We start from the raw sequence: 1153433 nt of genomic DNA, 5'->3' as shown, positions 1-1153433 counted from the left end.
GCTGCTAATGATGCTCCTTGCAGGTTCTGCTTCTCCGAGGTTCGAGGGAATAGCTGGACACGGTGAGCGTCATTTTGCAAGCTGCAAAGTAACGCGAAGCGTGTTGTCTTGCTCGGGTGTGGTTTAAATAGTCCCAACAAAATAGTCCAGGTAAAGTAGTCCCTAGGCTACCACACCCAGACTAGACCGCATAGCTTGGTTCTTAGGAACCAAGCTATGTGGATGCCTCCATGTTGGCTGACAATACAATAAAGTAGTTCCCAAGCACATTGTTTTTCATGATGTATGAGCCTGGCGCCATAGGCGCGAGGACTGGCCCCATGAGGGCTTTTGAAGAGGATGCCAGGCTCTAGAGGCCCGAGTCCTGGCTCCACCTGGCCAATGGCTTGGCCAGAGTGGGCTTTGGGCGAGGGTCGTGACAGCACTCCTCCACTAAGGCCCCTCCCATGGTGTTCCTTCTGTCTGGCCCAGGTTTGGTTGGGAAGTTCCGATGGAATTTCCTGATTAGACGTGGTGCGTGGATATTCTGACTTGGCTCCCAGGATCTATCTTGTGGTCCAAATCCTTTCCAATCGACGAGATAATATAGCTTGGTCCTAGAGTATTTAGAGTCCAAGATATCTTTGACTTCGAATTCTGGTTCTCCGTCAACAAGTATGGGCTTAGGTGGTATCCCAATCCGTGTGCCAGGTTGCATTGGTTTCAGGAGGGACACATGGAATACCGGGTGGATGTGTAGATTAGGTGGTAAATCCAGTTTCAAGGCTGCTGGGTTGATAATTGCCTTAATGGTATAGGGTCCTAAGAATCTGGGATGAAAGGTCCGGGTTCCCTTGATGGGTACGAATTTAGCGGCTAACCAAACTTTGTCTCCTACTTGATAATCAGGGGCCTTTTTCCGGTGTTGGTCAGCGTATCTCTTTTGTTTTTCTTTGGCATGAATAAGGTGTTCCTTTGCCCTTTTGAAAACCTGAGTAATGGTTGTGTGTAGAGTCTTTACCGCTGGCATTTCCAAGCTGGCTGGAAGGTCTAGTTCAGAGGTACGTGGATGTCTGCCATAAAGGGTATAGAAGAGCGTTTGTCCCGTGCTTGAATGCAAAGAATTGTTATATGCATATTCGGCTATCCATAGTAGGTCTTTCCAATTCCTTTGTTCGTGGTGCAGCATGCACCGTAAATATTGCTCGAGTGTCTGATTGGTTCTCTCGGTTTGGCCGTCAGTTTGGGGATGGTGACTGGTAGATAGCCGAACGTCGATCTGCGCCATTGCACAACATTTTTTCCAGAAGTTGGAAACAAACTGGCTAGCTCGATCAGAGACCAGAGCCGAAAGGAAGCCATGTAGTTTAACCATGCCCTCCAGGAACACTTTTGCTAAAGTGGCTGCGTCTGGGAGGCCTTTGAGAGGAATAAAATGGGCCATCTTCGAGAATAAGTCCACAACTACAAGGATGGTGTTGAACCCTTGGCTTGGAGGTAGACCAGTGATGAAGTCAAGGGAAAGAGTGTGCCATGGAACTGGAGGAATGTCCAATGGTTGTAGGAGACCAGATGGTTTTTGTTTCTGTGATTTATTTTGTGCGCAGACACCACAGGACTGAATATACTGAATGATGTCCTTACGCCAGGTAGGCCACCAAAAGCTCTCTTTCACCTTAGATAGGGTTTTGGCGATCCCAGGATGCCCTTCGATCAGCGAATCGTGATAGTTTGAAATAATATGCTGTTGTAATTCCTTCTTGGGTACATATAGGCGATCCCTAAAAAAGGGTAGATGGTCCTTGATGGTATAGTGTTCTCCTTGAGTTTGCCATGCGAGGTAGGCATCAGGATTCATTGTCCGTTGGATTTCTTTTCGTAGTTCTGCTTGTGTTAAGGCTGTCGTGATACCCAAGAGTTTGTCTTCAGGTATAATAGGTACTGGGTCTGGAGTTGTATATACTATTTCATCTATGCCCATGCGAGATAAGGCATCCGCCTTTCCGTTTCTGACTCCTGGTTGAAATGTGATTACATAATCATATTCGGCGAAGAAAAGGGCCCACCGTAATTGGCGCAAGGACTGGGCCTTGGCTGTTTTGAGATAATGCAGGTTTCGGTGGTCTGTGATGACTGTAATGGTGTATCTGGCCCCCAGAAGGTAGTGCCTCCAGGCTTTAAAGGCGGATTCGATAGCAAGGAGTTCCTTGTCCGTGATGGCATAATTAATCTCTGGAGGTGAGAACTTTTTCGACCAGAAGGCCACAGAATGTAGCTGGCCGGTTTCCGGGTCTATCTGTGAAAGGACAGCCCCCATTGCGAGACTGGACGCATCAGTTTCAACGACATAAGGGCGGTCTGGACGAGGATGTTGCAGGATTGGAGCGGAGGTAAACCTTCATTTAAGTTGCTGGAAGGCTTCTTCTGCTTCTTCTGTCCAAGAAAAAATGTTTTTCGTAATAGTACTGTGATTGGGTGCACAACCTGAGAGAAGTCTGGGATGAACCGGCGGTAGAAGTTCGCAAAGCCCAGAATGCTTTGTACCCCTTTCAGAGACATCGGTGAAGGCCATTTCAGAATGGCATCTACCTTTTGCACGTCCATTCTGATGCCTCCTGGAGTAAGGATAAAACCAAGAAATTCTACTTCGGTGACGTGAAAAAAGCATTTTTCAAGCTTTGCAAACAAGCGATGTTGACGGAGCTTGGTGAGGACTGAACGAACGTGCCTGACATGATCTTGTTCCGAGGCTGAGTATACTAAGATGTCGTCTATGTACACCAAGGCGCACACATCAATTAACTCCCTTAAGACGTCATTCATGAAATACTGGAATGCTGCAGGAGCGTTGCATAACCCGAAGGGCATGACTTGATATTCAAACAAGCTGTACTTAGTACAGAAGGCGGTTTTCCATCCATCTCCTTTTCTGACTCGGCCAGGTGGTACGCTCCTCAAAGGTCCAATTTGGTATAAATCTGGGCATCTTTAACTTGGTCTAGCATCTCAGGGATAAGTGGCAAGGGGTAGCGGTTCTTCACAGTGATCTGGTTCAATGCACGGTAGTCAATACAGGTTCTCAAGTCTCCTTCCTTTTTCGGTACGAAGAACAAAGGACTGGCTGCGGGGGACTTCGAAGGACGGATAAATCCATTTGCAAGGTACGCAGAGCCTCAAATGCCAGAGTAATGCCACCCGAAGGCCGTTTATTTCTCATATGCATGCCATTGGCCTAATGTGCCTTAAAATATCTTAAAATGCATGGTTTTATAATCATTTTCTAAAAATGTCTGTGTGATGTTGTCCAGACCCAGTGAAAAAAGTTTCTTTTTTAAACTGCCATCATGTTTTTGGTGAGAGTTACTGATTCAATGTGGTTTACACAATTTGGCATGGTTTATTTTTTGCAATTAATCCTTGTGGGAGCCCTCACACATCTCCCTACCAATCCTTTTTATATTTTACTTCAGTTACTTGGCCTCCAGCTTTAAAATGTAGCCTGTAGCACAATTGGCAAACAAAAGTCCTTGGGTAGATCTGCCAAACCCCTCATGATTTTAGGTATTTAAACACTTCTGTGTTTTATCAATATTGCTTGATCAATGTGTTTCTTCATAATAGCAAATTATATTTAGACTATTGGAACCCCCACTACCATTACAATGGATGCATTAGTATTAGGGGGGAGCAGGGGGCCTTCATTTGTGTAGCAGTGTCTAGTGATCAATGCAGGCTTTGGACAAAGACCCATCCAAATATTTTGGACCCATAGAAAATGTTTGTGAGTACCCCTACTCAAGGTGCTTTACAAAAGCATATGGTATGAATTTCCTCTGAGTATCCTGTTTAATGTATAATAGAGGTTCTGAAGAATACTATAAATGTTCACCTATTGGCATTGGGGATTCTGAACATAACTAAGTCGTGTGAATGTCTTATGTGTCAAGATCCATTTTTCTCCTCACCCCTTGGCATTAAAATATACTGAGTTTACAATAGGTCATACATTTAGCTTTAGGCGTGGGAACTATCTGCCTAGGCCCTTTTCTATTTTTATAAATATACTATTCTAGTGTATCCAATTTAAGTACTTATAGGAAAGGCTGTATCCTGGTGATGTTTGTATACATTTGTGAACGGTTGGGAAAGGTTTGAAACAAAAACAAAGCACAATATAAAAAACTTAAGTTATGTTACCTACTACAAAGTGTGTATATTTGTCAGTATATCTGTACTGTATAGTGTTCTCGTGTGTGTTATCTATTAGGACTACCTGTGCCTATCTGCAGCCAGGCTTCTCTGCCATTGCTACAAACACAGAGTTTTTATTTTGGTTGGAACCCTGTCTTGGCCCTAGGAAAGATGGCTTTGCAAATCCTTTCAGAGGGCTATGGAAAAATCTCGAAAACAATGATTTTACATGGACAAAACAAACTCAATGGTTAAGCTTTTCTGAAAAAGTCAGAACAAACTTTGCGTCCTATTCTGGACGTCCCGTGAAAGATTTTCGTTCCTCTTTCGTGTCTGCAGTGGCAGCATTAGTTGTAGCTCTGTGGAGGTCTATCGTTAGTCAAATCAATCCAAATGAGATGGTCTTCCCCAAGTACACCACAGTGTATTTTTGCACTTTTATTTTCACTATTGGATGTTGGGCCTTTTCAGTCAGTTCAACCGTTACACATGTTTCTTTGCGATTGATCTCTTCTTCCACAAATATCAGAATATCTTTGTGAAAGTAGACTATGAGCCTCATTAGGAGTTTGGAGGTAGCCATGTCATTCTTACCGGCATGGCTACCCCCAAACCGGGTACCGGGTCTGGGTCCCAAAAATGGGAAATTACCGGGCCATGCCGACTTTAGCGGGCCAGGTAATTCCCATTCTCAGGACCCGGACCCGGTACATCCCCATTCCCATTGAGCCCCGATAGGGCTCAATGGGAATGGGGAGGATGCTAACAACGGGCCCGTTAATGACGGGCCCGTTGTTAGCATCCTGGTCTGCTAACGGGTCCCGCCCTGCACGTCTAGTCTGACCAGGCGTGAAGAGCGGGACCCGCTACAGACCTCGTAATGTGGTGGGCCGGATTGAACGGTGCTGGTCCCTTACCGGCACCGTTCATTCTGTGGCCGCCTGCCTCGTAATGAGGCCCTATATCTCTTACATCGAGAAAAGTATGGTCCATCATCCTTTAAATTATGAAGTGGTCAAAGGAAGGCTGAACGACATCTCTTGTATAGCTTTACACATCTTATTGTGCAATGAAAGCTGTCAGGAATGTCGAGTCTTCATTCAGCATTATCTGATAATAAGCATTCTGCATATTTAACTTTGTGACCTGGCAGACATTCTTCAACATCAGTAGAAGTGCACAAATACTGGGTATAGGTTATCTGTCCATGATCATTTCTCTCTTTGAGCTCCTTCCATCCACACAGAACCGTGGTTTGGTTGGGTCGACTTGCTTAATGAGGACTATTGGACTCAACCACACAGTGGCCTCCACTGGTTCAAGCGTTCCATCCCTTTCCAGCTCTGTGAGTATGACCTTGAGGTCCTACCTGTTTATGACTGGGAGCAGCATTACATTGTGCTTAATCACTACAGTACCTGGGCGCAGGTATGTTTTGTGTGCATACATTTTTATGTGTCCTATCAAAGGAGAAAACACGATCTTGTATGTTCTCCTATTTCGTCTCTGTTTCTAATCTCATGATCTGTCATTGCTGAGGAGCACCCGTGTCATTTGTAACGTCTTCTGCTCGTGCCAATCACATACAGCTTGGCTAGACACACATTCCCTGAAGCAGTGCATCCTTTAAATGTTATCTTTTAACAGGCCTGCTGCTTGTGCTCCTCCAAACAATGTAGGTTTAAAGTGCTCTTCTTTCTTAATCACCTTCCCATGTCCCATTATTAGGGATGACAGTGAGATCTGGACCAGAATCTGTCATCAGTCTGATTTACTTGCCATCCATATGCAATGCAGAGCGTGTTTTAGAATGTCTGCATGTCTCAATATTGAGTAACACTCTTTACGCATCTTTATTACCATGTCCTTCAGATTCAGCCATCACTTGTCTCTGCTGCTATTGTCAGCACACTTGGATAACGTGTTCAACGTAGCCACATCCTGTGCAGACTTTGTTCTGTGCCAGGCATCTCTGGTCTCATTTTCCAAATATGTGGTGGCACTGTTGCATCAAAGCAAATATCCGAGCCTGTAATCCATGTCTTCCTTTCTGTGATATCGGTCTCTGTCTTTGAAGTAGATGGCGCACCCATCTCTTCAATACTTGTGCATGCATACCTTTTCTACTGCCACACATGATTCTGTGAGAACTTCATCCAGCAACAGCTCTCCACTTGTACGAACCTTTCCGGAGTCTTGACATAAACTAGCAATGTATTTTTGATTATTTTGTCAGCAGCATCTAGAAATTCACACTGAGGCCAATTCAAGCAAGCTGGCCATATAATCGTCTGATGGCTCTGTTCGCCTTGTACTTTGGGATATAATTTAATCGTGTGTAATAGTACTTTTTCTTTACTATCAAAACATTTAACTACACTCCTTTTGGCTTCTTCAAAGACATTCAAACACACCAAGTAGGGGAGGCACTTTCAGCCCAACCACCTTTGGACTTCCACCCGACCACAGCCAATGCAGCTAACAGCAATGCTTTGTTTTTAGCTGAGGCATACACAGTTCCTCCAAGGGCCGAATCAAGTCTGAAACATGGCCACCGCTGTGGGGTTTGCTCCTTTAAGCATATGTGTGTCATGACAACATCATGACTGACTCTGAATGAAAGGAGCTTCAGCCAACATGTGCCTCAGAGTGACAGCAGACTCCATGAATGGCACTTCTGTCTCATTATTGGGCCTGCAGGCTGACGCCGCGTGACCACGGTACTGCAGCCATCAGCATGTGTAACCTGGGAGCCCCCAGGCCACTGTTGTTGTATGATCACACTGCACAATCGAGGGACCTGCGGTGGCTGTTTGCACGGGACCCATATAATTATATCACGCCGTAATTCTGAAGTCTGCGTTTCCACCACAAATAAAGAAAACGAATGGACTTGTGTCGTGCGGTATCTCGCGTCAAAGGACACACCTAAACAAAGAGAGAAGAGGGGGTCGTAGGTTGCCTTCCATGAACGGCCACCCCAGTTCCCACTCCGCACCATGTAAAAAGGACGCGTTTTTGAGCATGTCACAAGGGCGGGCCCGGAATGAAGGACGCAGCGGGTCGGGAACAGGCGAAGGGCAGGGACGTGACAGCCTGGGGGCGGTGGGAGGATGTCAGGGACCTGGAAAGGGGAAGGCAGGAGCAGAAACGGCGTGCGAAAGTATTAACATAACTCGATCGTTGTTCACTTTTTTTGATGAATCTGCTACCATGCACGTGTGGTTTGGCAATCCTGTTCCTCATTACTGTACCGGGCGGTCTCACACAAGTGACGACACGAAGAGCCTGGAGAGGAGGGGGTCAAAGTGTCACAACAGAAGGGTACGTGAAAGAACGAGAGCAATGGAAACAGAACGGGGCGGAAGGCTGGCTCAAAGACTACACGTGGACGACACCCAGAATGGCTCTGTTTTCAATTCAAATGCAAACTGTGAAACTGAAATGTGTATTTCGGGCATGTGCACATTGTATTGCCACCCTGATGTGAAATCTTTTTTATTGTACTCTCTACACATATCCTCTTGGTTTTTTTTGGACTATTGCCATTTTCTATGATTCATTCATCAGTTAATGAATAACAGAGGTTTGAATGATTTATGCTAATTTACATAGGCAGTTTGATTAATGAATGGTGTAGACAGATCAATTTCATCAAATGGCTAGTTTTAACTCCATTGTCCCATTCTGGGAAGCCTGATTTAATTTCATTTGGCTGCTAGATAACTTGTATATTTATTATATTTATTTTTGTGCTAGGAAATTGCATTATCCAACGTATACTGATTCTTCTGCTGCTACATCAGTTATCCCTTTTACCAGCATAATACATGTTGCTGCTCTACCAACTGTTTCCACTGCCGCATTAATTCATTTCTGCTGTCAGATCAAGATACGTTTCAATGCATAGCTAGATCCTTCCAATCTGCTGTCAGGTGAACCCATTTCGTGGCTATTGTTATGTTCCGCCCTGCGTCCCGCTACGCGGTGACGCAGGGCGTGCTTAATAAAAGCCCCGCCCCCGCGTTCGGGAGGCAGGTCCGGGCAAACTGTTATCCAGCGTGGGTGTGAGTCATTGCCAGCTCCCGCTGGAGCTGCGCCACAGGCCGCGCGGCCTACCCGCCTAACGCCAGCCCCCGCGCGCAGGCCGCGAGTCGGCATCACAACAATGGCGACGAGGAGAGACGAGCTCCACAACAAGCTCGGTGCTCTGAAGGCACCACAACGACATACAGCCATCGCGGCTTAATTTTTGGACACCCGGTGGGGGTGCCATCACACACGTGACCCCCCACCCCAAAAAAAAAAAAAAAAAAAATTTTTTTTTTCTCTTTCATCTATTCATGCGCTCTGCCTCCAAGACCACAGCTCTTCCCATCCAACACAGGAGAGCAGCACCACAGAGTGTGGGGAGTGCCAGGCCAGGAGTTGCAACACGGCGCCTGGGCACGGCGGCACCTCCAAGGCAGGCAGACGACGCAGCACAGCATTGGTGGCCGTCGGAGGCACCTACGACAACACGGATCAGGTACACGCCAGCATGGCGGCCGGCACATCCACGCCTGGGCCCTTCACGCCGTCCAGAATTGCGGCAAACCTGTCCACGACGCCGCCTCCACCTCGAACTCAAGGTACTTCGTCGACACTGGTCCAACCGTTTGACCCATTCACGGATCCGTCGTCATGCGGACCCAGATGGCAGCTATGGATCCAGAAGTTCGAGATGGCGATGGAGTGCAAAGAGATCACTGCGCCCAGGAAACTGAAGGCACACCTGCTACTCAGTGTGGGTGATGAGGTACTGCACATTTTCAATTCGCTGAACGTTGATGATGGCCTGGATGGGAACCTCAGCACACCCTCCGGCACGAATAACCAAGTGGTTACTGCACCTCCAGCAATATGACTTCAACCTCGTCTACCAACCAGGCAGCGGGAACCCGGCGGACTTTCTATCCAGGCATCCGCGAGAGGCCACTCAACAAGAGATCCAAGTAGCGGCAGAAACAGAGGAACACATATGCCAAGTGGTGCGAGCAATGAGGCCCAGAGCGGTGAGCATCGAGGAAATCGAGGCGGAAACGCACCAGGACCCGTGTTGCGACTTGGTGAAAGATGCCATCCTGTCCGGTGACTGGAAGACTTTCATGAGACATACACACAACAGAACAGCGGAAGCAAAGGGGTTTTTGTCAGGCATATTCACAGTGCGGCAAGACTTGTCAGTCACGGAAGGTGGACTGTTACTTCGAGGAAACCGCATCGTGATCCCTCTCAAACTACAGGACAGAATAGTGGCCCTAGCACATGAGGGACACCAAGGACTGGTAAGGACGAAAGCCCGCATTCGGCACCGAGTATAGTTTCCCCAGATCGAGGAGCGGGTCGAGACACTCATCACCACGTGCCTAGCCTGTCAGATAACAGGGGGGCCTCCAGACCCGGAACCCATCATATCGGCAGAACGGGGCCGCTCTCGCTGGGAGGCCATCAGCATTGACTTTTGCAAGCTCCGGGAGGGCCTCCACTTGCTGGTGGCCGTCGACGACCACTCCCGCTACCCGGAAGTTGAGATAGTTGAGTCCACAGCAGCTGAAGTGGTCATTCCGGCCCTAGAGAAAATGTTCGCAACCCATGGACTACCCATCTCAATCAAAAGCGACAATGGCCCGCCGTTTACGGGAGAGGATTTCAAAAAGTACCTACAAGATCTCAATGTGAAATATCACCACATCACTCCAAGACACCCCCAGGCAAATGGGGACGTAGAACGATTTATGCGGACTATCAATAAGGTACTCCGAGTGTCTAAGGCTAACGCCAGCCCCTGGAAGGTTGACCTCTTCCGATTCCTCCGAAATTACCGGGTCACGCCTCACAGTACAACCGGCATACCGCCTGCGGACCTCATGTTCGGCACCGTCATCAGATCCTCGATCCCGCATCACCCAAGCAGAACCCCGGACACGGTGAACGAGGAACGCACCGAGAGAAGGAGGAGGGATGCCAACGAACACATGAGTGGCAAGCGGAGAGCGAGGCCGTCCCATCATCAAGTGGGTGACCAGGTTATCATGCTACGTAACCCTTCCAAGTCAAAACTTGACACAAGGTACGAGGAACTTCCATGGACCGTCAGCAACCGGCATGGAACCATGGTCACTGTGACACGAGGAAACCGCCAAGTGACGAGAAATGCGTCATGGTTCAAAGCCATACCCCGTACACTATGGACTGATAAGGAATGCCATCGGGAAGGCATGGACAATCCACCCAGCGAAGAAGAGCCGGAGGCCATCCCTGAGGAGGATGGAGCGCGGGATGGAAGCTGGGAACCGGTGGATGAACCTGGCCTCGAGGACCCGAATAGCGACGATGGAACCGAGTCTGAAGCAAGGGGGAAGGACCCCCGCGAAGGACGATACCCACTGAGAACAACGACGAGACCGCCAGCCAAGCTAAGTGACTATGTGTGGCAACTGGTGCAATAGTGCCATGAACCCCAATGGCAAGGTGGCTGAGTGTTGAAGACTGAGCGCTTATGCTGGACTTGGCCGTTGATCGGCTGTTAGAGTTATGTGTTTTGTTTTGTTTTATAATAAAGGAGGAATGTTATGTTCCGCCCTGCGTCCCGCTATGCGGTGACGCAGGGCGTGCTTAATAAAAGCCCCGCCCCCGCGTTCGGGAGGCAGGTCCGGGCAAACTGTTATCCAGCGTGGGTGTGAGTCATTGCCAGCTCCCGCTGGAGCTGCGCCACAGGCCGCGCGGCCTACCCGCCTAACGCCAGCCCCCGCGCGCAGGCCGCGAGTCGGCATCACAACAGCTATATAAACTTCTGCTGCTCGATCATTTCTTAGCTGTGAGATTAACTCATTTTGTGGCTAGTTTTATTCAGTTTTGTACTAGATAAATCATGAATTCAAGGTGTAGTAACAAGTAGCAAGACAACAAAACCTCAGACAAGTCACTGTATAAAAACTAGATAGTTCATATCAATTGATGCAAAACACATTTTAAAAATTGTATAATACTAAAAACAGTGACACATTTTCTCCCCACATTAGCAGGGACCAAAATAGCTTAATTCAAAAATCACTGTTAGTAAATACCTCTTCCTTAAAAAACCGCAGTCTATTAGAATTTAAAAAAAGGACAAAAAGCATACATTCTGTGACCAAAAATCTGTAGGAATTTTAAAATTTTAAAAATAGTCAGGCGAGGAGGAAGTGATAGGAATAGGGCGCGTCAGCAGCCCATTGTCATTGAATGAGCCTGCAGCCGTGGGTGCATTCAATGACAATGAGGTGCCTGCCACGCCTTCTGCCACCACGCCAGCTCGGGGGAGCCCTTGAAAGACTCCCCCGAGTTGGAGTGGTGGGGGGCTAATAGCGCCTTTTGTGAAAGGCACCCGTGGGGGAGGGGCGCCCTTAGCCCACCGCCATCGGCGCCTTTTACATCAAAAGCCTGCATGCTGCGCCTTCTCCCGCTACGCCAGCTCGGGGAAGCCCTTGAAAGACTCCCCCCAGCTGGCGTGGTGGGGGGCTAATGGCGCCCTTTGTCAAAGGCACCCGCAGCGGAGGCACATTTAGCCCACCGCCCTGGGTGCCTTTGACATCAAAAGCCTGCATGCCGCGCCTTCTCCCGCTACGTCAGCTCGGGGGAGCCCTTGAAAGACTCCCCCGAGCTGGCATGAAAAATAAAATAAAAAGATTTTTACTAAAAAAAAAAAATTGGTATTTGGTGCCAATAAAACGGTAGGCGGTAGGACTGCTTAAAAAGCAGTATCCTACCGCCTAAATCGGTAGGGTTGGCAAGTATGAAAAAGTGACCCAATCCTTTAAGGTTTCTTGCAAAATTAGTAGTGTCACAAAATCTACAACTAGTCAAAGTGCTGAGTGCATGACAACCCTTCCAGTATTTTATCCTTTCTCTGGAGTGCAACTGAATCAGCCTAAAATGCATGTATAGGTCACAAACTCTGCTACACGGGAAACGTTGCAAGTACAAGGGTATACATTCTCTCCAATGGGTGAATTGTGCGTAGTCCGTATACGTGGAATAGGTGTTAATAGATTCTATGGTCCCCATCCAATCATACATAGAAAGCTTTCTCTTTGCCACCGTAGGACGGTGCAATAGCTTCTCTTCCGAGCCCCCCTCCCCCTCGCCCGGATTACTGTTAGAACGCCCAGCATTCGGCTTTTGAAGCAGCTGATCGAAGTAATAGATGCTTCCATCATGATATAGTTCAAATCACCATACAGTGAATTCTCTGATGGGTTCAGGAATTTAGAATAGTTCGTCAACTGTCTACACAAGAAGCGTGCCTTGAGAGATGTCAAGCAAAGCTCATGCCTAAAACATAATGGGCAACTGCGAGTGATAAACCTAAAACCGCTTTCCATTTTTTTCCCTGTATTACATTCAGCAAATTCCCCAAATCCAGTAAGCATATATCCATACCATACAACAAAACAGGCTTGATCTTGGCCAAATAAAAACGTACAATCTCCAATATTGAAAATCGAGTTTTATCACATAAACAGTCCTTCCACATTCGTAAGAAAGCCATATTGGTCAAGTTGAGGCCCAGGAATCTTAGTGATGCTACTCGGTCCAGTCTCTCACAGCCCAAAGCCCAAAAAATGGTCTTAGGTTTGGACCCTCTTGTGAAAACAATGACCTTTGACTTGGCTCCATTCGGTGATAGGTTGTTATTAGGTGAATACTGGAAGAACAAATTCAGCTAACATTGTAGACCCAAAGCTGTTCAATAACAAATAATGCAATCATTGCAAAAGCAAGTAAGTCTAGTCTTAAACATCCTAGCCTAGCCAATGATATAGACGGCGCATGCCACAGAGAGTCCACATCACTCACGTGAAGGTTAAAAAGAATCGGTGCAAGTGTGCAACCCTGTCTTAATCCTACATAGGCATTGATCGTAGTACAAAGGGAGCCTTCCCGAGTTGGACGAATCCGCAGAGTAGAGTTAGTGTGCAAAAGAGAAAGAAGCTGAACCAGGTTCTGAGGGATATACAATTTGAGCAATTTGGACCATAAGACTGATCGAATGACACAATTGAATGGGTTGGTCATGTCCAGAGAGGCCACGTATACCGATCCCACTTGACTGTGCTGAACATTATGTAAGAGATAGGCAAGGATGGTGGCATTGCGAGATGTTCCCATATTTTTCCTCAACCCCACTTGGAATCTAGACAAAGCATGGGACTGCGTGATAATAGAGTTCAAGTCTCTAAAGAGCAGCATTGTAAAAACCTTGCTGGTAGCATCGATTAATGCAATGGGCCTGTAATTCGTCAGGTCAGAAGGGTCACCTTTTTTGAAAGTAGAGATGATGACCGTCTGGGCCCAGGAAGAAGGAATTACGTGGTTCCTATATATTTGGTCATAAAAAGGTTTTAGTAAAGCAGACCACAATAATGGAGAATTTTTCAAGACAAAGGGTGGATACCGTTGGGGCGGGGGCCCGAGGAGGCTTTAGTTGGTCTATTGTCCAAACAATATCCTCTTCCCCCCAAGGACAACTCCCCTAAATAACAGGCCCCAGAGTCGGATCATCTATTTTATGAAAGGGCGCGAAAAGAGAATATTTGCGCTCATAAAAGACCACCCATGCTTGCTCTGGAATGCAGAAGTCCATAGAGAGCCCTGTTGACCCCAAAGTATGATTAATAGTGCCCCAAAATGTACCTTCTCTACAATGGCAAAGCCGGTACAACATAAACCGATTGTCCCTCACGTACAGATCCATCTTTATGGATATAGCCACGTTCTTATGAGATTGGCACACCTTTCTTTTTTCTTGCAGATTTATATTCTAATAGTGCCAACCCCCGTTTTTGTAATAGAGTGATATTTTTGGGCTTTAACTTCTTTGAGACCATACTTCTCGGGTCAAAGATGTGCCTTGACAGTATACTGTTCGAAGGGGGTTTATTTGCACAATTATTTTAAGACCATCCATGATAAAATTTTGTATGATTCGTCCGCCCGTTCCCCAAGGGACTGATGATTGTTTTCCCAGAGACTGGTCTTCAAAAACATATTGGTCATAAATTGGGTAAACTTTACAGCCATTTTGTTGTTCCATTTAAGTTAAGTGTAAGTGTGTTAAGTGGTGTTCCCCAGGGGTCTAACCTCTCGGCCTGGCTTTTCAACCAATACTGGCAACTCTCGGCCGCTGCATTGCCACTTTCTGCTCAAATTTCCAGTGCTACGCTGACGACACTCAACTCATTATCATGCTTCCCTCTCCCACCTCCTCTCCCTCTCTCATCTCTGATTGCTTGCCGTTCAAGATTGGTGTGCCGCCAATGATCTTTGTCTGAATGCCAGCAAGACGGAGGTCCTCCTCGTCGGAACACCTTCACCATCCTTTCCCCTCGCTCTCTGGCCGGCCTCCCCAGGCCCTCCTCCTACCCCCACTTGCGAGGCTAAGAACCTTGGGGTCATCTTTGACACCAGCCTTTCTTTCTCCGCCCACATTTCTGAGGTCTCTAAAAAGTCACATTTCCTACTGCACCTCCTCAGAGGTACTCTGCCTTTCCTCTCCTTCCCCCAGAAGCTCATGGTATCCCAAGCTCTGATTCTCTCTAGCTTGGACTATTGTAACAGCCTCTTTCTAAATCTACCTGCCTCTATGCTCCACCCTCTGCAAATAATCCAGAACAGGACTGCAAGACTTGTCCTTGGCCTCAAGCCCTGGGACCGTATCTCTCCAGCTCTGAAATCTCTCCATTGGCTCCCAGTGATGCAATGATTACATTCAAAGTCCTCTGCATTGTCCACAAGGCTTTCTGGGGCCTGGGTCCAAAATACCTTCAGCTATCCCTCCGCAAATACCTCCCCTCTCGAGCTCCTTGCTCCTCTACCTCCAACTCCCTCAGGGTCAGCTGTTTTTCAAAGAAACGAGCTGGGGGTAGATCTCTGTTTTCGGCTGGGGCCTCCCTCTGGAATAGCCTCCCTGCCACTCTAAAACCTGAGGAGAACCATCTCTGGTTCCGGAATCACCTCAAGACCTTTCTCTTTTCTTCTGCCTTCGCTCCACCTCTCCCCTGCTGATCTGTTCTCTCTTGGCATCATGTACCTGGCCACGCTCTGTCCTCCGGGCCCAGGTACCTGCTCAGCCTGCCACCCTCCCGCACTGCCTCCGGGCCACCCCTTGCACTGGGGTCTGTATCTGTACCCATACATCCCCCCTTTTTCTTCCTGCACTTATCAGACCTACCCTTTCTGCTGCCTTAAACCTAGCACTTGCAAATTGCTGGCTGAATTACCACTGTTTGTTGCCTTTATTATTTATTTATTGTTATTTATCTGTTTCTCCTCTGCTTCGCACTTTCCGCTTCTCCCCCTTCCATGCACTTTTCCCCTCCCCCTCTCCCATGCACTTGTGCATTCTCAATGTCACTGGGCCTAGTAAGATCGCTGTTTTGTTCTCCCCTGTTCAGCTCCCTTGCCTTGTCACGCTCTGAAACACTTGTGTACAAGCGCAATAGAAATGAAATATCAATATCAATAAATCCTCCCCTGGTGGTGGAAAGACAAGCAAGGGTGGGTCTGAATACAAATGAGCAGAGGGGAAGTGTCATAACCCTCGCCCAAAACCCCCTCTGGCCAACCCATTGGCCAGGTGGAGTCAGGACTCGGGCCACTAGAGCCTGGCATCCTCTTCAAAGCCCTCATGGGGCCAGTCCTGGTGCCTATGGCTCATACACCATGAAAAACAACATGCTTGGGAACTACTTTATTGTATTGTCAGCCAACATGGAGGCATCCACATAGCTTGGTTCCTAGGAGAGCTGCGTGCTAAGGTTCATTCTGCCCGACAAGAGACTAATGCCCTCTGGAGAGACCTAATAGTGACCAAAGAACGCACTGAAGAGATTAACAGGCAATACTTGCAATCACAGGCAGGACAGACGCCTCTACCTGGAAGCAATCCAACGATGCAAAACCCTGCCATACCACCCACACCGGTACAGATCACATTACCTGGAACAGTGCCCCTGGCACCACCAGAAAGGTTCTCAGGCGACCCACGGAAGAATGTGGCATTCATCAATCAGTGCTGCCTTCATTTTCTATGTAGGTCTGGAGCATTTCCAAACGACCAAGCTCGGGTAGCTTTTGTCTTATCATACCTGAGTGGTAGTGCAGCAGATTGGTCAGTGCCGTTGGTAACCCATGACGATCCTCTATTACATGACTTTGGGGGGGGTTCCAGAGAGAAATGGAAAAACGTTTTGCTCGCCATACCCAGGAACAAGCAGTAGACAATGAACTCTTGTCCCTCCGACAGGGGAATCAGGACTTGTTAACGTACATTGCTACCTTCAACAGACTGGTTGCCAAAGCTAGGTGGCCAGAACACAAAAGAACCACGTTATTCCATCGAGGCTTACAAGGCGAATTAAAGGACGTCTTAGCCCAGGTGGTTGATCCACCCAGAGACTGTGCAGAATTCATAAATCTGGTTGTGCAGCTAGACCACCGGTTGCAGGACCGAAAGGCAGACCGGTCTAAAACAGACACTCGGACCGTGTATGTTCGACCAAGGGAAAACACACCAGTGTACCTGAAAATTATGTAGAACACATGCAGATTGGAGGGATTCGGCCTCCATTAACAAAACAAGAGCAGGACAAAAGAAGACAACAACAGCTTTGTTTGTATTGTGGGAAACCAGGACATTTCCTGAAAGACTGTCTAGTAAAACCACCAAGAAGAACAGTCGGGGCCACAGAGAAGGATGAAGCTAAGGAATCGGAAAACTACCAAGCACGACAAACGTAGAGGTCAGTTTGTCAAGTGAGAAGAAAGAGTTGCTGACCTCGCACTTTGCAATACCAGTGATCTTAATTAGCCACCAACAGTCGTCAAGAATGCATGCCGTTGAAGCATACATCGATAGTGGAGCAGTTGGAAATTATATTGATCAAGAACTGGCAGCAGAGATGGGGCTTCCTTTGTGTTCTAAGCCAACTATGGACAAGGTAACCACCGTGGATGGGACAGAAATCGCTTCCGGACCAGTAACCCAGTGCACAGCCAGGGTAACCTTGCTGTGCCAGGACGGACATCGGTAGTCTATTTCATCGATCTCATCAAGGCACCTCAGTTCAGGCTAATACTAGGGATGCCATGGTTGGTTGCTCACAACCCTTTGATAGACTGGCGGGCACAAAAATTAACCTTCCCCGGTGACTGCTCCCCTGCCTGCTATTACCAAGAGGAGAAACCCGACGTCTGCATCCCCATGATTCCCGGAGTGACAGTATCAACCCTGGGAGCAACTAATACCTTGCCAAGTGAATACCATGATTTCCAGATGTTTTCGGAAAGGACCAAGCCAATACATTGCCGCCGCACAGGCCCTATGACTGTCAGATCGACCTTGTTCCTGGTGCACAAATCCCTTGCGGCAGGATCTACGCTCTCACAGAAACAGAAAACCTTCATTTGAAATCCTATTTAGACCAGTACCTTGCAAACAGATGTATCCGTCCTTCGAAGTCCCCCGCAGCCAGTCCTTTGTTCTTTGTACCGAAAAAAGGAAGGAGACTTGAGAACCTGTATTGACTACCGCGCATTGAACCAGATCACTGTGAAGAACCGCTACCCCTTGCCACTTATCCCTGAGATGCTAGACCAAGTTAAAGATGCCCAGATTTATACTAAATTGGACCTTTGAGGAGCATACCACCTGGTCCGAGTCAGAAAAGGAGATGAATGGAAAACCGCCTTCTGTACTAAGTACGGCTTGTTTGAATATGCATGTATGACTTTGTATAGATCTTCACACATGATCTCCTCCCATGGTGGGCCAGAATGTCCTTTGTAAGTTTGTGATAGCAAACATAACATTTCATCCTTTCAAAGTCCATCATTTGAGTACCATCAAATGGGGGAGGTAATAACATTTGTGTCTGTTAGAGGTTGATAAACTGAGTACTGGCATCTTCCAGCCTTCTCATAGTAAGGACCTGCACCAATCAAACAGGTGTATTCTGTCCAATAAAGGACAGCCAGCTACCCCACATCTGCCCAGGAACAAGACATTAGCAGGGCTGGAATGTGGAGGAAGGCTGGACAGCCGCTGTTGTCCCTTGCCTGCCAGCTCTGGTACGACCAGGTACTAAAGACACTTTCATGGCCGTCTTGAAAGAATTCCATAAAGAGGCGTGCCCTTATAAAGCTATCATCTCTAACCCATGAAGGCAGAAAAGCAGCTAACAAAAAGATGCATCGAAGGTCAGGGCTTGCACCATGAGGCCCAGACATTGTTCTAATATGGTACTCAAAAAGGCATTATCGAGGTGAAAACCAAGGTGCACAGCAGTGCACCCAGAAAAAGAGAAAAAATGGGTACACTGGACACACTTAAAATAAAAATAAGCAACAAATCGTTACTTTAGAAAAAAAAGGGGGCAGAATGTGTTCAAGTAGCAGTACACTTAAATCAGTGTGTGCTGCCTTGTAAAAACAAAGGTGAAAAGTAAATGCAAGAAGATTAACCTGCACTGATGGCCAAAAAGACTCACCCGTGCATTCCAGAAAAGGGTTTGCCGTGATAGGGGACTTATGTAGAAGTTCCTCAGGCCACAAAAATAAAGTCAGCAAACCAGGCAACCTAGCAAAGGAAAAGCAAAAAGGTTAAGGGTCCCACAAAGTGAGATAGGAGAACTCCAAAAGTGTAATTCTGCCCTAGCAATCATCTATTTCAAGTGCGCTACGCCTCAAAACATTTCACCCATTTCTTGACAACTATATTAAAGCAGACACTAGCGTTTATGTGATTGGCGCCATCATATACAGAAGAGAAAAGGAGTGGAAAATGTAGTTGCCTTTGCTTCTAAGACATTCAGCCTCATTACAAGGTTGGCGCTCCGGTAATAACGGTACCGGTAAAGCAATACTGGCATCCATTGCCGGGCCGTTGTATTATGACCCTAGATGCCAGTACTACCGGCATCGACAGGGACCCGCTGTGGCCGTGCACCACCGTACCGGCGTGTGCGTGAGCGCGGAGGTTGCATGCCAGTAACACTGGCATGCCGCAAGGACGAGGACATCACGAGTCGCATCCCGATGCCGGGAAGAAGGGCCACCATGATGTCGGCAATACCGGCATTGCGGAACACCCGTAAATTGCAAACTGTTGTGTTCCCAACTGCCGCAGGTGCACACAATCAACACAGGTGGAGGCAATGGAGCCTGGCCTTGCACAAAAGGAGCACTCCCACACGCCACACCCCTTCCAAAACCAAAATGATTCCACTTGCAATTGCGATACTGGAGCTGGAGGACATGCCTGCACGGCTACTCCTTGAGCAGGCAGTACAGCAGGGATTACAGAGGAGACGCAGGAGGAGAAGGGGGATGAGACCGCCCCAGCAAACCCCACCAGTGCAGGCAGTGGTTCCCCGCAGGCAGTCACCAATCCCTCGCATAAGGGCCAGACCATTGAACTTAACCCCAGCACAGATCCACACCCTGTACCACCTGGACAGGGATGCCATCACCACCATAGTGGATCTAATACATGAAGACTGATCAACATCCGTACCGCCATCCCCCCTCTGCTGAAGGTGGTGTCTGTGCTCCACTTCCTGGCCACAGGCACCTACCAGCACACAGTGGGGCAGCTGCATGGCATCTCGCAACTATGTTTCTCCAGTGTGCTAAAGCAAGTGCTGGATGTGCTCCTAAAGCACGCAAGGTCCCACATATCCCTACCACGGACAGAACAGGAGGTGAATGACACCAAAATATCATTTCATGCAATGGCAGGCATGCCCAATGTCATTGGTGCCCTCGACTGAACCCACGTGGAGTTGGTAGTCCCGCATGCCGTGGAGGTGGTGTACGACAATCGGAAGCTATACCACTCCATCAATGTGCAGATGGTGTGTGACGCCAGTAAGATGATAACACATTGCTGTGCCAGATACCCAGGATCCACGCATGATGCAATGGTGCTGCGGAACTCCTCGCTACCCCGCTATATGGAACGAGATGCTGCACGATGTGCCTGGCTGCTGGGTGAGTTTACCCTCTGGGCCATGGCAGTGTATCGTGGGGTGGAGGGACATACATATGCAACCTGCCTGCCCTCTGGGCAATGGGAGTGTATCGTGGGGCGGGGGGACATGCATATGCAACCTGTCTGCTCCCTGGGCCATGGGAGTGACCTCAATGGGGTGTCTGGACACTGTCCATGCTGGCAAACAACGTGCCCATAAGCATACAAATATGATGAATGACACAGGAAATGTAGGCCGACATATTTGGCCCGCACACCAATGTGGAAATTTCAGACTCACAATCAGCGCACACCCCTGAATCTGTCCACTGGACATCACCTGCCCGTACCCACAGCACCACATTGCACCATCATGCAGTCACAAAGCTGAATACACATGACCGTATTGAAGCACCTCGCAGGTCATGCTTCCATTAGTGCGCAGTATGATTACCCCCTCAGGGAAATCCCCTGTCACTGCCCCTCCCCGACAATAACACTGCATAACACCATGGCAACATGTACAGATGAATAGAAATGAGAAAACACATGTGACAAGGATGCCTCAAATTGGAGCCATTAAGTATTGAACAACGCCTACATGGGTGCCAATGGTGGGGGAATCACCCACAGCACGTGAGTACCAGCATGGAAGTGGATACCCTGCAAAATCCAAGAAACACATCCCTACACTGGGGGACCCTACAAACTATCATATCGTGCCATTTTGACTGGTGTGAAGATGTCGAGGGGCACGTGCATGGCATCATCAATTATCCATAAGCATGATAGACTATACAAGCTGTATCACGTTGGACATTAGCCTAATGCATCAAACATTGCCCAACATGCATTTGGTCTCATCCCTTGCCACACAACCCTCACATGTGACTACATCATGGACCTTGTTACTCCATCTGGGTGGTTGGTGATTCCAATGTCAAGGCCCCTAAGTCGTGTAAGTCACCAAAGACCAGCACCATGGAGTGCCAAGTTGTGTACACGGCAGATAGTTGCGCAGATGTGAAGTCAATCTCTGCCATTCACTATATACTGCATATGAGCATGAACGATGTACAGGCTGAGCACAAAAGGAACAGAAGAAATACCCTTACACATACCTTATTGTGCTCCCATGCAGATGATGCTGGATATCCCCTGAAGCCGTGGCTCCTCACCCCTGTCAGGAATCCGCAGAACAGGCACGAAGAGGACTACAGTCGTGCCCATACACGCACTCGTGTGGTCATAGAGCAGACCTTTGGCCTGCTGAAGGCACGGTTTCGCTGCCTCCGCAGGTCGGGTGGCACACTCATTTACGGTCCTGAGAAGGAGGGCAAGATCATTATGGTATGTGCCATGCAGCACAACATGCGCATCCGGCAGAATGTTCCTCTGCCACCTGACATGGAGCAGCCACCACCAGGTGAAGAAGAAGAGGAAGGAGAAGATGTTGCACATCGGCCAGGCCGCGATGCACATGAGGGACTTGCTGTGCGCCAATCATTGATTAACCATAGTTTCTGATGCACTGGGATGCAGAGGGTGACATGGATGTGGGATCCTGGGCACTGTGACTGGGGCAATATGGGCACTGAGTTTGGGAATGAATTTGCTCTGTAAACTGTCATTCAATAAATTGACACACGCTGAAGAAGCAATGTCCAGTCATGTGATTTTTTTTTTTACACAACAGGTGTATTGTGCAGATGGTATTTACAATATGAATGAACCCTCCTAACACAGTGCCTCCCCGACAGAACTAGTGGCTGCCGACTGTGAGCAATCATGCTCGGTCTCCACAGATGTTGGCTCATCCTGTGAGACATGTGTCTCCAGGGGTGCAGCGGCAGGTGTTTGCTGGTCATGGGTTGGGGGCTGTGCAGCTGGTTGGGCACTGGCGTGTGCCTTGTGTGGCACTTGGATCAACCTTGAGCCCCTGGATGTGGATGGCCTGGTGCCATCCTCCTGACCCCTGGACGTTTTGTCTGGTGTCCTGGGCTGTGCAGCAGCAACATGCCCGTCGCTTTCTGCATCCGTGCCTGTGGGGGTCAGAGAGAGGGAGGGCATCAGTGATGGGAGTACTTGCATCATGCATGCATTGGTGTTTGTGCAGTTTTTACCATGTGGATCGTTGCATGCTTGTTATTGTGGCGGATAGGGTGCCTGCAAGTTTGGAGGGGTAGTGTTGGCATCCCTCAGGTGTTGACATGTCTAGCATGGTGTCTGCTGTGTGGCCTACAGGTGTGTTGTGGCTTGCGTGCTGTGTGACATGTGCTGTTATTCTGTGTATTGGGAGTGTATTAGGTATAGGAGCGGCATGCAGCATGCATTTTGATGTGACAGTGGTGGGGCCAGCATCCAGACAGGGATATGTGAATGTGTGTATGATGGGCCATTTAGTGGCTCTCATCAGATTCACATTTGTTGGACAACATTGTACTTTGGATGTCAGGTGTTTGTGGGGACTTGCGTTGTGCGCAAAGGGTCACTCACCTTCATCAGCCGATGATGGGACTCCATACTGCGCCCGGCCTACTCCTTCAATGGCCTCCATATCAATTGTCGAGCTGCAGGTCTCTTCCCATCTTGTTAACTTTATGGGGGAGTGTGCACCGCCGCCTGTTGCCAGCCCCTGGCTGCGATTGGCTGACATAATGTTGCGTACTCGCAGTCGCAGATCGTCCCATCGCTTCTTGCAGTCCCTGACGGTGCGTGCGGTGGTGCCAACCGCAGTCCCCTTTCGCGCTACATCCTCCCATATCTGTTTTTTTCTTAGCTAAATATTGGTTTGCGCAAGCGAGCTGCAGCTTTATGGGTAGCTTTGGCCATCTTCTTCCAGGAGTGTTTGGGATTTTGCCTGCACAGGTCCTGTCTGCAGAGGATTGCAATGAATTGTGTTTTTGAAGATGGGCTCCGGTGCATTTCCCGTTCCTGCGCGATGACATTACTTCCGGTTCCGCTAATGACGGACCCGGTAATAACAGTAATGGTATTAACGGTACCGTTATTTAGGGGATGTCTATGGAGAAAGAGCTATCAGCGCATTTCATGATGCCGCTTTCGGGGTTTGTGGGACGTTACCAGCATGGCGGTACTTTCGTTACCAGCATGCCGGTATGCGTGTGCACGAGGACTCGTAATGAGCCATTTTTTGCGGCATTAAGTCTACTCGGACACGTTCATACCAGCATGCCGGTAATGTCAGATTTTTACCTCCAAAATCGTAATGAGGCCCATTGTGCCACTCTCAACAAAACTATTATGTGATTGAAAAGAAGAGGATGGACTGTGCATGGGCAACCGTGTAATTTAGAACAGACATATGGGGGAAGTTTGACAGATCATTATCCCCTAGCGCATATGCTCACCCATAAGGCACAAATACCTGTAACAAGAGTAGCAAGATTTGCAAACAGCTCCAGGAATACAGTTTCAGCCTTGAATTCATATGGGGCTGAAAAAATTGATGGACACATTGTTTGTCCTTCCTGCCTTGTAAGGAAACTACAACAACCACATTCATACAAGCTGAACATGCAGTAGGGTCGCTGGAAGATACAGTGAAGGAGAATTTTGAGGGCTTAAGCAAAAGAAAGTGAAATGCAGTCATGACAAAATCATATTACATTGCAAGGAGTGAGAGAATATGTAACAGGTGGTTAGCTAGATGTGTGGTGCTTTCCTGTGGCCTTACAACTATGTGATAGCACCTGGAGTGTTCCAAGTGCCGAATGGGATTTCCAAAATAAATGATCTCGGGCCCAAATAACCAGACAGACTCAAAGAATATGACAAATTACTACTTTATTATCAGTTGAATGAAGTAGGGAAACCTGGCGAACAGATTGTAGCTCACACACTCTCAACGCATTTCAAGTACGCAAAAGGTTTTATACCTCAACATACATCAGCCATGATGTCATCCTACATGCCAAACAGTAAAAACCTACCGGGTGGAGGGATTGGTTAATGGAACATATATACCTATAGTTTATATAAGTGTTAGTATCATCATTGGCTGCCCCTTATATGGTAGGCACACCATGAACAACCTCTAACTATGTAAAATACTGATAATAGCATAACAGCAGCAGATAGGCTTCTGAAATAATGTTTGGTCTACCATGATTGGTTGGCACTTTCTTCCAACCTTGAACATTCGGATTGTTAGCAGCACGTGAGCAACCAAACCCAGGTGCAAGGGAACAACGTCAGACAAGTGCCCTCCTTAGCTAATTAGCCTACCATCTCCCATCAGTTAGGTCCTAAGACAAGGCTTCTTCTTTGTAGTTGACTTTGCTGACTGTTCTCTTCCTTGGAGCTTTCAAGGGAGTTAAGGTACATTGCTATCTTCATCTGGGGCTTTATGAATAGGCCATGTCTTCTGGTCTTGTACCACGTGTGAAGAGACCATGATTTTGTTCATACTGCCCTTTTATTTAGTGTTATTTGATTCAATTATATTGGGTGTTATTACTCTTCTTGGCCTCTGGAGACTTGGTTGCTCCGTCTTGCATATGCTTTCTGCATCTTTAATTGTACAATACTTGGCACTCACAGTTATTCACTCCTTTACTTAATCTAAGAGAAATTTGTCCTGCATATGTAGCTTATCCTCTTAGACTCCTTTTATGCCTTGCAGTTACTTCTTTCAGCGGCCTCCTTGATTTGATTCTGAGCCAAGCAAATAGCCTTAATTCTTGCGAGAAATCTGTATTTCCCTTCTCATGGCTTCTCAATTACTATTATATGATACTGACGCCATTTTCTCAACATGGCTGCTTTACATGCATTATATTTCTTTCTTTAGAAAGCTTGTAAATTGTCTTATCTACCTTGCTTTTCTGCTTATGTACATCTACTGCATCTCTTGTTACTTATCCTCTTAGTGTATATGGTTTTCTTCATATTTGCATATATGTTTACGTCATCACATTAGTCACATCTTCATTATCAAGATATCCATATATATATCCATATATCAGGTTTAGTGCACCCACATATCATTTCTTCTTCATGACGTCACTTCACACCTGGCAGACTTTACTCATAGTTCTTCTATGTCCAGTCGTGACTGCAGGCTCATGACTACTGCATCGGTTCGGTGATATATTCGATATGGTTGCCTAAGTGCATAACGTCTCTCATACCTTCCATGTGGTATTGGGAGGATACCAGGTGTCATGCACAGTGTTCTCTTGCTGTTCTTCCAGTATGGCGGAAGTGAGGGGGTGGGCTCTATAAATGATGTGTACATTCCCCTCTCTACACAACTGTACAGACATGTGGCCCAGGAACATCTGTGATGTAGGAAGTGATATTCACCAGTGACAAAAAACATTGCTGTAAGTGCCAGAAGGCCAAGTAAGGCTTATGAAGGGCATTTAAAAGTGACTCTGCACAAAACTGCACTGGTGGCTCCAGATAAACAATTCCAGCGCTCTGCAACCTGCTTCTCTCCCGATATTGTGGATTATGGCTCCCATCAGCCCACACCATTCACTATGCTGGCTAGTGATTATGGGGGATGTAGTCTGTGAGGAATCTGAGGAATTTGTCCCTTGTTGCCAAGCGGATTCCGCCCCTTTTGAGGCTAGGTAGGTGAGCCCGCTCAACAACTCCCATTCCTATACGGAACTCCCTGTAAAGAATACCCTGCCTGGCTATATGGGAATAGAAATGACTGATGTTTCAGTTGATCAACGTTTCAAAGCACACGAACATCACTTCCCTAATGTTGGCGCAAGATAATGCTGAAATCTTCAAAGACTCAGCAGCTGATGGAGAACAACACACCCCTTTTAAGTACAGCAGCAAGAATATGAGACAATGAACTTTGAATGCAGAAAGAAGAATCCTACGCAGACGTGAGCATTTGACATCCTGTAGGGCTGGAGCCGTGCTACACTGTGGAGCTAGTGGTGGCCTGGAGAGAACCAAGAGATGAGAGAGGGAGACAGTGGGAGGCTGGCATTGGAAAGGGCAATACTGCCGAGATGGAAGGAAGACCGTCTTACCTGGTGTCATGACAAAGCTGCAGCTGTGGTGGGCTTGGGGCCCAAAACAGACACCAAGACCAGCAGACAATGGCGGAATGAATCCTCTGCTCTCAGAGCAAGGACCGCTAAGTGAGCTGTGACAATCAGGATACAGAAAGCAAATCCTTACAAGAAGGCAACGCTGAAGAGAGGAGAGTACGCCCATGTCCCCGCCGAGATGCCATGCCACTGAAGCACACCCGGTGACAATAAAGGTACCAGAGTTGCCCAGGGTGGAGGGAGGTGAGTGGAACAAAGCGAGAAGAGAGAGAATGACAATGAGTGTTAAGAGAGCCCTAGAATTATGAATGGCGAAGGTTGACAGAGGCCAAAGACAACCACAAAAGTTAAACAAGCCAGAGATCTTCAGGGGTCTGGAGAGCCCTAGATAATTCTGTGACCTTTTTTAACCTTTGAAAACAAGGGAACCTGGAGGTTCAATCAGTCTTTCCAAGACCTAAAACTAGTGGAAAGAAAACGACCAAGTTGGGAAAAGACAGGCTAAGAGGGTCATTCCCCCCTCAAGGAAATTGAGGAATTTTAGTTGTATAAAGACCTCCAAGACTTACAGCTAGTGGAAAGAAAACTACCAAGTTGGAGGGGGAGGATTAAGGAGATCATGCCTCCTCCACTTAAGACATTTGATTTCTATAAAGATTTGCAACTTTGTTTTGAGGAGCCTAAAGAGAGCTGAAAACCTTTTGTTGGTGAATTGTAAAGAACACTGTTTTGAGCTGTAACCAATACTGCAAGAGATACCCAAGTAACATTGGCTGGACAAAGCCTGAGCTAAGAGGCTATTGTTCTGGCTTTCTTTCTGTTCCTTTTTTCTAAAGTAGTAGGGCCAACTAGTAAATAGGTTTTTGAACTGAGGACTCTTTTTGTTTTGACATACGACAAGCACCTTTAGTTTAGTTTATAGGCGGGGAAATCCCTCTTAGCAATAGGGTTAGATAGGCATTTTCCATTTTTATTTAAATAAACAGCACTGAGATGAAGTCTTCAGTCTGACTCCTTCTTCTCGTTCACCACAAGTCCTAAACATCTAGAGAAAAAAAGGTTGTAGACTCCTTTTACAGACATAACAGCTGCTCGATTCAATTAATGCCACTGTAGTGACAAAGTACTGTGCACCAGACAAGCCCTTTGCAGTGTGTCGAAATCCCCTTAAGTATCTGTAGGATTGTATAGGCTTTATAGGTCATAGGACAGGTCACAAAGGGGGAGGCAGAGCAGACACTGATACCACAGTTATTCCATAACCTTTATTTTGGATCAAAAGGAGGTTATAGCTCTCTGAAGAAAACACAACAGAAGTAGCAATCTGTGCCACAGGGTAATAATTGACAACATGATAAAGGCCCCCTCCACTCCAGACTCCCTGACAGGCTCCCATTTTCTGACAGCTCCTAGGCCTAGACACCGAGAGAACACGGACCTCGAGTATGGCTTTGAACTCCTGTGGGAACTTGGGGTTTTCCAACACAATGAAGGAAGTGAGCTTTCTTTGATTCAGTATGTGTCCGGACGGTGAAACAAAAACAGTGAATTACCTATTATAGAAAGGCCCAGTCTTCTAAGTCCAAAGGTTCTAGGGCCCACTGTAGACATCAGGGTTCCTGAAGGATCACCCCAGGACAGTGTTCAGTAAAGTCACTCTCAGTCCTCATGAGTAGTAGGATCCTGGCTAGCCTTCTTTCCTTGTGTTTTGGTCTGGTCCTCTGAGACTGTCGTATTTTGGTGTCTGTGTCTTGGACATATTTGTGATAGCAGATGTCCTCAGGTGATTGGTGGATCCTTTGTGTTCTCAGGTTCATCAAATGGGTAGGTGCTTAGTTCTTCATTCTTGCCTAGAGGTACTTCTTGGCCTGGCTGTCCTGCCTGCGGCAACCTATGGAATGGACAGATGCACAGTTGTCCCTTCTGCATTAGGTGTTCTTGGCTTGGGTGATCCCGCCTGGGGCAATTCGGCAAGGGCACTCCCTCAACTGGGTTGATCTGGGTAGGATTTTCTCCACCCTTCCAATCTGAAGCTACTACACTAGTCTGAACCCCACCATGTCGTTCTGGCATCACTGATAAAGGAGATATATCTTTATTTATTTATTTATTCGTTGTGATATAGTTTAAATTATAAACTTTACACAAGACATAAAAAAATAACACATTAATACAACATAATCCAAATATATATACAAAAATTCATATAAAAAATAAAACATAAACATTTAAAAATCATCTCCATAAATCAGATATATCACACACACATCTATACAATATTAAGATGCAATTGCTTAGTCAATTCAAGTGCTTAAAGTGTTATGCCCAATCTTACTTCCACCCTCAGCCAGATGGTATACAAGGCTGTCAGCAGACGCATGCTATTGGAATTAGTACAGTGGTGTCAAAAAAGGTTGTCCTTGATATACTCATTATCATGGGCATGACTGTCCAGCAGGGGATTGAATGTGCTCGCCATTTCAAGACATTCAGTCAAAAGATGCTTTGCCGTTTCCAGCTGATCTTGAACTTTGCATAAGCGGCATATTCACAATGTGACATCAATCTTGGCTTTTCTTCCCGTGACCATCAACGTGGGGAGTTGCTCCAATCTGAGTAACAAGATAAACCGTCTAAGTCTGACTGATGGACAGATGTTCAAATATCTCTGTGGTTTCTTAAACTCGTACAATCTATGTTGCACGAATTTATAACTACTCAGACTCCTCAAATGTTCAAAGTTCTCAATCCAATCCCAGAGCTCAATACGTTTGCACAGAGCCCTTTGAGCTTTTTCTGAATATCTCCCCCTCCCTAGATTGCCATCCTATTTCATGGTACAATTTGGACATCTGGTCAATAGTTGTATAGACCGAATTTTCCCTGGCCATTTCCTGATGGACTGCTGTTAATAGTCCTTTACTAGTATCACGAGTCATTTTTGAGTATAATGAAGCTCGCTTCTTCAGTACTAGTGCCTTTAGAGAGATCAAGTCTGATTATGGCCATTGGAATGCAGGGAGGTAGGCCAAGGATGCAGCGCCAAAATCTACCTTCAATCACCTGCAACCACCCTAGATCGATCTCCAGTAGGGCTTCCAGCCCATATATTATGGCCGGAGAGAAAGCTTGGATATACAGCTGCCGAATGCCCCACAGTGTAAAGCTGCACTGTTTAACAGTAAACCTGTAAAATAGGGCAGCCAATTGCGCGGCTCTAATAGCGCGCACTTGTTTACGGGCCGCATAGTCACCAGTGACTTCAAAATCTATACCCAGATATCGATATTGGGAGACATAGGAAATATTCACCAGGCCTACCTTAAGTAGTACACGGGATACTCTCTTGTTAGTGTATCTCATAACCTTTGTTTTTCCTAAATTAATGCTAAGGCCAAGGATCTATATCACCTCTGATTCATTTCAGCAATCTTCATAGAACACTCTGACTGGCTCCTAACAGCTGCAGTCACTGGTTATTCATCAGGCTACTCTACCTTGGTCTGCATAATTCCCATAGGTACCAGATGACAGTGAGCCCCTGGAGCTGATCCCCCTTGGTCACTAGCTCAGCCTCTGGGTAAGAGTCTATGCCATTACGCTTTGGTTCCTGACACCTCCTCCTCCTGCTCATGCTCCTCCAGCCCCCCTGCTTCAGCTTTACTCTTCCTACTCCTCCTCCTCCAGTTCTCACTGCTGGGTCTCCTCTTGCTCTTGCTCTCCCTTCTCCTTCAACTCCTTTTCTCTCCTCTTTGCGCATGCATCCTTCCCCAACTTCTCTTAAATTCTTCTCTCTCTAAGTAAGACCAGCTCTCAGGGACAGTTCTGCAAGGTATCGTATGGAATAATCCAATGGATGCCAAGTCATCAACTGTACATATGACATTTTTGTATGAGATTTTCATGATGCCTTTGCACACAATGCATGCCAGCACTGTTACTGTAAAACACACTTCATGATTCCTGTGCCCACAATATATTGCAGTGCTTTGCCACTGTAAGAAGTCATTGCAATGCTGACTGTGCTATTGTATGCCAGCATTGCCACTTCAACAACACACCCATAATGAATGTCCCCAAAAATGCAAATATTGCCTTATAACACACTCATGTTGGCAGTTCCCAATATTGCCATTAATGACAGTGTAAGAAAACATTTCCATGGTGCATGTGCCAATATATGCAAGTGTAATAGTGGCAAAGTAACTATTATCAGTCTCCCCGTTTACATGCAAGAGGAACTGGGCCCTAGAAATCCCCTGCCATAAGAACAGAAGACCCAGACATAGGACAAGGTTTACTGTCTTTATTAACAAATCAATGACAGGGATTGCAGCATGAATAATGCAATATTCTCCAAGCGCTGTCAATCTGCAGATACCTGTCACCTGGTTTTGTTATGGTCTGATGTCACAAAAATGAGTTTAAATCGCAAAAATCTAACAGGGAAAGGGATTGGTTAGCGAAGAAAACTACATACATATTCCATAATGGGTTAGTACACTCATTGGATAAACCATATCTGGTGGCTCCTCTTGAGACCACCTCTATGTGTAACGAATACAAGGTTGCAGGTTAGCTTAAGGTTATTGGTCTATGCAACATAGTGTAAGCTTAGCTTGGAAGGTGATTAGGGATTGGGCAGAAAGGGTCTTCTCAGCCTTGGAGCTTTGGACAGTTACCAGGGCAAGTGCAACCGTTCAAGGTAGTAGGAACGACCCGAAGGTACTGCATGTTCCCAACAAATTAACATCTCCAATCTCCTAGGACTTGAGACAGAACATTTGACTTTGAACCTGTGTTATGTTTGTATCTTCCTGCCTTTGGTTTGATGGGAACAGGGTTCTCAGTCTGGCTCGAATAATAGGCTCTATCTTAGCAGGTTTAGATCACGTGTGTAGGGACCAGGAAATTGACTTCTCTTTCTTGCAATTATGGAGGTTTTGGTGTGTGTTCCTTGAAGATGTCCTATCTCTTTGGTTAACTTGAAACCTTTCTGTCTCAATGTCCTTGGCAAGTCTGTGCACTGTGTCCGTGCTGGAAGCCTAGTCTCCATGATTCAGCAGAATCAGACTGTTTGCCTTTCTCTGTGTGCTTGAGTTTGTCCTGCTTTTCGACATTCACTTCCATGCTTATGGCTTCCATCTTTATCTGCATGGCCTCCCATGTTAGCTGTGGTTAAGCACCAACAAGCAGTTCATATGTATTCTCATGTGTCTTGCGGTTTCTGCGTTGCAAAAGGGTATACGCGTGTCAGTCCTCTAGCTATGTGAGTCATAAGCATATTCTTCGTGTCTATCAGCAATAAGGCTATATGTCTGCATACCTTTGTGCAGGGATGTCTATGTGCTTCATGTCTAACGTATCTATGTCATGATGTCAGTCATGATGTCATCAGCGGTCTTCGAGGTTGCAGTCAGTCAACTTGTTCAATTGATGACAGCTTTATCTCTTCAGTACTGTCATCCGGGTATGGTCTGAACGGTTGTCCGAGTGAGTAGCGCTTCTCACACCTGTGATCCATTCATAATGGGGATGATGGGTGTAATGAGGGCCATGTTTGAGTCCCCTCCTTCAATCCCTCCTCTGATTGACAAGTCGTCCACTCTTCCTTAACAACCTTCTCTAGTCATGTGCGGTCTTGGTATCCATAGTTTTGCCACTCCTCCCAAATGTCCATGGTACCTCACTGTGACAATATGGCTTTTATGACATAAATGAGACTCAGAGCCAATACGTAGGTTGTGTGGATTACAACGAGTACCCACTTCTTGTATTTTTTTAACAGATATTTTTATCTTTCTTTCTTTTCTAGTTGTTTGAAAAAGGATACGTCTTTTCTTGAGTGGTTCGAACTTCAGCAGGAAGGCAGAGCTTTGGTAAGTTCAGGTAAGAGTCTTTCAGTATTTCTCAAAGGTTTCTCCTTTCTTGTCTCTTTAAAAGATTATCTTTATTGTCTCTCCTTTCTTGTGTTTTCCTTTCTTCTCCCTCCTTGTCTATTTCTTACTTTCTTGCTTGTCTTTCTTCAGATGAGAACGTTCTCTCACCCTCTCATAGTGATTCACTTCGCCTTTCTCTTACAATAGCACAGGTTTCCTTTCTCCTTTGCATGGCAACTCTACACTAACGTTGGAGGGCACTGTTATGTTTCTCAAGAGGTTATACGTATATCACTTTCTCTCACGGACAACCTCCTAACAATGATGGAGCAATGACGCTTAATTATTTAACTTTCATGAACCTTCTCAGTTGCGTTCATCATACGCGGCAACTTCAATAAAAGTGCAACGGCGCTAACTTCAATAGTCCCTTCAGAGGCAACGGTCTTTTGAATTCCTCTCTTCAACCTGCATACGATTAAAGCGGGGCCTTCGCTCTCCCTCCCCACTTTCACTTTATAATCGCGTTCGTCGGACGTGGGCCCTTCAACAGAAGCGCAACGGCGCTAACTTCAATAGTCTTTTCCAGCGACAACGGTCGCGTACATTTAAAGCGGAGCCTTCGCTTTCCCTCTTTCACTCACCTCCGGCTTCGCAGCCCCTGCCAGGCTTGGAGGTGGAGGCTGACTGCAGGAAGGCAATTTGTATCAGTTTGGTGAAAACGTTTGCCTTGTCAGTTTCACTCTCGCGGCATCACGAGAGTTTGGGTGCCAGGAAGCAGCGCTTCGGCATCAATAATAACGTTTCACTTCAACGACTTCTCTCGCTCAGCTGTTTACTCCCCTCGTAGTCTTTTTCTAATACCCCAGCTGAGTCCATTGGGCTCGACCTCCTCCTCGTCACGCACTGTTTCCTAGGATACCAGAGACACAAAACTAGGTTAGAGGAAAGTCCCTACAGGCCTCACTTCCTGCTTCCCTAGATATGCTTTAATAGGGCTGGCTAATAGACTTTCCACTGTGCATAACGTAATGTAGAGGCAGAGCATAGTCCACACATTGTCACACTCACATGCTCGTCTAAGCTCCAGGTCATATAGCAGCAATCTCCATCGGGTTTACACCACATCCATCTTCCCCAGTAGTTGCACAAATCTGGGGGAAAGGAGAATCCTGTACCTGGCAGGAACAGAGGACACTGCTTCAGGTGTGATTGCAACACCCCGAGAGTTTGTTTTTCTCCATCAGCTTTCGTCTCCACATCCAGTAATATTTTCATCTCAAATGTCTTTTCAGTAGTCTTCTTGCACTGCGCTATAGCTACTCTGATAATACAGAAGGCAAATAATACTAGCACTAAGGCTGCTATCAGTACTTTCCGTCCACTAGCTATCCATGATGGTATCCAGGAAAAGATGTATGTCAGCTAATCTTCACCCTCTCCTATTGGGTTTGTCACTGCCTCCATTTTTGCATACAGGTCTGATAATTGTAGGATTGCCTCTGTAAGTGTCCCATTCTCTCCCTCGTGGGAGGGCACGTACATACAGCGAGAAGGCCCTATCCAGGTGCAAACGCCTCCTTCCATAGCCATGAGGAGATCCAGAACGTATCTGTTCTGTAAGATCATCAATCTTCCAACTCTCAACTTTTCTTTGATGGCGTTAAACCCCTTGACGGTCGAGTTTATCATCTGCAATAGCTCCCATCTAGTGATCTGGAACCACTTGGTATTGACATTGGCTTGTACTCCTGGAACACTGATGCAAAGAGCATCTCTGTTCTGCTGAATAATCTGTGTTCTGGTGGTATCACGTCTAGTGCATCTTCCAGCTTTGTCGAAACATAGTTTACTCTCTTTACTCTCAGTCGCGCTGTCAGACCATTTCTTCCTCTGGTGTGTATTAATCTGGGGGAATCCATCTACTTGTATGTCCTTTCGAGACACTACTAAAGCTGGTGTGTTCAGTTGCACCAGAGAGCATATTCCTCCCCAGTTTAATGGTAATTGCATGTATGCCTTGGATCTGCCTGCCCAGTAGTGATACACTGTACTGCTGTACCGACATTCGTGACTGGTATTTTCGATATTCGCTTGCATCCTTTGTTCTCTCCAACCTTCACTAGACCATCATTCTGGAAACACAAGTAAGCATTCTCGAGTGGTGTGCTTGGCATGGGACCTGCTTCATTCTCCACCCAGGTGAGCAGTTTTTCAGTTGTTGCCCACTCTTTGAGGCAATCATCATTTTCTTTCTGCACCACTTCTACTGGAACTGTCAGGAGTGTGTGTGCTTTGCACTCTACCATTCCTTCCTTCCATCGTTCTCCTGTAAATATTTGTCTGTATACTAATAGCTGTGGTCTTTCCCAGCATCCTGGCATTCCTCCTATCTCCCTCTGTCCCGTCATTGGACTTTGTAATTCCTTCTGTGTCACTATTCTGGCTACTCCTTTGTTCAGGTGGTCAGGGATGTGTTCTATCGTCTTATTAATACTCCAACAGTCATCTAGCACCTCCTGAGTCTTGATGTAGTTATCTTCATATAGGAACGTCTTCTGCAACATTCCTCTTAATGTAGCCCATCTTCTTTGGAATCAGCCCCTTGTTGTCCAGAGCTACAGGTGCATGGTGTATTGTGCTCTGGGTGTTGGGATTTCATTTGCTATGAATGTTCTGGAAGTACTCATGGCATAGGGGATGAGAGAGCACACATAGCAGCTCTCCCTCGTTGTCTCTCTCCCCACCGTGGTCATGTCCTTGTACCACATGTTATTAGACACGTGGGCCAAATCACGTAGGTATGAATTTACATGTTCAAAATCTATATCTGTGCTTCGCCTGAATCTCTTTACTTCTCGGGCAGTGCTGGTTACCCGGCCAAATATTACTTCAGTCAGAGCAGAAATTGGGGTTATGTTAACAGGGACCAAAGTGTGTGCATGCGATAACACAACCTTCTGTAGTGTAAAGAGGGTAAAGAGATAGAGACAACAGAAAGCACAAACTGTCAACAGAATAGATTTTGTTACAGTTTCCATCTTCTGTAATGCCGAATTCCTTTTATATTGTCCGTAAAGTTCATGAGACCACTTGAAAAAGTCTTTGAAATGCACCAATACTATTGTGTTGTGTTAGTTAAGCACTCCTGCGATAATATTGAGTCACTGCAGCTAAAAACAATTACTCCCAGACAGGCCGCACTTTGGTAATTTTAAGCAATGCAATAACAGGTGTATCACCTCGGGTTAGTATTGAGTAAGTGTGTGCTAAACAAAGAAGGAAAGCATAAGAGAACCCCTTAGGTGGAATCATCTGTCCGGATATGGCTAAAAGATTGGAAACATGTTCCTTAAAGGTTGTGCAGGTATAGAATCAGCTCAGGGTCTGTTACTGGTGCATTATCTTCCTCATTCTTCATCGACCTCCCCCGCCGGGACGATTGAAGCTGTTGAGAGATAAAAGAAGCACTAGCCATTATTGAAGTGAGGTAATCGTGCATGTCATCACCTAAGACAGTGGATGTACTCTGGGCATCTGTCAACAATCACATTCTACTGAAGGCCCTTGACCAACTAGCCCCACTCAAATCAAGGAAAGCTAAACCCCTAGTATACCTTAATAAATTGTTCACCTCAGAACTAAAAACACTTTGGAAAGCCAAAAGAGATGCAGAGGCATCTTGAAAAAAAAAACTCCATGCCGAACAAGGATAAATTCATAACCGCCTCCACGACGTATAGAACTGCTATCTTAGAAACAAAAAGGAGAAACTACAATACTAGAATATCCAACTTTAAATCTAGCTCAAAGGAGCATTTTACCATCCTTAAAGAACTTGAATCTCCCTGCACCCCGCCTGACTCATGCAAAAAGGATGCCCTCTGGTGCACCAGCATCCAGAAGGCCCTACTCAATAAAATCACATTATCGCAATCAAAAATCGAAGCTAAAAGATCCAGCCTATCTTCCACTGCCAAAACTAGTAATTCAAACTCTATCCAGACTGATCCGAGTTCACAAACTGCTTGACCCTCCAAACCTATCAAAGCATTTGAATTTGCCCCTGTCACTGCATTAGAAGTTGCAGCCATCGTCAGAAGTCTTAAACCATCTAGATGCCAACGTGACATTTGCCCAGCCTCCATCATAAAAAAAGGAGCGAAAGAGTTGGCCCCTTTTATCACTTCCTTTATAAATGTGTCCTTTGCCTCATGCACTGTCCCTAAAAATCTCAGACGCATGGGTCATGCCCCTCATCAAAAACCTAACCTTGATCCTCATATCCCCACCAATTTCAGGCCCATCACCACTGTGGCTTTTCTACAAACATTTTTGGATAAGGCCGCATATATCCAGATTCAAAATCATCATGAGACTAACAACCTCCTGGGCCTCAGACAATCTGGTTTCAGACCAAAGCATGGGACAGAAACAGCCCTCTTGGAGCTGAAAATCCAAATGGATGAGGCGAGGGACGATGGAAGACCTGCTCTACTCCTAATACTGGACTTATCGACAGAGTTCGATTTAGTCAACCACAACATCCTAACAAACTACCTCACCACAGCTGCCTCTTTCTCCAGTAAAGCTGCAGCCTGTGTCAACTCCTTCTTGGCAGAGAGATCCATGAGGGGTTTCTCTCCTACTGCTGCAGCTGCCCCCTCCCCTATCACATGCAGAGTCCCACAGGGCTCTTGTGTATCCCACACCCTATACAATATATTCACCAAGCTCCTATTCGACCACCTAGATGAGCTAGGCATGTCATATACAAATTATCACTTTATCAGGTGACTACCAACCAGACTCCACCTACCTAAACAAAATCTTCAGCAAAATACAGGCCTGGATGGCTAATCATAGCCTTCGTCTTAACGATGACAAAACTGAGCTCCTACTCATCGGCTCGAAGTTAAGACATAATAGACTAGGCCCAAAATGCTCCTCCTTTAACATTGACAGCAACCTCATTACAGTTCACAAAGAAGCTAAAACCCTAGGCGTTTACCTAGACTCTGCCTTAACACTTCAAAGGCAAATCGATGCCACCTCATCCTCAAATGCCTACACAGCAAAACTCATAAATGCCTGTAGACCTTTCTTGACACCCAGCAGTTGTATCACCCTTGCAAGAGCTCTCATACTATCCAAACTGGACTACTGTAATATGCTCTATCTGGGCACCAGCCAGAAGAATCTTCACAAGTTACAAGTCCTGCAAAATAATGCGCTCAGATGTGCCCTCCATATCCCTCGAGATACCCACTTCTCACATACCCAACCAAACACCAACTGGCTCCCTATCCGAGACAGGATCACCTTTAGAACTCTTATGATCACCCATAAGTGCCTCAACAACTCAGCCCCTAAGTACTTGATGAACAAATTCACCAGAAATGAATCCTCTAGACCCACCAGAACTAGCTATGCCCACTGCCTAAACATCATGAAATTCAAACTCAGCAAAGCAGGAGGCTCTAGCTTCCCGGTGATTGCAACCAAGACTTGGAACAAGCTGCCCACCACATTAAGATCTGAACCCACGTTCCTCTCCTTCCGACACAAAGTAAAAACCTGGCTGTTTGCACAATCAAACTAAAGACCCCTGCTCTATAATGTGACGTTGACCCAGCATCCCTAGTGACCATGCCCATAGCCCAGGTACATCCTGTCCACAGGCCTCCTAAGCCTGTTGCTAGTTGCTACCTCCACTATGTCCTGAAATTGTAGATTTGGTACATTCTCTGCATATTGTATATTTCTGTATAGTTATGTAAATATTCTGTATGTTATTGCATCACATATTGTATTTTCTTCTGTATCTGTATATCACTGTAACTCTGTACCCTAAGTAAAGCGCCCAGGTACCCTTGGGTTCGGCACACTATATAAGTAAATAAAACAAACAAACAAACACTGTAGTGGGAGGAGCAAGCGGGAGTCACATGCGTCGTCCTGTCACCACCTCATGAGGTGGTCAGATCCAGGTTGATTGCGCAATGTGAACAAGGCTAGCGGTAGGCAATGTAGCCATCCCTTCTTCAATGTTGCTTTTATTTTGGCAATTTGTTTCCTTGAGCAGGCCATTGAGGCGTTCACAAATTCCATTCGCTTGCGGGTGATAAGCGCAGGGAAAATGTGTGCTTAATATCCAGCAGGGCTGTGATGTGCTCAAAAGTTTTATTTACAAAATAAGGCCTGTTGAATGAACGCAGAGCCTTGCACCCTCCGCCACCACCATTGGAAACAACTCTGTGGTGAGGAATTTCACCACACTGTGAGCATTGGGCTGCGAGAATGGACCAGCTTCGATCCAGCAAGAAAAAGGACATACCACTACAATCATGTAGTGGTACCCTCGGCAAACTTGGATCATGTCCAAATAATCTACACAGAGATGTTGAAATGGCCCATTAGGGCGTGGTATTGCTTTTCGCACTACGCGCAATGTGTGACCCGCATCAAACTTTTTACATACTATACAAGTATCCAAAAAAGTGGCGATATAGTCCACCAGATTGGGACAGAACCAATCTTCCCCAATATGTGCAGCAAGAACATCCTTACTAAGGTAAGTGCGGTAGTGCAGCTGCGTAAGTGCAATCTGCAACAATGTTGCGAGAATCACCGGCTTTCCTGTGCTCTCCTGTTGCCACAAAGCATCTGTAATGGATATTGAACATTCTCTCTTCACCCACAATACTTTCTCTTCAATGGCTGCTCACCCCTGAAATTCACTATTTGTGTAACAGCAATGAACTATACCCTTCCCTCAAAATCATGTGCTGCACATGCATGCGTGTGTTAGATGGGGTGTCAAACTCATTTATTTCTATAAAATATACTGCTCTTTTGTTTCTGTGTCTGCAGCTTTGTTACCATTGGAGATCATAACCTCCCCCCTTGTGGGTGCCTGGCACTTCACAACCGCTATGGCGGATGGGAGTTGCATTACATCTATGAGTCTAGCCAATAGGGGCACGTGCTGCACTGGTGTGACATCAGCACGTCGGGAGTCCCACCTTTTCCAACGGGACAGTCCGGCATGTACTGTGGACGTCACATAGGTGTAGTCGATGTACACCATGATCATCTCATCCTCATTCGCTTCTAATGCCATTATAAGAGCTACTAATTATGCCGCTTGCGCTTAAAAATGTGATGGCAACCTTGCGCTCGCCACTACTTCAACTGTCCCATTTGGTTTTATTTTCACTAGTGCTGTCCCAGTATGTCTCTCCTCTGTCGTCTGGTCTGTAGTTGAAGACCCGTCAGGACACCCCCCCTTCTTCAAGGGCATTCTCTACCACTCTGGGCATCACATAGTGTTCTGTATATGTAGTGCAATTGTGTACCTAATCTCCCTCCTCTGCTGGTTAAGCTATAGACGTTGCTGGGTTTACAACCCGGCACCTCACTATTTTTATCGCCGGATTCAAGATGATGTCATAGTATCCGGGTGCTCTCTGTGTGGTCAACGTGCTCGTAGGCTTTTCAAGAATAGCAAAAAGGGCATGCTCCACGTAAATTGTGGTACTGTAACCCAATGTGATACTCGCAGATTTCTGCACTGCAAATGCAGTAAGGATAGTGTCCTTCCATTACTGGGTCTAAATGTCCACTATAATACGCTATTGGTTTATGTCCTAAGGTAATTTTCTCTGTAAGCACCACCGTCATCACTATTCCGTTGGAATGTGAGAACAGATAGAATTGTTCACTGTTATCAGGAATCCCTAACACTGGGGCCATGCATATTGCCCCTTTCAATTCCTCAAATGCTTCTGTCATCTCCTGTGTCCATGTCAAATTACCGTCCCCCCTCTGGGCCTCCCGGAGCCCGATTAAAAGGGGTCTTGTGTATGTGCTATAATCGAACACTCGGGCCCTGCAATAATTATACAGACCTAAGAATTTGTGCATTTCCCTTACTGTCTGTGGTGGTGATGTTCTGAAGATCACCTCAGCTCTTTCTGGGGTTACCCTCCTACCTTCTTTTGATATTAACTGTCCAATGTACAACACCTCGCTTTGGCAATATTGCAGTTTTGCCTTGTCCACCTTGTAACCCTTTTCTGCTAACACTGTCATCAACTGTACTGAATATTTTTGACACTGTTCTTCTGATCTACCGCAGACTAGGATATCGTCTATGTACTGAATAACTGTGCTGTCCAGATGTATGTTCCCCAGTCCATGATATGGCATTTATAATAGGTCCATTTGAAGCACCCTGTTAAATATAGAGGGTGATTCACAGTACCCTTGTGGAAGTCTTGTGTGTTGCCACTTCTTATTTCTATATAGAAAGAGATGTCAAATCCTCTGATTCCTCATGAAGTGGTATAGAGAAGATAGCATTCTTCAAATCTATTAGTATGAAATGGCTAGCTTCCAATGTAACGCTACATAGTTTTGTCACGGGATTGGGAACTAACGGGACTCTGCTTCAACAATATGGTTCAGAGGGTGCAAGTCCTGAATAAAGAGCCACGATCCCCCTGTTGACTTTTTCACAGGGTACACAACCATGTTACACTGCGATTCTGAAGGCACAAAGATCCCTTGCTGCACTAATGCGTAATAGTCTCAAAAATGCCTTTATTTGCCTCCCTGGACAAAGAATATTGTTTTGAGCTTGGTAAGATAACCCCTGGTTTAAGCTTGATTTTACCAGCTCTTACTCACTTTAGCAGGCCAACGTCATACAAACTGTTGGTCCATAAGAGGCTCAGAACTTGCGCTAGGTATTGCTCGAGAAATGGTGATGGTGCCTTTTTCAGCAAGCTTTACATAGAGAGATAGAGACTATTCTGACAGGTCAGGTAGGTACTGTTAAAATCAATTTAATCATTAATACAACAGAAGAAAATCAATACATAACAACTTAAAAGCATATAAGGCACTTTTAAGTAGTCCTTTCATTTACAATTCCAGCAATAATTGAGTGGGTAACAAAATATGCTTGAATGTACATCAGATTTTAAACATGGTTGTCTTCAATTTCACTAGACATGAGAACAGGAAGAGGTACACAAGCTCATAGCTCTTTTTGGTCTAGTGTCACTGTGTAATATTTCACAGGTTGTAGTCTCAACATGTTTCAGTTCATATGCACATTCATGTTGGACATTCTGAAGAATATAAACACCCAGAGATGTACAAAAATTGGTTCACTGTGGAGTTTGGGTAGTTCACAAGCTGTGTTTTTCGTAAGTAATCTTGGCCTCCAGTGCCTCCGTGGATACTGGAATCAGTTATTGTAAGGACTCGGTTGTGTCCTTTGTCGTGCCTACTGGTATGGATCTGGGGGTCATCCGTGGATGAATTGACACTGGGTTGGTAGCACCTACTACTGTAATTTTTACTGTATTGTAGTCAGCCCTCTTCTGTTCCTATTCAAGACTGAAGGTTTGGTGTTTAACATGTGCTCCTGTCGGGATCAGGAGAGTGATCTCTTGTGTGTGCACTGCGTTGGATTGTGAATCCATCTCACGTCCTTGTTTTCAATTTCACGTTGCGCGCCTGTGTCCGTATGGCTCTTTTAGCAGGTTGTCAATGTCGTATCTGAGCGTAAACTCAAGCTCATGGATCACTGGCTTGGCTCCTGGCATTCTGCTGTGGACGCAAGCGGTTTCTCGCATTGTGTCCCTTGCTGTGTCTGCAAGCCATTCTCTGTGGTACCTCACTATAATGTATCCTCTTCCAACAGGTAATGCTCATGAAGAACACTGTCTCGAGATCTGAACGTGTCATAAATCACCAATGTATCAATTGAAAAGGATACGGTAACCAAAAAAGGATACAATTGGTAGGGCTCTTCCGGATCCATTTTCACACGACTTGATTGTAGTTAAGTCAAATTAGACCTTCCAAATGATACAACTCTCTGACTGATGAAACAGGCAGAGAGATGGATCACTGGAAAGGGCGTGGGTATTGCATCGGAAGTCAGCCTAGGATAGATAATATATCATAAGAAACTGTCCCAAACTCAACTCACTATGATAGTACAGTATTAGCATTCATTCAAAACACTGACCTTATGGCAAAAACTGAAGTATTCAACGAAAGTTTCTTGAAGAAAACCAGGAGTTGAACCAACGACAAAGGAGGGGAAGATTAGTAACGGAGACTTATCCCGAACGGCAAGAGGCTCAAGCTAGATACCGGGTTGGTGCACCACAGGATAGCGTCCAAAGTACTGTGCACAATGACCTTCCAATAGTTCATGAAATACTTCCTTTCCCACGAAGAACAAAAAATAGAAGTTCACCTGTTAACTATCACAGGTACCAAAGGTTCAAAGTAGTTCAGAAAACCACGTGCAGGATTGCACGCGACAGCGTACATGCAGCCAGGACAGCCGCGCTTGGAGACAGCGTTTCCACGTGGAGATTTGGCACGCGAACAGGATACACGCAGCCCAGAACAGCCGCGCTTGCAGACAGCGTCCGCGTGGAGATTTGGCACGCGAACAGGATACACGCAGCCCAGGACAGCCGCGCTTGCAGACAGCGTCCGCGTGGAGATTTAGCACGCGAACAGGATAGACGCAGCCCAGGACAGCCGCGCTTGAAGACAGCGTCCGCGTGGAGATTTGGCACGCAAACAGGATACACGCAGGACAGCCGCGCTTGCAGACAGCGTCCGCCTGGAGATTTGGCACGCGAACAGGATACACGCAGCCCAGGACAGCCGCGCTTGGAGACAGCGTCCGCGTGGAGATTTGGCACGCGAACAGGATACACGCAGGACAGCCGCGCTTGCAGACAGCGTCCGCCTGGAGATTTAGCACGCGAACAGGATAGACGCAGCCCAGGACAGCCGCGCTTGAAGACAGCGTCCGCGTGGAGATTTGGCACGCAAACAGGATACACGCAGCCCAGGACAGCCGCGCTTGCAGACAGCGTCCGCGTGGAGATTTGGCCCGCGAACAGGATACACGCAGCCCAGGACAGCCGCGCTTGGAGACAGCGTCCATGTGGAGATTTGGCACGCGAACAGGATACACGCAGCCCAGGACAGCCGCGCTTGCAGACAGCGTCCGCGTGGAGATTTAGCAAGCGAACAGGATAGACGCAGCCCAGGACAGCCGCGCTTGAAGACAGCGTCCGCGTGGAGATTTGGCACGCAAACAGGATACACGCAGCCCAGGACAGCCGCGCTTGCAGACAGCGTCCGCATGGAGATTTGGCACGCGAACAGGATACACGCAGCCCAGGACAGCCGCGCCTGGAGACAGCGTCCGCGTGGAGATTTGGCACGCGAACAGGATACACGCAGGACAGCCGCGCTTGCAGACAGCGTCCGCGTGGAGATTTAGCACGCGAACAGGATAGACGCAGCCCAGGACAGCCGCGCTTGAAGACAGCGTCCGCGTGGAGATTTGGCACGCAAACAGGATACACGCAGCCCAGGACAGCCGCGCTTGCAGACAGCGTCCGCATGGAGATTTGGCACGCGAACAGGATACACGCAGCCCAGGACAGCCGCGCTTGGAGACAGCGTCCGCGTGGAGATTTGGCACGCAAACAGGATACACGCAGCCCAGGACAGCTGCGCTTGCAGACAGCGTCCACGTGGAGATTTAGCACGCGAACAGGATAGACGCAGCCCAGGACAGCCGCGCTTGAAGACAGCGTCCGCGTGGAGATTTGGCACGCGAACAGGATACACGCAGCCCAGGACAGCCGCGCTTGGAGACAGCGTCCGCGTGGAGATTTGGCACGCGAACAGGATACACGCAGCCCAGGACAGCCGCGCTTGAAGACAGCGTCCGCGTGGAGATTTGGCACGCAAACAGGATACACACAGGACAGCCGCGCTTGCAGACAGCGTCCGCCTGGAGATTTGGCACGCAAACAGGATACACGCAGCCCAGGACAGCCGCGCTTGGAGACAGCGCCCGCGTGGAGATTTGGCACGCGAACAGGATACACGCAGCCCAGGACAGCTGCGCTTGGAGACAGCGTCCGCGTGGAGATTTGGCACACGAACAGGATACACACAGCCCAGGACAGCCGCGCTTGGAGACAGCGTCCGCGTGGAGATTTGGCACGCGAATAGGATACACGCAGCCCAGGAATTAGCGTGTGGAGGAAAACACGCTACAAAAGGCCAAAGAAGTTGCTGAAGGGAATGCAAGGACGCAGGTCCAGAGTCCAGCTACAAAATGCCAAAAATGAATTAATCAGAAGAAGCGATCGACGTTTCCATGCTGCTTATGTACGTACTGCCGTGACACATGTGACGGAACTAAGTCACGTGAATTTAACGATTTGACAAATGCAGACGTTTTCCTGGCAATGCATCGAAAAACCTCCATTTCGAATAGAACGGTCTAGCGGTTCTATGGGCGTAACTCATTCTGTATGGAGAGGTTGTTCCCGGTCTAGAGATATGTCCAGCAGGCATGACAGTGCCACCCCCCAAAGGAGCAACCTCTCCCCTTTTCAAGTGGAATCGCCTTAATAAAGCAGGAGCATGAATGTTAGACAGAGGTTCCCAGGATCTATCCTCGGGACCATAGCCTTTCCAATCCACCAGATAATACGGCTTCACAGACCATAGCCTCATGTCCAGTATGTCCTGTACCTCATATTCGTCTGCACCTTTCACAGAAATAGCAACAGGTCGTACAGGCAATCTAGTAGCATCAGAGCACGGTTTGATGAGTGACACGTGGAATACAGGATGCACTCGCCACCGTTGTGGCAATGCCAGATGGACAGCAGCCGGATTTATAGCGTGGAGCACTTCATATGGCCCGATGTATTTAGGCAACAATTTCTTTTTACCAGGTATCCTCAAGTTTTTAGTGGACAGCCATACCTTCATACCTGTTTTGTAGACAGGTGCAGGGATTCTATGAGCATCGGCATAGGTCTTATCTCGTTTTTTAGCTTGCTCCAATTGCTGCTTAACTTTCGCCCGTAGACTCTTTAGATCTCTAATATTACGTCCTGCTGCAGGAGTATCCAAAGACAAACTGGAATCCAAAGGAATGGATCAGGGGTGTTGCCCGTACAGAGCATAGAAAGGCGAAGTACCTATGGCACTATGGTAGGAATTATTATAGGCAAACTCTGCTGCCGGCAGGACATTGAGCCAATCTGACTGAAACTGCAGGCACAAACATCGCAGATATTGTTCCATAGTGCTATTGACTCTCTCAGTCTGTCCATCCGTTTGAGGGTGATAAGCACTAGACAACCTGTCATCAATTAGTAATGCCGAATTTAGTGCTCTCCAAAAACGTGACGCAAATTGTGAGCCCCTGTCAGTGATTATCACTGAAGGTAGGCCAAAAAAACGGAATATATGCTGGATGAATAAATCAGCCAGACCAGCAGCTGTTGGTAAGCCAATACAGGGGATAAAAAGCGCCAATTTTGTAAAGTAGTCCACCACAACCCATATGGTATTGTAACCATTATTTCTTTGAAATTCTACCACAAAATCCATTGATATCATGTCCCATGGTTTTGAGGAACAGGTAGGGACTGGAGTAAACCCACTGGTTTGCCAGGAGTGTTCTTGGATTGAATGCATAGAGAACATGTTGAAACATAATTTATAACATCTTGTGTTATGGACGGCCACCAACACCATCTTTTAAGCAACTCTAGGGTCTTCTTCTGTCCAGGATGGGCTGTAATCAAGCAATCATGACCCCAACTGAGGGCCTTATTCCGAGTGGTACCAGTTGGTAGAGTACTCCTTGTTTGAAAGGCAAACCATTGTATATATCAAGATTCAATCCTGAATCAATTGTGGATTTAGTTTCACCCACTCCTGTAACTCGTTTTTTAGGGAAGGTTGTGCAGAACAACTACATATCACGTGATCTGCCAACAATTTATTTTGCACCGATGGTTCTTCCTTCACCTCTTCACCGATGCGAGACAAAGCATCCGATTTGACATGTTGTCTGGCAGGGCGATAAGTAATCTGGAAATTGTATTGAGCAAAAAAGACATGCCATCTGGCCTGTCTAGCTGTAACACATTTCATAGTTTTGAATGCCTGAAGTTTTCTATGATCCGAGTACACCAGCACCTGATGTTTGGCCCCAAGAAGATGATGTCGCCATTCTCGGAAAGCATCCTTGATTGCAAGTAATTCCCGCACAGTGACAGTATAGTTCTGTTCGTATGAGGTAAATTTACATGAGAAGAAAGCAACTGGATGCTCCTCCTTGGTTTCTGCACAAACATGCAAAAGTACAGCTCCTGTAGCGACACTCGAAGCATCTGCTTCAACGATAAACTGACAATCCGGATAAGGATGTTGAAGTACAGGTGCAGTGGTAAATGCTTCCTTTAACATCTCAAAAGATGCTTTGGCATTCTGGTTCCAACGGAATGGAACTTTGGAACTAGCTAAAGCTGTCAATGGGGCCACTGTTTTGGAGAAAGAACGAATAAATCTGCGATAATAATTCGCAAAACCTAGGAATGACTGTAATGACTTGACATTGTGTGGAACGGGCCAATTCAATATGGCCTTCACTTTGGAACGACTCATTCGAACACCTTGATTGGTAATGTCGTAACCCAGAAATTCCACTTCTTGTGTATGAAAGACACATTTCTCGGCTTTAACAAAAAGTTTGTTCTCTCTGAGTCTTTGTAAGACAGCTAACACGTGTTTAACATGTTCTGGAAAAGACGATGAATATATCAAAATGTCATCCAAGTAAATCACCACGAATTGATCCATCATATCTCTGAAGATATCGTTCATGAAGAACTGAAATGTGGCGGGAGCGTTACAAAGACCAAAAGGCATCACTAAATATTCATAAAGGCCGTACTGCGTCTTAAAAGCGGTCTTCCATTCATCTCCTTCGCGGATGCGAACCAAATTGTAAGCACCGCGCAAGTCCAATTTAGAGAAGTACTTGGAAGTTCCTAATTGATCTAACAGAACATTTATCAGTGATAAAGGGTACTGATTCTTTATGGTGATGTCATTAAGAGCCCTGTAATAAATGCAAGGCCTTAGATCTCCTTCTTTCTTCAGAACAAAGAATAAAGGAGAGGCAGCAGGTGATTGAGAGGGCCGTATAAATCCCATATCAAGAGCTTTACCAATGTATTCTTTCAAGACAACATCTTCTTTGGGAGATAAAGAATAGACTCGACCAGTAGGGATTTTAGCTCCAGGAATTAGTTCAATTGGACAATCATACTGCCTATGTGGAGGCAGCTGTTCTGCCTGACCTTTGTCAAACACATCAGCAAAATCTGTATAATCACTTGGTATATGTGTACCACTCTGATGTACCACACTAATAGTGGAAATTCCCTCCATAGAGGCCAAAATATCTGATTTATTTGACACCTCCTGACTGGTAAAGCAATGTTCATTGCAAAAAACTGAAGGATATTGGATCAATCCCGTAACCCAATCAATGGCGGGATTATGCTCAACCAAGCAAGTCCAAGTAATATTTTGTACTGAGGAGCCGCAATGACATCAAAGACTATTTCCTCCGAATGACCATTTAATAAAGTCATCTGAATAGGTACAGTCTCCTGAGTTACCATACCGGAAATCAAGACCGATCCATCCACAGTATTAACAGTTTCAGATTTGTTTTTATCTACAAGGGGTATAGAACATTTCTTGGCATATGTGATATCGATGTAATTATTAGTGGCTCCAGAATCAACCATAGCCTTGGAAACCAATTCTTGATCATCAAAACATAATGTCATCTCAACAGCTATAGGTGCATGTGCTGGAAATGTAATGGAGTCCGATATAACACTCGACCCAGGGACTCCTGCTACTGTCGAGTTTTGGCGTTTCCCGGAGGCTTAACTGGTTTTTGAGGACATGCCGCCAGTAAATGCTCAGATGAACCGCAATACATACATAAATTGTTTTTTCTTCGGTTCTCTCTTTCTGCTCTAGACAACCGGCCTCTCACCGCACCAATTTGCATTGGTTCAGGATCATTCGAAGAAGCTGCCGGAGTCTGAGAACGAACCGGTGCATGAAGGAAAGGTTTTCTCTCTCATTTGCGAGCATTTCTTCGGGCATCAATTTGTAGAATCAAATCAAGAAATTCTGAGAAACCTGTAGGAACCACTGGAACCGTGGACAACGCATCTTCGAGTTCTTCCGAAAGACCCTTGTAGAAAACAACCGTCTTTTTGTCTTCAGGCCATTGGGTATCGGCTGTTAATTGGTTGAATCGGGCGATGTAAGCCAACAGAGGTTGACTACCTTGTTGTAGATTCAGCAACTCCAGATCTGTGGCATATCAAAGACTTTACTCATAGCAGCCAGCCAGAAGATCATCACAATCATACAACAAGGGGCTATTTGATTCCAATAAAGGATTAGCCCAAGCAGCAGCTGTACCCCCCAAATGGGAAAGCACGAATGCTGCTTTAGTAGTTAGGTCGGGAAACGAATTAGGCCGGCAAAGAAAATGGAGTCGGCACTGATTAACAAAAGTTCTATAGGTTTTAGGATCACCTGTGCACCTTTCCGGGGGAGCCAAGGGAAACTGGGTTGGCATAACCACTTTAAGAGTTTCCTGTGATAATGATGGTGCCGTAGTCCCAGATCCCAATGCAGTGGCTACTGGAACCTGTGCTCCCTGAGGAGTGGCATGCATGTCATCTTGCATAACATCCATTCGATGCCGTAGCATGTCCTGTGCCGTAATCATTTCATTTTTCAAGTCAGTGATTAACTGAGTCAAAACAGTTAAAGGATCCGTACCCTCCATGGCTTCTGATTCTGTCATAAATCACCAATGTATCAATTGAAAAGGATACAGTAACCAAAAAAGGATACAATTGGTAGGGCTCTTCCGGATCCTTTTTCACACGACTAGATTGTAGTTAAGTCAAATTAGACCTTCCAAATGATACAACTCTCTGACTGATGAAACAGGCAGAGAGATGGATCACTGGAAAGGGCGTGGGTATTGTATCGGAAGTAAGCCTAGGATAGATAAAGTATCATAAGAAACTGTCCTAAACTCAACTCACTATGATAGTACAGTATTAGCATTAATTAAAAACACTGACCTTATGGCAAAAACGGAAGTATTCAACAAAAGTCTCTTGAAGAAAACCAGGAGTTGAACCAACGACAAAGGAGGGGAAGATTAGTAAGGGAGACTTATCCCAAACGGCACAAGGCTCACGCTAGATACCGGATTGGTGCACCACAGGATAGCGTCCAAAGTACTGTGCACAATCACCTTCCAATAGTTCATGAAATACTTCCTTTCCCACGAAGAACAAAAAATAGAAGTTCACCTGTTAACTATCACAGGTACCAAAGGTTCAAAGTAGTTCAGAAACCACGTGCAGGATTGCATGCGACAGCCGCCCTTGGAGACAGCGTTTCCACGTGGAGATTTGGCACGCGAACAGGATACACGCAGCCCAGGACAGCCGCGCTTGCAGACAGCATCCGCGTGGAGATTTAGCACGCAAACAGGATACACGCAGCCCAGGACACCCGCGCTTGAAGACAGCGTCCGCGTGGAGATTTGGCACGCGAACAGGATACACGCAGCCCAGGACAGCCGCGCTTGCAGACAGCGTCCGTGTGGAGATTTGGCACGCGAACAGGATACACGCAGCCCAGGATAGCTGCGCTTGGAGACAGCGTCTGCGTGGAGATTTGGCACGCGAACAGGATACACGCAGCCCAGGAATTAGCTTGTGGAGGAAAACACGCTACAAAAGGCCAAAGAAGTTGCTGAAGGGAATGCGAGGATACAGGTCCAGAGTCCAGCTACAAAACGCCAAAAATGAATTAATTAGAAGCAGCGATTGACGTTTCCACGCTGCTTATGTACGTACTGCCGTGACACACGTGACAGAACTAAGTGACGTGAATTTAATGATGTGACAAATGCAGATGTCGTTTTCCTGGCAATGCATCGAACAACCTCCATTTCGAATAGAACGGTCTAGCGGTTCTATGGGCGTAGCTTATTCTGTATGGAGAGGTTGTTCCCGGTCTAGAGATATGTCCAGCAGCCATGACAGAACGATCGTCTCGGAACAGTTCTTCGTCTGTCAAGTCAGTCAGCCTGTGTCCTTCTCCTACCGCGATTACTGCTCAACATGCCCGTCCTGTGTCATCAGTCCTGTGTAGTACTATCCTCTCGTCCCTTACTATAAACGTCTCTAGTTCTAGTGGGAACACATGTCCCTCCTTCTCATCTAATGGGGTATCTGTTCGAAACAATAATTAATTGGGCAAACAAAGTAATTTGGCCTGTATCCATTAGTTCTCGTACATTCATGTAGTGAATTCCTGGGGTTGAGCATACCATCCCCTGCTCCATGAATGAAATGGTTGTGTTCAGTCAGCTCATCATGTCCCTACCCATTATGTCTCTGTCAGGAATATAACAGTGGCATGGTCAGGTCATGTTCCCTTACAGAGATTGGAAGCTCATCAGTAAAAGCAACCAAATCTGTAGCCCCAGAAAATCCTTCGCACATTCATAACAATGCCTGACATTGGGTATCTCCTTTCCCTAATACTGGATCTGGTCGCCCCCGTATCCACAAGAAAGGAAAATGTCTTGTCACCTATGGTCATCCCTACACGTGTTTCCTCATTCGGGTCGGGTGTAACGAATAGGATTGAACTCATCAGGTCCATCTATGGGATGTCCTATTGTGGATATAGAGTCATCCCTGTGAAAGGATTACCCCCCACCACAGTCTCTCCCCCTAGTTTTCATATGGGAGCCTGCATCACCGAATCTGTGTGTCTTACGGCTACAACTCTCTGCTGTGCCAGTGCTTGCTATAATGGTTCTTGTGTCTGTGTTGCATACACCATGGGCTGTTGTGACTGTACCTGTGCACCCTGTGTTGGCGCTGGTTGCGGCACACATGTCTGTGTGTGATCTTGGGCATAGTAGTCAGGCTTTTCTGTCTGATATGGTGGCTGGTATGACATCCCCCATTCTGCTGTGCTCCACCCCTACTCCTGCACAGTCACGATATATGGTCTATCCTACCACACGTCCAACATTGTGGTGGACCCCCCATGGGTCTCTGCTGTCCCCCATTAAACCCCTTTCCACCCTGCTGCATTGGGTGTCCAAACCCTCTTCCCTGGGGCATTCCTCCCCTTCCTCGTGGCCAATAATTGGCAATTTTTCTTGCTGCCACACTTCTCCCTACCATCTGTGGTCATTTGTGTGCACTCTGAGTAACTACTCCCTCTCCGATCGTCAATATCGCCCTTTGCATGGTATACGTCAATAGCTTTTTCTGCACTCATTTTTCTTCCTCTAGCTTCCTTTCTTCACCTTTCTTCCTTCCCTGCATTAGTCAGCAATAACGCACTATAGTCAACTGAATTTCTGACCATGGCTTCGCTTCCAACCCCACTCCTTTCTTTAGTCGCTTCTGTACCTGCTCTGGTAGCCCTTGGCTAAATATATGATAGAATAGTCCTACTGTTTTATCACACAGCTCTCTCGTCTCGTGATGCCAATATTCTTTGATTTCCTGAATATATTGAAGTGGGTCTTTGTTCGGACTCATTTTGCGTGCCATAATCGTGCTTATGTCTGATGTGTCTGGGTACTGTGCTCTCAGAGAATGCCACAATGTTTCTCTATGGTTAATAAAAGGTGCGCCATTGTGTGCCATGTTCTGTGCTGTCACTTCAGGATACCTTGCCCATTTCCACACACAGTCTGCTACCTCCCCAAGAATGGCTGAAGGTAAGCTCTTCATGTCACCAACTGCCAGTGTCTTCCCTGCTCTAAACTGTTTTAACTCATATATCCATTTTCCTGCTCCTGTGGTCAAAGAGGGCAACTTGTACCTCAGATTATCCTTGTCCATCTGTTGCCATGGTATATATTGTGGTCCTCCGTCACCCTTTTCTAGCAATGGAAACTTTATCAAGTGTACTCCCCTATCTTGTCTTTCTAGGTCTTTGGTAGCCGTAAACGCTCTTGTCATACTCGCTCTTTGCAGTCCCAGAAAAGCGCTTTGCCTCTGTGACTATGGAGCAAATTCGTCTGTCCTATGCGATCTCTCATTGGGACACTTCAGGTGACCTTCTGGTTTTAGCTTGCCCTTCCCAGTGTCTTCCTCTCTACCCCACAGTGTCTCCCTTTTGGGGCTTACTTCCCTGGATGGGCAGCTAGGTCTTCCCCTTCATCATCGTCTCTTTCCCCTTGGTCCTCATCTGACCCCATGGTTCCCCCACTACCATTCCTCTCCTCCTCTCCTTCATCTTCAAAATTAAGTCTCCTTATCATGTATCTCCATTGTCGCTTCCCTGTTACTCGGTCTAGTGAGATGCTGTCCCCTCTCAATGGAGACTCTGCTATGCTTCTGCTCGCCTTTGGGGTGGAGGCACTATTCCTCCTGCTTCTATACAGTATCCTTATTATCCTTCATATCCCCGCTTCCTCATAGTCATCTAGACGTGTTGGTCCCATCATGATGTCTGCTACCTACTTAAGATGTCTCACCCTACTTCCGTCTCTTTCGCATTCCTGTCTCCTATCCTTTTCTTCTTCCTCTCTGCGTCAACGCTCTTTAACGTGTTGTGCAATAGCACCTGGAGCTTTTCAAGTGCTGAATGGGATTGCCTCAATAAATGATCTCTGGCCAGTCCTTATCTGGAAGCCATGCCTTGAACTACCTCTAACCTTGTAAAATACAGATGCTAACATAATACCAGCAGCGATAGGTCTGTGCAACAATGTATGGTCCATCATTGCATAGGACCTAATGATTGGTTGGCACTCTCTTACCAAACTTGGATATTCTGCTTGTTAGCAACATGTAAGCAATGAAACCAAGTGCAAGAGAACAACGTCAGACAACAGCCGTAGCTAATACGCCTACCATCTCTCATCAGTTAGGCCCTATGCCAAGGCTTCTTCTTAGTAGTTGTCCTTCCTGACTGTTCGCTTCCTCAGAACTTTAAAGGGAGTGAATTTACATTGCTATCTTCGTCTGGAGCTTTATGAATAGGCCTTGTTTTCCATTCCTGAATCACGTGTGAGGAGACCATGACTTTGTCCATTCTGTCCTTCTATTTAGTGCTATGTGATTGAATTATATGGGTGCTATTACTCTCATTGGTGTCTGGAGACTTGGTTGCTCCATTCTGCATGTGCTTTCTGCATCTTTAATTGAATGATACTTGGCACTTGCAAATGTTTACTCCTTTACTTAATCTAAGAGAAATATGTCCTGCATATGTAGCTTATCCTCTTCGACTCCTTTCAAGCCTTGCAGTTGCTTCTTGCTGTGGCATCCTTAATTCTGAGCCCAGCAAATACCCTTTGCTCTTGCACAAATCTATATTCCTGTGCCTGTCAGCTCTGCAGCCTTGGTTTCCCTTCTCAAGTTTTCTCGCTTAATTTTATACAATGCCAACGTCCATTTTCTCAACATGGCTACTTTACTCGCGTTCTATTTCCTACTTTAGCAAGCTTCTACGTTGTCTTATCTACCTTGCGATTCTGCATATATACATCGATTACATCTCTTTTCACTTATTTTCTTAGGCTATATGGTTTTCTTTATATTCACATGTGTTTACTTTAGATCTGGGTTGTTTGACTGTGGCAGAATTGTTTGCGGCGGAATTGACCGTAGTCCATTTCACCACAAATACGATTTTACCGTGGCTAAACTAACCAAATCTATGTCCCCCCATCCATCCACACGTACCTTTTTTCCGTCTGCTGCTTCTCCTGACCCTTTAACGGGGGTCGGATCCAATGCCGCAGGATCCCTGTTTCTTTTTTTTTTTCTCCCACACCTCCAATCTTCAGGAAGCGGGAGACACCCTTGCCACCGTCAAGGCCACAAATACTGAACATGGGGAGCGGGGCACATCCCTGCAACCCCCGATCCACATGTTTGGTATTTTTTACCCAACTTGATCGAATCAAATCGATCCAATAGCACTGGCCGAATTCGGTCAAATGTACCATTCGATCCATAATATTAGATCAAATTGGGTAATAACGTTTACTTTAGCAGCTACATTGTCTTGCCTACGTTGTGTTTCTGTGTATAGACATTGATTACATCTCTTGTCACTTATCTTCTTGTGTTACATGTTTGTCTTTATGTTCACATGTATTTACTTTGTTACTTCAGTCACATCTTCAATCTTTGAATATCCATACATCGAATTCAGGGCGTTAACGTATCTTCACTTTCTAGTGGTGCCACTTTACATCTGTCAGACTTTGCTTATAGTTCTTCTGTCTCCAGTTGTATCTTTATATTCTCAGATTGAGGGTACATTCGATATGGTTGCCTGAGCGCATATCTTCTCTCATACCTTCGATGTAGTATTGGGATGATACCAGGTGTCATGCAAAGTGTTTTCTTGCTGTTCTTCCAGTGCAGAGCTGAGGGGGTGGGCTCTATAAATGACGTCTACATCTGCCTCTCTACAGAGTCTTTCAATTTCCAACTTCCTCTCTCTCTTCACCTTCAGTTGCCTTTCTTTTTCTCCCTCTGCTTTTCTTATTGCTCTTTCTTCTATCTCCTTCTGTCTTTTCCTTTCCCTTTCCTCCCTCTCCTTCTCTTATGCCTTCTCTCTCTCTCTCTCTTGAGTCTGTCTTGTTCTTCTCTCTCTTCCCTCTCTCTTCTCTCCACTTCTTCCATTATCCCTGCCCATTCTCTGTCCTCCTCCTCTATCCCCTTGCATTTCTAAGCTTCCTCCTCCATACTTCTATGCTCTACTGCACCCCTTCTGTCCAAATTTGAGCAGTATCTATCCCCCTGCCCACTCTTTTGGTGGGACTGTTGCTTCGTTATCCCCACTACATCTCAATATCCCTTAGTCGTCCCCAATCAGTTGCTCTTGCTGATCGCTGCGCTCCTTGCGTTAGTAATTTATAGCATTTATTCTTATTTGCTTACTCCGCACCACTAAGTGTGTCCTCGCTGCTATATGCAGTTGGTGCATAAACAGGATTAGTATGTCCTGCCTCTGCTTTCAATTCTTTCAAGGGGTAAAATCCCTCGCTTTCTGTGGTGGGGTTGTGATTTTAGGAGGGGGAGGAGGAGCCGTGAGTGCTTTGCCTCCCACATTGCACTGGCTCAGCATCCTCTCTTTCTTTGGTGGGTCCTCGTCCCTGCCCTGAAACCTTTTCAACAGCTTCAGTATGGCTAACCTGTTATTTAGTTCCTTCTCTTTGTAGGAGGCATGTAAATAAGTAGTCATGTGTTGCAGCACATATTTGGAAAGACTGCCCTCACGGGGCCATGGCTTTGCTATTTTTCCCTCTATATCATGAGTCCATTCCACGCTATATACTTGCAGCTCTTGTCTTGATACCGTGGAAGGGACTTGCACAAATGCTTAAGGGAAGCATCCCCATGGTAGCATGTCACTTTTTGACTGCTGATACTTATTTGACCTTAAATTGGGATTTTTTTGACACACTTGAACACTTTGCCAATTAGTATATTTCACAATTATCGTCAGTCTCAGTCACCTTTTCCAAAACCGTAACAATTCTCAAAACATTCTAACAGCCTCTCCGGCTCACCACTGTCAACAAGAGCGTGCCCCACGCATCACCCACACTGTATTATCCACCCTTAAGGCCAACTTTCAATTCTGTAATGCTCTCTTCAAGACCCACCCACATGGCATAACATCCTTTAATAATCTGATCATCACCTCAAACAGTCATTTTCTGTTTTCAAATACTTCCTGTTTCTCTCCTCTTCCTCCTTTTCTCTTATCTTCACATCTGGGCCAAACTACAGGCATTTCCTCACATAACAACGCACCATGACCTATGTGTGACATAACAAGCCTAATGAAGAAATCCCAATACTTTGAATACACTCCCCAGTATTACATTATGCCAAGACACAACAAAACAAATGACACAACACACGGCCGTCTTCCTGCCTCTAAAATCACAGGGAATAGCAAAATCATGTGGTCCTTCTTCTATACCGCTGCATATAGGAATACATCTCCATGAGATAAACTAAGAAACCACCTTTGTGACCTAAGCAAGCTACGCTAGTGCCTAGACACAGGGATCCATAAACTTAAGCATCAGCAAGCAGTTCATATGTATTCTCATGAGTCTTGCGGTTTCCACGTAGCATAAGGGTATATGTGTGTCAGTCCTCAAGCTATGTGAGTCATAAGCATATTATTTGTGTCTATCAGCAATAAGGCTAAATGTTGCCATTAACTTCGTGCAGGGATGTGATGTCTATGTGCTTAATGTCTAACATATCTATGTCATGATGTCAGTCGTGATGTCATTGGCATTCTTCGAGGTTGCACTCAGTCAACTTGTTCAATTGATGACAGCTGTATCTCATCAATACTGTAATCCGGGTATGGTCTGAACGGTTGTCTGAGTGAGTAGTGCTTTTCCCACCTGCAATATATCAATGATGGGGATGATTGGCCCAAAAGCCTTGTACATCTCTTGTTTCTCTGTTTCCGGGCTGAGAGTGGGATGGGTGCTAGGAGAGCCACGTTTGAGTCCCCCTCTTCACAGGTATTGCTTCTGCAAGAATATTCATGCTAACTGTGTCCATTAATTACATTATTTCCACTGTAAGAGCACAGTCATGTTGCCTGTGCCCAATAAAAATGAAATTGCCACTGTAAAATACATTGGGCCTCATTATGGGCCCGGCGGTAACCCTGCCGGTGCTACTGGTGGGTTGCTGCCAGGCCAGTAAAATTTACCAGCGGCTGACTTTACCTTGCCACCGGCTCATTATGTGTCCGGCGGCCGGGAAGTCAGGTGCCAGTAAATTTGTAAATCCCCATTCCCATAGAGTCTGATATGGGAATGGGAGCACGGAAGCACCGGAACCATTGTTTACAGTGCCAGTGCTTCTGTGATGGCTTTGCTTACCGTGACTGTTGTGCCCAGCAGCGTCAGACCAGTCGGGCACAGCGGCTCCGGCAGGCAAACCCATCGTTTTCTGGTCCGGAAATGAGGGCACGGGTGAGCTTACTGGCACCCATATTTCTGGACCAGCAAACTTGGCATGAGGCCCATTCTCATGCTGGCAGTATAATGCTGACTGTGGAAATATGTGCCATTATTGCTTTCATAATACCATCACTGCCACTGTAAGAAGCCATTTCCATGCTGGCTGTGCTAATATATATCAGCATTGCTCTGTAACACTATGTCCTGCATCCATTCTCCAAAATATACCAGGATTGCGATTAGAATTTCCATTGTGTGTGCTGTGGAAAGCCCAAGGAAATAGGGTACCAGGTATCCTGCAATGCCAGGTGGCCCAGGAACACTGCCTCAGCTGCTCACCCAACCGAGGGAGTGCTCAAGCTTCACTGAATCTCATCTGATCTGGCTCCCCAATAATTGGTGGTAGGGAACAGCCATATTGCCCATTATGTGCAAGATGCCACTGTCAGACTGCTCTATCCTCATCTAGATTTATAAATATGTGTACATGCAGCTCTTATCTTGGTATGGGCAGCATAAGAAGTCCACACAATCTTGGTGTACCATGCACCATATGTGGCACAAAAGACACAAATGCATGAACAAATGTCATGACAATAAAGTCTGCCCAAAACTCCACCATAAATGTATCTGCCGTAGTCAAGAACTCCCATCACACACGAACCAGGTCACAATGGAGACATAACATGGTCAAAGGAGAACCTGCTGAGGCTGCTGAGGCACAGGCAATCCAAGGAGCGCTAAACCTGTTACATGACTACCACTTGTTTTGGAGCCATCTCATGCGTAAACATGGGGAGCCAGGCTCAGCTAACATCATGGGCATTGAAAATTATAAATGATTTTATGCAGTGCGTTTAGCCGTCATCTGTGGATCTATAGCACTGTTACTACCAGGTTGTACTATTATGCAACCCAACAGTGTTTATTTAATCAATCTCTAGACAATGAAAGAGGATTATTCTATCCGATGGGAATCAAGCATCTGACCAGCAGATTGCACACCATTACTGGCAGCAGAAAGCTTCAATCTCTTCTTGTGTCTCAATGCAGCTGGCGCTGAACTCAGAACACAGTGTGTGTACAGAGCAGAGACTTGGTGCCATGGCGTCACACCCAGTACTTTCCCATCTGCCAAGCAGAACCGTTCTGAAAGCCTCCTCCACCTAATTGTTAAATTAAAGGAATAATAAGCGATCTCAGTGAGCGATTCTGGGGAGAGACCTGGCAGAGCAGCGGATAAGACGATAGTGAGCTCTTTTTTTTTTTTTAGAGAAAGGTACAAATCCAAAGCCTACATAGGAAATGGCAGAACCTGGGTGTGACTAAAGAAAATATAAATTAAAAAAAAACATACATTAGTAAACTGCATATTTGCATAAGATTAACCTCTAAAAAACATGATTGTTCTTTTTTCTTTGTGAAAGGCATGGCATCCGGGAATGAGCTCATCCTGAGACTGGAGACCCAGCCTTTGAATGCTCACAGCTCCCCCTTCAAATGTGAATCAGGTCCACAAACAAGGAGTGGTGTGGAAGGGCATCCTTGCCGAGTCCTGGTCTAAAGATTCTATATCTTAAAAAAAGTTGTTCGGGATGTGTTCAATTAATAAAATTCTTGAAAAATGTTATTGTTGCAGTGTCAATGCAAAAAAAAAGAATTAGAAAAAACGATTTCACAATGTTATGAGCAATTATCGAGAACATTTTATTCTATGGCCTGTCACATTTGTACTCTTTACATCCCTGTATGGTTTAGAGCGCTGGCTCAAATGCTAGGTATTGCTGTCATGTGGCCATTGTTATGTTGGATTTCTGAACTCTGACCTGGTGGGCAGAGGTTCAGAAGGCCAGCCTACTTTCTTGGAAGAGGGTAACCTTCTGGACAAGCCAGACCAATCATGGTAGCATTGGCGGCTGTCAAGACTAGGTCTCAGGAGGGGTGAGGGTGACTGAAAGACCCCAATGAGCATACAGAGTAAAGGACACTACAAATCACCCCCAGACAGGTGTATCTATATTAAAAATAAAAGTACATTTATTCAAGGCCTTTGAAATTCAACACACAGCAATTATCAACATTAATACAGGAAACCAACACAACACTACTATAATATATATATACACAATACCAAGTGGCCTAAAGAGATAAAAGCACAGAATGGCTCCACAACCTAAGAGAGAAGGAAGCAAGCAGTGGAAATAGTCTTTAGGCAGTTCTTCAAAAAGTTAACCCTAACTGAGAGGCAGTCCAGTCCCTACGAAGAGAGGAGCCTAGCGCTCAATGTACTTTTAAATGCTGGTGCACGCAATAGTGCAGAAGGGCGAACACAGGGTCTCTTGCAGTGGCTGTAACAGCTCAGGAAGGTGGGTAAGGCAATGAAGAACAAGTTCCCACTATTCGTGGAGGGTCTCCCCAAAAAGGGCAAAACAGGTTCCAGGAGTTGGGAAAGGTTTGATAGCTCAGGCTATCTGTGGAAAGGAGAGTGACCCTCAGCAGACACTTGTGCGTTTAAATTGATGGATGTGCTAGGGGCCACCGGTAAGGGTTGCAGGTACTCACCGACCCCCAGCTCACTCGGACTAAACTTTGGTAGTCGAGTCCACTTCAGTTGCAGGTTCAAATGTGGCAGTTGTGTGGCTCTGAGGCTTTCAGCGGCGAAGTTACATCGGTGATTCCCTGGTGGGACAGTGGTTATTTCTCCGCTCCTGGTGGATGGATTCGGCCAGTTTCACTGTAGCAGGCTTCAGGGCTCACAGGGGCATAGCAGCAAGGCACCTGCGAAGTTAATCACCATGGCTGGGCGACACAGTAACCGCGTTTATTCCGGTTCAGGCATTCTCTCTTTATTCCAGACCTGGGAATGCCAAGTGTACGAAATTCGATGTCAGAAGGCCGTGAACACAGAGCTTGTGATGTATCACATTTCTCCTCGAAACGGCAGCAGCGTCAGAGCAAAGGTCCTGCACAAGCTGGTCAGCCCACTGGTTGGCCCAGGGAGACTTTTGAGAAGGCTTACTTGCAGGGTGTGATGAAGATGCCGAGAATAGTTGGTCCCACAATTCTAATGGGATGAAGCGTCTTCGCAGACCTTCTAGTTCGATCAGATGCAGAGAGGCCCAAAAGGACGACAGCGGGTTCAGGGTGCCAGACCTTCCAGCGGGTCACCAGCAGTTCCTCGACTCGGCTTCTTAGTTTCAGGGTTCTTGGATCCTAGCCTAGGTTCAGTGAGAACTCAAGAGATCGACCTGTTGTGGGTATTTGGGGACTTCTCTTATCCAGAATCTCCTTTGCGCCAAAACGAAGAGGACCCAATGGGAGATGACCAATCACGGACCACGGTGATCCCAGTCATTCACAGCACACCAGACTTTCTGGCACCTCGATGTGTATTGGAACTAGACAGTCCACCCACCTTCTGGAAGCACACACACAAGGCATGAAGAAGCCTGCGAAAGCTTGGCGTTTCGTGGGAGAATGCATGCCAAAATAAGGACTGACCCGGGTCGGCTCGACCTGGGGAAGGCAAAGGGGCAAGATGGCCAAAGGACCTCGTAGCATGGCCATTTTGGAGCCAGGCCACCTTCCTATGCCAAATGCGGTAAGCACGCTTTGCATGGCAAGAAATGGTTAAAAATATGTGAAAAGATAAGCTGCCACCAGCCCTGTCCACGGCACATCTGCACTTCTCCTAAAAAATCCTTAGAGGGAGTCTAAAGCCTTTGGAAATGAAAGGAAGACCTAAGCGCACTGTGCTGTAAGGTACATTGTGCACTTGTTACATGTTGCAGAAAAGTTGCAACATTGGAAAGGACTAAGGGAAACAAAGTCTCCAAGAACTGACTGTCATTAAGGGCATGTCAGTTTCCCCATAACAAAGTGAGGGAAAGCCCGGTGGAGTGCAGCTGAAGGCTGTGTTTGGCTGGCAAAGTCAAAACAGCAGCAAAAAGTTGGGGGGTACACAACTGGAGGGAAAACTTCACACGAATGGGAATCTTTTCTAACAGCCATGGTCTCCCACCACATGTCAAGAAATGTCAAGACTCCTGCCCCACAGGTCAGGTATTGTTATCATGCCCCTGTTTTCAATTTACATTTCTTGTTCCCTGATTCAAAGAGGAATGATCCAGCCCTGATGCGTGTACATTGATGCTAAGGCATACCAATGCCATAGCACTAATGCAAAGACATGACACAATCCATGTACTTCTATCGTTTATGCACTCACACACACACACACACACACATTATGAACACTTAGTCATTTGAATGGGAACACATATAAATATAGACAGTGTGCGCGAACACTTCGATCTCTGAAAAACTCCTCCACCCATGTCCCCCTTGACTTTCCTATCACAAAATTTGTATCTATTCCCACTAAACCAGATGGCCCCCCTCAAACTCTAGCCTGCCATGCTCTGGGCCAACACTGGAACACCCGACAGGGTCCAATGACTCCATCACTTTCTTATGGCCGCCACTGCTTCTACTATACTTTTTTCTTTCCGTCTTATGGAGTGTGGAACTTCCTTTTTGCTTTGCTGCAGGCCCTATCCAGGGACAACGAGAACAATGAGTGCAGCCCACACATCTCCCGTTGAAACCCTATGCTGCTCTTCCTCCCTGTCTCCAGGGTGCCCAACTGAAGGTGTACAGTGTGGGCAGAACCAAAGGGCACCCCTTAAACATGCAGAGACTAGTAAATAGGAGCAAAGGGCTTGAGTTATTTCAGAGAGACAACCACATTGCTACGCTGCAACCCCTAGATGCTGTTCATAGTTCTGGCTAACAGTAAAACCAAGCAAGACATTTTGCGAGAGGTGTAACGATGTCTAATCGTAATAAGGTAAGTTCACAACTTGGTTCTTAAAGTAGGTTTATTGTCTCTTAAGTCAAGCATGTTACGTGAAAGAGACACTGGCAGCACCCCACCCGGCAGGCATATTCCCCAACCGTCAACTGGCGAACACACACACGTCATCCCCCACACCAACGTTCCAATCACTTAGAAATGCGCATGCACTCCCCACCAAGATAACATGACACTAATTACAAGAGGTTTGTAGGAACATTTCTATTTATCCTCATCTCAGCCAGTGCTTTAAATGGGCGTGTCTAACCGGGCCCCAGTACCTGCACTTCTCCTTTTTGCTATATTGAGTGTCAAGGGGAGTACCCATTCTCGAATATGTGGGTACGAGAAAAGGGAAACCTTTACTAAACTATCAAGATGAGAGGTTAAGCTCCTGCAGCCTTACTCATGAAGAGCCCCCCCCCCTCCTCTCGGCCCCACCAGCTGTGTCCCATCATGTCTCCTTCCTGTCCCACCCTACACAATAAAAGGAGAGGCGAACCTGCAACCCCATGGCCACCAGTGTGTCTGTCACCTGAGCAACCATTGTCCTGCGCAATGCCTTCAGAGGCCACGTGCAACCTGGGAAACAGTATTAGGTAGAGTCAAAATGTGTGCGTCGCTGGGGTGGGTCTGGGGGGAGCTGGAGTGGCTATAGCCCCGAGTCTTTTGATTGTAGACCCGGATAGAAGCTCAGGGGCTACAACCAAAAGGCTAACTAGTGCCAATTCCCCACAGTCCCAACATTAGCGTAGACCCAGATCTTTTCCAGACCGAGCAACACCCCTGGTGACACTGGTGCGTATTATGTGAAATCTCATCTTCGTCTATTGTTGCTGTGGGAGTCCATAATGTAGCCAGTATATGACGTGATGCAAGCACACACCTTAGTGTGACATATATTTTCAGTGCTGTATGTAAAAGATGTTCTGGAAGGGATTCGACCGCAAAGAACTGGTCTGTTATGTTTTTAAAGGCCTTCAAAAAGGTTCCATGTGATGTTACCGAAATGCATTTTACAAAACACTGTTAATGAGGTAATATATACAATAATGTTTATTGGGGTGTTTCACTGGAGCTGAGAAAGCTGTTGAGGATTGGCAGTGTTGTTCAAGGTCGGACTGGGGCATGACATTGGTCCAGGCACCAATGAAAAAGTGGCCCACAATCACCCATTGCAATTCATTATTATCCAGAAAAGACTAAGTACTATCAAGGGGGTGTTTAGGTACCATATGTTGCAAATAATTCGTTTGAAAACATATGTCCCCAGTGACATTGGTTAAAACTAGTGTAGTAACTTATGAAACTGGTCCACTGTGGTAAAAAAGTGTTCCATTCTGTCCCAAAAAAAGGACCCATCCTAGAATCATAGGATCAGCGATTAGCGGTTTGCTACCTCACCTGCGGCGAAACAATAAATAAAGATGGTGGGGATCTACCATTCTAGCCAATAATCATGAAGTTACTGACTTAAACAAAACGCTTCCATTTCACCTGTTCTTGCCGGGATCATACCATTACTGCGACCATTCCTTAACTGCGACCACTGAAAATGTCCACTTTTTTTTATTTTGACCCCCTTTGCGCCCCATATATATGTGGAGGGATGGGTATACTATATAATGCATGTAGGAAAGGATGTAGGGTGAAAGGGGGGGTCGAAATAAAATTAAGTTGACATTTTCAGTGGTCACAGTTAATTGGTTGCAGTAATCACATAGAAATTGCCCTTTTGTACAATGAGCTGTCTCTCACCTCAGGGAAAAGAGCCGGGAATGCTGCTTCCTTGACATAACTGTTCCTTCCATGCATAGTATATTCCAAGCTCCCCCTCTCGGAATTCCCCTCTCAGAAGCCTCTACCTGCGTGCAAACACCCCCAGGTAATTTCTCTGGGCTGTCACTCCTTTTAGTTTTGGCTCATTTAGGTGGTGCTTTAGTGCCACTGACTTGTGAGCCAAAAATGTTAGCCATGGCAACCCACACCAGCCTGCCACAAAGTCCAGTAACAACATGCTGCAATTTATAATGTTTATACCATTAAACAGGCCCCCCAGAGCCACCTACTGCCACCCCATCCCAAACCAGCACCCCCTCCCCCACCCAGACAGAAACTCGGACATGTGGTGTATGGGAAGAAACACCCACAGCATCCTTTTATTAGGTAGCAGATAACTTACAGGTGTTCTGTGAAAATGATGTCACAGTGTTAGGATTCTATGCTGAACTGCCATCACGCTGTGCCTGTGAGAAAGTCCTTAACCTAGAGCACTATGTAGAGAAGGAGTCAAGTACCCCCACTTCAATCACCTAGCCCATATTGCCTATATGTTGGGAGCCAGAGTATGAGACACCTAAAAAGTCCTTGAAACTACAGATACCAAGGAGAATCATGGAAGCAAGGTTCCCCTTGAGAAAACCATACCTGAATGTGAGACAATGTGATGGTCGTTCGAATGAAAATCAGAAGGAAACAGGGCAAATAACTGAACGAAAAGAGTGATGATGTACATAGAAGAGACGCAGAGATGAGAGAATGCAGGCAATTCTATAAGACATCGAGAAAATATCGAAGATACGTGTCATTTTGGGATCAAGATGAAGAAGCTTATGCTAATGAGATAGATGAAAATATCGAGCTGTTTTACACATGTCCATATGCAAATAAATGCTAGCAGATGAAGTGTTCCTGTTCTATAGTGAATAAATTGCGGCATGCCCCAACATGCACATATATAAGTGAGAAAGGAACGGATGTTTTCACTATGTACAATAGCAGAGCTAAGCAAAAGTAAGGATGCTTTTATAGTATGTCGCAGTTAGAAAAACAAGTGAATTACACCCGAATCTCAGAAAGGCGAGAATGGATGAGCCAAGAAGCCAAGACGGTATCAGGCTGGAGTGAGTTAACATTTGACACGAATCGTGTGAAAGAATTAAGCTTCTGTTCAGAAGACATGGACAAAAACAAGAAGACGTTAGAGGTCTATTAGGAAATAGTATTTTTAATACACTAGAAGCTCGATTTCCTTGTCTTTAGTCACGTGGGGAGAAGAAGTTGGACAAGCATGATGGTTACACCTACGCACGAGGGCAGAGCGTGCCTTCATTCCCCTGAATTTCCCAGAGCAAAGAACTCTCCCAAGGACAAGTTCAAAGTCCTAATTGACAGCAAACCACTGAGGTGATGATGCATGGATATGCTAAATGGTGGGAAGCTATGGTTAAGACAAGCTCATCAGCACCTGGATGCCCAGCCGGTGTGCTGCTATACGTAGGTCGGAAGATATTGATGGAGGTTAAAAGCCAACCAATAATAGGGGACCGCATGATCGCGGGCCCTATAGTTATTTAGCAAATAGAACGTTGTATATTTAGTGACATTCATAGTGAACTGTTTGAAGGGAGGGCTTAATTGCCCCACCTGATGTTAAGAAGCCTATCACTTTATTCCACTGCCTAAACGAGTATGGATCTTAGATGTTTTTTTAGACCCTATCACACTTGCCACTAGGTTTTTGTAGTTTGCCACCTAGGATGACGTAAGTAGTACACAGGTTAACGTCACCTATGACGATTTTCTGTCATATAAACAAGCTTTTTTCTAAGATGCATTGATAGATTTTGCGCTGAGAGGTCCGTTGATGTCCGTTTACTCCCTGTTTTAGATAATTGATATTAAAACAGCAATCCTTTTGCCAACCACCTGAGCTGTTTCAATTATTGATGTTTGAATAATTTCTGCATCCCCATCCATCTCAGGGGTATTGCTACCTCATCTTAAAGGGCTTGGAACCCCAGTTCACGTGGTAGCTGAGAGGATGGTTAGATATCCATCGAGATAAGTACGCTTTTGAGTCCCGGAAATATTGCACAACGTCTGCTATTCGGCTGAAAGGACATGAAGCTCCCCGTAGATAGCGGTTTAGAGTAAAGCAAAGTCTTGCAAGCCAAGTTCGACGGGTCTCCTTGTTTTCATGCAGAAACCCCTCCCGGCGTCTACAGGAAGCTGAAAGAACGGAAAGTTGGAGAGGCTACTGAAGAGGCATACAATCCTGAGAGTCGGAAGTTGAAAAATGTGAATGGTGCGTAAAACTGAGTGAGGTGGCAAAAGAGTGAAAGGGCGGTGGGTGAAGAAAGTGATAAAGGGAAAACGAATAACGGAGCGAGGTGGGGATAAAGCAATTTGAGAATAATGAGCATTAAATATTGAGTAAAATTTACTTGAGGAGAGGCCAAGCAATTAAGAAGTATCGTGAGGGGAGTCCACGATGAAGAATAAGCCTAGATACCTGCATTTTCAAGAACGTAATAGAAAGAACAGCACCTAAAATCCCAAAGTGGAAGACGTAGGAGATAAACCCGATGAATGACGGGTTTAAGGAGGGCAGTTCAAACTCTGTAGGAGTATTTTTTTAGAGGCAGAAGAAGTCTTGAAGAGAAAGACTGATATATGTGGCCAATCGAGTGTGTTTGTTTGTCTGTTCTCTTTAAGTGATTGTGTATTAATGACGACATAAGAGATCAAATTGATAAAAGAAAAGAAGAGAAACGTGAGAGTTAAAGAACTAAGCGTGTATTTAATCAACTTGAATTGATGGTATTTTTAGCAGATTGAAGTAAAAAATGTGAAATAGAGGGTTTGGAGCTGCGACGATTGGTGCATGCTCATATTGTTTTATTTTCTTGAAAAGTATTATTGAAATTTGCCAAGATTAAATGGTGAGTATTGACTGTCAAAAGGTGACGTGTCAAAATGGAAGATATTACTCCGCTTCTACACCTTTGCAAACAGCTGCCGAAACACGCACCTAAGCTTAGACTGTACAGTGCAGAATGGGTTAAATGAACTGCAGACAAAATGTTCATGCGATGGCCACAAGGAGGATCGCTATCGAAGGCAGTTTCGCAGCATATGACGACATATTTGCATGCTGCATATACGGGGAAAAAGTTAGACAAGCGACTAGCGAGCGTAAAGCTCTGGTAAATGTACCTGGAGGAGAGAGTGGACCCACCTCCTGTAGATTGGATACTTAATGTATGCACAGAGGAGGGTGAGGAGGCTTCTGCTCCACCCGCCGTGCCTGAAGTAGACAGCGATAGTAAAAAGGATGACAGGCTGTACCCATTAAGGTAGGTCAAGGCAGTGACAGGGTATAGCAACCCGGCATATGAGTCACCTGCGCAAAGCAGTGATGAGGGCCCAGAGAAAAAAACTGAGAGATGTAATCTCTAATGTCCCGAGGGACAAGGAGAGACGCGATAAGGAGAGAAATGATCGACCAAGTACATCCTTAGATATAGGATGAGAAGTAAAGAGATGGAAAGAAGAAAAGGATAAGGCTGATCAGTTAGCGCCTATACAGAACGAATGGATGGGTGGTCAGATTTTACTCAAACTCGATGGTACAAGCATTGAGGACGTAAGGCAAAGGGAAGATTGAGACAAACAGGATAAAAAGGATAAAGAAAGGGAAGAAAGATTGAAAGACGATGGGGCAAAAAGAAAAGATAGACCAAGACGGGAACAGTTGTATCAAGAGGAGCAACTGAGGATACTGGAAAGAGCAGAGGTATAGAGAAAGTATAACAATAGACAGAGGGCGATAGAAGAGAAAGAAAGACTAGAAAGAAAAGGAAGGGAGGAAGAGGAACAAAAATTGAGGGATAAAAGAATGCAAAGACATACAGGCCGATTCATGCGAATTAATGTGCGCCTATAATTTCGGCGCAAGCGTGCGAAAACGTGCGATTCGCAGTGAAAGAGCGAAAATCGCAGTGCAAGTGCGAATATCGCAGGGAAACCAGCGCACATCTATTCATGGAAGTCCGTGCGCGAGTAAAATCAGGGATGTGCGCTGAAAAAGTGCGCGGCGCATGCCGGCGCACAGGTCATCTAACGGCGTGCGCTAAGGCCACAGCGAAAGCGCACATAGCGCGGCACACATAACAAAAGTAGGCGGAACACGGGGCGTATCACTCGGAATGAGGAACAACTCGTGGAAATGTGGGCGTCACGGGGGAAGTACAGGAGGCAAGTGCGCGGAACGCCCACACGCTCGCTTACAACACATATTCATGGAATCGAATAGGGCAAACCAGCGCATGGGCAATGACGCGCACTGACCCAAACCCGTCCGCCACACGAAGGCAGGCGGTAGGGTCCCTGCGGTGGAAAAAAATGTGCGCCAAAATGTGCGCTAACAAAAAGCACGAATATACAGCTCTGATGAATGTCCCATACTGTGGCCCCCTATGACAAATGACGTGCAAAGGGGTATGCGACAAACAGCGACACCCGCTGTGTGAAAAATTAGCTTGTGCCTGTATTTCGTGTGTGCGCAGGAAGTTTTACATGCGATCGGGCCTGGGGGAGCGGGGTAGGTGTATTTCAGGGGCCGCGTGAAGTTCTACACGCGATCGTGCCTGGGCGAGCGGGGTACGTGTACTTCAGGGGTGCGCGTGAAGTTCTACACACGATCGTGCCTGGGGGAGTGGGATACGTGTATTCCAGGGGTTCGCGGGAAGTTCCAAACGCGATAGGCCCTGTGCGAGTGGGGTGCGTGTATTCCTGGGGTTCGTGTGAAGTTGCACACGCAATTGGCCGGGGTACATGTGAATCTTGGGTTCGCGTGAAGTTTCACATGCGATTGGCCTGGGTACGTGTAAATCTGGGGTGCGCGGGAAGGTTCACACGCAATTGGCCTTGGTCGAGCGGGGTACGTGTATTTCGGGTGTGCGTGGGAAGTATCACACACGACAGGCCCTGTGCGAGTGGGTACGTGTATATCTGGGGTGCAGGGGAGTCCTACACGTGAATTGGCAGTGTGGGGCCTCCCAGGTGTTCCCTCTACACCCTCCATGGCCCCTGCAGGCAGCCCACACCAAAGGGGACTTCATGTCCCACAGGCAGCCCATCCACCATGGGCATGCCCCGCAGGCAAGCCACATATCAGCTAGCACTACTGATCACCAATGCATGACCCCCCTCTCCCCACCCCCCAGCAGTGCAGGGTACCTGCCAGCACGCCCCCACTCATGTCCCCCAGCCCCCCACCCACCAGCAGTGCAGGGCACCTGCCAGCAGGCCCCCACTCATGTCCCCTTGCATCCCCACCCCCCAGCAGTGCAGGGCACCTGCCAGCAGGCCCCCACACATGTCCCACTCATGTCCCCTTGCACCCCCACCCCCCAGCAGTGGAGGGCACCTGCCAGCAGTCCCCCACTCATGTCCCCTTGCACCCCAGCCCCCAGCAGTGCAGGGCACCTGCCAGCAGGCCCCTACTCATGTCCCACTCATGTCCCCTTGCACCCCCACCCCCCAGCAGTGCAGGGCACCTGCCAGCAGGCCCCCACTCATGTCCCCTTGCACCCCCACCCCCAGCAGTGCAGGGCACCTGCCAGCAGGCCCCCACTCATGTCCCCCAGCACCCCCACCCACCAGCAGTACAGGGCACCTGCCAGCAGGCCCCAACTCATGTCCCCTGCATCCCCACCCACCAGCACTGAGGGGCACCTGCCAGCGGGCCCCCACTCATGTCCCCTTGCACCCCCACCCCCCAGCAGTGTGGGGCACCTGCCAGCAGGCCCCCACTCATGTCCCACTCATGTCCCCTTGCACCCCCACCCCCCAGCAGTGTGGGGCACCTGCCAGCAGGCCCCCACTCATGTCCCACTCATGTCCCCTTGCGCCCCCCCCCGCAAACAGTGCAGGGCACCTGCCAGCAGGCCCCCACTCATGTCCCACTCATGTCCCCTTGCAGCCTCACCCCCCAGCAGTGCAGGGCACCTGCCAGCAGGCCCCCACTCATATCCCCCAGCACCCCCACCCCCCAGCAGTGCAGGGTACCTGCCAGCGGGCCCCCACTCATGTCCCCTTGCACCCCCACCCCCCAGCAGTGTGGGGCACCTGCCAGCAGGCCTCCACTCATGTCCCACTCATGTCCCCTTGCACCCCCACCCCCCAGCAGTGTGGGGCACCTGCCAGCAGGCCCCCACTCATGTCCCACTCATGTCCCCTTGCGCCCCCATCCCCCAGCAGTGTGGGGCACCTGCCAGCAGGCCCCCACTCATGACCCCCAGCACCCCCACCCCCCAGCAGTGCGGGGCACCTGCCAGCAGGCCCCCACTCATGTCCCCTTGCACCCCCAGCCCCAGCAGTGTGGGGCACCTGCCAGCAGGCCCCCACTCATGTCCCACTCATGTCCCCTTGCACCCCCACCCCCCAGCAGTGCGGGGCACATGCCAGCAGGCCCCCACTCATGTCCCACTCATGTCCCCTTACACCCCCACCCCCCAGCAGTGTGGGGCACCTGCCAGCAGGCCCCCACTCATGTCCCTCAGCACCCCCACCCCCCAGCAGTGCAGGGCACCTGCCAGCAGGTGTCCCCTTGCACGCCCGCCCCCCAGCAGTGCAGGGCACCTGCCAGGAGGCCCCACTCATGTCCCCTTGCACCCCCACCCCCAGCAGTGCAGGGCACCTGCCAGCAGGCCCCCACTCATGTCCCCCAGCACCCCCACCCCCCAGCAGTGCAGAGCACCTGCCAGCAGGCCCCCACTCATGTCCCCCAGCACCCCCACCCCCAGCAGTGCAGGGCACCTGCCAGCAGGCCCCCACTCATGTCGCCTTGCACCCCCACCCCCAGCAGTGCAGGGCACCTGCCAGCAGGCCCCCACTCATGTCCCCCAGCACCCCCACCCACCAGCAGTGCAGGGCACCTACCACCAGGCCCCCACTCATGTCCCACTCATGTCCCCTTGCACCCCCACCCACTAGCAGTGCAAGGCACCTGCCAGCAGGCCCCCACTCATGTCCCACTCATGTCCCCTTGCACCCCACCCACCAGCAGTGCAGGGTACCTGCCAGCAGGCCCCCACTCATGTCCCCCAGCACCCCCAACCCCCAGCAGTGCAGGGCACCTGCCAGCAGGCCCCCACTCATGTCCCCTTGATCCCCCCCAGAAGTGCAGGGCACCTGCCAGCAGGCCCCCACTCATGTCCCACTCATGTCCCCTTGCACCCCCACCCCCCAGCAGTGCAGGGCACCTGCCAGCAGGCCCCCACTCATGTCCCCCAGCACCCCCACCCCCCAGCAGTGCAGGGCACCTGCCAGCAAGCCCCCACTCATGTCCCCCAGCACCCCCACCCACCAGCAGTGCATGGCACCTGCCAGCAGGCCCCCACTCATGTCCCACTCATGTCCCCTTGCACCCCCACCCCCCAGCAGTGCAGGGCACCTGCCAGCAGGTCCTCACTCATGTCCCACTCATGTCCCCTTGCACCCCCACCCCCCAGCAGTGCAGGGCACCTGCCAGCAGGCCCCCACTCATGTCCCACTCATGTCCCCTTGCACCCCCAGCCCACAGCAGTGAAATGGCGATCCCATGACACAAACCAAGAGTCAACTATGTACAGCAACACATGTCCGCCACACGAAGGCAGGCAGTAGCGTCCCTGCACATTAAAAAAATGTGCGCTAACAAAAAGCCGTATATACAGCTCTGATGAATGCCCCATACTGTGGCCCTCTAGGACAAATGACGTGCAAAGGGGTACGCGACAAACACGGACACCCGCTGTGTCAAAAATAGCGTGTATTTCGGGGGTGCGCGGGAAGTTTCACACGCGATTGTGCCTGGGTGAGCGGGGTACGTGTACTTCAGGGGCTTGCGGGAAGTTTTACACGCGATTGGGCCTGGGCGAGCGGGGTACGTGTACTTTAGGGGCTCGCGGGAAATTTTACACACGATTGCGCCTGGGCGAGCGGGGTACGTGTACTTCAGGGGCAGGCGGGAAGTTTTACACGCGATTGGGCCTGGGTGAGTTGGGTACGTGTACTTCAGGGGCTCGCGGGAAGTTTTACACGCGATTGGGCCTGGGCGAGCGGGGTACATGTACTTCAGGGGCTCGCGGGAAGTTTTACATGCGATTGGGCCTGGGCGAGTTGGGTACCTGTACTTCAGGGGTTCACGGGAAGTTTTACACGTGATTGGGCCTGGGCGAGCGGGGTACGTGTACTTCAGGGGCTCATGGGAAGTTTTACACACGATTGGGCCTGGGCCAGTGGGGTACGTGTACTTCAGGGGCTCGCGGGAAGTTTTACACGCTATTGGGCCTGGGCGAGCGGGGTACATGTATTACTGTGGTGGGCATGGAAGTACAGGAGGCAAATGCGCGCAACGCCCACACGCACACGCCAAAAAAGAAGCGCTAATCCGGAAACACGTACGCCAGCAGGAAGCAGGCATACGTCAACCCGCGCAGCATAAAAGTGCGCGCCAACAACAAACAAGCTCAGACACCAGGATGAATATACCGTTCCTAGCAGCAGTGGCTGTGGGATACCGCAGGAGGAGGAGGAGGATAGTCAGGGCCAGAATTTTTACACCCAGAACCAGCCTTTTTGGGATACCTGATGACCACGTGTATGGGAGGTACAGGTTTCCAACTCACATAATACTCGACCTGGTCAGTGAGTGGGAGGATGACCTCACATCACCCACCATCTGCTCCCAAGCACTCAGCCCCCTGGAGAAGGTCCTTAATGTACTGCACTTCTTGGCCACTGGATCATTTCAGCGGACAAGTGCCATAGTGGGGGGGTGTCACAGGCCACGCAGTCACGCTGCCTACACCAGGTCTTGGCCATCATGACTGCACGCCCATCAGTACGCAGGCACATATACCTGCCCAGAACACCTGTAGAAAGGCAGGCTGTCATCCAGGATTTTTATGGGGTGGCACACTTCCCCAAAGTGCTAGGTGCCATTGACTGCACCCATGTGGCTCTACGTCCCCACAGGGCATCTGAGCACATCTATAGAAACCGCAAGCACTGGCATTCCATCAACGTCCAGGTAGTATGTGATGCCAAGGGAATCATCACCTCAGTATATGCCATCTATCCAGAGTCCACCCACAACAGTTTCATTTGCAGAATGTCAACCCTAAACCGGGACCTAGAAGCTGGGCGGCATGGCGATACATGGCTGATCGGTGAGTATAAATGCCACAGCACATGCATGCATGTCAGATACTGAGTAATGTCACAACCCCACTAATGATACCCATCACCACCTCCCTAGGGGACAGTGCCTACCCTCTGAGCACCCACATGATGACGCCAATTCGGAACCCCACCACGCCACCCGAGGTAAGATACAACACAGCCCATATTGCAACCCGGGGCATAGTGGAGCGCACATTCTGAGTGCTCAAGTCACGCTTTCGCTCCCTTGACCGTTCTGGCGGGCAGCTGTTATACGCTCCCCCAGTAGTGTGCAGGATCATAGTGGCAGCATGTGTCCTGCACAACGTTGCAACACGCCGGGCCCTGCCCGTGGACATGGTGGTGCCCCCACATCCCCAAACATGCATGCCCGCTGCGCATGGGAGGGGAAAGGGCATGGGTGAGGCAGCCCGTTCGCAGCTGGTGGCTAATTACTTCACCTAAAATCACACCCCTGTGGGGTGCACACAGCCCTGGCACATACCAGCTGACTATCAATGATGAGTCAAGTGACAGTCAACTGTCACAACCATACCAGCCTGAGATTGTTCACCTGGAAGTGTTCCATTGTGTGCATCCCTACCTACACAAACACCACCAATGCTGTGTCATCAAACGACACACTTGTATGCTGCCAAAATCATTACCCCCTTGCAAGATACAACATGACAACAGTGCCATGTCACCCAACACCTCCCCAGCACCGCCACCCAACACACCATGGCATGTCATGCTATGTGAGAGCAAACAAAGGAATCCCCAAAACATGACACAAGTGTCACAAAGTACAGTGTGCCGAATGGAAAATGGCCACACACAATATGCTCCCATTAATGTAGAACTGACAACACACATGTCCAAACACTTACCACAATACAATGCAGCTAGCCAACCCCAAACATAGCATTCACATGACAGTACTAAGTTAAAGGATACGTAGTCTTACAACCTGGTGATGCTAGCACATCGACCACTTCCAACTGTATAGTGTTGGTGCCACGCAAATCTGGAAGTGCACTGCTTACATCATGAACTCCATCTCCAAAGTAGACGGCCCGGTGAAGACATGAGGAATGAACCTGCAAATTAGAAGGGAGACATGGATGCACAAGCACACATCAATACACCATGCAGTGTACAATACTACAACAATATGCACTAGGAATGTATTCACAGTATTGACTACAGACTGCCCACACATGTCATGGGAGTCCAACGTCACTGTGTAAGTCACTGTCACTTGGGCACACCCTTTGCAAGCCCATGGAAACGGGAAGCAGGAGGGGTGTGTGTCTCACAAACCCAAGCATCTAACCCAAACTCAGGACAAGCCTGCATGTGCCCAGCCGGAATACAGTGGATGCCCACGGGAGCCACACAAGGCAACACACTGTAACAAAAACTCAAAAATCAAACATCAAAAATGGCCATATGGGGGACAGGGGGGGTGGAGGAGGCCACCCAGGAGGTCCGAGGACAGGGTGCACACCAACAGCCAACTGTGTGGATGGTGCGGAAAAAAAACACCTCCATGGGCTCATGGCCTGCACGGCTACGCTATCGTGAGAGATTCAGAATCGCTGTGGTCTCTCTCATCACCCTGTGCTGCTGCCGCCACAGGAGGTGGTGGTGTTATGGGAGGCAGCCCACGCAAAGCCCTAGTCTGGTCCTCCATGGCAGCAAGCATGCGGGTGTAGAAGGTCTCGTTCTGGAGGAATACGGTGCGGAGATCCCCATGCACCACCTAACGTGATGCCCGGACCTCCTCTCGAGTTGCCTGCATCTCTGCTGAGAGCGTACGTGTGACCCGCTCCAGCAGCTGTTCTGTCCTCGTGACAGTGGAAGCCTCAAGGTCCACAAGAGTCTGCCTGAGGTGATGGACTTCTACCCTCAGGGCTTCCCTCTGGCCCTGGGACTCTAAAGAAATGGCTTCCCGCAGAGTGTCCAGGGCCGCCCGTCTGTCCCTGTTGGACGCCAACATGTCCTCCCTGAGTGATCGACAAATGGAGTCTGTTGCCTGCTGTAGTTGCTCCATCTGCCTTTCTGAGGGAACAATGGAAGTGGCCACCCTCTCCATAGCTTGAGCCATCATATCAGATGCTGCTGCCTGTTGGTTTGCCATACCGTATATGGATTTCTCCCATGCGGTATTGCCTGGTGGCGTATGGCCACCGTGTTGGCGGGCACCACACCTGTCTGGGGCAAGGCGAACTGTGCCTTGCTGTGTCGGCACTGCCTGAGGCTGCAGGACTGCATTCCCCCTCTGATCTGCTGGCCCAGGAACAGGATCAGATGTTGCGGAGTGTGGCCCTGCATCCATAATCACCAACGGCGGACCTACCAACACTGACATCCCCATAGTGGGCTGTACCCCTGGTGCAGGTGGGTCGGACAGAACAGAATCCCTCCCAGAAACACCTACCTGCGAAGCCACATAGGTCTCATCATCCGAATCAACACCTGAATAGAGGTCTGGGGAGGTGCACCCAGAGACACCCCTGGAGAGAACGGTCTGCAGCAAGAGTGGGTTTCACCCACCACCACACCCCGTCCCCCACTGGTGCCCAGTCCTGCCTGAGATCCCTCCTGGGTTTGCACCATCTCCTCACCCTCAACAGCATCAAGTGCGTCATCCCCTGCAGAAACATGAAAGACAAAAAATGTAAACAGGCATTAGCACCATGGCACACAATTAGGCCTCACAAGCTACAGAACCAGTACTTGATTGACACATGTCCCACATGACTATAACACTCCCATGCATGCACTGTCACTGAGATTGAAGGGGAGGAAAATGTCAGACACTGATGACACCAAGATGGAAGAGCAACACATTAGCTGCATGCTGGCTAGCAGAGCCATCACACATTGGCCTGTGAGTGGCATGTCCAATCCACATACATGACACATGCCATCACACAGATGGCATGTACCATAGGCATGTCACATATCGTTTGACAATAGGGCTGAGAAATATGTAGTGAAAGTGGGGGGATCGAAACAATCAGCCTGAATGAACAATGAGAAATACGGAACAATGTTGTTGCAAGATGCCACTTCAAGGGCAACTGGCATGATGCTGCACAAAATGTCTACTGTGGGCAGAAGGGATACTGTAATACCCAAATCCAGGGGCGCAGAATGTTTTGGATGAAGCACATGTGTGACCCAAACCACTCAGGCACACACACCCTCACCTGGAACTCAATCAGAACCCCTCACACACACAACATACACATGGATCACACACACATGCATGTGCACTCACCAGACAATGCCACACAATCTGGCAGTTCTCCCACACCTTGGATCTGTTCCTCTGTGACGTAGGTCCAAGCAACAGACCCATGTACAGTGAGTTCAATGTCCTCTTGTGGAGACCCACCTCCAGTCACCAGAGTAGCGGCATGACTTGAGGCCAGCTTTTTCTTTGCCCTGTGCTTAATGTCATTCCAGCGTTTGTAGCACTCACCAGCTGTGTGCCTCACTAATCCAAGGGCACTTATGATGTCCGCAACGGTCTGCCAGTGTGCCTGACGTTGAGCAGGTGTGGTCTTGCACCCTGAAGTGATCAACATTTCGCTGTCATGTGCGGACACATACTGCACAAGTGCATCACGTTCGGCATCATTGAAGCTAGGCTTCCTTTGCGTGCCGGATTGCGTAGCCGTGTCTGGGGTATCAGCCTGTAGTGGACGAGCACTCTTCCTCTTTTTTTTGGAAGGTGGTGGGGATCCTGAGTGGCCTATGCCGCTCTGGCCACTAGGGGCAGGAGCACCGGTGGACTGGCTAGCTGGAGTGTGGGAATGCACACTGAGCATGGGACTTGGTGCAGGCATTGGCTGAAGTGTTACGTAGTCAGGGGGAACGTTAGCAAGATGGACTGGGACAAACACTGCTTTGGCTGGGAGAGTCAGAGCTGGGGTGGATGGAGCTGAAGCTGCCCCTGCAGCCTCCCCACCCTGCCTACTCGGGGCAGCAGATGACATAGCTGCCCCTGATCCACGTGGCCTGGTGACACCAACCTGCACCGCCACACGTGGCCTAGACTTGGCGACCTGGAAGTCAGCCTGGGAGTCACCCTCTGCCAGGTCAGATGCCACAATGGGCCGGTCCAACAAGGGCTGAGCAGAGATGGTGTCAGCCACGTTTCCCTCAACTGTGGGGGGGTAGATGGGTGTCCCTGACTGGTCCTCTGCACATGGGGGGCTAGGGGTACCCTGCAAATCCCGGCCACGTCCCCTACCGTGCCCACCACCGCCACCTCTTGAGGCTCGGCCACCTTTGCCACCCTTACCGCTTGGTCGCCTCCGAACCATGGCACTGATGTTGTTGTGCGTATGGGAGTTGCCGTAAACTATTGTCCTGGGCAATTGGGGGTCAATGGGGTAGGGTACTAGATGGAATTCGTACCCTAGTGCTCTAGCAAGGGTGTATGTGACCCCTGGGGAAAGATGACGGGTCACGCAACGCACAGGCACCCCAAAAACAGAAAATAACGTGCACGCAACCCCTCGTAGACCACGTGAGTGAAAAAATGAACCCGCACTACGCTGTGGCACCCAGAAACACAAAAATGAACGTACGCGTGTTACACGCAGCCTACATTGACCTCTGAAGGGGTACGCGACACACGGGGCAAGCACATTTGGTAAATACGTGCGTGACTCACCGTCTGCCTGGAAAATGAGCGTGAAAAATATGTGCACACGCGTTGGCAACACCCCTGCCAAAAGAAGAATTGTACACTGTCTGAGGAGACAAAAGAAGAAGTGAACGCTGTTTGAGGAAACAGGCCCAACAGAAAATCAGAAAAAAGCTGTCAGAGGTAACAGGGAGTACGAACTAGAAACGCTGTGAAGTAAATCGCGTGTGAACCGACAAGAAGTACAGAATTCACCCACTCGCTCTCCACGAAAAGCACGTACAAGGAAATGATGTCCTACATGCACGTTTTGAACCGGCCCACATGTCCAACGTCACTTCCGCGTATACGCGCTAAGGCCCTAACCTCCAATTGCACGAGCTGACACTCAGACGTGCAGTTCTTGGATGTGTAAAATGCAACCAGGTTCAGGGAAACGCCCTTGTGCGCACGTCACAGACGCGCTTACGCACTAAGGGCCTTTCGTCCAATGAAATGGCGTACGCGTGCTGACGCGCTTACGCGCTAAGGGCCTTTCCTCAAATTACACGCTGACGTGCTAGATTTTCACGTGCCAAATCACTCTGTATCAAGCTGGCCATGTGTACGCACACGGAAGACCACGCTCCTGCCCAGAAGGCCGAATTACTGCCCCCCAGAGACCCAAGCACGCTCCCACCTGCCATCTGCTGCTGTCTGATTGCCTGCTGCCCACGTGCCCTGCCATTTGCTGCCTGCACGTCAGCCCGGGGTGCTGTTGCTGTGACCACCCCTGCTGGAACCGAAGACTCCCAACTGCTATTCCATCGCTCCACAAACCAGCCCCAGGACCCAGTTGCCCAGCCGCACCCGCCTCTGGGGTTGCCATGTCGGGCACTACACAATCTGGCACCACTGGCAACCCCCGGCCAGAGAGGCAGAGGGGCACCAGCTTCAGTGCCAGGGAAGTTGGTGTCCTAGTGGAGCAAGTCCTGGGGCAGTATGATGCCCTCTACGGAAGTGTGCGCGCCGACAAGGAAGGACGGACTCGGATCTGGACGGACATCGTGACTGCCATCAACGCGGAGGGGGTGGCAGTCCGCGACTTCCAACATGTCAAGAAGCGCTGGGAGGACTTCAGGTCCAGGACCCTCAATAAGGCCCGGCGCCTCTTGAAGGCAGCGGATGCTAAGGGGCGCCGTGGCCACCTGTCGGAACATCAGATGAGGGTCCTGGAACGCATACGCCCAGCGCTCCACATCCAGGTCCTTGAGAGGCAGACCCATCTGGAGTTGAAAGGTAAGTGTACATGCATATTGATTGGAAGCTGTGCGTGTGGTGGTGTGCCAGTAGTGTGCAGGTTGTACATGTGGTTTTGTAGGGCCATGTATGGATGTGTATGTACAGGGCTGTGAGGCTGACACATGCAAGTCCTTTCATGTGTGAGACACATGGATGGTGTATGTGTGGCTATGCATACAGGCCAAATACAAATGTGTGAGCACACATGTTTTTATTACTGTGTGTGTAAGTTGGCATGGTTGTGGTGTCACACATGGATGTTGGTTCCAGCTGCATGTATCTGCACCGTGTACATGTGCATGTGTGTGTATTTGACATGGGTGCAACAGTGATGCAACATGGATGCATGTGAGACTGATATGTAGAAGACTGATTGCCAGATGTGGCATGGATGCCAATCTCATCTCTGCGACAGTTGGCGGAGGTGTACACATGCATGTAATTGTGGTGGCGTGTGTGCATGTCTAGTGAACTCCCTGTGTTTCATGTGATGTCTGGCTCACCTTTGGCTGCTCATGCTGTATGTATGTGTATGGATGGTGCTGGCTGTTGCAATATGGCTGTGGAATAGCTCATGTGTGTGAGTTACAATGACATGTGTGTTGGGGATTGTGATGCCATGTCTGAAGTTTGACAATGCCACTCATGTACAACTGTCATGTGTGTATGAGTCCATTGTACAGTGCCCTGATGCCTGTCTCCTATCTCTCCCTGTCTGCAGCGTCAACTGATGAAGAGGGCGGAGAAGGTGCTGTGCAGCACAGCGGCAGGGATCACACCGCCAGCCGGAGACGCAAGGCCCGGCTCCCCTCCCAGGTTGTCATCTCGTCAGGGATTGAGGAGTCCGGTGCCGCATCCCAGGTCGCAGCTGCCAAGGGGAGGTCCAAGAGGCAGAGGTTGGACTTGGACTCCTCGGCAGCCGAAGGGGCAGCTGAGACCCCACAGGGCCCAACGGAGGAAGATGGCACAGAGTCATCCAGGCAGGTGGGGGGTTTGGTGGAGGAGGAGGTCGTACAAGGGACAGAGACGGGGTCTGGAGGTGGGGATTCCACTGGTGCTAGTGGTGCAGTGCAGGGGCAGGGACAGGAGGCAGCACAGGCTGCCGCGGAGGTGCCTGTGTGTAATCCTGTCCCCGATCCTGTGACTGCATCATCTTGCACCAGCAGGGATACCTACGTGCCATGCGAGCTGACCTTCAGTCTTTTCATGAGGAGACTGCACGTCTTCTCGCATGGCTCGTTGACCGCGTTTACCCACTGGGACAGCTCACCAGGGCCGGATTCCTCCCTTTTGTGGACCTTGTTCCGACCCCCTCCTCAACTGAACCCCCTATGCGCCAGTTGTCCTCTGTGCCATCTTCCCACCCATGTGTCACCTGGGTGCACTGTAGAGCTGCCTCTGACCCTGCGGCCAGGCTGGTGGAGGACATATCCCTGCCACAGTCGGGAGTCGGACGTCCAGCAGGGGTGGGCACATCAACAACTGCACCCCAGCTGGAGGAGGATGTGCAGGCAGCAGGAGCCAGGGCACAGGCAGCGGCACAGCAGCAGCAGCAACAAGGTGGGAGCCATGATGGCTCGGGGCCTTCATCATCGGAGGGGCAGGCATCGGCCGGAGGGCAGGAGGACCCTGGACGGGAAGTGTCTTCCGTGTGGCAGCGGTTGGGCCATGCGATAGATGCGGAGCGGCAGCGGGCGGAAGAGGCACGGCTCACGATGGTCAGGGCGGAGAACTCCATGCATAGGGCCCTGAGGCGGGCCGAGTGCCTCGAGGCCATTCGCACGGACCTGGAGTTCCAGATGTCATCGTCCCTGCGAACCCTCGTGGCCATGGAAGAGGACCGCCTCCGGGAGATTGAGCAGGAGTTCAATGATGCCCTGGCCCGGAACATCAACATGTGAGCCGTTGGACTTGCCCGCTGCCCTTGTAAATAGTTAGATAGTGTTAGGTTTCCTTTGCTTTTTTTCTTTATTTTGGTTGCGCTTGGACAATGCACCACCTTTCTGTATATAGTTTTTCATTAGGTAGTATTTTTAATAGGTTTCATTTCTTCAGTTGGCATCATGGACCCTGGATTGTTCTTCTGTATATAGTTCACTATTGGATTCATCTTTTTTATTATTTTATTTACCCATGGAGCAATGGTTTTCACTTTTGTTTTTCCCTTGGATTTGATTTTTTGAACTGTGACTTTGGACACCTTTCCTTTGGATTATGATTTGTTGTTTTTCATTATTTTACAGACATGCAGCTTTTTCGTTTTTAATTTCCATTGTCGTTTGTTTTTTAATTCCATTCGTGTTGCTTTTATTACATTTATTTCTTAATACTTAGATGTGCGGTATTATCTCATTGGTTTCATGCGTGTCATGATATGGGTTTTGACATTCACTTGCACCCATTGTGTATGTGTGACGGACATGTGTTCATTTACATACTTGCCATTGGGGTTGTATCATGAAATTGGCATTTCTATGTGGGTGGATGCAATACTTGGGTGGGTCTTTGGCATGTGGAGGCTGGCCATAAGGGCCAGGGATCTAGATTGTGATGACGTGTTGGCTGCGGGACATGTGTCGGGGCCTGCTGGCAGGTGCCCTGCACTGCTGGGGGTGCAAGGGGACATGAGTGGGACATGAGTGGGGGCCTGCTGGCAGGTGTCCCACACTGCTGGGGCGTGGGGGTGCAAGGGGACATGAGTGGGACATGAGTGGGGGCCTGCTGGCAGGTTCCCCGCACTGCTGGGGGTGCAAGGGGATATGAGTGGGACATGAATGGGGGCCTGCTGGCAGGTTCCCCACACTGCTGAGGGGTGGGGGTGCAGTTGGACATGAGTTGTTGATCAGTGGTGCAAGCGGACAGGTGGCTTGTCTGGGGTGCATGGCCATGGTGGATGGGCTGCCTGTGGGACATGACCAGGGGTGCGTGGTAGTCCCCTGTGGTGTGGTCTGCCTGCAGGGGCCGTGGAGGGTGTGGAGGGAACACCTGGGAGGACCCACACTGCCAATTCACGTGTAGGACTCCCCGTGCACCCCCAAAATTCACATACCCCACTCTGACAGCTAATTTGCGTGTGAAACTTCCCGCATACCCGTACCGCACTCGCACAGGGCCTATCGCGGGTGAAACTTCCCGCGAATACCAGTAATGTACGTACCCCACTCGCACATGGCCTATCGCGTGTGAAACTTCACGTGAACCCCTGAAATACACGTACCCCACTCGCACAGGGCCTATCGCGGGTGAAACTTACAGCGAACACCAGTATTGCACGTACCCCACTCGCACATGGCCTATCGCGTGTGAAACTTCCCACGAACACCAGTAATGCACGTACCCCACTCGCACATGGCCTATCGCGTGTGAAACTTCACGCGAACCCCTGAAATACACGTACCCCACTCGCACAGGGCCTATGGAGGGTGAAACTTCCCGCGAACACCAGTAATGCACATACCCCACTCGCACATAGCCTATCACGTGTGAAACTTCACACGAACCCCTGAAATACACGTACCCCACTCACACAGGGCCTATCGCGGGTGAAACTTCCTGCAAACACCAGTAATGCACGTACCCCACTCGCACATGGCCTATCGCGTGTGAAACTTCATGCGAAACCCAGGAATATTGGCCCTGTGCGAGCGAGCGGGGTACGTGTATTCCTGGGGTTCGTGTGAAGTTTCACCCGCGATTTCAGCAGGGTACGTGTATTCCTGGGGTTCGCGTGAAGTTTCACCCGCGATTTCAGCATAGTGAGTGTATTACAGGGTTGGAGTGAAGTCACACACGCGAAAGGGCCCTGTGCGAGGGAGTATGTGAATTTCAGGGGTGTGCGGCAAGTTTTACACGCGAAAGGGCAACACCCGTGCACAATACGTCACAGACGCGCCTACGCGCTAAGGGCCTCTGGTCCAATGATATTGCGTACGTGTGCTGACACGCTTACGCGCTAAGGGCCTTTGGTCCAATGATATCGCGTACGTGTGCTGACGCGCTTACGCGCTAAGGGCCTTTCCTCGAATTACACGCTGACATGCAAGATTTTCACATGCCAAATCACTCCGTATCAAGCTAGCCACGCGTACACACACGGAAGACCACGCTCCTGCCCAGAAGCCCATTTTCCTGCCCCCCAGAGCCCCGAGCACGCTCCCACCAGCCATCTGCTGCTGCCTGTCTGCCTGCTGCCCACGTGCCCTGCTATTTGGTGCCTGCACGTCAGCCATCTGCAGGGTTCCAGTTGCTGTATTCACCCCTGCTGGAACAGAAGACTCCCGACTGGGATTCCATCGCTCCACAGCCCAGCCCCAGGACCCAGTTGCCCACCCACTCCTGCCTCTGGGGCTGCCATGTCGGGCACTACACCATCTGGCACCACTGGCAACCCCCAGCCAGACAGGCAGAGGGCCACCAGCTTCACTGCCACCGAAGTTGGTGTCCTGGTGGAGCATGTCCTGGGGCATTATGATGCCCTCTTCGGAACATCACGCGCCAACAAGGAAGGACGGGAAAGGATCTGGGACGACGTAGTGGTTGCCATCAACACGGAGGGGGTGGCAAGCCGTGACATCAAGCACGTCAAGAAGCGCTGGGAGGACTTCAGGTCCAGGACCCTCCACAAGGCCCGGCGCCTCGCGGAGGGGGCCGGGCACACCTGAGTGCCATCCAGATGAGGGTCCTGGAACGCGTAGGCCCAGCGCTCCACGCCCGGATCCTTGGGAGGCAGACCTGTCTGGAGTTGAGCGGTAAGTGGCCAAGCATTGCTGTGTGAGACAGTGCATGTTGCAGTGTGCTGGTAGTCTTATGCTTGCCTTTATGTGTGACATAGGCCATGTATGGATATGTGTGTGTGCAGGGACATCATGGTCATGCATGTGAGACCAGTTATGTGTGAGCCACATGGTTGGTGCATGTGTTTTAAAGCAACATGGGGAGCTCTATGTGGAATGCACACATGAATGCATGGCTGTCTCTGTTCCTGGACATGGAGGGGGGGTGAGGAATGGGTGCTGATGTCATGTACATGTATGGTGCACATGTGTGTGTGTGTGTGCCTGAGAAGTGTGTGTGTGACTTTGAAACACCATGGATGCTGTGACTTTGAAGGCAACATCTTGGTTTACAGGGGCCATTCTACATGGATGTTGATGTTGATTGCAGGCGCCCGGACTGTTTCTGCATGTGTGTTGTGTGCATTCACCCATGTGTTGTGGAATGACAGGATGGAAGTGACATTTGACAGTGCCACTCATGTGTTATTGCTTCCTGTCTAGAGTATTTTGTACTGTACCCTGATACTTGTGTTCTATGTCTCCCTCTACGCAGCGTCAAGTGAAGAAGAGGGCGGAGACGGCGCTGTGGAGCCAAGCGGCGGGGATGCCTCCACTGGGCGGCGACGCAAGGCCCAGCTACCCTCCCAGGAATTACCATCATCCGGGAGCGAGGGGGCTGGTGCTGCGTCTGCCACAACGGCTGTCGCAGAAGGGCCGGGTGAGCCCCCACAGGGGCTTCCAATGGCGGAAGATGGTGTGGAGACATCTAGGTTGGTGGTCTCCACAGAGGAGGAGGAGCCCGCTACTGAGCCGCACATGGGTCCTGGTGGGGGTAGTACCACTGGTGCAAGTGGTGCAGTCCCGGGCCAGGGTCAGGAGGCAGCACAGGTCACCGCGGAGGGGCCTGTGCATGTCGCTGTCCGTGACCCTGTGACTGCACCATCATGTACCAGCAGGGAGGCCCCGTCCCAGACCCGTCCGCAGGTAGGGGAGAGTGCCATATTACCTGCCTCTCCACTACCTGCGGGCGAGGGGTCCCGCGACCATATGGGATCCGTCCGGGTGGGTGTCGCGTTGCGCACGCGTGTCATTCGTGATGACGTGCATTCTTCCTGGGCGGAGAACGCACGCCGTGTCTTCCGTGTGGCAGCGGTTGGGCCATGCGATAGATGCGGAGCGGCAGCGGGCGGAAGAGGCACGGCTCACGATGGTCAGGGCGGAGAACTCCATGCGTAGGGCCCTGAGGCGGGCCGAGTGCCTCGAGGCCATTCGCACGGACCTGGAGTTCCAGATGTCATCGTCCCTGCGAACCCTCGTGGCCATGGAAGAGGACCGCCTCCGGGAGATTGAGCAGGAGTTCAATGATGCCCTGGCCCGGAACATCAACATGTGAGCCGTTGGACTTGCCTGCTGCCCTTGTAAATAGTTAGATAGTGTTAGGTTTCCTTTGCTTTTTTTCTTTATTTTGGTTGCGCTTGGACAATGCACCACCTTTCTGTATATAGTTTTTCATTAGGTAGTATTTTTAATAGGTTTCATTTCTTCAGTTGGCATCATGGAACCTGGATTGTTCTTCTGTATATAGTTCACTATTGGATTCATCTTTTTTATTATTTTATTTACCCATGGAGCAATGGTTTTCACTTTTGTTTTTCCCTTGGATTTGATTTTTTGAACTGTGACTTTGGACACCTTTCCTTTGGATTATGATTTGTTGTTTTTCATTATTTTACGGACATGCAGCTTTTTCGTTTTTAATTTCCATTGTCGTTTGTTTTTTAATTCCATTTGTGTTGCTTTTAATACATTTATTTCTTAATACTTAGATGTGCGGTATTATCTCATTGGTTTCATGCGTGTCATGATATGGGTTTTGACATTCACTTGCACCCATTGTGTATGTGTGACGGACATGTGTTCATTTACATACTTGCCATTGGGGTTGTATCATGAAATTGGCATTTCTATGTGGGTGGATGCAATACTTGGGTGGGTCTTTGGCATGTGGAGGCTGGCCATAAGGGCCAGGGATCTAGATTGTGATGACGTGTTGGCTGGGGGACATGTGTCGGGGCCTGCTGGCAGGTGCCCTGCACTGCTGGGGGTGCAAGGGGACATGAGTGGGACATGAGTGGGGGCCTGCTGGCAGGTGTCCCACACTGCTGGGGCGTGGGGGTGCAAGGGGACATGAGTGGGACATGAGTGGGGGCCTGCTGGCAGGTTCCCCGCACTGCTGGGGGTGCAAGGGATATGAGTGGGACATGAATGGGGGCCTGCTGGCAGGTTCCCCACACTGCTGAGGGGTGGGGGTGCAGTTGGACATGAGTTGTTGATCAGTGGTGCAAGCGGACAGGTGGCTTGTCTGGGGTGCATGGCCATGGTGGATGGGCTGCCTGTGGGACATGACCAGGGGTGCGTGGTAGTCCCCTGTGGTGTGGTCTGCCTGCAGGGGCCATGGAGGGTGTGGAGGGAACACCTGGGAGGACCCACACTGCCAATTCACGTGTAGGACTCCCCGTGCACCCCCAAAATTCACATACCCCACTCTGACAGCTAATTTGCGTGTGAAACTTCCCGCATACCCGTACCGCACTCGCACAGGGCCTATCGCGGGTGAAACTTCCCGCGAATACCAGTAATGTACGTACCCCACTCGCACATGGCCTATCGCGTGTGAAACTTCACGTGAACCCCTGAAATACACGTACCCCACTCGCACAGGGCCTATCGCGGGTGAAACTTACAGCGAACACCAGTATTGCACGTACCCCACTCGCACATGGCCTATCGCGTGTGAAACTTCCCACGAACACCAGTAATGCACGTACCCCACTCGCACATGGCCTATCGCGTGTGAAACTTCAAGCGAACCCCTGAAATACACGTACCCCACTCGCACAGGGCCTATGGAGTGTGAAACTTCCCGCGAACACCAGTAATGCACATACCCCACTCGCACATGGCCTATCACGTGTGAAACTTCACACGAACCCCTGAAATACACGTACCCCACTCACACAGGGCCTATCGCGGGTGAAACTTCCTGCAAACACCAGTAATGCACGTACCCCACTCGCACATGGCCTATCGCGTGTGAAACTTCATGCGAAACCCAGGAATATTGGCCCTGTGCGAGCGAGCGGGGTACGTGTATTCCTGGGGTTCGTGTGAAGTTTCACCCGCGATTTCAGCAGGGTACATGTATTCCTGGGGTTCGCGTGAAGTTTCACCCGCGATTTCAGCAGGGTGAGTGTATTACAGGGTTGGCGTGAAGTCACACACGCGAAAGGGCCCTGTGCGAGGGAGTATGTGAATTTCAGGGGTGCGTGGCAAGTTTTACACGCGAAAGGGCAACACCCGTGCACAATACGTCACAGACGCGCCTACGCGCTAAGGGCCTCTGGTTCAATGATATTGCGTACGTGTGCTGACACGCTTACGCGCTAAGGGCCTTTGGTCCAATGATATCGCGTACGTGTGCTGACGCGCTTACGCGCTAAGGGCCTTTCCTCGAATTACACGCTGACGTGCAAGATTTTCACATGCCAAATCACTCCGTATCAAGCTAGCCACGCGTACACACACGGAAGACCACGCTCCTGCCCAGAAGCCCATTTTCCTGCCCTCCAGAGCCCCGAGCACGCTCCCACCAGCCATCTGCTGCTGCCTGTCTGCCTGCTGCCCACGTGCCCTGCTATTTGGTGCCTGCACGTCAGCCATCTGCAGGGTTCCAGTTGCTGTATTCACCCCTGCTGGAACAGAAGACTCCCGACTGGGATTCCATCGCTCCACAGCCAAGCCCCAGGACCCAGTTGCCCACCCACTCCTGCCTCTGGGGTTGCCATGTCGGGCACTACACCATCTGGCACCACTGGCAACCCCCAGCCAGACAGGCAGAGGGCCACCAGCTTCACTGCCACCGAAGTTGGTGTCCTGGTGGAGCATGTCCTGGGGCATTATGATGCCCTCTTCGGAACATCACGCGCCAACAAGGAAGGACGGGAGAGGATCTGGGACGACGTAGTGGTTGCCATCAACGCGGAGGGGGTGGCAACCCGCGACATCAAGCACGTCAAGAAGCGCTGGGAGGACTTCAGGTCCAGGACCCTCCACAAGGCCCGGCGCCTCGCGGAGGGGGCCGGGCACACCTGAGTGCCATCCAGATGAGGGTCCTGGAACGCGTAGGCCCAGCGCTCCACGCCCAGATCCTTGGGAGGCAGACCCGTCTGGAGTTGAGCGGTAAGTGGCCAAGCATTGCTGTGTGAGACAGTGCATGTTGCAGTGTGCTGGTAGTCTGATGCTTGCCTTTATGTGTGACATAGGCCATGTATGGATATGTGTGTGTGCAGGGACATCATGGTCATGCATGTGAGACCAGTTATGTGTGAGCCACATGGTTGGTGCATGTGTTTTAAAGCAACATGGGGAGCTCTATGTGGAATGCACACATGAATGCATGGCTGTCTCTGTTCCTGGACATGGAGGGGGGGGTGAGGAATGGGTGCTGATGTCATGTACATGTATGGTGCACATGTGTGTGTGTGTGTGCCTGAGAAGTGTGTGTGTGACTTTGAAACACCATGGATGCTGTGACTTTGAAGGCAACATCTTGGTTTACAGGGGCCATTCTACATGGATGTTGATGTTGATTGCAGGCGCCAGGACTGTTTCTGCATGTGTGTTGTGTGCATTCACCCATGTGTTGTGGAATGACAGGATGGAAGTGACATTTGACAGTGCCACTCATGTGTTATTGCTTCCTGTCTAGGGTATTTTGTACTGTACCCTGATACTTGTGTTCTATGTCTCCCTCTACGCAGCGTCAAGTGAAGAAGAGGGCGGAGACGGCGCTGTGGAGCCAAGCGGCGGGGATGCCTCCACTGGGCGGCGACGCAAGGCCCAGCTACCCTCCCAGGAATTACCATCATCCGGGAGCGAGGGGGCTGGTGCTGCGTCTGCCACAACGGCTGTCGCGGAAGGGCCGGGTGAGCCCCCACAGGGGCTTCCAATGGCGGAAGATGGTGTGGAGACATCTAGGTTGGTGGTCTCCACAGAGGAGGAGGAGCCCGCTACTGAGCCGCACATGGGGCCTGGTGGGGGTAGTACCACTGGTGCAAGTGGTGCAGTCCCGGGCCAGGGTCAGGAGGCAGCACAGGTCACCTCGGAGGGGCCTGTGCATGTCGCTGTCCGTGACCCTGTGACTGCACCATCATGTACCAGCAGGGAGGCCCCGTCCCAGACCCGTCCGCAGGTAGGGGAGAGTGCCATATTACCTGCCTCTCCACTACCTGCGGGCGAGGGGTCCCGCGACCATATGGGATCCGTCCGGGTGGGTGTCGCGTTGCGCACGCGTGTCATTTGTGATGACGTGCATTCTTCCTGGGCGGAGAACGCACGCCATCACGAAGAGCAGCGTCGTGACGTGGCTCTGCTGGGAGGGGCCCTTGTCGGAGGGTTCCTACTTGTGACGCGCACTCTGGCGGACCTCTCCTCCTCTGTGGAGGCTGTGCGCCGTTCGTTCTCCACATCGTCTTCCGGCCCAGATTCCACCAGGCCCCCCTGTGGACCTGGCCTGACCAACACTGTTGGCAGGTGTCCCGCACTGCTAGGGGGTGTGCAAGGGGACATGAGTGGGGGCCTGCTGGCAGGTGCCCCTCAGTGCTGGGGGGTGGGGGTGCAAGGGGACATGAGTGGGGGCCTGCTGGCAGGTGTCCTGCACTGCTGGGGAGTGGGGGTGCAAGGGGACATGAGTGGGACATGAGTGGGGGCCTGCTGGCAGGTGCCCCACACTGCTGGGGGTGGGGGTGCAAGGGGACATGAGTGGGGGCCTGCTGGCAGGTGCCCCGCACTGCTGGGGGGGATGGGTGTGCAAGGGGACATGAGTGGGGGCCTGCTGGCAGGTGCCCCTCAGTGCTGGGGGGTGGGGGTGCAAGGGGACATGAGTGGGGGCCTGCTGGCAGGTGCCCCTCAGTGCTGGGGGTACAAGGGGACATGGGTGGGGGCCTGTTGGCAGATGCCCCACACTGCTGGGGGGTGGGTGTGCAAAGGGACATGAGTGGGGGCCTGCTGGCAGGTGCCCCTCAGTGCTGGGGGTGCAAAGGGACATGAGTGGGGGCCTGCTGGCAGGTGACCCTCAGTGCTGGGGGGTGGGGGTGCAAGGGGACATGAGTGGGGGCCTGCTGGCAAGTGCCCTGCACTGATGGGGGTGGGGGTGCAAGGGGACATGGGTGGGACATGAGTGGGGGCCTGCTGGCAGGTGCCCCACAGTGCTGGGGGCTGGGGGTACAAGGGGACATGAGTGGGGCATGAGTGGGGGCCTGCTGGCAGGTGCCCCGCACTGCTGGGGGGTGGGTGTGCAAGGGGACATGAGTGGGGGCCTGCTGGCAGGTGCCCCTCAGTACTGGGGTTTGGGGGTGCAAGGGGACATGAATGGGGGCCTGTTGGCAGGTGCCCCACACTGCTGGGGGGTGGGTGTGCAAGGGAACATGAGTGGGGGCCTGCTGGCAGGTGCCCTGCACTGCTGGGGGGTGAGGGTGCAGGGGGACATGAGTGGGACATGAGTGGGGGCCTACTGGCAGGTGCCCTGCACTGCTGGGGGTGGTGCTGCAAGGGGACATGAGTGGGGGCCTGTGTAACGCTCACCTGGTTCCCACGGAGGCGCTGGTCTAGTCTGGATTGCTGTGGCCTCTTCTAGCGTGATGCGCAGGACCCGGAACACCGATTGGACAGGACCTCCGAATCGTGCTTGCCTGGCCCGTAGGAATATCCTTCTGCAGATGAGAAAGGGGATTAACAGTCTGCAGAATAGTGTGCTAGCTCCCCCCTTTCCCCCTTCCCCCTTCGTTCCTCTCTAACTTCCTCCAAACCCCAGTTTAAGCTCACCTTATGGTTTGGAAGGATGAACTCTCCATCCTGCTTCTGGTGCAGGGGCGCGTGTTCGTCCAGTTACTTCACTGGTTTTCAGAATGGCGCTGGCAAAATCCACTTGACTTTCCTGAGTGATGCGCCGTAAGTATGAAAGTTCAAAGTTCAAGTGAGGCCCCCTTTATGTTGTCTTTCTAACCTGTGATCTGTCCTTTATTTCAGGTGCAGAATGAAGGCGATGCGTCGAGGGGTTAAACTGCCGAGGTGAGTAGTGATGAGGGCGATCCCTCTAAATGTCCTTATCATTCCCCAGAAATGTCTCTTGTCCTTTCCCCATAGGGGCCGGGGTACGGTACCTGCCAACTGGGTGGCGCCGACCCGAAATGTGGAAGAAAAGCCGGGAAAATATTATGGCTGTTAATCAGAAGAAGGCTTTCCTTCTGTGTTCCTTCTGCTCACCTTTTGTTTCTTCCTCTCTCCCCTAGGTGCAGAGATGTGGCGACCGATGCTGACAGCCGCGATGGAGCCGGGAGATGTCTCGAGGACACGTGAGTGAAGCGTGGCGCTGCAGCGAGCAACGCAATGCTTTTAAATGGAAGTCTTTCTTCAGGGATGCTGGCGAGAAGATTACGGATGCAGGTAAGAAGTTTGAAATAGTCATTGGTTTTCACCTTTCTCTTCTCTTCCTTCCTTGCAGGTCTTCCAGGTTCGAGGTGGGCGTGGCTGGAGTCCAGGAGCAGGAGCAGACACGGTGAGCGTTAAGCTGCAGGAAGCAGAACAACGCGAAGCATGAGCCGCTGTCTGGGCGTGGCTTAAATAGCCTCAAAAGAAGTCCCAGGTATGTATCCTTCCCCAACTAGGTATGTATCCTTCCCTGGCCACGCCCGAGTGAAAAAATAGTCCCTATGAAAAAATAGTCCCTTTCAGGTCTCAGGCAGGCCTGAAGCGTGCAGCATGGTCTGCATCAGGTAAGTGCACAAAACACCTCCGTTTATGAGCCTGGAGCCTATGGCGCCAGGACTGATGTCCAAAGAGCCCCTATAAGGGGCCGCTGGGCTTTTACCCGAGGGCATGATGCCTGCTTCCGGGGGTGCTGGGCCTGGCCTGGTGCTCCGGGGGTAGGCATCATGACAGCACTCGCCCCCCAATGCCCCTTCCAAGGTCGTTCCTTCTGGAGGTTTCGGTTTGTTTGGGAAATTCCGATGGAGCCCTTTTTACCAGCCGAGGTGCATGTACGTGATCACTGGGTTCCCAAGACCTTTCCTGAGGCCCGTACCCTTTCCAATCAATTAGATAGAAAAGTTTTGATTTTGAGATCTTAGAATCGAATTCAGGCTCCCTATCTATCTGAATCGGTTCTGGTGGCTTTGTTAATCTGGTTCCTGGGTGCACTGGTTTCAAAAGTGACACATGAAAAACGGGGTGAATCCGCATGTTAGCTGGTAGATCGAGCTTGACTGCCACTGGGTTGATTATAGCTTTGATCGAGTAAGGGCCTAAATACCTTGGATTAAAAGTTTGAGGCCCCTTGAGTGATAGGTGTTTGGTAGCCAACCATACTTGATCCCCTATTTGGTATGGAGGCGCCTCTCTTCAATGCAGATCCGCATTCTTTTTGTATTTCCCTTTCGCATGTTGCAAATGTGCAGTTGCATCCTTGAAGGCTTGAGTAATCGTAGAATGCAAATGGTCCACTGCGGGCATTTCAAGGCTCAGAGGTGCGTCCAAGTCTGAAGTACGAGGGTGATGTCCATATGGGGTATAAAAGGGGCTTTGACCAGTTCCAGAGTGTATCGAGTTATTGTATGCATATTCTGCCACCCATAAAATGTCCTTCCAATTACCCTCCGATTAGTGCAACATACATCGTAGATATTGTTCAAGGGTCTGGTTCGTTCTCTCCGTCTGACCATCGGTCTGTGAGTGGTGGCTGGTCGAGAGTTTTACGTCGATTTGTGCCAGTTGACAACACTTTTTCCAAAAATGAGAAATAAACTGGCTTCCCCGATCGGAGACTAGTATGGACGGAAATCCATGCAAACGGATGATATTTTCGAGGAATTCTTTGGCAAGAACAAAGGCTGAAGGTAATCCTTTCAACGGAATAAAGTGGGCCATTTTGGAAAATAAATCCACCACGACCAGAATAGTATTGTAACCATAACAAGAGGGCAGGTCCGTGATAAAATCTAGTGACAGGGTGTGCCAAGGTGCTGGTGGAATTTCTAAGGGCTGAAGAAGACCGGCGGGTCTTGTCTTTTGACCTTTGTTTTGGGCACAAACTCCACAGGACATCACAAAAGATTTAATATCCTTTCGCCAGGAAGGCCACCAGAATTGTCGTTTAACCTTTTCCTCTGTTTTGGCAATGCCAGGATGTCCTTCCATCAGGGTATCATGATGACGGGAAATAACCAGTTCTTGCAATTCCTTTTCTGGCAAAAATAAGCGTCCTTGGAAGTAAGGTAAGCCATCCTTGACTGAAAAGTTAGACCCCCTTTTGATCCAATCCTGCAAGGCTGAAGAGTCCAGGAATTGTTTCACTCGTGCTTGAATGTCTTCAAGGGTTTGTAAAGTGGTTATCCCCAAAATTCTTTGTTCGGGAATTATCGGCACAGGTTCTGAGTTTGTGTCTATTTCTTCCATTCCAATTCGGGATAGAGCGTCCGCCTTACCATTCTTATAGCCGGGGCGGTAGGTGATTACAAAATCGAACTCAGCAAAGAACAAAGCCCATCGGAGCTGTCGAGACGATTGAGCCTTGGCAGTTTTTAAATATTGTAAATTTCGGTGATCAGTGATCACGGTGATGGTATGCCGGGCGCCGAGGAGATAATGCCGCCAAGCCTTGAAGGCGGACTTAATGGCTAATAGTTCCTTATCGGTGATCGCATAATTTATCTCCGGCGGCGAGAACTTTCTGGACCAAAATGCTACGGGGTGCAGTTGGTTGGTTTCAGGGTCTCTCTGAGACAGGACAGCTCCCATGGCTAAGCTGGACGCGTCGGTTTCGACTATATATGGGAGATCGGGACGCGGGTGCTTCAAAATAGGTGCGGACGTGAACTTAGCTTTCAACTCCTGAAAGGCCTGTTCGGCTTCCTCGGTCCATTCAAAACGTTTATTTTTTCGCAAGAGTGCAGTGATGGGTTGCACCACACGTGAAAACTCCGGGATAAACCTGCGATAAAAGTTGGCAAAACCAAGCATGCTTTGGACACCTTTCACCGAACTAGGTGATGGCCATTTGAGGATGGCATCCACTTTCCGTGAATCCATTCGGACCCCTTTAGGTGTCAGGATGAATCCGAGAAACTCAACCTCGGTGGTATGGAAAACACATTTTTCCAGCTTGGCAAACAGTTTGTGCTGGCGCAGTTTCTCTAGGACGGCCCTGACATGCTTTCTGTGATCAGATTCCGAAGAGGAGTACACAAGAATATCATCGATATACACGACAACACAGACATCGATGAGTTCCCGAAGGACATCGTTCATGAAGAATTGGAAGGCTGCAGGCGCGTTGCACAACCCGAAAGGCATCACCTGGTATTCGAATAGTCCATATTTTGCACGGAAGGCTGTTTTCCATTCGTCGCCTTCTTTTTTTTAAAAAAAAAACTTTATTTAACAATTGTGGTGGTACACTTTACTTCACAACATGACATTCCATAACTTTCCACATTACGCTTATCCAATTTCGGGACTTGATTCCAGTTTAAGGATTCTGCACTCTTGATACATTAACAGTTCCCCCCGGGCTGCTTCCAGCCGACCCCGATTCACACAGGTATACCCTAAATAGAGCCCATATGTCCTTGGGTTTGCATGGGCTTGGCAAGGACATTACGTATTGTTCCTCACACTCATTTACATTGGTCAATTCTTTAAGAAAATGGTTTGCGCTCGGGGCGTTTGTACTTTTCCAGTGTTGTAGTATACATTTTTTTGCCACTGCGCATGCTACATTGAATAATCGCCTAACCACTTCCGAGGTCTTGCCAATGTCACCAAACAAATATTTCTGAGGTGCTAGGTCCGCCGGGATCTGTGTGATATCTTCTAGGGTGGATGCCACTTCGCCCCAGAACTTGTGTATGAGGGGGCAACTCCAATACATGTGGAATGAGTCGGCCTGCTCGCCCCCACATTTCAGGCACCTGCTTGAGCCATCTCGTGTAAATCTCGCTACTTTCTGAGGGGTGTAATGTAGCTTGTTTAACACCTTAAATTGGATCTGGCGGAGACCTGCATTGATGGAGACTTTTTTGGTTAAAGCACAGTACTTCCCCCATTTTTCGTCTGGGATCGTGATCCCCAGGTCGGTCTCCCATGACGATCTGATCTTATTTGTTGTGGGTGTATGTACCTGCATTACTGCATATAGCCCCAAGACACTAACCCCTCCTCGGGTGGGCAGCCCAGCAAGGCATGGGTGGGTGAGTGGTTCCTCCGGAAACAGAGGCCATCTAGCTTTAAAAGACATTCGCATGCGATGGTATTGTAATATTTTCAGTGGATCCCTCCCCATCCCTACTTTAAATTCCTCCAAAGTTATAAACTTGCCATTAGGGTATATGTCCCGGAGTTTAAATTCCCCCTCTGGATCCCAATTTGTGCGGATACCCGGGTCATAGGACGGTGCTATACCGGGGAAGTTCCAGAAGGGTGCTTCTGAGCAATAAGGAGCTGCAATCCCGAGCCTGCGGAAGAGTCTAGACCATGCGCGTACTGTAATACTAACCGGGTGGAATGGGCAGTCATCTTTATATTTCTTATTGAAGATTATGGACCGTATATCGGTGGGGAGAGCAGCGTGCTTTTCGATAACAACGTGTGGGGAGGTATCTAGCTCATCATACCAGTATTTGATAAATTGGGCCTGCGCCACCAGATAGTACAACTCAAAATCTGGGGCAGCTATTCCCCCTTTGTCATATGGCTCCACCATTTTTCCCACTTCATTCTGGCTGTGCTCGCTCCCCAGACAAATTCCACCGCCAAGGATCGAAGGGTTGCAAAGAACTGTGCCCCCGGCCACAACGGAATATTAGTGAATATATATAGCAATTTCGGGAGTATTACCATTTTTAGTATGGCCACTCGACCAATGAGTGAGATGGGGAGTCGTGTCCATAACTTGAGTTTGATAGATATGCTATTCAATAGCTGGTCGTGATTGTCAGCATAGAGAGAGGTCGCTCCCCCCGACACAACTATTCCTAGATATCTGATCCCGGTGGGAGACCATTGCAGACCATATGTGTCGATCGGACATCTCGTGGCGGGGGTTAAGGGGAATATCTCGGATTTAGACCTGTTGGTTCTATAGCCCGAGTACTCAGCAAACTCATGTATTGTTTCGATCGCAGGGCCTAAATGTACATCTGCTTCTCGGATATATAACAATGTATCATCTGCATATAGGGAAATTGATTGGGTCAAGCCAGCCATTGTTATGCCCCTTTGCCCCTGGTGCTCCCTGATTGCTGCCGCGGCTGGTTCAATCGTGAGGGCAAACAATATAGGGGAAAAAGGACATCCCTGCCGCGTACCTCTACCCAGCCTAAACCAGTCAGACAGCACGCGGTTGGTCAGTACTCTGGCTCCTGGGTCTGAGTATAACAGACCGACACATCTCAGAAAGTATGGACCTATACCGAATTTCCTTAGCACTTTGAACAGGTAGAGCCATGATACCGAATCAAACGCCTTTTCAGCGTCAAGTGAAACAGCTACTGCCTGGGCTTCCGGTTTTATCTGGGCCATTATACCGAACAACCTCCTAAGGTTAAGGGCCGTCGATCTAGTAGGGATAAAGCCGCACTAGTCGGGGTGTATCAACGTGGGCATGTGGGGAAGAAGTCTAGTGGCCAGGATTTTAGCAAATATTTTAGCATCACAGTTAAGCAGGGATAGGGGTCGATAAGAAGACATCTCATTGGATGGTCGCCTGGGCTTCAGCAATACTGTGATTATGGCTTCTCTCATTGATGGTGGAAGGGTGCCCACCTCCACAGCCTCCTCCCATACCGACAGTAACACCGGGGTTAGTTCTTTGCTAAGCTCCTTATATAATTCTGCAACAAGCCCGTCCGAGCCCGGTGCCTTACCGTTGGCCAATGATTTGATCGCATCGGCGATTTCCTCAGTGGTCAAGGGTTGGTCCAATGCCAGCCTGTATTCCGTGGGCAGCGTTGGGAGGGTGATGCCGTGGAGGTATGCCTCCACCTCTTCGGGCGATTTCGAGTCGTGATTGGAACAGAGATTTGAGTAGTACCGAGTAAACTCTCTATTAATCCCTTCTTCGCTAGTGACCACTGAACCATCCTCTATCAGTATACTGGAAATCGGTGTGTGTTACCTCTCGGCTTTCAGTAAGTTGGCCAGGGTGCGCCCTGCTCTGTTGCCCTCACCATATCTGCGTGCCCTATGAGGGGTTGACATATACAGTAGTTCTCTGGTAGCTAGTTTGTTGAATTCTAACAAGTTACGATTGATATCTGAGAGGGTTTCATTATCATGTTTGTCAGTGTATCTAGCCTCCAGGTTCCTCAGGCGTTTCTCCACCTCCTCCAGCTCTATCCGAACTGCCCTCAGCATACCTGTGGACTTACAAAGCAGTATACCCCTCACCCATACCTTAAAGGCCTCCCACAGGGTATGATAGCTATTCACTGAACCCCTGTTGATGTCGAGGAAATGTCCTACCTCTATATGTAATGACTCCGCTACCCCTGGGTCGGTAAGGATATCTGGTGGCATCCTCCATCTTCTGGCTGGGGGTTTTACGCTTCCTAGTATGATTGTCATCATTACGGGGGAGTGGTCTGAAAAAGTACGGGGAAGTATTTCACAGTTGTCTATCTGGTGTAAGAGGTCCGAAGAAATCAACCAATAGTCTATTCTGGACTCGGTGTCATGCACTGATGAATAAAATGTGTATTGTCTCCTATGTGGATGTATTGTTCTCCAAGAGTCGACCAGTGCCATTTGTGACATAATTTGTGTCAGCATCTCTGCCGCCCTAGAGAGTGCTCGATGCTTTCTACTGGAACGATCTAACGTAACATCAAGGATAGTGTTAAAACCCCCCCCCCCCACAAAATTTGTTCAAGTCCCGTGTATCCTATCTCATGTACCACATTCACATAGAAATCGGGATTGTCCATGTTCGGCCCATATGTGTTTACCAGCACCACCTCCCTTCCCGCTATGCTCCCCCATACTATGACGAAGCGTCCCTGGATATCCACTTTGCTTTTTCCGTATCGAAAGCCAACAGAGGGGTGTATAAGGGTCAGAACCCCCCTCGCCTGTGTGGAGTATTCTGTATAGTATCGATTGTGTCCCCAGTTCTTCAAAAAGGCCGTGTTTACTTTGCGGAGTGCATGAGTCTCTTGCAGCATGACCACCTGCGGGCAATGCCTAGTAATGTAGGCTCCCAGCTTTCTAGACTTAGCTTGATTGTTCAGACCCCTAACGTTCCATGTGAGGAGTTTTAATTTCAGTCCCTTATCTTTTACTCCGGCACGTGCCATAGCTGTGTGTTAATCTCATCATTCTTGTTCCGGTTTTTCCCGGGCGATTGTCATGTGCAGCGTTGTGACCACCACTTTTAACTTGTAACACCCTTCCAACTGGGCTCCCCAGATTCCTCCCCCCTACATGATTCCCATAGATCCCAACAGAATGAATTTTATCACAACTTCTTGAATCCCTCCCCACATCATCTACCCCAACCTGACGATGTTGCCCAATAACACTCGGGATTTCCCCGATGGGCATACCCCTGAAATAAACTTGGAACTTTCCTGAGGGTAGCTGCTGTCGCTATCTGGTCACCTTGTCAGGGGCTCACGGCTCGGACCTACATTAAGTTTGTGTCCAGGCCGTTCTCTGTATTGATTCACGTTTCCCCGTGGCATGATTTAGGCGGTACAAGTCCTTCAGTCTGCCGCATCCAGCCCCTCCACTCCCGGCTGGTTCCCGGCGTTTTTATCGTGTGTCCTGTCCCTGGGAGGTAGAGGGATGGAGGCCTCCACGTATGCCATGGCCTCATTGGGGCTTTCAAAGAAATGGGCCCTGCCTCCATGTTGGATTCTGATCTTCGCGGGAAAGATCAGGGCATAAGGTACCCTCCGCATCCGTAGTTGTCTTTTCACCGGCTCATAGGATCTGCGTTGTGCCTGCACCCCAGCAGAGAAGTCGGGGTAAATGTGGATTCTATTGTGTTCGAAGTGCAACGTGCCTTTCTCCCTGGAGAGCCGGAGGATTGCATCTCTGTCTCGATAGTTAAGGATGCGTGCTATGATGGTACGAGGCGGTGCCCCGGGCTTCGGTGGTGGTGCCAGGATGCGGTGGGCCCTTTCAACCAGGAAATGTTCCGAGAGAGATTCAGAACCAAGGATGTCTTTCAAAAGGTGTTCCACCTGCCGCTCCATGTCTCCCTTGCCGAAGGTCTCCGCGACCCCAACAATCCGTATGTTGTTTCTGCGGGATCTGGATTCCAAATCCTCGCATTTGCTCTGGGTTTTCCGCAGTTCAATCTGCAGCTGGGCTATGTCTCGGCCATGCTGGGATATTGTATCTTCACTTGCACTGATTCTATTCTCCGTGTCCGTTATTCGTGAGCTCTCCTTCTCCACTCTGGCCTTCAAGGATCCGATCGTTGCCACTATATCGTCCAGCTTGACGTTTACAGCCATGAACCCGTTCTGGACCAGCGTCGCCAAGCGTTCCAGGGGGTCATCTTCCTGCCTGTCCGGGGGCTGATGAGACCCACCAGGCACACCGCACGATTGGGAGTTAGCAAAGGAATCCATAGGGCCAACCTTTTTGCCTCCTGCACCCTTTTTTTCAGTGCGGCCCATATAGGATGATGAAGTGGGTCGAATCCTCCCACGTAATGCGTCGTTGACTAGGACCCAGACAGTATGGGGGTTCTATGTCTCGTGTATCCGCTCTTGGTTCGGATATCTGTCCCCCTCCGCTTGTTCTTCCCGTCACTTGGGGAGTCCAATACACGTGGGTACTCAGCCGGCTGCCTCACCGACGCACCCGGGCTTACGTTGTACACCCCACGGGGAGTTATTGGAACCCAGAATAGTCCCCTTGGGCCTCCACGTTGTGCCTACGCAGCGTGGGTCCTGTCGTGTTTGTTGAGCCGCGTGTTATGCCTATAAGGGATGGGGGGGGGCAGGGAGTCACACTCACTTGTGCCGCCGGCCGGCGGTGATTTCTACCGCGCCTTACCAAGGCGCCCTGCTCGGGTCAGGTCTGGTCCCACAGGAGGGCGGCCGGGTCCGGGGCCACGTACAGCAGCGGGGCTCTCCCCGAGCGCCGGCTCAGCGAGACCGGGTCGACGTTGGTTTCCGGGAGGCTCCGTGACTCTCCGCTCGCCGCCGTGCCCCTCCCCCACTGCGGCCCGCTCCTCCTGCGGCCTCTAGTGAGTCTGCCACGGAGCCGTCGGGCGGCGTCGCTGTCTCTCCCCTTCCGGTGTTTCTTCCGACCAGGATTTCTCGGCAGCCCAGCTGCGGTTTTGTCCGATTTTTGGAGGGTGTGTGTAAGAGACCCCCCGCCACAGGATTCTACTCCTCCAAAGTATGTAGAACGGTTCAGGAAGGATATTTAGCCGTAGGATTTTCTGGCCGAGCCGGAGCTCTCCCTTCAGGCGGCCATTTGCTGTTTTTCGTCGCCTTCTTTTACTCGTACCAGATGATAATCCCCCCGGAGATCTAACTTGGTGTATACGCAAGCGTCCTTCACCTGGTCAAGGAGTTCAGGGATCAGAGGCAGAGGGTAACGATTTTTAACAGTTATCTGGTTCAATGCGCGGTAATCGATACAAGTTCTAAGGTCGCCTTCTTTCCCGTTCTTTTTGAGTTAGGGGTCCTTTAACACCTCCGATTTGCATAGGCTCCGAGGCATCAGCCCCCTTGGGGTTAGCATGGGTCTTGGCCAACACCCGGGTTTCAAACTTGGACCGATCTGCTTTTCTGTTTTGCAGCCTGTGATCCAATTGGACCACTAAGTCTATATATTCAGTGCATTCTTGGGGTGGATTTACAACTTGTGCCAGGACATCTTTAAGTTCTCCGCGTAGACCTCGATAGAATAACGTGATTCTTTTATCCTCTGGCCACCCAGTTTCCACAATTAGTCTATTGAAGGTTGCAATGTAGGATAGAAGGTCTTGATTGCCCTGTCGCAGAGATAGAAGTTCGTCATCCAGAGCCTGTCCCTGGGAGTGTTGAGCAAATAACCTTTCCATGCTTGTTTGAAATCCTTGAAATTCACGAAGAATCGGGTCATCTTGAGTTACCAGTGGGACTGACCAATCGGCAGCACAGCCGCTGAGATATGACAACACAAAGGCTACCTTGGTCTGATCATTAGGGAAGGCCGCAGGTCTGCATAGGAAGTGCAAACGACACTGATTCATGAATACGGCGAATCGTTTGGGGTCCCCAGCAAAGCGTTCAGGCGGGGCCAGCGGCATGTTTCCAGGTAGATTAATCTGCACCGGGTTACTGGAAACCACAGGAGCGGGGTTCCCCCCGGAACCGGGTAAAGGAGTTTGTCCAGCTTGACCTTGCAAAAGCTGTCTAGCCAGGTCATCAGCTCTATCCTTTATTACAATCACTTCCCTCCTGAGGGCACTAGTCTCTTGATGAACGGTGTGTACTTCGGCCTGTAATTCCCCCAGTAATTGGGCCAACTGGTCAGTTTCGGAAGTTTCCATAGCGCCTGGTTGGGAATTTGTAGGAAGGCTTCGCGTTCTGTAACGCTCACCTGGTTCCCACGGGGGCGCTGGTCTAGTCTGGATTGCTGTGGCCTCTTCTAGCGTGATGCGCAGGACCCGGAACACCGATTGGACAGGACCTCCAAATCGTGCTTGCCTGGCCCGTAGGAATATCCTTCTGCAGATGAGAAAGGGGATTAACAGTCTGCAGAATAGTGTGCTAGCTTCCCCCTTTCCCCCTTCCCCCTTCGTTCCTCTCTAACTTCCTCCAAACCCCGGTTTAAGCTCACCGTATGGTTTGGAAGGATGAACTCTCCATCCTGCTTCTGGTGCAGGGGCGCGTGTTCGTCCAGTTACTTCACTGGTTTTCAGAATGGCGCTGGCAAAATCCACTTGACTTTCCTGAGCGATGCGCCGTAAGTATGAAAGTTCAAAGTTCAAGTGAGGCCCCCTTTATGTTGTCTTTCTAACCTGTGATCTGTCCTTTATTTCAGGTGCAGAATGAAGGCGATGCGTCGAGGGGTTAAACAGCCGAGGTGAGTAGTGATGAGAGCGATCCCTCTAAATGTCCTTATCATTCCCCAGAAATGTCTCTTGTCCTTTCCCCATAGGGGCCGGGGTACGGTACCTGCCAACGGGGCGGCGCCGACCCGAAATGTGGAAGAAAAGCCGGTAAGTATTATGGCTGTTAATCAGGCTTTCCTTCTGTGTTCCTTCTGCTCACCTTTTGTTTCTTCCTCTCTCCCCTAGGTGCAGAGATGTGGCGTCCGATACTGACAGCCGCGATGGAGCCGGGAGATGTCTCGAGGACAGGTGAGTGAAGCGTGGCGCTGCAGCGAGCAACGCAATGCTTTTAAATGGAAGTCTTTCTTCAGGGATGCTGGCGAGAAGATTCCGGATGCAGGTAAGAAGTTTGAAATAGTCCTTGGTTTTCACCTTTCTCTTCTCATCCTTCCTTGCAGGTCTTCCAGGTTCGAGGCGGGCGTGGCTGGAGTCCAGGAGCAGGAGCAGACACGGTGAGCGTTAAGCTGCAGGAAGCAGAACAACGTGAAGCATGAGCCGCTGTCTGGGCGTGGCTTAAATAGCCCCCAAAGAAGTCCCAGGTATGTATCCTTCCCCAACTAGGTATGTATCCTTCCCTGGCCATGCCCGAGTGAAAAAATAGTCCCTATGAAAAAGTAGTCCCTTTCAGGTCTCAGGGAGGCCTGAAGCGTGCAGCATGGTCTGCATCAGGTAAGTGCACAAAACACCTCCCTTTATGAGCCTGGCGCCTATGGCGCCAGGACTGATGTCCAACATGAGCCTGGCGCCAAAGGCACCAGGACTGAGTCCAAAGAGCCCCTATAAGGGGCCGCTGGGCTTTTACCCGAGGGCATGATGCCTGCTTCCGGGGGTGCTGGGCCTGGCCTGGTGCTCCGGGGGTAGGCATCATGACAGCCTGCTGGCAGGTGACCATCAGTGCTGGGAGGTGGGGCTGCAAGGGTACATGAGTGGGGGCCTGCTAGCAGGTGCCCTGCACTGCTGGGGGGTGGGGGTGCTGGGGGAGATGAGTGTGTGCCTGCTGGCAGGTGCTCTGCACTGCTGTGTGGTGGGGGTGCAAGGGGGTAATGCGTTGGTGATCACTAGTGCAAGGTGAAATGTGGCTTGGCTGGGGGGGCATGTCCATGGTGGATGGGCTGCCTGCGGGACATGCCCAGGGGTGCAGGGTAGTCCCCTGTTGTGTGGTCTGCCTGCAGGGGCCGTGGAGGTTGTAGACGGAACACCTGGGAGGACCCACACTGCCAATTCACGTGTAGGACTCCCCTGCACCCCCGAAATACACGTACCCCACTCGCACAGGGCCTATCGCGTGTGAAACTTGCCCGCACCCCAGTAATACACGTACCCTGCTGAAATCGCGTGTGGAACTTCCCGCGCACCCCAGTAATACACACACCCTGCTGAAATCGCGTGTGGAACTTCCCGCGCACCCCAGTAATATACGCACCCTGCTGAAATCGCATATGGAACTTCCCGCGCACCCCAGTAATACAGGTACCCTGCTGTGATCGCCTGTTATACTTCCACACACCCCAGAAATACATGTACCCTGCTGTAATCGCGTGTGGAACTTCCCGCGCACCCCAGTAATACAGGTACCCTGCTGAAATCGCGTGTGAAACTTCCCCGCACCCCAGAAATACACATACCCTGCTGGAATCACGTGTTACACTTCCACGCACCCCCGAAATACACGTACCCTGCTGTAATCGCGTGTGAAACTTCCCCGCACCCCAGTACCCTGCTGGAATCGCGTGTGGGACTTCCCGCACACCCCTGTAATACACGTACCCTGCTGTAATCGTGTGTTGAACTTCCCCGCACCCCAGAAATACGCGTACCCTGCTGAAATCGGGTGTGTAACTTCCCGCGCACCCCTGTAATACACGTGCCCTGCTGAAATCGCGTGTCAAACTTCCCCGCACCCAGAAATGCACGTACCCTGCTGAAATTGCGTGTGTAACTTCCCGCGCACACCAGTAAGATACCTACCCTGCTGAAATCGTGTGTTAAACTTCCCCGCACCCCAGAAATACACGTACCCTGCTGAAATCGCGTGTGGAACTTCCCGCGCACCCCAGTAATACAGGTACCCTGCTGAAATCGCGTGTAAAAGTTCCCCGCACCCCAGAAATACACGTACCCTGCTGAAATCACGTGTGGAACTTCCCCGTACCCCAGAAAGACACGTACCCTGCTGAAATCGCATGTGGAACTTCCCGCGCACCCCAGTAATACACGTTCCCCGCTCGCCGTTTGCTGTTTGGCAGCCCTGTATACTGGTCCAGAGTTAGCGCATCCCTTTGCGATGAATTGGGAATTTTGATGGCTTTTCCTTGCGCGAGGGCGTTCTTGGGGGCGTAACTGGCGCAGCTGCAGGGTCGCTGCGCCACTCTGCGCCACGGCTGGTTTTGGAGGCTGAAATCCATGAATATGCTGCGCAGTTATCGATTTTCGCGCACGCGGCTGGCGCAGACATTTGCACGCACACACTGTGCGCCAGCTGCGTGCGCCACTTTTGTGCGAAATTCTATGAATTACCCTGACAGAGATAAAGAAATATGAAGGGCAAATGAGAGAAGGGACATGAAAAGAAAAGAGGAAGATAGGGTACGAGAGGAAGCGAGGAAACAAAGAGAGTTTGATGATGAAATAGAACAAAAGAGAAAACAGAGAGCACGCAATCTTCATCGCATGGAGAAGGAAGTAATGAATCCTGATCCAGTAGTATCATGGGAAGATTTAGAAGAGTTCTTCCCAGAGCATGAGCCAATAGCAGGTCCGTCTAGAGCAAATCTAGAGGATGAGTTTGACTCCAGAAGCATTGGGGACACAATTGATAAAGTCTATCACGATATGAAGACTAAGAAAGTACTGCAGGGGAAGGTTAAAAATTATCGACTTGAGAGTACACAGTTGTACGACAAAGAGGGAGCCTCGTGCAGTTTTGAGCCTAAGGAGCTGTCTCTAGAAAGACTGACTCTGGATAGAGATGAAGAGGAGAGAGGTCACACGAGTTGGGCACAGGAGATGTCAGACGAAGACAGAGAGGCCTTCCGTGGGGAGGAGGGAAGAAACACATATCGACCTGAGGGATGTTTTAGAATAGATAAGGAAGTACGATGGTCGGATTTAGACCTACCTTTATCTCGGGCATCAGAATCGTTGACACAGCTAGATCCGCCACCCAAAGGGTGAACCCATGGTCAGAGGGAGGAATCACCACCTTATGTGAGTAGGTTAAAGTCGCTGCCAGGAAGAAGGCGGTGCGGAACCATTGTCCCTGCTATGGATCGGCAAACAATGGGAGATGAGAGCGAATTTGGGATCTCTCAGTTTCCTTTGTTAGAGAAGGGAGTGGCCAGACCACAGTATATACCTTGGCTGTAGATGGACAAAGATAATTTAAGGTGTAAACTCCCGTGTTTAACTTCCGGCGCTGGAAAATGGATACATGAATTAGAGAAAATGACAGGAGGAAACACGCTAGCTAAAGGGGACATTAAGGGTCTCCTAATTGCTATCCTTGGGGAAAGAGCTGATGACGTTTGGTCAAGAGCAGTATATTCTGGTGTTACCACGGTAAACACTGCTCATGATGGAGCACCATTCAATAATTGCAGAGCAGAAGTTTGGAAAGCGCTTAGAGTGCTGTATCTGGGTACGTCAGATATGGGAGCTGTAACGACAAAAACAATGCAGTAAGGGAATGATCTGCTTGTTTACATTCAGAATTTTTAACAGCAGTGGAGCTTGGAGGCACACTAAGCTTGGGGGAAATCAATACATGTGTTTTATCATATACTATGTCAAGGGCTGCCAGATCAAGTACAAAAGCAGCTCAAGAAGTTAGTGGGTATGGAAGCAAAGTCAAGGTCGGAAATTCAGCCGACCATTGCACATTATTGCAGGCTGTTACAAGAAAAGAATCATAAGAAAGACGATATTAGAAAAGGCGAAGAGGCAAAGTTAGTGCAGAAAAAATTCTCCAAGTTCGCCATTGAAGGGGCAATGTTGACTAGTTGAGATGGATCAGGTCCACAGCAATCAGCAAACATACCACAGACGAATAGCCAGAGGCAGTTGACCAAGGTAATAACGGGTTTATACCATGGGGAAGGGGAGGTTTTAGAGAAAGGTATTCAGAATAATCAGGGGTACTTTCAGAACAATCAAAGTGGGTTTCATAACATGCAGGGAGGACAGATGGAGAGACCTCCGCCTATATGGTGGGCATGTGGTATGACAGGTCATTTGGCTTGCATGTGTAAAAGTCAAGGATTTGTGCAGAATAGTCAATTTTCGAGAGGGGGGACTTCAAACCCGCCTGCATATTCGCAGCAGAATGGAGGTGGGTTTGCTCAGAATCAGATATTACAGCATACACAAGCGCTGAGAGTGCAGCAAGACTTTCAAACGCAGCAGGCAATAATGAATCCACCACAGGGACAGTCCCAGCAGTCACCTATGCAGATACAACAAAGCACAAGCACAGGACAGTTAATGACTCCTAGAATAGGGGGTGTCACTGTTGATCCTTTCTCAGGTATTGGGGATGAGGCTGTACCCACAATAGGACGGCTCACTGGGAGACTTGGTGTGTTCAATACTATCAGCTATGCCTAATCCTCAAGAGCAACCGAGGGTTGACGTTAATATAGGAGGCAAATCTTTTCTTTTTTAGTAGGCACGGGTGCGACGAGCTCATTTATACGAGAGGGGAAATTTTCGATGTCTGGAAATGCCATGAATACTCAAGGGTTCACAAGAGCTACAAGTAGATTTCCTTTTACTGATACACTACCAGTCCCTATAGGAGAGTGTGACATGTCTGTACTGTTACTATATACAAAAGACAGCCCCCTTTCAATATATTGGGTCGAGATTTAATGACTAAATTAAATATGACAATTTCATTTACTGATGAGGGCATAGTGTGCTCAACACCAGGAATGTATTATTTAAACGTGAGTGAGTTTGTTATGGAATTTGCAGGACAAATAGCCATACGAGGAGTGCCATTAGAACCAGAAGTGTTTCACTATGGTGTACGCATTTTGCTGACATGGCTGCCAGGCTTAGTGGTTAAGACTGTGAGGATACCTGATGAATTTCTATTCAGGCCAAAGTTACCTATGTTTGAAGAGGAAGGATGAGCCTTTCCTTTAGAGTTACAAGCTGCTATAGTACGAGGAGAATTAGCTATGCTTGATGGAGTTGATTATGATAGCAGACGATGAGTCACCATGATTTCCATTGGGGAGGGTTATAGATTGACTGACATCACAGATGAAGACTTGTTTAGAGATGATCCATCAGATGACAAAGTCATCTTTGAAACAAGCATTACTTTTTGAATGAGAGCAATTAAACGAGAAGTTCCTCAAAGGATGATGTTAACACAGAAACGTCCTGAGTATTACGATGAGGATATGGCAAAGATACCAGTTTCTTTATGGACAAAAGGCCATTATGACGTACGCCTACTGAAGGGTGCTGGGGAAGTAAAGATTAAACGAAAACCAGGAGCAATTTTACCTCAAGCACGACAGTATCCTATGTCTCGAGAGGCAGCTGAAGGTATTTTTAAGACGATATCTGCTATGATGGAACAAGGTATATTAGTGATGTCAGAGTCTTTGTGTAATACTGCGATCTATCCGATTCAAAAAGGGAAAGAAGGGTTGTGGCATTTAATTCAAGATTTGAGAATGATTAACCAGATTGTAGAGGCCGAGTTACGTCTAGTTCCTAATCCTGCAACAATCTTATGTAATATACCTGTAGAAGACGATATTTCACTGTGATTGACTTGAAAAATGTGTTTTTCTCAATCCCATTGCATAAAGATTCACAAGATTTGACGTAATTTACGTTCAGAAAGACTCGCCTGAAAAGCACTTGTTTACCCCAGGGTTACTGTGAGTCGCCATCGATTTTCAATAGGGTGCTACAGATGGACTTAAGCAATATAAATTTAGACAGTGTTGTGTTGCAGTACGTGGATGACATATTGGTCTGCAGCATCACAGAGGAAAAGTGCAGACGTGATTCTGTACAGCTAATGATTATTCTTTCTGACAAAGGATATAAAGTTGACAAAGAGAAGTTACAATATTGTCAACAATAGGGGTGTCAAGGTATTAGTTTTATGACGGTACGATGTATATCATGGTTATCGCAGTATAGCAGGTGGAGTTAACCAATCTTAACAAATATTTTCTAAAAGGTCATAAATTGTCAGATTTATCATCACAAAGAAAACCAGGCACCCAGGGGCAGAATTGGGATTTTCAACATACTTTCCACTGAAATGCCACCCTTGTAATGTTTCAACACTAACCTGACTCGTGCAGCAATCAACGAGGCAAATGGAGAGTCCCCTGAGGCCCCTAACACCTCCCTCCTCCCTGAGAGGGAAACGAAGGGTTGTGTGAGGGATCCCAAGGAAACCCTCCTGGGGGAAAAAACCCTGCTGGAACGGATGTGGAGGTGAATCGGTTGCTTATCCGCTGGCAGTTTACAGGATTCACTGGATCTGGTCACAGAATCTCGGCGAAGTCCGGATTCTAGATAAGTAAACAAGAGATGAGTGAAGGAACTAGGTACGAGAGGAATCAATGTAATGGTTGGTGATGTACCTAACGTGTCTGGAAGGGGAGGCTACCGGAGTTTCCTGTAGACTCGTGAACAGAGGAACGGGAAGGCTGGGCAGAAAGGCAAGGCTGTAGGAAAGAGCAGGAAGAAAAGATAAGCATAGGAATAAGGTATAGAATAATAAATTCCCTAGATGCGAACTCACGTAGCGTCTGTAGAGAGTAGCGACGCACTGAGCTTCGGCTCTGCTGGGCCATATCCGGAATCCATGAGAGAACGAGATGACGTCAGAGGACGTCTGCCATGCGAACCTGAAAACACTGCACCGTAACCCAAAGGATGAGGAGCCATCTTGGAAGAGGGAGAAATGGAGAGTGCTTGCAATCTCCAGCGTTGCCACAGGGAACGCCGGTGCCAGTAAGTCGTGACAGTATGCCCCCTTCCGAGGGTAACACCCCCTGGCTTGCCCGGATGACACCTGTGAAAATGGCGAACAAGTACGGGGGCGTGGACCGCTGAAGCTGGTTCCCATGTACGGTCGGCCACAGAGTAACCCTTCCAATGGATCAAATACTGCAGTCGACCGCGATGATAACGGGAATCACAAATGCCCGAGACTTCGAACTCCGGACCCTCCGTAGTAGCTACTGGAGGCGGGTAGGCCTTAGTAGATCGACCAAAACAATCCGATACGTGAAGCTTGAGTTGGGAAACATGAAAAACTGGGTAGATTCTGGACCAAGAAGGTGGAAGCCGTAACTCAAAAGCCAAGGAACCTTTTGCTCTCAATACCGTGAAAGGTCCAAAATATTTCGGAGACAATTTAGAAGGAACCAGATGTCTGGGCAGAAACTTTGCTGAGAGCCAGACCAAATCCCCCGGAGCAATCACTGGAGATGGTGAACGATGCAAGTCAGCATAACGTTTAGCATGCTCTTGAGCTTCCAGTAATGCGGTTCTGGCCAAAAGATGTCCCTGTTGAATGTCGCCCATTAGGGCGTCCACATCTGGAAAGGCCGAAGATCTGAGAAGAGAGGATGAATAGCAGGAAGGATCGTACCCATAGGTACAATGAAAGGGACTAGTTTTGATAGAAGCATGAGGAGCTTTATTGTAGGCAAACTCTGCCAAAGGTAACAAATCCTTCCAGTTGTCCTGTGCCGCTGATACAAAACAGCGCAAATACGTTTCCAGAGTCTGTTTTAAACGTTCAGTCTGCCCATTCGTTTGAGGATGGTAACCCGAACTCAAAGCTCTCACAGAGCACACTTGTTGCCAATATCGGGAAATATATTGGGAACCCCGATTCGACACTATGCTGTCAGGGAGACCATGCCGGGAAAAGATGGAGTCTATGAAATGTCTGGCCATCTGTGGAGCTGCCGGTACTGAGGGCAAAGCCTGGAAATGAGCCAATTTGGTGAAATAATCCACCGTTACCATAATGGTGGTATGATCTTTAGACTTAGGTAAGTCTACAATAAAATCTGTAGAAATCAATTGCCAAGGACGAGTAGATATCTGGACTAGAGCCAGCTTTCCCAATGGTTTACTGCGAGGTACATTGACTTGCAGACAGATCACACAGGAAGAGACGTATTCAGTCACATCCCTTCTTAATGTTTCCCACCAGAAATGTCTCAGAATGAGCTCCTGGGTGCTGGCTATTCCACGATGACCTGCTACACTAGAATCGTGACACATGTGCATTACTTCAGTTCGAAGCTCGAGTGTGGGAATGTACACCTGATGACCCCGGTAGAAACATCCGTCTTCGAGACTTAGTCCCCATTTATCCGTCTGAAATCTAATGGAGTCCATTAAGACATGACTTTGGGCCGCTACAGAGTGAAGGAAGTCCTGTACTATAGATATAAATGTAGCATGAGGAAACAGTGTTTCGGTCTGAAAACCAGATTTGCAATCGGGATCTCTTCGAGATAGAGCGTCTGCTTGGAGATTGATTTTACCTGGAATGATAGTGAAAGTGATATTGTAGGGAGAGAAAAAATGGGCCCATCTTGCTTGCCGGCTGTTGCGAGTCTCAGCGTATTGTAAACTCTTGAGATTCTGATGGTCGGTGCGGACCTCAATGGGATGTTGGGAGCCCAAAAGGAGATGTCTCCATTCTTGAAAGGCCCGTTTTATAGCCATCAACTCTTTCTCTAACACCGTGTAATTGATCTCAGAGGGAGAAAAATTCTTGGACAGAAAAGCCACAGGGTATTATGTTCCTTGGGCAAAAGCTTGTTTAAGTACTGCACCCAAAGCAAAATGGGAGGCATCAGTTTCAACAATAAACGGTAAGCTCTGATCTGGGGTTCGCAAGAGTGGAGCGGAAGTAAAAAGAGTCTTCAAAGTATCAAAGGCTGACTGGGCGTCTTCTGTCCAGTTAAAAGGCTTTCCTTTCTTGAGTAAACTTGTAAGGGGCAGAACGATTGAGGAAAATCCCGCTATAAATTTCCTATAGAAATTCGAAAATCCCAGAAATCTCTGTAGTTCCTTGATAGAACTAGGAGAGGACTAGTCCAGAATAGCGGTCACCTTGCGGGGATCCATGGAAATTCCAGTAGGGGACAGAACGAACCCCAGGTACGTGACCGTAGTCTGATGGAATCTGCACTTTTCTGGTTTGCAATAGAGGTGGTTACTTCGTAATCGGTGTAATACCTGACACACGTGTTGGTGATGTTCTGTAGGATTGCTGGAAAACACCAATATGTCGTCAAGATACACCACTACCGTATGAAGAAGGAGGTCTGAGAATATATGGTCAATGAATCTTTGAAAATCTGCAGGTGCATTCGCAAGTCCGAAGGGCATCACCCGGTATTCGAAATGACCAAAGGGGGTACGAAACGCGGTCTTCCACTCACCCCCTTCTTTGATTCTGATGAGGTGATAAGCCCCTCTGAGGTCCAACTTTGTGTAAATCGTTGCCCCTTTTACTGCTTCTAGGATGTCTGGTATTAAGGGCATTGGGTATCGATCGGGAATTGTGATCTTGTTAAGACCCCTATAATCAATGCAGGGACGTAACTCGTCCATGTCCTTCTTTGCTATGAAGAATAACGATGCGCCTGCAGGGGAAGTCGATTCCGCAATCAAACCATTTCTAAGGTGGGTTTCTAAATACTGTGGTTGGACTGATTTTTCCTTCTCGGAAAGGATGTACATCTTTCCAAAAGGGAGTGGCTGAGAGGAGTCTAGACGAAGGCAACAATCGTCTCTACGATGAGGCGGAAGTTCAGAAAATTTGGAAGAGGAGAAAATGTCCAGAAACTCTTCGTACTCAGGAGGAACAAGACTAATCAAGTCTACTATCCTTTGAGGGGCAACAGGATTCGAAGAAGGAGGACAAAATCCGACCGATCCTTCAGCAAGACAGTGTTGGGTACAGTATTCTGATCCTAAAAAAATGGAACCGGCTGTCCAATTTATGTAAGGGTTATGTAGTCTTAACCATGGCAAGCCCAAAATGACAGGGCAGTGAGCTGCTTTTATAATATCAAATACGGCGTCCTCCCTGTGTGATCCAATGAACATCTTCAAAGTGTGAGTCTGTTCTCGTATGGGTCCCGATATTAGTGGGGTTCCGTCTACGCCTTCTACAGGTACAGCAATTGCTTTAGGAGATCGGGGAATATTCAGTTTTCTCGCCCAAAAATCGTCCATGAACAAACCAGCTGCCCCACAGTCAACCAAGGCTGGGGCAGTAACAATGTTTTCATCTGACAGAGAAAAAGTGACACGCAGGACTACCATGTCCAGCGAGGGAGACAACCTTGTAGGATATTGGGAACCTGTATCTGTTACCCCGACCGTATGTCCCCTTACGGTTGAGGTCTGGCGTTTCCCGAACGAAATGGTTTTCTGAGAGGAACGATTGGGCACTCGTGCACGGCATGGCCAGAAGAGCCGCAATACATGCATAGTCCCTGGTTTCTTCTGCGGGCGCGTTCCTCTTGAGTCAGAGGACCCCGTGTAGTACCCAACTGCATAGGTTCTTCCGGAGTAACTGTTTTAGGGAAGGATGCTAATTCTGGCGCAGAGCGATGACTTCTCCCTTTTCTCCTCTCCGTTTGCCTTTCTTGCAGCCGATAGTCCAGGTGCATGGTTAACGAAATTAGTTCCGCTAATGTGTTTGGTCTCGGAACTCGAGCTAGTTCATCTTTCAACTCCTCATTAACCCCTCTCCTAAACAACGTAATAAGCGCATCATCGGCCCATGATGTGCCTAGGGCCATTTGTTTAAAACGGGTAATGAATTCTAAAATTCCTAAAGACCCTTGCTTGAAATCTAGAAGTTTCTCTTGAGAGGAGACATTGTATTCCCTCTGAGAAAACATAGCTTTTAGGCTCGCCGTAAAAGCGGGCACAGAATCTAATATGGCATTGTTGGAAGTGACAATAGGCGTGGCCCAAGCTAACGCGGGACCTGTGAGATGAGTAATCATATATCCCACTCTATCTCTGTCCGAGGGAAAAAAGGATGTCTTAAAAGCAAATTGCACCGTACCTGCATCCAAAAATTCCCTTAAAGAATGCGGGTTTCCGTCGTATTTCCCGCCTGGTAGAGGGCCAGGAGGAATCTCTGAACTAGTGGGGGTATTAATTAACATTTGCTGTTTGAGGATTGCATTTTCATGCTTTAAGGCTTGTACCTCATGGGACAATCCTTGTACTGCGGTCGTTAATTGCTGCACTTGGTCTAAGGCTGCCTGTAAAGTAGCCATGATGTGAATCTAAGCCTTTTTCTTTTAAGGCGTCGCTAGCTGTAATGTTTCAACACTAACCTGACTCGTGCAGCAATCAACGAGGCAAATGGAGAGTCCCCTGAGGCCCCTAACACCTCCCTCCTCCCTGAGAGGGAAACGAAGGGTTGTGCGAGGGATCCCAAGGAAACCCTCCTGGGGGAAAAAACCCTGCTGGAACGGATGTGGAGGTGAATCGGTTGCTTATCCGCTGGCAGTTTACAGGATTCACTGGATCTGGTCACAGAATCTCGGCGAAGTCCGGATTCTAGATAAGTAAACAAGAGATGAGTGAAGGAACTAGGTACGAGAGGAATCAATGTAATGGTTGGTGATGTACCTAACGTGTCTGGAAGGGGAGGCTACCGGAGTTTCCTGTAGACTCGTGAACAGAGGAACGGGAAGGCTGGGCAGAAAGGCAAGGCTGTAGGAAAGAGCAGGAAGAAAAGATAAGCATAGGAATAAGGTATAGAATAATAAATTCCCTAGATGCAAACTCACGTAGCGTCTGTAGAGAGTAGCGACGCACTGAGCTTCGGCTCTGCTGGGCCATATCCGGAATCCATGAGAGAACGAGATGACGTCAGAGGACGTCTGCCAAGCGAACGTGAAAACACTGCACCGTAACCCAAAGGATGAGGAGCCATCTTGGAAGAGGGAGAAATGGAGAGTGCTCGCAATCTCCAGCGTTGCCACAGGGGACGCCGGTGCCAGTAAGTCGTGAAAACCCCTTGCTTCCACCAAACACAAACCCACGTGTGGAGAGGAGGAGGGGGGAGAGCCCTGCTGTGACTGGCAAAGCAAACTGAATAGCTCTTCTTAAATGGTCATTTAGGCTTTTAGCTCCCCCACTGGCTACTGGTGAAGATGAACATGTTGCCATCTTTATAACCTGCATGCCACAGATCAATGGAGGCTGATGGTAGTATAAGCTTGTGTACATACACACACACACACAAGCACGCTCTCTTTACGTTCCAGCCTTTAGTTTACTTGCCGGCCAAAAGGTGTTCAGTAATCATGGACATGATACCCTTAGGTATGGCAGCAGGGAATACCCACAGAGATGAGTGAATTTCGCAGTGTGACTTATTATATGTAAATTCAATGATAGAACCAGGGAAATCCCCCATTGTCATATGTTCAGCAACCATTATCCATTATAAATATATAAACCCCAAAGCCGTCAACCCAAAGTAAACCCTTTTCCTTCTTGGCACTGTATTTATTCTTCCTATTGCTAACATATTGATTTTGTGTCAGACACGTGTGGTTTATGGAATGGCATTAAAAACTGCTCCAACTGAAACTACTTGGCAGATGGCACATCCAACAGTGAAAGACCAAGACTGCGCAGCACTTGCTTACTGCAGCCTTTCCAAATCAGATTGAAAAGCACACTTAACGGTATAAACGGTATACCGGTATAAACAATGTGATGATTATTATTGTTCAATTGAGTGGTTCACGGTATCTTTAAGGGTATACCGTTACACAGTTACATCTTTAGTCAACAAGAAGTGTTATACATTGGCCAGTTCATTTCACATGAAGGAAAAAAGGTGACTCCTGAAAGAGCTGAGGCTATATTTCTGATAAAACATATGCAGAGATGATTGGGACTTTGATACTATGTGAGACTATGTCTTTGATTACAGTTCATACATAAGGCCCTTATTGCAAGCTCTAAAGAAAGCACAGGCAAATCAAGAGAAAATTGTTTGGACAGAGGAGATGGAAGAAGGGTTTGATGAATTAAAAAAGGCAATTTGTACAGCTCCAGTTTTAGGGATTCCTAATTATGCTGAGGAATTCTTTTTGTTTTCGCACACAAATGGCACTGTTATGACAGCAGTACTCATGCAGAGAACCACGTTGGGGTACAAGCCTCTTGCATATTACAGTGGGATTTTAGACCCAGTAATGAGGGGTCACTTCCCTTGCGAACAATCTTTGGCAGCTGCCGCCTTCGCCATTGAGAAGGCTGGCAGTATAGTAATGGGATGTTCCATGATATTATTTGTCGAACATACATTATTTGCAATCTTGGAAAAGCCTAAAGGCACATTGATATCTCAAAGGGCTTCTGCCTATGAGTTGGGTATATCGAATCCAGCGATTAAAATAGTCAGATGCAGAATAGTGAATCCTGCCATGTTTGTAGCGGAACCACTGGCAGAGGGTGAAGATGCACATGATTGTTCAAACTATAAGGAGTTCTATGACAAGCTCCCATGGGTGAAGGAAAATGCATTGGCAGCGGGTGAAATTCTCTTTATTGAGGGTTCTTCAAGAATCGATCAAAATGATGGGCAAAGATATACAGGTACCACTGTAGTAAAGTACACGGCCAATTGAGAGTTTGAAGTACTGATAAGTGCACGACTACCGTCTCATTTTTCGGAACAGGCTGCAGAATTAGTGGCGCTGATTGTCGCGCTCGAGAATCATGCAGACCAGGAAGTGACAGTGTACAGTGACTCCGTCTATGTGATTTCAACAGTGCACGCAGTATTAAAACATTGGAAAAGGAGGGGCTACCTCCGAGCGGACGGCACTCCAGTACAGCATGCAGCCTTATTGGACAGACTCATTAGAGCACTACAACTCCCAATAGCCATCGCAGTCGTAAACTGAGCAGCTCACACTAAAAAAGCAGATTATATTTCACGTGGAAATCAAAAGGCAGATGAGGAAGCAAAACGTATTGTATATTCAGAAGTAATTATGTCATTTGATATGCCTGATGTGAATGGAAACATGGTGGTGATGATGAGTGTGCCAAATTGTTATAATAATTTGTCTAGAACTCAGTTGGGAGAAATCCAAGAGGAAGCGCCACAAGACGAAAAAAAATTGTGGACGTGGAGAGGGTGTTCTTTAAACCCCTCTGAGGAATTGTGGCGACAAGACAGCACTGGTAAACCGGTGATGCCTGTAGCCTTACTAAGGGTAGCGTTGGAACAGCTGTTACGCTCACCTGGCTCCCACAGAGGCGTCGATCTGAACTGGACAGCTGCGGTCTCCACCAATGTGACGCATAGGGCCAAGATGATGGGCTGGACTGGCCCGTAGGAATATTCTTCTGTAAATGGAGAAAGGGAATTAACCACCTGTGGGTTGAGCGTAAATCCCTCCACTCCCGCTGTTCTCCCCACAGATCACCTTTGATGTCCCCTCTTATAGTCTCACCTGATGGTTTGAAAAGATGAGCTCTCCATCCTGCATTGAGCGCAGTGGCGCGTTGATAACCAGTTGCTTCACTGGCTCAAAGGAATTGGTGAGTTCCAGAACAATATTGACTCCAAAAAGTGTAGTTCGTAAGAGTTCACATGTCTGACTTTCACTCTTGTCCGATTCCATGCAGTTTGCAGCTTGACCCCAGTGAAGAGTTCCTCGTGGTAGCTGACGAAGTTCAGGTAAGGATTTGGCTTATCCTACACAGTTCAATCAAATAAGGCCAGAATGTAACCTGTGGCTTGCTCCCTTATTCAGGTGTGGAGAGAAAATATGAAGTTCGGGGAATAATGCCTCCGGCGGTAAAATTAGGTAAGTCTATTGTGGTGAGAAGAGTTCCCCTTGTTTGTCCCTTCGTCTCACCTTGTTGTCCTTTTGTTCCCCTTTGGGGCTGGGGTACGGCGAGGATGCAATGGAGACTGCGCCGACCTGTGAAGAGGAATAGTACCCCCGGCAGTAATCAGGAAAGTCTATGGGGGTAGTTACTATTGCCTCTGTTTATTCCCTTGGCTCACCTTTGCTGTTCTTGTGTTCCCCTTAGGTGCCAAAGTGCGGCGGGAACGTGCAGAAGGATGCAGTGGATCGTGAGGATGCTGCGAAGGCCGTTGAGTTCAGTTCAGCGCAGCGGTGCAGCAGGCGAGGCGGCGCGCGTAAAATGCTTCTTTCTTCCAGCTGAAAGACGCGGTGGATCCGGAAATCAGGTAAGGATCGAAGGTTTTGCCCTTATTCTAACCTCTTCTCCTTCTGTTCCTCCCTTTTTCTAGGAGCTGCATACTCGAGGCGGGCGTGACAGAAGACTGGATGCAGGCTTGCAGACACGGTGAGCGTTACGCTGCTGGATGCAGAATAACGCGAAGCGTGTGCTGCTCTTCGGGCGTGGTTTAAATAGCCTCCAAAGTAGTCCCAGGTAAGTATGCCTCCCCAACCCCACCCGAGTAAAAAATAGTCCCTAGGTAAAATAGTTCCTTCCAAGCCTCATTTGGCTTGGAGCTCTGCAGCATGGTCTGCATCAGGTAAGTTCTACTCTATGAGCCTGGCGCCATAGGTGCCAGGACCGCACCCAAACAGCCCCTAGCAGGGGTTTTTGGGCTTGCTCAAAATAACTTGATGCCTGCTTCCGGGGTTGCTGGACCTGGTCTGGTTCCCCGGGGGTAGGCATCATGACACAGCTGCACTACCCTGCGCACGTCACTAGAGAGAGCCTCGCCGCAACAATAGCGGAGGACTGGTTCATTCCAAATATAGTAGAACATGTTGCATTTTATGTAGTAAATTGTATCGTATGTCAAAGGTTTACTGCTGGGCACACATTGCTCACAATTAGAGTTATTCCAAGACCTAATGGTCCCTTTCAGCATGAGAGAACTATTTCCCAGAAAAATCAATCGAAGCTTTTAATGCCATTCCGTATAAACATAGACTGTTCAGCTAGACATCATCAGTTTTCACATTGATCTTCATGTCGAGAATCCAGGTTGGAACAAAGACCAAATGGCTGCAGATTACCAGATGGGAATTGCTGCAGACGATCAACACAACCATAAAGCAATTCAATGCTTTCAGAGAAGAGATGAGAGCCATACGCCTGATGACTCTTCAGAATAGATACGTCTTGGACATGATCACAGCTATGGATGGAGGTGTTTTTGCAAAAATTGGAGAATCATGTTGCACATTCATACCTTCTCACGATGATGAAAATGGAACCTTGACTATGTCTATGAGAGCTAAAACTTGCTCTGGTAGACTCTGGGCTGCCTAGCTGTTTTGCATATTCCCATAATAATCTGCTGTACACTCTCAGTTCCGATTCACACAGAATCTGACCAAAAGTGTCAAACTAAATTAGATATTCAAATCGCGAACACCCAATTATATAGGGAATGCGTACTGACCACTGCGTGTTCTTGAATGCTAAATTTAGGTTAAGGCACTACCAAGATTCCATATATCTTCAACCCGACTCCCTTCACTTTTCCCTGAGATTAAACCAAAGTAGGTTTAATATGGGCATGAGGAGACTACTCTGCTTTGCATGCTATGGGAATGCCCAGTTATACCAAGATACTAGGAGAGGGTCCTGAGTGAGGTGTCTCTCGTAGTGGATGCGCAGATTCCAATGGGCTTTCTAAGTATGTTGCTCATATTGGAGCTAGCGCTACTACCAGCACAGAAGAGGTTTTCCATTCTCATCACCTTGCTAGCGTAAAAACGTATTTTGAGTGATGTGCTGGTTAAATTAGTACTGTAGAAAATTTTCTTTTCAACACATTGAAATAATCAAGAGCAGCTTCCTGAATTACAAAGGAACATAAGAAAATATGTAAATTAGCTAATACATGAGCACTAAACTTGACTCCTGTCAGAAGCCATTTTCAAGAAAATCTTTGTCATTCGGTGCAACTGTTGCATTGTAACACAAATATATTGATCAAGGAAGATTGACATATTTTAAAAACAAATGTATTATTGTTTAATCAAAACAAGATTTTTACAATATAAACGTCTCTTCATATGTCTCAACATTTGTCCCCATGGCTGACTTGAGTTCTTATTGTTTGAGCCCGTTGACTGTTGTAGTTAGGCAATATCATGGCCGTCGAGTCACTGCTCGCCTTTTAGTAGATTAGTCACGATGCATTGCAATATTTTTGTTGTAGCTATGTGCCAGCTGGTTCTGTCGCCTCCTATGAGCCTGTGCCACGACGTTTGTTCTTCCATCAGTGGATTGACTTTTGATACATGTGTGATGTACCGTAGTCTTATTGTGCGGGTTGCGTGACAGGCCATCAAGAGGTGGCAAATTGTTTCTTGTGGAGGCGGCACAATATCTCTTATGTGTCGGATTGTAATAATTGGTAGAAGATTTAAGCGTGCTCTTAATATCAAGTTGCGTGCCTGTTTATTCGGGAATTTCTTTATGAAATTTTGCAACTCGTTCAATTTTTTTGTGTTTCCGGGAAGGTGAGAGGTGAGCTTTTGTTTCGCAGCTGATTCGGTTGTCTTTGCCCAATCTGCTTCCTTCAATTTACGCAGAATTCTGCATGGATTGTGAATAAGCTCATCCTCTTCTGAGGCGATGGTATCCAGGAGAAAATGTTTTACTTTTGCCAATTTCTTAGCATCTCTGATTTACCTGCATCCATCTCGTGCTTGATCATTCTGTAGATTTCATTGTCGTTGACCTATTACTCGTTGACCTATTACTCTGCACTTCCTATAGAGCATTAGTGTGTTACAGCTCACCGTACACTCCAAAGACTGGAGGCTCAGCTCACATCTTATTGCTACTCCCGAAGTTGAGTTTGGAAGCTTGAGCACTAATTTCCAAAATGAGGCTTTTAATTTTGGCCAGATATTCTTTGGGATGGTCGGCATGGCCTCTGCGCCGTATGTTACAGCAGGCACCACTTTCATTTTGTAAAAGTTGATTTGCGGTCAATTGTCTTGGCCTGAGCAGCTAGTTTTTTGATCTTCTTGGCCAATACTGTTTACATTATGATTTCACTTCTCGTGCTATCGAGTTGGACCCCAAGGTATTTGAAGTTCTGAACGATTTCGATTTTTGAGTCTCCAAGAAACCATTTTAGGTTTTCGCTTTTCTTCTTCTTTTTCTGCAGGATCAAAGCCTGGGTTTTTCCTCTGTTGATTTCCATAAAGTTTTCGCTTGCATATTGTTGGAGACTGTTAAATTGCCTTTGGAGGCCTACTGGAGTCTGGTCGAATAATGTAAGGTCGTCCGCGTAAAGAAGTCGATCTATCATGGTGTTTCCAATTTTAGGCGGGAAGGCACGCGTGATGGTTGTGCTTTCTTGAAGGTCGCCTATGTAGGCCAAGAATAGAGCTGACGCTAGTGGGCAGCCCTGCTTTACTCCCTGTGTAATCGGAATTTCATCAGATAGATCTCCTTTGCGGCTTAGACGCACCCTCATCGAGGTGTTATGATGCAGGACTTGTATTGGAGCCAGTGTATCTTTCGGACAATTCCAGTCTCTCAAATTCATCCAGAGGCGATTTCTCTCAATGCGGTCGAAGGCTTGTGTGAAATCAACTAACACAACGTATAGACGTTGACCAAGTTGTAGGGCTTTGCTTTTCAGTATACTGGATGTTAATATATTGCCTGCTGTCCCAGCGTTTTTTTTTTAAGCCTGATTGCAGATGGTCATTGCAATCAGCAAAGCGGCCCAAGTTTGGAATTTCTTTAAAGGTAGAGAACCGTAGACTTTTCCTATACAGTCGAGCAGCGCTATCGGCCGAAAATTCAGAGGGTCCTTTATGTCTCCCTTTTTATAGATGGGGATTATCGTTGCAGTAGTCCATGATTTGGGCACTGAACTCGACTCTGCACAGCGTTGAAAGAATTTGCTGATCAGGGCAGCCCATTCTGCAGGTTGTGCTTTTAGTTCAAAGTTGGTGATCCCGTCAGGTCCGGGCGCTTGTGAGTTTTTCATTTTTTTGATGACTTCCATGATGTCTTCTTTGTCTTCCAGATTGATCCATTTTGTGATGTTGTGCTGATGCTCCATTGAATTTTCAGGTACTACGGATTTGAACACTTCAGCGAAATGTGTTTCCCAGGTGAGCTGAGGGATGGTATTTGGTCTCAAATTTTCCACTGGGGATTCTGTTGCTCTCAATACGGACCACAAATCTCTGCCAGAATTCATTATTAGCGCTTTGGTGATGCTTTCTGCATCCAACTAATATAGTTTGCTTCGGTGGGTTCGTACCCAGGCTTTATATTGCGATTTTAAGACTTGGAGTATAGCAGTGCCTTCTGCAGTAGGATGGCGTTTTTTTATGAGCCTCGTGGCTCTTCTGTACTCACGTCTTCTCACGACCAGCTCTTTGTTGTAATTGTTTTTTTTTATAACACCTCTGGTCTTCAAAGTTGATTTTGGTTGTGTGTATGCCACTAGCAGTGGTTGATAATCGACTGCTTTGGTTTCTGCTTTTTGTGCGTCTCCTTTATATCTGTGCGTGAGATCTTTAATCGCTGCGGCGCTTAATTTAAGCCGTGTTTCCTGGACGTTATTCTCAATGTCCATGCCTACTCGAAGATTTTTTACGCTTGAAATTAGCCAGCAGGTCTCCAGGAGATTGTGATCACTGGCAATTGTGTGTCTCACATTGAAAGAGGTGGTGACGCTTAGTAAAGGTTTAGAGACAAATATGTAGTCAATTGTCTCACCCAAGACTGCACGTTTCCAGGTGGATTTTCTATTTGGGTGTGGGAAGGCGGCATCCAGATTATGCAGTTCACGGGATTGAGTTAGGTCGAGCCATGCTCTACCACGCTCTTCAACTGCTGAGGGCTGTTTGTTCACTCGAGTTCTTGTCTGTGGTTTGCAGATTGCATTTAAATCGCTGCATTTCATTAGTGAGGTCACCAACAGTTTGGACATTGCGTCGTCAATTGCATGTTCGCACATTGTGATGAATCTTTCTTCACTGATTGCGGCTGGGTTCCAGTATGTATTGGCAATGACTACTGTGTTTTCTGTGTCTCTTGATTTGTTTTTTTGTTTCCAAGTGACGCTTACTGCCAAGATGGACAGATTTGCAATCAGAGTGGGTCCAATAGATAATCCACATCCGGTGCAGCAAGCAATCATAAGCCCTGACGTTGGACATCCTAGATGGCCCTTGGCTGCTGGGGCTAATGCAATTTGGTATCCCTCTATTGTTGGGGGACTTGTTAGCCATGTCTCCTGGAGACATATGATGTCATATTCTCCCAGGTTAACGTCGCCTGGTACGATTAAATGCGAATGCCCTCTTGTGTTTCACGAGCATAGTTTTAGTTTGCGGAGAAGGTCTTCTTCCTGTAACGTTGATGTTGACTTGTCTTCTCTATGGATGTATTGCTATTTTTTTCGATGCATTGTGAGAGCTTTTGGTAACAAGGCCCAGATTCCTTGCTTAATTTCCGCCTGGTGGGTCGAGTCCAGTTGTGTGGAACTATTATGCACTGTTTGTGAGATGGTCCTTGCTGTTGCGTTGAGTTTATTTTGTGAGCTCTGTACTCCGTCGCCTCGGTTGTTATGGGAATGACTCATGTTTTTCAGGTTTTCCACCTTCATGACTATGGGCCTCATTACACGGTAGGCGGTAACCATGGCACTATTAGCGCCATGGTTGCCGCCGGTATTTTACCGTGTCCGCCTTGGTGGATGGCGGAATCACCGCCCTACTCCAAGGTGAGCGGGGACGGTAATTCCCCATTCACCAAGGCCCTTCCCCATTCCCATTTTTGCCCCCATAGTGCATAATGGGAATGCGGAAGGCGCTAATTACGGTACCACAAATTGCAGTACCGTAATTAGCACCAAGGTCCCTTTGCGGCACCCTACTTTAACGTCTGGTAAAACCAGCCGTTAAAGTCGGGTCCCGCAAAGGGACCTCGTAGTAAGGCAGTAAGGGTTAACGGTCACCGGTAGCATTACCAGTGACCGTTAACCCTTACCGCCTTCCATGTAATGAGGCCCCATGTCTTTGCTTTTTTGTCGTTCCTGTCTTGCATTAGTAGATTCTGTAACCTTATGGCACTTTTTCGATGCATGCTGTTTTTCCTGCCCTTGTTCGAGGATGTGCCGATAATTACTGGTCATATCAAGGTCGTTCGTCCTTGATATTCGGTTGTTATGGTTTGCATACATCTGGTTAATTTCTCTTTTTGTATGATTCTTTTGATACGTTATAACTTCTAGATTGAAGCCAAGGCTGTAAATTTCGTGTTTACTTTTGTAGATCTGCTTGTAAATTGTAGAGGACCCAATGTACAGAAGTGTTGCCGCTTTGTACTTATCGTGCCATGGTTCGACAATGAGCAGATCTTCTGATTTTATGTCTTTTAATTTTGCGATCTGGTGGAAGATCGACATGACTGCTCTTCTATTTAAGGTGAGCTCAACCTTATTACTAGATCGTTGTTCCATTTTTAATATTCACTTTACCTCTGTGCGCTTATCATTGGGTCTCTCATGAACGTCTGTTCTTGGTCTATAATGAACTATCTTGGTGGCCTTGGCTAGATCTTCTCTGGGCCTTGTTTGTGCCTTTGGATCGCTTCTTCAAGCATCGTCGAGTTTCGTGTTCTTTTTGATTGAAATGTGTCTTTCTTTTTGAGAGGCCAGGCATTTTGCTTCTTATTCTCAAGGTTGTTCAGGGGTGTAAACTTGAGCCTTCTTGTTATTAATTTGGAATATTTCGTGTGATAAATGGTTTCGCCTTTCTTCTAGGGTTTCGAAATCATGGTCGCAGTATGCCATGCTTTTTTTATCTTTTGGGATTGATGGTGTTTCGCTATCAGGTGTAATCGTTTGCTGTGCGTCAGCATCTCAATAGACACTGACATTCATTAGAATGTCATCTTTTAGAAAGTCTGCTGCTGATTTAGGTGAGACTGGTTCCAGCTGCTCAGAGTTGGAATGGAGGTCCTTGCTGCCTGTAGGTTGTGGCACCCCGCTGCTATGTGGAATGGTCATAGGTTGTGCTTGAGCCTGCGTGTTGGTCATCTGTTTTGTTTGATCCGCATCGTCATACAGAGTACTGGAGATGTGAGCCGTGGGTTCCTTGATGTTTGGGTTTGTTTTTCCAAAAATTCGATATGCCGTCTCTGTAGCCTCAATAGCAGGCTTGAGGTTGGTGTTTTTTTTCTCTACAACTAAAACCACTGTGGGAGTGTTAGGTGTGATTGCTGTATTAGCTGTTGATTCGATTTCACTTCTATGTCTTGTAGAATTCTGTCAGGGCATCAGTTTCATTTTATTGTCTTTGGTTAGATCAATAAATGCTGCCGTTTGGGATCCTGAATCTTTGGTTTCTGCTGTGGTGATCGGCTTGTTTTCATGTGCAGCTTGTTTTGCCATATCTGTTGTGATTTTGTCTATGAGACGAGACGCCAAGTTGTCCAGACTACTGCCATGGGCGTTATACTCCTTATTTGATGTGATATAGCCTTTGAGGTAAGTTACATTGGTCAGGATCATGGCTATCATGGATTGTTGATCCTTTGTGGTGTCGTTAATCGCCTCGTAAAGTTTACAGAACGGGGCAAGTGCTATTGTGATGGCGGACATTATGCTCAACAAGTCTGTTTTTTTTGGATGGTGTTTCAGGGATAGGCTGGTCAGGCTGCGAAGAGTGGATCTTTCCCGGAGTGTGTGGCTGGTCACTGGATCTTCGTCTTGGCGTTTGGAACTGATTAGTAGAGCTGTATGGTTTGTGGACTGAACTGTGCCCGGGGAGCTCTATAGAGTTTCTCCTTTTATCAAGGGTCCTGGGTTGTTGGTTTTCTTCATCCCATCGTGGTCTTCCAATTGGTAAGTTTGTGATAGTAGAAGATTTCTCTGTGGGCAGGTCTACTTCTAGCCGTGGTGTAGAGGTTGCCAGCCCATTTTGGATGTCTTCAGCAGGGCAAGATCCTGCATTTTGTTGCTTGTCGTGTAGGTGCGAGGGTCGATGTGTGATGTCTAATTCCTCATTTTCAGTTGCAAGCCGTGTCTTCTCCGTGGCTGTTTCCAAGCCAGTTGTGCCTTCCCTTGGTTTCGGCCACATCTTCACATCGGTGTTGCTAACTGCTTTGTCATCTGTCACGGTCTTAGCCGGAAACTGTTGTTGTAAGGTGGCTGGGCGAGTTTCTTGATCGATATCGCTGTTGTGCCTCTGAGGCGAATCTGTCATTGGTCGTACTTCTAGCGAGCCCGCACCTGATGCGGTTGATGGAGATATTTGCGGCATCACCAGTGGAACTTGAGTTGCAATTTTTCCATCATCAATTTTGCAGTGTTTGGGGCAGGAGAAGTTTTCCTTTACAGCAGCAAGCATTTCAGCGTCAGAGAGTTCTCTGTGATCTCTATTTTCGTTGACATCTGTGCTTTAAAAAAGTCAGTTAGTATCCGCATTGTGGTTGGTTTTGTTGAGGCTCCGGAACTTGTGATGATGGTTGCTCTGCCTTTTTTATTTTGCAATTGCAGACTTTTCCTACTATTTCTTTCTGGGCAAAGGCCGTTTCTTCTTTATTCACTTTCCTGGCTCTTACTTTCAGCCCCCTGACCTCTCTGGCTCTCTTTTTAAAGTTGTAAGTTGGGGATGCCTCTGTCAGAGGGGGCTCTGTGCGAGACAGATCTGGTGTAGTGACATTGTTCAGCTCTGGTGAGCTGCCTGCTGAAGTGTGTAATTGTGCAGCTGTTATTATCACAGAGCTTGGCTCCGCCCGCTCCCCTTCTGGTGCAGGCACCTCGCAGACCTCAGCAGCGGCTGCGGCCGCACACTAGTGGGCATGCTCCGCCCCCATCTCGAATCTCTCGCCTGCGCTAAGCCCAGAGCCCGAAGAGGAGGACAGGGACACTGGGCAGCACACCGCCGAGCCCCCGCCCGAGCCCTGCGGCAAGTCTCCCGTGGGCCACTCGCCAGCCAGACCACGACAGACCACTTGTCGCCCACTTTCCGCGCGTGCTCCGCGCTGTAAATGCTCAGAAATAGTCTCTGTAGGACTCTGTGTGTCAGAGTCTCTGCCTCCTCAGCAGTGAAAGTGGTAAACAGACTGTCCCACGACTCCACAACAGACCACTTGTCGCCCACTTTCTGCATTTGACATTGTTCCACCAAGGCTACATCTGAATGTAAACAAGGTCACATTTGATCACTGCACTGAGCACACAACAGACCCCTAGAGAAAGGGAAACAGAGAAAGAGAGAGGGATGGGGAGAAACAGAGAGAGAGAGGGAGACAGAGAGACAAAGAGAGAGAACAATAGGTATTTCATTTTCAGTTGTAATGTAGCATTAATCATCGATTTTGATGGGGTGGAGGCAGGCTTTGCTGGTTATGGCCATGCCCTCCCCCAAAGCATTGATTAACACTATAAGCACCTCAGGGATCCCTCTGGGGTGCTAATGTTTATTTTAAAGGAAATCTGGATGGTGGCTACAGTGCTAGTCCCATTCCCTAAAAAAAGAAATGCAAACCAAAATGGCCACCACAAAGCATATGTTACTGATCGCCATCTGGGCAGGACGCAGCAAGTCTTGAGGGACCAGAGTGGTGGTAAAGTAGGGCAGACATAGGAGTGGGGGAGAGACATTTTTTGTGAAAGGGCCCAAATAAAATGGCTATGCAGGTTTGGTACTACAGACTGAAGAAATGGTGGCAAGTGCGAGTGTCGCAGGAGGCTGGATGGGAACATGGGCTTATTCCTGCCATGCAAATCCTGTATTTCTTGTCTCCTGATTGGCTGGCACCACTCCATCGAGTACTAATGTCTATTTAGTGCAGTGGTACAATGTGGGCCTGTGTTTACTTCCAGAAAGGATATTGCCTAAGCAGAACAATTGCAAAAATCAATCGATTCTTGCTTCTTTGAAACATTTGCTACAGTGACCAAGATTCTTTAAAAAATGGCCGCCCACAGGAGTCAATTTGGCATTCATTTGGGGTCTAATTTACACGTTTATTTGTAGTGCACTGCCATTCGTAAAGGCTCAACGTTTGATTACTTCAATGTTTTAAAGAAAGCATATTAACTGCACCACTCCTAAGGAATAAGGACAAGCCATATGGGAATAGAGATCTGGTATATTGTAATTATGTTGAAGAAAGGTATAGCTCTCTCTCAAGACAGATATTTGGGAGGGTATAGAAGCTGACCTGTTTGGTCACGGTTCATCACGGTTGACGAAGATCTATGATGGTAAACGTTACAGATGAAGATTTCAGAAATATGATTCTGTGGTGTACATACTTAATAATTAAATTGTTTATTTTGTATATGCGACATGCAGAGTATATTTAAATATATGCTAGGTACTTATACCCCTCAAGGCAGGCTATGTGAAATGGAAGAAACCACACTGTGCACCAACATTTCTGCATTGCAATCATGTAGCATCCTAATGTATTCATACTTTCAGCAAGTTGCGAACATGGCAAATGGGGAGCCACTTATTGCTTATCTCTGGATGCACTGGTGTTCACTCCTGTGGGGTGGCCTTATTGTGACATAAAATTGATGAACAAGCAGCAGCGCATCTCATAGCCATAAAGCAACAGTCAAATCATTGTAACATAACACAACAATAAGGTGCCAAACTGTCACTCCATACATAAAGACAAGCATCTAGCTTTTTTTATGGTACCTACCATATTTGTCCCTCATCTTCATCGAATGAACTCAGCCTGCAGGGGTAATTCAGTCTATATTTTCTCTCCATAGATGGCAATTTATTACTACTAATACTAAATATGTTTTATTCACTCAGATAAACTGCTATCTCGCAAGGGTGTAGAAACCGTTGCTCTTTTAGTGTTTTATTAATTGATACTAGTTGCAGGTAATTCCATCTCAGAAAGGGGGTTCTGCTAACCAGATAAACTCTGTACCAAGCGCATAGTGTACACCTGTGGCCTGCTGCATCAGTATTCTGATCTGCAGCTCCTGTTTGCCAGTGGCACGGAGCAGGTTCAATGGTCACAATTGCCCTCTTGACAGCTGCACTGAAAGCCAAGTACTCCAGCACAGTGGCTGCATTTAATATATGCACCCTTTGTTCCCAAACTACATAATTATAAGAAAGCACCATTCTGGTGGCAGTTAAATTTGAAGCCATACCTGACTTAATGTATGGATGGTATTCCTATAATGATTAAAGCCAGATCTGAACCTGTATCATACAAGTGCCAACACTGTGAGTCAGTGTGTGTATTCCCCCAAGACTAGATGTCTCTACTTCACCCAACAGGACCAGAGCCAGTAGGGGGCTACCCTCTTTTGATCCTTTGTGAGGATGGGTAACAATTTTCTCCAGCAAGGCAGCCCCTCGAAGAAGCTGTCCTGGGCACACACCCCATAAATAGGACTAGCCTCACACCATGGTGTTCCATACCAAAGGGCCTTTGATGCTATGGGACTGGCAAGGGGTGGAGTTAGTGTAGTCAGGGGAGCTCAACAAAAGTAGAGAAGGGTTCTACCATTTAGTTTCACTCTTTACCTCGCCTTCCTTTCTGTCTACTTCACTTCCTGTAGCACAACGCACTTTGGGTATGATGCAAGCAGGCAAAGCCCACTTGCAACAAGAGCAGGTTCTGGATCGCCTTAGAGCAGGCTTGCTTTTATACAGTTATCTGTGGATCTTTGCCTATAGAAGAGTGGGTCATCCACTACTTCTTTGATTCACTTTTGGACCATCCAGGACATAGGAATATGGATGTTTTTTGAGAGGGCTGACTTTTCCAAAGCCCTCTGCCATTGAGGTGAAGGAGGATTGCAAAGTAGAGACACGCTCTGCTCTCTAACCGCTCACAAAGCATATTGGAGTTGACTCTTGCTGAGGACCAGGACCTGCCACCCTGCACCAAATCTCCCTAGGCTGGGGGAGTGGAACCTAAAAGGATTCACCCTGTCCTAGAGCCTCTGCACTTTCTCACAGTACCTGGAGGACCAGATCCTCCAAAGCTCCCTGTTCTACCGCAATTAACTAGTCAAAACTCAGCCAAACCATGCTCAACACATTTGAACCATGGGGACTTGCTGGTGCTGCTTTTGGCACTCCATAGAACTTCGAAACACTGCTGCATCGCACCTGTCAAACCAGCTCGCTGCTGCATTGTGCCATGCGAAGCACGTCACATGTTAAGTTCGAACAACTTGCTTGCTGCCGTGGATCAGAATCAGACTCGAACTACTGCCTCTTCGAACCTTGCATCAGATAACCAAAGTCAGAGCATCGGGTTGATGAATCTCGGCTCAAACTGCTGGAGCATCGCATCACATGTAAACCCAAACTAGTGGTTAGCAACATTTAGAACTGATTTGACTCCCGATCTTACTCAGGTGAGCCATCCCTACTGCAAGTCCCGAATGCCGCACTCATGCCACACTGTGCTCCTTCTAAGAACCAACAAATGCCAGCTCAACGCTTCACCCAGCATGACTCACCGCACCGAAACCTGAATCGATCTGCACTGCAGTACAGCTCAAAGCCTGATTCGATGCTGTAGAACCTCATAAGAACAGAAAAAATATATTATTATCGGATACCGGTCCCCTGGCCCATCTTTGGACCAGGGAGACTAGTTAGGTCACCTTTGCACTGTTTTCGTCTGCATTAACTATGCATTAAACATTATTATAAAACTATCAACTTAAAATACATCTGTATATATATGTATATATTCATGTGTATATATATATCAGTAAAAAAAACTTTGTTAACGGGACGTTATGGTTAAGTTGCTCTACTAAAAACCTGTGAAATTCATTAAAAAAAACTTTGTTAACGGGACGTTATGGTTCCAAGTAAAACTGAAAAACCCTTGAAATTTGCCAGTTATGGTAAGCTAAGCAACCATAACTCGCGCCACCACTGTGCACTGCTAACACTAACACCCAGGACATCAAAGATGACATCAAAAATGTCATTTTTTTAATACTGAATTTCACAGGTTTTTAGTGGATCAACTTAACCATAACGTCCCGTTAACAAAGTTTTTTTTACTGAATTTCACAGGTTTTTAGTAGGGCAACTTAACCATAATGTCCCGTTATCAAAGTTGTTTTACTGAACTTCATAGGTTTTTAGTAGTGGCACGTAACCATAATGTAAATGAACATCTGACTTCATTCCACGCCTTGAAGAGAATGCCACATGACCAGAACTGGCCTGGGGGGGGGGCGAGCCGACCGACCGGCCGGGGTGCCGCGGTCCCCAGGGTGCCATTAGCCCCCCGCCACGCCAGCTCTGGGGACTCTTTCAATGGCTCGGTGAAGCTGGCGTAGCTGCAGAAGGCGCAGCACGCGAGCGCATTCAATGTCAATCGGGTGCTTAGCACGCGATTGACACCAAATGCGCCCCTCTGCCGCAGGCGCCTTAACCAAGAAAAGGGGCCGTTAGCACCACGCCAGCTCGGGGGACTCTTTGAATGGCTCCCCCGAGCTGGCATAGTGGCGGCAGGCACCTCATTATTGGTCAATGCATCCGCGGCAGCAGAGCACATTCAGGAACAATAGGGTGCTAATGCACCCTATTAATAGAATGATCCCCTTGCCGGAGCGAGGAGATTTAAAAAAATAATAATAATACACTCTGTAGCCACGGCCCCTGTTGACCAGGGGCGTGTAGAGAGGGGGGGCGCCAATTCGCCCAGGGCGCTGCTGCCCCTAAGGCCGGCCCAGCACATGACCATATATCGGCGCAGAGCACGGTGACGTGTCTGAGAATCCGTACACACTTAACAATAAGATATATCCTGCATGGACAGTATGGAAGTCAATTTTTTACTGATGTAGGAACTGCCACCTTGAACATTTCCCTTGCACAGCTCCAACACCTATTCGTAGTGAGCCATTAACGATGTAGCACACAGTACATACTTTTAGCAAAAATACTATTTATCTGAAAACGACATGAGCTAAGGCCATCCCTCCTCCCCAAGAAACTGCAGCACTGCTGTAACGAAGGAGCATGAGAAACACTGCTCCTACCCTAGAAAGAACACACGCACAACATTTTCCCCCGTCCGCCTAGCCCCCCATATTACTGTTTGGTGCCTCTTTCCTCATTTCCGTCCACAACTTTCCATCTTAGCTGTCCTGCCAAAATAAAAGCCATCCGTAAACAAATTAAATGTTCCTGTAAGAGCCACCTTTCACAGTTTAAGAATAGAAAAAAGAGAAAAAACGCATACAAAACAAAATCCTTTTCCAACATGGCCACCATAGAAAAGAAAGGTGGTTGTTCCATACATGGCCCCTCGTCGCTTTCCATGGCAGCCTGCAAATAGCACAAAGTAGACGCTGTTAACATATTACCACCAGCTTGTCACTTTTTTCGTCCCTTTCAAATGTATCGTAATGGCGAACAACTTTACCACAAAGCCAGTCCCAGGTGGACATGGCCACTGTAATCCTATCTTTTCTCCCTTCTGGTCATGACCAGTAGCCACATTGTGCGGATCATGACCTTATACCATGACCCTGACATTCTGCCCAGTCCCCATGGCTGCAGCCTACACCTCAGTCAATAAACATATACTGCGACGTTTTTTAACTACATTACGAAACCTGTGTAATACGAAAACACTCCCACATCTCGTCACATAACCAACCCTAGTGATATTCAACTCCTTTCTGGATAACGTAGCCAAATGCACCCATAAGCACCTACGTGCAGTGACGCAGAACCTGCAAATGAACACACAACGACGTAGAACGTAGCACGTTACATTTTGAAATAATAAACTGTTTTTTAAAGGAAAACATTAACAATTTTAGAGACCATCGGACTATTCCCATTTTCAAGGAAATAGTAACTTTGTTTGTTCCGTCGTCATCAAAAATGTTAATTGTGAGCCACACGTTGATCTTTTCGCATACACAAAGTATTCGCTTTCGATAAAGCAAATGCTTCTGTCGCACAGTGATTTCCAAGACGTCGGCATGAACTTTGGACTACACCACCAAAAAAAATGTTATGTTATTCCTAATGGCCACTCCAGCGTATGGACAAATGGGGCCGGCCCGGTCGTCCCACAATACAGTCATGGTGAGGCAACCAGTCACAAGTACGTGAATTTGGCATCCAAAGAACCCATCACTTGGCATTTGGAATCCATGGCAATCACAGTATGGCAGAATGTAGCTGTTCGGAAAACGTAACAGAAAATACGTATCAATACCCAACCTTTAGCAAACAATTGCAAAAAAGACAAAAAGAACGTGGAAAGTGAAACACAAATCGATGTGGTCATACATGACATTTAAAAAAAATAATAGCGTTACATGGGTGAACCTAATAATGGCCTACAAACGGTGAGAATCTGCATTCTCCATAACGTTAAAAAAAAATTGACAGCTACACAGAAAGATAGTACCTCAGTTATAATGCCAAAATTACTGTTGTGGTAATAACAAATTAAAACTCATTCCGGTGTAGAGTCGTCAAAAGTAAACTTACACGATATTTACCGTCTCCATTGTCTTCGTTATAACCCAGACAGCGAGGTACTTGCAGCAAAGAATCTTCTTCAACTGATATTACATTTGTTTTACAAACGTTTTGAATACATAACCTTATCAAATGGTATTTTTCCCAAACTTGCACTCCCTGCATTCTTACTGAATTTTTCCCTTTCGCTCAAGGTCAAAAAACAATTGACCCTTTATGGGTTTCAGTTGGATGCGTGGGCCTACTGAGCTCGCAACCACAAAAGCAAAGCAAGTGACCTTCGCTCAGAATGCAAATACATTCTGACTTTTCAACAACATGTCTCAACGCATTCATGAGAAGTGGTACTCCCTTACACTTGCAAACCCGCTCTTTCCATCAAACACTGCAGGTGGCTCCCTCAGATTTCAAACTCTATGACGCTATTTACCATATCACTTAGATGACAAGAAAACACCACTTTTTGCCTTCCTGCTCCACATCCCATCCCAGCATCATTAACTCTCACCTTCCGATACAATATTTCATAAGTTTAACAAGTGCATTGTTGTGTTGTTTTATATGTGTTACCGGAGATGTTCACGTACACTAAAACACGAATAAAACATGGCGGGCGCAGCAACAGAATATGACACACTTCATGCCGTTCAACACCCAATCAATGAATGCGCCACATGTCCGCGAACATGACGCTACGGATTAGCCAACTGGTAATTTTTCCGCGGAGCGAATGGGGAAGTGTGTCCGCGAACATCACCAAACTGTGCATAAAAATTCAGAGTGGCCCATATTCTTTTTTTGCAAAGTTTGGTGAGGATTCATCCAGGCGGATCAGAGTTATAAGCTGGCCAAAAAGTGCTCTTCCTACAGAAACAGCAACTGAACCATAACTACACGGTCACTACCGTGGCTGTAAAAGCACTTTTTGGGCGGCTTATAACTCCGCTCCCCCTGGACGAATCCTCACCAAACTTTGCAAAAAAAGTATATTGCCCACTCTGAATTTTTATGCAAAGTTCGGTGAGGCTTTGTCTAGGGGGGGAAAATGTATAGGGGGGTCCCAAAACGTATTTTTTTCCCATAGACTGAATGGGGGAAAAACTTTGCGCAAGCCTACAGCCGAAACCGCTGGATGGATTTTCACAAGGAGCAGGGGCTTGGTCCAGAAAGCATGCTTTTGTAAATTTGGTGAAAATCCATCCAGTAGTTTTCTTTAAAACGACCAAAAAGTAGGTCTAAAGAAATAAGTGATATCTATGTCAGCTCCGCGGAGACACTTCCCTGTTCGCTCCCCAGGCAGGACACCGATTGGCTAATGGGCTTGCGTCCTGTCCGCGGGCACGCGACATGTCCGGCGATTGGCTGGAGTGAGGCGTGATGTGCGTCAGATTGTTCCGATGCGCCCGCCATCTTGGATCCGCGGATAGCGCGGTGGCGAACAGAGGCGAAATGCAGTTTTGGGGAGTGTTTTGGTGTGCAAGAGTGCCTCAGGAAGTTTAGGGAGGAAGAGATGGGTGAAATACTGTATTTGTTTAGGTGGCAGGTGCTACTGATGTATTAGCCATGCCCGCACTGTCCGGGATGTTCGTAATTACTGAAAATGAGGGGTGTCCTAAGGATAGTATTCCCGTCCGTGATGTGCGCAGGCAAGTTAAAACTGTTGTAAAGACACACGTGGTGTCAGCAGACTTTAAAATTGAGTATATGCCACAGTTAAAATGTTTCATTCTATGGGTGTGACAATGAGTTATAAGCCACCATGGTTGTGATATGCTGCGGTGGTTGTGGCCAGGGCCTAGAGTCTTGGGTGCATGGTTGCAGGCCGTAGGCCGTAGGCCATATACCCAAGACTCTAGGCCCTGGCCACAACCATCGCAGCATATCACACCCATAGATACACCCATAGAATCGAATATCTATCAGTTGGTTGTGGGCAGGGCCTAGAGTCTTGGGTGCATGGCCGAAGGTCATGCACCCAAGACCGAAGTTATAAGCACTGAAGTTATAAGCCATCATGGGTTTCATATACTGTGGTGGTTGTGTCCAGGACCTAGAGTCTTGGGTGCATGGCCAAAGGCCATGCACACAAGACCAAAATTCGAAGTACTAAAGTTATAAGCCACAATGGGTGTGATATGTTGCAGTGGTTTTGGCCAGGACCTACAGTCTTGGGTGCATGGCCGCAGGCCATGCACCCAAGACCAAAGTTATAAGCAGTGAAGTTATAAGCCGCCATGGATTTCATATACTGCAGTGGTTGTGTCCAAGACCAAAGTTATAAGCAGTGAAGTTATAAGCCACCATGGATTTCATATACTGCAGTGGTTGTGTCCAGGACCTAGAGTCTTGGGTGCATGGCCACAGGCCATGCACCCAAGACCAAAGTTATAAGCAGTGAAGTTATAAGCCACCATGGATTTCATATACTGCAGTGGTTGTGTCCAGGACCTAGAGTCTTGGGTGCATGGCCACAGGCCGTAGGCCGTAGGCTATACACCCAAGACTCTAGGCCCTGGCCACAACCACCACACCATATCACAGCCATAGATAACACGTATAGATTTGAATATCTATCAAATGTTTGAAATTATACTTACTGTTTCATTTGTTGAGATTCGATATATGTTTTACATGACTTTAGTACCTGGAGGAAATATTCTTTTTCAATTTCTGTGATAAAAGAAAAGAGCATGTTAGTGTATGTATTTTATAAAGACTTATTAGATTGCATAATAGAAATTTTAGCTTTTTTTCGACCCTTATATTTAGTTTACAAACCAGTGTACTGTGCATTTTGCTCAGTTTCTGTGTTTGTTTTTCAAATCATTGGGTCTGTGGGAAACAAAATCCTTGTTGGATTACAAAAACCCTTTTTTTGTTATGCTACAAACTATTTGTTTGTTTCCTTTCAGTGTTCACTTGTTGTTTCTGGTTAATGTTCTATCTGTTGGCTTGTTGCAGATTTTTGAAGCAGTTAGATACATGTTGGCGTATTCTAACTGTGTATTTTGTGCTACAATTTAGTGCTATTCATTTATCTGTGTAGTTGTTATACAATCCTGGGCCAGTTAGATACCTGTTGGCGTATTCTAACTGTTTATAGTCTTTTAATTGCATTTTTGTTAATGTTGAAGTACAGATTAGTTATTAAATTTTGTCTGTAAGAAGATTAAATAAGCGTTTGTAAGATTTGCTGGTAATCTCTGCTTTAGAGTAATGCTACTATCATTACATTCAAACCATCCACATTTCTTTTTAATATATGCAGTGTAGTGACCTGAATTGGTTGTGGCTCCTGTGTGGTAGATTATACCTATTGTTGTGAAGATTTTCTTACCAAGTGATACTTGACCGTGTGTGAATCCAGTCAGCTTGCAGTTGTTTTTGGTACCATCTGAATTGTAACGCAGAAGCATTAGTATGACGTAGTTACTATGTGTTTGTATTAGTAAGGTGGAGTGATTATCTGAATTGCAGATAGTACAAAATCTGCCATGGTTTGCATTTTGTACAAGTTTCTGAAATTGAATGGATTCACAATTAGGTAAGGATACATACACAAAGCGCTCATTAGGGATGTGTTGCTGTGTCACATTGTTGCAGAGAGTGCATGTATGTTTCCACATGTATGAAATCTGGAAGATTTCATTTATAGGTATGTTTTTGTTTTCCAGTACTTGTAGTAAGTACATTGAAAATTCTTGTGGATCTTCTTGTGAGTTTATAGTGAACCTCACCATTCCAGCACAGTAGTCCAATTCTTGTCTTATTCCGTGAACACTATACGTGTTGTCAGGATTGTTTGTTGTGTTTCTATGAAGTAGTAATAATTGAAATAGAATATTCATTGCTACATTTGCGTAGCAATTTACACCAGTTACATTTGAACATTTTTATGGACCAAATAGTTCTCTGTGTCCGAGTCATTTTTTCGGAGTTTGTGTTGCTTCTTTGAAGACGTACCTGGGTTACTTTCACTAATAGGTTCTTCTTTGATTGTGGTAATTGATGAAGTATTATCTTCTTTTACTCTCTTTGAAGGATTTGCAGTCAGATCCTGTTGCATTTCTGTTTGAATTAGTTTTCTTTTACAACGTTTTGCTTTTTGTGGAACAGGATATGATTTTAGATGGGGGTGTACAGTGAACGTAGTCTATTGTATTCTAAAATGCAAGGAATATCAGCATTTACTTTACTTGCATGAACGTTGATTAGAAATAAACCGTCAAGTGTACCTAAGCATGATAGTGCTACGTAGCTCATGCCTTCTTTAAAGACTGTGTTCCCAATATATATCAATGCTTTGTCTAGGGTAAGACCTTGGGATTTATGAATGGTGACTGCATATGCAAGAGTTAGAGAAAATTGTTCTCTACGTACATACATGTCTTTGAAGAGAAGGAATCGAGCTGTTGAATGCCCTATCCTTTTTACTTCTGAAAGTTTGTCAAAGAGAATATTGACAAACTGAATGTTGTTCTCACGTGGGTATGTTTGAAAGCCAACAACTGTACCCAGTGCTGCATTAATTAGTCCTTGCTCCAAATCAAGGTTACATTTAAGCATTACTCTACAATTTAAGGATAATTTTAATACATTTTCCAACCCAGCTCTGTTGGAGATTGAATTTTCTAAGGTATTTAGTCTTGTTGTGGCTTGCTGACACATGGGTAGTGTCATACCATGTACGTCCAGTTTGTCTGTGGAGCAAATTTCAATTATTGGTTGCATTTATTTTTTTAACATTGTTTTATTGAATTTGGAACAGCTTGCAAGAGTTGGCATTAAGGCCATACAATTGACATTTTTGTGCGCTAATTGTTCCATAACATCAGTAGCACATAGCACATGCTTTATTGCCATAAGGTGCATGGATGTGCCGGGTTTTCAATATTGCTTGTGCTTCTTGAGATAGTACACCAACTCTAATACTTTTAAGAATGTTGGCGTTAGTGAGGTCTGCAGATTGATGCATGTTTTCTGTTAATTCTCTGTATTGGAAATGTTGCCAAAGGTTGACATGTCCTATGCCGCCAACAGTTTTATGGCAGAGTTTGTGTCCTAAGGTTTTAAAAATAGGTTCACCTTTCACTTGTGTCAATTGCAGAAGATCTCCGAGAACAATAATGTATTTTCCTCCAAACAGTTATTCGTAGTTTGTTTTAAGTACTTCTTGCAATCTGAGGTGAATCAAAGCCAACATTAGGTTTGAGACCATGCTCACTTCATCTATTAGTAGCATTTTCATTTGTTTTAATACTCTGCGTAGTTCCATTGCAGCTTCTGTAGAAAGTTTGTAATAGTGTAATTTGTTTTGGTGTTCTACTGGAAGGAGTAGTAATCAGTGTAAAGTGACACCACCTATGTTGTAGGCAGCTAAACCAGTGCGGGCAGTTACAACAGCTGACAGTTTGTTGTTTGTCAATTGTTGAATGAACTTGCTGATTATTTTGATTAAGAATGTTTTGCCTGAACCAGCTTCACCACTGACGTATAGCAGTATAGGTTTGTAATTTTGGCAGGTACATTCTTTATTTTCGTGTTGTACACCATGTGCAATTTCTTTTCTTACTTCTTCAAAAATGGTGCGCTGGTCTTTGTTAAGTTTTGATTGTAGTACAGTTAAGTCTTCTGTGTCTTCTTCATAGTAACACGTGGGGTTTTCTACTTCTGTCATAGCTAATTCTGCCTCATTTGCTATTAGTGGCTGTCCCAGTGGTTCTTGGCTTCCTGTTACAGATGGTTGACTACTGCCAGAAGTGTCCTTATCTAGTTGGGCCTGGAGTTCTTCTTCGTGTTGCTGTTCATTGTGCAACATTGTTTTGTACTGCGTAAAGTTCACATCAGTGATAGTGCTTTCATTTGCTTTGAAAGCATCTTCATAGCAGTCATAGTTCTCTAGTATCTCTTCTTCTTTTCTCCATGGTTTAAAAAGTTGAAGCAGGGACATGTAATATAGTTCTTTCTGTTGAGGAGTTTTTAATGAAAATTTGACATGATTAGTTAAACTTTGTTTGGTAGGTTTCACTAAGCTGCCTTCACAATCTGTCACTCTATATCTACCTTTGTTTTCATCTGGTTTTATATTATTTTTGTATGCAATGTTTTGGGCTATGTGGTATAGACACATGGTTTCCAAAGTGGTACTCCTGTTCGGGTAGTATGTGTCTAGTAAATTGTTTTTCAAAATGTATTGGCTGTTGGGATCATTTTTGGCTATTGTTCCTATGTTCTCATATGATTTGAGAACTCTTTTTCTCGATTTAGCTGGACCAATACTTAGCCATACTATATTTTCAGATTTTCCATACAAAGCAGTACCGGTTAAACGATCTTCAGCTTCATAGGTGCCACATTCTCTATGAGAGAGCATTTTTATGCCTAAGCTGTACAATTTCTGAGATAATGTTTCGTCTGATGATAGGTCATTCCAGAGGTCTTGAAGCTCTGTTTATTCTGCTTTTGTTAAGTAGTCTGTAACATATCATGCAACTGCAGTGGAATTGTCTGCAATGTACTGCACATCTATGTTTGCATTCCATAAGAGAGCAATGATTGCATTGTAATCATTGATATATTTTGATTCTTCTGTTCTTTTTATGTAATACGTGTTCTTAGGTGATTTACCTTTAACACTATGGCCCTCATTACGAGTCAGGTGTAATGAGGGCCATAGAGTCAGGCGTAGCACCATGGTCCATGCCGGACTCCGGCATGGTGGATGGCGGAATTACCGCCCCAATCCAAGGTGAGTGGGGCAGTAATTCCCCATTCACCATTTGCCCTTCCCCATTCCCATTTTTGCCCCATAGGGCATAATGGGAATGGGGAAAGGCGCTAAGTACGGTGCCGCAAATTGCGGCACCGTACCTAGCACCAAGGTCACTTTGTGTCATGGGTTTTAAATCCTGCAAAAAGCAGGCGTTAAAACCCGGGACCTCTTAATCAGGCGTTAAGGGTTAACGGCGCCGACGGCGCTGTTAAACCCTTAACGCCTGACTTGTAATGAGGGCCTATGTCTAACTGAATACATGAAGTTGTTCACTTCATCTGTTTCTGTAACTGGTCTAGGGAAACCAAAGCAGCATTTGGTGTAGTATTTCCCTTTGTTTTTGTATTTGCGACAACAATATTTGCCACATTTGTGTCTTTGAAATTGTACAATTTGTGCATGAAGGTCACTATGTCTCGTTTGTGAAGGAATTTCACAAGTGACATATTTTTGGATGAACTGCAAAACAGTGGCATCACTGTCCTGACCAAATTTAGGAGCACCTTTAATCCATAAAAGCATGTGGATATGTGGTGCGCCCCTGGCTTGGTATTCTTTTCTCCAAAAGAAGTGTTGCACTTCTCCGAGGGGAGGAACCGTTTTATTACAAATAAAAGTGTAGCATAGCAATGAAACGATGGTGGAAATATCTTGAAACATTAACAGGATCTAGAGAGCAAAGTTCTCCAGGTGTTAGTATATCTATGTTGGTTTTGTTTTTGTTTGATATGCGTAGGAAATCATGTAAATCTTCCAATGCATATTCTGCACAACTTAATGTAACAAACCAAGTGGGTGGTCCAAGGTTTCTGATCATACAACGTACATCTCCATGATGTCGGAACCAGTATTCTTTCGTACCACGCATGTTTGCAAACAGATTTGTTACGCTTGATTGTAAAACCTCATCATTTTCTTGCACTTTTTGTATTAATTGCATAGCTGACATATTTTGAAAGTGGGTTCCCGATTTCAATATGTGTGCAACTCCGTAACATAGTGTTGCTAGTTCACTTTCAAAGAGTAGGTGTATTCCACATTTTGTCTAATTCTGCGATCTTCAGAATACATTCGTAATGAGCGGTATTCTGATGCTGTTATCTGAGTGGGTCTATCATCGTACCTTCCTCCTTTGCCAGTAGGAAATAGTAGAGGAAAAGCACGTGCTTCTATACTTTTTTTCCCATATGTTCATTGGTGAACCTTTGGTTTGTCGCATTTGGTAAGTTTCTAGTGCCTCATCTATGCTGTCATTAGAGTGCAATGGATGAATTGTATAATGGTCTAAAATATTAGATACTGCAGCAGGATCCAGAAGTTCAAATTGACCAGTTTCTGGTGACTCTTTGATGATTTCAGTTGTTTCCCTTAAGCTTTCTTCAATATTTATTTCTTTGTAGTATTCATTATTGTCTTTCAGATATTGCAAGGATTGTCTAACTTTATGTAAGTCTACGAGTTGTTGCCAAATTCTTTTGTCTTTTGTTGGTACACCATTTACTAAGACAATTAAAGATTGCTCTATTGGACGTTGAACTCGTAGAGTGTGCACATTTTCTGTCAGATCTAATGGTAAATAAACTACTTTGCCACAAATGCCTTTCACCAATTCAGAGGGAGGTAATTTTGCTTTTTTTGGTTGAAGGTGTATTATTGCTTGAAATGGGTGTACTGTTTGAATTATGATGCTCTCATACAGATTGAGTTGTTGCAGGGGTTTTGGTAGTGGGAACAATTCCAAGTTATTTGTGATAGCATGTGAAGGAGTTTGGTTGTTGTCAAGTTTTGTAGTGCAGTAACTGCATACTATTAAGAGTTCACTTATTTCGTATTTGTTTTCTGCTAAAAGGTAGGGAGCTAATTCAAACCATTTGGAATCTTCATTGTCTTCTATTTTGTATGTTACGTCTATAGTTTTTGTGTTACTTTTGTAAAAAGTTCTGCGGCAACACACACACACACGGTTTGGTACTTGAGCGGATGTACTTTTAAATGTTAGTATTTTTTTTTGTATGTGTGTAGTAGAAGGTTGCCATGTGCAGAATTGTTGCTAGTCTGTTCTAAAGCTATTGCATTTTGTAAGTGGCTTTCACTTCCAACATATTTCCTCTGGATACGGTCGATTTCTTCTTGTAGGTATTTGGGTGTACCATGCAGAAGAGTGTTATTTAAATTGGCTAGTTCTAAAGCAGGACTATTAGCATAGTACAGTTTATACACTGGTTTTCCTACATTTGAATGATGTGTTGATATCATTTTGATATCATGGAAGGTGCTTTTGCAAATAGGTCCTGAGATGCAGTCTAATGAATGTCCTTGTAGCCCTGTGTATTTGCGCACTGGACAGGTATCCATATTTTGCAGCACTTTCATTTTGATTTTGTCTTTACCTTTCAAATACTGATTGAGGAACTGGCGTAAAGATTTGAAAGATTTGTTGGGAATGTTATACATTGACATGCACGGCCATTTGTATACTGGCCGTTCTGGTTCAGTCGAATGGAGAGGTAATTCTGAGTTTTCTGGGGATATTTTTGTAAGCAGTGTTTCTTGTTCCATGATGGTATTATACATTTTTTCATACCCTTGTCCACTGCTATGGGTGGCAATTGTGTTTGTTTGGTTTTGTTTGTATGCTTCTTCATTAAAATATGGTTCTGTGGTCGTGGTGTGACTCCATTCACCTCCACAGATATTTAAGAAGTTATTTTTGTTGACATTCCGTTTATTGAGAAGTTTTTTTGTAGTTTAGTACTTAGTTTTGTTAGTGGTTTCATCCTGTTTAAAACTAAAATAAATAACTTCCTTTTGAGAAGGATTGCACTGTCTACGAGAGCTTCTAGGATTAATTTTCTACGATAGGTTTTAAGGGTTGTCCATGATTTCGCTACTGTTTTCATAAGGTTCTGAAGGACTTTGTGGCGGAACATTTTTGCTAAAATACTTTTCATTATTATGGTTACTTGCTAGTATATGAAGATTTATAGGAGCAGTTTTAGCAGTAGTGGTAGCCAAATTCTTGTTAAGCATTTTCTGTTTCGTTTTACATTTTGATAAATGAGGCAAAGTTTCTGTACTAGAAGCTTCTTTTGTTTCGCTAAATGACTGCATTAACTGTTTTGTTTGAACGTTTTGTACAAACTCTGGATGGGTGCTTATTTTGGACACTTTTATTTTCATTTGCTCTATTTCTGCGTTGCTTTCTACGGACTTGCTTTTTGGTAGGCATTCTTTGGGGTCTGTTGAAAAAAAAGAAGCTATAGGTTGGTCTGTTTTGCAATGTATGTGTGCTCTGTGCATGCGTGTATGACTTTGATGGGGAAGATGTATGTGGTGGTGTGTGAATGTGCAGTGGGCTGTTACAATGAGTTGGGAAGGCTATTCTTCTGTTTGTATGTTACTACAGTGCGGTTCGGATGAGAGTAGAAAGTGAGATAGTGGGGAGGGGAAGCATTAATAGTAAACGTAATGGTATAAAATTAAAACAGTTCTTTGTTTTGTAGAACTAACATTCTAAGAGTTGAATAAATTATTTGTGTTCCACAAAAACAGGGATTTGTGTGCCATTCTGCCTGCTAATCGCTAGTTAATAAATGGGAATTTGTGGGCAGAATGGTTCAGAAATCGATGTTTTTTTTGGTGTGCAAATTACATGAATCAACGACAGTGTCTTTGAGGAACATTAAGAATATAAAGGTAGTATTGTACTTATTTTGTTTTGTGGATTGAGCAGGTTTCTTCAGATATGTTGTTTGTAGTTTCGATGCTGCTGATTTTCAGGTGAGTTGTCTTTGCTGCAATTGTAAAAGGAAGAAGTTAGTGATTGTGTGTGTTTATAGCACTGATGTTAATGTACACGTTGATTTTTATGTTTTTGTGGTAGTATTCTTGTTTGATATCTGAACATAGTGTATGCATGCATTTCATTTGACTATGTGCAGCTTTTATATGTAATTTACAGTATGTTAGTTCAACATGCTTCGCAAATTAGTAGAATTTTAAGGTCATGAAATTCACTTGTTTTTTTACAGCTGTGTTGCAGACAGCAGAGAGGTTTGGAAGTGATAGTTCATTATAGTAGATGGGAAAAAATGTGAATAATTTCATATTGTAACTAGACATGCAAACAATTGGGAGTATATCAGAGGGAGATTTCACCACAGCAATCGGGAACATTTATTTTTCGCATACGATCGCATTGGGATTAGCATAAATTTAGGCGGGAGACAGTAACAAATTGTGACATTTTTCAATGAAAAAGCGAGTCTCGCGTGTAAATCGGGAGGGTTGGCATGTATGTATAGGTTATGGGGGGGACAGTGAAAAATAGTGCGATTTTTCAATGAAAAATCGGGAGTCTCGCGCTTAAATCGGGAGCGTTGACATATATGTATTGGCTATGAAGATTTAGTGGCATTAGTCTGTTTATATGGAATCATAAGAGTTGTACATGTACTCTGAGTAAAATATGCATACCTGTACTTTGTAATCATGCATGTGGATATGCATAGACCTGTAAGTAGAAATCCTTGAGACTTGTACAGTAGTTTTTGTAGTAGGTGGTTTCCGATGATATGAGACTTGTATTCAGAGTGATCAATAGTACATTTGAAGTGCGGAACTCTAATGATGGAGTTAGATGTAGAGGTCTTGGATGTGATTTGTGGATGGTTGTGTGACTGCTTAGCTGTATCCAATGAGTGAATGGAATCGAGAGTGATGTGGAAAGTGTAGAACGGCTAGCTAAGAGTTACGTGCCGCATGGACACCGTGCCTGTCTGCGGGTAGGGCATGCCACATACAGGGTTTTCTAGCAAATCCAGCATGGAAAGGGGACTTTAGGGATCAGCCAATCAGATGTTGATCTTGTTGATTTGTGTAGAAAGAGAGTGTGTGCAGTGAAAATGGCAGAGGTGGAGAAAGTCAGGGTGTTGGTGCTCGGCGATATGTTTGTCCATGGTTTACAGCAGTGTTCTCAATGTAGGCAAACAATGTCGATGTTATAGGAGTGGAGATGGTGTGGAGCGCTGTGACTGACTGCAATGTAGAGGCATTTCTCCAAGTTTGTAGAGATATGCGTAGGATGAACAGTCCCTATGTGGTAGTTTTGCACTATGGTGCTTTCCATTTGGGCTACGTGAGTTCCCCTACTTTGTTGGCAGATTTGGAACAGTTGGTTCAAGCAGTAATCAACATCCTTCCAAATACAAAAGTAATTTTCTCTGGATTACTACCTAGAGTAATATGGAACAACATTTCTGTTTTTTGTCCTCAGCAAAACATTGCTAGGTGTGCAATCAATCGAGGCATGCATGCTTTCATGCTAAGAGCTGGTATGTTTTTCTGTAACAACGAGAACATTGTTTCAAGAAATGTGGCTTATTTTGAAGCTGATGGTGTTTCTTTATCTTTTTTGGGAAATGCCATGTTCTTTTAGTTGTAAAATTAGAAGAAAAGAACCCTAGAAAAATACAAAATAACAGGTGTCTGTCAGGCATCTGCAAAAAAACCCCAAAAAAACGGCTCTTTTTAGAGCCCACCTCAAAGGGTAAATGGGGAACACTATTTAAATGTACATTCGCCACGCTCAGATCTTCTACATGTCTGCGGACATGGGAGTAGTCTGTGGACACCACGTATTACATACAGGGATTCTGGGGTGGAGAGGCATGCAAATGAGAATGAGCAGAGCTAGGGATTGGTCAGTAAAGTATAGTGGGTGTGTTGTGTACGGAGAGATTTAGTGAGGACGTCTTTTTCCTGAGAGGAGAACAGACAGCTATGGCTGTGTGTGCTCGAAACAGATTATCTGGATTTTGGGAGACTCATGGATACATTGGTTGGAGGTGCATGCAGAACGTTGTAGTATATCTGCAGATCTCGGATTCCCTCATGTGGAGGTGTACTGGCACGGAGTGCGTGGAATGAAGTGACTGGACTTGGTACCTCTCTTTGCCACTTTACATACACAGCGTCATCCTGACATAATTATAATTCATTGTGGAGCTAACAGTTTGTCTGGAATTTCTTTGCAATTTGCAATGAAAGAAGGACTTGCGAAGGTCATGCACATGTTTCCAAATTGCCAAGTAATTTTTTCTCGTATTGCGCAAAGACAAATGCGGCTGCGTTCTTCTTCATTTGGTCCACAAATGGAGAAAGCGAGGCGCAATGTCAATAAGGCTGTTTGTGCCTTTCTAAGAGATGTTGGCATGTCCTCTTTCCACAATGAAAATATTATGTTTCGTAGCACATTCTTTTTTCGCAGAGATGGAGTCCATCTTACATATGCTGCCAATCAGATTTTTATTGGAAATGTACAAAATGCATTGCGACCTTTTTTGGCAGTATAGTCATCCATTTTGCATTAGATGTTGACGAATCCAAGTTTTTTCAAATGCACAAAACACCACCGAAAAGGCTCTTTTCAGAGCCACCACTTACTCCCAGAGAAAAGTGCATTGGTTTTGCTAGGGTTGCACCCCAAAACTTGATCTTTCCTAGGACTGTCTGCGGACTTTAAAAAAAAATGCGCAGGGGCCTGCACCGTTTACTTGATAGTTCTATTTTTAAACTGAGAAAGGCGGCTCTGAAAAGAGCCTTTTCTAAAAACATTTTGTTGTCTTATATATTTTTTTGGCTTTTTCTACACCCGACACACTAGGAGAGGCGGGGAAAGGAGGGTAAGGAAGGGATACCAACCATGGTGATAAAAAAGGGCAGGTGGAGAGAGGAAGATGTGGGGTGGGCTTATTTAGGTAGGTAGCGGTTCTTCTGGTGCTCCGTGACCGTAGTCTCGAAAGCACTTCGAATACTCTCCCACCTGCAGAGTACTGCGTCGCAGTACATATACAATATTGTGAGCCTTAAAATTTAAGGTTTAACAGCATCGCGAATGGCCTGTGAAGCAGCTGGAGGGATGCGCTCTCCCACAGGAGTGTCTCTTGTGGTGAGAGGATCAGAAACAGAGGATGCTGCGGAGGAACTCAACCTACTACATTCTTTACATGGTACAACCTTGCGAATGTCCGCACCATGGAACGAAGTTAGGTGTTCATGGATGTCGTACCAAAAGTGTACGAACCACGTCTCTCACGGCTCAGAACCAAATTACACTGGTTACACCTGACCTTGTTCGCACGTGCTTTCGGTACGTTACCATGAACGGTAAACAACCACCACACCCACGACTTCTGGCGAGTGCTGGTAGTAGGGAGTTCCTCGACCTCATTCTCTTCATCCACTTCATCCTCGTTCTCTACATCCTCATGCGTATTCCCCTCTGCAGGCCCTTGGGGAGGTGGTGGTGGTGGAGGGTTTGGGGGTGGTGCTGAGGCTGATGTAGCAACAGCAGCCATGGATGCCATTAGGGTTGGTGAGGTAATCTCCGCTAGAGCACTAAAGGCAGCAAAAGTCAATCTGCAATAGCCAGAAGTACAATGAAGATGAGCTCTGGGGTGTTGCCTTTTATAGTTGTCGAGGGGTGCGCCTCGTGACCATATCGATCACTCAAAAGCGTTCAAAAAATTATAAAAAATATGTGGAAAGCCAGGGCCATTGTCTGGGACATGTGAAATGGTGATTTTTTACGGTAAAATAATTTGGATTGTCTGCATAAGTTCTTTTAAAATGTTGGGGAAGCGGGCAAATTAGGACACACGCTCAGAATCGGTGCGGTCACATGATGACGTTGTGAACACGTCCGCGAAGGGAATGGGTGTCCGCAGGACACCAAATGCACCGGAACGGTCGTGCGCATTCCGCGGGTGTTCTGCGGACAGTGTTCGGGTCCTGAAACTAATTAAAAGTGCGACACAAGTGAGACGGACAGTTACGGACAGGCGTGATGTTCACAGGACTTACGGGTGTGGTGCACATGTGCGTAGATGGTGTGCCGAGTGTACGGCCAGGTACAGTGTCTTTTGGACACCGCCATTTTGTTTCACTACGGACATCCCGGAGACCGCGCATGTTCTACAAACAGTTGCATCTTGGTTGCGAACTGTACGGACAGGTACAGTGTCCTTAGGACACCCCCATTTTCTACATTTAAAGACATCCCGGACAGCTGGTGTGTTCTAAGAACAATTACATCTTGGTTGTGAATGTTATCGAGAGGTGTACTGTCCTTAGGACATCCATATTTTGTTAATTACGGACAGGCCGGACAGGCGCGCTGTCCGCGGCCATTTTGACTGTTTTAAAAAAAAAAACACAAACAATTTCATTAAAACTAAAATAACTTTTTTTTATTATACACACATACAGAAATTAAGAAAGAGAGGGGGGAAGCAGAAACTGAAACAAATATAGGGGAATTAGGGGTTTGCAGAGGATGGTTGTGAGGGGATGAAGGGATGGAAGTTTTGTCAAAACGTTTATGTTGTTGGTGAGGGTTTGGGGATAGTTCACTGGGACATGGAGAGTGGGGACAGGTACAGGTAGTACAGTGGTATCTAATTTTTCCTTTGACGTGGTCCTCCACAAATTGCTTTAAACCATTGAAATTATCTTTCAGCATGTCCACTTTCTGTTCTATGCGCTGCAAGGTCTCTTGCATTGTCTTTTGGTGGAATTTCTTCAATTTTTTGCATGGTCTGTTAAAAATAAATAAATATATATTTTAAGTACACATAAAGTACTGACTATTAATTTGCTTATGCAGAGAAGTGTGTACCATTATTATCGCTATCTTCTGAAATTTCGTCATGCGGAAAATTCTCCTCGAGCCACTCCAAAGTACTGCACATTTCTGTGTGAAAAACACAAATACATTAATTGTTCTGTACCTCATACAAAAAGTATACAAATATATAAGAAACAGCTGTGTTTGTCTTCTGTGTTTGTCTTCTGTCGCTCCTAGCTATGCAGTTTCTGTGAGGTAATTATGTTGGAGGCATATCTTTTTTGTTATGGTATAATCCATTTAATTACATATGGTATTTAAATGGATGGTTGATGTGTTACACATGTAGGTTCCACTGCTTATTTATTATTACTTATAATGTGTTTCTGTGCTGCTTTTTAAAATTCTGCAGTTTTTATATGGTATGATAGAACAATTTCAGATACCCCTGAGTGTTTGGGTATTGTTGATGTCATCTGCACCCGTCCGCGGACATACGCACAGTCCGTGGCCTTCAAAAATCATTAGCGGGGGGGTTCAGTATGTTCTATGTTACATGTATATAAAGTAACGGAATCCTAGTAAACATCTCCCAAATTCACACGATGAAAGTGTATATTCAGTACAACGTTTTTTTACTGAATTTCACAGGTTTTTAGTAGCGCAACTTAACCATAAAGTCCCTTTAACAAAGTTTTTTTACTGAATATATATATCACACATAAACACACAACAAACAAAGGAATAAAGCAATAATACATTGTTTCACTCAGTACCTTTGCAGTGCTATCCTAGTGGTCTGGGAGTCTGCCCCCAATGATATTGTGCCTGTTCCCCACAATTTCTTCTTCTGGGTGACCTGTCCACCACTTGCGGCCACCAGAACTCACTGCACAGCTCTGTGCATGCAAAATAGTTCCTAAGCAGCCCCTGTGCCTGGATGGGGGTTTGCCACAGTCACCGCCATGGCCTTGTGGTCTGTTAATATCTTCTGGATGGCATCATACCTTAGGGCACCACCCACAACCACCGCTGTGCCCCTGGCACCATCTTTTCTTCAGGTGGCATCCCCATTGCTAGGTGGATGCCACGTTTATCACCAATGCACCCCCGGCACTGCCTCAGGCCTTGAGGCTCTGCCCCCTCTGCAATGCATCAGGCTGACTGTACTAAATTGGCTCCTGCTAGCGTGTTGGACGCTTCCTCTTCACCCAGTCCTCAAGGGTGGGGCGCACCTCCTCCTCTCTCACCTCACCTCCCAGGCTACATGGCAGACCTGGCCCATGAGGATTTTCTTCGCAGGGCCCGTCCTAACTGGCCCTGAAGCAGGCTGACAGAGAGCAGGGGCACGTTGATCTGGTCCGGCCTCACGCTGCTGGATCAGACCAACAGCTGCCATGGCAGAGTGGTTGTCCGGGCTGCTTTGGGTACACAGCCCAGACCCGCAGTACAGACATCGGGTCGCACCTCACATGCAGTCAGGCTCAACATTTTCTTCAAGCTCAGGGGGTGCCACTCGAGGACACGGACCCCTAGGGAGCTCACTCATTTTTCTCCTGCCTCCCTCTTTCCCTTTTTTAAATGTATAACAATTCTTTCGTTCTGTCATCTCTTCCCCTGCTCAGCAAATTATTTGGCCATGGTGGGCTAGATAGATCAGTCCAGTAAAACACACACACAACACACTGCACAAAGTAAAATATATAGTATTTACACAACCAAGTGCATGTATTTTTGTTTCTAAGTTCCCTTGGGGACAAGTATGCCGCCCTCTGTAGCGGGTCCTTTTTGGGCCACGTTACCACAAGACACAAAGGAGGTATATCTCGTAGCTGTGCCTGTTTTACCTTTACGATTGGGTTCACTCTTGTTTGGTAGAAGTGTTAGGTCTGAGCCACTACTCCCATGTGTACTCATGTTGGGCAGCCATTTTGTCACATTCACTACACTCAAAAGTGCAACATTACATTTGTATCGAATATGAAACATTTCAAATACATTACCCTTTCAATAGCGCAAAACTATATGCAATATAAAATATGCTTACTGCATTAACCCAATGTTACAGAAACGTGGGCATGTGTTGAATCTATCTTTTGATATATCTGGCAAATGTGGATGTAATTTGCATGTTAATGCATGTTATTCAGTGTGCATGTGTTCTGCATGTTAAGTATGGCAGAGCCCTAAACCATAGATAGTTTTCCTTGAGGTTTATAGAATGATGTATAATAGCCTGTTCCCCCTTTAGTGTGGCAACCCACTGAACACGGCTGGGCCCTTCGAAAAATGTGGTCCAGCTGTCACACAGTCACTGACAAAGCAATTCTCTGTCCACCCGAACACTTTACATTACATGTCTAGTTATAATGTCTTCAAACTGGTCATTTTTAAGGGTACTTGAGCAGTTGTTTAAATTCTAGATGCTATTCGCATGCAATGTAACAATCTTTTATTTTCATGTTTGGGGCTATGGTTTGGCGAAGGGCCATTCACCTCCACAGCACTTCAGGGTAGCACTATAACATCAAGTAGCATAACATAATGATCTGCGTTCTGAACCAGATCTGATTGATCAGTTATGAATTTACTTAAAATAATAAATAAATGAATCTATGCTGGGAAGTGAAGTTCTGTGAAAGGCCGAGTGTCATTAGCATTTAAACCAAGTGTTATCAAATACTGAGAGACAATTGTAATACAAACCAAGAACTATTGTTGCTGAAACGAAGTCTTACCAAGATTCATATGTGATAATCAAGAATAATGCATGCTATACTGTAAAGTGAAGTCTTCTCCAAGATAAAACATGTAAATTGCTGTTGAAAATCAAGTAATATTAAATACTTTTAAATGCCAAGAGTCAAATCTGACAATCAAGAGTGAGACATGCATGCTGGGAAACTAAGTCTCATCCATGACCAAGAGTCATTATGACATTTTTCTGAAAACAACTCCTCTAATAGGCCAAGATTTAGATGCTAGATTCAGAGGCTACTTCTGCAAGGAACTAGCCAACCCTTCCGCAGTCTCCTCTCTTCTCTCCCCCCCAAGGCCCTCTGAACTGGCCACACACTTCACTGCAAAAACTCAGGATATCCTGACCACCCTTGCTTCCCTCTCCCACCACCCCTTTGCCTCCTATGGCCTCCCATCCCCCCTCTGCCTTTCTCTCTTCTTTTCTCTCCTATCACACCTGATGTGGTCACCAGAGTTGTCTGCTCCATGAAGGTCTCCTCCAAACAGGTCTCCCCTTGCTCCTCCAGAACCATCAAGGACAATATTGGCTCTCTTGCCCCTGCACTTGCTGATTTCTGCAACCACTCTTTTGCTACTGGATCTTTCCCCTCTTCCCTCAAGTACTCCCTTGTGTGCCCCCTTCTGAACAAACCTTCAGACCCATCTTGTCCAGCCAACTACCACCCCATCTCTACCACACCCTTCCTTGGGAGACTCTTGGAGGCGCTGGCCTTCCCCGAACGGACCTAGCACACCAAACATGTTGGTTGCCTACACGACCAACATTCTGGATTCCAAGCATCCAGAGGCACGGAAAGTGCTCTACTGAACACCTATGAGGAACTGCTTGCATCTCTTAACTCCATCTCTCATCTCCAGCTCTCATCAGCTGTTCTCATTCTTCTTGATCTTTCCTCTGCATTTGACATGGTCAACCACTCCATCCCATAAAACGGCTCAATGATGTCCAAGGTATCTCTGAGCAGACACTGGACTGGCTGATCTCCTTCCTCAAAGACTGTCCATATCAGGTTATTCTGGGCTCTTTCTCCTCCCCCACCTCTATCTCCAAACTGCGGCATTCCCCCGGCACTCAAACCTTTCTCCCTGGCTCTTTAGCACATATCTTGCTTGGCTTGCACACCTCATTTCCACCTTCTCCCCTAACATCCAGTGTTATGCAGATGACACACAACTCTTCTTCAAACTTCCCTTTGATCCTCTCTGTACTTCCGCAATCATTCCTGACTGCCTATCTGCCATCCAGTCCTGGTGTACTTCCAAGGATCTCTGCCTCAAAGCCAGCAAGACTGAGATCCTTCGCATTGAGATTCCTCCTCCCTCTTTCTTCCCTTCACTCTGGCCACCTTCTATGGGCTCTTCCCCCCTTCTCTTTCATCTGAAGCCAGAAACCTTGGAGTCATCTTCGACTCCTCTCTTTCCTTCCTCCCTCACATTCAAGACCTTGCCAAGAAGGCCCACTTTCAACTCCACCTCCTCAAAGGAATCCTTCCTTTACTCACTTCCCCCAAAATCTCATTGTCTCTAGAGCTCGGGTTCTCTCTAGGCTAGACTACTGCAATAGCATCTTCCTTAATTTACCTGCTTCTTCTCTACGACACCCCAGCTAATTCAGAAGGCAGCAAGACTTATACTTGGCCTCAAGCCCAGGGACCGTATAGCTTGAGCCCTAATCTCTCCACTGGCTCAACGGTTGCTGCAAGGATCAAAATTGAATCCCTCTGCATCATCCATAAGGCTGTCTAGTGGTGGGCACTACGCTATCTACAACTGGCTCTCACTAAATGCTTTCCCTCCAGATCATTACATTTCACTGGCACCAACTCTCTGTGTGTCAAGGGCTTTGCTAAACAGTGAATGGGTAGCCAATCTCTTTCCTCGGCAGGCTCCCTCCTATGGAACAGCCTTCCCCTTCCTCTTCGTCTTAGGCTGGATCTCCTCAAATTCCAGAGGCTCCTCAAGACCTTCCCATTCACCTCCTCCTTCCCTCCCTCCATCCTCTGCTAAACTCCACAGTTGCTGAGATTGGTGACCAGGGCCCTTAGGCGTCCCCCTGGGTCCTGACCTAACACCCAATCGCTTCAGTCTCGGCCCGCTTCCACCACTTGCCTTGGAACCCACGGGCCTGTGCCACCACAGGCCTGCATGCACTTCTCTACTGGCAGTTGACCACTCTCACCAAGTCACTTAACAGCTACCCACTCGATAGCACTTCCTCTGCGGTACTCCTAGCATTACCCCCCACTTCCTCTTCCCTTCCCTCTCTATGCACTTGCACATTCTGAATTCTCACATGGCCTAGTAAGTCTGCCACTATCTTTCATTGTTATATTTGCATTTCATTCCCATGTTCCCTCCCTGTAGCCCTGTGTGTGCTTAGAAACACAACTTACTTGATGTATAAGCGCCTTACAAACGCACAATAAATACATATAATAAATGCTATATACAAGACTGATCCGTGTTAAGAAACAAAGTGCCTGATAATGAGTTTGGCGGTATTTCCTCTGGAAATAATTCCAAACTGTAATATCATTACCATATGCAGTAAGGATGTGATTAATTGAAAGGTCTGCATGATTTTTGAGTCATGCATTCCATTCCGGTATTCCTCATTTTAGAGTCCCATACAACGCCATGGGTAAATGCCATATTGCCCCAAGCAGGTTCATGACATGCAGCGGTGGTAATTACAGTCATACAAAAGCAGGTGGAACGGAAGAGTTTCAGGATTGAAACTCAGTATTTGGCAGAATGGTAAAACATATGGTACTTCCAAATACTGCATCCTTTAAAGTAACCGCCATACTCGTCATCTAGCCCACATTCTTATCTAAAAAACAGAATCATGAGCTTTAAATTAAGTCAAGCCATTGTCCAAGACCCAATGTGATAATGTAGTGTTAAGCCCCTTGTTCTGGGGAGAGCTTGAGTGGCAGTGGCTGCTCATACCACCCAAGTCCGCTCCAGAATGCTGGGCTTAACTAACAATATTAATACCAGGCCTATGTGGCCGGGTGCTAAAAGTGTTTTGCTTGGAAAAAAATTGATGTGGTTTCCCCATTCATCACAGGAATGATCAGGCTATTTAAAGATGGCCACCATGAATATGTGAGAGGGGATCAGAAGCGAGCCCAGACAAGTAAATGCGGTTGAGCATCAGGTGGTGGAGAGCTGTGGCTGGTGCCGGGAGACTAGAGTGTGTGGAGAGCAGTGATCAGCTGTCCTGAAATGAGGCCCCTTTCACCTCTAGTCCCTGCCACCAGTCTCACGAGTACTCTCAGCTTGCTTTTGCTGGCAAATCCGTCCTTTTTACGTGCTCCCTTTCTAGCAGTGCCGGTGCCATTATTATTATTATTATTATTATTATTGTTGTATTTTTTTAACACTGACCTTGCTTTGAGAAGCAACGTAGTGCTTTACAGAGGTATACAATACAGTTGCATAACAGAGCGCTTTTCAGAGGCAGCAACAGAACAGATATACAGCGGGGGTTAGGATAAAGAGGGGCAAAGAGGAGGGGAATGGCTGTGCAGGGTGGTGGGGAGGAGAGGGGCAGATGGCGTCTAGCGAATCAGGTGACGCAGGGGGAGACGTCATGGCCTAGGTGTTGAGGAGAAGGGACTATAATGGAGAAGGGACTTTTTCATTTTCCATGGTTGCAGACATCTTTGTTTTTTTCCACAGTAAATTGGGCACACTGAACATTTTTGGATCCCGTTCCCCTTGAAAGAAAGACTTTAAAAGTATTTGCACCCCAGAGGGAGCCCCAGCAAGTGAAAAGCACTGTGAAAAGCAATCACCACAGTGATCACCCAAGGCCCTTGACACAATGTAACCTAACTTACTGTTACGCTGGTGGGTCATTACATGCCCTGAAACACCCTTGAATGTGCGGGATATTCCTATAATTCCCAGGACCCTTATTACCATTATTATTGCCCACAATGTGGCCCTCAATTTATCAATCTCAGGGGTTTGGTGAGAAGAGGTCTGACTAGACCCGACACCCTTGAATGTGCGGGATATTCCTATAATTCCCAGGACCCTTATTACCATTATTATTGCCCACAATGTGGCCCTCAATTTATCAATCTCAGGGGTTTGGTGAGAAGAGGTCTGACTAGACCCGACCAGGCTATCCAACCAATGATGCATGACACCCTCGTGTTCACAAGGTAAGCCTGTTACTCTTGAGCTTTTTTCCCAACAGAGGCAATGTGGATATTGTTTGACCTCATGCTGATGGGGCACCTCTGACCCTTGAACATTGTCTTGGTTTTACTGATGCAGATGCTAATTTTCCTGTTATCTCCGTGATATCCATACTGGCTCAGAGAGGTTTAATGGTATCTTTGACGCATTGGGCCAGATTCGCAAACGATTTTTTTCTGCAAGTGAGGAGATGTGCACATCTCCTCACTTGTGCTAAAAAAAGGAGAAGCCCAATTCACAAAGGGTATCTTAATGAGCGCATCTATGATGCGCTCATTCAGATGCCCTTTTTCCCGCATTTGTACAAATAAGGGGGCATGCCAGGGCATTTAAAAGCGCATCCCGGATTTACAAATAGGATCCGATTTTAAGTGCCGTGAATTGAGGGTCATTGCCTACGCCATTTAAAACAGCACACACAATGGCAGGGTAATTTCTCACCCTGCAAAGGTTTTTTCTTTGAAATGTGCCATCTACTAGCATTTCCATCCCGTAAACTGGGATGCAAATGCATTTCTTTTGTGGGGGGCATTTCATCGAGACAGGCCCTTTAAAGGCCCATATCTGTGAAATGCACTACCAGCAATCATGTGGTTCCTGGAAATGTGCCATACGTTAGTGACGGGAGCCCATTCAAGAGGGATGGGCAGTGCATCTTTGTGCTATTGTCGAGCCCCTCCTGAAATTTGTGAATAAGTTGACCTGAGCTGTTCTCAAAGCAGCACAAATGAAACGAGGGCATTCTCTGCACCCCTTTCATTTGCACTGCTTTTTAAGAATCTGGGCCATCGTATTTAAAATTCCAGGAACTGCAGTTCTGGGAGGGTTGTGTCTCTGATTTTACCCAATTTACCAGGAATCCTAAATCCATCAACAGATAAACCATTATTGTCATGCACGCTTGCAAAGCTTATGGATCCTGTGCCATGATCAGAATGTCGTCAAAATGTCATCATTCAGGTCCCTTTTGCTTGACGAACTCCCCCTACAGAATGCTTTAACTTACTGAAACACCAGGGAGCTGAAGGCAATCGTAAGGACAAGGGACATCATTGGAAATACAATTTCTCCACCGGAAGCATAGAAAGCGTCTGTGGCTCAGGGCAATTGCAATAGTGAGATACATGTCATTAAGGTCCAGCCGTACCAACCAGTCAACTTCCGTCAATGCATCGCTCAACAACGAAATTGTGTCTATTTTGAAATGTCTGTATAGCACATACTAATTCAGAAATGTCAAGCTGAACACTGGACAAGAGCCCTTTCTTTCTCACTAGTATTATGTTGCTGAAAAATGTCTTCTTTGATTCTACCCACATTCTATCACTTCCTTCTCAAACAATTGTATTTCTTGATGTACCAATTGAGCTTGGGTTTGTGTTAACAGAAGCAGCCTTTTCAGCACTGACCCTTTTCAGCACTGGGTCTGTGGTACCCTTGAACTGTGTCCTTGGATCTTTTCAAATATGGGACCACTTCTTTAGACAAAAACGGATAGGTCCTCCAATTTGTGCCCACTACGTAGGGACATTTCTGCATACTTACTCCCACATTTATATGTTGGGTCTTCTCTCCTTGGATCTCTTGCCCTCTAACTCGGTCCGCTGTGAGGAAATAATGTTGATCTCCCCCCCCCCCCCCGGTATATTGTAGAAAATCTACATGTTCTGCCCATAGGGACCCGCCATTCCTGATTCTACTGGGTATGGCCTGCACAGACCCTTTAACAGCACATGGAATACCTTGCACAAGGACATTTGGGCTTTATCAAGGTGTGGTGAAGGTGGTGACGAATTTGCCTATTTCTTTCAACTTTCATCCCCGAAACAACATCTCTTCCAAATCTCCTATTGTCTGAGTATGCCAGCTCTGCCAGTTTGGGGGGTTTCTTCATGAGTATCCCCTTTTTACTCTCCTGGTTTAAGAAGGCATTGGTGCTGCCTAAAATACATTGCACTGTCTGCACCGTACCGTTCATGATTTCACAGCCCACAGGCTTTTCCTTGACTTTGACTTCCTCGGCCAAATCTAATAGTTTCCTTATGGAAAGCTTGGCATTCAAAAAAGGTTCCAAGCAAGTGGTCCAAACCTTGCCCACCTCTTTTGAAATGTTCCTGCCATATAAAGAAAAAATACAGATAGTTCGGGGTCCACAACTGGAGTCGACTGTTGTGTGCTATCCATTGCTGGCTTTAGGCATTCAACTTTCATCATTTTCTGAGAGTTATTCACTGCTTTCCTTCCTAGTAAAATATGTGCAAATATGTCTACATGGGGTAGAGCAAACCATTCATAAGAAATAGGATGACTGAGATAAAAGGGTTCAAACATGAGTTCCCCCATGTCATCGACCAGGCCTGGTGTACGCGGGACCCAGTTCCATCAAACTAATATATAGCCTACTGTCGTGTTATCTGGTACGTCCACTAATGGTTGAGAGTCTGTAGAGGTTGATGATGTTGGACACCTCCACAGTACAGCCCGTGGCGAGGAATTCATGGCCACGTATAGTTTAGCTCACTTATGTGGATATTGGATGTCTACTCAACCGGGAGACCCACACAGTGATCCGTAGCCCGTAGTTGCAAGTAAAAAGGTGTACCCAGCATCCCCTCAGTCCTTGGGCAACTGGACATGATTCCAAAATAAGAGTCAGTAGTCTGGCTACACCCTGTATCAGGTATACCCATTGTTCAGCCCAACGGCCACTTGTGGCCCTTGAGGCCGTTTGCTGTGGGCCCCAATGCCTCACCTTGGCTCTGTCTCTTCTGCAAAGGCAGGATGTGCACTGATGAAGCTGATAAGGGGCCAGCTTGATGCTTTATGACTTCAAAGCTTCTCCGCTCAACCTTTGTAGTGTTATTTATTTTACCATCAACTTCAAGGTCAAGTGAGAAAGCCAGTCTGCCTCAATCACAGGTAGTAAGTGGGTAAAACTAACATGAATTAAACAAATATAAATATATATCTCATGCAAGACGGAGAAAAATAATGGAAAAATAAGCATTGACAGACCACATGGTTGGGCTTTTGAATGTAATGTTTGTTTTGTGTTGGCACCTAGGCAGTACCTTTTATTTTAAAAGGAGCAGAATTAGACGTGCAGGCGCTCCCATCATATGCAAGCAGAGCCTCAATTGCCCCAGTAATGCCAAGTGATGCCATGCAATACTGGTTAATACCTCACATGCTTCATTTAGTCACCAGATGTAATATGCAGTCTCACAGGTCGTGTTGCTGCCATAAAATGTCACGCACAGCCTCAAATGTCGCAGTAAAACCAATTACTAGCTTAGGCATGGCATAGTCATCAGATGCAATGCACAGCCCTGTGATGTTATGTCATAGGAATGTCTATGGCACACTATCACCCGGGGGTATCCTGGTGCTAAACGGGACAACACATTCTACAATAAAGAGAGCAGAGCTAAAAGAGATCATTTGGGAATAAGAAGGTTTTGAGCAATTTCCCGAAGTTTTAAAAATCCTCAGTTAACCTGAGGGCAGGAGGAAGCGAATTCCACAAGCGGGGGCAGCCACAGAGAAGGCCCTGCCACCAACAGTGGCCTTCCTAAATTTGGGAACCCCCAGTAGGCCACGTTTAGCAGAACGTTAAATGTTAAATGCCTCTGCCAAACCATCCAATTCCAGTTCACGCCTCATATGCATGGTATAGTAAGTTGTGTTTTTATGTAGAACTTCTACAGATTGCTCCACTTCGAATTGTCTTACAAACAGCTGTTGTTATTACCCCATTCTATAGCACTCAGATTATCAACCTCGAAAAGATAAAGGACTATAACTGGTGTTATTACCCATGTTATGGTACTCAAATGATCAGCTTTGAAAGGATGAAATGCTACGAGGGCCCTGCTGCAGGATTCGACCTTCCAGGGGGCAGACTGGCCCCATGTCGGAGACAAACCCTTTAAGTCTGGGCTACCCATCCAGACAGCGAGAAGCTGTGCAACCAGTCAGGTGCATCTATTGCCATCATATGCCAATTAGAGCCTTGAATGCCACAAGCATGCCACCAAGTGGCATTTCATTGCTCACATGCATGGCACTGGCCCAATGCGCCTTAAAATGCATAGCAAGGCATAGTAGTACTGTCATTACCTAAAACTGTCTATGAGAAGTTGTCCAACCCCTGTGAAAATGGTTTCGTTTTAAAAATGCCATCCTGTTTTTGGTTGGCGCTACTGACTTCATGTGCTTCATACTTTGGCACAGTTTCTTTTTCAGAACTTTCAAATGCACCATCCACCAAACATGGCAACCAAACCTCCTTGGCAGATGTGCTAAATCCCTCGTGGTTTGGTATTCAAATAATTTCCTATTTTATCAGTATTACTTTGACAACGTGCTTTTCAGGGTAGCAAATTATTTGTATGACTTGAACCCCCCATCATCATTGCAATGGAGTTATTGATGTTTTTTTTGGGGGGGGGGTTGTGTGTTCTTGGCAGTAGCCAGTGATCAATGCGGGCCCTGGACAAAGACCAATCCGAAAAAATGTTCTTCCTAGAGAAGGTGTTTGAGTAGCCCTGCTCTACATGGTTCCTTTTATGCGCGTGTTTATATGTATAGAGGGCTGCCCCCCTGTAACCTGCAGCATTCATTGCCTCATTCTGTTGTTCTCAGACAATCTTGAAACAGATGCAGACACGGCTCTTGAAAACATATACATAGGTTGTCCATTGGGGATTTGATCGCCCTCTCAACATGTGCCCCCTTATTGGAACTGAGGGCCTGTATGCCAGTATCCTCAATAAAATCAGCTACATTGCTGTGCTAGTCTTCCGCCCCCACCGCTTCCTCATCCTGTGCAACGTCTTCTATTGGATTCGCATGTTCCTCTCCGTTCTCAACAGCAGTCCCCGTGCCACACTATAGCCGCATGTTTACAAACGCTGTGTGCTTCTGAACGGGCCTGACCTCTAGCACAGGGTCGTTGAATGGAATTGCACTAGGGCATTCTTCCTGCAGGAAAACTGCTCAAGCGGCGTTTACTGAACTCTGCGCGGTTAATGGCGGCGTGGGATTAAGCTGCACCCGGGAGATTGTTCTCTGCTAGGAAACAAACAAAAGAGCACCAGATTTTGGTGGCTCTGGAGTGCGCGCATGAATGCCGCGCCTGCCCGAATCTCGCCACTGGCACTAGCACTGCTTAGGCTGAACACCTTTCTTTAAGAAATGTTAATTCCGTCTAAATATAATAGAAAATAAGCACAATATAAAATTAATGTGACTGAAAAACAGAATGCAGTTGTACTATGTAATCATAACTCTCACCTCACACGCTTTTGCTTTTGGCGGGTGGGGTGTCACCCGCCAAGACTTCTGCACGCCCATTCGAATCAAAGGCCTTTCACCCGCCAAAAATAAAATCGGGTGTTTTCACCCGCCTTTGCAACACAAATGGTTGAGAGCTATGTGTAATGCCTGTAGGTAGGGACTTGCCGTTAAAAGCACGAGGCCCAACTCAGCTGGACTCCATTTTAAGATGATGCATGTCAAAATGAAGAGAAAAGAAACAAATGTATTCACTGCATGTTGTTGTATTCTGTTGCATTTGCAGTTGGAATGTAGACTGCTTCTCGTCATGACTATAGGGAGGACGCCGCTCTGCTTTACCGGTTTAGCGAGGACAGGTTGCCATGCCATTGATTTATTTCCCTTGCCCAGCTGCCAGCTTTATCTATCCCTTAATTGGCCATCCAACCTTGGGTACCTGTGTCTGAATGGAAAACATAACGCAGTAATTGGATTAATGAGATTCGCTTTGATGAGACAATAGAAGAAATGTCCACTGTGTGTGCTCTAAAACCTATACAAAACCTATGAAACCATAAAAGATATACAAGCTTGGGAGGGGACTTACTGTTTTTCTGTTACAGGGATGTCTCTGTTCATTTAAAAACCATCGTCAGAAGCTTTTTCCAACAGTGCACTTTACGACACGTGTTGCCTTATCTTAGATTCACCTACAGAACCATTGCCGAGATTTCACTAGTGGTATCTAGTATAGATTATGCTAACGGCCTCCATCTTGGAATCCTGGACTACCTCAAGAAGAAACTTCAAAGGAGCTCATTTGGAGCCTAACGTGAATTAAAGTAATGCTTTTACGCCTCTCATTCACGCCACACCACATTTTCATTCATTTTTATGGCGGACAGGAGGGGCGAAAACGCAGCTTGCACTTCCACCACTCCCTTCATCTCTGCCATACAAATACTCCAGCATTTGCGTTGGCATGGATTATATACGGGTGCAAATGCAGGGAATCCCTATGGAGTCCATCGGCTTTTTGCACCCGCATAATGGAGGTAGACTGCTATCTATCTATGTATTTTTTGTATAGCGCCACAAACCCGAAGGCCTCAGACCGCTGACAAGACTGACTGAGACATTGAACATAAGGAGCGAGGGCTGTTATATTGGTAGGTTGGTCTTCAGACTCTTCTTGAAATGTGGCAGAGACGTTAACGTCTTTAGTGGGATAGGCAGTGCGTACCACACGGCAGGCGCCCAGACATGGAAACTGGTGCCTCCTAGCATTTTTAGGTATGGTGTGGGCATTCCAGTAGTCAATTTTTTTTAGATCTCAGGGTACGTTTAAAGGGAGCTTTTTTATGTATGAGCAGAGGTATGGGGGACCATTATTACCAGATAGGCATTTGTGCACAAGGGAGTACGCTTTGTGAAGTGAAGCTTGCAGCGAGAGAAGAATGCATAGGATTCTTTGGAAGCTCTGCCTACCATGCATACACGGCAGGCGGTGTTTACTTAATTTGCATTCCACTGTGCAAATGGCCAAAATTGGATGTTGGGAAACCGTTTACGTTGAAGTGTTAACGTAACGGCTCCCCACTGCCAAATTACGACACTCATTTAAAATGAGCTCCAAAGAGTCGAAATAGCAGTTGCAAGACAACTCATCAAATAGGAGAAAATCTAACATCTACCAGCACTACATAATCCCCACCGACTGCCCATCAAGTAAAGTATTACTTGCAAAACCTTGTGCATCGCATATAGCTCCTTCCACAGAAGGCGCCCCCCCACTCCTTCAGAAGGAAGTTCCAGCACTAAACTCCTTCACTTACACTAAGGTCCAGCAATGCTGCACTAGTCCTAGACCCAAACCTCATTAAGAAACTACAACAGGGAATCCTAATTCTCCTTTCTGGCTACAAAACTCTGGAACACGCTACCTAAATGTCTCCACCTGGAAATGAACCACCAGCCATTCTTGAAAGAGCTCAAGACCTGGCCCTTCAACCAACCAACTTGAAAGGTACAAAAGATAACAGTTACCAACCATAGCTATGCAACAGACATCCTCCTGAACACAGTGCCAGGCTGCTCAATTTGGACAGGTTTTATCTTGAATAATAATACCTAAAAAAATACAACTTGGAAACTTAAAAACAGAATCCTCTTAGAATCTTGACTACCTAGAATACCATTTGTGGGATACACTACTGATTTGTGGACCCGGAAGCATGACATTGAAACACACTAGACTCTCTAAAAGAAATCTTCAACTAAGAGCCAGAAAACAACAATTACTCAACCCCTCCCCCTCCACCAACCTCTACTAACCCATCTCTTTTTTTACTGTAAGTCTTGCAACCATACACTTCACTCACTGCAGTCGGACGAACCACCAAGTCTAGTGTACTCAACAGACTCACAACCTACTCATCTTCTATCAACAACTACCCTCTCAATCGATACTTCGCTCTCCGAAAGCTGCGCTTATGGGTGACCGCCGCCTGATGTCCATATCCATCACAAAGAACACAGTTGTTTTTTATATCAGCATACAGGTGACAGGTACTTCCGACTTGCACCCATCAACTCTACAGGTTTTCTGCATCTACCTTTCCTCCTATCTGACTAACAACCGCCACTCAGTTTCTTACAGAGCTATGCACAGCGAGACCAAGACTATTGCCAGAAGGGCCCTATATTAGACCACTTTACCTTACCTTTGATTGAGTTTCTCTCCAGCAGCTCTCTGGAGAATAATGTATTATGTGCTATAATGTATTCATTTATATTATTAGTTATACAGCACCTTTATCCAAAGCACCATAGAGAGTAACAACAGTACAGAATAGAATTAACATTTTCAATAACACCATGTACAATATGACCAGATATGATTGAACAAATCCATAAATACATGCAAGAATTACAAGCTAAATTATTTAGGAAAGTCTTTTACTAAGAAATTATCCTTTAAAGGTTTTTTTTAAAGAAAGAACACGGACAATAGTGAATATCAATAGGTAAAGCATTCCACGGTTTAGGTGCCAATAGTTAAAATGAACGAAATCCAGAAGTACTGGAAGGTGGACGCTGAGACAAAAGAAGAAACTGTGAGTCCAATGAGCGGGATGGTTGATACAAAATAATGAGATTACAAAGATAACTGCGAGCAAAGCAGGAGCACATTTAGAAACAATTCATAAAACATTAAACATCTTGCAGGAGTAGAAAACTGTATTGTCCTTAGAAATGTGTACAGATGATGGTATGTGTGTGTGCGTATGAGTTGAATGTATGTGTCTGAGTGTGTTCTAGAATGGTGGGGTGAAAGGGAGAGAAAGACGGTTGGAGTGGATGGATGATGATGATGGATGCTCACTGCTGATGGGCTTAATACAGGAGACTTAATAAATACCTGCAGCCTCTGTGTCAATACTTCAAACGCCAATTTGGCTGAGCAACAAGAAGAAAGACAGAAGATGGAAAATGAAGACAAAAAAGAATATGAGCAGCAAAATGTAAAGCTGATGAAAGAAAAGTAACAGCATAGCAGGTTAGTCAAATGTAAAGCAAGCAGTAGCTAAGATGAGACAAAACCAAGGTTTGCAATAATACCTTAGTAGCAGTAAAAAGAAAGCAACACATATTATGAATATTATCCAACTCAAAGTGACAAGACTAAACTACTTTAAAAATATGATCCTGACAACAAAAAGTTGTACACAAAATAAACCTTATTTACTAACGGATTTTGAGATGGCTAATGGCAGAGAAGGAAAATAAATAATTGCAGGGTACTGAAACATTTTCTGGAAAGAAAATAATGTAAGTTCTTTTGGAATTGAAAGGAAGAAACTGTGAGGCCATCCATGAGCTGATGGCATACAAACGCTGATGAAGATTATCAGAAAAGGAAGAAATTGAAAAGAACATCTGAAAATAGAAATGGGTTTTAAAGCCAACATCCAAACTATGAAATATAAGTGGAATAGTATTGTAGAGAAGCAGATGTACACGTCACTCATGGAGCCCACCCTCCCACTTCCGTCATATGTGAAGAACAACAAGAAAGCACTGTGCATAACATCTGGTATCGGCCAATACCGCATCGAAGATATGAAAATCGTTATGCGCTCAGGCAACCATACCAAATGTACCCTCAAAATGATGTGGTAGAAGGAAGTCTGCAGACACCACTGGACATAGAAGAACCATAAGCAAAGTCTGACAGGTCTAAAGTGATATCATAAAGAGAAGAGACGAGGCCGCCCTGAAACGATATAAGAAAACTCAAAGAATGAAGATTTAACTGAAGTAACAAAGGGAGCATACATGCAAACGTGAAGAAAGCATATACATTAAGAAGATAAGTGAGAAGAGATGCAGTAGACATATATACGCAGAAACCCAGGGTAAATGAGACATATAGAAACTTGCTAAACTTAGAAAATATAACGCAGGTAAAGCAGCCATGATGAGAAGATAGACGTTGGTTTCGTATAATAGTAATCTTTAAAAGTCCCAAGGAGAGAGACCGAGGCTGCAGAGCTGACAGGCACTGAAATACAAATGTATGCAAGAACAAAGAATATTTGTTTGGCCCAGGATCAAGGATGCTGCAGCAAGAAGCAATTGCAAGGTACAAAAGGAGTCGAAGAGGATAAGCTATGTACGTAGGACATATTTCTCTTAGATTAAGCAAAGGAGTAAACATTTGCGAGTGCAAAGTATTGGACAATAAAAGATGCAGAAAGCATGTGCAAGACGGAGCAATCAAGTCTCCAGAGGCCAAGGAGAGTAATAGCACCCATTATAATTTAATCAAATAGCACTAAATAAAAGGATAAGATGGACAAAATCATGGTCTCCTCACACGTGGTGCAAGAAAAGAAAACAAGGCCTATTCATAATGCTCCAGACAAAGATAGCAATGTACCATCACTGCCTTTAAAGTTCTGAGGAAGAGAACAGTGAGCAAGCTAAGATACAAAGAAGAGGCCTTGGCTTAGGGCCTAACTGATGAGAGATGGTAGGATAATTGGCCAAGTGGGCAGTTATCTCACGTTGTTCCCTGCACCTGAATTTTGTTTTGCTTACGTGCTGCTAACAAGCCCAATGTCCAAGGTTGGAAGAGAGTGCCAACCAATCAGGATGGCCTATGTGTTGATGGAAAATACACTGTTGCAGCAGCCATCCGCTGCTATTATTTTACTATTATCTGTATTATATGAAATTAGAGGTATATATGTGTCCTTACTCCATCGCTCCACCAAATAGGTTGGTACTATTTGCCAGGTAGGACGACGTCATAGCTGACGTACATTGAGGTATAAAGCTTTTGTGTAACTGAAATATATTGTATGTAGAGTGTGTGAACTGCGACTTGTTATGCTTTCCAGATTTCCCTACTTTATTGAACTGATGATAAAGTAGTACTTTGCCATATTCTTTGAGTCTGTCCGGTTATTTGGGCCTGAAATCCGTTATTGTGATAATCCCATCTAGCACTTGATATGCTCCAGGTGCCACTGCACATTTTGTTAGCGGTGCGGATGGTTCAAGATCAAGACCCTCGGATTCTTGACGTCTTCCACCATCAAAACCAAAACAAAAACATGTATATACCTAAGGGTATGTACCACTTCTCATAGCATTTACAAATTATTCTAATTTTACAGACTCCTACACGTAATAACAAATCCCACTTGTTATCTCAACTTCATTTAGTTTACAATTGTATTCTTACATAAGAAGACACAGACAAAAAAGCAATTGATTATTCCAAGAAGTGCACTGTGTTTTACAATGTTATTATTGCAAGTAATAAATATTTAATAAGGACATTTAGTTAAGGGGAATACCATTTCTTGTAGGAGAAGGGTCACTACTACCCAGCCCGAGGGGACCCCTACCTTCCACAACTATGCCGCAATAGAACTCTGTTAGTCTGGAGAGAAACCGACAGTCAAATGGGTATTCCTATGGATTTTGATGTACATAACTCTAGGGATACCACCTCTATGGATAAGTGCATTAGGGTTTATGGAGTCGGTGAATAAACATTGTTGTACCTCATAGCTTGTATTAAGCAGCATCGGGAAATAATCCTATCTAAATACATTTGTTAGTGTCGCATGTTCGGGACGGGGGCGCAAATTCAATTCCAGACAGTGCCAGCATCAGAGTCTTGATAATGGAAAACCCAACCTGCAGCGAACACATAGAAAAGAATATATGCCTGAAGGTCACATCCTCAGATCCAAGAGCAGCGCATTGGAAGCAACAAAGTCAGTTGTTGCCTCCAATATCTGGTGGGATGGGCCAGCTGCTTCTGGAAGATTGTAGGTCGTCAGCCGACCTGCCCACATGCAACTGAACATTGTGACAATGACATGTACCTAGTTAACGTGTTGTCATTGAAAATGCATGTAGCCACAAGGACTCTTGAGAGTGATCGAAACCGTTTGTGAAACCCCTCGGTCTAAGTCTCTAGTTTGCAAATGAGTCTGCAGGCTAACTAATGCCATCGAAGTTTTAAAGCGTCACGTTTCTCTACAGCGTACAACCTGCTTTCTTACCGTGTTTCCTTTGCCTTGAGGTACAGTGTTAAATTTACAGGGACCTTCGTGTGCGCGTCCCCGTGCCATCAATGTCTTCATATTGTTTCTATTTCGCGCAGTATGAAAGCGATTTTGTGATGCTCTGCACTATCACATGATTGAACAAAAAATGCATTGACGTGGGCAGCGCATGTAACCCTCGCCTGGGTCGAATCCAGCGGCCATCTTAGGTAAGGTAATCTGACGACGGGGTAGCAAGAGAGATAGGTATACTGGCTCTGCTTAACTATTAACTAAGGCTCGTGAGTTGGGCACCAGGGATCGTACATGTCATGATGCCTACCCCCGGAGAACCAGGCCAGGCCCAGCACCCCCGGGAGAAGGCATCATGCCCCCGGGTAAAAGCCCAGCAGCCCCTTATAGGGGCTCTTTGGACTCTGTCCTGGCGCCTTTGGCGCCAGGCTCATGTTGGACATCAGTCCTGGCGCCATAGGCTCATAAAGGAAAGTGTTTGGTGCACTTTCCTGATGCAGACCATGCTGCATACTCACCTGATGCAGACCATGCTGCATGAAGACCCAAGCCAAATGAGGCTTAGGAGGGACTATTTTACTGAAGGGACTATTTTGTTACTTGGGTGGGGCTGTGAAAGAATACTTACCTAGGACTTCTTCCAAGGCTATTTAAGCCACGCCCGGACAGCCACACGTGCTTCGCGTTGTTCTGCATCCCAGCAGCTGAACGCTCACCGTGTCTGCTCCTGCACCTGGACTCCAGCACGCCCGCCTCGAACCTGGAACACCTGTAAGGAAAGAAGAGAAGAGAAAGGTGAAAACCAAGAACTTATTCAAACTTCTTACCTGCATCCGGAATCTTCACGCCAGCATTCTTGAAGAAAGACTTCCATTTAAAAGCATTGCGTTGCTCGCTGCAGCGCCGCGCTTCACTCACCTGTCCTCGAGACATCCCCCGGCTCCATCGCGGCTGTCAGCACCGGTCGCCACATCTCTGCACCTAGGGGAGAAAAGAAGAGACAAAAGGTGAGCAGAGGGAACACAGGAGGAAAGCCGAATTTTCAGCCATAATATTTACCGGTTTTTCTTGGTGAACCATTCCACATTTCGGGACGGCGCCGCTTCGTTGGCAGGTACCGCACCCCGGCCCCTATGGGGAAAGGACAAAAGACATTACTGGGGAATTATAAAGACATTTAGAGGGGTCGCCCTCATCACTAACTCACCTGATTTTACCATCGGCAATTTAACCACTCAACGCATCGCCTTCGTTCTGCACCTGAAATAAAGGACAGATCACAGGTTAGGAAGACAACATAAAAAGAGGCTCACACTTGAACTTTTGAATCTTCATACTTACGGCGTATCGCTCAGAAAAGTCATGTGGATTTTGCCAGCGCCATTCTGAAAACCAGTGAAGTAACTGGACGAACGCGCGCCCCTGCACCAGAAGCAGGATGGAGAGTTCATCCTTCCAAACCATAAGGTGAGCTTAAACCGGGGGTTTTGGAGGAAGTCAGAGAAGAACGAATGGGGAGAGGGGGGAGCAAGCACACTATTCTGCAGACAGTTAATCCCCTTTCTCATCTGCAGAAGGATATTCCTACGGGCCAGACAAGCAAGATTTGGGGGTCCTGTTCAATCGGTAGTCCGAGTTCTGCGCATCACGCTTGAAGAGGCCACAGCAACCCAGACTAGACCAGCGCCTCCGTGGGAGCCAGGTGAGCATTACAGAACGCGAAGCCTTCCTACAAATTCCCACCCAGGCGATATGGAAACTTCTGAGACTGACCAGTTGGCCCAACTACTGGGGGAATTACGGCCGAAGTACACGCCGCTCGTCAAGAGACTAATGCTCTCAGGAGGGAAGTGATTGTAACAAAGGAAAGAGCTGATGACCTGGCTAGACAGCTTTTGCAAGGTCAAGCTGGACAAACTCCTTTACCCGGTTCCGGGGGGAACCCCGCTCCTGTGCTTTCCAGTAACCCGGTGCAGATTAATCTACCTGGAAACATGCCGCTGGCCCCACCTGAACGCTTTGCTGGGGACCCCAAGCGATTCGCCGTATTCATGAATCAGTGTCGTTTGCATTTCCTATGCAGACCTGGGGCCTTCCCTAATGACCAGACCAAGGTAGCCTTTGTATTGTCATATCTCAGCGGCAGTGCTGCCGATTGGTCAGTTCCACTGGTAACTCAGGATGACCCGATTCTTCCTGATTTTCAAGGATTTCAAGCAAGCATGGAAAGGTTATTTGCTCGTCACTACCAGGGGCCGGCTCTGGATGACGAACTTCTATCTCTGCGACAGGGCAATCAAGACCTCCCATCCTACATTGCAACCTTTAATAGACTAATTGTGGAAACTGGGTGGCCAGAGGATAAAAGAATCACGTTATTTTATCGAGATCTACGAGGAGAACTTAAAGATTTCCTGGCCCAATTTGTAAATCCGCCCCAAGAATGCTCAGAATATATAGACTTAGTGGTCCAATTGGATCACAGACTGCAAAACAGAAAAGCAGATCGGTCCAAGTTTGAGACCCGGGTGTTGGTCAAGACCCACGCTAACCTCAAGGGGGCTGAAGCCTCTGAGCCAATGCAAATCGGAGGGGTTAAAGGACCTCTAACTCAAAAGGAACGTGAAAGAAGACGGCAGATGCAATTATGTCTTTATTGTGGGTCCTCTGGACACTTTCTACGAGATTGCCCGGCAAAGCCGCCCAAGAAGGTGGTAGGAGCCGCTGATAACTCTGTATCGGGAATCCACGAAAACTCTGTATCGGGAAACGACCATGCCCGACAAGCATAGTGGTCCGCTTGCCGAGCCTGAAAACTAACTCTCAGACCTCGCATTTCATTGTGCCAATGGTCCTCGTAGATCCGGAACAGCCTAAGCGGTTGCATGCAATAAAGGCATACATCGATAGTGGGGCTATAGGAAACTATGTGGATCGTGAATTGGTCTCCAAGATTAACCTCCCTCTGCGTCCTAAAACCAGCAAAGATGTCATCACCACAGTTGATGGAACCGAAATTGCCTCTGGACCGGTAACACATTCCACAGCTGAGGTGACACTTGTAGGTCCGGACGGCCATCGGGAGGCAGTTGTGTTTGATGTAATCAAGGCTCCACAGTTTCAGGTTATTCTCGGAATCCCTTGGTTAGAGACACATAATCCTCAAATTGATTGGCGAGCGAAGAGAATAACCTTCCCGGATTGTGCACAAACCTGCTACCCAGAAAATCTGAAGATCAGTCTAGCATCAGTAACCTCTGTCTCCATGCAACTACCTCCGGAATACCAAGACTTTCAGGACGTCTTCCAAAAGGAACAGGCCAACATGTTACCTCCTCACAGATCGTACGATTGCCAAATCGATCTGGTGCCCGGTGCACAACCCCCTTGTAGCAGGATTTATGCCCTTACTGAACCGGAGAATCTGCATTTGAGACAATATTTAGATCAATACCTAGCCAATGGTTTCATTCGCCCGTCAAAGTCTCCGGCATCCTCGGCTTTGTTCTTCGTGCCAAGAAAAGAAGGCGACCTTAGAACTTGTATCAATTACCGCGCATTGAACCAGATAACTGTTAAAAATCGTTACCCTCTGCCTTTGATCCCTGAACTCCTTGACCAGGTGAGGGACGCTTGCGTATACACCAAGTTAGATCTCCGGGGGGCTTATCATCTGGTACGAGTAAAAGAAGGGGACGAATGGAAAACGGCCTTCCGTACAAAATATGGACTATTCGAATACCAGGTGATGCCTTTCAGTTTGTGCAACGCGCCTGCTGCCTTCCAATTCTTCATGAACGATGTCCTTCTGGAACTCATTGATGTCTGTGTTGTCGTGTATATCGATGGCATTCTGGTGTACTCCTCTTCGGAATCAGATCACAGAAAACATGTCAGGGCCGTCCTAGAGAAATTACGCCAGCACAAACTGTTTGCAAAGCTGGAAAAATGCGTTTTCCATACCACCGAGGTTGAGTTTCTTGGATTCATCCTGATACCTAAAGGGGTCCAAATGGACTCACGGAAAGTGGATGCCATCCTCAAATGGCCATCACCTAGTTCGGTGAAAGGTGTCCAAAGCATGCTTGGTTTTGCCAATTTTTATCGCAGGTTTATCCCGGAATTTTCACGTGTGGTGCAACCCATCACTGGACTCTTGTGGAAAAATAAACGTTTTGAATGGACCGAGGAAGCTGAACAGGCCTTTCAGGAATTGAAAGCTAAATTTACGTCCGCACCTATTTTGAAACACCCGCGTCCCGATCTTCCATATATAATCGAAACCGACGCGTCCAGCTTAGCCATGGGAGCTATCCTGTCTCAGAGAGACCCCGAAACCAACCAACTGCACCCCGTAGCATTTTGGTCCAGAAAGTTCTCGCCGCCAGAGATAAATTATGCAATCACCGATAAGGAATTATTAGCCATTAAGTCCGCCTTTAAGGCTTGGCGGCATTATCTTCTTGGCGCCAGGCATACCATCACCGTGATCACTGATCACCGAAATTTACAATATTTGAAAACTGCCAAGGCTCAGTCTTCACGACAGCTCCGATGGGCTTTGTTCGTTGCTGAGTTCGATTTTGTAATCACTTACCGTCCCGGCTGTAAGAATGGCAAAGCGGACGCGCTATCTCGAATTGGAATGGGAGAAATGGACACAAACTCAGAACCTGTGCCGATAATTCCCGAACAAAGAATTTTGGGGATAACCACTTTACAAACCCTTGAAGACATTAGAGCACGGGTAAAACAATTCCTGGACTCTTCAGCCTTGCAGGATTGGATCAAAAGGGGGTCTTACTTTTCAGTCAACGATGGCTTACCTTACTTCCAAGGACACTTATTTTTGCCAGAAAAGGAATTGCAAGAACTGGTTATTTCCTGTCATCATGATACTCTGATGGAAGGACATCCTGGCATTGCCAAAACAGAGGAAAAAATTAAACTACAATTCTGGTGGCCTTCCTGGCGAAAGGATATTAAATCTTTCGTGATGTCCTGTGGAGTTTGCGCCCAAAACAAAGGTCAAAAAACAAAACCCGCCGGTCTTCTTCAACCCTTAGACATTCCACCAGCACCTTGGCACACCTTGTCACTAGATTTTATCACGGACCTGCCCTCTTGTAATGGATACAATACTATTCTGGTTGTGGTGGATTTATTTTCCAAGGTGGCCCATTTTATTCCGTTGAAAGGATTACCTTCAGCTTTTGTTCTTGCCAAGGAATTCCTCGAAAATATCATCCGTTTGCATGGATTCCCGTCCATACTAGTCTCCGATCGGGGAAGCCAGTTTATTTCTCATTTTTGGAAAAAGTGTTGTCAACTGGCACAAATCGACGTAAGACTCTCAACCAGCCACCACCCACAGACCGATGGTCAGACAGAGAGAACGAACCAGACCCTTGAACAATATCTACGATGTATGTTGCACCAATCGGAGGGTAATTGGAAGGATATTTTATGGGTGGCTGAATATGCATACAATAACTCGATACACTCTGGAACTGGTCAGAGCCCCTTTTATACCCTATATGGACATCACCCTCGTACTTCAGACTTGGACTCACCTTTGAGCCTTGAAATGCCCGCAGTGGACCATTTGCATTCTACGATTACTCAAGCCTTCAAGGATGCAACTGCACACTTACAACATGCGAAAGGGAAATACAAAAAGAATGCGGATCTGCATCGAAGAGAGGCGTCTCCATACCAAATAGGGGATCAAGTATGGTTGGCTACCAAACACTTATCGCTCAAGGGACCTCGGACTTTTAATCCAAGGTATTTAGGCCCTTACTCGATCAAAGCTATAATTAACCCAGTGGCAGTCAAGCTAGATCTACCAGCTAACATGCGAATTCACCCCGTTTTTCATGTGTCACTTTTGAAACCAGTGAAACCGGGAACCAGATTAATAAAGCCACCAGAACCAATCCAGATAGATGGGGAGCCTGAATTCGAGGTGAAGAACATTTTGGATTCTAAGATCTCAAAATCAAAACTTTTCTATCTAATTGATTGGAAGGGGTACGGGCCTCAGGAAAGGTCTTGGGAACCCAGCGACCACGTACATGCACCTCGGCTAGTAAAAAGGTTCCATCGGAATTTCCCAAACAAACCGAAACCTCCAGAGGGAACGACCTTGGGAGGGACCTTGGGGGGGGAGTGCTGTCATGATGCCTACCCCCGGAGTACCAGGCCAGGCCCAGCACCCCCGGGAGCAGGCATCATGCCCCCGGGTAAAAGCCCAGCAGCCCCTTATAGGGGCTCTTTGGACTCTGTCCTAACGCCTTTGGCGCCAGGCTCATGTTGGACATCAGTCCTGGCGCCATAGGCGCCAGGCTCATAAAGGAAAGTGTTTGGTGCACTTACCTGATGCAGACCATGCTGCATACTCACCTGATGCAGACCATGCTGCATGAAGACCCAAGCCAAATGAGGCTTAGGAGGGACTATTTTACTGAAGGGACTATTTTGTTACTTGGGTGGGGCTGTGGAAGAATACTTACCTACGGCTTCTTCCAAGGCTATTTAAGCCACGCCCGGACAGCCACACGTGCTTCGCGTTGTTCTGCATCCCAGCAGCTGAACGCTCACCGTGTCTGCTCCTGCACCTGGACTCCAGCCACGCCCGCCTCGAACCTGGAACACCTGTAAGGAAAGAAGAGAAGAGAAAGGTGAAAACCAAGAACTTATTCAAACTTCTTACCTGCATCCGGAATCTTCACGCCAGCATTCTTGAAGAAAGACTTCCATTTAAAAGCATCGCGTTGCTCGCTGCAGCGCCGCGCTTCACTCACCTGTCCTCGAGACATCTCCCGGCTCCATCGCGGCTGTCAGCACCGGTCGCCACATCTCTGCACCTAGGGGAGAAAAGAAGAGACAAAAGGTGAGCAGAGGGAACACAGGAGGAAAGCCGAATTTTCAGCCATAATATTTACCGGTTTTTCTTGGTGAACCATTCCACATTTCGGGACGGCGCCGCTTCGTTGGCAGGTACCGCACCCCGGCCCCTATGGGGAAAGGACAAAAGACATTACTGGGGAATTATAAAGACATTTAGAGGGGTCGCCCTCATCACTAACTCACCTGATTTTACCATCGGCAATTTAACCACTCAACGCATCGCCTTCGTTCTGCACCTGAAATAAAGGACAGATCACAGGTTAGGAAGACAACATAAAAAGAGGCTCACACTTGAACTTTTGAATCTTCATACTTACGGCGTATCGCTCAGAAAAGTCATGTGGATTTTGCCAGCGCCATTCTGAAAACCAGTGAAGTAACTGGACGAACGCGCGCCCCTGCACCAGAAGCAGGATGGAGAGTTCATCCTTCCAAACCATAAGGTGAGCTTAAACCGGGGGTTTTGGAGGAAGTCAGAGAAGAACGAGAGGGGAAAGGGGGGAGCAAGCACACTATTCTGCAGACAGTTAATCCCCTTTCTCATGTGCAGAAGGATATTCCTAAGGGCCATACAAGCAAGATTTGGGGGTCCTGTTCAATCGGTGGTCCGAGTTCTGCGCATCACGCTTGAAGAGGCCACAGCAACCCAGACTAGACCAGCGCCTCCGTGGGAGCCAGGTGAGCGTTACAGTACAGCATCAAAGATAGTCCTCCAAGTCAGATATGATTGACCGATTCGCTGACAACAGATGGCTAGAAGCAATGCAAAGAACCTTTGGTCCTGGTCGCAAATAGGTAAATAACGTTACCTTGCCTAAGTGAGATCCCATTATAAGTGTATATCAAAGTGGCTTATAGAATATATGCGCAGTCATCTACCTAAATCGCATTCTGGTAGAACAGCTGGGATTTGTACACCTTTTTATCCTGTGCCTTAGTGGAGCGCCAAAAGGCAAGAGACGCGAGACAAAATGTTAATAATGAGGGGCAAACAAGGGCAAAGAAGGATCATTGTCAGCATGAATATTTAGTGTTTTTAGGAAAGCAGTACTGACCATTGTAGTTCCTTATTGAGGCCTACCACATGGGTCTGCAAGTGATGTATCCAATGTTGTTCCAATTTAAGTAACCTGTTTGGCATAGAGTAGTTGCCTGCATCTTGTCGTAGTAGATCAATTATAAACCACAGCATCTCATTTTCAGTGTAGTTAGCTGTCACATAGTGTTGTACCAGCGGTGCTGTTAAGGTTTTGGTACGGATACATAAGCAATGTTCATTTATCCATGTAACCGCTTTTCTGCTGGTCATGCCAATATATACCCATTCACAAGGACACCTAATGACATATATGACATTGGATGACTGACGGTTAGTAAATTGACGTAGTTGCCAACTGAAATTTCCATGGACAAATGTCCAGTGTCTTGGTGGTGAATTGGCAAGTGCTACATTTCCAACAAGCATAATGTCTCTGATATGTTTGCCTTGTTTGAGTGCAAATAGGGGCGGGCCAGTGGTAGAGCCTGTGCTGGTAACAAGGGTCCAGTGCTGTCAGATTAATTGCTTACGTTCTGTTGTTTGTTTGGAGAAGATGGTGACACATGCAATGCGGTCTGACTTTGTTTTCTTTTCCCTCGGGCCGAGCAGATGTTCTATGTGTGTCCAACGTGCCCTCTTTGCGGATCTTTTAATAGGTTTGCGAGGATATCCTCTTGCTGCTAACTTTTCTGCTAAAAGATTTGCATGATGTTCAAAATCGCTGTTCATGGTACAGTTGCACCTAGGTGTAAAAATTGGTCGTAAGGTAAATTGTCATTCTGGGAGCTTGTATGTTGACTGGAGTACAGCAATAAGGTATTGCAATCTGTTTCTTTGCAATATAACGTGGTGTAAATACACCCATCATGATGGCCTACAACAGGTCTAAGAAAGCCAATTTTTTATTATCATAGTGGCAAGTGAATTCCAGGTTGGTGTTGCACTGGTTCAGCCAAGTGATAAAAGTATTTAGCAATTCTTTGTTCCCTTGCCAGATGAAAAATATAGCGTTGATGTACCTCTTCCAGTGGTGTACACAGTTTCTATAGGGGCCATAGGGGTTGTTATTAGCCAGAAGACCACAGAGTTTCCCGTGGAGAGCGGGAGAAACAACACGTGTAACCAGAGACCGTTGGCAGGTGCCCCTTTGACGAGATTCCTGTCCGGTCTACGCAGGCTCCCCACAGACCTAAGGCAAAGTGGTCAGTTGGGGAAGAGTCGATACCTTAGGGCTCAAACTTAACAACGATGTAAATAAAAGCATTGACAGTGGCAAATAAAGGGGGAGGGATCATATTGTATGTATATATAGTGGGGGAACGAAACAGGATTTGATTACGGAGAGATACCTTGTTTCCTAATCTCAAGGAAATAGAAGGGACTGCATCAAACTCCGGAATGGAGTATTTTTTAAGGGATTCCTGCAGTGGTCGAAGTGGGCGGGAGCGGTTTGGAGCGTTACTCCTCTACTTTTTAAAATTAAGCTCTACTGTTCCTATACTTTTATTTTAAAAAGTAACCATTCCGGAATGGTTTCGTTTTAAAATAAAAGTGTAGGAAGAAGTTGAAACTAGCACTTTTAGTGCACTGCACGTTCCCTTCAACAGCAGGTGCATGTGTATGGGGGGTTGTATTGTGCGTGGGGGGGGACTTTGCAACAGGGTTTGTTGCCAGTAAGGAACTTAGTTCCACTACTTCTTTTCGTACACTTCGACCACTGAATTCCTGCAGATAAGCCATAGAAGGATATGTGACACTCTCCAAAATGGAGTAAAATAGAGATGAGATACTTTTACTAGAGAAAGTAAAGAAGACGATCGTGGACATGATAGTGTACATTTTGTCTGGGGTTGTGAAAATATTAGTGTAAAAAGTTGATGTGCTTTGTATTAGTTGTGACAAAATAGGTTGTAGGATAAAACTATAGAACAATAGTAATACATTCAATCGATTATTAGACTATAAAAAACACGCAATTGGCACCAATCAATCACAGGAGTGTAGTAGTTGAGAAAAATAAAGTTAAAAAAAAATCGTAGGTTGTCAATAATAAAAATAGGAGTGTAAGAATCGATAGAACCATAACCGAAGTAGTAAAATCAATATTATTGTGTAAACTTGGAAAGTGTTTGGAGAATTGTTTTTGGGAAAATGGGCGTCGATTGATGGTGCTTGTCTAAATTGATTGTTGTGGTGTAATTAATAAAAGTAATAACAGAATATAAGAGAATCATTAAGTATTGACAGTTAAAAATGCCTTTTCATTATGGGGGACACTCCCCTTTTACACATATGCAAAACATTACCAAGGTATACACCCAAAATTAGGAAATATCACGCTGAGTGGTTAAAAGGCACGGCTGACAAAATGTTCATGCCTCGGCCTCAAGAAGGTTCACTATCGAGAACAGTATTGCAACAGATGACAACATATTTACATGCTGCATACTCAGGGAAGAAGTTACCAAAAAGGTTAGCTGTTTTAGAGCTATGGAAAATGTATCAGGGCGAGAGAGAAGACCCGCCCGAGAAGGAGTGGATGCTTAATCAGCATAAAGGGGAGGGCGCAGCACCCACGGCTCCTCTTTCTCCTCCTGAAAACAATAGTACAACGGAGGATAAACAGGGATTTTATCCTCTAACGGAGTTAAAAGCAGCTGTGGGGTATGTTAATCTGACATATGCGCCCCCGCTTATAGTAGTGAAGACAATAAAGAAGAAAGCAAGCGTAAAGAACGTAAATATATGTCTACACGCGATGAACATAAAGAGCATGATGAAAGAAGGGACAGGCAGTTAGAGATAGAAGAGGAAGCCAAGAGACAAAAAAGAAAAAAAGACAGAGCTAGCCGTCTGACAATAGTACAGATCGAGTGGATGGGAGGACAGATACTACTCAAATTAGACGGAAAGTGTATTGATGATGTTAAAGAAAGAGGGGAACACGAAAAGGAACAAGAAATGGTATACAAAGAGGAGAAGGAAAAAGAGAGGAAGCAAAAGGAAGAATGAAGAAGGTATGAAGTACAAAAACTAGAGAAAGCGACAATGGAGGAGAAGAAATGCAAAGAAATAGAAGCACGGAGATTGAAAGATTGTAGGTTGCAAAGAATGCTAGAGGAAGAAGAAAAAAGGGAGATGGGAAGAAAGGAAGAAGAAATGAGAAGGAGTAGGGGACAAGGAGATGACAAAGTATATCACATTGTTAATCGATGTAGGATACCAATTGTAGCACGAGAACAATGGGAAGAAAAGAGATGGTCACAATAGCCCCGCAAGGAACTGCAGGGGATATCGAGAATACAGACATGTGCTCATGAGCATGAGGCAGAAGGTATAGGGAAAAGCATTAGGGATTTATACAGACAAAGGAGGGAGAAAGATGGTTACGAGACCAGAGGGAGTATCGAAGGAACTCTACCAAAAGAAACAAGAGAGAGATTGGACAAAAGTCAAACCAGTTGGGCTATAATGATGGCAGATGAAGAAAGGGAAGAAAATGAGAGAGCGTGGAGAGGGCGCATGTGGCTTTTCGGTAAATCCAAACATAGAAAGAGGGGTAAAGTGATCAGACTTAGAGGACCAAAAAGAAAAATCACCAGAAGGGACACCATATTCTGAATGACCACCAGCATGGTTGCATAGTGCAGGGAACGTATACCTGCCATATGCAAGTAGATTGAGGTCATTACCAGGACAAAGATGAACAGGTGAAACTAGCCCCACTTGGAAGACAAGGAGCATAGGTGGATTTGATTGTAGACCAGGATTTACACAATTTCCATTGTTCGAGAAAGGTGGAGGGCGACCACAATATATACAGTGGGCACAAATGGATAAAGAAAATTTGAAATGTAAATTACCTAGTTTGACTTCCGGTGCGATCTTGGATCTATGAGTTAGAAAGAAGGACAGCACGAATGACATTAACAGTGGGTGATGCAAAAGGCCTACTAGCAGCCATTCTAGGGGAGAAAGCTGATGACATTTTGAGATGAGCAGGATATGCGAGTGTGATAGCACAAAACACGGCACATGATGGAGCACCATTTAATAATTGCAGAACAGATATATGGAGGGCACTTAGAGTACAATATCCTGACATATCAAACATGGGTGCGATTATGACAGGGAAAATGGGTAAAGACGAAGATCCTGTTGCTTTTATTCAGGAGATTCAAGAACATTGGTGTCTTGAGACGAGGGAATGGTGGAATAAAATGGTAGCATTATTCTATCATATTCTTTGTCAGGGGCTGCCCAAGCCAGTGTAGCAGCAGATGAAAAAACAGGTAGGGATGGAAGTGAAGCAATGGCCAGAAATACAGTTGACTATCGCACATCATTGTCGATTATCGCAAGAGAAGAATAGATGAGAATGGAAAGTAGGAGGAAGCAAAGTTAGTTCAGAAACAATTGTTGAAGCTTGCTATAGAAGGGGCAGTATTGACAAGTGGAGAAGGCATGGCCACACAAGTGTTACAGCCAGTGGAACCTAGCGAAACAGGGTACCTTATAGATCAAGGTGGGTAACATTTTTGACTACGAGATAGAAAGAATGGACCTAGAGGACGAAGTGGATTTCAAAACCCTGAAGGTGAAGGAGGATTTAATGGAGGAAACCCAGAACAATGCTGGAACTGTGGGAGGACAGGGCATATGGCTCGCATGTGTAGAAGTAGAGGGGGAATGCAGCCGAACTGGCAAGCTCCAAAAGGGAGAATGGCCTATTCTCCACAGTATAATACAGAACCGCAGGAGTATTATGCCCAAGAGCACATGCAGTATCAGACATGTGTGCCGTAACAGCAGCAGATCCCGCTGCAGTCGCAGACACCACAAGGGCAACCACAAGAAGCACCTATCCAAACACAACAAGTACAGGCATAACAGCAGGACACTCCGATACAGCAGACAGTACCACAATGGAATACGAGTACAGGAGTCCAACAAGTAGTTGCACCCAAGTTAGTGAGTGTGACAGTAGTAGGAGGGAATCATTTTTATTGGTACAGCAATTCATTTATACCCACAATAGGAAAGCCCACAGAGCAACATGATGTGTTCAGTACCGTCTGTGACACCAGACCCAAAAGGAACCCAAGGTCAGGTTAACGATAGGAGCTAAGATGTTTTCATTCCTTGTAGATATGGGAGCAGCCTGCTCGTGTGTTCGAGAGGGAAAGTACCCAATGACTGCCATTTCCATGAATGCGCAGGAATTGTCTGGGCATATGAGTGTGGTTCCCTTTTTTGACAAATTACCAATTTCTATAGAAGAACATGATGTGTCTATGCCAATATTGTATTCACAGCAGACACCAGTTAACATATTGGGACATCACTTGATGTCAAAATTTAACATAACGATTTCCTTCACTGACAGAGAGATATTTTGTTCCACTCCAGGGATATACTGTATAAATGTACAAGAATTTATATTAGAATTTACAGGCCAAAAGGCATTATGAGGAGTTCCTCTAGACCCAGACGTATTCTTGTGTGGAGTAAATATTTTGTTGACATGGCTTTCTAGACTGGTACGTAAATTGTTGTGAATACCCGACAAATCTTTGATTAGACCAGAAATACGGTTCCATGTCTTAAAATCGTGGCAAAAAGACTTTTGACCTCATTACGACTCAGGCGGTAAGGGTTTTACGACGGCGTAAACAGCGCCGACCCTTACCGCCTGAGTACGAGGTCCCTTAGCGCCATGGCGGATTTAACACCTGCTTTTAGCAGGTGTTAAAATCCATGGCGCTAAGGGACCATGGAGTTAATTACGCCACCGTAATTTACGGTGGCGTAATTAACGCCTTCCCCACTCCCATTATGCCCTATGGGGCAAAAATGGGAATGGGGAAGGGTAAATGGGGATTGGGGACTTACCGCCCGCCAAGGTCGGAATGGGGCGGTAAGTCCGCCAACCACCATGGCGTAAACATAGTTTACGCCATGGTGGTAAAGTCACGGCCCAGGCGGTAACTTACTGCCTGGGTCGTAATGAGGCCCTTTGAATACAAAATATCACAGCAAAAATGCTGTGGTTTTGCTGCCGCAATCATGGAAAGGATACAGGGGACACCCCCGCAACCCCCGTTCCCCTTAAAAGGTATAATGGGGTACACCTTTACCGGGTCAAACATGCCATTTTTGCCGCAATTTTTTTTACTGGTGAGATTTTTGCCATGATTTTATTACCTGATACCAGAAATACCTATGGATGATGAGGAAGGACAGGTTATTCCCTTAGCACAAGAAGCAGCAGTGGTAAGAGAGAAAGGGTAGTTGTTCATGGGACAGATGATGAGGGAAGAAGATGGAGAGCAGCAACAGCTCTTGGCAAAGGATACAGACTAACAAACTTGGCATATGAAGAATTATTCAGAGACGATTATTCAGAAAATGAATTGGTATTTTGCATAAATCTCACAGATTGGATTCAAGTTTAGAATAAGGAAATAACACAGAGAATGGCATTGGTGAAAAAGAAACTGTCATTTTTCTGGGAATATTTAGAAAAGGTGGAAATCATTTTATGGACCAGCAGTCCATATGATGTGGATCTATTGAGAGGAGCAGTTAAAATAAACCTCAAACCAGGAGCAATTTTGCCATGCGCAAAACAGTACCTCATGTCCAGAGAAGCAGAAGAAGGCATATTTTATATCATTTCTGCTTTAATACAGCAGGGAATACTGGTACCATCAGAATTCCCATGTAACGCGGCTGTGCACCCAGTGAAGAAAGCAACAGTGAAGAATTATTCAGGACCTACGACCTCTATACAATATTGTGGCAGAGTTTCCACCGGTTCCCAATCCAGCTACACTATTATGTAACATCCCAGCTAAAGCCAAATATTTTACAGTCATAGATTTAAAGAACGCTTTCTTTTCGATTCCCCTTCATGGAGACTCACAAGATTTGATTCTGTTTTCGTATAGAAACCAGCGCTGAAAACATACGAGACTACCTCAGGGTTACTGTGAGTCCCCATCGATCTATGATAGGGTCCTTCAGATGGACCTAGGTAATGTACAACTTGAGAGTACAATAATTCAGTACATAGATGATATATTAGTGGGCAGTGAAACAGAAGAAAGGTGCAGGGAAAATTCAGTTTGACTAATAACAATACTAGCAGAGAAAGGATACAAAGTGGATAAAGAGAAACTACAATATTGCCAGGAGGAGTCTTATACATAGGACAGTTGATCCCTTAAGAGATGAGAAAAATGACACCCGAGAGCAGAAGCGATCATGAAAACTCCAACATCTGAGATAGTAAGGGAAATGCAACAATTTTTAGGCCTATGCTATAATTGTAGGTTGTGGGTTTTTGATTACAGTACATTATTCAACCACTGTTAAAAGGACTCAAGGAAGCACAGATAGGTAAAAGTCAAATAACATGGACAGATGAGATGACCGAAGAATTTGAGGAATTAAAAGGGCCGATTTGTACAGCCCCTGTGTTAGGGATTCTGGACTATGAGGAGTTTTATTTATTCTCACATTCAAATGGAGAAGTGATGACAGCCGTCCTCACACAGAAAACGACATTAGGACATGGGCATAAACCATTATGATATGATATGATATGGCATTTATAACGCGCCCATACACAAGTGTTTCAAGGCGCGACGAGGCAAGGGAGGGGAACAAAGGGAGGACAGACAAAGATCATACTAGGCTAGGTGTGATTCAGATCGCGCTAGTGCATGGGAAGGGGGCAGGGACAGTGCAGTACATGGGAATAGATAATAACAATAAGTAAATAACACCCAGCATGTGGCAAGTGCATGGGTAAGTGCAGACACCAGGTGTGTAGGGCTGGTATGGGGACTGTAGGGATACAGAAACAGTCTCCAAGTGCAGGGGATGCCAGGCGGGCAGTGCAGGTGTGTGACGCTGGTGGGGGAGAGACCTGGGCCAGAGATCAGAGGGTGTCCAGGTAGCCAGTGCAGTTCCGGTTACAGCCAGGAGGTGTAACACTCACCTGGTATGCACGGGGACGTCACTCAGCCTGTTCTGACCTCTTACGACCTCGAACCCTTCCCTGGAGGCTATTTGACTGGAGACTGGGCCTGAAACTCATGATTGGTAGAATTTAACGCCCTATTGTCTCTGTGTGCTTGAACCCCTTCTTCCCCGGGGTCCAACCCTTCCCTTTGATCCACAGCTCACCTTGTTTTCTTGGATAGTGTGCTCTCCGTCCTGCTTTCAGCGCAGGGGCGCGTTGATTGATGCGGGCTCGTTGCTGCCTAGTTACTTCACTGGCAAGAGTCCGACAGGTAAGTATAATGAGTCTTTTGAACAGTTCTATAACTTTGTTCTTTTCCTTCCTTAGATGATGGCCGGCGTCCGAGGATGGTGGCGTGCTGCTGAGATGAGTAGCGCTGAAGGTGAGTGAGAGCGCGATGCACGATGCACCCCTCTCGTATTTGCATTCAACTGAGTTCTTTTTATGTGTCTTTTAGGTGCCGCAACGTTTTCAGCGTGGATGCTGGTTATGAAGAACAAATGCGGTGGGTAAGCGCGGTATGCGGCATCTCTAGATATTTCCACGCTAACCTGGAGTGTCTTTTCCCTCTTGCAGATGATGAGAAGTTCCGGAGACAGAGTTCCCCCAGAGCGGCTGGGATTCAGGTAAGCGTTTGAAGCTTGTACAGTGTTTAAAAATAAGCGAAGATTTGCGGAATGCTTACTAATGCCTTTTTTCTGTTCTTTTCCCTTTTCCCTAGAAAGCGGCGTGCCGGGATGGGAATGACACTGCCGAAGATGCCCGCAGAACAGAAGGAGCGATGAATGATGGGCAGAAGCGCCGCAAGGTAAGACTGTTCCTAACGGTGCTCTTGTTCTTGAAGGAGCTGAGCGCAGAAGAAAGATGCAGGCCTACTGGAGACCGATCCGAACACAGTGAGTGTCACGCTGCAGGTGCAGAAAATGCAAAGCATGTTTCCCAGCCTGGGTGTGGCTTAAATAGTCTCTGGGTATCCCAGGTGTCTCTGGGCTGAACCACACCCAAAAGACTAGACCGCACATGCAGTTCTGGGAACCGAAATATGTGGGGGCATCCATATTGTCCCCATCAATGCACTACAAGTCCAATCCCCAATGTTATCCTATGGGAGTGAGTAAGTCTGGTGCCACAAGCGCCAAGTCTGACTCCATGTGGGTCTTTGGAGGGATGGAGAGGCCCTTGTGGGCCATGTAGGTGATTGTGGCCTGGCTCCAGCCTGACATCTTGGAGGGCTGGGGACATGAGGGGCAGGAATCATGACAGGAGGTCAGCAGAGGAGAGGAGGAGAAAAAACAGAAGCAAAGAGAAAGGTCTTGAGGTGTTTCCGGAACCGGAAATGGTTCTCCTCAAGTTTAAGGGAGGCAGGGAGGCTGTTGCAGAGGGAGGCACCAGCCGAAGAAAGAGATCTACCACCAACTTGTTGCTTGGAGAAGCGACTGACCCTGGGGGAGTTGGAGGCGGATGAGCAAAGAGCTTGAGAAGGAAGATATTTAGGAAGACAGAATTGAAGGTACTGAGGCCCCAGGCCTCAGAAGGCCTTGCAGACGATGCAGAGGGTTTTGAACTTAATCCTCGCAGCCACTGGAAGCCAGTGCAGAGATTTCAGTCTTGGAGAGATACGATCCCTGGGCTTGAGGCCAAGGACAAGTCTTGCAGTCCTGTTCTGGATAAGTTGCAGAGGGCGGAGCATAGAAGCAGGCAGATTTAGAAAGAAGCTGTTGCAATAGTCCAGCCTAGAGAGAACCAGAGCTCTGGAGACAGTGAGCTTCTGGGGGAAGGAAAGGAAAGGAAGAATGCCTCTGAGGAGGTGCAGCTGGTAGTGTGACTTCTTAGAGATGTCAGAGATGTGAGGAGAGAAGGAGAGTGTGGAGTCGAAGATGACCCAGAGGTTTTTAGCTTTGCAGGTGGGAGCAGGAAGAGGGTCAAGAGAGGCCGGCCAGAGAGCTACAGGAAAGGAGGGAGCAGGTGTGCCGATGAGGAGAATCTCAGTCTTACTAACATTAAGGCAGAGGCCATTGGTGGCACACCACTCCTGGATAGTAGACAGTCGGAGATGAGGGAAGGAGAGGAGGCGGGAGGGTAGCCTGAAAAAGAGCTGGGTGTCATCCGCATAGCACTGAAAGTTAGGGCAGAGAGCTGCGATGCAGTGGACAAGGAGTGCCAGGTATTGGTTGAACAGCCAGCGAAAGAGGTTAGACCCCTGGGTGACACCACAGGTAGAGAAGAAAATAGCGTAGAGGAAGGACCCAAGTTGGACCTGCGAGGGTTGGTCAGGGAGGAAAGAAGTCAGCCACGCCAGAGCATGACCAGTGATACCCAGGTTATCACGGAGACGGTTGAGCAGGATGGCATGGTTGACAATGTCAAAGGCAGAAGAGAGATCAAGCAGGATGAAGACGCACAGGGTGTTAGAGTCAAGGTTGGAGAGCAGGTCTTCACGGATTTTCAGGAGAGCAGATTCCATGCCTCTGGCACCTCTGAAGCTAAACTGATGTCATGAAGACAACCAATGGATTCAGTGTGGAGATTAAGCTGGGAGATGGCCAGTTTCTCCAGGAGCTTGGCCAGTTACAGAGGTTTTAGTAAAGGTCGATTTTTTTCAAAAAGAGTCTTTCAAATGAGAGATGCTCTGTTGAAGATTACAAACAAGGATTTCTTAACACTAAGGGAGGCTAAGAAGATGCGAAATACCAACGGTACAGCCACCAGTCCAGAGGCGCCTCTGTCTGATCTTTGCCCGCTGCGACACTTGCCTTTCTTCAGCAAATATATATTAGCGCAAAGATGATTTATCACTACAATTATCACAGGATTATATGGATGAAAGAAGGATTCAGGACAGACAAAAAAGATTCTACAATGCAGTTCTGTATATGTTGGAATGGGTTGGATTGGATTACTTAAAGATAAGAGATTGACTATGGACAATTCTATGCTAAATACTCATAACTATGGTTTTGGAATCGGCCTGTCAAAATCTGGTCAAAGGTTTGGACTGGAATCTGCTAACCATCGGACAGGATTCAGGTGCTTGGTTCTGCACTCAGCAAGGCACTCTGGTCTCTGCATGGCCTCTTGGACTGGTTCTGATGGGTTGGTTCTGGGTTACAGCTCTGCTCTACTGGTTTGGATCTCTGGGTTCTAGCAAGGTTCTTGACAAAAACCAGAAAAACAGCACAGCCCAGCTGTTTAATTGGTTGTGCCCCTTAGAAGTTTTGGGGTTAAAATCAGGTTGCAAGATTTTAAAGGCCAGCTGAGAAGGTTTCAGCTTTGGATTGGGCCTTCTGCTTCAGAGTTCTGGAGTCTTGATCTGGGTTCTGGGGTCTTGATCTGGGTTCTTCCTGCAGAGTGCTTCGCCAGTAAATCAGTTGATGGGTGAATGTCTGTGTCTCTAGGCCTTCAACAGTCCCTATTTATGTATTTCCCAAGGAGGCGGGTAGGCTGATTATACTAAGTCCAACCCTCTAAGAAGCCTATTGGTTAAAGTCTTCCCTCTCTCCTGATTTGAGAAGGAAACAGTGTGTCATAATGTGTCATAGTGATGCTGCAATTTACAATCCAGGGAAAAACCTCCCCTTTGTTCCTACACAGAAAATCTGTTTTTCATATAAAACATATTTCCAACATCACCAGCTTGCTAATAATACATATTTACATTGCAGATTAAATAAGGCACGTATCCATCAAAGTCCCGTCTTCCTAAGAGTTTCGGTTCACAAATGACAGTTTTTCTCGCTTTTGGTTGATTACCCAGTGTCAGATCTGTACAAATTTATGCAGATACATGCACATGACATCTGGGCATACTCCTGTGAAGTTTCATATTTTTAGCATTATCACAACTGCTACAAAGTCAACATTTTCGTGGTTTAGTCTCTGAATGTCGCACAAATTCCAGAGTAGTTTTAAAACGTGACCAGAATTTTCATTTTAACAACACTATATTTACAGATTTATACCAATTTTGTTCAGTTTTCTATGAGTCTTTTTCAAAAAGATATTTTCTGTGCTCTCCGAATAAACAAAACTTACTCTCTCCGTGCCCAAGGTTTTGGCTGGGCCAGAGCAGTCCCAGGTTTCTTCCTGCCAGCAGTTGTTTTCTGTCACACCTGAATTTGCATTTCCTTTCATTCAAGGGAGTATTTTGTTTCTTGTCAGAGCAACAGGCCAAAGTCCCCCTCCCATTTCCTTTCACACCTCCCTGCCAGTTCTTCAGCAGAGGGCAGGGGGGAAGATTCCTTTGTTTGGGAGAAACTATGGAATGTCTTTGAAGCTCAGTGTGGCTGGCTTTAATTTACTTTTAAAACAATGTTTAAAATAGTCTTTCTCTAAAATACAATTTACATTTTTAAAAATATAGCCACAATCTCTTAATTCCGGCCTTTTTAAAACATAGAGATTGAATTGTCACCCTATATTGCTTTTGATGAGAAGTCTCTTCTTTTCATACTTTGATTTTAATGTACAAGTTTAAACTGACAGGTTAAGTAAATAGCAGTTTCTGACACAGGCGAGCGGTGGTACTGCGCCCTTTTTTAACATATTTTTACCTTGCAAGCATCTTTGAATGTGGATTTTCTTCTGATAAAATATGTTTCTGCTGACATTGTGCTTAGGTGAATTATTTAAATTAAGTGATGTTTAACACCCAACAAGGAAGTTGGATCTTTTGTGATGTTCGGGAACCATGATTTTTGCACTTTCCACAGCCAAGGAAAAACGGATTTATAAAGCATTTCTGGGCTTTCCTTTGCAATGCAGCACTGCTTTTTCAAGTAGTTTCATTTTCCTCTTTGGGCAGCCAAATGGTAGGTTTTGGCAGTGGTCTCCTGTGTTTCCGCTGACATAGGCAAAATGGTTTGGTGGCCTATTTTTCAAATTTCCCTGCGCACTTCTCAGATTTCTAGCGCACGTAAGGCTTTTCGGCGGCCATTCTGCTGTTTCTGATGCAAGCTACACACAGTGATGTTGCAGGGCATAGACTAGTGGGTTAAAACATCCCACAGATATTATGTAAAATCATAATAAAATCATAATAAAGCACATCAAAATGCACATAATCACATGAGAAATGAAGTAAGCAGAAAGGATATACAAATCATAAATCAATTGTAAACTAATTATCATTTTTTGTCACTTTTTGTCACTTTCTTTGGAAATCCTAACAACAGTCCTATTATTTTCTGGATCATCATTGCAATCATATTACAATTTTTGTTATAAAAATGTGGTTTATAAAAGCGATAGAAACTGAATGATTGAATTAAAGAAAATGGGAATTTTCCAGTTTATACAAGAAGACCAGTTCATGCACAGAATGCAGCAAAATGAATGCAATCTTTTCGGTGGCAAAGTTTTGTACAATTGATTGTAGCATTTCGACAAATGATATTCTATAATACAAATGAAGTGTTTAGCAATGAGGCATCTCTTTATATCCCTAACAAAAGCACAAGTGAAAGGTTCCCTGAGATTTCCATACAAATTAAATGAGTAAAGAGGGATGTTGAAGAAGATCACCAAGATATAAATACATAACTTGATAATTCGGCCCATTTAAAGAATAACATGTGGTATCAACACGTGAGTGAGGTGGGAGGGAGAGCGTCAGATGAGAGCTGTTATATTCTCTCATCCGTTATGCCATGAGCACAGCCAGAATATTCATTGCACGAGAGATACCTGTACATGAATTGAACTGTCTCAGCCATTTAGCAGAATGCATGACAAGAGGAAAATGTTAAGGGAAATGGGCAACTCTATGATGGATGTCAAACAGAACGTTCCCATGTGAAGATGCTTTCATAAAGACACAGAAGATGTAAAAACACCCGTATTGGAAGAGCAGAATGCTCCTGTACTCACTTAGTGGCTTAACTGGAGGAGAAATAAGGATTATTGAAAAAAAAGAGACTGAATTGTGCAGACAATTGGGAAACACCAGGATTTCCAGCATGCTGGGAGAGTCCTCTGTTATTGGTATATGGACAAGTATCCACCAGTACAGGATGGGAAGCAGGAATGTTGGCATGCAGTGCACACTTATTGATGACATCCCCAGTAAAGGTAGTGCAAATAGTGAATGATGACTGTATTAAAGACTTGGCCAAGTATGCAAAGTTATTAACCTGGGTTGAAGATAAAACAGGACCTGTATCCATACTACCCATGAAGAAAGCAACACCCTTTTTCGGAAACAGGGGTTCGTCCAAAGTTGGAGAAAATAAAGGATGTCAGCAAATAATTGATGTACCAGGAATGACAGGAGGCACTACCGTCATAATGGACCACTATTGGGCTTGTGGACCTAAAGCCTATATGAAGCAACCTAAAAGTTGGGAAGGAATATGTTCTATAGTGATAATACATATTTCTGCATTGGTGATCCCTCAAAGTGCCACATAGACACATTTCTGAAAATGAATTGATCTCAAATGAAGAAGAGATCTTTTAACCTCAACAGATAGAAGAGAGAGAACAACGTTTCGGCAAAATCAATAGAAGCATACCATGACATTCCAGATGAGCAAAAACTGTTCAGTAGAACAGCAGTGATATTTACAGCCATATTCATGCCAAGATTTCAAACTACAGAGAACGCCAAATGGTTACAAATCACGAGGTGGGAAGTGCTACAGACAATCAATATGACGATGAAAGGAGTCAATGCGATTAGAGAAGAATTGAGGGCCATCAGATTCATGACTCTCCAGAACAGTTATGGCCTGGACTTGATTACAGCGATGGAAGGAGGCGTGTGTGCCAGATCGGGCCTTCTTGCTGTACTTGCACACCTGTCCATGATGATAAAAATTGAACCTTGACGGAAGCAATAACTATGCTGCCGACCCTGCATACGAAAATGGTGGAAGAAGTAGATGAAACCCAAGATGAAGACTTGTTTTCTTCTCTGTTCTCATGGGTTCCAGTCTGGATGGCAAACGCCTTGAAACTACTGAGAGCAATACTCGTGTTGCTATTGCTAGGGTTCTGTCTTGTAAGAATAATCATAGGACAGTGCAAGAAGACAGCAAAAAAAGCTATTGGGATGAAGATAATGACCAATGTGAATGCTGTAACTGAGGAGCACCACCCATGAGCACCTGAAAGGAAGTCCTCTGGCACCCCCAGGAATGATGTTTTATTGCCCTAAGGATCATAAGACCTATGTAGAATGTTGGGTATTCTGCCAATCGAACAGGGAGTGTTGCCATATGACCTGCAGTGTGGATGAACACATAAAGAATGCAGGTGACCTGAGATTGGTGTCAAAGATATGGATATGGATTCCAAAGAAACCACAGTGTGAAGAGAAAGTGAAGAAAATTGAGGAGGTGGTTGAGGTGGTTGAGGACTCCACCAGAGGGGGAATGTAGAGAAGCAGATGTACATGTCACTCATGGAGCCCACCCCCTCACCTCTGTCATATTGGAAGAACAACAAGAAAGCACTGTGCATTACACCTGAAATTGTCCCAATACTGAATAGGAAGATATGAAAGACATTTTGCACTGTTTATGTACCCTCAAACTGATGTGGTAGAATGAAGTCTGCAGACATCACTGGGCATAGAAGATCTATAAGTAAAGTCTGACAGGTGTAAAGTGACATCATAAAGAGAAGAGACGAGGGTGCACTGAAACGATATAAGAAACCTCAAAGAATGAAGATGCCACTGAAATAACAAAGTGAACATATATGCAAACATGAAGAAATCATAAACGATAAGAGATAAGTGAGAAGAGATGCAGTAGATGTTTATACACAGAAACCCAAAGTAGATAAGACATATGTAAGCTTGCTAAAAATAGGAAATATAAAGCGGGTAAAGATGCCATGATGAGAAGATGGACGTTGGTTTCATATATTAGTAAGCTAAAAGTCCCAAGGAGAAGGACCAAGGCTGCAGAGCTGACAGGCACTGAAATACAAATTCACGCAAGAACAAAGAATATTTGTTTGGTCCAGGATCAAGGATGCCACAGCAAGAAGCAATTGCAAGGTACAAAAGTAATTGAAAAGGATAAGCTATTTACCTAGGACATATTTCTCTTAGATTAAGCAAAGGAGTAAACATTTGCGAGTGCCAAGTATTGGCCAATCAAAGATGCAGAAAGCATATGCAAGACAGAGCAACCAAGTCTCCAGAGGCAAAGGAGAATAATAGCACCTAGTTTAATTGAATCAAATAGCACTAAATAAAAGGATAAGATGGCCAAAATCATGGTCTCCTCACACGTGGTGCAAGAACAGAAAACAAGGCCTATTCATAACGCTTTAGATGAAGAATGCAATGTACCTTCACTCCCTTTAAAGTTCTGAGGAAGAGAACAGTCAGGCATGGTCAACTACAAAGAAGAGGACTTGGCTTAGGGCCTACCTATGAGAAATGGTAAGCTAATTGGCCAAGTGGGCAGTTGTCTGACGTTGAACCCTGCACCTGGGTTTCGTTTTGCTTACCTGCTGCTAACGAGCTGATTGTCCAATGTTGAAACATAGTGCCAGCCAATCAGGATGGCCTATGTGATGATGGACAATACATTGTTGCAGAAGCCAATTCGCTGCTATTATTTTTAACTATTGTCAGTATTATACAATGTTAGAGGTAGTTCAAGGCGTGCCTACTCGATAAGGGGCAGCCAATGATGTTACTAACACCTAAATAAGCTACAGGTATATATGTTCCCTTAACCTATCCCTCCGCCCCATAGGTTTTTACTATTTTCCAGGTAGGATGACATCATAGCTGACATACATTCAGGTAATTAACTTTTGTCTTACAGAAATGTATTCGAGAGTGTGTGATCTGCGACTTGTTATGCTTGCCAGATTTCCCTACTTTACTGAACTGATAATAAAGTAGTACTTTGCCATTATCTTTGAGTCTGTCTGGTTATTTGGGTCTGAAATCAGCACTTCGGTCTGAACCTTCGAGGAACCCCATACAGAAGTACTTACAAAGATATTTTGATCTTTCTAGGATACAGAAAAAGAACAGTTAGCAACATAGGACTATAACGATTGAATGACAGAATCCGAGAACCCAAAGGAAAGAGATGAAGAAGCAAAGCAGAATGATCAACAATGTAAAAAGCGGCAATGGGAGTGTGGTTGAGTGTTTGGTTGTTGGAGAGAGATACCGGACTGTGCTGCACTGAACCTGCGACGTGCTGAGATTCAGTCCTCTTTTACTTTTCACTGAACTGCGACTCCTCCTGCTTACGCCCTCCTACAATACCGGCTCAGAGAGCGTAGCGCAGCAGAGTGTGGTTGAATGTCTGGTTGCTGGAGAGAGATACCGGACCGTGCACCACTGGACCGGCAACGTGCTATTACTTTTCACTAAACTCCCACTCCTCCTGCTTGCGACCGCTTAGAATACCGTCTCAGAGAACGGAGTGGAGTGTGGTTGAGCGTGTGGTGTCTGGAGCCGGGAGCATGGAGACGGGCCGCAATGGTCCCTACAGCGGCGAATTGAGTGTGTTTCCACAGCGGACGATAGATAGAACCCACAATCCTACTTGGACTCCACAAAAACACGTCCATTCCAACTTGCAGAGCTGTATAGAAGCGTTCACATTTGCTGCAGTTCTTGCAGGGCTGAGACCCAGAGGCATTGTCGGCTGCTCAGCTATCATGAGATAGAAGAAACAACAAGGTAGTACTCGTTAACTTATGGAGCCGGTAAACTGGCTTAAAGCAACTCTGATATTCTGGTGGATGAAGTGCTTAAGATAATCAGCGAAGAATATAGTGATGTTTTACGGCTGCTCTACATACCGGCAGGTAAAAATACAGGAAGAGGCAGCCTTTATAGTTGCCCTAGACAATGCAGTGAGATCCCCAACTGGCCTCGCTCCCCGTCTTGATTCAGAACAATCGACCCTGGAAAATGCAACAGCTCCCAAAGAATCTGCTTGTAACAGCCAACCCATCAACATGACTCCCGTGGTCGGAGAGAGGGGGAGAAGGTGGGGTCCCCTTCTTCTGACAACAATCTCATTGCGGGGGCCCGGGAAGAACCAATGGGGGGGTTGGTGGCTGCCCATATCGGGTGGGGAAAAATGGACACCCACGAAGAGAAACAGAAAAATAGCCGGAACCACTAAATTTAAGTAGCACCAGACAATGCCCATCGCCAATGTTGCTTGTGGTGCAAAAAATGGAGACAGCACCTAAGCATCAAAATGGAATGTCGGCAGCTCCTCATGTGCACGTGTTATGGCACTCCAATACTCAGAATATCTAAATGGATTCAAAGAGGAGCGAGCGAGGGGAGAAAGTCTTGGGACAGGTCATGTACCTTCAGATGAAGTCCCTGCCTACTGGTATGACGTTTTCACCAGACCAGACTCCCTTAATGCAACATGCCAAATTTAACAACTTGTAACTTCAACGCTCCGCTCTGGTTGCTAGACTCTCACGTGACATTGCAGACATTAAAACAATGATAGACTGGCAAAGAAGACTGAGTGGCTCCACTCAGAAGTCGAGCTTAAGCCCCTCTGGAAACAATTTGATCTCTCAAGATGCTTACTTGCTGCAGGAAAGCTCGGCTGTGCAACAGCCAAAGGGAGGTGAAGAAGCTAGGTCGACTCCGGAACAAGCATTATCCAAAGGAAGCTCCCATGGATTGGACCCGTTCTTTGAAGATTAAATAAGAGAATGAAATATGCTAACTTCCTGGTCATCGATATCCTTGTCTCCATCTCCACTACGAAGGAGAACTTCTTCTATCAGCAGGGGGCAAAATGAATTCCATCCTTGGCCCTGACCATGAGCCAAATTCAGAATGCGATTATGGCAGCATTGGCAGTGGCACTGAACCTATAAACTAAACATTACGAAACTATGAATAACACCTTGAAAGATCAAGCAACTCTTTTGGAAATAATCCATACCAAACTAATATACTTGGAATCTTTTTTTTTGGCGGCTACACACAAAATAGACTAGTCAGAGAGATGAAATTAACAGTGTAATGGCAAGGCCGCTTATATGACCGAGCCAGAGGTGAAGATGCCGATAAAACCACCTTGATGGCTGTGGTACTTGAAGCAATTAAGTGGTCAAGGGTTCACCAAAAAAAGGATGGCCGGAGGCCTGATATAGTCGTTGAAAGGAGTACTTTAATCCAGATTTCAGAAAAGGGATGCAACCTAGGTCGGCGCCATCAGTGTCTATCACCAAACCAACAATAAGATTGACCAGTGAGCATGGCAACCAGCCACTGACGGATACTCAGGCAGAAGATGTAGGTGTTCACATCATGAACAGCCAGGAGCAATCCCCAGATAGGCCGTTGACGGACATGTCTAATTTTGAAAACAGCTTGCCTCACGCATCAAATGCTGGACCAGTCTCTGACATTCCATCCAGCACGGCAAACCCACCAAAGATCAGTGAAAAGCCTTTTCCAATATTCAACAACTGTAATACGCAAAAGAAAAGGCGAGTGGGATCCAGATGAAAAAGACTAAAAATAAGCAATCCATGGTCAAACCAAAATCGAATGGATCAAGATCTTTCCTCTGTAATCTTACAACTCTGCAGCCTCCGAAAACACTGCAGAAAACACTCAGGAATAATGCAACAGTGAAACCAAAAGAGATTGTACAATCAAGAATAGAACAAGAGGCCTTGACTGAAGGAGATAAGGTAACTAGGGAGGACCAGCTCCTCTTGGATTTGTCCACCTACTCAGATACTCAAGAGGACTTAGTAGTCAATCCACAGAACCAAACCTATACCTGAGTGGATGAAAATGTAGAAACTTCCTTTTCCCAGTTGGTGCAGCCCGATATTCCAGTGCCTAAGTACAGGACTGCGGAAGCAGAGTACTCCATGAAGATGCATCCTCCACGTTCCAGACGCTAGAAGAGAAGAGATGCGTCTCGGCTAACAAGTTTCCAGGGGCCATAAAATTAGTAGTGACGCAGAAGAAAATGAACATGTACACGTTCCTTCTCAAAACAGGGAATTGAAGATCCACCCATCCCTGGACAGAGATAATTTGTGGACAAAACTCGAAAGGACTGGGTGATCCTGCATCTATCTTCCTTACTGTTAAAAAAAAACACTGTTGGACGCAATCTTAGATCGGCTCCCTCTGGGGTCTGAAATTACAGAAAACCCAATCAATAAACCAATGGAAAGGGAAACAAAATCAAGAGGTAGCAAAAAAAATAAGGCTATGTGTGCATAACAGTGATCAGGCAACTCATGGATGTAGAAAGGTTTGTGTAGCCCCTTATGAAACTAAAGGGTAACTCAGTGATCTTTATGGCAGATGAATTCGAATTACTGCTGCTAAAAATAACAATGGCCCCGACAAGAAAATCCCTCAGGAAGGTCATGGAAGTACCAGGAAAAGTGACAACGGAAACCTCAAGCCAGGATTGGTCATGGTTAGCAGGAAAGCTAGCACAATCGGACTGCATTTAACAGCTAAAGAAGCCCGAGACCCACCCTTTCAGCATCGCCTCATGGAATACCCAGGGCTTCTTGTATCCTTTCAACAAGGATGCTCTGATACTCAAACATCATCAAATAATATGCCTTCAAGAAATATGGCTATGTGTGAAACGGATTTGTGATGGCTTTGAGATCTACTGTAACCACGCCAAGAAAGGGAACGCAGGGAAACCCTTGGCAGGTCTAATGACACTAATAAAATCGGGTCAAGGTTTAAAGGTGGCCAAATCAGAAAACCAGAATGAATCCCTATGTTCAATTGACCATTCTCAAACAGGAGACAATGAAATCATCTTTGTCTATCACAATCGTTTTGTTCAACTTGTACTGGAAATCGGCTGGGATTGGGGACGATGAGTTCATCAATAATGTGACCTTGTTAATTGAAGTCTATATTGAAGAAAATAACCCAAAAATTGTTATCTGTGGGGATTTAAACATAAAATGCTTAGCTAAAGATGGGGTAAAATTGTCTGAACCGACTCTCACAAAAAAAGCGAAATCATGGGTGGCAGAGCTAGAGCAGCGGGACATTTCTATGCTAAATGGTCAACTAAAGGGGGACATTCCAGCCAAACCGATGCAGGCCAGAGGAGTCCAGGAAGCTGGGCTGGACTATTTTTACGTCTCTGGAAATGTCTTTAAATAGTGCACCTCGTTGAGGATTAAATCTATGGCCAATAGTGACCACCATCTTCTAAACCTAAACTCAATAGGGGAGGTCTTCCAAGAACTAAAAACAATGATAGACCCCTTCCAGGTGAACCAAGCTAGCACTCACTTAAGAATACCTGTAAGAGCTGTCCCCAAAATCGTGGAGCCTATCGAAAAGGTATCTTAAGAAATGGCCCTGGATTAGAATATCGGGGGCTCCTAATGCAATTCTAGATGCAGCAGAAAAAGGGCCCTGGACAAAGGGTGAAAAAACTGCACTGTTATAATAGTGAGCTAAGGGAAGTAAGGAGACTCTATCGAGCTAACATGAGAAAATGTAACCGCTTGGGACTGCCTGACAAAACCTCCCTACTAAAAAAAAGGAAACATCAATATAAAAATTGGCTGATTTCAAAGATTTCTAGACATCAAGCTGACGCGGAAGAAATATTGAAGATAATTTCAAAAAGAAACACGAGGGATCTTTGGGGGATTTTTGCAGGAACAGAAAAGGCAGCCAAGATAATGGCCGCAGAGACTAAGATGAAATGGTTGATTGAATTCAACAGGGATGACATCATATGCCTAATTAAAAAGCTGCACCCTTTGCGGGCCGCTGGCCAGGATGGGCTTACTAATGACTTCATCAAATGAAATCCAGAAGCATGGGCAGACCTATGTTCAACTCTGTTGAATAGAATTCTAAATACAAGATCAGTCCCAACATCATGGAAATCAGCCCTAATTAACCTGATATACAAGAAGGGCAATCAAGATTGGAGAGGAGAAGCCAAATGCCTCTACCGGAAATCCCTCCCCCATTCTTCCTATATGATATGAATTGGTACTACAGTCGATCCATTCGACCACCCGATGGAAATCCATTGCTCTCTATCGGAAATGTCTTTAAATGGAGTAATTTCACCCTTGGGAGATTCTGAAGAAGAAAACAATGTGAGCACAGATTACCTTATTGATCGATGGAAACAAGACTTTAGAGCATGGTTAAACGATCTTGATATATCAATAGACACACTAATATTGAACCCAGGAAAGGTGAAGAACCAAATAATGAGGCTCGATTGGATAGAGACACAAACCAAAAGACTATCATATAGCTCGTCCCTGATATTGGCTCGGGAAAACAGAGCTATTAACCAAGTCCCGGTATACTTCACTAAGTTCCCAAATCTAAAGTTCTGTGAGTTGTTTTTGAGAGTAAGATTGATTTTCTTGCCGACAAGAGAGATCCTAAATAATAGAAGACAATGCAATGAACTGGGTCCAGTCTGTAGGAATTGTAATGTGAAGGAGGCAATTGAAACCTCAAAATCATCTGCTGGTGGAATGTCCAACCTTGATGTTACTGAGAAAAAAATATCTGGGGGGTTTTGCATGCCGGTTTAAATCACTGACAACAGATGAATGGTGGAATATGTTCTTAATAGGGGAGAATCCATCAATGATGTTTGCACACTGTAAATAGGAGAGATGACAATGTGAAGAAAACACTTGTATGTTTGATTTTATTATTCTTTTGTAAGGGGGGGAATGAAGAAGGGAATTTGAAGTATTGATGATGTAAAGATGTAATGAAGAAATGATTTAATGAAATGGAGACACAGATTTACTTGTTTCTTTTTATGAAAGGTTTATAATAAACCAGCTGTAATGAAAACTTTTTTTTAAAAAAACAGCAATGGAATCCAATAAAATGAAAACAGATGAAGGTTTATGGTGAGTGGCATGTAGGATAGAGTCTGAGACAGACAGCTAGGAGAGCAGTCTCAGTAGAGTGACCAGGAAGAAAGCCAGACTGAATAGGCAAAATAAATAATGCAAATTAAAATAAGATAATAATTAAGAGTGGACCAGCTGCTGTAAACATTTAGAATAGTAGAACAAAAGAGATGTAGGACGATGAACATGTGGGGAAATGAGATTGCCTTTTTTTAGCATAGGAATAAAAGAGGCCTTTTTAAAACAGCCTGGAAAAATACCACATTAAAATTAACAAGTAAAAAATAAGAAAAGGCAGCAGGAAAAACAGACTTAATCAAAGAGGCAGGTGAACCCCCAAAGGGCCTGCACTAGGATTAGAACAAGCAATGAGATGGACAACCTCAGGCTGGTCAATCACGGAAAAAAAGACATACACTAATTCTCAGTGGAATTATCAGAAAGAATTAGAAGGTGCAGAAATAATAACTGCCCTTTTGCTAAATGAAGATCAAATATCTGCCACATTAGAGTTTAAAAAGAAAGTAAAATCATCAGGGCTTGCGGAAGCATTTGATGTTGGGTCTGGAGGAGCAGTTAACGGCCTATTTAATGTAGAAAAATGTTATTTTGGGGAAGAAGCTTGAGAAACAATAAGAGATTGAAAACAATTAGCTTTAGCATTTCAGAGAGCAATTGAATAAGAGGTGAATAGTGCAGAAAAAACAGAAAATGGATAAGGGCATATTATTTTTACAGCATTGTACAGCCTTATGAAGTAACATACTATTAATGTATCACAACTCCACGTGGACGGCTGGATTAGTATTAGAGTGAGAGTTACTGATCCCAAGCGACTGGATTAAAGGAAGACTGGAGAGGCAGGAACACTAGAATTAAGTTAAAAGCCGAAAGGAAATGGTCTAAAGACCCCTCGGTTAGTAACAAAGAAAACTAAAAAAAATGTAGACTAGGCAAACAGAGAAAAACTGATGTCAGCAAAAAAAGCTACTATAATGACCAAAGCAACTCAGAATCCAACTCTACAGACATACTTTTCCAAATCATCAAATCAATCGACAAACCTGCTACCCTGTCTCCCCCATTCCAGCGGTCTCAAGGAGACTGTGAAATGGTACAAACGGCATTTCATAACAAAGTCATGTAAACCCAGGAGAAAATCCAAACATGCACTACAACGAATCAATCCTCTATTCAACCCAGCCACGAAACCAAGACCATCCACCCAGAGTTGACTAAATTTCAGTTCTCCAAAACCACTCAATCTTCGACCCATCACGAATTGCAACTTTCTCCTTAAAATTCTAGATAAAGTTGCAACAAGCCAGCTGCAAAAATATATCGACCAGAATAATCTACTACATACCCAACAGTAAGGATTCAGAGATGCCCATGGCACAGAATCTGCCCTACTGGACCTCCAGACCAAAATGTTGGGTATAATGGACAAAAGCAAATCAGGACTACTAATCCTGCTGGACCTCTCGCAGCTTTTGACTGCTAGATCATCAGAAGCTCATAGAGGCCCTAGAGAAGTCAGGCAATTGTTCACCAGATGCCATCGAATGGATAGCCTCCTTCCTGGGAAATAGGAGCTCCAGGATCCAATGGGGGGACCACACATCAGCCTCCCAGCAGGTAGATTGTGGTGTCCCCCAAGGAGCCAGTTTTTCACCGCTGCTATTTAACATCTATATGCGTTGTCTATGCACCCTTCTGACAACTTGGGCATATTTGTCACAAACTTCGCAGATGATACGCAATTGGTATTAGAACTAACTGGCTGCCACACCACGGACAATAGTAGTCTTGACTCTGTCTACAACTCCATTGAGGCATGGATGAAGACCAACTGGATGTATCTCAATTAGGGTTGTAACGGTATACCGGTATACCGGTACAAAAACCGTTGTCAATTTCATTTTGTGTAAATAACCGTTACCTTGTTTGTACCGGTAAACCGATTGAACTGTTGTTTTTGTTTTGCAAGTCTGCACTTCAATGAATGCATTGCAAATTGCATATAGGGCTGGGCTGGCTGTGTTGTTCACAGTGAACCTGGAGGAGGTGGAGTTTGCCCAGGTCCAGGCTGGGCTGGGCTGATGCATTGCAAATTGCATATAGGGCTGGGCTGGCTGTGTTGTTCACAGTGAACCTGGAGGAGGTGGAGTTTGCCCAGGCCCAGGCTCGGCTGGGCTGGCTTCATCAAGCCTGGGAGTGGAGGAGGTGGAGTTTGCCCAGGCTGGGCTGGCAACAGTCAGTGAGCCTGGAGGAGGTGGAGTTTGCCCGGGCCCAGGCTGGGCTGGGCTGGCTTCAGCAAGCCTGGGAGTGGAGGAGGTGGAGTTTGCCCAGGCTGGGCTGGCAACAGTCAGTGAGCCTGGAGGAGGTGGAGTTTGCCCGGGCCCGGGCCAAGGCTGGGCTGGCTCCAGTGAGCCTGGAGGAGGTGGAGTTTTCCTGGGCTGGAACATTCCGGAATCAATGCACGTGTCACTGTCAGAGACAGTTGAGGCTCCGTTTGTGCTCCATATAAACCCTGCTGTCACACTTCCGAAAGCTACGTGCTGTGCCGGATTTCAAAGGTTCCAAGAAGGTAAGCAGTCCCCACACCAGGTCCTCTATCCTCTTTTTCTTCCCTCCCGTCTCATGGCCTTCTTTCCTGCTTCTCCCCCTTTGTTGAAATCTAGGCCCAAGTGATGAATGTGCCCTTAACACGTGTTAGTGCGAATTAAATGTGTTTTTATTCTCTGTGTTATTGTGAGCCTGAATGAATGTGCATGGTGTGCGATAATCTACCTGTTGGCAGATGAGGGTGAAATGCTACTGAGCGCATGATATGGTATGGCATTTATAACGCGCCTATAAACAAAAGTTTTTGTAACCCATTACGGAATCACTTGTTTACAAATACCCACTTAGCATTCACATTCACAATATATCCTTTATTGAAATCGAAACTGCATCCCACTCACTCCCTGTGCTTTTAAAAGCTCTGCAGTCGTTTACAAATACCCACTTAGCATTCACATTCACAATATATCCTTTATTGAAATCAAAACTGAATCCCACTCGCTGTGCTTTTAAAAGCTCTCCAGATCCCGATAGCACGCGCCTCGCTCACTTCTGCCACTTCCACTCTCACAGCCAGGCGTTCGGAGGCTGAGAGTCTCCAAACTCTCCAACTCAGATCTCGCACCCTCTGCAACCCACCCCCCATGGGGAAGAACTCAACGCATACATGCCATTCATGGACACGTGCGCAGGGCATTTGTGTAGGTAAAAACGCACACGTTTGAATGTGTAGGTGTGGGTAAATATGGAACATGCATCGTGCTAAGGTTGTTCTGAAATGCATTTGTATACGTGCGTCACGCCCAATGCATTACAATACCTAAGTACACAGTAGGTGGGCACTGCCTGCCATACGTATTATTCATAATTATGTAGTGCCTTTACAGGTTGCACACTATAAAACCTCAAACCAATCAATCATGTGCATGCAGTTAACTTTCCACAAAGATCCTACATGTGAAACTGGAACCACGGGCCAAACCGTCTTACTTGCCCTGGCTGCCCTCCCCAGCTCTTTCCAGCGTTCTCTCTCTGTATTTTCTTTTGTTACACAATGCTCCATTGAGTGCTGGTTTGGATCGTACTATATACGTTCCATACAGAGTAGACACACATAGCTAGAAGTTTTTTCTTCTGGTGCACATGAGCATTCTGCATCCAGAATCACTGCTGAGTGTGGGAATCGGAAAGCCAGCATTGCAGACAACCGACTGCAGTGCCCACTTACTTCACCCAACTACTGCACCACACTCTTGTTTCATACAAATGTGCTGAAATAGAGCTCTGAAAACGTATTGTAAAAGAGTTGGCATTGTTAGCAAATCATGTTCCATTCTTGTACAGTTTATAAATAAAGGCCAATATGTCGAGAATGTAGTATGATATGAGCCTAAAAGCTAAGAGTGCTTGATTATTTCACTCCTAATAAGGGACAACTTAATTTCCTGCCCAATGAAGTGTACTACTTACAAGATGGAGAGGAGACATGAAGAGACTGTGTGAGAGTCAAATGCTTGTAGCTATTTTTTGACATGGGCATTGCGTTTTTTTTATGCATAAAATTTGAAGCTCTATATTTTTAAACAATTGAACCCGTTTGTGTGCATCAAGCAGGGAAATGTGCGCTGTCATGATAAGTTGTCAGGACCAGCTCTGAACAAAGCGGAGCCATTGCAAGAGCAACAAGTTGGCCCCTGGCGCCCGCACCTTGCCCTTCATGCCACATTATGCCCACACCACTACCAGGAGTTCTAGGGGCCTACTATCTGATAGTGGAGACTTCTCTCTGCTTCAAATTATGTGTTCGGGTCACTAAATGCAGTTTAAACGCATTATACGGGAAAGGAGCGTCATCAGGTCATGTGTTTACTGTTGCTCCATGCAATACGGTGTAAACACGAGTGCTTCAATTGTGGCCCCTGCACACATACAAAGGTTGTACACTTTAACATTGCAAGTTACATTTGCTCCTAGGGTGAGAATTCACTGCAAATATATTGCTCTTTTCTGACTGTGATCCTAGCAGTTGGATGAAGTACCAAAAGAACAATGACCAGCTGATTTGAACTAACGCATTTGAAATGTATTTCATGGTACCTCAAGCAGATCAAAATGGGGGTTAATTAATGCACCTTCCGCCTGCTGGCGCAAGCAGCCTTCCAATTAAGTGTTTTCCGAAAAGATGAAACTATGAATGGATCAATCCGGAGTCAGATTAATATCTAATTTATAATCCCTCTAATCACAAAACACCCATAATTAGCTTTCTGCTAATCGCACTGCCAGGCGGAAACATGTAGGTCTCTCTTATCTAATTAAACAATTATCTTTTCTTATCAGTTGCCATCGCTTCTGGACGAAATATAGTATATATCACAGTATATATATATGCCAGTCGACGTTGAATGTTGAAATGATCGCACACAGCAGACTTTTCTTTATTTTCTTAGTCATGGATGGGGGACACTATGTGAAAGATTGTTCGAGTAGGTTTGTGGTAGTGAGCCTGCTTCTACTGCACATCCTTGATTTAGCCCCTCGGAGCGTCCATTCGTTAATTAAAGGAGGCAACCCTCACACTACCACACACACACATTATTATGGACTGAATACAAAGGAACTGTTTTCCTTAGAAAATGTACATATTCTGCATTTTAAAAATGTAAATTGCACAAAAACGGAGAAGCTGCCAGTTGTAAATGGGAGCGCGCTTCCGCGCTATTCAACAGGTGGCCTTGCGCTTTCCGATGAAATGCCCTCGCCCGCATATAATCCAGCGATACACGAATGAGTGCACGACAGTTCTGTGCAGGGGGGGTTGGTGCACAGCAAAACATGAACCAAACCTGCATGTTTGCACCAGGCGAGTCTTCTGGATACAAGGACAGAATATATACTTACCTCCTCGTATGTAACCCCCTGATCTTACTAATTGATATTTGCATACACCCTACAATTCAACTAGGAGATATTCTTGATTGCTATATCATGCACCCTGGTGTGAATAGTTGCAACTATATCATTTGAACGGACATACATACACTTGCATATGAACCGCGTTATGCATACACCCATGCATCATTAATTGGTTGGTATATATTATGCACGTGTATATTACTAAATGGTGCAAGTATGCACTTTACCTCTGTTAGATGATTAAAATATAAACTCCAATATCATGAACTGATTTACAGCTACAGTAATGTATGCATACACCAGTACTATTCAATAAAAGAATGAAATCTGATATGCGTGTGTGACTGTATAGTGATGGGCCCAGCCAGTATTTTAAAAAAGGGTCCTCCACATGTCAAGATTGCAGTGAGGGAAGGGAACATGTTTGGGAGGGGAAGGTTTTAAGGACCAGGACACACTCATTGGGCAAGGTCTAAAATGTATTCTGCCTATTTGTTCTTTTCTAGCCTTGGTGAAAGAATTCAATTTTCCTCTTGTAGTACATCAGAGGGGAGAGTGCATTGGCTGAGAGCCTGTAGGAAAGCAGAGCGCCTTCCGCATCTCATGTTACAATTGAGGTAAGATGTGTGGGGCAGAGAGGAAGAGATGAGCTGACTACTGCTAGCGGGAGAAGGGCCTTGTGTGGGCCTATTGATTGTGTTGCCACTATATGCCGGACAAGTAGGCTACATTTTGTTTTTTGTTGTCGTTGCAAACGCGCTTCTAGCACTTGCAGACTCACTCCTATTCCAACCTCCAACTCATTCCCAGTACCTTCAATCAGGGGTGTACTGGCCTATAGAGAACTCTGGAGATTTTCCAGTAGGCCTCTGCACTCTGGGCCTCTTTTGTGTGATAACCTATTTTATTTCCACATTTTCTCATGGGAAAAGGGTTGGGCTTGTTGAAAATGTGTAATATGGGGCCACTTTGAAAATTATTTCCAGGGCCCCTTTTGGTCCAGTCCACCCCTGCCTTCAATTTGCCCCCCTCGTTCCCCAACCACACTCTGTGATTGGGCCTGTTGCCCTGTGTTAACATCTGCGAGGGTCCAAGACCCTTGCAGGCTTACCAACCGGTATGATTTAACATCGTGGCTAGAAGGTAAGTTTGGTGCAGCACTACTATGCCACCACTACCCATCCAAATGAGTCTGTCCTACAAAAGATCTTTGTGAGCGAGTTACCTCACGGGTCATATGTTAATAATTAAAAACCTAACCTCGTATGATCGTATACATGCACCAAATAGTGGAGGTTTGTTGCAAAGAATCTGCATATCTGTTTGTTATTACACAACTTATTTTATTACATGTCTTCAAATCACTGAAAGTATAGTGGGCTTAAATAGATTTTTCAGGTCGACATTATTTTGCATTCTGGGAGTCGACTTATAGCTGTGTTTGCAGACTTTGCTTGATCCCTGCGGCTGTCAGTTTCCTCCTGTATTATCACCTCAGTCATTGGCTTAACAATCATCTGTTCCACCCACTTCTTAGCTATGGCATTTCGCAGGCCGTGGGTAATTGGGCATGTAGTGTTTCACATCCATGCTGGGTGGCCATCTCTTTTGACTCTTGATTCAAGACACAAGATGGATATCCAGCAGGGATCTGAAACACTAAATGCACATTTGCCTATCCCAATTCCCAATCCTTCTTTGTCACTAGACTCACTACGGCATTCAGAGGCACGCACCTGTTGGAGTAGAGTAGACATTATAATGGAACAAAAAAAGGATCTCCACTTTTCTTTTTTACATTATAATGGAGACAAAAGAAATACAGCTGGTGGGTGGGGCTCGTTATATTATAGCCAGTAGCCACAGATTATTTAAGAGCCTTCAATCGGCGGCCCGGGCCCACCTACCTGTATGTATTTCTTTGTCTCACCCTTATGTATTCCATTTCCTGTCTGTGACGTGTAAAGTAAAATGTCACATCATCAGACATCACATGAGGTGTGTGTCAGTCTAAAAGCACTTGTACGGTTCTACTTAAAAGGAGAGGGGATTGACCTCACAGACTAATAACTTGAATCTATCAAAGTTAGTGACTTGTTGATGTTGAATAGTACTGTAACTGTACGATCACTGCCACAGACTGAATCAAAAGTCAATAAGGCTATTTTATTTCCAATTTCAGGGTCAAATAGTGAGGCAAATTTATACAAGTGCAGCTAGAGCAACTGTTAGGCGAAGTAGTGAAAACAACCAAATCCAACAATGATGGAAGAGGTAGATGAACACCATGACACTACCAACACCGCCGGCCCATCATGTGAGGAAATGCTGCTGTACCCTCCCGTGAAACGTAGAACTTCAGCAGTGTGGAACTACTTTGGCTACGCTAAAATCAGAGGAGAAATAAAAGAAGATGGCTTTCCCATTTGCCGTGCCTGTGCCAAAAAAATTTCAGCTAAGGGTGGAAACACATCTAATATGTTTACGCATCTTCGAGAGCATCATCCAGCCCTTTTTCTAGAAACCCAGCCGTCCATCAAAAGGAAACGACTTGCTCATCCTGCCACTTTCACTACTACAGCAGACTCCACAGAAGCATCATCCAGTACAAAGGTATTTTAAGTTTTAAACTTAACGTTCATCACCAAATAAAATCGTCATGATTAGGAGGGTAACATGTGCATTGCGCACTAGTGCAGTGCACTGCATCACACAGGCCCAGCTTGAACTGATGAGGTGCTGCTGCCTTGGCGCTGGTGTGTGGGGCTGTCCACATGTAGATGATTTTAACTTACCTACCTTAGTTTACTTTTGAGTTAATTTTTTTGCATTTGCATTTGCAGTGGTGCCGCCAATCCCCAGAAAACCTCACTCAATATACAATGGAAAAAATGTTTGAGAAGCAAAAGAAATATGACCGTACCTCTAAATCTGCACAACAAATGAATGCTGCTGTTGCTTTCTTCATTGCAAAAGATATGGTTCCCTATTACATAGTAGAAAGACCAGGTTTCAAGCATTTAGTAAACCAGCTGAATCCTAAATACGAACTTCCATCGCGAACATTTTTTTCTGGAAAAGAAATCCCAAAATTGTATTCAGCTTTGAGAAATGAAGTGCAGGAAGCTGTTGGCAGAGCCAGGTGGTTTGCAGCAACTACAGATCTTTGGACAAGCAATGGTGGCAAAGGGGAGCCATACATTAGCCTGACACTCCACCACATCTCATCAGAGTGGGTCATGCAGTCTCACTGCTTGGAGACACTGTATGTGCCCGAAGACCATACTGCAGAACACATAGCTGAAATATTTGAAGGCATGTTACAACAATGGCAGGTAGACATTAATAGACTTACATGTATTGGCACAGATAACGCCTCAAACATGAAGAAAGCATTTCAACAGGTACTTAAAGTACCACACTTAAGCTGCTTTGGCCACAACTTAAATTTAGGCATTCAAAAGTGTTTAAAAATTCAGCGCGTTGACACAGCAGTGAAAAGTTGCAGACGGCTGGTTGAGTCATTCAGCCGCAGCTGGAAGAAAAGACGAGAGCTAACCTTAAAACAAACTGATCTCAACGTTCCTAAACATTCCCTGATTCACGATGTAGTCACAAGGTGGGGCTCAACATACGACATGATAGAGCGCTTCACTGAGCAGCAGCAAGCGGTGTGTGCAGTTCTTGCGGCAGATAGAAATCTCTGGCATTTGATGCCAAAACAAAATGACATGACGAACCTTGAGGACATTTCATTAGTACTTGGATCAGTCCACATGTTCACAGATTCCCTTGCTAGTGGCACACGTGTCACCGCATCAGCAATCAGACCAATATTAAATCATTTATTGAATAATGTTCTGGTTTGTGCTCCCACTGATCGTCCACTAGCGAGAGAAATGAAAGAAACTATTGCAGCAGACCTGAGCAGTAGATACGAGGCACCTCAAACACGATTGTTGCTTGACATCTGTTCATTCCTGGATCCAAGGTTCAAAGAACACTTCCTCAGTAATGTGTCTGATACAACAGAAGCAATAAAAGAAAATGCTTTACAAGAAAAACACAGCCTGGAAGAAGGTGAGGATCAGGAATCAGATTTTACCACTGCCACCATGACAAGAAATGGGACCCCCCAAGGTAGTGAAGAACAACGGAGTGAGCAGCAGCTGCAAAGCCTTGGAGTTCCATCACCAACTCCAGTAGTAGCAAGCAAAAAAACAGTTGATGTTAATCCCAGAAAAGGACTACATGATTTACTGTGGGAAATCACAGAAAGTGTGAAACAGTCCACTTCTATCGCAGCAGACTCTGAACCAGAAGCAGCAATCATTGCTCAAGTCGAACACTACAAAGCTCTGCCAATTCTTCCGGGAAATGAGGATCCGCTCATTTGGTGGAAACAACATCAAAAGGAATTACCCATTCTGTCACACCTAGCCCAAAAATACCTGTGCATCCCAGCAACTAGTGTTCCTTCTGAACGTGTATTCAGTAGCAGTGGCTACATATTATCTCCTTTTAGGAGCAGACTATCTACAGAGCATGTAAACATGCTGGTATTTCTGCATCATAATTTGTGATTTTTTTTTATTTTTCTAAAACAAAAGTGGTTTGTTTGCTGGTCACTCAGACTTGCGTTCTAATACCTAGAATTTTTTCAGACTTTGAGTAAGCAGATATATGATCTTTTTGACCGTTTTACCTTGGTAGTGTAGCTAAAACATAATTCAGCAAACCAAAAGTTTTGGCATAACCCCTGGGCACCCCTTCTCTGACCATCATTGTTCAGAAGGAACAAAACATATTGAATTTGCAAATTGGGCGTTCTTCCTTTTGTGATGGCAGGTAGACCTTGAAAAACAATAGTCTGGTCTGGGTGATTGCCCAGAGCTATGCCTGCAGTTGATTGATTTTTAAAACCTTCCAGCTATCCTACTTTGAGACCCTAGTGTCATCCATGTCTTGGCATCCTTCTTCTTTAATTAAACTTCTAAAAAGGTTGTATTGGTTTACAAAGTTAAATTGGACCTCCTGCTCCGTTGAGTTAAAACTAAAATAAATGTTTGTAAGAAGAACTAAGACAACTTCTTGGTGATGTTTTCTTGTTTGTGTATGGTGTCTTGTTGAAAATGTGACTTTTCCTGTCAAAATAATATTTAAGACAATGCTTATACACACGTGCGCGCTATACTGCGATAACCGCGGTATACCGTCATTTCAAATGAAGGTTATCATACCGTCAAAAAATCAATATCGTGACATCCCTAATCTCAATGGAGGGAAAACTGAACTCATGGTGTTTGGTTCCCCTCAAGCACGAGCAAAACTATATCCAGCTTATGCAACCTTTCAAGCTCATCAGTTAGGGTCTCAGAAAAAGTGAAGACACTTGGTGTATACCTGCAGGCCTCCCTGGGAGCAGAAGCACAGGTGGCATACCTCAAACGGACATGCCAATACCACCAAAGACTGTTCAAACAAATCAAACCTCACTCGAGCCAACAAAATAGCTCCAATATCTCTAGAGCTATCATATTATAGACTAGATTACGGAAATTCCCTAATACTAGGTGCCAATAGAAAGTGCCTTAAGCCAAGTCATTCAAAATAATGCCATAAGGACAATCACCGGCAAATCTAAAAGAGACCAAATCACTGAAGAAAGAAAAGCCCTCCACTGGCTCCCTATGGAAGACCAAATCACTTTAAAGCCTATGGCCCTCATTCCGAGATTGGAGGTAGCCATGGCTGCCTCCAATAACGGGTCCGGCACCGGTCTGGTTGAATGGGGACTTACCAGGACATTCCAACCTGTGCGGACCCGATAAGACCCGACAACCAACCATTCCCCATTCCCATTGAGCTCCTATAGGGCTCAATGGGAATGAGGAAGGCGCTAATAACGGGCCCGCGAATAGCAGGCCCGTTATTAGCGCCCTGGTCCCTTAGCGGGAGCCGTAAAGGATGTGTGGTCAGACCACACGTCCTTTACGGTTCCCGCTAAAGGACTTCGGAATTGGGTGGTAAGGTATTACCGGCACCAGTCTCCTTACCGGTGCCCGGTATCCCTTACCGCCCAACTCATAATGACCCCCAATGTCTCTTGTTCATCCATGTCTCTATGGTTCTGCCCAAGACTACCTCAAAAAACAAATTAGCCCCTAGGTACCCAGCTGGACGTTAAGATCGGAAAATAAAGGGCTGGTTAAAACTGGACAAACTAATAAAACCAATGGCTTGGGTCGAGCTTTCCCCAGCCCAGCCACGATCAAATGGAACAGACTTCCACTAGATCTCCGACTTGAGCCCAACTACTTGAAATTCAGAAGAAACCTGAAAACTGCACTGTACACCTGCTTAACCAAGCTCTGTCCCACTAACTGACTGAACCGTTTCACTTGTCCTGTCCTCCTATGTTGTCCGGTGTCTTTTTGTTAGCAGCCTGATCCCTGCGGGCTGCGCACTCTATAAATATTTAAATAAATAAAATAAAGAAGTTTTGGGCATAGTCTTTTTTTTCCCCACAGAAAATATGTTTTCTTGCTGCTAGTCAAAAATAAACAAGAGAGGTCCATAATAAGAATCTCGATTCCTTGCCATGGAATTGTATTAATTCTACTTTTCGTGCGGGCTCCCCATATTTTTACCAATAACTTGATGAAAGGTCACCTTTCTGCTTACAATGAAACACCCCTGTAAGGTACGTCAGGCAGAGGGGATATGAACAAGAGTACATATTTGAATAGCCCTATTTCTATGATGAAGTCTCTACTCTAGAGAACAACAAACGGGTGCTCCTCAGGATGTCTCACAAATTAACTCAGTCCTCTGTCAAAACCTTCGCTAACCTAACATCTGCCCTACACTATTTAATGAAATAAAGGCAGAGAATCTAAGCTTTAACTTAGGATAGGGTTACTCCCCCTTGGTTATCCTAGTAGTGGAAGGTTCTCTGACTCCCACCAATGAGTTCTTGCAAGTTTCTTTCAGCTTTCAGCTCCGTAGAAGAGTTCCAACAAAAATGTCTCTCCGATTGTCCTGAGGGTTAAAACAATGTCCTCTTCAGGTAGTTGACACAGTTTCAAATGTATACCTTGTTCTTGGATGCATTCTCCGGACCTGTATAAGTTGCTGTTCACTATTAAACTTAAAGTGTGTTCTTTCTCCCTCTTGGGATGTTCATAATTTCAGCCTCGGGTATGCTCCAGGTCTGTTCAGCCCTATTTTCATTATTCCTTTTCTCACTCATCTGTGGGATAGTCATTTTCTCAGCCCCTTGGTGGGCTACGGGCTTGCTCATCCCTACTGTGATTGTCACTTTTCTCTCCCCCTCCTCGGTGTACTCATATTCTTAAGCCAGTCTGGGTTGTGGGTCTCTTTAGCCTTCATGAATCGTCACTTCTCGCACCCCCTGCTTGTGTATTCAGATCATTAGCTGAGAGTGGGTTAATGCCTGCTTAGCCCTGTATCATTGGTTGCTTCTCTCACCCCCTCCTGGGGTATTTCGGTTGTTAGCCCCGTGGGGGCTTTGGACTTGATTAGCCCTGTATCAACGATTGCTTCTCTCTCACCCTCCTGGGGTACTTGGGTTGTTACCCATTTCTGGGTTTTGTCAAGCTCAGCCCTCTGTGGTCGACTGGTTTTCTCACCCCCCTTGTGGGGTATTTAGGTTGTTAGCCCTGTGTAGCTCTCAGGCCTTCTCAGGCCGGAATGGTCTGTTGCTTTTCGCACCACCTTTTGGGGCATTTGCACCTTCAGCCCAGTGTGGGCTCGGTTGCGGCCTCACGACCCTCCAACTGCTCATCAGGGTGCTGCCGTTTGCCTGTGCTATAGTGGCGCTGCTCTGCAGTAGAGGTTGTTCTGGCCCTTGCGGTTCCACTTCCGACCAGTTTACGTGGTCTGCTCTTCCACAGTGCCTCGTCAATCTCTGCATCAGCAGAATAGGACACCAGTGCATCTGGTATTGTTTGGGCCAGCTTTGGTCTTTCGCAGTTCCCGTCTGCTCGGAGCTCTTGCTCTCCCTGGAGTGGCAGTGCTCCACAGGCTGCCGATGGGCTCCTCTCTCCATGTCGACTGCGTGGCTGTCAGCTGCTTTTGTGTGTACATCCGCAATAGCCAGTGCTCCTCACCTTCCAGCAGATTCTCCCCATCTCAGTTGGTGTGGTGATGTATTTAGGTTCATCCCTGGAACAGAGGAGACAAGTCCATTGGTCCTGAGTTTCACCAAGAGGCAGTAACAGGTATGGGGCATAAACCAAGCCATCCACCTTAAAGGTGCCCTGTACCTCATAACCTTGGTCAATTACAATAAAACCCATAAATGTTTGGGACTTTGCAATAAGAGGAGGTGAAAGGGAATCCATACTTGGACATTGATTGTCTGAATGGGGAGAGGGTCACCCCAATGGTATTCTGCTTGTCCTACCCCCTAGAGAGGGTACTACATAGAAGGATAATCTCCCTTGTCCTAAAGGGGATGACTCCTTCTTGTGGAGAAGGGATGAATTCTTTGGATTCATCACATATCCCTTCCCTTGGATTGGAGCTATCATCTAGTCGACCTGTGGGGAATTGACTAAGACAATCCACATTTTCGTGTTGCTTTCTTTTTCAGTGATCCACAGTGCAGCATGACGACTCTTGGTCTATGAACCACCTCATTTGAATCCTTTCCCAGACACATCCATGTTAGAGGGGAATGGTCAGTAACAAGACAAAGCTTTCTCCCTGTCAAGTAGCACTGCAGACTGGTAACGGCCTATTTAATAGCCAGGGCCTCCACCTCTATAGTTGCATCGACTTATTCACAAGCCAACAGCTTTCTGCTGTTGACAGGACCCAGTATTCTTAGCCAACATGCAACTGTGAGGGGACTGCTCCTAGGCCTACTTTGTACTTGTCCATCTGTAAGAAGAACTCTCGATTAAAATAAGGCATCTTCAGGATAGGTTCACCGCAGAGTATTTGATTTAAGTGATCAAAACACTCTTGATCGTGACTTTTTCAGATTATCTGTAAGACCGGCCATGGTCAACAAGAAGTTAGGTATGAATCTACGATAGTAGCCCACCAGCCCGAGAAAGGCTGAGAGTTCCTGTTTGGCTTTAGGGGTAGGTGTTAACGCAATTGCCAAACCAACCACCCTCAGGCCCTCCAGAACTCCCTACTCCAACCTGATAACTGTTCCCAGGTCACGCAAAGCCTGTGCCGGTGGCACCAGTTTCCCAACCATGGCTGGCACACTCTGGAATGCCCTCCTGCCTCACATCTGGCTAATTGACTCCCACTCAGCCTTTCGCAAGGCCATCAAAACAAGACTCTTTGTTTGAATCACCCTATACTTCTATGTACTTGATCTAGCTCACTGCTTTTCAGCTCTTTAAGTATAATCATGTATTGATGTATGTAGAACTATTTACCCTGAACTGTACCAAGTCTTTTCCTATGGGCGGCTTCACTGTAACCCTTAACCAAGACCTCTTAATCTCTGCTATAGCACCTCGATGGCTGCGGGCTGTAGTGTGCTCTACAAATCTAAATAAATAAACACATAAATTGTCTTTACTTTCTCAATATGGGGCTTGCTGAGGCCATTGCCTACAAAAAAGCCAATGTATTTGACAGAATTTTGGGCTAGATGTAATTTCTTTGGATTGGCACGAAGTCCCACCCTTCTCAAGGCCCTAGTGATATCATAGAGGTGGAATAGATGGTCCTCTCAACTGCTGCTATGGATCACAATATCATCGAGGTAGGCTCCTGCAAATGCAGAATGGCGTCTTAGAACATTATCATTTAATTGTTCAAAGGTGGCAAGGGCAACGTGAAGGCCAAAGGGAAGGACAGTGAATTGAAACAGCCCTTGAGGTATACAGAAGGCTGTCTTTTCTTTGTTCGGGGAGTACAGAGGGACCTGCCATTAACCCCTGGAGAGATTTAGCATACTGATATATTTAGTGTTTCCCAACCTCTCCATTAATTCATCTATTCTTGGCATTGGATAATTATTGAACACAGAGATGGAATTGAGTCTTCGAAAGTCAATGCAAAAACGCCAAGATCTGTCTGGGTTGGCGACAAGCACCGTTCGGGAGGACCAAGAACTCTCTGAGGGATCTATCACTCCCAACCTTAGCATTCTGATGACCTCTTACTCAATTACTTTTCTGCCTATCTCAGGGAGGCTGTAGGGCTTGAGGTTAATGGGGTGTCCATGAGTGATTCAGATACAGTGAACACATTCCTAACCCTCCCTGGCTGTTTGGAAGAAACCTCCTGGAATTGGCGCAACAGATCTTAGAGATCCCTCTTTTGTTGGGTGCTGTGATTCTCAGGAATTGAGCTGAACCCAGGCTCCTACTTGACTAAGATGGTCATCATTGTGACAGTGTTTTGCTCGACTAGGCCGGTTCTCCAGATCTTAAGGAGGTTTACATAATAGATCTGTGTTTTCTGCCGCCTGTAAGGCTAGGAAATGAGGTAATTGAGGGGTTTCTTCCTTGCAAGTATTTTGTTTGGGCCACACCACCTATAGACCATCTTATTGACAGAGGTAGGTAGGAGGACCAACACTTGGTGCCCCATGAGAAAGATCTATTCACTGCCTGTTGATCGTAAGTGGTCTTTTGGTGATCCTGGGATCTCGAGAGGTGTTGGCTCACAATGTCCTCACTGCCTTCATGTGGGATTTCATTTCAGTTCATGGGTGGCTTGAGATACGGATAATGCCTCGTCCTCCCTTTCTACCCACATCTCTCTTAGCATGTCCAGTAAGTCTCTGGGTCCTCGCCCATATAAGAGTTTGAAGGTGGAGTACCCCAAAGAGAATTGGGGGGAGTTCTGACTGCAAAGAGGGCCCATGGTATCATCAGAACCCAATTTCTGCCATCTGTTTCTACCAGTTTACACCCTATACATTTACATTTCAGGGTCTGATTGCAACGTTCCACAAGACCATCTGTCTCTGGACGGTACACTGATGCTCTCATGCTCTCAACGTTTTTATATTCAGCACCTCCTTCCTCTCTTGTGCAAGGCCTGATATAAAGGTTGTACCCTGGTCAGTGAGGATTTCCTTTGGGAATTCTACCCTGGTGAGGAAGGGAGTAGGATTTCTAAAGATCTGCTAACCGGTCTTGTTTCTGAGGGGAAAGGCTTCCGGATAATGGGTTGCATAATATAGGATGACCAATATACATTTGTTACCTAGTTTAGATAGTTCGACTGGTCCCATTATATCCATCACTATTCTCCAAAAAGGCACCTCAATAATTGGTAATGGTTGCAGGGGAGCTCTGGGGACCAGGTCGAAGAGGTGCTTAGGCCTTAATACCAGTGTACACGCCAGGCCAATAGAACTTGTTAAAGACCTGGTCTTGAGTCTTGGTCACCCCCTGGTGACTGGCTGTATGCTGTGAATGAGCCGATTCCATGACCATCCTCCCATGGCTCCTGGAGATCACCAGCTGAGATTTCTGGGTGCCATTCAGGTCGCTACAACACCAATATAATAATCCCTTCTTCTTAAAAAAAAAGGCCCACTCTGTTTCCGGCCCAGAGCTTTACAGGTAGCTCTTTCAAATGCCAATACCAAGTTGTGGTCATTTATTTTGGTGAATGCCAAGTCTGCTAAAGTAGTGGTATCAGCCCCATCAGTCTGGGTAGTTGAGGTCAGGTTTTGGTCAGCTTCCCAGAAGCCTAGGGAACCCAGAGAAATCTGGGAAAGGGTATCCACTTCTTCTATGGTTGGGTTTATGGCTTTTTCCAGGATACCATGAGCATCACGTTCTTGTACTTTCACTGTGTATGGTTGTGCTCTGTCTGAGTTGTGTAGCATCACCTGAATCAACCCTCGTTAGTCAGGTTCTATAACACCCTCTCCGACATCAAAAGAATGTTACCATAATAGGCCAGGTTTTTCAGCTAACCTAAAATAGCTACATTGGGGAGGAGCGGTGCTAGCCCCGGTGGGAATCAGACTCCTTTATCTGGTAGGGATGTGTACCTCCTTGGTACTAAAAAAATAAAATATGAAGCCAATAGGCTGGGGAGTAGCCTTTTGAGGTAGTTTCGCTAGCAAATTTTGTCGGTTAACTAACATGGGTCCCAACCGTGTAGCAGGTTGTTCGACTCCCACTCCTGACACCACTTGTGGAAAGTCAGACAAGAGAACGTATTTAACCAATGTATTTTGTTAAAGAAATTAAAGATACCTCATCTAAGCCCCACTTCTATAATGTAGTTCCTAGTCTAGAAAACAACAAACAGGTGTTTGTCAGGAAATCTCACAAATTAATTCTGTCCTCTTTCAAAACCTACGCTAACCTAACATCTCCCACACTGTGTAAAGAAAAAAAGTAAGAAAATCTAAGCTTTAACTTAGGGTAGCAAGAATGAAGAATTGCTCCTTCTAAAGATATGTGCATCGTCCTCGTTAAATCAGTAATATCGTAGGTTACGCTTAAAAAAGGTTGTTTGACTCATATTGATAACGGTGCTTTCCTCAACAAAAAAACTTGGTAGCTGTTTCTAGTCCTTTGTTCCTTGTGATTAATACATCATGAATTAAAGATACTCTTATTTGGTGGGCTTAATAGCCATACCTGGTTCTTTGGTTTCTTCAGTGTATCAATGATTACTCATAATGTATAGTAGTCTATCCTTGCTGCTGGAATCAGCGATCTTGGCGGGGACCGTGTGCTACGATATTACTGATATAACGGGAACGCTACACATATCTTTACAAGGAGTATTTTAACAAGGCAAAAGCCTTGAAAAAGACCACATTCATCAAAGCGCGTGTGTCTTTCGGTGATGGGGCCTGGGACAAAAATCATCTTGGATGTATCTATTTTGTGAAGCCGAGCCAGAGTTCCATGGGACCTGTGTAGGAAATTAAGCTGCACTTAGTGTTTTTTTTATACCTTTTTGGTTTCCAACAAGCTCTTGACCACTCAGAATCAGAGAGTATCCTTCAAAATTCATTTAACCAACAATTCAGTGGATGTAGCCATTTATCCAGGCAGATGGCTCTATATAAAGAAGTCACTGATTTCTGTCTAGCTCCCAACCCAATCAAGGTGGAAAACATGGCCACGTCTTTAGGTTCCTTTGGAAACCCGTCCAGCTCTTCCTTGTGGCTCTGTCAACTTGGAGAATTGCAGAAAATAACCCCAGCAGACGTTATATGGTGACTTCATCACATCAAATGTCAAATTCACCCCATCTGAGAACATGTCCCCAAATTCTACATCCCTGGCTACCTGAACGAAACAGGACAGAGACTAAATTGGATGTTGCTTAGCGTAAGCCCCTCTGAACTCCTGCAGGTCCTCGTCTTAGTATAACCCTATCTGAACTGCTGCAGGTGCACTATCATACCTCTTGCCTCAAAAACACATGCATGGGGTTGGTAGATTTCCGGCTTTAGGACTTTCCATGATGTCCAAGCATGTGCCAAGTATTCACAACAGGACTGAGGAGGGCAGACTTGGGGCAGCCGGGAGGCCCACACCTCTGTGCCATGTACGGCAGCTGAAAGGCTGAGAAATGTCTGTGCGCCCCGCACTGCTGTCTTCATAATGCATGTTCAGAACTTTGAGGCAGACCCTACACCTCGCTGAGTTACAGAACAGCCTCACCAGGAGTTCATCAATGCCTTGGAAGTTCTTTGCCAGGGCGTAGGCCATAAACACTGCAAGGTGCACAAGGGCTCTAGGCAAGATGAGTAAACAAAACTCCACTGTTCTCTTTACCACCTCAGTCGTTGGAAGAACATTATACTTGAACTGATCTGTTAGGTGGTGACGTATATGGATGCTCAAATAGATGAATGAACTAAGTTGCTGGCTTCTATTATGCAAGTCACCCATAGTGAATGTGTAAGCACCTGCAAAGATCAGAGCTCTCTCTTAACTCTACCACCATACCACCACAGATACAGTTTGTTTTCCTGCTCTTAAAAAAACAAAAAAAAGGCAATGGCATATCATGCTACCAAATGCTTCTTCCCTGTGACCATAATTCCCTGGCTTGCAATTTCTCTATGCTATTGGTTAGCGAGAGGTTCACCACTAGGCCAATCAGGAATGGCGATAATGGAAGTCCCTGGCATGGGCAAAGTCTGAGCTGGGGGTGGGCACTGCTTAAATTAGAAAAGATTCAGAGTAAGGTAGAATAACTTTCAGGCATCATCCAGAAACCCGATCAGCACGCTATCGGGAGTAATACATAAAATGCAAATCTGGTGTGTCAACACTAAATAGTATATGCAGTAAAGACTTCAGCAACGTATATCCTGTTTAAATCAATGTCCTATATTCATTCAATAGAGATTATACGTCTTAATAGTCTGTATGCTTTAATGGTGTATTTACTGTTTATTCACAAAAGAGGATGAAGAAACAGCAGCCATTGCATTTGGGCCCACTCGGTCCATCTTCAAGGATGACTCTGTCCTTCTCTGGCTACCAGGACAGTGGGGGATGCACGGAGATCTGCTGATCTCACAGGGAGTAATAATATTTTTAAAAGCCTCTTCTCAGCTCAATTCATCACAGGTTTCTCTGGCGTTGACTTTTTCCATTACCCTAATACAGATATGTCCAGAGCGTCTGTTTGGTCTTTCTCCGTTCCATGAAGAAATGAGACCATGAAGCAATCCCATCACTGGCTAACTATTGTTGGCACAGTCATACAGAGTGAACAATGATTGATCAATGATGATAGGCACCATATCAAATCCCACCCCACCACGATAACGTTCCGAGATTGTAACTTGGCCAAAGGACCTGTATACAGGAAATCCATCAAGCCCCAACATCCTGGGCCAATATTCTTTGCCTCCATCACAAGGAACATGACACTCCATCCGACAAAGTCCAACGCCTTCTCACCATTGAGGGATGCAATTGTGTAATCCCATCAACAGTCTATTATTTCTTGAAGAAGATGGGTGACTCTGCAGACATTCATGATGGTTTTACTATTGGAAACAATGTCTTATTGAGCTACATGAATCAAAGAAGGGACTATGGGATGGAGTCCCTGTTCAATTACCTTCGTGAGTCCACAATGTATCTTTGCCTAGTTTCAACAGTACAATTATCAAAGTGTCTCTCATTGGCAAGGGGAGTCTTTGGCCCTCATTACGCGTCTGGCAGTAACCCACCGGTGCGACCGGCAGGTTGCAGCTGGACTCGTAACACTTTTTCCGGTGCCTGACTTCCCGTGCCACCGGGACATTACAAGTCCTGGTGGATCGGGAAGTCAGGCGCTGGAAAATATTAGTCCCCATTCCCATGGAGTCTATACGACTCCATGGGAATGGGGACACAGAAGCACCAGGACCATTGCTAACAGTGCCAGCGCTTCCGTGAAAACTCTGCAGCCGGGTCTGTTATGCCCGGCCGGTCAGACCTGTCGGACGCAACGGCACCAGCCTGCAGAGTTGTAGTGTGGTGGTCTGGAAAGGGTGCCAATACGGTGCATCCCGCATCCTTATTTCCTGACCGCCATGCTTGTGATGAGGCCCTATGACTCTCGAGTGCCTCATCATAGACATCAATTAACTTTGGTGCCAGGGTATCAATAAACCCAGATAGAGTTGGACTGGTAGACCGCCACTGCCTGGGGAACCTCTATCACCATTCCCACCTCCTGCTCAATAATCCCACTACAAGATTCTTAATGCAGTGATGCTGGTAGCCATGCAGTGAGACATTATACTTCCCAGGTTTACAGGATTAGGCCCAATCAGGGCCTGGACAGTGCAGAAATGTCATATGTGGTTCATGGAGGGTATGTCTTCTAGAGTCAAGTGGTAATTCCATTGGGCAAGTTAACTCTTTGATTTCCCATCCTCACGAGTGAAAACCGTGGATGGCTTGATGATTGCCTTAAATCATCCTGGTTTGGAGTAGCTCTCTTTTGCCTGTGCCAGTGGTGCCAACATACTCTCCACATGACCAAACAAAATGTAGGACTGAGTGTGCTTTTTTGTATAACTTCAAGTAACAGTATCCAAATTTGGTTTTTAAGCTGTGTTGACTGACTTCTACACTTTGCCAGTATCCAGTGAACACATAAACAAAAAAGTAGCTAATGAAAAGGTCGTGGTAAAAATACCTCTGCAGTGAAAAATGTTGCCAAGCAAAAAAGTAGTCAGAAATGCAAATGAAAAGTATCTAACAATGTAGTGCATCTAGGGCAATTGCTAGGGTTAAGGAGGGTTTAGTGGGCTTGTGATTGCCTGGTTTAGGTTTAGTATAGGGGCTGTGGTAGGGATAGGGGTTAGAGCAAAGAAGTTGGTGTTTGGTTAGTCGTTAGGGTAGATTAAGTGTCAGGGATAGCTTTAGGGTAGGGGTTATTGTAATGCTAGAGCTAGTAGAGTAATTGTTTGGTTAAGTGTTTAAGAAATGGATAGGGAGGTTGAGAGGGCTGGTGTTGGTGTAGGATAGCGGTTAAGATAAACATAGTGATCAGGGTAAAGTAAGCATTAGGGTAAGTGGTAGAGTTGCAGTTAGTGTAAGGCTAAGGTTAGTATTAGAGCATGGGTTAGGATTAAGGCAAGGGCTATGTACTTTGTGGCGAGCTGGTGGTGGGGTTCACTGTTCATTTTCAATTGTTTTGTATGCAACAAAAAAAAATCTTTAGCGCTCTGAAATGTCAGTGTTCTGTAAGAGTTCAGGGTAGGAAAAGGTTGTAATTAGTGTTAGTGGAAGGTTTAGGAATGGAATAGGGGGATTGTGGTGGTTTTGTTGGAGGTTTGGTTTATATTTAGTGTTACAGTCTTGTACTTTTGTGCATTTCAAATTGCTTTTTGGCGACTTTATTACTGGCAACGTTTTCACACTTTGGATTGCTTGTATTGAACGGCTACATTTTGTTAAAAGACTTTTTGTGGACTTCATTTTCACATGAATACATTTTCCTGGGGACATTGTCACATAGAATCCTTGGCCACAGTAGTAGGGAGAGTGAATAGATGACTTTCACTGTCAACCGGTCGGTCGCTGGAGGAGGTCCACGGCAGCATGTTGCTGCCTTTATTAAAAGAAAGAGCAGAATGCACTCATGCTTTGCACTGTGGTGGCAGGGCAGTCATTTTAAATAATCCACTGGCACTCGCACTTTAAAAATGTTTTAGTTTATTTCGAGCAGTTTCTCTATTCACTGCATTGGAAAGAAAATCTGTATTTTGCCAGTATCATTTGATTTTATAGCCAGGAGGAAACACCTCTCTTTTATGTTAGATGTAACGAAGCAACACACAAATACTGCAAACTGGGAACAAGGAGGTAAATTGATCTGCCCAGGATCACACATTGGGCCTGATTTAGAAATCGCAATCCCATTGAAAATGCTATGCAAATCAGGCCCAGAGTGGTTAAATGACAAGATCTGACATTTAATCTGAACACAAACTGTGTGTGTTGTAAGGGACGCCATCATTCAGAACCGGCTCTTTCATATGAATGCACCATAAATAACATACTATTTTCTTAAACAAATGAATACCCCAATCAAGCAAATGACAAGCTCTTTTCCGTACATGTTCATTTCTTTATTTCTGTTAGTTAGTCATATACTGCCACTAGCTTGTTTCCACGTCCTCTGTACTTCAGAAGAACGTGGGGGCAGGGCAGTGAACCCGTTAGCCCAGGATCACGCAATGTGGAGTTAGGATTAGAAACAAGATCACCTTAGAACACGCACATCAACTTTGACAATATGCTTATACCTCTAAAGGTAGGTGAGGTAGGGTTGGGGCAGAGTCATCTGTGTGACTGACATGTGTCTGCAGGTGTCCCAGACCTTCCGGCCTTTGCGTTTGGTTCAGCCAGCCTGTGCCTGAAAGAGCATGCCCGTGAGGTGTCACTACATGCAAGTGGCACCGGGCTATTTTACATGCATACACCGTTCAGAGCATTTTGTCTGTTCACACATCAACTGTGAGCACAAGAGAGTCCTGATTCTAAGGTGATGCAGCCTTGGGACCATACATTTAATAGTAATAGGTGTATGGTGCAGTGTTGCTAAGCATTCTGTCAGAAAAGGAAACTATGGTGCAGGGGATACAGAGATACGCCTGCAGTCGCATAACGTGGTGAAGTGGAGGAGACAGGCTTTGAAATCATGTCACCTGAGACCTCAGCAACTAGACCACATCACTTCCCAAACAGAGACTTACTTCATGAAAAGCACACGTTCTGCTAATGTGCCGGTGCCTGTGGAAGGCCGGGAGGGCTGGGGAAGTTGCATGGTTGACCAGCAAGCGACTCCATTAACCCCAGCACTAGCAGGATTGCTACACAATCAAGTAAGCATGTTCCATAATTAACGAGTGCGAGGAGGGATGAAAGCCAGTGGAGCATCTTTGTGCAGCTGTGTTCTAGGTGTATTTAAGGTTTAAATAGTTCTGGCACGCAGCACCCGGATGTTAAATGTAAATACACCATGGAGAACATTGGCTGTAATCGTACACCCAATGTACACCTAAAACAAAGCACAGAAAGCACCTCTTTAACATGAATCAGCGCTGGCTCATTTAAGTGCCTTCTCTTTATTTATTATACATGGTGCTTTAAATAAAAGCTCTAGTTAGAATGGCGTGGCTACTTTTGCTTATGTGTGGGTTAGACTTGTGCGTTGTCTTTATCCACAATGGCTAGTAAAACAAAAAAGACACTCCAAACAGTGCGGGTCGCTTTTTAGGCAATCGGTCACAGATGAACAGACATGAACCTTTGCAGCAGCTGCCCAGCAGGATCCTCCAGCACCTGCCATACGCCCCCCCTCTCCACCCCCGCGCACCTCCCCCCTCATCTTGTAAGAGGATTCGATTCAACACTACAGCTAAGTCAATGCCTAGTCTGGGATACTGAATGGAAACCCTTATTGATATATCTTTATGTCCAGTTCATGAGTTCTGGATGACTACCCCTATATAACACCCCTCTCTTAGAATCCCCCTGACCCCACTGAGCCAAGAAGTAGTTCTGTTTTGCAAGTTTAAAAGGTTTATTTGAGAAATAAAACAAAATATAGATACCACGCTTTTATAATAAATTAATAATCAATATCGCCCTTATAAATATAATGTTAATCAACAATGGGGAATCTGACACTATCACACTTCTTTATAATCAATGAGGAGTTGGTGTAGGATGGATAAAGTAGCAAAAAATACTTTTATGGTTTCAGGGAAAAAGCAATGAGGAATAAAACTCAGTACAGAAATACTCGATATGATTTTAGCAAAATATAAGATAATCACTTTTTCTCTGGCAATTCACCCCCCTCCCCTATGCAATGTAAGAAATGGAAGGAGATGGAAAGAGGAGCACACAGTTCTCAGGAATACAATCAAATACAATACGAAATTCAATTCCCATCCCAGTAAGCTTAGAGAAAACAGGTATGAGTTTTAAAACACAGGCCCAAGTGCTTTGAATGTGGTGGCAGTGAAGTGAGAAATATGCTGAAAATGCTTTTAATTCCCTTTAGGAGGTTCAGGGTGAGTGAGAGATACTTGGGATGAGCTCGGGCTCACTTTAGCAATGATTCAGGGATGGTTATTAAGAGACAAACTAATTTTTAGCACAGGAAAGCAAAAAGCTGCTATCTTTTTACAGGTAAAGAAATCAGGCCAAATCGCAAATCGCTGCAAAATTTGTGAGTGCGTGAATCGTGATTACGGCATAAGTCAGTTCTAGGTTCGTTAGAAAGCTGAGATTCTAAGCTTTCAGATGAAAGTTAAATTTCGTTCCTAGCCCAAACGGTTCCAGAGATACGGACGATTAAATAAAGGTAGCTTTTCGGATTTAAAGTAAAACTCAAAATGACAGGTGACAGCTTGCAGCTTCAGAATTGACATGACAGTTGTGCAGCTTTACAAATGACAGATGACATGATTTCTAGGAGGCTGTTCTACTTAGGTTAAAATAGTTTGGATTAGATTATTTTAGCTAAGAGATTGGTTCTGCACAGTTCTGCTAGGTACTCACAATATAAATTTGAAATAGGCCTCGCCATGGATCTGGTAGGTTTTGGACTGGACTCCGGTTCTGGTCGCGGCACTTCACAGTGATCTGGGTCAGCTCTCTAGTTCTGCTCACAGCGGTCTGGGTCACTCTGGATCTCTGGTCTGGTCTCTGGCAATTGTTCTTGGCAAAAGAATTCAAACAGCTCGCCCGGCTGTGGAATAGTTCGCAAATGATTTTAAGGTTGCTGAGGCCTGCTGAGAAGAGTTTTCAGTTTGTGGGTTTAGGCCCTTGCTTTAAGTTCTGAAGTAAAGTTCTGGTCTTTGGAGATTGATGGATTTGAAGTCTGGATCTCTGGATGTGAAGTTGTCGGTCAGCATGCTCCGCAGCAAATGGAATTGAATTTCTCTACCTGTCCCAGCAGTCTCTTTTTATGTGTTTTGAAAATGGGTGTGTGCCTGGGCCTAGCTAAGCCTGCCCCTCTCTACTTGTCATCGGCCCAATTCTCCCCTCTCCCATGATTGGGAGAAGGAAATGGATTGTCAGCATGATGAAGTCTGTTTATGGGTCAGAGGATCCTCCCCTGGTGAGTTTGCCCACAAATCTATATTTGATTCAAATACATCCTTCCCAGATATACAATTTGTTGAAATTACATGTGCACATTATATATTCCTTATGGTCCATGCTTGTCCGCCTCTGATCTTCCTGGGGGCTTGTATTAAAAAATGACAACATTTTGCGCTTTTTAACTGGTTTTGCAATATCGGACATTTACCCAAAATTACACACATATGCGCAAGGAGTATGGACATTAATTGATGAAGTGTCAGATTTTTAACATGCAGACATTTGGAGTGAGACCCTATTTTCCGCTAGCAACCCCCCAGAATACACCGCAGGGCCCTAACGCCTCTCAAAATGTTCACAGAAAAATAAAAAAATAATGATATTACTTATATAATTCTGACAAGTCTGCACTATGAGTTATCTATCTTTTTAAAATTATGCCCTGGTCAAAAAGGGGTGTGGCTTCCCACATCACAGGGTGGAATAACTGGTTTATCCACTTCCCCCAAGCTCAGCTGCTAGCAGAGGCACTGCCCCTCCCAGTTTCCCCTAATAGGAAGCCACTTTACGGCCCCCCAATATAACATTTGCCTGAGTCCAGGACAGGCCTTTGTTCAACTCCCTGTAGTCCCCAGCTGCTCCACCCCTAATCTAATCAGAGAGGTGACAACTCCTTTTGGCAAGGGGAGTGGCTGAGCAGGTTTCAACTCCTGTCAGGGGTAGTGTTAAGAAAGGAAGAAGGCATACTATGGCAAAAGGGAAAATGCACACAGTTGCACTGTGAACAACTCTGAATCTAACAACGTGTATATAATACCCAAGTCTTGTGTATATATGTAAACCCAGGAATGTCAATAAGGTAAAACAGTATTACCAATCTAGGAAAAGGGATGTAGGGTAAACACTTAGGACCTCCTTATGGTTGAAAGGAAAAGTCGGCAAACTCTTTACCCACTATGCTCTTACAGATACTGACAGCGCTAAACCCACGTAGCGGGCAAGCAAGGACAGATTCTGTGAACTGACAATCTGTAGAATACTGAATAAGGCAATTATAAACAGTACTCACGAGGACCGGAAAGACCACTTGAATGTCAGTGATTACACGAACCCTGTAGATCAAACAGGGACCCAGAAAGCTGTAAAAGCAAAGGGTTAAAGATAACAAAATACATAAACCCTAGTAAAAGGCAAGTCTGAATTGTGATAATAAATCGTGAGGAAAACAAAAGGGGAACACTCTGGAACTTGTAACAACAAACCCACACCTAATAATCAATGGAAAATGAATGCAGAAATGCAAGGGATAAATCGTGAGGAAAACTAAAAGGGGAACACTCTGGAACTTGTAACAACAAACCCACACCTAATAATCAATGGAAAATGAATGCAGAAATGCAAGGGATAAATCGTGAGGAAAACTAAAAGGGGAACACTCTAGAACTTGTAACAACAAACCCACACCTAATAATCAATGGAAAATGAATGTAGAAGTGCAATGGAAAACATGGAGTGGAATCTCAATAAATTGGATCAGGAGCAGGGAAAATGATATCACAAAAGGAAACCTTTCCCACCCAATCTAAGGAGAAAAGGCAGTAACTAATTCTACGAAAGTAAATAATAATACATCATGCTTTTCAGTAACCAGGGCAGCATAAAGGGACAGAAAACACCGGCAAACTGGGCTGCATCAATTAGTAAAGTACAGAGAAAGGCTGTCTGCAGACAGAGAAAGACAGAAAGGGAAATTCAGAAAGCATAAATCAAATAAGCGCATAAATCCGCAATCCAGGACAGAGGAACAAGATACAGGAACTAGTAACTGGGCAGAAAGCTAGGAACAGGAATAGGTACAAGGCATGGAACTAGGAACAAGGAACTGGAACTAGATACAAGGCACAGAAACTAGGAACAAGGAACTGGAAATAGATACTTGGCTCAAAATCTATGAACAGGGTACTGGAACTAGGTACAAGGCACAGAAACTAAGTACAGGAAACAGGGACTAGTCACAACAGGAACACTGCTACAATGACCAGCGCCGGACTGAAGCAAACTGAGGTTTTTAAAGCTGCTTAACGAGCACACCCCCAGGCGTGTTGCCTGCTGCACCTGGAGCCACAGGTGTTGCCTATCCTCCTCCCAGCCTTGTGCTGCAAGGGAGGAGATGATGCAGTGAGCCAGGCATTCTGGGAAGCAAGTGGTGAAGCAGTGAGCCAGGCATTCTGGGAAGCAAGAGGTGAAGCAGTGAGCCAAGGCATTCTGGGAAGCGTAGTCCTTTGATTTGAGTAACATGCTGGCTGCCAGGGAGGAGATGAAGCAGTGAGCCAGGCATTCTGGAAAGTAGGAGGTGAAGCAGTGAGCCAAGGCATTCTGGGAAACATAGTCATTTGATTTAAGTAGCATGCTGGCTGCCAAAAACCTGGAATGGATCCGGAAGGGAAGTAACTTGGAAAATCAGGTTTAAACGCTCCCAATTCATCAGAGCACTGTAGCATAGGGTTCGAAGGAAATGTCCAGTAAGGAATAAACCCCAGAACATGCCCCCAAGTGGCGGGGACGGGAACGAAGGGAGCGAGCCGTGACAGGTAGTTGTCAGGCAGAATCCAGTTTCATTAAGCCAGGTTTCAGCTAAATGTCACTTTTTGTTCCCAGTTTTCTACATTCAAATCAAACTGACAATTTGTACCTATACATTAAATAATTACTTCCTTCAAGTCATTTCAAAATATGGTTTTACATTCTTCCACCTCTTAGCAAGTCTTTCCTTGATCTGGTTTTGTTTCATTTGTTCAGTTTTCCACAAACGTCTGGTGGTTTTAAAACGCCGGCTTTCTGATAGTGGTGAGTACTGGTAATGCAACCATTTTTGGGATTAAGAAAATGAATTCCCCACAGTTCTGAGTTGCTTTTTTTTTTTGGCAATCAGCATTGCCATTTCCAATGGTTTCAGGCTACTGTGTGTGTAGCCCACGGGTGGTTTTAGGCAGTGCCCTCCTGTGCTCACAACATAGGCAAAAATGGGTGGCAGCCTATTCTTCATGCATTTCCCTGTGCATTTTCTGGGAGGTTCTGGCCATCATGATGTTTTCAATGCCAGTAAGGCACAGTTTTTGTGGTAGGGCTCGGATGCATGGGTAAAAACATCCCACAATCTATCCAGGTGACATCACCAAACTCCTCCAAATGCCCACATCCAACACAGGGCTAACATTGGGCCTCATTCCGAGATTGAAGGCAGCCATGGCGCTAATAGCACCATGGCTGCCTCCATTAACGGTACCGAGTCCGCCCTCATTCAATGGGGACTTACCGGTCTAGTCGGACCTTTACGGGACCGGTAAGTCCCCATTGAAAATACCATTCCCCATTCCCATTTGTGCCCCCATAGGGCTCAATGGGAATGGGGAAGGTGCAAATAATGGTACCGCAATTTGCAGTACCGTTATTTGCTCCCTGGACCCGTTGCGGGTCCCTCTAAGGCCGCCTGGTAAACCAGGTATGGGGCCTGGTAAAACCAGGCAGCCTTAGCGGGACCCGCAAAGGGACCTCGGAATAGGGCGCAAAGGGATTACCAGCACCGGTGTCCTTACTGGTGCCGGTAATCCCTTTGTGCCAGCCTCGGAATTAGGCCCATTTGTCTCTTCCCATTCTCTGAGGCGCTGACAGCACACAGCCTAGCTTGACGCTTTGTGGATGAAATGGGTGCAATGTCCTTATGCACAATGGTTAGGAAACCCTAGGGAACAACCGGGGCTGGACTGGGAACTAAAAAAGGCCCTGGAAATAATTACTGGGGTCCAAAAGAGGCCCTGGAAATAATGTTCAAAGTAGCCAGATATGACACATTTTCAGCAAGCCCAGTGCTTTTCCTATGAGAACATTTGGAAATACCACAGAAAAGAGGCCCAGGGTGCAGAGGCCCACCGGGAAATCTCCAGAGTTCCCTATAGGCCAGTCCACCCCTGGGAACAACTGTTAGGCCGCCCTCCTTTGATGTGATCACAGCAAATGGAGCTCAAGGCACTTCTGTGAAGATGCGGTGAAGATGCGGTTCTCGCCTTGCAGCCATGCCCTTAATAAATCGGGTCCGGGTCTGGGTTCCCTGAATGGGGAATTACCGGGCAATTCCGAGTTTGGAGGGCCCGGTAATTCCTCCTTCAGGGAATCCGGGCCCAGACCTTTCCCATTCCCATTTGAGCCCCATAGGGCTTAATGGGAATGAGCGCGGGAGCTAACAACGGGCCGATTACGACCGGCCCATTGTTAGCTCCCTGGTCCCCTCGCGTGACCCGGTAAGGATGTCTGGTAAAACCAGACGTCCACATCGGGTCCCGCGAGGGAACCTCCTAATAGTGCGGAATGGGGGGGGCTTTACAACCCAAATGCCTGATTCCTGGACTATCAAGCTGCTGCCCGACCCCGAAAGCATGCAAAGGAGGATTAGGAGCGAAAAACATAATAATCCACCATCCCTCCCACTGGCAGAGGAGGACACATGTAGAACCACTGTGTCCACCCAGGTAATATTGGACGTGTAGTAATATTGTGGTCTTATGCAGATCTCTTTTCCGGACTCCTGCATCTTCCAAGTGGTGTAATAACAGGTATTATTATTACGACACCATGAAGGGTATTTGATTTATCCACCCTGGAGGCGTGAAGGGCTACGTCAGCCCTGCCACAGTGCATGGTGCTCTTCTGACAGAGACCAACACTTAACACATGTAGCTATCGACACTTGGTAGAAAGAGGGAAAGGGGTTAGCACAGCATTCACCATGAATCCCATATATGGGGGACTCAGGCGCCCACCTGTGATATTTGCACACAAAAAGCAGGACCCCTTGCTAAGCATGCACAAATGAAAACAAGCACTACACAAAGCTGAAATGCAAGGAAGCTTACTACTAACAGCCCTCACATCAGACCAGTAATTCAATAACACGCCTAACCCCAAATGTTGCAATAATTAAAACAAATCCAAAACACAAGTGAAAAAGAAATCTTAGCCAATAACTCAAACATGCATGAAGTACCTAGCAGGCATGGGGATTGCGTCAGCGGAGGGATATGTATTCACTGAGCCACCAACAAGTACACTTACAGGTGTTTCTTGCTGGGAGGGGAAGAGTCCTTGGGCTTGGCCCAACTCACTGACTGTATGCTTGGTGCTGGGCTATGGCTGGGTGACATCACGCTCCTGGCAAGAGGCGGGGCGTCTGCATCTTAGTAGTTTGCCTGGCGGATATGCCATCTAAGAGTGTGCTGCAGGCTGCCCTACAGTTCACCCAAAGTCCCTCAAATTACCTGTCCAATCTCTCTGTCATCTACAAGAGCCAGCCTGGTAGGAGCACCTTTGGCACAGACGGCCTGCAGGCGTTAGTGCAGCCCCGCAATCAAAATGAACTTGATGGAATTGAGCTGTGTCCAGATGGATATCTGGTCCATGCTCCCTTCCCAGATACCGTAAGAGGCTCCTTGCGGGTAAATTAATGTCTGCCCATAATGTCAGCCATCTTGGGTCTCAAGTCAGATGGTAAAGTGTCTACGATTGCCAGTTGTTCACCCTTTACCCCACCTTCCCGGACAATCAATGGGTATCCAGATCCAGTGGCCTCCATAATTCCAGCCACAGGTATTGTGGGAGGTTCTCCCTGGGCTGCCATTGTTGTGTTTGCCTTATTGTGGTTTTCTCCACATCCTCACCCTCAAGAGGAGAGATGTCCCCATATGTGTCCTTGTTGATGTTGGAGCGGCACCTGTGGGATGATCTGATAGATGGAAGAGTTTTAGGTATGTGTTTATCTGTGTGTCTGTATGTCATGAAAAGCAACTTCATACTTCATACATATTAACATCGCATATTCAAGATAGAGACTGCCTGTTTAATGAGATATAATGGCACTTTTCGGCCGTTGCCATCTGCACCGTTGCAGGGGGGATCCAACTGGGCACCCATCAGAACATCCCTGCTGACAGTGATTTATGTAATGTTTACACCATAAGATTGTGGGAGTCCTCCAATGGTCCAACAGTTCTCAATAGTCTGAACAATCAGGAGCCAACATATACGTTAGATGGTTGGAACTGTTGCCAACACAGTCTTTCTGTATATCTCACAGCACACAATCCCACACACACCAGAAGCCGAAAATGAATACCGCAGGTACACTGCTTTTTTTAGGCTCACTTGGCTCTTCAACGGCTGTGTCAAATCCCCCAATATCAACTATTGAGTCCTGGTGGACCATTGCCGATAATGCCTCCTCTGCCGGCGTTAGGCTGCTCTCTGAGGCTGGGCCTCTCCTGGCGACATGGTCTTTCCTGTGCCTTTTTTGCATCCCCTAGTCTAGTGCTTCATAACTTCCTCGGGGATCCAACGAGCAGCGCCCAGTTTCACGTTTACGAACCTCGAAATTCCTTACCTCTGACTTGTGTCGAGTGCGAGAATCGAAGAGCTAGGGTCTTCTGTTGGGGATCCCAGCCTGATTCACATAGATATGTCACTGTGAATGTCAGCAAGGCCTCCTCCTAAACAGATCCCAAAACGAGGGGGAAACCCCCCTGGGGAAGAAAAACCCATTGTGTACTTCCGACAGGAAGATGTAGGGAGGAGCTGTAGAAGGATGGTTAGGCTGAAATCCAAGTTAGACTTCTTCCAGCAGCGTAATAGAAACGGGTAACAGCAGGACTATGAACGAGTTGGTATCCAGGCCAATCAAGGGAAGGCAAAGCAGGCAGCAAGACGAGAAGGAAAGCGGGAACAGGAGGAACAAGACGGATGGGACAAGAGAACTAGCACCAGAGCAGCTTGCAAAGTTGTGTTGCACTGGGAATCCGGAAAGAGGAAAGGATATCCTGATGGAAGCGACATCCTCCTGGACGTAACAACGCAGAACAACTAGACCTCTACACATGCTTCCTGAAAACACTGTAGGGGAACCACATAGTGTGTTGGAAGCGCGGAACTCAGGGATTCACGACAGTATGCCCACTTCTCAACATCCGATAACCAGGCTTGAAGGGGCTAGGTTGATGAAATTGTGAGACCAGAGCAGGGGCATGTACATCTCTCCAGCCCTAAAATCTATCCACTTGCTCCCAGTTGCTGCAAGGATCAAACTCAAATCCTTCTGCATCATCCACAACACTGTCTGGGGCAGGGGACCACACTATCTGCACCTGCCTCTCACCAAATACTCTCTCTCCAGATCTATACGCTCCTCTGGCGCCAACTCTCTGCATGTCAATCACTTCTAAAAACATCAAGCTGGTTGCCAATCTCTTTCCTCAGCTGGCTCCCTCCTCTGGAACAGCCTCCCCATTCCTCTCTGTTTTTAGAGGGATCTACTTAAATTCCAGAAGCACCTCAAGACTTTCCTTTTCACCTCCTCCTTCCGCCGCTGCCTCCTTTGCTAAACACCACAATCGCTGAGATTGATGACCAGAGCCCTCATGTATTCTTCTGGGTCTTGGCCCCCCACAATTGCATCCAGCCTCCGCCCACTCCCAGCACTTATCTTTGGGCGCTCACTGGGCTATGCTGTCTCACAGGCCTACACTTATTATTGGCAGATTACCACTCATCATCAAGTGATCTCTGCCAGTCACTTAACAATTGCTTGCAACTTACTTCCTAGCACTTTCCAGAGCAACCCCTATCACTGTACCCTGCCCTTCCCTCATCCCTTCTCCCTCTTTGCACTTACACTTTCTGAATGCTTGCAAGGCCTAGTAGGACTGCTTCTTCATTGTCAGTATATTTTCCTTGTGTTCCCATGTTCCCTCCCTGCTGCCCTGTGGGTGCTTTGTAACACAATTTACTTGATGCAAAAGCGCCTTATAAAATGCACAATAAAATAAATAAAAAGTACATGGTGGGCCGGCTCCCATGTCTTATCAGAAGGAGCATAACGCTTCCAATGTACTATACGAATATGAGAGTCACAAATGTTCTCGAACTCATATTTCTAATCACCATTCACTAACACTGAAGAAGTTCTGGCAGGTTGCAAATGGGCAGCGGGATGACCACAATATGGTTGGAGAAGTGAAATGTGAAAAACTGAATGTATTCTTTTCCAAGTAGGAGGTAGATCCAATTAATAAGTCAATGAATTCACACAACAATAAATACGTAAGAACCCAAAATACCTAGGTGCAGGTTTCAATGGTAACAAATGACGAGGTAGGGGTTTAGAAGCCAACCATACCAAATCCCCAACAGAAAGGAAGGTGCTTCCTGTCTGAGTTGATCAGCATGTTTCTTCGTTCTTTCCCAGGCATCAAGTAAGAACCCTTAGGGCCTTATTACACGGTAGGCGGTAAACCATGGCGCTATTAGCGCCATGGTTCATGCCGGTAATTTACCGGTACCGCCTTGGAGGAAAGGGGATTTACCGCCCTATTCCAAGGTTGGGAAGGCGGTAATTCCTCCTTCCTCCATTGCCCTTCCCCATTCCCATTTTTGCCCCATAGGGCATAATGGGAATGGGGAAGGCGCTAATTACGGTACCGCAAATTGCGGTACCGTAATTAGCACCCTGGTCCCTTTGCGGGTTTGTTTTTTAACGCCTGCTAAAAGCAGGCGTTAATGTACCAACCCGCAAAGGGACCTCGTAGTAAGGCGGTAAGGGTTTACCGGTACCGGTAAAATACCGGTACCGGTAAACCCTTACCGCCTACCGTGTAATGAGGCCCTTAGTCTTGCAATGAGTAGCCTGAAGATCAGATATCCATTGATCAACAGTAGGCACTTGTGTTTCTGACATAGGTGATTCCGTGAGACTTTGTGGATGGAAACCATGAGAGACAAAAAAAGGAAGAGCCCTAAGAGCCGTATGAGCATTGTTGTATGCAAGTTCTGCAACTGGTAACATTACAGCCCATCCTGTATTGGAAATGGTAGCAAAATAATGTAAGTATTGCTCTAATACGTGGTTAATTCTCTCAGTTTGTCCATTCGACTGGGGGTAGTAACCAGAGGACAAATCAGGACTAATATGCAAGATTTTACATACTTGACCCCAGAACATGGAGATGAACTGAGGACTTCTATCTGATAATATAGAAGAAGGAAGTCCATGTAGTCTGAAGATCTCATGAAGGAAACATCTCCCTGTTTCCAAGGCAGCAGGCAATTTAGTCAGAGCCGGGAAGTGCCCCATCTTGGAGAAGCAATCAACTGTAACCATGATCATAGTCATGCCTTCAGATGGTGGAAGTTCGACTATAAAGTGAGCGGCTATAGCGTCCCAAAGTCTAGTAGGAAGAGGTTGCAACTTCCCACAAGGTTTCTGAGGAACCACTTTGTTTTGTGCACAAATAATACACGTTTTCATATGTTGTTCAATCTCTCGTTGCCAACTAGGCCACCAGAAACTTCTAGAAATAGCCTACTTAGTACAGTATTGGCCTCTATGACAGCAATAGGGTGATCATGATATATTTGCAGGGCCTATTTCTGGAGTCATATAGATGGAACATACAGCTTGTTTTTAAACAAATAACCTTGGTGTTCCTGTAACCCCAGAGATACAGCATCCGGGGCTGTATTGGCTCTGGTATCAGACAGAACATTTTGTAAAAAGGAATCCACAGCAAACATTAACAATCTAGCTGGAACAATTCTTTCTGTATATATTTTACATTTATAATCAAGACCGTTATTTCTTGAAAGGGCCTCTGCAACCATGTTAGTAGAAACATGTATATAAGCAATCCTAAAGTCATATTGTGCGAAAAAGTAGGCCTGTCTAGCTTTTCTATGATTTCTGCATCCAGGATTTTGAAGTGCACGTAGGTTTCGATGATCCATTCTGAATTCCACTTGATGAGTGGCTCCCATCAGCAAATGCCGCCATTGCAAACATGCATATTTAAGGGCCATCAGTTCTTTCTCAAGAACTGAATAGTTCCTCTCACTAGAACAGAGCGTTCAAGAAAGATATGCTACAGGATGTTCCAGTCCATCAGGTTGCATTTGCAACAATATAGCTCCAACAATGACCTCTGAAGCCTAAGCTTCCACGATAAACATCCGCTTCATATCAGGTTGATCCAGAATAGTTGTGTCAGTAAAGGCCTTTTTAATCCATGAAAGGCTCTTGTTCTTCAGACCATATGAAGCGCTGCTCCTTGCGGAGCAAATCTGTCAAGTGTTTCACACGCAAGGAGAAGTGATCAATATATTGCTGATAAAAATGGGATAATCCGAGGTCTTGTTGGAGTTGACGAATCGTAGTAGGAACCTTCCATTACACTATTGCCGCAACCTTCCTGGAATCCATGGCAACTCCAGCAGCAGATAAGATGTACCCCAAATACAAAACCGATGAAACATGGCATGTACATTTTTTCAATTGAGCTTTTTTAGCCAGTGTAGACAAAGATGATCAAGTACTTCACGCACATGATATCGATGCTCAGGCAAGAATGCAGAAAAAAATGCAATATCATCCAAATACATGATGGCTGTGATATAAAGAAGGTTGATCAATATCCGGCCCATAAACCATTGAGAAACGGTCGGGGCATTAGCCAAATCAAAAGGCATAACTCTATACTCAATTTGGCCAAAGGGTGTACGGAAGGCCATCTTGCATTCGTCACCAGATTTTATACGGATGAGATGATGTGCACCATGTAAATCAAGTTTAGAGAGAACCTTCACCCCTCTGACTGCCTACATAATGGGCCTCATTACGAGTGGGGCGGTAAGGGATACCGGGCACCGGTAAGGAGACCGGTGCCGGTGATCCCTTACCGCCCTACTACGAGTTCCCTTAGCGGGTCCCTCCTTTAATGCCTGGTCTGACCAGACGTTATGGAGGGGACCCGTTAAGGGAATTGAGAGCCAATAAAGGTACCGCAATTTGCGGTACTGTTATTAGTGCGTTCCCCATTCCCATTGAGCCCTATGGGGGCACAAATGGGAATGGGGAATGGATTTTTCAATGGGGACTTACCGGTGCCGCAAAGGTCGGACTACGCCGGTAAATCTCCATTGAACGAGACCGGTGCCAGACACGTTATTGGTGGCAGTCATGGCGCAAATAGCGCCATGACTACCACCAATCTCGTAATGAGGCCCAATGTCTTTAATCAAGGGCAACTGGTATTTATCCTGCTGGATAATTTGATTCAGTCCACGCACATCTAGGCATGGCCGTAAATCACGAGGACTCCTTCTTTAGCACAAAAAACAGAGACACACCACACAGTGCTTTTGAAGGAGTAATCAAGCAGTTTTGTATATTCTTATCCAAATAGTCTCTCACCGCCTCTTTCTCTGTTCAGACAATATAAATATCCTTCTGGATGGAATGATCGTGTCTGGCAACGAATCAATTGCACAATCCTCCTCCGTATGAGGGGGTAATTGTGCTTCTTGTTTATCAAGAAAAACGTCCATGTACTCCTTGTATTCATGTGGTATGGCATTCACATTGTCTAAGGACAGAGTCTCTGATGTCTTAGGTTCTATGGAATCATGAAAACAGTTTTGTACGCAGTCATCGGAACCCAAAGAGACAGTAGCTGCCCACCAATTTATGTACGGGCTATGGTGCCACAACCACTGTATACCCAAATTAATGGTATAGCAAAACAGTCTTAATCATGTCAAAGAACACCAATTCACGATGGTTACCAATACGCAAGGATAGAACAATTGTGCTATTTCTTTTTTTTAAGTGCTTATAGCAAACATTCCTTATGCACAAGACACACATATAAAACATTTCATATGAAAGCTTACATACTAAACATTACTGTTAAAAAATCACAATCCCAAAATGTGGCTCATTATAAAACATGACCTAAATTAATAATCATCCAACCATTCTTAATCTTAAAAATGCATCAATACCAATTTTGACATTCCAACAGAATTCATCATTTAACAACTTTATCCTGATGAATCTATCTTTTCACATAGCAATTTCTTCTCTAAGCTTCAATTATTCTAGGAATTGTTTCCAAATATAAAATGAGGCGGCAGATATGACCAGTGAATTCCCCATGTAAATGGCAGACCAGAATTGGTCAGTAAAGTAACCATATTCAACCTTATGAAAACGTCCATACCTCTTCTTGTACTGGAGAAGCCTAGCTTCGTAGCAAGTAATGATATGCCTTGATGTTTCTAAATGTGCAGTGCATTGCCTGCATTTACGGTTTTCTCTCAGTATCCCATTCCACGCACATTGTACTCTAATACTGGTAGGATATTCTGACGTAAGTACAAAATAAATCTGCTTAACTTTGCACTACACCATTTGACCAAATAACATAAAGGGCAGTTCAGTGGAAAGCTCTATTTTACATATTCAGCATATCTCTTTTTCCCAGTTAATTCTTCATTGCTATCTACCTTATCCCTATGTGCTTACTTCAGTTTAAACGTTATCTTAAAGTGCTCAGTATCTTCTTCCACTATCAAAGGGATACATACATCATTAAAGTGCTGTTATGCAGTAAACAATAATTCTCTGTATGCCACATTTGTGCCAATTCCCCTTGGTCTTAATAAGATCTGCTTCACATGGTCCACCAAGGTCTTTCTTAGTGTATTAGCATCATCCATTTTAAAATGTACTCTTATGTACAGCAAACACCTCCCAGCCTTCCAAGATGCCCTCTGCAATATCAGATCCAACTCGAGGTGCAAGGCCTCGACCAGGTCCGCCTGAGGAACTCCTAGGAGAGAGCAAAGTATTCGGCCTTCGAAATGTCTCAACCATACTATGTGTTTCTCAGGGAGAGCTTCCAGGGCATATAGTATTGCTGGTACCATACTCTTCACAGAAGCCTCATGTAAAGCATCAATTGAACCCCCACAATTGCGGTTCACAAAGTTTCTAATGACCTGCCACTTGCCCAGTATCTTCTCTGTGCTAGCCCCTTGCAAAGATGACTACTAGGATGAGAGAATATAGGACTCCCCAAATATAAATAGGAGTTCACTATGTCAAGTTTTTCCCCTCCAAAGTGGCAGCTAAATTTGTGGTTACTATGTTGTTTTCCTCCCAAAATCATTACCTTTGTCTTACTTTGGTTTATCTTTGGCCCCTTTTCCTTTGCGTATCTTTCCAAACAGACTAAAGATCTCTGTAGCCCCAATGGTGTTTGATCCATAAGGATTTTATGATCTGCACAACTCAGATGACTCACAGGGAGACCAGCCAACTTGGGGGTAAAATTGTCACATCTCCAAAATGTGTTATGCAGGTCACTGACATACAGATTGTACAGCGTAGGTACAATTGCGCATCCTTGTTTCAATCCCAAATTTGTGTCTATTAATTGGGTTTTAGTGCCTGCTTGTGTAGTTCTAACTGTGTTATTATATTTTATTGTGCATTTGGTTTTCATTTGAACCTTAAGCAAAGTGTAAAACGAAAACATTTCATATAATTAAAACATTGACGATTATTAATTTCTTGACACAAAAGCATTCAATATTAACATATGTACAAATAGAGGGAATTTAAATGTTTAAACAAAAAGCATAAAAGATTATTATATGTACAGATAGACATTTTCCAAGCTTAAATAAAAGAAAATGTGAAAGACAAACTCTGCCACAGTTGTCAATTATGAGCATAGATACTTTTCATTCTTTGAGCGATTGTGAGCAATATGTCTTGATCTTTTACTATTTCACAATTTGTTTACGTTAAAATTGGATACATTTCACTCACATTTAAAATGTATAAAAATTCAATTTGTAATTCATATTGATTAAATACTGTTCTAAAAAGAATGTTTGGGTCTATTACTTTAAACATCTCAGTCACATGGTATAAGTATGTGTGCAGATATTTTACCCCACCTACATTCAGACGCCTCAATTTTTATTTATCAAGCTTTATGCAATTCTATTTCTCATCTATTTTCCGTCTCAATAGTCAATGCATAATATAGTAGCTTAATCACACAATGAACTGCACTGAGGGGCATTTATTACTCACCCTCAAGATGGAGCTTTGTCAGATATAGGATTGTCGATATGTTCAATGAAATTTGATTTGAATTAAAAATCCTATGCCACAACTGTTCAGGCGTGAGTAACTTGTACTTACTAAAGTATCTGTAGAAATGTTATTTTCTCCATTCAGTTAATCTAGTGCAATTGGTCAAAAGATGTTCTAGCGTTTCGTTCTCAGAAAGTGTTTTACAAAATCTGCAACAAGTATCAGAGAGTGGAGGTTTGGTTGTTGATGCTAATACCGTTTTGGTTGGCCATAAATTGAAACGTAGTCGTGTGATTTGTCTCTATATTTCTGGTCCGGAAATTTCCCAATGTATGTCGGGACTTGGTTCAATGATTTTATAGTGAAGTTGCCACATTGCAAAGCTTTATACTGGTTACATTTATCCCACATTGTAATCCAGTTATTATTTCTTTTTGGCCCTTTCATGGTTTTGCATTAATAACAATGGATCTATGTCATTTTTCATTATGATTACGCAGTATTCTTTCCAAGTTTGCAATGATTTATCATTATTCCTCTCTAAAGCATTGCGAGATCTGGTGATAAAGTTAACACAGAAGTATTGGTAGTAAGACATTTCCTATATAGTGATAAGGCATGCCAGGAAACTATTGATTGGATTGATGTTAATCACAGTTCGTATCTAATGATTGGAATTGGGAAGCCTTTCGGTAGGGATAATATTGCTTTTCAGTAAATGCCTTGAATTAAGTTCCAATTTGGCTGGTTAGCTTGCAATTTTGTCTGGGACCCATATGTAACTATTGGTATAACATTTTGTTTATAAAACAATAAAATCAGGGCGCATGAGTTTTTACCATATTTTTCTTAAATTATTTTGGCTTGGGAGGTTAAAGTCTCCATTTTGTATCTTATCTCAGTTTTGTATGCCATGTCTTTTGCATGATCATTGATATTTAGGCCAAGATATCTAAACTCATGCACTTGTTTCAGGGCTTGCTGTCCAATTGCCCACTTATAGGCTATTGTTTTGTTTGTATTCATAGACATTACTAGGGTTTTTGATTTCTTCGTATTGATTGTTAAGAAGTTAACTTCTGCATAGGTTTGTAGTCCAGAAAGATTTATTTGCAATCCTTTGGGGGTTTGGTCCACTATAGGGGTTTGGTCCACTATCACTAGATTGTCAACATAGAGCAGCCATGAGATTGAGAGGCCTCCCACTTTGGGTGGGAAAGATCTTATACTTTCTATCCAGAGATTAATGTCTTTTATGTAAACGTTGAATAGGGTAGAAGCAAGTATGAAACCTTGTTTTAGCCCTCTATAGGTTTGGATAATAGGCCCTCTCGATTCATTTTCATTTGAATTGAAGTATTTGTGTACAATTGCTGCATCAGGTTGAGTATATAGGAAGGGCAATCTGCTTCTATCATCCTTCACCATAACAATTCCCTAGAAATTGATCCAAACGCTTTTCTGAAATCAATAAACGCAAAGTAAACTGGTTGGTTGGTTGATAGCACTTAATTTTTGATTGCAGAAAGGATCAATAGATTCACTGAAGTGCCCATACCTGCTACAAAGCCAGATTGGTGTTTGGCTATGTGGACTGTCTTTTTTATCCACTTTAGCAGGTCTCTTAGGATGATCCTAGCAAAGATCTTCCCCGGGATGTCGAGGAGGGTTATAGGTCTATAATTTAGTGGGTCCGCACAATTCCCTTTCTTAAATATGGGGGAAATTATGGACTTTTTCCAAGTGTTTGGGATTTTTTCAGTTTGAACCATGTTTTGAAATATTCATTCAAGAATACCAGCCCAGTGTTCTGGGTGGGCTTTCAAGGTAGCGTTGGATAGCACATCTGGTCCAGGTGCGTGTGATGCACTTAGCCCTTTAATTAGGATAACAATATCTAGATGATCAAATATTAGGTGACTATTGTGATCCTTGGGTTGAAGCTGCACTTAAAGTGAGCTATAAGGTTTAGCAATTAACTCTGTGAAGTGAAACACTGAGGTTGGTTTGCTTATTGCATTGAGCAGGGAAGCTGATGGGCAGATGTTGCTAGTCCCCTTTAACCATTTCCATATTTGTCTGCTTGATTTAGAGGCAACTGCTTTTAGCATCCTTTCGGCATCTGTTTGTAGTTTCTGTATTTTCTGTTGTTTGATACGATTTTTGTATTTATTTTGTATGCTTCTAGTTTGAGGGGTTGCTTTCTTTGCGCATGGTTATCTTCATGTTTTTAATAATTACATCGTAGCGATGTTTGTGCGTTAATACCCGTCCCATTCGTCTAGTAGAGGTCTCAGCAAAGGTATGCAATGTTTCATTATATTCAAAGTCGCTGTTTCTATTATGCTCTGTGCCTTCTTCCTGTAAATGTTTTGTTAGCTTCCATAGGTTCAACAGGGTACATTTTAGAGAGCTCAAGGCAAGGAGTATAAAACTGCCCAGCCTTCTGACTTACTAGTTTCCACTTAACCTCTAAGATATTATGATCACTATTTTCAGTGGGAATAACTTTGAATGAATCTATTTGGTTAATATTATCATGTCAAATGAAAACATAATCCAAAGTAGAGGGTGTATGATCTCTACTGCAAGTAGGTTTAGGAGGGATATCTCCTTGCACTGTGCTATTTAGCATTATGACATTCCTGTCTTTCATAAGGCACATCCACCTTATTGTTCTTGACAATGGCATACGTTTGCTTACAGTTATGCAATTCATATTCAGATCACCCGCAATCAGTACTGTTGAGATGCTGTCAATGGAAGCTATTAAGTCCAGCTTATTGCTCACCAGTTTGAAACCCGGAGGAGTCCTGTCATCTAATGAGACTAATTTGTTTAGTTGAATACCTAAGTGGGCAGAAGCCCAAGGAGTTAGTTTACAGCGAATGGATAGTTTAATGGCAGTTAGCATGCCTGATGACGGTCTTCCTTTGGCATATTTCATAGGGGGAATCCAACAAATGTCGTATCCTGGCCAAATCAGTTCAGCAGTAATCCAGGTTTCCTGCAGGACAATGATGTGATAGCTATTTAAGGGATTATTACTGTTTCCTCTCATAGCCATTCTCAGCGTTCTGGGGTTCAAGCCATCCTGGCATTAGTTTTCTCTTTGTCATGTTGTTTCAGACTTAGCTTTAGGGAGCCATGGCCATTTTGAGGAATTTGTTTTCATTTGTGCTGATTTCATCATTACTTCTATGTTTAAATAATCTGAACATCCTTAGCAGTTAATAGTTAATGGTTCGAACTTAGAGATACTAGATGAATTTTCTAGATCATGTTTGGAGTAATGCCTGGATCGTTTAGTTCCGGCTTGCTTTGTATGTTTTATGTCCAAATAGACCCCGTATTCCTGCAATTCCTGTTTTGTGTGCCAAATTATTTCTTTACTCCTTCCTGATGGAATCATAAATTCTACAAGGCATAAAATAAGCATAGTCACATAGCAGTTTTCTATGCAATTCGGTAGGTTTGCTAATTAAATGGACACTTGTGTAGCACAGCTTGCTATTTAAATTGTCCTAAGTTAAAGCCCAGCTGGCCCTGCATTCCTCTCTTGCCCTCACGACTCTCCACCCTCTTTTCTCTGTACAAAGGGGCTAATGGAGAGACAGTGCAGCAGTAATCATTTCTTTCATTCTTAAAAGTGCCATATGCCTGTGTGGAAATGCTAGACAAGAAATGTTCTTTCGTTTTCAAATGATTGCAAACCAGAAGCAATTGGGATGATACTTTTATTAACCTAGCTATAACCTGTTTGACAAAAACCAGTATGCGTTATTTATAAAAGGCAGTCTTGCAATTCTTCGCCTAAAAAAACAAGTTCTTGCATAATGGAGAATTACAGTATTGCCACTGTAAAACATTGCATTGTTTCCATGTTTTTCAGTAACATTTAGGTTAGTGTATCTAAATGTCATAGTGCCAACGATATTTCATTTTGGAAAGGTGCATCATATTGATGAGTGAACACTTTTGAAAATGTACATGATCACATAGCCAAATGCTTTCGATGGCAAACCTAGTCCTGTGACCTGCTGATTGCATACATCTTTGCAAATTGTGCTACCCATGAGCTGATTCCAAACTCCTTGTCATCCTATATTTTCACCCTGTTGCTTTGTAGCAGCTACCCTGAAAGTGGCATGGCCGCAAACTACAATTTTCAACTTGGTTTGCCCATGTCTCTGCCTGCTACACCATCCATTCTGCTTAGTCTCTTACTTTCTTTCCTCTTACATAGTGATTACACAAAGCTAACTAGATGTTTACACGCAAAGTGTGATTAATAGTTCCATCCAGTCTGTGCTTATACGTATCTGCTGAAACACCATATACTGTTGTTGTCGTCCAGAACTTGCTTTGCTCTACAATTGTGATTGCATTATAAATTATCACCTGCGGGAGACAGCTGGCCAGTCCAGAGGCCAGGAACACATGCAGTATTCGCAAGTAGCTGCCCGCATTTCATACCAGCCAGCTTTGTGTCTGCCCAGCCCTTACCCTGTCCTTGGAGTCAGTGCCCCAGGCAGAGTTTCCACTGGAGTGCCAAACCTCAAACCCCCTGCTCACTCAGATGAGCACCTCCTGGACCACCTGCAGTACCTGAAAATAGTTATTTCCAATCGCAGATATATGTATATTTTTTTAAGGGAAGCATGAATTGCGCAAATCATGGTTCCCTTAATAGCTAGAGTATCAGCACCGCAGATGAGTGCCAATAGCGATTTATAGGGCTTTCACAGGTGCATTGGCTGGAATTCTATGCTTGGGCCTACCTGGCTGGGGCTTGAGGGCCACTGCCGGGCCTGCCCTCCCCCGAAACTGGTATTTAATGCTATTTTGAAAACAGTTGATATCAATGACAGACGAGGTTCATCTTGTCCATCTGAAGTTGAAAACCAAGCCCTGCCTGCTGCAACACCATATTACATACTTAGTAAAGCTATAGCTTTCCTTTAACATTGTAAACTTTTTGATTAATGTAACTTTTGAACTTCTCCTTACGCAGCAAATGATAGGTCAAGCATGCAGTATATGGGACACTGCCCTGTGCAACACCGTCCCACAACACTGCTTCAAAGAGTCTCGCACTTGCCCGTTCGTACAGCTCACATTTACATTTTACAGACACTCGTCTTACGAATGTCTTCAGCGGTACACAAAAATGCTGTATTATTGCTTGTTTTATGTCTTGGGTACAAATAATTTCTGGGGACATTAAACATATTAGTAAAACTTTGCTAATCAAATATGTTTGTTTGCTAATCAAGAAAAGTTCAAATATCAAACTCTGCTAATCAATTTTTGAAAACGAATGTATGCCCTGTTCTACTGTGTCCATAAATTCGCTGTTCGTAAATTTAATGGATTGTATGTCAGGAGATTGTATTAATTCGTGGCTTGGTATCAATTTAAATACTGCAAGCACAGTTGTTCTGTTAGTTAGGGAAGGGATCATGTCTGACATAGTTAAAGTCAAGCTATCATTTTGTCTTATTATTGTCCCATTAATAGGGACTTGCACAGGAGAGTGAGAAGGTTCTCTCTGTAAATCTTGCCTTTTCCGTTCTATAGACCTTTCTTTGTCCTTTTTGCCTGGAGTATTTAAAGTGTGTTTGTCTCCAATCCATCGTGATTTCTGCTCTGTACCTTAGCAAGCGTTCTTTTTTGTTCTAAAGTTAAAAAGTGACGCTGAGAGTGGTTATGTGCGTTGTTTAGCATCTCTGTAACTACCGATAAGTCAGCATGCCTGAGTTTGGCTTGTTTCAGGGTCTGATCTGGTAGCGTCGTAGTTGAATAGGTCGAGAAATTCAATAATTCCTCTGCATTAAATGACTGATTAATGTTTTCTATATTAATTATTTCATTTGAGTGTTGTGATGAAGGACACCTTCCTCATAACACCCGCTCTCCACTGCTGGCCCCTCCTTATTAGGTGTAGTCTCTTTTTTAAAATGATTTAGGGGTCTTAATTCACACATGGGTGTAGTTATATTTTATATAAATATTTTTGATTTGCTTGTAATGGATTTGGATGGCAGGCTTTGGTTTTTAGTTTTTTTGTTAGTGACTTGTGTGCTTTCAGTATGATAATGCATGGCTCTTCGTTCAGCTGAAGGGTTTTGAGTTCAGAGTGGGAGGGGGAGGGAGGGAGCAGAGGGCTGCGGGGGATGCGAACTCTCTGTTATCTCAGACTCAGCTACAGTCCCTGAATCCATATCGATTGCCCCATCTGGATGCTCTATTGAAGCAATATGCTGAGGTGAAAGCAATGGAAGCGAAAAAGGTAGTCGATCTGATTTGGGTGGTTGATTTCGATGTGATTGCTGAGCTACTACCCAGTGAACTTTGCAAGACACTAGGGCAAGTGTTTGCGCATGCTCATTAAGTATGCCGTTGTTCATGGCACTGATGGTTATTTTGAAAGCCATCGGTGGATGAGGTTGGAATCCAAATGAGGGTCTCGCGGTGGTTTAACAAATGACATTTTGGACGAAGCAGAGGAGTTGGGGGATGAGTCTACGGATTCTGGGTAGAGTATAGATGAGTGGGTTAAGTTTAGTGGGGCTCTAATAGTCTCCTTTCTATTTTGATCTGTTGGTTGTGTTTCACAAATGACACACACATTAGTCGTAGAAATTGGCTTTGTAAATGGTCTTGTAGTAGGAGGATGACCTAGCTCTACCTCTTTGGGTGGTGAGATCACCTGGTGACTGAGTTGCAGCTGACATTTCAGCCAAATAGGCTGTTAGAACTTGCGGCTATGAGGTAGGATATTCAGAGTTCGCTGTTGCGTAAACCAGCACTTTTACTGGTCCTTTTTGCCTTGAGTATTTAAAGTGTGTTTGTCTCCAATCATTATATCGTGATTTCTGCTCTGTACCTTAGCAAGCGTTCTTTTTTGTTCTAAAGTTAAAAAGTCACGCTGAGACTGGTTATGTGCGTTGTTTTGCATCTCTGTAACTACCGATAAGTCAGCATGCCTGAGTTTGGCTTTTTTCAGGGTCTGATCTGGTAGGGTCGTAGTCGAATAGGTCGAGAAATTCAATAATTCCTCTGCATTAAATGACTGATTAATGTTTTCTATATTAATTATTTCATTCGAGTGTTGTGATGTCCCTGCGTTTATAGGCATGGAGGTTTTTAGATTATACACTGCCATTCGTGGGTGGCCCTGAGTATATTAAAGTGCAAGGTGCCTTTATAAGGACAAAGGGGGGCTACTGGCAGTGCAGCAGTACATCCGAACAGCCAAATAGCACTTAAGCAAGCACTGTCGGACTGCGCGCGTATGGATGCACATGGGATCCACAGATATAGGCACTTCCGGGGTAAGGGGCGGGGCGAAGGTGCGTTTTTGAAGCAAATCAGCAAAAAGTGCCTGTAAAGTAATAGATAGATATAATAGATATAAATGCACAGTTAAGTTTCAGAGTTGCGGATTAGCTAGTACTGTTCATGAGAAATGTGCACAAGTATCACAATGTCTTTTTCATACCGCTTTTCTTCCAGTAGGCAGTACAGCAAGTAGGACAGCCAGAGACAGCCAAACAGCACTTAAGCAAGCACTTCCGCAACATGTGCGTGGACGCGCCCGAGATCCACAGATATAGGCATTTCCGGGGCCAAGGAACGTTTTTCAAACAAATCAGCAAAAAGGGCCTTTTGTGGTTTGTGATCCTGACTTTTTGCTGAACACGAGGACACACCAAAAAAAGTATTCAGGTCTGCAGTAAATTATGCCATTATCACTGCTTCATCATTTGTGCTGCATTTCCACCTTTTGAAATGTGAATGAGGAAGAGACTGGGAGGAGGTCACATAGCCCCAACCCAGCAGATCCAGTGTTCAGAAGCCTGTGGAGTGACTGAGGATCCCCGGACAATCGCAGTCAGTAGCAAAGCCGGATTGCAGTGCTCTGTGATATTATTTCCAGTGTATAGTTCCCTTATACAATACGGAAGTGTCTGGTCAACGCCCCAGGAGACTAACTTCTCCCGTAGATGCGTTCTATTTATGCTATCAAAAGTGCATGTACAGTCCACGTAGCACACATAGAGCCGACTGCTTAGCGTTTTCCTATTCTCTGCCAGTAACAACAGCATGGCCCAAATACAATGTGTAGCGCTACAACCACTGCAAAAACCTGTTTGGGTCAAATCAAGCAACTTGCTTACCCTCACACCATTTAGACAATCCATAGGGCTGGTGTCCCTGTAGTAATAACGGGGTAAGATCCCCAAAATCAAGTCTGTTTCTCACAAACAAATAGTCACACGCGTCTGCAAGGAACGACGCGTGTGACTATTTGTTTGTGAGAAACAGACTTGATTTTGGGGATCTTACCCCGTTATTACTACAGGGACATCAGTCCTATGGATTGTTTACATGCAACTATGGCTCAGATTTGAAAAAGGCTCAGCAGAGCCGAAACATGTTATCGTACATGGGCTTCGCATTCAGTGTGTGAATATGCAATACTATTAAACATACACACATGTTGATGGCGCTGAGTCCTGCATTCTTTTCTTTTTCACACTGTTTATGGTGACGGTTAGGCTTTTTTTACTGTCTGGATACAGTGACCCGCGACATCCCTGAACGTACTTTATGGTTTCAAAGATTCTGCACCGCATTCTCAACCAAAATCGATATTAATCCAAGGGATTGAAAGGTGTCGCGCTTCAGAGCAACTCACATTAAAGCCACTTTTTTCAGTTATGTTTTTTATTTGGCTATCAATCTTTTCGTGGCTGTTTTATTCACCTCGTGATATAAAAATGCTGTGTACTTAATTAATCTAAGAGATTTGCAGTGTTGCTGCTTGATTTATTGTGTTTCAGTATCATAGAGACGATCCTTACAGTCTTCCGTATAATGTGTGGTTCTATCTTGCGTCAGGGTTTCAGCAATCTTTTGCACCACCTCTGTCATGCAGAATGCCTTTCTGGAGAGGTAATAATCTCCCGGGGAGGCTAGCTGGGACAATATTTAATTAGCCTGGACGATATTTGCAGCTGTCCACCTTACACGATTGCCCTTTGCATTTACTTTAGCCAGGGCAGATAAGGTCTTTTTAGGGAAGCCCACTCGATATTTAAGTGTAGTGATCAGGGCTGCATGGTCACTTAAATCATTAAACTTTTCCTCAAACGTACTCGTTTTTACAATTAGGCTTTCTGTTACAAAGACGGTGTCTAAACAAGACGTCCTTCCTCTACCTCACCAAATCCTGAAGTTTGGCAGCTCGGTTCCATCCAACTGTGATGACGGATGCATATTAAAATCATTCAAAGGCTCAGACCATTTTCTTCCCTTCTCTGGGAGGATATTCTGGTATTTGTTTTGTTGAATTACCATTACACTAGGCTGTCAACCCGAAAACAATAATGTCAATTTCTTCCATAGAAAGACATTGCGCATTGAAGTCTCTGGCCAGGATGGTGACTTTCTCGCGACTACCTCTTTCGGAAACAGACTAATCCATCTAACAAGGCACCAGTAAAACTACCATCTGGAGCATCATATAATGTCACAACCAGGGTCTTGGACTTTAACAAAGGGAGATCATTGATGACCACACACGGCAGATTAGCCAAATTGGCATCATGCTTATATACAGCTACCTCATAATGGATTTTTACCCCACTACAAAGGCAGCCAAATGGGCAACCTTCTTTTCCTTTACAGGCTGGCCTTGTTATCACTGTATTTATCCGTCTATCAGTAGTTTCCCTGTGGCCCAGGTTTCGTGTAGTGCAAAAATATCTGCAGAGTTGATTAAGCTCCTACTCTCCGGGTTTGACATAAAAGAATGTTGACCCCTTGGGTTCCATGCCATTAAAGTGATTTCACTACAAGGGTTAACGGGTCAAAAAGCTATACTCTGCGCATGGCTCACTTGTGTACTGGAGACAGGTTCCACATAGTTATCTTGGGATCCGTAATAGGTATAGCCAGCAAGCATCCTGGAACTTGGATCTACATGATCCGACCGCGGCTGATTTACCCACAACGGAAAAGTTTGCATGTGAAATGTACGAACCACAAAAGGTTTGTACATTACCCATGCGAACACATATTCAAAACCCATACACAACCAAACCTACACCCACAACACACCCACAACCACACCCCCACCCACACTCACAACACCCCCCACCCACACCCCCAACATAAACAACCCCTACTTACCTTTTCTTCACGCTGAGTCCCTGCGGCGCCATTCCCTTTCAATTCTGTGATCGGGAACCAGTGCTGCAGGGTCCTTTTCTTTCTTTTATATTTATGGAAGGCTGCAGGGGTTTCCCCCGCAACCCCCGCTCACTATACAGTAAAGTATAGTGAGTGGGCTGTTGCGGGGGACACCCCGCAGCCCCTGTTTTTTTTTCTTCTCGGGTGTGCTATGGGGGTATCCCCCGCAACACCCAGCTCACTATACCACACAGTACAGTAAGCGGGGTGTTGCGGGAGGGACCGCCGTAGCCCCGGTTTTCTTTTTTTTATGTGGGTGTGCAGAGGGGGTGTCCCCTCCACCTCCTGCTCACTATACTGTATAGTATGGTGAGCGTGGTGTTGCAGGGGACACCACCGCAGCCCCCGCAGTCTTTTTTTTTTTTTAACTTACCTTCAATTCATGCTACCACCAAAGGTTCGAACTTTTGGTGTTCGAACCTTTGGTAGTAGCATTTTTTGGACTTTTTGTGGTTTCAGACTTTTTTTTCGGTCCATTCGGACAATTCCTGGAACTTACCCATGACTTGCATGCAATAGCTGCAATAATGTAACCAATGGAGATGTTCTCACCCACTCCAGAACTGGAGAGAAAGTAAAATTAAAAGTCCCCGCCACTTGTGAAACCCTTAATGTTATCTATCCTAAAAAGTGTCTGTGTGGCTTAACGTATGTGGGGCAAACTAGCCGTAAAGCTTGCATACGATGGAACAAGCACAAGTCGAATATAAGAACCAATAACCGGCACTCACTGGTTGCAAGCCATTTTCAAGAGAACAAACATCAGCTTGCGAAAATTCGATTCCAGATACTAGAAGTGATCAGGTCCAGAGACCTCCAGATTAATCTGACAAAGAAACTTGAACAAAGTGAGGCCTTCTAGATCGACAGACTGGACACTCTCTCTCCAGCTGGACTCAATGAAGAACTCAAGCTACACTGTTTTTTGTGATAATTACCAAGCAAAGACTACACACATAGTTTGTCACATGCATATGAGTATAACCCATTGCAGTGATTAGCGGTAATCATTGTTACCTTGAGGTATTGGATCTTGTTAAATAGCTTGTGAAGTCAAACAGACCATTGCAATTCGAGACTCACAACTACCACCTAAATAGACTAATATGAGTTGGCACGTGTCTTAGTTTTAGATCACTACGCAGCAACAACGGTTGCACCATCTCCAATTCAATTTTACTTACTGTAATAATTAGTGTTGCAGGCATAATTACCACTGACTTAGACTACCATGAGCCCTAGTTTCAGAACACCATGGAACACCAGGAGTTACACCATTACCAATTCAATTTCTTCCTACTATAGTTTCTTGTACCTTGCTCTCATGATCTCTGCTATCTAAGAGACATCATTATTCATACAAATTCCAGCGGGCTGCAACAGAATGTCTCACCCTGCATTCAGACCGGACATACTAACCACCATGTAGGTACTTATGGCATACAGTATAATCCCGCCAATGACTGACATTTAATAGTCCCTTACCCAACCTGGCCATTTAAAATGACTGACATTTAATAGTCCCTTACCCAACCTGGCCATTTAAAATGACTGACATTTAATAGTCCCTTACCCAACCTGGCCATTTAAAATGACTGACATTTAATAGTCCCTTACCCAACCTGGCCATTTAAAATGACTGACATTTAATAGTCCCTTACCCAACCTGGCCATTTACAATGACTGACATTTAATAGTCCCTTATCCTGCCTTAGCCCCAGCACAGCAGAAGATGTATATGCCATACACTCCTTGGAGAAATGACAGTTACATCTCCATCTAGACGCTGATGTTTCAATAATAGAAGCAGATTAATTATAGGCAGAGTCCTCACACTGTTCCAGTTACTTTTGCCATGCAGCAATTGCGCCTACTACTGACCACCCTTTCACAATGCATTCAATCTAGATTTATTAACCAGCATAATGGACCAATCACAGATATGCTTACTAGCCGCAGGATACCAAGTTTTACAATAGGTGACTTCCCTTCTATTACTCCAGCTCACCGAGCGTCCTTATGACAATTGAGGTAATATAACTGATTACATGCTCCGGTCTGCTCATTATCAGCAGTTGGATCAAACGCTCCGATCCGCTTGCGGTCAGTATTTTCTTTGCAATTTTCTTTACAATTATGTACACACACCTACCTGCATACCAACATAAGAACACAGCATGTTCATGACTGCATAGCCATCCGCATCCACAAATACGGTTTTAAGTTTTTAGAGAAGCGATGTGTGCACTCCTCATTACACGGTTAGACTAAATTTCCCATCACGCTACGTTAACACGCTCGTACCCATCATGTCTCGACGCGATGACGTACCAGTAGATAAGCCATCGGAGGATCTCTGCATCCCGTTGTCCTTGGCAACACACCATTGCTGTCGGCGTGGAGACACCGCCCAACCTCTGATCTCTATTACTTTGACATACGGAATGTAGCAAGATTACAGTAAGTCACTGAGACTTTCTTTCACACAGTCACACCGTTAAAGTCAGTTTTAATAGAACACAGTAACTGACACGAGATATTCCCGATAGGGTGAAGGATGATTTCCTCTAGAACCACACCACGGCTGCCATAAACTCTCAACTCGACACAGATAAATGCTTACACAAGGTAAGCACTTTTGAAAAGGCATGCCGAAGCGCATTTCTCCACTGGACAAATAGTGAGAACTGCGAATTACTGTTTACCAGTGAACGCGTTTTATAGCCTGGCATAGTTTACCTTTAGTAGGCATTCTTTAGAGTTAAGGCAATTAATTCCTCAGCCATACTTTCAACTCACTTGCATCGCCCATATCTAAGCAATTGACATGATGTCTGGATAAAGATCAAACTGGATGCCTTTTGTACATATCACTGTCATGTTAACCATGCATACAGGTCATTGCTATAGAACTGAAATTCTATTTGTTTTTAGTATGAAGTCCGCATCCAAGGATTTCTGATTAAGCAGTGTTAAGATGGCTTTAAGGAAAGTGGTTTTCACAACATTCAAGTTATGATGATTATCTGACAGGTATGTTCTTTTCAAAAATGTTAATTTCTTTTTCTTCTTTCTGTGAATTACAATATTGAGGTCAAGAGGAGCAGGGGTTTGAATAACCTCATGTCTGTTAATATGTTTTAGAGCCCGCCCTGAAGCAGGACCTAGAGTCCGAAATGCATCAGCCTGGGCTTCTGCTGATGAACCTTGAATAAAGGAAATCTGATTACTTGTAAATTTGGGCAATTTGAAGATTATTGAGACCTTTTAGGTTCAATGAAAGGATAAAAACTATCAACTATTGATGATTTAATTTTGAAGTAGTATTAACTACGCATCAGGTGTCTCCAAGCTCAGTGAGAGCTTCACTGAGCTATCATTGCTCCATAATAGGTATGACCACTCCAAGTTGGTATCCTGGACACACCCATATGTTTGTGAATTGACCTGTACCTCAGAACCTAGTTGCAAGAACTGCTCAAAGAATGGATTAACATGGTGGACAATTACTGGCTGGACAAATAAGTTGCTAAAAAAAAGTTGCAATAACCCAGTTACTACTACTTCCCAACTCAGGTAAATACATCTTCCTAATGTCTCTCGTAGTGATTATTTGCAAGTCTTGTATTAAATGGATCAACTGGAACAAATTTGTTCGATTTATAAAAGACTACTACTAGAGGTAATAGTTTCTGTGAAGAGTACATAATTCAATCATAATCAAGTATTTTGTTGTTGGTTTACCTCCAGCTTCTGAGAATTTACATCCATTTTCCTATATCAACTATTAGAGGAAGGAACATATCTATGATGCTCTTCGTATGAGGAAACACCACTTAGAACATTTCTGTCTGTGCCCTGCTGTTTGGGTGGGTTACCCTTAGGAGCCTCTCTTGCTGGGACTATTGAGAATGTCTGTGTCACTTTCGTTTGCTTCTAATTAGGGGCGGGGGTTATCAGAAATCGAATGAGTGACATTATCCGCAGACGCTGTTACAATCTGAAAATCTGTCTCCACCTCCTCTGGTCTAAGCCCCTTGTCCAAAGTCTGTGTGTACTGTACACATTGTGAGGTCTGTTTTTTCCGCTTGTTCTCATTTGTTTGTGAGAGTATATAACAGTCTTTTCCTTCAATGAAAGAAAGGCCAGTTTGTTTACTCCTGGCCTGTGTGTTCAACCTTACTTTTTTGTTAATACCAGCTAGTCCACCACACTGCTTCCTTGTGCAGTGTTGCATCCTCTTCTTTCATCTTCTTATATGTTTAGATTTACCTTTGTTAGTAGTCGTATAATTTGAGGCCTCTAAATTCTCCTACGTTTCCTCTTTTGGACCTTTATTTCTATTTGGGATCTTGAAGGAAGCGTCAACTGTGTACCAAAATCAGAGAGAAAAGATAGGTCACACCCCTGCGTCCCTTTGCTGGATGGTAAAAATGCGGCTATCATCTTACTGTTTGTTAAGATTATGTCCACAATCCACGCTAATATGAATTTCATGTGCCGCTGCTCCTGCATTAGTATATTACACATGGCAAAGGTAGCGTCCAGCCTAGCTGTTAGTGCCGACCGGTTGGGCACATTGGGGTCAGAGTCAGGCTCCTAACACAGTTAGTGAATCAGTGTGGGTCAAAATTCAAACCTCCCCACATACATCTCTTAATGTACTTACAATTTATCGACCACCCAAGGACATACCCCTTTTTGAAGAGCAGCTCATTGATCTCTTAGCCCAAATCTGCAAACAAAAAGCCCTCTGATCATCATGGGCGGTCTTAACCACTGGGCCAATGACCAACTTGAAAAAAGTGGGCCTCAGCCTAATGGATTCCATTACTTCAGTAGGACTCACACAATGGATCAAATCTCCCACACAAAAAAGTGGACACACACTTGATTGGCCTATATCGCAAAACACAAACATCTCAGACATTACGGTTGCACCATGTATATGGTCTGATCACTCCCTTATTCAGGAAAAAATCTCCCTACCCAATCCTCTGCCCAAACTCAACCCCCATCCGCGTCTACGAAAAATGACTCGCAATTTGAAAAATATCCAAGCTCACATCACTGCTATCATCCATATTACAACCCTTATCCAATTTTGCTGATTTCTCTGCCCTAGTCAATCATTTGACTCTCATCATCAAGGAGGCAGTCAATGAACTTGCTCCCATGAAGATGAAAGTAATCAAGTCCAAAGCCATAAAGAAAACATGGTTTTCAGAAGATATTGTCAATGCTAGCCAAGCTAAAAGGGCTTTAGAAAGATCTTGGAGAAGGGACCCCAACGACAATACTCTAGCTGCCTATAAAAAAAATCCACACTAGCATACAAAAAACTTATCATCAATGCTAAAGTCACACACTACAATAAAACGATCATAAATGCCCACTCAAATGTTGGTGAGCTATTCAAGATCCTAGCTGAATTTCAGGATCAGCCGCCACCATCCAATAATATAACCAAAGACTCTAAATGGTGCCAAGACATCCATGATGCATTTCTATCTAAAATTGACTCCCACAAGGAAAAAATCAAAGAAGCCTTTAACAACGTGGCATCGCCGCTACCCACAAAAAGAACAACACATCTTAATAACTCTCAATGTGGACCTCCCCAATTCTCGTTCTCTCATTATTCAGAAAAGGAGGTACTCAAAGTAATACAGGATCTTAAGGCTACTTCCTGCCCTGCAGATGACTGTCCCATGAATATCTTCAAGGAATCTACAGACATACTGGTCCCATGGATCAGTAAGCTGGTAAACCTATCTTTTGATGAAGGTGTGGTTCCTGATGCGCTCAAATCTGCCTGGATAACCCCCTTGCTAAAAAAAGAAAATCTAGATCCCACTAATAAAGACAACTACAGGCCAATAACCAATGTGCCCTTCATTCTGAAGATATTGGAGAAACTAGCATACATGCAACTTCAGGCTCATGTCGAAGAACACAATATCCTTGGCACTCGACAGTCAGGCTACAGGGATCGTCATGGGACTGAAACAGCCATGCTCGACTTAAAATCCACTCTAGCGGGAATAGCGGACAAAAATCAAGCTGCACTGCTGATTCTACTTGACTTCTCCGCAGCCTTCGATCTAGTTGATCATAGCCTACTAGTGACAAGGCTCGGAGAGGTTGCAAATTGCTCCATGCTAGCATCAAGATGGATAGCCTCCTTATTGGGCCCTCGCATGGTAAGGGTTTGCGTGAGAAGCAATCAATCCACTCCCATCTCTAAAACTTGTGGGGTCCTACAGGGTTCTTGTCTGTCGCCGCTGCTTTTTAATTTGTACATTCAACCCCTCCTCCATCTTCTTAGCAAGCTTGGAGTTCAATATACAAACTATGCAGACGGCACTCAGGTCATCATACAACTAAGCGGTTTGTATAAGAACAATGTTGAAACCATTAATAGCTTCTACAAAGCCACCCAGGACTGGATGGCCTGCAACTCCCTAGCTTTGAACAACAAAATAACGGAGCTCATGATAGTGTCCTCTAAGAACACCCGGAACAAACTAGATTCTGACTATTCCAACTTCCTTATTGCAGACAACACCATTACTGTCCAAAGGAAAGTAAAAACTTTGGGAATCGTTCTAGATGAGGATCTATCTATGAAGTCTCATGTTTCCAACACCAGGTCAAGCTGTGGATTGATTAACAAGCGAATCAGTTACATTTGCCCATTCATTACAGCTGAAAACTTTGCACTCTTGTCAACAGCGTTGATAAACTCCAGACTTGACTACTGTAACAGTCTACTGTCTGGCACTACTGCCGCCAAGATTCAATCCGTACAGATGGCTCAGACCAACAATGAGCGCCATCTTTAATCAATCTCGTCGCACTCATATCTCCACCTTCAGAAAGAAGCTACATTGGCTCCCTGTAAAACATTGCATAACACATAAAGTATTAACAACAACACACAAGTGTTTATCTTTCAGCAATCCCACCTATCTGTCTGAAAGCATTAACATCAAAACCAATGGAAGAAACCTTTGCTCCTCCACTGCTACCATTCTTGCTCCCCCTGTATTCAAGACAGCTAAATTTTGGGGCACCACCCTTGACGTCCAGGGCACCCTCCTCTGGAACGCACAACCGGCTGGGATACGACAGATTCAAAACTATCCCCTTTTTAAGCAAGCTATTAAGACTTACCTTTTTAACCTGGAGTAACTCTCCTACGGACTCTATCGTCTCCTGCTAGTCTTTTTGTTGTGTGTCTTGTCCTTGTTTCTTGTGCGCCCTGAGGCCTACGGGCATGTGGCGCATAATAAGAATAAAAATAAATAAATAAATAAAATATAGCGGTTTTCTTTGAAATTCATTGCTGAATCACCAGTTTATGAGTGATCAGAGGACGATGACTGCAATCTTTCCAAATCAGGTGTTACAGAAAGGTTTGTGTTTGCAGGGACTGCACAACTCAACCCGATTCTGCTCCCGACAACGCTCGCAACCACATGCACTTTTCGAGCTTTTGTAACTTTTGCCAGGCTCAGCCAGTAGATTGTAGAACGGGCAGGAAAAGCAATCAAGTCCTCCAAAACACACAGCAAACAGAGCTGATTGCAGGGACTGCACGGCTCAACCCAACTCTACTTCCGACAGTTGCACAGAGGTGCTATATAAAACAACCCGGAACTTAAAGGTTCACCATCAACACATTCTGCGGGCACACCTTTTTTCTTTTCCTCAATAGTAATCTGGTGATCTTTAGCCCAAAACATGTCCATAAAAATTCCAACCGCACCACCACAGTCTATTAAGGCTGGTTACAATATTGTATTTTCATGGCCAAAAGAGCCATTCACATAGAATCATTAGAAACAGAATTTAGTTCAGATGGAACAGAGGGACTCCTTGTTAAATCCCACCCTTTGATCCCTTCTAAGGACAGGAGATAGCGCTTCCGTGATGCCTGGTAGAAGCTACAGGACAGTCTTTAACCATATTACATTTCATGCCCCATACATAAAAAGTCCCAAGTACCTCCTTCTTTGTCTCTCTGGGTCAGTCAATGGTTCCCTGGTGGCGCCAATCAGCATTGGTTCCGGGTCTGGGATAGTTGAAGATGGGAGAGCAGGCGACTCCAAGACCTGTCGAACAGAACGTTGCTTCCTGCATCCACCCTTCCTTTCCAACAGCCGGTAATCCAAGTGTAAAACTGTTGTGACTAAGTCAACAATTGTTCCTGGGCGGGCTACTTGAGCCAATTCATCTTTCAATTCATCACTTAATCACTGTGAAATAAGGTTGCTCAAGTCTCTTCAGGCCATTCAGTTTCATCAGCCAACTGCTTGAATCGGGGCACATAATTCATAACATCAGAGGAACCTTGTGTGTAATCCATTAGGTTTTCTTTGGCTGTGAACACTGTTTCTGATCGTTCAAACATTCCTTTCAATAAAAATTAACCAAGCCAGGATTTCTGGCGGTTATCAAGGACATAACTCAGGCTAGTGCGCTTCCTACCATATTGGTAGCCACATACCCACAGTGCAAAAGATATTGGTTTGGTCTAAAGGGGTATTGTATAATACAACGATCCACAAATTCCTTTAATATTCAGGGCGAGCCATCAAACTTCACAGAGCTCATCTCAACAGTAGGTAAGTCCAAGGGTATTGCCTCCCTATGCACTATGGCCTGTCTCAGAGTCTGATTCACTAAACAAAGATTCTGTACTTCAGCAGTCAAAGCTTGAACTGCATTCATTTCTTGTAATTGATCCATGCCAGGGCTTATAGGCTGGCATTGCATACTGTCACGTTTACGAACCTTGAAATCCTTTACCTCTGACTTGCGCTGAGTGCGGGAATCAAGGAGATAAGGTCTTTCTGTGGAGGAGGCCAGCCTGATTCACATAAATATGTAACTGTGAATGTCAGCAAGGCCACCTCCTAAACAGATCTGAAAACGAGAGGGAAACCCTTCCTGGGGAAGAGAAACCCCTTGTGTGCTTCTGGCAGCAAAATGTAGGAAGTAGCTGCAGAAGGATGGTAAGGATGGAATCTTAGGTAGAATCATTCATAAGCCTTCTATACAGCGGAATAGAAACAGGTAAAAGCAGGACTACTACGAACAAGTCAGGATTCAGGGCAAGCAAAGGGAAGGCAAGGCAGGCAAGAAGACAAGGAGGAAAGCTGGAACAGGAGGAATAAGACAGACAGGAAAAGAGAACTAGCGCCAGGGCAGCTTGGAAAATTGTGACACTCTGGCATCCAGAAGTAGGAATGGATATCATGGAAGCGACGTCCTCCTAGATGTAACAGCGCATAACAACTAGACCGCTTCACACGCTTACTGAAAACACCATAGTTAAACCACATAGTGTGTGTCATAAGCATGGAACTCAGGGATTCATGACACCCAGGGCATTAATATTAGTGATGAGTTCCATCTAAAGTACTTTTCGGACTAGTGTGGTGCACGTCACACCAAAGAGATGGAACAGAGTGCATGGGGACATGTAAAACATTTTCCCCATGCTAGACACAGTTTCAGGCTGCACAGAAGTTGCAGGGTATACACAGAGGTCCTCAGAGGCTGCTTACAGGTTCCTATGTTTTAGAGGGTAATTGAGCACATATTTGATGCATCTGATGGGGTGTACACTGTTTTTATGCCGTTGGCAACATCTGTGTAAGAAACATGCACATCGGTCAGATGCACACAAAATGTGCACATTATGTCTGATGCGCCATTGGATGTGTGCTTGTTTGAGCTACTTTAATGTTAATGTTAAAGTATATTTATACCACAAACTATCACCACCGGGGTGGTCTCTTGGTGCTCTGGCGGATCTGAAAAGGAAGGAGGGTGGGGTAAGTTAGTAGGGCTAAACGGGAAAAAGCACAAGAGAGCTGTGATGTGCTATTGGCAGCTTCAGTTCGGTCTGCACCGTTCGCTGAGCTTAAGTGTACAATGCCTTATGTAGCCATCATGTGCTGTTGTGTGAGGCTATGTGTGGTATGTTTTGTTGTTGTGGTGTAGTGAAGTGCATGCAGTTTGTTGTGATTTAGGAGGTATGGTTGTATTTAGTTAGCATTTGAGAGGTGTATGCAGAAGGTGAATATTTTTAGTAGAGTTGGTTAGTAGCATCACTATCTATGTGTGACTCATGCCAAACTTCACAATTCTGTCTAGATGTCGTACATTCCAAACTGCACAAATATGTCTAGATGTGCTATATGCTAAACTTCACAAATTTGTCTAGATGATTAACACACCACGGTGGGCTACCATGTAAATAAGAAATAAGAAATGAGAGAGATATGTCAGTTTACTGGGGTGCAGTGGATGCTGTCACTCCCTGACTGCACCACACTTATCTTGTTAGTCGCTGATGGCTGACGGCTGTCGTTTTCCTGCTTCCCCTGCTGACACCTGCAGACACCATCTGGAGCTGCTTCTCTGGAGCTGTCCATTGCCTCTGGGTCCTTAGCTGAGGGGGCTTCCAGGCAGTAGGGCTGCCCTGGGGCTGAAACTGAAGTAGAGGTGTAGGTCCAATCACTGAGCTCAGGGGGCGGGAGAGTCGGCAACAGAGAAGACGATGGGCGAGGGACAGCAGGAGAAAGCATGCACAGTAGCGCAAAGGCTTTCCGACTCTCAAAACATATAAGAAGGATGGCAATGCAATGGAAGACCATGGGTAACTAGGGAAGCCCAGAACTTACCTCTGCCTTGAACCCGGAGCTAAGGAAGGCTCAGAGGCAGGAAGGTGGTAGGCAGAGCCACGTTGCATACACTACTGGCTGCAAGACCAATCACTGACCTCAGTGGGTGGGGGGAGTCGGCAACACGGAAGACGACGGGCAGAGGGGTAGCAGGATATAGTGTGCGCAGTAGCTCAAAGGCTTTCCAACTCTTAAAACACATAAGAAGGGTGTCAATACAACGGGAGACAATGGAGAACTAGGGACGCCCAGAACTTACCTCTGCCTAACATTTTGCCATTTTCTCCTCATGGCGCTTCTTTTGACATTTCTATGACAGGATTCACAAAGGGAAATCTGGCTGCGCTAATCAGAAACGTGCACAGATGCCTTTTTTATTTTTACTTCTGTGCGCAACTGTGAAGATGTCACCCGCTGATGTGGGGATGAGAGTGGGTGTGGGTCTTTCCAAATGTTGGATGGGTATAAAAATGCAAACCAATCCTTTGCATTTGCCTTCGTCTGCTCAGAACAGGTCCAAACATCTGTGCAACGCACAGAACACTAATGTCTGAACCTTCTCTGCAATGTGTTCTGCTCATGCTGCTGCTGTTTGGCATTCATTTCTAGCCCTTTGTTGGGTGTGCAAATGCATTTTTCTAAAAGCATGTTAATGTCCCTCATGCTTAATTGTGCTCCCAGCACCAAAGTGCCAAAGAATACCTTTGAGCCAAGGAAGCATGCCCAATGAGTAGTTTACTTTCCAGAATGACGTGAACTGTGCATTTCGCAGAACAGAACATTTCATAAAACAATGCGCCTCCCACTTCTTTGAAATATGCCCTGTATGTTCTAAATTCAAAGCAAAAGCTCAGAGCAAAGTCGTGAACTAAAAAAATAAATAATTAAAGAGTCACATTTGAAAGTACCTGTCATCTAAATATTGAAAGCTCCCAGTGATTTCAACAATCAAAGACAACTTTCACTCTAATTGGGTCTTGCACGCACGATTTTGCTGACCAAACTCTTGGGTGTAGTGAGTACTGAGGGGGGTTTATATATTAAACATTCTCAATCACTTAGACATAGAGACATTTGGACAAGAAATTAACAAATGTATACACCTTCTGGCTTAGCTTGGATTTATATCTGTGCTTTTAAAAAATGATGACAGGGCCATGGTCATGACCGTCAGATGAATCCCAGTCGCCAAAAAAAACGTTTGTGCCATGCATGCTCACAATCCTCTGTCACACAATGTTTTTGGCCAGTGTTCTCAGTTTTCTGTTTCATGACAACAACTCCCAGAAGGCACCCTGGAAAAACCAAGATAACCTTGACTGGAGCCAGGAGGACGGAATCAAGAACAGACAAACCATGGGTTTGGAATTTCCTTGCTTAAAAGGAACACCCGACCTTTCAACCAACAACAACAAAAATGAACTGAAACAGCCAAGGGCCAATGGGAGAGCAAGAGAAAGACAAAAGTCCTCCACAAATCAAAATGGGAAGAAAACTCACCCGAAGCTACAAGGAAAACAAGCAGCCTGTGCCCCTGGCTGCTACCACACTATCAGAGACTGCAAACACAACTCTTCTGGCAAAGGGGAGGGGGCTTAGAGTTTTTTTTTAAGCTGTTTGCCTGTGTAACCCAGCCCATGGGGAAAAGACAGGCACAGATTGGCCCATGGAGTCAGTTAAGCTATGGAACCATGGGGGGAGTAAGAATGAGGAAGTGAACAGTATATAAGGGGAGTCAATTAGCTATAGAGTGTGGGTTGTTTGGATGAGGTCAGGTGAGGTGAAAAGGTGGCAGACCAAGAGACCAGCAAGGAGGGTGTACCCGTTGGAAAATCAAGGGGTGGAGGCTGTTGGAGTACAGAGAGAGACTGAGGGTAATGTATTGGCTGGGAGATAGTCTTACCAGTTGCATGTAATGTATGAACTGTGACAAGGCCTTGTCAAGAGGCACCTGAAAGTCCCCTCCGCAGGAGGTTGGAGGGATAGGGAGACATCCAGAATCAGCCATAACACTGAGGGCGGGATCAGTTGAAAAGCCCCCTGTTGTATCTGCAGTACTTTACATGCACACTGTTTGCCATGAATTGATGTAGTAACCCTGTGGGAGACTACACCTTGTCCTCTTGGTATTAGGTCTGTACTACACAAGTTGGTAGTGTGACTGAGCAGCCAGACTTATCTCAAGAGGGGTAAATGTGAGCTGTAGCATCGAAATTCACAAATACAAGTATCCAAATAACACTTACACTCAAGGTTTTCTAGTAAAATGATTATTTATTTATTTAACTGTCTGTTTTAAATAAGCATTCTTTAAAAAGGGCAATGTGCAACAATCAAAATACACTTCAAAATGCGTTCTCAGAATTAAGTCAAAGTAAGTAGATATTCTTTAGAGATGCTTCATACACACTTCCCACACCCTGGGGTGACTTCACTAACTAGGACAGCATTGGAATTTATATATCACTGTTGTACTTGGTTAATTCTGAGTTTGGCAGAAAGGAAAGGTTAAAATAAGGAAAAAGGTTAAACAGGTTGACAGAACATGTGAGCACTTTTAAAATCTCCCAATGAAGTCTAGATAAAACCTTTCCCAGCAATATTAGTTAAAAACCAATGTATTACATATGAGGGACAGTGTGAATCAAAGTCATTGGAATAGTAGAGTCTGCAGGGAGCCAGGACAGCCAAAGTCAATTGGAGCAAAGTCTATGGAGCTGAGCCACTTCTTAGATAGCAAAAGGTCTTGCACAAAGTTAGAAAGTTTGTTGTAGAAAATCACTGTTGGGCCACATGCTGTTACACTTGTGAAAGTTAGAGCTGGAATCAACTCTACAAAACGCAGCTACTGCAAGGCTCAACTGAGACGAGCAAGCTACAGACAAAGAGGTAAGTACCCCAAAGTCAGCACAGTACCTTTGGTTAGAAGATGAGGATCTAGCTGGCTTCTGTCTGGTTGCAGTGATGCAGATCCTGTGTTCCTGGGCCTCAGTCGTGGTGACAAGAGGGAAGACGTCTGGAGGACTCCTGCACAGCAATTCAAAGTTTGGCAGCAGCTACAGCGTTCTTCGGTTCAGTGGCACTTCACAGTTTCAGCACTCGGTAAATTGCACCACTGCAGATCTTGGACACCGGTTGGACTTCCTTCACTCCTTGAGTCCAGCACTCTGGTGAGGTGACTCGAGCTTGGGTCGTCCTGCCTTGGGGGGGTCCTTAGGGGACTCCTGTGTCATGATGCCTACCTCCAAGGAGCCAGGTCCAACCCAGCAACCCCAGAGGCAGGCATCATTCCCCCCAGGGAAGTGCCAGCGGGCCCAAGCTGGGGCCCTTTGGACACAGTCCTGGCGCCTTAGGCGCCAGGCTCATGTTGGACCCCTGTCCTGGCGCCTTAGACGCCAGGCTCATAAAGCTAGACATGTGTTCAAGTGTTTTAATGTGCATTTACCTGAGGCAGACCATGCTGCTACATCCAGGCCCTCTTGAAGCCTGAATGGAACTACTTTACCTGTGGGACTACTTTCCACCTGGGTGTGGTCGAGGAAGGATACATACCTGATCGGTGGAAGGATACATACCTGGAACTTCTTCCAAAGCTATTTAAACCACGCCCGATCAGCAACTCACGCTTCGCGTTGTTCTGCTCCTCGCAGCTGGATGCTCACCGTGTCAGCTCCTGCATCTGGACTTCAGCCACGCCTGTCAGCATCCTGGGTCGCCTGCAAAGGGAGATAAGTGAGAATTGGAGAGAAAGAAGACCTTACCTGCTAAAGCTGCATCACGGAGACATCACACCGACGATCCTGAAAGGGAAGAAATCATTTTAAAAGCATTTTGCTTCGATCGCTGCAGCGCTGCATTTCACTCACCTTTCCTGGGCGCCTCCATCTTCAGCAGCGATCATCCGGATCCGCACCCACTTCCCAGAGCCTAGAGAGAAAAAGACAAGAAAACAAGGTGAGAGAAGGAAGGGAATAGGAAAAGTTCAGTTTCCTTCTAAGACTTACCCTTTGGGTCATTCCCATTTCATTTCGGGTCCTGCCGCTTCCTGGCATTCCGGACCCCGGCCCCTATGGGGAAAAAAGACAAAGACATTGAATGAGCGAATGCAAAGACATTACCTGAACGCTCATCCAGAACTTACCTGTCATTTACTGGAACTGCACGTTTCACTTCGGGTCGGCGCCATATCTCCGGCATTCCGAACCCCGGCCCCTAAGGGGAAAAAGACATAAGCATTAGTGCTTGCTGCAATAAGACAATGAACATTATTATTAAGCTTGAACTTTTGAACTTGCAACAGAACTGTTACAGCGCCTCACCTGAATAGTCAAGCTTATTTTGAACTCCCATCACACCTTAATCCAGTGAAGTAACTGGGTTTCAACGCGCCCCTGCATCAGAAGCAGGATGGAGAACTCATCCTTCCAGACCCTAAGGTGAGACTTCACAGGGAGTCGTGGAAGGGTATCGTGGAGGGTTGGAAGGGAGTGGGAGGCTTGAGCATTATTCCGTCAGTAGGTAATACTCCCTTTTCACGCACAGGGGAATATTCCTGCGAGCCAGAAAAGCCAGAGTAGAGGGGCCCTTCCTGTCCATCTTCAGAGTCCTGCGCTTCACCATTGAAGAAGCATCAGCTTTCGAAGCCAGACCTGCGCCTCCGTGGGAATCAGGTGAGCGTGACATCCTGGAGCTTTTGGCTGGCTTCAGACGTTGCACTCGACTATGGATTTCTCTACCCCTAGCACTCAGTTCCTGCAGCAGCAAAGAAGTAAAGCCAGTTGGGGAAGGACTTCCAGCAAAGTTAGTCTCTTGTTGATCAGAAAAAGGAGTTTCAGCACAGCGGTAGGGCTTCACTGGGCAGTTCAACGGTCCAGGAGGTTGAAGCAAGCTTCGTTCATGGTTTCTTCATTGGGATGTCCTTCCCAGTGGTCGACTCTGTCTTCAGTCCAAGAAGCCTTGCCTTTTAAACAGGTTTCTCCCATTCATGCACAGCCTAGCTGTCACTCACATAGCAAGGTGGCTGTCCTGTAAGGACAGTCAACCAATCAGGTAACTGTCCATGGAGTGCATTCAGGTAACCATGGAGACAAAGGACAGAGGAGTTTCAGGCACCTCCCTGACTTCCTGTCATTCCAGACACACTGGGGCCAAAGGCGGGTTTCAGCACTGATGCCCCCAAAGACAAAATGAACAAAGGGGTCAAACCTGGTTCAGTGTGCAGAGTAAAACCCAAGAAAGACCTCACAATCAGAAAATGGCCAAAAAAGAAGACTGGGCCATTTTGACAAAATGGTCACCCATGGGTGCTATACGGCAGCTGAGAATTCAGCCTGCAGTGAAAAAGCAATGGTAGGAAAATGAAACTACTGCCACTAGCCATTTAAAGTAGTGAGTGTAACATAAAATGTTTTACATGAGTGAGTAGGAAAGGGGGCTACTAAGTAACCCCCCAGCACACCACATAAGGGGTGTACTGGACCTACAAAGAGAAAGGGTAAGTAAAGTCAATTTCACTTTACTATTCTTGGTAACTGTAGTTCACCCAAGAAAACGTATTTAAACCTTATGAGAAATCTAAAGGATTTCTCTGTGACGCTGCACTGAGGGCGCTGTGTGTCACCACACAAAAAATAGATGCCTATGGAGTTTGTCAGACTCCAAAAACAAAGGAAACGCATAATCCAAATCAGATCAAAATACATGAGTGAGAATAAAAGGCTCACTCACTCCAGGATTAACATTAAAAAGTCCTAAAATCCAGCAAAATAGCTGGGGGACTCTAAGGTTGAAGGGAATTTGCACAGAATTGAGAATTCCACATGGAAGGCCATTGCATGTGAATCACTAATATCAGTTGACAGTTGGGGCTAACGGCTACTCTCTATCCTCTGTCTTTCTTGGTGACAAGACCTGCATGGGGTCTTCATATTAATAAAGCTTATGTTGCTTGCCTTATCCTCAGTGTGTGACCATCTGTTATTACATATCTGATTGGCGACCTCATTGGCGACTAAGTAGTCGAGGAAGAAAGACCCCACTGTGGCATTCAGCTGACTTGCGGTTGCTGCATCATTTTAGGTGATTGAGGGGTCTGGGCCTGGGTTTAGGTGCCGATGCCCCACCAGCTGTGACTGTGTCACCAAGTTGCAACACTGACTGTAGGGACCAGCTGTGAGTCAGAGCCTTTGTCGAGGTTAGCTTCCTGTTCTCGCCAGCCTCTGAGATAGCGGTCTGTGGGTGCTCGGTGAGCCTGTGGTGGACAACTACAAAGTCATATGCATTGTTAGAAATTTGCCAGTGAGGAGCTGTGAGCTTCCCTCATCGAGCCCGGGACAGTACTGGGAAGGCAGACATCCAGATTGTGCCGTTGGCCCTTTAAGGGCGCGCACGCAACGGAGTGACGTATCACTGCGTCACGTGCCAATATACATAAACGGGGCATTCCTGGCGGCCTCAGAGCCACCGGGGAGCCTGCACCAGCAGCACCGTGTCCATGTGTCTGTGTTTGGGGGGGTGGGGGCTCACGGTGAACGCTAACAGTGGCGACGAGCTGGAAATTATTACCCGGGAAAGGCAGTGACTTTCATCAGTATGCTGATGATCCCACGTGAAGCGCACTGCATGAAACATGCCGCAGAGAGGGGCATAATCCACGCAGTCGGTGTCCATCTTTGATAATAGGCCCTGGGAGGTCGCGGCTTCGTTTGGAGCGATGGTGAGCCATCCAGGCATAATTTTTGGATATTCATGTGGCAAAATTCATGTGCCTCATGTGAATCCTCTGCTGGCTGTGGTGGGTCTTGTGCCATTGCAGGCCCTCCATTCGGGTTACAGGTCAGGATTCGAGGGAGAGGAGCGTGTAGTGGGCCTCTCTCTTTTGAAGGATACAGTGAAGGTTCCCTGCTACCACGGATGAGTTGATGAGTGAGGGCTTCCCATTCCGAGTGTTGTGTGCAGTACCTCCAGTCTCACACCAGAGTCCAAGTCGGCCCACGGGAGGCAAGAAGGAAAGTTGCACGGTGGAGGCTGGAACTACAATCATGCAGGCTATGTCATGAGCCAGCAGTGGTACTTATTTGTGAGACGACATATTTGAATTACAAAAGAGACAACTCTTTTATAGCTATTCTGTATTGTGGGGACTTATAATTTGTGTTCAGGAGGACATTTTAAAAAAAAAATTATTAAAATTTCAGTGTGTCAGAAAACAATTCATACAAATGGTCCGGTTATGCAAAGCGTGGTTAGTTTCCTGGGTAAATTTATATTGGTGGTCATCTATTGGCAGTACTGGTAAACTACATTAGTTTGCTCTCCACATTTTATTGTTCTCTTTGCTCTCCATTTTCCATCAAAGTAAACACATTGTTGGGGTTTGTTGTGGGTGTGCACAATTTAGAGAACATTTGCAGGGCATTGCTAAGGCACTACACCAAGTTATTAAGTGTGCTGAGCAGCACCTCATCTTAGGGGAATTCTGAAGACGGGTCGTTTTAAATCGTTTTTTTCAAATGGTTGGTGGACAGTGTCTATTAGGTCGGACTTTGCATGCATAAGGAACTATACATGAGTGATGTGTATCATATTGTCTTCTAGGAGATGGTGTATGTGTGCACTTCTTTAGCTAACTGCATATTATTTTCATAGGGGTGCTGGGTGGGCGCATTATTATCTTTCTTATTATCTGCGTACCAACGTCATGAAGAATTTAGAACCACCACTGAAAGGTTTTGCTGTGCCCAGGGAACCATCAGTACCATGGGAGGATTGGAAAGATCATTTTACATTTTATTTCGTAGCATCAGGGTCCGAGAGATCTTCTGATGAAAGGAAATTCTCTACTCTCATGTGTTGTTTATTTATTTATTTTGGGTTTATAAAACACCCAGCGGCCCGGAGGCATCATGGCGTCTTCTTACAGGTTATACAGGTTATGACAGACATTTCAGAGGAAGTGAATGCAGATTAGTACAGGTAGTTTCTTAGGCATTGATACAAGTACACAGATAGTGTTAGATGACAGTGTTAGATGGGTGTTCCGAGGTTACAGAGGAACAGTGTCAGGGACTATGCTGTGTTGAGGAGTAGTCTAGTTGAATAGTTTTGTTTTTAGCACCTTTCTGAATACTGTTGTATGAGGGCGGGGATGGTAAGAGAAATAAAAAAAACTGCTGGATGTTCAAGTGGGAGATGGGGATGGTGCGAGTGGGGAATATGACGGTGTGTATGGCAAGGCAATGAGAAAATTGGAGGATCAGTATGGAAAACATGCAAATGTTGTGTTAGAAAGGTATACATTTTTTTCGTGGAAGCAAGGAATTGGTGAATGGGTGGATGCGTTTGTGGCTGCCTTAAGAGGGTTATTGCCTTTGTCTGAATTCACCAGGTGTAGGATGAACACATCCGTGACCAACTAATGATGCACATATCTAATCCCAAAATCCAAGAGCGGTTATGGCAGACGAAGAACCTGCCATTACAGGGGGCTTTAACAATAGCTAAGGATATGGAATTTACAGGCAAATGTTTGAAGGAGGTGAATGCAAAAAGTTTTAATGAAAGTGTGAATGTTGTGAAGGACAGTGTGGGAATAAAGCAATCTGTTAGAGAGGAGGAGAAAGTGTGTTCAATAAAAAGGTTCAATAGAACAGTGGGTGGTTAAAATGCCCAGCAGGGTAGACGAAAGGCACATTTCCCCAGATATGTGTTTGAAAAGCATGCTCTGAACCCTAAAGAGTGCCTAGCAATGAGCGGGAAATGCAGAAAGTGTGGCAAACTGGGGCATTTCACCAGAGTTTTCAAATATAACAGTAGCGTGTCAGAAGGTGAGGCTGGCATAAAGTGTGTTTTAGAGGAAAAGAATAAGTGGGCTAACAAAATTGTACATATATTGGGGGAGGTGGGAGATGATGACGAGGGATAGGACATCCCACTGGAGGTGGAGATTGTGGTGGCTGGGTGCCCTGTAAAAGCATTAGCGGATTTAGGATACGGTACACAATCATTTCAGAGGAAAAATACAAGGAGATCTGGTGTGGCAAGGGTCACACGCTACTTATGTCTGACATACGGCTCAAGGCGGATGGTGGTGGCAAAATTGATATACAAGGTTTTGTTTGGTGCAATGTTCGATATGGCAACATACACATCCATGCAAAGGTGTATGATGCTGCAAAAGGAGATTGTTTATTGGGGTGGAAGCACCAGGGAAAGCTCGGATCGGAATTACACCCCAGAAAAGAAATACAAGTAAGGCTAATTGGTAAGGACAAATCGGAGAAATTCATGGAGCAGGTAGGGAGGAAGTTTGTCACGGTCTTCTTCAAAGGGATTGGTAAATTGTGCAGATATTGCCACAATATTCAGTGGGAGGGTGCAAGGTCGTGTGTACATGAGGTTAAAAATCTGCCATTTGGTATTAAGGAAAAGGTGAGTATATTGGTCAACAGACATCCTTTACCCCGAGGTCACAGTCTGTCCGCAAGTGGCCTAGAAACTCGCATAGAGATGATTGATGCCATTTTAAAGCTTAGAGCATGAGCAAACAAGGACGAGTTGAAGTTATTCCTAGGTCTCATAGAATTTTACACCAAGTTTGTGGAGAATGGTTGAATGTGCGCCGGATAGTCCCTGGGTTTTGTTGGAGGCTATGGGTCTCCTGAATGATAATGCACCTGAACAAGAGGGTTCAGTAGTGGATGTTTCCAAAACCCCTTCTAATGGACAAAAAATTTGACTTTGAGTCAGTACCTAATAACATGATAAGGAGTAAAAGGCGTGAGAAGAAGGGTAAACATGCTAGGAAAACAAAAAACATTTTTCCATTGAAACTCAAGGGGAGAAATGCTAACTTGAAAGCTTTCCAAGAATTGCAACAGCCTGCAAAGTGTAAAAATACTAACACTGGCTGTGCTGAGCTGGTCATTGAGCCTCCGGTGGGAGACGGCGAAGAGGTCAGTTTGCCTGAGCGTCCCCAAACAAAGCAGACAAAGATGACAGCTTTTGGTAAAATCATTAGCACAACACATGCCCGTACAGCACAACGCATGCCTGTACTTCGATGAGCACTTTGCAGCCTGTTGATGTTTCTATTTCTCCTTTGATTTGTCTGTCTGTGATGAATACTGTAAATACTTCAGAGCAATTATCTAAGAGTTGTCAGTTTGCCTCTAACACAATGGGGGAGTTGGCGAGTTCTGAGAAAGTGGGGACGGCTGATGTAGCTTCGGATAGACAAGCGGTTAGTCAGCCCATTAGTGAAATCCTGAGAGGGGCTCTACTACCACGTGTTGGTGTCAGTTCAGGTCAACATTTACAGGTCGGGCCATAGGGTTGGAGGCTGTTGTAGTGGCTCTACTTGGTGGTAAAATTATAGGCTGGGTACCCAATGAAAATTCTGTGAAAGTGACTAAACTAAATAGGTCAGGATTATTGACTACATTTAAGAAGGTGCCGCTTTTGAGAACAATAACTACAGAAGACATTGATGCTATATCTTTACCCAGAAGCGTGAATGGTAGAATGGTCAGTGAATTTCACTCGGTTATGGCGGCTGTCATGGTGTCGGATCAGAAGACTAACCTACAGGCTATAGGGTTTGACCTTGTGGAACTGCAAAGTTTGGCTGATGCTAGGACCTTTCGTAGCTTTGAGAAACCTGTAACCTTGGCTGCTGTTCCAGCGTCAAGGTCTCCTGCCACACTGCCGTGTGATTCTGGTACGGTGCTGTCCCTGGTTTCCAATCTTCTGGGGAATGGTCAAGATTGGTCTTGAATTCAGCCATCTCTTAAGACCTTTGAGCGCTTGAGGCATGGTCCGGGACATGCGTGACAGAACGGAAATTGAAGTTATCTCCTGGAACACCTGTGGTAGCTCTAATCTCTACAAATTTATGCTCAACCCTATAGGCAATAAACCTTTGAAGATCTACTTGTTTCAGGAAACAATGCTGATGAATAATCCTTTTTTTGAAGGCTTTCATACTGTTTCGTGTCCTGCTATTAGGGGTGAGGAGGGGAGACCTAGAGAGGGCCTCTTAATAGACTCTAGTTTGGGGCTCTCATGGGATATCTTATTTAGTGGCTTTTGGCAATCAGACTGACTCTAGGGCCTGACCTTTTGCCAATCTTTTTACTAAACTTGTATTAGAATCCCATTAGAGTTTCCTTTGATACTATAGAGTATGGCCTGGAAGGAATTTTGTCTGATTGGATTCAGAGGGGTTGTGGTTATCAAGTGATCCTGGGAGGGGACTTCAATTCGTACTGTGCAGATGGGGCTAGATGGAATTCCATGGGGGCTCTACCAACTAAGCCACATTTGAATATAGGAAGAGGTATTCAGTGGGATTCCCTACTGGGGAATTGGGATATGTCACTATTAGACCACCCGACTGCTTGCGTTGCACCGAAATCTACCTGGCACAGAGGGGAGGTGTTTTCCAGGATAGATTTCATCTATGTTTCCCATGATATTAGGAATCACTGCAGCCATCTAAGCCATCTTCCTTCTGATTTAGGGGACCATCTTCCTTTGTCCTTTTCTTTGTCTATTTCCATGTCTATCCCGCGTATCCGACCGGATATGGCGGGTTTGTGCTCTAACAACAAGGGCTCAACTGTGGTGTGGAATAGGAAGACCGTCTATAAATTTAACCAGCTCCTGTTTGTCTCTCTGAAGTAAGCGGATTTTGTTACCCATGATGGTGACTATAGGGATGGTGGCCCTGCCTCTACATATAATTCTATTCTGTCCTGTATTCGACAAGTGCAAGTCCATCATAGGCTTGGGAATATGAGTAAGAGAGCTTACGTGAGTGATGACAGAATTCCTCAATCTAAGTCTCGTAAAAGGAGGGAATTGGTTGAGTTGAAGAGATTGGGACTGTCTGCCTCCGAGTATGATATACACAAGCACAGACTACTTTTGAGACACAAAAACTATGTGAAGTCTCTCAGGATGGATACTCATCTTTTGCATCATCAGCATGTTGTCCAAGCATGGATGGCGCACCACAAGCTCTGTCTTAATGATGACAAGACAGAGCTCCTTATCCTTGGCACCCAACAAAGGCTTATCAAGCTTGACCCGGCCTTTAGCACCTTCAACATTGATGGTAACTCCATCAAAGTGGCTAAATAGACCAAACTCTAGGTATCTACCAGGACTCCACACTGTCCCTAAACCGACAAACGAACGCAGTTGCCGCTGCATCGGCCTACACATGCAAATTAATCACAGCCTGCCGCCCATTCCGCTCCTCCCAGAACTGCATTACTCTCGCCAGGACGTTGGTTATGTCTAAACTCGATTACTGCGACACACTGTACCAAGGCACCAACCGACATAATCTTAATAAACTGCAGATCACCCAAAATAATGCTATCAGAGCAACCCTCAATATTCCTAAATCGGCGCATATCTCTGACACCAGGAAGAGCTTACATTGGCTCTCGGTCGCCCAAAGAATCTAGCTCAAATCACTGACTCTGACTCATAAATGTGTCAAAAACCAAGCCCCCACCTACTTAACCTCCCGCTTCTCGCAGTACATTCCCTCACGGACTCTAAGATCTGCCCAAGCGCATGCACTCACAATTCCCAAATACAACCTACAGACAGCCGGAGGTCTCAGTTTCCCAGTCCTTGCGTCCAAACTCTGGAACTCCGTGCCACTGTCCATCAGATCCCTCTCATCCGCCATGCTTTTCAAACACAAAGCCAAGCTATGGATTTCCTCTACATCCCACCCACTACCAGCCTAAGCCTCCAGTTCCACTTTTTGTACTACCGGCACCTCACTGGTTGAGAACTCATGTTTTTGCCTGTTTGTACCTATGTGCCTTAAGATAAACACGTGTGTATCTATTCGATGCCTGTAACTGTATCTATGCCATGTTTGCACTTTGTAACTGTATCGACGCCATGTTTGCACTGTGTACCTTAAGATATGCGGCTGGTTGCCCTCGGGCCTGGTGCGCTATACAAATAAACAAAATGCAAATACAAATATGCTGGAGTGCTGGTGTAAGGGAAATGCTGGCCATTTTTGGTTGTCTGTCAACAAGTTACTTGGGAATGCAAAGGGGAGTATGGACTGCCCTATAGATTTGGTTAGTTGGGTGTCATTCTATACTGAGAAATGTGCCTTACCTGATGATTTCAGGGTCTCAGAGGGTTTTGTCCTGGGCACACCAGTCATGGGTTTATGCACTTGGAATAGGGAGGATATTGTGTGGGCCATCGGTCAGCTCAAGCCGTCCCGGGCCCCTGGTCCGGACGGCATTCCTCCTTTTGTTCTTAAACAGGAACCGACCTCTGGGCTGCACTCCTAAAACCTATAGTCAACCATATTTTTATATCTCATACTGTGCCTGTTTCTTGGGTTAAATCCATTATTGTACCGATTCATAAAAAAGGAGACAAACTGGTCTTCTCTAACTATCGACCCATTGCATTGACTGATGCTTCTAGCAAGGTTTTCTCAATCCTCCTATTAATGGACCATAACCATGCAATCAGAGAACGCAATCTTTTTAGTCGATTCCAGGTGGGGTTTCGAGAAGAGTTGGGTACTTCACTCAATGTTTCCATCTTGTCACACCTGAGAGATTATGTTCATCACTCTCAGGTGGGTAAAGTCTATATAGCCTCCCTGGATATGACCAGTGCTTTTGACGCCTTATAAGGTGCAGGCTTTGGCGAAAAATGCTTTCCTTAAACATCCCTCGTAAATTGGTGCAATTGATTGCCTTACTACACACACATACTACTGTACGTGTTTGTTTATCCAAGGATGGTGTCTTATCACCAGAGATAGATACCTGTACGGGAGTTAAACAGGAGTGTACCTTGGCACCGACGCTCTTCAACCTATATGTTTGCGATGTTGAGGGACTGTGTGTAACGCTCTCCTGTAACTCTGCGGGGACGCCCTTGAAGATCTTCCCTGACTTCAGAGAATTACAATTTCTGTAAAAAGAATAACAAGGAACAACCCTCGTTAATTAGAATTCCCTTAGTAATCTAACTCTTCTAAAAACAGGAAGAGAATAAGTTTAACCAACACCTAAATAAGCTCACCTTAAGTTATTTTTTTGTGAGCTCTCCATCCTGCATCCACGAAGAGAAGTGTCGTGTGGATGCCAAGGTTTAATTCTTATTGAAAAAATGACAAGGGGCAAACGAAATGGCAAGGAAATATGGCACCCTTAATAGCAAATGACTGAAGTGAATATTTAGCTGTGAGGAAAATAACTTTAATTAAGGGGTTCCTAAAATGAGGAAGCAACTGAAGGCAGAAGTGACCCTTTGAATCAGTCAAGAAAGATTATAAATGGTCAATTAGAAAACCACACCGCTCTAATAGAACGCCGCAATACACTAAAACCTAATTCAAGGAAAATTAAATCGGGTACCAGCAGTGTATATAAATATGTAGTGTGACATGAAAACCACCTAAGCAAATGAGCTTAAAACACAGGAGCGCGGAGCGCTATCTCGCACAGCTGAGGCAATGGGAAAAATGCACTGTAACACGAAACCCACCACAGCTAATGAACATAACACAGGAATGCGGAGCACTATAAAAGCGCACAACATAGGCAATGGAAAAGGCACAGTAATTGAATGAAAAAATAGTCCGTAGTTAATAATACTCTCTCACAGAAGTTTCACTAAACAATCTTGTAATACACGGGAATAACCCGAAACGGTACTTGCGTGAGAGAAGGCAGAATTCTTCCGACCCTCTGAAGAAAGGGAAAAAAACAGGAGACTAAAACTTTGAAGTGGAAACGTGGTTACAGGGACAAAACTAACAGGCAAAGAATGGACTGTGGAAGGAGTACAAAAATACAGAGGCAAGAAAGGGAAAACTATGAAAAAATGGGCAGACTGTGGATTCTGACAGGAATTCTTTGGAGACCGCGGTGAGCGTCCGTACTGCAGGGCAGTCAGCAACGCGAAGCGCGAGTCTCCTCAGGAAACGGCTAATTGTATCAGAGGTAGCTGAAAGACTAGACCTGCAAGATTAGTTCCTTGTTGGCGCCACCAGGCGGCCATTAGGGAACACGAATTTCCCATGTCTTTCTATAAGGATCTAATGGAAACTAGACCCCCTCCCACTACCAGAGTGAGATTTAACCCTTAAGGAACCATAGGTTACTCTGAGAACTGGCTGGGGATCATGAAAGTACCCCCCTCAAAGATTTCCTTCCCAGTTTGGTATGGTGGTTTCGATGAAATCTTTTTAACAATCTAGGAGCATGAATGTTTTCTAAAGGTTCCCAAGATCTATCAAGAGGACCATAACCCTTCCAATCGACAAGGTAAAATAGTTTGTGACGCACTATTTTGGAGTCCAAAATCTCCCTGACTTCAAATTCTGGTTGGTCGTCTTCAACTTCCACTGGAGGTGGAGCTGATAGTAAACGTGTCCCTGATTCTACTGGCTTTAATAGAGAAACATGAAAGACTGGATGGGTTCGCATTTTCTTCGGAAGTGTCAACCTCATGGCCACTGGGTTTATCACGGTTCTATGAAAAATGGTCCTATATATCTGTGAAGAAACTTCTTGGAACCTTTCAAGGCCAGGTTTCTGGAGGACAACCAGACAGAGTCGCCAACTTCAAAACTAGGAGGAGTACTTTGGTGTCGATCAGAGAACTTCTTTTGGGATTCTTTAGCTGCCACTAAACTAGCTTGAGCCTTACTGGTTGCGGTAGAAATCTTGTCATGGAGGTTCTTGACTGCAGGCATTTCCAGTGGATCTGGAGGGTCAAATGCAGATGTTCGAGGATGTCGCCCATCCAAGGTATAGAATGGCGTGAGTCCAGTAGAAGAGTGGATAGAATTGTTGTAAGCGTATTCTGCCACCCACAAAATGTCTAACTAAGAGTCATCGGTTTGATGAAGCATACAGCGTAAGTACTGCTCCAGGGTCTGATTAGTGCGTTCTGTTTGTCCATCGGTTTGTGGGTGGTGGCTTGTGGATAATCTCACATCAATCTGGGCCAGGTCACAACATTTCCTCCAGAATCTGGATACGAATTGACTACCTCTGTCAGAAATAACGATGGAAGGAAAACCGTGTAGTTTAACAATATTTTCTAAAAAAACTCCTTGCCAGTCCGGCAGCGGTGGGAAGCCTTGTAGGGGCACAAAATGAGCCATCTTCGAAACTAAATCTACCACCACAAGGATTGTGTCGTAACACTTACATGACGGAAGATCTGTGATAAAATCCATAGATAAGGTATGCCATGGATTGGGTGGAATATTCAAAGGTTGAAGAAGACCGGCCGGTTTCTTCTTGGAGTTCTTGTTTTGTGCACAATTGCCGCAAGTCAGAATGAAATGAGTCACATCCTTACGTCAAGTTGGCCACCAATAATACCTTTTGATCTTCTTCAAGGTTTTGGTCACTCCGGGATGACCCTCAATGAGGGAGCCATGGTAGTTGGAAATCACTTGGTTTCTCATTGTCTCAGTAGGTAAGTACAGACGGTCTTGATAGTAATGCATATCATCCTGGACACTGAATGGATCTCCTCGATTAGTCCATGTTAGCAGCTCTTCCTGAGTAAAGGTTTCTTTAACTTCCTTCTGCAGGTTCTCGAAGAATGGGTCTCCAGTGTGCAATAACCCCAAAACTCTTTCTCCTGCGATGATATTCATGGGAGCGGGAGAAACAAACGCTTCATCTCCATTGCCAATTCGAGATAAAGCATCAGCCTTCCCATTACGCACTCCAGGTCTAAACGTGATGATGAAATCATATTCAGCGAAGAACAAAGCCCATTGCAGTTGTCGAGCAGATTGGGCCTTGACGGAACATAAATACTGCAGATTTCGGTGGTCAGTGAGAATGGTAATCGTATATTGAGCTCCCAATAGATAATGTCTCCATTCCTTTAGGGCACACTTGATGGCTAACAACTTCTTGTCTGTGATGGTGTAGTTGCGTTCAGCTGGAGAGAGCTTCTTAGACCAGAATGCCACCGGGTGCAAGATCTGAGTTTCAGGATTGCGTTGCAACAGGACAGCACCCATAGCAACATTAGAGGCATCAGTTTCCACGACAAATGGTAAGTCAGCTTGAGGGTGTTGTAATACTGGAGCCTCAGTAAATTTGGCCGTTAGATTCTGAAAGGCTTCTTCCGCCTCCTTGGTCCATTTGAATCTTTTATTTTTCTTAAGCAAGGACGTGATGGGGTGTACCAATTGTGAGAAATTTTCCACAAAGCAATGATAGAAATTAGCAAAACCCAAAAAACTTTGGACTCCTTTCACAGACGTTGGGGCTGGCCAGGTGAGTATGGCCTCCACTTTTCGCATGTCCATCTTGACCCCTTGAGAGGATAGTACAAAACCTAGAAATTCAACCTCAGAAACCTGAAATGAACACTTTTCCAACTTTACAAAAAGAGAATTCTCTCGTAGCTTCTGAAGAACTGCTGTCACATGTTTCACATGTTCTTGGGGGTTCCTGAAGAAAATCAAAATGTCGTCAATATAGACCACCGCACAAATATCCAGTAGATCCCTAAGGACATCATTCATAAAGCATTGGAATGCTGCCGGAGCATTGCACAATCCGAAGGGCATCACTTGGTACTCAAACAGGCCATATTTGGTGCGAAAAGCGGTCTTCCATTCGTCACCCTCCTTGATTCGAATGAGATGATATGCGCCTCGAAGATCTAATTTAGTAAAAATCTGGGCGCCCTTGATTTGATCCAACAAATTGGAAATGAGAGGAATGGGGTACCGGTTCTTGATGGTAATCTGATTTAAGGCATGATAATCAATACAGGTCCTGAGATCTCCGTCCTTTTTTGGTACAAAAAAAAGAGGAGAGGCAGCAGGGGACTTCGAGGGCCTAATGAATCCATTAGCTAAATACTGGTCTATATACTTCTTCCGGTGAGCGTCCTCCTTCTCTGTTAACGAATATATTCGAGTGCAAGGAAGTTGCCCTCCTGGAAGTAGATCGATCTGACAATCGTAAGGGCGATGGGGAGGTAAACTCTCTGCCAGTGTTTCTTCAAAGACCTCCTGGAATTTCCTATACTCGGAGGGTAGACTTCCAATTAATCCAAGGGTTGAGTCAGTAGCTAATCTCTGTAGACCGGAATTCTTCAGGTTGCTAATTAAACAGCAGGAGTCTTCACATTCTGCACCAAAAGTCAGGGATCTGGAGTACCAATCTATAGTGGGATTGTGTTTCTCAAGCCAAGGCATACCCAGAATGATTTGAAATTGTGGAGCACTTATAAGGTCGAATGTAATCCCCTCTTTATGTCTTTCCTGACAAAGCATGGTAAGATCACCCGTGCGTTGTGTGACTGGGCCAGAAGCTAAAGGAGTACCGTCGACTGTAGATACATTATCAGCTTCAAACTTGTCCACAAGGGGAAAATCCAACTTATATGCCAGTTTAGAATCCAAGTAGTTCCCGATGGCACCACAATCAATATAGGCTTGTAAAGCATATAAGTAACTAAATGACTTGACTAAATAAGATAATTGGAAAGACAAAGTGAGAGGTCACCTTCTCCCTATTTCATGCTCGACAAGCTGACCTCTACACTTGCCGGGCACTGGAGTTTTCCGAAATCTGGTCTTTCTTTTCCTGGTTGAGACTTCCAATGGGTTTTCTTGAAGGTTTTATAGGACAATCCTTAAGGAAATGTCCCGGTTTGCCACAGTAAAGGCACAATTGTTGTTGACATCTCTTGTCCCTCTCAGCCTGCAAAATGGGTCCTCTAACAACCCCTAGGTGCATCGGTTCCGGGCGAGCATCAGGACCAGTTCTTACTGGGTTTTCACTTGGCCGCACAAAATAGGTCTTATTCTCGGCACGGGAACGATCCACTCTTCGATCTTGCAGACGCTGGTCTAATTGGATAGTTAGGTCGATAAATTCAGTAATACCATCGGGTGGATTGACTACCTGAGCCAAAACATCCTTTACTTCACTGCGCAACCCTCTATGAAATAACGTTGTTCTTTTTTCGTTGGGCCAATTGGACTCTGCCACTAATCTATTGAAGGTTGCCACATAAGCCAACAATTCTTGGTTTCCCTGCCGGAGTGAGAGTAGCTCATTATCTAGGGCCTGACCCTGGGAATGGCGTGCAAATAGTTTTTCCATTTCTTTCTGAAATTCTGGGAGATTCCTCAGGATTGGGTCATCTCTATTGACTAGGGGAATGGACCAATCTGCAGCATAACCACCCAAGTAAGATAAAATAAAAGCCACCTTCGCCTGATCTGTGGGGAATACCCCTGCACAACAGAGGAAATGTAACCTACACTGATTCATAAAGACAGAAAACTTCTTGGAATCCCCAAAAAACGCTCAGGAGGAGCTAAAGGAATGTTTCCAGGAACTATTACTTGGACTGGAGCAGGGGGTACAACTGGAAAAGGGGCTGATGGATTGGCTGCGGGTAAGGGAACTTGACCAGCCTGTGTTTGCAAGAGTTGGCATGCCAATTCTTCTGTACGGTCCCTATTGACCACCAACTCCCTGCGCAATGCACTAGTCTCAGACCGGGCGGCATGAACTTCCGCTCTCAACTCCCCCAATAACTGGGCCAACTGATCCATCTCAGGAGTCTCCATGGTGTCCAGGCAGCGATTTTCAAAAAAAGGGGCTTTGCGTTCTGTAACGCTCACCTGTAACTCTGCGGGGACGCCCTTGAAGATCTTCCCTGACTTCAGAGAATTACAATTTCTGTAAAAAGAATAACAAGGAACAACCCTCCTTAATTAGAATTCCCTTAGTAATCTAACTCTTCTAAAAAACAGGAAGAGAATAAGTTTAACCAACACCTAAAGAAGCTCACCTTAAGTTCTTTTTTTGTGAGCTCTCCATCCTGCATTCACACAGGGGCGCATGTCCTGAAGAGAAGTGTCGTGTGGATGCCAAGGTTTAATTCTTATTGAAAAAATGACAAAGGGCAAACGAAATGGCAATGAAATATAGCACCCTTAATAGCAAATAACTGAAGTGAATATTTAGCTGTGAGGAAAATAACTTCAATTAAGGGTTTCCTAAAATGAGGAAGCAACTGAAGGCAGAAGTGACCCTTTGAATCAGTCACGAGAGATTATAAATGGTCAATTAGAAAACCACACCGCTCTAATAGAACTCTGCAATACACTAAAACCTAATTCAAGGAAAACTAAATCGGGTACCAGCAGTGTATATAAATATGTAGTGTGACATGAAAACCACGTCAGCAAATGAGCTTAAAACACAGGAGCGCAGAGCGCTATCTCGCACAGCTGAGGCAATGGGAAAAAAGCACTTTAACACGAAACCCACCCAAGCTAATGAACATAACACAGGAGTGCGGTGCACTATAAAAGCGCGCAACATAGGCAATGGAAAAGGCACAGTAATTGAATGAAAAAATAGTCCGTAGTTAATAATACTCTCTCACAGAAGTTTCACTAAACAATCTTGTAATACACGGGAATAACCCGAAACGGTACTTGCATGAGAGAAGGCAGAATTCTTCCGACCCTCTGACGAAAGGGAAAAAAACAGGAGACTAAAACTTTGAAGTGGAAACGTGGTTACAGGGACAAAACTAACAGGCAAATAACAGACTATGGAAGGAGTACAAAAATACAGAGGCAAGAAAGGGAAATCTATGAAAAAATGGGCAGACTGTGGATTCTGACAGGAATTCTTTGGATACCGCTGTGAGCGTCCGTACTGCAGGGCCGTCAGCAACACGAAGCGCGAGTCTCCTCAGGAAACGGCTAATTGTATGAGAGATTGCTTAAAGCTAGACCTTCAAGATTAGTTCCTTGTTGGCGCCACCAGGGAACACAAATTTCCCATGTCTTTCTATAAGGATCTAATGGAAACTAGACCCCTCCCACTACCAGAGCGAGATTTAACCCTTAAGGAACCATAGGTTACTCTGAGAACTGGCTGGGGATCATGACACTGTGGCGGGGTCCCTCCATCGCTCCGGCTAGGTTGGGGAGTGTGAGGTTGGAGTGCATGGCCTTTGCAGACGATTTTATACTCTTTGATAGAATTCTGGAGGGTCTTAGACTGAAGATGCAGCTCTTTTTCAAATATGGCCAGGATAACAAGTCTAAAGTCTTGGTTCTAGTTCGTAGAATTAAGGGTCAACACCTGGTTTGGACTATGGGACCTGATAGTGTGACACAGGTAAAGTCTGTCATTTATTTGAGTTACCATTTGGCGAATAGGGTTAGTATTGACTATTGGAAAACCATTCTGGCTGATAAAGCTAAAAAGCTTTGTGTTCAAATGAAGTTTTTAAAGCATCCCGTCTGGAAATTGTCTTTACTGCCCTTGAGGCGTTATTATCTGGTCAAATTTGAGTCGATTATTTTATACGGGTTTGACCTTTGCTCCCACAATATGTGGGATATCTTAAACATTCTTCAGGGAAGGATTTGGAAGGACGTTTTGGGCCTCCCGATGGCTATACCTAATGTTATCATTAGACACAAGCTGTGTCTGGTGTCATGAAAGGCCGTCTGCAGACAGCTTTCATTCTTTCGAAGATTGATTGTCCCCCCCTAATAACTCCCTTTATGAGAACTTGAATTCTGCCATGCTTGATGGTACTGTTTCGTCCATTGGTGAGTTCAGAGATCGGATGCTTGCAGGACTGTTGAGTAATAATGGCTCTTGTGACGATCTGGACCTGGGCACATTAAAAAGATCTTGTTCATGTTTGACTGGTCTGAGACAGTGGATTGCATTTCAACATATGTCAGCTATGAAGAATATTCTCAGTATGCTCATGCAAGGGAATGCTTACCGATGTATCTTCAGCAATTTCCCTGTTCAAACATACGCTTGAATTATATGCGTTTTAGGTTAAATCAGCTTCCTCTCTATGAGAATATCAGACACTGGAGTAAGACGCATACCATAGCTGTTCTAAATGCTTCTGAGAGTAACTGTAGGTTTTGTGGAGGTATCGACTCACGAGAGACTCTGAAGCATTTGGTTGTTGTCTGTTTGTTTTTCGATAAGGAACGAGCCAAGTCCTTCAAGGAAAAGATCCCTGATTGTTCAGAAGTGTCCAGGAACTTGTTTTGGTGTCGATGTATGTGGGGTACTAGTATCTCTTTGTTTCTAGCTTTGAATTCTTTTCCTATTTTTCTTAGTTTCTTAGTTTTTCTGAGCTGGATAAGAAAAATGTAGTAATGAGTATTTTTATTTTAATGGATTTTTATTGATGAGTTTGTATTCGATTGGTAATTTGATTTCATTAATCCTTCTTTTTCTTTTTTTGGAAAGATCGATTATGTTTCTGCTAAAATTCTGAATTTATATGTCTTATGTATTTTATGAAACATATTGTGTGAGGTTTTTTTTGTAAACTACATATGCAACAATAAAAAAAAATAACAGAAACAGTTGTAGAAAGGGAAGTGCGTTTGACAGCCAGAAACCACTAATTTGAGTGAAAAACTTCACAGACCAGATTCAGATTGGTATTGACCGCGACTGCCAAGCCCCGTCTCGGTCTCTCAGCCTCAGCTCTAGTTGCTGGGCTGGTAAAAGTGCAGTAACCTTTCAAGTTAATATGACCTATACACATGTTTTCATGAAACATGAAGATCTTAAATCCACTCAGCTTCAATGGATTTTCAATAAATCTGTATAAATTTACCATACCACATACATTCCAGGTTACAATATCAATTCCGGAAATGGTACGATTGACTCAACCCCTTACTGATTATCTCGAAAGCTTTCAGGGAAGGAACCACCCAGGAGCAATCTTGACCCTTTTGCAGTAGAGTAGAGACAACGGTGACAGAGTCCGGGAAAGCACCAGTAAACTTAGAATTAGACACAAAAGGAACCCGCACTGCGACCTCTCTCTGCATAAAATCCCCAAATCCGGTAGCCTCTTCCGATGATTTAAGAGCATTCAATTCATAACCCAATGTCGCAACATTTGCCCACCGCTCCCATACTAAGTTTGACACCAATTCGGAATGGAAATAGCATGCCATACCTTGATTTTTAACAAGGGGCAAAGTAATCCAGTCAATATCGTCAGAAGTGATTGTTCTTAAAAAGTGGATATTCAGAAAAATGGCCAACACCCTAGACCGATTGAGTCTCTGTTCCCCATTAACTACCGGTCAACCTTGACTCTGAGAGTGCAGCCGGTCCCCCATCAACATCCACCAAAACAGGACCCTCCTCAATATCCTCTTATCCTTTCACCAGATTGTCCACATTAGAAGCAGCAAAAAAAGACCTCAGAACCCCTGTCCCTGAAGTGACACCACCAATTGCCAATACAGAACAGTCAACATCATTTATTAAGGGATCAGTTCTGGAGCCCGATTGGCAAAAGGAAGTCACCTTAGTTTGCTTGGTGCATGCCCGACCACTGTTGGTATCAAAAGGACCCAACAGCACTCATGAATCAACAGACAGCAAAGGGTTCAGATGAACCGAGAGCCAAATCATTAGTCGGAGAGTCATAGCCCGGGTCAGTGCCTTGGTCACATCTAGACCTATCCACTGCAACATTATTGTTTAACCGAACCTCAAGAGGTGGAATGATAGGGACCTCCATAGTGTTAGTATCCCCCCCCCCATAGGAACCTAAGTACACACTTGCCGTGTATGCCCAGGTTCATGGATTTTTGGCACCTTCACTCTAGTCTGTGCATCCAGGTCAATATTTTGTCCACTGCAGATAGCTGAAAAATCCCCTTAAGTGCCATATTATGCCCCTTTGTTTTTGCAACTGGCATATTTTTATGCTTTTTATTATTAATTGTTTTCTTGTTACGTTTCTTTCCTTTGTTATTTCCACGGGTACTATTGAGTACCACAGTGACGGCAGAGTCATTTATCTGCTGCTGAAGATTTCCTAGTAAAGGTTGAATTTGGGGAGGTGGTTCCAAGTTCTCAACAATTGCGACAGCTGCCAGGAAAGCTGACAGACTATTCGAAGGTATAGACAGGTCCATTGAAGTTCCCACCCTTGTATCCACCGAGTCCTAGTGGCACTCCCCTCCTCCTGTACAATAGGCGCTACATACTCTGCGTCTGCTTCCACCTTGTTGTTACCAACAATACGATTTGTCTTTTTAGGGAGAAAATTCCCATCTACCAAAGACTACTTTTGATAGGGATTCCTCTGCCCTAGAGAGACAACTGGTATTCCCCACTACAGAACTTTTAATAGATCCAAGTTCGTCTTTATAAGAAGCAGCACTCGCTGCAAAACCCTCCAAATATGCAATTCGATTACACAGGTTATTAGAAGCAGTTTGTTTACCAATGAGGATCCCACCCAAGTTCTCTTCAGCATCTGTTAAAGTTTTCAATGCCAGATTTAAACTAGTATGCAAATTATAAAGCAAAAGGAATAAGCAGTCCAAAATCGGCGGTATAGAGAAGCCTAAAGGGTGAGCTGCTTCGTAGAAGTATTGACAGTAGATGCCTCTTTCGACAAACGATAGTTAGAAGCTAGTTGGGTGCCCCGGCAGTCCTCAATTAGACTTTATGCCCATCGGCAAATCAGCACGATCTACATCAGACGCATCCCCAGTTGAAATAAATAGCTCACCCCCCTCACCACCACTCTTGTCCATTCCGGCATCACCTAAATTAGTTGATAGCCCTGTATTCAGAATTCCCTTAGCAATTACTCCAGAGTATGTAAGTCTCGTTCCAAAACAGATGTCTCGGAACTGTGCTTCATTCCCATCGCCACTGACTCTAATATTCTCATGGGGAGATTGCACATTGTTAGGAGAGAATAGAGCGCGTTTCTGTGGTGTAGAAGCATGAAACTGCACTATTTTCCTCGAAATCATAGGTGGAGCTGACACACTCATTTGGTTGAAAACATCATCCGCAAAACACTCTCCAGCTGCCATTAGAGTAAATGGGGGCAGCAAACATTTACTAGATGAAATTGCAGAGGTCACATTGGGCATAGTACTTTGCATAATTAATGGAGAATCATTGTCTTCCTGCATCAACAGTTCTTTATCTATGGACCCCATACTTGAATGCACACCAGGCAGCCCCTTCCCTTTCCCACTTCAACTTCTCAAAGCATACAGGGAAGTCGCAATGTGAGGCCTATGAAGCCAAACAGGAAGGGTATGCTATTAACACATGTATAAGAGTGTATAGGAGAGTTAGGATGAAACAGGCCCTCAAGTGAGCAGGCAGGCAGGCAGGCAAAATCCTAACTCCGTCTCGCAGAGCGGGCAGAGCAGTCGCACCGATCACAACTTTACCTTGCAGAGCGGGAGCCTCCCCACTCCATGGGGAAGCAAGCAGTGATTCCCTCCAGACCCCCCCCTCCACACAGCGCAATTAGCCTCACCAGGGGCTAACGGAATAGAAGTGAATAGAGCTCCCGGCTGGGGGTTTGCATGACACTCCTACCATATCAGTTCAGCTCAGCACTGCTCGCTGTTAACTTTGGGTATACAAACTACATAGGTTTTATCGTTCAGCAGAAAACCCCATTACTGTGGGTTCTTGTAACCGTGGGCTGGTTGCGGTTCTAAGTCAGTCCAGGAAGGGCGTGGAAGTACCGGTAGCATTTGCATCGCAGGCACTTACTCCTACTGAATCCAGGTATTCTACCATTGAGAGGGAGAGTTTGATGTCTTATTGGGCTTCAAACTACTTCAAGACCTACGTTTGGGGTATTTCATATGTTACCAAAAGTGACCACAAGCCCTTGGCGCATTTGTTTACCACAAGGGGTTAGGGTCTAGCCACGCCTAGGATTGCCAGATGGATAACAGCCCTGCAGGGTTTCAACTTTGTGGTCAGATTTGTTCAGGGGCATTGTAATTCTGTAACATGAGTCTGATAGAAGTAGAGGCAGTGAGTGATGAGTGTATTGCACCGGTGGTTTGTACCGTGGACAGGACGTTTTCCAAAGATATCTGGTTGGATGGTATTGATAATGATTGTGACTTGAAGGAAGCCATGTCTAGGACTGAACGTGGATGGTGGTATGAGGAGGAGGTAGGCTCACCTTTCTCTAAGATCAGGGACGAGCTAAGCAGTTCCAGGTGGGGTTTGACTAGAGGTGAAAGGTTAGTTCCCCCTACAACACTTCAGAGAGAGCTGGTTCAGCTAGCGCATAAAGGGCATCTTGGAAAGAGCTTAACCAAGCATAGCTTGGTAACGCTATTACCGCCACATTTACTGGTCTGCCCAATCCCGTGTTCTGGGGATTTCACCTCCAGCTCTGAGCTGGAGGTACTGTCGCCGACTGTAAGGCCCTTTTCGGCATCATTACCGCTGGCGATTTTAGCGCTGGTGGTAAAAGCACCCCCCAACCCCATTGGATCCAATGGGCCCAATGGAAATGGGGACTTACCGCCACTCCCTCCCACCCCCCCGTCCCCTGCAACTAGGGATCTGGCGCAATTTTACGCTGGAAGGATTTGCGGTAACGCTAATTGCGTTGGGCGGTATCCAGGCAAAATTAGAGCCGGGATTACGCCCAACTCATGATAGAGCCCCATGTGTTTCTTTATCCAAGCTGAGCCTTGTGGTGACATGAAGCTACATCTCTAAAGTGTTCAACAAACATATCCATAATATTATTCAGATTCAGCTGGTCACTTCAACTACGCAAAATCAGCACACATGTATCTCCAGGAAATGCGTAAAATGGAAGATAAGATAGATCCAGGTGAAGAAGAAACAGGATAAATAAGCCTTTTGAATTTCGGTTTGTACTTGTTTTTTACTAATATTAATGACTAGATACATGTTTTATTTCCTTGGAATTTCGTATTTACATTAATCCGTTACTTTAAAGGTTACTATTTGTTATTTTTTCGGTTCTGAGTTGAGTTTATTCGAGGAAAGCACCTAAATTCTTGCACGTAATTTCACGCTCCTGCGCAAAGCTACAAACTCATGTGGGATGGAGGCTTTGCATTTACAGATCGCTTGGATTGAGGGGGAGAGTGTAATCGTTCTGCTCCCGGGTGAAGCGGTGCCGCGATGGTGGCTACATATTGTGGAGCTGCATCTAGTCAGCTGACAGAGGTAATTGAGTTGGAACGCTTGGATAAGGAAAGTGGGGCTGGACTCGCTTCATAACGCGGCTGACTGAATACAATATGAAAAGACATGAATAATGATCTGTTGTTTGTTAGGAACGCTTGAACATCTGAACGCAATATGAGTAGGAGCCGGTTCACATGGTTACATGTGTACAGCGATTCATTACAAGCTCTGTATGATTACTAAAGAACTTTTGCGTCCGAGATATACAGTCACTGCATCACTATCGAGCACAGTCAAAGGTAACAATTATTTATATCATATTGTTCCGGACGATTGCTATATTCTGCATTAATTAGTAAAAGACACTTAACCCTATATTTTGTGACAGGCAAAGTGTTGAAAAAAACATCATATTCGCTATTGCTCTCTCAAAATAATGCCTGTTTATATGGATTGGTGTTGCATTTCCAATTGTATGGTTCTATCTGATTGTTCATCTAGTAACACATTTTTTATAATTTGGCTCGGACAATCTGTGAGTCTACAGAATACATTATTTGGTGTCATTAGTCATAAGGCCATTTGTTATGTCATGTACGGATGGCAGAGACATCCTTTGGAGGGCCATAGTTTGGAGCTAAAGGAAGGAACATTTAATAGTGATATATTGTTGACAAACCGTGAAATGGGAGATATCATCTAAGGATATTTGTCTGCTACTGAACCACGTTGTACAATTTGCTTGGATAGACAGGCTGATGCTTGTTTCTTTAAAGGGAGAACTACACTGCTGGTAGGTAATTTAGTCTACCCAGCTATTTAGACGAATGAGGTATGAGCAGTGATGGAAATATAAATTTGGGGTGGAAATTCTAAATACAGTGAGTTTTGGTTGTCTAAAGTAAAGAATAGCACGTTTTTGTACAGTTCTCTTCACTGGCATTGATATACATGGTTCCATGACTCATGGAGTAATTACTAGTTGTCTGAGATCATAAATTGGTATCTGGATAAGCTTTAGGGCTAGTCGTGGAAGATATGAAGGATAGAATGAAATTGTAATAATGAGGACATAGGTTACTGGAGGGTATGTTAGGAATAACTATTGTAATGTACATAATAGAACTTTATTTGAGCCTGACTTTTGCTGTGTCCATTCAATCTAAGCTATTACATGTTTTTGTATGATGTCTTTGTGTTTGTCTTTGTGGGGAAGAATAAGGTACTTTACACTCCAGTTTCGCTCATTGCTAAAAAGGTCTAATGTGTCTAAATGTATTCTTAGAAATGTCAGGCAACTACACTTGTCTGCTCATTACTGCAAATGCTAAGTGAGATCAATTCAGATATAAATGCAGAGTATCAAAATCGATACTTAAAAGCTTGGAAATGTAGTATAAAATGGGGTTGCTATTGTTACATACGTGGAACATGAAGTTTGAATTGCCCAATAAAAAGAAAGTATTGTTTAAGCTTTGGAGGGAAAGAATTGACATGGTTATTTACAGGAAACCCATTTAGCAGAAGGCACAGGAAACTTACTTACTAACTCAAAATACTAAAAAATGTGCTCAATTGTTATTCGTCAAAATCAAGAGTAGGGATTTTATTTTGAAGAGGATTGGGTATCTATGTGGACAGAGTAGCTATGGATTATGAGGGATGCCTTCTAGTTGACTTGAAATACAAAGGCAGACTTATCACCTTAGGTTCTGTATATGGTCCATGTGTTGGAGGGGGACATTTCTTTGAATCCTTAACCAAACTATTAAGTGATATGAGAGGGGAATTGGTGATCTTAAGAGATGATTTTAATTTCATTTTAGATTACAAGATGGATAGGTCTTCAACATGCTCTTTCACTGGACAAAAATCAAGTAAAGAATTTCAAGCATTTATGTATATATTTGATTTAGATGATATCTGTTGTAACTTACATCATGGAGAAAGAGATTTCTCATTTTACTGCGCGGTTCACCATTCCTTTTCTAGAATAGATTATGTTCTTGTCTCTAATAAATTAGTTGAAGCAGTAATGGAGGCAAATATCCGTGAGCGGCACCTCTCGGATCACTGATTAGTTGAGATTAAACTAAATCTTAGTTTGAGTAGACAAAGTTTCTTCAGGTGGCGACGTAAACCTTTCATCCTGAAGGAAGAAAGTGCTTCAAAGGCTTTATGTAATTTTATAGTGAACTACTTTAATGAGAATAAAGGATCATCTGATAGTCTATTGGTATGGGACTCTTTTAAAGCCTCGATTCGGGGGAATTAATGCTAATGCTATAGCAAGGAAAAAGGGGAAAATTAAATTAAAGGAACTCGAATTGGAGTTAGGCTACTTGCAAAAAGCTTATGCTCGGTCAAGAGCCGAAAAAGATCATATTAAGTTAGACAAAGTAAAGGAATTATTGTGATGCGAAATTGATGCTCAAGCTGATAGAGGTGTATTTTACTTGAAACAGCGATATTGGTAGGAAGGGGACTGTGGAAGTATATTGCTGGCAAATAAACTGACGGGTTTCTCAGAAAGGACTTTTATTCAAAAGATTGATAATGGTCTGGGTAGTGTGTCGGTCAAAAAGAAAGAGATAAGCCAATGTTTCTGCTCCTTTTATGCCAATCTATATACTGAAGACCATATCCCACAAGAAAATGAACTGGCTGATTTCTTTTGAAAAAAGATGTTCCTTGCCTTTCTAATAATGGTAGATATTTTCTAAGTGCCCCAATTTCTGTCTCGGAAGTCCTACTTAATGGGTTAAGGGTTGGGAAATCCCCGGGTTTAGATGGATTACCAGTTGAACTTTATCAATCGTTTGATATTCAGTTAGCACCAGAATTGTGTGATCTTTACAATTGCTTTCTAGCAGAGGGTATTATATGTCCCTCTATGAAAGAGGCTATTGTCACAGTGATCCCCAAGTCAGGACCTGATGCATCTAAGTGCTGTAATTACCGCCCTATATCATAGATGTGAAGATTTTTACAAAGGTTCTAGCTAATAGATTGGATAAGTATATAGGAGACCTAATTGATAGAACGCTAGTAGGGTTTATGAAACAACATTATGGTTACGATAATATCAGAACGCTGCTTCTAGATGTTTTAAATTGAGCAGACTCAGAGGTTGAAGAACTTCTGCTAATCTTTTTAGATGCCGAGAAGGCTTTTGACAGAGTAAATTGGACTTTTCTAAATTACACATTGGTGAAAATGGGTGGACCCTTATTTATTAATGCTATTGGAGCGTTACAATTGGATATAATTGCCAGGATTTGGGTGAATGAGGATTTATCAGCTTCTTTTAAACTATTCAGAGGCACACGACAGGGATGCCCATTATCTCCTTATCTCTTTAATTTAGCACTGGAGCCCTTCTTTTTTTTAAAGTTTTTATTTTTGACGGCAGAGGTACAAAAGGCACACACACAGGGCAACAAATGTATACAGCAGTTACATCGTAGAGCAGCACAACAATTAAGATACAACAATCACAGTATCTACATCATAGCAGTACCTGAGGAGGAGCAACAGTAGGGCTTCATACAGTGGGGTCAGAGCCCGGCGGGGCAGGGGACAAACCGGACACGGCAGTGTCCTCGCTTAGGTTGTTAAGATAAGTGTTTAATTCACCCCAAATATTCTTGGGGCGAGATTGGGTGGGGAGCGTAGTCAGATAATCTTCCTCACAATTCCATGACCAGGTGAGTAAACAGAGCCACTTGTGGAAGGTCGGGGGAGAGGGGCATTTCCAACTCTGGAGTATACACTTTTTGGCGATCATACAACTTATGTTTAGAAATTTGGCCAGACGTCTGGAGCCATCAGTTTTCCAGGCCCCGAACAGAACCGCCAGGGGGTCAGGGTCAACCACGGTTTCAGTTATTGCAGAAAGTGTTTCCAATATGCTTTCCCAAAACCCAGACAGCTCCCTGCAGGCCCAAAACATATGCAAATGGTCAGCTTCCTCCGCACCACACCGAGGGCACAAGGCAGCTGCAGTGCGGATGAACCTTGTGGTCCTACGTGGGGTGTAGTAGAGCCTGTTGAGGAGTTTGTACTGCATGGCGCGGTAGCGGAAGTTGAGGGAGACTTTTTTTGTGTGTAGACACATTTCACCCCAGGCAACATCGGATATCTCTAGGCCCAGTTCGTTTGCCCAATCGTCCCGCGCTCGGAGAGCTGGGATATAGGCATTCTCCTGTAGGATCTTATATAGTGAGGAGACGACGCCGCAGGCTCCGCCAGAGTTGGCAATGTAAGCAATTGCCGGATTATCCCGGGGCTCATCTGGGAATGAGGGCCATGCAGTACGGAACGCTGCCCGTAGTCTATAGTACTGGAGGGTCTCTAAGGCGGATCTGGTGTGACCATGTTTCCATGTTTGGGGGTCGATAAATCTGCCTTCGGGGTAAAAGTCGGACAACGCTTGATATCCCAAGACCCCCCAGTGTTGGGCTAAGGCAGTGTCATGTGTGGGTTCCAGGCCGGGGAAATCCCACACCGGGAGCCATTTATAGTAAGGGGAGGATTTGGGTGTTGGATAAAGCAGACGTTTCCAGGCCTTAATGGTCGCACCGACAGGGTCAGTAGGAGAGTCGGGTGTATAATGATGATGTAGTATAAGGGACATCATGTTGGTGTCGATAGTCGCAAGTCGCTCCAACTTGACATGCGGCCGTGTCGGGAGCCAGGGTACCAGTGGGAGGCATGTTGGGCCTGGGCCGCGGTCCAGTAGAGAATCAAGTCTGGAGCCCTGAGACCCCCCTCTTTATATGGGAGGGCCATGTCCGTCCACTTCTTGCGCACTGCGCCGGAGTGCCATAGGAACTGTGCGCATAGTGTGTGTAGTTTGGTGAAGTATGCCTTCCCAGGCCATATAGGAACGTTACTGAAAGTGTAAAGAAGCTTGGGGAGCAAAATCATTTTAATGAGAGAGAGTCGACCCGCCATGGACAATGGGAGAGAGCGCCACCTCAACATTTTGGCCTCAACCGTCTGTGCTACGGCAAAATAATTTTCGGCAAGTAGAGTGGGTTTGGTCAAGGATATCTGCACACCCAGATATCTGATGCCGTTCGGGCACCAGCGTAAGGGGTACTCGGTGGTGGGTTGGTGGGTAGATTTAGTAAGCGGGAAGATCTCTGACTTTGAATAATTGATCGTGAAGCCGGAGTACGTGGCGATGCGCGTGATATACCTCAGTATGGGATCCATGTGGGTTGTGGGCTCTCTGATGTACAATAGCACATCATCCTCATATAAGGAAATTATTTCTGGGTCATCTTTCAGCCTTATTCCCTTGCGGGCGTGGCGTGCACGCGCATAGTCCGCCATTGGCTCTATTGCGAGTGCGAAGAGAATCGGGGAGAAGGGGCAGCCCTGTCGGGTGCCCCTAAAAAGCGTGAAAGGGTCAGATGTCAAAGAATTGGCCCTTACCTGCGCCACAGGGGAGGCATATAGTAATTTGATAAACCCGATCATGTTTGGGCTAACGCCCATTGTCTCCAGTACCAACCACATGTAGTTCCACGAGACCATGTCAAAGGCCTTCTGAGCATCCAAGGTGACTGCCACAGCCTGGGCATCTTGATCTATACGGGACATAACATTGAACAGTCTCCTGATGTTATGGGAGGTGGACCTACCGGGGACGAAGCCTGCCTGATCCTCATGGACTAAGTATGGCATGATAGGCAGAAAGCGATTCGCTATGATCTTTGCAAAGATTTTGGTGTCGAGGTTCATAAGGGAAAGAGGTCTATAGGATCCGCACTCGCCTTCCGGTTTGCCAGACTTAAGCAAGACCGTGATGACAGCTTCACGCATGGAAGGAGGAAGGATAGAGACCCGGAGTGCTTCGTCCCAGACCTCGAGTAGTCTGCGGGCTAATATGGCCACATGCTCTTGATAGAACTCGGCAGTAAGGCCGTCGGGCCCCAGCGCCTTGTCCTTGGGCAGATTTGAGATGGCTGTCACTATCTCGTCAAGTATGATCGGGGAGTCCAGCCGGTCGCGGGTGGCAGAGGATATTTCAGTGGTGGGAATCTGGGCAAGCAACTCACGTATGTGTTGTTCGGTGTGTTCGGCAGGTTGGGAGTACAGGGACCTATAGAACTCGGTGAATACACCCAAGATCTGTTGATCCGCCCATTGTACATTGTCGAAACGATCTTTGATGGAGGTGATCTGGGTTCGGCCAAATTCCCCTCTCACCAACGTTGCTAGTGTTTTCCCCGGTCTATCCCCCTCGCCGTATTTCCTAGCGGCCTGTGGCCGGCTGAAGTATTGAATTTCACTGGTGGCGAGTGCGTTAAATGCTTGCAATTCCTCGCTAATTTGGGCCAGTACGGCGGGGTCAGCCCCTGTGGAGCATTGCAGCTGCAGTTGCTTCAATTTGGCTTCAGAGCGACCGAGGGCCGCACGAATTGTTTTTACTACACCAGCCTCCCGTGAGATGGAGATTCCCCTGATGTACACTTTAAAGGCATCCCACCGAACCGCAGCTGAAGTGCCCTGAAGAGAGTTGTGTTCAAAGAAGGATTCGATGTCAGCCAGGATTTCGGCTCTGAACACAATATCCCTGAGGGCCTTGGATTTGAATCGCCAGGTACTGAGTGTTGGGACGGGCATACCTAGTTTCACCGATAGAGTAACTGGAGCGTGGTCTGATAATGTGCGGGGGAGGATCTGGGACCCCTCCACCCTGCCCATGGTTTCACTGGACACGAAGAACAGGTCTATTCTGGACAAACTGTCGTGCACAGATGAATAATAAGTGTACTCCCGGCCCTGAGGGTGTAGTGTCCTCCAGACATCGCGGATATTAAGTGTCCGCATGTGGCCGTGGAGCCTACGTGCAGCACTGGATAGGGCACGAGAGGCTGTGCCAGTTCTGTCCAGGACAGTGTCCAGAATGAAGTTCAGGTCTCCCCCCCCATATAGTCTGGATTCCTACATAGCCCAGCAGTATAGTGGTCACCACATCAAAGAACTCAGGAGAGTCGACATTGGGGCAATATGTATTGACAAGTAAGTATTCTTTGTTCACCAGGGTGCAGTGCAGTATAACGTAGCGACCCTCAGGGCCTATGTAGCTCTTATGCAGTATAAATTTAATCGATTTATGAATCATTGTGAGGACGCCCCTGGATTGGGAGGAATAGGAAGTGAAGAATCTAGCAGGGCCCCATGACGGGGCCATGGTGCCCGGAATATGGGCGTTGGAGTGTGTCTCCTGTAGAAGTAGTACCTTGCAGCTATGCCTACTAGCGAAGGCCATGATCTTACGAGCCTTAGTGTGATTGCTTAATCCGCTGACATTCCAGGACATTATGACGGTGGACATTTCAATGGCAGATACACAGTCTCACAATACACATGTCAGTGAACATCCCAGGTCCAGCAGTAGTGTGCGTTCCCAAGGTTGAAGACGGGGGTGCGCACGTGGTTTACCTCTGTGCGTGCCGAGGGACCTCGATTACCTTTTTTATATAACACCCCATTCCCACCCTCCACCCTCACCACCAACCCAAAATCAGCAGTGTGAACAAAACCCACCCTCAACAGTGCAGAGCTGGGCCGACCCCAACATGGCCCAGTCTGCCCAGAAGCCCAACTGGGGCTAGCCCACAACAAGGGCGTACCCAAGAAAAGTGCAATCGCAGTGGGGTGCGCCATTGCCGTGTAGGAGCACGCTAGGAACCAGCTGGTTCCGTTACAAAACAAACAGCGTTAGCGGTCATATTGTGAATGTCCCTGTGTTGCTCAATCGGGTGCGGGGGTCAACACAAGCAGCATAGCGGTTCAGCAGCCTAGCAACCTGGTGTGACAGTGAGATGGTTCAGAAGGCAACAAGAGTGAATGCAATCAATTAAGCAGAGCGGAAAGCATTTGCTCCATGGCAAGTGTGTGAGGGAAGCAAAAATTAGACATGCGTAGAGGAGCGTTATACCGGAGTGGATACAGAAGTGCAAACAACCATGGGTGCGAGCAAACAGTGGTATGAATTGAACAGTATATGGTCGTAGCGGAGAAACAGCACAGACCAAGCATGGAGTTCAGTCATTGTTCAGAGAGTCATCCTCAGGAGGTTGCAGGGGAACATGCGCCTCAATGAATTTCACCGCTTCAGATGGCACAGTGAAGAAATATAATTTGTTATTGAACGTGAACTTCAAGCGTGCAGGGAAAAGTATGGCATAGGGGACGTTTCTTTCTCTAAGGAGTTTCTTCACTCCGAGGAACTGGCGGCGCTCCTGTTGAACTCCGGTTGAAAAGTCGGGGAAAATTCTGATCACCTGCAAGTCCATACGCAGCTCGCCCTTTTCCCGTGCGAGGCGGAGAATTAGGTTGCGATCTTTGAAGCTCAAAAACTTCGCAATGATGGGCCTCGGGAAGTCGCCAGGTTTAGGCCGTGGTGAGAGCGCCCTGTGGGCCCTTTCAATGGTGAAGAAGGGCGACATGTCTGGATTACCCAGTAGTTCCTTCAAAAGATTGTCGACTGCCGGTTCAAGTCTGCCCTTCAGCGCATTCTCCGGGACCCCAACGATGCGTATATTATTTCTGCGTGACCTAGATTCGAGGTCATCACATTTGGCCCTGACCGCCTTCATGTCCGCGACCAGGGTGGACACAGTGCCCTGGAGCGTGGCTATGTTGTCTTCGTTGGTTCCGATACTGTTCTCCGCCTCCGTGATTCTCGTTCCCTGCTGGTCCAATTTGGCTCTGAGCGATGCTACATTGGCATTGATGTCATCGAGCTTTCCATGAAAGGCTGCAAAGTTTCTAGCCATGGATTCCATGATTGTTGTGAGGTCTGTGGTGGGTGCCTCGGCAGGGAGCGTGTCGTTCACCTGATCGTCTGACGTGTGGGCCGAGTCGGACCTCGGGGTGGGTTTGGCAAATTTGTCCATAGCCCCGGCTTTATTAGTGTTCCTAGATCTGTTGGACATCATAGCAAATGATATTAGGGCGCTGAGTGCTCAGAGTGGGGACCAGGGTGAGCATGTTGAGAAGGCACGCCTCAAGCCAGGCAATCGGGGAAGCACGGGTCAGTAAAGCAGAACGCCAGACCACAATTGCGCATCTGGTACGTGGGTGAAGGCGGCGGGGTCCACAGCGTCAGGGAGGTGCGGAGCAGCTGCAATGATTGTGCGATCCTGTCACCCTGATGGACAAGGCCAGTATCTGAGCCAGCATCCGAGTAGGTGCGGCAAGAAGGACAGGTAGCGAGAGCGTGGGTACTGGTGTGCAGACAAGTAGAGCGCGAAGCAGTAGAGGCAATGTTCAGTGAAATTGCAGAGCCAAACCAGAGCCGAACCAGAGCAGTTATGGCTAGTTGGCAGGCGGTGTAGCGCCAGGAAGAGGGCAGCCTCTATATCCAATGTCCGGGCGTGGGTCAAAGCCCTCTTAAGGAAGGGCACATGCAGTCCTGTGCAAGGGGCCAGCGGGGGAGCAGTGGAGGATCAACGAGGGCAACAGCAGGGAGACAAGCGGAGGCCCGCCGGGATGCAGGGCAACAGTGGCGGATATAGGCTGGAGCCTGAGTTGGCACTCCACGGCCCTGGGGTGAACAGTACGGAGAGCGGCTCCAGCTGGGGGTGGCAAATGGCAGTTGGGTGAGGGGATAATGCCGTTTCTGGTGCGCAGCAGCCAAAGCAGCCCCTCACCTGCAGCCCAGAACAGCGAAGGGACGAATCTGCAGTTCTCCAGAAGGCTCAGTCGAGCAAGGCAGGTCCAGGTATGGTGCTGAAGGCGGCCCCGGCTGCGGCGCCAGTGGCAGGCCAGAGCGGAGCAGTGCAGGGCCTGCCCTGGGCGCACCCGCTGGAAGATCCTTGTGTGGTGCAGCGAGGCGGTCTCTGGGGCAGGCGCAGATCCTCCGGTGGATGGCTGGGTGGTGCTGTCGAGCGGAGCGGGCGCGGAACCCCAGTCGCTCCAGACGGCAGGTCCGGGTATGATACAGGGGGCGGTGCTCAGGGGCAGGCCGGAACAGAGCAATGAAGGGCCCAGCCCAGACCGCAAGTGTCAGGCCAGCGGGAGCGCCGCCCGACCCACGGCGTCTCCAGTGCGGGTCACAGGCAGCGCGAGTCCTGCGCCTCACAGGCCCCGAGCCCGAGGGCCCAGCTGGCAGATTTAGTGGGCAGGCGGCAGCAGTGAGACAGCCGGGCCAAGGAAAATGTTGCGGCGGGCGTGCGCGCGCCACCGCAGCCCCGAGGGTGTCGCACATGCCGAACTCCGGCTTCAGGGGTCCGATTCGTGCCCAAATTGCAGCGGCACGTAGCCCCAGTTGTGGAGGGGACAGGGGATCAAGAATCTGGACGCAGGGAAGCAGCAGACCGCAGATGTCGTCGGATATGCAGCGGCAATACACGGAGCTAACAAGCTAGGTAGCCATCTTGACGGCTGCTCAACAGCGCCCCCGCACTGGAGCCCTTCTTGATTTATATTTGATAGAATCAGATTCTTAAAGTTTTAAAGGTAGGTGATAAAGAAATTAAAGTACTAGCCTGTGCAGATGATGTTACAATCATTCTTGGTAATCCAAAGGAAGGGGGTTGCATTTTGAAGAACATGATTGAAGAGGGTGGTATACTTTTGGGTTATAAAGTTAATTGGGAGAAAACTGTAGCATTTCCTGTTAGAGACACCCCTATACACAATCAATTAATGAATTGGAACTGCAAATGGGAGAATGGAAATGTGAAATACTGAGGGATATATCTTATGAGAGATATGAAGAGACTGGTTGGATACAATGTGGATAAAGTAATAGAAATTCTTCGTAGAGATATTCATAAATGGGGAAGACTTTTATTGAGTGTCTAGGTGAAAATTAATGTGATCAAAATGGTGCTACTACAAAAAGTCCTATATATCATTCAGTCACTCCCTTTAAAGGCATGGTCTAGTAAAAAAATGTATTTAAAAAATAGATAGGCAACATAAAAAAAAATACTAGCATTCTCTTTTTTAAAACTTCCTTTGTAAAATTTTGAGCTATTCAAGCTCAAAATTCGCAAAAGCAAGCACATGGGCATATCCATTTTGTGAAATGGATGCCCTCCTGTGCTGGATTTTGCTTTTGCGGCACTAATGAATTAAAAGCCACCCAGCTGTAGTAAACAAAAGCTACCGCTGGGTGGCTTTCCCTTCATCAGTGCTGTACGCGGAGGACGGGGACCGGAGACCAGAGCAGGAAAGCTGAGGCTGAATCTCGGTAAGTGCTATTTATTTTTTTTAAAAAATAGCACTAGCTGCGTTTTTTTTCCTAAGTTTTCCAGGCTGGAGGAGCCCGGAAAACATAGAAATAAAACCGCAGCTTTAAAAACGTTGTATTTATGTTTGCGGTCACTTTTGAAGCGACCGCAAACATAAATACAACGTTATTGTGTTGGAAAACGCTGCAGTTTTTCTTTCCAAGTTTCTCAGGCTCCTCCGGCTCGAGAAGCTCAGAGGAGCCTGAGAAACTCAGAAAGAAAAACCGCAGCGTTTTCCAACACAACCGCATTGTGTTTCTGCCTGCTGTGGCTATCACTTTGGGTCTCCGGTGCTCCCAGGGGAGCCCCCGTGGGGAGCCCGAGAGCCCCAAATGAGAGAATGCCAGTATTTTTTTTTTTATGTTGCCTATCTATTTTTTAAATAACATTTTTTACTAGACCATGCCTTTAAGGTTTACAAAATAAATTCTAGGACGTATAGACGAAGTGTTTCAGGAGTTTTTATGACAGGTAGGTAAGAAACCAAAAATACCACGGTATATCATTGTTTGTAGTGTACAAGATGGGGGATTTGGATACCCTATTCTTGAAAACTACTGGAAAGGATTTATATTTGAAAAATCAGTTAATTATTTAAGTATGGATAGACCCTCAATACCGCTATCGGCGCAGATAGAAAAATGAAAAATGGAGCCGTATCGCATTGAGAGTTTATACTCATTGGGGAAATTACCTAAACATGTGTCTAATTTACAGGCAGTTGTTGCCACCAAAAAAGCAGTGATATCAATGATATTGGGAAGTGGACAAGGATAATACATGTATAACGAGGCTTCCATTTGGCTCAATCCGGGATTGCAGATTAATAATAAAATGTTATGTTGGAGGAGTTGGATTAACAGAGGTATATTATCAATCAGAGACATCTGGAGTGATGGGGGAATAACATCCTTTGAATATTTGAGGGGAAAATTTGGTCTAAATAAGAGGGAGTTGAGGAGAAATAAACTATTGGAGGCTTTGATGTCTGAAAGACAACACATGTGTGAAGAACCAATGATGCAGAGGACTGAAAGGTGTACTTTACTTGAGACTATACCACATAAAGTGTTAACTTTTTTAAAGCTCTTTCCATTGGATGATCATTTGAAGGTGTCATGGGAAAAGTTGAGGAATACTTGGTCTGAAGAATTGGGCAGGGTTATCTCAACAAAGGAATGGGAGAATATATGGAAGGTTCCCGTTAGGGCGAAAGTTGACTTGAATCTGCGTTACATTCATCAAAGGATATTGGGGCGCCTTTATTGGACCCCGGTGTGAATGAATAGGTTAGGACTGACAGAAAGTGAAAAATGCTGGGGATGTCAGAAAAAAGGGCACCTTGTTACATATGCTGTGGATTTGTACTAGAGTGATGGGTTTTTGGAATTATGTGTTAGAAAGGATTGACATGATATGGAATATTGCACTCCCGAGTACTCCATCAGCGGTGCTTTTGAAATCCCCGAAATGTGGATGATACATTGATTATACAATATTGTGCTGGATTAACAAAGTTCTCTTTATTGCAACCAGACAAATATGAAGAGTTTGGAAAACCACGAAAAAACTATGTGTGGAGGAATGGCTTATTAATGTACACATTCTTTCAAGCTTTGAGAAGATAAAGTTGGGTAAACAACATGGAGAGGAAGCTTACAAGGAACAATGGGGACCTTTTAATGAATTCTATGAGTAATAATAAGATAGAGTGTATGGGTTTTTATTTAATATTACATGGTGGGATGCGAGTTTGTCATGAGAGTGGGGGTTTGTCATGTTCTATGTCTTGTGTTTATGCCAGTTTAATGTATATCTTTACTGTTATACCATTGATTAGTTATTGGTTTATTAGATAGTCTATTAATGTTTAGATTGTACTATTGTTATTGGATTCATTGGTGATTGTTCAAAATGATGGTAATGATGTTCTATACTGTATATATTACTTATGTAATGCTTAGTTGATGTGTTAAATGTTATTGAACATCTAAATAAAGAGTTACAAAAATAAAAAAAAATAAAAAAAAGATAGCTCCAGGTGAATTCCAGATGTGTGCTGCACCAGGCGTCTTCACTTTGTGCAGGTCAAACAAATTCTGGTCTGGTGTTTGGTCATACATGACCTTTGACTAGGTACTGATGTGCTCAATGGTGGATTTAGCAACTGTCATGGTATGTCTTGATACACGCTTGCAAAAAGGGTACATTGAATGCCAGCCAGCACAAGAGTAGCAGACGCCATAGAACAGTTTTGCAAATCCCTGGGGGCATCTTCTGAACACCACTTCAATTTGAGATTGTTGAGACAGGATCACTACAGGCTAATGGTCAGGCATTCATAATGGCGTGTTAGGTACACGCGCAAGCGACCAAGAACACACAGACACGGGCCTCACGTCTTATTCCCTTTATTTCCATACATAAAAACTGTCCTCCCTACGTTCGTTCCCTCCCCGTCCCCTTCCCTCCTCCAGTCCCTTGTTCTGTCTCCCTTAAGGGGACAGTGCCAAGTAAGCCCATAAAACCCCCCCATTACTTATCACAAGAGTTTGTGGCCTACATCTGCTCGATGAGGCGGGGAGGCATGCGTACCGTTTGCCGGGGTCGGTTGCGCGTGTTGCCGGCGTCTTCGTCTGGCGCCTTTGGCGCAGGGTCATCAGGGTGTTCTGTCTGGTGTTCGGCTTCCCCCGCTTAACTTTCCCTCAGGGGCTACCAGCCGATTTCCTCTCAGGAGTGTCCCTTGTTCTGTTGTGGCCAGTTCTCTCGGTATCCTTGCCATTCTCTGCAGGTCTCTCCTGTCTACCTCCACCATTTCAAAGCACTCTGTGGTCACATGGTGCCATCTGTTGGAGTTTGTGAGTTGGACAGCTGCCTGAATGGTGGGATCAGTCCTGCACTCCTCAGCTAATTTCTCCTTTGTAATGGCAAGGGGTAGGGCATTCAGAGATAGATATGCAATGTAGGATACTGCCTTCATCTGCATATCAGTGTCCGGGGGGCTGCCAGGGTGCCTTGGCAAGTAGTCTGCTGGGTTAGCTTCGCCTCCCAGCTTGTGGACCATGCTGTAGTCGTACTCCTGGAGGTGAATGCCCCACCGTTCTATATGGGGTGGCATCTTGATTTTAGGATTCCCAAAAAGCGACAGGGGTGCTTGGTGGTCAGTTAGGAGAACAAAGGTTCTCCCAATGATGAAATGGTGACATTTTTCACACGGCCAGACCGCGGTCAGGTTTTCGCGTTCCACTTCAGAGTAGGCCTGCTCGATGGGGGTGAGCGCTCTGTTGGCATACGCTACTATGCGCATTTGCGTCTTGCGGTGTGGGCTGGTCTGGGCTAGGATAGTGCCTAATCCGACCGGGCTAGCGTCTACAGTGATTTCGGTATCCCACTGCGGGTCGAAATATGCAAGCTGGCGGTTGTTCACCAGTTCCTTTTTGATTGTGCAGAAGGTGTCTTGACAATGTTCGCCCCATGTGAAGGGGAGGTCTTTCTTGTCTGAGCGGGCTGGTTAGTGTTGCATAGTGAGGCAGGTATCGGGCACAGTAACCCGCCATCCCTATGAAGGACCGTAGTTCAGACACTGGGCGCTGATTTTGTCAGGGTCTACCCTGATGCCTTGGTCCGAAAACACATGTCCAAAGAAGCACAGGCTGTGCTTGTTGATGGTGCATTTTGGGCCGTTAAGGGTGAGGCCTGCCTCGTGGAGAATGGTGCATACCTGTCTTAGTGCGTCGTCATGGTGTTCTTGAGTGACTCCAAACACTAATATATCGTCACTATAGTTGAAAGCGTTGGTTCCTGGGGCTATCAACCTGCGTATCCTCTCCTGGAATATCTCGCCTGCCGAGGATATTCCGATGTTAAGCTGCTTATAGCGGAATAGGCTGTTGTGCGTCGTGAAGGTTGTTATCGGCCTTGAGGCCGGATTGATGACCAGCTGGCGGTAGCCTTGGATCGGATCCAACTTCGAGAACCGAGTGGCCTGGTTGAGTCTAACCAGCATGTCCTCGATGTTGGGTCCCGATGTCTGTCCCTCTGGATTGCGGTATTAGGAATCCTCATGTCGACGCAGAGGCGGAGGCGTCCATCTGACTTGGGAACTATCACAAGGGGGGACACCCAGGGGGTGGGTCTTTTGACTCTTTCGATGATATCATTGTCCATCAACAGTTGTAGCTCATGTGTCACATTGGCTTGTAAATGGAACCCTATCCTTCGCGGGTGCTGCGGGACAGGCCGTACCGTGAGATCAATGTGCAGTCGGATAACTGTATCCTTCAGCATGCCTATACCCTTGAACAGGTTGGGGATGCCGTTTTCAGCTCGCCAATGTCCAATGCTTTTTGGAGTTCATATTGTCTGGGACTGTGGTGGGAGGCCCTGGACCGTCTCAGACTAGTCATACTGAATGTTGATGAGTTGTAAGGCGATGGCTGTGTTGTAACTGAGGAGGCATCTCCCGGTCACTGGGCTGCGAATGACATGAATCGTAACAGGGACTCGTCGCCCCCTGTGTAGTAGATCACAGAAGAATTGTCCTTTGGATTGTAGCGGCATGGGCGCTCCCCACTTGAAAATGAAAGCTTGAGACAGTTGTACTGGGTACGTGCCTGCCATGCTCTCATATGTTTTCTCATTCGTCATATTGACGGTGGCACCTGTGTCGATGAGGAGCCTGTGTGTGGAGTCCTCCTAGGTGGACTATCACCTTCGGTGCCCTACTATCGTCGGAAGTATCGTATATGAGCCGGACGTATTCCTTACTGTATCGGTCATATTCATAGTACGGTTCTGCGCCTGGTGGCTCTTCCTCTGCTGGAGGGATCTCATAGGGGTCATCTGTGGAGAATTTTCGTCTGGTCTTCCCCTTGGTACAGTTGTGCGTGAGAGGGATGCTCCTGGCTGTCATAAAATCTGTCTGGCATGTCGCCGAGTAAGTTCTCACCAGCACAGATGACTCTGGGGTGTGTCGCATATGCTGCTGTGTTTCTGTTGAAGCCGGTCCTTGAACTCTCTCGCTCTGTGTATGGCCGTAGGTTGGGTGGCCTCGTCGGGTCATATCTCCTGGAGGTCGATTGTGGTGTTGGTCTGTATGCCGGCAGTAGCGGGACCCTTTCCCGGCACATGATTTGAAAATGGTTCTCCTGGCCGCACCTCATACACATTTGGCCGATGACGGGCCATTGGCCTTATGTGGGAATTCAAACCAGCATCTATAGCACTGTCTTTCGGGTTGAGGTTGGTGGCTGGCATTCCAAGTGTCTTGGCAGAATGGTGCGCCCAGCTGTCGGGGCTGCCCTTGCGGGTTATTGACTATGGCGGCCACTGTGTCTGCTTTCTTTGGGTTCTCTATATGGGCCACCTGTACATCGACCCTTTCGTAGACCCTTGCCAGTTCAGCTATTTCCTGCAGAGGAAATAGTTTCTTTAACAGGTGTTTCCTGAGTTGCGAGGATACACACCCCTCTATCACCCTCAGCCTGATGGCTTTGTCATCATTAAAGTTCAGCAAAGTCACAATATGTAGACCCAGTAGGAACTTTCCGATTGTCTCATGGGGGGCCTCTGTGCACTGATTGAACGTGTATCGTTCATAGTCTCTGTTGGGGAGAACGACCAATCGTCCATTGATTGCGGTAATGAGAAGTTGGTGGTAGACTTTTCTTGCGGGGGGAATGGTCTTAATGATGCTGTTCATCTCTTTGCCTACCAGGTTGGTGAAGATATCTAGTTTGTTGGGTGTGTCTTGGTTTCCCACCGCTCTCATGAACTCCTCAAACTCATCCATCCACTCCTGCCATCTTTGGCCTTGATCTTCTTGGGGCTCCGAGGTGAAGGGGTTTGGGTGGCGTCGGAAGGACACTGGATGGTGGGGGCTACTCCTGCCGCATTTTGTGCAGCTCCATCCGCTGCTCCTGCTCCTTGTGGGGACATATCTGCCTCTCCTCGCTGTGTGCTTTAGTTTTGGTGCCTGGTGCTCTGCGTTGGGGTGTTGGGACATCTCTGGTGCCCCTCGCTCCTTTCTGTTGGGGTTCAGTTGTGTGTGCTCACACGTGGTGATGCCGTGGGCAATGGTGCATGCTCAGTGGACCTTGGGCATGTGGAGTCAATGGCTGGTGATGCACTCGTGGTGCTGGCGTGGATTGGGCATGTAGACCGTGTTTTCTTGGGCTGCTGGAGGGTTGGCTTGTGTGTCCTGCTTGCGTTTGTGCCGCTGGCTTGTGATATGTGGCGTCCTTTCTATGGACCCCCCCCTTTGGATGGAGGCACTGGGTCTGGCGCTCTTCGTTGGGCCTGTCGGTCGTGCCTTTGGAATGTTGTAATCCTCGCTTTCAAGTGGGCTTGTGTGAGGATGCTCCTCGATTTCACATGTGTTGTGTGAAAGCGCTCCTCGTTTTCTAGTGGGTTTATGGGAGGGTGCAGTCCCTCTACGCCTTGGCAGGATTGTGTATTATTTATTTGCAAATATATATTCTTTTTTATTTAAGGTGTAGTCCTCGCTTTCTAGTGGGTTTACATGGCAAATCTGCACACGTGGTGTGCGCAGCAGTGATCGACTGTCGATTCACTCTTACAGCTGGACTGGTGTTGGCTCCCACCTGGCGATGTTCCTCCATGTCTGCACCTTCTTCTCCTTTCGTTGCAGCTCCCGATCCCTCCAGCGCTCTTCCTGTGTGCGTCGGCAGTCCTGTTCACGGCTGGCTGGATCACTTAAGCAGTCTTCCTCCATCCACCGGCAGTCCTTTTCACAGCTGTTTGAATGACTCGCGTTGGGCACTTCTTGTAGGTGTGTGGTCTACTCCTCTGGCAGTCCTCCGGTCTCCCGCACCGGCTGCAAATGCTGGCGTCAGCCACCTCCACAGCCGCGCCGGTTCCTGCGCCGCTGGAGTCAGTTTCCTCCGTCACCGGCAGCACGGGTCTCATCCCTGCAGGCGGGCCGACGTCCTTCCTCCTATCCATGCCACCTTATCTTCAAGGCAGTGGGTGTGGGCCTCGAACTCGTCGCCAGTTGTTGTGTTCTGTACACGGGCTGGCGACCTAGAACACACGGACATGGGCCTCATGTCTTACTCCCTTTATTTCCATACATAAAAACCGCCCTTCCCATGTTCGTTCCCGCCCCTTCCCCTTCTCTCCCGAGTCCCTCCCCCCGTCTCCCTTAAGGGGACAGTGCCCAGTTAGCCCGTAACACATAAACCGACTTCATGAGCACCTCCCCTTTCAAAGGAACTCCCCTGACCTCGCATCTCTATCCAACTGAGCTATTGGAGATAGCTCTATAAACTGCGATCAGGCTTGGGAAGTCGCACTGTAATCTCTCAAGAAAAGTGTCGGCAATCTCTTTACCGAGATCCATTACCAGTGGGATGACAAGGTGAAGTTTTAGAGACTGTTAATAATGTTGTGAGAGTGAACAATTAACAAGTTGTGATCAACTCAAACCAGCTTTGCCACAGAATTCTGTTTATTGTGCAAAGTGAGGAATAGTTGGAAAACTGTTTGGCATATGATCTTGCTGCTCAGCCACCATGACTGTTTGATAATGTTTCTACAGGGAAGAGTACAATGTCAACTCTTGTATATATTATTGATGTCTTGTCACCAAGTGAATAGTCCATTCGACTTCATGCAATGCATAGAATTGATGGTGGCCACCATTTGCACAGTTGTGTGGCTCTGTCCAACTACATTCAGACAGATATGCTAGCAATATTTCACATAAGTCAAGGAACTGCCAAATTGTGTTAGAGGAGGTTGAAGGCGGCACCAGCATAAAAGATTGGAGCACCTTCAACAAGGAAAATTAGTACTGGTGAATGCTGAAGACAGTGTTCATGTTTCTACTCCCCGACATGTCTTTCTCTCCAGCAAAAATAATAAAGCTAGAACGATTACACCACTACCGGATGTCAGGAATACCAGGCAGTTGAAGTTGTAGACATTCTAATTGTGGCGAAAGCCGCTGAGCTAGCATTATCAGTTCTTGTGGAACAAGATACTGACCTACCGGTCTTGCTGATCACTCATGCCACAGCTGAAACAAACATGCTAATGCAGAGTATGAAAAAAAGCAGACTGCATATACTGCAGCCAGAAATGTAAAACATTTGATTACGAGAGATGAATAAATATATATTGTTCCTTCACTCCTTCACAGGGTGTGATTTCACCTCGACCCCTTTCAGAAAGGGGAAAAGAACAAGTAGAAACTGATTTCTAACGATGTTTCACCTCATCACCAAATTAAAGTCTTTAATTGTTTGTTGTGACTGGGCAGTCTGTCCTCACTGGTTAGTCACACTGGGAGCGGATTGGCTCTGGTAATACTGTGCCTTATGTGCAGATAGAGCAGACAGCGCAGCGGGTGAGCGCAGTGGGATAGAGCCTGTTGTGCCGAAGTAGCACCAAAGTTAAGCCCGTCTGGATTGAGGAGGGTGCTAGCGGGTTGGACCATTTGACTGGTAAGCAGTACTCCAAAGAAGCACTGTTCAGGCTTTGGCCTTTTCAAACACTGATGCATGATTATTTTGATACCGCTCTGCTAGCCGGTCATATCAATGTGCTTGCAGAGGATTGCTTACTGAATGCTTTTCTGATCAACCCACCCTCATTGGTTGCTCATGGCCTATTTGTGAATGAACGTTTGGCAGATGGCCGGTTGGATGTAGGTTTTTTTACTGAGACATGGCTGACGGAAACGTCTGCCCCTGCCCTCTCTTTAGTTTTGCCAGGTAGCTATAATTAAATTCATCTCGATCAGGCTTTGGTCTATCCTGGTGGGGGGGTTGCAGTCATTTTCAGGGCATCTCTGCAGTTTTCTACAGCACTGTTATACCATATATCGAAGCTGTCATCACTTTTGGTCCAGTTTACTGTATCAGGGTCGGTGGCCTGGCACTTTTTGGTAGTCTAGCGGCAACCAGGCCCATACGTAGCATTCCTTAATCCATTTTTGGATCTGATAACGGCTCTCCAGTTGAAGTTTGTGATCTTACTATGAGGTTCAATGTCCCTATGAACACCTCACTAGCTCACCCTCACGAGACTACACATGTTTTAGGTGGTATCCTTGATTTCGTTTTTTCAATGTCAGCCAGTACAACTGTCACCTCGATAGAACAGATGACCTGCTCAGATCACAGCCTCATATCCTACAAAGTATGAGGGTCCACAGCTGCGGCTAGGATGAATCCAATGAAATGTCTGAGGTGGAACTGCTGCACAGTTTATCCCCAGGGGCTGCTTTCTCTCTGTCTGGATAAATGTAGTAGTGTTGCCAAAATCAATTTGTTCTCACTTTCTTGTATTTTTACTGAAGCAGTGGAGCATGTTGCTGCACTCAAACTCATACAGACAGGGAGGCGTACCTCTGAGCCGTGGTATATGGTTTAATTGAAAACCTCCTGTATGCTTCTCAGACAGGCTGAGCGCAAATGATGATGCTCGTACTGTCTGCAGTAGAAAGTCAAATTTGGACAGTTCACCTTAAAGTATCAGGATATTTTGACCGCTAAGCAAACCTTTTTCACTCAGAAAGTCGAACTTACCATTAACCAATCTAAAGAGCTTTTCTCAGTAGTGAAATCGTTCTCGTCCACTACTCATTTTACGCCAGGGGTCCGACCATCTCAGGCCTTGTGCAATTCCCTCTCAGATTTCTTTATTGCCAATGTGGAAGATATACAGAAAAAACTATTGAGGGCACCCGATGAGACGATCCCCACAGAGGACACCGAGGTGAAGCACTGCACCTCTGCGAGCCCACGAAAACGGGAAACAAAGGGTAGGTGGACCCGGTTCGCATGCAGTTCTCCGGACGGATACCAAAGGTGAGGCAGTGGATTTCTTCACCTGGCGTTATCCCCCACTGCAGCCCGGCCACCTCCCCTGCATGGCCCCAAAATCCTGAGCACACCCGGCACCTCACTGGATTACGGACACTGGGCTGTGCTGCAGGCGGGCCCCTCTCTAACCTCGAGCACATGCCCTGAGTCGGAGGCCTGCCGCGCTGGCCCAATCCCCCACAGACCCACACTATGGTCCCCTGCTTACAGTGTCCTCCAACGTTAGATCCCCCACCTGGTAGAGTGGGCAAACGTGATATGTCACTCTGCACACCCTGGCGCCCATTGACAACATACAATATCCCCCATATCTCCCTCAGGATCAATACCAACACCATTGCCGTTTCACGGACTGGCTGTCTCTTGCAGACATTGATCCCAGCCTCACAGTAGCTTCCTGGAAGGGCCCGTTGCAATGGGGCGACTGGACAATGATAAACCCATGCTCAAGTACATTTGCATGGAAATCCACTGTTGACCTACTCTCCAGCGCACCAAACGGAAATTTCTTCAGTTTACATGCACTATTGCTGGGAGTGGACGCAATGAGACCTCTCTAATGCCTCGTGCTACGAACTGAATTTTGGATGTGAACCACGCTGCCCGCTCTCCTGATACCCCAGATATAACTGGCACAACCAACCAATTCAACCAGGAGACCAATCGACCCTTGCCACGTGAAAGTGAGGCGCAGTGGTGCTTTCTCACGACAAAGCATACCTACAGAAGGAGTTTTGGAGCTTCAAGTAATCCGCTCCTTATGGGCATTACCAGGCAGTCCGCAGTAAGCTAGCGACAGTGGAGTAGGCCTAATCTGGAGAATACTAATCCCGGGGGCTTGGCCCAAATTGCGGCTTAATCCTGGAATCACTCTGAAGCCCCCTGGCGCAGGGCTGCGCCCATAACCTAACTGACACCAACATATACAACCCAGTGCTACATGTGCACTCTGAAGATATCCATGCCATGGTGACGGCCTAATAGCATACACCTGGATACACCTGACAGAGGTACAAGGAAATACCACCTCCATATCCTGGAGGTCCACGACGAGGCACTCCTTTGCCCAGATAAAGAGCTTACACCTATGAGGCATCCTGAGCCACACGAAAACACGATGACTACGCCCTCCTCAAGCGCTTCAATATCGAACACTCAGTAAACGAGGTGGAGGACACAGCACCCCAACCCCAGTTACCCCTGCATGAAACCTGGGGGAAGTGCAAATACTATCCCAGAAGAGGGCACAACATCAGCGGTGTGATCAAGAAACCCCCACATCCAGCGGGAACACAGGGCCCTGCCCCAGGTAATACAGAAAAACTGCTTCGCTCCCGTACAAGTTGTGATGAGTGGGGAATGGGCACAAATGTAGAGAAACGGAGCTGTGCCACGACACTGTTAATTGAATAGGTCTGTGAAGTGGGGAGAAAGACCCGCACATCGACAAGTGGCTTGCAGTGCGCGAGCCCGCTTAAAACTGCATGGCATTCCTTGAATCATCCTGAGGGCATCTGTGCTGGTCACTGATAAGACCAATCCCCGGTGAGAGGCTGAAATACTTTTCAAAGTGAGAAGTTGACGCAAGGGGGTATATAAATCACCCCATGCAATATTTGTGAGAGCCCAGGTTATTGGTACTGCCTTGGCCAACAAGCAGGATCGTTTCCCCCCCCCTGACAGCATGGACCTGCCGCTCTCTACGCATAAAGACAGGGCGCAAAAAGACCGGGCAGGTCGCACCACGTATACGACCCTGATTGCCACAAAAGGAATAACAGTCCTCACACCCTAATGTGGACAAAAAGTGGTACACAATCAATGTCGCTGATAGAGGGTTGGGCCCCCGACACCAGGGCGTGTCCCCTTCTCTACGGAAACATTTCCTGGATATTCCATCATACTGGCCCCTGAGAAGTTGAGGGTCTCCCATTGGACTGTCAACCACAAAACACGCACCCCTACTTGCCAGTGAGCTCTAATAAGAGGAGGTCCAGGAGAGCGCACTCATATGCCCCTTTTCACCTGACGCGCCCGAACGGTGCATATTTGGTGCCTACGTCCTTGTACTCTACCTGGCACTGGGAGATTTGGGCTCTGTTTTTGGGGCGTGTACCCTCCTCCATAGACAATCTACCAGAAAGAATCACAAAACCCGGACCACGCCAATGCGTAGCGATGTGAAGAATCGAACGTCCGCCACAGCCCCTGTGAACGCATGGGGATATAAGAAGTGAAGAGACCCTGGGTGGTAGCAGCCCTGTGGTCACGGTCTAGGAATGCTGCATAGGATCCTGAGAAAGGACCCGCTCCCTGGGGAGTAACCTCTACCGAAACGCATGTCGCCCCATAGACAAACTCACTGAACTCTATCCCTGACGGGAGGAGGGAGATCTCTCTTCCCTACCACATTCTAGAGAGCCCGCAGTTTGACTGGAGAGCTTGCTTTGAAGCCCATGGACATAAAACTGAAGCTAGCTGGGTTTGCCTACTCGCCATATCCTTCTCCACTAGAGGCTCCCCAAGACAAGAGCATGGCTACTCCAGGAGCGGAAGATGCAGCGACCAAAGGCGATATTTGAGAATGAGATTACCGAATGAGATTAAGAACATGGGAACCAATATAGGGGGGAAAATCGACAAGATCACGCAATGAATGGACACGATGGAAGAGAGACTCGACAGAGTTGAGAATAAGCAAACCTCTCTAAGTACTCTTGAAACCCAAATGGACCATATAATTGCAGAAATAGAACACAGAGAGAAAGGATTCCGTCTTAAAATGGATGACTTAGAAAATCGTGAGATGCAAATCAATCTATGCTTTTTTTGGCATCCCGGAACAAGATGAGGAGTTTGAGAGGGACCTTGAGAAGATACTTCACGACATAATGAAACTGTTATTTGAAGACGAAGTGATTGATGAGCCAAAAACTGAGAGGATACGTAGATCGGGTGGACCATTAGGGGGACCTAGATCAGTCCTAACCCGCTTCCACAACTATCAGGACAGGGCTATAATCCTGGATAAGGCCAAACACAGTGGGCCGGTCACCATGGGCGAAGTGCGTGTCACGATTTTTCAAAACTTATCATCCATGACCCTCGCCCTAAGGAGAATGTGCCTCCCTCTCACAAAATGGTTAAAGGAAAGCGGAATCCGCTACAGATGGGGCTACCCCTTCTCCCTCTTTTTTGAGAATGAAGGCAAAAAAGAGCAGTTGAGATCTGAGAGGGACAACAAGAACTTTATATTAGAACTCCTTGACAACCGGGACGAAGAAAGAGAACAGGAGAGGAGGGACAAGGTGGAAGACAATGGTGCATCCAAGGACCAAGAAGAAAGTGCGTTCAAGGCTCGAGGAAATTTCAAAGAGGGAATGCCTCGCCAGAGGACGAAAGCTGATCATACCTGATACTTGAACATAGTTCCCAAAGGTCACACACCACTCAACTACGAAGGGGCCTCAGCGCTTATAGACACACGTCATTATTGAGGTTGCGGGGAACGTTGGTCCCACCACCATAGGGGTCTTCCCCTGCTACCTCAACTATGCCTTTTTGAGGGACACTTGACCCATAGCTTCAGGAATCTGAGGTTCCACGTGCCTCAGAGGTCAGTGGGCGACTGGCCCGGGTACAGGTATGATTTTATCTATTTGGGCATCCCTCAAGGGGGGGGGGGGGGAGAGCAGGTCATAGTGGCTGAACTAGTTTGGGAAACATAATTTTATTGCAGGTGTTACTGTTTGTGTTATGAGAAGGGGGAGGGGGGAACTGGGGGATCAAATGTTATTGTGATTTTTCTATGCAGGAGGCCGTGAGGTAACGGCCTCCGACAGTGGTCCGGCACTAGCCCAGTGAGCTCAACTGGGTGGATCAGATGCCGACAGGGGAGGAAGGGATGGGGAGAGGGGAAAAGGGGGAAAGGGAGGCAAGGGGGGAAGGTGAAAGGGCAGGAACAGAATCCCTGGTATGTGACAGATTAGTGAAGGTGCCAATGATTCATTGTGCGCTTGGTTGCCGACCACCGCTGTAGAGTCTTTTGATGCACACTATGAGAAATGGCGGTTAATTTAGACGCACAGAGAAGCTGTCGCCTCAGGGTGGGGACTCTGAACACCAAAGGCCTGAACTCCCTGACCAAAAGATCCCTGGTATGTAGGGAATTCCGTAGAGCGGGACTCAACGTCTTGTTCCTGCAGGAAACCAAATTTGCCCACAGAGAAGAACAAAGGGTTCTTAGCACGAGAATGGGGACAGAGTACTGGGGGTCTGGGCCTCTTAGGAAGGGTGGAGTTGGGATACTCATTAGAAAAGGATTAGACTTGACACTTATGAAGATATGGGCCGATGTAGAAGGGCGAGCGCTGCTTGTAGTAGGCTCTATAAGGGCGGTAACCATCACATTTGCTACAGTGTACTCCCCGAATTCGGTTCAGTCCCGAATCATTACAAAGACTATTTCCAAAATGATGTTGGAAGCAATGGGACATGTCCTTCTTGGGGGGACTTAAACTTATGGGCGACCCTAGATTAGACAGGAGGGCGGGTAACCCAGTGCAAAAGAACCAGTCGATGGGGGTCGCACAGGGGTGATGGACATGATGGAAATGTACCGGTTACAAGATGCATGTAGGGTCCTCCACCCCGCGCAAAACAGGGTACACCTTCTACTCTTCCCCTCACAATACATTCACCAGGACTGGCTGTATGTTCCTGTCCGAGGAAATAAAAGATGCTGTTGAATAGGACTCCATGGAACCACTGGTTCCGTCTATGACAGAGCCGGGGTTTTCATGTCCACCTGCAGGCGTGTGGTGTTGCTTCGGCCAGGTCAGACCTGCCGGGAGTGACACCTACCGCCTGCAGGACTCGGAATCATCCGGTCTGGAAATAACGGTGACGGCAGATTTACCGCCACCGTTGTTTCCGGACCGGCTGACTTGTAATGAGGCCCCCTGTCTTTAAGACTGACATGGAACACGAGATCAAGGAACACTTTCAGACTAATAATACAGGAGAGATTTCCAGATTGACGGTGTGGGAAGCAGGCAGAGGAACGTGGCGGGGTATTCTAATCAGAGAAGGTGCAGATCAAAAGAGAGAAAGGGGCCTGGTTGAAAGCAAACTTATGAATGAGATATGTCACTTAGATGAGGAAGCAAGGGGAACTGAGGAGGGGAGGTCTGACCAGATTCTAGCGGCCAAACGGAAAAGGGAAGAGCTCTGACTCCTTGAGGAGGAGCAAATAGTCCAAAGGTAACAGCTTATGAGACAGAAGTTTTATAAAAAAGGGGACAAGGCGGATGCTTTGTTAGCGGCCAGACTTAGGGAACAATGTGCAGAACTAAGGGTTGCAGAAATCAACCAGGGGGAGAGTCCCCAAAGTGTAACGGGGTGAGACATTCCTGAGGCTTTCGCTACTTTTTATGAGACGTTGTATAGATCAGAGGTAGACCCCAGACAATTGGGTACAGAAGACTATCTCACCTCAGTTGAGATGCCGAAACTCTCTGGCGAGGAATCTCTCGAATTGGACGCCCCAATCACGGAAGAGGAAGTCAAAATGCAATTAAGAGGCTATCTCTTGGGAAAGCCCCGGGCGAGGATGGATACACCGCTGGGTTTTATAAATCCTTCCTCTCCCCTCTTCTCCCATTTATGGTCAGACTCTTTAATGAGATCCTTGACACTGGGAAGGCCCCCGACTCATTTGTTCGAGCCCCCATCTCGGTGATCCCCAAAGAAGGGCAGGATCCCAAACAATGTGGTTCATACTGCCCTATATACTTGTTGAATTTAGATGCGAAGATTTACACCAGAGTCCACGCGAGACTGGAGACGCTCATGCCCCGCCTGATAAATGCTGATCAAGTAGGATTTACATTGGGCAGGCAAGGCGCCGACACCATGAAAAACACCATGGGAGAAACTCACAATATCATGGCTGGGTAGGGTCAACGCAATTTAAATGGTATGTCTCCCCCGATTCCTTTACCCGTTCCAGATGCTCCCTATACAAATGCCTAAACCCTTTTTTGATTAGGCTAAAAGAGCAATGTTGAGGTTCCTCTGGCAGGGGAAGAAAGCAAGGGTTTCCTATGAGTCTTTAACATTACCCAAAGATAAGGGAGGAGTGGGGATCCCAGACCTGAGGAAATATTATGAGGCTGCCCAATTGATAATCCTGATTCCTCATTTAAGGAATTGCAAGGAACTCCAATGGATTGCCCTATACAACCACTACTTAGACCCTGAAACAGTCTCTGAATGGCTTTTGGTACCGAGGAACAAACTCCTACGAAGACTGAAGGACCACCCGATAGTGAGGACCATATGGGACATATGGAGGGAAAGGAATGGGTTGCAAATGATCACTTCGTGGCCATCCCCTCTGAGCCACCTATGGTCCACGGGCATCAGAGAGGACATTCCTAATTTAGAGAGACTTCAGTCCTGGTATGAGTCAGGGTAAGAGAGGGTGGGCCAGCTATGGAGAGGTGGCTCCTTTATTACAATTACAGAACTGGAGGAAGCCCTGGGGCTAGGCCCCCTATCGGTCTTTCATTTAGATCTGACCCCATTTGAGAAATTGTTAAATTCTAGAACAGAAAAAAAAGGCCTGATTTACGCCATGTACAGAGAGTTAATAGACGCTGGGAAGGGATCTACCATGCATTTGAAAAGCAGGTGGGAGATTGACCTTGCAGAAGAGATTGATTTCGATGTGTGGGGCAGGATATGCAGGGCTGCCTCCAAGGTCTCGATAGCGAGTCAATATAAGCTGCATGCCATTAAACTATTACAAAGGTGGCAATATGAGCCACGCAGGCTCTCCCAGATGTTTCAGTCGATTAGCCCATTATGTTGGCGTGAATGTGGAGAAAATGCGAATTGCTGGCACATGTGGTGGAGCTGTCCCTGTATCAGAGTATACGGGGATGAGGTCCTTGGGTGGATCAAAGAGCTCAATGGAATTCAACAGGCAGAAGAACCCCTTCTAATTCTATTAGGGTTCGAAAGATCTGAGGATGAATGGAAAAAGATCACAGGTCTGGCCACCCCCCTCTTGTTAGCTGCCCGTGCCACTCTGGTGCCACTCTGGTAATGAAGCGGAAATCTAAGAGTGTTCCAAGCAAGGGTGAATGGGTTAACGTAGCCACAAATATTTCTGCAATGGAAAAGATCACTGCTGCCCTACATGCCAAATCTATGCAATGTGATCTAATGTGGGGAGACTTTGTAAATAAATACATGCCTAGGACTACATGAGGTCTACAGCAAAGAGAAACTGACTTTCCCACCCGCCCTGCCACAGTAAACATGTTTCGCATACCACCGGAGGAGAGCTTTAGATTTGTTCCAAAGAGGATGCAAGGAGGTAACCATGCTTAATGTAATTTGTAGAATGCAGACACTACAAACTAATCACAAACTTCAGAACTATTCCAACGTACACAACAAGAGGGGACTCAGTTCCGGGGGGTAGGTGGGTGTGGAGGCTGAAAAACTGTTTGATATGTTCCATGCATATGCTTTTGGGGGTGGGGGTTAGTTGAATGCGTAATGTATTGATATGTCCCTAACATCAGTTTGTATTGTTTTTTTGGAGATACTGTGAACATTTCAATAAACTTAAATAAAAAAAAAAAACTAGCTGACCAAAACTGATTTTAAAAGCCAATGAAAAAGTAAGAAGATTCCTGGTAGCACCGAGTGACACAAGTAGAGAATTCCATAACATGGCGGCCGCCACTGAGTAGGAACGGCCACCCACCAACTCAAACTGATATCGGGGGATCGGGAGAAGACAAGAACCCCTACAGCGTAGTTCACGGGAGGGCACATAAGGACGAAACATCTCCTGCAGGTATTCAGCACCTGATCCATAGAGAGCCCGGTGGTCTATCACCAGGGATTTAAAGTGAACCCGTTGGAGAACAGGAAGCCAGTGTAAAGACCGAAGAACAGGGGAGATATGGGCACCCTATGGCGTACCTGTACAAATGCGGGCCGCATAGTTCTGGAGGAGCTGCAAGCGATGATGGAGAGACAGGGGTTGGGCTAGAAAAAGGGAATTACAATAATCCAGCCGATTTAAAACTAGAGAGGCTGTTACAACAGGACTAAGCTGGATAGGAAGACATGTAAAACCTTATGAAGGGCCCGGAGTTGGAAGAACCCAGCTACCTATAGATAGTCCCTACTTGAACGCCCATGCAAAGAGAGTCTGAGAAAATCACCCCCAAGTGTTTTACCTCTGACACTGGCGTAGACCTAACTGTCATGAACCCAGTGAGAACACCAGGCTCACACTCATATGGTAATGTAGGGAGGGAATGGACATTCAGGATGGCTGGCACAGGCATTTGTTAAGAAGTTATGACTGACACCAACATGGCCGCCGTGTTAGGACCTGCTGTGGAACTCAAAATGGCTCCAAGCTGGCCCATGAGCCTGAGATCCCTGGTGGTCTAGTGTTACAGGGTGCAGCCCGAGGCTATAAAACCATGCCCCGGGCCACACCCTGTGCTTAGCGTTTCGTCTGTTACCTGCAAGAGCATTGTAATGCTTACCACGTGCACAGAGACTTTTGCTTACCAGTGCAAGCCTGAACTCATCTGCATTTGGAATCTGTCTCGCATCCATACTTACCTGAAGACTTCATCGCCTGCGCTTCGTAGCAGCCTTAGTTCCAGATACTTACTTGAAATCTTCATCGATCGGGTCCTGTGGCAACTGATACTTACTTGAAATTTTCATTGATCAGGTCCCGCTGCAAGTGCAGCCCCTGAAAACAGAGGAACAATAGTAAGGGTCTGAAGTTAAGACAATGCCCACCCGAACCACTGAGAACGCTCTTACCAGAACAAGTGGTCAGCTGACTAGAATCCTGCTGGATTGCTGCTTCAATCACTCTTCGTGCAACGGCCCGATCCGCAACAGCATTTTGCGTGATCCACACCTGCCAAAAGAAAGGGTGAAAGAGACTTTTTAAAGCGCACCGTGCCACCAGACAAAAACAACCATACAAAACAATCCGCGCTTCGTGCTGCAAGCTGCCAGAACTCTAACGCAGCGCTATACAAAGACTTACCTCAACGCCCTCAGCATCTCGTGTGCCGCAGCTGTCCTGGGCCACTACTCCCAGTGAAGCAACTGGAGTTGGATGCTCACCTGGCACCTTCAGCCTTTCGTCTTTAAAACACAGTGAGCAAAACCGCCTGTGCGCCAGCCAGCATAACTAAGGGATACATAAGGGGAGGTGGGGGGGAAAGTCGGGAGACACCTACTGAATACCTGTACTTGTCCTTAGGTCTCCATCCAGACCCCCTCGCACACTTTGCCAGAGCCCCAGAATCCTACCAGGCCACTCCCAACCACACTGGTCACTGGGCTACAGCTCTTCAGTGGGTCAGTGGGGAAGTAGTGGTTTGGGTGTCCATCATAACCAGTCTATCCAGTGGGGGCAACGCTTCAGAACAGACCGGACCAGGAACTTCTGCAGGGCACCAGAGGTAAGCGTTACAGAACGCTAATCCCACGTTTTAAGCCCTGCCCGAGTGTCATGGAGTCAGAGGTGGATCACTTGGCTGCCCTTTTGGGGCAGTGGCGGACAGAGGTTCACGCAGCCCGCTCCGAGAGTAATGCCATGAGAAAATAATTAGTGGTGAACCGGTAGAACAGAGGACCTCGCAAAACACCTGACCATGACACAAGCAGGCCAGGTTCCTTTACCAGGCCCATCAGATGGTGCTGTAGCAGGGCCATCCAACATCCAGGTAACAACCCCTGTTACTGTCCCCTTGGCTCCTCCTGAACGGTTTTTGTTGGCTACTCTTAAGGTGATTACACCTGGTATGATTTTGCTGATTACTGAAGCTGTTAATCACAACTGTCAGTCAGGCTTTATTCCAAAGGAATTGAAAGGGGCCACCGTTATTCCCCTCCTGAAGAAACCATCACTGGATGCATCATTGTTGTCTAATTTCCGTCCTATCTCCCTGCTTCCCTTCTTTATGAAACTTCTTGAATCTCTGTTTTCCCTATGTAGATTGTTTAACAAAGGGCACTATATGACGTATACAACCCATGTTGTGTTGCAATTAGTCAGACTTCAATCACTACTGTCCTTTCTGGTTGTGCACAGCGTCTGCACCCTCCACAGGCGCTGTGTCAACTGGTTTGCTCATCCCCCATTGCTCAGTTAAGGTGAGTTGTTTTTTTGTTTGTTCGTATGTATCATTCCGTGTTGTTAATTCTTTGAGATTCCTGCTCCTTTTGAATGCACACCTAGGTGGCTGAACTGGATGAGTACCTTTTGATAAAATGTGCCATTTCTTTGCTATTATCTTCTTGATTTGACATAGGATTGAAAGTGCTGACAAACACTATGGCCCCGCTGGAATATCGGAGTAAGAAAGAAAAGAGTTATAACTCAGCAGGAGCAGCGTTCCAGTGTTCCAACAGGGATACACCCGAAAATTATAATAAAGGCTTCCATAAGAGCTTTGAATAACAACCTAACGGCTCTGCTGAATTATCGGAGTAAACTTAAGATCTCTACTTGCAAATTCAGTTATGTTTGTGGTGTTACGTTTCAAATGTAAAAGCTGTCCAAATGGTAGATTTGCAAAGGTGTGTTTGGGTGAAAACTATTATAAGCTAGCAGGGAATTCTTATCATTCTCCTTATGGCTTGAGCAACTGGACCGTGAGCTCATTTATTAATTTCAGGATGGTGAAAGTGAGTCTTATGTTGAAGGGTAATGAGGCTCCATGATCTGGGAATACACAGAGCATGATTCCCTCCTGGTCTTCCCTGTCTTGCAAGTTATACCATTCATTGCCTTTTTGTTTTACAGAGACAGCAAATCAGGAGCAGCCTTTTATTGCTAGTTAGGTGGGGAACTGTACAATTACTCCCTTGAAAGTGAAAGATCATGTCAAGAAGATCATGTGGGTTTGTAGTGAGAGCCTGTACAATTTAACCAGGTCAAGCTTTATGTGGTCAAACTTGTGAAATGCAATGATTATAAGAATTGTGAAATTGAAAGGAGGGCTAAAATAAGCATTCAGAAGGCCCCCATGCCCCCAGATCACCTAAAAGGAAAGATAATACCAGCCTTGGATGCATAATCAGAGTCACCGGGTGGGGACTCTAAAAATATAGGCCTGGGAACCTATGTCTGGAACCCTTGGCTTTAAAAGGGCACTGGGGCAGACTTCTACATACCCAGAGAAATAACCCTTGGTGACAAATCTGCAACCCTGAAGCCAACGAACAAAGCAAAAGACTTAACTGCTAACCTTCTGGTCATTGGGGTGTCACAACCCAGGACCTCCTCCTATCTGAAAGTTTGAGGCGTGCCTGTGGCAGGAGGGCAGAGTAAAGAATACTGACTACCTGACAAAGACCCAGAGAAAGGAGGGAGAAATACATATCTTTGTTGCAAGCAACCTAAGAGGTCCACAGGACCAAACCATATAAGGTGGAGAATCAAGCAAACTCGTTGAACTCCCAGTGACTTAAAGGCAGTGGAAGGAAATGGACTGGGCAACACACTCAGCAGCATCCAATGGCTGAGGCAATAGAGTGGCAGCCACCCAAGAAGGACTGGAAGCAAGCATAGGACCTGGGTTGAACTCTGAGACTACCATTTCAAGGAATCAACCTATTAAGAACCAAAACTGTAAACCTTGAATAAGGGCACTAAAAAGGTGGGGATATAAAGTGTAGGGGTGTACCGAATAGTGAAATTACTATTCGGCCGAATACCGAATAGTTGGTCCAGCTATTCGGCCGGAACCGAATAGTGAGCCGAATTGTTTTTTTTTTTTTTTTAAACAAATATGTTCTAGAATATAATAAACAACATTTCATTAAATAAAATCAGGAGACATTCTATTGCATGACTATTCATGTTTATTAAATGGGCATATAGATCTTACTAAGTTTATTAAAAGCTTGTTAAAAGATAAAAAGAAATAAAATAAACAGATTTGCCCCCCATCGGTTGGATGGGACCTAACCCTTCAGATGTTGGGAGAGGCGCTAACTTCAGAGACTGTGGGGGAAGGGCAAACTTACTTGTGTGGGAGCATCTCACTTCTTTACGCATGCTATTAAGACTATTCTGGTGAAGCTTCAATGTTAAAACAGTTAACTCTTCATGTTTGAAACCATACACTTAAGGACTGCTGTGAGAATGTGCTGTCTCCTGTCCTCCCTACCTTTCCAATCACTGTGAAGCATACCTTGGTACTTAAATAGCATTATGTGCATCAATTGTTCTTTATTTATGTAAACATTTCCCTCCAAAAGCTAGTTATGTGTGCATGACTACAAGTTCCAGAATGCAAAGCTCTGCACCAAAACCTGACCAATCTAATGAACTGGATAATGGAAATGTTTGTTACACTTACACAAGTGCCTAATACAACCAAAAACCACAAATTGGTATATATCCATTTGGCCAGTTGCTAAACAGTATGTCAAGCTTTGGCTGTTTCTGCATTCAGTGTCCACAGCAAGTCTTCTGAAGCACGACCTGCAAGTTTCCTGGGCTAGCCCCTGAGCCTCGGTGCACAGTATAGGCAAGAAAAACTTTGCCAGAGCAGTTCAACCTCTGTTCATTAGATGCAAAGGTAGCAAAGCATGAGCATTTCTATTTTGACTTAGTCAGTGCCGCCAGGTGTCTTTTCAGACCTATGGCAGCATTGCGCTTTCCCTGAGGCTGCCTATTGAGGGAGCAGAAGGAAGAGGCATACATTTGCACAAGCCCATGGTGTTATGACCCGTGGTGTGCTATGTCAGATCTTCCCAAGAAACATTTTGTATCTGCCATTATAAAAGTAAAGCTTTTATGAATCAGGCCAAGCACATAATGGAGACGTGTTTCCCCTATGCGTTTGTCCTGTGCACACACAAGTGGAGGAATCTGTTTTTCCGAACCGCTGCCATATTCCGTAGGACTACCAAAGAACTGTAAGCAGATTCTTTTTTTAAAAGTGAGGTTGGATCTTGAACAAGTCGTTTCAGTCTTTTTACAAAGTAGAATATTGCACGGTTTGTTTTCTGTTTTCAGAAGATCGAGGTCCAAATGTGACAGCCAAGCGTTTCTCCCGGAAGCTCGTGAGATGAGCGCGGGGGCGAAAGCTGTCATTTATACTGAGGCTAATACAACATTCTCGGCTGAGGCTTTCAAACCCGACACGCACAAGCATCCAAATGACTTCAGGGTATCTGACGCAGGCACCAAACAGACATCAAAGATGAGGTCTAAAATAACAAAGGAAATATCTGACATCTGGATGCTGGGTGGCACCATCTGATGGTTATACCTTCTTGCTCTCCCTGCGCCCATCATGGGCATCACATTGTAAGCAGCCCCACTGCTTGTTTTAGTTTTGAGACTAGTGTTCTGATGCCTGTGGCGTTCCTCTGAATAGGATAACTGCTGCCACTGGCCCACGGGTCATCGACCTTCATTAGCCTTTGTTTGAAGCTCTCCACGCCTTTGTTTAGCTCTCCACGCCCTTCACGCCTCCATACCCCACGAAGGTGAGCAATGCAGAGAAGCAGAGCCCCCAGCATGCACACATTGTCATGCAGTTTGGATTTAAATATTTGACAGGCCGCAGAGGAGGGAGTGCCGTTTGCATACCTTTATAATGGGGAATTGCAGTGAAACACAGTGAAATGCCTGAATGATTACAGACATGCAGACAAAGGGGAAGCTATTCAGCTTCGAGTGATAATTAATTATTTGGCCAAATGCCGAAAATAGCTAATTTCAGCAGGAATTCAGCCGAATTCTTACTCGAAGCCAAATTTCGGTACACCCCTAATAACCTGACAGCAGGACACATGAAACACCCTAGGGACTCCAAGATCACTGGGAAGGGGGACGAGGGGTGGGAGAAGAGGAATGGAAAGAAGGTGTTCACAAGCAGAGACACCAGGTGAAAGCAGAGAGAATGAGGAGGACCCAGACTGTGAATATTCTATATGGGAATTTGTTGCATGCCAGGCTAATGGATGGATTTATGAAGGATAGGGAATTTGTGGACTACTTATTTTGGTAAATCCTTGGAACTTTGTGTTGTAGCATGGGGGAGTCAATAGGCTAAGGACTTACTAATAAAAGAATTTGAAACATACATTAGCCATCATTTTGGAATCCTCGGTTGTAGTCTTAAGTTATGGAAATGTCCACAGAAGAAGTGAGAAGACAACTGCCAAACGGGGATCACTACTTTTCGTTATCCTGACCCTTACACTTTTGTTAGAATACATTACTCCTAGATTCACACAACAGATGCAAGGGGCTTACCCCACCTTTCCTGTGTTTAATAATAAATAGTACAATCAAACAAATCCCTTTGTAGGGAAATCTACACTGATGAAAAGGATGCAGAGAAAAGCGCTGAATTTAAAAACAAAAATGTGAGCTGCAGCCTGCCTGCGCACGGCACCTGAAAAATATATGTGGAAGTAAATGTGTGATGCTATCAACCCATCTACAACATAAACATATGTCCAAAGTAAATGACAAGGCAAAAAAAGGAATCTTTTCAGTTACAAAGTAGAATCCAGCAATCTTTTGATAACAGGGAACAGTCCACTGTGCAATGAAAAGCATGGCATTTCATAGGAGAGTAAACCAAATTGAGGCTTGCATTTGACTGTTTTCTTAGTTACAGGATTGTGAATCAGCTTTGTATAAAGAAACATACAGAAGCTCGCAGTATAAGTGTCTGGCCTGAGTTTGAGTCTAAAAATGTTATAATGTTGCCCTGTTTAAAACGACAATTGAAATGTTGAAAAAAGTTACTTTTAAATGCTTCTTCCGACTAGGAGGCAAACTGCATTCCTTACCCCCAGCCACAGCAACGGAAGGGGGAGGCTGGTTTTTGAGAAGAGGAAAACCAGGCTTTGAAGCTCAACCTTAAAACCTTATGATGCTGTTTGTTTGCTTTGTTCTCAGATACAGGTCTAGGTAATAAAACAAATGCTTCCACTTTACAACTTCTATCTGCCACGGGGCCTGGGCTAAAAACCATCACAAATACAATTAATATGCTCTGAGAAGTGGCCTGCAATGATCTGCTCTCCAAAAATTGCCCTTTTTTACAGGGACAAGATCCTTAATATTCGACAACTGATCAGTGTAGGGAGACCAACACTGTCTGATCCCTTTGAACTCATGGTGTGATGGAGGAAACTCAGCCCAGTGCCTTCCTGTTCAATGCAGTAATGGATAGCCTGTTGTTTTTTTTCTGCATTTGGAAAACTCTGTTCTGCCTCTCCTTCGGAACCTATTCCGCTTGATGTGCTTCAAGAGACTTCCAACAAATCTATTTCTCTCTTCACTGCGGCACTTGAGTATTCTTTTACTAATGGGCACATTCCTGCCTCTCTCAAGCATGCAATCATTTTGCCCTTACTAAAAGAACTCACCTCGACCCTGCAGCAGTGGTAAATTATCGCCCTGTTTCGCTTCTCCCAGTATTAATGAAATTAAAGGAATCGATTGCGACTCCTCAACTATCTGCTTTTCTTGGAGCCAATGCTCTTCTTTGCCCTTTTCAATCCGGATTCCACCCTGGGATGGGGACCGAATCCATGATGGTGGCTCTTATCTACGATATTGTCCTGCTTCAGGAATGCAGAGAGGAGGAAGCTCTGATTCTGCTGGACCTCTCTGCTGCCTTTGACACGGTTGACCATCAGAAACTGCTTCACTGCCTTTAAGAGGCAGGAATTTCGGCCATTCCGCTCAAATGGTTCTCCTCTTTTTTATCGGACCGGGCCCAAACAGTTTCTCTCCCCCCATTTACTTCTCCACCCACTGTGCTGAACTGCAGAGTCCCCCAGGGCTGCGCCTTGTCCCCGCTACTCTTCAATCTCTACATGCAGGAACTGGCTAAACTTCTCGCCAGCCATGGAGTACATTTATTCTCCTATGCTGATGATACTCAGATCCTGTTTCCCCTAAATATGCCCTCCTACGATGCCCCTAACAAACTGAAAAACTGCCATGTTGAAGTTGGAGATTGGATGGCTAATAATTGTTTGAAGCTAAACGCAATAAAACAGAGGTTTTCCTGGTAGGTTCGAATGTTGAGAGTCAGTCATGGACTTGTGACTCCTGCCTTTCTTCTCTTGGCGCGTGCCCCGAGCCTTCCCCGGTGGTTAAAAGTCTTGGGATGAAACTTACGACCACTGGCTCACGGAAAGCCCAGGTTTCTGCAGTTTTTTAGACAGGTTTTATAAAACTCAAGGGGCCTCATTACAACCCTGGCATTGGACCATGGTGCTATTAGCGGATAGGTGGATGGCGGATTTACCGCCCCATTCCAAGGTTGGCGGGGCGGTAAATCCCCATTCACCATGGCCCCTTCCCCATTCCCATTTTTGGCCCATAGGGCTCAATGGGAATGGGGAAGGCTCTAATTATGGCACCGTAAATTAAGGTGCTGTAATTAGCACCAAGGTCCCTTAGCGGTTTGGACTTTAACGCCTGCAAAAAGCAGGCGTTAAAGTGTGAATCGGACGTTAAGGGTTTAACGGCGCCGCAGCCTTTTACGGCGCCGTTAACCCCTTAACGCCAGGGTTGTAATGAGGCCCAAGGTCCTTAAAAAAGTTTTACCTTTGCTCCCAGCTGCTCTTAGGTCAAAAATTGTCACAGCCTCAATTATGAGTTCTCTACATTACTGTAATGTAATCTGTCTTGGGCAACCTGCAAGGTTACCAAAGAGATTTGGGTACAAAAGGGCCCCAGTGCTTATGTTTGAACTGCACCCTCATGCCAGAGAAGCCAGAGACTGTGCTAAACTCGAGCATACCGCCTTATCCCGCGCTGAAAACATGGGAAGGGAAGCCAACGGCCTGAACATCCTGACATATGATTTCTTGAACACTTTCCTTTTGCATAACATTGTTTCCCACACTATTTGTTTTTGGAGGTAAGGATTGACAATAGGTATATTAGTATAGGCCCTTTTATTTTGACAACACACCAATAGGACTGTGTTATTATTATTTGATGGTCGTAGCTTGCTCCCATCTTTAGATTTAGGATTAAATAGGTGTTTTTCAAACCCTTTTTTGAATTTCAATAAACACCCTTGAACTGTGGTCACTTGTGTCTGTCTTACTGTTGATTCCATACCTTCCGTACACCCTACATCAATATAGCTTTGATGGATCACTGACAAAATTATATTTCTGTAAATTTAATAAAATTACTCATTCTAATCTGAAACCGAAGTGTTCATCTTTAGATGTATCGTCCGAACAATTGAGTTTCTTTCACTTGGAAGTATCTCCCAAACTGTTTTTGCTAGAATGTGCGTTCAGATTTCTAATTGATCCCTACTTGAAATCACGAGTACTGTCAGTACTTTACACGAAAAGGTACTTTTTAAAGCATAGCAATGCCTTACATTTTACAAGGTAGTGCAAACAAAATAAAAAAAATAATTATTGGGTTCATTCAAGTAAACTATTATTGTATCTCCTACACAGGTGGTACAGACTTGTGGCATATTGTGCTTTTACATGGTGAATTCATGGAAGACAGGGATTTTGCGTTCAAAGAGTAATACCTGCCTGTGTGGTTTGAGCCATTTCGGATGAATTCCCCACTGACCACGGACAATACCGTGGATTTATATAGACAGTGCCTCGACTGCAGCAGTATAATTTTAGTGTCACTACCATCCACTTTACCAAACTAAATAAACAATAAAAAATGAGTTAATCTGTGTTACATTGGGTCTTGCTCTGTGTATGTAATGTGCCTGGCCATGGAACCTAGAGTCTTGTGGGAGGAAAGTGTCAGTTGGAGATGGAAGAGTTGGCTACCACCCGTGCTGGGGGTTGCTGTGCTGTAAGATCTTAATAAAGATCCCTGTTAACACATCCACTCATGTAAAGGACTTCATTTCACTGTGACGAGTGAATCCACATCAGCAACTCCCGGCCCTCCAAAACCCACGCCAAGCATGACTAACCTGGCGTCCACTGGAGGTGCATTGCTGCTGGTGCACCCGTTAAGGTCCTGGAAGAAACAGAAAGGTCATCCAGAAGGAGATGAGAGATTCTTGCTGCCAGGATAAACGCCTTCACGTAGCCGTGCATCCATGTGCTGCGGCGGGGGGGAAGAACATAGTAGAGGAATCCGAGCACTGATGCTGTTGTGCTGGAGCTGCTAAAGCGTCCCAAAGAAGGAGGAAAGCTCTCAGTGCGAACTGATGCCCAAAATTGCACCAGCATGTGTAACGGAGAAGAAGTCCACCGCGCGCCATGTTATTGAAGGAGAAGAGCCGCTTTAGAGCAAAGCACCCTCTGCGTAGCATCACGTTTCTCCCAGCGCTCACTTTGTGTTTGGTTGCCAGGGCAACCTAGTTTGAGAGACGTGCCGTCCTTAATTGAAGTCGTTAATGCAATATTGATGTTGGGGAAACGTTCTGTAGCAAAAGCTCACTTTGAAATGTTGTGTAATGAAGGCACATGGAAAATCTAACCAGCTACAACGTTCTACAACAAGTGAGAAGTGGCAGCTAGAACGATAACAATTCTGCACTTTATATTATTGGAGCAACGTTTTACAGGCATGATTGCAATTAAGTTAAAGCAACAGATAACGTGAGTTATAAACTCAATACAACGTATAAAAGTGTATCAGGAAGCAAATGCTGTGAAAATAAATACACGATGTATAGCCCAGAAAAAAAATTATACCTGTGTGCATATTGGATTGTGGTTCCCAAAATGGCCATGCCAGGTGTTCTGGGCCCTCCAGCTTTCATGCCGCCTCATGGGCACAATGGAAAAAGGGGGTTTTACACTATGTGAGGACTGCCTGTGGAAACACAATATCGACTGATCGGAAAGTTTCCCTATTAATGCATTTCCTGGGCTATGAATGGCAACGCATATATGAAAACCCTGCCAGAATTGAGTCAAGCAGAGGAAGAGGGTGTTTCAAATGAATTTGACTCAGCTCTGCATAAACTGGAAACATTTCAACCTGAAGACTACTACCATTTTAGAAAGGTGTAACTTTGGTAGGGTGCAAGAAGAGGGAGAGGCAGTTGAGGAATATCTTACTGCCTTGCGTCACCTATCTCTTAAGTGTACACTTGGTGAAAAGATAGCCAAACACATAAGAGATCAGTTTATGATCCATCGTTGGAATGACAAAATAAGGGAAGAGTTGTGGCTCAAAGACAAGCCAAGCTTAGATGAAGTTCTAGGGATTGCCAGGCTAGTAGAGCATTCAATTGCTTGTGTAGCTAAGTGTTACACTCACCTGGTATCCACGGGGACGCCACCCAGCCTTGGTTGGATGATTTGCACTCTCGAACCCTCTCCCGGTCCCTTGGTAAGGCCTCTGGTTAAAGATGGGTCTGCAATATAGGAGAGTAGGATTCAATACCAGACTGTCTTTATGTTTTCCCACCTACCTTGGCCCCAACTCCTTCCTCCGCCTTGGTCCCTCTCCTCACCTTAATATTGTAAAAGGTGGATTCTCCGTCCTGCTCCTCGTGGCAGGGGCACGTAGATGTGGGGGGCGAGCAGCGACCAAGTTACTTCACTGGTGCAAGCCCCCCCTGTTGGAATCCAGGCCTGCTGCGACTCCGTAGGTTTGCTGCTTTACAGTCTTTATATGCAGTCCTTATGTTCGTCTTAGTTGGAATAATAATGTCTTGCTTCTTTCCTTTTAGGTATGGAAAGGTATTTTGGTGTTGTCATGCAGTTTGAAGATGAGCATGAGCCGATAGGTGAAAGCGCGGTGTGCGCAATGCTGTCCGGTGAGTAATGCGCGATGCGTGGTGCTGTTTCGCCTTTTATATTGCTAACCTGTGTCTTTTCTCTCCTTGCAGTTTGTGATGTTCCTCGCCGAGTGCCGTAATGTTCCAGCAATGATACTGACCAGGAGATGACTACCCAGGTAAGAATTGTGTGGCTTTCTTCATTCGGGAGGGAACGTGAGTAAACGCTTACTAATGCTGCCTTTCTTTCTCCTCTTTCCAGGTTATGGTATTCCAGGATGCATGCGGTGCCAGATGATGGAGTTCGTACCTTCAGGTGAATGGAACTGAAGTCGGCGATGGATTGAAGACAGGATACTGTTCCAGGTAAGTTTCGTAATGTTCTTTCTCTCTCTGCAGGTCCTTAGTTTCAGGTAAGCTGGCATCAAAGAACTGGACACGGTGAGCATTATGCTGCCCACAGCAGAATAACGCAAAGCATGTTCTGCTGTTTGGGTGCGGTTTAAATAGTCTCAGGTAAAGTAGTCCAGGTAAAATAGTCCCAGGCCTGCCACACCCAAAGTAGTCCAGGTACAGTAGTCCCAGGCCTGCCACAACCAAAAGACTAGACCGCATAGCTCAGTTTCTTGTAACTGAACTATGTGTGTGCCTCCATGATGGCTGAATCCCCCCAAGTTAAATAGTCCCAAGTAAATAGTCCCATTCTAATGTCGGTCTTCATGATGGTTATCCAAAAAGAAAAGTAAAAATGCTATTACAGAAATCTTAAGGTTAGGAGATGCTGGGAAAGGGAAGAAAAAGAAAAGGTAGTGGGCAAGGACCTTGAGAGGTTCCAGATGGAAAGGGAGATAAACCAAAGCCACAAAAAAGTGACGAGAGATTATGTTTTAGATGTGCCAGCACTGGTCATATCGCCAGTTCACCAAAATGCCCTGGAAGAAAAATGTCACGTGCCAAATGCAAAGATGGCAGCATTATGCCAATTGTTGTAAACATTTCTCTTTTGGCTCTTGCTGCAAAGTATTATATGTCAACGAAGACACTCAACAGTCTTCAGGTGATGAAGATGATGAGCAGGTGGTGGTGGTTACTGTGAATATGGTCAAATGTGATGAATAGGATGAATGTGACAGCCCGTTTGCGGACATTGCTGTAAATGGTAGGCGTGTCCAAATGATGGCAGACTCTAGAGCAAAGGTGTCCCTGATGTCTCAAGAAGTGTATGAGAAACAGGTGGGAAGGCATATATGTCACCAGCTTCCCTATGATAAAAGGCCAGGAGGATACCACTTGGGCAAGATAGACAACATAGGGTATTTTGTAGCTCATTTAAAGTTTAAAATGAGAAAAACACATGGGGAAAATGTATGTCACCAAGAGAGGGGAAACTTTGTTGGGCTGGAGAGAGCAAAAAGGTCTGAAGATCCGATTAGACCCTAATGTAGATGGGCAAATAATGCATGTGGGGATCAATGTTGGTATTGTAGATAAGTTTCACTAAGTGTTTTCCAAGAACATAGGACGTGTAAAAGGTATGAAGCACATGGTTGTCCTAAAAGAGGGGAGTGTGCCAGTTTCAGCAAAGTTGCGTCCAGTGCCATTGGTGATGAGGGAAGGAGTTAAAATGCAATTGAAGAAATTGAGAGAATCTGGTGTTAAAGAAACTGCTGGGATGTTGGAGTCGGTATCCCTGTTGGTGGTTGTGAAGAAGCTAAAAGGGGAGTTGAGGTTGTGTGTGGACTTGAGAGAGCTCAATAAATGTGTTGTTGCAGAGAGGCACCCACTTCCCAATATGACAGAGATGTTGACTATGATTGGAAGGGTGAGGTTTTTCTCAAAAGTAGATATGGCTTCAGCATATGACCAGATTAAGTTACATGAGCAATCACACAAATTGACTGCTTTCATTACAGATGAGGGAATATTTCAGTTCCACAGGATGCCTTTTGAGTTGGGTTCTGTCTCGTCAGTCTTTCAGAAGATGTTGGACATATTACTGAAGGATGTTCCAGATGTGCACTGCTTTCAGGACGATATATTGGTTCGTGGAGAGACGTGGGAGAAACATGAGGAGAGTGTCAAGAAGGTGCTAGAGATATTAGAAAGAAGAGGTATTCCAGTAAGTGTAGAGAAATGTGTGGTTGGGAAAGAGTCGGTTGAGTATTTGGGTCATGAGATTTTGATTGATGGCCTAAAACCCAAATCAGAAATGGTAAATGCGATAAGTAAGGTGCTGTCTCCAAAGGATATTGGGGAGTTACAGTCCTTTCTTGAGATGATCAAGGTTTACCAAATGTTTGTGCAAAGTGTTGCTGATAAAATTGTGAGAATGAGAGCTCTATTAAAGAAGGGTGTGGAATTTTGCTGTGATGCGGAGTGTGAGAAACAATGTATCCCGATAAAGAGTGATATTGGTTTGGTGAGAGCCCTATCGATGATCAATACCAGAAGGAGTGTGATTTCTGTGGATTCTAGTGATACAGGTATTGGTGCCATATTAATGCAGATTGGTGAAGATGGATGTGTCATCACGCGGATGACCCATCAAGGATGTTGAGAGGTGCAGAAAGAAATCATTCTGTGTTGGAGAAGGAAGCCCTTGCATGTCATTGGGCAGTTGAAAAATTCTGCAACTTTGTGTGGGGAGCGGAATTTAAATTAAGAACTGACCACAAGGGGGGCGCTGTTGAGTGCCGAACAAGATGGCCGCCTGAGGCTCGAGCTCCGGAGCCGGCAGATCACGAGATCCTGAATCGGCACTCTTAATGCCTGATAGCCGATCCCGGCTTATACGTTTCTGGAGCAGCTACCCCAGGGACCCAGCGGATCGAATCCCGTCGAAAATCGGAGCTGCGGAGCGCGATTCCTGGATGCCGCCGCACCATCCCCCACCTGACTGCAGTGCTCCCGCGCCAAAACTCATCCTCAGCCCGGGGGCCGGCGTTGTGCCCCCGCCTCGGTGGATGCACGCTGCCGGGTGGCTGTCCGCCTCCCCCCTGTCTGGTGGTGCGATTGGAGGCGGCCGAGGTGCGTCCTGAGCCCGCGCACCGCCGGCTCAAACGGCCGCGACCCGGGGGGCGCCCGCCCTGCATCGGAGCTGCCCGGGCCCCTTTCATCGCCTGCTGGACCTCGCCGGGGCCCCCCCCGCCGACAGCGGGACTCCGGCACCCGGGAGACGCACGCGGTGCACCGGATCTTTGCGGCCACCAGGTACGTGGGTCGGGGAGGCCCCCGTGGACTTTTCCTGGGCAGCAGCATTGCCTCGCCCCCTCCATACACGGGGCTGCGGATTACCCGCCGGCGCCCCCGGCCTCTGGGCCCATTAGCGGTTGGTGTTGCCCCGGACCTGGCGCCTCCCCGGCCTGCATTTGTCCTGGTGCTCCACTGGTCATCGCGGGCTGCGGGTGTCTCCTTCCTTGGGGGTCTCCTGTGTTCGGAAGGGGCCGCGGTGATCTTGACGTCACTACATCGCCCAGGACCTTTAGCTCACCGGCTGCCTGCCCTATCTTCCACCACTGTGCTCGAAGCTGCGGCCTGTCTACCCTGTGGGCATTGTGCTGGGAGGCGCCCCCCCAACATTCATCGCACTCGACCACCCATATCTGGATCCAGGCTCTCACATTGTTCGCTGGGCGTCATCGCCCCCAACCCAGGGATCTACTACCCCCGAGGTCTCCTCGCGCCTCTCTGGGCTGGCTGAGACCTCGTGGCCTGCGCTGGTGGCCGCAACATCACATCTACATGGATTCACAGCCACGGCTCCCCATGCATTACTCCCTGTCTCGTGCCACACTTTGCACTCTGCCTCAAGTAGTACAGGGCCTGGGCTCCCCCCTTCTCCCCACTCGACCTCCAACATCGCCAGGATGACCAAGGGAGGGGCGAGGAAACAGAGCTCCATCAACATGTTTGCTAAGGCTGCGTCGAGATCATCAGAGGAGACCATTGAGCAGACCCCTGCTGCACCTCCACCCGACGCAGTACCGGAATCACAAAATATGATGGACTTCATTCGCGAGGGCTTCACCGCACTCCACTCAAAACTGGATGACATGAACGGTACTATATCCTCCATTAAGGCCCACATCGAGCGGACTGACAGCCGGGTGTCAGAAGTCGAGACACGGGTCGGTTCCGCAGAGGATGCACTGGGAGCCCTGCGCTCCGAGGTCACCGCTCTCTCCAACCGAGTCCTTGAGGTAGAGAAGAAGAGCGAGGACTTGGAATCTCGATCGAGGCGTAACAACCTCCGCATTATCGGGGTTCCCGAGAACAAAGTGCATGAACCGATGGAGGACTTTGTCGAGCGCACATTGGTCTCGCTCCTGGATTCTCCCAAGCTCTCCCCGCACTTCGCCATTGAGCGGGCACACAGAGCCCTGACGGCTAAGCCCAGACCTGGTGCTCCACCTCGGCCCATCATAGCCCGGGTGCTGAACCTCCGTGACCGGGATGCCCTCCTCAGAGCAGCTATGCTAAAAGGGGAGCTACTACTGGACGGTGCAAGGATTCATCTTTATCTGAACTTCTCTACGGCTGTCCAACGTGAACGCAAGACCTTTCAGGCTGTGAAGCGCAGGCTGCGGGACCACTCAGTCAAATATGCTATGCTCTACCCTGCCAAACTCCGCATAGAACACGCCAACCAGGTGTTTTTTTTTTCACGATCCCGGAGGAGGCCTCCAGGTTCGTCGACGAACATTTCCCTGGTTGACCCCTCCCCTCTGTTCACAGTTTTGCAGTTATCCTTCTGTCCTGACGCGGAGGGGCCAGGCAAGGCCGTCTTCCTGCATAGGGGGTTACTTGATCCTCTATTTCGGAATCTGCTTGTTGTGTTTATTTTTACAAATGTGTGCCACATCACCATGTGCCAGAACCCTGTTCAAGTTATTTGCTAAGGTCCACTGTGGGCACCCCTTGTCTTATTGGATCTGCCGCAGCCCGGACTGCGGCGGCTAGTCCGGCCCTCAGGCCCCCAGGCGCTGATGCCCTTGGTTTGGTTTTGGTTGAGGGGGGTTGGGATTGTCATCCCTCTGTTTGGGGGGGGGTGCGGATGGGGGTGGGTCATGTCAGGGTTTTTGTTGTTAAAAAGTTGGCGTTGGCAGCGAAGGCGAGCCGCGAGGTGGTGCTCAGGACTTGGTGCTGCAGGGCCATGAAATTGGCCCGTAGGGTACTGACATTTGTTCTTTTTCAATCACCACTGTATCTGTGACCGAGAGTGACCTGACCTTCATGAGCTGGAACGTACGTGGGTTGGGAAATTATAAGAAGATGAGACAGCTCCAGCTGCAGACCGAGCGTCATGGGTCCAAGATTTTGTTTTTGCAAGAGACACATGCCCACGTGGAACAGTGTATGCAATTTGCCAAAACCTGGGGTCCCCATAGATTCTTTACCGATTTCTCTACCCAAAGCTGCGGGGTCATGACCCTTATTCGCAAAAGCCTAAAGTTTTCTCTTATTTCCTCACAAATAGACCCTCAAGGCAGATATGTACTGCTTCATGCTACGCTACAACACAGGGAGGTGGTCCTGATGAACATTTACGGCCCTAACCTAGATGACCCGGATTTTTATGTACAGGTCACGTTCGTCCTTGAAGGCTTCCCCCTGGTTCCCATCCTTTGGGGGGGTGATTTCAACACGATTTTCGATTTGGCCCTGGACAGATCTGGATCCAGGCCCCGTCGATTCTCTAGGGCAGCCTACGCTGCACTATCATCCCTGCCCCGTCTCGCCATGGTGGACGCGTGGAGATTCTTCTATCCGGACTCCCGTGTGTTCTCTTTTTACTCCTCAGTCCACGACTCCTATTCCCGCATTGACAGATGGGTGATCTCCAACGAACTGGTTAAGAGCGTTATACAGCTAATGATCCTCCCCAGAACCCTGTCTGACCACTCTCCAGTCACTGTGACCATCGGTTGGGGTCCCGATCCTGGCCGGACATGTAACTGGAGGCTGAAACCCCTGTCCTTACTGGATCCGGAGTTCGGCTCCGAGCTCGAGCGGTCGATTGAGGAATTCTACCAGACTAATACGGGCTCGGTAGCGACCCAGGCCACTCTATGGGAGTCAGTTAAGGCTTATATTAGAGGGATTGCGTTGTCCAAAGAGAATGGGGTCCTGAAGTCAATCCCGAGGGATCTTGCTGCTAGTGAATCCAGACTCTCTACCCTGGAAGCTACATGCTCACTTCACTCCACCCCGGGCAACCTGGCTGACATAGGGTCGGAATTGGACACGTTTCGATCCCTCCCGGATCGCGAACAAAGGTTTTTGGATAGTCCTGGCATGGCGAGGAGATATGGGGAGGGGGAGCGCCCCGGTCGATTTCTAGCACGTATGATCCGTCATGAGACGGGGTCCCCACACATAATCGGGGTCGAGAGACCTGACGGCTCCATGGCTGTCCCCTCGCAAGACATCAACAGGGAATTCTTCACATTTTACGAAACCCTATACTCTAACTCAGATGAGGTGCCGGTGGCGGAGATCGACTCCTTTCTCAATGCCCTCCCTCTCTCAGCCCTGTCCCCGGAAGCCGCGGCCTCCCTCGATTCCCCCCTTACACTGGAGGAGCTATCGGACGCTATTGACTCCTTATCCTCGGGGCGTGCCCCCGGTTCGGACGGTATTCCGGTCGAATTTTACAAGCATTTTAAGTCACAGCTGCTTCCTCACTTGCTAGCTCTCTGGGAGGAGTCCACAATCACAGTACTACTTAAATCAGGTAAATCCCCCCTGCAATGTGGCTCATACCGGCCGCTTTCACTCATAAATTGTGACGTCAAGGTATATGCCACGGCTCTGGCGCTCCGGTTGGCTCCCCTCCTGCCATCTATCATCCATCCAGATCAGGCGGGTTTCATTCCCGTTCCCTCCACCTCTTTGAGCCTGAGGCGCCTATTTAATATAATTAACAGAATCAGTCCCGACACGCAAGCAGCGGCTGTCACCCTCGACATGCAAAAGGCGTTTGACTCGGTCTCCTGGAGGTACCTATGGCGGGTTCTCGATAGTTTCAAATACGGCCCCTCCTTTCTCTCCTGGGTCAGATTGCTTTACTCTTCCCCAGTGGCCAGGGTCCGCACCGACAACCACTGCTCCCCCCTCTTTGAGATCGCCAGGGGGACGAGACAGGGGTGCCCCTTCTCTCCCTTGATCTTCGCTATAGCAATAGAGCCCTTCGCTGATATGCTCCGCCAACTTCATGCTCACAGAGGCCTCCGCACTGCGGGCCAGTCGGACATAGTGTCCCTATATGCGGATGATGCATTGTTGTTTGTGCGCTCTCCCTCCATCAACATACCCCCAATATTGGAGGACATCATTCGGTTCGGTCGAATCTCTGGTCTCAAAGTCAATTGTTCAAAATCCATTCTCTTTCCACTCACAGAATGCACTCTCCCTCCTCCTGATACCTTGGGCTTCACATGGGCTCAGTCCACATTTACCTACTTGGGTATAGTGGTGACGCGCCAACAGGTGTTGACCTTCCAGGAAAACTATCAGAAGTATCTCACACACCTGACGGCTAAGGTCCGGGCCTGGGACAAGCTCCCGATCTCCCTGGCAGGCAGGATAGGGCTATTGAAGATGGTGGTGTTACCCCAGTTGCTTTACAGGTTCACTAACCTACCCTTGTGGCCGGGGGGGGCTTCTTCCGGGACTTGACTCACACTGTGAATTCCTTTCTCTGGCACTCGGGTGCGGTCCACCTTAAAATTGACACCCTATCCACTCCCATCTCTAACGGGGGATTCGGAGCCACTAACTTTCTCAAATACTGGCTGGTATCCCAAATCCAATATACTTCTCACTGGTTTAATACAATTGACCCTCCCCCGCATGTTTGACTCGAGAAGCTTGCGGTTTGCGACCGGGATATCCGCTCCTTGGTGATACAACCCGCCCCCTTAGTACTGGACTCACAGAGCCCGGTCGTCTGCACTTCCATTGCTTTAGCGAAGATGTGGAAACTAGTCAAAACTAAACTACTTACGCCTTTCACGGCAACCTCCCTCTCTGGAATTTCCTCCCGGGGGTCCCGCAGGTCCCACCGGGCACGGTTCGCCGCTGGGCGGACACAGGCTACGAGCTGCTGCGTGATGTGTTTGACCAGGGTATATTTGTTGAATGGCCCGATCTCCCGTTGCCCCTGAGGAGTGACCAGGGTGCATGGCTTCAATACGCATCCCTCCGCAGGACCCTCAAACGTAATTACCAAACGTTCCCTGCGCTGCCTCCGGACGACCCGGCTATTGAGGAGCTCACCTCCCCTGGGCCCACAAGAGGTAAAATCTCTAGGTTATACACTATGTTGCAATCCAGATCTGTCCCAGATTTCACTAAACTGAAGTGTGTGTGGGGGGTAGACCTGGGTGTTGAAATGTCGGACGAGCGCTGGGCACATCTATGCGAGCGTACACATTGAGTGTCCTTTAACTCCCGTCTTAAACTCATTCAATTCAAAGTACTACATAGGTTTCACTACACCCCAATCAGACTACATCGCATGTCCAGGGATCACCCTTCCAGTTTCCCTAGATGCTATCGAGACGACACTGACTACATTCACATGATTTGGTCCTGCCCTTGCCTCTCACAGTTTTGGGAGGCAGTTTGCTCGACAATGTCTGCGGTTCTCGACCATCCCATTGTTGCTTCCCCGTTGGTATGTCTCTTTCATGATCTCCCAGGCCTTTCCCGTGATTCCAAAAAATTAGCGGCCTTTACCTCCTGCTGGCGGTGCGCTCCATCCTGCTTTGTTGGCTTCGCCCCTCGCCTCCCACACACGCTCAATGGCTGAGGGTGGTTACTTGGGCCTCGGACTCTGAGGAAGCCTGGTCCCATATACAACCTGCCCACTCCAGACCTAGAAATGTATGGCTTAAGTTCCGCTCTTACATGTCCGATCTAATTGCGACACCGGATACCTCCCCCCCCCCCGCCTAGGCCTAGACAAAGTGTCAAGGAGAGTTGCCGGTTGGGTGGCCAGGATGCAAGGACATACATTTGTCATGGTCGTAATTCCTGAGAAAGAGAATTTATTAGCTGATAATGTATCAAGGTTAGGTGGGGATGTGAAATATGATGTTGGGGAATTGACCAGAGTGGTCATAACTGACATGTTTCTTGTGAAACATGATGGCCTTATTTCTTGGGAAGAGTGGCAGGAAGCTGTAAGAGAGGAAGTAGTGCTAAGGAGAGTAATGGATTTTGTGTGATTTTGTGGCCTGAAAAAAGATTACTCAATGATGAGGAAAAGGGTTTCTCGGAGGTTAGTTCAGAATTGAGTGTCAACAGCGGTATTGTATACATGTGGGATCGGGCAGTGGTCCCTAAGTGCTTGAGAAGGAAGATGGTAACAATTTCCCATGAGGGACATATTGGGATTACCAAGACAAAGGCGATTCTGAGAAATGAATATTGATGACCTGGATTTGACAGAAATGTGGAGAGAGTTTTGGGAAAGTGCATTGAGTGTGAAGTGTCAGGTAAAGGTGTTGTGGCACATCTGCAGCCGATGATGAAGGTAGATATTCCAGATATGGTGTGGTGTGATCTTATGCTGAACATTATGGGTCCCCTTGAACTAGGAGGGGGACATGGAAAGTTTTTTAATTGTTGTGGATTTGCTGTCACAATAGACAGAGTTTAGAATTGTGTGGGATATTACTGGAGCCACTGTGGTGGAATTTTTACATAGTGTATTCGAGAGAGAGGGTTTATCCAGTTCTATTTTGACAGACAATGAGAGGCAATTTGTAGGAGGGTCTTTTGAGGAATTCATGACGCGCACTGGTTTGAAGCATAAAGGAACTGCAGCTTATCACCCTCGGGGGGATGGAGCTGTGGAAAGGGTGAATAGGTGTGTGATGCATGCCGTGAGGATGGTGGATGCATGGGGGAAGGATACAAAGGTTGGCGTGAGGGATAGGCTTTATGCTTTGCCTATAGCGCCCCATGCTGCCACTGGTGTAAATCCATTTGAAATGACTGGCTGGGAAGGGCAAGGGTGAGTGACTGTGTGGTGGAGGAGTTGAAAAGGATACTTGACAGAAAGAGGAGTGAATGGGTGAAGAATGTAAATTAGAAAACTGGTAGACGCAGTACAGTGGTGTCGGGAGGTGATTGGGTACGCATAATGAAAGGGGTTGTGAAGAGGAAGGGTGATCTGTTATATTCAGATCCTGTGCAAGTGTAGGAAGTGTTGAAGGGTGCAGTGACAGTACGTGTAGGGAAAGTGTGGAACTTGTCAAGGGTGGCCCGCATTAGGTGTGGGTGAGGATAGAACAATACCGCACTAGTACTGTCATGTAAAATGTCATGAGAAAAATAAACATAGTTTTGTATGTAGAGAAATGTCGAGTTCCTAATGAAAACCACAGGCTGTATGATGAGTTATGTAAAGTCTTATGGGAGAAGCTGTACATAGTTAAAATGTATTGTGAAATGTGTAGTTTTAAATGCACTTGTTGTTATTCATTGTTGTGGAGGTAGTTGTGTTATATTTGGTCTTGCTCTGTATATGTAATGTGCCTGGCCATGGAACCTTTGGGTGGAACATTGCCATAAATTCCAGGCTAGAGTCTTGGGGGAGGAAAGTGTCAGTTCGAGATGGAAGATTTGGCTACCACCTGTGCTCGGGGTTGCTGTGCTGCAAGATCTTAATAAAGATCCCTGCTAAATCCACAACACCCCCAAACTTCTAAGGGTGTAGTAAACGATTGGTGTGCTTTAACAGGTTTACTGGCCTATCGCGCTGCCCTCATCCCCTCTGCTATCAATGGCTGTTGGCACCTGTGGGCGTGTGCTCGCAAGGGAGCTGGGAGGATGGGCACGCTCAAGGTGCCGAATACCATATACACCACAAATGGTTCTTTCGCATGGGCCCCCTTATCCACATTGCCACCCCAGAGCTGGTGTCTCCAGATTCCCCTTAGAAGACCCCGTCCCTGCAATCAACCTATGTCTGTGCCCTTGACTGTGTTCCGAGCCTATTGCACTCGCCTCATCCACATCCATCTCCCTCCGCTATCAATGACAGTTTGCACCTGTGGGCGTCGCTCACAAAGGGGGTTGAGGGGATAGAAACTCTCAAGGTGCTGAATACTATGTACATCACAAAGGGTTATTTCGCATGGGCACCCATATCCACATGGCCAACCCCAGACCCGGTGTCTCCAGACTCCCCTTTGAAGACCCAGTTTCTGCAATCAACCTATGTCTGTGTCCTTTGAATGTGTTCCGGGCCTATTGTGCTCACCTCATCTGCATCCATCCCCCTCCGCTATCAATGACAGTTTGCACCTGTGAGCATGCGATTGCAAGGGTGCTGCACTGCCGGGATTGAGGAGGTCAAGCATTGTCATAGAGGCCTGGTGGATATGAACGGACACATCGGACATTCACATACACACCCACCCACTTCTTTAATCCTTTGTAAACAATGTGGAAGTTAACAAGAAAACCTCTGTGAGATCGATAATGGATTTCGCCAGCTCTCCACTTTTTACCTCGCTTGCAGAGTCGGCTCATCTGTTCTTCTAAGTGACGGTTAATCAACTTTAACAATTTTCTGTAGTGTCAACGTTCTCTGTTGGGCCACTTTCTATTGCTTTACACTGAATGTACATCCTATTCTTATTTTATTTTGTTAAGAAAGTCTACACCATTATCAACGGTCCTATGCAAATGTTATCTGTGTAATTAGCACATAACATTACAGAGTATTGTTTCAAATGTAATCTTTCGTAGTGCATGTTTTCAATGCATGTTTGCTTTAGGTGCCATTTTGTATAAAGTAAAACAAAATTATTATCAAAGGAATATGATGTTTGATTTACTCACTGTGATACTTTTTTAATAGTAATATTTATTGATATTACTTTAACAGATCATATGGATAATCCAACAATGCCTCTTGTATCGTTTTGGGTTGCACTAATAACAGCCATGCTAAAAGTCAGAGTACAGTCCTGTATGTATTTCCAAAGGATTTCAATGTAATAGGAAATTTTCTCTTCAGCTGTGGATTTCCAGTGTCCCAGAATTGAAAGCAGAGCCAAGGATGTCTTGGATGACGTAAGGGGCAATCGATTCTGCGCCTGCAGCATGCACTTCTCAGAAGATATGTACGAACTATCAGAGTGCACTAAAAAGCATTACCCCGGACTCCTTTGCAAATTACTTCTCAATGATATGATATGATATCATATGATATGTCATTTATAACGCACCTATACACAAGTGTTTCAAGGCGTGAGACACGAGAATGCAGTTCCAACTGAATTCTCAGCACAATCTGACCCAGCTGAGTAGTGGACGCTGAATTTTTAGATGTATTTGACCATTTTCTAAATGTGCCTGTATATTATGTCTTATAAATGATCACTCAATATATTGAAATAGTCTGTGAACAGGTAACATAATGAATGGTTTTCACTTTTTGGGGAATATTTCCATTGATATTTTATTACACAAGTTTCCTTTGTGACACAATGTACTGTGGTTTGTACATTTTGAACTTTAGATTACTCTGTGTATCCCTACTTTAGAGATACTTGAAAAGCTCTGCACAATGGGAGCCTTTCCAAACACACACTCCCATTGCATCCTTTAAAAATAGTTCATTTTAAAACCACAGACACCTCCAACATCCTAATGGTGAGCCCGAGCAACTTACACACAAAAAATATTTTATAGTTTTTGATGTGGTCCAAATTATAACACTAATGTCCATTTTCTATTGAACAATGGTATGAATATATACATTGATTAAAGGACTGTGATGCTGCATCTACCACTATTCCAGAGTCAACAGCAACCTCACTCACCTTTCAAGTAATTCTTTTAGACTATTCCTTCAGATGCAACAATACAAAATATGTATTTGCTCAAGTTCAACTTAAAACATATTTATTATTATGTATAATATCTTTTGATACAAACTGGCTTGTAGCCTTCTTTGTCAATAGCAACCATCTTTTACATGTAAATTTATTGTGGCTGATGTTATGTCTTTATTATTACAATTACTGTTATATAGGCAGAGCCCAGAACTCCAGCAACGTACTATTCTTCTACTGCAACTGTTCTGGAGGATGAAGTATGAGGAAATGATAATTTATTGATGTATACAAATAGTTCTTGATTAACAATATCTTTTTACATTTAAGGTAACTTATTCTTTTGGTAGTTTGCAATACTGTCATCAAATTGCAAAGCATTATATCAACAACGTTGATGTATTGATCACAGAAACACATGCAACAATGAGAGTGTAGCTTCAGAAAAACGTACTTTGTCACTGAATAACATAGACCCTTTCACTATATGAATGGTGTATGTTTTTGTTTATAAACCTTTGCTGCTTACCGAAAAATGGAATCTGTGGAAAAAAGAACATCACAACTCATTAAAGGGTCCACAATTTAATCAATATGTTTTGCAGGATGATCTTGCACCAACTCCCTGCAACATCTCTGAAAGATATCAGGTACAGTTTTCGAATATGTCTTTTTAAAATGTTACATGTACACAGTGTTCGATTTTATGTCAATACTAATTTAAACATTTTAATCAGACGATTAACCGTATCCTTTTACATCGTTTAACTATATTATAAGGTTGACAATCATTAAATCAACTTTCTCAAGATGTACTTTGTGTGATCAGAGATTTTAACATTACATTATTTAACAATTTAATCAATGTTGTTTTTTAATTTGCTATGTACAAGGAATGTACTACTGAAGCGGTCGTAATTGAAGAGACGCATGGACAAGAGGTATACATAAGATATTGTAAAATATCAGTTATCATCCATTTTAACTGTGATGTAATATTTACTATGTTTTAATGGTTCCATAGTAACTTTTTGTTATCTATGTGTATGTGTATATATGATTCTTTAAGTGGAAGAGCAAATTTCAAGGCTTATACAATTTCAAAATGCTGTTTTTCAGCAAAAACGTACTTTGTCACTGAATAACATAGTTATGTCCAGTTGTCGGCAAATCCAATATGACTGTTTCAAGGAAAATTCAGAAAAGAATGGTACATAACAGAGTTGTTTAGCAGTGATTTCACTGATACTACATTTTCATGTTGTAATTCATATATACTGTATGTGTACTATAAATGAAGCATTTTCTTCCTCTTCAATTCGTGGCCTAAGAAAAACAGGGGCATAAAGACTCATACAATGGCATAAACTAATGATGCTGCTTGCCAAACCATTGTCACTTGGGAGTAGCTAGATTTTGTGGATCAGTATGGTCCTCGCAAGATTAAGTGTTATGACGCAGATGACCAGTGGCTGGAATTTCACTTGAATGTCAGCATTTACCCTTGGAAAGTAACCTTAGATCATTTTTACAGCACACGTCATCAAGTAGAAACAGACAACAAAGAAGATGTTTCAGAATTGCTTGCAGAACTGCTCACACAATCCACACCCTCTAGAAAATGCTATCTACAAAACAGACAATGTACCCTGTTTCCCCAATACATGTGGACAAATTGGAAATATCACACACAGAAATAATGAAGTATCTTCAGCTACTGATTGACGATCGTGCTCGTGATGTGGACTTCACTCTTCCTAGTGTTGAGGACTTAGCCACCACCATCAAATCTCAACTCAGCATACTTCTGGATGATTGCCTATTAAAGGAACCAAAACTGCTGCCTGATCAAGATTATGAAAATTATTAAATGTGATCATAAATTGAATAGGAGGATTTGTAGAGAGCCATTGGTGAAGTGTACTTGTGTAGTCAAAGGCACCAACCTGAAGATCAAGGGCAGCTGAGTACACCACCATAACTCATTGTGATGGTCTGCTCAACTTATACTTGGAAAGTGCCTGCTGAAAATGTACTTTCTTCATCTGCTCTGTTGTTTAGCAGATCAACGTACAGTACAATTTGAAGTTTTTCTAACTTTGTGGGGACTCGGTTTCCTTTAGAAAACCCAGTACAAATATCAGAAGGATTTCTTGTTCCCTGCTATTAGCCAGGCATTGACACTCAAACAGATGTCAATGGACAATGCTGTCACTGGCAAAAGACTCTGGCTTGCTGGTGATGGACAGTGTGACAGTCCAGGTTTTTCTGCTAAATTCTGCACTTACCACTTCCAAGACATGGAAATCAGAAAATTGTGTTATCTGTCGCTGTACAAATATATGAATGTACATCTTCTGTTGCCATGGAAAAATATGGTTTCATTAAATCTATTCATCTTCTGCAATCCAGAGGAATGCAAATAGATCTGCTAGCCACTGACAGGCATGTTCCAATAGCCAAGACCATATGAGAGCAGTTCCCATAAATATAAAGCATCAATATGACATATGGCACGTCACAAAATCAATTTAGAAAAAAATTGGTCACAGTCTATCAGCAGCCAACTTTGGTGGAGGCCAAAAACTTGTGATGGATCTGTAGATATTCTTCTTGAAAAATGCTGTTTATTGATGCACCATTGTTCTAACATGCACTCTTGGAAAGAAAGTGAACATTTAAACAAATGTGCACAGGGCCCATTGAGCAAGGAGCAGGAGCGTAAGAAAATGTGGTTGGTTCTGGGCTCCCCTGCTCACACAGCAATTGAGAAGATTGTGTACAACAAAATGCTTTCAAGAGAAATGAGGGCACTCTCAGAATTCTGCCACACTGAAGATTTTGAGGTGTTCCATAATATGTGCATAAAGTGTTTTGGCATAGACGGTATGGAGGCCAGATCAAGACTGGCTGTACTTGCACACAATGAAAACATTGAAAGGGAACAAGCAAAAACTGCAGGAATTTTTGGGATGCCTCACAACAAGAAGTTTACCAAAAGAAGCAAACAGTGGGTTCAAAGCCAATCTTCTAGCAGGTGGATTTTGAATTTGTGAAATATCTGACATTGAATGTGCTTTTCATGCAAACGCATGGAATTGATCCAGATTTTGTTTCCAGGGGCCAGTCTGTGCCACGGAACATTGCAAAAGAGGGTTGTCCTCCCAAATTTGAGCTGTTGAAAGGTTTACTTCAAGATTTAAATGATGTGTAGCTCTCTTCATGATGTTTAACAAAGCCAGTTTCAAGCTTTTGCACAGTGTTTGGAAACTGTTTTCATTGTACAATAAATGGAATAGTATGTCACTTGAGATGTATTTGTTAAAAAAATTATTTTTTAATTAAATACTGTTTGTAAAGTTATATCACTCGATAGGCCTTAACATTTCAATTTTTTTTATTTTATTTTTACCATCAATATAATTGATTTATATTACAACAATAAATGTCAGTCTGATTATTTCAAGTATGTGACTCAAATCAAATCAAATGTACGAGAGACTGGTGAGTTTAAAACCAACAGTTACCAGCAGATACTTTTGGCTCCCCAGGCCAACTATTGGAACGCTATAAACTAGCTCATTGTTCCCTAATGGCAGCTCCTGGTGACCGGTTACTGCTGGATACCCAGGCACTACTTGTAATTCCTGCTTATCTAATCCTAATTTCGAGCCCTGTTTGTAATGAACTCACAATAGTTGAAGAATCTAAGCAGAAAATTGGAGCAGCAGACATACAGAAACTCAATGTCTCCAGATCTCTGGCCCTGTCCAGGCTGAACTACTGCTACAGCCTCTTCCTCAATCTGCCTAAATCCTCCCTTTGCCCCCTTCAACTAATTCAGAATAGGACTGCAAGAATTTTCCTTGGCCTCAAGCCCAGTGAACGCATCTCTCAAGCCCAAAAATACCTCCATTGGCTCCTGGTGGCTGCGAGGATCAATTTCAAGAACCTCTGCATCATCAACTTGGCTTTCTGAGGCCAGGAACCTCACTACATCTGACTCTTTCCCTAAGTACCTCACTCTTAGAGACCTTCGGTCATCTAGCTGCAATTCTCTGCAGATCACACACTATTCCAAGCAGAGAGTGTGGGGTAGAGCTCTTTCCTCGGCTGTAGCATCCCTCTGTAATAGCCTCCCTGCCCTTCTCAGGCTTCTGCCTAATCTCCTTAAATTCCGGAAGATTTGCAAGACCCAACTTCTTCATTCCCTACTCCACTGCTAATGCCCCCCTCTGTCGCATTGACTGGCTGCCTGATATCTTCTGAACTCCACAGGGCACCAGGCCCTCCTCGTCCAATATACCCCAGCACCCTGTCTTCCTGCCCCCACAACCTGCAATTTCTCTTCCCGTGCCCCTTTCCCCTGACAAGCCTGGTGGGGTGTGTATCCCTACCGAGCCTGGTCCAACCCTCTCACCTCGATTTGCATGTGGTCCTCACTTTCTCCTTCCCCTGGCACCTGCCCACCTGGCCTCCCCTTAGCATTTGCCTAGCCCCATTGGCCCTCTTCTTCCCCTCCTCCTCCTCCTCTTCCCCCTGCACACTTCCTCTTGCCCTGCACCTCCCTCCAACCCTAGCATTTTCCCTTCAGCCTCGACCTACACGTACCTCCCTCTGCACCCCTCTCCCCTGCACTTCTTGTTACTGCTCATGCATGATCCAAATGACACAAGGCCTTCCCCTATATTGTCTTGTGGTGCTTTGAAACACTTTTTTGTATAAGCGCTATACAAATAATCAATAAAAAAATAAAATAAATGAAGCCTAAACTCGCTCAAAAGTAGGAATCATGATAAGAGGCTGCAGATAGCAATAGACCAAAGGTTTGTGTGCAATAGTGTTAGCCAACATTGAAATAACGAGCAAAGAAATATGTCTTACAGGCAACCTATTGCCTTTGCACATTTACATCTTACTGTGCATACCCACATGTGGGGTACAACCAGGCGTATATGTATCAATGCAGAAATCAATATGATTGCGGGAATAGATATACACAGAAGCCAGCAATACTTTCAAAACTGCATTTATTCGAGGCATGCTAGAATTTTAGTGATGTAAACTTTTTTTTTTGTTTTATTGTTGCTCATTGCTGCAAGAGTCCACACAGCCTGGTGCAAAATCACCCTTTCCCCACACCCCCTCCCTTCCCAGTCCGTCGGTGCCATCTCCATATATTAACCCATCGCTTTTGTATTCGAATTCTGTTTATTTAAGAAAAGAAATATCCCATTTTGGCTCAAAGAACTGCTCCACACTATTAAAATATTTTATTTTTTGGGCATTGCCATATTGAAGTATAGGGAAATCCAAGCCTGTCTGCACCTCGACCTAGGATCATCTTTGAAAGAACATTGTGGGACCAGGCACATTGATACCATTCAAATGGAAGTACATATTTTCATATGTGGGATACTTGAATTATTTTGTTGTTTTTCACTGCCCACTTTGCCTTTAATATTGTTCATTTTTGTGGCATGTGTCCCCAAAATGAAACTCTCTCTGACACGTTGTGAATGTTGGATGAAGGATTGCATTGTTATATGTCCCTGAATCCACCGCATTAACAATTTGAAGGCCAAAATGTGTGGAATATCCACAAAGAAGTGATAAGATTCACTATATTGAAAGCTTACGTAGGAATGTTAAGTTTCTATTACTGAGATCTGTCTTTCGAAACGGTTGGACATCCATCACATAGGGAGAATGGAAATACAAGACACAATTTAAGCAATGTTTAAAATAATATTTGTGCAAGTGAGGATGGCAAGTGTGCTGTTTGGTACATGATAAACATTGTATCAGGCAGGGGAGAAAAGTCAATTAAATAACCACAATGTTAAAAAGGATATGTTTTGAGCTTGCAAAAGGGATTAAGGTGACCTATCCAGTCTCTAGGGCCCAAAGATGGACATGGGAGGCAGATATCAGTCAGTCACACCTTTGCAAATGTTTTGGCAGTTCAAAGGCGTTGAGCCAGGCTTCTATGTGTCATTCGCAAGTTCATCTTGGGTCGGGATGTGGCAGTCGTGATGGTCCAGCGGCAAGCTGGCATCAAGACCATATTTATTATCCCTTCTGAGCATAGGGCAAGCACGGTCCCTCTGGAGATGACTCCCCCATAAGGGACAGGAAAACCACACAGAGAGAATTAAGTCACCATCCCTGCCCTCTTGAGAATTAAGCCTTTATAAGGTATGCAGGAACTATGATGTGTCAGACCCCTTTGAAAATGGCTGGCTCGGCTTGTGACCGAAACTATTTTCATTCCCTTTAGGGAAAACAGCAGAATGATAGGAAAGCCAGCCTCCTGAAGTCATGTCAGGCAAGGAACCAATCAGGAAGAAGTATTTACAACAGCTGAGAAACTCTGTTAGGCATAACTGGATCTAAGGGATAATATACTGAGTAAATAAGTTGGTGATGAGAAATCCACACCTAACAAAGACATGGGAATAATGAAGTGATTTTTTTTAATGTTGAAGTGACCACTAGGGCACACAAGAAAACATAAAGATACACTGGGATGCACTTAGGTATTAAATGTTCGAGTAATACATGTGTGAACACGTATTTTAATAAGCTGCATAAAACAGTGGAGTATTGATCAAATAGTTAATAACATGTATGTACCAGTCAGATATGTTTTTGAGCAGACTTTAAAGAAAAATATATATAGTCAATAAATCAATATTTTTGTACTTCAATAAGTGTTTTCATGACAAGATATGTGCCAAGTATTCACGAGTGTTGGAATGTTTTGAGACTCAGGAAATCCTTAGCAGCAATGAAGTTGTGTCCCTCCTGGTTTTTGTAGTTAGTATTACTATATATCCCAGTAGTAACCAGGAGAACATAAAAACTGGGAGCCCTTCTTAGTTTAGAAGTTAATAAAAAAAGGCAGGGCTTTCACACCCTTGCCAGTTTGCAATTCGTCACAGTTCACCTTTTGGAGTTTTCATTTTGTAGGCAAAAGGATAGATCGAATCTATGATCTCAAAAGTCCTGCACCAACTGGGAAGAGAGTCATGCTCTTCAGACTGATTCCTTTGGAAATTATAGAAATAAACTTGATCACCTAACTCATACTCCTTTTTGGAAGTCGACAGGTCATAGTTGGTCTTTGCACTTACTGCAGACTTGTCCAGGTTTCAAATGCATACGGGTGATGCGTTCACATGTTTGCTACATATTGATGAGTGGTACAGGCGTTGATCAAAGTCTGTTCCTGTGTTTGATACAACAGATGTTGAGGCAAAAACATTTTTCTACCAGCTATGTGTTCAAAAGGGGACATTTTAGTTGCAGAAGTAGGGATAGACCTCAGAGGCACCAGGACTAATGGTAATTGTAAGTCCCAACTGGGTCCAGAATCCACCACAAACTTCTTTAGAGTTCCCACGATTGACTTGTATTATAACATCTTACTCCCCCCACCCCGGTTGGTAGGCAATGTGTAATTTTCTCTTAACTCACAGAATTTCCCCCATCTTAGCCATGACTTTGCATTATTGCATAGTATGACATTTTGTATTGGGCATCTTTGATAAAGCAAGCATGATGAGTGTTATTGTATAGCTAGACTGGCATTTTAATGCAGCCAGTCCAGCCATATCTTATTGTGGTATGACATTTTATAGTGATCATCTTTGATAAAGCAAGCACGATAAGTGTTACTATGTACCTAAACTGGAATTTTGGTGCAGTCAGTTGAGATATATTTTCATGCTGTGGCGTGCAGTTTTAATGGTAGAGCCAACAGGAATATGTTTTGGAAATGTTTTCTTATAGTATCATTACTGGCATTACGCGCAAAGTAAACATGAGTATGTTCTTATATGGGAATACTGGCATATATTGGTGCAGCCAGCATGGAAATGTATGGGCACAGCCAGTGTGAAAAAGTTTTTATACTTGCACATATTGTGGGCAAAGGCATCATAAACATGTTTTGGAGAAATGCTCCTGTGCACTTGCCTTTTTTGCAATTATTCTAAAATGTTTGCTGTAAAATGCACCTTTTTAACCCGTTATTAAAAAAACTTTCTCGGAGGGAGAATTCCACCCCCGCCCTCTCCCAAAACACCCTTAATTGGTTCGGGCTCTCTCACTGCGCTCGGTTGTTAGGGCATATTTGGGGGAAAATGCATGCCCCTCCACTTAAAAAGCAGGTGGTGGGCCAGTAGTGGCATGAGAGATGCAGTCAGAGGGGGCCCATAGCCACACTTGCTGGGATTGTGGATGCACGGCTGCTTTGTGTAGCTGGTTGCTGCTGCTGCTTCTTGTGTCAGGTGTTTGACTCCTGGGTATCTTCCTGCATGTGCCATGGCTGTGGTGTGTGGGATGAAGGCTGAGGTGCTTGCGCCATTGGATGTGCCATGGGATGAACTTGGGCTGGATTCCTCTCCCTTGGTGGACTGTGAACTTGTTGGGTGAAGAATGATATGGAATCAGTCATCATGAATACTTGTACATGGCAGAGCAAGACACTCATGCACAAACAATGATGGATGGGTCCTGACCAAAACACATGGGGCCTCATTCCGAGTAGGGCGGTAAGGGTTAACGGTCACCGGTAACGAGACCGGTGCCGTTAAACCCTTACCGCCCTACTACGAGTTCCCTTTGCGGGTCCTTCCTTAATGCCTGCTTTTAGCAGGTGTTAAGGATGGGACCCGCAAAGGAACTCCGGGGTCAATAACGGTACCGTAATTTACGGTACCGTTTTTGCCGCCTTCCCCCTTCCCATTGAGCCCTATGGGGGCTCAAATGGGAATAGGGAATGGCCCTGGTGAATGGGGAATTACTGGTCCCTCCGAACTCGGAATGGACCGGTAATTACTCCATTCACCAGGCCGGAGTTTGGGCGAGTTCGGAGGCAGCCATGCCGCAAATAGCGGCGTGGTTACCTCCGAACTCGGAATGAGGCCCATGGTGTTATGATGGGTTAACGTACTGCAGGATGTGTAGCCTATTATTAACACATATGGCCTCTGTGGCACACACACCGTGACATGGTGTTAGGTGAGAATTGTCATCTGTGGATTGCCCTGGTGGGTTGGCAGGGGACATGGGCAGGGTAGGTTGTTGGGTAGAAGACACTGCCTCTGCAAGTTCCAGTAGGGTCAGCCGGCATGGAGACTGGCCCTGCCTCGTATACAGGCCCTCATCAGATGTCTTGTACAAATGGCATTTCCATGTGTTGGGGCAGTCGTTGGTGGTGGTGTTTCCTATGTGGGTTGATTGGCTTTTGGGTGTTTCAGTGATGGATTTGGGCACAAGAAGTTCCCATCGACCCATGGCCATGGGCTGCTCTGCTGGGTTTGTCTAATGATTGCATGGGTGACATCTGCATTTCACACCTACCATTGCTCATTCATGTTGCTTCTATGCCATTGTTCACCTTGCCATTCTGTCATTTGCCATTTGGTAGGCCATTGGCCTGTAAATTGTGCCATCTGATTATGCAGACAGACACATTCATAGGCAAGGGAGCTTTGTCACGCATTGTCATTGGAGAGGTGACATTCATACTCACCAGTCTCAGGTTGACTGGCTGCTCCAACTTCAGCACCTCCTATGCCCTTGATGCCTTCCATGTGGAGGATGCTTCCTGCCTTTTCCTCCCATTGTGCCTCCTGTGGCAGCTATCTCTCGCTGGTAGTTGGACAAGAGGCCGGCCCTTGCTTCATCCAGGAGCCTCATTGTCACATGGTACAGTGCGAAATGCGGATCCATGAAAGTTTCAGCATTTTTTTGCTGAATACAACCTTCCCACATATTATTTTGCAGATGTTGCCCCTTTATATACCACAAACAGTGTGGTGGGGGGATGCCCCACACCCTTCCTTCCACCGCCTCCTCCTCACCATATACCTTATCACAACTTACCATCTACCGGTTTGTGGTATAAAAGGCGACAATAAAATGCGGCAAACATGTATTCTGAAAAGTTGCCAAGTGATCTTTACTCCAACTGCCACCACATTGTCCATTATTGCACTCAAGATGGCATTCTTCCTCTGGGCTTCCACCAAACAGATTTTCTGCATGGCTGACTACCTCATCAGCGAGGATCTGCAGCTCTGCCTCACTGAATGTTTGCTTTCTCAGCTGCATTTCAGGGACTTTTGCCTTCCCTTTGTACTGGGACATGTTTCACAGCAGTTGTGTCTTTGGATGCCTACAGGAAATGGGTGATTCAGGATAGATTGTATTTTTCAAGAGGGCCACGGCTGGACTTCCCATTTGTGGCACGATGCTATTTTTGCCCAGTACTAATTCCGCTGGTTGACCTTCCACCAGAGGAATTTCTGCCGATTTCCCTTGCGGTAAGCATAATTCTGCTGATATTTGGTGGCAGTAATGCCCGGAGTTGCTTTTTCAGCAGTAATTCCATCGGATGAAATTACTGTTACTTCAGATGGTTTCTGCACCCTCCCGTCTACTTGTAATGTGGCAGCAATTCTGCCAGACCTCACGCCAGCAGTAATTCTGCCAGACCTCACAACATACCTTGTGGGGTCCTGAGACATGTACAGTCCATGTACCTTGTGGGGAGTGAAGTGTATGCAATTTTGCAATGACAAAAAAACTTTCACCTTTAATGACATAAAATGGGACTTGAAGATATGCAAAAGCTGTAACTTTATTGACATTATTCAATGTCCGTGCAATAAAGTTTACATAGTGAAAACCACAAGACTGGTGAAAACGCGTATCATAGAACATTAATCAAGAATTTGCACAAAAAATCTCACTGCACTTCCGGTACAACATTTTATAAATGCGGGACATAGGCGAGGACTGGTGGGCTGCTATCAGCCATGTACGCCACCCGAATGGGGAGTGCTTGCTTTATTACAACATATATAACCTATTATATTTGAATCCCTAGAAAAAAGAATGGGGGAAATTCCAGAACGAGTCATGGTATAGGCAAATGGTGCATGCACCTCCCAAATGCAAGGGGTAGTTGAAACAGTGTTTTGTTAAATGGTAATCCTCAAAATCAAGGGGATACCATGCATTACAACACTATATCGGCATGAACCCGGGGGGCTCTTTTAATCAAGGGAACATGTTGTACTATGGATGGGACAGGGAATGACTTCTCAGACTAAATAACAAGGCCGCCTCAGGAATTTGGCAGATGACACTGTTTTAATGTTAATTATCTAAAACAGGAAGTACAACAGACATCAACAGACGTCGCACAGCAACTCTCAACACGGTTTATGAAAATCACACTTTTATACAAAAAATTCGTCCTTCGTGACGCCATTCTACATGGCAAACTAGAACACCTATGTGGGACTGTGGTTGGCTCAAGGGGGACATCTAAGTATACTTTCTATATGGGATAGGATCGTGATTAGACCTCTATAATCAGGTGGACACTCTTGCCCTCCCCAAGTGCAAGTCATAGTACAAGTCATCCTTGATGGTTACTAGCAACACAACATTTCATTGGCTCTATACAGCCTTCTACAATTGGTTGGAACGCTTGTACCCTTCTGGAATTTTCGAAGCTCTAGCAGCACGTAAGCTGGTAACCCAGGTGTTGGTGGATGAGCCTGACCACTTCTTCCCACCCAATTAGCCCAGTATCTCTCATCACTCATGCCCTCTGCCATTCATTGTTCCTTTTAACTCAGCCTTGTAGTAACTTCTCACCCCTGGGAATAAAAGGGAGCATAGGCACTTGCTATCTTCAATCTGGTTCACCATGCTCTTTGTCTTATTTTCATTATCAGCCCACGTGATCAGAGACCATGAATTTGCTCATATTCTAGCATTTAATAGTCTTTAATGAAAAAACTTGCCACTCATGGTGTTCTCTCTTTGCAACTTAACAAGGAATGCCTCGGCTTCTCACAGCTAAAAACCAGTTCTTGGCTGCTTTCAGTCCTTAACACCAAGACAGGCCACCTCTTTGGTCTTGCTTTGAGTTTGAACCTTTTCTTTGCTGCGACACACATAGCCTTCAATTCGTCTTCTTCCATGGAGACTCGCTTAGACATTGAATATCCAGAACATTTATACATTTATCGGTGGCACCGCCTGCACTCTATATACTACATATAGCCAGACTTTAGAATATTTAGTCTACTTGTGTTGCCACATCTGTGCAATTGTAAAATGACTTGTGTTTTCTGAAGTTCTTTTCACTCGTGCAATCTTCATTCCGCACATTAAAGTTTACTAGATTCTTTCTTTCGACATCCGTTTTTATATGGTCTATACATCTTCTTCTTCGACCATTCTTCTCAGTGCGTCATTTTTTGTCTCTTGTGATGTGGAGCTTCTTCAATTATATCATAATTTCTTCGGGGGTACGTCATATAAGGTCTTCTTAATGGATACCTTGTTTCAAAGACCCTCCTCAGAATTGTCACAGTTACTAGTATCAAACTTGGCACAACCTCTGGTTTCGGGCACACAGGTAGCAGGAGGGCCGAACTTCCTGTAGAGGCATTTGGCTCCTCCTCTACAGGCTATTAAATTTGATATTCGCAGAAGAAAAGGGCGGGGGGACTTCTAGAAGTCCCAGTGATGACAAATGATGTACTCACCTCCCCATTACAAGGGGTAGTTCAAGTAGTGTTTTGTTAAATGATAGGCTTCAAAATCAAGTAGATACTGTAAGGGTGTAGAAGTAGATGCAGGACACAAAGTGGGCATGTTTGTTGGTGCAAACATTAATTTAACCGAAAGTAAGGAAAACCCCTAATGTCCCTATAACTAAGAGGTGTTTCCCTGCCGCAAACAAAACTAAGGGTGGTGTCAGAATGTCAGTCAAAAGAAAAATAGTCCACCGTCCTATGTTCCAAACCTATTTACATACCTTGCACTTAAACAGAAAACTACATAACTAGTTCCAACCTGAATCCAGAAAGGTGGCTCCTTCCTTCTAGATGGTCAGGTCTTATGCAGTTTGTGACTGATGAGGGAATATCCCTCTTACCCTGGTGGTCACTTAGCCTTTCGATATAGTGCCACACAGATTGAGGGAGGAGGTCTCCTTTCCCCAGACCTTCTTAGGCAACTCTTTACAGTTCCAAAAAGATGGGGGGAAGTGTCTCCCTTCCCCAGGCCTTTCATAGGCTCTCTTTCAATATTTCCAATGATGTCCCTGGTTTTGCCAGAGGATATAACCTGTCACGTCCCTAGGAGTTCCCGTTGATCCCGATGTCACCCCCCAAAACCCCAGACCCCATACCTCCACTATGCCCCATCCGCAGGCTAGGATCTGGGACCCACCGCTGCCTTCTTCCCGTGTTCCAGGGCAGCAGCGCCAACGGCCAGCCCACCACCGCGGAAGCCCGCTCCATTGGCGCATTCCGTGGTGGCTGCGGGATCGGCCTCGTTTCCTGCTTCCGCGTCATGTGGCCGACATCTCCCACTCACGTGTAACAACAACAGGATCACGTGATGCGGGTTCGGACCACGTGACCGGAAGACAAACGTAGTGCCACTATTTAAACGCTCGAATACGAGGGTTCAGTGCTTCACAGCTGTTCTAGTGACTACTGTTTGGCACTACGTTCATCTTGGCTCACTTGGAATTCGATCTTGGATTGTTTCACGGACTGTTTTTTGGATTGCCCTGTGTTCTGGATCTTGGATTTTGGAACTCTGGTTACGAATCACGGACTGCCTTTGGTCTTCCATTCTGATACTCGTCTTGGTTTTGTTTTTCTGGACTTCTTGGTGGATTCCATCAACAGCTGGGACCCGGTGCCTTCAAGGACTCCATCTACCATCTTGGGAGGAACAACCGGCATAGAAGGCAAGACACTAGTGGGTCCCGGAACCCCTCGCTAGGTTCAACTGAACTACATCTATCAGCCATTGGTAAGACCGTTCCTTTCTTGTTGTTTGGTTTGTGATAATTGTTGTGGCAAGTTACTTAACCGGTGTTTATTTGCAGTGGCCCAGGGGTTCCCAGAAGTCTGTTGCTCCGGAAGACCATCTCCCACCTGTGGCCTCAAGGCCTTACAGAGAGTGACATTTGTAATCTCCCTGTGCAGCACTTGTGGACTGAGGTATCCTCGTTCTACACGACAGTCAAGACACAACATAACCTTCCTCCCACTGGTCTTCTCTTGACTTTTTCCAAAGGATCTCTCACTCCCCCTGGTCTTCTCTTCCAGTTGTGTGGGTCCCAGACCCCTTTCTCAGGTTGATAATGTCTCTCGGGCCCATTTCACCATCCTGCCAGGCATTGTTTCGCATATACAGTTCTTCATTACTTTCAACATTCAGGTCCCAGACCCACTTCTCAAGTTGATAATGTCTCTCAATCAGGCTTGGTTCATTAACCTGCCAGGAACTGTTTTGCAAACGGTATTCTCTGGTTCCTTCAGCCTATGGGTCCCAGATCCTTCTTTCTGGTTTCCAATATCTCATAACCATGCCCGGTTAACTATCCTGCCAGGCACTGTTTCACATATAAAGTCCTCTGGGATTCTTCCAAGTACTGTAACGAGGTAGATGACAATTCTTGTATTCTGATTGACTGCTCTCAATAACTGGTTTTGCCACAGGGATTTCTCTTTTACCCTGGCTTGGTTCAACTCTGGCCCTCAGGGTCTCAATGGTTCTACGTTATTTCGCTAAACGAAATTTCATTGTGGGACTTTTCATCGCCGACCCTTTCATCGCCAACATTTTTTTTATTTTTTATGGGGGGGCTGCACCCCCCAAAACCCCCCCTTACTTAAATAATCATACCCCAACCCGCACAAACACCCCCCTAAAAAACTAAATTAAAAAAAAAATGTTGGCGATGAAAGGGTCGGCGATGAAAAGTCCCGCGATGAAAAATACTTCGACGAAATGCATGTATACCGTCTCGGTTCCATAGGGTCTTTGCTCTGCTCCCTGTTTTGTAAAGCAATTCCCAGTTGATTAACACAGTTCTTTTTACAGATTCTCTCAACCTAGAAACACTTGTGCCTAGAAACACTTGTGTACAGGTGCGTTATAAATTAATTATCATATCATAACCCCAGGGACTGCTCCTCACTCCTGCACCACGGGTTGCTTCTCTCCGGCTCCCAGCTTCTCCAGGGTTCTCTCACCTGTGGAAGTCGTGCGCAGTTCCACAGCATGGGGTCCCTCGCAGGAACATCGATTCCTCTTTCCACTCTCCTGCTCGTCGCCTGATACCTGTTTCTCCCACTGTGGTCCACGTGTCTCAGCGGCATGCTCCGCTGGGATGTGTCTGCTGTCTGGCCAGCATCCCAGTCTCCTTCGGTTCCTGTTCTCCACACGTCAGCTGCCTCCAGCTTGCAGTTCCTCGAGGGAGGATCAGGCAACGAGAGGAGTCCTTCCTCTCTTTTTAGCTTTGGCTGGCTCGTGTGTGGTTGAGAACTAGTATGTGCGCTTTGGTTCTGCGACTGGCTCTTCAATCCTCTTTTTGTTTTCCTCGTGTCAGTACCCAATGTAATGTCCACGTCACCACATTTTCGCGGTGATGTGAAATAAACGCTGGGATGTCTTCTGACGAGGAAGTCAGTTCCGGGCGAACAGTGAAGCAGGTGTGGCGTGTTCTTCCGTGCGCTGTGTCCAGTGCGCACTGCGGCCGGGCACGACTCCTTAATCATTCACAGCAGGGGGCGCCAGCACCATTCCCAACACGGGCGATGAGGCGGAAGCAATTAGCACTTAAAGTAATTACAGGTACAGAGCCAGCATTGAGGGACGCACGCCCCATCTCTCTCTCTCTCTCCCTTCCCTCCCAACTCGTGAAGGCCAAGCAGCTCTCAGGCAACAGCCCCTGGACCAGAAACAGGTGGTGAATCAGGACACATGCCTCAATCAACGCTGCAGGGAGGGGAGAGGCACAGGGAAACTCCACGTTGCCACCTACAGGCAGTCACCAGCACCACAAAGCCACACATGATGGCCACCACCCCAGCAACCCCTGCCAGGCTGGCCACAAACTTCAATCTTAACCCCACGCACCCAAGTATATAGGGGGCATGGAGGAATTCCCATGGGATTGTTTGACCCATACCTAGAGCCATTGTTGATGAGACCCAGGTGGTACCTGTGGCTACAGAAATTTGAGATAGCAATGGAGTGCAAAGACATTGCCACGCCGGGAACGATATGCTCACACCTGCTACTGAGCGTAGGCGATCACACTGCACATTTTCAACTCGCTACCACTGGTCCAGGATTCAGATGATGTACGAAGGATGCCCTGACACATCATTTTGTACCCCAACTCAACCTGGACTATGAAATCTTTAATTTCTGCACAATAGCACAAAACGAGGCAGAGACACTTGACTCATACCACACCCTATCATGCAAATCTGACAATGTAGACACAGAAATCAGATGGCACATCATCAATGGGATGCATTCTGATAAATTACGGAGGATCATATTGAGATAAAAGGGAATCTCCCTACCTCGCATCTTAGGATATGGCCGACAGAGAGAATTTTCACACACCCGAGTGGCACACATGGACACCAGGCTCCATATATCCTGCCCCAATGGTAGCTGCAATCACTGATAGACTGCTGCTGCGACGGACAAGACCCTGCCCTCATGGGGGGCGTCATCGTATGCCTATACCAAACAACACCGGGTGTTGCGGTGGACAGTGACATGGGAAACGCAACTGCCCAACACAGGGTACCACATACAGCGCATGCAGCCGCATGGACCACTATGCCAAGGTCTGCCGGTCCTTGAACAACCCGGTCAGCCAGCGCAGCCCAGCAGGCGAACTGACCCCCAGAGACAGGAAACAAGCTAAGTCGGATAACGACTCCTCGTCGGCAGAATCAGAAGGGGAAGAAACCCAACAATGGCGACCATTGCAACCCGCCAAGCAGGGGAAAGAAGGGGAGAGTACACCTAATATCAGCGCTATTACGAGGAGACCAGAAAGACAGAAGAAAGAAAAGGAGGCCACGATGCAACATCATGGTAGGGAGGTATAATGTCACAATGACAATCGATACCGGCACCTCAGTCAATGTAATGCCACTCAGAACCTTATACGCTCTAAAACCCAGACCCGCATTGAAGCCTACGAACACCCAGCTCTACATATATGGCAGCAGGAAGCCGCTACCCGTAGTAGGACAATTCCGCACCACACTCAGCAGAGCAGCAGGGCCATCTATTCAGACAAAGATATATACATGGTGGACGCAGGGATTGAATGTTTGCTCAGCTGAGACTCTGCAGAGGATCTAGGCCTCATAAAGTTCATCTGTGATATCTCGAGCGATGACGAGGTCCGCCACCTCTTAGCACAACACCCCAAACTTTTTGAAGGGATCAGGGATCTCAAAGGCAGAGTCATAAAGCTGCACATCGATCCAACCATGCAGCCGTAGGCAGTACGACATCGGCGGAACCCATTTCACATGAGGTGCCTGGTCGCAGAGGAGCTGCACAACCTGGAAAAAGCAGGGATCATTGAGAAAGTGACTGGACCAACACCATGGGTCTCCCCCATGATCATCACAAAAAAAACGAAGCAACGGCCAGGATTAGGATCTGTATTGCCATGCACCTCCCGAACGCGGCCATTGTGAGGGAAAGACACATCACGCCGACCCTCGACAGATCAGCGCAGACCTCACCGGGTCCAAGACATTCTCAAAAATCGATTTAAAGGCAGGTTACCATCAACACAAACTACTCAGAGATTCAAGGTACATTACTACATTTTCAACACAGCTTGGGCTGAGGCGGTACAAACGCTTAAACTTTGGAATTTCGTCCACGGCCGAAGCCTTCCAGCAGACAAATCGCACCATCCTGCAAGACCTTCCAGGAGTCCTCAACATTAGTAACAATATTTTTGTACATGCAAAAGACAAAGATGAACACATGGTTAGTCTGGCGGCAGTCCTCGACAGGCTGGAAAAGCAGGCCTAACTATACACAGGGATAAATGTGAGTTCCACAGGGAGGAACTCATGTTCTACAGTTACATTTTCAACAGCTGGGGTGTCTCAGCAGACCCACTGAAGGGGGCTGACATCAAGGAAGCAATGCCCCCAAATCACCAACAGGGGGATTTCACAGTTTTCTGAGCATGGCAACCTACTGTGGGAGATTTATAAACAACCTGGCCACCTTATCTGAGCCATTACAAGCACTAACCAAGACGGGCGCAAAGTGGGACTGGGATGCAAGATGCCAAGATGCTTTCAATAACATAAAGGAAGAGTTGTCGACCAGTACCGGAATGGCATACTATAACATCAACCTACAGACAGAGCTACACATTGACACAAGCACAGTCGGATTGGGAGCAGTACTGGTGCAAACCTCCCCAGCGGGAGATACACAGCCTGCAGCATATGCGTCCAGAGCCCTCACCCCCACAGAACAACGCTACTCGCACATCGAGAAAGAGGCCATCACTGTGCTGTGGGGGTCTAGACAATTTCACCTCTATTTGTACGGACGAAAGTTCAAAACGTTTACAGACCACGAGCCGCTAATCCCCATCTTCACAGGGTCAGCGCCAAACCCCCCAGCACAGGTGGGCAAGTGGCTACTCCAATTACAACAATACTACTTTGACCTTATAGACAAACCGGGGGCAGACAACCCTGCAGATTTCCTGTCAAGACACCCATGAGCTGCCAAAGCGTCCGAAGTAGCATAGTAACATGAGACAGCAAGACAGAAGAACACATCTGCTCCATTGTGGATACGGCGAAACCCAAAGCAGTAAGCATACCAGAGCGCATCGAAGCCACAACGCTTGCTGAACCCTGACGAAAAATGCCATTCTAGGAGGGGCATGGAACACGTTCCTCCAACACAACAACAACCACACCGCAGAAGCAAGGGAGTTCCTAATGAGCATTTTCACCATCCGCCATGAACTATCAATCACGAAGGAAGGTCTCATCCTAAGGGGGGGTCTGCATCATGTTCCCGCCTTCCCTACAAGGGAGAATAATCGCACTGGTACACAAAGGACACCAGGGGATGGTGCGCACAAAAGCAAGAATCAGGGATAGGGTATGGTTCCCCCACTTTGACTCCAAAGTGGAGGACGTCATCACAACCTGCCTCCCTTGCCTATCCACTGAAGCCCTGCCAAAGCATGAACCCATTCAGAGCGCACCAAGGGGCACGTCACACTGGGAGTCGGTGTGCGATTACTTCTGCACTGTACAAGAGGGGTCCTACCTCCTAGTTGTCATTGACGAACACTCTTGCTACCCAGAGGTTGAAATTGTTTGCTCCACTACAGCGGAGGTCATCATACCGGCACTGGGGAAAGAAATTACAACCATGGACTGCCAAAGCAGTTGAAGAGCAACAATGTAGCCTTTCCAAGGAGCTGAATTCATCGAATACATGAAGACCTCCAGATCGCACACCACCCCATAATGCCAAGATGGTCCCAGGAAAATGGGGACGCTGAACAGTTCATGAGGTTGCTGAAAAAAATGCTGGGGATTGCTAAGTCTCAATCAGCCCAGTGGGAACTAGAACTGTTTAGATTCCTCCACAATTATGGCCTAACACACCACGTATCAACAAACACCCCCCAGCCGATGCCATGTTTCGGGTCATGCTACGATCCTCCATACCGCACCACAGCCTGAAAACAGCCAAGTTGATAGACAAGAGCATAAGAGAATGCGGAGGAACAAACACATGAGTCACAAGAGACAAGCCAGGAAGTCACATAGCAAAGCAGGGGACCAGGTGCTAGTCCTCCGCAACCTACTGAGGTTGGAGCTAACAAGTACCTTCGAAACTGAGCCATGGACAGTGCTGTGACAAAAAGGAACCATGGTCACAGCCAGTAAATACGGGAAGCTGCTCACCCGGAATGCCTTCTGGTTCAAGCAAGTTACGAGGACACTATGGAAAGAAAGCTGTGACCTTAGAAGAGATGAGGACAAACGTCAAGGTGAAGGAACAACAAGGGAGCAAGAATAAAAGGAGAACTGGCACCAGACTGCCAGCTCTCAGGACCGGGGACATCTGGACGAGGATGAAGGGGAGCATGGAAACCTTGAATCCCAGCCGAGTGGCAGCCCAGGACAATGGTCGGCCGCACAGCAGCCATCCAGCTCCCATCCAAGCCTGACCAGGCGGCAGCACAGCCGATACCACCTGAGAACAGCACTGAGGCCACCAGTCAAGTTAGTGATTATTTGCGCGAGTAAAGACTTTAATGATGTACCAGGAGTATGATGTAATTTGTTTGTTTTGTGGGGAAAGAAAGGAATGTTATGTCCATGTCACCAAGTCTATGTGGGGACGTGAAATAAATGCTGGGACGTCTTCTGACGAGGAAGTCAGTCACAGGCAAACTGTGAAGTAGGTGTGGCATGTTCTTCCACACACTGCGTCTAGTGCGCATTGTGGCCGGACCCGGCTACTTAAGCATTCACAGCCGGGGGCACTGGCACCATTCACAACACCCATAGAGCCACAGCTTTCCTTCTGCTTCCTCATCACAGTGTGGTTTTTCTCATATTCATAGACTAGTCTACTCTACATGAAGTAACTATGAGTAGAAAGAGGAGGTAAAGAGGGTTGGTTTTGGCCCTAACAGTGTGAGGGGGATGTGGTTTTGGGGTTACCGTGGTAGTTGTTATACACATTCTCCGTCTTCCCTTACTCCACAAAGGGGGCTCCCTCCCATGGGATCCTCCTGCTGAGTGCCAACCATAGGGGGACTATCGGGTAGCGGCCTCACCTCTCTGGCCCCATGAGAGGGTTTCCCACCTTGGGAGGAAATGACGACATCAAGGGATTCATCACAATACCAAGATTACAGCACCATGTTAGCTATTATAGTTGATATCCCCACAAAATAGATTCTCATAAAAGAGAATGTAATGCAGACACATACAGCGCTCACCGCCCAAAACAGTGTAAATTCAAGTGGTGTTATATTAAACAATAGACCTCAAAATCAAGCGGATACCAATTATTACATCACTATTTCAGCTAATCTTCGGGGCGTTAATTTTGAGAGAACTGCACCATTGGGCATTAAGAATGGTTGTATAGATAAATACCAATCTGGCTTTAGACCTTAACTAAGTACGTCCCATAATTGTTTTGCAAATCACTTACTACAATCAAAGGCAATCCAAGGAAAGAGGGTTATCTATTGTGCCTTTCTAGATATATCCCAGTGCTTCGATTGAGTAAATTGCTCTATTCAATGGCAAAAACAGCACGATCCGGGGTGCCCGCCTGGTCTGATTGGTATGCTAATTGACCTACATTCAGACACCAAAGTGAAGGACCGATTGGATCAAAATGGGAACTTCTCCAGATGGATAAATACTCTGTGGTTTACGTCAGGGTTGTGCATTAGCCGCATATTTATTTAACATCTAATGAATGAGTTGGGAAAGGCCCAGGGGCAAATAAATAACTTTCCACCAAAGCTGGGAAATCTAATAATAAGCTATCTAGCCTATGCAGACGATATAGTCCTGTTCGACCTAACCCCTATTGGTCTTCAAAGATCATTGACAGTTATCAATTCCTATCTTACATCTTTGAATCTACCATTAAATGTGCCTAAGTCAAAAATAGTAATGTTTAACTATACAAGACAAAAGAGACCGCGCCTAAAATGGTCTACAAACCACACTCATTTAGAAGTGGTTTCTAGTTTTAAATGTTTAGGAGTTGGAATCTTTGAAAGACGTTCAGGTCGAACTGACTTAATTTAAATTTAAAACAAAATTAGATTAAATTCTTTTGAACAGCCTTTGACAAAAAGTACGGAAGATTCTCGGCTCTTCCAGTTTGGAAATACTACCATCAAAAATCTATTCCAGGTCTTCTAATAAATAAATGGGCAGACTAGAATCAATGTTAATGAAGAGGCTGCTCTTACTCCCTAAGGGAATTCCTATTGCAGTCCTCTGTCATGAGATGGACCTGATTTCTCTTCAGGCCTGTGCCGATTGGAGGAGACTGCAATTATTGAAAGTTACTATGCAGCCCCCGAAAAATTCCTTAATGATTGAATTGTGTACAGTACTGTTTATAAGTTCTTGCAAAGTTCTGCTAAAATGGGTGTGAGAGGATACCATTTAGATCCACTTGCACTGATGGTTGCCTCAATCAACACTAAAAGGCTTCTTTTTTAATCTGACTGGAATAGGAACAGAGATATAGCTATGAATTATCAACGATGTTATCATCTTAAATAAGAAATAAGAGCTTTTAATACTCTGCCTTCCTATCGTACGCAACATCCATCCAGAAAACACAGATTTGACATTTTACGTTTTAAATTAAATGTATTCCCGACAAAAGAGGTTGTTGGTGGAAGACAGAGTATTATTCCTCGCTCAGAGAGAGTTTGTAGGTATTGTGCAATGAATGTTGAAACTCTCTTTCACTTTATTATACTTTGACCAGTCTTGACAGATTTAAGCTACCACCTTTTCTGTTATGCAATACTAGAACCTTAGGCTAGTTACAATAACTCCCGATTGAATAGGTTTGGAGGTCTTACCTGAGCAGACTGATATGTTCAACGGGAAAGCAAATGCTGAGCTCAAGAATCTCCCCGACCAATGCGTCAACCTCTCAACCGGTAGGGAAACTCAGCGTGAGAGGTACGCACCAGTCAGGGAAACCCTCTGGGGAAGAAAACCCTGGTCGAGCGCAGGATCCGAAGATTGGAGTGTGGTTTGAGTGTGGTTCGCAGGCTGATGACTCCTATTCGATCATGGCGTTGAGTATCGGAAGACTGCTTCTGGAGAGGGGAGAGATGAGAAGCGAAGAGATGAATAGTAGCAGTACAGGACGGGAAATGGGTAAAAACAGGCAGGAGACTGATTTCCCTGACCTCTTAACCAGCCGGATTAGAAATACCAGGAGAGAAGCCGAGAATACGGGACACAGAGAGTGGTAACTGGAACACTAGTCTGTAAGAAGAAAGTAAAGGTAAGTAGAATCAGATCCTAAAATACTCGAAGAAGGAAGGGACTTGGACGAGAGTTTTTGTTAATACCCAGAATGCAGTAACTCGAGAACTCTGAGGCAACGTATCAGAATGAGACGCTAGATGAATCCGGGGAATATGTATCTGCCAAGAATGCTGGATAGAGGATCTGGAAGGTCAAGAGAAGAGGGATTAGTAACGGTAGAGGTAGAGGCTTTACGAAGGATTGAGATTGCCTAGTTGCGAACTCACGGAGCATCCGCTAGCACAGTAGCGACGCGAAGAGCTGGAAGTCTCCATGGCCTATGAAGAGTCACGTGAGCGGTACGCCGTACCTCTGGCGAACGTGAGAGGACTGGAACGGCAATAGCGGAACCGTTCGTACTGCGATCCACCATCTTGGTGGTACCATTCCGAACGGAACCGCAGAGCCGGCTTCTAGACCAAAGGGACCAGCGCTTCGTGAGTGTAACAGTATGCCCCCTTCTCCTGGGGGGCGACCCTGGTTTCCCTGGATGCAACCTAAAGAATCGTCGGACCAGACGTGGAGCATGAACTCCAGAGGCCGGCTCCCACGTTCTTTCTGCAGGGGAGTACCCCTTCCAGTCCACCAAGAACTGTAGCCTCCCCCTCCGATAACGGGAATCACAGATACTGGCGACTTCATATTCTGGACCAGTATCGGTAGAGATAGGAGGAGGAGGGGTACAATCCGACCGGTGAAATCGATCCGGTACTGTCAACCGAATCTGGGAGAGGTGAAAAACAGGATGGATCCGGGACCATGACGAGGGCAAATCGAGCTTGACTGCCGCAGAACCCACCATCGATAAGATCCTGAATGGACCGAAGAACCTAGGGGATAACTTGGAAGGGACCAGATGCCGGGGAAGAAAGCGAGAAGCCAACCAAACAGTATCTCCCGGGCTCAAAGGTGGGACGTCTTGGCGATGTTTATCAGCAGTCCGCTTGGCCCTATCTTGAGCCATTCGTAATGAGACTCTAGCCGATTTATGTCCTTCTTGTATTTCGGAAATAAGGCCATCCACTCCTGGACAACTAGAAGGGGATAAAGGGACAGAAGGAACAAAGGAAGGATGGAATCCATAAGTACAATGGAAAGGGCTAGTATGAAGGGCCGAATGAAGGGCATTGTTATATGCAAATTCGGCTAAAGGCAACAAGTCCAACCAATTGTCTTGGGCGGCTGATGTGAAACACCGTAGATAGGCCTCCAAGGTTTGGTTAAGGCGTTCCGTCTGTCCGTTCGTCTGTGGGTGATATCCCGAGCTGAGAGCCCGCTTGATTTCTAAGACTTGGCAAACCTTTTCCCAAAACTTGGAGGTGTATTGAGGGCCCCTATCGGAGACCACTGTGTCCGGTAGGCCATGTCTGGAGAAAATTTCAGAAAGGAAAATCTTAGACATTTCCCCAGCCCCAGGCAGCTTGTTCATGGGAGTAAAATGTGCCAATTTCGTAAGATAATCAATGGTGACCATTATGGCGGTCTTGTTGCGTGAGGGAGGAAGATCTACTATAAAGTCGGTAGAGATCACTTGCCAAGGTTTCTCTGGAATCGGCATCCGGGTGAGCAGCCCCAAAGGTGGAGTTCTGGGATTCTTGGATTGGGAACAAACGATGCAGGCTGCTACATAGTCCTGTACATCCTTGCGGACTTCCGGCCACCAAAAATATCTTAGCACTAGGTTCAAAGTGCCTTGAACGCCTCGATGCCCAGCGGCCCGAGAGTCGTGACACATTCGTAATACTTCATGCTGCAACTCTGAAGTAGGGATGAAGACTTGCGATTTGTGAAAGAAAAAGGAATCGTCCTGGGAAAGATGGTAAGTACTGGCTGTCTTCTTGCAGGCGTCAAGGTTAGAAACCGATGCAGTCCTCAATTCGCTTAAGAAGTCGGTGATGACAGCGATGAATCTTGCTTTGGGGAACAATTGTTCAGAGCTGAATTGGGAGACAGGAACGTCCTTACGAGAGAGAGCATCCGCCCTCTGGTTTTGTTTTCCTGGAAGAATAGTGAATTCGATCCGGAATGGAAGGAAGAAATACGCCCAACGTGCTTGTCGGCTGTTGGTTGTATGTGCATTCTGTAGGACCCTGAGATTTTGATGATCTGTTCGTACCACTACAGGAAAGGGTGAACCTAGTAACAAGTGTCTCCACTCTTCAAACGCCCTTTTTATAGCCAACAATTCTTTTTCGAGCACAGAGTAGTTCTGTTCCGAAGCATTGAAGGTTTTAGAAAGATATGCAACTGGTCTTTCATCTCTTTGGTCGGTTTGTTGGAGTAAGACCGCGCCCAGAGCATGATGAGATGCATCAGTTTCCACAAAAAACTGTTTATTCTGGTCGGGGGTAATCAAACAGGATGCAGAAGTGAACAAGGATTTAAGTGTTTGAAATGCAGAATCGGTGGATTTATCCCAAACAAACGGAATTCCCTTCTTTAACAGTCGAGTCAGGGGCAGAATAATATCCGAAAAGTTAGGGATGAATTTCCTATAGAAATTAGCAAAACCTAAAAACCGTTGGATCTCCTTAACGTTAGAAGGTATGGGCCAATCAACCACAGCGGAGATCTTTTTTGGATCCATGGAAATGCCTTGGGCTGACATCACAAACCCGAGATAGGTTACCTGTCTTTGGTGAAATTCACATTTAGATGCTTTACAGTACAGCTGATTTGACTGCAGTCGTTTGAGTACAGTTTCTACATGCATCAGGTGTTCTTCTTGAGAGTAGGAGTATACTAAGATGTCGTCTAAGTAGATGATTACAAAATGGAATAGAATATCTGCGAACAGATGGTCCATGAAACGCTGGAACACAGCAGGTGCGTTCACCAATCCAAAAGGCATGACGTGATACTCAAAATGCCCAAATGGGGTTCGAAATGCTGTCTTCCATTCGTCTCCAGGGGCAATCCGGATGAGATGGTATGCTCCGCGAAGGTCCAGTTTAGTATAAAAGGAAGCTCCTCGGACTGCCTCCAAGATGTCAGGGATTAAAGGCATAGGATATTTATCTGCCACTGTGATTTTGTTAAGACCCCTGTAGTCAATACAAGGTCGAAGTTCATTAGTCTCCTTCTTTGGAATGAAGAAGAGAGAGGCTCCGGCCGGGGAAACCGACTCAGTAATGAGCCCGTTCCTTAAATTGGTTTGGAGATATTCTTTGAGGACTACCTTTTCTTGTTGGGAAAGGACATACATCCTCCCAAACGGGATAGGTTTGTCCGGAAGAAGTTCAATGTGACAGTCATCTCTTCTATGAGGCGGTAGAGTAGGGAACTGGGGATTGGAAAAGACAGACTGATACTTAGAATAGCATTCCGGAACAATCTCCAAGTTGTTTATTGAGGATACTGGTGAAGGGATCGTGTTTTCAGTCGGGATGTAGATGCCAACTGATTCCTTGGCTAAACAATGGCTGACACAGTATTCCGAGCCGAGGAAAAGAGTACCTGCTGTCCAATTTATAAAGGGGTTATGTCTCCTTAACCAGGGGAGACCCAATATAATGGGGAAATGGGCTGCCTTGATTAAATCGAAAGATAAGGTCTCTTTATGAGAGGCAATTTGACAGACAACAGGTTCTGTCTGTTCTCGGATAGGACCAGAACTTAGTGGATGTCCGTCCACTCCTTGAATAGGAGTGACCATCGCTTTGGGTATACAGTTAATTCCATGTTTATTGGCCCATTGGTCATCAATGAAATTCCCTGCAGCACCGCAATCTATCAGAGCAGGTATGTTCTGTACCATCTGAGTGTGAAAAACAAGAGTAACAGAAATAATAACCATGTTTTGAGTGGTTGCTACTGAGTCCAGATTTACAGGGATTCTCTTCGGGGAATCAGAATCTTGCGCCCCTACCGTTGTTCCCCCTGCGGTAGGGCTTTGAAGTTTCCCGACCCCTTGGCTGGAGTGCGTCGGGGGGGAACTAAAGGACAATCTCGTAACTTATGAGACGAAGCTCCGCAATACATGCATAGTCCCATACTCTTCCTTCTCTCTTTCTCACCTATCGATAGGGGCCCTCTCACTGTTCCTATTTGCATAGGCTCGTCTGAAGTGATAGCTTTATTTGTTACGGGGGGATAATCGAGTTGAGATCGTATGCCTCTAGTTTTCTTCTTTTCAAAAGAACGTTCATGTAAGCGGTAATCGATTTGCATGATGAGTGTGATCATATCCGCTAGATTTGCCGGACGCGGAACCTTAGCTACCTCATCCTTTAATTCGTCTGAAAGTCCTCGTCGGAATAAGGTGAGCAACCCATCGTCTGGCCATCCTGACTCAGAGGAAAGCTGTTTGAAGAGAGTGATATAGGTAAGTAGGTCTTTGTTACCTTGTCTAAGATCTAACAGTCTTTCTTGCGTGGATACCGAGATCTCTTGTCTACTAAACATTGCTTTCAAACTGTTGGTGAAAGCAGAATAAGAGTCCAAGATCACATTATTAGAGGTCACTAAAGGTGTAGCCCAGGCCAAAGCAGGTCCGGCCAAATGAGAAATCACAAAGCCAATCTTATCTTTGTCTGTTGGAAAGAAGCGGGACTTGAAGGTAAATTGCACAGTGCAGCTATCAAGAAACTCCTTGAGTTTGTGTGGGTCTCCGTCAAACTTGCCTGTATTCAAACATACTGGAGGAGAGTCTGAGAAGGCACGAGTAACCTGTTGTCGTAATTGGGCATTATCCTGTTTAAGAGCTTGTATCTCTAGGGACATTGATTGCATGGCGGCAATTAGTTGTTGCATTTGCTGTTCCATTGAATCACAGTCTGCCGTAGCCTTATTTTATATTTTTATTTTGGGCGTCGCTAACTGTTATGCAATACTAGAACCTTAGGCTAGTTACAATAACTCCCGATTGAATAGGTTTGGAGGTCTTACCTGAGCAGACTGATATGTTCAACGGGAAAGCAAATGCTGAGCTCAAGAATCTCCCCGACCAATGCGTCAACCTCTCAACCGGTAGGGAAACTCAGCGTGAGAGGTACGCACCAGTCAGGGAAACCCTCTGGGGAAGAAAACCCTGGTCGAGCGCAGGATCCGAAGATTGGAGTGTGGTTTGAGTGTGGTTCGCAGGCTGATGACTCCTATTCGATCATGGCGTTGAGTATCGGAAGACTGCTTCTGGAGAGGGGAGAGATGAGAAGCGAAGAGATGAATAGTAGCAGTACAGGACGGGAAATGGGTAAAAACAGGCAGGAGACTGATTTCCCTGACCTCTTAACCAGCCGGATTAGAAATACCAGGAGAGAAGCCGAGAATACGGGACACAGAGAGTGGTAACTGGAACACTAGTCTGTAAGAAGAAAGTAAAGGTAAGTAGAATCAGATCCTAAAATACTCGAAGAAGGAAGGGACTTGGACGAGAGTTTTTGTTAATACCCAGAATGCAGTAACTCGAGAACTCTGAGGCAACGTATCAGAATGAGACGCTAGATGAATCCGGGGAATATGTATCTGCCAAGAATGCTGGATAGAGGATCTGGAAGGTCAAGAGAAGAGGGATTAGTAACGGTAGAGGTAGAGGCTTTACGAAGGATTGAGATTGCCTAGTTGCGAACTCACGGAGCATCCGCTAGCACAGTAGCGACGCGAAGAGCTGGAAGTCTCCATGGCCTATGAAGAGTCACGTGAGCGGTACGCCGTACCTCTGGCGAACGTGAGAGGACTGGAACGGCAATAGCGGAACCGTTCGTACTGCGATCCACCATCTTGGTGGTACCATTCCGAACGGAACCGCAGAGCCGGCTTCTAGACCAAAGGGACCAGCGCTTCGTGAGTGTAACATTTTCAGCCGCTTTGCCCATGAGGATTTTTTTTTTAAATACTGAGTGGTTCAGGGCCAGAATTTTAAATAGCATTGAACTTTCGCTGGACATCTCTATTCACAAATTAATTACCTTTGTAGTGCACTAACTAATCTGCTGTATTCGTTTTGTATTACCAGTTTTAATCTGCTTTATCTCTTATTTACATCATGTGCTGAGAATTTTAACAATAATGGCATTGCATTGTTTTATTGTATTCTGTCTTTATCTTTATTTTTAACAAATTTGTCATTTGTTGCCTTTATGGTTGTTTTTATTGCAAAGGTTTTGTATAACCATAAGCAATTAATAAAATATGTCAGCTTTATACGATATGAGGACTTACAGAACAAGTCATAGTAGGAAAATGATGTACGCTCCTACCAACACAAGGTTCGTTCAAACAATGTTTTACTAAATGCTAACTCTCAAACTCAATGGGATACCAAATATGACAACACTTTATCAGCTGCTATAGGTAGTATCCCCATAAAAATAGATGGTCTCCAAGAAGAAAAGTATAATGCAGAAACATGTGCTACTCTCCTCCTCAAATCTAGTTGCATTTGTAAAGTGTTATCCCTCAAAATTAAAGGGACGCCAAATAAAACAGCACCGAATAGGATATTATATTTGCTATTCCCACAAAAATGGTTGGGAAGACCCCAAGAAAAAGAGCATTCCATTTACCCACTCAATAAAAGAACATTTCAAGTGGTGTTTTGCTAAACATCAGTCCTCAAAATCAAGGGGATACCAAATATTACAGTACCTAATGGGATTTTGAAGTTGGCATTCCCCCGAAAAACAGGATATGAGGACTTCAGGAAGGAGAATATAATGTTGACTGATACTGTACTCACCTACCAATACAAAACCAGTTCATGCAGTTATGTATTAAAAATTACCTTTCCAAATCAAGGGGCTACCAAATATTACAGCAGCATATCAGCTGTTCTGTTTGGTATGCCGTAATGTACGACAGGAGGACTCCAAGACGATGAATATATTGTAGGCACATAATATACTCACCTCCCTAATACTAGACTAGTTCCAATGGTGTTTTGTTGCACATTGCAAAACTCAATAGGTACACTCCAAACTTAAATGTCTGGTCAGCCCTGTGCATGCCCTTGGTGGTGCCCTCCTATTCTAAGAAGAATATGGGAGCATTCTTCTTTTCAGTTCTTGCACAACCCTGGAACACTCTTTCCACAGAAATTAGAACCTTTACATCACTGCCTCCAATTTAGAAGAGCCATCAAAGCTTGGTTTTTCACCTACTAACAGCTGTTGACTATTCTCCTATCACTTCCACCCACTAGATAGTGGTCCAATGACCCACAGAAGTCGACCACTCACATCATACCTGCATATGGACTCAGGAATTACAAAGCATGCATCATTCTCACCCACATCACTTACGCCCTAACTGCTCCTTTTCACTACCCGATATAACCAGTTCTAGATCACACAATCAATGAAAGGTAGCCTTCCTTTGGATAGCTCTTGCTCTATATATTTAATTTCATGTCACAAGTGTACTCTACAATCTTGATTACCACTAATCTCCACCGAGATTATTTGTTCCATGATATGTTGCTGTACCCCCACTAATTCCACGCCAAATGTACGATTTCCGAGGTCACCCCAACCATATGTATAAGTAGCTTACTCACCTCTTTCAAATAAAGTTTACTTTTCGACCATAGGTTGCACACTGTGTATTCTTACACAGTAACTGTAATGGATTACATGACATTTGACACCTTCTAGAGCTATCTTTGAAGGATTATTCAAATCTAAGGATCCGACCCATCTAAGCAGCATTCTACTTAGAATAGACATATGCTCTCTCGGACATAAGGCCTTTGATTTTGGCATAGACTTGGGAATCCTGTGTTGGATTATATTATGGCATTGGTGCTTGGTGACCCAACTTTGTTCTCGTCCTCCGCACGGAGGAACGTTCCAACCTTGCTTTTCATCTTGCTGACAGTTTTGATTTGTCAGTCGGTGTTCTGGATACCGAGGATAAGCATCTTCACTCCAATTTCTCTGCCAGAATGCGGAACGACCTTCTGAGTTGCTTCTTGACCCTGGGTTATCTCCCTACATCTGGTTGACATATTAGTGTGGATTTCTCACCAATGGCCTTTCCCTGAGACTTTCCCTCTACCTTGGTGACCCATAATTACCTTAGCTATAATGCACCACTTGCCCATACAGCTGGTATGTTACTTCAGCACGCCTCATTCAGTAAACTTCACTCTGCCTTAGCACCTGTGCACGTTCCACTCATGCCCCCCTGTCCTGGCCAATGATAATAAGTGCCATGATAAGATGCTTTGGCGAGACAAAGCATTACGCCCCCTACTTAGCTCAGGCAAGTCTAACTTTCTGCCTGTTAATGTTGTGACATGATAAAGGTCTATTCTATGTTTCGCTAGATGTTTATGTCATGACCAATGCAAGGTTTACCAATAAAGATATTGCACTATGGCCTACCAGCGAGACAGATCCCGTCGCCAGTAGGAGCTCAGGTTATCCCATGTATTTACCCACTGCACAGTAAAAATCCTTTTCAGAATTGTTTTCTTTAGTTTTAGGATGTGTCTGATGATGTTCCTTTGTAGAGTGAGGGGGCCCATGTTATAAAGTGCCCTATTAACAAGGCATATGATTTTAAACTCTATTTTCTTCACTAATGGCACTCAGTGGAGAGATCAGAGCCCTTGAGAAATATGTTCAACTTTCTTCAGTCGCCATAAGGCTCATGCAGCATCATTTTGTAACAGCTGGAGACAGTGAAACAAATATTTTGGAGTGCATAGGAAAACACCACTTTCAAAAACGACATACATTGTATTGGTATAAGTTTGCGTTTAGCTTTCAACTCTCTTGTTTCCCAGAGATTAAATCTCAATCTCAAAAATTGAGCTCTATGTCTATGTGATGGAGATTTTGATAGATATAGTTCGACGCTACTGCATTTTTTATGTGAAAATTGTTTTTTAGGAAAATCACGGTACGTCAAACATCTCTCTCTTGTACGGCTCCAATCACGTAGAAATATTTATGGTTTTGCTCTAGTCGGATTCCTGAGCAATTCATCTAATGAAATATCAGCATCAGCTACAACCTCAATTACAACACTCCACCACTTAACCATGAATTTATCATCCGTTGAGAAAACCTATTCTGCTAGTATGTTAATCAACTTATTTGCTTTCAATGTCAGAATACATTTTCTAAATAACGCTGTTACCTGCCATATGTAACGAGCATATAAGGATATTAGGCCTACTTCAGATCTAATCCAGGCTATAGGTAATGATTTCGGCAATCCCAGAATGCACTTCCAATATTTGCTCTCAAGACGTAACCATACGCTTTCTGCTATACATGGTTTAGCCTCTGATCCATATAATTGGAATGGGGTGACTTTTTGTTTCAAGTAAGATAAAGCGGTGGTGATTGAAAATTTGCCATACATTGCCTGAATGATTGAAGCCTGAGCTGTCATGATCTTCACTTTATCGTTAAGATATTGTACATATAAGTTGTTGTTAGATCAGGCAATGATAACCCCTAGATATGTATATTGTGATACAACTTCTAGGTTTTCACCCTGGATATGCCATTTTTGTGTTTTCTTGATTTTTTTCAGGGTCCCTCTCACGTCCATGTTACACACCATCACTTTTATTTTACTGTGATTAATTGATAGCATATTCTTAGTCACATAATCTGCAAGTCCATTAAGGAGATTTTGAAGGCCACGAGGTGCCTTTGGAAATCAAAACAATATTGTCTGCATATAATAAGGCCATTAGGGGTTTCCCCGCCAGTTTAGGGGCATCAGCTATGACATCTTCAAATGCTCTGCCAATGTCTGATATAAAAAAGTTAAATAAGGTGGATGCGAGTATGCACCCTTGTCTAAGTCCTCTGAAGGTCTTAATGTTGTTAGTTAAGAGGCCTTTGAAATTAAGTCTGACTCTCAAGTTGGTATCTGAGTGTAATGCATCTATTAGGTTGATCAAGTAGCAAGGACAGCCTTCACGCACAAGTTTGTCTATCAATAATGGTCGCACTACAGAGTCAAAGGCGGCTCTAAAGTCAACAAAGGCAAAGTATAACGGTTGTTTCACATACACATGATGTTGTATAACTGCTGTTAATGATAAAAGATTAATTGACGTCCCCATGCCTGGAATAAATCCTGTTTGGTATGGGTCTTGCTTATTGTTAGTTATTGCCCATCTATTAAGGTCTCGCAAGATGAACCTACAGAGGTTTTTCCCAGGATTTTCCCATCATTTCACCATCCGTTTGATACAAACTGCATCTACGAGATCTCACCAAAGTTGTGTACACACGCTGCAATTCACGCACCTTTTTTATTTCTAATCTCTATTGGTAACACCTGCGCCCTCCTTTTTTCATGTCTCAACATGGGCTTTCTCTGTTGTATTTGTTGATCATAGGTATGTCTGGGTGTAAAGTGCGTATGTGTCCTTGTAGCAGAGTGTGTTTTGAACGTTTGTAGCGTGACGCTATAGGGTTCCCCAATCAACTGAGCATGTTACTGTCTTTCCAGCAGCTTTCTGTTTAAGCCAACAAGTCTTGTATCAGTCCACTTGAATCGAGTTCTCAAATTGTTAACTGTCAGATGGCCGTTAAGTCTTTCCTGTTCGGCGTCTTTAATAGAGCCACTAAAGTACCACTGCATATTCAGCATTTGATGATCACTAGAATTCTGCGGCACAACCTCAAATGAAGCCACCTTCTGAAACAGTGTTCCATAAGTATATATGTAGTCAATAATTGACTTGCTCATTCTTCGACGCCAGGTCTCTCTTGGCGAAACATTGCCTGCGGTTGATCTATTGAGCATCATCATATTATGATTAGACATAAACATGTCCCACTTCTCATAGATTGGATTCTTTTTAGTTGCTTTACCCAAATTCAAACATTGCAAGTTTAGGTCACCAACAAGAATGGTATTTGTTATATCTTTGTCCAGCATAATTATGTTAAATAGAGTCTCGAGTTCATGCATGAACACACGGTCTGTTATGGCTAACGGATTGCGATAGATGTTAATCATAGCTAGGCAACTTCCAGGGTATGTGCTTTTAACGAGTTGCATGAAGATATTAGGAGCAACCCACGGGAAGATAGCAAGACCTTTCCCTGTTTTCATCGCAATCAACAGACCCGAGGAGGGACGACCCTTATGGTTTGCTTTCGCTGCTTGAAAGACAATCTCATGTCCATTCCAAACCGGACACCCTAGCAACCACACTTCTTGTAAGGCAATTATGTTAAATTCCTCCAAGTTGTTTCCACCTTTGACAGACAAATGGACATGACCACACATGTTCCAACTTACTAAACTTATTGACCCTTGATGGGATTCAGATTGTTATGATCCATTCTCAAGCATCCCAGAATGCTCAATGTATGACCCCCACCTCGACTTTGGCTGATTTCTTGTGCTCTGATTTTGATATGTTTGCATTTGTCTCATCACGGGGGCTTTATTTCTGTCATCATATCGCTCGGTGTCTATAGGTGTAGGTAGTACCGTTGGGTCTACGGCCAGAAGGAACCCCATAGAGAAAAGTTCCATCATTGCTTGCCAAATCGTGTTCCTGACAAGATTCAATGATATCCACAGCCGTACCATCTCTAGATGTTCATCATTTAAAAATTCAACCTGAATAATATCTGTTGAGGCAATATCTCTTAATTTCTCGACATCTCCAAAAATCGCCATCACACTTGTTCTATTCAGATCATACACTGTGTGAGATAGAGGTCGGCATTTAAGGATGAATCTATGATAGTTATTTGGATCTAACAAGTGTTTTGAGGGTTGCAGTCGACCCATCGTTGGTTGATCCGCCCCCAGTCGTTGTTTATAATCAGATCTCTCTTTCTTATTAGGTAACTGCCTATCATGACTTATCGGAATGTTACAGTAAGATGTCATTGTTTTTGTGTCTATCAGTATTTTTGTTAGGGTATCCTGCCCTGACTTCATTTTCAAGTCATTGTCTACTGAATTCTGAATCATAGCTCTTATATCTTTCAGAATGTCTACTGGTGCATGATTAACTTCAGCGTTAGTTGGGTTAGGCACACCCAAGGAGTTAAAACTCAGAGGGAGTTATGGTAGTAAAGAGGATATCACAGGCTTGTTCTGACTATCTACAATAATTGAGGTGGTACTCATTCTTTGTGCTTGTTTAGTCCCACTAGTCTCATCGAGCAAAGCCACCAACTCATTTAAAGGTGGGTGGTCCAAAGATTGAACAGCTTTCACTGTTTCACTGGACACCGGCCGTCTTTGCCGTCTCTGATTGTTATATTTTGTGCGAATATTCCCACCAGTTGCTGAACCAAGTTTAGCCGTACTTTATATACGTTTGACGAATTGTTTAGTAAGTGATTGTGTTCAACACGGGAGTTTTTTCTGATTCTTGGCTTTTTTCTGTGTATCATTCTGAGGGACTTTCTTTTTTACATGTGTCTGCACATCAAACATGTTATATATAGCGGCCCCATGGTTTAAGACGATTGTACCGAAAAAAATTGTCGCAACGACCAAAAGTTCTAATAATGCTACCGCCAAAGGTTCGAACACCAAAAGTTTGAACGTTTGGTGATAGCATTGTAAAAAAAATGGGGGCTGAGGGGGTGTCCCCCGCATCGCCCCGCTCACTATACTTTATGGTATAGTGAGTGGGGATTTCGGGGGACACCCCTGCAGCCTTCTGTTAAAAAAAAGAAAGAAACGGGGCTGCAGGTTGTCCCCCGCATCGCCCCGCTCACTATACTTTATTGTATAGTGAGCGGGGGCTACGGGGGACACCCCCACAGCCTTACGTTTAAAAAAAAAAAAAAGAAAAGGACCCTGCAGTGCCGGTTCCTGATCACGGAAGTGAAACGGAACTGGCGCTGCAGGGAACCAGCGTGAAGATGAAGGTAAGTGGGGTTTCTTTATGTTGGGGGTGTGGGTGGGGGTGTGCTGAGGGTGTGGGTGGGGGGGTTGTGGGTGTGTTGTGTGTGTGTGTGGGTGTGAGAATGTTTGTGTGTTCGCATGAGAAAGGTGCAAACTTTTGGTAGTTCGCACCTTTCTCATGCGAACGTTGTGTCCGCTGTACTCTCAGCCGCGGGCAAATCACTTAGATTCAGACCCGTTATTCGGCTCGTTTGTTGGTGTTTGGTTTACATTATCCTTGCTCTTATTTTCCATATTTACTGACACCATGGGCCTCATTACACGGACGGCGGTAAGGGTTAACGGTCACCGTTAATGGCAACGGTGACCGTTAACCCTTACCGCCGTACTACGAGGTCCCTTTGCGGGTTGGAGGATTTAACGCCTGCTTCTTGCAGGCGTTAATATCCAACCCGCTAAGGGACCTCGGAGCTAATTACGGCACCGCAAAATTGCGGTGCCGTAATTAGCGCCTTCCCCATTTCCATAGAGCCCCATGGGGCAGAAATGGGAATGGGGAAGGGCAATGGCGGAAAGGGGATTTACCGCCCCTCCAACCTTGGAATGGGGCGGTAAATCCCCTTTCCGCCAAGGCGGTGCCGGTATTTTACCGGCATGGACCAAGGTGCTAATAGCACCTTGGTCCACCGCCTACCGTGTAATGAGGCCCCATGTCTTTATTAGTGCTCGTCATCACACGATTTATCTACCAAGATGGATGTATCTGGGCAAATAAATGTTGCAAATGCAGGTAACACTGACTCTATCACTTTCCCACACCGTTGTTGTTTCAAGTGTATTTCTGATTGTTGTTGGCTTCTACTATCTGCAGTCAGTATTGAATTTACCCCTGCTTTTTCCACCATTTTCTGTTCGTTTATATCTCGGTTAAGTTTTTCTAGGTTCTTCGTAATTTGCTCTAACTGTCTAGCTTGCAAGGTAATTTTTACATCTAGTGATTCGAAAAGTTTAAAAAGAGACATAATCGAAGTGTTTATTGCATTCAGAGTTATTTCCATCAGGGGACTATGTGTATTTGGTGTATTGGCATTATTCACCACTTCTTTCGGTTCCACGTAAGGTTTCTTGCCCGGAGCACGCAGGGTGAGATATATAAAGGACGACATTAGTCTGTGTGATATCTGTGTGTGTTGATCAAAGAGGCTAGGGGATCCGTATAAACTTCCACCATTGTGTTTAGTTCTGTCATTCAATGTCGGCGACTCGTATAAAGGTGAACCATTTTCAATTACACACACATCAGTGTTATTTACATTACCATTGCTCACATTCGCCATATCTCCCAGCTTCTACAGATTGCGCTAGGGGCCTAGATTCTAGGATAATTGCAGTATTTGGAGTTTGTCTAGTTAAATCAACAAGGGGACCCATACCCGCTTCTTGTTGCGTGGCACACACTTCATTTACAAGTACTGTCTGATATATATACATTTGTAGCTTCGCCTTCTGATGGTTGTTCCACATTCACAGGGTTAAGATTACCAATCGTGTCTACATTATTTTCACCATGTGGAGGAGTCAGTACATCAGATTCGCATCTCGGAATACAGAAGCCTCGATGTCGCCTGCTGAATTGCTTCTTTCTGGCATGCCAGGGGGTTGCGCGCCCATTTTTTTTTCAGCGCGATTTTGGGTGAAGGTTTATGTATCACCGCCTTCAGTAACACCGAGGCTCCTGTTTTTACTATGTTAGCTGGCATGTCTGATTTTAGCGTAAACCAAATTCCTTTCATGCTGAGCTTCCAGGTTTACGCACAATACCACTCCTTTAGTTTATAATCAGTTAGCAGTGTACACTCATAAGTATCATGCCACGAGGAAACAAACACTTGCACTTACTAAGTTACAATAACTCTCGAGACGGAGATAAATATACACCCACGCTGACACGTTGTAACAGCGCTGACAGCAGTAACAGCGACATTCAACAGCGAGCTTACCGAGCGCACACGCATAGCGCGTGCATTCCAAGTGAGTAGGTTTGCTGGCGACAGGGACGTCATTTAGGGGTCGTCAGAGGTCGCAACGGCGACCGCTGACGTCTCCCTTGCGACCTCTGTGGCCTCGCTTGCGACCTCTAAAAAAAAAAAGAAAGAAAAAAAGTTTTCTTTTTTTTTTTCTTTTCTTGTAATGCAACCTCCTGGGCTGTGGCCAGCACCATGTGGCTCTTTACTTCTAGAGTGGCTGGCTTTCTTGTTCAGGCCCTTTAAAAGAAAATAAGAAAAATAAGAACAGGAGTGCCATAAGTGTAACACTTTCAGCACTGACCCTAAATAAGAAAGAATAGGAATGCCAAATAATGTGTCTTTCTGGAATTCTATACAATAATTGCTAGACTCATTAAGGTTTATTTCAGGCACACTTCAGGGGGTGAGTCACTGATTAAGTCTGTTCTTAAACACCTCAAATCAGCCTTTCATCCCTTTGGGGTTGATAAATGAGAACCAACACAGGTTGGGTGATATTGGGTGTATATTTTTTCTATATAAAGGGCTTAAGTGTAAGTGCTACACATCATTATCGTTTGGTCATGGACGTCTGGTTGCATTCACAGTAATTTGGTAATATGGGCCTATACACACTGATCTTAACGGTACATATGGCGATCCATTCTTGTATCACATGTACATCACATTATAGTGATATCGTAACCATATTTTTGTAATATGCAATGCTATGTGATGCCACTTCCCATTTTGTCAATGGGTGAAAGGTCATGTTCCATCACTTCCCGATATCACTTTGGGGTGGGGTTAAATGACATCACTTCCTGTGATGTCATCAGAGGTCAAGGGTCATGTGATGTCACTTCCGCTACCCCTGGCATTTAGTGAAATGACGTCCCCGGGCTATATATTGGCAGGATTCTCCACCCACAAAAATGGTCTTACTAGGGTTTGTTTTAAAACTCTTGGCACACATCCATTGTTCTATGCAATTCAAACAGGCTGAGAAGTTTGAAATATTATGAAGGTTCTTGGGGGAGATTTTGAAAATTAGCTGAGTGTCATCTACATTATTTAACACTTGTACCTCAAAGGACCGAATCACATTGATCAGTTGGATAAAGTAGATATTATTAGGTATCGGGGCAGTGCAGAGTTCTGTGGGATGCCACAATTCAAAGGGAGTGTGATCAAATTAAATGATGGCCTTCCCTAGACCACTACTTGCATTCATGATTTTCGGTGTCCTTCGTGAGCCTGCGGCCGCATAGGGGCTCCTGAACGTGTTCTGGTTTGTCGACCGGACTCGCAAGCATGACTTTCCCATCTAGAGTGGCTTTGTGCTTGCAAAAGGGAATCACAATCTGCACTCATGATCGAAGCTTATCATTATCCAACTACAGATCATGGGTTTTTGTTATGTGGTTGGCCTGGCAACACAGGTCAGGAATGTTGGAGCCGTCCTGGGGAATCCTCTGTATACCATGTCCAGGGTTGGCATCACAGAGTGGGTAGTCTCCCTGCATCCTAAGGTTCCCTCTCCCAGCCAAGGAGATGGAATTTCAGGACAGAACCTTCAGCTTCTCAAAGTGCCTTGGGACTTTGACTCTGCTCTCAGTATGCTCTGTATCCCTGAACACACATTTATCAAGGTCTTTAGCATTATGGCGAACTCCTGGCATTCAGCCATTCTACATATGTTCTGTCTCTCAGTGGCTCTTGGAACTTTGTTTTTCTTATGAAGGGTTTTCACAACAAACACTGGTGTGGGGTTCTGATAAGCCGACTTAGTGGATCTGCAGGGCCATTCACACTTAGGTCTAACCAAATTATCACTGGATAGTGCAGGTTCAGCTGTAAGGCGTAGACTTGGCAGATCAGGGGACACAGTTAGCTAGACATTGAGACTGTTAGCTATTAGAGGTGCTATACATTGTTTTGAAGGAGCGCCTGTCTGCCAGAACGTTTGTGCTCCACGGCAGCATTTGCAGCACTTTTGTTTACTCGGCACTGCGAGCGAGGCTCTTGCCGACGTTCCTTCTGCTTCCTGGAGGAGGCGGACCTGACTGCGGTCACGTGGCGGACCACGTGACTTTGAAGGTCCTTTTAACTACGGACTAACCACCCTTGCGGCGTTAAGCCCTGGAGGCAGTAAGGGCTGGAGCCGCTGTTGTGCTGTTTAGCTGTGACCTGTGAGTAACTTGAACTTGGGTCTTGTGCTGCATAATTCATTCTCAAGCACCTCTTCAGCTCTAAGGGTTTGGGGTGGAGAGTCGGACTCTGGCAGCTCCACAAGCTGTCAGGCGTTCCCTACCCTGAGACTGAGCGCTCCTCTTCGGTCTTTTGATGATTGTGGCTATTCCTAAAATCAATATATTTTGATTATGTACTGACTAAGAACATTATCAATTCTAGTTCATAATACATCTGTTTTTATTATTTTTGGTGGGGGGGGGGTTTGCATAGATCCATTTCCTTTTTGTATTTTAAATCCAAGAGTGTTTTTGGGACAATTGTCATTTTTGCGTAAGGTTGCCTCTGGTTTTTTTTTTAGTGCAATATTTTTAGATCGCAGTACTCATATTTTTATCGACTGTTGTGTACGTTGTTTTTGTGTATTTTAAGGGAAAAAATGAATCATTGTAACTCAGGTCTACTTTTAGCTTAACCCAGTATTGTTATTTTCTTAAGTCCCCTGTATTTCCCTGCTGGGTCTTGGTTCTCTCTGAATGACATGTAAGGGACTGCGAAGTCAAACAGCTATGGAGGCCTCACTGGCTTCGACTCCGTCTGCTCTTGGTAATTTACCCTCTGTTTCATCAGTTACTACTCTGCTAGATGCTCCCTCCCCGGCTATACTGGGGAATTTACATCATGTTCCAGTGGATGCCCCATGCAACCCTTTACTTCGCAAAACCCTGGCCCAGGGTCAAATTCATGTCAGCGATATGTCTGAGGTACTTAATGCTATGGGTATTATTCCACGTAATACAGCTTGTAATAGCTGTATCTTTAATGGAACTCATGATATCTCGATAGATACACAGGAAGAACGTCTAGCAGCTACCTTAGCCTCTAATCTTGCGGAAGGTGCTACTCTTCAAAAGGATAAGGGCCATTTGGATTACCCTAACAACAATATGGTTAATACTGTTCTTTCAACACCTGCCTACCCTCATCCCAGGACGCCTATATTATCTGTCATGGCGGCTGACTCTGTAGCTAATGCCTCTGCATTACCAATGGTGACGGTCAATGGGAACATTGTTTCTCTTCCCACTGAACCTTCGCCAGAGGTTAATTCTGCAGCTAGGGGCATTAATCATATTTCAACTATTCATGTCAATCTGGCTACTAATGTGGCTGGAACTCCATACACTCCTACAGGGAAGTCTATACCTATTTTGTTCAAAACTCCATTTAACAAAACCCAAAATCCCACCCTTAAAACAAAATCCAATCTGGGTACCCAAAGGAAACCAATTCAAGGGAAAAATATTTCACACTTCTTTGGAAAGAGGACTACATCTAGTACCCTTGTTAAATCTCTACACTCACTTCCAACAGTGTCTTCATTTGATCATACTGATCTAGTCGGTGTAGTTAAAAAATTGGAGATTGAAGACCCTTCAGCTCAGGATATTGACGACATCAGCATTATAGAATGTGCAGACAAGGCAATTGCTGATAGTCACCTGGGCCCCAATGGTAATAATACAAACAATGTCACCCAGCAAATCTGTGATGACTCCTTTACAGGCTCTCCTTCTGATCTCATCAATTTTATTGATGAATACACAGAGAAACAAAATTGGTTGAAAGAAAGGGGTCTACTCTCAGACTCAAAAAAGGATCAGGGCAGCGAATCTTATCTTACATCATACTCTTAAAGAGGCAGATGAAAGAATTAAACTTTCCCAACCTACCATCTTGGCTCTGAATATGGTTCTGAGTTCCTTTGTATGATAATATATGGTCTGAGGTCAGATCTCACTCTCTCCTCCTATCGGAAATCTATTCTAGGTTAAAGGGCCTTGACAGATTTGAAGAGTTAGTTAAAATTATTAAGGAAGAACATCCACTTTTGTCCACACACGGTCCTGACCCAATCCCTCCTAATCAACTTCCGTATGAAGCCCATATTGTACATAAGGGCTCACCGCGACCACGCCAAGTATACAAGAGGTAGTTTTAGTTAAGGGCCAGGCTCCTACGGTCCCTCAAGGCTCGGCTTTGGATTTTTGTAGCCATCCTTCTATGATTTCGACAACTATTCCGAGGGTCTGCGAGAGATCACAGGATCGAAGGCGGTACATCTTATCCCTCACACCAAACTTACTATGGTACTAATGGAGAAGAAAGTCCAAGAGGAATCGGTTGGTCCGCTTCCTAATCCTATTGTTCAAGGTCTTCCCCTTGTGGGAAGGTCTTTAGAACCGGTAGATACTTCTAAGGGTGCCCTTATCACCTCTTCATTGGACTTCATATCCATTCCGACTTTAGGGAACCCATCAAAGAAATTTTACATCAAAAAGTTTTGCCCTGTATAGGAAGGAAAAGGAAAATTACTCAGCAAATGAAGAAAACTAAAAATCAGAAGAATGTGAATAATCTAAATTCATATACGAACCAATTTTTTAAAAATCTCTTCCTGGCGAATACTTTAGCTTCTTCATCTACTTCTCCCGTTCCGAAGGGGACGGGGAATTCTGTTGAACCAGTGGTTTCTCTGAGCCCTATTCCTACTACGGTGGCTACTGCGGCCACGGCTGACTTACTTCCCATTACAGTAGCTCTATCTCCCTTACCGGTTGGTTTGGTTGATGGTCCCTCGTTTAACAACATTCTTTCTTTAGTAGTGGGACCTACTATTGAGGGGACAGTGGACTCTCTGGCTTCTAGTAACTTGATAACAGCTCCAACTCCACTGGAGCCGACCTCCATCAATGCCCCTACGATGCTAAATACCAATATCATTGTCAAAGCAAAGGATTCCTCTTCTGCTGCAGTATTCCCTATTATTCCATCTAACTGCACATCAGGGATAGATCACAGCCATTCAGAAATTACTCTGCCAACGATTACAGCAAACTTGGTTAACATTGATATGGTTAAACACTTATTCCGGGAGATACTGGTTCCTAAAACTGCATGTGGGGTAGTGTCTAAGTCTAATATATGCCCGTCCCAGGATGGGGCTTCTTCTATCCCGCCCCTACCTTAGGAGCCATCGCTCATTTCTGTTACTGAGGGTCTTCCTGCTAATATTGAGCTTATAACGAGGGACGGTGATACGGGAGCTCGATTTGAGAGGGATTCGTCTGCCCCGCTCTCTTTTAACCCATCCTTTTCAAGTTTGCCTATTACTGGCCCGACTATGGGCCGTGAAGGTGTCCCCTCTGGGCCCGACTCGGTTCATTACAATACCTCTTTTCAAATTATGTGAAAGATTTCCTGTGGGTCTAAATGTTATTCAAAATAGGACTATACTAAGAGGTGCTAGGGATCCCGACTTGGCGGTCGATTCTTTAACTCAGTTTACTAAAAAGATCTCTGATTCTCTACCTGACTTATCAGAATCGAAAGTTCCTCGTGACATTATACAGTTTACCAGCCTTTGGGGCCAAGATATGCCAATCTGTTTAAATCGTGGTAATATTGTAAAGATCTTTCATCAACTTCCCTCGCTCTCGCTCATCTCTAGCTATGATATGGATAGCATTTTTTTCCCCATTCAAGATCGGGTAGATGTAAGTAATATCATTCTTAAATCAAGAGTAGTTCTGGACCTGATCATGGGGCATAGGGAAGGGTTAAAGCAACTTTGCTTTGAAGCAAATTTACTGGAACCCACTCAGGTCTCCAGTAATAATGGAGGGGGTGCAGAATATAGGGGTAATCTCACTATGGTATTTCATCCGGAAAGAACCCCACAGCCCCAACGCAGGCAATTTATGCCCAAATCAAATGGAAACTTTCGCAATTGGGCACAGGTTACCGCAGGTCTGTGGAAATGAGTACCCTCTGATTAATCCAGAACTCTCTCCAGATGTTCTTCCCGTGAATAGCTTTGGTTTCTCTCCTGGAATTCTAGAAGTAATTCTCACCTCTTTACGAATTTAGACACTGTCACTCTGATTAGGGCTTCACACTGTTTCTTTCTCCAAGAAACCTGGATGCTCTCAACCCCCGTTTCAGATGGGTTTGATACCTTTTCTCAAAATGCTAAACCCAGCTTGGGAGGGAGGCTGTCGGGTGGTCTTCTTATAGGATTAAGAACTTCTTTAGGTTTTAGGACTAAGGTGCTTTTAGACACGCCTTTTGGTATCCTGGCCCTTGAGGTGTTCTCTCTTGATCTAACGGTTATTCTACTTTTGGTTAATGTATACTGGCACAAGGGAATCTCTCCTCTTGAGCCGTTTTTGCAAAAGTTAACGGATATGCTTCTTTCTTGGAGATCTTTGTACCCTAGGGGTAAACCGATCCTGGCAGGGGATCTTAATTTGGATTGCTCTATCTCTTCGGAATCCAAATATGACGACTTGGGATTGGCTATGGAGGATGATTCTCGCCTAGGCTTGAAATTCGCACGGGGTCGTCGTTGGAACTTCGCCTTGGATTCAGTGGGTCTAACATGTCTCTGGTTTTTATGACGCTATTAATTTACCTCGTCCCACATGGCGTAGATCCTCATCAATATCTACCTTAGACTACGTGTTTGTAGATCACTCTCTTATTCCTTTCTCGTCTAATGTCGAGGTTTCTTTCAATTCATGGAGTGATCATGGTATCCTCCGGGTCTCATTTCTCTGTCCCTTTCCTACTAAGTTTTTGCCCGTGGGGGTCCTACCCATCTCCAAACTCTGGGACAAGGGACAGGGGTACGTTGGACTGCTCTTAACATCAGTGTACTTAATCGTAAACTGATTCTTTCTTTTAATCATACTTCTTTCTGTTGGAAACTAGCAGTTTTCAATACAGTTCATTTTTATAGCTTTCTCAATGCTCTTCAGTGTAGCATTCATGGCCAACTTAGGAAAGGTGTTTCTAAAATATCTCACCCTCATAGATTTGACGAAGACTTGGCCAATGTAAAGAGTCTCACTAGGAAACTCATTAGAGATGTACAAGCCCTAGATATTGAATGGGCCGACAAAAAACCAAAAATTAAAACTATCCGCCAAAAATATAAAAATTATTGTAAGTCTAGAAAAGCTATTATGCTACAAAATGACGCGGAGCATATGCTTGCAGTGCTCATAAAACACGATCTGAGGGCATTTTGGGTTACAGTATCCAGCTTGGACAATGCGGTGGTGGCAGACCAGCTGAATGCCATCCCTGAGGTTCAATGGGTTGAGCATTATACTAAACTCTTTGATATTGGGGGTGAGGGATTAGTTTCCTGTCTTCTGCGGAACAACCCCTCAAAGGACTCATGGAAGCCTCCTACTGATTCCGAGACAGTACTAGGACTCCTCTCCAAAGCCAAGAAATCTAGGGCTCCGGGGCCTAATAGCCTCACTAACAATACATTTAAACCTGAGCCAGATCTCTGGGCCAACCTTCTTTCCTTGCTCTTTCAAGATGTTGTTAAGTCTGGGAAGGTACCCATTAGATGGCAAACTGCTTATATTGTTCCAATTTTTAAAAGAGGCTTGCGTAACGAGGTCAAAAATTATAGGCCTATTTCGTTTATTGATGCGGATTGTAAGCTTTTTGCCTCTTTGTTGCTCTCCCATCTTAACGTTTGGATCAGGGAAACTCATATTCTCCCCAAACAACAAACAGGCTTTAGGACAGGCCACTCAACTAATCTCAATGGTCTTATTCTCAGCGCCCTGCAGACTTCTACTTGGGGTAAATATGATGGTTCTCTTTATGTTGCATCTATCGACCGGTCAAATGCTTTTGACCTGGTGATCAGGTCAAGACTATGGGAAAAATTAACCAAATGGGGCATTCCGGCCGGGCTTTTAACTCTTATCATGGCTATGTATGAAAACTATGGGGTCCATATCAGGCTTGACTTGGCAGGAACCCTCTCCAGAAGGATAAGGACACGTATTGGGGTGAGACAGGGTTGCTCGTTAGCTCCATGTCTCTTTAGCCTCTATATGGCTGATGTTGATGACTATCTGAGAAATGCAGGCATGGTGAGTGCTAAACTAGGGGATTTGAGGCTCTCATGGCTGGCTTATGCCGACGATTTTCTTCTCTTCGATCAAACTAAAGTGGGCCTGCAGAGGCTCATCTGCAAATTTGAAGAATACGCCACTCTTAATGGGCTTAAGATTAACCCGAGCAAAACCCGTACTATGGTCTTCTCAAAGGGGAGAATGGGGAATAACAAAGTATGGAAAATAGGTGGTGAAAATATAATAAGAGCAAATAAAATCGTCTATCTTGGTTATCTGATTCTGGCCCAACCCTCGGCGATCAAACTTAGACGATTTCTTAGACACAAATTGCTCCCACTCATCTCCCAATCACTTACACTAGACAATAAATATGGCATGTTCTCCCTTAAGCCTGTAGTAGATTTCTTTAAGGGTAAGGTTACTCCAAAGCTTCTGTATGGAATGGAACTCCACTACTCGGCACTTTTGATTTTCTGGGACTCTCTTGAGGGTATCTATTGGAGGAAAATTCTAAAACTGCCAAATTCCATTCCAACAGCGGCTATTAGGTATGAACTAGGGTTAGTCTCATTCCAAGCCAGGATTCTCTGGAGGGTTCTTTCACTTTTCTCAGCTCTGCTCTCTCCTAAACCTGATACCCTTTATGCTGATGTGGGCCATATGATTTCTTCTCAGGGACCTTTAGTCCAGAATCTATATCTTAACGCTTTTAGTGATCTCTGTGACAAGACCTTGTTGGATATTTCGTCTGATAGGGACACCCTACTAACGAATCCCAACAAGGACAAGGAGTGTCTTTTCAGTCATGACTGGAGTAACACTATTGATAAATTATATTCGTATTCCTCCCTGAGAGATTTACAATTTGACCATAAGAAAAGAGGCTTGTTGTCTTTTATTCTGAATCAATTTCCCAACAGATCTTATCGCTCCCTTCTCATTAAACTCAGATGGAATCTCCTTCCGACTCGAGAAGTTCTACATAAAAGGAAGGAGTTTTCTGGTGTAGATCGTATCTGTCGTTTTTGCAAAACTCTGGGGGTGATTGAAACTGCTCGGCATCTCTTTTTAGACTGTACTGCTTTGATATCTTTAAGGGACAAATATCTAGGTCGTTGTAATGTAATGGGGCAAATGGGGGCGGACAATCTGATCTGTTCAGTGTCTCTCCATTTCAAATATTAAGGATGGACATGCTGTGGCTGGTTTTATCAAAGCTTTAGATTTATATGCCCCGTTGTTATGATTATGCCTGTTATGATTATGCCTGTTTTTATGAAAAACATTTTTAGAACTTTGAACATTTTTTTAAAAAATGTAATGTCGGTATATTCTTTAATGCTGCACTGTATTTTGCACTGAACCTTTCAAATCTAAATTTAAATCTGTCCCTTATTCTCTGGAAATTTTAACTGGAAATTGGATCTATGTTTTAATGTTTGTTAGTATAATTGAAATTTAAATGTAATTAATGTCTTTTTACTTCTTAAAGTCTTTTTTTTGTAAAGGTTTCTTGTAGACCATATACAATAAAATAAAAAATAAAAATTAGAGGGTCCACATAGATGTACATTTAAAATACACAGTTTATTAAAAAGTATGCAATTAAAAGTCAAAAGTGCTACACACTAAATAAGCAATAATATACACATATATCTACTGAGTACATAGCAGCAAAGGTGGACCATACACCACTCTACAATTCACACAATTGTAATTAGACTAATCCACATCAAAGGCACTACGATTTAAGCTAAAGTGGGAGAAAATAGAAATGGTTAAACAATAAAAACCATGGGTCTCGTTCCAAGTCTAGCAGAGCAGTGAGAAAGTGACAGTAATTTCGTTACCGCCACTTTTTCTTTGATAGTAATAGAATTACTGCCATTTCTGAATTAAATAAGACACAGACAACAGACTTAAAGTTCAAACAAAAGATGTTTATTCACTTAAATGTCAGGATGGTTGAAGGCCTAACCTGCCCTATACTAAGGTGGGATTTCCCTACCTGAACAAAACTAAGGCAAGCCGGAGTTCATGAGTTCAACTTAAAGGTCCGTCTGAGTCTAAAACCTATTGTTGCCCTCACAACTAAAGCTAACCAATGTGTAGGGATATTACTAACAAAACAAACAGTATTTAAATCAAAATCTGAGCTTCTTCCAGCTCTCAGCTTTCTTTCAGCTTCCCTTCCCCAAGTGCAAACACGTCCATAAAAAATAATCCTCAGGGTTTCCTTGCCCAAGTTCCAAATAACACAGTTCACATAGTAAAGGGGTCTTGTGACTTCGCCCTCAAAACAACACGTGCAGTTCCTCAAGTCTCAGGGTGCCCTTCCCCAAGACTTCAACTCTGCCAAGTTTATTTCCATCTTTTTAAAAGTGCAACAAAACTCAACCAAAGTTCAATTTGGTCCTCTTTCTGGCTTGCATCACCTTTTAATTTAATTGTATCTGGTCAATCCATCGAACACCAGAGCATCTAATACAAAACCATCGAATTATATGCAACGAAATTCCATTCCATCGAATAGCCATTTTGTTGTATATAATTCGATGGATCCATCGAAATTAGTTGGGTTAGGGTTGGGGATAGGGTTAGATTAGGGGTTAAATTAGAGTTAGGGTTAGGGGTTAGGGTTGGGTTAGGGTTAAGGTTGGGGCTAGGGTGGGTTAGAATAAGGGTTACATTAGGGTTAGTGTTGGGGCTAGGGTTAGATTAAGGGTTACATTAAGGTTAGGGTTGCGGCTAGGGTTAGGGTGGGGTTATGGTTAGATTAAGGGTTACATTAGGGTTGGGGTTAGGGTTATGGCTGGGGCTAGGATTAGGGTTGGGGCCAGGGTTAGATTAAGGGTTACATTAGGGTTATGGTTGGGGCTAGGGTTAGGGTTGGGGCCAGGGTTAGATTAAGGGTTACATTAGGGCTAGGGTTGGGGCTAGGGTTAGATTAAGGGTTACGTTAAGGATAGGGTTGGGGGATGGGGGTAGGGGTTGGTACACATTTTTTTTTAAAGTTTCAAGGAGCTGGCCAGTGCTGGACAGCTCCATGTAACATTTTAAAGTTACAAAAAAAGAATTGAAATGCTATCTTTTACATGTAAAAGTGCATTTCCATTGAAACCAGTCCATTTAGATTTTCGATGGACTGGTTTAGATGGAAAGGCAATTTTCCATGTTAAAGACAGACTGAAGATGTTTTGGCATATGATGCATTTTTTTAGATGCTTTGGTATGTCGTTCCTTTTTTTCCGACGGAATGACTATAAACCTGCTTCACCAGTTCATTCACAACACCAGTACATTCACAATGTTTCTCCTTGGTTTGTTTCACAATTCGATCAGTGCTCACTGGTCTAGGCGCGGTTTTCAGACCACACGCTTAACCCATCACAAGTCACGCAACCAGGATCCCTAGGTTCTAGGCCACACAGGTCTTTCAGCTCCTGCCCATGTATGCCAAGTCACTTTCACTTAATTCCACTTGGTTGGCCTCTTGGCTTAAGGTGCAAGTTGACACTTATTTGGCTTCGGTTTATCAACCTCTTGATTCTGCCACCATGTGTCACACACCTCTTGCCAGTCTGTGGCCTTGCCGCATTACATTCACTACTAAAAGTTCACTTTAGTCTCCCACCTTCTGTGGCACTCTTTCACACTTATGCCCTTTTTCCATAGTTTATTTTCACCAGGGCACTTTAGTTGTCCTTCAAGTTTCGCGTTGTTCATAACGTTTTTAATGTACTCAGTATTCAATACATTTAACTTCAGGGTTTCATTCAGTTCAGTATTCAATATATTTCTGATATGTTTATTTTCAACTTCTCATGCAATTCACTGTTTAAGATATAATCCTTAGGTTTCATTTTAAGCTTCCATGCACTTCAGTTGCTGCGATGCATTCGCTATGCTCAATTATCAGTTTTCATGTAGTTAGGTATTTATAATGCATTCATTGTTTATAAGTTCAAGTTTCTGTTCGGTTCGGTATTATAGACATATATTGTACTCGGAGTGCTCCAGTGCCCAAGTGCTCCCCCCGACACTCACCGGCTGACTGCAACTCCCTCCGACAGCCCTCACAGCTTCTCTCTGCCCAGGAGGCCGGTGTAATGAGAGCCCTGTTCGCCTACCGGGCAGTATTCCCTGCATGCCGGCAACCTTCTGTTGCGAGCCCTGCTTGCCTGCTGGGCAGTCTTCCCTGCATACCGGCACTCAGAGAGTCTCTCTCCAGACACAGACAGCGTCCTCTCTCTCTCCTGGAACATGTAAATTAGCGAGTAAGGGTCTAAACTGTGCGCTTTTGCCCACACGTGAGTTTTAGGAAAGGACCAAGCTGCAATGCACAGTTCACAAAATAGGTGTACCCGCTATCACCTAATAGTTAGAACAGCTGTTTGATGGTTGTGACATGCTTTGTGCTCATCCCTGTTATCTAATCTCAATAACTAGATCTGCTAATCATTCAGTTAAGATTCTTTATTGTGATGCAGCATCAGCCGACACGTGTTTCGACTAAACGTCTTCAAGGCTGACAACATTGTACGAATAAATATATAATGATCAAAATAAATATACAAACGTGTCCAAAATCACAAACATAAAGTTGAAGTATAACAAGATGAACATACCCCATTGACAGCCATGTTCACAGGGTAGAAGACAAGGGAGAACAAAGCAATAAAGAGGTAAAAGTAAGACTTATGCAATGAAAAAATAAATGACATTTAGAAGCACAATTAGACATTTGATGGCACTATTGGTTATTTAATACGGTCTTCATTGGTGTACTCGAGCCACGTGCCAAAGTGAGGATCAGAAATTAATATCTGAATGCTTGTGATAACATAGGTGTCTCTTTTATGTGCATAGTCATACCCGTCACTTAATAGCACCCAAAAGACTGTGATTAGAAACCAATATCGTATAACTAACCGTGAAGATAGATTGAGTGATCTTTTAAATCCAAGCACAATCATGTGTGGTCATGAATGTAAAGAATGGAACTATTCTCACCTATCTTCTTGATTTGAGCATTTATATAACGTCTCTGCACAAACAGCTATGAAGATTAAGTCTAATACGCAGGTGTTGTAATATCTATGTGGAAAAAATATAAAATCATAGACGGTTGTTTGTTAATATTGTAAATCGAGGATTCTCACACATGTTGTAGGTGTTGCTGTACTTATCCGGATATATAGTCAAAAAAGATAATAACTCACCCAATCTTATGTCAAGTGGCCAGGCAAATATGTGCGTGGATTGGAACAATATCTGTGAAACGGCGACCCAAAATTGTTGCCGTTTTGCCGTTGGGCTTGTGAGTTGGCTTGATCTATCGGAAACAGTGTAAGATAATATAACAAAGGGGATCACCAATTTCGGAGTTTAAGTTCTGCTGCTCGTTATATATAACAAATTTGTCATTCGCATACCAGCGTAACTTGGCAAGCTTACCTATTAGTGTGGGCTCGATCCCTTAGTAGCAGATTATTTAAAGGACGCAAGCATTCGTTTTGATCATACTTATCTAAAAGGTCCGTGATGAGAAGTTATGTGATTGGTTATCTTATAATCAATGTTTGCGCATGCTCTTGATTGAGCCACTGATTAATCGTGCGTGGCTTCCAAGCCTAAGACTGCGAGATACGCATGCTCTGAGGAGAGTCACTACTTATAGCCTGATGTATTAATGTAACGTCGCTAGTTTATGGGGCATGCGTGTTACGTTTGTATGTGTTATGTGCTATTCTCAAAATCAGTTCCCATTTATGTTCAAATGTCTCTTTGATAGCAAAAATAATGTTCATGTGGTGTTCGTCATTGATTAATAGATGTTGATATGTAATATGATTAACATATTCATATTGTATGCGAACATCCAATTTAACAGTATGTGTTTATAAAAAAGGGTCTTGCAATGCAGATGGCTCTCTTTAATAGCAGAAATAATGTTCATGTGGTGTTCCTCATTGACTAGTAGATGTTGATATGTAACATGATTGACATATTCATATTATATGTGAACATCCAATTTAAAAATATGTGTTTATAAAAGGTCTCGCAGTGCAAATGGCTCGAGTACAGCATTATACTGTGTTGATTCTTGAATTCCTAAATAACAATAGTAGTTACTACTCAGAGAAATCTCTAGATCACATCAGTGTTCGGTTTACCAGTAATCAGATCAAGATTTAAGTCCTTGATAAGACTAACTAATCATGTAAAATTTATCACATATGTGTGTACCAGTCTATAACATTGATGTGTGTAAAATGACCATTCACAGGAATATATACATTTCATTGTCAGTGTTGAGACCGTCTTGTGTACAGCATAATAAACGGATGAATTTAGCTTCCAGTTGTCTCAGCTTTACTACAGCATCACCACCACTTACACCTTTTTGACTTTCATTAAACCAATAAAATGCATATCTTCTTTATTGTTTGTCTGATGTTTAGTTAGCCAATGGGTGGCAAGCGGGAGTTTTGGGTCCTGGCTATTCAAGCTTGCCATGTGTTCCCGAATCCTAAAGCGCAATTGCCTAATGGTGGATCCTACATAATACTTGTTGCATACACATTTCATTGCATAGACCACATATGTACTTCTACAATTAATAAAATCACATATCTGAATCATTTGTCCATTTGGGTGTTTGTATTGAGTTGTGTGATTGGTGCATATTTGCACATGAACAGTTTCCACATTTATAAAATCCTTTAGGTGTGATTAACCATGTCAGTTTCCTCTCAGTTGTGTAATGCCGAGGCTTTAGAAATGAAGGACTGATCTTATCTCGAATGGTTGCTGCTCTGGTATAGACAAAGTTAGGCATCTCTGACAAGAAAGGTCTAATATCTTTATCTAGTAAGAGAATATTCCAATGTTTGAGCAATAGCTTATATAAACAGTTAGAATCCCTTGAGTATTTAGTGATAAAGTCAACACTATTCTGTGTTTTGGATGTGTGTTGTTTTGGTTCCAACGTGATGGACCTGTCCATTGTAGAATATCTGATAAGACTATCTCTAATAGTGGATTCCGAATAGCCTCTTTGCCTGAATCTTTCCGATACAAGCTCACATTCATTTTTGAAAATCTTCATTTCTGCTGCAATTTCTACGAGCTCTATAAAATTCACCCCTTCGGATGTTTTGTATTGTAGATGCCCGATGGCAGCTTTTAGAATGTAAAGTCGAGTTGACTTCAGTTGCTTTACGAAAAGTCTTCGTACCGATCATACCATCCACTATGAAGATTCTGAGATCAAGAAAGTCTATATATTCTCTGCTAGATTGTCCTGTAAATTTGATACCAAATGAGTTAGTGTTAATGTAATCAGTGAATCGTTTAAGGTCTGCCTCAGTACCAGACTAAATCATAAGCACATCATCAATAAATCTTTTCCAGAGGACAATGTTCTGATTGTGATGTGTATTGTTTAGGATCTGAGTCTCTTCCAATTGGGCCATAAATAGGTTTGCAAGAGAAGGAGCATATTTTGCTCCCATAGCCACTCCTCTGACCTGAGAATAATATTGTTCATTGAACAAGAAAACATTATTGTTGAGGGTAAATTTCAAACACATTTTGAGCATCATAATATGTCTCTCTCTCCTGCTTCACTCGCAGCTCCTGCTGCTCGTGCACCACGCTGTAGGCTCCCAGATCTGTGTCACAGTATGGTCCCTTTGTCCTGTGACACACAAGTTCCTGGTGTCTCTGTGGGCGACCTGGCTCCTGCTCTGGTACCACCACGGCTGCCTCCACGCTTGAAGGGGTCCTCTGCTGGTCTCTCCCACACAGCCTCCCTGTTGTGCCCCTTGCTGGTTCTGACCCTCATTTTATACACCTGCAATTAGTTAACAGGTTGCAGGTGTGTGTCTTTACTTAGGTTTGCCTGACCATAATTAAAGGGACATGCCTGATCCTCTGCATGCATCTTCTTCGTCGCAGCACCACAGTGGTAAAATGCAGGTATGGTCTTCACTACTCTGTCTCCTCTTCCTCGTCTCAGTACTTTTAAATTACAAATGTGGGGAAATTAGGGGAGCAGTCTTTTAATAACGCATAAAGGTCAGGGCAGGGTTAGGTTGATCATTATTAGGGAAGAGGATAACATGACTCACCTGAGGGTACCCCCACTCCTAAACTCTGAGGACCCTCCACCCAGGTGATCCCCCCCTCTCTTCTCCACCCCCAGGGTCAGGATCCAAGAGCGAAGGCCTTTCGCTGGCCACGTGAGAAGAGGATCCAGGGAGTTTAGGAGTGAGAACACCCTCAGATTTCTCACAAATGTTACTGCTCCGTCAATTCCTGAGTTTGGCGTTGAACTGGAGGATTTATCCCCAGCATCATGCTTTACCTCTTGCATGATGCTGTAGGTAAATCCTTCACATTTTATGCAGATTTTTGGCATTAAAGTGGAGGATTTACCTCCAGCATAATGCTGGAGGTAAATCCTCCACTTTAATGCCAAACATTGTTGGAATTACTGTTCATGGTAATTCCACCCAATTCCCCATGTAATCATATGGACTAAAAAATGTGGACTAACACCACCTTACCACCACTTGTAATCCTGTGGTAAAAATAGGGAAATAAATTGCAGTAAATGTAACTGATTTTGGTGGTAATTCACCGTATTTATTGCTAAATGAATGCCAAACTCAGAATGAGGCCCCATATACCTCATAATTATAAGGTATTACCAAATGCTTAGGCAGTCCTTCCCTAACCAAACAGTGGAAATAGTTCACTGGGAAGTATTAGGGGTAAAGAAGGGATTAAAGGGATTGCACTGCATGCCAATGAACCCCTATTGGGAAAGGGTCCACCAAAAGTAGTAAGGAAACTCAGACCCTAACTTCGCTTCCCAGAACATCCACTCACAGGTAAGTAGGGGTTGCTGGAGCCAATTATTCATGCCTTCGGTCTGGTTACGGATGGGCCAGGAGTCACAGGTGTAGGGATTCTTTTGGGTGTTGGGTTTTGGTCTGCCTATTGTTGGTTCCAGGGATTCACCATCGGCCAGGCAGAGCCAGTGGGGCGTGGCCCGTAAATCTCCTGGATATTATCTCTCTGGGATTCTGACTGATCCGCGTGGGGCTTCTTCTCCATAAATTGGGTCGCTCCCTTTTCACTGGGTTTATACAAAGGAAGCCTCCCAGTTTCCCTTGTTTACGTTTTTGGTTTGACTGATTGAACCCTCTGTGTTCCCTTTTTCTTAAATGTTGTGCAACTCCCCAATTATCTTGGCTGGGCTCTCCAGACCCCTCTGACCCTCTGTCTTTCTTAGCTCACGGAGCTGTTTCTTGGGCCTATTCCAATATCCCACACTCAGGTTTCTAGGTCTCCTGCATATTATCGCTGTGGGGCTCCAACTGACCCGTATGTGGTGTTATTCCTCTTGCTCTTCTTTCTCTTTCCTTGCTCTGCTCAGCTCCCCTCCCTCCACCCTGGGCAACCTTGGTATCTTTACCACCCTTGGATGTGCTCCACCAGGGTGACGTCTCAGTGAGGACGGTGCTGTTCGTCCCTGTCTTCGGCATCTCCATCACATCAGCGTTCGTTTTTATTATCCTGCCCGTTTCGGCACTTTCTTTGGTTCTCGCATTGAGAGCAGAGGATGTGTTAGTCTGTTGCTCTTGGGTCTCTACGTTCATTTGCGGGCCTCAGGCCCACCATGGCTGCAGTAAAAGCCAAAGGTAAGGAAAGAATGTCAATATGTTTTCGAGTCTCTATCGATGGATATAATGTCAGTCTCTTCTACTCCCACGTAGACAGTCAATGTATTTCTTATAGGGAATTTCAGGTAGGAATGGTAGTCCGTGTCCCTTCAAGGGGAAGCACTCCCACTGAGGTCCCGCTTTCCGAAAGGGAGGGTTTTGGTGAGCGGGCTCACCTTCCTAGCCTCACGGAGGGGTGGCTCTCCCCTGGGCAGAAGTGATGCATCCCCCAAATGTGTTACAACATGTGCATATATTGTGATGAATTCTGAGGTGTCGTCACTTATTTAGATGGCAAAGCCCCTTTCCATGAGGCCAGGGTGGTGAGGCCGTTACCCGATAGTCCCCCTGGGGGTGGTGCTCAGTGGAGGGATCTCACAGGGAGGGACGACCCTATTGAGAGTAATGACCACTTCGGGAGAACGCTGTATCCCCTTAACCGTTCCACTTTCCCTCAATACCCCTCCAATTCCCCATTACCTGTTACTTCCATGTGATATAATAACCTATCCCAAATGAGAACAACTGGGATGAGGAAGAGGCCACGAGGAATGATGATCATTCTCCTGAACCAACACACATGTTCTAGTCTCCTAGACGCTCCTGTTGGCCAGCTGTCATTTAAAGCCAGAGAAGGAAGAGAACGATGGTGTCTTCAACTTCGGTTCAGCATGGACCGAGAACACTGCAAGGCCTGTGCAGATCCAGAGTGCAGAATGGCAGACGCTGTTCTGGAGGGAAGCACACTTGCAGAAGGCCCAAGACACAGGAGCCAGATCGGAGGCGAGGCAGAACACTCACCGATAACCAAAACTGCCAGCGCACAACAGAATTGCTGGAAAGCTGAAGAGAAGGGACGTGGAAGACGATGAAGGCAGAGAGAAGCCAAGAGAGCCGCCAAAGCTCTTGGGAGACACGTGAACAGTTGGACATGACAGCCAAGACCCTACAGGTACAAGGGTGGCTAATCACAGGACTTGCTAGGCCCAAATTGTGAAAGGGGCCAGAACCAAACCGGAAAGGCAATATTAATCGGGGCAGAGTAGTCAAGCGAAGGGGGTCTTGGACCAATAGAAGGAGGGCATACCCCTTCCAGTAACAAAAGGGGATACAAACTTTACAAATATAAGTGCCACTTACAGACCTTGGCAGGAGAGTAAACCAAGGCCGTGGATTGGAGGAAGATCAGGCCAAGAGAAGATAGTTCATAATCAAGTGAAGGGGGTCCGATGCCCACATAAAGAAAGCATTCCCCGACTAGGAAGAGAGGGGAATACGAACTTTGCATATAGAAGTGACATTCACAGATCTTGGCAGAGGAGTAAACCAAGGCTGCGGAACAAAAAGAGAATAGATCAAGCCAAGAGAACGTTGAGCATAATCAAGTGATGAGGGTCTACGACGCACATAAGGAAAGCATATTCCGACCAGGAAAAGAGCGGAATACAAACTTTACATATGGAAGTGAATAAAGCTGGAAAGACACTGGTCAAAGGGAAATAAACCCTGGAGTCTTGTGGAACTTTTGTTTGTTTTTTCTACACCCTTTTGGAATTTTCATTTTGAGCTACCGAGCTGGGCTGCAGGTGGACAGCCAAGAGACACTTCCCCTTTTCACTTTATATTGAATTTAACTTGTGAGGGACAGGTTAGGGCTTGGGCGCAGGACGGTGAACTTTACTTTGGACAATCTGACACAGACAGTTTACTTAGTTTGTTTTGTTGAGGCAGGGAAACCCCTCAGTGGTAGGGCTAGTTAGGATTTTCTTCAACCCCCCATTTCTGTTGTTTACAAAAGGCTTTGCCAATCAACATGCCACTGTTGTGTCCATCTCTTGCTCCTAGACCCTCACAGTATGTGTGTGTTATGGTTCCGCATTCTTGTACCAGATCATTGCGGCCATATAGGCTATGCTATGATATGATATTCTATTTACATCGCGCTCGTACACAAGTGTTTCAGAGCGTGACCAAGCAAAGGGAGGGGAACCAGGGAGAACAAAAAATAAAAACAACAATCTTACTAGGCCCAGTGACATTAAGGACGCGCAAGTGCATGGAGCAGGGGAAAGAGGGAAAATGCATGGAAGTGGGAAAGTGCACAACAGAGGAGAGAAAAGAATAAGTTAAAGAAATGAATAAATACAGGCAATGAAAAAGTGGTAGTGCAGCCAGCAAGTGGCAAGTGCAAGATTAGTCAGATAGGGTATATCTGATAAGTGCAGAGGAAGAGTGGGGGTCTGTATGGTTACAGATACAGAACCTAGTGCAATGGGAGGCCCGGAGGCAGTGCAGGAGGGAGGCATGGTGAGCAGGTAACTGGGCCCAAAGGACAGAGGGTGTGCAGGTGCACAGTGCCAAGAGAGAAAAACAGGTCAGCAGGGGAGAAGAGGGGCAAAGGCGGAAGTGAAGAGGAAGGTCTTGAGGTGCTTCCGGAACCAGAGATGGTTCTCCTCAAGTTTCAAGGTGGCTGGTAGGCTGTTCGAAAGGGAGGCCCCAGCCGAAGACAGAGATCTGCCCCAGCGCGTTTCTTTGAACAACGACTGACCCTGAGGGAGTTAGAGGAGCGAAGGGCTAGAGAGGGGAGGAAGTTGAAGGACTTTTGGACCCAGGCCCCAGAAAGCCTTATGGACAATGCAGATGGTTTTAAATGTAATCCTTGCATCCACTGGGAGCCAATGAAGTGATTTCAGAGCTGGAGAGATATGATCCCAGGGCTTGAGGCCAAGGACAAGTCTCGCAGTTCTATTCTGGATTAGTTGTAGAGGGCAGAGAGTGGAGGCAGGTAGATTAAGAAAGAGGCTATTACAGTAGTCCAACCTGGCGAGAACCAGAGCTTGAGAGACAGTGAGCTTCTGGGGGAAGTAGAGGAAAGTGAGAGTACCTCCGAGGAGGTGGAGTAAGAAGTTTGACTTTTTAGAGACGTCAGATATGTGTGCGGAGAAGGAAAGTATGGAGTCAAAGATGACCCCTAGGTTCTTGGCCTCGCAGGTGGGGGTACGAGGAGGGCCAATGGAGGCCGGCAAGAGAGTAAGGGGAAAGGATGGTGAAGGTGTACTGATGAGGAGGATCTCAGCTTTGTTGGCATTTAGACAAAGATCGTTGGCAGTACACCAATTTTGAATGGCAATTAGGCAATCAGCAATGAGGGAGGCAGAGGAGGTGGCCATGGGCAGCCTGAAAATGAGTTGAATGTCATCAGCATAGCACTGGAAGTTTCAGCAGAAAATGGAAATGCAGTAGAGAAGAGCTGCCAGGTATTGGTTGAAAAGCCAGGGCGAGAGGTTAGACCCCTGGGGAACACCACAGGTAGAGAGGGAGATCGATGAAAGGAAGGACCCAAGTTGTACCTGGTAGGGTCAATCAGAGAGGAAAGAGGTCAGCCATACCAGAGCCTGATCAGTGATACCCAGGTTGTCACGGAGACGGTTGAGCAGGGTGGTGTGGTTGACCGTGTTGAAGGCAGAGGAGAGATCAAGTAGGATAAGGACAGAGGCAATGTTAAAGTCAAGGTTGGAGAGCAGATCTTCACGGATGTTCAGGAGAGCAGTTTCCGTGCTTCTGGCAGCTCTGAAGCCAGATTGGTGGTCATGCAGAGAGCCAACAGAATTGGAATGAAGGTTTAGCTGAGAGATGGCCAGCTTTTCCAGGAGTTTACCCAAAAAGGGAGTAATGGAAATTGGGCGATAGTTAGCCGGACAAGAAGGATCGGCTGTGGGTTTCTTGAGCAGAGGATGCACATTGGAGTGCTTCCGGGGGGAGGGGAAAGTTCCAGAGGCAAAGGAGAGGTTGCAGAAATCAGCAAGGGCCGGAGCAAGGGTATCAATGTGGTCCTTAATGGTTTTAGAGGAGCAGGGATGGACTTGTTTTGATGAGGCTTTCATAGATCGGACTTGTCTAGCGACCTCATCAGGGGAGAAAAAGGAAAGGAGGAGAAAGAGGGTGGGGGGGGTAGCTGGAGGAGGGACAGCAGCAGAGGCAGAGAGGGGAGAGGAGGGGGAGCAGAGGAGAGGGTGGACAAGATGTCCTGGGTTTTAGAGATAAAGTGAGCGGCAAGGGCATTGCAAAGAGCCTGGGAGGTGAGAGGGGGGTGGAGACTGCAGCAGGGTTGGCCAGCTCCTTGCATATTTTAAAGAGTTCAGCCGAGTTGTTAGATGCCACAGAGACACGGGCTTGAATGTGGACTCTCTTCTTGGTGTGGACAGAGAGTCTGTATTGCCTTTGGAGCAGGCGGCAGGCCAGTTTGTCAGAGGATGAACACAAAGCCCTCCATTTCCTCTCAGCCACCCTACACTTTTGTTTAAGTGTAGCTAGGTCAGAGTCATACCAGGAATTGCACTTGACTTTGGACTTCAAACAGATCCTCATGACAGGGGCAAGAGCATCAAGAGTATCAGAAATAGAAGAGTAGAGAAGGGACAGGGCTGTGTCCGGGTGTGAGTCAGCCAGAGGACGAGGGGGGGAGAGAAGGTGGCAGCGAAAGCCTCAACTGACATGCGCTTCATGGGCCAGATGTCCGAGAAGGTAGGTGGCAGTGTTGGGGTAGGCTTGGCTTGGGGGAAGGGAGTGAGAGATGAGGAGAGGAGGCAGTGGTCACTCCATGAGAGAGGAGTAGTCAGAGGGATGGAGAGGGGGAGGCCAGAGGAGATGAAGACATCAAGTGTGTGACTGGCAGAGTGATTCGGGCCGGAGGGGAGGATGGAGAGGGAGAGTGAATCGCAGAGGTTGCGAAAGAACACAGATGAAGAACAGGGAGAATCCAGATGGATATTGAGGTCACCAATGAAGAGGAGTTGAGTGGTTGAGGCAAGGAGGGAGGAGGAGAGGTCTGCACACTCAGAGAGAAAATAACTAATTTGACCAGGGGGCCAGTAGAGAGTAGCAACAGTGAGAGAGTGGCTAGGAGGGAGAGAGAGCCTGCAGACAAGGCATTCGAAAGAAGAGTAAGTCTGAGTAGGGATGAAAGAGGCTGCAATCCACTCAGGGTAGATCAGGGCTATACCCCCTCCAGGCCGGTTGGATCTGGGAACGGAGAGGATCTTGTAGCCGTCAGGGAGGAGAGTGTCAAAACTTGTGACAGAACTGGCCATGAACCTGGTCTCGGTAAGACCGAGGACATCAAGGTCAAGTTCTTCGAGGAGGTGGCAGATGTCAGATGAGTATTTGACAGCCGAGCTAGAGTTGAGAGTGGCGAGATGAAGAAGGTTGCCAGCCTTAAAGACCTTCCGGGGAGGGGTACAGATCAGAGGTACACCCTGAGGAGGAGAAAGAGCTCTAGGAGGGGCAGAGGAGGAGGAGAGAGAGAACAAGGTAGCCAAGGGAGGAGAGGAGGGGACAGCAGGAGATGAGAGGAAATTGATGAGGCGAGGGAACCGTCTATCAAAGAGTAGGAGATTAGCCTGAGGGCCTTGCACCATGACAGTGCCACTTAGGTAGACAATAATGATGACTCTGGAGGCGTAAAAGAAAGCCATGAGGACTTACCAGCGGGTGCCACCATTAATGGGAGAAAAGGAGACAGGACAAAGCACAGAGATCATATGAGGGGTCCATAGATCAGGTGAAAGAACGAAAAAGAGAATGTCAGTGAGGGTTTGTCTGGCAGAATAGGAATCGACGATGGGGAGACCTGGGTTTGAAGCCAAGATATCCTTTTTGAATTTCTTCTTACCATACTTATTGAGAAGGGAAGGATAGTTGACAGAGAAGCAGTTGGAGTAGATAGGAGAAATAGATAACGCCATGAGTGAGTAGAGAGAGGAGGCAGTAGGAGAAATATGCAAGAGAAGCGGTAAGGAACAGCTACTGGGCTAGCTGGTTACAATTTAGGAAGTGATGTGGAAAACACACCCAAATTTGACTTTCAGAACCAACCCAAAATACAGTTCCAAAACACACCCAAATTTGACTTTCAGAACCAACTCAAAATGCAGTTACAAAACACACCCAAATTTGACTTTCAGAACAACCCAAATTGCAGCTACAAAACACACCCAAGTTTGACTTTCAGAACCAACCCAAAATGCAGTTACAAAATACACCCAAATTTGACTTTCAGAACAACCCAAATTGCTGATGAAAAACGCACCCAAATTTGACTTTCAGAACCAACCCAAATTGTAATGTCAAGGCTACGTTGGCAAAAGAAATGAGGTAAGAGTTAGAGGCAGGTGCTGAGCCTATAGCATTTGATAGTGTACAGGGAGACCAGTTGAAGCTAACAGAGGGAAGAGTGAAAGTCAATGAGGGGAATAGAGAGGGTAAGCAGAAGGATGGAAACTAACCCATGGGGCGGGAGGTACAAGAGTTTTAGTAGTCCAGAATCATGCCTGTGAACTGACAGCACCGGGTCAAGGTGCGGTACTGGCCTCATGTAGCGAACTGGCAGCAGGCAGGGAAGCTGAAAGGGGCCTTAGAAGTGGGCCTTGAAGAAGGGGGGCCGGCTGAAGCCTGCCGGTCCCCAATTGGTCAATTTGTCTGGCCAGGTGGCCAATCGATGCTCAGATGCAGGAGCTGAGGCCCAGTGCAACAGCCTCAGGACATCAAAACAATGCAGCAGCCATTTTGAAAAATGCAGTGAAAAACGGCAAAACAAAGGCAGAGACTGCTCCGTAGAAGTCCAAAGTGAAGTCAAAACACCTTTGCCAGGCAAGGCACACCAATAACTTTGATGCAGGAAGCAAGCACCACCACATATAATTTTATATTTCAAATTTCGGATCCAAAATTAAATTTGAAAAGACACGTGTTACATTTCAGGACTGCACTTCATAATTAGCCAGCATACCTCTGTGAAGATGTAGGAGCTCCAGCAGAGCGTAGAAAGGCAGCCAGGCTCCAGTGATCAGGAGCAGCTGCAGAGGCAAGCACAGCAGAGTGGAAGCAGAGATGGAAGGCCTTTTACGGCATTCGGCTGCTCCGTTCCTGCGACGCTGGAGATTGCCATGGAGACAGGCTGCGGCTACCTGCAATGTCCAGAGCACCGTTGCCATGTCTGCCGCACAGACGGAGTCACGTGACTAGGTCAGCTGACTGCTGCCACAGGTTCCGCCTCCACAACCATTTAAAATTGTTGCAACGTTCACTGCTTCTGATTGTAGCTACTTCCTATACCTTGTGTTCCCAGTGTTCGGGACTGGTTCATTGATTCCGACCTCTGCCTGCTACACAGACTGTTCTTTGCCTCAGGTTCCTACAGCTAACTTACTTCCTGGTTACCAAACCCTGCCCACTATACAGACTGTCTTTGCCTCAGGTCACTGCAGCTGACTTACTTCCTGGTTACCAAACTCTGCCCACTACAACAACTGTCTTTGCCCCAGGTCCCTGCAGCTAGCGTACTTCCTGGTTACTGAACTCTGCCTGCTACATGGACTGTCTATGCCTATGGCCCCTGCAGATTACTTACTTCCTGTTTTCCGAACACCGCCTGCTACACGGACTGCCTGCTGTTACTCCAGCATCCGTTTCAGCTTGATACACCTACCTTCACATCAATCGCAGACTCCTTTGGTACCTTCTTCAAATAGTGTACTTTCAGGTCGCTCTGCCACTCTTCTGCTGTGCACCAGCCCAGGTCTAGTGCGTCCCTCGTGCTGCCCAGGTTTAGAATACTCTACTAACCTTCCTTATTTTTTGTGTTATCCTGTTCGTTGATTCGTTGGACTTCCTTCTGACACAGCTCCTCCGCAGGTTTCTTCTAGATCAAACTGGTAAGAAAGTTGTTAGTCAAATTCCACGCCATTGTTATCCATTTATACTATCAGGTAACACAGTTCTCCCTATTTTCTAGGACCCAGAGGAATAGTATACTTACCACTGCATCTCCCCGTTACTCTAGAACGCTCTACTGAGCTTTGAAAGGTGATATCCTATTGCTTAGAGTAAATCATTATGCCTGGGGAGAATTGATATTTAACATCTTGTTTTTTCCTTGCAGTTTGGTTTCGTGGCAGTGCGTTCTCCCCTCTCTTTTATGTGATCCGTTCCTCTGGCTGTTCTCTTCTTGTGTCAGAGGGGTAGTTCATAGAAAAGAGTTCCCTCAAGTGAGGAGGCCTAGGTTAAGGTATAACCCGGGCTCTTCAATCAAACCAGCTCCACCAGGGATCCATCGTTCTCCCGTTGCTCATCACTCGGCTGCTCCGGAGAACTGGTTCGGTGAGTAACAGAGTGTGTGTGATTGAATGGCTAGTTGAGTGACTGTAGCTGTGGGTTTATGTATGCAACGTATGTTGGAAGAGAGTGGGTGTGTGTGTGTTTTACTGGCATAGATAGGTTGTCCCAACTATGCCAGTAATGGTCACTGTACATCAGATGCATAAAGTGCTTCAGTCTTCATGCATTTGATTTAAAGTGACCATTACTGGCAAAATAGGCTGTCCTACCTATGCCAGTAATGTTCACTTTAAATCATATGCATGATTCATTTCAGCCTTCATGCAAATGTATAAAGTGACCATTAATGGCATAAAAGGTTATCCCCTCTATGTAAGTAATAATCACTCTATATTATTAGAATGAAATGCTTCAGCCTTCATGCATGTGATTTAAAGTGACCATTGCGGGCATAGATATGTTGCCATATCTGTGCCAGTAATGGTCACTTTAAAACACATACATGAAGCTGCTGCCACAATCTATATATACTAGTAATAGTCACTTTAAATCATACACATGAAGTGCTTTGTGCATGTGATTTAAAGTGGCTCATATTGACATAGATAGGTTGTGGTAGCAGTCTCATGAAAACAATATAAAGTGCTCCTATGTAGTGTAATGTTGGTGGCATGGCATGTGAACCAACTGTACATTTGAATGCCTTTTTACCCCTTTTTCTGTAAAAAATGTACTCCAAAAAGCATTTCAGCACAATATTTTTCAAAAATGCCTCCACTTAATTATTCTGCGCTCTCTCGCTATACCCAGGTGCTCTGCTAATTTGAGGAAATATTTAGGCTCCTCCACTCAAAATATTCCCCAGGCCGACTGCCCACGAATCATGAAATTTACTGGATATGTTTGATGTTCCTGTAGAGAAACAAATATAAATTGTATGGCATTTCATCCCATTGTTCTTAAATATTTTGATGCAAAATGCATCATTTCAGCACATTATTTATGCTCGGTTGCTCGGCTAATTTGAAGAAAAATCTAAGACCCTTCACTGAAAACACTCACCGTAAGGGCTCATCCATGAATTGTTTAGATTCAGGAGCTATCCGGGCCCTCCGAATCAAAAGTTGCTTTAGACACTGACCAGCGGCACAAGATGGACTACAATGAAAGGTGACTGCTGCAACTCCCACCATGAAGGACAACCCTCAGAATGCTGCAGGCATGGCAAGTTAGTGGGCTGAGCCTTGCCAGGGTCAGTAGGCTCCGATCTTGTAGGAGGTAGAACTCGGGCTCCAGGCAGGCCCAATTCTTGGTGGAGACCTGCATAGGCTTCCTGGTGAGACAGTGTCCAGTGCAGAGGTGATGCCCCTTCTGTAGATGGTCAGCCTCTTGGATGCTTCAGCAATGCTTCTGAAGTCCACAGACGGCAGGAGATAGCTATGCCTTTTCCCCACAGAGGACATTTCATCGCATTTACCTGCAGTGTTTATGTGCCACCACCCCCCCCCCAATTCACTCAGTCCTGTCACCCTCTTGCTCCCTTTTTTTCTACCCCTCACCATTTACCACCCATAATATACCTGCAATAATGTGCAATGAAATGACCTTTTTTTTTATATAAACATCTTTTTATTAACGGTCTCAGCAGATACATCGGCACTCAATCAACATTACACATGTTCTATCTCACAATGGCTACATCATCAGTGTTACAAAGTATACAGTTCATATGTCTGATTCATTGTCCAAGAGCAACTCGCAAAGATACATCCTGAAGGGACCCCATATGTCTTTTGGTCGACTCATACTTGGCTGAGTGAGAACGTATTGTTCCTCGCATTTGTTAATATAGGTCAATTCACGCAAGAAAGCGTTCATGCTCGGGGGATTGGGGCTTTTCCATGCCTGCAATATACATTTTTTAGCAATAACACATGACACATTAAACCGTCTTCTGGTTCTTTCCAAGCATTTTCTAATATCACCAAACAAATATGTTTGCAGAGCTAGATGGGGGGGAATTTGTGTAACATCCTCCAGCATTGTGGCCACCAGTCCCCAAAATCATGCCACGGCCGGGCACTCCCAGTACATATGGTAGGAGCCCGCCTGCGGGGTCCCACATTTAGGGCAGCCCCCCACATCATCAAGCGTGAATTTGGCTATTTTAGCAGGAGTATAGTGCAACCTATTAATGATTTTAAATTGTATTAGGCGCAGGCCCGCATTGAGAGACACTTTCTTCGTAAGTGCACAGTATCTCACCCATTTATCATCAGGTATAGGCGTTTTCATATCTATTTCCCATTTCTCTTTCACCTGGTTTGCCGCAGGGGTTTGGGCCTGTATTGACTTGTATAGCTTGGAGATCCCCAGCCCACCCTGTGTAGTGACAAGTTGTAAGCATGGGTGCGTGGGGGGTTCATCCGGAAAGGATGGCCAGTGAGCCTGATATGCAGATCTCATTCTATAATACTGTAATGTTCGGAGCGGGCCCCCTACCATGCCTCTCGTAAATACAGTAAGGGTCACAAATTTCCCATCAACGTACATGTCGCCTATCTTCATTTCCTTACCAGGGTCCCAGGCCTCCTGTATGCTAGAGTCAAATGTGGGGGGAATGTTTGGATAGTCCCATAGAGGGATCCCCGGGTTATATGGGTTCTCAATCTTTAGCTTTTTATATATTGCCCTCCAGGCTCTCACCGTACAATTCACGGGGTCAAACTCACATGAATCTTTGTGTCTTGTGTCAAAAATAACTGATCTGATATCTGCGGGCGTAGTGGTGTATTTCTCTATCCACGTGTGAGGTGAGTTATCCGTATCATCATACAAGTGTTTTGCAAATTGCGCTTGCGCCACTAAGTAGTAGAGCTCGAAGTCTGGTGCCGCTATTCCCCCTGTTTCATACGGTTCTGCCATTTTTTCCCAGCTAATCCTAGCCGCTTTCCCACTCCAGAGAAAAGACACTGCCATGGATCTAAGTCTGGAGAAGAATTCCCTTCCCGGCCATATGGGGATGTTTACATATAGCTACAATAGTTTAGGAAGGACAATCATTTTGAGTAGTGCAATTCTACCGTGAAGTGAGATTGGGAGGTTCCTCCAAACTTGTAACTTAGTACTGAGTGTTTGTAGCGCTTGTTCGTGGTTGTCATTGTAGAGAGTCTGTCTACTACCGGAGACCAGTACTCCCAAATACCTAATGTGTCGTTCTAACCATCTAAGGCCGCACGCCCGTGCAGTGCACCTTGTGGAGGGGGTGAGTGGGAACATTTCAGACTTGGAGTTGTTCGCTGTGTATCCGGAGTACTCTGCAAATTCACTAATGTCTGCCATGATGGGGCCTAAGTGCTGGTCTGGTTCGCGCACATACAACAATGTGTCGTCCGCATATAAAGATATTATTTGGGTGGCTCCCTTCAACGTGATACCCCTATTTATATGCTTCAATCGGACCGCCGCTGCCATGGGCTCTATTGTGAGAGCAAACAGGATGGGGGAAAAGGGACACCCCTGTCTAGTACCTCTACCCAGCTCGAACAATCCAGATATGGTTTTATTTGTGAATACTTTCGCACCGGTGGCAGTATATAGCAACCTGACATAGCTAATAAAGCAGGGACCCATGCCAAACGCTTCAAGGACCAAAAAGAGGTACTCCCAGGAAACAGAATCAAACCTTTCTCGGCGTCGAGTGACACCGCGATCGCCTGTTTACTTGGGTTTATCTGTGACATTATGCCGAATAACCTGCGCAGATTCAGGGCAGTAGACCTTCGGGGGATAAATCCGCTTTGGTCTGCGTGCACCAGCGTAGGTGTTATGGGTAACATCCGGTTTGCTAACACTTTTGCAAAGATCTTTGCATCCACATTCATTAAGGATAAGGGCCTATAGGACGACACATCTTGTGGCGGCCGTCTGGGTTTAGGCAACACAGTGATTATGGCCTTGCGCAACGTTGCGGGCAGAGTTTGCTTCCCCAGGGCTTCCTCCCACATTTCTAGCAGCACCAGGACCAGCTCCTCCCGGAATTCTTTATAAAATTCAGCGCTCAGCCCGTCTGAGCCTGGCGCCTTACCAGACGTGAGCTCCTTGATTGCCTCGGTCAGTTCCTCTGCCGTAATGGGTTGTTCCAGTACCAATTTACTCTCCTCCGGGAGCCTGGGGAGGCCTAGCGTGGCGAGATAATTTCTAATCTCAACAGGCGATTTCTTGTCCCTGTTCGCATAGAGGTTTTTATAAAATGTAACAAATTCATAGTTTATTCCCTGTTCACTAGTGATAGTTTCATTTTGTGTTGTTTGGATAGCAGCGATCGGAGTGGATTGTTTTTCAGTTTTATCAAGGTTGGCCAGCAGTTTCCCTGCCTTATTACCCTCCCCATACCTGCGCACCTGCATAGGGGCTGCCACATACTGTACTTCTCTTACTGCCAGCTGATCAAACTCTCTGAGTAGCTTGTGTATTCTGGCAAGGGTATCCTCGCCATGTGTAAGACTATAGGTTTCTTCCAATTCTTTCAGTTCCTTTTCCACCCCCTCCAATTCACGGCGTACACCCCTCAAAAGGCCAGTGGTCTTGGATATCAAGGTCCCTCTAACCCAAACCTTGAATGCCTCCCATACTGATGATGCGTGGTCTACTGACCCGACGTTGTCCGTGAGGAAGTTAGCAATTTCTTCATCTAGTGACTCGACTACGCTGGGATCTTTTAGTATGTCTCTGGGCATCCTCCATCTGAACATTGGTCAAGGGGCATCATTCAGAGTGACCTCCAATATCACTGGGGAGTGATCAGAGAGCGTGCGGGGAAGGATTTCACAATGTTGCAGCGCATGCGCGATGCCCGCAGATATAAAACAATAATCTATTCCCGACTCAGTGTCGTGCACCGAAGAGTAGAATGTATATCGTCTGCTAGTTGGGTAGAGTACTCTCCAGGCATCGAATAGGGACAATTGAGACAGAATTCGCTTTAATATCAATGTTGCCCTAGGGGGTGGTCTGGGTATCACGGCAGATCTATCAAGGGCCGGGTCAAGTGCCATGTTGACGTCCCCTCCCCAAACAATGGTAGGTGTATCATGCTTACTAAGGATCTCCAACATATTAAGGTAAAAGTCGGGCTCATCCAGGTTGGGCCATAGGTGTTCACCAGGGTTATTTGTCTCCCCGATATTTCCCCCCAGACCAGCACGTACCTGCCCATCGGGACCGCAATGTGGCCCTTGGCGAGAAATCCCAGCCAGTGATGTATAAGAGTGCAACCCCCCTGGACTGCGATTAGTAATTTGTATAATAACGCAATTTGCCCCATTTTGCCAACACCTACTCATTAACAATACTCTGTGCGTGTGTCTCTAGCAACATTAGGATTTGTGGCCCATGTCTGGTGACATAGTTACCAACTTTCCTGGCCTTCATTGGGTTATTTAGTCCTCGGACATTCCATGTCATCAGTCTTATCCTTAACCCATCACCCATTTTGTATGCATACACGGTGTAATATACTGTGATAGCCATAAGTGTGTAAATTACCAGCATTTGAGTAGCACCAGCTTCCACGAGACCACTTTTCAGTCACCCCAAACCTCCCAACAATATGTGACCTTAAACTCACAGTACTGCGTACCCTGCCCCAAGCCTCAAACTCGCCTGGGCGGTCACAGTAGCGCAAAACATTCCCACCTTCCCTTCCCCCCCCCTCCACCCACATCATCTACCCCAACTTGACGATGGACCCTATTAACCATTAGGAACCTTCCTGAGGGTGCTTTGTTGCAGATTCGAGACTGCCAGACTGGGCTCACGGCCCGCTTAACAGTTCTTGGAGCCCTCTGCAGGTGTCAAACTATTCCAAAAGGATACTTGTCTGTCCCATGTTGCTCGGCAGGGGTTCAGTCCCCAGCCGCGGGTGGACTCCTCCCATTCTGATCCGGTCCACGGCCCCGAGGGGGCAGCGGAATGGTGGCCTCTACATAGGCCAAGGCTGCGGCAGGAGTTTCGAAGAAGTGCGCCCTTCCCCCATATTGGATGTGCATTTTAGCCGGGAATATTAGTGCATATGGGATTTGTCTTGCCCTTAGGAGTTTTTTAACTGGCTCATAAGATTTTCGGCTCGCCTGGACGCCAGTGGCAAAGTCAGGATAAATTTGTATACTACTCTCTTCGTAGTGCAATGTCCCATGTTCTCTTGCCATCTGGAGGATTAAGTCCCTGTCTCTATAGTTGAGTAGTCGTGCGATAATCGTGCGGGGCGGGGATCTGGGTTTTGGTATAGGAGCCTGAGTGCAGTGCGCCCCTTCAATTAGGAAGTGGTCTGAAAAGGAGTTTGTTCCAAAGAGGGATTTAAAGAGTGATTCCACCTGAATTTCCATTTTATCCTTGCCAAATGACTCTGGAACTCCCACTATGCGCACATTGTTCCTTCGTGAGCGCGATTCAAGGTCCTGTTTTGCAGTTTATTCATGTTCTCTCTGAGCTGGCCGATGTCATGGCCATGCTGCGCCACCGTGTCCTCGGTTGTTCCTATCCTCCGCCTCAGTCAGCCTCAGATCGTGTTTATCAACCCTGGTTTTCAGTGTGCCAATGGTTGTTACGATATCGTCCAGTTTCATATTTAAGGATAGGAAGCCGCTTCGAACAATGTTGGTCAGTTGCTCTACCCCGTCTCCACTCCCCGGACTGGGTTCAGGCCTGGATGCTGTTGCTGGTTCCAGCTCCCAGCTTCCCGCCTGGCTGCTTGTATAAGAGTCCATCGGCCCTTTTTTCTTGGTGCTCGCCGCTTCTGCCATTTTGTCTTGCTTTCTAGTGTTTCCCATGGTTCCCACGCCACTCAACCGGGCTTTGCGAGGGGGAGCGGCGCTCGCAGGTAAGTAGATCTTGGTCCGAGGAAAATGACCGGCGAGAAAGGGGACCCCTTTGGGTATTGCCTAGTTTCTGCACCAGTTCAGGTCCTCCACAGGTGGTGTCTTTACACAGGGGGTAGCTAGACCGGCCAAAATTACCAATGGATTGTGCTTCCCACGTTTTTGAGTGTATGATATGAAGCCTAATTGGCAGTGCACAATCGGTATTGTCTGCGGTGGGTATTTGGCAGTAGTCTTGCCAGGTTTGCACCAGCAACTGTGTTGATTCTGGGCACGGACAGATGCACAGCCCCTGCACAATGTTGTTCACCCAAACGAGGGCCCAGCGACGTGTTCCCGCAGACAGCCCAGGCTCCACACGTCTCAGCGTACCAGCGCAGTCAGGCGCAGTTACTACAGCACTCGGCAGGCTAGCACCGCCAGGCCAGTTCGCGGCCCGTCGTGATTCGGGCAGCCTGCGGTATCCGACCGGGCCGCTCCGAGGCCGCACACAGCTCGGGTGTGCGTCCACAGGCCGGATCAGCACCCCGACCACACAGATGTCCCCGTCTGCCCCACTTCCTCGTTTCGCACACACACACGGGTCAACAGAGACCCCGCTTCAATGTTGTTTGCGAGGGGCGGGATTCGTCTTACCCGGGGCCGCAGACCGCGCGCCTGCAGGAGCTCTTCTACGTCCGCTCAGCCCACATCAGGCCAGTACAGGGCCGACAGTCTTCTCCAGCAGCCAAAGTGTTGGTAGGAGTGCTCGGCCACAAGCCCAGAAACGGTTGTAGACAGAAGGGGGGCCAGGGCGCCCCAGCCAAATTGCCCCGCGTCCCCTCCTAGGCCCCACCGTCCTCTCGGTGCTCCACCCACTGGCTAGAGCATCAGCGGCCCAGGGCAGCGGTCTCCTGGTCCCAGAATCGGCATGCGCCTCTGCCTCGTCCCGCCGGGATTGTGGTCCTTCGCAGCTCCACAGCCAGGGCACCTCCGGATCCAGGATTTTTTGTGTCGATCCCTGCAACCTCGGGACACATCCCAGTGTGGTCGATGCAGCGCAACAGGCTCCGAAAATAGGATTTTTTAGCTTACGGATGGATCACGGGCCGGAGCGCTCTGATCAAGCAGCCATCTTCGTCGTGCGCAACTGAAATGCCTTTTTTAAAATGCAGTAAAATGGCTGACAGGAATTGGGGAATACTTGCAGTGAGCAGTGCAGGACATGAGACTGGATAGGCCCACCATACTAGGGCAATTCTTCCCTTGTCACAGAAGAAGGTTCCCCTATGGATGTCTTTGGCATTGCGTGTTCTTTAGCAACAGTCCTTCAGCACTCTTCTGCATTGCCTTCAGTCTGCATACTCTTGCTTCCAGTGGGCAACATCCAGAATGTCTCCAGATCCTTTCCTCTTATACTAGATAGCCCATCAATGGGAAGGATCTGCACCATTGAAACAGGCAAAGGCTGCCCAATCGTGTACAGCAAGCTGTCCCTAAAAACAGACATACCCTGGCTGAATCATGGATTGGGAAGACATAACCGCAACCCCAGTTCCAGATAGTTCCAGGCACACAAAGCACTTACCAGCAGTTTAGGGCTGAACACCATAAAAATGCATGACCTCATTTGGAAGTTTCCGGACTCAGTGGGCAGGGAGACTGCCACGAAGCAAGCTGACACGAAGGACAGCAGATGCTGAATTTTTAAGTATAGGGTGTCAAAAAGGCACTATTGTGGTAAAAAGGATGGTGCACAGTAGTAAACCGGGAAGAATGTGTAAAATACAGTTACATGCCACCAGATTGTCTGCCGCACATCACAGAAGTAACAAAGATGTTACTGGAGAATTGGACACAAGTGCACCTGTAACACTCCACTGAAGAAGGCTTCTGTTACAATTTAAAACAAAGAGAAAAAATAAATGGGATACAAACATTTCCTGCACTGGCAGTCACAAGAACTGACCAGGGCCACAACAACATGTGAGTTGAACAAGTGAATGGGGCTAAAATACCTCACTTATCCCAAAAGCAAACATTCTTAGTCCATAGCAGATATGCTGGGTGCTCCTTTGTAATCAACGTAGGGAATGTTGTAAAAAGGTGAACATTTCCATAGGAGTTTTGGGATATTTTTACCCATTCCGATGCGCCCCACTGCACCCCTTTACCAATGGGGAAAGAAACAGCCAAAAAAGGATGAGCTAACCCGTGTGCACGCAAAAATCTGCCAAACTGCACATGGGTCACACTCACCAAAGGCTGCACACCCCTGCCACACAGTCAATGTTGGGGTAAAAACAGAACTCACTGCAGGAGAATGCCAGTGGGTGCTGTTACATTAAACATGAAGCAAGCCACAGAAGTGGGCTAAAAAACAAAAATGCAGCTTCCCCAACCAATTGCAACCTTCAAAGTGCTGTTCTGGCACTAAATTCAGTCATTTTCCAAGTGAACCATTGAAATTAAAAGTGTGCTGAAATCACAGATCCTCCAGGTGGCTCAGAGAAACTGGGCCTCACTGACTGACAGCAGCTAAGAAATGTATTTCATGAAAAAGGCCACTCAGCAACATTTATTTCAAGTTCCACAGGAAAAATGCGGATGAAATTTGGAAACATATAACAATGTCAGCTATGCAGAGAAAACTCCAAGCAAAGGCTGAATACTGCAGACAATTTCCAGCACTCAAGGACAGAAATAATCGTGCATAAAATGTGTGGGTGCTGAAGAGGAAAAGCTGATGTAAAAGACTCAGTTTAAATATGCTTTTTCCCTGAAGAAGTGCATAATTCGCCTGTTTAAAAGCATGTTTTTGTGAAGGGCTTAATTCCTTTAATTGTCAACATTCCCTATAAACTATGTTCATTATATACATTTCAAATGAAAGATTTTAGGTTAATCTTAAAGTAACCCAGTTTGGAGTTAACTGGTTAATTCTGATTGGACAGTGCCCAGCCTGGGAAAGATTGACACTTCATGTTGACACTGCTGCTACAGGAAGGCTTAATTAATGCTGGAGGTTCTCGCATATTGACAACAATGAACTGATTAGACATTCATCTGGGGCCTTGCCAAGGACAATGGCAGGCTGCCTACTGATCCCTTCTGGGGAGGGGCAGGAAACTTCCCTCTACACCCCACCCTGATCAAAGGAAGTTGACAGCTGATGCCAGTTGAATGAAAGTTAAAAAAACTGCCAAGAACTGTTGGTGTTTAAATACCTATTTGCGATTAAGTTTTGAAACTCTTTAACTTTGACACATGAAGGGGGACAAATCTAAAAATTGGTAGTTGTAAATATAATTGTATGCCCTTTCTTTGAAGACGGACGTGTGTGAACCTTGTACAGCATAAGGAACCAAAGATACACCAAAACACTGATTGCGTCAAAACTATTAATGCTGCAAGTCTATTATTGTATACCCATGCTCTAGTGATGATTGCCCAGATATGTACTGAATTAGGAATTGTTAGGCCAAACCGTTATGATTAAAATTGACAAGATTCCACAGATTCCAATCCTGATCCAGTCTGACTTGCTACCATTCATGCTTGCCTACTGAACTCGCCATCCCGCTAATCTACCATGCCCAGTGACCAGAAGGGCCAATCCAATCCAAATCCAGTCTGAGGTGCCAGCCAAACTGACCAGAACCGCCCAGCTGACCATCCTGCCAGAGGTGCCCTGCTGCGGGTAGACCCAATCCGTGATGACCAACCTGACGGTCCAATCTTAATTTACAGTGGACTCTAAGTATAAACAGGAATCATAGTAACCCATAGTATATATTGCCTTGTCCTATCCCAATCTTAACCCATCCCATCTTTAACTTCAGAACCTCTAACATTGTCAGAACCATTCTTGCACTGATTTTTCTCATTTGTTTCATTAAACCATAACCCATTCCGATTTGGGTTACATAAAGTAATTCCCATACAGAACGGAAACCAGAGTATCGTACGTGAAGAGTTACAAGTGCGTAACTGTGGAGATTCATGGGTGACATTCTCTTTTTCTTAGTCATTAATATAGTTTAAATAAACCCCATCTGTCATTTTCAAAACCGAATTTCTAATTTTCTCTGTTCTATTTTTTCAAAAACGCCTCTCACTAAAACTTCCATAACTTCTTAAATGTTATAGCTAGAGGCCATCATTTCAACTCTTAGATAAACCTACGATCTGTAGCTACATCCACAACTAAAGACCACAGTGTGAAACAATATATTTGACTCATTTTTATTAAAAATCGCATAGTGAAATTTTGCAGCGAATTCACATTTTGCAAAAGTTTTACACGTGTCTTTTCACATTCAAGGTGTTCCTTAACTTCCATTCCGATGTAAAGTGTGTACTGTTGTTTATCTTGTAGCTCATGTTTGTTAGGACCTGTTTAGTGTTGCTCTCATAAGAATTTCTATCAATTTAAGGATTTTTGCACATTTGTCATTGTTCACAAAGCCATTTCCAACTGTCAGTTTAAAAGTGTCCAAGTTCCAAAAACGTTTTCTCTCTTGTTTGGGGAGGGAAGACTATATTCAAACACTGTACTCTGTTCTCATGCCTAGATACCTGCTACTTACTTACATCTGTGTGGAATTGCTCATTTGTAAATTGAGAACTTTGCAAGGGGAAATATTAACCTAAGCGCTATATTGTGCAAGCCAAAACTGTTCTTTTTCCTGTTTTTTCTATTCTGCATTGATCTACGTGAATTCAATTGCCTTACGTACTTTCTGAATATATATGTGTGTTGATTTGAATTTAAATAAATAAATAAATATTTACCTTTACAACCCAGCCTGATTCCTGGTCCACTGTGACCTGGGAGGTATTTTGAGAAGGGTGAGATATGAGTGGTACATCACTCAGAATATTCAACCTATAGACACAATAAATAAGTATTTCAGTTGTGCATTACATGCTAGGTGAGACCCAGGTGTGTGCCTGATTAAAATCCTTAACAGAGTCTTCAAGGTCCAACATTCAACAGCTTTATCCAGCTCTAAAACCTTAGCCTGCAAGTTCCAAAATACATGATTCTGCTCACACTTGGCTTCTCAGGGCGTCTGGGAACTTGCATTTAAATTTCATCATGCAGCAATTCGGTTTATGCTTAGTTTTTCAATTGCTCTAGGAAATTTCTATCCCCAGTCCCTTTTAAAAACCTATTTTCTCAAAGTCAATTCCTCTCATAGATTAAATAGTTCATTTCATTCCAACATTACTGATATTTGCCTCTGATATCCCTTTACTGCCCCATGGCCTGCCCCTCACTTCTCCTCCGCTCCAGTACTGGGCACCTTTGAATGTCTCCAGCTCTAAGATTCTGCTCACATCTGTCCTGGCATCTCCTAGTTTGCTGACCCATCCCACCATCCTGCTCACAAATTCAACTGGTGTCTCAGTGTTATCATGGATTTCCAAAAGCAGCCCTTTTGGGAACATTTGGGGAGGCCACCCTATTATGGGGAACAGGGAAGATACTGAGAGGTTAGCCAGACCCAAAAAAAGGTGAGGTAGCAGAGCGGCAAGGTTCTGTCTCAAGACGTGTGTGGGAGTGGTCTAGGGCTACAATAAGTCCACACAGAGCAACAACCAGTAATTCCAGTTAGACAGGTAAGTATAAAAATACAATTCTTTATTATGCCTTTAGTTCATACACACTCGCCAGATAGAAATGCTAGCGAATATTTTCACACAAAGCCCTTATAAAACAGAGACATAGATTCACCCTTAAGAGACATAAATTAGCATTGGATGCAATGACACATGCAAGAAAGGTAAGTAGCTAAGATGACTAGAGATAGAAAGAACTCTTAAAATCAATACAAAAGAGATACCCTAATTCTTACATATTCCAACCCTAGAATGGTTTGGGGCCTTGTGCCCAAAGGTCACCAGTTCCTGGTTATGATTAATAAAGAGTTCCAAAGTTAGCTAAATGTTTGTGTAAAATACTGGTCAGTACTCAACTGAATCCAGCACACTAGGATAGTCCTGAGGAAGATTCCTTAATCAAGGTTCCACCACTAAAGGTCAAGAAAAAACAGAATTTCTGTTTTGGAAGCATTTCAGTGGAGGAAATGAGAATGCATCCAGGTTTGAACAGCAGGTGAGCCATGAGTTGACAGAGGCATGGTGAGTGTTGATGAAGGAAGCTAATGATAGTAAATCTTGAGCCGTCTGCATAGAAGTGGGAGCCAAGTCTGAATGATGAAATTATAGCAGAGAGAGGGGCGTTATAAAGAGAAAAGAGAAGGGGGGGCGAGGGCAGAAACTTGAGGAGCCCCGTGGAGTGAAGAATAGACTGGAGATTGCTTACTGGGCCAGGACACAGCGAAAGAGTGATTTTCCCGACCTGAATGAAACCATTGTAGGACAGAGCCAGAGAACCCAAAAGAAGCTAGGGTGGACAGGAGGGTGGAGTGGTCGACTATGTCGAATGCAGCAGATAGATCAAATAACAAAAGTCTAGATGATAGTTTGGAATGGTGGGCAGAGAGAAGTGATTGGTAGATGCTAAGGAAAGCAGTCTTGGTGGAGTGAAGGGGATGAAAGCCAGATTGAGTCGGGGGAAATAAAAGTAGCTATCAGGATAGGAGGAATTTTGAGAGTATCTGTTCCAGTATTTTTGAGAGGAAAGGTAAAAGAGAGATTGAACAGAAGTTAGAGGAGAAGGAAGGCTCGAGAGAGCGCTTTTTGAGGATAGGTATAATAATAACTCTCTTAAAGTCAGAGGGAAAGGTCACAGAGAGAAGGTAAGTGTTGAGAGAGTTAAGAAAGGGGAGGAGCAGAGGGAAAAGTTGGGGGATAAGTGTCACAACCCTCGCCCAAAACCCCCTCTGGCAAACCCATTGGCCAGGTGGAGACAGGGCCTCTAGAGCCTGGCATCCTCTTCCAAAACCTTCTTGGGGCCACTCCTGTGTATGGTGTATGGCGCCAGGCTCATACACCATGAAAAACATGTACTTGGGAACTACTTATTGTGTTGTCAGCCAACATGGAGGCATCCACATAGCTGTAACGCTCACCTGATTCCCGTAGAGGCGCCGGTCTTGACTGGGCGTATACCGTATCTTCAAAGGTGATGTGTAACACACGGCTGGCTCTTTGGGCTGGACCTCTGTGCACTGTATGTTTGACTCGAAGGGTAAGATGTCTGCAGATAGAAAATATGGGATTAATGAACTGGGTTATTGAATGTCTCTCTCTTCTTCCCTTTCTCTTCTCCTGTAGAACCCCGAAGGTTAACGCTCTCACCTTAGGTAAGTGAACGCCGTGCTCTCCATCTGCCTCGGGGCAGGGTGCTGTAACCAGTTTCTTCACTGGATAAGGGGAGCAGGCCTCTTGACTTCAGAGGACTGCTGTCCGTCGTTTACTGCACGAACGGTAAGTTTCGAGTAATTCTAATGTCTTTAAAGTCTTTAGTAATGATGTCTCTTGTTTTGCAGGGTTCCGGCGATGGTGGATGACGGGCTGAAGTGAGTTGAAGATGGAGCCCGTGTGATGAATAGAAGCGCCTGGAAGCACGTAAGTAAGCGCTTGTTGCCTGCTTCACGATGCGCTCTAACTGTCTTTTTATTTTGCAGGTACAAGTTCGGAGCGGCTGCAGGGTGCCGGAATACCCACTGGGTTAGATGTGGAAAGGAGTAATGGCACGTGAGTATTAAAGTTCCCCAATGTCTTTAAACGCACCTTGTTTTGTCTTTCAGATGCGGGATGCAGCGCCGAAGGCCTCCGGAGCGTGCAAAGAGTTGGTAAGCTTTTGTCTTTCAGATGCCGGAATGCAGTGTGAAGACCTCCGGAGCGCACGAAGAGTAGGTAAGCCTTTGTCTTTCAGAATGCAGCGCGAGGCGTTGGTGACAGCCGATGGCCCGGGTAAGTGAAGAGCTGTCACTGAAGACCGTAATGCTAACCTGTTCTTTCTTGTCTTTATAGGTGTTGCTGAAGACTGGATTCAGGATGGTAAGCCTTTTTCCTTAGGCCCAGGATCAGATGCAGAAGACACGATGAGCGTTCTGCTGCAGAGGATGCAAAATAACGCAAAGCAAGATTCATCCATCGGGTGTGGTTTAAATAGCTTCCTGTAGTGCTTAGCTGTCTCCTTCCACAGCCACGCCTAGGTAAGAAAAGAGTTCCTGCTTTCCAGAAGAGTTCCAGTGTTCTGAACCTAGGGAGTGGCTCCTGCCCCACCCAACAGGAAAAGTAGTTCCAAACAGAAGAGGATCAGAGGCTCAACTGGCAGGCAAGTAAGCAGCATGGTCTGCTGCAGGTAAGTCCACCCAAGCATTATGAGCCCGGCGCTTCCAGCGCTGGGACTGGGCATATTTATGAGCCTGGTGCCACTGGCGCCAGGACTGGGTCCAAAAGGTCCCAATTGGGACTGGCTGGCACTCGGAATCTGGGTTATGAATCTGCTTCCAAGGGAGTTGGGAAAACCCTGACCTTTTGGAAGCAGAGATCACGACAATAGCTTGGTTCCCAGGATCCAAGCTATGTGGTCTAGTGTTTTGGGTGTGGTAGCTTAGGGACTACTTTACCTGGACTATTTTGTTGGGGCTATTTAAAACACACCTGAGCAAGACAACACGCTTCGTGTTACTTTGCAGCTTGCAGCGTGACGCTCACTGTGTCCAGCTATTCCCTCGAACCTCGGAGAAGCAGAACCTGCAAGGAGACAAAAGGAACATCATTAGCAGCAGCATCTTACCTGCAGTCTTCATCTTTAGCCACTCGCAGCTACTGAGAACAGCTCCCTCGAATCTGCACGCCTCCTGGACAGAACGACCTGAAAGAGGAAGATAGAGGCAACATTAAAGAAAGCAGTAGAGACATTAGTAAATTACGAACTGCTCAAAAGGCTTACCTGGCTGGTCGCCTCTCGGCTGGCACCACTCCGGACATACCACTCGCGCTGAAGAACACTGCGACCTACAAGGAAGGAAAACACAGGTTAGCAAAGGCAAGACTTCGCAGCGCTGCGCATAGCGCTTACTTACCGCATCATAGCGCTCTTAATGTGCCATCATTACCAGCGGGGCTCAACCAAGCCAGTTCGCCGCGCTGAAGCTCTGCATACCTAAAGGAGAAAAAAAGAGACATTTTAAACAAAGAAAGGCATGCAGGATAGCAACAAAACTAAAGAACAGCAATATGACCTACCTGAACAATATCAAACGGGCCAGCGTCAGTGAAGTAACTGGACCGCACACGCCCATGAAATACAACGCGCCCCTGCAAAGAAGGCAGGACGGAGAGCATGCCTAACTCTACCACAAGGTGAGAAGAGGGCCCCAGAGGGGCTGAAATCATACGGGGGTGGAGGGAGGATACTTACCCTGGTCGGTCAGTCTTGAACACAGTCCTCCTGTATCTTCAGGCAGAACCTTCCCCGCAGACCACATCTCGGCAAAGCTGAGAAGCATACCAGCGAGTAACCCGGCTGGGTGGTGTCCCTGTGGATACCAGGTGAGCGTAACAATAAGCACAGAGGGGAGCTGATCAAGGGGGGAAGCAATGGGGTGAGCTCGGCCGAGATAGTGAGCAGTGTCTGAATCAGAAAAAGGGGTGAATAAAGACATAGAAATGTGCACCTCTACCTCTTGCTCTTGACCCTCCTAACAGCAGTGGATGGGAATTTTCTGTCCCTAGATTGCATGCATGGGGCTTTCCACTGCTTTGTCCGTTCTCTGGAGGATAGCTTTTTCAGAATGTACTCTCTCATCTGCATTGTTCTTTGGTTCTCCTCTTCCCTTGCCCCTCTGATTTCTGGCGTCTGTCTTTCTTCTAGTCTGCGGGGCACAGGGATACATCATGTCCATAGATCTGGAGAAAAGACATGTTCCACGCTAATCACTGTGTCGCAGAACTCACTTCACCACATTACCCAGAGAAATAGTAGTACATCTGCACTATTTTCCTGGGTAATGAGGACTGTTGATAATCTCTGTCCTGAAACTCTGGCTACTTTCAATAGCACCAATATAATCTGAAGAGAATGTGCACTATTTTATGTAATAGGACATGCATATCCCTTTACCTGGCACCTTAGCCCAGTGAAATATGTTACCCACTTGGTATGCATTGTGAGGAGCCAGGCATGAGATGTGGACATAGAGAGGTCATAGCTTTGGCTATAGACTTTTATTTCAAATAGAAAGGGATGGATAAATGCCTTGCTGTCCCTACTCTAAGAGGTATTTCTCTACCTAAACCAAAATGAAGGGTCTTCCTGATGTCAAATGTCCAAAGCAAAATGTCCTGTGTCCAAAGTTCTATTCTGGCCCTCACGTTCTAAAAATAATTTCTAAGGTGAAAAGGGTAATGTCTTGGCCTTGATAAGTGTACAAAAATGTTCAAGTTCAAAAGGAAAGAGGTCATTCTAACACAAAAGTTCCCAATTGGATGACTTTCACAGTTACATGGGATTGTTCCCTTCCCAGGCTTTCTTCTTATAGACATCGAAGCTCCTAAGGGTAGGAGTCTTCCTTAGATGTCTCTGTTCAGCAAAAATGGTTTGTGAGTTAAATAAACCACTTGGCTGTTAGTCTTAATTTCATAGGATACCAGGTTTCTTTTCCTCTTTAATGTAGTTTCAACACAGTCCTTGACTATACGTAATGTATCCTCGTAACAGGACTTCCTCGTGTGACCTACTTTACACACTTGCAAACTTGACTTTGCCTGGTATATTCTCCTGCCAGGGCTTGCTCATATGCTTTACTTGACACACTTGCAAACTGGAATCTGCCTGGTATACTCTCCTGCCAGCCAGGGCTTTCTCATGTGCTTCACATGACACTCTTACATACTTGAATCTGCCTGGTATACTCTCCTTCCAGGGCTTTCCCATGTGCTACATTTGACACACTTGCAAACTTGACAATATCTTGTATTCATTCCATGATTACTCTTTTGGAAATATCAAGTCTCACTTTCTGTTTTATATGCTTAATTTATTCTTATTTGCCTTTGGTAGGGTTGCCGAAGTGCCCCGGTATCTGAGCTTCCCTCTTGTGGACTCACTGGTTATCTATGGCATGCTTCGGTTCTCCCGCAGTAAGCATGCAGCATACTTACTTCGGCTCTTAGGCATTCCGTTCCTTCTCCCTGGGTTCGCCAACCTTGCTTTGTGGCTTCCGCTTACCTCGTGGCTCCTGCTTGCCTGCTATGTGCTTCTCAGTGTTCAAGCAGCATGGATGCCGCTCTCTCGTAGCGGTGAATACCAGGAAGTCTTCCCTTCTCTTCCTCTCGTGGCGTCCATGAGTCGGACTGGCTCCTGCAGTCTTCTTTCCTTGGCCTTCTCCGTGGGCCTGTTGGCTCCACAGCCTTCCTATCAGCACAGTTGTCCCTCAGTCAGGACCGAAAGAATGAGATTCTACCAGCCAGCATCTCCCTCTTGTCAGCAGATTCAGTCTTTTAAATGACCCAGCACCAATTAAACGCTCGCAACCACTAGAGTGTGGCTTGTGCTTCTGGTCTTTTTCAGTCTTCACTCGACAACTAACTTATAAACAGAGCATGGGAAGGTATTTTTAGTACCTTCCATGGGTGGGTGAAGGGAGTTATGACAATATGCCATTAAGACATGGGGAATGGAGGGGGTATCCCTAAAAGGAAAAGGGGCTACTGTGTCTCGTCCGACGATGATGTGTGACTCCTTTGAGGTTTGCCTCCCCCCTTGTGATCCTTCCTAATAAACTGCCCCCAGGGTCAGGACCAGGTAGCGGCTGCCATCCCATTGACCACATAAAGAGAGGTCACAGCTGGGAAAGGAGTGATTACACCATCGGATTCATCACAGCGTCTTCTCATTCTACTCATAAACATCTGTAAATGGCAAAATTTGGGCTCCCAAGTCTAAGGAAGGCATGGTATCAAAGCAAGACAGACACAAGAGATCACAGTTCAAGGGTGTTTATTAAACTGTACAATGGATAGGATAAACGCCTAATCTAAACCTAGGTCTAAGATGGGAGCAAGCTACAACCATCAAATAATAATAATACAGTCCTAGTGGAGCCTAGTCAAATATAAAGGGCCTATACTAAAAACCTATTGCCAATCCTTACCGCTATGCTAAAAAATAGTGTGGGGTAATGTTTCACAAGAAAACAAAGAAGTGTTCACCAAATAATAACTCGGGATGTGATGTCCGGAGTCTCCCTTCCCCATATTTTTAGCATGGGACAAGGCGGGACTCTTGAGCACAGCACACTCCTAGGCTTCTTGCACAAGCTTACAGTTCCTTTTCTCTATATCAGGGCCTGCTGTGCCCAAATCTCGTCTCATGCAAAGTATCTTGCTTCAGGGGGGCCTGAAACGTCAAAACCACAAAACAAAACAGTTCCTAATGCTGATCTTTACATTGGGTGGTTATCCTCTACCCTTGGATCCCCCTCACCCGGGCTCTGATTCTCATTTCACTCGTCAGCCTCCCTCAATTGGGCTCAGACCAACCATTCACTGTGGACATTCCTCAAGCGGGTTCATACTTGTCGTCACAATGTTGTTCACTTAGTTTCCTCACAACTCTTCTCTTGACGTCCCTCAGTCGGGTTCACTATCGCCTTTTCATCACAATATCCTTATTTGTAATGTTCAAGAGTCTCAATGTCTTTTTAAACAACCACCTTTTAGTTAGGTCCCCCTCATCCGGGCTCAGACCTTCCACATCACTTGCCAAGTTTAAACAAAGACTTCCAAAGGGCGATCATCTCTCGCTGGTTCACTCTCTTAGCCTATGACAAGGGCGTGTTTATTCACAATGTATAAGGGTACCAAACTCCCCTCCCCCCTCAAACTGAGTACAGATAACATGACAGGCAGATCAAAGGTTCCAGTACTGCAAAAATCGGAATTATAGTGTTTTTGAAGGTAAAAGGTGCATGTGGGGTGACACATTTTTGGAGTCACAATGACCCAGGAAGTGAAGGGTGCCTCAGGTATTACACGCACATCATGAATATGTAAAAATATATTGTGGAAACTGGATAGAAAATGAGTGATGCTCAAAAGTAAAACATGACTCACTGTTTGGTAGCGAGACTGAACAGGCTGAGATATGTTCTAAAATGGATGCCAAATACAAAATGGCATTGTGAGACCAGATGTCAAAGTCCTGACTCATACTGATAGCAAATATTCTTTGGCAGCAGTTCACTGTAAGATAAGCACGGCTGGGATGATATATTTAGAAACTTGGCCTGGGAAAAGCAGACATGATTGATGGCAAATCAGATAAAGGGAAGGAAGTTTCCAATTAGTACAGATCAGCTGTGTTAGTTGGCAGCAAACAAATGAGCTCAAGGGGTTTTCCACGGTATGAGCTGCCAATTAAATTTGGCAGGACCTCGAGAAGCAGATAAGAACTGTTTTTTGGCAGGAGTTAAAAGATGTACAATTGTGTCAGGCTGGGTCTAAAATAGGCGTATCAGTCTATGTGTCAGTCAGCCGGTGCCTGCCAAGAATGAGCTAATTTGGGCTTGGTGAGCGACAGATAAGCCATCCAATCAAAAGATAGGGATGGTTTTATTCTGGCTAAGAGAATTAATCAGATATGTATCCTGAAATTGCATTAGTGTTTTGTATCATTCAAATGGCCTATAAACGGAGGAAGGCAGGTTGCTGCTCTGTGTGTGCTTCCAGTGGGTCTTTTGAACTTGTATTAAAGATGACTGTGAACCTACACCCGAGCGTCCATTCTTCATTTGTTCCAGTCTCCAGTGTCAGGGTCCACAGACGCCAGAGAGCTAGATGGGATGCAGAAGGACCTTCTTTACACATGGCAACTGCACGCAGGGAAATCTTTCAGAGATGGTGAGATGCCGGGAAGAGATGGGTGAGTGGCAAAACTGCAGTATGCTCGGTGCACTTTGACATCTGTGGATTGTGGTGTGTATTGTGGGGGACAGTGACAAAGGAAGAAAAAATAATAATACATGTTATGTATATATTAATTGTGGTAGTTTAGAAAAGTAACAAAGTAGTTTAGAAAAGTAACAGGGTTGATTATGAAAGAAACAAAGAGCATTTTTAAGTGTAATGAAGAGCGTTTAAAGAAGATAAGGCTTGGGATTCATAGCTCAAGGAGTTATAGTAGAACTCGTCTCCCACCCCAATCGGGCTAAACTATGCGGCGCATAAACAGGTTTATGTTAAGAGACGAGTTAAACTCTAGTCAGAGTATTTTAGGGGAGAGATGATGAAGAGAAGTACCATGGTGTAAATGTAAAAGAGTCGACTAGTCTGTCTGTGTTAAGCTGTGCGTCTCTGGAGCGCTGCGTACCTGAAGTTTCAGTTGCTGGTCTCGCCGGTGACGCCAGACTGGTAGACTGTCAAATAGAATGCAGAAATTGTAACGCTAGGAAGCGACCCCGACCCAACCCTAATGGAACAGGGATGGATTGGAACCATCTCCCAACGCCACTGGCTCACCTCCCTGCGGATTAAAGTGACGTCGGGACAGTGCAAGCACTGACAGGGAGGTGATGAGGTGTTGAGCTGGTATGGTCCGGTAGAGGTTCACAAACTGGAGGATGAGAGGTATTAAAGGATGTCCAGGCACGATCCACCAAGACAGTTGATAATCAGGAGGGCTGGCACCCAGAGCCAAATAGACAAGGGAGATCCTGGCAAACGAGATCGGGAAGAGAGTGGAACCCAGGGAACAGGGAGGCCCAAGGAAAGGGAGAAAGCCAGGAAGGGAACCCCACAACCTCCTAAGAGCCACAGAGCCAAGGGAAGCTATCCCAATAGAAATGAACCCAGGGAGGGAAGTGGAAACTGGAAGGCAGGAACCACAAGGAAGGGACCCAACAGGAGCTAAGGCAGCCCGAAAGGCCAGAGAATCGGACAAGGAAGCAGGAGCCAAGGAGCAGGAACCTGATGCAAGGCACCAAGCGACGGTAAGTGGGGAACAAACCGCGTTAAGACGTGATCTGTAGAGGGCCGGACGCTATTTACAGCGTCCGACACGAAAGCGAGGCTTGGAACGCTAGCGGGGCTGCGCATGCGTAGTGGCCGAGCGGGCACCAGAACGAGGCTTGGAACACAAGCTTGTCTGCCCGTTCCTGGTTACCCGCGAAGTTCGCGCATGCAAGCGAAGGTGTCGAGCGCCGGCCCGCTGCCTACAGCCACGCTTCCCAAGCCGGTAATATGGGTACAACTGCCACGTCCGGGAATGGATGCGACGAGAAGGCCAGGTAAGTGTCCTAACAGTCTGTCTATGTATCTGTTTTAAATTAAGGTGTCGAAGAGCGACAATGAGTTGTAAAAAGTTGAGACAAAGTCAAGAAATTATGTTATTTATTTAGGGAAGATGATTTGCACCAGCCCAGAGATAGACAGAAAGCAGTGAAAAAGGGAGAGGTTTGAGCCAACCATTGATGGGTGATCTCATATTTGCCGTTTTGAGATGTTTTAAGGCTGCTGGTAAAATGAAAGAAAAAATTAAGCTAAAATTGTGACTATTTTGCACCCTTGAGACGGAGAGTGACAGCAGCTAAAGGGTTATATTATATATACTTATAAAGATAAGAGCCTTAGGAAGCCAAAATGCCTTGCACATTAGAAAACCGCCAAGCGCATCATAGAAGCGAAGACAAAAAGAAAAGTGCACATGAGGAAATTTTCTGCTGATTAAAACAAACAAAAAAGTAATTAAAATAAGATTTAAAACAAAATCCGACACTAGATTCAAGGTAATTTGGCACATGACATGTTTTGAAAATGAAACAACATACAGATATAGCCAATTTTGTACACAATACATAGCTGGCGAAAAGCCAGCGCTGACATACACAAGTAAAATGTAGGTTCAAATCTGCGCTGCTGGAATAAGACAGGTCTTTTTCCCAAGGCTAAAGATAAGAATTGACAAGAGCCAAAAGAATGATTAATGGTTGGAGGAAAAGACAGAAGCTGTTTTATAAATTGACAACATGGGACAGTTCTGCGAAGTCAATGCAGCTGAACCAGTCTTCACAGAGAAGTAGTAATATGCTGTTGACAAATATTTTTTTGTAAAGCCATGAGCAAATCTAGAAAACATGTGTATGTGTATTCACAATGAAAACAGAAAAAAGATATCTAAAAAGGTCACGAAGAGATGATTGAAATAAGTGACAAACACTAAGGCCAAAGTTGATATGTGTAGAAATATGCAAGAACTATGTTTAATGGTTCATTTGTGCAGTTTTGAAAAATTCATTTTTTTTGTATTATGCCTGGAGGTGAGCCAGGGCTGACCCTGTCTCTTATGGAAATGAAGAGTTGAACCAGAACCCATTAAATTAATTTGTTCTTTTGGGGGATTTTTATGATATATATATATATATATATATATATGATGTATGTGTTCTGGAGTAGGGGCACTCAATTATGGGTTGATATGATTGACACCCGCTGAGTAATTGACAAATGACTATGTTTTGAAAAAAAAAACAGCATTTTTTCCATGGCATTAGTGTGTGGTAATTGAAACCAGATGCTGAGAGAATCACTGGATTGGATCAATATATTGTGGAGTAATTAAACCCCTGGTTTTAGTCAGTATTTTGAAGAAATTGTTGATTTCTTGACAGGAAAACTATAACTTTATTTATGCTGTTTTCTATGGGAGACTGCTCCCAGTTATTGAATATATGTGAGCTGTGGAGACCCCATTGAGTCACTGTTTAGGGTCACACAGATCACTTCCCATTTTTAAGGGGTTGGTGGTTATTTCTGGGATTGGTGTTGGATGCTTTTTTGATGGGCACACACTGGATCACCCCTGATTTGTTGATGTTATGTTGGGTAAGTAGCTGTTTCTTGGTGGTGTTTGATGGGACATTTTTGAAAGAGTATAGATCATAAGGTATGCATGGGCCAATTGCACAGATGAGAAAAAGAGGGAAAATGAGCCGTTAAGATGCTTTCAGTGCGCTACAAAAAGAAAGAGAGATTGCAAGAGAAAAGCACAGGGGAGTGCTGTGGATGGTTAGAACAGAGTGAACATTGTTAAACAAGGACAGGGAGAGAAGACATGGGATATGCACCACAATACAATGTAGAGCCATGGAGATGTTATACATGCAAATTCAGGCATGTGCACCAGGGCCAGAGCAGAGTGGACAGTGTTTCCCCCACTACAACAGTATAACCATACAATATAGAGGCATTTGACAAAGAAGAATTATGAATCTGTCAAGAATCACACAATTGTGAAAGGGTGTCGCAGAGAATAGAATGTTAATGTTGATATTAAAGGATATTTGTACCGTGCACCATCACCACCGGAGTGGTCCCCTGGAGCCCTGGTGGATCTGAAAAGGAAAGGGGGTGGGGGCGAGTTACCGGGAACGAGCGGGATAAGTGCAAGAGAGCAGTGATGTGCTGTTGGCAGCTTCAGTTCGGTTAACACTGTTTGCTGACTTTCCGGTCAGTAGCCCGTGTGTGATGTTGTGCAAAGCTATGTGTGGTTTGTTTGTTGTTGTGGTGTAGTGAAGTTTGTGTGGTCTGTTGTGCTTTTGGGTTGTGGTTGTGTTTGGTTAGAGTTTGAGAGGTGTATGCAAAGGGATGAAATTATTAGTCGGTTGGTTATTGGCCTCGCTATCCAGAAGTGATATGTGCTACATTTCCACATTCTTTCTATATGTGGGCATTGAATATCTCTGCATTTCTATCTGGATCCGGCACAGGCTAATATTCACAATTCTGTTTATATATGACACGCGCAAATAATCACAATTATATCGAAATGTGGCACTGGCCCACCTTTGAAATCCTGTCTAGATGCAAAGCAAGCTAGTATTCACAATTCTATCTAAATGTGGCATTGGTAATATTCCCAGTGCAGTCTAGATGTGGCACTGGCCGACATTCACAATCCTGTCTAGATGTAACACAAGCTAACATTCACAAATCTAAGTGTGACACTTGCTAACATTCGCAATTCTATCTAAGTGTGGCACTTGCTAACATTCACAAACCTATCTAGATGTGACGCAGGCTAATGTTTAAAATTCTATCTAAATGTGGCACGTGCTAATATTTACAGTTCTAAGTGGGACTTGCTAACATTCACAATCCCATCTAGATGCAACACAGGCTAATGTTCACAGTTCTGTCTGGGTCCGGCGCAGGCCAATGTTCACAATTCTATCTAAATGTAGTACTTGCTAACATTCAAAATTCTATCTAAGTGTGGCACTTGCTAACCTTCACAATCCTATCTAGATGCGATGCAGGCTAATGTTCACAATTCTATCTAAGTGTGGCACTTGCTAACATTCACAGTCCTGTTTGGGTCAAGCACAGGCTAATGTTCAAAATGCTATCTGAATGTGGTACTTGCTAACATTCACAATTCTATTCAAGTGTGGTACTTGCTAACATTCACAATTCTATCCACTTGTGGCACTTGCTCACATTCACAGTTCTGTCTGGGTCAAGCGTAAGCTAATGTTCAAAATGCTATCTGAATGTGGTCCTTGCTAACATTCACAATTCTATCCAAGTGTGGTACTTGCTAACATTCACAATTCTATCTAAGTGTGGCACTTGCCAACTTCACAATCCTATCTAGATGCGACGCAGGCTAATGTTCACAATTCTATCTAAGTGTGGCACTTGCTAACATTCACAATTCTATCTAAGTGTGGCACTTGCTAACATTCACAGTTCTATCTGGGTCCAGTGCAGGCTAATGTTCACAATTCTATCTAAATGTGGTACTTGCTAACATTCACAAATATTCACAATTCTATCTAAATGTGGCACGTGCTAACATTCACAGTTCTGTCTGGCTCCAGTGCATGCTAATGTTCACAATTCTATCTAAATGTGGTACTTGCTAACATTCACAATTCTATCCAAGTGTGGCACTTGCTAACATTCATATTCCTATCCCCAACAAAAATTCTATCTAAATGTGGGATGTGCTAATATTCACAGTTCTAAGTGTGGCACTTGGTAACCTTCACAATCCTATCTAGATGCAACGCAGGCTCATGTTCACAATTCTGTCTGCGTCCGGCGCAGGCCAATGTTCACAGTTCTGTCTGGGTCCGACGCAGGCTAATGTTCATAATTCTATCTAGATGCGACACAAGCTAATGTTCACGATTCTATCTAAATGTGGTACTTGCTCACATTCACAATTCTATCTAAGTGCAGCACTTGCTAACACTCACAATTCTGTCTGTGTCTGGCGCAGGCTAATGTTCACAATTATATCTAAGTGTGGTACTTGCTAACAATCACAATTCTATATAAGTAGAAAGTACATTAATGCAATAATGAATGACATAAATCTAAGCACAGTGAATATTTATGGGGGATGGCAAGTATACATGAAACAAAAACACCTTTTTGGGATAAATATTGGAAAATGTGTATTTAGAATAAGGAAGCAGTGGATAATGAGGAGAAGTGCTCACAAAGCGCACCAGGACTTAAGGTCACACACAATATGGACAAGGGGCATGATATATTTAAACAGTTGTATTGAGAAAACATAAGTTAAAAAAAGGTATTTTTTTATAGAAGCAAACACTCTGATTGGCTTGACTTCTAAGAATAAGGAGTGCACCATTTAGGGGTCTTGCACGGTTTTGTTTAAATGAAATGTATTTATGAATAAATACAAGCAGGCTGAACACCGACAAAGAAGAATGAGGGAGGCTTGGCACAATTATTGAAGCACGACATGGATTATGATTATATGTGACAAATTGCTTTATTGGGAAAGAAACAGAGATGATTAAGGTTAGAATCTCTGTCATGATATACTTTTAAGGAGAGGGGGATTGACACAGGTACATGCACACACACAAGCACACACACCTGTGTACATACATGCACAAGAACACATGCACACACATGCACATGCACACACATACACACATGCACATGCATGAACATACACACATGCACGCACACACACACATGTGCAGGCATACACACACATGCACACACACATGCATGCATACACGCACACACACATGCACAGGCACACACACACACACACAGGCAGACATGATCTTGTGGAACGACAGGCAATCAATGGATTGCAGGCTCAATGCATACAAAAACAGACATAGGTAGTCAGAAGTAGGAATTCAATACTGCAATAAGAACACACACATACATACAGGATGCTTTCACTTTATATTAGGAATACCAGTTAGGGATATTATGTTTTGCTAAAAATTAATATAAAAGAAGTTAGATTTTTTGAAGACTATAAAAGAGGATGAGGATCCGCTTGCTTACATTCAGGAGCACTGACCTCTTGAAACACGTGAGCCGAGGTGAAAAACAGTGGCAGTAATTTACTACATTTTATGTCAGGGATTGTCTGGGCAGGTACAGAGGCACTTAAGAAGCAAGTGGGAATGGAAGCGAAATCGTGGCCTGAGATACAGTTGACTATAGTGCATCACTGTTGGCTGTTACAAGAGAAGAATAAGAAGAAAAACAATGCCAGGAAAATTGAGGAAGCCAAGTTAGTTAAGAAACAATTGTCAAAATATGCCATATGAGGGGCAGTATTGACAAGTGGAGAAGGACTGGGAATACAGCAAGCAGTGAGTACATCACAGGTGAATAATCAGCGCCAGATGTGCCAAGGAGGGAATTGGTTTGTGCCACAAGGCAGAGGAATGTGAAATAGAGGAAAAGGTGGTTTTCAGAATAAACAAAGCGGTTTTCAGAATGTGCAGAATCAGAGTCAGAATATGCAACGAGAGTTAACCAAGGGGGACTAGTTAGGCAGGGTCCTCCTGGGTATTAGACATATGGGATGACAGGGCACATTGCGTGCACATGCGGGAGCCAAGGATATGTACAAAATGGGAAATTCTCAAGAGGGGGGTCAGCTTATACTCCAGTTTATAGCTCACAAGCTAGGGAAGGGTCAGCCCAGAATCAGACATTATGTCAGATGCAAGCACTGAGAGTGCAACAGGTACACCAGCTAGAGAAGGTGCAAATTAATTAATTACTGGGGCAGTTGCAATGAGCCCCCATGCAGATTTAGCGATATGCAAACACAGGACAGGTATTGACAGCCAGAATAGGAGGTACCACTATGGTAGGGGGAAATCCTCTCACAGGAACAGAGGTGTGCATGCACCCACAATAGCACAGCTCACAGGACGACTTGATGTGTCCCGAATTATCAGTGACACCAGACCCCATGAGGAGCTAAGGATTAATGTGACAATAGGATGCGATACCTTTGCTTTATTGATAGACACTGGGACTGCACGTCTATGAACAAAGGAGGAAAAGTATCCAGTGGTGGGAATTGCCATAAATGATCAAGCATTCTTTGGAGCTACGATTTGAGTTCCTTTTATTGATGAACTACCAGTCTCTATAGGAGAGTGTGACATGACTGATCCTTTGTTATAGTTGCGATAGACACCAGTCAATATTTTGGAAAGAGATTTGATGACAAATCTTAACATGATAATTTTATTTATTGACCAAGGAATAGTGTGTTCTGCTCTTGGAATACACTATTTAAACACAGTGAATATATACTCACAGGGAAAAGTGACTCTGTGAGGTGTTCCAGTTGGGTCCGAGATCTTTTCTATGTATGAGGTGAACAGTCTATTAACAGGGCTATCTGGACTAGTGGAGCAGATGGTGAGAGTACCTGATGAATGGACGAAGAGGGCAGACAGACAATCCCTGAACAATTAGATGTAGCCATAGTATGAAAGGAAATGGACAATGAGGGTAGACCATGGAGAACAGTAATAGCTCTTAAAGAAGGATCTAGATTGACTGATGTCACTGATGACAACACATTTAGAGAGGACTCAATAGATGATGAAGTGGTGTTTTTTTAGGAGCACCACGTACTGGATAAAAAGGGAGAGAATGATAAAAATGCGGCAGCACCCAACATATTTTCAGGAAGATTTGGAGAGAGTGCCAAGTGGCCTGTGGACCACAGGCCCTCAGGACATGGGTCTATTGGAAGGAATAGGGGAACAAAATAAAAGTATACACAGGTGAGGGATTATAAATATGTAAATAATGAGAAGTTTGCATTGTAATTAGACTAATTAAAGGTCATAAATAGATATGGATAAAAGCGCAGAAGTAAGAAGTTAAAAACTATTATTGATCATTATAAGGAGTAAGAGGACCAAGGTGAGTGCAGAAAAAAGGCAGTAAGGGATCCAGTCTTTTAAATAGATTGCATTTTCCCACGAGAGGTGAAACCAGGTGTAAGCATAGAATAGCATAGATATACAAGTATGGCTATAGCTAATGACAAGAATAAAGAAGACCTTTGGATAGAAGGTTGAGTAACCTTTTTGTAATTTTGGTAACAGAGATGCCAAATAGGTGCATTTGGCAAATGCATAAAGTTTTGAAGATAGGCAAAATGATGTATGCCTATATGTTACACTTGCATGCATTTAATAGGAACAGTACTGGGTTCCCAATAAAATGGGTAGGTAAGATTAGTGTAGGCAGGGTGACAAAAAGTTTCAATTATGTCTCAACAGGATAAACACAGCAAAGAAAGAAGAGACCGCGGTCCCACTTGATCAGGAGGAGGACTTCAAAAGTACAGAGAACATTTTTTCTGCATAGCAAAAGAGATTAAAGAAAAACAGCCCGATTGCTACATTAATGACAGGTTGATTGAATGTGCATTAATATGTTTTTGGGGACAGAAAAGTAGGCCTGCATTTCAGTGGGCTGAGAATGTCAAGAGATTACCTCAGTAAACATGTTTGATCAAAAGGTAAGCGCAAAGGTCCACCTTGAGGAAATAACTTATCGCTCTGCCGACATAAAGAAAAAATGACTTTGCCTCAATTTCAGTTTTCTACAGGAAGCAGGAACCAATACCAGCGTCTTCTTCTTCAGTGTTACGCTCACCTGGTATCCACGGGGGCACCACATGATACTGGATGGAGGTCTAAGCGCTATCCTGGACCCCTCTCTGCTTGGTTATGTGCCAGACGTTGGGTAGCGCCTATAGCAGGAAAATGGAGGGTTAAGATACTGGTTCTGTGATGGGTGGACTCCCACCTCCCGCTGGTCCAAATCCCCTCCCTTGGGGTTATTGCTCACCTTAGGTTTTTGCGCGTTGAACTCTCTGTCCTGCGTCTCTGTGCAGGGACACATGGTTGGTGCAGGCGTTCCGTGGACTTAGTTGTTTCACTGGTCCGTGTGCCCTTATGTCTTTTCCATCTTTATTCTGTCTCTTTCTTTCCCTCTGTTTTCTCTGTCGTCTCGGCATCTTGCTCCACTACGCTGTTCCCTAACAGTGTCTCTTTTTTTTCACAGGGATGGTTGTGATCTCGGAGTTGCAGCCACAAGACCACGGTGAGTTATTGATGCGCAGAGCGCTGCGCTGTTTATTGGTGTTAATTGCTAACCTGTGTTCTCTTCCCTTCTTTGTACAGCTTGCGGTGATGTTCCAGAGTGATGAGTGAGTGAAGTGCTGTTTGCCCAGGTAAGTGCTTTGTTAATGCTGACCTTGCTCCTTCTCCCTTGCAGGTTGTGGTGAAACCCGGAGATAGGCGGGGTAAGAGAAGCGCATGGTGCTGCCAGGACTCGCTGCTTGCCCAGGTAAGAATTGTTATTAATGCTGTCCTTGTTTCTTTACCTTTGCAGGTTGCGGCAAACTCCAGAGATGGGCGAGGTAAGCGATGTGCAGGATGGATTCAAGACCGGTTACTTCACAGGTAAGTGTTCTTGCTCGCTAATGCTGTTCTTGTTCTTCCAGGTTATTAATGGAATCCAGATCTAGGGTTTCAGGATCGGGCCGCCGGAGAAGTAGATGAGCAGGAGCTGGACACGGTGAGCGTTACGCTGCAGGAGTGCAGAATAACGTGAAGCGTGTTCTGCTGTTTGGGTGTGGTTTAAATAGCCCGGGTAAAGTAGCTGTGTAATAGGCCTCCATGTTGGATTAAGGTCCAAAACTGGTATTGCTTTATTCCTGATAATGAGCCTGGTGCCAAAGGACTGACTCCATGTATGTTTCTGATGGAGTTTTAAGGCCCTTGGAGCCAGTGTGAAAAGCTTTAGCCCCACTGCTGCCAGGGGGCTGTTATACCTGAGGGGGTCAGGAGCATGGATCCTGACAGCACTCCCCCCTAAGGCCCCTCTCAAGGGATTTCCTCCGTCTGGCCCTGGTTTGGTCGGATGGTTCCGATGAAATCGATTTAGCAGGCGTGGCGCATAGACATGCTCGCTAGGCTCCCATGTCCTGTTCTGAGGGCCGTATCCCTTCTAGTCCACTAAGTAATATAACTTGGACCTGGTGAGTTTAGAATCTAGGATGTCCTTGACTTCAAATTCGGGTTCTCCGTTAACCAGTACCGGATTTGGTAGTGTTTTGACCCGAGTTCCAGGCTGAACAGGTTTTAAGAGTGACACATGGAATACGGGATGGATCTGCTTATTTGGTGGTAAAGCTAGTTTTACTGCCACGGGATTTATAATAGCCTTGATGGTATAAGGCCCTAGATATCTGGGACAAAATGCTTGAGTTCCTCTTATAGGCAAGTGCTGAGACGACAGCCAGACTTGATCTGCGACTTGGTAGTCTGGGGCTTTTCTTCAGTGTTGATCAGAGAATCTTTTCCGTCTTTCTTTGGCTTGGATCACGTGTTCTGCTGCCTTTTTGAAGGCCTGAGTGATGGTCGTATGTAAAGTCTTCACCGCGGGCATTTCCAAGGCCATGGGGGTATCTAATTCGGAAGTACGTGGGAGCCTTCCATATACGGTATATAATGAACTCTGTCCAGTACTGGTGTGTAGCGAGTTGTTGTAGGCATATTTGGCTATCCACAGCACATCCTTCCAGCTTTCTTCCACTTGATGTAACATGCACCGTAGGTATTGCTCTAGTGTCTGATTCGTGCACTCCGTTTGGCCTTCAGTTTGGGGATGGTGACTAGTGGACAGATGAATATCGATTTGGGCAATTGCACAACTCTCCCTCCAGAGGTTAGACACAAACTGACGCCCTCAGTCAGAAATCAGGACGAGGGGAAACCATGTAATCATATGATTTGCTCTAAAAACACCTTTGCCAGACTGGATGCATTTGGTAGACCCTTAAGCGGAATGAAATGGCCCATTTTAGAGAACATGTCAACAACCACTAGGATAGTGTTGAACCCTTGACAGGGAGGCAGATCTGTGATGAAATCAAGGGAGAATATGTGCCAAGGTGCAGGTGGAATTTCCAGGGGTTGAAGAAGGGCTGCAGGTCTTTGTTTCTGGGGTTTATTCTGTACACAAATGCCACATGACAGGATAAACTGCGTAATGTCCTTTCGCCAGGTCGGCCACCAATAATTTCTTTTCACCTTGGCTAGGGTCTTGGCAATTCCTGGATGCCCTTTTATCAGGGGGTCGTGATAACCAGAAATGACTTGTTCTTGTAGTGCCTCATTCAGTAGATATAAACACCCACTGAAATACGGGAGTTGTTTCTTTGTTGTGTAATGTTCACCTTGAGTGGTCCAGTCTTGTAGAGCCTCGGTGTTCATTAGGAGCCGAATTTCCTTTTGGAGTTTGTCCAGAGATAAAGTTGTTGTAAGTCCTAGTAGTGTGTCACCTGCAATAATGGTCACCGGGTCTGGGGTTGAATATGCGTTCTCACCAATACCCATGCGGAATAGGGTGTCGGCTTTTCCGTTCTGGACTCCAGGTCGGTAGGTGATTATGATCGTGACATTCAGCTACGGATGCACCAAGAAGAAAGAAGGGGAGCGATTGAAGAAGACACATCCTTTTTTCTACAAAATGTTTTAATTTGTTATGTTGTCTGTTGAAAAGAGAGAAGGAGCAGCCATCCTATTATATTAGAAAAAAGAGAAAATGCAGTACAAATTCGTTAGGAGGTAGGAATGCTTAAAGGAGGAACATAAGTAGTTTAAGGTTTGGGTTTAAGGAGGCACTACTGACGATAAAGATACACTTATTTTTCAAGAAAATCATTCAGTTTTATATTACATATAGAAGAGAGATACCTACACACCAGGTGATTGACGGCAACTGATCCTGCGAGTAGGGAGAAAAGCCCTGTGTGAAAAGGGTTCAGAGGGACCTAGCCAGATGCCCAGTTGCAACAACTTTTTGGAAAATGTGTCCCTATGAGACTCCCCCATCCTTGTGTTACCCAGAAACAATCAAATGCCCCCCCCCCCCCCCACTGATTATCTTATTTGAATCAGAAGATTGAGAGTTTGAGTACTCCATGGTTGCAAACAACAATTAAATCAAAAGGACTGGCCTATAAAAAGGGGCCATCAAACTCGCTGTAAGGCAGCCCAAAGGACAAATAAAACAAATGGGCTGATCATAAAGAAGGTCCGTGGATGCGGAATAAGTTAAAACAAGATGAATCGGGTGGAAGATGTCCGGATGAAAGACAAATGAAAAGAAGACACATTTAAAATGTGTATGGAGAAAGGGCAGGAAACAAGGAAATGTTGGGGGGTGGGAGAAAGGGACCACAGGGATCTTGCGTCTCATCCACTATGTATAATATATTCACCAAGCCCCTATTTGATAAATTGGCAGACTGGGTGTCACCTACACTAATTATGCAGATGACACCCAGATCCTCATTACCCTTTCGGGCAATTTTTATAAGGACACGGCCTTGGTGAATGAAATATACCTCCTCATTCAGGCATGGGTGGTATTCCCACGGCCTCTACCTGAATGACGACAAAACAGAAATCCTGATCCTTGGCTCCACAGCCAACTTACAAAAACGTAGTCCTGACTATGCCTCATTCAATATAGATGGCAACATAATAAAAAGAGTAAATGAGGTAAAAACTGTATGTTTTTACCTCGACTCCACCTTATCCACCAACTCCCTAGCTTCCTCTACGGCCTGCACAGGTAAACTCATCAGGGCTTGCCGACTATACCTATCGGAAGCAAGCTGCATCACCCTAGCTAATGCTTTAATACTATCCAAGCTAGATTATTGCAACGCTCTTTATCTAGGAGCCAACAAATATATTATCAACAAATTACAAATACTTCAAAATATTTTGCCTTGAGAACTGCCCTTAGCTTAACCAAAAGAGAACATAAATCCAAATTATATAAGAGACCACCATTGGTTAAAAATAAGTGACAGGATCCTACTTAAAACCATATCTCTCACCTTCAAATGCCTAAACAATGCCGCTCCCCCCACCTCACAGAAAGAATGGTTAGAAAAACGTTGATGCGCCCATACAGATCAGCCACCTCTCATTGCCTAGCGATACCTAGATTCAAGTTAACGAAATCGGGAGGAGGAAGTTTCCCAGTGAAAGCTGCACAACAGTGTAATGCACTTCCCCTAAACCTTAGGATTGATCTGTCCTATCTTAACTTCAGATGTAACTCCTTAAACTGGCTACGATCCAATTATATATGAACATTGTACACTTGTAAGACCTCCTATCCACCTGATCATGAATATGCCCACTACACTGTATTAATATCACATGGATTACATGTTGCTATGTAACCAATTGTATACCCTATTGTATCCTTATCGAATTGTATTTCCCTTACCTGTATGTAACCAATTGTATACCCTTTTGTAACCTTATTGAATTGTTTTTCCATTACTTGTACTGTATTTAATCCGTGTTGTAGCTAAGCTTCAAGTATTCTTATATGCTGCGCACGGCTACCTACGGGTTCCGGTGCGCATTACCAAAAAATAAACAAACAAACAAACCAGTGAAATGTTGTACGTGGACTGAACAGGAGAAAATGGGCTGTTGGGTTCCCTCAAGGAATGATTTCTCCCAATTCTCATAGTGGCTGAAAATAAATCGCTTGTTGTGTATGCTATGTTTACATTTCATTGGGTAATAGGGGTGGGATCCAGACAGGAGCAAATAATGTTATCCTTGGAGGATACGAATATACAAAAGTTCAAGGAGTGCAAAATGTTGCAATGGTCTTTTGGCAGAAGGAGATAAATATACATTTTAGATTAAGAAAGTACAAAATGATTGAAGACACTGTTGATTCCGTAGAAACATTTTTATGATACCTCCCACGTTGAGATAAATCACCACACAGAGAGGTGACTGAGACAGGGATGTAAAGGACCACTGTATATGGGGGACGGTGGACACTGGGAGTAGTGGTTGTGTATTGAACAGTTGTTTAATGATGACCAGAGGGGGGAGTGTATAAGGGAACCAGATCCCCTCCCTTCCCTCAAACTGAGTACAGATAACATGATAGGCTGAACAATGGTTTCAGCATTGCAAAAATCAGAATTATAGTGTTTTTGAAGGTAAAAAGTGCATGTGGGACGACACTTTTTTTGGGGTCAGAATGACCCAGAAAGTGAAGGTTGCCTCAGGTATTGCATTCACATCAAGAATATGTAAAAAAATATATTCTTGAAACTGGATAGAAAATTAGTTATGTTCAAAAGTAAGTAACGACTCACTGTCTGGTAGCGAGGCTGAACAGGCTGAGATATGTTCTAAAATGGATGCCAAATACAAAATGGCATTGTGAGACCAGATGTCAGAGTCCTGACTCATGCTGATAGCAAATATTCTTTGGCAGCAGATCACTGTAAGATAAACAAGTCTGGGATGATATAGTTAGAAACTTGGCCGGGGAAAAGCAGACATGATTGATGGTGAATCAGATAAAGGCAAGGAGAAGGAGTGAGGAGCGGCAGCTACGACCCACGAACTTTGTTTTTTTTTTTGTTCAGTGTGCCTTTAAGGAAAATAAGCACAATTTTCCTTAAAAACCCTTGGAGAGCGCAGAGCGCGCGCGGAGTCCGTGAGCAGAGTCCAGTCTTCAGCAGTCTGCTGCAGGTCGCGAAGAGGGAGGCGGAGGCCGGCAGTCGACACCAGCGAAGAGGTAGGCAGTTTCAAGCACCGCTTCCCATTGACACTGACCGTGACTTTTTGAGCCTGCCTGCCCGCTCGCCTGCACGCCTCTGTTCCTCGTCTTATTGGATCGGTCCTAGTGCTCTATCTCCAGCGCAGGGGGAAACGGTGTCCCCCCCTGTCTGAGGCGGCCCGTGCGCATCTGCTTTCCCCACCCCCCCTTCCTTCCTCTCCCTTCCCCTCTCTCCCGCTTCCGCTCACCTTCATTCATCGCCGCTTCCTGCGGCATTCTTCCTGCCCTCAACCCTCCCTTGCAACCCCCCTTCCCCTGCCCCTTCCCGTGCCCATCCTTACCTCTCGTTTCCCTTTGGCGCCCTCCGGAGATGGAAGAAGACCCGGAAAAGCGACTTCTACAAAGTAATGCAAAAAATCGAATCATAACGCAGGCTGGTCCATCCACGCATCCTACCACAGATATGCCGGTGGCTGTTTTGACTGCTTCACTGTCTAACCCAGGTCAAGGGATGAACAGCTTGATTACTAACCCGGCTATGGGGCAAACTGACCCCAGTAGAACAAATGCGGCTAACTTGACGACGCTTTCCGGAGGAGTTTCCTCCACATTAAATTCTACAGCATCCAAATGTGCCTTCAATGGGCCTTTGTTACAGGCCACTGCTACAGGCCCCAGAGACAATTTAACCGGCTCCGCTGTTAGCCGTGGTCAACACATTTTACCGTTAACCAGCGCCACATGCCTCGATACCGCCTCGGCGAGTGGTCTAACCTCCGTGAGGGTCGGAGGACCCCTGGGGGAAGACCTGAGGACAGTGGCCCTGGCAGGCGGCTCTGTTGGTCCAATACCTCAGCTGGCTTCGACCTTTGCCAAGCCGGATCCGCTAAACCCTCCGGAATTGCATCCCCAGATGCAGCCGCAGTTACAGGATGGAACCTCCACCGGGAGGTGCGCCCAACCAACAGCACGTTTAGAAACTCCACCTACCCAAACCATCACGGCCATGATCCACGTTCCTCTGGAGGCCTTGTCCATAGAAACCATTGGCTCAAGGAAAACTCTACCTCGGCTGTCCTATGCACTTTCGGCAACTTTGCCCTTGCACCTTGAGGATCTAACATACCTGCCCACGGTGGATACACCCATGGTCCCGCCCTCTTCAAGGATCAACGAGCAGGACAGGGTGGTCCACCCGCTCCCCCAAATGATGAGAGGCTCTGCAGAAGCCTCCTCTGATTCAGACTCTATCTTGGACCTCTCCGCTTCATCTAGGGGGAGTCCTAAGCTGCCCCTACAGTCTAATATAAAGAGACCTCTATACAAAAAAAAAGGGAAGGCAATCCAGAGAAATGTCCCGTCTCAAGGCCTTATTAGCAAAAGCCTCCCAGCCAGAAAATCAAATCAAAATCAGGCGGTTCCTAAAAGAAAGAACGCTAAACAGACGAAACAAACGGGTTCTCCCACAGCCCAGAAAAAAAATCCCTCGGGGAAAAATTTCCTCTCTACCCCTATGTTGTCAAATGCCTTTTTGAACTTTTTCAATACACGGGAAAAGAAAAGTATCTATCGACTCTGAACCATCGGACGCTGAGATTCTCAAAGCTTTGGAGCCATCCCCTCCAGCTCCTAAGTGTAGGAAAACAGCAGGGGTGACAGCGCTGAGCACATTGACAGCTGAGCCAGAGGCAGCCCAGGCTCGGACACTCGGCCTCCTACAACAGCGGCCCAACTGACGGCCACACCAATGCCACAAACCTCAACGACCTCCACTCCAGATCAACCCACATCTCTGCAACTGGGTTTAGTGGCTCCCAACCCTACCATCCCGCCGTCTATAGGGCTGCATTCCCCTTTACCGGAAGATAGACCTCTTCGGAATGGAGTCTCAGAGATCTTGGATCTTCTACAGCCCAAAGTCTACCCACCTCAAAGAGGGACGTCTGCACAAGCATGGGCCTCAGCCCATTTGAACACACCAAAACCGGTTTCTTCGTCACAGGAATCGACTTTGAGACGCAGACACTCAATCGCCAACTCAACATCGACAGAACTGAAATCCACACCAGTCAGAAACGGAAGACCTTCTGAAGCCGAATCCTCGAGTCACAAAGAATCACCCACCGTGATGAAGGACATGACAACGATCATGTCTGCCATTACAATAGCATTAGCACCATTCTGCAAACTCTATGAGGCCCTGGGTGACACATTAAAAGACAACACTGCCGCCCTAGCTATTATTCAATCCAAGCTGACCTTCTTGGAGGGCTTCATCACCGCCATTGATTTAAAATATCATATTCAATATCAAAAAAAGGGATTGCCACAGACACCCGAGCCTTGTTCCTCGTGGGACGCGGTGGGCCATAAATCCACACAGACCTCTGTATTTACAGACAGGAACGACCTTGCACCTCTGACAGGGTTGTAGTTGAAGGTTTGCTACGGAACAAACAGAGCCATGGCAAAAGAAGCAAAAGAGCCGAAAGAAGTATTGACGGGGGGGATCAGGTTTGGGTCAGAGGCTCCATCTGCCTGAGGGGAAAAAAATATTAGAAAATAAAACACTAAAAGTAAACAGAAAAGAAGAGACGATACGGTGGAGCGCTCAGCCCCTTTCCAAACAACATGAGCCAAACGGGACACCTTCCCAGGTCCTTCCAGAAGGAAGCATACCGTCTGCCAGGGGTAATTTGGCTCTTACCATTACTGACCTAATTCAGTCGCCTAAATCAGCAGAAGACTTCTTGGACTCAAGCCTTTTAGTAAACACTGACGTTGATTCAGACGAATCTCCAGCAGCCCCAGACATCAAGTCTATAGAAGCTCAGAAACGGCCTAGAGTCTTAACTACCCCGCCACGGAAAGCTCGCCCTAGAAGTATTTTAACATCCGAGAGACATCCGAGAGAGCGTCCTCGCAGGAAATCGTGTTTCATTCACCGGCCCCAAGGGACACCTCAGCAAAGCCAAACCGTCAAAACAGATCTCCAGAAGTTCATCAGAACAACCCACATAACCATGTGCAATCTCGAGAGACAGATGAGAACAGGAAACTTCAGATCCGCACGTACAAAATCGAACAAATCTCGAGTAAAGACAATTACATGATCTTAAATAGAAGAACAATTTTGAAAATTACACCTTCGACAGATTGTCTAAAGAAATTGAAATCCGCTGACTTCAAGTGGATTCAGCCTTACCATTCCAACAACAAGGCCAAGGCCTATTTGTTCATACACGCGGCACCATTACAGGACCTTTCTAAAAGGGCAGGAGACAAATTAAAATCCATGGGGTTCTTGCTAACAGAAATAATAGATCCAGAAAACACCACTGCCAAGACAGAAGACAGGGTCGCTACTAGCAGGCACAAACCCCGAACTCTGGCCCATAACCTTTCGGCACGGAGAGAAGTCCTAAAAGCGCATTTCTTCGACTCAGCGGTCAAAACCAAACCATCTAGGGGCCAAAATCAACACACACGCCGGTCACCAGAAGTAACCCGCTGGACAGATAACTATGCCTGCTCTACGGAACCATCTCGACGAACAGATCATCAGGCCCGAACATATGCGGCAGTAGCATCGGACTTCTCCAATAGAAGAGACCATTATGAGAAGAACAGCAATACCCTGCCCGAACGACGTATGGACAAATTGCGTGCATACGGCTCGAGACACTCCACCAGAGCCTACTCACCGGCTACAAGAAACGACACCCAAAGAAAACATCGGCAAGTCTCACCAAACAGGCACAGCAAAAATACATCTGAGATCTTGGAAAAACCATTGCTATCAGGGGGTCCCTGGAACTGGATCAAGGACGCCCTAAGTGTTAAACGCCCAGGATAGCAACCATCCTCCGAGACCGGTGATTTGTGTCTCCAAAAGACCTTGACGCTGGCATCTTGGAATACGAGAGGACACTCCCATTTAGTGGAACCCAGTTCTGTAGTGCTATCATCATTTGACATTTTCTGTCTTCAAGAGACCTGGCTCCAAGAAAAACCATCTATGGACGGCTACGAAATTGAGATCTCACCTGCTATCAAGGGCATGCTAGGCCGCCCGTCCGCCGGTCTCTTAATTGCGGTCCGCTCAGGGCAGAACCTGAGAATCATCAAGACCATGAAAAAGTCATATGGGGTTCTGGCAGTCCTTTTAGAGTGGATCTATGGAGGTGATACTAAATATCAAAATAGTAAAAGCCGTACCAATCACCCTTTAGCCTTAATAACTACTTATTGGAATCCGCAAAGAACAACAGTGGCAGACTTCTGCCAAGCTATAGCAGAAACCATGGATGAAATCAAGCTGGAATGGAACTCCCCCTTTGCGATAGTTTGTGGAGACCTCAATGCTAACTGCATCCACCCTAACCAACAAGCTTTTGTGGATGCTCCCACGATCCAAGCAGATCACAGAGGCAAAGCATGGATGAACCTTATGGCTGCCAGAGGGCTCCACAATGCGGCCTGGATTCTGGGCAAAGACATTCATATCCCAACTTGGGAAAGAGGCCAGTCGATGGCCACTCTAGACTACATCTTTGTCTCGCAGGCCTTAATCGCTGAAACTCGCCAATATCAGGTGGTGAAAACCGAGGCAAGTGATCATAACATGCTCACTCTGGAATGGTCAGCAAATGTCAAGATGTGTAACCAGTATTCCCCATCAATCGAAACGAATTTCCAACAGACCAGGCTTCGCCTCACCGCGGCTAATGTGCGGTCTTTTACGCAGCAATATGCGGAGACAGCAAATACTTCTAACACTTCCGCAAAGGTACAGAGGCCAAACTACCTTCCTCTTCTGATTGAACACAGAACCAAGCCGGGGCCAGGGAAGACCATCGCCCCAGCTTTCACTCACAACTATGACAAATTCATAGCAGCGAAAAAGAAGTTGTTAAGAAAGCAAAAACGCAGAGCAACTTCTGAAAATACACGGGCAGCGTGGGATGTCTGGGAGCACCATAAGAAAATCTATAAAGCTTGGATAAGATCAAGGAGAGCAGCCATTTATCAAAACGACGCAGAAAAAATGCTAAGAGTTATCATTTAAAATAAAACTGTCGACTTTTGGAATTTGATAAATCACTCGCAGGGCAATATAGATAACATGATTAATGCAGTGGCGGAAACAGCCTGGGTTCAATTCTTTACAGCGCTGTTTGCGCCCCCGCACTCTACAAGAAACCTGCAAGTAGAGTCGACGCAGTCCCCTTGGGTCGATTTATCTGATAAAGCAGACATATCCAGGGCCATTCAGAAGTTGAAATCCTCTAGAGCCCCGGGCCCCGATGGCCTTTCAAACTTGGATCTTAAAACTCATATCAAGGAATGGGTTCCCTTCGTTAGCCTTCTGTTCAAACACTGTGCTGACACCAAGAAAATCCCACTATCCTGGACCAAAGCCATAGTTATACCCATCTACAAAAAAGGAAGCCGAGAAGAACCAGTTAACTATTGGCCCATTGCGTTGCTGGATATTCTGGGAAAACTCTTTGCCTCCCTACTGCTGGACCACTGCCGCCGCTGGGCGCTCTCGGCTCCCTGCAGAGATCCCTTTCAAGTCGGTTTCAAGAAGAACGGAAGCACAACGGTTAACATCTTTATTGTAAACATCCTGAAGGCAAAAATTAAACAAGGGGCTCCGACGGTATACGCAGCTTTCATCGACCTATCGCAGGCTTTCGATAAAGTAGATAGAAAGCTGCTGTGGAATAAACTGAAACATTGGAATTGCCCTGAGACCATCCTGAATCCAATAATGGCGCTGCATTCGAACACCACGCTTATGGTTCGTCTGAACAAACAAGGGTCGCTGTCGAAGGAAATTACAGCCAAAAGAGGAGTCAAGCAGGGATGTCCCTTGGCCCCGGCCCTGTTTTTGGCCTTTTTAGGCGATTTCAAAGACTCAGAACCCATGGTGCGTTCGTTTCCCCCGAATTTTGGTGGTTCCAAGCTATCCCGCATCTTATATGCGGATGACATGATTCTGCTTGATCAGACGCCCATTGGCCTCCAACGCCAGCTGGAAAACTTAGCCCAATATATGGAAGCAAACAACTTGTCCATAAACAAGCTAAAAACTAAAATCATGATCTTCTCAAAATCCGCCCGTCGACGAAAATCATCAGGCCCCGGTCGGTCCACCAAACAAAAATTGAAGTGGTTTCCCAATTTAAATATCTGGGAGTAATTCTTGATGGCAGCACCCATGACGCTAAAATGCAGGAACATCTCTGGGCAAAAGCAAAATCTTTAACTTCGCAACTCAGAATGGTGGACCGCAAGTATGGCAAATTCTCTTTGATGCCGGCCATTAATTTCTACAAAGGAAAAATGGTTCCGGCACTGACTTATAGTATGGATGCCACACTTTCCATACCTATTTCTTTTTGGCAGAAACTGGAAGGCTTCATCTGGAAATCTGTTCTCGGGCTTCCTAACTCTGTTCCTATTGCGGCCGTAAGAAGAGAGCTGGGCCTCCTATCACTAAGTGCCACGGTGAATGCTTTGTCTTTAGCTCTATTTAGAAAGACTCTTGTAACAGACGGTCTCCCTATCTTCAACATCATCGCCCAAGAGATGGCTTCCTCAGAATGCAAGACTCTTGTGAACTGGGTCAAACGCCAAAAAAATAAACTGCAGGAGATTATGTGCTCCGTGGACGATCTGATCACCAACCCAGTTAGAGTCGCCAAAAAACTGAAGGATCTGGATTGGATAACAACCAACGACCAAGTACAAGCATGCAAGCTGCTGACCCATCTTCCTCCTACGTTCAATAGACTGCACATTCCTCTAGCCTATTGTTCGAAATTTCCAGACAGAAAACTAAGATCTACCTTCTTAAGAGCATGTTTGAATTTACTTCACACTAGAGAAATCTTGACAATAAGACAACAAACAGCCACAAAAAGCTGCAGGCTATGCAAAGCCTCAGAATCTATTGAGACAGTTCGTCACCTTCTTTTGCATTGACCCTCCTTAACGAATGAACGCACCGCTTTCCTATCACCTTGCTGGCTCGACCCCCGTCTGATAGAAGAAAATACTTGGTGGTGTCGTCTCATTTCAGGGGAGAAAACCCGTTGGGTGATAGCCTCAGCTAAACTGTTGGAAGCAGCGTTTAGTAAAATCAACGCTGAGGGACTTAGTGAAATTTCTTGATGTTTGATGTTCAGCCTTGTAAAATTCATACAGTTTGATTATACACAAGTAAATAAATAAATAAATAAAATAAAATAAAATAAAGGCAAGGAAGTTACCAATTAGTACAGTTCAGCTGCATTAGTTGGCAGCAAACAAATGAGCTCATGGGGTTTTCCACGGTATGAGCTGCCAATTAAATTTGGCAGGACCTTGAGAAACAGATAAGAACAGTTTTGTGGCAGGAGTTGAAAGATGTGTAATTGTGTCCAGCTGGGTCTAAAATAGGCTTATCAGTCTATGTGCCAGTCAGCCGGTGCCTGCCAAGAGTGAGCTAATGTGGGCTTGGTGAGCGACAGATAAGCCACCCAATCAAAAGATAGGGAGAGCTTTATTCTGGCTAAGAGAACCAATCAGATGTGTATCCTGAAATTGCATGAGAGTTTTGCATCATTCAAAAGACCTATAAAAGGAGGAAGTCAGGATGCTGCTCAGTGTGTGTGCTTCCAGTGTGTCTTTTGAACTTGTTTTAAAGATGACTGTGAACCTACACCCGGGTGTCTGTGCTTCATTTGTTCCAGTCTCCAGTGTCAGGGTCCACAGATGCCAGAGAGCTTGATGGGATGCAGAAGGACCTTCTTTACAACAATAACCAGTCACCTGGCGTTCCCCTCGGCTGGGCGCAAACACCCATTTCACTTCACAATTCTATTATCGTAAAAAAATCTGTAACATGTCAAGGACTTTCGATTGTCCAAGGGCTTTTGCTTGGCCCGTGTATGACCACCTTGACACCTCACATCGGCCTTCCCTAAGGCCTCTTGGTACTTGTAGTCTCTTTACCCTTTTTGTTCAACAAAGTCTCTTCATTGAGAGAGGGGTACCAGTCAGAGACCTCTGAACAAGCGCCCACATGGTGCCAGAACACTCTACCCCTGGTACTAAGTTTGTTCACAAAAGACATTTGTCTGTTAATCTTCTTAATGTTGCCCCTGCAACCTTGAGTCTAACACAGTCCGGCCCACTATCAGGTTCTTCTGACTTACCGGCTGTGCGGAATTCATTGGCTTTTCTTTTGCCTCTGGAGTCAAGGACGGTACCATGATGGCAACTGTGTCTCCCCACCCTGGCTATCAGTGCGGGAGGATTCCATGGACTGATGACATCCATCACACCATTCGCCAGCTGCGATTCCCGGTCTTATGTTTCTTTCTTCAGAGGCTTTGCGGGTTGAAAAGGGCAAGGGTAACTCCCTTCTTGACGTCCTTTCAGGTCTCTCTGCTTTTCTCATCTGTTTGAACTTCCTTCCTCGAATGGCTGCTTCCTTGTGCATTTGCTCTTGCTCCAAGTGTGCTCTTGTGCTCTGCCTTTTGTCCCAGTGGGGAAGGGAAAGGGCAGTCAGGTGTGTGTAGTTGTCGGCAATTGCCTAACTCTGCCTGCCCCTTGTGTTGGGACATGTCAGGTAAACCGCTCTGGTATTAGTATGTTGTTGCTCACGGTGTGAGAACGTGTTTGTGTTGGAAAAGGGGGGGTAGTGTTTCCAAGTATCCCACTGGACAGGATGGGGAAAAGGTGTCATAAGAAAGGGGATACCGCATCTCACCCTTCTGCGTCCCACTTCCACTTCCCGAAGACCCCCATCCAGGTGATCCTCCTGCACTGGTCCACCCCCAGGAACTGGATGCAATAGTGATGACCATGTCCTGGCCACCTGGATGACAGATTCCCGGGGACTAGAAAGTGAGACACCTTCAGGTTTCTCACACAAGGCAATGCGCCTATCTCCTCGCCAAAAATATAATGAAATCTACTTGTTGACATCACTTCATGTTTTCAAATCCCCAATCGTTTGTAGGGATCTGTACAGCATTTCAGAAGTCAGGCAGATGAAAGCAACAGGCACACTGTCACCAAAGCTCCAAATCGTTCCTTGGAATTTGGACTCTCCATGGGGGGCCTTGTGGCATGTACAAACGACTGGCACAATAGATATAGATTTTAAGCTTTTTTATTTACACATCTCAAGATTCAAAACAGAAATCACAATCCGGAAATGAAATCATGTCTCAAGGTTTACCAAACAAAGTCTCACACCTAGGGGTGTCAATTCTTCCAGTCCCACATTGTAAGCAGTCTGGTATGCTAATTAGATGCAGGCATTCCCTTGTCCTGTAACGAGGGCTCTCTTTTAACCAGTCTTCGCTCTTGGTCCAGGTTTGGGTCTGCTGTTTCTAGCTCCACTCGATAATGAATTTGCTCTTTCTTGAGCAACCTGCAGTATAGGTTGAGTTTGTGCCAGAGCAAGGAGTCCCTGTCACCATTCTTTAAATCCCAGGGCCTTTGCCCAACTCCAGAATCACACCCCTTGTCCACCTTTCTCCTCACCGCCTCTCTGAACTGACAGTCATCTTTCTGTCCCCTTCTCATTCCTCAGCCTGGTTTGTGGTCCAGCCTAGGGCTGATCGCAGACCTGACCAACCAGAACCTTCCTGCTCTTACTGACTTTGGATCCAACACCTCTGGCTGTAACCAACTCCTCCAATTTCTATTGTTTTCTCTTGTTGTTACCACTTTTTCCAATTGTCTATTACCCTTTCTATTGTTACCATCTCCTCCAACCTTCTAACAACTCCTCCTGCTGTTACCACCTCCTCCAACCTTTTATTTTCTCCTCCTGCTGCCACTATGTCCTCACATCTTCTACTACCTCCACCTGCTGTTACCACTTTCTCCAGCCTTCTAGTGCCACTTCCTGACTCCTTCTTCCTCTCACGCCCGCAGCCACCTCCACTCCTTCACAATCCTCATAACTCTCTCCAAACTCTACCACCTGCCAGCGACAACCTACTCCAACAACCCACAATAGGGAGTGGTATGCACTGCATTTATAGTCTGTCCCCTCCTCCCTTTTGATGGATCGTACCTTGAGGGTCTGCTCCTGTGAGGGTAAATTGAGTGACAGCAGTGATTTGTTGGATTCTGTGGGCACACCTGTGGCTGATCTCAGTTCCAGGTTTGGGGCCAAGCCTTTATGTGGCCTAGCGGCCATCTTAGATTTCTCAGTCTTTATACAGCCATACCTCATGACCGAGGTCTAGAGGCTGTTAAATGTATTTTGCTGTAAGCTGACTATATAGGGACTGCCAAAGAATGAAAAATATTATTTTACATTTGCGGATTGGAAGTGCCTTGTAAGTATTGGGCTGTTGGGCTGCCACACTGCTGGACCAGGATTTCCACAGGACGCCGTAAGGACAAGAAGAAGGCTTCCTGTTCCTTTCTGAGGCGAAACTCTGCCTGCACACACTGCTGGATTGTGTTTTTGGACTTTTGGACTCAATATCCCAAAGTAATTACAGACTTTGTTATTATTAATGTGATTGCACCCTTGTGCACTGTAAGCGGGTGTACTGGGTGTGGATGTACTGGGCGTGGGTGTACTGGGTGCAGGTGTGGGTTGAGCTGGGCTGGTTTGTTCTCTATATTGGCCACGTTAGCTATCGTGTGTAACACTAGGAGCTAACATTGTCTTTTTTCTCTTTTTTTTACCTTAGAGCCCTTGCGGCCTAAGGCTCTGCTTACCCGCCTACCAGGAAGCCAACAAATACTAAGGTACACGCGCATTGGGGCCGCGCGCATTGGAAGTGCCTTGTAAGTGTTGGGCTGTTGGGCTGACACACTGCTGGACCAGGATTTACACAGGACGCCGTAAGGACAAGAAGAAGGGTTCCTGTTCCTTTCTGAGGCGAAACGCCACCTGAACACACTCCTGGATTGTGTTTTTGGACTATTGGACTCAATATCCCAAAGTAATTACAGACTTTCTTATTATTAATGTGCTTGCACCCTTGTGCACTGTAAGCAGGTGTACTGAGCGTGGGTGTACTGGACGTGGGGGTGTACTGGGCGTGGGTGCGGGTTGGGCTGGGCTGGATTGTGCTCTATATTGGCCAAGTTAGCTACGGTGTGTAACACTACAAGCTAACGTTGACTTTTTTTTTCTTTTTGCTGACATTAGAGCCCTCGCGGGTTAAGGCTCCGCCTACCCGCCTCCCAGGAAGCCAACAAATACTAAGGTACACACGCATTGGGCGCGTGCATTGGAAGTGCCTTCTAAGTGTTGGGCTCCTGGGCTGTTGGGTTGTAAGGGTGTGGGGTGTGGTCTAGCCTAATTTATATTTGGATTTCAGCATAAAGCATTGCAGACGACAAGACACGTTTTTAGGTATTCTTAACTTGTACTTCATCCACTAATTGGTCTGGTGAAGGCAACATGTGTTTGTGGCTTTGGTGAGCTGTGTTAGTACCCGTAATTTTATAGTCATGCACTCTCCCTGAAGCCCAGATTGTTGTTCTTGTTCGTTCTTGTATGAAACTAAAATTATGTGCAGTCGCATACCAAACAGAAGGGTAGTGTGTTTGTTTGTTTGTTTTATTATTTATAATGCGCCTCATACCCGGGGGTAACAGTACACAGCAGTACAAGAATATGCAAAGCTTAGTTACAGAGAAAAGGTAAAAATCTACATACATGTCATTAATTACAAGAGGATATATACAGATGGAATCTATTTACAGTATATGATACAAGAGGGGTGTGTGCAAATGAAGCAGATATCTTACAGAGGCAATAACTATGTACAAATGAAACAGACAATTTACAGAAGCAATATTTACAAAGTTTTAAGTTTAAGTTTAAGATGTTAGTAAAGAGAAACCAGGTGGACGGAGATGCTTGCAAATATACAAGCAGTGAGTGGGGCAGATAGAGTTACAACAGGGTGGTAGGTCAAGAGGAGCCGGGGTGGATACCACACATACAGGCAAGAGATACCGTATCAGGGGTGTGTGGCTACTTGCTGGGCAGGAATTATCCTTACTGGTCATTAGATTTCAGCCACATAATGATATTGGATCTGAATGTTTGGTAGGATTGGTCTAATCTCAATGTGGGAGGCAAGGAGTTCCACAATTTGGCTGCTTTCACAGGGAAGCTGTTGCCTCCGATTGTAGAACGTTTGAAGCTAGGTATGGAGAGGCGATCTCTGTTAACTGATCTATGTGGTCTCATGGAGGTCTCTTTATGGAATCTCTCTGCCAGGTAGATAGGGGCAGCATTGTTAAGAGATTTGTGGGTAAGCTATAGGGTTTTTAGAAGAATTTTGTCATTAGTTGGAAGCCAGTTATTCTGTCGGCTTCTCTCAGAGATCTGATCTCTTCTGGATATGCCTAATGCCGCTCTGAGGGCATTGTTTTGTAAGGTTTGGATTCTTCTGATAGTGGCTTTGGTCGATCCTAAGTAGAGGGCATTGCAATCGTCCAGAAGGGACAGAACTAGGGCTCTGGCCAAAGTGGTGCAGCTACTGTCAGAGAGAAAAGGCTTACTGGTGCGAATACGTTTGCACGTGTAGGCCGTGGAGGACGCTAAAGAGTTGACCTGTTTGGTGAATGAGAGGTTAGAGTCAAGATAAAAACCTAGTGTTTTTTACCTAATGTTCCACCTTAATGCAATTACCATCGATACTGAAAGAAGGGTAGTCAGGTCCTAATTTTTTTAAGTTAGAAGGGGTGCCCAGGATAATGAGTTCAGTTTTATCATCACTCAGGCATAGACCATGCGTGGCCATCCATGCCTGGATGAGGATATACACTCTGTTTACCAAGGCCAAATCCTTTTCATAATCCCCTGAGAGTGGGAGGAGGATCTGGGTATCATCTGCATAGTTAGTGTAGGTGATACCGAGATTATCCAGATCGTCGAAAAGGGGCTTTTTGAAAATATTGTAGAGTGTGGGCGAGACACAGGATCCCTGAGGCAAACCACAGGTGATAGGTATGCGGTCGGCAGCTGCTAGAGGCGAGAAGACCCTCATTGTTCTGCCATTTAAGAAGGATCTGATCCAGGTAATGGCGTTGTCAGAAAAGTGTGCTGCTGCGTCAAGGTGGTTGCATAGGATGGTGTGGTCAACCAAATCAAATGCAGCCGAGAGATCCAGGAGGAGCAGTAGGGCTAATTTGCCATTATCTCTAAACTCATCAACTTGGGTCTTAAGGTCGATGAGGGCTGTCTCCGTTCCATGTTGAGGGCGGAAGCCTGATGTCTGGCTCCTAGTAGGTGGTGTGATTCCAGGTGCTTTTGGATTTGTATATAAGCGACCTTGTCGAGGATTTTTAGAAGGAAGGGCACTGTAGTAATTGGCCTGTAATTGTTGGGTGTAGACGGGTCGAGAGTAGGTTTTTTTTTAAGAGTGGGACTACCCAGGATTGTTTAAGGTTGGTGGAGATGATACCAGTTGAGAAGGACGCGTTGATAAGTTTGGTTATGAAGGGTGATAGGTCACGGGCCGCATCCTGAATGAGCTGTGCAGGGCAAAGATCACCCTGACAGTTAGAAGGTTTGAGGGACAGAATGATTCTTTCCACTTCGGGAATAGAGACCTTGGTGAAGTTGAATCGGGTGAATTCATCAGCTTTGGTGTTCCCAGTAGTTTTAGGTGGAGGAGGGTCGTTTAGGGTGACTCTTTTCCAGGAGATTTTATTTTGTAGAGTGGATATTTTATTGGATAGAGCATGTTGGATATCTGAGCACCATTTGTTACCCTTGGTGCATGTGTCAGGTAATGCTATGGGGGTCTCTATTTCTTTAAGAATAGAGAATAGTTCCTTCATATTGGACTTAGCTTTGGATATGTGTGTGTCGAACGATATATGTTTAGCTAGGCATATTTCTTTTTTATAGAGGGTAGACACTTTGTTGAGGTCAAGTTTGTTGGCTTCTGAGGGATGTTTTTTCCAAGCAGCCTCACAGTTTCTTTTTTGTTTTTGTAAGGTTTTTAGGAAGGGTGTGAACCATTTAAGTGGGTTTTCTGCTTACTTGGTCTTAGTTTAATGGGGGCAATCTGGTTCAGGGAGGTGGTCATCATTTTGTTGTATTCTTCTACCAGGCTCTCTGGGTCAGTGTTGTCTGGGAGCAAGTTAAGGGTAGGAAGTAGTGACGGGATAAGCCTGTCCACAGTAATATTTTTTTTGTTTCTAGTAAGTGTGGGTGGAGCCCTAAGGGAGGGTGGCGGTGGGGGTCTGTTGGTAGATAGCATAAATGACACAAGGTGGTGGTCAGTTCAGATTAGTGGTGAGATGGAGAGGATGTTAGCCTGACAGTTGTAATCTGCCACCCAGTCAAGTATTCTACCTTTATTGTGGGTAGGATTTTTACTTCTTTGGGTAAATCCAAGTTCTGAGAGAGTGTTGGCTGTAGTTAGGGCAAGCTGGTGTAGAGGGTCGTTAAAGCCCATGTTAAAGTCTCCAAGTAGGAATACTTGTGTTGCACTTTTGAGATTACTTGATACGATAGAGTTAATATCACCCTCAAATGTTTCAGGAGGGCCCGAGGGTCGATATATCAGGTGGATATTAAGAGTTTGGGCATTGGTAAGTGGTACTTTAACTGATAATAGTTCACATGACTGGATTTCAATAGGGGTGGCTAGTCTCATAGATAGGCTACGTCTGTAGATGATAGCGATGCCTCCTCCTCTAGATTTAGGTCTGTATTGTCTCAATATAGAGTAGCCATCGGGGACTGCTAACATGAGCATAGGACCTGCAGCAGGATGTAACCAGGTCTCAGTGATGGCGCGGAAATCTAGGTCATCTCCCTGGATCAGGTCAACAATTTCCGTGGCATGTGCTACTAACGATCTGGAATTTATTAGTGCTCCTTTGATCTGAGAGCTTGTAGCGATAGTTGTTGTAGGTTGGAGGTTTGGGTTTGCTGTGCTTGGCTATGCAATTTATTGACCTAGGGTTGCAACGGGGAACTAGATTCGTAGTTGTAGTTGTTTGACTAGGCAGAGTTTTAGGAGTCCTTAGTCCTAAAATGGGAGGGAGAGAGCTAGCACGAGGCTCGTATATTTTGGCTAACCTAGCTCTAAGGCATAAGTTCCTGGCCGTAGTTGGGCAAGGATTACTTGATATGGGGTTTTTAGAAATTTCCATCTCTATGGATGATTTGGTTGTGGTATTCATCAAGATAGAGGCGGGCATCATGGTGGGTGGAAACCCAAAGGTAAGTATATCGAATAGCATGAAATAGAGTGAGAAGCTTTGTATAAGAACTGTGGTATTGACAGTCCAGCTAGAGATTGTGGGGAGCATGCTATTAAGTATCGGAGATGGACCTACTATGTAAATTGTAACTGGTGAATGGCGAGCTAATAATGCTATGGGTGTTAAGAGGCAGAGGGTAGCTCTTAAAAGTTGAGATGAGTGCTTGGGTCTCGTGTCACACTTAGTATGACGGCAACAGTCAAATGGTGAGCCATCTAGGCTAAATGCAGTAATCAAATGGTACACAGCAGTTGAGCTAAATGCAATCAAGTGGTATGCAGCATATAGTCTAAATGCATCAATCAGAAAGAGGCCACCTGGGGCTGAATGCAGTAATCAAATGGTACACAGCAGTAGAGCTAAATGCAATCAAGTTGTGGCTAAAAGTTATTGTCTAAAAGCATCAATCAGAGGGGAGCCACCTCGGGCTGAATGCATTAATCAAGTGATACACGGCAAGTGGACTGAATGCAATCAAGTGGTGCGCAGCATATTCTCTAAAATCATCAACAGAAGGGGGGCCACCTAGGGCTGAATGCAGTAATCAATGGTACACAGCAGATGGGCTAAATGCAATCAAATGGTAATCAGCAGATAAACTGAGTGTCTCAATCAAGAGGGAGCCACCCAGGGCAGAACGCAGCACTCTGGTGGTAAGTGTGTTTATAAATTATAGCGCCCAAGAATGCCAAACAGAGCAAAGCAGAATGTAACATATCAAGCAGTCAGATACAGGATGCAAGTTATACCTGGAGCATGGATGCACGGTGAGATTCGGATGCTTAGGGTGTAGTTACTAATAGACACTGTGGTTGCCGGTGAAGTGCAGGCAGTACCTGGCCGAAGAGGGCAGGGGCACGAGGTTCTGAATGGAAAGCAGTCGAATCAGTGTCTGGGGTGTTTAGGGACTTGCGCGATGAAGAGCGTAACAGGTAGTGCCGTGCAAGAGGTCAGTCGGGGAGGGCATGCAGTTCAGCGAAAGCGGCAATCTAATGGAGGAACATGAGGGACAGCAACATGGGGAGGGCAGTGCAGGGCTAATCAGGTAGATGGCCAGATCAGAATAAGTCAGTGCAGAGCATGTGGTACAAAGAAGCCGGAAACCGGAGTAGAGCGGATAGTTGGGTAATGTTGGTCAATACAGTGAAACAGGCAATTTAGGCAAATAATACGTATCGGCGAAATGCCAGGTAGGCAAAGTAAGATCTTGGGTTTTTACAGTGCGCAGAGAAGGGCCATCCAGGGCCACGGACGAACAAACCAGACGTGATCATGCGTGCAGCAGCAAAATGATAAGTGTCAGACAGTGCACAGTTCAGTGGGCAGGATGGTACCATATGGAGAGAGGTAAAGTGGAGGAACAGAGTAGTGCGAGTTACTGTGGGGCTGCAGAGTTCCTCTGGTGATGGTGTGGACCTTTAGAGGGTCAAGATAGAGGGTCAGGCGGTGTAACTCAGGCGCAGTTGGTTAGAGTGGGCGTGTGGGTCAGCAACAATTTGGGCAGAGGGACGTCGCCAAGCGCCAGTTGCGCTCGGTCAGCTCAGCTCAGTTCGAGCCTTCTTTCCTAGCCTTACTTACGTGTGCCGGCTTCCGCCTGCTGGCGAATCGCAGTGGCTTTTGGTGTGGAGCTGTAACCAATCAGCTCACACCTACAAGCCTGGTGAGGACAGGCAGAGGCGAGGGCAGGGCTAATCCATTGCGGCGGCCATCTTTATGTAAAGGAGCACCTCGTGTGTTCCAATGGTGGATACTTCTCAATAAAGATGCTTAGAACGGTGCTCGCTCTATGTAGCAATGTAACATAATCTTCTGCATGGATTTCTCAGTGTAGATACAGATGGAAGATTTAGCAGTGCAAACGGCAGTGGTGCACAGAGGGGCTTGGAGGCAGCTGTTAATAAGCCTCAAACTTACCTCTGCTTCTGTGTTCGGGTAGGCGAGGGGGTGCTGCTCCGGCAGAGCACTGAGGCGCTGGGGAGCTCCTGCTCTGATCGGACTGGAAGGGCATATGGAAGCATTAACCATGGTAAATGGCCTAAGAAGTGGGAGAAAGCTTGTTAATAACAAGGAGAAGGCGGTAGAGGCTGCAAATATGTCGCCCATGAATACAGACTGTGGGGTGGTGAGATTGGTGAACGCTTTGAGAGCGAAGGCGGGGAAGGGGCACCTCTGACAGAAAGCGACACGCAGTCTGTGTCAGTGATTTCCTTGATCCACGAGCCAGTGGCTAATGCAGTACTCCCCGAGTTGTTGAATCATCCGCAAGCATTAGGTACAAGCCCAAATACCATGGTGGAAGTGCACACAACCTATCCCCGCTTGAAGCCAGCGCTCAATTGTCCCAATTTGTGGCGTTGGTTAGCGATGGAAAGGGGGATTTGGGAAACAAGCTTCTTCCTCAAGGCGAAATGGGACACGCTTTAAGGGCTATCCCACTTGAGGCATGCCCCATTATGCCATTATCTGATAGTGAATATGCCAGTTCTTCCCTTTGCCCAATTATGAACACGCCCTTAAAACCACCAGCGACATTTTCGCGGAAAGGAGTCAATGAAATGGTGCAAGGAGCTTGGGTGAGTGAACCGGATGACTCTGGCGAAATCCTTGAAAGAGATGAGATTAGAAGAAAGATGGGAGTGTTTCCATAATCACATATCTGACTTCTTGATGCTTGCCCCCGCAATTGAAGCCGAATTAGGGCTCTCTCAAGCGCATAAGGCTCTCTCATGGGCCATCTACCCCAGTCACCCAATGAAAATTTGGAGTTGACATTTTTTTTCTGTTCAATAATCTGCCAAAATATTCATTCAATTCGCTTTGTGGGCATGGTGGGCCTGTTGAGGGTGGGGGACCTCTGAAAGTGACCCAAGGGGCAACAGGGGACAGTAGGCCCAGTCTCACTAAATCCAGCTCCCACATTACCTAAACTCTGAACAATAATTTTTGTGAGCAATCTAGCTTATTGGATCATCTGTCAGAGTGTCCACCATGTAATAGTGGTCCAGATAATGAAGAAACAGGGTCCCCGGTTGCCCCTGGCCCCTCTGATTCGCCAATTAGTGCAGACTCATTTCCAGTTATTACACAAATCCTCAACCTGCTGGATAAGGGGCATAAGCAGACCCACTGGGAAGTTAGAGTGATGCAATCTTACTTGATGGAGATCATCGGTAAACTAAACAAAATTGAGGGTCTTCGGTTTACTTGTGATACAATATCTGCCCTTTCTCAAAATCAGACCAAGTTGGATTGTGTTACGACGATAGCCACTCAAACCAAGTCCTTTGCTGAGGTGGCTGCGCACAAACCCCATTTGATTCTTCTCTTTGGTGTAGGGGCTGATGTGCTCCTACCCCAAACGGTTACCACCAATGCTGCTAGAATTGAAGAACTAATTAACAAAGTCAAGGAGCTTGCTTTGATCCAAACTCCCCCAATGAGTACACAACTCATTGAGGAGAGGGTGCATTGTCCAAGCTCTCAAAATGATAAGGAACTTCTTGATAGTCCTTCGGCCCTCACCGACCTCATTAATTTAACTCAAAGAGGTTGTGGGCCCGTGGGAATGCAAGGCGATTACCCTTATGGAGGCTCTTAGCGACGAGGCACCTGTGGTGGTGCTGACTCGCAAACAGAAAAAATCACTGCTTAGAGCAGAAAAACGTAAAGCGTTTGACAAAAGAATGCATGCCAAATCAGAAAAAAAGTTGAAAAATCAAGCAGCTTCCAAAATTGACAAACACAATACGCATATGAAAGATATATGTAACATCTCTGGCAGTGATGCTATTATAGATCTAAGCCAACTCAACGAGGAGTCAAAAGCACTGCTTGACCTTAAGGAGCCGAAAAGGCTAGGACCTAAACAGGGTACGAGCAAGGAAGACTTAAACAGTGGTAAAAACAAAAAAATACAGGTGCCCAAATCTGGCGTGGCCTCAGGAACAATAACCGGAGAATATGAGGCCTCTGATGCAGCTGTTTCCCCGTTTAAGGTCCACACAAACAGTCAGCACTATCAAAATGTTACCCTTTAACAGGGTTAAAAAGAACATCTAATGTTATTATTGGTGCTTCGATGGGCCAGGGCCGTGGTGCTCTTCGTATGCACATAAGAGCCAAAGGCAGTGGGCACAAGCAAAAATCATTGCCTTGCTTGTCTGATGTGGCTCCTTTGGTAGAGGAAGGCGGGAATGCGTCGACACCTCCCTCCAGGGAGATGAATGCCTCCCCTGCGATTGGTCTCCCTCCCTCGAGGAGTCATGATAGCGGGGGAAAGTCATTGATGCCTGATCCTAGTCAAATGATGCTTACAGCAGATACTCCAACTAATGTGGGATGGCAAAGTGACTCAGCCCATCATGGGAATGCCAGTTTCAATAGGGCTTTTATGTTGAATGTTTTACAAGCAATTCCATCTCTTTGTACGATAAGATATGATGATATAGATTGGATCAGACTTGCCTAATCCAGCAATAATAGAATGATCTGTAACTATAAATCCCAGTTTGTTATGAAACATATTTGGGAACAAAGAGATGATTTAATATGCATTGGCTTGACACCCTTTTTATTCAATTCCATCGATTATGCAACTACCTTTGTAGAAACACCTTTGCCACCTGCAGAGGTTACAGTTGGTCCTTCTATGAATGTCTCTCCTCCCCAGCTTAATGAGAATATGTTGAATCAGCTAATTGCCTTTGCCTCAGTAATTAAGGGGCTTTCTTGGCAAGAGCCATTAACGAACACATCTGTTACCCAGAAAAATTCATCAGCAGACACGTAGCAATGGGAATTTAACAATTGTGTCCTAGAATTCTTGTGGTTTAAAGGATTTGCAGTGTTGGTGTAAAGAACTCGATAAACATGTTAAACCTGATGTTATTCTCCTTCAGGACACAATGCAATTGTCACACTTTGTTGTGGAGGGCAACCAATCCTATACGCAGGTGGCAAATCGTGGTATTATGGGTCATCCATCTGGAGGTCTTACTATTCTGATTAATACTGCCCGTAAATGTTCTTCAAGTTGGATCTATAATTCTGATGCTTTGCTGGTTGTGCATCTGATTATTGATGACGAGCCCAAGATTAGCATCCTACTTATTTGTATATATTGGAATAAGGTGTCCACTGTGCTTACCAATATACATGGCCAACTGAATTTGATACTTGAAGAGGCTTTGGTTTTGAATCCCCTTGTAAAAATAGTGGTCGGTGGAGATTTGAACTCGTGTTATGATTCATCTGTTGTAAAGGGGAGAAATTTGGGAAAATACATGGCTATCTCTAGGCTAAATTGGGCAAAAATGGGTCGATTTTTTTTCTTGAATGGGACATTCAAATGTTAAACATAGCGGTGAATTCATACAATTACACTTGGTCTAGGGGAACTAATAGCTCACTTATAGACTACTAATTTGTGTCTACAGCGCTTTATCAGTTCTCAGAACCTGTGTCTATTATTTATCCGGCTGTCGGCAATCATATGGTTATCAAACTCATGCTCCGATTACCCTTTGCTCGTTTTATCGAGGAACCCACCTTAAATCTTGTAGAAGCCGATCGCCATCGTTTGTCGGTAAGATGGAACCCTGCAGTCTGTCGAAGGCTTATAAGGTGTATTAATTTGGACACTGAAATAAGAACTTGTTTGACCAAAGACGGCCTAATACTGGCAGATGTGGAGGCTAGGAATGTGAGAAGCATCCTGCTTCATGTGAAATTGCTTGCTAAAGAATCCAATGGGTCTGAGCGATCACATGTTCCCCATTCCCACCATTTCAATCTTAGGCTAGCCCAATTAAAAAAAGAAAAGAATGAACACATAAGATATCTAAAGAGGCACAATTTACCTACGGTTGCCTTGATGGAGGAAATAAGTCATTAAACAGGCTGACAAAAACAACCTTAAGTTCTTAAAAAGAGAACGGTGCACTGCGGATAACCAAAGGATGAGTCATCATCTGCTAAAACATGATACTAGGCAGGTGTGGTCTACAATGCGTACAATAACTGCTGCCTTTGCTACCTTAATGAAATCTGTTATATCAGCTGAGGAGTGGTCCTCGTATGGAAAGGAAAAATACTGTCTGCCTTGTAGATTTGCATCAATATAGGGTACTGAGCCAAAGATTTCCCAGTGGACCCTTGAGGACATTATAGGTGCTATTGCTAAGATCAAGAGTTCTAAGGCTGCTGGGCCTGATGGCCTACTGTCATGTTTGTACAAAGCTGATCCGGTCAAATCCTAAAATTGAAATTTGATCTGATCTACTAATCCGGTGAAGTTCTGCTAACATGGCGATCGGCCAACATCACACCTATATATAAAAAGGGTCCACCAAATAGTCCTGGAAACTTTAGACCCATAGCATTAATGGATGCGTCATCTAAAATCTTCTCACTCCTATTACTGGGGCAGTTGCAAAAAAATATTGAACAAAACGATCTATTGTCCCACTATCAGGTGGGCTTTCGTAAGCAAATGGGTTGCCCGCTTAACGTGACGATCCTTTCACACTTGCAGGCCCAAACTAAACATGCTAAATCAGGGCCTGCTTATATGGCAGCCCTAAATTTGACAGCTGCTTTTGATAGCGTGATAAGAGAAATTCTATGGGCCAAAATGATCAAGCATGGTATTCCTAATGATCTGGTGGCAATGATCGCGATGTTGCCTTTAAATACCAACTGTAGAATCAGACTTAACCGTGAAGGTGCCCTAACTGACCCTATACCTACCGCAATTGGTGTCAAACAGGGCTGTAATATGGCGGCAGTCCTTTTCAATCTATATATATATCAGACCTGAATGAGTCATAGAGTAATGCCACCATTTACCCTACGAAACTTGGCTCCTTCAGGCTTAATTGGATCAGATTCGTCAATGATTTATTGTTCTTTGATAGAACACCCTTTGGGTTACAGCAAAAATTAAATTTATTTGCAGGCTTTGCTAAGAGTCATAGGGCCTCATTACAGGTCGGCCGGTCTGGAATTAACAGTGGCGGTAAACCCGCTGCCACTGTTAATTCCGGACCACCCGATCCCGAGTCCTGCAGGCGGGAGGTGATCTTCCCGCCAGGTTTGACCTGGCGGGTTGAACACCTCCCACTTGCAGGCGGACGTGGAAACAACAGCACCATCACGAGATGGTGCCGGTGTTTCCACTTCCCCATTCCCATTGAGTCCTATAGGACTCAATGGGGATTTACACCATTCCGCCTCCCGGATTCCCAGGACACCAGGGTCGTAATGCCCTGATATTTCAAGGAGTCACGGAGGCGGAATGGTAATACGAGTCCGGGGGTTACCGCCGGACTCGTAATGAGGCCCATAATCTTCTGGCGAATCCAACGCAATCTTATATTGTAACTTTTCCTGATGGTAAACATAAAACGGCACGATTTACTTGGACTCTTGATGGTGCTTTCATTGAGTATTCACCTGCTATAGCTACTTAGGTTATACTCTCTCGCACAGGTACTCTTTCCAGATGTGGAAAGAGTTGTTGAACAGTAAAATCAAACCCTTGACTTCGCAAATGAAAATTATTCTGCGAAAATATTGCATGTTCTCCGTCCTGCCTTTTATCCAATTCTACTTATTAAAAGTAGAACCTATCATCCTTTACACTCTTGACATATATTTAATAGAGATTGATATATTTCTCGATGTTCTCCAGGGTAAGCTCTGGAAAAATGTCTTGGGTTTAGCTCTCTCAATTCCAAATGCAATCATATGCCATGAGATTGGTCTGCTACCACTATCTGTTAAAAGAAATTGGCGACTGATCAATGATTATATTAAAATTCTAGCCCCGCCCAAACATTCATTGTATATGGAGCTTCAGCAAATAGCTAGTGAGTCTAAGGTTCCTTCTATAGTGAAACTCATAGCGAAATTAAGCATAATTCTTGAAGACATTAATGAAACTCGGGAGAGATTATGTGCTCAGATGCCTAGTTCTAAAAAGAAATTCCAAAGATACTATTGGTGTATCATGTCTGATTATATCGGTACATTTCAATCCTTTTCTGAATATAGTAAATACCGGAGGAAATAGGGGGATAGAGCGCAATATTTAATTCAATTTCCTTCCCCCAAAAGCGAGGGAGACGTACCTACGCTTTAAATTAAACCAACTGCCAATTTACGATAGAACTAAATACTGAGACAATACATTGGGGACGGTGGGATCTGGGATATGCCGTTTTTGTAGTATAACTGCTGGGAGGGAAACCCTGAAACACCTGGTGGTGTATTGTGCATCCTTTCAGGAAAAAAGGTGTAGGATATTGGATCTTTATCTCTCTAATTCATCTGTGCTCACTAGAGAATCACTATGGAGCAGATGTATGGAGGGTAATAGCCGGAGGCTTACATTGAGACTGGGTGAGCTACTGGGCATCATAGAGGAGAAGCTACTTGAGAAAATTATCTAAGTATCATCGAAGTATGTGATTATTCTTTATTTTGTTTTATTTGAAGTGTTTAGTATGGTCACTCAAGTTAAAGCCAGGATGTGCTCTAATTTTAAGTATAGGTCGGTTTAAAAGTGCCTAGTGCACGGGATGAATTTGTCCACTCCTATGCTTAAACTGTTTTTATCCATTTGATGTGTTTTATGTATTCTACATGTTTCATTTTGCTTTGATATGGGTTCTTAACCATTTCTAAATGTAAGTTTTTCTTTCTTTGTGAGATAAAATTTTGTAATGTTTTGTAAAGGTTTTTTGTGATAAACTAAACACAATTAAAAAAATATATAAAAAATAAATGATTATTGGACTTTATATCACAGAATTCCTACTTTCGGTACCAGAACAGATACTGTTTGTAAACATCAGGCACCTACATGAGGGCCATCATGGCCCTCATTTATGCTAATTGTTTCATGTACAAATTGGAATATGACCATATCCTACAGCATCCTTTGTGGCACAAATACCTGCAATATTTGGGCTGTAAGGGAGCGTTTTCTCCATGATTTTGCAAGAGTACTTTTATATCTCCCTGAAAGTCTGAGTCTATAACTCCAAGTACATCCAGACCAAATTTCCAGGCTAAACCACCAGATGTTGGTGCCAGCCTAATGTAACAACCAGGGGGGTGTATTAGCACTAAGTCAGTGGGAATCATTCCTCTTTTTCCTGGAGGGATGGTAGCCTCTCTACTGCTGCATATATCAACGTTGATAGATTCTTTTGTTGCGGTATTGGGGTCTGAGGCTTGGTTACTGAGTTTCTGAAATTTCAGGGTTCCGCAACTTGTTTCAATTGAGTCGTATCCCGCGCCTGACATCGTATGTAAGGGAGGCATGGTATCACAAGTAGACACTGACACAAGAGTTGCAAGTTTCAAAACCTTTATTGTTAGATTCAAGCGGGTTGTAAAAGCTCCTATCTGGCACTATAACTATGATGGGAGTAATCTCGACCATCAAATAATAAAGAAGCAGTCCTAGCTAGTCTTAGTCAAACAATAAAATTCTCGTCCCCACGTTGTATAGCATATGGCTGGATGGAACACTTGATGGATGAACACACTTTGGCTTGCAAACACAGTTAGGTGGCTGGCTCTGCCCTCCAGAGCATTCTTGGCCATTCAAGTCTGAGTCACAAGTTCACAGGTTTAACCTATTGGGTTCCCATCACCCAAGTCCAGGTCACCCTTCAAGCTTCTACAAAGTTTCAACAAAATGTTTTGAATTATAGTATTTGGCCGCAGTTCACTATAGGTTCCCCTCAATTGGGCTCAAACGTCTTCTTCTTGGTGGGGTTCCCTTCCCCAAGCTTTCTTCATATTGCGTATTATAGGTTCCCCTCAATCGGGCTCAAACCTTTAACTTCCCCTTCTCACATGGTTCTCCCTCAGCCGGGCTCAGATCCTCTTTGCCTTTAACTTTCACTTCGCACAAGGGTCTCCCTCAGCCGGGTTGAGACCCTCTTTACATGTTAGTCGTCAAAGACTTTTGAAACTGGGAGAAATTTTGCTCTCACCTCCACATGACCACTTTGACCCTCCTTTCTTCCTTTACTTCCACTTTACATATTTTCCTTCAATTCCAATGTCTCTTGGAAAATGTACTTGCTACGTCTGACTTGCTTTCATCTCAATTGCTCCTAGATCAAGTCTTTCAAACTTTTCTTTCATGCGGTTTTGTGGTTACTTTCTTACTCTAGCGTCCTGCTGCCTCTGCAGCTTTAATACATTTCACAGAGACTTTCGATTAGGCAAACTCACTTTGCCGGACCACTCTGATATTTTTTATTTCGTATTCACGGTTCTTAACAATGGATTAACTTTCTTTTGCATCTTATCAGTGCTCGCGTAACCTTCATCCCTCAGATACTGTCGCCAGCATTTCAATTTATGTATTTATTTATTTATTTAAATTCTTGCTAACGCGCCAACTCGCCTGTGTGGCTCAAGGCGCACATAAAACATGAAAAAGACAGACAAATAAGGAAGAAGAGAATGCAAGAATCCAGGAAAAGCATGAAAGCTAAGGAGCCATAAAAATAAAGGTATTCAGCTGCCTTTTGAAGTCAACAAGAGAAGTGGATAACTTGAGTGGCAGAGGAATTGGGTTCCACATGATAGGAGCCACAACAACGAATCTGGTTTTCCCAAATTTTTCCAGACGAAATCTGGGCTTGCTAAACCTGGCCTGATCCAGGGACCTGAGGGGTCGAGGTGGTACATAACGTTGAAGGCGTTCAGTAAGATAGCTAGGGGCTTCAGTGTTAAGACACTTGAAAGTGAGTGTAAGGATCTTAAAAGAAATCCGGTGCTTGATGGGTAACCAGTGCAGTTTTTGTCTGGCTTCAATAATGGAATGCCGTCGTGAAAGGCCTAGCACTGCTCTGAATGCCCCATTTTGTGTAATCTGAAGGGCGGCCAGGTTGGCTTGTGCAGTGCCTGCTAAGAGACTGTTACAGTAATCTAGCCTCGAGTTGACCAACGCCGAGGCTAGAATGGACATATTGTTAACAGACAAAAAAGAATGCAGGAAACCAAACTGTGGCCCTCATTATGACCCAGGCGGTAAGTATACGACATTACCGGCATGGCATAACTAACGTTTACGTGCTGGGTCAAAGCCGTAAAAAGCGGGACATTACGACCCATCGTGCCCGAGCATTACGCCATGCCGGTAATGTAAACTGCGCCATGGCGTTAATGCCCCCAAAACGGCACCTACCGGCATCGTATGCCGCGCAAGGTGCACTACCGCCACCCCGACCACCGTTCATAGCGGTGACCGTAGTTAGCGGTCACCGCAATTAGCGGTGACCATAAATAAGCGGAAACGGAAGTAGCGTCATCGCGGCGGAACGGGAAAGAGCACGGCGGCCATCTTTAAAAACACAATTCATTGGCATCCTCCACAACCACTGGACATCCGAGCCTGAGACCCGGCAAATACCATCAGCAACCTTCTTCCTGCAAGAAAATGGCTAAAGTTGTTAAAAAAGCCTGTGACCGCCAGCGGCAAGACCGTTTCACCAGGGAGGAGCTTACCATGCTTGCGGAGACCCTCCAGGAGAACGTCGCAGTGGTATTCTCAAACCAAATGACCAGACCGGCAATACCAAAGAAGAAGGCCATATGGGCCCTGGCAGCTCAGCGGGTTAGTGCTGTGGTAACAGTACCCCGCAATGTGAGACAGTGCCGCAAGCGGTGGGACGATCTCCGGCTCCGTGTCAGGAGCATCCTATCGGCAAACAGGAACCTGGGCACGGCAACCGGGGGAGGATCGGAGTCCCCTATTAAATTGCAGCCATGGGAGGAAATCTGTGCCTCCACAATCGGCATGGAGAGCATAGAAGGAGTAGGAGGATGGAGAGAGGAGCCCCGACATCAGGCGATGCAGGTAGGTGGCTCAAATCAAGCCATGCAAAAGTCACCAAAGTCCATTCATGTGAAGTACAATGTTGCCCTATAGTGTAAATGCAACACATCAGCAGGAGACTGCCCACAGACACATCCGATCTCCACCCTGTACACATGCAGTATGCACACCCTAACTGCAGGCACCCACATACCTCCATGCTACTTCCACACAAAAGGGAGACAACCTGTATGCCCCTGCCTCAAATGTGCCGCATGTACTAACTGATAAGATGTCAGTCGTCACAATGCCCGCCCAATGTCCGCAGACCCATCAATAACACTTTCCCTCCTTTGCTCCACCACAGGCTCAAATTCCGACCTTGAGGATGAGGACACCACTGCCTCCACACCTACCAAGAGGGCCAGGACAACTGTGCCAACACCACAAACCTCCACCTCTGCCGTACCGAGGAAAACCCCACAGCAGCCAAAATCCGTGCCAAGAAAACAGGACAGGGCACTGACAGCCACCCCAGCAGGCAGCACAGTAGCAGCAGCAGCAGCGGACATTACCCAAATCGTGCCCACAGAAGGGACAGGCTCTGCTGCAAGCAGCACTATTGGGGAAACTGCTGCCATTGCAGCCTCCTCCGACAGCGAAGCAGGGATTATTGAGGAGATTGATGTCGGAAGCCCCACTGCCCACCCTCATTCCCCCTACCTGTCCCAAAGCAGCCCGCATGCGGATGCCACACAGGGGCAGTTAGAGGATGAGGATTGGCCAGGCTCTCCATCCTCGGTGCAGGAGGTGAGCAGCCCAATGGGAATACCACTGCCATTATCCATGGGCCAGAGAAACCAACAAACACTGGAGGAGATCGTCACCCGGCAGCAGCAACTATCCTCGCTCCTTACTGAGCATGTTGCAGAATGTGGGGGGGCAAGGGCAGCAATGGAGAAATGCGCGGAGACAGTGAAGGCTGCTAGAGTCCTCCACAAAGGACATCTGCGCAGAACTCGCCGCTGTGCGGCACGTCATCTCTGAACTAGTACAAACAATTCGGGACATGCGTCCAAATGAGCAGGCAGGGACCTCCTCGGGTGCCAGTTCGACACCAAGCAGCCCCATCCGCCGATCGGGGAGGAACCTGCGTAGCACAGGCAGGGGTGACCCGGGGGCCAGGGGAGGGGGCTGCCAATAGTGGCCGCACAGTGGAGAAATCCTACATCAGACACTGCTTCACAGACTTTCTCACACCTTTGTAGGGATTCCAGGGGGAGGGTGGAGGGGGGAGTGGGTGTGTTGGGGAGTTCAGGGGGGAGGGGGGAGTGGGTGTGTTGGGGAGTTCAGGGGGGAGGGGGAAGGGGGAGTGGGTGTGTTGGGGAGTTCAGGGGGGAGGGGGGAGTGGGTGTGTTGTGGAGTTCAGGGGGTAGGAGGGAGTGGGTGTGTTCAACAAAATCACTTTTACAATACACTTTTCCTATTTGCACAAATCACATGTGTGGACATTGCTCAGTGCGTATGTGTGATTTATTGGTAAACAGTCCCCAGTGTCCATATAACAGACGCACACAGTGCCACAATCGTCATCTCCAGGTGACACCCCCCATCCGCGTGTGCTAGAATAATTGGTTGATCAGAGTACTACGCATTTCACGCCCCTCCTGTGCATCGCCGCCTCCATGAGGTGCTGCCCCATCCCCGCCCTCATCATCCTCATCATCAGGTGGTTACAGTTCTGCATCAGGGGGCAGGGGCACATTTCGTCTGACGCACATATTGTGTAGCATGACACATGCCATGACGATCTTTGCCACCTTCTCATGGCGGTACAGGAGTGCCCCACCAGACCTGCTGAGGCAGCGAAACCGTGCCTTCAATAGGCCAAATGCCTGCTCAATCACCACACGGGTACGTGTATGTGCATGGTTGAAGTCCTCCTCGTGCTGGTTCTGTGGGTTCCGGACTGGTGTAAGGAGCCACCTCTTCAGGGGATAGCCTGCATCACCTGTATGTGGGCGGAATGTTTGTGTCAGTCATGATGTCTATTTCAAAACATGACGTGCCACCATGGCTTGCATCCAACTGTTACTTCGGATCTCTTTTAAATGCACTAATTGATTCACACTATGCGACCGGTATATGCTCATGGCTCTTATGGACTGTTGTGCATGCCATCAACCAATGTATGCAGGGGGGCCTTGTGAGTGCCCATCCACTGTGTTCGTTCATGCCGTTTGTTTTGGTGGCCTGGCACGTGTCCTGTGATGTCAACGCTCACATCATCGCAACATTGCTGTCAGCCTCATCATGAACCCAGTGAGCAATACTGATGTTGATAGGGACATTTTGTGGGCCTTGCTGTCTGTGTGATGGTGTGTTGATGTTTCTGTCCGTCATGTGCCTCCTTCGTGCGCAGTTATGGGGGACAGGCCTTTCAGTTGATGGTGTTTGGTGACATGCATGTAGGTGCATTTCGTTGAAGTCAATGTGGGGTGAATTGGTACAATGCACTTGCAGATGGTTGTGTCATGGTTGGGGCACACCTTCATTCACGTGGTGGGACTGCATACAATCGGGCATTAGGTTTAGTGGTGTCAGCTGAAGTTTGTGCTGCTTTAGGGTATGATCTGGCTCTGTTGTCTCTGCTACTCACAGCCAGGTGGAGAATGCATCATTCCTCCCCCCCTTTAAGCCAGGTGGAGTATGCATCATTCCCCCCCTTTCAGCCAGGTGGAGTATGCATCATTCCCCCCCCCCCTTTCAGCCAGGTGGAGTATGCATCATTCCCCCCCCCCTTTCAGCCAGGTGGAGTATGCATTGGTACATCGTTCACCTACCCACTTCACATTTCCATGGTCATGACATGAGACTCACCGAGTAGCCAGGATCTTGGACCTGCATGTCGTTCCATGTAGCTTGGTATTGTGGAGTTCCGAAGGACCATTGAATCATGGGTTGCTCCGGGGAATCGGGCACAGCAATGTGTGATGATCCTTTTGGAGTCACAGACCATTTGCACGTTGATTGAGTGAAATAGTTTACGGTTGCGGTACGGTACCTCCATGGCATGTGGCACCACCAATTCCACATGGGTGCAGTCGATGGCACCAATGCAACCAGGTATGCCGGCTAGTGCATGGAAACCCACCTTGGTGTTTGCAATCTCCTGGGAAGACCGTGGTAATGAGATGTAGTCGTCTCTGTGCTTGAGGAGGGCATCAAGCACTTGGATCAGTGTACGTGAGAATAATGGTTGTGAAATGCCATGCGAGTGTCCCACTGTGTGCTGGTAGGTGCCTGTGGCCAGGAAGTGGAGTACAGACACTACCTTCAGTAGGGGTGGGATGGCGGTTGGTGTTTCTATCATGCTGACGATGTCGTTGTGTGTCATGTCTACGATGGCTGTGATGGTGTCCCGGTCCAAACGGTACAGGGTGTGGATCTGCTCAGCGGTGAGGTTGAATGGACTGGCTCTGATGCATGGGATTGTGGGCTGCCTGCGTGGTGCCACTGGCTGTGCTGGTGGGGATTGCTGGCCCTGCCTTGCCCTCCTTCTCCTCCTGCGTCTCCTCTGTGCAGCCTGTTGTTGTTGTTGTAGCACTTGCATTGCTATCAGGTCCTCCAGCCCCAACATTGCTAGTCCTATTGGAATCATTGTGGAGTGTGACTGGGTGTGGGAAGGGGTGGGGTGTGCTCTTTTTGTACTTCCTGAGTCTGTATTGCCTCCACCTGTGCTGATTCTGTGCACCTGTGGCAGCTGGATTCACTGCACAAGGCCCTTTACGGTTGGTTCGCGATGGCGTAATTAGCTCCATGGTGGTAAGGTACTTAACGGGCTGGGTGATGGCGTTAGGTGCATGTCCGCTTGGGTCGTCATTCGCGTAGCTTTGCGCCATGCCGGTATTTACGGTGTGGCAGGTCGCGTGCGCATGTCCTTGGTGCAGTTAGCGGCAGCGTTAACTACGATGCCGCTAATGGCATCGTAGTTAACGGTCACGGGTCATGATCGGAGCTAGCGGAAAACGATGCCGGTAATCATTTACCGGCATCGTTTTTCACTTACCGCCTGGGTCGTAATGAGGGCCTGTTTATTGATTCAACTGCATGAGGCACATGTTTTAGCCACATGAGGTCTCATGGTCAGCTCTGCATCGATGGTAACACCGAGCGTTTCGTAATGCTCTAGAGCACCGCAATGGATACGTTGGAGATTGTAAATGCAGCATATTCGGGAGAGAGATTTTTAAGCACATGTGAAGAGGCGGCAATAAGAATCTCTGTTTTATCGGTGTTCAAAGCCATGGAGTTCTGAGTCATCTGAGAATGAATGAGTGTGTAAATAGCATGATTAGCACCCGAGTCACCAGAATACAACCCTGACAGTTCAAGGATGAACTGGGTGTCATCGGCATAATTAGTATACAGGACACCCAGGTCATCAAGCAACAGCAGAAGAGGCAGGATATAAATGTTAAAAAGTGTCAGTGACAATGAGGAACCCTGAGGGACACCCTGTATCAGAAGAGTGGGGAGGGATGAGGCGTCATGGATAGCAATGCGAGCATTAAGAGGTCCCAAGAAAGAGACCAGCCATTGCATGCTTAGGTCGGTACAGCCAAGCAAGGATTGGAGCCTAGCTGCTAAAAACCTGTGGTCGACCAAATCGAAAGTGGACGAAAGATCCAGCAACATAAGAAGCTCTGGATGACCGCAATTGATAACGGCCACCAGGTTGGACTTTAAGTCGAGCATGGCTGTCTCAATGCCATTTCGAGCACGATAGCCAGATTGGGGAGGCCCTAGGATGGAATTCTCCTTGATGAATCTTTGTAGTTGGAGGTAGGCTACCCGATCCATCACCTTGAGCAAGAATGGAATGTTCTTAATTGGTTGATAATGTTTGGGCTGTAACGGATCAAGATTATCCTTTTTAAGAAGCAGCATAATCCAAGCTTCTTTGAGATCCATTGGTACCTGACCCTCAAGAAAGGACTGATTAATCAGTTTGGTCACCCATGGGCCAATGGTATCGAGTGACTGCACCAGTAGCCTAGAAGGACAAGCATCACCCTTGCATGTAGTTGGCTTCATATCAAGTATAGTCTTGGTAACTTCGACCACTGTGCAGGGGGTGAAGGAAAAAGACATGTTAGGGGCAGAGGACTCAGGGGTAACGACCAATGGAGAGGAAGGCGAGTGTGCAACTGTTGGTGAGATCAGGTTAGAGCTGGATTGTTGAGATAAAGAACCAGTGCAAGACGACGTGGACACCTGTGAAGGGGCAGGAGTCGGGCAGCATGTGTCAAAGGTTTCCCCCTTTCTCACCTGTTTTCACTGCTTGATGGATTCCATTGTAGAAGTTTTCTTCCTTATGGTTCGGGTCTTGTACAAGCTCGCTCGGCCGTCTTCGGCTTCCAGTGTTCGTTCAACTTCTTGTCCGGGATCGATAGTAAACTCCAGGAAATCCAGGAAAAAATAAGGGGAAGAAGCACTCAGAGGCAGGTGCACGGATTCCGGGAGAAAGTTGGGTAAAAAGGAGAAGGGATAGAATGGAGCAAGGGTCCGGGAACCAGGAAGGCAACAAAGTTCTGTGAAAGAGAACTACGGAGCACACGTCTAGCCACAGCTAACTAGCGTTGAGAGGCGCGGGGGTGTGGCTATTTCATCGAGCGTGCTGCAATGAACGTGAAGACTGGTAGGCAGAGTTCAGTGTTTGCGGCCATGTTGGTAGTACAACAGAGTGCAAGCCCCGGCGTGACAGGGACCAGGAGGCCCAGAAGGGGCGTGTCCAATGGGTCATGACAGCATGCATGACATTAACCAGTGAGGAGGTACTCGCCTCCATATGAGAGGCAACTTTAGCTGAAAAGGCGTTGTGTATCATTTGACACCATGTAGAATCTTGCAGTTCCTTAATATTGATCTCATTATCAAGGCAGACCAGGCCAAATTAAACACAGACTAGGCTTTCTTTGCTTCCCTCAACTCACTGGACGTGTTAAGATGCTTTCCGTCTTTCGCGCCTTTGATGTAAGAGTTAAGGTCGTTACCATTACCGGTTCTGTGCCTCCCCAACTCTGCCGTTCACCCGGGAGATTGGCTGGTAACCTTGTAACACTCGGAAGGCTCTTTCTACCTTCCAGCTGGGCTGTCGTGCGCAATCCACATGGCCTGTCGTGCGCAATCCACACAGCCTTTCGGAAATAACGGTCTCTGGCTTCCTGCCCCTTCGGTTCAGCCCCTCGGTTTGTCGTTCTCCTTCACCTGGTTCACCATAACCCTGAAGGAACTGCTCCTTCTCGTGCACTGCCTTGCTCAAAGTGTGTCTCAGTGTTCCACCTTTTAACCATGTGGGGATAGTCACTAGATACCATGTGAGTTTGATTAAAGTCAAGTGCCTTGCCTGATCTTGTTAGAGGGACATGGCCAGTGTATTGCATGGGTGGTAATCCTTTCAGCCTTAGACCGCCTCTTCCTTGGCTCAGTTTTTGTGTAGGAAAGGAGGGTGGGGCTGGGATTCAGAATCTCCCATGAAATTGGATTGGAGAGGGGTATTGGAAAAGGGGGGATACCGCGTCTTGCCATTGTGTTTCTCTACCCCACTCCCTGAGGACCCCTCACCCAGGTGATCCTCCCTCACTTGTCCACCCCCATGGACGGCATCCAAAGGATGGCTGTGCTCTGGCCATCTGAGTAAGGGATTCCTGGGGTCTAGGCAGTGAAACACCCTCTGGTTTTTCACAGGGCCAATATATCAATGATATATTCGCAATTTGGCACGGACCACGATAAACATTGGTTGACTTTCTGAAGTATACTAACACCATAGATCATCAGATCTAATTCACAGCAGTCATTTGGGATCCATTTCTTGGACATTCAAATAATACCTGAGACACAAAATTCAGAACTACATTGTTTTCAAAACCCACAGACAGGAACAACCTGTCACACCGTCTAGGCTTTCATCTACCAAGGATTATAAAGCGTCAACTGTGGAGGGTCAGTAGAATGACATGGACGCTGATTAGCCATTTCAAGTGTGTCTTTATTAAAGAAAAGAATAATGGCTATATCTCCCTAAGCTATGAGGCATCCCTCCTAGCACAGGGAGCTATGGGGCTCATCAGGCGTCAGTGAATGTCTTGAAAATAAACAGTCCAGCGTCCAAACTAACCCTTTCTGACCCTAATAACTAAAGACAGGAGGATGTCTCCCATTTCATGGGTTTTGGTTTCCCTCCAACCTGCATTTAATAGTCGATCTTCAAATACCCTCTGGTAACTGTAGTTATCAGTTTGTATAGTTCATTTAATGTGTTATTGGGCTTTTTTCTTTCCTTAGCTATCCCTACAAAGAGTTATTCTTTTCTCTTCCCATGGTTATATCTTTCTCCTTTAGTGTTCCTTTCCTCTTTAAACAGTTCACAATATTTGGTCTCTCTGATATTTGTCTCTGGACATATATCCTTTCCAGCCTTCTACTCACTTTTCTCTTTTATCACTTGGCTTTCCTCTTTGGCTAGGCTTTCTTTATCTTGGCTGATATGAGTTTGGTTACTCCAATAAAAATTCTCATTCACTCCTTTTTGTGCCAGTGTTATAATATCTTTCTCCTGACTGGAACAAGTATGATTGGTCCCATAATGATACACAATGACTTCTCTTGGTCTCTCGTTTCCTTTCCATGTCCTTTCCTTCATCTTGTCTTCTGGGATGGTTGTTCGGGTATTTCATATACCGGCTTTTCCATGCTCGCCGTTGCAAGGTGGTTTCTGCATTGTTTCGGGGACCCTCTGTCACTTCGAGCCTCGAGCAGTCACGCCACCCTTGCCCATCACTCTCTCTCTCTGATTTCTTTTCTCTCTGTCTCCTCGCTACAGGTTGCAGCATGTCTGTTTCCACTTCTTGCACTCGCACAACTACAGGACCCTGCATATCCAGCCTCTCTCCTTAACCAGTGTTCTAGTCTTTTTGTAATTTGCTGTAATTCCCTTGCATCTCAATGTTGCTCACCTTCCAGGAATAACGTAGCCATGGGGTTTCCCCAACACAACTCCTTATCCCTTTCTCTCTGTGTCCAGCGGCTTCTCTTCCACGTGTCCTCTTCTTCGTCAGAGGGAATGGGAATTTGTATTTAAAGAAACATTTATGATTTCCTGTTGACAATAACACATGCTGGCTTTTTCTTCATATGGATTTTGACAGGAAAGGTTTGAAGAGCTTATTTTAGAATATTTTCTAGGGCGTTCAACAAAGGAATTGGAGTCCTTGTCCCCAAAGGGGGAGTCTCTCCCAGTGAGGTCCCACTTGCCCCTACCCCTAGGGAGGGTATTGAGGAGCGGGCTCACCTCTCTAACCTCACTGGGGGGCTCCCCCTGGGGGAGAAGGGCCAAATTCCCACGATTCGTCACACTACGCTATAGTCAATTACTATGCATTAAAAGGATTGTGAGTGACGATGACAAATGTCGTTGCGAATTTCATTGGTTACTTGGGAAATTCTCAGATAAAGGTTACTCTGAGGAAGAACTAGAGGCAATCTCTCATACATAATAAAATAATGAAGACACCACTGTCCATGGTTTCTGTTTCTAAATACTGTATTCGGAGCACCAAGATAAAGAAATGTAATCAGAAACATTGGCACTTGCTAAGATGTGACAAAAGAACCAGTAATCTGTTTCCAACTCTGCCAGTATTTACATATCGTATGAGCAATATAATCCTCATGATCTATCGGGTGTGTACTGATAATGAAAAAAAGAACAATAAAGGGGGTTTGTGGATAGGTAAGTTCCTGTGCTTACATTGTGGAAACTGAAACAACATAATTAAGGGTAATACTATGTTTCACCCAATGACAGGTGAAAGATAATACTGAGACATTTTTCAACATGTGATTCTGAAAATGTAGTCTATGCTATACATTGCCCTTCTGGTATCTTCTATGTTGGTCAGATGTCAAGAAAGGCAACCATTAGATGGAATGAACATTGCTCATGTAACAGAACTGACAACTTCAACTCATCTCTAGCCAAACACTTCAAAGAATATGGACATTCTATTACTCAATTACAATTTCAGATTCTAGAAGTGGTTGACAAATCCCCCTCATGTAACACACAGGGACAGTTGGAACAAAGAGAAGCTTTTTGGATCGATAAACTGAAGGCATTGACCCCTCTTGGGATGAATGACATATTATGTTAACATTGATTTCTTTAGTTTAGTTTAGTTTATTTATATGTAGAGCGTGCCAAGCCCTAAGGCATCTCAGCGCCTAACTCAGGAGGGGCAATGCCTGATAGTACACAGCATTATACAAGGTAAATTATACACCCTGGTTAACTACTATGACCCAAATCAAGACACCATAGAAGCACTGGAGAGGATTGACATCCAGCTGGGGAGGTTCACACCCAGGGAGTTGATTTGGGTGGGTGATTTTAACATGGTCATGGACCCTGTCCAAAATCGCACTGGGGGGCCCTCCGGCAGGCACCCAAGGGAATCCGCAAACTCACGGGCATGTGCCTAACATGGGAAGTTGGCACTGTATGGAGAATTAGGAACCAAACGGCATATGAGTACTGGTACCACTAATCAGTTCACAATTCAGCATCCCGGTTGGACTTCTTCCTGGTTTCTCATACTTTGATGGGCACAGTGGCAGGGGTGGACATCTTGGGGTGCACATTATCAGATCATGCCCCGGTCTTACTGGTGGTAGAAATAGTGGGCTGACGGAAAGAGAGGGCACCCTGGACCTTCAAGAGTGAAGGGCTGATGGATGTACTGTTCTGAGAGGGCCTGTCCTGGGCAATAGACACTTTAAAAAAAAATGAGGGTTCAGTGGGTTCAGCAGGAGTTCTGTGGGAAAGCTTTAAGTGTGTAATGAGAGGGGAATGCATATCAAGGAAATCCGGGATGCTGAAACAGGTAAGAGGGGAATTGGTCATAACTGAGGCCCACATAAAGGGACTACAATCCAGGGCTCCTGCACCGACACTAACGGGACAGGCGGAGATCAAAAAACATCTTCAAGTATTCATGAGCTGGTATTCAGAGAGGCCAAATATCTGACAAGGAAGGCAACAGAGAGATAGTATAGGGAAGGACAGAAACCTGGAAGGTTGCTAGAAAGGGCTGCAGAAGTTAGATAACCACAAGGACCGGGTTCTGTCTATAACCGACATCCAAGGGGTGGAAAATATGCAAATATAGAGAAAATACAGGAATATTGTTGGTTCTATGGGCAGTTGTACTCCTTCCATATTCGGGTCTTCCAGCGAGAAGTAGACGCCGACCTAGACAAGTTGCCTTATTCTGGTGTAATCAGGAAGAGAGGGAATGGCTAGGTCGCCCTGTGTCCTTAGAAAAGGAGCTGGGGGCTATTTGATCCCTTCCGTCCGGAAAATCCCCCGGATCTGATGGTTTTACAGCAGAGTTTTACAAGCACTACGCTGGGAAACTCGCCCCGTATTGATTACAGGTGTATCACCAGAGCCTGTGAGATGGTCGGTTACCAAAATGTCTTCGTGAGGCAGTGGTGGTGCTCCTCAAACCGGATAAAGCCCTGAATGACTGTTCATCATATAGGCCCATTTCCCTCATCAACCTAAATAATAAAATCCTGGCTAAGATATTGGCATCCAGGTCAACACCCCATATGCCAAAAACGGTAAAGGTAGATCAGGCGGTGTTTGTGCCAAAGCTCCACCTCACACGGCACACAGAGGATGTTCGGACTGATGGCTGCAGTGCACCAGGAGGAGCCAATGATAGCAGCCCTGCTGGATGCCACCAAAGCGTTCGGCTCAGTGGAGTGGCCCTTCCTTTTCACAATACTCCGCAGGATGGGGATGGGGAACCATTCATCTCAATGGTGTCATTGCTCTACTTGCTTCCAACAGCAAAGATAAGGGTGAATGGTCAGCACACACTGAACCCAAAACTGGAGAGGGGCACATGACAGGGCTGCCCCCTGTCGCCACTACTTTTTGCGCTGGCAATAGAGCCGTTGGCAGAACAGATAAAGGAGAATCACCTGCATAGAGGAATCCAGTTATACAAACACAGAGTGGTTATCTTTCTTTATGCCAACAATATGGTATTGTTTATCACTGACCCCAAGCACAATCTAGACACAGTAATGTGTGATGTCCTCCAGTTTGGAGAATTCTCAGGGTGAACATAGCCAAATCTGTCCTATTTCCACTAAATGGAAGATTGACCAATATGCAGACGGCTGGGGGTTTCAATGGCGTATGGACCAGACCCGATACTTAGGGGTCAACATTGCCCGGGACCCAGCTATCCTATACAAACACAACTATCACAAGGTGCTAGAACAAGACAAATCTACACTAGTTCGATAGAAGCACCTGTCCCTTAACCTCTATGGTAGAATCGCTCTGATTAAAATGGTGGCTAGCTCAGTTCTTATATATCTTCCTCAATGTCCCGCTGACATTGCCTGGAGAGTACTTCTGTGACCTCCGATCAGTGGTGTCAAGGTTTATTTGGGCAGGGAAACAGGCCAGAATATCATGGGACAAACAGCTCTGTTACATGGGTTAAGGGGGCTAGTTCTGCCAGAGTTTGAAACCTATTACTATGCAGTCCAAGCCAGATATCTCCATTACTGGTTTGGGGAGCAAGGAGACAGAGCACACGTGGAGGTGGAGCGAGCGATAGCAGCGCCATATTTGCTATGGTCTATTATCCTCACTGTACCCGATAGAGCATCGCGTGCAGGGAATATGGTGGAACTGACCTGTATCGAACGTAAATCCAAGGGCGATGTTTTGTATTCCCCGGAGCTACCGGTTACACACACAGAACTGGGATCCCCATGTCTGGTGAACATAGCTACGTCACCCTTATGAAACTACTACAGATAACCTGTTACAGAGATCTTTTCCCGGGTGGGCAATTCATAACGCTGGAAGAACTCAGAGCAAGAGGAATGCTCAATGCCCTAGATGTGTTTAAGACACAGACATTTTTGAACATTTATTTTGACACTTATATAGCGCACCAAGCTCAGGGGCATCTAGGCGCTTGTACTTAGGGAAGTGGTTACAGTGAATGCTCATCACAATGGTAACAGGTATGGTTACAGTGGTTACAGTATACAGTGCTAAAAGATTGTATTGCAGGTAGGCCCGCTGTCAGAGACACACCTCATGTTACAGGGGCTGCAGCAAGCACACAAGCAGTGGGTCAAATATGGTAAATTTCAGAAATAATCATGCAAATGGGCAGCGCAGGCTACATAGTCAAATCAGGTGGAAGCATTATAGGTGGGCTTACTGGCAGGGACACACCTCATGTTACAACAGCCACATCGCAGCTCTAATCACATTACTGATGGTGGTTTTGGAGGCTACCCTTTTGTGATTCTTCATGAATTTGCTCTTCTTTGGCACTTTTGCCATTTTTTATTGACACCTTTTTTTTATTATCTTTCTTTTTATTTTTACATTTTTTGCATGCTTTGTTTATTAGGTATCTGTCTTTTATTTTTGTGATCCGGTGTTCGGCATAGAGGCATTACAGTCGCCAGCTCCTAGGTAAGTCTCTGTACCCCCAAAGAACCCCCAAAGAAGCCGCTTTCCAAAAGTGCTCTCCCTGTTTAGCTTCAGTGCCATTCGTGCTCTCAGAGTCTTCCCTCTCCTTGCCGTTTCTCCCACTACCTTCTTCCCCTCCCAACACACACCCACACCCTCCCTGATTTGCCTATAATCCAAGAAGCACTCTTAGCAGTGAGCCCTCCATGTTGCACGGGGAGTGCTCTTTGTGATACAGCGTTGAACATAGAAGCATTACAGCCTCAAGCTCCTGGTTAAGTCTCTGCGACCTCCATAGAAGCCCCAAAGAAGCCACTATCCCAAAGGGCTCTCCTTGTTTGGTCTCAGCACCATCCGCACACTTGGGGTTTTCCCTCTCCTTGCCATTCATCCCCATGCCCTCCTCTCCTTCTCAAACATGCCCACACCCTCCCTTATTGGCCTATAATCCAAGAAGCACTCTTAGCAGTGAGCCCAGGCAGCCGGCGAAGGGCCATGGCAAAGGCCTCCTCCCTAGGGCACCTCCATCGCCTGTTTGCCTGTTCACCCCGGGCACCCCAGCCATGCCTCTAAAGCTGCCTGCAGCAACTTCCAGGTAATAGACAAATATTTGGTTACATAGCCAGTGCTGTATTAGTGATCTCATGACACTGCCTTGTATCCACCTGAACTAAAGTTCTAACACGGTTATACCACTTGCTGCGTGTTGCAGTTTGCCACTAGGTTAAATTCAGCTGCATCTTTGTGTTTAGCCACTTTGCTGAACTTAGTCACGCTAGTACTCGCCTCCATCTAAATATAGCTGCATTGTGATTAAAGCTCTGTTTCAAATTCAGCTGCATTCTGAGTATAGCCACTGAGTTACATTCAGCAGAATTTTTGAGTATAGCCAATATGTTATATTGGGCTGCATTTCGAGTATAGCCACTGTGACGGCATCACAAACTCTGCAGGGGCTTCAACGAATGTTACAGAAATTGGGTGCATATGTGCAGTCGAATAACCTACACACCCGCACAATGAAAATGCAAATTGTTATTTGCAGTAAAATACGTAACATCAAGAAGTGTAAGTATACATGGCAATTGCATGATTGTAAACTACTTACAGTACCCCAATATAAATATCTGTGGGTAACAATTTGAAATTCAATATCCTTGCAGCAGGGTGTTTTGGAACTTAAGATCAAACTCCAGAACTTAATGTCTCAATCAAAAGTGTTAATCCATAAATTTGGGAAATTCTCACTGAAGCAAATTGTTCTGTTCTATAAGATGAAGGTAATGCCGATCATGCTGTTTGGTGTAGTAGTATTCCGATATCATTGATTCGCCATGAATTTGGTCTTTTATTCATTTACTCGCAGGTGATGTGGAAACAGTGTGCTTTACTGCGTAAATGTTTGTTAGGATTGAAAAGCACCAGTATTTTAGAGGTTGCAGCTCATTATTTACTTACATCTAAAAATATGTTTCCACTCACTTGGCGTAGTCATGTCTTGAACAATCTAGCTGATATTGATATATTACAAATGAGTTACTAATCACTAATCCTGATCGGGCGAAGACGAAGATCTACCAATTGGATTGGGCCAATAACGTAACCAATTGTACAAAATATAAAGACTTTAAGACTTCTTTGTTTGTCACTAAGAGATATGGTATCCTGGCTGGCTATTTGATGAAATGTCCGTCTCCCAACATACATGCAAAATACTTGAGGTTTCAACTAAATCTATGGAACACTCGAGAAGTGTTATGTACAAGAAAAATGTTGTCACTGGAGAAAAATGATTGTTGATATTGCCTGAATTTTAAGCAAAGTGAAACTTTACAGCACTTAGTAGTGGAGTGCAATGCATTAATAATGCCTCGAGAGAAGTGTTTTTATAGGGTGATTACAATGCATAGCTATATGGAGAGTGACCAAATATGGCAATTCTTATTTTCAAACCCGCACCCAGCTGTACAAATAATGTTTCCTTGTTTAAAAGAATGTTAGCATTGTGGATGGTTTTGCATTGTATAATCCTTTTGTGTATTAGTTCCCAGGCGTTATTCTCTATTCTTTTTTTTATTTTCTATCTTTTAACTTTGCTTTTATGTGTATCAGGAATTATGTGCTCATATTATTCCTTTTTCAACTAAAACAAATAAAAAAATAAAAAGCTGACACCAGACCCTAAGGAAAGTACTTTAAGAACACACGACGGGAGCGTTTTGGTATACAGCACCTTTTCAATTTTCATATTGTGCTGGTCAGTGAATAAAACCACCTAGCCTACATTTTTCAATGCACCAAAATAATTGAGGCACACATGTGATATCATCAGTGATGTCATCAATGAGATTGTTGATGTCATCTTTGATGTCCTGGGTGTTAGTCTTAGCAATGCACGTAGATGGTGCGAGTTATGGTTGCTTAGTTTACTATAATGGGGGAATGTGCAGTGGTGTTTGGTTGCACTGTGAAGTATAGCATTTCTTTAGTGATTTTTTTTACTGAATGCACATATATATGTATGGCAGGGAAGGAAAAGAAAGGGGCAAACAACTGATGTCGTCATTGATGTCAGCATTCACATTTGAGATGACATCTTTCATGGTCTGGGTGTTAGTGTTAGCAGTGCACAGGGGTGGTGGCAGGGTTGGGGGCTTACTTTACCATACTGGCGAATTTCAGGTTTTTTTTCGGTTTTAATTTGAAGCATTAAGGGGAGGAGGAAAGTTTTTTTTAGTGAAGTGTAGAGGTTTTTGTTAGGGCAACTTAACAATAACGTCCCCTCGACAACGTTTTTTTTGTAGTGAATTTCACTGGTTTTTGGGAGGGCAAGTTAACCATAACGTCCCCTCAACAAAGTTTTTTTTGTAGTGAATTTCACTGGTTTTTGGGAGGGCAACTTAACCATAATCTCCCCGTAACAAAGTTTTTTTTGTAGGGAATTGTATAGGTTTTTGGAAGGTGGAACTTAAGCATGAAATTGTGGCAATGAAGTCGTTGAGCAGAATATACACTGTAATCATGTGATTTTGAGAGATATGTAGTATAATCTATGTACTTGACATACATTTAACATAGAACATACAGAACCCCCTCCCTATTGATATTGGAAAGGGACGGTCTGAGCGCCTGTTTGCGGACGCCAGGCTTGGACAGGATCAACATTACCCAAAGAGGTGGGGGATAGCGAAAAAGTACTATTGTCTTACACAAAAAATGTGCAACATAGAAGAAGGACATAAAGATATTATAAGTAGTAATAAGTAAATATGGAAACCTGAAGCTGGGAAAAGAAAACAACACATTTAATAACCATGTAGAATAAAGTGGATGGTACCATAAAAAAGAAAGGATGCCTCCAACGTAATTACTTCACAGAAACTCGGCAGCCTGGAACGACACTGGACGGATGCAGTAGGACGAAGGGACATTACAAAAGAGAGTGCAGGTCATTTTGTTTATATGGGTGATGTTTTTTTGTGGTATGTGGTGCAGAAATAATAATTTCTTTCTTTTGTTTTGACTCAGAAATGGCTAGTACTTTGGAGTGGCTGGAGGAGTATTTCCCACATGAGGAAATGTCTGAAGACAGCGACAATAATGGTACAGAGTGCTCTGCATATGCAAAATAGTGACCAGTATTTTAGAGGCATTCAACTTAAGTATTTTATTTTTAATAGACCAGGAAAGAAAAGACGAAAGGGCAACAAACGAGACAGAAGAAGACAGGATAAAAAGGATAGAGCAGAAAATGGACATATTGAACGACAATTTTCAAAGTTTACGGGAGTTTGTGGAGGACTGTGTGAGAGGAAAAGTTTGTTATCATTGCCCCACCTGCACCTGCCCTGCTTCTCCAATCCCTAGTGAACCATCCCCAAACCTTGAACAGGAAAATAGACGTTTTGACGAAATATACATCCCTTCTTCCCCTCACAAATCATCTCCTCATAACCAGCCCGTGTTGAATCCTAATTCCCCCATATTTGTTTCAGCGTCCGCTTCCCTCGCTCTTTCTTTAGATTGATGTGTGTGTGTGTGTGTGTTAGAAATGTTTTTGTACAGTAGTTGTAGAGAAAGAGTTTGTGTGTAGATTTTTTTTTTAAAAAGACGTAAAATGTTTGCGAACAGCGCGCCTGTTCGACCTATCCGCAAGGAATGGAATGTGGGTGCTGTCTAATGTCAAGTAAGACGGATGTGATGTGTGACTGCACCATCTGTTGAAATTGTGCGTACATAAACAGAAAGGGGTGTCCAAAGGATATACTACCTCAGCGTACCGCTTGGAAACGAGATAATACATGTTAGGAGAACACACCAGATGTACGGAATGGGTGTAAATGAGGAAAATGGGAGTGTGTGAAAGACAGTATAGCTGTCCGTATCGGGCGCAGCCAAAGTGGTGCCGTCTGTAGAACAGGCACAGTGGCCGGCAAGTTTGTAGGCAAACAAAATGGAGTTGTCCTAAGAACACTGGAACTGTCCGTACAGTGAACATAGCATGCATGCACATGCGCAGTAGAAATGTAAGAATTGCGAACATCGCGCCTGTTCCTGAATGTCCGTCTCACTTGTGTCGCACTTTCAAGTAGTTTGAGAACCTGAACACTGTCCGTAGTACACTTATGCACACGTTTGATTCGTTGCATTTGCTGTCCAGGGGACTTTCATTACTGGGGCGGATGTGTTGAGGACGTCATCATGTGACCGCACCTACGCTGAGCGTGGGGACTAATTTCCGCGGTTGGTGTGCTTCCGCAACAATACAAAGGAACTTGTAGACACAAGGCAAAGTATTGTAGAGTGTAAAAATGTAATTTCACACATCCCAAACAATAGTCCACCTCAGGACTTGCTGTGTAAAATTTGTGTACCGCTTTGTAGGGATGAAGACGGTCACGAGGCACACCCCTGCACCCCTACAAAAGCCCACACCCCCGAGCGCATCTTCATTGTCCTTCTAGCTATAGCAGATTGAGGTGTGTTGCCTTTACTGCTGTAGTGACCAAAAGGAAACTAATCGGTATGGCTTCCATGGCTGCTGTTGGGTATTAGCCTCTGCACCACCCCCAAACCCGCCACCACCACCACCACCTCACCAAGGGCCTGCAGAGAGATATATGGGTGAGGATGTAGAGATCGAGGAAGAAGAGGAGGAAGAGAATGAAGTGGAGGAACTCCGCACTAGGAGCACGCGGCGGGAGTCGTGGGTGTGGCGGTTATTTTCCGTTTATGGGAAAGTACCAAAAGCACGTGCGAACCTGGTGAAGTGTAACCAGTGCAAGGTGGTGTTGAGTCGCGGGGGATTTGGAGCGTACAGTTTTGGTACGACAACCATGAAGCGACACCTCACTTCGTTCCACACTGCGGACATTTGCAAGGTGGTGCCATGCGAAGAGCATAGTCGTTTGAGTTCCTCCACAGCATCCTCGGTATCCGATCCTCCCACCACAAGAGACACTCCTGTGGGGGAGCGCCTCCCTCCAGCTGCCTCACAAGCCATTCGCAATGATGTTGACCCTTACCTTTCAAAGGTGACAGTAGTGTGCACGTATTGTGTACTCTGCAGGGGGGAGAGTTTTCTAGGTGCTTTTGAGGCTGCAGTCACTGAGCACCAGAAGATCTGCTCCTTACCTAAATAAAGCTCACCCTAAATCTTTCTCTATTCAGTTGCCCTTTTTTATCCCCGTGGCTGGTGTCCCTTCCTCACCCTCCTTTCGCCTCTTCTAGTGTGCCGTGTGCTCTTAAGCAATGAACGTAAAAACAACAAAAATTACAGAAAAGGCTCTTTTCAGAGCCGCCTTTCTCAGTATAACAATAGAACTATGAAGTGACGGCCGTAGACCCCTGCGGAGTTCTGAAAAAGTTCACGGACAGTCGTAGAGGAGAAAAGGGAGGGTGCAAGCGGAGCAAATGCAATAAAGTGTTCATTGGGAGTAAGTGACGGCTCTGAAAAGAGCCTTTCAGTGGTGTGTTGTGTGGGTCAAAAACAGTGGATTGGGGAAAACAGATTGTCAGATAGGTTAGTGTGATTGCAAAAGAGGTCGCAATGCATTTTGTACATTGCAAAGAAAAATCTGATTGCCAGCATATGTGAGGTGGACTCCATCTCTGTGGAAAATGAAAGTGCTGCGAAACAAAATGTTTTCATTGTGGAAAGAGGACATGCCAACATCTCTTAAAAATGCACACACAGCCTTATTCACATTGCGTCTCGCTTTCTCCATTTGTGGACCAAACGCAGAAGAACGCAGCCATATTTTTCTTTGGGCAATACGGGAAAAAAGTATTTGACAATTTGGAAACATGTCCATGAGCTTCGTGAGTCCTTCCTTCATTGAAAATTGCAAAGAAATTCCAGATACATGGCCTAAACTGTTTCCTCCACAATGAATGATCAGTATATCTGGAGGACGCTCTGTCAGTAAAGTAACACAAAGAGGTACCAGCCATCTCATGCCATGCCAGTGCACTTCTGCATGTGGAAATCCGACATTTGTAGATAAACTGCAGCTTTCTGCATGCACCTTCAACCAATGTATCCATTAGTCTCCCAAAATCCAGATAATCTGTTTTCAGGCATCCAATGCCATGGCTGTGTGGTTTCCTGTGAGGGAGAAGACGGTCTTACTAAAGTACGTCGGTCAGAAGACACCTACTGAACTTTATGGACCAATTCCTAGCTCCGCTCATTCTCATTTACATGCGGCTCCACCCTGGAATCCCCGGTGGTGATATATGCTGGCTGCTAACTACCGCCGTGTTCACGGACATGTACAGGATCAGAGCGTGACGACGGTACATTAAAGTACTATTCCCCTTTTTCCCCTTTAAGGTAGGATCTGAAAAGAGCTGTTTTTTTTTTATTTTTGGCCAGATACCGTACAGACATCTGGTATTTTATGTATTTTTTTTGTATTTTTTGTCCTTGCTTTACTCTTGCAAACATTACAGAACCTTCTCTAAAGGAAGCCTTACGTTCCAAAGGAACATCGCATTTCCCAAAGAAGATAGCGCAACACCATCTCCTTCAAAGGAATGTGCATTGTTTGGAGCAATGTTATCGTGGCTACAAAAAAACATACCAACTCGTAGCATTAATGCACGCATGCCGCGATTGATGATACACCTCCCGATGCTTTGATCTGGACAGAAAACAGAAGTGTTGTTCCATTGTACTCTCGGGAGTAAAGCAGAAAAAATAACTTTTGTTGTTGGGAAGATGGTCATGAATGCTTCAACCAACTGTGCCAAATCTGCCATCAAAGCACGTTAAGTCAGATATCCCAAATGGCAAGCACCGTAGTGCAAAATTACCACATGAGGAGTGGTCATTCTACGCATGTCTCTACAAACTTGCAGAATTGCCGCAGCATTGGCATCAATGTCAGCGCTCCACACCACCTCACCTCCACTCCTCGCACATTGAAATGGTGTTCCACATGCCTACTCTCGGCATAGTGTTGTAAGCCTTGCACAAAAATGTCTCCAAGCATCAAAACCCTGACCCTCTCCACCTCTACCATCTTCAGTGTGCGCACTGTCTTTCCACACACAAGAATAATGTGAACATCTGATTGGCTGATGCCTGCAGTCGCCTTTCCATGCAGGATTTGCTGTAGAAACCCGTATGTGACACGCCCTACCAGCGGACAAGCGTTACCTACGTGCGGCACGTAACTCTTACCTAGTCCTTCCACCCTTTCTGCAGCGGTACCAAACCGAGTCCCTCATTGGACACAACTAAGCGGTCGCACAATCATCTACCAATCACATAAACATCGCTAATTTTAACTCCGTCATCAACATTGCGCACTTCAAAATGATTGTCAATGATTCTGAATGGAAGTCGCATACCATTGCAAAGCACCTACTTCACAAGCTACTGTGCAAGGATTGCAAATTTCTATGTACAGCTCCATACATGTCCACATGCATCAGTATAGAGTAGAGGTATGTATATTTTAATCAGAGAACATGTGGAAGCCTTATGATTTAAATTAGACAAAATAATGCCGCTAAATGTCCATAGGGAATACCTAACAACGCTCCCCCTTTAAAGTGCAAGATTGCCGATTTGTCATTCACAAATCGCACGACTGCTTACTGTCTCCCGCATAACCTGTACATACGTTGCAAGCATGCCTATTTAGGGCACACCTCAATTTTGTATGTGAAAATGTCGGAGGTCTGTACTCTGTACGGCCTACAGTAATGCTACTTGCAATGTGATCATATGAGAATAGTAAGCGCTCCCAATTGTAGTGCTGATATTTCCTTCTGAGGGTCTCCCGATTTTTCGACATTGTGCTTTTCATTGACAAGTACAAAATGTTTCCCAATCTAGTACTTTGCTCTATCACTTACAAACCTCTCTCCTATGCATAGTAAGCTTTGTAAAGAACAAGGCATTTCCATACTCTTAAAAGATTTAGTTATTTTGAAGGACTTTCAAGTACTATATTGCAAGTACTATGCAAAGACTGCACAGAGTGAAGTGAAATGTGCACGTGCACTGGGTTGAAATATGAAAGTTCAATCCTCTGACGAAAGAAGCACAAGTAATGTCTGCAGTATCATCACTGCTGCAAACACACAAAGTAATTGATTTTGTTTTTTTAATTCGCAGTGAAGACTACTCTCCTAAGAATCAACAGCATCTACACTGCAGACGACATATCCGAAGAAACCTGGTCATCTTGCACATAAAAGTAAGTACAGTACAACCTTTACATTGTAACTACTCCTTAAAGAGGCTGTGTGGGTTATTCGTTTATTTTAGGCACCAAAGTAAGCATTGATTTGTAAACCATTCTACCTACAAATATCCATCTTTTGAACAAAGAATAACAGGCAGAACGGCTGACAAATCCCTGTGTATTTGGTACTGAAATAACATAGGTAATCCTTAGAAGGTTAGATTGTGAAAAGAAGTTGCTGTAGCAGGTTTTTGGCATTTCGGTTATTAATAATGGTTTTCGTCACAAGTAGGCCACTTTGTACTCTCATCTGAAGCACATTGTAGTAGTATACAAACAGTAAAGTAGCCTTACCAAGTGATTGTTAGAGTTCACTGTACGTTGACACACCATGACAAAGAGCTTCCCCATCAGACTTATGCACACATGCACACTGCACACATACATTGGACAACAGACCAAAGTATATATTTTTTTCTCAACAGACACCAAAGGATGCCTACCAAAAAGCAACTCCGTAGAAAGGAACGCAGAATTAGAGCAGAGAAAAATAAAGGTGCCCAATGTAAGCATCCACCTGTTGTAGAGTTTGTAGAGAATCTTGGTACAAACCAGCTAATGCAGTTGGGTAACATAATAAAGGAAGTCTCAACTACCGAAACTGCACCTCCTCCATCAAAAAGTGCCACAAAACACAGAAATGTTTTCAAAAAAACGGCTGTCAGTACAGCTAACAATGTTCCTAATAATCCTGATAGTGTAAGAAGAACCCATAGTAAAAAAAGTATTTTAGCAAAAATGTTTCGTCACAGAGTCCTTCAGAATCTACTAAGAGGAGGCCCAAAATCATCCTCACCCCTTAAAACGTACCGTAGAAAGTTAATTCTACAAGCACTCATGGACAGTGCAATCCTTCTCAAAAGGAAGTACTTCATATTAGTGTTAATTAGGATGAAAGCACTAACAAAACTAAGTACCAAACTACAAAAGAAACTCAGCAATAAACGGAATGTGAACAAAAATAATTTCTTGCATGTTTGTGGTGGTGGATGGAGTCATACAACAACCACAGAGCCATATTTTAATGAAGAAGCATACAAACAAAATCAAACAAACACAATTGCCATTCATAGCAGTGGATGAAGGTATGGGAAAATCAATACTACCATCATGGAACAAGAAACACTGCTTAGAAAACTATCTCCTGAAAACTCAGAATTACCTCTCGATTCAGCAGAACCACACCTTCCAGTATACAAATGGCCGTGCACATCACTGTGTGCCATTCCAAACAAAGCTTTCAAATCTTTACGTCAGTTCCTCAAACAATATAATATAAGTAAAATGAAAGTGCTGCAAAATATGGATATTTGTGCAGTGCGGAAAGACAAAGGACTAAAAGGACATTCATTAGCCTGCATTTCTGGGCCTATTTGCAAAAGTACCTTCCGTGATATCAAAAGAATATCAGTACATCATTCCAATGTAAGAAATTTAGTGTATAAAATATACTATGCAAAAAGTCCAGCTTCAGAATTAGGCAATTTAAATACCACTCTTCTGCATGGTACACCCAAATACTTACAAGAAGAAATGGACCGTATTCAGAAAAAGTATTTTGGAAGTGAGAACCACGTAGAAAATGCAACAGTTTTAGAACATACTAGCGACAATTCTGCACATAGCAACCTTCTATTACACACATACAGAAAAGAAATAGTAAAATTTAAAAGGTCATCGGCTGAAGTACCAAACCGTGTGTGTGTGTGTTGCAGCAGAACATTTTACAAAAGGAACACAAAAAATGTGGACATAGCATACACAATAGAAAACAATGAAGACTCTAAATGGTTTAAATTAGCTTTGTACCTTTTAGCTGAAAACAAATATGAAATAACTGAACGCCTAATATGTTGCAGTTACCGTACTGCAAAATTAGACAACAACCACACTCCTTCACGTGCTACTACAAATAATTTGGAATTGTTTCCATTACCAAAAATCCTGCAACAGCTCAATTTGTATGAGAGCATAATAATTCAACCAGTTCACCCATTTCAAGCAATTATACGCCCTCATCCAAAAATAGCAAAATTACTTTCCTCTGAATTGGTGAAAGGCATTCGTGGCAAAGTAGTTTACTTGCCATTAGATCTAACGGAAAATGTACACACTCTAGGAGTGGAACGTTGAATAGAGCATTCTTTAATAGTCTTGGTAAATGGAGTATCAACAAAGGACAAAAAGATTTGGCAACAATTAGTGGATTTACACAAAGTTAGATAAGCATTGCAATATCTAAAAGACAATGAGTACTATAAGGAAATAAATATTGATGAAAGCTTAAGGCAAACAACTGAAATAATTCAAGAGCCATCAGAAACTGGACAATTCAAACCTCTGGATCCAGCTACAGTATCCACTCTTTTGAAAGCATAGATGATGCACTAGAAACTTGACAAATGCGACAAACCAAAGGGTCACCAATGAGTATTTGGGAAAAAAGTATAGAAGCATGTGCTTTTCCACTGCTATTTCCTACTGGCAAAGGTGGAAGATATGATGATAGACCCACTCAGATTGGGGCATCAGAATACCACTCATTACGAATGTATTCGCAAGATCCCAGATTTAGACAAAATGTGGAATACATGTTCCACCTACTCTATGAAAGTGAATTAGCAACACTGTGTTATGGAGTTGCACACATTCTTAAATCTGGAACGCACTTTCAAAATATGTCAGCTACGCAGTTAATACAAAAAGTACAAGAAAAAGATGAGGTTTTACAATCAAGTATAACAAATTTGTTTGCAAACATGCGTGGTACAAAGGAATACTGGTTCAGACGCCACGGAGACGTGCGTTGCATGATCAGAAACCTTGGACCACCAACTTGGTTTGTTACGCTAAGTTGTGCAGAATATGCATGGGAAGATTTACATGAGTTCCTAGGCATAGCAAATAGCAACAAAAACAACATAGATACATTAACACCTGGAGAACTTTGCTCTCTAGATCAAGTTAATGTCTCAAGATATTTCCATCATCGTTTCATTGCAATGCTACACTTTATTTGCAATAAAACTGTTCCTCCCCTTGGAGAAGTGCAACACTTCTTTTGGAGAAAAGAATATCAAGCGAGAGGCGCACCACATATTCACATGATGTTATTGATCAAAGGCGCACCATAGTTTGGGCACGATAGTGATAGCACTGTTTTGCAGTTTATCCAAAAATATGTCACATGTGAAATCCCTTCACAACAGACTCATAGTGAGCTGCATGGGCAGATTTTAGAATTTCAAAGACACAAATGTGGCAAATATTGTCGCCGCAAATACAAAAACAAAGATAAATACTACACCAAATGCCGCTTTGGTTTCCCTAGACCAGTTACAGAAACAGGTGAAGTAAACAACTTCATGTCTTCAGTTCGACATAGTGTTAAAGGTAAATCACCTAAAAACACGTATTACATAAAAAGAAGGGAAGAATCAAAATATATCAATGATTACAATGCAATCATTGCCCTATTATGGAATGCAAACATAGATGTGCAGTACATTGCAGACAATTCAACTGCTGTTGCACGATATGTTACAGCCTACTTAACAAAAGCAGAAAAAACAGAGCTTCAAGACTTCTGGGATGACCTAGCTTCAGACAAAACATTATCACAGAAATTGTACAGCCTAGGCATAAAAATGCTCTCTCATAGAGAATGTGGGGCCTACGAAGCAGCAGATCCTTTAACCGGCACTGCTTTATATGGAAAATCAGACAACATAGTATGGCTCAGTCTTGGCCCTGCAAATCTAGAAAAAGAGTGCTAAAATTGTATGAGGACATAGAAACAATTGCCAGAAATAATCCCAACAGCCAAGACATTCTAAAAAACAATTTACTGGACACATACTATCCGAACAGGAGTACCACTCTGGAAATCATGTGTCTATACCACATAGCTCAAAACTTTGCATACAAAGATAATGTAAAACACGATGAAAGCAAACGTAGATATAGAGTGACCGATTGTGAAGGGAGCTTAGTGAAACTTAACAAACGAAGCTTAATTAATCATGTGAAATTGTCATTAAAAACTCCTCAACAGAAAGAACTATATTACATGTCTCTGTTACAACTTTTCAAACCATGGAGAAAAGAGGAAGACATACTAGATAATTATGAGTGCTATGAATATGCTTTCAAAGCAAATGAAAGCACTATCACTGATGTGACCTTTACGCAGTACAAAACAATGTTACACAATGAGCAGCAACAGGAAGAAGAACTTCAGGCCCAACTAGATAAAGACTCTTCCGACAGTAGTCAACCTTCTGTAACAGGAAGTCAAGAACCATTAAGACAACCACTAATAGAAAATGAGGCTGAAGTAGCTATGGTAGAAGTAGAAACCACCATGTATCAGTATCAGGAAGATACAGAAGACTTAACTGTACAACAAGGAAAACTTAACGATCAGCGCACCATTTTTGAAGGTGTAACAAAATAAATTGTACATGGTGTACAACACAAAAATAAAGAATGTACCTGCCAAAATTACAAACCTATACTGATGTACGTCAGTGGTGAAGCTGGATCAGGGAAAACAATCTTAATCAAAATCATCAGCAAGTTCCTTCAACAATTGACAAACAACAAACTGTCAGCTGTTGTAACAGCCCCCACAGGTTTAGCTGCCTACAACATAGGCGGTGTGACTTTACACCAATTACTACTGCTTCCAGTAGAGCATCAAAATAAATTAGAGTACTACAAACTTTCTGCAGAATCTGCCATGGAATTACGTAGAGTATTGAAACAAATGAAAATGCTACTAATCGATGAAGTGACCATGGTCTCCAACCTAATGTTGGCTTTGATTCATCTCAGATTGCAAGAAGTACTTAAAAATAATAACAAAGGGAAACACATTATCGTTTTCGGAGATCTTCTACAATTGACACCAGTGAAAGGTGAACCGATTTTGAAAACCTTAGGCCACAAACTCTGCCGGAAAACTGTTGGTAGCATATGTAATGTTAAGCTTTGGCAACATTTCCAATACAGAGAATTAACTGAGAACATGCAGCAATCTTCAGATCTCACTTATGCCAACATCTTAAAAGGTTTTAGAGTTGGTGTATTATCGCAAGAAGCACAAGCTGTATTGAAAAACCAGCATATACATGCACTTTATGGCGATAATGCATGGGCAACTGATGTTATGGAACGCACAAAAATGTCAATTGTATGGCCTTAATGCCAACTCTTGCAAGCTGTTTCAAATTCAATGAAACAATTTTAAAGAAGAAATGCAAGCAATAATAGAAATTAGCACCACAGACAAACTAGACGTACATGGTATGAAAGTACCCGTGTGTGAGCAAGCCAAGAGTAATGCTTAAACGTAACCTTGACGTAGAGCAAGGGCTAGTTAATGGAGCACTGGGCACAGTTGTTGGCTTTCAATCATACCCACGTGATAGCAACATTCAGTTTGTAAATATTCGCTTTGATAAAGTTTCAGAAGTGAAAAGGATAGGGCGCTCAATTGCTTGATTCCTTCTCTTCAAAGACATGTATGTACGTAGAGAGCAATTTTCTCTAACTCTTGCAAATGCAGTTACCATTCATATATCCCAAGGTCTTACCCCAGAGAAAGCATTGATAGATATAGGAAACACAGTGTTTAAGGAAGGCATGAGCTACGTAGCATTATCACGCTTACGTACACTTCACGGTCTATTGCTAATAAACTTTGATTCAAGTAAAGTCAAAGCTGATATTCCTTGCATTTTAGAATACAATAGATTGCGTTCACTGTACACCACTCATCTGAAACAATACCCTGTCCAGATAAAGTGAAACGTGGTAAAAGAAAAATAAATGAAACAGAAATGCAACAGCAAATTCCGCAAAGAAAAGAAAATAAGCTAAAGTTTCATCAATTGCCGCAAACATAGAAGAATCTATTAGGGAAAGTAAACCAGGCACGTCGGCAAAGAAGCAACAGCAAAACCAAAAAATGCACTCAGATACAGAACTTGCTGGCCCATTCAAATTTACAAATGAAAGTGGGGTAAGTTGCTATGCAAATGTAGCAATTAATATTCTATTTCAATTGCCACCAATTGTTAACAATATTTACCTGCACAGTACAGACCAATTGTGTTTGCAAATGTTAGTGCTGCATAGAAATGCAACAAGCAATCCTGACAACACATACAGTGTTCATGGAGTAAGGCAACAATTGGACGACTGTGCTGGAATGGTGAGATTCACTATGAACTCACAAGAAGATCCACAAGAATGTCTAATGTACATACTATTAGTATTGGAAAACAAAAGCATACCTATAAATGAAATCTTCCAAATTTCGTACATGTGGAAACATACATGCACTCTCTGTAGCAAAGTGATACAGGAAGAAATCCCAAATGAGCGATTTGTGTATGTCTCCATACCAAATAGTGAGATCATTCCATTTCAGCAACTTGTACAAAATGCAAACCATGGCAGATTATGTAGTATTTGCAATTCAGACAATCGCTCCACCTTACTGATACAATCACATAGTGCCTACACAATACTTATGCTTCTACGTTATAATGCAGATGGCACCAAAAACAACTGCAAACTGACTGGATTCACACACGGTCAAGTGTCACTTGGAAAGAAAACCTTTACAACAGTAGGAATAATCTACCATGCAGGAGCTACAACCAATGCAGGTCACTACACTGCATACATTAAAAAGAATTTGGGATGGTTTGAATGTAATGATAGCACCATTACTCTAAAGCAGAGGTTGCCAGCTAACCTAACAAATGCGTATTTAATGTTCTTGAAGCCAAAATTTAAGAAATAATGTGTACTTCAAGATTGTCAACAAAGTATGTGAAAGACTACAAACAGTTAGAATACGACCACAGGTATCTAACTACCCAACAGGATGGAAGAATGACATAAATAAATGATAATCACAGATCGTTGGAAACAAATGCACAGGTAGAATACGCCTATAGGTATCTAACTGTTGTTAAAAATCGGCAGGAAGGCACCAAAGAAAACATTAATGGGAAAGATGAAGGAAACAGGATATAACAACGACACAAATGAATGAGTATCACAAATCTGTAGGAACAAATGCACAGTTAGAATACGCCTATAGGTATCTAGCTGTTGTTAAAAATGGGCAGGAAGGCAACAAACATTACATTGATCAGAAAGATGAAGAAAACACTGAAAGGTAAAAATGAAGTAGGTAGTACCATAGGAAATAAAGTTTTTTTTTTTAATCCAACAAGGATTTTTTTCCCCAGACCCAAGGATTAGAAAAGCAAACACAGAAATTGAGCGCAATGCATAGTACACTGGTTTGTAAACTAAATGAGGGTAAAAAAAAGTTAACTGTCTATTATGCAATGTAGTACATTTTAAAAAAATGCAAACACTAACACACCTTTTTCTTTCATCACTGAAATGGAAAAACTGATACTTCCGCCAAGTAAGATAGCCAATAAAAAAAAAGTATGTGGATTCTGAACAAAGTAAGGAGTAAGTATATTGGCAGGCATTTTCTACACATGGGAATCTACACGTCTAATCAATGTTTCCAATATGCTGCAGTGCCTGTAGGCTGCCCTTCCATCTTCGGTGAGTAACCTACCACCTACGCTTACAACCAAGGTACAAGGAGTATAGTTCCTATCCACAGCCATCGCTGCATATGGAAACCATGGTCCTTGTAAATTAGCTGCTCATAAATTTACTTTTTGGACCATTGTCTGCAGCCATGAAGTTAAGACACTAGGGCATCAACACAACTAGCACATTCCACCACACCCATATTGACTTGTAACTCCACTGCTTATGACTTCAGTCTTGCGTGCATGGGCTTTAGCCATGCACCCAAGAGTGCAGGATCTCCCCACAACCACCTCGGTGATGTGTGGTAGTCGGGGTTATTCTATAGGTGTGTTATCCTTCAGTACCTCTGCCCAGAGGCTTCCCTCCTAGCTGTATGTCTGTAGATCTTACATGGGATGGGTGTGCAGTGTCTTCCAAGTCTAGTACTTACCACTTTCTTCTTGGTTGCATGGCCTTCGGTCATGCACCCAAGACTGCACGCACTCCCCACAACTGCCAATCAAAACGCAACACTACGGGTGTATGCATGGGTGGCACATGCGGCGGTGGTTGTAGCCAGGGCCTACAGTCTTGGAAGTAAGGCCTTTGGCCTTCGGCCGATGGCCATGCATCCAAGACTCTAGGCCCTGGCCACAACCACCGTAGCATGTGCCACCCATGGCGGCGTACTAATGAATATAATAATAGCCATTGGAAAAAATAATGCATTCACGGCATGTTGTCAATTTCAATGTTGCCTACCAATACGCGTGTGCTTTCAACAGTTACAAATTTCCTGTCCACTACATGGACTGAAGTGTTACAAATTTCCTGCCCACTACATGGACTGAAGTGCTATCGTTATTACACTCCACATTTACTGTGCGTACAAGGTGTCCATAGAAATTACATCATGACGACCGAAGAACAAATGCATTGATCACCCATGTCTTACTGTCTGAACCTTTCCCAATGCTCTGTGACACAGCAAAATAGTTTCATGAAAAAAGCATGTGTACGCTGGTTGTTGCTCCGCTTTCCGCGGATCCAAGATGTCGGGCGCATCCAAACCATCTGACACAGAACACGTCTCGCAGCAGCCAATGGGCAGAGATGTCGCGTCTGCGGTCTTGACGCCAGCCCCTTAGCCAATCGGTATCTTGTTCGTCGACCGAACAGGGAAGTGTGACCATGGTGCGAACATAGATAACGCTAATTATTTCAGACCTACTTTTTGATAATTATAAAGAAACATACTGCATGGATGGTGACCAAATTTACAAAAGCACGCCTATGGAAGTTCAGTCTATGGGAAAAAAAGACGTTTTGAGAACCCCCCTATAACTTTGCCCCCCCTTGCCCAAACATCTCCAAACTTTGCAAAATAATTCAGAGTGGCCCATATACTTTTTTTGCAAATTTTGGTCAGGATTTGTCCAGGGGGCGCAGAGTTATAAGCCGCCCAAAAAGTGTTCTTCCTATGGAAACAGCAACTTAACCATAACTACACAGCCCCTAACGTGGTCGAGTAATTTAGCTGCACTTTAAATCTAGCCACTGTGTTATATTTAGATGTGCTTTGAATATGGCCACTGTGTTATATTTAGCAGCATCTTTAGCATAGTCACTGTGTTATATTGAGCTGCATTTTGAGTGTGGCCACTGTGTTATGCAGTGCTGCATTTTTTATGTGTTGTATTTAGCTGCACATTGAATATAGGCACTGTGTTAACTTCAGCTGCATTTTTGAGTATAGGCATTGGCCCACATTACATGTTTTGCGGTGTGGGAAACGTGCTGGTAAAAGTGCCAGTAATTCCGTGCCTGGCATTTTTACCGCACTGCAAAACTACAAGTTTGCCAGTGGGGCTAACTGATTTACCTCCAGCCAAGAGTTGGAGGTAAATCAGGCTTCCACCAGCAGAAGACTGCCGGTATTAATGGTAACACTATTAATTCCCAGCAATCCCCTCCATGGAGTGCTATTGTACTCCGTGGAATGGGGATATACTGCCCTTTCCGCCACCTGTAATATCCCAGAAATTCAGGGATATCCGGCGGTGGAAATGGTAGGTCAGTTTGCTGGTGTCCCGTCAGAATTACCGACGGGATACTGCAAACATACAGTGAGGCCAATTGTGTTATATTTAGCTGCATTTGGAGTATAGACATTCAGTTAAATTCAGCTGCTTCTTTGAGTATAGCCACTGTGCTATATGTAGCTGCATTTTAGTAGGGCCAATAAGTTAAATTTAGCTGCACTTTAAATATAGCCACTGGGTTGAATTTAACTGCACCTTGAATACGCCCCATCTAAATTCAGCTGCACTTCGAGGACAGCACTGTGTTAATATGTAGCTGCTTTTTTTTTAGTATAGCCACTGTATAGAATTTAGCCCTGCTTTGAACTCGCTCTGTCTAGATCTAGCTGCATTGTGATTATATCCCTGTTTTAAATTCAGCTAAATTCTTAAATATATCCTCTGTGGTATACATAGCTGCATTCTGAGTATGTTCACTGAGTATATCTACTGATTTATATTCAGTTGCATTTTGAGTATAGCCGCTGAGTTAAATTCAGCTGCATTTTGAGTATAACCACTGAGTTAAATTCAGCTGCATTCTGAGCATAGCCACTGAGTTAAATAAAGCTACATTTTGAATATAGTTACTGTGTAGAATTTAGCCACACTTTGAATACGCCCCCTTCCAAATTCAGCTGCATCTACTAAACCAAGAAACCAGCCAAGACACATGGGTATGTATCACACTCCATTCTTATGGAAGATAGCCGAAGGCACGGCCAACCACCTGCATGCATATGCTATCATACACTACTTTAAGACACATTGCACAACCCCTCTGCCATATGAATGCAGCTATCACCAACGACAAAAATGTGGTTTAGCTGGGCACATAATGAGTCTCCTGCACTTGCATACTGATGAATTTCCCATACCTTGGACTTCGGTCCCTCAAGGGCATTCACCTACAGCGCTTTAAGGCCATATCAATGGGAAAAGCCTCTATACAAATGACAATTACATTACATTTCATATCAAGATCCCACACCCATCTTGTTCATTGGGTCTCTTTGGCACCAGGTATGTTTTTGCCTACTACATATGATACACCCTTTTTTTCCTTGCATTACCTACTTTGGTTCTGGTCCCATTTATACTTTATTTCTTTATTCGTTATTCTCTTTCAGTCCTGTGAGGTACAGTTTTATTTGTTTTATTACTCTGGCATCTTCTTAGGCCAGGTACATACAAACATGACCTGTTATTGTCATTCTCTTTCTGGTGAACTAACGCTCTATATTTTTCATTCTTTCCACTCACAGACATTGCCCTGACGAAGGACCATGTTGGGTCCGAAATGCATTGGCCACATTTGTCTGCCTAGCGATTACTGAAGATGTTTTTGCCACATTAAATTGATGATCTCTGGAATCATTTGTGTTACTGTAGCTACATATGTAAAAAAGTTGTTCAACTCAGAGTAACCTCGGCTACGAGGGGGCTGCCATAACTGGAACTCATTGTTTCGGTCCTTCTTTCCTCTCTTGGATTTTATACCAGCTTCCCTGCCCCTCAAGGAGTTGTGGTCAAAGGTGGTTTCCATGTAGGATGTCGGTATTGGAAACCATTTGGTATATGTTTTCTAGTCCATGTGAAATGCTGGGAAATTGGTACACTGGGTACAGCTGTATCCTGGCATGAGATGTGCTTTATTTGGGAACTGGGTTGAGTGGGTCCCTGTGTTTGTTGCCAGATGTTTTAGAAGCTGCAGGTTTGAAAGAGTGTGTTCTAAGGACTGTGACAGTCATTGTGGGTCCTGCATACTTTGAAATGAGATGTTTATGAAGTGCCGGCTGCGCCAGTAGTGGTTGTCAAAGCTTGATGCCTTTGCTTTGGACTTGGAGATGGATTTACTTAAATGGACAGCATACAACTTCAGTGGTGTATCTTTAAGTCCAGCTAGGGAGAGGCTGAGTTGTGCGTTTCCTTGCCTGGAGAAGGGGGACCTTGGGACTGTCAGCTGTTGGGCCCATGTGACTATTCCCTACCAGGCACTGGTAACCTAGATAAGATGACCAGGGGATCCGCCCCATACTGACCTCTGATCCAACATTCACTGGTTTTGGGATGGCATCTTCCTTCTGGTCCTCAGACTCATGCAAGGTACCTCGCCAAATGACATTAAAACCTTGTATGCTGGTGCACGTTATTCACCTATGCTCCAGCGTATAAACATACATGCCAACCCTCCCTATTCTGGAGAGAGAAGCCCTATTTTCTAAACAACAATGTTGCTATTTTGTATTTATCCCCCCACCCAAACACAAGCAAATAGAGAAACTGAATTATTCCTCAATTCATCTCAAAATTGTGATGTCCAGCTCTGGCGCTCACGGGCGGAGGCAGGGCTTAGCAGCCATTCAATCAGCTGCACATGAAACACACAGACACTCATGTTAAGCTGTATAACTGCAATGTCCTGTTACCGGTGCGTGGGCCTTCTTTATTTTACCATCCTCCTTCCCTTCCTCCCATCACGTGCAGGCGGACTCGCCTCCCCGGTCACATATTGTCCAGAAGGGAGCAACACCACATTCCTCCCAAAATTGCATTTGAAAAACATGAATGTGATCACTCTACAGTTCCACGATGCATAACATGGGGTGTCAGACATGTCCATCACGATGGCATCTAGTGCCGGTGGTACATCCCATGAAGTACATACTCTTTCAGTCGTGAGGATGGTTGAGGCTGTACTCTCACCGCATAGCGGGACTTCTGTCCTCTTTCTGGGGGGCTGTCTTCTTCAGCTTGTGGATCACCAGGACTGGGGGTGTTGGTTACTGCCATCTTGTCGTCCATGGAACCCATTCCTTCCCCTCCTGCTAGTTCCCTTTGACGGGCTGGCAGCTCGTTGCCCTCAGGAGTTTCAGCCACTCTCTCCTTCCACAGTGTCAGCTGTACTTTGTGGAAATGGGATATGTTCGGGGTGACAACTTCTCATCCTTGTGCTGCCATCACCCTGCTGTGGTCAGCCTCTACAACTGTCCAGGGGAGTGATTCATATGACATTGTGATTTTCTTGGGTGGTGATTGGTTCTTTACCAGCACAGTGTCTCCTGTTTGGAGTTCTCGGTGCTGCGCCTGGTGGGCATGGCTCTCCTTCTCATTGTGCTGCCTCTGTGCTCTCTCTACTTGTTCGGTGTCCATCTCTGCTACTACCCAATTCAGGTGCAGAGGGAGTTCTGGCTGTATTGTCACCCCGAAAATTAGCACTGTGGGGCTGATTTGAGTGTCAGTATGTGGGGTCTGCTGGTTTGATAGTAGGAAACGGTATATACTGCTGGTAGCCACGACTGATGTTGGTCCTTGGCGATTCGTATCACCTTGTTCTGCAAACCCATACACCTCTCAGCATCCCCATTGGCTTGCAGCCAGCATGGGGTGATTTTGTGGTGATGTACGTTGAGGTTCTCTAGAAAATTTTGCAACTCAAGACTGGTAAATAGGGGTCTCTTGTCACTCTTTATTTTGCTTGGCAGGCCTTGAGCTGCAAACATATTCTCCATGGCTGTTATCACTGATAAGGCATCTGTGGACTTCATGAGCTCCACCTCGGAGTACTGGCTGAATTTTAACACAGTCACCAGTAGATAGCATTTGTTTGCTACTGTGCAAAAGTCTGACTCACACCTTTTCTGACTTCTGGGGGACTGGCTATGGGCTCTGAGGCCATCTGCCATTGGGATGATTAACAGGCTAAACAGGCCTGGATGAGGTCCAGGACTCTCTGTTGGATCTTGGGCATCCGGATTCAGGACTTTAGGTATGCCTGGGTCTTCACTACCACTTGGTGTCTGTCGTGTGCCAGTCTGAGTGCCTACTCTTCCAGCACCTCAGGTAGTACGATGTAGTGCCCCTTTAAAATAACTCTGTCAGCTGTGATGGTCAGCTTGTTTCAAATCCTGAATAGGGCTTGCAGCTTGTTTTGCACCGCTGCTGTGTGGGGGGTTATGGCTGACAGAAAGTTCTTCCAGTCTCCTTACTTTATTGTTGACTTTACTTGCTGCATACAGGGGCCTTTCTCTGTTTCTTTGACTATTTCGGGCAGTGTCATAGATTTTGGCTGAGCACTCGCTACTACATGACACGTGTGTTCCTCCGTCTCCTGCGCATGTTCTTGCTCTTTTTGTGTTGCGGGCCTTGGGTGCCAGGAAAGATAGTCAACTGGGTTGTCTGCTCCCGTGCAGTAAATTACTTCTATGACTGGGCTATGGATTCTTACTTGGCGGGACTCGCTCTCAGCTTGATTATGGTTTGCCTGGTTGGTGCCACCCTGTATGGTGACGTGTTCCTCAGTCTCGGAGTTTCCTGATTTCTGCTTCCTGGCACGTTGTGCACGTGTCTCTCTGGGCCCTGTGACTGGTACTACTTGCGCACTGTTGTGTGGTGGGGCTACCACCGTTGCCGGACGTCGCGTGGACATGCAGCCCTGCAGGCCGAATGATGGGACCGGTTCTACTGCGTGGGGACGTTTACACCGCCTCATCGCCAATGTGATGTCCTGCTCTGGGGCTAACGGACACAGTCAGAGCATAGCACCCTTTCACTCAGCTGCACATGAAACACACGGACACTCATGTTAAGGTGTATAACTGCACTGCCCCATTTCCGGTGCGTGTGGCATCTTTATTTAACCTTCCTTCTCCCCTTCCTCACATCACGCGCGGACGGGCTCCCCCTCCCGTCATAGGTTTTGTCCAGAAGGGCGCAACATCAAAATAATATCCCTCTTGTTTCATCTGAAATTGGCAGCCATGGTATAATATAAACCCCTCCGATGGTCAAAATGAAAGGACTGCAAATTCCAGTTACATAAAACAAGCATAACACAAAAAGGGTAATGTTTATTTACTCTTGTCAGTTGGGTGAACAATGTATAAATGCACTGTTCACACTTTGCCCCAAAGAGACATTACCTCCACGTCCACTCTTCCACATCCTAGCACTTATCAATGAGGTGTTCCACCTCTTCACAGGAACCCTTTTTCTACTTCCAATTCCTTCTGGCCCCACCCCTTCCATCTCCCGCTTCTGGGCATAAGAGCCTGCCTTCCCCAGGACCCAAAAGTTTGTTTTTTCCTGCCTTTGGCCCTGAACTCTCTATGCTTCTATCCCCCTCCCACGGCATAGCCGGGGGGATCTGTTCAGTTTTCCCGCTACCTCGAGGAGCCCTTGTAGAGCAGGGGTCCGCTCTGGTTGGTGGGCATTCTCCGGTGGGTGGTCCTTGCCGAGCAGATCCCCCTGTTGAGTGTCAGGTGGGGTGCCCAAACCCTCCTACCACTGCTGGCATAGCCAGGGGTGGCAGTAGAGGAAGACCACTCCAGTTGGGGGCAGGGCCTTGAGGGTCCCGCGGAGCAGCTCACCCTGCAGGACTTCATGGCCCGGGGTGATCGCACCCCGGGCGGAGGTAAAAAGGTGAGAGGAGGTGTGGATGTAGACTCTCCTTTCCTCTTGGACTGTCCTTGTGTCGAGCTGGATGTGCCCGGTCTTGGTCTCGGCACCTAAGCGGCCATGCTGTCTTGTTTGTACCCAGTTGGGAGACCGCAGGGAGGTCCCAGGTGTGGTGGATTATTGGGCGCAGCTGGCCTCCCGGACTGAGCTTGTGGTTGCATGACATCCAACTTGTTTTCTCTCTTAAGGGATGGTTATGGGCAGGCACGGTAGGTATTTGGTTTGGGACCACGGCTTCTTTGCGAACCATGGGGAAGCGCTCTAGGCATTTGGAGCCTCGTTCTCCTTCGCCGTTCACTTCCTCTTCTTCCTGTTCCCCTCCTATGAGGAGGAGGAGTTGTAGGGGGCCAGAGGATGGGCTGCTGTGCATTTCTGGGAATGCCAGCAGGAGGAGTTGATCCAGACTCATCATGGAAGGGGGGTGTCCCCTTCCACTTCCTCCTGCTCAGACGCCTCATCCTACAGCCTAGGCGTTTCCCTGAGGTAGACTGACTTCAGGGGCACCTACCTGGACCTAGCCACTACAGCAGATGTTCATCTTCAGGTGTCCCTTTGAGTGGGGTTTCAGATTCTGTGCCCCCTCCGCCCCAGTTCAAACGCACTCTGAGGACTCCCGCTTCTCTCTGCCATGAAGGCTGAGATTTAAGAGAGTGGGTTGGTCCAGACGAGTCAGCAGTCCCCAGATTCCTTGCTGAGCTGTATCTCTTGCAGGGGGAGATGTTGGCCCTGCCACAGGTGCTTCTAGTGGATGACATCACATGCTGTCTCTGAGGTTCAAGTTGGAGTGTCTTTTGCGGGTCGTTCCCCTGGCGAAAGACTCAGATTTCCTGGTATCCCTGGATCTTAAGGATGCCTTCCTGCACGTTCCTAATTGGCCTGCCCATCAGAAATTTCTCAATTTTGCAGTGGGCAAGGTTCATTTACGTTCGGGGCCTTGCCCTTTGGTCTCCAGTCAGCACCCTGGGTCTTAGCCGAGGTTCTAATACCGGTCATAGCCACTCTGCACCTCCAGGGGATTCAGGTTTTCCCATCCCTCGACTACTGGTTCCTGATGGCTCAGTCAAGTGACCTTCTGCTCCATGGCTTGGGAACAACTTGTGCCCTGCTGCCCTCACTGGGATTTCTCATAAACTGGGCAAAGTCTTGTCTTCAGCCCTCGCATGTTCTTCTTCCCCTTGTCAGAGCTCGGAGTCTGAAGTCTGCCTGGTGCATCTTCTGGCTCGGGAGTCGGCCCTGGCCAGACACTTTCTTCTGGATCAGTGTACATGGTGGCATGTGTCTTCCTTGTTCCCTGGCCGAGTCTTCACCCCACGTCCACAGGTTCTGGAGAGAGTCCTCTCTGGACTTCGAGGCTCCTGAGCCTGTGGGTCACCCTCTCAGCGACCGGGTTCGATGGTGGCTCCACCTGCCCCATCTCTTGGAGGGGTTCCCGCTTTGTCTGCCCTCTCCGTTCATTGTTACCGCAGGTGCCTGCCTGGTGGGGCAGGGGTCGGTGGCCCTGGGGCGGACTCGTCAGGAGAGTGGTCCCGGTGGGAAGCAGCTAGGTCCTCCAACTGGAGGGAGCTCTCAGCGGCCTTCAGGGCTCTAAAGGCTTTTTCCCTAAGCCTTTAAGGGACAGGTTGCTCTCCTATGCTCAAACAATACTACCACTGTAGCATCTTTCAACCGCCAAGGGTGCTCTTGGTCTTGGTCTTTGAGGTCTCTTGCTCTTTTCCTCTGTCCTTGGGTGGAGACTCCTCTTCTGTCGCTGTCTTCATGTCACATCGGGGGCTGGGACAGCATGGTAGCAGATCTTCTCAGCAGAGTGTTCCCCTTGGAAGTGTGGGTGCTGCGGGAGGTGGTCTTTCGGAAGACATGACTACGCAGGTGGATTCTTTTGTGTCTCCGCTGTCTGCAAAGGTCCCCTGTTTTTCTCCAGAGTCCCCACTCTGGGGGCGTGGAGGTGGATGCTCTGACCTCCCCGTGGCCGGCGGGGATCCTGTATGCCATTCCGCCCCTCCCCCTCTTTCAGAAGGTAGTACTACGCATCCAGGACTCTCAGACGGAGGTGCTCTTCATTGCCCCACTTTGGCCTTGCAAAGGCTAGTGTCCCCTTCTCCTGGATTTGGCTGTGTCCCCCATGCTGCCGCTTACTGGGAGTATGGATCCAGTGTCGGGCCCCTTGGGGTATAGGGTCCCAGGTGCTTGGTCTGGAAGGCTTGGAATATGAAAGGGCACGCCTATTGTCTGGGGGGCTCTCTGTCAAGGTGGAGTCCATTGGGGTCCTCTCATTGACTGTGGTTTTCCTGGTGGCTCTCACTTTGTTGAGGCATTTGTGGGGAGCTTGGTGCCCCATCCTGTGTGGCGCCCTGCCTGATGGTTTCCCCCGTTGCGTTGTTTCTTTCGACTGTCATTTCTTCCTACAGTGGTTCTGAGTATCTTGCCCCACAGTAGATCGTTGTTTCTTTTTCCCCTCTCCCTCCTCGGAGGAGGAGGTTCATTGGGCCACTATAGATGGGCAACGGGCGGTCCTGCTCTATTTGGATTGCACTGTGGCTTTTCGTTCCTCCCCTAGCCTCTTTGTTGCCTTTGGGGGAAGTGGGTGGTCCCCAGGCGGAAAGCATCTATGCCCGCCGTCAGCCAGTGGCGCAAGGATGCTGTCTCTTTGGCTTGCTACTCTGTGGGGTCTCCCCTTCCATCGAGAATGCGGGGCAGGTACGCACAGGGGATGGCTACATCCTGGGCGGGAACCCCTGGTGTTCCTATCCAGGACGTTTGCCGCACTGCCACCTGGTCTGCTCCAACCACTTTCATTCACTGTTATCATTTGCATCTTCACCGCAGGGAGGTGGGAGCCTTTGGGGTGGGTGTTTTGAGTGTGCCGCTCTTGTGAAATACCTTGTTGCTACTGTCTGGAAATGTGTATTTCAATGGAATTGGTGTTGGTTGGATTGCACATTCCATTTGCCTTATGGTGGCTTTCTTTGCGCTCCGCCCATTCTCTCTGAAGTTGGCATGCCTCAATGATAAGTGCTGGGAAGAGGAAGAGTGGACGTGGAGGTTATGCCCAGATTACTTACTGGTAATCTTCATTACTCCTAGTCCTACTCTTCCTCATCCCAGCACGTGTTTCCTGCCTCACCCTTCCCCGTGTTGAATGGGCTTATTGGGCAGTGTTATGTACTGTTGGGTCTTGGGGAAGGCGGGCATTTATGCGCAAAGCAGGAGGTGGAGGGTGTTAGCATGCCCTGTCTCTTTAAGACAGAGACAGGGTCATGTGGGTAATGACGTGGGAGCGGGGAGGAGGAATGGGAAAGGGAAATCGGTATCCTCTGGTAAACGGATAAAGAACGACGTATCCATTCCTCCCTGGTGTGCGTCCTTATTTCCGCGGGCAGCACAGCCCTGGCAACTGTTGATGATGTTGATGATGTTGACTCCGTCGCACACCAGAGTCCTCCTCCCGGCACGCAAACGATCCCGCTACGCTGTGCCTGCTCCAGCGGCCACTCATGAGCCGCCTCCACAGCTGCACTCCGCCACTGGTCCTACGATCCTGCTGACATGGGGTGACTCGATCCCGGTCCCCCCTGCCCCTGGTGCATGTGGCACGTGTTTTCCTGTACAGGTGGCACAGAAGCAGAAGAGCACAATCTCCTTTTGCTGTGCGGCAATCCGCCAGCGGCCGGGGCACTCACGTGCTTGAGCACGTGCAACCGCAGGTGGGTGACTCCTTTCTCCCTCCGTGTCCCACAAAGTCTGCAAGTCACCACGTGGCTCCAAGGACACACGCCATGCTCCTGCTGCCTGTCCTAAGGTGGGCCGAGCCAGCCTCCTCCTCCAAAAGCCTTTTGACTGGGACTGGCTCCACCTTCAGACCTTCCTGGGCATCCACCATCAGGCCCAGAGTGTGTAGGCACACGACGACGCGCACACACTCCTGGGGGAGCTGCCATCACTCCACATGTTTCTAACATTTGCTCTTGCACACCAGCCAGTGGTCACCCGCTGGCCGCCGCTAGGGGGCTCTGCTGCCACTGTTGCCATCCACTTCCTACGGAGGAGCTCACATTTAGTGGTGCAACAACCAGATTATCCCACCATGAGCTCACCACCTGCTCCTGCCCTGCAACCCCAGGCCGTGCAAGGCCCTCCTATGAGATCGACAGCTACTGCATGGCGCATGCCACCTCCATTCTCCATGACCCCGCAGGTGGATAAAGGTCTGCGGTGGGTGGATTGGCTGAAGGACTTCAATAACTTTATTACGGCAGCAGGTGAGGAAAACTCTCTGAAGTTACGCAGTATGTTCCTCAACATAGCCGGCAGTGAAGTCAAAACACTCATCAAGACGATCCCCACTGCTTAACAGCCCAATTTTGCGGCACTGATCACAGCCCTCAACAGAAGACTTGTGATTGAGCTCAATAGAGACTGAGAGGTACATGTTCAATCAGTGTGCCCAGAGAGGCGAAGAGACAGTTAATGAGTTCATCACTCGTGTGAGGATTAAAGGGGCACATTGCCAATTCCAAGCCTTCTCGTTGGATGAAGCTATAAACTTGAGGGTAATTGAGGGGTGCGTATCCCAAACGCTCAAGAAATAACTGCTCAAGAAACTGCTCTCCATCAATGAAGTCAGCGAAATGGCCAGAATCATCGAGAGAGTGGACGTGCAAGCAACCCAAAGGTCAGGAAGCACCACATCCAAGCAGGATAAGAGGAAGCTTATTGCAGTGGTCCAGCCAGGCAACCCAGGACCTGGGGATAAGAGCTCTGCAGGGGGATACCAGACGTCTCCCAGAATGCAGAGGCAATGTTACCGCTGCGGGATGCGTTTCCCCACTCAGGGTCATGCCCCCCACTCACCCAGAGGTGTGGAAACTGTGGCAGAGAAGGCAATTTCCAATCAGTCTGTAGGGAAGGCAGTCCCTTCCCCACACCGCGCATGACACCCTCACCACAGTACAAGGCATACAATTGGACCTTGCAGAACCCGTCATACCAGATGCGCCCGTAGCAGCAAGTGCCAAGATGATTTGTGAGGGTAGTAGAGGACCACTACCCTGAAGACGACGCACAAGAGTTTGATACCTATGAACAGAACACGCGGGCTAGAGATGAATACGATGGACCACCGCAGCCATGCCAAAATCAGTACGTGGCAGCACCCCAAGGACGGGAGTACGAGAATGACCAGTGTGACCAGTATGTCCAAGACAAATATGTAAACCTCATCATGAATGAGAGAGAAGCAAGAGAAGCACTGAGGATACCCATGCAGATATGCGGGAGGCAGTTCTGCATCCTGGTCGACTCAGGAGCCACCGTGAACATCGTGGGGGAGAAAGAATTTCTCCAAATATCTGACAGGCTGGCGCTGGCCCAAGTAGGGTCCAAAATCTTCCAATGGAGAGCTGACCTCCCCCTACATTCCATTGGATACTTCAGGCGCCGGCTCTTCCACAGAGGACTGGCCCCTACTGCAATGATCCATGTGATCCGGAGCCGGACCAAAGGGAGATACCTAATTAACTACCGCACTGCATCTTGCTTGGGTCTCATTGACATTCACGTCCATGAAGGCTCCCGCCAGCGACGCAAAGGACCAGGTCTGCACCATATGGGATGGTCATCAACCCGGATGCGCCATCACGAAAGACATGATCATGGAAGCCTCTAGACTGAGGGAATACCGACTACACAGAGGCCTCACATTAGGTCCCCACAAACTAGTGGTCTCCCTAAATGCTGATGATGTCATGTTATTTGCTAGCGACCCCCAAACTAACCTTAACCAATAATGCGCGAAGTGATCTAATTCAGCCACGTCTCTGGCCTCAAAACTAACTACACAAAATCAGTAGTATTTCCACTAACTCCGAATACCACTAAGTTTGCAGACGATCATGGGTTCAAGTGGGAAAGCTCAAGGGTCCGCTACCTAGGTATTTACATGTCCCTCAGATACAGCGACATATTCAAAGACAACTATGAGGCAACGCTTAACTCCCTGCAAGAATGGGTTCATAGGTGGAAGTCACTCCCACTAACACTCTGGGGCAGAGCCTCACTGACCAAAATGGTTATACTTCCCAAACTCCTCTATCTGTTCATGAATATACCAATACTCCTCCCAAGATCATTTTTCCAAAAACTCTAAAGTCTCATTCTGGAACTACTATGGGCAGGGAAACCAGCACGCGTAGCCTACGCAACACTAACTCTCTACCCACATCAAGCGGCGGCCTCGCAATTCCGAATATGGAGAAATACTATTGGGCAGCCCAGGCACAATTTCTAAGCCATTGGTACACATTACACTTTATCCGACCACATGTCCAGATGGAACGAGCCATCCCCTAACTTGCTGCGAGCCGTCATCATCAGTCACATTCCAGTCCCACATAACACGCTGAACACTGTACTATCCACCTACGCAATATGGAAAAAGATAGCACAGAAACGCGACGTGAACCTAAGGTTCTCCCCCCCAATTACCAGTCAAATTCATCCCATGGATCCCCCTAACAGCCGAAAAAGTATTTCTCATATGGCTGGACAAGGTCAACATCCAATCCCTTGGTGACCTCTTCCCCGAGGGCATGTTCTTAACCTGACAAATGGCTAAGGAAAGGGGAGGCACCACCTCACTCGACACATTCCTATACTTCAGACTACGTAATATGATACAAGGCATGTTCCCATCGTTTCCTAAACAACCTGTAACCTGGGATCTACTACATAACATAATCCAGGCGAAAGGCGAGGGGAGACTTGTGTCACTATTATATAAAACCCTACTGACAGACATAGTAACTACTGATCCCCACACAAAGTCAAGGTGGGAAGCAGCCATTCAAGCAACAATACCTGACGAGTATTGGACATACATTCTTCGACAGACCCACAAAGTCGCATTAAACACGCGATATACACAAATCCACTTCAATTTCGTGCACCAAACCTACTATACCCTAGCGAAGAGCCACAGACATCACCCAGAACTGTCACCACAATGTTTAAGGTGCGGCGCCGCTGTCGCAGACTTCATGCATCTAGCGTGGGACTGCGCGAGATATATCGATTCTGGTCCTCTGTACTACAAACCATAGCAGATGTGGTGGGTGAAGGGGTGCCACCTGCCCCACTGGTGGCGCTCCTGGGCCTGAACAAAATACTACAACCTGCAGTAAGGAAACTAGCAGCTCTGCTACTGGTACTGGCACGCAGGAGGGTCGCTATGACATGGGGCCGGGGCCCTATCCCTACTGTCACAGCATGGAAAAAAGACATTCTATACTGTCAGAATATGGACACCAAATTTATACAGACATTACCACTGCACACGCGTCCCCCCGACATCTGGGGTCCATACAAAATATATCTGCTAAATACTGCTGAGATCTCAGACTCACAAACTCAAGCTACATAAACAGTATGGGAAGTTCAGTATCAGCAAAGGGTGCTGCTAATAACAGACTAAGTTATTGGGAACTAGCAAAGAATGAGTAACCGCTGAAGAGAGGGGTGGGGTGGGAATTATGAGCAATGCAGATGGCAAGTTGTAACTGTTATGCTTTCACCCTGTTGGTGCAAATGTATGTGTTTGGAGTTGTAAGATCCAAAAATAAAGTTATTAAGAAAAATAATTTACAAAAAAAAGACATGATCCTGGAAAAATTCCTGCTCGTGTGTAACGGGCTAGGCAAGATGAAAAGTCCCCCCATTAAACTACAAATCGATTTGGCCTGTCCCCCAACACCCGAAGAGAGTGGGTTTTCACCTGCAGGCTGTTGTGTCGAGTGAACTCAATCATCTACTGGATGACGGCATCATTGAACCAGCTACAGGCTGTTAGGGAGAATTCTCTGTTTAGGCTGAATTTCCTAACCTAGTGAGTCCCCCAGCAGCTTTACTGGATTTCTGGAGTTTGTTTTTTCCATCCTGCCAAGAGTGAGACTCTTTTTCTCCCACTCTTGGACATGGATGTGTGTAATTCCTTTAAATGTCAATGTGTTCTATGGGCTATGGGGTCTTTTACTCCATAGGGTCTCATATGTTTTGCTATGTGTGTTACAATGCACCCTCCGTGCTGTAACACTGGGGCGTCCTAGCGGACCTCCACCATAGACTCCATACCCGGGGGCTGACTACTGTCTCCCCGGGCATGTAAAGTCACCATTGGCTTTACTAGACCTAAATTTACTAACAGAACTAGTACAAACCATCCTATTGTGGACGTACTAGTAGGAGTGATTCGATTATTCCTGGGTCTGTTATTCGAGGGGGCACTGTCCCATCCCCCCTCGTTGAGTTTTGGCTGGTGGCAGTGGAAACTACTTGTTATATTCGACCCCGAATATAACTCTATGGGATTTTTCCCATTGTTGGAGGTTAATACTTTTCCTCGTTAATCTCTAACATACCACCGGTTTATTTATCTTAAATAAATCTATCGGTTGGTATTTTCTGCCAGAACTCGGTTTTTAAAATGACGTCTGTGTTCGTCTCTGTGACTCCTAAACCAAAGGTTGAGCCCTTTGTTCCACTTTTAGCGGGCCTCTACACAGAGGCCCTCCAAAGTGGTGCCATTCTGTCTGGGTACCACGGGGGGTGTGGGAGGGGGTTTAGGCACCCTGGACTGAGTTGCCTTGCCAACTCAGGTCGCACTCTGGTGCGATTGGCCCAAGTGGTGAGCCACCCCGCTCACCACTTAGCGTGTTTTTATTGACAGCTAGGCTGAATGAATGGGGGTTTTCTGCATAAAAGCAGGGCTTTTGGGACTGGATCTTTAGATGTCGCCACAGGACCTAAGAATCCGGAGAATCCGACGAGGGTAAAGCTGAGCCGACCTGCAACGACGACACCTCCGGTGGAGCCCTGCTGAACCGACTCACCACTTCCTGACGACAGAGGAGATCTCCCTGCCGGAGAGTCTCTTCCCCTGACTGGTGGGAACAACCAGTCCCCTTTGCTTTTTCTTCGCTCCAGGACGCAGTGGTCGAATTGCCCGTGCAGAGCACCTCGGCAACCGGATAGCCACTACACCTGTACCGCGACCAAAAGGTGGTTCCTTGTGACGGAGCACTCCGCGGCTGGTCTCTTCCCTGGTGGTGCAACGATCTTCAACTTTCCTTCGACGACGAGATCATCTCTTCTCTTGGCAAAGACCCAACGTGCATCCACCATTAGGAACAACTGCCCCCCCCGGAGCTGTCTCTCCACAAACAAGGTACCGTGTCCGCCTGGCTTCCCTTTCTGCCTGATAGAGTGAGGTGTCTTAATCCTCGCCTTTCCATTGGGTCGCCTCCAAGCTTTCTTAACTTTCTGTTCTGAACTGGTCCAATCTTTCGATAACAATTTGCGACAAAGACTCTAAGTGCATTTCCACTGTGATACTTTCTGTTTTGGGACACATCGCCTTGCCTCTCTCCGAGTGGGAATGGCCTCTGAACTTTGCGATCTACAGTAGACCCTGCCTTACTCGCCTTGCATTTGTTCGTAAAAGTATTGGTACCGAGTTGATTTCATAACCTGCCTTATTTTTCTCTCCCGTCCTAACGAATACTAGAGTGCCATCTAGGTTAAAGCATACACCTCTGTCTACAAATAAGTGATGCCGTTGAACCTAGACTTGTCGAACTATTGTTAGGGGGATTGATCTTTTTCTTATAGTAATTGTGATTGAAGTTGTTTGCCGTATTAGTGCCAGAGTGTTTTTCATAGATGTTTTTTTATAAATAAATAACTATATATCTTTACACCAAAGCCTTGTTCCGTGTTTGCTTGTTCTACTGTGTAAATTGCCCTATTTTGTATACTCCACATACTGCCTAACTCTTCTTGAGGGAAGTCTGACTGCTCAGCCACAGCTACCAAGTGAATCTGTGTGGTACAGACTGCTACCAAGTGGGTTTACTGCCAAACACCTGTAGTCCTAAATCTTTTGCAGTGGTCCCAGAGGGAACTGCACAGGTTTCCGCCTAACACTGGTGTACAGCGGTGGGATTTGTATCGAGTATACAGTTTAGAGTGCTTTTCAACACTTTAGGATAACTAACCACAAATCTTAGCACTAAAAAGCAACTTTCAAAAACATGTCTACTATGGAAGTTTACAGTCAAGAATCCTTGTCAGGTGAAAATACTGAGAGTTTACGAGCCCTCTGTAGACAGAAGAATCTTTCTGTAAAAGGCAAGAAAGTGGAACTGATAGCGAGATTGCTGGAAAACCAAAGTCTGGGTACTGGTTCAGAGGAACCAACTTCTCCAGCGAATGTAGAAAACAGTAATGGTATTGATCTGAATCAAAGTCTTGATAATGAGTCAGAAGAGGAAAGTGAACCTAATGAAGTTAGCCACTCTGAGCCTCTGTCTGCCTTACCTACTGTACCTACGGGCCCATACCAGGTCCCACATGTAACCCTGCTTATTTTGAACTTGAAAAAATGAAGCTCGAATTAGAATACAAACGGTTCTTGGCTCAATCTGAAAGAAACCAAGAGCTCGAGTTCAGACGGATGAATGCCCAGGCTGAGCAGAAGCAAGCTGAGTTAAGACTCAGAGAAATAGAACTTAATCACGAATTAGAGATGAAAAAGTTGTCTGTGGAAAATGCTTCTCTCTCCTCTGGTTCCTCTAGAAGCTCCAGTGGTTGCCAGTCATTTCGTCGAAAAAAAATGGTCGAATGACAAACTGATCGAATGAAAATGATCGAAAACCAAATGGTCGACAACAGATAGAAATAATGTAAATAGGTCAATAGGTCGAAAACAAATGATCGAAAGTGAAATGGTCGACAAACGAGTGACTAATGTGACAAGCATATGCGCAAGATATAGATGGCATTAACATAGAAAAGGGTCACAGGAAAAAAAATAAACACACGAGTAAAGAACCTCATATTACACCGGTGATCACAGATGACGGTTAAAAACAAACTGTCAGTACTTCATGAAGGTGACAGAGAGCACAGCTGATGAAAACGTTCGCTGGTACAACGTATATGTACATAAAACAGCGGTGAGTTACACACGTTAAATAAACAAAATGCATAGTTGTTCACACAATTTCATATTACTAATGGGGGGGGTTCCCCCCCCAACACCCTGTTTTTTTAATACATTTTTTTATAGAAATACAAACCTTCCGAACAATTGAATAAGTAATCACACATTTTTTTCAGCACATATATATGTTCGATTTTGCATTTTTGACGTGGCAAAGCTATAAATACAAACTCATGTACCGAAAAACAAGTGAATTATTTAGAATCATTTTAATATTTTGCTATTTCAGATACTACTTGAGAGAGAAAAATGGAATTCATAAAATCACAAAGAGGCGCCGATCAGTTAACACATGAAGGCTACATATACAATAAAGAAAGCACAAAGCAGGAAAGAAACTACTGGAAATGTAAAGAGTACACCAAAAATAACTGCAAAGGAAGGGCGATTACGGTTGGCGAAAACATACATTTAACGTGCGAACATAACCACATGCCGGACAATACGGAGGTTTTCATAAAGAAAACACTGAACATATTAAAAGAAAATGTTGAGAAAAATACAAATGAAGCATCGACTTCTCAGGTTAACAAGGCGTATGAAAGTTTGCCACTACATATAACGGCACAGATGCCAAACACGACAACTGTAAAACGCAATATAAATCGCCAAAAGCAACAGAAAGAAAACTTACCCATGGCACCAGTAAGTTATGAAAATATGGTTATACCAGAGGTATTACAGATAACTGAAAAGGGAGAGCATTTTCTATGGAAAACTTTGGAAATTAAAAAGGAAAAAATGTTAGTTTTTACTACTTTTCAAAACTTAACACATTTAGGCAATTCGAAGACTTGGCATGGGGACGCGACATTCAAAACCTGCCCAACTCCATTTCAACAATTTTATAGCGTTCACGGCACAGTAAATGAAACCGTAACACCTCTAGTCTACGTTTTAATGCCAGGAAAAACCGAAGAAATGTACAGCTGTTTATATAAATTAATACAAGAATCAATGCCTGAAAAATACCCAGAGACTATGATCATGGACTATGAACAAGGACAAATGAACGCTTTTGCTAAAGTATATAATGAGACACATATTCAAGGGTGCTTTTTTCATTTTAGTCAATCAGTGTGGAAAAGAATTCAAAAATTAGGGTTAAGAACATTGTACATAAGTGATACCGAATTTCAGCACCAAATCAAACGATTATACGCATTGGCATTTGTAAGAGAGGACATGGTTACTACGTATTACGACACTTTGATTGCTTCTAGTTACTATACTAATCATGACGAACAGTTAAGCACATTACTAGACTACATGGAAAACACATGGATTGGGCAACTTACGCAACATGGAAGAAGACGCAAAGGGAAATATGAGATTAAAAATTGGAATTGCTACACATCGGTCATTAAGAAAACCCCAAGAACGAACAACGTACAGGAGGGATGGCACAGCAGGATAAATAAAGAATTGAATTCACACAACCCAACATTATGGCACTTCCTTAAAAGTCTGAAAAAAGAACAAAATTTACAAGAAATAAAGGTGTCCCAGACACTGTCACTCGAAAACCGACAAATGGCAAAAAGAAAATACAGAGACCATGAAGAGAGGATATCGAGCATAGTTCAGAATTTTGAAAAAACTGAGCCAATACAATATCTTGAAACAGTAGCATATAATCTAAAATGTTAAAGAAAAATAGAATGAACTCACCAAACAGAGAACTCCGGTTCAATGCAAGAAAGCATGCATCCAGAAAGGAAAAAATCCATGTGAAATCCACCGAATCCGCTGATGCATCGCTCCACCGAAAAAATAATCCATGAAAAAGTGCAAGAGGAAAGCAAAAATCCAATGAAAAATCCACTAAGTCCTTTTTAACATCCATCCAGGAAACGAAACGAAAAAATGCATCCAGAAAGTGAAAATCCAATTTAAAATCCAAAGAAACACTGTGATCCGGAACTTGCAAAAAAAACATCCGTTGGTGAAAAAAGCAGATCCGTTAAAAAAACCCATCAAAAAGACGATCCGACGCAATAAAATCCAACCAGGAGAAAAAAAACCATTGAAAAATCCATCTAGAAAAAAAAACCAGGAAAAAAAAAATAATAATAGTCCATAAGCAGGTCCGGAGCGCGAGCAGCATGCATCCTACAGGAACGAAGGAACTTCTAAAATGGCGTCTACGTCGCGTACGTACGACGTCATGCGTTACAAAGTTTACTAAAGTTGGATTTACAATAGCATTAAATAATAGTGAAATAGCCCCATCTAGCGGTAAAAGTTGGAAACAGTTATACCTAGTTCATTTTAAATTACATTGCAAATATTTATTTATTTATCAAATATCACTAAAGAATTGTATTAAGAAATAAAAATAAATAAAAAATTTACAAATACACATTGTGTTGGTGTACAATATTTTAATTACAAATACAAACTGTATTGCTGTAGTTTAGGTTACTGCATTTCGACCAGAAAAAAATACTAACGACCAAAATGCATTTCGAGATAATTGTAATTCGACCATATTTATTCGACCAAATTAATTTCGACCAGTTTTTATTCGACCAATTGTCTGGACACCGCTCCAGTCCCAAAAGACCTCGGATGCCGAAGGAATTAGTGGGTATGTATGAACCGATATTGGATGTTTTGGATTGGTTAAAACTGTTTGAGTATAATCATGGTCTCCAGGACCTCACCGGGAATGATCTACTGCCCTGGTTGTTCTCTAGGCTCCCCCCTGTTGCGACTGATGTGGTAATGGAGTTGGGGGAGGCGGATAAGAAGGATTACGAAAGTGTGAAACTAGCTTTGATAGCTAGATTCGGGAAGACCCCTTCCCAGTATCTTAAGAGGTTTAGAACCCTCAAAAAGCATGATGGTACCCCTTGGGCTACCTGGGTGAGTGAAGGGTTGAAAAACTTAGAGGGATGGATTAAGGGTTACAAAGTGAACACTTATGAGGGTATGAAGAATCTTTTTATGTTGGAGTCTATTTATGATGCCTGTTCTCCTGAGCTCAGACAGCACTTGGCTGATTCGAAGGAATTGGATTCCAGAGAGCTAGTTAGGGCTGCTGACTTCTGGGTTGCCAACAGGGCTACTCATAAGGATTCTGGGGCAACTCAGAAAAAGGATGAAGGAAACCAGCCTAAGAAAGACTCAAAAGAGAATTCAAATAACTCAAATTCCAAAGAGGGCCCCAAACAAAACCAGAAGGGTAAGCCACAAGGAAAACCGCAGCAGAATAGTGTGTCTTCTGGTGCCAAACCGGAAGGAGGGCAGAACAAGCCACCATTCCAGAAAGCATTCGGTAAATGCTTTGTTTGTGGCTCTACTGACCACGTGAAAGGAGATCCCAGATTTAAGGGTAAACCTTCAGGGGTCCAGCTTATCTCCTTAGCCTTCGCTCCAGAGGAGGAAGTCCAAACGGCAGGTGGAAACTTTCTACTGCTAGCTGATGAACCCATTGGAGTCTCAGCCAGCGTTTCTTTAGTATCTTTGGGGTTGTGGGAACAACAGAATTTAGACGTCTATAATTCTATCCCCGATAATACTAAAGAGTATAATAAGGACAGTGTCCAGGTGAATAGTCAGGAGACTCCTGCCATTAGGGACACTGGGGCCAGCATAACTGTGGTGGATAAATCGTTTTTTCAGGCTGAGGATGTTGCTAAGGCACCCAAATGCCTCGCCAAGTTAGCTGGAGGGCCTGTGCAGATGCTTCCCCAATTACCAGTTCTCATCCAGTGTAACGACATGACTGTGAAGATCCCTGTCAGCATACAGAGAGAGGTACCAGGACGTGTGCTGTTGGGTAACGATTTGAAAACTCTCGGAGTTGTATCGCCTACTCCCAGACCTCCTAGTAAACCGTTACAGGAGCTAACCAGACCTGCAAGAGAGAGGACCATGCGCGGTACTCTCCAGGAGATGATGAAGAAAGAAATCACTCCTGCTCCACTGGAATTGTCGGCCGCTGTCTCGAAGAAACCAGAAGCGAAAGGGAAACCTAAGACTTCTACTCCGAAACCAGCAGCCAGCATTTCAGTGCAGCCAACAAGGACTTCCCCGCGGTTGTCCAAAGTTACACCCGTAACTCCACCTCCAGCTGAGGCTGAGAGGGAGGTACAACCCTGTGTGGTCGAATTAGACTCTGAAGAGGAGCTAATGGAAAGCCAGGAACTCCTTGGAGATCTGGATCCTGTTGACCATCCTGAGCTGCAGTCTTTACTGGCAGAAGGTGGACCCAGCAGGGCAGACTTCAGTAAGGGACAGAGAGAATGTCCAACTCTGGAAGGTATTCGCCAACAGGCAGAAGCTCAGGCTGAAGGGCAAGAGCCTGGGAAATACAGGTTACACTGGGAAGATGGCCTCTTCTACAGTGAACCGACCGAGTCTGCACCTGGAGACTACAAACGACTTGTAATACCCCAAGAGAACAGACCACAGTTCTTGCAGTTAGCCCACGAGATTCCTTTGGCTGGTCACTTGAGTTTCAAGAAGACTAAGGAAAGGCTCTCTCTCTACTTTTATTGGCCAAAGATGGGGGCCGAAGTAGAAAAACACTGCAGGAGCTGCCACACCTGCCAGACCTCTGGTAAGGTTGGCTCCAAGAATGTGGTACCTTTAGTGCCTCTCCCAGTTGTGGGAGTCCCATTTGAGAGAGTAGGGATTGACATTGTTGGCCCCCTTGATCCTCCAACCTCCTCAGGCAACAGGTTTATACTTGTTGTAGTAGACCATGGTACTAGGTATCCTGAGGCAATTCCTATGAGGACTGTTACAGCTCCGGCTGTGGCTAAAGCCCTCCTTGGTATTTTTACTAGGGTCGGGTTTCCTAAGGAAGTAATCTCTGACAGGGGGTCAAACTTTATGTCCCACTACATGAAAGCCATGTGGAAAACCTGTGGAGTTACTTACAAGTTCTCAACAGCTTACCACCCACAAACAAATGGGTTGGTAGAACGGTTCAACCGAACCATGAAGAGCATGATAGGTGCTTTAGAAGAACCCCTTAAGCGTAAGTGGGACCTTCTACTGCCATGCCTTCTATTTGCTTATAGAGAAGTCCCTCAGGAGGGAGTAGGTTATTCTCCCTTCGAGCTTCTCTATGGTCATCCCGCCAGAGGTCCATTGGCCCTGATTAAGGAGGGGTTGGAGAGTGCTCCTTCCCCCAAGCCAGTCAGAGTGACTGACTACGTGATAGGTCTCCGGAGGAGAATGTCGCACATGATGACAGAAGCAAGCGATAACTTAAAAGCTGGACAAGCATTGGTCAAGCACTGGCACGATCAAAAGGCTAACATGGTTGAGTTCGCTCAAGACCAGCTTGTTCTCGTTATGATCCCGACAAGGCAGAGGGCCTTGCAAGACAAATGGATGGGGCCCTTCAGAGTTGTGGGTAAACTCAGAGAGGTCAACTATCTGGTGGACTTGGGCAATCCCAAGGAGGCTCCGACAGTTTTCCACACCAACCGACTCAAAGCGTATGTCTCAAGACCTGATGTAGGAGCGTTGCTTCTAGCATCATCCGAGGAAGAAGAAGAGAGTGAAGCTCTTCCGGATCTCCTCAGAGCCTTACCTTTAGACGAAAAAATTGAAGGAGTAAATCTCTCTTCAAATCTGACACCCGAGCAACAAGAAGAGTGCAAATCTATGTTGAATCAGTTTGCCTCTCTGTTCTCGCTTTCACCAGGCTTGACCACTTGGGGCCAGCATGACATACTCACTGGTGACTGTCTGCCAGTCAAAAGCAGAGGATACCGAATGTCAGAAAATGTACAAACCCACATCAAAGGTGAGGTCAGCAAGATGCTCGATCTCGGGGTAATAGAGCCCTCTACTAGTCCATGGTCTAGCCCAGTTGTGTTAGTACCAAAGGCCGGATCTAAAGAACTTAGATTCTGCGTGGATTATAGAGCTCTTAATGCAGTCACCAAGACTGATGCCCACCCTTTGCCAAGAACAGATGAGTTGGTGGACAAACTTGGCGCAGCCAAGTTCCTCAGCATATTTGACTTGCCGTCAGGCTATTGGCAAATAGCCCTGACAGACCATGCCAAGGAGAAAACTTCATTTTCGACCCCCGTTGGCTTATACCAGTTTAAGGTAATGCCTTTCAGATTGAAGAATGCACCTGCTACATTTCAACGGATGGTAAACCAGGTTCTGACTGGGATGGAGGACTTCTGCATGGCATACTTGGATGACATTGCAGTGTTCAGCAATTCCTGGGAAGAACATGTAACCCACCTGAGAGATGTTTTGCAGGCTCTTGGACGAGCCAATCTGACCATAAAGGCGAGTAAATGCCAAAGTGGACAGAGTAAGGTAGTCTATCTTGGACATGAGGTAGGAGGTGGAGAAATAAGGCCTTTGCTCAGTAAGATTGAAGCTGTGCAAAATTGGACAACACCTACTACTCAAACCCAAGTGAGAGCCTTCCTAGGCCTCACTGGGTATTACAAGAATTTCATCGAGAACTATGGGACCATAGCTTCTCCACTGAATGTCATCTCCTCGCCCAAATTTCCTAAAAAGGTTAGATGGAACGAGGAGTGCAATCAGGCTTTTAAAAACCTGAAAAAGGCTCTTTGCCAAGCCCCAGTACTCAGAGCTCCTGATTACCGCCAAGCTTTCATCGTGCAGACAGATGCTTCAAATGTAGGAATGGGTGCCGTACTCAGTCATGTTTTTTTATAAATAAATAACTATATATCTTTACACCAAAGCCTTGTTCCGTGTTTGCTTGTTCTACTGTGTAAATTGCCCTATTTTGTATACTCCACATACTGCCTAACTCTTCTTGAGGGAAGTCTGACTGCTCAGCCACAGCTACCAAGTGAATCTGTGTGGTACAGACTGCTACCAAGTGGGTTTACTGCCAAACACCTGTAGTCCTAAATCTTTTGCAGTGGTCCCAGAGGGAACTGCACAGGTTTCCCCCTAACACAGGCCCGACCCCATGGGTCTCACTGCTGGTGATAGTGCCAAAGGAAGAGTGACACCTGAGACTATGCGTGGACATGAGGATGGCCAACACTGCCATACAGAGGGAACAGCACCAGGAACCACGCATAGAGGACATGATCGTCCAGTTGAACAAGGCCGTTCTCTTCTCCAAGCTTGACCTCAACCAGGGATACCATCAGATAGAGCTTCATCCTGAATCAAGGGGCATCGCCACCTTTGCAACCCATGATGGCCTTTTCCTCTACAAACGCCTAAACTTTTGACGATATCGTCTTTGGGAGTTCAGGCGAGGAGCACGACACTGCCTTGCTTGCAACTCGTGCCGCCGTCCAAGGAGCGGTCTGAAACTCAATATCGACAAGTTCTGATTCAGCAAGACAAAGCTGAAGTTCTTCGAGCACATTTTCTCTGCAGATGGCATGATGCCAGATCCTGAAAAGTCTCCACCATCTTCAACCTTCAAGAGCCATGCCAAGTAGCGGACGTGCAATTGTTTCTGGGGATGGCAGGCTACTGTGCCAGATACATCCCACATTACGCCTTTATCACTGAGCCATTACGATGACTGCTGCAGAAGGATGTCCTGTTCGCATGGTCAGCTGAATGTGAAGGGGTCTTTGACATCATTAAGCAGGCCCTGGCGGAAGCCCAGAGGCTCGCCTACTTTGACCCGGACTGGCACACCGAAATTGTAGTAGATGCAAGCCAAGTGGGACTGGGAGATATACTAGCTCAGACAAATGGGTTTGACGCTCACCCCAGGCACATTGTTGCCTATCCCAGCAGAGCACTGGCCCTGCCTGAGTCCGCCTACTCACAGGCTGAGAAGGAGAGCCTGGCAGCCATGTGGGCGTGTGAGCACTTCCACAATTTCGTGATAGGAAAAAGGTTCACCCTCATCACCGATCACCAAGCTCTGTTGTCATTATTTGGTAACCCCAGGACCAGGTTGCCTCCTAGGATTGAACGGTGGGGCATCAGGCTCCAAGAGTATGACTTCAAAATCATCCACAGGCCCGGGAGTGAGAACAATCCGGCAGACTATCTATCGAGACACCCAGCGGGCAAGCTTATGCCTAGAGCCGGCAATACAGAGTACATTAACTACGTGACCACAAACGCACTCCCACCGGCTATCTCGCTTGAAGCCATCACGTCTGCCTCAGCGGCGGACCCCTCCATGGCCCTGGCGATTAGCCTGACGGAGAACAACAGGTGGAAGGATTACCGCTGCACTGTATCATACCACCCTGGGGGTGCAGAGATAAGCTGGAAAGACTGGCCATGGTGCACACTGAGCTAGCTGTAAAAGACAAAACGATACTCCTGCGAGGGTGCAGACTTGTCATCCCAGCGACCCTCCCTTCGAAGTTATCCAGACAGCCCACGAGGGTCACCGAGGCGCGGACAACACTAAAGGGCAGCTCAGGTGCCATGTGTGGTTCCTGTTTCTGGACGCAATAGTTGACTGGTGGTTGAGAAACTGCATAACGTGCCAATGCACGGCCAGGGCCGAGGCCATGAGCCCAATACAACCAACGCAGCTCTCCGAACACCCTTGGGAAAAGGTAGCCGTGGACTTCTATGGTCCCCTCGAATCGGGAGAGTATCGGTTACTCTTCATAGATGAGCACTCGAGATTTCCAATAGTGTAGAAGTCAACATCCACAGCGTATGCCCAGGTGGCTGCGATCTTCCACAAGGTCATAAGTGAGTGGGGAATCCCGGACACTATTAAGTGCGACAACAGTCCGCCGTTCAGCGGACATGATTTTGCGACGTTTGCGAAGCATATGGGCTTGGCCCACCAGAAGATTAGACCTCGCTGGCCACAAGCTAATTGAATGGCTAAGAGGTTTAGGGCCTCAATCAAGAAAACCCTACAAAGGACACGTATTGAGGGCACTGACCCCCACCAAGCGCTCTGTCGACTGCTGCAGGACTACCGCAATACACCCCATGAGGACACCAATAAAACCCCTGCAGAGCTGATGATGAAGTATCAAGTTCGCACCCGCATTGTGAGACACGTTAGCGGTCAGCCAGAAGCAGACCCCGGTATCATCAGGAGAGATTCTGAGTGGAAGGAACGAGCTTGGGTGGAAACCAATGAAAGGAGAGGTGCCAGACCAAAGGAATTCCATGTGGGGGACGAAGTGTTGTTGCAGCAACCTATGTCCAGAAAGACGGACTCTCAATTTGCTCCGAACCCCTTTCAGGTCACTGCTGTAAAAGGGACCATGCTGACAGCTGTGAATTCTGAAAAGGAGGTGACAAGGAACAGTTTGTTGTTCAAACTTGTTAAGAGGATGAATTCCCCCCACCTCCTGACCCGGAACCTCTGGAAGCTAGGGACGATCTCATAGCTCTCAACCATTTGTGTTGCAAAGGCGGGTGAAATCACACGGATGAGACGCCCATTGAAATGAATGGGCGTGCAGGAGGATTGAGGGGTTAGTCAGCCCTTTACAAGGCGGGTGACACCCGCCAAAAGCGTGTGAGTTGAGAGCCATGCGATCTGTGGATACCTCCACGACCGTCTTATCGGCACGTGACCGAGTTGTCGGACAGTCCCGGGTCGACCTTGAACGGTGACACTGCTACCCAGCCGCAACGAAACATCAGGAAGCCATTTCGCCAGGTCAAAGAATGTTAGAGGGAAGCAAGGACATTTGTCTGGGGGTTTTGTTAGCATGACTTGTCTCTTTAAGACAGAGATAGGGTCACTGGGTAATGACGTGGGAGCAGGGAGGAGGAATGGGAAAAGGAAATCAGTATCCTATGGTAAAAACGACGTATCCTTTCCTCCCTGGTGTGTGTTGGGGGGGCTGCTCCGGGTCACCGGCAGCCCCCCATACTCATGTCGGGGTCACCCGACGGGTACTGCTGTGCGGCGATCACGCCGCGGATGGTGCCGTGGGGATCACCCCACGGCACTCCAGGTCACTGGAGCCCGCACAGAACTGGGGGCACCCAGCACACGATGGCCCCGGCTCTGGGGGCACCCATGCTGGGGTCGTCGCGAATTGCCATGATCACATGGCCCGCATAGGGTGGAGGTCGGCGTTGCCCAGCAGGGGCGCCGGCCTCGTGGTGGGCCCGGTCCTCGGGCCTACACCACGCGGTGTTGCGCCAGGCAGGCGCACGCAAAGAACCACACCGGAGTCAATGCATGGTGTGACTGCCGAGCCGGAAGCAGCTCAGTGATTTTATTATGTTGGTCACGTGGCTACAGCTACGTGACCCATGACAACATCCTGGGAGCTACCATGCTCCCAGGAGGGGCGCTATGCAACACCGTGTGTCCTTATTTCCGTGGGCTGCACAGCCCTAACAGAGGGGATGCCAGAAAGAATTAGAAGTAGAAAGAGGGTTGCTGTGAAGAGGTGGGACACCTCATTGAGACGTACTGGGATGAGAAAGAGTAGGACTAGGAGTTATGAAGATTGCTGGTAAGTAATCTGGGAAAAACCTTAATCAAAACATCTGTACCGATGTAGTGTTATGCCAAACATACTGATAACACACCGCCAATCTAGCAAAACAATTTTTGGGGAAAATCGACACAAAGTGCATCTTCATGCTGAATTAATACGCCCACATGTGTTTACATACAGGACAATATACTACAGTTGTCCTCGTTTTTACAACGTATATGATTCTGGTAATCTTGTCTACTACAACGATGGCGACATGCTTCACTCTTATTTCAACAGGAAATATGTAACGTAGTAATACTTTATTCCAATGTCGAACAACCTGAATATCTCTATCAAGGAGCTGTCATTTTCACCATCCTATATACAGTCTTTCTTTTCTTTCCACGCCCTTGGGTTTAGTTATAAGTATTAGCCAATGTGCGTCAACTTCCTAGCACTTACATTTCCAGCTGTCCAATCCTACCTATCCACGCAGAGCGGCCTCTTGGGGCGTGGTTTGACCGATTTGACAGGCGCCTGGTCTAGACCAATGGCATCCCTCCAGCAAGCTTTGGGCAGAGCTGATGGCGATAGCTCGCAGCCAATGGCGATCGGGTGCGAAGAGACAGCTTGTGCGCATGCGGTGCGGTCGGTCCTCCAGTCTGCTTCCTTTCCCTTATCCCTTCGTCTTTGCGGCACGTGACGAAGTCGGAGCCGTTGCTGGGTTGTGAGCGGGTGGCAGCCGAGGCCTCAAGCGGTGAGCAAGTGGCGTGGGGTACCGATCACCGGTGGGGGTGCTCTGGGCAGTCTCCCAGCTTTCCTCCTTGCGGTGGTAGGCCTTGTCTCCCCGCTGGCCTAGCTCTAGTACCCGCTAGCTACCCTACCTGAAGCCGGTATTTTGAGGCCAGCCGGGGTAGTTTTGCGTAGTGATCTTAAACGGTATTCGCCAGGTTCCTGCGGAACGCTTCACGAGCTACTACGCACTGTAACATGTTAATTTACCTTTTTTGTTAAAAAAAAAAATGTTACATAAGTGCTTCATCTGTTACATTTTTTTGGGGGATTTGCTATAAAGTGAAAAGCCGTTTCAAGAAAATACGTATGAGCATTACACATCTGTAAATCATGTCGAGTTACAGGCGGGCTGAATTTAAGGTCTGCTTGTTGTAATAGCTGACTTTGAAATGGTCCTTATGTTTTGATCGGTGTTAATACTATATCAACTGAGTCTGAATTGATTTTGGTGATTATAATTGAAGGAAATCTCGTTGTAATGTAATAATTTTGTATGAGCATTCCTTTTGAATTTACTTGTGTTTTTTTTTTTTTTTCTTCAATTAACCTCCTTTTTTGTGGTCTGCACGTTTTATAAATTGTGTTGGGTAATCGAGCTGTTGTAAGTAAATACAATGACTGTTTGTATTCACACCTCAGTGCAGTTCTTGCCCTCGTATGTATTGTCCCAGAACCTGATGGGGCATTTTTTAAGTGCAGTTTCCTCGTCATTGGCTCGGACATTGTGATTCAAGAGGGGGTGGGGGAACTCCTCCCTACTACCATCGATGCGTCATGGAGACACAAGTCGATCCTGAGGATCAGCAGATTCACACTGCTGCCTGGTCCTTTATGCTCCTCCGCTTCCGCCTGTGTTCCTCGCTCTCCTAAGAGCCCGGAGGTGGGTGAGACCGTATCCGCTAAGAACTCTCTTAAGTAAACACAGTTGTCATTCTGTAGTTGTAGCCGCAGAGAATCGCCTTGCTATTTATTCCCTGATGCGTTCTGTATTTACTGTTTCACTTGATCTCCTTATCAACCAGAGATTTAGCTTGATCTCTTGGTGGAACTGGTTGTTGATTACCATGAGTGGCCGCAATAAGTCTTCCGTGACAGTATACATAACTGTTAGATTTATTTTGTGATCTGAAGAACCACTGCACACGTAAAACAAAAGGGTAAATGCACAGTATGAACTTAGCTGTGCAATTATATTTTATTCTGAACTGGTTTCCTTCTCAAAACGAAGTGCGTTTGCCCTTTCCCTAGACTTTCATGGTGCGAGTGTGAATGAAAAGATGCTTAATCGATGCATCTACCATTCATTGACCAAGCACGGCTGCTGTCGCCCTATAACGGAGGTCTGGGGACTCTTAACAGCTGTTCGGTGACAGCTGGCGCAATGCGATGAAAATGGCCTTTAGCAGTGAGGCTTAAATGTAAATTGACTTTATGTTCTTTAAGCACTTTTCTTTAATCCCGTTAGCATCTTTTCTATGACGTGCATGGGAAATATTCGCTAAGCCCTTCAGTGTTTTTCTATCGTTCTAGATCTCTGAAGCGATACATCACAGTCGCATGTAACCTGGATGTGTCATTTTGACAGCTTTCAAATCGTATACACTCGTTCAGTTAGCAAATGCCAGTTTCAGATTTTTTGTTGTTCTAGCTGCGACCAATGTGGCTGCTGCGTTGAAAAGGCGTTGTCCAGGGTACCCGTGGGAGCGTAAGAAGTACGATTGTCAATAGTGTGCCAGTCTTCGATTGGTCCAGAGTATCGGCGCTGTGCAAGATCTGGAAGCATTTAAATCGCATCGCAGGAAAGCCTAATGCTATCTCATCGTATTGAAGAAACCCTAAATTAACTTTGTCTCGAATAATAACCCCGCCTCCCATTTGTCAAGTAGCGTGGTTGGCATCCTTATGTCGTCTGCGTTGATGTCATCAGTGTGTTACTACCAGTCACTGGTTACTGCAGGTGTTCGTTTCTTGATAAAAGGGCACAATTAGTTTCCCATTGACAAACGTTAATTTTGCAGTCAGATTTTGGTGCTGGAGGATGGGCGACTCCCAAGGGGACACCAGCATTGTAAAGGATTTACTGTCTTTCATGTTTAAATATTACAACTGCCCCTCCCTAATCAGTGGAACTGAGCATCATGTGGAAACTGTTGTGTTTACATACATATATGTTATTAGGTATGACCATTCACAATGTTCTGTTTGTTTTCCATTCAGTGTTCCACTTGAGTCATGAGTATTCTTAGTGTTATCATTTGTAGTGTTTTTTATGAAGTTCTGAATGTGTTCAGTTGGGTCCTGCCTTGTAGGTGGTGCCTGCTGTTGCTTGATGTAGACTTGAATAAACAAGTCTTTGACTACGAGATTTGTCGGAGTTTATAATTCAATATTGGCGACGAGGATCTGTTTCAAGGACCCGGACGCCGACCTTAGCTGCTCGATCCCTGTGTTTTACGAGCTGCCGGCACTGGCTTGTCTCCGCCGCAACAGCAACAGCAGGCGAGGCGGATCGTGGGTGGAGAAGAAAGAGAGCAGGGTTGCTGTTATCAGCGAGGAACATCGCGGAGAAAACTGTGCAGGCAAGTCCTTATCAGCGGGGAGTGGCGCTGGCCGTGGATGAGCTGCGCGAGCGGCTGGTGTGTTGGAGCGGGCCCCGCGAGCAGCTGACGAGTCTCCCACAACCGTCAGCGCTTGCTCCGCCCCGTGCTGCCCGTGTGCTAACATACGCGGCTCCCAGCTGCTCTGGGCCGCGCAGAGACACATCATTGCATGCAGCAGAGGGAGTGTTAGCTCAGGAGCCCGGTCTCCATTATGACGTCAGAGAAAAAAAAAAACAAAGAGAACGTTGCTAGTACAACAAAGGAGACATTCCTTTCCACAAAGCTATATTGATTAAAAGGAACTCGGGAGCCTGTAAATTTCATATAGAGAACAAATTCGTTCCAGTAAGCTATATCTACATAAAAGGAACTTTAAAAAAAAAAAAAAAATGACAGTTTACACAGCCAAGCCACATCATCACCCATACTCATAGCTGGCCTCTTTTCCTCACCATGGCAGCATCAATTCCTCCACCCATTTCGTTCCTCAATGAACCTGGCCGTCCCCCCCTCAAGTGGGACAAGTGGAAGGACACATTTGAGAATTACTTGGTGGCAATAGGCGGTGATAGATTTTCTTCAGCTCGGAAAAAAGCACTGTTGGTTCACAATCTGGGCACCGAAGGACGCAGGATTTTCGATGGGCTGACTGGAGACCAGATGTTGGAGGCGGGTGATGCTGATGAATATGCATTGGCCCTAAAAAAACTACAAGACCACTTTGAACCTAAGAAAAATGTCAGTTTTGAAAGACATAAATTCTTCCAGAGAGTACAAGAACAGTCAGAGTCAGTTGAATCATATGTCGCCTGCTTGAGGTCATTAAGTTACTCATGTGAATTTGAGCAACTGACAGATTCTCTAATCAGGGATCAATTACTCAGGTGCACTAATAACGCCAGAATCCAAGAGAAGCTACTGGCCAAAGATATGAAACTGGATGAGGCACTCGAATTAGCCAGGAGCATCGAACAGACATCATTATATGTTAAGGAGCTAAAGGGTGACAAACAGAATCCGACCAACATGTCAGTCTGTGCAATAGACCAGAAGAAGAGGCCAAACTTTCCAAGTGTAAAGAAAGGAAATTGGAATATGAGAAATGCGTGCACTAGATGTGGTAACCCCAGACATGGTGCAAACTTCCCGTCGTGCCCTGCCAAATTTGCCGAATGCTTTAAGTGCAAGAATAGAGGACACTTTGCAAACGTATGCAAAGCTACTTCTATAAATTTCATTGAACCCGAGAACAGAGCCAGCATTGAGGAATCGGTCAGGAGAAATTACAACATTCAAGAGGTATCAGCCACCCAGGAACCAAGTGCCAAGTTTGTTTTCGAAATTTCAGCTATCTCAGGTGAAGCTAAAGGACCGGCAGACACTTTTCTGATTGATGGGCGCAGCTTAGTCATGAAAGTAGACACTTGTTCCCCTTGGACCATAATTTCAAGGGACACTTTAGTGAATATATTGAAGAAGGGTGAAGGGGCAATTAAACCCACTGATGTTAGAGCCTGTGGATATGGAGAATCTACAATAGAAATCTTGGGGGAATTTGCTGCATCCGCCAGTTATAAAGGAAAAGAATGCCAGGCCAAAGTTCTGGTAGCAAACCAGGGAGCCTCTTTATTAGGATGGGAAGAACAAAAGACCTTGGGTGTAAGAATACAGGCAAATGCTCCCCAACCAATATTTATTGCTGAAGTAGAAGATGACATCTGGACTAAAGAGTTCCCTGAAGTGTTTTCCGAGAAATTGGGGAAACTTAGAAACTTTGAACACCATATCAAACTAAAGAATAATGCGCAACCGGTGATACACAAGGTTAGACAAGTGCCATTGAAGATGAAAAGTAAGCTTCGTGTTGAATTGAATGACTTGGTTGACAAAGGAGTAATTGAGCCCATAACAGCAACAGAATGGTTATCGCCGGTTGTACTAGTAGCCAAGGCAAATGGAAATCTGAGACTATGTGTAGATTTACGCAGCCTCAAACGGAACATTGTTCTAGAGAGACATCCTCTTCCTAACATATCGGAGACTCTTTCCACCCTGGGGGAACCAAGAGTATTTTCCATCATTGACTTGTCAGCGGCATATCATCAAGTTCCGTTGTCCAAAGGTTGCCAGCATCTCACAGCATTCATCACTCCTGAGGGAGTGTTCAAATACAATCGCATGCCTTTTGGTTTAGCCTCTGCTGCTTCTGTTTTTCAAAGCGTGATGGAGGAAGTGCTTAGAGGGCTAAGGAAAGTAACTGTGTTTCAGGATGACATATCAGTGTTTGATGAAAATGAAGAGGAACATAATGAGATTTTGAGGGCTGTCCTAGTAAGACTTAAAGAATCTGGTTTGACTGTGCAAAGAAAAAAATGCAAGATTGCTGTTAGAGAAGTAGACTATTTAGGTCATAGAATTTCTGGCGATGGTATTGCTCCAAAAAAGTCTTATTGATGGCATCAGCAGTGCTCCCCAGCCACGTGATAAAGATCAGTTACGTTCATTCATGGGACTGGCGGAGTACTATCACAAATTTGTAAATGGTTTTGCCACCATCTCCACTCCGTTAAGAGAGTTATTGAGAAAGAATGTGAAGTTTGTGTGGTCGGGTGAATGCCATGAAGCTTTCAGGAAAATAAGAGTGCATAGTACAAGCACCCTCCTTGGGAGGTTTTGTGTCGGGAAGAAAAACTGTGCTATCGGTTGATGCAAGCAATATGGGTCTAGGGGCAGCGTTGTCTCAGGTGGACTCTGGTAAGACCGAACATATAATTGCGTTTGCCTCAAGGCCATTGAAGGGAGCGGAAGAAAACTACTCTGTGATTGAGAGGGAGGCATTGGCGGTCTCGTGGGCTGTAGCACAGTTCAAATTCTATTTGTGGGGTCAAACTTTTACAGTAAAAACTGACCACAAACCGTTAGTCCAACTACTAGGTAGTGTGGAGTGGGCAAAAGGATCACCCAGAATTTCCAGATGGATGATTGAACTCCTAGCCTATGACTTCAAGATGGTGTACATAGCTGGTAGAGACAATGTAGTAGCAGACTGTTTGTCTAGGTTACCGGTGGAGAGCAAGGATTCAGAGGAAGCGTTGATAGAGCAGGGTGTGAGTATAGCTGAGGTTGAATACAATGCCATAAGTAAAGATGAATGGGAGATTGCTGATAGTGAAGATTCTATATTGAATCAAGTCAAGGTGTGGACCAGGGCAGGGTGGCCCCACAAAAACGAGGTAGAAAAACAATTTGAATGCTTCTACTGCATAAAAGATGAGCTGAATCTATCAGAAGACGGTATAAAGCTCAGGAAGGGTACCAAAGTGATTCCACCCAGCAATGTCAGATCCAAGCTAGTGAGTATAGCTCACCAAGGCCATTTAGGGATGGGAGGAACCAAAAGATACATCAGAGAATTTTATTGGTGGCCGGCAGTTGACAGTGAAGTAGAGAAATGTGTGAAAAACTGCAGAGAGTGTGAGAGGAGTGATAAAAGTAAGGTGGTGAGGGAAGCACCCATTAGACCGGTTAGTGTTTTCCGAGTGAACCCTGGAAAAAGGTGGCTGTGGACCTGATGGGCCCACTACAGAATCTGGGAGAGAATCTCAAATATTTAATTGTGTTAGTAGATTATCACTCAAAGTGGATAGAGTGGAAGGCAATTGGTGAAGCAACCACGGCCCAAATGATATCGTTTTTTGAAGAAACATTTTACAGGGAAGGCTTTCCCACGGAATGGATCTCAGATAATGGCGTCCAATTCTGTTCTGACAAGATGGTGGAGTTTTTCAAAAGATTTGGTATAAGGCATTACAGAACAGCACTCTATCAACCCAGGGCTAATGGGCTCGTAGAGAGGGCAAACAGATTTGTAAAGGGAGGCTTGCAATTAGCTATGGCGGCAGGCTTAGACTGGCAGAAAGTGTTGAGGGAAATGGTTTGGAACTACTGCACGACGCCTCACACGGTTACTAAAGTCTCACCATTTATGTCTCTCAAGGGCAGGCAGCCGGCTACCAAACTCTGTCCAGGGTGGCTTCACTTGGCCAAGAGTGTGAATATTGATAGGAATAAAATTGTGACACTTATCAAAGAGGCCCAAAATGCATACACGGAAAGGTTTGACACAGAAAAGAAATCCAAGAGTTTGGTATGGAGAGAAGGTGAAAATGTATATGTAAAAAACCCCAGGTTGTCCCCTAAATGTATTGAGAGCAAATTTATTGGGCCTAAGAAAATAGCGGTAGTAAGAGGGAATGTGGTCATAATGGAAGGTGGGGAATGCTGGTCCATGTCCAAATTAGTGAAATGTAATAACAATGGTCAAGCAGTAGAGGATGGAGAAAATAGTGATGGAGATGATAATGGCAATGACTGAGTTAGTGCATGAACCTGGAGAAGTTAAGAGTGTTCAACAGGATACAAATATTAGTACCAGCACAGAAAGAAGAAGAGGTAAACCTTTTTGGTTGCGAGATTATGTACTAGAGTAAACCAGTGTTATTGAAAGGGGGAAGGTGTGTTGTGTTTACATACATATATGTTATTAGGTATGACCATTCACAATGTTCTGTTTGTTTTCCATTCAGTGTTCCACTTGAGTCATGAGTGTTATCATTTGTAGTGTTCTTTATGAAGTTCTGAATGTGTTCAGTTGGGTCCTGCCTTTGTAGGTGGTGCCTGCTGTCGCTTGATGTAGACTTGAATAAACAAGTCTTTGACTACGAGATTTGTCCGAGTTTATAATTCAACAGGAACCTCAACATCTTAGGGTTTGAGGGTAGGGGTTTGCCCCTGCGAAAAGATTTCCAGTCATGGGTTGAAATGGTACGTTTTACAGCGTGATTTCTGCGGAAAATTGATGCTAGATGACCAACAGTACAAATGCGCATTTTATAACCTTCTCTTGGTGATATGCCCTCACTACATGCTGGCACTGCCGTTTTACATCGAACTCTGAACACGGCACGTATCGGCACTGCAATCACTCATGTCGTTGCGCTCACAAAATATCGAAATCACTGACCACTCCGGTGGTGGTAGTGCGCGGTACAAATATCCTTCAACATTAACTTAACTGTAAATCGCTTTGCTGCACAGCAATTTATATTTCGCTTGGGTGATTTTGTGCTTATAAAATGTTAATGCTGTTACTGTAAATCAGTATATGTGCCCACAGAATATGCCAGCGTTCCTCCTGTAAATCACTATAAGGTTGCTCTCGCAATATTTGACACCGGCAGGTAAATCACTTTTGTGAAGCTGCACCATTAATTAATGTTAGCTTTGTCGCACTGATTCACCGAAATAATGATGGTGCGGTACGTACCCTGCCTTGCTAAGCAAAAAATGCACTCATGACCATACACTCACTAACTCAAAGGCCCCATGCACACTTGCCTTCTCGCTCGTACACACCCCCACCATACAAAAAAGCTAGCAGGCGCCCCTCTCTCGAAAGAACACAGCATGATCACCTGTTCAGTGGTTTTTAACCACTTTGACAGTTCACAGCCATCCGCTTTTTGCTCACTGTACCTTTCACAGATGGGAAATATTCATTTGCATACAAGTTTTTGTCCTGCCTACATGGGCAGTCCAGCACCGAAATGCTATGGCAATTCCCTTCTGAACAAGAGTACCAACAGCAACCCCATACATGTTTCAGCTTTGATGTGCCTCTCTGAGCATAGTGAGCAGGGAGACCACATCTGGTTGCTCCCAGGTAATTTAGGGGGACCAACCACAAGTTCCTTCCAAAAATATCAAAAAAGAACCCAGCATGATAACCTGTTCAGTGGCTTTTAACCACTTTGAGAGTTTGCAGCCATCTGCTTTTTGCTCACTGTACCTTTCACAGATGGGGAAATATCCGTTTGCATATCAGTCTTTGTCCCCTCCCTTACCCCTATTGTTTGGGGCATTATATTCTCTCTAATCCAACAGAGACTGCGAGACTTCACCACGTTGCTGGAAGTCGCAGCCAGAAAGCTGGAGTAACACGAGGCGGGCTGGAAAGGTGGTGGTGGTCGCTTAGAAATGGCAATTTGGAGGCTGCAGTAAGTGCTGGATTAAACCCCCCTCCAACAAAGTAGTTGGGCCTCTAACCAAACCTGCGAGCATGGTTTCAATATGTTATTTTTATAGAAGCACAACTTTAACCAGTCGAATTGTACGTTTTGAAGCAGCAACTACTGCAGAGAAGAGAATTTCTTTGTCGGCCTGTTGTAGTAATTTATCTTTTGCCGAAACGTAACGACTATTGTGAATATTGAGGGCTCTTGCTTTTTTGCTTAGCTACTCAAAACAATCCAGTCAACCCGTTTTAGAAGTGACCAGTAAGTCGGTAATCTTTTCTTTTTCAAAGGCCATGTTAGCCCAACGTAGTAATGTATGTGAACTGTTGTTGAGCTCTCGGTCCGCCTTTGCTCTATAACCATTGTGCGCACCTTTTGCAGATAAACGGGGATACTTTCCTGCAGGTTAAAAACTGATATGGTAAATTTTGGCTGCTGAGTTGGGTGGCCATTTTAGCTTTAATCGTGCCCGCACCCTCCCACCGCCTCTTGGCAAGGATGTCCAAAATGTGACTGCCTTACTTACCCTCCAAGTGATCATGTTAACACCCCAGTCTCCGAAGGCAACAAGTCACCCTTTTCTTAATAATAAATATATATATATATATATATATATAATTTTTTTTTTTCCTGTGTTCTTTTTCCTCTTAACAATTGCACCTGGCATGCAAAACAATAATTGGAAAGGAATGACGAGTGCATGTCCCAGCAGCCACTAAAGATCAGAATGGTAAATCACCCTAACCATTCGCAAAAACAGGACCATTGTTGCTTAATGTCCTACAGTTTTTGTTGTCATAAGACCCCCCCCCCCCCCCCCCAACCCCAGCATGTAAGCTTTCACCTGCTGTATGTACTTGTTCTCATTAACTGAAGTTATAGTTTACTGGTCTTCATGGTGTGCATTACATGGCGTTACTTGGTATTGGCTTTTTTTTTCTTTGTGTTCATAGGTCAAATGATTTCAAGTCGGTCTGCACCTAACTGCTTTATATGTCCTGTCAGACTGCTTCTTTCAAAGTATTTCAAATGTGGCCTGTTTTTTTTTTTTTTTTTTTTTAAATTTTATTTTTTTAAAACGTCCTTTAACAAAGGCTACCAAACATCTGTAATTCTTATTTGCTGACACAACATCGATTTCAATTCTTATCTTCTGAAAAGGCTAAAAGAAATTGTATGGTTATTGGTGCTGTTTTTAAATTTATTTAATATTTATATTGTGTCGGTAGCTCGCAAGCATCGGGGTGCAGAAACGGGGATACGAAAGACGGGCAAACAGTGACTGACAAAAGAAGACAGGACAGCCATGTAAAATTCCTCAGGAGCTAGAATTGGCCTGCAGATATTAGTTTATTTGAAGATATGTTTTCACCAGTTTGCGGAAACTAATGTAGTTAGTTTCTAGTCTTATATGGTTTGGAAGATTGTTCCAAAGACCAGCTGCAAGGGTGGGGAAGGATCTGCCTAGGCCGCTTTTGAGTTTGTGTGGGGCCACTGAGATTTTACCCAGGTGGGACGATCTGTGTTCTACTGGGAACATAAGGTTGAATCCTGGTTTAGGTGGGCCGGGGCTTTTCCGAAAAGACATCTCTGCATAAGGTCTTGAAATGTACCCTATCTTCGATTTTTAGCCAGTGAAGCTCCCTTCTGGAGTCGCTGTGTTCTGATCTAGTTGTTGTGCATCAGGTCGTTCATGCTGTATCCAGAAATGACATGCTTGAAGTTCCACAGGGATACTCAACTCCTAGTATCTGCATGTGCAGACTGGCCATCGTCTTGCAATGTCACCAGGCAACTAGGCCAATATAATTGGTTGTTGCGATCACATCTATCATGGGTTAAAAAAAAAAATAGCTGTTTCTGCTTCAGTGATCCAAAACACTCCCAGTTCAAAAAGCCTAGGGGTGCAGTGCCAGCTTTCCTTTTGTATCTGTTATCCTCTTTATTTGAAACTAGCAAGACCCTTGTTTTGGCCAGTCCGGACTACTGCAACGTAATCTACACAGGCCCAACTCGTCGAGCTTTTAAATGCTAAAAGCATGGGGTAGCTCAGAGTGCTGTGTACTAAACCTTAACATGCTTTAAACCACAAATAAAGGCGGAACAAAACCCCTGTTACGCTCTGAGAGGGGGGGGAAAAAACGGAACCCTTCCAACAGGTTTCAGCTAAGGGCTGTGAATCCGTGGGCAGTAACCACTGAAATACGATAAGGGTACATCCTCGCATGCCTGCTCTCTAAACAACCTGTGCATCAAATCCACCACCGAACGTCTTGGCACTCCTAAATCGATATAACGGGACGATTCTTTTGAAATTGTTTCTCCCTCCATAACCATTGTTAACATTTCATTATGTAGCCATCTCTGCAATAGTTAAACGTGCTGGTACAAACTGCTGGACGGAGACAAACGGGCATGGCAGTTGGCCACCATTAACATTATGAAACACATCTTTAACGAGCTTCTTCCCACACAGACTAAATGCAAAGCTCCACTGGCTCTTTTGAACTAACTACAGAATAGTGTGACCTTCGAGAGTTAGAAACGGCTTTTCCTTTTTCTTGTTAAAAAATCTATAAAGATTATATACAAATAAAAAAAAAAAATTAAAATTATCCTTATTCTTAACTTTACTTCTTGACAATTTTATACATACCAATTGTTATTACACGGGTAAAACTCCAGTTGGGTTGTGCATAATTAGTGCTGTACTATACTGATTTCCAGTCGTCCTGGCCACTTCCTGAAGGCTGTGCAGCACACAGCAGTGATTACTGATCAAATTATATAATCCCATGGCCAATGCCCTCTCGAAGACTTGGCTGCACCCTTTGGTTACTGTGCCTCCCAATAGCTTCTTCCAGTTGGTGCATCAACAAGGACTTTGCTGTTGTTGCAGATCCCACCCTTCTAATTCTGCATTCCTAATATTCATTCAATTTGGCAAGATATTCTTGATGGATGTGATATTATATTGGGGGATGAGTCAAAGTTGCATGACAAGAACACTGGTATTATTGATGATGAATGTTGGGAATATCACAAGCAATATAATTGCCATTGAAGCAAAACTGTAAAAGATGACCAACACATTTACATTTTTAAATGTTCCTTTTGTGACGGACCAGCTTGAAAATGTGGTGTTTCGAAAGTACTAGCTCGGTCTTGGATTTTATGTTCTGGTTTTAGGTCTTTTAGTGTACTTTTTAGTGTTTATAACCATTGAAGCTCATTGGGGCTGTTGGGAGAAAAATACAATTGACGAAGGAGAACATATAATTTTGCAGGGATCATAAATGATTTCACCAGCTAAGGATAAACGTATGTGTGTAACTTGGGGGGGGGGGGGGGGAACAAATCTGTCTTGTACTGTTCCTGGTCAGATTGTGCCCGTTTTCTAATGTATGGGTTGGGGGCTTTTTTAATGGCTAATAAAATGGATAATGCACAGGGAATTTGACTGCAACTTTGTAGGATACCAGTTCATTTTGAAAATGGATATACGCATGGTTAGTGTGGTAGTCTATGAAGCATGCTGATACTTAAACATTAAAGAGTTTGTTATACGAAGCGGTAAGTAACTGCTGGTGCGTGGCAATAGTTAGAGGTCAGGCCATAGTGCACAATCTGCACTTGCCACTAGCGATTGGGTAGTGTTAATTAACTTCTGGCGAGTGACTTTGGCTGGTTAGTAGCTTGCAACTTGAAATCTTTACCCCTGGATAAGATCATCTACAAGCCTCCCGTCAAATGCAAGATGGAACACGTAGTAAAAATTTCTACACAAAGGGCAGCACTTCCAACGTACACAAGCCAAATGGTTGCAATGTTATTTTATTCCAAATGCATGAAATGCTAAGTACCGTAGCGAAATGATTTATAAACCTTAATCGGCCCACATGCTTTTTCTGACGTATCGCACAACTGAGTCACATCTTTATGGCATCTCCCAACTGGGCCATGACGCCCAGTCTTAAGTTTGAACCTTCTACGCCAGGTAGGTAAGAGATCTTGGCATGCTTGCGTAAATGGCATATATCCCCGCTCCCAAACCACACATGTATCTGGGGTTTGGGGTTGCGTTTGTTTTATATTTTTTTTAAAAAGTTTTACACTTTATTAATGTTATCCTGGTTAGTGAAGCTAAGTTGGCTGGCTGTAAACAATTATCTGATTTTGTGCACGCTCACATTTGGACCTGGCTCGGAATAGTGTATGATTTCTAGACTGTAAGAATGTGTCCAATTTTAAAACGTCAATACTTGACTAATGCAGTTATGTGCAAAAGGCCTTTTAGGTGTTGGGGGGGGGGGGGGCGAGGGGGGAGGGGGGAGATGTAAGGGACTGGCTTTTTGTTTTTTGTACATGCCATGCAGATCTTAATCACTGTTAACCAAGCGACATTAACCAAAGCCTAGCAGACCTCCGTTTTTCTGAAGATATTCCTGTTGCACCTGTGTTTTGAGCATCTTTTTACTGGGAACGCCCTCCAGGCCCGTTTGCTGGATTTAAAACGCTGCCATAGCCACGTCGGCTTAGATGAGGAGTTTAAATGGAACAGTATCCCAGTTTGTGATCAGTCCCAAGGATTTATTGCAGGCATGTTACAAAAGTATTAGTCAAAGATGTGGGATCCTCTCTACTGAGAACGAAGTTGGGTCAAACACCCTGTTAGAGATGTACGTGTGTTTATCGTTTTTTTTCTTTTTCTTTTCTTTCTTTCCCCTATTTTTGGAGGGTGTTGGTGGATGAGTGGGCAGTGTCCGTTGAGGGGAGAGTTTATTTCATTTTATTGTTATCCTGTTGTAAATGAGAAGCATTTTCCACATCTATGCTTAAGGTAACAGTTCCTCGTCGTCGCCGAGGCACCTTAATTATTAGCAAATTTTCCAGTTTTATTTTGACAGGATGCTCTCCGATTGGGATTTCTTTTCAATTAATGAAGTTTGTGTAGTCTTCTGCTCTAAAGCTTTGATGTTACTTAAGCATCATATGCAGTATCACTTTCACGCCTAGTGCTGCTTGTCTTTTATCGGTAGTGCTATTTTGATATGCTCTTGTATTTGGACAGCAGCAGTGGCTATATAGTTTGTGTGTTTTGTGTTTAGACAGCAATCCTTCGATAAGAAGGCCGAGTTGCTCAAACTCGGTTGAAAATCCTACCAATATAACTTGCTAAAACAGTTAATCAAGAGTAATGATTTACATGTGCTGATCTGTCTGTATCAGAGATTCCTTGAATGCTGCACATCTATCTCCCTTAGAACATCCTCATTTTATTTGGGTGTCTTATTTGCTGTGCAAGCTTTCCCCTCTTTCACAAAGTGGGTGTTTTGCAATATATTGTTTACATATCTTTAAATATTAATGCTACTCGTTGTGCTCACGCTTTCTTGGTCCATATCTAACCCGCCGCCATAAGAATAACGTTCTATATGGAGGTCCACTTTTGAGTGTTTTAAGTTACGTTAGAGTAGCTTTTCAGGCCCCATAGTGATGTACCTACTGTGGGAGGGTGGGCGAGTGCTGGCCTTCCGCCTCAAACCCCTCTGGCTCTGGAAAGGTAAATGAGGGCAGCATTCCTGCTAGTCTTTCACTTTGTTCCCCAGACATCTCCTTTTTTACTTTACACAAATGTCTTTGCGTTTGACTTCTTGGTAAAGTTTTGCTTTGCCAAGAACTCAGTATTCATGTGAATGGTGACCAGTCACTTTTCATAATGTGCTGACATGTGTCCGTATCTGTGTCGACATTTCTTTGAGTCCCACCTCCGCCATTTCTGATTTCCCCATGTTTATTTTCAGACCCGATATCCTCGCTTGTTCTTTGAGTTCTCACTAGGGTTGGAATGGACGTCACAGCTTCCACAAGTGTTAACCAGCATATCATCTGCGTATGCCAGTATTACGGATGTCTTTCTCAAGCCCCCTCCTCCCCCACGACCACCCCCTTGATATGTGGTTCTGCCTGATTGCCACCAACAGGGGCTCTAGATATATAGCATCAAGATGCAGCGACAAAGGGCATCCCTGCCTGGTACCTCATTCTATGCTCACAGCCTCTGAAATATGCATTCACCGCTAATCTCATCGAGGGGTTTCTGTAATTTGCCCCCACCATTTGGCTGCATTTGGTCCCGAATCCCATGAATTTCATCGGTTGAAACAGTTGCGGCCACTCTGTCAAGTTTTTTCTGTGTCCAGAGAGATCAGAGAGGCTGGTATCTGCTTAATTTCCAGTTTCTGTAGTAAACGGATCACCCTTCTGGTGTTGTCACATGGTTGTCTCCCAGTTATGAAACCAGATTGATCTTGCCCGATTACCCCTGGGAGAACCTTCTGTCAGCTAGGATCCCGGTGTGTGTTTTTTTTTTTTTCTTTTTTAAATTTATTTTTTCTCCTCTACGTTCAGTAACGCTATAGGCCTGTATGAGCCGCAGCTTGTCTGGTCCTTGTTTGGCTTTTCCAACACTACTACCTTCGCGTGACCCCCCCCCCCCCTCCCCTGTTTCGAAAAGTATTAAATAGTGTAGTGAGAAGCATCTTTAGTTCATGGCGGAAATCTTTATATAAAAAAAAAACCTGTGTAACTATCCAGACCTGCTGACTTATTATTCGGGAGGTTCTTTATTGCTCTTACGACTTCTTCTACTGTTATTTCTTTCTCTAGGCTATTCCTCTCCCCTTCTGAGATCCTAGTAAGCTTTATCCCTGCTAAGAACGCCGTATCCCATTTAGTCTCAGGGCGCCCGGAAGAGTACAGCTGCTTGTAATATGTACTAAAAGACTAGACTACCCCTGCATCTGCCTGTTTTGTTCCTACTACATGGCCCTGGGCTTTCTGTTGCTTCAAGAGGCTGGCCAACTTTTTGTCCCCTTTGTTGACACCTATATAGTGGCACTGCTTCAATCTTGACAGCGCACTTCAGCCCTAGCTGTCCTCATTAGTGCAACTGTCGGTGCCTCCTTCACTTTGTACTGTTTTTCCGCCCAGAAAACTTTCTAGGCTATCTTTCTTTACTTCTTTGAGCTTTTAAGGAAATCAAATCTCCTGTATTACTGCCTTTAATGCGTCCCGCATAGGGGAACCTCTTCTGTGTCATTCCTAGCGAAGAACTCCACAATTGTCTCCTGCAGTTTCTTATAGGGCTTCGTCCCTAATGAGCTCTCTGGGGAATCTCCATGTCCAGAGGATTGCCTGGTTTTAGCCCCATTAGCTTGATCTTGATTGCTGCATGATCAGAAAGCGCGATTGGGTTTATGTCTGTCTTAGTGCCCCGACTATCCTGGGGTGCCCCATGCGTAGTCCATTCTCAAACGTTTGAACAATCGAGTAGCATGTATACCCTGGCGCTTGCCCCTTCTTAGCCCCATTCCCGCTAGGCGTTCATGCACTGCTTCTGACGGGTGTGGTCCTTTATTGCTGCCCTTGCCACTCCTATCCCCCAAAGGGTCCCACGCAATATTAAAGTCTCCTGTTAAGATGGTTTCCCCTAATGCAAACCCTCCAGTTTCCCACGCACCTGATGTAGGAAGGCATCCTGCACTGTATTGGGGGCATATACCGTCTCTATTGTCATCATCCAGCATCACCTGCAATAAAGTATACCTCCAATTCGTGTCTTCCATAACTATTTTTGGTCCTAGTGAATTATTATTTTTTTTTTAAGCCTACCAGCACCCCCGCCGTTTTATTACAGGCTTTTGCCTGGGTCATTTGTGTGAACTGCTGTATATGCATCTTGTGACCTATTAGATTATTAGAAATGTTTCTCCTGTAGGAGAATTATATACACGTTTTGCGCTGACACCTTTTTCCTTTTTTATTGGGGAATTGAGGGCCCTTTGAGGACCTGCAACGGCCTTGTCATTGTACCTTTAGCCTTTTCCTCCCAGCCTTACTGTTACCCCCCGACCTCCCTCCTTTGCGTCCCTCCCTCTTGTATGTACTCAACTTTTTTTTTTGTATTTTTTTTTTTAACTTGTTTAACAGCGCACAGGAGCAAGCATGGTAAACTTACATTTGTTACAGACAACATGTGACATTTGAAATACCCTCCCTCCCCCCAACTCTTACGCCTGCAGAAGGCATTGTTCCCAGGCCTCATTCCGTTCCGCCAGGCGGCGAGATGTCCCCCATAGAATGGAGAGCGTTTGCGATCAGGCGCGGCTTAGAAGTGATCGCCGGATATTTATGGTCATAGTCTAGGACCAGGGCCCAGACGTCCAAGAAACGATAAGTCTGCCCGCCTTAGTTGCTGTGACCTTTTCAGCTATTAGGATGTCCCAGAGTTTGATCCACCATAAGGGCATGAGGGGGCCTTCTGCAGTTTTCCAGGTGCGGGCTACCGTGATTTTGGCAGCCAGCAAGAGTTGAGTGGTCAGCATGGCCCTCCTCCCCGTTCTCAGGAAAGCGTCCGGGTGCGGGATCCCAAGAAGGACCTGTTCGGGTGTTAGCGGAATGGTCACTTGGGTGATGTCTTTTATAGTGGCGAGGCATTGGGTCCAAAACTCCTTTACCTAAGGGCAGGTCCACCACATGTGGAAGTAGGATCCCAAGTGGTCGCATAGACGCCAGCAGTGAGGGTCCAGGGCTTGTTGGAAGTGGTGAAGACGTAAAGGGGGGGGGGTAGTACCATCGCAAAAGCAGTTTGTGGGCGCATTCCCAGTTGATGATGCAGCAGGATGCTGTGCGCGTCCTGGTCCAGATATCCACCCAGGATTGGTCCTCTATAGCATGACCCAGGTCCGCCTCCCACAGGGTCATGAAGGAGGGTTTAGAGAGAAGGGGGTCGTAGCTTGTAGAGGGCGGAAATCTTCCCGCAGGCAGGTCAGCCCCTGTGAGTTAAGGGAGTGAGAGGCCGAGCTGCTGCCATCCGGGTCTTGGGGTTGGAGCACCAGTGTCTTAGTTGGGCATAGGAGAATCTGTCCGTCTCCGCTAGCTGAAAGGAGGATTTAGATTGTTTGAAGTAGGGGGAGTCTCCTGCGGAGAGCTGTCCCCGCGATTCGAAGCCTCCTGCGACCCAGTTCCTGAAGTTCGCTGGATGAGCTCCTGGGGAGAAGGCCATGTTGTGGAAGATTGGGGAGAGCGCGCTCAGGTCGCTTGGATCCCTCTGTATCTGCGGGCCCACTCCCATGCCTTTATCGAGTTTTTCGTGGCCATCGGCACATCTGGCCAACTCCGGCACCAGGCGTTGGGGAGGAACGGCAGGAAGCGAACAGGCAGGGGTAGGCGAGATTGTTCGATGTCCACCCACTTTAGGCAACCTGAGGCCAGTCCCCATGCCTGGAGGTGGGCCAGCTGCGCTGCGATATGGGACTTGTGGAGGTCCGGGACCCCCAGCCCTCCCAGTCTAGCGCTGCCCATCATCGTTTTCAGGGGAATCATCGCTTTCTTGCCCTTCTATATAAAGTCAATCATTTTCCGTTGAAGCTTCATGATGGGGGGGGGGGGAGGGAAGGGGGAAGGGGGGATTGGGAAGGGAAGCACAGGCAAATAGAAAGCAGGGAAGGAGGTTCATTTTACAAGTCGTTATATGTATATATTTTTTTTTTCCTCTTCCAGATCTAGCTGGGTATCCTAGGATAAATCCCATCTAATGGGAACCGAACCACGTTTCAACCTCGGACCCCTAAGGTTTGTTTAACTTTCAAGGATTCCAAATTGTGACCCACTCCATTCCAACCCCCTCCCTGCCCGAGCCTATTAATATGTAAGAATATCTGTAATTGTTTTCGGAAGTGTCTGTGTATTATCCAACTCGTCAATTCTATCACCTTCGTACCTCTTAACGCTTTGCTTTTTTTTTTCTACCCTCATTTTCTGGGGCGTGGCCCCTTTGGCTTGTCTTTCTTTCTTCCCGTGGACCGTAGTATACTCCCAGGATCTGCATCTGCTGCTGTGCTCCCCGGGCTCACTCTCCCCGATCTGGATCCTCTGCCTCTAGGCCTAGGACAGCCGTTCCTTCGCGTGTGGTTCTTTGTCTTCCCTCCCAAGGGAACACCATCCCGAAGGGGAAAGTCCATTTCTAAGGGATTCCTTTTTCAAGCACTTTCTAGTCACTGGCCCCATGGCTCTTTTCTGAAGTGTCAAGGCGGCTAGGTTCTGGAAGAATTTTAATCATTATGTCCTGGCCCCTTGCCTCCCTAGATTTTCTCCTTCTCCCTGTATGACGCCAATACATACCTAGGTCAGACTTATTCACCACTCTGGGTCCTTTGGCGCCCACCCTTTGGATGCAGTCGGTGTGTATGTCCTCCGGGGTGTCAGCCGACAGCAGAGCGGTTGCATCACCGATTTCAGTTCTGCGTCGGGGGTGGCCTTTGCAATCCCTTCTGATGTTTGAACGTCTTGAGCGGTTTTCTAAGTCCTCTGTTTGAATTTCTTGATTCTGTGTGGCTGATGCGATCTGTTACAGTAGTTGCCAGCACCTTTCCAAATGCCACTTCTGGTACTTTCTTCATGCTCAGCGGCCCCGGGCTCTGTTTCTCATTTAGCCCTGGCTTCTGCGTGTGGGGTCCAGCACTCCTGCGTGTCTCTTCAGCTTATGTCTACCCAAGTTGGCCTCTTCATCATGCATGGCCCTCCCGTGGTGTAGCTTCAGTCCTACTGTGACCGTATATCCAGTAAGCCCTGGATTTCTTCCCCTTCCGGATGCTGCGCTTTCTTACCTCTATAGTCCTGTTGGCCCATGTTTCCAAGGTCTCCTTTCACTTCTGCCCCCCCCCCCTTACCTCCTGCTTATGTAGTGGTATTTGATCTTGTACACTGTACCTTAATTATAATATTTTTTTTTTTTTTTTTCCCTTCTGTTTTCAGATATAGGGGATTCGTGAGGGTAGGGACTCAAAGTTCTCTTGGGACCTAGAAGTTGTGCAGGCTCTTTCAACTGGCACCCCGGTCTCCTCCATCACTCTTATGGTTCCCTGCTTCTCTTTCTCGTACTTATGCTGTGTTCATGAGGAGTGTTCTGGCCAGGGCATCTCTAACTGCCGGCGCCCCCCACGGGGCATAGGTTGCTGCAGAGTGCTCCAACTTGGCACTCCATATTAATTACTATGCAGCTTTCTCCTTTATGGTTTAGCCTCCGTATATCAGTGATGGGTACAGGCTGGAGGTTGCTCCCGGACCTGCAGTATCTAGGCTGCTGCCCCCTGCTCCTCGAACTGCAGACCACTTTAGTCCGTACTCACGTGAGCAGGCCGCCTCCACTACTATTTGTGCTGGCTGACTGGGGACTTCTTTGCAGGTTTCCATCCTATCTGCCAGGGGGCTGACAGATTTTCGCCCGATTGTGGTGACACCGCTGCAAGCACTTCAGCTGCGGCTGGCGCTTCTCCGACCGACTCCCCGTCCAGTCTGCAGGGCTTGCTGCTCCTCAGCAGTTTGCTCCCAGACTCCTGGTCCTGCGCCTCCCAGCTGCCCCCTTCAGGAGTTTTGCCGTGCCACCGATTTCTTTTTTTTCCCAGCTCCCGGGGATCCTCCGCTCCACATGGTCTCAGCTTTCTTCTGATTCTCGGAGCTCCTCCACACCTCGTCCCTCTCCCTTTCTTCACCCCCCCCCACAGGGTATGGAGTCTTCTCTCCGCTTCCACGACTGCTGCGGCCACTCGGACGTCGCCTTCCAGCCTCCTGTTTTCTTCGCCCAGTCCGCCCATCTGCGACTGCCGTTCACCCGAGACCGCCCACTGTTTGCTGCCTCTCAGTGTTGTTGTCCTGGGGTGATGCGGGGGCGCCATTCTATTTACTTGCCACAATTATCTGCTTCAGCTGTCGCCTCTGTCAATGCACCTTTATTCTTGGATATGCTTCGGTGTTGAAGTTGCATCGCAGCCGTTCTCCTTGATTGTTCCCCTTTCTATTAGCTGCGGTCAGGAGCCTGTGAGTGCAACGTCACTCTTGACGGCCATTTTGGAATCATATGTATATTTTTAACATCTTTTCTGTTTTACATATTTATAAATTGATTTTACTCTTTTGCTGTATGTCTAAAGTTTCACTTGTTGAAGCTAGGTCACACAAAGTTAATAATTCTTATTTGTTTTGGCCCCGTTTGTCTTGATCAAGTCTTCACTGCAGATGGCCCAGATATACACAGCGAAATGGGCACAGTTTAATATCCAGTGGCATTTCTACCTAGTCTACATGGGGGGGGGGGGGACTGAATTGGGAATGTAATTTTGTAGTTGCACCACAACCAGTTAAATGCCAGTATCAAACTACGACAAAGAGCAGGTTACTTCATCCCATTAGGGTTTGAAATTGCTGTGAGCTTTTTCTTTTTGATATAGCACGAGTGAGCTTGGTTGACTTGAAACCCAACCGGTGCCAGGATCTACTTTTGACTCCCCATGCCAATTGGAGCCATGCAAACATACCAATGTGCCAATAGTTTATTTGTGTTAAGAAAGGACTATTGGGACACATTGAGAAAACATTACACTTAATGGGTGCTAAATAATTGCATCTAATACCTCCTGTTTACTGGGTTACTCCAGATACCCAGAAGATGCTTTCAGCGCCTGTTCATTATCCCTTCCACAAATGTATAACTAAGGTGGGGGGGAACGAGTGCGGGGTACTCAGAGTCCTTGCTTTTGCCTTTACATCTCTTTGCATTTTAGTATTTGTGGTTTGTGCATATGAAAACTATTTAGTATACTGTTTAAAATGAGCTTAAAGTCACGACTTGCAAAACATCTAAAACCTTACACAGCCACACCAACATACTTACTCCATACCATTAGAGAAATTCTCGGCCAGTTGTCTGTTTTTATTTTAAAAAAAAATACCCCCCCACCCCCCCTCTCCCGTTTGGATTCAGGGATTTTCCCTGTAGCCCTCAATTTTATATGGGATATCCAGACTCGCAAGCCAGGAATGCAAAGGAAAAACTGAACAAGCATCTAGTAAATTGAATATGGCATCAATGCTGACGGGAGACAGCTTAAGAGCATCGTTTCTACATATTCTGTATTTTGGGGGATTTATATTTCATAAACCCAGCTAGTAGGCAATTATGGCCTGTACATATCATTGAGGGTAACCAACGATAACTGAATGTGAAGGATGGAAGGCTAATTAATCATCAGTTTTGGCATTACTCTGTGTAACCTTCGACTCCATTGTTTTTAGCATCTCAGAAGGGGACCAGCCATATGCAATCGGTGTTTTTGCCACTCAGTCCAACTTCTAGGCCATGCACACACACTGCACGGAAACAACCACTGACAATGTTTGTGTTGTTGAGGGTAAGTTGGGAGAGGATTTATCTGTAGCATGGAATGTTGTGTCATGGGGTGGGATGCGATGCGGCAATTAAAGGAGCCTACGTAGCACCCACTGCAATGGTGTTCAATGTAGTCCGTATTGCCAACGTAATGGTGTTCCAGTCGACAGGGCGTAGTAAAAGAAGGCCTGTTTCCTATACAGGATTTTGTTTTTGTTCTTTCCGCTGTGCTTCATTTAAAAAAAAGAATTTATTTGGTTTCATTGATTTTAAACAAAGGAAATTCACATTACATAATACATGGCTGACTCATGGTTACATTAAAAGAACAAAGTTTTGATTCCTTTTGTACTTTGAAACGTTGTGTGCGTCTTCATTCTTTAGTTGTAACAGTTAACAGAATATAACCCTCACCATTTTTTTTGTGTATGGGAAAAGCGGTCACTGCTGTGGGATTTTCTGGATTAACGAGATGGTTCAGACCCAGTATGTCCATTTTTAGGTTTTCTGCCTTGCATTAAGTCCTTGGGGCTTCCTCAGGTTGGTCGTTGGGAGGTGTTTATTTCGAAAGTCCGACCATAGGATCTCACATTGCGACGCTTTGTTATGTAGGGAGGCTGTGATCATTTCCATTGTGTAGATGTTTGTTGCCACATTAATCCATTCCTTTTTTTCTTGGGACTATTTTGGATTTCCATTTCATTACCAGCAGTGCACGGGCCGCTAGTAGTAGCTGTGGGACCAGTCCTTTCAGTCTGATCCAGTCATCTTCATTCTTCTCCAAACCGAACAGAATCAGGTGGGGGTCAGAGTCTCTATGTATGCAGTCTATTTCTTCCACCCAGGACCTCCTCCCAGAATACCTTTTATGTATGGGCAGCTCCACCACATATGCCAGTCGGCTACCTCGCCGCGTTCCCTCCAGCATCTTGGACTCGTTGTTTGGAACATTTTGGAGAGTCTGAGTGGGTCATATTGCCATCTGTGTAGGCGTTTAATGGCATGTAATTTATACTGGCTGGATATGGACGTTTTGGATGCAGCTTTACACATTGTTTCCCACTGGTCGCGGCTTATCTTGTCTCCTATGTCTCTTTCCCATCTGCATGGAGTTGTTCCGTGGACCGGTCTCCCACCTCAATTAGTTCTTTATACATTACGGATATCAAACCTTTCATTTCGGTCTTAGTCTACGAGTTTTTCGAATGGAGTGAGATCTCTTTTCAACTTGTCCTTCCATTCAGGTTTTGTTGGGACACCTTTATCTGGATGTATTGGAAGGTGGATAATGGGCCTATTCCTAGGGCTTCAGTTAATTCCAGTAGTGGAATGAAAGTGTGTTTTTTGCAATTGCCCCACCCTTTCCAGGCCTGCCTCGTACCGGGATTGGAATCTACCTACGTAGGGTATGTGGTCGTTTATGCCGGGAGACCATAGATGGCTGAGCGGAGATGGCCAAGTGGTGATCTTGCGCATCTCTTTACCTGATCCCATATGTTCCAGATGGTACTCAATATTGGGTGGCCTTTGATTCTTCGTTGAACTCTTGTGTGGGGTCCATAGCCATTCCGATACGGTGGCTGGTGAAGGATAATGGTTGTCCATGTGGATCCATTGAAGGCGTTTGTGGTCCTGTAAGTGGGGAATGAGGATGTGTAATTGGGACGCTTTATAGTATGTTTTTAGGTCAGTGAGACCTACCCCTCCTTTGTCTTTGGGGAGTGTTAGTGTTGTATGCAATCCTCGCCCTCCTCCCCTGCCAAAGGAACCTGGTCCTAATTCCTTTAGCTTCTAGAAAGAACCCATTTGGTATCTCGACAGGCAACATCTGGAAAGGGTACAGGAATCGAAGGAGACACACCATTTTAATGGTGTTGACCCTTCCTAACCACGAAATCGTAAGTTTGTTCCACCTTTTTAGATCAGCTGTGAACCCCTGGAGGAGGGGAGGGAAGTTAGCTTCATATTTGTTTACCTAAATATTTCAGTGTGGAGTGCTCAAGCTTGAGGCCTAAGGGTAGGAATTTAGTTTCATTTTCCTCTTTTGTTCCTTGTAAAGGAAATGGTATTAATTTGGTCTTGTTCACTCTGAACCCAGAGAGTTGGCAATATTCTTCTAATAGATGAAGAGCACGAGGGACAGATGCCAAGGGGTTGATTATGTGTAACAGTATGTCCTCTGCATAGAGTGCTACCCAGGGGTTCCAGGGAGAGCGCAAAGAGGATTGCAGAGAGGGGACATCCCTGTCAGGTTCCGTGTTCCATTTCAAACCATCTGGAGTTTTCTTCATTTACAAATTGATGCCTTTGGGGATGTATATACTGCGTGGATGCCCTTTCTAAATCTTGGCCCTATTCCCACCTTTCACAAGACTGCCCTCAGGAATTCCACCTCTACCCTGTCGAAGGCCTTTTCTGCATCTATCGACAGTAGGGCATGGTCGCCGGGTAGGGTGTGCGATGAGTGGACAAGATGGAGTGTTTTACGTATAGTATCCGCCCCCTGCCTACCCAATATAAATCCGACTTGATCATTATGATGTATGAGGTGAGGTATCCGTACTTCCTAACGGGCGGCCGATACCCTGGTATAGATTTTAGTGTCGAGGTTGAGTAGGGAGATGGGACAGTATGATCCACAATATTTAGGGTTTCTCCCTTCCTTGGGAATCACTGTTAGTGCCCTTGTGAAGGAGTCCGGGGCTTCTCCTGTTTCTATTATCTCATTAGTTATGTCAGGGATGGGGTTAGCTGTGCACTGAAGGTTTTGTAAAAACCGGCGGTGTAGCCATCTTCCCCGGGGGATTTACCCATGGTAAATCTTTTAATTGCGTCTTGGACCTCAGTTTCAGAGATTGGGGATTCCAAAAATTCAGATTGTGTATATTTTGGGCATATCGATTGAGGATAGGTAGTGATCTGTGTTTGATTGGTCGGGACTCTCTTCTGAGGTGTATAGCGTCTCTCAGGGATGGTATGGTGGGGGGGTATATGCTGTGAAGGGGTGTTCTTGAATTATCTTTCACTTTTCGCTCTGTTCTTAGCTCTGAGTCTGGCAGCTAATAGTGCATCGGCTTTATCCCCTTTTCATAAAATTTTTGAGGAATTGCAGTTTGTGTTCTAATAGTCATAGTGCCTCCCTTTTGCACTGTGCTGCATTTATTTTATCCTGGTCTAGGCCTGGATTTCTCCTTGTATCGCTCTCCAATTGACCTATTTCAGATCTGAGTCTGTTCTATGATCTTTCGCTCTCTCTTCTTAGAAGACCCCTCACGTATTAGGATGCCTCTCCAGGTAGCTTAACCCGCTTCCCATATTTTTTGTTTGGACACCTCGCCATTATTATTCAGTTTGAAGTATTCAGTAATTTCAGTCTCCAATTCAGTCTTAAAGACTATCTTTCCATAGACTCTCATTACACTGCCACTTCCCTCCCGGACGGGTAGGTCTATCCGTTTTATGTCTGCCAGGACCATATCGTGGTCTGACCATGTTATCGGAATAATTTCTGAGTATGTTGTGATATCGAGGAGCTCCTTAGTGAGGTAGGTGTGTGTGTGTGTGTGTGTGTGTGTGTGTGTGTGTGTGTGTGTGTGTGTATATATATATATATATATGTGTGTGTGTGTGTATATATATATATATATATATATATATATATATATATATATATATATATATATATATATATATATATATATATATATATATATATATATATATATATATATATATATATATATATATATATATATATATATATATATATATATATATATATATTCCATTCTGGTGAATGTTTTTTGCGTGTTAGAATAGAATGTGTAACCCCTCTCATTAGGATGTTTGATTCTCCACACGTCCGTCAGATCATGCATATCCATCATATCGAGCAGTTCCGTGCAGTCACCTCTATCTTGGTTTCTCGTTTCGGGATTGTCTGGTTTCCAGTCTTTGGTCGGATCTGTCCATTGGTTGAAGTCCCCTCCCAGAATAATATGGCCTGAGGCTTCCAACATTATTTTGGGAATTGTTTTCTCTAGGAATTTGACTTGTCCGATGTTGGGTGGAATATATCACTGCGATCGTTGCATTTACCTTTGCGATTCTTCCAGTTATCAAGAAGGCTCGCCCACGTACATCAGACCATGTTTTATCTACCTCCAGGTTGATCCCCCTTCTTGATCAGGATACCCACGCCTCCTTTCCTAAGTGGCCCGGAGCCCCAGAACTCAATTCCACCTCATTTTCCGATAATACATCGTTCTTCACCTTTGGCAAACTTTGTCTCCTGTAGGAGAAGAATGTTGATTGAGATCTTCTAGCCACCAGTGACCTTTTGGTTGCCGAATTTAGCCCTTTCACGTTGTGTTCCTATCGTAAGGGAGTCCTTTCCCTTCTGCTCTTCAACTGGTGCCATCGTTGGAGCTTGTTGGGTACATATTTGTGACCCGTATCAAGTAAGAGTGTTCATTGAGTTCCACTTTGTCCTGGATGTTCTGAATTCTCACCGATATTGCTACAACCTTTGCCCATTTTCTGTCCCCCCCCTCCCTTTCCAAGTTGGTGGCGTTCGATCAAACCCAGATCAGAACACTGGTCCTGCATCGAACCACCTGTGGGGACCCTTACTACATATCCCTTTGCTTAATATAACATCTTAGTCTTGATTGAGCCCCCTTTAACCTCCCCCCTCATGTCCATGTCCTGACTTTGTTTTAAGCCTGTACATCTTTCTCCTTTCAGGTCATTAACTTGTGTAGTGGAATAAATGTCATTTTACCAAAGCTGTGGATCGTCCGTTATCTCCCCCCGGGGGGGTGTTACCTTATTTCCTCTAACCCTTCACTTGTTTCCTTCTGGGGCGGCCTTGTATATGCCATCCTCTATCTTCTCGTTGTGGTCCTTCCTGGCCGTTTTCTTCTGTGTGCGGCCCAAGGAGGTCTCGATGCATACCTTAATTTCTCTTTCAGAACTTGGCTTGATTTTGTTGCCATCGTATTCGAAGAAGGGATAGCCCCACCTGTATCGTATATTCTTTTCCTTCAGGTGTTTAGTAAGGGGTCCGCACATCCGTCGGAGTGCCAGCGTCATGGACGATCTTGATTATATTGAGATCTGGGCACCTCCCAGAGTGAGTGATTGAATTGTTGCTCCTGGTCTTGCCCTGAAAGCGATGGAATCGGGCGAGTACTGATCTTGGTCCGCCTGGGGGACCTTCGGCTCTATGTATCCTCTCAATTTTGGGCTTGTCAATCGCGTCATCAGCGACTAGGAGTTTGATGTCGTGTAGGGTATTCCTTAGATTTGTCTCCCGTACTCGTCAGGATACCAAATAATTCCCAGGTTGTTCCTTCTTTCCCGATTTTCCAAGTCGTCCAGTTTGAGTTTGAAATTCTTTCTGTTGTTCCAGTTCTGTCATCCGGTGATCAAGCTGTGCCTCTAGAGTATCTATGGAAGCTTGGTTATTCTCAACACCTTCCAGCCTTTCTTCCATGGCATCTAGGCGATGCGTGATTTTTGTTTATTTTGGAGCCGTTGTTGGCACCCATTCTTTATTTCACCCAGTAAGGCGGCAATGTCTCCTTTTGGTAGCCGCTGATTCACTCACCAGATTTGCTATGTTGGAGTCACACTTCTCAGAGGACGTTGAGACGTAGGTGAATGGGGCTAGTTTTTCTTTTATGTCCATGGGGTCCCTGGGGCCTCTGAGGTAGTGCTGGTGGTGTCTGGCAACGAGATGGGGACCAGGGCAGAGGAGGCACACGCCCCTGCGTCGGGGGCCTAACCCTCTGCACTGTGATGATCGCAGGCGTGACCAATTTGGCGTACGTTAGGGGATGGGGTCCAGGGGTTTCCGTAGCCCTCGATGATGGACAGAGGATGTGAAGGGTGCACAAGAGTCGCTGGGTCACCAACAGTTCTTTTAATTGGCTCTCGGGCCTGCAGGGGATCTGGGTAAGTTTCCCTGTTTTGAGGTATTCGGAGGTCGGTGTTCGTGGTCGATGACCTTGTGTCTCTTGTTGTAGAAGGCCTTGCGTCTAGGCTATGTCGCTTGCCGGTTAGGGAGTGTGGCAGTGAGGTGGAACACTCTCCCCCATGACGTTACTTGTCTGCAATATGATCACCTGTCCAGATGTGTGGGTCATGGGGTGGGGTGACCCTGAGTTCCCCACTGGGCAAGGCACGTATTCTCCTTGTAGGGGGCTTCGATATTCTGTGGTAGTGACCCCAGCGTGGGCCCATGGGACCCCTGGAGGTGGGGGTGTGCGTGGTTATGGCTGGACAAATCGAGTGTCTTGGCGGTCTGATGGGCACACTCTACTTTGGTTGTGGTGTGGTTAGATACAGGGTTGTGCGCCTGAGTGTTTGCAGATCTCTCCTTTTTGTGTGTTCTTCCCTGTCCTCTTCCCCTTTCTTTTTCCTTCCCTTTTCGTCTGTTCAGGTGCCTTTCACTTTTTTCACACTAATTCCGTGTGTTTATGGGCATTTGGGTCTCTGGGTCTCCAGGGCGTGTGCCTTCATCCGGACACGGGCCGCTGGCTCTGCATCTGCCTGGCCACCCGCGCTTCATGCGATCCCCGGCGGCAGGGAGGAGGGGGAAGCTTCAACTTGACCCGTGGCCCGCGGGAGAGAGCGCGCCGGGGGTCCAGCAGCAGCGTAGGGCGATTTCATGCTACGTGCGGCCCTGCGGGCCGTGAGATGGGGGCAGCCGCCTTCTGTCTTCCGGTGGTGAGCGTATTTTTCCTCAATCTGGTACCTCCTTTGGTGCGGGCGCAGCTGACACTGCGCCGGTCGCTGTTTTAGTGTGTGCAGTATAGTCCCAGGAGGGATGGGGGTGTCCACACGGGGGGGGGGGGGGGGGGGAGGGGTGGGGGTGGTGCGAGGTGTTTCCGGGCTCACCTCCCTCCGCTGGTCCGGGGGTCCTCCTTTGGATGTTGCACGGGCCTCGCCGGATTCAAAAGGGCTGCAGAGCTCCTGCTCGCAGGGTCTCCCCAAGGGACAAGCTTTCTCAGGTTTCCAGGGTCCGATTTCGATCGGGTTTTTTTCCACCTTGAGGGGGTGGGGGATCTTCAACCCGCTCTACAGCAATTTTGGGTCTTTGGGGGGGGGGGGGTCGCAAAGTGGGGGCTCAATCCTCCTCGGGGACCCAGATTCACAGAGCTCACACGGTCAAGACACATCCGTGCGCCCCCTGGTGGCCAGACCTGTGATTCATTTTGAATTGTGATTCGTCACCCATTCTCTAGACTATTTCTTTTAGACCTGCAGGCTATAGAACCTTTTTGTTATTTACTTGTTTTGGGTTCTAGGATGAAAGAGGACTTTTTGGTTTGGCCATATGTTTGTGAAATTGTGAGCAGTTTTTTTAGGGTAACAGGTGGCCAAATTGCCCTTTTATAGGCTGCAGTTGCTTTGTGGGTTTCTTGTGAATGTTCACTCCACGCCATTGGAAAACTAATTTTAGGCCTTCTTGAATGTAATTTTGCATTAGGAAGTTGCTTGATCTCTATTCTTCAACCATTGTTTTAATTCAGCCACTGTGCATGGTTGGTTGGCTATTAGCAGTGAGATAATGACTGCTTAAGGGGATAATTGCCCAGAGTAGTTATTTTATATCCCCGAATGACTGCAGCCTAAGAGTGCGGTTATCAAATATTTGTATTGGTTTGCGGTTAGTCTTTTGCTGCTGTCAGGTCTGTTTACAACTGTCTGTTTTTTTTTTTAAATTAGTGAATTTAGTTTATATATCAAGAACAAACTTTTGCACATTAAAAGCACAAAAAATGACTACCTGCTACATAAAGGAGAAAAGACAAATTAATCCGCATATCTTAAACCATTATCAACATTTCTATAACTGTTAACCATATGACTTCTTATGTGACCATTATTGATTATGTAATCAGTCACCATGTTCCATATATAATGGGCAGCGACGTTCTGAACTACCGATCAGGTCCGACCAGAATTGGTCCCTGCTTATGCTCTCTATGGATGTACCCCGGACTCCCGTATCCTTTGATATACAGGGTTTCAGGACAATGCATGCTGTCAGTAGATGTCAACTTGTTTCCACTACTGTATAACAATGCCTACACATTACATCTTCAATCTCATGGGCAACTCGGTTCCAATGATATTCTTTAGATCCCAGTATGTTGAACCTTAATTGCATCTTAAATCTTCTAAGCGATGAATTGGACCATTTTAATAGGTAGCTTTTGGGTTTACCAATCTTGAAACCTTCATGAGTACTCTCTGTATGTGCTGAGCTTGCTCGGATTGTCTGTCCATTGGCATATCCCTCTCCGGTGATTTCTTTTTAATCACTGATGCGTATTATGGAAGTTCTAAATTTTGTCTAAATTTAGACCTAATTTGCACAGTCTTCCGTAAAGTTACTCAGCACCTTCATAAAGTGGTTGGAACACTCGTCATTTATTTTCTACATTAGCTGTAGAAGGTGGTTTGTTCCTGCTACCCTAGTTTGCATTTTTAGATGCAGAAGTTTTTCTAGTGGACCAGCATGAAAGTAGGGGCTGTAATCCATACTTAACACACCTGGGCATTTTTATTATGGACTGGAGAAGTTTGCCATTCAATTTTGATAGCCACACAACATCCTCTGACAATGTCTCAAGTGCGTATAGGATGGCTGGGCATATGCTGGGTTTATAGATCTGGATAAACCCTTCTATATTGATGCCGCCTCTGTGCTCCACGTATGATTTAATTGCCAACCACCTCCTCTGTCTTCGTGACAGTATGGTCTTTGTATTGCAAGGCCAATGGAGTCGCCCATATGGGGAAGCCCACATAGAACGTTTCTGACGCCCTTTCCAATGTTATGCTATCCAGATACCAAGCATCTTTCTGTTGGAATGTTTCAAACCCATTGTTCTAGTCTTGTTTATAATCGCAAAATTCTTTTAGCGTACACATCTAGGGCATTAAAGAGCGCTGAACATCGATTTGTGTTTTGGTCTAAGATTATTCTATCCTCGGCATAAGCCATGATTACCATTTTTATGCTGTTTTATTGATGGATGAAAGGTTCTTGTATCCTTTTAAGGCTTGGCCCATATCCGCCGTATAGATTGTACAGGATGGGGCCCAGTGCACATCCCTGTTTCAGGCCCTCATTGGTGGCAATTGTCAAGGCCCCCTCTTGATTAAGACTGACTGCTACCATAGTGTTCATGTATAACTTGCGTATAAAATATATAGCAGAGCAGGATCAATGCCCCATGCTTTTAGTTTGGTCCATAATCTGCTTCTAGATACCACGTCGCAAGCATTCGAAAAGTCCATATAACAGCACTATAACGTATTTTCCACTTTTAGGCGTAATGCTCTCAAGAATTGCAATGCTGTTATGTTGTTGTGCCATAGCTCTTCCTGAAGCCTGTTGGACTCAATGTTTTCTGTCCAAGTTTTCAGCATGTCCAGCGGTACACCGCAAAAAGTTTGACGGGTCCATCATCGCCAGTAGTCTGTAATTGGTTGTATCAATCTGTCCCTTTTTTAAAAAATTGGCACCAAAATGGATTGTCCATCTGTTGTTTGTCCAGACTTTAATATTTCCCCAAGTGATGTGCCAAGATTCTTGCCCAGAGTCTAGGATCGGCTTTATAGACCAAATTTGGGATGGATGCCATCCGACACTCTGCAGGCTTTTGATTTTATTAGCCTTTATGGGGTAGTTTCCGAAAAATCTTCCAGTTTTACTCTTGAGATTGAATGCACACTGCTCAATTTTTCTCTCCTTCATTGGACTCTACCAATACCTGGCCCTCTGGGCAGTATAGTTTTTGGATATGTTTTGCCCAACCTTCCTCGGATATAGAGTTGTAAGTCAATCTTGGGTAATACATTTCTAAAGCTGCTATGTTGCCAGAAATTGGCCTCCTTGTTTTAGCCAAGTAAACATTTATCCAGTTCACCGTCCTAATAGACGCTCTAAGCATTTTATGCCAATTTCTGTATTTCGTAGCAATGCATCTTTTTGGATTCTGGTGATGACTCGGTTATGTTTCACCACTACCCTTTCGTTGCGATATTTTCTCTTACTTTCCTGTACAATTGGATCCAATAGTTTGTGATCTTGATCCTGGTTGTTTTGAAACGTCCCTTGTATGTATGGCGGATTCGAAGGGATTGTGTCCTCCGACGTATTCCTTATCTTAGATATCTCTTTCCAGCTTTGCTGGCCTCGGGCATTTTTTTCTCTCTAGAGGGCGCTGCGCGTCGACGTCCGCCGAGTCGATGTCACTCGACAGCCGCCGTATCGACGAGTCGATGTCTTTCGACAGCCGCCGTATCGACGTCATCCTGCCTATAAAGGCCACGCGCAGCGTCCGTTGCTCAGTTCTGTTTTTCCGTGCTTACTCAGTGCCTCGGAATATCGTTGCTCAGTTTCGTAGAGAATTATTCCTATTTCCTCGAGATAGTCGATCCATACTCGATGGCTTCCTCGTCTGAACCGACGACCCCTCGGTCCGGCTTTAAAAAATGCCGAGGCTGTGGAAAAAAGATGTCGCTGACTGACCCTCAGTCTGTCTGTGGTGTTTGGGAGCTGAACACCATTGTTCGGAGTGCGAGGACTGTATGTCCATGACAGCTAAGGCCCTGAAGGAGCATAGGGGGAAGCTGGAAAAAGGTAAGACTTCTAAAGCTTCGTCTCCTCGTCACCATTCGCGCTCCAGGTCTCGAAGCAGGTCCCATCACTCCTCGAGATCGAAGCACTCGAAAAGGAGACGCCGAAGATCCCCTTCTTCGTCCTCCTCTTCCTCTGATTCACCTAAGAGAATACCTTGCCCCACGAAACATAGTTCCCGGGCTGAATGGGAGGAATTCCGAAAAAATATGATCGTCTTCGAGAAAGCGGCCTCGACGACCCCCCCCCTCTCAAACTGCCGAGAGCGATGCTCTGGTCGAAAGACCCAAAGGTCCAAAACGCTGCGAGTCGCAGTACCCGCCGAAGGAAGCTTCTCGAGCGCGTCACAAACCCTCGAGTAAAGCAAAGACCTCGAATCCTCCTTCGAAGGTTCCGTCGACGAAGGTTCTGTCGACGCCGAGGTCGGTGTCTTCGACGCCAAGGAGTCACGGTTGCGGCACACCCAGTGGCTATTCCCAGGTCTTCGATGACGATGTCGTCGAGATTGTCGACATCCTCACGCAGAATTCCTATTCTATCGAGGACCTTGAGGCCTCTGCCTTTGTTTTCGACGCCATGTTCGAAGCCTTCGGCGCCGACGACATCGACGTTTTCGAGGCCGATTACAAGTTTGGCACCCTCTGCCTTGGAGATGGGTTTCACACCCTTTGTGAGTTCAGACCAATTGAGAACAATGTCCTCAATTATGGAAGAGGGAGAACTATCTGACCAAGAAGAGACAGCAGGGATCTGCAACCCCAGTTCAAGAAGAGTTATCCTCAGAGGAACGCAGATTAAAGGAACTCCATGATTCCTTACTTGAGGCAAGTGGTTTAGACACTTCCCCAGAGGTGGAGTTCGCTAGGCCAGACCCGGGGGAGCATGCTGAAACCCCTTATAGAGCCTTAATGGCCAGGATCACAGAATTTATGGGGTGTTCAACACCTTCACAGGCTTTCCAACAGAATGACCTCACGGATATTCTTGACAAAGGTCCACAGGAGGATCCTGTAGTACCTTTTCATAAAGCTCTTCAAAGGAAAATCATGACGAACTGGGAAACCCCAGATGGTCGTCCCGGCAGTAAATAAAAAACTGTCTACTAAATACAGGATATCTTCTGCCGACCCAGAGTTTTTGTCCAAACACCCATCCCCAGAAAGTCTAGTGGTACAGGCAGCATCTTCTATTGACATCAAGACTGCTTACCCTACCGTCCCACAGGACCGGGACGATAAAAAATATGATGCTATGGCTAAGAAAGTCTTTTCGGCATGTAGCATGGTGTTAAAATCTATTAATGCTACTTGCACCCTTGCTAGATTTAGCCATACACTTTAGGAGTGCGCTTCTACAGCGGCTGACTGCATCCCGGAGGGAAAAGAAAGGGAGGCGTTCCTAAATATCATAAAGGACGGTAAAGACGCTATGTGCGAATCCCTCCAGACGGGCATTGATTCGGCTGACAGTATCAGCAGAGCAATGGCGGCAAGTACAACAACCAGGAGATTTGCTTGGTTGAGAAAGTCTGGTTTTGCCCCAGATGTGTGAGCCAGGTTCTTGAACATGCCATTTGATGGCTCTTCTTTGTTTGGGAAAAAGGCGGATGACAGTTTAGAAAAACTGCAAACATCAAAGGCAGCAGCAAAATCCCTAGGCGCTGCAATCCGTCAGACACCTTTTCGTCTCACAGGAACCTCTGCGAGAGGCAAGTCCTTTCACTTCTACTCCGCATTCGGAAGAGGTAGAGGACGACCGGCTCAAAGGGGACAAAGAAGAACTACCCGAGGTGGATGGGGTAGATATTCAAAAGCCGCAGCAACAGCAGGTGCCTCTTTACCATCGGCATCTGCATCAGCCGCCCCAAAACCACTCTGAGGACTTCCCTCACAAGACACCTGTAGGAGGCAGGTTAACTCAACATCTGGCGGAATGGCAGGCTATCGCGTCAGATGCTTTGGCATTGGAGACAGTTGCACAAGGTTACTGCCTGCCTCTCCTACGCATACCTCAGTCATCCACCGGGGATCAGCTCTCAAAAAGCTCCAGATCCGCTCCTCTTGCAGGAAATTTTAGACCTGCTAGAGAAAGGTGCCATAGAACTGGTACCTGTAGCGGAGAGGAACAAGGGCTGGTACTCCCCTTACTTTCTCATTCCAAAGAAAGACGGAGGACTGAGACCCATCTTGGACTTGCGAGAATTGAACAAATTCCTCAGGAAAGACAAATTAAAGATGGTAACTCTTTCTCAGATCCTTCAGGCCCTTCAGTTCCAGGACTGGTTGGTATCTCTGGACCTTCAGGACGCTTATTTCCATGTGCCAATCCGTCTCAAACACAGGAAATACCTCAGGTTCGCAATTGGCAACTCTCATCATCAATTTCGAGTGCTGCCATTTAGTCTGACCTCCGCCCGAGGGTCTTCACCAAGTTAATGTAGGTAGTGGCTGCAAGTCTAAGGAGGGAAGGGATTCACGTCTACCCCTACCTGGACGATTGGTTGATCAGAGCTGTATCTTCGGAACAAGCTCAGATCCAGCTAGATCATGTTTGCCACTCCCTTCACAGACTGAGCTTTTCCCTCAATTTAAAGAAGTCACAAATGATACCATCTCAGACTCCAGTTCATCGGAGCGATTCTGGACACTTCCCTGGGAAAAGCCTCGCCACCAGAGGTGAGGGCTCAAGATATTCTACAGATGGTTACCAAGTTTAAAAATGCCCAATGTCTTCCAGCCTTCGACTTTTTGAGGTTGCTAGGCCTCATGGCATCCTGCATTTTCCTAGTGCCAGAGGCTCGCCTGAGAATGAGATCCCTCCAGTGGGCACTGAGAACTCGGTCACAATTCTCAGGGAGAATGACAGATCTTCTTCAGGTTCCCGACAGGGTGGCTCGAGACCTTCAGTGGTGGGCCTGTCAGGAGAACATTCTGAAAGGAGAGCAGTTTTGGCAACCCTGGCCGGAGAGAACAGTAGTCACGGATGCCTCACTCATGGGGTGGGGAGCCCACGCCAACGACTTGACCATCAGCGGTCGTTGGTCTACATCGGAGTCCAGACTACATATCAACCTGTTAGAGCTGAGGGCCATCAGACTTGCGCTGAAGGCTTTTCTGCCATCTGTACAAGGAAAGAATGTCCTGATAATGACGGACAACACAGTGGCCATGCATTACCTCAACAAAAGAGGAGGCGTAGGATCACTACCTCTGTGCAGAGAGGCGATGCAGCTCTGGTTTTGGGCAATCCAAGAAGGAATCTCTATCGGCAGTTCACCTAGCCGGAGAGAAGAACTTGACAGCGGACGCTCTGAGCAGGCAGAGCAGTCTCCCACGAGTGGGAACTAGCTCAGGAAGTCCTTCAAGAGATATTCGCCCTTTGGGGAACCTCTCAGGTGGATCTGTTCGCCACCAGTGTCAACAGGAAGTGCGATCTGTTCTGTTCAAGGGAATTTCCCCCGAGAGGAGCTCTAGGAGACGCGCTCATAGTGGACTGGGAGTTTCCGCTCCTGTACGCGTTTCCACCGGTCCCTGTCATTCCTCAAATGATCAGGAGGTTGAGAAGATTCCGGAAAACCATGATCCTAATTGCCCCGGATTGGGCCAGGACAACGTGGTACCCGGACCTTCTAGACTTGTCCATCTGCCCTCCAATTCGACTTCCACTCAGAGAATCTGCTCTCACAGAAGGGAGGTCAGGTTCCCCATCCAGACATCAAAACCCTCAACCTTCACGCTTGGCTTCTGAAAGGCTGAGGTACAAGGATTGGGACCTCCCTGATGATATGGAGGTGTTGCTTTCGGCAAGAAGGCCAGCAACAAAATCTTTATACCGCTGCCGTTGGAACAGATTTTGCAGCTGGTGTAGGGATAAGAATATCGATCCCTTTTCATGTGGTACACCAATGGTTTTGTCCTTCCTACTTTATTTAGTGAATTCAGGCCTTCAAGTTGGCACCATCAAGGGCTATCTCGCAGCGCTATGCATCTTTAAGCGCACTGCGGAAGAACCATCCTATTTCAAGTTACCCTTGGTAATACAGTTTCTAAAGGGGTTAACTAACATTTATTCCCCCAAGACCATTCCAGGTTCCCCTATGGGATTTAAATTTAGTCCTAACTTTCCTGATGGGCACACCTTTCGAACCACTCCACTCTTGTTCGTTAAGGTTTCTTACCCTTAAGACTGTTTTATTAGTAGCACTTACATCTGCTAGAAGGGTGAGCGAGTTACAAGCTCTTTCTTGTAAACCCCCTCATACAATCTTTCACAAAGACAAAGTTGTTCTGCAAGTGAAGCCTAATTTCCTCCCAAAGGTGGTTTCTGAATTTCATATCACACAGATTACCCTTCCATCTTTCTATCCTCCTCCCCATCCGGGGAAAGAGGAAGAGAGGTGTTAGGATCATCCTTCCTTTTTATGGTTTCACCTTCTGAATGCTGTATGTATGTGGTGATGTCATTTGTGGAATGTATGAGGTATCTTGGAGTGTTTGTGTATGAAAGGGTTCTAACCCAGGCAGTTGATCTAAGGAAGCCTGGGTGGTGGGAGCCAGTGGGTTTCCCTCATGATTTGCTCCTATCTCCTTATGGACTTGATGAGACCTGATTTGTACCTGTAACTGAAGAACCTGAATAAAGCAACCATTAAGCATACCTGCAACTGTATCCTGATTATATCACTATGACCCAGACCGGGTCATAACAATTGGCGACGAGGACTGGTCTCCAACAGGACTGGTTGGATGGACCCTGAAGGCTACAAAGCAACAGGTACCTGTGTCTGTGGTCCAAGATATAGAGAAAGGAGACACTGCTGTGGGGGGTGCAGAGCAGGAGAGAAGCTCAAGTGAGAGACTGTACAAGGAGAGGGAACCCACTGCCCCCCATGGTCCAAGAAGAGTCCCACCACCCAGGGCTGAGAAAGTGACAGTGCCTTGGTAGGCGCAAGGACAGGCACCAGGGCTAAGGAAGTGTTTGTGCACTGAGCAGGGCTCAGAAGGACTGGAAGTCCCGGTAGACACCCTGGGCGGAGTAAAGCAGGCGGCCCTAGTAAGCACCCAGCTGCAAATGGATTGTTCTTATACACTGGGAATAAAGCCTGGGCTGCAGACGCAGTTTTTAGTTGGTAAACATAAGAGAGAGTGCTAAACTCCATCTGCCCACGGCTGAAGAGGTAAACAGAAGAGAGGGAGCGAGTTCCCAGCTCCCCGTGGTGTCGTAGACTGCTTGCAGCCAAGATAATGGCGCAATTCTGTCATCGAAGCGCTTTAAAATGGTACGAGAAATGGAGGACCTCAGCAAGGAAACCTCAGCAAGCTCCGAGCGAAAAGAGATCAGTCCCGTGTTTAAGACTTTCATAAAATTAGTTGGACACAGTAAAAGCAGTTTTTTCGTCAGCTGTGTGACGGTTGGTGAGCAGAGCTCAGAGCAGCTCTGCGCTTCAGTGAGACTGATGACATCAGCGCTGCTGGTGTGGGAGCTAGCAATCGTTTGGAACTTTCTGATTGTGTGGCTTTGCGGCATTCTGCGCGAGCTGGCCTTACCATGGAGTGTTGGGCGCTTACCCGGCGATCGCTTCCGAAACCATTTGAGCTGCCGTGTTTCCGCATTGATTATCAGAATAAAGCACCCATATGCGTCCCTACGTGACCAGGAAGCAAGCAGTGGACCAATCATAGCGTCCATGGGCGTGTTCAGGAAGCAATCCTGTTGTCGTCCATTCTTAGCTACAGACGGTGACGTGTCTGTGGTTAGCGGCGCAATTAATCTGCAATGGACAACAGCTGGAGTTGAATGTGCCTCGAGGCTGTGTTCCCAGGATACAACTGAATTCAGAGTGGTACAGTTGTTGAGCGGCTGTTAAAGTTGCCAACCGCTCCGTGATCAAGTGAGAGTGGCCATGTGAGATAGTTGAAATGCACATGGTTTTTCAGTCGCTATGCAATTAGCTCGGATCGGAAGTGTTTGTTTACCTTTCCGGAATTCCAATGTAACGTTACTTATGGAATGCAAGGATGTTATTAGAGTTGCCTGATGTGCATGACTGAGGTGGATGCCTTTTAAGTTTTACAGCTCTGTAGTCTAACGTGGAATGAGTTTAACAGTTTCTGAGGCTTTGCAGCTAGGATTCGTGGCAAAGGTGGCAACGTGAACTTTTAATATGTCACCAGGAATATTTCAGAAAAGGTTGCATTAAAACTGTTTAGTTTTAGGCATGGAGAGTTAGTTTGACATATCTCACTAACATTCATAATAATGTTGAGAATTTTGCAGTATGCAGTATGTGAGTAATGAAGTATGTTGCAATTCATGTCTGTTAATCCTATGTTTCATGATCTCTCTAGTTTTTAACCATTTTGAGGATTTTGCAGCTTGTAGCGTTGTTTCCTGCAATGGACAACATGGACTTATAGATTTTGACACCATAGAAATAATTTCTGAGTAATGTCATATCCATGCGTTTAGTTTTGCCAAAAATATTTTAAGGACATGTTCTTTGATGTGGAGTGTGGGTAGGGCCCTGCCCACACCCCACTATTTCCACCTATTAGTATCAACATGTCTTTTCTTAAGTGTTGAGTGGTTATGTTGCAAAACTGTTTGAAGATGCATGGCATGCATGTAACCAGTGTGACGTGTGGACTGGTTGTGGCTAGTCAAGAGGCTCTGCGGAGTCAAGGTAGTGAATTTGTATGACTAGTGGTAGTCTGGTCAAGCGGCTCTGCGGAGTCATGGTAGTCAATTGTATGACTAGTGGTAGTCTGGTCAAGCGGCTCTGCGGAGTCAAGGTAGTGAATTGTGTGACCAGTGGCAGTCTGGTCAAGCGGCTCAGAGGAGTCATGGTAGTGAATTGTGTGACCAGTGGCAGTCTGGTCAAGCGGCTCAGAGGAGTCATGGTAGTGAATTGTATGACTAGTGGTAGTCTGGTCAAGCGGCTCTGCGGAGTCAAGGTAGTGAATTTGTGTGACCAGTGGTAGTCTGGTCAAGCGGCTCAGAGGAGTCTTGATAGTGATTGGTGTGGCTCTGCGGAGTCATGATAGTAGTTTGCGTGGCTCAGAGGAGTCAGGGTAGTGATTTGTGTGGCTCAGAGGAGTCAGGATAGTGTTTTGGTGCTGAGCCATGATGGTGAGTGAGTCATTATTACTGTTTTTACTTGAAGTGTTGCTTCTGGAGTCATCCTGGATTTTGTTCTGGGTGGTTCTGGGAGCATGGCAACAGAACATCTTGGGAGTGGGGTTACCTGGTTGTTTTCAGTAGCTATGAGGGCTCGAGGTGTCTGGCCAACACCTCAAGGAAGTATGGTGGTATGGTTGACTGGTTCTCCACTGGTTGCCTCTGTTCTCCGTGTTGCTATGAATGTTGAGTGGTTGAGGATGAGTCAAGTGAGTGTGTTTTGGTTGATTGGAGGCGCCTGTCTCTTTAGTTGCTATGAGTCTATGGTCTGGTGTAGTAGGTTAGACATGTTCCTTGTAGGTGTGTAGCGGACTTCGTGCCAGCCCGTATAGGTGGCCGTTTGTGCTCAGGTGTGGCAGTCCTGAGGTCTACCAGTGGCAGTGGTGGACGGGAGGTGTTTTGTTTCCTCAGGTTGCGTATGGCATGCTGGTTAGTAGCCCAGAGGGGCAGGTCTGTGCTCCAGCGTGGCAGGCTGGTGACCCGTTGGTGGCGGCGACGGGTGGAAGGTGATGCGTGATTTTTTTTGAAGGACAGAAGTTGTTGTTGTTTAGATGGTGGGGTGCCGTTACCGGATTGTTAGTTACGCCTGGTTGTCCAGCTGTTATATTCTTGGTCTTTTAGAGTGACTGGCAGAGTATTTGTACTTGAGGCCTTTTGATGGTTAGGTGTGATGACGGATTCAGGTCATGGTGTGTTTGAGGTGTGACACTGTACTGGTTGGGATTGTAGGGGAAGGAGGTGTTCGGAATAGCCTTCCCTTCCATGGTTTATAAGGGAAGGAGGTGTTAGGATCATCCTTCCTTTTTATGGTTTCACCTTCTGAATGCTGTATGTATGTGGTGATGTCATTTGTGGAATGTATGAGGTATCTTGGAGTGTTTGTGTATGAAAGGGTTCTAACCCAGGCAGTTGATCTAAGGAAGCCTGGGTGGTGGGAGCCAGTGGGTTTCCCTCATGATTTGCTCCTATCTCCTTATGGACTTGATGAGACCTGATTTGTACCTGTAACTGAAGAACCTGAATAAAGCAACCATTAAGCATACCTGCAACTGTATCCTGATTATATCACTATGACCCAGACCGGGTCATAACAAGAGGTTACACAGGCTGGACCCAAGAAGGGCTTTAAGTTTTTACATTAGTAGACTGGCTAGGATAAGACCAGCAGACCAGCTGTTTGTAGGCTATGCAGGTCACAAGCTGGGGTTAGCGATAACTAAGCAGACCATTTCCAGATGGATCATTTTAGCCATTTTGGAATGTTATAAACTGGCAGGAAAAGAGCCCCCTCAAAATCTTAGGGCTCATTCGACCAGAGGTATTGCAGCTTCATCGGCCCTCAAAAGAGGCGTGCCGGTTAAAGACATATGTGCGGCTGCCACATGGTCGTCCGTCCATACCTTTACACAGTTTTACAACTTGGATTCCTCCTCCAGTCAAGAGACTAGGTTTGGAAGGGCAGTATTGCACTCTATTCATCAATAAGAGGAAGCATGAAGTCAGTACTCCCACCTCCAATAACAGAATACTGCTATGGGAGCCTATCTAAGATAAGGAATACGTCGGAGGACACCATCCCTTCGAAGAACAAGTTACTTCTTACCTTGTAACGTTCTTTCGATGCAATGTTCCTCAGACGTATTCCTTATCGACCCTCTCATCCATCCCCGCAGTACTACTTCCCTTGTTGTTGCAGCTTACGCTCCTTCAGGGTGATTAGTCTAGTCCAGAAAGAATTATTGTGGGCTACAAAACGGAACTGAGCAACGGACGCTGCGCGTGACCTTTATAGGCAGGATGACGTCGACACGGCGGCTGTCGACGCGCAGCGCCCTCTAGAGAGAAACTTTCCGAGGCCAGCAAAGCTGGAAAGAGATATATAAGCTGAGGAATACGTCGGAGGAACATCCCATCGAAAGAACGTTACAAGGTAAGAAGTAACTTGTTCATCTCTTTGATTCTCTTCTAGATTCCCATCCTCTGTTGTTAACGGGCAGTTTTCCCCCTCATTTGTTCTTGGAACTTCATTTAACTGTTCTATGTCTGTGACCATCTCAATCTGTTACCCAAGGTATTTGGGATGACTTTTGTTCTGCGATTTCTTCCTGGTCTTCATTTTGCGTGGACATCAGCGTAGTTTGCTGTGATCGCTGGCTCCACTGTGGGTGATCTTTATGGAACTGCATGTTTCCTGCATTATCCTGTTCATTACCACATAGTCAATTGGGGAGGAGGCTATATCATTTGACCATGTGTATATTGGTGCCGTCACCTCACTAGATTGAATTTTGTGTGACTTGGGATCTTGTGGGAATGCAAATAGTGACTGCCAACTGTGTGTTGCCCCACCTTGAGGACATTTGAAACATGTAGCAGTAGTCTATTAAAAATCCCCCACCAGGATGATGCCACCTGTGGGGGTATTTTCCATCCAGAAAGTAATAGCCTCTGTAATTAGCACTTGTATTGATTTGGTTTGGGTGCCCCCCCTCCCCCAGAGGATCATAAATGTTGATAATTAGGATTTTTCCCTCTGGAGGAATGCTGGAGGATTTCAATATATCCATTAGCACATTTTGGGATTCTATTGACCTTAACCAGGGTTCCAATTTTAGTGACCTGGCTCCTATGGCAAGACCCATACTTGCCCTGCCCTTATGTTTTATGGCCTTCTTGTGTAGGACTTGGTACCCATCCATATAGAAGTTTGTAGTGCACTAAGTTTCTTGGAACAAGAATATATCCACCTCCTTCATCAGTTGTTGGCCTCTAGGATGTATTAAGAGTGATTTATGTCCTCTTGTGTTCCAAGATGTCATGACAAATTTCCAGTAATTTGTCAGTTGGCCCCACTGCATGCATTCATAGGCATCCATAAAGTGGAGGTGACTACCTTGGGCATAGCCTGTGAGTTCCATTCTTGTAACTCTCTCAGGGCATCTCTCTGTTGGCAGGTTTAAGGTGGTGGTATTCCTTTCAAAACTCCTGTGTAACACTTTTGTGCCTGTAGTTTTCTGGCAGGCTATTAATGTAAAACCTGCCCTCAGGCGAAGTTCTGAGTGAGTTTTCAATAGGGCCACCACTAATGGTGATGTGACCTCCATGCCCAGTTTGTCTCACTGTTCCATTCTGGCAACTCGATTTTGAGGAGGTCTCTAGATTGAATATGCTCCATATATTTCAGCTGTTTGAAGATTGCCAATACAACTGATTCGATTTTAAAAAGGGGTAATGTTGGAGGAAACTGCACCTACGTCACAGAACCCAAGTCCCTACGTCTTTCAAAGCACATGGGTGGATGATTGCAGTTTAGGCATCCTCAGTCAGTGGCTGGTAGCTGTGTGCAGCATCCATGCGTTTTAGCAAGTTTGTCCTCAAGCCCTCCAGCTCTGTTGGCTTCTGAACTTGTGGCAGTGTTTTTTTTTTCTTTCTGCCTCGGGTCCTTTTTAGGTGTGCATGCATCTGGTTGTGCCAATGTCTTAATGTCTTGTTTTGTTTCCCTAGTGACCCTTTATTCTGCTTTGAACCTGTGCATTCCTTCTGATGTCCGAATCCTTTGGAGCCTCAAAAACAGCAAAGGCTGTTTGAGTGTAAAGTTTTCAAAGATGGCAAAACAAAAAATGTTGGGTGTTTTTTTAACCTTCTTTAGTTCCGTGGCCAGAGATATTTGTACCTCCTCGAAGTCTCAATTCGGGTTTTCCTTGTCCGATTGCCCACTATCCACCCCTATTTTATTTGGGTCGCGGTTTCCATGCTTTTGTTTCACTCTGTTAAACCCAGTTGTACTGTCCACTTTATTTTGATCACTTCCGGTCTGCTTGATTTTGTCATTTGAGATGGTTTCCACTTTTTTAAACAGTGCTGTTACGTCTAACAGCTTGAGTGAGAGCACTTTGTTGTCTACTAGCTCTTCCTTTATGGAAGCCATTAATACAGCTGGCGCATCAATCTTGCTTTCCAATGCTATCAGATGGTTCTTTACTGCAAGGTCGCTTACCGTGGTCGGTTTCCCCCACCATGACAATGTATCCGGAGTCCAAATGTGAGATGAAAACTGACATATCTGGCGAGTGACAGACTAATACCCTCATTAGCATACACACTTTCCTCTTAACAGCCTTTTTTTTCCCTTCCTTCCCCAACCCTCCCCCTGCCCATGAGGCTATTTGCAGGTTGTTTATTAAGTTCAGTAATGTGTTATTGTCTATTATATCGGACAAGCGGTTTTCCTTATACAACTCTCTTGTTTCTAAAGTGTCTATCCAAGCCCCTGTCCTGTACGCCAAAGAATGCTGTAATAATCTGCTTGAGGGCTGATCACATTTGGAGTTTTTTTTTAGAGCTGCATATTTGTTTCCACTACATAGATTGGGGTGTTTATGCTGCACGTTTTCCTTCCGCATTTGACTCTTACGTGTCATTATTGGGAGTAGGTGGACTGGGATTTGATGAATTAATCACTGGCACAATTCCCAAGGAGGCTGCTTCAGGCCTCTATGCCCTACTAACTGCTTTTTGCCTTCCTCTGTCACTTGAACTCTGCTCTGCGGCACACTGCAGAAGGGTATGCCTGTTTTAGAGCAGAAACAAATCCAGCTCTTACCGTTTAAGTTCAGGGAACGTTTACAGCTTGCTCCCAGCATCTGGTCCCCGCAGTCCACTTCAGTCTGGGCGCGAAAATCTGCTCCTGGCTTCCACTGTTGCCGCAATATTTTCACCTCTCGCTTTAGGGCGCTTCAGTAAACTCCTTTCAGTCGCCAGTTCAGACTGCGTGTTGCTGTCAGCTCGCAGTTTTCTTCATTCCAGCCGCATCGGGGGAAAAAAGAGCTCTGCAAATGTTTTCAGTGAATCTGTGTGAAAAGGTTAGAGGAGAGGATCTGCAGATGTGGGAATGCACGTCAAACCACACCGTAAGGAAACGTAGCAGAGTCTCCCAGAACCAACGGCTGTTTCCGACATGCCATACCTTTCCATGTCACTAGCTGGTTTTGTGAAAAATGAGTTTTACCATGGAGCGAAGTTTCAAGTTGATCCATTCGCCCCCATTTTTGATTTGTGCAGTGCATGACACAACCCAACTCGCACAGTTGTTCAGCAGTTATGCACAGACTTGTATTGGCTACTACCAACCATAGCAAATTAATATTTGTATCCCCATCCAGTAGTAAAACGCAACAGCAATTCAATACTGGACATGTTGTGTTCAGTCCTTGGGTTAAACAAAGAAAATGTCGAGTTTGTTTAACTAATCGATAAGTGCTGGTATTGTGTCTAACTCTAACTTTGGGATGTGTTACCGGGCAATTGATTTATGGGGATATTTAGAATTTGGAACCAGGAGCAAACCAAGGTTTCAACCATAACGTTCTCCCATCACTAATGGCTCATGAGCCTGGGAAAATGACCTTCTGTTTTAGGCCCTTGTTTCTCTACACAAGGACTGCTTAAGTGGGACCACTAAAGCACTATATGAAAACGAAAGGTGGGCCCATTTATTACATGCATTAACTGCAAATGGGCTGTAAGTGGCATTTCAACATTGGCAGGCCACAACAAGAGTACTTATGATCTATCATGGGTACAGGCTTCATTTTAACAGTCGCAAGGAAGTTAAACGGCTGTTGATGTAGGACACTCCTATATAGCCGAATGTGGGGTTGGGGGAAGCATATCCCAGTCCTATACAGAACTCTGATTTAAACATCACGCGAAAGTTCCATTTGCCAGCTCTCATGTTTTTGAAGCTGCAAAAACGTACATGTCTGTAGCATGTCTACAGGATCGATATGAGTGCAGAGTTTGAATTTGATTCGATGAGCTAAAACTAGCTCCTGCAGGTGGGTATCGCTGAAGAAGCAAGGTATTCTGCTGGGAAACAAGGAGAGATGATCACTTTTTTCTTTTTGCCCTATTGTATGGTCCATTATATTTAAATGTGTCCTAGATCGTCTCATGCTTCTTTATTAACGTTCTCAAACAATGCATGTTTGTAAGGTACCAGCCAAAAGTAACTTGTGATAACTGTTGGTTGAAAGTTAACCAGGCTCTCTTGGGGTAGACGCGGAAGCTAAATGGCTCCCAGTTATTCCAAATCGTGGAGTGATGAGGAATGAAGAGTTGCTGTAATGAAAATACAGAACTGGTTAGATGATATTCGGGTAGTACATGTAGGCCTATTAGCTGTTGGACAAAATCAGCCTCACTGCATGGATGCCCAAATAGGGATACAGGAGCCATATTTAAAACAACCTGGATGGTAAATGCAGACCCTAGCATAGATGGAGGATTTGGATTAGAAGTTACGAGGAAGGTGCACTTTTGCAAACCAATATTGCAATTAGAAGAGGGGAAATTGTTATCAATTCGTTTGGTGCCATGGGCAAGCCAATTATTTTTTTTATGTGCAATGTATGAACAGTCACTACTTGTATATTTGAAGCAGCGATAAAGTCACCCACCCACACAAGTGTCCCAAATTAATAATGCAAAATAATATAACTGGCCCCCTCAGGGAATGAGACCAAGAGCTGTTGCAAGGATAACAAACTTAATATCAATAAAGTATGCCAGCAAAGAACTCTACCAAAGAGCGCTCTGCAAAATCATACACTGGCAGCACATTAAAAAGGCACTTGGTGTCATACGTGACGTCATATATAAGTAACACATTCAGCATAGTGGTTGGCTGGGTACATATGCTAAACCCAGCTCCCAATGGGATGCCAGGAGCGCCATTGGTGGTTGCTTCTCAGTCGATCAGGGTGCTCATCTGGGCTCATCTCTGCGGTGAAGGTCAGTGTGAAGGTGACACAATCCTAACCATCTAAGCTAAACAATAAGAGCTAAAAAATCACGAATGGTGGGCACCTGGTCACCACATAAAAGGGTGTACTTGGAAAAGAGGGAAAGTATATTGGCAAGCCGACCTCCACATTCAGGGCTCTCTTTGATGCAGTCCCGCACCCAGTTGCCTCCCCCTTGGGGTTTGTTCTTCAGTCTACCTAGCCTCGTGCCTTGTGATCTAGATGGACGTGTTTCTTATGGGAGGATATATCACTGCACAGCATTGGGGCTATGGTGGATGTTCTGGAATGGTCCGTGCAAGGAGGTCCGATGTGTATTAAATTCGTTGCCCAGTGTCACATTTTGTTTGGGTGCAGAAGCTGGGATTTTAGGCTAGTCTACATTTTGTAGTTAATATAGTTTATAATTTCTTGTCATACAGCATGGTTATTTATGATTGACTCTCAAGAAATAGTGTGTAAAATGTATACAAGAGTACAAATTTGAAGTTTCAAGTAGCCAGACAGTCGTGCCCCATCAATTATCCGAATGCAGCATACTATTGTGAGTTAATGGCAAGTGCGAATTTTGAAGTCTATAGTATAGATCTTGGTATGTGATCAAATCGCATGATAACAATATAAATCAAAGTCTAACCAGACTATAATCCATGTGAGATTAAAGAAATCTCCTCTAGCTTTTACTCCTTTATTCTAAAGATTTTAATGCACCCAACAAAAGAGAATATGAATGGGTGCCTGTTTATAGCGACTTGCAGATTGTTACGCATGATGGAAAGGTGAACACTTATTGTGTCAAGCAGACCTGGAAGTATACTTGCCAGTGGCCTGGGCCATTCGGTTTGCTATGTTTAGAACCCTTTCACTCAAATGGCCAGCGTGCAAAGAAAAAGCAGGCATTGGACTGAAGAATGAAGCCAAGAAGACGCTGCTTTTTTTTTTTTTACTGTAGACTGCATATTACTATACAGTGAGATGTCCAGGATCACTCATCTGGTGGCAAGGCTGGCTACAGGTGGCTTCCATTTGGCCTGAATGTGGCTCCCAGAGTGTTCACAAAGGTGTACTATGTGAAGGTGGCTGTCCCTCGCCTTCAGAAGATCCAAATTTACTGCTATCTGGGTGATCGAAGGAGAATTTCTCGCTCCGTCATGTTCCTCCTCCTCCTCCTCCTTCATGGTTTGGGGTTCTCTATCCACATGCCGCAGTCCCCCTTTTTCCATCCCAATCTATAGGGACAGTTCTGGAAACTTCCCTGGGCATTTGACCCCACCACCGCGTGACAGAATTGTGGCATGGAAACAGATCATCCATTTTAATTTGGGCATCTGCATTCCAGTCATGCCTTTGTCACTCCGCATGAGACCCTTAAAAATGCATCTAATTTCCAACTGGGATCAATTGTCCGTCCCTCAATCCATTAACATCTCCTTCAGAGTAGGTTCTAGTTCACTGGGTGGTGGACTGCACAGTACAATCTTGTCTGTTCCTGCTGGGATGGTCAAAGATGAATTTATTTACATTTAGAAAGACGGACCTTAAAATCAGCATTGCATGGCAGACTTTGAAGCAAAATGTCTTTGCCAAGAACAAGCCTTTGTGCAACAAAATCAGAATATGGGAAAGATAGATTTTCGATGTCATTATGATCTGGCATGGAGATGAAAATTGATTGGAATAATTAACGTAACCGGAATATTCAATTTACCAAGGAATACACTAATGCTGCAATACATTTCTTGGACTTGAGGATCAAAGCAGAATTTGGTACACTTGGAAACCAACTGATCGCAATACACTTCATTATTGAAGTTACCACCCAGGCAGTTTAAGAGACAACTGGCCTTTCTGGTCAATATTTAAGACTGCAAGAATACACATTTTCTTCCATAATAACTTCCATAAAATAATATCTTAATTCTATTAAATACTTGAAGGCGAGCATTATGCTTATTTCTTTTATTACTTATAAACAGAAACTCAGCAGCAAGTATTTGTGCACCTTACTGTGAGCAGAGGGTGCATTAAATATTACACAAGTATTCAAAACTCAAACTAAACCGGTCTCTGCATAACCAAAAAACTCAATTTCCCAGGTAACTCGTAAAGTTCACCCACATGTGACCCAGTCCACCAATAGGGCTATAGCTTTTCCATATAAACAGTCCTGAAGATGATGTAATTTCCTCTTTCGAGGCTGCGAACCTGGCTGTTCAAGAAAAAACTAAGGCTGAGAACTGAAATCGTCTTGCGGAAGAAGAAACTGATCCGATCAAGAGGATTTGTCTGGAGCCACTGTCAGGAAGAGACAAATAACGAGAGTTCATGCGTATGACAACCATAGTTCCCCTTACGGGGGTGGGAGAAGAGATTCATGTGTTATTGATGTACATCTCTTTTGCAAATGTCGATAACCACCCCAAGCAATAAAATACTGTCCTCAAGCGTGTCTTGCGTTACTATTTATCTCGGGCAGGATAATGCTCCCCTCCCTGTCTTTAATAGAATTAAGACTTTCTAGTAAGTTATTATGGAAAATCTTCATTCTATGTCAAAACCGGAGGCACACATTATGCTTGTTTAAAGCTTACTTATCACAATGGATGCTGGTTGCTCCACCAGTTTCCGGTAGAATTGCTTAAATGTAGATTCACGGGCCCAGTCCACCATCCTCATGATGTCTTCTAGGCAGACTCTGACCTGAAAGGCCTTGGAAGCCATGGCTCCTCTCACGGAAGTGAAGAGTATCTATTCCTGCTTGTCCAACGCACTCAGCGTGCTGAAGTTGGAGCGGAAACTGCCTTGTGCGGTTTGCACAGAGCTATCGATTGCTGCCCATTCAGAGAGGTCCTAAGAGGAGCTGTAATTTCCTTGTAAACTTTAAGGCACCTGACTAAGCAAAGCTTGGGTTGGTCCCTAAAAGCAGGGCAAAACATCACCCTTGAGTTGTATTTCGTCCTATGTATATGGAAGACGATACCATCAGGAGAAAAGGTCCTTCCTGCTAGGTCGCGAGCTGTGACGTCAAACTCTCCTGCAAGAGACCAGGCAGAGCAGTGTAGTAAGTTTTCCGGATAGGGCAGTGCAGGATAACTCTTCATTATGTGGCCATGACAGGAAAAGATTCAGCACTTTAACATCCCGAAGCTTGGCATAGCGGGATGCAGGCATGACTGTAAGTCTGATATCCTTGAGCAATCTGCAAACAAGGTGGTGCGCTCCTGCTGGGATCCCCTGGACGAGGTTGTGGCCGGCAGAAAAAGCTGAGCGGTAGGCGTTAACTGTCTTGTAGGCGAGAAATCTTTCAACTAAAGATGCCAGGAAATTTAAGATTTCCTCTATAGGTGCTGAAACAGGATTCAACCCTGTGCTTCGGCACCAGGTCCTCCAGGCGCTGCAAGAGTTGGAATACCTCTTGAGTAGCAGGGGCCCAGCTCTCCTCATTGAGGCTGACCGCCATGCTGTGAACTCTCCATCTTGACCTGAGATCCTCCAGGCTGCTAAGATCACGGATCTGCTAAGAAGAAGGGGGTGACGATGACCTAACGGTTCCAGTAGGAGAAACTGGGGTAGAAGGATTGGAAAATCCAAAGAAAGTTCCAGAACAGGATACAAGGTCTGAGGGGTCCAGACCAGGGCTATGAGGACCAGATCTGTATGTTCCAGATGGGCCTTCGCCAGGGTCCTCGCTATCATGGTAAATTGGGGTGGTGGTGGTGGGGTTTAATGGATCCCCCCCCGGGGTCCAATGCTGCAGAAATGCATCTGTTGGAGCTGCTGCTGGATCCGGCCTCCAGCTGTAAAACACTGGGATCCGAGTGTTGAGTCGGGATGCAGAGGTCTATGTACATGGGACCCAGACTCGTTGGAGGCGGAGAAACTTCATCTTCCAATCACTAATCTGTAGAATGGCGGGAGTACCAGTCCGCTACCATATTTGGCTAACTCTGCTAGAGGCCTTGATTTGGTGCCACCCAGATGATTGATGTACCTTACTGTGGAAATGTCCATTTTTAGCAAGATACCGCAACTCACCCTGCCTCTTGCAAAAGAGCGCACAGTGAAGGAGCCCGCGAGGAGCTCCAGGCAGTTTATATGCATCTCCAGAGGGGATCAGGTCCGTCGTATGGCGACAGAACCGCATCTCGCTCCCCAACTGGAGCGGCTGGAGTCTGATTCAATGATCATATCTGGGGTGGATCCAAAGATGGCTCTGACGTTCCAGACTTCCATGTGAATGAGCCACCAGTTGAGTTCCCTTCTCGTGGAGGGTGAGAGTGTCAGATGCTGAGAGTAGGAGAGGTTTCGTCTCCGGTGCTGACCCTTGAGCCTCTGCAATTCTCAGTAATTAAGAGGACCGGTAAAAATTACCTGGTTGGAAGATAGGCAGCCTATTATTCTTGCTAATTCTCGAAGAGATACAAGGTCCCTCTGCAGGAGTCGGTGACTCTCCAGTCAAGTGTATCTTGGCCACGGGAAGACGGAGCTGCGAATTATGGGTATCCACCACGAACCCCAGAAATTCTATATTCTGGGGTGGACTGAGGATCGATTTCTCTGAATTTATGAGGAAACCAAGACTGGTAGATCGATGGCCAGCCTTGCTTGTTGCTCTACCAGGGCTTGAGAATGCACCATAAAGATGTCGTCTAGGTAGACTATCAGTCTGTCACCCTGCTCTCTCAAACATGCTACGACGGGCCTTAGGAGTTTGGTAAATGCCCAAGAAGAGACCGAAAGGTAAACTCGTGCAGTCCCAGTCCTGGTTTTTCCAGGAAAACCTCCGATAGCTTACGTGTACCTGAAGTCTAGGTACTGCAAGGTAAGTGTCCTTTAAATCCAGGCACAGAAGCCAATCGTTTGGTCTTAAAATGTCCCTGAACATGTGAATGCCCTCCATCTTGAAGAGACGGTAGATAATAAAATCGTTGAGAGCTCTTGGATTTATCACCGGGTGTATCTTCTGCTTCCTCTGGACTAAAAATAGAGGGCTGAAAAAACCATCCTGATCTGCGCAGGGGCGAATCGCTTGTTTCTGGTATAGATTGAGGAATTCACTGTTTTGCGCGCTTCTGACATTTGGGTGGGGCGGCACGCCTGGAAGGGCTGGGCGAAAACTCTTGATGCAAGCCGCGCGCTGCTTCCCTGACCCTGGCGTCTCCTGACAAGGAGTCCCATGCGCACGCAAAGGGGGCTAATCTTACTCCTATGGGCGTCTGTGGTGCAGGCGCTGCTAAGAGTAAACAGACCTGTGGGTTGTTGCTGCGCTGGGTATCTTGCTCTTCTCCAGTCGCGACCTTCCTCTGCCCTCTTGAGAAGAGTGTCTGAGTGGTCCTGCCAAGAATTTTATTGGTCCCTGGAGTGCTGAGGTCTTCGATCAAATGAGAAACGGCCAGAGGTGCGACCTCTACCTCGTCTGACCCTGGCGAAAATGTTTGTAGCAAAGACTCTTTTGATGTAGGCCTGAGCCTTGTCTAAAGCTATAAAGGTGCCGACAAACTGCGACGTCTCCAAAAAGCAGACCCTGGGCTGCTGCTCCTGATTCAGTGTCCGCTAGCTTGCCTTGCTTGGCATCAATTTTGAATAAGATGTCCTGACGCTCCGTCGATGGCACATTACCCAGTAAACGGAGTGCTCTTTGAGCCCAACCTGAAAGGATCACTGGATCGATGGAGTCACCAGAATCAATGGCTGCTTCGGCCAGATCCATGATCTTGGCCAGGGCGCCAGTGATGTCCAGAACCCTGTCCTGGCAGGACCTCCAGGTGCCCTTCCTTGGATCCCTGACATTTTTTTCCCCAGATGAGTGATGATCTTGGAGTCTAACTCCGGAGTTAAAGCTTCCTTCCCCGGAATCTTGGGGCAGGGGCATTCTGCTCGCAGTCTGGCTCTGACTTTTTCTCCAGAGGCGAACACAGCCATTTTTGATGTACTCCGTTGTTTTGGATGACGGTTCCCAGTCAATAGATCTGGGTGTACAAGATCTTCCGGAGTAAACATCCCCCCCCCCCAGAAGGGGATTGGTCCCCAGCTGCCTTCTTGGGGATGGGGACTGCCGCAATCCCTGAGGTTGAGGGTCGCGACCCTATGGTCCGAGTATCCTTGTCAGAGACGGAAGGGGATTGATCGATATCGTAAATCCCTTACCTTTGTCGTCAGTGCCCTGTCGATATTCCTCTGGGCTTGAGGGTCTAGTACCCCTGTGGGCTTCCTCGTGGTCAGAGGGTTCATGGAGGGACAGGGTGTCCTTCCTGTTCATAAAGGCCTTTTTGAACCTGGAGAAGGCGTCAGAAATTGCAGCGGTGGCAGGTACTGGCTGGCTTGGGGGGGGTTGGGGGGGTGGTCGTAGAGTCTTTGCTCTTGTGAGCTGGAATACATCCCCCCCCTTTACTTGAAAGGTGCTTATGTGTCTTCTTCCTCCCTGGCGGGGAGGTCTCTTGCAGATGTTCATCCATGCTGTCTAGGCGCTGCTGAATAGGCAGGAGCATCTCGGACATCTCTTGATGCTGGTCTCAACAGAAGATCCCGGCACCTTCTTGAGGCTATCTGCCATTGCCTCCATCAATTTGACACTTCTCCTCCGACCAATCCTGGTCTGCCTGAGGGGAGTACTTAGCTGCCATTGTAGAAAATATACACCTTTCACTTCCACACTTTTATTATTTTTTTTTCCCTTTCCTGTGGGCTTGCAGATCGCCTTCTGTCTCTGCCCACTGTAAAACACGGAAGCCGAGTAATAAGTGTTCCTGGCCTCATGTGTTTCCTCATGCGCTGCTTTATTCTTTTAAGTCCGCACTAAATTAGGGTCTCTTCTCTTGCACCAGCGCTCGCGTTAGCAAAGACCGTTGGAGAGAAACGGAAATGCATCCGTGAGCACCAGAGTAAGGGACCTGCGGTCACTGGAGCTCCCCCTGGTGACCGCTAGCAGGGATGCAGTAATGCAGGAGCTCAGTCTTCTCCCGAGCCCGGGAAAGCCTCACCGGGCCGCGAGAGCGGACAGAAAAATAATAGTGCGAAGGTCCGCGAGGTGGGGCCTTAAAGTTGTAAAACAGATCCGAAAGGGGATCATAACTATGAAGATGCTCCCGAACGTTCTCCGGCGCCAGCAGGAAACAGCTGGCTTTGGAGGTGTGTAAGAGCTGTGAGGAAGCGGGAAGTGAAGGCGACTCTCCTGAAGAACCAAAAAGGTTCACCTAGAAAAAAATACCTCAAACGAAGGTATGGCTCGTAATAAAGCATATTAACAGTCATAGATACGACAAGTAGTATATTAAGCGGGCTGATGTGCGCTCCTACAAATTGGAATAAAGCGCTATATAGAGCAATTCATATTCCAGTATAAGATAGTTAGAACATAAGAACATGAAGTGTATTTATCTTTTTGTGAGCAGCAAAGAAAGAGTAAGTTACATCATCTTCAGGACTGTTTATATGAACAAGCTATAGCCCTATTGGTGGACTGGGTCACATGTGCATGACCCTTTGAACTTTACGAGTCTCCTGGGGAAATGTTTTTTTTTTGGTCATGCAGGGACGGTTAGTCTGAGTTTTGAATACTTGTGTAATATTTAATGCACCTCGTTTGTTATGCAGACCTCTGCTCACAGTAAGGTGCATAAATACTTGCTGCCGAGTTATTCTGTTTGTAAGTAATAAAAGAAAGAGAAGCATAATGTGAGCTTCCGGTCTTGACATAAAATTGTACCTCCATTGAAGATTTTAATTTCCAATCCGACATTGTCTGAATGATTATACACCATCAGTATGTAGATTTACAGGCAAAGTCGCAACCTTTGAAGTATGAAAAAGACTGGACATTAAGAACCAAGACAAATTGCAAAACCAGTAAGGTAAATTACTGTATAAAATGTCCCTGTTTCCTCCTTTATGTTGGACAAAATACAAGAGCTGCCCGAGTAAGGATTACTGGACATAGATCGAGAATCAGATATAAATGGAGAATCGGATGTCACTATATTACCTGACCTATGGTCCAGCACTTTATAGCAAACAATCACTCTGAGGATGACCCATTTGGGTGGCTCATAGATACTGCAATAGGTAATAATGTGAATAACTCATTATTCAAGGAGGCAGAATGGATTCACAGACTAGGGACACATTAAGGGCCTCATTGACAGTTTATGATGTCTGGCTAGAGAGGGGTTATTACACTAGTTCAATGTTTCATGTAATAAAAGAAATGAGCCCAATACCTGGTGCCCTGATTGTGAAGCTCTCTTCTATGACACTGATTCATGCTTGTTCTACAGTTGTACGTCCATTGCAAAACCTAAATCTAAACTTACATTAATGCTATCAGGCCCACTAAAAACCAGATTGGTATGCCGTTCTGTAGCAATGTCATCATGTAGCTGTCTAGTATATATTGGTAACCATTCCAATATGGCTGTTTAAATGCACATGCAGTGAGTGCAATTATTAGGAGCAGGATGTGATGGAAAGGGTGAGTAAACCGTTTTTTAAATGGGTCCTTGTATACATGCATGGGCTTCTTATTTAGTTTCCTTCTTGAATGACTTTTAGCCTCTGATTTTTCATATTTTAATTGTCCCCCACGTTATGACCTTTTGTTCTTTACTTAAGCATTTGCTGCTAAGTTGCAGGCTAAATTCTCCAACCTATTGGTGACTTCAATTTTAAAGTCTATGAAATTAATGATCAATCTGTTACTTCTATCTTGACGGCAATGGCTGATCTAGGAATACACCAATTGGTCTGTGAGCCCTCATTGGACAATACACTTTATCTCGGTTTCTCATCTGATTCTGTTACCAGTCTTTTATGCTGACTCGACAGATACATCTTTCTCTTTGCCATTGGGATCCAGTCCCACTCGAGTTGCCCTAAGATTTCTGCTCAAATTGACACCACCTGTGCTTCCTCCCAATTTTTAGGCTGGTCTACTCTCACCCAGATTTTCACCCCCACTGCTGATCTCCTTGCCCCACTAAAAGGCTGTAAACTGGGTCGTCCATCTGAGCCCTGTTTCAGTGCGGACCATAAATGTCTCTGACGTAGGCAGGCTGAGCGGCAATTGCAGAGAAAGTTTTCTCAGCAGGCTAAATCTCGATTGTGTCAAGCTACTATTTAATATCGCCGTGCTATTCGAGTGGCTAAGTGCACTTACTATACAATAGAGTGGAAACGGCACTTAACATGCTTAATGAGTTTTGGTCCTATTCGTTCCATCTCATCTGTATCTACCTCTCAGACATTTGCTGCTCCCTCTGTAATAGGCGTTTGCCCCTGAATCACGGCGGCTTATGCGGCTTGCAAGCTCCTGCGTCCAAAGACACTAAAGGAGCGCCGTGTTAAGCGGTGGGCGGCCTACGGAATGTTGCAGGCCGAGTCTAGTTCTCCCCAGCTGCCACAACCACCGATTATAACGAGGGGCTAAGTGACGAACAGGCCTCCAATTCGGAGGCCAATGAACTCTCAGCGGAGCAGTCTTGCTCTGCGTCCCCCAGCCCCGTCGGGTATGAGATTGGTCCTGCTATGGAGACTGTACACCCCGGCAACAAGGATGCACTCTCTACACCCTAAGGACACAATCCCCGGGACGTCATCGACAAAACAGTCGCAACACCCCATAGCACCAACGGGCACACGAAATATTTTATCTGTGCCCGCCGGTTGTCTGGATCAGCAGCCCGCCCTGCAACCGCACCTTGCAACTGGGCATTCTAAATCGAAGGACGCTGCCCCCAAAAGACCGAGACGTATCGGAAGAAGGTGTCCACGGTCGAAGGCCCCGGTCCTGCCGAAAACAACCGCAGGACCGAACTAGACACCGTTCCGCCTGTGAAGAGGTTGCCAAAAGCATAACTAGGATTATTTCGTCGGATAATCTGAAGCAATGGTCCAGAGATTCGTCGACATCCAAGGATTGGACCGAAGGATTCATCGGAACCCACAGAGAGACCCAAGAACCGTTGGTTCTCCCGAAAGGACTTCAGAAGGCATTGGAGGGATTTCTTTGACGTTTTGTGACACAAAATCCATTACAAAAGCCTTTTCCACCCCTAGACGACTCTGGTGCACCTATTTGGACCAGGGAGAAATTGGAGGGATGTATGGATAGATTAGAGATGTTTGTACAGAGAAGTCCATGACCAAGAAGCCTCGGGAAGAGTTCCTTTTCCCCCTGTGGCCAAACTTCAAAAAGTCTTTCTTCCTTCTCGGGAAGAAGAAATATATACTTATCTCATCACTGGAGATGAGGTTCCTGTGGACCAATACAATCAGGATGAATTTCCCTTTGCTGATGCGGAGGATTTTCATATCGACCCCACAGAGGGTTGCTGGGGGGGGTGGGGGGGGGGGGGGAGAACCCCGACCTGGGGGGGGATCCTCAGCCTTGGTAGTCAGGACCTGATGCCTTGTGCATGGATCCTAGCCCACGCCCCAACAGGCCTCCCTGTTTGACGACCAAATGGCATTCAATGCCATATTAAGGAAGGCAGCAGAACATTTTCAGACTGCTACCCAAGAAGCTGTACCGAGGCAGATTGTTGTTGAGCATCTTAAAAGGGAAACAGCCAGCCAAGCTATTCCTCTGTTTAACCCAATCAAAACAGTTGGTCCCTTCATTGACACCTGCCCTAACTAGAGTAGAAAATGTATTTTGACCTTCCTCCTCCGACACCCTTTACATCAGGGGCCATGCTACTCCAGATTCACTGGTGGTAACTACAACCGGGGAGGCACCACCGGACAAGGAGTGCAAGAGGCTATATGCATTAGGGAGGAGGGTCGCGGCTGCTGCGGCTTTGTCTACTCATCGAAAGTAACACAACTTTGTTGGCTAGCAATGCGGACGCACAATGGGCCATGCTACAAGAAGGCCTTCAAGAAGTCCCTGAACCGCTACGGGCTTGCCTGCTCTCCACGGTAGCACTCATGGGTACGAAACTCTGGTTTCAAACCAGATATGCAAGCTTCACTAATAAATAAGCTGGTGGAGGAGACTAATCTATTTGGAAAGGCAGTACGAAGCACTCAAAGCTGCTAGAAAAGAGCATGACCCTCCTAACCCCCCTCTCTGAATCCAAGCCCCCCCTCTCCTGAAGACCCTGGATCAGATCACAGAGGCCTGCCCAAGGAACTAGCAGCTACACCGTAACATATCCCCCAAGAGGTCCGTGACGTGGAAAAGAAAGTGGCCGGAATTCTACCCCTCGAGGCTCCCTGGCTTCAGGCCAAAAATTACCTCCAGAGCCGGGCCACCTACCATGCCTCCCCGGTCGGGGGCTGGGTAACATCATTTCTTAAAGCATGGGAGGGGATAACTACAGACAGTTGGTACTGGAGACCGTCGCCCACAGGTACTGTATAGAATTCTACTGGCCCCCCTATTCAGACCTTCACGTTCAAGACACCAGAATATCAGTGCAACCTGCTACAAGAATTCGAGACCCTGCAGGAAAAGGGCGCTAATGAAGCGCACCTCTTCTACAGGTGAACAAGGGTATTTATTCAGTGTACTTCCTTGTACCCATAAAGGATCCCACCATGCGCCCTGTACTAGATTGCGCCCAGTGAACAAATTTGAAATTTCGTATGGTCACCCTGCAGGAGGTCATCCCCCTCACCTCCCCCCCCTTGATCACACAGGGATTACATGGCAACATTGGACATGAAAAATGCTTAAGTTCATATTTCAATGTTGCAGGTGCACAGAAAATATCTCGGATTCAAAGTACTGCCCTTCGGCATAGCCTCAGCACTGAGGGTATTTACAAAGGTACTGGCAGTGGCAGCAGCACACATGCGCAGGCTATCCATCTCAGTTTATCCTTACCTCGACGACTGGCTCATAACGGGGGACTCTTGCAAAACATGCCTGTCAAATACCCAGAGGATAATAGACCTTTTATTCAGCCTGGGATTCTCCATCAACGAGAAGAAATCCAACTTGGACCCCAGTCAAGCAGTTCCAAGGGGCTCTCAATCAAACAAATGACTGCCTCGTCTTCCCCTCCAACGAGAGGATCCAAATCATGTTTCAATAGCCAGTCGAAAGGTGATGGTACGCAAGGCTATGCAACTGTTATAAATGATGGTGTCGTGCATTTATTTGGTTCCTCACGCGTGCTTGCGTCCAATGCAGGAGTGGTTCAACAGCCAGTGGTGTCAGGCCAGCGGACAATGGGACGATCTAGTGGTTTTCTCGCCAGCCCTCGTTCTCTGGCTGCATTGGTGGTCGAAGGAGAACCTCCTGAAGGGAAAATCCTTCACCACCCCCGCAGTGGAGGCCACTCTCAGACGCATCTCTCACAGGGTGGGGAGCTCGCATGTTTCAGCGCACGGCGTTTGGTCGTCGGACATCATCCAACCACATAAAGCTGTTGGAACTGTTGGCAGTTTTCAAAGCACTGAAGGCCTTTCAGACACAACTACAAGGGAAGTACGTCCTGATCCTCAGACAGCACCACAGCCATCTACTATCTGAACAAACAGGGGCGCACTCGCTCTCCAGGGCTGTACAAACTGTCCCAGAACATTTGGAAGTGGGCTCTCGCATGTTCCGGTTACAACCTGTTCAGGGGAACTCAATCCTTTGGCAGACTTACTCGGCAGAGATTTCCCACTAACCATGGAGTACAAATGGCGATTACACAACGACATCGCCAATGTTTTTGCGTCTCATCCCCCCCCCCCAACTCCCTTACTGCACAAGATGCACCAGGAACCAGTCACCATGATATTGGTGGGCCTGTCAACATTGGTTTACTCATCTGTTGATGTCCCTCTCTTCCACCACTGAAGCTACCTTGCCTGTACAACATGTCGCAGGACGAAGGGAAGACACTCCACCCATGCCCGCAAACATTGAACTTAGCAGCCTTGTTCTTGAGGTCACAAGTTCAGACACCTACAACTCCCTCAGATGCATGGACATACTTAGGGAAGCGAGGAAACCGATATTGCTATTCCAGTAAATGGAAACACTTTATCTGGTGCGTCAATCGCATTGAGTGCCCTCCCACGCACATTGTATTGTACCCAACTCACTTGCTGGACTCGGGGCTGGTTTTTAATTCCCTAAAGGTTTACTTAGCTGCTCTTAGCCTACACCACGTCACAACTGAAGGTGTTGTGGTGGAAGATACCAGTTATTAAAGCTTTCATGAAAGAACTCAAGAGGATTCATCCCCCCCATTTCTAATTCAGCTCCCGGATGGGACCTGAATTTATGGGGTCTCCATTTGAACCTATGCATAGAGCAAGTCTCAAAGACCTTGGCTATAAAACTGCCTTCCTAGTGGCTATTGCTTCTATTAGAAGGGATGGTGAACTACAGGCCCTCAGACCTAGACCCTTTCGTTACAGTTCAGAGATGAGGTGGTTGTGCGCACTCATCCTAGATTTGTGCCTAAATGTGTTTCTTGTGAACCAATCAATAGAACTGCCTTAGTTTTGTAATTGTTTAATATTTGTGGTGCGCACCGGACCCAGGGGTATCGGGGCGCAAGAAGGCAGAAAGAATATTCTCAGCTTGGTTACATTGCTGTACATTGGTATACATGGAGAAGGTGCAGTGGATGCAATACAGTAAATAAATGGCCAAACTTAATATCCAATAGGTCTATTCATACAGGTATGATAAACAGGACATATATAAAGAATTATCTATATACAATAGGTTTTTTTAATACAGGGAAGATTTAACTGGATATGTAGACGTATATGGGGTTGGCAGGCTTAGGTGAGGATGTGTAAAAGTGCGGGAGTTGGCTGGCTGGGTGAAGCGGGGATGAGGGGGAGTTAGTTGTCATTTTCCTTGATCCATTGGATGTATTTACGCCTAAAAAGTGGGTAGGGTTGGGGAGCTCTCATGGATGAAGGGAGAACCCTTCTGACATGGCCGAAAGAAGCCTACACACAGATGTCCGTAGGGCAGTCATGTTTTACCTGGATAGAACTAAACCACTGAGGAAAACTAACCAATTTTTCGTTTCAGTGGCATCTGGTAGAGAAGGGGATCCTGTCTCTAAATCAGCAATCTGAAGGTGTATTGCCAAATGCATCATTGTTTCTCTCTTGGTAGGAGAGCTGCCCTTCAAGCCTAGAGTGCATTCTACTCGAGGCTCTGGGGCTTCCATAGCATTCATTGCAAATGTTCCCCTAGAGTCCATTTGCAAAGTGGCAACCTGGAGTTCTGTACACACTTTACAAAACACTATTGCCTAGACACTCATTCTAGGTCTGATTCTCAGGTGGGACAAGCAGTACTAGGACTTCACTACTGTTCCTTCTCACAACCCACCTGCAACTCCGGTTACTGCTCGCTAGTCTATGCACAGCATGTGATTCTAAGCAGAATAACCAGCATCAGAAAACGTGCATTACTTACAATCAATCAGCAGAAATGCTTTTATGGTATCTGCTTAGATTCACATGTGCCCACCCTTCCTCCCTGCTCGGATGGAAGGAACATAGACGTCCTACTTCTTTCTGTACTCTCTCACTGCAGAAAAAAATACAATCGGAGGGACCTCGGCACGTGAGGGATTTTGGGTACACTACACGTCATGTAGGGATAGTGTTACAGGCACACCCATGTCGACGTCCCCTTTAGATTCTCCAAAGACAGATGCAATACTCTGCGGTTACCACTGGATGTTAGACTATATGCACAGAATGTGAATCTAAGCAGAGACTATAATCAGAAATGATTTTACAATAAGCAATGCATGTCATATCCATACTTGGACGATTGCGCAGAAGCCAGTGTTTTTTTCCCACAAGCTGCTTCAGCCAATATTAAGTCACTCCTTCAGCTCTTGTTCCATCTCGGGCTGTCTGTGAACTGCCAGAAAATGTCTGACTGTCCCTAGACCTGACTTTTCTGGATTTATTTTGGGATACCGTCCGTACCAGGGTTTTCCTGACAGAGGATAGAATTAAAGACCTTTCAACCACGTGCTAACTCTTCTGCAGTCCTCCCAATGTTAGCCTGGTGGTTCCAGAGACTTCTTGGCCTCATGGCCTTTATTGTTCGCTCTACCTCTTGCACGCCTGAAAATGAGATGCACTCTGCTTGCTCTATTCAGAGCTGCTGGTCCCACGATACGGACCTGTATTCCAAGATGATTCCAGTCCTGTCCTGCATGATGGTGGTCATCCGCCAGCAACTTCTCAGTGGGGACCTCCTTCAGGAGCCCTTCCCACAATTAACGGTTACTACAGACTCCTCCTTTCTGGGGGTGGGGTGAGACATTGTCACCTCGAGGTGTACAATTTGTGGATGCCCCGAGAGAGGTGCTTCCATATCAATTACCTGGAGCTCCTGGCAGTTTTTCTGGCGCTCAAGGCTTTTCAATCCTCAATCGCCAACAGTGTGGTTCGAATTTGCATGGACAATTCTGCAGCAATCTTTTGCATCAACCGGTGGGGGGGGGGGCTTACGCTTTCCCCTCCTTTGCCACTGATCCATTGGTTACTTTAGAAACTCATGAGTGCATCCAACTGCACTCCCCTCTTCATAGCACCGTGGTGGCCAGCCAGGTTCTGGTTTTCAGACCTACAGCACCTATCTAGGTCCTCTCTGATCAGGAAGCCGCTGATTTCCGACCTTCAACAGAGCAATCGGCAGTTGTGGCACCCCTCCCCACAATCTCTCAGCTTGGCGTCCTGGTGCCGGAGTTCCGATCATTAGCACAGTTCAACCTCTCTGAGGACAACATACGTATAATACAATCTGCGCGAAAGCACTCTACGAGAGCGCAATACATGAGCAAGTAGCTCCGTTTTTGTCACTGGTGTCTAGCCAAAAAGCTTAAGCTTAACTCAGAAAACGATACTGTCTTTTTATCCTTCACCTCATCCTGGGCAGGAAGAGGAAATATTACACAGGCTTGACCCAAGGCATGCACTTAGCTGCTACATTTCAGGATGTCTTAAGTTAAAACAGGATGATCAACTTTTCGTTAGTTAGACGAGCCATAAGTTTGGTATGGCAGTTGACAGACAAACCTTGTATAAGTGGATTATTTTAGGAATTTCTGAATGCTACAGATTGTCTGGAAATGTTCCTCCTGAGTGTGGGGGTGGGTGTCTAAGGGCTCATTTGACCAAGGGTATGGCTACTTCATCGGCTTTGCAGAGTCCCAATTCAGGAAATGTGTTCAGCTGCCACATTGTCCTCCGCTCACACAAGCATTACTGTCTAGACTCTTCCTCAGGCTGGGAAGGTCGATTTGGGAAGGCTGTGTTAAATTCGGTTCACAAACGGCAATAAGCAACTCCTAAATTTTTACTCCCTCCTCCAAAAATGCAATCAGAGTCTATCAAAAGATGAGGAATACGTGGGAGGAGACAATGCATTCGTAGAAGAAATTACTTACCTGTGGTAACTTCCTTCTGATTGTTCCTCCCACGTATTCCTCATCGCCCCATCCAACCTACCCTGCAGTTTGCAGGTTGAAACACTGTCTTACATAAGGTACACCCAAAAAGAGTATAGAAAGTGGGCATAAAAAGTGGAGCTGAAGCTAATGGTCCATGCACGCGTTATATGTATCTTTGACCTAGACATTGAGAAGGAGGCCCTCGAGGGACATCGAGTCGATTGACAACACCGCGCTGTGACCCCAGCAAAAAAAAATAATTCTCCAGCTAAAGCTGATTATGGATATTGTAAAGATGAGGAAAGGAATATGTGGGAGGACTATCCAATCGAAAGAACGTTACCACAGGTCGGTAACTTGTTCACCTCCTTTTCTGGCCAGATTTTATGTTTAATGGATTTACATATACTTGCCAAGGCAGCGGTATCACCATAAGACTTCCCTTTTTAATATTTCTAAATTTGAAGCAGTAAGAATTGACTATTCATCCCAAATCTGCTCCTTAATTTCAATGCTTCTCCTTCAGAAGCATTCCAAGCCATCCTAATCTTTGACCACCGGGCTCTGCAAGCAACGGTCTGTCCTTGTCCCGTTTGGAGAGCTTGTTTCCCCTATTACTCAAGAACGAGGAGCTTCTACTTTCTGGGGGAATCTTGATGTCTGGTTAGATCGCCCTGCTTTCAACGCATAGACTAAACATTTTGACCTTGTGACTTGTCATTCACAACTACTCCATGCCTTGTCCAGCCCCCACATAGATGGTCACTGTTCATGTTATCTTTACAAGAAATCTTCATTCTGCCACATCTCACCTGGAATGATCATTTTATGAGACTTTTTAATACTGCCATTTCCTTCCCTATAAACAATCGACACTCTCTTAATAGAGCGTATAAGTGTAGAAAAGGTCCCATCTTCAATTAGCAGGGATGTTTAAATCTCCAATCTACGTCTGGGTTCTGGAAAATGTTCTACAATGATCTGTTTAACCCATGTCAATCAACATATAGAGATTGCTGATGGCTTTGCTCTCCCCCTAACCCCCATTGCTGAAAGAAAAAGGTAACTAATCCCTGGTTTTCTTCCAATCTTGTCTTTGGTTTTTTCATTCTTGCGATTTTGTTTGTTCAATGTGTAAAACCAGACTGACATCCCATTTCAGTGACGCATGCACTGCACTTAGTTATTGTTTCAACTAAAAGTTTTTTATAAGCTCATCTTTGAATGATTGTTGATGTTAATCTTGTAATGATTTTTTCAATTGTAAATACATTTCTTATTCCTGCATCTTTTCCTAAATCCTGTTACCTTCAGCTCCTTTTGTCAAAAGTTTAAACACGTTTTTATCTTAAAGATGTGTGACTGTCCACAATTAAAGCTAGTTTCCCCGTTGCAGCTATTCTCACTATCTTCCTCCTAAATGTTATTTTTCCTTTAAGTCTGTGTCACAGGAGGCTGTTTCTCTCTCATGTGTAAACTTAAACCTATCTGTTCTGCTCTGGATATTCTTCAGCGCTTGTGGGACAAGCTCATGCAGAGATTTTTGCTAAGCATGTTGCACACATTGTTAATCTTTCTCTTGCAGATGATATTGTCGCGCTCCCCATCCCTCACAGGCCCCCGCACCCAGGCTCCAACTTGAAAATCGTTAGTACACTGCTTCCAAAGAAACCCTTCTGCGACCTAGCAGTAATGGCAAACTGTTGGCCTACTGGCAGTTTACTGTGGCTTGGCCAAGATCCTTGAAAAAGGGCTTTCTCAACTGTTGTCCATGTTGAATGAAATTGATCCCAAATTTGGTTGCACTATGGTTTTTGTCCCAGACATGGTACTGGGACCTCTTGTCTCGGTTTGATTGACTGAGCAGATCCTCCCAGACTAACGCTATCCGTCACCCCTGGTCATGCTAGCTCTATCTGCCATATTTGATACAGTAAATCATATTTAATTACACCAGCTCGCAGACCTTGTAGGGTCACTGGCCCTGCCCTAAGCTGGTGTCTGAACTTTCTCCTGGACAGAACTGAGCGTTGAAACCTTTCACCTCTGTACCCCCTCCCCTGTGGACATCGACATGGGAGAAGATCATCTCTTACCCTCTACCTTTTAATATTGATATCTTACTGCTGTTCCTTGTTAAGAAACTTCTTCTCTTACCACTCATATGCCAAATATACCCAACAATTTCTTAACTTATCCGGCCCCTCTGACACGTTGGATCAGCTCCAGTTCTGTCTTGAGATTCAATTATGGCCGAGCAACAAACTTCAGCTGTATTCTAAAACATCTGCTGAACGAACGCTACTCGCCATCCCTCTCCTCCTTTACTGTTTGGTCTTCCCACAACTTTTTTGAAAGTCAAAACTTTGCGACCCTGAACTTGCACTTGGCAAATGAATAAACATGTCGCTAATTTCATCCTTCTGCCTTAGTTTAATACACCGTAACATTCCCTGTCTTCCTAAATCCGATCATGCCACTGTGACTACTGCATTTGTTAACTGTGGGTTGGACTATGCCAATGACCTCTACTCTGCAAGACTCTCATCCACTGTCTACAAATAATAAAAAATACAACTACTTTGATCTTCCAATACATTCTATTTCTCTTCAGACATTCTCTTCACTGGCTGCCTGTCGACAAGCACATTACTTTTAAGATCCCTTGCCTTGTCTAACACCTCAATAGCTTGGAGAGAAATCAATCCATATAACCACCAACGTTCTCTTCGGTCGGCTCAGTGTCACCTTTTAGTTGTCCCCCTATCACAGTGCATTACTTGAGGGGTTTGACCCTTTTCTGTGGCTGGCAGGCACTCGTCTTTGGAATTATTTACCACTCAAATTAGTTCTTCCACCTCCTTGTTAGTGTTCACAATAAAATGCTTTTTCTCGTTTTCTTTTTTTCCTTGGCTTCTGCCCCTTTTTATAATCTGCACCTTGATTCAGGATATTTGTGCTAGGTACACCTCTGGTATTTTGCATGTTACAAATTTCCAAATCGGATCAAGGACTTTAAGATGTCTTTCAAGTCTTTTTGTTATGTTAATCAACTCCAAGACAGCTTATCCTCAAGCTTATTTCTCAGCTGTCCTCAAGCTTATTTCTCAAGATGGATAGTTTGCTATATATTGGAAGCTTATTCAGTTTTGGGCCTCCCTTCACCGAAAAGGCATAATGCCGTTTTGGTAGAAGGAAAGGCGGCTTCAGTTCCTTTGATGAAAGATTTGTCCCCTGGGAAACCATCACTAGGGCAGCTACCTAGACTTCACTGTCTGCCTTCTGTAAACACTACTGTGATGATTGCCAGGGTTCACTTTCAGTTTGGTCAGGCAGTTCTCAAAAACCTTTGAGATTTGGTCCATCTAATGATTATCTTCCAGTGCTTGGAAATCTCCGAAGTATGGAAGAAAGGGGATAGGGTGTAGGAAGAAGTAACTCACAGTATTGTCTAACCTAGTTGTTCAGAGTCCACTTTCCTCTCTTCCCCTCTTAAAACATCCTTATTTGTCATAAAATCAGACCTTGACAATATGAAAAGGACTGAAGGGTTAGTTACGGACAGGGAGGGGTAGGGGGAGAGGGAGGAAGCTGCACATAAAAATATATATTTTGTTGGTGCTACAAAAGTAGTCTTGACCGGATGGATGGAATGTCCATTAAGTAGGGTGGAAAGGGGACTGGACTAGGAATAAGTGGGTCATTAAGTTGATTAACGTTTTCTAACTGCCGGTCGAGGAAAGGTGGAAACTCTGGGGGAAAATTAGATGTTGAGAGCGTTGCATGAGCACTGATCCAGGGAGTAGACAAGAACTTTGTTGCTACCAAAACCTTAAGAACCATCCTTGCAAAACAAATGATTCTGGGAGTAGGTCAGCAAAGGGAAATCGCTGGAAACTCCATGGAAGCGGAGGTGAGGCATACGGGCATTGGAGGGCCCAGGCGGTGTTGAGGAAGCAGAAGGCCTGGTGCACTGTGTGAGGCCGCAGCACTGACCGCCAGTTGGGGGGGATGCTGCTTACTATGGTAGCTGAAGGGTGATCCGGATTGGCGAAGAAATTGAGTGGCAAGGTGTAAGTTATTTGGGGTGAGCGGGAGGTGAGACCCGGGGACACATGGTGCTCGACACCTGCAAGTGTGAAGCCTGAACATACACCCACACTAATATTTATAATTATATTAATAACAATATTTATGACGCGCCTGTGTTTCTAGGTGCCACAGGCAAGGGAGGGAAGACCGAAGGAAGACCAGACAAATGATCCTACTAGGCCTTGTTATTCGGGTCATGCAAGTGTGAAGAGTGAAGGGGAAGGCAAGGAAGGGGTGGTGGGCAGGGAGGTGTGCAGCGCACCCAGGGCAGCTTGGCTCTGGGTAAGAGCATAGAGGCAGGAGGGAGGGGGGAGGGCTGTAGGAGTTGCAGTTACATCCCCTATGTGCGCGGTAGGCCAGGAGGCAATGCAAGGAAGACTGGTCATGGCGTCTGGTACCCAGAGAGGCGCTTGGGGTACCAAGCAACCAGTAAGGGCTGCAGAGGGGTAGGTTGGCTAGGAACGGAGAGAGGGAAACGAGAGCAGGCAGAGGAGAAAAGGAAGGTCTTTGGGAGCATCCAGAATTTGAGGGGCATGGAGGCCGTTCCAGAGGGAGGCACCTGTAGTAGGGGAGTTATCTACCCCTGATCTCTGCTTGGAGATGCGCCTGGCCCTCTGAGTTAGCAATAGCTGAGCGAAGGGCTCTTGAAGGAAGGTATTTAGGCAGAGAGTTGGATACAGTGCGAACCACAGCACCAGAAAGCTTTGACGATGCAGTGTCTTGAGGTTGATCCTTGCAGCCACCAGGAGCCAGTAGAGAGATTTCAGGGCTGGGGAGATGCAGTCCCTTGGCTTGGCCAAGGAGAAGTCTTAGTCCTGTTCTGGATTAGTTGCAGCGGGAGAAGAGTAGTGTAAGCCAGATTAAGAGGGAGGCTGTTGCAGTAATCCAACCTGGAGGGAACCAGAGCTCTGGAAGGTGAGAAAAGGTAGAATGCCTCTGAGGTGCAGCCGGTAGTGGGCCTTCTTGGCAAGGTCCACGCTATGAAGAGTGCAGTCGAAGGTGAGTTTTTTAAATTATTTTAAAATATATTTCTTTTATCCTCACCGAAAGGCAAGGGTAGAGGGCCCAAAGAGGGCAGCCAGAGTGAGGGAAAGCGAGAGCAGGTGTCCCATTGAGAAGGATCTGTCTCGCTGGCATGGAGGCAGAGATAGTTGGAGGCGCACCATTCCTGAATCGCGGCTATGCATTCTGGAATGTGCGCTGAAGGAGAGGTGTCTGAGGGAACCCTGAAGGACAGCAGAGTGTCATTTGCATAGCTGGAAGTTAGAAGAGAAGTTGGAGATCGGGTGGGCCAGATAGACCTTGAAGAGCCAACGTGAGAGGTTACAGTCCTGGGGGACACCATGTGGCGAGAGGTGGTGGAGGGGAAAGTACCTTGGGTCTAGGAGATTCTGTCCAGGAGGAAGGTCTGCCATGCCAGGGCCTGATCCGTGATGTCCAGGTTCATGCAGTTTATTGATCAGTATGTTATGATTGACCATAGCAAAAGCGGAGGAAAGGGTCAAGGCGGATGAGGACAGAGGGAGAGCTGAAATCCAGATTAGAGAGCAGATATTCACAGGTGTTCAGGAGAGCAGTTTCCGTGCTTCTGGCAGCTCTGAAGCCATACTGATCGTTATGGAGACGACCAACAGATTCAGTGTGGAGTGTAAGCTGGGAGATGGCCAGCTGTTCCAGGAGTTGGCCCAGGAATGGAATGATAGAAATTGGGCAATAGTTTTCCAGACAGGTAGGATTGGCAGAAGGCCTTTTCAGGCGGGGGTGCACAAGGGAGTAATTGAGGAGAGGAAGATCAGTGGCCAAGAAATCAGCCAAGGCTGCTGAAAGGGTGGCAATCTGGTCCTAAATGGTTCTGGAAGAGAAAGGAGCACCCGTTTGGACGACACTTGCATAGATTAGACTTGTCTAGAGACATTGTCTGGTGTTATTGGAGGGAGAGGTGGCCAGACGGGGAAGCAAGGACAGGATGTCCTGGGTTTTAATGGTGAAAAAAGGCCAGGGCCGTACAGTGTGTGGGAGGCAATACAAGGTGGAGAATGCAGTAGACTTGGCCAGCTCCCTGCAGATTTGAAAAGGTTCAGCCATTTTGTTGGAGGCCGCAGACTTGAATATGGACCCTCTTCTTAGAGAAGGCTGAGAGTCTGTATTGCCTTTGGAGCAGGTGGCAGGCCAGTTTTAGATGATGCGTCCAAAGCCCTCCACTTCCTCTCGGCCACCCTGCGCTTGCATTTCAGGACGGCAAGGTCTGAGTCCTACAAAGAGTTGCATCTGGAGGTAGGCTTCAAATGGATCCTGATGGGGGCAAGGATGTCCAAGGTGTTGGAGATAGAAAGGTGCGGGTTAGAGAGGGCGTTGTCAGAGTGGGAGTCAGCTGCAGGAGTAATAGAAGCAGAGAAAGTTGAGGCAAAGGCGGTCAATGACACTTGCTTCATGGGCTGAATGACTGAGAAGAAGGAAGGTGGCAGTGCTGGGGTGGGCTTTGCCTGGAGGTGTGGGGGTGGGACAGGAACTTTCAGGTGGGAGAGCAGAAAGTGATCAGGTCAAGAAGAGTAGTGAGGGGGTTGGAAAGGGGAATGTCTTGAGGAGATGAGAACACCCAAGGGGTGTGCAGCCGAGTGTTGGACCAGAGGGGGAAAGGGAGGGAGTCGGAGGCTGCGGTAGAGCCCTGAGGGGTCGAAAGCATCCCGGTAGATCTTGTGTTCTTGGAGGACAAGTTGAGGGATAGAGGCAAGGAGAGAAGAGGTCAGCTCGTTCTGTGAGAAAGAGGGTGACCTAGCCAGGTGGCCTGTGGATCGTGGCCAGTCCAGTCAGGGAGAGGCCAGGAGCGATGGAAAGCCTGCAGACCAGGTGTTCAATGGAGGAATAGGGCTGCATAGGAATGGCAGATGCATGACGCCCCTTCACCCCCCGCCCCCGACCCTTGGGTAATCAGGGACACTTTCTCCGGGCCTGTTGGTTCTGGGCTCGGAGACTATCTTGTAGCCCTCAGGGAGGAGAGTGTCAAAACTTGTGACCAAGTTGGCAGTGGACCATGTCTTGGTGAGAGTAAGGCCATCGGGGTCAAGCTCTTCAAGGTGGTGGCAGGTGTCGAAGAAGTGTTTTACAGCAGAGGGTGGGATGGTAGGCACACAATGGCTATGCGAGAACCTTGTTCCGGATTTCAGCAGTGCTGCTATGGTGGAGATTCGGGTGCTCAATCTTGAGGCAGTGGATGGAAGTATCGAAGGCCCCCCTCCTACACACCGCAAAATGGGTGACCTCCGAAAATAATGGGAGGAAATCGCTCCTGAAAGGAAGGTGTGAACATTGTGCAAGGCAAAGGCAATTAAATGCTGAATGCGCTGAAATGGGACAGACGGCAATATAGCGAGTTACCCTGGACTAAAGGGGGACACTGGATGGCCCACCCTGTTACCACAGCAAAAGATCAAGGTTGGACGGGGAAGTTGGTTATCCTCCCAAGTGTTCAAGCACTCCAGATTTTCCACAGAAACAAAGGCTCCATTCTGAAAAAAGGAGAAACCTCCTCAGGTCTCGGGTTCCTCTTTAGTTTGCAGGCTTGGGAGGGTTCCTGGAAGCTTAGGGAAAGGGTGAGATGCAGGAGGAATTTTGGTATTTGAAACTGTTTATTTGGGAATATTTGTCGGTCAAGTTTTCCTTAACACTTCTAATGTAGCAGTCGGGAGTGACCCCAGCCCAAGATGGAGGAGGTGATCCTTGGAGCAGATTGGTTGACCTGCAGCATTGAGCTAGTTTGGAATCTTGCTAAAGATTCTAAACTGCCTTTCATTCAGCCAACAACCAAGAAAAGGTCACAGAACTAGAGCTCGGAGGAAATTCAGTGAAAGTCCATTTCAGAAAAAGTTAGGCATTTTTAGGTCCAGTTGTGTGCAGAGTAAATCGGCTTTGGCAACAATAAGAGCCACGTCAATTCTTTCATGAGCAAAATGTTTTACAAGAGGAAAAAGTTGTACATCTGTAAATATACTGTTTGAAGTCTGTTGCTGCAAGAAATTGTGAGCGTAGCAAAGATAAACCATAATTTCTTCGTTTCACAAAGTCATTGGCATAATTTGCCACTTGTGTAGTCGGGCAAGAGAAAATGGGCGTGCGTGTGGGTATTAACTCATACTACGTTAAAGTTTCATGCCGGCTGTACTAACGAATGTTGGGAGTTTGAACCAAAACATTGTGCACGGAGGAACAGTCTTTTAGGAATCTCCAAGTTAGGAGACCGAAGTGCTCGAGTTAAAGGACCCTCAGATTAGCGGGTGTGTCGCATGATTATCATGAGCGCGTGTCAAACTTTTCTGAGGTGCAGCTCGGAAACCTTTGTTTTGCATCCGATTTTCGTTGCGTGTGAGGTGGCTGGCGGTGATTGAGTGGGACATCAAAGATGAGCACGGAGAGCCTTTAAAACCACACAAACTAAAACTCCTAACCATTGTTCTGTAATTGCATGGAGTACTGGACAGATGCAGTACTTGCTCGGAATTTATTATATGTAAATAGTTCAAGCAAAAACAGAAGCAGATGTCGGCTGTTTGGTCTGAATCTTTGCAGAACTCAGGTGAAATGCAGTTGGGTAAACAACTGAAAAGTTTTGTTTTGACGAATATGAACTACTGAACTTAACAAATACCAGTTACCCAAGAGGATTCAGGTTATACAAGGAAGCAGTAGTAAAGCTATCAAGGGGGCGCATCGTGAACAGTTCAGAACTGGGGTAGCAGGGCCACTGAAATTAACTGGCTGACACGGCAGCTCCTCCTTCGCGCATGCTAGGTTGTAAATCCAGCAGGGGAGGCAGGCGTTCGTCCTTGGTGCCTATGGTTTTGGCACGTTGATACCGGAAGTCGGCTCCTTCCTCAAACCACGGTCCTGAAGAAGATGGCGTAATGTTCTGCCATCGAAACCAGTCGACCACACTGACCGCGTGCTCTTGTGATCCTATAAGATGTCCTGGCAAACGATACACGGACACCACACACATCTAACTTTAGTTGACACTCGCACAGAGTGAGCCTTTTAACATGGACTACAATGCCCATTTTTTTAATAACTGATTTTGTGGGCCACACTGATCGCACCTGGTGATTGCTATACCCAAGGGTGGATTAAAATATACAATCCTCCAGGTTACAAGAACTGATGCAGCATCAATTCAAGCTGCTTCCTGACAGAATCTAATATCCAGTTCTGCCAGAACATTATTAGCTGATTAGTTGTGGTCTTGTCTAGCGGTAAAATGTTTTTTGAACTGTATTCGAATGCCACAATTGATAGTTGAGGAAAAGACCTTCTTAAGCTATCCCTATTAGATAAGCGTTCCATCATACGCCAGCTAGGACTTAGACACGCCTTTCGGGGATATGGTGTCCTTACCTTAGTTGATGGTAAAACAGTGTCCTAGCTGTCCCTGAGTGTGTTTGATATGCGCACTGTAAAAATGTGTTCTCCCAAAGTTGTTTTTGTGACTCTGCACGCTTTTGTTTAGTTCATTCATCCCCTGTATCTAAAATGTACAATGTGTGATATTATTTATATAGCGCTTTTGCCAAGGTCCTCTGAAGGATGAAAGCTTGAGTTGGCCTTACCAGAATTCTAACCTGACGATCAAACACTAATCGTAGCAGTGAGCACTTGACCCGCTGAGCTATCTTACAGGTGATAATGAAAAATGTGAGATGACTGACGTCCGGTTCAATGGAACTCCCCTACTAAGGTTCTCCATAATTCTGTGCAAGGTTCTGCATCAAAGGCTTTGTGTTGATGTACAAGGATTGTGTAAACAATTTTGTACGTTTCTAGCATATAGTAGCTGTGACTGCTCAGAGATGGGATAGTGTTCGATATCAAATACCCGTATTAAAGCAGAATCTTGCCACAGATTTTGGCATTGGAAACACGCAGTAATGTTTTATAATTGGCTGTATCATTGATCCCCTTTCTTATATATGGGAATAATTTTGGCACATTTCCAGATGAGAGTTCTGATAATTTGATGCAACACCTTTTGACAAACTTGTGAATGAAGGGAATCTAAGCGATAGTCTGGGATTATAATAATTCATTTGGTAATCCTGGTGCCTTTATGCACTACGAGCATAAGGCTAGATCTTCCTTGTGTGTGGATGTATTTAAATGTGGGAGATGCTGCCTGAAACCACAACCTCAAAGACAGTAGAACTCTTAATATTTAAAATAATAATAATGATTAGGCATTTATATAGCGCTTCGAACTTTCAGGTATCTGAGCGCTGCTTACGGTGTGTGCTGCTCATTTATCGACCTCGGAAGGATGAAAGCCGGTATTCGAACCTGCACGGATGCCAAAGCTAGCGCTCTACTCGCTGTGCCACTTGACCTCCTTAATTATGAAAGGTTTATTGTATAAACTACAGAAATGGGTTTCCCACATATACATCATTAGATGTACATCCGTTGTTTTGTTGTAAAATGTTAGCCCTAGAACTGACACATGTTCTTTCTGCCAAATAGTTAAAAAGGAACGGCCTGACTTCAGTAGATCCCATCTTTTCTCCACCTGTTCTTTTTTTTTTCTTTATAGATTTATACTTTTCATATGGCTCTTACCTTCACAGGACCTCATTTTAATGCTAACGAAAGTTGAGATTTACAAGACCTGTTCTGCTAGCCAATCGTACAATATTATAACTTCTAGTAAAAGGATATAAAAAGATGACAAATCCCATATTACAATAGTTAGCATCTTTAACTAGGTGCTGTCCTGAAACTTGGTAGTACCTTGTACAGCACAGGGATTTCATTATATGCTACTAGATTTCCTATTTAACCCTTCTGCTACAACTTGAAATATAAAGACACTTATTCTTTTGTGCCAGCAAAGCTTCCTCAACCAACATCAAAGATGCACAAAGCGCACCATGTGCTCTTTAATCTACAAATTTAATGTGCTGACTATCTGCATTGATCAAAGTATAGTCCCCTGCATGATTGTGTTCTATCAGTGTATTTAGTAGATAAAAGTCCTGTTGAGTGTCTTATATCCTTTAGTAATATTCTGCGCTAATATATTTGATAACGTTTGAGGAACTGTTATTCCACAAGTCACAGAAGGGAATCCCGGGCTTCAATATGGATTTTTGTAAAATAAAGTACAATCTCAAGTTGGCACTTAAAATTGTCCACGTATATACGAATTAAAAACCAAGATCTGATCTTCCTGTCCTCAAAACTCCCCCAGCAGATCATCCTGGATTGATGTCTTTCTCCACAGGTCTCCAATATTCACTATAAAAGAGTTTAAATATTGGCTCTTAAAAATAGTTTCCATTTTAACATTTGAATGTTGAGGCTTCCTGTATCAATGGAAGACGGATCCTTTCACATCCTGTCCTACCAAGTAAGCAAACAACCACTGGGTCTTCCTCTTACTACCCTGCTCAGCTGGAACAAAGCCCCTGTATCCCTGCTTATACATATTTAAATGACGCTCATGCTTCCTGTAATTCCAGAGCAGCAAATACATTTTGCCAGTCTAGGCAATCGGGTTTCCCAACTAAATGCACATGGTTCCAGGATATTAAATCACAATGGTTTCCTTGAATTAAAAAGTGAGTCTTCAGGGGGATTTGGCTATAGCATTAAATTGATCCAGCCGATGAATTGCCATAGGTAGGACCTGGCTGAAAAAAAATTGAAGGTTAAAAATTGGATTTTTATATAGGCCCATCCGTTGTGACATTCTCCTTTCAAGGGGTATTTTAGTTTTTGGTCTGGTTTCTTTCAGGGTTATTGTCCAGTGTTACCTTTGTGATCTATTTTACGTGGTGCTTTTCCACTTGGATTAGTTTTTTGGTACAGGAGTGCATGATACCATTTCATTTTTTTCTTTTTTTTGGTTGAATGCTTCCTCCACAACACTGTTTTGGTCTTTCTTCAGAGGGTTATCCCGTTTAATTTTTTGGGATATCCTTGGTTTTTAAAGAAAGGGTCGACCGGTTTCGATGGTTATTATTTAACCTCTTCTTCAGGACCATGATTTGTGGACCTGTCTTGGTAAGATCAGGACAAGGGTACTGCACTTGCACAATCTGAATGGCACATGGCCTAGTACGATCGTTTTTGTCTTCCCTCTCTTGTCGTGCTTAAACACTTGTACAGGCATAATAAATGACATATCATATCTGTGTCAAATCGAATATCAAAGTGAGGTTTTATTAAGCTGATCCGGCAACAGTCACCAATGAAGATTGCCCATGCTGATAGCGCTGGGTAGTCTTGATTCTATTAAAGACAAGGAGGTGACGACACATTTTTTGTTCCCGCCGAACTCCTCTGGAGGCTAAAACGCAAAAAGGGGAGGGGTGGGGGGGGTTGAGTTTTAATCTCAAGGTAAAATGTCTCCAGGAACTATTACACCCAATAATCCTTGAGTCTTGGGTAGTTCTGACCTCCCTTATCTGCCCAATCCGGCTCTGGCATTGCCTATAAGTGTGTCTCCCTTGTAAGCTCAGCTACTCTTTCCTTGGAAGCATACTCCACTTTAACTGAAAACCAACAGTCAGCTTGAACCTTCTTTTGTACTGATGCTCTGTTCCTCTGCCGCTGAAGAGTACTCCTCTCCAATCTTAATCGCAATCATCCTCCCTGCTCTCAATCTGGTTGCCTTCTGCTCATCTCCTGAAACAAACTGATGCTAGTATCAGGGTGGGTCATGCCAATACATAACTCATCAATACAGTCTGTAATATGATCCATTACATGATCAAGGTGGGATATAATGCTCACGGACTACCCAGCGCTATCGGCATGGGCAATCTTCATTCTATGTGGAGACGGAGGCAAGCATTATGCTTGTTCAAAGCTCTGTGTATTCGCTATCTGAGATAGCGGCTTGAAATAAAAGGTCCTAAATGTTGATGCATTAGACTAATCAGACTTCATGATATATCTTGCAAAGGTACCACAGCAGAAAAAGCTCTAGATGCCATCGCGCCTCTTGCTGAATGCGTGCCAAATTGAGATGTCAATACTTGCCCAGTGTATCACTGCTCTAACAAATTGTGGCTGTTGCTACTGCATGAATGGGGTTCCTGCGTGCAATTAGAAGCTGGGTGACCCCTCTTGGCCTAACATCTGCTGTGGCTACCTCATAGTCTTTAATACACTGTGCTACGCACAGCTTGCTATTTGGGAAGTACAGATAGGAAATAATGGAATTTGACTTAGCCTGGACATTGAGCCTAGATGCAATTAGATCAGTATCTATGGGCCCCCATATTTCCTGAATCCGCGCGAAGATGTAGGAGTAGCCTCCAGTCGCTGGAATCTACTAGATATCGAGAGTTCCAATCTGCTACTGAATTCTGCGCTCCTGGTAAATATTCCGCTGATATCTGCTGGTGCAGGCAATGGTGCCAAAAGTCTTTCGCTAACTCTACTAGCATCTTTGAGGAGGTCCCTTCTAGCTTTTTTATGTAGCGGACGTCTGAAATATTGTCCTTGTTGTGGATGCAGCAATTGGCTCGGTCTCTTGTGAATGCTTGCACCGCGAAAGACCCCCGCTAGAAGTTCTAAGCAGCTTATGTGAAGGCGCAGTTCTTCCTCGGATCATTTCCCTCCTGCTTCCAAATTTCCGCAATGCGCTCCCCAGCCTGCTCTGCTAGCATCTGACTCTATCACTAGTAGGGGTGTAACGGTACAGCAGTATACCATTATAATTACCATGAATCTCCTCATTTAAACCTTGTCCATACCAGTTTACCATGTGTTCAGCATCAAAGCAGTTTTGTTTGTTTATAGTGGTTTAAGTTTGCTCAATTTAACACGTGGGAGAGAGGCAAGGCGGCAAAGCAGATCTGTACATGCAGACAGTGGAAGTTCTGACCACTTTGTTTAAATTGCCTGCAGCTGCCTAGCACCTTCCAGTAAGCTAGCACCCCCCACTTTGCAAAACAGATAAGCTGGTGTCAGTCGCAAAGCTGCAGTCATGAGGCTCCAGTGAAAAATGCATTGAAAGCTACATTGCTTGGGTCCTCTAGTAATGTGCTTTTCATCTTCCCTACAAAAATACGTTCTGTGTGAATAAAAAGCCTCCCATGTGCAATGTGGAAAGGGGGGTTGTCCAAGGAGTGGGGCTTAGGGAATCCCAAATAGTCCTGTTCAGAGCCGGTATGTGTCAAAGCTTTCACTCCCCCACCTATTTGTTTTTCTTTCGTAGCTTAATGAAAGACAGACAAGCCAGGCTAGTTGCACAGCAACCACCCTGACGGCAGGATCATAAAGGTTTCAATTTGGTCCAGGCCCTTTGAACACGCCACAAAAACAGATTAGCTCCTATCCTGCAGCAGACTTTGCATAAGCACTTCAGTGCAAAAGCTCTCGAGTGGTGGTCTGGTGGCAAGCTGCTTTGTATGAACAAATGCAGTGAGTCTCGCCACTGTTGCCAAGGTTTGGAATGTGAACGTTGCAGAGTAAAGTGCTGCATATAGGTTAGAATGTTCTTATTGGTGACAAACCGAAGGATAGTTCTTTGCCTCTGTCGTCCAACTAGCATTCTTGTCTAAATCAGACCTGCATGTTATCCGTTTACACCCATCAGAAAAGTCCAGTGGAACACAATTTGCTGTATTGGTGCGTTTATAATAAATCTATATGTAAATGTTCGTTTGTTCAAAATGTTATATCGAAGTTCTTCACCGATTGCTTTGAAATTTTGAACACAACGTTGCATTCGAATAGGTGCGTTGTTTTATATACCTCACACCTGTGACAAGTGCTTTTTCTGAAAAACAGTGCCATCTGTTGGACATAAAAGCAACACACGCTATACTGAATATTTCTATTTCAATGTTTTGGTGGCTCAAATACGTCCCGACGAAGCAGCAGAGTGACGTGCAGCCAGACTTCAGGATGCACGGTTGCGAGCATGGCGATCGCGTTCTGCAGCGTCAGATCTGCTTCGTTCTCAACAGAATGAACGCGACAGGATGAGAGTGGCTGAAAGATGTCGACGAGAAACCACAAATCGGCATCAAACAACTCCGTGCTCAGCAATCACGTGATTACAATCGCCTTGCATTCTGGTTTGAGCCGGCATGTTCTCATCGGCACCATTACTGAAGTGTGTCCTTATTGCAAGGCTCTGATTTTTAACAGAGAAACTGTAGGGATGTGTTGCGCCACCAGGAAACTTAAACTGCCTCAACTTGGAGAACCGCCAGAGCCATTAAAAACTTTGCTTGGCAGATATACCGCCAAATCGAACCATTTCCTATCCAACATCAGGAAATACAACTCATGCTTCCAAATGACGTCATTTGGCGCAGAAATCGTAACCGCTCAATTCATGCCAACTTGTGCTGGCAATCACGATCAACAAAGCTCAATGCCAATTGTTAGAATTGTGCGGTTTAGATCTAGACACAGATTGCTTCTCACATGGACAATTATATGTTGCGTGTTCTACAGTCGGCAAACCAGACAAGCTCAATCTGCACAGACAATGGAACAAAAAATATTGTACACCCACAAGCATTGTGAAATTAAACATATTAGAAACGTGCACTTTCTCTTTCCTTTATTTTCCATATAACCATACTGAGCCACAGCAACGCATGGCCGGGGTCAGCTAGTACCAAATAAATAAAATCGTACTGAAAAAGGCTTCGACTGGATTGTCCTCCAACGTATTCCACATCTTTAACATGTAATGTCCAGAGCTGTGCTGCTTTGGAAATTTTTTCAGAGGAGGGCGTCTTGCGTCGGGTCGATGTCCCTTGAAGGCCTCCGAGGGTGACTTCACCGGATGTTATAGGACGCACGGTGCCTGTAGCTTAAGTTCCATTTTTATTTTTATTATTTTTTTTCTTTTTCTCCGCAAATGTGTTTGCTTCGAGAACTCGGCGCGCCTCGTGTTCTCTTCTTTGAAGAATACATCTTCTACCCCTCTGACTCTGCGATCTGGGTTTAAGAAATGACTGGACTTTAAGTCCAAAATGTTGCTTATGGACCTGCGCTGCATCTGCTTGTCTGGGTGAAAGTCATGATATCGACGACTGCTCAAAGTGCCAGTCGACTGCAAAGGCCTTGCGTGAGTGGAAGTTACAGGTAAATCGGGTTTCTAAACCTCGTAAGTCCAAGAAATCTATAGGTATTTCCACCAAATATTCGAGGGGTGACTCTCCTCGTCATAAGGAATCCTGGGGATCTCGTCCCGCAGCAGGTCCAGCCACTCGTCCTGATCTCGGCACTCCCAAAAGCAGCGTCACCGGTCGCCTTCCCCGTCCTCGCCGGATGATGGCTCTGCGAGGAAAGTGGCTTGTACCACTAAGTCTTCAACTCCTGAGGAATGGGAGGCATTCAGGAAGCAAATGCTGGCGATTTTTCAATCACAGGTCCACCCTTGCCTTCGGTACAAGCCGGCAGGGAACGGTCTCGGTCCAATGCTTGTGCACCTTCGGGCCCTCGGTGCGGTAAACATCTTCGGACAAGGCTCCGGTGGATTGCCAGTGACGTACCAGATCCAGGTCTCGGTCTTCGTCCCCAACGAAACTGCAGAAATCTGGGAGGGGCTCGCGGGTTGGTGCTGTATCAGTTTTTAGTGGGGCTATCGGAGCTTTGCCTTTCGATCCAGCCCTCCGAGCCTTCGGCGCCTTTGTCGAAGCCATCGGCGCCCTCAATGCCATCTGGGCTGTTTGGCTGGAATTTGCCAGTGGAGGCCCCTGTTAATGTGGATCCTCAGAGAAAGGCTTTATCCAAGACTGTGCGGCCTGTTGGGGACTCCAGGGCCACTCCTATTCTTAGGAAGGAGTTCTTTCATTCTCTGCATGATACATGAGACAACGGATATGGCGTTGGAACCTGTTGCGACTCCTAGCATGGTTTTTCTGAAGTCAGTTGGAGGAGTTGGTCAGTCGTTGCAGGATGCTAGTGGCCTTGACACATCTCCTGAGGTGGAGTTTGGTAGGCCAGAGCCTGGGGCACATGCTGAATCCTCCTATAGGAGGTTGATGTCTAGGGTTAGAGTGTCTCTGGTGGTCCGGTCATCTGGTTGCATTCGATCAGGATGACATGACTGATATTTTGGATCAGGGTCTGTCCACGGACCCAGTGTTGCCTTTTTCATTTTGGTGTTACAAAAAAAGGGTGGTGGCTACTTGACAGACCCCGGACTCTCTCCTCCGGTGGTGAACAAGTCGTTGACTAAAACACCACCCATCCAGTAGCGACCCCAGCTACCTATCCGCCCCACTCAGTTTGGTCGTTCAGGCGGCTACAGCCACCTCAAGGCAGGCAGCATACCCTACCACCCCTCCTGTGCCTTGACGAGATTTTCACACACTGTGATTGTTTCTCTGCCGGCAGAGCATATTCTAGAGGGGGAAGAAAGGGATGGGTTCCTTGATCTTGTGCAGGATGACAAGGATGCCATGTGTGAATCCCTTCAGTCTGGGTTGGACACTGCTGATAGTGTTAGCCGGTTCATGGCTGCGAGCACCGTGATCTGCAGGTTTGTGTGGTTGTGGAAGTCAAGGTTTGCTCTGGATGTGAAGGCCAGTCTTCTGAACATGCCCTTTGATGGCTCTCATTTGTTTGGCAGCAAGGCTGACAAGAGCCTTGAGAGGTTGCAGACCTCCAAAGCTGCTGCCAAATCTTTGGGGTGCAGCTTTTTTTTTTTTTGTTGTAACTTTCTTTGATTTTTCAACAATGATATAATGACTTACAAGACCGTGCACCAATCAGTAAGACACCTGGCCCCCCTCCCCACTTGATATTTAGCACTGTTTCTTATCAGTTCAATTGTCGTCGTTATTTGGCACTTGTGGCTGCTGTTGAGGTTTCGGGTTGTTCGTGTCGGTTTTGTATTGGTGGTGGAGACTGTGAGATCGTGTCGTCTGCATCTAACAGGTATGCTATGTAGAGGCCCCAGATGTCTGGGGGACGTGCGTGGAGGGGCAGAGTCCGTATGTAGTTCATTTCAACATCTTGACAATATGTGACGTCCTGTAGCCACTGCTTCAGTTTTGGTGGCAGTCCTCTGCTCCAGTTGCAAGCTATTTGTCTGTGTGCCAGGACGAGGAGTAGCTTTGCCAGTATTCTGGTATACTCTGGTAATTGGTTGGTTAAGCCCAACATGGTCAGTGTTGGGTCGGGATCCAGTTGCACTCCGATTATTGCTGATATTTTCCCTAGGACCACTGTCCAGAACGCTCCTATTTCGGGGCAGGACCATGGCAGGTGGACAGTCGGCTTCTGAGTGCCCGCAGCGAGAGCAGGAGGCGGATATTGTCGTCCAAGTTTTGCTGGAGTGTGGTAGACCTGATGGACAAAATTGAAGTGAATTTGTTTGTACCTTGTGTTTATTGCCACTTTGGTTGTGAGTCGAAGTATGTATGACCAGTCTTCTTCAGGTATTGTAATGTTCAGAGCTCTCTCCCACTTTGTTCGAGCTTTTGAGCAGCGTGTGAGTTTTTCAGTTAACAGGGTTTTATAGATATTCGACACCAGGCGGCCATCGCCTTGGGCCTGTATCACTCGATGGAGCAGTGGCCATGTCCGGGGTTGGAGTGGGAATGTAGCAATGTTGGTTTGCATTGCGTGTCGGGTTCGGTAGTACATGAAGACGTCCAGGGCGTTGTCGCCTCCTTTTGTCGCGGGCTTCTTGGATCGACAGGAACATCCTGTTTGGAAACAGGTCGCCCAGTGAAGGGATTTGCAATATCTTGGTCCATAACTGGAACACTTTTTCTGATGTTATAGGTATCCCTGGAATGCTTCTCACCGGAAGGAGGGGAGTATCTGGTCTGGATTCCATTTCTTTTAGCAATTGTTTTCCCTATCGTGTGCGTCGTGACCATTGTGTTCATCTGTGTTGAAGGTGTCGGTGGCTCGTTGAATATGACTGCACGAAGTAGACAGGGCGTTGCTAGAGCTCTCTCAATTTGCACCTGTGGCCGGATGGAGTGTATTGCATACCAGTGGCTCAGGTACTGGGCTTGTGCTGCCCAGTAGTAGCCCTCTATATCGGGTAAAGCCAGTCCGCCTTGTGTTATGGGCAGGATCATAATGCTGTGGGCTACTCGGGCAACCCTGCCCGCCCAGACTAGGTCGAGAAGAATGGACTTGATTCGTTGTAAGAATTTTTTGCGTGAGTAGTAGAGGAATATTTGTGAAGAGAGAGTAGTTTGGGGAGAATTACCATTTTCGCTAGGGACACTCTGCTCCAAAGTGTGAGGAGAAGCGTTTCCATCTGTTCACTTCGGCTTGGATGGTGTTGAGTGTTGTCTCGTAGTTGTCTTGCATGATGTCTGTGCTGGATCTGGACAGAAGTATCCCTAGATATCGGACCTTCGAGTGTTGCTAGTGGAAGCCAAAGTTGTCTTGGAATTCTTTAGTTGTTTCTGTGAGAGGGAAAATTATCCATTTTGAATTGATTTTTAGTCCTGAGAAGTTGCCGAATTTTCAACTGCTCGCATCACTGGGTTCAGGTTGTCTTGTGGGTCGCGAAGGAAGAGTGCTATGTCGTCGGCATATAGTGAAACCACCAATTTGTGCGGGCTGAAGGCGAGACCTCTGTGCAGGTGATAAAGCCTTAGGTCGGACGCTAGGGGTTCCTTGACCAGGACGAAGAGCAATGCTGACAGTGGGCAGCCCTGTCTGGTCCCTCTGCGTAGGAGGAATTCGGGGGAGCTTTTGTTTCCAAGTTTAATTTTAGGTGTTGGGTGTTTGTAGTGGAGGCCTATCATTTGGATGAATCGCTTGCCAAGGCCCATTTGTTCTAATATTGCAAATAGAAAGGGCCATTCCACACAATCGAACGCTTTCTCTGCGTCGAAGCACTGCTACGGCTTGGTTTTTTGGATAAAGGGCCTCCATTGCTCCAAATCTTCTTCTGAGGCCAAATGATGTGTTTCTGCCTGGAACTAATCCAGCTTGGTCCGCCAGCACCATTGCGGGCATGAGTGGAATCAACCTTCTAGTCAGGATTTTTGCAAAGATTTTTATCAAAGTTTATTAACGATATGGGCCTGTAGGAGATGCAATCTTCCTTGGGTTTACCTGTTTTGTGTAGGAGAATATTCGCCATATAGAGGGTTGGTGGTAGCTGGTCTTTTTCTATGGCTTCTTCGTAGACCTGGAGTAAGAGAGGGGCTAGGATATCCGCGAAGAATTTGTCAAATTCACCCGTTAGGTCCTGGGGCTTTGGTGCTCGGTAATTCCTTGATGACTTCTAGGATCTCTTCTGTAGTGATGGGTGCGTTCAATGGCTCACGTAACTCGGCACTCGTCCAATATAGTTCGGTTGTGTTTAGGTATTATTTCGGTAGCCTCCCTGGAATAATTGGAGTTGTATAGGTTTTGGTAAAATTTACGGAATGTTTCTAATATGTTGTCTTCAGAGTATGAGGTTCCCGATGTGTCCAGCACTGCTTCGACTGTCGTGGGTTTTCGGTCTGCGGTGATCAATCTTGCAAGTAGTGCACTGGGTCGTTGACCTTCGCCGTACTGACGGATCTTGTGGTGACTTGTTAGGAATTTGGCTTCTCTTTCTGCTAGTGTTCTGAAGGTTTCAAGTTCTGTCTGAAGTGCTGCGAGCTGGGAGTATTTGACTATTACTGCTTGTTCAAGTGTTTTGAGGCGATCTTCGCATGTGTTTAATTCTCTCTTCTTTAGGATTCCATTTTCTTTTGCTAGGCACACCCCTCTGAAACATTTTAGTGTCTCCCAGAGTGTTCCCGGCCACGCTACTGTGCCTTGTTTTATCTCTAGAAATGTGCTCAGTTCAGTAGGCAGTTCATCGGCAAATATTTGATCTTGGAGGGCTCTGTGCTTGAATCTCCATTGGGGTCTGGTGAAGTCGCTCAGACGTTGTGCACACTAAGGTGACCGCTGAATGATCTGAGATGGACCTGGGGAGAATTTGGCATTCACCCCATTGAAGTCTACTATGAGCCGACACAAAGATGTAATCGAGTCTCGAGCTGGATTTGTGTACCCAGGAGTAAAAAATGAATTCCTGAGAGTCACGGTGTTTGCTTCTCCATATATCAATGAGATCATGTGCTTTGCATATTTCGGTTATTTGTAGACTCGCCTTGGAGCGTGGGGCGGTTGTCTTGTGTGTTTTTGTCTATGCGTGGATCGAGTGGGGTATTTAGATCGCCATCCCATATTATTGTGGCTTCCCCGTTTGATTCAATGTGGGTCAGGACCCAGTCGAAATTATTGGAGCCATCTATGTTGGGGCCATAGGAGTTGATCATGATTGTTTCTTCCTCGTCTATGGTTCCGTGGACGAGCAGTGTTCTTCCTTCAGAGTCGTTCTGGGTCCGGATTAGCTTGAAATTTGTTTTAATAATAAGAATGGCGACTCCTCTTGCGTATGATGAGAACGAGGCGAAGTATCTGTGGCAACTCCATGTCTTTGCCCAGTGGTTTTCTGAGTTAGGTCATAGGTGAGTCTCTTGGATAAGGGCCACATCGAGGTTATGACGACAGAGGTAATGTAACAACTTTCTTGTTTTGGAAGGCTGGTTTCCCCCTTTAATGTTCCATGTGGCTAGTTTGAATTTGTTTAGTGTTGCTATGTCGTTTCTGCTACTTTGTTTCTGTTTGGTGTTTTTGGGTGCTTAAAGCAGCTTTTCTTGAGTGCTTGTCATTCAGAAAAAGATATTCATATATTCGAAGTGGAGTCGTTGGTCCCGGTTGGGATCGGGTGGGGCCAGTTTTGGCCCTGGTCGGTGCACGTCTCAAACTGCTGGCTTGTTTCTTCTGGGAACTCTTCCCCCAACTTGAGTCCCTTCTTCCCTTTTCCCCTCCCTGTCGGGCAACCCCCAACCTGGCCGAAGATAACCCCTCCCTAGATAACTTGGTGAACAGTGCTGTGCTCGGGGCGCTGGTGCCCTCCAAGGAACACCTATCCCGAGGTGTATGTAACGGACTTATGCTCATGTTCCAATCCCCCAAGTCGAGCTGGATGTGGGGTTTTTTCAGGGTGGATCACTCCCGTTCCTCTCCTTCGTGGTCTAGGCATTTCACCTAATGGACGGCATCCAATATTGTCTAGAAAGGTGTTGGCTTCCTCTGGTGACGTAAAGCATTGTTTTTTCAGCATGGAGGATGCGTCATTTGGCTGGAATTTGGGGCGCAGCTTTGCGTCAACCTCAGCCTTTTTGTCCTATGGGACAACAGTGAAGGGGGGGAGTGGGGGGGCTTCCTTTCATTTCTACTCTTTTGGTAGAACGAGAGGAGCTGCTAATCAAAGGGGTCACGGTAAAGGTACCTGTGGTGGACTGGGAACTAGAGGTGCCAAAGCCGCTCAGGCAGTGGCTTCCTTGCCTTCAGGCGCTGCCACAGCCGCTCCAAAACGGCTATGAGACCACGTTACATTGTTCGCCGGTTGGGGGCAGGCTGTCTCAGCATCTCGAAGAATGGCGAGCTATTACTTCGGATGCGTGGGTTTCGGATACAATAGCCCACATCTACTGCCTTCCCTTCTTGGAGCGGCCTCAGGACAATCCACCGGGAAACCTTTTTGGAGCTTCTGGATCCACTCCTTGTGCAGGAAATCTTGACCGTGCTGGAGAAAGGTGCTATAGAACTGGTGCCTGTGGCGGAGAGGAACAAGGGATGGTGTTAGTCATATTTTTTTATTCCAAAGAAAGACTGGGGACTGAGTCCCATCTTGGACTTGCGTTGGTTGAACAAGTTCCTCCGGGAGGACAAATTCAAGATGATCACTCTTCCTCAGGCCCTTCGACTTCAGGATTGGTTGGTGTCTCAGGATGTTGATGTTGGACCTACAGGATGCTTATTTTCATGTGCCGATTCTTCCAAAGCACAGAAAATACCTGAAGTTTGCAGCTGGCAGCTCGCACTTTCAGTTTCGGTTCCTGCCATTCGGATTGACCTTTGCCTGAGGGTCTTCACCAAGCTAGTGGTGGTGGTAGCGTATCTCGGGCGAGGGGCTGTGGGAGGGGGGGTTCACGTCTACCCTACCTGGACGACTGGCTGATCCAAGCCCGTTCACCCGATCATCTCAGCCTCACCTTCCACTCCCTTCACAAGCTGGGCTTCTCGATTCAAGAAGTCACCTTCCAAACAGCTCCAGTACATCAGGGCTGTGTTGGACACGTCCTTGGAAGTGCTTGCCTCCCAAGGTGAGGCTCATCCTATTGTACAGATGGTCAACAAATTTCTAACTTGACCCGAGTCTTCCGGCTTTCGAATTCTTAAGGTTGCTCGGCCTCATGGCACTCTGCATTTTTCTGGTGCCAGAGGCCAGACTGAGGATGAGATCTCTTCAATGGGTTCTCAGGATGCAGTGGTTGCAATTCTCAGGCAAGCTGTCGGATCCCGTTCAGGTTACCCTCTGTCTTGTGGGATCTTCTGTGGTGGGCCAGCAAAGCGAATATGATGAAGGGGGAGCTGTTTTGGCAACCGTGGCCAGAGGTGACAGTGGTGACAGACGCTTCCCTCACAGGATGGGGAGCTCATGCCAACGATCTGACCGCCAGTGGTCGTTGGTCTCGGTCCAAACTGCACAGCAACCTGTTAGAGCGGAGGGCCTTCAGGCTGGCCCTGAAGGCTTTTCTGCAGTTTGTGCAGAGGAAGAGTGTCGTAATCATGATGGACAACACAGTGGCCATGCATTACCTCAAGAAAAAAAGGGAGTGTAGGGGTCGCTCCCGCTGTGTAGAGGCAATGCAGCTCTGGTTCTGGGCAATACAGCAAGAAATGTCACTCTTGGCAGCTCATCTAGCCAGAGAGGAGAATGCGGTGCGTTTGTTGTGGATTGGTAATTCCCACTTCGGTACGTGTTTCCTCCGGTCCCTGTCATTCCTCGGGTGCTAAGGGGGGTCGGATAGCACATGATCCTTATTGCTCCGGATTGGGCCAGGAGAGCGTGGTACCCGGACCTTCTAGAAATGTCCATCTGCCCTCCACGCCATCTTCCCCACAGAGGATCTTCACACACGCGCTCTCTCGCGTGCGTGCGGGAGGGGGTTCTCCATCAGAGGTCCAGACTCAACCTTCACGCTTGGTTTCTGAAAGGCTGAGATATAAGGATTGGGGCCTTCCGGATGATGTGATGGAGGTGTTGCTTTCGGCCAGGGGCGGCCAGCAACCAAATACCTGTACCGTTGCCATAAGTTTTGCGACTTGTGCGGAGGAAACGATGTCGATCCTTTCCATTGTTCCATTCCTATGGTTCGTTCTTGCTTTCTTTGGCCCACAGGGGTCTTCAAGTGGGTAACATTTAAAGGTTGCCTGGCGGCGCGGTCTAGTTTCGAACACTCGTCTGAAGAATGTTTATTTGAATTTTCCTTTAATTTCCCAATTTCTAAAAGGGCTCACAAATGTGTTCCCGCGTCATCTTTTCAGGTGCTAGTTTGGGATCTGAATTTAGTCATGAAATTCCTGATGAGGTCTCTGTTTGAACCCCTGCACTCTCGTCATTTCCGACTATTCAAGATGGTTTTCTTGGTTGCAGTTACGTCTGCTTGCAGAGTGAGTGAATTGCAGGCACTTTCATCTTAGCCACCCTTTACTGTGTTCCACAAGGATAGGGTTGTACTGAGGGTCCGTCTGTCCTACCTAAGGTAGTGTCTGAGTTTCATCTGAGCCAGAAAGTGGTACTTCCTGCTTTATACACGTCCCCACCTCATCCTGGTAAGGAAGAGGAGTGACTTCATAGATTGGACCCTAGGAGAGCTTTGAGCTTTTATATCGCTAAGATGTCCAGGGTCCGAGTGGACGACCAGCTTTTTGTGGGATCCACTGGACATTGATTGGGCCAGGCTGTGTTACAGATGGATTATTCTCACAATTACTGAATGTTAGATTGGCGGGCAAGGACCCTCCTGAGGTGTTGGCGCTCACTCACTAAGGGTGTGGCTACATCCACAGCCCTGCTGCGGGGGGGGGGGGGGGTCCCTATTAAGATTTGTGATGCAGCAACGTGGTCTTCCATCCACACCTTTGTCAAACATTACTCCTTGGATACGCTCCATGGTTGGGATATGGCCTTTGGTAAAACGGTGCTTTATTCTGCCATCTGATTGGGTAGTCTAAATTCTTTTCCCTCCTCCATTCACTGTTACTGCTTGTGGAATACATTGACGAACAGAATCCATTCGAAGAACAAGTTACCAACTGGTAACATTCTTTCGACTGGATGTTCCTCCAACGTATTACTCATCGCCCTCCCAGCCTGCCCCTCTGAAGAATTTCTTGTGCTATTGCCGCTTGCGTTACTGCAAGGCTATGTGCAGTCAAGCAGTAGTGTGTAAGAGCATGTTACATGTTGGGATGCACAGTGCCTGTAGCCTCCATATTTATAACATCTGGTGACGTCTCCCTCGACGGGGGCCTTCAAGGGACATCGACCCAGGACACCCTGTGCGGAAAAAAAATTGCGAAGCAGCACAGCTGTGGACATTACATGTCAATGATGTGGAATAGGTTGGAGGAACATGCAATCGAAAGAACGTTACCAGTTGGTAAGTAACTTGTTCTTCTTTATAAGCGATCATGAGCTATGTTGTGTTCCTTTTTAAATGGCAACCGTCTGCATTTCCCAGAAATTTCTGAAGTGCTGCTAAGCCTAGAGCCTATTTTTGTGGCATGCAGACCATCGCAAAAGAGAAGTATGCGATTGCATGAGGTCCCTCCAGAGCCTTTTATTTATTTTTTTGTATATGGTTCTACCGTGAACCTTAACAAAAAGACAATCTCAAAGGGATCACAAGTTACACATCCCAAAAAGAAAACCAACCTAACACAAACCGAACAACCTAAAAAGAGAATTACATTTTTTCTACAATACATAAACTAAAATAAGCTGAGATTTCACCATTTACTGTTGCCAGTACGAAGAACATTATTCCAAACTCGAACGACTGAGGTGGTTAATGCAACATTATAACCAGAAACCAAATAATTCCAAAAATACTCTGCTATAATCATCTCTTCTTGAGATACGAATCTACCAAACCACCTGTTTCGAACTGCCTAATCCTGAGGAAGTCGATCCTTATTGCCCTATCAGAAGATAGTGGGAGAGGCAACCCAGTGTTTATTTATTTTTTTCCATCAAAAGAAATGGGGGTTTATGCAGGATGACTTCTTTACCTTTGCGATTTGTTTTCTATCCAATCGCATATTTCAAGCTTTTGTTTCACCTCCAATGGATTTGTTATAAGGGTTTCGACCTCTAAATCAACCTTCTCCAACAATACATTCACTCTGTCCTCTAAAGCGGACAGCATAGGTGTTCTTGATCCAGATTTGTCTCCATAAAGCAAAGAGCTCTTCCCAGTGAGGACCTCCCTATAAAGTGAAGCCAGTTTCCAGTTTGCCATACATTCTAGTGACTTAAGGCCAAGCTGTAATCCTGGGCTCCATCCTGGAGTACAGGAAGGCAGACCCAGAGACTTCGTCCAGATTCGCCCCTTTACTGCACTGCAGTCTGAGGACCAAAGAAATGGCTTTGCCTCCAAACCATAAAGCATCATGGGCACTGCTTTTGCTAGATAGAATTTTATCAGCGGTGAAACTGAGAACTTGCAATATTTTGCATTTAGCTTGAGCATTTGTGAGACCATCTAGGAGGCTTAAATTGCCACATCTGTTGCCACTTTATGGCGCGCTGGATAGGCATAGATCTTATAGCCTAAATACTTTGCCTCCTCGACCCTTTGAATCACTCGACGCCCCCCTACCCTAAACCCAATTTGAAAAATGAATCCCTCTGCGGGTGTTTGAAGACCACAAGTCTTGATATGAGGGGATTAGTGGCGATCGTTTAGTTCTGCGTATTTTTAACAAGTCGTTGCAGACCTAGGGTTCTATGCAGCAAAACAATGTTGTCTGCATGGGCCAGCCAATGGACCTTCTATTTCTCTGGGCTGGCCAATGCAGATGACTCCAAGAAAACGCCCATGTCTGCTAAGAAGAAGTTAACAAAATAACGGGGCTCACAGGCAACCCTGCCTAAACCCCTCTCCCCCTCTCCACCCTAATGGACTCTGATAAATGGCCCTGTTCGTCCAGCCTGACTCGTCTCTATGCAGTTCCACCAATATGGCTAGCAAATCTGGCATGCCCCAGCTCTTTAGCTTATTCCAGAGCAAGGTTCTATTAACCTGGTCGAATGCTTTGGACAGATCGACCCACGCTCCATACAATGCCGGTGCCCCCTTAGTCATTGTGTGTTCACTGGCTAAATTCAAAATGAACCCATTTAGGGCTGTTTACAAGCCTTTTCTAAAGCCCGTCTGGTAGCGAGACAGGATCGTCTGCTTATCAACCCAGGCTGAGATTTCATTTAGTAAAAGATTTTCTCCAGCATTGGATCTTTCATGGATTCACATGCTTAGAATATTCCCCGTCGTCAGACTGGGACCCTTCGGTACACATATATAGCCTTTTCCAATAGGAAAACTTCCGACACTTTTGTGTCCTATCTACGTCCTTTTAGGATCCGCCTACGCATGCTCCGTAGGCCGTCCCCGTATAAGAGGCCCGCCCCCGCGGTTCCCCTTCAGATTTCAACCGTCTCCAAAGTAGTGGGATCTCCTCGCGTTGTCTTACTATTTTGTACAAGGTTGCATTACTGGAATTTGAGTACAGAAAATGTCCTCCGTGTCAGGAAAAGCGTTGTTCCGCCCATGCGCGACGTGCGGCTTGAAAAAAATTTACGAGGGGGACGGACATATGGATTGTATATATTGCCTCCACCCTCATCATTCGGCGGATAACTGCGACATATGCAAAGGGTTTTCTCAAAAAACCCTCAAAGACCGCAGTCGACGACTGGTGGCATGGCTGAAAGATGGAGCGGGGGCATACCCCCCTTCGGAGGTAGGCTCCACACAATCGGCGAAAACATCACGCCGCGCTACCTCGTCGGAACCACCGGCGAAGAAATCTCAACCGACGGAAAAAGAGTCGTCTGGAAGTCACTCAACTAGAGACTCCTCGTCAAAGATCATCTTCATCAAAGGAAAGGAAATCCTCCTCGGGCGATCATCATAGATCGACCACGAGTCGAGTAAAAGCAAGCCAAGTGTGGAAAAGACGGGACCGCCAAAACCACCTGCTAAGTCACCGTCGACGGCGGCCCAGTCATCGGCCTCCACCCTGCCACTTACGCAGGTGGCATCCACCGTCCCACCGACGTCGACAATGACCTCGTCGACGGGGGTTCTACAGGAGGCCTGAAGTTTTTGATCCGATCCCCCCCAGATACTTTACTACAAGAACAGGCTGTGTTGCTGTCCTCGGAGGACGAGAATGAGAGAATAGCTGGCCCAGCAGACCTAGGGCTACGAGTGGCTGACAAGTCGTCGACGAGGGGATCTGTTATACCGGTATCTGCCCCTCTTCTCAATCCTCAATCTGTTTTGTCGTTGGAAATTCTGTCCACGCGCTGCCAGATTCGGAGTCTGACAGGGGAGCCATGTCGGATATCTCATCATCCTCCTCCAGGGAGCCAACCTGGGAGTCAGAGGTGGAGTTGGAAACCCCTAGAAGCCCAGCTCACCCGTCCCCTCCGGACGACATTGCGTCATTCCATTCTATGATGGAGACGGCATGCAAAGAATTTGGTTTGTCCCAGGAAGAACAGAAAAAGGACTTTTTTTTTTTTTGTTCGACCACATGGGTAAGAGAAGGAGGTCTGTGTTCTCGATACCAATACTAGACCATGTATGGAAAGAGGGGTTGCAGACAATGTGTCACCCGTTTTCAGAGCCGGCAGTGAAAGGACGCCTGGAAAAAAAGTTTAAGGCTCCAGAGTCTACCCCCGTGTTTATCCTCCCAACCAACGCCAGACTCGGTGGTGTCGGCAACGGCGAGGAAGGCGAAGGCCCAGCACAAGTGCACGACGACTCCTGAGAACGAAGCGAGACGCCAAGATGCCTTTGGCAAAAAAGTGCTATCCGTGGGAGCGACCACAGTAAAGGCCGCAAACTCTCTGGCAATTGTTGCCAGATACGATAGGGAGATGTGGCACAGGCTAGCTCCGTTGCTTGATCATCTTCCGGAAGAGCATAGGAAGGCAGCGATGCTACTCGTCCGAGAAGGTGAGCAAGCCTCAAATCACGCAATAAACATCGCGGTGGACCTCGCTGAGTCAGGCTTCAAGCAAGTCAATAATGGGGTCGTATTACGTCGACAGTCATGGCTTAAGTGTACCTACTTCAGGCCAGAAGTACAATACAAAGTTTTAGACATGCCCTTTGAGGGAGACCTTCTTTTCGGTGAGAAGGTGGACGAAGCCCTAAAGGGAATGAAAGAGGACTCTGACACGGCACGTTCATTGGGTGCCCTCCAGAGTGGCAGAAACTACAAGTCTTTTCGTCCATTTAGAGGGGCTTCAGGTAATTCAAGATTCTCTGCATCTGGAGACAGATCCTTTGGCAGATCAGCTTACCCCTCCCAGGGATACAGACGTGCCTCCCAAACGGCAAACCATCGCCGGAACTTCCAGACTTCCAGAAAAAGACCATCATATCCGTCGTCGTCGAGAGACGAGCAAAATAAAGATCAGCAGTGACATACAACACACCGTTCTGGGGGGAAGAGTTTCAGCATATGTCGACGAATGGGAACGAATAACGACGGATCAATGGGTGCTGGATACTATAAGAAACGGACACACTCTACAATTCAAACACAGCCCTCTGCAAATTCCACCTGCGTTCACCGCTCATTCCCATCTGAAGATACTGCAACAAGAGGTAACACTCATGTTAGCAAAGGGCGTGATAGAATTAGTTCCAACATCACAGAGAGGTCAAGGATTCTACTCAAGATATTTCGTCGTAAAAAAAGCCGAACGGCAAATGGCGTCCCATTTTAGACTTACGCGATCTCAACAAATCTTTGAAGAGCCTAAAATTCAAGATGCTCACTCTGCAGGAAGTGATCCGCGCCGTTCAAGAGGGGGATTTTCTAGCGTCCCTGGATCCATCCTGCATCCATCTGGTGGAAAACTGTCGCCTATTCATGAGGCCAGTCCAGGAATTCCTCGCGGACCGATGGACGCAGGCTCAAGGATAGTGGTCAGACAAGATGACAATCGACGACGACAAGCTGCTTCGGACCCTTCAGTGGTGGCAGAGTTTCCACAATCTGAACAACGGCGTACCCCCTACAGGAGCCGGAGTTTCAGCGAACCATAGTCACGGATGCGTCCCTAACCGGATGGGGAGCTCACATGGGTGCTCTCCAAACGCAGGGTCGCTGGTCTCCAACGGAGTCACTCCTACACATAAACGTGTTAGAACTCAAAGCAGTACGATAGGCCTTGAAGGCATTCCTACCACACATCAAGGGCTCGCGAGTACGAATACTGACCGACAATACAACGGCCATGTTTTATCTGAGGAAACAAGGAGGGACGCGATCAAGAACTCTTTCCATAGAAGCCCAGAAAACATGGCATTGGGCATTAAAGCATGAAATTTCCATCGTGGCTCATCGCCTTCCAGGAGTGAGGAGCTCCCAAGCAGACTCCCTCAGCAGAAGCATGGCCCAGATACACGAGTGGGAAATGGACACAGTTCACCTGATGAAAGTGTTCGAGAAATGGGGTCACCCCCGTCTCGACGCCTTCGCGACCAAAGACAACAAGAAATGCGAGCAATTCGCAAGCAAATGGCCTCGAGGGCTCCAGGGGGGAGGCATTCTCCTTCCCATGGACGGACATGTTCCTCTATGCTTTTCCCCCGTTCCCCCTCATACGGAGGACAATACAGTGGATACGCAGATACAATTGCCGGGTAATTCTAGTGACACCATACTGGCTAAGGCAACCGTGGTTCTCCAACCTGCTTCACCTGTCGCTGGAACATCCCATAGGGTTTCCGAAAGCCCCGAACCTACTATCCCGGGACAAAGGCACGGTGTGGCATCACGACCCGGACAGTCTCAACCTTACAGCCTGGCTCCTGACTTTTCGGCGTTCGGTGCTTTAGACGTTTCGGAGGATTGTCAAAAAATTCTGCAGGCGGCTAGAGCCCCTTCTACAAACAAATCCTACTCCTATAAGTGGCGGAGGTTCTGTGAATGGTGTAGGGGACAACAGGGCCTACAACCGTTGTCGGTGACGCCGGAACAAGTTCTACCTTACCTGCTCCTCTTGGCGGAGAGGGGACTATCCTTCACATCGATAAAGGTGCACCTGGCGGCCATCTCGAGGTTCACAAGGAAAAGGCAGTCGTCTCCTCTATTTAGCGACAGACTTGTAAAACACTTCATGAGGGGTTTCTTTCGAGCTTTTCCCCCAGAAAAAACATTTCCCCCTGACTTGGAGTCTCAACACAGTGTTGGCAGGCTTAATGAAACCGCCTTTTGAGCCTATGGCCACGTCCGACATAAAATTCATTTCGTGGAAGTTGGCATTCTTGATTGCTATCAAATCAGCTAGAAGAATCTCGGAACTGCAAGCGCTGGTCGTAGACCCGCCATACCTAAGATTCTTTAAGGACAAAGTAGTCCTGGCAACTAATCCTATGTTCGTCCCAAAAGTTCCGACAGTGTATCACAAACACTCGTCCATTGTTCTCCCTACTTTCTTCGCCACACCATCATCGGCAGCAGAAAAAGCTCTTAATACCCTGGACGTTAAGAGGGCTCTGAAATTTTACCAACATCGTACACAGGAATTCAGGTCTACTAGACAACTGTTCGTCACATATGGTCCGTCGACGAGAGGAAAAGCAATCTCTAAACAAGGATTGGCTCGATGGGTCTCATCGACGATTGCGTTTTGTCACTCTAAGGCCGGAAGGCCACTGCAAGGACATCCTAGAGCCCATTCTACAAGATCGATGTCCTCCTCCAGCTTTATGGGCAGGAATTCCGTTGACGGACATATGCCAAGCTGCGGCATGGTCATTGCCCCACACGTTTACCCGCCACTACTGCCTTGCCAGGCAGCATGCGGACGAGGTGCAGATGGGAAGAGCTGTCCTGCGCCATCTGTTTCAGTAAGGTAAGCTCCACGCTGTGGAGAATCTGTTGTCTACCTTTTTAATGACAGTTTATTTTAGGTGGGTAAGGTTATATGCGGTAACTTATTCCTACTGTACATATGCATTGTGTAGTATGTTGAGGGTATATTACATTACATTCTCACCGCCGTCTCAAGTGTTACTGCTATACAATCTATTCTAAGCATGTGAATCCATGAAAGATCCAATGCTGGAGAAGGGAATAGTTTCTTACCTGTAACTCCATTTCTCCAGCATTGGTATCTTTCATGGATTCACATGTGCCCGCCAACCTCCCCGGAATGTAATGTATTAAATTGATAAATTTAACCCTTCCTACTTTGGAGGGGCCGAAATCTGAAGGGGAACCGCGGGGGCGGGCCTCTTATACGGGGATGGCCTACGGAGCATGAGTAGGCGGGTCCTAAAAGGACGTAGATAGGACACAAAAGTGTCGGAGGTTTTCCTATTGGAAAAGGCTATATATGTACCGAGGGGTCCCAGTCTGACGACGGGGAATATTCTAAGCATGTGAATCCATGAAAGATACCAATGCTGGAGAAATGGAGTTACAGGTAAGAAACTATTCCCTTACTCTTCGCTGTCAAGCAGAGCAATTGGGCAATAATTGGCTGCTGCTAGACGATCACCGTCCTTAGAGAGGTATTATCAGGGCTGTTTTCCAGGAGGAAGGAAAGGCATAGCTCTCCAATCATTTCAAAGAGGCGACAAAGTATCCAGGACCATAACACAGGCTCACTTTTAAGAATTTGATGAGTGAGCCTGCTGCCTTTTTAGAAGTAGATGATTTAAGAATTTCTCCAGCATGGGGTCTGGCATGGATTCACATGCTCATGAATATTCCCCGTCGTCAGGCCGGGAATCCTCAGTATAGAAAAAAATCAGTATCAGTTTCGTTTCTGATCTGTCTTTCTTAGTAGTAACCAATCACTGGTCTCTGGGTCATACTGCCCCCAGCCAATGACTGCCCTCCCCCTACGCCCCGCATCTGGCAGCCATCCTATGATTTTTACCGCACGTTCAAGTGTTGGGAGTCCTCGTGCTGGAGCTCTCGAGCGATTTCTGCGTTTTTGCGCTTTTTCAGGAGATTTTTCTCTTTTCGGTTAAATGGAGCCTCAAGCTCCACCGCTTCTACATCTGATCAACGGGGATCTGTTTCGGAGATTTCTACGCCCCTCAAGGGTGACGATTTCGTCGAGTTACGCTTTTGGAGGATTCCAGAAGTTCCGAGGCCTACCCCGGACATGGCCCAGGAGAAAGGAAGCTCGACGCCCGGGAAGCTGTTCAGGACCTGCCCTGGATGCCAGCTTCAGAATGTTTTCGAGGAGGATGAGCATTCGTTATGCTTCTACTGTCTCCATGAGGACAAGACGCACACGGAGAAGGACTGTGCGTTTTGTGGCAACATGTCGGAGCGGAACATGAAGGATCGCCACCTCCGTCTCGCCAACTGGCTGGAAGGGAAGAGCCCGTTAGGCGAGAAGAAGAAAAAGAAGTCAGAGCGGTATTCTAAGTCCTGTGAGGGCGCCCCGGCGACTGGGGCCCAACAAAAGGCCGAGTCCGCGGGCACCGGGAGCGCCTAACGGTCGGGCTCCTTGGCTGGCAGGCAGGGCGCATCCTCCCCGGTGCCATCAACCACGAGCCAACGCTCTGGCTCGGGTAAGAGGAAGTCCGAGAACCCGGCGAAGCTTCTGGAGAGGCCCCGGTCGATCTCGAAGATTCCGGCAGAGGGGGAGCGAGGCTCGGACCCCCCCCACCCCCCTCCCACCCCCCCCAAGGTGAAGGCCCCAGGCGTACAGAAGTTGACGATGGCCTTAATTCACCCTGCTAAGACCTCGATTGAGGCTGTCGCAGCGGCCCTGGCTCAGCCTGTGGAGGCTACTCCAGTGGAGGCAACCACAGGACCCAGAGTCTCCCTTCCACCGCGGAGGGAGTCATCTTTCAGGCCCATTGAGAAGACCCCCACGAAGTCCTCGTTGGAAAAGGGGGGGGGGGGCAGGTGGCCATCGTGGATACGGACATGACCTCTGAAGAACTCATCGAAGTCGTGGAAGAGGTCCAGCCCATCGGGAGGGATCCCGATGAGGGCGACAACTAGAGCGACGGTGTCGCCAACGAGGTTCCTCAAGAGCCCTCGCGCCCGTCGTTTCCAGCGGTGAAGGACACTTCGGCGGCCATTTTGTCAGCGATTCAGTCCTTATGCTCGGAGATAAGGACAAGGTTGCCCCCCCCGACGGAGGTACCTGAGCCAGACCCGACGGGGGAACCAGAGCCAGGACCTTCGGAAAGTCCACCGCATAAGAGGAGGACGACGCATCCTACGCCACCTCTCCCACCTCTGAGGCCTGCTCTGCCTCCCCCCGGTCTACTACCCACGGGGAGGATACAGGCACGGACACGGCTACGACGGGTACAGATGACGACGGAGGCGACGACTGGACGCGTCGCCCCCTGCCCGGGCGTCCCCGCCCGAGATTGGATCCTTTCATGCCTTGATTTCCAGGGATCCGAGCTCTTCCAGCTCTGCCCAGAAGAGAAGGAAGGGTTCCTTTACCAACGGCGCAAGACTAAAAGGAAGACAGTCCTCACGTACCACTTCTTGATGACATCTGGGATGAGGGGCTCGCCCTCCTCAAGAACCCTGCGCCGGCAAAGAGGGACCGGTACGAAAAGTACCGGGCCCCCGACGCTGTCCCCTTGTGCCTTCGGGCGCAACCTACCCCGGATTCCGTTGTTTCGGCGGCAGCAAAGAAGAAAGCTGGGGGGGGGGCCTCGACATCAACTTCCCCGCCGGACGGCGAGGGCAGGAAGCTGGACACGATGGGACGTCGGGTCATCTCATCCGCAGCGATGACTATCAAGGCGGGCAACGCCCTGGCTATCGTAGCCCGCTACGACAGGGAGTTGTGGTTCAAAATCGCCCCTCTGTTGGACTTCCTTCCGGACGCCAAAAGGGCTGAGGCCCTTGAAATCCTACACGCAGGTGAGATTGCTTCGGACCACGCCATCACGGTGGCAACGGACATCGCAGACACCGGTTTCCGTCAGTTGGGCAACAGCGTTTGCCTGAGACGAGGATGGCTCAAGGCGACATATTTCCACCAGGACATACAAACCAAGGTTTTGGACATGCCCTTCGACGGGAACAACCTGTTTGGGAAGGCGGTTGATGAGTCCCTTCAGGCCATCAAGACAGACAGAGACTGCCCGGGCACTGGGAGTACAATGACGACGGCCGTCCTTTCGGAGCTCCGGAGGCAGACAAGGTGCCTCCAAGGGATCAGGCAGTGGCTCCTCCACATATCACCAAGCGGCAAGATCTTCATCCCAGGAAGCCTACAGGGGACGCGGCAAGTCAGGTGGTGCCCGTCGTCGACTGGGAGGTGGAGGCAAGGCGGCCTCCAAACAAGATTGAACCGACCGTGGGGTCGGGCCCCCGCCGAAGCACCCCGGTGGGAGGCCGGCTGGCGAGGTTCGTCAGCGTGTGGGAGTCCATCTCCACCGACCGTTGGGTGCTGGATGCCCTGGCCCAAGGGCACGCCCTCGAGTTTCAGAAGAAGTGCCCTCGCGTTCCACCCATGGCCAGGAAGGAAAATCACGTCCCTCAACTACTGTTGGAAGTAAGGGCGATGCTCAAGAAGGGTGCCATCGAGATCGTCCCAAAGAGGCTTCGGGGCTCCGGAGTTTACTCAAGGTACTTCCTCGTAAAAAAGAAGACGGGAGAATGGCGCTCCATCCTAGACCTGCGACGACTGAACAAGTACATCAAGGCACAGAAGTTCTGGATGGTCACCCTCCAGCACGTGCTGGGACAGCTGGAGGAGGGCGATTTCCTGTCGTCTGACTTGGAGGATGCGTACTTCCACATTCTCAGTCTAAAGACACCGAAAGTTCCTCAGGTTCGTGGTCCAGGTGCGGCACTACCAGTTCAAGGCCCTCCCGTTCGGATTGAAGTCGCACCGGTGGCGGCGCGGCTGCGCGTACAGGGGATCCATGTCTACCCCTACCTGGATGACTGGCTCATCCGGGCAAGGACAAGGGAGCTCGCTGTGGAGCACACTGCGTAGACCGGATGCTTCCCTTACAAGAGTTCCTCGACGCCTGCTGGGTCCAGTCGAGGGGCAGCTTAGAGGACAGGATCCCTCAACGAGATGTTCCATCAGGTGATCCGGTGGTGGGGTACCCGCTCTCATCTGTCGGCGGGCACAGACTTTCAGACCCCTGCTCACCAGGTAACGGTGACGACGGACGCTTCCCTGGAAGGTTGGGGAGCGCACTCCAGAAATCTTCACGCGAGAGGCCTTTGGCTCACAGGGAAGTCACTCCACATCAACATCTTGGAGTGCCGCACAGTGTTCTGGGCCCTCAGGTCTTTTCTTCCGTCTCTCGGGCAAGGTGGTGAGGATCTTCACCGACAACACCACCACGATGTTCTACATCCGGAAGCCGGGCCAGATCCCCTGCCCTATCCAAGGAAGCCCAGGATCTGTGGCATTGGGCCGTCGCCCAAGGGATGTTTCTGGTGCCTCTTCATCTGGCAGGAATAAAAAACACGATTGCTGACTCACTCAGCAGAGAGCTGCACTCGTGCCACGAGTGGGAACTACGCCAGGATCAAGTGGATCGACTCTTCCGACGATGGGGCGAACCCCAAATCGATCTCTTCGCGACAGTGACGAATTCCAAGTGCCGGAGGTTCGTCAGCAGGTTCCCCCAGCCGAGGAGCATGGGCAATGCTTTCTCGTTCCCCTGGGACGGCCTATTTCTTTATGCGTTCCCTCCGCTGCCGTTGCTGCTCTGGCTCATCAACCAGCTCAAGAGGTCCCGGTGCAGGATGATCCTCGTCGCACCGGCGTGGCCGAGACCGATCTGGTTCCCGGACCTTCTGAACTTGTCAACTTCCACACCAGTCAAGCTGCCGACGGACACAGATCTTCTCTCCAGAGACAGAGGCACCATTCTTCACCACAACCCGGAGTCGCTGAATTTGCAGGCCTGGCTCCTGCAGCACTATAGTTTGGAGGGTACGACATCCCGGCTGACTGCAGAGGTTCTTGCAAAGGCAGGGCGTCCTCAACTCTCGTGCTATGGACATAAATGGAAGAGGTTCTCTGTCTGGTGCCGTGCACAGAAGATTAACCCTCTGCGGATTACAGCCCCTATTGCCGTACCTACTGTCAGTGGCCAAGGCTGGACTAGCTCATGCTTCCATCAAGATACATCTGGCCGCCATCTCACAATACACCAGAACTACGAGACGGGCGTCCTTATGGTCTCATCGACTGGTGAAGGAATTTATGAAAGGATTGTTCCGATCATTCCCGCCGGTGAAGGCCCCTGCCCCGGCGTGGGAGCTCAAAGTGGTGCTGACCAGGCTCATGGGGGGGAGAGGGTGGCCCATTTGAGCCTATGCATTCGGCACAGTTGAAGTTTGTTGTGGAAGACCGTGTTTCTCGTGGCCATCACCTCCGCACGACGAGTGGGAGAGATCCAGGCCCTATCTTGCAAGCCGCCATACTTTACGTTTCACGACACGAGGGTGGTGCTGAGGACGCACCCCTCCTTCATGCCCAAGGTGCCGTCGGACTTCCACCTCAACAAACCCTTGGTGTTGCCAGTTTTCTTCCCGTCTCCTTCGTCGCCGGCTGAAATGACTCTGCATTCGCTGGACGTAGCTAGAGCGCTCAAGTTCTACGTGGACGGCACAAAGAGTTTTCGGAAGACATCACAGCTGTTTGTGAACTTTGGGACTGTGAATCAAGGGAAGGCTCTCTCAAAGACTTCCGTTTCCAGATGGCTCTCCGGCTGCATCATGCACTGTCACCGGTTGGCAAACTGACCGCTGCCTGGCCATCCGAGAGCCCATTCGACCAGAGCGATCGCTGCTACTACAGCGTTCCTGTCTGGTGTGCCCCTGCTGGACATCTGCAGGGCTGCGACGTGGAGGTCGACGCACACCTTCACAAGGTTCTACTGCGTCGATCGGGATTCCAGGGAGGAGTCCAGGGTCGGCCAAGCAGTGCTGCGGAACCTGTTCGCTTAAGGTGAGCCTGGTGAGGAGGTAAGAGATGCTTAATGTTGAGTTGTTGTATTGCTTAATGTTGAGCCTGTTGCCACCTCTCGTGGTTGTGCATGTGTGTACTGCTATGTATTCTCTTATTCATGAGCATGTGAATCCATGCGAGACCCCATGCAGGAGAAGGAACAAGTTACTTACCTGTAACTTTTGTTCTCCAGCATGGGTCTGGCATGGATTCACATGCGAACCCTCCTGCCTACCCCTCTGCGGCTCTTCACTTGGTCATACCGCCACTTTACGTGCTACCAAATCTGAGGATGGCTGCCAGAGGCGGGGCTTAGGGAGAGGGCTGTCATTGGCTGGGGGCAGTATGACCCAGAGATCAGTGATTGGTTACTACTAAGAAAGACAGATTAGAAACGAAACTGATACTGATTTTTTTCTATACTGAGGATTCCCGGCCTGACGACGGGGAATATTCATGAGCATGTGAATCCATGCCAGACCCATGCTGGAGAACAGTTACAGGTAAGTAACTTGTTCCATCTGGTTGAAGATGAATGAATGTCCATTTCAAAATTTGGGGAGACCCATTCCCTACATCTGGAAAAAGCAGCCTGCATATGTTAACAATATGTTTTTTGGGTACACACAGTTTCAGGTGGTGCTGTTTGTACCTTTTTTGAAGAACATACCTGATCACTAAATCAATACATTCTAAGGAATGAGTAGGAACTAATTCATGTGGTATGTAAATTATTATGGATTATATAAATTACATTTTAGATAACAGATTATAATAGAGAATGTGTTTTCTAATTCTTACTGCAATGGTTGTAGTCCATGGTTTTTGAATAATAATCCTAAAATGTATTCATGCCCCACCACACCCACTAGCTGAAAGCTGGGTAAAAATGGTCTGATTATTGTTCACCTTTTGGAGTGGTTTGTTTGGCCACCAAATATTCATTTGAAGTGACACAGCCTCAACCAGTGCCTTATTTTGTGTGTAGATTATCAAGGGAAGTTACCTGTCATCTGCATTTCCAAACGAAGAAAAGCAGCATAGTTGTGGAGCTGAAGCCCTAAATGACTTAATGCTATAAGCTTTCTTTTAAAGATTAACGTGCCCCCAAAGACTTGTGGGGGGGAGGCAGGTGGAGGGTGTAGAGAGGGTGGGGGGGGGGGGTAGGGCAGGGGGTGGGGGGGATATCAAGGCAGGGGGGGGGGTTACTTCAATAGAAAGGGATGAAGTTCCGGCCTACCTATACCCTCGCCCAGGCGTTTGTCCAGCGTGGGCACCGGGCTTCTTTTCTCTGGTGATATGTAGTCTGCTTCGCTATGCACTCAGTGTAGCCAAAGTGTTCTCAGTAAATGAAGGGAGTTTGGTGTTCCCAATTAACAGTCCTAACAAAGTGCCCACTTTTGTCACTTCTATTAAAATAACATTACTCCAGCATGGGGTCTGGTATGGATTCACATGCTCATGAATATTCCCCGTCGTCAGGCTGGGAATCCTCGGTAAAGAAAAAAACAGTATCAGTTTCGTTTCTGATCTGTCTTTCGTAGTAGGAACCAATCACTGATCTCTGCGTCATACTGACCACAGCCAATGACTGCCCTCTACCTAAGCCCCGCCTCTGGCAGCCATCTTCGGATTTTTACCGCACGTTCAAGTGTTGGGATCCTCATGCTATTGCTCTCGAGCGCTCGTGCTATTTTTTCACGTTTTTTTCTTAAACTTCGATTTTTTTTTTTTTTTTTTTTTTTTTTTTCGGTCAAAAAGAGCCTCAAGCTCCACCGATTCTTCATCCGATCAACGGGGACCCGTGTCGGATTCGTCTACGCCCCTCAAGGGTGAAGATTTTGTCGAGCTATGCTTTTGGAGGACTCCAGAAGTTTCTCAGGCCCATCTCGGACATGGCCCAGGAGAAGGGAAGCTCGACGCCCGGAAAGCTGTTCAGGGTCTGCCCTGGATGCCAGCTTCAGAATGTCTTTTAAGGAGGACGAACACTCCTTTTGTCTTTACTGCCTACATGAGGACAAGACGCACGTGGAGAAGGACTGTGCGTTTTGCGGCAATATGTCGGAGCGGACCATGAAGGACCGCCATCAACGTCTCGCCAACTGGCTGGAAGGGAAGAGCCCGTCAGGCGAGAAGAGGAAGAAATCCGAGCGGTCTTCTAAGACCTTTTGAGGGCGCCCCGGCGACGGGGGTCCAACACAAGGCCAAGCACCGCGAGTCCGCTGGCACCGGGAGCGCCGAACGGTCGGGCTCTACGGGTGCCAGGCAGGGCACATCCTCCCCGGCACCATCAACCACGAGCCAACGCTCTGGTTAGGGTAAGAGGAAGGCCGAGCACCCGGCGAAGCTCCTGGAGAGGCCCTGGTCGAGCACGAAGGCCCCATCGGAGGGAGAGCGAGGCAGTGTCCCCACCCCCCCCCATCCCCCCCCCCCCCCCAGGAGAAGGCGGTGAGCGCACCTAAGGTGGTGAAAGCCTTAATCCATCCGGCCAAGTCCGCTATCGAGACAGTCGCGGCAGCCCTGGCTCAGCCTGTGGAGGCTACACCAGTGGTGGCGACCTCAGGGCTCAGTCTCCCTGCCACCGCGGAGGGAGTCCTCTTTTATGCCCATCGACAGGACCCCCGTGAAACCTCCGACGGAGAAGAAAAAGGGGGGCAGGAGGTCGTGTATTCGGCCTCAACCTCTGAGGAAGAGCTGATCGAGGTCTTAAGCCACGGCGTGGAAGAAGAACAGCCCGTTGGGAGGGATCCCGACGTAGCAGACGACGATATCTTCGAGGGTGCCGACGGGGCCCCTGACCGCCCGTCGGACTCCCCTCAACCAGCGCCGCAAGACAACTCGGCGGCCATTTTGTTGGCTATACAGTCCTTATGCTCGGAGATAAGGTCGAGACTGCCGTTACCACCAGCGGAGGAACCGCTCCCGACGGGGGACCCGGAGCCAGGCCCTTCTGGGAGCCCTCCCCCTAATAGAAGGATTCACCCTCCACCTCCTTTTCAGCCATCGCGCCCTGTTCAGCCCTCCTCCCCGTCCACGACTCGGGATGGTACGGGGACTGACACGGCCGCGACGGGTACGGACGACGAGGTGTACGACGAGGATCTGCTGTCACCTCCCACCCGGGCTTCCCCGCCCAACGAGATTGAATTGTTTCACTCCATGATCGCCAGGGCATCCAAACTCTTCCAGCTCTGCCCGGAGGAGAAGGAAGGTTTCCTTTATCAACGGCGCGAGGCCAAGAGGAAGACGGTCCTCTCTGTGCCTCTACTGGAGGATATTTGGGATGAGGGCCACGCCCTCCTCAAGAACCCTTCCATGACGCCGGCTAGAAGGGATCGGTACGAGAAGAAGTACCGGGTCCCAGACGCGGCTCCCTTGTGCCTCTGGGCACGGCCGACCCCGGACTCCGTCGTCTCCGCGGCGGCCAGGAAGAAAGCGGGGGGGGGGGGGGTGGTGCTACCTCCACGTCGACTTCCCCGCCGGACGGCGAGGGAAAGAAATTGGATACGATGGGACGCAGGGTCATCTCGTCTGCAGCGATGACGATTAAGGCGGCCAACGCCTTGGCTATCGTAGCCCGCTACGACAGGGAGCTGTGGTACAAACTGGCCCCCCTGCTGGACTTCCTACCGGATGACAAGAGGGCGGATGCCCTAGAGATCTTGCAGGAAGGTGAGGTGGCGTCGGACCACGCCATTGCGATGGACATCGCCGACACCGGATTCCGCCAGTTGAGCAACGGCGGGTGCCTTAGGCGGCGTGGATGGCTCAAGGCTACTGACTTCCGTCAAGACGTGCAGACCAGAGTCTTGGACATGCCGTTCGATGGAAACAACCTGTTTGGGAAAACAGTGGACGATTCCCTTCAAGCCATCAAAGCAGACACGGAGACGGCCCGGGCTCTTGGGGTTCTCCAGCAACGGCGGCCGCCCTTTCGGAGCGGTGGAGGCAAGGGTGCCTCCAAAGTTTCCAGCGGCGGATTTTCCACCTAGCGTCAAGCGGCCCGTCGTCGTCGCAGGAAGCTTACAGGGGACGAGTTAAGTCAGGATGGTCACCCTCCAACACGTCCTGGGTCAGCTGGAGGAGGGCTATTTCATGTCGTCGTTGGATTTGGAGGATACCTACTTCCATATTCCCATCCTAAAGGGACACCGAAAGTTTCTCAGGTTCGTGGTCCAAGGGCGTCACTATCAGTTCAGAGCCCTTCCCTTCGGACAAAGGTCGGCACCCAGGGTGTTCACCAAGTGCCTCGCACCGGTGGCGGCGACTCTGTGCCGAGAGGGGATCCACGTCTACCCCTACCTGGACGACTGGCTCATCCGAGCCAAGACGAGGGAGCTTGCCGTGGAGCACACGGCAAGGACCGTCCAACTTCTCACGGACCTGGGATTCTCCGTAAACTACGCCAAGACCCACCTGGTGCCCGCGCAAGACGCACTGTTTCTGGGAGCGAAGCTCGACGGTGTCGCTTTTGGCCTCCCCGTCGGAGGAAAGGACGAGGGCCATTTTGGGCAAGGTGCAGCGGATGCTGGTTGCGGACGCGGCCAGAGTGAGGTCCATCAAGTCCCTCCTCTGAATGATGTCTTCTTGCATCTACCTCATCCCCCTGTGCAGGCTCCGGATGCGCCCGTTGCAGGAGTTCCTGGACGCGCGCTGGATCCAGACGACGGGCAGCTCGAGGAGAGGATCACACTCGAGAGTTTCCGACGAGCGATCTGGTGGTGGGGCACCCACGCACATCTGACGGCGGGCATGGACTTCCAGACCCCCGGCCACCAGGAGACAGTGACCACGGATGCCTCCCTGGAAGGGTGGGGAGCGCACACCGAGAATCTGCACGCGAGAGGCCTTTGGCTCCCGATGGAGAAGGCCCTCCATATCAACGTCCTGGAGCTCTGTACAGTGTTTTGGGCCCTCGGGTCCTTCCTTCCGTCCCTCAAGGGCTGTGGTGAGGTGGTGAGGATCTTCACCGACAACACCACCACCACGTTCTACATCAGGAAACAGGGCGGAACCAGGTCCCCAGCCCTGTCCAGGGAGGCGCAGGATCTGTGGCATTGGGCCGTCGCCCAAAGGATGTTTCTGGTGCCGTTTCATCTGGCAGGGATAAAAAAAACACAATCGCCGACTCACTCAGCAGGGAGCTGCGCTCGTACCACGAGTGGGAACTACGACAGGATCTAGTGGACTGCCTCTTCCGACGGTGGGGCACACCCCAGATCGATCTGTTCGCAACGGCGACGAACTCCAAGTGCCGGTGGTTCGCCAGCAGGTTTCCCCATCCGAGGAGAATGGGCGATGCTTTCTCGTTCCCCTGGGAGGGCCTGTTCCTATACGCGTTCCCTCCATTGCCATTGCTGATCCGGCTCATCAACCAGCTCAAGAGGTCCCGGTGCAGGATGATCCTCGTCGCACCTGTGTGGCCGAGGCAGATATGGTTCCCGGACCTTCTGGACTTGTCAGCGTCCCTGTCAATCAAGCTGCCAGTGGACACGGATCTGCTCTCCAGGGAAGGATGCGCCATCCTCCATCACGACCCGAAGTCGCTGAACTTGCAGGCCTGGCTCCTGTAGCTTTAGAGTTTGGAGGATACGACATACCGGCCGACTGCAGAGAGGTTCTTGCAAAGGCCAGGGCGTCCTCAACTCTTAAATGCTACGGACACAAATGGAAGAGGTTCTCTGTCTGGTGCCACGCACAGAAGACTGACCCTCTACGGATTACGGCTCCCCAAGTACTGCCGTACCTACTGACGCTGGCCAAGGCTGGACTGGCGCATGCGTCCATCAAGATTCATCTTGCTGCGATCTCCCGATACACCAGAACCACGGGGCGGACGTCTTTGTGGTCTCATCGTGTGGTGAAAGAGTTCATGAAGGGACTGTTCAGATCGTTCCCGCCGGTGAAGGCTCCGGCCCCGGCGTGGGAGCTCGACGTGGTGCTGACCAAGCTCATGGGACCTCAGTTCGATCCTCTGCACTCGGCTCCGTTCTTGTCGTGGAAAACAGCGTTTCTTGTGGCCATCACCTCCGCACGACGGGTGGGAGAGATCCAGGCCCTTTCCTGCAAGGCCCCGTACTTGACTTTTCACGACACAATGGTAGTGCTCAGGACACACCCCTCCTTCATGCCCAAGGTGCCGTCGGACTTCCACCTCAACAAACCCTTGGTGTTGCCTGTTTTCTTCCCGTCGCCTTCGTCGCCGGCTGAAAGGACTTTGCACTCGCTGGATGTGGCTAGAGCGCTGAAGTTCTACGTGGACCGCACAAAGTGTTTTCGGAAGACGTCACAACTTTGTGAACTTTGGACCTGTCAATCAGGGGAAGGCTCTCTCGAAGGCTTCCATTTCCAGATGGCTCTCCGGCTGTATCATGTACTGTCATCGGTTGGCAAACCGACCGCTGCCTGGCCGTCCGAGAGCCCATTCCACCAGAGCGATCGCAGCTACCACGGCGTTCCTATCTGGTGTGCCCTTGCTGGACATCTGCAGGGCTGCTACGTGGAGGTCGACGCACACCTTCACGAAATTCTACTGCGTCGATCGGGATTCCAGGGAGGAGTCCAGGGTCGGCCAAGCAGTGCTGCGCAACCTGTTCGCCTAAGGTGAGCCTGGTGAGGAGGTAAGATTTGCTTAATGTTGAGTTTGATGTAATGCTTAATGTTGAGCCTTTGCCACCTCCCGTGGTTGTGCATGTGTGTACTGCTATGTATTCTTTATTCATGAGCATGTGAATCCATGCCAGACCCCATGCTGGAGAAGGAACAAGTTACTTACCTGTAACTGTTGTTCTCCAGCATGGGTCTGGCATGGATTCACATGCAAACCCTCCCGCCTACCCCTCTGCGGCTCTTCACTTGGTCATACTGCCACTTCACATGCTACCAAATCTGAAGATGGCTGCCAGAGGCGGGGCTTAGGTAGAGGGCAGTCATTGGCTGTGGTCAGTATGACACAGAGATCAGTGATTGGTTACTACTACGAAAGACAGATCAGAAACGAAACTGATACTGGTTTTTTCTTTACCAAGGATTCCCAGCCTGACGGGGAATATTCATGAGCATGTGAATCCATGCCAGACCCATGCTCGAGAACAACAGTTGCAGGTAAGTAACTTGTTCCTTATATACAAAGATGACTTCTTGTTTGTGGTGCAAGTCTGTTAAGAAAAGTAACATTCTGTAAAAGTATAAATTTAGGTTACTTTAATGTGTGATAATCGTGGTATACCGTTAATTGGCAAGAAGGTTATCATACTGTCCAATAACCCATACCATGACACCCCAACACTAGGTCTGGGGTGTCACCAAAGATTGCCCTGCCATTCCAGGCTTCCATGGTTTGGAGCCATCAATGTAGCTCTGTAAGGGCTTCTTGATGTAGGGTGACAAATTGATGGTAGCCTAGGCCTCCTGAGGTGCCTGATCTTCAATCTCTGGAGAGCTCTGTAGTGTAGCAGTCCTGGAAATATTGCTTGTATTGAGGCTGTGAGGGGACCCACTATTTGAGCTAGATTGGGAAGCGCAATAACTTTTCTCACTATTACCGCCCTCCATGCCTTCTTTATGGCCTTTATCTATTGCGTTGTCAGCTCCAGTGAGACCTTTCTGGTATTTCTAACTCTATCCTCTATGCGGGACAAAGGTCCGACTTTTGGAGGATAGCAGGTTGCATACCCACGTGGCCTGTTCTGGCAGGTTGCTGACACTCTGACCTAAGATGAGATCGTCTAGATAGACTATTCTGATCCCTCTCTTGAATGTCCACTACTACTGGATGCATAATCTTGGTGAAAGCCCATTGTGTGGAAGCCAGGCCGAAAGGGAGGCACGTGAACCTCTAGATCTCCGCGCCCCACCGGAAACAGGTACCTCCGATGCTCTGGTAAGATATGCATCTTTCAGGTCTAATCGGATGAGCCAGTCCCCTTCCCTGAGTAAATCTTGAAGGTGTATTCCCTCCATCTTGAAGTGCCAGTACGTAAGCCATTTGTTCAGACTCTTAAAGTGTATTACCGGTCTGACGGTCTCTCCCCTGTGTACTAGGAATAAATTGCTGAGGAAACCTTGACCCTCCTGCACTTCACGCTCTATCGCTTCCTTGTGTGCTAGACTGCACAATTCGGTGAAGAGCAGCTCTTACTCTTCTCGGGGCAGGAACATTGCTGGTGGTTCTCGCGTTTGCGAGAGGTTGCCTACAAGTTCTAGTCTCATGCCTGAGATCGCTTGCAGTACCCATGCATCACTGGACAACTCGTGCCATGCACGCAAAAACAAGAGCAATGCTCTTTATGGTACTCCATGCCTGGTGGCACCCTTCTCTCTACGATTCCTGGGGAAGCGGGCTCTGGCTGAAAAGAAGGAATCTTGTCGGCTTTCCCAGTACTTTGCCCTGGGTCCTTGGTCTCCTATGCGTGCCAAAACAACAAGACGTCTGACGCCTCTGTCACCTGGTCCCTGCGGAAACCCCTCCAGGAAATATTCTAATGGAGCGCTGTGCCTTCTCTAGGGCGAAGTATGTCCCGACGAATTGCACCATTTCCTTGGCAAAAGCATCTCCAAACAATGGGCCTTTCGCTCCCTCTCCCGCATCATACAAGGCTAGGTCACTGAGCTTGCTATCTATTTTCAACAGCACAGTTCCTTCTCCTTCTCTCTGAAGACAGAGCGCAACTTTTGTTGCCAACGTTGGGCCCAGCTTCTTAGGGCTCATTCATCTACTGGTGTGCCTCTATCCATGGCCTTCTCGGCCAGGGCCATAATTTTTTTGAGCGGGAATTTGAGATCTAAGAGTTGATCTTGGCATCCACGCCACGCTCGTTCCACCCATTTCCTAATGTCTTTTGATGCGTTGGTGACAGAAGTAACCATCTTTGTATTCAGGCCTAGGGAACTCTGCCCTCATTTTGGATTGGACTTCTCTGTCCAATGGATTTCTCGGTTTGTAGTGTAGTTTCGAATGACAAAGTTCTGACACAAGTGTCGGAAGAAAAGTTTCAACCTTTTTAATTTTTTTTATGGGGGGGGGCACCAAACCCCCGTTTTCTTAAACACTTATTACTATAAAAACTTAAAATAAACCCTTTATTAAAAAAAATGCATTCAAAACTTTTTTCGAAACTTTGACTGGACACCGTTTTCTCATGTCTTGGGTCATATACTGCACCACTCTGGGGGAGGGATGTGCTTCGTGACCCTCTGAGCTCTTGGTGTGCCATATTCACAATGCTCAACCTCCCGAGCGGCTCTGGAGCATCAGCTGTCGGATATGGCCACAAGGCTTCTGCTCAGCGAACTATGTGCTTTATCTTGGTTTTTTAATGAGGTAAGTAATGTCTTTCTCGCACTGTCAGGATAAGGTGCACCCCGTGTGGTGTTTCGCATCCGAGGCACTATGCTTGCCGGGACGTGACTGTTAGAGATTTCCTTCCTGCGGGGTCCTAGTGTCACACCAGGAGTGTGCGAGCTGTAGCAAGCTTCTCCCGCTCCTGCTGGGTCTTAAAAGCTTGCTTGCTGTGAATACAAAGAGGTGGGGCTGGCTGATTCACGCGGGTGTGATCAGCGGCTCCGGCCCGACCTATAACGTGTGGGAACAAAAAACTAAGCGAATGTGAAAACACGAACACTGCCATGCCCGAGACGATACCTCATTGGCGCCTATGAAAGATTCAGTAAGATGAACACGGGCAGCTGCATATTTCCTCAGTCACTAACAGCTTATCCCACGCATGTCCGTTATAAGCGCTAGTCTAATATATAGTTGGACAAAACATGCGTATGCCACACAATACGTTATAATCAAACGTGATAGCAAAAATCTACTTGGCTCCTTTTTCTTTGTTGCTGCTTTCACGAGCTAAGTTTTCAAGGGGATGCACTTATAGGCAATGCGAGAGCCTGATTGGGCAGATGAGAACTACCCAAGACTCGAGGATTATGGGGTGTTGTAGTTCCTGGAGACATTTTACCTTGAGATTAAAACTCTACCCGTCCGTTACAATGTCCTCCAAAGGGTTCACCTTGAGTCTGCCTTTGCAGCCACCTTTTCGCCAAGTTTGTACTGTCATAACAGAATTGCTGTTGCATTTTTTTTTTTTTTTGTTTTATTCGAAGTAGACGTCTTGTCTATGGGGCCTCATTTTCTCACAGACCAGTTTTTTTCAGGCGTCCTTCTTTTGTGGCTTTTGACCCTCCTTTGCTCCGTCTAGATTGTTTGGGGCCTGTTCACTGGTTGGGCTAATTTTTCTGTGAACCAATGACGGAATTCTTTAAAGATCCCTTTTTGGGAGCTGATACCTAAACCATAGGACCCAGTGAAGCCGTTCAAGACCCCTTAACTACTTCTGCGGCCTCCTAAAACACATGTCACTCTGTTCTCCCAAGCAACCCCTTAGGATCCAACACCTGAACCAAAGGGCACTTTGGGGCAATCTCACAGATCCAGATGCCAGAGAGTGAGAAGGGGATGCTGTCCTTTGTGATTCCATTCTATGATCTCAAGATAACTGTATGATTCTATACACCGGTCAGGAAAAAGGGGCTCTTACGGGCAGCATTCTACAACCCTCCACCCATTTGGAGTATCCCAGGCGTTTAAAGAATGGCTTATCCTATGCACACAAATGCAGTTTTGCTCAATTTTCAGGAACCTGCATGCTTCTTTGTGTTGCAGATCCCAGTTCACATGGTTTGGCTGGTTTATCATGAGACTGAAGGGCTTTGGGGGGTTGACAATTTACCATTGCTTTTCTGGTCTGAGGGAACATGCTGCACAGTTTAGGATTGTGTGGGGTATGTCTGCTGCCTACACTTCGCTTGGATATCTTACCAACTTGTGTCAAAGTTGGTGTAAATTCAGTCACTACCCCATGTAATTTGTAGTGTAAATGTTAATGGGTGAGTCAGTACCTTCCCTGACTCCAGGAGACTCCCTGTGGGACCAGCTCACACCGTTTGTATGCACAAATATGACCGCCCCTCCCTACACTTGGAAGGGCCACTCAAATCTGGATAATAAAAGCACAGCTGTTTCTGGTCTGGTCCCATCACTTGGCTGTGGTACAAGTAAGGATATCCCCCCGAGACCTTTAACCCACAAGGGGCTTGAGAGACTGCAAAATTGAGATTGCAGCTCTATTGGAAAGTCAATCATATCCCCCACCCTAAAAACCATTTTCTCACTGTCACTGCTCCTTCCCATGCTGCAACGATCGCACCTCCTGACCCTTTTATTCGTATTAATTTTAAAAAATGATTTTTATTTTGAGGAAGCCACACTCCACCTTGCCGGTGCCTAGTTTTTTCATGAAGGTTACAGTATCGCTGTATACTGAATGCCTGGTCACATGTGGCTGTTGGTAGCATGGGACAGGGTTCATTTTGGACTGAAGAGTTTGGGGCTTGGAGACAGCAGTGTAGACCTGAGCAAAATGAGCAGTGAGTCTGACCCCTGCCTCGACCAGTGCCTGACTAACTCCTTGCCTTGACGGGCAAAAGTCCCAACAGGCCGCTGAGCATAGCACCTGACCATGTAGGACTGGGAGTTGAGTCGTCTCTCAACCTGCTAACCAACATACTAAGGAAGGTGAAATGGTTGACTGCAGTCCTTGCATTTTAAGATGATCTTCCACTGAACCTTATGTTCTTGTCTGCCATAAACCTTAGCAGGTTTTGGCATTGTCGGAGTTTCAGCACTGCCCCTTCCCGCATCTGACAACTTGCAGATGCTTTTCTTCCTACATGGGGTACAATATGTCTATATTTGAGACCGACCGAGACAGAGGGCGGTGACATTGGGATCTAGGGAAATGGCATCTGTTTGAATGGCCAGGGGTGGAAGTGCAGGGTTGCAGGTGGTTTTTGCCTTGTAAAGCCGTGAATGCGTATACAATTCTAGCATCAGCGGATCAGTCCTTTTGAGAAATGTATCTGAATTTTAGAGATTTATTCCTGCAGAGTAACTCAAAAAATTCAAGGAAGGCCTTGGTCACAAACACTATTATGCAGACCTCAAAGTTGTCACACACCACTTCAACACCTAATGGGGGTGTAGCTATTGGATCTGTAGTGTGGTTGCATGCTACGAAGTTCACAAGCGGTGCATGAAAAGTTCATGAACCTATCTTTTGGCTGGTGTTCCTCTCCTTCACAATATGTCGGATGAGGAGCTTGCGAGTTCCCTCACTGAAGTCCTCATCAGGCCTGACTTAATTGGCCGCCACAAAAGCCTCTTGGTGGCTCCAGGTTCAAATCATGATCACAGATTTTGTGGGTTCCAGGACCGCAATTTGAGACAGTAGGACATATTGGCCAGTGGTCAGATGGCTACAAAAGCCCCAGCAAAATACATTGTGTTTTTTTTTTTGTTTTTCTCTCCCCCCCCCCCCCCCCCCCTCGCTCAGCCTCACCCCAGGTTCTTTCTCTACCGTAGCTGAGAAGGCTAACTAGTGATGGTGTCTTGGTCCCATGGTAATCCAGTAGGTTGGTGGATTTTTCTTCACATGGAGACCTCACGGACCATTAACCTCAAACCCTTGGATGATAGTGATGGCCAGGAGCTCCAACCTAAAGTCTTTTTGGGAGAGGCCAGCAATTGTTGAGCTGGGGAAAAGGAGGATATTGTGGATGGGGAGAAAGGTTCCAATAGGCAAGAATTTATGCTAGTAAATACAGTTTTACCACTGTTTTGCTTTGGCAAAGCTGGATCAAGTTTTAAGTGTTCCCCATCTGCATCTGCAAAAGTTTGGGAGGGGGAGAGTCAGGTTAGCATTGCTGTAACTCCCACCCCCCCCCTCCCATACACTAGTTTCTCTTGAGACTTGGCAGGTCCTTGGTTGGTTTTCCTGCTGTTGGTTCCAGTCGCCACTGCCCATGAGTCGCAGGTGCGAGATGTACTGGTCGATGAATGCAACTTACACCTATGCAGCACTTCTGTAGGCAGTGCTCCAGAAGTAGGGAAGCTGGTTTCCCTGATAGTCGCCCATGAAAGTGACACAAAGGGACACAGCTGTCGCTGTCAGTCTGCCTCCTATCTCTGGTCCTGTTGCAGCTGGAATTACATTTTGCAGGAGACTCTTGGAGAAAAGTTGAGCCGAAACATGGAACCATGACACCTCTGCTGCGGTAGCCCAGACTGAAGTTGGTCAGTCCAAAGGATGGTTCCAGGAACTCTTCTGAAGACTCCAGGTAGCTGGGCACCGTGCAGAATCCAGGAATTGTTGGTCCCACCACTCCAAAAGTCGAAGTACCACCCAAGGCTGCCTCAAGATCACCAACTAGACAGGGCTCCACCGGGACTGCAGCAAATGTTGGTGGCCAGGCTGCCTTAGGATGGTAAAAGGGTCTGCCACGGTCTTCACAGCTGAGCAGGATACTTGGCTCCTTGCAGAATTTCTCCCCAGGATCTGACATGGTTGCAGGACTCCTCTTAAACTCTGACAGCCAATGGAAGATCTGCCCCTCAAACCTTCCCGCAGTGGTCCAATCCGAACCACTGATGGTGAAACACATGCATAGACTGTAGGCGTAGAGCAACCAGTTTGTGGATTGGGACCCGACGGTCCCAGCCCACTTCCTGGGAGCACACATGGCCCTGCACTAGTCTGTGAAAACCAAGGCTTTCTCAGGCAATGCATGATTATGAAAGGATTTTCCTGGCAGGGCAAGAAGGTCACACAAGTTGACAAGAAGAAAAAGCAAAACCACGGTGTGACACTAGTAGTTGGTAGCGAAACACAATAAGGCTTGCAAAAAACAGTGAAAATGTTACTGCTGCCACCAGCTTGTTTTTAGACCCCTCTAAAGTAACTCAAAAAAACCATTTGTAGTTTACGGTCATACAAAGTAAATAAACCTCGTTGCACGGCATTGTAAGAGGCATTGTGCAATTATAGTTACCCAAAAAATAGAAAACATTTTATAAAGAAAAGCGAAACCGTTTCCCCATACTTCAGGACTGGTCAGTTTCCCCACAACCATTAGCAGAAGTGCGGTGCGGTGGAGTAGAGTGAATCTGAAGTGTTACCTTCATTGGAGAATGGAACAAAAGCAAACAAGTTGGGGGTCCATAGAAATTGATTAATTGGAGGGAAAGTTGCTAAAGAACTTTTTAAAATACATATAGATTTCTGAGGCTTGTGGAATCTGCTTAGATCACATGCTATGCACAGGCCGACATCTAGTGGAAGCTGCAGAGTATTAGTTTTCTAAACTCAAGATGTCGACAGTGCGTGCCAGTAATGCTATCGCTAGTGTGACGTCCACTGTACACATGGTCCTTCACGCGTCGGTCCCTCAGATTGTTTATTTCCACCATCCCCGACGGACGATAAATATTCGACTAACGGCATTAATTAAAACTTAATTAGTTACTCTTTCTATCTATTAAATCAGCAACCTTCGAATATCTTTGGTGGTGATGACACTTGTGTATAGGCATGTTATAAATGCCATATCATAAGGACGAACATCGTCGGACAAAGACCTTGACTCAACGACACCCCTTTGTCCTTGGAAGGCTGCCCTGGCCCAGACAGTAGGGAGCGTGGGGGGGGGTGGACATTTCTTGGGGCACTAAGAGAATGCATATACTCCTACATCCTGTCCCCTTTCCTCCATAACTTTGGGACCTCCGTCCTGTGGGACGGAACCGGAGCACTTTTTGGAAAAAAGCCTCAAATTAAAATAATGTGTCCTTCGCGTAAGTGTACAGCATGTGGCCATAACCCGTCCCCCTTAGTTCCACCCCGCGCATCGCCTTTCAGTCCTTTTCTCTGCAGTCGAGCTGGACGCACTTAGATCACCGGGAAGACCTTTTTCTTTTCCCGTTGTCATTCTCTCCTGCTCCGGTTCTGCGGTCCCATAGTCGTCTGTCTATGCGGATCGTTTGGGATTTGTCACTTGTTCCTCTTGCGTACGTAGTGTCTGGGACCGGATCACCGTTGGGACTCTTGTTTCTACTGCAATCCTCTTTCGGTCCGGGCACTTCAGCGTCTTTGTCGGTGGGAGATCTTTCTCTATGGTGGTAGCGGCTGCCACTCTGCAATCCAAGCCGGCCTCTGCGACCTCTGCCGCTGTGGCATCAGGTTTGTGTCCAAGTAAGACTAGTTTCTCGATTCCTTGGAGAAGAAGATTTTTGCAAACTCTGCACTGCAATAGCATCAGGCTAACACAGAACTCATTTTGGCAGCGGCTAATATGAAACTGTGGAGGGATTTGGCTGACTTCCAGGAGTTCATTCCTGTTGACTGGCTGGAAGACTTTAAAGGCGGTTTATCAGATGCCAGGGTGTTGGCACAGGATATGCTGGAGGCTGCTGCGCATCATGTTGATACCTCAGCTCAAGGCCTCATGCTGGGGGTGGACATCTTGTCAGGCTTGGCTTCATGCAACAAAGTTTTCGAAGGAGGTCCAAGATCAAGTTCTGGATCTGCCTTTTGACATCAAAGATCCGTTTCATTCTTCAACGGATGACGAGCTTACAAAGACTAAGGCAAGCACGCAAACTGCCAAGTCTGTCCATGCTAGTGAAAGCCCCAGTCAACGCACAGATCTGGATCCCAGTCTTGGTGGTCCTCAGTCTTCAGAGGGTTCCAGGACTGCAGGTCTCATAGGACTGATCCGGCGAGAAGTAACTCCCATCGGAGACCGCAACAAGGGTGGGTTTTCTCTCGGCCTTCAGCCTTCAGGGACAGGTTGTCTCTCTGCCGAAAAGTCTGCAAAATATTTTTTGGACGCTCGCACAAGACTCTAGTGGGAGGACGGATCTAGTCTCATCTGGAGGCGTGGCAAACCATCATTGAAGACAGGTGGGTTTTGTCGATTGCTCCGGCGGGCTTCTGTTTGTCCGTACCCCACCTTCAATCCTCCCTTTCAGCAGTCGGGGACGCCCTCCCTCAGAGCCGAGGTCCAGAAGCTTCTACATCTCAAGGCAGTGGAACCCGTCCCCCCTCCCCCCTTCTGTTCATGGTGCCTAAACCCAATCAGGCTGGCCTGCGCACCATTCTAGACCTTTCCCAGTTCAATCTTTCTCTTCCTTAAGAGAAATTCAAGATCACGCCCTGCCAAATAAGGGTATCTCTTCAGAAGAGATACCAGAAGGGCGACTGGCTCAGTGTTGTGGACCTTCAGGGCACGTATATGCATATCTTGATCTGGAGCCCGCATCGGAAATATCTGCGGTTCTCCCTGGGAGAGGAGCACTTCCAATTCGGAGTGCTCCCTTTTGGGCTCAGCTCAGCGTGTCTTCGCGAAGATGTCGGTCATTGTGGCCTTTCTACAGCTAGAGTATTGAAGTGTATCCATATTTGGACGACTGGCTTCTGCGCAGTCCTTGTCCAGTGAAGGCCTCGAGCAATCTTCATTCTCACATTCAGCTCCTGTTCGGTCTAGGGCTGTCGGTGAACTGTCAGAAATCCTCCATGACTATCTCTCAGGACCTGATATGCCTGGGTTTCCGTTGGAACACCATTGCCTGCAGAGTGTACTTGACTGTGAACAGGATGGTGGATCTGTTAACCACGTATCAAGTTTTCTTTCAGTCAGAGCATGTCGGCCTGGTGGTTCCAGAGGGTTTTAGGTCTCGTGCATGCTTGCTCTTCCCTTTGCTTGTCTCAAAATGCGACTCGCACAGATGGCTCTTCGGGGTTCCTGGCTTCAGACAATGGACCAAAATGATTCTGGTCCCACTCTGCATGATGAGACCTCCTATGGTGGTCATCTTACAGCAAACTGTAGGTGGGTGCTCCTTTTCAGGAGCCCTCCCCTCAAGTGACCATTACGACGGACTCCTCCCTTACTGGGTGGGGCGCAACAATGGATCATCTTCAGGTTTTCGACCTATGGTTGCCACAGGACAGACTATTTCTGACGATTTTTTCTTTCTGGCGCTCAAAGCTTTCAAGCCAGTGATTGTCTGGGCAGATGCAGACCACTTTGTTCACAATGCGGTATCCATGTTTTACATCAAGCATGGGGGTACCAAGTCACCTCCCCTTGTAGATCTAGCCATTCAGATTTGGGAATGGGCCATTCGGCACAGTGTTTGGCTGCTGGCTGTGCACATTAAAGTCCAGCTGGATGTAACGGACTCAGCCGGCGAGCAGTTGTCAGCTACGAGTGGTAGCTGAACACTGAGATCCTCCCTGACCTTTTTCGCCATTGGGGCACTCCAGAAGTGGACCTCTTTGCGACGTCATCAAACAGGAAATTTCCTCTTTATGCTTCTAGGAATGGGCTCGGGGCTTCTTCCCTGGGGGATGCTCTCAAGATTCTGTGGCACAACATGGGGGCCTACGCCTTCCCACCTCTTCCTTTGATTCACCGGGTGCTATGCAAGCTCAAACACAACGAATTGCACTCTCCTGTTCATAGCCCCGTGGTGGCCACAATGATTCTGGTTTTCTGAGCTTCAGCATCTGTCAGTCTGCTCACCGATCAGCTTCCGCTGATGCCTGATCCGCTTCACCAGGGCACCCCTCCCCACAATCGTTCAGCTTGGCGGCCTGCTGCCTGAGTTCAAAGTTTTAGAAAGTTTCAGCTTGTCTGCAGATAATATACGTATTATCCAGGCGGCTAGAAAACCTTTGACGAGGTCTCCGTATAGGAGCAAATGGCTCAGTTTCTGTCACTGGTTAGCAAAGCAGCTGGACCCTAGAGAAGCTACCATCAACACTGTCCTGTCGTTCGTTTCTCATCTGGCAACTTCAGGCATACATGTCTTGTAGGACGACTTTGTCGGCTATCGCCGCTTATCTGTCCACGGACACTTGCTCTTTTTCATTGACAAACCCTGTCATTAAAAGACACTTTGCAGGTCTATTGAATCTTTATCCAACCTTTTGGGCCTATGGCTATGATGGACTTTAAGTCCCTTTAGTGGAAAATGGCTTTTCTGATTCCGGTGACTTCAGCAAGGCGTGTAAGCAAGCTTCAGGCCCCGTCTGTAGAACATCCATTCCTCACCTTTCACAAGTATAAGGTTGTCCTCTGGACCAACCCTTTTTTCCTTCCGAAGGTGGTATCAGATTTTTCATCTGAACCAGTCTATTTCCTTGCCAGTGTTATTTCCAGACCTGGCCTCAGATGCCAAGAGGGTATTAAATAATTTGGATGTCAGACGAGCTTTAAAGTTTTATCTGGATAGAACATCTAAACTGAGGAGCGCTTTCCAGCTCTGACCTTCGGAGACCCAAAAGGAAAGCCGGCCTCGAAAGCAACTATCTCCTGCTGGATTGCTTCCTGTATTTCTGAGGCATATACTGTTCGGGGCCTTCCGCCTCCAAAGGGGATTCATGCCCATCTTGTGCGGGGCAAGGTGGCTGCCGTTGCCTTCCAGAAATGTTCCCTGGGAAACCATTGCCAGAGCAGCTGAGTGGGCTGCCTCGTCAGCTTTTTTAAAGCATTATTATTTAAACCTGAGCTCCAGAGCCGATGCTCAGGTCAGGCAGGCGGTTCTTAAAAACCTTTCCTGTAAAGAAGTTCCATCCACCCGTTTTCTTGTGAGGAGTGCTTGGTAATCTCCCAAAAGTATGGAGGAAAGGGGACGGGATGTAAGAGTATAACAGTTACTCACCGTAGTGACCACCTTACTCCTAGTCATAGTCCCCTTTCCTCCATATGCCTGCCCGCCGTCCCCTCTAATAAGTATCTTCTATTATTGCTTAAATGGTCTCAGACCTGGCGATAGAAAAGGACGCAATGTGCCTTAAGGAGGGCAGTGTTACGACCGCGTGCGGTACCCTGCATGAAAAGAGAAGGGCACATTTTTTCGATTTGATGTTTTACAATAAGGGCTCCGTTCCCGTCCCACACGACTGAATGTTCCAAAAGTTTGGAGGAAAGGGGACAATGGACTTAAGAGTAAGGTAGTCACTACGGTGAGTAACTTTTTTATTCCCCTTTACCCTCTCTATTTTCACCTAGGAGCCCTTCCAGCCAAATATGGAAAACTCATTATTTAAATTCTGTCCCAGTTGCAACAAAAGGTTCCCCTGTAATCTAGCACCGGGTGTGTAACATCTGTCTTACAATTGACCACGTTGAGGGCCACTGTCACTTGTCAGCTCTTCAAACCCTAAAGGACCGAAAGACCAAACATTGGGCCCACCACGCCATGCAGGCCAAAGCTGCCATGGACGTGGAGGGTGCATTCAACGATTACGACTACTGCGTCTTTTTGGGCAACCGAGGCGATGGGGGAAACGCTTCCCACGTGCTAGCACCTGACCCCACCAGACAGGCTGGCAGCGCTGTTAAGGGGACGGCACCCAGCGCAGTAGCACACATAAATCGACCCACATTCAACACATACCCAAGGGCCAAGAGTCGACGACCGCGTAATACCATGTCGTCAAGGTGTAGGTTCACTGTCCTCTGGGCCACTCGAGATCCCAATCGCTTCAAGACAGGCCCCCAAAGACCGAGACGATGTGGACGCCGTGACCAGATCAGAAGAGCATAGGAGGCGGTTTCGGACTGCCTGGCTGCCGAGATTCGACACTCCCAAACAAACATCGAAATCGGCAAAAAACACCAAGATCTCAAAAAAAGCCCATCTGGTGTAAAAGCATGTCCTGGAGATAAAAATCCCCAGGCTATGCACAGCTTGCAAAACACTCCACCAAACTAGTGGCACCACGTCTTTTCAACCCCCAGCGAGGCCACGACCAGACACTCATCTAATAACCCCTCAGCAATACCCAGTCCAAATTGATCTCTATAATCCAAATACAGACTCTGAGGCAGTTGATGCACTAGACGAAGTAGACAATACTACGATGACGAGGATGTATATAACTTACCCTCTCCCGTTAACCAAGACCCACAGGTGGCAGATTCACTGGTGGACCATCAATCTTAGTATATTGAAGTGCTTATTAAAGCAGCTGAGCATTTTCATATTCAGACCCTGGTAACTCAGTCAGACAAGGATTTGGTAGAGGTCCTTTTAGGGGGCAGGAAGTCTGTTACCCAATTTATACCTCTACAGTCTAAGAAGAATCCCACCGTCTCTAGAGACTCCTAGCCAAATGCGGGTGGTGAACCCGCATATTGAAAAGATGTTCTGCCCTGCGCTCACAGACCCATTGTACATCAGGGGCCAGTTTAAAGCCGGATTCACTTTTATTGCAAGGCATAAAATAAGCAGTGTTGCATAGCAATTTGCTATGCAATTCTGTAGGTTTGCTAATCAAATGGACGCTTGTGTAGCAAAGCTAACGATTTAAGTTGTCCTCTTCAATGAACGCCTAGCTCGCCCTCCTTGCCCTCTGTGCTCTCCTCACCCTCTTTTCACTGTTAGTTTTAAGTGCTAATAGACAAAGTGCAGCCTTAATCATCTCCACTATTAAGTGCCAGCATGTGTGGGAGTGCGTGGCAAGAATTTCTTATTCAAATAATTGCAAACCAGAAATAATCGGGTTGATACTTTAAGCTTTCTATATCCTGTCTGGCAAAGACCAGTATGTCAACTTATGTTTTTTAAAAAGGCAGTCCTGCAATGTCATTCCTAAAATGTAATGCAGAATTACAGTATTGATACCATTAAATACTGCATCTCCATGCTTAACAGTAAAGTTTAGCTTAGTTATCTAAATTTCATAGTGTCAACTATTTCATTTTGTTGGGATGATGCATCATATTGACGCGTAAACACTTTTGAAAATGTAGATTATCAAATGCTTTTGATGGCAAACCTAGTTCTGTAACCTGCAGGTTGCATACATCTTTGAACTAGTATTCAACCCATGAGAAAACCAATACTCCTTGACATTCTATTACCATGTTGCTTTATACCTGATAAACGGCAACAAACTACAATGTTTTACCTAGTTTGCAGAGTTCTCTGCCTGCTATGTCGACTGTTTAGTCTCACTTGCTTTCCTCTTACATAATGAATACACAAAGCATACTAGATGCTTACGCAAAGTAGTGATCAATAGTTCCATCCAGTCTGTATCCCCACAGATGTACTGAAATACCAAACATTGTAGCTAAACCAAAGCGAACTCTAGTTGCTATGTTTATGATTGCATTTTGTTACCACCTGCAGGAGACAGATGGCCAAACTGTTTTCCGAGCCTTTTTATCATAACTATTTGTGTCCATTCATGCAGCTTACCTTTTACATTTTACAGCCACTCATCTATGGCTTGCAAAGTCTTTTCATCCTCTCACAGTCGGGTAGATTTTATGAAGGACGAGTAGCATTTGCAAGAGATGTTTGAAACTTTTATTTAACATTTAGTTTATTTGCAGGAAATGTCAAATACAAGTTTCGCTGTGCATGGCTGGCAGCAGTGTCAATCATAAAGCAGGTTTGTTGACATGCACCCTTTCACAGAGATAGCATTTCAAATGTGTTGTCCTCCATTGCTATGTGTAGAGTGCATTTCTCTTAGATTGAATAGGTAAATTAAGTTACCCAACCTACAGGTCTAGCTGAATTTTTAAGAAGTTGCAAGGCCTGACTCCTCATAATCTCATTTCAGCAGTATGCAAATCTGCTGTATTGCTACTCATGTCTTGGGTACAAAATAACTTCTGGTGACATTCACAAAATGAGTACAAAATTGCTAATCAAATGGGTCTGTTTGCTAATCAAAACAAATTTAATTGGCAAACTCTGCTAATCAATTTTTGAAAACTAATTTATGCCTTGTAGTGACTACAACTCACAAAAGGGCAGGAACACCTTTAGCCTTAATGGAAGCACCCCCGATAAGGAAATCAAGAAGCTTTACACCCCCGAGGAGAAAAGTGGCCACCTCCGCAGCTTTATAAACCAGGATAGCCAACACCACTTTATTGGCAACTTACAACTGTCACAAGTGGGAGGAGATTGCAACACTAATGGCCTTGGCTCCAGAACCTCTGAACTGTCACTGGCAGTATTGGAAGGAAAGGCTGTCAAACTGCATCCTAAAAAGGAACTTGTGCTGCAGATAATGCGGGCAGAATAATCATTATGGGGACACTCTTAAAACACCACGCCTGCCATCAGGATTTAAACTGGAAATGCAGGCAACACTCCAACATGCCTATCAAACCGAATGTCCTATCCGGAAAGACCGTTGAAGATGCATTAAAATCTGCAACAGAGGAGTATAACACTTAAATCATTTGGCCAGCTCACGAATATGACCAGGCTTTCGAGGACAGAACTCGGAGGGGTACCAGTTATGGCCAAAATCAGGGCTCATCCTGGGGATCCAATGGGGGACAAGCCTCTAGTGTTCCAAAGGGGCCAGCGTAGATCTCGTGGCAGGGGGAGGTCCTACACTTCCAGAGGTGGAGCAACACTTCCAAAACAATGGCTGCCCGCTTCAGGTCCCCGCTCATTCCTCTCCAGTAGGAGGGCGTATAACACTTCACCCATGCATGGGAGGGAATCATCTCAGACAAGTGGGTGCTATCAACCGTAGTGGCCGGTTATTACATGGAATTACTTCAGTGACCCTTAAACCATCCAGTGTCGGAAACCAACCGCAAAAGAGGAGCAATGCATCCTTCTAGAAGAGGTTGCAACGTTGCTGCTCAAGGACGCCATTGAAATCGTCCCGGGGAACCGGGTAAACGAGGGAATCTATTCAACCTACTTCCTTGTGCCAAAAAAAAAATCTACCAATGCGCCCAGTATTAGACCTGCACCCTGCAAACGCCTGTATCAAGCCACAAGTTCTGCATGACAACGCTAAAGTAATCACACTCCTAAAGCAGGGGGACTAAATGGCAACATTGGATTTGAAAGATACCCATTTTCATATTTCAGTGCTCCCAGCGCACAGAAAATACTTGCGCTTCAAGCTGGCAAAGAAGCACTACAATTCAAGGTGCTACCCTTTGGAGTAGCATCTGCTCGAAGGGTATTCTCCAAGGTGCTGGCGGTGGTGGCAGCGCACCTGTGCAGGGAGGCAATCCCAGTGTTCCCCTACCTGGATGACTGGCTGATCACAGGGAGTCACCCCAAATTTGTAGGCCAAATACACAACTATAAACCTTCTTTTCTAATTTGGTTTCACAAGAAAAAGGCCAGCCTTGTACCAAACAGTTGCTCGCTGTCATGAACACGGAAGAAGGGCTAGTCTTTCATCAAAGAACATGCTACTGCAAATACCTCCGTATCAAGCGGGTATGTGGGGTTAGTATTTAATATGAAGGTTCACCTGGCGGCATTATCAGCTTACACTACCTCTAACAAGAAAAATTATGGAAAGTGCCGTCATTCATGGAGGGATTAAAGAGACGCCACATCCTATTTCAAACCCATCACCAGGCTGGGATCTCAATGTAGTGCTGGCTAAGCTCAGGGTACCCCCCTCTCCACCCCACCCCCGCTTCCCTTTGAGCCTATGCATAAGTCCAGTTTTAAACACCTCCCATATAAGACTGCCTTCTTGGGGGCTATTGCATCCATAAGAGGGGTTAGTGAACTTCAAGCATGGTCGGTGCAGGACCCATGCTTTGTCATCCACAAGGACAAATTGATTTTACGAACACACCCTAGGTTTTCACCTAAATTAATTTCCAAATTTCTTGTAAACCCAATCCATTGAGCTACCGGCCTTCTTCCAGAACCCAAGCTCAACTGAGAAACTCCATACACTAGATGGAAGGAGGGTGGTCCTGTACTATGTAAACAAGACTTGACTACTCGGGAAAACGGACCAACTGTTTGTCTCCATAGCATCAGTCAGAGAAGACAGCATTTTCAAAAATGACATCTCCAGATGGATAGTCTGATGCATACAGCTGTTCTTTATCAAGCAAAACACTGCCTTTCACAGGAGCTACTTTGGCCTTTATCGCAAATGCCCCACTGGACGCCATTTGCAAAGTGGCTACATGGAGCTCAGTACACACTTTCACTCCACACTACTGCATGCACTCATTCTAAAGCAGATACACAGGTGGAACAAGCGATTCTAAAACATCGATTTGCCGCTGTACCTGCTCAAAACCCACCACCTTTTCCTAACACTGCTCGCTAATCTATGCATAGCATGCGATCTAAGCAGATTGCACAAGAGAGCTATGTTACTCATTATGTGGGATACATTACTCACCGTGATCGCATTTCTGATGCTTGTATCTGCTTAGGTTCACATGCGCCCGCCCTTTCTCCCCTTGGGGAGAAGGTGCATGGATGTTTGAGCTTTATCTGATGCATATCTGCTTGATACACTGTAGTTGCGCTACACTTCATGCTACCTCATGTCGGAAACCAAACAATCTGAGGGACCTTGACGTATGATGGCTACAGTGGACGCACACTAGGATAGTATTACTGGCACGCCCTGTCAACATCACTTGAAAAAAGTAATACTCTGCAGCATCCACTAGATGTCGGCCTATGCATAGCATGTGAATCTAAGCGGATACAAGCATCAGAAATACAATTACCGTGAGTACTATAATGACTTGTATTGTTTGAGAGATAGATATATAGCTATCAAACAATACAAGTCATTATATGGGATACATTTCTCACCGTAATCGTGTTTCTGATGCTTGTATATGCTTAGATTCACATGCTATGCATAGGCCGACATCTAGTGGAAGTTGCAGGGTATTGGTGGTTTTTGAAATTTATATATATATTTCTGAGGCTTGTGGAATCTGCTTAGAACACATGCTGTGCATAGGCCGACATCTAGTGGAAGCTGCAGAGTATTAGTTTGTTTTTCGAAACTCAAATGGGCGTCGACACAGGGCATGCCAGTAATACTATCCCTAGTGTGACGTCCACTGTACCCATGATCCCTCACGCGTGTAGGACCCTCAGATTGTTTTTTTTCTGCCATACTTGACGGAAGCATCCCGTGGAGTTCCCTGGCTTCCAGACATATTTTGCTAAAAATCAATATTTCCCTGTTTCTTCCACTCCGACGTCGAATCGAGGTTCAAAGTTCGACGCTGGTCCAGAGAAGAAACAACCGTCGAGAGCTGCACGACTGACTTGGGCCTCTAAAGGCTGCTGGCCTCGGCCCTGCAAGTAGGGAGAGTGGGTGGGTGGTTACATACTGTACACTTGTATATATTTTCCTACACATACTAGCCCGCTGCCACAGGGTGCGTATGGAGGGTACCACTTTCAAATTCTGCCCCAAGTGCAACCGCAAGTATCCTTGGGTTGACAAACACGCCACCTGTAACCTCTGCTTGCCGAGGGACCACCCCGAGGCGAACTGCAGAGCGTGTAGCTGGTTCAAAGCTAAGACACTTCAGGACCCCTCGACCAAACGTTGGGCCCACCACGCCAGGCAACACGAGGCCATGGAAGCGGAGGGCACCTTCAGTGATGGCAGCGACGTTGTACTTTCGGACGGCGAGCACAACGAGGCGTCGAAACTCACAAGCGCAAGTCCCCAACTGCGGAAGGCTGTCCGGCAGGGCAGTTATGGGGAACACACCCGGCGACACGAGCACTACCCGCACCACTTCCACACCTAAGCACTCGGAAGTCCAACCGAGACTCGATGCGCATGTTGATTTCTCAGAGAGGCACACAAAGAGCAGTCCACCGAATCTGTGTCCTTTGGGCGTTCTCAGTCAAGATCGCCTCATGACACCAGGCAACCATCCACAGTTGCCAAAAGTGCCTCACTCACCAAAGTCATGGAGGTACGCTCCTCAGAAGATGAAGCCGACTGCCAGCCCCAGGCCGCTCACCAGGAGTCGGCGTCAGCAGACCGTTCAACGGTGGCTTCCGAATCCTGACGCCCTCACTCTAAGGAAAGGGACACTCCTCCCCCCACCCCCCCCCCCCCACCCCCGAATCTCGATGCCAGGCGTCGAACCTCTGAGAGGGTGAAAACACCAGGGAAACACTCTTCCACTCAAGGGGAAGAGGGGGGTAAACGGCAGAAGAAACCATCTCACCCTTCTGCACCACTGTCACACAAAGACCGTTCTAAGTCTTCTGATAAACAGCTAGCCAAGACCCATGGGTCCAGACAAGGCATAGAAGGGGAACCCTCTCAAGAAAGGGTCATTCCCAGCTCTAAAAACTGAAATGGACCAGTGAGGATATAGACAGGGTTATGTCTAGGATGTCCTTCCTAGCAGATTTCTACTCCCAGAACCCACTCCTATACCTCTGACGTTGCTACTCCCTGTGGGTCTAGGGTCCCGGAGCTCCCTGGTAAGAAACCTCGGTTTGAGAGCCCAACGCAAGGTCTGTCTTCAGACCCTTTTTACATCCAGCCTTACGCCCAGTATAGTGAGGATCCAAACTTGGTGACGTTGGATGACCAAACTGGGGTGGACTATGACAGTGAGGAGGAGGAGGAGGAGGAGGAGACCCATTGCTCAGGTCATTCCAATTCTCAAGTCCATTCAACGGAGAATTGATCCTTCCCTTCTCAATCCTAACCTCACCAGGGCAGTAAACCCCAGAGTCGAAAAATTGTTCAGGGCAGCCCAATCGGGCCCACTTTACATAAGGGGGCAACTGAAGCCTGACTCCCTGGTAGTTACTAATACCCGGAAGAGGGTGGGAATGCCTCCATCATACCCCCTTACCCCCCCCCCCCCCGACCCCCACCACGACAAGGAGAGCAAGAAAATATACGGGTTGGGAAGGAAGGTAGCCTCAACTTCCGCTTACCAGGCAAGGATTGCCAACTCCACCACTCTGCTGGCTAGTTACAACTGCCACCAGTGGGAGCAAGTAGCTGCCCTCATCGACTCCGCACCGGAACCCTTAAAGGGGAGAGCTGTGTCCGGTTGCATCCTTAAGGGAACCTTTGATGCCGCAGATAACGTCAGCAGGCTAATAGCAGAGAGCACTGTCATTAAGAGGCATGCTTGGTTAAGAGAGTCAGGGTTTAAACCCGAGACACAAGCATTCCTGATCGACATGCAGGTGGAGCCTAATCTACTGTTTGGCGAAGCAGTAGAGGATGCATTAAAGAATGCCAAAGATGAGTATGAGACTCTGAAATCCCTGGGACAGTTGACCAACAAGCCCCTTAATCCAAGAGGCAACAGTAATTTCTGTAGCCCATGCGGCCAAAATTCAGAGGCTCCAACTATTCACAGGGACAGGGTACATCATGGGGCAACAACCAGCAATATACCCAGAGTTCCAGCAGAGTAAACGAGGGGCTGTGGTAAGGGCAGAGGCAGCTCCAGCAGAGGCGGCACGCCTCCCGCAAAACAGTGACGCCGCGTTCAGAGTCCCTTCTCAGGCATCCCCAGTAGGGGGACGCATTACCAACTTCACGCAAGCTTGGGAAGGGATCACATCAGACAGATGGGTGCTGTCCAGTGTCCACAGGATACTGCATAGAACTACTTGAGCGTCCCCAAAAAATACATTCCTCAGACCACCAGAAGATCCTCCTCGCAGATCCTCAATCTTCTAGCAAAGAACACGATAGAACTCGTCCCGGGCAACCAGGTAAACAAGGGTATTTATTCAACTTACTTCCTTGTGCCAAAAGATATGACAATGCGCCCAGTATTAGACTTGCGTCCTGCAAACAAGTATGTCAAGCCCCAAAGGTTTCGCATGACTACTCTCCAAGAGGTAATCCCCCTCCAAAAAAAAAAGGGGATTACATGGTGGCAACATTGGACATGAAAGATGCCTATTTTCATATTTCCATGTTCCCAGCGCACAGAAGATTCTTGCACTTCAAGGTGGACAGTCAGCACTACCAGTTCAAGGTGCTGCCCTTCTGTATAGCCTCGGCTCCAAGGGTATTCACCAAGGTGGTGGTGGTGGTGGCGGCGGCGGCACACCTTCGTAGGAAGGCAATCCCAGTGTACCCTTACCTGGACGACTGGCTCATCCCGGGGGAGACCCCAGTAATGTGCAGATCGAACATTCAAAGAACGATCGACCTCGTCGAATTGGGTTTCTCCATAAACGAGAAAAAAATCAAGCCTGGTGCCAAGCACCTCCAAACAGTTCCTAGGAGCTGTCCTAGACACTCGAGACGGGTTGGCCTTTCCATCAGAGGAAAGAATTCGGAATCTACTACTGCAAATTCCTCCATCAGCCCGGTCGCCAGATAAGGGTGCGCAAAGCGATGTTTGCTAGGCATGATGGCGTCATGTATTTACCTGGTCCCCCATGCGCGCCTGCACATGCAACCCATGCAAGAATGGTTGGCGAACAGTGGTCTCGGGCAAGTGGTCAGTGGGACGGTCTAGTGGTCGTCTCGCCAACACTTGTACAAAGTCTTCACTGGTGGACAAGAGAACCTGTCAAGGGGAAACACTTTTACGATCCAGAGGTACAGGCTGTAGTCGCGACGAACGGATCCCTGTCGGGGTGGGGAGCACACCTCCTTCACCACACAGCTCAGGGTCTCTGGTCTCACAGTGGCAAAGAATCGTATCGATCTGCTAGAGCTTCTCGCAGTATTCAGAGCACTTCAAGCGTTCAAGCCCCACCTGTTGAACCTGTCAGTGCAGATCCTAACAGACGGCACAACAGCCATGTCAAACAGGGAGGGACTCGTTCGCCAAATCTGTCCAAGCTTGCCCAGAAAATTTGGAGATGGGCACTCGGACGGAATATTTACCTGTCATCTCAACATGTTCCAGGGGATCTCAATTTGCTAGCAGACGCTTTAAGCAGAAATCCCCTCCCAAGAGAACACGAATGACATCTTCCCACATTGGGGTTCCCCACTACAGACCTATTTGCCACAAGCGAAAACAGGCAAGGCCCAGAATTTGCATCAAGGTTCCCCCAGCCAGACTCCAAGGGGAACGCCCTGTGGATGAACTGGTCAGGAATGTTTGCCTAAGCTTTTCCACCAACCCCCCTCATGAGGAAAGTGATCAACAAGATGCACAGGGAATCTGACGCTCATCTAGTTGCTCCCATGTGGGCGAGGCAACCGTGGTTCTCCAGCATGGGGTCTGGCATGGATTCACATGCTCATGAATATTCCCAGTCAGGCTGGGAATCCTTGGTAAAGAGAAAATCGGTATCGATTTAGTTTCCGATCTGTCTTTCTTAGTAGTAAACAATCACTGGTCTCTGGGTCATACTGCCCCCAGCCAATGACTTTCCTTTCCCTAAGCCCCGCCCCTGGTTGCCATCCTCAGATTTTTACCGCACGCTCAAGCGTTGGGAGTCCTTGTGCTATAGCTCTCAAGCTTTTACTGCGTTTTGCACTTTTTCAAAGATTTTGCTAATTTTTCGGTTTAATCGAGCCTCGAGCTCCACAGTTTACCTCTGATCAACGGGGACCTGTTTAGGATTTATCTATGCCCCTCAAGGGTTACGTTTTCGTTGAGTTACGCTTCTTGGAGGATTCCAGAAGTTTCTGAAGCCTACCTAGTGGACGAGAAGAACATGGCCCAGGAGAAGGGAAGCTCGACTACTGGCAAACTGCTCAGGATCTGCCCTGGATGCAACCTACAAAATGTGTTCAAGGACGAGCATTCACAATGCCTTCATTGCCTCCACAAGGACAAAACACACGTGGAGAACGACTGTGTTTTGCATGAACATGTCGGATCGGACTGAGGGATCGCCGGACCCGCCTCCAACTGGCTCGAAGGCAAGAGCCCAGCAGGTGAGAAGTCCGAGTGGTCTAAGTCCTGTGAGGGTGCCCCGGCGACAGGGGCCTAACACAAGGCAAAGCAGCACGGGTACTGGGAGCGCCAAACGGTTGGACTCCTTGGCTGCCAGGCAGGGCGCACCTTCACCAACGCCATCAACCATGAGCCGACGCTCTGGCTCGGAAGAGAAAATCCAAGAACCCGGCTAAGCTTCTGGAGAAGCCCTGGTTGATCTCGAAGGAACCGGCCGAGGGGGAGCGAGGCATTGACCCTTACCCTCCCGAATACCTACCCCGCCCCCCCCCCCCCTGTGAAGGCCGCGGTGGAAAAAAGGGGGGGGCGGTGGCAATTACGAAGACAAGCTCTAAGGAGGAACTGACCGACAACTTGGAAGAGGCCCGGTCCCACAGGAGAAATCCCGACGAGGGGGATGAGAGCGAGGGTGGCAATGTCGACGAGGTTCCCGTGGATGAGGAGCAACCATCGTGCCTGTCGCAGCCCGAGCCGCAGGACAACTCGGTGGCCATTTTGACGGCAATCCAAGCCTTATGCACGGAGATAAGGACGAGACTGCTCCTACCCCCGACGGACGACCCGACTGAACGGGGTCCTTCGGGAAGCCTTCCAAATAAGAGGAGAATTCATCCAGTGCCCCTTCAGCCCTCACGGTCGTCTCGGCCTTTGTTTCCTTCCCCGATCCCGAGGGATGACACAGGAACATGACACAGGAACAGACACGGCCACGACGGGGACGGATGACGGCGGTGACGGGACTGACCTCCCGTCTCCGAGCCCTCGGGCGTCCCCACCCGACGAGATTGGCTCCTTCCATGCCATGATTGCCAGGGCATCCAAGCTTTTTCAGCTCTGCCCCGAAGAGAAGGAAGGCTTCCTCTAACAACGGCACGAGGCCAAAAGGAAGACGGTCCTCGTGGTGCCGTTGCTGGATGACATCTGGGACGAGGGACTTGCCCTTCTCAAGAACCCGTCCACAACACCTGCCAAGAGTGATTGGTACGGGAAGTAGTACCGGGTCCCCGACGCTGCCCCGTTGTGCCTTAGGGCACAGCCGACCCTGGATTCGGTTGTCTCTGCAGCGGCCAAGAAGAAGGCGGGGGGGCATCGGCTTCATCTTCAACTTCCCCACCAGACGGCGAGGGAAAGAAGCTGGACGCCATGGGACAACTAGTCATCTCGGCGACTACGATTAGAGGCCCTGGCGATCCTACAGGAGGGTGAGGTGGCGTCTGACCACACCGTAACTGTGGCCACTGACATTGCCGACACCGGTTTCTGCCAGTTGGGCAACAGCGTTTGCCTTAGATGCCGGGGGTGGCTCAAGGCGACGGATTTCCGCCCGGACATGCAAGCCAAGGTTTTGGACATGCCTTTTGACAGGAACAATCTGTTTGGAAAGACAGTGGATGAGTTGCTGCAGGCCATCAAGACCGAAACGGCGACGGCTCGGGCCTTGGGAGTTCTGCAGCAACGGTGGCCGCCCTTTCGGGAACTTCAAAGGCAAGCAAGGTGCCTCTAAAGGATTCGGCGCAGCTCTTCGACCTACCGTCAATCGGCCCGTTCCTAGTCGCAAGAAGCCTACAGGGGACGAGGCAAGTCAGGTGGACCTCGCCGTCGTCGCCAGGGAGGCCAAGGAGGCAAGGCGGCAAGGCTGCTTCCAAACAAGACTGAACCGGCTGTTGTCGGGCCCCCACCGAAGCAACCTGGTTGGAGGCCCACTGGAGAAGTTTGTCAGCGTGTGGGAGTCCATCTCCACCGACTGTTGGGTGCTGGATGCCCTGGACCACGGGCACACTCTGGAATTACTGAAGTGCCACCGAATTCCTCCAGTGGCCAGGAAGGAAAACCACGTCCCTCAACTGCTGCTAGAGGTAAGGGCGATGCTCAAGAAAGGAGCCATCGAGCTTGTCCCAAAGAGGCTCCGGGGCTCCGGAATATACTCAAGATACTTCCTAGTCAGTAAGAAGACAGGAGGTTGGCGTCCCATCCTGGACCTAAACAAATGCATCAAGGCACAGAAGGTCCGGGTCGTCGCCCTCCAGCACATGCTGGGCCAGCTGGAGGAAGGCGACTTCCTATTGTCGTTGGATTTGGAGGATGCATACTTTCACATCCCCATCCTAAAAGGTCACCAAGGTTACTCAGGTTCGTAGTCCAGGGACGCACTACCAGTTCAAGGCCTTCCCGTTCGGATTGAAGTCTCTGCGCCCAGGGTGTTAACCAAGTGCCTTGCACCAGTAGCGGTGCGGCTGCGCCTGCAGGGATCCACGTCTACCCCTACCTGGACGACTTGCTCATCCGAGCAGGGACAAGGGAGCTCGCCGTCGAACACGCAGCGAAGACCGTCCAGCTGCTCACAGACCTGGGATTCTCCATCAACTTCCCCAAATCCCACCTGGTTCCGTCGCAGGTCACGCTGTTTCTGGGAGCCAAGCTCGATACAGTGGCACGGTTGGCCTCGCCATCGGAGGAAAGAACTCGGGCCATCCTGGGCAAGGTACAGCGTCTGCTGGCCGCGGACGTGGCCAGAGTGAGGTCCATCAAGTCCCTGCTCGGGATGATGTCCTCTTGCATCTATCTGGTGCGCCTGTGCAGGCTTCGAATGCGCCCTCTGCAGGAGTTCCCCAATGCCCGTTGGATGCTAGCGACGGGCAGCTTCGAGGACAAGATCTCGCTCAACGAGGTATTCCGCCAGGTAATCCTTTGGTGGGGCACGTGCATCTTGCGGCGGGCACAGACTTTCAGACACCAGCATACCAGGCGACAGTGACGACGGCTACCTCCCTGGAGGGGTGGGGAGCACACACCGGAGACCTTCACGCAAGAGGCCTGTGGCTCCCAGAGGAGAGGCCGCTCCACATCAACATACTGGAGCTCCGAGCGGTGTTCTGGACCCTCAAGTCATTCCTCCCATCCCTCAAGGGCAAGGTGGTGAGGATCTTAACCATCAACACCGCCACGATGTTCTACATCCGGAAAAAGGGAGGTACCAGATCCCCAGCTCTGTCCAAGGAAGCCCAGGATCTGTGGCACTGGGCTGTTGCCCAGGGGATGCATCTGGTGACTTCATCTAGCGGGGATAAACGCCGACGCACTCAGCAGGGAGCTGTGCTCGTGCCACGAGTGGGAACTACGCCAGGATCAAGTGGATCAATTCTTCCAGCGATGGGGCAAACCCCAAATCGACCTGTTTGCAACGAACTCCAAGTGCCAGAGGTTCGCCAGCAGGTTCCCCCAGCAGAGGAGCATGGGCGATGCTTTCTCGTTCCCCTGGGACGGCCTGTTCCTGTATGCGTTCCCGCCGTTGCTGCTCGGGCTCATCAACTCAAGAGGTCCCGGTGCAGGATGATCCTCGTCGCACCAAGGTGGCTGATGCAGATCTGGTTCCCGGACCTTCTGGACTTGTCAGCGTCCCCACCAGTCAAATTGTCGACTGACGCAGATCTTTTCTCCAAAGAAGGAGGCGCCATTATTCATTACGACACGGTGTTGCTGAACTTGCAGGCCTGGCTCCTGCAGCACTAGAGTTTGGAGGGTACGATATCCCGGCCGAATGCAGAGGTTCTTGCAAAGGCCAGGGCGTCCAACTCTCAAGTGCTACGGACACAAGTGGAAGAGGTGCTCTGTCTGGTGCCGTGCACAGAAGATTAACCCTCTATGGATTACTGCCCCTCAAGTGCTACCGTACTTACTGTCACTGGCCAAAGCTGGACTAGCTCATGCTTCCATCAAGATACATCTGGCAGTGATTTCCCGATACACCAGAACTGCAGGACGGTCATCCCGTGGGCTCATCGCCTGGTGAAGGAGTTTATGAAAGGACTGTTCCGATCGTTCCCGCCGGTGAAGGCTCCAGCCCCGGGGTGGGAGCTCAACGTGGTGCTGACTGGGCTCATGGGCTCACCATTTAGGCCTTTGCATTTGGCTCTGTTGAAGTTCCTGTCGTGGAAGACCGCGTTCCTTGTGGCCATCACCTCCGCACGACGCGTGGGAGAGATTCAGGGCCTATCCTACAAGCCTCCATACTTCACTTTTCACGAGACGAGGGTGATGCTGAGGACGCACCCCTCCTTTTATGCCCAAGGTGACATCGGACTTCCATCTCAACGAGCCCTTGGTGTTGCCAGTTTTCTTCCCATCGCCTTCATCGCCGGCCAAGAGGACACTGCACTCGCTGGATGTAGCTAGAGTGCTGAAGTTCTACGTGGACCGAACAAAGCGTTTTCGTAAGACGATCACAGCTGTTTGAACTTTGGACCTGTGAACCAAGGGAAGGCTCTCTCGAAGACTTCCATTTCCAGATGGCTCTCCAGCTGCATCATGCACTCATCAGTTGGCAAACCGACCGTTGCCCGGCCGTCCAAGAGCCCATTCGACCAGAGCGATCGCTGCTACCATGGCGTTCTTGTCTTGTCTGGTGTGCCCCTGCTGGATATCTGCAGGGCTGCTATGTGGAGGTCGACGCACAGCTTTACGAGATTCTACTGCGTCGACCGGGATTCCAGGGAGGAGTCCAGAGTCGGCAAGGCAGTGTTGCGGAACCTGTTCGCTTAAGGTGAGCCTGGTGAGGAGGTAAGATGCTTAATGTTGAGTTTTATTTAATGCTTAATCTTGAGCCTTGCCACCGCCCGTGGTTGTGCATGTGTACTGCTATGTATTCTTATATTCATGAGCATGTGAATCCATGCCAGACCCCATGCTGGGGAAGGAACAAGTTACTTACCTGTAACTGTTCTCCAGCATGGGTCTGGCATGGATTCACATGCAAACCCTCCCTCCTTCCCCTCTGTGGCTCTTCACTTGGTCATACTGCCACTGTACATACTACCAAATCTGAAGATGGCTGCCAGGGGAGGGGGCTTAGGTAGAGGGCAGTCATTGGCTGGGGGCAGTATGACCCAGAGACCAGTGATTGGTTACTACTAAAAGACAGATCAGAAACCAAACTGTGTTTTTTTTTTTTTTATTTACCGAGGATTCCCAGCCTGCCGGGGAATATTCATGAGCATGTGAATCCATGCCAGACCCATGCTGGAGAACAGTTACAGGTAAGTAACTTGTTACTTCCCACACCTGCGCAGACTAGCGGTGTGCGAACCCATCAGGCTCCCGTGCTGGTACAACCTGCTGTCCCAGCACCAAGGACAAACAGTGCACCCTCAACCCAACACAATGAACCTGGCAGCATGGCTCCTGAAGTCAAGAGTTTGGACAGCTCAACTTACCACAGAGATGTATGGACATCCTAAAGGAGTCTAGGAAACCTAACACGAGGCACTGTTACTTTGATAAATGGAAAAGATGCGTTATCTGGTGCCAGAATAAGCAAATCAACCCAGTTGATTGCACTGCTTCCAATATTGTCACTTACATGCTCCGCCTGCTGGATGCAGGCCTGGTATTTAACTCACTAAAGGTACATCTGGCTGCGCTGTCAGCCTACACCACTTACCACAACAAGGTTTTGTGGTGGAAAGTACCAGTGGTTAAAGCCTTCATGGAAGGGGTGAAGAGACTCCACCCTCCAATTTCAAACCCACCACCTGGTTGGGGCCTTAATGTGGTGCTTGCTAAGCTCATGGGCCCACCATTTGAACCCATGCATAAAGCCAGTCTCAAACACCTGACCTATAAAACTGCCTTCTTAGCCATTACATCCATAAGAAGGGTCAGTGAAAATCAGGCTCTGTCAGTGCAGGATCCTTTCTTTACTGTTCATAAGGATAAACTGGTTCTACGAACACACCCTAGGTTCTCACCTAAGTTTATTTCAAAATTCCACAATTCCACGTTAACCAGTCCATCGAGCTTCCGGCCTTCTTCCAAGAACCCAAGAGCTCTGCTGAGGTGAAACTACACACTCTAGATGTGCGGAGAGCGGTCCTCTACTATGTAGACAAGACCAGACCGTTAAGAAAAACGGACCAACTGTTTGTCTCCATAGCTACAGGCAGAGAAGGAGATTGCGTCTCTAAAGGTGCTATCTGCAAATGGATAGTCAATTGTATCCAACTATGTTACTCGCTTTCTGAAAAGACTCTGCCTTTTACGCCTAGAGCCCACTCTACAAGAGGCATTGGGGCCACTCTGGCTTTCATTGCAAATGTACCCCTGGACACCATTTGCAAAGCAGCTACTTGGAGCTCTATTCACACGTTTAACCAGCACTACTGCATTGACACTCATTCCAAGACAGATACTCAAGTGGATAAAAAAGGTTCTAAGACATCTGTTTGCTCAGGACCCTTCTCACATCCCACCTCCTAACACTGCTCGCTAATCTATGCACAGCATGTGATCTAAGCAGATTCCACAAGCCTCAGAAGGGATACATTACTCACCGTAATCTTATTTCTGATGCTTGTATCTGCTTAAATTCACATGCGACCCGCCCTTCCTCCCCTCTGAGAGCAGGTGCATGGATGCTTGTAGTATCTTCCTATGTAACTGCTTGAATAATATGTACTTGCGCCACTCCTCATGCTACCGCATGTCAGAAAAAATACAATCTGAGGGTCCTACATGCGTGAGGGATCATGGGTACAGTGGACGTCACACTAGGGATAGTATTACTGACACGCCCTGGTTAGACGCCCATTTTCGAGTTTCGAAAAACAAACTGTAATACTCCGCAGCTTCCACTAGAGAAGAAAAAATACATATTTTTTTTGGTCTGGTTGCACAACTACATTAAGCCTGAAAAAGTTGAATGTGACTGCCCCTTAGTGGTTAGGTGTAGCCACCCCCAAAGGTTTGAATGAATGCAACTGACAGCCAGGTTACCCAGAGTCCCAATTCTTCCCTATGTCAAACCTATGGAAGTGTCCTGAAGCACAGAAGATCTATCTGTCCGAAGGGTAATCTCGATATAAGCTCTGCTAATCTCTGCACTCTTTCAAGCACCGTTCTTATGCAGATGCTCTGTCCACACTAGACTTCTAACAATTTAGAGAACTGTGAAACAGCTGTTTGCGTCCACTGATGTGACACTGCTGTGTATGCAGAAAGTTTGGATACCTTGCTGGCACGTCCCTACATGGTCCCGACACCGAGGCGGCAGCAGCAATCTACCACGCCAGAGGTCTTTTGCCAAAGATTAAGAACAAACTACAATGGAGACCCAAAAGTAATTTGACTCTGGAGTCCATCTCATTTTTAAGCTGCCTCTACAGAACAGTGTACCTCACCAGCAGTTGAAGTATGCAACCCAGTTGCTGGTCTCCAACACAACATCCCAACTGACTGCAGCAGTCCTTTGTGGTTTAAGATCTACTTAGCTGCCGTTAGAACTGCTACGCTTTACCTTTCACCGTCCAAGTACCGTGGTGTTAAGTGGTTGCCGTTTGCTAACACTAGCCAAAGTCATTTTTCTAAACTCAAAACATCTTCAATAACACCTGGGTGCTTTTCTAAACGTAAAGTCCTAGCTTTAACCTTGGGTCCAATCTGTAGCAGAAGGCACTGAGCAACTTCTGGGCCACTATTCCGTTCCGCTAATTGGAAATTTTAATTTCGTCCATTGATTGCCATAAAACTGTCGTCGTTGATCCTAATCCTATGGGGTTCTATGTTAATTCACTGAGGTCCTTTGTATCAAAATGTTTCTATGTGGAGACTATGTTGAAAGGCCTTTCTGCGATGCAGTTTTATTTCTGAACATAAAAGAAAGCGTCAAGCACTGTCACTTAAGGGCAGCAGTTGAATTCGCAATGTAAACAGACATGTTCCGTAGGAGAGCGGTGATCCATTTGTCACAAATGATAGTTTTAGGCATATCACACTTTTATTTTATTATTTTAAATGTGCATGTTGAATCTTTGATTGGGGGGGGGGGTCCCCCATGCTACCCTTAGTACCCTCCCACCTCCCCACAACCCACTCACCACCCTAACACCCAAAAAGTTGGTAATAAAAATATGATACACTGTACACTTCTCTGAATGTCACAGGTTTTGGGGGCATGCAACATTCCACCATTCCTCAAGACCTCCCCCCCTCTGTGGTGTCCTTCAAGCTCCTGTCGTGACAGTCTGCCACTTTGTTGCGATAGCCTGCCTTTTCTCACCGCTGTGATGCGAAAACCCATCTCACACAAGCAGGCCGGCTTTTCGAACGGTGAGGGCACTTGAATGTTTAAAATGTCTGCAAGACTAAGTTCACACTGAACTATAAAATAGACACCGTAAACGATCACTGCAAGAGTGGGTCATACTGTGAAGAAGTATGCTGAAATGTGCTTGCGATGAAGGGGGAAACCGATGCATTTCACGTGTACAATGACACAGCTTGTAAAGAGAAAGCGATGAAAGAACGCCATACCTCCTATGGTACCCCTGGATATGTACTGTGAAACATGATCATGTTGGAGTTTGATGTTCTTCACTCTGGCATGCTTTCCTGTACTTGAATCCATTTGTACTTACCTTTAACAAGATATAAAGGAGATTGTCCCAAGTTTTGTGTGAACATTGTTTTCTTCAAGGTATATAGTTCTTTATTCAAGTCTACTGTGTTACCTCCTGAGAATTTTGTGTTGCTTGACCCAAACTATAGTTTCAGCCAGTGAAAGCTGAAATATTCTGTTGCCTTGGTTTAGCAAGGGGACCTCATACCCTGAACAGCAGGTTGGCAGAATCCTAAATGGCCTTCCATTTTACAGGGTGCCTTGGTCATCTGCTTCCGTCATGCTATCCCCAACATATGCCTCCCTTATTTTGATTGGGCAAACGTTTTCCACTTGCGCTTCATACCTCTGCAACTATCATTTAAATAAATCTCTGCTATCCATGCTTCATGTTTGGTTAACCAAAGCACTTTAAGTGTGCTGAAAAATCTGACCAGCTAATCTGTCATGTGAATGCCCCGCTCATCCAACAGTTTAGCATCAAAATTGTCCAAGTTCCAGAACCTTGCTACTCTGCATTATTGGCTTAACAGAAGTATTATTCTTTTGCCATGTAACCGCATGTCTAATTCCCCACTTTAATCTCTTTTTTTTTTTCTTTCTTCAGACCATGTCATCAAAGTGGCTGCAGTTCATGATCCTGCTTGTACTTGGAACCATTATAGTCCAGGCCCATGGTGATCACGATCACCACCATGATCATGACCATCACCACGAACATGACGATCACCACCACGATGAGAATGGTGATGATTTGATGGGTGTTGAGGATGATTTGGACTATGTCTCAGATGAGCCAGAAGACTTGCAGCCTGATGTTTTGCCTCCTCCAGCACCTAAGGTTTGATTCCTTTTCAGATGTGATCCACCTTGATTAGATTTTTATCCCCATTTCTAAACCTAGAATTATTTTTTTGTGTATCACAATTCAATAAGTGCTTAGAAGTGGCTTACTGTATGGCAGTTGCATACCTGAAAGGTTCTACTGGCTCAGTCACCTAGCCTGTCTAGTCCAACAGTTTAAAATATGTAATTTGCTTTACAAGGCTGTACATGTTTGAAATGCACTTTCTTAAACGAACCGAGGGTAAGGTTGAGTACCAGGATGGAAATTGGTAAAGGTGAGGCTTTTAAATCACCATGATCTGTTCATAGGTATTTGTGAACCTAAATAGCAATGTAGCTCAATGAAGTTGCATCACTTACCTAGTCTGTTCTCGCATCTCCTTTCTACTAAAATGTCTGTTTAGAAAATCATGGTCTGCAAGCGCAAACAGTGCAGAGGATCATTACGTGGTGGATGTTAAGCATTAAACGCTGTTTACATTTTTGAGTAAACTAGTCATTCATTAGCAAGAAGTGTTGTATCTTAGAGGAGGGGCAACTCCGTTTCTGGGATTAGATTTCTCTGGAGTGCTGTGAGAGGCTTGTAAGCGCAACTCCCTCTTGGCTGTAGTCCATGTTAATACTGCTGAATGTCCTGAGTAAGTGCCATTTGAGCATTTTGCAGTGCCAATTTTGAAGCTGGTTCCTTTAACCCTTACCCAAATTAAATATTATGCAATTTTTTAGATACTATTTTTTAATGTACTACTTAAGCAAGATCTTCGAGGGTAAAGCATGCTCTCTGCTAGGAATTGGGGAAAGGAGATGGTTGAGTTGTATGCCAGAAGACTGCAGTTTGAATTCGCACTTCCCTCTTGGCCAAATGTTTGGGTGTTGGCAAATCTTTTTTTTCTAACCTGAAAACATACGCAGCTCCCATACACTTCAATTGTGAATTTGTAATTAAATGTTCTAACTTGGCATTAGGGATGTAACAGCATACCGGTATAGATACCGTGAACAACTTAATTGAACTATAATAACGGTCACATGGTTTATACCAGTATACCGTTTTAGGGCCTGCGGCTATGAAGTGAGCTTTTGAATCTGATTTGGAAAGGGTGCAGTAAGCAAGTGATGCGCAGTCTGGATCTTGCACTGTGGGATGTGGCGTCTGCCAATGGGGCATTGTTTGGCAGACAAGCGCATTGGGAAAGTGAGGACACATTAGTAAACGCAGCTTTGATGCTGTGACCGCTCTTTCTCTGTGATCAGTAGAGTTGGGTTAAAGATCATCTGATCTGTAGTTTTCCCACCAATTTGAAAGATGTGGGGGGAAGCGGGGGGGGGGGCTACACATCCCAGAATTCAAAGGGGAATTAACTAGATTCCCTTCTGATGCATGGCCGCAAAAAAAACGTTAGTTCTGTAGACTGAACACTGGGCCCATCAGTGCTTTATGCTAGTATATAAACTCCCTCCCCCTCTGCACTGTCCTCCATGTAGATTTGTACATTGGAATTAGAGTTCTTGCTTCGCTTGATTCTTCCCCTGCCTTCTGTGTATGGCACTGGATTCAGGCAGGACAGATTCTACATTCAATTTGAAGTATCCAGAGCAATGGAGGTGAGATTGCTCAGGTCTATTCTCGATTTGTGACACCACCCATGAAAGCATGCTTCCGTCTCAACTCGCATGACGAGGGTCCTAATGCGCTCAGACCTTGGGAAAATGGTAATGATGGGGCTGTGGTTAGGTGATGGTCTAGGCCATATTTGTGCCGATATGTATTTTAACTTTGTCATTTTCTAAATGTTTTTGTGCCACTATCTTTAAGAAGTTAAACCTCTCTTTCAAGAAAGAAATTAACAGCGCCCACTGTCCTGTTAGGATTACATGGTCAGTGGTGACTCCAACATCAGACCTTTATAATACACCAGGCAGATGTTAAACAAGCTATAGTGATTTCATCAATATGCTACCTTTTAGTGAGTGTGTTGGCTATGACATTTTGACAAAAACAAAATGACATGGGCTTTCAGACCTCACACGAGTGACTTTTAGCGTTATAAGAAAAAACTTTTGACTGATCGCAGCATCATGCCCATGCCATGTGGTTCTAAAATAATGCAGATCGAGGCCGATTTTCAAAGCGATGACCTGTGACTGAGCAGCAAGCTCATTGTTCAAAATGTGAATTTAAACACGTCCACTAGTCCCTTTCATTCAAGGCGATCAACGAGTAAGCACCATGAAAGACAATCTGTAGCCGCCTTAGATTCCTGGAGGATCAGCTAAAATGTGCAGAGGAAAGTTTCAAAGTGCTGACAATTTAGGACCTTTTTAAGAAAATATTTGATAAGATTAGTTGCATTTATTAGTCTTGTTTAGCGCTTTATACCAAAGCGCTGTAGTTAGAACAGGGTACATTTAACATCAAAAACTGTAACAGACGCAAATTACAAACCCGTCACCAAAAACAGTATGTAGAGCAAAGAGGGGGAAGGAGAAAGGAGGGGGAGGGCAAGGAGGAGGGAGGGAGGGAGGGAATGTAGGAGGAGGGGGAGAGGATAGGGAGGGGGGAAGTGGGGGGAGAGGTTAAAGGGGAAAGAGGTAGGAGGGGGGGTGTCATGGCAGGGAATGGAGGAGAGATTTGAGGGATGTGCGGAAAAAAGAAAATGTAGTAGTAGAGCAGATAGAGGCAAGGAGTGCCAGTGTCATTAGTTAATTCCACCTGCTATACCACGATACCCATGATATACTGTCATTTGGCAAAAAGGATATCCTACTGCCATAAAACCAATACCCTGACACTCCATACTTGTCATTTTTAGATAATTCTGCAGCAGTTGATTTATTTCAACTTTGAATGCATCCTTAAATATTGTGATCTGTTTTTCGTTAAATTGACGTACATTTAATTCAAATGTATTTGCTTTAGGCACATGGGCATGCCATATCTTTGAGACTCTACATGGGTTGGGTTTTTCCATGTTTGTTGCGCAAAAGGTTTTATTGGAGAAATCTTTCAAACTACCTAAGCAGACATGCTGCATCAACACACCTCTGGTGCTCCTGAATCCCCAAAGCTGTTGACTGCCATTTCACCTGTCTAGCACATGAAGTTAAATTAAATATGGTTCAATTTTGACGTATGGCTTTTTATATTTATATATATTTTTGTTAACCCATAAGGTCAACTACAAGGCACCAGTCCCAACAGGAGATGTCCACTTCGCCGAGTCCTTTGACAAAGGAACGCTGGAGGGGTATGATTTCTCATGAATAACTTTAATGAAAAAAATTAAATTGGCATTTTAACTTGCGTTTTGGAATGCATTCCTCACCATGAAAGACAGCCAAGAGTGTATGCAGTAAAAGGTCTGTATATATAAAATACAGATTTTTATTGCCTCAGGTGTTCAATGTTGGTAAAGTAGAGAGTTGAGGGGCTTGGGAGCATTGACTGCCATTTACTGAGTTCTCAAAAGCTACATCTTTTGCTTTCACTTTCTGGATTAACATGGGTCATAATTTTATGCTGGAGGTTCACAGGGAAGTCATGGGAACTGGCCATTGAGTTTTTTTAAAAAAATTTTTTTTTGTATTTTGCCTGTTCATATATATAATTCTTAAATGCTGGCGCTCATTTCCTGTATTCCTGTACAATTGTATGTAGATGGATTCTGTCAAGAGCAAAGAAAGAAGACATTGATGAAGACATTGCAAAATATGATGGTGAGAATATACTATTTCTACTGCATGTTCATTTAGAAACTGCCCTAGCAAAGTCATCCCTGACCTGTAGAAATGTGTGGTGCTGGCCATGAGAGTCCATTTCACTGCGACCCAAGAACTGCTAAAAGCAGTGAAAGGAAGCAAACCTCCTGTACTGATGTGATTTACTTCTGTTAGATCATGAGAGAATCCCAAATGAGGCTTCTAAATTGTCATATTTTGCAAACGTGGTTAAAGTGACTGGAGGATTCTTAATGATCAATGAATAGTCTAGCCGTTTCTGTACCACTCAAAGTGATTTTTCTTGCGAAGATTTAAGTAGGAAGCTGTAAGCTAGTGAGGCTTCAAAGGGGTATTGAGTTGCCCAGATGGTATACAAGGTGGTGTTTCTGTTCCTGTCTGAATACTTTAAACGGATGGGGACTAGGTTATAGGAATCAAAAAGCCTGCCGGGGCCTTCTGCTGTAGAATTGCTTTGTTGCATTTTGCAGTTTTGTCTAGTCTATATTGACCTGCTTGCACAGTAGGTCAAAGTGGGCCACTGTTGGAGGCAAGACACAAGTGCCTTAACTTTCATGGTTCATCTGTCATCCCTGGTCAAGCAGTCCAGGCCAAGCACTTGGTTGGGAAAGCAGAGTGGGCAAGAATAGAGCGCTACTTGTTAATACTTTGAATACATGATTTTCCACACCAACAGTATATTTTATATACTTTGTATCTTATTGCAGATCAATATATACAGTAGAAGATATTTAAGCATATTCAGAGAGCTTTTCAAGTCTTTGTAGGAGGGTTCCTGGTCTAACTGTCAAGATTATGATAAACTTCGGGGTTGGTTTTAGTTTACTTGGTCACGGGACAATCATTGGTCCCAATGGTTAAACCAGGAAATATTGTTACCAGTTTTCGTCCTAAAACTTTTCTAGGTGCAGTAGAAGGTTATACACCGTTTAGACCAGAGGGAGACCCTTGAAACTCTACTTGGACAGGACGAAAGAATTCAAGATCCCCCCACTAGATTGAGTTCTTTGGGAGTGCCAATAAGTGTCCAAAGTCACTATCTCTAGGTTTGGTCATCCTGTGCATAATCAAGCTAATCGACCCAAAGCTTACCTTCTCTGAAAGGGCTTCATCCCCACTTGGTGAGGGCTGAAGCAGATTTGTCTCCTTCCAAAAACTTAACCCCTGGAATTGCCAGCGCAACAACCTGAGCTTCCCCCTGTTTTTTGTTTTACAGACACTATTGTCTGGATATAAGCACTAGGGCAGACACTTGGTTTGGGCAAACTGTCTCCAAAAACCTTTTCAGCTAAGATTGGAGGTAGCACTATCCACCCTCATGTTGGAGTGCTTGTTAATCTTGCAAAGTATGGAGCCAAAGGGATGGAATCTAGGAGTTGGGTAAAGCTACTAATTGTAGCAACTGGTCCTAGTACAGCGTTTACTTTCCTGTATGCTCCCGCTCATGATCACCCACCCCCCTCTAAATTTTACTTTAACGGCATGGGAAGGCGAGCTAAGGCGGCACATGCGCCGGCCGTTGTAAAAAGTAACAAAACACATGTTTTTGTGGTGCTACAAAAAAACGCTCGCATCCCATATGACAATGTCCAAAAGTAAGGAGAAACGGGGCCCTGGAGTAGGAGCACAGAAGTCATTATAAGCAGTAACTTTTCCTTGATGCTCTCCTTGTGGAGGCCGACCAGAAACTTTATAAGGAGCTGACTAGCTTTGAGAATCTCTTCCCAGCAGACAACCCCGATCCCTTAATTTCTGGTCTGGCAGAGGTAAAGCAGGTTGCTCAGGACACTTGACAAACTGCAGTTGATCAGGTACATTGGCACATGATATCAGACATCTGGCCTACATCAAGGCGGGGAAGTTCAATTCCAACTTGCAGGATAATATCCTGGACCTACAGTTTGATGCAGTCTTTCTTTCACCTCTCTATGGCTGTGGATTGCCTCAAATGGATAAGCACCCAGACTGCTAGGTCTCCAGCAGTCTTGGCCAAACTGGCCCAGAAAGCCTCTTTTCTTCTCAGAGAAACCCCTGATAAATGATTGTGCTCCTTCGGGAGTTTAAAGGGATTTCACTAGACTGTCAAGACAAGCTGATGGTGCCTCATTCGAGCATAGAAGGAAGCTGCAAAGGACAAACCCCTGAGGTTTATTCAAGGGGCTTCCACCCTTCATGCTCATAGGCCAAGCAAAAGCAATAATGGGATATTTTTCCTGATTCATCTCGGGTCATTTGGGATGGGAGCGTAACTGGATATCCTTCAATCTGGAGGATTCTGTTGGGCCCTTGGGTCATGTCAGAAACCCGGTTGTGTTTTTGACTCCCACTTCCTCCTGGCATCCGCTGCTGCATCAGAGGACCTTCACTTTAGCTTCCAAGGTGCTGAAGTTGCTGGACATCCAGGGAATAAATGGTTCTCCAGCATGGGGTCTGGCATGGATTCACATGCTCATGAGTATTCCCTGTAATCCTCAGTAAAAGAAAGTTTCACTTTGACTTACAAACTGCATGTCTCCTCTGGTACCAATCACTATACTCTGGGTCATACTGCCCCCCAGCTAATGACTGCCCTCGCCCTAAGCCCCTCTGGCAGCTAGCTTCAGATTTTTACTTCATGTTAAAGTGTTGGGAGTCCTTGAGTTTTGCTCAGTGAGCTATTTCTTTTTTTTTGTCAAACTTAGCCTGTGTGCTCTTTCTCTGCATCGGCCGACAAGCAGGGATCCGTTTGTGGGGGGGATTGGGTGGGGATTTCACACCCCTCAAGGGCAATGTTCGTCGAGTGTTCGTCGAGTGTTCGTCGAGTGTTCGTCGAGTGTTCGTCGAGTGTTCGTCGAGTGTTCGTCGAGTGTTCGTCGAGTGTTCGTCGAGTGTTCGTCGAGTGTTCGTCGAGTGTTCGTCGAGTGTTCGTTGAGGGTTCCAGAAGGCCATCGGGCTTACTCTGCACGCTGAACCATGTCGAAAGAGAAGGAGGGAAGCTCCCTGTTCAAGCTCTGTTACAGCTAGACTGCAGAACATTTTTGTAGAGGACGAACCCCTTCAGTGCCTCTACTTTCTCGACCTGGACCACCGAGAAGGAGATTGCGAGATCTGCCTTGGGTTCAGCAAGAGAACCATGAGACATCGTCCCAGTAGACTGGCGGCGTTGCTCAGCCCCATGGCCTCTACCCTGTGCCCCAAGCAGGGGCATGCCTCAGCCAGGACCAGCCAGTCTGAGAAGTGGGCTTCTAAGTCCTTTGAGAGCACCCCATCCGTGGGGGCCCAAGACAAGGCCAAACACTGCAAGTAGTCTCCATTGGGGTCGCTGCGCAAGTGGGTCCCACAATGGGCAGGGCGCATTCAACCTCACCATCTGTTGCCATCTCAAGCCATCGATCCTGCTCCTCCTCAAAGAGGCAATCGGCCAACCCAGCTAATCTGTGGGAGAAGCCTAAGGTGCAAGAAAAAGACGACCTGCCTAAAAAGGTCCCAGGCGGGATAGGAAAAATCGTCGACGATCGCCACGGTAGCGGCCGCTCTCTCGAAGGCCGAAGAGGCTGACCTGGTCAAGGTAGACCTGGCTGCGCCCGGAGTGCCCCTACCCCCAAGGTGGGAGGCCTCCACCGGGGCCATGGAAAGGACACCGTAAAAGGGGATGCCGGAGCTAAGCCCGAATCCGAACCCTCGGGATGTAAATAGGAGTCCTTGGGTCGCGTCCTACTTTAAGGAACTGGTGTTTCGTCCGCTGATTAACAGTAGTCCATCTACACGATCCATGAGGAGGTGGGGGAACGATGACTGAAACGCAGGCTGCGAAAGCCTGCCGAACCAGCCCTGAGAGAGATCGCTGGACATACACTTGACCCTGCACAAGATGTCGGAAATTCAGGACAGGATGCCCAGATCCCCTGTGGCCCTGGATCACCCTCCGGCAAAGAAGCGGAAGCTCCACCCAGCACCTCCTATCAATCTTCACACCCTTCCCCGCCCCTACCCTTGAGTGAACAGGACACAGGAAGGGACACGACTGATGACTACATTGTCACGGTGGGGCGGGGGGGCTGGGGGTTGGTTCATGCTATGGTTGCCAGAACTCTTCCAGCTGAAGAGCGAAGTGACCAAAAAGGAAGGACCATCATGGTGGTATCCCTCCTGGATGACATTTGCGAGAAAGGCCTGGCTCTGAAGAACCCAGCCCCAACCCCACGGGATAGGCTAGGGAAAAAATAACTGGTGCTGGAGTCCGCACCTGGGTGCCTACTGTCGCCGGACTCTGGTATCAGCAGCTGCGAGGAAGAGATCATCTAATCGCTAGTCTCCTCCCTCTGGACAGCAAGGGAAAGAAGTTGGACGTCATGGGGAGAAGGATCATCGGCTACGCAGCGTCCAGTCAATGCAGCCAATGCACTGGCGATTCTGGCCAGGTACGTCTGAATTCTGGTACGGGCCCTGATTCTGGATTTCCTGCCCCATTAACACTCATGGAGGCAATCTTTCCTTCAGGAAGGAGAGGTAGTGTCGGACCATGCCATTTACAGTGCCCCTGGACATCGCAGGCAGATTTCTGACAGATGGGGGGAGTGGGGGGGGACAGTATCTCCAGCGTCGAGGCTGGCTGAAGGCCGCCAACTTCCGGAAGGAGGTCCAGACGAGGACTGGATATGACGACGACTTCGGAAAGACCATTGAGTCTTTGCAGGCCATAAAGATTGACACAGAGCTCGTGCCCTGGGCACTCTTCAGCACCGCCCATCCTTTCATGCCTCGGCGGAAAGTCCAGCAGATCGACTAAGGGTTTTGGTGGCGGTTCCTCGTTGTACAATCAACCCTCCCGGTCCACGACCCAGGAGGCCTACAGAGGCAGGTTACAAGGATTTCAGTGGAGGTGGCCAGCAGTCTTCGCTCCAAGGTGCGATGCAGGCACCAAAGCAGGACTGAACCAGCCAGGACATCGGGGCCCCCTCACACATGAACCCCAGCGGGCGGCCGGCTGTCGAGTTTCATCGGCGAGTGGAGGATTATCTCCGACAGATGGCTGCTGGACACTCTCGAACACAGATGTACCCTGGAGTTTCAGCAAAAATGTCTCTGGATCCCTCCAGTGGCACAGAAGGAACGGGTATGGGCCATGCTACAAAAGGGGGCGAGGGAGCTAGTTCCAAGACTACTCTGGGGCTCAGGAGCCTACTCCAGATACTTCTTAGTAAAGAAAGACCGGGGGCTGGAGGCCCATTCTAGACCTGCAGAGCCTCAACAAATAACTCCGTCCCAAAATTTCAGGATGATAACATTGCATCACATGCTCAGCCAACTGGAGGAAGGAGACTTCTTGACGTCGCTGGATCCTGGAGGATGCGTTCTTCCACGTCCCCATCCACCGAAAGAATCTGGCGTTGCTATGCTTTGTGGTGCAAGGAAGACCCTACAAATTCAACACCCTCACCTTCAGCGTGAAGTCGGTGCCCAGGGTATTTACAAAGTGCCTGGCACCAGTGGCAGCCCATCTACGTCTACAGGGGATACACCTGTACCCATACCTCGATGATTGGCTCATCCGGGCCAACTCCAGGCAAGTGGCTGTCTGACTCAAGGAAAGGACCATCCAGCTGCTGCCAGATCTTGGATTCTCTGTGAATTATTCAAAGTCCTGCTAGATTCCATCGCAGAACGCTTTGTTCTTGGGAGCCAGGCTCTACAGTCTCCTGCCTGGCATCGCCCTCGGGAGAGGGTAGAGGACATTCTGGGGAAGGTACAAAGTCTGTCACTGAAGACCGCCACAGTGCAGACCAAGTCGCTGCTCGCCATGATGTCTTTGTGCATCTACCTTATCCGAGACTGCAGGCTACAGATCCAGCCTCTTCAGGAGTTCCTGGATGCTCGCTGGATAAGTGTCCCGAAGCTTCGCAGACAAGATTTCTGTCAAGCAATAGTGGTGGCGTGTCCACTCCAACTTCACCTGGGGCACAGGGTTTCAGAGACCTGGACCTTCTCAGCCTGTCAGCGTCTCCTCCGGTCAAGCTGCCAGTGGTCGCGGATCTGCTCACCACAGAGGTGCAAACCTGCATCACGACCCGAGATCGCTGAACTTGAGGGCTTGACTTCTGCAGTCCTAGAGTTTGGATTATAAGAGTTGCTGGTGGACTGCAGGGAGGTCCTTGCCAAGTGCCCGTAGCACTTCGACTCTGAAGTGCTATGGGCACAAGTGTAAGAATTTCGCTATGTGATGCCGGTCGCAGATGATCAACCCTCTGAGGGTCACGGCCCCTCAGATTCTTCCATACTTGTCCTTGGCCAAGAAGGGGCTGGCGCACACCTTTATCAAGGTGCATCCGGCGGCTATCTCCCACTACGCCAGGTGTCAGGATGATCTTCTCTTTGGTCCCACAGTCTCGTCAAGGACTATTTTGATCTTTTCCGTCGGTGAAGGTTCCTGCCCCGGCGTGGGAACTGAACGTGGTGCCGACAAGGCTCATTTGGGGCCCCCGTTAGAGCCTATGCATCGGGCCCCTCTCAAGTTACTCATAGAAAACAGCTTTCCTTGTGTCCATCACCTCTGCCAGGATGGTGGGTGAGATCCAGGCCCTATCCTGCAAACAGCCGTATCTGACTTTTCCCGACACTAGTGGTGCTGCAGACGCACCCCTCCTTCATGCCAAAGGTTCTGTCGGAATTCCACCTCCACTAACCTTTGGTGTTGCCGGTGTTATTTCTGAAACCTTTGTCGCTGGCTGAAAGGACTTTGCACTTGCTGGCTGTGGCTCATGCTCTGAAGTTCTACTTGGCATGCATGATTTTTTCGGAAGACCGCCCCCACTCCCCCCACCCCCTCCTTAACTTCGGTGCTGTGTATCATGGGAAGGCCTTGTCCAAGGTTTCCATCTGCAAGTGGGTCTCTGGCTGCATCACACACTGCCAGCGGTTGGCGAACCGCCCGCTGCCTGGCTGTCGGAGAGCCCATTCTACCAGAGCAATTGCTGCAACAACGGTGTTCCCGTCTTGTCTGGTGTACCCCTGCTGGACGTCTGCAGGGCTGCTACGTGGAGGTCCACGCACACCTTCACAAGATTCTACTGCATTGACTGGGATTTCAGAGGTCCAGGGTCGGCCAAGCAGTGCTACGCAACATGTTCGCTTGAAGGGGAACCTGTTCCGGAGATAAGATTATTTGCTTCCTTTGAGCCTTGCCACATCCCCTGGTTGTGTAATGTTGTACTGCTGTGTATTCTGTATTCAGGAGCATGTGAATCCATGCTAGACCCATGCTGGAGAAGGAACAAGCTACTTACAGGTAACTATTGTGCTCCAGCAGGTCAGCCATGGATTCACATACAAACCCCTCCTCCTGCTCCTCTGTGGCTCTTCTTGGTCATACTGCCACTTAACATGCTACCAAATCTGAAGTTGGCTGCCAGAGGGGCTTAGGGAGAGGGCAGTCATTGGCTGGTAGCAGTATGACCCAGCGTTCAGTGATTGGTTTAGAGGAGATTTACAGTTTGTAAGTGAAGAACTTTTTTTGTTACTGATGATGCCCGACTGGGAATATCCAGGCGCATGTTAATGTCAGACCCATGCTGGAGAACAATAGTTACGATTTACGTAACGTGTTCCTTCCACCTTCTCAGAAAGGATCATGGATTTTCCAGACCTTTCACTGTTCGAAGAACCAGGCTGGGCCACATGCCATTCTGAATCTGTCATGCTTTTTTTCCACTGGGAAAAAGTCAAGATAACACTGGCGCAGGTCTGGGTTACCCTCAGTCAGCGGGAACTGGCTGTATGTGCCAGATTTGTAAGAATATGCCAATTTGGGAGCCCCATCATTGTTCACTGTTTTCAATAGGGAACCTGCAGTTTGGATGCCAAGTTCTTCCCTTTGGTCTTAACTCTCCGCCCAGAGTTTATTAAAAGATGTAGGCGTTTGCAGACTTCCTCAGGCACACAGTATTAATGGTTACCCTTAACTGGATGGTTGGCTTTTAGGGCTTCAATCCTCAAAAGGCAGCCACATTGTTCTAGGTTCTCCTGGATCTTAATTTTTAACTTGTCCTGTCCGTAAACGCAGCTATGTCAGTCGCCCCCTTCCACAAGGCTTACCTTAATGGGCATCGACAGGACCGTCGAAGGGCCATGACCGTCGAAGGGCCAGTGCTCTGTTGTACAGAGGACATGGTGTTGATCAGTGTGCAATTTCTTTGCGACAGCCTGGTAGTTTCAGAGATGCTTGTGGGAGTGGTTGTGAGTAGATTGCTTGTGGTGTCTTGCGTTCTTTAATTCTGAGGACACTGACTTAAGGCCGACCGATCAAGCAGTCGGTCCAGCTCCAGTCCGCAGTATTGATTCCTTCACTAAGATCTCCATTGTTAAAGTGACTGATCTTGATGAAGGGGATGCAATTAGAGGACTCCTCCCTGACTGATGATTACCAGACACTCACCTCCCGGGGCTGGGGAGCAATGATGGTAAACAAGTCCACAACCTGTCGGGAGCTGCAGAGCATTGTTTAGTTTTTCCTGGCCGTCGAAGGCTGGAATGTATGGACAACACAAGTCGTGTTTTACTTTATCTAGGGGCGTGGGGGAGGTTACACTACATCGCCTCAGCTTGCCATTTGGGACTGAAGCTGCGGGAGTAGTGGTCTTTGCCCAGAACATACAGGCAAACTGCCTGGAGAGTCCACCAAAAGGTGGATGTGATCCGCAGGTTAGAAGCACATTTTTAGGCGTCGGAGTTAGGTTTGTGTTCCACCACTGATGGAGCAAAGCACTGTTCTCAAGATAGTTGATCTCCTTTTTAAACTGTCTGAAATTGTTTACGGGATTGCCTTGTGCCTCTAATTGCTAAACTCTCAATTTTTGTTTTCTGTCAAAATTGCTATTGTGATGTGTGGTATTGTATATTTTGAAGTCTGTGCAGAAATATTGGGACGGAGGAAACCTCCTTGTTGACTTGCAAGAGCTGCTGGTTCTGGAGTGTTCTTGCTAAAGTGTGCAATTATTTATTTGTGCAGGCAGAAGGTTAGACAATCAACATGGTGCCACATTTTAATGCTTTTCTGTTGGTCCTTACAGGGAAATGGGAAGTGCAAGAAATGAAGGATAGCAGGCTTCCAGGTGACAAAGGCCTTGTGCTGGTTACCAGGGCAAAACATCATGCCATCTCCAGCAGACTGAAGAAACCGTTTGTCTTTGACAGCAAGCCACTGATTGTGCAGTACGTACTACACCTATTTTTCCAGAGCATGCAATGTTTGCCATCTGGGGCGCATGGCATCAGCTGTCCGCAAAATGGCTGCCATCACGCTGCTTTGCTTTTATTTACCATGTTGCTAAGCAACAAACATCACCCGGCTTATTAGCCAATAAGCCCCGCCGGCAGGCGGAAGCTGCCCGCACAAGGCCCATGAGCTTAAGGCCCTATCCCGAGCCTGTCTGAGCCGGGGGGAGGGGGGGGGGCTGACCTGTTACTCTACACCTCCTTGTGCTTTACCTGGCACTTTGTGGAACAAAATACGAACACTGCTGACCGTCAAGGTCCCCAGTAAATCTGGTGGTAAGAGCGTTACCATTTTATATAGTATTGCTATTGGACTCTCCTAACCCGCACCCTCCATCATACAATACCTTCTGTGTCCCTAACACGTACATTATAAATACCCTGATCTCTTGTTCTGTGCAGCACACCCCACCTTTAGCGCAGTGCCCATTAATAGTAATCTGTGATGCGGTGTGTGGTGTGCTCACTATGTATTGAGGCTGTGGTCCCCACTCACCCCCCCTAACCTCCATTGCTCCCCCCCCCCCCCTGCCTACCCGTGATCCTATGCCTCTGTCACTCTTGCATCTGGGTGCTCTGCCTCCCTGCTACCTTGGGTAGGCACCATCCATTTTCCCACCGCTGGCTTCTGTCACTTGGAATTGTTACTGTATGTGATGAAGGGGCCGGCTTTCCCACTATATACTGTTAGTTAAGCACTTCACACTGTATCTAATATAATTAAGAAAACTTTCTTGTAAGGTAGCTAAGAAATAGTCTTGTACTGTAAGTAATCTTGTAATGTAACTAAGATAGTAGTCTTGTACTATAACTAAGAGTATTCCTGTAACGTAACTAAATCCTCTTGTAATGTAACTAAGAGTATTCTTGTAACAGTGCCAAGATGCCGGAGAGCTGCTGTGCGCTTTATAAATGTAAAAAATTAAATAAATAAAATGGTCTCTAACAGTTTTGTTCAGATATGTTCTTGCATCCCTTAAATGGTCTCATGAATTTGTCAGGAGGGATATACCAGCCCTATGGGCCAGTTTCCCAAGCATAGGCGAAAAGGCAACCCTTAAATTTCCCTTGGCTTATTTAGTGATTGCTGTGGTCAAGCAATCAAGGCCAACTCTTACAAGTGAAGCCAAGGTAGATGGTAAGATGCATTTTTAGAATCTGCCCTGTGGACCGATTTGCAGATGCCAGCCTGTTCTGGTGAACAAGTAAAGACGCTGTCTAGTCAAATTCTTATCTGGGTAGTGTGACTGAAGAGTAAGACTGGTACCTAAACGGTGGGAGTGATGAAGGGTTCAGTTAATCACACACAGAGCATTCTTAATAACAAGCTAGGCAGAATGTTTAGCAATCGTTATTTAGGCCTTAGATAAGGCTTAGCATTGAAAAACCCACAGCTATGTAAAACACGAAATAATTCTGTTATATACACACTCACTTTGTGCTCTTCTAAGAGCACTAGCACGTCCCTTTTCAGAATACAGTTTCTACAGTTTAAGAAAACTGTAGAAAGCAAGTGAATACAAAGAACCAGGTAAATGACCATTGGGAACTAATGTGTTTCTAACTCCTTTATCTTAAACAGGATACAAAACCTCAATCTAAGGTTCCACACCGTAAGTCCTTCCCTGGCTAGAAAAGAGGGAGCATCATGCACCAGTCACAGGTCCCAAGTCAGTTATTTTCAGCGGACTAGTCAGTCTTTAAAAGTCTGACATTTGCATATGGCCTGTTGGCAAACAATTACAGGAAATTATTAGCAAACCCTCTTGATCAGAAACCCACAGCTCAGCCAGGTAAGCGAGAGGTAGGGTAAAGAACTTATGCCTGTTAAACACTATGGAGGTAGGGGTTGGAACAGGTATGTTTACTCGAACTGTGTACTCTTCACTCAGACTATCGTAGGGTCCCCTTTCTCATACCTTGGTTTTGTTGGTTGAAGTCAGCGATCTTGGTTGCAGAAGTCCCTTTTGGCGTTTGTTCTGACTAGTCAGTGGTTCTGTGCACCAATCAATTGCTTCAGTCTACTGGATAGCTGGATGCCTCTACTGGACTGAACAATTGACCAACTGAGCAGCAACCTCTGAGGACTCCCAGCATGCAGTGGAGGCGGCGATCAGCTTGTCAAGGCATCACAGTGGCATGCTGAAGTGTGGGGATTGTGAGGGTCTGATGGACTGAAGCATAGATGCAAGTTATTGCACTACCACAATGCAAGTTCGGGTGGGTCTGAATTGCGTCATGAGCATGGCAAGAGGCTAATGATGTAAACCAGTAGGCTTCATTAAGACCCAACACTTTAAACCCGAAGCAATAACCACATACTGCTACACACATGCTGTTTGCTATGTAGTGACCTAATGATGTGGCAATTGAGGACAGAACCTGGGGGTCCAAAATGATCATTGCCTTGCAAGCCGGGGAAGAACAAATCGACTGTTGCCATGACCGGCTTTTTAAACCGTCAACTGATTAATTTTGCATTTAATGGGCACGCCTGCCTCTGCAGCTTTCCACAAACTCTGCACCACTTGGATCCAGGACACTGGCTGCAGCAGGTACTTTGTTCAACCACTGTAACCAACTGGACCTTCCCTTCCGCACTTGTGTAAGGTGGAATAGTGCTGTTGGCAAATGCATAATCTGTAAATAAGCGGTAAGACTGCTGAGCTGTGCATAAAACATAGGTTCAAATTAGCTTTTTGTAGTCGCCATTCACAATTTGTTAGACATTAACCACAAATCAAATTACCCACATATCCCTGTTTTTGTGGTGATAAGACGGTCTTCTGCTGTGTGTGGACAATTGACAAGTAGGTGGCATGCCCAACTTTCCACCATTTAAACCATTTGCAAATGCCGATTTAGTTTTTTGCTTGATGCAATCATGCATATTTGTCAAATTCTACATACTCTTTGCAGCCACCACTTTGCCTCCCATCTATATATTTAACTCCAACCCACCATGTGTAATTGTTGCAGTTAAAAATAGCCCAAACATTTGATTCAACCAATAAAGTAGGGAATACAGACTAGATTACTCTTAATTGCTGCACATTTGCTTTTTCTATTAAGAACAATCAATGCATTACTGTTGCAATTTGTTACACAATTATTTTTCCACTACCTAAAAGACATTCCATTTAGGTGCAAAATGTGCCCATAATTACATTTGATAAGCGAATGTGACACATTGCCCACAGACGTTTGGAGACCGCTGGGCTAGACTACAGGATAGGTGTCCAACGGCTGGATCTTTGAGCAGAGGGCTGAGCCGGTTGTTCCCATTGGTCATGGGGTCCAAGCACCAATGAAGGCCTACAGGCGATTAGCAGAGAGGCTGGGCTTTGTTTGACAAGTGAAGAAAGGACTGATGGCTAGCTTCTAATGACAAGTTCTGTGACTTCATTGGTCTGCTCTCCTTTGTGTAGAGGTCTTCGTTCCAGCAATTATCTGTTGAACAGCTGCAGAAGTCTCCCGGGTCTGAGATGGAGTTGCCCCAAGTATCTAACATTCAAAGTGGCGTGGGATGGCCAATCCTGGACAGTATCTGACCACTACATCTGCCCAGCAACAGACACACTGGTATGGATTTAGACTGCGCCCAGACAGAAACCAGCAGACCTCTTTTTTCCTACTACAGCTGGAGCGTTTGAATGGAGTGTCCTCCCATGTATTCATGTTATGGTAATTATCCTTCCAGCTTCAGAATTTTTCATCAGGGCGCTGTGTGCGCCGTCTCCTTGAGTGGATGTCCCTCGAGGGCCTCCATTCCACTGTCGACGTCCTCAGTATAAGTAGCGCACAATTGTTTCAGTTCCGTTTTTCCAATGCTTTGAAGAATTACAGCGTGCTTCGGTTCTTCTGTGAACTTCGATAGTTGTTTTCATTTCGAAAATGTCTTCCCAGTCGGCTCCATCGCCCAAGACTGGATCAAGAAGTGCCAAGACTGGATCAAGAAGTGCCAAGACTGGATCAAGAAGTGCCAAGACTGGATCAAGAAGTGCCAAGACTGGATCAAGAAGTGCCAAGACTGGATCAAGAAGTGCCAAGACTGGATCAAGAAGTGCCAAGACTGGATCAAGAAGTGCCAAGACTGGATCAAGAAGTGCCAAGACTGGATCAAGAAGTGCCAAGACTGGATCAAGAAGTGCCAAGACTGGATCAAGAAGTGCCAAGACTGGATCGAAGATGTTGAAAAGGCTCTCGGGGAGCGTAAAGGTAAATTGGCTGTGGGGCGGTTGCCTTCGACGTTCCTTTCGAAGAGTTAAAAAAGCGAGACTGAGTCGAGGGATTCTCCTCCATGTAATGGTATAGATCGAGAAGGTGATCATGCCATTCTTACCTTCGACTCCACTCTTACTTCACACAAATGCCGACCCAACACTGCCACCACTTACCACACACCCTCCAACCACCCAGACCAGAGGAGCTCTCTGGCCCACCATGACTCGCCCACTGCCTACCCCCTTCCTAACTGCCTCCGCTGGCCAGTCTCATTTCCAAACCCTCTTTCCTGGCCACCCTCCCAGGGAGCTCACAGCCTCACTCTTGCTCCCAGCGCCCACCCTCCAACTCTCGGACCAGAGGGGCACTCTGGTGCACCCAGAATCTGATCCCTGCACAGCTCTCGGCAACCCCTGACCTTCTAAAAGAGGCGGGCTAGCCATACTCCCCAAACCGCATATCTCCATCACGTCCACTGACAAAACCCAGCACAGCTATCTGCGGCTCCCTTCTAATCAAACTCTCTCCTGCTTACAACAGACCCTTCGCCAACAGCTTATGCAACTCGCCAGCAGCCACTTTAGTGAACCACCCTGCACTCACCCTACTGTGGTACTTCAATATCTGGTTCGACGTACCCAACAACTCCAGGACTCTTCCCCCTGGTCGACAGCCTAGAGGCACTCATTCAAATGGACTGTCCTCCCACACATTCCTCATCTTTGATATTCGATATCCAGCTGTTTCGGATGTTTTTTTTGGCAGAGGGCACTGCGTTGACTCTATGTCCCGCCTCTGTCTCGGATGTCCTCGATGTCGGTTTTTCCACAAATGCTATCACTTCGAGAAATACGGCACACTTCTTTACTTCAGAACGACTTAATTAGTTTGAGAAATCAAAGGTCATCTTTGTCGACAGACTACCTCGAAGACCGGATTCAAGTAGTCTCGAGATTGTGGGTCAAATGTAATTGACTGATGGGCAAGATTGTATGTAGTAACCCTGTGGGAGAATACACCAGCCTTGTTCTCTTGGCAATAGGTAAAACAACCTTTGGTAGTTGTTAGAGTGACTGAGCAGCCAGGCTTATCTCAAGAGGGGTCAATGTGAGCTGTAGGGTTGTAACATAGATACACAGTGACATTTATTCAAATGACACTTATACTCGAGGTTTCTTGATTAAAATAATTATCAATTTAACGGTTTTAAAATAAGCCTTCTTTAGAAGGGAGCAATATGCAAAACTTAAACGTACTTCAAATCACACTCCTTCAGTTTAGTAGTAGGGGCCATTTTAGGATGGCACACAGATGCTTCCTACGCGCTGAGGTGACTTCAATAGTTGGAACACTGTACAAAATCAATGATTTTGTACGTCAAATGTGCCAAAAAATTTTCTGAGGAATCTACGTTGAAGGACCTGTGACAACCTGCAGATGGCCAGTGTGGCGGGAGCCTCACCTGAGCTAGAGTTTAGAAGGCCAGAGGCAGGGAGCATGCCGATGTGTCATATAGACGGCTCATGTCCAAGGTAGTGAAATATATTGAGTGGAGTAGGCCTGTTGCCATTCGAACAGAATGTGACGGGCATCCTAGATATATGTTCTTAGTCAGAACCTATATTACCTTTTCATATTGCTCTGCAAAAAGGGTGGTGGCGAATTGGGATGCACCAGATGCCAATCCGGCTGTGAATAAAATTTTTACCAAGAAGTACCGCCCTTCCAGTAGTGACTCGTACTACCTGTCTAAACAAACCACTCCAGAGTCTGGTGGTACAGGCAGCTACCACAACTGCTAAGCAAGCGGCTTACCCAACCATCCTTCCAGATGGGAAAGACAAAAGTGTAAATTGGTGGGCAGGGAAGGTATTTTCTGCACGGAGTATGGTGCTCAAATCTGCAAACTCCACATGTGGCCTTGCAAAATTTACATTCACTCTATGGGACTGCAGTTCCATGGCGGCAGTGCACATTCCTGAGGGGGATGAAAGACTGGTTCTTACCATAATTGGAGATGCCAAAGAAGCCATGTCAGTCTCTTCAGTCAGGTCTGGATTCTGCTGATCGCATCAGTAGAGCCATGGCTACAAGCACCGTTGTATGCAGATTTGCATGGTTTCTGAAGTCTGGTTTTGCACCGGATGCACAATCCAGACTCCACATGCCCTTTGACATGTCTCACCTTTTTGGCAAAAAGGCTTGTTTGGGTGAATTTTCAATGTGCCAATTCCCTTCACCTTAGACCCCCAGCAACTTTGCTGGATTTTGAGGACTTGATTTTTGTACCTGGAAAGAGTGTGAGCATGTGCCCCAAGGCTGCTGCAGCTACCGGCCTTCGAGTCGAGGGGTCCTCGGATCCTTCTGGGCGCAGTGTTGAGGGACCTTGCATCGGGGTTACGCCCTATTACTGGTAACATGTCCATGGGGCCACGCCCTGTCACCGGCAGTAGGTCCAAGGGGGCACCTAAACGCAGCTCTACTGACCCCCTAGGTCGAGGGCGTCTCACCTACCGGCCCGAGGAGCAGGGTAGGCCCCGTGATCCACACGCAAGAGTTTTGGACCAGGCCGGGCCCAGCGGGCCGAGCAACAAGTCGCAAGCACGTGGCAGGCAGGTCGATAAAATGGCCACCACGCCAGAAAGGGGCACCCATCAGATGCCATTCCACGAATTTGGTGAAGAACGAATGTCGAGGTGGGACTGGCCGCAACCAGGTACGTGGCCTACAGTCTACCCTTGATTTGTGCAGGACAGCTTTCCTTTGTGTCCATACGGACTGGGTACGCTGCAGCAGCTCCAGCAGCCCCCGCTATCCCGTTGGTACCACCTGCCACCTCTTTGGCCAGTGAGGAAGTGCTCTTCGAGAAGCTTTTCGGACTCATGAGGTCTCCTCAGATGGGGGTTATCCTCAAGGACGCAGTCAGGGAAGTCCTCCCCGCCATGCTAGAGGCACCATACTCCATCAGGCCCCCAGGCCCGGAGCAGCCGCTTCCTCCGACTCCACAGCCGATTCCGGCTGCGGTCCCTGTACCAGCCTCCAGTGCCATCTACCCCCCTCCTCCCCAAGATCCTCCAGATCCACAGGATACGGACGACTAGGATCGGGACACGCCATCCTCAGCCAGGGCCTTCCATGAATGTCTTGGTGGCCTGGCAGAGTACCTGGGCCTCCCCAACCCGAGGTCGAACAGGGAGGGTTCTGGCTGAAGTCCTCACAAAACTCCCCCTCTACATCTGTTTGCAATGGACTCCCAGTGTTGGCAGTCTCCCTGGCCAGGAAGGGTTGGCTTAAACCCCACTCAGTCCACCCAGTCAATCAACGCCTGGATGCCAAGTACAGGCAGATGGAGGGGGATACACTCTTGCTCTCAACCCATCCTCAGCCACACTCCTGGTATCCTATCTATAATCCAAGCCTCAGTCTTCCTCGGCCGCCTCCTCTGCGGTGCTGCTAGGCAAGAAGATCTTGGAGACATACAGCAAGAAGATCTACTCTACGCCTCCTTGCACCTGCGTCAGGCCAACGCAGATGCCATGCTGGCTGCCGCCAACCAATGGTTATGGCGGGAAATTGCGGACTTCCTCCTGGAACTCCCCAGCCAGTGCCAATCACGCTTTAAGGCGGGGCTAGCAGAAGCCAAGCTCGTGGCGCATAACCTCATGGAATCCAGTGGCTCATACCGATGCCTCAGGCCATGCCATCTGTATTGCCACGGACATGAGAACAGCCTGGCTCTGGGCAACAAAATTCAACCTGAATGTCCAGGAGTGCATTCTAGATCTACCCTTCGGGGGTGTGGAGGGGGTTGGTTCCACTCCTATGGATGAGCAGCTGGACAAAAAAACAGCTCTCAAACGGCAAAGTCTTTATCCATCGTCAAAGACCACGCCCAAATCGTACACCCAATATCAATAGCGCTCGGAGAAGGGTCCTACATACGGAGGGTTCCGTGGCTTCCAGGAACGCAGATCCAGGCAGCAGGACGGACCGCTCACCGGCGCAGACAACAAAAAAGGGGGGCGGGAGGGTGGAAGGGCCCAGGGCTTTTTCCAGTCCCCCTCCTCCACCTCCGAGGGAAAGAAGGCATGACACGCCCCTTCAGGTCCACGTGTCTCCAGTGGGGGACAGGCTCTGTAGTATCCACGGGGTATTGCCTTCCCAGCCTCCCCCCCCCCCCCTCCACAGATTGGCACAGCAGCTCTTTTGCCGGAGCCAGGCAGTGGAGGAAGTTCCAGCTTCCCAGCGAGGCTTTAGCTTCTACTCCAGATTTTTGCCATTCAGAAGAACCAGGTGGGCCTGAGAATTGTGCTGGACCTTTCCACCCTCAACCTCTTCTTACACCTGCAAAAATTGAAGATGGTTACGCCAGCTTTTATAGCGGAGACATTGGACAAGGGAGACTGGATGTGCTCTCTGGACCTGAAGGACTTGTACCTACACTCCCCGATTTGGCAGCCAATCGTTCTTTCCTACGGTTCAGAAGCATGGGCCACCATTTCCAATACAAAGTCTTCCCGTTTGGTCTCAACTCGGCCCCCGGGGTCTTTACCAGACTCATGAACGCTTTAGCGGCCCTCCTCGGCGCATAGGGCCTCTACCTACCCATATCTCGATGACTGGCTCATCAGGGCTATATCCCCAGAAGTGGTTCACCACTCTTCCCATGCCCTTATGAACACACTGCACGACCTTGGCTTCTCGCTCAACCTCAAGAAGTCACAGCTGCTCCCTACGCCGACTGACATTCCTGGGACTCATTTGGAACACCTGCTCTGAGATGGTTTTCCTGTCGGCAGACAAGATCTCGGCCACTTCCTCAGCAGAAAGGTGACCTCGGCATGGTGGTACCAACATCTCCTGGTTCTAGTAGCGGCGGTTCTGTTAGCCGTGCCACACACGAGACTAAGGGTGAGAAGGATTCAGCTGCACTTCGTGGCCTCATGGAATCAGGAGCGGGGCTCGCAATCCGAGATGATCTGCGTTCCTCCATCTCTCCACCCAGACCTAACTTCGTGGTCCATGGACTGCAACCTACAGACGGGCAAGCTCTTCTGGCCGCCCCCTCCGCAGGCCACCATCACCAGACTCCTCGCTCGAAGGCTGGGGAGCCACCCTGGACGATCTCTCGGTCCATGGCACCTGGACTCGACAGGAGCAGGAATACCACACCAATTGGTTGGAGCTGAATGCCTTCTGGCTAGCGTTTAGAGCATTCCTACCACTTCTCAGGGGCAAGGTGGTCCTCATCCAGACAGACAACTCGACCAGCATGTACTACGTCAACAAGCAGGGAGGCACCAGACCCCCCCCACCCCTCTCTTCTCTGTGCGGACTGGTGATCAGCATGTGGGAATGGGCCTTGGAAAACGAAATTTTCCTCTCAGCAGTCCACCTCCCAGGGGAATCGAACCTAGAAGTGGGCAGGCTGGGAGTGGACAATTACAAGTGGCAGCTAAACAACCTCTTATTCAGATTTTCAACAAGTGTGGGGGCAGTGCCAGTGCCCCGGCTCTCTGGGCGACGCGTTTCACCTCCAGTGGACGGGCATGAAGGCCTACGCCTTTCTGCCCTTTCCCCTGATCCACAAGATCAAGGAGTCACACCGACTCCTCATTCTGATTGCTCCATGCTGGCCGGCCAGGCTGTCGTTTTCAGAGCTCCTCAGCCTCTCAGAAGTGCCTCCGATGCACCTCCCGACGGGCCCAGCACATCTTCTGGCACAGCAGGGGGGCAGGATCATCCACCTTGCGCCAGGGAAACAAGCCCTCACAGCATGGTACCTGAGCAGGTAACTCTTCGGCACCTTAGCCTCTTACAGGCCAATCTGGAAATCATACAGGGCGCCAGGAGCAAAGCCACCAGGGCCCAGTACATGAGCAAATGGACCAGGTTCTGCCACTGGGCAGACTCCAAGGGAGTTGACCCTTTGGCCTGCAGTTTGGACGACGTGCTCTCCCTTTCAGCGCACCTCGCTCATTTGGACATACAGGTAGACACCTGCCGCACATATCTCACAGCCTTTGGGGTTTACAGGAACTTGGAGGAAGGCATCTTTTCCTGCTCCAACCCTATCGTCAAACACCTGACTGGTCTCGCTAGGCTCTACCCGCCCGTCAAGAGATCGTACCCTGTGTGGGACCTTAATATAGTTTTGGGTGCCCTGACGCACAAGCCATTCGAGCCAATGGCGTCCGTGGACATTAGGCTGGTCACCATCAAGGCAGCCTTACTAGTCGGTCTCATCTCGGCTCGCAGAGTCAGCGAGATTCAAGATTCGCCTTGAACCATATACCACCTTTCACAGGGACAAGGTAGTCATGCGGACTCAACCGGCATTTCTGCCCAAGGTTCCATTGGCATTTCACTTGAACAAGGAAATAGTCCTTCCTACATCGATTCCCAAGGTCAAAGCACAGAGTGCTGCACTGCCTGGATGTCGGGCGTGCCCTAAAAATCTACTTGGACAGGACCAAAGGCTTCCGCAAGTCGGACGCCCTGTTTGTCACTTTCGGGGGCCTGAGACCAGGCTGTCAGGCCTCCAAGGCTTCCATGTCCTGTTGGATGGTCTCTGCCATCAAAGAAGGGTATGAGGGCCAGCACAAGCCTCTCCCGACAAAGGCCTTCGCATTCCAGCACCATGTCCCTTGCCAAGTCCTAAGCAGGGGGGCCACTTGGGCCTCTCCCTCTGCTTTCTGCAAGAATTACTGTTTGGATGATGGCTCTAGATCTGATGTGGCTTTTGAAAAGGCGGTTCTCAGGAACCTATTAGCTTATGTGGAAGGTCTTCTCTCTACCCTAGGGCTACATTCTATGTAATCGCCATGCAGTTTCCTCCATATGTCCCACAAACCACCCCCTAATAATACTGGTGTCATTAGGCAATGTTATCTTCTGTCGAAGCATCAATGGGGACTGAGGTTTGGCGCTTGAGGGCGGAGTCTGGGTCGCGTGCCTCTAAATTTAAAGGGGAAGGTTTTTTTGGTGAAAAAGTTAGTCTCCCGTCCTTTGGACGGATGCCCATACAGTATGGAGGAAAAGGGACTATGGACTAGGAGTACGTTAGTCACTACGGTGAGTAACTTATAATTTCTAGGCTGTCCCAAGGTTTAAATACCTTCTCTGGGATAACCTACTGTTGCCCAGAGAATGTAAAGTTAAATTGACTTTACTAGTCTTTTTAAATTCCTAGACCCAGCACACCTAGTATCCCCATTGTCTAGAAACTCGTGTTCCAGTCAAATGCTACCCTTTCCTATCGAAATGGCTGGTGGCAGTGGTTTTACAACAAACTACCATGATTTTTCCCGACCGCGAATACAGGTAGCTAAAAATAACGGGAGCAAATTGTTTCAAGATGTTGCCTTTAGCCGCTTTGTTTAAACGGTTCCCAGTCTTTTTCGGCATTTTTTTGGGAAGGTCCTTCTAGTGTTTGTCTCTGCGTGCCAAACTAGGTTTGGTCCCGTTGTTTCTATGCCTTTAGCGGACTTCAGGACTGAAGACCGACTCTGGCGTCTGAGTGTCTGGGGTGGGCAGAAAGTGAGGGAGGTGCCCGACACTCGCTGTGCTTGGACTCCTAGGAGACCCAAATGCACTCTGGCGTGATTGGCTGGCTGACTGTCCGGCAAGGGCAGCCACCCTGCTGGATGAGTGGCAGTTAGGCTGGAATGAATGGGAGAAATGTTTAAAAGGCGAGTCTCTTGGCTTGGAAGGCAAACCAAAGACGAGCTGGAAGAGGACAGCTGCTGCAAATCAACTCCTAAGCCACCTGGATACCGTTCTCGGAGCTGCTTAGGATTAACCAGGGAGAAGGACACCAGCTTGTGTGCTTGAACAGCAACCGGACTCGAAGATTTGCTTGTTTGCCAGATTTGTGTTCTGTCCCCGTGCAGTGCAGGAGTTACCCCCCCCCCCCCCCCCCCCCCAACGGCCTCCCTCTTGACACAACTGAGGCTCAGGAACAGTGAGATCTGCAGGAACTGCCAGGAACAGAAGTTTTCAGCTGCATCTTTTTCTTCAATATAAGGTACTGTGAAAACTCTACCGAGAGAACTTACTTCTCACTACAAAAGTTTGTGGAACTTTGGCAACTTACAGGCCTAGTCGTCTTGTGACACGACACAAACCTTTCTTCCGTGAACTACTTCTAAGAAACGTGGTGAAGACTTTTCCGTTTTAAATGCTGGAACTGTTTTTTACTTATACAGGATACTAGCCCATTGACTTTGGCCTACCTATTACATTGAATCGACTCCTCTAGTGAACTCAAAATTATTTGTAACTGTAATATTCGTTTTTATCAACGTATGCATTTTTGCTCGTACTGCAATGCTATTTGGCTCCTGCTTCAAGGGAGCTCAACTGCTTAGTATTCAGTATTGTAGTATAATTTTTGTGATATCGATTGCCCTATTTAGTGAATTCGTTATAAATGATTGTGTAATAAATTTGGTGTTTTACCATGAAACCTTGAACATAAGTGTCTATGTGAATACTTGTCATTGTAGACCTCTGTAACATCCTTACAGCTCACGTTCCCTCTTGAGAGAAGCCTGGCTGCTCAGCAACGCTACCACAAAACTGCATGGTAGAGTTATACCAAAGGTTGGTTTTGCTTACACCTGTAGTCCTAGTTGTGTGTATTGGTCCCAGAGGGTACTGCATACAAACTTTGCCTAAGGCTGACAAGAGCCTTGAAGTTGCAGACCTCAAAGGCGGCAGCCAAATCTTTCGGGTGCTGCTATTAGGCAGCCTCAGCCTGTTCGCCCTAGTGGACAGCCTTGGACGAGTAGATCTTTTTGCTACTACTACTCAGTTGGAAGAGCAAGGAGAATGGCTGGTCAAAGAGGCCAAAGAAAGTTCCCTCCTGGTTGGGGACGAGGTGCAAAGCCAGCTTAACCAGGGGCATATTTACCATCTGTGACTGCATCAACTGCCTCAAAACCTCTCAGGTCTCGAGTCACAACTCACCAGTGGGGGGGGGGGGGGCACTGTCCCAGCATCTAGAAGAATGGCAAGTTATTACTTCGGATGCTCGGGCATTGGAAACCATAGCCCATGGATACTGCCTTCCTTTCATACAGAGACCTCAGAGCAATCCACCGGGGAGCCTCTCTTTGAGGTTTCCAGAGCCGCTCCTTGTGCAGGAAATTTTAACACTGCTAGAGAAAGGCGCTATAGAACTATTGCCTGTAGCGGAGAGGAACAGGGGATGGTATTCACCTTATTTTCTAATACCCAAGAACGACAGAGGACCTGAGACCCATCTTGGACTTGAGATACTTGAACAAGTTCCTCAGGAAGGACAAGTTCAAGATGGTCACTCTTTCTGAAATTCTTCAGGCCCTCCAACTCCAAGATTGGATGGTGTCATTGGACCTTCAGGCTGCGTATTTCATGTGCCAATCAATCTCCAGCACACAAATTCCGAAGGTTTGCAGTTGTCTAGTTTCATTATCAATTTCGAGTTCTGCCGTTCGAGCTAACCTGCGCCCCAAGGGTTTTCACCAAACTGATGCCAGTGAGTCTAGGAGAGGGATTCACGTCTACCCCTACCTGGACGATTGGCTAATGAGTGCGCGTTCTCCCGAACAAGTCCTGGATCATCTCAACGTCCCCTTCCACTCTTCGGATTGGGCTTCTTTCAATTACAAGAAGTCCCATATGACAGTTAATCAGAGCTGTTCTGGATACATTCTTGGGGAATGAACTCGCCACCAGAGGTGAGGAATCAAAACATTCTACAGATGGTCACCAAATTTCAGAGTGCCCAGCGTGTCCCAGCCTTTGACTTTTGTTTTGAGGTTGCTCAGCCTCATGGCATCCTGCATTTTTATGGTGCCAGAGGCCCGCCTGAGAATGAGATCAATGGGCTCTCAGAGCTCAATGGTCCCAGGTATCAGGAAAGATGGCAGCCTTACTTCAGGTTCCAAACGGGGTCGCACAGGATCTTCTTTGGTGGGCCTGCGAGGACAACATTCTGAAGGGAGAACCCTTTTGGCAACGATGGCCGGAGATGATTGTAGTGACGGATGCTTCACTCGCGGGGTGGGGAGCCCACAAATGATCGGACAGTCAGCAGTTGTTGGTCTACATCGAAGTCGAAACTACATATCAATCTTTTGGAGCTGAGGGCATTCTGACTAGTGCTGAAGGCCTTCCTGGCTTCTGTGCGGGGAAAGAATGTCCTAACATATACTACCTCAACAAGAGAGGTTTAGGGTCACTATCTCTGTGCAGAGAGGCAATGCAGCACCGGTACTGGGCAATTCAAGAATGATTCTCCCGATCTGTAGTTCACCTAGCCAGGGATGAGAACACAGCGGCAGACTCTCTAAGCAGGCAGAGCAGTACCCCACGAGTGGGAACAAGCTCAGGAAGTCCTTAGATATATTCACCATTTGGGGAACCCCTCAAGTGGACATGTTCGTTCCCAGTGTCAACCGGAAGCTCTAGGAGACATGGTTGTGGTGGACTGGGAGTTTCCACTGCTGCACGTGTTTCCGCCAGTCCCCGTCATTCATGTCATAGGGAAGTTGAGGTTCGGGAAAACCATGATTCTGATTGGGCCAGGAGAACGTGGTAGCCGGACCTTCTGCAAATGGCCATGTGCCCTACAATTAGTCTTCCCCCAAAGGGATGACCTACTCTCACAGGAGGGAGGTTGCATTGTTCACCCAGGGACCAGGACTTTCAATCTTCACGTCTGGTGTCCTAATGGGTAAGAAAGGATTGGGACCTCCGGAAAATGTATTGGAAGTGTTGCTTTCGGCAAGACCAGCAACTAAATCCCTGTACCGCTGCAGTTGGAATAGGTTTTGCAGCTGGTGCAGGGGAAAACTCTAGGTCTTTTCACATATAAACTTCCCCATGTGCCTTTCTGGCTCCACCTGACCTTTCTGGGTTGCAAGTGGCCACAGTGAAGGGCTACTTAGCGGCACTATCAATCTTCAAAAGATCTCCGATGAGGGGGTTCATACCCGATTGTAGTACACACTCTGAAGGGCTTAACCAATTTTTCTGCCCACTCCCTTCATCGTGGCTTCATGGGAATTCAATCTTGTTTGAAGTCTTATGGGAGCCTCATTTGAGCCCTTAAAATTGTGCCCTCTGAGGATGTTCACTTTGAAAACGGTCTGTCTAGAAGCGATCACTTCTCCCCGTAAGGTAAGTGAGCTACAGGCCTCATCTTCCAAACAACCTTTTACGTCCTTTTTCAAGGATAAGGTAATTTAAGGGTTGGATCATCTTTCCTTTCCAAAAGTTGTCGAGTTTCATCTAGCACAACGTACTGTACTGCCTTCTTTTTACCGTGCCTCTTGATACATCTAAAGAGACTAAATTGTCTAGCCCCGAAAAAGGGCACCAAGATACTACATTACAAGGACTGCAAGTATATGCCGAGATCAACATCATCGGTTATGCTGGTCAACGACTAGGCATGGCAGTCAAAAAACAATCTCCAGATGGAGTGTAATTTGCATAACAGTTTCTCGTTAACCGGCTGAGAATCACCCGTAGGTTTGAGGGGTGGCTGCTTCTTCAGCTCTGGAAAGATAGCGCAGCAACCTGGTCTTCCCTTCACACTTTCTGTAAATTTGCCAAGCCTGTTCTCCATAATAACAAGAAAATTCCTGGCACCCACTGCCTAACCTCGAACTGCTTTCAAAGATGTGGAATATGTGGGCGGACACAATCCATTCGAAGAACAAGTTAGTTACCCATGGTAACATTCTCTCGACTGGATGTTTCGCCCACCATCCCCTCTTGCCTGCCTAGACTTTGTGTCTTAGACCATCCTTTCTCGCAACGTCAATATTGTCTACTCCTATGATATAGCTTGCAAGTTAAAGGAGGGGAAAAACTAACCAAGTAATGGTCAGCACGCGTGCTACATGCACTCGCGTTGGCGTCACAATGGACACTACGGAGGCCTTCGAGGACCGATGCTTGACCTTATGAAAAATGAATTCCAAAGCAAGCTACAAGCAGTCTTGATTATCAAAGATGAATTACGTGGGAGGAACATTCAGTCAAAAGAATGTTACCACAGGTAAGTAACTTGCACTTCTCTTTGGAATGGATCTTGTGGTCGACTCTCCAGCATCGAGATCAGGAACCCAGCCAATCGGCCTGCATGCACAGGACAGCCAGTCTTCCTGTTCAAACTGGTTCTATACAGACACAGCAGAAGACAAGCAGAGTTTGAGTCCTCCCTTTTTCTTGTTTTCAGACATCCTGACGGCTAGGTGGGCTTTTCCATGGAAACCCGCAGGAGCGAAGTCCAACAAAAACCTCCCCCACTCAGCACAGCAGAAGGACCAAGAAAGGAAATGGTGGTGGTGGTGGTTATGGGGGCAACGCTCTTACTTTAGGATCCCTACAGTGGTGCAGTCCCTTTTGGGGCATAGTGAACATTCCTTCTGTTAGGGAAGATTGTATGCAGTACCCTGTGGGAGACTGCACCCGCCTTGTCCTCCTGGCAATAGTAACCCAACCTTTGGTATAAGTCTGTACTACACAGGTTGGTAGCATGATTGAGCAGCCAGGCATATCTCAAGAGGGGTCCATGTTAGCTGTAGGGTTGCAACATAGTTTCACAGTGATAAGTATCCAAATAAAACTTATGCTCAAGGTTTCTTGATTAAAAATATATATGAATTTAACAGTCAGTTTGAATAAGCCTTCTTAGGGAGCAAATATGTAATACTTATACAAAAATACACACTCGGTTTCAATAAATCGGTAGATACCTTTTAGGGATGGCACAGACACTTCCTACACTCTCAAGTGACTTCCAATAGTAAGGACACTGTGGACATTGATATATCACTGGAAAGTCTAAAGCAATACTGAGTTTAGTGTCAAAAGGAAAAGGTTAGGGAAGGAAACCATGGTTTCTCACAGGCAAGATCTTCTGAACCCACCCCCGACCCCCCAATGCAATGTAGATTAACTCTTTCCCAGCTATATAAGTAAAGAATGTATGACTTTTTGGAGGGACACATAAAAACAGTCGGAGGTTAGTCGATCAGGGAGCCAGGACAGCCAATGTCAATTGAGCAAAGTCTAGGGGAGCTGAAGTTCTTAAAGGTGATTAAAAAGTCTTGCACAATGTTAGTTTTGTAGAAAAATAAATCACTGTTCAGCTACAAGATGGGAGGATTGTGAAAGGCAGTAAATTCAAGTCTCAACTGAGAGCAAGCAAACTACACATTAAGAGGTAGTTCACAGTAACGTGAGTCTGAAGACATTGGTTCCAGCTGGCTTCTGTTCCTGTTGTAGTATGGCAGATCCTGTTGTTCCTGGGCCTCGGTCGTGGGGACAAGAGGGAGGACGTCTGGCGATACCTCCACTACAGTTTGTAGGTCAGCGGCAGCAATGGGCAAAGTTCAGATCAGAGCACTGTGGTTTCAGCGTCTCGTGAATGTGTGGCCTTTTCTTGCTTCTGGGGTACAGCAGTCTGTGGCTCGGGCATGGTTAGTCCTGCTCCTGGACCTCTTTGCAACATCGAACAAGAAACTTCCTCTTTATGCTTCCAGGGACGTGCTCGGAGTGTCTACCTTTGTGGGGGTGGGGAGGCTCGAGATCGTGAGCTTGTTTTCCCTCCTTTGCCACTGATGCATCGATCACTTTGGAAACTCAGGAGTGCATCCAACTGCACTCTCCTCTTCCTTGTCTTTATGTAATGCGCCCTGATGCATAAAATAAAAAGGTGTTGTGGTGGACAGCTGCTAGTTTTCACACCTGCAGCACCTATCGAGGTCCTCTGATCAGGCTGCCGCAGATTCCCAACTTTCTTCACCAGAGCGATCACAAGTTGTGGCACCCCTCCCCACAATTGCTCAGCTTGGCGGCCTAGTGCTTGAGTTCCGATCATTAGCGCAGTTTAACCTCTCAGAGGACATGCGTATAATCCAAGCGGAGCGAAAGCCTGCTACGAGAGCGCCATACAGGAGCAAATGGCTGTTTTTGTACCTTGCCTCTATTGACACGGTTTTATCTTTTGTATCGGGCCTTGCAGCCTGTGGCATACATGTCTTGCAGGACTCATTTGTCCTCCATTGCGGCTTACCTGTCTAGATAGCGGCTCTTTTTCACTGTCTAACCCTGTCATCAAGAGACACTATGCGGGTCTGCATCTTTTCCTGCTGGTTCGGGCCCCTCATCCAAAATGGCTCTTAATGTGGTCCTCACCGCTTTATGCCATAAGTCTTTTGAACCCCAGGCCACCTATCTCGGGTACCTTTGTTGGAAGGTTGTTTTTCTGATTGCAGTAACCTCCATCGGCATGGCGTATAAGTGAGCTTCAGGTTCTTTCTGTGGAACATCCGTTCCTAACGTTCCACAAGGATAAGGTTGTGCTTCACACTCTACTTTCTTCCTAAAGTGGTTTTTGAACCAGTCCATTTTATTTTACCAGTCTTTGTCCTGAACCCAGCCTTTGAGGCAGAGAGGGTTCTGGACAACCTAGACGTCAGGCGAGCGCTGAGGTTCTACCTCAATAAAAGTAATCTCCGAAACTCTGCACAACTGTTACGTTCGGTGACCCAAAGGGGAAACGAGCCACAAAAGCATCAATCTCCTGTTGGATAGCTGCATGTATTTCTGAGGCCTACAAGGTTCAAGGCCTTCAACCAACAAAAGGTTATTCCTGCACATCGGGTACATGGCAAAGCGGCTGCTGTTGCCTTTCAAAAGTATATCCCTTGGGAGTCCATTGCCAGGGCAGCTACGTGGGCCTTCCCAACTGCTTTCTGCAGACATTACGGTCTTGAGCTGAGCTCCCTGGCTAATGGCCAATTTGACCAGGCTGTTGTAAATATGCCTTCCAGTAAGGGGAAGTTCCATCCACCTATGGTCCCATAATACCTATGGTCCATGCTTGGGAATCTCCCACAAGTATGGAGGAAAGGGGACGAGGCGTGGGAGTATGACAGTTTCTCACCATAGTGACTTCCTTACTTCTAGTCCATAGTCTCCTTTTCCATATGTCCGCCCGCCGTATCCTCGCTTATTGCTAAATGGTCTTGGACCTGGTATTAGAAAAGGACTGAAGAGTGATGCGCTGGGCGGAGCTCTGGAGGGTGGGGCTGCAGTCACGTGCAGTTGCCCCGCGTAAAAATAAAAGGACAATTTTGTTTTTGATACTTAAAGTGCTCCTGTCCCGATGGGCGGAATGTCCCACGAGTATGGAGGAAAGGTGACTATGGACTAGGAGTAAAGTCGTCACTACGATGAGTAACTTTGTCATTATGACCAGTTCATTCTTTCACTTTTGTTTCTGGTGTGTGTATATGTATATACCTTAGAGATGAACCATTTCCTCATTTGTTTGCTATGTTTAAAAGGAACCCCTCCTTCTACAATGTGTTCTGGATCCGACTTCTGCTTAGTGGATGTTTATGTTCCTGATTATAATGAATAAACCAATGACTGGGAACTATGATGCCATCTTACATCTTGTATTTCAGGTACGAGGTGAACTTCCAAAATGGGATTGAGTGCGGCGGTGCATATGTGAAACTGCTTTCCAAGACCGCAGACCTGAATCTGGTGAGACTTTGACATTTTACTTTGTCTGTGCAGTTCTCCCTGGGAAGTCTTGATTTGTGATTCCTCCATTAACGGTTTTACAGGGATAGCCACTTTTATCCCTGGCCTGTAGTTTGGTACCCTTCAATGGTTTGTGCCGCCTGTTGCACTGACCCAAGAGATGCTTTAAATTGTACGTCTTTTTTTGTTCAGTGATTGCACTGTTCACCTCTGTCAATGAATGTCTGTTATTGGGGTAGAATGTTTGGCCACTGGCTATCCATGATTGGACAGCCTCTCCTTGTAAGGATCTGAAAGTTGCAGATCCTTACAATTGAGGAACCAGGTGGTGACTCCAGTCCAAATCCTGGACAACTCCTCCAGCCATTTCGCCACTCTGAGGCAAGACCCTTGCAAAGGAAGTGCAGCCGACTGAAGACCCGAGGACGACCATTGCGGATGACCAGCAGTGCCTCCAGCCATGTCCTGTGAAGCTCTGGTCTTCTGGCATGATCTCAAGACGGCTCTCATCGGTACTACGACCAGTGGACACAATCGGTCTTGATTACCTGCTCGAGGATCCATGTCTGCTGAGCCTTCGGAATTGCCCCTGGACCACCATGTAGACTGCTCGGCTCTCTCCGAAAGAACCTTGCAGTTGCTGTTCTAAGAGCTCCCTTGGCACTTGGAGTATCATCTTGTAATAGAAGATGCCTGCTCCAGCATTTTAAGCCATCTTGCATCAACAAGCTGTGCAGGACCTGCTCCTTTGTACGTCCTTGGAAGATCACCTGTTGCTGCCCGAAGTGGTGCTTCCCATTGCAATAAGGTCTTCCGCACATCCTGGGGGGGGGGGGGGTCCCGAGGTTGCCTGCTCCACAGAATTCTTTTCTTTATTTGGGTGTTCAGCTGGAAGGTGTCTGGAAGCAATTCTTTGTTTTTCATGGCCAGAGTCTTGTCCCTAAATCACGCTTTCCTGACTGGTTGGTGGAGGCCAAGTCAATGATCTGTTCCTAGGCCTATCCTAGTTCCTGGAATTGAGTGAGTTTGCTTACTTGAAATTTACTGAACATTGGACTTTTGCATCGTAACCACTGGTGTCTAATCTTACAAAAAATTACCTGGAAACTATACCTTTTGTAGCTGTTGACTTTAGGGCACAAGGTCTCACACTTTCTTAGGGTTGGACTGATTAAGTGTTAGGGACATTGTTCTGTGGTTTTTAGTCTTTGAACTTCATCCACCTGAGTACTTAACCTGTGTTGTGCTGGTTATTGAATCGTATGCTTTCTCCTAAGAGGGAATGTATAAATCTGCTTAATAGTTAGTGAGACATTGGCCTACACACTTAACTTGCTTTGTGTGCATTCTAACGCCCTAATCATTGCATAGTTATGTACTTCCCTGTCCAACTGGAATTATTGGTGGTGGTCTGTGTGGACTCATTGTAGCTCTAGGCTACTCCCACAGTCCTGAGACTAAAACGTTCTGCTCTGCTACCATATCTTGATTGAGATCGGCTATTCAGTGGGGGAATTGGGTGAGTAGGTTGACACTGGTACGATTAGTCCACACACAGCTCAGAAAAATGCACTACGCTGCTATACTATGACCATCATGGTCACATCCCAAGCACAGCTGTTTGTACCGCCGACCTGCACTTAAAAATGACAATGAACATTGGAAATGTATGTATATCTACTTGTGTATTGTCCCCTGTGACTGTTTCATTTTCTCACCGCCACAGCCTGTGGATTCCCTGCCCAGGCTCCATAGTGTCTGTGAAGGCAGGATGCCAGGGAGGAGTCAAACTCTGCAACCCTTTATCTTCCAGACTGACTGCGAGAATCAAGTGCTAACTGGGAGGCTGGCTGTCCTGGAAGGACTGCCAGACCCCCATCACTTACCCCCCCCAGTTGGAATGTTGCATGGCTGTTTAATTGCCTGGGTTCCGGCATAAAAGTCCAATCCTGGAAGCTGAAGAGGTAGTCGACCACTGGAACCAAAACCGAAGAGGGGGATGATGAAAACGCGGCTGAGACCATCTCCAGCAACCATAGAGCCTACTCTGTTATTGTCATGACCCGTCTTAAATTCAACGCAGGAGCTGCTGAACCCCACAGTTCCACTAAATTGTAGAGCACTTAAAAAATAATTTAAATACAGTTGAGCCCGTTGCATTCCGGGGGAGGGGTGGGAGTGGAGAAAACTAACTGACACTGGATCTCAAGAACTTCTTCAGGTATCTGCATTGATGAGAGATTAATTAAATGAACATTTAATTTCTTAATGCTCATCCTTCGTACACTTTCCACTAAGAACACAAAATAAATTACCCGATACCACCTCTGCTACTCCTTAGATGATAAGTGCTTGGATTCCTGATTTCTCGACACATTGCTGTCCAGTCTTAACAGATGAGAACTAAAGCTTTTCTCAACCTTTTCCATGCCTTGTACTTTCAATTAATGTAGATTCACAACAGTCGCCAGGATGCATATTTCTTGGTTGGGCATGTTTGAGATCAGCCTGCACTGCAATGTAGTGTTTGTTCATTGAGGACTTGGACAATTACCATAGAACCCCTAAACAGCCACTGAGTAAATGTCTACTAAATAATACACTATGGAGTCAACAGGCACTTGAATAGTGTCCATGCAGTTCAGAGGCAGTTTGGCTTAATATTTCATATTTATGGTCACAGAAAATAGAGTTCTTCCCTTAAGCACATCGTGTGAATTGTAAGCACTTTGGAATAATGTTCTCCATTGATGCAAACTGGTGCTTTAAAATTGGTTTCAAATGAAGAGAAAATTCCTTAATATTTACAATTGCCACGCACCTTGTGCCTTTAAGAAAAGAAAATGTTCTTGTTGGCCGTATACGTTACTGCAGCGGATTACAGTTCATCTGTCTCCACGCATCCTGTGCTTTTAAACTGGAGATCAACAAGTAAATATAAACACATGAGCAAAGTCTTGTGTGATAGAACAGTCACTGTGCTATCAGAATAAAAATATAGATTATAACATTTTCGCCGGAAAAAAGATGAACGCAACGCTTACCTTGTTGAGGAATGGAAATCCAGATGGAACTTCCAAACCTCACCTCGAAGCACGTTGCTGCGGATGACTACATGGCCCGAATCTCGACTCAGTTGAAAACTGCTTAACGCGACGCAGCTGCTGGTCTCAAACGTGTCACCATAGCATTGTAGGAAAAGCGTCTGACAAGGTAAGCAACCAGGCAGTTGGAGCGTTTTCACACTTGCGTGCAAACAGTCACCATTAACCCCCTAGGGACCAGGTAAAATTCCTAGAAGTAAATCCAAGGGAAAAGATTTCATTTTAAAATTAAACTGAATAGAACTTTGACTAATGTACTTGGTCTATAGGTTGAACTGAAATACCATTCTTCAAAAGAGATTTTACCTTCTCAGAACAAATCATCTCTTGATATTCTTTTCTTCTGGGAAAATGATTTCTCTTGACACCTAGGCCCAAACTTCAGGAGCAAACTACTATGACCTGCTTACATAGATTCTCTAATGAAAGGCAGTTTAGACTGCTGGAATCGGTCCTTTTTCCCTTCACCCATTGACGACTCCTGTTCCTTCCTTCCATCTTGGCTTGGGTTCCCACCAGCATTCTGAACACTATACTTGAGACCCAGACCACTCCAAGGAAACTTAACTGGTAACAGCACATAGTAAAAACATAAACTTACTGAAAATACAATCCAGCACCAGACAGATAATGTCTATTTCCCCCAGGGACCTGACGGTATCCTGAGTCTGCTGTTACTCTACCTTACAATCGACCTGGGCACCCTGAAAACGACGACCCCGAGCCTGATGAGACCCACTAGACTCGAGACCTGCATTTTGAGCCATCCCACATCGTGCTGCGACCTTGTACTAAGAGCCATCGTGCGCTGCAGAGTTTTCTGAGTTTTGCTGAAATTTTGTGGGCATCCTGCTGGACCTCCAGAGACGTGAATGAAGTCCGAAAGTCCCCCCCACCAGCATGTAGGACCTTGCAAACTATGAGAATCCGACCAGCGATATCCGGTCTTCTCGCTCCAGAAAAGGGCACCAAAACCACAGAACCGCATCCAGTCGCGAAGAAAATCTTGCCTGGAGCTTCCCCTTCGATCCCTGCTGCAAACTCTTCTGTGCTGGGGTGCGGTGCTGACTTGGGAATTACTTGCTTCTCTTGTGATTCTTGTGTAGCTTTGGGAGGTTTCCTGTGATTGGGGGAGTCCTCTCGTCCAATGCACCCAGGCCCCTGCTGGAATCCTCCTAGGGCGTCTTCTCTGAAGTCCCAGGACACTCGGCTAACTTTGAAAGTGATAATGTTTTGAACAGTCTTCCTCCAGCAAATGAGCCCCATATCACCCTGCCTACAGCTGGCTCCTAGACCACTATGTCCCCTATTCTGCCTCAGAGAATCATGTACTAGAATTGGGAAGGGCTGGATACTTTCAGGGGTCTGCCTTGAAAAGTAAAACACAAGTTCTTGACACCCAAAAGGCCCTCCTCCTAACTTTTCCACTCCCTAAAACTATTGGAAAATTTGAATATTTGGGCACAAGGCCCCATTCAACTTGGGGGGAGGGACTTTACAAGTTGTGGCTGATATGTTCCCTCATATCGGAAACAAATCTGAAAACCTTGATGCGTGAAGGACCATGGGTACAGTACACGTCACACTACAGATATTATTACAAACACGCCCTGTCAGCGTCCCTTTTCTAACTTACTGAATACTCCACGCCTGCCACTGGATGCTGGCCTATGCAAAGCATGTCGATGTAAGCAGATACAAGCGTCAAGGACTAATTCAGGTATGGAATGTCTTGCCTCCCCTTTCAGGTATTGGGGAGGGGTTGAACTGAATGTTTTACACAAACTCACTGACATGTATTTTACTATTTCATTAGTGATATTACTACCAGTTATTAGTCATTTTTCATAATGTGTTTGGGCAGTAATATTTTATGATGCTTGTGAATCTGCCTAGAATTACATGCTGTGCATATAGTCTGACCGCTAGAAGTAATTGCAGAGTATTGCAACTTTTTCGAAGAACATAAAGGGCCATTTGACATGGGCATGTCTAACACTATAGCTAACATGTGTAGTGTACCCAAGGGACTTCATGCTTCGAGGTCCCCCAGATGTTTTTTTTGCCCATTCTGGTTTCTTTCATGCAGAGCTCGTATTAACGAGAATTATTGATGTTCCACGTGTCTTAGTTGATGGGTGCATCGAACTTCTTAGGTGATTTTTGCAGTCCTGCAAACCTTCGCTGACTCGACGGCTGTTGTCGGAGTTTGCCTTCAGCCTTACATTAGGGAGCTTGGGGACCCCTTAGTTCTAGACATTTTAGAAGTTGCATTTTCTTTCCTTACACTCTTCTTACTTTGGTTGATTTTTCATTGTCATGGAGAGCTCTCAATTTAAATTTTGCCCTTCCTGTAACAGGAAGTTTCTGTAGAAGGACAATCTTAGGGAGTGTATCAATTGTCTATCTTGTGACCACTACGAATGGTGTTGCAAGGCCTGTCGACTCTACGCCTAAGACGCTCCAAGAAAGGCGCACAAAGCGGTGGACGGCCTACACTATGCAGGCAGTCATTTTCCATAGGCCCGTTGAAGTTTTGACCGGGCCTAGTGAAGCTGAGGGTTCAGGGGCCCCCTACGCCGATGCAGTTGGCGCATGGTACCAAGACAACCTTTCCCAAGGGTGCCGTCCCTAAAATTTTGACGCAAGTTTTTGTTGAAATGCGTGTCTTTAGTAAATTCTCACCCAAAACTCGGGGAAAGCTCTCTAAAGCCCCTACTTGTGGTGCCCCAAAAAATCCCTTCTTTGCCTTCAGAGTATGCCTCCTCTTCCTTATTCCGGGCCCTACAGACCATATTGTTTCTGACTCTGTCTTCCCTCTGCCAGAAGCTTCCATATCCACTCTATAGACTCGGTTGCAATTTGAGCACTCTGAGCAAAGTGTCTGAATGTATTGAATTAAGTTGGACATCCTTAAAGCCCTGTCCCTTTGACAACGGCCCTAGGCTCTCAGTATCACAGGCTTTTTAAGTCTCAGACTTAACTCCCCTGTGGCTCACCCCTCTTCTCCTAGACATTCTGAAGACCTTTTTCTAGATGGATCAATACGATCAGGACGATGTCTGTCCCAGATCGTGATAATTCCATGACCCGGTTTCTCGCGACTTAGATCCCCTACTGATGGCATGGGTAATTGGCCGACTACACCTTCTCATAGAGCTGAGTCTGATCAAATCTTTTTGGACGCTCCTCCTGTATCCCAACCCAGGGAGGCCTCCACTATTGATGATGAAATGCTTTTGAATACCATCCTTCGGGAAGCAGCTGACCATTTCAAGATTGTCACTCAGGTGCCTGATTCTGACTTTGTAGAGGACATCGTCAAGGAAAAGGTTCCAGTCAGCCAAATGATCCTGCTTCTTAATTCCATTAATAAGCGCATTGCTCCCTCCCTTACTCGGGTGGTAAATCCACGGGTCAAACATGTTTCACCCTGCTCCTTCTGATCCACTCTATATCCGGGGGCATTCTGTCACGGACTCCCTAGTCGTTACCATGACTAGAAAATGTGCCAGGGTTCCCCTGTCTTCATCCGAATCTACCCCCGATAGACTGTAAAACTTTACACCCTAAACAAAATAATCACTTCGAATGGATTGTGTCCTCCCATGTATTCCTCATTTTATGATAATTCGTTATCTCCAGCTTCGCTGCTTCGGAAACATTTTTTCTCGGCAGAGGGCGCTGTGCTTGAGGTCATGGCGTCGATTGTCCCTCAACGGTCTCTGTACCGTGTCGACGTCACTGATGGTATAAGTAGCTCGAGCCGCGCCCGTTGCTCCAGTTCCGTTTTTCCGATCGCTTTGCTATCGTGAACGGCGTGCTCCGAGATTTTCTTCGTGAAAATGTCATCTTCAACTCCTTCGACACCCAAGACTGGGTTCAAGAAGTGTATAGATTGTGGATCGAAAAAGTCGATCACGGATCCTCACCGAGTTTGTCTCTGGTGTCTCGATTCTAGTCACCGAACCGACGACTGTGGTTCCTGCCAGTCCATGACCGAGCAGGCCCTTTGTGAGAGGACAGGTATACTGTTGGTGGGGAGGGAAGCCTCTAAGAAGGCTGTGTCCAAAAAGCATAAGAAAGCGACCGATTCGAAACCTCGTCAAAAAAACTGAAGAGGAGACATAGATCTCCCTCATCGTCATCTTCTGAGTCGACCGAAGAAATTCGATGTCCGACAAAATCGGATTCCCCCAGAAAATGGGAGGAATTCCGTAAAAAGATGGAGGTTTTCGAGAATGCGGCCCCGACCCCCTCGAAAGAACCTCAGAAGAGCCATTCCTCTAAGGTCGCTCCATTGGACGACAAAGCGCTCGAACTACTTTGGTAAAAGCCAGTAGTATCGAAGATACTCGAGTCGACGCCAAGTCGTCGAAGGCTCCTCGTCAGTCGAAGACTCCTCGAGAGTCGAGCACATCTCCGGTGCCTCATAAAAAGCTCAAGTCATCGAAGGCTTCGACGGCTTCATCGACTGCTTCAGCGTCGACTGCTTCAGCGTCGAAGCCAAGAGCGTCTTCGACACCTCTATCGAAGTCTTCTTCGAAGTTCCCGTCGACAACCTCGAAGGATTTTTCTATTCCTATGAAGGAAATTGTTGAGGAAGAAAGGAGATTTACTCCGTTGCCCAGGACAGACTTTTTTAAAGCTATGTCCTCAATTTATGAGGAATCTGGCTCTGAGGAAGACTAAGTCACTCCCTTTGGAGTTTCATATGGCACAAGACAAGTTCCTGAGGAACTCATTGATCAGGAATCTAGAATGAGACTTGAGTGATCACTCTGCTAGTGGAATTGACACCTCCCCAGAGTTAGAATTTGCCAAACCTGACCCTGCAGAACATGCAGACTCAGGGTACAGAGGTCTTATGAACAGGGTAGTAGAATACATGGGTTGGGGGTAACACTTCACCAGTGTTTGAACAGGACGACATGACAGATATAATTGTCAAAGGTCCCCAAAAAGACCCAGTTCTCCCCTTTCATAGGGCTCTTCGGAGAACAGTAGAAAAAAATTGGGAAAATCCTGATAGCATTGCTGCTACAAATAGTAATTTCCCAAAGAAATACAGACCAGCTGGTACGGATCCTGAATATTTAAACGGGCATCCGACTCCAGAAAGTCTGGTTATTCAGGCTGAATCCACAGCAAAACAAACTGCATATCCCACTATCCCTCCGGATAGAGAGGACAAGAAAGTTGATGCCTGGGCCCATAAAGTTTTCACTTCAGGTAGCATGGCCCTGAAATCGACAAATGTCACCTGTACCCTGGACAGGTTTACCCATACCCTGTGGGACTATATTTCGGCAGTGGCTGAGCATATTCCGGAAGGCGAGGAAAGGGAAGGCTTCCTGAATATAGTCCAAGACGGAAAGGAGGCAATGGGGGGGGAATGTCTCCAGTCTGGACTGGATACTGCTGATGGCATCAGCAGATCCATGGCTACAAGCGCTGTGTTGCGCAGACTTGCGTGGTTGAGGAAGTCTGGGTTTGCACAGGATGTGCAATCCAGACTCCTTAACATGCCCTTTGATGGCTCGAGGCTATTTGGCAGTAAGGCTGACGAAAGCCTAGAAAAACTCCAGACCTCGAAAGCGGCAGCTAAATCTTAGTGCCTCCATGCGCCAGCCTCAGAAAACCTATTCAGGATCATCTTCCTGGAGAGGTCGTTCTTTTCGCTACTACTCCTCATTTGGTAGAGGAAGAGGACGGGCTTCTCAAAGAGGCAGGAAAAACTTCCCGTGTGGTGGACGAGGAAGAGGTGCGAAATCAGCCTCGGGAGCAGCATCTTTGCCCTCAGCCACTCCTACAGCCGCCTCCAAATCTGAGACCTTGCTCCACAAGACACCAGTGGGAGGCAGGATCTCAACATCTGAAGGAATGGCGAGGCATTACCTCAGATGTTTGGGCATTGGAAACAGTAGCTCGAGGTTACTGTCTCCCCTTTCTAAAAAGGCCTCAATGATCCACCGGGAGCCAACTCCGTAAAGATTCCAGACACGCTCCTGTTGCAGGAAATTTTAACCCTGCTATAGAAAGGTGCCATAGAACAGGTACCTGTAGCGGAGAGGAACAGGGGTTGGTACTCCCCATACTTTCTCATCCCAAAAAAGGACGGAGGATTGAGACCCATCTTGGACTTAAGAAACTTGAACAAGTTCCTCAGGAAGGACAAGTTCAAGATGGTGACCCTTTCTCAGATGCTTCAGGCTCTACAACTCCAAGACTGGTTGGTATCATTGGACCTTCAGGATGCTTGCTTTCATGTGCCAATCCATCCAGGGCACAGAAAGTACCTGGGTTCGCGATTGGCAATTCTCATTATCAGTTTCAAGTTCTGCCATTCGGGTTGACCTCCGCCCGAGGGATTTCACCAAACTGTTGGCGGTTGTGGCAGCGAGACTCAGGAGGGGGGGTATTCACATCTACCCCTACCTGGACGACTGGTTGATCGGAGCAAGTTCTCCAGAACAAGCTCAGGAACATCTTTCGATTACCTGCCACTTCCTCCACAAACTGGGCTTCTCCCTCAATTTCAAGAAGTCCCACATGATACCAACCCAGAAACTCCAGTTTATCGGAGCAGTCTTGGACACTTCATCGGGAAAATCCTCGCCTCCCGAAGTGAGAGCTCTCCACATCGAGCAGATGGTAACGAAGTTTCAGAATGCCCAACATCTACCGGCCTTCGATTTTCTCAGGTTGCTCGGCATCATGGCATCCTGCGTTTTCCTAATACCAGAGGCCAGGTTGAGAATGAGATCCCTTCAATGGGCACTCAGAACTCAGTGGTCCCAGTTCTCAGGGCATATGTCGGATCTTCTGCAAGTCCCGAGCGCAGTTGCTCAGGATCTACTATGGTGGACTTGCAACAACATTCTCAAGGGAGAATCCTTTTGGCAACCATGGCCGGAGATAACAGTAGTGACGGACGCCTCACTCACGGGGTGGGGAGCACACACCAACGATTTGACAATCAGCGGTCGTTGGTCTCCATCGGAGTCCAAACTACACATCAACCTATTGGAGCTGAGGGCAATCGGACTAGCGCTGAAGGCCTTTCTGCCCTCTGTACAGGGAAAGAATGTCCTGATAATGACGGACAACACAGTGGCCATGTACTACCTCAACAAGAGAGGAGTAGGGTCACTACCACTGTGCAGAGAGGCAATGCAGCTCTGGTTCTGGGCAATACGAGAAGGAATCTCTCTATCGGCAATTCACCTAGCCGGAGAGCAAAACACGGCGACAGACGCTCTGAGCAGGCAGCAGTCTCCCACGAGTGGGAGCTAGCTCAGGTAGTCCTTCAAGAGATCTTTGCCCTTTGGGGAACCCCTCAGCGGATCTCTTCGCATCCAGTATCAACAGGAAATGCGAACTGTACTGCTAAAGGGAATTTCCCCAAGTTTTCTCCAGTCCCCGTGATTCTTCAAGTAATCAGGAGGTTGAGAAAGTTCAGGAAAACCATGATACTAATTGCCCCGGATTGGGCCAGGAGGACGTGGTACCCGGACCTTCTAGACATGTCCATCTGCCCTCCAATACGTCTTCCGCAAAGAGGATCTTCTCTCAAGAGGAAGGTCGGGTTCTCCATCCAGAGGTCAAGACACTCAACCTTCACGCATGGTTTCTGAGAGGTTGAGATACAAGTATTGGGATCTTCCGGATGACGTAATGGAGATCTTGCTTTCGGCCAGAAGGCCAGCAACAAAATCTTTATACCAATGTCGCTGGAACAAGTTCAGTAACTGGTGCAAAGATAAGAATGTGGACCCTTTTCAATGTGGCACCCCAATGGTGCTTTCTGTCCTACAGCATCTAGCCAATCTGGGGCTCCAGATAGGGACAATTAAAGGATACCTTGCTGCGCTGTCTATTTTCAAGCGTACCTCCAGAAGAGGTTTCATATTTCAAAATTCCATTGATCATTCAATTCTTAAAGGGGCTTACTAATGTATACCCCCCAGTACCTTTTCATGTCCCAACTTGGGAATTAAATCTAGTACTAAAATGATTGACTTGTATACCTTTTGAACCTATGCACTCCTGCCCATTGAGGCTCTTAACATTAAAAACTGTACTTCTTGTGGCCTTGTCATCAGCCCGCAGGGTTAGCGAACTTCAGGCTCTCTCATGCAAACCGCCATTTACTACTTTTTATAAGTAGCCCTTAAAGTTAAACCTTCCTTTTTACCAAAGGTAGTTTCAGACTTCCATTTGTCGCAAAAGATAATATTACCAATTTTCTATCCTCCTCATTTGGGAAAGGTAGAGGAGAGATTGCACAGACTAGAACCCAAGAGGGCTCTTACCTTCTATATCTCAAGAATGGCTAAATTGAGGCAAGATGACCAACTATTTGTGGGTTATACTGGTCATAAACTAGGATTATCTGTAACAAAACAGACCATATCCCGCTGGATCATCTTAGCCATAACTGAATGCTACAGGTTAGCAGGAAAAGACCCACCAGATGGGCTTTGTGCCCATTCTACAAGGGGTATGGCTACTTCTACAGCTCTAAAGAGGGGAGTCCCGGCAGCAGATATTTGTTCAGCTGCTACTTGGAAAACAATACACACTTTTGTAAAACATGACTTTTGGATACTGCCTCCTCTAATGAGGGTTTATTTGCCAAGGCAGTTCCAGCATTCTGTCCATGAAAACTGAAAACTAATACTCCCACCTCCAAAATTAGTACTGCTATGGGAGTCTATCGTAAGATGAGGAATACGTGGGAGGACACAATCCATTCGAAGAACAAGTTACTTATCAACTGTAACGTTCTTTTGACTGGATGTTCCTCCCACGTATTCCTCATCGATCCTACCCCACAGTACAGTTTACGTTTTCTTACACTTTCCTCTCACGAAGTGTGCATCAGTCATGGGGCACGCCTGGGTGTTCCTATGTTTTCATCGAAAAAACAGAACTGGAGCAACGGGCACGGCTCGAGCTACTTATACCATCAGTGACGTTGACACGGTACGGAGACCGTCTAGGGAAAATCGACGCCACGACCGAGCACAGCGCCCTCTGCCGAGAATTATCATAAGATGAGGAATACGTGGGAGGAACATCCAGTCGAAAGAACATTACAGTTGGTAAGTAACTTGTTCTTCTGCAGCCTACAGTACCTGCATCGCTAACAATACCACTCTCCTTGCTAGTTTTAGTGATGTTTAATGGGGACTGGTACAAGAGGGTCTGTAAAGTCACTGGACCTATAAGGTCACAGCTACTTGCGGTGGTGCAGGAGCCGCCCAGTCACACAACCTCTTGAAAAACACACTTGATGCTGCAGAGACTCTGGGTATGGTGTTTGCTGAAGGCACTCTTAAAATGCCATGCATGGATTAAAAAGTCAAGATTTAAGCCTGAGACACATGCCTCACTCATAGATCAACCTATCAATGGGACTCCTCTTTTGGCAAGGCGGTGAACAATGCCCTTGAGACCCGAAGAACCACGAGACATTGAAATCTGTTAATCAGATCTCTGCTAGACTGCATGTACAAAGTGGGGTCTTCAATACCCACCAGTGTTTTTCAGACAGTTCATTCCCTGCATTGCTCAGGGTGCTACAGTTGGATCATCCTGATATTCTGGCCAAGGAACATCCAGTACTCCTCAAACCACTCAACTGGGATTTATGGGGTGGCAAAGTTAGGGTAAGAAATACAGCAGCCAGAGGCTCCTCTGTCCCTGCCAGCAAGTGCCTTATTTCGGGTCCCCTCCAGGAGTTTAATGATTAACATGCTTCACCCACGCATGGGAGGGAATAACCTCCAATCAGAGGGTGCTCAAGACTGTAGTCACTGGTTATTTTATAGTTACTCCATCCACCTCGATACCAGCTGCCAAAGAACAGAAGACTGTCTCAAGGCCATCTCCTCATCCTCGTGGCTGAAGTACAGACCTTGCTGCAAAAGGGAGCAATCAAACTTGTCCCCCCCCCCCCCAGACCTTCAGGTAAAGGATAATTAGTCAATGTACACACAGGATCCAACCATGCACCTTGTACTAGATTTGTGTCCTGCCAACAGGTCAAGTATGTAAAGTCTCAAATTCAGGATGACCTCTGCAGCTGGTAATCCTGTTGATAAAACAAGGGTATTACATGGCCACCTTGGTTATGAAAGATGCATTATTTCAATGTTGCCAGTGCGGAGTACCTAAGGTTCAATATACTCCAGTTCAAGGTACCCCCTTTGGTGTTGCATCAGCCCCGAGCGTTTACCAAGGTACTGGCAGTGGCGGCAGCTCACCTGCGCAGACAGTCCATTCTTTGGTACCTTCATTGCGACAACTGGCTCATAACTGGAGACTTGGACCAGGTGTCTGGAGAACACCCTAAAGACTATAGACTTTCTTGATGGAGAACTCCAGGCTGAAAAGAAGGTCAATCTTGTCCCCAGCCAACTCAAATAATGTCTGGGGGCCCTAATTCAGACCGATGTTCCATATCCATCAATATGTAGTCAGTCAGGTAACCGTACAGAAAGCCATGCGGCTGTTGGGGATGATGGCATCCTGCGTTTTCTTAGTTCTACACGCCCGGCTGCGTCCTATGCAGGAGTGGTTCTCAGGCCAATGGTCTCAGGCAAGTAGTCAGTGGGACGATCTAGTGGGTGTCTTGACAGCCGACGTTCAGTCTCTGAAGTGGTGGTTGAAGGAGAACCTTCTAAAGGGAAAATCCTTCACCACCCCAGAAGAAGCCACTCTCACCACACTCATCCCAGTCAGGATGGGCAGCATACCTACACCTGACTGGGCACTGCACGTGATCTCAATCAGTAGCGAACAAAAATTCCAACCTGTTGGAGCTACTTGCTATATTCAAAGCCCTGAAAGTCTTTCAGGCACGACTGCAAGGCAAGACCTTTCTGGTCCTTAAAGACCGCATCACGGCATGCATTACTTATTCATTTTGTGTTGCGCTCACCTGGTATCCACGGGGACGCCACCCAGCCCTGGTTAGATGATTTGCACTCTCGAACCATCTCCCGGTCCCTTGGTAAGGCCTCTGGTTAAAGATGGGTCTGCAATACAGGAGAGCTGGATTCAATACCAGATGGTCTGTTTTCCCACCTCCCCTGGCCTCAACTCCTTCCTCCCCCTTGGGCCTTCTCCTCACCTTTAATATTGTAAAAGGTGGATTCTCCGTCCTGCTCCTCGTTGCAGGGGCACGTAGATGTGAGGTGCGAGCAGCGACCAAGTTACTTCACTGGTGCAAGCCCCCCTGTGGGAATCTAGGCCTGCTGCGACTCTGTAGGTTTGCTGCTTTACAGGTCTTTATATGCAGTTCTTATGTTCCTCTTAATAATGTTTTGCTTCTTCCCTTTTAGGTATGGAAAGGTATTTTGGTTTTGTCATGCAGTTTGAAGATGAGCATGGGCTGATGGGCGAAAGTGCGGTGTGCGCGATGCTGTCCGGTGAGTAATGTGTGATGTGCAGAGCTGTTTCGCCTTTTATGTTGCTAACCTGTCTTTTCTCTCCTTGCAGGTTGCGATGTTCACCGTCGAGCACTGTAATGTTCCAGCAATGATACTGACCAGGAGATGACTACCCAGGTAAGAATTGTGTGGCTTTCTTCATTCATGAGGAAACGTGAGTAAACTCTTACTAATGCTGTCTTTCTCTTCTTTTCAGGTTATGGTATTCCAGGATGCATGCAGTGCCGGATGATAGGAGTTCGTACCTTCAGGAGAGTGGAAATGAAGTCCGCGATGGATTGAAGACGGGATACTGTTCCAGTTAAGTTTCGTAGTGTTCCTTCTCTCTCTGCAGGGCCTTTGTTTCAGGTAAACTGGCATCAAAGAACTGGACACTGGTGAGCCTTACGCTGCCCATAGCAGAATAATGCAAAGCATGTTCTGCTGTTTGGGTGTGGTTTAAATAGTCTCAGGTAAAGTAGTCCAGGTAAAGTAGTCCAAGGCCTGCCACACCCAAAGACTAGAGCGCATAGCTCAGTTCCTTGTAGCTGAGCTATGTGTGCCTCCATGTTGATGTAGCAAGGATCACCATTGCTTTCTGTTAAAATTGCTTTGCAGCACATTTTCTGTTTACACTGCTCGACTGTTAACATTGTTGTCTGAACATGAAAGGACAAGGCCACGAGGCTAATAAGAGTTAGTTGAAACACAACGTAGGCAGCTACGGGGAGGAATGCCCGGCTCCCTCCCGAATGTAGCCTTGAAGCAGAGCCGCCGGGCATTTAATAATTTCACAGCTGCCAGCCAGTCTAGTTATATGGTAGAATGTTAGAATAAAGCAGCTAAAGGCTTGAATTATGCTCTTCTTACGGCCCCCCTTTTCCGAGCCCTGTAGAGCGTGTCGGCTCCCAGGACACGAATAGCACCTCATAGATAGCAAGGTCTGGAATGTGACTCATCCGGCCCCCCCCCCCTGTATGTTGCTCGCTTGCAAGAACAGAAGCACTGTGTTCTGTTCAACAAAGAAAAGATGTCTCTGCACTTGCAAGGTTGCATATTGTTACTAGAATAGATATTTGAAGGTGTCATATTCGTCGGAAGTGTCCATCAAGCCGAGTTCAAAGAAACCCAATAAAGGGGGGGTGTTAAACATGTCACAGCTGATTGTATGATATGCATTTTGTATATATGTAATAATTCGCTCTTGCGTCCCTCGAGGTCTAGAGATGCACGTCGCGGGGCGTGAGACCAAGTTGGCCAACAGACTTTTTGCTTTGCAATAAACCCTAGCTTTGGGAATACAACCTCGTGTCTGGCGTATCTATCGTGTGTGGTGACTTGCCTTGTTTCCATAACGCGAGTGACCCCTAGGGGCCCCTTTCAATGCGGGCTGGTTCTTAAGTACAGTGGTCCCCACACACCCACAAAGGAATGGCCGCACACTGTATAAGTTAAGTCTTTATATAATTAATATTCAAGGTTATGTACAATATCACAATATTCAATCTCTTTAAAGTGCATCAACTGTACGGTTAAATGTCCCACATCTATTCGTAAAGGAAACCAACATTAGATATAAGAGGTAAGCCGTTGGTTAGAATAATTGCCAGAATACTGGCCACTACCGCTAGACACAGTTCTGGGTGGGGACCCCCCCCCACCTGGGCAACCTGTAGAATAAAGATGTAGTGCAAGCCCAGTCCATATATTGTTCACAAGAGTCTTTCCAATAGTTCAGCAACTCCAAAGTACCTGGCATTGTAGTGTTCCTCGTCGGGGAATCGACGGTCCTGCTGTGGCCTCCCTTTAAGGCAGGAGTCGTCAAACGTCTGGCGAAGAACAGGGTGAACTACGGCAGTGAAGTGGCAGCTTCTTTCCTAGCAGTGCTCGTAGGCTAGGAAGCGTAAACGTCCTGCAAGGAAGAGGCGTGCGGGGCACCTCGATGTCGATGGTGCTGGACCGCAAAGAGTTTGAAGAACTGTGGCCCAGCAAGGGCGTCTAGTCGTCGGCGTCTGTGGTCTTTGGGTGGTGGGAAACCCACCGGCGGATGCTCCTTGGCACGTTGACGGCCCGGCCTTCGCTGGCGGGATAAGGCGAGCAGCGGTGCGGACGAGCGCATCCGTGAATCGAAAGTTCTTAGGCAACGGGAGCGCGGCGGCTCCGGTCGGTGGTGGACAACAGTCTGGACGCTTCTCTTTGGGATTCCGCGGCAGTCCCTGTCTCCGGTTGGCAACCTTTCGTAGGTCTGTCTACCAGGGAGCTTTGGCAAAGCTCAGCTGGTGCACGATGGTCCCTCGTAGCTCGGGAAGAGGGCGCCCTACCAGGTCCTCTGGGTCAGTCCTTGGAGACACAGCAGCTGTGAGATTGAAGAGCAACAGCAATTCTTCTCTTCCAGCAGGACTTCAAGGTCAAGCTTCGGTTTCACTCCAGTTACTCTTCGTAGTTTGGACTTCAGCTTCTGAACACGATTCCTAGCAGTGAGAGGTCCCCAGATATACTGTTGATCTCCCATTCACTCTGCTGGGTCACACTCAGGCATCCAATCACTTTGAAGCGCATTCAGCAGTCAGTGAGCCAATCTGGTACACATTGTATTCAGGCCGTTCGTCTCCATCCAGACACTCGCAACACAGAATTTGGATTCGGACAAGTACGCCATTCAACACTACACGCTGCATTCATACCAGTTTCGGGCAGGGCTGTCTCAGTCATTGTGTCAAATACCAGACATCCTCAACCAGAAGTGTAGATTTGTCACACTCCATTCACCCAGGTCCCACCCACTGGTGTACCCACAACATACGGTCGTTGGGAAAGCTCAGGCTATTCTAATCGGCACTTCCCCACACTACCATATGGAACTTCCACCCAACAGCCAGTCAGGGGGAAGGGACAGTCGTGGCTTCCCAGGACTTCAGGAAGATCAAGGTAACAGGCAATGGAAGTCAAGAGGTCACAGGGGTCATCTGGTCTCCATCAGGAATCTACCCATGACAGGGCCTGGGCATCCCAAAATGGAGGACGCTCAGGGCACCAGTCAATTCAGCACGGAGCTGCCACCAGCCTGTCCCCTGCTCTGTGGGCCACCCAAAGGTGCCCAAAAACACACACTAGGGGCACAGGGTTGTACCACACCCATGGGTGCCATAAGGGTATCCCATGGGTCTGTACACCAAACCAAAAGAGCTGCACCGCCAGGAGTCCCAAATGCTGCACGGAAAACACAACAGAACACACGATAAAAAAGCAGTTAAGGATAAGGATAGGGACGATGCATTACCAACATCAGTTACACAGCCCACGGCTATGGGTCAGAACAGATAAGTTGTGGGAATCCATCAAATCAAAAATCTGATACTAGGTTCTAGGGTAGGGTGGGGACATGTTAGGCGAGAGAGAGCATAAGAAGCACTGACCAAACCAATTTTGGTTACTATTGCTGGTATTGTGGTACTGCCCGACTGAAAACAAATGCTGATGAGAAGGTTTAAGATGGCGATAACGAATTGTACGAGTGAAGGAGTAAATCAGGTGGACAAATGGGTTTTACACTCCTTACTTGCTCCAGCATGGGGTCTGGCATGGATTCACATGCTCATTCCCCGTCGTCAGGCTGGGAATCCTCGGTAAAGAAAAAACCAGTATCAGTTTCGTTTCTGATCTGTCTTTCGTAGTAATAACCAATCACTGGTCTCTGCGTCATACTGACCACAGCCAATGACTGCCCTCTACCTAAGCACCGCCTCTTGCAGCCATCTTCAGATTTTTACCGCACGTTCATGTGTTGGGATCCTCGTGCTATTGCTCTCGAGCGTTAGTGCTATTTTTTTCACGTTTTTTCTCAAAAACTTTGTTTTTTTGGTCAAAAGAGCCTCAAGCTCCACCGACTCTCCATCCGATCAACGGGGACCCGTGTCGGATTCGTCTGCGCCCCTCAAGGGTGAAGATTTCGTCGAGCTACGCTTTTGGAGGACTCCAGAAGTTTCTCAGGCCCGGTCATGGCCCAGGAGAAGGGAAGCTCGACGCCCGGAAAGCTGTTCAGGGTCTGCCCTGGATGCCAGCTGCAGAACGTCTTCAAGGAGGACGAACACTCTTTTTGTCTTTACTGCCTACATGAGGACAAGACGCACGTGGAGAAGGACTGTGCGTTTTGCGGCAAGATGTCGGAGCGGACCATGAAGGACCGCCATCAACGTCTCGCCAACTGGCTGGAAGGGAAGAGCCCGTCCGGCGAGAAGAAGAGGAAGAAATCCGAGCGGTCTTCTAAGACCTTTGAGGACGCCCCGGCGACGGGGGTCCAACATAAGGCCAAGCACCGCGAGTCCGCTGGCACCGGGAGCGCCGAACGGTCGGGCTCTATGGGCGCCAGGCTGGGCGCACCCTCCCCGGCACCATCAACCACGAGCCAATGCTCTGGGTCGGGTAAGGGGAAGGCCGAGCACCCGGCGAGGCTCCTGGAGAGGCCCCGGTCGAGCTCGAGGGCGGAGGGGGAGCGAGGCAGTGTCCCCCCCCCTCAAGGATAAGGCGGTGAGCGCACCTAAGGTGGTGAAGGCCTTAATCCATCCGGCCAAGCCCTCTATCGAAACTGTCGCGGCGGCCCTGGCTCAGCCTGTGGAGGCTACACCAGTGGTGGCGACCTCGGGGCTCAGTCTCCCTGCCACCTCGGAGGGAGTCCTCTTTTGTGCCCATCGATAGGACCCCCGTGAAATCCCCCGTGGGGAAGAAAAAGGGGGGGGCAGGGCGTCGTCGTAGATTCGGCCTCAACCTCGGAGGAGGAGCTGGTCGAGGTCTTAAGCCACGGCCTCGGCGTGGAAGAAGACCGGCCCGTCGGGATGGATCGCCCCTGATCGCCCGTCGGATTCTCCTCTGCCAGCGCCGCGAGACAACTCGGCGGCCATTTTGTTGGCTATACAGTCCTTATGCTCAGAGATAAGGATGAGACTACCGTTGCCGACGGAACCTCTCCCGTCGGGGGACCCAGAACCGGGACCTTCTGGGGTTCCCCCTACCAAGAAAAGAAGGATCCACCCTCCGCCTCCTTTTCAGCCGTCGCGCCCCTTCCAGCCCTCCTCCCCGTCCACCCGATGGGATGATACGGGGACTGACACGGCAGTGACGGGTACGGACGACGAGGTATACGACGAGGATGTACCGTCGTCGCCTCCCACCAGGGCTTCTCCGCCCGACGAGATTGGATCGTTCCACTCCATGATCACCAGGGCATCCGAGCTTTTCCAACTCTGCCCTGAGGAGAAGAAGGAAGGTTTCCTTTATCAGCGGCGCGAGGCCAAGAGGAAGACGGTCCTCGCAGTGCCTCTATTGGACGACATTTGGGATGAGGGCCTCACCCTCCTCAAGAACCCTTCCACGACGCCAGCTAGAAGAGACCGGTACGAGAAAAAGTACCGGGTCCCGGACACGGCCCCCCTGTGCCTCCGGGCGCAGCCTACCCCGGACTCCGTCGTCTCCGTGGTGGCCAGGAAAAAAGCGGGGGGGGGGGGTGCGGCCTCCACATCGACTTCCCCACCGGACGGCGAGGGAAAGAAATTGGACGCTATGGGACGCAGAGTCATCTCGTCTGCAGCGACGACGATTAAAGCGGCCAACGCCTTGGCTATCGTGGCCCGCTACGACAGGGAGCTCTGGTACAAACTGGCTCCCCTGCTGGACTTCTTGCCGGACGACAAGAGGGCCGAGGCCCTGGAGATCCTGCAGGAAGGTGAGGTGGCTTCGGACCACGCCATTACCGTTGCGACGGACATCGCCGACACTGGGTTCCGCCAGCTGGGCAACAGCGTTTGCCTTAGGCGGCGTGGATGGCTCAAGGCTACGGACTTCCGTCAAGACGTTCAGACCAGAGTCCTGGACATGCCCTTCGATGCGAACAACCTGTTTGGGAAAACAGTGGACGATTCCCTTCAGGCCATTAAAGCGGACACCGAGACGGCCCGGGCCCTTGGAGTTCTGCAACAACGACGGACGCCCTTTCGGAGCAGCGGAGGCAAGGGCGCCTCCAAAGGTTCCGGCGGCGGTTTCTCCACCTACCGTCAAGCGGCCCGCTCGTTGTCTCAGGAGGCCTACAGAGGACGAGGCAAGTCTGGCGGACCCCGCCGTCGTCGCCAAGGAGGTCAAGGCGGCAAAGCCTCGTCGAAGCAGGATTGAACCGGCCGTCAGCGTGTGGGAGTCCATCTCCACCGACCGTTGGGTGCTGGACGCCTTGGCCCGGGGCCACGCGCTCGAGTTTCAAAGAAGGTGTCCGCGCGTCCCCCCCCCCCCCCCCCCCGTGGCCAGGAAAGAACTTCACGTCCCTCAACTTCTCCTGGAGGTAAAGGCGATGCTCAGGAAGGGCGCCATCGAACTCGTCCCAAAGAGGCTTCGGGGCTCCGGAGTTTACTCGAGATACTTCCTCGTGAAGAAGAAGACGGGGGGATGGCGTCCCATCCTGGACCTGCGACGTCTGAACAAGTTCATCAAGGCGCAAAAGTTCCGGATGGTCACCCTCCAGCACGTCCTGGGTCAGCTGGAGGAAGGAGACTTCCTGTCGTCGTTGGATTTGGAGGATGCCTACTTCCATATTCCCATCCTAAAGGGGCACCGAAAATTCCTCAGGTTTGTGGTCCAAGGGCGTCCTGACCAGTTCAAAGCCCTCCCCTTCGGACTACGGTCGGCACCCAGGGTGTTCACCAAGTGCCTCGCACCGGTGGCGGCGCAGCTGCGCCGCGAAGGGATCCACGTCTACCCCTACCTGGACGACTGGCTCATCCGAGCCAAGACGAGGGAGCTCGCCGTGGCTCACACGGCAAGGACCGTCCAACTTTTCACGGACTTGGGATTCTCCGTGAACTACGCCAAATCCCACCTGGTACCCGCGCAAGACGCTCTGTTTCTGGGAGCGAGGCTCAACAGTGTCCCTTCTGGCCTCCCCGTCGGAGGAGAGGACCAGGACCATCCTGGGCAAGGTGCAGCGGATGTTGGTGGCCGACGCGGCCAAGGTGAGGTCCATCAAGTCCCTCCTCGGAATGATGTCTTCCTGCATCTACCTCATTCCCATGTGCAGGCTCCGGATGCGCCCGTTGCAGGAGTTCCTGGACGCGCGCTGGATCCAAACGACGGGCAGCTTCGAGGAAAGGATCACACTCGACGAGAGTTTCCGACGAGCGATCCGGTGGTGGGGCACCCGCGCGCATCTGACGGCGGGCATGGACTTCCAGACCCCAGCCCACCAGGAGACAGTGACCACGGATGCCTCCCTGGAAGGGTGGGGAGCGCACCGAAAATCTGCACGCAAGAGGCCTTTGGCTCCCGACGGAGAAATCCCTACATATCAACGTCCTGGAGCTCCGTGCAGTGTTTTGGGCCCTCAGGTCCTTCCTTCCGTCCCTCAAGGGCAAGGTGGTGAGGATCTTCACCGACAACACCACCACCATGTTTTACATCAGGAAACGGGGCGGAACCAGGTCCCCAGCACTGTCCAAGGAGGCGCAGGACCTGTGGCATTGGGCAGTCGCCCAAGGGATGTTTCTGGTGCCGTTTCATCTGGCAGGGATAAAAAACACCATCGCCGACTCACTCAGCAGGGAGCTGCGCTCGTGCCACGAGTGGGAACTACGGCAGGATCTAGTGGATCGCCTCTTCCGACGGTGGGGCACACCCCAGATCGACCTGTTCGCGACGGCGACGAACTCCAAGTGCCGGAGGTTCGCCAGCAGGTTTCCCCAGGCGAGGAGCATGGGCAATGCTTTCTCGTTCCCCTGGGAGGGCCTGTTCCTCTACGCGTTCCCTCCTTTGCCACTGCTAATCCGGCTCGTCAACCAGCTCAAGAGGTCACGGTGCAGGATGATCCTCGTCGCACCTGCGTGGCCGAGGCAGATATGGTTCCCGGACCTTCTGGACTTGTCAGCGTCCCCGACAATCAAGCTGCCGGTGGACGCGGATCTGCTCTCCAGGGAAGGAGGCGCCATCCTCCACCACGACCCGAAATCGCTGAACTTGCAGGCCTGGCTCCTGCAGCGCTAGAGTTTGGAGGATACGACATACCGGCCGACTGCAGAGAGGTTCTTGCAAAGGCCAGGGCGTCCTCAACTCTTAAATGCTACGGACACAAGTGGAAGAGGTTTTCTGTCTGGTGCCACGCACAGAAGATTAACCCTCTACGGATTACGGCTCCCCAGGTACTGCCGTACCTGCTGACGCTGGCCAAAGCTGGACTGGCACACGCGTCCAGCAAGATTCATCTTGCTGCGATCTCCCGATACACCAGAACCACGGGCCGGTCATCCCTGTGGTCTCATCGTCTGGTGAAATTCATGAAGGGACTGTTCAGATCGTTCCCGCCGGTGAAGGCGCCGGCCCCGGCGTGGGAGCTCAACGTGGTGCTGACCAAGCTCATGGGACCTCCGTTCGAGCCTCTGCACTCGGCCCCGTTGAAGTTTCTGTCGTGGAAAACAGCGTTTCTTGTGGCCATCACCTCCGCACGACGGGTGGGAGAGATCCAGGCCCTTTCCTGCAAGGCCCCGTACTTGACTTTTCACGACACGAGGGTAGTGCTCAGGACGCACCCCTCCTTCATGCCCAAGGTACCGTCGGACTTCCATCTCAACGAACCCTTGGTGTTGCCTGTGTTCTTCCCGTCGCCTTCGTCGCCGGCTGAGAGGACTTTGCACTCGCTGGATGTGGCTAGAGCGCTGAAGTTCTACGTGGACCGCACGAAGTGTTTTCGGAAGACGTCACAACTCTTTGTGAACTTTGGACCTGTCAATCAGGGGAAGGCTCTCTCGAAGGCTTCCATTTCCAGATGGCTCTCCGGCTGTATCATGTACTGTCATCGGTTGGCAAACCGACCGCTGCCTGGCCGTCCGAGAGCCCATTCCACCAGAGCGATCGCAGCTACCACGGCGTTCCTTTCTGGTGTGCCCCTGCTGGACATATGCAGGGCTGCTACGTGGAGGTCGACACACACCTTCACGAAATTCTACTGCGTCGATCGGGATTCCAGGGAGGAGTCCAGGGTCAGCAAAGCAGTGCTGCGCAACCTGTTCGCCTGAGGTGAGCCTGGTGAGGAGGTAAGATGCTTAATGTTGAGTTTGATGTAATGCTTAATGTTGAGCCTTTGCCACCTCCCGTGGTTGTGCATGTGTGTACTGCTATGTATTCTTTATTCATGAGCATGTGAATCCATGCCAGACCCCATGCTGGAGAAGGAACAAGTTACTTACCTGTAACTGTTGTTCTCCAGCATGGGTCTGGCATGGATTCACATGCGAACCCTCCCGCCTACCCCTCTGCGGCTCTTCACTTGGTCATACTGCCACTTCACGTGCTTCCAAATCTGAAGATGGCTGCCAGAGGCGGTGCTTAGGTAGAGGGCAGTCATTGGCTGTGGTCAGTATGACGCAGAGACCAGTGATTGGTTATTACTACGAAAGACAGATCAGAAACGAAACTGATACTGGTTTTTTCTTTACCGAGGATTCCCAGCCTGACGACGGGGAATATTCATGAGCATGTGAATCCATGCCAGACCCATGCTGGAGAACAACAGTTACAGGTAAGTAACTTGTTCCTACACTGCAGAGGTTGGCTTGGAGGGGTGCTAGTGGCAGATTCATGTTTTTCATTGAACGGATGACAAGTAAGGTGATGAGCTGACCTAAGGCCGATCCAGGCAGAAAGGAGGCAATGAGCAAATGGGATGGCTCGATGGATGCAGGCTGGTGGTGTTGGTCTTCAGGCAAACAGGTGGACACGGCGGCAGCCAGGTTAGTGTGCAGCTCATGCCCCCACACACTAACCCATGAAAAGACGGGCAGTGCGGCCAAGGAAGCAAGTGCTGGCCTGCTTTGCTTGGTCAGGAGAGAATGAACAAACGGGGCACACAATTTCCAGGGCTGTCAAAACTGTCGGAGCATTTGGAAATGAGCACTCCAACACAATAGGTTAATCCTGTCACAGCATGTTCTAGGGGAACACAATCTTCTGGCAGACTTGCTCAGCAGGGACGTACAGCTCCCTGTAGAACATGAGTGGCGCTTGCACAAAACTAGTTTACACAGCGTCATTGCAGAATGGGGACATCAGACATAGACCCTTTTGTAACACTGGAGAACGCACAATGCCCAGATTATGCCTTCATGTATCCCCAAAGACAGTCCAAAGGGGAACTGTATCTGAATAATAGGGTCAGGGAAATTTGCCTATGGTTTCCCCCAGTTAGACTCCTCCACAGGATAGTTCACAAGATGCACCTGGAACAAGTTCCACTAATACTGATGGCACCAATGGGGGCTCGTCAGCCGTGGTTGTCGCATCTCCTGAGAATGTCCCTTTCCCCTCTGGTGATGCTACCCTGCCCATGCAACATGATGTTCCGAGACCAGGGGACAACACTGCACCCATTCCCTCAAACCCTCAACTTGGCAACATGGCTCCTGAGGTCATAGAGTTCGGGCATCTCCAGTTGCCTCAAAGGTGTAGTAACATTTTTTTAGAGGAAACCTAATACTGTACAGTAAATGGAAATGCATTGTCATTTGGCTCAGCACTCGTAACAGCAACCCAGTTGACTGTTATGGAACTCACTCAGGAATAGTTTTTGATTCTCTAAATGTCCACCCTGCTGTCCCTTCTCCCTACACAACAACTCGGAGCAAGATTTCTTGGTGGAAAAGACACTCTAAGGATTTCATAGAAGGGGTAAAAAAACTTCACCCTCCTAGCTCTAATTCAACTCCCGATTGGGACTTGAATGCTCATACTAAAGTGTTGGGGCCCTCCTTTGAGCCAATGCACAAAGCTAGTCTTAAGGCTCTCACCCATAAGACTCCTTTTTTTTCTTCCTGGTAGCCATCACCTCTATTATGAGTTAATGAACTGCAGCTCTCTGTTCAAGACCCATTTGTTACTGTTCAGAAGGACAAAGTGGTGGTGCGCAAAAGTGCACCTAAATTCATTTTTTGGTTCCATGTGAACCAATCCATTGAACTGCCTACTTGTTTTCAAAACCCCACTAACTCAGTTGAAAGAAGCCTCCATATACGAGGTGTTAGGAGAGCAGTGGTGTATTACCTTGACAATACAAAACCACTAAGAAAATAAAATATCAATTCTTTGTCTCTGTTGCCACTGGAGGAGAGGGAGGGGGTGAGTTACCCTGTTAACTATAAATAAGTTGGCCTCCTAAGCATGCATTCTCCAGGCCAGTTTTAGAATACTAACACATTCACGGTGTATGGCTACTAAACTTGCTGTGTCCAGTGAGATTTTCGCTTTTTCTTTGGCCATATTGTAGTTGGGCCTTTTTCCTGCATTGCTGGGTCAGGAAATCACTTATGCCATGTGCTAAATCGGGAAAGCTGCTGTTTTTGCGGTCTAGTGCTGCCTTTGTGTGTGGCCCAGGAAGTAGGTGAAACAGTCTAGTTCCATTCCACATGTGTGGTGCCAGAGATTCTAGGTGTGGAGCATGAGTGAAACCAGTCGTCTGTGACTGCATACTTATTGGCTGTTTGGTGTAGATCCTTACCATTGGTGGGCTTGGACTTGCTTACAGCCTGGATTTTGCATAAACGGTCTCCTGCAGCCATTTCTTCTGATAAGTGCTGGAACCAAAAATCCTTCGTAGACCAACAGCTGACGGATCCGATAAGGACTTCTGAGGCAGTCCTTCCTGTCTGCAGATCAGGTAGTCCAACAGGGCTTCACCGAGCCAAAGACCCTCAGCAGTGCTTCAGCCCTTAACCATTTATGATGCTTTCTCAAGGATCCAGCAGTCCTGAGCCTTCAGAAGTGTCCCTGGACCACCCAAAGGACTGACGAGCTCTCTCGTGTGGCCTACCTCTTCAGAATCGCCATTTCACGGTTGCACTAGTTACTTTGGTAGTGGCCAGCTTGTTGTAAAAGTCCCCTTCCCTCTGAATTTCAGCGTCCCAGCAACTAGGGATCCTGTCCTAGAGGAGCTTCTACATTCGCGACTGCTTTTTGGTCTTGAATCCTGGATAGTAACTCCAGATTATGTACAAGACTCTTTACTGAAGAATATGTAATCCCCTCACTGACACAAGAACATTTTAACTTGGCTGCAAAAAATAATTCTGGGGAGAAGCATTGTGGCTTTGGAGCACAAGGTCCCATCTTCTTAGTGATTGGACTGCTTATGCTAGGGAAATTACTTGTGAATTGGTTATCATATACTGTATTTTACTTGCCTCCTGTGTTGATTGTCATTAGAATGTATTTTATTAACCTATTGTGAATGTAGGTCTATTATTGAGAATTGTTTTATCACCTGCTAGCTTTTTTTTTCTTTGTGCATAGAGTACATATTTGTAGTTCCATACATTCGGTCTAAATGTAATTATTGCATAGTATATGGTGGGGACTCATGGAGGGCCACAGAGGCCTCCTAAAATAAATTTCAATTTAGACAGTCTGTTATAAAAGGTTTTGGAATACACTAAAAAATGAAGCTAGCAGTTAGTGCGATCCTCCCATACTCTATAATACAAATACAATCACCATTAGGTTCATGTAATGGACCTCCTCAAATAACTTAATCCAGCAACAACGAAGGTAGATAAAATTGAATGAGAACCAGTCCCAAGTACAAGATCTTGGTATAAGATTTTTATTTTAACATGCCAAAAGCAAGTCACATGAAACTCAACAAATGATACAAAACTGCATTAAAATCTGTACAATCAGCACAGGTGTGCAAATGGACAGTTCAGAATTAACAAGCACAACAAGTATTCACCAAAGTAGACGAATGATTGAGAAAGAAAAGTGGGAAGGAAAAGCTAAGAGAAAACTACATTCATGAGTTGAGTGCGCAGTAATTAACAATGATTACATAATGGAAACATTAGCCTTATGCATCTATGAATGATCCCCCATACGTCTGTGAATTAATCGGTGTCTCCAACTGTTTATAGATTGCCCCTCGTATGTAGATATGGTTAACTCCTCCATCCAGTCATCAATACAGAAAGAAGTGGTTGACTTTCAGGGTCATTTTTATTAGCAACCATACAGGCCAGGAGCAGCCAGACTTTCTTCTAAAATGGTATTTCACCCAACGGAGATGCATCCCCTAGAACAAAGATTGATGCCTTCAGTGTAATGGTCTAGTTCAAAACCAGGCCCAATCATTCACGGACCCCTTCCCAGACGTCTCTTGTCTTTTTACAAGTCCAGAGTAAATGACTCAATGAGACCTTTGACTCTTTGCACTTCAAACATTGAAAGGCGTCTCTTGAACATAGGCTCTGGAGTCCAGTATGTTCTGAAGAGGATTTTACTTTGAGACGCTCTTAGACCCCAGTCCATGCTGACCAAATGAACATTGTTACAGCATCTCTGCCAGCAACCTTGATCAGCTGACTCCCCTAGTTCACCAGCCCAGTTATTTGTAAGCTCGGGATCTCCTCTACGGCTGGATAAGAATATTCCATACATTGTAGCCGGATGTAATGCACGATTGCAAAGCTCAAGCGCTGACCAGGCTGCGCTCTGTAGCGTCGCTTACGTAGGATCAATTTTGGCAGCAATGATTCCCCTCAATTGCCTGTATGCTGCATAGGTGCATTCACTGAAGTCAAAATCACGGCGCAGATGTGCGAAGGGATCCAATTCCCATTGTCAACCAAATCCTTGTATCTAATTCCTCCCAGGAACCATGATAGCCAGAACAGAAGAGTACTGGATGGTCAGTACCAGATTGTTTCAGATATATGCTTCGAGGGGATTGTGTCCTCCGACGTATTCCACATCTTTGACAGTAATTACCACAGCAGTGCTTCTTCGGAAAACTTTCGGTGTAGGCGTCCTGCATCAATGTCGATACGCTCCCTCGAGGACCTCCTCAGACGGTCGACGTCACCGGTTGTTACAAGTAGGACGCCCGTAGCCTCAGTTCTGTTTTTTTCCACGAACGTGTTCGCTTCGAAATCTCCGCGTGCCTCGGTTCTCTTGTGAATCGGTTCTTCGAATATCGTTGTGTTAAACGAAAATATGTCTGTCTTCTGCTACCCCAAAGTCGGGCTTCAAGAAGTGTCGGGACTGCGGTTCCAAGATGTCTTTGACGGACCTGCACGTCGTCTGCCTCTGGTGCCTCGGTGAGAGCCACGCCACTGATGAATACGACGAATGCCAGTCTGACGACGAAGGCCTTGCGGGAGCGGAAGAAGCTGTCAGGTGGTAGGGTTGCCAAACCCCGTAAGTCGAAGTCCGCTGGACTTTCGGCCGATTCGAGGGGCGACTCTGTGCATCGGCATAAGTCCAGGGGGTTCTCGTTCCAGGAGTGGGTCCCGCCATTCCTCAGCCTCTTTGAGGCATGCACGGAAGCACCGTCATCAGTCGCCTTCCCCGTCCTCCTCTGAGGACTCCGCCAGATGGCAGGTTGCTTGTCCCACCAGGCATTCATCTCCGGCGGAATGGGACGCCTTCCGCAAGGAGATGATGCCGATTTTTGAGTCGCAGGGCACCGTTCCGTCTGCGCCTTTGACGTCCGACCCCAGTCTCTGCTTCTCCTCGCGGCACCTGGCGGGTCGTTTAGTCCTCGTGGTGTGGCTGGCCGAGATTACGACAGCTTTTGTGCCCCAATGCTTCAATTTAGGTGCTTCATAGTCGCGGTCCGGCGGGAGGGACCTCTACGCACATCTCCTCGCCGCGGCCGCCATCTTGGAATCCAGTCTTTCCTTTTGTCAAAAGTTAATCTTATGGAGGAACGGCTTACTTTACCAACCCCCTGTACCCACGCCCCCAACCACAGCCCCGATTTTAATTTTTCCAGGCATGATAAAATCGTCTGAGATTGCTGGGACCTATATCTTTTGCCCTCTGTTCCGGTGAGGGATGCCCAAAGGTTGCAGGTTTTAGGATGCTTCCTGTCGGGTGCAACTACAAGATGCAATACCTGTCGACCAAGCAATGCAAAATCCAGCGATGCAAACCTTCAGGACACCTCACAAGATTGTGGCTGGAACTTGCCTGCCTCAATCAGTTTACAGGAGACGTGGCCTTCCGGTTGCTGTCACAGAAGCTGTTCCAGGACTGGTTACCTTAATGGGAAGCTAGAATTTGGTGAGAATGCGACTTGTGGCACAAGCTGGTGACCACCGGTTCCAGGTTTTAACGAGGAATGGTAACTGTTCTGGCAAGGTAGCCCACAAGACAGCTGGTCAGTACAGTCCAGGGACACTTCATAACGCTCTGAAGGGCTGCATCCTCGAAGGTGTTAACTAATGTGGCCCACTAGTCCAAGGAATGGAGTGCTTTGCTGGCTGGACACTGGGGAGGATGCTGGGCCACTTCAGGAATCTTCTTTGTCATCAAAGGGGCGGGGGGTGGTTCTTTGAGGGATTGTTGGCTCCAAAGAGCTGGAGTCCATCCAAAACTTGAGAGCTGTAAGCAAGTCCAAGCTCTCCAATGCAAAGGATCTGCACCATTCAATCTGCCAATAATTGACCAAATGGGGGCAAATACTGGTTCCACATACGCTCCAGCAGCAGACTTTTCGGCCCCAAAGATGTGGTCTAAGAATGCAGCAAGCTTCTCCCAGTTTCTTCTTCGGTTCCTTCGTCCAGTGGTTGACGCAGACTTCCTTCCAAAAGACCTAGCCTTTTATGCAATTCTCTCCCATTCATTTGCAGCATAGCTGTCACTCACACAGCAGGGTGGCTGTCCTCCAAGGCCAGCCAGCCAATCACCTTTTGGGTGCATTCCTGTAACCAAGGAGACTAAGCACTGGAAGTTTTGGGAACCTCCCTCACTTCCTGCCCTGCCAGACACGGTGGAGCCAGAGGCGGGTTTCACTGGTGAATCCCGCCAAAGACCAAACAAAGGTTCCAAACCTGGTTTTGCGTGCAGAGTAAATCCTAAGAAGGACCTCGCGCAAGAAATGGCAAAAAAAGACCACCGGCCCATTTTGACAAAATGGGCACCCATGGGTGCAATACTGCAGCTGAGGATTCGGCCTGCGGTAGAACTGCACAATGGTAGGAAAAACAAACCACTGCCACCAGCCATTAAATGTAGTGAGGGTAACATAACAATGTTACATGAGAAAGTAGACTAAAGGGGATACCAAGTATCCCCCAGCACTCCATGTAAGGTGTGTTTATCCAAGAGAAGGTATTTAGACATTAAGAGAAATCCAAGGACTTCTGTGACACTGCACAAGTCCTGACGTCCAGCAAAAGAGCTTTGTGTCTCTAAGGTAGAAGGGAATTGACACAGAAATAAGAATCCTCCCTACAGTAGTGGTGCGCACACGCATTTGCTATAGTGAAATGAGTCATTAATTTACAAAGTCGGTCTGTAGGAAAGAAAAAGGGTTTATTCAACACTAGTTAGCATTGCTTTTTCTTTTCAGTAATACTTCACGCTACGCATGCTTTGGCAGTCCATCCCTAGCTATTCAAGAGTTCATCAAAGTTCGTGTAGGATGCAAGCAAAAGTCTTATGAAGCAGCAGAAAGGGCAAAGTTCCTAATAATTTAGTTACTTAAATAAAATACTGTAGTAGGATAACGCAATGTAAAAGGATCCTGCAAAGATTCCCTAAACGAGCACAAGCTGTTAAGCTTTGTGGGTGGACACTCGAACACCTTCTAATGCACTCCACTCGCACTGGAGCGACTATTGGGCGTGAGCTAAGTTCTACCTGGAGCCCATAGTACCTAATGGTGGTTGAAGAAAATGCAGCTGGATTCTTTCTTTCCTGTGCAGCAGCGACAGACCCATTCTCCTGATTGCTCGATCTGGTGACAAAAGAATGGACTGTGAATGGGATGTCATGTCACAGCCACAGCAGCAGTCGCGAAAAGGACCCTCAGCAAGGATTTCTCCGGTCTCCCACATTGGTCTGCGGTTTTGGTGCCTTTTTATCAGCTCCAACAATGAATGGTGATCGCCCGGTCGAACTTCCTCGATTCTGCAGTCTGTTGAAGGGACTTGGGTGAGTGGGCGCATGCCTCTGGACGTCCAACTGGAGCGCACCAAATTTCTGGGAGGATTTGTTCATGTAGAGATGTTGCACTGCAAATGAGTCGGAGGTCTCCTGGTATTTGCGATTTACAGCCCTGAAGGTCACAGCTCCTTGGGGATGGCGTGAGCTGCAGTTTGTCTTGGGGCTGGTTGGTCCCACCAGCCAAAGGGAGGAGTGTTCCTCTTTCGATAAGAACACTGGGGTCAGGACAGCAGTGGTCACTTCACGGTTAATAGAATGGTCTGCAGGCGTCTTTGGTCGTCTTCAGCTTTGCATCTTTTCCATTGCCTCAGGAATCTCACCTTATATTCGGATTTCCCATTCACTCCTCTGCAAACTGTTCTTGCAGTTTACAGAAAGGGAAGGCTGGCTGTCCAATCAGGACCGGCACCCTCTCCCCACCGCCCGCCCCTCTCGCTCACCTGTTGGGAACTGGTTCCATTCTGGCACTGTAGCAGACAAAGAACAGGGGACCGTTAAACTCCTCCCCTGCTTCCTGACCTCAGACACACTGGAGCCCAGGCGGGGTCCCCGCCAAAAGGCAAAACTTGCATTGAGGCCTCCCCATCCCTGAATGGCAGAAGGGTTGACGAAGGACAATCACAAGAAATGGCGAAAAAAGAGAGCCACAATGTTACAACATAGGTGACCATTTGGTGCATAACCGAGGCTCCCACCAGCCATAACTATAGGGTTGTCACTGTGACTAGAAAGTCACTGGAGAAGAAAGCCAGGGGAAACTAGGTATCCCCTTAGCACTCAACATAAGGTGTGTGCTAATCTGTTAGTTTTAGTAAGTACATAAAGCATCCCTCTTTCCTTAAGAACAGTAGTTGTGGGGGTGGGGGAATAAAAGGAGAACCCGAAGGGTTCCCAGCAACACAGCAGAGGGTGCTGTGTGTGGTTTGCTGCAAAAGTCGGGGATAGACGATTTCTATCGTGGTACCGCCCTTGACTCTAGAGACAAGAAATACAAAGCGGTTCATCACAGCCAGTGAGTCGGAGAGGGAACCGATAGTAAACAGACCTGTGTTGAATGAAGGTTGCAAATGGCAACATAATTTGATTCAAGAACAGACTTTTTGTGTTGTGGAACTGTTGATACAATCCAGAGACCAGCTGCAGAGAGGTCCAGAACCACGTGGGTGCTTATTCGAAAGACTCTGACCGGGCTCCATTTGATAAAAATGTAGATCCCAGGATGCCCTAGGAGAGCCGATACAAGAGGTCAAAGTGGTCATACAAGGGTCGAGTAAAATGCCTTGTAAAATCGAAAGTCTTTGACTTGTACCAAGAGGAAAGCAAAGTGAAGTAAATCCTGCATTGTGTAAAGTAAAGCGAACTGTGTAGCTGGCAAGTGTGAACCCAGCAGAGGGATGCCTGCAAAACGGGGTGAAGTACGATAACCTAATGAACATTTTCTTGACATGAGTGAACCCGGCTGAGTGATGTCCACAGTGAAAGATTGTTTAAAAAGACATTGAGACTCATGAATACAACAAGTGGAATATTCTGAGTGAAAAGCCATAGTGAACCTGATTGAGGGAGGCTAACGCTGAGAGAACACGGATCGAAGTCCGACTGAGGGGTGCTGAGAAGAAAGCTAAGGGAGATGAATCCCGTACTGTGATAAAGCCAAGGGAAGGCTAAGGGAAGTGAACCCCACCTTGTGATAAAACCCAGGTGAACTGTATTGTTTGGCAAATATGAACCCGATCAAGGGATATCCTCAGTGAGTGGCTGGTGTGAGAAACCTGAGGGTATTCTCCCCAGCAGACCTTGTGAATCCTTTATTCAGGTTGCCAGGAAAGGGCTGACAGTCTCAAATCCCAACCCTGAGGGTGGACGGGCAAAGGAGGATCACCGGGATGGGGGAACCCGGGGTAAGAAGGAATGGGGGAGGGGGAGATAATGAACACTCCCCTCATTCAGGAGAACAAAAAACTCCATAAAAGTGCTGGGGGAGGCTCACTAGGAGAGGGGATTAAGCTTAAAACAGATCAATCGCCCTTACACTTGCCATGTTTAGTAGCCATGCGCCGACCGCTAGGTCAAGATCGAAGAGTCGCTCGAGGAAATCCTCTTTGACTAAGAAGTCAAAGTGACGTCACAGGTGGTCTTCCTCCTGAGAGGAGAGCGACTTAGCCATCCAAGCACGATTCCCCTGAAAAATGTGAGGCCTTTAGGGTTCGACGCTTAAAATATTCGAGAAAGCAGCCCAGACCCCCTCAAAGATGTTGCGTGGAGATCATGCATCTGCCTACTCTAAAGGTGAGAGGGAGATCAAAGATTAAACACACGAGAGCCGAAAAAGAGTCTAGTGTCATCACGGGAAAGTTCCTTGACGCCTTGTAGTAAAACAAAACCTCTGGTGCATAAATCGGTGGTAGCGGAATCGACATAGAAGTCCCGACTCTACAGTCGACAGCTACAGCGTCGACACCCTTGACTCTATCGAAGCCTTCTTCGACAGTATCGAAGCCTCCTTCAAAAACTTCAAAGACAGTGTCTTCTTTATCGACACCTTCAACGTCTTTATCGAGGCATTCTTTAATCCTGATGCCCAAGTCAATGCCATTGCCCTCCCTCTGTACCTGAAAAAGCTTTCCATCCTCAACTCAGACAGGAATTTTTCAGATCCATGTCATCCATTTTTGAAGAACACTCCTCTGAAGAGGATGTTACTTCAGCTGGAGTTAGGTTTGGAGCCAGAGGTGTCCCTGAAGAGCTAGTGGACCCGAATTCCAAGATAACAGATCTTTGACTGTCTCCAAAATGCCAGTGGCCTAGACACTTCCCCTGAAGTGGAATTTGAGACCAGACCCTACAGATCATGCAGATCCTAGTTATAGAAATATCATGGGAAGGGTCATTGATTTTATGGGTTGGAAGGCAGCTTCCACAAGTTTCGACCAGGATGACATGACCGATATCCTGAGTGAAGGTCCTCTAAAAGAGCCTGTTCTTCCATTCCATAAAGCACTTCAGAAGAGGTGATGGTACACTGGAATACTCCTGATTCAGTTTCAGCATTGAACAAGAAATGTGTACCAAAATACATGCCATCTTTTTAGATCCAGAATACCGATCTAAGCATCCCTCGCCTGAAAGTCTAGTGGTACAAGCTGCAACCTCCACTAGGCAATCGGCTTACCCTGCAATACCACCAGACAGGGATAATAAAGTTAATGCTTGGGCCCGGAAAGCTTTTTTTCTTCGGGCAGCATGGCCCTTAAATCGACTAATGTAACTTGGGACTGCATGACCTCAGCGGCTGAACGCATCCCGGAAGGTGAGGAACGGGATGGTTTCCTGGCAATAGTAAAAGATGGTAAAGAGGCTATGGAGGAATGCCTTCAGTCACTCCTGGACACTGCTAATAGTGTAAGCAGGTACGCGGATTTGCATGGCTGAGGAAATCTGGCTTTGCACCTGATGTGCAGTCTAGATTACTCAATATGCTCTTTGACGGCTTGAGGTGTTTTTGTAGCAAGGCGGATGAGCGCTTGGAGAAGCTGCAGACCTCAAAAGAGGCAGCGAAATCACTTGGTTCCGCTATTACAGCCTCAACAACACTCACGCAGGCTCATCTTCCTGGAGGGGGCAGGCCAGTGAGAGGCCAACAGAGAAACCCTTTACGTGGTGGAAAAGGGAGAGGTGCTAGATCAGCCCCAGCAGTGGCTACTACCTCCTCAGCCACTGCTGCAGCCACTTTGAGGTCTTCACCCACAAGACCCCGGTGGGAGGCAGAATCACTTGGTATATGGACGAATGGCAGGGCATTACGTTACGTCGCATGCCTGGGCACTAGAGATGGTGACCCATGGTTACTGCCTTCCTTTTCATCAAAGACCTCACAATTATCCACCGGGAGCTAACCCTGTAAAAATTCCAGACCCGCTCCTTGTGCAAAAAGGACCGAGGATTGAGACCCATCTTGGACTTAAGAAATTTGAACAAATTCCTCGGGAAGGACAAGTTCAAGATGGTGGCCCTTTCTCAGATCCTTCAGGCTCTTCAGCTTCAGGACTCGCTGGTTTTATTGGACCTTCAGGATGCTTACTTTCATGGGTCAATCCATCTCAAGCCCAAAGTACCAGAGGTTCGCAATTGGTGGTTCTCATTATCAGTTTCGGGTTCTACCATTTGGGCTGATATCCGCCCGAGGGTTTTCACCAAATTGGTGGTGGCAGCGAGTATCCGGAGAAGGGGGATGCATGTCTACCCTTATCTGGACGATTGGCTAATCAGGGCAAGTTCACCCAAACGAGCCCAGGAACATCTGGCCTTGACCTGCCACTTCTTACACAGACTGAGCTTCTCCATCAATTACAAGAAGTCGCATGATTCCAAGCCAAAGACTCCAATTCATCGGAGCAGTCCTGAATACTTACTCAGGGAAAGCCTCGCCTCCCGAGGAGAGAGCTCACCACATTCTGCAGATGGTAACAAAGTTTCAAAATGCCCAACATCTACCGGCATTCGACTTTCTAAGGTTCCTAGGCGTCATGGCATCCTGCATTTTTCTGGTGCCAGATTGAGGATGAGATCCCGTCAATGGGCCCTCTAACTCAATGGTCCCAATTTTCAGGGGAGATGTCAGATCTTCTGCAAGTCCCGGCCAAAGCGGCTCAAGATCTCCTATGGTGGGCTTGTAAGGAAAATATCCTCAAGGGGGAACCTTTTTGCCAGCCATGGCCGGAGATAACGGTAGTGACAGACTCCTCACTCGCGGGATGGGGAGCCCACACCAATGATCTGACAATCAGCGGTCGTTGGTCTCCATCGGAGTCCAAACTACACGTCAACCTTTTGGAGCTGAGGGCAATCCGACTAGCGCTGAAGGCCTTTCGCCCTCTATACAGGGCAAGAATGTCCTGATGACGGACAACACAGTCGCCATGTACTACCTCAACAAAAGAGGCGTAGGATCACTCACACTGTGCAGAGATGCAATGCAGCTCTGGTTCTGGGCAATGCAAGAAGGAATCTCTATCGGCAGTTCACCTAGCCGGAGAGTTGAAACAGCGGTGGATGCTCTGAGCAGGCAGAGCGGTCTCCCACGAATGGGAGCTAGCTCAGGAAGTTCTTCAAGAGATCTTCACCCTTTGGGGAACCCCTCAAGTGGATCTATTTGTGACCGGTGCCAACTGGAAGTGTGAACTATACTGCTCAAGGGAATTTCCTCCGAGAGAAGCTCTAGGAGACGTGTTTGTGGTGGACTGGGTATTTCCACTCCTACACGTTTCCTCCAGTCCCCGTGATTCCTCAGGTAATCGGGAGGTTGAGAAAGTTCCAGAAAACCATGATCCTAATTGCCCCGGAATGGGCCAGGAGGATGTGGTAACCGGAATTTCTGGACATATCCATCTGCCCTCCAATAAGTCTTCCACAAAGAGGATCTTCTCTCGCAAGAGGCAGGTTGGGTTATCCATCCAGAGGTCAAGACGCTTAGTCTTCACGCATGGTTTCCGAGAGGCTGAGATATAAGGATTGGGACCTCCCGGATGACGTAATGGAGATTTTGCTTTCGGCCAGAAGGCCAGCAACAAAATCCCTATACCTGTGTCGTTGGAACAAGTTCAGTAACTGGTGCAGGGGTAAGAATGTGGATCCATTTTTATGTAATACTCCAACAGTACTTGCTTTCCTCTTACAATTGTCCAATTTAAGGCTCCAAGTTGGCACTATAAAAGGATACCTGGCAGCGCTATCTATCTTTAAGCGTTCCTCGGAAGAGGTGTCCCATTTTAAAATGCTCTTAGTCATTCAATTCTTGAAAGGGCTAACAAATGTGTACCCTCCGACACCTTTTCAGGTGCCCATCTGGGATTTGAATTTAGTGTTAAAATTTCTCATGTGCCCCTTTTTGAACCTTTACATTCTTGCCCATTAAGACTTCTCGCTCTTAAAACAATTTTGTTGGCGGTTATAACATCAGCCCATAGGGTAAGATGCAGGCACTTTCTTGTAAGCCTCCTCACACCATTTTCCATAGACAGTTATTCTAAAAGTCAAACCATCTTTCTTGCCTAAAATAATCTCATATTTCCATCTGTCACAGAATATTACCTTGGCTTCTTTTTAACCTCCTCGTGCTAGTAAGGAAAAGGAAAGGTTGCATAGACTGGACCCAAAAAGGGCTCTGTTTCTACATTTCCAGATGGGCAAACCTTAGACAATGTGACCAACTATTTGTTGGGTATACTGGACACATTGGGACTTAAAGCGTCTAAACAAACACTATCCAGATGGATAATTCTAGCAATTTCGGAGTGCTATAAATTGGCTGGAAAAGAGCCTCCAGATGGATTAAGGGCTCATTCAACTCATGGCAACTTCCTCCGGCTCTTAAGAGGGGTGTACCGGTGCAGGATATTTGTGCTGCAGCCACCTGGTCGTCCATGCACACCTTTGTGAAGCATTACTGCTTGGACTCTACTTCATATCAAGGAGGACTCTTTGCAAAAGCAGTCCTTCATTCAGTTCCCAATTGAATTTTCGGGTACTCCCTCCTCCAAATTCTTACTGCTTTGGGAGCCTAGCTAAGTCGAGGAATAAGTGGGAGGACACAATGCATTCGAAGAACAAGTTACTTACCAACTGTAACGTTCTTTCAATTGGATGTTTCTCCCACGTATTCCTCATCGACCCTTCCAACCTACCCCTCCGTACAGTCTGCGCTAGTTGCACTCAAACTTCCTTAAGAGCCTGAGGACTTTAAAGCCTGATCAGCTGATGCGACCGTGAACACTGTAAAAACAGAACTGAGGTAATGGGAGCTGCTCGAGCCCTTTATACGGCGGATGACGACGAAGCTCGACGGCGGCCCTCTAGGGACTACGACTCCGTGGCCTTGAACACAGCGCCCTCTGAGAAATTTTCCAAAGCAGCAAAGCTGGGAGACAAGGTATCTAAGATGAGGAATACGTGGGAGGAACATCCAATCGAAAGAACGTTGCAGTTGGTAAGTAACTAGTTCATCTTTCGTAACACCATTCCAAGGAGATTGAGGGTATGGCTTGCAGTGAGCAAATAAGACTTCTACCGGCTTTTAATTTCTGATGTCGGCTGCAATGCACCATGGGTGTTCACTTTTTTTTGCCACTACCCATTCGTCATCACGTTAAAAAAAAAATAAACTCTAATGGACAGTTACAACAAACCACTAAAAGGCACTTCTGCACTATTTTGTAACCAAACAGTTAAAGGCATGGTCTAGTAAAAAAAATAGATAGGCAACATAAAAAAAATACTAGCATTCTCTTTTTTAAAACTTCCTATGTAAAATTTTGAGCTATTCAAGCTCAAAATTCGCAAAAGCAAGCACATGGGCGCATCCATTTTGTGAAATGGATGCCCTCCTGTGCTGGCTTTTGCGGCACTAATGAAGGAAAAGCCAGCCAGCCAGCTGTAGTAAACAAAAGCTACCGCTGGGTGGCTTTCCCTTCATTAGTGCTGTACGCGGAGGGCGGGGACCGGAGACCAGAGCAGGAAAGCTGCAGCTGAATCTCGGTAAGTGCTATTTATTATTTTTTTTTAAATAAGCACTAGCTGCGTTTTTTTTCTAAGTTTTCCGGGCTGGAGGAGCCCAGAAAACTTAGAAATAAAACCGCAGCTTTAAAAACGTATTTATGTTTGCGATCGCTTTTGAAGCGACCGCAAACATAAATATAACGTTACTGTGTTGGAAAACGCTACGGTTTTTCTTTCCAAGTTTCTCAGGCTCCGGCTCCGTGCCACTGAATTGAAAAGAGTCCTCCAGATGTCCTCCCTATTGTTCAAATTGACTTTGGCTCTCCTTGCTCCCTGCAGACGCTTCTAACCCATTGACTTTGATCCTACTGTCCCTCATAGATGGTAAATTGGTTTCTAACTAGTATTGCTGTGAAAGGTTTAATCTAGACTTCATTGGGGATTTAAACATGCTCACATGCTCTGAGAACCTGTTAACCTTTTTCCTTCCCTTATCCTTTCCTCTTTGGCTAGTTTATAGTGACATTTTCGAATTACATAATTTCGAATGCCTTTTTTTTTTTCCGAATCAAATGTTTTTATTTTTATGGGGGGTTTGTCCCCCACACCCCTGTTTATTTTTTTATTTACGCTTTTTGTACTAACTAAACCGACATTTTTAAATTTGAAATTTATTTCGAAATTTTAACTGGATACCTCTTTGCCTACCTCAGCATTTTACCAAGTATGTGTAAATGCAAATACTGTCCTAGTTGGTGAAGTTACCTCAGGGTGCAGGAAGTGTGCATGAAGCATCTCTAAAGAGCATCTACTTGCTGGACTTGATTCTGAGTATTTTGAAGTATATTTTTATTGTTGCTTATTGCTCTTTTTAAAGAAGGCTTATTTAAAACTGACGTTAAATAATTATTTTACTGGAAAACCTCGAGTGTAAGTGGTGTTTGGATACTTCGATGCTACAGCTCACATTCACCCCTCTTGAGAAGTCTGGCGGCTCGGTCACTCTACCAACTTGTTTAGTGCAGACCTATACCAAGAGGACAAGGTTGGTGTCTCCCACATGGTTACTACATCAAATCTTGCCTAACACTGAGTTTGATCACGCATCTGAATTTAGGATAAGAGGATTCCTGCAGCCATTCCAGAAGAGGAGCCAAGCATCTTGTGTGGCTGTGCAGATGGAAGACCCGAGGACAAATTCTGAAGAAGCCTGGCAGCCATTCTTGCTGCTATCCCGGTGAAGCCCTGCTGGATTATCTGATCTCAGAAGACCTTTGCTTGTGCATAGGCCCTTGGGACTGGTGGGAACAACCAGTCTCGACTCCTTCTCACAATCCTGGAGTCTTTGGAAGTGGCTCTGGACCACCACCCGGTGCACTGACCTGCTCAGTTTTGGGATTGCGTGCCAGAAGCTTCACGATTCTGCTTTTCCGCCCGGAATGTCAGTTGAGGCCGGCTCATCCTACATTTCTCCTTCCTGCCAGGTTTCAGCGTCCTAGCCTCCAGGGATCCTGTTCTGCAGGGCTTCCTTTGTTTGTGACAGGAGAGACGCCTGAGGTTGCCAGTGTGCAGCGACTATCGCTCGAACCGACCGTCCCACGTCTGGTAGAGTGTCCGGAAGTGTAATTCATCGGTGCCTGGGTCATTTCTTTGCTGGCAAGGGTTGCACTCCACTCCTGGACCCGAGCGGAAACCTCCTTGCACCCGCAGCTCCTAGGCATCTTCTACTGGACCAAACTGTGGGAAAATGCACCTCATTCGACCTGCCAAGTACTTGGGGAAAATCGGCGTAAGGGTGGCGTGTAGTCTCAACATTTACCAGTGCCCCGATCGCCTATATTATGTTTTTGAAGCACTGATTTATAATCCATTTTGTTTTTTAAATGTTTATTTTAAAAGCTGTTCGAAAAGATAGTAAAATTACTTTAGTCAGCTGTAAAAGTCTGAGGTATGATATGGCATTTGTAACGCGCATATACACAAGTGTTTCAAGGCGCGACGAGGCGGGGAGGGGGAACAAAGGGAAAGACAGACAACGATCCTACTAGGCCAGGTGTCATTCAGATCGCTCAAGTGCAAGGGTAGAGGGAAGGGAAAAAGTGCAAGGGTAAAGGGAGAGGGAAAGTTCAGTACAGCGTAAGTAGAATAATAAATCATATGGCCAGCTGGTGGCAAGTGCAAGGTAAGTGAAGATAAGTGCTGGGAAAGGGGCTGAAGGGATACAGACAGTCCCGCAGTGCAGGGGTTGCCAAGGGAGGCAGTGCAAGTGGAGAGTGGCTGGGCCAAGGACCGAGATCAGTGAGAGTGGCCCAGTTGCAGATTCAGTGCAGTTTCAGTCAAGAATTAGCAAGGGAGAGGGGGGAGAGAAAGCAGAAGCAAAGAGGAAGGTTTTGAGGTGCTTCGGGAACCGGAGATGGTTCTCCTCGTTTCAGGGAGGCAGGAAGGCTGTTCCAGAGGGAGGCCCCTGCCGCGGAGAGAGATCTACCCCCAGCTCGTTGCTTGGAGAAGCAGCTGACCCTGAGGGAGTTGGAGGCGGATGAGCGAAGAGCTCGAGAAGGAAGATATTTAGGAAGAGAGTTGGAGGTATTTAGGCCCCAGGCCCCAGAAGGCCTTGTGGACAATGCAGAGGGTTTTGAACTTAATCCTCGCCGCCACTGGGAGCCAGTGTAAAGATTTCAGTCCTGTAGAGATACGGTCCCTGGGCTTGAGGCCAAGGACAAGTCTCGCAGTCCTGTTCTGGATAAGTTGCAGGGGGCGGAGTGTAGAGGCAGGCAGATTTAGATGGAGGCTGTTACAGTAGTCCAGCTTTGAGAGAACCTGGGCTCGGGAGACGGTGAGCTTCTGGGGGAAGGAGAGGAAAGGAAGAATACCTCTGAGGAGGTGCAGCTGGTAGTGTGACTTCTTGGAGACATCAGAGATGTGAGGAGAGTGTGGAGTCGAAGATGACCCCGAGGTTTTTGGCCTTGCAGGAAGAGGGCCAAGAGAGACCGGCCATAGAGATGCAGGGAAGGAGGGAGTGGATGTGCCGATGAGTAGAATCTCAGGTCATTGGCGGCACACCATTCCTGGATAGCAGACACAGATGAGGGAAGGAGGAGGCGGCCGAGGGTAGCCTGAAAATGAGCTTGGTATCACCCGCATAGCACTGAAAGTTGGGGCAGAGAGGAGCGATGCGGTGGGCAAGGAGTGCCAGATACTGGTTGAACAGCCCGGGAGAGAGGTTAGATCCCTGGGGGACACCACAGGTAGAGAAAAAGATGTCCGAGAGGAAGGACCCCAGTTGGACCTGGGAGGGTCGATTAGATAGGAAAGAGGTCAGCCACGCCAGAGCCTGACCAGTGATACCCAGGTTATCACAGAGACGGTTGAGCAGGATGGCATGGTTGACAGTATCAAAGGCAGAAGAGAGATCGAGCAAAATGAGAACACACGGAGTGTTGGAGTCAAGGTTCGAGAGCAGATCCTCACGGATGTTCAGGAGAGCAGTTTCCGTGCTTCTGGCAGCTCTGAAGCCAGACTGATGGTCATGAAGACTACCAACAGATTCAGCATGGAGATTTAGCTGGGAGATGGCCAGTTTCTCTAGGAGCTTGCCCAGGAAGGGAGTGATGGAGATTGGGCGATAGTTAGCCGGGCAGGCCTTCTGGAACCTTGTTCGTCCCCACAGGAACATTTTTTAACTTTGTCCCCGCTCTTGACTCCATTGAATTTGGGGGTTGACTGATAAAGTGAGGGCTCCTATTCCTGTGGACTGTTACCCAATTGCTTAACTACTTAACTTTCCTTTTAGGTGTAAAGGAGTTGACTGCATTGTCAAAACCGTGGGTGAATGTATGGTTTACATTCAGCGTGTTGTATGATAGTACCAGCTAGATTAATTTTCCTAGTGTATTTTTGGGCCTATAATAGAGTATTTTTGTAAATGCCTGTCCAGTATAATCATTGTGTATTTCACTGCGGACTCATTGTGGACCTCTGATACCGCTCACCTCTGCCGAGACTTAAACTTGAACATGCTCCATGCTTAGCTTGATTGAGTTTGGCTAAACTCCCAGAGTTCCCCTGTTCACTATAACTAGGGTGGCCTCCTGAAATCAATCTAGCATGCCATATTTGAGAAATCCATCTAAACAATCGCCTGTCGCCCCCTGACCGTAGTGGCTGTTAAAATCAATCACACCCTAAAGGTGTCCTGAGTTGGCCCGCTCCTTAGAAGTCTTCATCTTAACAGTAGTACCAATTCCGATTGGGTAATAGTAGTAATGTGGGTAAATATGTTCTATGTAAGGCGCTTTAGATTAAATCGCTATATAAAAACAAATTCTTTTCTTTGGGTGTTCAGCTGGTAAATGTCTGCTGTTCTCCATAGGGTTACATGAGTGTAGAGTCCTGTCCCTAAACTACTTTTTCCTGAGTTTGGGCATAGATCTTTTTCTTTGGCTTGCAAATCTGCTTAGATACATTGTCATATGTGGGGTGGCCTGCTGCTATTTCTATCTTTCACCTGTGCTTTGATCAACAGAAGCGTGGCTCTCTTGTCGAGGAAGAGTCGCATTGCCACACTTTACCAAATGGTTTAATTTCATGCATTATGGCATCCTCAATTTGTCGCCATAATGGCAGGATTACAGTGTGCAACTTCGTGGACAAGGTCCAGCACTAGAAGACCACTACATTGGTGCAGTATAAATACTTAAACATAACATTTGTATATTATAGAATATTGCAGTTTCAAATAATCTTAACAATCAGTATAATTTCAGAATCCCCTGAAGTAATGTGTATCGAGCAAAGAATTTGTTTGCTTGAATTGAATGATTTTTGTACAGTGCCAAGTTGGGTCTTGTGATTAAATGGGTTTCCTAAAGATCCCGCTTGTTCTTTTATGGTCATATTGTAATGTTGAGCAGCTTGATATGAAGATTATGGAGTGATGCACTCCTCTCTTGCTGGAAGGTGTTGTCTAGCATCTTTTTGTTTTGTGCATTCATTACTTGTTCGTTCTATATTTTTACAGGATCAATTCCAGGATAAGACCCCATATACTATCATGTTTGGCCCTGATAAATGTGGTGAGGATTACAAATTGCACTTCATCTTCCGGCACAAGAATCTGAAAACTGGAGAGTATGAGGAAAAGCATTCCAAGCGCCCTGATGCAGACCTCAAGGCCTACTTCTCTGATAAAAAGACTCACCTGTATACACTAGGTAAGAAGGGAATGGCTTACTAATTGGGAGAAAATCCTGCGCCCTTATAACTTCTGAAATGCACGCATCTTGCACAGCTCAAACGCTTAGCTTGTCGAAGATATCTCCTAGTGTTCAGGTATGGTTTAAAAAGCTAGCACTTACAGGGCAATGATTAAATTCATGGCGACAACAGAGCTACTTCAGAGAGAAATGTGCACATAGATTCTGGCCAGAATTTTTTATTGCAGTTCTTTAAATGCCCAAAGATGATTGCAGTGAATTTTCTTTATTTACCAGGTTGTTTAACAATTGTATTTGTCTGTTTTGGGCATTGCTAATTACACACCAATGTATATTCACAAATTGGCACATCTGCCATTGCTCCTTGTTATGGTAGAAAAAGGTTTTCTGGTGTAGAACTCGAAGAGGCATGACCAAATGCATTGGGCCTCAGACATGGGCCTTCAGGAACAAAATAAACAATTATGGAATTTGTAGTGGCACATATGCGGTAAAACAAGGTGCAGAATCGGGCCCATATAAACCTAAAAGATGTATACTGTGAGCAGCCTGTCGGTGAGGCGGACAGTGAGAAGGGGTAACTGCTCCCCTACCCTACTCTCTATAGTGCATGTGGCAATACATAGAGGTGTAGCACGGAGAGCAAGTTCCCACCTGTATCCGTAATCTTAGGGGCTGATGTTACTTGTCCAAGAAGTGGGATGAAGTGCCAATGAGGGTGCCAAAAGAGGTCAAAACAATATGCTTGGTATTTCATAGAATCAATAGGGAAAAATCATCCTATAAAATGCAGTACCTAACATTCTGGGAAGTTGCTCTTCTCTATTGGCAAGTGGAGGGAGGCTTGCATCACAGCCATGTTGTAGCAATTTGTTGTCCTGCCTACTTTTGGGGAGAATCCAAAATGCGCATGTTATGGAGCTGTAGAACAAACTGGGTCCATGGGGCACAAGAGCTGGGCTCCCCTACCTTTGCCTGGCTCCTGGAGAACACATTTGTTATGGCGGTTTTTGTACAACCACCAATCCAAAATGTAAGCCAAACTTCTCAATTTAAGTATCTAGGCAGAGCAGTCTGGCTTAACTCTAGGATGGGGAGCTAGATTGAGACAAAGTTTCAATTAACACAGGGCTATTCCCCCCCTCCCCCCACTTTGATATACTGAGAAACGTACACCTTAATTATGGGGCATAAGTATCTGATCAGACTTGCATGCTATATACATAGTCTGCCATCTAGTGGTGTTCTCTGAGTATCACGCTTTCTCCAGCTTGGGGTCTGGCATTGATTCACATGCTCATGAATATTCCCTGCCGTTAGGCTGGGAATCCTCAGTAAAAAATTGATTCTGAACTGTTTCTCCTAACAGCCAATCACTGGTCTCTGGGTCAGACTGCCCCAGCCAATGACTGCCCTTTACCTAAGCTCCTCCGGCAGCCATCTTCAGATTTTTACCGCACATTCAAGTGTTGTGAATCCTCGTACTTGGCTCTTGGGCTTTTACTGCGTATTGTGTTTTTTCTATGAGTTTACTCTTATTTTTTCAGTCAAATCGAGCCTCAAGCTCCCCCGATTCTTCTTTTGATTAACAGGGACCCGTTTCAGAAATCTCTCACACCTCAGGGCACATTGTCATCGCATTTCACTTCTTGGCGGATTACGGAACATCTTTGAGTCCTACCCCGTGTGGACATGGCTGAACACAAGGGAGACTCGACGCCCGTTGGATCCAAGCTGTTTAGGATCTGCGCTTGATGTGGACTACAGAACGTCTTCAAGGAGGATGAGCATTTCCGGTGACTCTACTGCCTGCACTCCGACAAGTCTCACGTGGAGGACTGTGCGTTCTGCAAGGACATGTCCGCCCGTACCATGAAGGACCGTCGTAAACGTCTGACTGGCTGGAGGCAAAAAGCCGAGCGACAGGTGAGCCCAAGAAGACGTCCGAGCGGTCTTCGAAGACCTTCTTTGGAAGTGGAGTTTGGCAGACCTGAGCCTGGGGCTCATGCTGAGTCATCCTATAGGAGACTGATGGCTAGGGTCACTGAGTATCTTGGTTGGTCTAGTCCTCCGGAAGCTTTTGTGCAGGATGATTTAACTGATATTTTGGATCAAGGTCCCTCCTCTGACCCAGTGTTACCTTTCCACTTGACTTTGCAGAGAAGGGTGGCGGCTGCATGGCAGTCACTGGAATCTCTTCCGGTGGTTAACGAATCATTAACTAAAAAAATACCACCCTTCCAGTAGCGACCCCAGCTACCTATTCATCTCACCCCACTCCAGAGTTTGGAGGTTCAGGCGGCTACGGCCACCTCAAGGCAGGCGGCGTATCCCACCATCCCTCCTGATGGGGACAACAAACGCTTCAATGGTTACGCAAGGTTTTTCTGCAGGGAGTATGGCGCTGAAGTCTGCCAACTCCACTTGTCCCTTGGCAAGATTTTCACACACACTGTGGAATTGTGCTTCTCTAGCGGTTGAGCATATTACCGAAGGGGGGAAACAAGGGATGGGTTCCTTGCTCTCGTACGAGATGGCAAAGATGCCATGTGCGAGTTCCTTCAGTCGGGATTGGCCACGGCCGACTGTTAGCCTGTCCATGGCTGCGAGCACCCTTATAGTCAGACTTGCATGGTTGTGAAAGGCTGGTTCTCCAGTATGGGGTCTGGCATATGGATTCACATGCTCATGAATATTCCCCGTTGTCAGGCTGGGAATCCTTGGTAAAGAGAAAATCAGTTTGTTTCGTTTCTGAACTCTTTCTACTAATAACCAATCACTGGTCACTGGATCATACTGCCCCCAGCCAATGAATGCCCTCTACCTAAGCCCCTCTGGCAGCCATCTTCAGATTTTTACTACACAAGTTCAAGTGTTGGGAGTACTCTTGATTAGCTCTCGAGCTTTTACTGCGTTTTGTTTTTTCTAGGAGTTTACTCTTATTTTTTCAGTCAAATCGGACCTCAAGCTCCACCAATTCATCTTCAGATTAATGTGGACCTGTTTCAGAAATCTCTATGCCCCTCAAGGGTGGAATTTAATTGAATTTCACTTCTTGGAGGATTCCGGAAGGTCTTTGAGGCCTACCCCGCGTGGACATGGCCCAAGACCAAGGACACTCTATGCCCTTTGGATCCAAGCTGTTTAGGATCTGCCCAGGATGTGGACTACAGAAATCTTCGAGGAGGATGATGAGCACTCCCAGTGCCTCTACAGCTTGCACTCCAAGTCGCATATGGCGGAGGTCTGTGCGTTGTGCAAGAACATGTCCGTCCGGATCATGGACTGTTGTACACTACTTGCTAACTGGCTGGAGGCGAAGAGCCCAGCAGCAGGGGAGAAGTCTGAGCAGTCTTCTAAGACATTTGAGGGCGCTTCGGCGGCGGGGGCCCAACAAAAGGCAAAGCACTGCGAGTCCATGGGCACCGGGAGCGCCGTTGGTCGGGTTACTCGGCTGCCAGGCCGGGCGCAACATCGCAGAAGCAATCAACCACGAGCCAACGCTCTGGCTCGGCTTCGGGAGAAGCCCCGGTCGGCCCCGACTGAGAAAGCCAAGGGGGAGCGAGGCAGTGACCACCCCACCCCCATGGTGAAGGCCTCAGACGCGCCGAAGGTCGTGAAGGCCCAGATTCACCGGGTTAAGGCCTCGATTGAGGAAGTCGTGACGGCCCTGGCGAAGCCTGCGTAGACGACCCCAGTTCGAGGTCAGGGCCTACGGGAAGGGTCCCGACGAGGCAGACGAAGAGAGCAAGGGTGGAGCCGAGGAACCGGACACCACGCCTCTGCCGACGCTCTGGCGCAACAGATGCCACTGCCGACTGACAGGTCAAATAACATTTTTTTGGCACTGCACACCAGAGAGATGAGGACAAGATTGCCCTTACCTCCAGCGGACGATCCAGCGGCACCTGGACCATCTGAGTCCTCCATCCAAGTTGAGGAGAGTCCATCCTCCCCGCCCTTCCATCCATCACCTCCATCCCCTCTGCCGAGGGATGGGACGGACAACGGTGGTGATGACTAACAGTTCTCCCGTCGCCCCCTCCACGGGCTTCCCCTCCCGACGAAATTGGCTCCTTTCGCACCATGATCGCCAGGGCATCGGAGCTTTTCCAGCTATTCCCCAAAGAACAGGAGGGGTTCCTTTATCAACGACGAGAGGAAGACCGTCCTCTCAGTCCTGCTGTTGGACGACATCTGGGACGAAGGGCTGTCTCTTCTGAAGAACCCGTCCACAGCCCCTGCAAAGAGACCGGTTCGAGAAGAACCAGGTCCCAGACTCGGGGCGCAATCGTCCCCGGACTCGGTGGTCTCCGCGGCAGCAAAGAAGAAACCGGCAGGGGCAATGGCATAGACTTCCACTTCTCTGCCGGACGGCGAGGGGAAGAAGCTAGACGCCATGGGACGTCGGGTGATCTCGTCTGCAGCGACGACCATGGAGGCGGCCAACGCGCTCTATCGTGGCCCGCTACAATAGAGAGCTGTGGTTCAAAATCGCCCCCTCCTGGACTTCCAGGCAACAGGACGCAAGCCCTTGAAATCCTGCAAGAGGACGAGGTGGCGTTGGACCATGCCATCACGGTAGCCATGGACATTGCAGACACTGGTTTTCGCCAGATGGGCAACAGAGTTTGCCTTCGCCTGCGCAGTTGGCTCAGGGCCACAGACTTCCGTCAGGACATACAGACCAGGGTACTGGACATGCCTTTTGACGGGAACAACCTGTTCGGCAAGGCAGTGGACGAGTCGCTGCAGGCCATTAAGGCCGACACCGAGACTGCCCCTGCCCTGGGCATGCTACATCAGCGACTGCGGTCCTTTCGGACCTTGGGAGGCAAGTCTCAAGGTGCCTCCAAAGGATTCGGCGGCAGCTCTTCGTTGTACTGTCAGACGGCCCGCTCTTCGCAGGAAGCCTACAGAGGCCGCACCAAGGCTGGTGGACATCGTCGCCAAGGGGCACAAGGTGGCAAGGCCTCGGCAAAGCAGGACTGAACCGGCCGTTATGTCAGGCCTCCACCAGAGCACCCCGGTGGGAGGCCGGCTGGCGAAATTAATCAGCGTGCAGGAATCCATCTCCACCGACCGTTGGGTGCTGGATGCCCTGGCTCACGGGCACACTCTGGCGTTCCAAAGGAAGTGGCCTGACTTTCCACCGGTGGCCAGGAAAGAAGACCACATCCCACCGCTACTTCTGGAGGTAAGAGCGTTGCTGGCAAAGGGCGCGATGGAGCTCGTCCCAAAGAGACTCCGAGGCTCTGGAGTATATTCGCGGTACTTCCTTGTCAGAAAGAAGACCGGCGGCTGGCGGCCTATCCTGGACCTCCGCCGCCTCAACAAATACATAAAATCCCAAAAATTCTGGATGGTCACCCTTCAGCATGTGCTGGGGCAGCTGGAAGAATGGGACTTCCTGTCGTCGCTGGACCTGGAGGATGTATACTTCCACATCCCCATACACAAAGGACATCAAAACGTTCTACGCTTCGTGGTCCGGGGGCGGCACTCGGTTCAAGGCACTGCACTTTGGTTTGAAGCCGGCACCAAAAGTCTTCAGGTGCCTGGTGGTGGCGCATCTGCGCCTGCGTGGGATCCACATCTACCCCTATCTGGACGATTGGCTCATCCGAGCGAAGTCAAGGGAACTCGCCGTCGTCCACATAGCGAGGACCATACGCCTGCTCACCGAACTGGGATTGATAAACTTTGCGAAGTCCTGCTTGGTGCCATCGCAGGATGCCCTGTTCCTGTGAGCCAGGCTCAACACAGTGACGCGGCTGGCTTCACCGTCAGAGGAGAGGATGAAGGCCATCCTGGGCATGATACAACGGCTGTTGACCATGGAAGTAGCCAGGGTGAGGTCCATCAAGTCCCTGCTCCGCATGTCGTTATGCATCTACCTCGTGCGACTGTGCAGGTTGCGGATGCGGCCGCTGCAGGAGTTCCTCTACGTTCGGTGGATACAAGTGGCGGGAAGCTTCGAAGACGAGATCTCCCTCAACAGGACTTTCCGTCGGTGGTGGGGCACCTGTACGCATCTCGCAGCGGGCATGGACTTACAGACCCCAGCGCATCAGGAGACTGACTCCTCCCTGGAGGGATTGGGCACGCACACCGGAGAACTCCACGCAAGAGGCCTTTGGCTCCCGGAGGAGAGGTCACTGCACATCAACGTCCTGGAGCTTCGGGCTGTGTTCTGGGCCCTCGGGTCCTTCCTTCCCTCAAGGGTAAAGTGGTAAGGGTCTTCACTGACAACACCACGATGTTCTACATCCGGAAGCAGGGGGCACCAGATCCCCAGCTCTCTTCAAGGAAGCACAGGATCTGTGGCACTGGGACGTCGCCCAGGGGATGTTCCTGATAACCTTTCACCTGGCAGGAGTGAAGAAAGCAGTCGCCGACTCATTCAGCCGGACGCAGCGCTCTTGCCACGAATGGGAGCTTCGGCAAGATCAAGTAGATCTCCTATTCCGACGATGGGGCAATCACCAGATCGATGTGTGGTGCCGGAGGTTTGCCAGCAGGTTTCCCCAGCCAGGGAGCATGGGGAAATGCATTCTCTTTCACCTGGGATGGCCTGTTCCTCTATGCATTGCCCCTGTGACTCTTCAGTCAACTCAGACGGTCCCGGTGCAGGAGGATACTCGTCGTACCGGCGTGGCTGAGGCAGATATGGTTCCTGGACTTTCTGGACATGTCAACGTCCCCTCCAGTCAAGCTATCGATGGACACAGATCTTCTCGCCAGTGAAGAGACGCGATCATGCATCACGACCCAGGATCTCTGAACCTGCTGGCCTGGCTCCTGCAGCACAAAGTTCAGAGGCTACGACATCCCAGCGGACTGCAAGGAGGTACTTGCCAAGGCAAGGCTTCCTCGACTCTGAAGTGCTTTGGACATAAATGGAAGAGGTTCTCTGTCTGGTGCCGTGCACAGAAGATCAACCCCCTATGGATTACGGCCCCTCAAGTGCTGCCGTACTTGCTGTCGCTGACCAAGGCGCGGCTGGTGCATGCATCCATCAAAATTCATCTGGCAGCCATCTCCCGCTACACCAGAACTCTGGGGTGGTCGCTGCTGTGGTCTCACCGCCTGGTGAAGGAGTTCATGAAGGGACTGTTCCGCTCGTTCCTGCCGGTGAAGGCTCAGGCCCTGGCGTGGGAGCTCAATGTGGTGCTGACAGGCTCCTTCGCCCGCCATTCGAGCCTTTGCATTCAACGCCGCTGAAACTCCCAACGTGGAAGACAGCGTTTCTTGTGGCCATCATTTCCGCACGAGTGGGAAAGATTCAAGCCCTCTCCTGTAAGCTGCCGTACCTGACGAGGGTGGTGCTGAGGACGCACCCCTCCTTCATGCCCAACGTGCCGTCGGACTTCCATCTCAATGAACCCTTGGTGTTGCCAGTTGCCGGCTGAGAGGACTTTGCACTCGCTGGATGTGGCTAGAGGTCTGAAGGTCTACGTGGACCACACCAAGTTTTCGGAAGAAATCATAGTTGTTTGTGAATTTTGGCCCTGTGAACCAAGGGAAGGCCCTCTCCAAGGCTTCCATTTCTAGATGGCTCTCGGGCTGCATTAGGCAATGTCACCGGTTGGCAAACCGACCATTGCCTGGCCGTCCGAAAGCCCATTCGACCAGAGCGACCACTGCTACTACAGCATTCTTGTCTGGTGTGCCCCTGCTGGACATCTGCAGGGCAGCTACGTGGAGGTCGACGCACACCTTCACGAAATTCTACTGCGTCGACCGGGATTCAAGGGAGGAGTCAGTCGGCCAAGCAGTGCTGCGCAACCGGTTCGCTTGAAGGTGAGCCTGGTGAGGAGGTAAGAGATGCGAGCATTGCCACCTCCCGTGGCTGCATGTGTACTGCTATGTATTCTTGTATTCATGAGCATGTGAATCCATGCCAGACCCCATGCTGGAGAAGGAACAAGTTACTTATCTGTGACTGTTGTTCTCCAGCATGGGTCTGGCATGGATTTGCATGCGAACACTCCCTCTAACCTATGTGGGTCTTCTCTTGGTCCTACTGCCACTTTACGTGCTACCAAATCTGAAGATGGCTGCCAGAGGAGGGGTTTAGGTAGAGAGCATTCATTGGCTGGGGGCAGTATGGGACATTGGTTATTAGTAGAAAGACAGTTCAGAAACTAAACTGATTTTTCCTTTACTGAGGATTCCCAGCCTGACTGCTGGAGGACAGTTGCAGGTAAGTAACTTGTTCCTTTTGCTCTGGAGGTGCAAGCCCGTCTTTTGAACATGCACTTATGGTACGCATTTGTTTGGCAGAAAGGCTGACGAGGGCCCTGAGAGGTTGCAGACCTCAAAAGCTGCTGCTAAATCTTTGAGCGCAGCTGTGCGTCAACCTCAGCCGTTTCGTCCTAGGGCACTGTAATGGAGGGGAGGTTCCTTTTGTTTCTAATCCTCTTTTGGTAAGACGAGAGAAGCTGCCAGTCAAAGGGGTCAACATAAAAGTACCCGTGGGGGTGCCAAAGCCACTGAGGCAGCTGCCTCTTTGCCTTCAGGTGGTGCCGCAGCCGCTCCAAAACAACTGAGGCCATGTTCGCAAGTTGACGGCAGACTGTCAGCATCTCGAAGAATGGCAAGCTATTACTTCGGATGCGTGGGTTCTGGAAACAGTAGCCCATGACTACTGCCTTCCCTTCCTCAAGCAGCCTCTCGACAATCCACCGGGGAGTCTCTTTGAAGCTTCCAGATCGGCTCCTTCTGCAGGAGATCTTGACCCTGACTGGGGTTTGAGACCCATCTTGGACTTCCGTGGGTTGAACAAACTTTGTTCTTTGCATTGTTCTCTGGTTGTGATTCAATTGTTTAATGCTTGTTGTATTTTTCCTGTTCCTCTTGTAAAGTACTTTGGATTAAAGCGCTATATAAACTTCATAAAGCACAAAATACAAACTTCTCAGGAAGGACAAGTTCAAGATGGTCTTTCTCAAGTCCTCCGGGTACTTGACTTCAGGATTGGTTGGTGTCTCTGGACCTACAAGATGCTTACTTTCATGTGCCGATTCATCCAAAGCACAGGAAATACTTGAGGTTTGCAGCTGGCAGCTCGCACTTTGTTTCGGGTCCTGCCATTTGGATTGGCCTCCGGCCTGAGGGTCTCCACCAAGCTAATGGTGGTGGTGGTTGTGGCTGCGGCTGCATATCTCAGGCAGGGGGGTGGGGTGGGGATCCAAGTCTACCCCTACCTGAACGATTGACTGATCCGTGCGCTTTCTCCCGAGCAAGTGATGGATCATCTCGGTCTCACCTGCCGCTGCCTCCACAACCCGGGCTTCTGTCTCAATTTCAAGAAATCGCATCTGACACTTTCCCAACAGCTCCAGTGCATCGGGGCTGTGTCCTTAGAAGTGCTTGCCTCCTAAGGTGAGGGCTCATCACATTGTGCAGATGGTGGACAAATTTCAACATGCCCAGTGTCGCCCGGCTTTCGAATTCTTAAGGTTGATCGGCCTCATTGCATCCTTCATTTTTCTGGTGCCAAAGGCCAGGCTGAGGATGAGATCCCTGCAAAGGGTCCTCAAGATGCAGTGGTCATAATTCTCAGGCAAGATGTAGGATCCCGTTCAGATGCCACTCTGTCTCACAGGATCTTCTGTGGTGGGCCAATGAGGGGAGCCTGATTAAGGGGGAGCCATTTTGGTGACACTGGCTGGAGGTGACCATAGTGACGGACGCTACCCTCACTGGATGGGGAGCTCGTGCCGATGATTTGACTGCCAGCGGTCGTTGGTCTCAGAGTCCAAACTCCACGTCAACCTGTTGGAGATGCGGGCCATCCAGCTGGCCCTGAAGGCTTTTCTGCCGTCTGTGCGGGGGAAGAGTGTCCTGATCATAATGGACAACAGTGGCCATGCATTACCTCATCAAGAGGGGGGGGCGACAGGGTCACTCCAGTTGTGCAGAGGCAATACAGCTCTGGTTCTGGGCAATCCAGCCGGGAATATCACTCTCAGCAGTACATCTGGCCGGAGAGGAGAATGCGGCGGTGGACGCTCTGAGCAGGTAGAGCACGGTCTCTCATGAGTGGGAGTTGGCTCAGGAAGTCCTTCTGGAGATCTTTGCCCTTTTGGGAGCCCCACAAGTGGATCTCTTCGTGACCAGTGCCAACCGGAAGTGCGAGAGATTCTGCTCAAGGGAATTTCTTCCGAGAGGAGCCTTAGGAGACGCCTTTGTCGTGAATTGGTCATTCCTACTTATGTACGCGTTTCCTCCGGTCCCCATCATTCCTCAAATGTTACGGAGGTTCAGATCCACATGATCCTCATTGGGCCAGAAGAGCGCGGTACCTGGACCTTCTAGATACGTCCATCTGCCCTCCACCTAGTCTTTCCTAACGAGTGACTCTTTGCTCGCGCGGGCAGGTGGGAGGGAGGTTGGGGGGGTGATTTGGGTTCTCCATCCAGAGGGTGAAAGTTTATAAAAGTGTAAAAGAGAGCGGGGGGGTGGGGGGGTCAATAGAACTATGAAGGCAAAGTTGCCAAAAGAGATCTTTCCTAACCATCATCACAAAGTTGTACGCTACATCTAGCAATGCTAGCTTTGCTGATCAGATAACATTCTTGATGTAAGCAGTCGGTATATGGCAAGTAGACAGTTGCCATATACACGAGCCTCAATGAGGGCAACAGTGGGAGGGGGTTGGGTGGGAGGCATCTCTGATCAATGGTACTGCTAGACTACATATGTATAGGGTAGGAAGTGTCGTATTTGCACGCATTCACCAAGCATTAGTGCATCAACGGCCTATGAGACTCCTATGAAGGGAACACATGGGGCTCGCAGCATGTAACTCTAAAACAGATTCCAGGCTTCAGAAGGCAGATGTTACTTCTGCAGACTGTTTTGGTTAAATGCACCCATCCCAATCTTCCCACTGGGTGCGAGGGTGTAGAAGATAAAAAAAGAAAAGGCAACATTTGAATGCTTTGGTTGTTTTAGGGAAAACGTGTGTAGGAGCAAGAAAGCTGCCTTGCCAAATTCAGAGCACCAGGTGACTAAAATGCTTGGTGTGTTTATAGAATAGTAGGGGAGCCTAATATTTGTAGCATTTACACAATTCACACATTGTACCTGTATACACTCCAGTAATTATCAATAGAAAAGGGGTGTTGATGGCATGAGGATTTTGGATAGCAGCAGCACTTCTTACGTTCTTCCTGTAACGGGAGCACCCCTGTCTGTTTTGGCTAAACCTCAAGACGACATGTAGTACTTCGGAAGAACTAATAGATGTTAGCCCATGCAAAATATTGGACTCTAAATCTGATTACTCTGCAGAACTTTTACTGATTAAGTAATGTCTTGAATTTGCATGTGTTTATGCAATATATTTATTCTAGGGTTTTTAATATTCACATAGATTCTGAGGGTGTTGTAGTAGCACATACCTCATGCATCCATCCTACTACTGTTGGCTAGTCGGAGTCCAGTGTTGGGTAGATTTTCATGTTTATGCACACAATCTCCTCCACGTGCAAGTCTCCCAGCACTTTTTGCTGGACTATTGGAATGTTGGTCTGTTCCCCTGAGTGAGTGGGAACCTTTTTCCACACTCGTGCTTTTACCCTAGAGTACTCAAACTCTGCTTTGTTTAGTCTTCTGCTCTTCCTGGAACCAGTTTTAACTGGGAGGCGTGCTGTCCAAGAAAGCAAAATGGATCGACGGGGTGCTAATTGTTTCACTGGGTCCCAAAAGGCGCCAAAATCGCAGAACCCCAAAGAATCCTTTGTCTGAAGCTGCTTCACTCAACTGCTGCTGCAAGATTCATCTGCCTAATCATGAATCCAGTGACTGGGTCTGATGCTGCATCTGCTTCTTCACGGTCCCTGGTAGAATTTAGGTAGTTGGTTTGCTGCTCATATGATGCTTGAGTGCTGATTTGTGCGTTTAGGAGTTTGCCCATTAAGGATTTTAAAGGGACGCCACACACCAGACCAGGACTCTGTGCACTGCATCATAGGCCAGTACCAAATCAAAATAACTTTATTTTCTAAGAATTCAGATTGAGAAGGTACCCAACCCCTCTCACACCCACCTTTACAAACACCCCGGGTCACAATGAACCATGAACCAGGCTAGTGGATAATATTATTTTCAGATGAATTCACACATTTAACCCCCTTAAGTGCCACCGACGAGCCGGCTCGTCGGTTAAGGCACTCTGTTTTGCTTGATCAAAACTGTAATCCAACCCCCGGGCTATGTGAGGGGGAGGTCCCCCCCCCCCCCCCCCCCACTGCCAGAGGGCTGGATTACCTTCAGTTTCACGTCGGCGTGAAACAAAGTAAATTCCATGCAGCAGCCATTTTCGGCTGCTACGGGGAAGAGAGCAGGTAAGACCTTGTTCCGCCTCGATCTCCGGCTTGAAATACAGCCGGAGATCGAGGCCGGTATCGTTGGAAAGGGGATCCTCCCCTTTCCAACGATACCCATTGTGTGGCATTGCTGCCCATGGATCGGGTGCAGGGCGCGCGATCCACGATGCCACCGGCGGATCAATACAGATCCGTTTGTGACGCCTGGGGAGGGGCGCTGCTTAATAGGTAAGCGGCTCCCTTCCCCCAGTGGACCCAAAGCATGGGGGCCACAGCGCCAGAGACCCCTGGGGGCAGATGATCACTGCCCCAGGGGTGATATGACGCATTGCTGGTCACGGTTCAGCACTCTGCGCCGATCCGTGACCACCAAGCCACTGAACCACCATTGAGTTGTTTGTGAGTTGGGGGGGTGGGGGGCGGCTGCTTCAAGTAAGCAGCCCTCTACCCCCTCTCCCCCCCAGGCCCTCAAAGCATGGGGGCACATGCACATAAACCCCTGGGTCAGATGGCTGTCCATCTGCCCCCAGGGAATGTAAAAAAAGAGGGGGGGAGTAGGGGTGGTGAGGGGGACCACTAGCCACCATTGATTTTTTTTTTTTACTGATTGAAAAGGGGGTGCCCCCCAACTGAAGTAGAAGGGGGGCACCCCTTGTAACCCTCCCTGGGGGCAGATATCTGCTCCTAGGAAGGGGCATCTGACCCCAGGGAGGGATGCATGAGGTGGGGACCTCCATTTGGGGGAGGGGGGGTGCCACCCCCCGTTGCAGTACAACATTCGCTGCCAATTTAGGGTGCCCCTCAGCCCCCCTAAAAAGCAGCCTACGATTTTGTATTTTTTTGTGTACCCAACTTCGCTTGGCGCAGATGGCCACATTAGTGTGCCAATCTGGCCCCAGGGTGCCCAAACCCTACTGCCCCATCTATTGGGGGTCCTGCCCCACCTTTTGTGGTGGCCCTCTCCCCCACCCCAAATGGCTGGGGGGGACACCTCATGCAGCCCTCCCTGAGCCTCCTAGGAAGGACTGCATGATGTGCCCCCCCAGCCCCCTCCATTTGGTGTGGGTGAGGAGAGTGCCACAACAAAAGGTGGGGCAGGACCCCCAATAGATTCTCCTGAAGTTTCAGGGAGGCCGGAAGGCTGTTCCAGGTGGAGGCCCCAGCCGGAGAAAGATATACCACCAACTTGTTGCTTGGAGAAGCGACTGACCCTGAGGGAGTTGGAGGCGGATGAGCGAAGAGCTCGAGAAGGAAGATATTTGGGAAGAGAAAGTTGCAGGTATTGAGGCCCCAGGCCCCAGAAGACCTTGTGGGAAATGCAGAGGGCTCTGAATATAATCCACGCAGCCACTGGGAGCCAGTGCAGAGATTTCAGAGATGGGGGAGATGCGATCCCTGGGCTTGAGGCCAAGGACAAGTCTCGCAGTCCTGGTCTGGATGAGTTGCAGAGTGCAGAGAGTAGAAGCAGGCAGATTTATAAAGAGGCTGTTGCAATAGTCCAGCCTAGAAAGAACCAGAGCTCTGAAGACAGGGAGCTTCTGGACAATGCGAGGAAAGGTAGAATACCTCTGAGTAGGTGCAACTGGTAGTGCGATTTCTTGGAGACCTCAGATGTGAGGAGAGGAGGAGAGTGGAGTTTAAGAGGACTCTGAGGTTTTTAGCCTCACAGGTGGGAGCATGAAGCGGGCAAAGAGGCCGGCCAGAGAGTGACCGGAAAGGGAGCGTGTGTGCTGAGAATCTCGGTCTTACTGGCATTAAGGCAAAGATCATTGGCAGGGCATCACTTTTGGATGGTGGACAGAAAGTCTGAGATGAGAGAGGGAGAGGAGGCTGAGGGTAGCTTGAAAATGAGCTGAGTGTCCGCATAGCACTGGAAGTTGGGGCAGTGCGTGGCAATGCGGTGGGCAAGAAGTGCCAGGTATTGGTTGAACAGCCAGGGAGAGGGGTTAGACCCCTGGGGAACACCACAAGTAGAGATAGAAATAGAGGAGAGGAAGGACCCAAGTTGAACATGGGAGGGCCAATCCGAGGAAAGACAGCCATGCTGTCTTGGTTTCATTTATTTTACCTGAAACAGTTATTACCAAAGTGTGTTGCTTACATTTTTGAATTATAGTACTCATCTTGAAGGATTATCTATGAGAGAGAGAGAATCAATCAATCTATCTAGTGGAAGCTGCAGAGTATTCATTGTTTTTGAAACTCGAAGGCACGTTGACTGGGCGTGCCAGTAATACTATCCCTAGTGTGACGTACTGTACCCATGATCCCTCCCGCATCTGGATCCCTAAGATTGTTTTTGTCCGCCATTCCTTTCGGTGTAAAGCCATTGACTATTCACATTAGCAATAGTATTTCTTTCTATCCCTTCACCGACCTCCGAAACACCATGCTGGTGAACACCGAAAAACTGCCCATCGAAGACTACCGCAACGGACCGTTCGGCTTTGGAAGGCCACCCCGGGCCTCGGCCCAGACAGTAGGGAGGCCATTTTAGGATGCAAATACTCCCCTTCCTACGCTTTGTTTGCCCAGCTGCCATAACCTATAATTATGGAAAATACACCTTTTTGAAATTTTTGCCCCAAGTGTAATCGCAAATTCCTGTGGTTAGACAAACCGTTTGAAATTTGTGTCTCCCCGAGAGACCACGTCTTGTCGAGCGGGCAGGCTCTTCAAGCCTAAAACGCCCCACTACACCAGGCAACTCTAGGCCATGGAGGTAGAGGCTGCCTTTAGTGATGGCAGTGACTCTGCACTTTCGGACGGCAAGGGCATCGGAGCAGCTTCGGCTACTCAAGCGCAGACCCCCGACCAAGCGCAGACCCCCGACCCCGTAGGGCAGGCCGGCGGCTATGTTGTGGGGACTACACCCGGCAGCGCTGCAAATGCACACACCACCAAGCACAAGCACCAGTCTACATTCGGCAGATGAGTCGAATACTCGACAACGTTCGACACCCTGTGAAAGATCCACCGAGTCCCGATCCTCTGGGCAATCTCGTTCAAGATTGCCACACGACGGGGTTCAACCGTCGAAAGACGGCAAGGGTGTCGCACGACACTCCTTCTGAAGGTCTATCCTCCGCGGACGAAGCCTCGGCTCCCACACCCGAAGTTCGGCGTTCTTTCTGATAAAATGGCAGGTCCCAAGAAGTCTGTTAAACGCTCCTCTGGGACCCAGGGTGGGGAAAAACATAAGTCCTCTAAGACCCCCTCATAGGGACAAGAGTCCTACTAGGGACAAGTCATCACAAAAGGGAAAATTGTCCAAGCCCATAGAGAAACCCAAAGAGACTAGGCCAAAGATTATACCTCCCACTGATGAGGATATGGGTATTTCCACTCAACCTATTGTAATCCCAAGTTCGAAGGAATGGTCTTCGCAAGACATCGATGCGGTTATGCGAAGAATGACCTCTATGGCGAATTTTTATGAAAAGAACCCAGATTAAGTTTTCACTCCACTCCTCCCACCTCAGCCCCTTCCTGCTCTTTAGCCTCTGCCTTACCCTCTCAACCCCCTTCTAAGAGGTCTCGCTCTAGTGTCACCGTACAAAGCAAAGTTCCAGATCTATATGACCCTGAAATGGATCCAGAAGACCAAAAGGATCTCTCATTCTATCGGACCGTCAACTTAATGAGGATACAGATGAACTTTATTATGGGGGATGAAGCAGATCCAGATGCTGACAGGAGGGGAACATGTACTCCATAGATTCTCGATTAAGCAGGACCCTCCCCTGTGGTAGATGCCCCTGTCGACAATCAACCCCTCCTCAATGAAGTCTTAGCCAAAGCGGCGGAACACTTCCGAATTGACACACAGGAGGTACAGCAGGATAGAGACTTCGCTGAACAAATATTGGAGGACAAAAAGACAGTAGGTTAGTTTATCCCACTGCTAAAATCGGTACAAGGCAGAATACATCCTTTTTTAAAAGCGCCCAATCTCGCACCGGCCGTTAACACGCGTGTGGCAAAACGGTTCAGGCCTGCACCATCAGACCGATTATACATAAGAGGCCAATTGAAACCAGACTCATTGGTTGTCACCACGACGAGAAAAAGAGCAGGCACAGCCCTTGCTTCCTTCGAGGCACCGACGGATAAGGAAAGCAAGAAGATATATGCAATGGGCAGAAAGGTCACCTCTTCTGCAGCCTACCAGACGAGAATAGCCAACAACGCTACACTTTTGGCAAGTTATAACTGCCATAAGTGGGAGGAGGTTTCTGCGCTACTTTTGTCCGCCCCGGAGCCACTTAAATCACTACTAGCTCAGGTGGCAACAGATGGAAGGGCTGTATCTACTTGTCTCAAGTCAAATTTCGATGCAGCTGACAATGCCGGGAGAGTCATTGCAGAGGGGACTATTATAAAGAGGCTTGCATGGCTTTTCCAGTCAGGCTTTAGGCCAGAAACACAAGCCACTCTGGGAAATATGGCAGTGGAACCTAATGTGCTCTTTGGCAAGGCTGTAGAAGACTCACTCAAGACAGCAAAGGATGAGTATGACACTCTAAAATCTTTAGGTCAGCTCACAAACCAGCCTACTGGTCAAAGGTGTAATAATTTTTGACGCTTTTGGGGCCAAAATTCAGACGATACGGCTACAATCAAGGCCAGGGTTCCTATGGCATCAATCGAGGACAAGCCTTCCAAGGCTATCCACGACATTCCGCTCAGGTGTTCAACTTCACCCACGCATGGGAGGGTAACACCTCGGACAGATGGATGCTGTCCACGGTAGCAGGGGACTACTGCATAGAACTACTCCAACGTCCGCATGACCACCCCCACGACAAAGTCCACTCGGATGAACATCAGCGGATCCTTCTAGAAGAAATAACAGAGCTTCCATTTAAAGGACGCCATAGAAGTGGTCCCAACCAACTAGGTAAACGGGGGTATTTATTCAACTTACTGCCTTGTGCCAAAAAAATCTAACAATGCGCCCTGTATTAGATTTGCGCCCTGCAAACCATTCTGTCAAGCCACAAAACGTTCCTCATGACTATGCTACAAGAGTTCATTCCTCTACAAAAAAAAGGATTACATGGCAACACTAGATATGAAAGATGCCTATTTTCATATTTCAATGTTCCCAGCGCAAAGAAATTTCTTGCGTTTTCAAGATGGCGAACAAGCACTACCAATTCAAGGTGCTGCCCTTTGGATTAGCCTCAGCTCCAAGGGTATTCGCAAAGGTACTGGCGGTAGTGGCAGCGCACCTGCGCAGGGGAGCAATCCCAGTTTACCCTTACCTGGACGACTGGCTCATAACCGGGGAATCGCCTCCGATTTGCAGATAAAACATCCAAACAGTTGACTTCTTTGGGCTTCTCAATCAACGAGAAAATAAATCAAGCCTAGTGCCAAGCACTTGAAACAGTTCATAGGAGCTATCCTAAACACAGAGGAAGGATTGGTCTTTCCCTCAGAGGAAAGAGTAAAGAATTTGTTACTGCAAATACCACATTATCAGGCCGGCTGCCAGATAAGGGTGCGCAAAGCAATGTGTTTAATAGGCATGATGGCATCTTGCATATACCTGGTTCCTCATGTGCGCCTGCGTCCCATACAGGAGTGGTTGGCAAAACAATGGTCTCAGGCAAGCAGTCAGTGGGACGATCTAGTGGTCGATTTGCCAACACTTGTACAAAATCTTTGCTGGTGGACGAGAGAACCTAACGAGAGGGAAACCCTTCGACCCACAGATACAGGCAGTGGTCACAACGAACACCTCACTGGCAGGGTGGGGGGGGGGGGTTGGTCTCACTACCTTCACCACACAGCTCGGAGTCTGTGGTCTCGCACTGCAGCTCAGAACCACATCAATGTACTGGAACTTCTGCCAGTATTCAAAGCCCTTCAGGCATTCGGACCCCATTTAACAAACCTGTCGGTGCAGATCCTAACATACAGCACCACAGCAATGGTTTATATCAACAAACGGGGGTTACACATTCTCCAAATCTATCCAGAGTTGCACAGACAATCTGGACATTGGCACTCAGACAGAAAATGTTGCTGTCATTGCAACATGTTCCAGGGGAGCCCAACGCTCTAGCAGACTCGCTGAGCAGAGAGCTCCTACCGGAGGAACAAGAGTGGCGTCTACACAAGTCGTAGAACATCTCTTCTCTCAATGGGGATTCCCAACTATAGACTGTTTCGCCACAAGCAAAAATCGTCAATGCCCAGACTGCGCATCCAGGTTCCCCCAGCCAGGCTCCAAGGGGAACGCCTTATGGATGAACTGGTCAGGGAAATTTGCCTATGCTTTCCCCAACTCCTCTCATGAGGAATGTGGTGAACAAGTTACACAAGGAACCGACAGCGCTTCTCCTAGTTGCTTCTATTTGGGCAAGACAACCGTAGTATTCACATCTGCGCAAACCTGAGATGTGCGATTCCCATCAAGCTCCCGGGCCAGTACAATCTACTCAGCCAGCACAAAAGGCTAACTGTGCACCCACAACCACACTCCATGAACTTGCCAGCATGGCTCCTGAAGTCCTAGAGTTCGGACATCTCAATCTACCACAGAGATGCATGGATCTCTTGAAAGAATCGAGAAAACCAAATACTAGGCACTGTTACTATTCGTAATCTGGTGCCAGACTAAGCAAATCAATCCCATAGCTTGTAGTCCATCTAACATCCTAACCTATATGCTCCACTTGCTAGATGCAGGGTTAGTGTTCATCTCCCTAAAAGTCCACCTGGCTGCCTTGTCAGCCTACACCATTTCACATAAAGCATTTATGGAAGGGGGGGGGGGCAAAGAGACTTCACCCTCCAATTTCTAACCCGCTGCCAGGATGGGACCTTAATGTGTTATTTCCTAAGCTCATGGGACACCCATTCGAGCCTATGCACAATTCTAGTCTCAAACACTTGACTTATAAAACTGCCTTCTTAGCCATCACTTCCATAAGAAGGGTTGGTGAAATCCAGGCAATGTCAGTGCAGCATCCTTTCTTTACTATACATAAGGACAAGCTGGTTTTACGCAATCCCTCTAGGTTCTCACCTAAATTCATCTCCAAATTTCATATAAACCAGTCTATTGAGCTACTGGCTTTCTTCCAGGAACCCAAGAGCTCTGCTGAAGTTAAACTCCACACACTAGATGTGAGAGCAGTCCTCTACTAAGTAGACCAGACCACTAAGAAAGCCAGATCAACTGTCTCCATAGCGCCAGGCAGAGAAGGTGACCGCATCTCTAAGAATGCTATCTCTAGGTGGATAGTCGGATGTATCCAACCATACTATTCCCTTCCGGATAAAACGCTGCCCACTCCATAAGAGGTACTGGAGCCACTCTGGCTTTCATTGCAAATGTCCCCTTAGACAGTATTTGCAAAGCAGCTACATGGAGCGCAATACATACTTTCACTCTGCACTGCTGCATTGACCCTCATTCCAAGACCGTCACAAGTGGAACAACCGGTTCTAAGATATTTATTCGCTCATGAACCTTCTCACATCCCACCTTTTTCTTCCACTGTTCGTTAATCTATGCACAGTATGTGATCTAAGCAGATTCCACAAGCCTCAGAAGGGATACATTACTCACCGTAAATCATATTTCTGATGCATGTATCTGCTTGGATTCGCATGCGACCAACCCTTCCTTCCCCTCAGAGTGAAGGTGAATGGATGCTTGTCTGATACGTAGCTTGGAATACAACTGTACTCGCGCTACACCCCATGCTACCTCATGTCAGAAATATAACAATCGGAGGGACCTTGATGCGTGATGGATCATGGTTACAGTGGACGTCACACTCAATATACAAAGCAAGTTACTAAAATAATTGAAAAGCTGGAAAAATAATGTACAATCTGGTAGGTTTCACCCTGGTTTAAGTCTGGTAGGCAGGGCTACTTTGAATAAAAGATTCTGTGCAGCAAGCTGCCCAAAACACACTTCCCACTGGGGAAAATTTTCAATCTATGGAGGCAAGTGAAATGGAGTATAGGAGCTACTGACTATTTCTTTTCTTTGTCTTTTTGTCACTAATGAGATGTATAGCAAATGCACATCAGTATGTCTATATACACTATGACTTGCATGAAGGTAGATCGTTTTATAGCTTAACAAGTCTTAACAGTGCCTTTTGGAATTGCTCTAGTTTTACTGTTACAACCTTGATTTTTAAAGATGTCCTGTTGTATGATTTTGCAGTTTGGAACCTTGGGAACTAAGTTGTCCTTATGTTTTGTAAAGCTTACCATTTCAACCGCTACTTTTTCATCTGCAGTATTGAATCCAGATAACAGCTTTGAAATCCTAATTGATCAGACCGTTGTGAACCGTGGAAGTCTGCTAAATGACATGAGCCCCCCAGTCAATCCACCTAAGGAAATTGAGGATCCAGAAGACCAAAAACCAGAAGACTGGGACGAGAGGGCTAAGATCTCTGATCCTGATGCTGTCAAGCCTGAAGACTGGTAAGCAGCAGCACAAGGGAAGGTGTTGGATTAGCTGAAGGGAAGAACGGAAGAAATAACTACGTCACAATGTCTTACCTTCGGTGATTTTTATATTTGTGACACAATTCATAGAATGGCCATATTCCAGCATTTAAATAGAAATACATCTTCAATCAAAATTAAGTAAAAGAATGCGTACTTGCAGAATTCATAAGACATCCTCAAAAATACACACCAAATCAATCTATTCAGAACCTTTTCTAACAAAGGTCTAATAGTGGTTAAGACTAGTGAGAACTGCTGCCTCTAGGCAGTTGGCAGAACAAAGTGTTCAGGTTCAATGAACCCTCCCAGATGGTTTTGATCCATTTACTCTAAATTTGTGAGAATATATAATTGCATGTTCCCAGGGCCCTACAGAGTCAATGTTACAATAAAAGCGTTCAAATCTGTCCCCACGGACCACATCATTTCTGTTGGGGAGAATTCAAATTTCTGTGCTAATTCTGTGCTTCAACCTTAGAGATCCCAGCTCTTTTGCTGGACTTAAGAACTTTATTATTTTAACCCTGGAGCAAGTGAGCCCTGTTACACACTCATTGATCTGATTTGGGTTGTGTTTCCTTTGTTTTTTGGAGTCTGACAAACTCCATAGGCATCTACTATTTGTATGGTGACACACTGCACCTTCAGTGCATTGTCCGAGAAATCCTTTACATTTCTCAAGGTTTAAATACCTTGTCTTGTGAGAACTACTGAACCCAAGAATAGTAAAGTGAAATTGACTTTACTTAACACACCCCATCTTTTGTGGAGTGCTGGGATAGGGGTTACTTATAGCCCCTTTTCCTACCTACTCTAACATTTTTTTGTTACCCTCACTACTTTAAATGGCTGGTGGCAGTGGTTTAATGCTTCTACCATTGTGATTTTCTACTGCAGGCTGAATCCTCAGCTGCAGTATAGTACCCAAGGGTGAAATGTTTTCAAAATGGCCCTGGTCGTTATTTTTTTTTGTGGCCTTTTTCTGTTTTGCTCTGTACCAAGCCAGGTTGAGCCCCCTGTTCATTTTGCCTTTGGCAGGCTTCAGTACTGAAACCTGCCTCTCCTTCCAGTGTGTCTGGAATGATAGGAAGTGAGGAAGGTATCCTTTGTCCCTAGGGATACCTGAATGCCCCAGTCCTGATTGGCTAGCTGTCCTTGCCGGACAGCCACCCTGCTGTTTGAGTGACAGCTAGCCTGTGCATTGATGGGAGAAACCTGCTTAAAAGGTGAGGGTTTTGGGACTAGAGGCAGTCGACCACTGGGAAGAACTACCTGACGAAGAAACCGTGAACGAAGCTGGCTGCATTCTCTTGGACCATTGAACTGCCCGCTGAAGCCTTGCTGCTGTGCTGAAACTCCTTTTTCTGATCGACAAGAGAAGCTCCGGAAGGGACGTCTTCTCTTGGGTTAGGACCAACTAACCCCAAGACGAACACTGCTGGAACACCTTCCCCCGACTGGCTGTACTTTGCTGCTGCAGGAACAGAGTGCCAGTGATTGGAAAGTGTGTAGACTAGTGCAAAATCTGTGATCTGGGCAGAAGCTCCAGGAGACTCTGCAGGACCCTGCAGAAGCAGGAAGACCAGAGCTTGAGTCCCCTCACCAGAGTGCAGGACTTGGAGTCAAGGAAGCCCAACCGGTATCCAAGATAGCTATTTGCATAGCGCCGAAACCGCAAGGTGCTGCTGATCCAAAAAGAGCCTGTAGCTGCCACTGACCTCTTGAATTGCTGCTGCAGAAGTCCCCCAACGTCCTACCTCTTGTCCCCACGACTGAGGCCCAAGAACACAGGATCTGCATTGCTGCAACCAGACAGAAGCCTGCTGGAAAAGGTATTGTTCTGACTTGAGTTACTTACCTCCGTGTCTATAGCTTGCTCTTCTCCGTTGAGACTTGCAGTAGCTGCTTTGCTAGAGCGGATTTCAGCTCTGCGATTCACAAGTATAACAGTTTGTGACCCTACAGTGATTTTTCTTCAACAAACTCTACTTTGTGCAAGACTTATTGCCTACAAAGTGCCTCTGCTCCAAAGACTGCTCCAACTGACTTTGGCTGTCCTGGCTCTCTGCAGACTCTACTAATCCATTTGACTTTGATTCTTACTGTCCCTCATAGGTGATGCATTGGATTTTAAACTTGTATTGCTGGGGAAAGTTTTTTTCTAAAGTGCTCCCATGCTCTGGGAACCTGTTTAACGTTTTTCCTTCCCTTAACCTGTCCTTTCTACAAACCTCAATCTGCAAAGTGTACTGGTGATCTATTAATGCAGTTACTATCAGTGTCAGTGAAGTCACCTTGGGGTGTAGGACATGTGTAAGAAGCATCTCTAAAGAGCATCTACTAGCTTTGTGTGCATTATGTGAAAGTTTTTAAAGTGTATTTGATTGCTACATACATGGCCCTTTTTTAAAGAATTCCTATATATATAAATTACTGTAAAATAATTATTTAACTAAAACCTTAAGTGTAAGTGTTACTTGGCTATTTGTATTGGTGAATTTCATTGCTACAGCTCACATTAACCTCTCTTGAGATGAGCCTGGCTGCTCAGTCACACCAACATGTAGTGCAGGCCTATATGAAAAGGTGGGTTACCTATTACCAAGAGGACAAGTGTTGTGTAGTCACACACAGGCTTGCTGCATCCATTCTTGCCTAAGAAGTTCTAGCACCAATCACTTGTTAGGGAGGAGATTTAGCCTCAAACGCATAAAGATATTTCTCTATTTTGAACACCGAAATCTTATTAGACCGTCATTAACGGTATTCCTTTGCTTCTCCATAGCCTGATGGTAAAATATTACCCAGTGTGTCCCTAGTGGTACACCAGTCCACCTTAAATAATTTATTTTGATTGACATAATCGGATTTGACATTAAAATATCCTTGGGGCTATGTTGGTAATTTAGTAGCCACTAATTATTTACACAGATTTAATTCATTACAGCTGCTTTTTTCTAAAAACTCGAATCAAGACTATTTCTGATGAATGTGAATCTGCTTACAATTGCATGCTGTGCATCTAGTCAGACATCCAGTGGTAATCGTGGAGTATTGGATTTTTTTTTAAAAATTGAAAAGGGACTGTTGGGCAAGAATTGATGTGGTAACAGTGCAAGGCTACACACTTGTCCTCTTGGTATTGGGTAACCCACCTTTTGGTATAGGGCTGTATTACACAAGTTGGTAGTGTGACTGAGCAGCCAGGCTTATCCCAAGAAGGGTAAATGTGAGCTGTAGCATTGAAATTTGCAAATACAAGCAGCCAAGTAACACTTACTCAAGGTTTCAGTTGGAAATAGTAGTTTAACACCAGTTTTTAAATTGGCATAATTTAAAAAGGGCAATATGTATAACCTCTAATATGCTTTAAAATACTTTTCCAGAATCAGCCTAAGTTCAATGGATACTCTTCAGGTATGCTTTTTACACACTTCCTACACCATGAGGTGACTTCATTCAAAAGGACAGTCATGGCATTTATACATCACTAGTACACTGCAGATTCTGAGGCTTCAGAAAGGAAAGGAAAAAGGTAAACAGGTTCTCGGGGCATGTGAGTATACTTAAATCTTCCAATGAAGTCTAGACAAAACCTTTCCCAGAAATAACAGTCTAAACACAAGTTATCACCTCTGGGGACTAGAAGAGTCTGCAGGGAGCCAGGACAGCGAAGGTCAATTGGAGCAGTCTATGGAGCACTTCTTGGATGATAAAGGTCTTGCACAAAGTTAGTTTGGTAGAAAATCACTGTAATTTCACAAGCTGTTACATTTATGGAGGGTAGAGCTGAAATCAACTGTAGCAAAATAGTTACTGCAAGTCTCGATTGAGGAGCCGAGCTAAAGACACTTTGGTAAGTACCCCAAGTCTGAACAGTACCTCTGGTTTGACAAAGTGGTCCAGCTGGCTTCTGTCGTGTTGCGGCGATGCAGATCCTGGGTTCCTGAGCCCCTGTCATGGGGACAAGAGGGAGGATGTATGGAGGACTCCTCAGCAGCAATTTGGAGGTCTGCAACAGCTACTGGCCCTTTTCAGATCAGCAGCACTTTGCGGTTTCAGCGCGTGGTAAACTGCACAACCGTTGATCTTGGCCACGGGTTGGTCTTCCTTCACTCTGGTGAGGGGACTCTAGGTCTGGTTGTCCTGCTTCTGGAGGCTCCTTAGACTCCTGGAGCTTCTGGCCGGATTCCAGATGTTGTACTATGCTACGGATTTCTCGACCCATGGCACTCTGTTCCTGCAGCAGCAAAGTACAGCCAGTCGGGGAAGATGGTCCAGTGGAGTTAGTCTTGGGGGTTGGTTGGTCCCACTAACCCAAGAGAAGAAGTTGTTCCTTCTGGCGCTTCGCTTGTCGATCAGAAAAAGGAGTTTCAGCACAGCAGCAGGGCCTCACCAGGTAATTCAAAGGTCCAGGAGGATGCAGCAAGCTTGGTTCACGGTTTCATCGTCTCGTGTTCTTCCCAGTGGTCGACTTTGCCTCTAGTGCCAAAACACTCGTCTTTTTACGCAGGTTTCTCCCATTCATGCACAGCCTAGCTGTTTCTCAAACAGCAGGGTGGCTGTCCTGAAATGACAGCCAGCCAATCGGGACTTGATGCATTCAGGCATGCCAAAGGACAGGTGAGTTTCAGGAACTTGCCTCACTTCCTGCCCTTCCGGACAGACTGGAACCAGAGGCAGGTTTCAGGACTGAAGCCCGCTCAAGGCAAAACAATGAAAAGCTCAAACCGGGCTTGGCACGCAGAGTAAAACCCAAGAAAGACCTCACAAACTGAAAATGGCGAAAAAAGACTGGGCCATTTTGCCTTCATGGTCACCCATGGGTGCTATACTGCAGCTGATTCAACCTACGGTAGAAAAGCACAATGGTAGGAAAATTAAACCAATGCCACCAGCCTTTTAAAGTAGTGAGGGTACATAAAAAATGTTAGATGAGATTGTAGGATGAGGGGCTACTAGGCTGCGACCTTAGGCTTCGGCCTTCACAGAAGGCAGAGTGGGGAGGGACTTGTCTTCTCGATATCCTGTATTAGAAAATGCCTTTTCTTATTCTTCCCCCTTCCTTTCCCTTGTCTGGGTGCTACCTTTCTAATTCATTAAATGTTGCCCTTCCTGTAATGGTAAGTTTCCTTGGAGGGACACTCAAGAGTGTAACTGGCTGCCTTGTGACCATGGTGAGCGGTGTTTCAAGCCCTGTCAGCTCTTTAAACAAATTTTGAACGGCGCACTAAGCGGTGGGCAGCCTACACCATGCAGTCAGATTCCCATTGCCACAACCGGCACGGTTGCATTGGATGAGGAACCCTCCAGTAGCAGCCATGGCTGGGCCAAGTAAGCCAGTAAGCAGCTTGACAAGACAGGCGCCATGCCAGACATTACGAACACCCGCCCGATACCGCACCAAGGAAGGGAGCAGGTGGCCGAGCGAGTATCAAGCCGGTACGTGGCCTACAGCCTATTTTGCGCAGGGGAGGTTCCTGCTGCATCTGTACGGGCAGGGCATACAACTGCTCCAGCAGCCTCTTGCTACCCCGTCAATATCTCCTACCACACCTCCGCTCTGTAAGGACAGGTTCTTTGAAAGATTCCTCGCGCTCATGAAATCTCCTCGGCTGGGGGGGTCCTCCTCACGGATGACATTGCGGACGTGCTCCCGCCAATGGCTCTAGTACCGCAGGCGCCCCTGTGCAGCCTCCACCGCCCGCTCCGGCACCACAACAGATAGTACAGGCGGTTCCATACCAGCCTCCACTGCAGCCTCTGGCTTCAGTCCCCACTCCTCAGCCTTTGGCTTCCAGCACCCCTCCACTGGTGCCGCACCAACCGGACCCCCAGGTGGACACAGATGAGAAAGAGGACCCCGACACACCATCGTCAGCCAAGGTCTTCCACAAATATCTTCAGGGCTGGCAGAGTACTTGGACCTTCTTCAACCCGAGGTCAAGCCACCAGCAAAGGGGTCCTCTCAGAAGTCGTGACGCTACGTCCCGTTGCCAGAACGGGGATCCTGATGCAGAAGGACTTAGTTGCCTTGGCCAAGAAGGGCCGACTTAAGCCCCCACTCGGTCCAGCTGGTCAAACACCTGGATGCCAAGTACAGGCAGATGGGGGTGGCGGCTGGGGGGGGGGGGAGACACTCTTGGTATCGGCCCATCCTCGGCCACACTCCTCGGTGATCGCTGCAGCATCAGTATACTCCAAGCCTCAGTCTTCCTCGGCCTCCCCTTCTGCGGCGCTGCTAGGCAAGGAGAAGATGATTATCTTTGAGGGGTATGGGAAGAAGCTGTATTCCAACGCATCCTTGCACCTTTGTGAAGCCAACGCGGAGGCCATGCTGGCAGCCGTTAACCTGAGGCTGTGGTGGGAAATTGCAGATTTCCTCCAAGAGCTTCTGGCACAGAGCCAATCATGATTCAAGGCGAGATTGGCAGATGCCAACATGGTGGCACAGGACATCATGGAGTCCACCGTGGCCCACATTGACACCTCTGGCTGGGCCATATGCATTGCCACGGACATGAGGACCTGGCTAAATGCTACGAAATTCAACCCGGATGTCCAGGAGCACATCTTAGACCTGCCGTTTTTGGGGAGTGACCTCTGGCACTCCATCACGGACAAGGAGCTGAATAAAAAGAAACAGCTCACAAACGGCCAAGTCTTTATCCATCCTGACAACCACGCCCAAAATGTACACCCAGTCACAGCAGTGCTCGGACAAGGAGCGTAAATATGGAGGGTTCCGTGGCTTTTAAGAGTGTAGGTCCAGGCAGCCGGATCGTTCGCCGACCCAACATGGTGCAAGCAACAAAAAGGGGATTGGGGGGGGTAAGGGCTTTTCCAGTCTCCCCTCTACGACCGCCTCAGAGGGAAAGAAGACATGACACGCCCCTCCAGGTCCCTGTGTCTCCACAGCAGGGGTTGGGGGGGGGGGGCATGCTTGCTTTCCATAGCACTTCTGGTGCCAGAATTTCATGGCCCCTTGGATCTTCTCCATAGTATCCACAGGGTATTGCCAACCCATCCCAGCCTCTCCTCCCTCTTCCCCCTCCACTCCCACAGATTGGGATAGCAACTCTTTGGGCGGAGATCCGGTCGCTTGTCGAGAGCACCATTTAGAAAAAGAATCAGACGGGCTGGAGAGTTGTGCTGGACCTTTCCACCTTCAACCTCTCCCTACATAAAATGCAAGATGGTTATGCTGGCTTTAATTGCAGAGACATTGTGCAAGGGAGACTGATTTGCTCCCTGGATCTGAAGGACGCTTCATTACACGTCCCGATCCGGCAGCATCATTGTTCTTTTCTACGGTTCAGGAACATGGGCTGCCATTTCCAATACAAGTTGCTTCCTTTCTGCCACAATTCGGCCCCCAGGGTATTTACCAGCCGGATGAAAACAGTGGTGGCCCTCCTCGGGGCCACCACATCTACCCGTACCTAGACTGGCTCGTCCGGGCGATATCTCCAGAAGCGGTGCACCACACTTCCATGCTCTTATGAGCACACTGCACTGTCTGGGCTTTTCGCTCAACCTCAAGTCACAGATGCAGCCTGTGCAGAGACTGACCACCTTGGGGCTCATCTGGGACACGCACGCAGTGGGCTTCCCTCGGAAGACAAGATCAAGGCCATCAAGAGGACCACAGCACACTTCCTCAGCAGAGAAGTGACATCAGCCTAGTGGTACCAACACCTACTGGGTCTCATGTCAGCGGTCCCTATTGGCGGTTCCCCCACAAGACTCCAGATGGGGAGGATACAGCTGCACTTCGCAGCGTCATGGAACCAGGAGCGAGGCCCTCAGCCTTCCTTCCGGTTATCGAGGGCAGGATAGTCCTCATTCAGACAGACAACTAAACCAGCATGTTCTTTGTCAACAAGCAGGGATGCACCAGCTACCCCCACCCCCACTGTGCAGACTGGCAGTCAGCATGTGGGAATGGGCCCTGGAGAACAATAACTACCTCATGGCTGTCCCACCTTCCGGGGGAAGCCAACCTGGAGGCAGACGGGCTCAGCAGACTGGTAGCGGGCAATTGCGAGTGGCAGTCGAACGACCTCGTACTGCAGGAGATTTTCAGCAGATGGGGTCACCCCCAGGTGGATCTCTTTGCCTCTTGGGGACAACAGGAAGTGGAAACTGTTCGCTTCCTGGCAGGGACAGGGCCCTTGCTCCCTGGGTGATGCATTCCCAATCTAGTGGGACGGAATGACAGCATATACCTGCCTGCCCACACTGCTGATACAGAGTGATATGCAAGAACAAGGCTTGCCGCCTCAGCATCCTTCTAATAGCCCTATGGTGGCCAGCCAGGCCATGGTTCTCTGAGCTGCTCAGCCTTTCAGAGAGGCCACCCATTCACCTTCCGTCTGACGCAGCACATCTTCTGGCACAGCAGGGGGAAGGGTCATCTACCCCGCGCCACAGAAACTTGCCCTCAGTGTGGTTCCTGAGCAGGTCACACTAGGGCACCTCAGCCTTTCCCAGGCTAATCTAGAGATCATACAGGGCACTAGGAGCAAATCTACCAGGGCCCAGTATAAGAGCAAGTGGACCAGGTTCTGCCACTGGGCAGACTTGCATATCTACCCGCCCCTCCCCCCTGGCATGTACATTGGATGATGTGCTCCCCTTCTCGGCGCACCTCGCCCATTCGGAAGTACAGGTAGACACTTGCTGCATTTAGTTGTCAGCCATTGTGGCCTATAGAAACTCTGAGGAGGAAATCTTCTCCTCTTCCAATCCTATTGTCAAGAAGCATTTGACGGGACTCGCCAGATACTACTCACCCATAAGGCCACACCCTATGTGAGACCTCAACATTGTTTTGGGATCCCTTGCGCACAAACCATTTGATCCGATGGCATCCGCGGACTTTAGGCTGGTCACCATCAAGATGCCCTTGTTAGTAGGCCTCACCTCGGCTTGCAGAGTCGGCGAAATACAGGTGCTGGTCGCCTCAGACCCCTATACTACGCTTCACAAGGAAAAGGTAGTCCTGCAGACACACCCAGTGTTCCTACCGAAGGTTCCTTCTGCGTTCCACCTGAACGAAGAAATAGTGCTGCCTATGTTTTTTGCGGAGCCTACAGTCGAGGCGCAGAGTTCTGCAGTGCCTCGATGTCAAGCGGGCATTGAAATTCTACCTGGATAGGACTGAGGACTTCCACAAGTCAGACGCATTGTTCACTTTTGGCGGTTCAAGACCAGGGTACCAAGCCTCCATAGCCCGATGGATGGTCTCGGGCCATCAAGGAAGCTTACGAGGGATGGCATAGTGGTGAAAAAGGTTCTGTCTCCCGTCCCTACGAAGGGACGCCCATGCAGTGTGGAGGAAAGGGGACTAAGAGTACGTTGGTCACTACAGTAACTTATAATTTTGCAAGGCAACTGAAGAAAGAAACTGGTAGAGAAGCTTGCTGCTCTTCCTGGACCGTTGGTTTGCCCGGTGAAGCCCTGCTGTAGTGCCAATTTTCATATTGACTAGATAAGTCCGGAACAGACTACTTCTCCCTTTCAGTTGGTGGGACCAACTGACCCCAAGACTAACTTGACTAGAAACCCTCTCCCTGCTGACTGTACTTACCGAGGGCCAGGGGACAGGAACGAGTGCCTAGTCTTTAAGCTGGACTCGAGCTTCAGGAAGATCCGAAGGACTCCCTCAAGCAGGATGACCCAAAGCCTGAGCCACCTCAGAGTGCTGGGCCCCAGAAGCAAGGAGAGCCCACCAGGTGTACAATAACCCCGGAGGTGATATTTGCGAGTAGCTGAAATCGCGAAGTGCCGCTGATCTGGAGTTACTTACCTGTAACTGTTCTCCAGCATGGGTCTGGCATGGATTCACATGCGAACCCTCCCTCTGTCCCCTCTGCGGCTCTTCACTTGGTCATACTGCCATATTACGTGCTACCAAATATGAGGCTGGCTGTCGAGGGCGGGGCTTAGGGAGAAGGCAGTCATTGGCTAGGGGCAATATGACCCAGAGACCAGTGATTGGTTACTACTAAGAAAGACAGATCAGAAACGAAACTGATACTGATTTTTTTTCTTTACCGAGGATTCCCAGTCTGACGACTGGGAATGTTCATGAGCATGTGAATCCATGCCAGACACATGCTGGAGAACAGTTACAGGTAAGTAACTTCCTTCTTTGACACTCCTCTGTAGAGTTTTCTAAATGCAACAGTGATATATTAATGCTCCCAGCACCCTAACTATTGAAGTAAGTCACTTGAAGGTGTAGGTAGTGTCTGTGGGCCATCCCAAAAGGGTACCTATTGATTTAGAAATTAGTGTATTTTGGAGTGTAATTGTTTTACTATTATATTGCCACCTTCTGAAGAAGGCTTACTTTAACTGACTGTTAAAAATTAATATTTGGCTTGTGTGTAAGTTTATTTGAATACTGGCCACTGTGCACCTCTAACTCCCCTACAGCTCCCATTGACCCCACTTGAGATAAGCCTGGCTGCTCAACTTGCTACCAACCTGTGTAGTACAGACATATACCAAATGTTGGGTTCCTGTTGCCAGGAGTTGTAGTGCACCCAAAGGGTACTGCATACAATCTTGCCCAACAGCTACACTTAAATACACTTCAAAAATACTCCTTCAGTTCAAGTAAGCAGATGCCCTTTTTGGATGTCACACTTCCTACACCCTTGGGTGACTTCAATAACTAGGGTTCTGTGGACATTGATTTATCACTTTAACACTTAAATGCAATACTGGAGTTATGGCAAATGATTAGGGAAGGAAATGAAGGTTAAGTTTCTCAAAACAAGTAAGTACTTTACAATCCCCCAATGAAATATAGGTTAACCCTTTCCCAGCTATACAAGTAATTTATGTATGACTTTTTGAGGGCCAGATTACCCGGAGGGTAAGAAGAGTCTGCAGGGAGGCAGGACAGCCAATGTCAGTTGAGTAAAGTCTAGGGGAGCTGAGGCACTTCTTGAAGATAGGCCCAAGTCTTACACAATGTTAAAGAGTTTTTGTCGTAAAAGAAATCGCTGTTGCATCACAAGCTGGGAGGCTTGTGAAGAGCAAAGATGCAAGCAACTCTGCAAAGGGCATCCAATGCAAGTCTCCAGTGAGAGCAATCAAGCTACACACAATAAGATGTAAGTACCCCTAGTTACACAGTACCTTGAGTCTGAAGAAAAGGTTCCAGCTGGCTTCTGTTCCTGTTGAAGTCCTGCAGATCCGGTTGTTCCTGGGCCTCAGTCGTGGGGACAAGAGGGAGGGGCGTCGGGGGGGGGGGGGGGGCGGCTGCTGACAGGGGGATGTCGTGTGGGGGAGAGACTCCTGCACTACGGTTTGAAGGTCGGCAGCAGCAATGGCCACACTTCGAATCCGTAGCACTAAGCAGTTTCAACTACTCTCAAATAGCACCGCCGCGGTTCTTGGACACCTTGTGGGCTCCCCTAGCTTCTGGGGTCCAGCACTCTGAGGTGGCTCAGGCTTGTGTAGTCCGGTTTCAAGGGAGTCGGGAGTATCTTTCTGGTGCTCGGGTCCGGCTTAAACGATGCACTTGATTCTGGTGTTCCTGTCCCCTGGCACTCGGTTCCAGCAGCAGCAAAGAAGTACAGCCAGCAAGGAGAGGGGTTCCAGTCAAGTTTGTCTTGGGGTCAGTTGGTCCCCCTCTCTGACCCAGTGAGGGTGGAAGGGGGGGGGGTTGGCTGTTTAGGGGCCCCCCTATTTGGCAACTTCTATCACGCAGACATGGAGAAGTTTTTGTTAACTTCTAATGCGCACCAGACCCATGGGTAGCAGGGTGCAGCAATAAGATAATGCAAAGCTTACAATGTTACAGATTATTGAAGTTACAATAATGTACAAGGAATCACAAAATAGCAGGGTAAATTACACAAAAACGGTGCCGATAGCATGACATAATTCAACAAGCAGTATAGGAACAGTGTCAAAGTATCATAGCCTGGAGATTGGGTGGGCCAAGGGCAAATGCAGCTGAGATAGGGTGACTAATGGTCATTGGAGACCATATGTTGGATGGAGTTCCTTCTGAAGAGAGTGGGTACACCAGCAGCCCTGGCAAGCCCGGCTCTAAATGGGGTTAAAATCCATTGGCTTGCTTATGCGGACGATGCCGTCTTGCTTGACAAGACTGCAATTGGTCTGCAGCGTCTCTTCAATACACTACACTGTTACACAGAACAAAATGGTCTATCCATAAATCCCAATAAGTCAAGGATATTGGTGTTTAGGCACGGTAAAAACACACAATGGTAGGAACATTAAACCACTTAACCAGCCATTAGTTGTAATAAGGGTGACATAAAAATGTTGCATGAGAAGGTAGACCAAGTGGATACTAAGTAACCCCTCCAGCACTCTATGTAAGATAGTGTGTGTTGGGTCTACAAAGAGAAAAGTTGTCAATTTCACTTTATTACTCTTGGAAACAGTAGTTTATCCAAGAGAAGGTATTTAAACCTTAGGAGAAACCCAAAGGACTTCGGTGACACTGCACTGAGGCTGCTGTGGGTCACAATACAATAGGATGTTGCCTATGGAGTTTGTCAGACTCCAAAACCAAAAGAAAGTGTTCAAAATCAAAGAAAAAATGCATGAGTGAGGAAAAGGTCTCGCTCACTCAGGATAAAAATTTAAAGTCCTAAAGTCCAGATGGTCTCTATAGTAGAAGGAAATTAACAGACGTGAGAATTCTCCCTAACCTGGTCCTTGGAGGCTCCTGAAGCTTCTGGCTGGATTTCAGCCATTGCACTCAACTACGTATTTCTCGACCCCTGGCACTCTGTTCTTGCAGCAGCAAAGAAATACAGCCAATCGGGGGAAAATGGTCCAGTGGCGTTCGTCTTGGGGTTAGTTGGTCCCACTAACCCAAGGGAAGAAGTTGTCCCTTCTGACACTTCTGTCAGAATTGAGTTTCGGCACAGCAGCAGGGCTTCACCTGGCAATTCAAAGGTCCAGGCGGTTGCAGCAAGCTTAGTTCACCGTTTCTTGGTCTGGTGTTTCTCCCAGTGGTCAACTCTGCCTCTAGTCCCAAGACCCTTGCCTTTTTAAGCAGGTTTCTCCCATTCATGCCTAGGCTGTCCTAGGCTGTCAATCGCACAGCAGGGACAGCCAGCCAATCAGGACTGTTTCCATTCAGGCACTCCTAGAGACAAAGGACAGGGAAGTTTCTGGAACCTCCCTCACATCCTGCCTTTCCAGACACACTGGAGGCAGAGGCGGGCTTCAGCGCTGAAGCCCGGCAACGGCAAAACTAACAAAATGCTCAAACCTGGCTTATCGCAAAGCATAAAATCCAAGAAAGACCTCACAAACAGAAAATGGCAAAGACCGCTGCCATTGTGACAGAAATTGTTACCCAGGTGTGCTGTACTACAGCTGAGGATTCAGCCTTTGGTAGAAAAGCACGATGGTAGGAAAATTAAACCACTGCCAGCAGCCGTTTTTAAAGTAGTGAGGGTAACTTTTTTTTTACATGAGAATGTAGGATAAGGGGCTACTAGGTAACCCCACCAGCACTCCCCATTAGATGCGGTATGCTGGACCTACAAAGAGAGAGGGTAAGTTTAGTCAATTTTACTTTACTATTCTTGGGAACAATAGTTCACACAAGGTATTTAACCTTATAAGAAGCACCTCACCAGTGTGTCTCGTGAGGTGCTGTCACCATGCAAAAAGTATATGCCTGTGGAGTTTTTCAGACTTCAAAAACAAAGGAAACCCATAATCCAAATCAGAACACATGAGTGGGGTAAAAAGGTCTCGCTCACTACAGGGTAAAAATGAAAAAGTCCTAAAGTCCAGAAAAGAGCTGGGGGTCTCTAGGGTTGAAGGAATTGGCACAGAATGAGATTACTCCCTAACACTAACTGTATTTTTATAACTGACTGTCTAAATTGAATTGTCTGCTATTATATGTGAACACACTTCAGAATATAAGCCTTGAATGTTCGCCATTGCTACCTTCATTGGGTTTTATCTCAACTCTGAGCTCCCAGTTCACCATGACTAGGGTGGAATCCTAAAATCTGTCCACCGGGCCAGATTTTAGAAATCCTTTTTAACATTCATCAACGGAGGGTGGTACAAAAACTGCCTTAACAGCATCTATTCAAACAATGAGAAAGATGAAAGATCCACGGCTGGCGAAGAATGTTACTTTCTCTAGTTCTCCAGCATTCATGTCTTTCAGGGCAAAATGAGACCTGCCCACCTGTTCTTTTGATTCAGGGTTCGATAATGGTTGTAACCTACATAACTGCTTGTTTTATTAAGTCTCAAGCTGGACCTGGGGGCAGGTTTAGCCTTCCCACTCCACTGATCAAAGTAAATGACCTAAAACGAGGTGGATAGGCTGCTAACTTTACTTTCTCGAAGGGGATCACAGTTTGATTGCAATCAGCTATACCAATGCTGAAGCACTAGTGTCATAGGTAACCAATACATCAGCCACATGTACCACTGTTCAAAACAATGTATTCAATGTTTTAGTGAGGGAGTAATTATGTCTGCTTCCTATTGCATTGCCTGTGGTTATACATTTTTATTTTTGCTGCATTTTAGGGATGAGGATGCGCCTGCCAAGATCCCAGATGACAGTGCTGTGAAACCAGAAGGCTGGTTGGATGACGAGCCTGAATATGTTGCTGATTCAGATGCTGAAAAACCTGAGGACTGGTAAGTACTTAAAACAATTAAAGATCGAAACCTCAGCGCACAAACTGTGATTCTTGTCCAAACCGTGTGCTAAGCCATCCTGATAGACCGGAACAGTGGTTGAATTGAATGGTGATGCAATGAATAACGGAAACATTGACATCTTGGCGCACAAATAATAAGTTGGTTGCCTTAGTGCTTTCCCCATGCTGGAGCAGTGTTTTTGAGGGGTGGTACAAGTCATATTAACTTAGATTGAGCAATAATTATATACTTATTTGTGACTGTCTTCATTGCCGGAGATCTCTCAGCAGAGCATTCTACTTTCCTGAGATGATCCATCCGTAGGAGACCTTGTGGTTCGGTGGTATGCAAAGTCTCCAGGCCTTTCGGCCTACACAGAGAAAGTTGGGTGGAGACATATACACCTTTGTTTTATATTTGGAGATGGTCTCCATTTCATGCCCCTTAATTTACAAAGTCTCCCTGTCCACCAGCTTTGACAATGGAAAATACTCTAATTTCATTTTTACTCCACATGCAATAAAAAAAATCCTCAGGAAGGATCCACGTAAGGGTATGTCACTATTGTCTTGTAGAGTGTTGGGACAAGTTTTCCTAAAGTCCACTTGAGACAAGACTTGATAAAACTATCCCAATGGAATATAGGTCTCCAACTCTTAGTATCGGTCTGTACTACTCATGGAACCTTGGTAGAATGGCAAAGCAGTCCGGCTTATCGTGAAGATGTGAGCTGTAGGTAAGTAAACTGAACACAGTTGGTAATGCAATTCAAAGAAACTTATACAATACATTTATATCATATGTATTATATTTACACAAGATGTTTTAAAATACTTGGCACATTAAACCAAAACACACAAGATTACTTGAATATACTTTTCAAAGGTCACTGCTAAGTTTGGAGTTGCTTGCAGTTAGAATTGTTACAGCTTTTGACATTGACTCTTCTACTGTATCATCGGTAATAACAGCCATTGCATGCAGTATTAGCCTATTTGACCTAAACATTTGACCTAATTACCAAATTGACTTTTTTTCACTTTACTGTCACTTGCCTGGATTTTGTTTCTTTGACTCTTTTATTCAAATTGAATGGTTTTTTGTAAATAACAGTTTCATATACATACTCTTGTGTCCCTTTCCCCCATACTGCATGGGCGTCCCTCGCTAGGGACAGGAGATGGAACCTTTTTCACTAGAAAACCTTCCCCTTTAAATTTAGAGGCACGCAGGGGCATGGCCCTGGCAGCATGCACTCCCCTGACTCTGCCCACCAGCGCCACTTCAGTCCCCTTTTCAACATCGATGGGAACGGGCCGATTTCACCAGCGCTCCTGGGTTTGGCTTTGGCCATGTAATACCACGCGCTCTTACCCAGGTATACTTTTTTCTTTCTTTTTGTCTTTTAGCAATCATGTACTCGGTCCTCTGGAGCCACACACCTCCCTGGCGCTTGTCAAATTCAGCGGGCTTCAGCAGGTGTCCATCCTGCAAGGGGCTCGTCCCTACATCAGATCCCCACACTCTTTGCCTCCGCTGCCTTGGCCCCGACCACGGATGGGAGGGTTGTATGTGTGCAATGCACTTTTATCTCTTGCCCTGAAGAACAGACTAGCTAGGTGGAGGGAGCTCTTCGAGAAGTCACCTCAGAGGACTTGAAGGACTTTGTCAAACATAAGTCAAGGCCCAAGCGAGGGTTGCTCTTTTTTTTTTCCCAGTGCTCCCCGCAAAGGCGACTCGTACCCAAGGAAACACCCGTGCGGGAGGAACTTCCCAGGCTTTCAGACCAGCACGGGGTACCGAGGGTAGTTCATCTACCGACCGCCAGGCCGAGGGGTCCATAGATTCTTCCGGAGACAGTGCTTAGTGACCACGGTTCTTTTGCCGGGTGTACATCCGAGGGGCTACAGCCTTGTACCGACAACATGGCTGAGGGGCCACCTGCATGCAGCACTGCCGGCGACATGCATACCAGGCCTCGGCCTGAGGTGCAGGGTAGGTCTCATGCTCCACTGACAACAGTCCTGGAGGAGGCTGGGCCCAGTGAGCCAAGCACCACGACTTTGGCAAGTGGCATGCAGCTCGACAAGATGGCCGCTCATCCGGTGCCGCCCTGAGGAACGGAGCACGTGGGAGAACAAGTTACAGGGTGGGACTGGTGGCAACAAGGTACGTGGCCTACAGCTTTTCCATCAGCATCGCAGGGCAGGTTTCCCCTGCAACCAACTAGACAGTCAATATCGCCTGCCTCGCCACTGGCCTGCGAGGACAGGTTCTTTGAAAAGTCTCATGCTCATGCGATCTCCTCAAATGGGGGCCATCCTTAAGGATGTGATCAGGGACATGCTCACTCCGGCCCCTCCGCCTTCACCTATAGTCAATACTCCTATAGCTCCACCGCTGCGGGCTCCGGTGGAGCATATGCCGGCTACTTCAATTCCGGCTCCCCTGCTTCCCACGGTTCAGGCGGTTCCGTAACAGCCTCCGGTCTCCACACCTCAGCCCTCCGTGCCCAGCACTCCTCCACCCGACCCTGACACACCATCGTCAGCCAAAGCGTCCCACGAACGACTTGCAGGTCTGGCAGAGTACTTGGGCCTTTCTCAACCCGCAGTTGGACAACCTGAGTTGGGGGTGCTTGCTGAGATCCTCACTGTACGCCATGCAGCTATAAAAGGGATCACGATGCAGAAAGAAGTTGTTGCTTTGGCCAGGAAGGGGTGGCTCAAATCCTACTTGGCTCAGCCTGTCAAGCGGCGCCTGGACGCCAAATATAGGCAAACGGTGGGGGATCCGCTCTTGCTGTCTGCCCACCCTCAATGGCATTCTTGGGTGATTGATTGCGGCGTTCCTCTACTCAAAGCCTGTCGTCCTTGGGCACCTCGTCCTCTTCGCTGCTAGGCAAGGAGAAGATCTTGGAGGCGTACGGGAAGAAGCTTTATTCCAACACTTCGCTGCATCTTCGTCAAACCAATGCGGATGCCATGTTGGCAGCCGTTAACCAGAGCAAGTCTGGTTTCAAGGTGGGACTGGGCGAGGCGAAAATTGTGGCGCAGGACATCATGGAGTCCACCGTGGCCCAATATTGACACCGATGGCCGGGCCATATGCATCGCTACTGACATGAGGACTGCCTTGCTTCGTGCTACTAAATTCAACCCAGACGTCCAGTTACACATATTGGACCGTCCATTCGAGGGTGGTAACCTTTCACTCCACCACCGATGAGGAGCTAGTTAAAAAAAAAACATTCACAAGCTGCCAAGTCTTTAACCTTACGAAGGCCCTGCCCAAGGCGTACACCCAGTCACAACGCTCCGATGAGGGGCGGTTGTTCGGAGGGTTCCAAGGCTTCCAAGAACAGAGGTCCAGGTTGCCAGACCGTTCCACCCGAGTCAACACCGGCGCAAGCAAAAGGAGGGGGCGGTAAGGGCTTTCTTAAGTCCCCTTCCTCCGCAACAGCCTCAGAGGGAAAGAAGGCATGACGTGTCCCTTCTGGTCCATCTGTCTCCAGTGGGGGGCAGGCTTACCCTTCACGCAGTTTTGGTGTCTGATTCACAGACCCTTGGATCCTCTCGGTAGTATCCACGGGGTATCGCTTGGCTATCCCGTCCTCTCCTCCCCCTCCTTTCCCACAGATTGGGGCAACAACTCTGTTGGTGGAAATTCGGTCACTGGTCGATGTTAAATATTCTCTTTATAGCACCTTTCCTTCCATCTTTATGGAACCCCCCAAACTTTTTGCTTTGAATTTTAAATCTGACCTGTACTTTTCGCAGTACAGTGAAGCCTTAAGCTGCACTGTACCGGCCTTTGCTCACTTGTTATGGGGAAACTGTCCTTAAGGCTATCAGTATTGGGAAACAGTGTTTCCCTTAGTCTTGACTATGTTGCTACTTGTGGTTACTTTTGTATCACATGTGGTAACTTTTTATCATTGCACACAGCAGCTTATACTGCAGTGCAATGGGGTTCATTTTTGTTTTGCCCTAGACTAACTCAAAGGACTTTGTGGTGACTCTAGAGGTGCTTAAAAGATGGGCTGGTGGCAGCATTGATGTTACCCCACTTTTTGGGGAATTTCGTTTTAGCTTAAATCGCGTTTGGCTACTTACTGTGGCTACTAGTCAAACATGGCTGTGCCACAAGGTTTTTCGCCCATTCTTTTTGCATCTTTTTTAGCCTTCTTCCTGGCCTCAGAGGCCAGAAAGATCCTTATAAGGACTTCCAGTGCCTGGGAAAGCAGCAGCGTTTGGCGGGCTACTGGAGGGCTTTGTGTGTTTGCAAGCAGGATGTGGGCTGGGTCAGTCTGACCCTAATACACATCCTGGTTTCTGTGTCTTTAGTGGTATGCATGAGTGTTCCCGCCAGTGGTCCTGATTGGACCACTGTGGGGTGTGTGTGGGCTAGTTCTGCCATTGGAAGTTTCGACTCCTACCTGACTTTTAGGATGAGAAGAGGGCCCCTGCATGAATTTCTCAGATCCTGGGGGAGCCAAGAATCCATCCAGCTGAGAATACCCACAAAGAAACCTGTAACCTGTCAGGAGGCCTGGCAACCAACTTCTGCTGCAGTCCTGGTGGAGACCTGTCTGTCTCGTGATCTCCAGTAGGCCTGCGACGGTGCTACAACCCCAGGAGTGGATGGACCATCCAGTCCCGAAGCCTACTCAGTGCCCAGCACAAAAACCGTCTTCGGAAGTGCCCGGGAATCGTCCTGTGGCTGACCAGCTTCGTTTTTGGGCTAACTGGTTATCTTCGTTGCCGTTCCGAGTTTCCGCCTGAAACTTGGCACATCCTCAGCTGCCACTGCAATGACACCCTCTGCGAAATTTCGCATCCTAGCACCAAGGGGACCCGTGAAAGACCAGAAAGTCCGACGGCTACCGATTCCTGCTGCATCGCTGTGCGCAGTCCAAACCCTGCTTTTCTGACCCATCAGCAGTGCCGAGCAGGGTGCTGCATCGTTTGTTTCTGCATTTCTTCATCAAGAGTCCTTGCACCAGCAAATTATCCTAACTGGAGAATCACTCGAACCTGCAACCCGTGGAAATTGAGGACCGCGGAATTCGGTGGGAAAAGCAAGCCAGGACTTCCATCCTTTGTTCTGGAGAGCCTTGGGAAGATTCGGAGTGAGGAGGGGGTAAGTTACTGAGCTTTTAACATACCACTTCACTCCCATTATAAGTCAATGGACTTATAACATCCTTTATCCTAAACCTATTGGCTTTGCCAATACTTGCCTTGGCAAGACTTCTAACTGTTGGGGGTAATTTTGGACACTTGTCTATCTTGATCCCTGGCTCTAAGAATCCATCACTGGACCCCAGAGACCCTACCTACATTTTCTCCTGCCTCTTGAGTGCTGTCTTTGTATCCTGAACAATAGGGCACAAGGCCCCAGGCAACTTGGGGTTGGACAATATTAGTTGAGCAACCTCAGTGTGGAACTTTTATGTGTGATACTCAACTATTAATTCCCTTGCAGGAGTATTTTGATTTGTATTATGCACTTGAACCTGTGACTGTATATATGTATTTTAGTTTGATGTTATTGGTTGATAAGTTTAGTTGCTTGTGTTCATTTTTCTTAGTGTATTTGGCCATAATTAAATATTTTTATACATCCTGGCTAAGTGTAATTTGTGACTCCCATTGTGTGGACCACATTGTGGACTCTTTACACTCTCACCACTCTGAAGAACTTAGCCTAGACCGCCTGTCACTGCTACCTTAAACTGGTTTGGCTACAGCTTCCCAGAGTTGTCCCTGTCACAATATAGGTTGGCCTTCTGTACATCTGTCCACCAGGCCAGAGTATAGGAAATCGGTCTTCGTCGAATGCCAGGCAGTAGAAGTCCCAGCCTCCCAGCATGGATTGGGCTTCTACTCCAGGATTTTCGCCATACAAAAGAACCAGGCTGGCCTGAGAGTTGTTGAACCTCTCCCTCTTAAAAAAATTCAAGATGGTTACGCCAGCACTCTTTGCAGAGACGTGCAAGGGCGACTGGATGTGCTCCCTGGATCTGAAGGATGCTTAGCTACACATCCTGATTTGGCAGCCGAGTCGCTCCTTTCTGCGATTCAGGATCATGGGCTGCCATTTCCAAAACAAGGTGCGACCCTTCGGCCTCAACTCAGCCCCCAGGGTATTTACCAGGCTCATGAAGGCAGTGGAGTGTGATCTACTGTAGATGATTTTGAAGTTCTGTAAATAAAGTTTCAACAAAAAAAATGAAGGCAGTGGAAGCACACCTGGCCCAGGGCCACCGTCTACCTGTACCTGGACAACTGGCTCGTCATGGTTGGGCTCTCCGGAGGTGTTTCAACACACTTCCTCTGCCCTTATGATTACACTCCACGAGCTGGGATTTTCGATCAACCTTAACTGACCTTCTGCAGCATGGGGTCTGGCATGGATTCACATGCTCATGAATATTCCCCATCGTCAGGCCGGGAAGGAAGGGAATCCTCGCTATAGAAAAAGATCAGTATCAGTTTCGTTTCTGATCTGTCTTATTTAGTAGTAACCAATCACTGGGTCATACTGCCCCCAGCCAATGACTGCCCTCTCCCTAAGCCCCGCCTCTGGCAGCCATCTTCAGATTTTTACTGCACGTTCAAGTGTTGGGAGTCCTCGTGCTGTAGCTCTCGAGCTTTTGCTGCATTTTCACGTTTTTTCAGGAGATTTTTCTCTATTTTCGGTTAAATAGAGCCTCAAGCTCCACCATTTCTGCATCCGATCAACGGGGATCCGTTTCGGAGTTTTCTACGCCCCTCAAGGGTGAAGATTTCGTCGAGTTACGCTTTTGGAGGATTCCAGAAGTTCTGAGGCCTACCCCAGACATGGCCCAGGAAAAAGGAAGCTCAACGCCCGGGAAGCTGTTCAGGACCTGCCCTGGATGCCAGCTTCAGAATGTTTTCAAGGAGGACGAGCATTCGCTATGCCTCTACTGTCTCCATGAGGACAAGACGCACACAGAGAAGGACTGTGCGTTTTGTGGGAACATGTCAGAGCGGACCATGAAGGATCGCCACCTCCGTCTCGCCAACTGGCTGGAAGGGAAGAGCCCGTCAGGCGAGAAGAAAAAGTCAGAGCGGTGGTCTAAGTCCTGTGAGGGCGCCCCGGTGACGGGGGCCCAACAAAAGGCTAAGCACCGTGGGCACCGGGAGCGCCGAACGGTCGGGCTCCTTGGCTGCCAGGCAGGGCGCATCCTCCCTGGCACCATCAACCACGAGCCAACGCTCTGGCTCGGGTAAGAAGACGTCCGAAAACCCGGCGAAGCTTCTGGAGAGGCCCCAGTTGATCTCGAAGATTCCGGCAGAGGGGGAGCGAGGCTCTGACCCTCCCCCCACGGTGAAGGCCCCAGGCGTACAGAAGGTGACGATGGCCGTAATTCACCCTTCTAAGACCTCGATTGAGGATGTTGCCACGGCCCTGTCTCAGCCTGTGGAGGCTACACCAGTGGAGGCGACCTCAGGACCCAGAGTGTCTCTGCCACCGCGGAGGGGGGGAGTCTTTCAGGCCCATTGAGAAGACCCCCACGAAGTCCTTGTTGGAAAAGGTGGGGGAGGGGCTGGTGGCCATCGTGGATACGGACACGACCTCTGAAGAGCTCATCGAAGTCGTGGAAGAGGCCTAGCCCATCGGGAGGGAGGGCGACGACGTCGCCGACGAGGCTCCTCGAGCCCTCGCGCCCATAGTTTCCGGCGCTGCAGGACACTTCGGCGGCCATTTTGTCAGCGATTCAGTCCTTGTGCTCGGAGATAAGGACAAGGTTGCCCCTCCCCCCGACGGAGGTACCTGAGCCAGACCCGATGGGGGAACCGGAGCCAGGACCTTCAGAAAGTCCACCGCATAAGAGGACGACTCATTCTACGCCACCTCTGCGGCCTGCTCTGCCTCCCCCCCCCCCCCCGGTCTACTACCCAGGGGGATCATACAGGCACGGACATGGCTACGACAGGTACAGATGACGGAGGCGACAACGGGACATGTCGCCCCCTGCGCGGGTGTCTCCGCCCAACGAGATTGGATCCTTTCATGCCATGATTTCCAGGGCATCCGAGCTCTTCCAGCTCTGCTCAGAAGAGAATGAAGGGTTCCTTTACCAACGGCGCGAGGCTAAAGGGAAGACGGTCCTCGCCGTACCGCTTCTTGATGTCATCTGGGATGAAGGGCTCGCCCTCCTCAAGAACGCTGCCACGGTGCCGGCAAAGAGAGACCAGTACGAGAAGTACCGGGTCCCCGACGCTGCCCCCTTGTGCCTTCGGGCACAACCTACCCCGGATTCGGTCATCTCGGCGGCGGCAAAGAAGAAAGCTGGGGGGGCATCGGCCTCGACATCAACTTTCCCGCCGGACGGCGAGGGCAGGAAGCTGGACACGATGGGACGGATCATCTCATCTGCAGCAACGACTATCAAGGCGGCCAACGCCCTGGCTATCGTGGCACGCTACGACAGGGAGTTGTGGTTCAAAATCACCCCTCTGTTGGACGGACTTCCGGACGCCAAAAGGGCTGAGGCCCTTGGAATCCTACAGGAAGGTGGGATTGCTTCGGGCCACGCCATCACGGTGGCAATGGACATTGCCGACACCGGTTTCCGTCAGTTGGGCAACAGCGTTTGCTTGAGATGACTAGGATGGCTCAAGGCCACGGATTTCTGCCAGGACGTACAAACCAAGGTTTTGGACATGCCCTTCGACGGGAACAACCTGTTTGGGAAGGCGGTTGAGGAGTCCCTTCAGGACATCAAGACAGACACAGAGACTGCCCGGGCACTGGGAGTGCTCCAACGACGACGGCCGTCCTTTCGGAGCTCCGGAGGCAGACAAGGTGCCTCCAAGGGATCTGGCAGTGGCTCCTCCACGTACCGCCAAGCGGCAAGATCTTCGTCCCAGGAAGCCTACAGGGGACGCAGCAAGTCAGGTGGTGCCCGTCGTCGACAGGGAGGTCAAGGAGGCAAGGCGGCCTCCAAACAAGATTGAACCGACCGTGGGGTCGGGCCCCCGCCGAAGCACCCCGGTGGGAGGCTGGCTGGCGAGGTTCGTCAGCATGTGGGAGTCCATCTCCACCGACCGTTGGGTGCTGGACGCCCTGTCCCGAGGACACACCCTCGAGTTTCAGAAGTGCCCTCGCGTTCCACCCATGGCCAGGAAGGAAAATCACGTCCCTCAACTACTGTTGGAAGTAAGGGTGATGCTCAAGAAGGGTGCCATTGAGCTCGTCCCAAAGAGGCTTCGGGCTCCGGAGTTTACTCAAGGTACTTCCTCGTAAAAAAGAAGACGGGAGAATGGCGCTCCATCCTAGACCTGCGACGACTGAACAAGTACATCAAGGTACAGAAGTTCCGTATGGTCACCCTACAGCACGTGCTGGGACAGCTGGAGGAGGGCGATTTCCGGGCAAGGACAAGGGAGCTCGCCGTGGAGCACACAGCGAAGACGATCCAGCTGCTCACGGACCTGGGATTCGCCATCAACTTTCCAAAATCCCACCTGGTTCCGTCGCAAGTCGCCCTGTTTCTGGGTGCCAAGCTCGACACAGTGGCGCGGGTGGCCTCGCCGTCGGAGGAAAGGACCAGGACCATTCTGGGCAAGGTGCAGCGTCTGCTGGCCACGGACATGACCAGGGTAATATCTATCAAGTCCCTCCTCGGGATGATGTCCTCCTGCATTTAACTGGTGCGCCTTTGCAGGCTTCGGATGCGCCCCTTACAAGAGTTCCTCGACGCCCGCTGGGTCCAGTCGACAGGCAGCTTCGAGGACAGGATCCCTCAACGAGACGTTCCGTCAGGCGATCCGGTGGTGGGGTACCCGCTCCCATCTGTCGGCAGGCACAGACTTTCAGACCCCAGCTCACCAGGTGACTGTGACAACGGATGCCTCCCTGGAAGGTTGGGGAGCGCACTCCGGAGATCTTCACGCGAGAGGCCTTTGGCTCCCGGAGAAGTCACTCCACAACATCTTGGAGCTCTGCGCAGTGTTCTGGGCCCTCGGGTCCATTCTTCCGTCCCTCAAGGGCAAGGTGGTGAGGATCTTCACCGACAACACCACCACAATGTTCTACTCTCGGAAGAAGGGCGGAACAATGTCCCTGGCCCTATTCAAGGAACCCCAGGATCTGTGGCATTGGGCCGTCGCCCAAGGGATCTTCCTGGTGCCTCTTCTTCTGGCAGGAATAAAAAACGCGATCGCCGACTCACTCAGCAGGGAGCTGCGCTCGTGCCACGAGTGGGAACTAAGCCAGGATCAAGTGAATCGACTCTTCTGACGATGGGGCCATCACGGTGGCAAAGGACATCGCCGACACCGGTTTCCGTCAGTTGGGCAAATCGATCTCTTTGCAACGGCGACGAATTCCAAGTGCCGGAGGTTCGCCAGCAGGTTCCCCCAGCCGAGGAGCATGGGCGATGCTTTCTCGTTCCCCTCGGGCGGCCTATTTCTTTATGCGTTCCCTCTGCTGCCGTTGCTGCTACGGCTCATCAACCAGCTCAAGAGGTCCCGGTGCAGGATGATCCTCGTCGCACCGGCGTGGCCGAGATGGATCTGGTTCCCGGACCTTCTGGACTTGCCAACGTCCACACCAGTCAAGCTGCCAACGGACGCAGACAGACCTTCTCTCCAGAGAAGGAGGCGCCATTCTTCACCACAACCCGGAGTCGCTGAACTTGCAGGCCTGGCTCCTGCAGCACTAGAGTTTGGAGGGTACGACATCCCGGCTGACTGCAGAGAGGTTCCTGCAAAGGCTAGGGCGTCCTCCAGTCTCGTGCTATGGACATAAATGGAAGAGGTTCTCTGTCTGGTGCCGTGCACAGATTAACCCTCTGCGGATTACGGCCCTTCGAGTACTGCCGTACCTACTGTCGTTGGCCAAAGCTGGACTGGGTCACGCCGCCATCAAAATACATCTGGCTGCAATCTCCCGATATACCAGGACTATGGGACGGGCGTCCTTGTGGTCTCATCGCCTGGTGAAATAATTCATGAAGGGACTATTCCGATCATTCCCGCCAGTGAAGGCTCCTGCCCCGGCGTGGGAGCTTAATGTGGTGCTGACCAGGCTCATGGGGGGGGGGGGCATTCGAGCCTATGCATTCGGCGCCTTTGAAGTTCCTGTCGTGGAAGACAGCTTTCCTCGTGGCCATCAACTCTGCACGACGAGTGGGAGAGATCCAGGCCCTATCTTGCAAGCCTCCATACTTGACTTTTCATGACACGAGGGTGGTGCTGAGGACGCACCCCTACTTTATGCCCAAGGTGCCGTCGGACTTCCACCTCATTGAGCCCTTGGTGTTGCCAGTTTTCTTCCCTTCGCCTTTGTCGCCGGCCGAGAGGACTTTGCACTCGCTGGATGTAGCTAGATCGCCGAAGTTCTACGTGGACCGCACGAAGAGTTTTCGGAAGACGTCACAGCTGTTTGTGAACTTTGGGACTGTGAATCAAGGGAAGGCTCTCTCGAAGACTTCCATTTCCAGGTGGCTCTCCAGCTGCATCATGCACTGTCACCGGTTGGCAAACCGACCACTGTCCGGCCGTCCGAGAGCCCATTCGACCAGAGCGATCGCTGCTACCACGGCGTTCCTGTCTGGTGTGCCCCTGCTGGACATCTGCAGGGCTGCGACGTAGAGGTCGAAGCACACCTTCACAAGATTCTACTGCGTCGATCGTGACTCCAGGGAGGAGTCCAGGGCCGGCCAAGCAGTGCTGCGCAACCTGTTCGCCTAAGGTGAGGAGGTAAGAGATGCTTAATGTTGAGTTGTTGCATTGCTTAATGTTGAGCCTGTTGCCACCTCCCGTGGTTGTGCATGTGTGTACTGCTTTGTATTCTCTTATTCATGTGAATCCATGCCAGACCCCATGCAGGAGAAGGAACAAGTTACTTACCTGTAACTGTTGTTCTCGAGCATGGGTCTGGCATGGATTCACATGCGAACCCTCCCGCCTACCCCTCTGCGGCTCTTCACTTGGTCATACTGCCACTTTACGTGCTACCAAATCTGAGGATGGCTGCCAGAGGCGGGGCTTGGGGAGAGGGCAGTCATTGGCTGGGGGCAGTATGACCCTGAGACCAGTGATTGGTTACTACTAAGAAAGACAGATCAGAACTGATGCTGATTTTTTTTTCTATACCGAGGAGTCCCTTCCCGGCCTGACGACGGGGAATATTCATGAGCATGTGAATCCATGCCAGACCCATGCTGGAGAACAAGTTACAGGTAAGTAACTTGTTCCTTCCTGGGCCTCATCCGGGACACGAGCTCCGAGAGTTTCACCTTGGAAAACATGATCATGGCCATCAAGAGGGCCACTACTCACTAATTTACCTGAGAATTGACCGCAGCCTGGTGGTACCAACATTTATTAGGTATCATGGCAGTGGTCCTACTAGCCGTACCCCGCACGATACTCAGGATCAGTATATTGCAGCTGCACTTCGCAGCCTCATGGAATCCGGAGCGGGGCTCCCAGGCAGAGCTTGTCAACATTACTGTCTCTACACGCGGACCGCACATGGTGGTCCAGGGACTGCAACCTGCGGACGGGCAAGCCCTTCCGGCAGGGGGCCCCGCATGTCGTCATCACCACGGATTCCTCCCTTGAAGGCTTGGGGGGTGGGGGGGGTGGTTGGCACTCTGGACAGTGTCCTTGGAGTCTGGACCCGGCAGGAGTCTCATCAACTGGCTGGAGCTGAAAGCCATCTGGCTAGATCTCAAAGCTTTCCTTCAGCTCTTTGGGTGCAAGATCGTCCTCATCCAGACCGACAACTCCACCAGCATGTACTAATGTCTTCAGGAAGGGGGGTACTATCAATTCAAAGTACTACCGTTCGGCATAGCCTCCGCATCATGGGTATTTACAAAGGTACTAGCAGTCGCAGCAGCACTCCATCCTGTTCTATCCTTACCTCGATGACTGGCTCATAACAGCGGAGTCTTACAAAACCTGTCTGTCAAATACTCAAATAATAGATCTTTTATTCGTTCTGGGATTCTCCATCATTGTGAAGAAATCCAGCCTAGACCCCAGCCAGGTCAAGCAGTTCCTGGGGCTCTAATTCGAAGAAAGGACGGCCTAGTCTTCACCTCCAACGAGAGGGTCCAAAACATGCCGTTTCAAATCCCACAATATGTCACCAGTTGAGAGGTGACGGTACGCAAGGCTATGTGACTTTTGGGAATGATGGCGTCATGTATTTACTTGGTTCCTCACGCGCGAGTCCAGTGCCAGGAGTGGCTCAACAGCCAGTGGTGTCAGGCCAGCGGACAATGTAGTGGTTGGATCGCTGTTAGGGAGAATTCTCAAATGTGCTAATTCCATTCACCTTAGAGACCCCCAGCAATTTTGCTGGATTTTGAGGACTTGATTATTTTTTTCCCTGCAGAGTCTCTTTTTTTTGGACTTTTTTTTTGGACTTTTATTTGACTCTCGTATTTTGATGTGTTTTACTCTTGTCTTCTCAGATTATGGGGTTTTAGATAACCCCATAGGCATCATCTTTTCATGTGTTACACTGCACCCTCAGTGCAGTAACAAGGGGAAGCATTTCCAGACTGTCCCAAGGTTTAAATACCTTCTCTGGGATAAACTATTGTTTCCCAGAGAATGTAAAGTTAAATTGACTTTACTAGTCTTGTTTTAAATTTCCTAGACCCAGCACACCCTATCTTACAATAGTGCTGGAAGGGTTACCTAGTATCCCCCATGTCTAGAAACTTGAGTAGCAGTCAAATGCTACCCTTCCCTATCGAAATGGCTGGTGGCAGTAGTTTTACAACCAACTACCATGATTTTTCCCGACCACGAACACCAGTAGCTAAAAATCGTGGAAGCCATGTTGTTCACGATGGCACCTAAGCCCTCTTTGTTTAAACGAGTCCTGGTCTTTTTTTGCCATTTCTTTTTGGAAAGGTCCTTCTAGAGTTTCTCTGCGTGCCAAACCAGGTTTGGTCCCTTTCTTTGTACCTTTGGCGGGCTTCAGGACTGAAGACCGCCTCTGGCGTCAGTGTCTGGGTTGGACAGCAAGTGAGGGAGGTGCCGAAACTCCCTGTACTTAGTCTCCTAGGAGACCCAAATGCACTCTGCTGGCTGACTGTTCAGCAAGGACAGCCACCCTACTGGGTGAGTGGCAACTAGGCTGGAATGAATGGGAGAAAAGGATTTAAAAGGCGAGTCTCTTGGCTTGGAAGGCAGTCGACCACTGGAACAAAAGAACCGAAGAGCTGGAAGTGGACGGCTGCTGCAACTACTGGACTTTGGTTTGCCAGGTGGAGCCCTGCTGCAGGACCGAATCACCAAGTTCATATCGACAGAGAAGCCCCTTCATAGACTTCAAGTTGGTTGGACCAATCAACTCGTAAGCCACCTGGATACCATTCTCAGAGAGGGTTAGGACAAACCAGTGGAAGGACACCAGCTTGTTTGCTTGAAGAACAGCAACCAGAATCTAAGATTTGCCAATTTGCCAGCTTTTGTGACCCATCCCCGTGCAGTGCAGGAGTCCTCCGACTTCCTCCCTCTTTTCCCCACGACTGAGGCTCAGGAACAGCGAGATCTGCAGGAACTGCCAGGAACGGAAGTCTTCAGCTGCATCTTTTTCTTCAATATAAGGTACTGTGAAAACCTGACCGAAGCTTGCCTCTCATCGCGAAAGTTTGTGGAACTTTGGTAACTTGCAGGCCTAGTCAGCTTGTGACCCGACATACAAACCTTTCTTCCGTGAACTACTTCTAGGAACCGTGGCAAAGACTTTTCCGTTTTTAAATACCAGAACTGTTTTTACTTGTACAACACTCTAACCCATTGACCTTGGCCTACCTATTGCATTGCATCAACGCCTATGGTGATCTCAAACTATTTGCACTGTTTTAGAGTAACTGTAATATTCGTTTCGAGGGGGATTGGGTCCTCCGACGTATTCCATATCTATGACAGGTAATGTTCACAGCTGTGCTGCTCCAGAGAATCTTCGGCGTCTGCGCGCCGTCCCCGAGGACCTGCGACGGCCGACGTCACCCGATGTGATAAGTAGGACACACGACGCCCATAGCCTCAGTTCCGTTTTTTCCGTGAACGTGTTCACTTTGTGAATCTCGGTACGCCTCGACTCTTTGGAGTTTGCTGTTTTCTTCTCGGTTCGTTGAACCTGTTTGTTTTTTTTTGTGAAGACCTGTTCGTGGCGATGTCTACTTCGTCTTCAACCCTGCGTCCGGGCTTCAAGAAATGTGGGGACTGTGGGTCCAAGATGTCGGTCACGGACTCGCACGACACCTGCCTCTGGTGCCTCGGGGAGGCCCACGATACGGACAACTGTGTAGACTACCAGTCGCTCACAGCAAAGGCCTTGCGGGAACGCAAGAAGAAGCTGTCGGTAGGTTGGGTGTCTAAGCCCCGAAGTCGAGGTCTGCGGGGCTTTCAACGGATGACTCGAGAGGCGACTCTCCGCGTCATCGTCGGAAGTCCAGTGGGTCTCCTTCCAGGAGTTGGTCTCGCCACTCCTCTGCCTCTTCGAGGCATTCCCAGAAGCGCCGGCATCGGTCGCCTTCCCTGTCCTCGCCTTCCGGTCGAGAGACGCCGCTCGTACGCCTTCGGGCTCGGGTGGTCAGCACGGCTCGCGGGAGAGGTCCCGCTCGGACAAGGGTAGCCGTTCTCGCCATGCCCGTTCCAGGTCCCGGTCCTCGACGCGCTCGAGACTGTGTGATCCTGTGCCGTCTTCGAAGAAGACGTTGGCGCCGAGGTCATCGATTTCTCTTCAGGCTCCGCCTCTGAGGGGGGTCGTCGACACTTTCGGCGCCTAGGTCGTCGAGATACGCTCGGAGCTCTGGCTTCGAGGCCTGTCGATGCTGGCGGCGCTGCAGCTGATGTCGACGCCGTTTCTGTCGGTGCCGACTCGTTTGGCGCCCTCAACGCCTTTCGAGGCGGTGGTGTCGGAGGGGTCCCGTGGCACGGGGTTAGCCCCTAGAAAGGCTCTGGCTAAGGTCAGACACAGCTTTGGTCCCCAGATGTCTTCCTCTCACCGCCTGGAGTACATTTCAGAGGGTGATGAAGGCTTGCTTCCGGTACCAGATGTGCTTATCTCGGGCCATAGCCAGTTTGATGACCTGAGGCAGTCCCTGCATGATGCCAGTGGACTGGACACCTCTCCGGAGGTGGAGTTTTGTAGGCCAGAGCCTGGCACTCATGCCGATTCTTCATATCGGCGCTTTATGTCTCGGGTCACCGAGTACTTGGGTTGGTCGGCTCCCCCAGGGGAGTTCGTTCAGGATGATCTCATGGACATCCTTGATCTTCGTTCCCCCCCCCCCCCCCCACTCACCCGGTATTGCCGTTTCATATGGCTCTGCAGAGAAGGGTGGCAGCGGCTTGGACTGCTCTGGAGAGTCTCCCGGCAGTGGGCTAGTCTTTATCTTGAAAATACTATCCAGCCAGTAGCGACCCCTGCTACTTGTCCAGGCACCCCACTCCGGAGAGTTTGGTGGTGCAGGCGGCTACGGCCCCGGCAAAGCAGGAGTCGTATCCTACCATCCCTCCGGATAGGGACGACAAATGTTTTGACGGCTGGGCGAAGAAAGTGTTTTCTTCAGGGGGTATGGCGCTTCAGGCGGCCAACTCCATATGTGCCTTGTCTCGTTTCACACACACTCTGTGGAACTGTTTCATTAGCGGCTGAACATAGTCCCGAAGGGGACGAACAGGATGGTTTCCTTGCTATGGTTCAGGATGGCACGGATGCCATGTGTGAGGCCGTTCAGTCGGGTTTGGACATGGCAGATTGTGTCAGCCGGTCCATGGCGGCGAGCACCATAATACGCAGGTTTGCGTGGTTGCGGAAGTCTGGGTTCGCTCCTGATGTGCAGTCCCAGCTCCTCAACATGCCCTTTGACAGTGAACATCTTTTTGGCAGCAAGGCTGACGAGAGCCTTGAGCGGTTGCAGACCTCCAAAGCTGCAGCGAAGTCGTTGGGCGCTGCAGTTCGACAACCTCTGCCTTTTCGTCCTAGGGGATCTCAATGGAGGGGAGGTTCCTTTTGCCATTACTCGTCCTTCAGTAAAGCGAGAGGAGCTAGCAGTCAAAGAGGCCACCGTAAGAGTGCCAGAGGTGGAAACAAGGGTACTCGAGGTGCCAAGGCCGCTCTGGCAGTTGCCTCTTTGCCCTCGGGTAACGCCGCAGCCGGTACCACTCAGTCATGAGGCCAGGTACCATGGTTCGCTGGTTGGGGGAAGGCTGGCGCTGCATCTTGTAGAGTGGCGAGCCATTACTTCAGATGTGTGGGTTCTGGAGATCATAACCCATGGCTACTGTCTTCCCTTTCGGCAGAAGCCTCACGACAATCCACCTGGGAACCTCTCTTTGAAGAGTCCGGATCCGCTCCTTGCGCAGGAAATTCAAGCCCTGCTGGAGAAAGGCGCCATAGAACTGGTGCCTGTAGCAAAGAGGAACAAGGGATGGTATTGCCCTTATTTTTTTGATTACGAAGAAAGATGGGGGATTGAGACCCATCATGGACTTGCACGGTTTGAACAAACTCCTCAGGAAGGACAAGTTCAAGATGGTTACTCGCTCTCAAGTTCTCCAGGCCCTTCAACTTCAGGAATGTTTGGTGTCTCTCGACCTCAAGGACACTTACTTCCATGTGCCAATCCATCCCAAGCACAAGAAGTACCTGAGGTTCGCGGTTGGCGACTCGCACTTTCATTTTTGGATCCTGCCGTTCGGATTGACCTCCGCCCCGAGGGTTTTCACCAAGCTCATGGTGGTGGTGGCAGCGCATCTCAGGAAAGGGGGATTCAAGTCTACCCCTACCTGGACAATTGGTTGATCAGGGGGAGCTCTCCCGAGCAAGTCCTGGATCATCTGTCCGTCACCTGCCAATCCCTTCACAAGCTGGGCTTCTCCCTCAATTTAAAGAAGTCCCATTTGACACCAACGCAGCGGCTCCAGTACATCGGAGCAGTGCTTGACCCATCCCTGGGGCAGTGTTTTCCTCCCCAGGTGAGGGCTCTTCACATTCAGCAGATGGTGCACAAATTTCAACTTGCCCAGAATCTCCCAGCGTCAGAGTTCTTGAGACTGCTCGGCCTCATGGCATCCTGCATTCTTCTGGTGCCAGAGGCTCGTCTGCGGATGAGATCTTTGCAGTGGGCACTCAAGCTCCAGTGGTCTCAGTCCTCTGGCAGGCTGTTGGACCCTGTTCAGGTGCCGCCCTCGGTCGCCCAGGACCTTCTGTGGTGGGCCGTCGAAGGCAATCTGATGAAGGGGGGGGCCCCATTTTGGCTGCCCTGGCCGGAGGTGACGATCGTGACGGACGCATCCCTCACAGGATGGGGAGCTCATGCCAACGAGTTGAGTCAGCGGTCGTTGGTCTCCGGAGTCCAGACTCATCAATCTGTTGGATCTGAGGGCCGTCAGGCTTGCCCTGAAGGCTTTTCTGACGACTGTGCGAGGAAAGAGTGTCCTGATTCTAACGGACAACACGGTGGCCACGCACTACCTCAACAAAAAGGGGGGGGGGGGTGGCAGGGTCACTTCCTCTGTGCAGGGAGGCGATGCAGCTCGAGTTCTGGGCCATCCAGCAGGAAGTTTCGATCTCTGCTGTTCATCTGGCCGGAGACGACAATGAGACGGCGGACGCTCGGAGCAGGCAGAGCACGATTTCTCGCGAGTGGGAGCTGGCTCAGGAGATTCTCCTGGAGATCTTCACCCTTTGGGGGACCCCTCAAGTAGATCTCTTCGCCTCCAGTGTCAACCGGAAGTGCGAAAGGTTCTGCTTGCGGGAATTTCCTCCAAAAGGAGGCTTAGGAGACGCGTTCGTGGTGGAGTGGTCATTCCCCCTGCTGTACGCGTTTCCTCCTGTCCCCATCATCCCGCAGGTATTGCAGAGGTTCGGTTCCCGGGTGATCCTCATTGCTCCGGCGTGGGCCCGGAAGACGTGGTACACGGACCTTCTCGACTTGTCCATCTGCCCTCCACATCGTCTTCCCTACCGAGACGATCTGCTCTCACAGGAGGGGGGAGTGGGTCAGGGTCTCCATCCAGAGGTCAGATCCCTCAACGCTTGGCTTCTGAAAGGTTGAGGTATAAGGATTGTGACCTCCCTGAAGACGTGATGGAGGTGTTGCTCTCGGCAAGGCGGCCGGCAACAAAGTCTCTGTGCCGTTGGAGAAAGTTCTGCGACAGGTGCAGAGTTAGGAATGTGGATCCTTTTGAATGTGACATTCCCATGGTTCTGTCTTTTTTGCTTTCCTTGGCCCACAGGGGCTTGCAAGTGGGGACCATTAAAGGTTACCTGGCGGTGCTGTCCATATGTAAGCGCTCGTCTGAAGAATGTTCCTATTTTAAGATTCCTTTAATTTCTCAGTTTTTGAAAGGGCTCATGTGTTCGTCACCTTTTCTGGTGCCCGGTTGGGATTTGAACCTTGTTAAGTTTCTTATGGGTGTTCCGTTTGAGCCTTTACATTCTTGCCCTTTGAGACTTAACTCTGAAAACTGTTTTTGGTTGCGGTTACTTCCGCTCGCAGAGTGAGTTACAGGCACTTTCAGTTAAGCCACCCTTCACTGTGTTTCATAAGGACAGGGTTGTCCTTAGATTTCGTCCTTTTCTTCCGAAGGTGGTTTTGGAATTTCATTTGGGCCTGAAGGTTGTTCTTCCGGCCTTCTATCCTCCTCCACATCCTGATAAGGAAGAGGAGAGGCTCCATAGGCTTGATCCTAGGAGAGCGTTGAGCTTTTATATTTCGCGCATGTCCCGGGTCAGAGTGGACGATCAACTTTTCATTGGTTACGCTGGAAAGCGTTTGGGACAAGCTGTGACGAAACACTGTCTAGTTGGATTATTTTAGCTATCTGAGTGTTACCGCTTGGCGGGTAAGGACCCTCTGGCTGGCTTGCGGGCCCATTCTACCAGGGGAGTGGCTGCGTCTACTGCCCTGCAGAGGGGTGTTCCTATTCATCACATCTGTGATGCAGCCACCTGGGCTTCAGTACATACTTTTGTACGGCACTACTCCCTCGATTCCATCCGAGGGCAGGATCTGGCCTTTGGCAAGGCGGTCCTTTATTCCGCAATTTGATTGGGCATGCTAAATTTGTGTTCTAAATTCTTTTCCCACCTCCTTGCTTGGTACTGCTTTGGCAGTCTGTCATAGATATGGAATACGTCGGAGGACCCCAATCCCCTCGAAGAACAAGTTACTTTCTTACCTGGTAACGTTTTTTCGATGGGATGGTCCGACAACGTATTCCATATCGCTCCCTCCCTACCTTCCCCGCTGCAGAATTTCTTTTGCGATTGCAGCTTGCGTTCCGCAAGGCCTTGTGTGTCTGACTGGCAGAAAACTGGTGGCACACGTTCTGGGGGATAAAACTACAACTGAGGCTATGGGCGTCGTGCGTCCTACTTATCACATCGGGTGATGTCGGAGGTCCTTGGGAACGCAACATCGACGTCATCGATGCAGGACGCAGACGCCGAAGATTTTCCAAAGCAGCACAGCTGTGGACATTACCGGTCATAGATAACACCCTTACAAGCTCACAGTCCCTCTTGAGATCAGCCTGGCTGCTCAGCTCGCTTCCAAAAACTGTGGTACAGACTTATACCAAAGGTTGGTTTGGCTAACACGTGTAGTCTTAGACCGAGGTTGTGTGCAGTAGTACCCTTTGGCACCACTACACACAACTAACACTCGCCAGCCCTCGTTCTCTCGCTATGGTGGTGGTCGAGGGGAAATCCTTCACCACCCCCGCAGTGGAGGACACTCTAACTACAGACGCATCTCTCACAGGGTGGGGAGTTCACCTGCTTCAACAAACAGTGCACAGAGTTTGGTCGTCAGATATGGCATCCAACCACATAAACCTGTTGGAACTATTAGCAGTTTTCAAAGCACTGAAAGCTTTCCGGACACAACTGCAGGGAAAGACAGTCCTGATCCTCAGACAGCACTACGGCCATGTACTATCTGAACAAACAAGTGGGCACTCACTCTCCAGGGTTGTCCAAACTGTCCCAGAACATTTGGAATTGGGCTCTCCAACACATGTTCCCGTTGTCACAACATGTTCCAGGGGAACACCATCTTCTGGCAAACGTACTCGGCAGAGATTTCTCACTACCCATGGAGTACGAATGGGTTACACAAAAACATAGTCCCCAACGTTTTCACAGAATGGGGCTTCCTAGAGATCGACTTGTTCACAACTCTGGAGAACGCCCAATGCCAAGATTGTGCCTTCCGGTACCACCAGGATCCTACCCCCCCCTCCGCGACTCCACTAATCAACATGATAGTGCGCAAGATGCACCAGGAACCAGTCACAATGATAGTGGTGGCTCCCATGTGGGTCCTCCAACCCTGGTTCGCTCCTCTGATGGAGATGTGTCGATCTCCTCCAATTAAACTGCCTTGCCCGTACAACATGTCGCAAGACAAAGGGTACACTCTTCACCAATGCCCGCAGACATTGAGTTTAGCGGGCTTGTTCCTGAAGTCAGAGTTTGGGCACCTGCAACTCGCTTAGATGTATGGACATACTTGGGGAGGCAAGAAAACCGAACACTCGATATTGCTATTCCAGTAAGTGGAAGCGGTTTGTCATCTGGTGCAACTCGGAGCATTCACCCTATTGACTGCTCTCCCACACGTTGTTTTGTACCAGACACATTTACTTGACTCAGGCCTGGTCTTTAACTCGCTAAAGGTGCACTTAGCTGCTCTTTCAGCCTACACTACATCACAACAGAAGCTGTCTTGGTGGAAGCTACCAGTTATTAAGGCTTTCATGGAGGGAGTGAAGAGAATTCACCCTCGCATTTCTAACCCGGCTCCCGGATGGTACCTAAAGGTGGTGTTGACTAAACTTATGGGTTCTCCTTTTGAGCCCATGCATAGAGCGAGTCTTAAAGATCTCACCTACAAGACTGCCTTTTTAATGCCGATTACTTCTATTAGGAGAGTAAGTAAACTACAAGCACTCTCCGTTTTTAGTCTCCTTTTGTAAAAGTTCAGAGATAAGTTGGGTCTGTGCACTCACCCTAGGTTTGCGCCTAAATTCATTTCAAAGTTCCATGTGAACCAATCCATAGAACTACCATCGTTCTTTCAAAACCTTTCAAACATGGGAGAAAGAAGCCTTTACACACTTATGTACGCAGAGCAGTCATATTTTACATGGAAAGAACTCGACCACTAAGGAAAACTAATCGGTTTTTCCCTTCAGTGGCAGCAGGTAGGAGACCCCGGTCTCCAAATCCACTATCTGTAGGTGGATTGTCAAATGCATCGCACTCTTGCTAAGAGAACTGCCCTTCAGGCCACATTTTACTCGAGGCACTGGGGCTTCCACAGCATTCATTGCAAAGGTTCCCTTCAAGTCCATTTGCAAAGCGGCAACCTGGAGTTCTGTACACACCTTTGCAAAACACTTGCCTAGACACTTTCTAGGTCTGATTCTCGGGTGGGACAAGCAGTATTAAGACATCTTTTCACTACTGTTCCTTCTCACAACCCACCACCAACTCCAGGTACTGCTCGCTAGTCTATGGACAGCATGTGATCCTAAGCAGATTAACAAGCATCAGAAGACATGCATTACTTATCAGAAAAGCATTTCTTATGATTGTATCTGCTTAGATTCACATGCAGCCACCCTTGCTCCCCGCTCGGATGGAAGGAATATAGATGTCTTACTACTTTCTGTAACCACTCACGATGGTCATAGGCTCCCACACAGAAAAGGCAATCTGAGGAACCTCAACGTGTGACGGATTTTGGGTACACTGCACGTCACGATAGGGATACTGTTAAAGGCTATGTCGACATCCCCTTTCGATTCTCGAAAGACCAAATGCAATACTCCGCAGAGACTACTGGATGTCGGACTATATGCACAGCATGTGTATCTAAGCAGATACAATCAGAAAAGCTTTTATGGTAAGTAATTCATGTCTTCCCCAACATGGGTCTGGCATAGATTCACATGCAAACCCTCCCGCCTACCCCTCTGCAGCTCTTCTCTTGGTCCTACTGCCACTTTAAGTGCTACTAAATCTGAAGATGGCTGCCAGAGGGGCTTAGGTAGAGGGCAGTCATTGGCTGGGTGCAGTATAACCCATAAACCAGTGATTGGTTGTTAGGAGAAAGACAGTTCAGAAGTGAACAGATATTTTATTTTTTTTTTCTTTGCGGAGGATTCCCATCCTGACGAAGGGGAATATTCAGCAGCATGTGAATCCATGCCAGTCCCATGCTGGAGTACAGTTACAGGTAAGTAACTTGTTCCTTATCACCTGAGGGACAGTAAATGTCAAATGGATTAGAAGAATATGCAGGACAGTTTTGCACGAAGAGTTTTTTGAAGAAAAATCACTTAGGTCACAAGCTGAAATCAACTCTAGCAAAGTAGCTACTGTAAGTCTCATCTGATAAGAGCAGAGCTAAAGATGCTGAGGTAAGTACCCAAAGTCGGAACAGTACCTTTGGTTGGAAGAAGTGGTCCAGCTGGCTTCTGTCTAGTTGCTGTGATGCAGATCCTGGGTTCTTGGGCCTCAGTCGCGGGGACAAGGGGACGCCTGGAGGACTCCTGCGGCAGCAATTCAGAGGTCGACTGCAGCTATGGACTCTATTGCAGATCAGCAGCACTTTGCGGTCTCTGGGCTCAGTAAACAGCCCCACAGCGGATCTTGGACACAGGTTGGGCTTCCTTCACTCCTTGAGTCCTGCACTCTGGTGAGGGGACTCGAGCTCTGGTCGTCCTGCTTCTGGAGGGTCGTGCGGAGACTCCTGGATCTTTTGGCCAGCTTGCAGACGCTGCACTAGGCTATGGATTTCTCGTCCCCTGGCACTCGGTTCCTGCTGCAGCACCAGTCGGGGAAGATGGTCCAGTGGAGTTTGTCTCCGAGTTAGATGGTCCCACTAACCCAAGGGAAGAAGTCTTCCCTTTCGGAGCTTCTCTTGTCGATCAGAAAAAGTAGTTTCAGCACAGCAGCAGGGCTTCACCAGGCAGTTCAAAGGTCCAGGAGGATGCAGCAAGCTTTTTTCACTGTTTCTTCGGGTGTTCTTCCCAGTGGTCGACTCTGCCTCTAGTCCCAAAACCCTTGCCTTTTAAGCAGGTTTCTCCCATTGATGCACAGCCTAGCTGTCGGCAGTGTGACTGTCCTGAAAGGACAGCTAGCCAATCGGAACTGGGTGCATTCAGGCATTCCTAAAGACAAAGTACGGGGGAGTTTCGGGAGCCTCCCTCACTGCCTGCCCTTCCAGACACACTGGAGCCGGAGGCGGGTTTCAGTACTGAAGCCGCCAAAAGGCAAAACGAACGAACAAAAGGCTCAAACCTGGCTTGGAGCGCAGAGTAAAACCCAAGAACGACCTCACAAACAGAAAATGTTGAAAAAATACCAGTGCCATTTTGACAAAATGATCACCCATCGGTGCTATACTGCAGCTGAGGATTCAGCCTGCAGTAGAAAATCACAATGGTAGGAAAATTAAAGTAGTGAGCGTAACATATACTTGTTACATGATTAGGTAGGAAAAGGGGCTACAAAGTACTCCACATAAGACAGTGTGCTGGAACTGCAAAGGGAAAGGTAAGTAAAGTCAATTTCACTTTACTATTCATAGGAACAGTAGTTTTCCAGCATTGGATCTTTCATAGATTCATATGCTTGAATATACCTCCTCAGACAGGGAATCCTCGGTGTTAAAAATTATAACCTTTTTTAATATACATCCCTTCTCCCCTAGAGAATGCATGTAGATACTCCATTGTGGCTTATGAGCCACTCCATTGTGTAGTTCCTCCACCTCACTTTGGTCCTTTATGGCCCCAACCAATGAGATGGCAGGGCTTAAGCTCCGCCCAAGGCAGCCATCTTCTGATTTTTCACTGCAGCCTATCAGACAGAAGGCATCCTCCAGCTCTGAGCTTTCAAAATTCTTTTCACCTTTGGTGTGTAGTATATATTTTCTAATATATTCTACTGTGTTCCCCTCCTCAGGGGCTTGCTATTCAGAGAAATGTTTTTGTTGGTACTTTTTCGTCGAGTGAAAGTTCTCCTCAACATGGCTGAGCTTCAGCCTGCCAAGAAGCCTTCCCTGTTCAGGGACTGCACAAGGTGCAGAAAGAAACTGGTCTACATGAAGGATCTACATGACCACTGTATGTACTGCTTATATCCACATGATATCAACAAATGTGACGTTTGCAGGACTTTCTCCACCAAAACCCTGCAAGACAGACAGACTTCTGTTACACCTAGCAGCCAAAGGTCTGTCCTCTGATGACCAGTCTGCCAAAACAGCACCTGTATAGTGTACCATCTGAGAGACAAACTTCTAAAAGGGCCTCGTCGGTGGAAAGGAGTTCCCCTCCCTCTCAAGGCTAAAAGAAAGTTGGAAGCCACTTCTATGCCTCCCTTGGACCCAGGACACCACAAAACACGTCATCCTGAAGAGAAAATCACCTCGAAAGATAAGGAGGTGTTTTAAAAAAAAACAGGGGTGGGCAGCCGTCCACGAGCGGCAGCAAAATCAGGGACGCACTGTCGACTAAGCCACAGTCAGCGACAACGTGCCAAACCTCATCGTCCACAACAAAATCATTGTCGAAGCTCTCCATCGGTCAACTTCTTCGTCGACGAAACCGTCGCCAGCGACAACATGCCAAACCTCATCGTCCACGACAAAATCCTTGTCGAAGCTCTCGTCCACGGGTCAACTGTCTTCGTCGACGAAACCATCGTCGACTAAGCCATCGTCAGCGAGTACCATCGATTCCAAAGAATTCTGTGTCTTCTGAAGAAATAGAGCCCACAACTCCATTCGCAGACATGGCCGATAAATCCAATGTGAGCAGTCTTCACAAGTCTTTGGGACCAGTGTCTCCAATTCCAGTTACACCTGAGCCAGTTGGAGCACAACTGTCCCCTTTAAAAGATGACGGAACTTCCTGGTGTCATTCTGCAGGAGGAGTTCTCGGACATGGAAATGCCTGGTGAGCAACCTTTCCTCAATCCTAAGAAAAACAGCCCTCCTTAGCAACCGGATTCCGGGGACATGGCTGATCCTTATGACCCGGTGCTCATGGCATCGATGCAAAGAATCGGAGTTTAACAGGCGCCAAGAGCGGCAGAATAGGTCTTCTGTACCTAAGGAGCTTCACCCCCCCCCCCCCCCTGAGGGATGCCTCACCTCGGCATAGCACACCCAGACACTCCCTTTCCAGGAGTAGACCACAGAAAAGAGGCCTCCACGTAGATCCAGGAGCAGAGCAGAACATTCAGTGCTTCACCGACAAGAGTCCCCTCTACAGCATCACCTCATACATCTCGATCACCAGTTCGAGACCCAACTCCGTACCTTCATCTGTGTCAGTATCTGATTGGCAAGAGGACCTGTTCAGGGATTATTCGGATCCGGAGGAAGGAGAGGTTACGCAGGAACCGGATGCTCCCAGCAAATGGGATGACTATATTGTTGAGAAACCCAGGAAGAAAGACTCACCAGGTGATGCGTCACCTCCAGATGATTTGGTATCGTTTCATACTATTGTTGGAAAAGCTGTGGACTTGTTCAAAATACAAGTCTCTTGCGGAAGAAATGAAGTCTGTGCTCTACGAGCACAGGGACAAACGCAGAAGTACAGTTACCACCGTTCCGCTTCTCAACACCATATGGGAGTCTGGGTCGAAGATACTGGCCAAACCCTTTTCTACACCTGCTTTAGTCTCAAGGCCTGAAAAGAAGTACAAGGCACCTGACTCGGCTCCACTTTAAGGGGTCATACGAAGCCAGATTCAGTCATCCCAGTAGTGGCTCGAAAGAAATTAGCCAACCTATCACCATTGTCGGCACCACCAGACGAGGAAGGTTGTAAGCTGGAAGCCATGGGTAGAAAGTCTTCCTCAGCATCTCTCACTATCCGAGCAGGCAACACATTAGCCATGACAGCCAGGTTTGACCACAAGCTTTGGCTTTGCATGTCCAAGCTGACCAAACATCTACCAGCAGATATACAGGAGGATGCCAGGACCATCATTGCAGATGGAGAAGCCACTTCAGACCACATGATTGATCGCAGCTGTTGATGTGTCTGAATCAGGTTTCAGACAAATGGCCCACAGCACAGTGTTAAGGAGACGGGCATGGATGAAGGCCACGAATTTCAGGCCTGAGGTGCACGCACAAATTTTGGACATGCGCTTTGATGGGCGAGACTTATTTGGCAAGAAGATAGATGACCACCTTAAAGGAATTAAAATGGACACAGATGCAGCTCGAGCCATCAGTTTTTTGAAGGATAAATATAAAGACTGCAGGTCCTGTCGGCCCTTTCAAGGTGCAGCGTCAAAAGACGGGAGGATACACACATTCCTCCTATGGTCCAGTCACAAGGTAACGCATTGCAAGGCAACAGATATCAATCCGCCAACAGGTATTCCCAGAGAGGAAGGCGCGGCTCTTCCTAAGGAAAGTCCCAGAACAAATAGAACTGACCATTCGATTCTTCCCCCTCTATGCCAAACACCTGAGGCGGGGGGGTTAAGCCAATTTATTTCAACGCTGGAATTCGATATCAGACAAGTGGCTGTTACAGGTGGTTTGCAGGGTCACACCATAGAATTCCTAGACCATCCTCCATCCCTTGCCCCCACCCCTCACAAAGTTCACATGCTGCAGAACGTCATGGCAGAAGTTCTAAAGATACTGCACAAAGCAGCTATAGAGCCAGTCCCATATTCCCAGAAAGGAAATGGTTTCTACTTCCGCTTCTTTCTAATCAAAAAGAAAAACGGTCAATGGAGGCACATATTGGTCTTAAGGGCACTCAACAAATACATCAAATGCATCAAATTCAAAATGATATCCCTGCAAGGCGTCTTACCGTGGCTGAACAGAAACTACTTCCTAGCAACTTTGGACTTAGAAGATGCATACTTCCACATTCCAATTCATCCTGCCCACACAGTTCCTCAGATTCGCTAGAGGAGACCGAAATTTTCAATTTCGGGTACTCCCGTGCGCGCTAAAATTGGCACCTAGGGTATTCACCAAGTGTCTGGCGCCCGTAGCAGCGAACCTCAGAAGGTTGGGAACGGAGGTCTTCCCATTTTTGGACGACTGGTTGATGAGGGCAAACTCCTCAGTCAAGCTCAATTGGCAGTGTCAAAAACGATAAAACTCCTAAAAGAGTTAGGTTTTTGGGTAAACAGTGTAAAATCCTGCCCAGTACCCAGCAAGGTTATTTTTCTGGGAGCCGAGTTCGACACCACCATTCCCAAGGTAAGGCCATCGGCAGACAGAATAACAGCCATCCTCTGATCAACATGATTGTTGCTAGAAAGAGACGACCACGGTACGCTCTTTCAAATCCCTCCTGGGCATGATGTCCTCATGTATATTTCTCATATCAAACTGCAGACTTTGCATGAGACCGATCCAGAAGGCCCTGGACCACCAATGGAAACAAGCCAAGGGTTCATGGGAAGATGTAGCCCAGATACCGATGGCAGTGCACAAGGCACTTCGATGGTGGGACATCCTGCGGGACCTGCTCCAAGGGATGCCATTCCAGGCACCAACATCCTCTCTTCTCTTCCCCTTTCGGGAATGGGGGGGCTGGGGGAACACTTGGCGGACCTTCAAAAAAAAGGGGGCTTAGTCTGACCAAGAATCACAGCTCCACATTAATGTCCTAGAGCTCAGGGTGATAAGATGGGCTCTAGTCTTAACCATCCAGACAGACAATTTAACCCCCCATCACTACACAAACCAGCAAGGAGGCACGAAGTCGGATCTTATCTCAGGCAGCTCAACTACTATGGTCATGGGCCTTGCACCACAAAGTCCAGATCAGGGCGGAACATCTTCCGGAGTGGACAATGTCTTAGCGGACAAACTGAGCAGGGAGGATGCTTCATCACACGAATGGGAGCTGGACAAAAAGGAAGCACGACAGTTTCTCTGTATGGGGCCAGCCACAGATTGACCTTATTGCCACCAGGATCAACAGGAAATGTCAAGCATTCACCTCAAGGTACCCGGAACATCATTCGGCAGAAGATGCATTCTTGGTGGACTGGGAAGTTCCTTTATGCCTTGCCCCCATTCCAGTCATAGCCAGAGTTCTGCGCAGAATGAAGGAGCAGGATTGCTCCATGATCCTAATGGTGCTGAACTGGGCGCGACAGATCTGGTACCAGACTCTGCAACATCTATGCCTGTGGCCTCCAATTCGCCTCCAGGCTCATCAATGCATCTTGACTCAACAGAACCACAAAGTCCTCCACCACGACCCAGCGAGCCTTTCCTCAAAGCCTGGTTCCTGAGCAGTGCAAACACATGAACTTGAACCTTCCGGCGGACTGCTGGGGACATAATCCGGGCATCTAGAGCCCCCTCAAGGATCACCTACGTGTGAAAATGGTCCAGCTTCTCTAAGCAATTAAGTGAGCAATTAACCCACTTACAGCTTTAGTAGAACAGATACTACCTTACTTATTACATTTTGCTAAGGCAGGTCTCTCCCTATCCTCCATCAAAGTTCACCTGTCGGCCATATCCGCATACACTACTCCAGAAGCGCAGTCATTACTCTCTTCTGGCCATCAAGATCTTCCTGAAAGGGTTGACGCGTACTTATCCTCCTAAACCCTCATCAGTTCTTTCCTGGAGTCTGAATACTGTGCTAACGGCTCTCATGGACCCCCCCCCCCATTTCGAACCCATTCACAATGTGAAATAAAATTCTTATCTTGGAAAACAGCTTTCCCGATAGCCATGACTTCGGCCAGGAGGATCAGTGAATTACAAGCCTGGTCTTCAGAACCTCCTTTTACATTGTTTCAGCAAGACTGTCATTTTGAAGACACACCCAACATTTCTACCCAAGGTCTTATCAGAAATTACACTCAGAGCGCATTGTTCTACCATCTTTCTTCCGGAACCATATATCTCGGAGGTGGAAAGAGCTTTACATTCCCTAGATGGGACTAGGGTTTTGAAATTTTACTTGCAGAGAACTAGAGTTCCGATTATCTAACACTGTTCATTGCCTTTGCGGGCCGCACAAGAGGATAACATATCTCCAAACAAAGTCTGGCAAGATGGGTCCCGTTATGCATTACCCATTGTCAATTGAAGGACGATTCCACCTCCCCCCCCCCCTCTCCAAACCGCCTTCAGCACACTCCACCAGAGGAAGGGAGGCATTAGTAGCGTTTCACGCGGGGGTTCCCTTGAAGGACATCTGCAGATCTGCAGAGCCGCTACGTGGAACACTCTGCACACGTTCGCTAAACACTACTGCTTAGCAGAAGATGCCAACAAAGAATCTGCTGTTGGATAGGCAGTGCTCCGCCACCTCTTTGAATAAGGTAGGACAAGCCTATTCTTCCGCCTTTCCCTGAGTATGGAACCTTTGTGTTGCCGCATGGTAAAGGTTTGTCAGAAATATTGTTAATGCTTTAACTGCTTGATATTCTATTCACACATCTGAATCTATGAAGGATCCAATGCTGGAGAAGTCTTAGTTACTTACCTGTAACTGTATTTCTCCAGCATTGGTATCTTTCATAGATTCACATGCGCCCACCCATCTCCCCTGAGAGGCTGTGCCTATGCTCAGCACCCATCATACAGTAGTTCCTACGGTTCAAAATCTGAAGATGGCTGCCTGGGGTGGAGCTTAAGCCCTGCCACCTCATTGGTTTGGGCCATAAAGGACCAAAGTGAGGTGGTGGGACTACACAATGGAGTGGCTCATAATCCACAATGGAGTATCTACATGCATTCTCTAGGGGAGAAGGGGTGTATATTAAAACATTTTAATTAATTTTTATCACTGAGGATTCCCAGTCTGACGACTGGGAATATTCAAACATTTGAATCTATGAAAGACCAATGATGGAGAAATGCAGTTACAGGTAAGTAACTAAGACGTCTCACAAGAAAAGGCATTTAAACCTTATCAGAAATCTAAAGAATTTCTTTTTTTTTTACTTTTCTTTATTGGCATGAGGCAAGAGCAGGTACACCATACAGTACAATATTAAAGCAACATAGAAGCTGTAGCATATTTACACAAGTCATTACATACAGGTGATTCTCCAGCATGGGGTCTGGCATGGATTCACATGCTCATTCCCCGTCGTCAGGCTGGGAATCCTCGGTAAAGAAAAAACCAGTATCAGTTTCGTTTCTGATCTGTCTTTCGTAGCAATAACCAATCACTGGTCTCTGCGTCATACTGACCACAGCCAATGACTGCCCTCTACCTAAGCACCGCCTCTGGCAGCCATCTTCAGATTTTTACCGCACGTTCATGTGTTGGGATCCTCGTGCTATTGCTCTCGAGCGTTAGTGCTATTTTTTCACGTTTTTTCTCAAAAACTTCGTTTTTTCCGGTCATAAGAGCCTCAAGCTCCACCGACTCTCCATCCGATCAACGGGGACCCGTGTCGGATTCGTCTGCGCCCCTCAAGGGTGAAGATTTCGTTGAGCTACGTTTTGGAGGACTCCAGAAGCTTCTCAGGCCCGGACATGGCCCAGGAGAAGGGAAGCTCGACGCCCGGAAAGCTGTTCAGGGTCTGCCCTGGATGCCAGCTGCAGAACGTCTTTAAGGAGGACGAACACTCCTTTTGTCTCTACTGCTTACATGAGGACAAGACGCACGTGGAGAAGGACTGTGCGTTTTGCGGCAATATGTCGGAGCGGACCATGAAGGACCGCCACCAACGCCTCGCCAACTGGCTGGAAGGGAAGAGCCCGTCAGGCGAGAAGAAGAGGAAGAAATCCGAGCGGTCTTCTAAGACCTTTGAGGACACCCCGGCGACGGGGGTCCAACACAAGGCCAAGCACTGCAAGTCTGCTGGCACCGGGAGCGCCGAACGGTCGGGCTCTACGGGCGCCAGGCAGGGCGCACCCTCCCCGGCACCTTCAGCCACGAGCCAACGCTCTGGGTCGGGTAAGAGGAAGGGCGAGCACCCGGCGAAGCTCCTGGAGAGGCCCCCGTCGAGCTTGAAGGCCCCATCGGAGGGGGAGCGAGGCAGTGTTCCCCCCCCCCCTCAAGGATCAGGCGGTGAGCACACCTAAGGTGGTGAAGGCCTTAATCCATCCGGCCAAGCCCTCTATCGATACTGTCGCGGCGGCCCTGGCTCAGCCTGTGGAGGCTACACCAGTGGTGGCGACCTCGGGGCTCAGAGTCTCCCTGCCACCTCGGAGGGAGTCCTCTTTTGTGCCCATCGATAGGACCCCCGTGAAATCCCCGGCGGGGAAGAAAAAGGGGGGGCAGGGCGTCGTAGATTCGGCTCCAACCTCGGAGGAAGAGCTGATCGAGGTCTTAAGCTACGGCCTTGGCGTGGATGAAGACCGGCCCGTCGGGATGGATCCCGACGCAGGTGACGACGACATCGTCGAGGGTACCGACGGGGCCCCTGATCGCCCGTCGGATTCCCCTCTGCCAGCGCCGCAAGACAACTCGGCGGCCATTTTGTGGGCTATACAGTCCTTATGCTTAGAGATAAGGACGAGACTACCGTTGCCGACGGAGGAACCTCTCCCGTCGGGGGATCCTGAACCGGGACCTTCTGGTGTTCCCCCGCCCAAGAAAAGGATTCACCCTCCACCTCCTTTTCAGCCGTCGCGACCCGTCCAGCCCTCCTCCCTGTCCACCCGAGGGGATGATACGGGGACTGACACGGCAGCGACGGGTACGGACGACGAGGTATACGACGAGGATCTACCGTCACCTCCCACCAGGGCTTCTCCGCCCGACGAGATTGGATCGTTCCACTCCATCGCCAGGGCATCCGAGCTTTTCCAACTCTGCCCTGAGGAGAAGAAAAAGGAAAGATTCCTTTATCAACGGCGCGAGGCCAAGAGGAAGACGGTCCTCGCGGTGCCTCTACTGGATGACATTTGGGATGAGGGCCTCACCCTCCTCAAGAACCCTTCCACGATGCCAGCTAGAAGAGACCGGTACGAGAAGAAGTACCGGGTCCCGGACGCGGCCCCCCTGTGCCTCCGGGCGCAGCCTACCCCGGACTCTGTCGTCTCCGCGGCGGCCAGGAAGAAAGCGGGGGGGGGGGTGCGGCCTCCACATCGACTTCCCCACCGGACGGCGAGGGAAAGAAATTGGACGCTATGGGACGCAGGGTCATCTCGTCTGCAGCGACGACGATTAAAGCGGCCAACGCCTTGGCTATCGTGGCCCGCTACGACAGGGAGCTATGGTACAAACTGGCTCCCCTGCTGGACTGCCTACTGGACGACAAGAGGGCGGATGCCCTGGAGATCCTACAGGAAGGTGAGGTGGCGTCGGACCACGCCATCACTATTGCGACGGACATCGCCGACACTGGATTTCGCCAGTTGGGCAACGGCGTGTGCCTTAGGCGGCGTGGATGGCTCAAGGCTACGGACTTCCGTCAAGACGTACAGACCAGAGTCCTGGACATGCCGTTGGATGGGAACAACCTGTTTGGGAAAACAGTGGACGATTCCCTTCAGGCCATTAAAGCGGACACTGAGACGGCCCGGGCCCTTGGGGTTCTACAGCAACGGCGGACGCCCTTTCGGAGCAGCGGAGGCAAGGGCGCCTCCAAAGGTTCCGGCGGCGGTTTCTCCACCTACCGTCAAGCAGCCCGCTCGTCGTCTCAGGAGGCCTACAGAGGACGAGGCAAGTCTGGCGGACCCCGCCGTGGTCGCCAAGGAGGTCAAGGCGGCAAAGCCTCGTCGAAACAGGATTGAACCGGCCGTGGGGTCGAGCCCCCACCGAAGCACCCCGGTGGGAGGCCGGCTGGCGAGCTTCGTCAGCGTGTGGGAGTCCATCTCCACCGACCGTTGGGTGCTGGACGCCTTAGCCCGGGGCCACGCGCTCGAGTTTCAAAGAAGGTGCCCGCGCGTCCCCCCCCGTGGCCAGGAAAGAGCTTCATGTCCCTCGGCTTCTCCTGGAGGTAAAGGCTATGCTCTGGAAGGGCGCCATCGAACTCGTCCCAAAGAGGCTTCGGGGCTCCGGAGTTTACTCGAGGTACTTCCTCGTGAAGAAGACGGGAGGATGGCGCCCCATCCTAGACCTGCGACGTCTGAACAAGTTCATCAAGGCGCAGAAGTTCTGGATGGTCACCCTCCAGCACGTCCTGGGTCAGCTGGAGGAAGGAGACTTCCTGTCGTCGTTGGATTTGGAGGATGCCTTCTTCCATATTCCCATCCTAAAGGGGCACCGAAAATTCCTCAGGTTTGTGGTCCAAGGGCGTCACTACCAGTTCAAAGCCCTCCCCTTCGGACTACGGTCGGCACCCAGGGTATTTACCAAGTGCCTTGCACCGGTGGCGGCGCAGCTGCGCCACGAGGGGATCCACGTCTACCCCTACCTGGACGACTGGCTCATCCGAGCCAAGACGAGGGAGCTCGCCGTGGAGCACACGGCAAGGACCGTCCAACTTCTCACGGACCTGGGATTCTCTGTGAACTACGCCAAGTCCCACCTGGTACCCGCGCAAAACGCACTGTTTCTGGGAGCGAAGCTCGACAGTGTCCCTTCTGGCCTCCCCATCCCGTCCATCCTGGGCAAGGTACAGCGGATGTTGGTTTCCGACGCGGCCAAGGTGAGGTCCATGAAGTCCCTCCTCGGAATGATGTCTTCTTGCATCTACCTCATTCCCATGTGCAGGCTCCGGATGCGCCCGTTACAGGAGTTCCTGGACGCGCGCTGGATCCAAACGACGGGCGGCTTCGAGGAGAGGATCACACTCGACGAGAGTTTCCGCCGAGCGGTCCGGTGGTGGGGCACCCGCGCGCATCTGACGGCGGGCATGGACGTCCAGACCCCAGACCACCAGGAGACAGTGACCACGGATGCCTCCCTGGAAGGGTGGGGGAGCGCACACCGAAAATCTGCACGCGAGAGCCCTTTGGCTCCCGACGGAGAAGTCCCTCCATATCAACGTCCTGGAGCTCCGTGCAGTGTTCTGGGCCCTCAGGTCCTTCCTTCCATCCCTCAAGGGCAAAGTGGTGAGGATCTTCACCGACAACACCACCACCATGTTTTACATCAGGAAACCGGGTGGAACCAGGTCCCCAGCACTGTCCAAGGAGGCGCAGGACCTGTGGCATTGGGCCGTCGCCCAAGGGATGTTTCTGGTGCCGTTTCATCTGGCAGGGATAAAAAACACCATCGCCGACTCACTCAGCAGGGAGCTGCGCTCGTGCCACGAGTGGGAACTACGGCAGGATCTAGTGGATCGCCACCCCAGATCGACCTGTTCGCGACGGTGACGAACTCCAAGTGCCGGAGGTTCGCCAGCAGGTTCCCCAGGCGAGGAGCATGGGCGATGCTTTCTCGTTCCCCTGGGAGGGCCTGTTCCTCTACGCGTTCCCTCCGTTGCCACTGCTAATCCGGCTCGTCAACCAGCTCAAGAGGTCACGGTGCAGGATGATCCTCGTCGCACCTGCGTGGCCGAGGCAGTTATGGTTCCCGGACCTTCTGGACTTATCAGCGTCCCCGCCAATCAAGCTGCCGGTGGACGCGGATCTGCTCTCCAGGGAAGGAGGCGCCATCCTCCACCACGACCTGAAATCGCTGAACTTGCAGGCCTGGCTCCTGCAGCGCTAGAGTTTGGAGGATACGACATACCGGCCGACTGCAGAGAGGTTCTTGCAATGGCCAGGGCGTCCTCGACTCTTAAATGCTACGGACACAAATGGAAGAAATTCTCTGTCTGGTGCCACGCACAGAAGATTAACCCTCTACGGATTACGGCTCCCCACGTACTGCTGTACCTGCTGACGCTGGCCAAAGCTGGACTGGCACACGCGTCCATCAAGATTCATCTTGCTGCGATCTCCCGATACACCAGAACCACGGGCCGGACGTCCTTGTGGTCTCATCGTCTGGTGAAAGATTTCATGAAGGGACTGTTCAGATCGTTCCCGCCGGTGAAGGCTCCGGCCCCGGCGTGGGAGCTCAACGTGGTGCTGACCAAGCTCATGGGACCTCCGTTCGAGCCTCTGCACTCGGCCCCGTTGAAGTTTCTGTCGTGGAAAACAGCGTTTCTTGTGGCCATCACCTCCGCACGACGGGTGGGAGAGATCCAGGCCCTTTCCTGCAAGGCCCCGTACTTGACTTTTCACGACACGAGGGTAGTGCTCAGGACGCACCCCTCCTTCATGCCCAAGGTACCGTCGGACTTCCATCTCAACGAACCCTTGGTGTTGCCTGTGTTCTTCCCGTCGCCTTCGTCGCCGGCTGAGAGGACTTTGCACTCGCTGTATGTGGCTAGAGCGCTGAAGTTCTACGTGGACCGCACAAAGTGTTTTCGGAAGACGTCACAACTCTTTGTGAATTTTGGACCTGTCAATCAGGGGAAGGCTCTCTCGAAGGCTTTCATTTCCAGATGGCTCTCCGGCTGTATCATGTACTGTCATCGGTTGGCAAACCGACCGCTGCCTGGCCGTCCGAGAGCCCATTCCACCAGAGCGATCGCAGCCACCACGGCGTTCCTTTCTGGTGTGCCCCTGCTGGACATATGCAGGGCTGCTACGTGGAGGTCGACGCACACCTTCACGAAATTCTACTGCGTTGATCGGGATTCCAGGGAGGAGTGCAGGGTCGGCCAAGCAGTGCTGCGCAACCTGTTCGCCTGAGGTGAGCCTGGTGAGGAGGTAAGATGCTTAATGTTGGGTTTGATGTAATGCTTAATGTTGAGCCTTTGCCACCTCCCGTGGTTGTGCATGCGTGTACTGCTATGTATTCTTTATTCATGAGCATGTGAATCCATGCCAGACCCCATGCTGGAGAAGGAACAAGTTACTTACCTGTAACTGTTGTTCTCCAGCATTCACATGCGAACCCTCCCGCCTACCCCTCTGCGGCTCTTCACTTGGTCATACTGCCACTTCACGTGCTTCCAAATCTGAAGATGGCTGCCAGAGGCGGTGCTTAGGTAGAGGGCAGTCATTGGCTCTGGTCAGTATGACTCAGAGACCAGTGATTGGTTATTGCTACGAAAGACAGATCAGAAACGAAACTGATACTGGTTTTTTCTTTACCGAGGATTCCCAGCCTGACGACGGGGAATATTCATGAGCATGTGAATCCATGCCAGACCCATGCTGGAGAACAACAGTTACAGGTAAGTAACTTGTTCCTTTTTCTACTGAGGGCAGGCAGCCGCTCCCCTAGTTCAGCACATTACCGGAGACACCAGGGTCTGAGTCTACAGGGGGCGGGGAGAAAGCAGTTCATACCGGAGACACCAGGGTCTGAGTCTACAGGGGGCGGGGAGAAAGCAGTTCAATATCGTCTTTACTGTTCAGATAGCTGCAAAATTCAGTCCAAACATTTTTGGGGTGAGGACGTGGGGAGGGTTTTGATGTAGTCCACCTCACACGACTGAGACCAGGTGAGGGCCTTCAGCCACATCTCGAATGGGGGGGGGGAGGTGGGTGCTTCCAGTGCTGTAATATACATTTATTTGCCACCATGGTTGCAGTATTCAAGAACTTGGATGCCTTTCTCATCCCGTCTCTGTCCCAAAGCCCAAACAGTGCGGCCCGTGGGTCAGAAGTGATCTGGATCCCAATTATCTCGGAGAGGGCTTCCATGATGGCTTTGCAGTATGAGCCCAGCGCCTCTCAAGACCAGAACATGTGCATGTGGTCTGCCTCCAAGGATTTACACCTTGGGCAGGTATGCGCCTGGCTGTGTGCAAATCTCTCCACCATGTGCGGCGTGTAGTATAGCTGGTTCAAGAGCTTATATTACATACACCTGAATCTGGCGCTGAGGGAGATGTTGCGTGTGTGTACGCACATCCTACCCCACATATCGTCAGTTATAGTCAGTCCCAGGTCAGCGCTCCACGCTTCAGGTGTATTCAGGGATGCATCTTCCAATTTTTCCAGCAGCATTTTATACACTGATGATATTATGCCCTTAGCACCGACTGAGTTAGTTATGAAGTGGATTGCAGGCGAGTCGGGGTTTGTCAGGATAGGAGGGCCACATGGCGCGAGCCGCTGCTCTAATCCTGAAATACTGCAGTAGTTCCAGTGCCGAGCCAGAGTGACCAGGACGCCAGGTCTTTGGGGTGATGAATTTCCCATCGGGGTATAGGTCAGACAGTGCCCTATAGCCAAGAGCATGCCAGTGTTGCATGAGGAGTCTGTCGTGTGTAGGGCTGAGGTCCGGGAACCGCCAGATGGGCAGCCACTTGTAGTATGGATGCTGGTCTGGATGGGACTGCAGTAGTCTCCATGCCTCGGTTGTGGCGGCCACGGGGTCAGCAGGGGCGTCAGTGCGGTAAGAGTGATGAGGGATTAGGGACAGAATGTTTACTAGCTTCTCGAGTTTCACATGAGGGGGGGTGGGTCAGAGTGTGCATACCAGTGTGTGGCGTGCTGGGCTTGTGCAGCTATCCAGTATCGAGTGAGGTCAGGGGCCATGAAGCCCCCTTTCTCGTATGGAAGAGCTATGAGTTGCCACTTCTTGCGAACCGCACCGCAGTGCCATAGGAATTGAGCACATGCGGAGTGTAGGTTCCTGAAGTATTGTTTCCCAGGCCAGATCGGGACATTTACGAAGATGTAAAGAAGCTTAGGGACTATCATTTTGATTGGGGACAATTTTCCCGATGGGGAAAGAGGAATATTGTGCCATTTCAACATCCAGGCTTCCGGCACCCGTGATGTAGCCATGTAGTTTTCAGCTAGTAGTGAGGATCTAGAGAGGGATATCTGGACCCCCAAGATATTTGCCTCCGTCTGGGGACCATCGGAGAGAGAATTCACACGTTGGTTGGGGGGTTTGGTGGGGGTTGCCGCAGTGAGTGGGTATATTTCAGATTTCGTGTAATTGTGATGCCTGAAAATGTGCCAAATTTGGTTGTTGCGTATAGTCAGGTCTAAGTAGGCAGAGGGGTCTCGGACATAGAGAAGTACGTCATCGGCGTACAATGAGATTCTCTCTGGTGTGTCCCACAGCCGTATACCCTCTCGGGTATGCCTATGTCGGACATGGTCAACCATGGGCTCAATAGCCAGCGCAAACAGTATGGGGGAGAATGGCCAGCCCTGGGGCGTGCCCCTGTGAAGCCTGAAAGGTGATGACACCTGGGAATTAACTCGGACTCTGGCCACAGGATTTGTATACAGTAGCTTGATATATCATACAAGGGCCAATTCCCATTTTGTGCAGTACAGCCGACATATATTGTCAAGAGACCATGTCGAAGGCCTTTTGCGCGTCAAGGGTGACCGCGACAGCCCTGGCTTAGGGATCAATTCTCGACATAACTTTAAACAGCCGGCGAATGTTGAGGGCCGTCGATCGACCAGGGACAAAGCCACTCTGATACGGATGGACTCGGTACGTCATTATGGGGAGCAATCTGCATGTGATTATCTTGGCAAATATTTATGTCAGTGTTTGAGAGATGGGGGTCTGTATGACCCGAATTCATCAAGGGGTTTGCCCAGCTTGGGGAGCACAGTTATGAGGGCTTGGCGCATGGATTGGGGCAAGGTGGCCAGCCCGAGCGACTCGTTCCAGATCTCGGAGTCTGGGTGCGAAGCTGGCCAAATGCTCTTGATAGAACTCTGAGGAGTCCAGAAAATCTAAAGAATTTCTGACACTGCACTGAAAGTGCTGTCACCATACAAAAAGTAGATGCCTATGGAGTTTGTCAGACTCCAAATCAGGTCAAAACAAACGAGTGTGAGAAAAGGGTCTCACTCCAGGGTTAAAATGAAAGTCCTAAGCCCAGCAAAAGAGCTGGGGGTCTCTAAGGTTGAAGGGAATTGGCACTGAAATGAGAATTCTCCCTAACAAATACTTCTGGTTGTAAGTGTTTCTGTTGAATCCTTGGTATACTACAGTTGCTATGTACTTTCCTACAGCCATCTCTCCCTCCTAAGATGAGCCTGGTTGCTCTGTCTATGCTACCATATACCCAGGTGGTACAGCCTTATGCTAAGTTTAATCTTGTACTGTCTTTGTTCTATTGTTTTGCGAGGCCCTTATTTGGACTTCAGAAAAACTGTCCTAACAGTTGCAGCCACCGAAAACCACCTGCTCCGAAATTAGCTATTCATATATCAAAACAGAAAACTCAAGCACCGAAATGAACAATTTCAAATCCAGTTTCTAAATTTGAGGTCCAGTCACAGTCCCACAACAGAGTCTTTAAAAAAAAAGAGAGCCCGCTTCAGTGAGGAGCCGGCAGATCAACTGGAGGAGATGGTTTTCCACCTCCATCTTCCACTTCTTGGACAAAGCACAGGTTTGAGCAAACCATGAAGGATAAAATATCCTTTATGAATTGTTTGTATAAATATCCAATTAGGAGAAAGCACTTTTGAGGAAGTTCCTCCTCAGGAAAAAGGCCAAAGTGCCCCTGCCTACATAAGACACAATTGAGGTGGAGGAATTTACTGAAGATAGCACATTTGAAGGAGGTCCAGGGACTGACCCCAACGACTTCCCTCTTCCATCCCCTGACACTGGTGATCCTGGTTCAGCCTCCCCCATAGACTAGTGTTCTGTACAATTACCTTTTAAGACTACATCAAAATAGACACACGAGTCTGGGTGTTAGACAAAGTTTGTATGCAGTACCCTTTGGGACCACTACACACAACTAGGACTACAAGTGTAAGCAAACCAACCTTTGGTATAAGTCTGTACTACAGTTTTGGTAGCAGAGCGGAGCAGCCAGGCTTCTCACGAGGGGAATTTGAGCAGTAATGCTGTTAGAGGTCTACAATCACAAGTGTTCAAAAACTCTTACACTCAAAGTTTATTTGATAAATACTAATTTATATATCTGTCAGTTATAAATCCTTCATTAGAAGGAGGCAATATAATAACACACAAATATACTTCAATACCATTTCAGAATACTTTTCAAGAGGAGTAAAAGGCAAAGATTATTCGAACATGAAAGGTTACAATTATTCTTAGACAGTGTAAATACTTTGAGGTCACCAGAAGATTCAATTCAATAGGCTAGGCCAAAGTCAATGGGCTAAAGTCTTGGATAGGATATAGCGGTTCTGGTAAGTAAACAGTAAAGTCTCTGCACAAGTTCTTGGAAGTAATTTGTAAAAAGAAGAATCATATGTTGGGTCACAAATTGCAGAAGTTTCAAGCACTTTCACTGCGAGAGGCAAGTACGGTCTTATTTCACAGTACCTTGCAATGAAGAAAGAGGCAGCTGATGACTGCTGTTCCTGGCAGTTCCTGCAGATCTCGCTGTTCCTCAGTCGTGGGGACAAGAGGGGGGGGGAATGTCGGGACTCCTGCACTGGTCAAAAAGCTAGCACTTGGCAAACTTCAATTTCGGTGGCTGTGAGTAAAGCACACAAACTGGTGGCCCTCTCCCTGGTCCTACGGTTTCCTGCAGCAACTCGGAGGAAATTCAACCAGCTCCGAGATGGGTGTCCAGGGGGCTTCTATGTGAGTTGATTGGTACCACCAACTTAAAGGGAGAAGTCCTTGCAGGGGCTTCTGTCGATGTGAACTTGGCGGTTCGGACCTGCAGCAAGGCTTCACCAGGCAAACCAACAGTCCAGGAGTTGCAGCAGCTATCCTCTTCAAGCTCTTCGGTTCCTACGACTCTGCCTTCCGAGCCAAGACACTCTCCTTTCATTCAGTTCTTTCCCATTCATGCCAGCCTAGTTGTCATTCACCCAGCAGGGTGGCTGTCCTTGGTGGACAGTCAGCCAATCACCACAGAGTGCATTTGGATCTCCTAGGATACTAAGCACGGAGTTTCGGGCACCTCCCTCACTTCCTGCCCACCCCGGACACTCGGGCACCAGAGGTGGTCTTCAGTCCTGAAACCGCCAAAGGTGAACAAAGAGACCAAACCTGGTTTGGCAGGCAAAACAAAACTCTAGAAGGACCTTTCCACAAAGAAATGGCGAAAAAAGACCGGGACCTGTTTAAACAAAGGAGGCTCAGACGCTGTCTTGAAAAGCATGGCTCCCGCGATTTAACGTTACCAGAGCTACGAATGGTTTGCGGTTGGGAAAAATCATGGTAGTTTGTTGTAAAATCACTGCCACCAGCCATTCTGAGAGGAAAGGGTAGCATTTGACTGCTAAATGAGTATCTAGCCACAGGGGATACTAAGTAACCCCTCCAGCACTCTATTGCAAGATGGGGTGTGCTGGGTCTAGGAATTTACAGACTGAAGTCAATTTCACTCCACTGCTCTGGGAAACAGTAGTTGATCCCAGAGAAGGTATTTAATCCTTGGGGAAAGCCTCAAAAGCTTCCATGTGTCACTGCACTGAGTGTGCTGTGTGACACAAATGAAACGATGCCTATGGAGTTGGTTAGACTCTTAACCAAAGAGTAAAACTCACATCAAAATACATGAGCGAGTGGGGGGGGGGAAGGGTGTCACACTCCTCAAAAGCCACCAAAGTTGATGGGCGTCTCGAAGGTGAAGGGAATTGGCACATTTTTTGAAAATTCTCCCTAACACTGGGGAAGATGCAGATTTTTGTGGATGAAATCCTCGTCTCAATTTTAAAATGTTACCACCATAGTTTCTATGGTCTCCCTTTCTTTTTGCTGTATTTTCTTTGTAACTGACTTTTTCAAGGGAAGTGAGACCCAGCTTCACTTCCCTAGCCTTTTGTTAATTTGTTATGGGAGTAACGGATCAGTCCTTCAGACTATCCTATTAAACTGTTTTGCTTTAGAATTCTTGTACTTTGTAACATTGCACACAGCAGCTTACAATGCAGTGCAATGGGGATACCCTTGTATCTCCCTGGCTTTGTGCACTTGGGATTTTTGTTTACTTTTATATGTGCCTAAAGACAAGCTAGTGGCAGCAGTTAAAATGTTACCATCTTTACATTATTTTTACTATGCACAATTGCATTTACTGCTTATTGCTACTAAATGTGGATAGTGCCCTAAAATGGCTTTTCGATTGTCCTTTCGTAGTATTGTTTGGCATGCTTCCTGTCTTGTCAGTAAATACCTTAAAAGGGCATGCACTTGACTGCAAAAGTTGCTGCTTTTTCTGGCTAGGGATGCCTTTGTGTGTGGCCCAGGAAGGCGGCGGGACTGTCTAGTCCCACTCCGCATCTGTGGTGCCAGAAATCCTAGGTGTGGGCCAAATGTGAAACCAGTAGTTGTCCCAGATTGAACTACTACTGGTTGTTTGAATGCTGCAGATCCTTACCATTGGTGGGCTTTGACTTGCTTCCAGTGCTTATTTTGTATAAGAGGGCCTCTGCAGCCATTTCTTTAGATCATTGTTGGACCCAAGATTACCTCGAAGACGCACAGCCTGCTGAAGATCCGAAGACTCCTGCAGTGGCCCGGCATTCCTTCCTGTAGCTGGCCCGGTGAATCCCTTTGAGTACCTGATCCCGAATGCCCTGAGCACTGCTTCAGCCTTTGGACTAGTGAGACTAACTAGTCTCAATGGCTTCTCAAGGATCCTGCACTTCTGAGCCTTCGGAAGTGTCCCTGGACTGCCCAGAGGACTGACCATCTCTCTGGTGGAAAACCTAGCCAGAAGCGTTCCCATTCCATGTTAAAGCCAAGTACTTCTGCGGTACAAGCTGGTGACCAACAGTCGCCTTCTCTGTGAATTTCAGTATCCCAGCATCAAGGGATCCTGTCCTGGCGCAGCTTCTGTGATGCGAAAGGAAGGATGCATGTTGTTGCTTGTTTGCAGAGACTGTTAGTCACAAATTGATGTAGTAACCATGTGGGATACTACACCAGCCTTGGCCTTTTGGTATTAGGTAACCCATCTATTGGTATAGGTCTGTACTACACGGGTTGGTAGTGTGACTGAGCAGCCAGACCTCGCTCAAGAGGGGTAAATTAGAGCTGTAGCATAGAAATCCACAAATACAAGTATCCAAATAACACTTGCGCTCATGGTTTTCTAGTAAAATAATTTAATGGTCCATTATAAATGAGCATTCTTTAAAAAGGGCAATGTGCAACAATAACAATATACTTCAAATTACTTTCTCAGAATGAAGTCAAGCAAGTAGGTTCTCTTTAGATATGCTTCATACACCCTGAGGTGACTTCACTAACTAGGACAGTAATTTCATTTATATATCACTTTTGTACTTGGCAATTCTGAGGTTTGGCAAAAAAGGAAAGGTTAGAGAAAGGAAAAAGGATAACAGGTTCTCGGAGCATGTGAGCAGTTTCAAATCACCCAATGAAGTCTAGATAAAAACCTTTCCCAGCAAATATTACTTCAAAACTAATGTATCGCCTATTGTTAGGGAGAGTTCTCATAAATGTGCTAATTCCCTTCACCTTAGAGACCCCCAGCAACTTTGCTGGATTTTGAGGACTTGATTTTCTTTTTTTTTCCATGGAGAGTGTGAGCCTTCTTTCCCACTCTCTCATTTGTATTGATGTGTGTTTACTCTTGTGTTTTTTGATTATGGAGTTTTAGATAACTCCATAGGCAGCATCTTTTCATGTGTTATACAGCACCCTCCATGCAGTGACACGGGGAGGCTTTTTAGGCTGTCCCAAGGTTTAAATACCTTCTCTGGGATAAATTACTGTTTCCCAGAGAATGTAAAGTTAAATTGACTTTACTAGTATTTTTAAATTCCTATACCCAGCACACTCTCTTACAATAGAGTGCCGGAGGGGTTACCTAGTATCCTCTGTCTAGAAACTCATGTAGCAGTCAAATGCTATCATTTCCTATCAAAATGGCTGGTGGTTGTGGTTTTACAACAAACTACCATGATTTTTCCCAACTGCGAACACCGGTAGCTAAATCACGTGAGCCATGTTTTCAAGATGACTCCTAAGCCCTGTATGTTTAAACGGGTCCTGGTTTTCTTTTTTCGCCATTTCTTTTTGGAAAGGTCCTTCTAGAGATTCTGTGCGCCAAACCAGGTTTGGGTTTCTATGCCTTTGGTGGGCTTCAGGACTGAAGTCTGCCTCTGGTGCCCAAGTGTCTGGGATGGGCAGGAAGTGAGGGAGGTGCCCGAAATTCCCTGTGCTTAGTCTCCTAGGAGACCCAAATGCACTCTGGCGTGATTGGCTGGCTGACTGTCCGGCAAGGACAGCCACCCTGCTGGGTGATGCAGCTAGGCTGGAATGAATGGGAGAAAACTGTTTAAAAGGCGAGTCTCTTGGACTGAAAAGCAGAGTCGACCACTGAAACGAAAGAACCAAAGACTAACTGTAAGAGGACGGCTGCTGCAACTAATGGACCCTTGGTTTGCCCGGTGGAGCCCTGCTGTAGGTCTGAATCGCCAAGTTCATCTCGACAGAGATGCCCCTTCAAAGACCACTTCTTCCTTTGAGTTGGTAGGATCAATCAACTCGTAAGCCACCTGGATACCATTCTCGGAACTGGTTAGGATTGACCAGGGGAGGGACACCAGCTTGTGTGCTTGAAGAACAGCAACCGGAATTGAAGATTTGCCAATTTGCCAGCTTTTGTGACCCGTGCAGGAGTCCCCAGACTTACTTCCTCTTGTCCTCGCGACTGAGGCTCAGGAGCGGCGAGATCTGCAAGGAACAGAAGTCTTAGCTGCATCTTTTTCTTCAATATAAGGTACTGTGAAAACCCAACCGAGAGAACTTTCCTCTCACCGCGAGTTTGTGGAACTTTGGCAACTTGCAGGCCGAGTCAGCTTGTGACCCGACAAATGAACCTTTCTTCCGTGAACTTCTAGGAACCGTGCTAAAGACTTTTCTGTTTTAAATACCAGAACCGTTTTTACTTATACAAGACACTAGCCCATTGAATTTGGCCTACCTATTGCATCGCATCAACTCCTCTGGTGAACTCAAACTATTTGCACTGTTTTAGAGTAACTGTAATATTAGTTTTATTAACTTATGCATTTTTGCTCCTACTTCAAGGGACTCAACTGCTTAGTAAACGGTACTGTAGTATAATTTTTGGGTGATATTGGTTGCCTCATTTAGTGAATGCTTTACAAATGATTGTGATAAATTGAGTTTTACCAAGAACCTTGAGTATAAGTGTCTATCTGAATACTTGTCATTGTAGATCTTTTGTGTAACACCCTTACAAGCTCACATTCCCTCTTGAGATTAACATGGCTGCTCAGCTCGCTACCAAAAACTGTGTGGTACAGACTTATACCAAAGGTTGGTTTGGCTTCCACATGTAGTCATAGTTGTGGGTTGTGGTCCCAGAGGGTACTGCATGCAAACTCTGCTGAACACCTATGAGGGATGGTAAGAATCAGTCAATGGACTAGAAGAGTCTGCAGGGAGCTAGGACAGCCAAAGTCAATATGGAACAGTCTATGGAGCTGAGGCACTTCTTAGATGGCAAAAAGTATTTCACACAGTTGTAGAAAATCACTGTTGGGCCGCAAGCTGTTACACTTGTGAAAGTTAGAGCAGGGATCAACTCTAGAAAAAGCAGCTATTGCAAGTTTCAACTGAGCAAAGCAAGCTACAGACAAAGCTAAGTACCCCTTAGTCAGAACAATACCTTAGGTTCGAAGAAGAGGATCCAGCTCTCATTGTTGCAGATCCTGTGTTCCTGGGCCTCCGTTGTGGGAACAAGACAGAGGACACCTGAAGGACTCCTGCACAGCAATTCGGAGGTCGGCGGCAGCTACAGGCTCTTTTCTGTTCAGCAGCACTTTGTGGTTTCAGCTACCGGCAAATAGCACCACTGCGGATCTTGGACATTGGTTGGGCTTCTTTCACTCTGAGTCCAGCACTCTGGTGAGGTGACTTGAGCTTGGGTTGTCCTGTTTTGGGAGAGTCCTTGGGATCTTCCTGGAGTTTTGGTCCGGCTTAAAGGCGTTGTACTAGACTACGCTTTACTTGACCCCTGGCACTCAATTCCAGCAGCAAAGTACAGCCAGTTGGGTAAGGTCTTCCAGCACAGGTCGTCTTGAGGTTAGTTGGGCCCACTAACTTAAGGGAAGAAGGCGTCCTTTCCGTAGCTTAACTTGTCGATTAGGAAAAGCAGTTTCAGCGCAGTAGCAGGGCTTCACCGGGCAGTTCAACGGTCCAGGAGGATGCAGCAAGTGTCTCTTCACAATTCCTTCGGATGTTTCTTCCAGTGGTCGACTCTTCAGTCCAAGAAGCCTCTGCTTCTCCAGCATGGGGTCTGGCATGGATTCACATGCTCATGAATATTCCCCGTCAGGCTGGGAATCCTCGGTAAAGAAAAAACCAGTATCAGTTTCGTTTCTGATCTGTCTTTCGTAGTAGGAACCAATCACTGATCTCTGCGTCATACTGACCACAGCCAATGACTGCCCTCTACCTAAGCCCCGCCTCTGGCAGCCATCTTCAGATTTTTACCGCACGTTCAAGTGTTGGGATCCTCGTGCTATTGCTCTCGAGCGTTAGTGCTATTTTTTCACGTTTTTTCTCAAAAACTTTTTTTTTGACCGAAAAAAAAAAAAAAGAGCCTCAAGCTCCACCGATTCTTCATCCGATCAATGGGGACCCGTGTCGGATTTGTCTACGCCCCTCAAGGGTGAAGATTTCGTCGAGCTACGCTTTTGGAGGACTCCAGAAGTTTCTCAGGCCCATCTCGGACATGGCCCAGGAGAAGGTAAGCTCGACGCCCGGAAAGCTGTTCAGGGTCTGCCCTGGATGCCAGCTTCAGAATGTCTTTAAGGAGGATGAACACTCCTTTTGTCTTTACTGCCTACATGAGGACAAGACACACGTGGAGAAGGACTGTGCGTTTTGCGGCAATATGTCGGAGCGGACCATGAAGGACCGCCATCAATGTCTCGCCAACTGGCTGGAAGGGAAGAGCCCGTCAGGCGAGAAGAGGAGGAAGAAATCCGAGTGGTCTTCTAAGACCTTTGAGGACGCCCCGGCGACGGGGGTCCAACACAAGGCCAAGCACCGCGAGTCCGCTGGCACCGGGAGCGCCGAACAGTCGGGCTCTACGGGCGCCAGGCAGGGCGCATCCTCCTCGGCACCATCAACCACGAGCCAACGCTCTGGTTCGGGTAAGCGGAAGGTCGAGCACCCGGCGAAGCTCCTGGAGAGGCCCCGGTCGAGCTCGAAGGCCCCATCGGAGGGAGAGCGAGGCAGTGTTCCTCCCAACCCCCCCAAGGAGAAGGCGGTGAGCGCACCTAAGGTGGTGAAAGCCTTAATCCATCCGGCCAAGGCCTCTATCGAGACAGTCGCGACGGCCCTGGCTCAGCCTGTGGAGGCTACACCAGTGGTGGCGACCTCGGGGCTCAGAGTCTCCCTGCCACCGCGGAGGGAGTCCTCTTTTATGCCCATCGACAGGACCCCGTGAAACCTCCGACGAAAAAGGGGGGGGGGGTAGGAGGTCGTCGTGGATTCGGCCTCAACCTCTGAGGAAGAGCTGATCGAGGTCTTAAGCCACGGCGTTGGCGTGGAAGAAGACCAGCCTGTCGGGAGGGATCCCGACGTAGGAGACGACGATATCGTCGAGGGTGCCGACGGGGCCCCTGACCGCCCGTCGGACTCCCCTCAACCAGCGCCGCAAGACAACTCGGCGGCCATTTTGTTGGCTATACAGTCCTTATGCTCGGATCTAAGGACGAGACTGCCGTTACCACCAGCGGAGGAACCGCTCCCGACGGGGAACCCGGAGCCAGGCCCTTCTGGGAGCCCTCCCCCTAAGTGAAGGAGGATTCACCCTCCACCTCCTTTTCAGCCATCGCGCCCTGTTCAGCCCTCCTCCCCGTCCACGACTCGTGGGGGTGATACAGGGACTGACACGGCCGCGACGGGTACGGACGTCGAGGTTTACGATGAGGATCTGCCGTCGTTACCTCCCACGACGGGCTCGGCTCACGCCTTGCTTATGGGGATGAACACCCCGGCGACACTGACGCACACGATACCACACATAAGCACACAACCCATGGCTCTTCTTCGTCGAAGACGAAGAAAGCATCAGCGCCCAAGGAGACGCAGGTTCCACCGGCGGCCTCCTCGGACAGTTCAGGTTCGAAGCCCCTCTCGCAGCCGTGACCAGCGACTGGACTTTCGGCAAATAAGGGCGCCGCACCCAAACCATCGGCCGACGCGCATCAGCAGAGAGCGCACGCCGCCGTAGAACGATCGACATCCGTAACGTCGAAACCACAGCCCTCTGCTGACAAACGAGTCACAAAGAGCTTGGCGAGGATCGTTGTAGCCGACGCCCAGAAGCGTACGCCGAAAGACACGTCGAGCGCTACGCAAAGGTCGAAAGACATGCCGAAAAAGCCAGAAGAAAGACCGGGACTACCCCCTTCAGTCGGGGGGGACCCCCAGCACACCGGAAGGCGGCGGGACACTTTCCTCGACGTTATGGGAGAGGTTGAGCCGTTTTCAGCTAGATGACACTAATTTTCCCCCGCTAGACCGCTCAGGGATACCCCATGAAACCATGGAAAGGCTCCATCTCTGCATGGAGAGAATGGAGAGGTTTATGAAGACCCAGAACCCTCCCACTCCCAAGAGAACAAGAGAAGGGCCTCAGGAGGACCCCATGGCCAAATATCCGAGACTATTCAATCCCCAGCAGGACACAGCCTCAGATTTCCATAATGTGTATGACCTCACTGGTGAGGAACAATACTTGGAGGAGGAGGATGAATTTGTGGACGATGAAGAGGGACAGAACCAGGAGGAAGGTCTGGAAGACAGCCCAGACATGGTAGGAGAAGGCTTTGGAGAAAATCCAGAAGAAGGACCTTCTCATCCCTGGTAATCCCCATCAGTATATTTGGACACTGATGTCCTGAACCTAAATCCTCCTGACAATTCACCTGTTAGAAACACGTCTCCCATTGACGATCAGCCCACATTCAATGCCCTGTTGCGCAGAGCAGCAGCACATTTCGAACTGGACACTGGGGAGATCTCTCCTGAAATAGACTTTGTGGAAAGAGTAATTAAGGAGAAACCCCCGGTCAGCCAGACATTCCCCTCCTCGCTTCAGTGAAGAGAAGAATCATCCCTTCGCTATCCACACCCGCACTAATCAGAGGAGTTCATCCAAGAATTGAAAAACTTTTCACTCCTTCACCCTCAGACCCGCTGTACATCAGGGGACATTCCATTCCGGATTCCCTTGTAGTAACTAATACAAGGAAGAGGGCAGGGGTGCCGCTGTCCACCAGCGAGGCACCACCTGACAAGGAGGGCAAGAGGTTATATGCCCTTGCAAAGAGAGTCACATCCTCGACTGGCTTTTCGGCAAGAATTGCGAACAACAATTCTTTGCTAGCTAGCTACGCGGACGCGCAGTGGGCCAAACTGCACAAAGACGCCGAAGAAGCGCCGGAACCACTACGTACACACCTGCTATCAACTATTGGCGAAGGAACCCAGGTCAACCAGAGTATTGTAAAGCACTCTCTGGATGCTGCAGAGACAGCGGGATGTTCCCTGGTTCAGGGAATGCTCCTAAAACGCCATGTATGGCTGCGCAACTCAGGGTTCAAACCGGAGACACAGGGGTCTTTAATAAATAAACCTGTTGAAGACTCAAACCTCTTCGGGAAAGCGGTGGATGAGGCTCTGGAGATGGCTAAAAAAAAAAGAGTTCGATACTATCAAAACTCTGGACCAGATCTCTAAGCCCACTACCAGACGCGGCTATGGCAACAAACGCTTTTTTCGTGGCCAACGCCAACAGCAGAATCAGCAGCAACAGTACCCTGCCACCAATTACCAGACCAATAGTGGGCAGTACAGCCAAAGAGGCCAGCGCCGTGGCAAAGGGAGAGGTCGGGGGTCCACCCCCAGAGGCTCCCAAGCCCCCAACAACACCAAGTGACGCGAAGATTCACGTCCCCTCCCATGCAACACCGGTCGGGGGCCGGATAACATCCTTTCTTCCAGCATGGGAGGGAATAACGTCAGACCGCTGGGTACTTTCCACCATAGCCCCCGGATACTGCATCGAATTCAACGGTTCCCCAACATACAGACCCCCGAGGGGACGACGCATGACACCAGAACACCTTGCCATCCTTCTCCAAGAAGTACAACTACTGCTGGAAAAAGGAGCCATAGAGGTCGTGCCTCTATCTCAGGTAACGGAAGGTATTTATTCAGTGTACTTCCTTGTACCCAAAAAGGATCTAACCATGCGCCCTGTATTAGATCTGCGCCCAGCGAACAAGTTTATCAAACCCCAGAAGTTTCGTATGGTGACCTTACAGGAAGTGATCCCACTGCTATCACAGGGAGATTACATGACAACATTGGACATGAAAGATGCATACTTTTATATTTTAATGTTGCCAGAGCACAGAAGATACCTCAGGTTCATGATAGAGGGCAAACACTACCAGTTCAGAGTGCTACCCTTCGGCATGGCATCGGCACCAAGGGTATTCACGAAGGTACTGGCAGTGGCAGCGGCCCACCTGCGCAGGTTGTCCATCCCAGTTTACCATTACCTCGACGACTGACTCATAACGAGGGATTCTTACGAAACATGCTTCTCCAATACCCAAAAGACTGTAGACCTTTTGTTCCAGTTGGGCTTCTCCATCAACGAAAAGAAGTCCAGCCTAGACCCCAGCCAAATCAAACAATTCCTAGGGGCTCGAATTCAAACAAAGGACAGCCTCGTCTTCCCCTCCAACGAGAGGGTCCAGAACATGCTGTTTCAGATCCCTCAATATGTGACCGGTCGAGAGGTGACGGTACGCAAAGCAACGCGCTTGCTAGGCATGATGGCGTCGTATATTTATTTGGTACCTCACGCGCGCCTGCGCATGCACCCTATGCAAGAGTGGCTCAACAGCCAGTGGTGTCAGGCCAGCGGACTATGGGACGATCTAGTGGTGGTCTCGCAGGCCTTGGTTCTCTCGCTACGGTGGTGGACAAAGGAAAACCTGGAAAGAGGGAAACCCTTTGCCACACCCGCGGCGGAAGCCACTCTAACCACAGACGCATCCCTCACAGGATGGGGGGCTCAACTATCCCATCAGACTGCTCACGGAGTGTGGACTCCGAACGTAGCTTCCAAACACATAAATCTACTGGAGCTACTAGCTGTGTTCAAGGCGCTAAAAGCCTTCCAGGAACACCTACAAGGCAAGACTGTGTTGGTCCTTACAGACAGCACCACAGCCATGTACTACATCAACAAGCAGGGCGGCACCCACTCTCCAGGACTGTCCAAACTGGCCCAAAATATATGGAAGTGGGCTCTCAAACAAAACATGTTCCTACTGTCACAACATGTACCAGGGGAACTCAATCTGCTGGCAGACAAACTCAGCAGAGATTTCCCCCTGCCCGAAGAGTACGAATGGCGACTGCACAAAGACATTGTCTTCGTCTTCACACAATGGGGATTCCCAGAAATGGACCTGTTCGCAACCCTGGAGAACTCACAATGCCAAAGTTACGCCTCCAGGTACCCCCAGAACCAATCCAAGGGGGAACGGTCTGTTGATGCAATGGTCAGGGAAATTTGTTTACGCTTTTCCCCCCGACTCCCCTTCTCAACAAGGTGGTGCACAAGATGCACCAGGAACAAGTGACCATGATACTGGTGGCCCCAATGTGGGCCCGACAGCCATGGTTCGCTCACTTGGAGATGTCTCTATCTCCCCCAGTGAAACTCCCCTGCCCGTCCAACATGCTGTCACAAGACAAGGGCAGGACTCTGCATCCATGCCCCCAGAACATGAACTTAGCAGCTTGGCTCCTGAGATCATAGAATTCGGACATCTACAGCTCCCGCAGAGATGCATGGACATCCTCAGGGAAGCCAGAAAACCTAACACTCGCCACTGCTATTCTAGCAAGTGGAAGAGATTTGTCATCTTGTGCAGAGGAAAAAGCATCAACCCGATTGACTGCTCTCCCACACATATTGTTCTATACCTGACCCACTTATTGGATTCAGGTCTAGTGTTCAATTCCATTTAAGTCCACCTAGCGGCACTTTCTGCATACACCACTTCCCAACTCATTGTAGTGGTGGAAGATCCCTGTTATAAAGGCCTTCATGGAGGGAGTAAAGAGAATACACCCCCCGATAGCTGACCCAGCTCCTGGATGGGACCTTAACGTGGTACTTACCAGACTCATGGGCTCACCATTCGAACCCATGCACAAAGCATCTCTTAAACACCTCACTCTTAAGACTGCTTTTCTAATAGCTATCACCTCCATCAGGAGAGTAAGTGAACTACAGGCTCTTTCTGTTCTAGACCCCTTCGTTACAGTTCAGAGATAAGGTGGTTCTACGCACGCACCCAAGGTTTGTTCCGAAATTCATCTCGAAATTCCACGTAAACCAGTCTATAGAACTGCCAACGTTCTTTCAAAATCCTTCCAACTTGGGAGAAAAAACTCTGCACACACTAGATGTGCGCAGAGAGGTCATGTTCTACATGGAAAGAACCAGACCACTGAGGAAGACTAATCAGTTCTTCGTCTCGGTGGCAGCAGGAAGAGAAGGGGATGCAGTTTCAAAGTCCACTATTTCTAGATGGATTGTTCAATGCATCACTCTCTGCTATACTCTTGCTAAGAGAGAACTGCCCTTTAAGCCAAGAGCACACTACTCGAGGCACGGGGGCGTCCATAGCATTCATTGCAAATGTTCCCCTTGAGTCCATCTGCAAAGGGGCTACCTGGAGTTCTGTGCACACCTTTACAAAACACTACTGTCTAGATGCACACTCGAGATCTGACTCCCAGGTGGGACAGGCAGTATTAAGACATCTTTTCTCTACTGTTCCTTCTCATAACCCACCGCCAACTCCGGGTACTGCTCGCTAGTCTAAGGATAAAAATTAAGTCCTAAAGTCCAGCAAAAGAGCTGGGTCTCGAAGGTTGAAGGAAATTGGCACAGAAATGAGATTTCTCCCTAACAGTTGCATGATGCTTAAATTATCTTGCATGATGCAAGTCTGGAGCTCTTCAGTGTTAAAGGGACATAGTTGCTTGCTGACATACTGAAGGATACATCATGGGAGGATAGCTCAGGGGCAACACTCTAGTCTTGGGAAGCAAGATGACGCGAAGCACCATGGGTCAGATCCCCGGGTCTGCGCTTAGACACCTCTGGGAATTAAGCGCGTTAGAAATAACCCATTACAATTACTAGAACTACGGATCTAGCATCTTCTCCTGTGTGGTGATTGTTTTTGAGATGGCTATGCAAAAATCTTACCTATCCTTTTCAAAGTGGAAAACTGGAAATCACAACAGCCCAGACAGGCTCAAATGCTGCCCTTTTCATAAGATGGTTTCTAGTTACTTTACAAAGTTTTCTCCCTAATAAAATTATGCCGTGAGGTTTCGCCCCAGGGCAGAGCTGTTAAGGGTTTAAAAATGAAATGAAAACGCCTAAGATGCAGAACTCTTATTACTCCTAAGTAACTTTCCCATGTTCACATGTTCCACTGTACTGTCTGTGAATCTTAAAGGCCCAATCCAGTATTGGTGTGCTATTGATTCACAATTGCCCTCCCTCCTGTTTGAGACATAGCTTAGTATGTGGTATCATGCAGTGTGCATCAATCAAACCTCTGCATGTGGGGCTTTCTGTCTAGTGGTTGATGTGCACCGATTCTTTATTGTGTATGCGAAAACGTTTTCATTTCTAAAGGTTTTTTGGGTGGGCTTATTCAAATGTGCCGATCTATAAAAGACCCCAAAACTGGAGACAAATGTACAGGTATGGTACATAATGGCCTAATCCGTTTGTCAAGCTTGTTACTAGTATAACCAGCATGGCTATATTTCGAGAAAGGTTAGAGCACTTGGCTCTTGTTGACAGATTATGTTTCAACTTTGTTTCTATTGACAGGGACGAAGACATGGATGGCGAGTGGGAGGCTCCCCAGGTGGCAAATCCCAAGTGTGAAACAGCTCCTGGCTGTGGAACCTGGCAGAGACCAATGGTCGACAACCCCAACTTCAAGGGAAAATGGAAGCCCTCCATGATTGACAACCCCAACTACCAGGTAGGAGTCCCTGGAAAGAAATATGAAGAGCTGCTGTTCTTTTACTTTATAGGAGTGATTTCTGACCGCATTGACTGCATTTTCTCCTTCATGTACAATGGATTCACTGTCTTGATCTGTCAAACAGTTTTTTTTTTAGACCATTCACGGTCATGTAAGATGTTTCTTTTTGAAACGTTGCTTCCATTAACATCCATTTGGACCCCCATCTATTTGCTATGTCTTGAACCCTTACCTGACTCTAACCCTGGACCCTCTTTTAACTCAAAGTAAAGTACTCACCTGTTTGGCCAGTCTTCCTAAGCAACTATGACTTTTGCTACTTAAGAACCTATCCTGACACTGCCTGTTGGATACTAGATCCTAGTGACCCCCTTCTGCCACTGAGAACACTCGTGCTCCAAGAATAAGGGCTACACTTTTAAGGGATTGGGACTTTTGCCTAGAAAAGAAGTGTTTAAAAGTTACTTGGGAAGAGTTGGTTGATAATTGTAACCCTAGTGTGAACAGTTACAGAAGTTATTAATTACCTTGGATGTGTGAAGCACTATTCTTAAAAGTATGGTTAACATCTTTTCTTCCTTAGAAACTGTTTGCCATTTTAATAGAAAGTAGTTGTGAAGGTATATTACTCTCCTGTGATTAGGTTGTGCCTCTTCCCAAAAGTATTGTGGTGGCTTCACCAAATTATTCCTGCAGGGTAATTGTAGGAATGTCCTCCAATTGGGTCTTGCTTCCCCTGACTTGCTGCTAGCCTGTCCAGAATAAATCTGTATTAGGTTGTTGCCTACCTAGAATAACTGAGTCATTCAGTCAAGTGTCACATTGGGTTTTACTTTTCCCTTCATTGTGAGGTTAAAGTATGTGGGTTTTACTTACCTTGAGTTGGTGCTGTGCCATGCAAATATAAGTTACAAGAGTTACTGCTTATCTCGATCTGTGTTTCCCTGATCTCAAAAGCACCTTTAATTTAATATTCGATCCTTAGGCTTTACTCACCTTGTATAACTTTTATCACAAGTAGTTATAGGTTTTTACTGTACGCGTAATAAGTGTTCCACTATTCACATAATGTATGCTGCCCAGTAAATGATTGTGACCCTGTGCACGGAGATAAGGACGAGGATGCCCTTACCCCCCACCGAGGACCCAGCGGCACCTATTCCATCGGGGAGCCCACCTAGCAAGCGGTGGAGAGTTCATCCTCCTCCCCCTTTCAGCCATCACCTCCATCCCCTCGTCCGAGGGACAAGACTGGAACGGAGACGGCAACAACGGGGATGGACGGTGGTGACGACGGAATGGACCTCACCACCTCCTCGGGCCTCCCCACCTGACGAAATTGACTCCTTCCACACCATGGTCGCAAGGGCATCTGAGCTCTTCCAGCTCTGCCCCGAAGAACAGAAGGAAGGTTTCCTCTACCAACTGCGGGAGGCCAAGAGGAAGACGGTCCTCTCAATCCCGTTATTGGATGACATCTGGGACGAGGGGCTGGCGCTCCTGAAGAACCCATCCACGGCTCCTGCCAGGAGAGACCGGTATGAGAACAAAATACAGGGTCCCGAGACTGCCCCTGTGTGCCTCAGTGCACAGCCGTCTGTAGATTTGGTGGTCTCCGCGGCGGTGGGGGGGGCGATGACGTCAACTTCCCCACCTGACGGCGAGGGTAAGAAGCTGGACGACGAGTCAGCTCGACAGCGACGATTAAAGCGGCCAACGCCCTTGCGATCGTGGCGCACTCCGACAGGGAGCTGTGGTTCAAGAGGGCTGAGGCCCTGGAAATCCTACAGGAAGGCGAAGTGGCTTCGGACCACGCCATCACGGTGGCCACGGACATTTTAAAATTGAGCAGATATCTAACAAAGACAAGTACACCATTCTGAACAGAAGAACCGTCTTAAAAATAACATCGTCCATAGTCTCCCTAAAGCAACTGAAATCGGACGACTTCAAGCGGGTCGAGACTTACCACAGGGACAATAAGGCCAAGGCCTACCTGCATATCTACAGCTCCGCAATCCAGGGCATATGCAAGCAAGCAGGCGAAGAACTCAAATCACGCGGTCTTCTGTCGTAACTAAAACCCCTCGATCAAAAAACGGCCACCCGAGAATCCTATTCTAAGAACAGAAAAACCAATGAACACAGTCCATCCCGACGACACGTTGACCGCAGAGATGAACTGAGGACCCACTTCACTGACGCTCCAAGAAAATGTACGTCCCGTCATGAAGCACCTGACTATCGTCCTCATTCCTCCCAGCTAAGAACTCCAGTTGTACGGCCCGAGGTACCAGCTCGGACGGATTCTCGTTTCAACAAAGGCAGACAAGAAATATCCACGCGCCGCCCGACCCACCAACAAGATAGATTTTGCGTGGACAGAAGAAATCAAATTTGGAGACAGCGGTCTCCCCGAAGAGGCACATATCCAGAGACCTCATAACCGAGCTTCACCCTCCCCCTATCACCTGCGCCCAAAAAGTCCTCAACATCGGGTGGTCCATGGGACTGGATTAAAGGAGCTCTACCCTCAAACAGAGCTAAATAGCAATCACCGGAGGAAGCCGACGTTCGCCTACAGCCTAAACTACTGACGTTGGCCTCCTGGAACACAAGAGGACACGCTCACCTAATTAACGAGAACTGCTTGGATCTGGGACAGTTCGATATTTTTTGCCTGGAAGAAACATGGCTTCAAGACAAACCCTCGATGGATGGATACAACATTGTGATCTCGCCAGCTGTCAAAGGCCTCTTAGGCCGGCCATCGGCAGGACTTCTAATTGCGGTGCGGTCAGACCAAAATCTTAAAATCGTGAAGACCACGGCCAACTGTTACGGGGTCCTGGCGGTGCTAATTGAATGGAATCGCCTGGCTGAAAACTCTTAACTCACCCCCAAAAGGCCGACCCACGCCTCCCCTCGCTCTGATCACTGTCTACTGGAATCCCCAAAGGACCTCGACATCGCTCTTCTGCCAAACCATGGCTCAAACAATTGATTCCATCCTTATCGATTGGGACACCCCATGGGTACTTATCTGCGGAGATCTCAGCGCAAAGTGCGATCAATCCACGGATCTTCGTACGCAGCACACTGAGCCTACACAAGCTGAACTAGGAGGCGAAGCCTGGACGACCCTTATGTCCTCCAGGAAATCTACACAACGCCGCCAGGATTAGGGAAGGTCAGCCCCACTTACCTACATGGAAGAGAGGCCAGTGGTCGGCTACCCTGGACTACATCTTCACTTCAAAAGCCCTGTGCGCAGAAATCCAAGGTTTTCAAGTGGTTGAAACTACAGCGAGTGACCACAACATTCTAACGCTGTCATGGTACTCCATGGCTCGAAAGACAAACCACTATCTGCCTTCAGTGGAGTCTAATCCACAACAATCACGGTTGCGTCTGACATCTGCCAACGGAAGGGCAATTACTCAATATGTTGCCGAAGCGGCGGGCGAGTTACCCTCCGCCCCACCTTGCAGACTGAACTACCTGCCTATGCTTCTAAACTACAAGCAGCATTCACCATCAGGTGCGTCCCACCTTAAGACCCACACCCACCAGTACGATAAGCAAATCGCGCTTAAAAAACTGCATTAAGGAAGTTCAAACGCAACGCCAAGGCAGAAAACTCTCACCGCTGGGAACCTGTGGATTAGCGAACATTGAATCTACAAATCATGGATCAGAACGCGCCGGGCAGCCTTATATCAGCACGATGCAGAATCAATGCTCAGAGCCCTTACAACAACAAAACAGCCGACTTTTGGTCTCTGATAAACCACACTCAAGGGGCTACTGCGACAAATATGATCAAAGCAGTACCGGAGCAAGCCTGGGTTACATTTTTCAGCGACCTTTTCGCCAGCCCGACCCCACTGTCATTCTGCGTTCGGACTCCACAGACGCCCCGTGGATCAACCGGTCAGCTGCACCAGACATAACTCTGGCCGTTAAAAGCGTCAAGAGCTCCAGGCCCGGACGGCCTGTCCAACATAGACCTAAAGAAACACCTCCACGAGTGGTCCACCTTTTATCAGCATCTTGTTCGACCATTGCAGAATAACTAGGAAGATCCCACTGTCGTGGTGTAAAGCTATCATTATCCCCATTTTCAAACAGGGAAGCAGGGATCTTCCCGGAAACTACCGCCCGATTGCCCTACTGGACATTATGGGTAAGCTCTTCGCTTCTCTGCTCCTAGTCCACTTTCAATGCTGGGCAAAAACGGCGCCGTGCAGTGATCCTCTTCAAACGGGCTTCAAGAAGAACGGCAGTACTGCACTGAACATCCTTATACTAACCATCCTAAAGGCAAAAATAAAACAAGGCTCAAAGCCAGTGTACGCTGCATTTATCGACCTCTCTCAGGCCTTCGATCAAGTCGACAGAACGAGACTATGGGCTAAATTGAAAAACTGGAACTGCCCTGAATCTGTCCTAAACCCAATAATGGCTCTCCACACTGGCACCACTCTTAATTTTCGGCTGAACAGGCAAGGTGCCCTCTCCAGGGAAATCCAATCCAACAGAGGAGTTGAGCAAGGCTGTCCGCTGGCTCCCGTGCTCTTTGTTGCATTTTTGGGGGACTACAAAGACTCTGAAGGCATGGTCCACAGCTTCCCCCCGAAGTTCGGAAACACCACCTTGTCTCGACTTCTTTACGCCGACGACATGATCTTGTTCGATCAAACCCCCATCGGTCTACAACGGCAGCTGGACAACCTTGCAGTCTATATGTCCAATAACAACCTGCAAATAAACCAGGCCAAAACCAAGATAATGATTTTCGCGAAAACCTGCCACCCCCGGAAAAAACCTACGTCGTCAGTGAATAAAATCAGAATCGAAGTGGTTTCCCACTTTAAATACCTGGGGGTGTTTATTGATGGATCAACCCAGGAATTGAAAATGCAAGCCCATCTCTGGTCGAAAACCAAACTGTTGACCCCACAACTCAAAGCGATTGACAGGAAGTTCGGCAAATTTTCGTTATCCCCGGCTATCAACTCCTACAAGGGAAAAATGGTCCCAGCCATAATTTATGGCATGGACGCCATGTTCACCATTCCAACGCACCTCTGGCGAAAGTTAGAGGGGTACATCTGGAAAACTCTCCTTGGCCTACCTAACGCCATTCCCATTGAAGCGGTTAGAAGAGAGCTAGGGCTGCTCTCGTTAAGTGCCACTGTTAGTATGGCCTCTCTCGCTCTGTTCAGGAAGACCCTAATCAAAGATGGCCTCCCGATCTGCAACATCATCGGGCAGGAGTTGGCCACTACGACCTGCAAAGCTGTCCTTCTCTGGATGCGCCGCAAAGAATCCCTACTGGATGAACTGGTATGTTCCAAATCCGATTTGATCACGAACCCCCAAAGAGTCAACGAAAAACTGAAGATCCAAGACTGGATCAACACCATCGACAAAGCTGCTGCAATTAAATTCTTAAAACACCCCCCTCCCACGTACAACAAGCTGAAATCCCCCATGGGGTACTGTCTACAATTCCCGGACAAAAAACTGCGATCGACATTCTTAAGAGCTCGATTCAATCTGCTCCACACGAGGGAAATTCTAGGGATAAGATCTGTATCCACCATTACCACCTGCAGGCTATGCAATGCCCCGGATTCCATCGAGACAATTCGCCACCTGCTGCTAAATTGCCCTTCGCTGGGGCAAGCACGCTCAGCTTTTCTAACCCCATTATGGCACGATTCCATCCTGATCGAAAAAAACACATGGTGGTGCCGCTTGATCTCTGGGGAAAAACCCCACTGGGCGGTTGCCACGGCTAAAATAATCGAGGAGGCCTTTCCCAAAATCACGAACGTGGGATTGCAACCCTCACTTGATCAGCACGACTCTTGATAGGCCTGATCCACTTGAGGTCCCCTCCTGTCAGCTTGTGACTCTCTACGGAAACGGGGTCTACCCAAACTACCCATCTTCCCTACTGGTCGATCACAAGTTGCCCTCCACGCCGTTTTGGCCCTGACCCCACCTTAGGATTGTAAACGATCTTGACCTGGAGTGATAGCAGGCGAAACAAGCTTTGTTCGATTCTAAATTGCCATCCTCTGGTAAAAATCATTTTCTTTTGATTATCCACAAGTAAATAAAAAAAATAAATTGCCGACACCGGCTTTTGTCAGATGGGCAACAGCGTTTGCCTTCGCCGGCGCGGTTGGCTCAAGGCCACCAACTTCCGCCAAGACATGCAGACCAAGGTGCTGGACATGCCCTTAGACAACAATCTGTTCGGCAAGACAGTGGACGACTCTCTGCAGGCCATCGAGGTGGACACAGACGGCTCGGGCCTTGGGTGGTGTTCGACGGCCGTCCTTTCAGAACTTCAGAGACAAGCAAGGTGCCTCCAAAGGACTCGGCAGCGGTTTCTCGTACCGCCAAGCGGCCCGCTCCTCGTCGCAGGAAGCCTACAGAGGACGCGGCAAGGCAGGAGGATCCTGTCGGCAGCAAGGCCGCTATGAAAAGGGATTGAACCAACAGTGGCGTCAGGGCCCCCACCTGAGCACCCCGTTGGAGGCTGGCTGCCGATATTCATCAGTGTGTGGGAGTCCATCTCCACCGACCGTTGGGTGCTGGATGCCTTGGCCCGCGGGCACACCCTGGAATTTCACGTGTCCCCATATTCCACCCATGGCCAGGAAGGAAAACCACAACACAACTGCTACTGGAGGTACAGGCGATGCTAAGAAAGGGGGCCATCAAACTCGTCCCAAAGAGGCTGCGGGGCACCGAGTGTACTCTCGATACTTTCTCGTCCGAAAGAAGACCGGCGGTTGGTGACCCATCCTGGACCTTCGTCATCTAAACGAGTACATCAGGTCTCAGAAGTTCCGGATGGTCACCCTCCAGCATGTGCTCGGACAGCTGGAGGAGGGCGACTTCCTAGCGTCGCTGGACTTGGAGGATGCCTACTTCCACATCCCCATTCTAAAAGGACATTGAAAATGACTGCGATTTGTGGTCCAAGGGCGACACTATCAGTTCAAGGCTCTGCCCTTCGGATTGAAGTCAGCACCAGAGTGTTCACCAAGTGTCTACCTCTAGTGGCGGCGTGGCTGCGCCTGCAGGGGATCCACGTCTACCCCTACCTGGACGATTAGCTCATCCGAGCAAAGTCAGGAGAACTCGCCGTCGATCACACAGCGAAGACCGTCCAACTGCTCATGGATCTGGAATTCTCATTCACGAAATCCCACTTGGTACCATCGCAAGTCGCCCTGTTCCTGGGAGCCAGGCTCGACAGTGGCGCGATTGGCTTCCCGTCAGAGGAAAGGACGAAGGCCATCCTGGGCAGGGTACAATGGACGTGGCCAGGGTGAGGCCCATCAAGTCCCTACTCGCCATGATGTCTTTGTGTGCCTATTCAGGCTGTGGATGCGACCTCTGCAAGAGTTCCTCGACGCCCGTTGGATGCAAGTGACGGGCAGCTTCGAAGACAGATCTCACTCAACGAGACTTTCCGCCAAGCGATGCGCGCGGGTGCCCCACCACCGGATCTGGTGGCGGGTATGGCCTTCCTGAACCCGCTACATCAGGAAACCGTGACGACTGATGCCTCCCTGGAGGAATGGGGAGCGCTCACCGGAGATATCCACGCAAGAGGCCTTTGGCTCCCAGAGAAGTCACTACACATCAATGTCCTGGAGCTCCGAGCCGTGTTCTGGGCCCTCGGGTCGTTCCTTGCGTCCCTCAAGGCCAAGGTGGTAAGGGTCTTCACCGACAACACCACCATGATGTTCTACATCCGGAAGCAAGGAGGCACCAGATCCCCAGCCCTACCCAAGGAAGCGCAGGACCTGTGGCACTGGGCCGTCGCCCAGGGGATGTTTCTGGTACACTTCATCTGGCAGGAATAAAGAACACCATCGCTGACTCAATCAGCATAGTCGTGCTCGTGCCACGAGTGGGAGCTGCGAAGAGATCAAGTGGATCTCCTATTCTGATGGGGCAATGTGCAGGTCGACCTATTCGCAACGGCGACGAACACCAAGTGCCAGAGGTTCTCCAGCAGGGGAGTATGGGGGATGCCTTCTCATTCCCCTGAAACGGCCGTTGCTGCTGCGATTCATCAATCAACTGAGACAGGCCCGGTGCAGGATGATCCTCGTTGCACTGGCGTGGCCGAGGCAGATTTGGTTCCCGGACCTTCTGGACATGTCGGCGTCAACCCCCCCCCCCCCCGCCAGCTCTGCTCTCACCCCCAGTCAAACTGCCGACGGACGCGGATCTTCTCGCCAGAGAAAGTCACCATCCTCCACCACGACCCGGTGTCACTGAACCTGCAGGCCTTGCTCCTGCAGCACTAGAGTTCGGAGGATATGATATCCCGGCGGACTGCAAGGAGGTGCTTGCAAAGGCCAGGGCGTCGTCGACTCTCGTGCTATGGACACACATGGAAGAGGTTCTCTACCTGGTGCCGTGCACAGAAAATTATCCCTCTGCGGATTACGGCCCCTCAGGTGCTGCCGTACTTGCTATCGCTGGCCAAGGCGGGGCTGGCACATGCCTCCATCAAGATTCATCTGGTGGCTATCTCCCGCTACACCAGAACTCCGGGGCGGTCATCCCTTTTGGTCCCATCGCCCGGTGAAGGAGTTCATGAAGGGACTGTTCAGATCGTTCCTGCCGGTGAAGGCTCCAGCCCCAGCGTGGGAGATCAACGTGGTGCTGTCCAGGCTCATGGGGCTGCCATTCGAGACTCTGCATTCGGCACTGTTGAAGTTCCTGTCGTGGAAGACAGTGTTTCTTGTGGCCATCACATTCGCACGAGTGGGAGAGATCCATGCCCTCTCCTGTAATCCTTCATACCTGACATTCCAAGAGACGAGGGTGGTGCCGAGGACGCACCCCTCCTTCATGGCCAAGGTTCCGTCGGACTTACACCTTAATGAGCCCTTGGTGTTGCCTGTTTTCTTCCCGTCGCCGGCTGAGAGGACTTTGCACTTGCTGGATGTGGCTAGAGCACTGAAGTTTTACGTGGACCGCACGAAGAGTCTTCGGAAGTGTCATGATCTCTGCTTCCAAAAGATCAGGACTTGCCCGACTCCCTTGGAAGCAGACCCATAACCCCGGTTCCGAGTGCCAGCCAGTCCCAATTGGGACCTTTTGGACCCTGTCCTGGCGCCAGTGGCACCAGGCTCATAAAGATGCCCAGTCCCAGCGCTGGAAGCAAAGGGCTCATAATGCTTGGGTGGACTTACCTGCAGCAGACCATGCTGCTTACTTACCTGCCAGTTGAACCCCTGATCCTCTTCTGTTTGGGACTACTTTTCCTGTTGGGTGGGGCAGGAGCCACTCCCTAGGTTCAGAACACTGGAACTCTTCTGGAAAGCAGGAACTCTTTTCTTAGGCGTGGCTGTGGAAGGAGACACCTAAGCACTACAGGAGGCTATTTAAACCACACCCGATGGATGAATCTTGCTTTGCGTTATTCTGCATTCTCTGCAGCAGAACGCTCATCGTGTCTTCTGCTTCTGATCCTGGGCCTAAGGGAACAAAGGCTTACCATCCTGGAATCCAGTCTTCAGCAGCACCTGTAAAGACAAAGAAAGAACAGGTTAGCACTACGGTCTTCAGTGGCAGCGCATCTCTTACCTGGTCCATCGGCTGTCACCAACGCCTCGCGCTGCATTCCGGCATCTGAAAGACAAAGGCTTACCTACTCTTCGCATGCTCCGGAGGTCTTTGCACTGCATTCCGGCATCTGAAAGACAAAAGCTTACCAGCTCTTCGCACGCTCCGGAGGCCTTCGGCGCTGCATCCCGCATCTGAAAGACAAAAGAAGGTGCGTTTAAAGACATTGGGCAACTTTATTACTCACGTGCCATTACTCCTTCCCACGCCGAATCCAGTGGGTATTCCAGCACCCTTCAGCTTCTCTAAAGCTCCGAACTTGTACCTGCAAGATAAAAGGGACAGTTAGTGCGCATCGTGAAGCAGGCTACAAGCGCTTACTTACGTGCTTCCAGGCGCTTCTATTCCTCACGCGGGTTCGATCCTCAACTCTCATCAGCCCGCCATCCGCCATCGCCGGAACCCTGCAAAACAAGAGATATCATTACAAAAGACATTTGAAGTGCCCAGAACTTACCGTTCGTGCAGTTAACGACGGACAGCAGTCCTCTGAGGTCAAGAGGCCTGCACCCTTATCCAGTGAAGAAACTGGTTACGGCACCCTGCCCCGAGGCAGATGGAGAGCTCGGCGTTCACTTACCTAAGGTGAGGGTGCTAACCTTTGGGGTTCTACAGGAGAAGAGAAAGGGAAGAGGAGAGAGGCACCCAATAACCCCAGTTCATAAATCCCATATTTTCTATCTGCAGACATCTTACTCTTCGAGTCAGACATACAGTGCACAGAGGTCCAGCCCAAAGAGCCAACCGTGTGTTACACATCACCTTTGAAGATACGGCATTCACCCAGTCAAGACCGGCGCCTCTGCGGGAATCAGGTGAGCGTTACAGGAAGACATCACAGCTGTTTGTGAACTTTTGACCTGTGAACCAAGGGAAGGCCCTCTCGAAGGCTTCCATTTCCAGATGGCTCTCCGGCTGCATCATGCACTGTCACCGGTTGGCAAACCGACTATTGCCCGGCCGTCCCAGAGCCCATAGCGATCGCTGCTACCAGTGTTCCTGTCTGGTGTGTCCCTGCTGGACATCTGCAGGGCTGCTATATGGAGGTCGACGCACACCTTCATGAGATTTGTGTCGACCGGGATTCCAGGGAGGAGTCCAGAGTCGGCCAGGCTGTGCAACCGGTTTGCTTGAAGCTGAGCCTGGTGAGGAGGTAAGAGATGCTTAATGTTGAGTTGTTGTAATACTTAATGTTGAGCCTTGCCACCTCCCGTGGTTGTGCATGTGTGTACTGCTATGTAGTCTATATTCGTGAGCATGTGATCTATGCCAGACCCCATGCTGGAGAAGGAACAAGTTACTTAACTGTAACTGTTGTGCTCCAGCATGGGCCTGGCATGGATTCACATGCAAACCCTCTTGCATACCCCTCTGCGGCTCTGCTCTTGATCCTACTGCCACTTTACGTGCTACCAAATTTGAAGAAGGCTGCCAGAGGAGGGGCTTAGGTAGAGGGCAGTCATTGGCTGGGGGCAGTATGACTCTGGGTCAGTCATACTGACCAGTGATTGGTTGTTAATAGAAAGCCAGTTCAGAAACTAAACTGGTTTTTTCTTTACCGAGGATTCCCAGCCTGACGGGGAATATTCATGAGCATGTGAATCCATGCCAGACCCCATGCTGGATAACAGTTAAAGGTAAGTAACTTGTTGCTGGTAGCTTGCTTGCTCTCACTGGAGACTTGCATTAGCTGCTCTTTGCAAAGTTGCTTGCATCTTTGCTTTTCGCAAGCCTCCCAGCTTGTGGCCCAACAGTGATTTTCTACAAACTCTATGTAACATTGTGCAAGTCGTACATAAGGTAATTGTATTGCTGGGCAAGGGTTAACCTATACTTCATTGGGGGGGGGGATTGAAAAGTACTTACCTGTACAGAGAAACGTGTTGACCTTTGTTTCGAGGGGATTGGGTCCTCCGGCGTATTCCATATCTGACGGTAATCACCACAGCTGTGCTGCTTCTTTTTGCGTCGATACGCCGTCCTTGAGGACCTCCTCCAACGGCCGACGTCACCAGATGTTATAAGTAGGACGCACGACGCCCGTAGCCTCAGTTCTGTTTTTTCTGCGAACGTGTTTGCTTCGGAGATCTCGGCACGCCTCGGCTCTTTTGAGTTTCTTTTCTTCTAACCTGTTCGTTTGTGAAGTGTATCGGGATGGCTTCCTCTTCTTCCACCCCGCGTCTGGGCTTCAAGAAGTGTGGGGACTGCGGGTCCAAGATGTCGGTGACGGACTCGCACGACATGCCTCTGGTGCCTCGGGGAAACCCACGACACGGATGATTGTGTCAACTGCCAGTCGCTTACGTCCAAGGCCTTGCGGAAACGTAAGAAGAAGCTGTCGATCGGTAAGGTGTCCAAGCCCCGGAAGGCGAGGTCCAACTGGCTTTTGACGGACGATTCGAGGGGCGACTCCATCATAGTCAGTCTAGGGGGTCTCGGTCCCGGAGTGGGTCCCGCCACTCCTCGGCTTCTTTGAGGCACTCCCGTAAGTGCCGTCATCGGTCGCCTTCCCCGTCCTCAATCCGAGGACTCCGCCCGTCGGTTTCTTATCCCACCAAGCGTTCCTCTCCGGAGTAATGGGCTTCCTTCGGGAAGAAAAAGTTGGCGATTCTTGAATCGCAGGCCTCTGGTCCGGCCGTGCCTCCGTGAAGGGTCGGTCGTGACCGTACTGGAGACACCGCTCGTATGCCTTCGGGCTCGGGTGGTCGGCACGATTCGTGGGATAGGTCCTGCCCGGACAAGGGGAATCGTTCCAGTCATGCCCGTTCCAGGTCCCGGTCCTCGACACGCTCAAGCCCGTGTGCACCTGTGACGTCTTCAAAGACGACGTCGGCGCCCAGGCTGTCGAAGGACACGCTCGGGACTCCGCCCTCAATGCCTGTGTCGAAGCCGTCGATTCTGTCGGCGCCACGCTCGACGCCGATTCACTCTATGCCTTTCGAGGCTGTGGTGTCGGAGGTACACCGTGGCACGGGGGACCCTCCTAGAAAGGCTCTGGCCAAGGCAAAACATGTCTCCCTCATTCAATGCCCACTTTCCAGCCTATGGAGTATATTTCTGAGGTGGAAGAGGGTTCTGAAGAAGGGTTGGTTCCGGACACAGTACCAGATGAGATTCTTTCTGGTCATAGCCAGATTGAGGACTTGCGTCAGTCACTGCATGACGCCAATGGTATGGACACCTCTCCGGATGTGGAGTTCTGTAGGCCTGGGCCTGGCACCCATTTCAAGTCATTGTACCGGCGCCTTATGTCGAGGGTCACGGACTACTTGGGGTGGTGGGCGCCCCAGTTGATTTTGTGCAGGATGACCTGACGCGTATCCTCGACCAAAGTCCACCCACTGACCCGGTACTGCCATTCCATATGGCTCTGCAAAGAAGTGGCAGCGGCTTGGACTGCTCCGGAGAGTCTCCCGGCAGTGGGCAAGTCTTTGCTACGAAAATACTGCCCAGCCAGTAGTGACCCCTGCTACTTGACCACGCACTCCACTCCGGAGAGTTTGGTGGTGCAGGTGGCTACGGCCCCAGCAAAGCAGGCGTCGCATCCTACCATCCCACCTGATGGGGACAAGCGTTTTAATGGCTGGGTGAAGAAGGCGTTTTCTTCAGGGGGTATGGCACTTCAGGCAGCCAACTCCGTATGTGCCTTGTCACGTTTCACGCACACTCTGTGGAACTGTATTTCCTTAGCGGCTGAACATATTCCCGAAGGGGACGAACGGGGTGGTTTTCTTGCTATTATTCAGGATGCCATGTGAGTCCGTTCAGTCGGGTTTGGACATGGCAGACTGTGTCAGCTGGTCCATGGCGGCGAGCACCGTAATACGCAGGTTTGCATGGTTGAAGTCGGGGGTTTGCTCCTGATGTGCAAGCCAGGCTCCTCAATATGCCCTTTGATGGTGAACATCTTTTTGGCAGCAAGGCTGACGAGAGCCTTGAGAGGTTGCGGACCTCCAAAGCTGCAGCGAAGTCGTTGGGTGCTGCAGTCCGCCAACCTCCGCCTTTTCGTTCTAGGGGACAGCAGTGGAGGGGAGGTTCCTTTTTTGTTTTTACTCATCATTTAGTAAAGCTAGAGGAGCTGCAAGTCAAAGGGGCAACCGTAGGAGTGCCAGAGGTGGAAAACGAGGTACTCGAGGTGCCAAGGCCGCGCGAGCAGTTGCCTCGTTGCCCTCAGGCAATGCCGCAGCCTCTTCTGCTCAGTCATGAGGCCCATGCTTCGCCGGTTGGGGGAAGGCTGGCGCAGCATCTTGGAGAATGGCGTGCCATTACTTCAGATGTGTGGGTTCTGGAGATCATAGCCCACGGCTACTGTCTTCCTTTCCGGCAGAGGCGTCGCGACAATCCACCAGGGAATCTTTGAAGAGTCCGGATCCGCTCCTTGCGCAGGAAATTCAATCCCTGCTGGAGAAAGGCATTATCCAGCTGGTGCCTGTAGCGTAGAGGTACAAGGGATGGTATTCCCCTTATTTTTTGATTTCGAAGAAAGACTAGGGGGGGGTTGAGACCCATCATGGACTTGCGCAGTTTGAACAAACTCCTCAGGAAGGACAAGTTCAAGATGGTTACTCTCTCAAGTCCTCCAGGCCCTTCAACTTCAGGACTGGTTGGTGTCTCTCACCCTCAAGGACGCTTATTTCCATGTGCCGATCCATCCCAAGCACAAGTACCTGAGGTTCGCAGTTGGCGACTCGCACTTTCAGTTTCGGGTCCTGCCGTTTGGATTGACCTCCGCCCGAGGGTTTTCACCAAGCTCATGGTGGTGGCAGCGTATCTCAGGAAAGGGGATTCACGTCTACCACTACCTGGACGATTGGTTGATCAGGGCGCGCTTTCCCAAGCAAGTCGTGGATCTGTCCGTCACCTGCCACTCCCTGCACAGGCTGGGCTTCTCCCTCAACTTAAAGAAGTCCCACTTGACGCCAACTCAGCGGCTCCAGTACATCGGAGCAGTGCTCGACACGTCCCTGGGGCAGTTTTCCTCCCCAGGTGAGGGCTCACCACATTCCGCAGATGGTGCACAAGTTTCAACACGCCCAGAGTCTCCCAGCGTTCGCGTTCTTGAGGTTGCTCGGCCTCATGGCATGCTGCATTCTTCTGGTGCCAGAGGCCAGGTTGCGGATGAGATCTCTGCAATGGGCTCTCAAGCTCCAGTGGTCAGTCCTCCGGCAGGATGTCAGACCCCGTTCAGGTGCCAACCTCGATCGCCCAGGACCTTCTGTGGTAGGCCGTGGAAGGCAATCTGAGGGGGGGGGGGCTCCGTTTTGGCTATCCTGGCCGGATGTGACGATCGTGATGGACGCATCCCTCACGGGATGGGGAGCGCATGCCAACGAGTTGACAGTCGGCGGTCGTTGGTCTCCGTCATAGTCCAGACTCCATATCAATTTGTTGGAGCTGAGGGCCGTCGGGCTTGCCCTGAAAGCTTTTCTGCCGACTGTGAAGAAAGAATGTCCGGATTCTGACAGACAACATGTTGGCCATGCACTACCTCAACGATACAGCTCTGGTTCTGGGCCATCCAGCAGGAAATTTCGATCTCTGCAGTTCATCTGGCTGGAGACTAGAACGAGACGGCGGACGCTCTGAGCAGGCAGAGCACGATCTCTCACGAGTGGGAGCTGGCTCAGGATATTCTCCTGGAGATCTTCGCCCTTTGGGGGACCCCTCAAGTGGATCTCTTCGCCTCCAGTGTCAACCGGAAGAGCGAAAGGTTCTGCTCGCAGGAATTTCCTCCAAGAGGAGCCTTGGGAGACACGTTTGTGGTGGAGTGGTCATTCCCCCTGCTGTACGCATTTCCTACAGTCCCCGTCATCCTGCAAGTGCTGCGGAGGTTCGGTTCCCGGATTATCCTCATTGCTCCGGCATGGGCCAGGAGGACGTAGTACCCGGACCTTCTCGAGTTGTCCATCTGCCCTCCACGTATTCTTCCCTACCGAGACGATCTGCTCTCACGGGAAGGGGGGGGGGGTCAGGGTCTCCATCCAGAAGTCAGTTCCCTCAACCTTCACGTTTGGCTTCTGAAAGGTTGAGGTATAAGGATTGGGATCTCCCTGCAGACGTGATGGAGGTGTTGCTTTCGGCCAGGCGGCCGGCAACAAAGTCCCTGTACCGTTGGAGAAACTTCTGCGACTGGTGCAGGGTTCAGAATGTGGATCCTTTTTCATGTGACACTCCTGTCGTTATGTCTTTTTTACTTTCTTTGGCCCACAAGGGCCTGTAAGTGGGTACCGTTAAAGGTTACCTGGTGGCGCTGTCTAGATTTAAGCGCTCGTCTGAGGAGTTTTCCTATTTCAAAATCCCTTTGATTTCTGTTTCTGAAAGGGCTCACTAATGTATTCCCTCCGTCACCTTTCCAGGTGCCTTGTTGGGATCTGAACCTTGCTCTCAAGTTTCTAATGGATGCTCCGTTTGAGCCTTTGCATTCCTGCCTTTTGAGACTTAACTCTTAAAACTGTATTTTTAGTTATGGTCACTTCCGCTCGTAGAGTGAGTTACAGGCACTTTCAGTTAAGCCACCCTTCACTGTTTCACAAGGATAGGGTTGTCCTTAGAGTTCGTTCTTACTTTCTTCCGAAGGTGGTGTCGGAATTTCACTTAAGCCAGGTTATTCTTCCGGCATTTATCCTCCTCTGCATCCTGGTAAGGACGAGGAGAGGCTCCATGGGCTGGATCCTAGGAGAGCTTTAAGCTTTTATATTTCATGCATGTCCTGGGTCAGAGTGGACGATCAACTCTTTATTGGTTACACTGGAAGGCGTTAGGGACAAGCTGTTACTAAGCAGACTTTGTCTCGATGGATCATCTTGGCAATTTCCGAAAGTTGCCGCTTGGCGGGTAAGGACCCTCCGGTAGGCTTACATGCCCATTCTACCAGGGGTATGGCTGCCTCTATGGCCCTGCAGAGGGGTGTTCCTATTCGTAACATCTGTGATGCAGCCACCTGGGCTTCGGTCCATGCTTTTGTACGTCACTACTCCCTCAATTCTATCCGGGGGCAGTATCTGGCCTTTGGCAAGGCGGTCCTTTACTCTGCAATTTGATTGGGCATTCTAAATTTGTATATTCTAAATGCTTTTCCCACCTCCTTACGTTGGTACTGCTTTGGGAGTCTGTCATAGATATGGAATACGTCGGAGGACCCAATCCTCTCGAAGAACAAGTTACTTTCTTACCTGGTAACGTTCTTTCGATGGGACGGTCCGATGACGTATTCCATATCGCTGCCTACCCCGCTACAGAATTTCTTATGCGATTGCGGCTTACGTTTCCGCAAGGCTTTCTGTGGTTATACTGGCAGAAGATTGGTGCCACATGTTCTGGGGGGGTGGGGGGACAACTACTGAGGCTACGGGCGTCGTGCGTCCTACTTATAACATCTGGTGACATCAGCCGTCGGAGGTCCTCGAGGACGACTTATCAACATCATGGACGCAGAAAGATTTTCCGAAGCAGCACAGCTGTGGTGATTACTGGCATAGATATGGAATACTTCGTCGGACAGATCCCATCGAAAGAACGTTACCAGGTAAGAAAGTAACTTGTTCTTCTTTCCCTAACCTTTTCCTTTTTTTTCCCCCCCACAACAGTATTGCAGTTTAATGCTAAAGTGGTATATTAATGTCCACAGTATCCGAACTATTGAAGTCACCTCGGGGTGTAGGAAGTGTGTGACGCATCCCGGAAGGTTATCTACTTGCTTAACTGAAACTGAAGGAGTATATTTTTGAAGTGCATTTTATTGTTACATATTGCCCTTTCTAAAGAAGACTTATTTTAAAATGTAAATTAATAAATATTTTAATAAGAACTTGAGTATGTGTTATGTGAATAATTGTCGCTGTGAATCTCTGTTGCATCTCTACAGCTTACATTGACCCCTCTTGAGATAAGCCTGGCTGCTCAGTCACTCTAACAACTTGTGTAGTACATGCCTATACCAAAGGTTGGGTTACTTCTTGTCAAGTTTACAAGGGTGGTGTAGTCTCCCACAGGGTTACTACATGCAATATTGCCTAGCATCAACCAAACTCAGTCAGCTACTTGTGAAACAGAGCTGGAAGTAAACCTTCCTTATTTTGGCGATCTGGATCCTAATGACCATCCTGAACTGCAAACTTTACTTGCAGAAGGGGGACCCTTTACGGCAGACTTCACAGGGGTCCAAGAGTGCCCCTCTCTAGAAGGTCTTCTCCAACAGATGGCTTACCCGCTGGAAGGGCAAGAGCCAAGGAAGCATAGGCGGTACTGGGAGGATGTCCTCTACTGTGAGCCTAAGTCTACCCCTGGAGACGAGACTACAGAAGACTTGTAGTGCCCCAGGAGGTGAGACGGCAGTTCTTAGTTAGCCCATGAGATTCCTCTGGCTGGCCACTTTAGTTTCAAGGGGACCAAAGACTGTCTCTGTATTTCTACTGACCCAAAATTGGGGCTGATGTAGAACAATTCTGTACGAGCTGCCACACTTGTCAGACCTCTGGCAAAAGTTGAGCCAATGTGGCACCTTTAGTGTCCCTCCCAGTGGTGGGAGTCCCTTTTGAGAGGGTGGGGATTGACATTGATGGTCCCCTAGACCCTCCAACTTCAGGCAACTTATTTATATAGGTAGTGGTAGACCATACTACCAGATATCCTGGAGCCATAACTGAGAACTGTTGCTGCTCAGGCTGTGGCTGAGGCCCTCTGTTGGGCAAGATTGTATGCAGTACCCTGTGGGAGACTGCACCAGTCTTGTCCTCTTGGCAATAGGAACCCAACCTTTGGTACAAGTCTGTACTACACAGGTTGGTAGAGTGATTGAGCAGCCAGGCTTATCGCGAGAGGGGTCAATGTGAGCTGTAGGGACTTGCACAGAGATTCACATTAACAAGTATTCAAATAAACTATTACAAGGTTTCTTGATTAAACAATTATTTTATTTGACAGTTTAAACCTTTTTTGTAAGGGGTAACATAATAGTAATACACTCCAATACACTCTTAATATTTCTAAATCAGTAAGTACCCTTTTTGGATGGCACACACTTCCTATACCCTCACGTGACTTTAGTAACTAGGACACTGGACATTAATATATCACTGTTAGCATTTAGAATCAGACAATCTGTCAAAGAAAACGGTTATTAGGACAAGGCAAGAGATCTCACAAATATTCTGAAAGCAGATAAGTACTTTTGGGAGAGAAACTAACAATGCAAAGTTAGTTAACCCCTTCCTGGAAGGAAGACCAAACAAAATGTCAGAGGGAAGAAGTCATTCAGGGAGCCAGGCTAGACCAAAGTTAATTGTCACATGCCAAGGTGAGCTGAAGCACTTCTGGGGTAGGTAAACGTTTTGCACATTGTTTTAGAAGTCTTTGTAGAAAAGAAGAAATCAAAGTAGGACCACAGGCTGTTTAGGCTTGTGAAGTAAAGAAGCTGTAGCAACTCTACAAAGCAACCCATACAGGTCTCAGCGGAGAACAAGTGAGGTTACATGGCAAGAGGTAAGTTCTCTTAGACTGTACAGTACCTTTTGGTTAGACGAAAATGGCTTTGGCTGGCTACTGTTCTTGTGCAGCTCTGCAGATCCTGTTCTCCTGGGCCTCAGTCTTTGGGACAAGAGGGAGGACGTCTGGAGGACTCCTGCACTGCAACGTGACGGTCAGCGACAGAAAAGGACCAACTTCAATTCAGTGGCACTTCACTGTTTCAGCTCCTTGCGTCTAAGCAAATAGCACCACTGCTGACTCTTGGCTGTTGAGATGGGCTTTCCTTGCATATGGGGTCCAGCACTCGGTTGTGGCTCGGGCTCGGTCAGTCCTGCTTCCTGGGAGTCCGGAGGATCTTCTTAGAGCTCTTGGCCAACTTAAAAGCAACGCACACAATCTGGTGTTCCTCTCCCTAGCTATTCGGTTCCAGCAGCAACTGCAGTGGAAATTCAACCAGCTCCAAGAGGATATCCAGGTGGCTTACTTTGGAGTTGATTGGTCCCACCAACTCAAGGTGAAGTCGTCCTTACCGGGCATCTCTAGTCGAAACCGATTTGGAGTGTCGGCACAGCAGCAGGGCTTCACCGGGCAAACTAACGGTCCAGGAGGTGCAGCAGGAGTCTTATTCAAGTTATTCTTATTCCTTCGTCCAGTGGTCGACTGTCTTCCAAGCCAAAAGGCCTTGCCTTTTGTGCAGGTTTCTCCCATTCATTCCAGCCTAGCTGTCAGTCGCCCAGCAGGGTGGCTGTCCTTGCCGGACAGCCAGCCGGCCAATCGCCTAAGAGTGCATTCTGTCTCCTAGGAGACTAAGCACAGGGAGTTTTGGGCTCCTCCCTCCCTGCCCATGCCAGACACCCTGGTGCCAGAGGCGGGCTTCACTTCTGAATCCCGCCAAAGGCAAAGCGAACAAACGGACCAAACCTGGTTTGGCGTGAAGAATACATTTAAAGAGGGACCTTTCCACAAAGAAATGGCAAAAAATTGCAGCCTTGGGTGCTTTACTGCAGCTGCGTAAGCAGCGCGCAATAAATGCACACAACGTTAGTTAAAAGTAAACCACTGCCACCAGCCATTCGAGGAAAGGGTAACATGAAAATGTTACATGAAAAGTTCGACAAATGGTATACTAGTTACCCCCCAGCACCCTATTATAAGATACTGTGTGCTGGGTCTAGAAAGTTACATTGTAAGGTAAGTCCATTTCACTTCACTGCTCTTGGAAACAGTAGTTTATCCACGGGAAGGTATTTAAACCTTGGGGAAATCTGGAAGACTTCCCTGTGTTACTGCACTGAAGGTGCTGTGTGACAGTGTAAAATATTATGCCTGTGGAGTTTGTCAGACTCCACAACTAAAAGAAACAGATTAAATCACATTAGAAATACATTAGAGAGTGGGAAGAAAAGGGTCTCTCACTCCAGGTTAAAAAAAAATCAAGTCCTCAATCCAGCAAAGGTGCTGGGGGTCTCTAAGGTAGAGGAATTGGCGCATTTCTGAGAATTCTCCCCAACACTGATCTTCATTATCCTCGAATAATTGCCCGAGATCCCCTTATATTTTGCTGCTAAAAAGAATGACATGTTTTCCGGCATGTTTCTGTTATGGGAGCCCTGCTCTGGCCAGGAGCAGGACAACCCCCCCACCCCGCCCCCGTCCCCCTAGCCCCCTTCCTTTGTTCCCAAAATCCATTGTTCATAATAATTGCCTATCCTGTCACAATACAGTGGCAGGGCCCCTATGCATGTGTTTTTATTGGCGTTTCTTCCCCCATAATATTGCGCCCGTCTCTAATGCTTCATTTAGACCTTACTGCTATGCTGCACACGCTGCTGCTTGTTACACAAAAAAAACAGATCAACCCACTTTTCCCCCACCCCCTTTTATTCTTTTCCATTTTTTCACACACCACGACTCATTCACCTTCCTTTCTTTACCACAAAAGACAGCAAGAGAAAATATACAAAAATAATTGACTAAAATCCAGGCCCATTCCTTTTACAGAGCCACTACTTTTTTCCTTATCCTTGTTATATCACCTACTAAGCTTATTTTTATATGCTGAGGATCCCATTGCGTTTATCGTCCTAAAAGAGTACTGCATGTTACTACCGTCTCAACCTATTATGGCTGAGTATCCCTTACCTCTCAGACTTTATATGCTGAAGTTCCCTCTTTCCATTATAAAAAGTAGAAAAACAGATGCGTGACAATTTCAATATAACCCCCACCTTCTATACAATCTATACATAACACGTCACCAAAATTCCTATTCGATCGGTCATTGACCTCGTACTGCGTCCATTCACACCAACATACTGTCATACATACATGTTCCCTTATCTCTTACAAGAATACTCACGTGTGTGTTCACTCTAGAGTTAATCAGCAACGAGGGCCCAATACTGGCCTTTCTTTCTGGAGCCATGCTCTGCTTCAGTGAGCAGAGAGAATTTCTTTTAAAATGGCTCCTACTAAAACCGCTCAGGAAACAGATATTTTTTGATTTAGGGGACTGGTCGCTGTAGGTTGGCGTGGCTCCTTCCTGGTGACTTGGCCTGGGCCTTCGCAAAGTATGGGGGAGCACTGAGATCACGCCGGGAATGTCATCACTTGTAAGGGTGTCCCAAATCAATCACACCAGAAAAAATACACCCCTTAAGGGAAATAATTCCACAAGTCTATCTTGTAAGGATAACAAGTTTAAGCTTACAAAAATGAGTATGGTACCAGAGGACTCTCTGTCCCTCTTCCATTCCTCCCCTGCCAAAGTGATGCCAGGCAGGAGTTTATATAGGCCGTTCTTGAGGTAGTGGCGTCACTGGATACAGGGCATGGCTTCAAACCATCCACCTTCCATACAAGGGATGCGCCACAGCCTTCTTCTCCATTGTCAGCGGTTTGTCAGACCATCCAGCTCTACATTTTGCTTATGCAAGAATACACTGTAGCTCATGCTTTCCTTCATTTTTGCTACCTATAAACATTTTCCAGTCATTCCCTCCATATTCCACACATTCTACTCCTGTTTTTATTTGGTCCTGTAATCTTCTTTACTCCTAATACAAATGTCCCATTTCCTGTATTTTGTCGCACCATCCCTATTCTTGGCCTGCATGGGCTCTTGATGGACAGTAGACAGCTGGTGCGTCACTTTGTGTGCTCTGCCAGTGCTAGCGAACACTGCAGAAGCCTGTAGCCTATTAGCACGAGCCACATTTCTTCCAGGAAGGAGGAGGAGTTTTTGCATATACTGCACTAAGATGTTAGAATGCCTAGGATTTGACATTACAAATCTATTCAATTAATAGTTGTGCTTTTAAACAACTGCCCTCTTCAGTGCCTGCCCGTGTCTGTGTGATTATATTTGTGAGAGCCTTCCCAGTGTCCCCCTAGGTCATTGTAGCACCTAAAAGGTCTTGCCTAATTCTAAAGTGTTGGGGGGTGCGGGAAGACCCTAGTTCTCCGGTATGGGGTCTGGCATGGATTCACATGCTCATGATTATTCGCCGTAGTCGGGCTGGGAATCCTCTGTAAAGAAGAAATTAGTTTAGTTTCTGAACTCTTTCTCCTAACAACCGATCACTGGTCTCTGGGTCATACTGCCCCCAGCCAATGTCTGCCCTCTACCTAAGCCCCTTCTCTGGCAGCCATCTTCAGATTCTTAACGCACGTTCAAGCGTTGGGAGGACATGTGCTTAGCTCTCTTTTACTGCGTTTTGTTTAGCTTTTTGGAAGAGTGTCTCTATTTTCTGGCTAATCGAGCCTTGTGCTCCATCGATCTACCTTCCGATTAACGGGGACTAGTTTTTCGGATTCTTTGCCCCTCAAGGGTGAATTTTGTAGATTTTCTTCGTGGAGGATTCAGTTTAAGACCTACGCCATGTGAACATGTCAGAGGAGACGGATTCGACCCCACTTTTCATGATTTGTTTAGACTACGGCTTGCAGAATGTTTTCTCGGACAAGCATTCCCAGTGACTGGCTGGACCCAGCATTTTGTCATGAGATGGTACCCCGCACGCTGAAGGATCGGCATGGGCAGCTCCAGTAATGGCTACAGGCCATCGCTCCTGCTCTGGGTGGGTCTCAGCAGCATGCCTCCGCTGCTTCCAAGAAAGCTGAGCGGTCTTCTAAGACTTTTGATGGTGCTCCCACCGGGGGGGGGAGAGACAACAAAAGGCTAAGCACTGCGGGTTCACTGTCACCGGAAGCGTTGTTACAACTGGCTCCTCGGCGTCCAGAGTGAGTACAGCGGCTTCGATCACCAGCCAACGCTTGGGATCTTTGTCAAAAAAGGGTCTGACCATCCGGGCAAACTCAAGGAGAAGCCCAAGATTGGCCTGCTGGAGAAGGCGAAGGGGGAGCGTCAGCGCCCCGCTCGCCAAGAGAAGGCAAAGGGTTGACCAAGGCCAAGCGGGACCAGCGACCTGTCCGTGACGGCCCAGGTGCATCCGAAGGCAGCCTTCCATCGACGGGGTGGTGGCCTCCCTCGCGAAGGCTGCTGTGGCGGATCCGCATGACGCAACCCTGAAGGTAAGTGTCCCTGCCGGCCAAGAGGGAGTCCTCTTTTCAGTCCATAAATACACCACAGAAGATGCCAGTCATTTCCCTGAAAGTGTCCCCTTTGATCTCAGAGATGGAGGGGGGAGGCGCAGTAGCCCTCCAGGGCATGGATATCTCCTCTGAGGAGCTTACCTGCCTCCAGACCAGCCAGGAGGAGAGTAACATCAGGAGCGGGCCCTACGGCGAGGATTCAGACGAGGGCGACGACTAGGAAACCGATGAGGAACAGCAGGGTGCTGAGAGCCTGGGCGACCTCCCTATGCCGCAGACACCGGTTTCGCCTCTGCCGCCACCTGGAGATATCTTGGACATTCTCTCAGCTTTGCATACTCTGGTCTTGGAGATCTGGACGAGGATGCCTGTTGCACTGGCGGCGCCACCGGCCAAGAAGAGGACATTTCACCCTCCACCTCCTTGCTACCCTTTTTCCCGACCCCACCACCGGGCCCCTGCCCCCCTGACGGATGACAGTTCCTGAGCCGGCAACAGCAGGCACTGGCACAGACACCGGCAGATTGGGGGACCTCCCGTCGCCACCTCCCAGATCTTGACCACTTGACGAGATCGGCTTGTTTCACGCCATGATCTCCAGGGCTTCAGAGCTATTTCAGCTCTTTCCCGAGGAGAGGGTTTCCTATACTGCCGCAAGGTGAGGAAGACCGTCCTTTCAGTCCCCCTCCTTGACATTTGGGACGAGGTATTGTCCCTCATGAAGAACCCTTCCATGGCCCCAGCGAAGAGGGACCGCTATAAGAAGTACAGGGTGCTGGACTCTGCAGTCAAGTGCTTGCAGAGTCAACCGTCGCTAGACTCTGGTCAGGATTGAACCTGCTTTGGTGTCGGGCCCCCACCCGCTCACCCTGGTGGGAGGCCTACTGGCGAGCTTAGTCGGCGTGTGGAAGTCCATCTATACCGACTGCTGGGTGCTGGATGTTGCCCACAGATGCATCCTGGAATTTCAACGGAAGTGTCCCCCTATACAAACGGTGGCCTGGCAGGAATACTGCGTCCCTCAGCGGCTGCTGGAGGTGCGGGCCATGCTGAAGGAGGGCACAAAAGAGCTTGCCCCAAAGAGGCTCTGGCGTGTACACTTGTTATTTCCTTGTAAGAAAGAAGACTGGAGGCCCATCCCAGACTTCTGCCGTCTAAACAAATACATAAAGTCCCAAAAGTTCCGAATGGTGACTCTTCAGCATGTGCTCTGAAGAGTCTGCTAGAAGAGGGACTTTCTGTTGTCTCTGGACTTGGAGGATGCTTAGTCCACATCCCCATTCACAAGGGACACCACAAGTTTCTGCGCTTTGTGGCTCAAGGGCAGCATTACCAATTCAAGGCCCTTCCCTTCGGATTGAAGTCGGCGCCAAGGGTTTCCCCAATTGCCTGGCGCCGGTGCAGCTGCGTCAAGGGATCCAAGTCTACCCTTACTTGGACAACTGGCTTATTCGGGCCAGTTCAAAGGACATTGCAGTCTACCACACAGTTCTCGGTGAACTATCCAAAGTCCTGCTGGACTCCATTGCAGGACTGCGTTTCTAGGATCCAGACTCAACACGTTGTCGTACCTTGCAATTGTTGGAAGAAAGGATAGTGGCCATCTTGGGCATGGTGCAACAGCTGTTTGCACTGACGGTCCCCACGGTGAGGACCTTAAAGTCTCTGCTCGGCATATCATGGTCATGCATCTACCTCATCAGACTATGCAGGCTACAGATGCGTCAACTACAGGAGTTCCTCGACAACCGTGGGATACAAGTATCGGGAAGCTTCCAGGACAAGATCACGCTTGAGCTTCTTTTGAGCGATACGGTGGTGGGGGGTTCGCGCACATCTGTCCAGAGGCGCGGATTTCCAGACCCGACTGCACCAGGAGACGGTCATGATGGACGCCTTTCTGGAAGGTTGGGGAGCTCACACCGGAAATATTCATGCAAGAGGCCTGTGGCTGCTTGAGGAGAAGACCTTGCACATCAACATGCTGGAGCTGTGAGCAGTGTTTTGGGCCCTCAAGTCGTCCTTCTGTCCCTCAAGGGCAAAGTGGTGCAGGTCTTCACGCACGATAACCTCACAATGTTTTACGTCAGGAAGCGGGGGCACCAGATCCCCAGCGCTCTCCAGAGACGCAGGACCTATAGCACTGGGCCATAGCCCAAGGGATGTTACTCATCCCATTTCATCTGGCAAAAATGAGCTGTGCTCTTTCCACGAGTGGGAACTTCGGCAAGATCACCTGTTCCGCAGATGGGGCAATCCCCAGATCGATCTGTTTGCGACGGTGACTAACACAAAGTGCCGAAGGTTCGGCAGCAGGTTTCCCCAGCCTGGAAACATGGACGCTTTCTCATTCCACTGAGACGGCCTGTTTCTGTATGCGTTCCCTCTGCTGCCGTTGCTTCTTCGACTCATCAATCAACTCAAATGTTCCCAATGCAAGATGACCCTCGTCGCACTGCTGTGGCTCAGGCAGATATGGTACCCGGACTGTCTCAGCATGGCGCGTCTCCTCCAGTCAAGCTTCCAGTGGTTGCGGATCTTCTCGCCAGGGCAGGAGGTGCAATTCTGCACCACGACCCAGGATTGCTGAACCTGAAGGCCTGGCTCCTGCATCGTTAAGAGTTTGGAGCATATGATCTCAGCAGACTGCAAGGAGGTGCTTGCCAGAGCATTGTCTACTCTGAAATGCTATGGACATAAATGGAAGAGGTTCGCCGTTTGGTGTCGTGCACAGAAGATCAACCCTCTGAGTCCAGGCTCTGCAGGTACTGCCGTATTTGCTGTCATAAGCCAATGCGGGTTTGGCCCATGCCTCCATCAAAGTTCATCTGGTGGCTATCTCCAGCTACACCAGATCTCCGGGACGGTCATTGTTGTTGCACCGTCTGGTTAAGGAGTTTGTCAAAGGACTGTTCCGTTCATTCCTGCCAGTGAAGGCTCCTGCCCCGGCGTGGGAACTCATGTGGTACTGACTAGGCTCATGGGCCCTCCATTCAAACCTATTCATCCAGTGTAGCTGAAGTTTTTGTTGTGGAAGACTGCATTCCTTGTGGCCATCACTGCTGCACGATGGGTGCACGACAGAGGCTGAGATTCGGGCCCTGTCCTGTAAGCCACCTTACTTGACTTTTCACGACACAAGGGTGGTGCTAAGGACGCACCCCTCCTTCATGGCCAAGGATCCGTCAGTCTTTCATCTAAATGAGCCCTTGATGTTACCTGTGTTTATTCCAATGCCTTCGTCGCCGGCTGAAAGGACTTTGAACTCTTCTGGATGTGGCTAGAGAGTTGGAGTTCTATATGGACCGCAAAAAGTTTCCAGAAGACGCAACTTTTTGTGAACTTTGGCCCTGTGAACCATGGAAAGGCCCTCTCCTAAGCTTCCATTTCCAGGTGGCTCTCTGGCTGCATCACCCATTGCCACCGGTTGGCGAATGGACCGTTGCCTGGCCAGCCAAGAGCCCATTCGACCAGAGCGATTGCTGCAACTACAGCGTTCCTGTCTGGTGTGCGCCTGCTGGACATCTGCAGGGCTGCTACGTGGAGGTCGATGCAAGAATTTCTACTGCGTCGACAGGATTCCAGGGAGGAGTCCAGTCGGCCAAGCAGTGCTGTGCAACCTGTTCGATTGAAGGTGAGGAGGTAAGAGATGCTTCTGTTGAGCCTTGCCCCCTCCTGTGGTTGTGCATGTGTACTGCTATGTATTCTTTATTCATGAGCATGTGAATCCATGCCAGACCCCATGCGGGAGATGGAACAAGTTACTTACCTGTAATTGTTGTTCTCCAGCATAGGTCTAGCATGGATTCACATGCGAACCCTCCCGCCTACCTCTCTGCGGCTCTTCTCTTGGTCCTACTGCCACTTTACATGCTACCAAATCTGAAGATGGCTGCCAGAGGAGGGGCTTAGGTAGAGGCCAGTCATTGGCTGGGGGCAGTATGACCCAGAGACCAGTTATTGTTTGGAGAAAAACAGTTCAGAAATTAAACTGATTTTTCTTTTCTTTACCGAGGATTCCCAGCCTGACTGGGAATATTCATGAGCATGTGAATCCATGCCAGACCCATGCTTGAGACCAGTTACAGGTAAGTGACTTGTTCCTTCCTTCCCAACACCACTTACTAGATTCCGGGCTAGTATTCAACTCCAAGGTTCACCTGGCGGCTCTATCCGCATATACCCCTTCTCAAAGCAAGGTGTTGAAAGCAAATCCCAATTTACAGGGGTGCCCCTTAAATACAGGGGACACATAATCACCATAAACCAGAGTAAAATGCACCCATCTAGGGTATTAAAAGCCATGAGACTGTCTTGCAGGTGATACCAAGACTTTAATCTTTACAGATCATGAGGCTTGGGGAAATGGCAGAGGACTCTGGCATTTGGGGCCAGCATTCTATCGCCGCTGGCTCACACCCAGGTGCTCTGGATACTGGTGCTGTGCCTGGGGCTTAAATACCCTTCACTTGGTCACTAGATACCAGCAGAGCGCCTCCAAACCTATTCCTCTTGCCATAAAAGGGATGCTGCAAAGGCTCCAGTGTTGCATGGTCATGTTCCATTTGGGACAATCTACATAACAGTATGCTGAATATGCAAGAATAGTTTGTCGCTCTTGTTTAGCATAATTTACTGTTATAAACATTCATACATAAACACATCTTCCCGCCATTCTCTCAGCACTTACTCCATAAAATTATATTTGATGTGGTCCAATAACTTCTACAGAAAAACACTTTTCTAATACTATGTAGTGCTGATTCTAAGTCTCCATTGGCCTGTGATTTGCAGGACCAGTTGGTCACGCACGTGTTCTGTTCAAGCCTGCATAGTCTATTTAGCACAGCTTGACTTTACCGTGTGCTTTGACATTTGATTTTTAAAACTACACAGAATAACATTACACATGTTTTTCAACAAAATGATTTGTACATTATATTTTAAATATTACCGATCTATATTTAGTGACTGGCCATTCCTGTGTGATTTATTTTGCATGAAAAAATCTTTCTCAGTGCTATAGTGCTTAGAAGTCTTGCCTCATTTGTAAAGCGCATGGGGGGGGGGGGGCAGGAAAGCACTAGGCTCCTTCCCAACAGTGTCCTGGTGGAATGTCCCGTTCATTAAGGCAGTCACATTGAAGGAGTAAAGCTACCCTCCCATTTCAAACCCACCTCCTGGGTGGGACCTAGGGACCTAAACGTGGTACTTGTAAAACTCAACCTATGCATAAATCCAGCCTTAAACACCTTCTCCAGCATGGAAGTTTGTCAAAGAGCCTGTGTGCTCTTATCTCCAGCTACCGAGAGCAGGGATGCATTTGTTAGTGAATTTCAACGCCCCTCAAAGGCGAGGATCGTTGAAACTTCGAACTTTCCAGAAGGCCATTGGGCCTACTTTTCACCGCCAGCCATGACTGACGAGGAAGATCCCTTGTCAGGCCCTGTACCAGATGCAGGCTACGGAACGTGTTTGTAGAGGACAAATGCCTCCAATGCTTCGTCTTCATACAGACCACAAGGAGGGCGAGTGCGGGAAATGCCCCGGCTTCTCCAAGAAAACGATGAAGGATCAACACAATAGACTGGTGGCATGGCTATATGCCAAGGCCTCTGCCCCATGCCTCGGCCGGTCCGATGAGCGGGCATCCAAGCTTTTTGAGGACGCCCCATCCGTGGGGGTCCAAGACAAGGCCAAGCACCGCAAGTCCAGTTTCATTGGGGTAGCCGCTCAAGTGGGTCCCACGATGGGCAGGGCGTGATCAACATCACTATCCACCTCCATCGCCAGCCAGAATTGAGCTTCTCCTCAAAAAGGAAATTGTCCAACCCGGCTAAACTGCGAGAGAAGCCAAGGACTGAGGAAAAGGCAGCCGACCTGTCGAAGCATTGCAGGAGAAGTCTTTTGTCGATTTGAGCTGGTGGCGAAGAATATGCCGTCTCGGACCCCTCGGTTGTGCAAAAATGGTGGTGGGGGAGTTGAAAGGGGGGGGGGGTCCTAGGCCATGGAAATTTCGTCTGGGCATACTGTTCGACCGAGAACCTTTTCGGGAAGGTTGTCTACTAGTCCCTTCAGTCCAAGGTGGACACAGGCGGCCCATGGCCTGGGCCTGCTCCTGCAACACAGCTCTTCATTTCACTCCTCCAGAGGGAAGTCTGGCAGATCAACTGAAGGTTTCTCCTCGTTCCCCCAGCCCTCCGGGTCCACGACTCGGGAGGCCTACAGAAGCCATTCCAAGGCCTACAGTGGAGGTAGTCGGCGCCGCTGTCTCCCTCCAGGCAGGACTGAACCAGCCTGAATGTCGGGTCCCCATCCATGCACCCCGGTGAGAGACCGGCTGGCTGAATTCGTCAGCGAGTGGGAGAAGCTTTCCACCAACAGATGGGTGCTGGACGCTCTCGCCCACAGACATACCCTGGAGTTTCAGGACAGGGGTCTGCGGATCCTTCCTGGTGGCCTGGCAGGAACAGCACATACCTCAACTCTTGGAGGTGCTACAGGCCATGCTGCGAAAGGGGGCAATGGAGCAGGTTCCATGGCCACTCTGCGTCTCCGGTGTCTACTCAAGATACGTTTTAGTCAAAAAGAAAACTGGTGGAAGGCAGCCCATACTAGGCCTGCGGCTTCTCAACAAGTACCTAAATTCCCAAAGAATCAGGATGGTCCTGTTACATGTGCTCGGCCAACTGGAAGTGGACTTCTTGACGTTGAATCTGGAGGACGCCTACTTCCATGGCCCCATTCACAGGAAGCACTGAAAATGCCTACGGTTCATGGTGCAGTGACGGCACTACCAGTTCAAGGTCCTCGCCTTTGGCCTGAAGTCGGCCCCCGCGGTGTTCACAAAGTGCCTGCTACCAGTGGCAGCCCATCTGTATCTACGCGGGATACACTTATACCCGTACCTGGAACAATTGCTCGTTCAGGCCAGTTCACGAGAGTTGGCTGTCGGACACTCTTGAGTCCATCCAGCTGCTGACTGATCTGGGATTCTCCATCAATTATCCGAAGTCCTGGTTAACGCCATCCCGGAACGCACTGTTCCTAGGAGCCAGACTCAGTCTCCTGCCTAGCGTCGCCCTCTGAGGAGAGGGTAGCAGCCCCATTCTGGGGAAAGTGCAATGGCTGTTGTCACTGAAGACCGCCATAGTGCAGACCAAGTCTCTTCTCAGCATGTCCTGCATCTACCTTATCCAGCTCTGCTGGTTACGGATGCGACCTAATCGGGAGTTCTGTGACGCTCACTGGATTCAAGTGTCCAGTAGCTTCGCGGACAAGATCTAGCTCGACGAAGAGTTCCGGGCGATGCAGTGGTGGGGCGTTCACTCAGTCGCCCAGGGCAAAGGGTTTCAAAGCTGCCATACCAGGGGAAGGTCCCCACACTCTTCCCTGGAAGGCTGGGGAGCCCACATCGGACATCTGCACTGCAGAGGCCTGTGGCGGGTGAAGAAGGATCTTTCACATCAATATCCTTGAGCTGCGGGAAGTGTTTTGGGCCCTCAAGTCATTCCTTCCGTCCCTGAAGGGCAAGGTGGTGAGGATCCTCACAGACAACACCACCACAATATTCTACATCAGGAAGCAGGGGGCACTCTATCCTCAACGCTCTCCAAAGAGGCGCAGGACTTGTGGCACTGGGCCATCTGGCAAGATATGTTCCTTTATCCCCTTTCACCTGGCAGGAGTCAAGAGCACCATTGCCGACTTCCTTAGCAGAGAGTTGCACTCCTACCACGGATGGGAGCTTTGGCAGGACCCGGTGGACTGCATCTTCAAGTGGGGGCAGGCCCACAGTGGTGAACTCCAAATGCCAGAGGTTTGCCAGCAGATACCACCAACGGGGGGAGCATGGGGGATGCATTTTTCTTCCTGTGGGGAAGGCCTGTTTCTGTACGCATTCCCACGTTGCCTCTCCCGCTGCGATTCATCCTTCAGTTAAACAGTGCCAATGCAGGATGATGCTCATCCCCCCCCCCCCCCCCACCCCCCACCCCCCCACCCCCGGCATGGCGGAGGCAGATTTGGTACCCGGACCTTCTCAGCCTATCGGTGGTGCCCCTGGTCAAATTGCCGGTGGTACCACATCTTTTCATCAAAAGAGGCACAATCCTACATCACAACCCAGGATCGCTGAACCTGATGGCTTGGCTCATTCAGCCCTAGAGTTTGGAGGCTACGAGTTGCCAGTGGACTGCAGGGAGGTCCTTGTCAAGGCCAGAGCATCATCCACGTTGAAGTGCTAAAGTCACAAGTGGAAGCGTTTTGCTACGTGGTGCCGGTCGCAGAAAATCACCCCTCTGAGGGTCACAGCCCTGCATACTCTTCCATACTAGTGATCCTTGGCCAAGGCTGGACTGGCGCACACCTCTATCAAGGTGCATCTGGCGGCTATCTCCCGCTACACCAGATTTCCAGCACGATCTTCCCTTTGGTCTCACCATCTTGTCAAGGAGTTCCTCAAAGGTCTGCTTTGATCTTTCCTGCCAGTCGAGGCCACTGGGGGTGGGGTGGAGTGTGGGGAGGAGCCCCCTTCGAGCCTATGCATCAGGCCTCTCGTTCCACTCGTGGAAAATGGCTTTCTTTGTAGCCATCACCTCTGCCAGGAGAGTGGGTGAGATCCAGGCCCTATCCTGCAAACAGCAATATCTGGCTTGCCATGAGTCTAGGGTGGTGCTGCAGACGCACCCCTCTTTTATGCCAAAGGTCCAGTCGGATTTCCACCTCAACGAGCCTTTGGGGTTACCTGTGTTTTTTCCGAAGCCTTTGTCACCGGCTGAAAGGGTCCTGCACTCGCTGGATGTTGCTTGTGCCCTGTAGTTCTACGTTGTACACCGTTTTCGGAAGTAGTCAACTGTTCGTGAACTTTGGTCCTGTGAACCATTGGAAGGCCTTGTCCAGGGGTTCCATCTCAGGTGACTCTCCGGCTGCATCACGCATTGTCATCGGTTGGCGAACTGACCGCTGCCAGTATATCAGAGAGCCCACTCCACCAGACCAATCGCTGCTACGACAGCATTCCTGTCTGTTGTGCCCCTGCTGGACATCTGCAGTGCTGCTATGTGGAGGCCCATGCACACCTTCACGAAGTTCTACTGTGTTGACGGGATTCCAGAGAGGAGTCCAGAGTCTGTTGGGTAAGAATTGATGCAGTCACTGTGTGAGACTACACAACACTGATCTGCTTGGTATTGGGTGTTGGGGAGATTTCTCAGAAATGTGCTAATTCCCTCCACCTTGGAGACCCCCAACAAGATCCTCAGCAACTTTGCTGGATTTTGAGGACTTGATTTTTTAACCTGGACAGTGAGACCCTTTTTTCCCACTCTCTTGTGTATTTTAATGTGATTTTTGAATAGTTTATTTTGGGTATGGAGTCTGATAAATGCCATAATCATCATCTTTTACATTGGGTCTCACTGCACCTTCAGTGCAGTGGCCCAGTGAAGTCTTTCAGATTTCCCAAATGTTTAAATACCTTCTCTTGGATAAACTGTTCCCAAGAGCAGTAAAGTGAAATTGACTTTACTTACATTTGTAACTTTCTAGACCCAGCACACACTATCTTACAATAGGGTACTGGAAGGGTTACCTAGTATCCCCTTTGTCTAGCTTCTCATGTAACATTTTCTATGGTACCCTTTTCTCACTGAATGGCTGGTGGCAGTGGTTTCGTTTGAACTACTGTGGTGTGCATTTACCTCATGCTGCGTTCGACACTGCAGTAAAGCACCCAAGGGTGCAATTTTTGTCAAAATGGCCGTCTTTTTTCACCATTTCTTTGTGGAAAGGTCCTTCTTGAGATTTACTCTGCGCCCCAAACCAGGTTTGGTCCCATTGTTGGCTTTGCCTTTTGGCGTGATTCACGAGTGAAGCCCGCCTCTGGCTCCAGGGTGTCTGGGGTAGGCAGGAAGTGAGGGAAGTGCCCGAAACTCCGTGCTTCGTCTCCTTGGAGACCCAAATGCACTTTGTGGTGATTTGCCGGCTGACTGTCCGGCAAAGACAGCACCCTGCTGGGTGACTGACAGCTAAGCTAGAATGAATGGGAGAGAACGGCTTGGAAGGCAGAGTCGACCACTGGACGAAGGAACCGAAGAAGAACTTTAAGAGGACCCCTGCTGCAACTCTGTGACAATTGGTTTTGCCTGGTGAATCCCTGCTGCAGTGCTGAAACGCCAAGTTCGCATCAACAGAGAAGGCCCTGCAAGGACGACTTCTCCCCTTGAGTTGTCAGGACCAATGAACTCTAAAGTAAGCCACCTGTACCTCCATCTTGGAGCTGGTTGAGTTGCTGCTGGAAACCATATAGGCAGGGAGGGGAGCACCAGATTGTGTGTTGCTTTTAAGCTGGCCAAGAGCTCCAGGAAGAACCTCCAGACTCCCAGGAAGCAGGACTGACCGAGCCTGAGCCCCCTCAACAGAGTGCGTGACCCCAGAAGCAAGTAAAGTCCATTTTGACAGCCAGGAACCGCAGTGTTGCTATTTTGCGGTAGACGCGAGGAGCTGAAACGCTGAACAGCCACTGAAAGTGACATTTGCTGGTTGCAAGTTTTGACCGTCCCAGTGCATTGCAGGAGTCACCCGACGACCTCCCTCTTGTGCCCACAACTGAGGCCCAGAACAGTGAAAACTGCAGAGCTGCACAGGAACAGGAGTCATCAGCTGCATCTTTTCTTCATTTAAAAGGTACTGTACAAAGTCTGAACTTTCATCTTGCTGTAGAGTTGCTTGCATCTTTTACCACTGACAAATCCAATCGGCTTGTGGCCCTACATTAGATTCTTCTTTTCTTCAAAGACTTCTGAAACATTGTGCAGAGACTTTTCCATTCACCAGAGGTGCTTCATCCTATATAAGACTTTAGCCCATTGACTTTGGCTTAGCCTATTGTACTGAATGACTCTTTCTGGGGGACCCAAAAGTATTTGCCTGCTAAGAATATTTGTGGTCTCTTGTATGTTCTAAATATTTAACTTTGACTCATTACTATAGCATTCTAAATGCAACAGTGATATAGTAATGTCCCCAGCACCCTAGAAATGGAAGTCCCCTGAGGGTGTTGGTAGTGTCTGTGGGCCATCCAAAAAGGGTATCTACTGATTTAGAGATATTAGGAGTGTGTTTCATGAAGTGTGTTGGAGTGTTACTATTACATTGCTCCCTTCTGAAGAAGGCTTCTTCTAACTGACCGATACATTAATAATTGTTTATTCAAGAAACCTTGAGTGTAAGAGTTCATTTGTAACTGTAAACCTCTCTAAATCCACTACAGCTCACAATGCACATTGACCCCCTCTTGAGATATGCCTGGCTGCTCAACACTACCAAAATTGTGTAGTACATACACATACCAAAGGTTGGGTTTCTTATGCCTGTAGTCAGAGTTTTTTTGTAGTTACCAGAGGGACTGCATACAAACTTTGCCTAACATTCGGTAACCCACCTTTTGGTATAGGTCTGTACTACACAACTTGGTAGTGTGACTGAGTAGCCAGGCCTATCTCAAGAGGGGTAAATGTGAGCTGTAGAGCTGTACAAATGAAATTCGTAAATACAAGTAGCCAAGTAACATTTGTACTCAATGTTTCTGTTTTTGATATTTATTGAATGTCGATTTTTAAAAATAGCCTTTGTTAAAAAGACATTACATGTAACAACGTAAATATACTTTAAAATTACTTTTCAGAATCGGAACAAGTTAGTGGATACTCTTTGGATATGCTTCTTGCACAATTCCTACACCCTGAGGTGACTTCATTCACAAGGACAGTAATGGCATTTATAGATAACATTAGTTACTTTGCAGATTCTGAGGCTGCAGAAAGGAAAGGTTTAAGGAAGAAAAAGGTTAAACAGGTTTTCGGAGCATGTGAGCACGTTAAATCTTCCAGTGAAGTCTAGATGAAAACCTTTCCCTGCAATATTGGTTTAAAACCAATGGATCACCTTGAAGAGACAGTAAGAATCGGTCAATGGAACAGAAGGGCCTTCAGGGAGCCAGTACAGCCAAAGTCAATTGGAGCAGAGTCTATGGCGCTGAGGCACTTCTTGGATAGCAAAGTCTTGCACAAAGTTAGTTGTAGAAAGATCACTGTAGGGTCACAAGCTGTTACACTTGTGACAGAGCTCAGATCAACTCTAGAAAAGCAGCTACTGCAAGTCTCCACTGAGAAGAGCAAGCTACAGACAATGAGGTAAGTACCCCAAAGTCGGAACAGTACCTTTTGTTTGCGTGTCCCGCTGGCTCCTGTATGGTTGCAGTGATGCAGATCCTGTGTTCCTAGGCCTCAGTCGTGGGAACAAGAGGGGGAGACGTCTAGGGACTCCTGCGGCAGCTATGGGCTCTTCTCGGATCAGCAGCACTCTGTCAATGGCACCACGGTGGATCTTCGATACCGGGTGGGCTTCCTTCACTCTCGTCAGGTGACTCGAGCTTGGGTTATCCTGCTTCTGGCGGGTCCTCTGGAGCTTCCTGTAGCGTTTGGCTGGCTTACAGACGTTGCACTAGACTATGGATTTCTCGACCCCTGGCACTCAATTCCTGCAGCAGCAAAGAAGTACAGCCAGTTGGGGAAGGTCTTCCAGCAAAGCTTGTTGCGGGGTTAGTTGGTCCCACAAACCCAAGAGAAAAAGTAGTCCTTTCTGGAGCTTCTCTTGTCTAGTAGAAAAAGGAGTTTCAGCACAGCAGCAGGGCTTCACCGGGCAGTTCAACGGTCCAGGGGGATGCAGTAAGCTTCGTTCAGTTTATTCGTCATGTTCCTCCCAGTGGTGGTCTCTCTTCAGTCCAAGAAGCCTTGCCTTTTATGCACGTTTCTCCCATTCATACACAGGACAGCCACCCACCCAATCAAGACTGGGTGCATTCAGGTTTCCCTGGAGACTACGGACAAGGAAGTTTCGGGCATCGCCCTCACTACATGCCCTGCCAGGCACACTGGAGCCAGAGGCGGGTTTCAGTACTGAAGCCTGCCAAAGGCAAAACAAAGGGCTCAAACCTGGTTTGGCGCGCAGAGTAAAACCCAAGAGAGACCTTGCAAACCGAAAATGGCCATTTTGACAAAGGGGTCACCCATGGGTGCTATACTGCAGCCGAGGATTGAGGTAGTGAGGGGTAACATAAAAATCCTAAATGAGGGTGTAGGATAAGGGGCTACTAGGTAAACCACCCCCCCAAGCACTCCACATAAGATGGTGTGTGCTGGACCTACAAAGAGAAAAGGTAAGTAAAGTTCTCTTGTAGTTCCACAAGAAGTTATTTAAACATTATGGGACATCTAAAAGGATTTCTGACACTGCACTGAAGGTGCTGTGTTACCATACAAAAGATAGATGCCTATGGAGTTTGTCAGACTCCAAAAACAGTAAAAACACATAATCCAAATTGAGTCTAAACACATGAGTGGGAACAAGGTCTCACTCACTACAGATTAAAAATGTTAAGTCCAGAGTCCAGTCTGCCCGGAAACAGAGTGTTTCTCGTGTTGGTGCAGAGCTGCAGGCTACACAGCGTTTCCAGTCCTCTTTCTATCTTCAACTACATAAACCAATCTCCCGCGTGGAACGGAGTCGGCACAGAGTCCAGTCTGCCCAGTCCGCCTTGGGCCGAGCCACTGGGAACCATGACTTTGGGCGACTGCTCTATGATTGGTCCCCAAACACGGCACAAAACCCTTCAACAACGCTGTATGTTTTATCCTTGGACTTCTGCCGCCAAACAGTTTGGATCAAATCATGGTAAGGTAAGCAAATTGACTGTTACCTTACCACTCAATATTTCTGGCGCCATTATTACTGGGACCTCTGATGTACCGACAGGACAGGCAGTCGACGTGTTGGTCTCTCCGTGGTATGGCATCAACCTCTGATGTTGGTATGTCTACGCATCTCAACGAAACATTGCACTTTAAAGACAATGTACTGGCATCTCGGCTGCCTATTGTCTTTCTGTCACTTTCTAATCTTGAGCCGGTCCCTATTCCAATTTTTGACTCACGACTCTACTGAAAGTGAGGTAATCCCAGCTGTAACGCCAGCCGCAACGCCTGATTTTATACTTTTCTCCATTTGATCTCACCGATGTTGAACTTATGTCGGTTCTGAACATCGATTCTTTGTTCCAGCTAAGTGATCATCGGGTCCCAAGTTGCACCAACGGCTCACTTGTTTCAGGCAGTGAAGGTCCCCTTCAAGTGCAGCCTCAAGACCGTATTGGTGGGTCAACAGAAACAGCAGCAGGCCCGACGAATATCTTGTCTAGTGGCCTTTCTGATAAGCGAGCGGCTCAACTCCCAGCAAAATCTGTAATGTTATCTAAATGCCCTAGTGACACCCTGAATCCATTGAAGACCCCTGTAAATCTCTCTGCTACAATGTCCAATGCTCATTATGCATCCATCTTCCATGGCAATATGGGTATTGTCGATTTCGTTGATATAACTTCTCATCAGAAGTTGAAGGTGTCTTGTGATACAGGCAATAGAGCTTGCCGTGTTTTGGACAAACCGAATGCGGAACTGTTATAAGCTCCCATGCCGAATCCCTTGTTGACGGTCTCCGGTGATGCCTTGACTTTTGAATATCCACCTATTCATCCGTCTAAGGACATTTTGTCGAAGAGCTCAGCAGAACGTGTGAGTACCTCTCCATCTCATCTGACTCCCTATACGCTGATTCATTCAATTCAATTGGGCGTTTCTACGCTGAGCCAGGAGGCTCTGATTACTAGCAAGTTGTTGCATGCTACAGCTCCCCTGAGTAAACATCTGGAGCGGCCCGTTGAACAGGCTTCTTTGCTTATGGATGCTGATCTTTCTCCATGCCGGTTGAAAGTTAACAATGTACCTTTGCTAACATCGATAAAACCGGTTTGCTGGCCTGCTTCCAATCATAATCTAAAGTGTACAAAGGCGAATACAATGAATGTGCGTAATAGCAGGTCAAATCGTTCTGGGTCTTCATATAATCAGGGGCATTCAGCAAAACTTCTGCTTCCATATGAAGATATTCAAAATCGTTCTGCAGCTGATGCAGGAACCTCTTCAACTACGATGTGAAAGCCCTGTCTATCTGCTGCTGCAGTTGCACAAATACACAACAACATTCTGGCTGCTTCCTCCGTGGCCATGATGCCTTTTGTGAAACTTTACGAGTCGCTGCACGAAGCGATTCGTGACCAGAGTACCATGCTGATAAATTTGAATATCAAAATGGATCAGATTGACCAATTTCACACCCATCTAAAGCAAAAAATGCAATTCGAAGCAGACCAAACTTTACAATGGCAGCAACGGCTGTGCGATCTAGCTGCTTGCCATCACTGTCAAAATGGTAGTCTTGCAGAAGGGCTATTGGATGCTGTAAAATGGATGCGTCATAACTCTGGGTGCTTGTCTAACACTCTTGCAGGAAAGTCGACGGAATTTGCAGAATCCGCCGTTGGTGTTGCGTCTCGAATCACTTCTGTCCCCTTTCAGACAGTCCAATTGAACGTCCCAGAGGCACACATGAAGGCAGGTCCTGCAACTTCGAGTCTTGGAGGCTCTAGTTTAAGCCGTGACTTTCCCGCAACAATCGGACTCTGTCCAGAAGTCTCCATGCAATATTATCACATCCTGTTCTACTCTCACAAGACCCATCAATGCTGAATTAGCTGGGGTTGTTGGCCCCTTAGAAAGCCAAGTGCAACTGCAAGCTTAAATTGTTAAAACTGCAAAGCTTCCTGCGTCTTGGCATTTTTACTGGCGCTGCAAAGCCTGAGGTGGTTCTGGCAAATGTTCAAACGGCGAATTCGGAAAGCATTATACCAACAAAGGCTGGTGCAAGTTTAAAGCCAAAGAGTGAAGCCCGGTCGGGTCAATGCAAAGAAATTCATTAGAAATGTATCCACTCCTTCCAGAACTAGCCTGTTTAATCGTGATATTAGTACTTATATCAAAACAGGATCAAATCCAACTCAGAAAGCCAAGCAAAACCCACCAGAGCAACTAAGAATGGTGATTTGCGATGATTCAATTGATTCAATATCTGTCTCCTCCTCAGTTAACTTATGTGATCTTTCCACTTATTCAGCAGATGATGAACCTGTGAAGCTTAACAATGTAACTATTGAGCCTACTATTCAAGTTGCAGCTCCGCAAATTGCAATCATTCAGAAATCTAAAGATGGTACACAACAGATTTTGGAGCCCCCTGCCAAAGAGGCCAGTCGGCCTGATATTATAAACATTGATGGTCTAATGTTTAAATCCAAAATTCACCTTGTCTCAATGCACTCGGAATGTTCATTTTAAAATGAGGGTACATGAAAATTGTTACAGGAAAGTTTCACCTATCTGTAAACTACGTTTGCAAAATATCCAAGGTGACGACAATGACGTTAACATAAATGGAACAAACGTTCTAAAACTATTTAAGTGCGTCCCCCTGCTTCGAATCATTGAATCAGATGACATCAAAATCGTTGAATACGTTACAGAGAAGTCATCTGACCAATCCCCTTGCACATAGAGTCCGCTGTGGTTGGAAACACAATATTAAAGGCTGCCGATTATCTTCTTTTTCGGTTTTGAGATTTTGGTTAAACCGGAGTATGGGGGACAGCTTTCTCCAGCTTTCTCCCATGCTGCGCCTCAAAACCAATCTGTCCAGCTTGATTCAGTTTCTTTGTGGAAAGCCTTGAGTGGCGGTCTAACCTCAAGTAAATATCAGCAAGTACATGGGACTCGATCAGGGAAAGCCTCCAAATCCTAAAATGGGCTGGGCTCGATATTAACCATGATCGGAGGCTCGGAACAGTGCCTGTCATTTTTTTATCCTGGAACACACGTTGTTTCAAACACCTATTAATGACTTTGATCCCCTTACACAATGTGTTTATAATTTGCCTACAGGAGACGTGGCTATGTGATGTACCAATGCGCAATGACTTTGTCTCTGCTCAATACAGCAATAAAAAACGACAAAGGTGGTCCACATTCTGGCCTATTGACTATGGTGAGAATCACCCAGAGTTGGTCTGTGCCAACTTCATTAAATCCAAATCCGTTTGTCCAAGCCACTATTATGTGTACCAAAGACATCCAACGTCTGAAACATCTCTTGATCATTAATGGGTACTGGAATCCTGCAATAATTAGCAGTAAGCGTTTTGTTTACTCCATCACCCAGTTAATAGTTCAGGCAACATTAATGTATAACAACCTATCTGTGATATGTTGTGGAGATTTAAATTGTTCATGGTTCCAGTTTGACCAAAAGTCCCAGTCTTATAAGCAAACGCCTGATCACGCAGTTTCTGCCAAAGGTCAGACTTGGGTCCGTGCCATGAATATTTGCAACTGCACTATGCTAAATGGCAATGTCAAGGGCAATGTTCCAGCACATTCTACGTGGCATCGTGATGCAAGCAATAGTATTCTCGACTACATCTGGGTCTCTAAAAATGTAGAACCTGATATTATTGAATTCCATATTCAAGTCATGAAAAATAGTGATCATAACCTCTTGAACCTCAATTGTTTGCTCGAATGGGTGATCTCGGAAGCATTGTATCAGTTGCCCGTAGAAAGTAATACCAAGTGAAATCGGCTACAGATAAATGCGTCGCAAATCCAAAGTCTTAGCTCTAAGCTAATAAATTATTTTTCCTCAAATGGAATTGATTACACTCCACATGGACTACACCATTCAAGTACAGAAGTCCCAGTCTAGTGTGCGTGTACATAAGCATCTTTACAGCGCTGTAATCCATGAAGCAAAGAAAGATCTGAGGAAAGAACTGAGACTCATTAAAAAAAGACCTAGAAAAGACGTTCCAGATGCTGTGACAGCTAGAAGAGCCTATTATCATAGCTGGGCAAAGTCCAACGCAATCATTATTGATCAGGATCGTGCCGAATTGATGTTGAAATTACTTGCGACTAAAAACACACATGAAATTTGGCAGATCCTGAATATGGACTTTTCTAAATGCACCCCAATTCCCTCAAACACTATTACTGGCGCCAAATGGGAATCTCATTTTTCTATGGAGTTCAAGAAACCCCGCTTTGAGCCGGTGGTTGAGCCCAACACTCAAAAGTTTGTGGGCCGTGGATATGTCGCCTGACTACATTGAACATGCTATTATGGCGCTAAAAAATGTACATGCCGATGGCCCTGACATGATTACGAACGTATTGCTTAAAAATCTGAAAGACTGGACCGCCTTTATTGGCAAGCTGTTCTTACATATTGCCCAGTCAAAGCAGATTCCTCAGTCATGGTCTTCGGCAATTGTTCCTATCCAAAAGAAGGGCAGTTGGGACGATCCTGCAAACCATTGCCCTTCTTGACACGATTGGCAAGATCTTTAGGTCAAATCTTCGACAGAAGCTTGTGAATTGAGAGCTCATACATCTTTGATTTCGGATGTGCGGCATACCGGCTTCACAAAAGGAGTGGGTGTAGAGGTCAATCTATTGATTTTATCCATCCTGAAACTCGAAGAATTAAAATAGAGCAGCAAACTCCATCTTGCGTTTGACATGAAGCAGGCCTTTGACAGTGTCAATAGAGGATTTTTTTGGGCTAAACAGTCAAAATGGAACTGCCCGGCAAATATCCTCGATCCCATCATGGCCCCTCATGTCAATACTTCGATTCGGGTCCGACTAAACACCTGTGGCGAGTTATCAGATCATATACCGACTGCTAAAGTTGAAAAGTAGGGGTGTCCACTTGCAGCTGACTTGTTTAAACAGTCTTTGGCTGACTTGCCTCTTCATTTGGTTCAGGTAAAGTGCTTTCCCCCAAAGATCAATCATGTTCCTGTAAACTATCTCGTATATGCACACGATTTGGTCTCAATTGATCGAACTCAAGTCGGCCTTCAGTGATTGCTTACAGGTATCCACGAATATTTAGCGATCAACAAACTTGTCATAAAAACCCCGAAAACCAAAATGGTGTCAATTGGTAGTGTGAGTAACAAGGACAAGTCCATCAGGTGGTCAGTTGATGGTGAAATCCTTGCCTCTGTGCCATCGAGTCGGTATCTGGGGATTCAATTTAATAATTCCATCTGCGAACATCATTGGATTATGGAATTGAAGGAAAAGCTGCAGAAGCTTGCCTTACAGGGCGCCAAGATTAATAAAAACTATGGAAAATTCTCCCTGGCTCCTGTTTTGACATTCTATCTTAAAGTAGTGCCAGTCATTACTATTGGGGCCGAGGCAGGTTGGAACATCAACGAACAAATTTGGCACACGCTGGAGGGCCGTTTCTGGCACTATGTCCTGAAAATGCTTCAATCAACATCCATGACGATCCTAAGGCATGAACTGTCATTGAACTCGCTCCATAGTAGAATTGTGTGGAAATCCACCTCTGTGCTGTGAAAGTTTCATCTTGAATCTCCAGATCCGGCATATCGAATTTTTGTTAGTCTGACCCGGTGTGCTTGGATTTGCTAAATATTTGGACTCTGCAAATATTGCCATTTTTGTCTGTTGCCGATATTGACAAAGATCTGCAACGACCACAGTATGCCAAGGAAAAATTTGATGCTTGGGCTTGGATAGTAAATCACGAAAAACGAGGCATGTTACGTGCCACAAAGTCTCTAGGGTGCGATCAGAAAAAACTAAACATGCAGGCCAGGTATTTGCTCCATTGTCCATCTCTCCATCAAGCTCAATTTCTTAGACTGTGCACGAACACATTGAAAACAAAGATTTTGTGGCAACGACATGATAAATCAATTAGATAATATTTGCTGTTTCTGCAATTTATCTATTAAATCCTCAAAACATCTAGTAACTGAATGTATACTAACCTCTAGTCAATGTTCTTTACATTTAGGCAATTTTGCCCGGCAGGATAGTAATATGGCTGCGTGGTGGGCCACGATCATCTCGGGCAGTAACATCAAACTAGTCTGCGCGACAGTAAATTACTTGGACATGCTTCTGAAAACTGATCCTTAGGATCAATTGGACATCAATCTGAAATGGAGTGGGTCCATCTGAGCTGAACCAAATTGCTGTGGTACTGTAATGGATGGACCAATTTGGTGGTGTAATGGAACATATTTTTTTTTACTTGAAAGCTGAATGATGGTGGTAATGTATTAAGGCACTTGAAACAAAAGTTTTGAACCACTGTGTTTTAAACTGTAGCACTCTTTTGAATAAAAGTCCCAAGTCCAGCAAAAGAGCTGGGGATCGCTAAGGTTGAAGCGAATTTGCACAGAAATGAGTTCTCCCCAACAGTTGGCCAAGCAGTGCTACACCACCTGTTTGCTGGAGGAGAGTCTGTTCCAGAGGTAAGAGTATTACTTCTATTGAGCCTTGCCACCTCCTGTGGTTGTGTAATGTTGTACTGCTATGTATTTATTCTTCATTCTTGCGCATTGAATCCATGCAAGACCCCATGCTGGAGAAGGAACAAGTTACTTGCCTATAACTGTTGTTTTCCAGCATGGGTCTTGGATGGATTCACATGCAAACACTCCCTAACCCTCTGCGGCTCTTCTTGGTCATTGTGAAGATACTGGTGGGGGGGGGTGCCTGTACTTCCGCTCTCTATATGGTAGAGGAGAGGCACAGGGGACCCCAGCCAAGATTCTTAATAAGGTAGCAATGGACAAGCAATCGAGGCCTAGCTTCTCGGGAGGTGATGCAGGCTGGTTCTTAAGTACAGTGTAGTCCCTGAACCCCACAAAGGAATGTCCACACACTATTACTGAAAACAGTCTTTATATAATTAATATTCAAAGGTATGTTCACAATAACGCACTTTGTACTCGGAAATCAACAATGATAAATATATACAATTCTTCTAAAGTGGTACCACCAATGTTATCAAATCTCATTAAAGTGCATCAACTGCACGGTTAAAATGTCACACAGATCAATAACGAGGAAACCAGCAAATAGAGGGGAAGGAACGTAAGATGGTTGAAACAATAGGCAGAATGCTGACCCCTACCACTAGGCACAGTTCTGTGTGGAGATTCACCCCCAACCCCCACAACCAGGGCAACCTGTAAAATAAAGATGTATAGCACAAGCCCAGTCCATATATTGTTCACTAGTCTTATTTCCTCCTATTAAGGGTTTAGCCCCCCCAATGTACCTGGTGGAGTAGAGTTCTTTGAAGACGCGTCGAAGGATCCTTCTGGAGTGACTCCCTTTAAAGCAGGAGCCACAGATCGTCGAGAGGCGTCGAAGATGGTGAACTTGTCGTCGGCGGCGATGAGAAGTTCAAGGGTGCCGAGACCCCGATGTCGATCCAGGCGGTGCTCTTCAGCGACGTCCTGCGAGGATGAGGTGTGCTGGGCACCTCAGCGATAGATTGTTCAGGACCGCAAAGAGTTTCAGAAGAACTGTGGCCTAACGAGGGCGTCGAAGTCTTTGTGGCCTTCAGGTGGCGGGAAACCCACCGGTGGATTCTCCTCGGCGTGTTGGTCGTCCTCTACTTTCTCCGGCGGGACAAAGCGGTCGACGTTGCGGGCAAGGGAGTCCTTGGATTCAAATGTTCTTAGGCAAAGGAGCGGGCGGCTCCGGTCGTCGGCGGCACGGCATCAAGTGGTCCCCACGGCTGGGCAACACAACTTCGATGGGCCTCCAGCGGTTACACAAACCTGCGAACCCTGGTCGACGGCAATGGACTTCGACAGCAGCGAAGTCCGGGTGCTTTGCTTTGTTCTCCTCAGCGGTCCCGTCTCGGGTCGGCAGCCTTTCGAGGGTCTGACTTCCAGGGGGCTTCAGAGAAGGTTAGCGGTGCTCGATGGTCCCTCAGAGCACGGGAAGAGGGCGCCTTACCAGGTCCTCTCTCGGATCAGTCCTTGATGAGTTCGGCAGCTTTCAGATCAGGTCGAAGCAAATGCAACAGCAAGTCTTCTTCCAGCTGGGCGTCGAGGATCAGCAGTTCCAGTTACTCTTGAAGTGTAACACAGCTTCTGAACAATTTCCAGTGCTGAGAGGTCCCCAGATAAACTATCCTGTCTCTCATCCACACTGCTGGGTCACTCTCAGCAGCCAATCATACAGAAGGGCATTCATGCAGTCAGTCAGCCAATTGGGCACACAGTGCATTCAGGCCATCCTCCTCCCTCTCAGACACTCACAACAAGAAATGTGGATTGGGACAAGTACTCAGCCATTCAACACTACACACTGCATTCAGGCCAGTTTCGGGCAGGGCTGTCTCAGTCTTTGGCTCTCATACCAGAAACCAGACAACCACAACAAGAAGTGCATATTGGTCACACTCCATTCACCCAGGTCCCACCCACAGTAGGTACCCACAACATACAGTCACTGGGAAGGCTCCAGTCAGTCTGGACTGGACATCACAACACCACCATATATGGCACTTCCACCCAACAGCCGGTCAGGGGGAAGGGACAGAGTCATGGCTTCCCAGGATTTTGGGAAAACAAGGTAATAGAAAGCAAGAGGCCACTTGTTTTCCATCACGAATCAACTGATTTCAATGGCAGGGCCTGGGGAATCCCCAAAATGGAGGATATTTGGCACACCTGTCAGTCAGCATGGAGCTGCCACCAGCCCATACCCTGCACTGCGGGTCACCCACAGGTGCCAAAAACATATACTAGGGGCACAGGGTTGTACCCCCACCCATGGGTGCCATAAGGGTATCCCACGGGTCTGTTCACCAAACCGAGAGCTGCACTGCCAGGAGTCCCACATGAACTCCTGCATGGAAAATACGACAGAACACACAATAAAAAGGCAGTAAAGGGCAAAGATACAGAGGCCCTGTCCCTCCGATGCATTTCCAGCATCAGTCATACTGCCACTTTATGTGCTTGCCAAATTAGAAGTTTGCTGCCAGGGGAGGCTTGGGAAGAAGGCTGTCATTGGCTGAGGGCAGTATGACCCAGAGGACAGTGAGTGATTGGTTTAGAGAAGTACAGTTTGTAAGTGAGACAGGTTTTCTTTTACCAAGGATTCCCAGCCTGATGGAAGGGGGGGGGGGGCTTTGAAGGGGGGGGATATTCATGAGCATGTGAATCGTTGCTGGAGAACAATAGTTACAGGTAATTCACTTGGTCATTACTTTTCCATTAAATTGCTTTTTAAACGTTTGTTGAAAAAGCCACTCCAGAAGATATGTAAAGTCTTTTACTCACCTGCACATCCCTTTGAAAGCCTTCTGGAACATTCTTCACACCCACAGGAACATTTCCTAACTTTGTCCCAGCTTTTAGAGGTACTTGAAGATTTGGATACAAGGCCGCATTCAACTTAGGGTTGGGCTCATAAAGTTGAGGATTCTATTTGTGTGGACTGGTTATAAAATTGCTTAACTACTTACTTTTCCGGTATTGGGGTGAATTGTTTGCATTGTATCGCCCAACTATGAATGTAAACTAGTCTTCTATTTAGTGACGTGGGATAATTACTGCTTGATTCCTTTGTCAAGTGTTTTTTGGTCCTACAATAAATAATGCATTGGAGTATTTGTGTACTTAATGTTCAAGTTTAATAATTTTATATTTCACTGTGTGGACCCTTGACCACACACCTCTCCCAGGTTATTCATCACCACTCTCCACGCTTACCTCAATTGGTTTGGCTAAACTACCAGAGTTCCCCTATTCACTCTAACTAGGGTGGCTTCCTAAACATTGTCCCCAAGGCCAGAGTTTCGAAATCCATCTGAACACTTCTCACTCTACCTACCTTGATTGGGTGCTGCTAGATTTTAGTGTCTTCTGCACCTTAAAAGATGGGCCCCCTAAAATCTACCCGCGGGGGGGTTGATTTTGGAAATTAATCTCAACAGTACCCTGTGACCACACAACTGATTGGCCTACAAATGTGGGAAAGCCTGTTGCACCCCTGCTGAATCTCAATTGTCTGCTGTCTGCCTTCTCCACAGCACACTGGGCGGTCAAATGACCATGGGATCAAAATGGGTTGCTTAAAGAGCACCCCTGTTATATGAGCAATGTGGGCTACAAGAGAGCACATTGAGATGGGTTGCTGTAGCAGGGAGACTTTAATAGCAGTCCCTCGGGCCAAGAAATAGTCCATGCTAAGGAAACAAACTGTAATTAAAAACAGTTTTTGGGTTCCATAAAATAGGATGAGAATTGTGAGGGAAGGCCGTAACAGCAGCTGAATTGGCAAACCTGTCGTTCCATAACCCTTTTTTCAAGCAGCCACCTTGACATCTGTGGACATGCTCCTCCTCAAGAACTGCTGGAAAAATGGACAGTTAAACAAGCGCTGTTGAAGACGTTGATCAGATGAAGCTTGGGTCGTCTAGTCTACTCCCAGGTGAAGGAACAATGCTTTCTAGTCTAAATGCTAAACCTGTGTATCTGGAAGTGAAGTGATTATTTACTGGAAAATTGTTTACCTGTAAATATGGTACTCTTACATCCCGTCCCCTTCCCTCCATACTGTAAGGGCGTCCCTTCCAAGGGACGGGAGACGGAACCTTTTTCACCTGAAAAAACCTTCTTCCCCCTTTAAATTTGGGGGAGCATGTGCTGCCCTGACTGCCCTCCGATGCCACGTCAAAGTCCCCTTTTCCACGTTGACGGGAACGGGCCGAATTCACCAGTGCTCCTGGGTTTGGCTTCGGCCATGTCATTCCACGCACGGGTACTTCTGTCTTTGTCTTCTCTATCATTCAGGTACTCGGTCCTCAGGAGTCACGCTCCTCCCTGGCGCATGTTGACCTCTACAGGGTTCAGCAGGTGTCCATCTTGCAACAGGCTCTTCCCAACTTCAGACCCCCCCACGCCCTCTGCCTACATTGCCTTGGCCCAGACCACGGTTGGCAATCCTGTTCGGCGTGTGACTCGCTGTACTCAAAGGTGCTGAAGAACAGATTAGCCAGGTGGAGGGAGCTCTTCCAGAGGTAGCTTCCAGAGGATCTCAAGAACTTCATGAAGCATTGAACCAGGCCTAAGGTAGGGCCGATATTTTCCGGCGCACCCCGCAAGGGAGACTCCTTCCCAGGCACCCTCCTGCGCAGGAGGGACAGGCCAGGCCCTTCTACTGGCACATGCTCCGAGGCTGCTACAGCTACCGTCCTTCGGGTGAAGGGATCCTCGGATCCTCCCGGGCGCAGTGTTGAGGGACTGGAAGGCTCTTTAACTGTGTTTTCACCCGAGGGGCTCTGCCCTTTTACCAGCTCCATGGCCGAGGGGCTACGCCGTAATACTGGAAATAAGTCAATGGGGGTGCCTAAACGCAGCTCTATTGACCCTCTGGTCGAGGGGGGGGTCACTCCTACCAGGCCGAGGCCAGAGAAGCGTAGGCCTCGTGATCCACACGCAAGAGTCCTGGACGAGGCTGGACCCGGTGGGCCAAGCCCACGTCGCAGGCACGTGGCAGGCAGCTCGACAAAATGGCCGCCGGGCCAGAAAGGCACCTGTCCGGCGCCATTCCAGGAATTCAGCGAAGAAGGAGTGTCAAGGTGGGACTTGCCTCAACCAGGTACATGGCCTACAGTCTACCCCTCATTTGCGCAGGGTAGCTTTCCTTTGTGTCCATATGGACAGGGTGTACAGCAGCTCCAGCAGCCCCGGCTACCCCATCGGCACCCCATCGGCACCCCCCTGATAACTCTTTGGCCTCATTAGGTCTCCTCAGATGGGGGGTTATCATCAAGAACGCCATCCGCAAAGTCATCCATGCCATGCTAGCGACACCAGACTCATCAGGCCCCGGTGCAGCCGCCTCCTACGGCTCCACAGCCAACTCTGCAACCTCCTCCACCTGCGGTCCCTGTACCCCAGCTTCCGGCTCATCTACTCCTCCACAGGATCCTCCAGATCCACAGGATACAGACAAGGATCCAGACACACCATCCTCAGCTTGGGCCTTCCACGAACGTCTTGCTGGCCTGGCTGAGTACCTGGGTCTCCCCAAACCCGAGGTCGAACAGCCAGCACAGGGGGCGGGGGGGGGGGGTTCTGGTGGAAGTACTCGCGCGGTGCCCCTCTGCCAACACGGGGATTCCACTGCAAACCGTTGTAGTCTCCTTGGTCAAGAAGGGTTGGCTCAAGCCCCACTCGGCCCAGCCGGTCAATCGAAGCCTGGATGCCAAGTACAGGCAGATTGGAGGGGGGGGTGAAAGATACTCCTGCTCTCGACCCATCCTCAGCCACACTCCTCTGTGATTGCTGAAGCATCACTATACTCAAAGCCTGTCGTCCTCGGCCGCCGCCTCTGCGGCGCTGCGAGGCAAGGAGAAGATCTTGGAGGCGTACGGCAAGAAAATCTACTCCAAAGCTCCTTGCACCTTAGTCAGGCCAGCGCAGACGCCATGCTGGCTTCCGTCAACCAAAAGTTATGGCGGGAAATTGCAGACTTCCTCCCAAAACTCCCCACCCAGTGCCAGGGGTAAGGGCTTTTTCCATTCCCCCTCCTCAGCGTCCGCCTTTGAGGGAAAGAAGGCAAGACACGCCCCTTCGGGTCCACATATATCCGTTGGGGGGCAGGCTTGTGCTCCATGCACATTTCTGGCGCCTGAATTTCGCGGACCCCTGGATCCTCTCCATAGTATCCACAGGATAACGCCTTCCTATCCCAGACTCTCCTCCCTCCTCCACTCCCACAGGTTGGGACAGCAACTCTTTTGGCGGAGATCCGGTCGCTCGTAGAGAGCCAGGCAGTGGAGGTAGTCCCAGCCTGGCAGCGAGGCTTTGGCTTTTACTCCAGGATTTTCGCCATTCAGAAAAACCTGGCGTGCCAGAGAGTTGTGCTGGACCGTTCCACTCTCAACCTCTCCCTACCCCTGCAAAAATTCAACATGGTTATGCCAGCTTTTATAGCGAAGACCTTGGACAAGGGAGACTGGATGTGCTCCCTGGACCTGAAAGACTCGTACCTACACGTCCCAATTTGGCAGCCCCATCGTGCCTTCCTCGAGTTCAGGATCATGGGCTACCATTTTCAATACAAAGTACTTCCATTTGGCCTCAACTCGGCCCCCAGGGTCTTTACCAGACGCATGAACGCCGTGGTGGCTCTCTTCAGAGTCCACTCTTCCCATGCCCTCATGAACACTCTGCACGATCTGGGCTTCTCGCTCAACCTCCAGTCACAGCTGCAGACTGACATTCCTGGGACGCATTTGGGACACGTGCTCCAAAGGTCTTCCCGTCGGAGGACAAAATCTCGGCCATCAAGAGGGCCACCACCCACTTCCTCAGCAGAGAGCTGACCTAGGCATGGTTGTACCAACATCTCCTGGGTCTACTGGCAGTGATCCTATTAGCCGGGCCGCACACCAGAGAAAGCTTCAGCTGCACTTAGCAGCCTCATGGAATCGGGGCTCGCAGTCTGAGATAAACGTTCCCCCATCTGGACCTAACATGGTGGTCCATGGACTGCAACCTAGGCAAACCCTTTCGGCCGCCCTCTCCGCAGGCCACTATCAACACAGACTCCTTGCTCAAGGGCTAGAGAGCCACCCTGGACGAGCTCTCGGTCCATGGCGCCTGGACTCTACAGGACTACCACATCAATTGGTTGGTGCTACTAGCCATCTGACTAGCACTCTGAGCATTCCTACCACTTCTCAGGTGCAAGGTTGTCCTCATTCACACGGACAACTCGACCATCATGTACTACGTCAACAAGCAGGGAAGCACCAGATCTCCTCTGTGCAGACTGGCGATCAGCATGTGGGAATGGACCCTGAAAAAAAATGACATTTACCTCCCAGCAGTCCACCTCCCAGGGGAATCCAACCTGGAAGCGGACAGGCTCAGGCTGGGAGCAGACAAGTACAAGTGGCACCTAAATGACCTTGTTGTTCAGGAGATCTTCAACAGGTGGGTTCATCCCCAAGTGGAACTCTTTGCCACCTGGCACAACAAGAAGTGACCCCAGTTTGCATCCTGGCAAGGTCAGGGCCCCGGCTCTGGGCAACACATTTCACCTCCAGTGGACCGACATGAAAGCCTACGCATTTCCGCCCACTCCTCTGATCCACAGGTTAATTTGCAAGATCAAGGAGTCCCGCCAACTCAATCATTCTGATAGTTCCATGGTGGCCGGCCAGGCCATGGTTTTCAGAGCTACTTAGCCTCTCGGAGGTGCCCCTGAGACAACTTTCGACGTGCCCAGCACATCTTCTGGCGCAGCAGGGGGGCAGAATCATCCACCCTGTGTCAGGGAAATGAGCCCTCACAGCGTGGTAACTGAGCAGGTAACTCTTCAGCACCTTAGCCTCCCACAGGCCAATCTGGAGATCATACAGGGCGCCAGGAGCAAAGCCACCAGGGCCCAGTACAAAAGCAAATGGACCATATTCTGCCACTGAGCAGACTCCAAGGGAATTGACCCCTTGGCTTGCACTTTGGACGACGTGCTCTCCTTTTCAGCGCACCGCACTCATTCAGGCGTACCGGTGGATACCTGCCGCACATACCTTGCAGCCATTGGGGCTTACAGGAACTCGGAGGGCATTTTTTCCTCCTCCAACCCGATCATCAAACATCTGACAGGTCTGGCTAGGCTCTACCCGCCCGTCAGGAGAATGCACCTTGTATGGGACCTCAACATAGTTTTGGGCGCACTGGCACACACAATTTGAGCCAATGGCGTCCGTGGACATCAGGATGGTCACCATCAGGAAGGCCTTACTAGTCGGCCTCGGCTCGTAGAGTCGGCGACCAAACTCTGGAACACACTGCCTCTCACACTCTGGTCCGAACCCTCCCAGTATGCCTTCAAACGCAATACTAAATTGTGGCTCCAGACAGTGACAACTAGCACCGCTTCCTGTTCCCTCTCTGCACTGCTAACTTAGCCTCCCTGCATATGACGTGTAGCTACTTACCTCTGTAAATATTGTAAGTCGAGATTATACATCCATTTATATGATGTACTCAATGCCGCCACTTAGAGGTCTGCTGTAACCAAAAAATATGCGCCCAGATGCCCAAGGGCCAGGTGCGCTTTACAAATAGAGATCCAGGCGCTGGTTGCCTCCGAGCCATATACCACCTTTCACAAGGACAAGGTAGTCCTGTGGACGCACCCAGCATTTCTGCCCACGGTTCTGTCTGCTTTCCACCTGAACGAGGAAATGGTCCTTCCTACATTTTTTGCCCGATCCTAAGGACGAGGCACAGTGCTGCACTGCCTGGATGTTGGGCGTGCTCTGAAATTCTACTTGGACAGGACCAAGGGCTTCCGCAAGTTGGACGCCATGTTTGTCACTTTCGGAGGCTCAAGACGGGCTCGGGCCTCTGAGGCCTCCATATCCCGCTGGATGGTCTCTGCCAACAAAGAAGCGTACGAGGGCCAGCACAAGCCACTTACGGCCAACATGCATGCCCCCGCAGTCGGGGCCAAGGCAACGGCCATTGCATTCCAGCGCCTCACCCTTGGCTTTCTGCAAGCATTACTGTTTGGATGCTGGCTCTAGATCTGATGACGCTTTCAGGCAGGCGGTTCTCAGGAACCTATTTGCTTAAGGAGGGTCTCTTCTCCACCGCGGCGCTACAATCATTTGTAATCGCCCATACAGTGTGGAAGAAATGGGACGGGACGTAAGAGTAATTACTCAAGTTGCTCAACTTAGTAACTAACGTACTTGGTCCATAGTCCCCTTTGCGCCATACGTCCCACCAGCCTCTCCCCTAATAATACTGGTGTCATTAGGCAATGTTGAATCTATTGTCGACTCGTCAATGGGGACTGAGGTGTGGCGCCGGAGGGCAGAGCATTCTCCCTGGGCGCGCCTCTAAATTTAAAGTGAAGAAGGTTTTTCTGGTGAAAAAGGTTCTATCTCCCGTCCCTAAGAGTATGTTAGTCACTGCAGTGAGTAACTTATCATTTTTCCAATATGGGCATTCTTTTACACTCCTGCGTCACACCAATCTTCCTCTTCAGAGGACCTTTTGTGTTTAATATACTCAAACATGCTGTGTTGACAATCTGACATTTAATTTCCCTTCCTCCCAGGGGACCTTTGGTTTACTACCTAGATTGGATAACGTTTGTGCCTGCTATAATTAAGTTAATGAATTGCTTATGTTTCCTCACATGTGCTTTGGATCTATGCATGCATGCACAGGTTTCGAAATTGAGGGGAGCTGGGAGTTTAGCTCCAGCTTGTAGCCCAGAAGTGGCTGGTTAACTTGACACCAACAGCTTGCAGGAGCTACTTTTGGCTTCCCAAGCCAACTGATCCGATACCAAACATGCATACCTCTGTGCATTGGGATGTATAAATGATCATTAAAACACATCTATACAGCACAAAGTATGAGTCATACTGGACAAAATACTAAGTTGGCATCTCATGGGCAAGTTAAATTTGTGAGATGCTATGTACTAGCTCTTGGCTCCTGCTCACTGGTTATCAGTGGATACTAGCTCCTACTTATCCAATCTTAATCTCTAATTTGTTTTACTGTGTGCCCGCTTGCCCGTCACTGGGATTGATAAGCAAGTAACTCTACAAGGGTATCTATATACTAAAAATAGATTTACAGGTAAGTAACCAATCATCCGAAGGCCATGCCTTCCTATCTTAGTCATTGCTTTTTTTTTTTTTGATTAACGGTAATGCATTTAGGAAATCTATAGGAATAGGACCTTAGAATTTGCCAACATTTATATCCGGGAGAACTTTTTTTGTTAAAACTGAAAAGATAATGCAACATCACATTGACTGACTTGTCTTTTCTCTTCAGGGTGTTTGGAAACCCAGAAAGATTCAGAACCCAGATTACTTTGAAGATCTGACACCATTCAAGATGACGCCATTTAGTGCAGTGGGGCTTGAATTGTGGTCCATGACATCGGAAATCTTTTTTGACAACTTCATCATCTGCAACGACCGGTCAGTGGCTGATGACTGGGCTAATGATGGCTGGGGCCTGAAAAAAGCTGCTGATGGAGCCTCAGAGGTGAGTGCTTTTTATATGGCAGCAAGTGTTCATAAAACTATGCTGTCTGCTAGTCCACATCTGTTGGGATCTGGTGCCAGTAAGTCTCATTGTTTGGAAATTAGGGTAATTCTTGTCACTGTAAAGGTAAATTAATTATTTTAACTTTTTTTTTCTTCTGGATCCTGTCGGTAGAACCAGTGGTCTACAAGATGTTGATCCTGGCGTTCCTTTGTGTGTATAAAGAGCATATAAAGCCAGGCCTATTGGCTTTGTCAGTGAATAGGCTTTTGAGTGTCACCAGGGTCCCAGAATGCTGGGACAAAACTGTTTTGTTAGGGCCAAAAAATAACATTCTGTAGGTATGCCTTTGTTTTGTTAAACATGTGATAGTTTAACCTGCATTTAAGAGCTTTGTTGGGAGAGTTTTCCTAGAAGAGGTAAGACTTAAAATTACTTGGCATACAGGTCCCCAGTACGTACTCCTCAAAGGATCTTGGTAGAATGGCAGAGCCGCCATGCTTATTGTGGGGAAAGATTTCCTTAAGTGCAATTTTCCCTCCATTTATGGACCCCTCACCCCCAGCATCCAAAACTGTTTACTTTTGTTTGGCTTACTGGTAGGCAAAGTTTGTATTCAGTACCCCTTTGGGACCACTACACACAACTAGGACTACAGGTGTAAGCAAACCAACCTTTGGTATGTCTGTACTACAGTTCTGGTAGCTTTGCTGAGCAGCCAGGCTTCTCAAGAGGGGAATGTGAGTTGTACTGTTAAACAGAGGTCTACAATCACAAGTATTCAAATGGACTCTTACACTCAAGGTTTCATCAAATTTATTTCAGTCAGTTATAAAACATTCACTAGAAGGAGGCAATATATCTCACACACAAATATACTTCAGTACTTTACACTTCACGTTTCTGAGGCATTTGAACTAGTTTGGAGGAGCAAAATGGCATAGGTTAATAAAAAGATTAGTTATTATTAGACAGTGCAAATAGTTTGAGTTCACCAGAGGAGCCAGTTCAATGCAATAGGTTAGGTCAAAGTCAATGGGCTAAAGTCTTGTATAGGGTAAAGCAGTTCTGGTAGTTAAACAGAAGTTTTTGCCAAAGTTCCAGGAAGTAGTTTGTAAAAGGATTAATGTGTTGGGTCACAAGCTGACTAGGCCTGCAAGTTGCCAAAGTGTCAAGCACTTTCTCAGTGAGAGGTAAGTTCTCTCGGCCGGGTTTTCACAGTACCTTACAATGAAGAAAAAGATGCAGCTGAAGACTTTGTTCCTGGCAGATCACGCTGTTCCTGAGCCTCAGTCGTGGAGACAAGAGGGAGGACGTTGGTGTTACGCTCACCTGGTATCCACTGGGACGCCACCCAGCCCTGGTTGGATGATTTGCACTCTCAAACCCTGTCCCTTGGTAAGGCCTCTGGTTAAAGATGTGTCTGCAATAAAGGAGAGCTGGATTCAAAACCAGATTGTCTGTTTTCACACGTCCCTTGGCCTCAACTCCTTCCTCCCCCTTGGGCCCTCTCCTCACCTTAATATTGTAAAAGGTGGAGTCTCAGTCCTGCTCCTGGCAGGGGCGCGTAGTTGTGGGGGGTGAGCAGCGACCAAGTTACTTCACTGGTGCAAGCCCCCCTGTGGGAATCCATGCCTGCTGCGACTCCGTGGGTTTGCTGCTTTACACTCTTTATATGCAGTTCTTATGTTCCTCTTAGTTTGAATAATGTCTTGCTGCTTTCCTTTTAGGTATGGAAAGGTATTTTGGTGTTGTCATGCAGTTTAAAGATCAGCATGGGCCGGTAGGCGAAAGCGCGGTGTGCACAATGCTGTCCGGTGAGTTATGCGCGGCGCTGTTTTGCCTTTTATATTGCTAACCTGTGGCTTTTCTCACCTTGCAGGTTGCAATGTTCCTCGACGAGCGTCGTAATGTTCCAGCAATGATACTGACCAGGAGATGACTGACCAGGTAAGAATTGTGTGGCTTTCTTCATTCGGGAGGAAACGTGAGTAAAAGCTTACTAATGCTGTAGTTCTTTCTCCTCTTTCCAGGTTATGGTATTCCAGGGTGCATGTGATGCCGGATGATGGAGTTCGTACCTTCAGGTGAGTGGAACTGAAGTCGGCGATGGATTGAAGACAGGATACTGTTCCAGGTAAGTTTCGTAGTGTTCTTTCTCTCTCTGCAGGTCCTTGGTTTCAGGTAAGCTAGCATCAAAGAACTGGACACGGTGAGCGTTACGCTGACCACAGCAGAATAACACAAAGCATGTTCTGCTGTTTGGGTGCGGTTTAAATAGTCTCAGGTAAAGTAGTCCAGGTAAAATAGTCCCAAGCCTGCCACACCCAAAAGAATAGACCGCATAGCTCAGTTCCTTGTAACTGAGCTATGTGTGCGCCTCCATGTTGGCTGAACCACCCCTCTCCCCCCCAAAGTTAAATAGTCCCAAGTAAATAGTCCCATTCTAATGTTGGTCTTCATGATGGTTATGAGCCTGGTGCCAAAGAGTCTTGGATGAGGTTTTAAGGCCTTTGACCTGGCCCTAACTGGAAGTCTGGCAAATCTTCAATTCCGGTAGATGTAGTCCAGCACACAAACTGGTGTCCCTCTCCCTGGTTATTAGGTTTCCTGCAGCACCCTTAAGGAAAATGCAACCAGCTCCGAGAATGGTATCCAGGTGGCTTACGGTTAAAGTTGTTTGGTCCCACCAACTCAAAGGGAGAAGTCGTAAGTGCAGGGCTTCTCTGTCGAGATGATCTTGGTAATTCATCTCGCCAAGAAAAGTGGCACAGCGAGTAGAGCGCCCGCTTTGACACCCGTGCAGAGCCTGCTGACGCAGGTTCAAATTCTGGCAGGGCCAAACTCAGCCTTTCATCCTTCCGAGGTCGATAAATGAGCACCCACACTGTGGGTAATAAGCAGCGCTCAGATACCTGTGGGGTTCGTAGCGCTATATAAATGCCAAATTATTATTATTAATTCGGACCTGCAGCAGGGCTTCTCCAGGTAAACCAACGGTCCAGGAGTTGCAGCAGCCGTCCTCTTCAAGCTCGTCTTCGGTTCTTTCGTTCCAATGGTCAACTCTGCCTTCCAAGCCAAGAGACTCTCCTTTTATTCAGTTCTCTCCCATTCATTCCAGCCTCGCTGCCATTCACCCAGCAGGGTGGCTGTCCTTGCCGGACAGTCAGCCAGCCAATCGCGCCAGAGTGCATTTGGGTCTCCTAGGAGACTAAGCATAGGGAGTTTCGGGCACCTCCCTCCCTCCCTTCCTGCCCACCCCACACACTCGGGCGCCAGAGGTGGACTTCAGTCCTGAAGCCCGCCAAAGGTGAAGGAACAAAGGGACCAAACCTGGTTTGGCACACAGACACAAACTCTAGAAGGACCTTTCCAAAAAGAAATTGCAAAAAAAGACCGGGACCTGTTTAAACAAAGGAGGCTCAGACGCCATCTTGAAAAACATGGCTCCCACGATTTAATGCTACCGGTGTTCAGGCGGAAAAAATCATGGTAGTTTGTTGTAAAACCACTGCCAGCAGCCATTGAGAGGAAAGGGTAGCTTTTGATTGCTACATGAGCATCTAGACACAGGGATACTAAGTATCCCCTCAGCACTCTATTGTAAGATGGGCTGTGCTGGGGCTAGGAATTTAATGAGACTAATGAAGTCAATTTCACTTTACTTAGTTTGGGGAACAGTAGTTCATCCCAGAGAAGTTATTTAAACCCTGTGTCACTGCACTGAGGGTGCTGTGTGACCCAAATGAAAAGATGATGCCTATGGAGTGGGTTAGACTCCATATCCAAAAGAGCTGTGAGTGCTCTAAGGTGGGAGGAACTGGCACATTTAGGAGAATTCTCCCTAACACTTACCTAACCTGACTTTTTCCAGTGGAGCACAGCCTTCAGCTGCACTCCTGGGTTTTTGCTAATTTGTTATGGGGAAACTGACACATCCTTCAGACTGTCAGTACTGGGAAACTATTTCCCTTAGTCTTTGACTATGTTGCAATTTCTTGGTAACTCGTTTTGTTTGTGCCAAGTACCTTACAGCACTGCGCATAGGGGTCCTCTTGTTTTATGGCCCTAGCCACCCTCTAAGGATTTTTTCGATTGTACAAGTGTCTCTAGGGCGAACTGGTGGCAGGAGTTCACTTTTAAAGTATTTTTACTTCTTTTTGATGGACCATATCGCGTTTAACACATTTGGCCCAAGACTGTGGCCAGTGTCGAAAATGGCAGTGCCAGAGTCATTTGGCCATTTTGTCCCTATACCTTCCCCCAGGTCGAGAGACCAGCGTATTCCTTATTTGGGCATGCAGCCTCCCGCAAAAACCATATCTTTCTTGGGCTCCTGCATGTCACTTGTGCTAGAGCCCAGGAAGAGGGTTGGGACTGTCTGGTCCCAATCCACACCTGGTGCCTGTATGTCTGGTAGGCCTGAATGACTGGAACCACTGTGGGCCTGGCGTGAATGCAAGAGAACAGATCTTCCATTGGCTATCCCAGATTTGAGCGTGAAGCGGATCTTGGTTAAGCGAAGGGGCTCTGCGTCCATTCTAGGTCGATAAACTGAGAAGGAGCCAAGTATGCTGAAACAAGAGCAGACCAGTGGAACTGCCAGGCGCGTGCTGAAACATTTGGCACCCTGATCCTACTGTTGTCCCGTCGGACCCCTGCTTGTGCATCAAACCAAGAAGGCCTGCAAGGGCGCTTCGTCCCTTTGGAGTAGTGTGTTGGGAAGAATTCTAATTTCTTTGCGAATTACCTTCAACCTTGGGGACCCCAGCTCTTTTGCTGGACTTTAATTTTAACCCTGGAGTCAGTGAGCCCCTTTCCTCACTCTCGTAGCTTTACCTGATTTGGATTGTGATCTGCTTTGTTTTAGTCTAACAAACTCCATAGGCATCTACTTTTTGTATGGTGACAAACTGCACCTTCAGTGCAGTGTCACAGCGAAATCCTTTAGATGTCTACACAAGAAAAGGTATTTAAACCTTATTAAACTACTGTTCCCAAGAAAAGTAAAGTGAAATTGACTTTACTTACCTATTTTCTTTGTAGGCCCAGCACACGCCATCTTGTGTGGCATGTTGGGGGGGCGGGGTTGCTTACTAGCCCCTTATCCTACCTACTCGTGTAACATTTTTGTTACCCTCAAGACTTTAGATGGCTGGTGGCAGTGGTTTAATTTTCCTACCATTGTGCTTTTCTACAGCAGGCTGAATCCTCCGCTGCAGCATAGCACCCATGGGTGACCATTTTGTCAAAATGGCCCTGGTCTTTTTTCTACATTTTCCAGTTGCTGTGAGTGACAGCAAGGCTGTGCATGAATGGGAGAAACCTGCTTAAAAGGTGAGGGTTTTGGGGACTGAGTCGACCACTGGGAAGGACAACCCGACAAAACCGTGAATGAAGCTTGCTGCATCCTCCTAGACCTTTGAATTGCCCTGTGAACCCCTGCTGCTGTGCTCAAACTCATTTTCCTAATCTACAAGAGAAGCTCTGGAAGGGACAACTTTTTCCCTTGGGTTAGTGGGACCAACTAACCCTGAGACTAACTCCACTGGACCATCTTGCCTGACTGGCTGTACTACTTTGCTGCTGTAGGAACCGAGTGCCAGGGGTTGAGAAATCTGTAGGCGAATGCAACGTCTGATCCGTCCAGAAGCTCCAGGAATCTCCCCAGGACCCTCCAGAAGCGGAACTACCAGAGCTAGAGTCCACTTACCAGAGTGCCGGACTATGGTGGTGCGGTTTACCGAGTGCTGAAACCAGGAAGTGCCGCTGACCTGAAAAGAGCCTGTAGCTGCCGCTGACCAAATTGTTGCTGCAGGAGTCCTACGGACATCCTCCCTCTTGTCCCCACGACTAAGTCCCAGGAACTGCATCGCTGCAACCAGGTGAAAGCCTGCTGGACCACTCTTCTAACCAGTGGTACTGTTCTGACTTTGTGTACTTGCCTCAGTGTCTTTAACTTTTCAGGTTGAGGCTTGCAGTAGCTACTTTGCTAGAGTTGATTGCAGCTCTACCCTTCACAAGTATAACAGCTTTTGACCATACAGTGATTTTTCTTCAACCAACTCTAACTTGGTGCAAGACTTTGCTATCGAAGTTCCTCCGCTCCATAGAACATGCTCCCATTGACTTTGCCTGTCCTGGCTCCCTGCAGACTCGTCCATTTGACTTCGATACTTCCTATCCCTCATAGGTGAAAACTTGATTTTTAACTATTGCTGGGAAAGATTTTTTATCTAGACTTCATTCACGATTTAAAATACTCAAATGCTCTGAGAACCTGTTTAACCTTTTTCCTTCCCTTAACCTTACCTTTCTACCACTCTCCGAATCTACAAAGTGTACTAGTGGTGATATATAAATGCCATTATTGTCCTAGTTAGTGAAGTCCCCTCCAGGTGTAGGAAGTCTGTAAGAAGCATCTCTAAAGAGTATCTACTAGGTCTGTGTTGATTCTGGAAAAGTGTTTTAAAGTATATTCGATTGTTACATACATTGCCCTTTTCAAAGAATGCTTATTTAAAAACTGTTATATCAAAAACCTTGAGTGCAAGTGTTACTTGGCTACTTGTATTTGTGAATTTCATTGCTACAGCTATACAGCTCACATTTACCCCTCAATGAGCCTGGCTGCTCAGTCACACTACCAATTTGTGTAGTACAAGCCTATACCAAAAGGTGGGTTACCTAATACCAGGAGGACAAAGGTTGTGTAGTCTCCCACAGGTTTACTACATCAATTCCTGCCAACCATAGTTGGACTATCTACTCTCTGCACCTCCTGCTTACCCACGCAAAGAGCCTCTTCGGAAGTGTTCCTGGGCCATCCAGTGAAATGACAAGCTCGAACCCGGCATATCGTATAGAAGTGCTGCTGTCCCGTGACTTTGGGAATCTATTACTTGTGGTCCTGGACCCTCACCCGCCAAAACTCATTGTCCTAATTCCTCTTCGTCGTGATTTGAGTGCACCACGCCACAAGCTTTTGCGGTCCCTCTGTTGCCCTGCTGTGGTGATGGTCGCTGTATGTGCCTGCAAATCTGTCCCCACCCGCCCCCCCCCCTCCTCTCTCTCCCCCCACCCCACCACCTCTGTGCCTTCAGACATGTTGCACAAGGGTCATTCTTTCTGCAAAAGCTGAGAAGGCTACTGTCCTGCTGTTAGGGAGAATTTGAATTTCTGTGCCAATTCGCTTTAACTTTAGAGACCCCCAGCTCTTTTGCTGGACTCGGGGCTTTTTCATTTTTACTCCTCAGTGAGTGGGACCTTTTACTCACTCGCGTCTTTTCCTGACTATGGTTTTCTATTTTCCTTACTGTTTTATGGCGTCTGGTAAATGCCGTAAACATCTGCTTTTGCATTGTGGCACACACCTTTTGTGCAGTGCCACTGAGAAGGCCCTTGAATTTCTCTTAATGTTTAACTACATTTTCTTGGGTGAACTACTGTTCTCCAGCAAAGGATCTGGCATGGATTCACAGGCTCATGAATATTCCCCATCAGGCTGGGAATCCTCATTAAAAGAAAGTTTCACTTTCAAACTGTCTTACGAAGGGATTGCGTCCTCCGACGTATTCCTAATCTTTGATAATTCGTCTCCAGCTTGCTGGCCTCGGAATTTTTTTCTGTAGAGGGCGCTGCGCGTCGACATCTGCCGAGTCGATGTCCCTCGACGGCCACCGTATCGGCGCTGACGTCACCATGCCCATAAATAGCCACGCGTGGCGTCCGTTGCTCAGTTCCGTTTTTCTGCGCTTCGTGGGGCCTCGGAACATTGTTGTTCAGTCAGATAAACCTTCTATACCTACTCGAATATACCAACTCGTACTCGATGGCAACGTCATCGGAACCGACAACGGCGCGACCCGGCTTCAAAAAATGTCGAGATTGCAGTAAAAAAGTCTAACGGATCCACACAGGATCTGCTTGTGGTGCTTGGGAGCCAAGCACCATTGTTCGGAGTGTGAGGACTGCATGTCCATGACAGCGAAAGCCTTGAAGGAGCGCAAGGGGAAGCTCGAGAGAGGTAAGTCAGTCAAAACCTCCTCAAAGGTTTCTTCGGCTGAGTCGAGGCATTCGTCTCCTCGCCGTCAAACATTCCCATTCTATATCTCGAAGTAGCTCCCACCATTCGTCGAGATCAAGACACTCAAAGAAGAAACGTTGAAGATCCCCTTCCTCGTCTTCTGTTTCCCCAGAAAGGGCCTCCTGCCCCACAAAACACAGCTCTCAGGCTGAGTGGGAGGAATTCAGGAAGAAAATGTTAAGCGTCTTCGGGAAAGCGGCCTCCACCCCCTCGAAGACAGCTGAGGGTGATACCCCGGGTGAAAAACCCAAAAAATCAAAAAGGCGCGAGTCGCAGCACCCGGCGAAACATTCCACCCGAGAGCGCCAGGGGCCATTGGGTAAGAAGGCACCGTCTTCGCCGTTGTCGAAGGGTTCTTCGATGCCTCGTCGATCGACTTGACGCCATCGTCGACGCGGACATCAACGCCGATGAAAGAGAAGACCACGGCTACTCCACAGCCAACAGTGATTCCAAGAGCCTCCGGCACGACGCCGAGACTGTTGTCGACATCCTTGAGTAGGATCCCGATCCTCTCGAGTTCTTCGAGGCCTCTTCCAGTTTTCTCGACGCTGTTCTCGGCGCCTTCGAAGCCTGTCACATCGGCGTCGACGACATCAACGTTTTCACGCCCAATAATGACGAGTTTGGCTCCTTCTGCCTTAGAAATGGGTTTTACACCATTTCAGAGGTCCGAGTACCCTGGATTATCTTCAATTTATGAAGAACGGGAAGATTCTGACCAGGAAACCTTTGGGTTGCAGAGGAGCACACTACCTGTTTCAGAGGATTTCACCTCAGAGGAAAGGTTGAAAGACCTACAGGAGTCATTACATGAGGCAAGTGGGCTGGACACTTCCCCAGAAGTGGAATTTGTTAAGCCAGAACATGCCGAAACACCCTATAGAAAGAACCCTGATGGCAAGGATTATTGAATTTATGGGTTGGTCTGCGCCTTCACCTGTTTTTCAACAGGATGACCTAACAGAAATATTAGACAAAGGCCCGCAGGAGGACCCGGTGGTCCCCTTCCATGCAGCCTTACAAAGGAAAATTGCATCTAATTGGGAAACTCCTGAAGTTATCCCTGCTGTCAATAAAAGATTGTCAGCCAAGTATAGGGTAGCTGCAGCTGACCCTGAATACTTATCAAAGCACCCGACTCCAGAAAGCCTGGTGGTCCAAGCGGCAACTTCATCAAGCAGCAGGACCGCTTACCCTACTGTCGCACAGGCTAGAGATGACAAGAGGTACGATTCTATGGCAAAGAAAGTCTTCTCTGCTTGTAGTATGGCGTTGAAGTCCATCAACGCCACCTGTATGCTCGCCAGGTTCAGTCGCACACTGTCGGAGTGTGCTTCATCAACGGCTGACTGCATACCCGAAGGAGAGGAAAGGGAAGCCTTCCTTAACATTATTAAAGATGGCAAAGATGCCATGTGCGAGTCACTTCAAACTGGCATCGAGTCCGCTGACAATATCAGCAGGGCCATGGCGGCAAGTACAACAATCGGCAGGCATGCGTGGTTGCGACTGGCTTTGCTCCAGATGTACAGGCCAGACTTTTGAATATGCCCTTTGACGGCTCTTCATTATTCGGAAAAAAGGCTGATGACAGTCTGGAAAAGTTGCAGACATCTAAAGCAGCGGCAAAATCGTTAGGAGCTGCTATCCGCCAAACTCCTTTTCGCCCCTCAGGAACCTCTGAAAGAGGAAAGTCCTTTTGCTATTCCGCATTCGGGAAAGGCAGAGGACAGCTGGCTCAAAGAGGCCAAGGAGATCCACCCGAAGTGGACGGGTCAAAAGTACTAAAGCCGCAGCAGTTGCCTCTTTACCCTCAGCATCAGCCGCCCCCAAACCACTCGGGTCTTTCCACAGTTAACTCACCATCTGACGGAATGGCAGGCTATAACGTCAGATGCTTGGGCATTGGAGACAGTTGCCCAGAGTTACTGCCTACCCTTTCTACACAGCCCTCAGTCATCCACCGGGGCACAGGTCTCTAAAAGGTCCAGATCCGCTCCTCTTTCAGGAAATTATAGACCTGCTAGAGAAAGTTGCCATAGAACCGGTACCTGTAGCGGACAGGAACAAGGGCTGGTACTCCCCCCTACTTTCTCATACCAAAGGACGGAGGACTGAGACCCATCCTGGACTTACGAGAATTGAACAAGTTCCTCAGGAAGGACAAGTTCAAGATGGTAACTCTCTCAGATCCTTCAGGCCCTCCAGCTCCAGGACTGGCTGGTATCTCTCGACCTTCAGGATTTTTATTTCCATGTGCCAATCCATCTCAAACACAGGAAATACCTGAGGTTCGCAATTGGCGACTCTCATTATCAATTTCGAGTTCTGCCATTTGGGATGACCTCCGCCTGAGGGTCTTCATCAAGCTAATGTCGGTAGTGGCTGCAAGTCTAAGGAGGGAAGGGATCTACCTCTACCTGGACGATTGGCTGATCAGGGCTGTATCTTCGTAACAAGCTCAGGTCCAGCTAGACTGTCTGCCACTTCCTTCACAAACTGGGCTTCTCCTTCAAGAAGTCACAGATGATACCATCACAGACACTCCAGTTCATTGGAGCGGTCCTGGACACTTCCTTGGGAAAAGCCTCGCCACCAGAGGTGAGGGCTCAAGATATTCTGCAGATGGTCAACAAGTTTCAAAATGCCCGTCTCCCAGCCTTCGACTTTTTGAGGTTGCTAGGCCTCATGGCATCCTGCATCTTCCTTGTGCCAGAGGCTCGCCTGAGAATGAGATCTCTTCAGTGGGCACTGAGAACTCAGTGGTCGCAATTCTCAGGGAGAATGACAGATCTCCTCCGGATTCCGGACAAGGTAGCCCGCGACCGTCAATGGTGGGCCTATCCAGAGAACATCTTGAAAGGAGAGCTGTTTTGGCAACCATGGCTGGAGATAACAGTAGTCAGACGCCTCACTCACGGGGTGGGGAGCCCATGCCAATGACTTGACCATCAGCGGTCGTTGATCTCAAACGGAGTCCAGACTACACATGAACCTATTGGAGCCGAGCGCGATCAGACTAGCGCTGAAAGGTTTCCTGCCATCAGTACAGGGGAGAAATGTCCTGATAATGACGGACAACACGGTGGCCATGCACTACCTCAACAAAAGAGGAGGCGTAGGGTCACTGCCACTGTGCAGAGAGGCAATGCAGCTCTGGTTTTGGGTAATCCAAGAAGGAATCTCTCTATCGGCAGTCCACCTAGCCGGAGAGAAGAACTTGACAGCGGACGCTCTGAGCAGGCAGAGCACAGTCTCCCACGAGTGGGAGCTAGCTCAGGAAGTCCTTCAAGAGATCTTCGCCCTTTGAGGAACCCCTTAGGTGGATCTGTTCGCCACAAGCACCAACAGGAAGTGCGATCTGTTCTGTTCAAGGGAATTTCCCCCGAGAGGAGCTCTAGGAGATGCGTTCGTAGTGGACTGGGAGTTTCCACTCCTTTACCCGTTTCCACCTGTTATTCCTCAAATGATCAGGAGGTTGAGAAGATTCCAGAAAACCATGATCCTAATTGCCCCGGACTGGGCCAGGAGAACGTGGTACCCGGACCTTCTAGATATGTCCATCTGTCCTCCAATCCGTCTTCCACTCAAAGAGAATCTTCTCTCACAGAAGGGAGGTCAGGGTCTCATCCAGACATTAGAACCCTCAACCTTCGCGCTTAGCTTCTGAAAGGGTGAGGTACAAGGATTGGGGCCTCCCTGATGACGTCATGGAGGTGTTGCTTTCGGCCAGAAGGCCAGCAACAAAGTTTTTATACCGCTGCCGTTGGAACAAATTTTGCAGCTGGTGTAGAGAAGGGAATATCGACCCTTTTTCATGTGGTACACCAACGCTGTTATCGTTTCTACTCTACTTGGCTAACTCAGGCCTTGAAGTTGGCACTGTAAAAGGCGATCTCGCAGCGCTTTCAATCTTCAAGCGCACTGCGGAGGGACCATCATATTTCAAACTACCTCTAGTGATACAATTTCTCAAGGGTTTAACTAATGTTTATCCTCCAAAACCATTCCAAGTTCCCTTATGAGACTTAAATTTAGTCTTAAACTTCCTAATGGGCACTCTATTCGAACCACTTCACTCTTGCTCACTGAGATTTCTCACGCTTTAAACTGTCCTATTGGTAGCACGAACATCTGCTAAGAGGGTGAGCGAGCTACAAGCTCTCTCCTGTAAACCCCCACATACAATTTTCCACAAGGACAAAATTGTCCTACAGGTGAAGCCTAATTTCCTCCCAAAGGTGGTTTCTGAATTTCATATTACTCAGAAAATGACCTTACCTTCGTTCTACCCTCCTCCCCATCCAGGGGAAAGGGGAAGAAAGGCTATATAGGCTGGACCCAAGGCGAGCTCTAAGCTTTTACAGCAGAATGGCTAGGATCAGGCAAGCAGACCAACTGTTTGTAGAATACTCGGGTCACAAGTTGGGATTACCCATAACAAAACAAACCATTTCCAGGTGGATTATTTTGGCCATTCTGGGATGTTATAAACTGGCAGGGAAAGAGCCACCCCAAAATCTTAGGGCTCATTCAACCAGGGGTATCGCAGCCTCTTCGGCCCTCCAAAGAGGGGTACGGGTCAAACATATGTGCGGCTGCCACATGTTCATCTGCACATGCAGTCACAAAATTTTACAACCTGGATTCCTCCACTAGTCGAGACCAGATTTGGCAAAGCCGTATAACATTCGGTTCATCTCTAAAGGGATACATGACATTCTTACTCCCACCTCCAATTACATGCCACTGCTATGGGAGTCTATCAAAGATGAGGAATATGTCGGAGGACACAATCCCTTCGAAGAACAAGTTACTTCTTACCTTGTAACGTTCTTTCGATGGGATGTTCCTCCGACGTATTCCTTATCGCCCCTCCCATCCATCCCCGCAGTAATACTTCCCTTCTGGTTGCAGCTTACCCTCCTTCAAGGTCAATAACCAATTCAGCATGACTTTTCTTATGCTACAAAACGGAACTGAGCAACGGACGCCGCGCGTGGCTATTTATGGGCATGGTGACGTCGGCGCCGATACGGTGGCCGTCGAGGGACATCGACTCGGCGGACGTCGACGCGCAGCGCCCTCTACAGAAAAAAATTCCGAGGCCAGCAAGCTGGAGACGAATTATCAAAGATAAGGAATACGTCGGAGGAACATCCCAGCGAAAGAACGTTAAAAGGTAATAATTAACTTCTTCTCCTGTAAACCAATCACTGAGCTCTGGGTCATACTTCTCGCAGCTAATGACTGCCCTCTCCCTATGCCCCTCCTCTGGAAGCCATCCAAAGATTTTTACAGCAAGGTCAAGTGTTGGGAGTCCTCGTGTTTTGCTCTTCGAGCTTTCTGCGTTTCTCTGTGCATTTTCAGTAGGAAAACTGTTTTAGTTCAATCGAGCACGTGTGCTCCATCGTTAATCCATCCTATTAACGGGGACCAGTTTTTCGGCTTTCTTTGTCCTTCAAGGGCTTTAATCGTCAAGCGTTTCGAGTGGATTGTGTCCTCCGTTTTCCTCATCTTAGATGTATTCCATCCAGCTTTAGCTGCTTCAGCAAAACATTTCGGCAGAGGGTGCCGTGCGTCGATGTCGAGTCGCTGGTCCCACGAAGGCCTCCGTCGGGGTGTCAAGTGGTCTGAAGCAATGCAGCACTTTTAAAATAGCGTTCGCAATATTGCATTATGGCAGTTCTGAAGCAATATTATCAGTATTAGGTTTGTTATGCTTTATCATGCTTTGAAACATGTATGCGACAGTAATATGAGAAATATGAGAAAAGTGCTGTCAAGAAAGCGTATATGTATGTTCAGCTTCGCACAGCTTGGCTTTTGCTATTAAGCAGTTCCAAATATGGAAATCCGATTCCGGACACAAAATGTCGGATTCATGATAACTAATATGGGCAGGTATTCCGGCGTTTAGACTGGCTACTTAAAATGGCGTCTTAAGCATCCGGATAGCCATATATGGGTAGAACCATATATGGACAACCGACATTTCCTATACTTGTCTGTACAAAGGTTACTGACGGGCACTGCCGTACAAAGGTAACTCTAGTGTGTCTTGAATTAACACGAGGAATGAGAAGGGGTTATTCGAGAGCATTTCAGTGAAGCTGGTTGGATAGCGGCCAGGACACGAAGTGTTGGCTTGAACCCAGCCAGGACAAATTGGCTGCCGTCCCAGCAAATGAGTCATCTAGCGATCTCTGCGGAGACTATAAATAAACCGCAAGCGCGGAGACATTAGGAGACGCAGAGCTGGAGGTGACAGGCAGCGAGCAGGTGCTTCCCCGCAGCGCAATGAACCGGGACAGAGTTCAAGCCAAAGCATAGCGCATAGCGCCTAGATGTGAGTAGTTATGTTGGAGATATTTTACCTTATGCAACGATGCTATGCACTGTGATTGATGGAAAAGAAATAAGATAATACCAAACGAGGCTTGTTGGATTATGTGCTAGCATATCATTTAGAAAAGAAATAATGCAACAAGAGATATGCTGGTTCTATACGCAACTATAATCCTAATATTAACCATTTTTGCTTATTTCTGTAACATCGCTATTTTTATGATACTTAGTTTTATATATAGGAAAATAAATACTTTATAAAACTCAAACTCCTGAGTGGATCTATGCGTGAGAGAGGTAATAATGTATTTTGAACCTAAGTGCTCACATTTAATAAATTCATGTCTAGCTAACTTATGCGGGCTCTGGGATGAACAGCGGGCGCAGTTCCAAACAGAGATTTCCAATGAGCAGGCTATCCTAAAACTGTGATATAGTTCTCAGCTCTCCCCAGGGGTAACCAGGGGAGGGTGGGGCTCTATAAACACGACCCTAGGAGTGTGAAAACGTGACAGGGGGTGACGTCATCGGGTGGATAAGTAGCACGCACGGCGCCTGTTGGCCTCAGTTCGGGTTTTTCGCAGTATACGTTGCTTCGGCGCGCCTCGAGTTCTGAGAGAAATAGTAAATCTAACAATATAACGAATATGTCCTCGTCTTCGATGCCGACTACGACCCCGATATCTGGTTCCAAGAAGTGCAAATCGTGCGGTTCAAAAATATCTTTCACAGACCTGCACCGAGAGTGTTTGTGGTGCCTCAGGGAAGGCCACGACATGGAGGCCTGTATGAAGTGTCATGCGATGACTGGGAAGGCCTTGCGGGAGAGGAGGGGAAAACAGGTAGGTCGTAAATCCGACCGTAAAGCCTCTAGCGTCGAGTCGAGGTCCCATGAGAAGTCTCCTTGACGCGAAAGGCATTGGTCCAGGTCCCGAAGCGATTCCTATTGCTCGTCTTCAACAAAAAAATAGAAGAAACGACGCCACAGGTCCTCCACCTCGTCCTCGGACGAATCCCCACAAAGGATGAAATGCCCCACTAAACATTCGTCATCCGAAGAATGGGAAGCATTCAGGGTCAAAATGATGGAGGTGTTTGAGAAAGCGAAGCCTCGGTCCGCACCTTCTTCGGAAGCAGGCCGGCAGCGTCATCGCTCCGACACTCGCGCGCCCTCGAGCCTGGGTGATCGAAAGAGGAAGGATGGAGAACCTTCTAGGACGCCGAATGAGAAAAGCCGCTCTAGTAGTCAACCGCTCGAGGTCACAGACGCCGTCCAAGACCGAACGGACCTCAAAGGGCAAGTCTTCGAAGAGCGCCTCGACATCCTCAAAGCCGGTGCCGTCGACGACCGGTATTAAGTTGACGCCATCGACACCTTTGTCGTCATCGACCCCGAAGCCCTTGGCGCCAAAGGCTCCAATTTGGCAAAGTCAGCCAGAAAAAGGGAAAGAGAAGGCTACAAGACCTGTAATGCCTTCAGGACCCATTAATACTCCTCCTCCACCTCTCCCAGAAAAGGTTTTCAAACCTTCCTAGGAAGGAATTCTTCAAGTCCCTGACCTCAATCTTTGAGGAACAGGAGAAATCTGATGAGGAGAATGTACCCGTTGGGCTGGAATATGGCAACCCAAATGTCCCAGAATATCTGATTTCAGAAGAAAGCAGGATGAGGGATCTGCTTGAATCACTACACCATGCAAGTGGCATTGCATTGAAACATCTCCTGAAAATGACTTTGGTAGGCCAGAAGCAGGAGAGCATGCCAGTCCATCATACCGTCAGCTAACGACAAAGGTGGTAGGTTACTTAGGATGGACCAGACCACCAACCCAATTTATCCAAGATGATTTGACAGACCTATTGGATCATGCTCCTACTGAAGACCCAATACTACCCTTTCACGTAGCTTTGCAAAATAGGGTGGCCAAAAAATTGGGAGACTCCGGATTCTATTCATCTAGTGAATAAATCCCTCACTTCAAAAACTGCCCTACCAGTAGCGACTCCGGCTATCTGTCTAAACATCCCACTCCCAAGAGTTTTGTTATACAGACAGCCACAGCTTCTAAAACTGGCTTACCCTTCTATCCCTCCGGACAGGGAAGATAAGCGTGTGGGTGGCTGGGCACAGAAGGTATTTTCAGCTGGGAGTATGGCGTTAATATCAGCCAACTCCACACATGCCTTGGCAAAGTTTTCGTACACTCTGTGGGCGTGCATTGCAATGGCAGCGGAGCACATACCAGAAGGGCAGGGAAGGGTTACTAGCCATCGTTATAGATGGGAGGGGGGAGGGGGCGGGGGTGGAGGAGGCCATGCAGGAATCCCTTGAATCTGGATTGGACACTGTAGATGGTGTGAGCAGGTCCATGGGCACTAGCACGGTAATGCTCAGATATGCGTGGTTACGAAGACTGGTTTCGCACCAGACGTACAGAACCGCCTTCTGAACATGCCCTTTGACGGGTCTCACCTTTTTGGCAGCAATGCGGACGAGGGCCTTGAGAGGTTGCAGACCTCAAAAGCAGCTGCCAAATCTTTGGGGGCTGCTATTAGGCAACCTCAGCCTTTTCTTGCGCTAGGTCATTCTTGGATGGGACGATCCTATCGTTACTACTCATATGGAAAGGCGAGAGGAATGGCCAGTCAAAGGGGCCAGAGAAAGGCCACTCCCGGTGGACGAGCAAAACGTACAAAGCCAGCTCCAGCTTCTTTGCCATCAGCGGCTGCAGCAACCGCCACAAAACCACTTTGAGGACTTGCATCACAAGATACCTGTAGGAGGCAGGCTGTCGCAGCATCTGCAAGAATGGAGAGCCATTACTTCAGATGTTTGGGCTCTAGAAATAATAGCCCATGGTTACTGCCTTCTTTTTTTAACACATCCTCAAAGCAATCCACCAGGGAGACACCCTTTGAAGTTTTCAGACCCGCTCCTGCAGCAGGAAGTTATAACCGCTGGAGAAAGGTGTTATAGAGCCAGTACTTGCAGTGGAGAGTAACAAGGGATGGTACTCCCCGTATTTTTTGGTCGCCAAAAAGGACGGAGGAACAAGTTCCTCAGGTAGGACAAGGGTCTTCACCAAACTGATGGTAGTAGTGGCAGCGCACCTCCGGAGAGGGGGGGATTCATATCTACCCCTACCTGGACGATTGGTTGATCAGAGCACGTTCTGCCAAACAGGCACTGCATCACCTGAAAGTCACCTGCCACTTCCTCCACAGACTGGGCTTCTCCCTCAATTTCAAGAAGTCCCAAATGACACCTTCTCAAAAGCATAGGAGCGGTATTAGACACATCCTTGGGAAAGAGCTTGCCTCCCAGGTCGAGGGCACAAGACATTCTTCAGATGGTTTCCAAATTCCAAAATGCCCAAAATCTCCAGGCCTACAACTTCTTAAGGTTACTCGGCCTCATGGCATCCTGCAACTTCCTGGAGCAGGAGGCACGCCTGAGGATGAGATCCCTTAAATGGGATCTAAAGACTCCATGGTCCCAGTTCTCAGGTCAAATAATGGATCTTCTCCAGATGCTGAGCAAGGTTCGACAAGATCTTCTGTGGTGGACTTGTACAGAGAATATCCTGAAAGGATAACTTTTTTGGCAACCATGGACGGAGATCACAGTAATGACGGACGCCTCACTCATGGGGTGGGGAGCTCATGCCAACGATCTGACAATCTGCAGTCGTTGGTCTCCATCGGAGTCCAAACTACACATCAACCTTTTAGAGCTGAGCAATAAGACTAGCGCTGAAAGCTTTCCTGCCATCTGTCAGGGGGGGGGGGGGGGGGGAGAAATGTCCTGATAATGACAGACAATACGGTGGCCATGCATTATCTAAACAAAAGAGGTGGTGTAGGGGTCACTACCTTTGTACAGAGAGGCAATGCAGCTCTGGTATTGGGCGATTCAGGAACGGCAGTCCATCTAGCCGGGGACAATATGACGTCAGATGCTCTGAGCAGGCAGTGCAGTGTCCCACGAATGGGAACTGGCTCAGGAAGTCATTAAAGAGATCTTGGCCCTTTGGGGAACCCCTCAGGTAGACCTATTTAGTGACCGGAATCAACCGGAAGTACGAAAGGTATTGCTCAAGGGAATTCCCCCCGAGAGGAGCCCTGGGGGACGCATTCGTGGTGGAGTGGAATTTCCCACTATTGTACGTGTTCCCTCCGATTCCCGTCATTCCTCAGGTCATCCGGACACCAAGATAGTTTGGGAACCGCATGGTCCTAATTGCCCCGGATTGGGCCAGGAGAACGTGGTACCCGGACCTTCTAGACATGTCCATCTGTCCCCCAGTACGTCTTCCTCAGAGAGGACCTTCTCTCACAAATGGGTCAGGTGCTCCATCCAGAGGTCAACACGCTCAACCTTCACGCTTGGTATCTGAAAGGCTTGGATACAAGGGTTGGGACCTTCCAGATGACGTCATGGAGGTGTTGCGTTCGGCAAGAAGGCCAGCAACGGTCTCTATACCGTTGCCGTTGGAAAAGGTTTTGCAAGTGGTGCAGAGAAAAGAATGTCTATCCTTTTCTATATTCTATTCCGGAAGTATTGTCCTTCCTCCTGTCACTAGCACATAGAGGTCTAAATGTTGGAACCATTAAAGGTTATCTTGCGGTGCTTTCCATCTTCAAGCGCTCGTCGGAAGAATGCTCCTATTTCAAAATTCCTTTGATAGTGCAATTCTTAAAAGAACACACCGTTTCCTCCTTACCCATTCCAAGTGCCAATTTGGGATCTCAATCTGGTCCTAAAATTCTTAATGTGTGCTCCTTTTGAGCCTTTGCACACTTGTCCATTAAGATTACTGACATGGAAAACTGCTTTCCTAGTTGCTTTAACATCTGCAAGAATAGTGAGCGAATTGCAGGCACTGTCTTCTGGGCCACCCTATACTGTGTTCCATAAGGACAGTTGTGGTGAGGGTTAACCCTCATTTTCACCTAAAGTGTCTGATTTTCATTTAAGTCAGAAAATTATTTTACACGCATTCTATCCTCCACCTCATCCTATAGTAAAGAGGAGGAAAGATTACACAGATTGGATCCAAGAAGAGCTTTAAGATTTTACATCTCCAAGCTTTCCGAGCTTAGAGTGGACAATCAACTGTTTATCGGCTGCACCGTAAGGAAATTGGGTCAATTGGTGACAAAGCAAACAATATCACGGTGGATTGTGCTTTGCATTTCAGAATGCTACAGATTAGCACAAAAAGACCCACAAGAAGGTCTAAGGGCTCATTCCACCAGAGGCATCGACTCTTCTGCAGCCCTACAAAGAGGTGTTCCTGTAAGGTCCATTTGTGAAGCAGAAACTTGGTCTTCACTGCATACCTTTTCAAAATTCTATAGTCTGGATGCTTTCCAGTCTAAGGAGCTGAATTTTGGTAAAGCAGTACTATATTCAGCCTTTTAAGGGTATCAAAAAATCTAACCCCTCCTCCAGAGAAATTGTCCATACTGCTTTGGGAGTCTATCTAAGATGAGGAATACGTTGGAGGGCACAATCCACTCTTAAGAACAAGTTAGTTACCAACTGGTAACTTTCTTTTGATTGGATCTTCCTCCAACGTATTCCTCATCGCCTTCCCAACCTATCCCTCTGTAGATTTTTCCGTGTTATTGCCACGTCAACTCTCGCAAGGCGAATACCTGTCTGCCGGCACGATCTACACATTGCAAAATCAATAGTGAGGGGGGAAAAACAGAACTGAGGCCAACGGGTGCTGCACGTGCTACTTATAGACCCGCGACGTCACCATCGACTCGAAGACATCGACGCACAGCGCCCTCTTGCCGAATTTTTTTTCCGAACCTGTTGTATGGAATACATCTAAGATTAGGAATACGTTGGAGGAACATCCAATTGAAAGAACGTTACAAGTTGGTAAGTAACTTGTTCTTCTTCTTGGAAACTTGCAGAAGTCCTTCAGGACTACACTGGACCGGACCATGGGGGAAGGACAGTGCTTCCCTCTTCAAGCTCTGTTCCTGCTGCGGTTTTTCACATACGACAAACATTACCAGTTCCTGTATGGTTTGCCCCGACACACAAGGAGGAAGCTTGCGTAATTTGCTGTGGCTTCACTAATCACACAATGGACCGGCATGCCCGCATGGCGACATGGCTGAAGGCCAAGACCCCTACCCAGAGTCCACCTCGGGTGCATGCCTCATCCTGATCCGGCCATCCTGAGCGGGCTTTTGTCCTTTGAAGGTGCTTCAACCTTTGGGGTGGGGTCCAAGACCGGGCGAAGCACTGCAAGGCTGTTTCTGCCAGGGTCACTGTGCAAGCGAGCCCTGTGACAGTCATGGCATGCTCATCGTCTCCATCTGCTTCAGTCTCCAGCCATCGCTCCGATTCTTCGTCGAGAATGAAGTCGGCTACCCCAGGGAAGCTGCAGGAGAAGCATAAGACTGGACAGGACAAGGGATCTGTCGTCATGAAGCAGACCAAGGTAGTCCAGTCCAAGCCGTCGTCGTCCACCATCAATGACTGCAGCTGCCCTCTCGGCTCAAGCTACCCCGGTGGCAGCCAGTGACTCTACCTCCTGAGGTGGGAGGAAGTGGTCAAACGGTGGAGAAGACTCTGGTGAAGAGGATACCGGACCTCAGCCCTAGGCCAATCCCTCGGGGGGGGGGGGGGGGGTGTTAGAACTTGGGGCACGGGTATTCCATCATCCGATGAGTATGTTGTTTCTGTCCACTCCATCCCAGAGGATGTGGGCGACTACGTTGAGATGTCGCCTGCCGGAGACTACTGGATAGGGGACGACGATAGAGGCACTGGGCTAAGTGTGCCGGTACCCCTGTTGCCACCCAAGGACCTGTTGCAGGATAGTCTCTCGACCCTCCACACACTCGTGTCAGATTCGGAGGAGGATGCCAATGGCACCACCTGCGACACCACGGGCAATGACTCCCGGGGCCGCTTCCGCTGAAGAAAAGGAGACACCCTACACCTCCACACCATTCTTCACTGCCGCTCCCCACCTCCCCCTAGGGACACTGGGATAGACACGACTATGACTGACACAGTGGCCTCTCGCCACAACCAAGGGCTTCTCCGCAGGACGAGGTGTTTTTTTTTTCATTCCATGATGGCCCGTGCGTCAGAACTTTTTCAACTTACCCCGGAAGAGAAGAAAAGGAAAGTTTCCTGTACCAATGCTGGGGGGGGCGAAGAGATGAATCATTGTCGGTGCCACTCCCGGACAGCGTCTGGGACGAGGGTCTGGCACTCGTGAAGAATCCTTATTCGGCGCCGGCTAAGAGGGACCGGCTAGAGAAGAAGTATCTGGTGCCGGAGTCTCAACCAAAGTGTCTAAGGCTGCAACCATCGCCGGACTCTCTCGGCTGCGGCAAGAAAGAAATCATCCAATCCATTGTCAAAATCTGTCCCCCAGACGGCGAAAGGAAGAAACTGGATTCTGTGGGACGGAAAAAAGTGATTTATTCGGTGACTGTGAAGGCGGCTAATGCCTTGGTGCACATGGTCAGGTATGACTGGGAGCTTTGGTTCAAGATGACCCCGATCCTAGACTTCCTACCCGAGGACAAGCGGGTAGAGGCAATGGAAATCCTTCAAGAAGGTGAGGTGGCGTCGGACCACACCATCACTGTCGCTGTGGACATTGCAGACGCAGGGTTTCGCCAGATGGGGGAACAGTGTTTGCCTTGGTTTTGGTTGACTGAAGGCCACCAACTTCATACAAGAGGTCCAGACGAGGGTCCTGGACATGCCGTTCCAAGACCACCTTTTCGGCAATGCAATCGACTAATCTGTTCATGTCATCAAGACCGACAGACGGCACTCGACTCGCTGCAGTAGCACAGTCCCTCCTTTCATCCCTCAGGAGGGAAGTCTGGGTGCTCTTGCAAAGTCTCAGCGGTGGATTGTTCTCCTACCGCCAACCCTCCCGTTCCACGACCTAGAAAATATATAGGGGTCATTCAAAGCCCTTTGGAGGCGGTCATCGTTAAGGCTCCCAGGGTGGTACACCGGCCTCCAAGCAGGCTTGAACCGACCGGGGCGTTGGGCCTGCACCCCGGTGGGAGGCCGGCTAGTGAACTTCATCAGCGCGTGGAAAACCTCTCCACTGATCGATGGGTGCTGGACGCTCTCGCCCACGGACCCACTCTGGAGTCTCAACGAAAGTGTCAGCGAATACCACCTGTGGCCCGGCAGCAACAACACATCCCTCAGCTGCTACTGGAGGTCCGGGCCATGTTGAGAAAAGTGGCGATGGAGCTGGTTCCAAAACGACTTCGGGACTCCAGAGTTTACTCGAGATGCTTTCTGGTAAGAAAAGACCAGGGGCTGGAGGCCCATTCTCAACCTACGACGACTCGACTTAAAGTCCCAGAAATTCACGATCGTCACGTTGCAAGACATTGTTCAGTGTTGGGGAGAATTCTCAGATGTGCCTATTCCCTTCTACCTTGGAGACCGCCAGCTCTTTTGCTGGACTTTAGGACTTTATTAATTTCTTACCTGTAGAGTGATCTTTTTCCCACTCTCTCGTATTTTTTGTGATTTGGACTCTGTTTCTTTTGACTTTGGAGTCTGACAAACTCCATAGGCATCATGAACTAAAGGTGCTGTGTGGCAAAGTTTGAATGCAGTACCCTCTGGGAACACTACACGCAACTATGACTACAGGTATAGGCAACCCAACCTTTGGTATAAGCTTGTACTACACAGTTTTGGTAGCGTGTTGAGCAGCCAGGCTTCTCAAGAGGGGAAATGTGAGCAGTAGTGGAGTTAGACAAAGATTCAGTTACAGGTATTAAAATGAACGTACTCCAGGTTTCTTGCATAAAAAATTAATAATTTAGTTATAAAGCCTTCAGAAGCGAGCAATAGAATAGTAACACAAATATATTTCAATACTGTACACCGAGTCAGACAAGACCCTTTTGGGATGGCCCACAGACACAACCTACACCCACAGGTGACTTCAGTAACAAGGGTGCCGGCAACATAATATCTTACTGTTGGCATTCGTAACACTCTTTAAAAATTTGGTAAAAGGCAAAGGTTATTAGAACGCAAAAAATTACAAATATTCATAAGCAGGGCAAATACTCGCAGATAGCCATTAGAAGAGCCATTCAATTCAATAGGCTAAGCCAAAGTCAATGTGCAAAAGTCTTTGTATAGGATGCAGCACCTCAAGTAAGCAAATGGAAAAGTCTCTGCACAAGGAATCTTTGATAAAAAGAAGAATCAAATGTAGGGCCACAAGCTGATTAGCCTTGTGAGTTGCAAGTACTTCCACAGTAAGAGGTAAGTTCTTAGACTGGTTTTACAGTACCCTGGTAAAGAAAAGGTGCAGCTGATTACTTCTGTTCCTGTGCAGATCAAACTGTTCCTGGGACTCAGTCGTGGGGACAAGAGGGAGGACGTCTGACTCCTGCACTGACAGGCAAAACTGGCAACTTTACTTTCCGTTTCCGCTGTTTTGCGTTTCAGCTCCTTGCGGTACAGCAAATAGCAATAAGCGCGGTGCCTGGCTGTCAAGGTGGATTTTCCTCACATTTGAGGTGTTGCACTCGTCTGAGGGGGGATGGGGGCAGGGAGGGGTCAGGCTTGGTCAGCCCTGCTTCGTCGGTGTCCGGAGGATCTTACACAAGCTTTAGGCTAGCTTACATGCAACGCACACAATCTGGTGTTCCTCTCCCTGGCTCTACGGTTTCCTGCAGCAACTCTGAGGAAATTCAGCCAGCTCCAAGATGGGTGTCCAGGTGGCTTACTTGGGAGTTGATTGGCCCCACCAACTCAAAGGGAGAAGTCGTCCTTGCAGGGCTTCTGTCGATGCGAACTTGGCAAGTAGTCCCTGTAGCAGGGCTTCACCGGGCAAACTAAAGAGTCCAGGAGTTGCAGCAGGCATCCTCTTGAAGCTCTTCTTCGGTTCCTTCGTCCAGTGGTCGACTCTGCCTTCCAAGCCAAGACTCTCCTTTTTATTCAGTTCTCTCCCATTCATTCCAATCTAGCTGTCACTCACCCAGCAGGGTGGCTGTCCTTGCCGGACAGTCAGCCAGCCAGCCAATCAACACAGTGCATTTGGATCTCCTAGGAGACTAAGCAGAGTTTCGGCCACCTCCCTCACTTCCTGCCTACCCCAGACACTCTGGAGCCAGAGGCGGGTTTCTCTCAGAAACCCTGCCAAAGGCGAAATTAACAAAGGGACCAAAACTGGTTTGGTGCGCAGAGAAACTCTCTAGAAGGACCTTTCCACAAAGACCTGGCGAAAAAAGACTGGGCCCGAGTTTTTCCTGATGTCTCGCCAACTCAGGTTTTCGCGAGCGACTGTGCCGGAGCAGGACGGCTCCCCCTGGAACGAGAACGTGAGAGCTGTGGTGGCTTTTTTACTTTCATAAGACCATCATGCCCACGAACAGAAGTACTGGTGGACTGACATCTCCCATCAAACTTCCCTATTCTGCAGCGAATTAGAATCTGTAGGATTGGACAACTGCCATAATTTGGCTGATGGCTATGCAGCTGTTTCCTCGGGACACCGCACATTGGTGCAGCAGCTTTTTCTGTTATTCATTTCAGGAACTTCTAGCTGTTGCTTTTCTTCACTTTAAAGAGTGTAATTGCTTATCTCCTGATGAAGACGTAACAAAATTAAAGTTATATACGTCGAAACCGGTTGAGAAACCAGAGAGGTCGAGTTTGGATATCGATGTGACCCATCCCAACCCATGACCACTTGTGCAATCTGTTGTGGTCTCTTATATATTGATTATATACTTCTCTTTTTAACAAAGACAATAAGTAACTTATGATTCTTTTATGATAAAGTTTTAGCTTACATTTGTCACTGTTGTGTATGTATGAATGGCTAATGGACGCATGTGTATGAATTATATGTAAAATTATCTGTTAAATCTTTTTCCTGCAATGTAAAATTGTTACGAGTACTATAAATCATTTTTAAAATTCTGATATTTAAAATAACAGATCAGGTCTAATAAAATTCCTTGATTCCCTTTCTTCAAAATTGTATCCTCTGGATCCTTTTTCCGAAATTAGGAAAAAGACTGGGCACCATTTTTGCAAAGGTGGCTGGATGCCATTTTGAAAAAGATGGCTCTCGAGGTTAACCTTACCAGGTCCGCGAACGGTCACGGTAAATGCAAACCAATTAGATCAATGAAACCACTGCCAATAGCCAGTCAATTAAGGAAAGGGTAACACAAAATGTTTCCTGAGCATTTAGACACAGGGGATATTAAGTAACCCCCTCCAGCACTCTATTGCAAGATAGGGTGTGCTGGGTCTAGCAAATACAGTGCGGTAAAGTCAATTTCACTTTACTGCTTTGAGAAATCTGGAAGACTTCCCTGTGGCATTGCACTGAAGGTGCTTTGTGACGCAATTGTAAGAGATGATGCCTATGGAGTTGGTTAGAATCCATAACGAACAAACGGTGTCTAAAATCACATTAAAATACATGAGAGTGGGGAAAAAGGGTGATGCTCTCTCCAGGTTAAAAAAAATAAAGTCCTCAAAATCCAGCAAAGCTGCTGGGGGTCTCTAAGGTGGAGGGAATTAACATATTTTTGAGAATGCTCCCTAACAGTGCCACAGGAAAGTCTTAGATTTCCCAAAGGTTTAAATGCCTTCTCTTGGTGAAACAACTGTTTCCAAAAGCAGTGAAGTGATATTGACTTTACCTGCACATTTCTAGACCCAACACATGCTATCTTACAATAAGGTGCTGGAAGCGTTACTTAGTATGTACTCTAGTTTCTCATGTAACATTTTAATGTTAACCTTTCTACAAATAATCGTTGGTGGCAGTGGTTTAATTTTTCCTACCATTGTGTTTTTACTGCAGGCTGCATTTGCAGCTGCAATAAGGCACCCATGGGTGCCCATTTTTGAAGGACAGCCACCCTGCTGGGCGACTGACAGCTAGGTGGGAATGAATGGGAGAAACCTGTATAAAAGGCAAGGCTTTTGGCTTGGAAGGCAGTCGACCACTGGAACGAAGGAATCCGAAGAAGAACTTGGATGAGACGCCTTCTGTAACTCATGGACCGTTGGTTTGCCAGGTGAAGCCCTGCTGCTGTGCTGAAGCTCCGAATTCCCCTCGACTAAAGAAGCCCTGCAAGGACTTCTCTTCCCCTAGGGTTGGTCAAGGTTGGTTTTGGGGTCCCAATCAACCCCAAAGTGTACTTGTCTGGACATCCTCTCAGAGCTGGCTGTACTTCCATTGCTGCTGCTGAGTGCCAGGGAGCGGAACAGCAGATCGAGTGCTTTGCTTTTAAGTTGGACCCGAACTCCAGGAAAATCCTAGACTCCCTTGAAGCAAGACTGACCAAGCCTGAGCCACCTCGGAGTGCTGGACCCCAGATGCAAGGAAAGTCCAAGATGGCAGCCGAGAACGGCAGTGGTGCTATTTGCTATATACGCGAGGAGCTGAAACTGCAAAGTGCAGCAGAATTGAAGTTTGCCCTTTGCTGCCGCTGACCTTCCATTCGTAGTGCAGGAGTCCCCAGACGTCCTCACCCTGTGTGCCCACGACTGAGGCCCAGGAACACTGGATCTGCAGAGCTACACAGGAACAGAAGCCATCTGGAAGCAGTTTTTCTCCTAACCAAAGGTACGGTAAACCTAAGGGGACTTGCCTCTTGTTGTGTAGCCTTGCTAGTTCTCAGTTGAGACTTGTCTTGGTTGCCTTAGTTGCTTGCATCTATGCCCCTCACAAGCCTCCCAGCTTGTGGCCCTTTAAGTGAATCTTGTTTCTACAAACTTTTCTAAAAACATTGCAAGACTTTGTCACCTGCAAGAAGATCTTCAACTCCCCTAGACTTTGTTCCACAAACTGACTGTCCTGGCTCCCTGAGATACTTCTTACCTCTGACTTTGTGCCTTTACCTTTCCTCCTGGAAAGGGTTAATTTACTTTGCATAGGGGGGTTTAAAAATTACTCACTGGTTTATGAATTATTTGTTAACCTTTATTTGATTACAATATCTAATCCTTTACACCAGACTTGGTGTTGCTCTAAATGTATCAGTGATAAATAAATGTCCAGTGTCCTAGCTATTTAAGTCACCCGAGGGTGTAGGAAGTGTCTGTGCCATCCCCAGTGGGTACCCTCTGATTTAGAGTGTTTTGAACTGAATTATAAGTGTTACATGTTTTGCTTCCTTCTGGAGAAGGCTTATATAATTGACTTAAATGAATAGTTCAATCAAGAAACCATGATTGTATGTTTATTTGAATACTTGTCACTGTGGACCTGTGTAACAACCCCACTGCTCACATTGATCCCTCTTGAGATGAACCTGGCTGCTCAGCCACACTACCAACCTGTGTAGTACAGACTTATTCCAAAGGTTGGGTCACCTGTTGCCCAGGAGGACAAGGTTTGCGTAGTCTCCCAAAGGGTACTGCCCACAATCTTGCCTAACTCACCAGTGTTTTCACCCATTGAATGGGCAATGATCCCACCCCCCTTCCTTATGGAACAGGCTTTTGGTCTCCTCTGGGATACATCTACCATCACAGCTGTATGGCCACACGCACCAGGCGTCTCAGAGCTTTGACCAGGAGCGGATCCCCAGTGCCTCGGAGGGCCGGGTCCCTAGAGCATCTGCAACTTGTGAGGACTGCGTCTTTGAGCGCTTCCTCTTCCTCATGTGTTCCGTCAGATGAAGAGGCTCCTGAAGGATATTGTGAAGGTCAACCCGCAGTTGGTGCCACGCTGGCCCTCTCCTCTGGGTATTCCTCCGGTTCCTCCTGCGCTCCCAGTCGTTCTGACCCACACCTACTGTACCACCGATGCCTCTCCCTCGACAGCCGTTCTTTCTGCGGCACCGGACCTGAGGGAGTGGGGGGGTGGGGCCGCCAGCACCAGTGTCCCAGGGCCCATATTCCCCTTGGCCTGTAAACAGTGGGTGGGGGAGGAGGATGGCCAGGATGGTGCCCAAGACTATGAACCCTAAGCATCGTTGAGGCCTTTCATGACTGCCTTCAGGACCTGGTGGAGTTCTGGGGGGGGGGTTCCCCTCTTCCTCCTGAGGAAGCCCCTCCCCCCACCCACCCCCAGGAGTCTGGTGTGCTAGCAGAGGTCTTGGGTAAACGCGCCACAATTCTGTCAGGCATACCCCCTACAGAAGGATGTCCTGCAGGTGGCACAAAGGGTCTGGGAGAATCCCAGGGACAGCGTGCAGATAAGTTGGGCAGCAGATTTCGGCTGACAGACAGGGAGCCAATCCTTGCCGCCCACCCGCAGCTCCATTCCTCTATTTAACATTCATTTTTAAATCAGCAATTTGCTGTGACTATGCAAGTTTACTTTAAAATTACTTCTCAGAATCAAAAAACGTTGGTGGATAATCTTTGGATATGCTTCTTACACAATTCCTACACCCTGAGGTGCCTTCAATCGCAATGACAGTAATGTCATTTCTTCAGCATGGGGTCTGGCATGGATTCACATGCTCATGAATATTCCCCGTCAGGCTGGAAATCCTTGGTAAAGAGAATCAGTTTCAGTCTCTCTTCTAAACTGTCTTTCGCCTAACAACCAATCACTGGTCTCTGGGGTCATACCACCCCCAGCCAATGACTGCCCTCTACCTAAGCCCCTCCTCTGGCAGCCATCTTCAGATTTTTACTGCACGTTCAAGTGTTGGGAGTCGTTGTGCTTAGCTCTCGATTTTACTGAGTTCTGTGATTTTTCGAAGAGTGCTACTCTATTTTTCTGGTCAATCGAACCTCAAGCTCCATTGATCAATCATCCGATTAACGGGGACCAGTTTCGGATTCTTCAGCGCCCCTCAAAGGCGATTTTATTTTTTGGGGGTTTTTTCAATAGTTTTTGGAGGATTCCAGAAGCTTTTTCAAGGCCTACCACGCGTGGAGAGGGCGGAGGAGGAGGAGGACGACGACTCAACACCTGAGGATATTTCCAGGATGCGGCCTATGGAACATCTACTTGGACGATGGGCACTCTGTGCCTCTACTGCCTGCATTCAGACCAAACGCAGTGGAAGACTGCGCGTTTTGCCAGGATATGGTCCCCCGCACCATGAAGGACCGGCTCATGCAACTCAAGGGTCCTGGCAGCATGCATCCCCCAGCCACAAGAAGTCTGAGCAGTCTTCTAAGACATTTTGAGGGCGCCCCGGCGACAGGGGCCCAACATAAGGCCAAGCACCATGAGTCCACGGGCACCAGGAGTGCCGCTGCGATGGGCTCCCTGACGGCCAGGGCGGGCACAGCATTTCCGACCACAAGCCAGCGTTCTGGTTCGGCGAAGTGGAAGTCGGGTCACCTGGGTAAGCTGCCCCGGACCGAGGACAAGGGGGAGTGGGGCGCTGACCCTTCTCATCCGCCCCCAACCCCCACCCAAGATGAATGACTCAAGCACGACCAAGGTCATGTAGGCACAGATTCCCCTGGCGAAACCTTCCATCAAAGGCGTGGTGGCGTTCCTAGCGAAGGCCGCTGACGCGGGTTCGCAGGGTACGGTCCCCAAGACGAAAGTTTCCCTTCCTGCCAGAAGGAATCGTTGTTTCAGCCCATAGAGAACGCGGGAGAAAGTGATGCCTATCATCTCCCCAAAACAGTCTCCCTGGTCAAGAAGGGGGGTTGGCACGGTAGCCCTGCAGGGCACAGACATTTCCTCTGAGGAGGAGCGTTCTACTCCCCAGACAATCTTGGAGAAGAGATTCGTCGAGGCCAAGGCCTACGGGAGTGACTCCGATTAGATGTTGAGTTGCGACAAGACCGAGGAGGAGCAGGCCGTGGAGGAGTTGGCGGTCCCTATGCAGATACCCCCGTCGCTCCCACCTTCGCCACTTCAGCAACCACCTCAGCCCCAGTGGACATTCTACAGGCACGCCACACCTTGTGTTTGGAGATTCGGATGAGGATGGCCTTTCTGCCGACGGAGGATCCTGCAGCGCTGGTAGATCCCGCGGCACTGGGGCCTTCAGGTGCGCCCCCTACCAACAAGAGGGTTCACCCTCCACCTTGTCACCCAGTGACAATGGTGTGTTAGGAGACCTCCCATCTCTGCTGCCCAGAGCCTCACCGCCCGGCGAGTTTGGCTCGTTCCATGCCATGATCTCTAGGGTCTCGGACGGTTTCAGCTGTCCCCTGAGGAAAAGAGGGTTTCCTGTACCAGCACCGTGAGGCAAAGAGGAAGGCCCGTCCACTGCCCTGGCGAAGAGGCACCGGTATGAAAAGAAGTACAGGGTGCCAGACTGTTTCAGGTCTCAGCCGTCCCCGGATTCAGTAGTTGCAGGGAAGAGTAAGAAATCCTCAGGCTCAGCTGCGTCGGCGACCTCCTCCCCCCCTCCGGACAGCGAGGGGAAGAAGTTGGATGCCATGGGATGTCATCACATCGGCAGCAACGACCATCAAGGTGGCCAACGCCCTCGCCATTATGGCACGCTACGACAGGGAGCTCTGGTTTAAAATCGCTCACCTCCTGGACTTCTGTTCCCGGTGACAAGAGATTGGAAGGGCTGGAGATTCTGCAGGATGGCAAGGTGCCATCGGACCATGCCATTACAGTGGCCACGACATTGCCGACACTGGATTCCGCCAAATGGGCAACAGCATTTGCCTTTGTCGGCGGGGATGGTTGAAGGCCACCAACATTCACCAGGAGGTGCAGTCTAGGGTATTGGACATGCCCTTCAGGCCATCAAGGCGGACACCAAGACGGCTCGTGCCTTGGGCATGCTGCGACAGCTGTCCTTTCGGACCTCCGGAGGGACATCCCAAGGTTATTTCAAGGGCTTTGGCGGAAGCTCATAGTCTTACTGTCAACCATCCCGCTCTTCGGCTCAAGAGGCCTACCGGGGCCGCAGCAAGTCTGGAGGAGGTCAGTCGCCGCCAAGTTCCCCAAGGCAGTGCCGCTGCGACGAAGCAAGATTGAACCGTCAGTGTCTGGCCCCCACCCGTGCACCCTGGTGGGAAGCCGGCTGGCAAACTTAGTGTGTGGAAGTCCATCTCCACCGACCGTTGGGTGCTGGAGCTGTGGCCCACGGACACACTCTGGAATTCCAAAAGGTGTCCTTGTATACCACCAGTGACCAGGCAGGAAAACCACATCCCTCAGCTTCTGCTGGAGGTACGGGCCATGCTGAAGAAAGGCACCATAGAGCTTGGTCCAAAGAGGCTCGAGAGTACTCTCAGTACTTCCTCGTCAAGAAGACTGGCGGTTGGAGACCCATTCTGGAATTCCACCATCTGAACAAGTACATCAGATCCCAAATGTTTTGGATGGTCACCCTTCAGCACGTGCTGGGACAGCTGGAAGAAGGGGATTTCCTCTCGTTGCTGGACTTGGAGGATGACTACTTTCACATCCCCATTCACAAGGGACACCAAGTTTCTGCGCTTCGTGGTTCAATGGCAACTTTCAGTTCAAGTCCCTTCCCTTTGGTTTGAAGTTGGCGCCAAGGGTTTTCACCAAGTGCCTGGCGTCAGTGGCGGCACAGCTGCATCTACAAGGGATCCACGTTTACTCCTACCTGGACGACTGTCTCATCCGGTCGAAATCGAGGGAGACCGCCGTCGCTCACATGGCAGAAATCGTCCAGCTGCTGACGGAGCTGGGGTTCTCGTTAACTATGCAAAGTCTTGCTTGGTTCCATCGCAAGATGCACTGTTTCTGCGGTCCCGACTCATCACAATGTCATGCCTGGCATCTGTCGGAGGAGAGGGCCATCTTGGGCAAGGTGCAACGGCTGTAGACCCTGAAGATCGTAAGGGTGAGGTTCATCAAGTCCCTTCTTGGCTTGATGTCGTTATGCATATACCTCATTCGGTTGTGCTGGCTGCGGATGTGGCCAGTGCAAGAGTTTGACGCCCGTTGGATCCAGGTATCAGGAAGCTTCGAGGACAAGATCTCCCTCGAAGAGAATTTCCGTTGAGCGATACGTGGTGGGGAGTCTGCACACATCTGTTGGCAGGTGCAGACGTCCAGACCCCACCTCATCAGGAGACCGTCACAACGGACGCCTCCCTGGAGGGATGGGACGGGCACACCCAGAGGTCTCCACGCAAAAGGCCTGTGGCTACCAGAGAAGTCGCTGCATAATATCCTGGAGCTACGGGCAGTGTTTTGGGCCCTCAAGTCTTTCCTTCTGTCCCTCACGTGCAAGGTGATACGGGTCTTCACGGACAACACCACCACAATGTTCTACATCCGGAAGCTGGGGGAGGGGAGGGCACCAGATACTCAGCGCTCTCCAGTGAAGCACAGGACCTATGGCACTGGGCCGTTGCCCAGGAGATGTTCCTCCGTTGCATCTGGCATGAGTGAAGAACACCATCGCCAACTCCCTCAGCAGGGAGCTACGCTCTTGCCATGAGTGGGAACTTCGGCAGGATCAAGTAGATCTTCTGTTCCGTTGATGGGGTAATCCCCAGATCAATCGGTTTGCGACGGCGACGAACAGTGTCAGAGGTTCGCTAGCAGGTTTCCCCAGCCGGGGAGCATGGGGGACGCATTCTCCTTCCCCCCTGGGACGGCCTGTTTCTGTATGTGTTCCCTCCGCTGCCGTTGCTTCGACTAGTCAATCAACTCGGATGGTCCTGGTGCAGGATGATCCTTGTCGCACTGCCGTGGCTGAGACAGATATGGTACCCGGACCTTCTGGACTTGTCAGTGTCCCCTCCAGTCAAGCTTCCGGCGGCCGCAGATCTCGTTGCCAGAGAATGAGGTGCGATCCTGCACCACGACCCAGGGTCGCTGAACTTGCAGGCCTGGCTTCTGCAGCGCTAGAGTTTGGAGGATACTATATCCCAGTGGACTGCTAGTAGGTGCTTGTCAAGGCAAGGGCTCGTCTACACTGAAATGCTACGGACATAGTGGAAGAGGTTTGCCGTCTGGTGCTGTGCACAAAAAATCGACAGTCTGCGGATTACGGCTCCACAGGTGCTGCTGTATTTGCTGTCGCTGGCCAAAGCGGGGCTGGGCCATGCCTCCAAGGATCATCTTGCGGCCAGCTCCTGCTACACCAGAACTCCGGGGCGGTCATGGTCGCACCGCCTGGTCAAGGAGTTCATCAAAGGACTTTTCCATTCGTTCCCACCGTTGAAGGCTCCGGCCCCAGCGTGGGAGCTCAATATGCTACTGACTAGGCTCCTGGGTCCTCCATTCGAGCCTATGCATTCTGTGCCACTGAAACTGTCGTGGAAAACCGCATTTCCTGTGGCCATCACTGCCGCACGACTAGTGGGAGAGATCAGGCCCTTTCTTGTAAACCACCTTACTTGACATTCCACAAGACGAGGGCAGTGCTACGGACGCACCCCTCCTTCATGCCCAAGGTGCCGTCGGACTTTCATCTCAACGAACCGTTGCTGTTACCAGTGTTCTTCCCGACGCCTTAGTCGCCAGCTGAAAGGACTTTGCACTCGCTGGATGTGGCTCGAGTACTGAAGTTCTATGTGGAACGCACGAGTTTTCGGAAGAAGTCACAACTGTTTGTGAACATTGGCCCTGTGAACCAAGGGAAGGCCCTCTCCAAGGCTTCCATTTCCAGCTGGCTCTCCGGCTGCATCACCGATTGTCACCGGTTGGCAAACCAACCGTTGCCTGGCCATCCGAGAGCCCATTCGACCAGAGCGATTCCTGCAACTATGGCGTTCCTGTCTGGTGTGCCCCTGCTGGACATCTGCAGGGCTGCTGCATGGAGGTTGACGCACACCTTCACGAGATTCTGCTGCGTCAACCGGGATTCTGGGGAGGAGTCCAGAGTTGGCCATGCAGTGCTGCGCGACCTGTTCTCTTGAAGGTGAGCCTGGTGAGGAGATAAGAAATGCTTAATGTTGAGCCTTGCTACCTCCTGTGGTTGTGCGTGTGTACTGTTATGTATTATTCATGAGCATGTGAATCCATGCCAGACCCCATGCTGGAAAAGGAACAAGTTTCTTACCTGTAACTGTTGCTCTCCAGCATGGGTCTGGCATAGATTCACATGCGAACCCTCCCGCCTACCCCTCTGCGGCTCTTTTCTTGGTCCTACTGCCACTTTACTTGCTACCAAATCTGAAGATGGCTGCCAGAGGAGGGGCTTAGGTAGAGGGCAGTCATTGGCTGGGGGCAGTATGACCCAGAGACCAGTGATTGGTTGTTAAGAGAAACAGTTCAGAAGTGAAACTGATTTTTTTTTTTCTTTGCCGAGGATTCCCAGCCTGACTGGTAATATTCATGAGCATGTGAATCCATGCCAGACTCGTGCTAGAGAACAATTACAGGTAAGTAACGTGTTCCTTATATAGCTCACTAGTATACTTGTCAGATTCTGAGGTTGCAGATAGGAAAGGTTAAGGAAGGAAAAAGGATAGACGGTTTATCAGTATTTGTGAGGACAACTAAATCGTCCAATGAAATCTAGATAAGCCTTTCCCAGCAGTAACCGTATACAAGCTACCACCTATGCGGGACAAACAGTATCAAAGTCAATGGACTAGAAGTGTCTTCAGGGAGCCTGGACAGCCAAAGTCATTTGGGACAGTCTCTATGGATCTGATGCACTTCTTAGATCAAAGTATTGCGCAAAGTTAGAAGTCTTGAGAAAAATCACTTGTAGGGTCACAAGCTGTTAAGCCTGTTAGAGAGTTGTAATCCAGTCTAAAGTAAGCCAATGCAATTTCCAAAAGAGAAGAGCATGACTAAAAGACAATGAGGTAAGTACCCCAAGCCTAAACAGTACCTTAGGTTTGAACACGAGTGGTCCAGCTGGATTCTGTCTTGCTACAGCCAAGCAGACCCTTGTTCCTGACCCTATTGTTGTGTAGAGGGCTCCTGGCTGGTACTTGCAAAGACGTCTGCAGCTACGGCCCTTTTCGGTTCAGCAGCACTTCACGGTTTCAGCAAGTAGCAAAAAGCACTGTTGCAGATCTTGGACACTGGTTGAACTCTTTGCTCCCTCGGTCCTGCAGTCTGGTGAGGGATTCAGGATCTGGAGGGACTGTTTCTGGATAGTCCTTGGGAGTCTCCTGGAGCTTCTTCCCCAGATTTGTTCAGCGGCAGACGTTGCACTCTACTATGGACACTCGACCCCTGGCATTGGGCTTCCGAAACAACAGAGAGGCACAGCAAGTCCAAAATGGTGGTCAGTGGAGTTTGTCTCGGTTAGTTGGTCCCACTAACCCAAGTGGAGAATTAATTCCGTTCCGAGCTCCTCTGTCAAGGTGAAAAAGTACTTCAGCACAGCAGCAGGGCTTCACCAGACAGTTCAAAGGTCCAGGACGTTGCAGCAAGCTTTGTTCACGGTTTCTTCGTCTGGTGGTTCTCCCAGTAATCGACTCTGCCTGTATTCCCAAAACCCTCGCCTTGTAAGCAGGTTTCTTCTATTCATGCACAGCCTAGTCTGTCAATCACACAGCGGGTGGCTGTCCTAAAAGGACAGCCCACCAATCGGGTCTAGTTGCGTTCAGGCATTCCCAGAGACAAAGGACAGGAGTTTTGGGACCCTCCCTCGCATCCTGTCCTTCCGAACACACTGGAGCCAGGTTCGGGCTTCAGGGCTAAAGTCAGCCAAAGTCGAGACAAAGGGCTCAAATCTGTCCCAACAGAGTAAAACCCAAGAAAGACCTCACAAACTGAAAATGTCAAAGAATGGGGCCGTTTTGACAAAATTGTCACCCTTGGGTGATGTACTGCAGCTTAGGGTTCAGCCTGTGGTAGAAGAGCACAATGGTAGGAAAAAGTAAACCACTGTCACTGCCCATTTAAAGTAGTGAGGGTAACATAAAAATGTTACATGAGAATGTAGGCTAGGGGGCTACTAGGTAATCCCCCAGCACTCCACATAAAATGGTGGTGGACCTACGAAGAGAAAGTTAAGTAAAGTCAATTTCACTTTACTATTCTTGGGAACTGTAGTTCACACAAGAAAAGATTTTTAAACCTTAAGAGAAAACTAAAGAATTTCTCACTGACACTGCACTGAAGGTGCTGGGTGTCACCATACAAAAAGCAGATGCCTATGGAGTTTGTCAGACTCCAAAAACCATGAAAACACACAATCCAAATCCGGTCAAAACACATGAGCGAGTGTGAAAAGTCTCACTCACTCCAGGGTTAAAATTAAAAAGTCCTAAGTCCAACAAAAGGGGGTCTCTAAGGTGGGTGGATAATAGCACAGAAATAAAAATTCTCCACAACAAGAGGATTGCACCAGTCAGACCAAGGTCAGCTAAACCACATTACACTTATTCAGAATAGCACACAGCTATTCAAGGGGACCTGTATATGTTTTAATTGTACTTTTTAAAGGAGCTACCAGCAACTTAAAGGTATGTATAAACTTAATCTGTGTAAAGCAGACCAGGGAAAGCAAAACCCAATAGACTGAGAATGACATGTTATTCAAGTAGGTAAACCCTAATGTAGATTTATTTTAGGCAGACTATACAGAAGGTCAGGTAAAGTAAGACCCAGTTGGTAAATGTATACCCTTATATTCTGAAAAATATTTAGGTGAAGCCACCAGCATTACTTTTGGGAAGTGGGGGAACCAACTCGCTGCTGAGTAAAATAACCTTTATATATACTTTTCAGAATAGCAAAAATGTATTCAAAGGATAGTAAAAACGTTTGCAACTGTTTATTTCAGAGGGACAGTTACCGTAAGTAACTTTTAAACACTTGTTATACTTTTCAAGGCAGAATCCTTTTCTTATACAGTTCTTCCCTAGTCTATTGCATGACTTCTCTCAGAGGCAGAAGAGGGAACCTAGTAGTGTAGATGACATCTGTAGGCAGGGTGAGATGAGGTTCAGTTGCAGGAAAATTCAGTAAGTCTCTTCAAAACAAGCAATTGGTTCACTTTAGAGTTAGTTCGGGTCCAGGGACTTCAGAGGAGACACCCTAGTGGGATTCCAGCAATGGGCCTGGGCGAACCGAATGAGAAGACTCCATCACATGAATCGCCCCCCCCAGCTTCACAGGAAACATAAAAGGCTTAAGGTAAGTAATGCCCCAGCCAACACAGTACCTCATCAAAAATGAGATTGCAGCAGGACTTATTCAGGATCTGCAGCCAAAAACCTGGTTGATTAATTCCTTGTCGTGAAGACCAGACGCTGGACGGATTTTACGGCAGGGATCAACTTGGAAGGCTCCAAGCAAGAGCTTCTTCACGGCTGGATGTGGCACTGTTTTGACGTCCTTTTTAGGAGCCAGGAGAAGACTAAATATTGCTGGTCGGAATCTCATTTATGTGGTCCAGCACTCTGGTGAGAGGACTTTTTGGACTCCAATCCAGACTCTGGAGTTCAATCGGGATGCCGCCAGTTTCAGCGTGATTCGGATTTTTGGAAGACGATACACCGCACGATGGCTTGAGGTCCCAGGGTATTGGGATGGCTCACAATGCACATCTTGAGTCTAGTGGATCTCACCAGGCTCTGGGTCGGCGTCCTCGTTTTAAGGACCCCCATGTCGATTGGAGTGAAGGGTAGCAGCAGGCTCTGGTTACACAGCAGGCTCTCTGGTCGCTGGAAATCCTCTTTGGTTTTAGCTTCAGTGGTCGACTTGTCAGCAACTTCCAGGTTCAAAGTATTTATCAGGAACTATAGCGCAACTTCTGCATTCTCTCTGCATTTTACAGCAAGGGGACGTCTGGCTGTCCAACCAGGACAGCCAGCCCCCCACTGTGAGTTGGTTCCTTTCAGGCAAGGTGAAAGCCAAAGGGATGCAGAGGTTGGGACTCCTCCCTCGCTTTCTGCCTTCTCAGACAATCTGGAGCCCACCGAAGACAAAACTTCCACTGATGTCGTTCCTGCCTAGAATGGCAGGGGATGACCTCAAACAGAAAGCAGACAGGAAATTTTATAAAAATGGTGGCCCTTATGTGCATTACCAGAGCTGAATTAACAGCTTGCGAGTAATGGTGACCAAGTCATCTAAGTAGTTACACTGCCACCAGCCATTCGAATAAACTTGCAATTGTAACAAAAATGCTAGAGATGAGTTAGCAAGAGGATACATTGTATCTCCCCAGCACTCTACATAAGGTGGAGTGTGCTGGCACACTATATATAAAATATAAAGCAGGATGACAATCCCTCTTTATCCCTTGGGAACAGGAGTTCACCCAAGTACATTAAAGAGAAATTAACAGGGAAGCCCAAAGTGGCAACACAGCACAAATGTTATAGGAAGCCACTCCAACAATACACTACGGACAGACATAAAAAGGTCACCCATAAAAAGTGTAAGACTAGGTGAGAGCGGAAAGATTCCCACTCGCCAAGGGACAAGGTAAAATAGTTACAAAGTTCTGGGGTTGATACAGGTCGGGAAGATTATCCTAAATATTAAAATCTTACCTAACAACCGACACCACCAGTACTCACAAATGAGTTTGACTAGGTTTCCGTGGATGGGAAGCCTCTGGATGGCAATGCACCCGAAGTGGCCTCTCTCACGGACGAAATTTGCTCTTTCCACTCTTTCTTGAAAGCTGCCAAACTCTTTGACCTTGTGTCAGAAAAGACTGTCTTCCTTTCTGAACATCTGGAGTCTAAGAAGACCATTGCATCGGTCCCTTTGTTGGATGACCTATGGGAGGATGGCTTGGCAGTCATGAAGGCTCAATGCGATGCCTGCTAAGCGTGACCGGTTGGAAAATAAATACTGTGTTGCAGATTCTGCCCCAGGTGCCTCGGGTCTCTGCCTTCATCGTATTCTGTGATATCGACTGCCGCCAGGAAGAGGGCTTCCAACCCCTCTTCGTCCATGGTGCCTCCGGACCATGAAGATGAGAAGCTCAATGCTGCAGGGAAGCGCATCACCACAGCAGTCTCCGGCCGCCAATGCCCTAGGCATCCTGTCCAGCTACGACAGGGAGCTGTGGTACAAGCAGGACCATCCTTAGTTCCTCCCTGAGACGAGGCCAAAGCCTCTGCCCTATACCAGGAATAAGTAGCTTCCAACCACGCCATCACTGTCGCTCTCGACATAACAGATTACGGCTGATGCCAGATGGGGAATGGTGTGGCTCTTGACACCAAGGTTGGCTAAATGCCACAAATTTCCACACAGATGTGCAGACCAAAGTCATTGACATGCCATTCGATGTGGACAACCTGTTTGGAAATTTGGTTTATACTCTCCAGGCCATCAAGACCGACAGACTGCACGCGCTCTGGGGATCCTGATGCAGAAAAGACTGCTTTCGTTAGTCTCCAGATCATCCAAGGGTTACACTGCTCATTATCATCGGCTCTCCCAATCCACCACTTAGGAGGCTTACAGGGTCGCTCCCAGTACTACGGCAGTGCCACCCTCCATCCAGGACACAGACACCAAAACAGGCCTGAACTGGCCCAGGACCTGTGCCCCTACTTTCACAGCCCAGTGGGAGGCCGACTATCAATGTGTCGCTCAGTGGCGAAAGATCTCCACAGGCAAGTGGGTGCTGGATGTTCTTCAGCAGGGACACACTTTAGAATATCAAGACAAGTTGGCCTCCTTTCCTCTTGTCGCGTGACAAGAACTACACATGGCCCAGCTACTACAGGAGTTTCAGGCCATGCTATGCAAAGGGGCAATGGAATCAGTCCCTCAGCACCTCCAGTGTATGCCACATACTTTCTGGTAAAGAAGTCGTCTGGAGGGTTGTGACCAATCCTAGACTTGCAATGCCTCAAGTTCAAGTCCCAAAAGTTCAGGATGGTAACACTGCAGCACGTGCTCAGCCAGCTGGAGGAAGGGGATTTTCTGGAGACTTTTGACTTGGAAGTATGTGTACTTCCACATCCCCATTCATCGCAAACACTGGATATTCCCGTGTTTTGACAAGGACCGACATTACCAATTCAAGGCCCTTCCTTTCGACCGACCCCAAATCTGCTCTGAGAGTGTTCACCAAATGCTTGGCCCCAGTGGCACACATCTGCGCCGCAAAGGAATCCACGTCTAACCTTACCTGGGTGATTGGCTCATCCGGTTGCGCTCCCACGCGCTGGCAGACCAGCACATACCAGAGACCATAAAGCTTATGACTTCACTACGATTCTCGATCAACTATCCAAAGTCCTGCGTAGTACCATCTCCAAACGTGCTGTTCCTGGGTGCCTCACTCGGCAGTCTCTTGTCTGGTGACCCCCTGGTGAAGGCCTTGGAAAAGTCCAACGGCTCTCGGCGGTGTTCATTGCAACAGTCCAGTCCAAGTCCCTGCTGGGGATGTCTGCATGCATCCATCTGTTCCCATTTTGCAGGCTTCAGATGAGACCCCTCTAAGAATGTTTGGATGCCAGGTGGCAGCAGGTCACTGGCACATGGACAGACAAGATCACCCTCAATATGGAATTCTGTCAAGACCTGCAACAGTGTTAAGGAGAATTCTCAGAAATGTGCCAATTCCCACTACATTGGAGACCCCCAGCAACTTTGCTGGATTTTGAGGACTTGACTTTTTTAACCTGGAGAGTGAGAGACCCTTTTTCCCACTCTCGTATTTTAATGTGATTTTTGTACTGTTTCTTTTTGTTTATGGAGCCTGGCAAACTCCATACGCATTATCTTTTACATTGTCACACAGCACTTGTAGTGCATTGACACAGGGAAGTCTCTTAGATTTCCCCAAAGTTTAAATGCCTTCTCTGGGATAAACTACTGTTTCCCAGAGCAGTAAAGTGAAATGGACTACTTACATTTGTAACTTTCTAGACCTAGCACACCCTACCTTACAATAGGGTGCTGGAGGGGTTACCTAGTATCCCCTTTTGTCTAACTTCTCAAGTAACATTTTTTGTTAACCTTTCCTCACTGAATGGCTGCTGGCAGTGGTTTTGTTTTTTACTACCATGGTGTGCATTTACTGCAGGCTCCGCAGCTACAGTAAAGCATCCAAGGGTGCCATTTTTGTCAAAATGGCCCCGGTCGTCTTTTTTCACCATTTCTTTGTGGAAAGGTTCTTAAGATTTACTCTGCGTGCCAATGTTTGGTTCCTTTGTTCGTTTGGCCTTTGGCGGGGATTCACGAGTGAAGCCTGCCTCTGGCTCCAGGGTGTCTGGGGTAGGCAGGAAACGAGGGAGGTGCCCGTAATTGCCTGTGCTTAGTATCCTAGGAGACCCAAATGCACTCTGTGATTGGCCGGCTGACTGTCCGACAAAGCCAGCCACCCTGCTGGGGTGAGTGACAGCTAGCCTGGAATGAAAGGGAGGGAACTGTATAAAAGGCAAGTCTTTTAGCTTGGAAGGCAGTCGACCACTGGAGGAAGGAACTGAAGAACTTTAAGAGGACGCCTGTTGCAACTCCTGGACCGTTGGTTTACCCGGTGAAGCCCTACTGCAATGCCGCAACACCAAGTTCGCATCGACAGAAGCCCCTGCAAGGACAACTTCTCCCCTTCAGTTGGTGGGACCAATCAACTCTGAAAGTAAGCCACCTGGACATCCATCTCGGAGCTGGTTGAATTTCCAGAGTTGCTGCTGGAAACCGTAGCGCATGGGAGAGGAACACCAGTTTGTGTGCATTGCTTTCAAGTTGGCCAAGAGCTCCAGGAAGATCTTCCGGACTCCCGGGAAGCAGGACTGACTGAGCCCCCCCCTCAACAGAGTGCAGGACCCCAGAAACAAGGAAAGTCCATCTCGACAACCAGGAACCGCAGCGGTGCTATTTGCGGTGGGCGCCAGGAGCTGAAACACTGAAAAGCCACTGAAAGTGAAGTTTGCCGGTTGAAAGTTGTGACTGTCCCAGCCAACTAAGTGTCAAAAGTCCCCCCGACATCCTCCCCCTTGTCCCCACGACTGAGGCCCATGAACAGATCTGCAGAGCTGCACATGAACAAGTCATCTCCTGCATCCTTTTCTTTATTTTAAAGGTACTGTACAAAGTCTAAGAACTTAGGTCTTGCTGTAGAGTTGCTTGCTTCTTCTACTACTCACATGTCTAACAGCTTGTGGCCCTACATTGATTCATCTTTTTCTTCAAAGACTTCTGAAACATTGTGCAAATAATTTTCTGCTTAACTTCGAAGATGTGCTTCAGCCTATCTAGACTCTTGCCTATTGACTTTGGCTTAGCCTGTTTTAACTGAATGACTCTTATTGGGGGATCTGAAAGTATTTGCCTGCTTAAGAAATATTTGTGGTAACTTGTTTACTCTAATAATCTTTTCCTTTTTACTTGCTCTTAACTAATTCTGAATGCCAACAGTAATACATTAATGTCAACAGCACCCTAACAATTGAAGCCCCCTGTGGGTGTAGGTCCCTGCTGTATGCCATCCCAAATGGGTATTTACTGATTCTGAACTAAGACGGTGTAATTTTGAAGTATATTTGGTGTTTTACAGTGCTCCCTTCTGAAGGCTTACAGTAACTGACTGGTAAATTGTTTTATCAAGAATCCCTGTTTCGAAGTGTTTGCTTGGATGCTTGTTACTGTGAACCTTTGTGTAACTCCCCTACAGCTCACATTGACCCCTCTTGAGATTAGCCCGGCTACTCGTCCACACTACCAACCTGTGTAGTACAGACTGTATTTATGATCAACCAAAAAAAGTCAGACCGTACAATGCGACCAAAAAATGCTACCACCAAAGGTTCGAACCTTTGGTGGTAGCATTGCAGGTAAGTTAAAAAAATGGCTGCAGGGCTGTCCCCCGCAACACACCGCTCACTATACTGTGTGGTATACTGTCTTTCCAGCCTCAGTTCCAGGGAAAAGTGTTGTCTTCAAACACCACCATGTTTTACATCGGTAAATTGGGTGGGATACGCTCCCCTGCTCTCTCCAAGGAAGCCTAGTCTCTATGGCACTGGGCCATTCTTCAATGCATGTTTCTCGTCCCATTTCACCTGGCAGGCGTCAAGAACACCATTGCGACACTCTCGGCAGGGAGCTGAGGTCCTGCCACGAATGGAAGTTTCATCAAGTGCAAGTTTTGCGCCTCTACAGCATATGGGGTCTTCCTCAGATCGACCTCTTTGTGACTGCTGCCAACTAAGTGTCAAAGGTTTGCCAGCACGTATCCTCTGCCGAGGAGCCTAGGTCGCCTTCTCGTTCCCTTGGGAGGGTCTCTTCATTTACACCTTCCCTCCAATTACTCTGATGCTACGTTTGATGAACACACTCAAACGTTGCCATTACAAAATGATCCTGATTGCACCGACATGGCCAATGGAAGATCTGGTACTTTGACCTTCTCCACCTGCCGATGGTTTCCGGCCATCAAACGGCCTCCACTTCCCGACCTACTCTCCAGAGGGTCAATCCTGCACCCCAACCTGGCGTTGCTGAGCCTCACGGCCTGGCTCCTGCAGCCTTAGAATTTGGACTCTATTCGCTTCCCTTGGAATGCAGGACGATCCCGGCCAAGGACAGGGCTCCCTCTACACTGACTTGATAAGGCACAAATGGGAAGTGCTTCAGTGTGATGCCATGTGTGGAAAATGTCACTGATGTGCCTCTCTGCCTCGCAGCTCCTCCTGTACCTGCCCTCACTGGCCAAGGCTGATCTAGCCCATGCGTCTATCAAGGTCCCACCTGGTGGCCATATTTCAGTACACACAGGCTCCGGACAAGCTCTACCTGTGGCCGCACAGGCTTGTTAAAGAGTTCCTCAAGGGTTTCTTGTTGGGGTAAGAAATTGGTGCAGTCACACTGAGACTACACGTGCCGTATCTGCTTGGTATTAGGTAACCACCTTCTCCAGCATGGGGTCTGGCATCGATTCACATGCTCATGAATATTCCCCAGCGTCAAGCCAGGAATCCACAGTAAACGAAAAAAGTTTCACTTTCACTGACTGTCTTTCTCCTATAAACCAATCACTGAGCTCTGGGTCCTGCTGCTCCCAGCCAATGACTGCCCTCTCCCTAAGCCCCTCCTCTTGCAGCCATCTTCAAATTCTTACCGCACGTCCAAGTAGGAGGACTCTTGTTCCGCTCTTTGCGCTTTTTTGCTATGAAATTCCTATATATTTTTTTCGAGCCATTGTGCTTTCATTTCTTCATCCGACTAACAGGGATCAGTTTGTCAGCATCTTTAATCGCCCCTCAAGGACAGAATCGTCAAGTGTTTTCTTTGAAGTTTCCAGAAGGTCATTGGGCCTACGCCAGACCATGTTGGAGGAGGATGGGGGTTCCCTCCTCAAGCTCTGCACCAGCTGCGGTTTGCGGAATGTGTTCATGGAGGACAAGCATTCCCAGTGTCTGTCTTCACCCGACGCACAAAGAGAAGGATAGCGCGGTCTATTGTGTATTTACCAAGTGCACCGTCAAGGATTGGCACAGCAGATTGACGGCATGGCTCAACGCCAAGGCCTCTCACACGTGTGGTTCACAGGGGCATGCCTCACCAGATCCGGCCAGTCATAGCGGGCTTCCAAGTACTTTGAGGGCGCTCCATACGTGGGGGCCCAAGACATGGCCAAGCCCCATGAGTCCGTTCACGTCGTGGTTGCTGCGCAAGCAGGTCGCGCTCATCTTCTCCGTTGCCCTCCATCTCCAGCCATTGCTCCTGTTTTTCATCGAATAGGAAGTCTGCTAACCCCGGGAAGCTGCGGAGGAAACCGGAAAAGGCCAAGCCGCAGGTTAAGGTGTCAGACCTGCCCGTGAAGGCCCAAATGATCCAGGCTAAATCGTCCTCGACTATCGAGTTGGTGGCAGCCACCCTTTCGAAGGCGAAAGCGGCTGACCTACTTCAGGGTGCCCCGGCGGCAGCAGTGTGGCTCTATCTCCCAGGCGGGAGGCTTCGGCCAAGCCAGTGGAAAGAGGATGCTGTGCCCAAGACCGACCCCTCGGGACACAAAGGGGTCGGGGGTGGAAGTGCTCAGGGCACAAATAATTCTTCTTCCAGTGGTCCCCGGGGTTGTTTGGGACTACAGGAACGTCTAGGAGCGGGAAGTCCCTGACGGGGTCGACTTAGGCCCTGGGCCCAGCAAGCCTGCTCCCCCGAAACATCCAAGGGATTTGTCACAGGACATTCTTTGGACTCTCCACACTCTTGTTTCAGAGATACAGAAGAGGATGCCAACAGCACCACCGGCCCAGGTGACACCGGGCCCACAACCGCCGAAGAAAAGGAAGCAGCGCCTCACTAGCTGCCATACGTGCCCTCCCCCAAAGGGGTACAGGGATGGACACCGTGACGACACACTGACGACAGCGACATCGTTCTGCCTCCAAGGACGAAGTGGTTTCGTTCTACTCCATGGTCGCTGCACATCAGAACTCTTCCAGCTTACACCGGAGGAGGTGAAGGAGGGTTTTATTTATCAACGCCGGGAGGCGAAAAGGAAGACAATTCTGGCGGTGCCCCTCCTGGACAACGTCTGGGATGAGGGCCTGGCGCTGCTGTTGAACCCTGCCTCAACCCCAGTGAAGAGACAAGCTGGAGAAGAAATCCCAGGTGCCAGTCTGCTCCCAAGTGTCTGCGGTCCAAACCAGTTGTCCTCAGCGTCTGTTCCTCCCACACAGCAAGGGGAAGAAGTTGCACGCTGTGGGTAGAAGGGTCATCTACTTGGTGGCTACGACTGTCAAGGCGGCTAACGCTTTAGCGATCCTGGCAAGGTACGACTGGGAGTTATGGTAAGACGGCTCCGCTATTAGAATTCCTCCCAGAGGACAAACTGGTTGAAGCGCTGGAGATCCTTCAGGAGGGCAAAGTGGCGTCGGACCACGCCATCACTGTGGCTCCGTACATCGCGGACACAGGGTTCTACCAAATGGGGAACAGGGGTCTGCCTCAATTGGCGTGGCTGGTTGAATGCTACCAACTAGGCAGGAAGTCCAGACAAGGGTCCTGGACATGCTGTTCGATGGGACAACCTCTTTGGAAAGGCTATCGATGAATCCCTACAGGCCATCAAGACCGACGGACGTGGCCTGGGCACGCTGCAACAGCAGTCTGTCCTGTCGTTCTTCAGGAGGGAAGTCGGGCAGATCGAAAGGCTTCGGCGGAGGATTGCCCTCATACCATCAACCCTGCCGCTCCACGATCCAAGAGGCTTACAGGGGTCGTTCCAAGGCCTTTAGAGGTGGCTGTTGTCTAGGCTCCCAAGGCGGTGTGCAGGCCTCCAAGCAGGATTGAAGTGACCAAGACATCTGCCACAACCCCTGCACTCCGGTGGGAGGCCTGCTGGCGTACTTCATCAGCGTGTGGGAAACCATCTCCACCGAACGATGGGTGCTGGACGCTCTCGCCGACGGACACACTTAGGAGTAGTGGCTCGGCAGGAACACATCCCTCAGCTGCTGCCATGTTAAAAAAAAAGGGGGGGGGGCAGATTAGCTGGTTCCAAAGCTGCCCCAGAGTTTACTCCAGGTACTTCTGAGTAAAAAAAAAAAGACTGGGGGCGGAGGCCCATTCTCGATCTAAGACTACTCCAGTACATAAAGTCCCAAAAATTCAGGATGGTCACTTTGCAGCACGTGCTCTGCCAACTGGAGGAGAGGGACTTCCTGTCGTTCCTGGATCTGGAGGACACATACTTCCACGTCGCCATTCACAAAAAACCTTGCACGTTCCTGTGCTTCGTTGTACAGGGGAAGAACTACCAGTTAAAGGCTCTGCCCTTCGGACAGAAGTCGGTGCCCAGAGGCTTTACAAAGTGCCTGGCGCCAGTGGCGGCCCATTCTGTGCCTGCAAGGAATACATGTGTACCCCTACCTCAACGACTGGCTCATCCATGCCAAATCAAGGGAGATTGCCGTCGATCACACAGAGGACCTTTCGGCTGCTGATGGATCTGGGGTGCTCCGTAAACTATCCTGCTTGATTCCATCGCAAGACTCTGTTCCTGGGGTCAAGGCTCAAAACGGTCTCTTACCTGGCGGCTCCCTCAGAAGGGATAGCGTCCATTCTGGGCAAGGTGCGATGGCTGTTAGCACTGAAGATCGCCATGGTGAGGGCCATCAAGTCGCTGCTCAGCATGATATTGTGCATCTACCTGATCAGACTCCGCAGGTTGCAAATGCAACCTCTTCAAGAGTTCCTGGACACTCTGATTCAGGTGTCCGGAAGCTTTGCCGACAAGTTTGTCCTAGACAAGTTCTGTCGAGCAATAAGGTGGTGGAGTGGGTGCTCCAACATCGCCGGAACGTGGATTTCCAGGACGCTACTTACTGGCCAACTTCTCCAGGGCCCTGGTTCTCGCTAGGTGGACTACTGCAACAGCCTCTTCCTTTTACCTCCCTTCTGCTCTGCGCCCTCTGCAGCTATCCAGAACAGAACTGCGCAACTTATCCTTGGCCTCAAGTCCAGGGACTGCATCTCTTTGGCGCTGAAATCCCTTCACTGGCTCCGCAAGGCTGCAAGGATCCTCTGCATTGTTCACAAGGCTTACTGGGGCCTGGTACCCACCTACCTGCAACACTGCCTACTTAATGTCCCTCACACGCCCTCCGCTAATCTACCTCCACCCTTCTGCGAGTGAGCCGGTTCTCCATGCAAAGATTTGGAGGGATATCCTTCTCCTGAGCAGGTGCCTCCCGCTAGAATAGCGTCCCTACCGCCCTCCGTCTTGACCCGGATCTTCTTAAATTCTGGAAACTCCTCAAGACCTTCCTCTTCTCCTCCTACTTCTCTCTCCCTTTACCCTGCTAACCTAGCTCTGTTTTCTATGTACTTTCCTGCTCTCCCTCCGACTCCTTAGCATTTGGTGCATGGTGTACATTGGTCTCGCAGGGCCCGGCACCCCCGCCAGTCCTCTTTCGTACTTGCCTGGGGGCCCCTACACCCCACCCACCCTGCATGTGAGTCATGACCAAGTGAATGGCTCTCTGCACTACCACAGTCTCAACCAACCTGGTGCACTGAACTCCACCTCCCTGTGACCATCTGTGCATCTGCACGCACCACGCCTGAAGATATTTCTGTGCAGGCTATTATCGTCGCAGAAATTCAAGGGCTCTGAGCAACTGTTTCCCCTTGTTCCCACCCTCCTTGAGCGCTTTGAAGCACTTGTTTGTGTATAGGTGATATACAAATAAACAATACCATACCAGGCGACTGTCATCATGGACACTTCCCTAGAGGTCTGGTGCGCTCATAACGCGATGTCTCCACGCCATACGTCTGTGACCAACAGAGGACATCCATATCAATGTCCTGGAGCTGCGGGCAGTGTTCTGGGCACTCAAGTCGTTCCTCCCGTCCCTCAAGGGCAAGGTGGTGATGGTCTTCACGGACAATACCACCATGATGTTCTACATCCGGACGCAAGGGGGCACCAGGTCCCCAGCGCTCCCCAAAGAGGCACACGATTTGTGGCACTGGGCCGTTGCTCGGGGGATGTTCCTCCATTCCTTTTCACCTGTCGGGAGTCAAGAACACCATTGCCGACTCCCTCAGCAGGGAATTACACTCTTGCCATGAGTGGGAGCTTTGGCAGGATCAAGTAGACAGTCTCCTCTTCCTCAAATGGGGCAGGCCCTGGATCGACCTGTTTGCGATGGCGGTGAACTCCAAATGCCAGAGGTTTGCCTGCTTGTTCCATCAACCAAAGAACATGGGGGAGCGTGTTCTCCTTCCTTTGGGAATGCCTGTACCTGTACGGGTTTCCTTGGTTGCCCACTTGCTACGAGTCACCAACCGACTAAAACGTTGGTGGTGCAGGATGATCCTAGTCGCCCCAGCGTGTTTGAGGCTTACTCGGTACCCAGACATTTTCAGCTTGTCACCACCAGTCAAGCTGCCAGTGGACACAGATCTGCTCACCAGAGTAGGAGGAGGTGCAATCCTAAATCGCGACCCAGGGTCGCTGAACCTGAAGGCTTGGCTTCTACAGCATTGGAGTTGGGCGGGTACGAGCTTCCGGTGGACTGCGTGGAGGTCCTTGCCAGGTCCAGATCGTCGTCTACTCTTAAGTGCTATAGGCACAAGTGGAAGCGCTTCGTGACGTGGTGCTGGACATAGAAGATCAACCCTCATGGGGGCTCCCTTCGAGCCTATGCATCAAGCCCCTCTAGTACCTTTCGTGGAAGACTGCTTTCCTTGTGGCGATAACCTTTACCAGGAGAGTGAGTGAGATCCTGGCCCTATCCTGCAAGCTGCCTTATCTGACTTTCCACGATACGAAGGTGGTGTTGTGGACGCACTCCTCCTTCATGCCAAAGGTTCCGTCGGAATTCCATCCCAACAAATCTTTGGTGTTGCTTGTGTTTTTTCTGACGCCTTCATCGCCGGCTGAAAGGATTCTGCACACTCTGGATGTGATGTGTGCTCTGAAGTTCTATGTGGCTCGCACAAAGTTTCCAGAAGACTCCTCAGTTTTTTGTGAACTTTGGTCCTGTGAACCATGGGAAGGCCAAGTCTTCTCCAGGTGGCTCTCCGGCTGCATCACCCATTGTCATCGGTTGGCAAACCGACTTGCCTGGCAGTCAGAGTGCCCATTTGACCAGAGCGATTGCTGCAACTACGGCGTTCCTGTCTGGTGTGCCCCTGCTGGACATCTGCAAGGCTGCTACGTGGAGGTCAACGTACACCTTCACGAGATTCTACTGCGTCAAGCGGGATTCCAGGGAGGAGTCAAGAGTCTGCCAAACGGTGCTGCGCAAGCTGTTCGCTTGAAGGCGAGCTTGATGAGGACGTAAGATGCTTAATGTTGAGATGTTGACATGCTTAATATTAAGTCTTGCCACCTCCCGTGGTTGTGCATTTGTGTACTGCTATGTATTGTATTCATGAGCATGTGAATTCATGCCAGACCCCATGCTGGAGAAGGAACAAGTTACTTACCTGTAACTGTTCTCCAGCATGGGTCTAGCATGGATTCACATGCAAACCCTCCCGCCTACCCCTGTACGGCTCTTCTCTTGGTCCTAATGCCACTTTACGTGCTACCAAATCTGAAGATGGCTGGCAGAGGAGGGGCTTAGGTGGAGGGCAGTCATTGGCTGAGTGCAATATGACCCAGACACCAGTGATTGGTTGGTTATTAGGAGAAAGCAAGTTCAGAAACAAAACTGAAACTGATATTTTCTTAACCGAGGATTCCCAGCCTGACGGGGAATATTCATGAGCATGTGAATCCATGCCAGACCCATGTTGGAGAACAGTTACAGGTAAGTAACTTGTTCCTTCTACCCACACCTTCGTGAAATTCTACTGTCGGCGGATTCCAGGCAGGAGTCCTGGGTCAGCCAAGCAGTGCTACGCAACCTATTTGTTTGAGGTGAGTCTGTTCCAGTGGTAAGCATATTGCCTCGGAGTCTTGCCACTTCCCGTTGTTGTGTATATGTACTGCTGTATAATCGTATTAATGAGCATGTGAATCCATGCAAGACCCCTTTGCTTGAAGGATCAAGTTACTTACCTGTAACTCTTGTTGTCCAGCATGGGTCTTGCATGGATTCACATGTGAACCCTCCCTCCTTCAGCTCTTCCTCGTTCGTATTGCCAATTTATGTGCGCTGCCAAATCTGATGGGCACCAGCGGGTGGAGGTTAGGAGGAGTGTCATTGGCTGGGGCAGCATGATCCAAAGGACACTGGCTATAGAGGCGACAAGCAGTTTAAAGTTCAACTGCTTTTTTTCTTTTTTTTTTTACCAATGATTCCCAGCCTGACTAATATTCATGAGCATGTGAATCCATGCAAGACCCATGCTGGAGAACAAGAGTTACAAGTAACCTGTTCCTTGCATAGATTGTTCCGGAGTGTAATACTTAACTGTGATTTTCATTGTCTAGTGTTCTTAATGCCTAATAAATGACTTTTTGTACATCGACTGTCTAACTTGAATTATAGGTGTTGCCCTGTGTGGACTCTCCGTAGATCTAGACCACTCTCACTTTTGCTGAGATTAAACCAGGGCTGCTCCTCCACCTATCTTGGGGTTTGGCTAACCTCTCAGACTAAGGAGGCCTAAATTCTTCAAATCTGTCATAACATGGAAATTGGGGAAAGTGAAGGTTGCAGGAGTCCTACAATATTACCTTTTTATGATGGTAATTGCTCAGTCGCTCACACCTTCATAAATAAGCCAGTAGTCCTGTTAGTGCTTGAACAGGTTTGAAACTGGCTTTTCAATCAAGGCCTATAGGATGCTCCTCTGTGTGGATTTTAAAACTGAAGCTTTTGCAATGTAATGACTGGAGTAGAGTTCCCGTCAAGTTGGTAGCTGAGCTAGGGACTCAGTAGCTAAATCACCATGCATGTAAGAATTCATATTTATTACCTGGGTAGCAAGACCTATAATCCAATTAACTATGAGAATTGTATTTCCCAAGCCTTTTGTATAAGAAAATGGGACCCTCTTGGCATTGTGCATTGACACTTAACATGCAGCACAAGAGGACAACGGCTTGCATGTTAGGCTACTAAACCTTGGCGCCTACCTTAACTTCATGCTTACATTTGTTTCAGCCTGGTGTGGTTGGACAGATGATGGCTGCTGCAGAGGAGAGACCTTGGCTATGGGTGGTGTATGTTTTGACAGTGGCTTTGCCCTTGTTCCTCATCATTCTCTTCTGTTTCTCTGGAAAGGTAAGAGCATTGACTGTTTTTAATGTTGCAAGACCTAGGATTAACAGTATGTGGTACAGATGTAGGTACATATAAAGATCTAGATAGATGTGTTTGTGCATATATGTTTCTGCAATCTGGAATCCGGTTTAGATGTACATGTTGTGCACAGGCTGTAGTCTAGTTTTTGAGTTTTAGCTTGTGCATCAACAGGCTGTTCCTGTAATGGGAAGAAGTATAGGGGGCGTGGGGTGGGGCACCACAAGCATTTATCATTATGGGTGGTTTGAGACAACGGAAATAGAAGCTTCTTAGGACAATCTTTCTGAAGTCCAGCTAAAGGCTAGGTAAAACCACACAACAGTCTAAGACAGTAAAGAAAACTCCACTCTTGGTATAAGGCTATACAACCTGAGAATCTGTGGTCACTGCGCCGCCCGTAACTGCACCAAACGAAAATGTTGACGCCAATTATGGCGCAGTGATCAAATGGATCACTTTATCCACCCCGCATACTCCTACCAGACCCCCACCTTCACAGTGGCACACTCCTGTGTGCACCGCTGACACGCAGCAGGTCCTTTTTTTTTTTAGCTTTCTTGTCCCCCGCTTACCACAATGGTAAGCGGGGGGCAGCCCCCGACTCCTGTTACTGCCCCCAAGGAGAACAGGGGACATCCCCGCTCTGCTTGGGGGCAGTAATGGAGTTGGTATTTTGTGCGCCCCCAAAGTCGCAGTGACTACCGGTGCGCACACATTAGGGCAACATTATGGTATGGTTCCCCAACTGAGTATTTGGTAGCATACAGTTCAAAGTTGGGTAAACCTATAACACATTCAGAACGCAATCTGCTGTTCCTGGAAAGTAAAATCTGATTACATATACATTTTTGAATAAGTCAATAATTTGGAAGTAGTAGACCCTGTCCATGCAGTGACTCAGTAAAGGAATCACTTGGTAAACAACCCTGTTACCAGGATACTTTTCTGACTAGTGCAACACAAATTCATGGTACAGTATGAACCTATAACTACATTTAGGATAACCCTCATTTATGATGTTTGTTAATCTGCTTAGAATCACATGCTGTGCATATAGTCTGACATCCAGTGGTCACCGCGGAGTATTGCATCTTGTTTTTCTAAAATCGAAAAGGGATGTCGACATAGGGGTGTCTGTAACCCTATCGTAACGTGTAGTGTACCCACGTGTCGAGGTCGCTCAGATTATTTTTTTCCGCCCAGAATACCGGTTGCCTTAAGCGGTGCTGGTAGGAGACATTGCCATTACTCGACCTTTGGTCATTTTCTGTTAATTATCGTTAACTCATCACCTCCAGCCCTCTTTCGACGGCCATGTCACACCACCGAGAACAGATCTTTGACGGACGGTGATCCTGTCGGCGCTGCCGACCATGTGGCCTGGCCTCGCCGGCCTACACAGTAGGGAGAGTGGGGGTCTGGATGGACATTTCTGTTTCTTCTAGAATGCCTTTCCTTTCCACCTCCTTTCCTTCCGGGTCGTTATCACTTATTACGTCCCCAGCTATTGAGAGGACTCCTTTTAGATTTTGTCCAGTTTGTAAAGGCAAATTTCGAAGGGATTGTGTCCTCTGACGTATTCCTCATCTTAGATATCTCCTTCCAGCTTTGGTAGCCTCGGAAATTTTTTTCTCTAGAGGGCGCTGCGCGTCGACGTCCTCCGAGTCGATGTCCTTCGACAGCCGCCGTGTCGACGTCATCCTGCCTATAAAGGCCGCGCGCAGCGTCCGTTGCTCAGTTCCGTTTTTCCGCGCTTACTCAGTGCCTCGGAATACCGTTGCTCAGTTCTTAGTCAGATTAATCCTATTTACCTCGAGTCATTCGATCCGTACTCGATGGCTTCCTCGTCGGAACCGACAACTCCTCGATCCGGCTTCAAAAAATGCCGAGATTGTGGGGAAAAGATGTCGTTGACTGACCCTCAGAGTTTGTCTGGGAGCTGAACACCATTGTTCGGAATGCGAGGACTGTATGTCCATGACAGCTAAGGCCCTGAAGGAGCGTAGGGGGAAGCTGGAGAAAGGTAAGACTTTTAAAGCTTCTTCGTCGACGAAGTCGAGACACTCGTCTCCTCGTCACCATTCGCTCCAGGTCTCGGAGTGGGTCTCATCACTCCTCGAGATCGAAGCACTCGAAGAGGAGACGTCGAAGATCCCCTTCTCCGTCTTCCTCTTCCTCTGTTTCGCCAAAAAGAATCCCTTGCCCCACGAAACATAGTTCCCGGGCTGAATGGGAGGAATTCCGCAAAAATATGATGAGCGTCTTCGAGAAAGCGGCCTCGACCCCCTCGAAGACTGCCGAGAGCGATGCTCTGGTCGAAAGAACCGAAGGTCAAAAACGCTGCGAGTCGCAGTACCCGGCAAAGGTAACCTCTCGAGCGCGTCTCGAACCCTTGAGTAGGACTATGACCTCCAAACCTTCCTCGAAGGTTCCGTCGACGAGGGTTCCGTCGACGCCGAGGTCGATGTCTTCGACGCCGTTGTCGAAGGGACCTTCGACACGGGTCTGTCGACTCGACGCCAAGAAAAGTCACGGTTACGACACACCCAGTGACTATCCCCAGGTCCTTGGCGTCGAGATTGTCGAGCAGAATTCCAATTCTGTCGAGGTCATCAAGGCCTCCGCCTTTGTTTTCGACGCCACGCTCGAAGCCTTCGGCGTCGACGATATCGACGTTTTCGAGACCGATAATGACAAGTTCGGCACCCTCTGCCTTGGAAATGGGATTTACTCCTTTTATGAGTTCAGAACAATTGAGAACTATGTCCTCAATTTTGGAAGAGGGTGAATTGTCTGAACAGGAAGACACATTTGAGTTGCAGGGACCTGTAACCCCAATTAGAGAGGAATTTTCCTCTGAAGAACGCAGGTTAAAGGATCTTCATGATTCCTTACATGAGGCAAGTGGGTTAGACACTTCCCCTGAGGTGGAGTTTGCTAGGCCAGACCCGGGGGAGCATGCTGAAACCCCCTATAGAGCCTTAATGGCCAGAATCACAAAGTTCATGGGGTGGTCTGCACCTTCACAATCTTTCCAACAAGATGACCTCAGGGATATTCTTGACAAAGGCCCACAGGAGGATCCTGTGGTGCCTTTTCATAAAGCTCTTCAGAGGAAGATCATGACAAACTGGGAAACCCCAGATGTAGTACCAGCAGTAAATAAAAAACTGTCTACAAAGTACAGGGTATCTTCTACAGACCCGGAGTTTTGTCTAAACACCCATCCCCAGAAAGTCTTGTGGTACAGGCAGCATCCTCTACCGATGTCAAGACGGCTTATCCTACCGTCCCACAGGACAGGGACGATAAAAAATATGATGCTATGGCAAAGAAAGTCTTTTCAGCATGTAGCATGGCGTTAAAATCTGTTAATGCTACTTGCACCCTTGCTAGGTTCAGCCATACACTTTGGGAGTGTGCTTCTACAGCAGCTGACTGCATCCGGATGGAGAAGAAAGGGATGCGTTCCTGAATATTATACAGGACGGTAAAGACGCTATGTGCGAATCCCTCCAGACGGGCATTGATTCGGCTGACAGTATCAGCAGAGCAATGGCGGCAAGTACATCAACCAGGAGATTCGCTTGGTTGAGAAAGTCTGGTTTTGCCCCAGATGTGCAAGCCAGGCTCTTGAACATGCCATTCGATGGCTCTTCTTTGTTCGGGAAAAAGGCGGATGACAGTTTAGAGAAACTGCAAACTTCAAAAGCAGCAGCAAAATCCCTAGGAGCTGCAATCCGTCACTCCTTTTCGTCCCACAGGAACCTCTGCGAGAGGCAAGTCCTTTCGCTTCTACTCTGCATTCGGAAGAGGTAGAGGACGACCGGCTCAAAGGGGACAAAGAACTACCCGAGGTGGACGGGGTAGATATTCAAAAGCCGCAGCAACAGCAGGTGCCTCTTTACCATCTGCATCAGCCGCCCCAAAACCACTCTGAGGACTTCCCTCACAGGACACCTGTAGGAGGCAGGTTGACTCAACATCTGGCGGTATGGCAGGCTATCACGTCAGATGCTTGGGCATTGGAAACAGTTGTCCAAGGTTACTGCCTGCCTTTCCTACGTATACCTCAGTCATCCACCGGGGATCAGCTCTCAGAAAGCTCCAGATCTGCTCCTCTTGCAGGAAATTTTGGACCTGCTAGAGAAAGGTGCCATAGAACCGGTACCTGTAGCGGAGAGGAACAAGGGCTGGTACTCCCCTTACATTCTCATTCCAAAGAAAGACTGAGGACTGAGACCCATCTTGGACTTGCGAGAATTGAACAAATTCCTCAGAAAAGACAAATTCAAGATGGTCACTCTTTCTCAGATCCTCCAGGCCCTTCAGTTCCAGGACTGGTTGGTATCTCTGGACCTTCAGGACGCTTATTTCCATGTGCCTATCCATCTCAAACACAGGAAATACCTGAGGTTCGCAATTGGCAACTCACTATCAATTTCGAGTGCTGCCATTTGGGCTGACCTCTGCCCCGAGGGTATTCACCAAGTTAATGTCGGTAGTGGCTGCAAGTCTAAGGAGGGAAGGGATTCACGTCTACCCCTACCTGGACGATTGGCTGATCAGGGCTGTTTCTCCAGAACAAGCTCAGATCCAGCTAAATCACGTGTGCCACTTCCTTCACAGACTGGGCTTCTCCCTCAATTTAAAGAAGTCACAAATGATACCATCGCAGAGAATCCAGTTCATAGGAGCGATCCTGGACACTTCCCTGGGAAAAGCCTCGCCACCAGAGGTGAGGGTTCAAGATATTCTACAGATGGTTACCAAGTTACAACATGCCCAACGTCTCCCAGCCTTCGACTTTTTGAGGTTGCTAGGCCTCATGGCATCCTGCATTTTCCTAGTGCCAGAGGCTCACCTGAGAATGAGATCCCTCCAGTGGGCACTGAGGACTCAGTGGTCACAATTCTCAGGGAGAATGACAGATCTTCTTCAGGTTCCCGGCTGGGTGGCTCGAGACATTCAGTGGTGGGCCTGTCAGGAGAACATTCTGAATGGAGAGCAGTTTTGGCAACCCTGGCGGGAGAGAACAGTAGTCACGGATGCCTCACTCACGGGGTGGGGAGCCCACGCCAACGACTTGACCATCAGCGGTCGTTGGTCTCCATCGGAGTCCAGACTACACATCAACCTGTTAGAGCTGAGAGCCATCAGACTTGCGCTGAAGGCGTTCCTGCCAACTGTACAAGGGAAGAACGTCCTGATAATGACGGACAACACGGTGGCCATGCATTACCTCAACAAAAGAGGAGGCGTAGGATCACTACCCCTGTGCAGAGAGGCGATGCAGCTCTGGTTTTGGGCAATCCAAGAAGGAATCTCTCTATCGGCAGTTCACCTAGCCGGAGAGGAGAACTTGACAGCGGACGCTCTGAGCAGGCAGAACACAGTCTCCCACGAGTGGGAGCTAGCTCAGGAAGTCCTTCAAGAGATCTTCGCCCTTTGGGGAACCCCTCAGGTAGATCTGTTCGCCACCAGCCTAAACAGGAAATGCGACCTGTTCTGCTCAAGGGAATTTCCCCCGAGAGGAGCTCTGGGAGACGCGTTCATAGTGGACTGGGAGTTTCCGCTTCTGTACGCGTTCCCACCGGTCCCTGTCATTCCTCAAATGATCAGGAGGTTGAGAAGATTCTGGCGAACCACGATCCTAATTGCCCCGGATTGGGCCAGGAGAACGTGGTACCCGGACCTTCTAGACTTGTCCATCTGCCCTCCAATTCGACTTCCACTCAGAGAGAACCTACTCTCAGAAGGGAGGTCAGGTTCTCCATCCAGACATCAAAACCCTCAACCTTCACGCTTGGCTTCTGAAAGGCTGAGGTACAAGGATTGGGACCTCCCTGATGATGTTATGGAGGTGTTGCTTTCGGCAAGGAGGCCAGCAACAAAGTCTTTATACCGCTGCCGTTGGAACAGATTTTGCAGCTGGTGTAGAGAACAGAATATCGACCCTTTTTCATGTGGTACACCAATGGTTTTGTCCTTCCTACTATATTTGGCAAATTCAGGCCTTCAAGTTGGCACCATTAAGGGCTATCTCGCAGCGCTATCCATCTTTAAGCGTACTGCGGAAGAACCATCCTATTTCAAATTACCCTTGGTAATACAGTTTCTAAAGGGGTTAATCAATGTTTATCCCCCAAGACCATTCCAAGTTCCCCTATGGGATTTAAACTTAGTACTAACTTTCCTGATGGGTACACCTTTCGAACCTCTCCATTCTTGTTCGTTAAGATTCCTTACCCTTAAAACTGTTTTATTAATAGCACTTACATCTGCTAGAAGGGTGAGCGAATTACAAGCTCTTTCGTGTAAACCTCCTCACACAATATTTCACAAAGACAAAGTTGTCCTGCAAGTGAAGCCTAATTTCCTCCCAAAGGTGGTTTCTGAATTCCATATCACTCAGAAGATTACCCTACCATCTTTCTATCCTCCTCCTCACCCGGGGAAAGAGGAAGAGAGGTTACACAGGCTAGACCCTAGGAGGGCTTTAAGTTTTTACATTAGTAGACTAGCCAGGATAAGACAGGCAGACCAGCTGTTTGCAGGTTACGCAGGTCACAAGCTGGGGTTATCAATAACTAAGCAGACCATTTCCAGATGGATCATTCTAGCCATTCTGGAATGTTATAAACTGGCAGGAAAAGAGCCCCCTCAAAACCTTAGGGCTCATTCGACCAGAGGTATTGCAGCTTCATCGGCCCTCAAAAGAGGCGTGCCGGTTAAAGATATATGTGCGGCCGCTACATGGTCGTCTGTCCATACCTTTACACGTTTTTACAATTTGGATTCCTCCTCCAGTCAAGAGACTAGGTTTGGAAGGGCTGTACTGCATTCTATTCATCAATAGAAGACAGCGTGAAGTCAGTACTCCCTCCTCCGATAATAGAATACTGCTATGGGAGCTTATCTAAGATGAGGAATACGTCGGAGGACACAATCCCTTCGAAGAACAAGTTACTTTTTACCTTGTAACGTTCTTTCGACGGGATGTTCCTCTGACGTATTCCTCATCGACCCTCCCATCCATCCCCGCAGTTCTACTTCCCTTGTTGTTGCAGCTTACGCTCCTTCAGGGTGATTAGTTTAGTCCAGAAAGTAGTATTGTGGGCTACAAAACGGAACTGAGCAACGGACGCTGCGCGCGGCCTTTATAGGCAGGATGACGTCGATACGGCGGCTGTCGAGGGACATCGACTCGGAGGACGTCGACGCGCAGCGCCCTCTAGAGAGAGAAAATTTTCCGAGGCCAGCAGAGCTGGAAGGAGATATCTAAGATGAGGAATACGTCGGAGGAACATCCCGTCGAAAGAATGTTAACAAGTAAGAAGTAACTTGTTCTTCTGTGGAAGGACAAGCAAAAGCAGTGCTACCGCTGCTTACCCCTCAAACACGAGGAGGTCGGTTGCGCGGCCTGCAAGCTCCTTCGACCAAAAACTCTGAAGGAACGCAGGGATAAAAGGTGGGCAGCCTACGGGATGTCAAAGGCGGATTCCTCGCCCGCTGCCGCAGCCGCTTAATGTGACGAGGGAGATGGTGATAACTCTACCTCCGTAACGGAGGTTGACCCCCACTGGCGCGCTCCTGCTCCGTGGCGTCTGTCCCTGGCCCCGACAGGCACGGCTCCGGCCCTGCTTTTGGGGATGTACACCCCGGCGATACTGACGGACACAGACAAGTCACTAAGCACACAACCCACGGCCATTCTTCGAGTAGGTCGAAGAAGGCCTCTACGCCAACGGAGAAGACGCTGACACAGCCAGCTGCTTCCACCAACCGTAAGGATGCGCGCCTAGCGACTGGGCCGTCGAGTATAAAGGGCGCTACCACTAAAACATCATCCGTCGAAACGCCTCGGAAGAAGGCGTCTGTCGACGGCAAGGTTCCGGCTCCACTGAAAACTACTCACCACCAGCCCCCGGATGAGAGGATGGTCGTTGAAAGCATAGTAAGGATAGTCTCCCAAGACTCTCAGAAACAGCTAGTGAAGGAGTCACCGAAGCCCGCTCCGGTTAAGGAGACGCCGAGACCTGGCAAAGGTGCGACAGGAACGCTGGAAACTCCCCCTAGGTCGAAGGAAAGACCCATAGTTACTTCTCCACTGTCGGGCCCACGGGAAGGCTTCTTGGAGGGCGTCCGGGGGGTGGGGGGGCATCAGGGGGTTTGGTTTCCTCCACTTTATGGGAGTGGAGGAGGAGCAAGCCTTTCCACCACTAGACGGTTCTGGGTCTTCCCAGTGGACTAGAGATTTGAATCCTGTATGAACAGGCTGGATAGGTCTGTGTCCACTTCTGAGCACACGACACCTAAAAGGCCAAGGGAGGTATTCCCTCAAGACCCTATAGCCAAAGTCCCAAGACTTTTGGACCCCCAGGAGGATGAATTAGACACATGACCTGTATGAAGATTCACCCCCCCCCCCCCCCCCCCCCAAACCCACTCCCCCCCACCACTTTCAGGAAGAAGATGAATTCTTAAATACTGAGGATTTACAAGACCCTGTAGGGGACTTTGAAGACCTCGACATGTGTGAGCCACAGCCTTGGCAGTCCCCAGGGGCGTCAACAGACCCTGATGCTTTGGATCTGGCCTCTCCATAGACTATGCCTATCAGATCATTCGCCTGTGGATGATCAACTCACATTTAATCCATGCTAAGCAAGGCGGCTGCACACTTTCAAATGGATATGGGGGAGACTACCCCAGAGGTCGATTTTGTTGAAAGAATAATCAAAGAAAAGCTACCTGCTAGCCAAGCCATGCCACTCCTCGCCTCCATCAAGAGGCGCCTCATTCCCTCTTTATCCACACCAGCCTTATTCTGTTGTGTTAACCCTCAGATTATGAACCTTTTTATCCCCTCACCCTCAGATCCCTTATATATTAGGGGTAATTCCATACCAGATTCTCTGGTGGTGACCACCACTAGAAAAAGGGTGGGGTTACCTCTGTCCACCGTGAAGCACCTCCCGATAAAGAAGGGGAAAAAGCTTTATGCTCTAGGGAAGAGGATTACGTCCTCAGCAGCATTCGCCACGCATATTGCCAACAATACCACTCTGTTGGCTAGTTACGCTGATGCCCAAAGGGGCCTGTTGCGCGAAGGTCTACAAAAAGTCCCTGAGTCTCTTTGCACCCGCTTATTGGCCACAGTTGCAGAAGGCACTCAAGTGAATCAAAACATCAAGAATACTTTAGATGCTGCGGAAATGGCTGGCCGTTCCTTAGTCGAAGGCGTACACCTTAAGACCTGCATGGCTTACAAACTCGGGTTTCAAGCCAGAGACACGTGTCCCTCATTAACAAACCCCTTGAAGACTCCAACTTGTTTGGAAAGGCCGTTGATGACGCACTGGAAACAGCAAAGGAGGAGCATGAAACATTAAAAACCCCGGACCAAATCACGACACCCCCAAATAAGCGTGGATATGGCAATAGGCGCTTTTCTCGTGGCCAACGACAAACTCAACAGTACACCTCAGCCAGCAACTGGTCCTCCCTTCAGGGAACCAGTGGTTACAACACTCTGTATGCTCAAAGAGGCCAACGTCATGGCAAAGGAAGAGGTTGGGGCCCTACTCCTAGCGGCTCCCTGGCCACCACCACTAAATGACCTGAAAATTTGGGTCCCCTCCCATGTATCCCCGGTCGGGGGCCAGTTAACATCTTTTCTCCAGCATGGGGTCTGGCATGGATTCACATGCTCATGAATATTCCCAGTCAGGCTGGGAATCCTCGGAAAAAGAAAAAATCTGTTTCATTTCTGAACTGTTTCTACGAACAACCAATCACTGGTCTCTGGGTCATACTGCCCCAGGCAATGACTGCCCTCTACATAAGCCCCTCCTCTGGAAGCCATCTTCAGATTTTTACCGCATGTTTTAGTGTTGGGAGTCCTTGTGCTGTAGCTCTCGAGCGTTTACTGAGTTTACGTTTTTTCGAAGGGATTACTCTTATATTTTCGGTCAATCGAGCCAGCCTCAAGCTCCACCGACTTCGCTTCTGATTAACAGGGACCCGTTTTCAGAAATTTGTGCGCCCCTCAAGGGCATTTTTCCATGGTTTTCCACTTCTCGGAGGATTCCAGAAGATCTTTGAGGCCTACCCCGCGTGGACATGGCCAGGACAAGGGAAGCATGACGCCTACTGGATCCAAGCTGTTCAGGAGCTGCCCTGGTTGCAGGCTCAAACGTCTTTGAGGAGGATGAGCACTTTCGGTGCCTCTACTGCCTTCACAAAGACAAATCGCACATGGAAAAGGACTGTGCGTTTTGTAAACCTGTCCGAACGGATGATTAAGGATAGTCTTATTCGACTCGCCAACTGGCTGGAAGCGAAGAGCCCAGCAGCAGGTGAGAAGAAACCCAAGCGGTCTTCTAAGACCTTTGAGGGCGCTCCGGTGACATGGGCCCAACAAAAGGGAAAGCACTGCGAGTCTGCAGGCACCAGGAGCGCCGGTCGGTCAGGCTCCTCTGTTCCAGGCAGGGCGCACCATCACTGACGCCATCAACCACGAGCCTGGCTCAGTGAAGAGGAAGTCTGAGAACCCCGGTAAGCTTCGGGAGAGCCCCGGTCGATCCGACAAGACAGCCGAGGGGGAGCGAGGAGGTGAGCCCCCCCCAGGTGAAGGCCTTGGACACGCCCAAGGTCGCTAAGGCCTCAATTGAGGGAGTCGTGGTGGCCCTGGCGAAGCCTTCAGAGGCTTCCCCAGTGGAGGCGACTTCAGGGGCTATAGTTTTCCTGCCACCCAGGCAGAAATAGTCTTTTCTGCCTATTGAGGAGACCCCTGTGAAACCCCAACAGGGAAAAGAGGGGGGGCACGGTAGCCATAACAGACACGGGTACCACCTCTGAGGATGAGTTGGCGAGCATCCAAAGGATCCTGGACAAGAAGTTCGAGGAATCCAAGGCCCACGGGAAGGATCCCGACGAGGCCGATGAGGAAAGCGACAGGGGGGGGGGCCCAACAAGGAAGATAGGGCCGTTTAAGACTCCGCACCCGACCGTCGGTCTCGTTGCAACCTGTACCAGTACCACAGGACAATTCAGGAGCGATCTTGATGGCTATACAGACCCTGTGCACGGAGATAAGGACGAGGATGCCCTTACCCCCACCCCGCCCCCCCACAGAGGACACAACGGTGCCTGGTCCTTCGGGCAGCCCGCCTAGCAAGCGGAGGCGAGTTCATCCTCCCCCTCCCCCTCCTCCTTCAGCCATCACCCCATCCCCTCCTCCCAGGGACGAGACAGGAACGGAGGCGACGGTGGTGACGACAGAATGGACCTCCCCTCACCAACTCCTCGGGCCTCCCCACCCGAAGAAATTGGCTCCTTCCACACCATGGTCACCAGGGCATCTGAGCTCTTCCAGCTCTGCCCCGAAGAACAGAAGGAAGGTTTCCTCTACCAACGGCGGGAGGCCAAGAGGAAGACTGTCCTCTCAATCCCGTTATTGGATGACCTCTGGGACGAGGAGCTGGCGCTCCTGAAGAACCCATCCACCGCTCCTGCCAGGAGAGACGTATGAGAAGAAATACGGGGTCCCGGACTCTACCCCTGTCTCTCAGGGCACAGCAGTCTGCGGATTCGGTGGTCTCCGCGGCGGCCAAGAAGGCGGCGTCTGGGGCGACGGCTTCAACTTCCCCACCAGACGGCAAGGGGAAGAAGCTGGACTCCATGGTACGACAAGTCATCTCGACGCCGGCAACGATGATTAAAGCGGCCAACGCCCTTGCGATCGTGGCACGCTACGACAGGGAGCTGTGGTTCAAGATCGCTCCCTTGCTGGACTTCCTCCTGGACGACAAGATTGCTCAGGCCCTGGGGGAGCTGTGGTTCAAGATCGCTCCCTTGCTGGACTTCCTCCTGGACGACAAGATTGCTCAGGCCCTGGAAATCCAGACGAGTGGCTTCAGATCACGGTGGCCACGGACATCGGCGATACCAGCCTTCGTCAGATGGGCAACAGCGTTTGCCTTTGCGGTTGGCTCAAGGCCAGACTTCCACCAAGACGTGCAGACCAAGTTGCTGGCCCATGCCCTTCGACGGGAACAACCTGTTCGGCAAAATCGTGGACGACTCTCTGCAGGCCATCAACGCGGACACCGAGACGGCTCGGGCCTTGGGTGTTCAACGACAACGGCTGTCCTTTCGGAACTCCAGAGGCAAGCAAGGTGCCTCGAAAGGATTCGGCAGCGGTTCCTCGTACCGCCAAGCGGCCCGCTCCTCGTCACAGGAGGCCTACAGAGGACACGGCAAGGCAGGAGGATCCGGTCATCGATGGCAAGGCTGCTACGAAACATGATTGAAGCAACCGTGGCGTCGGGCCACCACCTGAGCACCCCGGTGGGAGGCCGGCTGGCCAAATTCGTCAGCGTGTGGGAGTCAATCTCCACTGACCGTTGGGTGCTGGATGCCCTGGCCTATGGGCACACCCTGGAATTTCAAAAGGGGTGTCCCTGTATTCCACCCATGGCCAGGAAGGAAAACCACGTCCCCCAACTGCTACTAGAGGTACTGGCGATGCTAAGAAAGGGGGCCATCAAACTCTTCCCAAAAAGGCTGCGGGGGAACCGGAGTGTACTCGCGATACTTTCTCGTCCGAAAGACTGGCGATTGGTGACCCATCCTGGACCTTCGTCTAAACAAGTACATCAGGTCCCAGAAGTTCCGGATGGTCACCCTCCAGCACGTGCTGGGACAGCTGGAGGATGCCTACTTCCACAGCCCCATTCTAAAAGGACATCACAAATTCCTGCCATTTGTGGTCCAAGGTCAGCCATATCAGTTCAAGGCCTTGCCCTTCGGATAGAAGTCAGCACCAAGTGTCTAGCTCCAGTGGCAGCACGGCTGCGCTTGCAGGGGGTCCACGTCTACCCCTACCTGGACGATTGGCTCATCCTAGCAAAGTCAAGAGAACTTGCCGTCGATCACACAGCGAAGACCGTCCAACTGCTCACGGATCTGCGATTCTCTATCAACTTCACGAAATCCCACTTGGTACCGTCTCAAGTCACCCTGTTCCTGGGAGTCAAGCTCGACAGTGACGCGATTGGATTTGCTGTCGGAGGAAAGGACGAAGGCCTGTCCTGGGCAGGATACAAGGGCTGTTGACCATGGACGTGGCCAGGGTGCAGCCCATCAAGTCCCTACTCGTCATGATGTCCTCATGCACCTATGCAGGCTGCAGATGCGACCTCTGCAAGACAGGATCTCACTCAACAAGACTTTCCAACAAGCGATCCGGTGGTGGGGCACCCGCGCGCATCTGGCGGCGGGTATGGACTTCCAGACCCCGGTGCTTCAGGAAACTGACGGGCGCCTTCCTGGAGGGATGGGGAGTGCACACCGGAGATCTCCACGCAAGAGGCCTTTGGCTCCCGGAGGAGAAGTCACTACACATCAATGTCCTGGAGCTCCAAGTCGTGTTCTGGGCCCTCGGGTCGTTCCTTCCGTCCCTCAAGGGCAAGGTGGTAAGGGTCTTCACCAACACCACCACGATGTTCTACATCCGGAAGCGAGGGAGAAACAGATCCCCAGCCCTATCCAAGGAAGCGCAGGACCTGTGGCACTGGGCCGTCGCCCAGGGGATGTTTCTGGTACCCTTTCCATCTGGCAGGAATAAAGAACACCATCGCCGACTCACTCAGCAGGGAGTTGCGCTCGTGCCATAATTGGCGCTGCGGCGGGATCAAGTGAATCTCCTGTTCCGACAATGGGCAATCCCCAGATAGACATTTTTTCGACGGCAACAAACAGTGCCAGAGGTTCGCCAGCAGGTTTCCCCAGCCGGAGAGTATGGGCGATGCCTTCTCATTTCCCTGGGACAGCCTGTTCCTTTATGCGTTCCCTCTGTTGCGACTCATAAATCAACTGAGACGATCCCGGTGCAGGATGATCCTCGTCGCACCAGCGTGGCCGGAGCAGATTTGGTTCCCGGACCTTCTAGACATGTCAGTACTTGCTATCACTGGCCAAGGCGGGGCTGGCACATGCCTCCATCATCCATCTGGCGACTGGCTCCTGCTACACCAGAACTCTGGGGCGGTCATCCCTATGGTCCCATCGCCTGGTGAAGGAGTTCATGAAAGGACTGTTCCGATCATTCCCGCCGGTGAAGGCTCCGGCCCCGGCGTGGTAGCTCAACGTGGTGCTGTCCAGGCTCATGTGGCCACCATTCGAGCCTCTACATTCAGCACTGTTGAAGTTCCGGTCGTAGAAGACAGCATTTCTTGTGGCCATCACCTCTGCACGACGAGTGGGAGAGATCCAGGCCCTCTCCTGCAAACCTCCATACCGGACATTCCACGGCACGAGGGTGGTGCTGAGGACGCACCCCTCCTTCATGCCCAAGGTGCTGTCGGACTTCGACCTCAATGAGCCCTTGGTGTTACCTGTTTTCTTCCCTTCATCGGCGGCTGAGAGGACTTTGCACTCGCTGGATGTGGCTAGAGCACTGAAGTTCTATGTGGCCCGCACGAAGAGCCTTCAGAAGACATCACCGCTGTTTGTGAACTTTGGACCTGTGAACCAAGGGAAGGCCCTCTCGAAGGCTTCATTTCCAAATGGCTCTCCGGCTCCATCATGCACTGTCACCGGTTGGCAAACCGACCATTGACCGGCCGTCCGAGAGCCCTTTCAACCAGAGCGATCGCTGCTACCACAGCGTTCCTGTCTGGTGTGCCCCTGCTCGACATCTGCAGGGCTGCTACGTGGAGGTCGACGCACACCTTCACAAGATTTTACTGCGTCGACCGGGATTCCAGGGAGGAGTCAAGAGTCGGACAGGCAGTGCTGCGCAACCTGTTCGCTTGAAGGTGAGCCTGGTGAGGAGGTGCTTAATGTTGAGTTGTTGTAATACTTAATGTTGAGCCTTGCCACCTCCCGTCTTTGCATGTGTACTGCTATGTATTCTTATATTCATGAGCATGTGAATCCATGCCAGACCCCATGCTGGAGAAGGAACTAGTAACTTACCTGTAACTGTTCTCCGGCATGGGTCTGGCATGGATTCACATGCGAACCCTCCCGCCTACCCCTCTGCGGCTCTTCTCTTGGTGTTGCTGCCACTTTACGTGCTACCAACTTTGAAGATGGCTGCCAGAGGAGGGGCTTAGGTAGAGGGCAGTCATTGTCCGGGGGCAGTATGACCCAGAGACGAGTGATTGCTTGTTAGGAGAAAGACAGTTCAGAAAAGAAAATGTTTTTTTTTCTTTACTGAGGATTCCCAGCCGGACGACGGGGAATATTCCCGAGCATGTGAATCCATGCCAGACCCATGCTGGAGAACAGTTACAAGTAACTTGTTCCTTCTACACGCATGGGATGGGATTACCACAAACCGTTGGGTATTGTCAACTATAGCCCACGGTTATTGTATCAAGTTCAGCCGGTCGCCGGCATTCAGACCTCCAAAGGGAAGACGTCTGTCATAAGAACACATTCTCATCCTTCCTCAGGAAGTGGAATGGCTGCTGCAAAAGGGAGCCATAGAGGTTGTGCCTCGTTACAGTTAAAGGAGGGTATTTATTCAGTGTACTTCCTTGTACCCAAAAAGGATCTAACCATGCGCCCTGTATTAGATCTTCGCCCAGTGAACAAATTTGTAAAACCTCAAATGTCGTTTGGTGACTTTGCAGGAGGTAATCCCCCCCCCTGCTAACACAGGATTACATGGCAACACTGGACATGAAAAATGCATACTTTCATATTTCAATGTTCCCAGCGCACAGGGAAATACCTCTGGTTCATGATAGAAGGCAAACATTATCAGTTCAAAGTGCTACCTTTCGGCATAGCTTCAGCGCCAAGGGTATTCACGAAGGTACTGGCAGTGTTGTCCATTCCAGTTTATCCTTACCTCGACGACTGGCTCATAACGGGATTCTTACGAAACATGCCTCACAAATACTCAAGACTATAGACCTCATGTTCCACCTGGGCATCTCCATCAACAAGAAGTCCAGTCTAGACCCCAGGCAAATCAACCAATTCCTAGTGGCTCTAATTCGAACAAGGGACGGCCTCGTCTTACCCTCCAACGAGAGGGTCCAAAACATGCTGTTTCAGATCCCTCAATATGTAGTCGGTCGAGCGGTGACGGTACGCAAAGCCATGCGGTTGCTAGGAACGATGGCGTTGTGTATTTACTTGGTTCCTCACATGCGTCTGCGCCCAATGCAAGAGTGGCTCAACAACCAGTGGTGTCAGGCCAGCGGACAATGGGACGATCTAGTAGTGGTCTCGCAAGCCCTGGTTCTCTCGTTGCGGTGGTGGTCAAGGGAGAACCTCGTGAAGTGAAAGTCTTTCACCACCCCCGCAGTGGAAGCCACTCTAACCAGACGCATCCCTCACAGGATGGGGGGGGGGGGGGCCTCACCTGTCCCATCAGACTGCATATGGAGTTTGATCGTCAAGTGTGGCGTCCAACCATATAAATCTACTGGACTTGTTGACGGTCTTCAAAGAACTAAAGGCCTTCCAGACACATCTGCATGGAAAGACAGTAATGATCCTCACGGACAGCACAACAACCATGTACTACCTGAACAAGCAGGGGGGCGCTCATTCTCCAAGACTGTCCAAACTGTCCCAGAACATCTGGAAGTGGGCTCTCAAACACATGTTCCTGTTAGCACAACATGCACCAGGGGAACTCAATCTTCTGGCAGACAAACTCAGCAGAGACTTCCCTCTACCTGCAGAGTACGAATGACGCTTACACGGAGAGAGTCTCCAAAGTGTTTGCAGAATGGGGTCTGCCAGAGATCGACTTGTTCGCAACTCTGGAGAAAGCCCAATGCCAAAATTACGCCTCCAGGTACCCCCAGAACCGCTCCAAGGGAAACGGTCTCTGGATAACATGATCAGGGAAAGTTGTTTGCTACCCACCCCCCTCGACTCCCCTTCTGAACAAAATAGTGCACAAGATGCACCAGGAATCAGTCACGATGATACTGGTGGCTCCCATGTGGGCCTGCCAACCCTGGTTCGCTCATCTGATGGAGATGGCACTATCTCCTCTGGTGAAACTAACATGCCCGAACAACATGTTGTCACAGGACAAGGCCTGACGTTGCATCCATGCCCGAAGACACTGAATTTAGCAGCTTGCCTCCTGAGATCATAGAAATTGGACATTTACAGCTCCATCAGAGATGCATGGACATTCTCAGAGGCACGAAAACCTTCAGAGGCACGAAACACTCGTTGTGATGCTTGTTAATCTGCTTAGAATCACATGCTGTGCATATGGTCCGACATCCAGTGGTAACCGCGAGTATTGAATCTTGTCTTTCGGGGACCGAAAGGGGACGTCTGCATAGGAGTGTGTGAAACACTATCCCTATCGTGACGTGTGTAGTACCCAAAATCCCTCACGCGCCGAGGTCCCTCCGATTGTATTTTTTCTGCCATGAGGGAGCCCAAGACTATAGTGAGTGAATACATGGAGAGAAAGTAAGATTTTGGATGCTTTTTACAAAGTGCACCGGTCCCGTCCCACAAGTATGGAGGAAAGGGGACTATGAACTAGGAGTAAGGCGGTCACTACGGTGAGTAACCTGGTAATTCATTAGTCCGGAACGCCCTCTCTCAGAGCTGAGGTCCAGAAGCTGCTAGACCGCAAGGCGGTGGAACCCGTTCCTCTAGTGGAACTAGGGGGAAGGCATCTACTCTTGTCTGTCCACGGTGCCTGCGCACCATCCTCTACCTTTCCCAATTCAATCTTCCTCTTCCCCAAGAGAAATTCAAGATGATCACACCCTGCCAAATAGTCATCTCTTCGGAAGGGCGACTGGCCCAGCGTTGTGGTCCTTCAGGACACAAATATGCATATCCTGATTTGGAGCCTGCATCAGAAATATCCGCGGTTCTCCCTTGGGAGAGGAGCATTTCCAATTCAGAGTGCTCCCTTTTGGTCTTGGCTCAGCGCCGCGTGTCTTCACGAAGATGTCTGTCATTGCGGCTTTTCTTTGGCTACAGGGAATTCGTGTGTATCTATATTCGGGTGACTGGCTTATGCGCAGTCCTTGTCCAGTGAAAGGCTTGCGCAACCTTCAGTCTCTCCTCCAGCTCCTGTTCCGCCTTGGGTTGTTGGTGAACTGGCAGAAATCCTCCATGACAATCTCTCAGGACCTGATATTCCTGGGTTTCCGTTGGAACATGATTGACTGCAGAGTGTATCGGACTATGGACAGGTTGTGGATCTGGACACATGTCGGGTTTTCGTTCAGAGCATGTTGACCTGGTGGTTCCAGAGGCTTCTAGGCCTTATGGCCTTGTGTGTGCTTGCACTTCCCCTTGCGCCTCTGCAGTGGACCCGGACACCAAGATTCCAGTTCCACCCTACATGACCGATCTCCTCTGGTGGTCATTTTCCTCCAATTTGTCGGTGGGTGCTCCTTTTCAGGAGCTCTGCCCTCAAACAACCATAACCACTGACTCTTCCCTTTTGGGGTGGGGTGCAACATTACATCTTCAGGTTTTCGACCTATGGTTGCCACGGGACAGACAATTTCACATAAATTATCTGTAGCTTCTGGCAAATTTCCTGGCACTCGAAAGCTTTCAAGCCGGTTATTGTGAACAAAGTGGTCCGCATCCACACGGACAATGCGGTATCAATGTTTTACATGAACAAGCAGGGGGGGTACCATGTCACCTCCCCTTGTAGATCTAGCCATTCAGATTTGGGAATGAGCCAGTCAGCATGGTGTTTGGCTGCTGGCAGTACACATTCTGGGCCATCTGAATGTGACTGCCTACTCTCTCAGCTGACGAGCAGTGGTCAGCTACGAGTGGGAACTGAACACGGAGATACTCTCCGACATTTCTCACCATTGGGGCACTCCAGAAGTGGACCTCTTTGCGATGTTGTCAAACAGGAAACTTCCTCTTTATGCTTCCAGGAACTGACTTGGAGCGTCTTCCCTGGGGGATGCTCTCGGAATTGGGCCTATGCCTTTCCGCTTCTTCCTCTGATTCACTGGGCGCTGTGCAAGCTCAGGAACACGACAAATTGCACTCTCCTGTTCATAGCCCCTTGGTGGCCATCCAGGTTCTGGTTTTCGGAGCTTCAGCATCTGTCGGTGTGCTCCCTGATCAGGCTTCCGCTGATTCCCGACCTGCTTCACCAGAGCGATCAGCAGATGTAGCACCCCTCCCCACTATCAATCAGCTTGGCGGCCTGGCACCTGAGTTCTAATCCTTAGAAAGTTTCAACTTGTCAGCGGATAATATGTTTATTATCCTGGCGGCTAGAAAACCTTCAACAAGGTCTAAGTATAGGAGCAAGTGGCTCCGGTTTTGTCACAAGTGTTTAGCTAAGCAGCTGGACCCCAGACATGCTACCATTGACGCGGTCCTGTCTTTCATTTCTCATCTGGCATCCTCAGACATTCATGTCTTGTAGGACTGATTTGTCGGCTATCGCTGCTTACTTGTCCACGGACACTTGCTCTTTCATTGGCAAACCGTGTCATTAAAAGGCATTTTGCAGGTCTATTGCATCTTTATCCACATGTGTGCAACCCACATCCAAAGTGGGAACTGAATGTGGTCCTCACTGCCTTATGCCATAAGCCTTTTGAGCCCATGGCTACGGTGGACTTGAAATTCCTTTTGTGGAAAATTGCCTTTCTGATTGCGGTGACTTCGGCAAGGCGTGTAAGTGAGCTTCAGGCCTTGTCTGTAGGACATTGTTTCCTCACTTTTCAGAAGGATAAGGTTGTCCTCCAGACTAATCCTCCTTTCTTTCCAAAGGTGGTATCCGAATTTCATTTGAACCAGTCTATTTCTTTACCCCTCTTCTTTCCAGACCCGGCATCAGATGCTGAGAGGGTATTGCACAATTTGGATGTCAGACGAGATCTCAAGTTTTATTTGGACAGAACATCTAAACTTAAGAACTCATCCCAGATTTTTGTGACTTTCGGAGATCTGAAAGGAAAGCCGGCCTCGAAAGCAAAAATCTCCCGATGGATTCCTCCAAGAGGCATAGACCGTTCTGGGCCTTCAGCCTCCAAAAGGACTTCATGCCCAACTTGTGCGAGGCAAGGTGGCTGCGGTTGCCTTTCAGAAATGTTACTTGAGGAAACCATTGCCAGCGCAGCTACATGGCTTCCTCATCAGCTTTTGGTAAGCATTACTGCTTAGACAAGAGTTCCAGAGCCGGTGCTCAATTCGGTCAGGCTGTTCTTAAAAACCCCTTTCAGTAAAGGAGTTCCATCCACCCATTTTCCTGTGAGGAGTGCTTGGTAATCTCCCAAAAGTACGGAGGAAAAGGGACCTGATGTAGGAGTCTAACAGTTACGCACTGTAGTGACTACTTTACTCCTAGTCCATAGTCCCCTTTCCTCCATTTGCCCGCCCGCCGTCCCTCCAATAAGTATCCTCCCTTGCTTGAAGGTCTCGGACCTGGCGATAGAAAAGGACTGAAGGGTGATGCGCGGGGCGGAGCTCAGGAGGGCGGTGTTATGGCCGTGTGCTGTACCCTGCGTAAAGAGGACCCATTTTTCAATTTTGTTCTTTTTTACAAAAAGTGCTCTGGTCCCGTCTCGAAGGACCGAACGTCCCAAAAGTATGGCAGAAAGGGCATTATGGACTAGGAGTAAGGTAGTCACTACGGTGAGTAACTGTTATTTTGGGGTACCCATGCCCTGGCATAGGAATCTGTGGATTCATGATAGGAGACGAGATGGCCCCTGTGGCCTCTTGGTTTCTATTACCTGTACCTTTGTTTTCCCAAAGTCCTTGGAAGCTGCTGTTGGGTGGAAGAACCACATATGGTATTGTGGGGGAAGTCCAGACCAGACTGGCTGGAGCCTTCCCAGTGACTGTATGTTGTGGGTACACCCTTTGGGGGAGACCTGGGTGAATGGAGTGTGACCAATATGCATTCCATGTTATGAGTGTCTGGTATCCGTGTGTGACACAAAGAATGAGACAGCCCTGCCCGAAACAGACATGCAGTGTCTTGTGCTGAAAGGCTGGGTGCTTGCCCCAATCCTCATTCCTTGTTATGGGTGCCTGAGAGGAAGTGAATGGCCTGCCTGCATGCCCTTATGAATGATTGGCTGCCTGAGATTGGCTCAGTAGTGTAAATGAGACAGAACAGTCTATCTGGGGACCTCTCACTTTCCAGAATTGTTGTAACTTGATGCTTATCCTTGAAGCCCAGCTGAAGGTTTGCTGCTGCTCACCGTCGAAAGCTGCTGTCTGTCGAGGACTGATCCAAGAGAGAACCTGGCTAGGAGACCTCTCCCCAAGCTACGAAGGAACAGCGTGCAGAAGCTGATCTTCATCAAGGCACCCTGAAAGTCAGTCCCAAACAGCTGTTGACCGGAGACTGGTTCCGTCGAGAAACATTGAAATACGCACCAGGACAGCAAGGACGTTGGCGACAATCCTAACTGACCGAGGAAGGTTGTAACCTGGTCGATCGGAGCCGCAACGCTCCATTTCCTAAGAACATTTAAACCAAGGACTCCCTTGCCATCACTGTCTACCGCTTTGTCCTGCTGGAGAAAGTAATCACAGTCGACAGTTTTGTCCTGCTGGAGAAAGTAGAGGTTGTCGACGAGCTGAGGAGAATCCACCAGTGGGTTTCCTGCCACCCGAAGTCCACAAAGGCCAATGAAGATCCGAAAACCAGCCGTGGTCGTCCTGATCGTCGCCAACACCTGCTGTCGTGCCTACGTTTTTTCTAGTCATCTTTGAGGCAACAAACTCTTGTCCTCGAGGTGCACTGCACGACTTGTCTTCACAGGACGTCCACGACCAATCGTCGACAAGCAGCGCGAAGGTCGAAGCTGCTATCTTGACGACCATGTTCAAATTGCTTCGAGGACTATTGACGCCTGTGGCTTCTGCTTTAAAGGGAGTTCAACCACGAGGTACCAGTCAACAAACCATCGAAGAAGCTCTGCTAAATCAGGTACATTAAGGTAGAAAATTTTTAGCAGGACACAAGACTACTTTAAACATGAATGGACGGCTTGTTGATGCACTTTATTTTCAGGTTGCCCAGGTGGGGGGGGCACCCTCACACAACTGTCTTGGGTGGGGACAAAGTATTCTGCCTTAGTTTAACTTAGCTTGTCTTTCTTCCTATGTCTGATGTTGATTCACTTTACTATTTGATTTATATGCCGTTGGAAACTGTCAGCCGTTGGTGCATTTTAAAGGCGTCAAGAGCCAACTGTGGTACCACATAGATATTGTACATATTTAGCATAAGATTTGCCAAAGTACGAAGTGTGATTATTGTGTGTTTCGAGGGGATTGGGTCCTCCGACGTATTCCATATCTGACAGTAATCACCACAGCTGTGCTGCTTCGGAAAATTTTTGCCGTCGATGTGCCGTCCCGGAGGACTGCCGATGTCACCCGATGTGATAAGTAGGACGCACGACGCCCATATCTCCGTTTTTTCCGCAAACATGGTCGCTTCGTGAATCTCGGTACGCCTCGACTCTTTGGAGTTTGTTGTGTTATTCTCGGTTCTTTGAACCTGTCCGGTTTTTGTGAAAACCTGTTTGTGACAATGTCTACCTCGTCTTCAACCCCACGTCCGGGCTTCAAGAAATGCGGGGACTGTGTGGGTCCAAGATGTCGGTAACTGACTCGCATGACGCCTGCCTCTGGTACCTCTGGGAGGCCCACGACACGGACGACTGTCGACTGCCAGTCGCTCACGGCCAAGGCCTTGCGGGAGCACAATAAGTTGTCAGTAGGTAGGGTGTCTAAGCCCAGGAAGTCTGGGTCTGTGGGGCTTGCGACAGATGATTCGAGAGGCGACTCTCCGCGTCATTGTCGGAGGTCCGGTGGGTCTCCTTCCAGGAGTCGGTCTTGCCACTCTTCTGCCTCTTCGAGGCATTCCCGGAAGCGCCGGCATCGTCGCCTTCCCCCTACTCTTCCGAGGACTCCACCCGTCGGCGGTTCACTTATCCCACCATGCAAGCGACACCGGAGGAATGGGCTTCCTTCGGGAAGATGTTGTTGGCGATTCTTGAATCGCAGGGCACCAGTCCGTCTGCGCCTCCGAGTGGGGTCGGTCGTGATCGGTGGAGAGACACCGCTCGCACGCCTTCGGGCTCGAGTGGTCGGCACGGTTTGCGGGAGAGGTCCGGTTGCTCGTCCAGAGCTACCATATAGAATATCTTGGATGGGGTGCTCTGTGCTTCTACTCTGCCATATAGAGGGCAGGAGTACAGATACCCCCCCCCTCTCGTCTTTACATGCTCAAAGCCCTGCAAGCTTTCCAAGTGCACCTATCGGATCAGACACTACAAGTCCTCACTGTTAGGCAAGAATTGATGTAGTAACCCTGTGGGAGACTACACCAACCTTATCCTCTTGGTGTTGGGTAACAATCCTTTTGGTATAGTCCTGTAATACTGTTGAGGAGAATTCTCAGAAATGTGCCAATTCCCTCTACCTTGGAGACCCCCAGCAACTTTGATGGATTTTGAGGACTTGAATTTTACTTTACTAGGAGAGAGACCCTTTTTCCCCCCTCTCGTATTTTAATGTGATTTTCTTTTGTACTGTTTCTTTTGGTTGTGGAGTCTGCCAACTCCATAGGCATCTTTTACATTGTCACACTGCACCTTTAGTGCAGTAACACAGGGAAGTCTTAGATTTCCCCAGGTTTAATTACCTTCTCTGGGATGAACTACTGTTTCCCAGAGCAGTAAAGTGAAAATTACTTTACTTAAATGTGTAACTTTCTAGACCCAGCACGCCCTTTTTAACAATAGGGTGCTGGAGGAGTTGTCTAGTATCCCCTTTGTCTAGCTTCTCAGGTATGTTTTATGTTACCATTTCCTCACTGAATGGCTGGTGGCAGTGGTTTCGTTTTTACTACCATGGTGTGCATTTACTGCAAGCTGCGTTCGCAGCTGCAGTAAAGCACCCAAGGCTGCAATTTTTGGCAAAATGGCCCTGGTCGTCTTTTTTCGCCATTTCTTTGTGGAAAGGTCTGTCTTGAGATTTGCTCTGCGAGCCAAACCAGGTTTGGTCCCTTTGTTTTGCCTTTGGCGGGATTCACGAGTGAAGCCCGCCTCTGGCTCCAGGATGTCTGGGGTAGGCAGAAAGTGAGGGAGGTGCCCGAAACTCCCTATGCTTAGTCTCCTAGGAGACCCAAATGCACTCTGATGGTTGGCTGACTGTCCGGCTTGGAAGGCAGCGTCGACCACTGGACGAAGAAATCCGAATAACTTTTAAGAGGATGCCTGCTACAACTCCTGGACAGTTGGTTTGCCCGGGGAAGCCCTGCTGCAGTGCCAAAACGCCAAGTTTGCATCGACAGAGAAGCCCCTGCAAGGACGACTTCTCCCCTTGAGTTGGTGGGACCAATCGTCTCCAAAATAAGCCACCTGGACATCCATCTCGGAGCTGGTTGAATTTCCAGAGTTGCTGCTGGAAACCATAGAGCCAGGGAGAGGAATACTAGCTTGTGTGCTTTGCTTTAAGTTTGCCAGACTCCCAGGAAGCAGGACTGACCGAGCCTGAGCCCCCTCAAGTGCGGGACCCCAGAAGCAAGGAAAGTCCATCTCGACAGCCAGTTTAGTATGTCTTTCCTCCTTTCCCCTCTTTTCCCTTTTTGTCTGGTCATCATTCCCTTTGGCTATGGATAGGACTCCATATAGGTTCTGCTTTAAGTGTAGGGTCGGATATCCTTGGAAGGACGAACACAGGACGTGTAACGCCTGTCTCCCCCTAGAGCACGACGAGAAGCGGTGTGCGGCGTGCAAACTCCTTTGGCCTAAGACCCTTAAGGAGTGCTGTGTAAAGCGGTGGGCCGCATACGGTATGTCACGCGTGGAGCCCCCTTCACCCACCGCCACGCCAGCTTAAAGTGACTGGGGGGCAGGGGGGCATACTTCAGATGACCAAATGTCAGTTTCAGATGTTATAGACCTTGAGGCGGACGCTTCTAGGTCTGCCATGCCTGTCCCTGACCCTTTAAGGCTCGACTCTGGTCTTGCTACAGGGACTACACCCGGCGACAGGGGCGTACAAGTGCATCGCACCAAGCACACAACCCCTACGCCAGTTTCGACGCCTTCATTGAAAAAAGTGAAAGCCGCCAAAAACTTCACTGGTTCCCTCGGATCGTTCAGATCCAAAGCCTTCCCCGCATCCGCAGCAGCGTTTTGCGCCTGGGCAATCTAAACAAAGGGCGCTACTCCGAAACCTACACGCGTCAAGTGTGGGAGCCCGACGCTTCGACTTATAAGGCTTCAATAGGCCCGAAAACTACGGCTATGCCTCTACCCGGAAAACCGACCGCTAGGCCCTCTAGCGCCGCAGACTGTAGTGCAACTGCTGATAAATCATCAGAGCCTTTGTCTCACGATGATTCGGCGACTATCGAAAGTAGCATCAAAAGAATTAACAATGTTCAAAATTAACTCTTGATGTATACATGCAAACTAATAAAGATACGTTTTAAAAAAAAAGAATTACGGCCGCGGTGGGCCTTACTCCGGTTCCGCCTAAGGTTATGGGACAAGCCGTGGAAAAACTTTCGGCGGATTGGGTTCCCGATTCCGATGAGGCTTACGAAGATAGCAGAGAGCCTCTTTCTGACACCGAGACGTCCCTTTCGATGCCGCGGTGCGGAGAACGTCGTTTCTCCTCACGTAGGCTCGTTTGGGTCCTCTAAATGGACTACAGAAAAAATTGAAGGGTGTATGGATCGGCTGGAGCAGATTATCAGTTCTTCTGATCATCCTCACCCGAAAAGGGCTCGGGTAGACCCTAACCTCCAAATTCAGGAAGGTCAGTCTCATGGTTTCCAACAGGAAGACGTGGTCCAGATGGACACATATAGAGACATCTATAATGAAGAAGCTTCTTTTCTCAACAGGATACTACAGACAACTGGGAGGAAACCCAGCAGGAAGGTCAAGACCCATGGCAAGATCATGGCAAGATCAGGACACTGATGTTTTGTGCCTAGACTCTCCTCCGTCCACCCCGGCTCGCCAGGCCTCTCCTGTAGATGACCAAATGGCATTCAACTCCATGTTGAAAAAAGCAGCTGAATACTTCAAAATTGCCACTCAGGAGGCGGTATGTGAGCAGGATTTTGTGGACGATATCATTAAAGAAAAACCTCTGGCAAGTCAATCCATCCCCCTATTTAACTCTGTTAAGAGACGGATAGCTCCCTCATTGTGTCACCTGCTCAAACCCTGGCAGTGAACCAGAGTCGACAAATTATTTCGACCACATCCTTCCGACCCTCTATACATCAAAGGGCACGCCATCCCAGATTCACTGGTAGTGACTACCACTCGAAAGAGGGCCAGGGGTACCGCTTGCCACGGGAGAATCACCACCAGACAAGGAGTCTAAGCAGCTGTATGCCCTGGGCAAACTGGTCACGTCAGCAGCTGCATACACCATATGGGTTGCTAATAATACTACTCTATTAGCAAGCTATGCTGATGCCCAATGGAATTTGTTCCAGGAAGGCCTCCAAGAGGTACCCGAACCCGCCAAATCAAAGCTTCTCGCCATTGTAACGGAGGGAAGACTGGCTAACCAGAATTGGTGAATAACACCCTGGACACTGCGGAACCTGCAGGCAGGTCTCTTGCTCAAGGGACCCTACTAAAAAAACACGCTTGGCTGCGTACATCAGGATTTAAACCTGAGACTCTGGCCTCACTCGTTAATAAAAACCCATTGAGGAGACTAACCTCTTCGGGAAAGTGGTGGATGAGGCTTTGGAAACAGCCAAGATGGAGCATGAGACTCTTAAGTCTCTGCAACAAATTACACACAAACCCTCCTCCCAGAGGGGTAATAACTCCACGCGGTCCTTTCGAGGGCAAGCCCGTGCTGGTCAAAACAACTATGGCACGGGTAACTTCAACACAAATCTAACATCTGGCAGCCCCACTTACTACCCCTGAAGGGGTCAAACGCGGCAAAGGTAGAGGCAGAGGCCCCAATCCCAGAGGAGCCACGGCCTCTGGTCAGAAATGACCACCAGGTCCCCTCCCATGTCACCCCGGTCAGGGGGCGGTTAACATCTTTCCTCATGGCATGGGAGGGGATAACGTCCGACCAGTGTGTCTTAAAGACGGTCGCCCACGGTTACTGTATGGAATTCGCCCTACCGCCACAATTCAGACCGCCGCGCTCACGGTGCCTTTTACTGGACCATCTGGAGATCCTGATCCAAGAGGTGGAAGCACTGCTGGGAAAGGACGCCATAGAAGCCGTCCCTATTCTTCAGGTAAACAAGGGTATTTATTAAGTGTACTTCCTTGTACCCAAAAACGTTCTCACCATGCGTCCTGTTCTAGACCTGCGCCCAGCGAACAAGTTTATAAAACCCCAGAAATTTCACATGGTAACACTGCAGGAGGTGATCCCATTGCTGAAACAAGGGGACTTCATGGCAACTTTGGACATGAAAGATGCATACTTTCATATTTCAATGTTGCCAGCGCACAGGAAATATCTAAGGTTTATGATCCAGGACAGGCGTTGCCAAAGGGGAGTACCTGGAATTGGTATCGCCTCAGCGCCAAGGGTGTTTACCAAAGTCCTGGCAATGGCGGCAGCACACCTGCGCAGGCCATCGGTCCCAGTTTACCCTTAACCTCAACGACTGGCTCATCACGGTGTCTCGTTCGACGCCTGTTTTTCAAACACCCAAAAAACAGTAGCTCGCCTCTTCAGCCTGGGTTTCTCAATCAACTAAAAGAAATCCAGTTTAGCCCCCAGCCAAGTAAAACTATTTCTGGGAGCTCTAATTCGGACGGAAGATAGTCTCGTCTTCCCCTCCACGAGAGGGTTCAGAACGTGCTTTCTCAGATCCCTCAATATGTAGCCAGTCGGGAGGTGACGGTACGCAAAGCCATTTGTTTGCTAGGGATGATGGCGTTGTGCATTTACTTGGTTCCCCATGTGCGGCTGCGCATGCGTCCCATGCAAGAATGGCTCAAACAGCCAGTGGTATCGGGCCAGCGGACAATGGCAAGATCTGGTAGTTGTCTCGCCAGCCTTCGTTCTCTCTCTGCAGTGGTGGTCAAGAGAGAACCTCTTGAAGGGGAAGACCTTCACCACCCCTGCAGTGGAAGCCACTCTCACGACAGATGCATCTCTCACTGGGTGGGGGGGGGGGGGGGGGGCTCGCCTGTTTCAGCAAACAGTGTTCCCCTCAAGTAGCGTCCAACCATATAAACTTACTGGAGCTATTAGCGGTGTTCAAAGCAATGAAGGCCTTTCAGACGCAACTGCAAGGGAAGACCGTGCTGATCCTAACAAAGCACTACAGTAATGTATTAAATGTATTACCTGAACAAACAGGGGGGCACTCGCTCTCCAGGGCTATCCAAGCTGTCTCAAAACATTTGGATATGGGCTCTCAAACCAAGATGTTTTTGTTGTCCCAACATGTTTCGGAGGAACTCGGTCTACTGGCGGACGTACTCAGCAGAGATTTTCCTCTGCCAGAAGAATACGAATGGCGACTACACAAAGACATTGTGTCCAATGTCTTCGCAGAATGGGGTTTCCAAGAGATCGACCTGCTCGCTACTTGGGAGAACGCCCAATGCCAAGACTACGCCTCCAGGTACCCCCAGAACCGATACAAGGGGAACTGTCTCTGGATAACTTGGTCGGGGAAATTTGTCTACACCCCCTCCCCCCTGCGTGACTCCCCTTCTCAACAAGATAGTGCACAAGATGCACCAGGAACTTGTTACCTTGATACTGGTGGCCCCCATGTGGGCCCACAAACCCTGGTTCGCTCACCTGATGGAAATGTCCCTCTCCCCACCAGTCAAGCTGCCCTGCCCGTAAATGTCTCAGGACAGGGGAGGGAGACCCTACACCCATGCCCACAAACTCTGAACTTAGCAACCTGGCTCCTGAGATCATAGAGTTTGGACACCTGCAACTCCCTCAGAGGTGCATGGACATACTCGGGGAATTAAGAAAACCTAATGCACGTTATTGCTATGGCAGCAAATGGAAACATTTTGTCATCTGTTGAAATTCCAAGGGCGTCAGTCCCATCGATTGCTCACCCTCACACATTGTGCTGTACCTAACCCACCGGTTGGACACTGGGTTAGTCTTCAATTCCCTAAAGGTTCATCTGGCTGCTCTGTCAGCCTACTCCACATCACAACAAAAGGTATTGTGGTGGAAAATACTGGTGATTAAAGCCTTCATGGATTTATCCTCCCATCTCTCACCCAGCCCCTGGATGGGACCTGAATGTGGTTTTGACCAGGCTCATGGGAGCTCCCTTTGAGCCTATGCATAAAGCAAGTCTGAAAGACCTGACTTATAAGACAGCCTTCCTACTGGCTATCATTTCTATCAGAAGGGTTAGCGAACTACAGGCTCTTTCTGTTCTAGACCCCTTTGTTACAGTCCACAAAGATAAGGTAGTTCTGTGCACACATCCCAGGTTTGTGCCTAAATTAATCTCAAAGTTCCATGTGAACCAATCAATCGAACTACCCACTTTCTTCCAGAAACCTACTAACATGGCCGAAAGAAGCCTTCACACATTAGACGTGCGCAGGGCAGTCATGATTTACCTGGAAAGAACTAAACCACTAAGGAAGACTAAACAATTCTTCGTTTCAGTGGCAGCTAGTAGAGAAGGGGAATCATGTCTTTAAATCGGCTATCTCAAGGTGGATTGTCAAATGCATCACACTGTTAGACTCTTGCTAAGAGAACTGCCCTTCAAGCCTAGAGCACACTACTCGAGGCACTGGGGCATCGATGGCATTCATTGCAAATGTTCCTCTCTAGTCCATTTGCAAAGCGGAAACCTGGAGTTCTGTACACACCTTTACAAAACACTATTGCCTAGACACTCATTCTAGGTCTGATTCTCAGATGGGACAAGCAGTAATAAGACCTCTTTTCCTCTCCTGTTCCTTCTCACAACCCACCTCCCAACTCCGGGTTCTACTCGCTAGTTTATGCACAGCATGTGATTCTAAGCAGATTATCAAGCATCAGAAGACATGCATTACTTACCGTAATAGCATTTCTGATGATTGTATCTGCTTCGATTCACATGCGCCTTCACTGCCTCCCCGCTCGGGGTGGAAGGAACATGCACGTCTTACTACTTTCTCTCTTTATGAACTCGCTCACTATAGCCTTGGGCTCCCTCATGGCAGAAAAAATGCAATCGGAGGGACCTCTGCGCGTGAGGGATTTTGGGTACTACACACGTCACTATAGGGATAGTGTTACAGACACGCCTATGCCGACGTCCCCTTTCGGTCCCCTAACGACAAGATGCAATACTCTGTGGTTACCACTGGATGTCGGTCCATATGCAAAGGATGTGAATCGAAGCAGATACAATCATCTGATACTGTCTAAGCTAGACTATTGTAATATCCTATTCCTTGGCACTTCCAAAGCCAACATAGCCAAACTTCAACTCATGCAGCACAAAGCCCTCAGAGCAGCTTTAGGCATCAAAAAATCTGAACATATCTCTAACACCAGAAGAGACCACCACTGGCTCCCCATCCAAGCCAGAATTCTATTTAAAACCCTGAGCATCACCCACAAATGCAGGGGTAACAAAGCTCCCAAATACCTCAACAACACAGTCATGATGAAGCCCCAGACCAGACTCCTCAGGTCCAACAAAAACGCATACCTTGAAACCCCCAGATACAAAAGGGAGAAAGCAGGGGGTAGTAGCTTCAAAACACTGGCCCCCAGACATTGGAATGCGCCACCTTCCCACATTATGAATGAAACCTCCTTCCCTAAATTCAAAAGCTTCTTGAAAACTTGGCTCTTCAATAAATTCTAACTGAACCAGAGCACTAATCCCCTCTAACTGTTTATAGCTGACTGCTTTGTATATTATTGTATATTATTGATTGCTATTCCTGTGGACCTCTGTTCTTTCTAAGATTGCATTCTCCCATTGTCTGTAACTACGCCGTGATACCCCCAGGTCTGGGCGTATAACAAATGTAATAAAATAAAAATAAAATAAATCATCAGAAATGCTATTACGGTAAGTAATGCATGTCATACCAATAACACTTCAATACAAGATTTGGAGACAGTTTGAGCTTCCCTGAAATAGGAGCCAAATGGCAGTTCAGTTACTTAGAAGTGAGCAAAAGGGGCAAGGTAAGTAGAATAGATCACATACTTGTTAGACAGTGCAAATAGTTTGTTCATCGGCGTAGTGCAAGTCAATAGGCCAGGCCAGTCAATGGGCTAGTGTTCCAGATAGGAAAGAGCAGTTCTGGTATCAAACGGTAAAGTTTTTGCAAAAGTTCTCAGAAGTAGTTTAGGCGAAAATGAATCCTGTCTGGTCACTAGCTGAACAGGCCTGTAAGGTGGGAAAGTTTCAGAACTTTCACTGCGAGAGTGGCGTTATCTCAATCGGGTTGGCACAGTACCTTGGTGTGAAGAACAAAATGCTGCTGACAATGTTGATTCTTGGCAGGTCCTGCAGATCTCACTGTTCCTGAGCCTCAGTCGTGGGGACAAGAGGGAGGATGTCTGACTCCTGCACGGGGTCATCAAAAAAGCAAACAAGATGGAGTCACTTAAGTTCAGTAGCTGTAGATTCAAGCACACAAGCTGGTATCCTTCTCCCTGGTTAATCCTAACTAGCCTTGAGAATGGTATCGGGTGGCTTACAATTTTATTGGTCCCACCAACTCAAAGGAAGAAGTTGTCCTTGAAGGAGCTTCTCTGTCGAGATGAACTTGGCAATTCGGACCTGCAGCAGGGCTTCACCGGGCAAACCAACGGTCCAGGAGTTGCAGCAGCCGCCCTCTTCCAGCTCTTCGGTTCTTTTGTTCCAGTGGTTGACTCTGCTTTCCAGTCCAAGAGAATAGCCTTTTAAACGGTTTTCTCACTTTCATTCCAGCCTAGCTGTCACTCACCCAGCATGGTGGCTGCCCCTGCCGGACAGTCAGCCATCCAATCACGCCACAGTGCATTTGGGTCTCCTAGGAGACTAAGCACAGGGAGTTTCGGGCACCTCCCTTACTTCCTGCCCGCCAAAGGCGCACAAACAAAGGGACCAAACATGGTTTGGTGCGCAGAGACACACTAGAAGGACCTTTCCAAAAAGAAACGTTGAAAAAAGAACGGGTCCTGTTTAAACAAAGGGGGTTAAGGCGCCATCTTAAAAAAACATGGTTCCTGTGATTTTTAGCTACCTGTGTTCGCGGTCTGGAAAAATCATGTTCGTTGTAAAACCACTGCCACCAGCCATTTTGATAGGAAAGGGTAGCATTTGAGTGGTACATGAGTTTATAGACACAGGGGATACTAGGTAAACCTTCCAGCACTCTTAAGATAGTGTGTGCTGGGTTTAGGAATTTAAAAAGACTAGTAAAGTCAATTTAACCTTACATTCTCTGGGAAACAGTAGTTGATCCCATATTTAAACCTTTGGGAAGTCTAAAAAGACATCCCTGTGTCACTGCACTGAGAGTGGTGTGTAACACATGAAAGGATTATGCCTATGGAGTTGTCTAAAACTCCATAACCGAACGAAATAAACACAGAAAACAGATTTAAAAAGTTCAAAGCCCCAAAGTTTAGCAAAAGAGCTGGGGGGTCTCTAAGGTAGAGGGAATTGGCACATTTGAGAGAATTCTCCCTAACAGAAGTGTCTGCTTGAATACTTGTCACTGTGAACCTCTGTAACTCCACTACAGATCACATTGACCCCTCTTGAGATGCCTGGCTACTCGTCCACACTACCAACCTGTGTAGTACAGACTTTTACCCAAGGTTGGGTTACTACTGCCAAGAGGTCGGGGTTGTTACAGTGCACCCTAAGGGTACTGCATACAATCTTGACTAACTACACAAGTGGGTTGGTGGCTGAGCAGCCAGGCTTATCTCGAGAGGGGTAAATGAGCTGTAGAATTTTAGCAATGAAATCCACCAATACATGTATCCAAATAAGTTACACTCAAGGTTTTCTAGTCAAATAATTAAACTGTCTGTTTTTTTACAATAATCTTTTCTTATTCTAACAGGCACAATATTTGCAACACTCAAATACACTTTTAATTACTTTTTCAGAATCAACACAAAGTAGATGCTCTTTAGAGATGCGTCATGCACACTGCCTACACGATGAGGTGACTTCACGAACTAGGACATTATTGGCATTTATATATCACTTTGGCACTTTGTAAATTCGGAGATTTGTAGAAGTAAAAAGTTAAGGAAGGAAAAAAGGTTAAACGGGTTCTCGGGGCATGTGAAAACTTAAAATCTTCCAAGGAAGTCTAGATAACCTTTCCCAGCAATATATGTTAAAAAAAAGTATCACCTATGGGGGACAGTAAGAATCCAAGTCGGTGGAGTTGAAGAGTTTGCAGGGAGCCAGGACAGCCATAGCCAATTTGAGCGAAGTCAATGGAGCTGAGGCCCTAAAAGATAGCAAAAAGGCTTGCACAAAGTTAGTTGTAGAAAATAACTGTTGGACCACAAGCTGTTACACTTGTGAAAGTTAAAGCTGAACACAACTCTATAAAAGCAGCTACTGCAAGTCTCAACTGAGAAAATCAAGCTACAGACAGAGGTAAGTACCACTTAGTCAGAACGGTACCTTAGGTTGGAAGAGGATCCAGCTGGCTTCCGTCTTGGTTGCAGTGTTGCTGATTGTGTTCCTGAGCCTGTCGTGGGGACATGAGGGAGGGCGTCTAGTGGACTCCTGCACAGCAGTTCGGAGGTCGGCAGCAGCTACGGGCTCTTCAATTCAGCGGCACTGCAAGGTTTCAATTTTCGATAAATGGCACCACCGCAGATTTTGGACACTGGTTGGGCTTCACTCTGAGTCCAGCACTCTGAGTTGAATCGACCTTGGGTCGTCCTGTTTCAGGAGTGTCCTCTGGAGACTCCTGGAGCTTTTGGCCGGCTTACAGATGTTGCACTTGACTATGGATTTCTCGACCCCTGGCACTCTGTTCCAGCGGCAGCAAAGTAGTACAGCCAGTTGGGGAAGGTCTTCCAGCAAAGTTTGTCTCTGGGTTAGTTGGTTCCACTAACCCAAGGGAAGAAGTCGTCCTTTCCGGAGATTCACTTGTCTATCAGAAAAGAGTTTCAGCACACCAGTAGCTATTCACTGGGCAGTTCAACAGTCCAGGAGGACTAAGTTTTCTTCGGGCTGTTCTTCCCAGTGGTCAACTATGTCTTCAGTCCAAGAAGCCTCGCCTTTTTATGCAGGTTTCTCCCATGCATGCATAGCCTAGCTGTCACTCACACAGCAGGGTGGCTGTCCTACAAAGACAGCCAGCAATCTGCATTCGGTGCATTCAGGTTTCCATGGAGACTAAGTACGGGGGGAGTTTTGGGCGCCTCCCTCGCTTCCTGCCCTTGCTGTCACACTGGAGCCAGAGGAGTAGTTCAGAACTGAAGCCCGGCAAAGGCAAAATTTACTAAGGGCTCAAACCTGGCTTGGCACGCAGAGTAAAACCCAAGAAAGAGCTCACAAACAAGAAATGGTGGGAAAAAAAGACTGGGGCCGTTTTGACACAATGCTATACTGAAGCTGAGGATTCAGCCTGCGATAGAACAGTGCAATGGTAGGAAAATTAAACCACTGCCACCAGCCATTAATAGTAGTGAGGGTAACATAAAAAAGGTTACATGACTAAGTAGGAAAAGGGGCTACTAAGTAATCCTCCAGCACTCCACATAAGGTAAGGTGGGGTGTGCTGGACCTACAAAGAGAAAATGTAAGTGAAGCCAATTTCACTTTACTATTCTTGGGAACTGTAGTTCACACAAGAAAAGGTATTTAAACCTTAAGAGAAATCTAAAGGATTGCTCTGTGGCTCCGCACTGAGGGTGATGAATGTCTTCATCCAAAATGTAGATGCCTATGGAGTTTGTCAGACTCCAGAAACAAAGGAAACACATAATCCTAATCGGATCAGAAATACATGAGCGAGAAAAAGGTCTCACTCACTCCAGTGTTAAAATTAAAACATCCTAAAGTCCAGCAAAAGAGCTGGCGGTCTCCAAGGTTGAAGGGAATTGGCACAGAACTGAGAATTCTCCCTTAACACTCACGCACAGCACCGCTGCCATGTTTTAGCTAAACAAGCAGGTGGGCACACATTCTCAAAGTCTGTCCACGCTGGCAGAGAACATTTGGTAGTGGGCACTCAAACTGGGCATGTTCCTAACTTTGCAGCATGTTCCAGAGGAACTCCATTCTCTGGCAGACTCATTAAGCAGATGTCCTCTGTCCGAAGTGCACGAGTGGCAGCTCGACATACATATTAAATGGTATCTTCGAATGGATTGTGTCCTCTCATGTATTCCTCATCTTTGATTTTAGATATCTTGTCTCCCAGCTCTGCTGCTTTGGAATTGTTTTTTCACCAGAGGGCGCTGTGCTCGAGTCCCTCAAGGGCCCCGTCGACGTCATCCGCAGTATACAGGGCTTGAGCCACGCCCGTTAACTTAGTTTAGTTTTTCCGAGCACTGCGCATCAGTTTTTCTTCGAAATGTCCTCGTCATCAACTCCAACCACACCCAAGACGGGTTTTAAAAAAAATGTCTGAAGTGTGGTAGAAAAATGCCGATTACCGACCATAGCAATTGCCTTTGGTGTTTGAGCCCTGACCTTCGGGTCGACGAATGTGGTTCCTGTCAATAAGGCTCTTTAGGAACGGAAAGGTAAGCTGGCGGTGAGGGAGGAATCTTATAAGTCTTCGAAAATACAGATTCAGGAGGGTCGAGTGGGAAGTCTCGACAAGGGTCGAGGAGATAGAGGTCTAAGTCGCTTGAACTCCTAGTCTTCGTCCAAAAAATCAAAGAAGCAACATTATAGATCTTCTTCCTCCTCGTCTGAGGGAAGGGTTATTTCCTATCCTTCGAAGCACGATTCACCTGAAAAATAGGAGGCCTTTAAGGCTTCGATGCTTAACATTTTTGAGAAAGCGGCCCAGACCCCCGCCAAAAAGCCGCGTGAAGAGCATGCTCCGGTCAACTCCAAAGGTGACAGGAGGAAATCAAAAACTAAGCACACGAGATCCAAAAAAGTCGAGGGGGTCATCGGAGGAAAGTTCTCAGACATCTCATGAAAAAATGATGAAACCACCGGTGCATAAATCGGGGGTAACTTGAGGTCAAAATGGTGTCTAAGTCGAAAATCGGCTCGGCGCAGCCATAAACAGCGGTGAGGCCGCTATCGAAGATGGCGTCTAACTTCTGCAACAGTGTCGAGGCCTCACTCGACTATGTCGAAGCCTCCTTCGTAAAATGTCGAAGCAAGCGTCCATACCATAGACGCCTTTGTCAAGGCATTATTTAATCCCGATGCAAAAATTGGCACCTATGTCTACACCTAGGTCAATGCCACCCCCTTTACCAGAAGAAATCTACCAGCCTCAACCCAGGCAAGAATGTTTCAAATGTATGTCCTCTGTCTTTGAGGAACAGTCCTGTGAAGAGGATGTCACTTCAGCTGGGGTTAGATTTGGAACCAAGGAGGTGTCTGAGGAACTAGTAGACCCAAATTCTAAATTGGCTGATCTTTAAGACTGCCTTCAGTCAGCCAGTGGCCTAGATACTTCCCCTGAAGTAGGGTTAGAGACACCAGACCTTGCAGATCACGCAGACCCTGGGTATAGAAACCTAGTGGGAAGAGTCCTTTACTTCATGGGATGGCAAACAGTTTCCCCAAGATTCGACCAGGACGATATGACAGACATCCTTAATGAGGGACCTCAAAGGGACCCTGTCATCCCTTTTTTTATTTGTTTTTGGTTCAATTACAAAATGCAGAACCTTTACAAAAAAATATAAAACCTTAAAGAACAATTAAAAATATTTACATTTACATTCATTTTACAGTTAAAAAGAAAAGGAAATGATCACAACTCGCCATAGGTTCATCTACTTAATAAAACTAAGAAGCTCTTTTTAAATATGCTTACACAGGCTAACCAACTCGAAGACCAGGGGTTTATGCGTACCTTGCATCATTCGAGCCCATAGTAGCTGCGAGCAGTCTTCAAAATCAATGTTTACGAATTTCATCAGACGGTTAGTTCGCATTGCTTTTGAAATGAGGGCATTCAAGGATCAGGTGTTTCATAGTTTCTAAGGGCTTGTTGCATGCAGAAAAGCGGCATTTAACTTGTTTGGGTTCAACGTTAATGCTCCAATTAGCAATTCATTCTGTACCATAAGTAAGCATATCTCGTGTGGCTGCATGGAAATAGAACAACATGATCAAATCTCGGTGTACTTTTGAGAAATGCACCCCACTCCCTGTACATCTTATAAGTAGAAATTATTTCTATAGTTAACCGCCAGTCCTGTTCAAAGAGCTTCTTTTTGGAATAAGCTGGACCCATGTGGACATCTTCGATAGAAATGCATAAAGTATTCAGTAAATGTTGCATTTTAAATTGATATTTGGAAACGAAAGCCAAATTTGTAGAATCCAACATTTCATGGAAATGTTCATATAATGAATTTTTTGGAAGAAAGTGAATTTTTTCATAGCAACATAATTGACGCCATTTCCAGCGTCCAGATAATGCCACAAGTCTGAACTCGTGACGGATCACTGCGTTTGGAACAGACATTGGAAGATGCATAGCACTCTTAATCGTCGACCCCTGGATACAATCTAAGGTTGCACTCATGTCACACAGCGAGATGTCAAGAGAATATAAAATGACACTTTCTATTTTTAGCGTCAGGAAATCAATCATTGGGGTTAATTAAAACTTACAAAATTTTGAGTAGATCATTTTTAGTTGGGACAGTAGTGGCTGGGTCTTATTTTTGATTAAGTCCGTCCAGACTTTGATTGAATTTTGAGATAGATTATAACCCAAATAAATCGTACCAGTAGAGCTCGGGATTTGGGTTTTCATAATCTCCCATCGATATCCCTTGTTTGGTTTGGTGCCAAATTTCAAAATAGCAGTTTTTGCAGGATTTGGGGTCAAATTATGAGCAACTGCAAATTCTTCAAAAAGGAGCTTCGTTTGCAGTCCCACTAGAGTAGGGTCAACGATGATGTCATCTGTAAACGCAATCCATTTTAGGCGCAAAGAGCCAACTTTTACAGAGAACAGATTGCTATGTTCCCATTCTTCATCAAGATCTGAGAGATATAAATTAAAGAATGTGGCCGCAAGGTTACATCCTTGCTTAAGCCCAATGGATGTTCTAATGGGTGCTGTAGTTCTGCCACCAGCTGAGATTTTAATTTTAGTGTTAGGTGTTCGTGTGGAGTTTAATGAACCAATAAAGTAGCACAGAAGGAATTCCCATGGTTCTCATTTTATTCCACAACAGATTACCTACTAAGTTATCAAACGCTGATATATCTATCATGGCTATGTAGACAGATTAGGAGTTCTTTCCTCTTGTGCCATCTATCATATAAGCCATAATAGCATTCAAGGAAGTACTCATTCCCTTCCTAAAGCCTATTTGATATCTCGAATACAGGTCATTTTCCTCTGAATTTTTCAAGTTCGTAAAGGAGGAGAATGGCAAACAGCTTTGCATCCGTATTGATCAGAGAAATAGGTCTATAATTCTGCGGAAGGGTAGGATTACCCTTTTTAAAGATGGGAACAATATTTGCAGTAGTCCATATCGGGGGGGGGGGGGGATAACCCGGTGTTAATAATGGAATCAAATCTAGTTTTCAAGAATCCTACCCAAAACACGGGGTCAGCTTTATAGAGACACAGGGGAAGGCCATCAGGGCCTGCAGATTTGGAGTAAGAGTCTTGAAATAGCCCATTTGAGATCTGTCAATGACCATTCCAAACGGGCAATCTTGATATAGCATAACTGTACATCTGAAACATCCTCAAATTTAATTGGAATGTGAAATCTGGCTATTATATAATCCTGCCATACTTGGTCCGATATGCAGTTGTGAGTGACCAGTTCAGAGCGTTTGACGCCACTCGTAATAGTACGCCAGATTACACGAGTGTCATGAGATGTTATAGCTTTTGAGGTCACAATTCTCCCTGTTATATTAAAGGATGCGGGTGTGTCTGAGATTCTGCCTTCAGAATTTGCAGCCGCTTGTTTTGGCGGTGTGATGCTCCCAGGAAAGTTGTTTTTGAGCTGTCTAAGAGCCTTGGTTTTCTCTCTTTTTAGGAGCTTGCAAGTGGAGTCAAAGGGATGGGGATGATCTACCATAATATATCTTTTACTAAAAACAATCAGTGCTTTGTTAATCAATTCAGTATGAGTTCATCATTGACATTTCATTATTAGTTTTTAGATGGCCGAGTACTCGTATCTCATCCGAAACATACTTAACAAATTGCAGGCACAGGCTATGGTTCCATCTAATAGATACTTGTGGGCGGTCGATCTCTACTAAGGCCAAAGCTGGCTCAAAGGCCAAGAGTTCACATTCCAAATTAAGCATACAAGAAATGTGTGCATGGTCGCTCGCTGAGATTTGACTAATCTGTAAAGGTGACGTAAGCGAGGCAAGGGTTCGCGTAATGTATATGAAATCTATTGTTGAAGTTCTGGTCCCTCGTGACCAGGTAATTTGTGATTTCCTATCCAGGTTTACTACCATATCCATGTCCCACTCACCAAGTAACTCTAAATTTCGCACCCCTTCCACGTGATAAGATTATTTAGAAATTCCACTTTCACTAAAGTCCCTACAGTCGCAGTTTAAGTCCCCACTGATGATAATTTCTAAAGACTGGTGTTTGCTGGATGTATTTTCTAAACCATGAAGTTCCTCCAGCATTGCATCGATCGTAATACTGGCAGGATTCCAGTATATTAAGATTAAAGGGAATTTTGTAGAGTTACTTTCTACTAATACACACAGTAAACTCGTCGATTCCCATATCCACTTTGATTGTTAGATTAACAGAATTGTTAATTGCAATTGCAAGACCCCCACTCGGACGGCCTGGTTGGGACCTCTTGGCAAGCGCGCAATACGTGGTATAACCCGGGATGGCAAAAATACTACTTTTCATTGTTTCCTGTAGGATTAAAATCATTTTCGGTTCTCAGGCAATGTTAAATGCCAGGACATGAAATTAGAATAGCCACGTGAATTCCATGAAAGGGCATTTAAAGGAGTTTTTCAGACTGCTATGAGGTAGAGGACTGGATTTTCTTCCCCACAATGGCAGTAATCAAGGGTTCAAGCCATGGCATGCCAGTTGACATGGCTACCTGAGAAAGAAGTGCATGCAGGTCACATTCAGCATTAGTATTAGATGTTTGAGGGAACTCACAGGACGATGATATTTTAGCGAGAGTTGGGTTAGAATATGCTAAGAAATCGTCCGCAGTTGATTCTAGTTCAAAAGTAGATGGCTTAAGTCCCTGATTTTTATTTATTTATTTATTTATTTTTTTTTTCTTTTCTCGGTTAAACCAGAGAAACTTCAAAATAATCTCGGAACTGAGATAGCATATGGCTCTACAGTTATTAGTCTGAGCTATGGATACTCTCAATGTCCTCTGATTTTATCATTCTCAATTGGGGAATGCGTGAAAATAGAGCCAAAATAAAAGAACGATTAATGCGCCTCCCCGCAGTAGTAGTCATAGCTCCTTCAAAACCAACAAGATAAGACTTTTTATCTACTTGAATTAAATTCTCCTGAGTACCATCTTGAATTTGTGATGGGGGGGACTATTTTCTACCTTGACCTTTTGCACTGGAATAGATGGAGGATTAATGGACTTTTCAGCATCCAGAGATCTCTAAATTAAAGCCTCTCTCAGGGTCTCCCGTATGTCATGATCGTTATTCACGATTTTCTGTGCGAAACTAGAGGGAGGGATCATTTCAATTTTGTCCGTCTGCGATGGAACAGAAGATAACGTCATTAATGTTTCAACATTAAAGGTGCCATCTTGAAGGGCTTTCTTCAATATAGCAAGTGGGTCCTGATAGGTCTTAACTAGGACCTCATTGCTGTTTTCAGGCAGAACTCTAGTAAGGGCAGGACCGTGTATAGAAATACAATTTGGAGCAAAGGTAATTTTTGACTCTTCGTTCCCAGTGAGTTTTCATTTTCAGAGAGCAGTTAAATCCCATCAACGCTTCCTTAGATGAAGGAAGGATCCTTTCCTTGACATTTAAGGATGTTATTGAGTCAGAACTGCCTTTGCCTGGTTGGATTTCTACATGGGTAATTTTGCCCATACCATTTGACATGTTTGGGTTATTAACATTACTACACATGTTCATTTTTGAAGGGGTCTCTGAGCAACAAGTTGCCTCAGAACACGCAGCACTATATGATTATTTTTCAAGGGCAGTTTAGAGTCCATGTTAGTTTTGTAATTAGGGCTAGACTGTTCAAACGTGGGTTCTTTCCTAGTTGTACAGCTTCTTCCCGAAATTGGAAAGTAGCTGTTAAAATTATATTTAATGTTAGGAAGCAAGGTTATTTTAGTCACTTTACCCTCTACTTCAGTAGCTCTTATAACAATATCTACAGAGCTTTTTCCAGGTATAACTGCTGGAGTAAGGTCGGGACTTGTCAATTTCACAGCTTGCAGACTATTTTTAGAACTATTGTCAGTCTTTTTGATTTTTATTAAAGATTTTGTTTTCAGAGTTTATTAATATAAGCGCTTCCTGACTTTCTTTGGATAATTGTAAGACATCAATACTTTCCTCATCGGAAATTACTATCACAGATTCTTGGCCTGTAGTTTGAGAGGCATCAGGTAATGTTTCTGAATCATTAACCACCTTGTTGGATAACTTTTTAGCCATAGCTTCCTTTCTCCTCTTAGCAAATCTTTTCATTGCTCTCAAGTGCGTTTTTTGCACGATGTGACATAAAAGAAAAGTTATCTTCAGTGGGGGAGCTTTCATGTTCTTTTTGTTGCTGCTCATTAAATACATTCACCAAAATTGAAGGACTATCCAGAGCATCAGCCGGTTGAAATGTCTGGACAAAATGGGAGGCAATTAAAAGATTCATTGCCTCAACTGATGCTTTAAGTTCTTTAATTTCGAGAATACAGTTACACGTTGATGGAACAGAAGGGATCACTGACTGAGAAGGCAATAAACTTGCCTCATCACTCGATTGAGTGCTTTTATCTAGTTGAGCAACAGCCAAATGAACAGATTGATAATGGATCTTAGCGTGTCAGCAGCAATTATAAACCCTTCAATCTTGTCCATTTGGGAGCATAAATGATGCAAAATCACTGACATTCTTTAGCTCCAAGTGGGTCAAATTGTGTCCTTTATCCAGTAAATCAAGTATTTTTATGATCACTGGAAAGGTACACGGAGATTGCAGATGTTTATCAATAGTGTGAATATTAGCTCCTGATTAGCCGAATCTGGAGAATAAGATAATCAAGGTGGCAACTCCTTGTGATTAATGTCCTGATGGCTGTCTGTCAGGCTCATTGCCAGGGCTTAGATCGCGTAATAAATGCAAATTTGTCAAGTGGTGTGATTTCAAAGGGGCACAGACGAGCGGGGTTAACGTGCTAATAGGACGAGACACCTGGTCTTCTAAAGCAACCATGTGTTTTATAGTGCATTCATGTTGTTCGTTAAAAAGTTGATTAGTCAGAGGGCATTCGGGACAGCTTCCATAAACATAATCAGGAGGTCGCCCAGCAGAGCTGTTAATCTTTCCATGACAAGATGGAAATGCAGAGAAAGGGATAGATGGTAAGCTCTTTTCAGTGGCATGAATCATAACTGCATGTGATGCAAGAGTTAAGCAAGTAGTAACCTCCCCAGGAGTGCCTAAAGTTGTTCATTCTAAAGTGGCAGGTTCGATATAGGAAGTGCAACCTTTACAGACAAGCGCATCTATGCTAGTAGGTTAAAGAGTAGATGCAGGAATAAGCGTGCCCACCTCATTGCGTTTACTTCGCAATCCCCCAGCCATGGCACTAGGTATCGTGGATTTTTCAAGATTTCTGTAGTCAAAGCCAAATAATTAGTGAGCGTCAATAAGAAATTACAGGCGTGGCGTGGCGTGGGTAAAATGTGCACATACACAAAGGGACGCCAACATCCGAGCTAGCCGATAAATAGGAATTTCTCGTATTACAAAGGAAATGAACACTCCGTGCGAGGAACAGCTTGTGGGCCTAATCTTATGTAGATTTCCCCTCACGCAAGGGGTCAACCATAAGTAAACAGCTTGTCAACCAACACAGGCTGCTTTATACTTACGGTGATCTTTGCAGATAATTACAATCAGCACCCTGCCTTCTGCGCATCACACAGCGAACAGCCAACAGTACTTTCTGTACTTCCTTGGATGCGCGCACAGGGTGCGCAGGAAGATGAGTATTTAGCTGTTCCTGGAGGGCGGTTAAAGTAGTCACGTGATCAGAGGATCAGAATTCTACAGTGAGAACAAAGAAAGGACTTTAGTAATCACTGCCAGAAGGGGCGGTTCCACAAGCTACACAGCCTAGACAGTGCATACGCGAACGTACAAAGTGCTTGTATTAGCACAACAGTTTTTGTAAATGTTTGTAAGTATTTACTTTGTTAAAGGACCAGCAGGCTTTAATTCCAAAAGCGGTGCATCATTCAAAACCGTCTTCCTGCTCGATTTTCAGTCACTTTTCAAGCGTGTAGCAGAGATTCCCAACAGCCAACAGTACTTTCTGTACTTCCTTGGGTGCGCGCCTGTCCTCCCTTTTCATAAGGCACTGCAAGAGAAGGTGATGGCAACTTGGGATACCCCAGAGTCTGGGCCTTCTGCTAATAAAATGTTTGTGGGAAAAGTACAGGTCATCCTCAACAGATCCTGAGTACCTATCTAAGCATCCCCCGCTAGAGAGCTTGGTGGTACAGGCTGCAACCTCCACTAGGCAGTCGGTTTATCCTTCGATACCACCTGACTGGGATGACAGTCTATGCTTGGGCCCGGAAAGTCTTCTCTTCGGGCAGCATGGCCCTTAAATCCACAAATGTAACTTGCACTTTGGCAAGACTTACAATACACCCTGTGGGACTGTGACCTCAGCGGCTGAACACATCCCGAAGGGTGAGGAACAGGATGGTTTCCTGGCGATAGTGAAAGATGGAAATGAGGCTATGGAGGAATGTCTCCAGTCAGGATTGGACACTGCTGACGGTGTAAGCGGTTCCATGGCATCTAGCACCGTCCTATGCAGATTTGCATGGCTGAGAAAATCTGGCTTTGCACCTGATGTGCAGTCCAGATTCTCCAGCATGGATTCACATGCTCATGAATATTCCCTGTCAGGCTGGGAATCCTCGATAAAGAAAAAATCAGTATCAGTTTTGTTTCTAATCTGTCTTTCTTAGTAACCAATCACTGCTCTCTGGGTCATACTGCCCCAAGCCAATGACTGCCCTCTCCCTAAACCCCGCCCCTGGCTGCCATCCTCAGATTTTTACCACACGTTGAAGTGTTGGGAGTCCTCGTGCTATAGCTCTCCAGCTTTTACACTGCGTTTTGTGTTTTTTTCAAGAGATTTATCTTTTTTTTTTTTATTTTTTTTTTATATATTTTTTTTTTTGGTCAATCGAGCCTCAAGCTCCAACGTTTCTACCTCCGATCATCAACGGGGACCCCTTTCAGAATTTTCTACGCCCGCGAAGTTTTCGTCGAGTTACGCTTCTCGGAGGATTCCAGAAGTTTGAGGCCTATCTCGTGGACATGGCCCAGGAGAAAGGAAGCTCGACACCCGGATCCAAGCTGTTTAGGAACTGCCCTAGATGCGGATTACAGAATGTGTTCAAGGGGGACGAGCATTCCAGATGCCTCTACTGCCTTCACGGAGACAAAACTCGCGTGGAGGACGACTGAGTGTTTTGCATGAACATGAAGGATCCGACTGAGGGATTGTCGGACCCGTCTCGCCAGCTGGCTGGAAGGAAAGAGCCCAGCAGGGGAGAAGAAGTCTGAGCGGTCTTCTAAGTCCTGTGAGGGCCCTCCGGCGACGGGGGCCCAACAGCAGGCAAAGCACTGCAAGTCATCGGGCACCGGGAGTGCCGAACGGTCGTGCTCCTCGGCTGCCAGGCAGGGCGCACCTTCACCGGCGCCTTCAACCACGAGCCAACGCTCTGGCTCGGGGGAAGAGAAAGTCCGAGAACCCAGCTAATCTCGAAGGAACCAGCCGAGGTGGCGGGGGGGCGGTGATCCCCCTCACCCCCAAAGGGAAGGCCTCAAACGCACCCAAGGTGGTGAAGGCCTTGATTCACCCACCTAAGGCCTCTACCGAGGAAGTCGTGACGGCCCTGGCGAAGCCTGTGGAGGCTACCCCAGTGGAGGCGACCTTGGGGCCCAGAGTTTCCCTGCCACCGCGGAGGGAATCCTCTTTTCAGCCCATCGAAGACCCCCGTGAAGACCACGGTGGAAAAAGAAGGGGGGGGGGGCGGCGTTGGCCGACACGGACACAGACACAGCCTCCGAGGAGGAGTTGGTGGAAGTCGTCGGGCCTCAACAGGAAGTTTGGGGAGGCGCCGTCCCACGCCAGGAATCCCGACGAGGGGGACTAAAAGTGACGGTGGCACCGACAAGGCTCCCGTGGAGGAGGAGCAACCGTTGCAACCCGAGCCACAAGACAACTCGGTGGCCATTTTGATGGCAATCCAAACCTTATGCACGGTGATAAGGACGAAATTGGCCCTACCCCCCCAACGGACGACCCAGCAGAACCGGGCCCATCGGGAAGCCCTCCAAACAGGAGGAGAGTTCATCCACACCCACCCTTCCAGCCCTCAAGGCCTTCTCGGCCGTTGTCTCCTTCTCCTTCCCCTATCCCTGGGGATGATACGGGAACAGATACGGCCACGACGGGGGACGGATGATGACGGTGCTCTGCCCCGAAGAACAAAAGGAAGGATTCCTCTACCAACGGCGCAAGGCCAAAAGGAAGACCGTCCTCGTGGTGCCGTTGCTGGATGACATCTGGAACGAGGGACTTGTTCTTCTGAAGAACCCGTCCACGACACCTGCCAAGAGACCGGTACGAGAAGTACCGGGTCCCTGAGGCTGCCCCCCTGTGCCTTGGGGCACATCCGGCCCCGAATTCGGTGTCCTCCGCGGCAGCCATGTAGGCAGGGGGGGGCGTTGGTTAACTTCCACTTCCCCACTGGACGCGAGGGAAAGAAACTGGATGCCATGGGACGAGTCATCTCGGCGGCAACGACGATTGAGGCGGCAAACGCCCTATCTATTGTGGCCCGCTACAACAGGTAGTTGTGGTACAAGATCACCCCCCCTTGTTGGACTTCCTACTAGACAAGAGGGCAGAGGCCCTGGCGATCCTACAGGAGGGTGAGGTGGCGTCGGACCACGCCATAACGGTAGCCACGGACATTGCCGACACCAGTTTCCACCAGCTGGGCAACGCCATTTGCCTTCGACGGCGGGGGTGGCTTCAAGGCGACGGATTTCCACCAAGACGTGCAAGCCAAGGTTTTGGACATGCCCTTCGACGGGAACAATCTGTTTGGGAAGACAGTGGATGAGTCGCTGCAGGCCATCAAGACCAATACGGAGATGGCTCGGGCCTTGGGAGTTCTGCAGCGACGACGCCCGCCCTTTCAGAACTTCGGCGGCAAGCAAGGTGCCTCCAAAGGATTCAGTGCCGGCTCCGCAACATATCGTCAGGCGGCCCGCTCCTCGTCGCAGGAAGCCTACAGGGAACGAGGCAAGTCGGGTGGATCTTGCTGTCGTCGCCAGGGAGGCCAAGGCAGCAAGGCCGCTGCGAAGCAAGATTGAACCGGCCGTTGCGTCGGGCCCCCACCGGAGCACCCTGGTGGGAGGCCAGCTGACGAAGTTCGTCAGGGCGTGGGAGTCAATCTCCACTGACCGTTGGGTGCTGGATGCCCTGGCCCACGGGCACACTCTCAAATTTCTAAAGTGCCCCTGCATTCCTCCCGTGGCCAGGAAGGAAAACGTCCCTCAACTGCTGTTAGAGGTAAGGGCGATTCTCAAGAAAGGAGCCATCAAGCTCATCCCAAGGAGGCTCCGGAGTATACTCAAGATACTTCCTCGTCAGAAAGAAGACAGGAGGATGGCATCCCATCCTGGACCTGCGTCGACTAAACAAATACATCAAGGCACAGAAGTTCCAGATGGTCACCCTCCAGCACGTGCTGGGCCAGCTGGAGGAAGGTGACTTCCTATCGTCGTTGGATTTGGAGGATGCCTACTTTCACATCCCCATTCTAAAAGGAAACCGAAAGTTTCTCAGGTTCGTAGTCCAAGGACGGCACTACCAATTCAAGGCCCTCCCATTCGGATTGGAGTCGGCGCCCAGGGTATTCAAGTGCCTAGCACCGGTGACAGTGCGCCTGCAGGGGATCCATGTATACCCCTACCTGGATGATTGGCTCATCCGAGCAAGGACAAGGGAAGTCGCCGTCAAACACAGTGAAGACCGTCCGGCTGCTCACAGACCTGGGATTCTCAAACTTCCCCAAATCCCACCTGGTCCCGTCGCAGGTCGCACTGTTTCTGGGAGCAAGCGCGATTGGCCTCGCCGTCGGAGGAAAGGACAAAGGCCATCCTGGGCAAGGTGCAGCGTCTGCTGGCCACGGACGTGGCCAGGGTGAGGTCCATCAAGTCCTTTCTCGGAATGATGTCCTCGTGCATCTATCTGGTGTGCCTGTGCAGGCTTCGGATGCATCCCCTACAGGAGTTCCTCGACGCCCGTTGGATGCAAGCGGCAGGCAGCTTCGAGGACAGGATCTCGCTCACAGGGTTTTCCGCCAACCAATCCGGTGGTGGGGCATCTCGCGGCGGGCACAGACTTTCAGACCCCAGCACAGCAGGTGACGGTGACAACGGATGCCTCCCTGGAGGGGTGGGGAGCACACACCGGAGATCTTCACGCGAGAGGCCTTTGGCTCCCGGAGGAGAGACCGCTACACATCAACATACTGGAGCTCCGAGCAGTGATCTGGGCCCTCGGGTCGTTCCTCCTGTCCCTCAAGGGCAAGGTGGTGAGGATCTTCACCGACAACACCACCACGATGTTCTACATTCGGAAGCAGGGAGGAACCAGATCCCCAGCCCTATCCAAGGAAGCCCAGTATCTGTGGCATTGGGCCGTTGCCCAGGGGTTGTTTCTGGTGCCCTTTCATCTAGCAGGGATAAACACCATCGCCGACTCACTCAGCAGGGAGCTGCGCTCATACCACGAGTGGGAATTATGCCAGGATCAAGTGGGTCTACTCTTCCAGCGATGGGGCAAACCCCAGATCGACCTGTTCGCGACAACGACGAACACCAAGTGCCAGAGGTTCGCCAGCAGGTTTCCCCAGCCAAGGAGCATGGGCAATGCTTTCTCGTTCCCTTGGGACGGCCTGTTCCTCTATGCGTTCCCTCCGTTGCTGTTGCTGCTCCGCTCGTCAACCAACTCAAGAGGTCCAGGTGCAGGATGATCCTCGTCGCACCGGCGTGGCCGAGACAGATCTGGTTCCTGGACCTTCTGGACTTGTCAGCGTCCCCACCAGTCAAACTCGACGGACGCAGATCTTCTCTCCAGAGAGGGAGGCGCCATCCTTCATCACGACCCAGAGTCGCTGAACTTGCAGGCCTGGCTCCTGCGGCACTAGAGTTTGGAGGGTATGATATCCCGGCGGACTGCAAGGAGGTTCTTGCAAAGGCCAGGGCGTCCTCAACTCAAGTGCTACGGACACAAGTGGAAGAGGTTCTGTCTGGTGCCGTGCACAGAAGATTAACCATCTACAGATTACGGACCCTCGGGTGCTACCGTACCTACTGTCGCTGGCCAAGGCTGGACTAGCGCATGCTTCCATCAAGATACACCTGCCAGCGATTTCCCGATACACCAGAACTACAGGACAGCCATCCCTGTGGTCTCATCGCCTGGTGAAGGAATTTATGAAAGCACTGTTCGTTCCCGCCGGTGAAGGCTCCGGCCCCGGCGCTCAACATGGTGCTGACCATGCTCATGGGGCCACCATTCAAGCCTCTGCATTCGGCACCGTAGAAGTGCCTGTCGTGGAAGACAGCATTTCTTGTGGCCATCACCTTCCGCACGAGTGGGAGAGATCCAGGTCCTATCCTGCAAGCCTCCATACTTCTCTTTTCACGAGACGAGGGTGGTGCTGTGGACGCACCCCTCCTTTATGCCCAAGGTGCTGTCAAACTTCCATCTCAACGAGCCCTTGGTGTTACCAGTTTTCTTCGCGTCGCCTCTGTCGCCGGCCGAGAGGACTTTGCACTCGCTGGATGTAGCTAGAGCGCTGCGGTTCTACGTGAACCGCGCGAAGAGCTTTCGGAAGATGTCACAGCTGTTTGTGAACTTTGGACCTGGGAACCAAGGGAAGGCCCTCTCTAAGGCTTCCATTTCCAGATGGCTCTCCGGCTGCACCATGCACTGTCACCGGTTGGCAAACCCACCGTTGCCCGGCCGTCCGAGAGCCCATTCGACCAGAGCGATCGCTGCTACCACGGCGTTCATGTCTGGTGTGCCCCTGCTGGACATCTGCAGGGCTGCTACGTGGAGGTCGACGCACACCTTCACGAGATCCTACTGCGGAGGAGTCCAGAGTCAGCCAAGCAGTGCTGCGCAACCTGTTCACCTGAAGGTGGGCCTGGTGAGGAGGTAAGAGATGCTTAATGTTTAGTATATGTGATGCTTAATATTGAGCCTTTGTCACCTCCCGTGGTTGTGCATGTGTGTTCTTCATAAGCATGTGAATCCATGGCAGACCCCATGCTGGAGAAGTAACAAGTTACTTACCTGTAACTGTTGTTCTCCAGCTTGGGTCTGGCATGGATTCACATGCAAACCCTCCCTCCTACCCCTCTGCGGCTCTTCACTCGGTCATACTGCCACTTTACGTGCTATCAAATAGGAGGATGGCTGCCAGGAGTGGGGTTTAGGGAGGGGGCAGTCATTGGCTGGGGGCAGTATGACCCAGAGACCAGTGATTGGGTATTAGGAGAAAGACGGGTCAGAAACTGAAACTGATTTTTTTTTCTTTACCCAGGATTCCCAGCCTGATGGGGAATATTGATGAGCATGTGAATCCATGCCAGACCCATGCTGGAGAACAGTTACAGGTAAGTAAATTGTTCCTTACTCAATATTCCCTTTGACGGCTTGAGACTGTTCGGCAGCAGGGCGGATGAGAGCTTGGAGAAGCTGCAGACCTCGAAAGCGACAGCTAAATCACTCTGTGTCGCTATAAGATGGCCTCAGCAACACTCCTACGCAGGGTCATTTTCCTAGAGGAGCCGTCCCTTTCGTTTCTACTCTTTTGGAAGACGGAGGGGACAGGCCAGTCAGAGGCCAACACAGAAAACCATCTCGTGGTGGAAGAGGGAAAGGTGCTAGATCGGCCTCAGCAGCGGCTACTTCCTCCTCAGCCGCTTCTGCAGCCGCTGCAAAGCCACTCTGAGGTCTTCACCCACAAGACCTCAGTGGGAGGCAGGATCACTCTGTATCTGAACGAATGGCGGGCGTTACGTCAGATGCCTGGGCACTAGAGATAGTGACCCATGGTTACTGCCTTCCTTTTCAACAAAGACCTCGATCATCCCACCGGGAGCCAATTCTGTCAAGATTCCAGACCCGCTCCTTGTGCAGGAGATTTCAACCCTGCTAGAGAAAGGTGCAATAGAACATGTACCTGTAGCGGAAAGGAACAAGGGTTGGTACCCCTCGTATTTCCTCATTCCCAAAAAGGGCAGATGATTGAGACCCATCCTGGACTTGAGAAATTTGAACAAATTACTCAGGAAAGACAAGTTCAAGATGGTGACCCTTTCTCAGATCCTTCAGGCTCTTCAGCTTCAGGACTGGCTGGTTTTGGTGGACCTTCAGGATGCGTACTTTCACGTGCTAATCCACCTCAAGCACAGAAAGTACCGGAGGTTAGTGGTTGACGGTCCTCACTATCAGTTTCGGGTTCTGCCATTTGGGCTGACCTCTGCCCGGGGGTTTTCACCAAGCTGATGTCGCTAGTGGCAGCGAGTCTCCGGAGAGGGGGGATACACGTCTACCCTTAACTGGACGATTGGTTAATCAGGGCTAGTTCAACCGAATGAGCCCAGGAACATCTGGCCATGAACTGCCACTTCTTACAGCCTGGGCTTCTCCCTCAATTACAAGAAGTCACAAATGATTCCAAGCCAAAGACTCAATTCATCGGAGCAGGCCTGAATACTTCATCAGGGAAAGCCTCGCCTCCCGAGGAGGGAGCTCACCACATTCTGCAGATGGTAACAAAGTTTCAAAATGCCCAACATCTGCCGGCCTTCGATTTTTTTTTTTTTTTTTTTTTTTTTTTTTTTTTTCTCTAAGGTTGCAAGGCCTCATGGCATCTGCATTTTTCTGGTGCCAGAGGCCAGATTGAGGATGAGATCCCTTCAATGGGCCCTCAGGACTCAATGGTCCAATTTTTCGGGGGAAGATGTCAGATCTTCGAGTCCCGGTCAGAGTGACTCAAGATCTTCTATGGTGGGTTTGCAAGGAAAATATCCTCCAGGGAGAACATTTTCGGCAACCATGGCCGGAGAGAACAGTAGTGACAGACGCCTCACTCTCAGGGTGGGGAGCCCACACCAACGATCTGACAATCATCGGTCGTTGGTCTCCATCAGAGTCCAAACTACACAACCTTTTGGAGCTGAGGGCAAACAGTCTACCGCTGAATGCCTTTCTGCACTCTGTACGGGAAACGAATGTCCTGATAATGACGGACAACACAGTGGCCATGTACTACCTCAACAAGAGGAGACGTAGGATCACTACCACTGTGCAGGGAGGCAATGCAGCTCTGGTTCTGGGCAATGCAAGAAGGAATCTGTCGGCAGTTCATCTAGGCGGAGAGCAGAACACAGCGGCGGACGCTCTGAACAGGTAGAGCAGTCTCACGAGTGGGAACTAGCTCGAAGTCCTTCAAGAGCTCTTTGCCCTTTGGGGAACCCCTCAGCGGATCTCTTCGCATCCAGTATCAACAGGAAATGCGAACTGTACTGCTAAAGGGAATTTCCCCAAGTTCTCTCCAGTCCCTGTGATTCCTCATGTAATCAGGGGGTTGAGAAATTTCAGGAAAACCATGATCCTAATTGCCCTGCATTGGGCCTGAAGGACGTGGCACCCGGACCTTCTGGACATGTCCATCTGCCCTCCAATATGTCTTCCACAAAGAGAGGATCTTCTCTTGCAAGAGGAAGGTCAGGTTCTCCATCCAGCGGTCAAGACACTCAGCCTTCACGCATGGTTTCTGAGAGGGTGAGATATAAGGATTGGAACCTCCCGGATGACGTAATGGAGATTATGCTTTCAGTCAGGAGGCCAGCAACAAAATCCCTGTATCAGTGTCGTTGGAACAAGTTCAGTATCTAGTACAGGGATAAGAATGTGGCACCATTCTTATGTAATGTTCTGACAGTACTGACTTTCTTTTTATACTTGGCCAATTTGGCGCTCCAAGTTAGCATTATTAAAGGATACTTACCAGCGCTATCTATCTTCAAGTGTTCCATGGAAGAGGTTTCTTATTTTAAAATGCCTTTAGTTACCGAGTTTCTAAAAGGACTGACAAATGTGTACCCTCCAGTGCCTTTTCAGGTTCCCACCTGGGATTTAAATGTAGTTTTAAAATGTCTGTGCCCCTTTTGAGCCTTTACATTCTTGCTCGTTAAGGCTCCTCACTTTGAAAACCATTTTGCTAGTGGCTATAACATCAGCCCGCGGGGTGAGCGAGTTGCAGGCACTCTCTTGTAAGCCTCAATCCATTATCCATAGGGGTAAGGTCATTCTAAAGGTCAAACCATCCTTACCTAAAGTAGGCTCGGATTTCCACCTGTCACAGAAGATTACCTTACCTTCTTTTTACCCTCCTCCACATGCAAGTAAAGTGGAGAGATTGCACAGACTGGACTCAAAAAGGGCTCTGTTTCTATATTTATAGACTGGGAAATTTCCGACAATGTGACCAACTATTTGTTGGATATACAGGACACATTTGGCCTTGGAGTGTCTAAGCAAACTCTATCCAGATGGATGATTCTAGCCATCTCGGAATGCTACAAATTTGCTGGGAAAGAGCCGTCAGATGGGCTAAGGGCTCATTCAACCAGAGGCATGGCAGCTTCTGCGGCTCTTCAGAGGGGTTTTCCGGTGCAGGATATTTGTGCTGCGGCCAACTCGTCGTCAATGCACACTTTTGTGAAGCATTACTGCTTGGACTATACATCGCATCAAGGAGGCTTATTTACAAAAACAGTCCTTCATTCAGTCCATGATTGAAATTGCTGGTACTCCCTCCTCCAAATTATTATTGCTTTGGGAGCCTTTCTAAGATGAGGAATAGGTGGGTGGACACAATCTAGTCGAAGAACAAGTTACTTACCAACTAATGTTCTTTCGACTGGATGTTCCTCCCATGTAGTCCTCATCGACCCTCCCAACCTACCCCTCCGTACAGTTTACACCAGTTGCACTTGAACTTCCATAAGAGCCAAGGGACTATGAAAGCCTGATCAACTAATGCGACCATTAACACTAAAAACAGAACTGAGCTAACGGGCGCGGCTCGAGCCTGTTATACTGCGGATGACGGCGGCCCTCGAGGGCCTGCAACTCCGAGCACAGTGCCCTCTGGTGAAATGGCTTTTCCGAAGCAGCAGAGCTGGGAGACCAGAATGAGGAATAAGTGGGAGGAACAGCCAGTTGAAAGAACGTTACTGTTGGTATGTAACTTGTTGTTCTTCCTATGCCCCCCCCCCCCCCCCTAGACTCGTTTGCTACAAGCCAAAATACGCAATGCCCAGACTTCGCATCCAGGTTTTCCCAACACAGATCCAAGGGGAACGCCCTGTGGATGAAAGGGTCGGGGAAATTCGCCTACACTTTCCCCAAACTCCGCTACTTATCAGGTAGTTAAACAAAATGCACTTGGAACAAGTCACACTAATCCTAGTTGCTCCTATGTGGGACAGACAACCTTAGTTTCTGGGAATCTGTGCTAGCTGGTGATGTGCGATCCAGTCAAACTCCTGTGCCCCTACAACCTGTCTCGCAGCACAGGGGGGGGGGGGGGAGAGAGACAGTGTTCCACCCACACCTACAGTCTATGAGCTTGGCAACTGAAGTCATAGAATTTGGCAATTTAAAACTACCTCAAAGATGTAAGTAAATCTTCAATGCGGCGCGCAAACCAAACACCAGATATTGGTATTTTAACAAATGGAAAAGATTTGTAATAGGGTGCCAGTCAAATGTAAATCAAATCGAATGTACTCCATCACACATTCTCATTACATACTCCATTTACTAGTCTCTGGGCTAGTATTGAACTCCAAGATTCTCCAAGCTGCTCTATCCGCGTACACCACTTCTCAAAGCAAGGTGTCCTGGTGGAAGGTCCCTGTCATTAAGGCGTTCATGGTAGGAGTAAAAAGACTTTCTGATGCTTGTTAATCTGCTTAGAATCACATGCTGTGCATATAATCTGACATCTAGTGGTAACGGCAAAGTATTGCATCTTGCCTTTCAAGGATCGAAAGGGGACGTTGACATGTGTGTCCCTGTAATACCATCCCTGACGTGTAGTGTACCCAAAATCCCTTGCGCGTCGAGGTCACTCAGATTTTTTTCCGCCCAGCTAGCTGGTTGCCTTATGCGGAACTCTAACAAAAATGCAATAATGTAATATCTCTCAACCTCCGGTCGTTTATCATCCCCTTTTCGACGGTTGATTCATGTACCACCGCCGAAGTCCGATGAGAACAGAACCTCACCGGCTGGTGCTCTGGTCGGTGCTGCCGACCACATTGCCGGGCCTTCTGGCTGGCCTATACAGTAGGGATTGAGGTCTGTGGGGTTATATTCTTTCCAAGAATATCTTTCCTCCTCCTCTTTGTCCCTTTTTTGGTTTTGTCGTCACTTTTAAATTCCTGAGCTATGGACAGGACTCCATTTAGATTTTGCCTTTCCTGTAAAGGAAAATTCCCATGGAAAGACTAGCACCGTCTGTGCAATATTTGTCTTCCCCCCTCGATCACAACAAAGCTGCATGTAAGCTCTTATGTCCTAAAACTATTAAGGAGCATTTAGTAAAGCAGTGGGCGGCCTACGCAATTTCGCGGGCTGAGGGTAGCTCCCCCGCCGACAGTCGCTGAGTGGGACGAGGAGATAAGCGACTAACAAAAAAACCCACTTCAGACGCCAATGACCTTACGTTGGATCGTCCCTGGCCTGATGGGCACTACGAGTCCTATGAGGAATGTACATCCCGGCGACAGGGACGCACCCGATACCCACACATGTACGCAGCCCCTGGTTCTGCTTCGGCAGTTCCAAGGCGCCAATGTGTACGTTGGATTGTTCGGCGGCACCCCGTCAATTCCAGTGATCGGGAGCCCACCCCGCAACCGCGGCATGCATCAGTCAGTCAAGTAAGGGCGCCGGCACCAAAAGCCATGCAGACGTCGCGATGCCTCAGAAGATGGCGCTGAGGCCGCACAAGGCCCCGCAACCGCCAACACGGTCCGACCGCCTCCTTGTGATGCTGAACATCAGCGAGAGTATCGTGAAGATCATTTCGGCAGTGAAACGGAGACCAGGCTAAAAACTCGATGTTCTAGGGAGGAGGATCATCAGGAAGAGCCCTTTCCTCCTCTAGACACCTGGTTCCTCATGTAACCAGGGAGACGTTTGAGGTCCCTCGGAGGACCTGCCAAAACCAGACATGTCTGCGAGGTTCACCATTTGGGTGCTAAGGTTACGCTCAGTTCGTCTGTGGCTCTGGATAACGGGGTTTCCCTAAGGTCTCCGTTTCTGGTGCTTGTCACACTGAGCCACAGCCCGAGGCCCCTTTTGAGGGAGCTATGTCCCGAGTTAAAACCCAAGGTTCTTCTAAATACAGTACCAACAGTCGAGGGATCCGTGAAGTGTCCTGTCGGTAGGGTACATTCCTCGACCGTCCCACGCTCGGGGTTGTGGTGGTACTGATTCTGTCGAGGGGGGCAAAGAAGGTGATCAGCAACAGGCCTTCCAGTACCAGCTCTGCCGAGGTTCCTCCATTGGAGGCTAATTCTGGGTCAGTTCCTAGCTTATCCACTACACATCATAGATCTGCCAGCACCGGCTCGACTGAGGATCCTTGTTTCCTTGTTGCCTCATTTTCTCCTTAGGCGCAATTCTCTTCAGGTGTTTACTAAATGGCAGCCCAACCTCCTTGGTCCACGGCGGCCATTTTGGATACCTCCCTTGCACCAACTTTCATGCCGACTGGTGCTGGGAGCGTTCCTTTTGGGGCTGAGCAGCTTTTCCATGCTATGTGGACAACAAAGAGCAGCTTGTCGGTTCTGGCGACAGCTTCAGCTAAAGGCCCCTTGTACAAGGAGGTCAGGGTCCCAGACAGTCCTTCTCGGATCAGGGGGTTTCAGGGTTGCTGTGCGCGCCGATCTGAAACTCCTGTTGGTAGCCCGCCTTAAGCTGCTGCGGCAAGGTGGTTGGTTTTTCTCTCGGCCGTCGGCCTCCTCTACAGGGACAGGTAATCTCCCTGCCGACAAATCACCAAATTATATTTTTGCCGGTCACACTACACTTCGGTGTGAGGACGAATCTCATCTCATCTGGAGGCGTGGCAAACCATCACCGAAGACTGGTGGTGTTTGCCCAGTGTTTAGGCGGGTCTTCGCTTGCCCTTTCCTCCTACCCTACCCTTCAAACCTCTTTTCCAACAGATCGGGATGCCCTCCTTCAGAGCAGTTACAGACAATTGTACACCTCAGAGCGATGGAACCTGTTCCCCTCGTGGAGCAAGGGAGGGCCTAGTACTGCTGTCCTTTCACAGTGCTCAACCAGGCTGGCCTGCACTCTATCTTCGGCCTTTCCGAGAGAGATTAAAGTTGATCACGCCCTGCCAAATAGTCCTTTCTTTGGAAGGGCGGTTGGCTCAGTGTGGTGGTTTTCCAGGATGCGTAAATGCACATTCTGACTTGGAGCCCGCATATGAAATATCTGCGGTTCTCTGTGGGAGCAGAACACTTCAGATTCGGGTACTCCTTTTGGTCTTGACTCAGTGAGACGCACAAGAAATTCCACTTAGGGGGCCCTATGGCGGTCTCCCAATACCGGATCTTCTTCCTAGGTTCCCCATTTGGGGCTAAGGCTGACCCCAGTTCTGCTGTGGCTTTGGATACCAGAGTTTGCCCTGAGGCTCCTCCATCTGGAGCAAACTGTACAGTGTCTTGGTGTACCCTCTCAAGGTGGGTCAGACCAGGGTTAAACCTGAGGTTCCCCTGCTTGGGGCTAAATCGGTCACCAACAGAATTGAGAGTCCCTCATTGAGGGTCCTGGCTGTAAGGTATATCCCTAAGCCTTTCTGCATGCGCGGTTCTGGCGATACCAGATCTGTTGTGACGGCGAAAGAAGGCAGTCACGCACCACAAACCTTCCAGTACCAGCTCTGACGAGGATCCTCCACTAGAGGCTAATTCTGCGGAAGCCCCTGACGTGTTGAGTGAACACCCTAGATCTGCTAGTACCGGCTCTGCCCAGGTTCCTTGTTTCAAGGCTAGGATGGCACGCACGGCCACTGACTCCCCTGGGGAGACTATTGCTCTACTTGCTCCTGTGACGCAGTTCGCCCCTGGTGTGTGATAATGGCGGCACAAACTCTGTGTGCGACGGCAGCCTTTTTTACATCCACAAACAGGGCGACACAGACTCTCCTGTCCTTGTGGATCTTGCCATACAAATTTGGGCTGGGCCATCGAGTATATTGTTTGGTTCCACGCATCCCGGGTCACCTCAATGTGACTGCAGTGTGAAATGAACAGCAATATCATCTCCAACTTTTACAGCAATGAGGCACACCAGAGGTGGCTCTCTTTGCAGCTTGTGGGTCAACATGAAAGCTTATGCTTTTCCCTCATTGTCTCCTATCTATTGGTCGCTCTGTAAGCACATCGAACCGTTGCCAAAGCAGCTACGTGCATTTTCCCATCCTCTTTTGGTAAGCATTACTGCTTAGGCCTGAGCTCCTGAGCTGATGCTCAATTCTGCCAGGCTGTTCTTAAGAATCCCTTTCAGTAAGGGAGCTCCATCACCCGCTTTTCTTGTGATGAGTGCTTGGTAATCTCCCAAAAGTATGGAGGAAAAGGGACAGGACTTAGGAGTATAACAAAGTTACTCACCGTAGTGACTCTTACTCCTAGTCCATAGTCCCCTTTCCTCCATACGCCTGCCCACCGTCCCCTCGAAGTATCCTCTATTATTGCTTAAAAGGTCTCAGACCTGGCGATGGAAAAGGACTGAAGGGCGATGCGCGGGGCAGAGCTCAGGAGGGCGGATTTTACGGCCACATGCGGTAATCCACGTAAAAAGAGGACACATTTTTAAATTTGATGCTTATCTACAAAAGTGTTCCGGTCCCGTCCCAATGGACAGAATGTCCCAAAAGTATGGAGGAAAGGGGACTATGGCCCCTGAGTAAGATGGTCACTACGGTGAGTAACTTGGTTATTCTCCAGCGTTATCTTTAATGGATTCACATGCGCCCACCGGCTGCCCCTGCAGGCAAACCTGGGTTCCCTCTACTTTTGAGGTTTAAATTGGAAGGGAAGCTGCGGGGTGCGGGGCTATTTATACCAAACGTCCTATTGGTGTTGGCTAAAGCACCCAAAAAATATTGATAGGACACTTTAGTGTCGAAGTTTTCCATAGGAAAAAGCCAAGTGAAAGTTACTGAGGTTTCCCAGCCTGATGGGGAAATATTCACAGCATGTGAATCCATGAAAGATGCCAATGCTGGAGAAATGGAGTAACGGGTAAGAAACTACTCCCTTCTAAAAAAAATTATGCATGACTTTTACCTACCTGTAAGAAGTGCTTCAGCTCATCTATACTTTTGCCCAATTGACTTTGGCCTGGCTTAGCTCCTTTAATGACTCTTCTCTCCTCAGTGTGTTTTTACCTTCCTTCCAGGAAAGGGTTAACTTACTCTGCATTGGGGCGGTTCAAAAGTACTTACCTGCTTCAGAATACTTGTGTGATCTCTTGTTTTATTCTAATAACCCTTTTCTTTGCCACACGTACTGCTCTAAATGCAACAGTGATATATTAATGTCCAGTGTCCTAGTTATTTGTCACCTGAGGGTGTTGGAAGTGTCTGTATGACATCCAGTGGGTATTTACGGATTTAGAGAAACGAAGTGTGTATTTGAAGTGTATTTGTGTTACTATTATATTTTACTATTATATTGCCCCTTCTGAAGAAGGCTTATTCAAGCTGACAAATTAATAATTGTTTAATCAAGAAACCTTGTGTGGAAGTTTATTTGGATACTTGTCACTGTGAATCTCTTTCGAAGGGATTGTGTCCTCCAACGTATTCCTTATCTTTGATAATACGTTTCCAGCTTGCTGGCCTCGGAAATTTTTTCTGTAGAGGGCGCTGCGCTCGACGTCCGCCGAGTCGATGTCCCTCGACAGCCACCGTATCGGCGCCGACGTCACCATGCACATAAATAGCCATGTGCTGCGTCCGTTGCTCAGTTCCGTTTTTCCACGCTTCGTGGGGCCTCGAAACGTTGTTGCTCAGTTCAGTCAGGATAACCAACTATATCTACTCGAATATACCTTTATCGTTCTCGATGGCTTCTTCATCGGAACCGACGACGCTGCGATCCGTTTTCAAGAAATGTCGAGACTGCGGTAAATGTCTAACGGATCCACACAGGATCTGCTTGTGGTGCTTGGGATCCGAGCACCATTGTTCGAAGTGTGAGGACTGCATGTCCATGACGGCGAAAGCCTTGAAGGAGCGCAAGGGGAAGCTCGAGAGAGGTAAGTCAGTCAAAACCTCCTCAAACGTTTCTTCGGCTAAGTCGAGGCATTTGTCTCCTCGTCATCGAACATTCCCATTCTGGATCTCGAAGTAGCTCCCACCATTCGTCGAGATCAAGACACTAAAAAAAGAAGTCGAAGGTCCCCTTCCTCGTCTTCTGTGTCCCCAGAAAGGGTCTCCTGTCCCACTAAACGCAGTTCTCAAGCTGAGTGGGAGGAATTCAGAAAGAAAATCTTAAGCGTCTTCGAGAACGCGGCCTCGACCCCCTCAAAGACAGCTGAGGGTGAAAAACCCAAAAAAATAAAAACACCGCGTCGCAGCACCCGGCGAAACATTCCACCCGAGAGCGCCATGAGTCATCGGGTAAGAAGGCACCATCTTCACCGTCGTCGAAGATTACTTCGCAAGGATCGACGCCGTTGTCGAAGGGTTCCTCGACGCATCGGTCGATCGACTCGACGCCGATGAAAGGGGACCAAGGCCACACCACAGCCAACGGTGATTCCAAGGGCCTCCGGCACGACGCCGAGACCGTCGTCGATGCCCTAGAGTAGGATCCCGATCCTCTCGAGTTCTTAGAGACCCCTTCCAGTTTTTTTGACGCCGTTCTTGGCGCCTTCGAATTCTGTAACATCGGCATTGACGTTTTCTCACCCAATAATGACGTGTTTTGCTCCTTCTGCCTTAGAGATGGGTTTTACACCATTTCAGAGGTTAGACTACCCTTGACTATCTTCAATTTATGAAGAGGGGGAAGATTCTGAACAGGAAACATTCAGGTTACAGAGGACCACACTGCCTATTTCAGAGGATTTCACCTATGAGGAAAGAAGGCTGAAGGACCTACAGGAGTCACTTCATGAGGCAAGTGGGCTGGACACTTCCCCAGAAGTGGAATTTGTTAAGCCAGACCCAGGGGAACATGCCGAAACACCCTATAGAACCCTGATGGCTAGAATTATTGAATTTATGAGTTGGTCTGCGCCTTCATCTGTTTTTCAACAGGATGACCTAACAGAAATATTAGACAAAGGCCCACAGGAGGACCCGGTGGTCCCCTTCCATGCAGCCTTACAAAGGAAAATTGCATCTAATTGGGGAAACACCTGAAGTTATCCCTGCGGTCAATAAAAGATTGTCAACCAAGTATAGGGTAGCGGCTGCTGACCCTGAATACTTATCAAAACACCTGACCCCAGAGAGCCTGGTGGTTCAAGCGGCAACTTCATCTAGCAGTAGGACCGCTTACCCTACTGTCCCACAGGATAGAGTTGACAAGAGGTACGACTCTATGGCGAAGAAAGTCTTCTCTGCCTGTAGTATGGCGTTGAAGTCCATCAACGCCACCTGTACGCTCGCCAGGTTCAGTCACACACTATGGGAGTGTGCTTCATCAGCGGCTGACTGCATACCCGAAGGAGAGGAAAAGGAAGCCTTCCTTAACATTATTAAAGATGGCAAAGATGCCATGTGCGAATCACTTCAAACTGGCATCTATTCTGCTGACAGTATCAGCAGGGCCATGGCGGCAAGTACAACAATCCGCAGGCATGCGTGGTTGCGAAGGTCGGGCTTTGCTCCCAGATGTACAGGCCAGACATTTGAGTATGCCCTTTGACGGCTCTTCATTATTCGGGAAAAAGGCTGATGACAGTCTGGAAAAGTTAGACTTCTAAAGCAGCTGCAAAATCTTTAGGAGCTGCTATCTGCCAAACTCCTTTTCGCCCCTCAGAACCTCTGGGAGAGCAAAGTCCTTTCGCTATTATTCCGCATTCGGGAAAGACAGAGGACAGCCGGCTCAGAGGCCAAAGGAGATCCACCCGAGGTGGACGGGTCAAAAGTACTAAGACCGCAGCAGGTGCCTCTTTACCCTCGGCATCTGCATCAGCCGCCCCAAACCACTCTTTAGGCCTTCCCACACAATACACCTGTAGGGGGCAGGTTAACTCACCATCTGACGGAATGGCAGGCTATAACGTCAGATGCTTGGGCATTGGAGACAGTTGCCCAAGGTTACTGCCTACCCTTTCTACACATTCCTCAGTCATCCACCGGGGATCAGCTCTCTAAAAGTTCCAGATCCGCTCCTCTTGCAGGAAATTATAGACTTGCTAGAGAAAGGTGCCATAGTGCCGGTACCTGTAGCGGACAGGAACAAGGGCTGGTACTCCCCCCTACTTTCTCATACCAAATAAGGACGGAGGACTGAGACCCATCCTGGACTTACGAGAATTGAACAAGTTCCTCAGGAAGGACAAGTTCAAGATGGTAACTCTCTCAGATCCTTCAGGTCCTCCAGCTCCAGGACTGGCTGGTATCTCTGGACCTTCGGGATGCTTATTTCCATGTGCCAATCCATCTCAAACACAGGAAATACCTGAGGTTCGCAATTGGCGACTCATCAATTTCGAGTTCTGCCATTTGGGCTGACCTCTGCCCCGAGGGTCTTCACCAAGCTGATGTCGGTAGTGGCGGCGAGTCTGAGGGAAGGGATCCATGTCTACCCCAACCTGGACGATTGGCTGATCAGGGCTGTATCTTCGGACCAGGCCCAGCTAGATTATGTCTGCCACTTCTCCAGCATGGGGTCTGGCATGGATTCACATGCTCATGAATATTCCCCGTCAGGCTGGGAATCCTCGGTAAAGAAAAAACCAGTATCAGTTTCGTTTCTGATCTGTCTTTCGTAGTAGTAACCAATCACTGGTCTCTGCGTCATACTGACCACAGCCAATGACTGCCCTCTACCTAAGCCCCACCTCTGGCAGCCATCTTCAGATTTTTACCGCACGTTCATGTGTTGGGATCCTCGTGCTATTTCTCTCGAGCGTTAGTGCTATTTTTCACATTTTCTCTCAAAAAACTTGGGGTTTTTTTGGTCAAAAGAGCCTCAAGCTCCACCGACTCTCCATCCGATCAACGGGGACCCGTGTCGGATTCGTCTACGCCCCTCAAGGGTGAAGATTCGTCGAGCTACACTTTTGGAGGATTCCAGAAGTTTCTCAGGCCCATCTCGGTCATGGGCCCAGTAGAAGGGAAGCTCGACGCCCGGAAAGCTGTTCAGGGTCTGCCCTGGATGCCAGCTACAGAATGTCTTTAAGGAAGACGAACACTCCTTTTGTCTTTACTGCCTACATGAGGACAAGACGCACGTGGAGAAGGACTGTGCGTTTTGCGGCAACATGTCGGAACGGACCATGAAGGACCGCCATCAACATCTCGCCAACTGGCTGGAAGGGAAGAGCCCGTCCGGCGAGAAAAGGAGGAAGAAATCCGAGCGGTCTTCTAAGACCTTTGAGGACGCCCCGGCGTCGGGGTTCCAACACAAGGCCAAGCACCGCGAGTCCGCTGGCACCGGGAGCGCCGAGCGGTCGGGCTCTACGGGCGCCAGGCAGGGCGCACCCTCCCCGGCACCATCAACCATGAGCCAACGCTCTGGGTCGGGTAAGAGGAAGGCCGAGCACCCGGCGAAGCTCCTAGAGAGGCCCCGGTCGAGCTCGAAGGCAGAGGGGGAGCGAGGCAGTGTTCCCCCCCCCCCCCCTCAAGGAGAAGGCGGTGAGCATACCTAAGGTGGTGAAAGCCTTAATCCATCCGGCCAAGGCCTCTATCGAGACAGTCGCGGCGGCCCTGGCTCAGCCTGTGGAGGCTACACCAGTGGTGGCGACCTCGGGGCTGAGTCTCCCTGCCACCGCGGAGGGAGTCCTCTCTTATGCCCATCGACAGGATCCCCGTGAAACCTCTGACGGAGAAGAAAAAGGGGGGGCAGGAGGTCGTCGTGGATTCGGCCTCAACCTCTGAGGAAGAACTGGTCGAGGTCTTAAGCCACGGCGTTGGCATGGAAGAAGACCAGCCCGTCGGGAGGGATCCCGACACAGGAGACGACATCGTCGAGGGTACCGGCGGGGCCCCTGACCACCCGTCGGACTCCCCTCTACCAGCGCCGCAAGACAACTCAGCGGCCATTTTGTTGGCTATACAGTCCTTATGCTCAGAGATAAGGACAAGACTGCCGTTGCCAGTGGAGATCCCGTCGGGGGCTCCGGAACCAGGCCCTTCGGGCAGCCCCCCTTCCTAAGAAAAGAAGGATTCACCCTCCACCTCCTTTTCAGCCGTCGCGCCCCGTTCAGCCCTCCTCCCCGTCCATGACTCGAGGGGATGACACGGAGACTGACACGGCCGCGACGGGTACGGACGACGAGGATCTGCCGTCGTCACCTCCCACCCGGGCTTCCCCGCCCGACGAGATTGGATCTTTTCACTCCATGATCGCCAGGGCGTCCGAGCTCTTCCAGCTCTGCCCTGAGGAGAAGAAGGAAGGTTTCCTTTATCAGCGGCGCGAGGCCAAGAGGAAGACGGTCCTCTCGGTACCTCTGTTGGACGATATTTGGGATGAGGGCCTTGCCCTCCGAAAGAACCCATCCACGACGCCGGCCAGAAGAGACCGGTACGAGAAGAAGTACCGGGTCCCGGACGCGGCCCCCTTGTGCCTCTGGGCACAGCCTACCCCGGACTCCGTCGTCTCCGGCGGCCAGGAAGAAAGCGGTGGGGGGTGCGGCCTCCACGTCGACTTCCCCGCCGGACGGCGAGGGAAAGAAATTGGACACGATGGGGCGCAGGGTCATCTCGTCTGCAGCGACGCCGATTAAGGCGGCCAACGCCTTGGCTATCGTAGCCCGCTACGACAGGGAGCTGTGGTACAAACTGGCTCCCCTGCTGGACTTCCTACCGGACGACAAGAGGGCGGATGCCCTGGAGATCTTGCAGGAAGGTGAGGTGGCGTCGGACCACGCCATCACGATTGCGACGGACATCGCCGACACTGGATTTCGCCAGTTGGGCAACGGCATGTGCATTAGGCGGCGTGGATGGCTCAGGGCTACTGACTTCCGTCAAGACGTACAGACCAGAGTCCTGGACATGCCGTTCAATGGGAACAACCTGTTTGCGAAAACAGTGGACGATTCCCTTCAAGCCATTAAAACGGAGACGGCCCGGGCTCTCGGGGTTCTCCAGCAACGGCGGCCGCCCTTTCGGAGCGGCGGAGGCAAGGGTGCCTCCAAAGGTTCCGGCGGCGGATTTTCCACCTACCGTCAAGCGGCCTGTTCGTCGTCTCAAGAAGCTTACAGGGGACGAGGCAAGTCAGGCAGACACTGCCGTCGTCGCCAAGGAGGTCAAGGCGACAAAGCCTCGTCTAAGCAGGATTGAACCGGCCGTGGGGTCGGGCCCCCACCGAAGCACCCCGGTGGGAGGCCGGCTGGCGAGCTTCGTCAGCGTGTGGGAGTCCATCTCCACCGACCGTTGGGTGCTGGACGCCCTGGCCCAGGGCCACGCGCTCGAGTTTCAAAGAAGGTGCCCGCGCGTCCCCCCTGTGGCCAGGAAAGAGCTTCACGTCCCTCAGCTTCTCCGGGAGGTAAAGGCGATGCTCAGGAAGGGCGCCATCGAACTCGTCCCAAAGAGGCTTCCGGGCTCCGGAGTTTACTCAAGATACTTCCTCGTGAAGAAGACGACGGGAGGATGGCGCCCCATCCTAGACCTACGACGGCTGAACAAGTTCATCAAGGCGCAGAAGTTCCGGATGGTCACCCTCCAGCACGTCCTGGGTCAGCTGGAGGAGGGCGACTTCCTGTCGTCGTTGGATTTGGAGGATGCCTACTTCCATATTCCCATCCTAAAGGGGCACCGAAAATTTCTCAGGTTCGTGGTCCAAGGGCGTCACTATCAGTTCAGAGCCCTTCCCTATTCACCAAGTGCCTTGCACCAGTGGCGGCACAGCTGCGCCGAGAGGGGATCCACGTCTACCCCTACCTGGACGACTGGCTCATCCGAGCCAAGACGAGGGAGCTCGCCGTGGAGCACACGGCATGGACCGTCCAACTTCTCACGGACCTGGGATTCTCCGTGAACTACGCAAAGTCCCACCTGGTACCTGCGCAAGACGCTCTGTTTCTGGGAGCGAAAGCTCGACAGTGTCCCTTCTGGCCTCCCCGTCGGAGGAAAGGACCAGGGCCATCCTGGGCAAGGTACAGCGGATGTTGGTTGCCGACGCGGCCAAGGTGAGGTCCATCAAGTCCCTCCTCGGAATGATGTCGTCTTGCATCTACCTCATTCCCATGTGCAGGCTCCGGATGCGCCCGTTGCAGGAGTTCCTGGACGCGTGCTGGATCCAAACGACGGGCAACTTCGAGGAGAGTATCACACTCGACGAGAGTTTCCGACAAGCGATCCGGTGGTGGGGCACCCGCGCACATTTGACGGCGGGCATGTACTTCCAGACCCCAGGCCACCAGGAGACAGTGACCACGGATGCCTCCCTGGAAGGGTGGGGAGCGCACACCGGAAATCTGCACGCGAGAGGCCTTTGGCTCCCGACGGAGAAGTCCCTCCATATCAACGCCCTGGAGCTCTGTGCAGTGTTTTGGGCCCTCAGGTCCTTCCTCCCGTCCCTCAAGGGCAGGCAAGGTGGTGAGGATCTTCACCGACAACACCACCACCATGTTTTACATTAGGAAACAGGGCGGAACCAGGTCCCCAGCACTGTCCAAGGAGGCGCAGGACCTGTGGCAATGGGCCGTCGCCCAAAGGATGTTTCTGGTGCCGTTTCATCTGGCAGGGATAAAAAAACACCATCGCCGACTCACTCAGCAGGGAGCTGCGCTCGTGCCACGAGTGGGAACTACGGCAGGATCTAGTGGATCGCCTCTTCCGACGGTGGGGCACACCCCAGATCGACCTGTTTGCGACGGCGACGAACTCCAAGTGCCGGGGGTTCGCCAGCAGGTTTCCCCAGCCGAGGATCATGGGCGATGCTTTCTCGTTCCCCTGGGAAGGCCTGTTCCTATACGCGTTCCCTCCTCTGCCACTGCTGATCCGGCTCATCAACCAGCTCAAGAGTTCACGGTGCAGGATGATCCTCGTCGCACCTGCGTGGCCGAGGCAGATATGGTTCCCGGACCTTCTGGACTTGTCAGCGTCCCCGTCAATCAAGCTGCCAGTGGACGCGGATCTGCTCTCCAGGGAAGGAGGCGCCATCCTCCACCACGACCCGAAGTCGCTGAACTTGCAGGCCTGGCTCCTGCAGCGCTAGAGTTTGGAGGATACGACATACCGGCCGACTGCAGAGAGGTTCTTGCAAAGGCCAGGGCGTCCTCGACTCTTAAATGCTACGGACACAAATGGAAGAGGTTCTCTGTCTGGTGCCACGCACAGAAGATTAACCCTCTAAGGATTACGGCTCCCCAAGTGCTGCCGTACCTGTTGACGCTGGCCAAGGCTGGACTGGCACACGTGTCCAAGATTCATCTTGCTGCGATCTCCCGATACACCAGAACCACGGGGCGGACGTCCTTGTGGTCTCATCGTCTGGTGAAAGAGTTCATGAAGGGACTGTTCAGATCGTTCCCGCCGGTGAAGGCTCCGGCCCCGGCGTGGGAGCTCAACGTGGTGCTGACCAAGCTCCTGGGACCTCCGTTCGAGCCTCTGCACTCGGCCCCGTTGAAGTTTCTGTCGCGGAAAACAGCGTTTCTTGTGGCCATCACCTCCGCACGACGAGTGGGAGAGATCCAGGCCCTATCTTGCAAGCCACCATACTTGACTTTTCACGACACGAGGGTGGTGCTCAGGACGCACCCCTCCTTCATGCCCAAGGTGCTGTCGGACTTCCACTTCAACGAACCCTTGGTGTTGCCTGTGTTTTTCCCGTCGCCTTCGTCGCCGGCTGAGAGGACTTTGCACTCGCTGGATGTGGCTAGAGCACTGAAGTTCTACGTGGACCGCACAAAGTGTTTTCGGAAGACGTCACAACTCTTTGTGAACTTTGGACCTGTCAATCAGGGGAAGGCTCTCTCGAAGGCTTCCATTTCCAGATGGCTCTCCGGCTGTATCATGTACTGTGATCGGTTGGCAAACCGACTGCTGCCTGGCCGTCCGAGAGCCCATTCCACCAGAGCGTTCGCAGCTACCACGGCGTTCCTTTCTGGTGTACCCCTGCTGGACATATGCAGGGCTGCTACGTGGAGGTCGACGCACACCTTCACGAAATTCTACTGCGTCGATCGGGATTCCAGGGAGGAGTCCAGGGTCGGCCAAGCAGTGCTGCACAACCTGTTCGCCTGAGGTGAGCCTGGTGAGGAGGTAAGATTGCTTGATGTTGAGTTTGATGTAATGCTTAATGTTGAGCCTTTTGCCACCTCCCGTGGTTGTGCATGTGTGTACTGCTATGTATTCTTTATTCATGAGCATGTGAATCCATGCCAGACCCCATGCTGGAGAAGGAACAAGTTACTTACCTGTAACTGTTGTTCTCCAGCATGGGTCTGGCATGGATTCACATGCGAACCCTCCCGCCTACCCCTCTGCGGCTCTTCACTTGGTCATACTGCCACTTCACGTGCTTCCAAATCTGAAGATGGCTGCCAGAGGCGGGGCTTAGGTAGAGGGCAGTCATTGGCTGTGGTCAGTATGACGCAGAGACCAGTGATTGGTTACTACTACGAAAGACAGATCAGAAACGAAACTGATACTGTTTTTTTCTTTACCGAGGATTCCCAGCCTGACGACGGGGAATATTCATGAGCATGTGAATCCATGCCAGACCCATGCTGGAGAACAACAGTTGCAGATAAGTAACTTGTTCCTTCCTTTACAGACTGGGCTTCTCCCTCAATTTAAAGAAGTCACAGATGATACCATCACAGAGACTGCAGTTCATTGGAGCGGTCCTGGACACTTCCCTGGGAAAAGCCTTGCCACCAGAGGTGAGGGCTCAAGATATTCTACAGATGGTCACCAAGTTTCAAACTGCCCAACGTCTCCCAGCCTTCGACTTTTTGAGGTTGCTAGGCCTCATGGCATCCTGCATCTTCCTTGTGCCAGAGGCTCGTCTGAGAATGAGATCTCTTCAGTGGGCACTGAGAAGTCAGTGGTCGCAATTCTCAGGGAGAATGACAGATCTCCTCCGGATTCCGGACAAGGTAGCCCGCGACCTTCAATGGTGGGCCTATCCAGAGAACATCTTGAAAGGAGAACTGTTTTGGCAACCATGGCCGGAGATAACAGTAGTCACAGACGCCTCGCTCACAGGGTGGGGAGCCCATGCCAAGGACTTGACCATCACCGGTCGTTGGGCTCAATCGGAGTCCAGACTACATATCAACCTATTAGAGCTGAGAGCGATCAGACTAGCGCTAAAAGCTTTCCTGCCATCAGTACAGGAGACAAATGTCCTAATAACGGACAACACGGTGGCCATGCACTACCTCAACAAAAAGGAGGCGTAGGATCACTGCCACTGTGCAGAGAGGCGATGCAGCTCTGGTTTTGGGCAATCCAAGAAGGAATCTCTATCGGCAGTCCACCTAGCCGGAGAGAAGAACTTGACAGCAGACGCTCTGAGCAGGCAGAGCAGTCTCCCACGAGTGGGAGCTAGCTCAGGAAGTCCTTCAAGAGATCTTCGCCCTTTGGGGAACCCCTCAGGTGGATCTGTTCGCCACAAGCACCAACAGGAAGTGCGATCTGTTCAAGGGAATTTCCCCTGAGAGGAGCTCTAGGAGACGCGTTTGTAGTGGACTGGGAGTTTCCACTCCTTTACGCGTTCCCACCAGTCCGTTATTCCTCAAATGATCAGGAGGTTGAGAAGATTCCGGAAGACCATGATCCTAATTGCCCCGGATTGGGCCAGGAGAACGTGGTACCCGGACCTTCTAGATATGTCCATCTGTCCTCCAATCAGTCTTCCACTCAAAGAGAATCTTCTCTCGCAGAAGGGAGGTCAGGTTCTCCATCCAGACACCAGAACCCTCACCCTTCACGCTTGGCTTCTGAAAGGGTGAGGTACAAGGATTGGGATCTCCCTGATGACGTCATGGAGGTGTTGCTTTCGGCCAGAAGACCGGCAACAAAGTCTTTATACCGCTGCTGTTGGAACAAATTTTGCAGCTGGTGTAGGGAAGAGAATATCAACCCTTTTTCATGTGGTACACCAACAGTGTTATCGTTTCTACTCTACTTGGCAAACTCAGGCCTTCAAGTTGGCACTGTAAAAGGCTTTCTCGCAGCGCTTTCTATCTTCAAGCGCACTGCGGAGGAACCATCGTATTTCAAACTTCCTCTAGTGGTACAATTTCTCAAGGGACTAACTAATGTTTACCCTCCAAAACCATTCCAGGTTCCCTTATGGGACTTAAATTTAGTCTTAAACTTCCTAATGGGCACTCCATTCGAACCACTTCACTCTTGCGCGCTGAGATTTCTCATGCTTAAAACTGTCCTATTGGTATTGCTGCTAGGAGGGTGAGCGAGCTACAAGCTCTCTCCTGTAAACCCCCACATACTATCTTCCACAAGGACAAAGTTGTCCTACAGGTGAAGCCTAATTTCCTCCCAAAGGTGGTTTCTGAATTTCATATTACTCAGAAAATTACCTTACCTTCGTTCTACCCTCCTCCCCATCCGGGTAAAGAGGAGGAAAGGCTACATAGGCTGGACCCAAGGTGAGCTCTCAGCTTTTACATCAGCAGAATGGCTAGGATCAGGCAAGCAGACCAACTGTTTGTAGGATACTCGGGTCACAAGTTGGGACTACCCATAACAAACCATCTCCAGGTGGATTATTTTGGCCATCCTGGAATGTTAGACTGGCAGGGAAAGAGCCACCCCAAAATCTCAGGGCTCATTCAACCAGGGGTATCGCAGCCTCTTCGGCTCTCCAAAGAGGGGTACCGGTCCGGGACATATGTGCGGCTGCCACATGGTTGTCTGCACATACATTCACAATTTTACAATCTGGATTCCTCCACTGCTCAAGAGACCAGATTTGGCAAGGCCGTATTACATTTGGTCCATCCCTAAAGGGATACATAACATTCTCACTCCCACCTCCAATTACATGCCACTGCTATGGGAGTCTATCAAAGATAAGGAATACGTCGGAGGACACAATCCCTTCGAAGAATGTTACTTCTTACCTGGTAGCATTCTTTCGACGGGATGTTCCTCAGACGTATTCCTTATCGCCCCTCCCAACCATCCCCGCAGTGATACTTCCCTTGTGGTTGCATCTTACGCTCCTTCAAGGTCAATAACCAATTCAGGCATGACTTTTCTTATGCTACAAAACGGAACTGAGCAACAGACGCAGCGCGTGGCTATTTATGGGCGTGGTGACGTCTGCGCCGATATGGTGGCCGTCGAGGGACATAGACTCGGCGGACGTCAACGCGCCGCGCCCTCTACAGAAAAAAATTCCGAGGCCAGCAAGCTGGAAACGTATTATCAAAGATAAGGAATACGTCGGGAGGAACATCCCGTCGAAATAACGTTACCAGGTAAGAAGTAACTTGTTCATCTCCACTACTGCTCACACTGACCCCTCTTGAGGTAAGCCTGGCTGCTCAATCATGCTACCAACCTGTGTAGTACAGACCTATACCAAAGGTTGGGTTCCTATTGCCAGGAGGTCAAGGTTGCTGTAGTGCACCTAAAGGGTACTACGACAAATCTTGCTTAACAAGAGTATTTGCTTCTGTTGAACCTTGCCACCTCCCGTGGTTGTCTAGTGTTGTACTATATATTCTTTATACATGAGCATGTGAATCCATGGCAAACCCCATGCTGGGGAAGGAACAAGTTACTTATCTGTAACTATTGTTCTCCAGCATGGGTCTGGCATGGATTCACATGCCAACCCTCCTTCCTGCCCCTCTGCGATTCTTCTTGGTCTTAATGCCACTTTAAGTGCTACCAAATCTGAAGATGGCTGCCAGAGGAGGGGTTAAGGGAGAGTGCAGTCATTGGCTGGGGGCAGTATGACCTAGAGCTCAGTGATTGGTTTATAGGAGAAAGACAGTTTATGTGAAACTTTTTTTACCGAGGATTCCCGGCCTGACTAAGGGTAATGTTTACGAGCATGTGAATGCATGCTGGAGAACAATAGTTAGAGGTAAATAACTTGTTAATCAGTCAATGTAATGTTTCTTTAAGAAGCTCAATTAAATGGTACTTAGTCCGTGTGACATTTTAAGCAGCAGTTGAGAGGAAATAAGTTCATATAGTCAACTAATTTGAGGCGCATGTCACCCCCAGTGAAATAAGTACTTGTGAGTGAGACAATTAATTGTACCGAATCTACCTGGCCCTTCTCCAATGTTGGACTCCTCCGTTGCATTGGTTCTCTCGAAGTGGATGCTTAGCAAAACACTGTTCTTTTTTTTAAATGTGTGTTTATATATGAAGCATAACTCTTGTGTTAACAATCTTTGCCTTAGCGCCTGTCAGACAAGGATACACTAAGTGCTTGGTCTGGTTTCCTTGTTGACTTCTTACCACCGAGTTAAGAGCCCAAAGGGAACCCCTCTGGCTTAAATCAGTGGCCCGTGGGGTCTGTACACAAAATCTTGCCGAAAGCTTATGACTTAAGTAATATGGATGATTGGTTCTAGATTCACAGAAGTTTTAAGTTGGAGAGCCTTTATAGAGGTGGTTGGTTTGAAAGTCTTTCAATGCTCTAAGCCCAGTTGTTTGAAAGATGATCACTCATGACAAGGCATAGCTATGCTAATTTTTGCTGCATTGCTAAGATTTGTTGACCTCTACAAAGCTGTACAAGTGGTTTATGTGACTGCAGTTAACCTCTCCTGTCTTCTACACTGCGCATAACCACATCTTTTTTTATAGAAACAGTCCAGTGCTGCAGAGTACAAAAAGACGGATGAGCCCCAGCCAGATGTGAACGAAGATAAGGGAGACGAAAAGCCTGAAGAGGAGGAGGAGGAGGAGGAGGAGGAGGAGGAGGAAGTAGATGCGAAACCAGGTATGCAAATTTGCATTCAGAGTAGATGTCTAAGGCACTTTAAGCTTCCTGCTCAGGTGATGAAAGCAATTCCTGCCATTAAACGCTCCACATTTTTCCAGCAGAGAAACAGAAAAGTGATGCTGAAGAAGCTGGGAGTGGAAGTCAAGAAGAAGAAGAAGTAGAAGTGGAGCAAGAAAAAGCACCAAATGAACAGGTACTTGGAGAACTTGGTCATAAAGGTGCTTATATGTCTAGATTGATTTCCAAAATCACCCCTGGTGGTGAATTTGGGAGAACACCCCATTATGGCGAACAGGGAAGACTGGTTAGCCAAACCCAATAAAGTTAATGTAGCAAAGCAGCAAAACCTGGTCTCAGGGTACAAGTGGTCTATCTAGGGCTACAGTGAGTCCACACAGCCACACCAATAATTCTAGTTAGACTGGTTGTATAAAAATATACACCAACTTATTGGGCCTTTAAAGTGCACACTAAGCAAGTAAAACCTGTAGTCCAATATTGTCACACAAACCCTTATATAACAGATCTATCCACTTATTCCATTAGGCGAAATAGAATAGCATTTGATTCAATGACCATTGCACCCCACAGATCATTGGTTGGATGCTTTAGAATTTGAAAACACTTCAAGATAACCATAAAACTGCTTCCCTAGCTCCAATAAAGTCCAACCCTAAGATGGTTTGGCGCCTTGAGCCCTAACGTCACAAGTCTAAAAAAATAAAAAATAAGATTGGCAGAGCCTAGTGTTTATGATTAATGAAAGTTAAAGTTCAGTCAAATAGAATCACTCAATCCCAGTCATTAGGCTAGGCCTCGAAAGTGAAAATTGACCAGGCCCCCACTGACCAAAGTCAGTTATTTAGGGACTGGACTTTACGCCTATGGAGCATGAGAGGGGAACCAGATATGTAAACTTACCCCCACTCGAACACCATCACCAACTCCTTCAGCAGAGAGTTGCCCTCCTGCCACGAGTGGGAACTTCGGCAGGACCAGATGGACGCGAGAGAAGGTCCTCTTTGCGGAAGACTCATTGTAGGGCAGATGCCATGTCCTGAAGGTCAGTGTACCATGTCCTCCTGGCCCAATCCGGAGCAATTGGGATCATGGATTTCCCAAACTTTCTCAACCTCCTGATGACTTGAGAAAACCCGTACAGGAGTGTAAACTCCTTTACGAACTCGTCCCCTAGAGCTCCTCGTAGTGGGGGTGGAGAAGGGGGGGGGGTGGGGGCGGGAGAGGGTTTCCCTGGAGCAAAACAATTCACATTTCCGGTTGACACCGTTTGCTAACATATTTTGTTGAGGGGGTTCCCCAAAAGGTGAAGATCTCTTGAAGGACTTATTGAGCAAGCTCCCACTCGTGGGAGCCTGTGCTCTTCCTGCGCAGAGCTCTGCACAGTGGTAGTGATCCTACACCTCCTCTCATGTTTAGGTAGTACATGGCCACTATGTTGTCCGACATCAGGACATTCTTTCCCCATACAGAAGGCATAAAAGCCTACAGCGCTAGTCTGATTGCCCTTAGTTCCAAAAGGTTCATTAATTGTCGACCGTGATTACAAAGGGGTCCTACCTGCTGTAAGTTACAGTACTTTTTTTGTTGGTGTGGACGTCGAGCCCTAGGCATCTTTGCGGAGTACCATCTTCTCTTGATACCATCCTCAATTTATCTATTCAGAAGACCTCATCTGACACTAGAACAGCACTCTCAAAGAATAGGCCAACTAGATCTGTACTGGACCAATCTCAATAAACTGACATCATAGAGCGAAATGCCCCCTAGAATCTGACAGTGAACACCCCCAAACGCGGAACCCTTTTGACATCCTACAACAAAGATTAGCATTGCAGATCTGAATCCAGACCAACCCTTTGCAATGGACCACAGGAACGGCAATCCTGCAAAGCAAACGCAGTTAAGGGGAGATTTTCGGGTTAGTCGCACCAACCTATGCCTTTACACACAAAGCTGAAATCAACTTTGGAGATTGGACTGTTGCATCCCCTGTTAGTGTCTAAAACATAGCCTAGAACAGGGGGATCCAAGATGGCCGCCGGGGAGAAGACCCTGTGTTAGGTGCTCTCCCAGAGCCCCAGCCAAAAGCCAAAAAAGTGGGATAATTGGAGCAACGCCCCTCCCCGGGTGCCCCTACCTGCTGGGGCTGGCATTTCGGGCAGCAATGCCTAGTGGTGGAGCGGAACGGGCTCGGAGGAGGTGATCGGCTGGAGCAGCGGTGCGCGGCCTGCTCCGGGGAGCGCCGGTGGAGTTGGGCTGGTGTACAGCCCCGGGCGAGAGGGGCCGCGTCGGCAGAAGGAAGCAGAGTGACTGGGCTGCGCAGCGCTGCCTGTTGGGTGTGCAGGTGGAGCCGGCGCTCGCAGCCCGGCAGGAGCGGAGCATTGTGGGCGGAGGGGCAGGGACCCGAGCGGGACCTGCGGTCTGGGACTGCCTCCGCCCTGGATCATCCCCGGATTGCAGCCGGTGCAAGGCACCCTGCGGCGGAGAGAGTGGGCGGCCCTAGGCCCCAGCGGAGGGAGGAGGGGCCCTCCGCAGTGAGGAGCGCAGCAGAGCAGCTCCGGGGGAAGACCCGGAGCTCCAAAAGCGGCCTGCTGGAGGCTGATGTGGAGGCACCCCTGGGACAGAGTGAGTGGAGGAGGGGCCTCACCGAGGTGAAGAATAAAGCGGAGCAGCTCTGTGGGAAGACCCGGGGCTCCAGCACTGAGGTGTCTTTTGAGCCTCGTCGGCAGGGCTGGCACTGACTGAATCTGCAGGGAGCGGCAGGTGGGGGGGGCGGGGGGTGGTTTGTGGGGCTTTGAGAGTACTGTGGCATGGAAAATGAATAATGGGGGAAAAAGTGAAAGGAATACTGCCTAGGTGCTGCCTGGGACCCTGTGCAGCGTGCCTGCTCCTTGACCATTCTCAACCCCACCCCCACCCCCACCCTGCCACCACCTGAACTTTTAAATTGGGACTGTGCTAGCAGTGGACAGAGAAGATGGTTAGGGCTACCCATGGGGCCCCCCATCCCCCTCACTTTAAATTGGTCAGTACCTGCATTGGAGTGAGAAGTGGGTACAGGCAACTCGCTCCAGGGAGGGGGTGAGGGGGAGAGAGAGAGGGGGGGGGGGGGGGGGGCAGAACTGCGCGAGGACCGGCGTGTGGAACTCTGATTACCCCAAATAACAGGAGGCCCAGCCCCACTTCAGGGGGAATGAGCGGAGGAGCTGCTGGACCAATTCCAAAAGGCCTCAGGCCCCTGTAGGGTCGCGCCTGGACACCAAGAGGGTGCAAAAATCCCAGAAATACTGGACATACGGCTGGGGTTGCACACGACCCAGTGGTCTGGTGGGTAAGGGGCACGACGATCTAGCGGCTAGTAGAGAAGGCAAGTCCGCACAAGGAAGTGACATTGGGTTTAGGCAAAGGGGGCGGCGGTGCCAGGAGGTTCCATCATTGAGGAGGATGTCTAAGAACAGAGGAAAGGTTCCAGGAACCCTGGTGGAAGGTGAGAAGAAATCACCAGAGGGCATGCTTCAGAAACTGGAGAAAGGAAGAGGGAGCAGAGCCCGAGGGAGGGAAGGAAGGAGAGAGATGGGAGCGAGGAGGGGATGGCCCTGGAAGAGGGGACGAAAGGGTCACAAAGAAGCTCCTCGGAGTGTTTTCAATCTTTTGGCGATAGAATGGTCAATGTAATGCAAGCACAACTTGGCAAAATGAAGGAGGACCTCACGGGGGCGGTCCGTGAGGTGAAGAGCGACTTGACAAGCCTGGATTCAAGGGTGGACACTAATGAAAGGGCTCTTCAAGACTTAGCAGAGGACTCTTATAAAGTGCAATGGGTGGAGAGCCTTACCAAGGCCACCCACAATCTGGAGCTTCAGACCAAAGATCTTGAGAACAGGTCAAGAAGGGCCAACATTAGGGTGAAATTTTTGCCGAAATCAGTCAGAATCGGACCTCCCACAGACGGTGAGGTTGCTGTTTGCTCCCCTGGCAGATGTCTTGAGTCCGGAAGAGATCAGAGTAGACTGGGCTCATAGAGTGGGGCCCAGAAGGGATGAGCCTGGTGCCCGACCACGTGATGTTGGTGGCGCTGCACGACTGTACGCAAAAAGAGAATTTTACGGGCTGCGAGGGGGGCTTGGGTTCATAGTAATAATTTCGACAACAAAAATGTCGAAAGTCAAAATTTGGAAAAAAAAGTCAAAAAAAAATGCGACCTTTTTTTTTCAATGCATTTTTTTTCGAAATGTGGGGTTCCTCCCAACCCCCTTTTTTTTTTAATTTTTCCCTTTTTTAACTCCCGAACCCCTAAAATAAATATATAATTTAAAAAAACCGAAAGTCGGCATTTTTTTCGACATTTTTGTCTGTCGACATTTTTTTTCGAAATTGACTGCCCACCGGACGCCATCAGCTTCAATGGGTCCTCCATTCAGCTGTACCAGGATTTGTCGGCTATTACTCAACAAGAGGAGGCAGATGTGCCCAATAACGCAGGAGCTTCAGAAGAGGGGCACAAGCTACAAGTGGACATGTCCGTTTGGTTTGATGTTTGAACTGAATAGAAGGCAAAGAAGGGTTACATCAGTGGAGGAAGGGGCGGCCATCCCCGGGATAGAGGTGGACCACTCGGGTGAATCACCGGACAGGGGGAAAGCCAGCCCCAAACATAGGGAGTGCTCGACCCAGGAACCAAGAAGGAAGGTGAGGAGGGGCCCGGCGGGCCTGCCGGGGATCCCCCTGGTGGGGGGCCCCCGAGCCTGGGGGAGGCACAGGGCTCGTCGCCAAATTGATTTCTAGGTTATGATATGGTTCATTTTTGGGGGTACCCTGGGAGGGGTGTCTGGACGAGGGTGTAGTGGCTGGGGAGGTTGGGGTCATGGAGGATCATCTAAGGGTCAGAGTGGACCTGCCAATGGGGTCACTGGGGTGGGGAAGTGGCACTGCTCCCGAGGGAGTGGTTCGGGGGAGGGGGAGGCTAGACGCTGGCAGTGCGTACCCGGTGAGGGGGGGGTCACGGGTCTGGTGGGGGGGAATCACAGTATGGGTATTGGTTCTGCCGGGAGGAGATCCAGGGTCTCTATGGGCAATGGGTAAAGTCTTGAAAAACTGGTCCCTGAATGTCAGGGGTTTTAATTCGCTGGTGAAGAGGAAAAAAGTGGCTCATGCTGGCGAGAGAGAACCCGGACATTATTGGCTTTCAAGAAAAGGACAGACCGAGGGTGAGGCTGAAGGGGTTTAGCTGCCTTCATCAATCGAATGGTCAGGCAAAGAAGGGGGGCGTCCTCCTAGCCCTTAAAAAACGGTTTGGATGTGGCTGTAATGGGCGTTTCTCTGGACAATTTGGGCAGGTTTCTGGTGTTGAATCTTCAAAAAGGCAGGGAGTTGTGGTCAGTGGCTACCCTTTATGCGCCAAATACGGGGCAGGACCACTTCCTACAAACAGTGCTGGGTAAATTGGAAAGGGTTAGTAGGGCAACATAATACTCACAGGGGACTTCAATTTAGCTTGGGATCCGGCGAGAGATAGGAGTGCCAGACTAAAACTTCCAGAGAACTGCAGTCCAAATTGGAGGAAATCTCATTGGTTGACGCATGGCGGGAAAAGAGGGGTGACGATAGTGGGTACACTTTCTATTCTCATGTGCACAGATCAGCTTCCAGGATAGATTGTCTGGTTGTCTCGTTACCTAGTAGGTAGGCTTAGGAAGATTGGGGTGGGAGCGATTTCGATTTCAGACCATGCTCCGATTGTACTGGAGCTTGCGGTGCCATCGCAGGCGGAGGGTCTGTAGAAATGGAGGTACCCTTCTCACATCTTTAAGGACGAGGTGCTGCGGGAGGAGCTGCGACAGGAGATTGGTCACTTTTTTCAGAGGAATGAGACTGAGGGCATGGATCCGTGTATAATGTGGGATTCCTTCAAAGCCACCATTAGGGGGACGATTATTGGGATCAAGGCTAGGAGAGTTAGGGAATGTAGGAAGATTTGGAGGCTAATTTGAAAGCGGTCATGCAGGAACTAGCTGTTGGACCCTCCGCAGAGACCAGGAGGTAGTATAGGGTGATTAAGGGCCAATGGGACACAATAGTCTCGGCTAAGACGGAGAGGGCACTGCTACACCTTATGCAGAAGTATTACGTGAAGGCGAACAGGGCGGATAGGCTATTGGCAAGGAGCAAGATAGAACAATACTGAGAATTAAGACAGCAGGGGGGAGGGAGGTGATGGGGACCCAAGAAATCAAAAGGGAGTTTGCAAGTTATTACGGGGAGGTGTATAAATCTGACAGTCCAGCGGAAGGGGATCAGGGGAGGTTTCTGGAAGGATGCCATCTCGCTGGGATTGAGGTAGCGGCTAGGGAGGAGCTCGAGAATGACTTAACTATAGAGAAGGTCCACAAGGCTATTGCAGCTCTCCCCTTCACAAAAAACACTTTTGGGGGAGCGAAAGGGATAACCTAATCTATGGAGGAGGCGAAAGTGGTACTACTCCCTAAACAGGGGAAAGATCTTGCATCGTGCGGTGCCTACAGACCGATTACTCTAATCAATTTATATGCGAAAATCTTTACTAAGGTTTTGGCGGCCAGGCCCGAACCCCTCCTCCCAACCCTAGTGGAGCAGGACCAGTCTGGTTTTGTTAGGAGGCAAACGCATGACCACACCAGCAGGATTGCCCATATTATAGAGAAAGTGAACAAATCTAAGATGGAGGCGATGGCAAACCCCCACCAGGTCAATCATGAAACAGAAGACTACGATGAGTTGACAATAACTGAGATAACCTGATGATGCTCAGGTAGATGGCACAGATACAACGGCTTCAGTTTTTGGGGAGGGAGAAAGGAGGACGGAGTATAACATTGGATAATGTGATGCCTTATTATTGATAATGAACGTCCGAAATGGTTGTAATGTTTGGTGTGTTTGTTTAAAAGGCTATTGTGGTGGCCCTCGACGCTGAGAAAGCGAGCATTTGATAGAGTAGAATGGGGCTTTCTTTTTGTCACTGTGTAAAATGGGCATCGGGGAAAAATTCATGGGCAAGATAGAGGCGAACTACTCTAGTCCCACATTGCGCCTGATGCATCTGATCCGATGACGGTGTCTAGGGGTACGAAGCAAGGCTGTCCGCTATTGCCACTACTTTTTGCGATATATCTGGAGCCGCTCCTGAGTAAAATCAGGTTTCACCAGGAGATTAAGGGGGTGATGTTTGGGGGAAGGGAGCATAAGGTGGCCGCCTTCACAGACAATATGTTGCTGACCCTGACGACCCCCAAGTATCCCTTGAAGCAGTCGAGAGGTTTTAGGGAGTTTGGCAAATATCAGGGCTACGGATTAATAAAAGTAAGTCTGAGGTGCTGTGTCTACAGATATCCCCCAGGGTAGAAAAGGAGTTGAAGGAGAGCTTTGAATTTGCCTGGGCGAAGATTAGGATAAGGTATTTAGGGACTGTTATCACGGGGACGATAGAGCAAATGTACGAGGCAAACTATCTCCTGCTTCTGGGGACAATCGAGGGGTTGCTTCTGTGCTGGGGACCACTGGATGTGTCTTGGTTAGGCAGGATCAATGCCTTAAAGATGGTTATCCTTCCAAAGCCATTGTATTTATGGCACTGCTGGTTAGGGTACCGGCCCCCTTCTTCAGAAAGTTAGGCAGGCTTACTCAGGCCTACATATGGGGGACGAAGAAACCTAGAGTTCCTGGTAGGCTTATGCAATTGCCCAGAAATAAAGGAGGCATGGGGGAACCGGATATGGTGAACTACTACCGGGCAGCTCAGATGAGGGTACTTAGTGATTGGACGAAAGATGACAGGGGAAAGGTGTAAAGGGAAATGGATAGAGCAGTGGTAGGATACGGGCTGGAGGGGGTTCTGTAGCTTCCTCGGGAGGACAGGCCCAGGAGGATGTACTACAGCGCAATTGAGGAGTTGGTGGGTAGGTTATGGGATGAAGCGGTGCCTAGATCAAAGTTCACTACCTTTCCTTCACCTCTCACACCCATCTTTGCAAATCCTCAGTTCACCCCTGGGCTGGGAGCTGACTCTGGGTTTGACGCGTGGCAGGAGGGGGGGGTAGTAGGTGCCTTAGAGACCTCTATGAAGGTGGGCAGGTGAGAGACTTCTCTACCTGTAAGTGCATTTCGGCGTGGGGGAAGAGGGGCGATTCCGATGTATGCAGCTAAACATTGGGCCCTACTTCCAGCTATAAAGGGGGTGGCCCAAGAGATCTTACCCAATTCAAGAAATATGTGACTACTAAAGCAGGGGGCAGACACCTAGTGGGGGATTTGTATAGGTTGCTCAAGGAGGGGGGGGGGGGGGAGTGGTGGGCAAGAGGGGCTTTATGGCCAATTGGGAGAAAGAAGCCGGGCAATCAATTACGCTAGAACAGTGGCAATCCCTATGGGCGTCTATTCCCAAATTGACTAACTCTTTACAAATCCAAGAAATTTGGGTGAAGTTGATGCATCAATGGCACCCACCCCCTGCAGGTTAGCTAAAATATATCGGTCCAAGACCGCCCTGTGTTGGAGGGGATGTGGGGAAGAGGGCTCCTGGAGACACATCTGGTGGCAATGCCCAAAGGTTGCCCCGTTCTGGGTCATGATTGGCAAGGCGGTTGTATGACATGTGCATTGCTGTAGTTGGGGGGGCGGGGGGATATGGTCGAAGGCCCAAAAGGTTTGTGATCTTGGTGTTGGCAGGGGCACAGTTAATAGCACAGAAATGCAAGGTGAAGGAAGCGCCCACGGAACATGAATGGGTAGGAAGGATTTGGAGGCTAGCAGCTCTGGAGAAAGTGACCTACTCGTTAAGAGAACACGAGAAGTTTCTTTTGGACTGGGATTTGGCTTTGCATTTTCTAAAGAGACTCCAGGGCGGCCTGGTGCCCACGCAGCATGAAGCTTCTGGGACTGGCGTAATATGGGGCCGGAGACCGGGGGAGGGGAGGTATGAAATGGGAGGACTCTGGGTCCTGAGTGGCTCCTTACGGTGGAATTTGGACTGCCTAGCAGCATGGTAGTGAGGTGGCGAGAGACAGGCGAAGTAATTACGTTATCAAAGGACAGAACCTAAGAAAGATGTAGCGATGCACCAAGACCCGTGGAGTTGGGAGGGCAGGGGTTGTTGGGAGAGGGTGAGGTGAGTTGGGGGCGGTAAAAGGTTTATTTGTTTAGTTGTTATAAATGCCAATAAAAATATGGAAAAAAAATAACCCAGAACTCTTCCCGCCTTTGAAGAACATGGCTGAAGCATCAAGAGTTCAGTCTTTTTATCCCTGAGTGAGTTTTAGCCTTGTCCTAATACTCCTTAAAAGTCCTCACTAGTCCCAAGCCCCTCTTCTCCCCAATTAACACTCGCCTCTAAATCACCTACCACCTTACACTTAACGCACAGACCACTCTGCTCTCGACAACTTCATGGCTACCAGTACCACTTTAATCTTGACTGGTCAGCCTATTAGCTATTTATCAAATGTAATAAAGGTCTTGGATTCTAAGTTCTCTCACCAGATGCCATGGCTGAAAAAGGTCAAAAGATCTGAAGGATATTCATTATTCAGATTTTGCTAACCATAGAGATTTCCCTTGGTGCTAAGCACTACTATCTAGAGCTCAAAAGAAGAGAGGGTATTGAATTAGTTGAAAAGTGATCCAATGAGGATACAGCTTTACCTAGTGTGGTGCATTAAGATGAATCGACCATTTTCTAGCCTGTGACTGAGATTAAATTTGTTATTTCAAATTAATGGGTAGCCAAGAAAGGGCCTTGAGATTGTCATTGCCTGTTATGCCACTTGACGATTGAGTCTGTTTTTGGGGTTGGGGGGGTCAGAGGGGTGCATAATAATTGTGTGTTCCCTGGAACAAAATCTATAAATCACCCAGCCATTAATTTGCTAATGGCATCTGATCTCCATTTTGCCTCTACCACTGTACTTGGCGAAGGTGGTCTGAGCAAGAGCACACTGATTAGTTCCTGAATCTCTCTTGAATTACGTTAATTACTTAAGAGTGAATTCCTATTTAGGGAGATTCTAGGGACACTTTCAATGGCGCCTAAACATTTTGCCCCCCCCCCTCCTCCTCTATTCTTGTGGATCACACTTCTGTTTGGTGGCTAGAGGGACTGCTCCTGCAGCACACCTGCCATTGCAACCCGTTTTCTCATACTTCTATGGCCTGGGTGGATGTTATGGCAGAATTCCATTTTGGCTGTTCTGCAGGCTTATTTTATAGGACCCTTACTATTTGTGCGTCCCCCCTTTATTTGTTGGTGTTTATCACTAAACCCCGCCCTCCCCCCAACACAACCACATTCCTTTTTCAGTCCCTAAGAGCATGTGTCTTGGGTCTCTCCATTGATGCCCAGGCAGTGCTTAAGCCTCCCTTTTGTGCACTAGGATTATTGGATCACTCAAAATTGGTTGGGTTCTCAGAAGGCTGTTGACTGCTAATATTTAGTTTTGGTTTCAACAAGGGTGCAAGCAGACTTAAGGCATTAGTAACCCAATGTACCTTTTATCAATCGGAGTACTAATGGGGTTTTGTTAAGCTCTCCTTTTTGCAATTCTGTTTTATGGGCTTTCTTTGTTTGGGGAAACCATTAAGCAGGCCTAAAGTTGCTGTTCTGTCCCCATGTGTTCTTTGTGAGACCACAATGACTCCACCATGGCCGGTTGGTTACCCTTTGTGTGGGGGGTGAGCATGGGTGTTTGGGGGCAACCTGATTGGTTTGTCTCCGAAGGCTTTAATTTCCCTGATGGGATTGGTGGGCCTGCACACACCAACCTCTGAGTATAGGTACATATTGGAGCAACCTTGTGCCTACACAGTTCTGACAGATGTTTGGAAGGAGACCAGGTTAGCCTTCTTGCTGCAGGATCATTTGCAGCTTCCCACCTTTGCTGCATTTAATGGCCCTCATTTTACCATACTGGCTGGATGCATTTTTCTGGGCATATTTTTTTTGTTTGGGGATTTGGCTGCTGGTGGCCCTGCCTATGTCTTCCCTGTTCTGCTGTTGGTCCTCAGCTGCTTGCGCCAAGCCATGCATCTTGGGAATGTTTTCTTGTCTGACCATGCAAGGTCCGCAGCAAGTCTTCTGGAAGCCGATCACAATCTTTATCCCAGCTAGTCCAAGGTTGCGTTGCGAACCATCCCAGCAATTGACAGTAAATGTCTGAACTTATATGAATACTTGAAAGGTAGTCTGCACTCGGCCTGCCATCAAAAACAGGTTTTATTACCATTTGGAGTCCCCTATTCATTATGGGTTATTACATTCAAACCTTTCCTTGCAGACATAGGATACACGTTCAGACTTTCATCCAGACATCCTGTTCAAGCAGTTGCCCTATCTGCTAGTGGTTGCCCTGGCCAAGGGCTGTCTGGGCTTAATGTAGTTCCTGCCATATATAGCCAAGTCTCCATCATATCAGTCCATTTTAGCTGTGGAATGCATCCAGAATTACTAATGCCAAAGTGCCACCTAGGTGCTTCAATGGCAGGCAAGTGCCTAGGCAACATGCCGCATTCTGTTGGTGTCTTCCAAGGCTCTCCACTAACCGAGTAAGGTTACTTGACCTGGCAAAACAGTGCCCTTCGGGCACTCGATCCTAAGAGGCGTCAGAGAATGTTGCATATAGTCGCACACCTAGTAAAGTCTTGGCGGAGGACTGTGTGGGGAAAATAAATTGGTGACTAGTTAAGGTTTACCAAAAAGATGGAGGGCTCAGGCGGCCAGAGCCACAGATCATGGCTTTTGATTAAGTACCAACAATTGGACATTTCTTTTTTAATTTCCAGTCGCCGGAACATAATTTACAGGAAAACTGGTTACAGGTAAGTAAAGTTTCCATTTTAGCAACAGAATGCATCATGTTGCTGTGGATTCTTAGAGGATAGGCCAGTACTTAAATGTTAACTGCGTTTTACCATCAAGAACAATAAAATCTTGGGGCGTGGCTAAATGTCCACGGAGTAGGGTGTGCTTCTTAGGAGCTCCTGCAGAACCACATGGAAACAGATTTTTGAAGCCAGCCACGTGATGTCCAACAATACTCACTGAAGCATGAACACCGGGCGTGCAGCGGTCAAATCTCCGGGACAAATTGCAGCAAGAAAAGTGAGTGGTGTGCCAAAGAGTGAAGCACCCGAGCCGTGAACGAAAACAAGATGGCGCCTACATAACAAAGGATCAGCCAGATAAACAGCCGTACCGCCGGGAGGTGATGAGGCAGGAAGCCAAAGCAGCAGAATCTGATCCGTGACAGTGGGATTGGGAAAAAAGCACATTAAACCCATAAAGAGGCAGCGGCGGTGTGAAAGGCAGCCTGCTGAGGGGAAACCTGTGACGACGTGCGTGAGTGCCATAGAGGGGCTTGAGACTGCAGATGGAGACTCGGAGGACCGAATTATATAATCACGGACAATGGACATGTGCCGGAATCAAGAACTACACGAAAAGTGACACCGCACGGGAAAGAGCGCACAGCGACACGGAAATACCAAACAATAAGAGGTACGGAGCGCAGATACAGCCGCTCAGACTCCGAAGCCTCATACGGCTGCATGAACAGCTGATGAGTGGCGGAGACGGAGATCAAAGTCCGAGCCACGGTGTGGCGAGAAGCATATTGTAACAAAAGGAGAGAAAGGAAACATTGTTGCTGGCATGTAGCTGCAGGATGAGTGCAGAGCAGTAGAAAGAGTGAAACTGACATCAGGACGGTATGCAGCACCCCTGTGGGAACTCTTATGTTAGGGAAGCAGAGGGCTCCCACAACACAGACAGGCAAGCCATAACGTGTGATTTTGGTTGCAGATTAGACACTGCAGGCTCACAAGGAGCATGGACACTGCAGCGAGGGATGTGAGAAGTCAGAAGCCGCAGTAAGACATGAAACGAGGAGTAAAATCCAAGCATCTGCCCAACCCCCACAAGAAGAGGACAATGGAAGAGGAGTCGGGGGACTAATAGTGTGAGCACACAGCCTAGGGCTGACCCGGCGGAGGCCAAAACCGGGTCGGTGTTGCACTATGGACATCCCAGGGATAGAGGGGGCAGGTCATGGAACCCTGCCCGCCCCTACGTGGGAGGACACCCACTCCTGATGCCAACGGGTAGCCTTAAGATACCCCTTGTGAGGCCTGTCTGGGCCTAGACGATAACAGCCTGGCCCTGCAGGGGATGGTAACCACAAGTGGAGAGGCTCGCCCATGAGTTTCCGGTGCGACGCCATGTCCATACCTATAAGAATGAAGTTCAAGCAACCCACGCTGGACGAATACGCCAGGACACCACCGGGCCCGGAAGGAGCTAAGCGCAAAGATAAAATCCTCCCTGGGAGCGCAGCCACCATGGGCACGAACCAGGAGATGCTTGCTGCGATTGCAGACCTTAAAGTGGCCTGGGAGACTAAACTGGGCCTTGCAATAACCGAACTGAAAGCCGCACTGGAGCTCAAAGTTGGGGCAGTAAAAGAGGAAGTGAATCTTCTCCGGCAAGATGTTAGGACGCTGGCAGAACGCAGAGTGAACTTAGAAAAAGAGGTGGGCCCGAACACAGCGGACTGCAACACACAACGGAACTTCATGCCCTAGTGCAACGTGTGGGCAACCTGGAAAGCAGAGCAGAGGAGGCGGAGGGACGTGCTCTCAGGAATAACATTTGCATAGTTGGTTTGCTGGAGGGAGCTGAGGGACCTAACCCCACGGAGTTCATTGAATCTATGCTACTGCAGGAGATACCGGAGGAGCGTTGTCCCAGGGGTTTGCGGTGGAAAGAGCGCACAGGGCCCTAACGCGGAGGCCACTGCCGGGAAACCCTCCTAGGCCGATCGCCAAGATCCTGAACTACCGTGATCGGGAAAGAATCCTTGAACACTTCCGGAAGGGCGGAACGATACAAAGGGGGGGGACAGCAAACATAACTGCATACCCGGATTACACCTTGTTGGTTCAGCGTAGTCACATGAACTTTGGGACTGTGAAGAGAAGATTGAGAGAAACAGGCTTCAAGTAAATGTTGCTCTACCCGGTGAAGCTCAAGGTGTTCCACAAAAACAGAACATTGTTTTTCGTATCCCCGGAAGAAGCCATGGGGTGGCTCTACACGCAGAGCTGCCCCAGGAGCCGGGCATTCAGACGAGAGAAGAAGAAAGGTAAGTAATCTGCGCCCATGGCACCAAGGGGTGTCGCAGCCTAAGACGATGGGACTAGATTATTATTTAAGTAGCCGCCATTGGGCGTGCATGATTGGTGGCAGAAATTGATATGATCCGTGAGCACAGACTTTTGACATGGGTGCGGGAGCCTTGCAGAGCTAGTCCTCACACCCCCACAAGGAATAGATTAGTTAGGTCACCGGTAGACCGGTGACACCCTGCTGGGTTCCTGCCCTCGGCACTCCGAGGCAGGACCAAACGAGGGGTCGTCTGAGATCCAGGGATTGAGCTGGGCATTTGTTGGGGTTAGGTGGGATGGGGGGGACACAAGAGGGGGTGTGTTGGGGTTTGTTGTTGGGGGAGGGGGAGTTTGTGGGGAGAGGGTGGGTAACGAGCCAAACTAATATTAGGCGGGATAGGAGGCGGGGAAAGAAGGCGGAAGATCGTTTCTATGGAGTCGGGGTGCCTTAGGGTGGTTACCTGGAATGTCAGGGGCCTCACTAGTTACCTGAAGCGTAATAAAATAATGATGTACCTGATAAGGATGAGGATCGACATAGCATTATTACAAGAGACCCTCTTGACCACCTCCAGTTACACCCTGGTAAGGTGGAAGTGGAGCATTGCGGGAGCTTACTTTCGGACTCTTTATGGCAAAATTAGCCCCCTTCTAGGAGGCGCGATCCTATGGGGTGGAGACTTTAACTGTGTACTGAACCCGAAGATGGACATATCAGATAGTAAGCTAGATAAACCTACCCCGGCTGCAAAGGTGCTACAGACTCTCCTGAGAGACTTCGACCTTGTAGATGTCGGGTGACTTGCAGATGGAGGCAGCTGCATCCAGCAGATAGGCAATACTCACCCTATGCAGCACCACAGGACCTGCATATAGGCTTGCCCGCCTTAGACGACTTAGAACGAGCAGATCTGGATGCCCCAAACACATCAGAAGAACTCGAGTTAGTGATTCTACACCTGCCCACTTGCAAAGCTCCGGGGTCGGACGGGCTCCCAAGCAAATTCTATAAAACCTACAAACAAGAGTTGCTTCCCCCCGTTGCTGGCTATGCTTAATGAAGCGTTTGAGCAGGGCAGGTTACCAGAGTCTCTGTGGGAGGCAGTGATCATTCTGCTTTTAAAGCCGGGTAAGCCTAGCACAGACTGTGTCATAGACCCCTATCGATGCTTAACCAAGATAGCAAAATCCTTACGGCAGTGCTAGCAAACAGGCTAAAGCGAGTAATCGGCAATCTGATACACCCCGACCGAACTGGCTATGTCCCAGGCAGGAATATAACTGATAACCATAGAAGACTGCACCATATTATTGATCAGACAGAGGAGGACCCGGGTGAACTGGCGATTGTCTCGCTTGATGCGGTTAAGGCTTTCGACTCAGTAAGATGGCCCTGTCTGTTAGCTCCTTTGAGAGCATATGGAATGGGGCCGGACTATCTTAGGTGGGTTAAAATATTATACAGCTCCCCAATTGCAAGGGTGAAAACGGGTGCTATTGTCTCAGACAAATGGCAACTTAGCAGGGGCACTAGACAGAGCTGCCCCTGGTCGCCTATGTTGTATATACTAGCGTTGGAACCATTGGCAGTCTGTCTTAGACAACAATATGGGGAAATAGGGATCCGCACTGCGAGTGGTCCGCATCTTATTTCATTATATGCTGACAGTATACTCTTGTATCTGCGCTTCCCAGAGGAGAACATACAATACATCCTGCAGGTGATGGAACGATACACTACCCTCTCTGGCATAGCGGTAAACCCCAAGAAATCTAGCATGTTCCCCCTGGGGAGATATAGATGTTCCCCACCAAGGAGCCTACCGGTATTGCCAATACCTTGGCGAACTGAGTCGTTCCGATACCTTGGAATTGACATACCACACGACAAGAAAAGAATACAAACGCAACACGGAAAAGGCAGTGGAGAGCATTAAATCTAGCATGGGATTCTGGTCTAGACTACCCCTGGCCATAATGGGGCGAGCTGCTCTGATCAAGATGGTTGTCCTGACCAGACTGTTACACTTCTTTGTAAATATCCCGTACGTGATCCCTAGGCGCTTCTTTGCTAGTCTCCACAGCTTGTGCAGGGGCTTTATATGGCACAGCTCCAGGAACAGGGTGGCTCTCTGGAAATTACAGAATTTGTGTGACCGGGGGGGGGGGGGGTCGGGGAGGGGGGCTAGGAATAAATTGACCGAATTTTGAGTTCTATTACTTGGCGGGACAACTGCAATATGTAGCCAGGTGGCTGGCTGATGAAGAAACGGCTGAAACCAGGCTGCTGTGCATGGATCCTGCACCCTACTTCCTTAGAGAGATAGTCTGGGTATCAAAAACTAAGGTACTAGAGATGGCGAGGCTGTTGGTGCTTGGCTGGGAGGTGTGGCACAGGGCATGGCAGATTGTGGGATACCCAGCTCTGTTTTCCATGCAGGTGCCGTTGGTGGCGCTATGCAGGGAAGACCCTCCCAACTGATAAAAGGGGTCCGTAGATACTGGGAACTGATGGGCCTAGCTACCCTGGGAGACAAATGGCAGGAGGGAGAGGCACTGGAATTCCAGAGATTAATAGAGGACAGCGGGGTGCATAAAGGGCAACACATTACCAACTCCAGAATTGTTAAACGAGTGCAAGAAAAGTGGCCGGTGGTAGTGCTTGCAGAACAACCTGATGCCACCATTGAGACAATGTATGACGTCTTGGAGGGTGGACACGAGATATCCCGCATATGAGCTGCTGGGGTCCAAGATGGGGAAAGAATTGCTCCACCTGAGGCAAGCCTGGGAAGAAGTGTGAGAACCCAATGTCGGGTGGGCTGAGACTGAGCCCAAAGATGATATAAAGTGTCCCGGAACGTGAGGCTCCAACAGATCCAACTATGTCACACACAGAGCATACCTGACCCCCTGTAAGATTGACAAGTTTGGTGGCCAGTTGACTCAGATGCCCCAGGTGTGGGGAGGAGGAAGCTGGGATGTTACACATGTTCTCGGCTTGCCCTGAGGTGGGGAGGTTTTGGACAGAACTGAAGATACGCTTGGTAGGAAAAGGCATTACGCTGGAGGTGGAGTCGGCATGGGCATGCATGCTTGGGTGCTTTCCTAGACCATGAAATTTGAGGCACATTAGTAAGATGAAAGATCTGGCCTGCATCCTGGCCAAACTGAGGATTGCAATGTGCTGGAAGGCAGCCCATAGGCCCAGGATAGTTGTGGTGGGTGGACCTCATGAAGTGGGCAGAGGCAGAAACGGCTGCTTGGTTCGAAGCGATCAACCGGGGAGGGGAGGAGGTGGGACCCCCAATTGAATGGAGGCAACTGGTGGCCACGATGGCAGGCCCCTCCCAGACCAATTATAGTGAGGATGACACGGAAAAGACAATAATAGACCCGCTTGATGAAGAACAAGCTGATGACAGACACAGGGGCTCGAGTTAATGGGGAGGGTGGGAGTACGACAAAAGTGTACGCTGTTATGTTAAACTGAAACATGGAAGTCCTATAATTTGTAATGTTTGGTGTTATAAAATAATAAAAATTGTTTTAAAAAAAAAAGCAATAAAATCTTGGCTTCACTTTTAGCCCTAATCGACATTGAGCACGCTATGGCAAGCAGAACAATATTTTGTATTCTGAATAGCGATTTGGGATAGACTATGCTGTTATGATGTACGGCTCTTTAATACAAAGCTTTAATATTCCTCTTTCACTTCTAACAGGAAGAAGAAATTCTGAATCGATCCCCCAGAAACAGAAAGTCAAGAAAAGAATGAGATAATGAATAGAGATGTACTGAATCTGCGAAGGGGAAGGAAAATCCATTTTCAAATGGTGCGGGTGGGAGGGAAGGGAGAACCTTGGACACCATATCCAAAACACTGAAACTACACGACAAAACTGCGCACAGGTTCAAGTCGTACTCCATACAGTGTAATCACTAGTGTCTAGCACGAAAAATTTGCAATCATGTGTGACCAGAACATCATTCCTGTGAGACAAATGCATTTTAACAATTGCCTGCTGTGGATGCTGGAGTGTTGCACAGGGAACTAACATACTTTTGAATTTTTGAAGGCTTTGTTTTTTGTATTTGTTTTTTCTAAGAAAAGCGAGCAAATAAAAATAGGTTAGTTTTGCCAAAATTGTCCAAATTGTTAAATAAAATGTGTTGTAGAAACAGGAAATCTCTCAGACAATTGCATTACTTGATGTGTCAATGAGTTAATACATTGGAAGGTTCATGCGTTTTCATTTTAGTAAAAATGTAACTTCTTTGCAAAATTTGTAAAGTTACTCAATGACAGTGCCCTCAGTTGAAGATTGCGTTTTAAAGTGATCAAACACGCTGTTTTGTTATCCCTTATATTTAATTTTTAATATCTTGCAAAGTTAAGGATGTACCAAATAAAAAATGGTAGTCAATGTTGTATGACCCAGCAAACATTGTCATTAGGAACTTGCTTCCCCTGGGCAGAGCATGGCTGGGTCATCACATGGCCTATGCATGACTTCTTTAATTACTCCTCTGCTGTCAGTGTTCACAATTTGCATGAGGGGTCTTTGGGTTTGTCAGCGTGCAGGCCTCATACCGGATTTGTCCCCTTTTTCTCTCAAGTGTGTGGGTGTATGTATAAAACATACATATATATTAATTCTAGCGCTGTGTGGTAGCCCCACTTCTACAGCAGTTGTAGCAATGCTGCTTTGTAACTTTTTCTAACACTGTTGGCTGAAGAAGTGATCATCTAATAAGATTTGGACTCTGCAGTGAAATATTGTTTTGGCTTAACCACTGGAAAGACTATGATCTTTGCCAAATTGTCAGTCTCCCTCCACACATGACCAACTGTACATCTGGATCTACTTCCATGTCATTTAGTGCTGCATTGTTTTTGTTCCTTCCGTGTTTAGTGTTCACTTTCTTCAGTTTCTTTTCCTCTGAAATCTAGTCTTGTGATCAATGTTTTTGTTAAATTTTAGCAAAAATGTGCAGGATTTGATGGGCTAACCGTCTCTATTGACCAGGTTGCTACTACACACTTGGAACTGAATTCAGCTTTGTGCCCTGCATCCCATAACCCTTCCCCTTTTATTCTGTATTTCAAAATTTGCCCCGAGGAGCACACTTTTGGTGTAAGCCATAACCCATCAGCTGCTGAAATCCTTGCTATGAAGCATTGGCAGAAGTATTTCTGGGGAGGCTAGGTGCCTCAAGTTTACCGGGGATGTATATGTAACTGTTCAAAGTTTTTCACCTACTATTAAATGTGACATAAATTATATTGTAAATGTATGGGGTCCAAGTCCAAATACTGAATAAATCTTTTATTAAAAAAAAATCTGTGTGAGGGTGTTAATGTAGTTTCTTTTTTTTATTTTTTTTATATTAATTGTAAAAATGGGATGTCCATTTCGATTAGAAATGACTTGCAATAACATTTACAGGTGGTGGAGGAATTCCCACGAAGGGTGTCTGCACAATAGCACAAAGATGAGAACAAGTGGTGAGCCTGTTTGAGGGTGCCAAACAAGTAAGACAAATGCCATGGACAAAATAAACATTAAAGAAAATATGTAAGATAAAAGGTAACCTTAACCTAGGGGATGCAAGTGGTTCAAACTAAAGAATAATCTATAAATATGTGAAATTGCATTAAGCATCACCGGTGGGTGTAACATAGGGAGGCTGGGGAGAGGGCAGAGGGGAGTGCAAGTGATGTTTAAGCCCAATGTTGAAGAGCTCTATGGTTGGGCTTGCTTTGATTGTTATGAGCAGGTGGTTGCAGTGGAGCGGGCAAGTAGGGAGAACGAGAGGAGACGCAGGGGAGGGTAATGGACAGTGAGTTTCAGTGCAGAGTAGGATTGTTGGGAACTAGATGGTGAGTGAACTGAGATGCAATCGGACATATTGAGGCGCAAGACCATTCTCCAGCATGGGGTCTGGCATAGATTCACATGCTCATGAATATTCCCCGTCATCAGGCTGGGAATCCTTGGTAAAGAAAATAAATCGGTATCCGTTTCGTTTCTGATCTGTCTTTCTTAGTAGTAACCAATCACTGGTCTCTGGGTCATACTGCCCCCAGCCAATGTCTGCCCTCTCCCTAAGCCCCTCCCCTGGCAGCCATCCTCAGATTTTTACCACATGTTCAAGTGTTGGGAGTCCTTGTGCTTTAGCTCTCGAGCTTTTACTGCGTTTTGCGTTTCTTCAAAGAGTTTAATCTCATTTTTTCAGTCAATCGAGCCTCAAGCTCCACCTTTTCTACTTCCGATCAACGGGGACCCGTTTCAGAATTTTCTACGCCCCTCAAGGGCGAAGTTTTCGTCGAGTTACGCTTCTCGGAGGATTCCAGAAGACCTGAGGCCTACCCCGTGGACATGGCCCAGGACAAGGGAAGCTCGATGCCCGGATCCAAGCTGTTCAGGAACTGCACTGGTTTCGGATTACAGAATGTTTTCAAGGAGGATGAGCATTCGAGATGTCTCTACTGCCTTCAAGAAGACAAAACGCATGTGGAGAAGGACTGCGTTTTGCAAGAACATGTCGTAACGGACCATGAAGGATCGGCGTATCCACCTCACCAACTGGCTGGAAGGGAAGAGCGCGGCAGGTGAGAAGAGGGGTCCGGGCAGTTTTTAAGTCCTTTGAGGGCACTCCGGCGACGGGGGCCCAACAGAAGGCAAAGCACTGAGTCCACGGGCACCGGGAGCGCTGAAGGGTCGGGCTCCTTGGCTGCCAGGCAGGGCGCGCTTTCACCGACACCATCAACCACGAGCCAACGCTCTGGCTCGGAAGAGAAAATCCGAAAACCCGGGTAAGCTTGTGGAGAAGTCCTGGTCGATCTCAAAGGAGTCAGCTGAGGGGGAGCGAGGCGGTGACCCTTCACCCTCCCCGACCCCCCCATCCCCCTCCAAGGTGAAGGTCACAAGCGGGGCCCAAGGTGGTGAAGGCCTTGATTCACCCGGCTAAGGCCTCTATCGAGGGATTTGTGGCGGCCCTGGACAAGCCTGTGGAGGTTACACCAATGGAGGCGAACTTGTGGCCCAGAGTTTCCCTGCCACCGCGGAGGGAATCTTCTTTTCAGCCCATCGATAAAACCCCAGTGAAGACCCTGGTGGAAGGGGGGGCGGCGGTGGCAGTTACGGACTCGGATACAGCCTCTGAGGAGGAGCTGGTTGAAGTTGCGAAGGGCCTCAACAAGAGGTTTGAGGAGATCCGTTCCCACGGGAGAAATCCCGAGGAGGCAGACGAAGAGGACAATAGTGGCACCGACAAGGCTCCCATGGAGGAGGAGCAGCCATTGCGCCCGACACGGCCAGTGCCCGAGCCTCAGGACAACTCGGTGGCCATTTTGATGGCAATCCAAACCTTATGCACTGAGATGAGGACGAGGTTGCCTCTACCCCCAACGGACGACCCAGCAGAACCGGGCCCGTCGGGAAGCCCTCCAAACAAGCGGAGGAGAGTTCACCCCCCCCCCCCCTCCCTTGCAGCCCGCTCAGCCTTCATCTCCTTCCCCTGATCCTAGGGAGGACACGGGAACAGATACGGCCACAACGGGGAAGGATGACTGTGGTGACAATGGGATGGGCCTTCCATCACCACCCCCTTGGGCCTCCCCACCCGACAAAATTGGCTCTTTCCATGCCAGGATTACCAGGGCATCCAAGCTTTTCCAGCTCTGCCCCGAGGAACAGAAGGAAGGCTTCCTTTATCAATGGCACGAGGCCAAGAGGAAGACGGTCCTCGCTGTGCCGTTGCTTGACATCTGGGACGGGGAACTTGCTGTCCTGAAGAACCAGTCCACAACGTCTGCCAGGAGGGATCGGTTCAAGTAGTACCGGGTCCCCGATTCTGCCCCTTTGTGCCATAGGGCACAGCAGACTCTGGATTCGGTCGTCTCAGAGGCGGCCAAGAAGAAAGCGGCGGGGGTGACGGCTTCAACTTCAACCTCCCCACCTGACGGCGAGGGAAAGAAACTGGACGCCATGGGACGAGTCATCTTGTCTGCGGCAACAATTAAGGCGGCCAACGCCCTAGCGATTGTGGTCCGTTACGACAGGGAGTTGTTACAATATCGCTTCCCTGCTAGACTTCTTACCTGAGAAGTGGGTGGAGGCCCTGGAGATCCTGCAAGAAGGTGAGGTGGCATCGGACCACGCCATAATGGTGGCCACAGACTTCGCTGACACCAGGTTCTGCCAGTTGGGCAACAGTGTTTGCCTTCAACGGCGGGGATGGCTCAAGGCAACAGATTTCCGCCAGGACGTGCAAACCTTCGACGGGAACAACCTGTTTGGAAAAACAGTGGATGAGTCACTTCAAGCCATCAAGGCCGACACGGAGACGGCTCGAGCCTTGGGATTTTTGCAGTACCGACGGCCGCCCTTTCAGTACTCCGGAGGCAAGCAAGGTGCCTCCAAAGGATTCGGCGGTGGCTTCTCTACATATCGCCAGGCAGCCCGTTCCTCGTCGCAAGAGACCTACAGAGGGCGCGGCAAGTAAGGTGGAACTTGTCGCCATCAGGGAGGCCAGGGCGGCAAGGCCACCTCCAAGCAGGACTGAACCGGCTGTAGCGTCGGGCCCCCACCTGAGCACCCTGGTGGGACGCCGGCTGGCGAAGTTCGTCAGCGTGTGGGAGTCCATCTCCACCGACAGTTGGGTGCTGGATGCCCTGGCCCACGGTCACTCTCCAATTTCTAAAGTGCCCCCGCATTCCTCCCGTGGCCAGGAAGGAAAATCACGTCCCTCAACTGCTGTTAGAAGTAAGGGCGATGCTCAAGAAAGGTGCCACAGAGCTCATCCCGAAGAGGCTCTGGGGCTCGAGTATACTCAAGATACTTCCTCGTCAGAAAGAAGACAGGCGGTTGGCGCCCCATCCTGGACCTGCGTCGGTTAAACAAATACATCAAGGCCCAGAAGTTCCGGATGGTCACCCTCCAGCACGTGCTGGGACAGCTGGATGAAGGCGACTTCCTATCGTCGCTGGACTTGGAGGATTCTTACTTCCACATCCCCATTCTAAAGTCACCAACAGTTTCTCAGATTCTTAGTCCAAGGACGGCACTACCAATTAAACGCCCTGCCATTCGGATTGAAGTTGGCGCCTAGGGTATTTACCTAGCGCCGGTGGCGGCACGGCTGTGCCTGCAGGGGATCCACGTTTACCCCTACCTGGATGATTGGCTCATCCGAGCAAGGACAAGGGAGCTTGCCGTCGAGCAAACAGCGAAGACCGTCAAACTGCTCACGGATCTGGGATTCTCCATCAACTTCCCCAAATCCCACCTGGTTCTGTCACAGGTCGCACTGTTTCTGGGAGCCAAGCTCGATACAGTGGCACGATTGGCTTCTCCGTTGGAGGAAAGGACGAAGGCCATACTGGGCAAGGTGCAGCGCCTGCTGGCCATGGGTGTGTCCAGGGTGAGGTCCATCAAGTCCTTTCTCGGCATGATGTCCTCTTGCATCTACTTGGTGCGCTTATGCAGGCTGTGGATGCGCCCTTTACAGGAGTTCCTCGACGCCCGTTGGATGCAAGCGGCGGGCAGCTTCAAAGACAAGATCCGGCTCAATGAGGTCTTCCGCCAAGCTATTCAGTGGTGGGGTACCCGCGCGCATCTCTCAGCGGGCAGACTTTCAGATCCAGCACACCAGGAGACGGTGACGACTGATGCCTCCCTGGAAGGATGGGGAGTACACACTGGAGATCTTCACGTGAGGCCTTTGGCTCCCGGAGGAGAGGTCATTCCACATCAACATCCTGGAGCTCCGAGCAGTGTTGTGGGCTCTCAGGTCGTTCCTCCCGTCCTCAAGGGCAAGGTGGTAAGGATCTACACTGACAACACCACCACGATGTTCTACATCCGGAAGCAGGGAGGAACCAGGTCCCCGGCCCTATCCAAGGAGGCCCAGGAACGGTGGCATTGGGCCGTATCCAGAGGATGTTTCCGTTACCCTTCCACCTAGCAGGGATAAAGAACCCCATCGCTGACTCGCTCAGCAGGGAACTGCGCTCGTGCCACGAGTGGGAACTGCATCAGGACCAAGTGAATCGGCTTTTCCGATGACAGGGCAAACCCCAGATCAACCTGTTCGCAACAGCAGCGAACTCAAAGTGCCAGAGGTTTGCCAGCAGGTTTCCCCAGCCGAGGAGCATGGGCAATGCTTTCTCGTTCCCCTGGGACGGCCTGTTCATGTATGCATTCCCTCCATTGCTGTTGCTACTGCGACTCATCACCCAACTCAAGAGGTCCCAGTGCAGGATGATCGTCGCACCGGCTTGGCTGAGACAGATCTGGTCCCCGGACCTTCTGGACTCGTCAGCATCCCCCCACCCCCCAGTCGAACTACCGACGGACGCAGATCTTCTCTCCAGAGAAGGAGGCGCCGTCCTCCATCACGACCCGGGGTCGCTGAACTTACAGGCCTGGCTCCTGCAGCACTAGAATTTGGAGAGTACAATATCCCGGCGGACTGCAAGGAGGTGCATGCAAAGGCCAGGGCGTCCTCAACTCTCAAGTGCTAAGGACACAAATGGAAAAGGTTCTCTGTCTGGTGCCGTGCACAGAAGATTAACCCTCTGCGAATTACGGCTGCTCAATTGCTGCCGTACCTGCTGTCGCTGGCTAAGGTGGGGCTGGCTCATGCCGCCATCAAAATAGATCTCTCGGCGATATCCCGCTACACCAGAACTAGGGGACGATCATCTCTGTGGTCTCATCACCTGGTGAAGGAGTTTATGAAGGGATTGTTCCGTTCATTCCCGCCGGTGAAGGCTCCGGGCCCGGTGTGGGAGCTCAACGTGGTGCTGACCAGGCTCATGGGGGCGCCCTTCGAGCCTCTACATTCGGCACCATTGAAGTTCCTGTTGTGGAAAACAGCAGTTCTTGTGGCCATCACCTCCACACGATGAGTGGGAGAGATCCAGGCCCTATCCTGCAAGCTTCCATACTTGACTTTTCACGAGACGAGGGTGGTGCTGAGGACGCACCCCTCTTTCATGCCCAAGGTGCAGTCAGACTTTCATCTCAACAAGCCCTTGGTGTTACCAGTTTTCTACCCGTCGCCTTTGTCACCGGCCGAAAGGACTTTGCACTTGCTGGATGTAGCTGGAGCACTGAAGTTCTACGTGGACCACACGAAGATTTTTCGGAAGACATCACAACTGTTTGCGAACTTTGGACCTGTGAATCAAGGGAAGGCCCTCTCGAAGGCTTCCATTTCCAGATGGCTCTCCGGCTGCATCATTCACTGTCACCGGTTGGCAAACCGACCGTTGCCCGGCCGTCCGACAGCCCATTCGACCAGAGCGATCGCTGCTACCACAGCCTTCTTGTCTGGTGTACCCCTGCTGGACATCTGCAGGGCTGCTACGTGGAGGTCGACGCACACCTTCACAAGATTCTACTGCGTCGACCGGGATTCCAGGGAGGAGTCCAGAGTCAGCCAAGCAGTGCTGCGCAACCTGTTCGCCTGAAGGTGGGCCTGGTGAAGAGGTAAGGGATGCTTAATGCTGAGCCTTGCCACCTCCCCGTGGTTGTGCATGTGTGTACTGCTATGTATTCTTATATTCATGAGCATGTGAATCCATGCCAGACCCCATGCTGGACAAGGAACACGTTACCTGTAACTGTTCTCCAGCTTGGGTCTGGCATGGATTCACATGCAAACACTCCCTCCTTCCCCTCTGCGGCTCTTCACTTGGTCATACTGCCACTTTACGTACTACCAAATCTGAGGATGGCTGCCAGTGGAGGGGCTTAGGGAGAGGGCAGTCATTGGCTGGGGGCAGTATGACCCAGAGACCAGTGATTGGTTACTACTAAGAAAGACAGATCAGAAACGAAACTGATAGTGATTTTTTTTTTTCTTTACCGAGTATTCCCAGCCTGATGACGTGGAATATTCATGAGCATGTGAATCCATGCTGGAGAACAAGTTACATGTAAGTAACTTGTTCCTTCCTAGCTCTGTAGAGTAGGAGAAAAGCTTGAAAACAACGGTTGTACATGAAGAACCAACCTGCATGTTGTCGGTAGGTAGACATGGGGGAGGATCTGGGTAGGTTGTAGAGAATGCGGTTATCAAAGTTGAGGACATTTTCTAGAGGCAAAGGGGTAGGTTTTGAGCAGCAGTCAAGGTTGCTGAGCCCGAGAATGCAGATTTGTTTTTTGTAGAGTGGTTAGTAAGAAAAGGATGAGTTTCAGAATGTTGGGGTTCATACAAGCCTCAGAGGAAGCGATGAATTGTTGCAGGCAGAACTTGTCATAGAGGATCCCAAGATTTTGAGCCTGGGGCAAGGGATAAGGGGTGGCAATGAGATGGGGAGGGATGGCATTGGAAGCAAGGAGAAAGAGGACTTCTGTATTTGAAGAGTTCAGCATAAGGCAGTGACGAGCCATCTAGTAACTAATTGCTTTGAGACAGTAATCTGTTGAAGAAGGGAACGATCCTTGGGGGTATCCCCACAGGGAGAGGGATAGTCCGGGTTTGCAAGTTCCAAGAGATTTTACAAGATTGACTTTCCAAGTAGGCAGCGATCCAGGCAATAGCCAATTTCCAAAAAAACAAGTTCCTGGATAGTGAGGAGTGGTCAACGGTGTTGAAAGCAGCAGAAACATCATGAAGTAGGAGTTTGGAGTGTTGAGCATTAGAGAGTAACTTGGAGGCATGTATGAGTGCAGTCTTGGTGGAGTGTTTACTACTGAAGCCAGATTGAAGTGGATCTCCAAGGTCTTTAACCACATGGTGATCTGGTTGAAGACCCCCAATCCCTCATGGTACTTAATGACTGGGTTGAAGACAACACGCTGAAGGATATTTGAATAATGGGGAAGGAGGGGAAACGGGGTAGTGTGCTTGGACACGTTTCTTCAATAGGGATAAAGTTGCTTATTTGAAGGAGGCAGGAAAGAGTCCATCAGAGCGGTTAAATAGCTTTGAGATAAGGGCAAGTGATTGAGACAAGTCTTTGGCCATTTGGGGAGCAAAAAGGTCAAAGGGGGCGCAAGATGGGTTGGCACAATGAAGGATGGGTGCTAATTCAGTAGGAAAGGTAGTGGAGAATGAAAGCAGCGGCAGGAGGTGGTGGACAGATGATTTGGGGAACGAGACAGCAGGCTGTGAGTGTCATGAGTTTCAGAGATTTTAAGAGTAGTGAGCGTAGTCAGAAAGGGATGAGGCGATGGATGTTGCTTTGGCAGGTGTTGGCAAATATTGGCAGATAGATCAAAATGTGCACTGATTACAAAGGTAAGAAGTTAAGTTGGTTAAGTAGGAGGATTTGACAGTCCAGTGCCGACGTTAAGGCAGCAAGATAATTTTTGTAGGGTAGAAACCCGTAATTTGCACCAGCCTCTAAGATCACAGTACATGTTTGAGGGCTCATATTTCAGTGCTGATCCCATGCTGAGAACCGAGGCTGGATTGTCTGAATGTGCTAGCAGGATAGTGTTGAACAAATGGAGTTAGAAGTGTATAGTGCAAGCCCAGAGAAAGCAGTCAATAGAAAAGTCATGAATAAGGGAAGAGACAGGTGAGTGGTGCTCATTTCAATACCAGGAGCAAGAGTCCTCCCTGAATTCACTGTTCATTGAGGATGGGATATGACGAGTAGAAGGTGGAGGGACCGATGTTAAACTAAACAATTGAATGATCGGAGGGAGAGGGGTAATGGAGAGGTCTGAGGAGAGCCCAGTAGAGGGAGACCAGACAAAGAGTTGCCACCAGAGTGGGTAGGCTGGTCGTGGAGGGAGTGGTCAGATAGGATGAAGTTGAGTTCAAGGCAAATGGCTGCATAGTGCTTGGGGAGGCAATGGGAATGTTGGTAAGAAGTGACTCAATGGGGCGTGGCTAGCCAAGGACCACAGAACATGCTCTCTGAGTGAGCTCCGTCGCCCGCGTCTCCTCTGAGACCCTTTCATAGGAAGCTCACGTATCCTGAGTGAAAATATGGACACCAGAATGTAGGGAGATCAACCCCCGCAGAGGAGAAAGCATTTGAAGCCTGTCCGACCTAGCAGTGAGCGAAACGAATGTCGGACCCCAATTTGGACAACTCTTCCCCCCATCTACTAACGACCATAGAAACCGACAAGCCCTGGGTAAATTCTTTCGTATCTTGACCTAATAGAAACATGGAGATTCCTCCATGACACAGCCAGGTAGTACACACACTACTCAGCGGTACATATGGTTCTAGTTTCAGCTACATTGATCCCTAACGTTTTAGCTATAAATATTGGAGAAAAATACCTCACGGACCACGCCCCGATGATAGTATAAATTGAAGCACAACCAGATAAAGTGGGCACGAAACAATGGAGACTCAACAAACTAATCTTAAGATATCGCCCTAAGAGCTCGCATGGAAAAAGTGATCACAAACTATTTCACTGAGAATACAGGTGAGGTAGACTGGCGCGTGTTATGAGGCACCGGGAAAGCGTTGATGAAGGCCGAATTTATCTCGGAGGCATCCTCTTATGTAAAAGGGAGAGAGGTATTCGAATCGAACTGGAAAAGGGGGTACAAGCAGCAGAAATGCAGCACAAACTCAATTGCAGAGTTTGCTACGAGTCCTGTGAAAATTGAGGGCCCAACTGGAAGCACATATGTCGAAGAGCGGAGCGCAAACCTTGTTCAACACTAAGCAAATATATTCTACCCAGGGAGGCAAGGCCAATCGATTACTTGCAGCAAAACTCTGGAAAGTTAAGACCATAACCATATCATGTGGTTGCAAGATGTAGGGGGCTATTTGTATGCGGGGGAGGACAAGGTGAGGATAATGGGAAGGTTTCACGCGACCCTGTTAAAACTGGAGGATTTGGACCCACTTCTCCAAACATCATACATAAGGAATGCAGAGCTGCTGTGTCTGACCGAAGAGGAAACTGAGAACTTGGACAGCTCCATTACAGAGGAAGAGGTTAGCAAAGCCATAAGTACCCAACCCGCCAAAAAAACACCAGGGCCAGATGGGTTCGGTAACTGATATTATAAAACCTTCAGAACACAATTGGCGCCCATGACACGCCTATTCAATAGGATTAGAGAGGAAGGTACGGTAACAGAGGACATGGGTAAATCCACCACCGTACTAATTCTCAAACCGGGGAAAGACAAAACTGACTGCCCAATCTTCTTATTGAACAGCGACGCTAAAATATATGCAGAGATTTTGGCAGGGAGGGTAGCAAAAGTATTACCCAGGATCATAAATGAAGACCAAGCTGGATTCATAGTGGGGAGATGCACACAAGACAACAGAAGGAGGGCCATAGATATTATAGACTTGGGCACAAAAACAGAGCAGAAATTCTCTGTAGCAGCACTGGATGCGAGACAGGAATTTCATAGCCTTGATTGGGGATTTGTGGAATGGGTGTTGGGAAAATTTGGGTGTGGACCTGCATTTAGACAAATGGTACTGGCTAACTTTCAACTCACATCAACAGAACAGGTTGAGATCCAGAGGGAACACGACGGGACTGCCTGCTGTGACCTCTAATTTACGTGATGGCCATGGAACCATTCGCAGCTACAATTCAGCAGGATCGGGAGAATTTTGGGCATAGAAAGCAAAGGTGGGACGCATAAACTAGCCCTGTATGTGGATGATGTATTACTTTTCTTGAGGGACACAAAGTGCACCCTACCGAGAGTAATGACCAACTTTAATAAGTCCAAGGCCCTTAACATAACAGATATTCAGAGTGAAATCCGACGGGACTGCCTGCTGTGACCTCTAATTTACGTGATGGCCATGGAACCATTCGCAGCTACAATTCAGCAGGATCAGGAGAATTTTGGGCATAGAAAGCAAAGGTGGGACGCATAAACTAGCCCTGTATGTGGATGATGTATTACTTTTCTTGAGGGACACAAAGCGCACCCTACCGAGAGTAATGACCAACTTTAATAAGTCCAAGGCCCTTAACATAACAGATATTCAGAGTGAAATCCGGGAACTGAATATGGGTCACCCGCTGCCCTGTGAAGACAAAGAAATAGAATATTTGGGGCTGAAGCTGACAAGAAGAAACTCTGACCTATACTGGGCAAATATCCCACCCCTCTGGAAAGGGTTAATGGGGAGGACATGCATAGATGGGACACACAAAAGCTTTCATGGTTTGCTAGACTAGCGGCAGTTAAAATGACTGTCGTGCCCCGATTGTTATATGTAACCACTTCCCTTCCCATAAACCTACCCGCCAAGATGATCAAAATCTTTAATCTCCTTTATCTGGCATAAGAAGAAACCCCAGATTCAGAGATTGGTCCTCATCCACCCAATATGGACCGGACGATTGGGAGCCCCAGATGTGAAGTACATCCTAGCAGCCCAACTTGCACCAATGCTGGGATGGTCTAACCCTGAAACACACAAGGGCTGTAGTAAAATAGAGCAAGACGTTACCACTATCCCTCAGAGTTCACTACAATCCTTGCATGCTGAGAATAGAGCGGTGGGTGGCCAATTATTAAGGGCAACATTAGACTTGCTCCAAAAATGGGATCTGGCATTGGGAGAGGGGAGAAATGGCCCCGGGACTAGGACCACACCCCAATGTGCTATAATGCAGATTTCTTTTCCTCTGGGATTGAAGGTTGCCTACTGGGAAAGTTGGGAGGGCTGGGACAGACAAACTAGAAGACTTTTACCTAGACTGTAACCCACTGGTTTTCGAGGAATGTAAGCGAACATTCCACATGGGGGAGGGCGAGAGATATAAATATATCCAGATTAGGCACAGGATATCTCCGAGGGAGGTAAAGGGGGTCGGCACAAGAGCACCACTGGGACCGGAGCCAAGTATGCAGGAGGGGGCAACGGCAAAAGGGATTATACAGTTTGCGAGATAGAACACAATACACAGACGACCTACCATACATGACCAGATGGGGTAAAGACTTGGGGGTAAACATCACGGAAGAGGAATGGGGACAGATTTGGAGGAGAGACCATAAATTGTCTAAGTGCACGGCTATAAAGGAGTCTGCATACAAAATGTCATATATGGTTGAATGCGATGAACAAGGACCACTCGCCCTTGTGCTGGAGGTAGTGTGGGGAAACTGGAACCTTGGGTCACATGTGATGACATGCCCTAAAGCTAAAATATTTTGGCAGAAAATTCCATCTCATATCAGAAAGATCACAGGGGTACAGTTACCCGAAGTGCCAATAGTAATACTCTTGGGGGCCGAGGTGGAAGGGATCTACCCAGCAACTGGGGTGACTGCAGCACTCATTACACACCTACTGACAGTGTCCTGTATGACCCTAGCCCAGAACTGGAAAGCATTAGGTCCTATAGTTGCATGCTGGTGGGTAAAAACCTGGGGTGTACTAGCAATGGAAAAGGTATGCGCTCTAAAAGCTGGGACATATCAGACATTTTTTTGAAGACCTGGCTTCCCTTCCATGAATGTCGAGGATAAAGCACAAACCTCAACTGCATGTCTGTAATTTGAACAGGTGAAGGAAATACTGCATATAATGCTGACAAAGGAACATGTGTTTGACAGACAGGGAAATGCTTCTGAGTCATGCGTATCTGTTGCCTTGTTTGTGGGGATGGTGTCAGTGTTTTTGCCCTTTTTTTTCTCTCACCCTTTTGTTAATTAGCGAGATACCTGTTGGACTCATCGTTTTTGGTTATCAATCATGTAAAAAAGTGCAGCAAAGATGGACATTCACGAGGAGGCACTCGAAGTCTGGACTTGGGAACGAAATATGTTGACAAATGGCACTCAAACAAATGACTTTGCAAATAATGTGTTGTACCGAGTCTCACAAAGGTTTTTTTAAAAAAAATAGGTGAATCAGAAAAGGTTTGTTGGGGAAGGAGGAGTTGAGGACTGGGAATCGATGGAGAGCTAGAACATTGAGAACATTGAGAAGATTAGGAGGGAGGAGTTAAAAAGCACAAGGTGATTTTGGAGTGTAGTGAGGGCCTTATTGATGAGGAACCACACATAGCCCCCCTTTCAAACAGGTTGGGAGAGGAGGAGAAGGTAGCAGTCTGTGTAGCGCGCTGCTAGTGTAGCCTTTCTGAGGGGCTATCCAGGTTTCTGGGATAAGCAAGAAGTGAAAGTTGAGGATAAGTTGAAGTGGTCAGTGATTTGGGAGGACTTGTTGCAGATAGAGTATGTTCCAGAAGCCAAATGAAAGCGTGATGGGAGGTGAGGGAGAAGAGTGTGTTTTGCAATCAATTAGGTTGGAGATCCTGGGAGAACAGCAGTGTTAACATTGATTCACAAAATCGGCCCTTGTGGGAGGATTTTGGGAGTCCACCCTATTATGGTGAACAGGGAAGACACTGAGGTTAGCCAAAACCCAATCAAGGTGAGGTAGCAGAGCAGTCGAGGCTTAGTCTTGGGGTATGAGAGGGGTCTTTGGCTACAATGAGTCCTCACAGAGCAACACCAGTAATTCCAGTGAGACCATTTGACGAAGTGGGTAATTACATCTGCAAACATATCGCATTGAAACGTATAGAAAGCCTCATGTACTGTGGAAATAGTCCCTTTTTAGTGTCTACTTGCAGAGAGCCCTGTAGTAGGTACTCTCTTCTAATGAGCTTGGCCTGCTTTGTTGTTGCTAGGAGACGGGAACCTAAGGAGAGGAAGGAGAAAACAACCGTTATAGTTGGGCTTATTGAAGTACGGTCGAGAAGCCTTGAACAGCTGTGAGCGGATGAGTGGTCTGCACCGTTGTGCTAACAGAAGAAGTTGAACTGATAATTATTATAAGGTGATCGTTGTCACCTGCAATTGTTGACTGAACGAGCCGTTGTGCTCGTTAATGAATTAGAAGAGGTGTGGTGAAGGCCATCGTTGTCGCCTGACGAAGTTGGGAGAAATCGCGCCATAGCGCAAAGGCGAGGAAGATCGTATTGTGAAAGGCGATCGATCGTTGTCGCCTGACGGACGTCTGAGAGGGAAGCGCCGTTGCGCTCGGTGATAGCTTAATGCCAAGGAACCAGCCGGTCAATGTCAACAGCACTGGAGAGACTAAGTTATAGTGTTGATATGCACGTATTCTGGGCTTTATAAAAAAAAAAGCAGGCTGAGAATCGGGCGTGAAGCTGAAGCTTCAAAGTTAATGTCACCGAAGATAGTTTCATACGAAATGAAAGGGGAGGAGTCAAAATGAAGCAAAGCTGAGACAAACAACTCAGAGCGTGTAGGAGTGCTGCCTAAAGGGTGAAGAGGGGAAAGTTTAAAGTTACTAACCAAGGAACTTTTATTTTATGTGGTGAAGTGGCAAGTGTGTGCTTACCGAAAGAAAAATAAGGAAAGACAAGAGCACAGCTTAATATAGGCACATTTTAGCCTGAATCAAAATTGACCCTCACCCACGAGGAAACCGCTTAGTGAAGCGAATACATAATGGGTCTTTAACCGCTAATCTCTAGAAGTCCATCAGCATGCAACAAAAGACATTGCATTGAGACAATGCCTGAAAGACATAGAGGAGTGGAAGAAGGATAAAGGGCTTAAGGTTTGCTAAAGGTGAAAAGGGAAATAGAGCCAGAAAAATGAGAAGAAGCTTCCCCAGAGGAAATAACGAACTGACAGGCAAATGAATACTGGAAGTAACACAGAATTTACCTGAACATCTCCTGAACACAGTATTCAGTTGCAGAAGACTGAGGATTCACCTTGAAGACGTATCCTTTACCTAAAACCTAGAAAAATAAGAGAAGTACTTGTTAATAAAAGAATTGGTTTCTTGTTGTAACCCATACACTTACTCATTGACTCCGTCTATTCTTTGCGCAATATTCAGGTGAACTGTAACAGACCACTATAAAAATACAATTGTTAGGTCTTTAGTTTACATGCGAAGCATATATAAATCACAAGTAGATATTGTCACACAAAATCCTTATGAAACATACATGCACATCCACCCTTAGGAGATATAGAATTGCATGATAGGAAGTGAAAAAGTCAAACATTATGTCGAAAAAAAAGTCAGGAAAAAAAAAATCGGGAAAAAAAATTCAATATTTTTTTTAATGTACTTTGTTTTGGGCCGCGAGTTAAAAAAAGGGGGTAAAAACAAAAAAATAAATAAAAAAGGGGGGTTGGGTGGATCCCCCATTTCGAACACAAAGCAATTAAAAATAGACATTCAAATTCTTTTGACTTTTTTTTCCGACATAATGTCATTCGAATTTATCACCTATAAACCTAATTGCATATTTATCAATTACCAGTGCAACACAGGAGAGTAGTCTGATGCATAGAAAAATAAATATAACTCTTAATTCTTATAAATCCAACCCTAAAGTTCCAAAGCATATACTTCCAAAGCATATACTTCAGGCAAGTTATTTTAGGAATAGCAGTGCCAGTGGTTTATGATTGAGTTCCAAAGTTAGATCAATATTCAAGTAAGTTCTCAGCTCCATCCAACACATTAGGGTAAATCTAGGCAAGGATACCTAACCCAAGTTCCCCCATCAAAAGTCTGCAGAGCGTGAGTTAGGGTCAGGACTTTACATCCTTATTACTCTATGGGAGATGGTGGCGAGAGGAAGGTGAAAGCAACAGCAAAGTAGACTTACCCTTGGGTTCAGAGTTCTCCGGATACCATGGATTGAGGTTCCAGACTTGTTCTTGTTCCTACCGTAAAGGTCGTCTAGAGGGGAGATACTTTTTCACAGGATGTAGTTTTGGTCAGTCGCCTTGCACACCAATCTGTTCCAGGCAGCTTTCAGTTGAAGATCCAAAGACCAGTGAAGACTTTTTGTCAGGGTGAAGCGACTAAATGATTAAGCTGTAAAATGGTCTGTTTGGGAGTCCATTTTAAGTCCTCTGAAGACCTCAGAAGATGGGCGAATAAGTATTTCCTTTAGGAGTGCCCACAGAACTACTGCATCGTTGTAAGGCAGTGTCACCCATCCTCCTAGGTAAAAGGTTTGTAGGTCAGTCAGGCCTGTGCAGAATAGCGTTCTATGCTTCAATGTTTGTTACTCCTGGCTCGGCACAGAAGCGGCACTCAGAGGTTGAAGCCTGCTTGTAGATGTAGAGTAACTAGTTTGTTGGCAGCATGTTGTCTAAATCGCAAGAATTGTTCCTGTACCAATGATTCAGGAATTTTGTAAGATATTTAGGCAGCCAATTCCTGGGTTTGATTTCTTCTTTTATCGCAGTGGAATACTTAGATGCATTCTTGTCCTCCTGGGTCTTGATCCAGTCCTGGGTTCACAATTTCCATTTAACCGTGGTGGGATTGCAGACCAGTTTGTCTGGGTCGGTTTGGAGCTTTGTCAGGAGGCTGTAGAATCCTTTAAACCATTGCCTCAGTAGAGCTACAGAACCATTAGTCAGGGCCAAGTTCAAAATTCGATAGTGCCTTAAAGGAGGAGATGATATGCATGTTCGGTAGAGGGACAAGGATTTCCAGAAGAACCTCTCAGCTAGCGAGGTTAATCCTAGCTCATATCGGATAACTGCAGTTGGAATTTGGTTTGGTAAGCCGAGGAGTTTTTTCCAGAATACTCCTAGCGTAGACCAAAGTTCCCATGGGGTACATATGCATCCTTCTGCACCGTACAGTAGAGCCGGAGTGGCTTTTGCTGTGTAGTATGTCAGTATAGGTAGTAATGACAATTTACCAAATCTCGACCTTGCCAGTAGTGAAGACTTCTGTGAGAGACTGCCATGGGGCACAAAGGACGAGATCCAACTGAGGTCGCCAGTCAGGCAGTGACAGGCAATCATACAGTGGTGAACACAGAAGTAGCCCCAGCACTGCTTCCCTTGGAGTGAGACATCAGAAAATGCAGGAGCAGGCAACTTGTGGTAAAAGGTGATGTTCTGCCAAGTTCCAATGCTCTATTCAGAATAATCGCCTTGGTGTAAAGCGTTCTATAAATCAATCCATCAATTACGACTGGACAGTGCACGACTTTGTCCGGGGACACTTCCAAAGGCTCAGCAAGCACAGATTCTCGAGCTGGGGTTAAGAGTGGTTGTTCCCATCAGTCCACGTGTTGAAGCACCAATGAAGACCTTCAGCTCAGGACAGAGCAGCTAGTGTTCAAAGGAACAACATTGGAGTCGATGCTGGTCAGCTGCAGGGGTAGTCTTCAGATCATTAGCGGGATACTCTTGATATACTTTGTTCCAACCAACTTTATGGTACCAGAGTTGTGCAACAAGACTTGACAGTCCCAGCCCCCTTTTCTGGTGCACTCACAAAGCCCCTTATCCTTACAAAGCCACGGCTTTCCCCCAGAAAAGCGATTTCCATGTGAGGCATTTCCTGATCTGAGAAGGCAGGAAGAGGGCCAAAGAACAATATGACCAAAGTACACACACAACCCTTGTGCTAGCCACCTTTAGTAGCCATTTGTGGTAAATAAAAGTGCACAAATGAAACGGCACACACAGTAATATCAGTTGCCACCAATATGTCTTAGGCACATACGAAAGTAACCAAAAGCCATTATGTAAAAAGATAAGGATGCAATACCATAACTGCACTGTAAGGTGATGTGTGCAATTGTAACAATGCAACAATTCACTGAGACCTAGTGTCTCAGTACTGACCGTCTTGGACTAGTCAGTTTTCCCATAAGACTGAGCAACATAGGCAAGGGAAGTAAAGTTGAAGGCTTTACTTACTCCCTAAAAGCCAGAACAGGGTTCAAAACCAGCAAAAAGAAAGGGTGCACATTGAAATCTATGGTATGGAAAGATACAAAAACAATCTTTCCTAACACCCCCTCCCCCAGACCAGGGATGGGGGGGTAGTCTAATCCTCCCCTGGATGGGTTTCTAGTTCCCATTGTGTTTACATCATGGACAGTCCATCAGCATTGCTATGTTGAGTACCTGAGCAACTTGGTATTCTCTCTCCCTTCATGTTAATCAGCCATTTTAAGGGCATATGGTCAGTCTGTACAATGAAGTGAGTACCAAAGAGGTAGGGTCTCAGCTTTTAAAGGGCCCTCACAATGGAGAAACTTTTTTTCACAGGGGCCCATTTGAGCTCTGTCCTTAACCTGGCAACTGATGAAACACATAGGATGTTCCCTGCCTTTGTCATCTGAGGACTTCTGGTTTTGAACCCTGTCCTGACTTTTGGGGAGTAAGTAAAGCCTTGAGCTTTACTTCCCTTGCCTATGTTGCTCAGTCTCATATTGGTCAGATTTCCTAAGCAGCTTTTTCACTTCACCCTGTAGCAGAGTCAGGGGACAATTTGACACCCTCAATGGAGCCATCGGAAGGACTGCCTTGGGACAGATTGTGGAGGGGTTCAGATTCCTCTCCATTATGAGTGCCCATTTAAACCCTAGGGATGTATTCCTTCAGTATATTTACATGAAACACTTTGAGGGGTGGGTTGGGCTGATTGGGTCTTTCAAGGTTCAGCAAATAGTTTACCTCACATAGTCTTTCAACAATCTGGTAAGGACCTGACCACTTATCCCGTTCAGCTCTACGCCTTCTAGGATTCATGATTAGGATTTCTTGGTCTGGGGACACATGAACAAGCAAAGCTATCTTGCGATACCAATGTTTCATCAGTGCTTGTACAGCCTTCAGCCTGTCATTGGCCAGAGCCATCAGAAGAGCCATCCTTTTTCTGAAGCCCAACAGTCTACCACATTTGAGGTAACAGGAGGAGTGGGGGACTCCCATCCTTCCTTGACTATAGCTAAGGGTGACCAAAAAGAGAAGTTCACTGGTTGCGCACTGGTCACCCTCTGAACTCGGTGTTACGCTCACCTGGTCTCTGCAGAGGCGTTGGGGTACGGTTGCAGCCCTCCCGGGGGTGAGGTCGCTTGGATCTGACTTTGCCCTCTGCGCTTATGTGTTGACTGGTGGTAATAGGTGATGCTGCTCGGGACTGGTCCTGCGTGGAGAATAGGGGGCGTGAGTATGCCAGCTTGTGCGCCTGATCCCCTTCCAGACCCCTTCTCCCAAACCGTAGTAGCCGTGGGATGCGCTGTCCCTGGAAAGCTCACCTGTTGATTAGTTTTGGCGAGCACTCCATCCTGCTGCTTCTGGCAGGGGCGCTTGTATGATCTGGACCGAGTTTCTTTACTGGTCCCTTGCACGTGGTAGTCCAATCCTGCTGCGACTAAGCGACTATACTTCAGGTAAGTGTTCCTGTTTGCCAGTCTCTTTCCCTGTCTGTTTTTGTTGTATTGTAAAGTTCGTTGTCTTGTATTGCTGTCCGTTCCGCTTTTGATGTGTGCTCTTTTGCTTTCTTCCCTTGCAGGTGATGTTGCTGGCCCGGCAGAAGCTGCGGAGCTCGAGGCGGCAGCCGGAGGGAATGAGGAATGAAGCTGCAGCAGTACAGTAGCTGGTAAGTTAACTAGGGGGCGCGCGGGGTTCAAAGGCGGCGCGGCCCTAGGACTGATATTCTAACCTTGTCTTTCTTCTTCACAGGTTCCGAGTTGGTGGATGCGGAGTGCGGTGCTGCGGCATCGCAATCAAGATCACTGGATGTCAGGAGATGAGTCTGCAGATGAAGCGATGAAGCACTAGTTTCCTGGAGGTGAGTATGCAGGCGAACGCCTGGTTTCAAAGGTAAGTAAATTGGTCCAAGCGGCGGTGAGTCACGTTGCACGCGAGTGCACAGTAACGCGAAGCACCGGCCTTAAGGATGGAGCAGCTTATATAGCTGAACTTCTGAATCCACGCCCACCAGGTTGTCTACTTGCCACACCCTGCTAGACCCGATGAATAACCACATGAGTATGTTCTCTGGAATAAAGGTTTTCAGCTCCTGGAAAGTTCTTGTAAAATAAAAGCACTCCTGCACTGAAATAGTGTTCCTGCTCACATCTCTGTCAGCCTGGCGCCAAAGGCGCCAGGACTGAGTCCAGCCAGGGCCCCTGTGTTTATGGGTCCCAAAGGGACATAAGTGAGTCAAGTGACCCATTGCCCCCATCACTAGATGGTGTGGTTTTTGGCTTCTGGGGCCTGTGCCCATGACAGCCTGCCCTAAGCTCCTGCATGTCCAGTTGCCCTTGCACTGTCTCTGGGCTCCCCAGCACTTAAGGGTCTTTATCTGTAACCGTACAGTCCCTTCTCTCTGCATTTATAAGCCACCCTCTGGCTGCACTTGAGTTAACAGCACTTCCCCCCCTTCCCCTCCCCTCTGGCACATCTCCCCTTCCCTGCACTTGCGCGATCTGAATGACACAAGGCCTAGTAAGATTATTTTGTCCTCCCTTGTTTTCCCCCTCCTTGTCGCGCCTAGAAACACTTGTGTACAGGTGTGTTATAAATGCCACATTATATATCAGAGCCTAAAGCCAACCCCTTCTTGAGGCGCCTGTCAGGAGGCAAAAGGCATGGAACAAAGTTCCACTTCCTTCTCTGGGGCTCCTAAAGAACTCCAGTCATGCTTTTGAAAGTCCTTTTAAATCTCTCTATTAGACAGTTTGTGCATGGTATGCAGAGGAAAATTTGACTCCTCAAATTACTTCCACACGGCCTGCATATAATTGGACATAGTGTGTGCTTCTGTTTGACTCAACTTCTTTAGGGAAGCCAACCCTAGTAAAAATGCCTAATAATGCTTTCACAACTGACTTAGCCGTTACTGTTTTCAGTGGAATGGCTTCAGAATATCTGATGGCCTGGTCAACAACCAGCAGGATAACCCTATTGCAGAGGCTCTAAAAAAAGAAAGTGGACAAACCATGTCAGTCCCTACCCTGACTGGGGGGGGGGGGAAGAGGAGTGGGGCTAGATCTTTGGCTGCGGGGGCATGGAGTCTCCATGTGCAGTCCACAGGGACCAGGAGACTACAGTTCCCAGGAGGCAATGGGACGATGCGCACAAGCAAACTGCCTTTAAAGTCCCTCCCTGGCCCGTGCCTCTTGTTGGTGATTTTGGTATCTGGCACGGGCTGGAGGAATGTGGGTAGGACCACTGACAGCAGCAGGACAGTAAGCGTGCACGAACGGGGGACCGGAGGAGGAGGCACCAGGAGAATTCCCTCGTAGTGGGTGAGGGTGCACCGTTCAGACTGTGGGTTCGACCCGCTGAAGGCTTGATCTTCAGAGCCTGGGGAGGAGGCAGTCAGCCGCCCCAGGCCTCAGTTAAGTGCTTCACGTTTGTGACATTGTGTGTGTGGGGGAGGAAACGTGGGGAAGGACTACGTCTGGAATAGAGACTCTGGCAAACACTTGAGTTAAACAGGAATGTTTCATCTGGAATGAGAAACGTTCCCGTTTTGTTGCTCAGCAAGTCAAAAGGAATGCTCTAAGTAGCGGATGTGTTAGGACGGGGGCTATGAACAGTGCAATGTTTGTGTGCAGCAACAGTACTTTGCCTAATGCTATGCTCTGCCATGTTATCTTGTGTTTAGAAAGCAATTCAGTGCTAAGAGTATGCTCTTGTCTCTTGTACGTGTGCTCATGTACTGATTATGTCAAAGCTTTTCCAGGTCTTCTGGTGCTATGTTGCTTGTTTAGTTGCTTGCCAGTTATGTCATGAATCAATGTATGTTTGCTATGTGAGCTTAGTCCTATTCAAGAAGGAGTGGGCTCAAGCTGATCAATGGAGTGAACAATGGTATTCGGTCAGGTGCAGCAGAATTCAAATGTGTTTTCAATACGTATTGTATGTTCCTTCCCTTACTTCCCCAATACCCATCCACTACGCAAGATCCTTAACCTCATTCGTTACCCTAAGCACCCCCTTCCCTATCCACAACATCTCCCTAACCCACTCCCCCCTCCCCCCCCGCTTGGCTGCCTCGAGGACCCTGTTATACTAAAATCAGGAGCCTGTGCCAACCAAGGTGGGAGGGGTCAACTGCATTTGGCTTCCGTGGTCAGGAAGGTGTTGTGAGCTACTCTAGGGGTGTGATACTGAAAAACTATATTCCCACTACAGCTAGCAGTACCAATGGAGTCTGAAAATGTTTTGCCAGACACGTTGTTAAATTCCTGCAGTGACTGCATCTCGATCTCCATCTTAGGCCAGTAGAAATGCATACAAAACCTCCCCTTAGTCGTCCTGATACCAAGATGACCTGCAAAGGGGACATGTGCCAGCTGCAGGAGGAAGGGCCTCGCATACTGAGGAACCACCAACCTCCTATGGTCTCCTCCTAGGGACTCAATGGGTTCACTGTACAGTAACCCACCTTCCCAATAGATTCTAATCTTCCCAGGGGATTCGCCCTCCAACTGGGAGTAGGCTGATCTCCTAAGGACTTCCAGAGATGGACTCTCTCTGGCCCTTACTAAATTCATCCCTACATGGGTCAAACCCCCTTTTGCAAGCAAACCTTGCAGCTCGGTTTTCATGGGGATTGACCACTTCAGGGAACCCTTTTTCCACATCTGATTTAAGGGTTTGGTCATTACCTTAACCTCAGTTGCAGGTAAGTAGGGGAGGAACTCTTCCCCTCCTATTAAGGCTCAGACTCATTGGTCTTGGGTTTCCCCTTAGGCTTGCCTAAGGCAGCCTTCGTTGTTTGGGACATAGTATGCGGTAGCTCTGCTGTATCTCCTATAAGACCCAAGTCTCTTGAGTTCATTACCCAGCAGAACTCTGCCTGAACCTGTCTCTGAACCATTACACGTTTCCCAACCACTCCTCTACTGCTAGTGACTGGGAAGTTGAGAGGGGGGTACCATCAGCCAACTTGGTGGGCATCGGAGGAGCTCTGGCCAAGGCCTGAGTTTACCTGGGTGGAATCCACCACAGTTTGACTGGACTCTGTGTCCCACATAGTAGAGGTTTCTACCACATCTATGTAACGCTCACCTGGTATCCACGGGGATGTCACTCAGCCTGTTCTGACCTCTTACGACCTCGAACCCTTCCCTGGAGTCTACTCGACTGGAGACTGGGCCTGAAACATAGGATTGGTAGAGTTTAACTCCCTATTGTCTGTGTGCTTGATCCCCTTCTTCCCCGGGGTCCAATCCTTCCCTTTGATCCACAGCTCACCTTGTTTTCTTGGAAAGGGTGCTCTCCGTCCTGCTTTCAGCGCAGGGGCGCGTTGATTGATGCAGGCTCGTTGCTGCCTAGTTACTTCCCTGGCAAGAGTCCGACAGGTAAGTATAATGAGTCTTTTGAACAGTTCTCTAACTTCGTTCCTTTCCTTCCTTAGATGATAGCCGGCGTCCGGGGATGGCGACGTACTGCTGATATGTGTAGCGCTAAAGGTGAGTGAGAGCGCGATGCGACCCTTTCGTATTTGTATTGAACCGAGTTATCTTTCTGTGTCTTAGGTGCCGCGACATTTTCAGCATGGATGCCGGTTATGAAGAAGAAATGTGGTGAGTAAGCGTGGTATGCGGCGCCTCTAGATGTTTCCATGCTAACCTGGAGTGTCTTTTCCCTCTTGCAGATGGATGAGAAGTTCCGGAGACAGAGTTCCCTCACAGCGGCTGAGATTCAGGTAAGCGTTTGAAGCTCCTACAGTCTTTAAAAATAAGCGAAGATTTGCTGAATGCTTACTAATGCCTTTTTTCTATTCTTTTCCCTTTTCCTTTGGAAGCGGCGTGCCGGGATGGGAATGACACCGCCGAAGATGCCCGCAGAACAGAAGAAGCGATGAATGATGGGCAGAAGCACCGCAAGGTAACGCTGTTCCTAACAGTGTTCTTGCAGGAGCTGAGCGCAGAAGAAAGATGCAGGCCTACTGGAGACCGATCCAAACACGGTGAGTGTCACGCTGCAGGTGCAGAAAACACAAAGCATGTTTCTCAGCCTGGGCGTGGCTTAAATAGTCGCTAGGTATCCCAGGTGTCTCTGGGCTGAACCACACCCAAAAGACTAGACTGCACATGCAGTTCTGGGAACCGAAATATGTGGGGGAATCCATCTTGTCCCCATCAATGCACTACAAGTCCAATCCCCAATGTTATCCTATGGGAGTGAGTGAGCCTGGTGCTACAAGCGCCAAGTCTGACTCCAAGTGGGTCTTTGAAGGGATAGAGAGGCCCTTGAGGGCCATGTAGGTGATCATGGCCTGGCTCCAGCCTGACATCATGGAGGGCTAAGGACATGAGGGGCAGGAATCATGACAATCCACCAGTACACTAGCCTCAAAATAACGGTATCTGTATGACTGGCTGCTGTGTACTCCATCTCTACCACTGGCGACGCAACACAACAAAGATACCATCCAGTGTCTAACATCTCTGGGGTTCTCAGTGAACTTGGCAAAGTCATGCTTAGCCGTATCTCGGAAGCGGCTTCGGATTAGCTGGTGTGCGGCTTAACATGCTTTTCGGGATGTCGTTGGGTCCTTTCCTTAGGTTTTTTCGGAAACAGTTCTTGGCATCCGCTCTGGCTGACGATCTATGGACTATGACTGTCCTATCTAGGGCCAGGCCTGAGTGAGATGAGTGCTTTAGCTGGGTGTCCGACTCAGCACTCAGGATCCAGGACCCAGGGTATGCCTTTTTCTTTTGCTATTCTATTCTCGGAGCTGGATTCTGCCTTGCCTCGCCTGACCCGACTCCTCCTCCCACCCCTCCCACCCTCCCCGCCTCTCCAGTTTTATCTACAGATCGTCCCGTGAGGTGAACCCACCAATCATGTCCCAGCTCCCAGCAAGTGAGCTGGGACATGATTGGTGGGGGCGGGGGTTTGCCACAGTGAGTGGGTGTGTGCTTTGCTGTGCTCAGTAGCTTGGCGCCTGGTGCAGGAGGGTATCAGTGCACCAGTGTGGAAAAATTGTTTCTCTTTATCCTGACAGTGACACCAATTTCAATTTCAAAGAATTTCCTTAAAACCAGCCATAAAACCTGCCTTCAGAGTAACGGCGTTGAGTTGGGAGTCTAAAGCTTTGGATGGAAGAGGCAGGACATTGAGAAGCGCAAGGTTGCGGGGAGCTGGTGATCCGGTTATTCCGTCTCCAATAGTGCTTCCTGCAAAAGCAACCACCGTTGCAAGAACTGTCGGTAAGCTTAATCTGAAAACCGCTTCTTTAAACATCGCGGCTATGTCCAACTCTGACTGCTCAGCCAGAAACCAGGACCACTGTAGTGTGCTTCTATCCATGGAGTTGTGTTGCACCACCCTCTATAGACAAAGCAGTATTAACAGAACACGATCCACCACCCCCAGTACCCTCTTCTTCCCCCCATGTTAAATCACAGGAGCCTCCCACCATCAGCCCCTATGGTGGCTAAAGGGGCGTAGGAGGCCGAGACGTCAGTGAATAAGGCCTGCAACCAAATTCCCACCCTGCTGTCTCTAGGTGGGGGAGTAGAGAAATGTAGAGAGAGGAGCCAAACTTCCATGATTGATTGCGACCGGGGGTGAGAAGTCTTGAGGACGCTTTAAAAATGGCCAGTCTTGACTCCGGACTATAATAATTACTGTCCAATTGCTGGCCTGTCTTTGGCTGGGAATAATTTTAGAAAAGGTGGTTACAAGTCAGCTTCAGAATCATATTGAAGATGGGGGCTTTCTCCACCCTTTGCAGTCTGGTTTTTGCCCCAAGCATGGGACTGAGACGGCCTTGATGGTGGTATGGGACAATATGTTGCAGGCAGGGGATGCAGATAAACTCTCCCTGCTTGTAATGCTCAACCTTTCTGCCGCCTTTGATATGGTGGACCATGGCATTTTATTAGATTGGCTAAAAAACATTGTGAACGTAGATTCTTGGGTTTTTGGATTGGTTCACCTCCTTTTTGACTGGGCGCAAACAGTGCTTACAGGTGGGAGGATTTCTATGTGTAATTCTGTTTTGTGGTGTACCACAGGGATCGGCATTCTCCCCTCTCCTTTTTTTTTAAATACATTTTTATTATGATCAACAAAAGCATAACATGAACATTGCCATATTCCTTGGAATCAATTCTGCATGTGATCAAGCAGGTAACATTTTTCAAAACAATAGTCCCCCACTCCCCATGTACCCCCCCCGGTCCAATCACTTCAGGTAGCTGGATTATTTAGCCGAAAGTTGAGGCTTGCATTATCTTTCCCCTTAGTGTAGACCATGGGGGAAAAGGACTTAGCCACATGCTAAAAAAAATATAAAAAGAATGGAGTTTAAAGCTGGTAGAGACAGAGCACAACCTAATAAGCATGGGGATGACCACTTCTCCCTACGCGCCAGCCCACAGTGTCCAGTGTGTTGTAGCTTTCGGTGAGAGCAGACAGTATCAAGGCGTGGTGTTTGCTTCTCTGTGAAATTCCAGGAAGGGGAGGCATTGAGCGTCAATGTGTGTGAGAGACTCCATGAGCAATGCTGTGAGACTTTCCATTTCATAGATCTTTCGCTTTGCGTAGCCATTCTGTTTTGGTGGGGAGTGTTTGCTTTCCACTTTGTTACACTGACCCGTGCTGCGAGAAGCAGATTCTGAGGCATATGGGGGAGAACCAGGTACTGCTCTTCTATTTGTTCAACCCCAAATAGCACCAAGAGAGGGGAGAGTTCCCTGTGAATGCCCTCTATATGGTGAATCCACCCCAGGATTTCTTTCCAATACGATTGTATGCGCAGGCAACTCCCCCACTGATGCCAATAGGTGCTTGTTTGAGACCATCCCCTCCAGCAGTAAGGGGAGATGCCCGCATACATTTTGTCCAGACTTTGGCGGGTCAGATGCCATTGTGTTAAGATTCTGCAATTGTGCATTTTGTAGTGTACTGCGATGAATGATTTCCAGACTGCTCTATATATTGCTTCCCAACCTTCATGGTGGTCTTCCCATTTTAGGGCTTCATCCCATTTTGCTTTTGTGTGTGGTGATGGCAGGTACCACCTATCTAGGAGGGATCTATATATTTTTGTTATGAGACCTTTTGTGCCTTGGTGGGTGTTTAATATGTTTTCAAAGGCAGTGAGGGGCGTTTCAGCTGCCCTTCTCATTTCGCATCCGTAAGGACCCCCTTCAGCTGCAGGTATGGGAGTGGCTTGATACCCAGGCCCTGTTGCGCATTTTCCAATTCTTCCTTAGTTAGGAATACCCAGTCTTTCCACATTTGGCCTGCCCTAACTAGACCCTGTTCGTATTGTATCCATGATAGTCCCTAATGGGGGGGGGCAGATGCAACTGAGAGGAGAGGGCCAGGATGTAATTCCCATCATACTCAAGTTTTTTGCGTTCCATGTAGGCCACAGTGCCTCTAAAACTGGGTGTTCTCATGCCTTACGCGGGATGGATTGGAGGTGGACCCACAGCCATTTTCCCAGGGTGACTGGGGCGAAGAGGCTATTTTCTAGGTGAGCCCATTGTTTGGTTTTTGACTCTCAGATGTGGTCTACCAGGATACGCAGTTGTGATGCTTTATGGTATTCGTGAAGGTCAGGGTAAGCTAGGCCTCCTTATTCCTTTGGGAGAATCGGCATGCTATGAGCGATCCACGTTTTTTTTTTCTCTCCCAAAGGCCGGCCAACAGGGCGCTTTTAGCTGTGGCCAGGAACGAGTCCGGGAGCGCGACGGGGAGAGAATGAAAGAAGAAGAGAAGCCACGGCTGGATATTCATTTTTATGGTGGTCAACCTACCCGCCCAAGAGTTTGTTTCCTGCAGTTTTTGAAGTCCTGTTGAATATTAGCCCAGAGCAGTTTGTAATTAGCTTGATATAGGTCGCAAAGTCATTTAGTTCTCGTTATCCCTAGGTAGCGTATGCTGTCCTGTGAGATTTTGAGACCCCAGTTTGCTGGACTTGTGCCCGGCTGTTGAGAGACTTCTGCAAGAGGAAGGGCTACTGTCTTGTCACGATTTAGGCAGAACCCTGAGTGAGCCCTATATTCCTCCATCCTGTCTAGAAGTGCAGGGATGGATTGCAAGGGATGGGTGACGGAGACCAGAACATCGTCTGCAAACAAGGCTAGTTTATACTCTGCCGCATTTCTCCAGGCCCTTTATCCTGTTGTTGTTCCTAATGCTCTGGGCTAGGGGCTCCATGACTAAAATTAAAACTAATGGTGAAAGGGGGCACCCTTGTCTAGTTCCTCTGGTTAGTGTAAATTGAGGCGATGCCACCCCATTAACTACGACCCCTGGCGTGAGTATTGTTTTATAGAGCAAGCGCACCCCGCAACCATTCAAGATGCAGGCCTGCCTTCTGCAGTGTTTGTCATGAAGCCCCACTCCCCCCGCTCGAAAGAGTTTCCAGCATCTACCGGGATCAGTGTGGGATCCACATCATGTGCATCGATCGAAGCCATTAGGATCAATGTTTTGTGGACATTGACGACCTTCTGTCTTTTTTAACATATCCCACTTGGTCATTGTGGACAAGTTGGGGGAGGACCTCGCTCAGTCCATTAGCCAGGATGCTCGCGTATATTTTCACATCTACATTTAATAGCGAAATTGGTCCGTCGGAGCTGCAGTCCAGCCTGTATCTACCTTCTTGCGATATGACAATGGTCCTGGCTTCTGTGAATGACGGTGGGGCAACTTTCGGATGCAAACATTTTGGAGGGAGCAGGTGAAGTGTTGTTCAACCCCCCCCGGTTCAAAAAAACATGAACATGGAATCGAGACCTAACTTCACACTAGACAGTTTCCAGAACAGCATCAAGGCTGCCAGCTTGGGTCAGGATTAGACCTAATTTAAATAATGGGGCTGCAATTACAGATGAGTCCATCAGGAAATTCCTGGATTCCAACTACAAAAAACAAAAACCGGACAACTTGCGAATGCCCTTTAAAATGCCCTTTAAGCCAGGTCCTTTGGGCAGCCAAAAGCCCAGGATGTAACAACAAAAGCTGTGGACATAAGAAATTGGCTGCCCAAATTCCAAACGAGTCTGCAGTAATAATGGACAAGGTGGGGAGTGACACTGAAGCAGAGACAAATGGTGGGCTCTCGACCCCCCCGTCCCAAAGACCTGGCAGTCACGAGCGGCCTGCCAAGGGCTGTGTCCCCTGTTTCCCATACCCCCAGGCAATCCTCTGACTCCTCTTCAGAGGCTTTTGCAAAACCATTGATAACTGGAAGAAGGGGTGACGGAAGCATACCCTCGTCTCACCCCCGATGCCATCCCACAAAACCGGACTTGCTAATAATGTCTTCAATAACTATAGCAATGGCGCCATTCACAAAGTTATATGAAACACTAAATGACACCTTAAAAGACCATACTACGCTGTTGGCAATGGTCCATACAAAACTATCAATCAATCTAACTGCGTTGAATCAGAGGGTAGCACAGTCTTATCAAAAGGACCCACTAAGGATCAGTATTCCCAGACACCTGCCATCATGGAACTGGTGGATCTGTTAAACAGCGAAAGTGCCCAAGTGGGGCACAAAACCTGTGCCCCGGTCACCGTCGTAGCTGGGGGACTTCATCAGCAGGATTTGGCCAGTGCCAATACCACCGACACTGAATCGAACACTCAAACCTTTACTCTAGGAAAAAACCTGGCAGGTTCTAAAAGCAAAGAATTTTGTTTTTTTTAGCAAAAAAGGAAGAAAACTGCAGCCCCATGTGTTTCTAAGCATCTAACAAAACCTTTGTACTGTCCACCAAAGTCAAAATCCTTCTGGGGTCTCCAGAAGGTCCAACCAGTCCTGGAAAACCTTGGTAAAAAGGACCGGGAAAGGCAAGATCTTACCCCAGTTTTGACACCTGGCCCTTCAATCTTGCCTGCTGACAAAGCTGTTCTTATTGTGGTCTTGGAGAGCAGAGATGAAGAAATGGTTGGCTTATCTGATCAAGACCTTATGAAATGGTCTGTATATTCACCAGGACTCTCAGCCTTCTCCAGGAAAGCGTTTGCCATAACAGACCTTGTCCGCAAGCACTATGAAGGTAAACACGATAGCTGGGACTTCTCGAAAGAAAGAAAGAAAGAAAAAAAGAAAGAAAGAAAGAAAGTTCTTTTAAAACACCACTCAGCCGTCGAGCATCCTGAAAAAGACCCCCCCTCTCCCCCCAGGAGTGTATGAACACTCTAGTGGAGTTAACCAACGACGTCAAGAACAATGTAAAAGCTAGGAGCGTAGCTTTGAGAAACCCCAATATGAACTGCCAGCGCCCCCACTTGGATTGTTCTAGACAGGATGATATAACAGGGAGTTGGCGACCAAGACCGATAAACGGTCCCTCTTGGCCAGAACTAGCAACACCCATGTTCTGCTCTGAAGGGGAGGGCCACTGAGCCGGTCAACTGCTCACAAGCAGGGTTGGGTATGACAAATTCAGACTGTTCAGTGAAATTGGAGAGAACAGTGGATCAGGACGATGCTCTCATAATGAGCAGAAAGAGCGTTAAGGACCTACTGCTCTGCATACCAAAAGTATTCTCTTCTGATCTAAAGATAATTGAATTTGTGGATGAAATTTGCACAGATTGTGTCTATTTACACATACCATCACCAGTAGGGAATGCTATTGGGATCAGCAGAAGGTTTCTTAATGCTGGTTTTCAGTATTACGCTGGTCAAAGAATCAACTGGGGACGTCCTAGCGACAAGTGTGGGAAATGGTCCAAAGCCTGAGGAGTACAAGGACCTTGATATGAGGACAAACCCTGCAAAAGAACAGCTCATGGGTGTGAGGCCAACCAACGAAAATGGGGCTACAAAATTGTCTATAGACCCAATGAGATAACAAAGAATGTTGGAAACCCCACAACCATGGGATACACCCTCCAAACTGAAAAGGAGAACTCATTGCATCTCTTGGGCCGAGAGATGACGAACTTTAGCATCACCATCCAGGACGAAAATGCTTCGGAGTCGAAAAAGAGATCTTGGTGCCCTTGTCAAATGTGGCAAATAACCTTGATAGCTATTCTTGGTTATGGCTATCAAGGGCTTTGGCAGGCAATAAGAGCTCATAGCTCCCCTCAGGAGAAACCAGCAGGCGGCTGAAGGTGGCATCATGGAACACGAGAGGTTTTAAGCACCTTACGTCAAAGAGTGACATCAATTTAGGAGATTATGACCTCTTGTGTTTCCAGGAGACCTGGCTGATACAAAATCCATGTTTAGATGGATTCAAACTATTTCTGAGTCCATGTCATGATCTCTGCTTCCAAAAGGTCAGGGTTTTCCCAACTCCCTTGGAAGCAGATCCATAACCCAGGTTCCGAGTGCCAACCAGTCCCAATTGGGACCTTTTGGACCCAGTCCTGGCGCCAGTGGCATCAGGCTCATAAATATGCCCAGTCCCAGCGCTGGAAGCGCCGGGCTCATAATGCTTGGGTGGACTTACCTGCAGCAGACCATGCTGCTTACTTGCCTGCCAGTTGAGCCTCTGATCCTCTTCTGTTTGGAACTACTTTTCCTGTTGGGTGGGGCAGGAGCCACTCCCTAGATTCAGAACACTTGAACTCTTCTGGAAGGCAGGAACTCTTTTCTTACCTAGTCGTGGCTGTGGAAGGAGACACCTAAGCACTACAGGAGGCTATTTAAACCACACCCGATGGATGAATCTTGCTTTGCGTTATTCTGCATCCTCTGCAGCAGAACGCTCATCGTGTCTTCTGCATCTGAACCTGGGCCTAAGGAAAAAGGCTTACCATCCTGAATCCAGTCTTCAGCAACACCTATAAAGACAAGAAACAACAGGTTAGCATTACGGTCTTCAGTGACAGCTCTTCACTTACCTGGTCCATCGGCTGTCACCAACGCCTCGCGCTGCATTCCGGCATCTGAAAGACAAAGGCTTACCTACTCTTCGTGCGCTCCGGAGGTCTTCACACTGCATTCCGGCATCTGAAAGACAAAAGCTTACCAACTCTTCGCACGCTCCGGAGGCCTTCGGCGCTGCATCCCGCATCTGAAAGACAAAACAAGGTGCGTTTAAAGACATTGGGGAACTTTAATACTCACGTGCCATTACTCCTTTCCACATCTAACCCAGTGGGTATTCCGGCACCCTGCAGCCGCTCCGAACTTGTACCTGCAAAATAAAAAGACAGTTAGAGCGCATCGTGAAGCAGGCAACAAGCGCTTACTTACGTGCTTCCAGGCGCTTCTATTCATCACACGGGCTCCATCTTCAACTCACTTCAGCCCGTCATCCGCCATCGCCGGAACCCTGCAAAACAAGAAACATCATTACTAAAGACTTTAAAGACATTAGAATTACTCGAAACTTACCGTTCGTGCAGTAAACGACGGACAGCAGTCCTCTGAAGTCAAGAGGCCTGCTCCCCTTATCCAGTGAAGAAACTGGTTACAGCACCCTGCCCCGAGGCAGATGGAGAGCACGGCGTTCAGTTACCTAAGGTGAGAGCGTTAACCTTTGGGGTTCTACAGGAGAAGAGAAAGGGAAGAAGAGAGAGACATTCAATAACCCAGTTCCTTAATCCCATATTTTCTATCTGCAGACATCTTACCCTTCAAGTCAGACATACAGTGCACAGAGGTCCAGCCCAAAGAGCCAGCCGTGTGTTACACATCACCTTTGCAGATACGGTATACGCCCAGTCAAGACCGGCGCCTCTACGGGAATCAGGTGAGCGTTACAGTCCAGCTGCCAAGGGGGCGAAGGGAAGACCCTCCTTGGGTCTCTTGACTGCAGTTAAAACCGGAGCAGGCCTGAAACTGACCAAGCTGGTTTTATTCTAACTTGTTTGCACAGGAAATCATCACTGAGTAGACACCCCAGATGGTGGAACCATACCAGGTAAAGGGGCTGCGCCTGGCAATTATAAACGTATACTGGAATCCAATGACAATTACGACCAAAGCGTTTTTGAACCTTCCAGAAAGATACCTATATCCATCATGAAGCCACAAATATCATACTGCGTGGCGATCTAAACGCAACAGACAGTTGTGGCTTGGTATCTCTGTTGGTGACCTTAACCAAACCTTTTCAGCCCTAAGGGAATCGGCTTGGAAAACTGTCAGAAATATACATGCACTTTTTAAATGGCCACATGGTGGGTGATATTCCACCACATATGACCTGGGCAAGAGATGGAAAAAATGCTGTGCTCGATTACATTCTTGTCTCAGGAGCTTGCCTGTCTGCAGTCCATTCTTTTAGAATAATCACTACAAATCATAGTGATCATGACCTCTTGGAAATGTCTTGGGAAGCAGAACCCCCTGAACCCATGCATAAATGGGCACAACTTGTAGAGGACTTTAATGGAGGAAGGAGATTAAGGATGCCTAAAACCACTATCAGGAAACTTATGGAGAAGTTCTCAGACCATCAGGAGGCCGTCTCATTGAAAGCAGTTTCCAACGTGGACTATACCCCCTCTATTGAGGTTTTTTTCCATCAAAGACAAAGGAAGAACCAAAAGTCAGTTAACAACATTATATTCTTTCGATGCACCGTTGGTGGAAAAAAGAAAAATGAGGTGAACAAAACACTGAGCTGGTCGAACAAATATGGTCGAACATATTTATCCTGAAAGCAAAAATATCTGCCCTGGAGTATAAAAACTGGTTACGTGCCCACAGACAAACTCTACCAACAGGACTCTGAGACAATGTTAAAAACTGTTTGTGGGAGACGAACAAGAGCTTTTTAGTCCCTTATTAACTTTTGTTCGGGGAATGTAAGGCTATCTCAAACCAACTACATCCCAGAAGAAGTCTGGATCTCTCACTTTAGTAAACTATATGAAGGGAAGAGGAATCCAACTACCATCGAGACTTATGAGAAAGCATCTTATTGGGACGTCCCGCATGACCTGGACCACATAATGACGAAGCTGCAGAAACCGTCCGGCTCCCGTGCTCCTGGCCCGGATGGCCTCACCAATGCAATGTTAAAAGAGCATCCGGAGGAATGGGCCAGGTTCCTCAAACTTCTCTCTGAATGAATAACCAACACCAATACCATCCCGGACTCAAGCAATAGTGGTTCTGATCTTCAAGAGGGGCCACAGAGAAAATCCTAAGAACTATTGCCCAATCGCCCTTCTTAATGTAATCGGTAAGATATTCGTCTCTCGCCTCTTGACCCAACTAACCGAATGGTTGTAGATAAGGGGTTGTAACAACTCTTTTCAAAAAGGCTTCAGCAACGGGATTGGAACTGGAGCGAACATCTTGATTTTAAGTATCGTAAAGGGAAGGGCATGGGAAAGCAAGACAATGATATGCTTGGCTTTCGTCGATCCTGTCCAGGCATTCGATCAGGTAGACTGGAAACGTCTGTGGGGAAAAACTGCAAAGACTGAACCGCCCAACACCAATTTTGGACCCCCAATAGCTCTTCATTCAAATACCACAATGAGAATAAGATTAAATCAATCTGGTCTACTGTCGGCAGAAATTGAAACATCTAGAGTGCTAAAGCAGGATTGCCCGCTGGTACCGGAACTTTTTAATTTTTTTTTGCCAGACATTTTTTATCACTCGACATGGTGAGAAGTGGTGTTCCTCGCTTTGGTGGGATTCACCTTAGAACTTGTCTTAAAAGATCGAACGCCGGTGGGTCTTCAGCGGCAGCTAGATCAACTAAGGAAATACATAGAGGAGAATGATCTTCAGATTAACACAAAGTAAACCAAGATCTTGGCGTTAGAAAGAACAAGGAAGAAAAACTCCAAACATGACGCCTTCGAATTGGCACCTCGGCCAAACAGATTGAACGGTTTATAGTGATATTTTCGAATGGCATATTTTCGAATGCCATTATGACGACGCAATTTTGCAGACATTTTTTTTCGAATGTTTACATTTTTTATTTTATGTTTAAAATGGGGGGTTCCCCGCAAGCCCCTGTTTTTTTAACACTTTTTTTAACTTACCAAACAAAAAAAAACATAAAATAAAAAAATATATATTTGAAAAAAACATTTCGGCAAAATGTTTTCGACATAATGGTGTTTAGAAAATATGTATTCGAAAATATGACCCGATACCAGATCGAACAGGTGTCTGCATTTAAATATCTGGGAACCATGATCAATAGCAGCAATGTCGAAACCCTGACGGTGTATTTCCTCCATAGTAAAACCAAAGCTCCTGTGAGCCAAGCCACCGGAGTAAAAAATATGGACGATTCACACTGGTGACGGTTTTAGAACGATCACTTATGGTGAAGAGGCAATTTTGAAAGTCCCTGCCAAATAATGGCTCAAGCTCTAAGGCACATTTTGGAGGAAAGTTTGGGGACTGTGAAGAGAATTAGGTACCCTCTCTCTAACGGCAACAGATGGGAAAAGTCTCGGGGCCTCGAAGCTGGTACTCTTTTTGCTTATATACAACGAAATGGGGAAATGCACCAACGGGCCATTCAAGGACCAGGTGAATGCTAACAACCTCAATTGGAAGCACATTGGCTGTACTACGGGGGACCTTGTTGGGAAGGAACCAGGGTCCTCCCCAAGCACTTTAGAGTTAGGCAAGACCTCTTTAAGGCGATAAAATGGACGAGGGGGGAGGAGGGGCACTGGGAAGGCTCTCTCATGGAAACATAATTACATACACAGACATAGGCAAGCACTGAAGAAGGTAGTTATTGTTTAAATATAAGACGCAATTAACAATTAGCTGGATAGATTTGTAATGTTAGATCCTAGGCATTGTAAACTCTTAGTACTGTATATGAGTCAAACTCCCCCATTCGTGCCAGAAGGAATGCGGCCTGTGGGATTCTAAGATTGACCAAAGGCGCTCATTCGGTGTGTTACGCTCACCTGGCTCCCACAGGTGCGTCGGTCAGACCCAGACAGCTGCGGTCTCCACCAACGTGATGCGTAGTGCAGCCATGACCGACTGGATCTGCCCTCCTAATCTTGTCTGCTTAACCCGTAGAAATATTCTCCTGCAAGTGGAGAGATGGATTTAGCCACTTGTGGATTCAAGTGATGGCACCCCCACAGTTCTCCCCAACTAATCACCTCTGAAATGCCCTCACAGCAATCTCACCTTATATTCTTGAAAGATGAGCTCTCCATCCTGCGTGGATTTGCAGGGGCGCGTCGATTCCAGTTACTTCACTGGTTTGAAGGCTCGGGAGAGTTCCGGAGAGTATTGACTCTGAGGTTCCTGGTGAGGACCAGTAAGTATTAAGTTCATAGAGTTCAATATGTCGGATGTTCACTCTTGTTCCCCCCTTCCTTTCTTGTCTTGCAGCTGGCTCGTGAAAAGATGCTCTTGTGGCAGCTGGTGGCGCTCAGGTAACAGTCTGTATTACCCGGCGCTGTCCGGTAAATGTTGCACGTGGAAAACGTGTTGTTTTGTGTCTCTTTACAGATGCGGCACGTGAAAATATGGAGAGTCACAAAAGGATGCCTCCGGTGGTAAATCAGGTAAGTCTATGGTGGTAAGAATTATATTTGTTGGTTCCCTCGGCTCACCTTGTGGTTTTCTTTTGTCTCCTAGGTGCCGAAGTTCGGCGAAGAAATAATGGAGGCAGCGCCGACCCGAAGGATGCTGTGAAAGAAATGCGGCGCGTGCACAAATGATTTTCCTTACAGGTCCGGAGACGAGATGGATCCAGAATCGGGTGTGGAGTAGAAATAAGCTTGTTTTCTAACCTTGTCCCTTTCTTTCCTCTTTGTTTTAGGAGCTCCGGATTCGAGGCGGGCGTGGCAGAAGACTGGATGCAGGCTGCAGGCACGGTGAGCGTTACGCTGCTGGATGCAGAATAACGCGAAGCGTGTGTTGCTGGTCGGGCGTGGTTTAAATAGCCTCAAAAGTAGTCCCAGGTAAGAAGTCCCGAGAATCACACCTGAGTAAAAAATAGTCCCTGTAGAAAAATAGTCCCTTTCAGGCTTCATGTTGGATTGGAGTCATTTGCAGCATGGTCTGCTTGAGGTAAGTAATGACTATGAGCCTGGCACCTTAGGCGCCAGGACTGATTTCTACTATGAGCCAGGCGCCTAAGGTGCCAGGACTGAACCCAGATAGCCCCTAGCCGGGGCTGCTGAGATTTTACTAAATGTCTAGATGCCAGCTCCCGGGGCTGATGGGCTTGGTCCGGATGCCTGGGGGTAGGCATCATGACACGGTGTTCGTCGTTATGGCCGGCAGGAACTGACGCACCAGTTGTCCACTGTCCGTCAATGGTCCATGCAGGTTAAAATTAGGGATTACATGTTCAGTGTGACAAAATGCAGAATGGGATAAAATTATATGAATTAAGTGTGGAGGAAATTACAGGACCCAGATAACGTTAGAAGAATGAGTGGAATATGGAGAGACGGACTGGAAAATTTGTATAGATAAAAATGTTTAGTTTTTCCCTTGGGCTAGGCCTCTAGGGTTGTAAAAGTCTGCAGAGCTGCAGTGTGTTCTGCATAGGAAGCACAATGGAGGAAAGCATGAGCTACAGTGTGTTCTTGCAGAGCTAGCAAAATGTAGAACAGCATGCCATGACAAAATCGCTGACTACCACGAAGAAGGCTTTGGAGCATCCTTATTATGGAAAAAGAATGGCTTGGGTTCAAGCCATGATCCATATCCAGTGACACCACCACAGCAAGCCAGGCCTATATAAACCCCTGCCTAAAACCTTTTTGGCAGGAAGGAACAGAAGAGGGGCAGGGGATGACAGTTCAGGCAGCAGAGTCCTTTGCTACCCTCCTCATTTTGTAAGATTACATTTTTTATCCTTACAAGATCCCTTTATTTCCCTAGAGGGGTGTATTTATTCTGTGTGATTGTAATTAGGGACACTCTTACAAGTGGTGACTATCCCAACGTGATCCCAGTTCTCCCCTGTACTTTGCGGAAAGGTTCCAGGTCACTTCTCCACAAAACAAAAGATGAAAAACTCACGCGGTTCTACTGCGTCGATCAGGATTCCAGGGAGGAGTCTCGAGTTGGCCAGGCAGTGCTTCACAACCCATTAGCATGAGGTGAGTGTTTCAGAGGTGAGTTGATTGCTTCTGTTGAGCTATGCCTCTGCCCAATGGTTGTGGATGTGTACTCCTGCAAAAAACCTATTCAAAGAGCATGAAAGATCCAATGCTGGGAAAGGAATACGTTACTTACCCGTAACTCCTGTTCTCCAGCATTGGTGTCTTTCATGGATTCACATGCGACCCTCCCTCCTACCCTCTCTGGCACTTTTTGGCTCATACTGCCACGTTACATGTGCTGCCAAATTTGAAGATGGCCACCAGGGGTGGAGCTAATGAGACCTGTCTAATTGGCTGTGGTCAAGAAAAATACACAACTGCACACCTAAATGTGTATATATGTAACCTTTTTGAGAAATTAGGTAATGTAAGGAGGTGCAAAGGAGAAAAAGACAACCCTGACACTAGGTTGTGATGTTCAAAAGAGCAGAAAGAAAGGATGTGCACGGGCTGTAGAACCCTCGCGTCCCGTTCACACTCAAATTTCTGTCCTAGGACAGACAATAGATAAAGGAGTTTCAATGTAGTGGTTCACAGTTAATTAGATTAGACAGTTATGAGTTATTCAACGTATATAAGGAAATAAATATTGATCCATGAATAAAGTTAAAATGTTTCTTTCATATTTTCAATTAATATATGATCTGATCAACAACTTTCAAAATTGTTCACTATTTTATTCACACATGCTACATTCCTTGTAGCTCAGTTACTCTTTTTTTCTTAATTCAAAAGTCATTTGTAATAGTCCATATTTTTACAATGTTCCCTTCATATTGTAATATGCAGATAACTTTCTCTGTATATGGTTATGTTGACTATTAGTGCAACAACTCAACGCATTTCGGGAAATACTTTCCCTTCTTCAAGAGTAGATACGTGACTTTTTGCAATTTACATCAGTGGAAAATATTCTTAAATTCTTCCTGGGCATCTATGAAAAACAACATAAATAAATCCATATCTTTCAAGAGTCATATTGGGAAATCAACAATTGCCATTCATGTATCCACCAATTATACAGTGCCCTACCTCTCATCAGTGCCCCAAGGTCCTCTTTTACTATAATTTCAGGGATGATGGTAATCGAATCTTGGGTTCTGTTTATCACACCAAGGATGACCTACAATGATGATGTAAATATGTTCAGGTAATGGCTGTATTTGTAAATAAAGCGATCACTACCATATCATTGCTGTTTGGTATTCTTATCGGTTCTCAGAAATTAAAGGTAGCCTACCTCCTGAATGAGACAGCTCCAAGATTACAATCAGCTTCAGGTATTATTACTGTGGTATAATCAGGAAAATACTGTTTCAGAGGTCCACTGAATTTTTCAGTTATCATACGTCTTCTCTGCAAGAGATATTTTACTAATAAACATACTGCTCCTGTTCACCACAACGTGTCAATGCATTTCTCATACATCCGTCTAACAAGTGTAAATAATCACCTTATTATTTTGTCAACAGGGAACGAAGTACATCTTTCCCGTGGCCGATGTATTCTTAACGTGACAGCTCACTCTCTTAGGTGCCGTGTAATCCTAATGGACACAAATTATAAAAAATAGTCTTACTAACTGCTAAAACAATTTTCAAGAACGGGCTAAGAGCGCAGTAGTCAGAGGCTTACCTGCACTTTTTCACTGAGGTTGGAGAGTGATGTCATCTAGGGAGTGTCTTGGGAGTAACCTGAGGCAGGATCTCCAATGAGTAACCCAAAATAAGGGATGTGGCAGGGCTAGGTCTATGGTTCAGTTTGTTGCCTGTGTTATTCAGGATGAAAACACAACCTGAATGTATCTTACCCGGTTTTGGGAAAAGGAATCCTCGCTGCTACATGTCCCATGCAACCCGCGGGTGAGCATTTGCGGGAAGCAGGGAGGGCTTGGAAATTAAGATGGCATTTTCATACGTGAGCGTGATGACGTCAAATGTAAACATGCAATGTCATCACGTCTCGCACTGGTCTGATGTTACAATCAGGGATATCAGATATAGGATGTTAAAACGAGTCGGATAATGAAGAATTAAAAAAACATTTCAAAGGCCGATCATTGTAGATAATCAATGGTTTTTTAATGTATATTGTTATGTGATGGTGCATGACCGCGATAGCGTAAGAAGGACACATAACATGTCACCCGTGGATACATTCATGCTACTCTGAAATGTCAATACCAGTGGATTAGACTTGGGCTGTTACCGGGTATGCTTAAAGGATTACATACCCCAAAAGTGGTACTAATCGTTAATGTTAGTACTGGATAGCCTTGATGAAACAAAGAAGTACAATGATTTTCTATGAGTAGTAGTCCTCTGATCAGAAATAAAGAAATTTGGTGGAATGGAAATCTCTCAGGAAATCTAATTTTGGCGTCACAATTGGCTGTGGTCATCATGACCCAAAATTACTCTAATGGATCACTAAAGTGACAAGCAGTGTTAATGTTTAAAAGGTAAACTGCTTTAATGTTAGAGGATTTCCAGCCTGAAGGGGAATATTTATTAAAAACCAAACTAAAAGCCTGCGCCCAAGCCTCTGAATTACCATCTTAACCTACGTCTCATCTGCCTATCTAACATTTTTCCCTCACCTCTAACCTGCCTCAGTGCCTCACTTCCTCTGCCTCCACTCTATCATGGTCACATCCCGAGCACATCTGGCTGTACTGCCTACCTGCACTTCAAATGTTCAATGTTGGGTGTCCTTAATCTAGGTATGTCCCCTTATGTATTGTCCCTGGTGACTGGTCCATTTACGTCCCTCCAAAACCTGGTCAGAATGTTCCCTCAAACTCGCCCCATTGTAAGAAGCCCACTGTTTTCTGTCAAGTCTGATTTCATATCTATTGTATGTTCTTTTTTGATCAAAAGAGCTTTGTTCCTCCTGCATATAAATAAAATAAACATTCATCCTTAGAAATAGAATTGCATATGAATCAATTACCATGCAACACAAGGGAGTAGTCGGGTGCATAGAAAAAGAGCTCTTTAGAAACCGCACAAACGGCTTCCCTACTTACTATAAAGTCCAACCCTAAAAAAGTGTGAGGACCGTGTGCTCAAAAGTCACCAGTTCCAAAGAATATGCTTCAGGTAAGTTCTTCTATGAATAGCAGTGTCAGTGGCTATGATTAATAAGATTTCCAAAATTAGATAAAATTTCACGTAAGTTTTCAACTCAATTAAACATAGTAGGATAAGCCTAGGGAAGGATCCTTAACCCAGGTTCCACCATCAAAAGTCAGGTCCGGGTGAGTTAGGGTCAGAGCGTTACGTCCTTGTTACCCTATGGGAGACTAGAGAGAAAGCAACAGCAAAGAAGACTTGCCCCTTGGCTCAAACATTTCTAGATACCATGGTTGTTTTTCTTCCAACTGCAATGGTTTTCTAGACTGTAGAGATACTTTTTCACTGTATTCGGTTTCGGTTGGTTGTGGTGCAGAGGAATCTGTACTAGACAGCTTCCAGTTGAAGCCCCCAAACAAAGACAAGTGAAGACTTCAGTGAGCGCCGGCCACGGGACACCTCAGCGACTCGAAAAACTAGAGCCACGGACCAACTTTGACAGACGATCTAACAGCAGCAAACACAGGAGCAGCCTCAGCACATCTTCCCTTGGAGTGAGACGGCTGAAGATTCAGGGGCAGGCGACTTGCACCAGAAGGTGAAGATCTGCCAAGTTCCAAGGCAGTGAGGTAGCCCAGAAGAGAGAGCTAGTCAGACACTGGGTTGGCCCAGGGACACTTGTAAAGGCTCAATGAAGACCTTCTGGAGATCAGAACAGAGAAGCAAGGCTTCACTGGGACAACACTGTAGTTGATGCTGGTCACTTGCAGGGGTTGTCTTCGGGTCGTCTGAGGCTGCTCTGATCCATGGAAGTCCTGGTTACAATGATGAGCTGATGAGCAGTTGCAGGAGCCCTCCTTGTATCCAGGATTCAGGCTGGGAGGAAGCCCAAGCCGACCAATGTTAATGGTCTGCACCATTCAAACAGCCAGTGACTATGCATTCATGAATAGCCACTGGTCCTCACATGTGCCCGGCAACATACGTTCTAGCATCATGTATGTGGAGTGAGACTAGACAGTCCTAGCCCACTTCTCTATCTCACGCACACAACACCCCTTAGACTGCGGACACCGCAGCTTTCCCTGGGGAAGGGATTTCCGTATAAGGCATTTTCTGGCCTGAGCAGGCAGGAAGAGGGCCACAGAAACAGTGAACAAACCTTGTGCCCAGCCATATTGGAGTGTAAACCACCTTTAGTTAGCCATAAGCAGTAATTGCAAAAGTGCACAAGTAAAAGAAAGCCAACAGTAAAAAATCACAGCTGCCACCAGCTTGTTTTAGTAACTAAAAAGTAATTATATTAAAATATGGAAGGATACAAAGTATCCTAACTGCGCTTCACTGTAAGGTGATGTGAGCAATTGAAACACAGCAAGAATTCATAAAGGAAGACATTGTCTCTCCATGCTGACAGTCTTGGGGACTAGTATGTTTCCCTACAAGAATGAGCAAAACAGGTCAGGGAAGCAAAGCAGAAGGCTTTACTTACCTCCAAAAAGTCAGGACACTGTTCAAAACGAGCAAGAAAAGGGTGTGTACTCAGCACGACCTGGAACCCCACAAACCACGAACACCTGTGAAATGAGAATGGATTAAAGCAAAACCCTACCCCCATGACCCAGGGTAGTTGTGACACCCCCCTCCTCGGGTTGCAACCAACGCCCTCCTTCGCCCTATGGTGGGCTGCTACACCAAGACCTTCCTGAATGTGCGCGAGTCAAGATGGTGCCGAGACTCTTTCAGATCTCATGGATGATGAGGGGGAGCTGACCCGGCAGGCAGTCTGATCCTGCTGAACAGGGGCAGGAGGTGGCATTGCAGGGGCACTCCCCATATCCTCGTGTTGGAGAGCTGGTGTGGCAAGTGCTTTATTGGGGTTCCTGGGCATGGGTGAGCAAGATGCGGCAGACTGCTGGGGACTGGCACTGGCCCTGGCCCAGGCAAGGACTGACACCAGACATAGTGAGGTGAGCTGCCTACACGTGCAGGTAATCTAGTGTGTACCTGGCTGTGGTGCCCCAATCACCCACACCATATTGTGCCATACAATTCCTGGCAGATGGGGCAGCCCCCCTCACCCCGGGTGCTGGATTGAATGGGACCCGCATTAGCTCCTGCCTTGCACGGTGTCTCCTGGCCGAAGCTGGATTGCAGACACGTGGCCTCCCCTTCAATGGGGGGTGGGGGGGCTGTTGGAATTGAACCTTCTGCGTGCGATGGAAGATCCCACTTCCACTGGCCTGAACAGGTCTTTTTCAAACAAAAGGCGATAAAGGGATAAAGACCACTAGCATACCCTCAACATCAAGGGGTTAACCCATCGCAATTTGTGACAACACAGCTGGTGCTACTAATTGCTGCTCACTCTACGTGGTCCCTATTCCTGTCTCATAAACGCTAATCGGCATATGAGCAAAAACTACTTCAGTACAAGTTTATATATAAAAATATATATATTTTATTATTAGATTGTACAGACAATGTTTTAAGAACACCAATGGTGTAAACTCACTGTCCTTTTATCAAGAATTACTTAGTGAATCTCTAAAAAATGAATCACGAGATTGTATGCACCAACTTCAGCCCTTCATTTGGTAAGCGACGTGATTTCAATTCATAAGCTTTTAAAGTGTACTGTGCTGTATTGTTTCTCACACACGGCCATACCTCACTTCGCACAACTCACTTATTCTCATTTCATTCACTCTCAAATACAACGATTTTCACCATTTCATTCAACATACACACCTGTTGCCCAACATGTTTCTTTCCATATAGTATCTAACTGTCATAAGTGTTAGGAAATTCTTCAGGGGCTTTCTTGAAAGATTAAAGTGACATGCATAATCAATCTAGCAACAATATAACATCCCACAATAGAATCAATGACTAAAAAAAGCAATCTTAAAACAACATTTCAAATTATAGTTCTAGTTGTCTCTTCTCGTTAAGGGTTTGTAGTCCCCTTGCCGTTCGTCTATCAGGAAAGGACTCCCCACCTATCGAGGAGCAGCAAAACAAACAAAGAGAGAATAGGCATATTAGTGGCCCATTCCGCTACTGCGCTCAACAGTCTGCCATTGTTAAATCATAGCAGTCATTATTCAAAGTAAACCTATGGTTAGGAGGGCACGGATGCACATTAAGAAAGGGTTCCGCTGTTGTTACGGCACGGCTAACTCAATCCTATAGTTAAAACAAGAAAGTGAGACAAAGGGGTGTATGTGTGGGGAGAAACGTAATTCAACCCCTGTCAGCCCTTGTTTAAATAGGAGTTGAACACTCACCCTAATTTTTGACAGGAGTCTCAACTAGTTTCCAGTTTGCAAATGCAATGAAAGGATCCTCTGGTTTCTGTAGGTCATGTGGTCTCAACGAACTAGAAGGAATTGTAGTGAGAAAAAAAAGAGTCCCATTACAATCTGTGAAAAAACCAGTCATTAGATATAGGCTTAACGGATCTCGCCTTATAATTACCCATTAAGAGAAGGCTTCGTGGTCGCTCTGTGTTCAAAGTTCCACAGTTATTAATTTGTGAAGTCACAGCTCTATCATTCCTGACGTCTTCGACTTCAGTCCGCACTAGCCGATTCAAATTTCTAAGCGGAAAACACAAAATGAACTCCACATGAGCCACCCGCTAGCTAATCCTTTGTAATCTGAGTCATTCGTTTTCACAATGGTGAATGTGTCCAGCCATGTCGTGTGATCTCACTCATGTTAATCTATATAAACGTTATTCAAACTACTTCAAGCTGTCAAACTGTTCTTACATGGCACGAGATGTTACCCGTTAGGCAAATTAAGCGATCTGTATCCGGTCTATCAAGTACCCGAAGCCGCCCCTGACCTTTGCCTGTTCCGCACAGGGCTTGGGGGCATCTAAGGGGTACCCGTCTGCTCAGTCTCATCTGACCAGGACACAGCGCAAGCCTAGCTTCAGACACCTCTGGGTTGAAAACATTACCAAACAACTGGGGCATGTCTAAGACTCCCAAGAAAACCAAAACCAGTGACATCAAAGTGCTTCTACAAGTACAGGACATGACCCTGAAACAACCGCAAAGGGTTGGGACACAGGTATGTGCAATCCCTGAACCAGAGGATGGCAAGTCCCTAGCAACGAAACAGGATCTTCTGCTACTCTTGAAAGAACTTAAGGAAGATAATAAAGGGTGTGCAGAGGACCTAGCTGAATCAATAGCCAATCTCAACAAATATATCCTGGCAGTGGAGAGACTATTTATATACAGGAGGAACAATGCTCTTTTGATCACAAAAGTACAATAGATAACAAATCAGATTTGATGGGAAGCAGTGAGCTTCTTGAGTTTGAGAGACATCCTGACGAGGTTGTGGAGGGTAGTAAATGGAATAGTCACTGAAGCAATACATACGTGGACATACATAAAAGTCAGCCACCTATTTAGCTGACAATACGGATGCTATTCTACATTTGGAGGGTCTACAATTTAATCCTTCCACCAATTTACTCATTACATTAGATATTGAGTCATTGTACTCAAATATCCCTTAGTTGGAGTCCCTTCCAATTATGAAAGCATTCTTGGCTGTAAGAAGCAATCCCCAACTTGTTCCCAGCAAATTCCTCATTAAACTCTTAGAAATAGCTTTGACCAAGAATTATTTTCGATTTAAGGAATCTCTTTCTACAGATCAAGGGCACTGCAATGGGCGCAGCATTTGCCCTAATCTATACCACCTTGTTCATGTGGTCTTTTGAAAAGGGTTGTATCTTTGATAACTAATCCCTTTCAGCAATCTATTGTCTTTTACAAAAGATATATAGATGACATCATCCTCATTTGGGACAAAACCAAAGGTGACTATAAACAGTTTTTGACATGGATTAATGTGCTGAACGAGCATCTTCGGTTTACTATGACAACTGACAATCCATACCGTTTCTAGACCTCATAGTGAAAGCCAAAGATGGGGCTATTGCTCTAGACCTTTACCGTAAAACCACCGACCGGAATACCATTTTGCATTTCGACAGCTTTCACCCCCAGTATCTACGTGTCAGTATCCCCTATGGGCAATTTTTGAGAGCCAGATGGAACTGCACGAATAAAGAGGACTTTTCCATCCAGGCAGATCTCATACAGAAGAGGTTTCACAATAGAGGGTATCCATCCCATGTCCTCGGGCAATCCCGTAAGGGAGCTCGGAACCAACACTGCGAAATCCTGTTGACCAAAAACTCCAAAGAAAACATGTCCAATTCACGGTTGGTGTGTGCTATGACATACAGTACACACCACCCTGCTATTACAAAATCCATTGGCAAGCATTGTCCTTTGCTACAACTAAATATAACTAACTTAGAACTCCCAATCTGTGCCTTTGAAAAGGGTAAAAATCTTAACAATTGGCTATCCAAAGCCGATAGAGCACAAGTCATACAAAGACCAAAGACTATCTCTTCTCTTTGGGGAATGAAAAAGGTCTGTGGACATTTCCCATGCGGTTACTGCTGTCAATGCAAGTCAACTACAGCATGTAACACTGTCACCATTAATAAGAGACAATGGACTCTGAGAGACCACACGACATGCAATTTGAAAAACGTGATCTACGCCATTACCTGCCCATGTTCTAAATCATACATAGGCAAAACATCTAGGCCGGTTAAATTGAGGGTCTCGGAGCATAAGTCCAGGATCAGGAACAAAAATCACACATCACCTTTGGTTTCCCACTTCATAGATTACAATCCTGATTGCGAGGAACTTAAATGGTGGGTATTGGAGCTTGGTAAAGGCGTAGATGCCTATTCCACCGGCAACAGACTCTCGCGACGCGAACAATGGTGGATTTACAACACACAGAATGATCATATGGGACTCAACCTTCAGGAAGAATGGTTGTTATGTTCTTGATATGCCACCTTCCATTCCCCCATGTTCAGGTCCTCCCTTCCTTCCTTTTGTTTCACATGATGTTCTAATCCTGTTCTGCAGTTAGGCCCAGGTCGCCTTTTCCATTTTGGATTGGCTTTAGACCAGCCCTTTTCACTTCAGTCCCACATTCAATAGCTGGCAGCTCGATTTACAGATCCTGTTGGTATATTGTTTTGGCTCAGCACATTGACATTTTCTATATTGGCTACTTGTTTCTCACATGTGTTCCAACACTTACTACCATTACTGCTCTGTGCATGGTCACCCAGGTTGCTCTCCCTGGACCATGGCCTAGTGATGGTTCTCCAGTGAAACAATTGCCGTCGTGATTTAGATCTGTTTGTACTTGATTATGCTCTCAAAATGCCTCTTAATACCACAATGCTTCACGGTGCGCGCTACGTGATTCACCCCATTCCTTTGTAAGGCAGGGCCGACGTGTTTAAATGGTTTCTACATCTATCACATGAGTGACATGTGATGCCTGCACGCCTATCGGTCGGGCTATTTAAAACCCGATTGGGCATTTCCAAACGCCCTGTTTATTTCATTTGGAGCGACGTGGACTGCCGCCGGCGCCTCATTTTGGATGCGGCTATGCTGAGTTTTCAGGTAATAAATCTTTTCAATCGTTATTAGATCTTTGCCCCATTAGTCTGTTTGACCTCTTGGATCCGGCGCCTATATTCCTCTTGCGAGGTTGAGATACGGCCGGTTTGGTTGCCAGCGCCATGGCCACTGTTGAGTTCGCGGGCCCGCGGTCTATGCGCAGGGGCTGGCAGTGAGCAGATAGGCCGCGCGGCCTGCGGCGCAGCTCCAGCTGGAGCTTGAAATAATGTACACCCACGCTGGTGCTGGGTCTGCCCCGGAACTGCCTCCCGAACGCGGGGGCGGGGCTTTTATTAGAACGCCCTGCGTCACCGCGCAGCGGGACGCAGGGCGGAACGTAACATTCCTCCTTTATTATAAAACAAAACAAAACACATAGCTGTAACTGCCAAAACCAACTGCGAGGTCCAACAACAACTGTCTGTCTTCAACACTCAGCCGCCCTGCTATTAGGGTTCAGGGTGCCAACGCACCGGCTACCACACATAGTCACTTAGCTTAGCTGGGGGCCTTGTTGTTGTCCTCAGTCCGTATCGTCCTTCGCGGGGGTCACTCCCCCTTGCTTCCGGCTCTGTTCCATCTTCGCGGTTCAGGTCCTCGCGGCCGGGTCCATTCACCGGCTCCCAGTCTCCATCCCTCGCTCCGTCGTTCTCAGGGACGGCCTCCGGCTCTTCTTCACTGGGAGGAGTGTCCTCGCCTTCACAAGGGCCCTCCTTGTCGGTCCACAGTGTACGTGGTACGGCCTTGAACCAGGACGCATTCCTCGTCACTTGACGGTTTCCCCGTGCCACCGTCACCATGGTTCCATGCCGGTTGCTGACGGTCCATGGAAGTTCTTCGTACCTGGTGTCCAGTTTAGACTTGGAGGGGTTTCGTAGCATGATGACCTGGTCACCCACTTGATAATGGGACGGCCTCGCTCTCCGCTTGCCACTCATGTGTTCGTTGGCATCCCTTCTCCTTCTCTCTGTGCGTTCCTCGTTCACTGTGTCCGGGGTTCTGCTTGGGTGATGCGGGATTGAGGATCTGATTACGGTGCCGAACATGAGGTCCGCTGGCGGAATGCCGGTTGTGCTGTGAGGCGTGACCCGGTAATTTCGGAGGAATCGGAAAAGGTCAACCTTCCAAGGGCTGGCGTTAGCCTTAGATACTCTGAGCACCTTATTTATAGTCCTCATAAATCGCTCCACATCCCCGTTTGCCTGGGGGTGTCTTGGAGTGATGTGGTGATACTTGACATTGAGTTCCTGTAGATACTTTTTGAACTCCTCCCCTGTAAACGGCGGCCCATTGTCGCTCTTGATTGAGACAGGTAGTCCGTGAGTCGCGAACATTTTCTCAAGTGCCGGAATTACCACTTCTGCTGCTGTGGACTCAACTACCTCGACTTCCGGGTATCGAGAGTGATCATCAACCGCCACCAACAGGTGGAGACCTTCTCGGAGCTTGCAGAAGTCAATGCTGATGGCCTCCCATCGAGAGCGGCCCCGTTCTGCTGATATGATAGGTTCCGGGTTTGGCGGGGCCCCCGTGATTTGACAGGGTAGGCACGTGGCAACGAGTGTCTCGACCCGCTCTTCGATCTGGGGAAACCATACTCGGTGCCGAATGCGGGCTTTCGTCCTCACCAGTCCTTGGTGTCCTTCATGTGCTAGGGCCACTATCCTGTCTTGTAGTTTGAGGGGTATCACGATGCGGTTTCCCCGTAGCAACAATCCACCTTCCGTGACTGACAGGTCTTGCCGCACTGTGAATATGCCAGACAGAAAACCTTTGGCTTCGGCTGTTCTGTTGTGGGTGTGTCTCATGAAAGTCTTCCAATCACCGGAAAGGATGGCATTTTTCACTAAGTCACAACACGGGTCCTGGTGTGTTTCCGCCTCTATCTCCTCGATGCTCACCGCCTTGGGTCTCATTGCGCGCACTACTTGGCATATGTGTTCCTCTGTCTCTGCCGCCACTTGGATCTCTTGTTGAGTGGCCTCTCGCGGATGCCTGGAGAGATAGTCCGCAGGGTTTCCGCTGCCTGGTTGATATACGAGATCAAAGTCATACTGCTGGAGGTGCAGTAACCACTTGGTTATTCGGGCCGGAGGGTGTGCAGATGTTCCCATGAATATTGGTAGCAGGGGCTTGTGGTCCGTGATTGTTGTGAAATGGCGCCCATAAAGATAGAGGTGAAAGTGTCGGCACCCCCACAGCACGGCAATGGCCTCCTTTTCGATGTGTGAGTACCTTTGTTCAGTCTCTGTGAGGGCTCTCGACGCATATGCAATCGGTCTCTTCTCCCCTTCTCTCGTGACTTGCATCAAGATGGCTCCGAGCCCTACGGGGCTGGCATCTACAAACAGCTCTGTGGGCAGTTCAGTGTTGTAGTAGGCCATCTTGGTGTCAGCTGAGAGGGAGTTCTTGATGCTCTCGAACGCGTCCTGGCACGTTGACCCCCATTCCCACTTGACGTTGGCCTTCGTGAGTTCCCGCAGCGGCTCAGATAGCGTGGCCAGGTTTCGGATGAACCTCCCGCAGTAGGTGGCCATTCCTAAGAAACTGCGCACTTCCGTGGGGGTCATCGGTGGGCTTGCCGCCTGGATGTCTGCGACCTTCTGCGGGTCAGGTGAGATGCCTGTGCTGCCAAACTTGTAGCCGAAAAAAGTGATCTCGGATTTAAGGAACTCGCACTTTTCCCTGTGTATTGTGAGCCCAACCTCTTGTAGACGGCCCAGTAGGGCGTGAAGCCTCTTGACGTGTGTTTCTTTGTCGGGGGCGTGAATCAGAATGTCATCGCTCACGTTGAGGACACCGGGGATGCCCCTGATGACCTCCTGGATGGTTTGCTGGAACACCTCCGCGGCAGATGATATTCCAAAACTCAGGCGTTTGTATCTCCGTAGCCCCAAATGTGTAGAGAACGTTGTTATGTATCGAGAGTCTCTGTGGAGTTTGAGTTGGTGATACCCCGCCTTTAGATCAATTTTTGAAAATATGCTCGACCCTGTGAGGTCAGCCACAATCTCGTCGATTGTTGGGGTTATGTGGCGTTCCCTTTTGATGGCGGTGTTGGGGAGGCGCATGTCTATGCAGATCCGTACCTTCCCAGGCTGCTTGGGCTTCCGGGTTACCACCATGGGAGAGACCCAGGGTGTGGGTCCTGTGACTTCCTCAATGATACCTGCTTCTTCCAGGGCCTTGAGTTCCTGCTCCACTTGTTCTCTCATGTGGAAAGGCGTTCTCCGGTGCCGGACGGCTTTCGGCTGCACTGTCTCATCAATGTGAAGTTTGATGGTTTTGCCTTTCAGACAGCCTATGCCTTCTTGCAGGTCAGGGTACTGGTTCAGCATGTGCTCCACTTCCTTGTCCTCATTGACATGGCAGATAAATTGGACCACCCCCAAGTCCTCCGCTGCGTCCCCGCTCAGGAGGCTCTCAACACCTGCCTTCACCACATAGACTTTGGACCATAGTCTGTTTTTTCCGTGTTCCAGCATGGTGCGGAACCTGCCAATGACCGGCAGGGGCTTTCGACAGCCGTATGCATATAACAGAGTGTCGGTGCTTTTGAGCTCTGGTGTAGGACTTAAGGTCAGGAAAATGTTTTCAGGCATGACGTTCACCGAGGCACCTGTGTCGATGGTCATCAGAATGCACTGGTTTTGGATGGATACCATGCATTTGCGCCTTCGGGCGGCTTTTCTGCGAGGTCCTCGGTCTTGGCATAGTGCAGACACCATGTACACCTTCCTTCCTTTCCTGTCTGTGTCCTTGGAGGGGGCCTGCAGCATCGCCGAGATATCATCCCCTTCATCCTCCGTGGAAGAGCTGGCCACTGCGACCCTTCTAGCACTGGCTTGCTTCTTTTTCTTTGTCGCCGACTTCTCCGACTGGTTCTGCGGAGGTTGTATGGGGGTGTCCGTCGATCGGCATACCTTCGCGTAATGGTCCTTCCGGCCACATGCTCCACATGTGGTGCCTTGCGCAGGACAGTTGCGACGGCCATGTCGTGGGCCACCGCACCAGCCACACTCAGTGGGTCCCGGAGCGCGCGGTTGCCATCTGTTTTGGCCGTATCCACCACTGTTGTCATCCCATCCTCGTCGCCATTGTTGAGTTCGCGGGCCCGCGGTCTATGCGCAGGGGCTGGCAGTGAGCAGATAGGCCGCGCGGCCTGCGGCGCAGCTCCAGCTGGAGCTTGAAATAATGTACACCCACGCTGGTGCTGGGTCTGCCCCGGAACTGCCTCCCGAACGCGGGGGCGGGGCTTTTATTAGAACGCCCTGCGTCACCGCGCAGCGGGACGCAGGGCGGAACGTAACAGCCACTACATTAGTGTCTTTCATGACACACGTGAGTGTCCTTTCGTTTCGTCTAGTTTAGAGAGATTTGCGACTTGTTTCGCCTTGTTGTGTGTGCAATGCCACGCTTCAATAAATAGATTACACCTGTCCCTATTTTTACGCACGTTAACTACTACACATCGCTGTTCAATCAGCGGAAGACCTGATGATTAAGTTTGGAGCACTATGCCCTTGTGCTCGCAGGGGCATGTTAATTATGTCCTGCTCGTGCTGCTTCTTCATTCTTTGCGATGCCCTGTTCTTACAGTACATTCGATTCGAAACTGTGTAGAACGGTAACATTATACTGGGTTTTAAGACACATCCAAGAGGAGGCTTGAATTACATGCACAATGCATTTAACATTTACACGGACTGCTGTTTACTTCATTATGTAGTGGGCACAATTCCTATAGCACATTCGATCTGAAACTGTGTAGAACGGTAATATTATATGGGATGTCAAAAGACACACACAAGATGAGGTTTAGACTATATACACAATGCATCTAGCATTTACAAGGACTGCTTTACTTTATTGTGTAATGGGCAGGTCCTTGCGAATGGTTCACGTTTCCATTCATTCCCCTCTTTCGTTTCTCTGCGGCTTACAATCATGGTGAGGCACGCTGATTTTTACTGCGGGCCCTGAATATTGAAATACATATATCCACCATGCGCTGCTCTTTCTATCTGTTTATTCCTTCTGGCTTTTTTAGACGGGTGAGTCTCCTTCCTTAAACCTTTTTGGGTCAATGTATAGGTCATTTGGGGCTCCAGCTCTCGGGAACTACTATTTTGGTCTACAATTGTAACTAGGTGGTTTTTACCCCAGTTTTATAATGTTTTGTCCTTGGTTTTGTCTCTTCAGACTCATTTATTAAGGTCTGTTTTCTACATGGTTGACCCACCATTGGAAATGTTTGCATGAAGGAGTCCCTTTTTCAAGGTTGAGAACATGGTATTAATTATTCTCCCTTCCACTATATATTCTACTGAACTTCGTTTATGAATGTGCTTGTGGTCAGGCTCCTTTCAGAATTGTTTTAATTTTGTTTTTTGTTCTTTTTTACTTTCGACCCTACAGGATTTATTTATTTATTTATTTAAACAATTTTATTGATTTTATTCCAACAAACCAAACTTGCAGTACATGTAATAAAATTTTGGATATACATTGCTTCATCATGTCCACTGCTTCTCCCGCTCCCCCCCCCTCTTCCGAGCCTACTCTCCTTCATGTCCTATCTCTGCGCCTTGTGATAGGGATTCCTCTTCCAAAAATTACTTGCTTCTTGCCATACCGTAGTTTCAGCCTCAGCCCATTTCTGTAGGTCTCTCCACCATGCTTCTATCCGTAGTCTATGGCATGCCTTCCACCCCATAGCAATTCTCCTCTTTGCAAGTACGTACGCTAGGTCTTTTAGTTTACTTACATGCTTGAGTTTGCGTGGTCTAGGAAATCCTCCTATCAAGCAGGCCCACACTGTATCCACCACTATATTAATCCCTTTTTCTGCTAGCCTATATGCTACTTCACCCCAAAATCTCTCCATTACTGGACATGACCAGAACATGTGCACCATTCCGGCATTTTCTTCATCACATTTGGGGCATGATTGTCAGCCTCCATTTTTGAATTTGGCTATCCACTGGGGTGTCATATACGCCCTGTGAGTTATGTATAGTTGTATCTGTTGTAGCCTTGCATTTATCGATATTTTTTTTGTGGTACCCTTGGGCTCTTTCCCACATCCCATCGCTCATTGGGGCACCCACTTCCTCATCCCAATCCCGTTGCAGCTGTACCACCTCCTTCCCCACTTTGGACATTATCAGCTCATATATTCTAGATATTTCGTGTCCCCCTTCTGCTATGTCATATATTATGTCTATGGTGGCGTCCGGTTATTCTTCTAGTACTGCTTCGGACCATGTCTCCTTGATTCGCCTTACCACCCTATGATATGTTATATACTGGCTCGTGTGTAATCCGGTTTCTTCCCCCCAACACTTAGAAATCCCTTATATTCCCCTCCTGCCATATGTCACCCATTGTCGCTATTCCCACCGGTTCCCAGTGTTTCCTGATCATCATTCTCAGTTGCTTTTCTTTTCCCGCCAGCACCACTAGTGGCACCTGCGGGGAACACGGGGATGAATTCTCCATTACCTGACAGGCCCTGCGCCACATCTCCCACCCAAGTATCATCATATTTGGGCGCCCTCCCATATCCGATTTGGGCAGCCACATCATTTCTTTTAGGAAGAATGGGGCGCAGTCAAGTCGGAACAGCCTGGACTCTGAGGTTGGCTCTTCAGAGAGCCATTTAGCTACATATTGCAGCTGGCTTGTTATGTAATAAATTTAATAGTTTGGCAGTTTTATACCTCCTTTCTCGTATGGGTTTTGTAGCTCCCAAAGGGCCACTCTGTTCCTCGTCCCATGCCAAAGGAATTCCCTACATTTATCCTAGCAAAGAATCGCCTTGGTATCAGATATGGGATGTTCCCAAAATAGTGCAAAAGTCTTGGTAGGACCACCATCTTCAGTATTGCCCCTCGCCCCATCATCGCCAAGGGGAGCTTTACCCAGAACTTCATGCTATTCCCGATTTTCTTGATCACTTCCTCAGTATTGTGTTGGTGTTCCTCTTCCACCGTATGCTATATATCTATCCCAAGATATAGAAACATGCTTTTACCTCCCATGGTATCTGTAGTACCGGTAGCTGCTCTAACAGGATCCCTTTATACCTGCCCAGTGGAAATATACAGGATTTTTGGGGGTTCACAGCTATACCAGACAGCCTTGCGAATCTCTCCATCACTTCCAGGACATACTGGAGGTTTTCTTCCAGGTAACATAAATACAACAACATATCGTCAGCGTACAAAGAAATTAAATGCGGTTCCCCTCCTATGGTGATGCCTATCGTGTCATACTGTTGCCTCATGTATATCACCAGGGCCTCTAGGGCCAAGATATACAGCATGGGAGACCACGGGCATCCCAGCCTGGTGCCTCTGCTGAGTTGCCATCTCTCTGATATCACTGCTCCTATTTTAACTCTGGCCAGCAGCGCACTATATAACATTCTAGCCCATTTGAGATACCCAGGTCCTGTTCCATAGCCGGCCAGGACCGCAATAAGCCATGGCCATTTGAGTCAAAGGCCTTTATTGCGTCCCGCGATACTATTGCCATTTCGCCCACATCTTCATTTGCGTGCTCTATGACTCGATGGAGTCGCCTAAGATTATTCGATATGTTCCTGTTTGGGACATAGCCAGTCTGGTCGGGGTGTATTAATTTACCAATGATCCTCCTCATTCTGTTTGCCAAGACCGCTGTTAATATTTTGCTGTCCTGATCCAGCATTAATAGGGGTCTGTATGAGCCGCAATCATGTCCAGGCTTATTGGGTTTGGAAAGTGGTATGATGACCGCCTCTCTAAGGGACTCTGGTAGCCTTCCTACTTATTATGCCTCATTCAGCATCTCTAAAAGTGGGGGAAGCACCTCATCCTTGTATGTTTTGTAAAATTTGCTAGGGAGTCCATCAGTCCCCGGGGTCTTGCTGGTGAGCAGCTGCCTCACTACCTCTTCTAATTCCTCTAAAGTAATCTGAGCATCCAGCTCCTCTCGCTCTTCTGTGCTAATCTGCGGCAGTCCTATGTCCTCCAGTGTTTCTTCTATTTCCTTGCAATCACTTTCCTCATCATCTCCATACAGGAGTCGGTAATAATCTGCAAATTCCTGATAAACTACTTCTTGGGTGTCCACTATGCACCCATCATCCTTCATTATCGTTCTAATTGTGGGTTTGGGTTCTCACTCTTATATAGCCATGCCAGGGCCCTCCCTGGTTTGTCCCCGCCTGCATGCTGTCTCTCTATGTACTTTTTATAGTTGAGGTTACACAATCTCTCCCAATGCCCCGCGCATTTCTGTTGCATCCTGAGTATTGCTTCATTATCTTCCTTGGTGTTACCTCCCCTTCTTACCACTATTTCTAGCTCTTTCTCCGTGTCTTGTAGTTCGACTAAGATCCCTCCTTGTAGTCCCTTGGACTTGGCTATAGCTATCCCCCTCATTACCACTTTAAAGGCCTCCCAGAGCATGCCTGCTGTGTCTACGCTGCCAGTATTGATCTCAAAATAGCTTATTATTTCCTCACTAATGTTTTCCCTAAAGATGGTATCCTTCAGCGCCTCTGCTCTGAGGCGCCATGTCGGTATCTTTGCTCTCAGGTGTCGGTATTGCCACCCCAGTATTAGCGGCGAGTGATCCTAGAGGACCCTCGCTCTATATTCCGTCTGCGTTATCTCTGTCATTAACTCCTGTGTGGTGAACATGTAGTCCAGCCTGGTGTGTAAATTCTGTAGAGTTGAATAGTGCGACTATTGTCTTTCCTGTGGGTGGTACGTCCTCCATACGTCCTCGAACCCGAAATCCATCAACAGTGACTGCAACGCTCTGGCGGCTGGGGTGGGTCTATCTATTTTACCATCTGATCTGTCTATCTTGGGATTTAATGCACAATTAAAGTCTCCTCCCCAGATCACCGCCCCCCCTAAGCACATGCTGAGTTTATTACATAAGGTTGTAAAATATGCCACTGTGTCCTGGTTCGGGGCGTACGTATTTATAATGCTTATTTCCCTGTTTTCCACCAGCCCTCTTATTATGACCATCCTCCCATCTACTTCGACTGTAGATTGTAATAGCTGAAATGGGACATGTGACGCTACCCAAGTAATCACCCCCCCTAGCCGATTATGACGCACCTACAATGGTCCCCCTCCACTTCTTCCGGATCATCTCCATCTTTTCTTTTGTGAGGTGTGTCTCCTGCAGCAGGGCTATATCTATTTTCTGTCTACGCAGGTACATCATGACCGTATTCCTCTTTAGATAGCTATTGAGCCCTCTGACATTCCAAGTAATTACTTTAAGGTCCCCCATGATGTATTAGGATCCCACTCCTCCCTCCACAGGTGCAGTCCCTATCTAAGCGTATTTTCATTTTGTGTAGGCTCGTTCCCCAACATAAACTTCCCCAAACTATAAACACCTCCAATTCCCCAACCTCCCGCCCTCTCACCTCCCTCCCCAACTGTTGTCCAGCTCCATCCCTGGATCTCAGGCACCCCCGTATCTAGCCTTTTTCCGGCAATAGCCGTACTCACGGCTCAGCAGGGAGATGTCGCCCTAATGGCGATCCTACTACTCTAACTCCTGGGGGCAGGTTGCCTCCATCTTCTGCTCCTATTTTGTGCTTCAAACTGAGCACGCTTAATGCTACCCAATTTACTTTGCATTTTATATTCTAGTCCAACAAGTCCAAGTGTCCCGTGTTACAATTTTCGTTATTATCTTTTCTAGCCACACCCATATTATCTGTAGTACAGTTTCTTCCCAGCCCCCACCCCCTGTCTCTTTATCATGCATGGTGTATCCCTTTCACTTATCGCGTTCCTCGCAGTCTTGCTCCTCGTCCCGCTCCGGACAGCCCTGCGTATCCAGCCATGTCGCTGCGTCCTCCGGGGCATCGAAAAAATATGCCTTGCCTTTGTGTAAGACTTTAATCTTTGCGGGGTACAAAAGCATGTATTTGATCCCAGCTGTGCGCAGTCTCCTCTTGATCGCCACATAGCTATAACGTTGTCTCTGCACCAGAATGGTGTAGTCGGGGTATGCAGTGACCGTTGCAGACGCCCTTTTTATCGTCCCACCTTTGCGATAGAACTCCAAGATCTTCTCTCTGTCCCTGTAGTCCCGAGGGGGGGCTCTGGGTTGTGGTTTCCTCATCAGGCCCCTGTGCGCCCGTTCTACTGCAAATCCTTGTGAGAGCTTGCTGGCTCCTATTTCCTGTAGAATCATATTCTCTACATAGTCCGTTGGGTCTTGGCTCTCCTCCCCCTCCGGCAGGCCAACAACCCGTATGTTACGTCTCGCTCTCCCCTCAGCCTCCTCCGCACAGTTCTCCAGGTTGGCCACCTGTTGCTTCAGTATGTGGACTTCCTTGGCATTGTTTGTGCTGGTATCCGTGTTGGTTTTCACCGCACTCTCTAGGCCGCTCGTTCTTTCCGCCAGCGCTCTCACATCTTGTCATAGCAGGTTGACCTCAATCCCTGCTGCATCTATTCTAGTTTCCAGAGCGGTTCTTAGGTCTGCCATTGCTATTCCCCACAAGGTTTTCAACTCCATAATGGCTGTAAGGATCAGGTGATCCTCTCTTGGCGAAGCTGCTTCTGCGGACGCAGATGCCCCACCCTGTGCTGATCCCAGGTAGATCCCAGGTAGAGGGCGTTGCAGTAGTCCAATTTGGAGAGCACGAGTGCTCTAGCCAAGGTGGTGGAACTGATTGTGGAGAGGTATGGTTTTGCTGATCTGATCAACTTGCAAGTTTATGCAGTTGAGGAAGCCATGGCATTTACTTGTTTTGCTAGGGTAAGACTAGAGTCAAGGTAAAAACCTTGTGTTTTTACCTCCTTGGCAACTTTAATCATATGGCCATTTATGACAAAGGATGTTTCGTCTTGACTACGTTTCTTAATGTTGGGTGTGGTCCCCAGAATGATGAGCTTGGCTCAGCAGTGTGAATGAGGGACAGATATGTATATCTGGGGACCTCTCACTTCCCAATTTGTTCAGAAGCTGAAGTTGAAACTTGAAGCTGCTTATCCTTGAAGCCCAGCTGGGAGACGGTTTGCTGCTGCTTTCCGTCGACGAAATCTAAAAGCTGTCAAGTCTGTCAAGGACTGATCCAAGAGAGGACCTGGCTAGGAGACCTCTCCCCGAGCTACGAGGGAACATTGTGCAGAAGCTGATCTTCATCGAGGCAACCTGGAAGTCAGTCCCGAAAGGCTGTCAACCGGAGTCTGGGTCTGCCAAGAAATCTTGAAGTAAAGCACCAAGACATCAAGGCCGTCGAAGTCCATTTTTGTCGACCGGGGTTCGGAGGATTTCCATGACCGCCGGAAGCCCGTTGTATTGCCCAGAAGCAGGGACAGCTTGACTCTGTCCTGCTCGACGTCCAGAGCTGCAACGTTCCAACATTTTGAACGAAGGGCTCCCTTGCCATCGCCATCGACCACTTTGTCCTGCCGGAGAAAGTCGAGTTAGTAGACGACTGATGAGAATCCGCTGGTGGGTTTTTCGCCACTTTAAGTCCACAAAAATGCAGACGAATGAAGATCCGAAATCCAGCCATGGTCGAGTCCTGATCATCGACACTGAGTCTTCTTTGCGGCACTGAACTCTTTACATCGAGGTGCACCACACGCCTCGTCTTCGCAGGACATCCACGATCGATCATCGACGAGCACCGCAAAGGTCAAAGCTGCTGTCTTGACGACAGTTTTCACATTTCTTCAGAGGAATCTCGACGCCCCATGGCTCCTGCTTTGAAGGAAGTTCACTGTCAAGGGATCTGTCGACGAACCGTCTAAGAAACTCTTCTAACTCAAGTACATTGGGGTAGTTGAACATTTTGACCAGGAAACAAGACTATTTAAACATATATGGACTGGGCTTGTCAATACTCTTTATTACAGGTTGCCCAGGTGCGGGGGATCATCACTCAGAACTGCCTCTAGGTAGATGGGGGGGGGGCCAGCATTCTGCCCTTGTTTAACCCAACTTGTCTTCATTCCTATGATCTATACTGATAGACATTGTTATATGATTTGTATGCCATCATAACTGTCAGCAGTGAATGCATTTCAAGAGTCAGTAGCTAAGTGTGGTACCACCTAGACATTGTTTATATTTGAATATGAGTACAAAGTGTGTTATTGTGTATATATCTTGAAACTTATTTTTATATAAAGAACTGTGTTAGAAAATAACATAGTGTGTGGACATTCCTTTGTGGGGAGCCTGGGGTCTACACTGTACTTAAGAACCACCCTGCATCACCTCCTGAGAGCTTAAGCCTTGGTTGCTCATCCATAGCTACACTATAGAGAACCTTGGCTGGGGTGCTCTGTGCTTCTACTCTGCCATATAGAGGGCATGAGTACAGATACCCCCCTCCAGTCTTTAAACTCCGAATTGTATTTATTTTCACTAAGTTGATCTTATCCCCATCATGGTTTTTATCCTTTTTTCCCCAAGGTCTGGTTCACTTACTCACGGGTTGGGGTAGGTGGGAGGGGATACATGCATCTGTTTTTAACATTCCCAATGATGAGGATGAATCCAATGGGCTTAGGCTGGTGACTGTCAGGGGCCTCAACTCACCCATCAACTGCAAATCGATTCTTCTGAGGCCTCACACCATGAACACTTCTATCTCGTTTCTACAGGAAACGCACCTGCTCCTGGAGGATGAGAAGAGGCTCCTCAAAACATGTAATATTACTCAAGTGGCACTAAGAAAAGATGGGTGGCCATTCTCTTCAAGAGAGACTCCCCCCCGACTCCCCATTCTGGAAATTAGCTATTGCGAGAGAGCCTGAATGCAGGATGCTCATGGCCAAAGGTACAATATTGGGCCAAGCCCTTGCACTCCATATACACATCTAATGGCAAGAAGTCCTGTTCTTCACAGACATGGTCCTTAAAATGGGTCTGTTTTGTGAATGAGAGATCTTAATTGGTGGGAATTTCAATTGTTTATTTGATCCGTTAATGGATAGGACAGTGGCCCCCTCACGGGCAGATGGGAGAAACTTTCAGGTGATGGCCAAGATGATTAGAGATTTTTCCCTGATTGAATCCTGGAGGTTCTTTCATCAAGAGGAGAGAGATCATACCCACTACTCGGCTGTACATTGGGTATTCTCCAGGTTAGACAGGTTTGTGTTGTCCTCTACTTTAATACCCAATCTACTTTAATACCCAAAGCCATTGCGATTGAGATTGGGCAGAGAGTGCCATCTTATTATACCCCAGTAGTTTTGGAACTATACCTTTCTATGGTGGCTCAACATCGATCAAACTCCATATTGCGGAAACCTTGAAAGGGTTTTTTTGACGAGAATGGTGAGGGGGGAGTGGCAACCATTTGTGACGCAGCGAAAGCAGTCTTAAGGGGGGAAATGGGTAAAACAGCGTCTTTCCTTAGAGCCAGGGATCGGCAAAGATGAGTCCTGGTCACAGAGAGACTGAAAACAAATCGATGTAGTCTATAAAGTGCATGAGGGTACTCAAGCTTGCCAGGAACAAACTAGAAACTCACTTGACGGACTCTGCTGCAATATCCTGTCTTAATGTTCAACATTTTATTTTGTAAACTAAGTCTGGTGTTACGGAGAATTTTCATTTTAGTGCTTAATTCCTCCTGCCTTAGAGACCCCCAACTCTTTTGCTGGACTTAGGACTTTTTAATTTTAACCCGTGAGTGAGTGAGACCTTATTTCTCGCTCTCATGTGTTTTGACCTGATTTTGATTGTGTGTTTTCACTGTTTTTGGAGTCTGACAAACTCCATAGGCATCTGCTTTTTGTATGGTGACGCACAGCACCTTCAGTGCACTTTCACAGAGAAATCCTTTTAGATTTCTCATAAGGTTTAAATACCTTTTCTTGTGTGAACTACAGTTCCCAAGAATAGTAAAGTGAAATTGACTTTACTTACCTTTTCTCTTTGTCGGTCCAGCACACACCATCTTATGTGCAGTGCTGAGGGGTTAATAAGTAGCCCCTTAGCCTACATTATCATGTAACATTTCTATGTTACCCCCGCTACTTTAAATGGCAGTGGTTTACTTTTTCCTACCATTGTGCTTTTCTAAAGCAGGCTGAACCCTCAGCTGCAGTACAGCACCCCCGGGCGACCATTTTTGTCAACCGCGAAGTGCTGCAGAACTGAAAAGAGCCAGTAGCTGCCGACCATCTCCCAAGTACCGCTGCAAGGGCCCTCCAGACATCCTCCCTCTTGTCCCCATGACTGAGGCTCAGGAACCAGGGTCTGCACCGCTGTAGCAAGACAGACTCCAGCTGGACCACTCTTCTTCAAACCAGAAGTACTGTTTAGGCTTGGGGTACTTAACGTATTGCCTTTCAACCGCGCTCTTCTCAGATGGGAATTGCATTGGCTTACCTTTTAGAGTTGATTACAACTCTCTTCGCACAGGCTTAACAGCTTGTGACCCTACAAGGGATTTTTCTAACAAACTTTCTAACTTTGTGCAAGACTTTGATCTAAGCAGTGGCACAGATCCATAGACTGTGTCCCAAATAACTTTGGCTGTCCTGGCTCCCTGAAGACTCTTCTAGTCCATTGACTTTGATACCGTTTGTCCCTCATAGGTGGTAGCTTGTATACTGTTACTGCTGGATAAGGCTTATCTAGATTTCATTGGAAGATTTAGTTGTCTTCACATATACTGAGAACCTGTCTAACCTTTTTCCTTCCCTATTCTTTCCTTTCTGCAACCTCAGAATCTGCAAAGTATACTAGTGAGATATATAAATGCCATTATTGTCCCTGTGATTGAAGTCACCTCAGGGTGTAGGAATTGTGTAAGAAGCATATCTAAATATTATCCACTAACTTGTTTGATTCTGAAAATGAATTTTAAAGTATATTTACATTGTTACAACAAATTGCCTTTTTAAAGAATGCTTATTTGAAAATTGATGTTAATTAAATAAATGACTATTTATAACTGAAACCTTGAGTGTCAGTGTTACTTGGCTACTTGTATTTACAGATTTCATTTGTACAGCTCACATTTACATCTCTTGAGATAGGCCTGGCTGTCAGTCACACTACCAACTTGTGTAGTACGGACCTATACCAAAAGGTGGGTTACCTAATACCAAGCAGATAAGTGTTGTGTAGTCGTAATACATTAGTATACATCAGCCCCTTTGACAGTAAGAAAACTCCACTAATCCCTGAGCAGCAATGCTCGGGACCCACACCATATATCTTTTGGGTGGGACGGGATCGGCTGCATTTTCACATAAGTGTCCTCACAGTCATTAACCCACATCAGCTCCCTCAGCCAGTCTCAAGCCTACTTGATCTTGTGTGTATTAAAGATGACTTATGGGTCAGTAATCTATTAGCAATGATCTTGGCGTACACCTTAGTGTCCACATTCATTAGAGACATATGCCTATACGCACCACATTCAACACTAGGTTTCCCGGGCTTCAGCAGTACTATTATAGAGCCCTCTCTCAGCGACCCCAGGAGTTGCCTGCTCCATAAGGATTCCTCCCACACATTCAATAGTAGGGGGCTTGAAGAACCCCATACTCAATGAAAAATTCTGCAGTTAGCCCATCAGGCCAGCAGATTCATTCCTTGACAGGTCTCTAATTCCAAAGTAAAGGGCATATTCAACTGCCCCTTGCTCCTTACACAGTGCTTCATAGAATGTTATGAAGACCTCACTGTCCCCCTGATCTGAATATTGTCTCTGCTGATGCTCATCCCACACCACAACCACATACATCGTGCCCCTTTCCATCTGAATCAGTTTGGACAACATCCTACCAGGATGCTCTGCCTCGCCATACCTCCTGGCTGAACTTGGCTTCGCAAAGTATTTCACTTCCCAATCTGCATGTTGTTTAAAAGTCTCCAGGTGGCTTTTAATGCCTGCCAGTATGCTATGGCTGGGCGCCACCGCATATTTGGCTTCTAATGCTTTAAGTGTAGCTTCACTGTGAGCTATGTCTTTGCGTATAGCCTTAAGCACATCAAACTTCCTAAAATTGCCATCCCCCAGATAAAGACCTTGAACACCTGCCATAGAGTGCCCTGCAATACTGCATTATCATTTGTTTGAAAAAAGGTACGGATATCCTCGATACTGGTCCTAAACACTAGGTCTTGCAGTGCCATTGACTTAAATCGCAATGCTGTGCGATCCTACTGCCTCCCATCCCATCGAAAGCTGTACCGGCGAGTGGTCTAAGTGCAGGGCAGGATGTCAGCAGCCACCTTTTGCCCCACCAGGCACTCTGAGATATGATAAGGCATTTATAACGCGCCTATACACAAGTGCTTCAAGGCGCGATGAGGCAAGGGAGGGGGAACCCCGAGGGAAGACCGAGACAACGATCTTACTAGGCCAGGTGACATTGAGATTGTACAGGGGAAGGGGCAGGGGGCAGTGCAGTACATAGGATCAACAGTAAAAAATAAATAGAATAAATAAAAACAATAGATAAAAAGTGCGGCCAGCTTGTGGCAAGTGCAGCAGTGAGTGCAGACACCAAGTGTCAGGAGCTGGTGGGGACTGTAAAGAGTCCAATATATAAGGGTAAGGGCCCTCTTTTTTTATATGGGGGGCCTATGTAACAGTTTATGAAACAAAAGGACATAGGCTACCCCACCTGTTTGGCACTGGCCGGTAGTATTTATAGCACAATATAACCAATCATAGTATTTGATCTGTACATAAATTTGAGAGCACCAAGTTTGTGTTTGCTTATTTAACACATGTAATTATCTTTTTTAGCATAAAAAGGGCCTAATTGATATCACATTAAACATTCATATAATATATATGAATGTTTAATATAATATCAGTTGTATAGCACTCCCATACAAGATGGGGTCGAAAATGATCAGATATGTTTAACGGCCGCATTAGGCCCTTTTTATGCTAAAAACGATAATTAAATGTGTTAAATAAGCAAATACAAACTTGGTGCTCTCAAATTTATGTGCAGATCAAATACTATGATTGGTTATATTGTGCTATAAATACTACCGGCCAGTGCCAAACAGGTGGGGTAGCCTATGCCCTTTTGGGGACTGTAGGGATACAGAAACAACCCCCAAGTGCAAGGGTTGCCTCCGAGGCTGTGCAGGTGGCGGGGGAGGGGACTTGGGACTGAAATCAGAGGGTAGCCAGGTGACCAGTGCAGTTTGTCAGGAGTTCAGCAGGGGAGAAGAGGAGAGAAAGCAGAAGCAAAGAGGAAGGTCTTGAGGTCCTTCCGGAACCAGAGATGGCTCTCCTCAAGTTTCAGGGAGGCAGGGTGGCTGTTCCAGAGGGAGGCCCCATCTGAAGAAAGAGATCTACCACCAACTCGATGCTTGGAGAAGCGACTGACCCTGAGGGAGTTGGAGGCGAATGAGTGAAGCTTGAGAAGGAAGATATTTAGGAAAAGAGAGTTGAAGGTATTGAAGCCCCAGGCCCCAGAAGGCCTTGTGGACAATGCAGAGGGTTTTGAATTTAATCCTTGCAGCCACTGGGAGCCAGTGCAGAGATTTCAATTCTGGAGAGATACAATCCCTGGTTTTGAGGCCAAGGACAAGTCTTGCAGTCCTGTTCTGGGTGAGTTGCAGAGGGCAGAGAGTAGAAACAGGCAGATTTAGAAAGAGGCTGTTATAGTAGTCCAGCCTAGAGAGAACCAGAGCTCTGGAGACAGTGAGCTTCTGGGGGAAGGAGAGGAAAGGAAGAATAACTCTGAGGAGGTGCAGCTGGTATTGTGACTTCTTAGAGACATCAGAGATGTGAGGAGAGAAGGAGAGTGTGGAGTCGAAGATGACCCGAGGTTTTTAGCCTCACAGTTGGGGGAAGGAAGAGGGCCAAGAGAGTCCAGCCGGAGAGCAGTAGGAAAGGAGGGAGCAGGTGTGCCGATGAGGAGAATCTCAGTCTTACTGGCATTAAGGCAGAGATCATTGGCGGAACACCACTCTTGAATAAATCTATTCTGGACCACATGTCGTGGGCCGAGGAATAATAGGAGAAACCCCTCACCACTGGGTGGCAAGTGTGCCATATATCACAAAGTTTGAGCCTATTCATACAGCTGAGAATACATCTGGACGCCTGTAAAAGTGATCTGGGGGCTTTCCCCGTGTGGTCCACGTGCAAGTCCAAAATGGTATTCATATCTCCCCCCATATAATCAGTGTCAAGGGATAAGCCCTAAGAATGTCTGCAAGCCTCATGTAAAACTCTGGATCGTCCAGGTTAGGTCCTTAAAAAGTTACCAACACCACTACCTTTCTAATAGGTTACAATGATCTGCGACCATCCAGGTCAACCTGTGAGTGTAGTAGCTCAAACTTGACCCGCTTGTGGATCAGAGTCAGGACCCCCTGGATTGCGTAGAGAAATTTGTGTAAAATCTGTTGGCCCCCACCCCTTGGCGAACGTTATGCCAGTTCACATGCACGACTATTTTCTGAGCTTTCGTGAATTTTCCGAGCCAATGGTCTGTACCCTGTGCCTGCCAGAACCCTTTTTAAATAACTTTTGTACAACCCCCCTCCATCCTCATTTTCTCCCCCAACTATGACCATGTCAGTCCCACCCATACTCCCCGCCCCAACCCCAACAATAACGCCAACAATGGACCAGCAACTTCCATAACCACAGATACTAGCCCGCCCATTGTATCTAGGGATAATCACTTGACAAATCTAAATTATCGCCATTTTTAGCAGTACATCATATCGGTCCTGTGTGATGTACATTCCACACTATATTAACTCTGCAATTGACCGAACATTTTAACTTGTCCTAACATCGTGCTCAGTCACTCCCCCCATGACCGAATCTGCTATGGTTTTTGTAGTGAAACCAGGCAAGGACCCTGAGGACTGTGCTTATTATCACCCTATCTCCCTCCTTAATGGCGAAGCAAAAGTCTTGGCTACCTGACTAATGCCTGTGCTGCCTTCCCGTAAAAGCGCAGATGAAACAGGTTTTATAGTGGACAAAGGCACTCATAACATCAAAAGAGTAATAAACCTGATTCAATCACGGCTGACAGTTGGGTCGTAAATTTGCGTTGCTGGCGTTGGATGCCCATAAGGCATTCGACAGCATAAATTGGTCAGATATGAAACACACACTGGACCCGAACTTTCAGTCAGTAATGGTGAATTTCACTAAATATAATGCAAAAATGGTAAAAAGGTATCTGCTGCCACCAGCTTATCTTTATGCAAAGGGTGACACAAAAGTATCCCCACTGCATGTTAAAATGAGACAGACAGTTGGCTGAGTATGATATACGTCCATTACAGCATTGTTTTGACATGCAATTCCTTAAGTGATAAGAGAAGCCCCATTAACCCACAGTGGGTAGATTCCCATCACCTGTATCACCCAAAAGCACTATCACCGGATTCAAAAGCAAAATGATACCTGTGATTGATTTGATATGGGAGAGGACCTTCCAAAAGTACTGTGCTTTGACACATGACCACCATATATGGAGAAATGTTCAGTTTTCATTACACCCTCTCCAGCATACTGTAGGATAAAAGCGATTCATTCTATTGAACTTATCTGGGAGCAAATACCACACTTTAAACCTACAACTTTAGTTGACGCTCCTTATCAGTCATGCAGCGAGAAGCCCGGTTGTTCCTTTCCCAGATATGACCCCAGTATTCATCCCCAATATGATGGCCCAGATCATGTTTCCATTTTACCATTTAAGCCAGCTGTTCTTTGGGGTCAAAACAATCAAGGAGCTTATAAAGTGTCGATTCTTTCACTCTAGTCAAGCCAGTGAGATAAGTAAGCTCTACAGCACATAAGGCCCTTGTTGCCTTCTGCCTCACCTCAGAATTGGAGGCCCAATGGCGTAGCTGAGAATACCTAAAGCTCTCACTTTCATCCAGAACAAATTCAATTTTGCACTCAAACGTCCAAGGGCCTCCGCCTTCATATAACTGGCGTAGTTCCTTCAGACCACCCCTCACCCATTTTTCAAAACCTGTCTTCCACACACCTTCCGTAAACCCGGTGTGAAGTCCGGGTACCAAATAAGGGAGGTAGTGGACCCATGCCCACGCAATGCTCTATCTCTTGGTTGCCCCATTGCAACATAAAAGTGAGACTTGTGTCGATGATAGGAGGGGATATCGTATTGTATTCAGGAAAGGGAGAGCGAGAGAGACCGTCTTGCTCCACTTGAAGCCATCTGGGACCCAGCTGATGGCCCCATGAGAACGCATGAGATAGTTGCACAGCCAAGTAGTGCCGATCTATGTCCAGGACTCCCAATCCACCCAACCGAGCATTCCTCAACAAGAAACTTTTTGAGATTCAAGCTCTTCTACCCTTCCAAATGAAAGAGAATATTTTACTCTGCAGTGCATGAAGCTAACATCTGGCATGCGAAGAGGGAGAGCCCAGAACTGGTACAGCAGATTAGGTACAACCAAGTTATTTCCTAGGCATTCCAGTGATCGAGTGAACCCACCAATTCTGCAAAAAGAGGAGGGAGGTTAAGCTTAAAAAGGGCTTTAATACCTGATATCTTAGCACCCGGGCATTCAGATATAGCATGTAGCTCATTCAAACTAGGAGATGACATCATCTCTCCTCTACCGAAAACAAAAATCTTAGGGGTTACCTTGGATTCAACTTTGAGTATGAAGGCTCATGTTTCTACGGTGGTGGCGTATTATGTTAAGCTTCTCGCTCACCTGAGGCCTGTGATATCCCAGGAATGCGCCGAGACTATTGACAGGGCAATAATTGGGGCAAAGTTGGACTAATGCTGCAGTCTTCTGCTAGGCATTAGTCAACTTGAATTACGCAGATTGCAGGTCGCTCAGAACTGGGCGGTCAGAGTAGTCGTCAGACTCCCCAAGTATAGTCATATAACAGAGGCTAGGAGATCTCTTCACTGGCTTCCGATAGAAGCCCGGATAGTCTTCAGAGTGCTGCTAATCACCTTTAAGTGTAGGCAACAAGTTGTGCCAAGATACCTACAGAATCACATAAAAGAGAAATCTAACCAACGATCCCTCAGAACCGGAACACATAACCTGATTGTGTAGCCCAGAAGCAGGATGCTAAGGCAGAAAATTGAGCTTTCAAAGTTAGGTCTCCTTCTCTGTGGAATAAACTTCCTGTCAGATTAAGGAATCAGAATTCCTTGCAAGTCTTTAAGAAAGAACTTAAAACACATTTCTTTGCTTAATTCGTTATGACCTCTCTTTCCACCATTACCTAGCACTTGCGATTTGATATCTAGGGTTGACCCAGCTGTACATACTCTGGCTGTCCCCTTATGCCTCTTTCCCTCCCGTCTCTGTGAGGAAGATGTGTTTTGTGTCCTACTGTTGTATATTACTTGTCTTTGTCTTGTCGGCGCCTTTATGCCTGATGGCCAATAGTGCGCATTACAAATGTAATGTAATGTAATGCAATGCAATACTCTTGCATCCCGCTCCCATGTTTTTGGACATACATTTGATAACATCCTCTGAATCTCCGGTGAAATCGAGACAGCCTAGCCTTGGGACTTTGAGTAATTCACTGAGAACCCATAGACCATACAAATGCTCTCAAAATCCCCCATAAGTGCAATCATACATGTTTCAACCTCTGTGATCGTGACCAGAACATATAAAAAAGAAATTCCTTGTATGCTTTACCCTTTTGCGTAATACCCTAAAATTCTTGTTCTCCCTAACCCGCTTAACAAAAGGTTCCATTGACAAGGCAAATAACATGAGCACCCTTGCCACGTTCCTCTCGCAATAGAGATAGCCACAGTTGATTTCCTGTTGACCCATATTTTGGTATTTAAAGCCATATAATTAGCTAGGCGATATCACCGAAATGTCTGCCCAAAGCCGTTTATCTGTGAAAGAGTCCGAAGATAATCCCAGTCCAGCTGGTCAAAAACTTTGTGGTCATCCAATGAGATCACTCCCATTTCCAGTCCCATCCCACTATCCTGGTCATTTATGTTAAGAATCCTCCTAATATTGTCATGAGCAGTTCTCTGAACAATAAAGGCCATCTGGACAAAATGAATCAAGTAGGGAAGTGTGATCATCAGGCAGTTCAGTGACATTTTCCAATAGATCTTGGCATCATTATTCATAATAGTTATGGGCTGATAGGAGTCTAGCAAGATAGGATCTTTATTAGGCTTTAGAATGAAGATTGTAGCCGATTCCTGCATGGATGGGTTGAAACTCCCTGTAGTAGGGAAAGGATTGAACAGGTTTGTCAAATGGGGAATCAAAAGAGCTTGAAATGTCCTGTAAAATTGAGAAGTGATTCCATCTGGGCCAGGAGTTTTATCTTTGAGTATCTTGATGGCCCATTCCACCTTGCCCCCGTCCCCCATATTGGCTGGTCAAATTCTTGTACCATCTCTTGAGGCAGACTCGGGAGAGCTGCAGTCATCGGGTAGTCTATTTGGTCCCAAGTTGCATGACGTTCCCGCCATAGTTGAGGCATATTATCGGTGTACCAGGTCCTGTTTGGTAGCATTGGTGTATTGTAAAATACCCAACCCATCCTTCAGTGTTAAGACATTATTACGGGTCTTATGTTTAGCCAGTTTGTGTGGCAATATTCTATTTACCTTATTACCCCTAGCATAATGATATTGTTTAGTTTTGAATATCGCTTGTGAATTTCTTTCAGCAAAGTGCGCTTCAAACGGTGCCATAGCAACTTTCAGTTTATGCATGGCCAAAGCTTTACTTTCACTCTTCCTTTGGCAAACCTCTTCCTCCAGGCTCACTCTATTTATTTCTCTTGTTTAGTGTAGGCAGTGTTAGGAAAGATTCCGCTTTACTGCACCTTTCCTTCCATTTCCATGGATCCCCAAACTGTTTGCTTTTATTTTTTTATCTGAGCTGTTCTTTTTACATTCACTACACTGGCTTTTTTTTAAAAAAAATCAATTTTACTGGATTTTCGTATGAGTAAGTGACACATCAAACTGTGGGCTGATGCCCGAAGGAACACACATAAAAATGCCACCAATCTACGCCATTTCCCCCCCAACCCTCCTCCCCATCCCGCTCCCCCTCTTATCTCAGAGTACAGATTCAACTAGTCCACTCGGAAGCATCTCCGGGCAGCTCCACCCGGGCTCATGTAAGTCGGTGTTAGGCTGACTCTCTTGTGTCACGTCCCAGATGTTCTAGGCTCGGGTGGGTCTTGCGGGCCCGGTCGCCCTCCCATGGGGTCATCAGGTCTCGTCTCCTTTGTTGCCAAATGCCTCCATAAACTGTAGCCACTCGGATTCTGTATGCGAGCTCGAGCCCTGCATTGCTTCTGTTAGTTTTTACATGTAGTAGATGTCCTTGGCTACTGCTACCCATTTTCTCTTTCCGGGAAGGGCGGCTCTCTTCCAGGTTCTAGCTCGAACGGCTCTAGCCACCAATGACACTCTACCCGGTTCTGGGGGGAACCCCGCTCCTGTGGTTCCCAGTAACCCTGTGCAGATTAATCTACCTGGAAACATGCCGCTGGCCCCACCCGAATGCTTTGCTAGGGACCCCAAACGATTCGCCGTATTCATGAATCCGTGTCGTTTGCACTTCCTATGCAGACCTGGGGCCTTCCCTAATGACTAGACCAAGGTAGCCTTTGTATTGTCATATCTCAGCGGTTGTGCTGCCGATTGGTCAGTTCCACTGGTTACTCAAGATGACCTGATTCTCCGTGATTTTCAATGATTTCAAGCAAGCATGGAAAGGTTATTTGCTCGACACTCTCAGGGGCAGGCTCTGTATGACGAACTCCTATCCCTGCGACAGGGCAATCAGGACCTCCTATCCTACATTGTAACCTTTAATAGACTAATTGTGGAAACTGGGTGGCCAGAGGATAAAAGAATCACGTTATTTTATTGAGGTCTACGCGGAGAACTTAAAGATGTCCTGGCCCAAGTTGTAAATCCGCCCCAAGAATAATGCACAGAATATATAGACTTAGTTGTCCAATTGGATCACAGACTTCAAAACAGAAAAGCAGATCGGTCCAAGTTTTAGACCCGGGTGTTGGTCAAGACCCACGCTAACCCCAAGGGTGCTGATGTCTCTGAGCCTATGCAAATCGGAGGGGTTAAAGGACCTTTAACTCAAAGAGAACGTGAAAGAAGACGGCAGATGCAATTATGTCTTTATTGTGGGTCCTCTGGACACTTTCTATGAGATTGCCCGGCAAAACCGCCCAAGAAGGTGGTAGGAGCCGCTGATAAAAACCATGAAGACTCTGTTTCGGGAAACGACCACGCCCGACAAGCATAGGGGTCCGCTTGCCGAGCTTGAAAACTAACTCTCAGACCTCACATTTCATTGTGCCAATGGTCCTCGTAGATCCGGAACAGCCTAAGCGGTTGCATGCAATAAAGGCATACATCGATAGTCGGGCTATAGGAAATTATGTGGATCGTGATTTGGTCTCTAGGATTAACCTCCCTCTGCGTCCTAAAACCAGCAAAGATGTCATCACCACAGTCGATGGAACCGAAATTGCCTCTGGACCGGTAACACATTCCACTGCTGAGGTGACACTTATAGGTCCGGACGGACATCGGGATGCAGTTGTGTTTGATGTAATCAAGGCTCCAAAGTTTCAGGTTATTCTCGGAATCCCTTGGTTAGAGACACACAATCCTCAAATTGATTGGCGAGCGAAGAGAATAACCTTCCCGGATTGTGCACAAAACTGCTACCCAGAAAATCTGAAGATTAGTCTAGCATCTGTAACCTCTGTCTCCATGCAACTACCTCCGGAATACCAAGACTTTCAGGACGTCTTCCAAAAGGAACAGGCCAACACGTTACCTCCCCACAGATCGTACGATTGCCAAATCGATCTGGTGCCGGGTGTTCAACCCCCTTGTAGCAGGATTTATGCCCTTACTGAACCTGAGAATCTGCATTTGAGACAATATTTAGATCAATACCTAGCCAATGGTTTCATTCGCCCGTCAAAGTCTCCGGCATCCTCGGCTTTGTTCTTCGTGCCCAAAAAAGAAGGCGACCTTAGAACTTGTATCGACTACCGCACATTGAACCAGATAACTGTTAAAAACCGTTACCCTCTGCCTCTGATCCCTGAACTCCTTGACCAGGTGAAGGACGCTTGCGTATACACCAAGTTAGATCTCCGGGGGGCTTATCATCTGGTGCGAGTAAAAGAAGGCGACGAATGGAAAAAGGCCTTCCGTACAAAATATGGATTATTCGAATACCAGGTGATGCCTTTTGGGTTGTGCAACACGCCTGCTGCCTTCCAATTCTTCATGAACGATGTCCTTCGGGAACTCATCGATGTTTGTGTTGTCGTAATATCGATGACATTCTTGTGTACTCCTCTTCGGAATCTGATCACAGAAAGCATGTCAGGGCCGTCCTTGAGAAATTGCGCCAGCACAAACTGTTTGCAAAGCTGGAAAAGTGCGTTTTCCATACCACCGAGGTTGAGTTTCTTGGATTCATCCTGACACCTAAGGGGGTCCGAATGGACTCACGAAAAGTGGATGCCATCCTCAAATGGCCATCACCTAGTTCGGTGAAAGGTGTCCAAAGCATGCTTGGTTTTGCTAATTTTTATCGCAGATTTATCCCGGAATTTTCACGTGTGGTACAACCCATCACTGCACTCTTGCGAAAAAATAAACGCTTCGAATGGACCGAAGAAGCCAAACGGGCCTTTCAGGAATTGAAAGCTAAGTTCACGTCCGCACCTATTTTGAAGCACCCGCGTCCCGATCTCCCTTATATAGTCGAAACCGACGCGTCCAGCTTAGCCATGGGAGCTGTCCTGTCTCAGAGAGACCCTGAAACCAACCAACTGCACCCCGTAGCATTTTGGTCCAGAAAGTTCTCGCCGCCTGAAGGAAATTTTGCAATCTCAGAGAGACCCTGAAACCAACCAACTGCACCCCGTAGCATTTTGGTCCAGAAAGTTCTCGCCGCCTGAAGGAAATTTTGCAATCACCGACAAGGAATTATTAGCCATTAAGTCCGCCTTTAAGGCTTGGTGGCATTATCTTCTTGGCGCCAGGCATACCATCACCGTGATCACTGATCACCGAAACTTACAATATTTAAAAACTGCCAAGGCTCAATAGTCACGTCAGCTCCGATGGGCTTTGTTCTTTGCTGAGTTCGATTTTGCAATCACTTACCGCCCCGGCTGTAAGAATGGCAAAGCGGACGCACTATCTTGAATAGGAATGGGAGAAATAGACACAAACTCAGAACCTGTGCCGATAATTCCCGAACAAAGAATTTTGGGGATAACCTCTTTACAAACCCTTGAAGACATTCAAGCACATGTAAAACAACTCCTGGACTCTACAGCCTTGCAGGATTGGATCCAAAGGGGGTCTTACTTTTCGGTCAACGATGGCCTACCTTACTTCCAAGGACGCTTATTTCTGCCAGAAAAGGAATTGCAAGAACTGGTTATTTCCCGTCATCATGATACCCTGATGGAAGGACATCCTGGCATTGCCAAAACTGAGGAAAAAATTAAACGACAATTCTGTTGGCCTTCCATGCGAAAGGATATTAAATCTTTCGTGATGTCCTGTGGAGTTTGCGCCCAAAACAAAGGCCAAAAGACAAAACCCGCCGGTCTTCTTCAGCCTTTAGACATTCCACCAGCACCTTGGCACACCTTGTCACTAGATTTTATCACGGACCTGCCCCCTTGTAATGGATACAATACTATTCTGGTTGTGGTGGATTTATTTTCCAAGATGGCCCATTTTATTCCGTTGAAAGGATTACCTTCAGCTTCTGTCCTAGCCAAGGAATTCCTCGAAAATATCATCCGTTTGCATGGATTCCCATCCATACTAGTCTCCGACCGGGGAAGCAAGTTTATTTCTCATTTTTGGAGAAAGTGTTGTCAACTGGCACAAATCGACGTAAGACTCTCAACCAGCCACCACCCACAGACCGATGGTCAGACGGAGAGAACGAACCAGACCCTTGAACAATACCTACGATGTATGTTGCACCAATCGGAGGGTAATTGGAAGGATAGTTTATGGGTAGCCGAATATGCATACAATACCTCGGTACACTCTGGAACTGGACAAAGCCCCTTTTATACCCTATATGGACATCACCCTCATACTTCAGACCTGGACTCGCCTCTGAACCTTGAAATGCCCGCAGTGGACCATTTGCATTCCACGATAACTCAAGCCTTCAAGGATGCAACTGCACATTTGCAACAAGCGAAAGGGAAATACAAAAAGAATGCGGATCTGCATCGGAGTGAGGCGCCTCCATACCAAATAGGGGATCAAGTATGGTTGGCTACCAAACACTTATTGCTCAAGGGACCTCGAACTTTTAATCCAAGGTATTTGGGCCCTTACTCGATCAAAGCTATAATTAACTCAGTGGCAGTCAAGCTCGATCTACCAGCTAACATGTGGATTCACCCAGTATTTCATGTCACTTTTGAAACCAGTGCAACCAGGAACCAGATTAATAAAGCCACCAGAACCAATCCAGATAGATGGGGAGCCTGAATTCGAGGTGAAGAACATTTTGGATTCTAAGATCTCAAAATCAAAACTTTTCTATCTAATTGATTGGAAAGGGTACGGGCCTCAGGAAAGGTCTTGGGAACCCAGCGACCACGTACATGCACCTCGGCTGGTAAAAAGGTTCCATCGGAATTTCCCAAACAAACCGGAACCTCCAGAGGGAACGACCTTAGGAGGGGCCTTGGGGGGGGGGGGTCAGGGGAGTGCTGTCATGATGCCTACCCCCGGAGCACCAGGCCAGGCCCAGCACCCCGGGAGCAGGCATCATGCCCCCGGGTAAAAGCCCAGCGGCCCCTTATAGGGGCTCTTTAGACTCTGTCCTGGCGCCGTTGGCGCCAGGCTCATGTTGGACATCAGTCCTGGCGCCATAGGCGCCAGGCTCATAAAGGAAGGTGTTTTGTGCACTTACCTGATGCAGACCATGGTGCCAGATTCAGGCCTCCCTGAGACCTGAAAGGGACTATTTTTTCATTGGGACTATTTTGCCACTCGGGCGTGGCCAGGGAAGGATACTTACCTGGAACTACTTTGGGGGCTATTTAAGCCACGCCCAGACAGTAGCTCACGCTTCGCGTTGTTCTGCATCCAAGCAGCTGAACGCTCACCGTGTCTGCTCCTGCATCTGGTCTCCAGCCACGCCCGCCTCGATCCTGGAACACCTGTAAGGAAAGAAGAGAACAGAAATGTGAAAACCAAGAATTTTATCAAAATTCTTACCTGCATCCGGAACACCTGAGAAAAGAATTTCATTTAAAAGCACCGCGTTGCTCGCTGCCGCGCTTCACTCACCTGTCCTCGGGAGTTCTTCTGGCTCCACCGCGACTGTCTGCACCGGTCGCCACATCTCTGCGCCTAGGGGAGAGAAGAAGAGACAAAAGGTGAGCAGAAGGAACATATGAGGAAAGCCTCATTTTCCGCCATAACTCTTACCGGTCTTCTGTTGGTGGACCATTCCTCAATTCGGGTCGGCGCCGCTTCGTTGGCAGGTACCGCACCCCGGCCCCTATGGGGAAAGGACAAAAGACATTACTGGAGGAATATAAAGAAATTAAGAGGGATCGCCCCCATCGCTAACTCACCTGAGTTTACCATCGGCAATTCAATCCCTCAACGCATCGCCTTCATTCTGCACCTGAAATAAAGGACAGATCACAGGTTAGGAAGGCAACAGAAAAGGAGGCTCAACAGTTGAACTTTTGTAATCTTCATACTTACGGCGTTCCGCTCGGAAAAGTCAAGTGGATTTTGCCAGCGCCATTCTGAAAACCAGTGAAGTAACTGGACAAACACACGCCCCTGCACCAGAAGCAGGATGGAGAGTTCATCCTTTCAAACCATAAGGTGAGCTTCAACCGGGGATTTCGGAGGAAGTTAGAGAAGAACGAAGGGGGGAAGGGAGGGGGAGCAAGCACACTATTCTGCAGACTGTTAATCCCCTTTCTCATCTGCAGAAGGATATTCCTACGGGCCAGACAAGCAAGATTTGAGGGTCCTGTTCAGTCGGTGTTCCGAGTTCTGCGCATCACGCTCGAAGAGGCCACAGCAACCCAGACTAGACCAGCGCCTCCGTGGGAGTCAGGTGAGCGTTACACAGAGAGTGTGTCAAGTCTGGGAGCTTTTCCCAGTGTTCGTGCTTTAATTGCAATCCAAATATTAGTAACATGGGGTCCAGCGGGTAAGGCCCCTCTCCTGCCTCCTTGAGCCGGCTGAGGACCTCCGTCCAGAACGCCCGGACCCTATCGCATGTCCACCACATGTGCCAGTAGTTTGCTTTTTCTCCACAGCCATGCCAACACATGGGGGCAACATCCGGGAACATCCTGGAGAGTTTGACTGGGTCATACTGCCACCTGTGGAGAAGTTTGACGGCATGTGTTTTCTACTGGCAGGAGATTGAAGTCTTGTATGCCCTATTACAAATCTCCAAGTCTAATGTTTAAGTCCACCTCCTATTTTCTCCTAAGACTTTTAGTTGTTCCTTCTCTGGTCGACAGTAAAGCTCCGTAAAGAAGGGATATGAGACCTTTCATTTCAACGTGAGTGTCCAAGATTCTTTCGACAGGGGTGAGCTTTCGTTACACACATGGTTTTAGATTGGGTTTCATTAGGACTCCTTTCAGCCGTAGGTATAGAAGAGGGGAGAGAGTACCAATTCCCAGTGCTTCTTCCAGATCCTGGATGCCTATGAACATCTCCTCCCGCACAAGTTGGCCGACCCTACATAGTCCAGCGTCGAACCAGGGTTGGTAGTGTTCGTGCCCTGGTATTGTTTCCAATACCGGCGTGGACCAAATGTGACTCAGAGGGGAGGGCCACGTGGTTATTTTATTACTGCAGCCCTTTCCTGCCAATGCCTTCCACATGGTGCCTAGAATTGGGTGGGTCTTAATTCTGTTGGGGAGCTTTTTCAGTGGGACCCATAGCCATTCCCCTACTGTGACTGGGCTCAGGTGGGAGTTTTCTAGGTATATCCATTGTTTATCGGGATCTTCTCTAAGATGGGGGGCCAATGCTCTAAGCTCGGCCGCTCTGTGGTAGATCTGAAGGTCCAGGAGGGCAAGTCCTCCTCTGTCTTTGGGGAGCGTGAGGGTCTCATATCCCACTCTGGGTTTCTGGCCTTGCCATATACATTTCAGCATCTGCCTTTTAGCTTCAATGAGGTATGCATCTGGGGCTTTGAGCGGGAGCATCTGGAAGACGTAGAGCACCCTGGGGAGAAGGTTCATTTTTATAGCATTTATACGTCCCATCCAGGAAACTTTACCTTTTCCCCATTTCTTCATGTCTTTAAATATTTTGTCAAACAGAGCTGGGTAGTTTGCTTGATTTAAGTCTTCATTGGGTCTGACTATGTTGATTCCCAGATATTTTATCCCTTCAGTGCAGATTTGTAGGCCCAGGGGGTTGAGTTCCTCCAGGTTTCTGTCCGTGTCTGATGCAAAGGGGAAGATCATCGATTTACCTATGTTTATCTTAAAGCCTGAGAAACTACCAAAACGTTCAATCACCTGTAGGGCGGATGGGACCGACCTGGTGGGGTCTCTCAAATGTAGCAAGATATCATCCGCATAAAGTCCCAGCTTGAAGGTGCGGACGCCCACGTCAATGCCCTGCACTCTAGCAGACCCTCTAATCTATTCCGCAAACACCTCCATAGTCATGGCGAACAGAAGCGGGGAGAGGGGGCAGCCCTGTCTGGTCCCCCTCTGGAGGTTGAAGATGCGAGACAAGTGCCCATTTACCATAACTCTAGGTGATGGGGTCACATACAGTGCCTTAATTGCCTGGCGGATTCCCTCACCCAGGCCCAGTTTCTGGAGCACGCTATGCAGGAAGCACCAATCCACCTGGTCAAATGCCTTTTCGGCGTCGATAGACACCAGGACTGGATTATTCCCCCTTGGTGCTGCCTCCCTCATGAGATGTAGGGTCTTCCTAAGTGTGTCCGCCCCCTGTCTACCTTTTATAAAACCCACCTGATCTGAGTGGATGAGCCCGGGCATATGATCTTCAAGTCTAGTGGCAATGATTCTGGGGAACAATTTGGTGTCCACATTTAAAAGTGAGATTGGTCTATAAGAGCGGCAGTCCGTCGGGTCCTTTCCCTCCTTCGGAATCACTGTAATCAGGGCTTTACCAAAAGACGGGGGGGCTTTTCCTGTTGTCATTATGTTGGAGAAAAGGCCTACCAGGAAACCCGCTAGGTGGCCCGAGAAGGCCTTGGAGAAGCCTGCCGTGAACCCGTCCTCCCCTGGGGCCCTACCCAGCTTCAAACCCAAAATTGCCCCGAGTACCTCCTCCTCTGTTATCGGGGCATCCAATGTGGTCGCCACCATAGGGCTGAGGGCGGGGAGAGTGATCCCATTGAGGCATGCACCCTGCGCTTCCTGATCCATGTTCCCTTCCCTTGCGTATAAGCTCTCATAGAAGCCTGCATAATTTTCAGCTATGCCTTCCGGGTCAGATCTCTCTCCACCCTCTCTGCTCGTTATCCTTGACACCCATCTATCTGCTCTCTGGCCCGAAGTTTGGCTGCTAACATGGCTTCGGCCTTGTCGCCTTTCTCATAGTATCTTTGGCGGAGATGTTGCAGGCTAGCTACTACCTTGCCCATTCCCAGTTCCCTCAGTTCCTGTCTCCTCCCTCTTGCATTTTCCAGGTCCCTCTCCTTCTCGTCCTTCCCCTTACCCTCTGACTGTTCTAGCTGGAGTATTTCAGACCTCAATTTATGTGCCAGGAGAGTCCTGAGCTTTTTCCTGGAGGCCCCCCTCTCTGATCAGTCTCCCCCTCCAGGTGGCCTTCGCCGCTTCCCAAACTATCTCACAGCTAACTTTGCCCGTATCATTGAATTCAAAGAATTCTCTGATTGCTGTTGTCATCTCCTCCTTGAACACAGTGTCCCTAAGGTGGAAGTCATTGCATCTCGATAGGGAGTCCCTGGGTCCCTGCTGATGTCCGACCAGACCATGTCGTGATCCGACCAGCTAATAGGTCTTATCTCACAGGTCTCTATCCTACTCATATGCTGATGCCCCGCAAATAGTCAATTCTGGTTCTAGTGCCATGGGCTGCGGAAAAGAAAGTGTACCCCCTCCTGGTTGGATGCAGTTCCTTCCAGACATCTACTAGCCCATACTCCCACATCAGGTCTCGGAGGCTCCCCTGTGGCCTTCTCCCCTTACCGTCGTGAGGGGCGGTTTTTCCGCTATGGTCCTGTTCCTGATCCGCCCACATATTGAAATCCCCCCCAAGAGTAGAAGTCCCTCCACCTTAGTCATTACTTCTCCCAGGGCTTCACGGAGGAATTCGATCTGGCCTACATTGGGGCAGTATATTGCTGCCAGGGAGACTCTTGAATTGCATAGGTTACCCGACACCACCATGGCTCTCCCATCTTCCCTCTCCCACCGTGACATTTCCGTGAGCTTTTGGTTTCTACTTAGAATAATGCATTTGCCCCCCTTTTTAGATTGGCCGGATGCCCAGAAAGTCTGACCCACGTGTGCTCCGGGGATGGCCCTCTCCTGTCCTTTTATCGTTCTAGCTTCTTGCACCATGAAGACGTTCCCGCGTTCTTCATTTCCCTCCCCAAGAGGGAGCGCTTCACTGGCGAGTTTAACCCCTTAACATTAAGTGAACCCAGCCTGAGGGTCTCGACCCGACCCCTTCTCTCATTGCCTAACATTAGGACTTCTTCTTGTTGTCCTCTCCCATCCGGTGTCTTGGGAGCTGCACTGGCACCATTTGTGACTGGATCTACGCTGAATCTGTCAATGTATAACTCCAATGCTCCTGTCTCCCCCCTCCCCCTCCCACACCAATTCCGGACCCCTGCCAACGGGCAAGCCATCAGGGTGGAATTCCGCCTGCCACCACAGTTCTGATTAACTCCGTGGCCCCTGCCAGGGATGTGAAACTATTACCTTTACTCCTTTCATTGGAGTGTGTCCAAGATGTTAGCTCTCAGTATCCTTCCTCGTCGGGGTGTTTGGTTTTCTGAATTTTCTTCTCCCCTTCGCTTTCTTCTTCGTGGCCCAGGGGCCCTCCGGTTCCCTACTGTTTTCCGCCAATGCTTGTGTTTCCTCATTGTTTTCAGTCTGGGTGTCCCCTTTTAGCACCTGCAACACTTGCAAGGCCTCTTTACCGTTGATCACTCTATAGTCCACTCCGGCCCTCTCAAAGGAAAGTGCAAAGGGGAATGACCATCTGTATCTTATGTCCTGACTTGTTAGCCACTGTGTAAGTGGGCGACAGTCTCGCCTGCGGGTGAGCGTGAGTGCAGACAGATCCTGGAAGACCTTAATCATGTCCCCCTTGAAGAGAGAGCTTCCCAGCTTCTTGGACTTTTCAAAAACCTCAAATATTTTCCCTGTAGCGGAAAAAGCGCACCACAATCGATCTAGGGCCTCCCCCTCTGCCGCCACCTCCTCTGTGCGCTCTTTCCAGTTGGAATTCCTTTCCCCCTTCCAACGCAAAGAGCTGGCCTATCAGGCCCTGAACCTTCCGCCCCACCTCCGCTGCTGTCTCTCCTTTTTGGTGGGTCACCCCTATAAAGCAGAGATTGTTTCGGCGTTCCCTGTTTTCGACGTCGTCCATCTTCAGGACCATGTCCTCCTCCCTCATTTCCAGGTCCGTTAGCCTCGCCTCATATTTCATATCCAACAGATCCATCTGAAGGTGGTTGTTTTCCATTCCCTCCATTTTTTCCTCAACGGTGTCCACTCTCCCCCTGAGGTCCACCACGGAGGCCTGGATGTCCGTACGGATAGCCTTGATCTCGTGGAGGATGTCTTTAAGGTCCTCTCTAGTGAGTGCCACAGGGGGGGGCGTCCTCTGCAGGCATGGTGGCTTCGGGATTGTCGCTTCGGGTTGAGGATGTCCAGCGGAAGCGTTGAAGCAGGAGGATTGTGTTCTTGGGCAAAGCTTGCTCCAGGGTGGCTCTCCCCGTGTTCCCCCCAAGGAGGTATCTCTGGAGGGGACCTCCCAGGTAGGTACCGTGGGACCTCTCAGTGGTGGAGTTGCCTCTCAGCCTTGGGGGCGCTCCGCTCCGGCTTGGGGCTCCCTGACTGCTTTGCAGCGTTATGCGGGTAATTGTGTCATGGGCCAGGGGCCTTATCTCCTACTCAATTTTACTGAGGCATGTGCGGGCGATGCCACCCAGGCCCCTTCTCAGGGCAGGAGTGAGTCTGCTTTATGACACTCAATGGATGGGACTGGAGGGGGGGGGGATCTTCCTCCCGGTCACCCTGGTTCCCCCCCCTTCTCCTCACCTCTCCACCGCTGATGTCCCCTGCCCCGCCGTGTATCTGGCGCGTGTCTCCGGGCTCAAGGTCGCCTCACATGGGGCTCCAGGGGAGAGGGGCGCACTCATCCTGACTGGACGCCGACGGGTGCCTGGGGTGCCCCCTCCGCTGGTGCGATGTTCCTCTGTTCGCCGCGGCTCTGAGGACCGCTCCTGTCTCACTCTCCGTACTACGCGGCAGCGTCCTCCGACAACTTCCCTGGCACGGAGCTCCTCTCCCTGGGCCGCGTCAGGTGGGGCGCCTTGCTCGGCGTCCGGCCTTTGTGTTGCTTCTGTGTGTGTGGCGGGGGGCCCAGACACCCCTTGTCTTTTCCGGCCTCCTCTCTGGGTCTCACGATCCCAGGGTGCGGGTCACCTCCCGGGTCCAAGGCGCACGGTGCACTCCGCTGTGGGTAGCAGCGCCGCTACACGTCCTGCGCCGCTCTCCCAGAAGCGCGGACAATTTTATGTAATTTTGCTCGAAGTGGGCTCCACACCGGCTTGGCGTTTTGGGCGGGCCACCCAGGGCCTACTCTCTCTCGGTTCCACTCCAAAATCCCGGCCGGGGATTCTTACAGCCTACTAGGCCCTGTGGTGGTGGCGGAGCGCGAGCCTCAGAGGTCCGTCATGCTCCGCGCCCCCTTGTGGTCACTACACTGGCTTTTGCTCATCTGAAAGGGGGGAACTGACATGTTCTTCAGGCTGTCCCTTAGTCTTGTTACTACTTTTAGTAACTTGTTATCACTAATGGTAACTCTTTATCATTGTACAATGCATCTTACAATGCAGTACAATGGAGTACACTTTTTGTTTTGCCGTAGACTAACACTCAGAGAATTTTTGGTTACTCTAGGTGTGCTAAATGGACAAGCTGTTGGCAACAGTGACTCTTTACCATTTTGTGGTGCTTTTCATTTTAGCCTTACCGCGTTTTGCTACTGTGGCTAGTGGTCAAACATGGCCATGCCACAAGATTTTTTGCTTGTCCTTTGGCCATCTTGTCTTTTAGCTTTCTTCCTGACCTGTGAGGCCAGGAAAATCCTTATATGGACTCCAGTGCTTGGGAAAGCAGGGGCTTTTGGCGGGCTGCTGGAGGGCTATGTGTGTTTGCTGCCAGGAAGTGGGCTGAGATTGGCTGGTCCCAATTCACATACTGGTGCCAGTGTGTCTAGGTGGAATGCATGAGTTTTGCCGCCAGTGGTCCTGATTGGACCACTGCTGGGGTGTGTGTGTTTGGAGCAGATCTGTCTTGGCTAGTGAGGCTGCTGCTCTTACCTGGCATTTTAGACAAGAGGACCCCTGCACCTACAATAGAGAGATCCTGGAAGAAAAGGAAGGAGCCAAGATACCTGTCCAGCTACAAGGCATGCAAGGAGTCTGTGGACCCGTCAGGAGAAGGCTTGGTGACCAACTTCTGCTGCTGCCCTGATAGAGCCCTGCCATGTAGAAGATCTCCAGCAGTCCTGCGAAGGAGCTGCGACCCTCGGAGTGGAGGGAACATTGTCACAACCCTTTTTGCCCTGGCTTCCACCAACCGCACAACACAATCACACACACATATTTCCAGAGCCCCTTATAGATTATTCAGGTCTCTCCAGTGCCCCAAGGAACCCATGTGGACCAGAGCATGGCGCTCTTGGGCCCAATCACAAACAATATGGGGAAGAAATGAGGCACCATAGCACAAGGGAGCCACAGTCTAGTCTTAACACATTCCTGGGTGTGGCCGGCTATTTAAGCCATGGCCAGGCTCAAATCCACGCTTTGCGTTGAAACTGTCTCTTGACAGCGAACGCTCACCGCGGTTCTCTGGGCCCGGGTCCCTTCTTCTGCAGATCTGCCTTCGATCTCCAGCTGTCATCGCAGCCTCACACTCACCTGTTCTGTCTGCGACGCTCCAGCAACCAGTTCCGCGAAGTCAGCTTCGCCAACGGCAGGTCTGCGGCCCCCCATAGACGTAGCTCCTCCATGTGCTCCCGTTCAATCTCTCCTCTGGAACAGCCGTCATCTGGGAAGAGAAGAACACAAGAGAGGCACGTTATTCACTGTATATTGACAAACGCCCCAAGAAGAAAAAACACAACGAAGGCGAGCACACAGTGCACGTTATCCAGCGCATACTGCAAAGCGCAAGAAGAAAGACACAACGCAGACAAACACAAGGCACGTATTACGGCAACCACGAACACAAGAATAAAGGCAGGAAAAGGACAGTACAGGGGAAGGAACAGCATAAGGAGAGTGCATCAGCAAACACAGAGAGAAGGTGTGGCCACGAACATTAGTGAAGGAAAGGCTGCACAAAGGCAAAGACAAGGTTAGAGAAGCATTATCTAGCCAATATAATGAGGACAAGCAAAAAGCCAACAAGATTGGCAAATACATTGAACAGGGACAACTCAAGGCACTGTATGCTTCTCCACGCCACAGCGGGTCTGGGCAGGACCACCCAGTGAAGTAACTGGTGGAATAGAACATGCGCCCCTGCTAAGAATCGAAGCAGGATGGTGAGTCTGTCTTTTAATCACACAAGGTGAGCACATACTTAAGGGAAAGTAAACACAAGGGCTAGGGGAGCAAGGAGGGAAGTGGGTACAAATACTCAGGCCCTTGTCTTCCTCACTGGTTTACTTGTTATTTCCGGTAGACTCAGTCCTTCCAGTGAGCACTAGAAAACCTGAAGGGAGACTCCTGATACCCCGCAGAACTTAGGTGAGTGTGACAAACATTCATTCTCGGCGTCAGCTTGGAGTCCTAAGACTGGACTGCCCTGTGGCTGGCCAGCTCTGAGTTCTGACTACCGTGCTGCAGATGTCACCATTCCGAGTTGAGGCCTGAAATTTGCAGGCATGGTGGGGATCCTCGGCCTGTGCTACAAGACTTACCTCTCCGAAATGTTGTGGTCCTAGCATCATGAGGACCTGAGATAGGAGGGAAAATCTGACAGCGATAAGTGAGTCCCTTTGTGACAGAGTGCATCAGTGGCCATCATCTGAAACTGCTTATCTGCGTCCATTCCTGTCCACAGAGGGGGCACTGTATCGAGTTTTGCTGCATTCTTCCACTGAGTCCTTGCATCAGACACCAACCGTAGAGCTGCTTGAACCTGCAACCCCTTGGGATCAGGGGCTGAGGCTGATGGTGGGAAATGTGACCTCAGACATTCTTCAACCGACCTGCCAAGTTTCATGAAGAATTGTAGTACAGGGGGTGAGTTATAGTGATTCTTACCTTCCCCCTAAACTCCCTTTAAAAGTTTGCTAACTTTTACAAAACTTTTCAAATGCTTTGGCTTTGCCATAGCTTGTTCACACAAGCACTCCAAAAGTTGGGAACACGTTTGTTAACAAGTTTAACTCGTCCCCTGACACTTATGAAGAGGAATGGGGAATGCTACCACCCGCTCCCCCTCCCACGAATTTCATGACACAAAAGAAGGCCAGGCAAAACTGCTATCACCCATTCTATTTTGGACCAATTCCCGGTGGTCCAGTGGTTGACAAGTATGTCGAGAGATACCCCCCTCATCCAGCCATATGCCCACAACCAGCCCTACAGACCAGGTGTGATATGAGTTTACCCCAGCGTTGACGAGGAGCCCCAGGCTACGACCAAAGGCGATTAAAGTGGCAAGAAGCCATGATGCTGACGTCGTTAGAGACACCACGACTTAGCAGCGTAAAAAACGAAGCACACCTGTGATCCGCACTCGGGGACACAAACACACATTTGAATACATGGAGAACACTAGCTTACAGTTCTATAGTTGGAGGACAGACACATATACATACTGTCATTGCCAATAGCCAAATGCAGCAACGCAGAAACCGCAAGAAGCAAGAGATCCTGTGCACAGCTTGCAGATGCTTACATGTGAATAACCCTATGGAACTGTAGGATTACCTACGGGACCTGATGGAACCAGGTGTGACTAACCTATGGAGAATATAGTATAGCATGAACACTGTAGAAACCGTTTTACAATGGTTAAGGAAACGTACAGCGGGCCACAGGCCTCCCAGCAAAAGCTGAGCTGAATTCAGGCTGGACAGAGAGCAAGATGTGTGAGACAGGACCCGCTGCCAAGGCCACAAGATACGGATGACATTCCATTCCCTAGACGACAAAGGCACCAGCTGCAGTAAATAGGAATAATTCCTCATAATTCAGAGCATCACGGCTCAAAATCATGGTCTCCGAACACATGACCCGGCCGAAGTAGACAATGGGCAGCGACCAGCGCTGGGAATGAGAGCCGATATCAGGCTACCAGAACAAGGACTGCAACAAAGATGCTACAATGTGAGACAAGTGTTGTACCAAGCAAAAGAGCACTCTCATAGACCAAGGTGGTACACACAAGTTAAAATGCAGACACATAGCCCTTCTTATTACCTTGAAAAGGTACACCGAGAGCTGATAATCTTTGCAGATCCCAGGCCTGGGGACGGCCGCTCTAGCCAACCACAGTTCAGCATCCTAGGGGTGGGTAGCAACGGGCAAGAACCAATGGTAAGTCCCCCACCCTGCAACATTGTTATAGATAGTGACTCAGGGATGGACCAGTCCAGCCACCTTACATCTGAGGGCCAATAGAATAACATGTATAGTGTCAACTATATAGGAGGCTCAGTGTCCAATTAAAAGGGCCAATATGTTTTTGGAGAAAGGCTCAAGTAATGACGGAGCAATGACATAATTTTGCATCAAAACTGGCCTGGGAGCCAGCAGAGGTTGAGAGGTGCATGGATTCTTGTGCTGATCCCTGTTGGTTTTGTTTGTAATAAGTCCTCCGTTTATCCTGTGGAAGGTGCTGGGCCTTCCGAGAGTCTGCAAACTCCTAGTGAGTGGCCTTCTGGCATACCTGGGAGTTTGTTCCAACAAGTTGGTAGCAGAGGTATGGTTGGCTGCGCCAGCCCCGCACCAGGTCTCCTCCCTCGCCGCCGAACCTGAGAGGCTGCGGGACCCTCGCATATTTCGAGAAGATGGAAAAACACGTGCTCTTGTACAGGTCGTTTGGAGCCCCCTGTGAATTATCCTGCCAAAGCCAGCGAGTTGTCCAGGCAGACCAAGACGGGGAGGCGAGTACCTTGACGGGGAGCCGGCAGCCAAGCATCGCTAGCAAACCACAGAGTGCAAGTATTGACCCAGTCTAACAGCAACTGTGGGTGTGAGGGAGGGTATTGAGTATTGTGGAGTATTGTCTAGTACTGTCAAGTATGGTCAAAATATAATCTAATATTGTCAAAAGTGAGTAGGGACGGGAGCGGAGGTAGAAGTACTTTTTCTATGTTTAGGTCACATTCAGTCTTACAGGTAAAAGGTTCTGGTGAATAACCTAGACTATTGACTTGAGGGCTTGGATGGCAAAAGATATGTAAATAGTGGTATTCCTGTGGGTTGGGCGTTTTAGCTTGGGTCACATATTATTTATTTATTTTAATTCTTGTAATGCGCCAACATGCCCGTAGGCCTCAGGGCGCACATAAAACTGAACAAACAAACAAACACATATGGCAAAGAAGAAAGAGGTGTCAAAGAGTTATTCCAGATTGAAGTAGTGGGTTTTTACAGCACGTTTGAATGCAGTGAAGTCCTGAATCTGCCGCATCTGGGCTGGGAGTTTGTTTTATAGAAGGGGACCTTGAGCGTCAAGAGTGGTACCTCCAAATTTGGCTGTCCTGTATTTTGGATGCTTGAGAATAGTAGCAGAGGATGAACGAAGGTTCCTCGCGTTAGATTTAATGCTAATGCGGGCTGACAAATAAGTGGGGCTACAGAGGCTGAGGCATTTGTGGGTCGTGGTCAATATCTTGTGCGTTATCCGATGTTTAACGGGAAGCCAATGAAGTTTTTTCCTAAAGATGGAAATGTGCGTACGACGGGACTGATTGAAGATATTACGAACAGCATTGTTCTGAGCCACTTGTAATGATTGCATATTGGAGGCTGTGGTGCCCGCTAGGAGGCTGTTGCAATAATCCAATCTAGAATTGATCAGTGCAGTGGACAGAAGGGCACAGTTTTCTTCCGAGATGAATGGTCGAATATAGCCTATTCTTTTATTTATAAGACCGCAGCTAGATTTAATGCTGGAAACATGGGACTTCATAGAAAGTTCTTCGTCAAGAACGACGCCTAGGGTCTTGACTTTCTTCTGGACAAGAATGGTATTGTCGGCAATGTGGAAACTAGCATAGTTGGAGTCGAGTTTCGCCCGGGTGTTTTTAGATGCCACGTTGAGGAGTTCAGTTTTTTTGTCGTTCAGGGCAAGTGAATTGCAGGCCATCCAATCTTGTATGGCTTTGTATATTTTATTGATGGTTACTGTATCGCTGCTATAGGCACCACTTAGCTGTATGACCACCTGACATATGATGGTATCCCTGTGAGGGCTAGCAAGGGAGCTGACCAAGATTGTGGAAGGTGAGTCGACTGGTTAAGTCTTCTGGAGTGAGACGTTTTGCACGGTAGGTGACACGGATTGTGCAGTTCGATCACAAGAGAATATTGGTATACTCTGCCTGGAGTGCAAAAAGATAGCTGTGGGGTTTTTGTGTGGTTTGGGAGTAACAGGCTTTTGCAGTTTGCGCACAGTATTTAATTTTCCTATATCACTTTATTAGCTTAGTGACGTCACCCTTAGGTTGGCACATAGGACACGGAGAGCTTGAGACAGTGAGGAGCTAGTATTGGAAACTTGGGATTGGCAGACGAGGTGAACCAGTGGTGGTGCGTGGAAGGCGCATGCACAAGATTGTGGGTGTGCCTGAGGAGGCAGCGAGTTGTTGTTACATCGTGCCTTTTTCCCCTTAACAGCAGACTGTGGAAATCCTTGACTTGACGTCAGGTGAATGTGTTGCAAAATGTTTCAGGGCAAATGCGGGGCGGATACGCCCCTTCAGCACCTGTGTAAGACACTTCCACCCTATATAGAAAGAAATCTGTAAATACAGCAGAGATTGGTCCAAGGGTACAGAGGGGAAATTGACTAAACCATGGCCATTTTACTAAAGTTTCTCCAAAGACATGCAGCAATCACTATTGACACATATGCAAAGTACCTATAAGGGGAAGAAACTAACCAAGCGTATGGCTATATTTGAGTTATGGCGCATGTTTCAGGAGGGTGAGGGGGATGTTGCCAGGTGTCAGTGGATGCTAAGCCAGCAGGAGGTGAAGGATCCAGGGACCTATCCCACCACACCTCCCTGTGCCCCCGAGTGTAGCATCCAATGATAGACGATGAACAGGGAATTTACCCAATGAGGAAACTAAGGGCAGCAGAGGGGTATTCAAACACAACATATAAACCACCACCATATACAAAGGAGGAGAAGCCGAAAGGCGCAGGGCAGCCAGCCATTGACACAGAGGCAAGTAGTGAGGTGCAGCAGGACGCAAAGAAGCGGCTCGAGGGCATAACTACGAACGAATGGATTGTGGCATAGGTACTGTTGAAGCGTCAAGGGAAGGTAAATGGAGAGGCAGGAGGGGCGACCAAGGCGATAGAAGGCCTGAAGAGGAGTAGGAGCAGTGACACAACAGATTGGGCAGAGATAATGGACGAGGAAGACTGGAGAGGGAAGTGAGGTTAGAGCGTGAGGACAGAGAGAAGGAGAGAGGAGAAACTGGAGTGGGAAGATGGGGAGCGGAGGAGGGAGGAAGAGAGGGAACACCTGTAAAGGAAACGAGAAGAAAGGATCGAGAGAGATCTCAAGGAGCAGAAGTGGGTGGAAAGCGAGATGAGGAAGAAAAGGCAGAAAGACAGAGAGATAGCAGAGCAAGAAAAATGCAAGTTAGCTTAGAGGATCCAGAGGAAGTTGCAGTTGGATAGACTGGCAAGGGAACAAGTGCGCAGGGAAGAGGACGAGCGAGCAATAAGGCCGTTGAAGACACAGGTAGCACTAGATAGGGCAAATAATAGATTTGAGGAGGACAGACGGACAGAGCCAGATAGCACAAGCTTTCAGGACAGGGGCACAACCGACAGAGGAGGCGCAAGTCTAGGGGCCTGGGTAGGCGGAAGTAGGTATGACTTGAAAGACATCGATCTCAGGATGAAGCCCAACACTGACTTGACATCAACTAAGTTTTACAGACTACTTTTGAAAATTAGGTTCTGAAAATGAGCACAAATACAGTGGGGATGAGAGGGGGAGCAGTTTAAATCCTACTCAACAGGGACGGGGACAGACACACGGGTGTCATGGGAGTTTAGGACGCATAAACCAGGAGAGGTTGGAGGCCGCTCGGAGGTGCAGGCCCAGCAGGCGGGTGACCTGTACACCTCATGCAGCACCTATATCAACAGACTAAGGGATCTCCCAGGACGGAGACTAGGGGAGACAGCCATAGCTTGTTCAAGGGGACGATTGACTAGAGCATATGACGACAACAGGAGAGTGCCTATATTGGAAGCAGTAGATGTATGTGCAGGCATTGAGAGCGAGAGGGGGGTGATTGACAAGTCAGACTGACTAGGAGGACGCATGAGGAGGAGACAGCATACACGCAGATGCCCTCACTGGAGAGAGGAGTGCGACCTCAGAACGTGCCATGGTAGCACGCAGACAAGGAGAATGTGAAGTGTAGGTTACCGTCACTGAGTGCGGGAGCGGGTAAGTGGGTTTATGAGATAGAGAAAATGACAGCTGACCATAGGTTAGCAGTGGGTGACGTAGAAGAACTGCTAGCATCGATATTAGGAGACGCAGCCAATGACATATGGACCCAACGGAACAAACATGTACTGAAGGCATCAGCCTGAATGAACCTTAGCATATTGGATGACTCCTGCCATTGGCCCTTGACAACCACACGGAATTGATTCCATTCATTTTACCATTCTGCCTTGATAAAGACCCTTCGGGGTTGAAACACATGCCGGCTGACCCTCTCTCTACAGACAATGAGGGATCATTACAAGTGAGGCGGTAAGGGGCTAACGGCGCCGGTAAAGGTGCCAGAGCCATCAACCCCTTACCGCCTCATTACGAGTTCTGCTCACGGTACCCGCTAAGGCAGCCTGGTAAAACCAGGCACCCTTAGCGGGTCCCGCGAGCACCCTCCCCATTCCCATTGAGCCCTATGGCTATGGGTTCCTCGAATGAGGAATTACCGGGCCCTCCAATGTCATTCGAGGAACCCGGTACCCGGTAAGGGGGTAGCCATGCCGCTACCTCCTAACTTGTAATGACCCCCAATGTGTCTAGACTATGTTTCAATGCAAATAAAAACACCGCTTAAAATGCGTAAAGATCCTCCTTATTTGAAAGGATCCCAATATTCTACTTGCAAGGTAACTAAGACGTCTGAATAAACTCCTTTCTCAAGAGGTACTGGGTTTACCTCTTCCAACCTGTGACCTTGCACAACCTAGTTGAATCTAAACAAACTACTCACCGAGCCCAGCATAGGAGTGTTCAGTACCTAGAACCCAACTTTCTTCTCTGCAGACATATGGAAGAGGGTGGGGTACCCAGGGGTGACAACACAGAATACAGCACACAATGGGTCGCCATTTCCAAACTGCAGCAGTATTGGATTAATTGAGAACACAATACCCAGACACGTCAGACATAGGGACGAGTACGTCACACAAGATGAGGGAAGATGAAGATCTGTGTAGTAGATTCAGGAGATGCAAGAGCTTTGGCGCCTCGAAACCCGAGAGCCTTGGATTAAAACAGTAGCCATATTCTATCATATACTAGTACAGGGCCTACCAGAAGTAGTACAGAAGAGTTTAAGGAAGTTAGTGTGGATGGAGGCGAAGGGATGGCCAGAGATACAGCTCGCGATAGTTCACAGTTCACAATTGCATGCTATGGCAGGAGAAGGTTAAGAAAAAGGAAGAGGACAGGAAAGCAGATAAAGTAAAACTAGTACAGAAAAAACGATCAAAGTATGTGATGGAAGGGACAGTAATAACTAACCCCACAACACACACAGCAGCAGCAGAAGCAGCAACAGTCACAGCAGTTCGTACCGCCCATGGGAGGAGGGTACATGGGGTGGGGCAGTCCACAGCAGGGGTTCCGATGAAGGGGAGGCCTACAGAGGCTGTGTGGCTTTGGATCACAGATGCATCACAATCAAGGGGGGTTTCCAGGAGGATTTCAGGGATATGGGCAACAGGTGCAACAGAACCCAGGGGACATTTTGGGAAGTGGTTCCAAGGACAAGGGAGGGAGCCACTACAGTGTTGGACCTGTGGGTAGATAGGGCACCTCTCAAGGGTATGTCGGTTCAGAGGGACGCAACAGAATTGGGGAGGGCAGGGCCAACAGCTTTATCAAGGGGAACAGGACGATTATTATGCACAGGACCAGCTACCACAAGGGCAGATGCAGGGCTCATGTCAGCAAATGCAACAAGCACCACCAACACAGATGCAGGTACTACAGATGCCAGCACCAGTACCACAGTATCTACAAGCACCACAGATTCGAGGGAGAACACAACAACTAGCGCAGATACAGAATGATGATGCACCGGCACTGTTAGGCAGAAACCTGTGCAGTTCCCTTAGGGAACACTGCAAAAGATTTAGGACTACAGGTGTTAGCAGTAAACCCACTTGGTAGCAGTCTGTACCACCCAGATTTACCTGGTAGCTGTGGCTGAGCAGTCAGACTTCTCTCAAGAAGAGTTAGGCAGTATGCAAAGTATACACAATATGCACTCAGACACACCAATACAAGCAAACACTGACCAGAGCTTTGGTATCAAAGTATATAATTATTTATTTAAAAACACACTGTTTGAAACACTCCAGCACTCTTGTTGTAAAATATTCTAAACCGTTACTATTGTACTATATACAATCCTTTTTCCTTATCAGATAAGTCTCAGTAAAACACCACTTATTTTCATACAGAGGTGAGCGCTTAACTAGATGGCACTCCAATAAGTTTGTGAGAAAGGGAGGGAAAAAGACAGAATATGGAAAGGTACACCACTCTAAGATTTAGGAACACTGTTAGCAAGGCAGAAGAGCAAAAGTCACTGGTGAGCCAAAGTCCAAAGGCTGGGCCCACTCTTAGAGAGAGCAGAGCACAAATGCGCCCAAGATCACACAGTTACACTCGGCTTAGAAAGTCTTGCAGGGAGTTCAAAAAGAGTTTAGAGAGGCTTAGAAAAGTTTAGCCAGGGTGTCCCAGGCTAACCCAGGTTCGAAAGCCGGGGGCTAAATCTACCCCATACAGTCGGTAGCAAGGGAAGCCTGGCGGGACACAGTACCTTAAGTGGGAAGGATCCTCCAGCGGTGGCAGTTGTTCCTGGCAGTGGGTGCAAGTCACGTCGTCGTGCAGGGGAAGAGAAGATCTCGACTTGGAGGAAAGATGAAGGTCGTTGCACTACCAGGGAAGAAACCAGCCGCGGAGTTTTCCGATTAAAGGTGGTACCTTTGTTCGCGGTCGTGGTAAAACGTGGTATCCCGGCTGCCGGGGTGCTTGGCACAGACAAGGCGGCCATGAGGTACGTCGGGAAGGCGAAAAGACGGTGAAACTGGTTATCCCCACCAGTCAAAGGAAGAAGACTCTCCGGCGCGAGACCTCCTCTGTCGTTGGGAAAAGTGGTGAGACGGTCCAGCAGGGCTCCACCGGTGGTGGCGTCGTGGCAGGTCGGCTCAGCTTCTCCCTCGTCGGATTCTTAGGTCCTGTGGCGACTTCTGAAGTTCCAGTCCCCAAAGCCCTGCTTTTATGCAGAAAACCCCCATTCACTCAACCTAGCTGTCACTCAAACATGCTAAGTGGTGAGCCGGCCGGCTCACCACTTGGGCCAATCAGGACGGAGTGCGACTTAAGTTGCCTAGGCAACTCAGTCCAGGGTGCCTTAATCCCCCTCCACCCCTCCTAAGTACCCCAGACAGAGTGGCACCACTTTGGAGGGCTTCTGTGGAGAAGCCCGCCAAAAAGTGGAACAAAGGGCTCGACTTAGGTTGGAGTCACAGAAGAGAACACAAACGCCATTTTAGAATCAAGTTTTGGCAAAAAATACCAACCGGAGAATTAATATTAATTAAAAAAACCGGCGGTATGTTCGAGGCTACCGTAAATAATTAAATAAAGATAGTAACCTAAAACAATGGGAAATCCCATAGGAAAATGTTTGCGGTTGAATATAAAAAGTAGTATCCACTGCCACCAGCCAAAACTCGATCAGGGGGGATGGAGACGTGCCCCCTCGACTAACAGACCCCAGGGCAATTGAATTGCCCCAGCCAGTACGTCCACAAAATGATGGTTTGTACTGGTTCTGTTCAGAAATTAAGACTAGTAAAGTCAATGGGGACTTTACATGCCCTGGGAGACAGTAGTCAGTCCCAGGGTATGGAGTCTATACTGGGGGGTCACTATGACACCCCTGTGTTACTGCACTGAGGGTGCTGTGTAACACACATCACAAAAACACATGAAGCCCTATGGAGTAAAAGACCCCATAGCCCATTAAACACACACATCTAGATTCAAAGAAACACACTCAAATCATGCCCAAGAGTGAGGGTAAAAGAGTCTCACTCTTGGCAGGAGAAAAAAAATAAACCCCAAAAATCCAGCAAAGCTGCTGGGGGACTCACTAGGTTAGGAAATTCAGCCTAAACAGAGAATTCTCCCTAACAGGCACATGTGGACACGGTGGCGACACTACCTGTCCGACAACTGGGGGGAGTTACCATGGTAGGGAACAACCCTTTTACAGGGAATGAGTTGTCCCTATACCCTCAATAGGACAGCCCACAGACAAACTTGATGTGTCCCATTCTGTCGATCACACCCAACCCTGCGGAGGAACCTCGCATAGGGGTGGTGATAGGTGACAAAACGTTTTCCTTTCTTGTTGACACGGGGGCGACTAGGTCATGCATTAGGGAAGGAGCATTTACATTGTCAGGAGATGCCATGAACACTCAGGATTCTCTGAGGCACAAGAAGTGGTTCCTTTTACTGATCAAATCTCACTATATAGGAGATCACGATCTATCACTGCCTTTACTCTACTCTCGACAGACACCTGTAAACATACTGGGATGAGCAGAATAAACATGACCATCTCATTCACAGAAAAGGGCGTAGTGTGCTCAACACCAGGCATACACGTGCTAAATGTAAGGCAGATTGTTCAAGCATATTGTGAACGCACAGTACAGAGGGTGGTGCCAGTGGACCCAGAGATGTTCCAGTATGGAACTGACATTGCCATTGCATGGCTTCCGGGCATTGCAGGGAAGGTATGGCAAGTTCTAAACTAATACCTGTTCAGGCCAGAAAACACCATTGGAGGATCCAGAAGAAACAATAGTGCCCATAGAAAATAGAGGCAGTGGTGGCAAGAGAGGATTGGATTGGATTGCAGTGCACAGGATGGATAACGTAGGGCGGGCATGGAGAGCAATAATTGCAGTTGCAGAGGAGGGGTGCAGATTAACTATATTGATGGAAGACAGACATGAACTGGAGATGGTGTTCGAAATGAGTAACCTACTGGTTACAGATACACTGCAGAGAGGTACCACAGAGAATAGCGATGGTGCAGGAGGCACCACCCTCATTATGGGAGGAGGACATGGCTCAGGTACAAAGCAGTTTATGGACCACAAGTCCTTATGACGTAGGGTACATAAAGAGCATAGGGAGAGTGAAGATCAATGTTACGCTCACCTGATATCCCTAGGGGCGTCTGGAAGGCTCTGAGATCTGGAACCCTGGATGCGTAGTGGCCCAGTGCTGAATAATGAATCTGCAATTACAGAAGGGAGGATTTGTGATAGCTGTCTCTAATGGGTGAATCCCCCACCTCCCTCTGACCGATTCCCTTCCCACTGGGTTCTTTTCTCACATTAGTTATTTGTAGGGTGAGCTATCCGTCCTGCGTTTCTTGTGCAGGGGTGCTTGACATTTGTTGGCGAGCTGCACAAGTTGCTTCACTGGTGCAGTATGCCTTCCTTGGGCCCAGGCCTTCTGTGACCCTGAATCTTCTGGTAGGCAGGTAGGTTTGTTAATTGTAAGTCTTTGTTCTGTTTATGGTGGGAATTCATTAATGTCTTTATCTCCTTCTTTTCAGATGCGAAGGTGTTGATGCTGGCGTGCAGGATGGAGAGTCACGTTTTTAGGTAAGAGAAAGCGCAAAGCGTTGCGCCTTTATTGTCTTTTAAAGCTAACCTGTGTTTTCTTCTTCTACTCCTCACAGGCCGCTGTGGTGCTGCGAGTGGATGAGAGCGCGATGAAAAACAGGCCCCCAGAATCCGTTAAGGTAAGTACAGCGCTTGAAAGCGAACCTGAATATGTCTCTTTTTCCTTTGCAGATGTTGCTGTGGTCCTCCAGATGAAAGCGCGGCGTAGCGCGATGGAATTCAGGTAAGACTGATGAAATTCGATGCTTTGGAAGCGCGTGCGTTCTGATATTGTTTTTCCTTTCCTCGTTTTGCAGGTTGCGATGTTCGAGCAGCAGCTGTGGTAGCGATTCGCCGGAAGTCCTTAAGCTAGTACTTACAGGTGAGTGATGTTTCTTCTTCTCTCGATTTCCACAGATTGCAGCCAGGTTGAGATGCTGAGTGCTGGATGGTGTTTTCTCAGGTACGACAGAATAATCTTGTTCTTGCAGGACTGCAGGAAGATGCTGAAGACCAGGAGCTGGACACGGTGAGCGTAACGCTGTTGGTTGCAGAATAACGCGAAGCATGTTCTGCAGTCAGGGTGTGGGTTATATAGCCCAGGTAAAGTAGTACCAGGGAAAGTAGTTCCTGGCCGGCCACACCCAAAACACTAGACCACATGGCTTGGTTCTTAGAACTAGGCTGTGTGGGTGCTTCCATGTTGGATTTAAAGGCCCATGTACATAAATGGGACCTAGTTTGAACAGCCCTTCCTTCCTACATATGAGCCTGGTGCCAAAGGCGCCAGGAGCCCTTTTGCAGTGGTTTTAAGGGCCTCAGGGTTCTGGTGAGAGCCTGCTAGTGTCACAACTTGTGCCCCCTCACAGTGGTCATGGCAATGAAGCTGAAGCCAGGAGCGATTTTGCCAAGAGTAATACGGTACCCCCTAACTAAGGAAGCAGATGAAGGCATGTATGAGACAATCACAGCCCAGATTGAGAGAGGCATTCTGGTACCATCAGAATCTACATGCAACATAGTGTATTCCGCAAAGGGGGGTGTCGTGGCATTTCATTCAGGACTTAAGACCTCTTAACCACATTGTAGAAGCAGAGTATCCCCTAGTTGCAAACCCAGCATTAATTTTGGGCAGCATTCCAGTGGAAGCTGCCTGTTTCACGGTCATTGACTTGAAGAATACATTCTTCTCAGTACCACTCCACCCAGACTCACAATACTTGACCAGCTTTATGTATAGAAACCAGAAGTGGAAACATACTTGGCTCCCACAGGGGTCCTGCGAGTAACCATCTATCTTTAACAGAGTGATACAGATGGACCTGAGCACCATACAGATGGAAAGCACAGTTTTACAGTATGTAGAAAACATTTTGATTTGCAGTGAGACAGCGGACCAGTGCAGGAGGGACTCAGTGGACATGATGATGGTGTTAGCTGACAAAGGGTACAAGGTGGACAAGGCCAAATTACAGTACTGTCAATAGGAGGTGCTATACATTGGACAGACGATATCCAAGTTTGGCCGACAGATCACCCACCAGAGAGCAGAGACAACACACAAAACACCTCAGCCAGCGACAGTGAGGGAGATGCAACAGTTCAACTACTGCAGAGAATGGGTCTTCGACTACAGCACATACACAAGGCCACTATTGTGCGCCCTGAAGGAGGCACAGAGGGGAACGAAGACAATGACATGGACCACAGAAATGACTGAGGCCTTTGAGGAACTGAAGGAAGCAATAAGCACTGCCCCAGTGTTGGGGATCCCAGACTACAAAAAGGAATTTTTCCTCTTTTCACACACTGACGGTGAAGGTAGTACTGCCACAAAAGACAAGCATGGTTCACAAGCCGATAGTTAACTACAGTGGACAACTTGACCCAGTGATGAGAGGACATTATCTGTGCATACAAGCTTTGGCAGCTGCGGCCTTCGCAGTGGAGAAGTCAGTAGCAGAAACAATGGGGTGCACCACTACTCTTTACGTGGAGCTCATCCTCTTTGAGCTACTGCAGAAGCTAAAGAGCACACTGACCACACAGAGAGCATCTGGGTATGAGGTAATACTATTGAATGTAGGCTTGAAGATAGTAAGATGCAAGACTGTAAATCCAGCGACATTTTTGGCAGATGTCCTCCAGGCAGGAGACTATGCATAAGAACATAGAAATATTCAGTGAGATGCACAAGGTAGAGGAGGATGCACTTGGGGGGAGACGTGCTCTACATTGACGGTTCTTCAACAATTGATGAAACTGATGAGGTCATACATACTGGGACTTCAGTGGTAAGACTGAAGGAGGACGGGACAAGTGAAGTGGATGCAAGTGCATGACTACAATCCCATTATTCAGCACAAGCAGCAGAACTAGTGGCCCCCATACTCACACTGGAGAGCAGCATAGAAAAGGAGGTGATGATTTATTCTGACTACGCCTACGTGAAGTCAACAGTACACTCAGGACTGGCACGATGGCTCAGGAGAGCAGACGGGACCCCGTGCAGCATGCACTATTATTAGACAGGTTGATCGAGATGATTGCCTATCCAACAAAGGTAGCAATGGTGAAGTGCCAAACCCAAACAAAAGGGGAAGACCCTATCTCAAGAGGAAATGAAACAGCAGATTTTGAGGCCAAATGTGCAGCATATTTTAGGGAATTGTGGGAACTGAGAGACGAAAGGCACAAGGAGGGGTAAGGAACATGGTACTGATGGAGGGTTACAATGTATTACCAGAGACACAGATTATGGAACTGCAGGGAGCTGCACCCAAGGAGGAGAAGGAGCTATGGGTGAGGAGAGGGTGCTCAATGTCTCCAACAGATGCCTTATGGCAACAGAACACCACAGGGAAAGTGGTCATGCCACTAGCATTATTGAAGACAGCATTGGCACAATTGCACTATCCAACACACAAAGGGAATGTAGTCATTGCTACACGGATTGGAGAAACGTGGTTTTGCCCAAACTTAAATGAACATGTGACTGAGTTTGTGAGTAACTGCTTGACCTGTCAGCAGTTTACAGCAGGGCATACTTTGAGAGTTGTGAGAAGAGCCATACCAAAACCAGTAAGCTCATTTCTGCATCTACACGTGGATTACGTGGACATGATCCAAGTTTGCCAAAGATACCGCTACATGATAGTGGTTGTCTTCCCATTCTCCAGGTGGATTGAGGCAGGTCCCTGTTCACATGCTGATGCCCTTAGAGCGGCCAAGTTCCTGGTCAGGGAGGTTTTCCCAAAATGGGGCATGTGTGAAGTCCTGCAGTCTGACAACGGCCCTCACTTTGCCAACTAAATGTTCCAGCACATCACAACCCTGCTAGGCATTCAGCATAAATTTGCCCGTGTGTATCACCTGCAAGCAAATGGGGTGTGTGAACACCTGAATGGACTCCTAAAGGAGTGCATAGCCAAGACACAGAAAAGCACCAAGAAAAATTGGTTGTACTGTTTGCCACTTGCCTTGTTTGCACTGTGCAATAAGCCTGGGTCGGACCACCATTTAACACCTCATGAAGTGGTGACAGGGCGGCGCATGCATCTTCCCCTGGCTCCTCCCACAAGAGGACTGAAGGACTGTGAAAATGGTGCAGATGTTTTAGGACAGGAAATGTACAAGCACATTACTTCTCTGGTGGCTAGCGCTTCTTTTATCTCTTATCTCTCACCAGATACAGCAAATCGAGTGGGGCACAGAAGACAGCGAAGGCATCAACTGCGACGATGCACCACAAGATTATGAACTAAAACACCTGGTGAAAGTGGGTGACATTGTTCTCTTGAGGAACTTTATCTGGCACTGGAATGCACATAGGTTTACTGGACCTCATGTGGTCGAAGAGGTGGCAGACCGCGTTGTCAAGCTAGTAGGCAAAACAGTTTGGAACCACCTGCAGGACATCAAGCCCTACAAATCAGTGGCCTCACCTGGCAACAAAGTCTCTGTGACCGACAGGGCCAATGTTCAACACCTAACAGAGCTGCAAGTACGTTCTGAACTTACACGCCATGGGAGACCCAGACACTCCATGGTCACACAATCCCAAGCAGCAGGAGCAGCGACTAGAACACTTGTAGAGATTGACTAGGGATACACTGTCTGTTATTTTCCCTTTTCCGCACATGCAGGGTCTACGTGAATGTCGTTGGGATTGACTGCTTGTTTCACCCATGTTAAATTCCACGAGCAACCCAGACACTTTCTCTAGCCAGTTTGTCCACGCTGTGAGGAGACCCAACCGATTCAGAGCACGATCCTGTGCAGTATATTATCTTGTTTTTGTAGAGTATTTGGCCCAAACATACCCACAACTTGAGTACGCTGAGCCCCCGGTGCTGGCCACATTAAGAGACCCATAAGTAAGAAAGGTCTGGGAGGAGGTGTTTGCCTTCGCAATTAGTGATTATCTGGTGCGCGGGGCTTAAGTGCACTGACAATACTAGCCCTGTAATGCACTTCTTTGTGCATTTCAGGCGGGCAACTGTATCTCCAAGCTACACGAATCAAGCAGTGTAAGTGGAAATGAAGGGAGCAATAAAGAACATTATCGTTATGTCGTGTCTATTAATTCCCAGTGGGTTGATGGGATTCATATTCTGGCAATTATATGTTGTTGTTATTGCTACCGCTGTATCCCATACTAACATTCCCCCGACCCAAGCAGGTTGAACGACCATGTTAGGTGGACAAGAGAACACTGCTGATAAAGTAAGGAGAGGTAAGCACAGTGTTGACACAGACATGGAGGGAGTAGACATGTATGTCCCCGACACTGTTCGAGTATTTAACAACATGTGGTACAAACACATGACAAAAGTAGGTAAAGAAACCACTGGGAGAGCTGTTATGTCTGCTCCTTAATCCCCTACACAATGTGCCTCTAGAACGTTCATAGCAACTGAAATACCAGCTGCAAGAGCACAATGCCTGATGTATCTCGCGATGGTGCAAATGAAAGGGAGATTTCAGGGAGAGTCAGCAACATTGAGATGGATGTCCAAAGAAACATTCCTGTAGGACAATAATTACATAAAATCATTGGACATGATGAACAACTATTGGCAGCTAGATTAAGCTATACAGTACATCACTGACTGACCTGAGAAGGGAGAAACAAAGACAATGGCCCTCATTACAAGTCCGGCGCTGGACCATGGTGCTATTAGCAGCATGGTCCATGCCGGACTCCGGCATGGTGGATGGCGGAATTACCGCCCCATTCCAAGGTGAGTGGGGCGGTAATTCCCCATTCACCATTTGCCCTTCCTCATTCCCATTTTTGCCCCATAGGGCATAATGGGAATGGGGAAAGGCGCTAAGTACTGTGCCGCAAATTGCGGCACCGTACATAGCACTAAGGCCACTTTGCGGCGTGGGTTTTAACGCCTGCAAAAAGCAGGCGTTAAAACCCGGGACCTCTTAATCAGGCGTTAAGGGTTAACGGCGCCAATCACATTAAAGGAATTGCCATGTCCATGGACAAGATTGAAGGAGATAGGAGGGGAGCCTGGATGCTGGGAAAGACAGCAGATATTAGTTTATGGACAAGTGTACACAAACGAGGGATGGCAAGATGGAGTGGTAGAGAGCAAGGCACTGACATTAGCACAGTCAGTAAACAAGGTGCAGGAAGAATCTGACAAGTGCCTGAAGGAGTGGGAAGCGAGTGCAATGTTACTTACATGGGTGGAAAATGAAGAGGGCCCGATGCCAATAATCCCACTGAAGACACCAGCCTTGTGCTATCAGAGCATAGTTGAAGTTGGTGAGAACATTGGGTGCAAAACAATTGAACAACTTTCAGCCATCAGGGGGGAACAGCGGTACTGATGGATCACTACTGGGCTTGTGGATCGAAAGTGTATGAGAAGCTGCCACCTGAATGGGGAGGAGGTTGTTCATTGGTACACATCAACATGCCATCATTGGTCGTACCAAGGAAGGATGTAAAGCTTGATGAATTCCCGAAAATAAAAAATAAGTGAAGGAAGAGATCCGTCGAGGTGGCACCAATGGCCAAGGCATAGAAGGCGGAGAAATTGGAGGATTGAGCAGAGTGATGAGAGGAAGGAATTACTTCTCAGAAGCATCAGAAATGACACTGGGTGAGACACCAGCTGTTCAGTAGGACATAAATGTTCTTTGCATCAATAATACCATCCATACAGACATACATGAATGCCAAGTGGTTACAGATCACTCGCTGGGAGCTGATGGTAATGATTAACTACTGTGAATGGGTTCAACGCAATAAAGGAAGAGCTCAGAGTAATAAGGTTGGTTGCACTCCAGAATAGATATGTTCTGGATCTTCTTACGGCTATGGAAGGAGGAGTTCGCGCAAAGATAGGGAGTTCCTGTTGCACATTCACACCTGCCAACGACGAAGATAACAGAACCTTATCGGATGCAGTGCCACAACTTGCACAGATGCATGCCAAAATGGAAGATGAAGCAAGAGGAACGGGGAAGGACAAGAGCTGGTTAGCGTATATATGGTCCTGGATGCCATCATGGCTGTCAGACGGACTGAAGGTGATAGCAGGAGCTCTCGTGCTAGGAGCAGCATCCATGTGCAGAATCCAAATCTGCATGGCAAGATGGAAGCAAACAGCAGAAGAGGCTATTGGAATGCAGATCCTGATGGATGTAAACATAGGAGGAACAGAATACGAGATTGCTGCAGAACGGGACAAGCATAGAGTGAAAATTGCACAGTGTCAACTATTCCCAACTGAATCCATGAAGCTGGACATTCCGCACAATCCAAAGTAGTACGAAGGCAAGCGAGTTTGGTGCAACCCCAAAGGAGTGTGCCGTTACATACACTGGTCGTTCGATGACCATACAAACTACTATGGACACCTTGGAGGAATACCGAAGAGATGGCAGCCCAGAGCCACAGGACTGTCATATAAGGTTGTGGTCGACAGATCGACCAGAGGGAGGAGTGAAGAGGGATGGGGAATGCTACCACTACCTCCCCCACCCACGAAATTCATGACACAAAAGAAGGCCAGGAAACACTGTAATCACCCATTCCATTTCATACCAATTCCCAGGGGTCCAATGTTTTTTTTTTAATCAAAAATTTAATTTGATTTTCAAACATGAATAAACATTACAAATAACACTTTGCATTGCAGGGAAGGGAAAAAGAAGCATGGGGGATAAAAACATCAAAGGGGAAAAAAGTAAATGGGGCCTTAGCCCCTCGGACCATCAAGCCTTTGGCGAGGGATCTCGTGAAACAGTTTGTTTGTGTCGGGCCCGCTAGCCTGGCATCGCTCAGACCATCTAGTTCGTATTGCTTGTGCCACCTCGTCGGGAATTTAGCTGGCATCTTCCCATCTCTGCCAGATTTTGCTCGCTTTTTGCAGGCATCCCCTCGCCGCGTACACCCTACGTTCCATTATCGCACAGATGTCCATGTCCGTGACCCATTGGTCATAGCTCGGTGTGCTCTCCGATCCCTCTAGCTGCGCGATGTTCCTTCTGAGTACCGCTGTGGCGGTTGACCGGAGCAGTTTCTCATAGCGGGACAGATCACATTTGTCGGAAATCCCTAGTAGGAGTTGTTTTGGTCCCCTTTGTATTGGTTTTCCCATGACTCTGGACAGTTTATCACAGCATTTCCGCCAGAGTTGCTGTATATAGGTGCATTCCCATGTGATATGGAAGAAAGTTCCTTCCTCACGTTTGCAGCGTAGGCATTGCGAGTCCGAAGCCCTGCCCCATCGGAAGAGTGCCACTCTTGGATGGTAGGTGCGGTACAGGATCTTAAGTTGGACCAGTCGGAGCATTGAAAAGATGGTTACTTCCCGGGGTTACATCAGAACCTCTGTCCAATCCTCTGGTTGTAGTGGTCCCACGTCCCACTCCCATTTGGCTTTCAGGCTGATCAGTTCTGGAGTGGCAAAGGATGTGATCACGTTGTACATAGTTGAGGTGATTTTTCATTTTTATTTGGTCCTGGACTATGTTGCGCTCTAGCGGGGTGCATTCTGGCGTGTCTCTGATGATCTGCCGGTGGGCATGCAGTGCATGTTTCAATTGGTTATAATGGTATCCCTCACTGGTTAAGAGGGCGAATTCAGAGTGTAGTGTTTTGAACGGGGCCAGTTTATCCTCCCGCACTACGTCTCCAATTCTGGTGATACCACGCTGGGCCCAGGCGGGCCGCTTCGGCAGCTTCTGTATTTCGGGGAGGAGACTGTTGTTCCACAGAGGTTGGGCCAGTGTCAGTTTCGAGTCCCACCCTAAGTGTCGGTGTGCTTCCGCCCAGATTCGTGCAATATGCATTTCCATGTCGGGCATTGATGTGCGACCCAGGCCGCAATACAGGAGTTCCAGGGGTGTTATGTTGTTGATGTTGATCCCTCTGATGTGCGGCAGGTTCCTGTCCCCATGGAGCATGTCATTCACCGCCGCCATCTGGCTGGCCCAGTAGTATGTTTGCAGTCTGGGCAGCCCAATCCCACCCTCCCAGATGGACCTCTGAAGTGTAGAGAGAGCTATCCGAGGTGGCCCCCGCTCCAGAGTAGTTTCCGAAGGATGCGATCAATTTTGAGGAATTCATGATGTGGGATGTGCAGCGGTGCATTTTGCAGGATGTACAGGAACTTGGGAAGAGCAATCATTTTGAACAGGGCAGCTCTACCTATCAGTGTCAGTGGCAGGGAGATCCAGTGGCGAGTGTCCTCTGCGAACCTTGTCACGACTGGGTGGAGGTTCCATGATGTGTAGTTTGTGAGATGCTTCGTGATTTGTATACCAAGGTATTTGAACTGTTCTGTTACGATTTGGTAGGGGCAGTCTGCGGGGCCTGTGACTGCCATGCTACCTATGGGGAATAAGGTGGATTTGGACCACGCGTAGGCCACTGAAAGCTCCATATCTCTTCAGCATTTGTGTGACTCTATGGCAGGAGTTGAACAGGTCTTTCAAGTAGATGAGCAGGTCATCCGCATAGAGCGAGACTCTGTCCTCCCATGTCTCTGACCAGCGGAACCCCTCCCATAGTGATTTGTTTCGTAGGAGAATAGCCAGGGGTTTGATGGCAATTTTGAAGATCATGGCTGATGGGGGACAGCCCTGCCTAGTGCCTTTGCCCAGTTTGAAAGGGTCCGATTATCAGCCGTTGACCTTAGTTCTGGCGATTGGGCATTTATATAGTAGTTGCACAAAGCCCATGTGTCTCATTATGTCCCAGATAGCCTCCCATTGCACCGAGTCGAAGACCTTTTCGAAGTCGATTGCTAATAAAGCTAGCGGGCCTTGTATGCTGTTGGCTTTTTCCAGGGCTGAATTCAGTCTGTTGAGGTTCATGCACGTCGATCTCTGGGGCATGAAGCCGCATTGATCAGGGGGAACCAGGGAGGGGATGACCTGCTGCAATCGGTCTGCTAGTATCTTCGGTAATATTTTGGTTTCGCTATTTATAAGCGAAATAGGTCTGTATGAGCTGCAGTTTTCAGGGGGTTTGTCCGGTTTGGGTAATACTATTATTGTGGCTTCTCTCAGATCCGGAGATTCCCTTGCGTGTTGGTACATTTGCAGTAAGTGTGGGGCAATTACGTTGGTTCCCACCTTCCGCCACAGCAAGATCGGGAGATCGGGAGGCCATTTGGGCCTGGGGACTTTCCAGCTTGGAGGCCAGACCTGGCGCTCAACATCTTATCCTCTGTGATATCCCTCTCTAGTAACTCTTGTTGTGCTGTGTTTAAAGTGGGGAAATTAATTTCCTCTATAATTGAAGCATTTGCACGGGTGGCGGGTGTCTTATAAAGCTCAGCATAGTAGTTTGCAAAACCCTGCATTATGTCCTGATCTGACACTAGCAGGCTTGTGCCACCTGTCTCTAGCTGCCAGACATGGCTGCATCCCTGCTCCCTCCACTCTAGCCACGCCAGCATCTTGCCAGCTTTGTCGCCCGTTTCATATACCCGTGCCCACATTGCCGTGTGTGCGTGCCTGGCATTATCTAGTGCTATGTTTTGGAGCTGCTTCTGTGCTAGGAGTAAGGCTTGGTTCGTACCGGGCGTGTCTTGGGTTATGTGCGTTTCCTCTGTCTGTTTTACCTGCTGTTCTGCTTTGTGTATCTTGAGTAGGTGTTTTTTCCTATGTGCAGTCGTCCATGAGATGAGTTCACCCCTCAGTACTGCTTTGTAGGCCTCCCATAGTGACTCGGGGTCTGATGCAGACTCTGTATTTGTATTTAGCTTGAAATATGTTTTGGTTGTCTCTTGGAGCTTCTCTACCGGGTCTGGATTACCCAGATAGTAATTATTTAGGCGCCAACTAGGCAGGGGGGTCGGCCTGGATGTTGTGATTTTTAGCACCAATGGGGAGTGGTCGGAAATACCTCTGGGGAGCAGACATGCTTCTTGTGCCCTGTGTAAGTCAGTTGTTGGGAGGAGAAAGTAATCTAATCTGGAGAGTGAGTCGTGAGCCCCAGAGTGGAAAGAATATTCTCTGGTGTTGGGGTGGAGATCTCTCCATACGTCACACAGGCCCAGGGCGTTTGTAAATGTAGCAAGTTTCGTGGGTACACTGGGATTTCTATTGCATAGATGTGAGCGGTCCAGGGTTGTGTCCATGACTTCATTAAAGTCCCCTCCTATTATCGTGATGTTGGAGGTGTCTTTTGTGATCAGGGGGAGATATCGGTGAGTAGCGGCGATAGTAGGGTGGGTGGCATATAGATAGCTAGTAGTGTGATGGAGTGCTCCTAGAGCATGCCTGTTGCATATATATATCTGCCTCGGGTGTCCTGGGTGACTGTATTCAGGTGGAAGGGGAGTTTTTAGTGTATCGGTATCGTGACACCCCGTGAGTCCATAGTGAAGCCTGCATGGAGTGCGAGTCTATAGTTTGTACGTTTGACTAGGGTGCACTCTGTGCCCGCGAGGTGTGATCGGACAGAAATACTACATCTGGTGCGTGTCTATTTAGGTATTGCCCTACCAAATGGCGTTCGATTGCATTGCCGAGGCCGTTAACGTTCCATGTCATGAGTTTGAGCATTCTGGTGATGTTGGTGATGGTGCTACGTGATGCCATGTCTGCCTGTGGCTGAAGAAGTGTGTGCTGCTGATGGCGACGCCAAGCTACTTTCAGGTCATGTGCTGTTGCCCTCCTGTCGAACTTTAGTATGCTTCATGGTTGACTAGTCCCGTTCATAACTAAACTCAACAAACCCACAACCCCTCACCCTATACTCCTCCCAGCTAGAAGCATCGGTCGCCCGAACATGAGAACTTCAAGTTGTCAACCGGGCAACTTACATGGGACACACTAAACTTAAGGTTCAGGTAGTTCCCCCTCGAGGTGTATAACCAGGGTGCCACCGCTAGTGCTAACGTGAAGTGTACTTATCCGGGGGGCCCTTAACGTGCGGACGCGAGACTTGTCCGTGACCGCATCATGCAAGCATGTGTTGCCTTGTATTGGGTGTTAAGGTGTGTTGCAGATGATTCAGTGATTCAGTTTGTACTCACTGCTGAATATCGGGATTCTGTTGGAGATCGAGGTGGGGGTCATCTCCCTATGTCTTCCGGCGGGTCTTGTGCTGGTGGTTGTCGGGGTGCTTGCTGTTGGTCAGGTGGTGGTCTATGATTCCTTCCCCTACTGCCATGAGAGGTCGACCAATCTCCTATGTGTTGTTCAGCCCAGCGCCATGCTTCTTTGGAGTCATTAAAGTGGACAGTAGTTCCCTTATGGTAGATCTTGAGCTGTGCAGGGAAAAGCAGACCGTATTTCACACCCATTGTTTGCAGTTGCTTTTTGAGGAGGTCGAAGGATTGTCTCGCTTTCTGCACTTCCCTTGTATAGTCAGGGGAAAAAGGCGATTTTGGAGCCATTGAAGGTGATCGTGCCCTTGGCGCGTGCATGTTGCAGTAGTGCGTCTCGGTCTCTGTAGTTTAGAAACTTTGCTATTATTGTGCGTGGGAGGGCCCTGGGTACTGGCCTGGCCGTGGGCATTCTGTGGGCTCTCTATAGAAAAGAACTTGGAAAAAGAGTCTGGTTCGAACAGGTCGGTGAGCCACTGTTCCAGAAAGAGTTCCATGCAGGAGCCTTCGGCTTTCTCGGGTATGCCGAGTATGCGCACGTTGTTGCGCCTAGATCTACCTTCTTGGATGTGACGCTCAGGAGCTGCTGTTGCATGTTGTGTATCCCGTCCTCTGTGTTGGAAATACATTGTTCGGCCTCACCAGTGCGTGCCGTTAGTTTTTGGAGGTCGTGCCTGAGGAGGGACACATCCATGCTTATCCCATCCATCTTCTGTTCCATTGACGTGCAGGAATCCGCTATGGCGGCCATAACGTCCTTCAGGGAGATCGTATGGTCTGACTCTACATCCTCCGAGGATAGCGAATGCAGGTCGGGAGCTTGTGGTGGAGGAATGGTGTATTGATCCATTCTGCTTTGAGTGGGAAGTCTTTTGGCTTTGTCTTTCCCCATGGTTCCTATTGCGCCTTGTGGTTGTAGTCTTTGCACAGTGATCCCTTTGTGGTAGCTGGGTAGCGGTATGTCTTTGTCCGCTCACTTCTTTGTGGTCTATTGGCACTGTAATTGCGCTTGGAAGCCTCTGTGGAGTAGGGTCTGGTTGTGACCCACGCGTCCAGTCCGGCACCAGTGAGCCCTTCTACTTTAATCTGGTTGCCTTGTGGTTGTGCCTGCAATGCTTAGCTCCTGGCCTTAGTCATCTCTTTCTGGTGCCTTAGCGGATTGAAGTGGTCTATGATGGTCCTGCACCTTATGGGGGGTTTCCTCCGGGTCTCAGTGTTATGCTGATGGCTGTTTTTCTAGGTGAGTGACCCGGGAGGCACTCTGCCGCTTCACAGCCAAGCGCCTGGGGCTGTATTCGAGGTTGGTACGGGGATGTCTTATGCCCCGGTTGATGCCGTGCAGGAAATCAACTTGAGTGGAGTGTCCCCTGCGCCATGGTGGGATAGACGATAGGTATTCATGGAAGGGTGCTCTGCCTGTGTAGTGGGGGTCACCTTCACAAAGAAACGGGCCTCGCCGTCTGTCCACTTTGTTGTGGTCTAGCCCCTCCTACAAATGTACCCAGCTGTTGCCTTGAACACTTAGGGTGCACTCGGTCTGGGGGTATAGGCTCTTGCATAGATGTGCAGCAGTCCAGTCCTTGGATCTAATCACCTAGTATGACACGGTTCAGGCCCATCACTCCCCAATCGGAGTCCAAAGGAAAAAGGGGGGGGGTATGCACAGCACTGCGATGTTGGTGTTACTGTGATACAGGGGTATCTTACAATGTAGATGTTGTTCTCCTCAGCTGGCAGCAGGCATCCTTGTTGCTTTATCGTCCACCCCTTCAGCTGTAATTCAATGGACAGTTATGCGCGCGGGGTCAACACCATTTCTGACCAGTGTCTGGGTTCAGTGCGCGAGCATGAATGGTGGAGGGCACCAAAGCACCGGTATAGTCAGCGTCTCGAGAGACCCTGGCCTCAGAGTCGCCCCAGTGCACTGGACAGGTGGCGGGGGTGCACGTTAGCAGTTGTGTTCTGGGGTGCCCAGAAATGAGACACGGATCCGCAGCCGCGTCACGGGGGTGGCACACCCAGAGTCGGACCTTCAGCTTGTGCTTCGCGGGGCTGAGCACCAGACTCTGGACCTCGTCGGAGCCCAGATCACTTGTCGGTGGTACTGCGAGTTGCGTATCACGGTGAGTTATTACTCCATTGTCGATTTCTCCTAGTTGTATCGTCGCTCTCGGGTAGCACTCTTATCTTTACTGCTGCGGGGCGATGCACTTCGCAGTTGCATTTTGGCTGTGTTCGTTCCCGCTCACAGCACCCAAATCCTCAACTCGGATATCTTCTTCACAAAGTGGATTCAGCGGCTCATAGTGCGTACTAGCGTTCCCCACACCTTGCCAGACAGCTGGGTGCCCATCTTTTTCCCATCTCTGCCGGATAAACAGGATTTAGTGCAGGATATATTGGGAGGCCGCGGGAGCCCTCAAGGATTCACGTCCTCATTGCTCGCCGGCTGGCCACGCCCTGTCCAATGGTTGACAAGCATGTCGAGAGATAGCCCCTCAGCCATCCATACACCCTGAACCAGCCCTACAGACCAGGTGCGGTACGAATTCACCACAGCATGGACAAGGAGCCCTAGGCTAGGACTAAAGACACCTCAATTGAACGTTTCAAATAAAGTGTCAAGAAGCCATGATGCTGACGTCGTTAGAGACACCAGACTTAGCAGTGTTACACACGAAGGACATGTGCCATCCGCACTCCGGACACAAAGACACACTGGAATACATGAAGAACACGAGTGTACAGTTCTATAGTAAGAGGACAGACACATATACATACTGTCATTGCTTTCAGTATTTTTGCCATTAGCCCAATGCAGAAACTGCAAGAAGCAAGAGATCCTGAGCACAGCTTGCAGATGCTTATATGCGAATTACCCTATGGAACTGCAGGAACACCTACGGGAGCTGACAGAACTAGGTGTGACTAACCGGCTGTTAGATCTGTCGGCCGCTTTCGACACGGTCGACGACCTCATCCTTTTGGCTCGACTGTCCAACGCCGGTATCTCAGGTCAAGTGCTTGGTTCGATTGGATAAAAAAAGCCTGGAACAAGTCAGTATCTTTGCCCCCCTTGTGTTTTCTTCCTGGTCTACTCTCCTGCGGAGTATCCCAGGTATCGGCTCTCTGCCCTATTTTGTTCAATATGCATATCCGTCCACTTCTACTTCACATCTTGTTGCACAGGTTCAGATATTACTCCTACACCGATGATATGCAGATTTTAGTCTGGCTCGATCTCACTAGAGCAGACACTGCGACTCTGCTTAGGAGCTGTCTGGAAGACCTCGGCGCATGGATGGCTGCAAACTGGCCTAAGCTCAATGGGTCCAAGACAGAGGTGCTGGTGGTTGGCACCTCCAGCCCCCTTTCTTTCTGGACCCCTGAGTTCTGGCCAGAATCTCTAGGCATCTGCCCCACGCCAGCGACATCAGTAAAAAATCTTGGTGTGACACTTTCATCCTCCTTATCTATGGCACCCTAAGTGGGTGCTGTATGCAAGTCTGGACATTTTAAATTGCATACACTGCGCAAAGTGCTCCCTTTTGTTCCGACAAAATACCACTCTCCGGTGGTAGCTGCCCTAGTGCTGAGCACCACAGACTACTGTAACTCCCTCTATCTGGGCCAGGCAGGCTACCTTACCAACCGCCTCCATCTGCTGCAAAATGCTGCTGCCCGGGCGGTCATTCGTCCTCCCTTTCAAGCCCACATGGCTCTGCTCCTCAAGTAGCTGCATTGACTACCTATTGAGATGCGTATTCTTTTTAAATCTATGTGTATTGTCCACTGCGCCTTCTATGAGCAGGATGCAGAATACATTCAAACCAAATTCCCCTGCTACGCGCCATCTCGCCCTCTCCGCTCAGTCTGCTCTTTTGATTTTCATCCCCGAGTCAGACTATCTCATGTTGGCAGCCGGGCCTTTTCCGTTGTTGCCGCAAAAAACTTGGAATAGTCTCCCACTGTTGTTTTTCGCGGTTGACAGCCATTTGTCCTTCCGCCATGCCCTAAAGAGTTATTAGGGTCTCCCATTCTTCTGCTGCCTCCTGTGTCACCTAGTGCCAAGATACCTTCGAGTGTATGTGCGCTTAAGAAATATATATAACATAACATAAGCTATAGAGAATATAGTATAGCATGAACATTGTAGAAACCGCGTTAGAATGGTTTAGCAAAAGCTGAGCTGAGCTGAATTCAGGCTGGGCAGAGGGCAAGATGTGTGAGACAGGACCAGCTGCCAAGGCCACAAGATACAGATGGCATTCCATTCTCTAGATGACAAAGGCACCAGCTGCAGTAAATACGAATAATTCCTCATAATTCAGAGCTGCACGGCTCACAATCATGGTCCCTGAACACGTGACCCGTCCGAAGTAGACAATGGCCAGCGCCCAGCGCTGGGAATGAGAACCAATCTCAGGATACCAGACCAAGGACTTCAACAAAGATGCTGCAATGTGAGACAAGTGTTGCACCGAGCAAAAGAGCACTCTTATAGACTAAGGTGGTACACACAAGTTACAGTGCAGACACATAGTCCTTATTACCTTCAAAAGGTACACCGAGAGCTGAGTATCTTTGCAGATACCAGGCCTGGGGACGTCGGTTCTAGCCAGCCACAGTTCAGCATCCTTGGGGTGGTTAGCAACGGGCAAGAACCAATGGTAAGACACCCACACTGCAACATTGTTATAGATAGTGACTTGGGGATGGACCAGGCCAGCCACTTGACATGCGAGGGCCAGTAGAATAACAAGTATAATGTCCACTAAAGGTGGTAGGAGGCTCAGTGTCCAATTAGGAGGGCCAATAGGTTTTTGGAGAAAGGCCAAGTAATGACGGAGCAGTGATGTAATTTTGCATCAAAACTGGCCTGAGAGCCAGGAGAAGTTGAAAGGTGCATGGATTGTTCCTGTGCTGATCCCTGTTGGTTTTGTTTGTAATAAACCGCAGTTTAAACTTGCCGTTGACTGAGTCCTCCGTTTATCCTGTGGAAGGTGTTGGGCTTTCCGAGAGTCCTCGAACTCCTAGTGGCCCTCTGGCATACCTGGCAGTTTGTCCCAACACTTGGAACTGTTCACTGGACCCCAGAGACCCTACTTTCATATTTCCAGCTTCAAAACTTATGTGGAAACTTTGCTGAACTTTTGGGCACCAGGCCCCAGACTACTTATGATTGGACTTCTGAAGTTAGGGTTGATTCTCTGTGGACTTATAGTGCAAATACTTTCCAGTACCTTTCTTTTCAGGGGTTTGATATGTATTTTGCTCTACACCAGTAATTGTATATATGTATGTAATTTTTAGTATTATGTGATATTACCTGTTGGTAGTCATTTTTCACTGTGTTTTGGCCATAAGTAAAGAAGTATTTTTATACCCGATTGTCTAAGTGTAATCTTTGACTGCGGCACTATTTGTACTTATTGTGGGCCCCTTACAAGCTCACCACTCTTGAAACTTAGCTTAGACCACTTGTCACTGCCACCTTGAACTGGTTTGACTACAGCTCCCAGAGTTGTCTCTGTCACAATATAGTTTGGCCTTCTTTATTTTTTTTTTATTTATTTGTCTTTGGTTTGAAAACAAACCTTTACAAAAATTGAATTAAAACATCAAAAGATTTTTTTTAACAAAATAGAACAGAAGAAAGACAGCAAAAAAAAGAAACATTATAAGCAGAAATATATCACATAATTTATACATACATAATGTTTACAGATTATTAAGTCTGAAATCCAATTAAGTCTCTAACAAAGATAAAAACATAGCAGAATGAATAGCCTTTCATGTGGCTTAAGTACTCCCTATCAAAACGTCTTTAACCAAATGCCTTTGACAGAATAAATTATTTAGGACAAGAGTCACGAAGTAAGCTATTATACATTACTTTCAACAAAGAAACGTGCCTTTCGAAAAGTCAGAATTTCCCAATCTCGACCTTTAGTAGCCCTAAATTTACATTTTACCCCAAGGAGTATTTCTAAAACTAGTCAATACAGTCCAACCGAATTATAGGCAAAGTGCCAGTGCAAGCCACCAGGTTTTAGTATCATTTCTCAGGCTCAGGCTCTAGATCTTCACATCCCAGTCCTCTACCTATTTCAGTAGACAGCACTCTACAAACTTGAGACAAGAAGCTAACCACTGCAATTTTCAAAGATATAGCTGTACCATGCATCATTTCCCACCATAAACAGTTGGAATTAACCCATTCCAGATTGTAGACACATTTCCCAAAACTCTTGATTTGTCTGCCAATAGCGGCTTGCAATCTAACATAAGGTGCCTCAATGACTTTCTCTGTAGGGTGATTACAAAATCTACATGGAATACCTGGACACTATTCTAATAAGTGTGTTTTTGGGGCTCTTATTTCAAGGAATACTCCTGTCAGGCAAACATTAAACCGGAATCTCATTATTCTGTTGCATAGTTTTTTACTTGGAAACTTTAGCAAATATGCTTCTGGTTGATTCAGACATTTCTGATGTGTAACTAATTGGGAGAAAAGCTTTGTGGAAACCAATGTATCCATGGTAGAGAACCAGTCCGCAATTTCTTAACCCGAAGTGGGTTACATATCATATCAACAACCGCCAGACCTAGGTTGTCCACGGTCAGCAAGCACACACTTTGAAACTTTGCTAAAGTTTCAGTTTGAGAATTTTCATTTTTCAAACCCTGCCCCAAGATTCTGTACAGATTATCCCCAGAATCAGTAATCAGTCTTCTACACAGAGATAACTTACGCCATATTGCCAAGTACTTCCATGATAATAAACCCAACTCATAGCGAATTGCGCCTATGTGTACTGATTTCAGAAGTGAATACGTTATTGCTTTCCATAGTTTTGCTTCCAATTTTGGAAGTTCTGCTATTATGGCATCCGGAGAAATTTCTAAGCCATAAACAGTCTTTGGTATTACTTACATGTTGTAAAAAGGCAGTAGCGGGTGAATGGTAAATTTACCAAACTTGTTATAAACCTTGCGCATTTGAGCAGTTAAAAAGCTTTCCCTGATTGTTGAACAACGCATTCCCCTTTCTGGATTTAGTGTATGATAACTTCATAATGACCGTTTTGGTAGCATTAATACAGAGATGATGCAGCTCAGTATAAAAATTGAAAGCCGTTAACATACGTTGTAACCCCTTAGATGACTGATCAATTAATAGAAAGTCATCAGCGTATGCACACCACGCTATGGTACAGGCTTCTATTGTAGGGGGAATAAATGCAGATGCGTCCAAACATTGGCCAGTGTCAGAGACATAAAGGCTAAATAGAGTGGGGGATAATATGCACCCCTGCCTTAACCCGTAAGCTATATTAATCGGTGTGGACATTAAACCGTCCATGTTTTGCCTAACCTGGACCTGGGAATCCTCATGAAGATGAAAAAGGATAGATAAAATGTTCCCCGGCAGGCCCAGTATTTTCAACTTATCCCAAAGGTTGTGCCTGTCTACTAAACAAAAGCCGTAGTCAAATCAATGCCAGCAAGAAAGATAGGAGTAGCACCAACTCTCCAAGCTCTCTGTTGCAATATTGTTACTAATAGGCCACCCACCTCAGTGCCAGAGGATTTTCTAAAACCATATTGCTGTTGTGACAGAATCTAATTCTGATCTATCCAATCAGTTATTTTGTTAAATATCAAGCCAGCAAAGATTTTTGAGTCGGCATCTAATATGGCTATAGGCCGTTAGTTTTTTTGGAAAGTTTCTATCTCCTTTTTTATAAATGAGTATTATGTACGAAAAGTGCCAAGACATTGGGATTGTTTTAGTGATGATAATGTCTTCAAATAGAAAGAATTACATCTTAGCCCAAAGCCGCGGATCACCCTCAAGGAGAGCATTAGATAGACGATTGGGGCGAGCTGCTCGTGATGAGCTTGCATGTTTTATTAGTGTATCAATGTCATCAATAGGAAGAATTATGGCCCAAGGCAAGGAGAAGGTATCGTCCCAAGTTTTCTCTCCCACCTTGGCTTGTGTATATTGCCGAAATGATCACACCAGTTAGACTCACTGATAGAATTTTTCTGAACAGTGTTTTGTCTGGATTCAACGGCATTTAACAGTAACCACAAATTACTACTGGACCCATCTGTGAGTGCTTCCAACATGGCTTCATTGTTGGCCCGATGAAGAAGACATCTATGATTTTTTAACCAGTTTTTCTGATTTTGCTTCAACTTCTTAATCCCTGTCTTGATGCTTTCGGTGCTTAATTCGGAGTTCCTCAGGTGCCTGATCTCTCTATTACAGATATTTTTGTTTTGTCTCACCTGCTTATCATATGAATGTTTGTGTCACATTTTTACTGTGTGTAGTGGAAAGGAATCATGAGTGTATAGGTTTTGTTTTTCGTGTATAGTAGTTTCTGTATTTACTTTCAAAAATAACTTATTTGCTTTACCGACATTTCCTGCATGCCATTTTAGTCTAATTTTGGATACATTTACATCTAGATTTTGTGTCATTTTAGAATGTAGTTGCTTACGAGTCTCCCATTCCCAGGTTACTGTCAACATACTGTGATCACTTAGTTGTTTTACATATTTTAAATGTTAGGCAACCTAAATTAGGTACTGGGACATGAATATGTAGTCAATGATGGACATGTTCGTTCCATCTGACCAGGTTGGAACATATCCAAACCCTCCATCAATTGTTTGTGCAGATGTTAGGCCCTAATTTTGAAGAAACGTGTACCACTGTTTGCCTTGCAATCTCTTTCTACACCTGTTAGTGACAACCTGAGAGAAATATTTTCTTCTATATAGACTCTCTGCAACAATGTCCGACTCTGTAAAGGAAGGGAGTGGTGTGTCTACATCCTGAGTAAGGACAATAACCTGCCAACCAAAGTATTGAGCCGATTGAATACAAATGAAATCATTCAAGATCTGCAATGCTTCGTCAAGATTCTGTTTAGGCGTCCAATAAGCGTTTATCAGTAGCAGATAGGCTTCTCCTACATCCGGAGTAAATTCAAGCAATAATGTCAATATTCCTTGTGTTATTACTTTTGAGGACACAACACTGAAAAGACCATTCACCTACACTGCTATAAGCAAACCTCCTGATGGGCAACCCAAAACTCCCTCACTAGCAAATTCAAAGAAGCATTCATATCCATCCAGAACACACGGGCCAGTCATCCAAGTTTCTTGCAAGCATATCAAAGAATACTGTGTTAACAATGCACCCAATTCCAGTGAGTTCAAGAGATGAGTATGTCGCCTGGAATTCCATGAAATAATCGAAAAAAAAGCCTCTGTGGTTAGAAATTGGCCTCCATATCTTTCAGTTGGGTTATGGATTCTCTGAGGGTCATGGCTAACGATCTCCAACTACTTTCATCTTCTACAACATCATTGTTCTTGGTTTCGGATTTAATTCCTTCCTCGGTTATTCTACTTTGGGCAATATTGAGGCAATACCAGAGCTAGGAGACAGAGCCCTATAACATCATCCTATGCGCCACTTCATAACCCAGACACAGCAAACCAGCCATTGAAATATCCAACACATCATCTCCAACCATTGGCATCATAACATTGACGACCCAACCCCAAAATGCAATTCACAGCAATCTCCACCAACACCAGTTCAGGTTGGGTCCTTCGGGCTTCGAGGGAGATTTCTGGATTTGTCACTTTTTCCAACTTTGGTTCAGGGACCAACTCTGGAGACACTCTGCTTAGAGGGGGAGTCTGAATGCTCATTCAGTGCAGAGGTCTCACAATCCTCCGGCGTCAAAAGCTTTTCGGTCTTCTTCATAGATTTAATCGCCCAACTATGTTCCAAGTAGGTGAATAGTAGCTCCATTTACAACAGATCTTCCTCTCCCGAAGCAAGTGGACCCTAGGGAGTACATCTCCTTGTCAAAACCTTGTCAAACCTGACAAGGACGACGGGTCTGATGGGTCCTGTCCAGCTAAACCTCTTTGTCCTTCGAGAGCTTAAGAATGAAGCAAACAAAGTAATTCACATAGTTCCCCATATCAGCACCCGCTATGTGGTATAGCCCCCCAGAAACCTGCATATTGTTTCTATGTGAGCGATTCTCTGTGTCATCCTGCTTGGTCTTAAGGAGGTCAGCACAGGACTGAAGAGCTTCAATTTTTTTTTAAAAACACTCTTTATTGGTATTGTATTATAACAGTCCCATAACTTCCCCATTATCCTCCCTGACCCCCCAAATGTCAGTCCCTCCACACACATTAGCATAATTTAACCAAGCAATACAACCGATTCCCACTACCACCCCCCCTCCTCTGTCTCCCCTCCCCCACGTCCCATCTGATTCCTTCTTTCTCCATTGGTCACAGTACTCCAACTTTTAGTGTTCATTGTGAATTGGGCCGATCCACCTTCCGCTCACACCTCCGGACTCCCCTCTCCCCGGGGACCCTTTCATGTTCTCCCGAAGAGCTTCAATTTTTGGGCATATTCGCCAGTTTTTGCCTCTTCCGGGTTTTTTTCAGATTCCTCTAAATGTTTATCCAGGGAAGTTATTTTACGCAACATCTCCGACATACTGCTCTGGAATTCCATCTTAAATTCGGTGAGCCAATGCTGAAGGTCCGATTTTGTAGTCCATCTGGGTGAGTCCCCTGAACTTTTTTTCTTTTGGACCTGAGGGACCATGATCTCACCTCTCTTCCCCTTCTCTTCAGCGATTTTTCCATGTTGCATGGAGTGTGGTCACACAGAAAAACAAGTGCACCTGTATTAGCAAATGTCCAGGGTGAAACCAGACAGGGTGCTCACCACACATAGGAGTGACACCCATGAATGAAGAGTCACCCCAGATCACTTGATGTAGGCAATGGCCGAGATCAAGTCACGCCCTCAGACGCTTTCCCCAGTGAAGCTATCCACCATCCCAAGTAGGCGATAAAGAGAGACCCAGAGGGGGCTTTCTCCCCAGTCAAGCCCCCATCTCCCTGTCAGGAGACCAAGAGAAGAATTGTTTCACCCTATAATCTTTTCAATGGCTGTGTTGCAATCACACTTAACCAGGATCAAGGCACAGGTCGTCACCTCAAACTGGAGGGGCTCCTTCTCCCCACAGCACCCCCACTCTAGTTGAGGCCACCAACCTGCGTCGCGAATAGACTCCGCTTGGAGCCGGGAAAACATCCCCAGGCATGTGCCGTTAACCCTGCTGCCGTCCTCCGGGCCCTGCTGCTGAGTCACTGATGCTGCCCTACATGCTACTTAACGTATCTCACAGAGCATGCCAGGGCTGGAGCGCTCAGGATGCGTTGAAAAGTTAGGGCTCGATCTCAACCACAGCACCACCGCTGCCGGCCAGGCAAGGGCCGCAGGTTTGTGTAGTCCGGACAAATGCAGAAAAGCTCTAGATGCACAAATGTAAAATATGTACATACAAAATATGCTGTAGATGGTATTTGACGCTGCAAAGACTTCACACGATTTTTCCTGACTTATCGGAAATGTATTGGGGGGTTTATGGAAGGTTGGCCAATATGGGACATATGTAGTGGCACTGCCTCATAACGCTGACATAATGGAAAGAAATTCTTGTGATAATTAAAGAAATTCTGGGAACATACAGCCCCCTAGAAGCACTCATGCTTGTTCTGGGAGGCGATGATGACTAAGGTCATTATTCACTATCTGGGCACAGAGCGTCTCAAATCACACAGCATTCCTGACACTGGTGTATTTTTTGGAAAGCCCCAGATGAACAGATCTTGTTGGTGGATAAAAGTGTAGGAACGCCTCTCCATGGAAAAGATCTTGGTGTTGCTGATTAAAACCTATGCCAAATACATATCAATGTGGACCATGTTTATTGAATATCTCAAGGACCGTGAACCAGTATACCATAGACCACAACGACTTTGCAATTGTTCCCTTCTCTGATAAGACAAGCCCCACATAGAGACACCAACTAACCCAGAAACCACATAAGCAACGACATACCAGAGCATAAAATAAGACATAAGACTTCTATGCGCTCACCTGTGGTGCCCAGAAACTTACATTTTGTGTTTTTTTTCTTTCTCCTTTACCTTACGTTTCTCCATGTATTGACTTTACTTTGTTTTATTGCAAATGTAATTTTGGTAAAAATGGAAAATCAAGCGAATTAAGCTTGATTAAAAACTAAATCTATGGGGAAAGTTGCACAAAAGAAAGCCTTTCCTAACCTGAAGCGTCTTATTTGAGGTGTGTGGATCCAGGGAGGGTACATGGGGACGCGCCAGAGAGTTATGCAGAAGTTAGACAGGCTTAAGGGTGAAGACTATGAGAGAAGAAGAGTCAAAAGAGTAGACGAAATAGGTAAGCGAAGACTATGAAGAATGGGTGTAGCCCATGCATGAGTGGGTGGGAAGGAAGGGGTGGGTGGTTGGCTGTAACGAAGCCAGTGTTGGCTCTGAATTTGGTTAGAATGGGGCTACAGATTGCCAAAAGACAGCCAACAGCTTGCACTAACATCTTTGCCTTAGTCTTTCGTGAAATCTGATTGACCCACTCTTCGTCATCAGTGTTTGAGGCCCAACAGCTTCTGGCTTAACTATGCATTGTGTGGTGCACTTTCTTTTCGATCGGTTACCGCAGGATAACCATCTTGAAAGATTTTCCAGCCCTGTGATTGAACACGGCTCCTTCTGGAATTTCACGTTTGATATATTAGAGGTAACATTTACAATATTCACCATCAGAGGGAATGCCTTAGCTCTTCTGGATACATTTAACCACTTTGCCAAAGAACTACTGGATGCCCCTGTTCCCCTTACCAACTACACCCAAACTCGCCAGCACCAAACACTCCATTAGATCCCTTTAAAAGTGGTGCTGCAAGCCACCGCAGCCCAAAACATCTCATTACTTAAATCTCTGCACGTCCAATCCAGACAAATGATCTCACAGGCTAAGCCAGCATACTAAACACCACCATCACCATTAAGGCAGCCTCTAACGGGAGGAAAGATTTATTTGAAGTACTGCCCACACCTGCGCTGATGTGCCAGCTTCACAAGAGAAGTGTGACAGAATCAACACCTTCATTAACAAAATTGATAATATCGGAGGTCTCACTGATGACTCAAAAGCAGACTAATCATCCACCACAACTCCACCTCGGCACTGCCCTCCTGGACCAACTTCACCCTAACTTCTCCAATCTAACGGGTCTGCAACCTGTGGCTTGGCAGATGTTTTGGACTATGACTCGCATGATCCTTTAGCATTGTCTACATGGACTCCAACTGATGGGAGTTGAGGTCCTAAGCATATAGAGAGCTATAGGTTGCAGACCCCCTGATCTATCAGATAATTGCTTCCCTGAAACATACTCCTTGTACGGAGCGCTTCCTCTCAGCCTCCCTCATTAAACATCTTACTGGCCCAGTGCTTAACATACGCCTCAGTATTGAAAACGCTTCCCTTCACAAAGGTGCATTCCCAGGCACAATAAATACAAGTCTCGTGCAATCCCTTCTCAAAAATCCCTCACTTAACCCAGAGGACCTAGCCAACTACAGACCCATCACAAGCCTCCTGTTCATCAGGATGCTTATCAAGGGAATTGACCCGCTTGGCCTCCTGTGTGATCACCAATCCCGCTTCCATGCCAAATGTAGCACCAAGACTGTAACCATTCTAGTGGTGGATGATGCACTGCTAACCACTGACTCCTTGTTGCTCTTAGTCCTCTTAAACCTCTCAGCAATCTTCAACACTGTTACCACCTAATACTCCTCTCCCTACTTGTAAACAGGGTGGAACTGTCCTAAAGTCGTTCAAGTCCTACCTATTTGGCAGACACCAGTCCATACAGAGGGCTTGTTCAAATCTAACTGACTCCCAGTCACGTGTGGTCACCCACGGTTCCATCCTCTCCCCTATCATCTTTAATCTATACATTGACCCTTGCGAACGCTCCCAAATGACCCCAATAAAGCCGAACGTCAGTATACTGGCGACACTCCACTGTACCTTAATGTTGGTGGCCCAAAGGACATTGCTCACCTCAGCGAATGTCTGCTACCATCCAAACATAGATGTCAAACACCTACCTCAAACAAAATCCCACCAAGACTGAACACCTCCTCATTGTCCCTACTGTGATGAATCATGCAGATCCCTCAGTAAACCCCTGCCTAAAGTCTCCTCCCACGTGGCCAGGAAAAAGCAGATACCTCCTGACCTTGAAGGTGGTGTACTGCGGGAGGATAACCTAGGAGGAGACAAGGCCCAGGGTGGTGAGGAGATCCCGTGGGATTAAACACAGTATTTGTCTTTGAAAGGGAAGAACCTTTTACAGGTACCAAGGCATGTAATGGCCTATTGTCATTATGATGTGCCTAAAATACCCATTGAACCTCTTGATGTGGGCAAAAGTAAGATGAAATCCCTAACCATCCTAAGAAAGGAGATCCCGTTTGAAATGTCCAAAGTTAAAGACCCTCCTAACTCCCAAAGGTACAGTGAGAGGGAATCTATAAACAATGGCTTAAACAACCTGCTTTCTCCTTTTCAAATGTAATCTTGTGCTCTTTCCTTAAATACATTTAGGAGCAGTAAACTTGCATTTAAAAATAAAAAGCTGACTATAAAGCCTAATTCTGGTGTTGGGGACTACAAATGCCATAATCCACTAAGTACTGGGACGAGGAAGAGCATTCTAGAGCAATATTGTAGGTGTGGTCAGCGTGTTAAGCATAATGACCCACACCTGAGGGAGGCAGAGGGGCTTAAAAAGCCCCCTCAGGTGCGGGACATTATAAGGAGATTGATGTGGAGTAGCAGCGGTAGAAGAAAAGCATGTTGTTGATAGTCCATGCAGAAGTTGGAGGAAAGGAAGGACGCTGGGACTTTAGTCAAGCAGAAATCAGCTGCCTGTCCGGAGAGGCTCTTTTTTCCTCTTAGTCCAAAGTGCAGAGGTTGCGCACCAGAAAGCGTCAAGGAAAACTGCTTTTCCCCATGTGAACCTGATTGGCACGCTTTCTGCTGCGCAATCTCGGCAGAGACTGTGGTGCAGCTGAGTGTCCCAGGAGCAAGAACAAGCTCTGTGACGACATGGCGGGAACAAAGACATCTTTGCTGAGGAAGAGTGTATGTTCAAAGAAGCCAGCAGTAGTTAAAGTCCTGCGGAACGCGAAGGGAGAGAAGACAGATGCCGGTGAATGTTCTGATCCCTTTCACGAACAAAGGCAGGCAACTGTACTCAAGGAGAATCGCTTGCAGGTGAGTGAAAGCCTTGTAAACTAAACCATTAATTGTCAGACAATGCAATGCAACAAGAGTAGCATTCGCGTATGAGTAAACATGAGGCAAACTCGATTGCTGATTGTTGAACAGTGAAGATTACTGAAGTAGCACTCAGAGAGAAGTGAAATTGCCAGAATGGTGTAATTGAATATTAAACTATTGAAATAGGCTGAAATACTAATTGCGTGTGCTTAAAAATGATCCTGAAAGTGAGGGATATTAAGAAGGATCACGTATAAAGCAGTAGAACATTGTAGCATTGTACCAAAGTGACTGCACTTTACATTGTGAGTTATAGGGAACAAGCATTGCCCATAGTCAAGAGTGGCGCAAGAATTATGTCAAGCCAAGAGTGATGCAAGCATTCTCAAAGCCTAATGAATCATAAACGCATTGTGCAGCGCAAAAAAAGACTGAGAACAAGGCATACAAATAAGCTGCTCTGGTTGACAGGAAGAGAAGAGGTGTATGCAAGATTGTAAAAGGGGGAAACTTGTTCATTATAATTGTTTCCTAAATGCTGTTATCCAAACTCACATTACTAAAGCCAAAAGGAGAGAAGGTAGAAACACATCCTCAAAAGCATTTGTTGGTTGGTGGTGTGGCAGAAACATAAGAGTGGCGAAGAGGCTGCCGTTCTAGAAGGTGAATGTTCAGAAGAAGAGTGCCTTGTCTACATAAAGGTGTGGAGGGACGCATTCCGTCTGGGCTGTCC

The 1153433-nt window shown here is 47.5% G+C and overlaps 1 protein-coding gene across 3 annotated transcripts; it reads left to right on the top strand.

The window, feature by feature from the left end:
- The first annotated feature begins 285404 nt into the window (after positions 1-285404).
- CANX (calnexin) lies at positions 285405-1030428 on the top strand. 3 transcript variants are annotated; one of them, XM_069654105.1, is made up of 15 exons: positions 285405-285521; positions 664090-664323; positions 667503-667576; positions 667987-668045; positions 677111-677252; positions 697013-697094; positions 741110-741302; positions 761917-762106; positions 776699-776812; positions 831596-831752; positions 886129-886344; positions 938112-938231; positions 1010737-1010872; positions 1010977-1011068; positions 1028809-1030428. In XM_069654105.1, exons 1-15 carry the CDS (start codon positions 285477-285479, stop codon positions 1028860-1028862), a joined length of 1908 nt encoding a protein of 635 aa, XP_069510206.1. In that variant the 5' UTR covers positions 285405-285476; the 3' UTR covers positions 1028863-1030428. The 3 variants fall into 3 exon arrangements, with proteins under 3 accessions (XP_069510206.1, XP_069510205.1, XP_069510207.1); XM_069654104.1 differs by having other exon boundaries at positions 1010974-1011068; XM_069654106.1 differs by lacking the exon at positions 285405-285521 and adding an exon at positions 524284-524439 and having other exon boundaries at positions 1010974-1011068.
- Positions 1030429-1153433: the final 123005 nt, after the last annotated feature.

The sequence above is a fragment of the Ambystoma mexicanum genome, chromosome 3q (genome assembly GCF_040938575.1).
Source record: "Ambystoma mexicanum isolate Mex_15411 chromosome 3q, UKY_AmexF1_1, whole genome shotgun sequence".
NCBI lineage: Eukaryota > Metazoa > Chordata > Amphibia > Caudata > Ambystomatidae > Ambystoma > Ambystoma mexicanum.
The sequence above is the reverse complement of the archived record's forward strand: the minus strand, read 5'-3'. Positions and strand labels throughout refer to the sequence as shown.

Coding starts and splice junctions, on each gene's coding strand:
- CANX (XM_069654104.1), top strand. CDS start 285,477: ATGGTGGCTACATATTGTGGAGCTGCATCTAGTCAGCTGACAGAG. Junction 285,522..664,089: donor CATCTAGTCAGCTGACAGAG/GTAATTGAGTTG, acceptor TTCTTTCTTCAG/ACCATGTCATCAAAGTGGCT. Junction 697,095..741,109: donor AGACCGCAGACCTGAATCTG/GTGAGACTTTGA, acceptor ATATTTTTACAG/GATCAATTCCAGGATAAGAC.